Here is a 1,099,904-nt window from a genome sequence, read left to right on the forward strand (position 1 = left end):
TGAAAAGAAAAAAAAGTCTTTGGATCTTTATTCTGCTAATTAGTTTCCTGCAAAAAATGGCTGTGATTAATTCAGTGCGCATGTGCTTCATTACCCAGGCACGACGGGAAGGGCTAATTAGCCACCTTCTGGATCAATAAGATTCAGCAAAAAAGAAAAGGGGGAGGTGGAGGGAGGCAGAGGGGAGGAAGGGAGGGAAAAAAAAAAAAAAAAACAGGGGAAAGTGATGAGCAGGGCGAGGAGAGCAGGAAGAGAGGATGGGAGAAGAGCCCAGGAAGAGGGAGAGAGGCACCAAAAGTTTATGCATGTATTAAAAACACACACACACGACACACACGCGCGCGCACATACACACATACACACACACACACACAGAAGTGAAATGCAGAGAACCAACAATAGGAACCTGGCTAAGATTTTTTTTTTTCTTTCCTTTCTTTTTTTCTCTCTTTTCTTTCGCTCTTGTTTTTTCTTTGCCCCTTTCCTTTTCTTTCTTTCATTTTTTGGCAAATGCAGAAATGTTTAAAATAGGAAGAGAGCATCCTCAAAGAGGAAGGGGGGGCATTAATGGAGTGGGACAGCTTAAAGCAAAGATTTAAGAGAAAGAACAGAGAAGGAGCAGAGACTTAGAATAGAAACCACTTTAAATTGCAAATCGGAGATTTTTTTTAAAGGAGGAAAATTACCTCCCCCCCCAATCAGAGGACAAATGGAGAAAATATGGAGAAAACTTTAACACGTACTATAGACTAGACAAAAAGATATAATATGTTAATTTTGTCTTCTGAAATAAGATGCAATCAATCTTCTCTGGTTCTTTAGAAGGAGGGGGAAGAGGGGAGTGATGATTAGAAGAAATAAAAGGGGGAAAGTGAATCAGAACTGAAAGGGGGTAACTTAAGGAAAGACTTGGAAACAAGTCCAACTTTCTACCTTTCTGGACTCAAGAGAAAAGTAAAATCAATTTTCTCGTGTAAAACCTGGAAAGCAGATGTTTTCAAAACACAGGAAGCTATTTTGCCATCAAAAGCAGGGATGTAATAAAGGCAGTGAAAAATAATTTCAGACTAAATTCGTAAGAAAGAAAGCCAATATATTTAAATAGCGAGGAAAGGTCTAGAGTGTGTGTGTGGTGGTGTGGGGGGTGGGGGGGTGGGAATTACCTACTCTTTCCCTAAATGCCAAAAAAAAAAAAAGTCTTACAGCTACCTCCAAGAGTTTGGAGCAGAGTCTCAGAAGCCAAAGGGCTTGAAATGAGAGGATGGATTTCAGATAAAGACTAGGCGCGGTACATCCCACCAGAGCCCGAAGGAGATCCCTAGAATCAAAGACAGCATCCAGGGACCCTGCTACCGTACCGATTCCTAGTACGTCAAAGCCATCACTTAGGCGGGTGCATGATACCTCCAAAAAGCAAGCAAACAAACGCAGTTAGAACAGGAGTCTCTCTCTCTCTCTCCCTCTCTCTTTCTTTCCCTTTTTTCTCTCCCCCCCCCTTTCAAATCCTAGCCTTAGCGTCACTGCTACTGCAATAGATTTTTTTAAATGACAAGTATGTATTCATGCAAGTTCTAAATATAAACTAGTACCATTGAAATTACAATGTCTGGAATAAAATAAAATCCAATTTGCACTTTAAATGATCTACAAACAAATGTAAAAACATTTATGTTTTTGAAGGCATTATTCATGAACCCTGTAACATCTGGTAGAGAACGCACACTAAAACTTATTTTTTTGTAGAAAAAAAAATTTTGTCCCAGCCTTGCTGGATTATTTATTTTAGAAGGAATTGGGGAATTAATCGGGAAATCTGTTTGATTAGAAGGGAATTCTTCATTTTGAGAGATTTCCCAATGCTCTTAAGAGCGTACAGCTTCTTAGTCAAGACTAGGAGGAGAAAACCGGTTTAGGATTTTGCAGGGTTACCTCATCTAATCCTTCTGAATTCACTCTGGGAATAATGCTGTTTTATTTAGAAAAAAAAAATACATTTAGAGAAATCGGGGGTTTCCTCTCTATGAGCCAAATCTGGATTGCCATTCAAACTTTTCCTGGCTGCTTTCCATGCGGGACAGTAGATCAATAAAGCCAAGTCCAGCCTGGCTTGCTACAGGTTTCACCAGTCAGTGCTTGCAAAACCTTTGTCATTTTCTAAAAATAAAAAAGCTAAAAGTTATTGTAGAAGAAGGGGCTTTTTTTTGTCCTCTGCACAATGTGTCTTTTGTGAGGTTAATGCCATTCTGGGCTCTCGATAGCCCTGGACAATGGGAACTCTCCAGGAGTCTGCAAAGACTCTGGCTTTCTTCTTGCTTGATTTTTTTTCTAAAGGGAAGGATGAAACATTCCTACAGTCTAAACACAACTTCTACTTTGATTAAATAAATATTTATCTTTATTGTAGCCATTGTATATTTTTACCTTCAGTTTGTCCAGTTTCTGATTATTATTTTAAATTTTTCATTGGCAACAGTTAATCTTTTTTTTTTTTTTCCCTTTCAGTCCAAAGTGCAGGTCAGTGTAAAATGTAGCTGACTGAAGGAAGACTGGTAAATTCTGAATTTTTCCATTATACATCAGGTAAGGAAAATTGTTCAGACCCTCAGGAGTATATTTGCTTCCTCTTTATCTGTCTTCACAAATCTTCATAAATCTGTTTATTTTCTTTAGGGTGTACCAGAATTCAATTTCTCATTGTAAATGTTGAAATCTCACTTAAATGCTATGTATTTGTATTTGTTTGTTTGTTTTTTTTTAATGTAAGTAGTACTAGAACTGAACTTGTAGCTTGTTTCTTATACAGAACGGCATGGAGGAAGTCAGTCTCTCCAGTGGTACAGATGATTTGAGGGAAATTCTGGATATAAATGTATTTCGTGTTGCAGTATAGGAAAATGTCAGCTTAATCTGGTAAATACTTATGCTAATTTCACTGAGTGAATTCGTTATAAGGAGGAGAGGTACCAAGCTCGTATCACTGAATAATGCTTAGGCGATAATCCAGCATCTATATGGATTACTTTATGTACAGAATGAAAAAAGGAACCAAAGGAACCAAGAAATTCAGAATCTAAATCCTTCTTTTAGCTGTCAAGGGGACAGAAAATTTTAGACCAATCTGTTTTTAAACAATTTACAGTAGGAAGGGAAAGTGGAAGGTAGGCTAAATATTGCATTGATGTGTATATTTCCCTGCCTCTCGCTCAAGTGCATAGTTGTATATATAAACACAAAGATATCTGCATAAATGAGTACATAAATATACATTTGAATGACTTCAGATGTCTGTGCATCCCTGTGTGTGCATAAGTACATGTGCACACAGATATACAAGGTGTACGCAGATGCAGGTACTGGACAGGGGTGTGCTTTCGGGTTGGGGGTTTCCATTTGCAGATCTGTCTGAAGCTCCTTTTTTTGCAACTATAATATAGAAATATCAGTTTAATGCTGAAGATGTGGATGGTAAATTTGATTAAGAATCTGCTCCCCTGCAATTTTCAGAGTCTGGGGTTGCAATGTGAGCAGCTGTTATTTGGTCACATTGGGCTCAAAGATGCGATGGGCCAAAGATGCGATGGGCCAGTCTTTTTTAAGGGGGAAGGGAGGGGAACGGGATCTTAGGAGATTTCACTCCCAAAGAGCCTAGCTCTGGGCCCTGGGTTCTCTGCTGCTGGGGGACTGGGGACACAAAAACAAAAAAGGGAGGAGGAAGAAAAAAAGAAAACCTCGTTTGGAGGCATGGGAGGTTGAAAGGACGCTTCTCCGTACAACTCCAGAGCTAGATCTAAGAGAAGGGTTGCAGGGTGAAGAATGTGCGGTCCCTTTTTGAATGTGTATTGTTATTCTAAGTCTATTGTATGTACGTGTTACTGTCCTTTCATTTGCCACGACAACATATGGATTCCATAAATGCAGACATGCCGAAGTGCATCTGTCTGGGTAGTTAACACGATCCAAACATCCCTCTTCGTTCCGCTAACTCTGGCTCTTCCTTCAGCTCTCAGGCAGCGCTCCGGGTCGACCGGCCCGTGCCCCAGCCTTACAGCGCCCCGCAGTCTTGCCCTTTTGTGGTCTCCTGGTGGGATCCAAGGTGCCGCGCGGAGAAGGCGGGCTGCTCGGCAGTGCCGAGGTCAGAGGCGCCGCTGCCGCCGGCCCCTGAGCGCATGGGGAGGAAAGGGTTAAGCTGCTCGAGCCTCGGGAAGGGGCTGCGCTCATTCCGGAGCGAGGTGCAGCCACCAGCAGCTGTGATTTAGGGGTCAAGTCCGAGATCACCTTTCTCCTGCCTCTGGAAATGGCAGAAGATGAGGTAGGGAGGGAGAGACAGGAGAGACAGACAGCCTGGAGCGGCACTTGGCGCTCCAGCCATCCGTTCCCTCCCCCTACCCTGCAGCCTACCTCCTGACCCCTAGACAAATCGAACAGTTCCCCCTTTCTCCTAAGGGTGTAGGGCGAGGTGCCTCTGAGCATCTAGAACGGCTCCACTCGCAAGTCTGTCCCACTGATAAAACCACTGTGCCCTGAACCTCAACCATGGATCAGAAAGTTTGCTCTTAATGCACCAGACAGTGAGCAGCTAGATATGGGTAGAAAGTGCTCCCCGTTTATAAAAAATCAGGGGTGCCCTTGGCAGAATGGGGGACTTTGGATGTTGGCACCAGCTCCTCAGACTTGGGTTGCACTCCTCACAGTGGAGGACAGATGTACACAGTGGTGCCCATTACTTGCAGCTTCTTGCTTTGTGCCCCCATTCTTGGTCAAACCTTTTCTCCACCACCGCCCCCCAACTCAGGCAGCCTGGAGAATACTTTTATGAAAATATTTGTCATGCCTGAAAGATAACCAAAACCCAATTCAGATTTGTTTCTGAAGCATTTCACTGGAAAAGAGCAAAGTGACTGGAGTCCCCTTTTGTTTTGGCGCCCTGCAGGTGCGCCAAGGGGTGGGTCTCAGTGCCCAGGTGATATCTCGGGACTGTAGGGGGACACATATGGTGCCCAGAGAAGAAGCTCTGACTGAGAAAGAGTTTCCCAAATCCACCCCGGCCAGGCTGGACTTCAGGACAACGACCGCTCTTTTGGAAAGTTACTCCAAGAAAAAGGAGTTTCCGGTGGGAAAAGAACTGGCTTGAAATGACAGACAGGGGAACTAGATCCCTGGGGGACAGAAGGCAGGTGTGTGTGAGGGGGGCGGGGGGAGGTGTGGAGAGTAGCTAGGGAGAGAAGGGAGCTAGGAGGTCCACATACAAGGGCACGGCCGGGGAGGCTCCACGACTCGTTCCCCAGACACTCCCTCCAGCTGCCAGAGCAGAGCGAGGGCGAATCACCCCGATTTCAGCTTCTGCTTCCAGGGCCAAGAGCACGGACCAGCTGGTCTAGAAGGCAGCTGAGGGATGTCTTCAGAGCTCCACCGCCCCTTACCCCACCAGAGCCTCCAAACCCCGGAAATCAAACCAAATTGGCCGCTAGAATCTAGAGAGGTTTCATCCCTGGGGCAAGGGGGAGGGAACAGACTTTTTTTTTTTTCCTTTTGAACTCCCGATTCAAAAGAGACCACAACCTACTCTGGAGTGCCATCCCCAGTACATGGATTGTGGGTATATTTCATTCTTTCATTTTTTTTCCCCCTATTTCTCAGAAGTAAAAACCTTTAAAGAATCAGCCCCAAACTTGGAGCGCCCGGGTCCTTGAAAGAGTTCCAAATGATAAAGCTTGCCCTTCATTTCCAATACATGGCACATTGTAAAAATGCAGGGCAACCAGACAGTTCCAGGGTTTGAGTTGGATTCCCAGTTTCCTGGGCACCTTTGCAATGGAAATCTGAAACCCAACCTTGGGGCAGGAGGCGTCTGGGAGCTGGTGGCTCTCCTAGGTTTTGCACCGCCCACACCACCGGCAAGCGCTGACTCCCCTTTTGGTGACCTAGTGCCAGAAGTTTGCAGTATATCTAAAGCCTGGGGCGAGTGAAGCAGAGAGAGAGAACTAACCTCTTAACGCAACAAAGTGGACAACTAGAGGACAGGAGACCCTCGGTCAGGCTATATTCACTTTAGGGAATTACAAGAGCATAACTTGGGCGGGGGGGATGATGACCAAGGCTTCTGATTGCCAGGTGGAGGCACGTTCCTCCTCGAGAGGAACGTGAGGCGGGCTGGGGAGCAAGGCGGTGAGTGGGTAACAGACCTGGCGCCTTTCCCCCCAGAGCCCGCTAGGACCGGTGTGGGGAGTCAGTGCCCATGGTAGCACGTGCATTGTTGACACACAGACACGCAGGCGTGCGCTAATGGAGGGATGCGCGGCTGAGCAATCCCCGATGCCTGCATTTCTTGCAGGCATGGCTTGTTTAATAGCCTGGGAATTGAGTGCCTGATATCCACCACCACCCCCCCCTTTTTTTTTTGCTGAGAAATGTAAAAGGGACCTATACTGTGTACGTATTCTGAAGAAACAATGCATTTTTTTTTTTTTTGACAAATACCTAGCGCCATAATTTCTGATTTAAGGGGCGAGGGAGATCTTTGAAGTGAAGGAAATCAGTGGGGGACGAACCATCTTTTCCTGATTTTTTTGTGCCTCTCCTCAAAGCTAGTAATGGGATTTAAAATGAGAGATTCCTAGTCCTCACCCTCCCTCCCGTTCCATTTCACTCTCTTTGCCCCAGAAAACATCTGTGGCAACCGACTGCACGTCTAAGGGGACGGTTTAAAGAGAAACAAGGTTTGGGGCGCGCATCAACTTTCCTTTTCTTTTTCAAATAAAGCTGGAAAAAAATTCAAAGGACAATTTAAGCACCAAACGACATCGAACAGATATTTTTCCAAAGCAAAAATTTTCCAATTCGTTTGTTTCCTATTCTTAGAAATAGAGAAAAAAGCAAACCTAATCTTCCTGCACGAGGAGAATGGCACGAAATTTGGAGCCAGCGCTCGCTCGGTTAAGGTTAGCGGGCGGAGAACCCGGCTCGGCCCCACGGGTTTGGAAGAGTCCGGCGCACGCCAGGCCGGGGGGCGGGGGGCTCTGCCTAGCTAGACTTCGCGCGCAGGTTCTGCGCACCCCCCACCTCTTGCCGGGGCAGCGTGCAGGACAGTGGTTCCCTGTGGACGCAGCCACCTCCCTGCTTAATTCCAGGGCCCAGCGGGGCAGCAGGGACATTCGACGCCACCTTCCTCTAGCTCCAGCATGGGGAGCACGCTTTTCGAGGCTGCTCTCCTCCCCTCGGGGCTCAGGATAGACTGAGCGCTGTTCCCTCCTCCCCATGAACCACAAACCTCGCGGATCCCGACAGTTTCCCGAGACACTGACCATACAGTTGACTGAGCCAGGGCTCGCGTCCCTCATGCCTGGCACACCCGGCCCCATTTCGGGGAAGCTTTATTGTCCCGCCGGCTCTGAGCTCCCGACAGGAAGCGCGGGGCGCTCAGGCCCCTGGAGAGGCCATCTGGGGAACTTACGGCGCAGAACCGCTGTCCCGAGCTGGGCAACCCTCACAGGTGCGCGCAACACACTGCGGCTGGCTCTTCGGGGAAATGAATCTCCATGGAACAACTGGAGCACCCCATTGCGACCCTGCGGGATGCCTCCATAAAACCACCAGGCCGAGTGCTGACCCCTGCAGCCACCTGGGAAGGAAAGGGGGCAGCGGCGGGCGCACCTCTTGCGCACGCACGGCCTGAGATGCCCAGGCCCAGCGTCGGTCCCCATGACCTCCCACTCCTCACGCCGGCGCTCATGGTGGCACCCCCTTTCCACCGCCCTGGCCAGGCTGCCCAGCTCCTTCAGGACACAGGTGCCCCAAGCCCATCCTGTGGGGGCACCAAGGTGGGGGCAGTTGGGGGGTTCTGCATCCAGGAGGGCTAGGGGTGGAGTTCCCACACAACACTCCCAATGGAGGCTTGGGGGACCGGAGGGTGGTTCTACACCCCACAGTCCCAGGGGTCTGGGAGCCAAGGACCCCTTGGGAGACACCCGGGCCTGCAGAAACCCGGCTGGCCGAGGGGGTGGAACTGGATGCTTAGGGTTTGCCGGGGATCCACTCGAGGCGTGCCCTGTCTGCGTTTGGGGTCCTGTGGGTCCCCCTCCCTTTCGTTTTTGTCTGGGAAGAAAAAGCAAAGCGGGTGGATTTGCGCAGACCCCTCTTCCCCAAGTCTGGGAATGCTGCGGCAGGAAGAATTGCTCATAACGACACTTAAGCCTCGACACTTGAATGCTAAAGGTTAAACTTACAGTCTTCAGGGAAGGGCTTCCTGCCAGCTGGAACAGTGGTGTGGCCGCCACAGGCTCTCCTCCACCCGCCCTGCCCCCACTCCAGGTACAGCCAGAGTCACTAACGCTTTCGAGGCCTTCCTGCACCTCAGGAGAGGCGGCCCTGGGTGCTAGCTCTTCCCATCCCTCCCCCATCTCTGGGGGGCCTCTTTCCTGGTCTCCTCGTCATCTTGTCATGGTTGTTTATACCTCAGTTTGCCCTCAGCAGGCAGGACTTGCTGGTTCCAGCTAGTTCACACAGGTGGGTACTTGTCCCTCTTCCCTTTGCTGGGGTACTTAGTGGCCCCTACAACTCGGTGCAGCAAAGCCAGAGCTAATACACTGAATGCAGTGCCCATCATGGGAGGGAGTGGCAGGGAGACCTTGGTTATAATGGGCAGTGGTTGGGGAGGGGGTTGATCTTTCAGGCTGCAAAGATTTCCCAAAAGGAACATCCACAGGGGCAGAGGGGTCTGTATCCCAGGGACCCTATGCTGGCGTGCTGAGAGGCTGGGACCAAGAGCAGAGCATTTCTTAGCTTTTCCCCTGATCCCACCTTCCCCACCCCCACCCCCCAGCAGCCTGAAACAGGGCCTTCCCCTGGAGAGGGACAGACGGATGGCAGAGTGAAGGGGTTGGAGATTAGCTCTTAGGAACCGGGTAAGCTGGCCCTCTTCTCTTCCCCTCCCTCCCTCCTCCTCCCTCCCTGAAGGCCTGCCACTTATTGAGCACCTACTGTGTGTGGGTCCCCTGGAAGATACTTTGTAGGTTTTTGGATTCCACTCTCCCAGTAGCCTTAGGAAATGGGTATTATTAGTCCCATTTTATGGATGAGAAATCAGACTTAGAGATTAAGATCACATTGCTATTCAAGGCTCAGCCTGAACGTGAACCCAGCTCCATCTGGCTTTAAAGCTATTTCTACTATACCATCAGCCTCTAGTTAAGATAGAAGGATCAGGGACCCAAGGGAAAATAAAAAAGGGATGCTGTACTGTGGGCTGAGGGAAGAGAAAGGAAGACACTCTGGGATGGGTTCTCTGGTTTTGCTATGGATTCCTGACTGGATCCAAGGCTGAGAGACAGGTTCTGAAGCCCACGGAAGACACTGTCTCGGGGCCAAAAGGCAAGAGTGATAATGAAACAGGACAGCATGAAGAAGCACCACCCCTCCCCCCCCATGAAGGCCACACACTGGGGCCCCAGGACAGCTGCCCAGTGTGCTGCTGGATCTGTTGGCCTGTACTGGCCACACCAGAAGAAGCTCCCACCGGCCCTTTTTTTTCTTTGTAAATTTTCTTACTGTGTCTGAAGCTCAGACAAATCTGTGACTTCTGTGAGTCAGCAGGTTAACAGGAAGGAATGATCAGATGACCAGTTACTCATGAACAAATATGAGGAAATCCCAAGACCAGGAAGAAGACTGGGTAGTGACATCCAAATGGCAGGCCTTTGGAGGGTCTCCTGGTCCCTCCAGGGCTGACCCTGGGAGCTCAGTGTTACGGTGGGGTGGGGGTGGGGGAGCAGAGGGGAGGGTCTGTGCCGCAGCCAGCCTACAGCCCCCTCAGGACAGGAGTGCCTGCTTTGTGGACACTGAGGTTTGCCATGGGAGTGAATCTTCCCTGACTCTGGCCACCAGGCACTAAAACATTTCTTCTAGGGGCTCTGCAGCAAGGGGATGCAGTGGGCAGGTCAGTAGCGACAGCTGACATCTCTTTGCTGTCTTTCTCTGGGTTGACCTGGGCTGAAACTGCACAAGAGTGAGTGTGTGTAACTGGGCAGCAAACTGGCCAGGCCCCCATGGAGGGGTTGCTGAAAGCCTTGTTAAGAAGTCCTCTTGACCAGGCAATCCAATTACATAATGCTGCAAAAATAACTCTGGGCTGGGAGTCTTGTCAGAGTGACGTATTTTGTTAACGGAAAGGGGGTATCAAATATCTATCTTTCAACCCAAGGGCCAAAAGTAGACTTGTGGTACTGATGGACCCCTCCCCTTGACACACAACAAATGGGGGAAGTGGAAGGCAGGGAGGAGGCAGAAGCAGCAAGGAGGCATATTTTTTTCTTCCTTCCTTTTTCTGGGTGCAACTAAACCCAACTGTTCACCTCAGCTCCATTCTATCCAAGTCAAGGCATATAGTCACATGTCCTCAAATTTGTCTTGCAGTGGTCCCTGCTCTGAAAGGATCAAGGAAGGCTGAGGGGAAGGAATAATGGGGAAGAGAGGAAGAAATGAGTAGAAAAAGAGTAAAAGAGTATTGTTTTGTTTGTTGATAGAACAGGGTGAGGACAAATTATGTTACTATTTCTATGTCCACTAGGCTAGGCCTCCTACTACTGTGACCAACTGGCAGTCCCACGTTGCCCAAGACTGTCCTAGATTTAAAACTGCATCCTAGGGACACCCTCAACCCTGGAGAACTCAGATTGTTGGCCACCCTCCCTCTCACAGGCTTTAATTTCCACAAGGACATAGGAAATTATGACCAAAATAAGGTAGTTCCTTTCACTTCAAAATTATTCAAAGAATGACCCAAATAAGCTATTTCAACATAGATGCAAAGGCCCTATTTCCAGGAATTTGAAGAAAGCCAAGTAATTCTGCCACTCCAGCCCCACTGGGATTTTAGAGCTTTCCAGGTGGGAAAATTACCTGTTTCACCCACCTCACTTTTCAGATAAAGTTTCCAGATATGCCTTTGCCACTCTTAAGATGCTCTGCCCTGCTTCGGTCAGGAAACAATATTTTGACGGGGAAAGAACTCTGTTTGAAAGTCATAGTAACTTGTCTTTTTTTTTTTTTTTTTCCACCTATTCTCTTTCATGGGGTCTCTATTACTCTGGTGGCACCATGGTCACATACTGAGCTGTATCAAACTCCTTTAATATATTCACCTTGAGTCTGTTAGCATTTTCTTTTTCCTAATCTTGATAATCACAGCATCTGATCCTTTCATTCTAAACTGCAGCCTTCCAATCCATCCTTAATCTAGACCCATCTGACCCTCTTCCAAAGGAGACAAACGAGGATAAGCAATCCAGAGCCCCCAAGACACAGCATTGGAGCTTAAATTTATATTCATCCCCACCTCCATTCTTTTTTAAAATCAAAATGTCTCTTTAACTCCTCGAGCTAATTATAAAAGCAAATAGCTTTCCCTCCCTGAGTCATATTCCTTGGCTCGTAAAAAGGCAATTCCACTCGGAGACCACCTTGTCACAAACATGCAAAAACCTGGCTCGTTCAGGACTCCGCAGAGAGGAAAGGGTGAAGTGGCAGCGCCCCCCCCACCCTCCGCCCTCCCCCAGCAGGCTCGGCCTTTATGGAGTCTATTTGCAGTCTGTTTACCTGGCAAGGATCACGTGACCAGTCCAGAAGGAAATGCTGACATCATTGTCTCTCTCACACATGTGCGGCCTCCCTCCCTCCCTCCCTCCCAGCTCACCAGCATTCCGACATCCATCCTCCGGCCTCTCTCCACCACCAGGCCTCCTCCCCCACCACTCACGTCTGCTCCCACTTATTTCTCTGTCTTCCTCGTGTCACACTTGCCTTTGTTTTCTTTTTCCTTGTAGGCTGTCTCCTAGACTGTCTTGGACACACACACACACACACACACACACACACACACACACACACTTCTGGGTGCCCTTTTCCTTTCCCTTCTTCAACAAGGCTTTTTTTCCCCTTTCATTCTCTCGCAGATCTGTGGCTACTGAGTCTTCACTCTGGTTTAAAAATACACTTCCTCTTTCTCTATAGATTGGACATTTCTTAAAAAAAAAAAAAAAAAAAAAGTCAGAAAGGCCCAGAAAAGCTTCCAGACCAAAGATGGGGGAGGGCAGAGTAAGGCGGCTCCATTCAGCGGCTCAATTTCCTGCTCCAGTGGGCTTGGAGATTTAGGTGCAGGGAGTTTGGTCAGACAGGCCTTCTTTATTTATTTCTTCTCCATCTTTCTCCTCTGGTGTTGCGACCACTGCTGCAGGCAGGGGCGCCCTTCCCGCCCCACAGCCAGACCACAGGTCCCAGCAGCCCTTGGCCTTGTGCGGAGGGAGCGTGTGTAACTGGTGCCTGGTCTTCTCCAGGCTGCTGCTCTTCATTCTGCCCCAGGGCCCAGGAGGCTTCTTGAATTCTTCCAGCTGGGATCTAGGGGAGCTCGGAAGACCCAGGGGGCAGGGAGGAAGGCCAGCGATCAGTGCAGGTGCCTCCTACCTCTTCAAAGGGCTGTTTTTACAAGGAACCCTGTCTGTGGCAAGGCTCTGGGGTTCAGCTGCTCCCAGAAACCTTTCTTGGTGCACATGGGCACAGAGCCAAAGCATGCTGCTTAGAGGAAATGTTTAATAAAGACACGAGAGCCTCAAACTGTTTATCCTTATAAACAGGTGGAGATGTGATGTCCCTGGAAACTGCCTCCAAAACAGACCACGAGATGGGGAGACTGGAGGGTGAAACAACCGGGGGGAATCACAGGGAATGGCTGGCTAGGCCAAGGCCATCTCCCCTTTTACTCCCACCTGCCACCCCAGGCTGTGCTCCCCTGGGTTCACACACCCTGTAGGTTGGGATGGGGCAGTGAGGTAGAGAGGAGGAATGGGACAGTCATGCAAAGGTGAGGCCATTAAGTAATCATTATTTAAGGTGAGGACATACAATCCCCTATAGGCATAAAGGTGGGACTCTACTGGAAGAACATGCTTTTGTGGGCAAGTTTCCCACTGGGTTATATGGAAAATCAGAAATGCAACTCCCTGTTGGAAGACCCTAGTAAAATCAGTACTAAGATACTAAAACAATATTAAGACAGTACTAAAGCAATTAAGACTCTAAAACAATATTAAGATAGTACTGGTCTTCAATGTTCAGATGCATTCCTATTTCTTGAGAAACAGGAATTTTCTTTCCAGTACTGTGGAAGTCATATCATGACCTTCTGGAGACCTTGTCACCAATCAAGGTACAATGCTAGCAGAATGGTCTGGTCTAGTAGGTCCACTGATAGATTTTGTCTCTTTGGAATCTAATCCTCTTCAGACATGCTGGAAATCCAGAACTTTCGGCAAGCTTTCAATATGTTGTAAAAGTTCTAATTTTAAACTTCTAAATGTTATAGGCCAAGGACTTGCTGTTTTGAGTTGTCAATTAGGCAGATGGCTCTGTTGGTCAATTAAATGATTTTTGTGGTTTTAGAACCCTCATAAAGTGGTGTTGAGAGTCTCAATGTCATTCTTATCATCTCCATGAATATTTATGGAGCCCTTCCTGAATTAAAGTACAAAAGAGTAAGATGGAGCACAGATTCCCAGCTGTGGGTTTGAGATGCCTGTGGCAGGTTTCTATGCTACCCCATTGAAGCCCACAGTGGTAGAGAGAAGTGACAAGCGTGATGAGAATTATGCAAAAATATATATATATATAAAAGGGTTCTCGATCTTTCAATATGGCACCTTTCAACTTTGAAGGGATCTGGCAAAGGATTTCCCCATCCTTGAGCCTAGCTCAAGCTTACCTCCTCATGTGAATCCTGCCTTCTGGCCCAATGTTAAAGCTGACCTCATCCAGTTTCTCATATTCCCTCTCTGGGAAGACTTCCTGGATTAGTTTATACAGGTGGCAAAATAGCATCCTTAAGATCATTTGTTTCACTACTCAGTACCTGTGGTGGTGTGAAAATGCACATGGGTTTATGAATAGATCTGTAGTCTTTGTTATGGGCCGCCCCACCCTGCAAGGGTAGCATATGGAGCTTCCATTGAACACATCTTCGTAAATGCCCACAGTGCTAACTGGTGCTCAGTGATGTGCCCATGATGAAGAGGAGGATAATGATAACGTTGATGGTGATGATGACGCCAGTGATGACACTGAATTGCTAATGATTCTAGGACGAAAACAGTTCTGGGCAGAGAGATATGCTTAACAAAGACAGAATGAATGTATAATGTTTATGACTTATACTGTGTGTTTTTCTGAGATCTGGTTCTTTATTTTTATTTAAAAAAAGTATTTACCCTATGATTATCAATACTTACTAAAAGAACCGACCTCCACAGCTGAGCCTATGGGCTGGACTAAAATGGCATAACAATAGTACCAAGTGGATTGACAGTTGCTTGGTTTTTTTCTTTTACCATCAGTCTATTTTTAAAAACATGATTTAGTTACCTAACATTTCTCTCTCTTAAGGCAAATGACCACAGAACAGAAAGTGTTTTGCTGGTACCTAAATCAGAGACCCTCTCTCCTGATCTGTTTGGGGCAGGTCAGCAGAGACAGATGTGCCTTATGGTCAAGACATGAAGAAAGATGGTGAGCTAGAGACAGATACACTTTGCAGTGATGTGTGACACATCAATCAGTAAACAGATTTTCAAGCATACAGAAAAGGAAACAAATATAAGAAAGAACTCTTTAACCACCCTGAGGAATCAAGATCCTTTCTTAAAATGTAGATCCCATAAGACTTGGGTCTTACTCCCGCTTCTGCCCACTAAAGGTTGGATGGCCTTGGGGAGTCACTTAATCCTCAGAGCGTGTTTTCTCCTTTTAAAATGGAGATGACAGTACACACCCCCACGGGGTTGTTGGAGGATTAAATGAGATGGTACATGTAACATGTCTAGCACAATGCCTGACACATGGCAGGTGTTCAAGGCATGGCAGAAATGAGGAACATCATCCCGATACTATTTACCTGTCTGCACTACCGGGTTGGAGTGTGATGATCAAATGATGGTGAAAGTGCCGCATAAAACAGAGGGCCCTCAACAAAGGGGGTTTGAGTAGCCCTAAAATAGAGGGCTACTCTTTTTAAGATATTACTAGGCTCTGAGTTAAATCTGTTGGTATTGGGAAATGAGACAGAGATTAAGAAATCATCAAGGACACACTTTCTCTGTGTACAAGTACCTGATATACCTAATCCCATCCATAAAGTTACTGAAATGTGAGGAACACAAGCACCCACCAGACTTCCTCAGGCGGGGTCTTGTGAAGATTAATAGTTAAAAGTGACACAAGTTATGAAGGTACCTGGGCACCCTGCAGCAGACAGGATATGTAAATCCAAGGACTAATCACTGGCATAACATCATCACCATTTCTAGCAACAGACGCTTTCCTAGCCTGGAATAGAATTTCCAGAAGTATCTTTCCCTTTTTGGAATTATGGAGTCTGACAGATTTATTTCCACACATCTCACGTGCTTTCAGAGTTATTGTTTCCTCTTATTTTTCCCCCCTCCTCTTTGGTGACAGAGAAGCCTGAGAAACAATTCTGTCAGGAAGTTCTTGGGGAATTTTCAGAAGGATGTACAAAGCAGGGTGTATGAATGACTGTGAGCAGCCAGCATCCATTTCACTTGATAAAAATATATGTTTATAACCGATCTTCCCAGCACATCTAAATAATCAAAACCATGAATGACAAACACATCAGATACATTTTTTAGGGCTCAAAGGATCTTTTTGGAGTAAGCTGCCATCATTTCTTCCTCTTAAAGCAGATCAGGTAACTTCTCCCCTGCTGTAGAGCCTCTCAAAAAAGATGTGCTATTAGATCCAGACCCCAGGATAGGAGCTCAGCTGCCCCCAGACATCTAATGCCAGTCCCCAAATTTTCTGAATTTATCGACCAAGATGTTGGATAGAACAGGTTCAAGCATCTTGCTAAATAAAATATAGATTACATTTATCATTTCCCCTCAATCTACTAAAATCTTGTTACTCTTTCATGGAAGGAAATGAATCAGTTTGACAGGACTTATTCTGTCAAGTGATATAAGTTCCGAACACTGTATTCACTACAGATTATTCTAGAAATGATTTGGTAATTTTTTTTTCAGGTAAAGTTCCAGATTGGGACATTATGAACTTCCTTTTTGCTTTTTAAAAATAGTCATTAATCCTGCCTTTCAGTCCTGCCAAGTTTTTAAAAACAAAGTTACTCTCCCATTATTTTAGCCAATAATGAAATTCCTTTAGAAAAAAACTTTTGCCCTGCAAAGAATCTACTTTTAAAAAAAAGAAGGTATTTCTACCAGTGTTTAAAGACTATTTAAAAGTTGATCATGCAAAAACAATGAGGAAGCAAATGGTCAAGGCTTAAGACTCCACTTTGACAGGCCTGTTTCCAGTCCCCCCCCCCCACCCCACCCCCCACTGATTTAGGTATTATCTGAAGAGATTTCTATATTGAATGAATTTTGAGGCCAAAGACAGCTATGGTGACTTTTCAGACTGTGTCAATCTTGCAAGTTTCAGGCAAGTCAGAGCCGTTATTTTCCATAAATATATTGTAAGTCCACTAGGAAATAAATGAGAAAACTAGAAGAAAACATGTAAGAAGTCTCGTAGCTTATATCTCTTAACATGAATTACAGTGGACATAGAGTCTGTACACTTCCTAAAATCTTAGGGCTTATAAAAGCCCAACATTTCTAGAACACACACCACATGATGCCATATCCAAGTCAGAACAGCTCCATTTCTATAAAGATGAAGATGGAGGCACAGAGATGACACCCTTGAAATAAAATTCAGATATCTTGAGTACTTATGAGTAAGTATCCCTAGAGTGTGGAGTTTCTACACTTCATGAAGACAGGTGCTTGTTCAGAGGCTCTGAAGAAGAAAACCCCATTGCCCTGGAACCATCAAAGCTTGGCATTTACCAATCTTTGTGAGCCTGAAATTCAAGTTTTTTTAACCTATCCAGGTCCACCATGCCAATTTGCAGCCCAGGTTTCCCTCAGCTGTCTGCTCACTTCACTTAAGCCTCTGGATTGATCAACACTGCTGGGAATGCAAGGAACTTGAGCTGAATGTACCCAGTTGAAAGTTCTACAATGCAACAGCCAATCAGGGATGGTTGTTGACTCCTCACTGAATTCCACAAACCTGCTACTCCATACCTCTCCCACATTCCTCAAGCCCTCACCAACCCTACTCTTTCTTAACTCTGGATAACATTTCAACCCTTTGTTTCCTGAAACCATAATTGGAAAGAACCTCGACTTCCCCGCTGCATGACCTTAAGGTGCCTTGCAGGGCATCCTCTTTTCCTCCATAAAATGCCTTTGTATCCTTACCTCCTTTCTTAAATTCTGCTTGCTTCCACTGCAAATCTTTCCTGGGTCTTAGAGACCACCCTTCCAGGTCCATCCGATCCCCTGCTTCTTCATTTATTCATCTCTCTCTGCTCCTGTCCCCACTGAATGCCTGCCCTCATCACACTTCTATCTTTCAACAATCAATCCGTTTTTAATCTGGAAATCTACACATGCTCTATTCTCTCCTATTACAAATGAAATAAAACAAACAAAACTTCCCTTGATCCTACCACCTGTTCAACGTCCCACTCTTCCTTTTACCATCAACTTCCTAAAATAATTATTTAAATGTGTTCTCCAGTCCATTACTGAACACCTCCAGCCCTGTGCACCTCTGCCTATCGGAGAAGTTGGTCATTATTCTGAGCTGAAATTGATGCCCCTGACACTGATGGTAGTGTCATTCTGTGAGGCCACACAGAACAAGTTTATGCAGATCATCCTTCTCTGCTTCTGTCCTCTTCTCTCTGATCGTTCTAGGCACTGTCAGTTCCCTCAACTATTCTTTGCATGACCTGGTTCTGAGTTCCCCTGACTCCCTGTCTCTAGTTTGATTCTCTTCTTCAAGGGTCATGGCCCAAAATTAAATGTAAATTGTTCACGTCTGCTCTGCCAAGCCCAGTAGAGCAAGGTTCTCACCTCCTTTGTCCTCCTCATTATACTTTACTCAATACTATTGTTGCATTCTCTTCCTATCAACTCAGACCTCTAAGATAGTAATTTGCAAACTATGGCTTCCAGACCTTCCACCACAGAATGGCCGAGGAGCCTTAATAAATACAGATTCTTGGGCTTCACCTCAAACTCACTGAATCTGACAATCTGAGGGTGACACCTGGGAACCCACATTTCACACAGGTATGCCAGATGATTCCTAATACACACAAAATCTGGTGGAAAAAAATGCTTTCTCAACATCTGTTGCCAAGCCCGGCCCCCTGCCCCTGCCTTTGTGCAGATAGGTTTTTGGATCCAGGACAAACCCTTGTATTTTCTTGGTTTTAGATTTCATCTCATTAGGTCTGATGCATTGCCCCAGTCTATCAAAATCTGTTGAGTTCTTTATCCTCGATGTATGACTTCATGACAACAACACATGATCAAGATGAAAAACCTTAGAGTCACAGCACCAGATGTGACTCTCTCCATATCAAGTGGTGTCTCTTTCCACACTGACACCAATGACGATAGTCAACTAATTACTAACACACTCATAGTTGGGTCTTCTTTCCCATGAGATAAATGGGCAATTTGTCATTTGCCAAATGCCTTAGGAAAGCCCAGATATTTTTTTTGTATTTTCCATATTCCATGAAATATTTTCCATATTTCCCTGATCCACTGGTCTGTATCAACTCTGTCCAAGATGGCAAAGATGCATTCTCACAGGCCATTTACACAAGTATTCTGGAAACTGTGGCCAGGCAAAGGACTGTAGTGTGCAGAATACATCTTCTCTTCCCATGACCTTTTCCAGAACACCTATGGCACTTATGTTCTAGGACCCCTAATTTGTATTGTGAATGTTTTTGTTCACATTGGACTCTATCACTGGACAAACAGTTCTTGAACTCTGTGACTTATGTGTCTCTAAATACCTTACAGTAACTAGCACAATAGTAACTTGGGTAACTATGCTTTGAATGAATGGATGGTGACTTTTCTTTGAATGACTTGGTAACTTTTCTTTGAATGAATGAATGAATGGATTTTGCATTTTATTCCCACTAATTTACTTTCACTTTTTGTGCAAGATGGAAGCAGACCCTGCAGTGAATATCGGGAGACTATGCTTCTTAGACATGAAGGAAGCAGTGGGGCCTGGACAGAACTCCACAGGTCCAGTTGTTTCTCTTAGTTGCTGTTCATTCAAATGAGCTTGTTAGAATAAAGGCGTTCTTTGAAATGAAGTGTGTTGAAAACACTGAGAAATGATGACACAGTTTCTGAAGTGTAGCACATTTACTAGAATCTCTGGCAATGGCCAAGTGAGACACAGGAAAGGGCATTTCAGAAAACCCTTGGCTTATTGCAGCATAACAAGTAGATAAAGCTTCTTATGGGCTTTCTAATGAGACCTTTTGCAATGACAGAGACAAGTGTTTCCAAAGGACAGGAGATGGCTGGACGAGAAGATCTAGCCACCACCCCCGTTCCCTGCTCCACATCAGAATTGCTAACACAGCTGAGTAGCTCTCATATAGAAGATATAAGATAGTGAGGGTAAAGAACTGTAAATGAATGGTGCAAAGTCTTGTGGTTTCCTTGGGTCAAGTGACTTTCCCTGTGGTGATGTCTTGTCTTTCCTATTTCTTATAAGCCAAAGAAGATTCCACAAACACTCCAGAACATTCCCTCCACTGGAAAAGCCACAAAGCCCCACACAGCATGAATCCTAGAGCAGTGATTCCCAACTAAGGGGGTGAATTTTTTTCCTCATCCCAGGGATATCTGGCAATGTCTGGAGGCATTTCTACTTGTCACAGCTGAGGGGCAGGTGCCACTGGCATCTAGTGGGGAAAGGCCAGTGATGTGGCAAAATGTCCTACAATGCACACGACAGCCTTTCCCGGCCAACAAAGAATTATCTGGTTCAAAATGTCAAGAACAATTATCCCAATGAAAAGTTTCAGGATTAACGTGTACACATTACCGTATTTAAAATATCAACAGATAACCAACAACGGCCTACCTATTATATAGCACAGAGAACTTCGCTCAATATTTTGTAATAACCTAAATGGGGAAAGAATTTGAAAAGGGATACTCATGTATGTATACCTGAGTCACTTTGTTGTACACCTGAAACTAACACAGCATTGTAAATCACAGGTGACAAACACTATGAAAGATACTTTGTGGCTCCATGGTAAGGTGAGGGTACGAAGGCTGGAAGGCCTTCCTAGCGCACTGGTTTGGACAGCAGCCTGAATGGAAGTAGAGAGGTTCTAGACAACTTCTGATAGCTATAAGTTTAACCTCAAAGTAGCTTACTGGAAAGGCCCTTAGTGAACTCCACTCAGAGGGCAACTTCCTTTTCCACAGATGGAAGAAGGCAGGCTCAGTAGAAGCACACAAGAAGCATCAGTGAGCCATGTTCATGGTCATACAAGGGCCTGGAATGACAGCTTTAAAAGATGTAACTGGACATGGGAAGGCTCCAGGAATGTGAGGTGGACATGAAGCAAATGCTGTTCTTATGCTGACTTCAGGAAAGCCCTGGTCCTATAGGAATGAAATGGGAACGCATTTTATTTGAAGCCCCCAAACCTAGATAGCGTATTAAAAAGCAGAGACATCACTTTGCCAACAAAGGTCCACATACTGAAAGCTATGGTTTTTTCAGTAGTTATGTATGGATGTGAGAGTTGGACCATAAAGAAGGCTGAGTACTGAAAAAGACCCTGATGTTGGGAAAGATTGAAGGCAGGAGGAAAAGGGGGCGACAGAGGATGAGATGGTTGGATGGCATCACCAACTCAATGGACATGCAACTGAGTGAACTTCAGAAGATAGTGAAGGACAGAGAAGCCTGGCAAGCTGCAGTCCATAGGGTCGCAAAGAGTTGGATATGACTTAGCAACTGAACGACAACAACCCAGATGATATATACATTTTCCCCAACTTCCCAGTATTTTTTATATGGCCAAGATTTTCAACATCACCAGTTTTATATATCATAGGGAAACTGATAGATTTAATGAAGCCTCCAGGTGCCCCTTGAGAGATGACTGCAGTTCTAATTAAATGGAGGATGACCGACAAGAACTATATGGGGCTCTACAAGCAAGTGGCATCCATACATCTTCTTTCATGGGCAAAGCAGTCTTTGAGCTCTTTCCAGTGGTAAAGGATAGTGTCACCAAGTTCTAATACACTATGAGATTTAATGTGGTTCAAAGATCAGGAAATGTTTTAAATTGTAAGGGACAAGAAAGTTTTATTGGCCAAGCCAGACTTTAATTTCTTTCGTTTCACATACCTGTACTTACCATCTACATGATTACATATAGCCTGTGAAGTCAGTGTCAAGTCTAGTCCATTCATTTCTCCTTTGTGTTGAGAAGCACAAAGGAGAAATGAATGGGGCAAACGAATATTAGGCCTCAGAGTAGGTTGTGGGGGCCACAAATCCAGGTAATCACATGAGATTTAATACATGAATAAGTGGGTCTTGAAGTTCAGGGCTGTCCAATCCATATGCTCAGGAGGTCCGGGATATTGAGACACCTATTTCAGAAGATAGAACTGCTAATAAGAGCTTGCTTTATCACAAGAAGGCTGGCCTTCTAACCTCTAGAGTGCTGGCCATGTGGGCTAGTCATTGGAGAGTCTTGGCCATACCTAAGTCCTAAAAGGGAGGTAATTCTACTTAATCTCCATGGTAGGACTGTGAGGGTGGGGTGTAGGCAGAGAGGGCCAGAGGCAGAATGTGGCTCATGGGAGGCTTAGGGTTGGGTGGGGCCTCTGCCTGTGGATATAATACATACCTGGATCTCAGTAGCCTGCCTAGCCATACACCTACTTTCAAAGGCAAAGGTAGTATTTCATCTTTACATACGCACTTGGATCTCTTCAATCAATGTGTATCTTTTAGCAAGGAGAGATCAAAAAGGAGAGAGATGGGCCAATAGGAAATCAACTATATCACTGAACAAAGGGTCCATCTGGAGAAAACCATAATCCGAGAAGATACAAGAACCCCAGTGTTCATTGCAACACTATTTATAGTAACCAACACGTGGAAGCCACCTAAATGTCCATTGACCAAGAAATGCTGAGAAAGAAGATGTGGTGCATGTATACAGTGGAATATTGTTGTTATTTAGTCACTAAGTCATATCTGATTCTTTTGTAACCCCATGGACTGTAGCTCACCAGGCTCCTCTGTCCATGTCCAGGCAAGAATACTGGAGCAGGTTGCCATTTCCTCCTTCAAGGGATCTTCCCAACCCAGGGACCCAACCCACATCTCCTGCACTGGCAGGTGGATTCTTTACCACTGAGCAACCAAGGAAGCCCAACAATGGACTATTACTCAGTCATAAAAATGAAATAATGCCATTTTCAGCAACATGGATGGACCTAGAGACTATCATAACAAGTGAAATAAGTCAGACAGAGAAAGACAAATATCATGTGATCACTCATATGTAAAATCTAATTTTAAATAAAAGTTACAAATGAACTTATTTACAAAGTAGGGAAAGACTTACAGATATAACGGTTACCAAAGGGGAAACGTGGCGGGGAGGAAAAATCAGGTGCTTAGGATGAACACACACACACACAAACACACACACACACACTACTACATATATAACCAACAAGGACCTACAGCATAGCACAGGAAACTCAATATTCTGTGATAACCTACATACATGAGAAAAGAATCTGAAAAATAATAAAAAAAATACATGTATATATATAACTAGATCACTTTGTGTTTACCTGAAACTAACACAGCATTGTAAATCAATCACACTCCAATAAAATTAAAATTTAAAAAGAAAACAAAGGGGGGGGGTGCTAATGCAAGAAATATCAAGGACTCCACTGTGATTAGATCATGTATATGGTGCCCACACTATCCCTGGACCCTGCACTGACTGTACTGTTAGGAATCAGGATACAGGTCTTAAGACTCATTCCTGCATAGGACGCATGCACCAGGCAGAGCTCTCATCCTTAAAGGTGTAGCGTCTGAGGTGGGATGTCACTCTGAGAGAATGGCCTACAGCCTTTGAAAATGATCATCAAGCTTTTTACTAATGACAGGCAGGGTCTGGATATTCCCTATTCCTCTCCCCACTAACATCCAGGCCTAGGCAATTGTCTGCAGGGCATAAGTTGAAGAGATATTCCTGAACCCAGGCTGTGGTTGCTTTGAGGCCGTGTATCTCAAACTCATCCCCAGCGTTGATTCTTCTCTAAGTCTTGGACGTGACCCAAAAAATACCCACCCCTGGTTTCTAAATAGGCTGTGTTTGCTTTGCTGGGAATGCCTTGTTCCCCTCTACCAATATCTACCATAAACATCTCTCCTGAGACCCTCTATAGCCTGAGCTACTTTCTTCCTTCTCTGTGCTCTCCAGCTCAGTGTATGGAATTCTGAACTGTACTTGTGATTATCTGTCTTGTGAGGCAGAAAGTACTTCCAGCTCAGACTCATTTGTTAGTACACGAGGACTACGGGCCTCCCCCAGTGTCTGCCAAACAGTATATATCCAGTCAGTGCTTGTAGAGGGAGGGAAGGAAAAATGTAGGTTAAAGAAGCAGTGAAGACCTCTAACCAGGCAGATGGTAGTGTCAGCCTCCTCCAAAAGGGATTTTGACCAGCCAGCCTGGGAGAGACCCCCCTCACGGAGATCTACTAAGGGGTGGGCCATGGTGGTCAGTGGCTACAGGGCTGTGATCCTCAGTGAAGCTTCTGGTAGAACCCTGGGGAATCCCTCCTTCTTGGCCCAGCTAGTCACTCATCTTCCTGGAAGGCCAGTACATGGTTCTGTGCCGGTGACACTTTCACAGAGCCAGGCAGCCAGTGCCAGCCTGAGGCTGGCTGTGCCAGAGGGCTCCTAGCATCCCAGAGGCTGACCCTGGCTTCGTTCTGTCACTGCCCTACTGGTTTCCTCTGAGGCCTCTGATAGGCAATATCATTAGTAATGAAAAATAGTCAACCTTAGTTTTGGTGAATTGTTTCTTATCTATTTGCTGTTCCTCATCCAATGAAAAGAGTTTTCAGAGCTGGGTCCTCATTCAGAAACCTCCAATATATAGCTTTTGAAAATGCTTCTTAGTTCTCCAAATATTATCCATTGGTGACAAAGTGTATTGTAACTGACAATCCTGAGTATGACTGTAAGGATTTTTCAAGATCCCAGAACTTGACAACACAGATCTCTTCTACTTTCTGCTTCTTGCCATTCATATCTGCAAACCACTAACTTCAGCATTCAGGAGATTCAATAGAACATTCAGCACACATCCTTGACTGCTCTTAGAAATCAGGTCTGTCAATGGATAAGCTATTCAAAGAAAGTTCTTTTAAACTTGTTGTTGAACATGGTAATGTAATATCTTGCAATCACAGGGTCAAAGTATGTTTGAACTTAGAAGGGATCTTGTAGGTAGACTTGTCTAAACTGAGATGCTAATGCCTTGCTGATACCCTTACTGAGAGGGTAAGTTAGTTGTTCAAGGACACACAGCGAGTGAGGGGCCAAACCTGGTTTGAAAGTAAACATGATGATCTTATATCACTTTTCTGCCTCTCAATATTGGTGGTGTGTATATGTGTATGTACATCTACATACATCTATAAAAGTGAAAGTGTTAGTCACTCAGTCCTGTCTGACTCTTTGCCACTCCATGGACTATAAGCCCGCCAGGCTCCCCTGTCCGTGGGAATTTCCAGGCACGAAGACTGGAGTTGGTAGCCATTCCTTTCTCCAGGGGATCTTCCTGACCCAGGGATCAAACCAGGGACTCTTTCCCGTCTATGGACATATATATATATGTATACATACAAACTAGAAGGAGCAAGTCTTGCATCACATACACCAAATTGTCTATAGAAACTGACAGTCCTGCTAAAACAATAACCCATTTACAGTTTAGGGCAGCCTGGTCAGGAATAGGCCCAGAGCCTCACCAGCCCCCCAGAACACAGGGCATTGTTTCCATTCCAACCTCACACTGAAAGGCAAGCCTGTCAGCTGGCAGTGACCTCGTGAGACAACTTTGGGGAGAGCAAAGGGCTGAGAAGAGAAAGGCCTCATTCTCACTGCAAACAGGAAAAAGAAAGAGAAAAAGAAAGCTCTGTCTCCGCACAAGGTTTGCTGGGCTGGCTATGAACTGTTCCAGTACGTTCCATCAAATAGACGCCTTCATAGAATCAAGCCAAGCGCGAACAGTGGGTCTGGGACTCCCCATCCCTGGACACACACGCTCCCGCGCTTTCGCACCCCAGGAGAGTGCTTATATGGGCTTCATGAAGCTAAGTAATAAACACTTTGTCTTCGCCCTGCTATTTATGGGTTGCTTGGGGCATCCTGTTCTCTCCACTGCCCTTACCTTACTCCTTCTAATGCCACATTTAATAGGACAACAGTGAATGTGAAAGGTTCCATGTGCCCCTCCCCACCCGCTCTGGTTTTCCGGGCCAAGAAAGGTAGATCCGCATCCATACACCTATCCTCCAGGCTCCCTTCCTCCAGGTTAAATCTGATCTCCCTTTCCTGCTTTCCAGACATCTCCCTGAGACATCTCGCTAAGATGTTTCTATTTTACCACTGCCAGTGATTCTTTCCTTCTTCAGTGATGGATCAACCATCTTGGAAAACAAGAGTGACTCGGAAAACTGTCAACCACCACAGACACCCCGCCGTGGGGGACTGTGGGTCTCTGGACGGCCACGCATGCGCGGAATTAAGGAACAGATGGGTCCTACCTGTTGCTGACTTCCAGGTTCACTCAGAATCCTTGCGCTCCCCCTGTGCACATGGTGTTGGGGTCACAAAGGGGTGGGATGCCCATGTGAAAACAAGAAATGCGTCCAGGCAAAGGGGCTGTGCAGAGGCAGACAAAGACGATGCCAGAAATGTCCACAGGGTGCAGGACCAAGGATGCAACTGACTTTGGTCAGTTTTGAGGCCTCCTGCACTTGGCTCCTTTGGGGGTTTCAGAGTTCTCAGGGCTGATGGGTCCCGCATGAAGAAAGTCATGGCTGCATCCTGTCCACCCGTGGGTTGTCACACAAGCCCAGCGCCCAGCTGCCTCTCGGCCCAGTCTTCATCTTGGGCTACCTGCGGTACCCTGAAAACACACAGGACAGGGAAGATGCGTTAACTCGGCTTCTCCCCACAGAACATGGCTCGCCATTGCAGCCGTGATTAAATACAGGACATTATCTCACCATAATGCCCTCCTGGCCACGTTCCCAGGAAAACTCTAACTAATCATAAAAATAGAAAGAAAAACGCAACCTAAATTCCATTCCTCGTCTTAAATGAGTGATGTGTTCACTTTTATTTATTTTTCTGGAAGCGAGGCGGGAAAAGAAAATGAATTTTAGGGCTTAGAAAAACAAGCTACTAATAGTACTAAGTAGAGCTGGGCAGTGGTGCAGACAGCGGGGATGTAGCGGGCAGGCCAGGGGCGGGTCCGGCCCTATCCCTGCCTGTGAGCCTGAGCCTAGAGTTTTAAACAGGAGCACCTAATAGGGCAAAAGACAGCAGGAGAAGAGGGGGATGGGTGGCTGTGGGGCCAGGTGTAGGCACACATGCATACACAGACTCATGCACCCACACAAGCGAGGGGCTCAACAGCATCTTTAGGGCCTGGCAGGCAAGCACACTGTCAATACTCCTTTTACCCAAAGCCTGCATCTTTCTATAGCACCATCCTTTCTGGAGGCTCTGGTGTGATTTAGCTAGTCCCTGCCTGAAAGAGTTTCTCCTGGAGATTCACCTAGCTCATTTCTACTCACCCTTTAGAGATCAGAGTGAATGGTACTTCCTACAGGAAGCCTTTTCCAAAAACCCCTACCCTGACTCCAGTCCAGGTGCCAGCGGCATTCTAAACCCACCCCTCTTAGCAGTCATGAGGCTATAATTAAGGCACTAATTGCATAGTGGGTTGTTTAAGGGCTCTCCCCTGTCTTAGATCTGAGAACCTGTTGGTCTCATTAACTTATTTGCGCGTGCCTGGTAGGCAGTAGTTTTTCAATAAATGCCCATGTTGGATGAATGCTGATGGCTTCGCCCAGCCTGTGAACCATCCCCTGTATCCACAACACTAAGTACCATGCCCCTCACAGGTCATTTCTGTCCTTTCTTGCTGGGAAGACTTCCTGGGTAAGCCATGGGAAAGCTCAAAATCCTGAAAACCAGCTTTGAGATGCTTCTAATAATTGTGCCCTGAGTTGAAAAGAAAGAACATGCCCACACCCCTCCCACCTCTACCTGCCCCAGCTCCTGCCATTAGAATCCCAAAGCTGCCATCCCCCATCAAGGCAAGTGCTGCAGTAATGGGCACTGCTACTTGATGGCAAAGTTCTAGCTGGGCTAATTAAGCATACTGAGCTAATAACCTTCCATTTTGGGACTGGTATTATTCATAATTTAATGTATTGCTGCTGAAACATTAACCTTTCGACAACTGGCATGCTGCCCACAGCAGTCCAAGTGCTGACCATCTTTCAGTAAAATGAGTATTATTGTTAAAACAGGTATAAATCATTCATGGCTGCCGCTTTTGTGTCAGACCCTACGTGAAAATAAGCAGTAAGCTGGGTAATTTATTTACCTTTTGGTGATTATTTTTTATGATTTTATGATCATATTCAATGATTCATAAACATTGGCCCGGTGCCATTCCATAATCATTTCACATTTTAAATATTGTGCGGCTGCTCTGCTTTTCATCTTTAAAAATTTCAGGATTGATACCAGGCAACTTAATCCAGACACAAATGCAATTTCATCTGAAAGAAATAGGGTGTGTGTGTGTGGGGGGGGTGCGAGAGGAAAGAGTCCCAGCCCCATTCATTTGAACAAAACCATTTTCAACAGAGCTGTTTGCAGCTTTCCCCTTGCTACAGCATGGCACTTACTGTAGCAAACTTTCTTTGAAGTTTAACACACAGAGGGTGCCTTGAAATCTGGATAAAAGCACAGGAAAACAGTTAACAAGCTTCTGGTTGGAAAGATGATGGGAAGGAGCTCAGGGTGGAGGGAAGCCTGGAAACTCTGGCCTCGGGCCAAGAAGGTTGGAAGCCACCAGCCTCACTTGCAGCACCTGGCTGGAGAATGGGATTACGTCCCCTGGGGATCTGGAAACTTTACTGCCCGCCCGCCCCCTCCTGCTGCCCGTGCTGCATTTGGGCTCCTGTCACGGTTCCAGAAAGTCGCCTTTTCTCCTTCTGGCAACAAGGAGGAGCTGGAGGCTGAGAGGTGAGTAGGTCTCTCATGGCCGCAGAGCTCAGGAGACCTCCCTGCCTTCCATAGGCCCTCTTCTGCCACTGAAAACATGGAACTGCCAATAGGTAGGAGCTGAAGCTGATGGGAAGGAAGTGGCACCAGGAGTTACAGCTCTTCCTCCAGAACATTCTGGAGCCTCATCTCATTTCAGGCATGTTAGCATGGAGAGGTGCTTGGCCAGAGGAGACAGGTGCCGTCGCCCCACATGTGGGAGATGAGGTCTGGAAAGGTGGCCGCCAGCATGTGCTATAAACAAACACCCATGTCCACCGGGAAGTCTGGGCAAGGACGAGATAATAGATGGATTTCTTTCTGGGGCAGTTTGAATTGTGGAGCTCTGAGATGGCTGCTTACTGTATCTTCTACCTTCAGTTTGTTTAATTTCCCAGGTACAGTTTTCATAGGTTTCTTTAAAAATATGACTGTCTGGTTTTAGATTTTAAAAAGAGCTGCTATCCTAATGTCAGAAGGTGTAAGCATGAGAACCATAGGGGGCCCATGACCACGTGAAGTTGGGCTTATGGTCTCCCTCTGTCTGTACCTAGAAGTTGAGAACACAGTCCTCAACCTCCTGACATTAGGATATCAGCTTTTAAAATATATATATTAATTAAATCATTATATATATATATATATATAACTATTTAATTTTTCATTGTGGTGAAATATATATAGCATAAAACATGCTATGGTAATCATTTTGGGGGGGGTTGCACAATCTGGTGGTGTTAATCATGGGATTACATTTACAATGTTGCGTGTCTCTCATCACTATTGCCAAAATTTTTCATCATCCCCAAAAGAGACTCTGAACCCATTAATCATCAACTCCCCACTCTCTTCTGCTCCTAGCCTGGGAAACCTCTAATCTACAGTCTGTCTCTATGGATTTGCCTATTCTGGATATTTCATATATGTGGGATCATACAGTATTTGTACTTTTGTGTCTGGTTTATTTCACTGAGCATGTTTCCAAGGTTCATCTATGTTGTGGCATGTATGGGAGTGGCATGTATGGGAGTGCCATTCCTTTTTATGACTGAATAATGTTCCCCTGTATGGACATACCACATTCTGTCTACCCATTCATCTGTTCATGGCCATGTGGGTTGTTCAGCTTTTGGCAATTGGGAATGATGCTACTATGAACACTGGTGTACAAGAGACGGAGTCCCTAGTACATAGGGACTAATATTTTTTTCTCATTAAAGTCCATTGCCCATTTTAGGCAATGATCTACCTTCATCTTGAATGCTCTGCTTGTTAGCTTGGCAGAACTGGCCTGGGCACATGTGGCAAAGCCATTCATGCCTGGAAATCAGTCTCCAGCCATCCTGTCAACTCTGTTGCCTCAGAGTACTTCTTGTAGTCACCTTCCAGCATTGCTGAGGCTGCTGCCAGTTGTGAATTCTTCACCAGTAGCTTCCATTCTCTATATTGGACTTGATAAAAGATGCTGCTTCTCCAGGTATGATAAAGAACAAATTAAGAAACAGAATAACGTGGCATGAGTGAAATTCTCTTTCAATCATGTCAGCCAGAGCAGATGTTGTCATGAAATTTGATGTTATGGATTTATTTCCTAATCTAAAGTCTAAGAGGGAAAACAGCGTTAAGAGCTGAAATGTGAATTGGACATGTCTACAGAGTGTGAATTGGATTCAAGACAAAATATTGTGAATGGTTAATAGGGTCAGTCTAAGTATGCTTGCTGAAATAATCTCTTGGATATGCAAATACTCTGAGAACTACACTGTCAAATATCTATTGTATCCTCTTATCTATGTGTTCACAGAACTGCTACATGTTATAACAAATGAAAAATGTGAATTTAAAAAATAATGTCACCCTAAAATAATACTTTACTTTGAATAGTAATTTTTGTTGTCAGGTCTTTTTTTAATTTTGTCACACACTAGCCAGCCAGATTCTTAAAACGGCATTATTTGGAAATATTAAGAGGTGAGCTTTGTGTGTCCTGTTCTTAGCAGAAACAGAAGTGGGGGTGGGAGTAGGGAGGGAGCAGGGATGGGTCACATGTTCATCTTGACCTGGATCCCTCAGTCTGCCATTATCATCTGCCATGTATTGCAATGGACTTTTTGCTTCTGCTATCAGGGGTCCCTCAGTGGAATTCCTTTCCCTGGGAATACTGTCTTGAGGACTTAAGATATTAGCCCACCAGGCTCCTTGGTCTATGGGATTTTCCAGGCAAGAATACTGGAGTGGGTTGCCATTTCCTCCTCCAGGGGATCTTCCTGACCCAGAGATCAAACCCAGGTCTCTGGCATCGCCAGCTGCCTCCTGCATTGCAGGCAGATTCTTTACCACTGAGCCACTAGGGAAGCCCACGTGTCCACCATCTTACTATACTACTCAGCCCATTATACCTGAGGAAGAAGGCAAGGAGAAGTCAAACAAGGGACCTGGAGAGAAGCCTTTGGTTTCACTGTTACTAATTTCCAGGATTCCACCATCAAGTAGCTCACTAAAAGCCTGAGTAAGTAACCAAATTGTGAGTTTCATTCCATTCCTTTCCCTAATTTTTTAGAGTTGGGCTGATGAGCGGAGAAAAAAATTAGAAAAAAGACAGCATATAGGTGGCCCAATCATACTATTCATATTCGAGAACAGTCCCTGGCCCACAGCCAGTCTTCAAAAAAAAATATTTACTAAATATTTGAATGAATAAACATTGGTCACTCATATCATCAGATACTTAAGAGTCAACTGAACTGACCAACTGGTTGTGCCTTTTTTCCTCTTTGTTGTCATGAAACTTGATCTTAAGGATTTATTTCCTAATATAAAGTCTGCTGGAGTCTGTTGGGTTTGATGAACTTCGCAAATCTTTGGTAGAATTTGGCTATCAGAAGTATCAGGAAATGGCAAAGCTTAAGAGAGCCCTTTCACCCCACTTAAATCAGAACATCCCCCAGTTTTTTGGTTTACAGGTTAGACTTCCCTGGATTCTCTAAAGAAAGGATTCTGTGGATAAAACCTCAGAAAGCCACTGGTCCCCAGCACCTCCCGATTCTTCGATCTACCTTCCATCAGCTCAGAGTCATGCCTGCCTCTGCCCTGCGTGATCTGATATAAACTCCCTCACTTCATTCCCTTCTTCACCCACCCCTTTGTACTCTTATAGCAAGACTTTCTCAACTATAGCCCCTGACCCCCGCTTATCAGGGTTCCTGGAAGTGTTAAGCCAAATATGTACATTTCTGAGCCCCATCCAAGAACTAGCCAGGGTTTCTAAGGTGGACTTTGGACCCCTCAGAATTGCTCATAAAGTTGGAAACACTGTCTTCTGGCATGAGTCATACAATTGCCATGAACAACAGGATATTTTTCTATTGTATAGTGAGGATGAGTGAAGTTCTGTCAGGTTACTCTTTCCTTGCATGTGTATAGAAGGGGGACCCAGGAACAGGGCACTGGGGTGGTCTGAAAGTAACATCCCACCAAATGTGTTGACAGGAGAAAGGAGGAGTCCAGGCAAAACGACATTATCTCTTTGGAAGTCTAGAATGTAGTCAGCATAAGTGGGCATCCCAGAACCCTTACCAAAGCTTTCTGTTGCCCTTCCTAAGATTTTTACAACTACAAACCTGTACATTGGAAAGCAGTCTGTTTGTTAATGGCCTTTGAATTACCCTTGTTTCTCCATTTGCTCATAGGGTACTCAGGTCACCCTTGAGGGGATGCTCTAGGACAGGATTCCTCAACCTCGGCACTATTTTGGGCCAGATACTTCTTTGTTTCAGGGCCTCTCCTGTGCATTGGTGCAGCATCCCCAAATCCTACCCACTGGATGCCAGGGGCACACACCCTCCCAGAGCTCTGACCTTCGAACAAGTCTCTAGGCAGAGCAAAATTGCTCCGAGGGGGAAACTGCCCCTGGTGGAGAACCGCTGCTCTAAAACAGAAATCCAACTTGGCACCACACAGAAGTTTATCATTCCTTCTGCATTCAAGCCTGTGTTGAGATTGGCTTCTTTCTGACTATATTACTTTTGTTCATGACACCACTGCTCTGCAGGCCACAGGCTCAGACCTCAACCCTCCAGTCACCCCCACCCAGGTGACCATCTCTCCGGACACATCCCTTCCTAATCCGGTGCCACCTCCTCGGTACCACTTCCTCCCCCGTCTCTGCCTCCCTCTCCAGATTAAGAACTGGGAACTAGTCCTGTGAATAGTTCTCCACCTGGCTAAGTCCTAGTCAGCTTCCCACATGCAGCTCAAGTCTCACAGACTTTAGGATGTCTTCCTTGGCCGCCCATGAAACCCTGCCTCTGTCCCCCAAAGTGCTCCCACCATGTTCCATGTTCATTTCCATCATTACACTGCTGAGGGGTTGAACATGAGTCTGTCCCTTGCGTGACAGTGTGCTCCCTGAAGGCAGTGGCCAGCCCAGTATGTCTGTCACTGGGCCATTGTGTGAGCACGTGAGATGATCGAAGTGTCCTGCAGAGGAGCCATGACTACCAAGTATCAACTTCTAATGCTCAGCCATTCACTCTGCCTGATGACACAAATTCTTACCTAAATATATCCTTGGCCAGTGTTTTGTTGTTTTTTTTTAAACACTTCCTGTTTGCTAATTCTAAAAATACCTGAACACCCCCATGGTCTTCTAGGTCAAAATTTGTCCTCGTGGCCTTCAAGACTTTTATGATTGAGATTTCTTTGGATTCAGTCTTCCCTCTGCTTCCTCATCTCTCTCACTTCACCATGTACACTCTGACCTACCATCTCCAGCCTCTGTGCTTCTACACACAGTCCCCTCTGCCTAGAACACTGGCCCCAGAACCAGGAGAATCCTCTCCATCATCCAAAACCCAGTTCAAATGTCCCTCTGCAGACTTCTGGGATCCTTGGCCCCAAGTCACGTGAGGGTTTTCTCCTTAGTCCCCTGAGCTTCTGCAACTGCCTGACTTTTCTCATCATGCTCTGGTTATTTCTGTTTCCTTTAATTAGAGTGCAAGCTCTTTAAGGACAAAGATCTTGTTCTTTTTCCCCCACACCCAGTACCTGGTGCTAGGTGACTGGATGTATGTTTATGAAAGAAGAATCTGTATAATTTTACGTTTCTTTTTCATTTAATGAAGTTGAAGTTCTTTACCAGCTCTGAGACTTTAAACATACCCTGGTTTTTGTATGGTGTCAGGTTTTGGTGTCCAGGACTTTTGTTCTAGCAAAATGAGAACCCAGGACTAAGCAAGTTGCAAATATACAAACTGTTCTTCTCTAAGGGCCAGAAAAGGTTGAGCAGTGAGACAGCAGCCATGCTGCTATCCAGTTTCACCCTCTTGATTGTGCTCTTGGGCCTAATCAAGATGGCCGATGTGACATTTGCAGCTAGTTTTATGCAAGATGCAAAATCTTGTGCAACAATTAACGAGAGGAGCTGTTGCAATTCTGTGCAAGTTGGAAAAAACCGGGGGCTGATTTGGCCTTTGAAGATGTGACTTCATTTCCTCATCTCCATCATTCATCACAGAGGCCCTGCTTTGGGAACTTGAAGTAATTAAAACATCTATCAGCTATCCATCGACAATGATGGTGATGTGCCTATGTGTAGTCAGTCGGTTCCATTACAAGGGTGTTCTCATGTGATGATTATGTAACAACACCCTTGGTCACTATGTGGGTAATGAGAAATGGTTCATGACACTGTTATCTTATCAGGCATTGTTAAGTTTTGCTAATGGATGAGACTAACTTTCTATCTCATTGATTGGCAGGTAGAGCCACTTGTAACACCAAAAACAAGTGTTTAAGCATCTGTTTTTAAATTAATTACTACTAAGTTTTATTTATTTAAATCCAACCTTATAAAGAAAGAAAAAGGATTCAAGGAAGCTTGAAAGACACAAGGAAGTCTGTGTCACAAGTGGGTGTCTAAATGGAAGTCCTTCAGACAACCAACAGATGCTATCACATCCATATACTATGAGATCTCACTTGACTGGTGAGTTTGCCCTCCCTGACTCACCCAACAAGGCTGATAATTCCTGCCTTTGTACCAGCCTGGGCCCTGAATAAACCTATCCTGTAGTGTAGCTCCTATCATATTGCAAATCTTTACTCCTGTGTCTATGAACATCTTGGGGGCAGGACCCTGGCTTATTTGTTTTTGTACCTCATGCACCTAGCACAACTCTTCTGTTAAGCATGATGATGTATGTTGTTGGGTAGACTTGATTTTAGATGTGCCCCCTTCTCCCAGATTCCCTTTTCAGCCCACCGCCGAGCATACCCACCAGTACCTTTCCGGCTTCCCCATCCATCTCCTCTCCATCAGGCCCTGTTCAGTGAGGGGCAGAGTCCTGCCAGGACTCTGGTCGTCTCTGCTGTGGTTATAACAGGGTTAAAGTTGAGGTTTCTAATCGCTCCCATGAGGTCTTATTACCTGTTGATTAGGTCCTTTTGGGATCAGCATCAAACCGACAACAATAATAAACACTCCTTTCTTGGAACTCAGTAATGACCCTGCCTGCCCTACAGGCCTGGTGGCTATGGGGAGGGGCACTGTGTGTGCCTGGAAATGGCAGGTTGAGCTAAGGGGCGTTTCCTGGAGATTCCGTGGGGCAGGCGCAGAGGTGCAGCTAACAAGCCGATGGGCACCAGCTTGAGATTTTTGGCTGGCTGGAGTCACCTCTGTTGTTATAGCACAAGGCGCTCAGAGGACCCTCCACAGCCCAGCCCAAGGACTCGAGAGATGGAGCTGGGTGGTCTTTCCATAGGACTTGAGGAAATTTCTGGAGAATGATCTGGTAACTGTTTCATGTGTATTTCTCCAAATCTTTTCCTATGTGCATATAAAGGTGAATAAGTGAGTGAGTGAGTGAGTGAGTGACTTAGTGTGTGTGTGTAGTTTCAGTGTTCTTATTATAAAAATACAATCATACCAAACATCTTTTTTTTAATTAAAAAAAAGCAAATTGCTTTTTTTTATAAACAGTACATACAACTCAATAACAACAGCAAAAAACCTCCCAACTCAATTAAAAAATAGGCAGAAGACCTCAATAGACACTTCTCCAAAGAATACATACAGATGGCTAACAGACACATGAAATGATGCTAGACATTGCTAATTATTAGAGAAATGCAAATCAAAACTACAATGAGGTACCACCTCATATCAGTCAGAATGGCCATCACTAAAAAGTCTATAAATAACAAATGCTGGAGAGGGTGTGGATAAAAGGGAACCCTCCTATGCTGTTGGTGGGAATGCAAATTGGTACAGCCACTGTAGAAAACACTATGGAGGTTCTTTTTCAAAAAATGAAAAATAGAGCTGTCATATGATCCTGCAATCCCACAACTGGGCATATATCTGGAGAAAACTGTAATTTGAAAAGATATATACACCTTGATGTTCATTGTGGCACTATTTACAACAGCTAGCACACGAAAGCAACCTAAATGTCCATCATTAAATGAATGGATAAAGAAGACATAGTATGGACATACAATGGAATACTACTCATCCATAAATAAGAATGAAATAATGCCATTTGCAGCAACATAGGTGGACCTAGAGATTATTATACTAAATGAAATAAGATAAATATCATAAACTATCACTTATTTATCTGTGAAACAGAAAGACTCACAGACATAGAGAATAGACTTGTGGTTGCCAAGGGGGAGAAGGGGTGGGGGAGGGATGGATTGGGAATTTGGGATTAGTAGATGCAAACTATTTTATACAGAATGGATAAACAACAATGGATAATCAATGTATGGCAGGAAACTATACTGAATAGCCTATGATAAACCATAATGGAAAAAATATGAAAAAAAAAAATCTGAATCACTTTGCTATACAGTAGAAATTAATGCAACACTGTAAATCAACTATAATTCAATAAAATAAATTTAAAAAATTGTTTTGTCTCAGTGTGGTAAAGAGCTTTATAGAAATCTAGAATAAAAACAAAGAAAATACATTTAGCCATTCTCTTATTGTTGAACTCCATCCAATTTTTTTATATTATGAACAAAGCTACAATGAAATCCTTACACATTTTCTCATGTACTTGTGCAAGTGTATAGAAGGTTGTGCCTATTTGCACACCTAACAGTAATATCTAAGTGTGTCCTTTCTGTGGCTCCTGGTTAGCATAATTTTATTTGTGACACTTTAATTGTAATAAAATATACCTCAGTAAGATTTTAATTTGAACTTCTCTGAGATGACAGTACATTTATTATTTAATTAAAAATATGTAATTCAAGCCTAAAGAAAAATTACAAGAATAATCCAAAGAATTTCCTCATTCCCATTATACAAGTTCACCAATTCTTTACATTTCATCCTATTTTAGTATTTTTTTCTCTCTCTGTTTGTATCCTTGCTGTCCAGCATGGTAGCCACTAGCCTCATGTAGCTATTTATATTTCAACTGGATAAAATTAATAATTCAAGTCTTCAGTTGCATTAACCATATTTCAAGTGCTTGGTGGTCACATGACACTCTTGGCTTCCATATTGTCAGAGCAGGTATAGAACATTTTTGTCATCATGCTCCACTGGAAAGCTCTGAGTTACATGAAAGTATGTTTTTGAGCTACTGAAGAATCATGTATATTTGGAGAAATCATGTATATTTCCTCTAAACCCTTCAATGTGTACTTCCTAACAACAAAAACATTCTCATAGTACAATGATCTAAATCAGGAAATTTAATATCAATACATTATCTAATCTACTGACCTCATTTGAATTTCATCAAATGTCCCAGTATTTTTCTTCATGGCCATTGTTTTTCCTGGTCCAGGATGAAATCCAGGATCAGACCTTGCATTTAGTTGTCATGTTTCTTTATGCTATTGCATTTTAAGAATTAAGAATTTAAGTATTCAGTTCAGACTGTGAAATCCTCTGGGGTGTGTAGAAGGTCTTGTTTATCTTTCTATACCCAGCATTTACAGCAGGGCCTATAATGAAATCAACAGTTGTAAAAATGAATGAATAAATGAATGAATTTCTGTACCACCTCTTATTTTATTCTAATTCTAATCATTCTAATCATCATACTTCCTCCTTTCCTGAAATCAAAACAGAGAAGGGCAACATAGGATAATTTTGGAAACATAGTGTTAAAAAGACACCTAATGAAAGATATTAATGTGGGGCTGTAGACTGGTGCCACCTCTTTAAAAGACACTGTGGCAATCAATATTTTGAAAAAGATGTCTTCCTTGGCCCAGCAATTCTACTTCTCAGGACCTACACCAGAGAAATCCACTCATATGTGTACAACAAAACAAATATAAGAATGTTCACTGCTGTGATAGGAGAAGGAAATAGGAAAAAAAGAAATAATAGGAAAAAAAAGAAATAACCTAAAAGTCGATCAGTAGGGGAATGGTTAAAAATGCATGTGGTTATATGCATATTAATTCATTTAAAATCTTTTCAGAAATAGTTATAACATAGTAATAAAACACCTATTATATGACAGGTAATGTTAGAGGTTTAAGGGATTAAGAGATGAAAAAGACAACACCTCTTATTGAGTCTATTATATTCTAGCTAGAATATAATTCTAGAAGGATTATGGGATGCATGGCATAATTCTAGAAGGATATTATGGGGTGCATGGCAGCAGGTAGAAAAAATGAGATGGGGCTCTACATAATGTCAAGAAAAGATCTCCAGAGTACTTTAAACCAGTAAAGAAACAAACAGCCAAGTTGCAAAATAATAACAGTAAGGATACATTTTATATTTAAAATTATAAAATAAATCTAGACATTTCTATAGGTACACATATGCATGTGAATGAAAGTTTTTCCTTTTGGTCTGAACGGACACATGCCAAGCTGTTATTACCTCTGGGACCGAATTAGGATTTCTGGGGATGGCCAAGGGGCATTTTCGTTTTATCCTATCTTGTTTGATTTTGCTTTTTCCCCATGAGAATGCTTTCACGCATTGCTAGTGAAATTAAAAATAAATAAATAAGCACACTAATGGGAGGTCTAACCATCATGCCAGCTAAGCGAAAGCAGGCACTATTTAAACATTAAAGAAACAAATGCAGTTACTACAGCAAAGCCAGAATAAAAATTGACCTGTAGGCTCCTGTTATCCACAGGAAACAGCACCAACCATTACATGAAATGTTGTGCTCTCACCAGCTTTAATTGCCAAGCTTTATTATTTTTCCTAAGTCTTAGCAGTTGCCATATTCTCTGGGAGGAAAGTAGGAAATTAATATTCACTGCAAAGTTATCACCTTCCAAACACTTGTCCTGTTTACTATTTTACCCTGTGCCTGGAACTTCAGAACTTATTACTCTCTCTCTCCATTTTACAGATAGGAAAGCCAAGGCTCAGACGGTTTAACATGCTTGTGCAAAGTCTCAAATATACCAACTAGCAGGTGATGGAGCCAACTAGCAGGTGATGGTTTCCCAAGGATAGAAGCCTCCGTCCTTCCTGACTCCAAAGTTCGCTGACTCTGCCTTTCAAGAATCCCTTGGGGATGGCTGGAGAGCAGGTTTGCAGCTACAGGATCCCAGATTTGTGGGTCTAGGTATCTCCATGTCCTTATCCAATTTTAGGGATGTTCTAGAACAAGCTTCGGGTAATGCCCTGGGCATATTTGACACACTTCTCTCCAGAATGCCTCATTTTTCTCTGCTCTCATCTGCCCACGGTACCTCATCTCAAGAGAGATAAGAGAGAAAAATAAGGAACAATGTCCACTAAGAAGAAAGGGTGTGATAGAGAAAAACAGGCAGGAGACCACAGAGGAGCTGATAAAGCAGGAGACAGAGAAAATGAGTGCAAAAGAAGTAGGGGCTGGGGATGGACCTGTGATACAACCAACTATGGGAATCTTGGTTTCATGAATGACAATAAAGCCATGCTGGAAGGATTTTTTTTAAAAATGAACACTTTTCCTAATAAGATGGGAAGGGGGAGGTTAGTGAAGGGTGAAGAGGAGAGAAGAACCCCAGACATCACCCACTTTCCTTCTGCATTGAGGGGAGCTGGTGGAGGGTCCCCAGCCACTTCCCTGGGGCCTGGCTGACCATGAGGGAGGTCTGCAGCCCCTCCAGATTCACGTGTGGCAGGGCTCCTCCACGCCCTGGGAACATGCTCCCAGGCCCAGCCACCCACAGATGCCCTGCACCTTGGGTGTTACTGTCATAGGGGATTTCAAAGTTTGCCCTTGGCCTGAAAGTCTTGGGGCATCCATGCAAGCCCTGGGAACATGCTCCCAGGCCCAGCCACCCACAGATGCCCTGCACCTTGGGTGTTACTGTCATAGGGGATTTCAAAGTTTGCCCTTGGCCTGAAAGTCTTGGGGCATCCATGCAAAAGGACAAACCAAATTAACAGTGCAGCAGCAAACTAGCTACATTAGTCATGGGAGAAAGAATAACGGAAGGAGAAAGAGAAAGTGACAGAGAGAAAAAAGCAGTTAGGATAAGCAACAAGCTGGAAGAAGCAGGATAACAGGAAGGAAGAGGAAAGATGACAGGAAAGAGAGGATTAAAGAAAAAAAGAAAGATGGAGGAAAAAAAGAAACAAGGAGAGAGGGAGAGAAGCTGGTAAAAAGCAGGGAAGGGGAGGGAAGGGAGAAAGGAAGCTGTTTTATATTCATAGGAAGGGACGTATAATAATATATAAGAATAACATATAAGAATAATATAAGACTGTTCCTCATATCCTGAAGGTCAATAAACCTGGCTGGGAAATAAAGAACAAGTTCTAGTTGAGGGTTAGCAAAAGCCCCGAGGAAGTACGAGAACTTCTACCAGCTTACAAAAAGCTGCCTCCTAGAAATTAAAAATCCAGGGCCAGTCACAGTGTGCGTGGCCCACATCTATCCACACCCACGTCCACATTACAGGCTAGAGAATGAGGCATCATCCAAGGCATTGCTTTAATGTGAGTAATTACAATTAAGCAAGAACTCCCGTGGGCTATAATCACACACATCCACTATGTGAACTACTGGGGTGGGGCAAGGAGGCGAGTGCCCCAAATGCACAGGAAGGAATGTTCTAGAAAAGATAACAGGAAGTGGAATCAAATACAGAAGGGAGGTCTTGATTACTACAGATGGGTTCAATTTCCATATACAGAAACAGGGAGGGCAGAGAGTTCCCAGGAAATGAGCTTGGGACATGACAAAAATTCTGACTCCCCCTCCTAGGCTCTCCTAGCACATCCTATATTAAACAGTCTCTAAGACAGGGGAGACACACATGCTTTGCATCGTCGTATTTGGTAGCAATCTGAGGATAGAAGAAATTATGAGAATATCTCTATCCAAGGCTTTGGTTTTTATTTCCTTCAAAGCAGAGGCTAAAATGAAAGGAGAGGCCATTAAACTAGGCCTCAACTAAGGTAGTGCTTTAAAACTCTGGGTGTGACCCATTAGCAGGTTGCAAAATCAGTTTGGTGGGTTGTGACCAGCTTTTCTTCTCTCCTTTCCTTTCTTCTTTATTCCTAATGGAATAGAAAATATCAGCAAATGCCTCATGCAGTGAGGGTAAATACTTCTGCATAAAACTTGTGATTTGGTTATACATGAATACATATTAATAACATGCATGCATAATTATATACTGGGTTGTGAAGTAAAATTCATTTCTTATGAGCTATAAACTAAAAGTTTGAAAGCTAATAGTCTAGGTGTATCAATGAAGCATAGTGGTTTTTGGCTAGAAAATAGAAATTTCTAGGTTTGAAAAGCGTGACCAAGCAAAATCTCTGGCTGTGGTTGTTACCCAGTGCAATAGATGAAAAGCCCATTAGCTTTTCTTGAGGTGTGCATGGCCACAGAAACTCCATAAAAGGAGGACAGCAGTCTGAAATTGCTCAAATCTTAGGACAAACTTTAGGATAATCCCTAGCCTACAAACCTACATCAAATGGTTGTGAACTGCTAAAGCAGATAATTCCCAGAGACCACACCCTTCCAATTCCTTTCTCAGATACGCTCATGGAGGACAAATGGGAAAGGATGATCCTCCTTGGTCCATACTAGATACAAAGAATTCCTTCTATTGCCAGGATTCTTAATTATCTCTGTTCTACACTATACGCTATGCTCTTCCCCCGTTTCTTCCAAACCAAGGTTTTATTGTCTACATCTTGCTCTTTATTCACTGTATTGGGTGTACCTGGGGTAAACAATTTATCATTTAACCACTGGTCAGCTGATTTCTGCTGGTTGTAGCAAATACATACTTTGTCCACTCCATACTTTGCTTGGCCAAGCTCCATCATATCAGGTGTGGACTTGTTGAGCTTCCTAGGATGCCAGGAGGATAGATTCCTTCATATAGGGTTTAGTGGCCTTAGGCAGGGCCTACGCCTGAGACTTCTCTCTGTGCGCAGCTTCCCTCATATGTTAAGTACATTCTCACGAAAGATATGATCCTTGATTTTTCAGGAGCACTCGAGGCTCACTTTGATTATCTTGCCTATCCCTCCACATTTGGTTCTTTCCCCATCACTAGCCTTGACCATTCTGTCACAGTAATGCTAAACTACTAAACTGCACAGTCCAAAGCCCATATGATTTTAGTGCCTTTGCTGATACTGTTTTTTTTTTTTTTCCTGCCAAATATGCTTAATCCTCTCTTTGTTTGCTTCACATTTATTTATCCTTTAAAACCTGAGTTCTCCAATATAGTAGCCACAAGTCACACATGGCTATTGAGTCCTTGAAACGTGGCTAGTGGAAGTGAAAAACTGAATTTTAAATTTTATTTCATTTAAGTTAATTTAGATTAAAAATTTTAAATTGCAACAAGACAAAATATGTGTCTATTAAACACAACTTTATTGCTTTGGTAGGACTACATTTTACTTTAACTGCTGAAAAGTCAGCATCCAAATTGAGATGTTCTGTCATTATAAAATACACACTAGATATCAAAGACTTAGTACAATAAAAAGAATGTAAAATACTTCATTAATGATTTTTATAATGATTGGGTAGTGAAATAGCAATAATTTAGATATATTGGCTTGAATGAAATACGTTATCAAGGTTATTTTCTCCTGTCTGTTTTCACTTTTTTAATGTGGCTACTGGAAAGTTTAAAATTACATACATGGCCAGTAATATACTTCTACTGGATAGTGCTGGACTAGATCTAATCAGGCGTTATCTCCTTGAGAAAGCCTTCCCTGGTCACCCAGGCCAGGTGCAAAGGCTTCCCAAGCTTCTCATGACACCCTTGTACATAGTATGAGTTGGGATGGCCAATAAGTTCATTCTGACTTTTCCATTACATATAACAGAAAAACATGAAGGAGCTTTCTGGCCAACTCAATATTTACCTTGTTAACTGATATGATCTCTTCATGTCTCTGTCTTCCTCCCACCCATCCCCAGACTACAAGTCTCTCAAGGGCAGGGGTCATGTTTTATATGTCCAGTGCCCGGCACGTAGTAGGTATTCAATAAATACCTGTGAAATAAATTAATAAAGGGCTGACCTCATCAATTTCATGATATCACAGGTATTTCAAAGTGAAAACTTCATGTACAGCTACTTTCTAGATTAATAGTCTGTCTTAGGGCTTCCTGGAAGGCCAGTCTTCTGGCTGAGTCTCTTGGCTACTCTACTGTATACAGTGCCCAACCTGGGGGGATGTATTTATAGAGCAGTTCTATAGGCTAACCTTTCCTCCTTTCCTAGAATCCTGATCCTGAGAGGATGGGTGCAGAGCAGGAAAGAGCAGAAGAGGATGAGCTCCAGGAGGAATGGAGGGGAAAAAAGAGGAAGTGAGGCGAGCAGGAAGCAAGACTTCTCCCACTGCTGTCTGCGGCAAAGTGAGCTGAGCAATGCTGCCAAGCAAACAGTGGTGTGGAAGCCTGGGGAGGAGAAGCAGGGCTGGCTGTGGTATGCCACTGGGTGGAGTTAAAATTTATAACAAGGGAGAGGCCACTGAAGAAAAGAAAGATTCTTTTAAAATTCTGCTGAAGCCTAATTAGAAAAAAATTCCACTCCCTCATGCTAAGTTTTAAGAGACTTCCCTTTCAGAATTATTTTCAGTCTGGTGGTAACAGGCAGGAAGAGTGTCAGATGTTCACCAAGCTGTAAAGCGGATCCTCCCCACCCCCTAAACACAGAACCCAACCGTACTGCTTTTCTGACTTGGGTTATGAGGATACAGGATATGAAGTTGTCAAGGCATAGATCTTTCCAGAAAGGAGTGCCCCTGTGGTAGAGTGAAAAAAAGCATGGTTGAAGTATTTTGCAGCTGTTTTCACCAAAGAAGTGGAGTGGATTTTGCCAGGCCTTGAATCTGGGTTATACCCATGAGACATTATACAGCCTGATGTAAGCAGAGGCTTGAAAAGTGCCTGCACATCGAGGCTTGCTCTCTTCTGCTTTTTTTTTTGGAACAGTCACCATGTGAAGCAGCATCGGCTAACTTGCTAGATACTGGGGACATGTGGCTTATCACCCCTGTGGAACCCCCAATACACCAGATATGCAGGTGACATCACCAGGGACCACCAGGCCTCAGAAAATCCTCCAGCTGACTGTACCATGCAAGCAAACCTGGACAAATTCAGCAGAAGAACTTCCCAACTGAGCCCAGCCCAAATTGCCGACCCCCAGAATGGTGAGCTAATAAATGTTGAAGTCTCTAAGTTTTGGGGTATTTTTTCATGTGGTGAAAAGCAAACTAATGTATTCTGATGAAGAGGTGTGGAAACACACAGAGAAATAGCCACCTTACTTACTCTTTATTATAATAGAGTGATTCAGAGTATGGGCTATAATCTTGGGCAAATTTGGTAAAAATGATAGTTCCTACCTTGTAGGGTTGTAATGAGAACTGTGTCAACCAGTGTGACACATGGGGTAATTAGAGAATAGTTTATAGAGGGACAATTGTATTTACAAAAGTGTAGTCAGGGTTCAGGGACCCAAAAGGGAGAGTGCAGTGCCCTAGGGCCATGTTATCATCCCAGGTGTAAAGAGACAAGGAGGTGACTGAGAGCGAGGGACAGAGCAGGGTCAAGAGGGCCACCTGGCAGGAGCCATGACCTTGAGTTGAGAGAGGAAGCTGTTCTGCAGTGACATGTCTGAGAAGAAGCTGGAGGAATAAAAACTCTGACCCACACATTTTCCTGCTTGCTTCTTTTCAGTGTTCCTTGTTGGCCAAATACAACTAGGAGCCACTGGACATACAGATCAGCTTCCTGTGGCAAAAAGCAAGGTGACATAAGAGGGAGAGTGGATTTGGGGCAAGTGGTAGGTATCCAGTCTAAGGATTTAAGAGCAATAATGTCTATAAAAGAACTGAGCATGTACCCAGCACCCAGTAATTATGATGAATTATCATTCAAGTATAACCAAGGGCTATAAGAGGCAGAAAAGGAAAGGAGTATTATTTGCTAGGATGGCCTAGCAAATGTTCATGGACAATATATGCTTTGGAGGGGTTGGGAAAAATAACGAAATGATAGAAAATGGTTACTTGGAATTTACTATATACAGGTACCATTATTTATGCCTTACATACATTATGTAATCTTCATAACCAACTTATGGGGGTAAGTACTGTCATTATCCCTATTTCATAGATTAGAAATTGAAGCAGAGAGAGGTTAGATAACTCAGTTGTGGTCACACAGCTAATAAGCAGTAGAGCCAGGATTTGAACTCATTTCAAAGGCAGTGTGGGGCATGACATTTGTTTTTTAGGCACAGAGCTAGAAAACTCTTGGAGAGGAAGTAGGAAATTGTCCAGATGGAATAGGGTGTGGGGTTTCTTCTGGAGGACAGCAAGAGGCAGTCTAGAGGAAGAGGTAAGGACCAGACCACTGAAGACTAAAACGAGAGGCTGAGGAATTTACCTGCATTCTGGTAGGCAATGGGAAGCCACTGAAGATTTTCAAGAAGAGAAAGGCAATTGTAGCAGAATGCAAGGAAGATAAATCTAGGTGTGGGGTGAAACTAACAAATCAGGGAACAATGGGAAGCCAGGCTATAAGGTACTGCAGTGGTTCAAGCATCAGGAGAGGAAGGCTTCAATAAGATGATAGCAACTGAGATGAAATGCAGGACACTGGAACTGCCCAACTAACTGCATGCAAGGGAAGGCTAAACAGAACAAGGGGATTGATGAGCTGGAGAGAGAGAAACGGGACAGGAGGTTTGGGACCCAGGTGACAGGTACATGATGGTATCAGAGGGACCACTCAGCCACACTTGGTGTACATGTTGGGAAAAAAAATGTATAAAATCCAGTCTTGCCTGTTTTTGAGTTATAGTGCAAATGCCATGAAGTTGTACCAATCCCTAATTAATTGCAAAATAACAACTGTTTTTGCAATATCAGCTCCTGGCAGAGTCACTGGTGAGCCTGGAACAAGGATGGGGGTGAACTCACTGCCCCCTAAGGTGGTGAGAGACCAGGGTTGCAGGATACAGTGAGATTAGTTCTGGGGAAGATGGAAGGATGGTTGGTTGCCCAGCGACAATGCTGCCTCTATGGTAGCCCTAGGTTTCCGGTGGTCCCGGATGCATCTCATTAAAAGGAAAGAGGATGGCTGGCTGACACATTTCCTGAAGTAGCATTTTCAATGTCCCAAGTCTTGGTATCTTGTTTATAAGCGGCACTTACAGCAGACAAGGGAAGGGGGGAAAAGGGGAGAGGAAGAAAGGTCTCCTAGGAATTTGAGCACATGAGGAGTTGATCTTGACTCTATGATTTCAGCTTCTCTAACAGAGATGGGATGCAGAGCCTCCTTGAAATCCACCTGAAATGAATTAGCCTGAAGTAAAAGTAGGTGTTTATCTCAAGTCATTGCCTCAAATAGCTGACTACCTGTTGGAAGAAGGGTCTGATCGATGCAAACCAGAGCAGCCGTGCGTGAGCTGTTACACAGCGGTTAGTATTGATCAGAGCTAAAGGCTGCCGATAGGAATGTGGAGTGAACTGACAGGCAGAGAAGAGGAAAGGAGGAAACAGCCTTCGCTGGTGGCAGCTGTACAGAGGAAAGCCGATAAAAGTCAATTCCACTTAACTGAATGGCTGCTAACTAAATATTTTGGGGGCTAGTGCCTTCCTAGGTAGTAGCTGGCACATCTCTGTTCCAGAACTGAGATATCAAGCAAGAGCTGGGCATAGACAGGCGAGATTGCAGGGCCCTGGTGATGGATGGGGGAAGAAAAGGAGCCCCCAGATGGAGGGATGGGCAGTCTTGGTCTTGAGTGAGCTGACTGGGCACACAGGAGGACAGCCATGGACCATGGAATGATGCTGATGGGCAGGAAAGAGACAAGAGCCAGGCTGGGTTTATAAAACAGTCTCTGATTACTTAGTTCCTTTAAAACTTCTATGCTTTTCTCTGCACTTAAGGGGTAATAAAATTAACTGCTGCAGTAAGAGAAAGTTGACCAATGGCTGGTCCATTCATGCGCAGAACAGTGCAATCAATTTTGCATTGATAAGAGACTGGTGTTGGGGGGTTGGTGTTCACTAACAACTTGTTTTCTGAACTTGCCTGTGCTCAGGATTGTGCTTCTTTCTTGAACTAAGTGTGACTATGTAACTTGTTTTGGTCAGTGAAATGTGAGTAGGAAAGACATGCGTCCCTTCTGGGTGGACATTTAATTACTAGCACACAAATTTCCTGCTCTTTGCTTACCACTGTGATCATAGGTGCTTGCGTTCATATGGATAAGAGCAAACCCCCCTGGAATGTTAAGCTAATACGTGGACAGTTGTCCAGAGCTGCATTTGTGTGAGTGAGGAATAAACTTTGACTGTGTCACAGTGCTGAAGTTTTGGGTCTCTTTGTTACCCAGCATAATGGAACTATTTCTGACTGGGACAGGGGGATTGGGTTTTAGAATCTTGTGTCTAGTAGTTGCATAGTGGTTGAACCATGATTTGGTTCATTACCAAATCCATACTAATCTGATTGGACTATTCATATAAAGCATATAGAAACAGTAACAACCACAATAAAAATTATGATGCATTGAAAGCCTACCACATATAAGCATGGCATAGGCTCTGCATATATTAACTTGTGTAATTCTCAAAGCAATTCTGCAAAGGATCTATTAATATTATTGTTCTCATTTCAGAAACGTGGAACTCAAAGTTCAGAGAGGTTTAAAGACTTTTCCATGCTTACACAGCTTGTAAATGACAGGTAGGAATTCAAGCCTAGCCAGATCACTTTAGAGCAGTTTTCTTAACCATTTTCCTATCCTGGTTCTCAGCTTAGGTGGTCAATATATAGCAGGACTGCCAGTATAGCTTGGGATTAAATTCACAAATAGGTTTGCACTCAAGCACTCTGTATGGGAGGAGAAGAGTAAAATGTAGCTAGTGTTTCCTTTGCTCTCTCACTATTCTGTCTACCCTACCCCTTCCCACAAGCCTCTATAAGGTTTGAGCCCATATGGAATAACCTTCTCCATTTGTTACCTCAATCTTGGGTATTTCTGAAGCTCCAGATCAATTCCCTACTCACTCACGATATAAGCAAGGAAACTCCTTATCAATGGAAGAGACTGAATGGGCTTCTATTTTGAGGAATTTCTCATCTGTATAAAATGGGGGTAATAACACCCATCTCACTGGGTTGTTATACCATTTTCCATCTGTTTTTTAATATTGTATTCTAGGTTCTAGACACTGTGTTATGTGGTTTTATGTATGTAGGTGTTTGTACACACATACCTAAAAGATAGATCTATCTATTTACCTAGCTACCTATCTTTTAATTTTCACAGCAATCCTTGGAGGTAGATATTATGTCTACCTTACAGATGAGAAAACTGAGGCTCAGAGAATTTAAATGCTTTCTCAGAGGTCACCCGGCTAGAATGAAGGGTGGGGAGTTAGTGCAAATTGTAATCCCAAAGGGCTTCCCTGGCGTCTCAGTGGTAAAGAATCAGCCTGCAATGCAAGAGATGTGGGTTCAATATCTGGATTGGGAAGATTCTCTGCAGAAGGAAATGGCAACACACTCCAGGATTCTTGCCTGGAAAATTCCATGATCATTCCAAAGCTTGGTATTTTTTCTGTTAAACTCTAGTGCTTTTCTCTCAGTTGTGGAGTTGAACTAGAACAAGACAGTTAAGAATCTCTTGGAGTACAGGGCCTGGCACATGGTAGCACTAATTATGGTTCATTCATAAACATACATTTATTTAACTTATTTATTATCATTATTATTATTATTTGCTACGTGACTTGTGGGACTTTAGTTCTTCACCAGGGATTGAACCTGGGCCATGGCAGTGAAAGTGGCGGGTCCTAACCACTGGACCACCAGGGAACACCCCATAAACATTTATAGAGTAGCTTCTCTGTACTAGGTAGTGAAGAAATTCTTAAAGGAATTCTTCAAGGAATTTGGAACAAACATATAAGGAAACCATTTCTTGTCCATACCGCCTTTCAAGATACTCCTGGGCTTCCTGCAGCGCCAGATCCTTAGGAAGCACCAAACGGTGGGGATCCCAGGCCAAACGAGTGATGGGGGACGGGGAGGGGCAACAGCCCGCTTCCTACTGGTGAGCCTTCTCAGTGGTCTGGGTCCACAGCCAGCCTGCAGGCCACTGGACGGCTGTGCAGGTGTGAGTGAGCCCCTCGAGAGCGGAGCAACCCAGAGCAGTTAAGAGCACCCGCCATTCAGCACTACAGGCACGCCTCTTAACACCGCTCGGAAAGGCCACGTGAGTTGTCTCATATCCAAAGCTGGTATTTGAATCCAGGATCAAGCTTTACCCGCTACACCACACTGCCCTTTCCTTATGACCTTGGGTGACGAGAAAAGGATGATGATGGAATACTCTTCGATCATAGTTAGAATTTACCTTGATTGACCTGTAGCTTCCAGCCAGCCCCATGGGGAGGAGGAAGAGTGCTCCTCTTTTGTCAACTGAACCACCATGAGATCCCCAGGAATAAGGAGCCTGACACTACATACTTCCTGCCTTTGTTCTGGGAATCATGCCCGGTATCTCCTTCTATCTACCCCGCATCTGTCCATACATCACTGACCCCCTGGGATTGAAGAGAAGCTGTTTCAAAGAAGTTAAATGGTACCTAGGATTGGTTCTTATTTTCTTTGTGTCCTTTTGAGGCTGTTTTATAACTTTTCTGAGTAACTGGCTGTTCTAAGTACCTTAATTGGGGGGCTCATCTTTACTCTCTGCTTGTCAAAGGTTAGTTACTTGAGAAATGACTTCCATTTATTGATATATCAATGTATTGATATGTGTGTGTGTGTGTGTGTGTGTGTGTATGTGTGTGTGTGTGCGCGCGCACACATCATCTTTATGCTTGGGCTTCTTGCAACCAATAATTTGGGTATATGCTGAGGGGAGTGTGCCTGAGCTATTTTGAGTTTCTGTACTTAACGCCTAGCAATTTTAATAAACTTCATTCCTTTAGGTAGTAGACTTAATATTTTAAGTATGGTTTTAATTACCATCCTTCTCATGTTGAAGGCAAAACCGGGAAAAGGAGAGAAAAAAATCTAACCTATGAGCACTGCCAGCGATTCCACTCTTTGTGAGAACGAAGGCCAGAATTTCAGAACATAGAGGCTAGAGTCTCTAAATTGTTTCTTCAGGCGTGGGCACATCATCCTTAACTCACTTCAAATTTCACTGGGTTCTGTTCTCCCAGCACAGGCTGTAAACATTTATCTTTGGGCTTTCCCAGAAATGTGTCTTATGGAAGGGATTAGCTGTTTGCGCATTTAAAGTTCTGAAGGTGAACTCCTCTAACCTAACCCACATAATTAAAGTGGAAAGTTTCTGGTGAAGAAAAAAAAAAACATCAGGGAAAATACCATGTTTGGGAAGAGAGCAGGACTCCTACGGTCTCAAGAGATGGCTCTGCATTCTCGGGCACTTAATTATAACCCGTCAAGCTGGGCGCTCGAGTTCTTCACTCTGCTGCATGTTATCTCTGAATTGAGATGATCAGCAGTTTGAGGGCATGGTGTTGGAATGGGACAGGTGATTGGTTTTACAGTATAATTTTTAAATATGACATTCATTAATTTTTACTGTGAGAATACATGGAAGAAAAGAACAAATAACAAAATAAAGCAATACTCTTATTGTTCTGATAAATTCTGTTGGTATAAAACAAAATCAATGTGCATAGCTGGGTTTGAAAACTCAAATCATACAGAAAAGTACAAAATGAACATGAAAAACCCTGCTCTCCTCACCCAAGCTTGGGCCTCTCTAGAAAAACTAACACTGTTAATGTTTTCTTGCAATTCCTTCCTTCAATCAAAAAAAATATATATATTCATGGTATAATTTTAGCAGGACCCAGAAAGCCCTTGTTCCTACTTATTGTCTGTCCTCTTTGTGATCATGGCTGATATTTCACCCTTACAGATTCACTCCTTTTGAAATACTTTAGCTATTTCTTTTAATTCAAAGATACTGCTATTTAAAAATGCAAATGGCAAAAAGCAATATTAAAGGTTTGTTACCCACCATCCCTCCAATTGGAGATTGTGTCTGAATAAAGAGTTCTTGGGTCTGGACTTATACAACTTAGATCAAATCCAGGGTCTAGCCCTTGTGGGCTGTATTCAACTTCTCTGTGTCTCAGTTTCTTCATCTGTAAGGTGGGGCAGTAATAGTACATGCTTCCTAGAGTTGTCATGAGAAATCAATTAAATCAATGAAAGAAAAGTACTAAGAACAATGCAATACATGCCATGACACAGTAGGTTTTGAAAGACACTAGCTACCATATCTATTATATAAAATTAATAACTAAATATAAATAGTTCCAAAGCAAGTGTCCTTTGTGAGTGTCTAATACATGTTAGACATGGTTTGGAGTGCCTCATGTATATAACACATATAATCCTCCATGTAGCCTTAAGAAGTTGGTATTAGAAATCATCCATTCTACAGAGGAGGAGAGTCAAAAGCATAATGTAACCTGCCCAAAGTCACACAGTTAAGTCTCAAGGGTGAGCTGGGCTTTGAGGGCAAATCCATCTTTTTACAGCTAAGACCATAGGACAAACTGCAGAGGGGAGCACAGAGAGACTTCTGGAGATGTTGGTGAAAGTGTGGGTATGCAATGGGGCAGTGCAGAAGGGGAGGAAGGACTGGAGGAGAGAGGGAAAGGCTGGTGTGTGGATGAAGAAGACATCCAAGGAGCTGTGCCTCTCATGAGATTTTGCCTGGGGACAGTGCAAGATCTGATTTCCTCTGTGTTCTCCCACGTTGCCTGGAAGTTGCTAGAAGCCACAGGAACAGAACTGGACATGGAATAACAGACTGGTTTAAAACTGGAAAAGGAGTACATCGAGGCTGTATATTGTCACCCTGCTTATTTAACTTCTATGCAGAGTACATCATGCCAAATACCGGGCTGGATGAAGTACAAACTGGAATCAAGATCACTGGGAGAAATATTAACAACCTCAGATATGCAGATGACACCCAATGGAAGAAAGAGTAGAAGAATTAAAGAGCCTCTTGATGAAAGTGAAAAAGGAGGGTGAAAAAGCTGGCTTAAAACTCAACATTCAAAAAACTAAGATCTTGGCATCCAGTCCTATCACTTCACAGCAAATAGAGGGGGAAAAAGTGGAAAACAGTGACAGATTTTATTTTCTTGGACTCCAAAATCACTGCAGATAATGAATGCAGCCATGAAATTAAAAGACACCTGTTCCATGGGAGAAAAGCTATGACAAACCTAGACAGAGTAATAAAAACCAGAGACATCACTTTGCTGACAAAGGTCTGTTTAGTCAAAGCTATGATTTTTTCAGTAGTCATGTACGGACGTGAGAGAGCTGGACCATAAAGAAGGCTGAGCACTGAAGGACTGATGCCTTCAAATTGTGGTGCTGGAGAAGACTCTTGAGAGCCCCGTGGAATGCAAGGAGATCACACCAGTCAATTCTAAAAGAAATCAACCCTGAATATTCACTAGAAGGACTGATGCTGGAACTGAAGCTCCAATGCTTTAACCACCTGATTTGAAGAGCCGACTCATTGGAAAAGACCCTGATGCTTGGAAAGATTGAGGGCAGCAGGAGACAGGGGGGACAGAGGGTGAGATGGTTGGATGGCATTACTGACTCAATGGACATGAGTTTGAGCAAACTCTGGGAGATAGTGAAGGATAAGGAAGCCTGGTGTGCTGCAGTCCATAGGATTGCAAAGAGTTGGACATGACTTAGTGACTAAACAGCAACAATAGGATTCAAGTCCTAAACCTGGGTGTTTCTGTTCCACCAGGAGTTCCATGACCCTGGCCACTCACTTCACTTCCCCAGAAAGTTTACTCTTTTCTAAAATGGGGGGTCAGGAATCCTGGCTTACGTACTTACCTCATGGGGCTATTATGAGGCTCAAGTGAGTCTGGGGATGTTTAAGTGTTTGGCTAACTGGAAAGCACTGCTCAGAGATGCTAGTTACTGTTACTGACTTGATGATTACTGGTGAGTTAAAACAAGGGATGCATTTGATTCTATAAACCTTAGCTTTAGAGAGGACCACAGAATATTCCTCCATGAGGAAGAGTTTATAGTACTGGGGATGCTGGTACTGACTGTGATCAATTCAAGACCAGGTAGGGAGCCTTGGAGTCTTGTGGATGGATACCAGCATCGTTATCTAGTTGCAGTGATAGCAGGTTCGGGGATCATACCCCAGTCAGCCCTTTCTTCTCTGTACTTTTTCTCCCAGCAATTTGAGGCAAGGTGGGGATTGGTGCCATCCTCTCTGATGTGTTAGAATTTGTCTTGCTTTAATGTCTGGCCAGCTGCATGGTCACATATCACATGGAAGGACAAAACAATTGACAGCATCCTGGTCATTTCTTATGGATCCAATATCTTGTGTCTAGGTTGTATTTCAGGCCAACTTTTAGTGAACTGGATCAATGCTTGAAGCACATAATGTAACATGATTCTTCAAGAGTTTGATTAATTGTGTCACAGTCACAGCCTCAGTTCAGGTTCAACCTTTTAAAAGTTTTATTATTGTACAAAGTGATCAATCAGGAGGAAAGGAAAGACAAATGCTCAACTTCGGCCATATCTCTCCCTCTTCTTTGTCAGCAAATGTTCCTCTCCTAGTCAGTTCATCTGGACCATGCTGGAGAAACTGGGGTTAAGGCAGATCCACGGTAGAGCAAACTCTGAACCAAGGAGAAGGCAATCAGGTGCTCTGAGTGGAAGGCACACCACTGCTCCTGGGCTAATCAGCCTTGGTTTTACATAAAAAGAGGTTGGGGAGCTTTAAGATGTTCAGCGTCCAGCATCCCACCCACAGAGATTCTGATGTTTTAGTCTAGGGTATGGTCTGAGCATCCTCTTGATTCCAATGTGTAGCCAAAGATAAGAACCACTGGTCTGGTTCTGGAGTAGCTCTTGGTAAAACCATCCAGCATGGCAAATTTATTATGGGGGGGGGTCCTGGTTTCCCAACTTCTGCTTTCTTTCTCTCACTGTCTCTAGGACCCTCTTCTATATCTCTTTCTGCTCAAACCTGCTTTCAAAGTGTTCCCCAACAGGAAATAAGTTGATAAAAACTTTTCTTTTTAAATATTCTCAGATCATCCCACCCTCACCTTCTCCCACAGAGTCCAAAAGACTGTTCTATACATCTGTGTCTCTTTTGCTGTCTCACATATAAGGTTATCGTTACCATCTTTCTAAATTCCATATATATGTGTTAGCATACTGTATTGGTGTTTTTCTTTCTGGCTTACTTCAAAAGGATTTAGACCTTCTAGAAGTGTATGGATTTCATATGGGATTCTTGAAGTCAAAATGACCTGAAGTAATCTAGCTATAATAGTGGGGTGACAAGGTGGCTGAGATGCATTTGAGCCAATAGCTTTCTAGTCATCATCACTGTAGTAATAGTCAGTACTTATTGTGAGCAAAACACTGTTCTAAGTATTCCACATATAAATACATATCTTTACTCATTGAATCCTCCAAACAGCCTTATAGGCAGGTATGCTTACACTGGAAAAACGAGACACAAGAGGGTTGAATAATATATCTCAGGTTTTAGAGCAAAGAAATGGTAGAGCCAAGCTCTGAACTCCGGAATTCTGACTCCAGATACCATGTTTTAACCATTCACTGATCAAATGACCTCAGTCCCTACCAAGGGCAGAATGGAGCCTGAGGGCTAGTTTTGTTTCTCCAAAAGGAGATGTTGGGGAACTTGCTCTTATTTTTCACTTTCAAAGTCCCTGAGGCAGCACCCTCTATGGGAGATGGCTTCATTGTTCCTAAATGTTGTCCTTCCCTGCCAGAGGGTAACATCAACATTAGGCTTGGCTATGTTACTTGGTCACCAGTAAGTTGTGAGAGAAAGTGACATATGCTACTTCTGAGCCTTAAAAGCCATCTGGTTGCTTCTTATCTCCCTTCTAGCAGGATAGGTTTTGAAGCCAGGGAGGAGCTGCTCCTTCATTCAGCCTAGGACTCAGAATAAAGATGAAATGGAGCAAAGATACAACCATCTAATTCAGATGAAATGGAGAAAAATGAAATGGAGGGATTACTTTCGTGCAATTTTGTACATGAAAAAAATATATATCTTTAAGTCACTAAGACCTGGGGGTTGTTTGCAAATGCAGCATTATTTAGTAAAAACTGATGGATACATGTGCTCAAATGAAAAATTTTTAAGTTCAAATGATAGAAATGTTCTAAGGATGATACTCTTAAATAACCAATTAAATACATTATAATCCATAAAAGAAATATTGCAAAGAGGTTCAAAACAGCTTTCCACCTTCTACAGTCTTATGCATCAACCCATCCCCATCTCAGAACATTAAGAGATGGGAAGCATTTGCCTGGCTCAGTACATCCAGAATTCATTCACCAGTCTAATACTTACAAAGAGAATCAGTAACAAAGGATGAAGTAAATTAAAAGTTATTTTAGGTTTGAGAGCACTGGATAGCATGGAAGAGAAAAAGCATATATTTTCCTTTATAGATGGGAATTAGCAGCAAGACTTGATAAGCCTCTCTCTTATCTGAGACAGAGAAAGAAAGAATCCTTAATATAAATTCTCTGTTCCATGCTTCAGAATCTGTTGCTCCTTTTAATTCCAAACTACTTGCTTCTCTCTCATATAGTTTACAGAGTTACAGCCCATGAGCTGAATGTGGCATGTTGAATCTTTGATTTGGTTCATATGTCATGTTGGTGTTTATATCAAGTTGATTGCCAACATTCAAAATTTGAGAAATTTCAAGTAAAAAAAGAGGATATTTCCAGCTTCTTTTGAAAAAATAAAAAAATTCTGGTTTCACTGAGCCTAGAAACCATTGGCTAGAATTGAGCAGCTGCTGCCCCCTAAGACTGAGCATGTTCTCCACAGTCCCCACCCCTCCCTATTGCCTTATACCATTCCCACTTCATTTACTTGCATTCTTTGCTTAATCCATGCAGTCATTGGAGTTTGCCAATCTGCAGATCAACTTCCTTCTTTTTAAAATTCTCTTCTGGCCTTATCTTCATTTTCTTTTCTTTTTTTTTTCTCTTACTTTGTCCATAGTAAGGAAGGGGATCTCTCTTTGCCACCCTGAGGGCACTTACTCTCTGCCTTGTTCTTAGAAACTGAAGCAACCCAGCTTTGACAGTCCAGTCCTTTGGGTCCCAAAGAGAGTCACCTAACACTATCTAAGACCATTCTGGGGATGGAGGGAATGGATGCTTCCCTCTGGAAATCCTGACTATGCTTATTCAATGGATTCTATAATATTTACTGATTTGCATACTTGTGTAGCTCGAAGGTCTTGGAACAGCATAAACCTCCTGCCCACTAGATAATTCTGTTGCTTAACAAACCATAACAGCTCTGATTACATGCAGAATACGAGCAGTAAATGGTTTGAAAATGATTTTACTGTTTTCTGTTATGGAAACTCACATGTAGGAACATTATGGAACTGTTTTGAAATGTCTTTAGCCTTCCAAATGTAAAATCACTAGACTTAGATATTTCAGCAATTCCACATTTAAAATATCAGAGTTAATGAGACCTGCATCTGCTTTATTGACACCCCCAATGGAGGAAGCCATCCAACACCATGCAGATGAAGTAGTCCTCCACACGGTGGATGGGTGTTTCTACATCTCTGGCATGCCCTGTTCTTTCTCTCACCAGATTCATTGCTAGACCAACTAACTCCTCACTGACTAAGGATTATACACCAAGGACTGGGACTGTACAGACTGCAATATGGAGTGTGGGCATGAAGACATACATTGAGAGGATTTCCCTGGTGGTCCAGTGGCCAAGACTTCATGCTCCCAATGAAGGGGTCCCAAGTTTGATCCCTGGCCAGGGAACTAGATGACACATGCTGCAACTAAAGATACCACCTGCCACAATGAAAAAGGAAGATCCCATGTACTGCAACTAAGACTCAGTGCAGCCAAATAAGCAAATAATAAAAATTTGAAAAAGCACTTACATAACTTAAAAAAAGACATACACTAGGGTTCCCAAACTCAGTAATAAAGTCATTCTGAGAGTTCTCACGCCAGCACTCAGCTAACTGCAACCTTCTCTGGCATGCCTTCTAAGGAGATTAAGACTGGATATTTTATTTTGTTTCTGATTTAGTTTATTTGAAGGTTTTATGATATCTTAGTTGAGCGGCTCGTGGGACTTCCAAATAAACATGCTGATTTTAAAAATGGCACGTTGTTTTTATTTATTTCTTTTAGGTGCCCGGTAACCTCAGGGTATATTAGGCAGCTTTAAATTATAATTAAAATAATAACTGTGGACCTAAAACAATAATAGACATTGAATTATGTGAACACCAAATTAGGATGTTCAGAAAATCTGTTTGAAGGAAACCAGGGTAAGCATGGAATTAAAAAAAAAAAAAAAAAAACGATCTTTGTGGCAATGTGACCAAAGGAAATTTCTCCCTAACAGTAGCCTTTTTTTGTCTTCCTCCAAGGCTACTCAAATTTTTATTTTTTGCATTTGGTGGGCTTCGGGTGTGTGCAGGGGCTATCCAGTTCTTTAACTGACCTTGCCTTGATTTTGTAGACAAGAAAAAAAATCTGCTTGTCATCTGAGAAAAATCACTGTATTTTAATGATTTCTTGAAAATTTCTCAAGTTCGTGGACACAAGCAGTAGAGGCTGACACTGTGCTGCACTGAATGCCAAATCCTCCGAGTGCTCCTGAGTCCTTCTAAGACACACACATCTGCATTCCTCCATCTGTCATCTTAGCTCATCTTCTTCTCCCAACTGTTCTTAAATTAAATGACTATGTCTAATGGGAGATTTTCTCGGGAAAGCTTATGAGAATTTGTCCAAAGGCAAATTAAAACGTTGCAATGTAATCACTCAATTCAACTCACTGCTTGGCTGGTCTCAGTGCCTACTCTTACTCAAAGGAGTTCATCAGGGCCCCATATGGGGAAAAGCAGAAAGAAAACCCAGTCAAGGGAAAATGGAACCCACTAGCTGATAGAGTGTCAGGGCATGAAAAGTGTGGCAGAGAGGATCCAAAGGCCAGGGTGAAAGGCATGGGAGGTGCGAAGTAACAGAAAATAAGCATCTAGCTCTAGACCCTCCTGGCACGATGCTTAACCTCAGGGATATGAGAATTCACCTTCTGTCATACCCATGTCCCCAGAGATGAATGGAGAAGGGTTCCTGCAACCGTCACAGGCCACTAGGATTGATGGGACTCTTCAGCTTGGCTGGTCATTGCCCTTTTATTACCCCAATACTCCACGTGAATTCTTTCTTAATGTTGGGTTGACAGCTTTCTCAGAAATTCCAACTTGTGGGATTTTATGCCAAGCAGATAACTGGGAAGATTCACCAAGCACAAGGATGTTCATTTAGAGTATTGCTGAAAATACCATAACTACTCATCCACAGAGGATTTGTTAAATAACTGACAGTACATCCAACACTGGAATGCAACATAGTCATTGAAAAGAAACATGCAAATCTATAATTCACTGGTGTGGTACATGGCTTTGGACAACAAGTAACTATGATACCGCTGATATAAAATAAAAGACACATACAAGTATATGTCTACAGACTAAGCATTTAATAAGATGCCATTCAGGTTAACAGTGTTTACTTCTGGGTGGTAGAATTTGGGGTAATGTTAATTTCCTATCTTCTTTGACCAGTTGCTTTGAAAAGAGATTATATATTTTCTTTCTAATCAGAAAAAAGCCTAATGTTAGGGGTATATTTGAGAGATTAGCCTTGGTCAATGGCATATGAGTGTCTGTGCTGCTCAGCTAATGCTGTCAAACCCAAAAAAGTCCTAAGGAACTGAATCTGGATAAAGGGGCTTTGCTGGGTCATGATGGGAACAGGGAGCTTGTTGCCCCAGTGATGCTCCAATTCCTTATTCCCAGGCTACTACGGTCTAATCTGATCGTTTTCATTGGAATTTTATACTCCTTACTAAACATTCAAGGTGTTTCCTCAGATCAATGCTTTCAGTTTATCCTCAGATGACCTTTTCAAGGCAGCAGAGGGCAGGGAATATGGACTCTTAATCTAGGGACCTGACGAACCCGTCTCCGGGACTGGAGGGAAACTGCAGCACTGCTGGGACCAGCGTCCTCATTCTCCACCTCCATTCAGTGCTTCTTTGCCTAGCCCATAGTCCTTTACTCTCAGAAATGACAGGGAAAAGCTTTGAAAGAATCTTTTTAATAACTCAGGAAATGGAATGGAAAACTTCTGCCCTTTTTGTGCATTGAAATGTCCAAGAACTGGATTATCTCTGAGGATAGTGCCAGTTAGGAGAATGTTTTTGGACCTTGTAAGGCTATCAGTGATCCCAATTCATTCTGATGCTGCTGAGAAGGTTTCCTTCTGGAAGTCTGGAGACTGGGACAACAGTCTCGTCCTACCATGAGCTGCTGCAAAGGAGGCAAGGGTTAACTTCTCTGGGTCTCAACCTTTTTATACATACAGTGAAGGGGGGGGAGCTACATCAGTCTTACCTGTCCCAAGTCATCCTTTGGAAGATCAAGTGATATAACAGATATGAACGTCCTCAACTCTTCTCTCTACTTTCTCTAGAAGAGCTGGCTTGCCATATTCTTATAATAGACTACCACTTATGCTATAGGTCTCGATATTTCTGCCTCCCCAGTTAGACTCTGAAGAACAAAGTCAAGAATGATTCTGGGGGGACTTCCTTGGTGGTGCGGTGGGTAAGAACCCACTTGCCAATGCAGGGGACATGGTCTGAGAAGATCCCACATGCTGCAAAGCAACTAAGCCTATGCACCACAACTACCGAGCCTGAGACGTAGAGCCCAGGAGCCGCAACTACTGAGCCCACATGCTGTAACTACTGAAGCCTGTGTGCATAGAGCCTGGGCTCCGCAACAAGAGAAGCCACCACAATGGGAAGCCTGTGCACTGCAGCGAAGAGTAGCCCTCACTCGCTATAACTAGAGAAAGCTCCCACGAAAGCAACAAAAACCCAGCATGGCCAAAAATAAACAAATTAATTAATTAAAAAATTAACTAAAAAAGCGAATAATTCTGGGGACTTCCCTGGTGGTCCAGTAGTTAAGACTCCACACTCACAATACAGAGGGCTCAGGTTCAATCCCTGCTCAGGGAACTAGATCCCACATGCCACAAGTAAAAATCCTGCATGCCACAATGAAGATCAAAGATCCTGAGTGCTGCAGCTAAGACCCAGTGCAGCCAAATGAATGAATGAATGAATAGATAAATATTTAAAAAAGAACAATTCAGTACAACTCCATCCCAAGACCTAGCACAACACACAGCAGGCAGTATTTTCAATTAAAGCTCGTTGACCGGATGAGTGGTTCGAAAGTGCTCCCCCAATTGGATGCATCCGGAGTTGTTACTGTGAAACTGACAGAACGTCCTCTTTCTGTACAACAGACGATTTACTGTCCATTTTTTAAAAACTCCACACTTTCTCTCTAAGGCTATAAGAGCATGTGGAATAACAGCCAACAACTGCTGACATCTGTGCGACAATTTGTGCCCAACTGAATGAATGAATAGGGATGATTTGCCCATGAAGCCCACTACATGAACTTTCTCATCTAATTCCACCAACCGCCCTTTGAGGTGGGTACCAGATACTGAAGCTGAACCTCAGAGGGCAGTCTGCTTGGAGTCCAGAGACAACCAGTCTGGAATCCATTCTCAAGCCAGTGCTCTTGACCACTTTTCCTTGTCATGTCTGAAACCAACTTGAGCCAAAGAACAGTCTGATTTAGTACCTGCTCATTTTCATTTTGACTTGGGAGTTCTATAGAGTTGGTGGTGGTGGTGTAGTCACTAAATCGTGTCCAACTCTTGCGACCCCATGGACTATAACCTGCCAGGCTACTCTGTCCATGGGATTCTCCAGGCAGGAATACTGGAGTGGGTTGCCATTTCCTTCTCCAGGGGATCTTCCCCACCCAGGAATCGAGCTCGGGTCTCCTGCATTGCAGGCAGATTCTTTACTGACTGAACTACAAGGGAAGATCTACAGAGTTAGCCTCTTCCAAATCCTCTTTCATCCAGTCAGTGTTTGTCAGGTTAAACTAAACAAGTCCACAAGGAAGGCTCCGATGGTCTGGGTTTCATCCCCACCCCCTCTCCCCCGCCCCTTCTGACAGCAACAGTTCACCTTTGGAGCCTTAGCTGAAATGTGGTCTTTTCCTTTGTTTCTTAAATGTTCCCATTTTCTTTTACTTCCCTCTCAGTTTCCTGTTAACCAGCTGAGTGACAGAAACTCAATGCTGACCACTTCATTAGCCGAAGACCTTGTCCCTCTGGCCTCCTGCCCCGCTGGCTCTCCTGGGCAGGTTGCCTTACGTCATAAGCCCTTGTTAAGGGTCAGGACCTTGGAGCCACCAGTACTGGGCACGTTGTTTTAATATATATCTAGAGAAATCAGGCCTGTCGGATCACATTAGGCCCTATTTGGGAACCGAATGCCAATCCCCACGGTGGAGATGAACTGTTACCTTTGACATACAATCATGGCTGCTTCCCTATGAGTAAGAGGGGGATTATATTCCATCAGGAAGGCCCTTCTAATCTGTCTCTGCCCTCAATGGCCGGGATGTCCTTCTTCCTGTGCAGAAAAAAATCCTCATAAACAGCAGTGTTGGTTGAAAAGGACCAAGGCTAAGAGATGCAGCATGTTTCTAAAACCGGATGTGTTAATGAGCATGAGAGTGGGCGTGGTTATGCGATAAGTCAATACCATGGGAGCCCAATGGTAAATGGGTGAGTTGTTGGCATGGTGCTAAAATTGTAAAATTGACAACCTCCATCTGTTGAGTGATTACCCTGTGGCAGGCATCAGACTAAGCATTATATGCATTAGGCCATTTGGACTGCATAATAACCTGGAGGTCAATGCTACCATTAAGCCATATTATGAATGGAGAAACTGAGGCTTAGAAAAGCCCAGTGCTTTGCCCAAATTCACAAAGCAATTCAGTGATAGAGGAGCGCAGATTCCAAAGCTGCTTCCAACCACCAGGCCACCACAATCCTGCTGTGATACTCCATGATCTCTTCTTTAGGGTGGGATTTTAGGTGGTGTTCCAGAGAACCATAATGCAATTAGGGAGGGGCCCCAATATCTCGCTTGACCCAACAGAAGATTTGTTTTAAAATGGAGTCTGAGACTAAGCCAAGCCTCTCTCTCTCGCTCTTTTTCTTTCTTCCCCAGGATTGGTTTTAAACTCATTGCTACCTCCCGTGGGAGTCTGGCTGGACAGATCCCTTGACAGGGGCTAGAAATAGCTCTCAAAGCCTATTTTTAAGGGAAATGTGATGTCAGAAAATGAGGCAGCGATGGACACCAAGAAAAAGAACACACCAGAATGGAGTCAAGGAGTGCTTAGCCAGGAAATGCTCAGAGAGACCAGGAGGAGGAAGGCTGACAAAGAGAGAAAAATTGGCAAAGACACACTGGGGAGATGGAACTGCCTTCCTACCTGGGCAGCATATTTCTGTCACATTCCTGTGTCCCACCCATAGTAAGCTCAGCCCCATTTTTCTATCTAGACAAACAGGGCCTGACAAAACACACGCAGAATTGCCCGCTTGCCTCTTTCCCGGAACCTCAGGGCACAATGCAGAGGTGTCTAGTAACACTTTTATTTCCTTTGAACTGCTTGGTTTTGTTTGGTGTCCTTGTCTGGCGGGTTAGCCTTTTGACTGCGTTAACTCACCTGGTATAACATTTTCTTTCATTGAGAAACAAGAAGGCTGGAACTCACCTCTCTGATTCCGGCAAGGCTGGACACCATCCAATCACGCTCGGCTAGACTTCTGGAGGCTGTAAATTATATCTTCCGAGCTGAGGGAGAGAAGAAAGAACAAAAACGCAGTTGGGGAGACACTCGGTGGACCTTCATAGGTCAAGTGGGAAACGAGAGAGAGGATGAGCCCATCCTTCCCCACTTATTTTTCTTGGGTACCATCTGCATTTAAGGGACGAGTTTATCCACCTGGGCCACCAGCAAATGACCCAGCTACCTGTGTTCATTCCACGCTGACCAAGCTGGAGAAAATCACCTTTTTTTCACCGGAAAAGGAGACTTTACAAAAGCGACTCAGGGCTGCTAGCCTCAAGAGAGCATCTGATATTACTTAGAAATTATACAATGCTCTAAAAGTTGAACCAAAGAAATTTTGGTAGAAGGGTCAGGACAAGAATGAGGAAAATCGAAAGTGAAATCCCGTGCTGATTGAAAGCGACTGTGGCGCCTGCATCTCTCCCCAGCCACCGCGTAACTGCCTGCCTATCCCGGGAAGGCCTTCCGAGGGTGTTAAACTACAGGACGCTCGCCTCACTTTCCACTCCCCTTTCCCTGGGTAGCTGCGGTGAGCTGGCTGCCGAGATGCCGCCCTGAACCTATCCATCAAGTCAAGGGAAGAGAGAGTTAGAAAGGCAAACATTATCTGGGATCAATATCTTTACAAATCCAAAGGAAACCCCAGCTCCCGAAGGGTTAAGCCAGGGAAGGAAAAGCCATCAGGCTGTTTAGTGAGCTAATGTTTTTATTGATGGTTGGGGGGAGGCCTTTAAGTCCCTAACAGGAAAAGTGGAGAAAGTGGCAGATTGTTTGGCTGGGCAGAAAGGAGAAGGGAAGAACATTCTATATGCATTTTTAATATATACATGGCATACATATTTGCCATGCCCTCATTCCCCCTGCTTTCAAACCTCTGAAATCCATGTAATGTGCAAGACTCTCTGTAACCTTGAGTACTATTCAGTACAAGGTGTTTTTTTCTTGCTCTTATCCTCCTCCCCAATTGGAATCCACATCTCCCCCTAACAATTCTGCTATAATGCACATCTCAGACTAATGCCTGCGTTGAAGAGCACGTCTTCATTTAACAACTGTGTTATAAAGCACATCTCAGGCTAACATTCCTAGGATAATCCATATTTCAACCTAACTACTCTGGCATAACACTTCAATCTAATTCCCCCACTGTAAAGTACATTGCAATCTAACACCCTCATATAATGTACATCTCAGTCCATTATTTTGTATTTTGTAAGCCATATTTTGATATGTCTTTTCCATTAAGGAGCGGGACTGTCTGGAGACAACGGCTAGCCCTACGCTGAAAGCTCCCATGGTTCTCACAGCGTCCTTTGGTGACAGGCTGCTGATGGATATGTTTCTGAACTTTCACCTTTGCCATCTTGGGTTCAACTCTGGCTTGTTTCTGTACTGCAAGCCTTCAGCCTCCTGTGGGAAGCAGGGCTGAGCAAGGAGCCCTGCTTGGTCCTGATGGGCCTCCTCTCATACTAACCAGCAGGGCGGGCCACCTCAAATGATCAGAGTCTACCTCAGGAGAGGGCCGTCTGAGGCCAATGTCAGGGTCAGGGGTCAGGGTGTAGCTGCTGGCTAATAGAGTGTAAGCTAACACTGTTGTCAAATTGCTGGGCTGAACGACAATGCCTGCCTCCTGCCGATGACCTTACCCTGGGGGAGGGGGGGATATTGGCTTTATTGGAAATCTGCCAGTCTCAGAGGTGATGGAAGCGGCTGATCACAGCTAAAGACTGTTTGATTGTTGAAGGACAGCCTGTTCTGTGGTTGGTCCCCAACTGAAAGGCTTACAGAGCTGCTTATTGATGGCTGAGTTTTCTACATATGATGGACTTCTCTACTGTTTCACAAGAAGTTATGTTACCATTCAGTTGTGAAGGTGGGCTGTGGTGGCTCGGGACATGGGATTTTTTGGAATCAAGAGCCATGAAAGGTGATGTTGTCACTGACTTCTGGGAAAGCACCAACCACCTACTGCTGGTTGAATGGGGCTGACTGCTTTTTGAGAGGAAACCAATCTGGAATGAATTGACAATAGATGTAAGAGGTCCTTATCTTCCAAGGCATTTTGGTGAACGTGAAAGAAGACAACAAATGCATGTTCTAAAGAGATTTAGTGTTGCAAGCATCAACATTTCAGCCTCAAATTTTCAACCTATCCTATCTATGCAGGAGGAAGACATTAGATTTACCTAGTAGTGCCATATAACCAAGCTAGTAGTGCCATTAAATATTTGACAAAAGGGCGTTACTGAGACTTAGAACTCCAAAATTTCCCAGAATAGTATGAATTCAAGAGAGACAAGTACAGGAGGCAGAGAACAAAGTTTAGAGATAAAAAATGATCTTTATAAAATACATATGGATCATGGAGGATTACCAGGTAATACAACCCTCATTGCAGTCTGCTAAGATAGACAATAAAAAAACTAGAAAGCATAAATAGGAGAACACCTTTTGAAGTTACAAGGTTACTCTCCTCTTGTGTGATGCCTTGAGGAAACTCATACAGATATGGTAGCACTCGTGTTTAAGTCTCTAATTTAACAGAGATGGTGACACATTTTGTGGGAAGAAAAGTAAGCTTATGAAGTGAACTTGAAGGGTTTTTCCTAGAAAAGAATCAACTGAGGGTGACTTATCGATAACTTTCCAGTCTATTACATAACAAGCCATGTGGCTTTCAGCCAGGTCAACATGGTATAATCGCACACAGTGAAGCTCTGGCTTGACTCTCATTACTATTTTCACCTCTGCAAGTCTCAGTTTTCCTTTTTGTTGAGGGGAATCCTGCTCTTCACCATTCACAGTTATGAGGAGGATTAATTCAGCTGTAGAACCATTAGCATGGTACTTGACACAAAGTTTGCATTCAGTACATGTTAGATTCCTTTCCCTTAAACTGTGGCCTGGGCTTTCTGATAACAGGAATTAATAAATATGGGGGTCTAGAACTACATACCTGCTCTTTGTGAGGAAGCAAGATGACCAGTATTTGAAAAGTTTAGGTCCACTTGACCACAGGAGGATGACCTAGACCAGAGGTTAGCAAACTATGGCCCACTCCCTATTTTTTATAAATAAAGCTTTGTTGGAACATGGCTATGCTCATTCATTTACATATTGTCCATGGCTGTTTCTGCACAGTAGTAGAACTGAGTTGTTGTAATAGAGATGGTGTGGCCTGCAAAGCCTAAAGTATTTGCCATTTGACCCATTACAGAAAACAATGACCAGCCCCAAACCTGTGACAAAGGAATACTCTTTCTCTCTTTTGTTTGAAAACAAAATGCCATGTGGAAATCCAACATGCAAAGCAGGTTCAAGCAGCAAATATTTCTTCAGGGAGTTAAACTCAACCCTGTTTAACAAACACTATACTGTTGATGGAACTTCTGAAGCAACTTTCATGGTTCCGTGAACCACTTTGAAGACTACAGACTGGAAAAATCCCTGGATATCTTTTGGAAGTTCCTGGAAACTCAGTGATCTCCTGAGAGATTAGAGAATGGCATAGTAAAAAAAATTAACTAACCATGTGATGTTGGGCAAGTCAGTTAACTACTCTGAGCCTCTACTTTCTCATTTTAAAAATGAGGATACTGGCCTCACAATTTGTTGTCAGGATTAAATGATGTAATATAAAAGTGAAGTCACTCAGTTGTGTCTGACTCTTTGTGACCTCATGGACTGTAGCCTGCCAGGGTCCTCTGTCCATGGGATTTTCCAGGCAAGAATACTGGAGTGGGTTGCCATTTCCTTCTCCAGATGTAATATAAAGCACTTGAAATAGGGCCTGGCTCATAGCTATGTTGCATATTACATATTAATTTTATATATTATTGCAACTGTTGGGGGCCTTCATGTGCACCATAGAGTCCATCTATGTATTGCTCTAAATGTCCCTAGCAACATATTCTGCTAATTAGTTAATTCAGTTGGTCACTCAATCAACACATATTTTGTGTGCTGAAGCCAGTAAACGCCAGCTGCACACCTAGTCTCCTCTTGCCCTGTCTCTTTTGGCAGCTCGCGTTGGTGTTTATTGCTCCACATTTTAAACAGAGTTTCAAAGTGACACCACCACTCAAAACAACTTCCTACTCCTCCATCTCCGAAGGCTCCACAATTAATTTTTCAACTATCAGTTTGGTTTCAATGCCTACCAAGTAATTAGACCTTAAAGGCTCTTTATGGGGATTTTATCCTGTCAGCAAATGTGAAGGAAACAATAATTATTATTTAATATTTATCAAGCATTTTCATCGTGATATGTAGATTCACGGAGGTAACTTGCCTTCCTGTTGAAGATGACAGCACAGTACAGTCAAGTGTGTCTTGGGAAGGTAGTTGGACAGTTCTGGAGACCCAAAACGGGAAGCCTGAGTTCTCAAATCCTGCCCTTTGTCACGCTACTTTGTGAAATGGCACATCTTGGGTGTTGAGAGCTTCCTAATTTGTTATCGTTAGGTGCCTCAAATTTTTGATTTAAAAATGATGAATTCCAGAGACGACATCCAATGATTTCAGTACCAAGCAGAGGGAGCTCTTTGGTGGGGTGGGGTGGCAGGTAGGTTTCCTATCACTGTCAAGGGAATAATGGAATGAACGCAACTAACAGATACCATAGGATGAAGATTTGAGACTCTGACTTTAGCTTTTATTCCCAGAGACTAGTTCAGGACGCCCAGACCGAGGTGCAGAGCTGCCTGCCAGAGTGGCAGGTAGACAATATCACCTACTGGCTGCTTAGAGTGTCCTCCATGCAACTGGGGGTAGCATAGTCCAGAGATCACCCTTACCATGCGAATGACCTTCTGCAAGTTGCCTGATCACTCTGAACCTCAATTTCTCCATTAGTAAATGGAAATAACAATGATTACTTCACAGAACTGTTTTGCAGATCATATTAAATATACAGTAAATGGTAGCTGTTAATATTAATTAATATAATAGAGTCATTAATATTATAATAGAAAATAAAGTAGCATAGATCCTGTTTTGGGATAGCTTACAGAATAGCATGGGTATAAACATAAGGACACAACTTGAAAAAAACATTAATATGCTTACATCCAATTAATGTAAATCAAAATATTAATTAAAAGATAAAGGTATCAGAAAGACTAATGGACATGGTTTGTTCACACAGACTGCAAACTCCTGAATGACAAGGGTTGTGTTTAGTTATTTCTGTATCCCCAGCATTTTATATCTGCAGAACTGAACTGAAATGGATTTTTTGGTAAGTTCAGTAGAATCCTACCAAAAATCATCACTGGAATGAATGAAGGGTGCATAGATGAGATATGTAGGGCCATTCAATTCAGTAAGGTACTAAAATTAACATCACTAAAACAAAAACAGAACCATTTTTTTTTTTTTTATTAAAAAAAAGGGTAAATAGAATGGAATATTATTTGGCAATAAAAAGGAATAATGCCGTATCTTCCCTGGTGGTCCAGTGGCTAAGATTCTGTGCTCTCAATGCAGGGGGCCCAGGTTTGATACCTGGTCAGTGAACTAGATCCCACATGCCACAACTGAGAGTTCACTGGCCGTAACTACAGATCCTGCATGCTACAACGAAGATGGCGATCCCGTGTGCCGCAACCAAGACCCAGGCACAGTCAAATAACTTTTTTTAAAAAAGTTAAAAAAAAAAAGGAGTGAGGGAATGCTACAAAGCCTGGATGAATCTTGAAAACATGCAAACGCACTAAGTGAAATAAGCCGGTCATAAAAGACCACATATTGAATGATTTCATTTATATGAAATGTCCACAATATGAAAATTCATAGGGATAGGAAGTAGATTAGTGGTCGACAAGGGCTGAGGGGGTTTGGAGAAAAATGGGAGTGCTAATGACTGCTGGTGGCTGTGGGGGCTCTCCTTGGGGTGATGAAGGTGTTTTAACATTGAATGTGATATCACCTAAGGTTATTCAGTTGCATGTTTTAGGATCTAAACATTTACAGATAACAAAGTTTACAGATTTTTCAAGAGAGTACTTTAAATGTGAAATATGTTTTTGAAATATTTAATATATTTAAAATATTCTTTAAATGCATGTAAAGTTCAGATGCACAGTATATATGCTTTCTTCTATGTATAATATATAGATATATGATCACCTTATTAAGGTATAATTTCTATATAAGATATTATAAAATTCACCCACTTTAAGCATATAATTTTTTTTACAATAAAAAGAAGTATTTCATAAAAAGAGAAGTATATACATCAATATGAGATTATAAGTCAATTTGATTTTCTACTTTTTGGTATATCTATATTTTCTAAAATTTCTATAATGAATTTATAGTACTTTGGAAAGAGGTAAATGTTATTTGAATAAAGTATACAGCAAAAACTCGTGAAGGACATAGAGTCAGTTAACTGGGGAAGATATCTTAGCAGGGAACAGAGGGTGTGTGAAGGCTGGAAAGCTTTCTGGATGAGAAAGAAACATCACATGTGGCCTTAAGAGGAACGAAGCTGGTGAGGTGTTCAGAGGCTCGTTGGAAGAAGGTCTTAAAAAACTGGATGAAGGCCCTGACTCTGGTATAATTGGTTCTGAGTGGTTGAGTCCTAGAAGATGACCCCAGCCACCTTCCATCCTGGCCCAAGTGACTGAGGGATGCTGAAGGAAGCTCATAAGAGACAGACTTTCTGGGGTTCAGGAACAGGAGTGGGGTGGCTCCTCCTGAGCAAAGGTTTCCAGTATGCCTCATTAGTACTAGTGATTTTGGAAGCCACAGAGGTTAAATTCCCTCTTTCTGGAATTGTTCCCCACACCATGTCCCCATATAATCAAGAATAGAAATAGGAAATGGCACCAATGTACAAGGTAGGCTGAAGGCAAATGCTAAAAGCCAGGAGACCAGCCAAGAGTCTCAGGGCCCAGCAGGAATGACAATTGGTTTTCAATGTGTCCTAAATTGGATCCACTGCAGGTGGCTTTGTGTTGTGAAAGATACAGAGGCTCCCCCCTGGCTCAGTGGGAAAGGGTGCTGTGATTGATTAGTGATGTCTGCCATGGCTATAGGAATGGAAAGTGATGGTAACCATGCCTATTTTCCATCCCTGGAAGAGGAGTGCTTCTTGGATTCAGCTGAGCTTCATTTCGTAAGAAATCAAAACATGTCTTAAGTGCTGAGGTCTCACAAAGTAGACTTGGAGGTCTAATCTTAATTCCTTTAAATTCCCATGAAAATATTCTAATCCTCATGTGCGCCTTGAGTCAAATCCAGAAAGAATTCCCTTGATAACACTGGTCTTGCTAGGGCTGGGGGGGGGTGGTGGTGGTGGCTACCCAAAGCGATGTGAACTTTCTGTATCTAGTGTTACACCAGTTAATAGGCTGAAGAATGCAAACATGGGAAGGATGGGTAGGAAGGGGCTGGAGTTAATTAGTGAGCAGCCTTTCTGTGAGTGATGGATACAGGTTGCTGCCTCTGAGAAGACAACCCTCTCTTACGCCAAGTGGAGATATTTTTAGTACATCCTGGGCACCAAATAACTGTTCATATGTTGTGAGTGATGATGAATTCATTCAAACAACAAGTCAAGACCCTGGATATCACTCAACTGCAGTCAGTCATAACAGCTGACGAATATAAAATATAACACACATCCTGTTGGTCTTGCTTCTCCTTTTCTTCAATATGCATATTCAAGAATCTCATTCCATTCCTGGCTGTCAGAGATGGTGACAGTTGTGGGGGTTTTCGAGCTTTATCAGGGGAGATTATTTTTTTAACCCAAATTATTTTCCATTGTAAATGTTTAAATCCATATTAAGTCCAGATTAAAGCAGGAAGCAGCTTCAAAGGATACCGACTGGGGGAAAAATAATAATAAATGAAACTGTGAAGGAGGGGACCCATCTCAAGGAATATTTTCAGTCTAGAAAAGAAGTTGTTTGGATTTAAAAGATAGCTAAAGAAAAATATGTTTCCTAAGGATCACTGGTCTTTTTTAATAAACACCCAAACTTTGTATACAAACCAAGGCCTGGAGTACTTTTTTCATGATTAGAATTAATAATGCAGATAAACCCTAAATAAATCAGGATTAGTGTTAACCACATCTTGAGTTTTAGGATGCTATAGGAAAATGAAAAGAGAGGGGAAAAAAAATTGGTTGCATTAAAAAAACAAAACAAAACCAAACCTGCGTGAGCTACTGGGTGCGGTGAAGGGGGCTGAGGGAGGGGAACAAGGAAACACAGAGAAGGGAGAACCAGCTGAGCTGAGTAATCAAAGACCCTCTAATCGCTGCTGCTCTGGAGATGTGTTCAAAGGCTCTTTCCTGACCACAGGCTGTGCAAGGTCACAAGCGAAATGCAGCTCCCTGGAAGGGGGAGGGGTGTCTGGGGTTTTTGGATGGCGCTGCTATCGGGCTTTGTGAGGAGGATGCTATCGGGCTTTGTGAGGAGGACGTCAGCTGGATTGTCAGATTTTAGCATCTCCTCAAGAAGCAGGTTGCATCTCCTCAAGAAGCAGGTTCGGCTTTCTGGTGGTTAGGGAGCATTCGCTCCCCTCCTCCTGCGCCCTACTTACCAATCCATCAAAAAAAAAAAAAAAAAAAAAAAGAACAAATGAAGTCTGGATTCCAACCTGGGAAAACAATCAGCATCACCATCTCTCCCAGAGCTCTGAACTTGGGCATAGGAATCGTTTTTTGACAAGTCGCTGCACCTTGGGATGAATGCTAATGAAACCACTTAGATTCTTTGATAGTTCTGTCTTTTGAGGGGGGTCACTGAAAATGACCCCCACTCACTGATTCCAGATCCTTCTCCTTCCTTTCCCATACGTGAGGCCCCCTTACACAAGCCCTAAAGGCTGCAGATGTAGAAGACTGAGTCCTTTCCCTCTGGCCATCCTTATAGGTTTCATTCCTAGTAAATTACCTCCCAATTTTTAGTAAAGAAAGAAGTATACCTAATGCCAAATCACATGATTGCAGAGATTTCAGACCTCAATGTGCAGTTAGAGTTGAAGAGGTCATTGCAAGAGCACGAGTCTGCTCCCCACCTTTCTGGGCCAAATTAACTCAGAAATGGTCCAACTTTCTCACTTCCCTCTGGAGCCGCTGGCTGCCCTGCGGAAACTTGGATTCCACGTCCACGTGACACGGCTCCCTGCTGTGCGGCTTTGCTGGCCTCTCTGGTAAATGTGCAGACCTCACTTTTGTCCTAATCTTCAAGCAACCAGGCTGGTCTGAGGTTTTTCAGAATTCGGGGAGTTTTAAGAGATCACATCTCCCATCTGTTTCCTGTTCCGTTTTTCAGCACTTCCTCTTCTCTCTCCTGCACCACTGACCAGGCACACACAGCGACTGGACAGTCTCTCCCTGTCTGAGATAACAAGAAGAATCTGCGCAGATGATTTTATTCTCCTCCGAGGACTGCCATTCAATCTCCCCCAACACACACTAAAATGGAAAGAAATGAATGACATGGGGGTGGGTGGCTCCTTTCTCAGTCCTGGATGTAATTCTTATGTAATTTCTGGGGCCATTTGTGGTGACTCTGCCATAGGCTGAGTACAGAAAAAGCAAATACATTTTTTCGGGCCTCTTGATAGTTACCATAGTAATTTGAGATTTTTGGTCAACAGAAATATGTTCTGGGGAAAAGCTGTAGGTCAGATACAAAATGTTCAACCTTCAAAAAACCTTGTAAGACTAAAGAGAGGTGAAGAATGGGGGAGATATGTGTAGTGAAGACCATTAAAGAAAACAAAACTAAAAGGTAAGCTTGTGGAAGTGAAAAGGATGAATAGAATTCTAGTATAAAGATTTTTTTTCCCAGGTGGCACATATACCCTTGAAAACAGTTCCATGTGCTCCAAAGCCAAAACAGCACACAGTTAAGGGTAAATAATCCATGGGGCTCTAGGTTTTAATGGTCAGTACAAAAGATGTTATTCTTACATGAAAATGGGAGCATCTCCTAAACACAAAAACTCTGGTTTCCAAAGAGTTGTTCCCACCCCAATCTCTAGATCTTCCATGTAAGCAGAACTGCCAGTGGTGACAAGATGCGGCCCATTTCAAATGGATGCCAGTGATATAATAACATACACACATATTTCAGATACCTGTCGTTACACCATCATACAGAGTATATACACATACACACGTGTGTGTGCATGCTAAGTCACTTCAGTCGTGTCCGACTCTTTGTGACCCTATGGACTGTAGCCCGCCAGGCTCCTCTGTCCATAGGATTCTCCAGGCAAGAATACTGGAGTGGGTTGCCCTGTCCTCCTCCAGGGGAGCTTCCTGACCCAGATCAAATCCACATCTCCAGTGTCTCCTGCATTGGCAGGTGGGTTCTTTGCTACTCAGCCACCTGGAAGCCCCACACACATGTTCAAACATTTATTTTTAATTTTATTTTCTGGTAATGCAGAAGTTAGGTTCATTTTAAGAATTACTTGATAGGTAGGTGAGTTCAGTTCAGTTCAGTCACTCAGTCGTGTCCAACTCTTTGCGATCCCGTGAATTGCAGCACGCCAGGCCTCCCTGTCCATCACCAACTCCCGGAGTTTACCCAAATCCATGTCCATCGAGTCAGTGATGCCATCCAATCATCTCATCCTCTGTCATCCCCTTCTCCTCCTGCCCCCAATTCTACCCAGCATTAGGGTCTTTTCCAATGAGTCAACTCTTCGCATGAGGTGGCCAAAGTATTGGAGTTTCAGCTTCAACATCAGTCCTTCCAGTGAACACCCAGGACTGATCTCCTTTAGGATGGATTGATTGGATCTCCTTGCAGTCCAAGGGACTCTCAAGAATCTTCTCCAACACCACAGTTCAAACACATCAATTCTGCGGTGCTCAGCTTTCTTCACTGTCCAACTCTCACATCCATACATGACCACTGGAAAAACCATAGCCTTGACTAGACGGACTTTTGTTGGCAAAATAATGTCTCTGCTTTTCAATATGCTATCTAGGTTGGCCATAACCTTCCTTCCAAGGAGTAAGTGTCTTTTAATTTCATGGCTGCAATCACCATCAGCAGTGATTCTAGAGCCCAAAAAAGTAAAGTCTGACACTGTTTCCACTGTTTCCCCATCTATTTCCCATGAAGTGATGGGACCAGATGCCATGATCTTAGTTTTCTGAACGTTGAGCTTTGAGTAGGTCCCATTTAAAGAAGTGATTTAGCTGCACCAATTTACATTACATAAATTGGTATAGTCACCATTGAGTCCAGTATAGGAGTGCCTTAAAAAAACTAAAAATCGAGTTACTATAGGATCCAGCAATCTTACTCCTGAGCATATATCCAGAAAAGACAAAAATTTGAATTCAAAAAGATACATGCACCCCAGTGTTCATAGCAGCACTGTTTACAATAGCCAAGACATAGAAACAACCTAAATGTCTCCCAACAAATGAATGGATAAAGAAAATGTGGAACATATATACAAGAGACTATTACTCAGTCATAAAAAGGAATGATATAACGCCATTTACAGCAATATGGATGGACCCAGAGATTATCACACCAAATCAGAGAGAGATAAATATCATGATATCACTTACACGTGGAATCTAAAAAAAAATGATACAAATGAACTTATTTACAAAACATAAACAGACTCACAGACATAGAAAACAAACATGATTATCAAATGGGAAAGAATTGGGAGAGATAAACTAGGAGTTTGGGATTATCACATGCAAACCACCGTATGTAAAATAGATAAACAACAAGGACCTGCTGAGAACACAGGGAACTATATTCAATATCTTGTAATAACCTACAATGCAAAGGAATATATATGTATATATATGCATATCTAAATCACTTTTCTGTACACCTGAAACTAACACAGTGTTGTAAATCAACTATACTTCAATAAAAATAATACAAAAAAAAAAGAAAAAAAAGAAGTGATTTGGGGTACTAAAAGAAGACTGTTTTTTCTTTTTCAAAGATGATCATTAGAGACAATGGACTAGACTGCAAAGCACACTGAAACAGATTGTCAGAGAACTGTTACCATTCAATAACGAATCCATCATTATTTCAAGCCAATATCTCCCCAACAGGTAGGACTCTCTTGAAGGAAGCCTTTGCTAGTGGCTCTGCCTTCCCAGCAGCCCTGTTCTAAAGCATAGCTAGATGCACCTGACTCTGAAGCCTAACTTTTCACAGGAAGGAGAACAAGTTATGAAAGAGACCCTTTAGAAGCCCCTTAAGGTGCTGCACCCCCGTTCTCTTTCCTTGCCCAAGAGACAGTGCAGAAGTCTGGGTTAATGGCAGCAGTTAAGTCCTGGATTTCCCATGCCAATTCTTATTTAAAATGTCCTCTGCCATCAAAGCTTGCATCACTTGAGCTCTCAGACACAGATTTTTGTTCTGTGAAAGATGGCCTCTATGGCCAAAGTAGACATCAGGCCTCATCACAGGTTAACTTCATTCTTGCTTGATGATAAATATGGAGAAATTGACTTACGTGATTTAGGGAAGTTCAACAAAGAAATGGCCAGTTGACAATAGAAATTGTATCAGGAAGAGATAATAATGATACCACTTTCCTGCTCTCCCTTAAAAAAAGGAGTCAATTTACCATTTTTTCAGCAGTAGTAGTTCATTATTTCCAATTTTACATAATTGAAAAGGAGAAAGTTCTTAAAGTTTGAGCAGTGGTAATTAAATTTGAATTGGATGGGATATTTATAATTTTAATGCTTGAATTCTGAGAGGAAAAAACTGTGTAATGTTGTTGGCCAAATGACCCTAGTCATTAAGATTCCTATGGCATTATTTAGTGAGTTGGCTTTTCATAACGCCATGAGGTTTGTTGTGGGATAAAGAAGCCACTGGCTTCATGAGGAGGAGAAGCATTTTAAAGAAGAGAGAAGCAGCCCCTAAATCTCTGCTAATACTTTTCTTCAGCATTTCTGAACTCCTTGAGATCAAGGGACTAAGAGATCAGCTGAGGAAAATGAACAGAAATAACTGTTTTTGTGAGGCCAATGGAAACCATGTTCAGATCCAGGAAAAGAAAAATGAGACAGGAAAGGGAGGGTCACATTTTTTGAAGGAAATCATGCAGTATTTTAGTAATCCTTTGTTGATGAAAAAAAAAAAAAATAGCACATTAATTATGTCCTGAGAACGGGGCGTGGCTGGTCAGCATCTTCGGCCTTTCCAAAGCTGGGCCTGCAGTCAGAGCACTTACCACTGAGACGGGAACTCAGGCGTCTGTTCTCCGGCAGCATCCTGGACATACAGTGCTGAGCACCTCCGCAGAAGTAGAAATCTGACCCACGCAGGAGTTCAGCAGAGAGGAGGCTAGTTTACAAGACAAGTGATGACAACCAAATAGTTTAGGGTCTTTATATGACTGGTAGCGTTCTGCCAATGCACAGCAGTGAAATGAGATATGACAACAAAGATAGCTTTCTCTTTCCTTCCTCCTTTCTTCCCTTCCTTTTTTCTTCCTTTTCTTCCTTCTTCTCTCTCTCCTTAAGACTTTTTCATCAGTAATCTCTATTTATGAATTTCCTTCACAGTGCTTCAAACATTCACTTTCAGACAGTAGAGGATAAGCCCAGCATTGACCTTTATCCTTCCGATCCTTTCAGCAGAATTAAGTAGAAAATTATACCAAGCGGGGGCATCTTTTTGTTCCACATGAAAACACACTACAGCCGTCTGCTCTGAGACAAATCTCCCTCACTATCTGTTCCAGATCCTTAACATTTTCTTCTTTATAGTCACTGTTACCTTTTAAGGTTAGGCTGAGGGATCTGTCTCCTTCTTGGAGTTCTTTACCACCTGGGCTCACAGAGTGGTTCAGCTCTTCTGAGTCCTTCCTGCCCTTTGGGTCTCAATCACTCACTGGTTATTAATGATCCAGGGTATACAGGGAGTTATCACGCTGTGTCTTCCAAGTTTTCCAGACTTGATTATGAGCTCCTTGTGGGAGATACTATATGTCTATGTGTCTCCAAAGTGCCTAGACAGTGCCATTTTGAAAGCTGGAGCTCAATATACAGCCAGCAACACATTGGTTTCTCATCTTTGAGAGCAGTATTTCTCAAAATGTGGCTCCTGTATTCTCGCACCGAGTGACTTCGGGTGCTTGCTAAACACTCTGTCTCCTGGGCTCCTTCTCAGACCTATTGAATTTGCCTCTTTGGACTGAGGCCCAGGAATCTGCATGGTGAACAAGCCTCACCAGGGGATTTTTATGTTTATAAAAATTTGAGACTCCTTTTAATGCAAGTTCTCCAGGGAGAAAACGCAATCTATATATATATATATATATATATATATATATATACATTGCCTAGTGGTTGTACATATGTGCATATTTTCTTTATGTAAAACTTAGGGATCCTAAACTTATGGAAACTTCTAGAATCCGGAACTGATATTTTCAGTTGGGGATGGGGGTGGTGTGCCCAGGAGAGAAGAGTTTGAAAAGGCATGATGATAAGATGATATGATTTATACTGGGGAAAAATCCCATTGTTCTTATGACATAAACTACAGAAAACTGGAGCATGACCAAATCATCATGGATGGTATGCTGTGCAAAAAACTGCATATATATGAACTCGGAGCTTCATGACTCTAGAACTTTACTTCTCCTATGTTCCTGTCTCCTAGGTAACGTGCCAGCATACAGCAGACCCTTAACACATAGCTCTTGACTTTGAGTAATTCTTATAACTAACTAGAGTTTATAAATGAAGGTTATGTATATATGTCCTTGATAAGTTTACTTAAACACTATGGATGTATGAACTTTGATAACTAATCTGCTATTAAAATATATGCATCCATAACACATTTTTTTAAACGGCATGCTTAAACTATAAACTTCTAGCTCATGTCAAGGGCAAAGAAGGTATATACGCCAGATGATTTTTTAATTAGGGCAGATAAGTTAATTCACTTTTTTAAAGGAAATGCCTTTAAAAAATATACAATTTTATTGAGATATAATTTTTACCATGAAATTGACTCTTTTAAAGTGGTCTTAGTATTTCACACGGAGAAGGCAATGGCACCCCACTCCAGTACTCTTGCCTGGAAAATCCCATGGACGGAGGAGCCTGGTAGGCTGTAGTCCATGGGGTTGCAAAGAGTCAGACACGACTGAGCGACTTCACTTTCACTAGTATTTCCCAGAGTTGTACAATGACAACCGTTGTCTATTTTTAGGACATTTTCATCATCCCCCCAAAAGTTCCATTGCCATTAGCAGTCACCCCGCATCCTCCCCTACCCTGTGCATGGCCCCTCCACCCCAACCCCAGCTTCTGGCAACCACTGATCTACTCTCTGTCTCTACATGTTTGATGGTTCTAGACACTTCATCCCATACAATATGTGGCCTTTGTGACTCACTTCTTTCATTTAGCATAATGTTTTCAAGGTTCATTCATGTTGGAACATGTTTCAGTATTTCATTGCTTTTTGTGGCTGAATAATATTCCATTGAGTGGATAGACCATCTCCATTCAACAGTGGATTGGTATTGGGGTTGTTTCAACTCCTTGAGTACTGTCAACAGTGCTGCTATGAACATTTGTGTGCAAGCTTCTATGTGGACATAAGTTTTCATTTCTCTTGGGTATATGCTTTGGAGTGGAATTCCTGGGTCATATGTTTAAAGAACTATCTTTTACTCTGTGACTTTGCTGCTACTGCTGCTATCATAGATGCTAATAATTACTGGACATTTACTCTGTCCTGAGCCCTATACTAAGTTCTTCATATACTGGACTTATTTAATGCTCACAAAATTCCCATTTCATAGACGGAAACATTGAAGTTTAAAGAGGTTAAGTGGCATACTCAATGGCTCCTAGATTTGAATTAGGTATCACTCTAAGCCCTGATGCTCTAAGCTATTATTGTACTAGCTCCTGGAGTATCATATTTCTACAAATAAAAATATATTTTTTCAGATGAATCTAAATGGGAAACGATAGTGAAGTTATTCTAAATTCAAGAAGAAGAAGAAGAAGAATTGCTTCTGAAGAATGTCTGTGAGTTCAGTTATAATTGTGTCATTAGCAAAGACTCAGACGCCCCATGTTCCTGGCCTTCTATGGTATTACTCATGCACAGAACTCAGATTCCAGGAACATGTGGTCTTCAGGTGTTTTCCATAGGTTTTCTCTCAGGATTTGACAGTGGGCAACGTTCTTCGACACTTGTGTGTTTGACGTGCAGATGGCCATCTCTCATTCTGTTAGGACTACACATCTCTTTTTCCTGACTTAACTCTTCAGGGCATTCGGCCTGGCTTGGTTTGCTAAGTTCATCTGTTCATAAAAATATCCCATGAGACAGTCTAATGTAACATATATGTACTGAACCAGGTGCTAGGCTCAGAGAAGTGGGGAATAGGGCATTATAAGCATCTAACAAAGATTCTTGCCTTTGAGGTCCTGACAATCTAATTGAGTAATAGATAAAAAGAGCACAAATAAAGACTTTCAACAATAAAGCCAGGCTGTTGATTAGAAATGTCAAATTACAGTCTCTGGGCCTTACCTGTTCTATAAATAAGGTTTTATCAGTACACAACACTATTCCCATTCATTTACAAATTGTCTCAGGTGCTGTTGGGCTACAATAGCAGAGACAGTATGGTCCACGAAGCCTAAGATATTTACTATCTGAACCAATACAAAAAAGGTTTGCTAACTTCTTGAATTGATGATTAAATGCCAAAGCAAGTGAAAACGACAGTAGTAAGTGAGCTAATAGTTCAAAAGGATGAAAGTTTAATGTTGTGTTTGTGTGTATGTGCAGGGATGGCTTTTCAGAGGAAGTGAGGCTTAATTTGGACATTAAGAAAGGGTAGAATTTGGACAATGAGATGGGAGAGGTGGAGTACTCCAAGGGTATTTAGCAATATTCTGTATAAATATGAAGAAATAAATTAATTTTAAAAGTATTATTAGTGATTTCAAGATAATTTAGTAGAAACTATGTATTTCATAATAACAATGATTATATTTCCATGTTTATACTCTCTTGCTTGCTTGTAATAGTCTTGTGAGGTAGGCATGGCAGTGAATCATCCCATTTTGGCAGTGAAGGTTAAGAGGTTGGCTGAAAGTCTTGCTGGGGGTTGCAGACCCTGGTAGCCCACCCTGAGACCCTAGTGAGTTTCTGGCTTTTACAGAGAGTCCACCTAAGAACTCTGCAGTTGCTACCCATGGGCAGCAGAGGAAACAATAAGAATTTTGAAATGAAGTCCTATGATTATTTTCACACCAACTTTTCCATTTCCTTAGTCTCCTTGTCCTTAAATAAGACTAGGCTGTGAGAGGTTGAGTCACATGCTGACTATCAGTTTTGATGTAAGGTTGTGCTTGAATGTTGCCAAATAAAGTACAACAGGGATGTGCTCAACCCTCATCCCTTTAAGAGCTTGAGCATCTTAGATCTTTGAAGGACCAGTTCATCTCAAACCAAAAACAGCTAAGGAGTAGTTGAGACTCCTCAGAAAATCTGGACTATGGCCAACACTTACTGAAGGTTTGCCATGCAGCAAGCATTCTCATTAACTCTTCATGTGTTTAATCCTCACAATGACCCCAAGATGGAGGTACTATTATTCTCTATTATACAGATAAGGCAAATGAGCCATGAGGGTTAAGTTAACATGCTTGAGGTCAGACAGCTAATAAATGTCAGAGCTGAGATTTGAACCCAAGCGGTCAGGTTTCAGAGCTTACATTCTTATTCACTGCACTATTACACATCCCCATTCACCAACATCCATGTGTGTGCTAAGTCGCTTCGGTCACGTCTGAGTCTTTGCAACCCTATGGACTGTAGCCCACCAGGCTCCTCTGTTCATGGGATACTTCAGCCAAGAATACTGGAGTGGGTTGCCATGCTCTCCTCCAGGAGATCTTTCCAACCCAGGGAGGAAACTCATGTCCTTGAGTCTCCTGCCTTGGGAAGAGCACTAGCACCACTGGGAATACCACCACCAAGACCGGGGGTGTGTAATTTTGAATCATAGTCCAGAAGACAAACCAAAACCTGCTCTGCACAAACTGCAGGGAAAATGACCATTTGCTTCAATGTGGTTATGGTCAGATTTAGAAATCTGTGAGCACAGGCCTTGAAATTCCTAACTAATTCTCAGGACTGCAAGTATGTCAGAGGGAAGACAAGAAGCTTGGGAGAAATGCATGGACCTTGATGGAATGACCTCAGCCTGGAGACAAAATGGGACAGCGTCTCAGAGGGAACAAGGGGATAAGTTCTTATTCAGGAACCAAGCTGAGAAAAGGCTCAAGTGCAGAAAAGGTTTCAACAGGCCTCCAAGAAGGGTTACACAACTATGCCGGAATCACTGCATTCTTAATATACCACACTTGGCCCCACTGAAATCAGCTACGTGCAACCCAGCCTGGTGCCTAGTCTAAAGTGACTGGCTTTTGTTTCTTTCTGGAGCTGTTATGGAGGACTTGGACACTGACAGGATAAAATGACAGACGTGGGTCCACGACAAAAGCAACCAGAAATGGTTAGAAAGCCGAAAGCGCCCAGCCCTCTGAGTGACCTGGGCTGGTCCCGTTAATTTCAAGTCACTGGACTGGACTCAATGAGTGGCCAACCATGAGAGTTTTTCCTCCCTGCTCCTCATGATCAAAGTAAGAGCCCAGCTCGGGGTGGGGGAGGGGGGGGTGCTTTGCCTTTCATTACCTGTCTTGGGCAAATCTTATGAACTGAATCCTCTAGAGAGTAAAGTTTGGAAATAGAAAGGACTACATAAGATATCAAAGAAAAAGTGAAAGCCATTTAAGAGAACAAGACAATTCCCAACAACAACATGGATAGTAGAGTCGAAGGTAATTGTATTTTGTACCAGATTGGGGATAATAAAGTAGCGTATGACACAGAATGCCTGGAAGACATTAAGGCTGTGGGCCTAGTAACAGGCTTATGTAATTTAATGAGCAGAAATAAAAGTTATAAAACAAGAAAGATAACCTAAGAAACAGGAGTATTCCTGAAGGGCTTGGGATGGGCTTTTGAATGATGAGGTAGATATTGCCCCAAATTATGGGAATACAGAGGGTTGTAGTGAGTCTAAGTAAATTATTCTCACTCTTGTGCAGCAAATATCAAGGCTTTATCTCAATACTGCACTCAGTGTGAGCTACTTATTATAAAATAAAAATGGACATGCTAAAATGGTCAGAAACCCACTCCAGAAGTCAGCGCAACATGGAGATTTACAGCGTTTCCAATGTTATGAGCAGCCTTGACTGTCGCCCTCCAAAAGGAAAAGATTCAGAGCTGAGTTCAGAGAAATGGAGACAAATCAGAAGGCAGCTAGGGATGGCTGCAGTGACATTTTTCAGAGCAATAGGATAAAGAACTTGAGACAGGCGATGATTTGAAAGAACATTTCTTGATATTTTAAAGAAGTTTATAGCAGATGAAGCCACCAAGAAAGCAACCAACTCAGTTAAACCAATGAAGAGAAAGATCTGGAACTGGGCAAGAGCTCTGGAGCAGATTCACCAGGAGGGAAGCTGGCAGGTGGCCTGCTGCCCAACCTCCCTTTTAGGGTTAATCTCCTGCTTGCTCCCTCTGATTTGGGGGAAACGCAAGGAGGATGTTTCCTCTCTCAAACATTTGAAAAAGCTATTTTCAGCTGTTTTTAGGAAGGGAGGAACAAGAGCATTCCTCTCTGAAACCACAAGAAACCTTCATGTATGTGGCCAGAAGTTGAAAGTAAATTTGTTATTATGCTGCTTACGTGACTTAGGCCTTTTCAGAGTCACCTGAGGACCCTTCAGACAAGGAAAATCTGGACACCATCAAAGTCCGAACAAAGTACCTCCAATGTTGCCTGCCTTGATGTAACTGATGCACAGTATCACTGTGCAATGTAACTGCAGTGCACAGCACTCTCATCATGGTTTTAGCATTTAAAATATAACCCTGAATTAGATCAGTTTGATAAATTAGCTCCAAACTATAGCCACAGTCGCCTGTCCATTGGAAGAATTTCTAGCAGAGGTTCTGTTCTTTGCCTTATAAAGACTCTACTATGAGGGTCTATAGCTGCTGTGAGGGGAGTATTTTGTTGTTGTTCTTATTGCTAAATGGGGGAAAAGAAAAACTGGTTTTGTAACTGTACTGGCCTTATGAATTACCTGATAAACAACTCTGAGTAATAAGATTGGAAATTCTCTTAAAAATTTTTGCACATTATTTGGTTACAGTCTCCATATGGTAGAAAGGCGAGGACAGAAAACCTTCCATTCCGCGTCTCCACCCGCACCCCCCCCACAACCACATATTTAATCCATGCGCTTATGTCAAACTTAATTACAGGACTTTTGGCATAAAATAACAGTCCACATCCTCAGAGAGAAGAACTTAAGCAGTTAATATGTGCGATTGAGTGAAATTGCTTTGCTGAATGTTTATGAGTAACCCAAGACCAGTGAAATGTGCTGATATTTTAACCATTTCAATGCTGAACTTGTGCCAAGAGGCTGTGGAATAGGGGGAAAAAAAGAATAATTTCTCCTGATCTGCTGTGTATTATATTTCCTGAAACTGAGAGCGTTGGGCAAGACGATTTTATGGCACTTTCACAAATAGGTTTGTAGAAGAAAAACAATAACGCTACAACAATTATGGAACTTGTCCTCATCTCAGGGAACTGCAGGAATTCAACAGAAGAGCAGCAGATTTAAACCCATGCCCGTTTCTGCAGAAAATCCTTTGGAACATCACGGCTCCCTACAAGGGGCAATTATTTTTGCCTTTGGGTTTTTTTCTGACCCCCTTGAACCTTTTCAGACATTTCCCTTTCACATTCATTCCCAGTTTAACGTGAGTGGTTTTAAAACGTAGAGATTTCCGACCCTAAAATGACTGTTTCCCACTGCCATCATTGAGAAAATAAACTACCTCTGTTGAAACTTTCTTTTGTCTCAATCATACACAGTAAGACTTGCCTCTTTCAGACTAGAGGAACCTCTTAAAATACAAAATCATCTGCTTGGTTTCCTTCTTTATCCAATGTTCTTTCTTAAGCCAGTGAGATTTGGAGCTACTTCTGACTTCATACTTCCTCTCATTACCTTTGTTTCAGAACATGGCCATATTACCTACCACCTGCCCCATAAATGCCAGTCTTTTAACATGATAGTTTCTGAAGCTCCTCTGCACTTAAATGTTCCACCGAGCCCAAATTCTATCTCCGTTCTCTCCAAACCCAACTCTCCCATCCCTAGACTTTTAGGGGTGTATTCAACATATGTCCCAAGGATGACAGGATCCAACTGCATCATGCTCATTTACAAAATGTTCTGCGGGCTGTTTCAGGAGCTTCAGGTTTTAGCAATGCTGCCCATCCATCTTGCCTCACACTTCTTCTCCCTCTAACGGCTTTCTCATCCCACTTCTGTGACTCTTTGTACCTTTTCATTTCGTTGGCTTGCACCTTCGATTGGTATGTCAAAATACTCTTGGAAGTGCATTTTCTCTTCTATCTGCTTCTCCAGATATCCTTAGGGTTATATTTTATACTTATTTTCAGAACTCTAGTTTAGTCTAAGCACATGAGAGTCCCAGCCTTGAGATGGGTACAATAATGTTATGGTGTTGAAATTCGAGGGTATTTGTGAAATTACCTGGCACAGGGCCTGATCCATAGAAGACTTTCTATAAAAGTCACTGATTCACTGATTCCTTTATTCATTCAATGTATATTGAGCACTTAATGCACAAAACTACTACCTGGTGATAATACTTTGAATCATGCTAGTTGCTGGGGATTCAGATATGAGAGACCCTACATTAGCTAAAATAGTTCTAGACATGTGAATGCCATGCTCTGAGTACTTTATACATTTCTGTATACAGTTCTGCACTAGGAACGTCACACATAACTAACAACCCAGAAGTGAGGGATTTTTACCCCTTGCATTATTTTTGATGCAGGTTATCAACATGTAGGTTTGAAGGTCATAAGTCCAAAACTCTTCTAGTCTCAAAGTGAAATATTTTAGTAAAGTGTTAAGGTGATGCCCAATATGGTAGAGACTCATGGACTCTACATAAATGGACTTCTTTGTTTACTTTTTTTTAATATTTTGGGTCTTAGATTAAAGTTACTTTATTAGGGGGACTTTCCCTGGCTCACCCAAATAGAAATTAGTTCTCCTTATACTTTCTCTCACACTTTGTACTTTCCCTTTGTGGTACTCACCACAACCTGCAGGTGTGGATTTATTGTGGGATTATCCCTTTTGTGTCCATCTCCCTTGGGACACTGTAAGTAAGCTCCAAGAAAGGAGAGACCTTTTCCATTTCGTTCAATACTCTACACCCAAGCTCTAGCACAGTGCTTGGCCCACAGTAAGTGTTCAGTAACATTTGTTGAATTATTATTGTCATAATAGCATTGATTACAAACGTGAAAGCAGTCCATACAGTGTTTTGTTTTGTTTTGTTTTCCCCACTTTGGAATCAGCCACCTAATTTTTTGAAGCATCTTTCCCTCCCTCGTGACTTCCATGTGGCATATTACTGAACTATTTCGGGGTTTCACTGGCTGGCTGTGAAGAAGGGGACAGAAGCAGTTGGTTGCTTTTGCCCTCATGACAAAAGCTGATGGCAATCAGAGAAGAAAGGCTGAGCTAGAAAAGGTCAACTATCAGACAAGTCCGGGAGGTGGGGAAAGCTGGACATGGGAAGAGAGTGACCTTGGTGTCTTCCTGTCCTTACTTCCTGTCTCCCCAGGAAGTGTCACTCAGAGGTTTTCAGGAAAGGGTGTTGTCATGGCAACCTGAATTGGCTCTTCCCCTCCTGGCTGTATGGGGACAAGTGCCCTCAAGTACTCCGGCTGTCCCCATGCTGCAGGGGGGAAGAGGGCAGTCACTTTGAGGCTTCAGAAGCATCATGGAAAATGCAGAGCAGACAAGATCTGCCACGAAAGAACCAACTACAGCATGTAGCAAGGACTCAAGCCCAGGATGCCGCAGAGCCTGTTCTTGAACTAATTAAAATTTAATCGGCTAAAGCCATTTTCTTGATAATTTGGAAACACTCTCTTAACTTTTGCAAGTTCCAAAGAGTCTCTAAAATAGAGGATGCTATATTTTTGCATGTTTCTCTCCGTGGATTAGGTTTCAGAACCAAAAAGGCACTTCAGAGAGACGAACTCTAGACGGAGTAACCGTGCAATTCATCATCCAAACCAGGACACTTTGGAGAGCGAAAAGAAGTGCTATTAATATCTATACCAGGACAACAGCTATCAACTGGGCTGTCCTGGGCAAAATGGGATGAGTGCTCCAGAAAACTCCAGGGTCAAAAGCAGATTAAATGCACCCCTGGGATCGAAAATCCAGGCAGGCAGGTCTGTGTCTGTGTGACTCCAGGCCATGGCGGGTGCTAGGTATACAGTAGGTACTCAAACTTATTAGTTGAATGAGTAAATCCAAAGAGGTCCCAGGCATGCTTTCTGAAGAGAAATTGATATGGGGTCCACCAACCTCGGTCAAACAGACCCAGCAGTGACACTGCAAGGGGTGGTCTGTGTTCTTCCAGAAGTCAAGTCTGCAGGTACACAATACAGAAGGAGATGTGTATTCTGGGTTAACCCATCCCTAACTGTTAGCAGTTAATTGCCTTCTGTTGACACACCCTGAAGGGAAATGTGAAGCAGTTCTTGACATTTGCGTATCCATCGTCTGCCTACTTGTTTAGCTGGGTCCTCATCTAAAATTCACACGACCGTGCCCTGATTTTAAAATATACACATAAAAGGCACCATACTTTGGGGTCTACTTGGCAAACAGTGGGCTTCTCAGGATTTCCTTCTGGGTCGGCCAGAGATGCTGGTTGCAGCCTGGGGCCTGCCCAGACTCGCTGGGTCACTCTTGTTCCCACCCCTCCTCCACCAGCCTGCCCGGTCCTTCAGGAAGAGTGCAATGGTCCATTGACCTCCAGGGAGCAAAAGGGCACGTTCAGCCTTTTTAAAGGTTATGGACACTCTGAGTGACACCAGAGCCCACGCCTCCGACGACAAGGCCAGCGGCCCTGGAGAACAGGGGCGAGGCCTGGGTGCGCCTCCTCGTCCACTTTTAGCCTTGCCCTGGAACTGACCAGAATCGATGCCCCTCTTCCTCGGGGCCGGCTGAGCGCTCTGTCCTCTTCCCATGTCTTGGGAGAGACCCGTCTCCTCTGACAAACTCAAGATTCCAGGCCGAACTTTCCCATGCCATCGTCCCTCAAAATAGCCGGAGCTGAGCTGTATTTATAGCCGTGTGAGACTCTAATGGGCCAATTTGTTTGAATTTCCACTGCTTTTGTGTTGAGCATACCCCTCACCCGTGGACGTTCTCTTTAGGCCTTTATTGATGGGGTGTGTTAGGGTAGAGGGGGCCATGTTCAAGATGGTAGCTGTATAGAGTGCGGGGGCTGTTTTGCATATTTACTGTTCTTTCAAGCCGGTTTTTTGAGAGAGAGAAAGAGACAGAGAAAGAGGTTTCTGTAAGTAGCCCGGACAATGAGAACAAGCCCGGCTGTATGCCAAGCACGGGATCCCGGCCAAAACACATATCATTAGCTTGGACCAGCTATAAGCAAGGAAATGAGAAACATATGTCGGAGAGCAAGGTTAGGAGTGAGAGACTATGGGTCAGTGACAGTCACCCTAAAACTTTTCCCTTGTTCTTCAGCTGTGGCCTGGCGGTGTCAAATGTCATTTCGACTGCCTTGATTTCTCATGGTGGGGCTGCCTTTGTTTTTTTTTTTTTTTTCTTCCTCCCCCTGTTGTTTCCTGATGGGAGTTTTTTTGGAGAGGGGAAGAGGGAGCTGGCGGGGAAGGGCTGGTGTGATAGTTTTTCTCAGTTCTGGGAAAATCACAACCTTGTTTCCCGTGATGCTCTCGGAAATTCCTCACTTTCTCTGAAATTACGGTGTCTCTCCGTTTGGGATTTGGACTTGGTTTGTGAAAGGAAGAAAGAGGGGAAGGCTTTGAAAGCATTTCTTGCTGTTTCTTTCTTAAATATAATTAGACGCGCCTCATTACCTCACGCTGAAGGACTTTTGTACTTTTTCCGAGCTGTGTTTGCTGCGATCTCTGATGGGCTGCAGCCTGTCATATCCACTTGGCATTTTATCATATTAGCAGTTATTTTTTCCCTAACACGTCTGTCCTCTCCTCTGGCTCTCTGCAAGGTATCTGGACTTGATTTGCTGGTCTGAAGGCCACGCCCGGGGAGTCTGTTGGGGCCCAGTGCCGGGTGACGGGCCTGTCCTCCTCCAGCCCTTCCCGACTTCCCTTGCCACCACCACATTCGTTTTCCTTAAAGTTTTCCCCGGACAGTTTGCTAACAAGGCTGTGCTCTCTTCCATCCCAGGGTCAAGACCCTGTTCTCTATAAAACCCAGATGAAGAACTGTATCGCAGGAAACTCAGAGGCGGTCCCTGGAGAACCAACTGTGGCTACTGTTCTGAAGGCGAGGATGGTTCCAGATGGCTGCCCGGGAAACTCACTGGGCTCCGAGGCCCGGTATTGGCTACAGTCACAAGGCAGCCAGGGGTACACCCGGCCCATCCTGCTGAGGGGCTGTCATGCCAATGGGTTCGTGGGGCTGTGCAAGTCTGGACGGCAGCGAGCTGGGGGGAAGGCCCTCCTGTAAATTCTCCTGGCCATCCATTCTAACACTTGGGGAATGGTGTTGGGGTGGAAACCATTTCAAATAATTAAAACATTTGGTCCCTGTTTATCTTTGCTTCCTTCTTCAGGCCGTGTTCTGAAAATAAACTTTGCTCTGAGTTTCCGGGCTCCTAAAATTCCCGAGTGTGTGAGTGTCCTGAAGGCCTTGGGCAGAGTTAATGATTGGCTTGAAGTTAGCTGGACCTGTTTTCCCCAGGTGAGCTGTCTTCACACTTCAGTCTTCATTTTCTCCCCCTCTTTTTCTGGGTAGCAGATCTCTCTCCTCTGCATGGAGACAAGCCTTATTGTTGACTGTTGCTCAGTGCTCAGTGGATCAGGTAGGATGCATGCCGGAGTGTGTGTGTATGAGTGTGTCCATTTGACAAAAAAAAAAAAAAAAAAAAAACAAGAGAGGAACTAGGGCAGCCAAACCACAACATGCAGGCAATGGGTATTTTAAGTCTTTGATTGACGGCGAGGTAGGATCCTGGTTAGGTGCCTGAACGTCTTCCAGTTTCCAAGCATCTATTTCTCAACCCTCTCTCCTTTCCCTTGCTGTCATGGTGGAGGGCAGCTGGTATGAGGTTTCAGTCCATGTGTTTTCTTTCTGTGTCCTTACTGTTGGGCTGCCTCTCAAATCTCAACACAGCCAAAACTTGCCTCAAATCACCACTTCCCATCATCTCCTCTACCACCTTCCTTCCCAACCACATCTATGCTCGCCTAGAACCCAAAAGCCTTCCAAATGGCCCCTCCACTTCCTCTTTCACCCTGTTTTGGTCTATTCATCAATGAGCAGCCAGAGGTAACATCAGAAAACCCAAATCAGATTAATTCTGTTTTCCTGCTGACAACCCTTCTGGGCCCTGCCTACTTCTCCAGCTTGATACTGAGCCATCTTTCTTTGGTCCTTCATGTTCCAGACACATTAGCCCCATTGTTGTTAGGAATAACAACAATGCCTGATCAACGGGTTGGGAGGAGTAAATGCTTTTTAAACACATAAAGCACCTAAACCAGGGTCTGACCATGATTGGGGCTCAATGAATGGAAGTACCATTCCATTTAATTCTTTGAATTTGCCAAGGGCTTCCCTGCTTCAAAGCCTTCACAGACATCTGCCATTCATCTTTTTCTCTTTGTCAGCTAGGTTCTTTCTCAGCTTTCAAGTTTGAGTTTAAACAGTAATTCCTTAGAAATCTTTTCTAACTAGTCTATTGAAATAGGTTCCCATCCTTTTCATTCCCAATCTCAGTATTCTCCCGTAATAGCTTATTTATTTCCCTCATATCACTTTTTCCAACTTGTCATCACTTATTATCTGTTTACCTATGGGCACGGATAGGTGTGTATATCCTGATCTAGCAGAAGAAGCGTTTGCTGAATCAATATCATATAAAGGAATGATTCAAACTCTGAACCTGTCTTCTAATACCACAGCCACCTTCCAGCCACTGTGTATCCTGGGCCACACTTTCCTCTCCAGTTCCTACAACTATTTATTTATTCTCTCATCCTTTTACCAGTATTGACCCTGGCCCCTTGGTGATGGAAATTATTCTCTGAATCTTCCAGGGGCTACCACATCCCTCCACTATCACTCCATTCTTTCCTCTTGCCTGTGGGCCAGTTTCTCCAGTGAGAGGCTCACACTTTCATTTACATGTAAATGATAAATAGTAGAATATGCAACGCCCAGAGTAAGTTCAGTGACTCATAACTCCTCACCTGCCTAGTTAGAAGGGTTTGGAGATGAATTAACTCATCATTTACCATTAAGAGATCAATGTCTATGCAATTACTCCATGAACACCCAAGATTAGGTATCTGAGAGCCCTACCTGAAAGCCTGAAGAGATAGGAGGAAACCATAGTCCTCATTTTTTATCCTTCTTCAGTTCAGTTCAGTTCAGTCACTCAGTCATGTCTGACTCTTTGCGACCCCATGGACTGCAGCATGCCAGCCTTTCCAGTCCATCGCCAACTCCTGGAGTTTATTCAAACTCATGTCCATCGAGTCGATGATGCCAACCAACCATCTCATCCTCTGTCATCATCCCCTTCTCCTCCCACGTTCAATCCTTCCCAGCATCAGGGTCTTTCCCAATGAGTAGGTTCTTTTCCCCCATGGACGGAGGAGCCTGGTAGGCTACAGCCCATGGGGTCGCTAAGAGTCGGACACGACTGAGTGACTTCACTTTCACTTTTCACTTTCATGCACTGGAGGAGGAAATGGCAACCCACTCCAGTATTCTTGCCTGGAGAATCCCAGGGACGGGGGAGCCTGGTGGGCTGCCGTCTATGGGGTCGCACAGAGTCGGACATGACTGACGCGACTTAGCAGCAGCTGCAGCAGCAGGTTCTTTTCATCAAGTGGCCAAAGTATTGGAGTTTCAGCTTTAGCATCAGTCCTTCCAATGAATATTCAGGACTGATTTCCTTTAGGATTGACTGGTTTGATCTCCTTGCAGTCCAAGAGACTCTCAAGAGTCTTCAACACCACAGTTCAAAAGCATCAATTCTTCGGCACTCAGCTTTCTTTATAGTCCAACTCTCACATCCATACATGACTACTGAAAAAACCATAGCTTTGACTAGATGGACTGTTGTTGGTAAAGTAGTGTCTGTGCTTTTTAATATGTTACCTAAATTGGTCATAAATTTTCTTCCAAGGAGCAAGCATCTTTTAATTTCATGGCTACAGTCATCATCTGCAGTGATTTTGGAACCCCCCAAAATAAAGTCTCTCACTGTTTCCATTGTTTCCCCATCTATTTGCCATGAAGTGATGGGACCAGATGACTGATCCATCTTACCACTCATCATGACTGTATGTTGTATTATATAGAAATATGAGCTAAGACGTGGTCACCTGACCTGTCCTCATGAATCTCGCTTTCCCTCATAGCCAAGAACACAAAGAAGGAAAATGTCCTCAACTGAATTTTTTTTATTGTTTATTGATTAATAGCCTGTCTTTTTTTTTTTTTTTTTCCTTTTAGCCTCTGTGCACTTTACTAATTACTTCTCTGAAAATCCTTTTATTTTACCATTCACCAGAATGCTGCCACCTTTGGGAAAAAAGGTGGCAACATGATGGAGTATAAGCTTGATAAAAACTGAGCTTCCAGAAAAGTCTTACTGAAGTGCTGGTCCAGCCCCACCCTGCAATATAATGCACTGTGAAGGCAATGATGTAATCATGAGAAATAGCACAAAGCTTGCATCATAGTGATTCTTCTCATCCAACAGAATAAGCCTAAGGATAACTATCTTCATCATTTCATTCTTGGCCCCACCTGGATTTGCACCACTGGTGTGACTAAATCATGGAAACATGTCTATCCACACATTTGAGACAGTCTGTTCCACTAACGTGATCTGAAGGTGAAATCTGTATATCCCCCAGACTAAACTACTTCATGATTTGAGTTACTAAGAAAAGTCCAAATAGTTATTAATTCCCTTAAGAGGGAAAATAAAGGTCTCTCCCATTCATATGCAAAAGAGATTCCACTAGTTTATATATATTTGGATGGGTAGCAGATAAATGATTTTACTGAAATGAAATTTCTTTTCTTTTTTTGGCCATGTGATGTGGCATACAGGATCTTAATTCCTCAGCCATGGATTGAAACTGTGCCCCCTGCAATGGAAGTGTAGAGTCTTAACCACTGGACCACCAGGGAAGTCCCAAAATGAATTTTCTAGGATTTCATAGTGGGAACTTTGGGAGCAAAAAAACAATGCTGGTGGTAAAGAGGAAGGAGAAAATGTTTCTTTAATGTGACATATATCATTATAATGGCACCTTAAATTCAGAGGTTACCTCTATTTGAAAGAATATGAAACATTATGCACATAGCACTGTAAACCTCAAAAATACAAGTATCCTTACTTTAGAGATGGGAAGAATGGATTCACAGATGAGTCTTCCTCCAAATACAGAACTCTGGAGGCATGCCAACACAGCTATATTGCCATTCCAGAGCCTCTGTGTTTCCACAGATCTCAGACTAGACCAAACAATTTTTTTTTGGTATTAGACTTGAATCAAAGGGGCAGCCAGGTTGTATTTAACTCAACAAATAAAGTAAATGTTGATTGAGAGTCTATTCTATATAAAGAATATGAAAGGCACAGGCCTTGTTCTCAAGGAACTTGTAACTTAGTGAAGGAGACAGACATGTAAACTAAATTTAATGTAAAGCACTATTGAAGTAAAGCAGTGAGAAACAACTGATGGCTAGTTGTGGAGGCATCCGAGGGGTGGAGCTGCTCTGGATGGGGGCTGCTTATGACAATCAGAAAGAGAAAGATCCATTGGTAGAATCAGGCTACTTCCCTACTGGCACCAGGGAACCCTTCTGACTGGTGGAGATTTCCTCTTTGTCCTGAGCTGAACTACAGGAAGGTATCTGCAAAAATCCACCATGTGCTTCTAGCTGTAGCCGCCAAAGAAATGTAAATTGCTTTAATCCCTCTCATGTGCACCTGCCTTCACAATTCTAAATCTCGATGACATTTCTCTCTTCTTTCCCAGTGCCAAGACCACTTTGTTGTTGTTGTTTAGTCACTAAGTCATGTCTGACTCTTTTGCGACCCCATGAACTGTGACCCACCAGGCTCCTCTGTCCCAGTCAAGAATACTGGAGTGAGTAGCCATTTCCTTCTCCAGGGGATCTTCCCAACCCAGGGACCGAACCTGAGTCTCCTGCACTAGCAGGTGGATTCTTTACCACCAAACCACCAGAGAAACCCAAGACTTCTTTTCCCTCTCCTGTTTCTGATTAAATGTACCAATTTCTTCAACTCTTTCCCCTAGGGATGATTCTCAAACCCTTCACTATCTGGGCATTCTTCTCTTGACCCATTCTAGTTTATTCATGTCCATCCTTAAAATCAGCATTGAAAATGGGACATAATTCAGGACTTTAGACATGTGTTGACTAGTGGGTCACTTTCTTCCCTTGTAATCCATCCTTGCCTCTGTTTATTCATCCATCCATCCATCTAAATGACACTTAAATAAGATTCTGTAGTAGTAGGCACAGTTCTAGTTACTAATAGGGGATAAAAAGATGAAAAACTTCAATGAAAATCAATTTTAGAGAGATGATGATTGGAGAGAACCATACTTCTACCAACACAACTTAAGATTTTATTAGTAATCTGGCAGTCACCATTCACACAGTTAGCATCTACTGAATTTGTCCACTGCTTAACTTCTAACACACAGCTTCACAAAACTTATGCTTAAACATATTGTTCTTGTTCAGTGCTTTGTCACTTGATTTTGGGAACCAAAGTTCAGGACTTTCCATTGATTTTGGCCTTTGAAGTTCCAGTCCACCATGTCAGTTCATTGAGATCTTTTGGGAATCTAGACCCCGTCCTCCAATATCAAGCCTTTCCTTTTAGTTCTAGTCCACCTGAGGACATGAGTACAATCACCTTAGCCCAGAACCCTGGTGCATATCAAGTCAGCTTTGAACCCTCACCCAGCTCTATGACTAGCAAAGCCTCGTTTCTTTATCTCGGCCAACAAGGAGATCATTTTAGGTCAAATGTGATACTGAAATCAAGATACAGCAGGCCTAAGGCATATTTTTTAAACCAATTTACTAGTATAAATACTAAATAAATGCATTAATACAAAGTAGAACTGAGTACCAGGCCTTTTCCAACCTGGTGTTTACAGAGGATCAATCTGCTAATGTGGAAATTGGCAGGTCCAGAAGGTTTGGGACGGAGGATCTCCCTGTTCAACTCAGAGATACTAAATCAGCAGCTTAAGTCTCCACACTGTCTCTGGGGCTAGAGAGGATAACAGTGTTCTTTATAAGCATCTTGGATTTCTGCTTTAAAAAGGAAATCCACTGGGTCCCATCAGTCTGTGGTTTGTCTGCTCTGATTTTCGCCAACTTGAGATGGGGTTGCATTGTGATTGGTTACAAAATTCTGCTCTTTGGAAGGGGGAGCCCACTGACCCCTGACCACAGCCGGTCATAGAGAGAGTGTCAGAGGCGGACCAATTACCTAAGAGGATGGAGAAAAATCAAACCAGGCCCAGGCACAAGGAGGGGAAAAAACACACAGCAGGCCCAGCTTTAGTTCCACTGCTTGAATTACCACTATGTCAATAGAAGGTGATAAATCAAGGGAGATATTTACTGATTAAAATTACAGACTCCTACGGGAAACTGTATAAACAGATTGAAGAACAAAGCCTTCGGGGACTGAGCCCAGCTGAATCCATCCAGGCTTTGGCCAGTCATTTCTGTCTCCAGCCAGCTCTTGGACCCAGGGGTCATTGAGAGAGCAAGTTTCTCCACGAAATCTGACTTACTACGCACAGATCCAAATATTTGTGGGGAAAATGTAAAGCCACGTTGGGAAGAAATTCAGGACTCAGATCCATTCAGCAGGGATCCTCTTATTTCTTTTCTTTTTTTTTTTGCTTTTACTCTCCAGTCTGGTCTAGACTCACTAGAAGGATCCAGAACACGTGGTCTCTGGGCCCTGCCTGCCAGTGGAGGTCCTGAGGCCACAGATGCTGAAGGGAGGACATAGAAGACATGAGTGGGTGTGAAGCCCACTCCTGCAAGGAGGTTGAGAGGTGGTGACTGTTGCCAATAAGCTTCCTCTGCCAGCCCACCTTGTCCACCTTTTTGGGCGTGTTCACATTGGCGTTGCCAGGGCAACCGAGCTCTGCTCTGCCATCCTGGTCTTTCCAGGTGCATCACACGGTCAGTGCCATTCTGTTTCTTGACATGATGATCTTCTTTGGCAATGTCAGGAGCAGTTTGTGCAAGGAGGGCGTAAAGCAAGGTTGAGTCTTTGTTTTCAGAGCTGTACATCTCTTTATATCAGCTTTGTCTGTATGAATGAGACTGACACTCCAAACCCCTCTGTTCTGATGTGGGCAGCACAGGTTTCTTCCAGATGGATGGGGAAGCCCGCATGGGGCTGTTGAACATCACACATCACTACCAGCTCCATTATCTACGACGAGTGGACTGGGGTGAAATTTTGCCCTTCTAACCCAAGTTCCATTCCTTTCCTTTGGTGCCCTTGGCTGTGAATATGCAATAATCGCTCAAAGGGAATGGGGCAAAAATGTCCTGGGAAAAATAGGCTCTGATGGTTGGGAGGAAGGAGGCAATCAGCTGTACAAGGTCAATGCGTCACACAAGTGTGTTGGAGGCATCGTTCCTGTTAGGACCTCCGTGTATGCTTGGGGGTTTTGTGGGTTTGGTGAGTGTGCCTGGCTGAGGGGACAAATGGAGGCTGAAACCAGCTGATGTTCTACTTGCCAGGCTGCCTTGTGACGTGGCCTGACACAGGGCAGTGGCCACGTGGAGGGACAGGTAACTTCTTCATTCATGGGAAGAATCAGTCCTTCAGGCATGCAGTCTACCCAGTAGGGGCATCTTCTCCTAAATGTTCCTCCAGGGAGAGTGCCTTTTCTAAATGTCAGGAAGGTACAGAACACGTTGGGCAAGGCCCTGGTTCTCCTGGCCTTTTCTTTGGAGCTGGGAGGAAGAGGAAGTAAAGAAGTTCCCAACTAGAACTTTTAGAAGTTCATACTTGGCCTTTCAAAAGGCAGCAGTGGATAATAAAATGTCTGTATAATTGCCCTGGCTCACTGTCTTGTTCTTTCGCAACTGGTTACTGTAAAGTGAGGTGAGCTGCCTTTGCTTGTGTTCCCCTCCCCCTCCACAAAGGGATTTGTCAGGCCTTCCCTGTCTGTGTGAACTCCAGTCCTGGGCTGCCACTGCACTCATCTCTTTCCTTCGGCCTCTGGAGATTGTGGATGTTATAGCTCAGACTGCAACTGTCTTAACTTCTGGAAAACTCTGAGATGTCCTTCTGTTTTATTTTTTTTTTTGAAAAAGAAGTTATGTTTGTAGCTGCTGCGCTTGACTGCTCTGCCCCTCGGAGCCTTCTCTGAGTGGTTTCCAGAGTGCTCGCTTATCTCCGAGTGGAAGTACGTTTTGGAGATGGGGAGAAATTAATTACGATTTCCTAAGCGGAGGAGGTGAAGTCGGCTGTCGCAAGCCGTGGGGGCGCTCTGATCTCGTTCTTCTGCTCTGCTTGACGAAAAATCTCTCTTTGCCCTGGAATATCATGGCCTGGAGGCCTTTAAATTAAAAACAGTTGTGAAACTGGCAGCAATTTAGAACTTATGCCAGTGCATGAATCCGTAAAGAGCAGGGCCTCAGGGATGCAGGTCATGTGTCTATAAAGAGGCCTGTTTTGTATCCTTGGTTTTTACTAAGGCGAGCCTTTGGCCTACCGCTTCTTTTCTCTCACAGGGGGAATGCCGGCTCTTTTGGGTGGTTTCCTACCCTCCCTTCTGAATTAACCTCCTGCCTACGTCCTGGGGTTCAAGGGTTTGCCCTGTGCACGGGGGAGCTGCCAGGGCCTGGTGCTTCTCCATGTCTCCCAGGTCAGTGATAGAAGCATCCAGCGGCTGGCACCTCTCAAGAACACAGGGTGACCAGGAGACAGCGTGACAAGTGCGAGAGAAGACAATGCAGCTACAGAGGAGGCCCTTGCTGACAACGTGAATACTAGCCTGCAAAGCCGTTCGCTGTTTTATAGAAGACATTTTTGTCAATTTCCAGAGAAGGTAGCGGAAATGCCAGACAATAAAATAGTGAGTTGAGGATGGGCCAGTAAAATTCCTCCTTAGTGTTTATAGCCTGCCTGCTTCGAAGCCAGGAGGCGTGATCTCAAATGGGCTTAGTCAGAGGGAGGGGTGGTGAGAGTGGAGGGTGGTGGACAGTCAAAACCTTAACTCTTTTCCTCACAGAAACCTTCCTACTGACACTTTCTCTAGAATTTTGGCTACTCCACTGTGGTGGTCTGGCTCAGAGGATCCCAGAAGTGAAGTGAAGTGAAGTCGCTCAGTCGTGTCCAACTCTTTGCAACCCCATGGACTGTAGCCTACCGGGCTCCTCCGTCCATGGGATTTTCCAGGCAAGAGTACTGGAGTGGGTTGCCATTTCCTTCTCCAGAGGATCTTCCCGACCCAGGGATCAAACCTGGGTCTCCCACATTGTAGGCAGATGCTTTACCATCTGAGCCACAAGGGACTAAGATATCTGGCATCTTTACTTGAAAAGTCCACCTTTAAGGACAAGGAGGCCCAAGGACCCACTCTCAGTTCATCCTATTTGGCAGAGAAAGACTTCACACTTAAGTCTGAAAACATAATTGTTTCCTTAGTCAAATTCAGAGCTGTATTCAACAGGCTATGCTGACAATCACTAATTGGCTATCTCCTATAAGTGGTAGTAGGGAATAGCTTGCCAAGTTTGGTGGGGCCAGTATGCCTAAGATGTTACAGACAGAGTTAAGGGATTTGCACTGTCTCTTATAGATAGTTGATGTTTTAAAGCAAAAGGATGCTTGAGCAGAGTTATGCTTTTGAAGATCTATCGTAGAATGGTTTTGAAGATAAAAGTAATGGCTAGTATTTCTTGAACACCTACTATGTGCCAGAAACTGGGTTATTTTATTACATGCATTCTCTTCTTAAATCTCCATACGATGCTATGCAGTAGGCACCACTCTTATCCTCACTTTACAGTCAGGCAGCCCAAGGCTCAGGGAGGTTAAGAATCTTGCCTGAGGTCACAAAGCTTGTAAGTGGTGGAACAAGGATGAGACCCGAGTCCCAACAACTGCAGAGCCCACACTCCTAACTACTACAGATCAGGCCTAGTGTGTACATTGTTTCATCAAGCGTCCAGAAAAATCCATTTCTTCATGTAGAAGAAAGGGCAAACCTCTGGATTTGGGATCTTATGACCCAGATGTCAGAGGTGCCAAATTAAGCAAACAAAAAAACAGAAATTTAGTTAAATTTGAAAAGTAGCTCTAGGGATCTCCCTGGTGGTCCAGAGGCTAAGACTCTGCACTCCCAGTGCAGGGAGCTTGGGTTCGATACCTGGTCAGGGAACTAGATTCCACATACTCCAGCTAAGAGTTTTCATGCCTCAACTAAAGATTCTGAGTGCCACAATGAAGACTGAAGATCCCATGTGCCGCAACTAAGACATGACTCAGCCAGATACATAAGTAATAAATAAACAACTTTAAAAGTAGCTCTCACAAGCTTTTGTAAGTTATTAAAAAATAGCTGAGTATAGGACATTTAAGGTGCCCTGCATAAAGATGCAGGACAAAAATCACTAAATGTTGGACATGGCCTGCACACAGGGGAGGCTTAACAATTCCACCAGGCGTGCACCTTGTGTCTCTTGGGCCACTTCCATGTCATCTTGGGCAAACCCATCCCTCTTCACCTCATTCTTCTCAGCTGTATAATGTAGATAATCATATCTAAGTGAGATGACATAAAACGCCTGGTAGAATGCCAGGCGTAGAATAGGTGCTCAGTGAAGCTTTGTATATGAACTGGGAAACTGCCTCGTTTCCAGGAAAAGTTGTAGATTTTTTTCTTTTCCTTCGTTCAGAAAAACACTTAACTCTTACCAAGTGTTTTATTCATCAAAGACTTGGCCTTTTCTTCATGAAAAGTATATCTTTTAATGGGGGTCACTTCTTGATGTTGCGTGTAGCCTGTATTTAAAAACACCAGCCATTTCCTCTAACAGTAAAGTTGCTACACAAATGAAAAAAAAAAAAAAAAAAGGCAACAGAAACAATGCCCATTATATTATCTTCAAGCCTTTATTATGTAGGTATTAAATTTGAACTCGGAGGTCGTCACACTCAGAAAGTGTTTCCATCTGGAGTGCTCCATTCTCTATTCTGTTGGTTCAATTAAGCCTGAGAATTTAAATTATCTCCCTAACTCTAAAAATATGTAGAGATACTTCTGAAAGCAGAAATGATTCCAGGGCTCAGAAGAAGAAATGCCGTGGAGTGAATGTGCTCTCAGCTCTCAGGCCAGGAGGGCTGACCCTTCCAGATCTTTGAAAGGTTGTGGAAAGACCATAAAAATCAAATCAAATCAAGTCAAAATAGACAGGCTTTCTCTCAAGAAGAGCATTCAGAAAAGAGGTGGAGGGACGGAAGAGTCGTGTATGAAAAACACATACGCACTCAGTGGGAAACGTATTTGTCTAAAAACATTAAATTAAAAACTCCGAGTGACAGCATTTCTTCCTTTCTTTCTCTCATTTCCAGTTCATTCTTATCAGAATTCTGTCAGCTCTCAAACTGACATTTTCCTGTTCTGATCTTTTCTCAGATAGTAAAGAGGGATTTTTATTTTTTTTTAATTTTTTTATGGGGCTGATGCAAACAGCAGATCCGTCTACAGAGAAACGTCAAGGACAGTTTGGAGTCCTAAACCCTGACCCTCCTGCCCTCTCCTAACTAGCTATTGACATTGAACTTAAAAAAAGTGGCAATGCTGAGATGAGATAATGCTTTAAAGTGGAAGAGAACAGAGTTATAGAGAGGAGGGTGAGGGGGTGGGAGGTGGGGGGCTTCACAAATGAATGTGCTGCTGCCCTGTGAGTCATACTTCAGGCTTTGGAAAGTTCAGTTTAAGTGTGCAGGAAAGAAAATGGGCTTCCTCATTGAGACCAGGTAAGGGGGACAAGAATCTCTTTGGAGGGAATTCCTATTCCAGGAAATGGGACATGGTCTCGTTTTTGAGGTCTTTGGGGTCGACGAGTTGTCACTTGTCATTTCTGCACTGGACCCGTGAAAGACTCCCTTCTCTCTTGGTTCATGTCCTATAACAGAGCAGGACTTCGCAATGCTGGGATTTGGAATTTTTAATGTAAATATCTAAAGGGACTTTCTCCATTGGTTCAGGATGGAGAACTAGAAAGGATACAGCTTGCGTTCAGTTCTGATCCCTTTGTTCTCTGGATTCTATCAGCTTTGGCTTCTGTTTACCCTCATTTAAAGAGTCTTCCACTTGAAATTGTGAATGTGACCTGTTTCCTCTCTAGCTGGGAACAGAGATAAAAAGAGAAATGATTTCTCAGAAAAACCTGGCTATTGTGAGCCATCTGTTCTTATTTTCCTACCACTAGCTCCTGGATGTTCTAGAATATAGCCCTGGCATCTTGCAAAATGTTCCACCAGTTGGAAATGGAGTTTGGCGAACCCATGACCAACCCAGAATAAAATTTGTAAGAGAGAAGACTGGATTCCTGGGGGGGTGGGGGTAGGGTTTAGTTCATTTGAACATGAGTCCTGGCACACCTAGATTCTCTCTTCTCCCCTTATGACAATTTATTTATGGAAATGGTCTGTAAGGTATCAGCCTCTTGATGCTCCTGAAAGGCAGGGTGTTACTCTGCTTACACACAAAGAAGTGAGAAGTTCTCTAAATGTTAGCACTCTAGAAGCTGCTGGTGTCTTCTGAGCCAAGCCCTGGGGAATCCAAACCCTCTCTGGGCATGCCAAAGGCCAGCAAGCAGAGTGGAGGATTCTAATCACACAATCATTGTTCCCTGGCATGGGCCGACACCACTGTCTCTGCCTCCTTTATGTTCATTGCTTGAGACACTTGAAATTAGGCCTGACGTAGCGCTAACAAATGTACTTCGGGGAACGAGCCTGCACTGGGCCCTAGGGAATGATCTAGAAGGCTTAATAGGTCTTTTCCATCTTTAATTTCCATGGTTCTAAATATGCTGGCTGCTTATAAAGTGGTAGATTGATTTTCGGGCAGACTGGTTAGTTTTGAGAGCACTTAGTGGAGCGGATTTGGCTGTATGTAGCCATATCCCTTGGCCCTGACTTAAGTGGGGACCTGGTTTCTGAGAGCAGCCTTCACATAGCTCCTTTCACGTCCCTTTGGCAGAGAGCAAGTGGGCAAGGGGTGGTCCTAGGCTCCCCTCTGAACTCACTGACCAGCTGCTATGGTCTCCATGCACTGGGGACTAAGTCTTGTCCCTTTGGTTATGTGTAAGCAAATCAGAACACAGAGGTGATGCCAGCTTGGCTCACCAGTGCTCACACCCCTCTGAAATAAGCTCAGTGTTTAGGTTCGATGGTAAGCCTGCCCACGAAGAAGTCTTCTTGTCCTCTCCCGAAGATTTGATGACTGCCAGGATCACTCCTTGTCTGAGCTCAAGGGAACAAGACTCACCTTAAAGAATGCACCTTTCAAATAGGGAAGTTGCTAAACTGTTGTGTGGTGGTGTGATTTCATATTATGACGCAGCTGGTGAATTCATTTTGGATGTGGCTGTTTGCGGGGGGGTAGGGAGTGGGAGGCTTGCTGTTTTTCTTTTGATAATTGTTCCCTTTGGTTTACCCCACCCCCATCCTCACCATGATGCAAGGAAGCAATTATAGGCAATAAAACAGATACAGCTAAGTCTGGGGAGCAGGGAGGGCCCTCGGATGCTCCAAATTTTCTTTGAGCTCACACATAGATTGCCTTTTTCTGGACATGGGAATTAGGAACAATCTCAGTTTTTCCATCCATAAAACAGAGATCTTTTTTTTTTTTTCTAATTATTTCGCTGCTGCTGCTAAGTCGCTTCAGTCGTGTCCGACTCTGTGCGACCCCACAGACGGCAGTCCACCAGGCTCATCCGTCCCTGGGATTCTCCAGGCAAGAATACTGGAGTGGGTTGCCATTTCCTTCTCCAGTGCATGAAAGGAAAAAGTGAAAGTGAAGTCCCTCAGTCGTGTCTGACTCTTAGCGACCCCATGGACTGTAGCCTACCAGACTCCTCCGTCCATGGGATTTTCCAGGCAAGAGTACTGGAGTGGGGTGCCATTGCCTTCTCCGTTAATTAGTTTATTTTCTATTTTTTAACTTCACAACATTGTATTTGTTCTGCCATACATTGACATGAATCCACCATGGGTACATATGCTTTTCCCCTCCAGAATCCCCCTTCCACCTCCCTCCCCATCCCATCCCTCTAAAACAGGGATCTTAATGATTGCTTGCATCACAGGAAATGTTATAGGGACTAACTAGCTAACATGTTTACTGTGATCTGGAGATAAACACATATGCAGTGCACAGGATCTCTCATAATGGCTGACAGTGCTCTTAAGAAGGATACCCAGGCTTCCTTTGCATTTTCCATTTCTGGGTAAAACATACAGCTGGGAAAGCTACTTGTGACTAACAAAATGCTGGGACTAATATCGGGCTTTGAACTATTTTATCTGGAATTAAGGAGCCGGTTCCCGATGATCCAACCCCAAGGTCACTCGCCGAACCAGTATTTCAGGTAGAGAAAGGTGACATATAGGTGAGAAAGGAGAGGAGGCGTGAGGATCACAGGGCAGAGGAAGGGAAGGGAGAAAGAGAAAGGGGTGCCAAGAGGGCTTGCATTATTTTTCCTGTGAACTGTCTGAATTTGAAATAATCATGGGTCAGCCTTGGTCGTGTAGAAGCGTGCCAGCTCCTGGGGTCCTCCTTTTTAGTTTGCCACCCTCTAGAAGGAGGAGGCAGATCCTGGAAAGGGCCTTGTGTCTGCCTTGTGCTAGACTGGTGGCTCTGCCCTGCCTGGACGTCATAGTCAGAGGCGTGGAGGAGGCAAGTATCTCTTCCTCCACCAACCATTTCATCAGGATTCTGTAAGCTTCCTATGTAACCCCTCTTAAAAATCTGAAAATGAAACAAGACATATTTCTGAGCTTGTCAGCAGGTAGATCCACTGGCTTGTGGTAAGTAATCTCTCTGGGAGGAAGTCTCGGCTCTGATGTCTGTGTTGAACGTTCCGAGGCTCCCCCTGGCTGCCCCCAGCGCAGGTCTGTTTGCTGGGCAAGGAGGCGGTGATGATATTGCTTCTAACAACCAGACTGAAGTGTAGCCTCAGGCTGTCTTGCAAAGCCCCCTCCAAACAGCCTCTAATTAATTTTTATCCTGCCATCCCAATGAGTCCCGGGAGTGCAGCAACCCCACAACAAAAAACCCCCATCAAGACACTTGGAGAAAGCTTTGACGTAACACTTGCAGATTTCAGATCTCCAAAAGAGAAACTGTGGCAGGAAAAAACAAACAAACAAACTCTGACCCTCCTCTACATTCTTCCACCCCACTTGTTTCTTCTTTCTCTCTCTCTTTTCCAGTTTCTCATTTTTTCTTTTACAGTGGCCATAAGTCAGACCTTTCTCTGGCTCTCTCTGATCCACAGTTTTTTCAGTGAGAACCTCAAGATACATATTTCTCTTGCTGCAGGAGGAGAAAACCCAATACTCTGGGGTCTGGGACGAGGCTGCCCCTGGGATCCCCGCCGCCCTTGGAGGGAAGCATTATGGCCTCTCTGTCTTGCAGGGGGGGCGGGCCTCCTCTGGGCTGAGATAACACTCTTCAGTAGACATAATGTTGGAAGCTTAGGGAAGGTTCCACATGGAAGAGTTTTACCCACTGAGTGCATTGGCCTTCTAGCCTCCTCCTTCGGAAGCATTGCTGGTGGCAGCTCTGTGGTGCTGGCTGGCCGTCCATGCCAGGCGTCTATGCAGAAGCTCTGAAGGCCCCTGTTCGGGTGGCCTGCTTCAGGGATCAGAGACAGACGGACCCCTTCCCCTGGCTCTGGCACATGAGCCTCAGAGTCCTTCCTGATCACCTTCTCCCACTAGCTTTTCAAAGCCCTCCTGGCCCCTCTGTGTTCATTGAGGATGTTTCTCCTGGGACTTTGGAATGAATTAAAATTTAAGAAGAGCGGCTGTTTGAAATGATGCATTCAGAAGTGTTGAAATTCAAACCACCCTCTGTCCTTGCTTCCTGGGTTTTCAGGACAGAAAGGCTGAGTGACTGTTCCCTTCCTGCGGTCTCAGCAGAGGAGAGTGATCCGGTGCCAGCTGCTCTGGTGTTAATTTCATGATCCCTGGGTACCAAAGAAATTCCTTCAGGACCTGCTTGACTCGACAGCCCCTGAGAAATGGGGCCATTGTTTCTAATGAGCTTTGGCAGTCTGGCTCCTTTAAAAGAGTTAATCACAGAATCACAGGCCTAGAAAAGACTTCTCTGACGGCTCCTCTGGGCCAGGTCCAAGTGAGTGAGAGCTGATCCTGTTTCTGAAGACGCCCATGGAGCCCCACTCCAGTGACTAATCGCTCATAATTGTCCTCTTTAATTTTAACCTCATGTGCTAGTGTTTGAAACAGATTTCCGTTTGTGCCGTCTTCGGAAAAGGTAGAAAGCGTTGCTCATCATACAAGCGGGGCTGTTCATTTCCTGCTCCTCTGCTTTTTCCTGTCTCCCTGGATAGTGGCATGGCCCAGCGGTGAAGAGCAAATGCCGGGGAATCAGACACGCCTGGGTATGAAGTCTGAGTTTTGTAATTGACAAGCTGTGCTCCTGTGTCTCAGTTTCCCGGTCTGTGAAACTGAGGAAATAACAGCCACCTCACTGGGTTGTTTCAAGGATTAAATGAGATAGTGGAAGTAATGTGGTTGTATTGGTTCAAAGTAATGTGTACTCCACAGCCACAAGTAAAAAGGCGCTCACTGGAGCAGAGGTGAGTGCACACAGAGTCTTGCCAAGTGATACTGATGGGCCAGGCAGCAAAGAGAAATGGAAAGAGAACTTGGACGGAGGGTCCGGAGACTTGGGCCCTAGACACAGCCCTGCTATAACCTAGGCTGTGATCACTCTGGCCCTAGTTGATATCCACCGGTCTTCCTGGCAGGCGAGAGGGGAGGAGAGATGGGACTGTGGACTGCCAACTAGAAGTGATCTTCAAATGTGAGGTGCTGACAGCCCTGATGGTGGATGACCAACCAACCCCTCGGGCCCACAGACCTGCCTGCTGCCCTGGCGCCCTCTCCAGCACCAAGCAGTGCCCTGATCTTTTGCCTGCCTTGCCCTGCATTGCCAGCATGCTGGGAATGTGGAGTAGGAAGACGCAAGATGAAGTTTATTTCCTTACCTCTTAGTGCTCACATTTTCTTCGACCCTCAGTTCTATTTTGTTTTGAAAGGGCAGCCCCTGCCCAGGAGGACTCCTCAGTCAAGAGCAGCAGGCAGAGTGGGTGAGCACTGGTTAAGTCCAGGACTTCAGGGCCAGACCCTGCTTGTGTCCCAGCACTGCCACTTTCCCAACGTGTGTCTATGGTGAGCTGCCCACCTGTCTGTGTTCCAGCACTCTCAGCTATAAAGTGTGGATAAGAGTAGTTTCCACCTGATAAAGATGAAATGCCTGCACACAGTGTGCTTACAACTGTGCTCTGGCATGTAGAAAACACTCAGTAAATATTATGGGTATTATATCGTTAATTGACATTTTCTAGTCCAGGCAGTGTTGAAGCCTGACTAGGAGAGTCCTGACTCTGTTACAGAAAACGTCACTTAGGGAAGACACCTGAGTCCAGTAGGTTCTTAAACTGCTGGGGTGGAGGGCACATGACTCATTTGAGGAAATAATTAAGATTCTGGACTCCTTCTGCAGAAAAGTTAATATGAACCCCAAATCCCACATATGTTTTTCTGGGGATTTCAACACAACCATGGAATTGCTGGGATCCATAGGCCTTGGTTAGCAATGTCTGTTTTATTGCCTTCTTATTTATGAGGCCATCAGGATTATCCAAACACAGCTTTGGATATATTAAGGATGCTAATCTGACTTGAAAATTATATTATGGGTAACATCAACGGGTGAGCCAAAAAGAAAATAAAGTGTATGATGTAACTGAACTGGAGCTAGACTTTATACGGTCTTTCTCAAGCAGTATGCTTCTGACGATGCCATTGCAACTTTTGTCCAAGCCTGCACTGCCCTGAGAGCGCCTCGGAGAAATTCTCTCTCCTTCTTTCCCACCCTTTGGCAGCTGCAAATAGCCAAGGGTCACTGTGTTAAGAATTCCCAACTCTGGAGAAGTGAAATGTCAGAGTTGTGAACCCCTCAGTTAACAATGAAAATTTCCTTATTTCGAGTGAGATAAAGAACTTTCTTATGTATGGTGTTCATAGGCTAGAGTTTGAAAGAACTTAAATTAAAAAACAAATAATAGCAAATATGCCCTCTGATATGAATACATCCTGTACGGCTCATTGTAATTTGGTAGGAATTAAGGGTTGGACCTAAAGAGTTTAATTTTCAGGTTCGACAGAAGCATATTTCAAGTCTCCCCAAATACCTTCTTAACAAATACCACCTTTGGCATGGTTTTGATTTATTTCTCTACTTCTATACCATTGGCTTTGCAAAATTAATTTGCTGGATAGAAATATCTTAAACCACTTTTCCACTAAACCATGATTGTTGCAGAGGAAGAAAAGGGGGAACCCTCTGTTTTCACTATCAAGAAACGATAATCCACAGAAAAAACTGACTGAAAGCTACACACAAAAATAAAAGTAATACCAATATTTTTCTTTCTTAGAAAAAGAAAGGCCTAATGGGGAAGAGAAATGCAAGTTATAAAATATATTTCAGTTTCTCCACTATTATGTATAGTTAAATAGGCTACAGAGAGAGAAAGGATGGGTGAAGGTGAGTGATTGGAGTCCAGAATAATAGGAAATGCAGAAAAAAGTGTGAGACCATGACTGAACAAGGTGAGGGAAATGGTGGATGGAGAGGGGATATATTTGGAAAAGACAATAGAACAAATGGTGAGGGAAGAGAAAGGGAAGAGAAAACCACAGGAAGACCACTAGTGTGTACACCTTCTGTGTACATGTATATCTTTTTATCTCTCCCATTGCCAGATACATGACTCTGCATATTAGGTACTCAATCAATAAAGAGAAACAAAGAGATTCGATCTTTGCCCGGGTTCGATCCCTAGTCCAGGAACTAGATCCCACATGCCGTAACTAATTAAGAGTTCACGTGTCAAAACTAAAGATCCTGTGTGCCTCAACTAAGACTGGCACAGCCAAATATAAAAATAAATAAATGAAAAATAAACATTTTTTTTTAAAATCCAGAAGCTTTGAAATTAATTTTGACTTAGATGTGCACTTTATCTAGGCTATGATCTTATCATTATTATTAATTGCCATCTGTTTTCCTTGGAATATTGATCATGTGTGTGTATGTGTGTGTGTGTGTTGTTTAAATGCTGTTCACAGATCTTCAACGGCTTTAATCCTACCCTTCAGAAAGGCTACCCCAAATGAGGTAACTAGAGCTTTCCTACTTATGATGGTGGGGTGGGTAGCATTATTCTTAGGACTAAGGTAAGGAGTAAGCAGAATCAGATCACTGTGAGGTTGTGACCTCCTCTGTACCTGGGCCAACAGATTCTCATTCTGATGCTAGAGACTGTGATAGAGCCTGGTGATATTATATCTGTAGATTACAGACAACTGCTTACACTTCTTCTTTGGAAACTAGTTTCTGAATTGGGGATTAAAAACATAAAGAGATGAGAAACAAAGGAAGAGAAAGATTAATGTTTTAGTCAACACTAAACAGAATATCAATCCTGGCAAGTAAGAGTGTTGACATGGTTTGAGAGACTCAGGATTTAGCAGAGCATTTGAGTTGGCATACTGTGCAGCTATTGAATGAAAATGTTCTATATTTGGTTAATTGGCCTACACACCCCTTATAATTACCTCTAGCCCCAAATAATGGATTGATACTCTTTAGGTGGCCCTTAAAAAATGTCATTCACCAGAAAGAGGCTTAGAGAGGACTCTACCCCATTGTTTCAGTGGTGCTTGAAATAACTGCAAAGGGTCACACATCATGAATGATAGGCAGTGAGCAACATTCCTTGAATAAACAGGGAGCCAAGAGCTCCTGGATGGTAGGCTCTCGAGAGAGCAATGGAGCCCAGACTCTGGTATTAATATGGTGACCCCTAGTGTTTCGTGGTGGTAGCACCACTTGGAATCACACCAGCACCCTGGCCTATGTAGGGCTTCTCCATAATCTTCTGATTGAAGGAGTTATTGCCCATCATAATTGTTTACGTCTTTAAAACCATCATGTTAAACAAAACTCTCTTCAACTTTAATGCATTTTCCTGCACAATATCCATTTCCAACCCCTGCCGAATAGAGTTGTCTTGACATTGTTTTTTCTTATAATGTGTGGCCTCCTGTCTAAGCATTTCAAAGATCAAGACATATCAATTCATTACTGTGGTTGCAATGTCATAAACAATGGATAATGGCATCAATGGATGAATTGTTAGAGGAGGTGGGTATTGCTCTGTTCATGGTGTGGGCATGATCAGCAGGGATTTACTCAGGGAGTACATCATGTAGCAGACAGACAAGCAAGCTGGGTGTAGCACAAGTACTTATCTGTTGTCTGTTGGGTTTTTCACCTTGCTGATTCAATGGACATGAGCATGGGAAAACTCTGGGAGATAGTGGGGGACAGGGAGGCCTGGCGTGCTGCAGTCCATGGCATTGCAAAGGGTCGGACATGACTTAGGGACTGAACAACAACAAGAACCCTCCTTCAGACATGGCAGAATACATGGGTACGAAGAAAGTGATATGATTCCATGTGCTCATGTAATTACGGAGAGGAGGAAAGTCAAACTACCAGATAACCCAAACTACCTAAACCACCTCCTCATTACTTATCAGAAAGTGTTTTTCTGGGACCTGAAATGGACAGATTTCTCCTAAATGTGATATATGTCTTCATTTCCCATGCTATGTAGTATAGGGAGACACAGACTAAGAGTAAAAAAATTAATTAAAACTAGTTCAGGGGGTGGATGAAGGGTGGAAGGGATCAAGTGTGATGAAGGTAGCTAGACTTAGGGTGATCAGCACTTTGGAGTATATATACAGATTCTGAATTATAATGGAGTGTATACAGATGCTGTGTATCTGACACATATTAAAAAATTAGTTCATCGGTTATCAGGAAACATACTCAACATATTGTAAATGGGCTGGGAATAGGCTGGAAGTTGGTTCACATCTCAGTCCTTTTCACTTGATAGTTACTGCCCTGGTTTCATCAGATATGAAAGATTCTGCTTGTCAGTGTTCCAAGTGTACTTGGGTGTTGATAAAGGGAAAGGAGATAAGTAGGATATTTTATTTGGTGTTTTAAGACCTGAATCACAATTCACCAAGACTATAAGTCTTTTAATTGTACAAACACTCATGGCTACTTTTTTCTTTTCCAGGCAGGCACCTTTTTTTTTTTTAAGTTTCAACTCCTATAGCTTGAGTGACACCAACTGACCCAAAATAGAGGCTGATGACCAATTTTCATTGTTCTGTTGATAAACAAAGGACAGAAGTTACACACACACACACACACACACACACACACACACACACACAGCAATTGTAATCCTATCATTTCAATCAGTTCTTGGGTAACATCTTTATGGTTTCCTTTTTCTTGCTCGAGACCTTGGGATTCAGTTGGTGCCTGGCTCATCCTTCTCTATAGTTAGCTTAATTTACACATCAGATGGCTATGTAAGGAGCAAGGGGCATTATCACCATCGGAAAGGGCAGAGATAAAAGGGGACCTTCACCCATCAGCAGGAGGGAAGTAGGTTCTCCCTAGCAAAGTCAACTGCATTGGATCTCTCCCCTCATCTACTTCTTTGTGATACTCAAATATGATTTTATAAAAATTAGTTCGACCATCTCAAAACAAATTATCAACATCAAAAATATCAATATGATGTCATTTCAAATTTTAAAAGTTAGAAAGAATGAAAGAAAAAGCAGCAGCAGATTTTATTATCAGCTCAGGGACTCAACTATATGAATGTTTCTGGACTGCAGAGCTGTGGCCTCCAGGCTGAATACATCCACAGTCATCTGTGAATGGGTGGAAGCACTTGGGAACAGATGGCCAGATTCAACCACATTGTCACTTTCTTGAGGAAACACTGCTAATGTACAATCAGAAAGGATGAGGATGGTTTGTGGAAGCAATACGCATGGTCCCTTATAGAATGGAGGAAATGGGCTACACTTGGGTATCCAGGGGATAGAAAAACTGTGTTGGGGCAGACACCCAGAGTAATGAAGAAAATGTCATATTTATTGCTTAACTGGAATAAAATGGATGGTTGTCTAAAATAAAGCCGTTGTACCAAGAAGTTTGCAGTCCATTGCATCTAGTGGCTTGTTGAGTGATCCTCCTGCCATCTATGCCAATAGCCTCTTGTTTCTGAGGAAGCCCGTTTTATAGAAACACATCAGAACATCTTCTTTACCTTTTGACAAAATGAAACTGTGTCCTTGGGAGTTTCCCACCCATTGCTCTCTTGGCTACTTCACTCCAGTACTATTTCATTACTTATTGATTTTTCAATGCCTCTCTGCATGGCTGTAATTTACACAAGTCCTTATAGCCCTTAGAGATTTTTAACACCTCAAGGTAAGATCACCGAGTCCACTAGAGAGACAGTCGGCTACTATCTTTTCTGGAATGATGAAAAATTGGCAAATCTTATCGCTGAAACAGGTACCTCTGGGAGGCCTTGTTGGATGAAAGGGAGCCTCACAAGAGTTCAGATGCACAATGAGAGCATGAAGGATGCTAAGTCCAAAGTGAATGTTGTTACATTCTTGATGTGCTGCTGAATTCCATGTAACTTTTATTTCAGAAATAAGGTAAAGAGTGTTTTGCAGCTTGGCATTACTTAGTTAAAAAAAAAAAGAGTCTATGAAGTAACCCTAAAGCTTCTAAATCTGCATCTATTATGATCTTTTTAAAAAGAGAATCACCACTCTTGTCAATTTGTGAAAGAGATGCTTGCCTTTTATTGTGATCAATGTTCCACATGGAAGAAATGGAAATGAAAAGAAATGTGCACATGATGGAAAAATAGAATAAAATGATAAGTGCCTTTGTGAGAGATTTTGTTTGAGTATTACACCTTAGTGTTAAAAAGAGAGAAATAAACTAAAAAAAATGTTATTTTTTTTCCAGGCAAGCAGAACTTATGCTCACAGTAATAAAATCAAATCAAGTTGGTAAAATTTCTATTCTCACATTTGGACTGTATTATTTGGCTTTTAAAAGTTTATAATTAAAAATTTTAATCAGCTATTAAATATTTCTAGGGAATACTTTTTATTTTACCCATAAAATTCCTTCATGAATTTCTATTTCATATATTTAGAGTTATGGTGGGAATGTGATTGTAAATTTGAAGGAAAAATTCAATATTATTAAGTAATCATATGAAAATGATGTGATATATTTTCACTCAAATATAGAGTTGAAATCTCTCTTGGCTTCTTCTATAAAATAATATTAAGTAAAAAAAAAAAATCCCCTGAAGGAGTATATCTTAGATTGGCTCTGTAGGGAAGTCATAGTCAGAAAAAAATCTCGGAAGTGTCAGATCATTTACACAGTATTAATGTAGTTTACCTAGCTCTATGACCTGGAAGCCATTTTTAGATGGTTCTGAAACAATGAACTAATCAATCTAATTAATAAATAGAATTTAGATTTAAAAAAAAAAAATCTTCAAGTACATTTAGGAATCATCTGGGCCAATCATAGTTTAATTTCTTGAAGTGGGTGAAAATACAAAGGAACTATTTGGCATTTAAAAATTTAGAAAAACTCAAATTTTGATGACATATTTTATTTTTTACATTATTATTGTTAGTTTGTGGTTTTGTGTCCTTCACCTGACTGTACCACTTGATTTTGCAACACACTAGAATTTATTGAGGCTATCATAATGGAAAATGGGCATTACTTGCTGTCTTCCCTTTTGGAATAGGTACTCTAAACTTTTTTGGGGGGGGGCGGATATCTTACTCTGACTGTCAGACATCACACCACCCTGCCTAGAATGACGGACCCAAGCTGAGACAATGAGAGCCCAATCCAAGACACTGCTGGAACTGTTGGCAATGGGAGGCTCCCCTTGGGGTGGTTATATTGGTAGATGTGAGCCTGGAGCTGCCAAGGACTATTACATGCAAACAGTCCACCTGGAAATGAGGCAAACAGAACCTAAGAGGGTGTGAGGAAAGAGAGGAAGTGAGATAGATGTTATATTTGAGCTGGTGAATCCAGCTGAGCCTAAAGCCACCTAGCTCAGGCATTTGGTATACGAATTAATATGTTCCTAGTTTTACTAATGTGAGTTTGGTTCCAGTTCGTTTCAACCTAAAGAGCCTGATTAATTAGGGCAATTGTGTCTATGAATAATCTGCATGTTTCAGATGAATTTATTTCTTTTTGTTCTAAAATAAATCTGGAATGTTCAGCCTGATTCACTAAATTCAAAGGGATTTAGTGATTTTGTTGCCCATTTGAGAAGAAAATGTTGCTAAAACATCTTAGACTTGACCCTGCAAACTGCCTTGGTCTGAGAAAGACCCTTCTAGTATAATAAAAGAGTGTAAAAAAATCCTTAAAAATAATAGCAGTGAGGAAGATTTGCTATTTTTGTTTTGTATTGTTTTAGGTAATACTGAATTATACAAAATCTCCTTAAAGAAAGGCACTGTGTTTCACTAACATCTAAGTTAGCAGACAAAGAGCTAGGTGCAAACTAGGCATTTTAGGGGTTAAATTATTAGAAAAAAGTCCTGACAGTTATCAATACTTGCATGCGTGCATGCTAAGTTGCTTCAGTCATATCTGACTCTTTGTGACCCCATGGACTGTAGCCTCCCAGGCTCCTCTGTCCATGCAGTTCTCCAGGCAAGAATACTGGTGTAGGTTGCCATACCTTCCTTCAGGAGATCTTCTTGACCCAGGGATCGAACCTGCATCTCTTATGTCTAATGCATTGGCAGGTGGGTTCTTTACCTCTAGAGCCACCTGGGAAGCGCTATTAATGCTTACTATATATTAAAAAATAAAGGCATTTATGGCATGCTAGTACTTCTGAGGATTTTAATGCAATCTACTGATGATCAGACCATTCTCTGAAGATTGACAAAATTCCCAGAAAACACCAAGAACATAAATCACTGGGAAGAAATTTCTTTTTCTGTGGTTCACATGACTATCGTTTGAAAAAAGACATTTAAATGCAGAGATTTAAGCTCATTACTATTCATTCTATGACTGCTGGAGTCCAACAGTCAGTCCTTACCTGAGGATGATGTGTAAGAATACAACCTTGTTAGAATTCATAGATGTGGCCCAGATTGGAATGAGACTAATTATTTCTGAGGTCTTGAAATTCTCTCGAATGAGTGCTGTGGAAAGAATTCCTTCATTCTGAACTATCTCTTAGGTATTTATTTCCTAACCATCTTTTTCTGATGCTAACTGCTGGTCGAAATGGGAGGCCAATCAAAAGCTACATGGGAGAGAGATCTGAAGCCTAGAAGAAAATATGAATTTACTCAGGGCAAATAGCTCAAAGGGTTTCTGTACTAAGGAAGCCCAGCCATATGGCCAAGTTGGCCCAGAATCAAAATCAAAGTCATAAAACCATTGGTATGGCAGGGGAGGAGGTTGGGGCTGCTGGAGTCAGAATGACTATACTGTACCACTGAGAACTGGGCCAGCCAGATGGTGCTGAGGGAGCCAGACAGAAATTCCACAGGAGGAAGATGGACTTTGCCCCATTTCACCTTTTCAGACGCACCTCTCTTCCAGCTACACCACTTGCTGTCTTTCTGCGTGATTCACTTTTTAGATCTCTGTGCTTGTGATCCTGTTGGTCCCTCTGTCTGGAAGGCTGCCTCCTTGGCTCTCCCCCCACCTGCCCCATTATAGTCCTAACATCCTGCCCACCTTACTCTGCTTTCATTCTCAGCTCTCCTGCATTTTCTGAGCTGCCTGGGGTGCCATAAAGCTCCGACACTTTTCTTGCCTCCATGTCTTGACCTAGCTTGTCTTTTTTTCTTTTCTATCCTCTTCATGATCTCCTTAAACTATTATTCAAAATCTGCCTCAAGCATCACCTCCTTCCTGAAAGCTTTTCCTGATTTCTCATTCCAGTTTAGAAGACTCTCCTCTGGGCTCCTCTAGCCCCTCCTAGAGTCTCTTTATGAGCATTCACCCCACTCTCCTGTAGCCATTGATCTACATCTATATCTCTTCTCTATCCACAGGATGGCCTCGACAGCCAAGATCATGCATGCACTGACTCTGCAGTCCTCTTACTCAGTTCCTGGGGCTTAGGGGGAAGGGCAGGTGGATAGCTGGAAGGAAAGGATACCTTAATCCTTCAAGGCCATGCTCTATGGTCAGTTCTTCTAGGAAGTTCTATAACCCCTCCCATCCTGTTGCACTTTACACACACACACACACAATATTTAAAAAATTCCCAGTTTGACTTGCATTATGACCAGTCCCCACCCTCTCTCTCAGCAGATTATAAGCTCTTTGAGGTTAGGATTCACGGCTTCTTCATCTTTATATCTCTAGAGATGCCTTGTCTGCAGGGCATGCACACCTGTTTCTGTTCCACAAATATTTATGGAAAGTTAGGTAGTATCACTCGGTCATAAAAATATGAAAGTCATTCAAACAAATCTCATTCTGGACAGGAGAATCTTTCTAGCTTTGTATATTAAGAAAGTTGATCCAGCAAACGTAACTAGTGGGTGTGATGAGAGTAGGGTAATGCTTATGGTAACAACACTAGCTAATGCTTACTCAGCACTTACTGTAGGACATGTGCTATTCTAAGAGCCTATGTGTATACAGCCATCAAGCAGTAATGCTCGGTGGTACCTGAGCATGACTCTGGCTGGAGGCAGTGACAGATGTGCCTCTGTAACTCGGGAGACAGTTGGATCTGGTGAGTTTCAGGCTTATATGTGAAAGCTGAGATATACACATTTGTTCTGAGAGTCAGCAGAGAGCCTCATCAGTTGGTCTCTGCCCACACTTGAATTTTTTAAGCCAAAATTACTTCAAATTCTCTTAACCTGTAATTTTGCAACTTGAAGAGATTCCTCTCTGAATTCCAAGATGTTTCTAGTAAATAAACAGCAGGAAAGAAAGACAACCATGGTGATGTTCTCTACTAACTCTAAGAATGAGTTACCACATAGCATCCTAATAATATTGAGTGTAGATTCTGTACCAGGAGTTCTATACAGAGGCACCCTCCACCTCTTGTAAGGCTGTGTTGTGGATTAAACACAGGAAGGAGTATAAATAACCTAGCCCAGAAGACAGACAGTGACCTGTTACTACTTCAACACTCACAATAATGCCCAAAGGATAAGCAATGTTTCCCTCACTTTCAAAAAGATGACAGTGTTGCAAGAGAAGGGAGGCAACTTGCCCGAAGTCACACCATTAATAAATGGCTGAGTCAGAATAAGAATCCAGGTCTGAGTCTTTGTTAATCATTAACTTACAAGGAAGTTTAATCCCTACTACAACTAAATTATTTTATGACCCCAGAAAAGTGATTTTCTCTCCGCATTTATTGTGGGGAAAAATTAATAAATGGAGTAATGAATTTGGGCCTGGTAGAGCTTCTGAGTCCTAGGACTTGAGGTGACCCTGATCGGTGGTTTGGACTGAACTCCTGACTTGAGGACTGAGTCCTGAAATGTAGCATCTAATGAAATTTCAGAGGCCTCTTGAAGAAGGAGATATCTGACCCACCTCATGATCACAAGGGTTGTTACCAGGAATAACTAATAAAAAGCCTAAGATGTGTCCAAGTGCCACAGTGACAGATGTGACTATACATAAATTAGTCTTGCAGAAAGCTACTTGCCTGGGGTCATCATAAATTTCCTATGGTGCAACACACGACTGATTGTATTTACTTTTGCTCTCTGTCGAGTAGAGAAGTGTGATAGGCCAGTAAAACAATTTAGTTGGCTGGTAAATTATCTGCAAGATTGATTAAAAATAGGAAGCAAGCAATTGGCAAATTATCAATGCACAGAAAAGAATACTCAATAACTAGACTCAGAGATCAAATTAATTTAACACAGGGCACCATTTCAGGAGGATGTTTCATTGAACTCTTGTGATATTGTTTGGACTGAAATTACTCTGTGTGTGTGTGTGTGTGTGTGTGTGTGTGTGTGTGTGTGTGTGTGTGTGAATGAAGCATAAGTGTAATGTGGTGCTCGTCTTGGCTCTCAATTCAAGATTAGGAAAGCAGTAAAGATAATCCACAAGGGACAGCCGTCCTTAGTGCTCATCATTCTAAAAGAGATCATTTGGTGGAAATTAGAAAGAAAACATCAGCTATGTAATAAATTACTCTGAGTATCCCAAGAATTGGAAGCTGGCTGCTATTGTTCCCTCTTCTAATAAATGATGTGCCTAGATTATACCATCACTCTAACATGATTATGTATGCAAATGATGCAGACAGTTATACAATTTACAATTTGGCTGAAATTGTTAGAGAACTGGCAAATGGACTTTGACAAATCGCAATTTGAGGCTTTAAAAATGAACTTTTATCGCAGAGCAAGAAAACAAGAGATACTCAGCTGTGCTTATGTAAATTCCTTGAGCGACGTACAATAGAGACGCAACTGATGAACGCTCAACGACATTTAAAGACTAGCATCAACTCCTTGTGGGTGGGAAATAGATGACTCAAAGATTGCTCTGGTCGAATAAAATATTGGATTAATAGGGAATTATCATCTATACCACACATGGATTACCAATTTTAAAAGAATTAGACCTCAACAAAATACATTTAATTTAATCTTTCTTTGATGAGTCAGAGGGCACTTCAAGATCTTGCTCTGCCCTCAGGCCATCATTATGAACAACTATTGATACTGGTGAGGCCTGGGAGATAGTTAATAAAGAGATCTGGTCAACAGAACACAGGAAACCAGGGAGTCTGCTGTTTTTAGACATTTATGTCAGGGTGTTTCCCTTTCAATTTTGATCTCTTTATATCCCCAGGGAAGCTTACAGTTCACTATTCCCTTTCCTGTCTAGGTCATAGCATGGTTACATCATAAGAAGGATTTCTCAAGATTTTTCATTCAAAGATTCTTACCGGCATCTGGAGTCCTCTCCTTCCCTATCATGTATTCAGTATTTTTCTATTAAATATATTTACAATAATTTTTCTCCCCATTCTCCTTTTTTTTTTTTTTCTTCTTACATGTGGCCGCAATCTCAATATACAACTAAACAGAATGCTTAGAAAGGATCTATTTGTGCAGAATTATAAAAAGAGAACTAAACATGACCTTTGTCTTCTAAGAGGTACTATCTCAGATGTGTTGATACACATATACAGAGAAAGGCTGTCCAGAGACTTCTAGAGACTGTCTAAAGACTTCAAGCCAGAGGAAAGTGCCAGCAAGGAACTAGATAATATGCAGTAGCCTCACAGTTAGATAGACCTGTTTCAAGTTTACTCTTCTGTTACTGTTCATTTTTTTGAAGTGAAGCTTTTCACTTTCCTTTTAAACTACAGGGCCCCAAATTAGACTAAAGTGCTGTATTGACCAGTGCAGGGTCTAATGAGAAGGTTACTTGTGGTTTCAACATTTTATGTTTCTGGCCAGAGATACTTTGAACAGTGGCATTTGATTGGCATCAGCTCATTTGTTTAGCAAATAGGTAATAATGAAACCAAAAGAATGCATTCCATATCCTGCAGACCAGTGGACTTTGCTCATTTTCTAACTACAGACTACAATACTGATGTGAAGAACTGACTCATTTGAAAAGATCCTGAAGCTGGGAAAGATTGAAGGTGGGAGGAGAAGGGGATGACAGAGGATGAGATGGTTGGATGGCATCACCGAGTCAATGGACATGAGTTTGAGTAAACTTCGGGAGTTGGTGATGGACAGGGAGGGCTGGCGAGCTGCAGTCCATGGGGTCACAAAGAGTCGGACACGACTGAGCGACTGAACTGAACTGAGGGATATTAAGGTTTGAAAATAAAAGTGACTCACTGGAGAGGCACAGTTGGTGGCCAGCAAAGAATATTTGGGAAAACAATACCTGCCAGTCATTAAAGATCAAAATCATGCAAATTAAAGTAAGATAACATTTTTCCTGTTAAGGTCATTTGGAAAACAGAGGAGAGGAGAAGGGAGGGGATATGAGGAAGGGAGAGGGGAGGATGAGTAAGAGATAAAGAGAGAAAACCCAGCTGTGGTGCAGAGAAGTAAAGCAGCCTCTACAACATGGCAGATGGAAATATAAATTAGCACAACTTTCTGGAAAACAGTTTGGCAATAAAGAGTCAAATGTATGTTCAAGCTTCTTGGCCCAGTAGTTCTACTTCGAGGAATCTATCTTACGGAATTAATGAAGCTGCCCTTTTCCTAGACATTCTCACTACTACCCTCTGTATACACTGTCAGCAGTATACTTGTGTGAAGCACAAGCCAGTACACTTGTGTGAAGAGCCTCTGAATTGAAATGAGATGATTCAGTTTTTGAGAAATGAGGTACCAAGATAAATATAGCCCACTTGTTAGATGATAACAATATCTTTTTACTAGGTTTACCACATGAAATGACCATTCTTGTAGGCAAATAATGGTTCCATGTTGATAATTTCATATGAGTCAACTCAATATATTAGGTATAGCACAACTACCTACTTGTAAAACTACCAAACTGCTTTTATTTTTACTTATATTAATATTGCTTAGCAAAATCCCCACATCTTCTGAAGGAGTGATTCTCAAACATTCTTGGTCTCAGGGCTTAATTACAATCTTACATATTACTAAGGATGCTAAAGAGCTTTTATTTGTCTAGTTTATATTTATGGATATATTAGAGCTTGGAAAAAACTACATATTAATTCATTGAAAAAATAATCCCATTGTACATTAACATAAGTAACATATTTTTAGAAAAATAATTATACTTCCCAAACCAAAATAATTTAGTGAGAAGAGTGCCACTGTGCCACATTTTTGTAAATCTCTAATGTCCAGTTTAAGAGAAGACAGCTGGATTTTCAGATGATGACTCTACATTTAATTTGTTACTGTATAATACATCAAAAATCCCACTGTACATTTGTGAGAAATTAAGAGTGAAAAATAATGTTTTTGTATTAATGTGTAAATCATTTGACCTCAGAGACCACAGGAAACCCAGGGGTTCCCAGACCATACTTTGAGAAGTGCTGCTTTAGAGTACTTCATGTCTTTTTCAGGGTCATGGTTCTTCCAAGAACCACACATATTCTCCTTTCTTCAAGAAAGGAGCACGCACACACATGTATACACACATGCACACACGCATGGTAGTTTGTAAACAACCTTTAGTACCCTGCCTTAAACATACTTGGCCTCAAAGGAAGGTAAGAATTATTCTGGCTACTTTTGCTTTTTGAAGTGCCCCAGGTCAAGACTATCCCCAATGAAGTACTTAATAAATACTGTTGCATGAGAAGAAATAAAATTTTCTCAGTGAAGTTAGAGAAATATCTACAGGCACCCAAAGACTGAAGAAACTAAATGGTAAACAGCTGGTGGATCTGGTTAGCTGTGTTCCAGCAATGAATCAGCAAAATGCCTCCCCATAAAACTGGGAAGAAATAAATGCAAACTCCCATCTTTCATCCCCTGCCCAAATTATCTTTTTCAAGAATTTAACTGGCTGCAATTCAAAAACATGTTGAAAATATATAAAAATATATATTTGGGAAGGGGGGGTTGGAAATCCATTAAATTTTTGATTGCATTGAGCTGCTTATCAAGGGTGTGTGAAGAATGCCAGGAAAAGATACTTTTTTGAAAATCAATAAGTTGAAAGTGCTGTTTTAGGGTTGCTGTAGTTGTTGGTTGTGTTTCAGAGTTATTCCTATTGACCTGAATTCAAAAACAAGGTATTGATTTATAAAGTACCTTCAGTAAATAAATGTGCATTCTTTCGGCTAACCCTAATAACCTGTAGCATCCAGAACAAGATTTCAACTCAGCTCAGTGGAGCTGAGCTCACAGTGTCACAATTAATCCTTTCTAAGAGTCACGAGGCAACTCATACGTGGGATGCGGGAGAACAGCAGAGATGGCAGATGAGAAAGTGATGAAAAGAGGAGCAAGGTGGGGATATCTTGGCATCTTTTTTCAGAAAGGTATATTTTCAAATATTATTTTGGTTTCCGGAACAGTTAGGAAACAAACATAATGAAACAATAGCCCTCTGATCATGGGTGAATGATCACTCACCCTAATTCTTAGGGATCTACTCACCTTTCCTCTGGAGAATGAATGATAAAGACAAGCAGAAAGATACCTCCTTGGTTCACTGTTGGGTTCATTCTAGAGAAATTGAGGATGAGGCTTAGACTCAAAGTTCACATCAGGGCAGTCTTGAAGCTCGATTCTAGTCTGTCTCACACTGCCATTGTTTATCAGACACAAATGTTGATTGTTGGTGACCATATTGCATTAAAAAACCCAGGTTTCTTACTTTTTTGTTATGTAAGTTTCAGATGCACAACATTATCATTTGACATCTGTATGCATGACAGAGTGAGTACACAAATCTAGTTATCATCCATCACCATACAGTTGCCCTCCTTCACCCATTTTGCCCAGGGCCCCTTTCCCCTTCCCCTCTGATAACCACTCATCTGATCTCTGTATCTTTAAGTTTGTTTTAACTTTCTTTTTTCATTCTTTTGTTTAAGACTTCATATTCGAAAGAAATAATATGGCATTTGTCTTTCTCCATTTGACTTATTTCACTTAACATGATACCTTCAAGGTCCACCCATGTTGTTGCAAAATGCAAGACTTCATTTTTTTTCCAGGGTTGAGTAGTATTCCATTGTGTGTGTGTTTGTGTGTGTGTGTGTGTGTGTGTGTGTGTGTGTGTGTGTGTGTGTGTGTGTGTGTGTGTGTGTGTGTGTGTGTGTGTGTGTGTACCTCATTGTCTTTATCCATTTAGCCACTAATGAACACAGAGGTTGTTATTTCCCTATTTTGGCTATTATAAAAAATGCAGTGAACACAAAGGTATATGTATGTTTTCAAATTAGGGTTTCTGTATTTTTTGGATAAACAACTCAGTTTTCTTTAAAATCTTTTTCTACCAACTATAATTGACTTTCTTCTTTAAGAGGCGGGTAAATACCATGAAAGCAAGCTTAAACAAGGTGCTGGAAAGTGGGTGGGTGTTGGGCTTCTTTCTGGACTCTTCTTGAAGTTCAGTGACACTTAAAGACAGTATAGGAATGAGCAGAAATCAAACAGAAGAAGTAAAACTACAAAACAGGGAAAACTTACTTGTATCTGTGATAAAGGTGTCATGTTGGATGCAAGGAGGCTGCCGCATGAATAAACCACTTGGTGACCCCTACAAAGTGCCCACAGAGCAGGATCTGGCAAAAATCTATGCATTTAAATTTAAATTACAAAGAATCTATCTTTTTAAATAATCAAGTTTTCTATTATTTTCTCAATTATTATTTGATTATTTAAATATATTTATTCCTTCCAAGCATGTTTTTCAGGCTAGCACAATTCTCACATAGTGGTCCAGGGCAGCATTTTGTGAACAATGCCCATTTAGGAATTGGGGTGGTGGAAAGGGGGCAGTTAAGTGGGTGGTGGGCTCTGGGCCCCACATCTGGCTTCAATCAAAGAAGTTCTATTTGATCTGTTTTTATATATTGAAGCTATGAGTGAGATTTTATTAGAAAAAGAATTCTGCTGCTAAAACAACGACAGTGAAAGGTTGAAAGTCGTTGGTCTGGGGAAACTATGTTTAGACTGAAATGGAACCTGAACATTAATAATTCTGTAGGAATTCAACAGGTGACTTTTTATAAAAAACTTTCCAGTCATCCATGTTCATTATAGAAAAAGGACAGAGAAAACAAAGGAACAACAACAACAAAAAAACACCTCTAAGCCCATTATCCTGAGATCACAGCTGTAAACATTTGGTGACTATTAATAAAGCCTGTTTCCCTCTCTCTCTGTCTCTCTCTAGATGGATCTATCTATCCATCTCCTTTTTTAAAAAATGAAAATAAGATCAAACACTACATCCTGTTTTACCATTTCCTATTTTTTTTACATTATATATTATGAACATCTCTCCTTGCCAACAAATACTTTACATCAAACTTAGTAAAAGTTCCCTAGATGTTAGCATATGGACTTTATCCACTTTTATTATGCACCTAGTATGCCTATGGCATTTGGTCTGATGTTGTAAACAACTCTGCTATGAACATCCCGAGAGCTATAGAGAGAGGACCTCCATCTGCTGTGCCACAGCACACGGGTATAGTGTGAATGTGCTCCAGAGTGGGTGATGTGGAGCCACTCAGCCCACCTGCTACTCTGTCCCTACCGTATGCCTGGGGCTATGAGCTGCCCTACAGGGTTTAACCTCAATATACAGCACAATTGGGCTTTTCTTTGTGACCCACAACCCTAAAATTCTTAGAAAGGTTCAATAGAGAGTTGGGGTTACAGATATGCTCTCTCCAGTCAAATTAGCTGGCCTTCTCAGTGCCACCGTTGACCAACTAGGGGGTACTGGGGAAACACCTTTCTGTGGCCCCCCCCAATTCCCTCATTGATAACGTTGAGCTCATAGTTACTGTGTTATTAAAATAAGTTAATACATGTAGACATTTAGGACAGTGTAAAACAGATAGAAAGCAATCCAAATATCAATTATTATGCTTGTATATACGTCTGCACACTTTTTGACTACTTCAAAGCTGGAATGGTTTCTGATCAGAAAGAAAGAATGTTAGGTTTGGGGTCTGGGAGCTCTAGTTCTCTGTAAGGTCTAGGACATAGCTTCCCAAACAGTATGATGAGATAGTAATGTTTTTGCCCTCAAGATGGTAGGGCAATGCCTGATCAGAGCCCTCAAGCCGATAGCACTTAGGCTTTGATTATTCCAGGGTGCTGAACAAAAGGGGGTCACTTTTGTTGTGTGCAAAGACTCGAGACTGGTTGGAAAGCATGGTCATAAGCTTCATGTTTATTTCAGAATTCACTGGAAGCCACCCTATCTCTTTCCTGCATATTCTGCTTTCTCCCTCTTTTCTCTCAACTCTAAGCACCGATTATTTGGCAAACAATCATACTTAACCAGACTCTCAGCCTGACCTATGTGTGCGAGGAGAAAGGGATTGGTTTTCAATAGTAGTTTTCTGATGTAACTTCAATAGCATATTGCAATATAATATGATAATTACCACTTTTTAGAAAAAGAAAAACAAGCTAATAATCCTTTACCTACATATCATGTGACTCTTTTGTTTTCTAATACTTGGCTAGTCCCTGCAATATGGGACATTCAAGGGGCAAATATGGGATACTAAGAATTGTACCCTGCTAAAACCTGAAGGTATATTTAAAATCCTGCTGACATTTTTGTGAGCAACCATTTTCCTGTCTTTAATTTTAGTCGCTATTTCTCCTGGTCTTTAGGTTTCGAAGTTTATAGTCCTCTCCTCTGTGGGCCTGGGTCCCATTTCCGCTCTTGTTGAGCGCAGATACATGTATCAAATTCTGGCTGAAAATCAGCTGTCTTCTCAGTTTTCAGAAGATGGCTCTCCTATTCCTTCCATAAGCTCCTTTAGCCTTTGTTCTTTGGTCCAATCTGTAAGCCATCTGCATCCTTTATTATTAAGAACATATTTACTGAGATTTCACAACTGTTTAATAGATATGTATCTTATTACATGTTTGATACACCTCATTAAACATACGATTCAATTGGTATTTATTTAACATTCAGTAAACACTGAGACCCCTCAGCCTCAATGGGGGAGGGGGGAGGGGGAGGACCCCCAGCTCGGCATCAATGCCTTCCTTTGTCCTGTAGGAGCTGCTCCTGCCACAGTCTGGTTCTTCATCTTTAACCCTTCAACACTCCAGCTCAAATGGACTTGGGCAAAGAATCAAAGTCGGGATTGAAGCCGAGACTGCAGCTTACAGATCAAGCTACCACAGGGGCTACCAGTCTGGAAGCTGTCCACGTTCCCCGCCCCATGCCATCTCAGCAACAGAGCTAAATGTGAGCTATGGCATATGCTGTCTTTCCAGATCTACGAGTGTGACTGGGATTTTTTTTAAAAAGGGACTTCTGGTGTGGCCATCAATACTACTCAACAGGAGTTTTCAGAAAATTTGCGGCTGCTCTCTCAAACCCGACCAGATGCAGTTGCTTCGGGAGTCCCAGGAAATCAGCTAGAAGTATACCAGATGCTTTCTGAGTCTGCTGGTGGCTTCATCCTTCACTTGCCTAATGTCCAAGACCCCTGGTTCCCGGCACAGACCTCTCCTCACATATCCCAGCTTCCTGAGTTCACTTCTTACACACTCAATATTCCTTAGTTGTTTCAGGGGAAAAAAAAAAAACACACACAGCACAGTACACCTGAGTACTGCATAGGGGGCGGCCAAAGATAGAAAACAGGACCCAACACAAGACTCTTTCTTGAAATGGAACTTTTCTGGCATGATTTTCTCATCCCTGCCAGTTCCACTTTCTCCTAAAGCAGGACTTTAGATAAACATGACTCCATTTAAACATTTGAGGCTTTACTTTTTTCAAGGTTTCCAGGGCTCACATCGGAAGAAATCCAAAGAAGTTGCAGCAACTCGTCTGTGAGAAAAGTTTTCCTTTAAGACGGCCACATGTCTTAGCCAAACAACTGATTACAAACTGTGGGACTGAAATGCTTTCTGGGAGTAGGGCAGGAGGCAATTTAGTTCTTAGGTCTTTGCCATAAATAACGGATTAAAAAGCTTAGCTGATGCTATAAATTAAAAATGTGAAACTAATTATACCAGCCTCATAAAAGCAAAACAATCAATTCATAACCCAAGTATGTGATGTGACAGCATCTACTGGGTACAACAGCTCCAGAGTAGCAGAGGGGACCCAGTAATCCTGCAAGAATCTGTCCTCTAGTCCAGAACCACAGGCCTGATTCCATGTTGCAAAGCAAAACAGTAGTAGCTCTCTTGTTCTCTCTACCCGTTTTTCATGACAACAGTTTCATCCTTCTCTTCCCTGTCTCCACCCCTTCCATGCAGGCCCATTACTCAAAAGAAAGGCTCACCCATACCAACAAGCACAGCTGCAGTTTTGCCAATTCAAACCAGATGGGTCTGGAAGGCAGCTGCTGCCAAGACCATAATTCAACCAGGAATTCCTAAAAGTTTCAACCAACCATTTAATAATGTTCTAGCTAGAGTTTTCTCCCTGTTCTGATTAGATGGGTGAGGCCAACTTGGTTGGACTATGCAGTTTCAGAAAAGTCCTCTGTGTCGCTCAATGGATTATTTCCTTCTGTTTTACACAAAGCATATTCCACATAAACTGCCTAAGGTTTCTTCACTCCAACTTGTTCTCTTCCTGGTGTGGTGGAGTGAATCACTGTTCACCATTCTTCATGCCCTCTCTGTATTTGGATTATATATCTACACTCTTTGCCTTGTGACTGAGGTTCCTTCCACTAGAAGTGGAGTGCATTTCCTCATTGAATTAGTGTGTGACTTTGACTATTGAAATGTGAGTGTGTGTGTGCATGCATGCCCATGGGTGCTAGCTCTCGAGGCCCAAGAGGCACTGCATTTTCCTGTTTCCACTCTTATGCTCTGTTAATATGCTACAGGAACAAAATGCCCTAGATAGTGACTGGTCTCAGAATGACAAAACACTTGAGGCTGACTTGAATGCATCTTACAGCCTGGAGCTAAGCCCAGGTGATCCCAGACAAGCAGAGCAGAGCCAAAGCTGAACTATAGACATACAAGGGGAAAACACACGTTTGCTGTTTTCAGACACTATGCTTTTGGGAAGGTTTGTTACACAGCACTGCTGTGGCAGTAGCTTCCTGATACACTTGCAACCTGGTTATTTTTCTTAAACTGCCATATTATTATGTTAGTCTCTTGCTTCATGCCCTCCCCTGCCATGTATAGGGCAAGTCCAAACTCTTTACCATGGCACTCAGAGTCCATCCCAAGCCAGCCTAGATGTCAGTCTTTCTGTAAAACCTTCTCAAACTGAATTGGTTCCCCTCCTTTGGGTTTCCAGAGTGGTCTCACGATCTGCTACCACCGTAGTCTCCATACTGGATATTACTAGTATTACATCTATCTCCCTTGAAAGACTGTGAGCTTCAGAGTCAAGAGTCAGCCCATTCATCTCTGTAATCTCAGCACTAGCCTATGGTAAACAAATCAAATTTTTACTTTTACTTAGTAATCAGCCTGACTGATTTTGATAGGAAACATTGACAGACCACTTGCTTACAACGGACTCAAATGTCATCTAAACATTTTCTAAAAAGTAACTTTGATTCCCCAGTTTCCTAGGTCAGGAGTCTAGGTTTACACAATGATTGGAGTTTCAGTAGGAGGGAGACAGTGGTGCAAATATCACTGAAGGTCATAAAGATATGTTCTGAAAGCAAGGTCGTGGCCCACTTAAGTTCTCCCTTGGGATTTCAGCCTGATTCTTGCTCTAATGTTGACCCATGGCCATTGCCCAAACAGAGGGAGCTGAAAGCAGGCTGGAGTTTGATTTTCCCAGTTGATTTGGTCGCAGTTTTGACGGTAATAATGTTGCTGTTCTCCCCGGGCTGACACTGCAGATGAGTCAGATGGAGCAGAGCTGTAGCCCTGGAATAGATCGATGCTATCGATCCTCAAGGATCCATGTCATTTCCAGGGGATTTGCTAAAGAAGCTACTTACGTTCCTTTTTCATTTTCACCAACTCATTACCAGCTGCTGCTGCCTTCGTACATCTCAGCAACACCTGGAGGAGTGGAACATGACCGTCCAATTGGGGGGTTCAGACACCTTCCTTCAAAATTAAACCTGAGACAACATGCAACCCACCAAAACCTGAGCCACATGAGGAAGTCAGGTCACACTGGCCCACAGGGGTTTGATATTTTTTGTTTTGTTTTAAAAAGGGCAGCCTGGCCCTACACTAAGCAATTGATCCCCTGGCTTAACTTTTAAATTAAGACCATTGTAAATTTGGGAACTTGAGAGGACATAGAGAGGACACCCATAATACTTTGCAAATGTCAAGTGCCTCTCAATGTTGGTTACTTTTCAAAGGTAGCTAGGTTACAATGTACCGTGGTAATGAAAAAACCCTGTCAGGCCCACTCTACAGGGTTTTAGTCAATATACATAATATTATTGGGCTTTGCAAGGATTAAAGGTTGTTTCTCTCACAGGCTCACAATAGGACTATTTTTCCTACTGAAGGCACAAAAGAAGCCTCCCTGTTTACAGAGGAGCCCAGGACATTTTGGGGCCCCAAGGCCGTCCTGACATCTCTTTGTATACTTCCCCCTGCTGGTGGCTTTGTAGTTAACTTAAAAAAATCCAATTTCTTTTAACCTATACATCCCAGGACTTTTTCAGAAAAAGATTGATTGGTGATTTATATTGTTCATGAGTCATTTCTAGAGTACAGAAGTGATGGTTTCCTCCAGTTTTATTCTGGGAGTGAAAGCTTTTATGTCACTCCATCCTCTCCACCAACTCTCATGTCTTTTTAATTTCCCCATACTTAGTATAGTGTCGGAATCACTCATCCTGCAAAAAGGGGTACCCAGAATGGTACAAGGTGTGGCCCTACTGAGATTTATACATATTAGAAGGCCAGAGATAGCTCACTAGAAAATTCTATAATGCATCATGCTGCTAAGTCACTTCAGTTGTGTCCGACTCTGTGCGACCCCATAGATGGCAGCCCACCAGGCTCCGCCATCCCTGGGATTCTCCAGGCAAGAATACTGGAGTGGGTTGCCATTTCCTCCTCCAGTGCATGAAAGGGAAAAGTGAAAGCGAAGTCGCTCAGTCGTGTCCGACTCTTAGCGACCCCATGGACTGCAGCCCACCAGGCTCCTCTGTCCATGGGATTTTCCAGGCAAGAGCACTGGAGTGGGGTGCCATTGCCTTTTCCGATAATGCATCATAACCATGCCTAAATAAGAAAAAGGAAACTGCTCGGTATTCTTTAGCCCACAAGGTTAAAAGGAATTTCAGTCTTAAAACCTCACAACAGAGAGGCAATGATTAACCTGTCTAAAGAAACTTTTTGGATGAAGATTATGGAAAATAATGCTGGGCTAGATCCAGGAAATTTCTCAACTAATACTTTTAAGCATCTCTACAGTACCCAGAACTTTCTTAGAGTTAGTTTGATTTTTTTTTTTTAATTGTGCTAAGAACACATAAAATTTATCATTTTAACCATTCTATAGTGTAAAATTCAGTGGCTTCAAGTTATTTACAACGTTGTGCAACCATCACTACTAAGTCCAGCACTTTTTCACCATCACAAATGGAAACCTTGTACCTATTTGCAGCCATTTCCCATTCCCAATTCACCCTAGCTGGTCTGGTAACCAAAAATATGCTTCCTATCTATCTGTGGATTTGCCTCTTCTGGATATTTCATATAAATGGAATCACACGATATGTGGCCTTTTGTGTCTGGCTTCTACTTAATGTCTTTAAGATTCATTTGTATTGTAGCAGGTATCAGCAGGTCATTCCCTTTTTATGGTTGAGTAATAATAGTCCACTGTACAGATACACCATGTTCTATTTATGCATTCATCTGTTGATGCACATTTGGCTTCTTAGATCTGATTTTTGGTTCTCTTCATGGTAACAGGAATTTGTAGAAACATACAGATCTATTGTTGCTGCAGTTGCTTTCAACAAGTCACACTGTTAATGTATTTCACTCTCAGTCATCTGTCAACATGGCCTGGCACTAGAGGCACAGTCAAGACTGCTTGATGGGTTCATGTTCTTGAGAGAATTATGCAAAATAACTAGTGCACATGGTCTTTGGATGTGTCAGATGATGCAACAGGAGGAGGACAGGTGAGATCTCATGCTTGGAGCAGAACAGGTACCCAAAGGAGTCCAGTTGACAGCCAAGGCCCTGCTGGACTGTGAGCCCATTTGTCTGAAGGATACTGCAATTTCTTATCACTGTTTGGACAAATGGTTGGTGGTAAGAGATCCTGAACAAAAAGCAATGAATGGCCTGTAAGGCTGAGAGTAGAGAAGCTATGATGGCTGCTTCTGGACTGGCCCTATCCAGAGTTCAGCGGGGTGAGAGCTTGAAGGCTGCCTTCTCTGGTCAACAGGGTCCCAGGAAGCTGGGTAAGAGTTCCTCTGCAAAATATATTTGGGGGAAAGCCAGGTGAACTGTAAACCATGAAAAAAGGAATGGGCTTCATTGACAAATAAGTCTGAGAAATGTGGTCAGAGGTTAGGTTAAAGGAAGTCAAATGGATCTTGGTGTACAGGTCTTGGCAGAGCCCTTTGACACACCCATGTGCATTCTGAAGCCCCAAAAGGGCAGACATGGTATGCAGTATTTTCTAAAATTTGTGGATTATGGAATCCCTCAATGCTGCTGTGTTCACTATACAGAGATACCTACTCGAGGGAGCTGCTGTATGCTGAAAAGGATGTGTGCTGTGCTCTGCCTGCCAAGGGTTTGTGGGGCTGTGTTCACCCAGAGGACTTGCATTCTTGTGTTTGTTTGTCTTCCAAGAATGATCTCCACTTTCTAACTTTCCTGTAGGTGCTCTGTAGGTAGAAGAGTCCCTGAACCCTTTTTGGTGGAGCACTGGGGATGGAGATGTGTGTGTGAGGGAGATTTATGTAGGGAGCCAGCAGTTCTAGGGAACTATTGGGCATATACCATATAGGCAAGGCTGTAGCCCTGGGAAGGATCAGTCACTAAGAACAAAGTAATTACTGTAGATCTTGAAGACCTCACTTCCCCGTTCTGCCATGTGAGAACACAGTGAGAACAGAGTCAGTTACGAATGGGAAAGCAGGCCCTGACTGGACCCTGAACCTGCTAGCACCTTGATCTGAGACTTGCCAGCCTCCAGATCTGAGACAAATAAATTCCTATTATTTATAAGCCACTCTGTCTATGGTATTTTTGTTATATTAATAGCAGCCTGAGCAGAACCCAAGGGTTGACCCCTAGAACCAATGCACCTTGGAATTCATTAGGGACAAGGAATCTTGGACAAGGAATCATTTCAGAACAGTGTTGTTGTAACTGAGCCACTATATCTAGGGTCCTGAACTTGACTTAATTCTGATCTCCCTGGAAGATTGAGCTTGAGTCTATGCTTTCTTCTTTGGTCAGGATGAAGGTCTTAGGGAGTCCAGGATGAGGACCTGGGAGACCCAGAGGCGGAGAAGAAGCTGACAGAAAGCCCAAGGAGGAGGTTATCCTCTAAAAGCCCTAGAACTCAAAGGAGGAGCCATCAGTGGGATGCAAGGGCCAGAAAGTCTTCAGGGAGAAGTTGAGCTGGGCATTGAACCAGACACAACTATTAACTCTCACCTCTATGCTTCCTCCCCTCAGAGGTCATTGACATTCAAAATGAAAAGAATATTGGAGCACTAAGGGATTATCATCCTGATGCTGGGAAGGACTGGGGGCAGGAGGAGAAGGGGACGACAGAGGATGAGATGGCTGGATGGCATCACTGACTTGATGGACATGAGTTTGGGTAAACTCCGGGAGTTGGTGATGGACAGGGAGGCCTGGCGTGCTGCGATTCATGGGGTAGCAAAGAGTCGGACATGACTGAGCAACTGAACTGAGCTGAACTGAACTGAAGGGATTATGAGATTCCTTTTGAATCAACTCAGGATGATTAAATTATTTTTTATATTGCCTAGTTTCATGTATTTATATTTGAATTCTCTGAAAACTGGTACTCCATGTGGGATAGTTCTAAGAAGATTTGATAATCACAACATTCCAACCCATGGTCATGATCATAATGGAAAACAGGATTTACTAGATAAACATGCTTCTAGGATTACAAAATTGGTGGCATTAAAGCCAAATGGTTCATAAATAAAAGTAATTCTGTACATCAGATTGCTGCCTGTTTCTTGCCTTGTAATAAATATATATATATATATATATACATATATATGTATACCATGTGTTTTTTTTTTTTCTGCTTACAAAAGATATGTGACCATTGTGGAACATTTGGAAAATACAAAAAACACAAAGAAGAGAATATTAAAAAAAAAACTGCAATACCTCTGTTCACAGTTATAATTTTAGTGTATAAAAATAGATTATTTATATATGACTATGTTTTATTTTTAAAGTTGCATTTTTAAATAGATTTTGCAATAAAATCAGTATTTCCTATCTATGCTATTTTTAAACTTTAAAAAGTCACTTCTTAATATATTGTATATACTTTTCATTTATCACTTCACAACATGGCTTCACAGTACATCATTATATGGACAAACTATGTCTTATTTTAATACATCCCCATTGTTGGATATTTAGGTTGTTTTAAATTCTCTTATGCATAACTCAGTGATGAACCCTTTTTTCTTCATATCTCTGACTGTTTCCCAGAAGCTTCTCACAACTTTTTCTTCTATTTCTATAACACTTCTATTTCTATAAGCCCTGCAGTCATCACCACTGGTCATAATTATTTTCCAAAGATGAACAAGATACTTACCAGGTGTGAATAATCTCTCCTCATGTGAGTGTCATATACTAAGATCAATAATACAGAATGGCATGCTGAAAATACTCAGGTTTAAAGTATGACTTTCCATTACAATGTAAGAAAATGCAAAATAGAAAGTGGATTTAGCAGCACAATATGTATATAAAATACTCAGAAAATTTTCTTGTTCAAGTCAATCGCATACTGAGCTTCTTTTGATAGATTGCTTCTCTGTGGTTCTATCAGGTTTCTTGACATGGAACTTTCCCAGGACAGAGTCAAGAAGAGCAGGCTGACCTCACCTTAGCAAGACAAGCCAAGTCAAATAAGCAGTATTCCTAGAGTTCTGTTGCTAAGTACCCTGAGCCATATTTCTAGGTGTGGCCTATGCAGAAACAAGAGCTTGTATAGGGAATTATGGCCAACAGAGTCTTATTTACAGGAAAAACTGGACTCCATGTTGGCAGACTGACAAAAGGCTACACCAACCACCTAGAGTTGTTTGCCTTTTAAGAGGTCTCTCAGGTGTCTTGCTTGATATAAGCCTGTGAATGGAAGCTGAAATGTTTCAGTCAAATGGACAAAAACAGCAAGGCACAGAAAACTGTCAAAAGATTAGGAAGGTGAGTTGCTTCACATGAGCATGGCTACCTACTACTTTCAGAATCTTCTACTTGAAAAGTGAATAGTAGAGTGGCTGACGGAGAAGGCGATGGCACCCCACTCCAGTACTCTTGCCTGGAGAATCCCATGGACAGAGGAGCCTGGTAGGCTTCAGTCCATGGGGTCGCTAAGGGTCAGACACGACTGAGCGACTTTCACTTTCACTTTTCCCTTTCATGCACTGGAGAAGGAAATGGCAACCCACTCCAGTGTTCTTGCCTGGAGAATCCCAGGGACAGGGGAGCCTGGTGGGCTGCCGTCTGTGGGTTCGCCCAGAGTCAGAGACGACTGAAGTGACTTAGCAGCAGCAGCAGCAGAGTGGCTGAATTGTAGAATTCTCAAACAATAGATAGCTCTTAAAGGTAGAGACATCTCTTAAAGGTAGCAATATCTCTTAAAAGCTTAAGCTGGCTCTCCTAAACTTCAGTCATTTGACTACTATCTTCATGATTCTGTCCTATTCCTAAACCACCTCCATTGCGACAGTATTTCTCTCTCTCAATGGACTTACAATTTTACTGAAAGAAATTTAGACTCATCCTAAGAGATAATACGCATGAATCATGAGATTACATGCTTGTTATATTTTATAGGTACATAAATGTTAAAAAAAATTACTAGTATACCTCCAAACATGATCTTTTATATCACTGTGGCTATGTATCCTACACTTGAGGACATACAGGTTTAAGGAAACCTCTTTTAGGACAAATGTAGGAAGTGCAACTGTCTGTAACAGAGAGCAAATATTTGAGAATTGTTTTTCTGAAACCCTTATAGGTTATAAATGAAGCCAGGTTTAAGAAGATTTAAATAAATTTCTAGAGGTCAGAGCCACAACAAGCTATTCAATAGAAGTATTAAAGATACTAATTTGACACTCTGATGTCAGACCCATTAACACTGTGTCCTACATCATATAATCCTAGAACAAACAAAGTGAATATCAGCCCATGAGAATCTTTGTTCTGACCCAACAACAAATTCTTTGTCTCTGGGCTCACCTTTCCATTTATAGACTGCCTTAAGCAACGTTCACTTCACTAACTAGCTGAACTGACAGTCATTCTCCATGCCCTTCAGATGCCCTGCTGACTGATGCCCATGCCTTCACGAGGTTCCAGGTAATAACCCACACCCTAGAGTATATGAGCAGTCCTGGACCCACCCACTGAGTCATATTCTTCCTAAGTGTTAGTAGTGTTTGTCCCCGAACCTCTTTATGGAAGTTGTTTTTGTTCATGAAATTTGTAACTGCATAAAGTATAAACCAGCGATATATGTATGCAAAGAGAATTGTTTCTATGACAGCTAAATTAACTCTGTGAAAACATTCAGGTGAGTTGCTGAAAACTGCCATATGGCTAGGACAAATGTTAACTTGAGGATTATGTACTCTGAGGACCCCTGGGGTGTCTTAAATTCTCCCTTCACTTCAAAGAGTGGAAGCAGTAGACAAGCACGGTTCATGCAAAAGATATATGTTGCTTCTAAGTTTAAAACACTTAAAATACAAGTCGTTACACATACACACACACACACACACATTTATGTTTTCCTGCTTTAGCAAAATTTAAAATTAACTGACCAACTTCTGTTCCACCAGAGCCTTCCTAAGGACATACCTGACAGCTGTCTTCAGTGCTGGGTCGGAAATACTGTAAGTCGTATGTGTCTCGGCCTTGGTCTGTCTCATGAGATGTGAACTCTCCAAGGACGGGGCCTCTATCTTAGCCATCTTTGCTGATTATATGGAGCTAAGGCCTTGCAGCTACTGATCAATATTCTTAGAACTGAATTACAGTGTCTTTGTTCTCATTAATTTGAATTCTTTCAAGTTGACTGTACTTCCCACCTTGATCCCGAGTCATTTTTCCTTATGGCCAAATAACTCAGTGTGTCTGGGATGAAAAAATGCCTGTCATTGAGCTGTCCAATCTTCCAGGATTGGCTAGTAGGGGGAGAGCAGAGGAGGAGAATTCTGGCAGACTGAGCAAGACTGAGGTATGGCTTGGCCAATTAAGTTCTACATACTAGAATATTCCACGAATGCTATAGGATGGTGAAGTAATTCATCACATATATTTAAAGTTGAATTTACTGATATTTTATGGTATTGGATATTATTTCTATTAACATTTTATGCTGAAATTACAGAATGATTCGTGAGTACTGAATTTTTGATTGCTTTTACACTTGCTGGGACACTATTAAACTTGATTTACGTTAATAGCACTGTGAGAAGATATTAACAATGAAATTTCCAAAAGCACTTAGCATCTCATAATTGGAGTTAAATGACAAAAAAAATGAGGGGATAATAAAGTAAAGAGAGAAAAGGAGAGAGAAAGTTTTGACAATATTCTTTTTAAACTGTGGTTCTTAATAAGATTTTTGCTGGATTGTTTTAGGTTAGGAAAGAATCAAATCTCCAACCACGAGAGATGATGCTGATTTATTAGAGAAGTTTTATATTATAGAATAAAGACCTGGTTCAGGGTAAATAGTACAGAATTTTATACTTCTGGGAGACAAAATTTTCTGGGAATTGGGAATTTCTCAGAATTGGGAGGGAATTTCAGTTAACAACTTTTTCTTCTGTCTATGGTAACTAGAAGACAATCTAAATTTTTTAAATAAAAGATTTAATCTAGTATAGCTGCTGAAATGAGGAGAGCTAGACATTTAAAACAAAGACATTTAAAGCCAAAACAATAATAATAATTATTATAACAAATTTCACTGAGCCCTTGTTATATGTAAGTTCTATGCTAAGCAATTAATATACGATATCATTTAATCTTGACAGCATCCCTATGCATTAGGCACCATTATCTCCACTTTACAGCTAAGGGAAGTGAGACTGAGAGAACTTAAATGACTTTAACAAGTGGTGGTGCCAGGATATGAACCCAGGAAGTGTGGCTCCTGAACAGGTCCTTAACCACTGCACTTTTTTGAGCATAACTAAGTTATAAGCAGCTGGTTAATGTCAAAACTACATTCATTGACTCTGGGTGCTTTTGCCATCATGGGCTTCTTCCTCCCTGAAAAATTATTCAAACTTCCACTTTCTACCCTGAATATTCATTGGAAGGACTAACGCTGAAACTGAAGTTCTAACACTTTGGCCACCTGATGTGAAGAGCTAACTCACTGGAAAAGACCCTTATGCTGGGCAAGATTGAGGGCAGGAGAAGGAGGCAACAGAGGATGAGATGGTTGGATGGCATCATCAGCTCAATGGACATGAGTTTGAGCAAACTCCAGGAGATAGTGAAAGAACAGGGAAGGACTGGTGTGCTACAGTCCATGGGGTTGCAAAGAGCTGGACATGACTTAGAGACTGAACAATAACAACTACTTTCTAATTGCTTTGGCATAAAATCAAGTATATTAATATTATATGTTAAATTTTTTGACCAAAAAGTTGACCTTTTTGATAATTTTAAAAGAAATTAAAAGACTTCCATGGCCTCCTCAAAGCGTGTTGGGCCCTAGGTGCTGCATCTACTGGGTCATGCAGAGAAGGCAGCCTTGGTTAGCCTGACAAAAAAGCTATGACAAGAGCATGAACTCACTAGATATCATTTCTCATTACAACCAAGTCCAAAAGCTACAGTGATGAAACAAATGGAAAGGATCTGAGAAGAATGAGGAGGTTTTCACATCTGTGATTTCTTGTAAGACACATGGCTTGGGACCCTGCCTGTTCTTTGAGGATGGAAACTTCAGAACTGATGAGGTTTTTACAGGCTTTATCTTCATCAGTATACTATGGTTTAGTTTAAAAAAAAAAAAAATAAGAGAAAAACAAATTTGGATCTTTAATGGATAATACTACCTATACATGAACAGTATATGAGAGATGGCCAGTATGGTCAGAGACATGATCAGCTGTTCGATTAGAATTCTGACTTGGGCTCCTATTGGGAAGTGATTCCCTAGAAACACAGAGAAAAACCAGCCAACCAATGCAGCCCTCACAGCAACAAACTGTAGTTTCTGTCCCAAACACAAATGAAATTTATCCACTGACAATTTCCCCAAACCCAATAAGGCTTCACTAGACCCATTTTCTTCAGAGCTAATGGTAGGGGTCATTGTGAGAAGGTGTTGACTCTCAAGTGTTGGTCCAATGTTGAATATACTCTGAACAAAACTAAATGGGGGGGGGACCTATTTTTAGTTTCTAAAATGCTACTTGACTCCCAGTCTGTACACAAGAAAAATTCAAACATGCACCACCACATTACCATGTAAGGGTTTAGTATCTGTTTTCCTTCTGATAAAAGTAATCTCACGTTACTACCAGTTGAACTGGATCACTTGCATGAGGTTGCTCAGTGGTAGATTTAACAACCTGCATGAGATTTACCTGCAGACTTTATGTGGAATTCCCCTCTTTTAAAGCCATGTTTTAAAGGGAGTAGAAACGAATACTTATAGTAAGAGAAATGTACCACAAATCCAGGATAAAATATCTTCCCTGTAGTTTTTAACACATTTAAAGCCATACGATTTTACTGACTTACTTCTATAGCTGACAAGACTCTCAAACTAGAGAACAGATAACCAAGTACACAGTGGGTATAGACTTCATTTGGAAATTGAGTGTTATTTACCTTAAAAATGATTGAGAATGTGAATCTGAGATTCTGTTAAGATCATAGCTAACAAAAGGCACAAAGTAAAAAGGTAACTGATAAGCAAATGATAGATGATTGAATGGCTAGATACATGAATAGATTAATGAATAGATAGAAAAACAGATAGATGGATAATACAGACAAATGAATTAATAGAGACACAAATGGATAGACAAGTAGATGACAGATAATAGAAAGATATTCATAGATCAATACATGGTTAGAAAATGGATAGCTAGATGCACATGGATGAATAGATGACTGGGAAGCAGAATAAATAGTTGATATATAAATGAATATAGAGAGATGAATGGAGAGATAGATGCTAGAAATTGATGAATGTAAGGATAAATTTGGAATGAAATTGTAGATAGATGCAAGGGTACAATGATATCACAATTGTACCCAACTGGAATGGAATACCAATGAAGATAATGTCATTTCTCTCCATGGAGCTATTTTAAATAGTTTAACTCTTTTGGGGGAAGTATACACTGGAGGCAGGAAATTAGTCAGTCTCTCAGAGCTCTGAAGTTTCCTGATACATGTGTCAATCAATGATAGGAAGAAAATACATGGGTGGGCCATGATTAAGCCACTTTTGAATCCTCCATAATACTCCCTTGGCCTTTTTGATACACACTAGAACGACCTGAGACCCACAAGAAAGGAGAATGCACAACGCAGCCTTTATGCATCATATAGTGATACACAAAAGTCATCCTTTTTGCCTCTTCTTTAATTCTGATATTCACATACACTTTCATGGGTAGACCTACTCAGGAAGGCTTGGCGCTGTAATTAATCCATGTCAAGGGAAGATGTACTATTGACACAATTTAAGAGTGGGCTTGAGCCACTGTGATGAGTAGGGGTACCTCAGCCTGTGTGATATAAATTCCTCTGCTAATTGGATTGCTGGAGCTAATCAGAAGCCAGAAAAGGAATAAAAAAAAAAAAAAAAAAAAAAAAATCCGTGTTATTCCTGAGGCTGCTGCTGGCTGATAAAGCAAATGGCTCCTTCCAGGACAGGAGTGCTGGAATTGAGTCCTCATGCAGAGATCTCACTCTAGATAACTATCTCAAAGGAGGTGCCTCCCTTTTGTTGCCAGGGCAAGAGAAGACAGAACAGTGAGAGAAAAGAGTAGGATGATCCGAGAGAGGTTTTACTACCGAATCACAGAAACAGAGTGGGCGAGAGGCGAAAGGACAGGAAACCAAAGGGAAGGGGGGCCATCCAACAGCCTGAGATAGCTAGAAGCTTTTCTGAAATAAGTTGCTACTTCCTGGGACCCGAGAGCACACCTGCCATCCACTTGGGGGCATAACTCTAGGAGGCCTCATCTCTGTCTGCAGCCAGGACTCTGAGCATGCAGGAAGAAAGTCACCCAAAGCTTGCTATTTAGCTTAAGACTCTGTTGTACCCACTTTCCTGAAGGTGAAAAAGCCAAAGGGAGGATGCAAATTCCATTCAATACTAGGGCAAATGCAGTTCTGGAGATTTGGTTGAGCTGCTCAAGCTGTAGGGAAGAAGGGAAAACAGACCAAGTTCCGAAATGTCCTGTTTGCTGGAAACACTCCATCTTTTCCCATTCTTTCTAGGCTTTGGATGAGGGCAGAGAAAGCAAATTTGTGTTCAATGTCCACCAAAGGTAAATCGCTCATTCCAGTCGTTAAGAGTGACATGTGTATACTATAGGCCACTGGTTAGACCTTGGTGGTCTTTATTTCTTCTTTGCTTTTCTAAGACGCTACCACTCCTCCACAGAGGAAAATGTACTCCTAATATTTGGTCCCGTCAAGTTGAATCCCCTGCAGTTATCTTTAAATTCCTCTTTTTGGCTCTCCTGTATTCTTTCCTCTCTGTGATTACCACTTCTTTGCTGGTATTTCTTCTGGAGCCCTCTACATACGCTAAATCCTTAGCCATGATGAGTAGGCAGCAAGCCCCTCTTGCAAACAACAAAGACTTCTATTTTTTTTTTTTATCTTTTGGGCGACACGATAAAAAATAACCCTGTATTTATGCAAATTGCAAAGTAGCGTGTGATAATGAAAACAAAACAGTGCTGGCCCGCAGCCAAGGCATGGCACTGACGGGGGCTCCCGACCATTTGGCTCTTGATTCTTCAGGGAAAGCAGCTGTAGAGAAAGGGGCATACACAACACCGGCGTCACCCGCGCACTCACACGCGCGCACCCTCTTTCGCACGCATTCCGGTACCGTCACCTCGGAGCCAGCCAGCCTTGGGATCCAAATCCAGTTCGGCTGCCTCCCGCCACCGGCACTCCAGTCGTCGTCCCCCACGAGCCTCCCTGCCCCCTGCTCCTGATTCCCTTTCAGGAATTTACAAACATTTTCCACAGATCAATATCTGTATTGATTATTCATTGTGAGGGAGTCGTGTGTCTTTGGTGATCCAGCTTGCAGAGGTAGCAGCCAAAGCCTGCTGCAGGGGAGAAAAAACAACAGAAGGCGAGAGGGACCCAGCTCTTGCTGGGTCTCCGGCTGTCGGCAACGCAGAAAGGAAGGAGGAAGGCGCTGGCAAACGAAGGAGCGGATGAGGGTGGAGGAGAAAGAGGGAGCAACAGCAAGAAAAACCAAGCCATGGCTGCACATCTGGTCCCAGGGCTTGGCTGGGAGGAAACCCCCATCTTGGGTCTGCTGTTCCGTGCACGGTGCCCTGGGCTCCCTCTGCTCAGGGAGCCAGAAGTGACTCACAGTTTTGATATCTCCTACGTAAGAGCTTTGGGGGGATTCCTTGGCTTGCTGACAGGAGAGGAAGAAAGCAGCAGCAGTGAGGTAAAACACGATTACTTCCAACTGCCTGGCGGAGGACACGCAGTCGCTTGGCTTGCCTGGAACAGCTTGCAGCTCTGTGATGGCACGCGGAGGAAGAATAATTAAAAAGGCCAGCATCACTTACTAAGTGAGTAAATACAAAGCCGTTCCAAACGTGCTCTCCAGCTAATGAGAAGCTGTAATTTCTTAGACTTCAAGGCAAAACAAGACAGTGATGGGGCTCAGTGGAGTGCGTGTTTGCGTGGAGATGGGGGTGGGGGGTGGTGTTGGTGGTGGAGATAAATCGACTAATTGTTGGCCATGTTTGAAAAAGGGATTACTGGAAAAGACAGTGAAATGATGACAGGAAAACATCTTGGACCAGAGCCAAAAAAAAAAAAAAAAATCGAGGCAAATCAAGTCCGTAGCTTGAAGAAAACACCCATCGCTCCTGTTGGAAGCTCCCACAGGAATTGCCCGGTGTTCCTCAGCCAAAAATGGAATATTGTGTGGGCACCAGGGGTCAGGACCAGGGTCCACCAGAGTAGCCAGAGGAAGGAACCATGGCATGCCAGATGACACGGTTATGCCACACTTTGACAAAACAAAACAAAATATTAAAAACCAACCTTTTCTTTCCTTTCCTTTTAACTGGAGCTCCTGCTTGCTCAAAATAGCTTCTGTCTATTCAAAGCAACCCCTAAATGCACCTTCTGATAACAGGAGCTGCTGATTCTGTTTGTCTCCAGGAAGCTGCTGCAATGCTACAGAAAAATGCTGGGAAAAGGAGGCTGAGGAAATTCAATTTTCTGATGACTGGGCGCTAGGCAAAATGTGCCAGGTGACTATCTTTGCCATTTGGACCACCATGTGGGAGCGAGTTTGGGATTCCTCTTCCATTGTCACCCAGCTGTGGCTTGAGTCTAAAATCAACCAGGATGAAATACTCGTTTAACACAGGGTTCCAAACACACCATGACAAAGTGGGTACCCCAAGGAATAAAATGACCTGGCTCTTTCTTCTTTCTGGGTGTTCAGTTAACTGAGCTATCTGGTGCCCCTACAGATGAGTAGAGTTTTTTTTTCGGTAAGGATTTCTGGGACTAGAAGGTCAATAGAAAGATGTGTTCCTTCTCACTGGGGATTTACTCTTCATATTGCTTCCTTATTTCAGATACCTCAGTACGTTGCAAGTTTCCTGAGCAGGAGACATACCTCCTGCAGAAGTGTGCCTTGGAGACTCAAAGGAGGAGAAATTAAGCCAGTTGTGGATGACTCAGCTATCTTACACTGCATGTCTTCAGCATTCATAGAGACCTATGTCTGTAGGGTCTGTGTGTGTGTGTGTGTGTGTGTGTGTGTTTGCATGTGACAGCATCATGTGGAGTGTGTGCTCACATGTGTATGGCTCTGTTGCCTGTGTGTCTTTAGAGAGGAAGGAAGAGAGTGAAGTCGGAGCAGATGGAATGTTGGGGCATTTATGTAATTCATGCAGAGACTGTTCAACGCTGCAAGGCAGACAGCCACCCATTCCTGGACTCTGCTGCTCTGGAGGGCCTGTACGGACCTGATCTGAATGTTAAATGCAGGAGATGAAATTAGCATACTAACCAAGGATGTCAACCCCTCCCTGCAATCAGTAAATGGCCGTCTCCTCTCTTTAAAGCCGGCACTGCTATGTGCGCCAGCCACTTAACCATGTCCTCTGTCAGGTCCTTTTTTGTGTTTGTTTTTTTGTTTTTGTTTTTTGATGAAAGACTGGAAATTCATTAATGAGGAGGGAAGGAAGGGTTTCAAGGGGCTGTAATGAAAACAAATGATCCTCTTTAAATCTCATGTCGGCCAAAGCCGAGGTTGCAGTGGCGGGGGTTGGGGGGGGTGTTGCTTTCTGTTTTCTGTTCTGGGGCTGGAGAATAGGAAATTCCACAGACAACAGACCACTTGACAAGAGCCCAAGAATGCACTGCTTGGGAATTTCTTCTGTGTGGCAAAGACCGGCCATGGCCAGTAAGTCTGTGTTAATAAAACTAAGAATGAACTTTATCTTCGGAACTGTAAAATGTGGTCTACCAGATGTCTTTCCATGCCGTCACAGGTCATCAAAGTTTCTTGACCTTGTGAGGCTAGAAAGAGCCTTCTGGAATCTTTTGGCTGCTTGCCTCAGCTTTTGAAGTAATACAAATTTTTCTTTTGGGCTATGCTTTTGGCCTTTCCCAAAGGAAGTTGTTGCTTTTATTTTAATCTCTATCATACATCTAAGTACACAAAGGAAAAGATTTAACTTCCACTGCTCTAGAGCCCTATACTAAGGCAGACAGAATGTTAAGAGCTAACAATCAGGTACTCCAGCCCAAGTATTTGTACTTCCTTTTTATTTACTTTAGTCACTCTGTTGTTAGAAACAAACTTCTCCCCTTCCGTTGTGTTGTACTTGGTTTGACTTTACACCAGGGGTCACACACTTTGAAATCTCCAGGGATCTGTGGGTACCAGCCTGAGGAGGCATGGGGTCACAAAGAGTCTGACACAACTGAGTGACACACACACACACACACACGGCTTGGGATGACATGGAGACAGAGCCATTTGTTCTTATTTAGGGGAATAAAGGCCCTGCCTTGTGTTGCCTGATCTTCCAATATTCCAAGAGGCAGTAGAAATTGGTATGTTTAAATATAAAAAAATATCAAATTTTAAATATTGGCTGTTATTAGTGTTATTTTCTAAATAGTCTACAGATCAAAGACAGCACATCTGTCCGTGGGGACAGCCTGGGCCTATGGTGTGCTGGTTTGCAATCTTCACTTTAGTCTAAAATAGCTACCACAGGTGTTTTTTGTTAACTTTGTAGTTTTTTAAATGCCAAGTCTTTCTGAGAAATGTTTTAATTAAAAAATATAGATATTAGCAACTGCATGGCAAATATCATGGGAGTGTGTTTTGTTGTACCGAGAGAGAAGTGCTAATTTAAAACAATCAAGCAGGGAAGGAAATGGATATTTGGAGGGCCTGTTGGTCTGCTGTCTGCTGGTCACTGGTACCTTAGCAGGCAGGGTCTAATGTCTTCATTATCTAACGTAGTGATCACACCACAGAGATTTTTCACAAAGGTTATAACTAGGAGGATTAAATATCTAGAAAGAAATATGTTTGAATATTTTCATGTGTATCCCCACCAATTTTTAAGAGAGTGATTAGTCCTATTTTAACATTAAAAAAAAATTAAAAACATTTCTCTTCTTATTTATCTACAGAACTCTTCATTGCAAGTAAGTAGGGAAAAAAAAAGATAGAAATCCCCAGAAAAGAGAGATCCTGCCTTTAGTTTGGAAGAAAGCTTTTCCTCGGCATCTGAAATAACTTCAACCGGAAAAGGCACCTCAGCAAATGATGAAGGGCAGCAAGAGGGCCCATCTTCTCACGCAATTGCACAGGGCTTTCCAATTTCCAGGGTGCTCTTCACACGTATTATCCTGTTTAATTCTCACCACAGCCAGGCAAGATAGTTAGTATTTAGCTTATTTTATAGATGAGGATCCTAGGCTCAGAGAGGTGATGAAATTGCCTAAGGTTGAAAGCTAGCAAGAGGCATTCACGGGTCCTCTGAGTCTTGATCTGATTCCATTTTATTGTTTGTCATAGGTTCTCATAAAAAATCTTCTTCAGAAGCCCTGACCTGATGCATCCTGTATTCTTGATCCTCTATGATTCCCCTACCTCACTTCTTCACTGAGATTTACATCTTATAGTCTGTGTAATCGGTAGTCATGTGTAATTTGAAAATGTTCCCTGTGTCCTGCCAGCAATTAAGAGCCACTGCTAAGTTCCACCTTGCAGTGGCAGGAACCCTCCTAAACTTTCCATTCCCTACTATTTGCTCCTATTTCCTTCTTTCTTGAAAATCTAGTTTAGCCAAAGGTTGGTCTACCCATGCTGTGTCTTTACTTTATCCCCTTTTGCATCTCCACATAGAACACTGTTTTCATTTCTACTTCCCCATTTAACTGTTCAGGTCATTGTTTGTTGTTGTTGTTTAGTTGCTAGGTTGTGTCCAACTCTTTTGTGACCCCGTGGGCTGTAGTCCACCAGGCTCCTCTGTCCATGGGATTTCCCAGGCAAGAATACGGGAGTGGGTTGCCATTTCCTTCTCCAGGGGATCTTCCTGGATCAGGGATCGAACCCACCTCTTCTGCACTGCAGTCAGATTCTTTACCACAGAGCCACTAGGGAAGCTCAGGTCATTAATGCCCAATTAAACTGTGCTTTTCTTTCTGGCATAGTTGGATTCCACAGACCATTCAGTCCTCTATGGCACTCTCCTCCTCTGTCATTTCTGACTCTATTCTATGTTAGATTTCCTCCTTCATTTATGGCTGCATTACCTCAGACTTGACTTTCTTTTTAATCCCTTAAATATTAGTGCTCCAAAAGAGTGCTTCTATGGCTCTCTTCTGTACACACTTAGCTTTGTGCAAATGTAAACCCAATAGTTATCTATGAACTGATCATCAAATTATCACTTCCAGCCCAAACCCGTCTCCTGAACTCAGCCCCAGATATTGAACTATTGACCTCTCCTTGGACTGGTCCTTGGTACCTCCAACTCAGTACACCCTGAACTTCACTCATTGTAGTTTCTGAATCTGTTCCACCTCTGCATCACTTTTCCCTGTCTCCTCCCATTGCCAACTGCTGTTTAGGTGGTTCTCCCAGTTCTACTTTCCTAATTGCTTTCTAAACCCGCTCCTTCACTACCTTCCTACTGCTCCTCTCTAGGCTTATTTCCCCAGTGGCTTTTCTAACACACAGTGCATTCTCTATACTACTTCTAAGTGACCTAGAGAAGGTGCAGATGGGATTATTTTGCTTGCCTCTGTGAAATCCATCAGTGGATTCCACTTTCCTAACTTAGCCTTCAAGCCTCCTCATGATCTGGGTCTTGCATCTCCCCAGCCTTCTCTCTTGAACCTCTTCCATCTCCTGCTCTGTGCTCTATGGCAGGGGTCTCCAACCTCCAGGATCTAATGTCTGATGATTTGAGGTGGCACTGATGTAATAATAATAGAAGTAAAGTACACAATAAATGTAATGTGCTTGAATCATTCCGAAAACATCTCCTCCCTCCCTGGTCTGTGGAAAAATTGTCTTCCATGAAACCAGTCCCTGGTGTCAAAAATATTGGGGACCACTATTAGGTCAATCAACAGTCTTAGCTCTTTCACACCTCTAGGATTTCACAGAATGTTCCTGCCTCCTAGAATGTTCAACTCTACTTCTTACATTTTTTCTTCTTCACTACTAAGATTCTATTCCAGGAAGAGGCATTACCACCACCACCCCCCGCCCCACCCAAGTCTCCCACTTTGGATCTGTGCTGCCACAAGCCCCCCACCTGCCCGCATCTCTCATGGCATTTACCCCAGTTTTACAATGGTCAGTTTCTCCTACTTGACTGTGAGATGCTTAAAGGCAGAAACTCTGCGCTTTATTCCTGTGTTCCCAACACAGGTCCTGGCATACACTGTGTACTTAATAAATTAATATTACTATTTTTGTTCTCAGTATCATAAATAATATTTCTTTTAGCTGTAAGATTATAGGTCCCCAAAATAATCAAACTGAGGGAAATACAGCAACCATTTCCCATAGTGAAAAAAGGATTTCCTATGGTGCAATTCTCACTTACATCAGCTTTTTGACTTTTGTCAGGTGAGAAATGAACACTGGGGTGGTCTTTAGGTGTTTGCGGATGTGGTAGAAACTTTGGAGTTAATTAGAAGCTCTGGCCAAAGCTGAACTTCCTTTGCGGAGTTCCTGGGAGGAAACACTAAATTAACAGTTCAAGGTTACTATTAGAAAAATAACCCATTTCCCTTAGGCTACACCTCCAAGAGCTTGTTCTCTTCCCTGCCATTTCTGAGATGTTTCCACGTTCCTCTAGAGCTGGCTGCATCTGCCCTCTTAACCCTGGTCTTTCCATCTGAGGTAATCCCAAGTAGCCCTGGGGTCAGAGACTGTTAAGTGCTCCTTTTGCATATCTTCCTGCAGCAGCAGGTTCTGGAGCACTCAATTAATACTGAATTGAATAGTGAGAAAAAAATTCCACACCATAAAAGAAGGAATGAGGATGGTTTTGTAAGTCCCCATCTCCCATGAGGCAGAAAATAGCATGAAATCACTAGTACCATAGCCTCCTGGTAGTCCCAAGAAAGATCTTAAGACATCATTAGGAATTCCTAAATTTGAAAAGACAGTTGGCTCTTATTATTCTTGGTGTTTATGTTCTATAAAGTCACCAGAGACTTAGAATTAGCAAAAACTGAACCATGGCTCCTAACCATGGGTTAGGTTCCTTTGAGCCTCTGATCACAGAATTTTTGTCAACTGATCAATATATAACTTTGTTTTATGTGTGTTATTGTTTAAAGATACCTTATTTAATATATATTGTTAAATTATTAGCATTGAACTCATGGCCAGTAGCACTGTAACTCACACCCGATTGAAGCTTATCTAGTACATATGGTTTCTCTGTACATCACAGCCTTTTTGAGTTTAAGAACACAAGACAGCATTTTAGCATTCTGCTTGGGAACCACTTTTAATAGTGAACCAAAAGCACCATAAGTGAAAAACGGGATATTAAATAGTGAAGAGAACACCAGGTTATAGTATAAGAGTTGAAACAAGACAGAATGTTGCCTCATTCAATCTTACCTGGGATGTGCATTTTAGATGACTCAAAACTGTTTGCTTCCACCAATGACTACGCTGCTGCTGCTCCTAAGTCACGTCAGTCGTGTCCGACTCTGTGCGACCCCATAGACGGCAGCCCACCAGGCTCCTCCATCCCTGGGATTCTCCAGGCAAGAATACTGGAGTGGGTTACCATTTTCTTCTCCAGTGCATGAAAGTGAAAAGTGAAAGTGAAGTCGCTCAGTCGTGTCCAACTCTTCGCGACCCCATGGGCTGCAGCCTACAAGGCTCCTCCGTCCATGGGGTTTCCCAGGCAACAGTACTGGAGTGAGGTGCCACTGCCTTCTCCACCAATGACTATGAAAACACTGCACGTATTGATTTGGGATTTACAAAAAAATTAAGTGAGTAAGTGATTTTGCAAATACAGAGTCTGTGAATAAAGAGGATTGATTGTACTACTAGAATATACTTATGAAACAGTAGAGCTTCTGCTTCCAAACAGATTAGGATTTCCAAACAGATTAGGATGACCTTGTTCACAGCAGAATTCTGACTTTGGAGTCCATTCTTTACTTTGTACAAAACTTCTTTCTGGCAAAGGATCACTTTCACTTTCTTGGAACCCTTCACATAAGTAATTGTTGCTTGCTACAAGTTGTCTGATTGTTGGGGGTGGGGTGGTGAATTTTTCTCAGAGGAATATAACTGGTTTGCTGTGATAAGATGCAAAGGCTGGGAGATCGTTTAGACTCTGTTGCCAGCTAGGAGAAGTCTTCCACCGCTTCCCCAAAGTTTATGATTCAAAAGTGGCTTCAGCAAAATTCCAATGGACTCATGTTAGGCATCTTTGCCTTTATGAAGAGGACTTTACATGATGGTCTTATAAAACTATTCTTTCAAGCTAAATCTTGGCCTCTCTGGGTCATATCTTCACTTAATGTTTCATACTGCAAGTAGCTGCTTTGAAATTAGTTTTTGCTGTTTTCTTATTGATCCTCATCTTGGTGCAAAGAATGGATGCAGAACTCAGGCTAAAACTATGCCACTCTTTCACACATGCCAAAGATACAGACACACATGCATTTAAGAAGTCAGGAAAGGGGGTAAATCAGGAATTCAGAGTATAAACAGAAGAGACGCATGGCACAACTTCAGATAATGGGAGAGATGGAAGAAGGCTCTGGAACGTCTTACTATGTCTTACTACACATAACTGTGGAGCTGGTTACAGCAGGATTGGAATCCCTGCTCTGTTGTTAATCATGACAATCCTTACAAGATTGGGTGAGTGTATTGAGAACTGTCCCCTCTTCTGTGAAATAAAGAGCATGATACCAACTTTCAGAAATGACTGTGAGGATTAAGTGAGGTCATGCATGTAAAGTGCTGAGCTCAAAGTCCAGCAGAAAACAAAAGTTGGTAACTGTTGCTTTTATTACAGTTTTCTAGGTTCTTAACTAGCCATCTGCTCTGACTTCTGGGTAATGTATCTTTGTGGAAACACAGAAGATTGGAGTTGAAAGACCTGCTCTAGATTAATCTCTTCATTGTGTAGAGGAGAAAACTGGCTAAGTGGGATTCAACTAGGGCCTTGTCACATTGCTAGTCAGGATGGAGTCAAAAGGAGAACCCAGCTCTGGCGCCCAGTTGACAACTATGCAGTCCAATTCTGTGTGCCCAAATATCTCTTCTAGAATCTCCTTTTACAGCGATCAACTGTCTCCCATCCCTACTTTCGTCACCCCAACAGTCCAGAAACCAATGCTCTGTGCTTGCTGAGAATTAGCCAAGTAGTCTATTTTAGAGCAGGAATTATTGAGCATGATTTCTTCTTTTTTTTTTTGTTACAAATATAAATAGCTATCAAGGAATAATACTTGCTGCATGTTAGTGTAAGACAAAGCAAAAAGAATCAGAGAAACTACAGAGGAAGGCTCTTTTCAGAAAGGATCAATTATTTCTACAGTTCTACGTAGTCATCTGCAAGACATTCCCTTGGAAAAGCCCATAGGGATATGTTGCTGGATATATAACCCCCAAAGCTTATAACTGATCATGCAATGAGGGGAACAAGAGAACTGTGCTGGATAAACTGGATGGGTTGGCTAATTTCCACCAAGTCTGTCTTACTGAGTATGGGCTCAAAGTGGGCTATTCCAGGAGCCACCAACATTTCCATTGGTGTGGGGTGGGAAGTGAGACAGGGCAGTCCTGGGGAAGTCCTTGCAGAATGGGTGGTACTGTGAAGGGTGGGGATTTTGTGGCATTGAAGCAAGAAATCGTGCCCAGCAGGACAGTGGCAACAGTAAGACAAGGTATGATGTGGGCATGAGTTTAAAGGGGAAGCTGGGGTAAGAGTGTGGAGTGTGTGGTCAAATGAGACAGGGGTTCACTACTGTTGAGTTCAGCTCAGGGAGCTGGGTGCCCGAAATAGCTACAGAAACACCATGCTGGAGCCAGCAATCATAGCTCAGGCTGGGCCCACCTCTGCTCAGTTGAGTTGGGTTACACAAGCAGGTAGCAAGATTTGGAAGTGGTGAGGCAGGCCTGGTGAGGATTGGTGGATCCTCACCTATTTCATCACCTAAGAGAACAATCTTTGCTAAAAATTGCTGATACTTATCCTTGAGCCAAAAATAATATTTCTCAGTGGGTACAGGAAGGTTCATGGGGCAGATCCTCCTATTTCTCCATGGCTGTGTCCCACTCAGTCTTATTCCTCACCTATTTTTGTTCCCATTCTAGTCATATCCAATTGAACTGATGAGCCACAAAAGCTGATGTAAGAGGTAACTTCATCAGAAGATCCTCCTTGCGAAAGATCTGGAACTGTATTTAATCTGCCAAGGTAATAGGTTTAAGTGAAACACAGCTGACATATCCAGCCCACTAAGCTATTATATTTGCATTTTATATTGACCATGCCTGTAATATTCTCTTCGGTGGATGGAATTGACATTTCCATATGATGGTAAATGCTAAATTGTGAATAGCTTTCATGAGGGTTCTGCTTAGGCAATTCCATCACTCTACAGGCACAGAAAAAGATCACAATGGATACACAGACGCATCTAACACAATGTGCTTTTTGGGTACAGTCTGTTCTGTGGTTTAATTTGGATTTTTGCAACATCTCAGTCATTCAGAATGCAACTATTTAGCAACTACTTCACTTATCTAGAATTAGTTAGAAAGAAAAACCCTTTAAAAGCCAGAAAAGTTGTTGTTGAAGTGACAGGAATGGCAGTTAAAGATGTCAGAGTCCCTTAAGCAGTCAGTCTCAGTCAGATGTGAAGTCCCTGACTCAAGTAGTAGGTCTGAATGCTATGCTGATAGCCAGGAGTCCTTAGAGGTAACTGCATCAGGCAAGGCTTCCCTCCCTTGAAAGAAAGGGTTATGGGAAAGGCTGGGAGTTCTTAAGACCATTTTCAGTGTGGGTCACTCAAGAAGGCTACATTAGGTGTGTTGGCTGCTATGGGGATTGGGAAGTGGTACCATTGTTCCTAATAAAAGTTGGTCCTTTTAGATCTGCAGTTCTTCTTGGTTTCTGGGGACCCCCCCCCCCCATTCAGCTGCCTCTTCCTTACAGGGTATGTGAGAATATCTGAATTTATTAAAAAGTGAAGGAGCCCAAAGAATACAGGAAATGTTGCCTGTCATACAACCAGAGCTTTACAATTAAAGGGTAGAATCCACGGGATTCCCACACTTCTGCAATGGAGAGCTGTGGAAAGATGTGCTGGAAGTATTTTTGAGTGGCAGGTGAGGACTGGATGCTGCCAGCAGGGCCTCGTATTCAGGTCACCTTACTTCTGGGGACTCCATGGACCAGCTCTCTCTGAATTTCACAACTCTGGGGCTTGGAATTGAAAGAAATGTGGGGCTCCTAAGTCAGAGATGAATCTGTATTCTTAAGCAGGTTCTCTCATTAGGTTAGAGCTGTTAGCACAGGGCTGAGGACAAGAAGTCTGGGAGTGGTGCACTGGGAAAACAGAATCAGGGCTGCCTTGGTCCATATGTAACAAGCTGGGCCCTGCCACCCACTGAGCTCTGAAGTGCATAGGGTGGGGGGGTGAGCAAGCTTTAGGAAGCAGCTTGATGATGACTTTTTGGAAGGTGGGTGGTCTTTCCCACCCAAGTTAATCTCTTAATTAATCCTTACTTACTGTTTTTTAAATTAAATTTATTTTATTGAAGTATAGTTGATTTACAATGTTATATTAATTATACTTACTATTAATACTACCTTATTGATGTAAGAGAGTGAGGGTGAGACCAAGTGAGAAAGAAAGAGACAGAGAGAATGAATGAGCAACTGGGCCATAACAACATCTTTCCTTTTAAATGTTTGTATCTTAAAATAACTCTAAATATTCTTCAGGCATGACATTCTAAAATTAAGCAGCAATTTGAGGGAAAGTTTTCCTCTCTTAAAATTTGCGACTAACTTCAGTTCCTAGATAATTAAGTTTTATACAAACTAGTAATTCTAAGATGGTTCCTTTGTTCTTGACTGGTTTGAGATACTGAGAGTTATAGATGTCTTCATGATACAAGAGTTAGCGTTTTCAGAGTGGAAGATAAATCTTTTATACTAAATATATGCATATTTGCTTCAAGTATTCTAGGCACAAAGTGTGAGTATGTGTGTGTATTTAATATATATGTGCATGTATGTGTGTTTGTGAACGTATGCATACTATGTATTTGATGTGTCTGTATGTATACTTGCATGCACGGCATATGTGTGTGTTTCATGGGTCAAGGGAGGCTCTAATGGGTGTCATTACTCCATGCTGAGCAGGCATTAGAATGAAGCATCTGCTTTTCTAGACAAAGATGTTGCATTCCATTCTTATGTTGAAATGATATTTTTTTTAATTGAAAAAAACACATTTCTATTCCAAAAGACTGAGTAGGATGATACTTTAAAAATAATTCAGCCATTCAAATTTAAGACCCTGGAGAAAGTTGCCTCCATCATCCAAATCTATTCTCTGGCCCAGAGCCCAAAGCATTTTCATTAGATTGAGAATTGGATACAATTTCATTCACTTTAAGCTTTTGCTGCTCAGAATTTTGTTCTTCAGAGACAAGCTAACAAGTGTCGATGGCCATGTTGGCCTCAATAATAGGTCTCCTTTCTTTGAATGATCTATTTCACTTGCATTATTACTGTCTAAAGATGGCCTTATGCTTACAGACACATTTTCAGTGAACGTATGAAGAATGCTGATACTTATTCTATGTGGTTTTGCCTCTACAGTTAGTAGTTTGTTTGGAGAAAAAGTTCTTATTTCTTCCAAGTCATTTGCTAAAGAGAAGCTATGTAAAGAATATTCTTCTGTACCTGCTCCTGTTACTACTATCCATCTGTACTAAGTTTACATCTTACTAATATCCATCTATATACTAAGTTTAAGATTTAAAAATTAATGAAAAATTTATTGTGGTCTTTTAAATTAATAGTCCTGACATATTAATAAGAAAAAGACAGATAATCCACAGAAAAATGGGCAAAAGAATTGAATAGGCACTCCACAAAAAAAAGAAACTGAAATGATAAATCAATGTTCAAATTCACTAGAATTAAGGAAATGCAAATTAAAACAACAAGGAGAGAAACTTCCATAGCCACTGACTTGGCAAATACTGAAGTCTGACAACAGTAAGTGTTAGCATGGGTATAACAGAATGATGGAACACACACACACCCTTCTGGCGGGCACGTTAAGAACTAGCTTGGAAAACGGTTTTGCATTAATCAGTAAAGCTGAAAAGATGCACATCCCTGATCCAGCAAGTCCCTTTCCATAACTTAGAGCAGTGGTTCTCAAAGTGTGGTGCCAGCTCTGGCTGGTGGTACCAGCATCATCTGGGAATTAGTTAGGAGTGTGAACTCTCAAATCCCACCTCACTGCTGCTGAATCAGACAGTCTGAGGGTGGCGTCCTGCCGTTTGTGAACCCCCTGGGTGCTGGTGATGAGCTTTCGAGCAGAAGAACCACCTGAGAGAATATGTGAGCATTGGGTACAGGACACATAAGAATGATATTCACAGCAGCAACTATGTATCCATCAACAAGGCTTTTTTTGCATTCTATTTGGACAGTGAAATATTATAATGTAATGAAAACAAAATGAAGATACCAACAAACAAACCCTGAAGAAAAGCAAGGAAATGATCATCATAAAATCCCAGAAAATGCTGACCTCTATTGAAGAAGGAGGTTATGATTAAGAAGGAATTCACAGTGGGGTCTGGTGCTTCTGAGGGGCTGGTAATGTTCCATGTTTTGATGTGGGAGGTTATTTACATACTTTATGATTCTACTTTAAACCATATATATGTACTCTTCCAAATATGTATTACATTTTACAATAAAAACAAGTTATTACAGCTATCAAAGCTTTTCAATGCTGCTACATCATATCAAGTTGAATCAAATTAATAGCCTCTCTACCTCATAGTCTGCTTACTTCTCCTTCTCACTATAAAAAGCTATCTGTTCTGTCACTACTTTTTCTTGTTGGACATGGCCCCCAGCAGTGGAAGCTCAGAGTCCTAACCACTGGACTGCCAGGGAATTCCCATCACTACTTTTGTTCTTATTTACTTATTTTTTCCTGTCTTCCAAATGGGGAAATGCCATTAGGGACAGACCCTAAGATTATCATTTTCATCAGCTGGAGTCACTAACCCTTCCTTTCCCTAAATATGTGGAAGAGTTCAAAAGCCCCTAGAAAACTGTACAAGTTCTCAGTGAGGGTGACTGAAGCCTCTACAAGACCCAGGGGTTTGCTGTCACTTATGAGGGACTTTTGGAGAAGGCAATGGTAACCCACTCCAGTACTCTTGCTTGGACAATCCCATGGACGGAGGAGCCTGGTAGGCTGCAGTACATGGGGTCGTGAGGAGTCGGACACGACTGAGCGACTTCACTTTCACTTTTCCCTTTCATGCACTGGAGAAGGAAATGGCAACCCACTCCAGTGTTCTTGCCTGGAGAATCCCAGGGACAGAGGAGCCTGGTGGGCTGCCATCAATGGGGTTGCACAGAGTCGGAGATGACTGAGGTGACTTAGCAGCAGCAGCAGCATGAGGCACTTTGTTGTTTATGCGCCCGCCTCTTTAGTGACTGTTGTTAGACTGCATTAATGCAGGGTTAGGTGAGAAAAAACAACACATCAGTTCTTTTAAACATCATAATGAGAATACAGGAGCTAGCTGGCTTATAATTCAGTGTTTAAAGCAGAAGATAGCTTTCAAACAATTTTGAAGCTAATTTTCTTTTCTTTTAACTAAGATAAAAGTGCTTTGCCCACAAGTCTGTGGTGAGTACACTGATGACCATCGACCCATTGATGTAGTATATCATTCTTTCATTAATGGTAATAGAGAGTTCAGTACTGATGTATAAAAAACAGCTGCTTATCATAATATGATGTACCAAGCATGGTGCTTATATACAGTAGGTACTTAATGAACACTAAGCTAACATAAGCAGCTCTGTCATATGGAAATATATCTCTGAAACAAAAACATTCTTATAAATTGTTACACATTTTAGCTGTCTAACTTTTTTGGTGTGTATATTGATTAGCTTTTTTATTATATAAAAATATATGTACTATAAAATTTGCCATTTTAATCCTTTTAAGTTTATAATTCAGAGGCTTTAATTACATTCACAATGTTATATAACCATCTAGGTAAACAGTTTTAACTCTCATTTTAATATCTTTGGGCTTCCCTTGTGGCTCAGCTGGTAAAGAATCCATCTGCAATGTGGGATACCTGGGTTTGGTACCTGGGTTGGGAAGATCCCCTGGAAAAGGGAAAGGCTACCCACTCCAGTATTCTGGCCTGGAGAATTCCATGCACTGTATAAGTCCATGGGGTCGCAAAGAGTCAGACACGACTGAGTGACTTTCACTTTCACTTAATATCATTATTTTTCAGAAGCAACTTCTATATTTTACATTGATTTTTTAAAACTTCCTCCAAGATAGCCTGTCTTTCTTCCTTCAGTTGGTCTTTTGCCACCTTTGCCAGGTCCTTGGTTTCACTGACCAACTGAGTCACGTGTGTTATCTCATGTATGGGGGACACAGGACTCTTCCTTTCTTCCTTCAGTTCAGCTTCTAGGTCTGTAACCATGGAAGCTGCTATGTTAAACTACAGACTTCTAAAACTAAAAAAAAAAAAAAAAAAAATATTCATTCTTACGAGGGAAAATGTAGACACTTGGTTTCAGGACCCTCTGGGACCCATCACGGGTTATCTAAAGTACCAAAAATTATTAGCCTCATGTCCTAGTGGAAGTATTCAGGATATTAATTCACCAGTTGTGTATAATTCCCAAGTTAGTCTCTCGTGCCAAACAGTGAATAATTAAGCTGTAGATAATGTCATGCTGCAAGCGTGATAAAATAATAACGATGATGATGATGACAATAGCTAACACTGAGCACTGCTCAGTGCCAAGCGTGGCTCTAACTCTGTTCCCTGCATTACCTTATGCAGTCACCAAAATAATCCTATGGCATAAAATAATTAGTAGCCTATTTTTAGGTAAGGAAACCAAGGCTCAAGGAGGTAACTTACATGTTCAAAATGACAAGATTTGAACCCAGGCAGCATGATCCCAGAGCTCTGCTCTGAGTCACACACCATGACCTCTATTTAGGGGTAAAACCCAACAAACACTCTGCTTTCACTTCATTTCTGGGAGACTGGCTACTCCAGGTGAAAATGCACAGCAATAGGTTAGAAACCAGAGTAAAACATACATACACACATTTATTTCTTTAGGGGTCAGTGAGGTGTGGGGAAGTGAGCTTGGAGAACTAGCTGATTAGTAATTAGTTAGTAATAAGTACTAAAAGAAAGACATGTAGAGAAAAAAAAAAAAAAAGGCAGTTTAGTTGGGAGGAGATTACTTTTAGCTCCTGGGCAGCTGAATACCCAATGTAGAGCCATCAAAGGTTTTTTAGCACAAAAGGGACATAATAAAAGCTATGCTTTTAGGAAAATAAAACTGTCATTGGTGACTATAATGGCCTGGAAGGAGAAAAGACTCAAGGTGGAAAGGCCAGTTCAGAGGTGTCAATAGGACCCCAAGGGCAGGCAGCAGAGGCTGGAGGTGGGCAAGGACTGTGAGCACAGAGAGGCCAGCAGAGACTCTGTGGAGGATGGATGGACAGAGGAACAGATATGAAGGGCCAAGTTGAGGCAAGATTCCAACCCAAATGGCAGATAGAATGGAGTCTCATTAAGAGAAAGAGCAAAGACCCAAGGAGAAGAGAATATGGGAGGCATAGAGTGTTTGGGAATTTGTGTTTGATAGGGAATTAAAGCTGGAGTTGAAGAGACTGCAGAGCGTGGAGAGTTAATCATGAAAATGGTGAAGAATGTGAAGGGAGAGAAGGTGGAGTCACCTCAAGAGTGATGAAAAGAAAATCCAACATTAAGAGGTAACGAGAAGAGAAGGCAGAACAGGTGAGGCTAGAAAGACAGGAAGAGGACTGAGGGCAGCATGGCCTAGAAGCCAAGGGAAGAGAAAATGTGGAGAATGAGCGGTGACAGACATACGAGAGGTCATGGAAGGGGAGACCCAAGATAAGGCATTGGGTTCAACAACACAGACATGTGAGGAAGCAGCTTCAGCTGACCGGTGGGGAAAGAGAGGGTCAGAGGATGAGTGTCTTGTTAGAAAGAGGAGGAAGCAGCAGGTGTAGAAACATCTCACAAGAGGTTTGGTGACTAGAAAAGGAGGGCTGCATGAAGACAGTTCAGAGGATTAGAACGATCAGGGGACAGTTGAGTTCAGGAGGAGGGAGCCAACGTTTATAGACCCAGGGGAAGAATACAGTGATGGAAGCAGGAGAGGGTTCAATAAAGACAATAAGAAATGTGACAGAGAATCCACGGGGGAAGGAAAGTGAAAGACCCTGAGGGGCAGCAAGGGCCTCCTGATGCTGCACGGCACACATACCTGGTGGATCAAGTGGCTTGGTTCTATGACTTCCCGTAAACTGCGCTGGGCAGGTGGGGAGCAGACAGAGGAAGCGGAGGGTGAAATTTACTCTGGTTTAGGAGGAAGAATATGAGTCTGACAGAGGGGCATGGGGTCAAGGTCACAAAGGGCTGGATAGGAAGGCAAGGGCACTGAGAGAGAACCTTTTTCCCGGTATGTGGCCTTGGAGGCATCCTGCTCAACCCTCCTTTGGGGAAAACCTGTTCTGGGAGCACAGCTCACTGATAGCCTCCACTTGCCTGGGCACCTTTGGACACACCTGGTGTTTTGTTTCCAGTCAGGCTGCTCCAGCAATGACAGAGGATGGTGTGGGGGACTAGAATGGGGCCATCCTGCCCGTGGGGGACTCCTCTAACAGGCAGTGTGCTCAGGGACTCCTCACTGGCTTGGCTGAGGTTTTCCTCTGTCCTATGCACAGTCTCTTTCCTCCCTCTCTCCTTTCACAGATGTTGGAACTGCCTTGCAAGTTGAAGACTCTCCTTCTCAGTTTATGCTTCACAGTGTTTTCTTCAATAAATGTCCAGAATGTCTGATTTGGCCTCTGCTTTTTGGGGAGTCCTCAATGGAAACACTTAGGTTTGCTGTTATCAGTGGGGAAGGGGTGGGAGGCTGTGCCTGGAGGATGAAGGCAGTGAGATGTGATGACAAAGATTTGAAGGATGAAGGTCATGGATTCTCTTTTGAAATAACTGTAGACTCACGGGAAGTTGCAAAAATAGTACAGAGACTCACCTATACCCGTCACTCCACTTCCTCCAATGGTAACATCTTATACAATTAAAATGAAGAAATTGACATTGATATAATATCATTAACAAGTTTATTTGATTTGGGGTAATCAGTTTCTCATTATGTTTCTGTCCACCTCATAGATATATCGATCTCATCTTCATTGCAAAAAGCCACTTAAGAAGAAACAGTTCCTTTCTTTCCAAGTCAGCCAGCTCTATAACCACTAGTTTATGCATTGCATAAATAAAGCCATGGGTGGAAGAACAAAGAGAAAACTACAGATGTCCACTGAAGAGAGAGCTCTCCATCCATTCATCCATGCAGCCATCCATTGACTCATCCATTTATCCCTTTATCAATGTTTGCTAAGCTTTCCCTAAGCATCAGGAACTAGACACTTAGTCTATTTCATTAGGACACTGACATCAACATGGCAGCAGCAACTACCATACCTCATTTTCGGCTCAGGTACAACGAGGAACCAGAATATATAATTGTTTAGGGGACAAAGGATATCCAGATTTGTCCTGTGATCATTTCCACACAGGCAGTAATTCAACCAGCAGCAACCTTATGCTCAATGGCCAGGATCATGCCTTTTTACGAGTCACTGTAAAGCGCCAAGTGCATTGACATATACTTCATAAATGCTAAATAATAACAAGTCAGTGAACCTAGAAGTATTGGATTCAGTATTCGAGACATTAAACCCAAGTTATGCTGTTCTAGAAGCAAGGCAAACAAATAAATCAACCCCAAATCAAATAAAGCCCACATCTATCCCCAGCCAGCAGTGGGTGTTGTCTGGAACGCTCTTTATGGGCGAGTGGTTCTCTCATGAAGGGGTGCTTGTTAGTATTTTACCTAACACATCACACACAATGTCTTGCCTGTGATTTGGGAGGACAGTTTCATATCTGACTCACAGCAGACAACAGCGACACTGTGTTCTTAAAGCTCCGATTTTCTTTATTTGATGCCAGAAAATAGCATTTGCAGAAGCTCCAGAGAGGAGCAGTAGTCACTCCACTGAGCAATTAGACTGATCCTGGTGGGGAGTCTCTGCAGGCAGTATTGAGAGACCCTGTTTGTATTTCAAAGCCAGGATTTAGTTTTCCTTTAAGACATAAGTCTCTTTAGGGGTGGCTGTGATTCCTTGAGGATTTAGGCACACAACACAGAAAGCCTGGAATGGCACATATCCGGTATTGGCAACAGAATCAAACTATAGTACAGCCTGAATGCTTTCCTGATTCGAAGTCCAGATCCTTGAGCACAATCTTGGTGGGATGTTTGGGCCAGTGCCTTCTCTCTAGGAGTCTGCCATCTTGGTTTCACATACAAATATGATTTATCTCAAACCCATATACCCTTAGTCATTTCACAGTGATGACACCCTTGGGAGCAAAGCCCAACCCTCCAGAGCAAATGAGGAATGGCAAAGCATATGGCAAGTGAGGCAGTGATGACCGTGACGTCTCTGAGAGCGAGAAGACTGACAAGATCCTGTTTTGAGTACAGTCTGGGAGCACATTCTATCCTTTAACCATCATTTCCTAAAGGACTTGATTCTCATTCAGTTTCAGCCAAAGGAAGGAGAGCCAAGGAGCCTACACACGACACCTAGATCTGGCCAGTGAGCCGCTGAGTGGAAGACTCTGCCAAAGGGAAGGTACAGAGCCAAGAAACCAAGGATAAAATAGCCATCGGATGCTGACCTTGTCAATTCAACTGCAAATACAAAATGATTCCAGCTGGTTTCTGCCTGGCTCAGAACTAGCTCATTACATCTCACAGAACTGAGTGTTCATGTGACCAGAAATGATTGTCAAACATTACTGTACATTTATACATACTGTTTACCCTGAGGAGTTTGCTGAAAAGGCATGTTTTTGCTCTTCAGCCTGAAGATTCTCACTTTGTAGATCTGGGAAGGACTTTGGAAGGTACATTTTCAGTAAGCACCCCAGTGATGGAAGCAGAAGGATGGCTCATCATACTCTGGAAGGACTGCTTTAAATCAGTGCTTTTCAATCTCCACATGCCTAGAGTATTAAAGAGCTTAGGGAAATACCCTCAGAATAATCCAGCCCAAATTTTTCATCTTGCAGACGAATAGATTGAGGGATTAAGTAACCTTCTTAAGGTCATACAACCAGTTATACATGGGAAGTTAGAACCAGAAGCAAAGTCTAGTCACAGTGCCTTTTGTATTCACTATTCTGTGTGGTTTGGTCACTTTCTTCTCCTTCAAGTCCTGTTGGACATATACGCATATAAGCAGAAACTAGAACATGCCTGGATTATTGAGGCAATTTTTAAACCTTTTGAAACAACTGGTGAAGAGTGTCAGTGATGCCAAAGCAAACATTAGAAAAAACGAATTTAGAAAGAAGTGGTACTCACCCTCTCTAAAGTCAACAACGAAGAAGATGACGGCAGGGATTCAAGTTGCCCTTTGAGCATCCACGATGTTTCAGTTTCCAAATCAGTGCCTATGACAAAGCAAAAAGTAAAGAGTTACAAGAGACTGTACATCTGAAGCTGCATCAAAAGAAAAATAAGTGATTTCCTTAAGCTGTGCTTCCCAGGTGGTGCTAGTAGTAAAGAATCTGCCTGCCATAGCAGGAGACGCAAGAGACGGGAGTTTGATTCCTGGGTCGGGAAGATCCCCTGGAGGAGGAAATTCGAAGCCAGAACCATATCCTTCCTGGGAAAGATTTTATATTTTCTTACATGTAGGTGAGTATGTTTACTAACAATACATAATGCTCTAAAAATGCATTTAAAGGTTACATATTCTTTTGCAATTTGCTTTCTTTACTCATCATTTGTTTCTGAGCTTTTTCTATGTTGAAATTATAGGTCTAATTCTTTGATTTGAATTATTTTATTATAATAAGTAATTCACAATAGATCCAAACATTCTTCTTTGGGTGGATGTTTAGTTTGCCTCCCATTTTTCACTATCACAAGCCCCACTACTGGGAACATAGCTGTGTGTATGTGTTTGTGTCTGTACACACACGTGTGTGAGCCCTTCTCTAGGACACACAGCTGTCAGTGGGATATCTGGGCCATAGAATGTGCCCATCTTCAACTTTGTTAAATATTACCAAACTACTCTCCAAAGTGACTGCAGTAAGTTATATTCCCTCCAAGAGATTATAAGAATTTTCATTTCTTCATATCTCTGCATACAACTCAATATCAACAAAAAAAACCCACCTAATCAAAAATGGGCAGAAGACCTAAAAAGACATTTCTCCAAAGAAGACATCATATGGCCAACAGGAACATGAAAAGATGCTCAACATTGCTAATTATTAGAGAAATGCAAATAAAGATCACACTGAGGTATCACTTCACACTGGTCAGAATGGCTATTAGCAAAACGTCCACAAATAATATGGGCTGGAGAGGGTGTGGAAAAAAGGGAACTCTCTTACACTGTTGGTAGGAATATAAATTGGTGTAGTAACTGTGGACAACAATATGAAGTTTCCTTAACAAACTAAAAGTAGAGGTACCATATGATTCAGAAATTTTTCATCAGAAAAGATGAAAACTCTAATTTGGAAAGATACATGTACCCTAATTTTCATAGCAACACTATTTACAATATCCAAGACATGGAAACAGTTAAGTGCCCACCAACAGATGATTGGTTTAAGAAATGGTGGTATATATGTATGTGTGTATGTTTATACTCAGTCATAAAAAAGAATGAAATTTGCCACTTGCAGCAACATGGATGGACCTAGAGAATGTCATACTAAGTGAAGTAAGTCAGACAGAGAACAATAAATATTATATTATCACCTGTGGAATCTAAGAACGTAATACAAATGAACCTATATACAAAACAGAAACAGATCCAGACATGAAAAACAAATTTATGGTTACCAAAGGAGAAGGGGATAGGGATAAATCACAAGTATTGGATTAAAAGATACATTATATATAAAATAGATGGGCAACAAGGATTTACTATATAACACAGGGAACTATATTCACTATCTTGAAATAGCCTATAATGGGAACTAATCTGAAGAAATACCTGAATCACTTGGCTATATCCTAATAATAATATAATACTATAAATCAATATACTCCAACTGATGAGAAAAGAACCCTCCCAAACTGTCTGTATGGTGTGCTCCCATCTATGACCAAAAAAGGAAAATATACACGACTATACATATCTGTATGTGTACATGTGCTTATTGCTAAATGCATAAAACAGCTCTGAACAACTGTTCAAGAAACAATAACCATGTGATTGTTGATGGGGAGGGGCAGAGGGCATTTTGAGGAAACAGGCTTTTACCAAAAACTTTCTTTTACCATTTATTTAAATGTGGGACTATATGAAATATTAAAAAAAGAAAACAATTGAGGTGCTTTGATTATATGGGTTGGAGGACAGTGGTTTTGACCACTCCTATCAGCCTGTGGGTATTGGATACTTTTAAGAGGTGCTTTAGAAGAGAGGTGAGGAAATCTCTGTGTCATCACTCTGGAAACTCTGGTCCATGACCTCATCAGCCCTTCTGGAATTTCCCTGGTCAGTCTTCTGTCCCAAATGGAGACCAGCCACTTTTAATGGAAGTTTCTGTGCATTTATATAAAAATGCTTGCAAGTGATTTCTAGCATTTTGACTGGCAACAAAAGAAGGTAGTTCAGATTCTAGTCCTCATGGAAGTTGACGTTTGCTGGCCAAAGCACAAACTGCGGAAGGGAAGAACAAGAGTTCCCAAGGACAATGATGAAAATGTAAACAGCTTCTGGGTGTGGGTGTCATATGAGCCACTTTATTTTTCAGCTGGAATTTCCCAACTCTGACCACCTTCTCAATTCCCAATAGAGAAGGGAGAAAATATGGCAATTGAGTAGTCACTTTTGAAAACAACCCACTTACTCTTTACAGTGAAGGGAATATAGTTCTTAAAGAGAAGGATCTAGCTGCTCTCCAATTTATCAAAATGTGACAAGGCAGTGATTACAAATGCAAATGTAACCTTTAGGTCCTATAAGCAAAGACAATACTCACAGCATTGAACTTTTTGACTATTGCTAGGTTGCACCCAGTAGGCAATTCATACTGGGTTCTTTTCTGAATTCCAAGTTTTTTTTATAACCTTATCATCACAAATTCTGCAATTTTGGGATTTTTTTGGGGGGGTGTAATTACTACACATAAAAAATGACTACATTTCTTTTCTGAAGTGAACCTATGTACAAGATAATACCCATTCTTTCCCCCTTTGAAATTCAAGAAACCTATGAACAGATACGAGGTGCCAAGCATCATGAGAGTTGCTATTACCTAGAATTTCCACAAGCCTTTCAAGAAGAAGAACTATGCATCCACATGTTCCCATTTTACAGATGCAAAGACAGACTCCAAGCACTTAAGGGATTATCCATTCCTCTTATGACACTTTGCCCCTCTGCTTCTAGGAGGGGAATGCCATCTTGGGCCCAGGGGCACAAAGTCTAGGTAATAACAACTTTCATGATGCTTGGCACAGTCTAGGGGGGTCATCTTCCTTAATCAGGAAATACATGGCTTCCATATGCCCACACCCACCTAGTAAACCTGGCAATGTGGCAGCTAGGTTTCAGTGGGGAGGATACTTCTGGCTAGGTTTGGGAGAAGTGGCATTTGGGCACATGGAGAAGTCCCTAGTGATGACTAATCAGGCTCGGAGATCCATATGTAATTAGCATCCCAGTTTTGAAATAGGACATTCACTAAAACGTGGGCCATTTTCATACAAAGCAGATAAACCTATATAACATCAGGTGGAGGTATCATGGTATGCCTCTCCCCTCCACCCCTCCACCCCCGAGCCCTGACCACCTGCCCAGACACCTTTGTATTTGGCATCCCTTCTGCCTGCCAAACATCTCCATCAGCAGGCTTGGTCCAGCCTGGGGTTCCTTGAGAGAGCACTGGGCTAGCCTCTTAAGAGCAGACCCAGTCTGCCCGAGTAGATGCTGAAAGACCTAGCAACGTTGTTTCCATTCATCTTTAAGGTGATAGGCAAACATTCATTAAGTGAACTTTTTCCTCATTTTATTTTTTCTAGAGCTTTCCTTTTAACTATAGGAAAAGTAATTAAGAACCATGGGAAGGCTATTTATTTTTTTCAATTCATAAAGTCCCTTATCACCATGTCTGGTGTATCTGTTGATAAAATTGGATGTGATATTAGCTCTGTGATTGACTTTCATTACTATACTTGGAAGATTTCAGAAGACTTGGTTTATTAGGTAATTCCATTTCCCTCTGTCTATGGTGACTGTTGGGAAGACAAGAAGAAGCATGAAGAAGTAAGACGTACACACATTTTTTTCCCACAATAAATGACACTGAAATCTGTTGCGTTAGACAGATTTAGACTTGCATTTTATTTATTATTTTTAATTGAAGTAGAGTTGATAGACTCGCATTTTTGAAGTCGGACGTATGAGTTAAACTTGGCCTACAAGCGGCTTTGTTTGTGCAATCATTCTCTTACAGATGAAATTTCATGTACTGTAAAGTCTGGGGGGAGATACTTTAATGTGTACATTATTTCCCCATCTAACTTGATGTAAGTATAAAGAACAGCACTGATGCTAACTGTATCACAGGGGAGGAGGAAGGGTGTGCAGCTGCCCACTTACTCAACCAGAATCATGTGGGATTCTAGGCTCACTTCCCACACCCTAAACACAGAGACTGACATTTAGACAAACGTGTTTTCAGCCACCGGCACAGCGCCCAATGCAGGGTATGGCTCTGAATGACTTTGGCATCTGTTTTGTCTTGCTTCATGCCCACATACTGGGGCTGCTTGTTCTCATCCAATAGCAATTAGTACCATGGTAAATGCCTTGTGCCCTGTGCTCATTCAGAAGAATAAGCATGTCACACTCTGCCAAGAATTACAGCTAATCACAGAGGGCTCAGGGCACACCTGCCCTTTCATTAGGCTTTTGTTTTAAAATGAAGGGTTGCTGCAACTTGAAACACTGCGTTCTCCCCCTGGTTAGGGATAACCAAGGGGACCCAGAGTGGGAGGCTTGGAGTGTGACTTGGTTGCCGGCTCTGAAGACATGCTTCCTACAACGGAGGATGGAGAGCAGCAGGAAACGACTAACAGTGTGGCAGCTGCCACAGGGTGGGTCCAGGAATGCTCCAGGACATGCTGAAGCATGGCTCTGAACAGTATCCAATGCTGGAGATTGCTCAGGAACCACCACAGACGTAATTCAGGGGGATAAAGACCTGGGTTGACTGCACTTTGGGGGTGAAAAGCTCTTTAGTTATCATTTCCTTTTAGTCTCTTCTAACCTGATACCTGTCCTTATTCTAAGAATGCATTCTTTATCCTAATTTGGCTATTTAAAAAAAATATATCTATTTTACAAGTTAGTCTTCTAAGAGGTATGATTTACATTCAGGAGAATTTACCCTTTTAATCTATACAGTTCAATGAGTTTTGACAAAAGTAAACAATCACAAAATGATCACAATCAGGATATAGAACTACTTCCATCACCCTTAAAAATTCCTTATTGCCTTTTTCTTGTCACTCCCCCTTTCTGGGTTCCATACCAGACAGCCACTGATCTTTTTTGGTTTGTATTATTTCTGTTTTTTTCCCCCAGAGGGTATTAATAATATAAAGTGGGTAATGCAAAAAACAGTTTTGTTGTTAATGACTTCTTTCACTTAGCATATGCTTTTGAGATTTATCCGTGTCATTCTGTATATCAGTAGTTGGTTCTTTTTGATTGGTAAATGGTATTCTACAGATGTACCACAGTTGCTTCTCCAGCATAAGCATGACTTAGTTGTTAACACTTTGTGATGCGGAAAGACTAAAGGCAAAAGGAGAAGGGGGCAGCAGAGGATGAGATGGTTAGGTAGCATCACCAACTCAATGGACATGAATTTGAGCAAACTCCGGGATATAGTGGAGGACAGAGGAGTCTGGCGTGCTGCAGGTCATGGGGTTGCAAAGAGTCAGACACGACTTAGCGAATTAACAGCAACAATAACAACAACATTTTAGCTACTGTGAAAATGCTGCTATGAACATTCAGGTAGAAATCTTTGTGTGGGTATATGCTTTTATTTCTCATGGGTATATACCTAGGGGTAAAATTGCTTGGTCCTTGGTTATATATTTAATTTTATAAGACTGCCCAAATATTTTCCAGAGTGGTTTTGCATACTATTTTGCATTCCCATCAGTGATGGATGCCACTTCTTTGCCAACACTAGGGATTAGTCATTTGACTAGGTATCTACAAGTAACTCATTGTGATTTTTAAATTACATCTTCCTAATGACTAATGATGCAGAGATTCTTTCCACATCATAATTTATTTAAAAAAAATCAATTTGAATCCACTCTGCTCCAATTCTTGTTGAAGCAAGTCCTCATACACCTCATTTTAATAGAGATTTGTCAAATCCCTCCCAGGTACCTAAAAAAATGTACAACCCAGGAAAAGCAAAAATTTAGCAAGGATGAGGGATGTGCCCTGAGACTCTCTCAACTGTTCTTTGTTAATGTTTCCAACATGCTGAGCTCATCTTGGGGCAGAAATTGAGTTTTTCCATTTTCCACTGCACCCAGTTCAGGACCAAGCACACGCAGGTCCTTCAATAAATATTTGATGACTGACAAATGCAGGATGGTGGCCCATGTTCCAAGTGGCCATGACTAGGGTGTGCATGTATATGGTGGGGATGTTAAAATCACGTAAGGCTGATCAGCCACTTACTAAGAGGTTTTGTTCTGTGGAGTGTGTTCATGCTGGATAGAGATCAGAGGTCCTTTCTGAGGCTAATCTTTAGAAACAGGTGGGGAGTTTAGAAAAGGATGCCTAGGACCAGACACAGATTGTCCTTAAGATAGTGAGGCCAAAGCTCCAGAGCCCCACATGCGTCTGGTGCCCTATGAGTCCTGGCAGGTGCTGGGAGATATAGAATATTCTGTGGGGAGGGAAGAAGTCAGGTCACAATCAGGACCCTTGAAGACATCTCAGAAACAAGGGACCTGAATCTGGGTAATTTGTATGATTTCTGCCCTCATTTTAAGGAACTATTAAGCATGGGATTTTGTTGATGATGGTGATGGTGATTTGATGTTCTTTTTTTCTAAGAAGTTTTCATGAAATCTGATCTGTCCCACTGTGCTTCACTCAAGAGGTCGTGATTTAATTTTTCTAGGGTGTGGCCCAGGCATGGATGTTTGGAAGAGTGTGGCATTGAATTGAATGTGTCTGAGGGTTGAGCTATGTGGCTACATGGTGTCCACTGATGACCAAGTCTAGGCTATAAGCCACAAGGACAGATCCTGGGCACTGAAGTGCTTTCATCCTTCTAAGCAGAAGCGCTTCAACCAAACAGGCCCTTTTCATTTCTCTCCAAACCTGAAAAAGGGTGTCGTTCCATCCCAGCTGACTCAGACCCAGGTATCTTTGGGTCCACTCATCCCAGTCTGACCTGCCTCCAGGCTCTGACCACATCTTTATGTCCCTCATCCTTCATATCATTTGTGGGGCATTTTTTCATCATTTGCTTCTCTTTCCAGTTAGATGCTGAGTTCTTAAAGTGCAGAAAGGAAGTCTTATGCTTCCTCTTAGCCTCTGTAGTGGTAATTTCAAGATAATAATATCATTACCCACAACTATACTAATAGCTAACATTAACAGAATGCTTTGTGCCCAGAACTGGTAGGTTACTTACATACAGTACCTAATTTAATCCTCATAATTATCCCTGATCTGGGCATTATTACTGCTCTTTTTTATAGATAAGCAACTTGAACCTCAGGAAGGCTTAGGTCACAGCCCATCGGCCAAGGTTACACACAACTCATGGAATAACATTCATCTCTGATTGGAGTTTTCACCAGCTGAAGCCGAAAAAAAAGAAAAAAAAAAGGAGTGCTAACTATAAGTACTTAAAGAACTGGTTTTTATTCTGAGATTATAGCTTCCCTTTTTTTGTTGTTATTGTTGTCGCTAAATGCCTTTTTTAGCAATGGCACACTATGACGGTAGATTGTAGTAGATGTTTTAAAATGACTTTACATGGCAAAATAAAATATTGGGTATCCTTTATTTGTCTCTCCCAATTGTTTGGGTGGGAGGATTTTGGTCTTTCAAGTGAAGAAGTCTGAGAACCCTTATTCTAAAGAATACTATGTATTAAAAGACATGCCATATACATTTGCTAAATCAATGAATCTGATACTTAATATTCCAGTGTAAACATGTTGCCAGTGGAAGGAAGGAAGAGAAAGTCCTTCAGCTTCTAATTTAATTTCTTTCACCAACAGTTACTGAGCATCTCCTTTGTGTTAAACACTGTGCTCAAGTCACCCACAAAGGACACAAAACAAATAAAAAACAATTGCTGCCCTCACTGAGCTTAACATCATTTTCAACAGTTTAGGAAAAGTAAAAAGAAGCATGTCTAGGGACTTCCCTGATGGTCCAGTGGCTAAGACCCTGTGCTCCTAATGTAGGGAGCCTGGCTTTGATCCCTGGTCATGGAACTAGATCCCACAACTAACAATTCATACGCTGCAAGGAAGATAGAAGATCCAAGATCCCACAAGCTGCAATTAAGATCCCGTGCAGCCAAATAAATAAATACAAAAATAAACATGTCTGCTAGAAAATCAATATTATCAATACACTTCAAAAAACTCAAACAATATCTGTTACTCATTTGAAAAGATTCCACTAGATAGGACATACTATTCCTGTTCTGTACAGTCCATCAGTCCCTAATGAAGCTACACTAATAAGAATATCCTCATATTCAACGTGGTCATCTTCTTCAGGGTCACATACTAACTACAAGGGGGGTAGTGTAGACAGCAACAGATGTAGCGACTGTGGACCACTTGAAACACATTTATTAAAATATGAAGAAAACAAATGGTCTATAAACATACTATCTAAAAGCCCTCTGTTGGATATGAAAATAAAAAGTATTTTATCCCATGGTTAGAAAATCCAACTAAAAATAGGAAGGCATAAAATAAAAAAATAGGCTTTTACTTCTCTCAGCTTCTCTCATTTTCATGTATTTGTTCAGAAACATTTTCCCTACCTATATGATCAAAATGTATATACAAAATATACATAATACAATATATATACAATCCAACCAGCTTTTCTTTTCTTTACTCAAAGGACCCATACTAAACTACTTCCTCTGCAGTTTGCATTTTTCACTTGACAGTGTATCTTAGGGATGCTCAGATTCACTTCCTTTTTAAATGCTGTATTATATTCCATCATGGGTTATATCATAGCTTGCTTATCTAGTCTCCCATTTGCTAGATACAGTGTTTTATTCTTTTTATATTTAAAAGTGAAGCTTCAATGAGTGTCTCTATATATGCATTTTGGTATACTTTAAAACATTTTTATATATATTTTAATTAATTTATTTTTTAAATTGAAGGATAATTGTTTTACAGAATTTTGTTGTTTTCTGTCAAACAACAACATGAATCAGCCATAGGTATACATATGTCCCCTCCCTCTTGAATCTCCCTCATAAATTGGCACAAAACTATGAAAATTAAAACCTTTAATCTGTCTATAGTTAAGTCCCTTTTCCATTTGTTGCATTTGTTTTTAAAAATTTTACTTATTTTATTCGTCAATTTTGCCACATAATGATTTTTCTATTTTCTCAGCTTTTTGAAGAGCCAATTTTTGGCCATGTTGCTCTGGACTGGTTTTGAATTATGGATTGCATGTCCCTTGTTTTAAAAATTATACTTATTTTTTAAACATAAACAACTGTAGATTTTTATAATAAAATATATTTATATCATGTTCCTGAGTATGGCACAATACTTTACACACTTCGTTCTTTAAAATCTTCCCTATTCCAACTTGTCATTATTGTCTAGAATTTTAAACACAAAAATTTTAAAAACATAAACAACCACATTTATTGGCATATTTTACTTCTTTTTTTCTTATTGATGTTTTCTGAGCCCTAGGTTCTATTATTAGTTCTGTTCATAAAGCTCTGAAAGTGTTTAACTCCTAATTTATATATAAGTAAAAAGAACTTTATTTTGCTTAGTCTCAATAGTTTAGCTGGTAGAAAAACATATGCTGACGATTCTTTTTAGCATTTTGATTGTCTTTGGTATCCTTGCTGTAGCTGAGAAGTCTGTGCTCAATCTAATTTTCATTTCTTTTCAAATAATTTGCCTTTCAATGTTTAAATTTTTCTGTTGTTTTATTACAGTGTGTCTGATGTGGCATTATTTAGCTTCCTTTACATCTACAATGCATTACATTTGAAATTACATTTCAAATTTTAGAATATTCTAAATAGAAGTTATAGTCCTTTGGTATCTCTAATATTCTCTAAATAGAATATTCTATACTATACTTCTATTCTCTTTTTCTGAAATTCATATTAGACATATATGAGTGCCTCACAAACTATCTTCAGTTCAGTTCAGTTCAGTCGCTCAGTCATGTCTGACTCTTTGTGACCCCATGAATTGCAGCATGCCAGACTTCCCTGTCCATCACCAACTCCTGGAGTTTACTCACACTCATGTCATTGAGTCAGTGATGCCATCCAACCATCTCATCCTCTGTCGTCCCCTTCTCCTGCCTTCAATCTTTCCCAGCATCAGAGTCTTTTCCAAAGAGTCAGTTCTCCACATCAGATGGCCAAAGTATTGGAGTTTCAGCTTCAGCATTAGTCCTTCCAATGAATATTCAGGACTGATTTCCTTTAGGATGGACTGGTTGGATCTCCTTGCAGTCCAAGGGACTCTCAAGAGTCTTCTTCAACACCACAGTTCAAAAGCATCAATTCCTCGGCGCTCAGCTTTCTTTATGGTCCAACTCTCACATCCATACATGACTACTGGAAAAACCATAGCTTTGACTAGATGGACCTTTGTTGGCAAAGTAATGTCTCTGCTTTTTAATATGCTGTCTAGGTTGGTCATAGCTTTTTTTCCAAGGAGCAAGCATCTTTTAATTTCATGGTTGCAGTCACCATCTGTAGTGATTTGGGAGCTCCCCAAAATAAAGCCTGTAACTGTTTCCATTGTTTCCCCATCTATTTGCCATGAAGTGATTGGACCAGATGCCATGATCTTAGTTTTCTGAATGTTGAACTTTAAGCCAGCTTTTTCACTCTCCTCTTTCACTTTCATCAGGAGGCGCTTTAGCTCTTCTTTTCTTTCTACTGTAAGGGTGGTGTCATCTGCATATCTGAGGTTTTTGATATTTCTCCCGGCAATCTTGATTCCAGCTTGTGCTTCATCCAGCTTGGCATTTTGCATGATGTAATCTGCACATAAGTTAAATAAGCAGGGTGACAATATGCAGCCTTGACATACTCCTTTCCCGATTTGGAACCAGTCTGTTGTTCCATGTCCAGTTCTAACTGTTGCTTCTTGAGCTGCATACAGATTTCTCAGGAGGCAGGTAAGCTGATCTGGTATTCCCATCTCCTGGAGAATTTTCCACAGTTGTGATCCACACAGTCAAAGGCTTTGGCGTAGTCAATAAAGCAGAAGTAGATGTTTTCCTGGAACTCTCTTGCTTTTTCAATGATCCAATCGATGTTGGTAATTTGATCTCTGGATCCCCTGCCTTTTCTAAACCCAGCTTGAACATCTGGCAGTTCATGGTTCACATACTGTTGAAGCCTGGCTTGGGGAATTTTGAGCATTACTTTGCTAGCGTGTGAGATGAGTGCAATTGTGCAGTAGTTTGAGCATTCTTTGGCATTGCCTTTCTTTGGGATTGGAATGAAAACTGACCTTTTCCAGTCCTGTGTCCACTTTTGAGTTTTCCAAATTTGCTGGCATATTGAGTGCAGCACTTTCACAGCATTACCTTTAAGAATTTGAAATAGCTCAGCTGGAATTCCATCACCTCCACTAGCTTTGTTCGTAGTGATGCTTCCTAAGGCCCACTTGACTTTGCATTCCAGGATGTGTGGCTCTAGGTGAGTCATCACATCGTTGTGGTTATCTGGGTTATGAGGATCTATTTTGTACAGTTCTTCTGTGTATTCTTGCCACCTCTTCTTAATACCTTCTGCTTCTGTTAGGTCCATAATATTTCTGCCCTTTATTGTGCCCATCTTTGCATGAAATGTTCCCTTGGTATCTCTAATTATCTTGAAGAGCTCTTTAGTCTTTCCCATTCTATTGTTTTCCTCTATTTCTTTGCATTGATCACTGAGGAAGGCTTTCTTATCTCTCCTTGCTATTCTTTGGAAGTCTGCCTTCAAATGGGAATATCTTTCCTTTTCTCCTTTGCCTTTAGCTTCTCTTCTTTTCTCAGCTATTTGTAAGGCCTCCTCAGACAACCATTTTGTCTTTTAAATTTCTTTTTCTTGGGGATAGTCTGGATCCCTGCCTCCTGTGCAATGTCACAAACCTCCGCTCATAGTTCTTCAGGCATGCTGTCTATCAGATCTAATCCCTTGAATCTATTTGTCACTTCTACTGTATAATTGTAAGGGATTTGATTTAGGTCATACCTGAATACCTGATTTAGGTCTGGTGGTTTTCCCTACTTTCCTCAGTTTAAGTCTGAATTTGGCAATAAGGAGTTCATGATCTGAGCCACACAGTCAGCTCCTGGTCTTGTTTTTGTTTACTGTAGAGAGTTTCTCGATCTTTGGCTGCAAAAATATAATCAATCCATCTGGTGATGTGCGTGTGTAGAGTCTTCTCCTGTGTTGTTGGAAGAGGGTGCTTGCTATGACCAGTGTGTTCTCTTGGCAAAACTCTGTTAGTCTTTCAGTTCAGTTCAGATCAGTCGCTCAGTCGTGTCCGACTCTCTGCGACCCCATGAATTGCAGCACGCCAGGCCCCCCTGTCCATCACCAACTCCCGGAGTCTACCCAAACCCATGTTCATCGAGTCGGTGATGCCATCCAACCATCTCATCCTCTGTCGTCCCCTTCTCCTCCTGCCCCCAATCCTACCCAGCATTAGGGTCTTTTCCAATGAGTCAGCCCTTCGCATGAGGTGGCCAAAGTATTGGAGCTTCAGCTTCAACATCAAACCTTCCAGTGAACACCCAGGATTGATCTCTTTTACGATGGATTGATTGGATCTCCTTGCAGTCCAAGGGACTCTCAAGAGTCTTCTCCAACACCACAGTTCAAAAGCATCAATTCTGCGGTGCTCAGCTTTCTTCACCGTCCAACTCTCACATCCATACATGACCACTGGAAAAACCATAGCCTTGACTAGACGGACTTTTGTTGGCAAAGTAATGTCTCTGCTTTTAAACATACTATCTAGGTTGGCCATAACCTTCCTTCCAAGGAGTAAGCGTCTTTTAATTTCATGGCTGCAGTCACCATCAGCAGTGATTCTGGAGCCCAAAAAAGTAAAGTCTGACACTGTTTCCACTGTTTCCCCATCTATCTCCCATGGAGTGATGGGACCAGATGCCATGATCTTAGTTTTCTGAATGTTGAGCTTTAAGCCAACTTTTTCACTCTCCTCCTTCACCTTCATCAAGAGGCTCTTTAGTTCTTCTTCACTCTCTGCCATAAGGGTGGTGTCATCCGCATATCTGAGGTTATTGATATTTCTCCCGGCAATCTTGATTCCAGCTTGTGTTTCTTCCAGCCCAGCGTTTCTCATGATGTACTCTGCATATAAGTTAAATAAGCAGGGTGACAATATACAGCCTTGACGGACTCCTTTTCCTATTTGGAACCAGTCTGTTGTTCCATGTCCAGTTCTAACTGTTGCTTCCTGACCTGCATACAGGTTTCTCAAGAGACAGGTCAGATGGTCTGGTATTCCCATCTCTTTCAGAATTTTCCACAGTTTATTGTGATCCACACAGTCAAAGGCTTTGGCATAGTCAATAAAGCAGAAATAGATGTTTTTCTGGAACTCTCTTGCTTTTTCGATGATCCAGCGGATATTGGCAATTTGATCTCTGGTTCCTCTGCCTTTTCTAAAACCAGCTTGAACATCTGGAAGTTCACGGTTCACATATTGCTGAAGCCTGGCTTGGAGAATTTTGAGCATTACTTTGCTAGCATGTGAGATGAGTGCAATTGTGCGGTAGTTTGAGCATTCTTTGGCATTGCCTTTCTTTGGGATTGGAACGAAAACTGACCTTTTCCAGTCCTGTGGCCACTGCTGAGTTTTCCAAATTTGCTGGCATATCGAGTGCAGTATTTTCACAGCATCACCTTTGAGGATTTGAAATAGCTCAACTGGAATTCCATCACCTCCACTAGCTTTGTTCGTAGTGATGCTTTCTAAGGCCCACTTGACTTCACATTCCAGGATATCTGGCTCTAGGTGAGTGATCACACCATCGTGATTATCTGGGTCGTGAAGATCTTGTTTGTACAGTTCTTCTGTGTATTCTTGCCACCTCTTCTTAATATCTTCTGCTTCTGTTAGGTCCATACCATTTCTGTCCTTTATCGAGCCTATCTTTGCATGAAATGTTCCTTTGGTATCTCTAATTTTCTTGAAGAGGTCTCTAGTCTTTCCCAATCTGTTGTTTTCCTCTATTTGTTTGCACTGATCGCTGAGGAAGGCTTTCTTATCTCTCCTTGCTATTCTTTGGAACTCTGCATTCAGATGAGAATATCTTTCCTTTTCTCCTTTGCTTTTCGCTTCTCTTCTCTTCCTAGCTATCTGTAAGGCCTCCTCAGACAGCCATTTTGCTTTTTTGCATTTCTTTTCCTTGGGGATTTTCTTGATCCCTGTCTCCTGTACCATGTCACGAACCTCTGTCCATAGTTCATCAGGCACTCTGTCTATCAGGTCTAGTCCCTTAAATCTATTTGTCACTTCCACTGTATACTCATAAGGGATTTGATCTAGGTCATACCTGAATGGTCTAGTGGTTTTTCCTACTTTCTTCAATTTAAGTCTGAATTTGGCAATAAGCAGTTCATGATCTGAGCCACAGTCTGCTCCTGGTCTTGTTTTTGCTGACTGTATAGAGCTTCTCCATCTTTGGCTGCAAAGAATATAATCAATCTGATTTCGATGTTGACCATCTGGTGATGTCCACATGTAGAGTCTTCTCTTGTGTTGTTGGAATAGGGTGTTTGCTATTACCAGTGCGTTCTCGTGGCAAAACTCTATTAGCCTTTGCCCTGCTTAATTCTGTACTCCAAGGCCAAACTTGCCTGTTACGCCAGGTGTTTCTTGACTTCCTACTTTTGCATTCCAGTCCCCTATGATGAAAAGGACATCTTTTTTGGGTGTTAGTTCTAGAAGGTCTTGTAGGTCTGCATACAACTATTCAACTTCAGCTTCTTCGGCGTTACTGGTCGGGGCATAGACTTGGATTACCGTGATATTGAATGGTTTGCCTTGGAAACGAACAGAGATCATTCTGTTGTTTTTGAGACTGCATGCAAGTACTGCATTTCGGACTCTTTTGTTGACTATGGTGGCTACTCCATTTCTTCTAAGGGATTCTTGCCCACAGTAATAGAGATAATGGTCATCTGAGTTAAATTCACCCATTCCAGTCCATTTTAGTTCACTGATTCCTAAAATGTTGATATTTACTCTTGCCATCTCCTGTTAGACCACTTCCAATTTAACTTGATTCATGGACCTAATATTCCAGATTCCTATGCAATATTGCTCTTTAAAGCATCAGACTTTACTTCCATCAGTAACATCCAGTCACATCCACAACTGGGTGTCGTTTTTGCTTTGCCTCTGTCTCTTCATTCTTTCTGGAGTTATTTCTCCACTGATCTCCAGTAGCATATTGGGCACCTACAGACCTGGGGAGTTCATCTTTCAGTGTCCTATCTTTTTGCCTTTTCATACTGTTCATGGGGTTCTCAAGGCAAGAATACTGAAGTGGTTTGCCATTCCCTTCTCCAGTGGTCCACATTTTGTCAGAACTCTCCATCATGATCTGTCCGTCTAGGGTGGCCCTACAGGGCATGGCTCATAGTTTCATTGAGTTAGACAAGGCTGTGGTCCATGTGGTCAGTTTGGTTTGTTTTCTGTGATTGTGGTTTTCATTCTGTCTGCCCTCTGACAGATAAGGATAAGAGGCTTATGGAAGCTTCCTGATGGGAGAGACTGACTGAGGGGGAAACTGGGTCTTGTTCTGATGGGTGGGACCATGCTCAGTAAATCTTTACTCCAATTTTCTGTTGATGGGTGGTGCTGTGTTCCCTCCCTGTTATTTGACCTGAGACCAAACTATGGTGGAGGTAATGAAGATAATGGCGACCTCCTTCAAAAGTTCCCATGCAGGCACTGCTGCACTCAGTGCCCCTGACCCTGCAGCAGGCCACCACCAACCCACGCCTCTGCCAGAGACTCCTGGACACTCACAGGCAAGTCTGGGCCAGTCTCTTGTGGGGTCATTTCTCCTTTCTTCTGGGTCACAAGATTTTGTCTGTGTCCTCCAAGAGTCTGTTTCCCCAGTCCTATGTAAGCTCTGGCCGCTCTATGTGGGGTTAATGGCGACCTTCTCCAAAAGGGCTTATGCCATACCCAGGTCTGCTGCACCCAGAGCCCCTGCCCCTGTGGCAGGCCACTGCTGACCCGTACCTCTGCAGGAGACACTCAAATACAGTTCTCGCTCAGTCTCTGTGGGGTCTCTGGGTCCTGGTGCACACAAGGTTTGTTTGATCCCTCTGAGCTTCTCTGGCGGATATGGGGTTTGATTCTAAAGGTGATTTCGCCTCACCTACTGTCTTGCTGGGGCTTCTCCTTCGCCCTTGGGTGTGGGGTACCTTTTTTTGATGGGATCCAACATTCACCTGTTGACGGTTGTTCAGCAGTGAGTTGCGATTTTGGAGTTCTTGCAGGAGAAGATGAGTGCACATCGTTTTACTCCACCATCCGCTATCTTAGGAATTATTAATTGTGTATGTGTGCATTTGTGTGTATCAAGTGTAGAGATCATTTTCATAATTATTTTAAAAATTTGATTGCCAGGATTTCTAATCGGTTCTTTTTCATATTAAACCATTTTTTGCTTTATTTCTATCTTTTTACAGCTCATAGCTTCTCATTCACTTAAAAAAAATATTCTCCCATGTTCATCTTTAATGTTTGTAACTCTTGTTAATCACTGAATACCTTAAGCATACTCATTTTAATTCTTTGCCAGACTGTTTCAGTATATTAATCTATAGAAAATTCATATTCTATTCATATTCTAATTGTGTATTTTGCTTGCTTACTGACATTAGATATCTTCAAGTTGTTTGAAATTTTGGTCTATAGGAAGAGGGTTTTTGTTGTTTCTTTCTCTAAGTTCAACCTTTCCCTGTTTAGTTTTATATATGACTTTCTGCTCAGCCTTTGGATCATCAGGCCAGCAACAAGACACTACTTTAATAGCATTTTTAGACTTCTGCCTCATTGCAATATTGGAAATAGCATAGGTCCAGTCACTGAAATTGCAGAGTTTTGTTGCATTTCTCCAGAAGCTATACCTTTGTCCTTTTACATCCCCATGTCTGTAGTTCCCTATAAAGCTGAATCTTCAGGCAGTAGGTAGGTAGGACTTCTATTTTTAAATTGTCCTCCCTTGAACCCTCCCATAGACTCTGGATTCAATCCCAGAGCCTGTTAATTTCTAATATTTCAAGAAGATTTAGTCTCTACTACCCCACAGATTGCCATTGCCTATTTCCAGTGGGAGAGGCTGGTGAATCCATGGCTTTAGTGCCACTCATCACTTTGTATTTCTGTTCTGTTTTTGGTCTATGGGGAGTCCTATTGTGCTTTTAAGTCCAGCCATATATTTTCTTTTTCTATATCTTATATGTTAGAGCAAAAGAGGTGAGTCAATGTGTGAATTTACCATGTCATCTTAATAGGAAATCTTCCACATGTATATATGATTGTGTATATGTATATACATATTCTCCCACCACCTTAGGTTATTAAGGGAAAGTCTCAGAATCTACAGGCATAATTATTATTTGATGACGTCTCAGGTGGTTATGGTTGATGGGTACTCAGGGACAAGTTCACATGTCATCTCTTACTGGGAGATCTTGTAGAGGTTTGTTCTACATCTAGAAAGTCCAGTTTATTAAGCTCCCCATGCATAATCCAGGCTTTCACTGTATGCTTTTGCTCAATAATGTAGTAAGACCTTTGGAGGACTTAATCTACAGGTAATATTTTTTATTCTATACCTAACTCGAATGTCAGTTGCAATAAAGAATGACAGGTGGGAATAGCAAAGAATAGTATTGGAGATTTATTAGATAATGAAGCTTCCATGCCCTGTTTTTAAGCTCTTTTTCCTCTAACACAGCACACTGTGTAATATGTATTCTCTGATCTAGCTGGTTGTGATGTTTGATTTAAGAAACTGGGCATTGGCATGATAATTGTTTTTCAATGGCTGTATTTCTTATAGTATTATTACTTACATGGTGCAGGTTTGCATAATATTGGAATCAATAAATTGTAAAGGAATTATACCTCTTCTTTATACCTCTGGTTCTTAAATGTGAAATCACCTTGCTATACTTCTGCTGTGTGTTACTTACTTTTTCAAAAGTAGATATTTTTAGTCTCTCACAGGGAAACTACTAAAGACAAATGTCAAATTTTCCCAGAACATGGGAAAATTTTGTCTACATGAGAGGAAAGCAGGTTTTGGGGATGGCACAAACATGCCATCATATGGGCTAAATCAAGGCAATTTTCAGAAACTGAAAAGTCAGGCTTTAGGATTATACTCTATCATTCTCTTTTATATCTCTCAAAGTTTAGGAGGAGTTTCTGATGATTAGAACAGGTGAGGTATGTACAAAATACCAAGTTTTATAAGGCAAAGATTCTATAGAAACTGAAAAATTGGTGAAACTGCACAATGTATTTTTGGATATTCTGAATTGTTTTCATTAAACATACTGGTATGATCCTTGAGTGATTATACCTCATACTTTATTGGCGTTTAGTGAAAAGGACTTGCTAAGGGCTTGACAAATACTTGTTGACTTAAGAAACACTGTTGATACAAACTCAGCATTTTAATCATGATAAATCTCAGGGCCAACAGACTGCATGTTGATGTCCTTGTTTTCTGTCTAATGAAAATATTTAATTTTCATAATAAACTGAAAGTCACCCCAGATTTACTTAATACCAACCTTGCCTAAGATGATGAATCATTCTCAAGGGCAGCACTGTGGCTCCAGAGTCCCAGAGCAAGGCCACTCTCTGTGGCTTTTAGCTCTAGGTGGCATCCTATTTTTCTTTCTTACTTGGTATATGAAATCATTATTAAAATCCAAAACTATAATAGTGTTTTCCTTAGGGTCCACCATTTATAAAGGAGAATAACTCTCAAAATTGTAGGATGAATTAAATTTTCATGACTTTATTCACTTTGTAGTTGTCACCCAATGAAAGCATTTCTGTCTGAAGGCTACCAGCATGCTTCATAAAAGCAGGGAGAGCAATCACTGATGCTTTTCTGATTCTCTCTACTTTAAATTAATCTTCCATGCTTACACTGAAAAGAGAGATGTGTCTTTCTATTTTTCTGTCCAGAAGGAAACATTCTTGGGTGCTGTTTTGTTTCCTTCTAGATAAATGATCATTTAAATCCAAGGAAGAAGTTCCTCAGATTGAATCATGATAAAAATATATGTCCTGATATTCTGCTCAATTAGAATAAGGTGTTAGTTGTTTTTATTGCTGGAAATTCCCTGCTAAGCACCTTTGTCATTCGTCATGCTCAGTCGGTCACTAAATTGTGTCCGACTCTTTGCGACCCAATGGACTTTAGCCTGTCAGGCTCCTCTGACCATGGGGATTCACAGGCAAGAATGCTAGAGTGGCTAGCTATTTCCTTCTCCAGGGGATCTTCCTGACCCAGGGATGGAACCAGCATCTCCCGCATTGGCAGGCGGATTCTTTACCACTGAGCCACTTGCCATGTTGTAATCATAGTCTCAGTCAAATGAGTTAGTAAATCCTAGCATTCTTTTTTGAGCGGTAAAATCTTCATGTTGATGGAGGAAGAAAGTTGTGATTGTGTTCTCAGAGGACAGCTTCCAAGAATTTTTACTTCTCTTCTATTTTTTCCTACCACTAAGTGGGAGAGAATCTCATACCTCTCAGTTAATTATAATACCGTTTCCTTTGCAGTTTTAACCTCCTTGTCTATACATCCCATTCATAATCTTTACACATTAAAGATGCTAGTCATCTTCATTTACAGATTTAGAGTTAATTCACTCGGCATAGATGTTAAAGTAGGAAAGAAGTTGTAGCCTCAATGAACCTGTCAAAGGTTTTGAAAACCCTTCAGAGCATTTTTAGAGAACTGAGTCCCAGATAGCAATCATGTTCTCTTTGCCAGATATCAAAAAGATGCATGTATCTGCCATATATAAGCCCAATGGGTATTTTATCTTACTTGGAGTTAACAGTATACAATGTATTTATAGTTTACCACATATTAATAATCTGAAAGTGATACACTATTTATAGTTAAAAGGTAGAAAAGGAAGAGCTCATATTCAATAGAACATTGTGTTTTTTACACTGAGAAAATAATTTTAAGACAAAGATGATGAGGGACACAATGGAAATTTTTGCTGCTGAGATCTAAGGTGTCAGTACTGAATGATTCCTTTGTTGCTGCACTTCTCACGGTCTCACATGACATACTCAAGGCACCTCCTCATTCATGTGGTGTTTGGATCTTCTCAACAACAGCATTATTCCTTGTACTTAGAAACTTGGCAAGCACTAGAAGCCATTTCTCAAGCAGAACTCAAGGCATGAGGACATATAGTTATAGCTCAAAGTAGGTTGCATGAAATATTAACCCCACTCTTAGAACAGAGTCCTGCGGTTGATCCAAGGAAGCAATTGCCAGCTCCACAAATAAGATACTACAATGAATTTAAGAGTATCTAAGATGTTCCTGCAATCTGCTCTTAACAACTATGCATGATAGGAAGTCTGGTGGAGCACACTCATCAGACAAAATAAATAGCAGGGCCCTGGGGAGTTGGAGAGGCCCCCTACCTGATTAACTGGCCTGATTTGAGGCCAGGCTTGGAGACAACCAAATGAGAATCTGTGGGACCCCTAACACAGTGCCTTGAAGAAATTCAGCAGATATGCAAAACGAAGCATGGAAAAGCCTAACTGCAATTCTAAAGAAAAATTTTGAAGTTCATAGATTGTCTCTTATTTTCCTACATTTATAAACTAGATGAACTTATTCTTTCTATGTTTTCCTCATGCTGGAGTCACATTTCCTTTCCCTGTAATGAGTAACCTGCATCTCTGTCAGTGACTGTTGCTTTAGCCAAGCCAAAGGCTGTTGGACTCACACTCCATCTCCTTGCTGGTGACTTGTATTTTAGGTTTTAGAAAAAGCTAGACCATTTTTCTTTGTTTTTTAACCAGAATAGAGCTCAGGGTTAGTATTTCTCTACCAGTCTGTAATTAATTTACTTCTTATTCTCAATGTTATCATTTCCTCATTTTAGGGAATTCTTTTTTTTTTTCCTTTTTATGCTTTTATTTATTTATTTTTTAATTATTTTCCATTTTTTAACTTTACAATATTGTATTTGTTTTGCCATACATTGACATGAATCCACCATGGGTGTACATGTTTTCCCCCTTCAGAAGCCCCCTTCCACCTCCCTCCCCATCCCATCCCTCCAGGTCATCCCGGTGCACCAGCCCCGAGCACCCTGTATCATGCATTGAACCTGGACTGGCGATTCGTTTCACATATGATAATTTACACGCTTCCATGCCATTCTCCCATATCATTCCGCCCTCGCCCTCTCCCATAGAGTCCATAATACTGTTCTATTTATCTGTGTCTCTTTTGATGTCTTGCATATTTATTTATTTATTTTTTTAGTTTATTTATCTATTTTTTAACTTTACAATATTGTATTTGTTTTGCCATTTGGCTATTCTATCTTTGACATAATTTCCATTTGTACATTCTCTACTTCAAGAACATTAGTTATCTTTATGTTGGATAACTTTTAGACTGCCCTCACATTGATTAAATTTTCCCTTTTGTCTTTCTCTGCACTCTCCATGATTAGTTTAAGCATTTTCTTTAAATCAGAATTTTATTTTAGCTACCCATATTTTAGTCCTGGCTATTCTAATTTACCTGTGCATTCCATAATAGTGTTTCTGTCCTCGTTTTTTTTTTTTTTTTTTAATTTGAAGTCTCCCTTCCCTCTTTGTTTTATGATATTTTATCTCCTTTAAAAAAGATGCCTGTATCACATTCTTTAAAAAATATGATACAATTACAAAGAATTGTCTGCCTTTACTTGGCTTCTGTGTTTCCCTCCAGATGAAGTCCTTTATTTGTCTTTTCAATGTTTAGTTTCATTCATTTGATATTGATTTATTGAAAATCTACTATATGTCAGGCAGTATTCTTGATATTAGGGAGACAACTATTGAAGAAACTAAGTTCCCTGCCCTCATGTGATATCCATGAGTTCAGGGAAATTCTTTACCAATGTTATTCTCATCCTTCCTTGGGTACTGCTTCCTTTAGGGCATTCTATCTATTTTATGACAATGAGGTATAAGGTCCTGGTGTGGGAATCAGTAAAGAGACAAAAGGCTGATGACCACTCAGCAAAGAAGAGCTGATAAAAGTTTTGAGTGATTCTATTTGTACTGAGACCTACCTTCTTCAATCACAAATATTTCAAGACCAATGGGAAAGGGTCATTTGGGTTACGTTAGGTGAAAGCCCATTTCCTGTTGCCAATGTGAAAAGAGTTAAAAGTTTGGAACCTGAGACTGGCTTCTCTCTGTAGCTCTCTAGGCCTGGTCCTGGGGTGACTACCAATGAATGGGGTGCCCAGGGAATAAGAGAACATAGGCATCCACCAGTGAAAGTTCCCTAAAGGAGTAAGAAGGCAGAGGAGCAGATTATAATGACATCTGCTGACTTAGTATTTCTCTTTGGCTGCCTGATTTCTATTTTATGGAGCAGATTTTAAGTATATAACTGTTGGCTTATTTTTCTAGGCCACTAAAATACTTTAAAAATACATTAAAAAAATTCTTACTAGGAAACAGTTTCTATTTATTGCAGAAACATGAAGACAGGCAAAGAAAAGAAAAGAAAAATGATATCAGATTTGCCCTCATTCCCACTCAATCATGCTCAGACTATACTACAAAGCTATAGACACACAGATCAATGGAACAGATAGAAAGCCCAGAAATAAACTCATGCACTTATGGCCATTAATAGATGAAAAAAGGAAGCAAGAATATACATTGGAGAAAAGATAGTCTCTTCAATAAGTGGTGCTGGAAAAACTGGACAGCTACATGTAAAAGAATGAAATCAAAACATTCTTAAACACTATATACAAACATAAATTCAAAATAAAGACCTAAATGTAATACCAAATACTACAAACTCCTAGAGGAAAATACAGGCAAAATACTCTTTGACATAAATCACAGCAATATATATATATATATATATATATATATATATATATATATAGGATTTGTCTCCTAGAATAACAGAAATAAAAACAAAAAATAAAAACAAACAGGACCTAATTAAACTTTAAGGCTTCTCTTGTGGCTCAGCTGGTAAAGAATCCACCTGCAATTCAGGAAACCTGGGTTTGCGCCCTGGGTTGGGAAGATCCCCTGGAGAAGGGAAAGCTACCCACTCCAGTATCCTGGCCTGGAGAATTTCATGGACTGTATAGTCCATGGGGTTGCAAAGAGTCAGACACAACTGACAGACTTTCACTTCACTTCGATTAAACTTAAAAGTTTTTACACAGCCAAGGAAACCATAAATAAAACAAGACAAGCTATAGAATAGAAAAAAAATCTGCAAATGATGCAACTGACAAAGGATTAATTTCCAAAATATTCAAACAGCTCATATAGCTCAATATCAAAAACAAATAATCCAATAAAAAATGGGCAGAAGATCTAAATAGACATTTCTCCAAAGAAGACATACATATGAAAGAACAGTCTACTGAATGGAAGAAAAAATTTGCAAATTATATGAATAATAAAGAGATTAGTACCAAACATACATAAATAGCTCATACAACTCAACAACAAAAAACAACCTGATTAATAAATGGCCAGTAGAACTAAACAGACATTTTTCCAAAAAGGAAATGCAGATGGCCAACAGGCACATGAGAAGATGCTCAACATTGCCAACCATTAGGGAAATGCCAATCAAATCACAATGAAATAGCACCTCACACCTGTCAGAATGTCTATCATCAAAGAGTCTACAAGTAAGAAATCTTGGTGAGGATATGGCGAAAAGGGAACCCTTGAATACTATGGTGGGAATGTAAATTGGTGCAGCCACTGTGGAAAATAACATGGAGGTTTGTCTGAAAACTAAAATTGGAACTACCATATGAGCCAGCAATTCTACTGCTGGGTATATATCTGAAAAACAAAACAAAACCACTAATTTGGAAAGATACATGTACCCCGATGTTCATAGCAGTGTTATTTATGCTGCTGCTGCTGCTAAGTCGCTTCATAATAACCAATAAATGGAACAATGTAAGTGTCCTTCATCAGATGAATGGATAAAGAAAATTGGTATATATACACAATGGAGTACTTTCACTCATTTGCTAAGATATGTCTGACTTTTTGTGACTCCATGGACTGTAGCCTTCCAGGTTCCTCCAGGCAAGCATACTAGAGTGGTTTGCCATTTCTTTCTCCAGGAGATCTTCCAAACCCAGGGATTGAGCTCACATCTCCTGCATTAGCAGGTGGATTCTTGACCACTGAGCCACCAGGGAAGCCCAGTGGAGTACTACTCAGCTATAAAAACAAAAATTTGCCATTTGCAGCAACATGGATGGACTTGGAGGACATTATGTTAAGTGAAATAAGTCATACAGAGAAAGATACTGTATGATATTACTTATATGTGGGATAAAAAATAAGATAAACTAGTAAATATAACATAAAAGAAGCAGACTCACAGATGCAGAGGACAAACTAGTGGTTATCAGTGAGGAGGGTGGGCAACACAGGCATCAGGATGAGTGGGAGGCACAAACTACTGGGTATAAGATAGGTTCAAGGATGTATTGTACAACCCAGGAAACACAGTCAATATTTTATAATAGCTATAGATGAAAAGTAACCTCTAATATTATATAAAAATTCAAAAACCCTAAAACTGCTCAAAGCCAAACTCCCCCCTCTGGAGATAACCAATGTCAACATTTTCCAAAAATTTTCTATCAATATAAATATATATTGAAAATACATATTAAATGTATAATTACATATGACTATAAATGTACCTGAAAATATTAAGTATAATATATGTGAAAGTGAAAGTGTTAGTTGCTCAGTCGTGTCTGACTCTTTGAGACGCCATTGACTGTAGCCTGCCAGGCTCTTCTGTCCATGAAATTCTCCAGGCAAGAATACTGGAGTGGATGGATTTCCTTCTCCAGGGCATCCTCCTGACCCAGGGATCAAACCTGGGTCTCCTGCATTGCAGGCAGATTCTTTACTGTCTGAGCCACCAGTATATGTGTGTATATATATATGTATATATACACACACACACACACACACACATATATATATATATATATATATATATATATATATACATATACATATGTGTATATATATACATATGTATATTTAAATGCTATATATACACATGCATATATGAAAACATTAAGTATACATTTATAATCATATATAATTATACATTTCAGCTCCAACACTCTGCAGACTTCATGAAGTAACACATGATGGCAATAATATATGTAACAGAATACAGAATGCCCTTAAATTAGTCTGTTTTGTAACCTGCTTTTTTGCATTAACTAAATCTATCATGAAATTTTCCCAAGATTCCTAAATGTTCTTTCTGTAATGGTTGCATAGTATTCCATTGTACAGATGTAGGTACCATCATTTATTTAAAGAATCTCTCATAGTTGGAAATTTACTTTGCTTCTATATTTTACAGGATTATAAACAACACTTAAATGAATACCTTTTCATTTAAATATATGCATGTATTCTTTTTTCCAGTATGCACTATGCTGTAGAACTCTTCTTTATAAAAATACTTTGGGTGCTTGTCTCATTTCTGTGTTGTATATTTGGCTGCAGTACCTGACAAATCCTTGTCCTTTTTGCTAGTTGGGTTGGTTGGGTGGGAGGAGAAGGGAGGCAGAGTAGAAAAGCATGTGAAGTTCACTCTTTACCCATCACTCCCGCACTAGGATACTGCTGCCCTGTGAGCAGTAGCCCCATGGAGATGAGACCCCAGGAGCTACTTGAGGGGATGAAGGGATCCGGGAGACAGTAACTGTGAGAGCCAGGGATCCCAGTGTGTCCATTTCTACCAAACACCAGGAGAGGTCTAATTAAACCATTCAGGACTAAACAGGGCCCTGAAAAAAATCCAAAGGGCGTCTCCAGCTGATAAAGGGCACAAAACGCATGGTCTGGGCTGACATTTAGCCCTTAACACACCATGACAGCATAAGGCTCCAGAAGTATGTCAGAACAGGGGATCTGACGACACTCTCCTCTCTCATGTTATGTGTGACTACTTCCTGTAATAATATTAGAGAAACCTCTGCATGAAAATCATAAAATGCTTATTTTTTTTGACATATGAAGCCTGAGCTGGTCAAGACCATCAGGGAAATATATATTGAGATGGGTGGAGCTGTCCCATCTTATTCATATTTATATTTTTTATTTAAGCCCCCTGCTATTTTCCTGAGAGTCTAGGATACAGCAGGCTCCTGGGAAATAAGTATAGTAAAGTTGGCAGGTAGAAGGGGTTTTTGGCTGTTGTTTTTCAAACATATTACACATATTTTCACATTATTAAAAACACATGCACACTCACAACACCATTTCCCCAGAAGCCTCTTTGGCTGACTAGTGTCATGCCTAGTGATTTATAAGATTGTTTGCATATATTATAGTTTGAAACACATTGTTTTTGTAAAATGTGTATTTATTATACATTTTGGAATTTATAATATGTGCTGGAAAAACTGCCTCTACCTGGCTGGATCTCAGGCAGTCTGTCACGCACACGCCTTTCTGGAAGGGACTGTCATACACATGCTTCAGCTGAGCCAACCCGTCCTCTACTTTGTAGTTCCCAGTGGTCAGTCTGTCTGTCTGTCTCTGTGTCTCATGTACACACACCCACACCACTTTCTCCTCCTCCTCCTATATGTAACACCCATACAAATAAATAATACAAACAACAATGGAATAACAGTGCCAGAGGAGTGCCCAGTTTTAAAAGTTGCACTAATATCATCAGGTGAAGCAACATTGTGAAAATGATCAATTCAGAACTCTACAGACTGGGCCATTGCGAACCAGGGAAGTGACTGGAAAACCCAGGAAGGACATTCCTCAGATGTACCAAGCTGTGACGTGGAAGACAAAAGCCGAATCTGAAGTTAAAGTCTTCGGCTGGTGTGTGGGCATGAGGGTCCAAATCTCGATCACCCTGATAAGTCAGTGTGTGTATGTATGTGTGTGTATGAGACAGTATGTGAGTATGGGGATATAGGTGTGTGTGAGAGTGTGTGAGCGTGTGTGGGTGTGTGTATGAGTGTGTGTGAGAGAGTGTTGGTAGATGTGTGTATGTGAGGGTGTGGGTGTAGGAGTGTGTGTCTGTGTGTATCTGTGTGTGTACACTGATGAGCACCAGGCTCATCCAAACCCTGGGAGCACCAACACCAAGCTCACCCAAACCCCAGGAAAACAAACCCCTACATTTACAGTGAGCCTCACTCCAAGGAGTCTTGCTGTTTTTCCGGGTTCTGCCCTCTCACACCCAGGCCTGACAATGTTCCATTGAGCATCTGGGCCAGGAGGAGATGGACTGTCTGTGCCCCCATTAACGCTCTGACCCTGCACGTTTGCTCTTAGCCATTCAATCTCAGCGGGAAGCCGTGAGAGGATGGGGATCTGGCTCTTTATCAGCCTGGCTGCCTGCCTCTCCTGCCTGCCACCCCTTGAAGGGAGGTGGGGGGAGAAGTGCAAGCATGGGTCTGGGGCTGGTGAGGCCAGAAGGAGACAGAAAAGGGGCCTGAGAGCATTCACAACCATTTCCCAAATGCAAATCCAGCAGCAGGGAGTCAGCGCTCCCAGCCCCAGGCAGAAGTGGGACCTAGCGTCCTTCCGTCCTTCCGTGTGGCTCTGTGTCTCCATCCTGTCCTGTGAGCAGAGAAGGGAAAGATGAGCCCAGGTGCTGAGACCCCCTTGCCAATGTCCACAGCCAGTTCCTTGATGACCAAACAGAAGGGACAGAATCCCCGAGGTCTGCTCCTTCAGAGAGCTGAGGGCGCCTTTCTTCACCTACGGAAAATGGGAACCAGCTTGAAAAAACACAAAGGCCTGGGAAGCTCCGTGACTCGGTCCTATTTAAAGCTGCTGGCCACATGTGCCTACTTAGCTACTCTGCTAAGTAGAGACAGGCTTCCTCAGACTTTGTGTTATCAAGCCCCTGTATTCAGTCCCCTGCTGACTTGGTTTCCCCATGGCTGGCTGGGTCCACTTCATCCAAGGCTGGTGAGCAGCTGCAGGCCTCCTACGAGAGGAGGTCCCCGGAGCCAAGATTGTGTCTTCAATGCCTTAGGGGCACGTGTGGTGCATATATCTTTGGTAAATAATTGTCCGTTTTCACACAGATTATTTAGAATTTCTGATGAAACTGCAGAAATTTCAGTGTGGCATGTCAGCCACCAATCAGAGTGCAGCTCTGCAAACCCTCTCTCCTCCAGTCTGACTGCTATTATCTTCAAGGGAGAAAAGCCTTCCTTGTCTCTTGTTACCCCATTTTTATGATCTAGGATGCCACTAATAACGACTTTGTGTTACATAAAACAGATCCATTAATGTCACCAAGCCCCAAAAGTACTGAATCAACCGTCCTCCTTCAAAAAGCAGGTAGACAGCAGATGAGGTGAAGGTCAGGCTTCCCAGTGGCTCCTTTGCCTGAGTGCTGGCCCTGCCTGTTTGCAACGGGGGTATTTAAAGGGCTGTGTGGCCGAGGAGGAGGAAGATGTTACGTCTGGCCAAGGGGGCCCCTCCAGGGGAAACAAATCAGGTATGGGACTTCAGGTGGTGATTTAAAGCTCCTCTAACCCTATCATGCCAGGGTTCCTGCTCCAGCTACACATAGCAGAGGGAAGGAGGAGGCCTCTGACCCCCTCATCAGCTATGACAGCCACCCTTTTGGAAGAAATGTAAGTATGTGATTCCAACCAACATCTTCAGGGGAAATGTTGAGGGAGGAGGGATAAATCAGGAGCTTAGGGTGAACACATTTAAATAACTATGTATAAGATAGATAACCAACAAGAACCCACTGTATAGCACAGGGAACTCTACTCAATATTCTGTGATAACCTAAATGAGGAAAGAATCTAAAAAAGAATGAATATATGTATATGAATAACTGAATCACTTTGCTGTACTCCTGAAACTAATAAAACATTGTAAATCAACTATATTCCAATAACATTAAAATAGAAAACAAATGAAAAACAAAAAAGATATTCCTGCATAAGCTAAGTTTTTTTTTTTCTTGACCAACCAAGAGAGAGAAAATAAAAAACAGATTTAAAAAGAGAAAGAAAAACAAAACAACTTCAGGGAACCCAGAGGTTTTCAAGGTAGAGGAACGAACCATCCGTCTTCACACTCCCTGGAAGTGCCTGAGATGCTAGTCTCTGATAAGGAGAGGGGACGGCCAGTGACACAGTTCTCACCACTCAGAGGTGGTACTCTCTGTTCCACAGCCAGGGTCCCAGCTTGCTGCCCAAGCCAGACACGGCAAGTGCCGTTCCCATACATGTCAGCCACGCACACTGGAGGAGCCACCCCAGTCCTTTCCCAAGTGCTCTAGAGTGGCGCTGCAAAGCCAGGGTGGCTGATATCCAGTCCCAGGGACCGATGGGGGCTCACTCTTCATTCTGGGGAAGCCTGGGGGGTGGGGGAGGTGGCGAAGGAAAGGACTCAGCAGGTGAATCAAGTTATGGACAGAAATCAGGAATTGGGGTTTATGTGACAGAGAGGTGCACTACAGACAGCCTTGCCAGGCAGGACACCCACACCAGGCCTCCTGTGCAAAGTTACTGAGGATGCTTTGGGGCTGCCCCAGCTGTGGAGCAGGGACTGCTGAGGACAAGCTGCTTCTGAGCATTGGTTACCGCATGAAGATTATAAGGGAGAAGCTATAGGTATTAATTAGAGTATAAATCACACACACTCACATGCACATCAGTTCAGTTCAGTTCAGTCACACAGTCGTGTCTGACCCTTTGCGACCCCATGAACTGCAGCACGCCAGGCCTCCCTGTCCATCACCAACTGCCGGAGTCTACCCAAACCCATGTCCACATAAATATATTTATATATGAATGAAGAATATAAGCTCATTTCTGTAAATCACCAGGGTTCAATGAGTATTATTAAGTGTCTACTGTATGGCAGGCGCTGTGCTAGGCCTGGGGGGTTCTCAAGGATGAGTGATGAGCACAAAGAGACTCTGTGCCCATCCTCATGGAGGTGACAGCCTCTAACTAAAAATGATGAAGTGAGCATCAAGTTGTAGTGTTTAGCACATGATGGGGAGACTGAATCTCATCTGAGTGGCCAGGAAAAGCTTCTTTCTCTAAAGAACTGTGGTGAAGCTGAGATATGACAGATGAGTCAGCATGAAGCAGTAACAATGCATTCAGGCTGAGGTAGGGGTCTGGGCAAAGGCCCCATGATGGGCAGGAACACAAAGGGGTGAAGATACCCTGGGCACCCCATCAGCCAGAAATGTCCCCAACCTGAAATGGACGCTGAGAATCGGTGCCTAGAGGAAAGCCTTCTGCAGTGCTAGACAAAACCCAAGTGTCCAGGAAGGTTTGCAGAAGGATCAGAGGATGACAGAGAGGAAGGGCAGAAAGAAGCCCCAGCTGGCCCTGGCCCAGGGAGCGGGACTGTTGGTGAGGCTGGGTTTTTCCTGTCATGATACACATGACAACAGTAGTGCTTCTGCCTCCGTGGGGGGCCTGCCCCATAGCTCCTGGGCACCCCCCTCCAGTGCTCTGCAGTTTCAGGGTGGGTAGAGAAGGAAGGAGCAACAAAAGGGCTTCCTGGAGTCACCTGTCTCCTGGCCTCTGCTCTCCCACATTCACAGCTTGTGGCTGAGCTGTGTGCTTGGGAGGGGAGTTAAGAAGCCTTAGTTAGTGGAATAAAATCCTAGTCAAAGAAACCCAGGAGCCTCATGTTGGAGCAAAGGGGAACCCAAAACAGTGAAAAGTGAGAAGAGAAAACATGGCACTTGGGAATGACCAATGAGAACCTCTGATTTAGGGTGAACGACTTGCCAGCTGACTGGGGGAATCTGGAAGATGTATTAGAAAACCATGAGAAAGATGCTCCGGGCAATCAGGATGTTCTCTGCTGCCACCACTCACCACACCCAACCAAACCCCATAGTACAAATGTGCAGTTTATGAAACCAGTGCAGCTTATTAAAACCAGGGCTGTCCCATCCTCCTTCTTCTGGTGGTGGCCAAGCTTTGTGCTCCCTGCGTTCAGTCCCCACGCCCGTGTGTATATGTCCACCCGCACTGGGATCTCCCCTTCCACTCCCCGCTGATTTCACAGGCTGCCCAGCACAAGCATGGCTCAGGACCAGCAGCCATAAAAGGGCAGCTAAGGGACTGCAGGCGGGAGACAGAGAGACATGCACCTCAAAATGGGCATGGGCTCCCTGACATGGGGCAGAGAAGTTTGGGCAGCTGCCAGGGAAAGCAAGCTTTCTGAGTTTTCTGGGAGTTGCATTTTCTCCTGAATAAAGGTTTATTGGCTCCTTGCTGGTTATGAGATTATACCCCAGTCCTCCAGGGATATGTGTGAGGGATCATGTAAATCCTACATTCTGGCAGAAAGAGAAAAACACTAATTTTTACATTAGTGACATCTCAACATGGAGCTGTTCAGCAGAGCATCTGCTTGCACCTGATTAGAAAGCCTGCACTGTGGACGGCATCTGCTCCTCTCCCCTCACCCTTCCTTTGGAATGGACAGCTTCCCTAAGAGCAATGAGCACCTGGTGAGCAGGTGTGCTGACCCTGAAGGAACAGGCAGGTGCCTTTAACTGTTTGTGTCCTGGAACCAGAATCCATCAAGAGGAGCCATGATGGCCATTTCAAGACTGCTTGACATGCTTTTGTAAAGGGTTTTTCATCCTTCCAGACAAGAGCTCTCTCTGACCCTGCCAAGGTTAACTGGCTTGGAGCTGACTCTGAGCACCCCACATACTCTGGGAAGAACTTCTGGTGCCAGTCATTTGTCAAGCTCCCTGCTTTTAGCTTTGTTTGAGGTCTTGTGTACATTTGCAAAAGAGGTCTTGATAGTGGCCCATGAACCTCCCCTCTGAGGAGCAGAGGGCATGCCCAGAACTGCAGTTGCTAAGCACTGATGCAAGAGAGCTCCTGAGATATTGTTTAAGACTAATGCTTAAATTCGAACATGTTTCTTATCTAACAGATGGGAAATAAAAGAAATGTAAACATTGCCCACTGCCATTTGTAAGTCTAGAAGGACAAAGAATTTTATAATCAACAGCAGAGAGAAGTGAAATCAGGGTAGGGTACTAACCTTTAAGTATAGACCTTTTTCGAGGGAGATGCTAGGATGCCTTGGATCTGTAGTAAAGGGATTCAGAGTCTCCACAGGAGTTCCAGCCTTCCCTACTCCAGGTGATGGGACATTGCAGCATCCGAAGCTTTAATTTCCTGCTCAAATCTAGAACGCTTTGGCATTTGTGAATTACAGATATGCCAGGCTTCACTCTAACAGGACACTTCTAGGAGGCTAAAATAAAAACTCAAAATATTTAAATTCTGGAGGGAACAGGGAAATAATTTAAAAAGAGGTGGTCTTTTGTGACCATCAGCTTCTTCAAAGTCTTTCTGAAGCATCTAAGAGGGACTGCCTGGTTCTCGATACCTTCCATTGTGTGGCTGTGTGTGTCTGTGTGGGGTACAAATAAGAAGAGTCTGGGTGCCTATGGGTCACAAGGGAGAGCCTGAAGCTGTGGGTGGGGCTGGCCACCTGAGCCCAGGTGGGTCTGATCCCAAGACATATCAGTCATCTTAATCTGTGCATGGATTGAACAGAAGGCATTCCTCAGGCTGCAAGCAGGGATATTTTGGTATGGTCAACAGGGGACCTGAATTTTGAACAGGGTTGACATAATAATCTGCTGAGAATTTTAAAAGAAGCTAACACAACACAGGATGCAGGGATGGTGTCCTCCACTGAATCATGTGGCCTCCAGAGAAAGGTCATCCTAACTACCCTGGAACAAAAAGGGAGGGACTCCTATCTTTGCCTAAGGATAGAATTGGCCCTAGAAACTGGCTGGTGTGTGTGTGTGTGTGTGTGTGTGTGTGTGTGTGTGTGAGAAACTGGCTGGTGTGTGTGTGTGTGTGTGTGTGTGTGAAACTGGCTGGTGTGTGTGTGTGTGTGTGTGTGTGTGTGTGTGTGTGTGTGCCATAGGCAAACCTACAGAGATGAAGAATACACATTTGGGGCATAGACAGCAATCCTAGGAAGGCGTGATAAACAATCATCCAAGGTTAGAATACTGGGTGGAGAACTCACGGGCAATATCAGGAGTCACATTTGGCGGGAGGTTTGGGAAACAGGTTGTGAAAGAGACCCTGATTCCCACTAGATCTGGAACCAGCCACAGCCCTCTTAAGTAAGCATCCAGCACCAACAGGGAAAAGATGGATTGTGTTTAGGAGGAAACCATTAAAACTCCTAGAAAGGGGATTGTGAATTTAAATTAAATCCAGGAATAACTATACATAGTACTTATAAGACATTGCTGTCTGTAATGTCCCTATAGTTTAATTAACTATATTCTATTCTATTTTCTGCTATCGGTGCATGAAGACAATAGTGAGAAGATCCCTTAGGATTTGGGAATGAGGGAAAGTTACAATTTCACTGTGAGCAGTCATCTTAAAGAGATAGACACACAGGACAGCATGACCATGCCCACTGGATGTGCCAACATAGGTAATGGAAGAGAATGTTCATCAGAGGCTGGGCTGGTCAGCTACAGCAGCACAGAGCAAGGTGATTCATGGAGATAACACTGGTGACGCCTAGTAAGCATCATTCATGGGAGCTGGAACAGCCTGGGAGTCCTATTGGCAAAGCCAGTGTGGATATAGATTCAATGACTACTGGCCAACAGCCTTTGAGTCTTTGGGCTCATTGTCATTGGCAAGACCATCCTTATACATTTGTCTAACCTTTGATCAGAGTCAATGCTCATTAGAAAACCTCTGGATTATTCCTTGGCTTTCTGAAAAGGAAAAGGCTCAGCACTATAACTGCAAATTCTGGTGCCTGAGACAGCTATTTATCACTGCAAATTAATACATTTACATTTTGATTGTGATTTGGGTTTCCATGTACACTTATTTTTTAGTGACAGAAAGAGTTGGTCATGTTGGGATATTTATTACAATGGGTTATGTTTTTGTAAACTTGCAAACTGCCTTTGTTTTATTTTACAAATTCATTGAACGGATTCTCGTCCCTGAGAGGAAGATGGTTCATTCATAGAATGTAGGGAGCATCAATTTCCTAGCCTTTAAGGTTGAGAACCACATTCTGGAAGGTAAGAACATCACCCAGGTGATGGATGCCATGCCACAAACCTCAAAGCCCCTCCCTAGAGAAGCAGTCCTTTGTCCACAGTGTTGACACACTGATGATCCTTGTGTCTTCTACAAACACCAGTGAGAATTCTTAAAACTAGAAAGTAGGTGGGATTGACATACATACATTACCATGTATAATACAGATTACGAATGAGAACCTACTGTGTAGCACAGTGTACTCTACTCAATGCTCTGTGGTGACCTAAATGTGAAGGAAATCTACAAAAGAGTGGATATATGTATATGCAAAAAAAGAAAGAAAGTAGGGGTTGGGTCCTGTGGTCCTGCATTTATTGTGAAGACAGTAAAATACAGGGATAAGTCATTAAGCAGCACACTGATATATAACAGGCCTGGGAGCAAAGAACCCAAACGGAAGAGCTCTGTTAGCCATGGAAGAAGCAGAAGTGTGGGTTCCTTTGGTGTTCCTCTGTGGCATGCTCTTCCAGAATGGCAAACTGTGGATGAGCCATCTCCCCAGCTAGCCTAGCTTTCTCCAGGGATTGAGTCAGGTGAGGGACAACTTTAAATCTCTGCTTCTCTCCCTTCTGGTGTCCACTTCCCTCACAGTATAGCATTTAAGCTAAAGAAGGACTGAGGGGTTGACAGAAAACAAAATTTACCAGTGTCTGTGTAGTTGCTGTCAATCGGAGGGAGGAGTTTGGAGAAAGCATATAAAGAAAGGTATGAATTTTCCTTTAGAAAATTAATTTGTGCATATATTAAACCTTTCTCATTGGCTCTTGAGAATTAAGCTTTGACAACACAACTGGGTTTCAGCACATTTCCTGAATTGCTCCCATCTTTTTGTATAGTGTCTGAAATTCTCACAGAGTAACATGTGGCATTCTTTAGGGCTGTCCGTTTTCCATTTCCAGAACTGGGTAACTGTATTTAGGAGGTCAGCAAATCCATTTGCGTTTCAGTTAATGACATGGACAAGAGGCTGCTGGGAAGTGGCCGAGGGGGGTTCACTGAGAGCCAGGGAGGAGGCTGGGCCTTGGTTGTAGAAGGAGCTGGGTGACAAGGCAGTGGCTGTCCTTTTACACCTGGCCAAGGGACTAGGACAGCAAGGGATTGTGGGAGGACAGGGATGCACAGACAAGAAGGGACGGAGGGAGGCAAGAGCCCTAGTGGGATTTTGCCCATTAGGATCCCTCTCTGCAGGAGGTAGCTTTCTCCACACACTCTCCCCTCAGCAACTCCTCCTGTCCTACTGCACCCACAACAGGAAGGAGGCCCCAAGCCATCCTTCTGACTCCCTGGTGGGGTCCTGTGGTTCAGCCACAGTTCATGTAGCATCCTCAGAGAGGCTCACAGTTCTAGCCCTGCCATTTTACAATCCCCTCTGTGGGTTTCAAACCATAGTATCCTGACCTCTGTACAATCTGTTTGGAAATAACTCAGGTAATTGGTTCATATTACCAGCTAAATGCTTATGAAATTTCATTTTAAGAGACATAACTGAAAAAGCATAAAAATGTCCAAATTCTCTCATTTAAAAACATCACTACAAGCCAAGACCTTGTATGATAATGTGTAAGTGCAATGTTACAACTAAATTATGAAGATCAAGGAAATTAAGTCCAGGGAGGAAGAATAAGGGAACTTTAATGGGCCTTCCACACCTTCAACATGGGAAATTAACATGAAACAGCATATTTCCTATTTGGCTCTGCAAATATATCGGAGGATAGACAGTACTGTTCTAATGTGAAGATAATATATATCAGCAGAATTAGAAAATTACTCTTTTATCATGTTCAGGATTGACTTGTGTATTAGAAGGTCTAACAAATTTATCAGACAACAATTCTGCTGATGGTTTCCTTCTTGCTGCCTCTATTTCTCGGTCCCTTACTCAGAAAGATGTATAAGTAAAAGCCATGTCCTGGCTTGGTCATCCAAGATAAACTGTTGTGTACTGAGTCTTGGTTATGGGTAGGTTCTTTGCCTTGATTTGCCTAGAACTAAATGTTGCTAATAATGATATTGACTCTGGGAATGATGATAGATATCTACTGAACACCTACCATGGGCCATGAAAAATTCAAAATGTTTTACATGTATCAAGTCGTTTACTTTTAGAACAGCCATGTGAAACAGAAAGGATGATTTCCCATTTTTTAGGTATGGAAACTGAGGTTAAGAAAGGTTAAGTAATTGCCTAAGGTCACTAAATTAAGCAAGGAATGGAGTCAGGATGCAAACTCAAGTCTCAAAGCCCAAGTGTTAGTGATACAGGTACAGATTTGAGGGCAAACCTGCTTGAGTGTTGACAGGCACTGTCATTCCCCAGACAACTGGTCATTTGGGCTCTTACTTGGACACAGTAGGCTTACTACAAATACATACAGCTACAACAAGTACACAATTCTTATTTTTGCCCTTATTTATAACGTGGTTTAAGTATATGGAGCTGCTGCTGCTGCTAAGTCGCTTCAGTCGTATCCGACTCCGTGCGACCCCATAGACGGCAGCCCACCAGGCTCCGCCATCCCTAGGATTCTCCAGGCAAGAACACTGGAGTGGGTTGCCATTTCCTTCTCCAGTGCATGAAAGGGAAAAGTGAAAGTGAAGTCACTCAGTCGTGTCCGACTCTTAAAGACCCCATGGACTGCAGCCCGCCAGGCTCCTCCATCCATGGGATTTTCCAGGCAAGAGTGCTGGAGTGGGGTGCCATTGCCTTCTCCGAAGTATATGGAGCAGGTGAATGAAAAAGAAACCATATTACAGGTGGAAAGCAAGTTAACCCTTCTACCTGTAACCTGATTTCTTCAGTATGCAGAAGCCAAACAGTACAGCAGAGGCTCTGGTACCACATGGACTTCTCATTTTAAGAGAGAAACAAGAGGCAGTAGAGGAGGATGCGCATGGGCTATGGGGACAGGCAGATAGGATTCAAAGCCTGTTCTTTTATCACGTGACTTTGAACAAGTTATATAACCTCTCTGAGCCTCCGTTCTTTCCTCAGAAAAGTGTCTGTGTGCTAACATCCTTACCTTGTAGGGCTGTTTGGCAGAATAAATGAGATAGCACTTAGCAAAATACCTTGCACATAGTGAGAACTTAATTAATTTTAGACTTTACGTTGCTTTCTACTCCTTCGATCAACAGTTTTAAGACACACTATTGTTGATTGGTACAGAGGGCAATTAGGTAGAAAGCTCACAGGGTATATTTTAGACTTCTGGGCCTTAACCATGTGATTTAAATGGCCAACTATGATGCTAGTCACTGTCAAGGTTAGAGGGTTCAAGCCAGGCTAAGCAAAATCAGCCAATGAGTTTCTATTGAGAATCAGCACTCTGATAGGCATGGGGGTGTGGACAAGGGAGATGCAATAAGTGGAGGGGAAGCTCACATTGGGGAAGTGCCTACCACACACCAGTTTCATGCAGAAAATTTGTTTTATTACTTTATAATGACAGCTGAAATAAGACAAGGTTTCTATGCTGCAGAGTTTCGAGTCTGGTTGGGACAACTTCAGTCCACACATGCACAAAAATAAAACCATGTATATTTTTTAATATCTTGAACAATGTCAATATCTGTGTACAGAGAAACACAAGAAGATAAAGATCCAGAAAGGGGGCTCTTTCTTTTTAAGGTCAGAAAAATCTCAAAAGTGACTCATTTCCTCTCTAAATATACATTATGATTATGATTATTTTACAGACTGGGATCCCTTAGCTGGCCCCTAGGTTATATGTGGCATCTGGACTCAAATACTCTAGTCCTGTGGTATGAGCTATACCCATCTGAAATATGTGTTCCTTAATATATCCCTCCAATCAGAAAATGAAGTAAGTTACAGCATCAGAATGTTGCTGTTTAATCCCTTGAAGAGAAAAACTGTTTTCCGGAAACACTGGGCTTGGAGTTCCTAAGAGGGAGAGGTACCATAACAATAGAGTCTCCATCCCCAGCCATCTTCTGACGAGGCAGTTCTACCTCGAACATCAAAGCTGCCACATTAAAATTTAATTTGAATTTAAAATCCCTGACAGGGACCGACACTGGGGAAGCAGGGGTTAACCACGGAGATAATGAGGCCGCTGTTGCCACCGCTGATTCTGTTGACAGTATTGTATCACCTAATGAATGTGGCGATATATATCTTGATGAGGGGCAGGCTGGAGTCTCGGGAAAGGTAATGATAATGAGCAGGGGCAGGAGCCCATGCTGCAGATGAAGAAGAAAACCAATAAAATGCCCGGCCCAGGAGGAGCAGGCTGAGGCTGGGCCCGACAAGGGTCAACCATTTGGCTCTGTTTATGCAGGTTGCCCTGTATTCCACCAGGCACATTCTAGGGCCTCCTGGGTTTGCAGGAGCTGATGGAAGACAAGGGAAGGTGGAGGGAGGCATCCTGGGCTTCTAAGTCAGTTCCCCACAGGCCCAGTCAAGAACAGAAATAGGACAGTTACCACCACCGACTGGGGAATCTTGTAATCTCTGTCTCTCTTCTCGGTGGCAGGAGGAAAACAGATTTTCCAGATCTTAATGATCCATGTCATCACCTGAAGTCCCTGCTTTTTTCTGACTGGGTCTCATACTACCATGAATCACTTGCCTTTTTCAGTTAACAAGCTTGGTATGATTCCTCTGCTCTCGTCCCTTCAGAAATACGTTCCAAGGGCCACTTGGTAAAACAAAGGACTCCTTGAAAAGCTTTCACATAGAAGTCAAAGACTCCAGAGGCCATTATGGAGGTGGGATCTGATGTTCCAGGCAGCATGTGAGCATTTGGGCAGGCCCCCAGGGACTTTACCTGGAGAGCTGCAGGGAACAGAGGTAACCGTGGTGTGTTCTCCACGCAGCTCTGGGCCCAGGCGATGAGGGCTCTAATAGCTCTAACAGCTGCAGACCAATGGTTCAGGCTGCTTTCCCAGGTCAGGAATAAGAGATGTTGAGGAGGGTCCAGCACACTCACTCTGGAGCAGAATATGATTCTTAGGTGGAGAAATGAGTTGCAGTGCTAGAGCATCTGATACAATGGAACCACACTGTTCTGGGTGGTGTCAGACTGGTGGGCCTTCCTCCAAGTCTAGAGCCCAGGAAATAGATTTCTGAGTGAAAAAAAAAAAAAAAAATCTGGATATATGCCTTAATACTTGACAGTATCATGAAGGGGCCCCTCATCTTTATCCAGGAGTCTCAAGTCTACTGTGCATAAGAGTCACCTGGATGATTTTCAGAATATAGGTTCTGGGCCCCATCTTCAAAAAGCTTGTTTAGGAGGGACTTGGATGAGTGTGTTCTGGACAGAAAAGCATCTTTCTTTTTTTTCTCTTCCTTTTAAATCTCCTAGAAGTGACTACCATCTATTACTGGCTGACGATGTGTCTTATGTAAAAGTGGGAAGAAAAGGAAAGAGAGAAAAAATAGGAAATCATACCTTTTCTATATTTTTTCACCAGGGTGTCTCAACTTTGGCTGTATTGACATTTCAGACTGGATCATCCTTTGTTGCAGTGGGTTGCCCTGTGCATTATGGGGTGTTTAGCAGCATCCTTGTTTTCTACCCACTAAATGCCAGTAGCTGGCCTAGTTATGATAATCAAAAAAGTCTCCAGCCCTCTGGATGGGGGTAGGGAGCGCAAAACTGCCCCCAGTCGAGCACCACCAGCTTAGATGACCTAGTGGCCTTGAAGCCTGGGTATTTTTTTTTTTTTTTTTTTTTTTTTTTTTTTGTATTTAGTAATCTTATTTTTTTATTATTTTTTTTTTTTTATAAATTTATTTATTTTACTTGGGGGCTAATTACTTTACAATATTGTAATAGTTTTTGCCATACATTGACAAGAATCAGCCATGGGTTTACATGTGTTCCCCTTCCCGAACCCCCCACCCACCTCCCTCCCCCTCCCATCCCCCTGGATCATCCCACTGCCCCGGCCCCGAGCCCTTGTCACATGCATCGAACATGGAATGGTGCTCTGCTTCACATATTTTAAAGGACTAAGTACTAAGAGACGGGAGACAAGTCATTGCAAAGTCCCTGGTGGCTTATTGCAATGAGCCAGTTTATCATCCTTGGAAAGAAATTTTATTGTAGCTTTTTGTTGTTGTTACAAGAAGCACTCTTTTCAGATGAGTGGCGACTCTGAAGAGAATCCAGCAATTTGCAATGTTCTTTCTCAGAGCTGCTGTTACCCAAGCAGGAGCATCCTCAGCCACTCCCACAATTTGCATAGAAGCATCGATGAAAGCAAACCCAAACCAATACCACAAGGATGGACAGAGTCCACACCCTTCACAAACCCCCACAGAGACAACATGTGCACCAGTCACACAGGAGGGTACCCCTTTCCCATTACAGATAGCACTGACCAGATAATAAAAGTGTTCTTTTCCTAACAGAGGGAGAGTTGAGATTAAAGGAGCAGAAAGATGAAAATCTTTCAAGATTCATATTTGCAAGAGAAGGTTCCCTTTGAGAAGTTTCCCTTTTTCTTTCTTCTTCCCCTTTCCTTCTTTTCTCCCCACTCCATCCTATTTCTCTCATCTCCCTCTTTCTCTTTCCTCTTGCTTTTTGTTCTCTCCTCTCTCCATCTCTTTCCCTCTCAGCCCCTCCACCCTCTCTCTTCCTCCTCTCTCTCTCATTTTATTCGATTGGCTTGCCAGGCAACCTTACAGAAACTTCTCTCAAGAGCAGGCCTATTGAGCCTCGCTCTCAAATTGCCCCCAGAGCCCACTGGATATTCCTTCAGATGTCTAACAAGCGTTGAACACAACTGAGGTTTAGAGAGACACAGAAATCAATACTGCGGCTTCCACCGGTCACGCTGAGGGATTAGTTGTCCCAAGGAAAAGCACAGACAGTTGAATAAGAGAATCATGACTCCGAATACCCTAACAGGTTTATGAACTAGAAAGCAGCCTCTGGCCCTGATAACCTTCAGTTGGCCTGGAGAAAAAGGAGACTGTGAAAACATTCACTTAGCTTTCTCCCCTTTTGTATTAATGAGGTCAAGCGTTGGACCTCAGGGGGTCAACAGTGGTACTCAGAGGAACGACTGTTTAGGCCAATGGGCAAGGATGACCGTCTGAGCAATGGCAACTCAGAGGCTCAGGCGTCCTCCCAGATTTGGCAAATTCAGTGGTCACATCCCTCAGGACAGAGTTTGCAAGGAGGCTGGGTCTGGAAGCCAAGTAGAAAAATAACAGTGCCTTGTATTATGTGTTATGAACAGTCAGCATTATAAACAGTGGAGGAGCTTATAGTTTTAAATCATGGATGGGGTATGGGAGATCAACAGAGTATGCAAATGAACTATGAAAGTGAAGGTGAAAGTTGCTCAGTTGTGTCCAACTCTTTGCAACCCCATGGACTATACAGTCCATGGAATTCTCTAGGCCAGAATACTGGAGTGGGTAGCCTTTTCCTTCTCCAGGGGATCTTCCCAACACAGGGATTGAACCCAGGTCTCCCACATTGCAGGCGGATTCTTTACCATCTGAGCCACGAGGGAAGCCCATGAATCATGGGTTGCTTCAAAATGGACAGGATTCTGAAGGAGTAAAAAGCAATGGATAAATTTTAGTAAGTAGTTTCTCCACTTTGATTAGAGTATAACCAGAGGGGGCTCATCTCAGTAAGTTTAAACTTTCATTCCTTCACCTCCTACAAGAGACCAGACTTATGAACCAAATGGACACCCTGAACGCCTCACATTTATGTTGGGAAGGCTGTTTTCAAACAGGTGGATTCAAAGATCTAAATGACGTCCATTTTAATAAAGAGAGAAAGAGTCACTTTTCAACTGGACCTACAGGCTTGAGCGAAGTGAAGAATTAAGGCTATTATCTGTATAATTCAAACCCAAACCTACCTTTCTGTGAATTTATAGGACAATTTAGGTCCTAGCTGAATAATTCAGAAAAAGATAATCACCTCAATTATTTAGATGACCATCTCATCCCCTTATATATTCCATTTCTCTAACTCAGATGTGGAAAGTTGACAGCAATTAAACCTCTCAACCAAGCCGCCCACAGGAGGACACAGATTTGAACTACAAATACGGTACCCTTGAAACACGATGAATAGAAATGGACCCAGATAAGCAAATTTATGTCAAAAACACTTGTCCTAAATCAGTAAGCGGTGCTCACCCATCTGATTGAGGCTGCAACATCATAGACTCAGGCATGAGGCTTGGAGGTCATCTCTCCAAGGCCAGCATTCTCTTGGCCCTGGGAGGATGTCACTGATTCGGGACAGGACTCAGCACCTTTCTCTGGCAGTGCCTTCCCCACCCCCTCCCCATGTTCCCCCATCCCCCTCCCATCAGTCTTCGCCCCATTGAATTTGTAGAAGAGCCTTGTTTCTGGGTTGTGTCTGAGTCGAGGATGGGGAGCAGGAATTTGTGTATCCGAGTCTGGTTAGCCAGCAGCACAGGGAGTGACGACATTTACGATGACATGCGGCTGGCGGGGAGCCTGTGAGATACCTGATGAAGTCAGCAGGGGTCAAGGGGAACTCAGTCTCTCCCTGGGATGACTTGGGGACAATGAACAGGTCATGCTGGCTGGGGTCCTGTCTGGGTGGCACCTCCAGGTCCCCATGAGTCTCTGTGTGTTCATGTGCACGTGGCTTTATGTGTACAGACTCACGGTGTCTGCGTGTCCGGGCTGGTGGGTTCAGCTTTCCTTTGTGTGAACATTAATCTGCCTGGTCCCATCCCCCCCTCCTCTGCCTGCACATTAACCTAAAATATGAGCGCATGCTCCGGTCTTGCCTGTGCTGGCTGCCCCCGCGCCCACAGCGTCCCTGCCCCCTTCCTCCAGCCCTCTTATCTAAAGCAGCGTGTCACTGCAATTTTATGGTCAACATTACAGACTCAAGCCCTCCTTTGAACCAATCAAACGGCACTGAATATGTTAAGGGAATCCAGGCTTTCTGGAAGGAGCCTGCGTCCTGAGCCGCACCGCCTGACCTCTCTAAGAGCAGCCCCCATAAATCTGCCTCACGTGATGGGAGATGGGCTTTTCAGGATCTCTCAGGGTGCTTTGAGGTAGCACTTCTATGAACTCCTTGCCACAATAAATAATGCTACCTGCAATATGTCTTTGGGAGTGTGTCAGCAGCTGCTGTCCTGCCATGAATTTTTATTCTTGTGCCGTCTGGAAGATAGATTCCAGATTCAGCATTTTCCCGCACTTAGTGTCAGATCTCTTTACCCCCTTGCCCCAGCAGAATGACAGAGACCACAAATAAAATAAAATAAAATAAAATAATTAAAAAAAAAAAAAAAAGCCTAGGAAAAATGGCCCAAGACCAGAGGGAAAGAGCCACGCTCACCACAGTACAGCGGGGACAGCCACCAGTGTGATGGCAGCGACTCCGTGGGAGGAAGGAGGGAAAAGCGGCAATTCGGAGAACTCAGAAAGGATGCAATTCACCTCGGGTAGCTGGAGAAAGGGGATTTCTACCAGGTAAAGCTGTTGGATGAGAGGAAAGCCCATTTTGAGTCAATAAACCATTCTAAGAGAAAGCAATAGAAATCTGTTTTCAAACCTCCGTTAGATAGTCATTGCGCTGGTCAGATTCTAGGCAATTGGTCCCTGAAAAGAGGGCAATGGATTTGAAAAAGTGTGGTGATGACATCCAAAATGAGTTGGAGTGGTTTGAAAGCTAAAGATGAGGGGAAAAGACACTACTGTAGCTTTGGAATAACAATACGTTGGTTCCCAAATTTCACTGACTTGCATGTCCTTGCTGATCTAGATGTGAGCATCCCCTGGCTGGCTATGTTTTACTAGTTATCATCTCCGCAACTTGAGACCTCCCGGCTGCATTGAAGTCAAAACTCAGCACCGTGATGTCCCAGAATTTCCCTTTCTTTGAAATGTTCCAAGTCCCAGAAATCGTCTGCACTACTAATGTGCCAGCCATATCCATTACGGTGGGGGAGAACACAGGAAAGGAAGAAAGAAAATATGGCTTTGATATGTTAACGTCTCACAGTGGCAGATTATTTCGCTTTATGCCTGCTTCCTTTGCAGAGCGGGTAAAATTCAGCTGGCATCCTGGCAGGAATAACACACAGACCTAGCTTCTGTGTGCACGGAAGTCTGTGCAACCCCAGTCTGATGACAGAACCCACGACATCGGCCAACTTCCAGATCAGAGTTTTGCCAAATGTGAAGTGAGTCGGCACTGGGGATCTTAAAATACAGGTTTGGGTTTGGCAAGTGTGGGTTGGGGCCTGAAAGTCTGCACTTCTAATGAGTTCCCATCTGCTGCAGACGCTGCCTCCCCATATGCCAGAGAACAAGGTTTTAGGTTATAGCAAGTTCCTATGTGTGCAGTGCTCTCTCCCAACTGTCTATGTGGGCCTCAAACCCAGGAGAGATTGCTCTGTTCCTTTGTTCCTGTATATTTCACTCTTGGGTCTCTCTCTCTCTCTCTCTCTCTATATATATATATATATATATATATATATAAATTTTAAAATGTCAAAATGGAGTTTCAAAAATTGTGGAAGTATTAACACAATAATACATCTGATTCACCAAAATGGAACACTTCGTCTCATCTGGAGACAGTGATGAGAAACCATATTTGAGACTCTCTGTGAGTAAAAGATCTAGGCCAATCGACCTCCTGGGACCAGCACTGATAAGCTACCAGGCCCCACCCAAAGGGAATCTCATTGTTCATGCACGATGTTGGCTTTGAGTTGTGGCCTCCTAAATAATGGCATACTCTGAGACAGGGCCACAGTCTCACCTTCAGCTGCCCACAGCACTGTGGTTGGGGTCCAGCCTGGTGAGTAGTGAGAGGAGGGTGTGGAGTCAGGTGGGGACTAAATGGAAATCTTTGCTGATCAAGTTATCAATGGTAAGTGGGGCCATGGGTTCATGTCGAATACAGTAAGAAGATTAAGATTATAGAATTGTCGACCTAAAATGGAGGTGGCCGACAAGGTCATTGCCAAATTTGTCTTTTGATGGGAAATTAAAGTCTCTTGCCTGGAGAATCCCGGGGACGGCGGAGCCTGGTGGGCTGCCGTCTATGGGGTCGCACGGAGTCGGACACGACTGAAGCGACTTAGCAGCAGCAGCAAAGTTTCTTGGGGTTAATATAACCTTTGACGTGACAAATGCGGAAACTTCTCTTCTATCTCAGCATGTTTAGATAAACAGCTGAGAACATAGCAGTCCCTGTCAGTCATGTCAGTCCGAGGCCGAAGATGACCACTCATTTGTAAACCGGGCTTTCTTTTCTGCTGAATACCTTTCAAAAACAGAAGCTCTCTCCTAATTGCCTGGGTTGACCTATATTTAGAAGCCTGAAATGTGCTGGTGTAGTGGAGAAGCCAGAAAAACATTGGAGTTAATCACTAAATCAATCTGGGCTGACCCCGAGAGGACAGTGAGCGCCTAAGGTTGTTGGTCAAGGAGCTTTCGGAGGCTGGACTTAGAAGAACTCTCTTGTTTCTCCAAAACTGAAAATCTGCTTCTTCTTGAAAAACCTATTCTCAGAATAGAATTTGCTCTCTTCTAGGACAGTTCTTTGAGTCTCCCATGCCAGTAACCAATGTCATTTTGTCTTGGGGTCCTCTCTGGGCTCCCCTCTGACCTCCACTGCAGTGAGTAGCACAGATGGATAGACCAGAGGAATATGATCATTCTCAAGAGAAAACAAGCTACAAGCTACAAGATCCTTCCTTTCTTCCCTTTTCACCTTGGCCATCTCTCCTCTTCTTATGGTGTCTTTTTGGTTTCTTACTGCTCAGGAATGTTAAAATTCATAGTTTAATTTTTTCCTTAAATGTTTTTACTCATAATGTGATGATAGTAAATTTCTTGAAAGTTCAGAGATTGAAAAATTGGAGGAGACAACAAAAGGCATCACACATTATTTTTAGTTCAAATGAACAGTGTGATGACATTTGGACATGGGTACTAGGTATCGAGAAAGTTAGAACACTGAACAGCAAGTTTAGGAAGCTGTGTGATTTGAAGGACCAGTACTCACCCTCACATTTTCTAGCTCTCTTTTCTGCAACCCATGCTACATGGTGGTTTGATTTTGAATGCTGAAAGATATAAACAGCTAAGGCAGGAGGGAGTACCTAGAACCATTCACAGAAAGTTACTGACCATTTCACTCCTGCAGAAAATACTGGAAAGATAGATAAGTGATGGAAAAATCTGGTACCTTTTTTGCAATTAATGTTTGGATGTCCAGCTGGCTAACTTTAAGGTTAAATTAATATATCTGAATGACACACACATATATTTTAAATTCTTGCATTGAATTTTGTAGAGCTAAACTAGGGAAAGAGGAAGCTAATGTTAGAAGAGAATAAGTTATAGATATATTATCAGCTATTTATTGAGATATCAGTGAGAGTTTTAGAAGCCAAGAAAGGTTTCCTGTGGGTGGGGCTTGTGTAGGAAACAGGATGGGCCTTCCAAGGAACTGGAACAATACCTAGGAAGCCATCAAATCCAGCGTGTACTCAGGGGGTGGCAAGGAGACTGGTCCTGTGCAGCAGAAGCGGACTGTCAGGGGACTGTGGGGAGTCAGGGCTGACAGTTTGGCAAGGGATGTTTGATAATGGAAATGAAGACACTGAAAGTTATTTTTAAACAGAAGCATATTATAATGGGAACATATTTTGGAAAAATTAGAGAAGGTATCCCAGACCCTCAAACATATGGTCACAGGAAACTGGGAAATAACATACCCTAAGAGAAGAGGTAGTTAGGCTCCTTAAACTTGACCCAGTAAGAAAACAGTATAGAGGGACAAGATGATTGTGAGTATAGCAACTGTCTTCTGGCCCTGTCCCCAGCTGGGTCTGTGACCTTAGGATCAGGAAAGCTGTAAGTGAAAAAAATAGACAAACTCACCTAGAGATCCGCTTTGCTAAAACTCTATAATACTTCAGGGAGCATAAACAGTGTATTTGGGACTTTTAAAAAAAAGATACAATGGCAAAACCATTGTGGGGGTGGTTATGGAATGGAAACATTCTACCCAGGTAGTAAGGAGAAATTTATTATTGACATTATTAGCACATGATGGTAATAAAAAACAGACCAGTTTCTAGTTGGTTTTAGTATTGTTTTTAAATGTTCTACTGACAACGCATTCCCTTACTCTTTGAATTTAGGATAGACTGTTCCTACTGTGCCCCTCTCCTCGGAGAGACAGACCAGCATTTCTCTACAGGGCTAAGTTTAGCCCCCTACCCAAGAGATACTTAGCAACATCTGAGGATGTTTGTGGTTCTTACAACCAGGTATGGGGGTGATATGCTACCGACATCTAGTAGGTCGGGGCCAAGGATGCTGCTAAAGACCCTACAGCGCCCAGGACAGCTGCCCATAACAAAGAAGGATCCAATCCCAAATTTCAGTAGTGATGAGGTTGATATAGACAAAGGTGCCCACGGAAGCATTAATTATAACAACAAAATCTTGGAAATAATCTTCATCTCTAACAGTAAAGGAACAGTTAGGTGAATTATGGACTATCCATATATCTGAAGCATGCACCTTGCTGTCAAGCTTTCATATATAACCTAATGATGTAGGAAATTGCTCAGAGTATACTATAAGGACTTCCCTGGTGGTCCAGTGGTTAAGACTCTGTGCTCCCAATGCAGGAGTTCAATCCCTGGTCGGCGAACTAAGATCCTGCATGCTGAGCAGTGTAGCAAAAAAAAAAAAAAAAAAAGAGAGAGAGAGAGAGAAAAACAAACTATACTATTAAATAGAAAATCAGGAGTCCAAACCTTATTCACAATGCTATCCGAACACTGTAACAACAAATGTGCCCTTGCACATCCCATACACACAAATTGCATAAGAAACAGGACCGGGAAGAAGTCACCAAAATGCCCATAATAGTTATCTCTGGATGGTAAGAAATAACTGATAATTCTTACCATAAAAAAAAAATATAACAACTGTTCTGTCAAAATATCTCAATAGTTTAAAATAGGCCAAGCTTAATAAGATGAAATATAAGCAGACTGTGAGATATTTATACATATGTTTGGAGCTCCAACTCTCAAAGACAGGAGGAAGATGACCAGTCTATGTATGAAGGATGTGAGTCAATCCAAGTTCAAAATAACATGAAATAGGCCAGATGGGGCTGCTAAAAGAGCTACTGCAAGTCTAGGATAACTTAATAAGTGAAGACCTCACCAGAATGATGTAGGTAGTAGTCTGCTGTGAGGCAAGTGCACCCATCACCCATCTGGAGTGCTGAATGCAGGCCATCTGACATACTTAAGGGTGACCACTGGAAACCTGGAGTAGGTCCAGCTGAGAACAATCAGTAGAGTGAGGGGTTTGGGAATTGTGTTATGTGACAAAAGGGTGAAAGAGCTAGAGATGTTTAGTCTGATGGCAAAAATGCTTAGGAGAGAAGTGAGTGCTGTCTTCAAATATTTGGCGGGCTGTCATATGGTAAAGGGACAAACACACTCTGCCTGAGCCCGGATCACAGAGACGGTACTAATTGCTGATATGAACTGATAACTTATCTTCTTTCACATAATTTTCAAACAAAAAAAGAGAAAACTCTTCTAAACCTAGGAGATGTTCAAAAATGGGGTGGCTAACTTGGGATGTCATATGGTCCCCATCACTGACTTTCCAGCAGTGTGTCAGGGTTGCTATAGAATGGATGGGGAGCTGAGAAAATGAGAGGAGGATGGTTAGAAATGTATTCCTGATGCCTAGTGCTTGATGCATGAACAGATGTCTAGCAGCCAACAATCACTGAGCACTTTCTGTGAGTCAGGCACCAAAAATGGTACCAAGGGCTTCATGTGCTCTAACTTGCTCCTTACAGTCACTGAGTAATGAAGATACTATTATGTATCAACCTCATTTCCCAGATGAGAAAATGCAGATTGAGGAAAATTGAGGATCTTGCCCAAGTCAACAGCTAATCAAAGTGTGCGATTCTATAGTAATGCTAATAATAGTAACACTCATCACTAGCAAAATAACTGTAGTGGAAAACATTTGTATAATGCTTACTATGGATCAAACATAATTGAGAATGCTATACCTACACTCCCAGTTAATAGATGAGCCTTGGGGAGGCCGAGGATCTTGTCTAAGACAAAAAATGTTTCAGACACTGTAGCAATGCTAACCATGATAATATTCACCACTGTCACCATAATATCTGCAGCTGCAAACACTTGTATAGTGCTTGCTACAGATCAAACAGTTCCAAATGCTATACCTATATAAAGTCATTTAGGGCCACAACCCTGAGAAGTATCTCCTCCTTTTATCCTCATTTTACAGATGAAGAAATGTTGGCTTGGGGAAGTTGACAACCTTGCTCAAGGTCACACAGCTAATATGTGATAGACTGGATTTTGAAACCTGGTATATCAGACTCCACAAGGGTATCAGTAACAGTGGTACTGATTATTCCTGTCATTGTTGTCTTCACTGTCATAGTTTATTATGTAACACTTACTATGTGTCAGTCAAAACACAACAGCCTTATGGGGTAGTGTGATGGTTAATTTTATATGTCAACTTGGAGGGTGATTTTGGACAACATTAACACTTACATTGGTGGACTATGAAGAAGCAGATTGAACTCCATGTGTGAGTGGGCCTCACCCAATCAGGTGAAGGCTTGAAACTGGAACCAAAAGACTGGCCTCCCCACGCAAGAGGGCATTTTCCAGCAGTCTGCCTTGGACTTTATCTGCACCGCTGGCTCTTCTGGATATCTATCCACTGGCCTTTGGATTGGATCTGCACTCTCAGCTCTCTTGTCTCTCTAGCCTGCTAGCCCACACTGCAGACTTTGGACTCATCAACTTCCACAGTTATAGGAAACAATTCCTTATTAAAAAAAAACCCTCTCCCCCCTGCCTCCAACCTTTTTCTCTCCATATATGGTATACCTTGTTTTTTCACACTTCACTCTATTGTGCTTTGCAGATACTGTGGACTTTGTTGGTTTGTTTGACAAATTGGAGGCAAATGTGTGGCAACCTTGTGTCAAGCAAGTCTACTGGCACCTATTTTTCCAATGGAAATTATTCACTTCATGTCTCTGTCACAAGTTGGTCATTCTCGCAATATATTCAACTCTTTCATTATTATATTTCTTATGATGACCCGTGATCAGTGATCTTTGATGTGACTATTGCAATTGCTTTGGGGCTCCAAGAACTGTGTCCATATAAGATGGTGAACTTAATCCATAGATGTTCTGAGTGTTTTGAATGCACCACTGACTGGCTATTCCCCTATCTCTCTCTCTCATCTCAGGTCTCTCTATTCCTTGAGACACAACATACTGAAATTAGGCCAATTAATAATCCTACAATAGACTCTAAATGTTGAAGAAAAAAGTCAATCTAAGTGGCAAACTCCACTATTGTCTTATTTTAAGAAATTGCCACAACCAACCTGACCTTCAGCAACTGCCATCTTAATCAATCAACAGCCATCAACAACAAGGTAAGACTTTCCACAAGCAAAAAGATTATGACTCACTGACAGCTCAGATGATGGTTAGCACTTTTTAGCAATATGTGTGTGTGTTAGTGGCTCAGTCATGTCTGACTCTTTGCGACCCCATGGACTGTAGCCTATCAGTCTCCTCTGTCTGTTGGATTCTCCAGGCAAGAATATTGGAGTGGGTTGCCATTTCCTTCTCCAGGGGATCTTTCTGATCTAGGGATCGAACCTGGGTCTCCTGCATTACAGGCAGATACTTTACCATCTGAGCCACCAGGGAAGCCCCTTTTAGCAATAAAGTATTTTTAAATTAAGGTATGCATATTATTCTTTTTAGACATAATGTTTTTACATATCAACTACAGTACAGTGTAAACATAATTTTTGTATGCACTGAAAAACCAAAACAGTTGTGTGATGCACTTTATTGACTACATGCTTTACTGCAGTGGTCAGGAACTGAATCTTCTTTGGCTCTAAGGTATGACACACACACACACACACACACACACACACACACACACACACACACACACACACACACACACACACACACACACACACACACACACACCCTATTGGTTCTGTTTCTCTGTAGAACCCTGAATATCACAGGTATGTATACTTATTGTCCCTATTTTAAACATTAGGAAACTGAGACTCAGAGATGTCCAGTTTTGAGATGTTTTTCTCAAAGCCACACAACGGATAAATGGCCAAGCCAGCATGGAAACTCTTACTGTCTTGCTATAGAGTCTGAGACTATACATGAAGTTCTTTGGAACTCTTTGCTCTCTCATCTGCTGTATGTTTTACTGACTCAGTTCAGTTCAGTTCAGTAGCTCAGTCGTGTCCGACTCTTTGCGACCCCATGAATTGCAGCACGCCAGGCCTGTCTGTCCATCACCAACTCCCGGAGTCTACCCAAACCCATGTCCATCGAGTCGGTGATGCCATCCAACCATCTCATCCTCTGTCGTCCCCTTCTCCTCCCACCCCCAATCCTACCCAGCATTAGGGTCTTTTCCAATGAGTCAACCCTTCGCATGAGGTGGCCAAAGTATTGGAGTTTCAGCCTCAACATCAGACCTTCCAATGAACACCCAGGATTGATCTCTTTTAGGATGGATTGATTGGATCTCCTTGCAGTCCAAGGGACTCTCAAGAGTCTTCTCCAACACCACAGTTCAAAAGCATCAATTCTTCGGCACTCAGCTTTCTTCACCGTCCAGCTCTCACATCCATACATGACCACTGGAAAAACCATAGCCTTGACTAGATGGACTTTTGTTGGCAAAGCAATGTCTCTGCTTTTAAATATGCTATCTAGGTTGGCCATAACCTTCCTTCCAAGGAGTAAGCGTCTTTTAATTTCATGGCTGCAGTCACCATCAACAGTGATTCTGGAGCCCAAAAAAATAAAGTCTGACACTGTTTTCACTGTTTCCCCATCTATTTCCCATGAAGTAATGGGACCAGATGCCATGATCTTAGTTTTCTGAACGTTGAGCTTTAAGTCAACTTTTTCACTGACTAGATGATGTGAAATCAAGAAATAAACCTCTGAAAGCAGGAAAAGGAGCTGGCTAGAGAGAAAAGATGCCACTTCTGGACCCCTCCCCCTACCAAATGGCTGGTTTATTCCTAAACCAGGCAGTCCTTATCACATTGGGACTTTTCTCAATGTTTGACAGATCTGAGGTGATAAGACTCAATGCTTTTTCTTCCTCCTATTATCGTTCAATTCAATGGAAAAAGAATTTATCGAACATTTTTCACTTTTCAATTAAGAGGAAACTGAATTGCCACCCCCACACCCCATATTCACTGGATAATTTGTGTTTCAAATACAGAGTGTTTAAAACAATTCAACCACATAGAATTTCTTCTTGGCTTCTCCTAACTGGTGAAAAAGCAGAAGCACATGTGTTGTTATTTTTCCGAAGGTTTTTAAGTCTTCTCTGATTTCAGTAATTCCTGTGATAAGGTTCCTACTTTTTGATTTACTACAGCCTTTTCTGAAAGAAAATTCCTCCTGGTAGTCTCAGTTTAAATTTCACTTTTGCCAGATTTCTGTTACTACTAGCATCTCTTTGGACCATCCAGAGTGTATTCTCTTTTGGTGGCTCATCTTTCGCATAATTTCCAAACAAGAAGACAATACAGACAAAAGCAGCACAAAAAACATACCATGGGACCAGGTATTGGAAAAAAGGGCATTGAAACAGACCCAAATAGAAATACAATAGATTTATTATATGAGCCTTCAGCAGTAAAAAAGAAAGAGAAAAGCAAGGTTAGCAAAAGAGGGAAGGGGAGCAAAATGAGTAACAAAACACAAAGTGCCTAGGGAAATGGTGTTTTCTTTGTCTGAATCAAACGTATGCTCAAAGGACATTTCCCTATGAGGATGTCATTGCCCACTCACTTCCTGTTTACAGTAATATGTAGTAGAAGCTTTTAAAGCCATTTGCAGCCCCTCTGGGAGTTGCCAAGAGGAAGGTGTTGCCTCTGAAGTAGGAGATGCTAAGCCTGAAAGTCAAAATACAGAAGACACAACCTTGTCCACTGTCCACAGCCCCTGCCTAGACCGTCCCTGCTTGGCCTGCCTCAGTGCAGCCATGCACAGCCCCTCACACTGTCCAGTCCACTGGGAGAGAGTCTCAGAGAGTCTCAGTCTCTTCTTTTCTTGGCTGTTCCTTGATGAAGAAGGTAGACACTGAAAGGAAAGCAAATTCAAGAGCTTCTAATTTATTCTAAACCCAAGATGTTTCTCTATGTGAGAAAGCAGGGGGAAGTCTTGCCCCTTGGGCAAGTTTTCTAACAGGAACCTCTCTGCCATCACCTGGCATAACTCTGAGCATCACTAAGCGTCATCAAGGGAAGCCAAATCAGATATGTAGCGAAAGCAAGGTCTTAAGCAAGAAATCTAAAGGTGATGGGACACTGGGCTTTTTATACAGGCAATGCTGCCTCTCATTCTTGCAGTCCCAGCCCCTCCAGCCCTCCTTCTCCCTATCTGCTCCCCACACTGCATCCCAACACCCTTACTGTCCACCTACCCTGAGTGTCACCACCTGCTGCCTCCAACCCACCATGACCTGCTCTTTCACTGGCTTCAGATAGCTTATGTAATCTCTACCATTCAACCCAATACTCAGATGCTGTTTGGTATTCTGCTCAATGATTCCATATACATAGAGCCTTTTTGACCAAATAATGCTTTGAATGCCTTGAAGGAGAGGACCTTGTCATGTATCTGCTTCAGAGTCCCCTCCCCCATTAGATCTAGTACTTTGACGACCTTGATAACTTCTTGCTGATAAACTGCTTAATTTATGTCACCTACAGGTCTGTACTTTCAAATAGCACTAGGGGTTGGCTTCCTCATTCAGGTTGTTATTTCCAACCAGTAAACACAAACACCCAAGGTGCAACCTTGCATGACAATTATGATAGGGGTGCAGAAAAGGAGTGGTCATTGCTAAAGATTCTTTGTTTTGTTTTGGGGGCTAAGAGGAGGGAAAAGCTCACAGGGAACTCCCTGGTTGATATTGGGTGCTTGGCCCTTTTATCAGAAGAGCAGGGACATTTTGCTCCATCTGCGAGAATCTTTGACACACAAAAAGGAATCCTAAGACTAGCCGGGCCTCTTTTTAATAATCACAGGAGTGGTGAGACGAGCAGGTCCAGGGTGATGGGGAGAGGTGATATTGAATTTCATTTCTCAGCTATATGCTAGGGAATGAAGAGTATTCTTGGAGGGAGGGAGGAGTGGGAGCGGCTGGAAACAACAGCCATCCACAACATTGATGGAAGAGTCTGATTGTTTAACTACTGCTGGGGTTCAGGAAGACCCCAAGGTGAGATTTCTAGGTTTCAGGGTTTCTTTTCCTTTAAAGAAAAGCTGAGGGAGGAAGGGGCGGGTATTGTTCTGGCTTCGGTATTAATCTTGCCTTCTTTCTCCTTGCACCTGCCCATGCTACCTGGCAGAGAAATAGCTGCTGCAGAGTCTGCTCCCCCTGACCAAGTTTATTTATTGTGGCTATTTTACCAGCTATTGGCTCAACACACTCCACTCAAATATTCATCATTTAGCTCTCTGGGTAAATCGTATTTAATCAGCACAGGAGAGAAAATAGCATAATTATAGATGCCGGATGCCATTACACTCAGAAGAAATTAAACCTTGTCTCAAGCCGACCAGTGGTTGCTGTGATTGCATCACCACTGGGGTTACAGAGAGGTTAGTGGCCATTTGGGGCCAGTGGTACCTTGTAGGATGCCTGACCCAGATGAGCTGTAAGGAGACACACCCGTGAGCACACACATTTGTGGCATCAAAAACTCATCAAACGGCAGCCAGTAAATTAATCTTTTATTGTTCTGAGAATGTGATGAATGAGAGGGTAATAAAGCAAGGTTCATGCATGGAGACGTAGGGACAGTAAATAAATGGGCCCAGAGAATTCCAGTCCTAAAGCTGATAGAGGGAGTTCCCCTTTACAACCTTCTCCAGGGGACATTCTGCCAATAGCCAGAGTGATAGTGACATTGAAAGAAAAGAAGGAAAGAAATCTTTACAGTGAAGCACAAGCATCCATTTGGGGCATGTAAGTCTTTACAGGAAATCCTTGCATCCAAGGAAGATATAAAAGAAAAGGCTAAACCGGAAACTACATTAGCTCTGATCCCAAACATAAGTAGATTTGACTTTTTCACATGCAAAAGTTTCCATATTTGTATTGCTAAGGAGATGTTTGTTTCGGGAAATGGATAAAGGGAAAAGCTGTTAAAAACAAAAAAATAAAACAACAAAACCCATCAGTAATACGGAGTCAGAGCCCTACCTGCTTTCTGCCTGCTGCAAAGGCCAGAACCTTGGGGTCAGCTTCCTTCCAGTCATGCACGCTCAGCCTCTTCCCACACAAATCCAGGGCCACCCATGCTTGTCCAAGTTACAGAATAATAAGAGTCACCTTTAATCTCATGACAGGGCTTTCTCTCCTCTGGACCTAAATCCTGGGTCAGCAGCCCTACCCATTGTGGAATGCTGTTTGTAAAAATTCAAAAATGTCCAAAGATGCAATTAGGCTTTACTTATTACTATTGGGTGACTGTTTTTGCTTTTTTTCTCCCCTTATTCTTTTTTTTTCCTTAAGATAATAATGCTTCTGAGGTTTGGATAAGTAACGAAGAGGAAGGAGATCTCCTTCTAGTCCATCCTGCTGCCGACAATTAAGAAACCTCAAAGTAATTTTTGAAAATGTCAGCGTCTCATTTAGCAAAAAGGATAAATAATAAATGAAGCGTAATCAGTGTCCTGTGCTGGTGGTACAGCTTCGCGGTGTCATTAGTAAACTAACGGTATAATATCTTTGTGTCACAGTTTAATTATATCTTGTAATTAGTTTCAGCAATGGATTGCATAGAGTCAGGCCCCCTGAGCTAAACAAAAGGTAATAGAACTTTCAGCGCCCCTGCATAAATCAATTATGAAAGTGTCCTGCATTATTTGAAGCTTGTTTGCTATAATTTTATGCACAAAGCTGAACTGGTCCTTCTTGCCCAGGGAGGGGAGTTCACCCCACCCCAGGCCTGCCTGCAGCTGAGCCTGCAGGCTGGCCCACACGCAGCCGGCCTGCTGTGCATTGGTCAGGACGTGCATAGCAGTGAATGCGGTGGAAGGGGCAAGGCACGGAAGGAGAGGGAGGTGCACATTGCAGTTGGGGGTCCCTCCCCCACCCTCAGCACAGGGGATGCAGGAAGATTGGAGCAGGTAATAGATGTACCATGCTCAAGAGAGCAGGGGATAAAATGGGAAAAGATGTGAGGCCCTGGAAGAATGATTCTTATGCTTCCTCGAACAAAGATGAGAAGGTTAGGAGCATCAAAGGCCAAGCCACGTTGATGAATATGGGCAGGCGGACACGACACACGTTCCTTTATCATTTGTCCTTTCAACATCCCCGCTGTCCCCACGTGGTTGGAATTGGAACCGGCATAGGTTACTTGGGAATAGGGAAAGGGGAAGGAGAATCCACATCTTTAATTGGGTCTAATTCGGGTCCCACCGAGCTCAGGAACTGTAAAGGGCTTCCAAGCATACTTGAGGGCTTAGCTGTGGTCACCAGGCCTGTTCGGGAGAGTCATGGAGTCCCCGCTGGGGGAAGCGAAGAAGAAACTCAGGGGCGGGGGGTTGGTAAAGTCCAAATGCCACCAATACGTGTGATCATCCCTTTTTTGATCAAATTGTAAGGCATGGCAGAGAGTGGGGGTGGGGTCCACATTCAAAGTCCTCATCAACTCATCTTTGAAAGTCAGTCTAGTGCCACGTCGGCCTTTCTGTTTATACAACAATTTACAGGTTTAAACGAAACCCGCTTGAAAAAGCAGACTGAATCTTCCTATTGTGAGCACTTCAGCAAATTTAACAAAAGAAAGAGCCCAGGCAAGGAAGAGAGAGAGAGAGCGAGGGGGGGTAGGTGGGGGGGAGAAAAAAAAGGTCCAGTCCTCAGACTGGTGTGCTGCAATCTGGCTGGTTGCTATGGTGACGTGATGGCTTGTTCACATGGCAACATACCTTAGGTCCACTATTAGAATGATGAGAGTGAACTCGGTTGCATTAAGGAGAGCGCACTGTATGCTAAAGCGAATCTTTATCTCCAGAGAGAGCTGGACAGAGACTAGCAACCAGTACAAATGAGGGAGAAAAGGAGGAGGAGTTAAAGGTTGGAGGTCTGGAAGAAGAAAAAAAAAAAAAAAAAACTCAGGGACACAATAACTATAAAAAGAAAGATCCTCAGCACTGTGTCTAAATTGAGGACCTGAGATTCAGAAGATGGACAATGAGTTTTGTTTGATATGGAATCCATCGTCCAAACTGGCCCATCAGGCTAATCACCCCTTATTTAAAAAACACATTCCATATGAACCTGGCTGTGCCTTGGCTCCAGAGAACATCAACGGTGAGCTAAAACAAACCAAACTGCTGCAATAATGCATAACCCAGCTATTGCCACTTAAATGAAATATTCTAATAATGGTAAGGGTGGCACATTACACAGCATTTATTTATTGAATATAAAATGTCCACTGACAGCCACAGATCCACATCACATCACATCAGAGCTGGTAGGGAGCGTTCCCTTTGGAAATCTGGTTTCACGTTTCTTTTAGCATTGTGACAGTTTTCCCCCCTGCTGACGTCGAGAGGGTAGTGATAATTCTGTGGATATTTTCCCAACAACCCTTCCTATCTACCCACACTTGATTTCTCTCTGCTGTTTAGCAAGCACCACTGTGGCACACATAAGACAGCCAGGAATTACAGGCTATATAATCCCACTGTGTCCTCCTAGTGCTGTTGTAAACCATCTGTGGGACGCCCAAGCCCCCCAAATTCCTATTCCCCTCACTCATTTTGCCCTTCTTCCCACCTCCCTGTGCTGGCTGTGCTTTATTTGAAAATCTCATTACATAATGTGAAGTGAAGGTTGGAGATCCAAAACAGCCAAAGACGAGTTTGGCATTGTCACACTTCCTGATGACAATTGTCTTACAGTCAGAGGATCTGGCGCTGCATGTCAGATACTGACTTGGTCCCTACTTTATACTAATGCTCTCGATGCCCATGTGCCAGCAGAGGGGATCTGGTCCCCAGGAACCTTCATCCTGGCAGAAGAGAGGGGACATAGAGCTCTGATACCAGCCAGCAGGGCCGAGTAACAGGACAGAGAGCAGAGGCAAACTCTGCTCGTGAATTTCCTTCTTTCCACTTCAGACATCACATTTCTCCTGAGTCTCAGGCTGCAGGACATCACCCTCTACTACTTCCCAGGGTTCGATAACAGGAAGGTTTGGCTTCCTCGTAAATCTGTTTAAGCCCAGTGTAGAGTGGGGACAGCTCAGGGGTTAGGACCCCAGACTTTGCAGCAGAGACTTGCTTTGTCACTGGCAAGCTGGGTGACCTGTCTGGGCTCAGTTTTCTGATCTGAACAGTGGAAACACAACAGTACCTGATCTTGTTAGATTGCTGGGAGGATTAAATGAGGTAATGGTTGTAGATGGATATGTTCCATCCAGGGATTTGACATTTTATTGATTTTTTTTTTTTTCTCTGTTGACCTAGTATTCTTTCCACTGCTACTTTAGCAACAGAGAAAAGCATAATTTTCCTATGATACTCTTGAATAATAGTCCAATGGCTTTCTACTTTTTTCTACACGAGTCCAGTGCAGAACACAGCTTGAACACATTTGTTCCAGAACCGTCTTCCCTAGATGCCCCCACAGAGGCAGGCAGTTCAATTTGCCGTCCTTCCTCTAGACACTTTTTGTTTTGTATTTTGACTACTGACAAAGTACCAGCTTTATCCCTCTTCCTCAAATGGTGGGCAAGCATTTCCTGATAAGTATGGCAAACCATATGCAGAAAAACAAGAGAGAAAGAGAGGGGGAAACCTTCTGGTGTCTGTCAACTTTTCATGACAGCTGCACTCCTGTTCCCTCCTGAGGACCAAAATAACTACAAAGTGTATGAAATTGTTAAGCACATAAAAATCCCGGAGGTAGAGGCTGGGAATAAAACCCGTGATTTTCCCACCAAAAGACATCAAAGTCCAGCTCTCACAGTTCATTTGCTTTCCCCTGCTCCGTGCAGGCAGACCTGACTTTGCTCAGGATGCAGGCAGTACCGGCCATGGACACACAGCTCAGAGAGGGAGAGAGGCTGGTGACCTGTAGGTGGACCAACCTGGGATGCACAGGAAAGATGTGGAGGAGGAAGGGGAGCCCAGACAGAGGAGATAAGTCAGGAAGCACTGGAAAGACAGGAGACATCTGAATCCTCAGGACAGTTTTTTGCAGCTTATGATATTCTTTTCACACATTTAATGGTGAGGCAGCTAGGTTTAAAGAAACTTTCCCATTCAAATGTGCCATAGCAGAATAATAAGGTTATGTAGTGTGTATGGACCTGCCAGGTAGGATGGTGACAGGAAGGTCCTGTGCTACTGGAATCTGAATAGGAGATCTGGGAAAGGCTGTCCTGTGGCCCCCACAGAGCAAGCCCAGGGGTGTGGGGCTTACTGTCATGTCACTGGGAGCTCTGGGCTCCCAGACTTTTCCAACAGCTCTTGATTTGGAAACTGTTTTAGAGGAAGAACTACAACAGAAAATGATGAACTCCTCACATGCTTTGGGAGCTGTGTTGGGCATTCCAACTATGCAGTATCTAGTGACAGAGACTCTTATAAGGCCTGGCTCCACACTTACTCATTCTCTACTGAACACCTACAGATGCTTATAGAATCTCATGCAGTGCATTTCAAAGAAAGTACATACTAAGGAATATGAAAAAGTTTCTACCTTTAAGGAGTAAATAATTTAGTTGGAAAATAAGATGTGAAAAGTAACAGGTTATTTAAAATAATAAGGTTAGAATGGCCTAGTTTGTGTGTATATGTATGTACATATATACACACACACACATATATAAAACTGAGTCCTTTTCTGTACAGCAGAAATTAATATAACATTGTAAATCAACTATACTTCAATAAAAAAAGAAACTGCCTAGTTCAGGGGGTTGGTAAACTACAACCTGCAGGGCCAAGATGGACTGTCACCTGTATTTATAAATAAAGTTTTATCAAAACACAACCATGTCCTTTCATTTATATCTTATGTACAGATGCTTCTTCCCTATGATGGCAGAGGTGAGTAGTTGCAAGAGAGACTCTATGACCTGCTTAAAATATTCACCATCTGGTCCTTTGCCAAAAGAGTTTGCCAACCCCTGGTCTAGATGTTCCAGGTTCAAGAGAGTGATCATGGTGCTTGGGATGAACCATGAAAGGATGAATTTTCAGAAAGGATGACATAGATAGCCTGAGAAAAAGTGGGAATGGCATTCTTGGTGGTGGGAAGAGCAAGGGCAATGATGTGGTGGAAAAAGGCAGCATTGTTGTTGGAGGGACAGAAGAAGAGCCACCTGAGATGTTGGGATTGCTTGTTAGCACAGCACAGCCTCACTTGGCCTGACTAATACAGTGGGATACTTTCGGCTGATTGGCAGAAACAGGCCCTCTGAGGTGACAGTATTTAATTTTAGAACTGAATGGCAAACAGGAACTGGCTGTGAGAGAATCTAGAAGAATATTCCAGGCAGAAGGAAAATAGCACCAAGTCCTCGGTTTCCTTGTTGGCAGAGAAGAGAGGTAAAAGGTGAGGTGGGGGCCAAAGCCAGACCACACAGAGGTCACAGGCTAGGTTAGGGAACCTGCATTTAGTGTACTGGCAATTCCATACTTTGGTTTACAATGTTTGTCATGAGAAGATGGCCAAATTTGGGGCAGAAGAAAGAATAAGGTCAGTTTTGTTGGAAGACCATGGATGGAAGAAGTTATGCGGTAGTTTCCACAAAGGAAACAGAATGAGTCAAGGGGTCCTAGGAACTTTCTCATAGCATGTGGAGAGGGAAGGAAGAGAATGTAATGAGAAATGTGAGTGCAAGGAAACTGTCCTACTAATGTTAGGATGGGTGTGACATCACTCTTACTCTCAGCTTTACACACAATAGGAAAGGTAGGAGGTGTAGAAATGAATGAGCATTCAGTTGAACTCTGAGCCTTGGATAGGAATTAGAGAATCAGGAGCAGAAACCCATGAAGACTGGAAGGGTGAAGTTAGAGTTTCCAGGCTCTGGGTGTAGAGCACAGGCTTGAGAAAGCAATCACGCATCCTGTAGTTCTCAGTCCCAGTTCTGCAATAGCCCAGAGTGCTTCCAATTATCTCAAGGGATGTGACATTTACCCTTCTCTTGATCACTTTTATTCTAAAAATCAAAATCGGACAAGCATAAAATTAAACAATTAAAAAACCTTACATGTGTATAGTGCCTTTAGAATTTGCAAATCTCTTTCATGTATATTAGGTCTCATTTGACTCTTTCACAACCTCTCTGACTTCTGGGTGGAAAATGGATTTGAGAAAGGAAGAAGGGAAAGAGGAGACTTCAGAGGAATCTAGGCAAGAGGCAATATGGTAGTGTAGTCTAGGATGATGACATGAGAACAGAGGTCAGTTCCCTCAAACTAATCTGTAAGTTTAACAAACATTTTATCGGGATCTATTATGCCCCAGATGTGGTGGTAAGATTAGGGAGGTTAGAAGTGCTAAGACTCGGTGTGGGAGGTGGCTGAGGCAGATGTGGAAACAATTATGGAGCAATACAATGACTTTAATTGAAGCATGAATTAAGTGCCCTAAGATCTGGGATTGAATCTGATAATTCTGCCTGGGAAAATTAGAGAAGCCTTCCATGGGGGAGTGGGACATGTGTGTAAGGCCTGGGAAGATGAGACAAGATTTTCCTGCAAGAGAAAGGCAGGAGGGCACACCAGAGGGAGGGAGGGAGCACAGCAAGGTGCCTGTGTGGAAGAATTAGGGAGTTCAGTCTAATACTACAAAAGCACAGGGGTGATGGTATGAAGAGGGGAGCGGAGCCTATGTTGTAAAGCATCATGTGATTATGCTAAGAAGCTGGCATTTGATTCTCCAGCAGCGGGGTTGCTGGTGGAGGTTCAAAGTTTGGGAGAGGCATGGACATTTTACCAATGCGGAGACAGAAGCTGAGAGGCTGAGTGACACTCATGGTCTCCAGGTCTTCAGTGCAGGGAGCGGCAGAAAGGTACAGATCACCTCCCTCCTGGCTCAGAGCCCTTCTTTTTTCACATTCAGCTCCTTAAAAACCTCACTGCATTTTTACAGTAAGGGGCCATTTCTTCTCCAAGTGAATTCATGTGAATAAAATTTCACCAATCTAGGATATTTGGACTAGCCAATATGGACACTTTGTATTTCCTAACATGGGAAAAATCATAAAGAATAATATTTCATATCATATGTAAGAGCCATTCAAGAATTTGGGAATCTGGAAGGAATGTAAATGGCAGGACCAAAAGAAATGATGTGTCTACATAAAGCCTGAAGTTCAATAACAGGCTAATGTCCTACAGTCAGCAAATTAAGCTCATTCTGAGCTGACATTCCAGCTTTGGGCACAGTGGATGGTGTGTGCATCTGAGTTTTGAAACTGAAGCTATAAAAGAGTGAAATTCTGAATCCACATGTTAAATGTGGATGAACCTTGAAAGCATTATCCTAAGTGAAAGAAGTCAGTCAAGAAAGACTGCATATTGTATGATTCCATTTATAAGAAATATCCAGAAGAGGTAAATCTATAGAGGCAGAAAGTAGATTTGTGGTTGCCAAGGGATTAGGGGTGAGGGAAAGATGGGGAGTGACTACACAAATGGTTGTGGGGTATCATTTAGGGTGATGGAAACGTTCTCCACTTAGATTGCAATACTGACTGTGCAACTCTGTAAACATACTAAACACTCTGGAATTATATATGTTAAATGGGTGAATTTTATGGCACATGAATTCTATCTCAACACAGTTATTAAAAAAACAACTGAAGAGGCTCTAGTTCTCATTTGAGTCTTTAGTACATTGGTTAACTTAAAACTTCTAACACCAACATACCTTGGAGATAAAGCTTTGATTCCTTTTTCTAACTCATCAAGCTCTGTATCTTGACATTTTAAATTGTTCTCAACATATATTTGTGGTTCTAAAGAAATTCAATGGGACTTAAACATTCATTGGGAAAGAAGTCTCACTCCTGCTGCTGCTGCTGTTAAGTCGCTTCAGTTGTGTCCAACTCTGTGAGACCCCATAGATGGCAGCCCATCAGGCTCCCCTGTCCCTGGGATTCTCCAGGCAAGAATACTGGAGTGGGTTGTCATTTCCTGAGAAAGCCATATCTCACAAAGCCTCTTTGAACAGCTTTGTATAAATAACACAAAACAGAACATTTAGCTAAAAAATAAGCCTGGGCCAACAATCATGAGTTTAATGCTCAGACTATTTTTGGTTTTCATTTGTTGGCATAGCAGTTTTCTAATAAGCCTTTCAGCCTACTTGTTCTTTAGTTCTGTGTATGCCCTACATTCCTCATATTCACTTAGAACAAGGAGAAGCAATCCATGGTGGATGAGCTGATTTTAAGACTACATAGGCTGTTTTCTACTGCTGTGTTCTACCTGCCATTGCAATGATTGCTGCCCAATGTCTCAATTAATCTGTGAAACCATGTATGGTGACTCATTTCCTAACCCCATTCCCACCCCTCCCAGAGTCAGTGCTCATCCACAAACCCTCTTCTAGCTCTTCTTCAAGTTCCCCAGTAGGAGACTTAGGCCCACAATTTTGAAAACATTGATAACCCATGGTTGCACCCAACCACTGGCCCTTCTTCCAATAGCAACCATCTTTACTAATACACCTGGCAGATGAATTACAGATGCTCTGAGAAGAACCTACATAGGACTTCCCGTTCTGAAGACCCCAAAGAGAATAACAAGATTCAGCAAGTGTCTTGCTTTACTATTCAAGAATACTACCTGTGTGTCAAGCTTAGACCTAGCAGGCTAGTGCGTCAAAGGCTGAATTGCCCTGAAACACAACCTTTGTGATTGATTACTATGGAAATCTCACATTCTATCTATGTATGGCTTAACTGAATTTTGTGTACCATGCACAGTCTTCTTTCTGTCATTTGCCCCTGGGGAACTCTCAGGGCCCTGATGATACTGCTGGCATGGACTGTCCAATCCTCTGTGGATTTATAAAATCTCAGAGAATGTACCACGTAAGCACAGAGTGAACATAGACACCGGCATGTAACTTCCTTTCCTGGTCATCGACCTTTCAGCTCAGAGTGAGGGAGGAATACCAGCCAGAATGCTGAGCCTATTTTACCATTTTCATATCCCCTTCTTTTAAGGCAGAGTGCCTCAGGGCCTTTTTAACAATGGTGTATTAATAAATTATTTAAAAAAGAAAATAGAGCCCCAGGTCCATCTGTGGTGCATATTATTATCAACTGAAGGTACCAGATCTTTGATGAGGAGCAGAGGAGTAGAAACTGGAGAGGTGGTGGTTGTATAGTCATCTGTTTTAAAGGTCTTCCTTAAATCCTTACTGGTATTAATATATGTAGCTATATCTAGTCAGTTACAGGAAACCAATCCTCTGTGTTTGGTAAAATATTAACATGACATGTTTTCATTCCACAAAGCATTAATGGCAGTCATCATTTTTGAGAGTCTACAGTGCACGTTACGGGTCTGATGTGTGTGGATTAGTCAATCTTCACAAAATATTGATGAAGTAAGTGTTATTCTTATCCCTGTTTCAGAGATGGGGACAAGGAAATTCAGAGAAATCCCATGACTTGCCTAAGACCACATGGCTAGACATGAACAAAGCTGGGATAAGAGTCCAGATGCCTTTGAATCCTGAGTCCTTATTCAGCCTCAATTGTTCTGTCCTCCCTCCCAATGAAATATACAAGCAAATCAACTACAATGAGGGTGGGAATAAGAGGAAGCTTGCAACAGAATTAAAGTTAAGTTCTCAGAAGAATAAGCCTGGGGTTACTGCTGCAACAGCTATTCCTTATGAAAATATTCCATTTGTTTCCTTATTGAAATAGACTAATAAAGGGTAGGCTGAAAGCAAACATGGACTGGCAGATACTTCATCTTTCTGATCTATGCAAAGCCCATCCCAAGTGGACAGTGAGAATCTGTGCTGCTTTTCCCCTTCTCCTTCCTCAGTAAATTAGCACACTGACAGGCCACTCTGGTCTCCTGACACTTGCAAAGCTGTATGAGCTTCTTCCTTTCCTCCAGGTCTGCTGGTAACAGGCACATTCAGACTTTGCTCCCCACCTCTCATGGCATCCTTCCTTCTTGAAATCCACCACATCATGAGTTTGCAAGCAAGCACATTATGAAAACAAAACCTTTTCAAAGGGCAGGAGAGGAGGTTCTGCTCCGCTGTTTTGATTTCTAAATTTAAGGGTGATGAACTAGATTCACCTTTGCTGTTTCATTGTGGATTCCACAATTCATCATGCTTTTAGCAAGTGGTTGTGCTTCATGGAGGGGGATTTCAAGGATTTTAGGTGGAGTGGGTGGTGTTGATGAAGTACCTTCCTACCCTTTCCACCCTCTTGGTTGTGTTGACTGTATTTTCGAGTCTCGCTCAATGATGGAGTTGTTTCTTTGCGTCTTGTGTGCTTAGCCATTTAATTAAAGCAATCCATATTGAATTCATGTCCAGATGCCTTGACCGGCGGAGCCAGATCCTCATTGGCATGCCAGCTGCTCAAAAAGGAACACGGCCCTTTGCATACTAATCAGGAGAGGAGGCAGTGATTCATCAGCCCATGATACTGCTCCAGAATCTACAAGCACTTATGACATGTAATTGGTGGTGCATAAGCAAGCCAGGCCACATTAAAAACCCTACAGATAGTCAGAGATAAAAATTAATGACTTTTGCTTTGTGTAATTCTGCATGCATTGGTGGGAAAGGGAGGGGGGGTTGGGATTAATGGGCAAATCTAAGTAGGCACCAAGGAACAAAGGCCTTCCTGGCTTTGTTTACATATCGCACAATAAAAAAAAACACAAGTGACAAGTTATGGGAAAGGCGAGTGTGAATTTTCGGCACAAGTGAGTTGAAAGACTGCTTGCAGTTTATTATGGATTCCAAATTTCCATATTCATTATTCCAAAACAAATGTCCTCCATGGGCTCTTGTGGGACTGGCTAGAGCAGTTGTTATTATTCATCTTCCACTGGGGCTGAGGTTGTCATGATTAGGGCCGGGCTGCGTTCACTCTTCACGGCATGCCCCAGCTACTAAGGGACACAATGCAAACCTTTGACAAGCCTGGAGGAATGTAACAGGGATCAAGTAGGGTCATCCTAAGCAGTCGCTCAAAGAGCAGGAGCTGCACACTTAGGGCAGGAAGGGGAAAGAGAGGAGCGAGGCTTGAGCCACCTACTGATGGGGGTTTAAATGGCCTAGGGGGTCCAGGTAGCAACTGACGACTGGGAAGGACAGGAGGAAAGGGAAGTGGAAGCAGTGCATCAACTGGATTCTATCATTAGTCTGGGTGAGTGGCATGGTACGGTTATTGGGGTGCTGTCATCTGGGCTCTGTTGAATATAGATATTAAAGAGGGGATTGATTACAGGTGTGCTGAAGGGTAGAGCATGTTTGTTAGTAGATAATGCCAAGTGGAGGCAAGCAATGCACGTGTGCTTTAGGAGATAGTCTGTTACATTGACTATCACATGGGGGGATGTGATGGAGACAAATGTCAGTGTTTTGTAGTCAGGAACTGTCTTGGTTGTTATTTAAGGGCTTTCTTTAAGTCACCGATGGCCTGGCTGAATTTTAAAAAGGTGCTGGAGCAGGGAAGAGCTTGTAGTCTCATGGGCAGATGTGGAAAGGTTTAGGTAATACGATAACCAAATAAAGGGCTGGTGAGGGTGCACTCGTGTCAGAGAGGATGAGTCCTTATTAAATATTTGTGTCTGTGATTCCACAAAGAGGAAGGAGATAACTAAAAGACAGATACCAAGACAATAGGTTTACGACACCGTGGTTTTCCCCATTGTCTTGTTTTGTCCCTTCTGAAAGAAGAGGAGCATCAAACCATACTCAGTTGTGCTTTCTTCTTTCTCTTCACTTTGATCTTATTCTGATGAATCCTATACTTCTCTTTTTCTTGATTATCACAGATAATCTGAGTTATCCTTGATGGGAAAGCCAGGGGCAGCATTTGTAGAAAGGGCATCCCAAGAGCAGAACAGATGCAAGAGAGATGGATGCGAAGAAAGTACTCAGCATCCTCAGTGCAACAAGAGGGTGCTCTGAGCTGGACCATCCCTGGCCTTTTGCCTGGAGTCCTTTGTTGTTCTTTTTCCACAGAACAAAACCACACTCTCCAGTCTGCACAGGATGCATCTCCCACTTTAGTCTCATGAGTGTCATGATCTATCTATGAGATGGGATGATAGGAAAAGTCCTCCACCTTATTTTAGTGGATGAGAATGGATGAGAATACCTAGAAGTCTTGGCACTTTGTGTGGAAGAACACAGGTTGCTGATACAGTATGTAAGAATAACAAGTATGCCCTGTAAATGTCTGCTATATTTATAGTGACCCAACACTTGAGGTTATGAAGAGAAGATGTCAAAATATAAGAAACACGGGGAAGGATATTTTAAATCGTGATATTTCTATTTAATAACTTGTATCTGGAAGTTGGAAAAAGACTGCCATAACTAAATTTCAACAGTAGTACCCTTTATCCTGAAGAGAGAAGCCAGGGTCACATGAGAGTGGAGTTAGTGAATTAGTGGGTAAAAGTACATCATATACCAGAAGGGAAAAAAAAGCAAAAGTAAGCAACAAAATCTGAAATTCCCTTGCCCGTGTTCAACTCTGTCTTATAGTAAGTAGCTTAGAACAAGATGAATTTTATGGAACCTGAGAAGTCAAGAATGTATATTGATTTTCACAAATTCCTATGCAAAGACAGTGGAGATATTTCAAGTATCCTGAAAAAGTTGACTACATAATAAAGTCAAGTGATACAAATAGAATATGGGGTAAACTGGAGCTATTAAGTAAGTTGGAGGTCATTTTCAAAGTTATAGGGATTATATGGGAATTATATATGGGGAAAAGGAAATTATACAACCAACTCTTCATTTACTATCAAAAGATATGAAAAAGCCCAAACTTGTTCAGGAGTGATTAAATCTTTAGGTAACATTGCACAGCCCTAAGCTGCATTTTCTTCTCATGAGGATGAATCAAGAACTTGGCCTGCCCATCTCACTGGCAGAAAATGCTCTGGAGCAGTGGTCCTCGACCTTTATGGCACCAGAGACCAGTTTCATGGAAGACAGCTTTTCTGCGGTTCAGGGTTGGGAGGGATGGTTTTGGGATGATTCAAGCATTTTACATTTATGTGCACTTTATTTCTATTATTATTCTATCAGTTCCACCTTAGATCATCAGGCATTAGATTCAGGAGGTTGGGGACCCGTCCTCTGGAGTATCTAAGTCACAAAGGATTGTGTACCTTCCCAGTCACACTGGCCCCTAGTTCAACTATTACTCAGAGAAAATTTTACATATATATATACACACACACACACATATATACATATTGCCTCTATCAACTTCATTTACCAAACAAACTTTCTTTGAAGTTCTCTCAAAACGCTTATTCAGTTAGGAAGAGAAACTAAATACTTTGCTGGTGTTTAAGAATATTAACCCTATATGATGTCAATAGACCATGTGACCAGCAAACACTTGTTTTGACCTGGGACTAATCAAAACAACACACAAAGCTGAGTACATAGTGACCTCTTTCCATGAAGGGCTCTCAGAGACCTCAAGATAATCAATGAAGAATATATTCTATGCGACAAGTGTGGTGGCAAGGGCTTTCACAATTTCCAAAAGGAAAACTGAAGCATAGTGAAAATCAGTAGTTCTCCATAAATAAATCTATGTTTGCTGTCTTGTAGTTCGTTCTTTCTTCCTCTCTTCCTTTCTATCTCCCTTCCTTCCTCCTTTCCTCCTTCCCACCTTTCTTTCTATCCATCCAACCTTTCATTCCTCCATATTTATTTGCTATGAATTTTAAAGAAGACGGGGATTAGATATATGTATATGGTACCTATTGGTGTCCTAATCATGGTCTTATTTTAGGAATATTCATTTGATGGTAGGGTATTGGATGAGCTGATAAGTACAGTAATGAAGATATATGTGTGGGGAGAATAGTCAAGGTTATCTGGATTTTCCAGGGGGGAAAAATCTGAATTGGGGATGGAAAAGAAGATGATGGATGAGAGAGCTGCTTAAAACAGAAGCAATAATATTTGGATATGGGGTGAGAGAGAACAGGAGGTCAAAGAAGGTTTTGATCTTGAATGTCCAGAAAAATGGTGGGATCTTTACATGAAAGAAGGTATAAAAGACAAGGGGCAGGTCAAGGACGGGCTGTGAACTTCCACTTTCTATCTGGTGAATTTAAGGTTCTGACTCTCATGTGGGTAGAAATGTTTAGTAGGTGAAGCCTTGAATGAAGAGAAGTGAAAGGAAAAGGAGAAAAGGAAAGATATATCCATTTGAATGCAGAGTTCCACATAATAGCAAGGAGAGATAAGAAAGCCTTCTTCAGTGATCATTGCAAAGAAATAGAGGAACACAATAGAATGGGAAAGACTAAAGAGCTCTTCAAGATAATTAGAGATACCAAGGAAATATTTCATGCAAAGATAGGCACAATAAAGGACAGAAACGGTATGGACCTAAAAGAAGCAGAAGATATTAAGAAGAGGTGGCAAGAACACACAGAAGAACTATACAAAAAAGATCTTCGTGACCCATATAACCATGATGGTGTGATCACTCACTTAAAGCCAGACATCCTGAAGTGCAAAGTCAAGTGTGCATAAGGAAGCATCACTACAAACAAAGCTAGTGGAGGTGATGGAATTCTAGCTGAGCTATTTCAAATCCTAAAAGATAATACTGTGAAAGTGCTGCACTCAATATGCCAGCAAATTTGGAAAACTCAAAAGTGGCCACAGGACTGGAAAAGGTCAGTTTTCATTCTAATCCCTAAGAAAGGCAATGCCAAAGAATGCTCAAACTACTGTACAATTGCACTCATCTCACATGCTAGCAAAGTAATACTCAAAATTCTCCAAGGTAGGCTTCAACAGTATGTGAACCAAGAATGTCCAGATATTCAAGCTGGATTTAGAAAAGGCAGAGGAATCAGAGATCAAATTGCCAACATCCATTGGATTGTAGAAAAAGCAAGAGAATTCCAGAAAAATATCTACCTCTGCTTCACTGACTAAGCTAAAGCCTTTGATTGTGTGGATCACAATAAACTGGAAAATTCTTCAAGAGATAGGAATACCAGACCACCTTACCTGCCTTCTGAGAAAGCTGTATGGAGGTCAAGAAGCAACCGTTAGAACTGGACATGAAACAACAGACTGATTCCAAATTGAGAAAGGAGTATGTCAAGGCTTTATACTGTCACCTTGCTTGTTTAACTTATATGCAGAGTACATCATGCGAAATGCTGGGCTGGATGAAGCACAAGCTGGAATCAAGATTGCCGGGAGAAATATCAATAACCTCAGATATGCAGATGACACCACCCTTATAGCAGAAAGCAAAGAGGAAGAATATAGAGCCTCTTGATGAGTGTGAAACAGGAGAGTGAAAAAGCTGGCTTAAAACTCAACATTCATAAAACAAAGATCACGGCATCTGGTCCCATCACTTCATGGCAAATAGATGGGGAAACAATGGAAACAGTGACAGGTTTTATTTTCTGGGGCTCCAAAATCACTGAAAATGGTGACTGCAGCCATGAAATTATAAAACACTTGCTCCTTGGAAGAAAAGCTATGACAAACCTAGACAGCATATAAAAAAGCAGAGACGTTATTTTACTGACAAAGGTCCGTCTAGTTAAAGCTATGGTTTTTCCAGTAATCATGTATGGATGTGAGAGTTGGACCATAAAGAAAGCTGAGCGCCAAATAATTGATGCTTTTGAACTGTGGTGTTGGAGAAGACTCTTGAGAGTCTCTTGGACTGCAAGGAGATCCAACCAGTCCATCCTAAAGGAAATCCGTCCTGACTATTCATTGGAAGGACTGATACTGAAGCTGAAGCTCCAATACTGGCCACCTGATGTGAAGAAGTGACTCACTGGAAAAGGCCCCAAGGCTGAAAAGATAGAAGGGCGGGGGGAGAAGGGGACAACAGAGGATGAGATGGTTGGATGTCATCACTGACTAGAAGGACATGAGCTTGAGCAAGCTCCAGGAGTTCGTGATAGACAGGGAAGCCTAGCATGATGTAGTCCACGGGGTCTCAAAGAGTTGGACATGACTGAGCAACTGAACTGAACTGAACGAAATAAGTCTGGAGGTGCTGCTCTGAGGGTGGAGGATATACACAGAAATGAACAGGGGGAATGCCCAGGTTGAAACCAGTGAGAGAAGAGAAATGGACAAGGACACGTCTGTGAGGAAGAACTCGTGTTCTGAAGGTGGAAGGAGGAAGCAGACCCAGTTAATGAAAGGCAGTGGACACAGGAGAGGATTCTCAGAAAGCAAGGGGCAGGGGGCAGGAAGCTACTTCAGCTTCATGGCTGCTTCATGCTGAGGTGAAGCCACACAGGATAAGAAGGGAGAAGAGGCTGTTGAGTTTGTTGACCGGTGGGAGGGATAGAGGACAGACCACAGGGGGTTACCTGGTGAGGGGATGGTGAGGGTGGAAAAACAGAAAGGGCAAAAAACTCATTAACAATCCCAAATGCAGAGGGCAAATGCAATAATACACTCAAAGGCAAGAATGAAATCCAGTCTTGCCGCTAGGAGACCACTTCACTTCTTGGCACTGAAGGCAGTGGGACTCGTCAACTTCCTGTCCCCTTTGGCCCGAGGGTGGCAGAGAGCCCATTGTTTGGCCTGCCCCTCAAAGGACCGCAGGCCGAGTGGCCACTCACAGTCGCTCTCCTTTGTGCTCAGAGAGATTAGAAACAAGTTGCTGCAAACTCAAGAGCCTGCCAGACAGAAGCAAGGGGCAAGTGGAAAGGGATCAGAAAGGCTGCCAAGTTTGAATCTGGCTCCTCCTCCACTCAGTCCTGTGATCTTCCATTAAATTGGATAAGGGGATCCCTTCTCCTGCTTTTCTTTCTCATTCCTCTCTGGAAAATGAATGCTTTCTGAATCTGCTTGACATAAGAACCCTCTTTGTTCCACCCTAATGTTGATGGCTTGTTTTGTTCTTGAGTTTGCCTGCTCCTCACAAAGGAATGAAAAAATACTCCCCTCTCCAAAAAAAAAAAAAAAAAAAAAAACAAAAACAAAAACCTAAACTCAGGAAGCTCTACTCACAGCAAATTTTAAAATATTTAAAGGTAAATTCAATTAGCAAATGTGGAACCAATTCTTATGTGACAAACCATGGTTTTAAATATCCCAAATGTGACTATTTTTCAGGAAGACCAAGAAATATATAACATGTTTCATTTTCCTAGGTTAATAAGATAAAGTTAAATAAGTGAAGTATGCCAAACTTCAGTTCAGGTATAACAGTGATGATAATAGTAATATTTACTGAGCCTTATATGCTGGTCCTATGTTTGTCTCAGAAAAGATAGAAATCAAACACACAAGTGAAGAGAAATTTCTTTTTCCAATGACTTCAATTTTCCAGAAACTTTAAAACTTCGAATTAAAAATACATTGGAGTGAAATGGAGATGAAACCCTAAAGTGATAGGAAGGCTGGTTTTTACTTGGTAGAACTTTTCTCAATCTACCTAATATTACAGGAGCCAAGTTTCAGTTGCAGAATATTTTGTAGCCATCTCCAACTTTATAGTAAAAGCGATCAAAACAAACTCAAACACAATTCTGACAGCTATTTCTACTGTTGGTTGCCAATGAAGACTCATGATCAGGGTACTGATTGCATTTGTTCTGACTAAATTTCATGCCTTTATGATAATGGTCCCAAAGAGAGGAAGGTTTGGCCATTTGGGTCTTCCAACAGCTGAGTTCAATGTCATGTGCTTTTGCAAATGTCTTGAAAGGTCTGGACCACATTTCTACAATCTGTGCATTACAGATTCCTTTTCTTCTAACTCAGTTCATCTCTAAATCCCAGAAATCCTTATTACCACATCCTCTGGAACTCATGGTCTTTTCCTACCCAAATCCCCTGAACCTCTCTCTATAAATATTTCCCTCATCATGTGGCATCAGGAGCCTCCAGAGGTCACTGCTTCCCCTACAGTCCCCTTCAGCGGTGACCCTTTCCTTCCACATCCCATATACCCTACAGCCAGGAGGTTGGTGGCTGTCTTCACTGACACTCATCACTGTTCTCAGGCTACTTTTATTTTCTCCTCTAAAACCTCCTTTGAGGCACAAGCCATTGTGTAGTACCATCCCCATTCATCACAGTCACAGAACACTTAGAATCCGCTGATTCACTGAGTCTTTTCATGCCCGCCTCCCTGTCTTTGTCCCCAGCACTCCTGGCATTATTTTTGATGACTTCCATATCGGCATTCCTTCCAACATGCTGGCCACGCAGGTGCTTGACCAGCTTGCTTCTCATGCTCTTCTCCTCCACCCTACTTAAGTCACCACTGTCATGTCATGCCCTAGACCTTCTCATGCCAGACACTTCATCACTTCTAAAATTCCGTTTGAAGCATCCCACTCCTTTTCACCTTTCATCTTCTGACCTCACTCTTATTAGTGTTTCAACTTCAACAAATCTTCAGCCCCTTTCCTATGCCCATCATCTGCCTCATGTTTTACTTCCCTTGTTATTTATTAAGATTCCAAAGTTTATAATTAAAACTCTTCTTCTGTGTATACCCCCAGCCTCCTTGCAAATCTCTTATCTTCCACTGTCCTAGCTTGTTAAAACCCTAACTCTGTAAACCTACAATTAAAAAAATAAAACACTTCCCTGCAGAAGAACAGCAGAACATGCTGAAGGAAACAACACAGCCAGGTTGACTGACTTGACTTTAAATTATGAGTGTCACACGCACACACCTCAGCACCATCCAGAAATCCTACTGCACTTTGCTAACCACGTTCACTCACCCTCCAACATGATGGCTTCTTACCCTCTACTCTCTCCTTGAGCTTCTGGCAGCTCCTCTTCCTAACTCTCAGTTTGCCTCTTATTTCACTAAGAGAAGAGAAAACACAGGAATTTCCTCATTCTTCTATTGACAAATCTATCAACTTTACACCTCTATCTTTTGTTCTGTGTCCCCATGAAGTGGACAAAAGGCCCAAGCTCCTACTCAACCCAGTGTCCCCAACTGTATGCTCCATCCCAGCCCCTCTCCCCTACTTACTAATCATTATGTTTTCCCTCTTTTGGATCATTATTTTCAGGAGCCAAAACTCTGTAAGGTGTCCCTTCTTTAGCAATAGCCCTTCTTAGACTCCACATCCAACTCCTCCTCCCTAACAAATATCATTCTGTTTTCCAGTTCCTCTTCATTCCAAGTGTCTAGAGAGAGGTCTCTATTTTCTGTTTCCAAGTCTTTCCATCCATTCTCTCCTCAGATTTTTTTCCCCCACCACACCACAGAAACTGTCTGGCAAGGTCACCAATGTTTCCCTCTTGCTAATTTTCTTGTCAATTTTCTGTCCTCATCTCCCATGACCTCTCAGCAGCACTGACACAACTGGTCACCCACTCTTCTGGGAAACGTTTCTTTCCCCTGCCTTCCTGGTAACCACAGTCTTCCGTTTCTCCTCTTACTGGCCCCCTCCTTCCAAGTTTCCTTTTCTGGTTCTCCTCTTTGTTACCTGTAAACACTGACCATCACTGAACCCAGTCATCAAACTTCTTCTCTCTGTACCCCACTCCCCAAGTGTCTCATTTAGGGTCATGACTTTAAATGTGTCTATATACTGGTGACTCCCAAATTTAGACCTCCAGCCTCAACTTCTCCTTTGAATTTGGGGCTCCAGTACCCTACTGGCTTGCTCAGTCTCTCTACCCTGATGTCTTTTGGGCATATAAAGCTTACCAAATCCAAATCAGAAACCTTGATTCTCAGTGCAAATTCTGCTCCCTTCCTGGACTTGGAAATGGTGGTTAGTCTTCATTCCCCCTTTCCCTGACAACCTGTTTCTAACTCCTTGGCATCTTCTGTTTGCTCTAATGTCAAAGTTTATCCAGAACCTGACCACCTCCCAAAACCCCCACCACATCAGTTTTCTTCCTTGTTTTCTTAGTCAATTTTCTACATAGGAGCCAGATAAACTTTAGGTTATCCCTCCAAACTCAAACCCCAGCATGCTCAAAATAAAGTCAAATTCCTTGCCATGGCATGCTTTTGCCCCATCCCTCCATCTAGATGCCCCATCCCTACATCTCCTACTGGCTTCCCCGATTCTCGATTCAGTCCAGCCATTTTGACCTTAACGCAGACCTCAAATGCTCAGTGCTCAAATGCTCAAATGAGACAGGTACCTGCCTCATTACCTGTCTACTTGCTGTGCTTTCTCCCTAGGACTCCCTTCCCCCAGGTCTTCCCAGCACTGCCCCTACCCCGACTCCCATGACATCATTCAGTGCTTACCATTCTCTTTCATTACATCATAAATTTATTTATTTATTCATTGCCTGTCTCTGCATTAGACAAAATGTGTACCTGTCTTGTCCTCTACTAACCTCCAGCTTCTGGAACACTGTTCATCTCACAGTAGGTGCTCAGTAAATAATGTGGAATGAATGAGTGAATGAATGAATAGACAGGTCCCTGGAAGCCTCCCAGTTCTCCTGAGTTGCATCAGAGAGCCGGTGGATCAGCCTTTCCTCCCATGCCTTTACTTTGATTGCCTTTACTTATAATCTCTGAACTTTCATCTTTTCTGTTCACTATTACAGGTCCTCATTTGCTCTCTAGTTCCTAGAGCCCCTAAGTGGTCTTCTTACCCAAGTCTCCTGCCCGCTACGCACACTACTGCCAGATTTATCCTTTTGAAACTGGACTATGTTCTCAGAGCTTCCCTAACCAGGAAACTGGGCATATGATAGGAACTTAAAAGTATTTTATAAATAAATAATTAGATGAATCTCACTGAATAAATATCAAATTCTTTGTCTTAACACTCAAAATCCCTTAAATTTGGTTTCCCCTAGAGGATTCTTGAAAGTGAAAGTGTTAGTCATTCAGCTGTGTCTGACTCTTTGCAATCCCATGGACGATAGCCCACCAGGCTCCTCTGTCCATGGGATTTTTCAGGCAAGGATACTGGAGTGGGTTGCCATGCCTTTCTCCAGGAGATCGTCCCGACCCAGTGATTGAACCTGGGTCTCCCACATCACAGGCAGATTCTTCACTATCTGGTGAAGGTAAACCCCTCCTAAATAAGTCTACTAGTTCTACTAGATCTACAACTGTCTACAGTATCCCAAAATCTGATATATTAGATTCAAGCATATGCACTTGTCAATATGTAACTGTTTGACCTACAAAACAGCCATTTTGTATGGCCCAATTCAACATATATTTCTTCCCCTGTGATTCTGCTTAAGCCATTCTAAATGCCAGTTTATCTTCCTACGCCATCCAATTTATTCTTCAGAATCCAATTCTAAGTCTCTCATCTTCCAAAGAGACCCCACAATGGATGGTTTCTCTTCTGCACTCCCACAGCCCTTTGCAACCTTTTTTTTTTTTTTTTTTTCGCATGTTCTCAGTTGCCTTGTAATGATGTCTTTTTGCTTGCATATCTCTTCTCCCATTATCTCCTCAAGTTTCAGTAAACTCTTGGAGGACAAGATCTTGTCTTGTTTTTCTTCAGGTCCTTCACAGGTTCTACTGTAATGCTTTTCATAGAGCAGTTGTTCACCAGATATTTATTGAATGAACTCAAATAATGTTTAATTGTCCCAAGTATATAACCTTGTATTCTACCTTAAAACAACAGGAAAAATAGATGTACAAAGTCTACAACTGTTTCTTTTTTTAAAAAACAACCATTCCTTAAACATACACTTTTCAATTAGACATTGTGGTATGACACTGAGAGTAGGAGCTAAAACACATTCGGGGTGGAGGCAGGGGTACCCTGGTGAGATATATTAACTCCTCAAGTACAAAGAGCCCGTGTTGTGTGATGATCTTTTTCCTGGCCTGTCTAACATCTTGAAGACGTGAACTGACCTACAAGGGCTTATGCTTTTGGATAATCCACAGATAAATCTGTTCTGAGCATCAGCAGCTACTTCATTCGCTCTAAACAATAGGTGAAAGAAGGGAAGTGGCTAACGCTTCCACTGATGATGATGATGACAAAAACGATGATGGCATTTACATGATTCTGCAGTGCTTGACAAACTCAGCAAATTACTTGTAAAGTCGGCAGTCAGGGCTGTCAATGAGGAAGAGTCACCTCGGGGCCAGAAAGCAGCAGCCACGTTTGCATAAAAGGAGAGAGTTCACAGCACCTGACAACTCAGAAAGAGGTGTGCCCTGTGTGCACAGGAATTCACAGAGCAAATGGGCTTGAGTTACAATCAGTAAGACTGAAGCATGGATATGAGAAAGGACTTCAGAAGAGCCAGGGCCTTCACAAAAGAACAGGTGTTCAGAGGAGGTTATCAAACTTGCTCAGAAGAAGTTAAACAGCATGCTGTTGGCACCTGAGTAAACAGACAGACCACTGGAATAAAGCAGAAAGTCTGGGACGAGACCCAAGCACATGTGAAGATTTAGTACATCCTAAATATAAAGGTGACATCAAAAATCACTTGGGTGCAGGTGATCTTTTTAGTAAGTGGTGCTAGGACACCTGGGGAGCCAGTCAGTCAGTAAAGACGGACCTATACCTCCAAACACACAAGAATATAGTCTGAAATGGATCACACAGAGCTGTATGAAAAAAAGAACCCTACATGTCCTGAAAGAAAACATGGGTGAATTCCTGGGTATGCAGAAAGGATTTCTAACTTGAATCAATATCCACAGATAATAAAAGAAGTGATTGATAAATTTGATTACATAAAAACATTTGTAAACGTCTGCATGGAAAAATGCAATAAGCAACATCAAAAGACAACGAGAAATGGGAGAAAATGTTTGAAATATATATTACAGGTAAAAGGCTAATTTTTTCCAATATACAGTTATCTTAAAATTTGAGAGAAAAAAGATATAAAGCCCAAGAGGAAAACAGGCAAAGGACACGAACAGTCAGTTTGAAATAAATAAATACAAATAGCTTTTAAATATAAGGAAAATGTTCAACTTCACACATAAGTGAAATGCAAATTAAAACTACACTGAAAAAGTCTGGCAGTTCCTCAAACAAGGAAACACAGACATGCCATGTGACCTAAGCAATTCCATTCCTACATACATATACCCAAGAGAAATACAAACATATGCTTACACAAAAACATAACACATGAATGTTTGTAGCAGGTTTATTCTTAATGGTCAAATGGTGGAAACAAGCCACATGTCTATCAGTGAATGAATGGATAAACAAAAAGGAATATTATTTGACCATAGAATGGAATGTTACTTGGTCATAAAAAGGAATGATACTAATACATGCCATGACACAGATGAACTTTGAAAACCTGCTAAATAAAAGAAGCCAGTTACAAAGGTCACATTTATATGACATCATTTATATGAAATGTCCTAAATAGGCAATTCTATGGACAGGAAGTAGATTAATGGTTACTCAGGGCTGGGAGAAGAATGAGCTAGGATGGTGATAGCTGAAGGGTACTGGGTTTCTAAAATCGTGGTGATGGTTGCAAGTATTTGTGAATATATTAAAATTCTTTGAATTGTGCACTTTAAGTGGATAAACTGTACAATATGTGAATAATCTCTAGGTAAAGTCATTTTTTGAAATGATGCTGAAATAATATTTCTCATCTATCAGACTGGTAAATCTTAGAAAGCTTGAGACATTTTGCCTATCAACTGTGGGACAACAGGCACCCTCATAACTTATTAGATGGAATATAGCAATGAAGGAGGGGATTTTTCAACATCTAACAAAACTATGTATCTGTATACCTAGTGATGCAGCAGTCTCACTTCTAGGAATCTACTCTGAAGATACCTGTTCAACTATGTGAAAACACACACATACAAACTTAAATATTGAAGCATTGTTTGTAACTGCCAAATACTGGACACAATCTAAATGCCCACGAATAGAAGACTGATTGGAGAAACGAGACACAGTCATACAATACAGTACTATTCAGCTAAAAATGAGTAAGAAAGAACTCTACCAGCTGATGGGTAATGATTTCCAGAACGCACTGGAAAGGGGGAAAAGCAAAGTGCAGAAGATCATTTATGGAAGGCTCTCTTTTTTATGAGAAAGAAGAGGAACTAAAGTGTACATGTATTTACTTTTCTTAGCAGAAAGTGTTCCCTTCCATCTCCTTCCCCATCCCACCCCTCTAGGTTGTCACAGAGCACTGGGTTGAGCTCCCTGTGTTACATAGCAAATCTCCATTTGTTATCTATTCTGTATATGGTAGTGTATATGTTTCCATGCTATTCTCTCAATTCATCCCACCCTCTCCTTCCCCTACTGTGTCTACAAATCTGTTCTCTATGTCTGTGTCTCCACTGCTGCCCTGCAAACAGGTTCATCTGATTCATGATGATGCATGGCAGAAACCAACATAATATTGTAAGGGAATTATCCTCTGATAAAAAAAAATAAAAGGTTAACAGATAATATCTTCTAAAAAAAAAAAAGAGAGACATTGGGAAGAAAATCAGAAATGAATGAGATGGGGTCACTTCATGGTGTGGGTGGGCACAGGGAGGAAGTGTTAGGAGGGGGAGTGACACTGATCTGAATACACTTTTTTAATTTAATTTTGACCTTTATAATCATATTAATTTTTTATATACTCAAAAACATCCACAACGGAGGGGAGAAAGGCCCTAACAGAATCAACTATGCTTCCAGTGAACAGCACAACTGCATCGAATGAAAGCTGGAGGGATAATTACTCCAAGTAACTTTTGAAGACAGTGTTTTTGTATGCACCCTCAGCCTAAAGACAAAAAGAAGTGATGAGAAATATTGAAACCTAGTTAGTCTCGCTTTGCACAACAGTATGCATGAACAATTCGAAAACTACTTTATATACTAGGAACGAACAAAGAGCAAATATACTGAAAAAAAAAAAATGGGAGCCAGATGTCTCACTATTATAGGTTTTGTTTTGTTTTTGTTTTTGTTTTTTCAAATACACAAAAAGAGGAAGCCTAGAATGACGTAGATTCCCTAACAACTCAGATGAAAAGAATCTGCCTGCAATGCACGAGACTGGGTTCGATCTCTGGGTCGGGAAGATCCCCTGGAGAAGGGAATGGCAACCCACTCCAGTATTCTTGCTTGGAGAATCCCATGGACAGAGGAGCCTAGTGGCACTAGGAGCCCAGTCCGTGGAGTTGCAAAGAGTCAGACTCGACTGAGCGACTAGCACTTTCAGAATGATGTAGGACTTGAACTGTAAGCATGAACATGTTTTAAAAATAAATATAGATCCTAGCTCTATCCATTGAGAGGATCTAGAAATAATGACATCCAGTTAGCCAATGCCCAGATTTTGGTTTTAAATTCTGTTCTCCACTAACAGGATTCAGGACCCTTTCAAGAGATGGCAGATTCTAGGGTAGGTAAGGTATTAGATGGGCCTGAATATCTTGTTTCAGAAAGTACTCAAATGAATACATCTCAAAGGACAGAAAAGGCTCTCATGGTCCAACTCTGGGACTAGGTGAATGTGAAAATACATAGTGATGGTAATGAATTACAACCCACTGAATAATGCATAAAAACCCATGAATTCATACCGATATAAATGAGTAAATAAATAGATAAATGTGGGGTAGGAAAGGCTCCCCATTGCAATAGAATTGAATGAAGAAATGTAGAAAAATGAAGGGATTAGAAAACTCAGCATTTGCAAATATCATAGTAATACATGTTTCAGGCAAGAATCATCAATGGATGCCAAAACTCCTGGGTGAAATTGTGATAAGGATTGGATATTTACAAAGTCCTAAAGTATCTTCCCATAAATTTCTTATTAATCACAAAGGGGAAAAGAGCAACCTTATAGTGGAGAAACCTGACACACCCGCCCTGGCCAAGAAATCAGAGATAACGTCACCAATAATGGCACCAACCTGACACTGTATCCCTCTGACTGGATGCAGAGAAGAAGACACAACATTACTTCTGGGGTGTTCCTGCCAAAAATTAATCACCAAGATCTAATCATGAGGAAACATCAGACAAACCCAAATCGAGTAACCTTCTACAAAATAAATGGTCTGTACTCTTCAAAAATGTCAAGGTTAAAGAAAGAAAAAGAACATGTAAAGATAAAGAATGACTGAGACACTGTTCTAGTTCAAAAGAAACTAAAGAGACGTGACAACCAAAGGCACGAGGTGTTCCTGGGAGAAGCACATTATGGGGAAAATGGATGAAATTTGAATTTGGATTGTGGATTAGTTGATGATATGGGATAAATGTTCAATTTCCTGGTTTAGATAAAAGTTGTACTCTGATTATGTAAAATGATGGCCTCATTTTCAGAAAATAGACACTGAGGTAGTTTGAAGGGGTACAAAGCCAGCAACTTTTTCTCAAACAATTGAGAAAATCATACACACACACACACACACACACACACACACACACACACACACACACACACACGCATGTCACATCTCACTTTAAAAACTTCTGTGGCAATTGGGGGTGGGGGGTGGGGAGCCTATGGAGATATGTTGGGTCTCCTGCGTCTTTGTTTTCCAAGCTGGATTAACTTGCCCTGTACTCCCTGTCTTGTCTGCGGAACTACCAGCCCCATTCTTAGCTTAAACGGTGTGAGTGTGACCTGTTTGGAGAAAAATCATGTGCCCAATTAACAGCATTTTTAAAAATAGCCCTGTATTTAAATCTTTTTATTTTTGTAAAATATATCCAACTGGACACAGCTATTTCCAAATAGGCTGTCAGTCTGTGAGTGAGAAGTCCTGGAAGGTGCTCTGAAGCTGCCCATCCCCTGCGGCTCCAGCTCTGGGTCAGCCACCCCTCAGGGCACAGACTTGCTGCAGCCTCAGCTGAGGCTGGGATTTGGAACATCTTGGCTCCGAGCTGTTCAACTGAGCTGTAAAGAAAATGGGATTCTCCACTGAGCTACTTTTGTGCTTTGTTTTATTTCTTGAGGAAGTCTCCAGGGCCAGGATGAAAGTGCCACCCCTCTGCTTAAATCCTTTCCCCCTATTTTCTTCCCCTGAAAGTTCAGCGACCTGCAGCACAGAGGGCGTGTGCCCACCTGACTGATTCACCTTCCACCTGCCTTTGGACCTTTCCCGGCTTCCGGTAAACATCTCTCTCTCACAGGCCACTAACGCCTTGCTTGGAAAACCTCATACACGTGATGCACTAGGTTCTCCTGCCATGTCCTGCTTGGCCCCTGCTGTATGTTCAGGCCTCACTTCTGGGGATGTGCAGAAGAGGACAGGGAGCTCTTATTCAGCCAACCCTCGAGATCTGAGGCACAGAGGAGCCACTGATTGGCTGAAACGGGTAAGGCAAGTGACAAAGCCATGGAACAGGGTATCCTGCACTGTCAAGAGCTTCAGACGCTAGAAATGCGGACCACAGCCTGAGCCAAAGAGACCCATGGCTTAAAGAGCCCAAGGTGGAGATAGGAGCATCTTTTGCTTCCCATATCATGAATTAAACTTTTACTACTGCTATAACAATAAATACAAATAATAACAGTTATTATTATTTTGTTATGATTGATAATGATGACTGTAATTAACCCCCGCGTTCATAAACTGTAAGGAGGTATGATTCTTCCCATTTTACAGAGGAGAAAAGCAGAAGCTCAAAGGGGTGAAATAAAGTCACAGAGATATAGTTTCAAATCTGTGTCTCTATGATACCAGGACCACTCAAATAAATGTTTGGTCTTTAAAATGACTACAAAGTCTCAGTTTAGCAGTTAGTATCCAATTCACTTCATCATAAACAAGCTTCTAGCATCCAATTCTACTTCCTGACAAGTCTCAAAACTGCAGTCATTCCTTTCACCCAGCACAACCTCAGCCCCAAGGGAATCGGCCCATTTCCTTGACTTTACCTCTTTCCCTTCTTTGGGCCTCGATGCCCAGGGTCAGGTATCTAGCAACCCAGGACAACATCCTCAGCCTCGCTGCTGAATGACTCAGTGCACATCAGTACACCAGCTATACACCCCACGTGGGAGCACCCCACATGGGAGGATTCAGCCTGTTATTCTCATGTAACCTCCCTGCCTGGGCTTCCCTGGTGGCTCAGTGATAAAGAATCTGCCTGCAATGCAGGAGACCCAGGTTCAATCCCTGGGTTGGGAAGATCCCCGGGAGGAGGGCATGACAACCCACTCCAGTACTCTAGCCTGGAGAATTTCATCAACAGAGGGGCCTAGCAGGCTACAGTCCACAGGGTTGCCAAAGTAGGACATGACCGAAGTGACTAAGCAGCAGCAGCAGCAACCTTCCTGCCCAGGGATGTTTCTGTGCCATCCTTACTCTTCCCAGAGGTAGGCACCACCCTTCAGGAGCACCACCGGGGCTCAGCAGAGAGGGAAAGTCATTGGTAGGGGGCGAAGTCTCAACTCCAAGCTCTCAGCTGTGTTTAAGCACGGCTGCTGTGGTAAAATATTTGCTCTGAGCTCTACACTCTCTATTTATCTGTTACAGTAGTTAATTTCATCTGTTTTGCAGAAATATTTACTAAGGGTGAGTGATGGAGATGGGCAGCTGTGGCTGCCTCCACTGCAACCATATGGTTTATTTACAACCAGGACTCTATGGTGCAGATAGCTCAAAGAGGATTAAATTATACTTTGTAGATTAAAGTCCCAAACACTATAAAACTCATAAGCCTTTGTATGCTAAGCAAAAACTTTGGCTTCCATTGGGTTTTAAGCTGACATTTTGCATACTCAGGAAAGAGTGAAAACTTTTGATATTTAAAGATTTTCTTAAAAAGCTTGGCAGAATATCCAGCTTGTTCCTTAGGCAGTGGAGTGGCTAAGAGGTGGAAAAAGCAGCAGCTTCACAAACACCTTTCAACGGACCAGGGTGGCTGGCTTCATTCTCACTATAAACAAGACCTCTCCTTCTCTGTTTACTAATCTCCTTGAACTTTGGCAGGCAGGCTGCTTAAAAGAAAACTGCTCCCAACCTGCCAAAGTGATGGCTGATTTTCTGTTGGCAGTCAAGGCATACCCCACGTAATTATACCCCAAGCACATGGCTACTCCAGATTTCCTTGAAATTGGTTAGAAAATAGGTCCTCAGGAGAAGCTTGGTTTTGTCCCATTTTTCCGTTGTGGACTGGGAGCAGCTCAGGAAGTCTTCCCCCAAAGCACTGCCAATCACCTTTCTGGAAGGGTCCTTCACCCTCAGGGAGTGTAGTCTCCCCCTCTTCCAGGCCCCAACCCCAGCCTCCATCCTCTTCAGACCCTGAAAGAATTCGGTTCAATTTAGCCTTCTCATTGATCTTTAAAGTTTCACTCTCAGTCATTTTCCACTTGAAGCTGCGTTTGATGTTTCCACGGGCATTTCTGCTGATGGGCTTCACCCAGAGAGCTTTGTCGTTGACTTTGAGAGTCTGGTGTTCAGAGGGTGGACTGATCTTCGCAGGTGTTATTTTCTGCACAGAGTGCAATTAGCCACATAAGCCAAATTGGCACATGCAATGCACTCATATCTCTTCTCATTGAACCTCAGGTGTGTACTGGGAGGCTCTTGTGGGGTCCACTTTCCCTATGAAGGAGGGGAAGATGATGACCAGCCCTCACCAAGCCAGGCATGGAGAATGACGGCCTTGCAAAGTTAGCCAGCAACGGTCCAGGGAATTCTCATTTGTGGGAAGTGAAGCTGATGTGTTTATGTAGAGAGTCAGACATTTTCTTGTGGCAATAAAATTGGTTCAGTAGAGAAGCAATGACTTCATTAAAAAGTAGTGGGAAAATAGACTTTCCAAAGAATCTGGAGCGAGAATGGGGATAGTTCCATGATCCTGTCTGGGAGTCCATAGAATTCCGCATTTCTTGGCCTTCCTTTTGGGGGCATCAGTAACATAGATCAAAGTAGAATGGCTTCCCAGGGGGTATTTAAAATTTTTTTCACCCAAGGATCCCCTAAGGGAGCTTTTGAGGCTCCCCAGGATCTCTACACCTTTGTTCTCCATAGCAGTGGTACTGAAAATCTTAAAATCTGGAAAGGATGCAGGGGAAGGACTTGGGAGTCTCAATTGTCATTGCAGCCAACAACACTTACTGGGAATCCCCCCAGATGCTCCTTCCACAGCCTTTGCACTCTCTCCCTGAAGTTACACTGGAATCCCGACACCTCGCTGGAAGGTGGCCAGAAGGACCTCAAGCCAAGTACAAAATTCCCATCATCAGATAGGACCTGTGAGATCTTGTGCAGTGGTTAGCGCTGTCTCATAGGAGGTGTGATTAGCTGTCGTGTTAATAAGAGGTGATTGTGTCGTATCTTTCAGCCTACAGGATCCCGTTTAATTTTCACAATCATTTCAAGAGATAAGGAACACAGATGTTATCAATCAGGTTCCGTATGTGAGGAAGATTGGGTAGAGAGTGAGTTTATCTGTCTTCCTCCATCCTTCCTCACCCCCTCCCTGCTTTCTCTCTCTTCTCTCCTTCTCTCCTTCCTCCCTCTCTTCCTCTCTCTTCTTTTTTCCCATCTCCCCTCCCCTCTCTTCTCCTTCCCTTTCCTCTCCTCACATTTCAGTGGATCTTTGAGAACTCAGACCTGATCTCTATCCATGGCCTCTGCCTTCCCAGTTGCTCATCTCAAAACAAATGTTGCCTTTCTCCACACAGAAAAGTCTACTTTCTTTCAAGCAAAGCAGTTAGAAGGGGCTGCTGAGTCTCCACAAACCCAGATTCCAATTATAAGGGACCTATAGCAAGCTGCACTGGTATCACACCTGATTTATTCAAACCCTTTCCCTTGATGATTGCCTTCTCCATTCGGGACAAGGATATCTGCTCTTTCTGGGTGAGGGAGCAGCCTGATTATAGCTTCATTAGAAAATGGTGCCACTTGCTCTTGCAGTCTAATTGGTTGACAGGGTTTGGGGTACAGAAATGTAAATCACTGAGAGTGTGCATGGCCCTACTTTCATCCCAGTGAAATCTTCCCCTGTCAAAGCAAATGGATATGTGGAGCAGTTAATTCCATGTGTCATTAAAAGAACCATCATTGCAGCAATAAGTCTTTCCTGGATTCTCTTAAGAGGTGTGCATAGGACTCCCTGGGCTTCTCAATGTCTTCCTGACACTACACAACTTTAGGTGTGGTGGTAGCTTTTGCAGCTCCAGGTAGAAAAGACTCAACCAAGAGAGGTGGCCCCAGGCAGGATGTCTCAAGCCTCTCGCGGGCACCCCCTTCAGTAGTCATTTCTCCTGCGTTCTCGCCCTTCCATCAGTGGCTGCAATGCTCCAGGGGGCTGCTGCTGTCCACGGTCCTGGTGGCTGAGCGGTACTCCCACTCAAGGGATGTCAGCTGGCGAGCAGGCTTGAGAGTTTTCAAGCCAAGGAAAGAGTCCTGAGAAGAATTCCTTTGGAGGGAATTTGTTGTGTTTGAAGGGAGGTTTGCATTAACCCTGGGTCTGTGTTCTGCTTCCTGGAACATGAATCACAGGCTTGCCAACTATGAACTCCTAAGAACACAGCTCCTCTGGATCCCAACCCATTCACAGGTTCAACCGATGACCTGAAAAATGCAGGTGTCAGCATCAGATGACCTTCTCCACATAGGAAAGGGAAGTGACACGGGTGGCATTAAGCGTTAACTGTCCGAGAATACATAAGGATGGCAAGTTAAACAGTAATCACTATGTAACCATCTCAGACAGATAGAAAGAGAGGGGAAAAAACCCAAGAGTGGCTATCTTTAAAGAGAACAAGCAGATCTGAGTAATCCAATTTAGGGCAGATAAGAGCCTGCTGCTAGTACTGTCCTTTAACTGGACAAACGCCTTCGTTCAAGTGTCAACCCCAATCCGGAAGAGGTCACCGCACTGGGCCTGCTGCCTAATATACTCCTGAATTGGCTGAGTGGCTTTCCGAACAAACACACTGGTCCAACAGAATTGATTTTCAACAGGCCGTATTGGTCCCTAACGTAATTATCCAGCAGTGAGTCAGTTCACAGCAGCCCCTGCATTTAAACACTGCCGGTCAGCCTGGACAGGGTCCGGGCTGGCACTGAGGTGCCTTTTCCAAATGCCACTTGGGAAACATTCTTTTTCCCGGCTACCTCGCTCCCATCTTCCTAAATAATTGTTCGAACAATGGTGACTTTGTGCAGCTCCCTCATCAGTGGGCATTGTCTTGCTTCTTTTGGGGGTGGTGGTGCTGCAGAAACACTAGTCTCATGTGCCCATGAATATCAAGTCCTTGCTGTTTGATAGGTGAATTCAATTTACAATAAAGAATCGAACGGAATCCTTTTTAAAATACTACTAGGCTTAACTTCTTCACTTCTCCACAGGCTTCTTGGCAGCAGAGTTCCAGTTACCTCTGGGTCCAGCCAGCGAGGGGGAGGTCATGCACTCCCCCAGAAGACTCACTCAAGCTACACTAGGCCTAGGCCCTAGTTAGTCAAACACAGCATGACCGCCAAACTTCTACCTGAACGTCACAAACCTTCTAAACCTCAATGAGTCCCCAAAGTAGAAGGCCTGCTCTACATAGTATGATAGCCTTTATACCTCTGTCGGGATATTGAAATAAAATACTCTTTCCTTGGCTACAGGAATAGTGGCAAGGCTGAAAGAGCACAGTTCTTTCCACTTATTTCTTTCTCATCTTTGAGAAATGTCTATCTTCTCCCAGTCTGGAGAATCTCCATACTGGTAATATCTTACATGTCTTGAGTTCATGCCACTAGCTCACAGAGAGGGCAGGAAAGGTTCCATGGTGTTCTTGGGCACTCGGCAACTACTGCATTGCATTACCCAAAGCAGTTATCTGCAACTGTTTTTGGAGTCTCAGTCAAGTGATGTGACAGATCAATCAATCACTGTGTGAACTTGGGCAACAGCTTAACCTCTCTGCGCCTGTATTTCGTCAGTGATGGGGTGATAATAGTACCTGCTATACCAGGTTGTCAAAAGGATAAACTGAGTTAATATTTGTCAAGCTTTTGGAACTGATCTTGGCACATATAAAAAAGCATTAAGAAAAGGACATGATTGGCTACTTAGTGGGGAGCACGGGAGAGTACAGTAAAATTGGCCTGCCTGAATCTTTTCCTCTTCTGGGACTTCATCTACTGTGAAATCCACAGCCCACTAATCTATTGGAAGCCCTATCCAGCCCAGCCTCCCTAAATTGGCTTGGTTCAGGGCAAAGGTCCCCAACCTGTGTGTGCCCAAGCTAGGCTGTTTTCCTAGAAATTGCCTGATCTTGGGGCAGAGAAGGGCATAGAAAGTGTCCCCGTCTGCTCTGACCTCATTCTGGGGTGGGTGGGTGGGGAATCGCACAGAGGCTGTGGTAAGAAGGTCATGGTGGCAACGGCCGTCAGGGAAATGGACTGCCTAAGCACTCAAGAAACACTGTTTAATCACAGTCTACCTGCTGGGAGCCTCTGCCCTGGCAAATGGTAAGGTATGGTTAGAAATGATCCATGAGAAACAAACAAACAAAAATGTACTCACTTGTTTCAAACACTGAAACCACCTACACGTTCACCTCACCAAAGACCTTCTAGTTTTCATTTACATAGAGCTCTGGCCAGGGTAGAACTGAGAAAACCAAAGCTAGGACCTGAAACCATCCAGTATCTCCCTCAGGATGAACCAAGCATCCAGCATGGCTCAGGTGAATTTACAGAACCCAACCCTTACTGCATTGTTTCTGGGGGAGCCCAGACTAACTTCTTTTTTTCTTTAATTATTTATTTTTAAATGGAGGATGATCACTTTACAATATTGTGTTGGTTTCTGCCATACAACATGAAGCAGCCATAGGTATACGTATGTCCCCCTCCCTCTTGAGCTAACTTGTAAGTGATAGTACTAATAGTGACAATATAGGCCGGACACTCTATGTCTGGCACATATCACATTGTTGTCATTTTATAAGAGGAAACTGAGGCACAGAGAACTTAAAGAGCATGGTCAGGACCACAGAATTATCACCTCAGGCCAGCTCATGACCACTTACCCATCCTGTCCATCTGCAGTGGGGACAGTAGACAGAGATGCTGCAGTTTACAAAATAACACTGATGCTGGTATGTACAGATGTAGTTTGCAGTGAAAAACAAAAGGGAAGGGGAAGAAAACAAGGCAACAGGAGAAAGGGAAGAAGAAAAGAGGTTGGGGATGAGGGATGGGAGAAGACAGGACAATGGGAAATACATCATTGATATTTAAGATTATTATTTTTATTTATCAAATAGTTTTTTGCTATCATCATAGGTTACATTTAGAGAGAACATAAAAATGTGCCAGGCACCACATTGTCTGAAGTGCTTCCCATTCTGTTCTTTCATCTAATATTCATAACAAAACAATTCAGTTACTACTTTGAGACTCATTCATCGGAAACTAAGATTCAGAGAGGTTCTCACTCAGTGGGTAGAGAGCCAAGATCTTACCAGAGCCAGGCTGTGGAATTTAGAAAATAAAATACAGGACGGCCAGTTACATTTGAATTTCAAAGAAACGCTGAATCACTGGGGACATACTTGTACTAAAGCAACAAATAATTTAGGACATACATATACTAAAAAAAAATCATTTGTTTGTCTGAAATTCCCATTGAACTGGGCATCCTGTGTTTTATCTGGCAACCCAAGGCAGAGGTATTATTAGGTTGTCCCATCTTTATAGTTATAAGCTGGCATAAATGTTTCATTTAAGGTCCCAGCTGTATCCATCTTGTCAGATTCTTGGGGCATCTCTACAGGCACCAACAGGATCCAAATTCCTAACTGGCTTCAGGTGCAAATTTCAAGTCCCTGCCTAGAGGCTCAGGGGTGCACAGGGATCAGCTCAGAGCTTCAGGGTGCACCTACACGGGGCCTTCATGTCATGGGGGCTCCCTTCCACACCCTGGTCACCTTCGCACTTCTACCCTGATTTGCCACCCACATGCATCCCACCTCCTGCACAGCCAGGCATCTGCTTGCCTTTTCTGCCCCAAACGGGATGCCAAGGCTTTCTTCACTTCAAGTGTGCACAGCTGCCTGGCAGATAAAGATCTCGGCGGCCCACCCTTCCTCCGGCCTGACCTCCCCTAAAGTACTCCTGGATAGGGTCAGGCTCTGGCTGTATGTCTCAGTCTCTAATTAGCAGATTCCAATTCATCACCCTGAGTATCTCTTGGCATCAGCCCCCAAGTTTCCCTCCTCGCGCCTGGAGAATCGGTCTTCATTTAAAACCCTCTCTCTTAGCCCTAAATGGAAATCAATTCTGCAAGTTTAGCAAATAGTTAATTACTCCACAAAGGGGATTGATTGGCCTTTGATCACCAGAAAGCTCTACAGTGCTATTAGTCTCTTTCATCTGTGATTAAACCACAGAGAGAAAGAAACAAAAACTAAATTAGGCTTCTCCTGTTATCCTACAAATATTTAATGACGGGCTAATCTCCTAGAGGTGTGTTCGGGGGATACGTGTTCCATCAGGAGCCTGCTTCCATTCAACCTTGAACCCGGATTCCATCTTTGTGGAGAGCGCAGCAAAGAACTTTATAGAGGAACAGAGCTGGACTCAAAGAAACCCTTTGTAGGACTCACTCTTGTCTGCCTTTTCTTCTCTCCTCTTCTTATGTATGTTTTAATGCAGATAAAGATTTCCCCAGTGGACTCCTGGCATGAATAATAATAATAAAAAGGAAACCTGGCTTAAAAAAAAAATTCCATCTGGGTTTTGCTAACTCTCTGGCCAGAACCAGATAATGTCCCACTGATCTACAGATGACAAATGGCCCTTCTCACAAGTAACAGACTCCTTCACTTGGTGCAGAAAAGGGGCATGGAGTGTTCTCAGGTTACCTCTTCCTGAACAAGTGTGCCGAGTAACTGGGCTGGAGCTGGGAGGCTCTGCACCATCCTGCCTACACTGATATGTACAGAAAATTACACCCTAAAAAAAGACACTTTTCACAGATTTGATAAGTAATTCTAAAAAGCACAGAAGGAAACTGAGGCACAGGAGAGAGGAAAGATGCAAGGACGTTGGAGTCACACAGAACTGAGTTCAGATGCTCCTCTGCTTCACAGCTGAGTGAGCGGGGGCAAGCTGTTTAATGTCTCTGATTCTGTATGGAGAGGGTGTGTGGGGTTTTGGTGCTGATCGAATGCAGAGACTACAAAGGCACCAAGGACAGCGCCTGATACTCACTACTAGGTATTAGATGGTATGTCTGCTCCCCCTTCTCTCTCACTGCAGGATCCTGCCGCTGGTTACCCAGAGAGCTGAGCCTGGAGGCATTGTGCTCCTCGAGTCCAGTGGTTTTCCTTCCCTGCATTCATGTTGCCCCTCCAGCAATCCTTCCGTTCCACAGTTGGCATTCTGCTTAGAACCCACCCTCAAGACCCACAATCCTGAAATAACATCAAGGCACCAGAACAAGGGAAGAGATTATAGCCAAGAATAGATACAACCAAGGAATCAACCAGATTTTACTTGAATGGGCCCTTTCTGAATGGCGGATAGTACCTTCCTGCCCACAAACACACACACACACACACACACACACACACACACACACACACAATCATATTAAGTCAGGTTGGTCTCCAGAAGCAAATCATGAGATTGTGTCTGAATGAATGTTTTTCAATTTGGTATTTTTGGCTTGATACAGTCAGTACGTACTTTTTATTACCCTCATTTGTTCTTCCTGAATTCTCATGTACATGCCCAGGGGTCATTCTGGGATTTTTCTCCTTCATAATTTTATCAGACAAACCCTGATAATTGGGCTGACCCAGGGCAAGATGCTGATGTTGCCCTAGTCAGTATCACTCGTTCCACTTTTCTCCTCAACTTGTCTCCACAGCTAAGGCAGGACCCCTCACTGCAGTGACACAGTCCTTGTTCTACAGTCTAACGACCAACAGACTCTGCACCAATGACCTGGTGGGAGCCCCAGCTCTGACATTTACAAGCTGAACAACCTTGGATAACTTAGTGGCAACACCAACCAATTTAATTAACATTTGTTGAGCACCGTCGTATGTCAAGGGCTGAGCAAACCTATCTATGAGGATGAACTGGACTAATTATATACAGTATTTTAGCTATTATTATGGCATTAGATTTTCAGTAAGTCCCACTCACGTCCTCTTTGACACTCACCCTACATATGAAAGCTGCTGGCTACAAACACTGATGACCGCCTCTCAGGGGCTTTCTTTTCTGGCCATGGGTGTCCACTAGGCCTGTGCTGGGACCTGCCAGGGTCCAGTCGACAGGGTGGGTGGGGATCAGTCAGGCAGTGATGGATGGGGTTCCTCACTGCTTGGGAAGGATGACTCCCAGTGTCTGTCCTGCAGGGTCTCTCAGAACGACCCTGTGGGGTGAAACCCCTGTTGTCCACAGTGGAAATATCTTTGATGACATGCTTCTTATGGGCACCTTTCCCTTCCCCACTCCCCAGCTGGTGTTTCCTGGAATCAGGTCCCACATAGATGATTCCTTAAACTTTTATCTATGGTTCTCTTTCTGGGAAAACTTAAACTGAGACAACAAAATAGGAAGGGAAAAGCAACAGCGATGTCTTCTGGAAGTGGTCTGGGGTATCTTAGATGGCAAGTCCAAAGAGTAGAGGGAAGGCCAGAGCCTTCAAGAACTGAGAGAGACAGACAGACTCAAGCTGGAGGCCCACAGGTGGAAGACACACACAGCCCAACCCCAGATGAGGCACCTCTACACCAGATAAACTGCTTAGATCACCACCTGGTGCCTTGTAAGCCCTTAATGAATACTATCTACTCTTACAAAGATTTTAAGGGAAGATATAACACAATTTTTGGAAACTGAGGATCTTGCTTTCTGCCTCAGGAGATGGTGAAACTCATGAAGGGAAGCAACACAAGGTAATAGACAATTAAGCACTAAATCGTTTCTTGACACTCGAAAAATTGAAAAAGTTTAGAGGAGGTAAAGATAAAAATAAGGAGGGGGTGGACTCATCTGGACTGTTTCTCAGTGAAACTGTAATGAGGCAGGAGTAGGGAACTGCATCAGGGAGTTCTGGCAGGAGCACTGAAGCAGAATTCAGAGCACGACAGGAGACTTGGGGAGTGTGGGGCTTGACTGGAGTGCAGGGTGGACACCGGCAAGAAGATGACAGGCAGTGACGTGCCCAATGGTGGCAGATGTCAGACCAGATCCTACAGGATGAGGGAAAGGTTTGTGGCCGGTGATGTATTTGCTTGAAGAGCTGAGGCCTGGGGGGTGTAAAGGGGAAAACCTGGAGGCTGGGAGGCCTCATGATATTCTGGCTGAGTTGAGGAGAAAGTGGAGACCAGAGGCTGCCTGGCTTTGTGCTGTGTGTCAGGGATATGCCAGACACCCCAGGCCCTGGAAGAAGGGATGGAAGGCCTGGGATCAGGGGCCATGACTGCTGGGCTCACGGAGGCCTGTGGTGGTGTGGCTCATCTGGAGCTGTGTTCTTTCCGGATTGATGTGCACATGTCTGAGAGTGGCTCCCCTCACCCATAAGCACCGAAGCCCTGAGGCATGAGTGCTTGCAAGTTGGTGCATGTTTAAGGTCAAGAGAACATTGATTTCTGCCCTGAGTTGTGGTGGAAGCTGCTAATTTGATAAGACAGAGCATTAAAGATTCAGTGTGGATGGGTATTGATCATGGGGCAGGTCTTGTTATATGGGATTTTTTCTTTTAATGATCAAACAACTATTGGTAGAAAACTAAATAAGGATCACGCACCAGAACCTACCTTGTTTGAGGGGCTATAAACATGAGTAAGATATCAAGTAGCGATTGAGTGCATAGCTTTGAAGTCAGACAGATGTCGGTTTAAATCCTGCGTTTGCCAGTTCTTAGCTGTGTGACTTTGGGTAAGTTACTCAACTTCTCTGTGCCTTGGCTTCCTGATAGGTACAATGAGATAGGGGACATCTACAGCAGGAGGTTGTTGGGAGGATTAAGCAATATACAAATGATGATGAAGAAGAACAACAACAATAATCTTACTTGAGCTAATGAATTTAACCCTCACAACCACAATGAGGAAATGGAGGCACAGAAGCTTCGTGAAGGTTATACTGTGTGGAGCTGACAACTGAAGCCAGGTAGGCTACGTCCAGAGCTGGCACTGTTAAATCCCGAGAATACGGCCTTAAGGTATGTACAGCAGTGTCCGGTGTATAGGTGCTAAATAAATGCTGAATAACTGAGTGCTATATATTTTGGTGGTGGACTAAGAATCCTAAGATGTCCCCTTTTTACTAAATCTTTGTAAGCTCCTGGAATTAGTTTCTCTATTTCCCTGGTGAAACAGTTCATGAAATAATGCAAAAGAAAGTAATGGAGGATGATGAGCCCCTAACCACACCCCCTCATTAAAAATCCCCCCAATAAACAAAAAGCTAGATGAGGGAGGGAAGAAGAGAAAGGAAGAGACAACTGAAAAGCCAAGTCAAGCACAAGAACAAATGAGGAAAGGTGGGTAGTTTTAGAATTTTGAGTGTGAGATCTGGGAAAGCTCATCAAAGCTGGAAATCTTCCATTTTCCATATCCTCATGGAGAGGAAATTCCTTGCAAACAACTTATTCCAACATGATTTGGGAGAAGTATGGCAGCCAAAATGGTGTGAATTTCTACCTTGTCTTTCTGGCTTCCCCAAATCTTTGTTCCTACCATACTCCCTACCTAAGGAAGATCTGCATCCTAGGAGTGGCATCAGCAGAAGCTCAGATAGGAGGGCTCTGTGTTTTGCCAGTTTGCAAACAGGATGCAGGAACTACTGCAGTACCCTACTGTTACCTACTTTGGAATCTCCCCATCCTTGAGCAGCTGAGGTCAGGTATGCTGCCTGGTTGGCTGTGGGAAGGCCCAGGCACAGAGTCAGGAGGCCAGAGGAACAGTCAAAAGCGGCTCTATGTAATTCACACCTTGGCACCAGTTCAAGGGGCCTGGTGCATCCAATTTACAGAAGGAGTATCTATTGGGTGTTAGGCCTCACCAGACAGAGGGTACACTTGACAGAGTATTCTGAGGGATTATTGAATATTTTACAAGTGAATCATAGAGAAGCATCCAGAATCATGGATGAATTCATCTAATATGTCAGTACCTGGAATATGACCTGGGTGTGCAGCTTGATGCAAGATTTTGCAGGACAAATAGAGCCCTTGACCACCAGCCATAGTGACACTGTTCACATGAGTTTACAGTAATGAAGCTGTCTTTGGCTCCTGGAGGTAAAAATGAACACTAGCATCACCCTACTGTGAGCTGAGAGGGAAGGCAGACAGGCTCTTGGAATGAAGGAATCTAAAACAGTTAACAAAGCGTTGTCAAATAAAATTCCTCGCAGCTCTGTATCTCTTTAAGTATCATGCTTAGTTTATATACAAGTGAGAACTACTGAAGTAATATAAAAAGACTTAAACATGTTGGATAAATATGTTGTGGTGATCCAAAAGAACTGAAAGCAGGAACTCAAAGGGACATTAGTATACCCACACTCAGAGCGACATTATTCACAACAGCTAAAATGTGGGAGCAACCCAAGTGTCCATCAATGATGGATAAGTAAAATGTAGCATATACATGCAATGGAATAGTATTCAGTCTTTAAAAGGAAGGAAATTCTGACACATGCTACAATATGGATGAACCAGACATTATGCTAAATGAAGCAAGTGAGTCACAAAACAAGACAAACACAGTATGATTCCACTTATAAAACTAACTTAAAAAGGATATAGAGACAGAAAGTAGAATGATGGTTGACATGGACTTGGTGGTGGGTGGGGGGATGAAAGGGGAGTTATTGTTTAATGGGTATAGTTTCAGTTTTACAAGATAAAAAAGTTCTGGAGATGGTTGGTGGCTATGGTTACACAACACTATAATGTATTTAACACTACTGAACTGTACATTTTAAATGGTTATTATGCTACGTGTTTTTTACACAAAATAAATCATATGTTGTGGTAGGTATAAAAAATGATCATGATACTTTATAACTCACTCCATCAAGAGGTTGAGTCTATTTCCCTAGCAGTTGGACCTGGGCTGCATCGTGCCTTTCTTGGACAAACAGAATGCAGGAGAAGTAACACTGTGTGAGTTCTGGTGGTTAGACTTTAGGAGACCTTGCAGCCTATCCTCTCAAGTTCTTAGAATCCTGAGACTTCCGTGTGACCAAGTCTCAGCCAGCCTTCCAGAGGACGAGGCCACGTGGAATAGAACCAAGGCTCTGCAGCTGACTCTCAGTCAGCCCCTCGCCAATCTAGCAGCTCACTGTGGACATTCAGATGAGTCCCAGCTAAGATCAGCTGAGCCTGACCAGGTCAATAGTATTGCCCAGAGGAGCCCAAATCAAAGTACTGACCTACAGAGTCATGAATTAAGTAAATGGTGGTTGTTTCAAAATACAAAGTTCTGAGGTGGCTTGTTATGCAGCAAAAGCAATGGTTACATAGCTTAAACACTGCTCCAAGTTCTACTGACTTGCTTAACCAACAAGTTTTCAATACTTTAACATCTATGAAGACAGACACAGTAAACTGCCTTTTCTCCCATTATATCTTCATTGTCTACTCCTGTGTGTAGCACAGAGTAGGCATTTAATGAGTATTTGTTGAGTAAAAGAGTAGTGTGAAATAGACTTACTTTTCTGGCACCTGAAAAAAGTTTTTTGTTTTTTTTTTTTTTCTAAATGAGACAGCAGATAATGATAAATATAAGATAAATAAATAAAAAGAAAAAACTCAATTAGGCTATGTCTTAATTATCCAATGTTCTTAATGGGGCATGGATGGATGAATTTTAAAGCATTTGCAGGCTTCTTGCACTGAGTCTTCAACAAAATTTATTTGGAACATAATTTGTGCTATATACTGTGCTAGCCCCTACGATAGAATGGGTAAACAGGACAGATAGCAACCCTGGCCTCACAGAGCCATAGAAGTGTGTACCATTAATTCTGTATAACACAGAGAATAACTAATTTCATTTTATACATGTAGGCAGAAATCACAAATAGGGCTATGGGTAGATACATGCATAAAAAAATATATCCCATCTGATCCTGGCACCTTCATTTCTTTTGGGCTTATTTTTTTCCTATTCATTTAAATAATACAAACTATTCATCCATTCGACAAGTATTTATTGAGTGGAAGTGGGCACATATAAGATGAAATAGACAAAAGTACTCTTTAAACTCAATGAGCTTCCAGTCTGGTCAAGGAGGCTCTAGGTATAATCATATGCATAATTATGCTAATAAACAAAAAATGACAAATTAGCCAAGTGCCACAAAGGAAAAGCAGAGGGAGCATCTCAGAGGAGGATGGTCTAGTCTGGGTGGGGCACAGGTGGTGAGCTCCAGAGGTAGCAAAACATCATCCCGCCTTGGGCTGGTGCATTGGAAGACATTCTTTTTCTGTGTGGTTTTAACGACTTGGGACTGAGTTTGAAGGCATTTATGGACATGAACTGCTAACCTGTGAGCACTCTGGGTCTGTGAAGTTTTATCTCCCTCTTCCCTCCATCTCGCAGTTGCCAGTGGGTGGGTGTTTTTTTTAATTCACAGAGTCTCACACACAAAGCCTAGAACTTGGGACTGCAGATATATGCATGAGCCCCAGCCAAGATAGCTGAGCCTGACCCAGGCCCTCAGAAATGCCCAGATATGTCCAGACCAATAAGAGATCCCAGGTCATTCCTGAAGCCCCACTGATGGTGAGGGAGCTACTGAAAGCTGCCTCTGCTGTCTTTCCACCTGTAGAATAAGGATGTGCATCTCCTCCACCTCCCCATCCTTTCTCACTATCATCCCTCCTTTGCTGTGTGCCCACAGGGCATGCAGCAAGCGTGCGGGTGCCTTCCTCCCCTCACAGGCATGTGGCAACGATTCCTGTGATGGTGTCTGTGAAGTGCCACATGTTCAGAGGAGAGAGGCACTCTCCAGAAGGAACATGAGGGATCGTAATTATCATCACGCCTCTGTGGAGAGGCCGCGGGTACTTGGCACAGTGCCACCACCTTCTCTGGAGACAGCTGCTGCTGGGCTGTGTGTGTAGCCCCAGTTGCGGACTTTTCTGCTTCACATCGAGATTGCCCTGGGCTGCAGCAGCCGCTGCCTGTTCATCTGCCCAGGATGCGAGGAGCAAGGATGCAGATGAGGGCTGGTGCCCACACCTTGTAGCTATTGGTCAATGCTTATTCATTCAACAAATATTTATTGAGTGTTTACTCTGAGCCAAGCATGATGCTAAACATTGCTGGGGTACGAAGGCTTGTGAGAGAGGAGAGAAACCATTTATAAGACACTAGCTATGGGGCTCTGCACCAGGCCAAATAACATCCCATTAATCCTTTTAGAGACAAAGAAACTAGTGTTTGGCAACACATGTAGGATCACTGAGTTAGTAAACGGCAGAGCTGAGACCTGATACCATGTCATCCCAAATCTAAACACCGTTGTCTTTTCAGAGCACTGTTCTGCTTCAGGAACTTACCAAGACTCCCAATGTCTCCACCTCTACAGAGACCAAAATCCCTAAACATGGCGCAGAGCCATATCAGCCCTCTGGCCCCCTGCTATGGGAATGTGCAGTCCTCATGGAAATTCACATTCTCCTCTTTCATACCCTGGAGTCATCTTGTGAAGCAATGTCTTTTCTCAGTCTAATGCTTAGAGGAAATTCCCAGGCGTAGATGGGAAGAAAGAATATTCCAGGCAAAGAGTGCTAAATTTGCATTAGCACATGCAAATTTATGGTGGCAAGAGTGATTTATCTAGGTGAAGTGGACCTGGGCATGCTCCATATAATGGGAGACAAAAGGTACAAGAGGTAAAAGGGAAGAACCAGTAATGGCAAGATGGAATAGGGGCAAGCATCCAGTCAAGGATGCTTGAGAATAACCTGAGATAACTACTGGATAGGATATTTTGCAGCCATTAAAAATGATCATTATGAAGAATTTGCAGCAACATGGAAAAGAGCTTATGATATAACACCGTGAGGAAAAAAAAGACTACAAAAAATAAAATCCTACCCTATTTTGACTCCTAAGTAGAATAAGTGACAGAAAGAGATGGATGGAAAGAGAAAGAGGCTGGTGGTGGAGACTGTTTTGAGACAGGAAACAAATTCTATGGGGCAGTGCTTCTAAAGGACAATCCACAGATTTCACAAATACTTGATATCACTTACAAAATTGTGTGTGTGTGTGTGTGTCTACCAAGGTGTGAATTCTTTTCTGGGGTGAGGTGAAGGCTCCAAGATATCTCAGAGGGCTCTACGATCATGTCAGGACCACAGAGTACAGTTCAAATCACTGTGTCACAAAGTATCTTCTGTATCAGTTGGGATTCTAAAGTTCTCTGAGGTAGCTGAAAAGGGTTCTTGTCTAATATCACTCAACATTCTGAGGACCTAGTTTGGGAACTCACATCATGGCTGATTAGCCTGTGGGACCCATGCCTTCCCTCTGCTGGGTCCAATACTGAGAATGACTGTGTGTTCACACATCTGCACACACTTTCTCTCTCACCCAGTGAACAATTTTAATCCAGCCTCCCAGGTTTCAAGGGGCCCATTAGGGAACTCTTATAACAAAGATTTTTTTTCCAGGTGAACTTGTATGGCTTTACAAAATACCAGATCCCTCCCCAACGAATGGTTACTGGGAAAATCAAAATCCATGGCTTTGGAGCCAAGTCTGAGATACACAAGACAGAAAGGGATCCCATGAGGCTGCTGAACCAAGATGGCGACCTCCCCAGAAGACCACATGCCCCTTAAATCAAGCTGGTGCATTTCATGGTGTGAAGGAGGAAGAACAATGTGCAATAAAGAGAAGAAAAATGGCTGCTTAGAAAAACAAATGTTTTACAGCTTTTATATAATTCAAAACAATAGTACATTTGATGGGGTCATGTGCCCACACCAGTAAATAAGGTCAATAAAACATTCTGGTGTTCCTCTGACGCTGCTCACATTCCTTTATTCACTAAGTATTTACTGACCACCTTCCTTATGCCCCCTCCTACTCAGTGAAGAGCATGAAGAACTGGGGGAGTGAAAAGGATGAAAGGGGCATAAGGCCAGCCCATCCTGAGTTTGAATCCTCCATCACCAAGCAAATTAGCTTTATCCACCGAGCCTCACTTTCCTCATCTGTAAAATGGGAGCGCTACTCATTCTGTAGGTTGCATGAGAACTCTGTGTTAGGTATAGCACCAAAAATAGGCATAGAGTTGGTATACGCTGGTGGATATACATGGAGAAGATAATTAAAGGTCTTAATGCCACATCCCCTTTCTACTGCACAGGTTGTTAGGTGGATCAAATAAGCCTATGAGATACGGAAAAAAATGCAAACAAACAAAAAACCCCTGTAAAATGTTATAGAGATATCCTTACTGTGAGTAAGCCCCTAACCTAGGCCTTTCCCTCATGTGGGCATGAAGTGGTCTGGCTTCTCCCAAGGGTCAGGGCATCTCCGTTTTACTGATGGTCTTTTCTTGTCTCCAAAGAGCGTGTCAGTCAGTTGCTCTGGTGAGTTTTTTTTCGAGGCTTGAGCTGAGCTTGGGACAAGCTTTACCACACTAAGGGTCAAAGTGTCCCCAGACAGAATAGTATTTTAATTCAACAGCATTCAGCAGTTATTAAACTATGATAAATGCTAAAGTGGGAAAGATTACACTTAGACATAAGAAGTGTCACTTGAATCACTTAAAAATATTATAATGTATGGCTAATTGCACCTTGACTACATTATCCAGTGCTGTGAAAACACTTCAGATCCTTAAGTAAGGTACCATTTAAATACCTATTTCGGTATCTAACGAATAATATTCTTGAGTGCAAAGGTTGTTAAAGGCCCCAACATTCATTGAGTACCTATTATGTCTTGGGCACTTTGTCCATATTAATTCATTTAATGCCGAAAGCAATTCTCTGAAGTAATTATTATCACCCCCATTTTATGGATTGAGAAATTGAAATTCAGAAATGTCAAGTAACTTGCTGAAGGTCACACAGCTGACAAATGGCAGAGCTAAGATTTGAGTCCAGAATCTACCATCATCATAGACATATATAATCCTATTTTACATGACCTCCGTTTTTATATTTAACTTCTTTGTGCCTCGGTTTCCTCATTTATAAGATGGTAACAATAATTACACTAGGCTGTTGTGAGGATTAAGTGAAACAATTTATGAAAAGCTCATAACACAGTGCTCAGCAAATGGAAGAACTATAATACATAGGTATTATTCTCTCCTAGGTGCTCACCCCGGCACACCTGAGCTAAGGACTCCAGAGCTGTGGTTCACTTTCAAAGCACTTCCTACTCCCCAGCATGGATTTAGTACCGTTGAAACAACTTTATTGAAGCAATAATGGTCTATGCAGCAGGACTGGCTATATGGTTTGCATGGCCCAGTGCAGAATAAAAATGTGGTACGCTTAAGAAATTTAAGATGGCAACAGCAGAGCTTTCAACCAAGCAGGGGATTCCTAAGCACCAGATCCTATGTTCCTCTGCCAGTCACATCTCGTGAAGCCAGTACGAGGGACAGGAAGCCAGGCTGCCTCAGCTACTTATCACCTCTATGGCCTTGGGCAAAGCACTGGAAATTTTCAACTCTCTCTCTAATTTCTCAGCAATAAAATGGAGACCATTCTTGTCTCACAGGTTATAGGGAGAACCAAACGAGATGATGCGTGAAGTTTCCTAGCATAATCACAAAGCACCTTGCCGGTAGTTCTCAATACTGAACGTGCAGCAGCACTGCCTGTGAACCTGTTAAAAATGCAAATGCTAGCTGTTCTTGAAGATTCAGACCCAGGAGCTCTGGTCTGTGCATGTGTATTATGAACAAGCTCCAGGCGATGCAGAAGCACAGCCAGGATCAAGCAGCAATGCACTACCAAGCAAAAGACGTTACTGAGTACAGAAACATTCAGCTTAATTACTTAGATTTGAATGTTCCTTACTTGGTTTTAAGATTACAGTCACGGCACAGTTGAAACTCCAGACGCTCGAAACTCACCCTGTGAAATCGTTTCAATATATCACTTGGTCAGTCTGTCAGTGATATGGCTCTAAGACACACAAAAGATTCCTTTTATGCCACCAGGCAAGGAATTATTCCTCACTTGAAACTGTAACTTCAAGGCCAAAGTTTTCACACTGAGCTCCCCCCTCTGAACCTTCCAGCTTCTGGTTGCCACATAACCAGAAAAGACCAGCGCCAGAGAGAACAGATAAGCAATGGCAACATTTCTTTGAAAATAATCCTTCAAATCCAGGCAGAAGACTGACTGTGTGGTGATAGCTTTCATGCCACCTGGCACATGTCACTGCAACTCAGCTGCATGCTCACCTGGGTGTCTGTTTTGGGGAACGACAGAATGGCTGCATTTGACAAGTCCCACACATCTTCTCATCAGAGCCATCTGCTATTTCTTCAACGGACAGGGTTCGGCTCTAGCGGGAGTATTACTTAAGCTTCTGTTAGAAGGGCAGGCAGGTTGGGGATAGCTAAGAGCTGTAGGGTCGTTGTGACAAGGCAAAGCTGGTGCATGCATGCAGCCATTAACAGGGTGTTAATTGGGTAGTACATGAACATAAAGAGGAAGGTTACAGGCACCTGGAGTGGTTACTTGGTGTCTGGTAAAAGCCACATGCTAACCCCTTAATATGATGCAGGCTCAACTCAAATTTCCTGGCTATAGTTCCCCCCACAAATATATCTATACTGGGTCTATCAGTGTGATTACCATGAAATCAGAGGTGCCTAGGAGAAGCTTCCACCCAGGGCAGCCTTGGTCCAACATAGCATATCACCCTGGTCCAGTTCAGGGGCCATCTTTGGCTGTGATGCAGACCGATGGCTTCTTTTCTCCTGGTATTGACTGCTCTGAAACTCAAACTATCTGTGCTTCACCAGCCACAGCGAAGTCTAAGTGTCACTCTCTTTCTCCTTGTCCAGCCACCTCAGACTTAATGGGTTCCTCTCTATTTTCTGGACAGTCAACGGTGGGTGCATGGGTAGCTGGCTACCCAGAGCTGCAAGATGCCTAGGACTGAAAAGACGAAGAAATGTCTTCGGGATAATGCTCTATGTACTGAAATCTTTTTGGAAAGCCAAGCTTTTCCCTCTTAGAGACCATTGTTGAACTGAAGGATGTTACATCTGTAAGGGTCCTTCAAGTCAGCCATTTCAACTCCCAACTTTATAGGTGAAGAAACGGAAGACCAGAGGAGATAAATGAGTTGCCTACGGTCACATAATGAGAAGTGCCAACTGCCCGCAGAAATCAGTGCAGTTTTCTGCAACCCTACACTGCTCGTCTTGGTTTGCTGTGCAGGCACTAGTGAGGCCCACGGCTCCTCCTGAACAGTAGTTATCCTTTATCATGCTTCCTTTAAATATGGTTTCTCCATCCTCACACTGAGCCCATTTCCCATACCTGGCTCCAGTTCTGGGATTATTACTGCCTGGTTTGGGACTCTGAAGTCCATGTCACTGGCAAACAGTTCAAAGTCTCTCTCACTGATCTTCATGCCCTTTCCCTCCCATTCAAGGTCTCAGCCCAGCCCCTCTGGGCGAGCAGTTAAGATTTTCAGTGGCTATGAGCCCCCTTCCTGGACCTCTTCACTCTTTTTCAAGCCTAAACATCAGTGCCACGTTCACATGCACATGTCACACAAATTTTTCTAGTCTTTCCACTTCCAACATAGCTTCTATTTCCAAGAAGTCAAAGGGCTTTTCAGAGTCCATAAAAGTCTATGTACACAATGGCATTTTATACTCAGCAGTCTTCCCTGGGACTTTTTCATTTTCTGCAGGTGATCCTGAGTTGAGAAATGACTTCTAAATCCTGCCTACTCTCGGGGCTGATTAAAGTCGAGAAGTCCCTGTAGCCTACCCACCGGTACTTTTGTGAAGATTTTGCATAACTACTGAAAACAGTTTAAAAGATCATGTCTGTGATCTATTAAACACGATTTTTTTAAAAGAGAGATGAAGGGCTTAAAAAGAACACATGAAACAGAAATGACTGGATGCTGCTTATTATATGTTAGAAATTATGAGAATAACACTTACTTCTAATTAACCAAGTCACTTATCATGAAGCATTTGCCAGAAAACATATTTGAATTCGTCCAAATTCAAATAAAGAATTGATGGGTAAATAATTTATGTTCAAATAATTATTTGCAAGACTTTATTTAAATGGGAAGTTAGTGAAAGTAATTCAGAGATTTTTATTTCTTGGCATTATGAAATAAAGTTGTTATTTAATTAGAATGACAACTTGTTCCTTTAGGTAGAAGGAAAAGTGAATGTAAAATTCGGGTTGCTCAGAATGATCTGGTCAAAATGATTCAGAGGAAGAATAGTGTTTTGGGTGATTCTCGTCACATGGGAGAGTAGCACAAAATTTCCAGAGGAATCAAACTCAGGGGTGTTTCTTCAGTAGGAACAACACAAAACAAAAATAGTAATGAAACTCTTGAAAAATTCACACCCATCTCTAACACACACAAACTCAGTGACACCTACATCTGAAATATACACCCTCACATGCAGACACCTTCACACACACCTCTTCCCGGCTAAAATAAACAACAGTGCCAATCCCACCCCTAATGACAAAACACGTCCCAGACGCTGTCAAATTGCTTTCACAGAGTTTAATGACTTGAGCATCCAGAGACAGACTTGTAGTTGCCGCCTGTCCTGAGGCTTCTAAGTTTTCTGGTGTGAAGAATTAGAGACACTTGGGCCTGGGGACTTATATTTGTGGAACTGGAAGGTTTCCAAAATGGAAATGGATCTCTGGATCCATTTTCTTTAATTTAAGAGATGGAAATTGTCAGATAGCTTCTCAGCTTCAATTTCTCACCAGTTGGGGGGCTATTCATTCCGTGGCCCCTTGGCTTAAGCTATCTTGTCTTTCATGAAGCATAGCTCTCTGGGCAGGAATTATGGGTGAGATGAATTAGATAAACAGAGTCCAACACACTCCACTTGTCCTCCCCCTACCAGTGACCATAGAGGTCCCTGCTTGGCATGGTCCTGTTAATACTATCCTGTCCAAGAGAGATTCCCCCACGGGGGGACCCAAGAGTCTTAGGGGACCAGGATGTGGAAACAACATGGGGTTCTGTCCTTTTTACCTCTCTGGGAAGTTCTTATTAGCTAGAAAATCAAGCCACTACCAGTCCAGAGCTGATGACAAAACTAAAGCAAAAAGTATGGGTTCTGCTAAGGACGGGTGCACAAGACTATCTGTGTTCAAAGAACAAAATGAAGCAGAGCATGATGACATTCTCCTTCAATGCCTCAGGCCATGCCTCTGAATAATTCTTTGGTCTAGAAATTTACAAAGACAGCTTCACAAACTCCCATCTCTGTCATTACTACAATATACGATTTCCCTATACAATACAACACAGAGTAACTGAAAACTTTAAGCACAACCCTTCCATCTATTAATGATTGTGTAAACTTTGGACTACAATGACTTACAAAGCTATTGAAAGAAGTTATGCAGCTGAAATAAACTCTACACTATATTACTGCACGAGATTGACAGGATCTGCAAAATCAAAGCTGTGTAGTACATGGACTCTTGGGATGAACCAGGAAGGGGATGCAGCATGCACACAGTAAGCCAGGATAAAGCAGGTTCCCAGACCCTCCAGCCCTTCTGCTGCTCTGTCAGAATCACCATTGCCAATAGAAGCAAGGAAATCAGTAATGGAGAAGATAAAGGACCTCATGACAGGGCAAAATAGGAGGCATGGGGGGGGAGGGTGGCGTGGGTGGGCTATTCTTAAAAAAAGAGATGTTTTGAATTATATATATATCATGTAAAACATGACATTATATCTTTTAAAAAACTTTTTGCTATGAAAAAGAAAAACTTCCAATGTTATCTCTCGCTTAGCCTCAACAATGATTAACCAGTGTTTAATTTTGTTTCTGGTCACCCCCATTTTTCCCCATCCTGTCATTTTGAAGCAAATCTCAGACACAGTATTTTATCTGTAATGAGTTCAGTATGCATCTCTAAAAGATAAAGAGATATTTTAAAACTTTGACCATAATGCCATTATCACACCTGAAAATATTTTCTTAACATCTCCAAACACCTAGTCAGGGTTCAAATCTCCCTCGCTGTCCTCTTAAAAGTGTGAATGGGGATCCCAGAAGCCCATATCATGTGACTGGCTGATAGGTTCCTCAAGTCTCTTTAATCGGGAGGTTCCCATTTCAATCTCTTTGTCCTTGGAAGCTTTCTTTTATTGTTGTTAAAGAAACTGGGTCCTGTGGTCGAGTTTCAAACAGTCTAGCTTTTGCTAATTGCCTTCTCATGGTGGTGTTTATATTGTATTCACATAGTAGTGAAATTCATTGTGGTTATTATTACTTTTGATAATACATTGTGTTATCTTTAGCCAGTGGGCGCTTCTTCAAGTTGGCTGTCTCCTTCATCTCTGATAAATTCACACCTGGATTGAGAGGCTTCATTTGATTCACTTCTTTGGAAACACTAGTTCATAGGTGGTATGGCTTGTGTCTCCATCAGGAAGTGTCTGATACCTGATCTGAACAGTCAGTGATGATCACTGCCTGGATCCATTAGTTCTTTAAGGATGATAAAATGGGGATCATTTGATTCTATCATTCAAATTTTCCCTTCCTTCTCTTTTTATCTTTTTTTTTTTTTTTTTTTTAAGGCTGGACTACTTCCATAGAGATAATTTTCCCTCATTTCAGTTCAGTTCAGTGGCTCAGTCGTGTCTGACTCTTTGCAACCCCATGGACTGAAGCACGCCATTACCAACTCCCAGAGCTTACTCAAACTCATGTCCATTGAGTCGGTGATGTCATCCAACCATCTCATCCTCTGTCATCCCCTTTTCCTCCTGCCTTCAATCTTTCCCAGCATCAGTCTTTTCTAATGAGTCAGTTTTTCACATGAGGTGGCCAAAGTATTGGAGCTTTAGCTTCAGCATCAGTCCTTCCAATGAATATTCAGGACTGATTTCCTTCATGATTGACTGGCTTGATCTCCTTGCAGTCCAAGGGACTCTCAAGAGACTTCTCCAAACCACAGTTTGAAAGCATCAATTCTTTGGCACTCAGCTTTGGCTACTTTGAATTTTTGGATTTTCTTTATTTGTGGTTTGTTTGTTATAAATCATGAATATACATACACATACACACATATTAATTATATAAAATATATATACACATATACTTAGGATAAAATGCGTTATAATTCATACAGATACTTGCCATTCAAATTCAGAGTTAAAAAGTTTTAATTTCTGCTTTATTGACCATGCCAAAGCCTTTGACTGTGTGGATCACAATAAACTGTGGAAAATTCTGAAAGAGATGGGAATACCACCATCTGACCTGTCTCTTGAGAAACCTGTACGCTGGTCAGGAAGCAACAGTTAGAAATGGGCATGGAACAACAGACTGGTTCCAAATAGGAAAAGGAGTACGTCAAGGCTGTATATTGTCACCCTGCTTATTTAACTTATATGCAGAGTGCATCATGAGAAACGCTGGGCTGGAAGAAACACAAGCTGGAATCAAGATTGTCAGGAGAAATATCAATAACATTAGATATGCAGATGACACCACCCTTATGGCAGAAAGTGAAGAAGAACTAAAGAGCCTCTTGATGAAAGTGAAAGAGGAGAGTGAAAAAGTTGGCTTAAAGCTCAACGTTCAGAAAACTAAGATCATGGCATCTGGTCCCATCACTTCATGGGAAATAGATGCGGAAACAGAGGAAACAGTGGCTGACTTTATTTTTGGGGGCTCCAAAATCACTGCTGATGGTGATTGCAGCCATGAAATTAAAAGACGCTTACTCCTTGGAAGGAAGGTTATGACCAACCTAGATAGCATATTGAAAAGCAGAGACATTACTTTGCCAACAAAGGTCCATCTAGTCAAGGCTATGGTTTTTCCAGTGGTCATGTATGGATGTGAGAGTTGGACGGTGAAGAAAGCTGAGCGCCGCAGAATTGATGCTTTTGAACTGTGGTGTTGGAGAAGACTCTTGAGAGTCCCTTGGACTGCAAGGAGATCCAACCAGTCCATCCTAAAGGAGATCAGTCCTGGGTGTTCATTGGAAGGACTGATGTTGAAGCTGAAACTCCAATACTTTGGCCACCTCATGCAAAGAGTTGACTCATTGGAAAAGACCCTAATGCTGGGAAGGATTGGGGGCAGGAGGAGAAGGGAACGACAGAGGATGAGACGGTTGGATGGCATCACCGACTCGATGGACATGGGTTTGGGTAAACTCTGGGAGCTGGTGATGGACAGGGAGGCCTGGCGTGCTGTGATTCATGGGGTCGCAAAGAGTCGGACATGACTGAGTGACTGAACTGAATTTAACTTTATTGATCTTTCAGTTTTAGCTCCTTCTTCACACGCTAAAGATCTTGGTTGTCAATGGCACTCATACCAACACTCTGCTTTATCCCACACTATACACCCAAGAGTCCCAGAATAACAATGACACTACTCTATCCACAAGAACATTACTGAAAAAAGCTTCATTTTTTTTTTTGCAGTTCTTTTTGACTTTACTAATGTATATCAAATTACTTTAAGTCATTTAGCCAAGTCCTTCAACTATAGACACATAGTTGAGTTCATTTATTTCATTTTGATTTTGATTTTAAGAATGGCTTTTTTAAAATTTACTTTTGTTTAATAATTACATAAACATTTATATAATTCTAAAGCCAAATGTACAAAAGAAGGTATAGCCCAACAAGTCAAACACCTGACCTCATCATGTCCTCTTCCCTGTGTTCCCTTTTCTCCACTATGGGTAGCTTTTTAAAAGGTTATGGTTGATTTAGTTTCTTTTTAATGATATAGACAGTTGCCTTTTTACCTTATGCTATAATTTTTTAGTATAAAACCAATGAGTTATTGATGCTGTTGATGGATCATAATTACTGAGGTTCAGTTTTAAATCTAAGAATAGTTCAAGTGTGAAGAAAGGTCACTACTGACTTCTAACTCTTTAATATTCTAGAAAAATCCTAAAAATTACTTCAGGTCTTTGACTATTTTCTCTCTCTGACCCTCAATCAGCTCTTCCATAGATTTTTTTCAGCCATGTCAGCAAGACTTTCACCACCTGTATGTTAAACTTTAATTCATTTCATTTCCATGGAACCATTTATTACTTCTTCTGAAAAACACAACCACTGGGGATTTCTCACTGTTTGTTGTGTGAGTAGCAATGTTATGTCTCCTTCACTGTTGGTTTGAGTAAATGTGGAAGTGTTCATTCCCAGTGTTTATAATGGCAGTGACTATACGAGGTGATTCACACTTTCTGGAAAATGCAGTTGAGAGACTGATGGAATGTGGTAGTTGAGGGAGAAATAAGCCCCTCCTCTGTATAAGATCCATCTAGTCAAAGCTATGGTTTTTCCAGTAGTCATGTATGGATGTGAGAGTTGGACTATAAAGAAAGCTGAGCACCAAAGAATTGATGCTTTTGAACTGTGGTGTTGGAGAAGACTCTTAAGAATCCCTTGGGCTGCAAGGAGATCCAACCAGTCCATCCTAAAGGAAATCAGTCCTGAATATTCATTGCAAGGTGATGCTGAAGCTGAAGCTCCAATACTTTGGCCACCTGATACGAAGAACTGACTCATTTCAAAAGACCCCGATGCTGGGAAAGATTGAAGGCATGAGAAGAAGGGGTCGACAGAGGATGAGATGGTTGGATGACATCACCGACTCAATGGACATGAGTTTGAGTAAGCTCTGGGAGTTGGTGATGGACAGGGAAGCCTGGCATGCTGCAGTCAAAGGAGTTGCAAAGAGCCAGACACGACTAAGCGACTGAACCGAACTGCACTGTACGTAGGTAAGTAGAAGACATGGTGGGGACCCAGGGGATCCACAACTTTCAGTTCAATGTTCTGCTCAGCAATTCATTTCTCTTCCTTGATGATTAGGCAAGTGGTCTGAGATGAGAGGAGTCATTCCATAATCTGAGACAGTTTATCAAGCTGTCAACATATGGAATAAGTTCTTTCTAGTGCCCTTTAATACCCTGGGCTTTGCAGAGCAGTAGAGTAATCCCATTGTTTTCAGGAACGTTTCCACTATCACCTTACTTTCAACTATTCCAACAGTGCCCCAGTTGGTCTCCCTGCTTTAATTTTGTCCTTTTGCCCAAATCTATTCTTAACAGCAGCCAGAGTCAGGGAAATCAGACCTACCATGGACCGAGACTTACCATAAACCTGTAGTGATTAAGGGAGAAGGCAGTGGCACCCCACTCCAGTACTCTTGCCTGGAAAATCCCATGGACGGAGGAGCCTGGTAGGCTGCAGTCCATGGGGTCGCTGAGAGTCGGACACGACTGAGAGACTTCACTTTCACTTTTCACTTTCATGCATTGGAGAAGGAAATGGCAACCCACTCCAGTGTTCTTGCCTGGAGAATCTCAGGGACGGCAGAACCTGGTGGGCTGCCGACTGTGGGGTCGCACAGAGTCGGACACGACTGAAGCGACTTAGCAGCAGCAGCATAGTGATTAAGACAGTGTGGTATCCACATAGAGACAGACAAATGGACTAGTGGAACAGAACACAGAGCCTAGAAACAGCTTGGATGCTTGCTTTACTGGAGACCAAGAGGCAAGGATGAACACCTTGTCTCATGACCATCTTTCCATCTTAATCATTATTCCTGGGCACCACTTTAAACAGCTTCAGTGTATTCCATTCTACAAATACACCATTTCTGGACTATCATTCATTTAACTAATGCCCTAACCCTTAATATTAAGTTGCTCCTATTTTTTGTTTCTATGTTTATAATAGTGCTCCAGTGGAAACTGTTGTATCTAAAACATGGAACACAGACTCATTATTTCCTTACCATTAATTATTCATACGGAGATAACAGATCAAGGGATTCGAATATTTCGGGAAATCTTGGTTGACACTTCTAAATCTTTCCTGAAATGCCGTATATGTCCAATAGCAGTACATGAAAGAGTCAAGTCACATGTTTCTCTGATAACATGGAATATCATACTTTAAGTTCTTTCTGCATTTGGTGGGTGGTGAGGAAGGGTACCTTGCAGTTGTTTTAATTTGTGTTAACTTAATAATGTATAAAATGGACCAACTTTTTCCTACTGATTATTGGCCCTTTAAAGTTTTTCTTTTGTGAAGTGTTTGCTTTTGCTCTTTTACCACTTTCTAAACTGCTCTCTTTCTCTCTCATACCACCCCAACATGCTAAATACAAGCATTGTGAAATCAGTATCTCTAGGCAACCTGGTCTCTAGATACACCTGCATGCCCTGCTCTAACACTTTCAAATGCTTCCCATTACCCACAGGATGAGGTCCAAAGTCTTTCACCAGAGCATGATCTGCATCAAGTAGTAACTTCTACCACAACCCTTTACACACCAACTCTGGTGTCCTGATCCTTGACCAACTCCATTTGCTCCCTGTTCCCTCTCCATGTGACATATCTCCCCCTCCAGGCATTGGCTTTTATTTCACACAATTTCCTTCTTTTCACTTGTTTCTTACTTTCCTTTAGCCTAGCTCAAGTGCATTATCCCCGTAAATCCTTCCCTGGGAGAACACCGTCTCTGACATTGTGAGATGCTTTCTAAGCACTTCCCCGTGCTCTGTGTCATCTACCTTTTTAAACATTTCCTTTTGGGGGGGCACATGCCCAAACAGATGTGTGAACCCTTCAACCACACACTTGGTGGTTCTCTTACACCATGAACCCAAGAACACAGTGTGTGGGTGGTTCTCATGACCTCATGGAGGAAGATCTGTCAAAGGCAAGTTGGGAGAGATCAGATTTTGTATATTCTTATATCTGCATAACCCCAAACCTTCTTATGAAAGCTTTTTTTTTTTTTTTTTTTTACTGAACTTTCAGATGTTTAATGATAAGGTCTGATTTCTAAGCCATGGAAGAGTAGAGGTATTATGCTCTAATAGATGATATGGTGGCATCACTCAGAGTCAGTCTGGTAAAGTTGGTGAAATAGCCATTACTGGGTCATTCAGGAATGTTTTTTCTTTCTGCCTCTATCACCCACAGCCCCAGTCTCAGCACAGGCTGGGGCGGACTGGGAGACTATACAGAAAGGAGAAGCAGTGTGTGGAGTAAAATAAAATAAATACCAAATTCTGTTCCTGCTCTTTACAGGCTGTATTTCCATAAGTAAGCATGCTACCTAAGTCTCTTCATCTGCATACCAGGAATAGTAATATATTCTCTAGGATGATTGTGAGGATTAAGTAAAATAATGTGTGCAGAGCATGCAAAGTGCCTGCCTCACAGCCAGACTCAAGATATGGAAGTTATTGTTAGTACAAGCAGAAAGGAAAAGTACCCAGCTGGTCATTTCTGCCTTCGGAGAAAGCAAGAGGTTGGGTCAAAATGAGCAAAAATTTAATCAAGCATGTTCAGGGCAGTAAGGGACAAAAGGCTGGGATCTTGTTTGGGGACTACTACTGAAGCACTTAGCCCACTCAGTAGGGCACTAATTTCAGTGCTGTTTCTGGGGGAGCTAGTATGGAAAGAGCAGAGTGCCCGTGCGGTGCTTGCTTCTGACTGAAAGTAGCATCCTCTGTTACTGAGACCCACTGGAGACAACCAAAGGTGTCAGAATCTGAAAACATGGTTACTGTGGAAACTTCTGGAGAAATGCAAAAGCGAGACCTAAGTAATTTGTCTCCACCATGTGAAGCTGAGACAGGAAATTTAAAATGGAAAGTATAGGTAAAGAGCAGCTAGGCAAAAAAGAAACCAAATAAAGCAATATTGATGTTAGAAAAGGCAGAATTTAAGGTTGAAGGTACAGAACAGAAGGAAGGGTGACAGGATAAAGTTACAAAGCCTAGTGAATAAAGGAGATACAATATCCATAAACTTGTATGCACCATACAACATAATAGCAAAATATATAAGGAAAAAAGCTATTAAACATATAGAAAGATTATAATTAAAACAAATGAATTTGAGATATCCATATACATCTCTCAGAATTGGACATATCTAGGAGACAAAATAAAGAACAGAGGGAATTTAATATTTTTAAAAGCTTGGTAGAATAGATAAAGTCTTGAAGTTTACATTATCTGAGGAATTGAGGGAAGAAAAGGAAATCATTGGTATCAATATTGAGAAAAACACATAGAACTATCTCTTTTGTGATATGTTTGAATAACCTGGAAAAATCCAAGAGACCCTAATGAAATGCTAGCCAAATGAAATGCTAGCCAAATAAACAAGACAATTTAGTCAAAATAAGTATACAAAAATCAATAGCTTCACTTTCTACTAGCAATAAGCACCTGGAAATGAGAATGGGAAAAATGACAATAATTTTTTTTTTTTAAACATGAAAATACATAGGGACACATTTAACATAAAAGTAACTCAGGCATAGGCTATCTTTTCCTGTGGCAGTTACATCCTCTCCAGGGCTGTCTGAATTTCAGCCTTGGGTTCTGGGGTCCTGCCTGCTCTAAAGTTCTTTATTCCATCCTTTCATTCCATTCTTGCCTTCAGTCCTAGAAACAGTAGCTATTTCCTGTGTTTGCTATTCCTGTATCCCTTAGAGTCTTTTAACCCTTTTAGAAGTTAACCACCTTTTACTATTAATAAGACTTTATATAAAATTTCCATGTTCAAATTACTGGCATGGTTTTTGTCTCTAACCAAACTTTGACTAATACAGATCTGTATGAATAAAATTATGAAATCTTATTAAAACACCCCAAATAAGAACTGAAAAGACAGAAGGGTATTTTCTTAGATAAAAAGCCTTAAAATTATAAATGTATTCATTCTTCCCAAAATACATATCTAAATTTAATGTAATTCTAATTAGAATTCCAATGAAGTTTTCATTTTTGGGGGAAATGGATGAAAATATCTTAAATTCTAATGGAAGGGTAATCACATGAGAATAGTCAAGAAAAGCATGAAAAATAAGAATTGTGAGGAGGGGACAGCTTTGCCAGATAGAATGTCACAGTAATCATATCTAAGTGGTATTGGCAGAAAGACAGACAAGAGACCAGTGGAATAGAATGGAAAAATGCAGGAAAAGAGAGTAGGACCCATTAGAATTTCACATATGACAGAGGAAATTTTATTTTGGAGGGTAGAGGGTGGTTTATTTAACATATCACGCTGCCACAAATGATTAGCCATCCAGAGCAGATGTGGTCAAGTTTTTTCTGTGAGGAGCCAGTTAGTAGACATTTTAGGTTTTTGTGGGTCTTACAGTCTTGCCACAAGGGTACAGTTCTGCATTATATTGCAAGAGCAGCCACAGACAATATGTAAATGAGTGGCCATGATCATATTCCACTAAAACTTTATTTACAAACACAATCAGCTGGCCTATGGGCCACAGACTGCCAGTGGTCTAGAGGAAAATTAAAGTACCCCCCCCACCCACAGTCTCTGACTAAATACAAAAATAATTTCCAATGGAGTAAAGACTTAAGTATAAAATATAAACCATGAAAACCTCTTAAAAGAAAAATCCAGGTGGACTACAGTCCTGTTAAGAAGGACATCATCTTAATCAAGCCAAGAAACCCAGAAGACATAAAGAAAAGTTGAACGTATTTGACTATGGCTGATTCATGTCAATGTATGGCAAAAACTATTACAATATTGTAAAGTAATTAGCCCCCAACTAAAATAAATAAATTAATAAAAAAATAAATTAATTAATTAATTAAAAAAAACAAAAAAATATAAAAATGTAAAATTTTTATAAGACAAAATATACCATCAACAAAGTCTAAAGACAAAACAATAGATTTGAGAAGAAATTTTGCATCATAGATGACTGGTATCTCTAATTTACAAAGAGCTCTTACCAATCTGCAACAACAAAAAAAGACAATACAATAGAAAAACAAGCAAAGGGTAGAATTTTGGTTTAAGCGCAACTGGATGCCCTTGGAGGTTTTGAGCAAGGCAGTGATATGATTCATGCTTTAAAGAGAACACTCAGGCTGCTATGTGGAAAAGGTACCGTAGGGGCCAAGGGGTAACCATGGAACCAGGGAGGCCAGCCTGCATACTCTCCGGAGAGGGTTTAATAGATGTTCAATAAACAAGGGCTGGTTTTTGATGAAAACATCTATGCCATGCCTGCTATGGCATCTAGCCAAAGGCTCCTGAGCTGACTGACCTCTTCATCTTTTCTATGAGGTAGTGGTTCAAACCCAAGAGCTTGCTCTGTCCAGGGTAAACTCTGGGAGAATCCTGCTGCTGGCCCACATGTTTTGCTCTCATTGTTATTCTTGGCTCAGCTAATGGGGAGTGGAAAGGGGCAAGAAGGTTGTTGCAATCTTGAGGACTTGCTGAATTCTTGTCCTGACGAGGCCAAGCAAGGGAGGAAGGGCCTGAGACCCAAGAATGAAGGGGGAAGCTGACAAACACAGGGGAGGGGCACGTGGCTGCAGCCTCTGGATGGAGGAAGGCTGCACTGACTTATTTCTTCTCTTCTTTTGAGGTTTGGGGATCCAGCTACTTGGTTGTAGGTCGTTTTCTCCACATGTGAAACCATGCATTTTCAACACGTAAGTGGTCAGAGTGAAGTAACAACTCGCTTCTCCTCAGGTGGGCAGTGGTTCCAGCCATCCGGCAGCAGCACCGTGACTGGAGTGACTACACAAAGGATCGCTCGCCTCCCCGGGCCAGGCTGAGGGAGCCTGAGGCGAAGCTCTGAGGCTGCGCCACCGCAGTGGGCCTAGAGCTGGTGACTCAGGTTCTGCGCAGAGCCTCTGCTTTTTCAAATGTAAAATAAAAAACATCCTGGACAGGAGGGCTCTCTAGAGAAAAATGAAAGAATGCACACAGCCATCAGCTGCTGTGGAGAGGCCGCTGAGCTGACATTTGGTGCAAAGGGAAGAGAATAGCGTCTCCGCAGAGGGACCCTGCAGCCTGCGACACGTCTCTGTGTGGCTTATCTTTGCAAGGCCTCTCTGTTGCCTGCCATCCTTTGTGGAGTTGGCAAAGGAAAGGGGATCCAAAGGACCTAGGGTGGACCCAGTTAGCTCTCCTGCAAGCCAGCACAGCACAGCAGGATCTGGACAAATCGAGGATCTTCTGTTCTCCAGGACTGAGCCGGTGTCTGGTGTCCTGGGGAGACAGGCACAAAGGGCCCCGCTTGCCAAACATACCGGTCTTTGACAAAACAGCACTGCACTGCACTGCACACAAGCCTCAGTTCTGTACACGGGAAGAAGGCGTGCCCTCTGGAGAGCACACCCCCACGTGCTCAGGAAGTCCTAGATCCCTTCCATCATGCCTGCAGTGTCCAAACACCTCCCAAAGAGGGAATGCTCAACACGGACGCTTTGAAAACAATGAACAAATGAATCAGCAGATTATTTTTGTTCTAATATTCCATCTGCATCTGTAAACTGAAAGGAGAGATGAGAACCAGGAGACTTCAGTCCCTGCCATGATGGCTGATCTTTTAGGCCAGAGATTGGCAAACTACAGCCTCTGGACCCAAGCTTGTCTTCAGCGTGTTTTTGTAAATAAAGGTTTGTTGGAACATAGGCCACACCTATTTGTGTACACTTATCTATGGCTTGCTTCTGAGCTCCAACAACAGGTAGACTTGGAAAGTCAACAACAAAAGCCATAAGGCCTGTAAAGCTGATATATGTACTATCTGGACCTTTAAAAAAAATTCTGCTCTCCCATGCTACCTAGATTCAGAAGATATGGGGAGAAGTCAAGGATTTTGCATTTCTAGGAAGCATCCATGTAATGTTGATGCTGCCATTCTGTGAGCCACACTTTGAGTAGCAAGGTTCTAGGCTTTTTTTTTTTTTCCTTTTTCTAAAACAGAACTAAGAAACATCAAGTACCAACCATTTACAAGGCATTAATTTGGCCCTGCAGCTTCAGACAACTTGAATACACTATGATCAAAGCCAGTCTTGGGCATCCATGTTTCTTGCTTCATTGACTTCATTTACTGATACAAGCCTAGCAGCATTCATCAAAGTAAGGGGCTGGAGCTTTCTACCTAGTTCATACACATGTTTGTGGACAGCCAAAAAGTTAGACAGCCTCTGCAGTGGACATTCATTGCCTTTTGACCCTCAGCATCAATTCACCCCTTTCCTGATGGCAGCCATTTTCAGAACTATCTCTTCTCCCATATATGTTCACATGATTCCACTGGGACTGATACCAGGGATACAGCACTTGACACAGGCCTAATCCAATAAATATATTGCACTCCTCCTGGGCCACTGTGATGGGTTGAGAGATGGGCATGTGACCCAGTGGGTTACCATGGGACTTTTGCAGGGACTTCTATGAAAATGATGCTATCTCTTTCCCAAAGCATCTGCAGTGAGAAAACGTTGGATTTGGGTGACTGCAGTCATGCTTTGACTCTAACAAGAAACTCCTCCAGGGAAAGGAACTGCTATGAAGGAGGCAGCTCCAGGTGACAGGGGAAGAGAAGAAACCTGGACACCTGGTTTAAGTCCCTAATCAGCTTTACCTGTCTTCCCACGAGCCTCTCAGTTATATGAGTTCATACACCTCCTGCTGTTTGAGATTGGGGTATATGTGCCTGCAGTTAAAAAAAAAAAAATCCTCATTGTAAAAGTTGCTAAAACTTTCCTTTCCGTTGTACTTAGACATATAGACTCAAGTGCACTCTGGCCATACGTTGAGTCTTTTCTTGAGATTCTTGCATGTTTGAACACATTTTTGGCATATCTTCAGAAGATCATGGAAAATACAGCTGCCCAGCTGATACTGCTTATTGACCCTGGAAGTTTCAGTCTCACCAACTGCAGCTAGCTAATGTCAGAACATCTCCTCAGTTTCCAGAAATCCTAGGCTCAGGAATCCTGCCTTAAATCAACTGAGCAAAGACCTACAAAAGGGCAAAATTACACCAGGAAATGTTTTCTTCAGTACCATTCCATGGTCTCATAGCATTTTTTCAATCTTAAATTAACCGATGTTCTCTATTTCTCTCTTTTCACTCTTTTCAAAATAGCTTTCAGCTAGTAAACAGATTAGAAAGGGTCTTATTAGACAATATATAGGAATCAGGCTTACAAGTTTTCAAATCATTAAGATGAGTTTGAATGCCAGGGCTGCTACTTACTAGATGTGTTAGTATGGATAAGAAGTTTAAACTCTCCAAACCCCAATATCCTTACTTTTAATTTATTGACCTTGCTGAGTTATAATAGGGAGATGAGATAATACATATAGTTGTTAGTTGTTGGACAACTACTACATAGCAGAAATAATATTACACTCTTAATAATACTGTTTTAGCTCCTTAGAGGTATTTGCATTTTTGAAAGAAACAATTCCTTCTTTAATCCAACGATAAGAGTTCCGATGTTAGAATTTCAGTCACAGCAAAAGAGCTGTTCCTTAGTTTATGTCTGAAGGCAGCCACTTAATGAAGGTACACAGGACGTCCACATAGACCTTAGGCCATAAAAATGAGAAATATGGGCCACATGTGAGGATGTCAAAAGAAGGGCTCCAGAGATTGGAGTGGCCCTTGGGTGACACTCGGACCTTAAAATAACTAGTTCTTGGACGTCATTATCATCACTGAAATTGGTTTAGGGTGGGACAGCCATGAGCCTCCCACCAGGCTTTCCTTCTGTTTAGTCAAAGATGGCATAATCTAGTGAGTAAGTATGTAAGTAAATATAAGCTAGGAAGATGCTTAGAGTTTTCTGGTAGCTTAGAGAAAGGGCCCAGTGGCAAGGAGAATTAGTGCTTAAACTCCAAGAATAGTCATCCCAGGATTCTTCCTTACATGATGAAAAGGGGGAACTTCAGGGAGTCCAGCACATCCCTGGTATTTCCACCCCATCTGACAGTGCACCCTACAAGGTTGTGTGAGCCCTGTTCCCTTTGTATACTAATAACCCCTGGTACATGCATTTTTTGAGCAGATAACAAGGTCCTGAACTTAAGACTCATTAATACTGATTTTGGTACCCAGTGGATCTATGCCATGCAAGCAAATCCTTATAATTCCCCATTTCGGAAATTTCACCTTTCATTCTGCTATGTGAATTCCGCAACTCTGTGGTAATATCGATTAACATTTAGAAAAAAATAAATAATCTTGTGCTTTGGAGAAAAATCAGACCTTAGGTTTCTGATAAGAAAAGAGGGGCTACTGTTGAAGACTTCAGGAGAATGTATTATCTTGGAGAATAAAAAGTCATTTATTGTTTTCATTTCCCAAGTCTGTGGGAAGAATTATTTAAAGATTATTTTCATAACTTTGAGTGCAATTAATTTCTATAAAACCCATGGAAATTTTTCCTATTTTCAGTGGTTTTTCCCTCCATCTTTTCCCCTAAGAGCCTTTGAGTCAGACAAAATTTTTCTTTTCAATTAAAAAAAAAAATCGAATGGATGTGCCTCATGAGGACTAGCAGTATTTTAAAGAACTAGTGATAATTTATTCAGATCCATATATAGTAATATAATATATCTTTACACACGTTGCACAGAAACATCATGCAAACACCCACTGCTCTCTGGTGCGGCACCATTCCTTGTTGGAACACACAGGAAACTTCCATATATCAGAGATCACTTATGACAGCCCTATCTTCTGTGTAAAAGGTCATCTCCCCACAGAAGAATAGCTCGCCTGGTTAAAGGGATACCAATTTTTAAGCGCTCTGCCAAGCTGAAGACAGAGTGAATGAGTGAGAGAGGGAGATGTCAGATTTCAAATGCAGGGCACGCTCATTGCGCGCTCGGGTGCTGAGCTGGTAGGAGGGGGAGAGAAACCTTTATTTAGAGATGATTGGAAAAAAAAAAAAAAATCAGCTCTGCATAGTGCACTTCAGAGGGAACGGGGAGGCTGTCCTTTCCCTCTTCAGATGTGACAAGATGGCCGCCGTGGAAACACGCGGCAGCGGCAAATGGTGGTGAGATGCTTCTCAGATGCTGAGGAGATGCATGCGTGCGTGTGTGTGTGTGTGCGTGTGCGTGTGTGTGTGCTGAGATGTATACGTGTGCATGTGTTTATGTGTGTTTAGAGTGTGTCACTTGGCCTAGGAGGCTTTTAAAGTTTACCTGGCCAAAAGGGATGTATTTGAAGGGAAGGTGCGGTCCTAGGAAACAGCAAAGGGGTAATGATCTGGGAGAAGCAACCCTCCAGGGAAGTATGTTGGCTTCAAGAAATAGAATTTTCAGTATTTTAACCATCTTGAACTCTAATCAAGCCAGATGATAAAGGGCCCCCCAAATGCCCTAGTCTCTGCAAATGCTCATCAGATGGTTAAAAATATCCTGTTTAAAATGGACCTTAGACTACCCCCAGATAAATGACCAGGGACCGGGGTGGAGGCACAGACGGGGGTCATCGCTAAGCTAACCTGCCAGGCAGACAGTGCCGATCTCTGTCCTCCACCATCTCCCCTCTCTCTGTTCCTTCCCTGTCCACCTCCCTCTGGGGAGTTGAGGACTTCTTTGCCTCTCTTGGTTGCACCAGGCACCAAGCTGACCTGACTTCCCTATTTGAAGGCCTATATGACAACAGACAGTCTGATAAACCAATCTGGGTAACTGTATTTTTGCTCCTTCAGGACAGAATTACATTCAGTTAGGCATTTTCCTTCACAAGGCAGATGCCCAAAGCAAAGAGAGTGAAGCAGAAGGAATTTCAGACACCGTTTACAACTCCTCCTGGGGTACCTCTGGGGCTGGAACCTTTACAACATTGTGACAGAGCACTGGTCTGCACAGACCACGGCCAGCATGTCTTAGAGGCTTTATTGCTCTGCATACAGACATGGTTCTGTCTCTTCGTCTCCTTGCCACACCCCAAACCACACTTACAAAACTATGCATCCCCCTCATAAAAAGATACACATATGTGTGCTGTACATGAGTGTGACACTCACAAGCACACTTTTAGCATTAGCAGAGCCTTTTCATTATGTTCCTTGGCTTCTCAGTATTGTGTCAGCCATTGCAAATTAAGCCTCATGGGCCACATCTGGCCCACTGTTTTTCTTCTCAATAAAGTTTTACTGGAACACAGACATACTCATTCATTTGTGCTATTTTGGCTAGTTGTGCATTGTCTTTTGTACTATATTAGGGCTGAGTTGTGACAACAGATTATATGGTTCACAAAGTCTAAAATATTTTCTCTCTGGCCCTTTAAGAAAAAGTTTGCTGGCTTCTAAAGTAGCACCAGCTTATATCTAAAAGATCTACTTAAAAATACTGCCCAAAGATCTTCCCCTCCACTCTTAGACTCAGAACCCTATGATTCTAAGGCGTATTTTAGATTATAAGTCCTGCCTAAAGCCTAGTATGTGACTCTCCTTTGGAATATATGTGGACATCCTCTCTCTCTCTCTCGAGACTTACAGTAAAAGGAAACATACTGTTGCTCACAGGGAAGCCTGCAATGTTTCCTGAGAGCTCTGTGGGAAGGCTCTTTTTAATCTAGAGTAAAAATCTGATTTCCTATAATTTCCACTCATTGGTTCCCATTCTGCCCTTTGGGGCCAGTCAAGCAAGGGGGACAATCCCTTTTATAAGATAACACATCCAGTATTCAGGACAAGGAACATCCTTACTTCTGCAATTTGCTTCTCCAGGTTAGACACCCCCAGTCCCTCATTGTTCCTTGTGTGGTATAGCTCCCTGAGCCCTCTGTCTGCTTCTGGATGGCAGGGTCCTTTTTACACTTATGAGGACGTCAGGTTCCTCATCAAGTGGGGCATTTATTTCTGGTTCCCATAGTTCTGGCTGTTCACCAGAGGAGCTTCTAGAGGACAGAAATCAGAGTCTGGCCGCTTGCCTTCTAGAGTCCCAGGCACGGGGTAGCACCCTGGTCTGTTCAGGTCCTGCGGAGCCCTCTGAAAATGGTCATACACAGTCTTTGGGCTTGTGCAGGAGGCCTAGCAGGGATTCCATTAGGAAGCTAGTTCTAGAGACTAGTATATTTTGAATTAACCACTCATCAAATCATAAAACAGGATTGTCAGATTCATTATGGGAAAGACTGTGCTGAATATAATGTTTTAAGTACGTGTTGTGGCTGCTGGGGATAGAACTGGTATTAGTGGCTTAAGGGGCTCAGGAAATTTCCGTGAAACCATAACAAAAGAACAGCCAGCGTTTGGTGAGAACAATGGAGGATGGACCCTTTTCCTTCCATCGATGAAAGGAGATCTTTCTTATTATTTGATAATTTGCCACTCCAAATATCCACTTCCCCCCTGGTGCACCATGTCAGAGCTACTAAGAATGAGGTAAAAGAAAAAAATAAAAAAGAAAGGATTAAAAACCATTAAATAGCCCCCCAAAAAGAGGGCTCAATGAGGTCTCATTCCGTGGTAATGAGCTCCAATTTAACATGATCATTATTTCTGACATTAAAGGGCTGAGAATAGTGTCACATGCCCAGAAGCTATTTTTTTTTTTTACCCGCTAATCCCAGAAATAAGAAGCTGCCATTAGGGACAGTGAGTCAGGGGCTGTAAAAAGTGCTTTAAAATAGGAATGTTGCAACAGACTGACTCCACCATGGGAAGCACAGCTCATATGAAGCCCTTAGCCACCTGTGGGTGTCCCCGGCTTCTACCACCTATCAGATCTTTTGACCAGGATCACCAAAGGGCATACCTTGACTGTTCAGTAATTAGGGCACAGGTTGGTGTTGGATGGATTCTGGATTGAGACCTGGTTGTGTCATTTGTGTTACAACTATATGACTTTGGAAATTTTTACTTAAGTTCCCCATGCCTTCTTTTGGCTCAATTGCAAACTGGAGTTAACAATGATATTTACTATGGGATGGGAATTAAGTGAACTAGGATGTATGAACGGAGAAGGCGATGGCACCCCACTCCAGTACTCTTGCCTGGAAAATCCCATGGACGGAGGAGCCTGGTAGGCTGCAGTCCATGGGGTCGCGAAGAGTCAGACATGACTGAGGGACTTCACTTTCACTTTTCACTTTCATGCATTGGAGAAGGAAATGGCAACCCACTTTAGTGTTCTTGCCTGGAGAATCCCAGGGACGGAGGAGCCTGGTGGGCTGCCGTCTATGGGGTCTCACAGAGTCGGACATGACTGCAGCAATGCAGCAGCAGCAGCAGAATGTATGAAGAGAGGCTCCAACATACCACAGAGGGGAAAGGAGCCCCGGATGATGGAAAGGAAATAGGTGGGCTCCAGAGTTAGAGATCAACTAGTTTCTATGGGAGCAGGTCAGAGAACTCTGGGAGAACTTTAATAAGAAGATGAAGTTGATAGAACACCCCATGTGCTTGAATATATTGAGAGGAGAGGTATATAAATGGTAGAGAGTTTATAGACATGGCCATCATCACTACACAGAAAATAAAGCAAAAACAAGACCACTGAAAACAGAGTTATGACAGAAAAGAAGAGTAATCATAGTGTACTACCTGACTCAACTGAGCTGAATATTGATCTAATAATTCAGAATTCAGTCCAGAATTAGCAGTTAATCTTGCTTTTCTCAGCCTTTTAATAACTGAAATGTTGAATAAGGGAGGTCAAGAATGTTTCAGCAAGTGTGTTTTTAACAGAAGGTGGTACTTAGCAAACATGGGGAGAGTTGACAAACTCTGAGAATGGTGCACTTTGCATATGTGAAGTTCATACCACAGGCAATAAAGCATGAGCCAAGTGATCTGACTGGGCGGTCTGATGCATCTTCCCATGAGGACATCACTTCTACTTCTTTCTCTGTTGATCCAGATGTACACATTCTCTACCACATTTTAACCTCCTGGCTCAAAGGTCCCCTACTTTACCCTTCGATTTTTGAGACCTCGTAAAGTCTCAACGTATCGGCTTTAAACTTCCAAGTTCACTTTGTTTCTTAGTCACATAACGTACGTTGGCATAAAGATAACTGGGGGCATAAATTCTTGATTATGATTACTGTATTTTTTTTTAAATATCAGAAAACTTCCATTATCCTTTTAATGTCTTTTCATAATCTTCCAACATATGTAACTTCAAAAAATATACCCTGCTGCATATTTTTTGCTACTATCCCTCCAACTGAAGCTTAAGATTTCCTTGATGACATCAGTATGTCACTTGTCAATATATTCTTGTCAGTCCCAATAGTCTGATGATTGGCCCTAATGATCTCTCCCATGATCACTGACAGCATCTCACTGTCCTGATACTGCATTTCCCGGTCCTCCTCCTTTCTCCATATAAACTTTACATCCAGTGCTACCAATGTGGCCAGCGGTTCACATGCCAATTCCTTTGTTACCAAAGTTATGATCTTGAATTTGAAGCAGAGAAGAACACATACCTAAAGTAATTGGTGCTATTCACAAGTTTAAAGTCACTAGAGATGAAATCTAGTTTCTAGTGGAAGTACAGGTTCATTCTCGCATGAATCTTCCTTCTAATATTGTGTGTTATTTCCCATCTCTAATTACAAAGAATAGACCAAGGGAAGCTGGGAACTGATTTCTGGAGAGGACAATGATACCTGTAGGAAAACATATTCTCTTGGCAGTGGGTCAAATAACTGTTGCAAAGGAAAATGCTAGAAAATACTGAATTGTTAATTAAGAACAACTTTTTAGTAATTTTCTATCTCTATGCCAAAAACAGCCTCAATGTCCTATTTAATATTTGAATCAAAGCTTTATACAAATGAAGACAGAAGGATACAGATATGCTTACAATGGTCCACAAAACCCTGTCGAACTCATCAAAAATGGCATGATAAATAGCTGTCTAGATTTTATATTGAGGCTTTTATATGATACCAGAGCAAATCAAACTTTGCACTCTTTAGATAACATTTCCAGAAGCACTCCTCACGTCAAACACTGACCTAAGCATCCTATATTTGTCATCTAACACCATCCTCTTATTAACCCATTTGACAGATGAGGAAACCAAGACTCAGAAAGGTAAAGAAATTTCCCTAGGATTTTAAAGCTAAAGCTTGGCAGAGCTAGGGCTTTAACTCAGATCTGGTCCCAAAGGGACCACTAAGGCAGAGATTCTCAGTGCTGGTGATTTTACCCACAGGTGACATTTAGCACCTGTGGAAAAAAATCTGGAACATTTTTAGTTGTCACATCTGGGGGTAGGGGTGCTCATGACATCTAGTGGGTAGAGGCCAGGGATACCACTAAATACTGGTAATGCCTGGGACAGGCCTTATAGCAAAGCATCATCAGATGCTCAATCCCAACATGGCTGAGACTGAAAAACTCTGCACTATGTTGTACCTGTCTTTCCTTAAGAAATTTTGAGTTGTCCATTGTCTTATTCTCAGCACCTAGAACAGTGCCAGGCATATAGTCACTGTTAACAGTTTTGTAACAATTGCCAAATGGATTATTTTTCTGAATTTACTAAAGCCTGCTCCTATATCACTACATGAAGGACATCTATTGCTTTTCTTTCATAAGTGATTCTGTGACTAATTTTTTTAAGATGCCTATAGACTGGACTTCACAACAGATGCTCAGAATAGGGGACCCAGTGTGCAAAACTCAGTACAGAAGAGTAATCCTTCTAATAAACCCCAGTTTTCCACCTTAAGTGCAGATGTACAGGACATTTACAGATCTGTGCCCCCACACACCAGCTGTCCCATGAGTCTCTGTTAAATATGCCCATGGTTATCTCAGTTGCAGTCCGAGTTTCAACAAGGTTTAGAAGAAAACAATGGCTTACTATACAAGTCTTATTTTTCTCCTTTGTTCTTTCATAATCATCACCCTTAGTTCAGTTCAGTTCACTCACTCAGTCATGCCCGATTCTTTGCAACCCCATGGACTGCAGCACACCAGGTTTCCCTGTCCATCACCAACTCCTGGAGCCTACTCAAACTCACGTTCATTGAATCAGTGATGCCATCCAACCATCTCATCCTCTGTCGTCCCCTTCTCCTACCACCTTTAATCTTTCCCAGCATCAGGGTCTTTTTAAATCATCACCCTACCTGGAGTAAATAGGACAGGGCCTGGGAAGAATGCAGCAGGCTGCTGAAGCTGGAGAAAAAGTGGCTGAGGGGGTCTAAGAAGAAAACAGGGAGTTAGAAAATGGAAAAGACACAGTATTCGCTATTAGCCTCCCAGTGGGCATCTGTCTCCATTCCTCTCTCGTCTATATGTGGGTAAGGGCTGAATGGGGAGGCAAGGATGGAGAATTTGGTCAGTGCCATGGTTTCCTGATGAATACCTTCCATGATGCAAGTGTGCCATGTAGGATCAAATTGGAGAAGGCTGGATTTCATCTTCTTAACCTCCTTTTGCAACTCTGACAGTTTCCAGGGGCACTTGAAATGTTTACTTGCTACTTGAGAAGATTCTTTTTTTTTCTTTAGTTTATTCATTCTTCACATACCAGGTGTCCTCCTGGATGCATGAATAGGCTACATTTTCCAGCCATGGAGGTGGAGAGGTGTGGCCATGTGGCTGAATCTCACCAGAGGCAGGAGAGTGGAAGGGATGTAAGCCATGTCCACACCAAGACTTGAAGACCGTGGGTACGCTGTCTGTTCCCCGACCCCTGTCCCACTGCATGGACCTGTGGGGTCCCCGCTTTGCTCCTGCCGATGGTGGTAATCTCCTTGGAAACAGCAGAGCAATGTGACGGAAGGACCCAAACAGCTCTTAGGAGCAAGAAACAAATTTTTTGTCCTTTAGCCATTCTATATTCGGGCCTCTCTGGCTCTGTCTTTGTTACATATGCTTAACACTGGCCTATGCCCTCTTGGAAGTTACACTCTAGACAGACAGGCATACAGAAGGTCATCAAGGAAGGTCTCTTTGAGAAGGTGGCATTTACGATGAGCCCTGAATGATAAGGATAGTGAGCCAGGCAAAGATCTGGGGACTCAGGAAGATGGAAAACTGAATGCAAAGGCAGAAGCTTACTTGCTGTGTCTGAGGAACAGAAAAGAGTCATGTGGCTGGAGTGAGTGACTGACAATACCGGGTGAGGGTGGGGAGGAGGCAGAGTGAGCACGGGGAATCTGGAAGAATCCTTTGTGGGATATGAAGCCACTGGAGTGTCTTAAGCTATTGCCTGTGGTACAGAAAACAGACTGCAGGGTCAACAATAGAATGGAGAATAGTAAAGACATAATTGCAGGGGTTCAGTGAGCAGTGAAGTTGGCTTGGATCAGGAAGCTGATGGTGGGGACGGGAGGAAGGGCTGGATTCAGGATGTGCTCCAGAGGTAAAGTCAATAGGTCTGATTGATAGATTAGATGTAGAGGGTGAAGAGGAGTGGGCTGTGGTGCCATTGACAGGCCAGACTGAGTTGGGCCAGACTAGGGGAGAAAATTCTGGGAAGAGGACATCAAGACCCCTGTTCTATTATAAAAAATGCTAAGTTTGAGATACTTGTTAGAGGTTGAAGAGTCTGGGTTTCCAGGGAGATAATTTAGAGAGAATTCAGCAATTCAATGGAATTTAAAGTCATGAGCCTAGAGGTGTCCTCCAAGAGAATGGGAGTTGGGAGAGAAGAGATGGGGTCCAGGAAAAAGCAGAATTGTTCTAGTTGATCTTAAGCATTTCTCCACCAGTCTCTGGGATAAACAACCCATTTCATTTCCAGGGGAAGGAAGAAGGCCATGCCACTGTTGGTAATTCTAGTTGGCATCAGGGGAATCCTTTTCAGCGGGGTGCTGGGGCTGGCCTTTTGGTGAGAACTGGTGATTCAATTTTTGGAAATGGCGTGAGCCAGTTGTTAACTACACTCAAGACCATGGGAGTCACAGTGGAAGTGCTTATACCACAAAAGTCAGCAAATGCTCCAAACTGAGGCTTTTTGGAAAATCTGAGAGTCAGCTTCTAAGCACAGCACTGATCCTTTTCCACTGTGTGTGTGTGGGGGGGGGGGGGTAGGTAGTACTCAACCTTGTCAGAGGAGTGGGGTGGGATCCCCCTTTGTGCACATACAGGACCTCATCCCTACATGGGCTGAACTCTGTGGCACATAGTTTACAGCACACAGTGGCATAGCCCCACTGACCAGGAAGTCGAGAGACATCTCAGCCTCGATCCAGGGTTGCCCCTATGCCATCACAAGATGGATGATAAGTGCTAGTGGGTCTTAAGTGACCCTTGGAAAAAGTCAAAGGAACGTTTCGCATCTGGATATTCATCTTTGTGAATGGGTTCTTAGAAAGGTAAGAGACTAGTGTTTCTACTTAACAGCAAAAGAAATAGAGACTTGCAGCATTCCTTCCCTTGGGGGTGGGGATCAGTGGAAATATCAAGGTGGATCTGTGGCCAAGGGCAAGAGAGCAGAGGGAACTTCAGTTTCTTAGACTCAGGTAATGTTTCACCACCCTCACCACCTGCCCTGAACTTCTGAAAACACTGCATCCCTTTTCCTTTAGGAAAGACATCATGTTTATCCTTCATAGTGAAAGTCACTCAGTCATGTCCAAGTCTTTGACCCCATTGACTATACAGTCCATGGAATTCTCCAGGCCAGAATCCTGGAGTGGGTAGTCTTTCCCTTCTCCAGGAGATCTTCCCAACCCAGGGATCAAACCCAGGTCTCCCACATTGCAGGCAGATTCTTCACCAGCTGAGCCACAAGAGAAGCCCAACCCTTCTCTCTTTTTCTCCACTCAGTATTGGTATTGTCTCTACCACCCCTACTTCACCAACTCCAAGATCCATTTTCACGAAGGTGTAAATGGGTTGATTAGTTTATTCAGGGCTTCTGACAGGCTGCAGGCACTGGAGCATTCAGCCTATCTCCCTGCAGGCTCAAGCAGGCCATGGTTACCTCGATGGCCCCTAGCAGCAATTGAGTGCTGGTTTGCACTAGGGTTTGGAGACTGAGAGATGCGTCATTCCAGCATCCCTCTGATTATGATTTTCTGAAGACGAATAGTTGCCTGGATTTAACAGGGCCACTGAAAGTGCACAGGAGGACAGGGAAAGACAGCAGAGAGCCTGCCTATGGAGGCTGTGCTAGGGGAGAACAGAACAGAGTCCTCGCATTATCTGCTGTGCACACCTGAGACACAGACATGAATGCAAAACCCATGGGCCTTCCTAAGTGAGACTTTCATTTAGAAATGAATTCACTGAATCAGAGAATGCTGAGTCTGTAAGGAATCACAAAAATCATCAAATCCGAAGCTTCGTTTCTTTTGTTTTTTGTTGCTGATGAGGAAACTAAGGCACAGAGAGGTTAAGTGATTTCCCTGAGGCCGCACAGCTAACCAGAATAGATGTGATTCTCTGCCTCCCATAACACCAATTCCCAAGCCTTCTTCCTCATAACCAAGCTGCCAAGTTTAAGATCTAAAACCTCAATTCCATTGTGTCTCTGTGTGTATGTGTGTGCGTGCTTGTGCGTAGAGCTGCTGGTGTGTGACGGGAGTTTGCAGGGATCTTCTCTCCTTGCTTCATGTTTTCACAACTCCCACAGGACAGGAATTAAAAGGAAGGAAGAGCTGAACTCTTCCCTTAGGCAAGTCGATCTGTGCAAAAACAAAGAGTCAGAAGCTCGGTCTCCTACAGGTCAGTTTGGTTTCCTTCTCTAAGAAGCATCAAGGGCTACTTTTTCATCTCAACCATGTTCCCGTCTTGCATAATCTATAATAATGTGATTCTGAATGCATTTTAGAAAACGCAAGACGGAATGGGACTCTCTCAGCTCCTACCAAACACGTGGTCTGAGAAACCCACAAGGAGCTGTACTGGAGGGTTCACTAAGAGAAAAAAGGACAGCCACACCATCCTCCGCCAGGGGGAAGGTGCTTCCACCTTGACGGCTCATGGTCATTTTTTGTTGCTGTTCTTGAAAAAGAGATGGGATCGAGGAGTTGGAGGTTCACCTTTTGCTCTTGTGTTTAATTGCTGCAAAAGCCATTTATTACTTTGTGTTCTTCCCCAGAGGGAACATTATCCTCCACAGCAGCCAGGCCTGGCTATGTCTAGCTCATCTGACTGCCCAAAAGTGAACCCATCACCTCCACATGATTCTGGCACAGCTCCGTTTCCACGTCTGTCAGCCTCCAGCTCAGGAAGGCCCTTGTGAAAGAAAGAACAGCAGAAACTGGGATTTCTTTCCTTCTTTGAATTTTGCATAGAGATCTCCCCAACCCATATTAATGAGAAAACATCAATCATCCGTCTTTTCCCCGGAATGTCCGGAGCCATCCCGAGCTGGTCCACAGTCCTGCTCATCTGTACACAGGCAGGGCTGCTGAAATTGCTTTCCCTTAGAAAAATATGTTCATTTCCAACTTCCTCGGATGGCTGTGTCAAATGAAAGTGCTTTGTCATTTTTAATGCCCGGTGTTGCCTTTCTCCCCACTGCCTCCAGTCACAATCCAGCCAATAAAACCCACAGGTATTTTGGTTTGAAAAAAAAAAAAAAAAAAAAAAACAGCCAGAAAGCACAGGGCATGGTTGGAAACCACCAGGGTCCCCTCAAAGGCTCTCGGTGCATTACACCGAGGCAAATGTGACTGTAGGAGAAGTTCTTTCTGTTGCTCTGGTGTTTCCTGGGACCTTGGGCAGCATCTGGATAGACACACAGAGACAGTGGGGTGGATAGGCTCCAGGTAACAGACCCCACTTTAAAGTGGAGGAGGTAGCAAGTGGAGGAGGCAGCTCTACCCTTGCTGGCTGGCTCTGAGCTCAAGGGAATTATAGAGCGGATGTTATTTGTAAATGGGAAAGGGCACTAAAAATTCAAGTTATTAGTATTTCTAAAATGTCTCCGACCTATGATTTGTCAGACACCTATCATTCTACTTAGATAACTGGGTAATTGTTCTGCTTGTTGGAGGGGACAAATGTCTCTCTTTTGAAATGTGTATATGTCCGTGTGGAGGCTTACATGTATAGAACTCTGTGATAACGAGGTTTTGACTCCATGACCAAGAGTGACCTACAGACTCAAGGTATCACTAGCACTGATGTAGAAGTGATAACTTTCTTGCTATCTTACTTAGGATGACTCAAACCTAGCTACTCAACTTCTCACTCCTCTTAAGAGTGTGAATCTGACATTTTAATAGTTTCATTTAAGCAGGAGTCAATCTTTATACAAAGCCTCTAAGTTAACTGATCAATTGATAACTGAGATGGAGGACATAGTTAATACCAACAGGAGTTACACAAGGCACCATACAGAAATTTAGGGAGCTACCCTAAGGTATGACTGAGAGAGAGAAAGGTTTGGGGCTGGCTGCAATGTAAAAAAAGGAGGTAAAGAAATGAAAGAAAAGCCATTCTCAATCTGTATCCCACATGATAGTAGATTAAGGAGGCAGAGGGCAGATAAAACCAAGCTGGATCAGAGAACAGGAAGTTTGCGAAGGCTGTGACACAGATTACGCATATGCATGCATGCCTGTGTGTATGTGTGTGCATGTGTGTGCATATAGTTCACATGGTGAGCAGGCTGATTGGAGCTGAGTAAGGAAGGGCAGAAAAAAGGTTGAGGGAGCATTTTCAGGAAAGGGGTCCAATTTATATCCATTGCTATAATTGGTTTGTTTGTGTAGAGCAGGAAGAAGGGGGCAGGGAGGGTGGGTGGTGTGATGGAGTGAAACACTGAGGGCCGCGATTCCCTTGCCTGATGAGTTGGAGAGAAATTGTTAGTCACCAAGACTGGTCCCGCAGGGGTTCATTAAATGACTGGCCCTCCACAATATCCTGTCATTTCCAACCTGGATGCATCAACATTAGCCGGCTTTACGGTATGCAATTGTGTGTCTGCCAGGGTGTGCAGAGGCATGGAGCGTATGCTGCTGGCTGCGTTTGTGTGTCTGCCTTTTCTTAGGGACATGGTTAAGTTTTCCGTGGGAATTAGAATCGTCAGGGTCACAGGCAATTAAAAAAAAGGCAAAAAGCAAAAGGTGCTTTCTTACTGGAAACACAAATTTGCTTTGACACTTAAAAAGTACCGTGGAGTTGAACAATAGTGAAAGCAAGAAAGGATCTGTGCTGAGTGAGAGGGGGCCGCAAGGGAACTGAAAGGAAGCCAATGGCGAACACGTCCAAATGGTAACTTCTTAAACCGCCTCTGAAAGGGAGAGCTCACAGCATTTATCTCCAGATTGTGAGGCTGTCAGCTCTGGGAGGGATGCCCAGAACCAGAGTTACAGGGAGGACGAGGAAGGGACGAAGGGTGAATAACCAAAGGAACGGGCTGCCTGAAACGTCTTGGCGCTGGTGGCACACAAGTTACTTTGGATCTTGGGATGTTCTTTTCTAGCCAAAGATGGAATAAAAACTCCTGTGAGGATCATTAAGGGAGTAGGAGTTCCTTTGGGGAACCCCACAATTCAGATCTCCAAAAAGAACTAAGAAAAGGAAAAAGCAGAAAGCCTTCTTGCACTCCGAAACCTCTCAGGATTCAGTCTCCAAAGTGCCCTGCCAGGCGGAAGCAGCCAAGAAACAAGTGTTAGGAATGGAGGAAAAGCTAAGGCCACCTGGGGGCACCCCTGACCCCTTCTATCCACCCCCACCAATTTGATCAGCTTGACCTTGGACCAAATCAGCTTCTAGTCTCTAGACAGATATCCTCCATCAGGTGCCAAAGAAGGCTTGGTTTCAGCCTATATTCTGTGGTTTACAATGGTTTTCCAGAACTAACCATCAAAATGTTAAGACCTGTAAGTTGTGAAAGTAACTGTCCTTTAGTTTTTTCCCTACTTCCTAACACATGTGTTTGCCACGTCGGCAGAGGAGCAAAAACTCTTCAGATCTCCTATGATGAATCTTGGCTTAAACTCAGCACTGTGGGTCCAAATCCACCATCATTAGCAAATCTTAAGTAGGAGGGGCAATAAAGCAACTGCAAGATCACATTACCTAAGTGCTTGCAAATTACAGAACTAATTACAAGTACTGCTGTTGGTGTTTTTATTGTTAATAGCTACCATCCATTGAGTACTTACAATTTATATCAGTACATATTATTTCATTTTTATCATCATAGTAATCACATGAAAGTAAGTCAGATGCTATTATCCCTGCACATCACCCCCCCAACATTTTTCCCCAGCTTTGTGGAGATACAATTGACATACTGTATAAGTTTAAGGTGTACATTGTATTGACTGATAGGTAATATGTATCACAAAGTGATTATAACCTAGGATCATCTAATATCTCCTCTCTATCATGTCATAATTACCATTTCTTTTTTTTATGGTCAGAATATTTATGATCTACTCCCTGAGCAACTACTATCCCCATTTTACAAACAAGCAAACTAAGTCTCTGAGTCCAGCGATGTCCCTCGTCGTCCCAGAGTGTCTGAGCCCACAGCCATCGCTTGCTCCAACCACTGCTCTGAGTCCTAACTGTTGCTGTTTTGTGTCTCCCAGGTGCATGCCCACCCTAAACACTTTGCATACATTATCCAGTTATCTCACTTGGTCCTTGGGGCCACAAGTCAAGGTAAGCAGACACTGTCCAATGCCCAAGCAGTTGTAAGTTGGCTGCTCCAACAGCATTGCATCATCCTTGGGTCATCAGAAATGGTCCAGGGTGGCAAAAAAATCACTCATGGGCATGAATGTGGTCATTATAGATGGCCACATCTATAACCCCCCAGGACTGGGGGTTCCTACACTTCTAAGCCTCTAGACATCTCAGGAAGGAAATTTTCAACCCTCATCTTCCCTTCCATTCATGTTTTGTTCTCATCATTAGTGGTCAAAAAGATACATAAGGAAAGACTTTTAGAGCAATGTTCACTTTGCTATTAAGAAGGCAAATGGAGCTTCCCTGATTTTGTTAACTTTAGGGAGCCAGCATTGAAATGAAAGCCAATGTTTTGATTCAAATATTTTATTTTTCTATGTCTACCAGGAAGGAGGAGGCTTAACTGTACTCCTTTATATAATCCTGAATGTTTTTTTTTTAAATATAAAGCAACATAAAATAAAAAAGAAGACTAGGGTGCTCTCCAAATAGAACCCAGTTCTAATGAGGGGATTTTGGAGTTGTTTATATAGCACATCTCTTTATCTGTCTAAAGCAAAGAACCTCTCTAGGTATTTTCAGTGGATTGATCTCATCAAGCAGCAGATTTATTAAAAAGAAATACAGATAGAGGGAAACAGGCCACTGTAATTATACATTAGTATTTTTTTTAAGAAAATAAAAACTGACTCCAAATTTTTTAGACACTGAAATGGGCCCTGCACATCATATATGTGATGTAATGACAGCTTCAGACTGGGGATGCTTTTGATGCATTATTAACCATAAAAAAGACATTAAATACCAGACTTGAATGCCATGGGGATGCATATTTCACTAGGAATTAGTTTTCAATGTATGCTTAAAGTTTATTTTGGTAAACAGATGACTGGAGGCTGTCAGAGCTGGGGTGAGATTTATGTTCATTCGGAATCTTCTTGAAAGGAGAGGAAATGACTGGGACCTGTTGCACACCGCCAGCCAAATGTAAATCTTTTCTTGGCTCCAGGGGATGTTGGAAAGTGCCACACAAAACAATTCCTCCTAGGAATGCTTCCCAGTGGTGTCCAGTGCAGATGCTCTTGGTGGGGAGGGGGCGAACGGCCTTAGGGAGGAGTGGAGGGCATGCACATTCCTTGTTCTCTAGGAGGAGACAGCAGAGTTAAAACATCTGGACAAGAGAGCTGGCCTCAGGATGCTCTGTTGAATGCTTTGTTGCGTGTCAGCTGCTGAGAGCACCTTGAATGAATCCTCCGCCCTCTCTGAGTCAACCCCATATAGGTACCAAGAGCTGGTTCTTCTGGTACCAACACATTGCTGATGATTCTGGTTTGGGGCATAGAACTTCTTGGCCATATAGGTTCTCTGATCCTCAGCAAATGATAAAGGTTCCCCTCTACACATCCACACAGCCCGTCCTGGGGATCTACGCAGTCAGAGGAGCTACCACAGAACTACAGTCAAGGCAGGACCAACTGTAACCCGGCGGGACCTGAAGACGATTTCAGATCACCATAGAAAACAGGGTCTACATTTAGGGTCTCTTCCTGCCTTTTTTTAACTGTTTGATATTTAAGAAGTCTCATCCTAAAGGGGCTTCCCTGATAGCTTAGTTGCTAAAGAATCTGTCTGCAATGCAGGAGACCCCAGTTCGATTCCTGGGTTGGGGAGATCCACTGGAGAAGGGATAGGCTACCCACTCCAGGATTCTGGCTTGGAAAATTCCATGGACTGCATAGGCCATGGGGTCACAAAGAGTTGGACACAACTGAGCAATTTTCACTCACTCACTCATCCTAAAGACATATCCATTTGGGCAGATACCAATAGTTTAATATAGCTGCTCTGTGCTCATACATTCATGTGGAATGTGATAAATTCTGTTGAACACTTTGTTATAGAGACACTTAAGTACAGATTCAGAGCTAAGTGGGCACACCTAGCCCATAAGCATCTGTTCAACACTTTCCTGTTCACATCCTGCCTGTACCTGAAAAACCTCTGAGTGCCCAGCAGATGTTACTACAAGTCTAGGAGGGCTGTGGGGTGGTCTTTATCAGGTCAATGATCCATGATTTGCACTAATAAGACATTAGCAGTACAAAGAATGACTGAAAAATAATGGAGAATGGCTTGGGAATGTTTTTTTTTTTTTTTTTCACAGTCTTATCTTCTTGAACTTTTGCTAGGACTGGTTTATGTTGTCTGCTGACATTCCAGTTCCTGAGTAAGACACGGAATTAGCCTATGCATTTGGGTTTCAGTTTCTTATGGTAACAGTTAATTGGATCATGGTTTTTGGTGTTGCTTCTTCCAAGGCTGGGGTTGGGGGTGTTGATTCTAAGGCAGTGGTCCTCAGTGAAGGGGTTTTGTCCTACAGCAGGTGTCTGAGAATGTTTACATTCTTCTGGTTGTCACAACTTGCAGGTGCTTCAGGCATCTAGTGGGCTGAGGCTAGGGATCCTGCTAAACATCCAACAATTCACGGGACCATTGCAGAGAATGATCCAGCCCCAAATGGCAGTTGTGCTGAGGTTAGAAACCCTGGCTTAAGGGACTGCAAAGGTAGCTCCTGTGTTTGGAGACTAGAAGGAGGTGGGATTAGAGTTCATTTGTGAACCATCCAGAATCGGTTGCATTTCAAAGTGAGATAGTGGCCCAAATGCTGATTTTCCCTGGAAAGCTGATTTGCACCTTGCGTTCTGTGTTCAATGGCCGGTGCTGCAATGATGTCATCACCATCGTGAGAACCACAGGGTGTAGCAGAGGACACATCAGGAGTCCAGGTAGGTATCATTGTACTTGTTCTATGGGTGAGGAACTGGAGGCACAGACTGGTTCAATGACGTTCCAGAGGTCCTGGCATGAACGAGTAGCGGGGTCAGGAAGAGACTTCCGACCTTTCCATCTTCAGTCTCGCATCACCTGGTCCAGTGTGAGAACCAGGAGACCAAGCCGAACACATGCACTCCCTCCCTCTTTTCCTCTCCTGTATATAGAGATATAGCAAAATGCAGGTTAAGTTGCCTTTAATCTTTAATTCGTACACAAGGACGTGCTGCACAGAGTGAAATAAAGAGTAAACTCTAGAGGCAGCAAGGTCTGTAGGTTTGGCCAGATCTTCCTTTTCAAAGACAGACAGCCTGGGGAATGGCACAGATGGCCTTCCATTGCCCTCTTAGATTCTTTTTATGGCAAAATGCTCGCTTTTATCAATTCCTACCCCAACCTTGGATTCCCACAGGCTGGGGGAAAGCAAACAGCAGTCGAGGGAAGCGCACCTACCCCTTTCCTCTGATGGAGACGGGAGGCGCAGGTCATGGGGGAGGCAGCCAAGGATGAGAGGGGAAGGGTGGGGGTGGGTGGGAGGAGAAGGGTGCAGAAGCCTGTGGAACAGCTTTTTCTGCTTGGGTGGAGGGATCTGGCCCGGGACCTAAGAGGCTGTTGCTCATTCCAAGTTCCTTGTAGGCCTTTTTGCACTGAGTGATATCAGAGCAGACACAGAGTTTCGAAAAGTAAGTCTATTGTGAGGTTCACCATCAGTATGTCCAGTCGGATGCAATGGTCTCAGAGCAGAAGTGACTAGCTAAAGAGGAAGAAACTACTCAGGACCATTCAGTGTCTTGAGGTCTTGAAGACAGACAATGGGATTTGGATGCCAGTAACTAACCAGCAGCAGCTGCAGCTGCTACTGGTTCCTCATTGACACATCTGCCCTTCCTTTTCATCCCCAGTGAATCTGGCCAAGAACTAACTGCAAGCCAGGATCACAGCAGCTAGCAGCACTGCGGTCTGGAGCCAAGGGCTAGAAATGCTCACTCCTTTGGGAATGAGAGGAGCGCAAGGCAGGCAGAGCTCTGGAAACCCAGTGTCCAACTAACTGACCTTGGGGCCCTTTAGGCATGAGGTCAGGGCAGCAGAGGCCCTTGACATTCCCCTTGGGTGGCCCAGAGGGCCCGGCTTGTGGCCTAGAAGCCGCTGTGTGTCAGGGTCTGAAGGACGGCTCAGTCCCTGCTCAGAATGGGAGACAGGTGTGACTGCACATGGGGTCCACGTGCTCTCTAAACTGTCCCTGGGGGAGGACCACACACTGCATCAAATTCCAGCTGAGACGACCTAAGAGGTACCCCATCCGCCAGACTGAAGCAAACTTTACAGACAAGTGCTGGGGATTTCCAAAAAAAAAAAAAAAAAAAAAGGTTGGCTCTCTCCCCATTCATTTCAACCTGGCTTTGTGCAAGGGATTCCCACTGTTCGTTTAAATAGCTCTTTCCTTGCATTCAGTATGGGGATTCATTCATTTGGTCAAAGCCAGCCATGGCAAAATGAAAATGTTAATTCATTGCCTAGATGAATATTTCACCCGAATGAGTAGTTTCTTTGCTAAAAAAGCAACTCATTAAGTGCCTTTTTGTTTATAGTGCCAAGCTTGGCAATGCAGACAACAAGACAGAAGAACATGCTTTGCCCTTTAAAAGCTTCTTGCTCCCTGGAGAGCCCAGTGATGTGTCTGAGCATGGAGAAGACACGATGGGGCTGAGTCATTAATGCTGGATACACCCAAAGACAAGAAAAAAATAGTTACATTTGGTCTGGGGACAACTATGTCCTGGATAAGGTGGTAAGAAGTCTGGACACTTGGGACACACCTGCACGTCTCATTTGAAGGAGCAGTTTCTCCAGTTTGTACCCACAGTCTAGGTCGGTGCTGACCTGTCTCCAGCTCCTGGACTGACGCGATCTTCAGAAACAGAAGCTGGAGGCCAGAGGAAAACCAAATGGGAGAGGCCACGTGCTCCAAGGATGCAAATGGTATTGCTAAGAAAGAATGTTCATGATGGTTACCAGGCACTGAGAGCAAAGTTGTGTGATCTCATCTCACTCCTAGAACAACCCACGGGGTAGGTACGTTTTTGTTGATACAGACACTAAAGCACAGGTGTTAAAGTGACTTACTCATCTCAATGGCAGCTCCAGAATCAGAAGTTCACACCTTAAAGAAAAGGTGCCCCGCTTTTGGTTTCCGGTTGTCTGCCTCTCAGATAAGCATAGTGCTCTGTTGTGTGGATAGGGCGTTCTCTTTAATGGCACTGTTCATGGCACTGAGGTCTTCAGAATACCCTCTTGATGGCCACCACCAAACAGGTTTCATGCTGGCAGGATGCTATCAAAGGGTGGACAGACTATAGCCAGAGAACTTGTAGGCCCCTGCCCTCTGGGTGAATGACCCCAGGGGCTACTGTAGAAAGACTAAGAATTTTAAAGAGAGATTCCTGTGATATAGAATCTGCAGAGAATGGGAATGGCCAAGTGCCCAGAGTTGACTTTGGAACTGCTGATGTGAGTTTCCATCTCAAAGTATCACAGTCCTTGGTCAAAAATTTCCCGTTTTCTGAGTTTATTTTACTCTAGATTTTAGAGGTGTTAGCAATTCTATTTAGTAGATATTGATACGTTATTGTTAAAGTTTTATCAGAAACTGGCACTTTCTCCCTTGAAAGATGTTCATGAACTATTACCTGAAGTGTGTGATTTTTCAAGTGTGTTGTTGAACAGAAATTTTTTTCTGTGGAAACATGTCTCTGAAATTTTAGTGTCCATCAAATGGGAATATATGAGTCTACTTACAAAAATTCTATTTATAATTCTTTTTTTGCCGAGAACCACATTAAGTGAAATATGACTATGTATAGGAAATATTTCATGGGTGGGACCCATAGGTGTGTGTGTTTAAAATTTTTCAGATTAACTGTCAACATATCAAATTCACAGAATAGTACATAAAATTGAAATTGATGACTTCTCTTGAAAAAGTTGAATATTTTGAACCCGGGTGAGCACTTGACTCGAGCTAAGTGAAAGCTGCTTCCCTTGGATGAAGCATGCGGACTGTGGGTCACCAACCCCCATTCCCCAAGTCTTCTTATTCAACTGCTCTGCCGCAGGCATTCCCTCGGCCTGCCCAGCCCCGAGGCGTTAAGTTTGTGGCCTCTAGTCAATATCATAGCGGTTGCCTCCATGTGCTGAAATAAGTCTTTCTTTGGTTTCTTTGTTAATATACAGTTTCTCCTGTGGTAAAAACTACAGGAAGAACAATCGCAACCCCCTGCGACAAGCATAAGCAGGCAGCCTTCCGAAGACTTTCTAACAGAAATAAATGTCAGAGGATGTACTTATCCCCGGAAGTCCCATGTACTTGGCTTGCTTCGTACCCATTACGCGAGGAGAGAAGGGCTGTCCCAGGCCAGATGCCTAGCTCGGTTATCATAGCCACTCTCCTCCTGTTTGCCTCCTTCCCTTCGCCCTCCTCCATCAGCTGCTGGAGACTGTGCCCCTGATCCCGTTCCACCCTTGCCTCATACTTTGCCTCAGGGCAAGGTCTGTAGTGTTAAGACTGGCAATGGCCTGAGAGAAGAGGCCGATGAACCCCTGGGGCTGCTATTAGTATCGGACTTTAGACACATTACAAATTAAATAGGCTTTTGTGGGCTGGCTGTGAGACACAACCACCATGTATAAAACTGTTTCTAAGGGAAATTTAACCCAGATTCCAAACAACACACTTACCAATGAACTTCTGCAATATACTCCGTTAGTAAATCTGATGCTTCTAAATTCTAGAAGATAACTGGGGCTTCCCATTTAGAACTTCAGCTTTCTTAAGGAAAGTCTGGTCTCTCTATGCTGCTCTATTGAAAAGCAATCATACAGATGCATTTACGGCTCCTAACAGGAATGCTCAACTCACCAAAGATTAGCTGAGAGTCCAGTGTGTGCAAGGAGAAGTGGGAGGTACTTAAAACAAAAGAGAATAACATGCTACCTTGCAGAAGTTTACAATGCAGTGTGTGTGAGGGGTTGGAGGTGTGGGGTTGGGTAGAAAAGAGGTCAACAGAACAAAGTGAATACTAGGTAATTATGGTTGATGTAAGAGACTACCAAGGAGATCGGAAAATATCAGAACTTGAGATATCCTCATAAAGGAGGTGGTCTGAAATGAAAATGAAAAAACAGGTAGTATTTCAAGAGGTCCTTTGCACAAATGATGTGGGAATCCCCAGGCATTCCAGACAGAAGAAACAACACAAAAAGTAGCACGGGAAGGAGAAATTTCTCAGGAAACTGAGGGAGGCCTGGTTGGTGTGGAGCGTGGCCAATACAGAAGCGGGAGATCAGGCTGGTGGGTGAGTCGGCGCCATGTCTGAGGAGGCCCACTGAGCTGAGAGCATGACTCAGCTGACTGATAGGTGGGCACTGCGGACTGAAACCTGGCACTTGTCATCTGCCTCTACAAGGATGAGGTCACTAGCCACCTGCTAGTGACAAGACCCTCAGGAGTTGATCATGGGCAATGGTCTCTGTTACAGAGAAAGAAGACTCCAGAGATAAGGAAAATCCAAATTAGTCTCCTTACTCCTTTTATTTGAGCCGGTGCTTAATCGCACAAATCCTCCTTCACTAAAATCTTACATATACTGACCTCCCATTCCCCTACCCCAATATCTTTGGAGCAGCTCCTCAGAGCCATCTGAGAATCTCTCTCCCAGGTTATAGTCCCCATTTTGCTTCAAATAAAGCTAAACTCACAACTCTGTTTTTTTCAATTGTGCATTTTTTTTTTTTTTTTCAGACGATAGCATATAAGGCCCAGGCATGACAGATTGGAGAGCAGCAAGACCAGATATGGAAAGACTCTGAAAAGTTACTGCAGTTAGCAAAATGTATTGAGTAGCTTTATTGGGGGGAGGGAGAGTATCAATGGGAATGGCAAAAAAACAATTACATTTTGGGAAATCTCATAGTTTTGGGAAATCTCAACAACTCCTTTAGATACTGACAATGATAATGCTACTCCCTATATCATATATATATAAAACAATATTACTCTGATATAGCCACTAATCTCATTCATTAATTCATTCGTTCATTCACTGAACAAGTATTTGAGTACTGAGGGCATGTTATACATTTGATTCATGCACAAGTAACTAGACCAAAGTCAAATACCGAAAAGACAGAAAACAACCATTCTAGGATGATTTGCCCAAATTAAATGCTCTGTATATTATTAATGTTTCTCAGACTGTATTCATTTGATAATTACACAAAAGATGCTATAAGAAAGAAAAATAATATTCAAAAGTCTACTGTTTCATGGCTCCTTTGATACGTCCCAACACTCATTCAAAGTATGAAAGGCTCTGATAAGTCCTGTAGTTCAAAACAAAAAACAAACTTCTTAAACTTTACAGTTCAAACTTTGACCACTGAATCTTTTCATTGAATAATATCTTTTAACTCTCCCAAAATGCATTTTGATAAGAATTGTTACAAAGTATTATATAGACATAACCCTTATGTATAATTATTCCTATAAGATCACCTCCCACCTACAATCATCACCTCAAAGGTAAATGAAAGGGAACACAGCTCAGGATGCAACTCACACCGAGACATCTTCTATAATCAACCATTTATTCATGTATCAGGGGTTCACTGAGTACCAGCCACATGCCAGGCACCATGCAGATACAGCAGTGACTAACAGATACATGTCCCTGTCTGTAACAGAGTAAACTCACAGTTTAATCAATAACACAGAAACTTCACGGTAATGGGTGACAAACTGGCTACTCATTCTCCCACTTCTCTTTCCTTGTAACCTTTCAAATTATATTTACCAAAAGCAACTGTACAGTGAAATTTCAAAAATTTCAAAAATGGGGGATTAAGAGACACGATCTCAAACTAATGCACTCCTGTATTTGCTAGCAGATCTGACAAGAGAGTAGTTGGGAAAAGGAATTTAACAAACACTGGCTCAAATTAAAGGAGTAGGGGACTAATTTGAATTTTCCTTATCTCTGGAGTCTTCTCTCTCTGTAACAGAGACCACTGCCCATGATCAAATCCTGGGGGTCCTGTCCTAGCCAGCATTCACAGTTAACTCTAGGAGACAATGGCACCCCACTCCAGTACTCTTGCCTGGAAAATCCCATGGACGGAGGAGCCTGGTAGGCTGCAGTCCACGGGGTTGCAAAGAGTCAGACACGACTGAGCGACTTCACTTTCACTTTTCCCTTTCATGCACTGGAGAAGGAAATGGCAACCCACTCCAGTATTCTTGCCTGGAGAATCCCAGGGACGGCGGAGCCTGGTGGGCTGCCGTCTATGGGGTCGCACAGAGTCGGACTTGACTGAAGCGACTTAGCAGCAGCAGCAGCAGCTAGGAGACAACCCTCCCTTTTATAGTCACAAATGTTTCTCCCTCAGCCTTTTTATTTTTAAATGATGTCTGATATATCTAAAAGACAGGCAAAATAAACTGCAATCTCTAACTGTATACTTAGAATATCAGTACAAATTGGTTACGGGTTGGAAATCAGAGAAACAGACTTTGCTAATAAGAGATTAGGAGATTTTTTTTTTTTTTTTTTTTTGAGGTCTGGATGTTTTGTGAGCTTTACAGAGAGGATAAGAGTAAAACTTCAGCTCTTAAACTATCCAGTTAAAAACTATATTTTACATCCAGTGTAATTCTGCAACCATTAAGCCTTAAATGGATATTAAGCCTGATGCAAAATAATGAAACCGAGAGTGGAAACACACACTATGGATTCTTCAGTCTGGGGAGAAAGGGCTGACTCATCTGTTTCAAGGGCCGGCAGAGATAAAAGACCTCATCCCAAATGGGGCTGCCTCCTTCCCAAACCTTAGCATTCCCCTCCAGTATGTTTCTCGGTGTAGAAAGTATTATTAATGTCAGTATCACCAGTGCTTGTAAAAGATTCATGGACCATTTCCTCCCCTTCTCCTTGAATTTCCCTGTCTGTGGCTGTTGCCACCCTAAGTTCGCCTCACTGTTGAGTTGTTTGGTGATACCAGCTGCAGATTCTATCACAACCCACTTCCTGTCACAGAATCGTAGCATGTGAAAGCTGGAAGGGACTTAGAGATGTCATTTTGAGAGGAGAAAACTGAAGCTCAAAGAAAGAATAGTGACTTGTGTGAAGTAACATGGTAAGCCTGGACCAGAACCTTTCTGGGTTCTTTTATCCCTTTTTGTCATTTTTTCCTTCTTTATTTCTAGTAAAAAAAAAAATATATATGTATATATGTATATCTATAGAGTGCTATTTAGGGATCAGAGCATGAGGCCAGGCAAAATCCTACAAGGTGAGGACACAAATTCTGTGGAGAGTCACACAGAAGGTCTTGGGAGTTCAGATCAATACATTTAGGATTGAGAGAAGTAGAAATTGCCATTAGGACACCATAGTGATCACTGTTGCAGGCCAGGGCCACAGATGTTGAACTAGTGGACAAAGATTTGAAGAGAAGCAAGACATTTGTATAGTATCAGGGCATTTCCTCTAAGATATTTATTAATCATAAAGGGAAAAATAGTAACTCTATGATAGGAAAACTCAGCGAACACCATTTTAACCAAGCAATTGAAGTTAATAATAAGACATATGAGCATCGTGACACAGCGGGGCCCCCGGTGTCAGCCATGGGGTACCTTAGGCAAAACATACAGTCCCATTCTGATCATGAGAAAGCATCAGACATTCTGTGAAGTGACTGGCCAGTACTTTACAAAACGGTCAAAGTCATGAAAAACAAGGGAAGACTGAGTGACTAGCATAGGTTGGAAGAAACAAAGGAGTGACTAGTGAAGGCCATGTGGGATCCTGGACCAGAAAAAGAACATCAGGGGGGAAATGGGTGACAACCAGGAAAGACTGTAGTTTAGTTAACAATACCGTACCGATATTAACTTCTTGTCATAACTGTACCATGGTTATATATGATGTTAACATGAAGAGATGCTGGGTGAAGAGTACATGAAAACTCAGAACTATTTTGGGAGCTTTTGTATTAAGTCTAAAAGAATTATTATTATTATTTTTTTTTTTTTTAAGAAGAGACAAGAAAAGGCTGGGGCAGGTGGGGAGAGGAAAGGGAGTAGGTAATGGGGTAGAGATGTAGCACAGCAGCTGACTATTTCTTCTAGAACCTTCTACAACCTGAGGCCACTGAGAATCTGTCATTTCCTTCTTGGGTTAACGTGAACTTGTATGCTATTATAGCCATAACATATACAAGTTAAACTTCTGAGAACAGGCCCCTGGGTGTGGAAGGGATTAGAGAAGATTCTGAAATCCTCATCAGCTGCAGCTGGTGGCCAGCAGAACAAGGGGATGTTAAGTGCCTTTAGGGATGGCTAGGGTCTGAGACCAGCCACCCTAAAGACTGTACCCCCCAAGGCTCACTGGACTTAGTCACCTGAAACGGGGAATCCTATTATCACAGGACAGCAGAGGAAGGGAGCATCCAGCCAAGAGTGGGGGTAAGGGAGAGGCCATCTTTGTCCTGAGCATTTAACACATGAGGTGTATGTGTTAATGACAATGAAATGTGTTCTTGGAAATGTCCTCTTCATTTGTAGATATATCACTGCCAAGCATGTGTATGAGAAAGAGACATGCCAGATACCAAAGAAAATAGCTTAGTCCTCTATCCCACTATATTTACAAAGCTCAGTGTATGTTAGTGATAAATTAGCAGAAGGGGTGGGAATGTGGTTTTGTTGGTATTTCCAAATGCAAAACAGGTCTCCCTTCTCCTCTGTTAGGCTGTTGCTATTTGCGAACAGAATAAAAATACCCTCATTCAAGACAAGTTGCCAGAAACTTGCTAAGCAAAACACTTCAGTCCCTTTGTATAGAAAGTGAGCCTTTCTTCCAGTGGGTGCTTTCTGTGTTCTCCCTGATTCCCATGGTAATAACAACTACATTTGCCTCCAGATACATGGATGTGGTGGAGAAAACCACCTCCCGATTCCAGATCCCAAAATCTCATGGAAAATTAACATGAATGTCAAACTGACGTTACCAATTTAAGGGATTTAAACACTTAGCTTTAGAGTAAACAAAACCCAGTGGCAAGGTTTGGACAACTTCAAGCATTCAACAATACAACCCAGATGTTGGGGCTGTACAATACAACATGCAGACCTCATAAATATACGCTTTCCATTGCATTCTTCATGAGAAAAATCTATGTGGGATGGACTGGCTAATGAAGGAAAGCAGAACTGATAATTATTGGGTGGCTTTTATGGGGCAGATTCCACGGCAGGTGCTTCACATAGACAGCCTCATTTAAGATTTGCAATAAGTTAACTATTATTATTTCCATCTAGAGAGAGGGACATGAGACTCAGAAGTCTGCAGTTTGCCTGGGTAACCCAACTGGTGAGTGACAAAGTCAGGATTTCACCTATGTGGGTATGTCTTTAAAACCTTTGCTATTTCCAGAAGTCAGTGCCGACTACCCATGACACTCCTTTGCTTAAAACCCCCCAATTTCTCACATTGCCACTTGACATTTTAGCCAACTTTTGAGGACAGTGGTGGCACCTGTCCACCTTACTGGCCTGGTATTCTGCCAAATAAAGCTAAAAGCAAGTTACCTAAGGCTGAGGCATTCTCACAAAGACACATGTTTTCCTGAGCCTCCTACACCTGCCAGTATCTACCCTCTGCTGTGTGGTTCTTCATTCCTGTGTCTGCCAGCTGCTCCGTGCCCATGAAGGCATTGATATCCTCTATCCACTGAAACTCTATGTTCAGGTCTTCATATCTGCTTGCCAAATGGATGAGTGAATGGATAGATGAGAAAGAATAGGATATTTCAAATAAATATTTTTCAAATTTTGTGTAACATCCTGTATAAGTGCTAGAAATGTTGCAATGTTCTTTGTGAATGATTCACTTAAGCAGTAGTCCTAAAGATATGTATTAGGTAATACCAAATTGTTTTATTTCAGTGGTTCTCAACTGGGGTGATTTTGGTCACCCTACCCAAGGGACATTTAACAATGTTTGGAAACATTTTCATTATCACAGCTGGGGGCAGACAGGTACTGCTGGCATCCAGTGGGTAGATTCAAAGGACACTGCTAATCATCCGACAGTGCATGGACAGTCTCCCCACCCCTAATAAAGATGTCAGTAGTGCCTAAGGTTGAGAAACCTTGTTTTATTTTACTTAATTGCATGCACGTGAAAACAGTCAAACTATGGCTTATTTGTTTTGTTCTATTTCATTACAGATTTATGGCTAGCCAGACTGACTTCCATTGCCTCGATTTGTCTGAACCCCCAGGGGATGCTGAAATTTTCCTGGGGGTATGCTTCAGGAGTGGTTAGAGACACTGTGGTTGCCTTCATACTTTTGCTCTGTGGCAGTGTTTTTGCACATTCGTTGACTATCAACTGGTCGTTGTCTAAACTCAAACTACATAATGAATCCAGAGCATAAATTATTTATCCAGATTTAATTCCAGGGACTGTTATCTTTGCATTTTCTCCACTGCCAGCTAATCTTGCTCACTGCATTGGAATTTTGGTCAGGCCCATTCTCCTTCCGCACTAAATTATCTCCATAACGTAGTATAAACAGAACAAGCTTTTGTGTGATATGCTTAACTGTTAATTTACCTAATTAAGCTAATTCAATTAAATCATTTACATCTTTTTGGTATCACGCCAGTTGATACCACTGCAGAAGTGGGATGTTTCAGAAGATGATTGTTCAGCAAATGAATGGAAAAAATAATGGAACACAAAATGAAACAACAGTAGAATCTCCTGGCTTGAACATTAAATGATACTAAAAAAAAAAGGCTGCTTTCACAGAGTCCTGTGATTAGCTATTTTTCTTAAATCAATTTTCTCTAGAAAATGGTATTTTAACATAGTGATCATAATTTATTGTGTAAGAGATATTTTAAACACTATTTATATGTTCACATATTTGGTGTGTTTAAGTAATGTGTGTTCGTTCCCACATTAGGATGCAATTAGTAAAATGTTTTGTGGTGTTAGCAAGACACGAACTGAGCAGATTCTTTTGGAAAAAACCTACAAAATAATTTTGCTAAATTACATAAATATCTTTAGGATGCATACATATTTCATTTAAAGTCATCATCCAAACATCCCTGTCGTAGTGATAAATGAGGAAAAATAAATGTTAAAAACCTTTTATGCCAATAAAAATCAACAGGGGAAAAAAGACAAGAAATTCTAGGCAGGAGATTCCAAATAAATTGTCATCTTTATTGAACTACCATAAATCCCCCCCTCCCTCTGGGCTTGACTGACATAGAATATGCATTTGGACGGGACTCTGGATGCCCCAGGTTTGTTTTTAGATGGGTCACCATTGTTTTATGTCCATGGCCTCAGCTTGGCAGGGGAAGGACACTGGGCAGGATCTGAGCTCCTCTCCAGGAGCACACACCTAAGGTGAGACTTGAGGCAATGCTTTGCCTCGACCTCTTCCAGGTAAGTAAAGCTGTATATTTGGTAGAACGTTAGAAAAGCCACAAATGAAACCAACCCAGATTCCTTCAACTGGAATAATCTCCTGAGTTCTCCAGGAAAACCAGTGAGATCCCAGTACTAATCACGCTTATGCAGTAAGACCCACCACTTGCCTGTGGTTTCCTTGTGAGAAAAGTATGTTTCTTCCTCCATATTGCAGAGACAAATAGGAAATTTATTTGTTTCCTAGAAATCCTTGCTTTCACTTATTTCTGCTTCAAACCCAAAGATGTATTTGTTCTCCACTTAGGAAGCACAAGGACATAATTTATGGAACTAAAACAATGGTTTAAGAAAATGGCTTTCTTTTTCTATCGGGGGGAAGAGTTCTGCAGAGGTTTTCCTCTGCTCGACCCTTGAATGGGGCCATTTGTCTTTACAAAGAGCAATGACTCCAGTGTACCATAAACTTTCTGACTATAGAATTTTGGAGGCTGGCAACCAGATTTCTGATGCTAACCTTCCCCTCACTGGTCATGCAAAACTCATTCTCCTTTAGTAAAATACCAGTTCCCTGAAAGCAGAGGTCACACTGTTTGTTCCTTCTCACTGCCCTGGTGCAGTTGGTGCCAGCTGGCACAGAGAAAACACAGGAATTATTTATTTCACAGTTACCAAAGAGTAAAGAGAGCATTTCCCAATTCAAATTTATATTTCTACCCAAAGCAACTTTCCTTTTGAACTTCACAATAGGTCTGTGGTGCTGTGAACGTTCCAGGAACTAGGCTTAAGTCTGAATGAATCAAATTGCCAAAGTACATCCACATTGCCTACCTAACACTCTCTAGTCCGTCCTCCTCATTTTTCTCTGCTTCTTAGTACTCAGGCTCCTAACTCCCTCTACCTTCCCTCTGGTTCCCAATCACCAATGAATACTATGGATAGAAGGAAAACTGCAAAAACTGACATTCCTCTTGTATTAGTTTGTCAGGGCTGTTGCAGCAAAGCTACATAGAATGGGTGGCTTAAACAACAGAAATTTTCTCCTAGTTCTGGAGCATAGAAGTTCGAGATCAACATATTAGAAGGGTTAGTTTCTTCTAAGGCCTCTCCCTGGCTTGTAGATGACTGTCTTCTCCCTGTGTCATCTTGTGGTCTTCCTTCTGTGTGTAAGCCTGTGTCCTAACCTCCTCTGATCAGTCTAGGCTGTCTTGGACATCTCATCCATTTGTCAGGGATTGGTTAGGTGTGGTCATGTGACCCAAATCTGACCTAAGTGAGAGGAAGGACCTTCTGCTGGAGACATCCATGAAAAGGTTTGCTAATGAGACCTAGAAATTGATGCTTCTCTTTTTCACCTCTGGACCATATTGAGTCTTACTGTGTTCAGATGGCAACCTCAAGGGGACCTGAAGTAAGGGCAAGCTAACCTAGGGGATAGTATTATTCAGGAGAGACTGAAAAATTTTTGAACCATTGATGACACCTTTGAACCATGGACTCCACTTATCAGAGAGTCTTTCTATTGCTAAACTTGTTGTGAAGTGAGATGACACTTTTTACTATTGAAGCCAATTAGACATAGTTGTTTTTTTTTTTTACTACTTTCATCCAAATACATCCCAACTAACAGAATGGCTTCAGGCACTCGCTAGTCATTGGGTGCCTCAATTTCCTTATTTGCTAATAGAGATAATTGTACCTATCCCCCTGAATTACTGTATAACTTGAATGAGGTCAGTCACATAAAGCACACAACACATTGCTTCCCACATAGAAGATGCTCAACAAATCCCTTCCCTCTCTGGGGGCCTCTGGTACCTTAGAAATTGTTCTTGTACTTCCCACAGGCGTGGTTACAAGTAGAGCAACCCAACAATCCAAGCTGTCAATATTTTTGTACACAAAATTACCATCAAACTCTCCAAGGCAGTTTGCTATTTCAAGGAACTCTGCAATCAGCTTGTCTATCAAGTAGTGTGAACTACTGACCAAGTCAGTCATCTTTGTCCCTTTGACCAAAAATGTATATAATTCTTTCAGAATCTCCCTTTTCTGAAATTGTTTCACCGGGCTGGACTTTCTTATCTGGAGCTTTCTTAAGCAGGACACATCGATGGTAGTCTCATAATGGGGGCTTCAAGACTGTGTCCTGCCTGTCTCCACCCACTCTAGTCCTTGGTTTCTCTCACTGCCCTGTCCCTCTTCCTACCTTGCTTGCCTACCCCACAGCACCTAGTACAGTGCTTCCCAGCAGTAACATCAACAAGTGCTCATTGAACAAATGCTTGGCAGTATGGATCATTGTAACAACAGCTAAGGAGGCACTGGTGATGGGAGGATGGACAGGGAGAAGCTGAGGAAACCTACTTCTGAGAACTGCATCATAGGACATCTGTCCTTGTGCTCAGTGCTGGCCCAGATTGCAGCTCAGAGTGTGAGCCCATGCTGGGACCCCAGAAGGTCCAGCCTGGACAGAATGTTTATACCTAAATATACATGTACCTGACACACCTAGCAATTTACTAACTGCTTAATCTGTGCCAGGCACAATGCCCCAAGCTTTATGATGTCATATAATCACCACCATTCTAAGGGTATGAAGCCCATTTTATAGATGGAGACACTGAGGATGCAAAAGATAAAGTGACTTGCCCAAGGTCCTACAGCTGATGAGTAAAAAAGTCAAAACCTAAACCACAGCCCACGTTTTTATAACCAGTCGTCAAAGAGTTTGGTCAGGATATGCTGGAGGACCCAAGGGTATGACAGAATCAGGTCTTGGTAGATACCCTCTGTGTGTAATACAGCAAAAGCAGCACTAGAGGAAATGGTATCATCATTGCTCCCAGCATGGCCCTGAGCAAATCACAAGGACCTTGGCTCAGTTTACCAATCTGAAAAATTAGCATATGACTATTAGTCATATCTTTTGAAATCACTGCAAAAACCCGGTGGACAAAAAACTATCCAAGTACTTCCAATAGCATCAACAGTCTCTAGTGCCAGATTAAGGAACCACATCTTGCTCATTCTTGGAACATAGTAGGTGCTCAATAAATGTTTGAGAAATCAAGCCAAGCAAAACAGAACCTACTTCTTTACCTTTTAAGAAAACATTTCTGCATTTCATGTGTCAACTAAGTCATCTCTTTTTTTCACTTTTTCTTTCTTCTTTTTTTCTTTCGTTTCCCATCCCCTCCTTGATTCCAACCAGCCCACGGCATTCACCCTTGGTCCTTGGCTGACCACACTTCAGTGGGTACCAACAGGCTAGTCCCAGCTGCTGTGCACTAGGTTCCCCCAAGCTCTGGGCGGCCTGGCTGTAATGACCAGAGGTGGGCTGCTGACAAACGGGCTCGCTCTGCCTGTGACTGGGTGGGGCCAATTAATCACTGGGAGGCGATCTTTCTGCATATGTATGGCCCAGAGCACATTTCCCCCCTCCCCTGCCCCATGCCTTCCATTAGAAGGAAGGAACCCAAAGTTTTGGGAGAGGATACTTTTTTGCAAACTATAGAAAAATCTAGTGTGAGGGGTGATAAATGGCCTTGGCCATACGGTGGCTGTCCTGTCTGGCTTTAGGAAGCCCCATTAAGGCGGACTAGTAAAGAATTCAGGTAAGAATTATGAAAACCATTCTTAGAGTTTGAATAGACTTCTTTAGCCAGAAGCTTCCATGAATGCTCAAGGTGTGTGTGTGTGTGTGTGTGTGTGTGTGTGTGTAAGAGCAAGAGCCATTCATGGGCACCTATAGTGATGAAGAAATATGTGTGTGTGGGATGTTTGCAGGAAAAAAATATATGACTGCTGCACGAGCTGCATACAAACAAACACACTCTCAGGAGACACTCATTATATCTGTTTTTATCACAAACATAAATGTGAGGAAAGAGGTCACAGAGCACTCAACAGACACACCTTGAAGATTCTCTCTTATCCTCAAAAAGCACCAGAATCTGCTGCAAGTGAAATCTCAGCAAAATCCAAGGCAGTGCCTTTCTCTTCCCCACGTCCTGCCCACATGCATAAAGATGTCAGCGTGTTGATTATTCTGATTAGACTTTTAGTGTAATTTACGGGGTCCAGCCATTGTGCCTGGGTGTCTGGCCTGCACTTGCTGCCCTGACGATGCCATTTTTAAAATGTCAGCCTGGCCATGATTCATGGCTGATGCTAGTGACATTGCTGCTGACCTGAAAGAGTTAGGCAGCAGTATTTAATTAAAGAAAGAAAGAGAAAAAAAAGAACCAGCCTAAGGAAAGTTGAGGGCAAAAATCTAAAAGAACCAAATTCATCTCTGGGAAGATCAACATCTTAAAACGGGGAAGAGACACTGCGAGTCCAGAGTATTTTCATTTATCCCTGGGTCTGCTTGTCCACCTGTCATTCAAGGGAGGTGAGGTCATCTTTAATGAGGGAGGCAACCATCTAGACCCCACTCACCATTATTCCATCGACTCCTATTCTGCATTTCTTCCAGGATTCCCTGGAAGGTGGGCCATCACTGTTAGCTCTTGTCCTACAGCAATCAGCCTGCCTGCATTCCAGTCTGCTGTCTAGTCTGCTGGTTGCAGAGGCACCTCAGCTCCAGCTTCCTGCTCTTCCCAGCTTGCAAAAGGCCATGCTCGGTTCTGAGCTCCTAGGCCCAAGATGCTATGCAAACTTCAGGGTGAAACGGATGCTGTAGGACCTGTGTGCTGCTTGGTGGGGACACAGATCCAGCATGCCCCGCCCTCACAACTGGAGCCACACACTGGCACTGGGAATGAAGACCTCCCCAGGCTTTGTGTAGTAGTTTAAGTGGGAGAACAATTATGTCTTCACACACACAGTCACACATACATACACACACACATCCACATGCCTTAGCTGGCAAGTCTAATAAGCCAGTCCCATTTCCAGAAGTGGAAAGACAGGATTTCACATTAATGGGGAGGCCACAGTGAGCTGAAGTTTGAGAACTAGGACCAGCTTTTGTCTAGGCCTGTGGGAGCCAGGCTATTGTCTGCCAGGCTCCCCTTCCCCAGTGACTCCAGGGTCGGGGGCACACATGCCGGCCTTGAACTCTCCGTCTGTCTCCTCCACCATATTAATTACTATTCCCTTTGGTCAGGCTAAGAAAACAGCCTCGACTGCATTAGTGCTAATTAAGAAGAGCTCGCTCGCCATCCTGGCAGCCTTCCTCGGTCCATTCAGGCCGGGAAGGGGCCCTGACAATCTTATTACCGGAGAAGCAAATGCCTCCCTCCTCCTTCCTGATCCAGTGGACACACGACACCCTCCCTCCAACCCCCAACTGTGAATTTGCCTCTTCCATTACGAATGCATCTGCCCCCAGCAACCAGTTCAGCCTGGGTCACTCAGACACGCAGGGCAGGGGAACAGCTATGTTTCCTTAAGCCAAGGGGAGTCAGCAGAGTAAATGGGGGGTCATGTCCATTCCTGACTCCATCTGTTGCCTTCTCCTCATTCACCCATCGTAAATAAGTTAATAGACAGACAGATTGAATAGCTGTGGATTACTCCATGTCATCATCCCCTATACCTCCTGTGCTCTCCATTTAAGCCCACAAGGTTATCACTGGCTTGGGAGGAGAATCCAGGGCTCTGAAAGCACGTAGGCCCTTCTGCCAGGCTCTGAAGACAGTTATTGATTATTAAAGCTGTCCTCTTCCTCTCCATCCTCAAACCCCAATCAACTGCATTCGCATCCATGCTAACTCCATATTTGCCTCCAGTCACTGGGCTCCAATCCACCCTCCAAGAGGGGGCCAGAGTCACATTCTAAAGGACGCAGGAGTATGCCACCTGCCTGGTTTACAATACACCAAGGTGATCCCTCTGTCTGCAGAAGGAAACTCCTTAGCATGGACTACAGGCCCCTGGGAACTAGGACATGGCCTTCCTTCCTTTCTCAGCTTTCATCAATCACCTGACCCTGGGGTGGCAGCTCCCCCCAGTCACCCTCCACGGGGTTGGTAGTCTTCCAAACCACTACCCGACAGAGGGAGCACACACAGATGCTCGTGTGGTCCAGGAGGAGAGGATGTATGTTCAGAGCAAGTGCTGGGAGAGTGAAGCTAATGAGAGAGCCCAGCCTCTCTCTGCCTCCTCCACTAAAGGGACAAAGTGGGAAGCCCCTACTCACTCCTATTGATGATTGTCACTTGGACATAAAAACATTCACATTCCCAACCACAAGTTCCCACAAAAGAACATATATATATATGTGTGTGTGTGTGTGTGTATATATATATATATATATATATATATATATACCATGTCAGTCCACACCCACCATTGGGAACTCTGCTACCCAGTCGAGACTGGTACCCTCAGCTCCCTGAACCAACCAGGCATCCTCACCCTTCCATGCCTTGCTCCTGACTCTGCTGCAACTGTCTTATGTAATTGGTGAGCACCTTCCGATACACTATCAACTTAACTCACCACCAGGCTGCCCTTGGCTGTCATGGCTCAGGGTCGCCAGGTGTCCCAGGATGTCCAGCACAATGTGAATTTCTGCTAACAAAGAATAATTTTAAAGTACTTCCTAACTATGGTATGGGACATACTTTTCACCTTAACAAGTATTCACTGACTGTTTAAAATTTCAGTTTAACTGGATGTCCTTTATTTTATCTGCTAACCGGCAACCCCACTTTGGTTAGAGGGTACTCACTCTCCATGCTTGCCAGGCACTCACTGTTTCAGGTGTGAGGAATACAGCAGGAGAAAAAATGGACCCCAAACCAGGACCAAGACCAAAAGAACCCTTTCCACTGGTAGTTTACATTCTTCAGGGAGACTCAAGGCTTTCCTCTTGTATGCCAACATCAGTTTGGCTCAAGAGTTAAACCAGGAGTGAGTACAGGGAAATGGGTATTGGGTTCTGGTTCCACCACCTGCCACTTGCTGAGGTGTCATCGTCTCCACCTCACAAATGGGGAGACTGGACCTATGGCGCAGGTTTAGGTGAACACGTGAGATGATATATATGAATGTTTTCCTAGGAGAGTGCCTGCCATGAAATAACAGATGACACCTGGTATTTACCTTTAATTTTTAGCATTTTTATGTTTCTCTTAGTCCAACCAAAGGTCCCTCCAAAGCAGGGATGATACTCTAAGTATCTTTATATTGCTGGTCCCCAGCACACTGCTGGAATGTGGTAGGGACTCAAAGGACCACTTTAGCAGGTTACAGTTATGCCTGCTTTAGGACATGATAAGACATGGATTTTGATGCTCCCATACTGGCAGAGACAAATGGAAATTTGAAGTTATTTCCTGATAAAGAAGGCCAAACACCTAATTGCAGAGAAAGTGTGAGTTTCCTTTCAGCATGAATGATGCAGTTTGCATACTACCCCCAAGTGGATACAGTATTGAGAGAAAATTGACTTCACTTTCCCTTTACAGCTGTCTCGAATGCAGCCTAATTCTAGGGACTTTAGTACAGAGGTACCCTTAAAAATAAAGCATCTTAATATTTTTGCAGTCTAGGCTTTTTTTTGAGTAAACATTTCCTGATTATAAAAGTAATCTGTCAAACAGAAAAAAGTTACAAAACACCCAAAACTCACCCACAATAGCACTACTCAGAGACAGCACCATCAACATTCTTTTACTTCATGTGTATATATACGTATCCCCTTCAGTTATATCCCTATACATATATACAATAATTTGGGATCCTATTTTATGTGATTTTTAAATCCTCATCTTTTATTTCATAGTTTTCAAAAAAGTTCACATTCTTAGAAAAGCTAGGACTTTACAAACCACTAATATCCCATATAATCTATAAATGTTTTCTTATTTATTAACCTAATTACTTATTGTTAACTTAATCTTAATTTTAGAAAGTATTTAGAAAAGTGATGTGATGGTTATCTTTCATATATAATTCCATGATTTAGTTCCTTGGGAGAGAAAACTTAGAAGTTTGATCAAGGAGAGTCACTTTAAGATACTGGAAATGGATGAAGCACCTGACTTCTAACAATCATTATGTCCCAGTGTTGCCTTGATAAGACAAGCAGGGGCCTTTAATGGTGTCTGTGGAGATGACTCTCCGCAAGGGAGAAGCAACTAGACCTTGGGATCCTAATTTCATCTCCAAGATTCTCCTCCATTTAGCAAGGGGAAGATGGATATTTGACTTTTATGAAGGTAGCAGCCTGGTTTCCTTAGAACAAGAGGTTGTGAAGAGTTGCTGAGTTGATAACAGGTTACCATGAGCATTTGTCACTAAAAGCGAAATATATCTCTGCCTAGGTTTGGCTGAAGATTCCTATCTAAATGCAAGAAAACAGAGCGTGATGGTCTTTACACTTTTAAAAATCTCAGACTTCTTTCTTTAAAGCAAGCTGATGCTAGGGACAGCAAATGCATGGTTAACACGCATCACTCTCCAGTCCTGATGCTTATAGTTCTCTTTTTCAAAGATCAAGGACTTGGCCTTAGGATCCTCATCATAGCAATTTAGGTAGCCCCTGTTAGTCAGCTGGGGCTTCCCAGGTGGTGCAGTGGTAAAGAACCCGTCTGCCAGTACAGGAGATGCAAGAGATGCGGGTTCAATTCCTGAGTCAAGAAGATCCTTTGGAGAAGGAAATGACAACCTACTCCAGTATGCTGCTGCTGCTGCTAAGTTGCCTCAGTCGTGTCCGACTCTGTGCGACCCCATGGACTGCAGCTCACCAGGCTCCCCCGTCCCTGGGATTCTCCAGGCAAGAACACTGGAGTGGGTTGCCATTTCCTTCTCCAATGTGTGAAAGTGAAAAGTGAAAGTGAAGTCTTTCAGTCGTGTCCGACTCTTAGCGACCCCATGGACTGCAGCTCACCAGGCTCCTCCGTCCATGGGATTTTCCAGGCAAGAGTACTGGAGTAGGGTGCCATTGCCTTCTCCGCACTCCAGCATTCTTGCCTGGAAAATCCCATGGGCAGGGAATCTAGTGGGCTACAATCCATGGGGTCACAAAGAGTGGGACATGACTACGCACATTAGTGAACTGGAGTTAGACATAACTCCATTTTATAGACTGGATGCAGAGATACACAACATAAAACAAATCAACTGGAGCTAGACTGTGAAGAGGCAAGGAATCCAGAGCTCTAAGCACTTCCTTCCCTCAGAAAAGGCTTTTTCGAGTTCTGTTTAATGGTCACTGATCCAGTCTGTCTGTCCCAATCCCTTTGAATTCTAGCATTTCATGATTCTTGCACTCTGTTATTCACACAACGAGATCACTTTTCATATAAAAGATCCCATTTGCTACTTTGTCCTCTTTGCCACGTGAGTCTTGTTCACTGGATCGAAGGGTGAATACAAGTTGAGGGAGGCCCATCACTGCCTTCATAACCCTATCAGCAATGAGAACTAAGCAGCAAAAATGGATTTTTGATACTAAGATTGTGTTGGATGGAATCATTCTTCTGATTTTTTTCCAGTTAGGGCTGTAAGAGGCTTTGGCCAGACATAGCTCCCCCATCTGACCTTACAGAGAGATGGCCATGAATCATCAAATTAACAATGCAGATGATTGTTGTACTAACAATGCTGATGTGCTAACAATACTGATGTACAGGACAGTCATCCCACAAGTGGCGACTGAGATATAGTCCTGCCGAGACTCACATCTGGGCAAGCCACCAGGAAGGGAGACTGGGGAGACCCGTCCTACAAGCCCTGTCAAGTCCCCCGGTCCCACACCTTCTGGCTGGAGAGAAGGATTGGGAAGGGCAGGGCCGCCTCCTCAGCTCCTGGGCCTCCATGGAACAGAGCATCTAAGCAGGTCAGGGCCACTGCCATGGAGCTGCCACTAGATATTACTATCATTCCAGACAGCTGCAGGTCCCCTGAAAAGAGAGATTTCAAACCCCACAAGCTCAGCCCTCCATCCCCTTGTTCTCCCAGCCTTATAAAAATAGAAAGAACACATGTTCCCATTAGTCACTTGCTTGAGGGTTGCTATGGGGTATATGCAAGCAGCCTGTACACTGGAACCAAATTTGAATATCATTTGCATCTTTCAGGTAGACAATGGATACTGCATCAAACACCCTGGCACAGCCCGCCTCCCCCCTCCTCAGCAAGGCACCGAGCGAGGCAGACCAGATGACATTTCCTGGGAACTGAGACCTCTCCTCTGTGTGTTTTCACATCTACTTGATCAGGCCCCTCCCGGTGACCGAGGCCCACCCCAGCTGGAGAGGGATTCTGAGAGGCTTTTAATTAAACTTCTGCTTGCCAAGAGTGGTTTGCATATGCACAGGAGAGCAGGCACTCCTGGGGGAGCCATAAAGGCAGCCATTTCCTTTTCCTCTGTGTGTCCTTAACTCTCTGAGGTTGTGGAGCAGAAGTGAGCCCTGTGAAAGGGCATCTGCCTTGCAGGGCTGAGCCCGTACTGGGGGGTTTGGGGCTGCCCAGTGCTGTCCTGGCTCCCTTGGTACCCGTGGGACTCCCAGGGCAGCCGTGTTCAGGGTAAAGGCCAGCGAAGACAGAGCTGCACGGGGGTTAGGTCACCACAGAGAAAGAAGCAGAAAGACTGAAAAAGCCTCCAGACCCCACAGGTGGCTTAGTTATTGACCTGCATTTCCCTTCTGGGAGGGCAGCAGACTCCAAGAGAAGGCCGCCTTCTTTGTGGCTTTGACCTGCCATGACCTGACCTTTGTAACTCTATCAGGACTAGTGGTCAGTAGTTATCAACTGTCAATAAACCGCCAAAACACACACTTTAATTCCGAATACGGGGAGGCACATCTATTTGCTGATCGATCTTGGCCTTGCAAGTTGACAAAATGCAGAGTCCCTTGTCTTCTTATCATAATATTGAAAATATGCGCTGCGACAAATTGAATGATCTACACCTCTTGCGACCCACTCCTGGGGCCCTCAGTAAATACAAGACGATTGATTGAGATAAAAGGTGAATGGAAGGCTGTGTGCTCCTCTGCAGAAAACAATGCCACAGAACCATGGGTGAGAGGACTAAGTCATCCATCTCATTAAATTTATCTACTAAAACCCTATGGAAACAGGGGAAGGCTACCTTGCCCCAGTAATCTGGGTAATTTAAAATCTGCATGTGTTTGAATAATTGAGGCAAAAACAGATTTGGGGACTTCGTGGTCTATTTTGATAGATACTTTGAGTCACTGGATTCTTGCCAGTTCCTTTCCACATCACCTGATGCTGTGCTATCTGTAGTTGTGTAATTTCTTCCTCTGCACCCCACAAAATAATAATATGGTATGAGAGGTGGACTGATCACATGATCGAGGCTGATATCAAGATGTCGAGTGGGTATCTGGGAGTCCTGGGCTGGCCTTCTGTTTCCCAGCTGCTGAGGCAGTGGTGGAGATGCAAGGTCAATGACTTTAGCAGTCCCTGCTGCATGGACCGTGTGCTTCAGCTGACCACTTAGATTGGCCAAACAAAGAGTCTGGTTGACTCTTTCTGGTAAATTGGCAGCATGGCTATTTAAATCATTGTTAAGCTGCAGATAAGAGCCATATGTACTTCTTAGAGTTGTGATGGGAATTAAGTGGGTAGGTATCTGTGAAAGGCAAAGAACAGTCCTGCAGGGAGAGGACTGAGTACATGGTCGGTTCATAGTGTTAGGGAGGTTATTTATGTGACTGTGATCACAGGACCATCCTCCTTGTTACATTGGTCGGCCACGTGGCACACAGTCTAGTTCTTGGTGCACAGGGGTGGAACCTGTATTGTCCCTTGTCACAGCTGCGTGCAGGCTTGTGGAGTTTCTCGGCCTTGGTACTATTGATATTTCAGACCGGATCATTCTTTGGTGGGGGAGGGGAGCTGCTCTGTACACTGTGGCATTTGTGTCCTCTGCCCACTGGATGCCAGCAGCACTCCTTCCCCCATACTTGTGACAGTCCAAAGTGCCTCCAGGCATCAAATGTTCCTGAAAGGCACAACGGCCCTAGATGAGAATCATGGAGGTGAAGTCACAGTCATGAGCTCTATGCCTCAGGCTCACACCCCACGTGCTATCCTAGAATCTCTGCCTCCACTCAAGTCTCCTGTCACTGGTTGATTCTCCCAGGTACCCCAGTTACCACAGGAATCTGCCTTCTGCCTCACGGGCTGTTCCCCCTAGCCCATCCGTCTGGGCTGTCCCTACAGACCTTGAGGGCACCTCCCAGCACCCACATCCACAGTAGGTGTATCTGCTGTTGCTCCCCAAATGGGTGGTGAGTTCTCCCACAGCCTAGCAGGCTGGGTGATGATACTCCTGCTGCCATAGTGTGGGCTCTTGGGGCCCTGAGTGTCTGGCTTACTGTGTCCTCTGAAGATATCGATGCCGTAAAGCCAGGTGATACTCTGACTGAGTTGGGGGAATGGCTCCCTCCGGTTTGTTTTCAGCTTCATGGTAGACGGACATCTAAGTGATCCAACTGTCTTTCTGGAGATGGCACAAAGCTTCACTTAAAACAAGTCTTTAGATTCACAGGAAAGCTCTGGGGAGGCTGGCCCAAAGTACACAGCCAAGTGTCCCTGGCTCTCCTGAGTTTCAAACTATGCCTATTCCATACCCTCCCACACACACACCTGCCCACACCTTCCCCACCCCAGACATCTTATTCATTCAAGCTGGTCTGGCTTCTCTTAGACTGCAGCTTCCTCAGTGTCTTGGCCAAACAACCTCTAGGGAAGCCTGGAATCTACCAGTTGCCTGATGTGATCGACTGCATAAGAATCATGTGGCTTCTCACAAATAGCAGAAACTTAATTTTGAAGTAAAACCTTATTTTGCAGATGAAAAATTTTAGGGCCAGAGAGATTAAATGACAGTTCAAGGTCACACAATCAACCAGTAACGAAAGCAAGAACAAGACACTCAGTTCCCTCTTGGAGACCATCTTTAACTTGCAAACTATAAAAAGCACTGTAGAAATTAATACATTAATTTCAGGAAAGGAGTTTTACACAATAGTGCCTTTTTTATCTGACATGGGATTGAGGGGTATATGAACATGGTGGGAAAATGAAGCTTATGCCTTCAAGCACCAAATCATTGTTTTCACTTTAAATGTTTTAACGAAATATTTCTAAAATATATTAAGCAAGAATATATGAAAGATTTTTACCTAAGCAGGAATTGTGTGTGCATGTTGTGTCATACTTTTTTTTTTTTTTTCTGTAGACGGCTTCCCCCATCATTATTTTGAGCTTTTTATTTTATTCTAAATAGTCAATATTACTGGATGTAATTTCTGAATAAATGAGGTAGTCTATCATTAGTATTTTACCAACAAGTCTGTGCTTACCAGTCTTCAGATAAAACTGTTTCTAAGTGGGAAGTATTAATCAAGTCAGACCTCACTATTTCTTGGGTATGATCTACCTGCGATTTTTACCCACTAGACATTAGTGCCTGCTATTTTTTCAAATATTGGCAAAGTCGTCCTTGCCAATTCTTCTGTAGTCTTTCTCAATATTATGCTTCTTTCCTAAACCAGTGGGCATCAAAGAAAGCTGAAACTAAGGGCAATTAGTTTGCCCTCAAAAATCTTTCAACTTAGATGTCCGACTTTTTATTTGGCTTCATTTTCTTGAGTTAGATGACTTAACAGAATTGATGTGAAGGACAAGTGGTTATGGGATTGCCCTAAACCTAAGAAATTACAAATGCAGGTCCATCAATTTTTTGTCTGAGGCAGGGGAATGTCAAAGAACATTTGCCTAATTCTGTGGTCCCAGTTTATCACTCTCTCCCATGCCTGCAACTCTCAGCTCCAGAGAATTCCAGCTCATCAAGAAAAAAAGTATAGAAAAGGCTTTGATGACATTATCAAAGTCAGATTAACAACAAATAGGGAGAAACAAAAATTGGATCTTCCTTGGTAAAGATGTTTTCCCTGCAGAAGTGTAGATGTTGATAATGCGGTCCATGGGAAAAGTCCATCAATCATTATGAACTCATAATGGCTCAAAGGCAGGCTTGGCCATTTGAACAAAGCCACAGAAATCATGAGAGAAGAGGGTCTGAGGCAAATTATAAAATGCACATAAGTAGATGAAAGCAATAATCAGCCAAATGTATTTTAAGTTCTTGTGGAATATTCTATATTGATAGGAAAAACAATGATATCTAATACAAATCATATTATTCATCTATGCATTGCCTCTGGGTTGTACAAAACTCAGGGATTAAAACAATTCCTGGGTTATAAAGTAGAAAAATAATAATGCATTAATGATAATCCTTAATTATGATGACTACATTTGTGTTAAATTATCATTTTCAGAAACTCAAATGCTTTCCATATTTCCAGCTCCCTCTGGAAAATTTGAAAATAAAATGTGTGGTAATTACTCCAACAACTGCCATACAAATGTCCTCTTCACGGAAACTTCCTACCTGCCTAGGGCGTGAGGGTGTTTTCCACTCCAGATGAAATCGTAGTCACAAACAGCAGAGGAAGTGGCAGCCAAAATCAGAGACAAAGGAGACAGAGGCTCTGAGCCTGAAGCCAGCGGCTGTGTTTGCTGAAGACACTGCAAATCTGAGAGCAAGAGGATGTCAAAAAGGAAGAGATGGGGATTTGGGCAAGGGAAGTGCATCTGTTTTATATCGTCATAACATATGACCTCTGGAGCTTTTGCCTTCCTCCCAAAACCAAAGGGACTGAACGGAATCCAACTTCCTCATCCTTGGCAAAGTCTCTGAGGGTCTAGTATCAGCACTAGAAGCGGGTAAGAACTCCATCCGCTTCCTTACTTGCTAGAAAGTTTGAAAAGTCAGTCAGCAGAAGGGCACTGCTGACCAGGCTCCTTGGTTCAATGGCCTGCCTGATGATTAAATGAGGTTTGGAATATTAAAAGGGCCACCCGGGAGATGAATTAGTGGCTCTGTTTCTCATGCCAGCTTTGTTCATCTCACTTGGCCACCTTTGAGCTCTGTGCGCTATTGCGACTGACCTTCATCTTGAGATGGTGAGTATTAGGAATTTATGGGTGATAGAATTCTCAGACCTGGTGCTTTTGGACTTTTTACTTCTGCCAGACTGCAACTAGATGCAAAATGCATAGGTATGCAGTGGGGAGACCACAGAGCTACTTCCCAGAACTCTATTACTTCAGTCCCTGTATGATGTACAGATAGCGAGCTACAATTATACAATTAGACTGAATATTCACTTTCTCCATTAGTGTTTATTTTTGTCACCAGTCACAGAGCTTACTGGAAAATGAAAGCTGTTCGTCTATGTGGCTCACCCGTCCTTACCCCTTTGAAGACATTTTGCTGACCTGCTTTGATTTCTTTTTAGCAGCCTGCTGATTCTTCTCTTTAAGGATGCTCATTGGAGTTTGAGGGCCTCAGAGGTATGCAGATTGCTGAAATTGGACTTACATGGCATATTTACCTTAAAAAGCTGAAGCCTGTGTAAAGAGGCCCCTGGTAGCTGGCTGTCAGTGGGGCAGGAAGAGGAAAGAAAAACCCAAAGAGTGGGGACAAGGCTTTAGAGAGAGGCTAACTCCTGGACACGGGGTTGAGGGAAAGGAACTAGGACAGTAGTCAGCAGTCTAATGTGCTCCTCAGTGCATGGGATCTGAGTGAAGGGACACTGAGGGGAATGCTGCACAACTGGAAGAGTAACCGCAGAGTGTTTACTGAACTGCCAAACTGCCTGGCAGCAGCCCATCTGACCATCCAATGAGCTTCCCAGCAGCGCAAATCAGAAAGTCAATAAGACACCACCAGTTTCCAAATTCCATCTCATTGCACATAAACCGAAAGTTTCAACAATCAATAATGTGTTACTGAATTACGATCAGAATTCAGTGTAGCAGCACCTCGACGAGCAAGTGTGTCCAAGAGGCATTTGAGTCAAAAAGTGAATTCCAAAATTTTCAAATGGGATGAGGAGATCAGATCCTAATTTGGGGGGCAACGTCTTCAAGACAGCATGTGCTGCCAAGTAATACAAGCAAGAAAAAGTAAAGATGAGAGAGAAAGACTGTAGCTGATCTTTTTAAAAAAAATGGTCCAGAATTTAGTATCAGTTAACTATACCTGTTTCTCTACACCCATCATGGAAAATCTCCAGCAACTCTGAGCTTGTGTTAATTGCCTTCAATTTCATTTCTGACTGACTGAGAGTTGAATTTCTAAATCTAGTGTTGATTTATGGTTGGGCCCCTACCTACCTTATCAGTGACTCCAAGGAGATCTATGAGACTGATGGCAATTCACTAACCGCTATTTTGGTAGTAGATGCATATTCTCAGGGACTAAGGGAACTATGAAGGCTGGCCTACCAAACTGTTTTGGAAAAAAAAAAAAAAAATCATGAATTGCTCAAAATCTGCTTAGCTGAACAAATGATCACTAACCCCGAATGTATAGACACCACTGTTCTCCTTCTCCTGTCATCTGCCTCCTTTCCTTGATTGCTCTCATATTAGTAGATTAAAAGATCAGAAGTGCCAGCTTTTAGCAAATAGATTCATCTTTACTTACAAACAGATTTCCATGAGAATGAACACAAAGTTATTAGAGGAGAGAGATAAGTACATTACATTTATTTTAAGCTTGCTGTCTGATTTCTGTTAGCCATGCCCTGATTTCTTTTAAGCACTGGGAACACGTTCATTTTCCAGTTTATACGGGGGATCTTACGTATCTAGAGTGCCATTTAGAGGATTACTAATTTACTAAATGGTACCCCAGTGCCCTGAAAGAGTTAATTCTCTTCCAAGAGATAAGCAATTTATTTTCTATTTAGCAGCAGGATAAGGCCCACTGCTTACAAATGACTATGAGCCCCTTAGAGAGAGAGAGAGCAAGAGCTATATAAATACAGGGTATAATAATCATAATTACTATAATATAATGTCAATCCATGGAATTATTTTTATACATACCCTTTCCTAACCTTTGTCGAGAAAGACCAGATCAACATCGTGAGAGCCCTGTCACTTTTGCATACGTCTTTGGAAAACCGGATGCCAAAAGATATGCCAAATTCTCTAGTAAAAAGTTCATTTAACCAATCAATCAAGAAATGTTCCTCAGACAACTGTAACTAAACAGAAAGCACAGCCCAGAGCCTGTCTCCCCAGAGCTTCTGATTTAGCTGGGGTGATAATGATTCGTGAGCAAACACCTAGCCAGAGGTGATCATGCATGAATGGCAAGACCATGGAAATCCAGGCAGAGAAGAGAGAAACCAGTCACAGTGTAAAACAGCTCCCGCTGACCATCCCACCATGGGAGTCAGTGACAGTGCTTATCTTTACCTTGGTTCCATTTCCAGCTCTGCCATTTACTCACTGTGCAATTTTGATCAAGTTACTTAACCTCTCTGAGTTCCAGGGTCTTGCAAAAACATTGACTTGAAATGTAGGGAGAATTAGGCAAAGTTATGACTTCAAAAAATACTTTATCAAATTTGATAAGCCATACAAACACAAAACAAGTTTTTCTAACATACACTTTTTTAAAAATGGAAATGACAGAAGGCAGTGTCTTCTGTGCATGAAAACTTGCTCACAATCAGTCGTGAGATTCACAGTGTTTTCTCTCCTAACAGGGTTCTGGGTCTAACTCTCATTGATGGATGCCTGAGTACAACAGCAAAGACATGACAGTTCTCAGTGAAGACAACATCTCTAGACAGCTTAAGAGATGGGGGAGGGCTATGTTTTAAAGCCGAAAGGAAAAGAAATGTTAGTGAGCCTAGGCAGGCTGTCCCAGAGAAAGCAAAGGAAAGGGAGAGGGGATGGGAGGGAAAGGAAGTCTGTATTAGTTTGCTAGGGATGCTGTGCAAGAAAGTCTGAGATCAAGGTGTCGGCAGGATTGCTATCTCTTGAGGTCTCTCTTCTTGGCTTTATAGATGGTCGTTTGCTCCCGGTGTCTTTATATGGTCTTCCCCTGAACATGTCTGTGTCCAAATTTCTCCTTCTTATAATGACACCAGTCACCTTGGATTAGGGCCCATCCCAACAATCTCATTTTAATTTAATTACTATTTTAAACACCCTATCTCCAAGTACAGTCACATTCTGAGGTGCTGGGGCTTAGGATTTCACCATATGAATTTGGAGAGGACACAATTCAACCCATAACAGCATAGTTTATAGATGAATTTGGAGCTTTACTTGATGTGACGATGAAACATAAAGAGTGGAAGAAACAAACTTACGAGTGTATGGAGTAGCCCAGGGATTAGAGACATAACTGGAGAGATTTGGGGAAGGAGGAGTTGTGTGAAAAAATTGGTTTTGTGGGTGCAAGTTACTGAGATGTAGTAGTGCATGTACATTTTCTAAAACAACAGCCATTCCCCCTTCAGAGAGTAGTCAGAGCCTCTGGACATTATAATAACTCAAACTCTGGCCTGGACCTTTCACAGAAATCTTTCACAAAAGATGGCAGTTTCTTCTCTGAAAGACTTTAGAAGTGGGCACTCCATGAGATCACTCAGGGACATACTCCAACAATTTATCTACTCTAACAAGTTGTTTCTTACATCTGAACAAAATCTCTTGCTAATGGAGGCCACAGTTTTGAGTTTCAAGATCCCAAGACAATAGTAAGTTCATTCTTACATTCCCTGTGAGTCTGTTTTTCAGTCTATCTTCGTCTCTCCCTCCCTTCTCTGCCTCCCTCTATGGATATGGAAAATAATTACTCAGAAATACAGAGACTCCATCATATATTAAGTAGTTAAGTTATTCCTTGGCTTTTTTCTTATTTTAGCCAAAGAAATATCAAACATTTCCACCTTTTCCACTTGATATTCTTGATTCAGTTATCAGTCAATGTGAAATAGAATACTCCGAAATTTTTAAATAACGATTTTTAGTGTGGGTAATTTTGTCAAGTACCATGAAACAAGTAAGCTGATATTCCTTATAACATATATACAATTTCCAAGTCCTTGGGTTGGACTTCTGAACTACACTTGCATTTCAAACTATATGTACTTTATATGCAAAATAGCTGATCGAAATTCCCTAATTTCATGGTATTTAAAATGATAATTTTCTCTCTACCTTAATGAATAAGCTTGGAGATCTTTTTAGTTTTTTTTTGCTTTTAGTTTGAATTTAAATCACCCCTTTTTAACCAGTAAGTTAGATAGTTCACACAGAGTGTAAGGGTTGCATTCGTGGAAATCCATTCTGATATATGACATGCACAGCTGTCAAAAGTCACAAAAACCCCTTATAACACTAAAATCAGTATCATACCTTTATGAAAGGGATTGTTGGTAGCTCAGCTGGTAAAGAATCCACCTGAACTGCTGAAGACCTGGGTTCGATCCCTGGGTTGGGAAGATCCCTTGGAGAAGGGAACAGCTACCCACTCCAGTATTCTGACCTGGAGAATTCCAGAGACTATTGTCCATGGGGTTGCAAAGAGTCAGACACGACTGAGAGACTTTCACTTTCACTTGAAAGTAGGATTGCAGGAGAGTGGGGTTTATGCAGTGGCCTCCATGACAACTATGTGATCCTTTCCCTATGCGTCAGATCGGAATTGACGGGGATGCAAACCAGCACCGTTCTAAATGTTCTCCAAGAGTCCATATGGCGCCCATGCAACACACAACTTTGTACACACTTATTTTGCATGTATCACCTCACCTATACTCACCTCTTATACATATGAAAACATATGCATGCATAATGAATATAATTTATACACGTCTACATATATATCTTTCTCTATATGAATATATATATACACACATATGTGAAATATATATCTATAAAATTTTTAAAGGTGCCTGTGGTTTTTCCAGCTTAAGTGACTAAAATAGCTCCCCCTCACCTTTTTTGTAAGCCTCCCAAGTATTCCCCCTGATTTTATCTATAAGTGAGTCCATTAAATTTGAAGAGATGTTATAACTATATAAACTCAAGGGACCGCTGCCCAAGATCTACTTTTGGTATCAAATGGGAGACCACTCAGTGGTATTACCATTTAAACAGCCCAGAGACAATCCTCCTTCCTCTCAGACTTGTTTTACGCAGATACCAAGATTCCTGAAATTTACCACCACGCAGTATGCCCTGGCCATATTCCCTTGGATTTTACCATTTTGGGGCACGACAGCTCAACTTCAAACTTCTAGAGGCTGTGTCTTATTAAGAAACTTCATTGACCATCGGGACCTGTTGTACTACCTCTGTGGGGGGCAGGCAGGAAGGGAATGGGAATTATGATCCCAGGAACAGCCTCAAACCATGAATGGCAGGAGTTAGTGTGCAAATCCACTAGTGCCCTTTTCTCTTGGGTGAGATAACTGTGAAGTGTGTTCCAAACTCTTTCCTAAGTTTTTCCAGGGAAATTAACTTGCAACTTGCTTGCTAGTACACCCTTTATGAATATCATTTTCTTTCTTGCTTTTCTACACTTCTCCTAGTCCCTGGGATCACTTTACAAAGAAATTACTTTTGCTTAAAAACGTGTCTCAGGGTCTATTTCTGAAAGAACTCAAATGAAGACACACAGTCATTCCTTTGGTTTAGCTTCTGTTAAAATGTAGAATCTTAGATTTAGAGGAAGATAGTAGAATGAATTCAGATTACAGAATCTCCTTGCTCTGATATTTAACAAAAGGAATGAAAAGTAGTGAAAAGTCAGTAAGATGTTCACCAGCAACAGACAAAGAAAATGGTATAACCTCAAGCCACAAATTTCAAAAAATATCAGGTGGGAAAGAGGAGGAAAATTATTTTGATGTGTCTCAAAGCTGCTTTACTGAGAACCCCAGAATGGGTTGAAAGAAGTAGAGAAAATATTTAGAATTTTCCTTGTACATCTCATAATGTGGACAGAAACTGAAGGTGTACAGAGGCATTTGGGGTTGAGTCAGGAAAGTAATTTTTTTCTTCTAGTTTTATTTATACCATCTCGGATGTCGTAAAGAATTCGCCTGTGATGCAGGAGACCTGGATGTGATTCCTGGGTCAGGAAGATCACCTGGAGAAGGGAATGCCACCCACTCCAGCATTCTTGCCTGGAGAATTCCATGGACAGAGGAGCCCGGCAGGCTGTATAGTTCATGCAAAGAGTTGGACACGACTAAGTGACTAATAAGCACAACAACTGTGTAAGTTTAAGGTATATAGTGTGATGATGCAACTCACATACATTATGAAATGAATATGACAGTAAAGTTTAGTGAACATCATCATCTCATACAGAGATGATTTGTGGGGGGTCAAAATTAGTCAACTTTATTTAAATTTCAAAATAGAAGAAATAGAAAAAAGGCTTTTCTCCTGTGATGAGAATCTTAGGACTTACTCTCTTAACAACTTTTATATATACTATACAACAGTTTTAATTATATTTATCACGTTGTGCACTATATCCCCTAGTACTTAATTTATCTCATGGAAAGATATATTTGTACCTTTCGGCTGCCTTCACCCAATTCCCCCTTCCCTCACTCCCTGGCCTCTAGTAACCACAAACCTAATCTCTTTTTCTATGAGTTTGCTTTTGAAATGTAACTGACCTACAATACTATGTTAGCTCTGGTGCACAACACAGTGATTCAATATTTCTATACACTTCAGAATGATCACCACAATAAGTCTAGTTACTATCTGTCACCACAGAAAGATATTACATAAGTACTATGTTCCCCACACTGTCCATTTCATACCTTGCGACTCATTTACTTTGTAACTGGAAGTCTGTACCACTTAATCTCCCTCACCTATTTCTCTTACCTACTTCACTTCTCCCCTCTGACAACTACCTGTTTATTCTCTGTATCTGTGTAAAGTAATAGTAACAGTGAAGTATACTAATTACTATTTAATTACTATAGTATAAGTAATACCTAAGAAAGTAATTTCGAGAACAGAAGCCCTCAGTACAGAATCCTATTACTAAAAGATTTCAGAATATTATTAGGTGCAGGAAAAACTCAAAATTTTGGAGAGAAGCTTTAGGGCAATAAGATACATTCCCAACTAGGTGAAGTGAACTCTGATGAAGGACATTTAAAAAAAAAAAAACCTCAGGAGAAGGAGCAGAGTCTCTGGTTCTCTAAGATGAAGTGTACCAGAATACTTCCTCCTTCAAAGTACTCATGATATAGACCCAGAAAAGAACACACTAAGCTGTTACTGAGAGGAAAGACAGGTCTCAGATCAAGTAGGAAGGGCAAAAATAACTTACCCAACATCTCTCAGCACAAGGAGACGATCTCCACAGGACTTCACATACTAAGTAAGGACAAGACAAATTAGAGGATGGATGTATGAATGACGTGAAGGGACTTCCACGTTATATAACGGCAAACTAATCCTGTTAGACTAGACCTTCTGCTGAAAACAACCTTCATATAAAACAGTGAAAACACCTTAAAAGCACTGAGTGTTGAGAAATCAAGGAGCTAGTCAAACTAAAGGGATTGTCACAATTCTCCCAGAGCAGGAGAGGCCCTGTTTACCCCATAGGTATTTGTCAATGAGAATATCTGACAAACCTGCAAATCTGAATTTTGGTTTCGACTGTCTTGCTGTATATGAGGTGGGACAAATACTAATATACATAGAGCTCATATAGGGTTGTGAATCTAGTAGGAAACCTTCCCGCATTAAGCCAGGATCTTAAAGATTTCACATTAAAGATGAGAAAAAGAATGTTAAAAAGGAATAAGACATGCAAACAAGAGATGGAACATCCATCTGGAATAAAATACAACCCAAGGAAAAACAAAATTTCTTTTTGAGTACTTCATGTGCTATGGAAAATTTAATACGGCACAAATTTACTAAGTTGTTAAAAGGTAGGCTATTAAATGGAGAAGGAAATGGCAACCCACTCCAGTGTTCTTGCCTGGAGAATCCCAGGGACAGGGGAGCCTGGTGGGTTGCCGTCCTTGGGGTCACACAGAGTCGGACACGACTGAAGCGACTTGGCAGGCTATTAAAATAATAAAATGATATAAAAGAGATTGTGGGACTTAGACAAATTGAGGATCAAAACATCATTATATAGTTAATAAATAAATTCGCACAAGTAGAATGGAATAGACATGACTGAAAATAAAATTAGTGGCATAGGGAAAAGGCTTCAGATTTTAGTGAATGAAAAGGGAAATAGAAATAAAGGAAAACAATAGAAAATGAATAATCAATGTCTTTGAATCAGAGAAAACAACAGATGGAGAAATAATCAGATATATAAGGGAAAAAGTGTCTTAAAAGAGGAAGAAATAGATTTATCAAGCTAAGGGTACAACACATTCTAGAAAAAGCTGATAGAAATTAGTTGATGCTGAGAATCTCCTGGTGTAGGTGTTGAGTTCAAAGGAAAAAGAAAAAAACCTTCAGCTATCCAAGTAGAAAAATCAAGTTCCCTATAAACAGAAAACTTAAATGAGCCTCAGAATTCTTCATAGGATTTAATCTCAGAAGACAAGGAAGCAAAATTTATAAGGTTAAAAAAAAACCAAAAAACCTATATCTATGCTCTCTGGAAGCATATCTATCCACTCTATAGAAAATCCTATCCAGTTAAACTTATGTTCAGATCAATCACAACACTGAGACATCCTCAAATATGAAGGAATTCAGAGTATGGAATCAATAAGTCCACCTACCAATGAAACAAATTATGAATGACATTTTTATGATTAAAGAACAATATTCAGAGCTAAGAGACAATGCAGGAAAGTCCACAAAGTTCTGAAGGAAAGAAAGGATGACCTGAAAATTTTATAGCTAGCTAAAGTGTCCTTTCAATTTTTCATTTATTTTTGTTCAGCTATTTCAATTTTGTTTCCTATGCCTTTATACTGCACCTTAAGCATAAAGATAACATATATTCTCACGCATGCAAGAATGTAGAATATGGTATTCAAATATCTTCTAAAAGTCTACCTAAAAATAACATTTAACCAGCTTAAAGGGAAATCAAAATTAAAAAATGAATGGAGAACATGGATCTAAAAACTTGAACACTGAACCAGTAAATACATAAGTATAAAAATACAACAAAATTTATGTGGTATTATTTATGACTGAGAACAAATTGACAAATGTTAAAAACTGTGACAAAGTAAAACAATAACCAATAAATACAGGAAGCAGAAGAAAGAAACTGGGTGGCCGTGTGCTAATTTTCCCATGAGTCAATCAATACTTCACAATACTGAAACATGAAATAAAACAATAATGGATCTAGATAAAGTGTTTTCCTAATCATTTTTTTAACCGTAGACAGATCACTTAGGACTTATATTCTAATGAAAAATATTCTTTTCCAGAGGATTAGAAATTCCTTCAGTTTCTCTTTTTTAATATTTATGTTAAATTCTAATGTAACAAAATCTTGCTATTTTACAACATTATATTTCATAGTTGTTGTTAGCTCATATATGATTTTTTAAAACTCTGTTTTTCTCAGCCTCTTTGAACCTTTCATTCTCTTATCTGTCTCTCTCACTATTCTCTTTTTTCTTTTATAGATACATGGTAAACAAATGTTGGGAAAATGTTTACCAAATCTGAAAGATGACTGTTTTTGAGTGGTAAAATTTTTAGTAAAATTGTGCTTTCTCCTTTGTACTTTACCATTTTTAATTTTGTAAAGTAATATGTATAATTTTTATAAGAACACAAGCAGTCATTATTCTATAAAAGAAAAATATAGACATCGAATACCTTGTTGTAAGTGTATTTTTTATTTTCTATATTGTAGAAAATAAAGTAGCAGCTTAAAGATGCTAACAGCCTGGACTGGAAACTTGAGGCATAAAGAAAGGGGAAGAAAATTGTAATAAAAGCATCATATCATCTTTAACTTTTTCATATTTTTGCCTATGGTTTTGGATTAAAGAAACTGTCATTTTAACTTTACTACATTGTTAATTCTGCAATTTTCTTTAGAAGATTTAGCCTCTTAGGAAGAAGATGCCCCTTTTCTTTTTAATGGTACCAGATCCCTAATTCTGACTCTCTAAGAAATTTTAATCCTCAAGGTTTTGAGTATGTCAAAGGAGGACTCACCAGTGCCTGCATATATTTGCAGATTAACAGCTTCTGCCATTAGCAAATTGGAAATTCTTTCCCTCATCCCTCTCATACAGAGAGTCTTTCTCTCTTAATGGTACTATGATTTTCATTTCTGCATCTTCCTTAATGCTCTCTATAAAGCATTTCTCTTTTTTCTTGGCTGCTTCAGCCTTCTGTTGAGTTTCAGGAGTATTTAATACTTATCTGAGGCAACAAAGCAAAGCCTCTGCCTTCAACTAATGGGAACACTGGTCTTTAATACAGAAGACACACCTTGGTAGGAAGCAATATATGTGTAACATACGTTTCATATTCCATAAAGTCATGGAGTTCCATTGAGATCACAGAGCAGACACTTGAGCAATAATGTTGCCACAGTCAGTGAAAAGAGACTAGGAAAGATTGGCAGCTTCTGACTTAGGGATGTGAATGGGATCCTTCAGAACGTGATTCACACTTTCAGAATTAATGTTCTATTAATAGATCCGATAGGGATACATTAGACCTTGGTAAGTGGAAGGGTGCAGACCATACCCATCATGAAATATCTTAGTCCAAAGGACAACTAGGAGTTGAAAGCCTCTATTATGCAATTCTTTAGATTGCTTGTTACTTAAATTCAATCGATTGTTAGTTGTACCAAGTAAAGAAGAGTTTCCCAGCTCCTAAGTATCCCAAGTGGATCCTCTTGAGTTCAGTACCTGATGGCATCTAGTCACTGCATTAAATATCCTGTCAATAATGAGAAGCATCCCTATTTCTAAGTATAAAATAAATATATAGAAGCATTCTTGTTCAAGGATGCCTCAGTACTTTTGTTATTAATGAACAATTAACTTAGTTGACAGAATGAGCCATGTGTAGTCTGGATGTTTTAAGCATTTTCTAAATTATTATTACTCTTTGGGTATGATTTTTGGTTCCCTTAGTATGTTTCTGATAACTAAGAAATGATCCCAGATGGAAGATCCATTGTTTTTGGCTATAAACCCAATTTTTAAGAAGTTTATAACTTTAAAATAGACCTAAATCCAAGAGGAAATTACATACACATATATAGCATTTATATAGATACTGAAATGTAAATGTGTTATATATTCTATATTATAAAATGACAATTAAAACACTAATATATATTATGATTTTATATATATATATATGTATCATATGGGAGGACATTTCAGTCATCTTTTAGGAGAGAACACTTTCATAAACCCAACATCTTCATGTTAAAAGCCAAACTCTGCTTGAAAAATATCAAAGGTTTCATTTAAGTTGCCATGGGGCAAACAGAGTTATGTACAATTCAGAAATATTTGGAGAGATGGGGGGGTGCACACCTGTATTTAACTTTCAAAACAAAGTGAGCAGAATGAGCTCAACACTATATAAAGAGCTCACAGCTTTTGGAATAAACATATGGGAATCAGGGTTGGTGCAAGAGAGAAAAGGGAAACGGAAGATTACAAAATTCAGTCACATTTCAAAATTTTCTGCTACAATAATTCACTTTATGTGGAATTAATGTGGCTGATTGAACATTTGTGCTGTAATTTACTTAAAATTAACATTTTATAGTGAACAGATTCACCATCTCCTTCATGCTGTGAACTCTAAGCCATAGGTCAAAAATAGAGATGAAACAGATAAGAGCACAAAATATCCTCAGTGAAATATTGATGAAATTTTAATTTACTGCTTTAAAAATGCATCTTTCATCAATGTCTGTATATAAAAATCACCATTTTATTTTAATTTCTTAATCACATTAGAAATATAATTAATTCTAGCTGGCAGAAGGACGCTAAAGAATCTAATGCATGCAGGCAATCCTAGCTAGGTAAAATGTTTTTCCAGCTTCTTCAGGTGCCAGAAAGACTGTCACATGAAGAAGTACCACCTGAAGCCAACACAACCAAGAACTCCTTCTCAATTAACCAGTCTTAAGCACTAAACCCTACGGAGTAGACATGGAGCATCCCTACTGCACCCTCCCAGATTCTCAACCCACACAGTCTGTGATCACAATAAACCATGGTTGTTTCACATCGTAGCATTTTGGGGTGTTTGGTAAAGCAATAAGAGATGAATGGAACCTCCTAAGATGCTTTAATATGCTAGCTTGCCACCATCTCAGATACTTACCACTTTTATTCTAGAGAGAAAAATCCAGGCAGAACCTTATTCAACCAGAAACTATTTTACAGATGATAGAAAGATGGTGGGGTCTTTGAAGCTAACTCAGCAGATTTAATGAAACCAGCAGTAGAACCAGAGGACATTCCAAAGGAAACAAATACTTCAGGAGGATTTTGTATGTGTTCTCCAAACCCTCAACACAGTAATGAAACCACTAGCACCAAATTAGACCTACCAGTCTCTCCAGTAATTTTACCCAGGTTAGTTAGCAAATACTCAGGTTCTTTCTTCTCACTATCACAACCAAATCCCTCAAAAGAGCTGTTTCCACATGTCTCAGGTTCTTAACCATCTATTCATTCCTCAATCCACCAAGGCCTTCACAACAACTGTTTTCTTTTCCAAGTTAGGTCACCCCTCTAAAAGAGGGTGTGTGGGTTAGGAAAAGAGGTAAGAAGTAACTACAAACACTTAGAAGAAAGATGTGTTGTGTTGCATAGGAACATCTTATCTTTTGAGCCACAAATCATCCTATCTTTTCAGCCATAATGCTATGTAAATATTCAAGACTTTTCCATCATTTACAGTAACAGTGTTGCAAGAGGTATGATATTAGAGCATAAAGCAGTAATAACAAAACAACAAAAAACAACTAACAAAAAATCTGCAATAGAAAGCTAACCTGGGTCTTGATTTATCTTTGCCAAAGTCAGACCAAATGAGAATTAGACTTTTTATGTCAAGAACACGCTACTTACCTTTTTTTTTTTTTTTTAATGATTTACAAATGGAAGTTTATCATTACAAATCCTGACATGACTGTTTTTTTGTTTGTTTTTTTTTTTTTTAACCACTGTGGCATTATTTGGTGCCCATCATAGATGGGATAGCTTGTAAAATTAAAACATGACCTTTTGATAGAAACCAAGATACGCACAGGCCTTGTTTTCCTATCAGCCAACGCTTGCTTTCAGAATAAAGATACATTTAGTCCATAAAAAGAGCACCTCTTATCTGAGAGGTCCAAATACTTCCCAAGAAGCTTCCATTTATATTCTTAGAGGAGAATTTCTTGAGAGAATGGAATAGGTAACTCTTCCAATTCACTTGAGGGGTGTAAAAAGTAAAGTGTGAAAAATACAGACCCAGCTGGCTGCATAAATGGACCCTACATGATGGTTCTACCCAATCACTCTTTCCGCTCCATGTTTGCATCTGTTTCTCATATCAACTCAACAAAAATCCCATGGAAAGAAAGGGTGACACTGAGAAGAGACCTAGGACATCTATGGGGAAGCCAGTAAAACCTCACAATTCAATAAAGACATTTCATTCCCTTTACTTTCTAACAAGCTCCAGCCCATTCAAAGCACTTATTAGAATTTCAAATGAAAAGCTGAATACTATGAGCATTGTAAATCAGCTACAAACAGCTTTTAAAACTGTGTCAGGAGAAAATACACATGTAATTTTCTTCTTTTTTTTAATACTACTTTTTTTTTTTTTTTTTTTTTGCCCTCAAAGGTTCGTTTGTTAAGAAGCAGGTACCAATTTATTTTTACAGAGGGAATCTGTTTGATGTGGGGAGGAGTGAGGGGGCTGGAGAAATCCTTTAACCTGCATTTGGAGGGCTCCCAGCATTACTTGCACGTTTGGTACATGCCCTACCACCCAAGGTGGTGGGCGTCCCTTCACAAACTGCATTGCACTGCTGACTTTTTTCTTTCTCAGAATTCTCAGAATCTGAAGCAGAAGTATCACTTACCTGGGAAGAACTGCTCGTCAGACTTCTCCAGTCCAGGAAACTGTGGCTGCTGTCTTTGAAGGGTCCAGGAAACATCAGGGTGCTAGCGGGGAGCTCTCCCTCTAATGGAGAAGAAGGAGGCGGGATCCTTCTCAAGATTCGGGAACCCTTCACCTCTTCTGCTGGCACGTCCTGCAGCCTCCCATAAGTTCATTTCCCCGAGAATATGACCGGGTCATGAGACAGGGATACTTTAGAATTGCTCCTTATTTCCTTTTTCAAGTTTCTGGAAAGAAAAGAAAAAGAGCTCTCTCAGTTTGTCAAGATCTTAAAGTAGCATGAGACTGGGATTAATTTCCAAACTGAAGAATGTCATCTCCTCCTTCCTTCCTTCCCCCGCTCCTTCCTCCCATCCTTCCTTCCTTATCTCTGGCAGCATAGGAAAGCCTGTGTGGTTATATGGATCACCTTCCACACCTCACAAAGCAAAATGATAAAGACAAACCAAAGTGTCACAGAGACTAGATACATCCTCTAAAAAGCATCCACAACAATTCAATCTCCTTGTTAGTTTCTTGACAGAGAACACTTACTGCTCAAGACTCTGAAAATGTGGGACAGTATGTTCTCATAGGAAAGACCACAGCCAGCTCTGGTGGAAAGCAGGTGCCACTCAAAACTCAGAAACTTTCATCTCCTTTGTTTTGGTTCTAAAAGTAGCTACCTCGACAGCAAAATGAAAATTACAACCTTGAAATGAATGAAGAGCTGCTCCAAGTCCTGGAGAATGGGATCCAGATGTCATTTTACCTCTATCTGGATAAAAAGATTGAATCAAGCTGCACTGGATAATTTATTTATTTAACAAAGAATTACTAAGCATCAACTACTGAAAACCATATGTATACACTCTAACTACTGACAATTCTCTGCCTACTTCTTCAAATTTTGTAATTATCTTCCAGGCAAAAATACTTGGTCAGTCAAAGGGTTATCCTATAGATTTTCTTTAGCGTGGGTAATGAAGGACTCTGGGTGTTAGGATCAGACAGACTGGAGAGAGCATTGAGGAGTAAGGGAACCCACTGGTTGCTCTGGATTAGAAATGGAGGGGTGTATTCACCACATACAGAGGGTGGCTGAACCTCATGTTTCTGGGAAGACAGGAAGACCCCCTCCTCTTCCTTTCCTGCACCCTGATATAGTCCTCTACATGTTTTGGAAGATTTTAACTGAGGAAACGACAGTCTTCTTCCATAGGGGAGCATCTGCCTTGAACTAAGCCTGGTAGGTCAAGAGGTAATGACAGAGACCCCAGTGGGAATGGAAATCCTGGACACCAGATACGGAGAACAATGAGGTCTGGCCTTTTCTTTCAGGAAATGTTTCCCTCACCAGTGGCAGCCCTGAAACGCCTGGCTTTCATTGCCTTGTGGGAACTGGAATGCTTCCTTCCATGTGGATCTGCTACATATTAGCAGAATGACCTTGGGCAAGCTACGAAACTTCTCTGAACCTCATTCAGTCACCTTTAAAATAAGAGGATGATACCTGCTTCATGGTGATGCCTAAATGAGATAACGCACAGCAAGTTCTCAGGACACAGCTTCGCTCAGGGGCACGTGTGAGTCTGCCTACAGTATTTTTCCACCCTGGCTCCTGCTAGGGAGATGGTAATACTGGCTAAAGACAGTAGCTTAAACTCAGTTGTTTAGAAGATTCTTCTGTGACTTTCTATGGGCTGGTTTCACAACCTTAATCCACAATAGACATTACTTTGCTGACAAGTTCTGTTTAGTCAAAGCTATGGTCTTTCCAGTCATGTATGGATGTGAGAATTGGACCATAAAGACGGCTGAGCGCCAAAGAATTGATGCTTTCGAACTATGGTGCTGGGGAAGACTCTTGAGAGTCCCTTGGATGGCAAGGAGATCAAACCAGTCAATTCTAAAGGAAATCAACCCTGAATATTCATTGAAAAGACTGATGCTGAAGCTGAAGGTCCAATACTTTGGCCACCTGATGCAAAGAGTTAACTCACTGGAAAAGACCCTGATGCTGGGAAAGATTGAAGGTAGGAGGAGAAGGGGGCAACAGAAGACAAGATGGTTGGATGGCATAACTGACTCAATGGGCATGAGTTTGAGCAAATGCTGGGAGATAGTAAAGAACTGGGAAGCCTGGTGCGCTGTGGTTCATGGGGTCACGAAGAGTCAGACACAACTTAGCAACCAAACAACAACCCATAATAGTTACCTATTATGGTAAAGGCTGTTCATTTTGATTTTTCTGTCCCCTCTTTAGTCAACTAAAAAAAACTACCCTTAAAGAAATTTCTCTTCCTTCCTCTTTCCACCCTCTTCTTTCTTTCTCATGATCTCCTTTCTTTCTTTCTCTCTCTTCCTTTTACGTAGACGTGTTCAGCCCAGCAGTGGTTACATGGTGCCTAAGACATGCAAGTACAATTCTTACACCTGAACTTGGAGTTTCTCCTCTGATTCTCTTGTTTTTTGTTGTTGTTATTGTTGTTATGCTTGTCACCTCCATCTCAATATTCCGTGTTACCTCCTTCTGCTCCTGATGCTGGGAAAGACTGAAGGCAAAAGGAGAAGGGGGTGGCAGAGGATGAGATGGTTGGATGGCATCGCTGATTCAAAGGACATGAATTTGAACAAACTCCAGGAGTTTTGGGAGGACAGAGGAGCCTGGTGTGCTGCAGTCCATGGGGTCCCAAAGAGTCAGACACAACTGAGCGACTGAACAACAAACAAATGGAATGTGGAAAAGTTTTGGAGTCACTGGATGCACTGAGCTCCTGGTTGCTTTATTTTTTTAATTAATTTTTTTTGGAGATAATTGTAAATTCATGTGCATTTTAGGGAATAATAAGATCCTATGTACCTTTTTTCTAGTTTCCTCCAATGATACCATCTTCCAGAACTACAGTCCACCATCACAATTAGGCTATGACATCAATAGAGTCAAGATACAGAACATTTCCATCCCCACAGGGCTCTCTCCTATTGCCCTTTTATAGTCACAATTACTTCCTTCCAATCTCCATTCTTTCCCTGATCCTTGGCAACTAATCTATTACCCATTTCTACACTTTTTCTAAATTTGAGAATGTTGTATAAATTAAATCATACAGCATGTAACTTTTTGGGACTGGCTTTTTCTACTCGGTATAATTTTCTGGTGATCCACCCAGGTTGTTGTGTATATCAATGGCCTCTTCCTTTTTTATTGTTGAATGATATTCCACAGTATGGATGCACCACTGTTGTTTAACAATTCACCCACTGAAGAACATCTGGGTTGTTTTCAGTTTTTCACTGTTACAAATAAAGTTGTTGTTACAAACATTCATGGACAGATTTTTGTCTAACATCCTTTTTCATTTCTCTGATATAAGTGTCTAGGAGTACAACTGTTGGGTTGTATAACTGCATGTTTTGTTTTTAAGTTAAGAAACTGCCAAACTGTTTTCTAGAGCAGTTTTATCATTTTACATTCCTACCAGCAATGTATGAGGAATTTGATTTCTCTGCATCCTTGCTAGCTATTTGGTGTTGACACTATGTTTTACTTTATCAACCTAATATATGCATAATGATATCTCATTGTGGCTTTCATTTATATTTTCCAAATAGTTTGTGATGTTGAACATATTTCCAACTGCTTATTTCCCATGTGCCTATCATCTTTGGTGAAATGTCTCTTCGTGTCTTTTGCCCACTTTCTAATTGGATTGTTTGTTTTTTTATGTTGAGTTTTAAGTGTTCTTGGGCTTCCCTGGTGGCTCAGACAGTAAAGAATCTGAGTTCTCAAGAGTTCTTTAAGAGTTCTTAACATAGTTTAGAAATTAGTCCTTTGCTGGATACACAGTTTGCAAATATTTTCTCCCAGTCTGCAGCTTGCCTTTTTCATCATGCTAAGACCTTTCATAGAGCAAAAGTTTTCAATTTTGTTGAACCAATTATTAAGTTTTCCTTAAATGTATTGGGCTTTTGGTATCAAGTTTAGAAATCTTTGCCTCGACCTAGATCCTGAAGATTCTCCAATTTTTCTTTGTACAAGTTTTTATCATTCTATGATTTACATTAACTCTGGGATCCATTTTGAGTTAATTTTTGTATACAGTGTGAACTTGGGTTGAAGTTCATTCTGTTTGCCCATGGATATCCAATTGTGCCAGCAACATCTGCTGGAAGGCTATCTTTCCTCCATTGAATTGCTTTTATATCTTTGTCAAAAATCATTCGGACATATTTGTGTGGGTCTATTTCTGAGTTCTCTATTTTCTCCATTGATCTGTGTGACAACATCATATTGATTACTGCGGCCATATAAGAAGTCTTTAAATTGGGTAGATTGATTTCCTCCCATTTCATTCTTCTTTTTCAAAATGGTTTTAGCTATTTCAGTTCCTTTGAATTTCCATATAAATGTTTAAATAATCTTGGTTAAATTTATAAAGAAAAATCTTGCTGGAATTTTTACAGGAATTACATTGAACTTATACATCAATTCAAGGAAAACTGATATCTTTACAATGTTGAGTGTTCCAAACCATGATCATGGTATTTTCTCTCCATTTATTAAGATCTTATTTGATTTCTCTCATCAGCATATTGTAATTTTCAACATACAAATCCTGCATATTCTTCTAGATTTATACCTAAAGTATTCATTTTTTAAAGCTATGATAAATGCCTTTGTACTTTTAATTTATATTTTTGTGTTCAATACTAGTATGTAAAGATGGAGTTGGTTTTTGTATGTTTATCTTGTGTTCTGTGACTTTGCTGAACTCATTTATTTAGGGAATTTGTTTGTTTGTTCACTGTGGAGTCCTTGGGATTTTCTATGTTGACAATCATCTCTTCTGCAAATTAAGAAAATTTTATTCCTTTCCAATCCACAAGTCTTCTGTTTCCTTTTTTGGTGTTTGCACTGACCAGAACTTCTAACAATGTAGGGAATGTGAGTGGTGAGAGTGGGCACCCTTGTCTTTTTCCTAAACTTGGGAGAAAGCATTCAGTCCTTCATCCTTTAGTATAATATTAGTTGTAGGTTTTTGTAGGCACTTTTTAAAATTTGAATAAGTTTCACTCTCTTCCTATTTTTCTGAGAGTTTTTATCATGAAAGGGTATTAAATTTTATGATCACGATCATGTGATTTTCTTGTTGAAATGGTAGAATATTTTGTGTGATTTTTGAATATTTAACCAGCTTTGCATGCCTAGGATAAACTCTGCTTGGTCATAGTATATAATGGTTTTCATATATTACTAAATTCTTTTTGCTAATATTCTATTAAAGATTTTTACATCTATGTTATGGGGATATCTGTCTGTAGTTTTCCTTTTTTATGCTGTGTAAGCCTGGTCTTGGTATTGGGGTAATATTAATTTCATAAAATTAATTGAGAAGTATTTTCTCCTTTCTGGATGAAACTGTGTAGGACTGGTGTCAATATTTTAAACATTTGATAGAACTCTCTAGTCAAAGAATTGGGTCAGTGACTTTTCTCTTTTTTCCAACTTTCCTTCCAGATCTTACTTCCTTCCACAATTGTGCAAGTTTCTGACGTCTATAGTAAACTCCTTATTCCATAATACTCATAGTATCTGCTTCTGTGAATAAGTCCTGGCTACTGTTTTAAATCATTTGCTGTTAAACTACAATAATAACAATAGTTAGTATTTACTGAGCACTTAAAACATGCCAAGCACCTGCCATGTAGTTTACATTTGTTATGTAATGCAAGCAACCCCGTAAGAAAGGATATACTACCATCCCAATTTTACAGAAAAGGAAATGGAAGGACAGAGGAGTTAAGTAAGCTGTAAACAATATACAGTAAGAATCAGATGCAGGATAGAAATCAAACTCTCAATCATGATCCTGCTGATGTTCTTGCTCTTGGCATCTCATTTCTCTTTCAGAAGACCAGGGCATATGGTGCTGGTATAATATATTTGAGTCTGTTACATCCATCACTTCCAGTGTACCTTGTGCATTTAATTTTGTTGTTTTGTTGGCTTTCTCTTTACATCCACATCTTTTCCCTTTTTCTTCTTTTCTCTGCCTATTGAGGACTTTTTCCCTGAACTTTTCTCCACCTAAATGACCTCCTCACTTCCCTATCATGTTTCATATAGCTGGAAAGTAATCAATACCAACTGATGTGTCTCCTTCCAGATTCACTGGCCCCTATATCAGTAAAGTACCAAGCTTCGCTAGTGGCTTAGTGGTAAAGAATCCACCTGCCAATGCAGGAGATGTGGGTTCGATCCCTGGGCTGGGAAGATCCCCTGGAGAAGGAATTGGCCACCTATACCAGTATTCTTGCCTCGGAAATTCCATGGACAGAGGAGCCTGGCGGGCTACAGTCCATGGGGTCGAAAAAGAGCCAGACACGACTTAGCAACTAAACAACAACAAATATAAGTAAAGCACAGACAAGAGAGCAAGGTCAAGCACTGACTGGGGAAGGCAGGATGGCTGGTGCAGTGTGCTCCACGTGCATCAGAGCAAGAATTAGTGCGAATGTGTGGGGCCAGCAGATATAAACCTGCTTAAAAAACAGAGAAAAATGTTGCACAGTTACTCTGAGAAAACACCTCCCTTGTTCTGGCTTTTTTTTTTTTTTTTGCTCACTTTGGGGTCAGTCATTTCTTTATTAAAATGCCTACCATGCCTTTAGAAACAATATTAATGCATTAAAATAAACAATACTTTGGACGCAGAAATGAACATTTAAGTAGATGCAGCCCAGATCCATTCCATTCAGAGTGTGTGTGTGTGTATTTTCTTTTTCCTGAGTGCCTTTGCTTGGTAAAAGCCATCAAATATCCTTGGGAATTATTACTAATTTTTTGAACAGCCTGAAGAATTAAAGAGAGAGAGTAAGAGAGAAGGAATAAGAGGAAGAGAGAAAGAGAGAGGTTAAGCTCAAAGGCAGATAGAGGCGAAATGGACCAGATTATACAAAATTAAAAAGCAAATACGAGCAGACAATTTGTGCCGAGTGATTGCAAGCAATTACAGTCCAGCTTTTCTGGAGGGAAGATGGGGGAGGGGGTTATTTCAGCTTAAAAGGAGACTTTATTCATTCCTGATCAGCTTCTCCTACCATTCTCTCTTTTATTCTTGGATATCAATTTAAAAAAAAAAAAAAAAAAATCAGCTTTCAGATGTTCCATGTCCACCCCTGCAAATTCACCCCTGGGCAGACAGTGAGAGTTTAAGCTTCCAATTGGTTCTTTCTATAGCCCTGGAAACCAATTTGTTCATAAAGAATAAAACAAGGAGGGGGAGGGGGCAAAACACAACAAGAGCATGTGTTTCTTTTAGAGGAGAGCTTCAATTTTACTATAATTGTCTAAAGACGGAGCTGCTTTGATCTGAAGAATTATTATTGTGCCTCAAATGCCGGCTGCTAGTGTCACAGCTGTGCTGGGGCTCGGTCACGCCAAGGGGCTTGGGGACCAACTTAGTCCCCAACCTGCCTCTGGGTCCCTGTCTCCTTATCTTTCCTTTGTCCACACAAGAAAGTTTGCTCTCCCAGTCCACCCCTCCTCTGCTCTGCTGGCTTTATTCAGGATCCTGGGGAGGTAGGAATGTACACAGTGCTGACATAGCGAGGGGCTGCTGAGGTTGGGCAGGAATGTGAGGACGAGCCTTCCAGGGGGCAGGTAGAGCTGGACATGAACATGCCCGGCAGAGCTGGTGTGGTCACTAGAGCAGGGGGACCCAGCTGCTCTTGGTCTCCCCGTGCGGGCAAGAGCAGCGAGGTAGAGGGCCTCAGTGCTTATGAGAAACACATTCACTGTGTTTCCCTGATCTCACTTCTCTGGGTTAATAGTTATTTTCCCTCTCTCCAGCTTAGGCTGCACTGAAGCAAAGGGCAACTCAAGAATAAGAATTAAACAATTTTTTTCTTTCTGAAGAATGGCTAAAAACTGTATTTCGGGTCTGAGAGCTGAGCCATCTCCAGCGCTCAGGTTTTCCTTCCTGGGGCTGAAGCAGAGACCCAGAGGCCAGTTCTCCCGGTCACTCCCCAGGCGCCTAAGCAGGATGGGCTCCAGGCTGCTCAGGTCCACGCCTGGCCTCATCTGTTCCCAGCTCGGAAGCTGCCGTACCAGCCTTTGCCGAGGGCCTCGGAGATGTCCCTGGAGGCTGGAACCCTTGCGGGTCCTCCTCATTTGTTTCTTCTCGGGTGCCCCACTGCCTCCAGCACCATCCAGCCTCCCCAGCCTGGTGCTCAAGTCTCCTCAGAGAAGCTGCCCGCGGACCTTCCTCTGCTGCTTTCCTGCTCAGTCTCAGGTGACAACCTCACCACTGTTTCAGATGTTCCAGTCAAGTCTTGCCTCTGGGCCCTGGTATGAGCCTTTCCCCTGCCTGGAATAGAGCCTGTCCCTCTCTCCCCTTCCCAGAGTCCTTGCCCCTTCCTCGGCTCCTCTTCCAGTCCAAAGTGCAGATGAGATGGATAAGAAAACTACTGCCTATGGTTTGAGACACCAAATTCTGGGCACAGAGCTACCTATGGCCTGCATTATGGTCTGGGAGAGTGCAGGGGGAAGGACATGACAATAAGGAGAGGACAGACTGGGAGGGACAGACCTACCCACCCTGGACTCCAAGCCAGTGTTTCTCACACTGGAAGAATGCATGGAGCCTTTTCAAAAAAAATGTAGTAAAACATAAGAATGTTTGTGAGCGCCTAGGGTATGAAGGTTTGGTTGGAAAAACATTGCCTTGAGAAACAAAAACACAGCAACATGAAAATATAAATGTAACTGTAGCTCTATGAAGTATTAGGTCCAAATTCCCCACAAAAATCATTCTTTCCAATCTGAGCTTCCTTGATACAAAAAATACTTCTAGAAAACTTCCATCAGCTGTGTAAGCATGGACTAGTCACTTAACTTCTCTGAACCTCAGTTTCCTCACTCATAACAGGAAGAGAAATAAAAGTACCTACTTCAAAGTATTGCTGGAGGGATAAAATAAAGTGATATACACGGTAAAGTGCTTTCATGACCCCTGGCACTTTGCCAGTTCTCAACCAGCTGTGGCTGTGATCAAACAGAACCCTAAGGTATCTGTTTTGTTACTGAAAAATTCAGGGACCTAACTCAGAACTCCTCACTTCCTCTTCAGCTCCAGGAGGTCTGATGTCCTGGGATTTCCAGAGACTGGGAGGAAGGATGCTCAGAAGACTGAGACTCTGAGGAAGGCTGAGCTGCAGCAGGAAGTACAAGAAAGGAGGCAGAGTCAATATGAGATGTGTGAGTGAAGGGGAGGTGAACTGATTTTCTAGAGTGGTCTAGGTAGATGACGAGCACAGAACACGTGGACAAATACCCTAAGGATGGGACACAGGGAAGCAGGCTTCACTGCAGAGCTTGTGGAGGAAAAGCTAGTTGAAAAGAAGAATGGAGATGATTCCAGCTAAAGAGGATTGATCTCTGTACCTTAGTAAGCCCTGGGGTAAATGGTAGGAATCAGGTGAGAAGGGAGAGAGCTGTAGGGTTCAAGGAAGTCTAGAGAACCATCTCAGGACAACTGTTAGAACAGAGAATGAGGAGGCAAGATCTCTACAGAGGACAATGCGGCTCTGTCTGGCTTTGGTATCTACTGCCATTAACTGCCTGGGAACTTCAGGTGCTGGAAGAGGAAAGATGAACCCTATGCAGATCTGTGAATCATAAATTTCAGCCCTCAACCTCCTGCTCTCCTTCCTTGCAGGGATACAGACTTGAACAAGAAGCAGAGAAGTTGTAAAAATGAACAGACTGTATAGAAAGCAGGAAACTATTCAAGAGAGAGAGTACAGGTGCCTGCGACTTACTTTGACATCAGTTGACCAAAAAGGATAGAGTGATGGATGGGCAGAGGGAAGAACAGATAAATGGACTGTGACAAAGAAAATACATTCAAATGTTCACAGCTGAATATAGATGGTGAGTGGATGGATATTTATTATTAAAGTTTTTTGGTTTAAGTTTTAGCAAATTTTCATAATTAAAAAAATTAGAAAAAAAAAACAAGCAACAGTATCCAAAATAAATCAACTCATACTCTCAAGGCTCCAAGACAAGTTGTCCCAAAATGGACAGAATGTTGGCAGAATGTTAAGAACGGCAAAAGGGTAGATTTTCTTCAGCTCTTCTCTCTTGCTTTTCAGTCCCCTGGTGCTGTCCACCACCACCTTTTCCAAGGCTGGAAAACCTGCTAAGAATGTTGATTGTAAAGATTTAAGCTATGAGCCCACCCTTTGGACTCTACATTTTATCTAGTCTTTCCTGACAAGAGAATAAAGTTAACCTTCAAAGAAAAAATCTTCAGAAGTGGAATTTAACCAATGCAGAAGATGCTTTAGGTAATACATCAGCTGGGATTAGGTTTGGGTGCAAGTGTCAGGTCAAAACAGTTGTCACAAACAAGAAGGAAGTTCATTTCAAGTTCACATAAACAAAGTGCAAATGGAATATGCTCAAGACTCTGTATCTCAAACATCTTAAGAACTCCAGTCCTTTCCAACTCAACTGCTCTACCATCCTAAGCAGTGGTCCCCCTCTTCACGGCCCAAGACGGTTGCACGTTTATTCCAAGCAGAGGATGAAGGAAGGGACAAAGAAGAAGAAACACAGCAGCATGCACAAGCTATCTCTCAAGGGACGTTCCGGGAACCTGACATGTACACTTAGTCACATGTTTGTATTTGGCTTCAAGGGAAACTGGGAAATGTAGTCCTTATTCTCAGCAACAAATATGCCCAGTAGAAAGATGATCTTACCATGAAAGAAGGGAGAAAGGATTTGGGGGGGCAAGTAGTAATCTCTTTAAAAGGTGGGGAGAATGTTCAATCACAAATCCATAGTCTCCGACTTCTTTTGTCTTCCCATAGGTACCCCTGACCTTATCCTGACCTCCATGATAATGGTTTTCTTTCTGGCCTGATTACATAGTGAAGAGGAGAAGGAAATAAAAAACTATGTAATAAGTGATTTAGAACTTAATAAACAGTGTAAGGTAAGTATTAGCATCATCAGCTTAGAGATAAGAGATGATCTCTAAATGCAAAACACTAGTAGGGTTCTAGTCTTTAGAGACTGCTGTTAAAAGTGCATGAGGATTTCGAGCAAGGCTCCTCAGCCTCTCCTACCACCTAACCCCTCTACCTCTATCAGATAACTGAAACCTTGAAAAGCACAGACGTTGCCTAAAAACAGAGATGCCTTAAACAGGTGGTCTCATCTGGAGGGGAAAAGAATCAACCAAAGGTAGGGGTGGACTGCAGGGAGGCAGCAGGAAAATGCTGGGCCAGTCAAGGGTAGCCAAGGATCCTTGAGTGTTTGGGGGCTCTAGGAAGAGGACAGATGCTGTGGGCCTGGAGGGGAGGGAGAGAGGACTGACAAAGGGAGGTATTCAGGTTGATGCAGATCACCTGCATGCATATGGCAGCCCTGAATCCACTCCGAGGATCAGAACATGAGTTCTCCAAGTTCTCAAGAGTTTTTAAGTTAATCTAGTGCCCCAGTCTTCCTGATGAGAAGTTCTCTGAGTTGACCAACCGTTAAAATCGCCGGAGCTTCTGAAATCATGCTAACACTTTGCTCCAACCTCCAAGATATTGATTTTATTATTCTGGGGTAAAAGCCTGGGGGTTGGGGTTTTTCAAACTTCCCAGTAAGATTCTAGTGTGCAGCAGATTTGGAGAATTACTAGAGGCTATGGCAGTGGTCCTCAAACTTTAATGTGCATAGCCATCACCTTGGATTACGTAAATGGCTGAATCTTCTTCAGGAGGTCCAGGATGGGGCCTGAGATACTGCATTTTAATAGTTTTCCAGGTGACGCTGATGCTGCCCATCTCTGGGGCACACTTGACTTGAGTTGCAGGTGTGACACACTTTCTCCCACAGATGAAGTGCCTTTTGCTTTCTTCATGGAGGTGTTGATATACTGTCTACTTATGCAAGGCTGTCTGGAGGCCAGAGGAGCCCTGATCCCTGTAACGAGAGGCCCCCAATAGGACTTCAGTCCTGCTCCTGGCCTCTGGGTCCACATCTGCCTTTAGGTTTAGCATGCACATGTGTTAGTCACCAGGCTTCTCCATCCATAGGATTTTCCAGGCAAGAAAACTGGAGTGGGTTGCCATTTCCTTCTCCAGGGGATCTTCCTGACCAGGGATCGAACCTGGGTCTCCTGCACTGCAGGCAGATTCTTTACCATCTGAGCCACCAGGGAAGCCCTAATAGTTAGCAAATCACCCACTAAGCCAATGATCTAGAATGGCCCAGCCTGGACACAGCAGACAACAGGTTCCTGGTTCTCAAAACAGTTCTTATTAATATTAATAATTAATACTTAGTGCTAATGAATAACCAATTACTAATAGCAATAATGGCATCCAGAAAACAGTGATAGTCCTACAGGGTACAATCCCCTTTGCTTCTCCTACCCCAAATTATAGTTCTAAATGAGCTTCCAGAATCTTGTTTTGACAGGTACAACCTCGCACACATTCACTTAGTAAGACAGCTCTATGGAGTGAAATTCAACTTTCAATGGATGCATTTTCAGCGTGGCTCACAGGAAATTAAATGTGAAAGTGGCATTAACATGGAAGTTGTGAGTTTAATTCCCTACCAGGGTGCTGACAAACTAAGATTATTTATCTGTTTCTCATGATGGCTACAGGATCCAGTGATTTCCTTGGAAGTCAGAGTCTTTCGTCTCCTTTTTTGGATATACGTCTAATTATAGCTTCAAATACTATCCTCAAAGACACATATTCTCAGAAGCCAAAGACGCAAATGTGAGCACATCACGAGGGAGAACATGACTCCATGGTGTGGTTCATGATCACTAGAGATGGCATTTAGCACTGATTCAGGACATAAAATTTGTGTGTGTGTCATTTCTTTAAATGTTTCTCCTTAGAGGAAGTAATGTAGCACTTAACGTCTAATGATATCTATTAAGGAATTCATTAAAGAAAAACTGATAACAAGATATGTTATCGTAGTCAACAATTAACTGTGCCATGTAGGAATCTTGATTGCTCTTAGGATGTGTGACTGGAGCTGCTTTTGGAGCTGTACGTACAAAGTGGCAAGTGTAGCACTGGTGCAACTTTCTGGGGCTGATTCTGACCAGTGGGCAAGCTACAAGTTCCAGCCATAGGTAAAGAGATGGGCCAAGGCAGGCTATTCATACCCTACATTTGTTACATGTAGGCAAGACAGACTTCCACCTTGTGACTGTCTCTGTCTTTCTAAATCTCATCTGTCCTCAGGTCTACTCTTTACTGCAGGTCTAATTGACTTGGGTGATGGTGGTTAAAAGAGATCCCAGGGAACCCTACAGGTTTTGATATCCTTGGGGACTAGGTTAGAGGGAACTATAGGAAAAGTATTTTACTAGCAGTCTCCCTTGATAAAAGAGCACCTAAGGGAAACTCAAATGTCTCTGTTCCTCTGGGTGGAGAAGAGCAGAGTTAAGAACTTACCTGAATCTTTACAGTTAGTCTTAGCCTAGGAAAGACCTTGAAGCAAGCTGAGACATCTGAGAGCATGTGGTGTGTTAAGCATGTGAGCTAGCCCTCTTCTTGGGGATAAATCACCTACTCATCTTCTGATTCTGACAATGTGATGCCAAACTTTGTCCAGCAGCCTAGGCATTTCAGAACTTACTCCTGCTTTTCCATACACTCATGTCTGAGGAGGGGGTTCAGACATTCACTTGTATAACCTGTCATTCCTCCTTTGATTTTGATTTAAAGACCTACTGAATGTTTGGTCTCCCCAGGTGGCACTAGTGGTAAAGAACACACTTGCCAATGTAGGAGACATAAGAGATGTGGGTTCAGTCCTTGGGTTGGGAAGATCCTCTGGAGAAGGGCATGGCAACCCATTCCAGTATTCTTGCCTGGAGAATTCCATGGTCAGAGGAGCCTGGGGAGCTACAGTCCATGGGGTTCCAGAGAGTTGGACACAACAATCAACAGCATGCATGCACTGAATGTTAGTGCCAAAAGAGATTTAAACCAGCTTTTAACCCCATTTCCTCATTTCACAGATGAGAAAACACCTAGAGAGGATTACCCACAGCCAACTGGAGCAGGAGCCCAGGTTTTCTGACTCCTAGTTCTGTTTTTTTAATCTCTAAAAATGTTCAATTTAAAGACTCAAATAAATACTTCTGGATTATCCTACTTGTGGTGGTACAATGTGAAATCACACTTCATTGGCTTATTGGCTATTGTCTACACCACAGGTTCTGATGGAGCCACAATACTTCTAGTTTGCTGCCAGATGCTCCACCATATTGAAAGGGGCATATTTTCTACCCCTGCCACCAACGGGAGAAATAGCACACTGAGTTTTAGACAGATTATAATTGCCTGAGCCAGGAGGGTATACCCAAAGTAAGGGGTGTGCTGATTATTCTATTTCTTCTATTCTGCAGACTCCTACATCATCCTCCAGTTTCTCCACCAGGCTCTGTGTCCCAGGACACTAACTTCTACAGACTGTATCACCCGGATTCACTTTTCCTCCAGCTCACAGACGGATTTGACCAATGGGAAGATCCAGAAGGAGGTCAGAGGTCAAAGTATGGGTTGTTTCAGCTCCCTCCCTGCTTCACCATTGCTTTGACAGTGGCCATTTCCCTCTGCCTACAGGCACAGCTCTCTCACAGCCACAAGTCTCACAAGGGATTTATTTTCTGTTCCTCCTTTTGCCAATTTATTTCTCTGAGATGTTTCATCATCCTTTGTCAGTTCCTTTTACCTTTTCACCTCTATCAACACTATTAAACTCTCTTCATTAAATTAGTGTGTTGGATATACTGTCCATTCCCTCCCAGGACCCTGACTGTGGCCATCCCCGTGGGTTGGAGCAGTCCTTAACTATCTTGGGTGTGCCTGGGTGGAATTGTATCACATAATGGTAGCCTACATTGTGTGCCGACTTGTTTATGGATTTGAATAGAGTGGAAGGGCAAAAATAAGATATGAAGCATATGGAAACCAACAGCAGTTGGCAAAATCTGTCTGATACTTGAGATTCTCATGGTCTACTTTAGAGCTTCCCACTCAAGTGAAAGAAGTCCACGGTAGAATCACAGGGTTCCACTTCCAGTGTCGCCACTGCTTTATTCTGTGGAACTGGGCAGGTCCCTCCTTCCAGTCCTCCAAACTGGCCACGTGATTCTGTTCCCTTATCTGCCCACTAAATATTAAGTGTTGCTATCTGCAATGTCCAAACTCTAGCAACTCACAGTAAGCTGTCTTAAATGCTAAAACAAACACAAACTGAACTGGTTTTCCCCATCTGTTTCTTTAACAAAAGGGAGCTTAAGCCCATGGGGAAACTGCGTGGGTCAGGGAAACATCAAATGAACACTTCTGAGTAAAAACAAATGTTTCTGAAGATCTCAAGATATTTTAAACATAGCACTCCATTGGCCAGGCCAACTCCCCTCCGATGCCTGCACAAGATCCCGATGACAGCATTATTTGCTTGAATTGGATTTGTTTCTGTGCCCAGAAACAACACACGAGGAACCTGGAACAGGAAACAGCTACTGGGTCCTAAAAGTTTTTCCAGGACACTGTCTGAGACCAGACAGGAATGAAACAACAGTTGGAAAGCACACCAAGGGAGCAAAGATGATCATTCTTAGGGATCTGCATTATGGTTCTTATTTTATTATTAAAAATACCAAGAGCAAAGGGCAGTGGCTTGCATTCCAACCTAAAATCCTGCCAGGGGATACAGAATTTCCAGGGGGGAAGAAGAGAAAATGGAGGAGGAGCAGCAGGAGGAAGTTTTATTTAAGAATCTGGATCATCACCCCTGATGTGCCCCTCTGAGTAGATGTGCCTTCTGGGTCCCCTTATTGCATTCCTCACCTGTGCCTAATGAGCTTGGCACATAGTAAGAACTAAGCAAATGCTTCTTGGTTGATTTAGTTAAAGAATTAATGAATGACTGAGTGAATCTGTAAGAGATGGATGGGTCAGTGAATGGAGGAATCAATAACTGACAGCACTGCCTCTCTAGCTGATAAACTATTTCTTTCAAAAAAGGTGACGGGTACTTACCACTAGGGGGACCTCTATTGTGATGTCATGGGGCCATTTTCAGATTCACTACTGTTCATTCCCTGATACCCACCCTCACCCCCATGAGTACACCAGCATTCCCAGGAGGGACTTCTTCAGCAGTGTGCACACCAAGGCTCCCTTGGGGCTCCCCATCTCCCTTCCTGCCCCCTTCTTCCTCCTCCCTGGGCTTCCATGGTTTTCCTTCCTGTTCCTGCCTCTGCTCTCTGACTCTTTGATTCATTTTGAACTTTTCTTGCTGAGTATTTCTTCAGTTTTTATTCCTATTATGAGGAGGCCACACATTTATCAGCAAATATGGAGATTTTTCAGAGGAAAATGAAGTGACAGGAATAATTAAAATGTGGTAATTTAAAATATTAGCTTATTTACTAATATATGGATTTTATTTATATTATGGAATATAAAATAGTTTTACTTAAAACCTATTTTCAAAGATGAAATCATTTGTATTAAAAATATAACATATCTGTGTTCATTAAAGCAAAATGAAAACAATTTCTTTTGTTCTATCTATTATCTGAATATTAAACAATATCATTAGCAGAATAATGGTGCTTAACATATCTTCATATATTTTAATGTACTTTTAGTCATATTTATTTTTAATATTGATATTGTTATGACATGGTATTTTCATCAAGACCATTTTTTAAAACATGGATTTATTTTTTAATCTTTTTGTTTCATAAAATTGCATATAATCTTCTTTGAAGTGGCATTTTTAAAGTTTTCTGAAGTATTACACACCAAAAAGTACTGAAGTTGCATTTTACTGTTAATAATTTTGAAACTGTTGACACTCTCAATTGAATCATCTCTGTAGATTTTTAATTGAGAAAAATACTTTCTCTAAAATTACTAAGATGCCTTGTAAATTCAGAGCAAATTCTACTAGCATATACTCCAATGCTGTATTTTTCATATTAAAATCTGTAAATATTTTCAACCCCATGGACTATACAGTCCATGGAATTTTCTAGGCCAGAATACTGGAGTGGGTAGACTTTCCCTTCTCCAGGGGATCTTCCCAACCCAAGGATCAAACCCAGGTCTCCAACATTGCAGGCAGATTCTTTACCAGCTAAGCCACAAGGGAAGCCCAAGAATATTGGAGTGGGTAGCCAGCCTATCTTTTCTCCAGCAGAAATCTTCTCCAGCCAGGAATCAAACCAGGGTCTCCTGCATTGCACATAGATTCTTTACCAACTGAGCTATCAGGGAAACCCATAAATATTTTAGCCCATATATTTTCTCAGATATTGTCTTTTTACCTCCCAAGTACTTATTCCCACAGATATTTTTTCAGGGGAAAACCATTTAAATTAGTTTTCTTCATGATTCCAAAGGCTTCCTTGGTAGCTCAGCTGGTAAAGAATCTGTCTGCAATGCAGGAGACCTTGGTTCAATCCCTGGGTCAGGAAGAGTCCCTGGAGGAGGGCATGGCAACCCACTCCAGTATTCTTGCCTGGGGAATCCCCATGGACAGAGGGGTCACAAAGAGTCAGACATGACTGAGCAACTTGCACTTCACTTATGATTCCAAATCATAAGCCTTTCAGTTTCATTCCCTCTGCCAAGACTGTAACTTTAAGCAATTAAAAATGGAAATGTCATCGAAAGAGTCTTCCAATAGATCAAGATATCCTAAAGTGCAATAATAATTTTGAAAATAAAATCCATAATTTTTAAGTTCTCAACATTTAATTTGTTCATGGTTTTTTTCTTTCTGTTCTAGGGATAAATTTCATTGCCCTCCTGTTTGCAAGCAATATTTTCAAAAATTGCAATTGGTTGAAAGCTTTAAAATAGTTTTTTGAATATTCTATTCTTAGAGTAAAATTATCTAACTGACATTGAATAAAATACAATCAAATTTTATAAATTTGTTTATAAAAGGTCAGTACCATTGCAAAACATGTAGGTTGATTTACAAAATAGTTCTTCAAAGGTACAAAATCTTTTAAAATCCCTATTGATGACAGAATTCCAGCTGAGCTACTTAAAATCCTAAAAGATGATGCTGTTAAAGTGCTGCACTCAATATGCTAGCAAATTTGGAAAACTCAGCAGTGGTCACAGGGACTGGAAAAGGTCAATCCCAAAGAAGGGCAATGCCAAAGAATGTTCAAACTCCTCTACACGTGTGCTCAATTTGCATGCTGGTAAAGTTATGCTCAAAATCCTTCAAGTTAGGCTTCAGCAGTACATGAACTGAGAACTTCCAGATGTACAAGCTGGGTATAGAAAAGGCAGAGGAACCAGAGATCAAATTGCCAACATTCGTCGGATCATGGAGAAAGCAAGTGAATTTCAGAAAAGCATTAGCTTCACTGACTATGCTAAAGCCTTTGTGTGGATCACAACAAACTGTGGAAAATTCTTAAAGAGATGGGAATACCAGATCACTTCACCTGTTTCCTAAGAAACCTGTATGCAGGTCAAAATGTTACAGTTAGAGCTGGACATGGAACAAGGGACTAGTTCAAAATTGGGAAAGGAGTAGGACAAGATTGTATATTGTTACCCTGTTTATTTAATCTATATGCAGAGTACATCATGTGAAATGCCAGGCTGGAGGAATCACAAACTGGAATCAAGACTGCTGGGTGAAATATCAACAACCTATATGCAGATGATACTACTCTAATGACAGAAAGTGAAGAGGAACTAAGAGCCTCTTGAGGAGGGTGGAAGAGGAGAGTAGAAAAAACTGGCTTGAAACTCAACATTCAAAAAATTAAGATCATGGCATCTGATCTCATCACTTCATGGCAAACAGAAGGAGAAAAAGTCGAAGCAGTGACAGATTTTATTTTCTTGGGCTGCAAAATCCCTGTGGACAGTGATTGCAGCCACAACACTAAAAGACGCTTGGCCCTTGGAAGCAAAGCTATGACAAATCTAGATAGCATATTAAAAAGCAGAGTTGTCACTTTGCCAACAAAGGTCCATATAGTCAGAGCTATGGTTTTACCAGTAGCCATGCACGGATGTGAGAGTTGGACCATAAAGAAGGCTGAGTGACAAAGAGTTGATGCTTTCAAATTGATGCTTTAGGTAGTGCTGGAGAAGACTCTTGAGAGTCCCTTGGACTACAAGATCAAACCAGTCAATTCTAAAGGAAATCAACCCTGAATAGAAATTCCAATACTTTGGCCACCTAATGCATAGAGCTGACTCATTGGAAAATACCCTGATGTTGGGAAAGATTGAGAGCAGGAGGAGAAGGAGGTGGCAGAGGATGAGAAGGATAGATAGCATTACTGATTCAATGAATATGAATTTGAGCAAACTCTGGGAGACAGAGAAGGACAAGGGAGCCTGGAGTGTCCATGAGATCTCTAAGAGCCAGACACCGCTTAGTGACTGAATGACAACTGATGATGAGTAGCAAAGAAAAAGTGCATCCTGGCACAGGAAAGCATTCCTTAATTATTTTAATTGATCTAATATTGCAGCTTAGCGGGAGGGAACTATGAACTATATGAGCACCAAAGCAAATTCAAAGCCTATTTCTATTCCATAAGTATCTTAATTTTGTGATCACACTAACTTTACCATGAAGATGGGTATCACCAAAATTTAAATGTGTATTTATCACTGGAAAAACTAATTGCTTCATCTTCAAAGTTAAACTAAAAAGGTCATTTTTTAAAAGTGAATCTTATGCTAATATTAAAAAAGCAGGTATTTCACTTTCTTCAGAATGAAATTCCAGAAACTTCATTGCTGTTTCCTGAATTGAAAGTGAGTATTTGAACTAAGTATTAGAATTAATTGATTTTCTTTGTGAAGTATCAAATAGCACTAATAAAATTGATACCCTTGAACTAGCTGCAGTTTTTCTTCTGTTTAATCTCAACATATTATAACTATAAACACCAAGTTTTGCACATATATGAGGAGACTTGGAGTAAAAATATTAATGAAACTTAGGAAACAACAGTCATTTGATATAAAGCATGCTTTACAGAGGAGTCTGTCAACCCACCTTTGGCAGATTCATATATGAACTCATCATCTAGAAGAGAATCTTCTTAAAATAACTGATTTTTAAAATTAGATGCTGATATTTTGCATTTGATATTTTGCAAAAATCCTCTATTTTTTCTGTGGTCATTTACAACAATGGATGGTAAATGTTGATAAACATTTTGTGTAACTTACACATTCATCAACTTTCCCAAGAAACAGAAACCCAGTAATTAATTTTTCATTAAACATGCATTTTTGGAGTTCATTGCTGCCAGAAGTGTTTCTTTCAAAATAAAAATGTTACCAAAAAATGAAATAAATAAGTTGTAGACGTAAATGACAATAAGTGACAAAACCGTTATTGCAAGAGCACTCTGCGTTCCATGGCAGACCTGCTGAGACTCCATTTTCTACATGGAACCAGTATTTTCATGTACACCTAACCTGTGGTTTTCCACAGTTCACACACATCCTGCCAACTGGCATCCATCCTAGTGGCCTGTTGCACACTGAGGGCCCCAACACTGGCCAAACGCAGGTAGCAAGTAGGGCTGGCAGCATCAGTCACTTCTCACCACCAAAGACCCGGAGGAGGCACTGAACCCCAGTGCTCAAAGCTGCATGCGCTTCACACCATCAGCAAGTGCCCTGCACACTGCACTTTAGAAAGTGGCATCAATTACCTTGTGCCTGGAACAATCTGGGAAAAGGGACATGTCATCCCTAGTAATTTTTCAGCCTGAACCAAACTTGCATCTCACACACAGCTGGATGGGACCTTGACAGGAGCCAGGAGAACCAAGTGGAGGTCCATCAGCCCTCCTGGGTTATTTTAATGCAACAGTTAATTAGGACACTTTGTTTAAAAATAGTAATAAAAGCAAAATACAGGACAAATAATAAACTGCATGCATGCCAAGACAATAGTCACACCCCAGGAATCCTTTGGTTTACCAAAAGGGGATTTTTTTTTTTTTTTTTTTTAGGACTCCTGGGTTGTATTTTTCACTGCAGCAAATATATAAATTTCTTACTCTTTTCTCTGCTAAGTGTTTTTTCTGTTCACCTGTCCATCCCTTATAACTCCTAGCTTTTTCATAAAACAAAAAGGTAAGGGGCAAATACCTGACAGGGTATGGATGCAAGATGACTGCAAATCTCATGGAGGTAATGGCCACAGCCCACACCCAAGAGAAACCCACATCCCCTTACCTGTTGGAAAAGGCTTTGCTATAGCCTGTTTAGTGCCTATGCCATATCTATGCTACCCTTTTTCCTTACGAGGGAGATGAATCTGAAGAGGGAAGCCACCTGCTAAGAATGGTGGATCAGAAAAATCAAAGGACTGTGGGTTGCAGATGGCTGTGGAGCTCCCATAGATGCAAACTGCCAGTGTCTAGTGCCAGGAATCTAGTTCCTGACTTACCTAAACACCTGGGGGTACAGTTCCTGCTTCCTGCTCCAGGATCCTCTGTCTCTGGTCTGCCCTTTGTACCCCAATTCCTTTGCCAGAAGAGTCTTTTCAAGAGCTTCCTCTCGACCTTCGCACATGCTGTTCCCTTAACTGAGATGTCCTTCCCAGCCTTGTCACCCAGCCACTTCTGCCAGAAACAAGCATAGTTGTCACTTCCTCCAGGAAGCCTCTCCAGGCTGAGCTCCCATGATATCCCATGCTTGCTCCCTCACACTGTTCTATAATCACCTGTTACCTTGCCTGCCTTCCTTCAACCTGCAGTCAACCTGAGGGAGGGACGGGGTGCTTTCTCCATTAGTCATCACGTGCCACCATACTTGGTACAGAGAGGCATGCTTCTTATGAAGTGAATGAATGCTGAAACTCACCAGAAAAGGGAGGGTCTCCCAAAAGCCTCTGGGAGGATACCTGCCGGGCTTCTAAAGGCAAAGGTCACAAAATGGCAGTTATTCACTCTCCATCAATAGGATTAGGACCATTATCCTATTACACCTCCTTAGGGACCAGGGGGATGAGAGGACACAACTATTAGTAACCCCAGTTTATAGCTGGGCAAATGGAGGCCCACAGAGGTTAAAAGCCCCAGGTCAGCCCAGGAGCTAGTGATGGACTGGGCCTCACAATCAGGGCAAAGGCTGTCCACATGCCCTGTTGGGGGTCCGGCACCTCCAAGGCCTCATCAATCCTTTTTCTATTTTTTAAGTAGAATTCAAAAGTCTTCTCTCCAGATTAAGTCATCCTGGCTTCAAATATCTAAAGCAGCTTTTTTTTTCTTCAGCATTTGAAATGTTTTTAAGGGTTTATTTCAAACACCCTTTTCTTTGAACTGATTGTTCAGAACTTTCATTCCACTTTGTCAGTGTTTTTCGTAGTCACCTCTGATTTCTAAAAGGTTTTTATTTCTTCTCTATTAGCGGCCACCACCTGCTTACTGTTTGGATGTGGTTTGCTGTATTTTCTTTCCTTTCATCTATTGAAATGGATGAGTGGGACCTTAGGAAATGAACCTCATTTCCCCCTTCCCCCCAGATTTCCCCTATTTTTAACTCCTCCTGCCACGACTGAGGATGAGGAAGAGGGTGGAAAACTCCTGGGGTGTTGATAAAGTCTACAGGAGTCCTTCCACCTTCCTTTCCAGGCACGGAGAGGGAGTGGCGAACAGAGAGGGCAGAACTGTGCCTGGAACATCACATGTGCCCTTGGAGACTGCCTGGCCATCCTGCTCAGCCTTCTAAAAGGCCTTCCTGGCTGGGAATGAATGGGTGTCTTTCTTTATTCTAATAGTGACCCATTGGCTGTGAGAGCAGTGTGTGTCACTGGCTACTGCTGAGGCCCCACACCTTGATAGACACTAGCTTGTCCCACTGGGGAATAATCTGCACACACTGGCCCTTGTGGGAGCAGCCTTGCATATAAATATATAAATATTTTACCAGTCCATCCTGCCCTCGGGGTATCAAGTTGAATGAACTAAACATCCTCCATTAATCACCCAGCAGAACATTATTTACTTCTAGTGAGGGGGTAAGTGGCCAGCTGCAAAGATGGGCGAGGGCTTTGTTTGCACAACTCCTCCCTAAGCCATGTTGTCCCAAACCTTTAAGAAAAAAGGCTTAAATCCATCAGGCCTGCAAGCTGCAGTGACACCTCACCTCCTTGCCCTCTTCTCTCCCCCTACCACATATCAGATACCAACTTTCTCCCCTATCTTCTGTCATCTTAAAAAAAAAAAAAAAAAAAAACAACTCATTCTCCCTTGGTATCTGCCCAGTTCTGGAAATGCATAACCTGTCTGCACAAATGCAACATAGTACATGCCTGGTAAGTTGCTTCAGTTGTGTCCTACTCTTTCCAACACTATGGACCATAGCCCACCAGGCTCCTCTGTCTGTAGGATTCTCCAGGCAAGAATATCAGAGTGGGTTGCCATGCTCTCCTCCAGGGGGTCTTCCCAACACAGGGATCGAAACTGCGTCTCATGGCAGGAGGGTGCTTTAGCACCCCCTGGGAAGCTTCTGGAAATGCATGGCTGTGGGGTATTTTAGCCTAGGGAGGGAGAAAGCGGTGCTTCTTGAATGCTTCTCCCACAGTCAAGGTCAAGTAAGTTGTAAGTGACGCTGAGAAAATGTAGCTGAGGTGGGTACAGTACCAGAGGCCCTCTGACATATCTGAATATGCTCTGTAGATAATATCTGTCATCCAGAGGAGAGCTCTGACAGCCCCCCAGTGCAAGTGTGTGGAATTAGGAATGAAGGAAGGGGCAGGCGCAGGCAGGGAAGTGGGGGCTGGTGTTGGTCGGCAGGAGGCGGGCTTGGGGAGGTAGCACTGTGACTGGGTTGAGCAGGGCTTTTCTAGCCTCAAGTATCCCATCCTCTCCTCCTACAGACAAAGGCAAGGCTTAGAAGCTGACATCTCATCTGATTCTTACCGGAAACAGTGATGTCCCAGTACATGTTGACCTCACGGACATCTAAGGGGATGGGGGTGCTGCCATCCTGGCACAGAAAACAGGTATGCGCTACTGAGGCCCTGAGATGCGTTCTGCCCTTTGTCTCAGTTCTTTTGCACGGCTGACCCCGGCCTCACCTACTCCCCACTAGATAGGTAGGCTCCTCCCTGCACTTGGCTAGGCTTTCAGAGTATCCTGCCTTGGGCCAGAGGTCTAGCAAAGCCTCTCCCGCCTGGGCTGTGCACTGCTTTAGCCCAACGCTAATTAGTGATGCAATCCCACAAAGAGTGAAGCTGTCTGCCACCTCCCCTCACTCATAGTGATTTATGTTCAATTTGTACAAATGGAGAAAATGAGATTTCAAATTTCAATGCCATTTCTGCAATGAGGTGATTAAAAGAGAGAGAGGTATTGCCTTCCACTGTATAGAATATTGATCCCAGTGCTATTTTCCTTTGCAATAACCATTAGCTCGGTATTATTTGCAAACCTCTAATGTGAACCTGGAGATGTAATTTACATTTGTGCCTCACTTATTTGCTTTAACAAAACAACACAAAAGCTTTGGGTCTTTCAATCTATCCATATTGTCAATAAAATTAGCAGCTTGAAGGGGGAAAAATTATGTTCAAAATCATAACTTCCCATTAACTACCGCAAGACACAACACATTGTTCCAAAGGAGCGAGCACGTCATGGTAAGCCCCTTTCTCATTCTTCGTCTCCTCCCTCGCCCCCACCCCCTTCGAGGGGCTAAGACTGAACAAGGAAACTTAAAAGTGAAGCATCTCCTCTTCTAAATGCGAATCAGCCTGGGCGCTCGGGGCTGGCCCTGCAAGTTCCATCCCTAGGAGCGCGCCCCCGGAAGGGCGCGTCCCCAGCGCCAAGTGCCTGCACGCGCCTTGCCCAGAGGTCCGAGCCCGACTGCCTGGACAAATGCATACACACAGACACGTGCGGGCCGCCGCTAACCCTCTGAGAGGCTTCCCCAAAGAGAGGAGGGGGGGGCGGGGCGCGCCGGAGCAGGGGGCAAGAGGAGATGGAAGAAAAGAGGAGGAGGGAACCGTGAATAAAAGCGCAGGGCTGTGTGAGCGCAATTCAAGTGGCAGTCCGTCAGCCCCCGACTCTTAACAAATAGGCCACGCAGCTCTGCGCTCTCATTTCTTGTCTCTGCAAATCCGTCAGCTGCCTACCACTGCCTACCAGACCCTGGAAGACAGAACAAGAAAAAGCGGGGTGGGGGTGGGGGGAAGCTAATGACCCATAATTGCCATGATAGTGGGAGAGGGGCCAGGCAGCTGTTTTACATTCCTGGTATGTATAGTATGCAAATATCGACAAAGGCTCGACACAGTTTCGCTATTGTGGATCCAGAGGGTAACCAAATTAGCCTTTGGCAGCCATGGTAATTGGGAGGTGCTGTTCCCATTAGGAGTCCTGCAAATTATGAAGAAAAATGGACCGAGGGCTTTGTCACAAATAATAATACCAAGAAGAAAAGAGCAGGCGGCTGTCTTTTCTTTTCTCTCCCTCCGCCCCTCACCCTCTGCATTTTTTTTAAATTTCTGCATTGTGTTAATACCTTTCCATTTAGTAATAAGAAAACAGTCTGAAATACCCCACTAGACGGTGCCTAGACTTTGTTGCAAGAATGTCAAGTTTGCAAAGGGAAGAATACGGGTTTGGTTCAGGAGCTCCTTTTCTGTTCTGGATCCCAGTGTCTGCAGGTAAGAAAGGTACAGATGTCCTGGGTCGAAGTTACGGCTCAGAGCCCTGGGTGATGAGAGAGGCTTTGGAACTAATGGGGTGGAAATAAAACACTCTCACCAAGAAGTATCCTCACCTTAGTCCAGTGGTCTGGAGAACCTGGCCTTCTGGGTCATAGCTGTGCTTTTCCCTCCATCTCACTCTTAAAGAGTCTAAAGTCCGGCTGCTTTTAAGGTCCTAACAATTCTGGTACTAGGCTCAAAACCTCCAGTTCGGATGCATTAAGTCCCAAACTCAGGCAGAAAAGGTCCGGAGACTTTTGCCCTGGGCATTCCCTTGAGACAGCCTAATTCCACGTCCCCAGGAGCTGGGTGTCTAGTGACCAGATGGGCCCCTAGAATATCAGATGACTGCTAGGGTGAGCTCACCCTGCTGTGTGTTATGAGTGAAGGTCAGCTGAGGGCATCAGAAGGGACAGCCAGCACTGTGTTCCCGAGTCCTCAATGTGAAGAAGGCCCACACTTCTAAAAAGTCTCCCTGCTTTAAAGCATCAGCTTTCAGTTTCCCTTTTTCTGCAGGAGGTATGCCTTCCATGAAAAAGGCCTCTCAGGACACACAGTGTCTCTCATTTATATTCCTCCAGTGGCATAGGAACATTACATGCATTGCTTTGGCACTTTATTTTTATTTTATATTTCATAAAAATGTTCAGTGTTGATACATGGGAAGGAACAGGAACCTTCCATTTGGATAACTGGAAAGATATAGCCACATACATGTCTTTAAAACCAGACAGCATTTCCCACAAGAAAAAAAAAAGGAATGTTTCTGAGGTTTGAAGTATCCTTAGAGATGCATCTGCAAAAGGACCCCACCAATTTTGTTCTTTAAAGGGTAAAGAAAGAAATAATGGCTAGTTTTGTGAATTTGAAAAATTAACAAAAACATGAGAAAGACTAAAAATAGATGAGGCAAAGTCAATAGAAGGTTGACAAATGAGTAAAAGAAAATGACAAATTGCTTGTCCAATGTCAGGGCAGACGGGACCAATGGGTGATATAGGGAACAGGACTGAGATGCTGGGTCCTTCGGTCCTGTAGTGTTTAAGCCCATTCAGCAGACAGAGAGCAAGCAGCCAGGGCTTCTCTACTCAGCCTCCCTCCCAGCCCGATCCTGGCTGGTCATAAATGAAGAACTCTTGACTGTTGGGTACAATCTAGGTTTCAGTTTTCTTTGGAGAAAAACTTGAGAGTATGTGGGGGAACTTCTCACCCATTTACTTTTTTTTTTTTTTTTTTTTAAGAAAAAATGTTTCTGGTGAAAATGCCCTTCCATTTTGTGATTGTGTTAACATCTTTGTTCTGGTTCTGCCCCTTGATGTGGCTGATGAGGCTATAGCCTCCTGGCTCCCGTCTGCCCTCCAGTAGGATTTCTTCTCCCTCCTCAGAAACCCAACCATGCGAAACGTGCTTCAGTGTCTTGAACTCAGCGTGCCTTCTCTCACCTCTTACTTCCACATCAGTTACTGCCTCTGCCCACTGAGGCGTCCCTGTCCACTGCTACACTCTGTCACACAGCACCTGCAGGTGCACATGGGGGTGTGTGTATGCACAACTGCCCTCAGGCTGACTCATCTGAATCCTCTTCCTTAGCTCTGCTTAGACGCTGCTTCCTCTGGCAGCCTTTACTGACCTCCCAAGGCTGAAGCAAGCCCCCTCTCACAGTGCCCAGTGCTAGAACATATTACCAAGTTCTCTAATGGATCACTTTTCCAAGCCTGTGAGCTCCATGAGAGCAGCAGTCAGCCCTCTCCTGTTCATCTTGAGCCCCGAGGACTCAAGATGCCTGGCACATAGCAGTGGGTCCATAAACATGTGTCAAATAAATGCTGCCTGATTATCCAAAAGCTTAATTGAGGGCTCAAAGTGGCATGTGCTGATGCTTCTCCACCACTGTCTTTGCATCTAGGAAAACAGGTTTTGCATTGCCAGCAAAGCCTGTCCATTCCAGAATCCCAGCAAGTCCCCAACATAAAGGTAGACCTGTGTGACTTCCAAATACACTAGATAAACTCCGTGGTGCTTGGTGACCTAGTGGGTTTTGTCATGCAGCTTTTACTCTAACCCAGAATCTTCCTCATTTCCTGCTGAAACTAGGGGCCTCTCTTGTCTATTTTTTTCTCTTCAGAAATGGAATTCACTTTTATCTGAGAATGTTGCAAAGAATCCATCCTTCAATGTGCTGTGCTGTGCTCTACACACTTCAGGATCTCAGGCTTCCCTCATAAACCCAGAACAAGATCACTTCAACCCTTGCAGGGAATTCACAAACCCCAAGTCAGTTTGGGATTTTTTTTAACATAAGCCCAATTCAAAACAGGTTACTGCAGGTTACTGGGTATTTATTTATATCTTCTGTACATATGTGTTAGGGCCTGAGACTTACTTGGAAAAATAAGGCTTCTGAGATGACAGCAATAGTAGGAATGATATGATGGGAAATGCTGGAGATTGGAGTTTGGTAGAAGAATAGTGTTCCTTCAGTGGAAATAGCTTACTATTTAGAGAGAGCAAGGTTCTGACCCTGGAGAAATGGGAAGAGACACTGAATAGGAACAATGGCTAGAGTAGATTTCTGAAGAGGTTTATAAAAAGATAATTTTAGAAGAGATCCACATTGGTGTTCAGTTCAGTCACTCAGTCGTATCCGACTCTTTGTGGCCCCATGAACCGCAGCACGCCAGGCCTCCCTGTCCATCACCAACTCCCAGAGTCCACCCAAACTCATGTCCATTGAGTCGATGATGCCATCTAACCATATCACCCTCTGTCATCCCCTTCTCCTCCTGCCCTCAATCTTTCCCAGCATCATGGTCTTTTCAAATGAGTCTTTGCATCAGGTGGCCAAAGTATTTGAATTTTAGTTTCAACATCAGTCCTTCCCATGAACATCCAGGACTGATCTCCTTTAGGATGGACTGGTTGGATCTCCTTCCAGTCCAAGGGACTCTCAAGAGTCTTCTCCAACACCACAGTTCAAAAGCATCAATTCTTCTGCACTCAGCTTTCTTTATAGTCCAGCTCTCACATCCATACATGACTACTGGAAAAACCATAGCCTTGACTAGACAGACGTTTGTTGGCAAAGTAATGTCTCTGCTTTTTAATATGCTGTCTAGGTTGGTCATAACTTTCCTTCCAAGGAGTAAGTGTCTTTTTAATTTCATGGCTGCAATCACCATCTGCAGTGATTTTGGAGCCCAGAAAAATAAAGTCAGCCACTCTTTCCACTGTTTCCCCATCTATTTGCCAGGAAGTGATGGAACCAGATGCCATGATCTTAGTTTTCTGAACGTTGAGCTTTAAGCCAACTTTTTCACTCTCCTCTTTCACTTTCATCAAGAGGCTCTTTAGTTCTGCTTCACTTTCTGCCATAAGGGTGGTGTCATCTGCATATCTGAGGTTATTGATATTTCTCCCAGCAATCTTGATTCCAGCTTGTGTTTCTTCCAGCCCAGCATTTCTCATGATGTACTCTGCTATAAGTTAAATAAGCAGGGTGACAATATACAGCCTTGACATACTCCTTTTCCTATTTGGAACCAGTCTGTTGTTCCGTGTCCAGTTCTAACTGTTGCTTCCTGACCTGCATACAGGTTTCGCCTTCAAAATCAAACTAAGGAGTTTAGTTGATGGTGGGCAGTTTGGGTTTGGTGTTGTACGACAAGAGTCACACAAATGTCTTCTGAACCAACTCCAGGATGACTATTAAGGTCTGTTATAGCCACGGCCCAATGAATGACATGTCTTTGCATCCACAGTACTATGTAGACTCTTTCACACTGACTCTGGGCTTGACCATGTGACTTGCTTTGGCTAATGGGACTTGAGTAAATGTGACATAAGCAGAAGTTTTATATTCATACATTGGAGTTTGTCTTCTCTTACTGCTTGCTGGGATTCTTTCTGGCACCATGTGAAAATAGCCTAGGCTAGCCTCCTTGAGGGTGAGAGACCAAATGGAAAGAGAAATCTAACTATTCTAGTTCATCCAGTGGAAGCCTCAGACATGTTAAGTGAGTTCAGCCAACACTGTGTCCCAGTGTGGGACAGAAACGAGCTATCTAGCTGAGCCCAGCTCAAATGGTCTGCCTACAGAAAAGTGGGATACCTTATCATTTTTGTCTTCAGCTTCCAGTTCTGGGGGTGATTTGTTACTTGGCAGTAGATAAATGATACCAGGTCCTCAAGGGAAGAACCTAGAAGAACTTGAAAGAGCAGAGCCACTCTTTTGGGACCTGATAGAAGAACTGCAAACACTTTAAGAAAGCTAAAAGAGTGGGGCCACCCTTTAGGGCTGCTTGCTCAGTGTTGTAACACTATCATAGCAGATTGATGATAGCAGCCATGAGGGTGGCAAGGAAAAGAGAGACAGCCCATGATGGTGGTGACAAGAAAAGCAACATGGCCAAGCAATGGTTGGAGTAGGGTTAAGGGAAGTCAAAAGGACAGAAAGAATAAAAGAGCCCACATCAGTAGGAATCTCATGGCCAAATGGCAGGTCACAGTTAATGTCAGCCCACACTGGAGGAACCACAGGGATAACAGAGTATAAGTTCATACTGACATGGATGGGTCTAGCAGGCAAACCTCAGTGGTTGCCTCTTGAATCCTGTTGGGGCAAAAAAAAACAAGGAGGGGAAGGGTGATATTTAGACTCTACTGGGAAAAGGTTCACTGATCAAGTTTTCCCCATTCTAGGCAGTTGGCTATGATTTAGGAAAGCATAGGCTGTCCAGAGAATAAAACTGCATGACAGGGCATATAAAACCCTGCAAAAGTTGTCTGTCAGCTTAGACATTATTTTTGTTTTTATTTGCATCACCCCATCCACTACTGAAGTTGATGTCCAGTTACATTTACAGTTGTTAGGGGCCAAGATAGAATGGTGACTAAAGGTAACTGTTCTAGAGCCAAATGCCAGTGTAAACACCTACTGACTGATGGCCCTGGACTACTTACTTAATATCAGTTTCCTGACTGTAAAATGGAGATGATAATAGCTTCTATCTCATATGGTTGGTGTGATGATTAAACAAAATTAAACATTCAGCATATTTAAACACAGTATCCAGATCATAGTAAACTCTGCATATTGTCATTATTTTCAATAATTATTTGGTCCTTCATATTTTCTCAAGGTTCTGAGAAACTCAATTGGATTTTCCAGAAATACTTTGCCATTTGAATATCATCAATACCTCCTCTGATATCTAAAACAGATTAATTAGGGAAGATGCCCTCTAGATCACAGCATTTGAAACTGGCAAGGAGATAGGAGGTTCCTTACTTTCCTCATGGTTGAGATTCTAATGTATTCCTGATGAAAATCTATATATACATTCAACTGTATTTGATCTTTATTTCTATCCCATCTGGCTAGCAAGTTCTCATTAAGATATGATTTAAGAACCAAAAGTTCATTAAAAAGATCATTCTATGACAAAGTGAGATGAGCAACACAGAAATGATTCCATATCTTCTCCAGATCATCCCATTTAGGTCTTTTTTCCAACTGAACCCAGCATAATTCATAAAAGCACTGAGATTTGCCTTTTAAAGCCCTGGAATGACTTAACAATTAACATTATACATTCTGGATATCTGATGAATGTACTGGCTCCAAATTTTAACAAATACCACCATTAGTAACTGTCTTCTACAGTTTTCTTACTTTAAGCACATTATCTTAGGAATCTTTCCTTCTATGATCAGTTCTAAGGGAAAATATTCACAAAGCGCCTCCGACTTCAGTATAATTTCCCCTTACTTTCTTAAGAATAAGAATATGGGGAATGAAAAGGACTGAAGTTTTCATTCAGAATGCTTACAACATCTTGTTTTCCAGTTTTTTTTCAAATGAATAAAACAAAAACTCAGAGTAATTGCAATGTTACTAGCATTCTTTTAAAAGCAGGGATAAGTCACAGAAATCTTGTGTTCTACAATGTCAAAATTTGTCTGAACTTCACTTTAATAAAATCACAAAATAACAGCATGTCTATTCATGCTATATAAATATGAAAAACATTATCAAATGTAAAACATGAGATGCACAATTTATGTAATTGTTACAAATTTCTGTTGTAAAATCAATTCCCACAAAATACCACTGCAGTTGTTCAAATACTTGTGGAAGAGTATCTTAAAACCTCTACATTTTGTACCTTAAGGTTAAAAAAAATACCATCAACCAAGATTCTAACAGTTTTATCAAGAATTCCCCTGCTGCTCAGAATGGAGGGATAATAGCAGTTGCTTCATCCAGTGAGATATAAAGTTCAAGAAACATCACATGAACTATAGTACTTTCACAGACATATCTTCCAAAGAAAGGAACATCTTCATATTTATATAGCACAGAGTTGTGAAATTTTGCCCAACTTCTGTTGTAAAACTTTTTAAGTGGGTAGGAAAAAGCCCACAGATGATTTCCTTATTGTTTACACTCGTGAAAATTTTACTGTGATTTAAGTAATGTGGAAATTAGTTTCAAAATCCATGATACATCTGAAATCAAGACTGAATTGGAATGCTGAATAATTCTACCTTTCACTTACACAAACTCCATTTAACAGAATCATGTTGTGTCAAAAAATAAATAAATAAATAAAAACCAACTCCACTGAAACTGGGAAACTACAGAGGTGACAGCTAACTGATGTTTCTTTGACTGAATATATTATACCATGTCAGATTTCTCAGTGTTACTAACATTGATCTTACTATTCTATAAGGTATAGTTTTTATACGTCATTGTCATATATGTGGTTCCTGTAAAGTGAACATACAGTTCACAAAACCTCAGTAAAATTTTCTTGCTCCTCCTACCTTCTATGCTAATAAGAGTTCTATTAATCAGACTAAAGCTAAGCTCTGCTGTGGTAACAAATAAACCTCCAAGCGTTAGTCTAAGCCTTGACACATCATATCCATATAAAGTCAGATATGGTTCAGGCAGCCCTCTTCCATCTAGAAAATAAGTCATCTGGAATATGGCTTCTGATGCCATTGTGTCAGGGCAAGAGAAATGGAAAAAGACATCTGGCTTTTATCTATTTCAGCCCAGAAGTGATACATGTCAATTCCTCTCTCTCAAATCAATGAATAAACCAGTTGCCTGACTCTAATTCAACTGTCTGAGAAATATGAGAGCACATGGGTAGTTGGTGAGCATCAGCTGCCTTTGACACAGGCACTAAAACTGTATAATTAAGTGATTTTGAACACACCTCAAAAGGTTTCAAACTATAGGCAAGTGACTGGTGCTAAAGAATTTAGAAATATTCAGTATTCTGTTTCATAGCAGAGTCATTTTTCCTTGTGTATGTAATTACAAGAGTAGCACTGAGTCCCATTGATTGAAAAAGTAGCACAGATGATGTGATACACATATATGTGTATACATATGTATGTGCAGCATGATATTTATGCTTATAAAATAGTCACATGAACTAGAAATAAAACTCTTAGGTCTATCTACCTCAGCGGTTTTCAACTGGGGGCAATTTTGCTCCCCGCCAAAGGATATTTGGAAGTGTCTGGAGACATTTTTTGTTGTCACAGCTGGCATCTAGTAGATAAAGGCCAGGGAAGCTGCTAAAATCCCATAATGCATGAGACAGCCACTCACAGCCATGACTCGTCTGACCCAAAGTGCCAATGGCCCTGAGTTGAGAAACCCTTGTCCACCAGTCGGTCCATGAAATGCCCAGTGCCTGATGTGTCCAGTGAGTGCTTGTGAACAGAGCAGTCAGAGACAGTTGCTTGTTTTTGGCCTTGTGCCCCTGCTTGCTTGGCACCTTTGTTGCTATATCCCTAACTTTAATCTCTCCTGAATGCCATATATCCAACTACTATTATTATGCTTATCTGGATGTTCAACCATCTCCTTACATGAACCCTGTTCAAAATGAAATTCACTGCCATCTCCTGCCTCTGGTTCCAACCTCCTTTCCACCATCTCTAATATTAGTCACTGACCTTCTGCCCTTCCTGTCACCCAAGCTGGGGACCTTAAAGGCTGTCCCTGACTCCTCTGCCTTCACAATTCACTCGCCTCCCAATCCCGTGGTGAGCTCTGAGGACACTGCTGAGCCTGACTCTTCTCCCACTCCCTTGTCATTTGTACACTGTGTAATCTCCTTGTACATTCACTGTTATTCTCATCAAATAACAATACTATTATTCCCCTCACGGGTCCCTCACACCAGTCTCTCCACCCTGGCCAAACTTCCACGTTATCACCAGGGAAGCTGCCTGGTGGAGGAGAATGAGTGAAGGATCTGGGATCAGATATGCCTAAATTCGAAATCCGTATCTTCCTCCATAACATGTGGGAGGTATGTTAAACTCTCTAAGCCAGGTGTGTAAAATGGCACTAAAAACCTCTCCCTTACAAAACAGTTGTGAGGATTAAATAATGCAATATATAGAGATTTCCCAGCACAATTCCTGGGCAGAAATAGGTGTTCAATACTTCTCATCATTATTTCTTCCTGTTATTATTATATCACTTTAAAAAAATCACTTTTAACATTAAATTTCACTTCTTAAGGATTAAGCTTTCATTGCAAAATGCCTTAAGCCTCCAGTCATCTGCTTCTAGACAACTATTGTGAGATTGTAAACTCTTCTTGGTCACTAACCAAGTCTGTACTGTGTCCCACTGTGTCGACCATGCTTTCAAGGCACAGGAGGTGGTTGATAAGTACACAGTAAACAAATGAATAAAAAAATAAATGAGATATTAACTATACATATAATAATCTAAATACGTAATGGTAAGTGAAGTAACAACTACTTCTTTATTTAAGCCATTTATTTGTTTGATAATTCTTTCAAATTTTAAAGGTTTCTTGCTCAAATACAATCCTTCTTCTTGAAATCTACCCGTAGCTACTTCTCCCCCTGCAATAACTCCTACCTCTCTGTTCTATTCTAACTTTGATCCTTTCTTTGGAGTCACTGTTTTGCAGCCGTTGGCCTCATCTGCCTCTAATAGACTCTGCACTCTTGTCTTGCCAGGATCCTAACCAAGTCACTATTATCAATACTTCCCCCTCCCCTACACACACATAAATGCACACAGATTTATACATTTCAGTTGAAGTGACAGATATTTCTGACTTATTCTTTTTTCCAGAAACTTCCATGGCTGTAAGTACAACCCACTCCATCCACTTGCAGATCCAACTTTGTAAATTCTATCATGTAATATTCCAAGGGAAAGCTTCATGTCACAGAAAAGCAGCATCCCCACTCCCTAGGTGACTGGAGAAAACAAAAACTTACACCTAAAGGAGTGAGAAGCAGCTAAAGCAATAATTGACTGGGACAGGACTGAGTGAGGGCTTCCGGCATGGTGGGCGACTTAATCAGGGCTGGCCTGGCCCATGGTGCTCGGGAAGCACAGGCTCACACGGTTCTCAGCCCGGGCCACACCACAGACAAGCCCTGACCTCCAGGGTCAGTGCTGTTCATTCTTCCCAAGGCCTTTGCCCAGTTCTACCCAGGTAATTTCCTGGCTACTGAGAAGACAATTAACTCAAACACCATTGTTCGTGGGTGCCTGGCAGCCTGATGGGCAGATGCACACGCAGCTGACCCTTGACCGGCTGAGATTTCTCTGATCTGAATTCAGTCATTGCCCATGTCATCTGACACTCAGGCTCCCAGACCTCAGAGCTGCTGGAAGGGAGGATAAAAAGCCAAATTAATGAAGGTTGAATCAAGTGCACCCTGGACTGAAGTGTCCACGTGGCTTTTGAAATTGCCTCGCTTGCTGCTCAGAATGCTTTATTTCTTTCCACCTTGGGCTGTTCTTCTTGTAACCTCCAGACTTGCTGCCTCACCCATAGGTCTGCCTGCCTTCCTCCCGGGTTTCCCTTAGGGTCTTTTTAAACTGGCAGCCAAAGAGTCACTTCCCGGTAGGTGCAGTTGGCACGCCTGCAAGTGTACTTAAACTTTGTGTCTGATCAAGTTATGTGTATTGGATCTGAAACCAGTTAGTCAATTCGTTCAGGTCCCTAAGTGGCGATTTGTGGTAATGTCTACATCAATACGAATGGAGCGGTTTGCTAGCTGGTTTACGTAAAGCAAATGGCTACAGGAAAGAGGGGCTGCCTCTAGCCTTCTTTCTGCTAATGAAGATATGGCTGGAAAAGCAAGGAAAGCGAATGGGAACAAAAGCGGCCATCTCCATGTGCAGAAACACATCAGTGAGGTCCGTATTCTGGGTTGAATCAATTTACGTCTTCAATCCATCCTACATTTCTTTCTCCCCAGTGGCTGTTTTTGCTGATGTTTACATGCAATCAGGAGTATTCTAATTATATTCTGTATAGGATAAACCTCCAGATCCAGGGCCAATCTGTGTTTTTAAGAGGGAAACTGGGGTGCCAATATAAGCTCTGCTTGGAGACATAGGAAAAACTGAACACAGAAGAGAATGTGTGATGTTGTTTTCCACCTATCTCCATGATTCTCTTTTGTACAGTCTCTGCATTTGCCTTGGCGAGGGTGGGGGGCAGGTGGAACAGCCAGCCTAAGAAGGAATTTATTTAGTGTATGTCTGCATATTGGCTGTATCTCTTTACTACTGCAGAGTACATTGTTTCTAATAATTGTGATGGATTGATACTTATGACTGGCTGGCAGAATTCCTTTAGCATGTTAAAATATTACCTTTTATTCCTTGGTCTACTGCATAAGCTGATGTTTCGGTTGGTTTTTCAAATGTAATAAACAAACTCGAAAAGCAAATACCCCTGAAGGAAAGGAAGATGCTGTGTCTCTGGGTGGGTTCCCTTTGAAATCACTGCCCTCTGCAAGCCAAAGGAACCACTCACTTAGCAGCAGCCTTGTTCTTTAGCTCTGGTACATTCATGCCTTCTAGGAGTCTGATACGAAAAGAAGAAATCTGTGCCCATAAAATACACTGAGATCTGTATGGCAGAAATATTTCTGCTAAAATGGAGCAGCTCAAATCCACCTTGCTGTGGTCTGCTAAGCTAGGCAGGAAACAGTGGATTTCATGACTCAAGGCTGAGAAGTGCTTTCTTGAGTTCCATTTCTGTCTTCACCTGCTGGTGGGAAATTTGGTCCCAGTTTTGCTCTTACAATTCCTCCTCAGTACACTGGCCCCTAAGATCCCCCTGGAAGGTTTGCCCCCGAAAAGACACTAAGGCTCAGAAGCTTACCACCACCACCACCGCCTCGGATCTGGAGACAATCCTCAGGGCCTTGGCCAGAGACACATTTGACACACCAAGAGAACAGGTTGAATGGCTTAGCAGCCAAATGGCTAAATGCATACTGAATACTTGATTTCCTTCCCTTAATCAATGCACATTTCTGAAATAAGTGGTTTTAACTCTCGGGTCACATGGATTTTGACTTCATTTTGTTTTCTTGCATTTTAATTTCCATTCTTTCTTATTGTTAGTTACATCGTTTTTCACTGTGATTGTGCTGTAGAAACGGAGAGCACGATTTATGCAGCCTTAACATAAATATGATGCTAGACAGAAAAAGAGCGACATATTAGTTTAGAATTTGCAGACTCTCCCACACAGAGCGCACATCACTGATTTATGAAACTGCAATCGCCTGTAAATCCTAAAGTAAGGTGCGGCATCTGTAAGCTCGAAAAAAGCAAGAAACAGAGCCCCTCAGCACAGCCTCCAGCTGGCAGTCCCCAGGCCCTGAAAACAAAGGCACTAAAGGTTCAGCCTTCTGCTTTTCTTAGGAATGCATCCTACAAAATCGGTTCTACACAGATGTGTAGGAAGGGTTTCTATTCATCAATTAAGGAGGGATAGGAAAGGGGGTCCGCTGTTCATTGGCCTCTTTGCTCTCAAAGGCAAACCCTCCCTTCCTGTCCCATATTCCAGAGGGCAGCCCTGTACAAACTCTATTCCCCAAGAGCTCCCTCTCCAAATGGCTCCTGGTTAGAGTCAGCCAAAAAGGGAAGGATGGGCAGGAGCCCAGAGAGTGGGAGTAAGGGAGAAGCCAGGTATTTCTCCCACTTCCCTTCTCCTCTTGCTTCTGCTCTGGGTGGTCCCAGTGGAAGCTGCTGCTTCTCCTGCCAGCCAGCCCTCTCATAATTCTTGCTTCCTCCGATTTCCCAGGTCCCTGGGCTCTGAATCACCTCCTCCTCTCTTTGCTCCTCTAGGCTAGGGTTAGTAACAGCTTCCTGCTATGCTAATCTCTAAGTTGCCTCCCCATGCTCTTCCAGCACCTTTCAAACTAGATCCCACATTGAATTCCGCAATATCAAGAACACTGGCTCTCTTTTCCTGGCTGGAACCTGACTGATCCAGTGGGGGAAAGCTTGGAGACTGGGCCACCAACTCTAACTGATCAGCATGAACACAAGGAGCAAGATACAAATCTGCTTCACCCCACTTTCAGCCACTTGAAGACTGACACATTCACTGCCACCACATTTATTTCACAATCATTTATCTCCTCTTCCCCTTGGAGAAAGAAAACCTCAACTGTGGACCTCAATAAATGCAACTTGAAACTCTCTAGGAATCCTGGCAACAGCACTGCAAAGAGTGGGACTGAAGGCTGAAGCAGCCCAAAGGATATGGTTAAAAACAGGGAGAGAACTTCAATAGTGCTGAGGAGAGGATTATGAGAATTATAAGATGATACCTTGTAAAACGGATGACTCCTTTGGGAAAAAAAAAAAACGGCAACAGACCTTAAATTGTTAAATCCCAATTTAACTTCAAAATCTCAACCTAATGACTCCTTCAAATCCAACCTAACCATCCTAGTGACTAAGTTAAAATAATATAACTTGGCTATATGGCATTTTACCACCATTTGTCTGCCTGTTAGGTTATATATGTGTGCAATATTAACAATGTCCCCACTTATACTTTTAAGTGCTTCATATAAATACTGATTTGTAAGTTTTTTCCTTCTGCATGCTGCTTCTAAATGTTTTTATTGCCTTTTAAATGTGTAACAGAAATAGTGACCCTGCCGCCAGCACTGACAAGGTTTTGAAGACTGTCAATGAAAAGAGAAATCAAAATGCACAAAATAATCATTTTAAAATTAATTTCTGTGGTTAGAGTTTGGAACAGTATTGGTCTTTGGTGGAGGAACTGACTGAGGGCATGAGGGATCTCCTGGGCACTGGACATGTTTGACAGATCAATGTGGGTTTGGTTACATGGCTATGTATATACATACAAATGAACCTGTGACCTGTACACTTTATTGTAAGTATGTATACATCAATAAATATGTGAACAGAGTCACTTCTGAAAGATATACAACTTAAACCCCCAAACAGTTGTAGAAGGGATACCTTTACAGGAAAATGACAACTATGCCATCTTTTTAAAGGATGGACACTTTCATGAAATGTGACGGTCATGGTAGACCTGCAAGTTAACTCAAGGAATAACTACTGGGTGAGCAGGGGGCTGAGTACATCAGACCATGTCTCTCAGGTTTCAAGGTTGTCTAGGGATGCCTGGAGTTGCCTCTAGGACACCACACTGAAGGTCTTACTGGGGATGGGTCTCAGGTATAGAGGCTCTGTGAGGGATATTTCCATGCATGAAGTTTATTGAGGAGAGTATGTGGGATAATACTACCCTTGCTGGGGTGAAGGAAGGATTGGGTCAAGGAAGAAGTCAAACTGTGATACAGATAAAACCAAGGCTCCAGATGGGATATGGTCTGCCTCTGAGGAAGGGTGTTTATTAACATAGTGCAATGACCAGAGAGAGGACCCTGTTGAGAGCTGTCCAACATTCCCAACAGCCAGGGGAACTAATGCTTTTGTTCTGAAGTGGGAGATGGATCTGGATGGTGTGAAAAGATTTCACTAATTTGGAGGCAAGAAGTAAGGAGCAGGTACTATTTTTCACCTCTAAAAGTAACTCGCCCTTTATAACGTGTGTGAGCTTGTGAGAGCTGGACTTGGGCTCACAGTCATGGGCAAAATCACAGAACTAGTTTATCTTAGTAAGGACTTCATGTGGCATCCTGGTAGGAGGATGTCGAGCCTGCAAGTAGAAGGTAACTGAAGAGAATTGGGTGGCCTGCAGGAGACACTCAGAGACACCTTTCCAGTCCTTGTGCCTATGACCTCCTCTGCTGGGTCACAATCAAGAAAGACAACCAGAGCTGCAGGTTCATCCATACACAGTTATTCCTGATCTCTGCCACAGTAGAGAGAAGGGCTTGGGTTTGGGAAGTTGGTAACAAGTTGCCACTTTGCATTCGTCAGTTCCCTTTCTGAACAGGTGGCAACTGACTGACAGGCATTCTCTCAAGTGGAGGAGGACATCTGTGTTTTTCTATACACTGTAGTATATTGGATCTTTCCAAATCACACATTTGGGAAAACAGCTGAGCTGCCTCTTAAGTCCCTCATGTTGTGGTACAAATATCCACCTGATGAGAAAACATGAGAGGCACAGCTTTATGATAGAACCAACGAAATCAAGTCTGCAAAGATCCAGATAGGAACTTGATGAGTGGAGACTATAGATATTTTAAGAAGTGATCTCAACAATTGAAAGAAAATATGGAAATGGGGAAAAAATATACAACAGTCACAAAAATCTACATTAAAAATTTTCCATGTTTTGTCTTTCCTTAAACACATACCTCCATACACCACTCATGATTTGAGACTGTGGACAGATCCACCTTCAGCATGAAATAAGCCAACTATCTTGGTTCTTTTCTTAAACTATCCCAGCAACTAACAAGAAGAAATTGCATCATTTATGAGCTCCTTCATTCTGGAACCTTTAACCAGCAGTCTCCCCCACTCCCCCTTCAAACTGTGTTGTGAGTGCTTATGATTTATAGGTCACTGTCGATAATCAAAGCCATCGCTGGATTGAAAATGACAATCAGATCAAACATCTAAATGAAACAGGAGCGCAAGTCTCTTTCGAAGGATGCATTACAGTGAAAGAATTTTGCTGAAGACACCAAGACATTTATTGAGAACACCTCAGAGCAGGACTCAAACTGTGAACAAAATGGAAAATGTCTCAAAGAGCTCTCAGAATTAATTAGAAAAATTAAAAGAAGCCTAACAGGGGGAAAAAAAAGCAGCTGTGTGAGAAAGATGGAAGTTCAGACAGGCCGCCTGTACCCCTATTTGGAAGCCATGCCTGTCCTGACAGACCCACACAATCCCTCTCCCTTAGGAAGATGAGAAACCACTGAAGGTGCCTTTCTTACGCCTCTGGGAAGTGGCTCTGTGAAGAAGAGGTTTGGTTGCTGTTGTGTAGGATTTTTTTTTTTTTTTTTAAAAACAAAGGGCCATTTGTTTACTGTGATAAACTGTGCCTCCCACAGCCAGTCGGTTATCTCTTTTTTCTGTTTCTTTCCTCTAGGAGGTAAACCCCCTGAAAAGTGGTTGAAGATACAGTATTAACAGTCATTGATCAGGCAAAAAAAAAAAAAAAGGCCATAGATCAAGAAACCTGTGGTTATTCCGTTTTGAATATAAATGGAAACTTCTAAAAGGCCATTAAGGAAAGCAGGCTGGAAAATGCACTTTTCTTGGTTCTCTTTGATGAAGTTTTAGGTTCAGAGCCAACAAGATCTGCAAGGTAGTGCAGACTTGAGAAGCCTGACACATTCAATGATTAAAGGTTGAGAAATCCAGGGGGCCCACCATAACCATGCTCCCTTTTTGAAGGGGTCATCTTGCCTCTTTTGTATCTCATGACCCCAACAACTGACCACGGTTAAAAGGGTCAGAGATGGGCCCCTAATCCCAGGACAGTAATAGAGATTGGGGTAGTGGCCTATGATGTGGCCTGGCCTAAGAAGCTACGGTGATTCGAAGCATTCAGACCCTTCCCTATGGAGTGTGTGGAATTCAGACCTATCAAGGGGGTAGGCAGAGCAGAAGCTGAGAAGCCCACAGAAAGAAGGCAGAAGCCATGGGGAAGGAGAGTAGAGAGGTGAGAAACCAAGGCAGAGAAAGAGATGAGTGGGATCTCCTGAACCCTCAAGTTTGAGATGGATTTGCTAGAGTAGAAGCAATAGGCAACAGCTGCTGGAGAGAGGATACCCAATAGTAACCTCAGGAGATGAAGAATATTAAATGCTGAACCACTAGAGAGTTAAAACACAGAGCCACGGAATATTCCAGTTCTTTGTGATCGTTAGGTGCATGAAGGAAATGGTTTCCTTTTCTTCTCATTTCCCTGAGTATTATTAAAATGGACTCTCAGTTTAGGAAAGGTCATATTGTCTTTGCTCCCTGTAACCCCAGAGCACCTCCCTGATACACCAGCATAACACGATGGCAAACAGTGTTCATACTGCATTACTGTGTGGCTCCACAGCCTGGGATGATCGTTCAGAACTGTTGGTCCCCTTTCCCACTTTCTCAAGAGATGCTCTAGTCAGAGCTGATGATGTGTACCTAAAATGGGAGTTAGCATTGGCACCGCAGGACCATGGGCTGTGGATATTCACAGTTCGTCTGGATGGTAGCCATGGTGATGAACTAGAGGTGTTTGTCTCTATATCTATACTTAGCGGTCTGTATGCCTCACGTTCCAGGGTCTGTGTAACGTGGTCTCTTAGGCAAACAGCATCAGCAGCCCAGAGTAATTCTACAGGTAGCTTTGTCTCTGGGTATGTCTGAGATGGTGGACATACTGACAACTACAGGCTTCCTTTTGCTTCAAGTCATAACTGTTTACATGTATAGGACCTCCCTGAGATACGTCACATGGCTTAACATGAGACCTGTCTGCAAAGGCAATGACTGCACACGTTGGCTCCTGGCGGTGGCTTCACAGTGTCACCTACTTCAAGAGACTGATGGCAGCACATCTGTTCTCCAGGCCCCAACTCAACTCGAGAAGCTTCCAATTACCAATATGTTGATTACAGACCACATGAGGATTTAACTGGATGCACCGTTTCTTGAACTGGGGAGTGGGAAAAAAAGGATAAAGGAGTTACCCTTGAAGAGCAAAGATACTGAATACATGTCTACATGAAACTTGTTATCAAAGGAAGTTGGGGGCCACTTCCTCCATGTGGGGAAAATGCAATCAACAGAACTGGCTTGGTTTCAGATTAAAGTCAATGGATACTCAATCGGCATTTTTTGATTATATTTTTGACCTGTTTCTTCCAATATGGAAAATAAGAATTCCTGAAGGAATGTACTGGGGTTGTGCTCCTTAGAGGAAGAAATGATGGTGATAGTTCTTCATTTTTGCTATTCTGCTCTGGAAGTTGCTCTTTATTTTTAAACAACAACAAAAGTAGGGGGGCAAAAATGGGAAAATATGCTTATTGTTTGAGTTGATCACAGGATTAATAAAAGTCTGATTAATAAATAAATAGAAATGGGAAAATGTTTGTTTTCTTACAAACCATATTCCAGGCAATGCTCTCCTTATTTCCCCCCACCTCTCTCACTCTTTTTAAAATATCTCCCCTCACCCACTCTCAGCTTTGGGAAGAAAGTATTATTTTAGTTTTAATGTTTTCTTTTAATAGATGTGGAATAAATGGTGGCAGGATAATAAACCAAAGGAGGAAAGAAACAAGTGAACTTAAATCAGAGAATTCACATCAGCTTTTTTGAAAGTGGGTAAAACAAAAATATCCATCTCAAACCCCAACCCCTTTATTCTCCCCAAACTGCCTTTTTTTTAATTTGCTCCTGTGCAAAAGTCCACCTAGGTTTCAAAACCAATTTCTCCTTTTCCCTAGAACCAACCAAATACTGAATGTGTGCAAAAACATGGTAGCTTTAAAAACAAACAAACAAACAAACAAAAAAATCAATAATCATCAGAGGGAAGGAGGAGGAAGGAAAGAGAAAGAAAATAAAGAGATATGACACAAGGGAAATGGGCCAAATGAAGACAAAGCAACGCACTTAACCCACCTGGAGAGCGAAGCGGACCAGCAAGGCGCTCTCAGCCAATCGCCTGGGTGTGCTGTGAGGAGGAGAGTCCGCATGGGTTCATTTGGCCGAGGAATGTGTTTCATAAACCTTACGGTGCAGCTATGAAAGCTATCAGGATCTTCCCACGTTTCCTGTCATTCCGTGGAGATTGGCTGCTGGAGTGTTGGGTCGGGGGGAGTGGTGGGGGGTGGAGGTGGAGGGGGAAGAGGGTGGTTGGGGTGTTGAAGGGGGAACTGGCTCGGGTGGGAGGTGGAATCACACAGGAATTTATTTTAAGTGCATATACAAAACGAAATGAGGGGGAAAACCCAGTGTATTCCTTTTGGGTCATGTGAGGGAGCCACTGGCAAAGATAATAATATACAAGAGGGGAGAGAGAGAGGAAGAAAGAGAGGGAGGGAGAGAGAAGCAAAGGCTTTCTATTATTCGGGACACTGGTGAAGCACACTGAGGCAGCTGGAAGATTAAATTAAGTATTATATCTGCTGACCCTATTGCCATGGTTACCGGACAGCGGAAAATATTAATCAACCCAAGCCTTTTCAGATGAATGTGCTTGAAAAAAATACAATAAATATAAATATATATGTATATCCTCCCTGCTCTGCTGTCTAAATGCAGCCACGGCACCACCTGATAGTGGAGACAAACACATTTTTTAAAAAGTCTTGCCTCTTGGAGAAGGCTTACGTCAGTTATGGGAGGCAAGGCAGGGATGGTGGGGCTGACCACTCATTCACTTTCTCTTTGCCTGGTTTCTTCCCTCACCACCTCCTTCAACGGTGGACTCTAACATACGGCTTGATTGCAAGTGAAGGGTTATTTGTCTCCTTATTCCTAGCAACCCCATCCGCTACTAGTCACCCTTGTGCATTAACTAAAGTTAAAGCACACAGAAGGGGGAAAAAAGGCAAAACATATATGTAAATAAGATTGGAAGCCCACTAAGTCAAGATAAGAATGGAGAGAGTCCCAGTCTGTTTGGCTGAGGGTCTAGAGGACCCTTGAAACTTCACTTGTCCGGGCTATAAGGCTTAGAAGCTGCACCTGGTCATCTCTAAATGCTCGATTTTGTTTCCACTTTTCCCCCAGTGGCTGACACTGGGAGACTCTCCTGCCTGCCTTTAAATGTACTGTTACTGTTCCCTTGATGGAAAACTTGAGGAACTGCAGAGCAGAACCAAGGAGCATGGCCACATTAACACTAATGCACTTACTGGAGAATAATCTTCCCTTCTGGACACACAAGGACTGACTGGCACTCTGCTGCTGGAGGCTTTCCTTTCTGTTCAATGTTTTCTGAGTACCTACTATGTGTCAGGCATTCAGCTAGACAGCAGGACAGTGTATGAGGGATGTGGAAACTGATGGGCTTGTGTTATGGCAGGATAGGGGCCAGGGAGGCAGGGGCTTTGGATTTCATCTTGTTAAAGCTTCATTATTTTGCAGATGAAGACACTAGAAGCCCCAGTGGATCAAGGATTGGTTCCAACAACAGCTGAGTTGGTATAAACCAGATCTTGAGGAGACTCTTCCAAGCCTGGGATCTGATCTGATCTGAGACACCAAGACATTCAACAGCAAGTTCATTTGTCCTTCCATGAAAAATGACAAGTTCCAAATTCCCCACACTGCCACTTTGCCTGGACCTGTGCCAGATATTTAGGGATGCCTAAGAAATCTACCGACAACTTCTCTCCGATTTTCTCTGTCTCACTTTTCTCTACATGTCCCACACCTTCCTAACTCTGTTCTCTGTAAAATATCATATTGTGGACACGTAGACTTGGTCTCCAGATTTCCTTCTGTCAAATATTCACATTCTTAGGTTCACATAAAGTCTCAAAGAAATGCCCTAAAGTTTACCACAGACCCGCTAACAGAATGTCCAGGCATCTTCAGCCAGAATGACCTGATCTATGACACCAAAGCAGGTCTCAGTGTCAGGTCTGGCTCTGCCACCCCCCTCACTGGAAGCCACAGGGATTCGGATGGCTTTTCTCCTAGTTAAGCCTTCACCACATGTTGCCCCGACCGAGACCAATCAGCCTTCTCCTTCTGCTGAGGTGCAATTTTACACAGTAGGTGACATTAACTCGGTAGCTGAGTCCCCATGTGCAGCCACGGCAACCAGAGGGTCCTGGCAGATGACAGGAGGCAGCGGGTTGTATGATCCTGTAAATCATTTCCCCATAGTAACGGCAAGATTACACACTTTAATATGCATACGGCCTCAGAGAACCCTCTTCTTGGCTGAACCAGGGCGATAATACACATTTTGTGTCCAGAAATCCATTCTAAACTGCGCCGTGTAGAATACTCAGTATTTCCTCAAGAGTTCTGACACAACCCTTCTCACCTGGCCTTTTTTACGGACCTACACTAGAGTACTTCTCCCTTCACCTCTAGCATCTCCAGTTTTATATCTGCACTCTTGAGACAGAGTCAACACCCTTCTCACTTTTAGCAGACCTTTTGTTCTAACATCTGCCTATAGCTTTTTTTCCCTTTGGGTGGATGACTGGATTTGGGTGTTTCCTTTTTAGGGGAAATGCGTGAAACTATCAGTAAATAAGGTGGGGGGAATAAAACAGAGAAATAAGGTGGTATAAAGGGTCCAGGATGGTAGTGACTATTGTATATACAACAGATCCCAGGTTTATGGGCTGAAGGTCATATTTCTTTTAGTTCAATACAAAATACCTCTCAGCCTGCAGTGACTCCCAGAAGACAGTCCATTGCATACCCTCACATCAGATACACTGGAAAGAGGAGTAGATTCAGTGGCAGAGGATAACCTTGAAATTCAGCTGTGAGACTACAGGCAAGTATTCAACCTACCTAATCCTCAGCACCATCAACAAAATGGAACAATTATAATGGGCTTAAAAATCTTGTGATGAAATTAGTACCTAAACACACTAGATGCTCAACAAATGTTAGGACCAAGGCAGAGAGGCAAATGTAACATATGCAGTCCTTCTGCAAATGCTTAAAGATGATAATTTGGTTTCAGTATAGAGACTTTCCCTGAATGCCCATCATGGATACTGTTAGCGAACCAGACTCATTACAATGCACATGACACTCTAAGGATATCTCACCAAGGCTCCCAAAGGGTTTGGTAAAATCATTCTGCTTCTCATAGGCTGAATTATTTTGGCTAGGCCTCAAGCCCACTCCAGTGTTCTTGCCTGGAGAATCCCAGGAATGGGGGTGCCTGGTGGGCCCCCATCTATGGGGTCGCACAGAGTTGGACATGACTGAAGCGACTTAGCAGTAGCAGCAGCAAGTCTTCCATCTGTGAAATGGGTAGGGATAGGTCAGGTGGAAACATTAAAGTTTAGTTTAATTCTAAGTGCTTTGGAGTAAATGCCTACATTTTGTGAAAAGAAGTTAGATCATTTAGTGAGGGCTATTTTTTGTTATTCTTAAAACCTCGTAACAAAAAAAGGCGGGGGGAGGGAGAAGCATGTTTCAAGGAAAAAAGACCTGAGTAAATACCACGGACTACTCCACACAGGTGAAAGGGTATTACACGTCAAGTACAGACACGTGGCTCCTCAGGACTGTCATCACACATATGTGAGTTAGGCAGAGCAGAGCATAAAAACAAAGCTTTCATTTTATCACATGGAACCAGTTACGGGAAAGAGCGTGAGCTGAACTTTGGACAACCTTGAATCATACTCAATTTATTCTCCATCATCCAACAAGTCATCATCAAAAACAGGCAAAACACAGTCTGGAGAGAATAGTACACCCTGGAAAATACAGATTCAATGGTATGTTATCATCCAGATAGGAATGAAAACTGTGGTTAGTGAGACTTAGGCCTTAAATAGCAAAAAAAAAAGCAATGTGTCTCTCTCCTCCTTTGTCAAAGGAGGCTGTGTGTCTTGGACACGTCCACCAAAATAAGAACTGTGCTGAAGGTTTTCCCTGGTGTCTCAGACGGTAAAGCGTCTGCCTACAATGCAGGAGACCCAGGTTCAATCCCTGGATTGGGAAGATCTCCTGGAGAAGGAAACGGCAACCCACTCCAGTATTCTTGACTGGAAAAATCCCATGGACGGAGGAATCTGGTAGGCTACAGTCCGTGGGATTGCAAAGAGTCGGACATGACTGAGCGATTTCACTTGAAGGTCTATGATGTCTTTCGAATAAATCTGGGGAAAAGACACCCAGTGCCAAACGTGCAAAGGTTCAAATATGAACAGTCAAGGCACATTTTAGACCCCTTGATGGACGGTGCCACTGAATCAAGTGAGTTCCAAGGTCAGTCTCATGGAGAAATATATGCTCAGGTATAGCAGATAAGAATTAATTAGATATTCTCAAGGTCTTCTTCAGCATAGCTACTTTGACTTTGACACTGATTCTCACAAGTACAAGTTAGTTATAATGGTAGCTACTAAAATGGAATGTCTTCATATTTGGTCCTTGTCAACGCCGTTCCTTCTTTTTAAAATGGCCTTCCTCCTACCCTAATCTGAAGAACTTCTAAATATCCAGTAAGACCCAGATTCCTCCAGTTTCATAAACTGGCATGATAGCCTCCTGACGGAAGTATGGAGTCTTAACCACTGGAAAGTCACCAGTAGCCATTCTTTCCAACACCCATTTAGAGTAAGAGGTACCCTGCATAATCCTGCATGGTCTGGACTCTGACTACATCTCCCACTTCATTTCTTTCCACTCCCACCTTGGTCTAGACAGTGCTGCTTTCCTTCCCTTTCTCAAGTGTGCCCAATGCATTTTTCAGCCATCTTTGTGCTAGCTGTCCCCATTCCCTGGGGTGCTGTTTTCTGATTCCTTCTTGCCATTCTGATGCTGGCTCTAGTATCATCTATTCTGAGAAGATATTCTTGATCAACAATTCTAAAGTAACTATCTAGCCAGTTGCTGTTTGCTAATCCTATTTTAATTCTTCTCAGAGCATTTATCATTATCTAATATTATCCCTGTTTGTTTGTTCATTGTGTCTTTTCCTCCACTAGAGCATAAGCTCCATGAGAATAAGGACTGTGTTTGCCACTATATCCTCAGCAGCTAGATAAGTAAGTGGTTAATAAATTTGTGGTGAATGAATGCCCCGACCTGGACACCATGTAATTCATCACTTGTATTCTGAATCCCCATAGTGTTTCATATAGACCACAATTATAACATCAGTCATATGGGATTCTGTTTATCTGGGGCTTTTACTAAATCTAAAGGGTGGAGACTCCGTTTTGCTCCATTTGGACTGTTTACTCTGAAATTAGGAAAATCACTATATACTGATGTGTAGGTGACATATTGGGCAGCTCCAAGTCGGGGGGGGGGGCAGTTTTCATTATGATAATGAGAATCACAGCCCATGGAGTTGAGCAGTAGCCAAGTTGAACAAATGTAGATGGTAGCTCAGGTTTTTCTTTATCAGGAAGAGAAATCAGGATGATTGTATCTTCTCCTTCACATATTTTTCTAGGAACAAATTCATGATCCAGCATACTTGCCCTGGCCAACATCTCCCTCAGTCCACATCTGAGGGCTTAGGAAGGCTCTTAGAGGGAGATCTCAGTGGGATCTTGTACAGGGTAACTCACATGTACCGCTTTACATCTTCTCTGCCACCATCTACTCCATCAACTAGTGTAATGAATGCCCAGTTATGCATAAACATCTTTGATCAGATTTTTGCAGATGCCAGACATAAGATCTGCACCATAAGTCTAGCTTTTGCCTTATGCTTCTCTGATGGTGTAAAATGATAAACCTATAGGAACCTGCTCAACATTCAGGTATTGCCACCTCAAAATTGGCTGAGAATGGAAGTTAATGGAAAATTTCTTCTACCTTTTATAACCTAGGCAGACAACTCTTGAGACTCATCTCAAAGAATTCCTCAGAAGTTCCAGTTAGGATTAAGCACACATTGTTTCTAGCAGTGGCCGACTTGACAATCACTCTTATTCCATGTATCTTTCCTACAGTCCACTCATTTCTACTCCTTGAAGTCACTTCCAAATAACCCACCTTGTCTTCCTTCTGGTGAACCCAGACCAATGCAGTTGTTATAAAGAGTAGCAACACCATTACTGAGATTCTCATCTGTGGTATACTGGCAGGAGGGCAAGTAAAACGCAAACCATAAGATTGGGTGGTACTGATGACATCTACATGGCCTCAGGAAATCACAGTTACAAATATTATGGAGATGTTTGCCTTTAGTTAACTGTTTTGGAAACCTTCATAAAAACGTGAACTCAGATGAAATAACAATCAATCCAAGGCAGCAATAAAACCCAGTGGACTCTTTGGCAGCATTTCAAGACCCTCATCTCACATGGTCACACTGCAGAAAGTGATGGGTCATTCTCTCATAAAGTAGAGCCCCGAACAGCACACCTGGTCATTGATTTAGGGTGAACTTGAAATGTCTGAGAGAAGACATGCAAAGGTTTGTGAGCAGTAGCAAGTCCCTAGTTAGTGAGGAGCTTGGAAGGAGCAAGAGTGAAATACAGCAAGCAAGGATATCTAAGAAAGGAACGTACAGATACATCCATGAGAGGTAGAACAAAGCATGCAGGTCTTACACTCAAGCCCACAACAGGGGAGGCAATGAAGAAGCAGGAGGATTCACCCAGCAGATTCTCAGCAATTCTCCACCCTCAGCTATGCCAGCTTCTGCAGAGTCAGGATGGGTTGATTTGGAAGAGAAGGTTTCACAGAGGAAGTTGTATTTTAGCCATAATGAAAGATGCATCTGTATTTGGTAGGTGACCACAGCTATTTCTATTGCTGTTAGTACTGATTACCATTTATTGGTGGTATATGATGGACCAAATACCATGCTAAGCATTTTATATTTATTTTCATATTTATTCTATTCTTCTCAATGACTTTATGACTAATGTCCTATTGTTTTCATTTACCATTTTATATATGAACTAAATATCCTTAAATATTACTTTTGTTATTATTAGTCTATACTTCCACTAAGGATACTAGCAATACTGGTTAAGTGCAAACTTTGTACCTGTCATCTCATTTAATCATCAGTGACCCTGTGAGACAGGTGTGATTGTCACTGTTTTACAAGCAATAGACTGAAGCTCAAAGAAGCTGTACCTTAGTTACCAAAGCCTCCTGGATCTAAGACTACCTTCTGTCTAAGTATTGGATGTCACTCTATCTCTGCCTGGAGAGCAGAGATGAAAGGCTGGTGAGGGTGGGCCACTGAGCTTGATCAAATTGTTATGAGTGAATGAATGAGTAAGCTGAAATGAACTGCCAGTTCACCTCCATGCTGGATCTACCTTAGGAACATTGCTGTCCCTGCCTTCCTTTCCCCACCCACACCCCTCTCTCTCTCACTTGTGATGATGGACAAAATATGACAACAGTTGAGCTGGTCTTACTCATCTTTACCATCTTGATATTTTATTCAAGTTTCCTTTTTATCCCCCACATAAACCAAAAGGTCTCATGTTTTGAGAAATAAAGAAAATAAAGAGAATGTCAGCACATTCACTGCAAGGTATGTATCCCAAGTGTTTCCAGAGGGTTTTCAGTGCTGCTTCCCAAAAGGCTTTGAATCTGATACAGGCCAGGAAATCTGCTTTATGAAGGCCCCCTTTCCACGCCTTTATCTACATAACTTTCATTGACCTAAATCGGATTTGTGTGTGTAGAAGGGCAGCACAATTGAGGCTCTGCAAGTCCTGTCGCCTTTTTGTTAAGCTTCCCAGGCTGCCAATTACCAATGCTCTGCACTCGAGGATGTACAGGACACAGCACATTAAATTGGAACAGACTGTACTGGCTAATGATAACCCAGTCAAATATGTAAAGAGATTCCCGGTAACAAAGATGAAGCGGAGGTCTGAAGCCAATAAGATAGGGCTAAACTAGGATGGAGAGGCCAAAGGAAGGGAGAGGAGAAGGGAGGGGAGGGGAGGAGAGAGGAGAGAATAAGTAGAGCGAGAACAAATATGAGAACCTGAGGATATAGTCTCTTTAGAAGTATGTAATGGAGAAGAGGCTGGGAAATAAGTCCTTGAAATGATTTATGGCTAGAGGGAATCTGGGACCATATAAAATCTGTCATGGAGGAATCTGGGACTCTACATGGGAGACATTTCTTTGAGCTGTATCTATGTCTAACTATTTTGATCATCTGACCAGCTGTTTAAATGGAATGATTGTGTGGCTGGAGTGAGGGGCTAAATCAGTCAAACAAGCCCATCTGGAAGATGATGCAGAGTCAGTCAAAATGCTATATTCTCTGTGAAAATGCAAACACCCTGTTTCCATTGGTCATTTGCCATTCATGGGATATAACATGGAGCTAAGTAATCCCAATGATATAAATTTACATTCAGAGACAGAAAGCAGGAGAAAACATGTCAGCACCTCTACTACGAACTCTTCACAACCATCCTTAAACACTGACCCATGGGGTCTTTTAGGAATACAATGCCACGACCTCTATGAACGTACTTTGAAACATTAAAACAAGTCTCAGAAAACTAGGTACAATCACTGCTAGAAAAGATAACAGCATTGAATCACCTTATGTAGCTGAGGCTGCGCAGAGGAAGTTATGCATCAGGTCTGCTGCTTTTGTCATCATGGCTTACGTTCTGCCATGGCTGAGGTTCATGGAACTGCATGGTTAGAAAAGAAAATCTCTGTGTGTGTACCAACAAATGCATATATGACCATACATAAGAGATACACATGCTCACATACATACAATAAAATATTCAAGTACCCAAAGTGTATCATCTTTACACTGCATGCAAATTTAAGTGTTTAAGTGTTCTAACACATGATTCATAGCTGCCATAGAGTAGTGAACAGAAGTTTTAGAACACCTCTTTGCAGGTAAGGTTCAGCATACCTGCAGCTCAACATTTTCTTTGGAACGACTGTTCAAAGAGCCTGTAGACCACTAGGCATTTTCATTTGAAATACCTGGGAGACAATATATCCAAAAATAAATCATCACCTTCTCCCCCAAACTATTTCCCCTTCCTCCACTACCCCCGATTTTCATCAGGTGAGCTCCAATGGGGTAAGGAGCTTTGTCTGATTCGCTCACAACTGCATTCCAAGGACCAGAGAAGGGTCTGGCACACAACAAATGCTCAGTAAACTCACACCGAATGATTTGAATGGCTGGACAGATAGACAGAGTATTGATATCACTATCTTTCCCACTTTGGGGCTCATCTCTGATATGTCCCTTTCCAATTACCCACCGAGATCTGTCACAGCTTTGGTCACAATGCTTCTTTGCATTTGTTTACCTCACTGGGTTGATGATGGATAAAATGAGATCAGGCACAAGAAAATGCTTGATAAACTGTACAACACCACACTCATTTAAGGTAATTATTCCTTTCAACTTCTGTTTGCCAGCATTTCAGCTGAGATGTTCATCTTCTCACAACAAATCTAACAAGCTCAACTGGCCTGCTTTCTTTCAGAGTTTCCCTTTGTATCATCTTCATATTTCTGTGAAAGTAACACCTCCTAAAGCTCTGTGGTGACCATTTCATTCCAACATCTAACACCTTCAACAAGAAGCTCCCTGTGGCCTGTAAGATTTCAAGCAGTTGAGACCATCTGTATTCACCTATCTATGTCTCCCCTCTTCTCCTCTTCTCTAGAAATACTTGTCATCTCATGCGCCTCTAACAGACATGGCCATCTCTGCTTTCACAATGTTTGTCTTTATATTCATCAGCAAAATTCATGGGTGAACAAATGTACAGTTGAATGTTCCTTCTCATCTATTTTTACAAATCTCATCCACCTTTCAAAAGCCATGTCTAACTCTATAACCTTCTCCCTGGACTGTGTGAGTTTGGGTTAGTCGTCTTAGTAGGAGAGGCAAGAATCTGAGGGCATATGGCTTACTTGAGGAGAACAAGGAAAATCAGCAAGGGAGTGGACAAATGTAGGAAAATATTGCAAATGGTACAAAACATACAACTTAGGCCTGTCTTACCAGTGAGATAAAGGAGTGGGTTATTTATACACCAACTCCTAAAAGTTACCAGTTAAGGACCAATGTAGAGGAGGAAGGATAATAATTCCCAATTTCTTCCATCTGTCAGAACTTCAGAAGAAGCCCTCAGTGTAGAGATATAGATACTGAAATGCTTTAGGTTTAAGCAGTATAGTCCAACAGAAATATAATGTGAGTCCCACATACAGCCTGCGTATATTAAGCTTTAAGTTTTCTAGTAGCCACATTAAAAAGTTCAAAAGAAACAGGTAAAATTAACTTCAATAATTTTTTTCATTATTTAACATTATATTTTTTAATTCAACCTAGTTTATTACTCCAAATATTATCATTTCAATATGTATTTAACATAAGCAATTTACTGAGATATTTTACATGTTTTTATAATAAGTATTCAAAAACTGCTATGCAGTTTATATAAAGAGCATATTTCAGTGAGGACCAGCCACATTTCATGTGTTTAACAGTCGTATGTGGCCAATGATTGCCATTATTGGACAACATGGCTTAAGGTATATGGGCAGGCTATATCTGCCCTATCTGCTATCTGCTCTGCTGATAATCTCTAGTCACTGAGATCATCTTTCAATTGACTATTTAAAGTACTGATCTAAGACTCAGCATACATTGCTGATAAACGTCCTTTACTTTTTCATTTGGGTCCTATTTCCCTGAAAAAGTTACTTCTATGATTTACTTGTGTTACTTCCCCATCAATTCCTTTTTCATTGCCTCATTTGGTTACCTTTTGCCAAGTGATTGAGTCTCAGAAGTCACCTTATCCACCGGTCCCTAACTGTCTGTGAGGAGAAATCACTGTAAATTTCCCATTCAGGGGAACAAGGGGAGATGTGCCCACCCTGGCCTCAGCAGAGAAGGACAGTTAGTTCTGGACCTCACTATAGTCAGCCACTTCACAGAGACAGGAATTTTAAAGATCTCCACACAGGGAGAAGCAGCAAATTCCTCCCATAACAAACTTGAATGTCTAACAGATTTTGCCAGGTGAAAATTTTTCCATCTGTTTAGTCTAAATTATCCCTAAGCTGTTTCTTTTAGGGAAAAATTCTATTGTCTGCCTTCTTCTGAGTCCAAAGAGGTCTTTGAAAAGCACAGGATACACACTTGGTGACCACTTTGCCGTTAAAAGGTTAACATGTCTTCCGAGCTAAAAAGAACAGCGGTCATGATGCTACACAGCAAAAAGCACCAAGATTTGTGGCATGAAAGAGGCAAAGCAATGAAGGCAAGCGGATTTTGCTAAGTCCAGTAAAGTCTCAAAGACACTAAGTGGTGTTCATTGTCTGCTAATGGAAAATGTGAATTTCCCAAGTCTCCTTTAAGTAAGTAGATAGATATAAACATTTCTAAATCCATCAACAACTTAGGGAAAAAGAGGCAATCTGCTGAATTGCAGAGGATTCAAAATGACCCATCCTTTTTGATCTTAAGCTTAAAAAATTTTCTAGTATCTCTAACAATTATTTGTGACAAACAGGCAAACCATCAGTAAATCAGAAGATGAGAAGTTTTCATTGGAAAGATATTTTCTTCTTTATTAGTTATTGGGTTTATGAACACCTTTCTTTCACTTATCTAAGATTAAACATATATTTAACTAGCCTCTTTTTAAAATTTTCTAAAAATTTTCTCTTTCTTGTATCCTTTTTCCTACATGTCTCTAGCATCTTACTTATTTTGAAATTATTGCTTGCTTTTCGTTTTAATAATTGTTTCTTCCTTCTTAATTCCTTTCTCTTCCACTCTTCCTTGGGCCTATTTATTCATTCTCACTCAAATTGTCCTACTTTCAAAATCATGTACCTTGGAGCTTGTACCTCAGTCAACTGGAATCTACTTCCTTTCTTTTTTCTACCTTCCAGGCGAGACCACCTTTCTCTGTCCCAGGTTCTTCCTGGTCACCTGTTACCTGTCTAGTCTAGCTGTCCTCACTTCACCAGAGTGTCTCTTCCCAGGGATGTCAGTGGTTGACGGGTTCAGAAGGCAGCCCTGACAACTCCCTGTCCTCCTCCTGGAGGAAGGTGAAGAGGTAGCCCTACACCTAGAGGTAGCTCTAGCCCTAGAGGTAGACCTACAAGGTCTACTTCTTGTCCCAGGAACAAATGAGCTGTGTAATAAATCATTCTCAAATATTTACCCATACTAGGAATTAAGGCTACTTCATTTTCTATGCAAAAACTTTTAGGAAAAGAAGTAGATTTATTAGGAGAGTACTCAGGGTGAGAAAACACAAAAACAAAACCTGATGCCTTTCTTTAGAAAATAAAATTATGGTATTTTAGATACTAGACAAATCACATATTTAAAGATAAAAGAAAGGATGGAAACTGCTGCCATTTGGGGTTGGTTTACACAGATTCATTGTATACTTGATTTAATTTCACACTAGATACTTTTTAACAAACTCAAGTCTGGAATGGAAGATTGAGGTTTTCCTCTAGATAATGAACCTATTTTAAATGTGTCGCTTTATAGAAGATAAGCTGGGAGAAAATATTTGGAAAAGACACATCTGATAAAGGGCCGTTATCTAAATTTATAAAAAACTTTTAAAACTCAACAGTAAGACAGCAAACAGTTTGATTAAGAAATGGGCCAAAGACCTTAATAGATACCTGGTGAAAGAATACATACAGATGGCAAACAAGAATATGAAAAGATGCTCCACATCTCAAGTTATCAGAGAAATTTAAATTAAAACAAAGCAATGCCACTCACTACATGACTATTAAAATGGCCAAAATCAAACCATAGATAACACCAAATGCTGTCAAAGATGTGGAGCAATGGGAACTCTCATTCATTGCTGTTAAGAACACACATTGTATCGCCACTTTGGAAGACACTTTGTTGGTTTCTTACAAACATATTCTTGCCATATGACTTAGAAATCCCACTCCTCTATGTTTATCCAGACAAGCTGGAAACTTATGTTCACACAAAAACTTACATAGCATGTTGATTCATAATTGCAAAAACTTGGAAACTACCCAGATGTCCTTTACTAGATGAATGGCTAAATAAACTGGTACACCCAATGGAATATTATTTAGCACTAAAAGGAAATGAGTTATCAAGCCATGAAAAGACATGGAGGAACCTTAAATGCACAGTGAAAGTGAAAAAAAATCAATCTGAAACTCTATAGAACTGTGTGATCCAAAAACATGACTTTCTGGAAAAGGCAAACCTATGGAGATAGCAAAAAGATCAGTTGTGGCCAGGTGAGGGGGCAAGAGATAAAAAAAGCAGAGCACACAAGATTTTTAGAGCAGTAAAAGTACTCTGTATGAAATTATATTGATCGACAAGTGTCATTATACATGTGTCCAAACCCACTGACTATACCACACCAAGAATGAATCCATAGGTAAACTATGAACTTTTTGTGATTATCATGTGTTCATGAAGGTTTATCCTTAATAAAACAATACTGTACCACCTGGTGAGTGATGCTGATAACCAGGAAGACTGTTTATATGCGGAGGAAAGGAACATATGAAAAATCTTTTAATTTCCTTTCAATTTTATTCCAAAAAGTTGCTCTAAAAATAATCTTTTTAAAAAAGTGTTGCTTCAAATTCTATTTCAAAAATGATTTAATGGAACATTATTGTGTCTTTCAACAACTATTATATTTTATGATTATGTCTAATCCCCAAAGTTCCATTTTCTGAAACTTTCCATAAATTGTCCCACATTCTCTGAATTAGAGCTGAAAAAACTATATAATCTTTTGTCTTCATCTAGGATGAAAACTAAAATTATATAGGCATAACTGAACAAACTTGTCTGAAATTTTTCTAAATTAATGTGTTAAGCAAAGATGGACCATAGGCTTTCACTTGAGGAGATAGATTTGGGGAAAAATATCTTATAAAACATTGGTTTTGGTAAGTTTCAGCCCATAAGTGTTAATTTTCTCCTTCCTTTGGTTTAGAAGAGCAGCTGAGCTGCCTTTCAAAGTGCCCGTCCAGCTTCCTCACCTCTGGGCTCTTTGGCTCTGGAAATTTACTATCTCCATTCTTTCCACAAACATCTGATGTCTAGCAAGTGTATGAAGTAGAAGTGAAATTAACATTTATTGAAGAAATAAATCAGGTCATCTATGGAGTTAAGTGCTAATTTAGATAAAATCAATTCAGCTTAACAAATATTTATTTAACATATACTATTTACACTAAAAAAAAAAATTAAAAGATGTCTACGAAGACATAGATTTTGCCACAGAAGAGTCCATAAAACAGTATAGGGAAGAGAACAGAGATCATTATATACTGGAGTGATGTTAATAATATGTGGGAGATAACAGACTCTGAATTAAGGTTAAAGTGACTCAAAAAATTATCACAATATACAATATACAAAATAATTTTGGACCTTTAAAAATTCAGAAGATGATAGGGCAATAAAGCAAACTAATCCCAGAAAGCTTTCTGCTTTTCAAAACAGTTAGGAAATCTTAGCCTTCAATGATTAAACTTAACTTAGGTCTCCTTGTTGGCTGCTTGACTGGGTACCATTATAGATCAGAGAGCAAATGTTAGAGGTACTCTGTCACTTTCTAGTTGAGGAATTTCATCAATGAAATACAAAATTTAGTGTCTACCGTAAAGGATTGTTTTAAAGAGTTTAGAATGGAGTTTGGTATATAACCAAACTGGATGAAAATGAACTGCCATTAATAACAGTAATAGTCACTTGTTCCACTAAGTTACTGGGTCACTAACTCTGAACTTACCAGAACAGAACTGGTCAACTTTTGCTTAAATGAACAGATGGATCCTATAGACAGGTTGGGGGAGGAGTGATTTCTCTGGCTTACCCAGAACTCCGTATTTGTTCTACTCCAAATGCCCACATCACTTCACTCTACCCTGGCGACTCATGGAAGCCACTGTGAGAAACTGTAGTAAAAGCAGGCAAAGGGAGAAATTTGTGAAAACCGAGAAACTCTAAGAATAGTTTTCCCTATTACTTGAGATCCTGTTCAAACAGGTGAACTCACATAGTGACCAATTTTTTTATCTTACTTCTGCTTAGTACAGTGACTAAAATTCCACCAGAAAAAAAAAAAAAAAAAAAAAATCCAGTGGTTTCCAGCCCTGGGTCCTTAGAATCCTGAGTCTGCAAAGGTAATATTTTTCCCATAATAAAGATTTGACAAAGCTTGATGAAAATGCCAAGTTCCTTTCCCTTTGGCTAAAATTATAGTAAGTTTGCATGAAAGCCTTGGTTATCCGATGATTCACAGAAGTTCTGCCTGTCATTTATATAGGTCTGCTCCAGTACTCTTGCCTGGAAAATCCCATGGACGGAGGAGCCTGGCGGGCTGCAGTCCATGGGGTCACTGAGTCGGACACGACTGAGCGACTCCACTTTCACTTTTCACTTTCATGCCCTGGAGAAGGAAATGCAACCCACTCCAGTACTCTTGCCTGGAGAATCCCAGGGACGGGGGAGCCTGGTGGGCTGCCGTCTATGGGGTCGCACAGAGTCGGACACGACGCGACTTAGCAGCAGCAGCAGCACTTAATGAATACAGGAAGAAGAATTTATGATTATTCACTCAACAAAGTTCAGCATCAGAGCATGGATGTTCATTGTTTTTGAGCATAACAACTATACGTGGCTTCCTATGAAATCATTTGGGAATATTGACAGTTTGAAAAAAAATTAAGGCTAAACAAACAAAAACACATGAAAGCTATTTAGCAAAGAATTTTTGGAACCCAGTAGCCACCTGGTGCAATGAGATCTCTTACTACTCAGATTTAAGCACCAAAACGACTGGTTTCTGTGCTTGGGACCACATGCACCCTCCCTGGATTTGCATACTCTGCTACCAGCATCTGAGGTGCCACCTCAGGGGCAGGGTTGCTGCTGTCTTTGCAGTGAGTCGGTGGCCCTGTCTCATAGGCAGAGTTCACTGACACACTTAGGAGCACGCTCCACACCCATGGCATTTTCACACATGCCCAGATGGCATCATCAGCCTTGCATATGGCCACTTGCCCTGGAGGCCTGGGATGTCTCACAGCAATTTAAGTGGTTCTGGGAGTGGGCAGAAGAAAACACAGTTTTTTTTTTTCTTGTGTATATTGTGAAGGAAGGAATGACAAAGAAAATATGACAGAATATGGATGAAGTTTTCTCTTTCGCCCCTTTCGAAGTTTCTTCTCCTTGACTTTGCCTTGCTTCTTACATGCTCCTCACAAAGATGACATTCCTATCTCGAAGAAACTCTATCCTTTATCAAAACAAGTACACAAACCTAAATATTTAGATGGAGCAGTTAAGTCCCCCATCATTGAAAATACAGAAGCATAGATGGTTACATAAAAATTTATCCAACTCATGGATACTACAAAAGGGGATGATGGATTGATTTTGAGAACTTAGGCAAAAGAGCAAATGAAACTTTCAAATATCTCCATCATTTCAGTTTGTCAAGTTTTCACTAGAATCACACATCACTAGAATTACACATTGGAAAATTGACATCCTGGCAGTTCTGCTTGTGCCAGGAGTCACAGTGAAGAGTAAACATGAATGTCTGAGCAAAGGAAGGACTTGGATTTGAATTACGTGGGTTTTTGTCTGTTATCTTATTCCTTCTACAAGCCAATTCCAGCCACATTGCCATGTCCTAGGCACACGGGCAACACTAATTATTTTTTATACCTAAAGACATTCTCTTCCTATGACTTAGCTTTCTCGCCCACAAAGTGATAGCTGTCTTCTAGCATACAGAAATGCTGGGAAGAACCACAGAAATTAGCAAGTCTAGACCCTTCGTCTAAGATTTACACTCTGCTGCCCCCAGAGAAGGGACAATTCTTGCGAAGCTGATGCTTGAGTGAATGGTGGCATTAGCGTGGGACTGAGGCCTCTATGTGCAGGTAATAAAGACAGGGAGACAGACAGGTGAGACTCCCTTCCATGGTGTTAGTTCTGTCCTATTTCCCTAAGAGCTGGAGAACCAGTTTGACTCACATGTTGTGACCATGGGATGGATGAATTAATCCCATCACTAAATAAATCTTTTTCTTTTTTCTTTGGTGCCTAGATTCGTAAGCCATTACTTGTGGTGGTAAAGAATCCCAAGATAAAAATGATGTGGCCTTTGCTTTCCATGAGCTCCCCGTTAAAGGGTAAACATCTTGATATGAATCTTGTTAGGATCAGCATGCGTGCGGTCAGCTTGCATTCTATTAACCTACCTGCCTTTATTCACACATATGTTGTCAGAAGTCTTCCTTTTCAGCATTTGTACACATTCTTCAGATAGGCTGAAGACAGAATAAATATGTATCCTATTTCATAGAGGGCCAGTGTGCCTGAGTGATTAGAAACGAACTCTTCTCATTGACTTCCTTCCGCCAACCACTCCACATAAAAAAGTAACAAAAAGACCCTCCTCAAGTTCAAGTTTGAGCTGTGACTTGCAGAAGCTCTCAGACCACATAGATCCCAGGAAAAAGAGTTTTTCCTGTGTTTGGAAGGCATTGGCCAATAATGATAAACAGTCCCAGGCGCCAAGCCAGGAGCCAGTGAAAGGAGAGAATCACTATTTAGCTTTTACCAACACTTAACTCTCTCCCCACCTCTGGAGGTCCTTGCTAGTGATTTCTCTTCTTTGAAGTTGTAGCACATACGTTTAGTGATAACTAGCAAACGTCTTTATACAAGAGACAACCAGGGACAAATCAAAGCTATGCCATGGTATTCATAAAGCTTCACACACAAACCCAGTCACCGTACCCTGAGCCATGCAAAGGTATACTATTTATCTGTTAAATTTTAGCTCATGAGAAAAAACTCCCTATTGATTCTTTTGGAAACCTAACGGGTGGTGTAGTAAAACAATGAAATAGACTTTTTCACAGGAAAAGAGCTCTTAAGATTTACTTACTTAGTTTCAGGAAGAATGAACAGAAAAGGAGAAGGGGGTATCTAGATTCTGAGTGGATGTACAAGGCTTAATCTCAGGGACAGATAACATTTATCTTGGTACGAGGGTATGGTTTGAGCTGCACACCAGCACACCCCTAGACACTATTACGTCTAAATACAGCACCATAAAAGGTAGAAGGATGTAAGTCCCCTCTTCCCCTCAGGACCAGCAGCCAATATCTCCCTGACCTCCTGGAAAGACCCAGAAATGGTTCGGGCTTAATCACTTGTATACAATACACCCTTTACAGCCTTTTAATATTTCCAGTAATTTTTCTCTTATGAGTTTGGAGCTAGCATAATTCTCAAGACACTTCCCTTTCAGCCTAACATCAGCAGAGGCGAAAGTGGTGTGCTCAGGGACAAAGCAGGGTCCAGCCAGACACACGATTTCCCCCACGCTTTTGGCTCCTGGTGGCCTTAATGACAAAGCTTTTAACTTTGTACAATCCCTGCCTCTCAAACAAAGACGTGATTAAAAGAAGGGGGGTTGGGGGGGGGAGAGGGGAAATAACATAAAGATGGAGATGTACAGGAGGCCAGCTTGGTCTCTGTCCGGCACACAATCCATTCCTGGCCAGGAAAATGATTGCCGCACAATGGCCGGTATGGCCAGCCCAGGGCAGCTGTGAGATATAAATTGTCAGCAATGACCATAAGCACTCAGAGAAACAATTTAATTCCTCACTTCCGCCATCATGGGCTGATATATTCTTTCAAGGTCATTACCCAAGGCTAGAAGGGTCGCTTGATTAACGAGTGACAGGCCCAATGAGGGCCAGTGTGCTCGAGCAAGGCCTTATATTAATTAGACAGAAGCTCGGGAAAATAAATGTTACAGAGAAAGGAGGGGCCAAGTCTTTGGCATAAGTTGTGACCTCGCCACCCCCACCCCATTCACCCCACAAAAGATAACACCCTGACCTTGATCCTTAATGCTATACTTTAGCTTTGTTTTAAAACCTATAAATACAAAACATAAACCATGCTTCGTTTCATATTCAAAATGACCCAGGCCCTGGTCTCCAGTTTCGACACTGCCTTTGTCTAACCCTTTCTCACTTAGTTATTCTAATTTATTGGTTAATTCTGAGCAGGATGGAGAGAACTGCTGGCTCTGAACTTCACATCTCTGAAGCAGCTGAAACTACTCTGATCTGAGCCAAGAGAAGGAAAAGAATGATGACACTTCAGTGTTTTAGGCATGGTGGCTAATAACCCAGCAATCGCTCTTTAATAAAATGTCATTATCTTGCTTCGGGAGTTAAGGAGATTTGGCAGAACAGTGGACTGTCAGGGCAAATGACCATTCAAGGCAAGAGGGGGCTTAAAAATACCCTCTGCTCCTCGTCCACTACACTGTATCTCTTTGATTATGTCTATCCTGAAAGCCTCGCTTGAAGAGACACAAAGGAATAAACTCCTAGGGGACTTTAGTCAATTCAAAGCATTCATTTCCAACACAAGAGACAACCGGCTTCAGAATGGAGTTGCAGCTTCACCAACCATCAGGAAGGATTTTTCCTTCCTCCACCCCCACACTCAACAGTTTTGATCACTGATCCCATTGGAAAAGCAGTCTCTCCATCTCAGAGGGTCCCAGCCTGAGGAGTTCACTGTGAGGGCAGAGCACATGTGTTTGAATTTCCCAGAAATCCACCGCCATCTATTGAAGGGAGCTCAGGAAGTGGAGGTGAGAGGCTGAGGTGCCACTCAGGATGGGAGGGGCTATTGGCAGAAATCTCCAGCAAGAAGCCACATTCACCTTTGTTTTCTGTTGAAACGAGGAAAATAGATTTTACTTTCAAGGCAGGCTGCTTCTGTGGTCTCTTATTTGGCACCACCTTCTGACCCAATACTATGTACAGACAGGTGAGAGGCAGCAGGCAGAGAGGACTTCTGGGAGCTTTGGGGGCACCCACCATAGTTGACAGTATCTGAGATGGCCCCCAAGGACCCCTGCCTCCTGGCACTCTGGCCTTATGCCACCTTCTCCCCTTTAGTGTGGCAGATCGTACTGACCCACTTCTATCAAGGAGACCATAGCAACAGTGACGGCCTGTCTCTTCTGAGGTTGGGTGACAAGAACACTGTGACTTCTGTCTTGCTTGCTCTCTGTAACTCTTTCTTGGAGTTCAGCCTGCAGGAAACAAGCTGCCATATGTATGAGCTGCCGTGTGGAAACCAAGGCCAGGAATTGAGAGCTCCAGACAATCAAATCTCCAAGATCTGAGAACCTCAGATCGGCCAACAGCCTCACAAGTGAACTTGGAGTGAATCTTTCCCAGTCAAGCCTACAGGTGCCAGCAGCCCCAGATGACCCCTTGATCACAGCCCTATAACAGACAGGCTCGGAGATGGAGGCCTCCAGTTAAACTGCACACAAATACCTGACCCAGGGAAACAGAGATAATAAATGTTTGTTGTTTGAAGCTGCAAAATGTTAGGGTAATTTGTTGTAGCAACAGATAATTAATATTGCTGTTAATTCCACTGATCCTGCTGTATACTGCATGATGTTGTACAGAACAATTCAACCACTCTGATTTAGATTCCTTTTCTCTAAAATGGGAGCAGCGTCCAAGAGAGGCCTTCAGTTCAGTTCAGTTCACTTCTGTCGCTCAGTCATGTCTCACTCTTTGTGACTCCATGGACTGCAGCACACCAGGCTTCCCTGTCCATCACCAACTCCTGGAGCTTACTCAAACTCATCTCCATTAAGTTGGTGATGCCATCCAGCCATCTCATCCTCTGTCATCCCCTTCTCCTCCTGCCTTCAATCTTTCCCAGCATCAGTGTCTTTTCCAATGAGTCAGTTCTTCACATCAGGTGGCCAAAGTATTGGAGTTTCAGCTTCAGCATCAGTCCTTCCAATGAATACTTAGGACTGATTTCCTTTAGGATGGACTGGTTGGATCTCCTTGCAGTCCAAGGGACTCTCAAGAGTCTTCTCCAACACCACAGTTCAAAAGCATCAATTATTCAGCGCTCGGCTTTCTTTATAGTCCAACTCTCACATCCATACGTGACTACTGGAAAAACCATAGCCTTGACTAGATGGACCTTTGTTGACAAAGTAATGTCTCTGCTTTTTAATATGCTGTCTAAATTGGTTATAGTTTTTCTTCCAAGGAGCAAGCGTCTTTTAATTTCATGGCTGCAGTCACCACCTGCATTGATTTTGGAGCCTAAGAAAATAAAGTCTCTCACTGTTTCCATTGTTTCCCCATCAATTTGCAGTGAAGTGACTGGACCAGATGCCATGATCTTAGTTTTCTGAATGTTGAGTTTTAAGCCAACTTTTTGACTCTCCTCTTTCACTTTCATCAAGAGGCTCTTTAGTTCTTTGCTTTCTGCCATAAGGATGGTGTCATCTGAATATCTGAGGTTATTGATATTTCTCCCAGCAAAATCTTGATTCCAGCTTGTGCTTCATCCAGCTCAGCATTTCACATGATGTACTCTGCGTATAAGTTAAATAAGCAGTGTGACAATATACAACCTTGACGTACTTCTTTCCCAATTTGGAACCAGTCTGTTGTTCCATATACAGGGCTAACTGTTGCTTCTTGACCTTCATACAGATTTCTCAGGAGGCAGGTCAGGTGGTCTGGTATTCCCATCTCTTGAAGAATTTTCCACAGTTTGTTGTGATCCACACTGTCAAAGGCTTTGGCATAGTCAATAAAGCAGAAGTAGATGTTTTTCTGGAATTTCTGGCTTTTTTTGATGATCCAACAGATGTTGGGAATTTGATCTCTGGTTCCTCTGCCTTTTCTAAATCTGACTCTTTGTGATCCTAGAGGCCAGAATACCTGAGTGGGTAGCCTTTCCCTTCTCCAGGGGATCTTCCCAACCCAGGGATCGAACCCAGGTCTCTCACATAGCAGGCAGATTCTTTACCAGCTGAGCCACAAGGGAAGTCCAAAAGAGAGGATTTAGACATGCATTAAATACTTATAAGGATTTGGTTCTGTTGGTGGGATGGGAAATCCTATGCATTATCAGCTTATTATGAGCAATCAATGTACATTACATTATCATATATATCAGTTTTGTGGAAGATGTAGCATTATCATCAGGCATGATTATTACATTTGTTTTACATCTCTGAACTATCTGTCCTTGATGGATACCAACAGAGATACCAGCCAGCAGATATGCAAAGACAACTCACACAACTTACTTATCCATCCATTTCTCTAACCATCCATCCTCTATCCATTCTCTCAACAAGGATTTACTGAGTGTGCATTAGTACTGAAAGATACATAAAAATGTACTCAATATAGTTTATGTCTTCAAGGAATTTGTTACCCAGTTAGGAAGACAATGTGTGGACAATAATTACTGGGGTCTCAAGTAGCATGTGATAAGTTTCATGAGAATACAGAAGTATGGAAGAGATTCAGAATGGGGAGAATCCAGCTCTGGCTGGGGGAGGCTAGAAGAAGGACCTGGCACACACTCTAGCCCTAAGGCACGTGCTGTGAGTTCTTGTTTCTGAAGCATTGATGATATGTTGGTCACAGACTCTCATTCAGTCTCACTTTGACCAACTCACTCACTCAAAGTGCAATATCAGAACAGAGTTACCATCAACAGCCAGAGAGTTGAGGTAACTGGCACCCTGGGAATCACACCCAGGACCTCAGCCTCATTACACCAGCTACATTATAATGATACATGACTGAACATCAGCCTCCTGGATACAGACAGGCATCTGGCTCTCCAGCCTTCTGAATTGAGAACAGCATGTAATGAATCTCCAGTTCCTTAACATGTTTAACAATTAATAAGCTAGGCTTTCCTTGAGGACAGCAAAGAATAAAATACGAGCATAGCAAGGAAGAGGTCACACAGCATAAATGCACTGTATGAAAACAGTACGTGTGGTGAGGTTTGAAGTGGTGGGGGTGGAGGTGAGTGGCTTTTCCTCTACTTTGAAAATTGAGTAAAATAGATTGGGGGGGGGGTCCTAAATTATCCAGACATTCATCAGTTCTGTATCTCATTCTCCTGTTTAGATCCCCTGTATGTAGACAGCAATTTTGCCCATTGGACAGAGAAGCTGATAAGAGAAAAGCTACCCTAGTCAAAAGATCTGCTATTAATTTCAGGGATGCTCATAAAAGAGCCTATATGGGAAAGGAGAAGGAATCAGAGAGTTTGGTGCCAAGGAACAGGGTTAATAAAAAATATTCCAGCCCTTCTGGAGAAGCTAATTCAGCAGGTTTCTCTCCCTTGATGTGTCCAACTGCCTCACATTGAGAGAAATGGCATGGCACTCACCCACATGGGGAGGGGTGCTGGCAGTTTCCCAGCATGCTGCCACGTGGAGACAGGAAAGACCCGCCTGGCCCCTGCCTTCTCCCGGCCTACAGAAGTCAGTTGACAGGCTTGGCAAAGCTGCTCTCTGACCCCTGCCCAGTATCCAGGTGACAGATGAGAAAGTCCCCGTCAGGAACTGCAGAAAAATTCCAGAGAGCAGCAGACTTCTGAGGAAGACAGTGGCACTGTAACTTTGTGCCTTTGCCTAGATAGTAATTCAGTGGAAAATGATTTTCACACTTGAAAATTTTGATTTCAAGTGCTGGAAATAATTGTGTCATTTGCGATTGTTGCTGTTACATCCCAAGTGATGCACCTGCTTCTTTGGGTGTTAATTAGGCGATCTTAGGCTACGTGATGACACACAGCAACTGGGCAACAGAAACTTCTTAGAAAATAACTCCCTTCACATCCAAGATTCAGTTCTGTGAGGGAGCTTTTAGGGGGATGGAACAATCGTCTTGTATTTGGCAACTGAAATGTACTGCTTGCATTCCAGATTAGTTCTTTTCCCTAACAGTTCAGATGTGATTGGAACTTTCAGAGATGCATTTCCACGGTTGCAAATTTGCTTCCCTTATCCCCGAAGTTAGGACATAGCGCCTCTTCTGTGCATACCGAAATGCCAAAATGATGTCAGTGCTACTGGAGGATGGGCCACTTTAAGAAGTGGCACTTTAAGCACCCCCAGGGCTGCTGGTCAGAGTTGATGTCATCACTAACCCAGATTACAGCAGCAGGATGTCCACTTTTGGCCTCTGTTCTCAACTCAAAAGCCACCCTCTCTCTTCTGCTCAAGATCTTCTAAAGGCTAATCCTTTCATTCAATGTCCAAGCCCAAGTCCTTCCGAAGACCTACAAGGTGATCTATACCCAACTCCCCTCTTACCTCTTTGACTACCTACTTCTCTTACACATTTAACTAAAAGATCTGTTTTATTATCTGGGAAGATGTATTTGCATAGGTTAATTCAATGATATTCTTTATTTTAAAGAAAAAACTCACACGATGAGTATCCACAAATCCCCCCTTTCAAGTTTATGTTAATTTGCTTTAGTGTTTATTTGACCTGAGCATTCAAAAGATACCAGCAATAAGTTACCAATCTTATCATACACTGACCTGATTCAGAACTGACTCAGTTATGACCCATTGAATTTATTCACTCAACACAGAGTACTCAAGGCCTGAGTAGGCATGATGTTGCTGGCTGATGTTTGTCTTCAAAACTTCAGCTGCTCATGGTTCAAAGTTCAGCATTATCAATATTACTCTGTTGACATGAGAACATTCTGAGGACTGAACATGAGCAGTGCATTTTCACCCAGTATATGTACACATCACATCAATGACTGCTGTATCACTGTTCTATTTTTTTTTTTATTTTCACTATCCAGCTAAGGGCTTCCCTGATAGCTCAGTTAGTAAAGAATCTACCTGCAATTCAGGAGACCCTGGTTTGATTCCTGGGTCAGGAAGATCCCCTGGAGAAGGGAAAGGCTACCCACTCCAGTACTCTGGCCTGAAGAATTCCATGGACTGTATAGTCCATGGGGTCACAAAGAGTCAGACACGACTGAGTGACTTTCACTCTCACTCAACTAAAATTAAAAAATGGAAAAGGTTTCATGCCACTGTCTCCAGTGTCTCACCTTATGCCCTCTTCTTTTTCCTCTGCTGTAAAGGGTTTGGGAAAAAATTTCACCAAGGATTATTGGAATAAAATTTAACAAAAGAGCCATGAAATGGAAAAGGTCACCCTGCACTTGAGTAGGAAATCCACACTCCAGCTCTGAAGGTATATCAACAAGAAGTGTATATGAGGTGCATTCCATAAACCAAAAAATAAATACTGTGGTATTTATTTCTAAAGTCACATGTCTCTGAAAAAGTCACACAATTTTTTTCTTCTTCACAAGAAAACAACTCCACCTCCATCAAATCAGGGATCAGAGGAGAAGTCCAGACAGAAGACAAAACACACACTATCACCATCTCCTGTGTAAGTGGTCCTGCTTCTCACCCAGTTCCTAACCCCTCACTCCTGCCACCTGCCCATCTGCTAAAACAGCAGAGGCATGACATTGTAGAAATTTAGAACCACTGAGTTGGCCAGCTTGACAACTCACATGGGAGCAAGTGGAGAAAAATGAACAGGCAGTGAACAAACTCCCAACAATAGCAGCACCTCCTTCCACCATTGAAAAATATCCAGGTTGACTTGGATAGAGATGCGTTGCAAGCCACACACACTGAACAATGATTATTTCAATAAACCAGTGTAATGACATCTGTTGGGTCCAAGATCCAAGATCACCGAGACATCTTCCTCAAAGAAACACCACTGGTAACAGGTGAGGCAGGGGCGTAGACAAAGAGGTCTGCCCAAGAAGGTCTGACTTACCAAGGGAGACTGAATGTGCCAGGGGATAAGGGGAAATGACAGCATCTCATTTCAAATTTCCACTTAAAACAGACGCCTACACCCTATGTTATCAAATAAAGTTTTCTGTTTTTGTTTTTCTGTCTTTGAAAACTGAGTTGAACAAGTGTACCTGTGGATTTCCAGTGTTTCTTATGTGACTGGGTGGCCCTACAGACACACATGCCACATACCTGTCTCTGCATTGAAGCCAGGGTGTAAATGAGTCTATGAAGGTCTGGAATTCCACTCTATATGTTATTGAGTGAAACTGATTTTGCATCCTCCCTCACGTGCCCCTACCTCTTCCTATAAGCCCCCCATAACCCCTGACCATTTCCAAATTCCCTTGTTGCTATGGTTGCTTCTTTTCTTTTTTTTTTCTCCTTCTTTTTTTTCATAAGGCCTCTGGCCTTGCACTGCTGTTTATCACCTAAGGCAAACTCTCTCTCTTACTCCTTTTCCCTCTCTGTTTCTTTAAATCTCTAAACCACAAAGCAGCATGCGAGCAACACCGTGGGTCAAGGTATCAAAAGAGGGAACTTTTATAGGTTTCCTCGATAACATGAACAATAAAAGAAGAAGGAGCACAAGCAGCATTACTGACCTTATTTGATGCTGTGCAGTAAAGAGAAACGGTTCTTCCGCTGTCTGTCTGTGTGGGTTCGGGCATTGGTGTGTGAAGAAGGGACATCAGGATCAACACTTGGCCTGGGTTTTCCTACACTCTTAGGCCAAAGCTTCCCAAGCGTTTTCAGTAAATTATACCCAAATAAACAGAAGGTTACTGAATACATTAAACTCACCGCGACAGGAAATTGTTTTTTGACACCCAGTATACACAGACACTGTTTTTCTCTGCACATATTCACATGTATGAATAGAAGTAGGAATTTACAGACTACACAAGGGACATCCATATTACAGGAGCAGAAGTCTATATTTTGAATATTACAGATGTTAGTTGGTTCTGCCTAGGCAGCTACAAGCTACAGACTTATATTAGGCTGAGGATTTTGGAGTTCATTGTCTTAGTCTGTAATGCAGACACACTATATTTGAAGAAAGTGCATTTTTCTTTGGTGTGAGGTGGCCACTGGCTTTCAGGTGATATAGGCCCAAGAGGACAAAGGTTTCAGTGGCCTCAAGAATAACTGCTTCCATAGCCATTTGGGCTTGTTGAACTCCTAGATGAGGAAAAATTAAACAGAACAAAAATACTTTGCAGGTAGAACTCTTTTCATAGCTGAGGTTTCTTTTTAAATCTACTTTCAGGGAAACCATGCTTTCTCTCAGAGTAAGAAATCCCATAAAGGAGGTAATCCCTTTTTGCTTCAAGGGCCCAAAGGCTGCAACCCTACCTTTTAGTTTCCCCTCAATTGTTTTTGCCTCCTAACATCCCACCTTAACAGAGAAGGATATATGATGTCAACATTGGTCAAAGGGGGAAACGAAAGAATGCTTATTTTCTTCTCTGGGGAAATTTCCATTCCCTGACTCCCAAAAGAAGACACACACACAAAACCAGCACCCCTTCCCTTTTCTTTTCTAAATATCTGTGGATCACTTGCTTTCTCCCCCACTTCAGGAACTATAGCAATCCAAAGATCATCTTATCAACAATCATTGTCACTGTTTTCTATTAATAGATCAAATACTGTGCTTGTTGATAAATAAATGCCTTGATTGCAACTCGGACCAAGAGCGCCATAGTTGAGCATGTCCAGAATCAGCTGCTTGCAGACACCAGCAACACAGTCTCCGTCCGAGGTCGCGGCAGACAATGGCCTGAGCCGACTTGAGCCACGCACACGCGAAGGCGTGGGCATGCGCTGTTTCGCTTGTGCTTCGTAAATGTAGGGAGTTTGGGATCCAGGCAGATTAGAGAGATACTCTTTTGGAATAGGGGGCAGCAGTTCTCTCAAAGACCACATCCCCTCTACTCCTCCCAGAAATGACAGCACTGCCCCCTGCCCGCTGGGCAGGAGTTATCCAAAAGCATCAAGTCAGCCTGACCCTCCCTCTCTACCCACCCATCTGCAACCTGAAACAAGTTCTCATCTTCATGAATATTTATACTGGGCTCAGCAAACTTAGGCGAGATGTGACATGTCCCCCACTTGGCACAAAGTAGTAAAAACAGACAGAAATACTGCAGACAGAAATACACAAATAGAAATCAAATTCTTCTATTCATTTAGCAGACTAAACAAAGGCAAGGAAAATGCCCTCTGACCTCCCAGCTGAGCACAAGTGTGAGGACCCTGCACGCTGAGACTAAGGCCTGGATCATCCTCCCTTCCAACGCAGCGCACTGAGCACAAAAGCTCTCACAGTCCAGTTGGCAATGAGATATGGAAGCGTGTTTCCCCTGCCTCCCCTCCCAGCCCTGGGCCTCTGCTCTCCTGTTGGGTGATGTGATGACATCACAGGTTCCTGAGTGAGGTCAAACACTGAGGACAGAGGCAGGATACACTATTCGCCTCTTCCCCATGCACTTTCCAGTGACGAGACCCAGTACATGTGAAGACTCACTCTTCATCGCTGGTCCAGAAGATGCAGGCCTGTGTGGAGGCTGCACAGGGGTGCATCTGTCCACACACTTCAGTGGCAGACTGGGCAGGACTGGGCTCATACACAAGGCCTGCCAGGGGACGATGACAACATGGCCCTAGCCTGTGGACACGGGAGGTTGGTAGTTTGTATCCACAGGCCTCATTTTTTATTTCAACTGAGCTGAATGGACAGATGCAAGCCTATTAAGCCTATTGTCACCTCCTCAACCAGTAGTGAAGCAGCAGCAACCAGTAGGGTTTCTATGTCAAGACAGAATGAGATGGCTTTTGACAGAACAGGGCACTTGTACACAGTATAACACCTCACGTCTTCTGTGTCATAAGCTAGACCCCAAAATATTCAAATAAATTCTTTTACAATTATGTATTTTCTATTTCTGCTTTATTGACTATGCCAAAGCCTTTGACTGTGTGGATCACAATAAACTGTGGAAAATTCTGAAAGAGATGGGAATACCAGACCATCTGACCTGTCTCTTGACAAACCTGTATGCAGGTCAGGAAGCAACAGTTAGAACTGGACATGGAACAACAGACTGGTTCCAAATAGGAAAAGGAGTACGTCAAGGCTGTATATTGTCACCCTGCTTATTTAACTTATATGCAGAGTACATCATGAGAAACGCTGGGCTGGAAGAAACACAAGCTGGAATCAAGATTGCCGGGAGAAATATCTATAACCTCAGATATGCGGATGACACCACCCTTATGGCAGAAAGTGAAGAAGAACTAAAGAGCCTCTTGATGAAGGTGAAGGAAGAGAGTGAAAAAGTTGGCTTAAAGCTCAACGTTCAGAAAACTAAGATCATGGCATCTGGTCCCATCACTCCATGGGAAATAGATGGGGAAACAGTGGAAACAGTGTCAGACTTTACTTTTTTGGGCTCCAGAATCACTGCTGATGGTGACTGCAGCCATGAAATTAAAAGACGCTTACTCCTTGGAAGGAAGGTTATGGCCAACCTAGATAGCATGTTTAAAAGCAGAGACATTACTTTGCCAACAAAAGTCCGTCTAGTCAAGGCTATGGTTTTTCCAGTGGTCATGTATGGATGTGAGAGTTGGACAGTAAAGAAAGCTGAGCGCCAAAGAATTGATGCTTTTGAACTGTGGTGTTGGAGAAGACTCTTGAGAGTTTCTTGGACTGCAAGGAGATCCAATCAATCCATCCTAAAAGAGATCAATCCTGGGTGTTCATTGGAAGGTCTGATGTTGAAGCTGAAACTCCAATACTTTGGCCACCTCATGCGAAGGGTTGACTCATTGGAAAAGACCCTAATGCTGGGTAGGATTGGGGGCAGGAGGAGAAGGGGATGACAGAGGATGAGATGGTTGGATGGCATCACCGACTTGATGAACATGGGTTTGGGTAGACTCCGGGAGTTGGTGATGGACAGAGAGGCCTGGCGTGCTGCAATTCATGGGGTCGCAGAGAGTCGGACACGACTGAGCGACTGAACTGACTGAACTGATTTTCTAAGTGACTTGAAATCATTGCTACCCTCATTTGTCTCATTTGAGGAATCTTGGCTGCCAGATGTATCAATAAAAAAAGATAACAAAAGATGCCAGTTAAATTTGAGTTTCAGACAAACAATAAGTAATTTTTTTGTATAATATTTGAGACATACTTATATAAAAATTATTATCTGAAATTCAAATTTCAAATGAAATTCAAATTCCATATTTTCTCTGGGAACACCAACCCTGTGGTTTGTGTGTGTGTGTATGTGTGGTGGTGGTAGAGGGGTGGTAAGGGGGTAGTACAGTGTAATTTCACCCTTTTGTGTAAATTTTGGGGGAATTGCATCCTTGACTCATTTCTTGGATAGAAATATATTCACTGGAGAGAAGATCAGATGAGCTTCATGGTTTTCAACCATGTATTTCCAGCTGCCTGGGGAACCTCTGAGTGAACAAGGTTCCAAACGCGATCCTGACTTAGCGCATTAGGAGGGAGCTCAGTTTGGGCAGGTATGTTTTTCAACACGGTGCTCACAGAGCACGCACAGGTGATTAACATTCCTCTGCTGAGGTTTATGACTTCATTAGAATATTTCTCATCATAATTGAATAGGTAAAAATACCTGGCGATTAAATACAAGCCTATCCCTCAGGATGGCCAGATTATCACTTGAATTTAAAATCTTTCTGAATTTTTAATAGTGCATAACAAATACGATTATTTATGCACTTGCTTCCGCTGCTCGACTTGCCAGGCCTACAATTATTTGGAATGCCTTCAGTTTCCATGGGAGGGATTAAATCGAGCTACACTGTTTCTTGTATTTCCTGTAAAATATTTAGCCAACAGGTTCCCCCTTTTCTGTGTGACCTGGATGATGCCTGTCCAAAAGTCTTTGGGGTCCCTGGCAGGGCCCGGCTTTGCATTCTTGAGAAAACCCCGGTGATTAGTAGTGGGGAGATGCACGGAGCCGTGGTGTAAACGGAGCAGCTGATAATCCATAAAGCTAGCTGATGAGAAAGTCAAGTGGAGGCCTGCCTGCCTGAAACCCCTTCAATAGATCTGTAGTCTGGACTTGAACCCTGCCCTGTCACCTCGGGGTCCAATATTCCTTTCTTTCCCTTTTCTTCCCCCGCCCCCACCTTCTTCTCCCAGCTTCTCTATCAAGGAGTGATGTACTCTGACTGTGAATAAAAATGTGAGTGACCCCCATCAAGCCACCCCCACTTCCTTGAAAGGGATGGGGGAGGGAGGAGAGAGAGAAAGAACTGGGAGAGAAGCCGGAAGGGAGAGAGGGACATACAGGGGAGAGGAGGGTTCCCGAGTTCCTCACAGGTAATTAAAGGGACTGTTTTCAAGGTTGCATGGGCAAAAGACAATTCGGCCCTAATGAAGCATCGATCGCCTGGCACTAAGGCAGAAAGGAGCTGACATTCATTCAAAGGTACCTTTAAGACACGGCACCAGGAATTATTTGTTCTCTACTGTCATTGCCTAGGACCCAGGGTAGGAAAAAAAAAAAAGAGTGGGGGGAGTTTGTTTTAAATTTATTTCTGCATTGCCACAGTTGCATGTACTGGGCTTTGTTTTCTCTTTTTTTCTTGTAAAAAGTATAATGCATCAGGGCACATTCTATTTGGTTGTAGGGAGGGGCCTCCCCACCTCCCAGGGTAAATCTTCTTCATTAGTCATGTTTAAAAGCCCACCAATCAGGCCCGCCAGTCCGGGATTCATGAGGTCAGTGATGGTACAGCAAGGACTCCTGGGGTAGACAGCGACATCCCTGTCTGTTTGCAAACCCAAACCCGCTTCCCTCCGAGGATTCGGCAGCTATCTACTTTGTGCTGGTGTTTGCTATTTTATGGCAAAAACAGAAACCTCGGGGTAGGGGGTGGAGGGGACTGGGGAGGGGGGTCGATGAGGATGTGTGATGAGGACTGAGTGAGGAAAGGACTCAGGACGCTGCCTGGGATGCACCTTTGGCCAAACAGGCACCAAGATGGGGCTTGTACGTTAGGAACGAAAGCCAGGCAGAGCCCCAGGTAAAGGTGTGGGAGAGCAGCGAGCCCAGCATCACCTCTCAGCCCACTTGGGGGGTGGGGGGCGGGGGGGCTGTCTGGGCACTTTCTCCAGGCTGGACATGCCCTGCATGTGTTTCCCATTTTCCCCATAAAAGCCCTAAAAATGTTTGCCTTTGTAGAACATCTGAATGATGATAAACGGAGGGGAAAATGCTTAGTCGTGCCAAGTAAACTGGGGTAGATGACAGGGGAGGAGAGGCAGTATCGATTCCAAAACAAGTGGAGTGTTCTCTGAAGAAGCTTTGCCCACAGCTCACAGCTCCACTGGGTGTTACAGGAGGCCCCGCGATCAACAATAGCAGGTCCCTTCAGAGCAAGAAACACAAAGGGAATTTGCTCTGGTTCGGTCCCCACAGTGAGGCCCTTCGGAAGCTGAAGAGAATCACTTTTTTTTTCCCCCTGCTAAAAATAAGGGGGAGAAAAGAATTCTCTTGTACACACTCCCATATAGACATGCAGGGTACAATGAACTGAAGAAAGGGGCCCTTTGACGGGACATTTCAAATCACTGGCTCTTTCTCACATTTTCTTTTTCTCTTTCTTTCTTTTCCTTTTAAGAATTTATCGTTGTTTCTTGATTTTGCTCTTCATTTTGGTTTGGTTTTGGAGGGAGGGGTGGCAGGATCTATTATTTAACTTGATAAACAGCATTAGCGCACTGCCTCGATGCCTCCCTCCCTCAGCCTCGCTCTCCTATTTATTCATTTGTGTTTACATTTCTAAGACATCCCTTTAGCCGAAGGAGGACACTTCCCACATATTGCAGTATTGGCCATTAATGCAAAAGGATAATTTATTGGTTGCACAGCCTCTGAAGTTGAATTTTTAAAAGAAAAAGCGGAGCCCAGTTTCCTTGGGTTTGCTGCATTCATATGTATTTGGTTTGTACCTTTCTCTCTTTTATCTTTGAAACAGTTTGTAACATTCTATTTATCAATCTGATGCTCTTTCATCCTGGTTTTTATTTTATTTTTTAAGCCAAAGAACAGGTCAGGAAACAGAGGCAGAAACTGCATGGAACACCTGCTGAAATAATAATAATAATAAAAAAGTTTCCCCCTAAAAATGGCTAAACTGTAGCCCAGCAGATCCTATCTGCATTAATTTGGCTGAACAACAAGATATTGCAGGGGACAAACTCTGAATAAAGCAGTTCCGAGTTCCCAGAATTGGCACAGCTCAGCCTAAACAATGGCTGCTTCCTATTCACCTTAACCCAGCTTTTCAAAAGAACATCCCCAGAAACACAAAGCATCAGCGGGAAATGGCAATTTTATGAATCCTAATCAATCAAAGGGCTTATTAACTCAATGTGAAGCCAGATTAAAATCTTTAATTATAAATCGTGCTAAAAGGAAAAACAAAATGTACTTATGGTACATTGAAAATTCCGGATATTAACATAGTTGCTATTATCTCTTGCAATATTAAATTCCCCCTCCCTTTCCCCCCAACAACCTCACCTTTTTCTATTACTAAAGAAACAGGGCCACAGGACCAAAATCATTTTTCCCCTCGATTTATTAAAATGTATTCTTTTTCTCCCCCTGTGCACTCAATAGGTTGCTGGGAAGCTGCGTTGGTGGTTGGAGGAAGGGGTACGAGAAATCCCATTACCGAGCCCCAGGCGCCTAGGGTTTCAGTGTGATGCTGGGGGTAGAGTTTGGGAAGCTGTTTATTAAGAGGGCAGAGTTGGCGTTATAGGGCTGGTAGGTTTTGTTTGGCTTTGTTTTTCCCCCCTTTTTTTTCTGTTTAGGGGGCTGGGGAAGGACAGCAATCAGATGTGGAGCATTTTCACTAATGAAAGCGGCATGCGTGTCTGTGCTGGTAGGATTGACGGGCAGGAGCGGAGACTGCCAGCTCCAGGAAGGGCCCTCACTTGAAGTCACATCACAGTGTGAGAAAAGGTTCTGGGTGCTGCTGCTGCTGTGGCTTCTCCTTCCTTTTTTTTTTTTTTTTTTTTTATCAGGCAGACATTTGGGAAATGACCACAGCAAATTTAATCACAGTTGGGGGGTGAGGGGGGAGGGAGGTAGAGCAGAGACTGTGATTCACATGTTTTATTTATTTGTTCAGAGTCACGGCCATCCTATTGTGTGTCCCTCATTCTGTCATTTCAGGCCCCTCGGACCCACCCCCTACCCCTGCCCCCATTGTTAATGTAAGAGGCAGAGAATATAACCACATTTTAAAATAATAACATACCCAGCGCTGCAAAAGCAGCAACCTTATCTTGAGAGGGGTCCTTTTCTTACATTGCAATGATTAAAAAAGAAGGAAAAAAGAAAAAAAATCTTTCTGTCCTAATGACAATGTCAGATATACAGATTTGTTCTTTGTGTTAAAAATTCAGTGATCTTTGTAGTGAGGTACATGCCCCCATTTCCTCCCCTCCTGCACATGGACTATCGTACTCTTCTATTTTTATTATTTACAGAACAAGTCCCATGTTACTAAATTGGCTTTAAATTAAAAATAGAAAGAATGAAAGAAAGGAAAAAAGAAAAAAAAAACTGTGCAATGTCTTATGCACAATCAAAGCTAATAAAAAGAAAGCAATGCCCTGGCTTAAATTAAATCCTACTTCAAAACTTTTATTCAAAGTTCAGACTTTCCTCCTATCAGCCGCTCTCCTGAAATATTCCTTTCTTTGGCTTTATTCCTTTACTTCCAGGGACAAGAAGCCTCATTCCAAAATGAGATCTCTTAAGATTCCTGTCACTTTCCTTCCTAACCCTAGAACCCAGTTTTATTCAGGGACAGAAGGAAGGAGCAGAGGGTGGGTGAGAAATGGATGAAATAGCTCTTGCTGACGATCCTAATAGTGAATAGGGTTTGATTTTCATATTACAAGGCTGAATTTGTGCTCTTTTAATCTGAAGGCTAGGTTTAAACTGCCCTATTTAAACCTGAATCAAGAAAGGGATTTGTCGTGGATGGAAACTAACCAAGTCTGTCCTGGTGGCATGTCCTGGCTCCAGGCTCTGCGCTTCCGTCACACATTTACAATCATGCCACACTATATTCTTGTAGCTACTCCTATTTCTAAAGTGCAATAAAAATCTGATTTTCCTGATTACTTTGGAATTTCTGAACACAGATAATGTCCAATGTTACTTTAAAATCATAATACGCTTTGAGCAAATAAACATACACCCCAATGCTACTTTAGCATCTGAAAACTTGTAGCCTCTTATTTTGGTGGCCAACTCTGTAACCACACCTGCCTGGCTCCTCACAGTAAACAGAGGAGTCTGTTTTTTCTTTTGCTAAGATGTGTAATTTTTGTTTAGGTCCATCTCTCGATTTTTCTACCTTCACTGACGGATAATTTTGTAGTTATCTAACTGAACAAATATAGCTGGAGGACTAAGAGTGAATAAAAGGTCCTAAATCAGTTTTCATGGCTAAAGTGCACACGGAATCCATTTTGGCAAAAAGCACTCAAATTCTCAGAATTCCTCTAAATCCTTAAATGCCACACGGCTGTGATATTCCTTTGAAGACGAGCATTGGACCTAATAAACCGAATACTGGAGGCACAGATCTCGTCTTCTTTAGTTCTTGCAACAGCTTTTCACTAAATTCAAAAAAGACCTTTTGTGCTTAACGGGGTTTTCATTTCATTGCTTTTAAATTTGTTAAGCTTGACTCTTGACACTTTGGGTGTTTAGTCTTTTTCTTTTTTTTGTTTTTAAAGTGCAATTATATAATAAATATTTGTGCTTCCCCAAAGGAAGATGTTAATCTGTTGTTAAAATAGTATACAATTTTTTATTATAAACCTACATAAATATATACATAAAAATGTATTTTAAACATCATCTTAAAGCAACTAATAGTATAAACTATTTTGAAATAACACATTGAAATACTGTATATATAATATATTTACTCTACTAGAAGGTGTAAACAAAATAGAGAAAAGAAAGATTAATAAAGCCAAGAAAGGAAGATAACTCACATAAATAATTATGTAAATAAAATGTGCTTTTGAATTGCTATTTAAACAAATTAGACTTCAAATGATAAAAAAGCACTAGTAAATTATGTCTCTACCAAAGATAAAAAACGATTTGACTTTTTTCCTATTGATTTACGTTCACCCAGTTTGCTTAATCAAATGAAAAAATATGAGTGGAGACAGATATCCTCATCTAAAATATTAAAATAGGTATTTGTTTTAAAAAATTGTATATGAAATTTTAGTTACTTCCCAGAAATTGCAAAAGAGATGTTGCAAATCTGTCCAAATAGTGATGTTCTGAAATGAAATTTTCTTCTGATAAACTTTTTTCCTTTTATATATTCAGAAGCAATCATACTCTTAGATGAGTGTATAAGGTTAGATCTAGTAGAATTACTTTTCTTTCTCTGCCTAAAGTAAAATGACTTAAAATTATTTCACAAAGAAACATTACATTAAAATTCATATGAAAAGTGATATCATCATTAGTAAATAGAAATAACTCTTTAACATTTTAGTCCACTTGTTTCAAATATTCCAAAATATTTTCTAAAATAAAGATTTATATATATATACCACAATTCTTACTTGGGCATTATTATACATTTGTAATTTTTCTTTTATGTCATGAAGAAAACAACAGTCATGATGGCAAGAAAATATGTACATTTTTCCATCTTCTTTGGTTTTGTTTCAAAACCAAATAAATAGCAATGAAAAAAAAATAGTTTAAATGGTTATTTTAGAACTCTGCAGGGAATCTTCTTTTTAAAAGTATTTCAAGCCTTTTCTAAAGATTTCTCACATCAGTATTATGTTGTTGGTTTCCTTTTGAAAAATACTCTGCTTTTTAAAGAACCTTATAATTTAAATTTATTTCCTATGCATATGGTTTTGTCAAAATCCCAATCCAAACACAGAAAATGCCCTGTGTCTCCCTAACACCTACAAAGCTAATGTTTATAGGCCAGCTTAAAGCTGAGAAGAAAATATCCTCCACAACTCCAGGCTTCTTTTTTTTTTTTTCCTCCCTTCTGGATCAGCTGAGCTCTACATTTGATATACAGACTGATTTTTTTCCCCCCATCAAAATTACATGAGAAGCAAAAAGCTGGAATCTAAGACTCTCGATAAACTGGGCGGTTCTCCTCACTCCTCCTGTCTTTTCTCTGTGTCAGACTCTATGTTTAGATAAAACAATTTATCTTTATCATTTTCAAGCTGGTCAGACGGGCTCAGGGTGGGAGGTGCCAAGAGGTGGAGGGGTGAGGGAAAGGTGATTGTTTCACTTGTTGTCAGAGGGCATTGATCAGCCCTGCTGTCTGCTGGTCTCGGAGGTGAGGCCATGTCCCCCAGGAGCACTTCGGGGCTGGGCCATGTCAGTGAAAAGCTGTATTGAGTCATGACCCAAATGACGGCTTATTGAGGGAAACGGGTATTGGCGTCCAAATCATTCTGAGACACCCTCAGTAACACTTAAACCAGTCCACTCCGTTAATGTCAGGTCACGGGGGACACATTTAGCCCCCTGTGCTGACCATTAGGCCCTTTGATGGAGTGGACGATAAACTTGACGGGACAAGCTGGACCCCGCTCTTGAGCCCGCCTCTGCTGACAAGCAGGCCCAGGACAGGACTGCCTTGTGGAGAAGCAACGGGTCCCTGTGGTAGGGTCCCCTAGGGATTCTGTCTCTTTTACACCAAACTGGATAAAATATACCTAAAATTAGTTTTAATGTTACAGCATCAAAAGGAGAAAAATTAGCCTCCGTGATCCTTCACCAAATTTTTCAACAATGAGGTCAGACACAAATTGTGGATAAAGTGGTCAGACTCTACCATTTTGTAATTTTTATTTCTTGCTTTGATTTTTCTTTTTTCTTCTAAGCACCACTGATAGAGTGCAGGTATTTCGAAATCCATTTGTTATACCTTCTGTGGCAAAGAACAAAAAGAATTCCTCATTGTTTCCCAGGGAAGTAAAGAAGAATTCAACAAAAATTCACTCCAGTGTGCTCACGACATTTGCAAAGCAGTGCTCTGGAAGGGAATTATTTTATTTTGTATTGCTGAATATCAAATATATTTGGGGGTGGGGGGGGCAGGAGTAGGAAGTTAAAGATAATTGCATTTCTCATCGATGGCAGCATTAGCCTAAAACAAACTTCAGCTTGGAAATGAATCGAAAGCACAAACTAACAAAAACCAGGTCTTTGTTAACATTCAAAGGGTGAATTAATAATCATTATTGCTACTATTTAAACAAATTATACCTAAATCTTCTGTTACATGAGAGATTGCTACTGTTTACTTTTTCTGCTTTCCCACCAGGAAAGCGGCCTCTGGTTTGACAGAGCAGATTTTCTGGTATTACAATGCTTTTATCCTAGTTTTAACACCTTGTCTGGATTCCTCTTGAGAATTAACTGATATTACATTAGAAGGGAAAATGAGAGGGAATTTTTCAGTGGCCCCCACCATCAAACACTGAATCTAACAGAAACAACCCTCCATTCTTCCAACAACACTAGTCAGTGCGACACAATAAGCAAAAAAAAAAAAAAAAAAAAAGTCAGTATAAATGGGCTAATAATTTGACTAAATTATGCATCTTTTTTGTCTTAAAAATAAAAATCTAATTAACAAGATAATCTATTTACTGAACTATTAACTACCCTTCCAATAAATAAGGAAGCAGCCATGAGCCGTGTTTAACAGAGTGTGGGAGGCAGATTCTCATCTGGCTCTCATTGTCCACTTCAAATCATCCAAACCTGAGAGACTTTTCCAGAGTTCATAAGCTTTGTCTCTTCATGCAGTTTGGAACATCCTCTAAACAAGCAGTTTAGCACTTGCTAAAATTCAGAATTATTTCTTCTAAAAGAAGTCAGTTGATCAAACCATGTAGATTCTACCTCATTTTCATATCCATTTCAGAGAAATTGGATAAGTTAAAACACACCCACACCCTGCTTTATCTTATCCTGTTCCTGAAGCTTAAAAATAAGATTTTTTTGTGGATTTGGACACTTGGAATGATTTAAGCAGTTTTGTGTTTTGGTATGCTGTTTAGACAAGGAGTTATGGGAACTCATTTTCTCTCAATGTACAACTGATATGAGTGTACAATGTATATAATATCTGCACAGCTATCATCAACATTTCCTAACTCCATCTTGATGTTTTATGTTGAAAGGATATAAATAATCCCTGTACAGATAAGTCTGAATATGTCTCTGTGTGTGCATGTGTGCACGTGTATGTGTGTATGTGTGTGTGTGAGAGAGAGAGAAAGAAGGAGAGAGTGAGTGGGGGGAGGGGAGGTGGGGAGAGAAGGAGAGAGAGAAAGCACATGGTCATGGATCTTTTACTCATCTCATCCAAATAGACCTCTAACTAGAGCACTAACTCGAGAAATAAATTGCATTGATCTGGTATTTATAATGGGGCAATCTTGAGTTTTTAGTGGGACGAGATACCAAAGGGAAATTACATCATTGCCAGTAACCTCTCTCCACCCTGCTTTCGGTAATTTTTCCCACCTCTTCCTTTCAATTTGCAAAGCCAAGAAAGTGTGCAATTAAGACAAATATATCTATCTATTATGCCCTATACATGTTTTTAGCACCTAATAAGTATACCATTAGTAACTGAAAAATCAGTCATGAAATTAATATTGACTAACATTGTGCTATTTCATTTAGAAATCACTCTATCCTGATCCAAATGTATATTTCCGAGGCAAAAGCTTGAAAAGCCTAAGACATGGACACCACTAAATTAATTAAATCAGTTTGTTATTTAAAAAATTAGCATCTGCAATGCCACATTTACACTTATTTTATCACTGCAGTTAAAACTCCAACTGAAGAATCAGTAGAATTTGGGTGGGTTCTGCAACAACTCCAAAATTTTAGATATTTTTCTGAGAACTAGAAGACAGAATTTTCTCTGAACTCTGTTCTCTGAGGACCTGAGCATAAATGAGAGAAGAAAGGCATTTTGTCCAGCAGCAAAAGAACATTAGATACCAGTTTGTCATGCGGCATTTACACTCCTTTTTATGTAAGTATTAAAAAAAAAAAAAACCTTAAATTTTCCTACTCTAGACTGATCTTTTGACCTACAAGATTCCCAGAAAATAACACACCAGGCAATGTGCACATCTGAAGGCAGCTAATTCTGAATGTGACTCTTCTTTTCTTGGGACCTAAGTCATCTTCTCATGATACCATTTATGTTCACAAGCCTGAATCATCCCAGGAAACTTTATTCTTCAAGCGCCCTTTGTCACACATCACCATGCTCTGTTAACTGCCCTAATCGCACCACCTGTGAATCTGACCCAAGGGTGACAAGTGCAGGGTGTTCCCCTCTCTCATCATCCCTTTGAAAAACCAAACATGGACATTTTACCCCCATAAAATACTACTTCCAAACATTTTAGATTAATACCTGGGAAAGAAGTTTTGCGTTTTTTTTTTTCTCAAAGATGGCTGATGAAAAGTATTCATTTGTATCTTTACATTTTGGATTTCACTGAAATCCACATTTTTGACATAGCTCATTGAGCTCCATTCCCTATTCTGTATGTCACTAGAGGCCACTAGAGGTCACAACAAGGTCGCTAGGCTATTCTCTGAAAACATCAAACAGTGTACAAATATACATATTTCAGAGTTTTAACATTGTCATCAGGAACTCTAGCCCCCATGACCTGAATACATGACAGCAAAGAAGCCCCTTTCCCCATCTAAAGGTGACCGAGGAATTCACACCAGGACCCTGGCCCGTCCTTTGAATTAGCCCTTGGTCCCTATGATGAAAGAGATGGAACTCTGATATATCAGAGCCATTTGCAAACCAATTAGTCACCCCCTTATCACTTGCAATGACTTCTTCCTATTAATTTGGCATTTATTAGACAAATCTATCCTATACAGACTAGTCATGTTAATCAGTTTATGATGACCTGAAGGCACCCAATGTCCAAAGCAACTTGAAGGCGAGATGGTTACAGGGTGACTGACAAAACAGAGATTCCCTTCTGACTAGATGGCAGAGGACCCCAAATTCATCACCAAGTACAGAGAGAAGAAGGGGGCTTTTGCTGCATCTAGGGGCAGGCCTGGGGCTCCTCCCACACAGGAGGTCTAGGCAGGGTACCAGATTTTCTCTTTTCATACACCAAGCTTCATCATCTAGTCACTAAAATGCTTAACGTGGTTTTTTAGAAAAACTAGGGCAAGTGATCAGAAAAAGTGATAAATGGGGGCCTGCATTTCACACAGTTGTTTATAACAAACTAAGTCTGAACTACTGCACTGGGAGTCAGAGTACAAGGGGGGAAAATGTATGCAGGCAACAGGGAGTTAAGTAAATAATTTTTTTCTTTTCTTTGTCGATGTGTTTAGTTCTCTTCCTGCCAAGATTCATCTCACTCTGCTATCTTGTGAGAGACACATATGGTGCAGTGAAATTGCCATCCAAGAAAGCATGTCCCAGCCTGTTGAGACATCATCAAATAAGATTAAAGCAAAGTAAAAATAAAAAGATAGAATGATTTTTTTTTCTTTTCCTTGTACAGAGAACATCTGATGAAAGCGACTGAGGTACTTGAATTGCTTCTAAAGGTTTTGCAGCCATTTCTTTACTTTGGATGGTTAAGAAAAAGCCAGGGATAACACGACAATATCTTCTTTTCTTTCTCTAAGTTAGTGGGGGGAAATGTGCTTCATAATAAACCAGATGTATATGAATAAAATACAATATTGCCTTCGGCACTTCTGTTGCAAATAGCACTGAAACATGCTGTAGACAGACTTCAGTCTCTGCTTTTGCTCCTTCTCTCTGGATTCTAAAGATTAAAACTTTGTGTGGCAGTGTCAAATAAAACTTCTATTTTTTTTCATATTAGTTATTACATCCAGATTCTTCTTACAGCAAAGTATTGCTAATTTCTTGCTTTTTCAGACCCCAGTATAAGAAGGACTGAGTTTCATCTTCACCCAACTGGTGGTCAGATTTCCCACCTCTTGCTGACACTTGGCAGACATGGGATGGGCAGGTAACTAACTACGCATCCTAACCCGTACCTCCTGGGCCAGCCTGTGAGGTACAGTATCTATCACAGTGTGGGCGCCCCTATTCTAATCAGTTGTGAAAAGATGTTTAATGTCCAATACACCAGGAAATGATAATGTGCCCGCCCTTCACCAGAGTATCCTTGGTTCCTGGCAATGCCCGGATGGTGTACTTTATGAATTGCCTAGATTAATATCACAGCCACCTCCAAAACGCAGGGTATTTGCTACCCAGGTTTCCCCTAAGTGGCAATAATATCAACTTCTTTCCCAGTTCACTTTTACTTTAAGAACCTGCTTGCTCTGGGCAAATTTATGATGGGGATAGGAAGAGGGGAAACCCACAGGCTTAAGTCTCTTTTCTAGAACATGCAAAGCACTTCTTATTTTTCAGGGGCTTATATTCCCCTTCCCTCCCAGAGTGGGCCTTCAGGAAGTACTTTAAATTCATTAGATGATGCAGTTCAGAGGTAAACAATACGACACTTCACATCAGAGGTGGGGCCCAAAGCCAGGCTTTGAGATTAAAATAAATTTTTTCAAGTGTCTGGAGAGGAAAGGTAGCAGGCAGTGAAAGACAATCATGTCCCTTTCTTCAGGCAGACACACCGTTCTCTGCAATAGGAAATCAGTCTGTGTTCGGAAGCAGTCTATGCATTTGTTTGCAAACTGTCCTAGGTAAGAAGCTGTAGGTTTACAAAATCTTGTTTCCAATGCGTGGCCTTAATTGGACCTCTGGAAAGCAACAATACATCAGTAGAAGAGATTATCACTGGCCTTAATAAGCTGTTGTTGGCTTTCATAACAGCCACAGCCTAAAACAAGGCACAGGAGCCCAGAGACGATCTCACCAATTGCCTGGAGCAAGGATTAAAGAAACACGGATCCGAAGGAGAGAAAGAAAGAAGTGGGGAGGGGGGCAACGCAAGAAACAGGGGCTAATGTAAAATCGTTTCCATATTAACCTTCTTCCCTTTTGACAATGGTCAAGTTCTGATTCAAAATACAAATTATCTCCAATTACTTCAAAAGAGGCAGTCAGAGAGCTGTCATTTAACCTTCACCATCTGTTTGCCTCAAAAGAAAGCTGTACAGCCTGCCACGCTGACCTCAACTTTCCCTCTGAGCTCTGGACAGGCACCAAACACGGGGGCTTATTGTTCTCCAGAGAGAAACCTACTGGGGCTTTACTGGGAGAAAGGTGGGAGGTGGTTAGGAAGGAGGCCAGAAAGAAAGGAAAGATGATATGGAGGGACCAGAGGAAGGAGTTCTGAGAGGTAACTTAATTCAAACTAGGTTGATATCTTATGTTGAATGGGTGGCTTTATCCACCCTCCAGGCCCTGCTTGCTGAATATCCTCTGCTGGAAGACCTGATTTAAAACAAGACTGGCTCTAAGAAGGTCTCAGTGAACTGAGACAGATGATGATTCAAGAATGGGCAGGATGAGGAAGGGCCCATGGCATGGTCAACCCTGAAGCCTGGTCAGCTATAGTGGGAGGTGAACCATTAGGAACACAGATGTGATGGGGCTGCCCAGAAGGCAGAGGGTACCCAGGGAACAAAGGTTTCCTGACACAATCAAAGAAGCAAGACTTGCAGGCAGAGAGAAATGGGGCTTTGGGAAAATAAAAATCTGTTAGTACTGTACTGTCTGATAGACAATTTGTAGGCTGGACAAAATAAAACAAACAAAACAAACAACAAACCTTATCCACTGTACAAAACCCTCAAAATCACAGCATTCAGGATGGCCAGGTGGAAACCAAAACCACTGTGGAGGCTCTCAGTGGAAATATAACATCTCAGTCTGTATCAAAGCAACTGTAATTAGAAAACCAAATTTAACCACCCAAAGTGTTTCTCATCAGGCATTCTCTTCTTTAGGAAGCAGAAAGGTAAAGGCATGGAGAACATCTGTCTAAGAAGATGTCCCAGAACAAGGCCAAAAGGACCTGGAGGGAGAAAAGCTTCCAACAGGCCATGGTGAAATAATAGGGTGAAAATTTCTAAATGCCTTAACATTTTATGGGAGAGGTCTAATGTTTCTACCCAGGTACATTATATGATTTCCACTACCTCTGATCTTTACTTTCCATTTTACAGCCCACTGAATAACAGGTTTCTTCTAGAGGGAAAGAAAGAAAACAGACCCCCTATAAATGAGGACAACTTTGCCTCATAAATGGTTTGTGCGTTCAGAGAGCAAAGGCACCTGGAATTTTCTGCTGCAGCAAAGTACTTTCAAATATTACCACCATGTGCTGGTAGGGCAATCCCTTCCCTTGTCAAACAGTACTAAAGCTCGAGCTTTTTACCATGATGCCTGGAGTAACTGCCAGTGCCTCTTATTTCTCGTTGCCAAAGCAGATGGGGACAAGTTGATCAAATACAGAAAGCTGCAGTGGTCTCAGTAACAGCATAAAGATGTCAGTGGTGGGTGTGAGGATGAGCTGGTAGCTGGAGAGACCACTGTGAAGGGGTGAAACTAAAGCCACTGAGGATGGGCTCTCCATTCACAGCCTCCTTCCCAATACACAAAGAGGACTTCTTTATTTCTGTTTTCCTCTTCTCCCTTCTCTGCCCCCTTCCCTCCCTGCAACCCATTTCTGAAAGTAAGTCAAGGCCTTCAGTGGCAGGTCACTGACAGATGCTGACTCTAACTGCTGGAAATAGCCCTGTGACACTGGGCCATGATGGAATTACCCTCACTCAGATCTTCTCTTGGGTCTGTGCATCCTTCCAAGATCAACTTACGAGACAGTGGGCCAGAGGCATGAAGGACAGAAATGCAGATACACATGCTTGTCTCAGGTCCAGATGCTGCATCTGACCTAAGTAGCTGTGGCTGAGGGGCATCTACCTGCCCCTTCATGCCTCCTTGCTGGTCAGTGCAAATGTGCCATCAATGAAACAAACACAGAACGATAAAGAAATCATGGCAGAACTTCTTGGAACATAAAGGCCTTTCAGCAGACTCTGGCTCTCCCCAGTCTCCCTTTCCTCCACCATCCCCTCCATGGGAAGGGATGCAGGGACAGTGAGAAAACTATTTGGAAGAAGCATCTGGATCTGATTAATTGACAACTGGAGTGTTTGCAAACTTGTCAGGCCTGAGCCCACGATAAAGTCCTGTGAGCAGGTTTGTGTTCAAGAAGGGAGCCGGCTGTTACATTTCATAAGACAAATATTATCTGTTCCTCTTCCGGGATGCTTGTTATTAAAAGCTGGATTTAATAGAAAAATTAAAAGGGCTTGTTTCATTTGACATTTCATCCACCAAAGACCTGGGGGTTGCGGGGGATGGGGTGGAAAATCCAGTGCTATGATGATCCAAAGCTTGTCTGTCAGGTTTTCCCATTTGCCTTTCCCTTCTTTTCTATTGACTGGTTTTTGCACCACATCTTAAATTTTAAGTCACAGGATGCTGACGATTTCCCAATTACAGAAATCTTTTCACAGCTTATTTCAGGGACCACAGTGAGCAAAAGACTTTCAGTTTATTATCTCTAGGTAAACACTACACTAAAAAGCAAGATCCCCATCATTCCCTTGCTCCTACATACAGGTAGCAGAGGAAACAAAAAACAGAACCATTATTACACCCCTCAGTGCTTGGGATGGCTGCAGAGCTCTTTAAAAAAATCAACACTATTTTATCATAAAGACACTGACGGGCTGATTTTTTAAATGCTTTCTAGATGCCAAGATTCCCACTGATTTCATGCTTGTTCTCTACTTTTATGGCTCTGTAGTTCTATTCTTATGTTACCCATCAAGTCAGTACTTCATAAAGCCTGAATCATCATCACTATAATCTTAATTGCCAGGCGAGTGTTTGGAGTGGGTCCAGGTCAGAATGATAAAATCCCTGCGGAATTCCAAGGTGCTAAGGAGTGGCCCTGGACAGGGATTCAGAAGGAGTCTCCAAACTCTACTTGGATCAACAGCACATAGTACATACAGATACGACCTGTAATTTAAAAATAAGGTCCCATAACTGGGAGATAGGGAAGTGATGTGTCTGTGATATGGCCTCTGAAATTTCACTTGTGTCACTGTTTCTACTTTGTGGTTCATCTAGTCAGAGACAGGCCAAGTTCAAACACTCCACGAGATTGGGTGGTGTTCCTCTGCTCCTTGTTTAAACTACAGACACCTTGGAAGGTTTGATTAAACAGGCAAACTAGTATGAAATCAGCAGGGAAGATGAATAAACACAATCTGAATCTTTCCCTAATTAAAGTTACCAGATAACATACAGGACATACTATAGATAGGTAATATAATAAAATATTTAGTATATTTGGTGTAAAATATTTTGTAAAAGTATGTCCAAATACGGGACATACATAAAATGAAATAGTATTCGTTATTTATCCGAAATTCCAATTTATTTCAGTATTCCGTGTTTCTATTTACTAAAGCTGACAATCTCATACTGAATTGGAACCAATTAGATTTTCAAAGGCAGAAGACTGGAGTTCTAAAAGTTTTTACTGACAGTAGACTCAAGGCAATATGTTTCACTTTCCATAAATGCATAAATGTGAACTATGTAATAAGGTCATTCATTATGAAACATCTGAATTTTAGATTTTTTTAATGTAAAAAAGCAGTTATATCACTTACATTGTATACACAATTACATAAGTCACTAAAAACAGAAGAATTTTTTAAGTGGAAGGCCTTAGAAAAGATATATAGATAACAAATGCTAAATCCTTGCATATCACAATTAATTAGCTCAAACCCCTAAAAGTATTTGTTATTTTAGTTTAGAAATGCTCCATCATAGTAATATTTTGTCACAGTCCATATTTACCAACTTAGTGCAAAGGTAACAGAAATCTAAAATTTCTTCTAACCAGGTCAAATGATCACAAATTTGGAATTTATCAAATTCAAAACAATCAGTGATTGCCTTCTCCTTTCCCTTCAGATTAGAACAAAAATCTCATTACCTAAAGTAGGCTTATTTGTGAAAAGAAAACAAAAATACCAAGTTCCAGGGTACTAATTTTAAACAAAAGTTGATTTTAATTGTCCCAGTCTCCCCAGTGTATGTGATCCATCTCTGTGGGCTTTGGGATGACTGAGCTGGTCTGTGTGGGGCTCCTCTATACCCTGGAGCAGGTTTGCACTTCAACTTTGAGAAATAAAAATGAGGCCCCTGATGTCTCTGGTGTCCCCACCTGTTGCCTTGTTAACTCTGCTTGGGAAGAAAGTGCCCACATGAATGAATGAATGAATACTGAAAAGTTAATAGAGTCAGATAAAAATCTATAAAATCACCCTTCTGATAAGAGTGGACCTATGAGTAAACATCCAGATGAAATTATGATCACAAATGTCCTCTTTCAAAGATAGTCCAGCAAATTTATCTACTGAAGCAGAATGTTCCAGAAGCAGAGAATCTGTTTTAGATCTGAATGTTTCCTAGGATCTATCTTAGGAAATTCTCTGTCAAAGTAGCTGCTAAAATATTCTAGGATAAAGGCCGTGCCCAGCAGTTCTGAACTGTAAAGTGCCAGGACAGGATGCATCTCAGAAGAGGCCATGAGAAGCACCTTCTTCACTTATCTTACCAGAAAGGACAGAGAAGATGTCCCCCTTTTCAAAAATGGCTTTAAAATGACAATGAGAAGGACAAAAAAAACCAAAATGATATATTCATTTTAAAGTACAGGCAAATCCAATGCTTCTATGTTCTTAAAAGCCTTTCTCTGAAAGCGGTCCTATTTATTAGTGGTGAAATACAAGCCATGTTATCAAGAATCTTAAGGAAATAGATTGCTGTTAAGTGATACTTCAAAATCCACCCCCTAGCAAAGTTACTGTGCCATTACAGGAAGATAAGCGGAAAATCTTTGCATCTATTAAAGAAGACCTTTGCCTGAGATACTGTAAACCGCTCAGTAGCAGTTCTAATGCCAGCGATTCAAAATATTGCTGGAAAATTTCATTTAACCGTCAGTACCCACCATCTTTACAAATAAAGGCAAAGACCAAGACTTGGTTGTTGGAGGGGATATTAAAGAGGGTGATTAGCCACTTTTTCATGTGCATTGATGTCACATGTGATAGGTTGTGATTGGTTGCTGCCTGGCTCCATGTTGAGTGAAACAGCAATGATCTAAGTATAATATCACCCCCTACCCTCCTCTCACCCTCCTTCCTGCTGTCCCCCACTCTTGGCCACAGAAAGCAATTGGTTGTCACCAAGAATAGGTCATGTATGCAGGCTATAGTTCTTAGTTCATTTTGTTTTTGAGTCCTGGAATTGTGTTTTTTTCAGGAGTGAATTTTTTTTTTTTTTTTCCCTATCCTCAAAGAGCTTATGGTCTAAGTGGGAAGACAAAATATCCATGAGACAAATGACACAACACTGTGCCAGATGAAGACCCCTAAATTAAATCCTCAAGTGACTCAAAACATTTCTCTTTATAGTAAAAAACAAGTGAATGAGGTTCTTGAAAGATGGCTTCCATTATAGTTTAAAGCAGGACATATACTAGAGACAGATCAAGGGCAAAGTCTAACAGATTACATTTGTAAGCTAGGGCATGGTTTTGTCACTCAGTCATGGACAGCACTATGGTGAGTCAAACATGTATTTCCTATCTGGTCACAGGTCTAGAAGACTTTGACTTCTGGGTTCAACCTACCCCCATCCTGAGTCCATGGGATATTAACCTGGCAATGTGTCATGATCCTTGCCCTCACTTTCCATAACACCCCAGCTTCCCTGAACCAAGGGCTTGGTGCCTTCAGGGCTAACTAAACCCAGCCTCCTCTCTGGGCAACAATGCACTTTCCTCCCACAATGGCAACAATAAGCTCACTCTGCACCTTGGTTGACACAGAGTTCCCTTCCAAGATGGTAGTCCTGCCTCATCTCCACTACTGCCAATCCTTGGTTTCATCCCTTAAATATGGGACTCACTCCCTCTATCCTCAAGTTACATTGAGTGTTTCTCCACTTTAGAATTTCACCATATTTACACTGGATTATAGTTATTGCCATTATCCCAAGTCTCTGACTCCTATACTCCATCCTTCCTACTCATCCTCTTCATACAGTTCATGAGGTTCTCAAGGCATGAATACTAGAGTGGTTTGCCCATTCCTTTCTCCAGAGTTGGAACAAAGAATTGATGCTTTCAAATTGTGGTGCTGGAGAAGACTCTGGAGAATCACTTGGATTGTGAGGAGATCAAACCAGTCAATCCTAAAGGAAATCAACCTTGAATATTCATTGGAAGGACTGATGCTGATGCTCTAATACTTTGGCCACCTAACACAAAGAGCCAACCTACTGGAAAAGACCCTGATGCTGGGAAAGATTGAGGGCAGGAAGAGAAGGGGGTAATAGAGGATGAAATGGTTGGATTGCATGGACATGAGTTTGAGCAAACTCCAGGAGAGAGTGAAGGACAGGTGAGCCTGATGTGTCTCAGTCTATGGGGTCACAAAGAATTGGACACGACTTAACAAATGAATAACAACCACCACCTATCTGGAGTTGCCATTCCTCCAATTACTTCAAACTTAATGCAAACAAGGACATGGATCAGACCCAACATACCAGTCTATGATCAGGTCCTCTAGCTAGCCCCTGGCATTAGACCTTGAGTTGGGTACATTTTCCACCTAAGCCATTCTTAATCCCCATATTTCAGACTCATACTACAGGTGGCTCTATTTGTGGTGGTCAAGCCTGCTCAAATTAGAAGAATTAGACAGTAGTTTCTCCAAAATTCTCTCATGGTCTTAAACACTGGTAGCTAAGCAATGTATTTAACTTTGGAGTTCTTCTTTGTTCTCTCAGGATAAAACACTGAAATTGATGAGTTTGGGGATATCTCTCAGTTGCTATGCCTTCTGAAGAGTAGGAAAACATCTACTATTTAACATTTGTACCTGAGACTAATTGTAAGGAGTAGTGAGGGTCACAAAGAGTTTATTCACTTTTACTTTTAATTTTCACATTGATGACATCAGGAAGAAAGCTTTAATGAATCCTTCTGGTCCATTTTGTAATGTAGGACTCTAAAATTCAAGAGCAGTAGCTTGGACACAAGGTGGTGCTAAGGGGTAAAAAATTAACTGCAGGTCTTTTCCCCAAAGGTTACCTCAAATACTTAAACTTTGCAGGGCACCTAATAATTTCCAGATTATTTTCATACACATTGTTGCTCTAAACCTCAGAACTCAGAGAAGGATGAGCTAGCCCCATTTTTTGTAGAAGAGGAAAATAAAGTTTGTCTAGGTTACATGACTGGTCCAAGGTCACCCAGACCAGTCTAGGTTGTCCTTCCAAGTGTAGGTTTAGTGATCTTCTTTATCTATTGCATAGGTTAGTCCCTCTTCTTATAAACACATTATCCAAGTTGGCCACCATCAATGCCTGCCAAGCTGGGGTGTTCTGAAACCACAATGCAACTTTAGTACATGTCTAACATACACTGCTGCATCATCGGGAGAGATGGGTACTTGAATCTGTGTTTTCAGGACTCTCTGGCCAAATTCTAGGGCATGAGAGTGCCAAAAATTCTTTTTTGGTTCCTGGGAGAAAAAGATAAGTTATAAGAATATCTGGATTCATCTCCCCTTGGGTAGAAGACTCTTTGTGGAAGCTTCCTGCTCAATCCAGAGACTTGACAACTCTGGACCAGGGCTAGCCTGAGATTCCAGGGCACCTTTGCTGAAGCAGTCATTTTACTCCCTCCTGATATCAGCTGAAGATATGTTTCAGAACACCAGAGGGCCCTGGGTACTCTTACATTCTATTAATAAAAACTGTGTACCATACAAGTGAGACCAAGAGGCCTTTGTAGATGGCAGATAAAATTCAGATTTATCTCCTTGTTAGTATTAAAATAGCTCAAGTGGGTCCTGCATTTCTGGGTGTATGAATTTCTGGGGCTGCCCTGACATTAACACACACCTCGTGGCTTAAGACAACAGAAATGTATAGTCTCATAGTTCTGGAAGCCACAAGTGTTGGCAGCACTGCTTCTTCTGGAGACTTTGAGGGAGAATCCATTCCATTCCTGTCTTTGAGTTTCTGGTGGTTCTGGCAATTTTTAACATTCCTTGGCTTGTAGATTCAACACCCTCTTCTCTACCTCTGTCTTCACACGGCTTTCCCCCTGTATCTCTCTGTGTGTTATACCTCCCCTCATTTTTCTTATAAGAACACTAATAACTGGATTCAGCACCCACGCTAAACTCAGTATAATTTCAACTCAAGATCCATAATGAATTATGTCTGCTAAGATCTTATTTTCAAATAAGGTCACATTTTGAGGTTCTCAGTCATCATGAATTTTGGAGCGACACTGTTCAATCCACTACATTGGGTAATCCATTTCATCCACTCACAAATTTTCTTCCTTTGGACTAATTCTCCATGTTAAGCGGAAGCCCAGGTTCTCTGCCCTGAACTTAAGTTGGAGAACCATTAGCCACTATCATTTCTATAAGATTTCCTCATTTATCTTCCTGGGGACACTCTGTAGTGCTTCCTCTACCAGGATAAACCCAGCCAACTTCAGGTGCATTTTTTGTACACAGAGCATCCTATTGGCCAAGGTCAAAGCCCAGTGTCTTCTCTTTCTTCAGATTTCATAGCACATATTTAGCCAGCATGGGGAAATAAAGAATACCTTTTAATGTTAAGGGGGACATTTAAAAGCTGCATCCATTTGTTTTGTTTCCATTCCAAGGCAGGATTTACTTGTATATCTTCTGGCCTAAGCATCCCCTTAATTAAGACATGACTCACATTTTCATTTTCATGGCAACAGGCTGCAACATTATATACCTTGGAATATTTCAGTAATGAGGCTTGAACAGAGCATACTCTTTGTTTTAGTGAGAAATGCTAATTGAAGGATTTTTTTTTCCCCAAAAGGACACTGAATAGAAACCAATGTACTAGGCAAAATGTAGATGATGCCTCCCTTTTATCTGCCATATCTTCAAACAGAAAACAAAACACAATCCCAACCAAACCAACAGTTATGGCAGGAAAAAGAAAAGAGCCTCAATATTTATATTCTCCAACAGGGTGGGTAAGGAAGGAAGAAATGTAAATGCTGCAAATACCATTCAAAGCAGCACAGAAAATAGCCGGTTCAGTTTCTTTCAGCATGTGGAAGGAAATGTCTCAGCAGCCCCCTCCCTTTAAATTTTTTTAGTTACCAAATTCCTGTATGTTTCTTTTCTTAGAAAAGTGACTTTATAGGTCATTAAACAACTATTAAAAACACAAGTGAGTAAAACCCAAAGCATGGGCCTTTTTCCTTTGATTTTTTTATTTCTCCAGTTTTCAGGAAAGGGTTTTTGAGAGTGGGGTATGTTTGTTTGTTAATGTCTTTGTGAGCATTTAAATAGTCTTTCCATTTGTAACATCCCCTAAATAAGGCAACTAGAGGAAGCCTGCCTTGCATTAGCACACCTGCTGGGCCTAAACATGAACATGTATTACCCCAAATGGGACACCTCATTTGCCAAACAGACTCAAACTTAAAATCGCCTGCTTCTTTGGATTGCTACACTCGGTTTTCATCAACTTGCATGTAACTCGATTTTCTACTCTCTCTCTCTTCATTCCTGGGTTGGATAGGAAAGGAAAAGGCAAAGAAACAGAGACGGGAGGGAAGGTGCAGGTAAGGACAGGTGAGTCCTATTTACCAAGGTCATCACCGGGCCCAGGCAATGTAGCCCTCTCTAGTCACCAGATGGGGCTGGCATCAGGGTATAAGGTCCCCTTCTCTTGCAAATGTCTTTGGTAGTGAAGTCTATCAAAGGAATCTCAGAACAAATTACATGGTAAATTATTGTCTCAGTTCTGGCCTACTCTCCCCGCCCCACTGTTCGCTCCGACAGCCATGGGTGAGCTGCTGGTGAAAGCCTGCCAGATGAGCAGATTACCGGATGTTATGTGCCGCAGGCCACTCCACTTCACGGCCAAACTTCTCCAGCCCAGGCAGTTCATCCAATTCATATGGGTCACAGGCTGCTTCAATTAATGCCCCTCTAATGACTTAAGTTTGTTCCCTAATGTGGAAGGGTAAATAGATAGGAGTCAGGCCAGGGACCTGATGCATATCTGTCCTCTCCCACCCTCTACCTCCAATGTTGTGCCCCAGGCTGACTTACATAAGAAAAAAGAAAATGGGCTTGGAAAGAATATAGAACTCCTTTCAGATAGAAAGCTTTTATGTCACTTTCCTATCGTTACCAATGCAATTCTGAGTCTTCAGTGGCCTGTGGGTCCTAGGGTAGTGAATAACAATCCCTGATATGAAAACAGAATACAGAAAACAAATTAGCATTTTAAAAATAAAAAGCCTGGCTTTTAATCATATTAAGATCATGGATTTTTTTTTTTTTTTTAATTTCTCCCCCTCCCATAAAAACTCTGAAAGAGATACTGATGTTCCATTACCTAAATGCTGAAATCAGCATTTCCTTTGAAAGAAGTTGTTAATATTTGGAAATGGTTGGATTTCCAATCCAAGCTTTGATTGTTATTCTATACTAGCCAGCAAGTGCCAAGGTCACGGGGAGATTCACCTGCAGACTGAGCTAAATGAATCCACTCGGCCACAATGCATGTATAATTTAACATTCTCCTCTCGAGTACTTCCATGCATTCCTAAAAAATATTTTATTACAATAACAAATTGGTTTCAAAATCATGCATTATGTATCCTGAAATTAGGTCTGCCAGTGAAACCTGTATATACAAACATATACACTCCCAGGCAGGGCCAGGAGAGCAAACAAATGCTGTTGATGCCAGAAAGAAGCTTGAGAGGAACCAGTTAATGCCACCAGGAATCCACTGTTGCTTCTCTTATTATCTTAATCTGTGTATTCGGAAAGAAAAATAACAAATTGATCATTTACTGTAAATAGCAGTTAGAAACCAAAGCGCCCATTTTGCTTGTAGAGTCTCCTCTCTCAGAAGGTAAGAGTGTGCTATTGGGTGAAGGTATCTGGTGTCCTTAAAACAGGCTTGCTAGGCAGTTTTTATAAGCTTTACTTAAAAAACAAATATTCCTTGAATATTTAAAAGTCTTCTTTTCCTGTGATCTGACACTTTGCAAGTAGACATTTTATGGAAACTGGACTTTAACAAAGCTTCTTTGAAACATTAGAGATGAAGATATCAAAAACGTCCTTACAAATTTGTGTTAAGAAATACACTTGCAAGGCTGTAAGCTTTCATCACTGAGTTATCCAAAAAAAGTTAACATATTCAGAAAGCTCCTTAGGATTCCCATCACAAATGCAACCCCATATAATGTTTCCCTAATAGACGCTTGCTTCTGCCCTGCAACTTTCATCGGAAGTTAAATACACATTGATTTAGCATCTTTCACAACATAAGTATTGTTTACTCATGCACAGTATGCATGTTTCTTAAGATGCCTATATATGAATCATTCACATTAAAAGGCTTTTCTGATTCCTTCCATTTTTTTTTCTATTTTAGACACTTATACCATATTGAAAAAAAAAGTTTGCCCTTACAAATGACATTAGTGAATTCTAAGAAAGCAAGATTTCTCCACAAAAAAAGGTGAGTTCCATGATACAGAAAGCATTTGACCTTAAAAACATGAGAAAGAAATTTAGTAGTTTTCTCCTTGAAAAGTTTCTTAGGCATGAACTTGATCTCTCTATATTAAAAAAAAAAAAAATCTAGTTTATTTCAATAGAGGATTTGTTTTTCATTAACTTGCAAGCTAAACGTCATTGGTATGTTTCTATTGGTCTGCTAACTTGGTGAATAAAACAACAAAATTCCTAAGAGAACCACTTATAAATCTCTTTAAATTAAAATCAGTCTAATTTTTATTATAAAATCGACATCATGATAGGCTTTGTATTTTTAATGCAATGCCCAGATCTAAAAAGTTTAATTCCCTGACAAGAGCTTTTAATAAAGACAAATCATGGGTAAAATTAGATGCTGCAATCTTCCCTTCTCAAAAAAAAAAAATACAAATACTATGTTAAAAAAACATTTCTCTTTAATTTCATTTTGAAGTAGTGATAGGACTAGACATATAGCTTTTCTACAGTGAAATTATAAGGAATAATTTTCTCTAATCTAATCAGTAAGATCTGAAAATGGGAAATGTTAACAGCCATAATTTCTGATTTCTTTTGTATTGTAATTTAGGCTGACACATTAAAGCTTTGCTTTTCAGGCGAACAATTAAGAAATTGTTGATAGAAATTAAATACTGCTGACAATTGAAAATGCATTTTTTTTCCTCATTTGCTGCATCTAGAAATACCACTCCCACCTCCCAATAAAGATAATCTAAGCTGAGATTGTATAAAAGTAAAACTGAATTTTAAAAGCTTGGTTCTTTTCTATTAAACAAAAAGGTGATTTATATAAGTAATAAGCAAATTCCAGTGTATGTATATATGTGTGTGTATACATATGTATATATTTGAAAATCTTTTAAAAATGCCTTAGCTTTAATCTGCAGGCTAAATGATTAAACTGTCTCTGGGTTCATTGGCTGCAGAGCTGTATCTTTCATTTTAGCTGTGGGCTATTTTAAGCTGAATACAAACTGCTTTTTTACTTGTTATTAAAGGCAGTTCACATGTTCACATCATATACCACCTTATGTGTATTAGTATACAAGCCAAGGTATGCAATTAAGAAAAGTATTAAAATAACATTAAAATAGAAAAATAAAAAGCCTTCAGTAATAATTAAATTTCATTCCCATAACATTACAAGAAACAGTTATTTAGCTAACTTTTCAATACTTATATGAAAATCCTGAGTGATAATTTCATGGCACAAATAAAAATGTATTACAAACTCCTCTTGGTTTTTGTGACAGGAGTGTTTCAAATTGAGCTTTAAAAAGTGTTCTAATGATCATGGTATGTTTTCATAGTGAATTGTAAACATATAAATTCATAGATGATAACATAAACTCATATATTTTCAAAATTACATTAGTAAAAGGAACTAAAACTTGTCATTTTTGAAATCGGTAAATAAAATTACAAATAAGAAGCTCCAAAATTCTAAGGGAGAGTGTCAGAAGTCAATGCTTACTGATTCATCTTAAGCAGAACAGGAGTTTTAACACAGGTTTCTCTTAACCACCACCTAAGCAGGATTTGAGGAGAATAATTCCCTAGTGCCACTTAAAAAAAGAAAAGTCGATGGGAAGCATCAAATGGGTTTTGAATGTAAATATTCTTAAAGCAAGTTTTTCCTGAACTGGCAGCTCAGAGAGGTAAACAGATAGCACGCAGATAAGGTAGACACAGTCAATGTTCTTGGGTTGGTCTGAGGCTATTTGATGTAAGAGTGTGCCAGGAATTCCAGTTCTTCAAGAGTCACAGCCCGCATTCAGCTGCCTTCGGTTCTGTCCCTGACCTGGCCATCTGCCAGAGAATGACACACTTTCAAGGACAAAGTAAGAACAGTTTCCCCTGCTCCTCAGACCCAAGCTGCTGTCTTCAGAGGAAAACTCCTAGGAACCTAAAACTTGGCCACTTACAGCAGGTCAAAGACAGAGAGGGGGAAGGAGAATATGACATAAAGCTGTCTTGAGCCTCCGCTCTCCGTGGGTCTAATGTTGCTTGGTCCACAGAACAATCGCAACAATAAAATGCAGTGTGTCCTGGGGTCCCCTCTGAAAGAATAAAACTGGAAGCCTGTCTGTCACGCTGAATACTGAACCAGAAGCTTACACCGCAGGGTTCGGTGCCTTGAGCCTGGCTGCATTCATAGGCGAGGCAGACAGATGCACAGCCTTTGACAAAGCCAAGATATGGGCATTTCAAAAATAAAATCATCTCCCAATTACAGGGAACCCTTCCTCCCTGGACCCCACAGCACTCTATCAACCTAAATTGGAATCCTGTCTACCAAGCTGCCTTCAATGCAGCCACTCCAGTATAAATTGGATCAAATGCTCTCAGATTAATTCCTGGAAACCTATATTCATCTTTGTATATCTTTATTACAAAACTAGCCACAAGACTGGTCTACAATTTTCATTACCAGAACGGCTTTCAGAACTGGATTATGCCATGGTTTATCCCTCTGTGACCCCAAACCATCTTGTTAGCCCCATTATTGTATATTCATGCAACACACCTGAGCCCAAGATAATAAGAGAGTTATAGTGAATGAGGGAAGGGGTGCGTTTTACTGCATTTGATGCACTGCTCTTCTGCAAGAATACTGAACCTACTACAGGTGCCCCCACAATTCCATGCCTCACTCCCATTGGGTTTTAACACCTAAGACTCTCACAACTCTCCCCAATCTGAAGGGAAATGAAGCTGTGCCTAGATTTCTTGGTGAAGGTAGAACTTCATTTCTAAAATAGAAGTGAGGCGCAGTTGCATTCTTCTTGGGCTGATCTGGGTTATAGAATGGAGACTCTACACCCTCTGAAGCCACAGCACAGAGAACCCCTGGATCTTCATGGGAAAATACCAGAATTTTGGCTCCCAAAAGGAGGATGGGACTTTCATATACACAAAATAGAAGGTGGGAATAAACATGGTCAACACTCTTGATTACAGCTATATTTGACTAAAAAATGTTTGTTTCACTGAAGCATTATTTGCAGAATGTAGCTGGTCACTGGCAGGTATCAAATTATGATGATGATTATAATCTATTAGATTATTTTAATATCTATTGATATTATAGATAACTATAATATTTCTAACTATTATGTTAGAATTAAATGGTTTGTCTTCCATCAATTTTATTGTTCCTCTCTCTTTCACTCTGTCTATATATAGTGAAAGTAGCTCAGTTGTGTCCGACTCTTTGCGACCCCATGGGCTATACAGTCCATGGAATTCTCCAGGCCAGAATACCAGAGTGGGTAGGCTTTCCCTTCTCCAGGGGATCGTCCCAACCCAGGGATCAGACTCAGGTCTCCCGCATTGCAGGCAGATTTTTTACCAGCTGAGCCACTAAGGGAAGCCCCTACACACACACACACACACACACACACACACACACACACACACGCGCGCGCGCGCACACACACACACACACACACACACACACTTATATACAGTTCCCTGATAGCTCAGATGGTAAACAATCTACCTGCAATGTGGGAGCCATGGATTCAATTCCTGGGCTGGGACGATTCCCTGGAGAAGGGAATGGCAACCTGTTCCAGTCTTCTTGCCTGAAGAATTCCATGGGCAGAGGAGCCTGGTGGGCTATAGTCCACAGGATTGCAAAGAGTCAGACACAACTGAGAGACTAACACTTTCACTTTCAAGACACACATATATGTATGTTTACACACATATATACAATTATACATATGCATTCAGACATACACACACATATATACATATCACAATATATTAATATAATCATATATACATAAAACCACATATACATTATAATAATTACATTGTATACCATTTTATATTTACATATACACATGTGGCTGTGCACACATGCGCACACACACACACACTTAGCCATAGCTCTTCAGCCTCTCCATCTCTCACACAGCTCTACAGTCCTCGCCTGTTGACAGTGCCTACAGTGACTCTCCAAACTGCTCCCTCCCTCTTTCCCTGCTCCCCTTCCCCTCCCTCTTTTCTTTTCTTTCTTTCTTCTTCCCTTCTTTTGAAATAATGCCAGCTTGGTTCTTAAGACAGGAAGAAGAACTAGAGGAATAATCCATTATTTATATATTCCAGGGAAACTAGAAGATCTCTATTTTCTTAGTTCATTCACTCACTATGAGGCTAGAGTACAATGAGACTGACTTCATATGTGGATGTAGAAAAAGAAATAGTCTCACTGTTCTATCGTCATGTTTTGGTTCCTCTTTTAAAAAATCATCTCTTTATTTCTCATTGCTTAGAGAAATAATATAACCCTTCATTCAGATAGGTGACTATGTACATTGTTCTTTGGACCTCAGATCCTCTCAGGAAGTGGATCTTAAAGTTACCTGGTTATCAGATCATCCTGGTCTTGCTACTCAAATTGGAGCAGGCACACCATGCACCCGGAAGCCTGCTAGACTCACAGCATCTCAGGCCCCACCCAAGACCTACTGAATCAGAGTCTGCTTTTCAACAAAGTCATTTGCATGCGCTTTAAAGTTCAGAAGCTCTGGCCTTAGGGACTTTTAATTACTGAGTTCTGGACCCCTACTTCAGACTCAATAAATCAAGAAACCAGAAATTTATATATTATAAAATTCTGCAGATGAGTGATCACCAGCCAGACTGAAGATCCACTAAATTAAGATTTGACTGTGTCTTCTAACAGCTACACTGACAAAGGGAAATGGATGTCCTCACATAAGGGGTTTTATTTCTGTCATCCCTCTGCTCACTTTCTACAGTTGGGTCTCCATCTCTTCAGCTTTTGGCATCTCGATGTGAGAGAGTTTTTCATCAAGAGACCAATTTTCTACATAATTTTTCATCTCCTTGATCCACCTCATTCTCTTGCCTCAACCAAGCTAAATAAATCACAAATAATCACCAACTACCCTGGTTTCTCATGATTTCTCCTTTGTCCCTTAGGAGAGTTCTCTCTGCACTTGGTGCATTCACATCTGTCATCTCCCTCAAAGTGCCTCTGAAGACTCACAGCCCCCTAGTGATCTTGCCCACCGCCCAACATTCATTCTCCTTTGAATTTAATTTTAAAGTCACTACTTTGTTATAGACTGATGTTTGTGTCCTCCCCAACCTTCCAGTGTGATGGTATTAGGAGATGGGGCCTTTGGCAGGTAACAAGAATTAGATGAGGTCATGAGGATGGAGCCCTCATGAATGGGATTAGTGCCCTTATAAAACTCACAACAGAGCATGCTTCCTCTCTGCTTGCTGCCTTGTAAGGATACAAGGAGAGGTCCCACCAGAATGTGACCCTGCCAGCACTCTGATCTTGGACCTCTCAGCTGCCAGAACTGTGAGAAATACATTTCTGTTGTTTATAAGCCACCCAGTCTCTAGTACTTTGTTATAACAGCATGAGCAGACTTAGTGCTCATTAACACTTTCCTTTAAAAATGTTTCCATGCAGAAAAGTTCTTTTGTATGAATTTTTAAAACTAAGCCCAAGTACATACAGTTTTACTTCTTTAAAGATTTCCCCTTTCTGTGTTCCAGGTCACTGTTACTTATTACTGTGTTCTGCCCATCATATAACATATTATAGGTTAACCAATTTTCAGGACCCACTCCCTCTTCATGGTACAAGTGAAAGAAGAAAAAATATCAAAAACACCCAGGATTACAGCTAATTTGTCCCCAAAGGAACCTAGGGGAAGCAGCATATTCCCAGAAGCACTTAAAAACCAGTGGTTCATTCTCAGAAGCCACATCAGGGTTGCCAGCTAAGACCTCAGCAACCTCTCTGCTCTTGGGCACATGATAATTTGTGCTCCATTTTATTGTTTCTTCTGTATGTTGATTGGTTTTGATTCATTACACAATACAGACTCCATGAGAAAAGTTATTTTTCAAGTTAACAGGTGCATGATGAAATAAAAGTTTTGTAAATTTGCAGGTGCGAAAAAAAAATCAACATGGGACCAATATAAGAGATCTTGATGAAGAGAAATATAAGAGAGCAACGTATTGAGACTTGCCTTGTTTTAGGATGTGGATATTTGCTATGAACATGGAAGGGCTGGCCAGGGGAAATCTGTGCTCCTCCTTCTATCTCTATTCATACCAGTTTCCCCTGGAGCTTTTCTTGTCTTGCCCTTTCTCTGGACCAGGGCCTAACTCTGGTTCCTGTCATATCTCACTCATGCTGTGGGGCTCTCGGGTTCAGTAGGCAGAGAGCTGCGTGACCCGGGGCCATGTGAGTGTCTCTCACTGGAGATGCTGCATGCCATTCAATTCCTCTAAGCCCTGACCAGCTCAGACCCCAATGATTGTGTTTCCTTCCTGTATTCTGGATAAAATATGGCAGGCTTTACCATGGGAGATGTGTACACAAAATGTATTTTCAGGATGAATGGAAGCCAACTCCATTCTTCCTCCTTGATCCATTTCTCTTTCTTTTCTCTCTGTTTTTATCTGATACTTTCTTCAACCATTTCTATCAATTTTTAAAATTCTGAAATGCCCACTGAAATGATCACAACATCCATTGGGGAAAAAACACACCACAGCACTATTTTTTTTTAAGCTTTGTTAAAAAAAACAATCTCATTTTTAGCAGTGACAGTCGGGACTCTGTAATCTGTACATACAATTTAATCCTTTAAAGAATCAGCAGGGCCCACATCAATCAAGAGCGTTCATCAACTTGTAAAAACAATATTTTGATTCAATCAGATTCAAAGCCCTGAAATTCTCAGCTAATTAATGCAGGGTCACTCGGGGGCTGTGCAATGGTGGCTGGAACAACGGTCAAATATTTACCCTTGGCACACATGTTTGCATCACCCAAGGATCTGAGTGATGGGCAAGAATAGATAATGTACCTACAGCTGCAGCAGGTTTCATCTGGCACAAGTATCTGGATAAATAATTATTACAAAAGGAGAAAAGAAGAGGAATGACTCTTCCATCATCATAGATGCACATAGCAAAGTAAAAGTCTCTTAAAGGTAAGTGGATAGGACCCTCCAATCCCCTGCTGACCATAGGTCCCAAGCAGAGAGATGTTTTTGCACCATCCTTCCTTTAACATTCAAAATAAGTGATGAGTTTAAAATTTGCTTTAACAGCAGTTCAATCAATACATGGGATATTCTGTTAGGTCTAGATTCCAATATATACGTTTTGGTTTGCACCTTCAGACATTTTGAGACTTCGTGTACTTTGAGGGGAGAGGGGAATGGGAGCATACACAAAATCATATTGTTTATGTGATTCCTAAGTGTTACATGTTAAGACCTTAGGCACACATAAAAACACATGATTTACTTATACGAATGCAGAAAGAGAAATCATCGGGATGCCTCATTACTGATAAAATGTAGTATTTTGGATTTCTTCTCTTAAAACATGGGTGATAGGTAATCAATCTGAAATCAAATTTATGCATTAATTGTATCTTTGGCCCTTATGTTTCTTCTTTCTTTACTTTCGGCATCTCCTCTAAACTGTAAAAATTATTCATGGTTATTCTGGTTGTGACAATTTAATACACAGTTTTGCAACATGTTATTACTGGGAGATACTGACTGACCATATATGGAGTATATGAGATCTCTCTGTGCTATTTCTTGTAACTGCATGTCAATCTACAATTATCAGAAAAGTTTAATTTAAAAACTCATGTATTGAATAGTTGTAGGATAGTCACAGAATTGGGCACACTTTTTCTTATGTTGTTATTTAAACATTTCCACTCTTGTGCCTGCCCCCTGACCCTCACTTCCCAACCTTCAAAAAACTTCTACAAAGAGCAAAGAGGAGAAAACTGTTGACAGCAGCCTTCTCTTTCCTTAAAATTGAGACACCAGGGGTTATACTTCTGGCTTAAAGTCCTAAATTTATTAAAGGGGATAAAAGAGACAATCTGTGTCTTTTAGAAAAAACTAACTGTTAAATGATGGTCAGCCATCAATCTCCTTACATCCTCCACATTTTTACAGCTATCACCCTAAGAATTTCAATAATTAGAGTGAAGTTTAGAAAAATTATTTGTCTGATGGAAATATGGTAGTTTCAAAAATGTTTCAGATGAAATATCAAACCTATTCCAAATTAAGCCACTGTGGTCATTCAGGAATTCCTGGCAATACATGTATAGTCAACTTACTCATTGCTGAGCTTCTGACTGATGTGAATCACAGTATCCAATCTGATTAGTGAGCCATCAGCCTTGATCACTGTGATAGGCCAAATGAATGCTGTGGCTTTGCTCAAGCTCAGCATTTCACAAATACAACAAAGCTTGGATTCACAGGATGCTGCCAAGGTTATTTTTTTAAACACTCAAGCTGGTCTACCTGGGGCTACTTGATAAAACATTTGGACTGAATTAAACAGGCACTTCTGTCAGACAACTGATTTGATTGATTTTTTTTTCCCACTGTATTAACTGGTTATTTTGATTTTCTATAGACATTTAAAAGATTTACAGAATCATAGGCTCGGAGAGCTTTAGTGCCAAAAGGGTCCTTGGAGATCACACAGTCTAGGGTTTCCCCCAAAGTTTCATAGGTGTTAAATGAAAAAATAATCAAGGATAAGAGTATTTTCATTAAATATACTTGGGAAACACTGAGCTAAAAAGGTTCAATTGTTTGATCAGTTCCTTATGTGTTATGACTCTAAAAGACAAGAGTGCAATATGCAGGTTCTTTCAAGCCTACAGTGAACATGCAATCCTCGTTTTTCTTTATTGTCCCAGATAGATCACAATTTCAATTAACAAGTTTTTAAAAGACATGCTGTACTACAAACTGTTTTATAAATAGTAAAATGCACACTCAAATAAGTGACTTGCTTTATTTAAAGTGCTTCTTTTGCATAGAGTTAAAACCAGAATCAAGGCCTTTAAATTCCCATTCTAGTCATCTCAGCTAAACCAAAATGTATTTATTTTGCTTTACCTGTTTTTCATTATGTATATTATATACATAGAAAACATATAATTCATATAAAAATATATATACATATATATGTGTAACATTCTTTGGACAACGTTACAAGGGATTAAATGAAAATATCCTGTCTTTAGCATTAAGAAGTACCAATTATTTCATTAGGGTCTGTAAATAGTGACTATCTAATTTTACAATTTTTTCCCAATATGTTAGTTGAAATCCTTCTATATAAAACAAGTTTCCCTCATTAACTGGGACCACGTATTATCCAGAAATACAACCCATATAGGAAAGAAGGGATAAATGCTTACTTATTTCTTTTTATTTGCCAATTTTCAGAATAAAGAGTTAATACTAACAGTATCCAATTAGTGGTGGTGGTTGTTTTTGGGTTTTTTCCCCTCCCGTCTCTTCTCTCTGCCTCTTTTCTCTTTCTCTTCATTTGAGCATCACTAGACTCTTGCCTGGAAAATCCCATCGACGGAGAAGCCTGGTAGGCTGTAGTCCATGGGGTCGCTAAGAGTCAGACACGACTGAGCGACTTCACTTTCACTTTTCCCTTTCACGCACTGGAGAAGGAAATGGCAACCCACTCCAATGTTCTTGCCTGGAGAATCCTAGGGACGGCGGAGCCTGGTGGGCTGCCATCTATGGGGTCGCACAGAGTTGGACACAACTGAAGCGACTTAGCAGCAGCAGCAGCAGACTCATTGTGTTTCAACAACTTCATTCCTTATTATTTTTGATGCTCACAGTGTCCCATTTCTTGCCAATGGGAGCCAAATCATGTTTATTCTTACGTCCTTTGACACAATACTTTATTTTTTTTTAATATCTTCTTTACTTTCTGGCATAATACCTTTTTATAAACTTACGTATCAAAGTGGAACCAGTCAGCTCTTTGAGAAGCCTTAGTTTCTTTAAGTGGAGAATGATACTTAGAAACCATAATTTGGACACTATGAATGTTCATTACTTTTGGGTTACCATTACTTTTAGGCCTGTTAAGTGAACAGGTCTAAGAAATACCCATCTAGTCTTCTGAAGAAAAATGTTCTCAGCAGGAAGTTATTAAAAAATAGCCAGACTATTGGCCTTCTCCAAGTATTTTCTTTTTTTTTTTAACTTTTTATTTCATATTGGAGTATAACTGATTAACAATGTTAGGATAGTTTCAGGTGGAGAGAAAAGGGACTCAGCTACACATATTCTAAGCATTTTCCAGAGAAGGGAATTATATAATTTAGGTATAAGCCTATCAATATTCAGAATAAAGTAATGGCATTAATGAGTGGTTCACCTTTGTTTATGTGAGTGATTTGATATGGAATAAAGTAATTCCTTCTAAAGTTCTAGCTACATTAACATTTCAACTACAACAGCTGAGGACTAAGCTTAATAAAGAGCATAGTTCTGACTCCTCTATTCGCATTTGAAATTAGACTTGTCATTTGCAGGAACAAAAAAGATGCTCATAAATGGACCCTTTTTACATTCAAATACGTCCTAGAGATTAAGCCTGACATGTTTAAGTATAAGCAGCAATTTTTTAAATTATTATAATTAAATAGTAATTAATTTTATTACAATAATTGTAAAGGGTTTATGTTTGCATTACCATACATATCACTAATTGATCATAAAACTTGGAACAAATTTTCCACTTAAATTTGTGTATTGAGTACATACACATACTTCCCTCTCCTTTCAGGTTCCATCTGAAATAACTGAAACACTGTTTTTCAAATGAATAATGGCATGATTACACTATGAGACAAAATATGGATCAAGACAAGGAGTAGAAAATGGAATGAAGAAAGCAAATGGAGTCCAAGCCTGTTGGAGAACTCAGAGTAAGAAAAATCATAGTACAAAATCCTAGAGGCAAAAATATCCTTCCTAAAGGAGCCCTGGAGAAGTTTCAAGACACAAACAATGCAAAGATTGGGCCATACTGAAATGGAACACATGAATATGTGTTTTACATTAGCTTTCATGCACCTTCCATGAGGTTGTCTCTAATCTTCACAAATCTAAAGTTATATTGTACTTATTCCTACAAAACCTCAAGTGAACACACATCTCAGTCCTACTTCCAATATTCTTCACAGTTAAGATGCAGGAAGATAGGAAGTTAGGTCTAAATCTAATGATAACTAATAGTTACCCAGATTTTCCATCTGGGCCTAACTCATGCCTTAGAGTGATATCAGATGACACATAGCAGGAGAGCTTAAGCAGTCATATAAAATCCACATGCTGAGATTTGGGGATTAGTTCCAGGTACTAACAACCTTGTGAAGCTTCAATCACTACTGTACTGCCTTGTTTTATACAAATTGTAGCATTTGCTTAATCCAAATATTAAAGGCTATGTGATTCATTTCTTGTCCTAGTCTTAGGAGGTGGGGGAATTACAACTTCAGGGTCATGAGGAGTGCCTACAAACCACAGATTTCCCAGGAAAATTTTGACATGGTCTTGAAAATGCTTCTGAAAATCTCAACATGTATTGACTTTATCTGGGATAATGAAGCCCCTTTCCTTCTCATCTACTGCCATATCTGCATACCCCTTTCCCTACAATGAGTGAACTTGTAATACCTGTTCCAAATAAAAGTCCTCTCATTTGAATCAAACATATAAAATCTGAATAAAATATAGTGGCTTTTAAAATCTACATCTAACCTTACATGAAGAAGAAAATATTCAGATACCAGGAAGAAAGAATGGGCTGAAAACATCATAAGCACTCGAGCTGTCATGTGAATAGCATGGTGGAGACAAAACCATGTGTTTCAAATTTGGGACTTAATGGCTGGGTAGAGACAGAAAATAAGGTTGTATGCATTGTGTGCTAGAAAGTTATTTCAGTTAATTTGGAATCCTCACAGGGCTCATCCTCCATGAAAGCTAGCTTAGTAAAAAATTTTGCCATCTTACCTGAGGAAATAACAATGAAATTTATCTCCACCTGAGATTTGGGTAGGAAAAACAGTTGTGCTTTTACAGAAAGACTAAATCCCCAAAAATAATGTAGTGCAAAATTGTTTTGGACAGACAAGCTCCAGTCTAGGTGACAAATGCCTCCACAAAAGATGAACTCACAATCAAATTTACAAAGTATACCATGAAAAAAACCTGCCTGACAGGAGAATCAAGAAAGCCCATAAAAAAGAAAACTTAGACTCTCTAGAACTTCTAATAGATCCTGATAGAGACTGGGACATGGGTATATATAAAAATATTAAAACCACAAAAAATAATAAAAAATGATAGGAAAAGCGTAACTCACTAGGAAAAGTGAACAGGCAGATTGACCGCAAATTAAATAGAACTTTTTGAAATTAAAAAAAAAAAAAAAAAATAGTCACCCAAATCTAAAACTCCAAAGAGCAAGCTAAAGCAGATTGGAAATAGATGAAGGCAGTTAGTGAACCGACATATATATCTGAAGAACTTATCCAGAGTGCAGTACAGAGAGACAAAAATACGGAAAATGTTATAAGTGGTTAAGATAAATGACATATAGAGGTAGAAGTTCTAACATACATCAAATTAGAGTTCCCAAGAGAAGACAAAATGGGTAGAAGACACACTGGAAATAATGACAGAGAATGTACCATAAGCAATGGAGGTCAGATTCACGGAGGTTACCAAAACTCAAACAGAACAAATTATAGTCAATCTGCATCTAGATATATCATAGTAAAACTGTGGAACAGCCAAAACAAAAACAAAAGAGAGCAAGAAAACATCTGAAAAGCATATAGTTTACCTTCAGAGGAGGAACAGGTGGACAGCTGACTACTGTTCAGAATCAAAGAAAGTGAAAAACCCTCAGAATGAAATCTTCAATGTATTAAGAGAAAATAACTGAAAATATAGACTTCTACAAATAGTGGGATAATCACTGATGAAGATTTTAATTCATTTCTCTGTTATTGATAAGTGAAATAGAAAGTAATTAAGATAATGAAGATATGAAAAGCACAAAACTAAAATTTATCTAATGAAAATATTATGTTTTACCACATGAAATAGTATTAGATGAGTTAAAAATTACCTGAGATGCGTAAAAATTGATACATAGTTTATTTCCTACTGTCTTGTTAGACTTTATTTTATTTAATTTTGTTTAATTCTCTTTGATAATTGGCTGTTTTTGCTATTGGTTATTTTTCCTCCTATGTAAACATTGGGAAAGACTCTGATGCTGGGAAAGATTGAAGGCAGGAGGAGGAGAGGAAGACAGAGGATGAGATGGTTGAGTGGCCTCACCGACTCAATGGACATGAGTTTGAGCAAGCTCCAGGAGATGGTGAAGACAGGGAAGTCTGACGCACTCCAGTCTATGGGGTCACAAAGAGTTGGACACAACTGAAACATTATGATATTGTCAAAATAATTCTAAATATTTTTTTTAATATATAATTTAAAACAGACACAGTACCATTGAAATAGGTTGCAACAACAATTTTGCCCTTGGAGATGGCTCTGTTAGAGAGCTATTTGCTGGTGGTTTAGAAATCTTATTTCAGGGATCTGAGTCTCAAAGGCCTTTGGAATAACCAGCTCTAGTTTGAAAGGTCAATTCCAAGCCAGGGCAGAAGCTAATTCACAAATCATAATTTGAGATCTATAATAGCTTCTCAACACTTGACTGCTACAGGAAAGGTAAAAAAAAAAAAAAAAAAAAAAAAAAAAATTAGAAAAGTGACTACACCAACTGAGGAATAATAAACCAAGACATTTGGAGGTACACCTACCACTGTCTATCACAGAGCCATTTTTAGAGTGAGTCATTAGCTGTATGATGATTGCAAATGACCTGAACAATGGTTGGATGTCAGTGAAGCTTCCAAACAAGGATCAAATCCATAACTATATTACAAAATACTGCATGTTGTGCTGGAAAGTCATAATTTATTATTCTTTTTAAAACTTGAATTAGGCAGTAGCAGCAGCAACATATAATCAAAAACTAGAAATTATAAACAAAAATATGATCTCAAAGCAACCAACATTGGTTACCAGACACATTCCCAAACTTTGCACAATGACATTCCACCACACTCATCACTAACTGCCACAGCAAAAGTAACTGACTTGGGCTATGACAGCTGGGTGTACCCAACATTCTCACTAGACTGCTGTCCAATGTGCTACCACCTTTACCAGGATTTGGAGTTCTTCCCAATAAACAAAACTTTCCCACTGGATAAGCAGTCACTAGAGGGTTTTAGTAAGTTATACAGCCTAAAAGTGCCAAATTCTATAAAAACATGGAATGTTCATTTAATATTTCACTCAGAGAAAAACTTCAATGCTGATGGTATATATTTTAAATAAAGCATATCTTTTTAAAATGCAGAATTTTCATTTGGACCTCCAAAAACAGCACTTTCCTGTAGTACAACTTAAATATATAGAACACCGCACCAACCAACTACAGACTAGAATGCACATTCTTTTCAAGGAATATTTTTAAAGATGGGACATATATTGGGTGATGAATGATAAAGCAAATCTCAGCAAATTTCAAAGGACTGAAATGATAAACTATATTATACCACTACAGCAAACACTGATATGTTCTCTGACTATATGCAGTTTACCTAGAAATCAATAATGTAAAAATAACTACTGAAACCCCTATCAGTTCAGAATTTAGAAAACATTTGTAAATAAGAAAACTAATAAGTAAAGGAAAAAATCATAGTAGAAATTAGAAAATGTTTACAACTGAATAACAATGAAAACACTAAAAAAACTAACTTTCAAGCTTACAGAATGCAGGTAAAACTGTATATAGCAAAAAAGACATCACTTTATTTTATTTTTATTTTTTGAAATGCTAGTAGTTTTATTTTATTTTATAATTAGTTTATTTTCTGTTTTTTAACTTTACAATATTGTATTTGTTTTGCCATACATTGACATGAATCCACCATGGGTGTACGTGTTTTCCCCTTCCAGAACCCCCCTTCCACCTCCCTCCCCATCTCATCCCTCCAGGTCATCCCAGTGCACCAGCCCCGAGCACCCTGTATCATGCGTTGAACATGGACCGGCGATTCGTTTCACATATGATAATTTACATGCTTCAGTGCCATTCTCCCATATCCTCCAGCCCTTGCCCTCTCCCATAGAGTCCATAATACTGTTCTATTTATCTATGTCTCTTTTGATAAGACATCACTTTAAATGTTCACCTTAGAAAGGAAGGAAGGCTAAATATCAGTGCAATAGGAATCCATCTTAAGAAAACAGAAATGGAAAAACAAAATATATCCAAAAGGCTTGGAAGATTTTTTGATCCAACTACCATTATATAGGAATACAGGAGTTAGAGGAACATGTTAACCAGTGTCATGGACAGGCAATCAGCAAAATTTAGACTGCATTCATATATATATATACACATATGGCTGAGTTCCTTCACTGTTCACCTGAAACTACCACAAAATTGTTAACTGGCTATACCTCAATACAAAATAAAAAGTCTAAAGTTACAAAAAAAAAAAAAAAAAAGGAAACTCTACATGACAAATGACCTGGTTTTTCTTCAACAAACTGCTCGAGGAGGGGAAAGAGGAAGGAAGGATGCAGAGGAAACATATAAAATATAAGAGACTTGGGGTCTGGGTCATTAAAAAATTAATTTTTGAAAAAAGAACAAAAATGACTTTTATAATGCAATTTGAGAACTCTGAACCTTGACTGGATATTTAATTAAGAAAATATTAAATTTTTGGATGTGATAGTGGTATCATTGTGTCACGTCAACTATTTTCTTATGTTTTAAGTGAAAAAATGAAAGTAGAAGAAAACATATATATTATGCTACCATTTACCTAAGAAGGGAAATATAATACATAAGTGAACATATAAATATGTATATATATATATAACAACAGAATAAGTAAAAAACAAATAAGTAAATAATGGTAGGTAATGGCTACCTACAGGGAATGGGGAGTAAAGTAGATAGTAAAAGAAGTTGTGAATGTTAACTGTGAATATACTCTGTATTGTGGATTTGACTTTGGAATCTGGTAAAAGTACAAAACATTAAATTCAAAATGCAATCCTTAAACACTGAAATTAAAATGAAATAGTGTCACCTAACAGTATAACCTCTTCTCAAAGAAAAAATATTGTTAAACGTTTTCGAAATATAGTAAGTTGACAATAAACCATACTGCCCTAAAATCTAAATATTCTAAAAAATGTCAAACTGTTTTAAATAATTTTATCATTGGTGGCAGTGTTGGTATTTTTATTATGAAACTTTTCTATGCATATCGTGGGATAACAAAAATAAGTAACCATATTGGCACAGATTTTCAGCATGGAAGAAAGGATATGCAGATATAAGTTTGATGAAGATAAGCAAAAACAAGTAGCCCTGAATTTGGATTGGAAGTATCAGTATGAACTCATAATAATAATAATTTTTTTTTTTCACGCAAAATCAATGTTAAGGTGAGTAACTTGTGTATGGTATGAAGAACATACATTTTTTGAATGGGTATCATAATATTGAAAAGAAGCAGAAAAATGGCAGCTAAATTGCATAAAGTTCTATTTTTCTTTTTTTTTATTTATATATTTATTTTATTTTTATTTTATTATTATTATTTTTTTTTTAGTTGGGGGCTAATTACTTTAAAATATTGTAATAGTTTTTGCCATACATTGACATGAATCAGCCATGGGTTTACATGAGTTCCCCTTCCTGGACCCCCCACCCACCTCCCTCCCCATCCCATCCCTCTGGGTCATCCCATTGCCCTGGCCCTGAGCCCTTGTCTCATGCATCGAACATGGAATGGTGTTCTGTTTCACATATGATAATATACATGTTTCAATGCTATTCTTCCAGAACGTCCCACCCTCACCTTCTCCCTCAGAGTCCATAAAATTGTTCTATGCATCTGTGTCTCTTATTCTGTCTCGCATAAAGGGTTATCGTTACCATCTTTCAAATTCCGTATATATGCATTTTTAAAAATTGTTCTAACATAGTCTCTTGAAAACTCTTAAAAACCATGACCAACCTGTATCAACAGGCAGGTCTTAGATTGAGACTGTGGTCTCTAATTATTTACAACTAAGAGGAACCAGTGCTCCTTGGAAAAATAATTGATTCCCAGTCTGAGTCAGACTGCACAAGATGAACATGGATTACTGTGTCATGCCAGTAGCCAGGGTGTCAGTCATGACATAGTCTATATTGTAAGGACACAAGAATCAATTTAAAGAGTTTCCCACTGGACACAAATGGGACAATGTGAGCAGCAGCAGTAATAATAACTTCAACACATCAAAATACATCAACATATTTAAATCTAGAGTTCATAATAATACTATTGATGACACTGGTCATCATTAGAGTACCCTAGAAAAGCAACTTATTATTTTAAAAACTGGTAAATAAAGGGAAAGTATCATGTCCTTTATTTCTTATATAAACCCTCCTTGTAACCAGATATTTGCTGATAAAAAGTTACCTTGCTTTAAGAAATGCTCTGGCTAATAAATAGAAGGTAAATGATAGAATATTGCTATTGTGTAACCACTAATGAATCAATGAATCAAAAAAATAACATCAATAGCTGTAACATCACAACAAAGAAAATTCAGACATTGCATGTATTCTGATGTAAATGTACTTAACCTCTTGGAGCATTTTAGAAAAAAGAAATCAAGTCATTATCTAATGAAGCCTATAGATCTAACTATTATTTTACATGAAATACAGGAACAGAATACATTAAATGACAACAGGAGAATGCAAAGAACAAAATTCGAATTGTGGGTACATCTAAAAGCAAATAATTTAGCTTCTTTAATCAATGAACTCACACATAAAATAATACAAAGCAAAAATTAAGAAGTAAAAGAAAGATAAGTTCACTGTAGATTAAAAAGACACTTAAGATAGTATCAATGAATGAAATATATTACTATGAATTTGAACCTTGATTCAAAGAAATGATAAAGTAAAAAGAGACAATTAGGAAAATAACACTGACTAGATACTTGATCATATTAAGGACTGCTAATAAGTTTTAGACATGAAAATGTTTTTCTGTCTCTATTTTGCAATGACGTTCTTAGACCTTACAGGTAAATTCAGATAGCTGCAAATGTAAAAATAAAAACAGACTTTTTTTTAAATAAATATTTTCTTTAAATAGTGTGTGGGAGGCAGTGGGAAGGATGCAGAGGAAATAAGATATCAAGAATTGACAGTTGCTCAAGCTGGATGATGGCTACATTAAGGTTCATTGTACTATTTCCTGTGTGTATATATATTTGAAATTTTCCAAAATAAGATGAAAAAAAACCTTTTTTTGGAGGTGTAAATAAAACACCTTTAAAAAAAACACCTTTCCATATCATTTAGAGATACATATTAAACTGTTAAGGGGGAAATGGCATGCTCTCGGGATTATGCTGTAAAAATAATCTAAAGGGCAGGGGAAAAGTGGATGGGGTATAGATGAAACAAGGTTGATCATATATGAATAACTGTTGAAGTTAAATGATGGGTACCTGCCAGTTCTTTTTACTATTCTATCTAGTTCACACATGCTTGAAATTTTCCACAATAAAAAGCTTTGCTTTTTTTTTTTTTTTTTAAGAAAAGTATAAAGCAGAACATTTTTTAAAAAGCATTAATAAACAGAACTTGAAAATAAACATGTAGTGGAATGAAGAGACAAAAAACTCAATTTTTTAAATTTCTGAAATAATGAGCAAAACCGACAGATCAAGAACAAAATTGAAAATATTAAAATATTCGTAATAAAAATGAAGACTGCTTACAGATGTTAGAGATATGAAAAAGAATAACAAAGGGCAATAATGCATAACTTTGCCAACAAAGGTCCATATAGTCAAAGCTATGGTTTTCCCAGTTGTCATGTACGGATGTGAGAGCTGCACCATAAAGAAGGCTGAGTGCCGAAGAATTGATGCTTTCAAACTGTGGTGCTGGAGAAGACTCTTGAGAGTCCTTTGGACTGTAAGGAGATCAAACCAGTCAATCCTAAAGGATATCAACCCTGAATATTCATTGGAAGGACTGATGCTAAAGCTGAAGCTCCAATACCTCCAATACTCTATCTGATGTGAAGAGCTGATTCATTGGAAAAGATCCTCATGCTGGGAAAGACTGAAAGCAGCAGAAGGGGATGAAGAGGATTAGATGGTTGAATGGCATCATTGACTCAGTGGACATGAATTTGAGCAAACTCTGGGAAACAGTGAAGGACAGGAGCCTGGTGTGCTGCAGTCCATGGGGTTGCAGAGTTGGACACAACTTAGTAACTGAACAACTACAATGCATAACTTTATATTAATAAATTTGAAAATACAGATAAAATTGAAAAATTCCTAGAAAAATACAACTACTAAAAGTGGCCTGAAAATAAAAATAAAATAAAAATAAAACCTAAATATCCCCATAAACATTAAAAAAAAAAAAAAAAACTGAATCAGTAATCAAAAACCATCCCACAAGTAAAACTTAGTATGTCAATGGTTTTGCTGATAAGTTTTACCAAGTAATTAGGGAACAAATAATTTTAATATAAAAACTATTCTAAAATACAGCAGAAAGGGGAACAGTTCCCAATTAATTTGATGAGGCTAGCAAAATGGGATGTCAAACCCTGACAAGGACATTATGAGAAAGGAAAATTACATCACTCAAAAAAATAGATGCAAAATTCAACTAAAGTATTATCAAACCAAACCCAGCAATATATAAAAATGATAATATGTCATGCCCAAGTAGGATTTATCCCTGAAATGAAAAGTTTATTTAACATTAGAAAATTAATGACTATAAGTCACTACATTAACAGATTAAAGAGAAAAATGATATGATTTACTCAATAGATGTAAAAAAGAATTTTATGAAATTCAACAGCTATTCAATATAAAAACTTTTAGCAAAATAGGAACAGAATTAAATACCCTTTCTCTGATAAAGGGTATTTACCTCTGGCAAACATCTTATTAATGGTGAAATACTGAAAGCCTTCCATTTGAAACTGGGAATAAGAAAAGATGTCCATTCTCACTACTCCTATTCAATATTGTACTAGAGGTTCCAGCTAGTGCAGGAGGAGAAATAAAAGGTATGATTGGAGAAGCCACCACAAAATTAATCAAATAGATATGATTGTGAAGGTTAAAAAGTGAAAAAGAAATCTAAACAGAAGAGTTTAGCAGTGTTATTCTGAATCAATGTACTATAAACAATTATATTTTTATATAATTCAATGAAAAATTATTCAATTACATTTTTACAAAGATACTATTTATAATAGCATAAAAATACAATGTGCCTAATATTACAGCTAAGCATTTACTGGAATAATTTGAAAAGATCTAAACAAATAAAGAACCATGTCACATTCATAGATGGGAAGGCTCAATAGTGAAAAAAATATCAATTTCCTCCCAGTGGATCTATAGATTCCAGGAGATATCCCAACAAAAACAACTGAGTGAAAAGTCCCAACAAAAACAACTGAATCAGTAATCAAAAATCCTTCCATAAAGAAAACCAAGTGCTTCCCACAAAAGAAAACCAACAGGGGTTTTATTAGTGGAAATTTATAGCTGAAAATGATTCCCCAGCAGGAGAAAAATTAGGCAGATCCCTATGTCATACCATATTCTAAAGGACTTCCAGGGGGTATTAAGAAGTGCAGAGTGAAAGGTAAAAGTATAAGCTAAAAGAAGAGAAAAAAAAAAGTTAAAAATTGTCATGATGCAGGAGGGAGGGAGGGGAAAGAAATTATAAAGCACAAGCATTAATGGGTTTGACAATGTCAGAATTATGGATTTCTGATAAATAAAAGCTATTTGCAATGTCTAAAACCAATACAGGTTTAACATGAAAAATAAGCAATGAACAAATGAACAGTGAGAAAATGATAGGAAACCTGTAAGAAAAAAAAAAAAAAAAACATGAAGGCTATGACTAGGCAACACAAGGAGGAATAAAGTCTGAATGTTTATAAAAGTATGAATATCTTGTTAGTAACAGGTAAATGTATTTGAAAATAACAGTGAGACATCCCATTATACCAGTAAGATTGACAAACATTAGAAAACGGAATAATACCAAGCTTTAGCAAAGATGGGAACTTTCCACACACTGGTGTTGGGAACATAAAATGACTGAGTCCTTCTGAAGAGCTTCCTAGGAGTTCTTACTGGCACTTAGTATCCTTATACCTTAAGTATAACTCAGCAATTCCATTTCTTGTCAATACCGCAGAGAAGATCTTGCACAGGTCTCCAAGGGAACATGTGTGAGGATGTTTGTCTTAGGGTTGCTTATACAAGCAAGAGATTTCCTCAGGATGCTTTCATTGCAAGTAATGGAGCTCATTATCTCCCCTTTCCCACACATAAATAACTTCTCCATCAGTGTCCCTTTCTGTCAATAATATCACCATCATCCCTGTTACCCAAGCTCTACACTGCTTGCCTATTAATCATCTATCATTTACGCCACCACTTTCCTCTTCGAGGTCAGCACATCCCACGGGCCAGACGATGGCCTCCAATGGGCCCCAAGGACTACTTGGCTGCTCAATCCAATAGACACTGTTTAGTTCTTATCTTATTCGACCTCTCAGCTGCATTCAAAAGAACCAAGAATTCCCTTCTTAAAATGTTATCCTTTCTTGGGTCCTATGACCCATTCTTTTCTGGTTTTCATCCCACTCTGTTGGCCACATCCTTTGGTCCCCTTTGTCTGTCCATTTCTTCATTGTTCATGCTCACATGGTTTGGGCTAGGCCCTCTACTATTTCAACTCTACTCACACAAAGTTAAAAGTGAAAGTGAAAGTCACTCAGTCATGTCTGACTCTTTGTGATCCCATGGGCTCTAGCCTGCCAGACTCCTCTGTCCTCGGGATTCTCCAGGCAAGAATACTGGAGTGGGTAGCCGTTCCCTTCTCCAGGGGATCTTCTAAATCCAGGGATCAAACCCAGGTCTCCTGCATTGCAGGCATATTCTTCACCATCTGAGACACCAGGGAAGCCCAAGAATACTGGAGTAGGTAGATCTTCCCAATCCAGGAATCAAACCAGGGTCTGCTGCATTGCAGGCAGATTCTTTACAAGCTGAGCTACCAGGGAATTTACACTTAATTGCCAGTTAATATGTTGATGACTTTGATATCGTTATCTGAGCCCAGATATTCTGTTAACACAAATTCATATCTTTTTACTGGATGTTTCCACCTAAATATCTAAGAGCCTCAAATTCTCTAGCTGAACTCACCATCTCTCTCCCCCACACATACCCTTTCAGTTCAGTTCAGTCACTCAGTCATGTCTGACTCTTTGTGACCCCATGGACTGCAGCACACCAGACCTCACTGTCCATCACCAACTCCCAGAGTTTACTCAAACTCATATCCATTGAGTTGGTGATGCCATCCATCCATCTCATCCTCTGTTGTCCTCTTCTCTCACCTTCAATCTTTCCCAGCATCAGGGTCTTTTCCAGTGAGTCAGTTCTTCACATCAAGTGGCCAAAGTATTGGAGTTTCAGCTTCAGCATCAGTCTTTCCAATGAATATTCAGGACTGATTTCCTTTAGGACGGACTGGTTGGATCTCCTTGCAGTCCAAGGGACTCTTCTCCAACACCACAGTTCAAAAGCATCAATTCTTCAGCGCTCAGCTTTCTTTATAGTCCAACTCTCACATCCATATATGACTAATGGAAAAACCATAGCTTTGACTAGATGGACCTTTGTTGGCAAAGTAATGTCTCTGCTGTTTAATATGCTGTCTAGGTTGGTCATAACTTTGCTTCCAAAGAGCAAGTGTCTTTTAATTTCAAGGCTGCAGTCACCATCTGCAGTGATTTTGGAGCCCTAAAAAATAAAGTCTCTCACTGTTTCCATTGTTTCCCCATCTATTTGCCATGAACTGATGGGACCAGATGTCATGATCTTAGTTTTCTGAATGTTAAGCCAACTTTTTCACTTTCCTCTTTCACTTTCATCAAGAGGCTCTTTAGTTCTTCATTTTCTGCCATAAGGGTGGTGTCATCTGCATATCTGAGGTTACTGATATTTCTCTCGGCAATCTTGATTCCAGCTTGTGCTTCATCCAGCCCAGGACTTCTCATAATGTACTCTGCATATAAGTTAAATAAGCAGGGTAACAATATACAGCCATGACGTACTCCTTTCCGGATTTGGAACCAGTCTGTTGTTCCATGTTCATTTCTAACTGTTGCTTCTTGACCTGCACACAGATTTCTCAGGAGGCAGGTCAGGTGGTCTGGTATTTCCATCTCCTTCAGAATTTTCCACAGTTTGTTGTGATCCACACAGTCAAAGGCTTTGGCATAGTCAGTAAAGTAGGAGTGCATACCCCTTCAGTTGGCCTCTAACTTGCTGAATCATTCACTAGGTTGTCTATGCCTGAGGGTCATCTGTGGCTTCCTCCTCTTCCTAGACTCTACATTCTATCACTCTGGAGTCCAGTAGATTCTCCCTCCTAAATAGCTCTCCAGTCAGTGTTCTCTCTGTCTCTACTGCTACTGCCCTGAACCCGGCCATCATTTTCTCTCCCACTGACCACCACTTTCTAATCTCTTCCCCACAAAACAACCCTTGCAAGCCTTTCTAAAATGCAGCTCTGGCTATGTCTTTGCCTTCAGGGTGGCCTATAAACTTGCTTCTGTCTCTCTCTCTAGCTTCATTTATGACCTCTTCCCCCACCTCTACCCACAGTGTGTTGACCATCCCCACACCAAACTTCCTCCTGTGGGGGACTTCTTGTAGCTGCCCCTAATGGCTTCAGTGTCTATCCTTCAAACATGTTGCCCACACTCTGAGTGCCCACTTTGCCACCTGTCCTCTCATCTCAGCTGTAACAACAATTCCTTTTAAAAGCTTTCCATGGTAGAATAAGTGTTTCTGCCCTATGCATTCATGGCACCCATTGTGGCATGCTACATTCTAATAATACCCAGTATCTAAGTTCTCTGTCTTCTTTATCAGACAGAAAGCTTCTGGTGGGTAGGAAAGACAACTGCAACTCTCTATAACATTCTCAGATCTATTATACTTCTCAGAGTCCAGTATTCAATAAATATGTGTTGCACAAAAGAAGAAATGAATAAATGCATCCTGTGTACTTCTGCCATATTTACTTAAAACACAAAGCTCAATCTATCACTTCCCTTTAAAACAATCAGTGACTCTCCATTGCACGATGAACAAAGTTCACACACATTAAGCAGGCATTCATGATCGCTGTCATCTTATCCAGTGTACTTTTCTGGATACCGCTGATTATCATTGTGCTCTATTTTCCAGCCAACCTGAATAACTCATATGTGTACATGCTCCTCTGATTCTCTCCTTCCTACCTTAGCTCATATTGTTTCCCGAACTCTCTCCATGTATTTTCTCTACATGTCTCAGTCCTACTTACCAGTCAAAATCCAACAACCATATCACTTCTTCCATGAAGCCTTTCCTCATCGTGCCCTCTGGAAACTGTCTCCCCTTCCTATAGCTTTCCACAGCATTTTGTCTGTCTATTTCTTATGAGCTTTACCCCTTTGTATTTGTAGAATATGATTTCGTATTTCTCTTTTCCCACTCTGCATGGCAAGCAACTTGAGAGCAGTAAATGTATCTTTTTGAAAATCTATGTGTTGTGGGTTGCATAGTATTCTCCCAAAATTCATGTCCACCCAGAACTTCAGAATATAAACTCTTCTGGAAATAGGGTCTTTGAAGATGTAATTATCTAAGTTAAGATGAGGGCATATTGGCTAAGGGTGGGCGCTAGATCCAACGTCTGGTGTCCTGACAGAAAGGCCATGTGAAGACGAAGGCAGAGGTTAGAATGATGTTTCTATAAGGTAAAGATTGCCAGCAACCACCAGGAACTAGAAAATAGACATGGAACAGATTTTCCCCTAGGGCTTTCAGACAGAGCATGGTCCCGATTGCTAACCTTGATTTCAGACTTCCAGCCTCCAGAAATGTAAGAGAATAAAGCTGTATTATTTTAAGTCACCTAGTTTAAGGTAATTTGTTACAATGATTCTAGGAAATGAATACAATGTGTAAGTTAGAGTTTAGTAGAACTCTTGAGTGGTTAAGTTCACTATCTGTTACATGAATAAATGGCTGTTAAGACCTGCATGGTATGACTCTGGGATATATTATCACTGTTACTGTAGGCATTTGGCATGGTCACAGATGCCAAACTTCTCTTCATGAGAGTGTGCAAAAAGGATGAATTATTTCAAAGGTTTCTTAAATATGAGAGAGAGGATCAGGCTGAAAGGTTGCTTGGGTACCCCTGGCTCAGAAATGGATGTCAGGGTATATGGGGAAAGACAGGTTGCTAAGAGAGATGCAAGTGTTCTCTGTAGGAACAAGTTACAGGGCACTTCAGGAAGCTAAAGGATGTACATATACTTTTGCTTTCTCTGCAGTTTCCTCTGCATCAAAAGCCTTCCTCCGGACAAATTCTTCTGACCAAGATAGGTCAAGCCATATCACCTTTCATCCATGAATCACAGTTCATGTCTGTTCTTTGTCACTGGCCAAGAATAGGACTTAAACTCACAATGGGACACTAGAACACCTTTCTTGGTGATAGAGTTCTTAAAATACTGCTTTAAAGAGTGGGTTTCTCCGTACCTTCTTAGTTCTTACAGAGGAGGACACATTTGTTCTCTGTGGCCTTTAAAGTCTGATGTCATACATACCAATAATATCTTACCTTCTTGTTTTGGGCACTTGGAAGACTCTCAGCACATGTCAGCTATATCTCCATCAGCCATGTGGGTATCAGGCAGAGAAAAGTCACAGGTTGAATGTTGGCCACATTCTGGCTGTGAGAAGTCTGTTTCTTTTGTTCATATGGACTTCTTCTGGGATGCAGAATCACGTTACAGTCTATCTAAGAAAAGCTAATTTGAAGCCAAGACCAGCTACGTAATTGTCAGGGTCCAGTACAAAATGAAAACGTGGAGCCCTTTTTTCAAAAGCAATTAAAATCTCAAGGCAGTGACAGCAGAGCATTAACCCAGGACCAGGGCCCGTCTGAGGAATGGGCCCATGTAACTGCATAGGTCTCAAGCCCATGAGTCTGAACCTATCTGCCATGGAAAACCAGACATTACATTTCATAAACAAATCTAACAGCATCTGGATTGTCAACTGCTTTGGATTTTCTCCACGGCTGCTTTCTCCATTAGGACAAGTCATCAAAAAGGATGGCAGCCAATTGAGAACTATTATATAAATGATTTACGTACTAAATAATGAATCCAAGATTAAAATGTCATCAAAAAGAAGGAAACCCCAATCCACTGGTAAATATACCCCCCCCCCCCCCACAGACACACCTAGTATGATGAAACTTTCTTTTGGGACACTAAATAATGAAGCCTCTCTTCAGAAAACAGAATTTTTGTGAGTTTTTTGAGTTAGTTGAAGTCTGTTGGCTTCTCCTGTTTAGGAAGTTTTATGCTCATATTTTACTGCAAATTTTAGCTCTTCCGTCCTAGTTTTTTTTCACCCACCCCATCCCCAATGTTATTGGGGCAACTTTGGCAGGGCTGGAGGTGCTGGATAGCGGAGTCCATAAACGTATTCTGAGCACCTTATTTTTGCATGGAACGATCCCAATACTATGAAAGGGAATTCTGAGACCTTCTTTGTATGAGTATAGGATACCCTGCCAATGCATGCCAAGTGGAACACCCTCCAAAGCTGGATAAGACTGTATTAGCCATATACATCTATACATATATATATACATATATAATGTATACATAATCATATACATTAGACTAAAAGCCAGAAAGATCTGAAGTGGGCTACTTCTGAAGAAGCAACATCATCTCTTGGAAGAAATCTTGTGAGGCCTCAGAAGAGACAGAATCTGGAATGTGACCCAGAAGGCTGCTGACTTTTTCTTCCCTGATCCAATGTCCCTTTTTCATATTCCCATGGCTGCCATGTCCTCCAGCTTAGTGTATACACCGCAGCCTCTTTTCTGATAGCACTGTGGATCCTTGGTATCTGTACATTTAGCTTGTCCTTGTCAATACACACTTGGCCTCCCAGCCCCATTTTATCCCTTCGAGAGGAGGAGGCACATAACCAGAATCTGGTCATCATGGAGCACCAATGCTCTGAACCACTGGAACTCAGCCTAACTTCAGAAACAGCAAGCTGTATTTAACACATACAAAAAGTGCCCTGCCCAGTGTTGGTGGTCAATAGCTATTAGAGGAAAACCTCAACACAATGAGTAATAGACTTTTCTCCAGAAAATGTTTAGTATTTTACTAAAAATATGTATTCCCATCCTGGTTTTAAGTATTAGAAAAGTCAGTTCATTTCTTGACCCTTAAGCATATGCTAGCTAGTGACATTTAAAAAGTTTTCCTGCACACAAGGGTCATTTAACAATTGTTTGGCTCTCTGTTTTGGGATTTCCCTGTAGCTCAGGAGGTAAAGAATCTCTGTTTCAATTTATCATGTGTTTATTTCTACTTTCTTTTATTCAATTAGAATAAAATTCATCGAGGGCAGAGAACAGGTTTATGATTTTGTACGTCTCGCAAAGTGACCCAACTGAACAGACATTTTAACAGCTCCTTGCTTTGATTTCTGGTTCTGCAGCATTTTGCTGCTCTTTCTTTAATTCTGTCATTTTCACCACATTTACCTTGCCAGATATTCCTTGATATATAGAGCATTTGAAAACATATGCTTAATATTTCAAAAAGTGATGCTTTCTTAAAAATAATGTTAAGTGAATGGGGAGCAAGTTAATGAAACAGATGCTTAAAATAACATGCTATAACACAGAATTAAGACTACTGGAACAAACACGGATGGGTAGTAAAAGCTGGCCAGGAACAAAATAATCAGAGAGAGGGGAATGGGGTTAGGGGGCTGTGACTTCTTATTCTGTAATAAAGAAAAGAAAACCAGGAAAAAGTCATGTGGAGCAACTGTGGGAAAATGCTAACTTTTTAAAATCTGGGTGGTTGTTTTGATTATGTAAAATATTTTATTCTAAAACAGTGCTTTAATTGTTTCAATTTGGGAAGCCTCAGAAAGTCTGGTCACAGAGAGAAATCTACCTTTTGCAATGCTCAGTCTACATTTTGGTTATATATTTAAATGTGACAAAACCAGAAGCTTCTAATTTTAAATGAGATGTGAGGAGAACTAAGCCCTTTTTCCTGCAGTGGGGACTGATCTAACCTTCAATATATTCTACACCCAAAAAAATCTTTTAGAAGAATTATTTATATTTATTTTAATTTTTCATATAAAACCACAACCTTTATGAATTTCTAATTCTGAATGCTTCCACTTGATTCCCTTTACTCTCGTTGGCAAAATAATTTTAAAATATTATGATCTGAGGGCTTTAAGGTATCATGCAAGTCAATTAAAAAAGAGAGAGAGAGAGAAATGAATACCCTCCCCCCACCCAAATGGGCAAAAGCATGAACTGATGGATAACCCCCAAAGGTACTACAACTGGCTAGTAAGCCCATGAGAAAAACAGAATCAAAAAATCAAGATGTTCTTTAAACAATTAAGTTGGCAAAGACTGAAAAGAAATGAATTCTCACCATTTGAAAGTTGATGCAAATGTGCTCTCATAGAGAGCTGAAAAGAATATAAGTTGATACAGGCTTTCTAAAATCTAGAAAAGGGTTATGCCCCTTGAACTAGTAACCCATCTCCAGAAATTCTTCCTACAAATTCATTGCAACATTAATTACTATAACAAATTAATAAACTAAAGCAAGTTACATGGCTAATACAAGAAGAATGAATACAGAAATTATTATATAATTATGGTATGAACTATAACACCATTGACGTACCTGTTAAAAATGCTCAGGGGGAAAAAATCACATTGCATCATTAATTAAAATACATAGCAGAACAGAAATCAAATAAAGCAAAATTTCAACATTGTCTAAAATTATACCTATACACAGAAAATAAAAACTGAAACTAAATGCACTGAAACAGTACCTGTGGGTGGCTCTGAGTAGGAATGTAGATTTTTCAGATTTTTTTTTTTTCATATGTTCCAAGTTTTCCATTCTGGGTTACATCTTATAACTCAGGAAAGTAACACATCAAATAAATACTATTTTTAAAAGGAAAAAGAGAAGTCACTACTGCCCCCAAAACTTTTACCTAGGTCTAGATTTCAAATCTAATTCACTGGGAATACCAGTGAGATAGTCAGATATGCTTTAGTTTTTCAAGTTGCCTTGTTAAACTTTCCCATGATTACAAGTCTCTGTATTCTCTCGTCTTTTGCTAAGCAAGGCAGGAAATTTTTGACTCATGCCTACTACCATGCCAGTGTTGGCTTCCATATGGAGACAATTTCTAAAATCCATCCTAGGATAGACAGAGGCAGAATATCCGTTTCTCACCAAAGCATTTCATATTGCATTTTACATCCAATTCACTTAACGTGTTTATGGACCCACCCCTCTCATATACTACTGAGCCTGGAGTAACTGCTCTGCCCTCCTGTCTTAGCCCTACAAGGCCACATTCAGTTTTAATGGTTGTTCTGGTTATGCTCTAACTAAAATGATGACTTAGGCCTGAGAGTTTCATCTTCAGAATGGCGAATGTGGTCACTGAAACAGCCTAATCTTCAAGATGCTCTTAACATGGAACCCATGTTTCTCTAGCCAACAGTGTGTCCCTTCTATTGTCATTATTTTGAAAGAGTCATAGCTGCAAAAGAGCTAAAAGGAACTCAAGAACTAAAGGCACTCACTGAATTACCCCGTCATGGAGAGGGGTAGGGAATTAAACATGATACACATTTTCCCTCACATTAGGATGTCTTGATGCGAGAGAAAACTCTGTCACTGGGGTGCCAGGTTTGATTGAAACAAATTTTATGCTAGAAATCAGACACTAAAATTACAGCAGCTAGACCTTTTCTGGCTCTACTGCAACCCCATTTCCAACTTTAACCCCAAATCAAGGCAGATTCCAGGCATAATTGGCATACTTGGGTCTGTCTGAGTGAATTAAATGGTCAAATAGTATTAGCCAAATTTTTACACGCATGGAAATCCATACCTGGTGTGCCAAATACATAAAGAAAAAAAGAGTTGGTATTTGCTTTACAGAGTCAATAATCTAATTGGGGAGAGGCTGGTTTGGGTAGGATAGGAAGTAGGCTGGAGAGGATGGTATAGGGCTTAGCAAACATTTTCTTGAAGAGCCAGAGAGTAAATATTTTAAGACCAAGAGATAAAATATAGGCTATTAGGTTAAGTACTTATAAAACCATTTAAAATGTAATCATTTAAAAATTTAAAAATCATTCTTTCACCGGACCATAAAAGAAAAAAATAGGCTACAGGCTGGTCTTGGCCCTAGGGTCTCAATTTGTGGACCCCCAGAGAGGACAGTAGGTGGAATCCCTGGCTAAAAGCAAGGGAACCACAGTTTCAATTCTTTCCACATGACTTTAATGTGTATAGTTTTTTCTTCAACAAAATGGGGAAAGTACTAGGTATCCTTGATTACCTAACACGGTTGCTTTCGAAGATCCAATGAGGAAATAAATGTGAAAGAACTATGACTCAATTGAAAATTTCTAAATCAATACAAGATGTTATCATTGTGAACACTGCTCATAGGGGAACTTACAACCATGTTCTGTCAAAAAAAAATCCAACATTAGTCATCTCAACCAGGAATGACCACAGAGGATTAAAGTATATGCTGAATACTCAGACCTGAAAAAGGAGAGAAGGGTTTGTTTCATGAAGATGACACTGGGGAAACGGCACTGCAATCCCCACCTACACCGGGGGATAGAGAAGGGCGCAAAGTATGCAAGTTGGCTTTAAGCCTCAGGAAACTTTTTTGCCCATGAACCCTACATATCCCCCCATCTTCCTGTACCCTTTCTCTTCACGCTGGCTTCATGTTCTAACTGAATCTAAAGCAGAAGACTTCACAAAGCTATGCAACATGGCAATACAGTGTGTATAGGACTTCCTAAACTGTGCGTGGCCTAATAATACTTGTACATAGTAGGCACTAAATCCATGTGTGTAGAATTTAATTCAGCTGACTCTCTTTGCTTTGAAGGAATATTACAAAGACAGGCGGGGTGAGATCACTTATTTCTTCAGTTTCAGAGATTATTAAAAGGTGGAAAAAACAACAATAATAATACTGCTTTTCACTTTGATGAAACTGAAAAAATTTCTCCAAAGCTAAATATTTGTTAATGCTAATATTCCAAAACAGGTGGAAACAAAACTTTTCAAATGAAATATTTGGGGGAGCATTTTCTGTAGTGGAAATGACATGATATTAACGATTAATCACATGGCAATGACCCTCCATATTAAAAAGCAGAGACATTACTTTGTCAACAAAGGTCCATCTAGTCAAGGCTATGGTTTTTCCAGTGGTCATGTATGAATGTGAGAGTTGGACTCTGAAGAAAGCTGAGCGCTGAAGAATTGATGCTTTTGAACTGTGGTGTTGGAGAAGACTCTTGAGAGTCCTTGGACTGCAAGCAGATCCAACCAGTCCATCCTACAGGAGATCAGTCCTGGGTGTTCATTGGAAGGACTGATGTTGAAGCTGAAACTCCAATACTTTGGCCACCTCATGCGAAGAGTTGACTCATTGAAAAAGATCCTGATGCTGGGAAGGATTGGGGGCAGGAGGAGAAGGGGACAACAGAGGATGAGATGGCTGAATGGCATCACCAACTCGATGGACATGAATTTGGGTAAACTCCGGGAGTTGGTGATGGACAGGGAGGCCTGGCATGCTGCAATTCATGGGGTCGCAAAGAGTCAGACACGACTGAGTGACTGAACTAAGTATAATGACCCTCCAGTAGATTCATGCTTGATATTGAAAAGGATGTGATACTTGTGTGTTTGTCATCTTTGGTTCATTAAGCAGCGTTCTTACTTTAAATGCTTCTGGTTCCAGATTTAATATACATTAAAAGGTATTTTGCCACAAAAAGAAGAAACTTAAAAAAAAAAAAAATCAAAATGGAGAGTTCAACCATGAAAACTACACATGAATATACACAGAACCATACTTACTACTAGTATTTCTTCATTATTCTTTCTTATCCCTTACTTTCCATCTTTCATTTATTTTCTCTTTAGCATTTGCAGATGCCCAAATTTCATAAACTGGGCTTCCCCAGTGGCTCAGTGGTAAAGAATCCACCTACAATGCAGGAGCCACAGAAGACAAAGGTTCAATCCCTGGGTTGGGAAGATCTCCTGGAGGAGGGCAAGGCAACCCACTCCAGTATTCTTGCCTGGAGGATCCCCATGGACAGAGAAACCTGGCAGGCTACGGTCCATGGGGTCGCAAAGAGTCAGATACAACTGAAGTGACTTAACACACACGTGCGCAAATTTCATAAACTGCAGGAATAGCCATCTTACTTTCAGCTCTTCATAAATTCTATATCAACCTGAAGTTTTCCACCTCTCTAAATTGACACAGATTTCTGTGCTTCCAGTCTGGATTTGCACAAGCTGCTACTTTCATTCTGGTAGACACGGGCATTTAGAATCACTTTGGTAAAATCTCTGACTTAATGCCACCTCAGAAGTGAGAAGACATGCAAAGACATCTGATTTGTGCATCATCGTCATACCTCCATGATTTTGATTTCTGCATCATACAACCAATTTATCTATCATAACCACCTACAGAATGTGCACTTGCAGTGTTTACTCCCTGCCTGTGAAAAACAAATGATCGAGACAAATTCAAATATTTGACACTGCCACCATTTCAAAAAAAATAAAAAGGATCAATTTTAAGCCCTTCATCTGAGAGCTTCCCTGGTGGCTCAGACGGTAAAGCTTCTGCCTACAACAAGGGAGACCAGGGTTCAATCCCTGGGTCGGGAAGATCTCCTGGAGAAGGAAATGGCAACCCACTCCAGTATTCTTGCCTGGAAAATCCCATGGAAGGAGGAACCTGGTAGGCTACAAAGAGTCGGACACGACTGAGCGACTTCACTTTCTTTCTTTTCTTTAAGCACTTTTCTTTTTCATTACTGTCCCGATGAGGAGTAGAAGGGAAACTGAATGTGCTGCCAACAATGAAAAGGCGTTTTCCTTTAGAATGCCCTGATTTAAATACAGAGTACGAGCAGAAAAATTGGAAGCATCAACATTCACATTTTTAAATGAAAACTTAAAAAACAAGAAAAGATTCAGATTGTGGATTTTACCCTCAGCCACTGGCAGGTTACTTAAAGGGAAAATCATAGGTAGCCTGATAGAAGAGGAGGGAGGAAAGGAGACAGGGAGGGAGGGAGGGCGGGAAGCAGGAGGGAAGGGGAAGAGAGGAAAAAGGGTGGGAAAGACAGGGAAACAAGGAGGGAAAAGGAGGAAGGGGGAAGAGGGGAGAGCTCAGGAATCCTTTAAAGACATTCCCTACTTCAGAAATATAAAAATGATAGGAGTATGTATATTCACTGAAGAAAACTTTCTAGAGTTGCCAGATAAGAATGGCTACACCCAAAAATGCAATTCCAGTCGGTTCAGTTCAGTTCAGTCAGTCGCTCAGTCGTCTCCAACTCTTTGCGATCCCATGAATCGCAGCACGCCAGGCCTCCCTGTCCATCACCAACTCCGAGTTTACCCAAACTCATGTCCATTGAGTCGGTGATGCCATCCAGCCATCTCATCTTCTGTCGTCCCCTTCTCCTGCCCCCAATCCTTCCCAGCATCAGAGTCTTTTCCAATGAGTCAACTCTTCACATGAGGTGGCCAAATTCCAGTCAAGCCAAATCCTAATTTTGTTCTAGCCCACTGTTTTAAAAACAAGAGACACTTTTTTTTTAAAATAACTTAGGCTGTGAAAAACCTCAGAGGCTTTACTTCAACCAATTAATCTGAAATGTATACATAAGTATTTAAATTTACAAATATGTATAGACCAAGTGTACGCTGGAGAGTAGGTGGTGGGATATTCAGGTTCCTGGCTGTTGACAGCCTGGAGCAGAGCACAGGTGGCCAGGGAGCCATGCCTGTCATCCCTTACCATTGCAGCCAGGCCAGAAAAGATCCCATCCCCCTGCATGAGAGGAAATAAAGGCAGGATTTCGATTTTTCTTAGGGAGACCTGCACTCTGGATTTTTTCCAGAGCCAAAGTACCCATTTTTTAATACCATTAACTTTAGAAGGAAAAAGTATTCAGGGGATAAAGGGAAATGGTGGGTGGCTGGAAATGACGGATTTATTTTCACTCTAGAATGAAAATCTGATGCATCCACTCACAAAAGGAGATGATTTCACACCTCCATCATTGTATTTTCTTTCTGGGCACTCTGTGCCCCTTTTCTTCACACACATGTAAAAGTAGAGTATGGAAAGTCATGTTTGTTTGGGAGCTATCACTACGTGGAAACACTGTGCGTTTTCTTCCCTCTGTTCAAACATTTCTTGCTTGGGAAATGCTTCACTTCTGAGGATAAAAGCACTCAAAGGCACCTTTCTGTTGTTGTTTACCCATAGGAAAAACAAAGAGTCTGTTAACAGAAATACCACATTGAAAGATTAAATCTGTTAGCACTGGATTAACAAAATTATTTTTCCCGTTCTTCTTATGTTCCTAAATTTATAACACAATTAAATTAATACAACTATATTAAACAATACTTTGGTCAAGAAACAGGATGATAAATACAATCTCCCAGTTAAAAAAAAAAAAAAAAAATCAGACTGGGAGAGACCAAGGGGAATTATTAAATATCTTAGCAGGAAACAAATACAGTTTCTCAACACTAGCTTAGAATTGTATTTATTTGGTTAGAAAAAAAAAAAAAAAATTGGCTTAGATAAACATATTCTAAATTCAAAGGACTGTTTAAAGCTGGGAGGTTGGGGAGCCCTGTATTTCAGGGCTCAGGATGGACAGCTACCCCCGCAGGCTCTGACACAGAAAGATTCTGGGACAGCCTTTCTCTGGCACCTGATGAAGCTTTGTCAGCCGGGGCTGGAACCTCAACTCAAGCTGAAACAGCTGAAACATCAACTCAGGCTGTCACCCTTGTGCTACGTCTCATAAGTCCAGATTAAACCTTTCTGTTTATTTGCTGGTTTTGTTTTGAGGAGTCAGGAGGTGGGAGGAAGGTTAGAAAAACTGTTTTGGTTTTTGAGTGATTGCTGTCCAAGAGCTTCCGATGAGAAGGGCAGTCGTTTCTGCATTCAACAAACTTGTAGGAGGCATGGGCTCTGCTGGGAGGGGTAAGACATAGATGCAAGATCGCTTGGGGAGTCCCTGACTTTGGGGGTTTGTAGTCCACCATGAAATGGACCTGACTACAAAATGTTTTTGTCTTGAGCACTGTGGATGTTTTGGGGAAGAACATGCTATTTTCCATCAAACTGTACATGGCAGAACACAATATTCATTAACAATATCTTGCTTTTGATTTATCCATCTTTTCCATACAAAATATAAATGTGCACAAAAAAATATTAAATAAAATAATATTTAAAAAAAAATTAAATACAATTGAACAAGATGAAGCCTGACTTCTGAGACTTAAGGTGAGATTTAGGCAGCCACAAACATACCGGTCTGTGATTGAAAGGTAAAACACCTCCTAAAATTACCAAGTGAAGGTCTGATTAGAAGTTTCTGGCAATTGTATGCAAACAAAGTCAGGGTTCTCAATTATACATCATTTAAATTGACATTCTAGTATTGTATTTTGTTTAATGACCTTGTATATTTTGTTTTTTTAACATCTAAAATCAATTTAATAATTTATGGTGGTTTCTGTGTCCTCTACTACACACTTTTATTGTTTTGAAAAAAGGCAAAATATGATCCTGAAAATGTAAATCGTTTTCTTTTTAAATATTTTAAACTCTCCTAGAGAACATGCACTCTCAAATGCATATATATCTGTGTAACTTCTCACAAGGTTATGACAGGTTCTCTATCTTTTCATGCCGTCTTTGGGCTTTATTATGCACTGTAAGATAATTCTGTTAATGATGCTGAAAGACAGCAATCGTATATAACATGCTTTTTTTTTTTCTTTCATTTATAAACGAAGTTGGATTTAGGTTTGTAAATATTTGAAGCAAATAACATTAATCGGAAACTGGGCACAGTGGAGAATTTTTAGAAGCAAAGGCAATTAAAAACTGCATATACATAAAAAAAAGTTATTTGGGGAGAAATTCTTACTTAGGCTTTTTGACACTTGCCATGATTTTTTTAAAGGGCAACTCGGTGCTTTAAAATTTTAATTTAGTTAAAGAAAATTCAACCCCAAAAAGCTGCTCTATTGCATGGAAACCTCACGAGGCAAGCTTCGGTCTTGAGCAAACAAAAGCAGCTGCATTTATAAACCCTTGAAAAAAGGGTTTATAATGCAAACGCTGCTGTGACCTTAACTCCAGAGGTGCAAACAGGCGGCTGTAATAGGAAAATTATGCATTTAAATAGAATGGGGTTCAAAGAATGTTTCAAGATTTCTATTTGATTATGTTTTGTAGCTTTTTCAGTTTCAAATAATAAATAAACTTATGCAATTGAATAAGAAGGAAGCTTCTATTTCCTCAAAACACTTAAAATGGGTGAATCATATGGCATGCAAATTATATCTCAACAAAGCTGTTTAAAAACAAAACAAAAACATGGATTCCTATCGGTGGGCCAAAAGGAGTTTGAGAGAGTGTGAGGGGCGTCTTGTCACTGAGCAGTAAACAAGGACAGCTTGGTGACTAGGGAATTCCAATCAGCTGGCTAACTCACAAAATAGTTCTAGCATTTGGAAATGTGAAGTGAAAAAGCTGCATTCTCAAAGCACAAAAATGCACACTTTAAACATAGCGTAACAATTTGCTTTTAATATAACTAAAAAATAACAAATTCATTTAGGAGTTATTTTCTAAAGTTCTTAAATGAAACATAAGAACAGTGCCCTTAAATCTTAAAAAAATAAAAGACAAAAGAAAGGAAGGAAGAGAGGGAGAGATAAGGAAGTATTGCAAAAGAGAAAATACAAGAATAGCAGCGGACAAAAAAAAAGGAAGGAAAAATTAATCAAATGAATAAAAAAGGAAATAAAGATTTAAGACAGCTGAAGACCAAAGATGAGAGTGTAGTCCCAATGAAATTTCTAATATCTTAATACTTTAAGAAAAAAAAAAAATTGCCAGAGTAGAGAATTCTCTAAGATAAAAGACTAGTAGAATATCAAAGTAGACTGTTTAACTCTCTTAGAATTTGGAAAACACATGAAAGAGAATATGAGTCTTTATTCATACTACTGAAAATTAAGATCTCATTCAGAAGATTAGTATTGGTATATTGTTATACAGAAAACCAAATCCAAATTTCAGAAATGCCTGTGAGTCAAAACAGTCTCAGCAGAATTTGCTCTAACTTCTCTTCATTTGGGGAAGATGAGGCACATACCTAAGGAATTCCATTCCCTAAGCTCTGATTCAACCAGGGTTTCCACTCAGAACTTTTCTTAATGTTAAAAAGAGAGAGACTATCTGTATAAAAGAACAATAAAGAGATGCCAGTGCCTTACCATTTTCACTGACATAAGGAAAATTCATGTTTTTAATTTTTGCTTTTGTTCTTTGGATGTCAGATTTTCAGGATTCTGAAATTCACAATGATCCTGGTGCAGGAGGAAGACGAAGCAGTGTGATTGTTAGGAAAACAGGTGAAAGACTCTAGAAGCAGGATGGTTATGATTTGCTCTTTTGGGGTCAAAGGTGACTCTTTCTGTGAGAGTTAAGTTGACAGAAATTGCCCAGGTAAAGGCATGGTAAGACCTGGATCTTCTCTAAAAATGACCTTTCAGGGCCACATGGTGTTCCCTGGGGCTCCTGAATGGGCAGGGGTAGTAGCTACTTTGAAATGTTTCACAAAGCGCATCTATGGAGATTCTGTGTTCTGTGGAACTGGGCATGGTATTCAAGATCGGTGTCTGCATTTGTCCCTCTTGTGAGCACTTTTGTATAAATAACCCTAGGCCCATGAATCTCCCAGAAAGAGTACAGGACTAAACTGTTGTTGCTGAAGCAGCAGGTAGGGTGTGGCCACAGTACCATTAAAGTCTTAATAAAATCAGCCTCAGAGAGTTGAACCCTAACCCTTTTAACACCCTCAGCACATTGCTGTTTTCTATTAGAACTTTTCCTCGGGCTCAAAGATAAGCTATACAATGGGCTTTCATCTGTCTCTGTCTTACACTGCCTAAAATGAATAAGCAAATTTTCAGGTTTATGTAATATCTTTAGTAATATCTATGTCTGGAAAGACATGCTCTCTGAAGCATGCTCTCTGACGAAAGAAAGGAAGAATATGGAAGAAAAGGGGGAAGATATTCGGCAAAGGAAGAATATGGAAGAAAAGGGGGAAGATATTCGGCAACACTTCCCTTCAGCATATCTGTGCTGTTCATGGAGCAGCAAACGTCAGGTTGGTAATGAGGCATCTGTCTAGTCAGGACCACATGTGACTGGTCATCCAGCCATTTGAAAAAATAAAAGGCAGGAGTCTACATGCAGTATGGAAAGTCAGCTCAGATTCCAAATGTCAGCAGCAGACAGACTTCTGGCTCTGAAATAGATCCTCTTATTTTGAACATACTATTTGTTTTATCATGTTGGCTTTTTAAAAGATGCAAAATCTTTGGGTCCTCCTTTTCTGTCTCTTTTTTTCCTTGAGTAAAAGCTTAAAATAAAAAATAGAAAGATTCTACATGTAACTTACATCTAAGAGAAAAGCTAACACTGAGAATGCATGTACATTTTCACTTTTATTGCTTTCTCAGGAAAGATCTTAAAGGATCTTATTTCCTAACTCTTTTTGCTTCAATCTGGAACCTTGACTCTACAGCCCTGCCTCACCTATGTGAATGGGAAGTGAGTCTGCTGTGTTTTAACAATGAAAATCACTTTGAGAAGGATAGTATTTTCCTTTCAGTGTGATACTCTCTTCACATAAACCTAACTAAATAATTTATTCAAGGGGGCAGAGTTATTTAAAAACAAAAACAAACCTGTCACAACTCAGGGCACAGTTTGGGAGCTGAATCTAGAGGAAGGGCAGAGGAAGGGAAGGGATGGTGAAAGAAATGTCAGTCTTGAGACCACTGCTGAAGGGACACCAGGACAAAGTGGCCCAGGATGATGCCTGTGCTAGGGCTTGGTCAGAGACCATGAGAAGGAATTCTGGCTTATGAAAGGAAGGAAGATAGGAAAAACACAGGTCTGTGGAAGGATTCTGCCAAAAAAGAAACATCTCTGAACCCCAAACATAAACCAGTCCCCTGCAACATTGGTACCTGTATCAACAGGGCTGGTAACAGAGGATGGAAGTTGCCTTCAAATCTATAAACCAGCAAAAAGTCCTTCTACAAAAGATTTGGGATCCAGCCATCTGTCTTGGGATCCAAGACAATGGATAACACGGCTAGTGGCTAACAGTTACATGCCATTTACAGGGTTCCTCCATATCACAAATTGAATTTAGAAGAGATAACTAAAACATGGTGTTAAAAATCTAAATATTCAACAGATGATTCACATCATCTTAGAGCCAAATCCAAGATCTCGGTTGCTTTTGCAAAAGACAAGATTTGATGCTGCTTGGATTGAGCACAAGGAGTACAGAAACAGAACTTGGACTGACACTTGCAGAGATACCTTCCGAGCATGTAGATACAAATAAAAGACACAGCAGAACAAATTGTAGCTGTTCACTCCAGCTACAGTTTTATAATCTCCAGGCTACATGGTACCTCTACAATGCATTTTTAAACTAGCAAAATTTGAAGCATAAAGTGGGCTGCAGAAGAGATATGTGTGGTTTCATAACAGGATAGTTCAGGGAAGACATAAAAGCTACATGAAATTTTAAATGCAATTATTTTAGATTAGAATATTTGGATTGAAAGATCTGGAGGGTACTGTTTTTGATAAGACAGTCCCACTTGACAAGAGCTGTCACCACTCTGGGGCCCTCTGTTGTCAACTAAAGATGAAAGGCCATCAGAAAGAATTAACTTCAACTTTTAAACAGTTTGAAAATGTCAGAGAGGTCAGAGAAGATATTTCTCTATATGGTATATTTACCTGATGAGCTTTTGGGTTACAATGTGTTTTTACTTTCCATTCAAGTTAGTCTAAGATCATGGTAATTGGTCATAGGCTAATTACAGCTGACAAGGAAACACTATGACTGGCTGAGGTCTGTGTCAATCAAGCTGTTTTGGGTGTAGGCAGAGCATACTAGATCTTCTAATAACAGTAAGTGGCAACTATGGAAAAAACCCTGCTAAGTCTCCCTTCCTATTTCCCATAGCCATTTATTTGGTTTCCAGTTACACGCAAGCCAATTTAAAAGCTTTTATACCTCATACCTCACTAGTAGACCTATTGTTCCTATGTTCTCCTGGGGGAGCTCAATAGCCAATGCAAAATTCAATACACACACACACAATGCATCTCAACACTAAATGTAAATATTGGTTTGTTTAAAGAAAATGAGAGAGAGAAAAAGAGAAGAAAACTTGTATGTTATGCATTATGATCACCTTAGTAAATTCTTTTGACACATTTGATTTAATATCATCAGGAAGTTTAGTTTCATTTTAAACAACATGAGACCTGAAGGTGATTTTGCATTTCTAACGTGCATTCCCCCTTCTAAAGAGGAAAGTGATAAGTTAAAGCAAGTTCACAAGTACTATTGTAGCAAGCTAATTCCCTTTTTCCACACGCGATTCAGAGAGAAAGGTCAAGTCGGCTGTCACTTCTCTCTAACTGATGCTCAGTCTGTGTGCACAGAGCATGATGTATTTAAAAGAAGCCAAGCACTCGGCCATTTTCTGCGTCAACTGCATTCATCATAAACCCTCCATCTTGAGCCAAAATGAAAGATTAGGTGCAGATGAGTTTGTAAACAGCAAGTGAGCAGAGAAGTTCTTTCTGCTCAAAACCAAACACCTCTTCCTCCACCATTCTGAAATGTAAGTAACCCTTGCAACTGGGAGGAGGGGGGCTCTACCATCAGCAGTAATTTATATGAAGGGCTGTTCATAATGTGGGAATCTAGCTGCTGACCACTCGGGCAGCTGACTCCTCATCAAGCGCTGACAGTGAGGCGAGGAAAACAGCAAAGGGCAAATAAAAGGCACTGTGAGTATTGAAGACAAACACAAGACATGAATTCTTCTAGCAGAAGTTGCTAAAATACACACTGGGGACTGTGCAGGTAGATGTGGTATATATACACATACAATATAATTATTTGTATTCCAAATAAATCATCCTTGATCATTTTTTAGAGGACACAAGAAATTAAAAACATATGAAAAGCAATGCCAAGAGAACTGGCCATCTAGTTCAATGCTTTTAACCAAGAAGATAAATCTGTACAATTTACTTAACAGAAATTTATATATGAGATGGAGATGCCTGAAAAATTGTTTCTTTATGAAAATTTCTAGAAAAATAGATACAATCATCTGAGCTATTATTAGTCAAATGTACTGTCTTTTTTAGAACTGTTTTTGCAGGAGAAAATCACTGAAGAAACCTCATTTATAGGAAATCAACTTATAAAACAAGGTTCCATAGGGAGGACTCTAAAAATGTCCCCCTGCCTAGAAACAAAAAAAAAAAAGAAGTCTCATTTCAAATCATTAGGACTGACAGACTTTCTGAGTAGGAGAATGACAGTGCCTTCCTTCAGTTACCCGGATGCTATCCCTTCCATTCATACAGGCTCACTTGGGTGTCTTAAATAATGTCCTTGTCATTTCTCCTTGACTCCCAAGGCAGTGCTGCCTGTGAACTTCTCCTGGCTGTGCACGTTGGCCTATGAGGCAATTGAACCACTTCTTTCTAAGTCATTAAGTAACGTTCAGGTACTGTCAGATCACTCATAATGGAATATCCATGCAACCCACAGGGTCTCCTTTTGTCTGGGAAATGAATTTGTTACAACTGGACACTAGCAGTGCTGTGTCTGGTGTCTAGACTTTAGTCAATAATGATCGTCATTATAGTATTCCCCATTTAGGGCAGTTCCTCAGAGCTGAGTTATCTGAGAACCTTAGAATGTTAGAAGCAAGATCACTGTCACTGTCTACTGGTGCTCTTAAATGCCTACTGACAATTCTCTACCAAATTAAATCCTACAATACCCCGGGATTAGAAAATTCCACCAAGTCACAAACTCAAAGATAGAGAAGATACTGGGGATCTTCTACTATGAGTCAAGTACACTGCCAGTTTCTTTATACTTTTATTTTTTTTTAAATCATAAGCTTATAGAGAATTATTATCATTCCACATTTACAGATGGTGATACTGAGGCTCAGAGAACTTTAGTAACTCATCCCAAGTTCCACAGCTCATAATGAGAAAGTCCATAATCAAAAGTGGGTCTCTTTCTTTCCACAGGGAGATTAAAGAACCAAGAAGCACTTTTTAAAGATATATGTAGATTTCAAACCATGAAGAGATGATTGCAATTCAAACTCTCTCATTTTAAACCTGAAACAGAGTCCTCTTTATGGAAACAGTTCTGAATTTTTAAAAGGGCAAAGTGAGCTCTGCTAAATCTCTGAAGGTGAAGCAGGACACCAAGTTAAGTTTTGTTCCAAAGATGCCAGGCAGACCCACTGTATCTTTGGTGACCTCAGTAGTTCAGAAGATGGCATTTTCTGAACCAGAATAATGGACCAGGATGTGACTCTTGGCATGAGACTGATGGGACTATGACCTGTCACAGCTGACTACCATGGATAAGTTAGAGGATGCTTATGGGGGAGAAAAAGAAAAGAAGAGCATAGTTTAAATCACCAACGTCCCAGTCTATGCAGACACTGTTCAATATCATCTCAATGGATATTTAGTACTAAAAGCTAAGAAAAATTCAACATCTAACTTCTCCATGAGAGGGTTCAAATCAAGGACACCTTCAAAATTCCACCCAAAGCTATACAAATATTAATAAAAATGAGCAGCATGGGGAAAATTAAACTATAGGTCTGTAAAGCTCTTGGCCTTTCTATCAATAGTTTTGCCTTCTCAAACTTAGTCAGTGTTCTTTTAATGGCTCATGATGAATGCGCCACAAAATTTATAGAGTTCTTCATTTCCATTTTCAAATCCATTTCCACTTATTTCTTATCCCAGCCTCAGCTGCAAAGTGCAGGATATTCCCACTTGCTACCTCTCTTGTCCCTTGCCAGAAATGTTCTATGCCATTTTCTGCTGACCAAACCCAACTCCCACCCACAAAACTGTCACTAGTTTCACATACTATCTCTCTGAGCATCAACAATAGTCTCTATTTCACATCTCAGTTTTTAAACCAGTGCTGCTCTATCAACTTTACTGTTGGTTGTTTCTCTGACTACATGTAGGATCCTGAGTATATTTCTTCCTCCAAAATACCTAGCACACTAGTAGGCTTTGATAAGTACTTAATACTTATCCACCTGATTAATTTAACCCACAGACTGCATTTGAAATATTAGAGCTACAACTGCTTTCAATGGGTGGGGTACACCCAGGATAGTGGCAGGGGCAGAAGAAGAATATTCTGTTTTGGTTGCATCCTAAGAACAAAAGCATAAGTGTAACAGCATACACCTGTTTCTCAGGTTGAGATTTTTAAGTGGAAGCATTGATTTCAAATGTCAAAGAAACATAAATATTGCTCTTAGGGCAATAAATGCAAAACAAAACCTAAAGGCTTTGATGACATTTCCACTGGGTTGCTGTCACTCATCAATCCCAACCTCTTTAACAAATTTTTTGTTTGGTTTAAAGTAATCATGAAGTTTCATGAGCCATCAGAGGTGGAACTGTAGGAGATGTTAGCAATGACATCTCAACAGTTAGGACAAGTGAACAATTTCTAAACATTTTCTCTGAATAAACAGTCTCTGGTTTGAAAGAAGATGAACACACAACACTTTACTACTAGGGTTGATGCAGTTCAGGATGGAATATATAAGTTTGCCCAGCTTTCTGCACAATTACCTTTCCTTCCCAAGTTCATCACTTGTCCCTTTTCCCTCAGTGAAGGCAATGTGTTAGCGACCAAAGTTATATGAGTTTCATCCTTAATTGTTCTTTATTCAAATTTGGACAATATAGTCAAATACTACTATTCAAGAGATACTAAAATTGGCCAAAGAATTAAGAGTAAACATTTCAAAACAGCTCAGCATTCAGAATTAGTTAGATGGTTAGAAGGTAGTTGAACAGAGAAGAAATGAACTGGACTGTGAGTGAGGAACAAGTCAGTAGGAATCCTGGCTAGACTATTAGATGTACTTAAGAAAATTTTTATATTGCCCTGTACTTTGGTCTCCTCTTGGGAAAAATGAGGATCACAGAATCTGTCCTGTATGGTAGTTGTGACTACTAAAGTATTCGTGAATTTCAGTTGTTTGGCACCAAGGGAAATGATTAAGTGAGGAAGGGAAACTGAGAAGAAGTTAGAAAGGAAATCCTATAATACGCTCATGGTCCATAGGTCTCTGCCATTTTGTCCTGAGTCATCACCCCTTATATCTCTTTCAGGAGTACTGACCTTTTATTATTTCCTTTCTGTGACATTAGCTACTGTTCTTCCCCATTTAGACTTGCCAAACTGCCAAATTTCCAGGTCTTAACAGAGCACTGCTGGATAAAACAAATATTTCATTAACGATCTGTTCCCAGGTGCTACAAATGTTCCACCTGAAATGAAAGTAGAAATTCATATGGTCTTCCCCTCCAGCAGTCTCATTCTGCAGCAAAATAGAGGTTTAATTAAGGTCAAACCTCCCAAGCCATAGCAGAGGATGAATTTAGGTCAGTTGAAACAGTTATTCTAGTTAATTTGATCTAAATGGTTGTGTTTTGGGGGGAGAGAATGAAAGGCTTTTAGAAAAGGGAGGCTCCTGAATGGTATAAAATGGGGAAGAATAGCAATAGTCAAAGGTTGAGTCATATAGAGTTGCATACTTCTTAAGAAAATAATTCCTGAGAATTTAGTATATATATACAATATATATATATATATTTAGTATATATATATTTAGTGTATATATATACTAAAATTTGGTATATATATATATATACTAAAATATATACTAGAATTTAGTACATGTATATATATATCTATATATATATATATATACATAGTGTGTGTATATATATATCTATATATACACACACACACACACACACACACACACACACATCTGTGCAATTCTCAACTCCAAGTATCTACAATAACAAATTATTTGCATGTTTTTGGTAAGACCAAGACACAGAGGGTCTTGACCAACTTGAGACCCCAGGATCTTGAACTACAAATGAACTATTCTGCTAAAAAATTAAGACTCTCAAAGAAAAAATAATATATAAACGAGAGAACCAAACATAGGAGAAATTTTAAATATCATCAGAGCTTTGGTAAACTCTAACGAAGAATTCTACATCAAAGGGAAAATGGAGAGATGAATGTACACCCCCCACCCCCCACACTCTGGACTTAACGGGCTTCCCTGGTGGCTTGGAGGGTAAAAATTCCACCTGCAATGCAGGAGACCTGTGTTTGATCCCTGGGTTGGGATGATTCCCTGGAGGAGGGCCTGAAAACCTACTCCAGTATTCTTGCCTTGGAGAATCCCCATGGACAGCGGAGCCTCGTGGGATACAGTCCATGGGGTCACAAAGAGTCAGACACAACTGAGCGACTAAGCACACATCACTGGGACTTACATTCTTGCTTATTATTCTTCATTTTCACTTTGTTTCTGCTTCACACTTTCCTTATGTGTACCGCATGGTCACTTGTCTTACGCATTCCCTCAACAGGAGTCTACAGTTTGAGATATAACTTTGGTTCTATTCCTCACACATGTTGCTTCTGCTTACCAGAACTTTGTTCATAAACTGGGATGCCAAGAAAAATAACATCCTTCTTTAGAACAGATCCCGGTTTTGTGGGGTCTGAAACTTAAAGAATTTGGAGAATTCTCTGTATGAAAGGAATATTGAATAAGGTTCTGATGCTAATGTTTACTTAAAATGAGGAAATAAATCACAACAAAGAACGGGCTCTCATCAATCAGATCCCTCTTTTCTGAGATTTTCCCCTGATGACACCTGGCTCCCTGCCACCCTGCCATCCCAGAACCGTCCACAGCTCCTAGCAGCTCCCAGGACACCAAAGGCACCTCTCAAACGAGGGACCTCAGAGCTGCAGGCTCATTTGTATCATTGTAAATCCTCTCTGCACTAATTCCCCTAAAATAACACAAGAATGTGACCATCTATCCCCATTTTGCTGTCAGTCCTTGGCAGACATACTTTACACCTAATGATAACATCCATTGTTCATGCTCAGGTACCTGGTGATGATTTGGGTTGTTTCCTCCCTAGTCAAAAAGTGAAACAATAGATTATGAAACAAGTTGCCTAATTGTAAAACTCAGAAGGGTGCATTATATTTTTAACGTACAACATATTTTTCCATCTAATTCAAAACTGTGAATGTTAAACTTAAAGACTTTTTCCAGCTTCTGTTAGTGACAGACAGGGCTCCCCAAGGGGTGGCTGCCTTCAAAGACAGGTAAATGAGGGCCCATATGAAACAGCCAAGTATTGATGTTGTAGTAAAATTCCAGAAAAATACATTGGCAGACAAGTAAATTTGTCACTAATAATTTAATGTAATTTCCCTAAAATGGAGGTAATAGGTACTCAGGGAATACACCTCCAGGGTTTACATCAAATGTGCATGTGGAAAATCATGAAATAATATTTTTTTTTAAATGCAGATGCTTTGTCTGACATGTTGGTTTATGAGGAAAATTATTCTTCCAAAATGAAAATGGGACGGGAAACTATAACCTCCCCAATGCATGTATCCTTTCGCTCCCAAACCTTTCCTGGTGGTGGCAGTTGAGAAGCAGTGACTGACTGGAAGCTGCAAACATTTGTTTGCATTTTATTTCCCCCTTAAAATGATGTACTACAATTACCAAATATTAATGAACCAATCGTGTTGCAAATAGTATTTCCTGTGTCACTCTGAGTTATAGAATCTAATATTGGGTTCATTTGAAACATTCCAAAGTTGCATATTTTTTTCCCCTTTGCAAAGTGACAGCTCAAATTGTGTTTAGTTGCATCCGTCCAACCATGAGCAAATCAAGTATAAAAATTTCATTTTGTCTAAGTGTTAATGCAATTTCTTAAGCTCATATCCTGGGATGGCTCACTTTGCACTATGCTGGATGATATTAGATGCTGCTTAAACACTATTATCAATTATATTACATGGTGCCAGAAAATTTTAAAATAGCACTTGTTTGGGACTCAAGTCATGAAGTTCCAAGGAAGGAAAAATACAAAGCAGGAAAAAAAAAATTCTTTAGCTTTTGCAAATGCTCCAATGTTTATGTTTTATATTACAAATAGGCTGATTTCCAGCTATAAATCTGAATTTCATTGCTGTTATTGCGAGCTTAATATGAAAAAAGACCTGCAGTTCGCTGAGGCAATAAGGAGAGATGCGGCTGTCATAAGCTTAGCTGCCGGATGGAGCAACCAGAGACCCAAGTCAGGGGCAGGAGGGAGGAGAGGGAAAGGCGGCAGAGAGAAAAGCAGCCCTCAGGTAGAGCCATCAAAATTATGAATTAATATAAAAGTCAAAATTATAGAACGTCCATCATTTTTCTATAGAATATTGACAGAGTGAAATGAATTCAGCAGATAATAAAGAATCTATCCCCCCAGAAAAAAAAGAGGGAAGAAAGAAAGCAAGCAGTCAAATATGCCAGCTTGAGAAGCACATTTCATCAAATGTGTGCGCTTAATACAACTGCCAGGGAAAAGCCTGATCCAATTTTGTAAGAGGTCAGCGTCAGAAGTCCCCGGCTGTTAATGTGCCTCAGCGCTTCCTGATTTCTTACTCCGTGTAGTGAGGCCAAATGCTGCCTCCTGCTCAAAGACATTTCTTCTTTCCCAGATCCAATCTCACACACATTTACATGCAAAGGACAGGTGTGACTGTTGTGAAGAATGCTAATGGAGAAAGTTGCCAAATAATGTCAATTGTGGCCCCATTTTCATGGGCCCAGAGCATGGAAGAATTTCATCTCTCCTATTACCACATTTCCAGTGGCTGTTCTACATTCTGGCACACACAAAAAGTGATTTTTATTTTAGGCATCTGAGAAAAATATCTTTGGATTCTGAAGCTATTTAAATATAGTATGTATGTGGAGCTATGAAAGACATGTGTCATGCTTTTATTTACTTAACTCAGCCACAGCTAGATCGGTACCATTTGGTTTTGTGAATCAGGCATGGAAAGTCTGCTAAATTTTTTTAGACTGCTGTAGTCTGTACTAAGCTGGCTATGATTTCTGCTAATTCAGAATAAAAACAGATTCACCAATGGGAAGCCCTCCATCTCACAGTAAGATTACAGCTCACACCTGCCTAGTTCAATGTGTTCACATTTAATGAAGTTTAAGTATAATAGCGTCAACCTGAATTCTCCTTCAAGTTCAGGATTCCGGGTGCCTTTCCTGAATGAGGATCCATGAGAGGATTAGTTAAGCCCTAATACTCCAAGGCATCCATTGCATGTAATAAATTAACCTCTTACCTCTGCACCTAGAATGTACTACTCATCTCCCAATTCTGAGAGACTGAGAAAACAGTCTCTCAAATCATTTCCTGTGGTGTTTTGTTTTTTTTTTTTTTTTTTTTTGAGGAACCTGTTTAAAAAACGCTGTAGGCTTTGCTACTCAAAGTACAGTCTGCAGGTCAGTGGCATTCACATCACTTAGGGAGCTTGTTCAAATGTAGATTCTGATTTAGGTGCAGGCTGGGACCTGAGACTCTGCATTTCTAACAAGACTCCAAGTGATGCTGGTGGTCCTGGAATGACTGACTAGCAAGGCTCTAAAAGTTCCCCCTTCTTCATGAAACAGATCCTTAAATGGCATGCATATGAGAATAAATAATGTATTTGACGTATCATGTAACAAATTTGTTGGTTTCCACTTTGTGCTGGACAGGGATGGATATATAACTCCTACATCTGGGAATGGAAACGGGTGAAAGGGAATCATCAGCCAAAGCAAAGCTATAAAAGAAAATGCCATGACCTTGGTTTCCTTGAACCATCTGTACCCCTAAACATGAGACTTCTATCTTTAAATGCACATTGACATAGAGAATTTGTACCCTTATCTTCCAATCTAAGACCAGGATACATATTTCAATTTACAAATATATTTATATGAAAAATCTTATAAAGATGTGAAAATTAAATTATGTTTAGACATTCATTTGATGAATGGCCTTCAGCAAAAAAAAAAAAAGTTAAGTGACGTGCAGTGAGAATCGCTTACAAAATCTAGACTATGTGATCACCAATGAATGGTCTACTGCTCTTTGCCACCAGTACTCTTTTTCTCTGGAATGTCATTCCTCTCTCCCTCAACAAACATTCTCTTCTTACCTTTAATTTCCATCTCAGGCCTTCCATCTGCCTGGAAGACTTGGCAGCTCTCCTGTCCTTCATTGACTTTACACTCCTCTAAACCATGGTGACATACAAGTTTGGGACGCTTCACTTTTACATGATAATGTTACTTTGCTTTTTTTCCCAGTTGTTTCACCTAACTTTTACAATCTCCCTCAACATACAGCCCAATGAATATTTATTTAGAACTTATTTTGTGCCAGGCTCTATGTTTGTAGGGGATCAAGGGATAATGGAGAACTTTATTCTCTACTTCTGATGCAGCCATATATATCTTTGCTACCTATGTCAAAAAATTCATCATCATATTATAGAGAAGACAGAGAAGAGAGACACTGGTTTGATCCCTGGGTTAGGAAGATCTGCTGGAGGAGGAAATGGCAACCCACTCCAGTATTCTTGCCTGGAAAATTCTATGGACAGAGGAGACTAGCAGGTTATAGTCCATGGGGTCACAAAGAGTCAGACATGACTGAGCCCATGACACATGATTAAAACATTGAAGCATATACATAGTTTTGAAGGAAATCATGGATTTTGTTAAGTGTGAAGAACATTAAGCAGACGAGATTTCTCCAAAAAGTAAGGCAAAACATGTACAAAGACACAGATGTAGGCAATAGCAAGGTGAATGCAGAGGCTCCTAGTAGAATAGTGTTAGTCACTCAATAGTGTCCAACTCTTTGCAACTCCATGGACTGAAGCCTGCCAGGCTCCTCTGTCCATGGGATTCTCCAGGCAAGAATACTGGAGTGTGTTGCCCGTCCCTTCTTCAGGGGATCTTCCCCACCCAGGGATCGAACCCAGGTCTCCTACATTGTAGGCGGATTCTTTACCATATGAGCTACAGGGAAGCAGTTTATATTCTAACAGTTTATATTTGCTAGAATTTGAAGACAGATAGAAGGAAGAGAAAACAAAAAGAAAAGCCCTTATCATGAAGGGTCTTATATAAAAGCTAAGGAAGGGTGTAACTAGCTGTGTATTTCAGCAAGATTCAATCTATTGATAAAATGGAGGAAAGCATCTAGACTCCTTAGCATCTTTTTCAAGCCGGAAAGTTTGAGGCACAGAGGCACAGACAACTCAAAACCTTACTGATCAGCTTGTTGAGAAAAACCTCACTTCTGATTTGTATGGCTTAAAGCACCTCCGTTTCTTTGTTTTTGTATATTTTTTAAAAATTTTGTTTTGTTTTGTTTGGCCACGCTGCATGGCTTGTGGGCTCTCAGTTCCCAGACCAGGGATTGAACCTGGACAACTGCAGTGAAAGTGTTGAGTCCTAGTCACTGAACCACCAGAGAATTCCCAAAGCTCGTCTGAATGAAGAATCTTGCATAAACTTCAGATGTGTCTTTTTCAACCATTTGTTCATAATAATGATCATGCCTGGGAAAGACTTGACATACCTTAAGAAAACAGCTGTTAGTGGGAGGATGTTGAAAGGTGGTAGAAGAAGCAGGATAAGCTAAGGGGCTAGTGCGAGGTGTCTACTGAATTATGGGTTTCTTGAGGTGACAAATTTTATCTTGTTGCTTGCAGTATCCAGTATCTAGTACATTATCTAGAAATGAGTAATATCCCTTTAAATCATTCCACTTAAAAACTATCCACAATGTCTATCTCCAACCCATTACTTCTTTTATCACATTTCTGGGAAGAAGGAAAGCAATTTATAAACTTTCTTCATTAACAAATATATCACTGTGTTATAATCTTTAGAAAAAATGAATGTTACTCCAGTTTCTCCCCCCAATTATATTTTCAAAATTCTTCTCTCAAACAACTATTTAAAAATTAGATTATTTCTGGGGCTCAAATTTATTATGGAGCTATCCTTTTAGAGAAAAAGCAACCATTTGTGAAGTATCCTAATATTTCAGGCTTAGAAAAACAGTCTGCTGAAAAGGGCTCTAGCCCAAATGAGCTTCTATTTGATCTTAAACAAGATCCTTTCACCAGAAAACAAGGAGTCCCGGGAGATGGGAGCAGAGTTGTACCATGTGAATCCTCAGAAGCTGAATTTTCTCGATTCTAGAAACCCTCTTGTGCTCCTTATAGTACCAACTTCTATGCCTGCACTGCTCATAGCACTCAATAAATTTACATTTGATTTCACTAAACTTTTAGCTTCAGAGAGCATTGTGTCTATTTAATTGTTCTGAATCACATTGGCAAATTATGAATTTCTTCTTGTTTAGCCAGTTTTCCTATTTCAGGTGCATTTCTGTCTCTAAAATATCCTAAATTTTTAAATGAAAAGCTGTAAGTGTTTAAAACCAAATCTCTTTGAATGCACTCCCAGCCCTGGCTGAGCCATGTAGGTCCTGTCCCCCCCTCCAGGGGCCTTGTGAGGACCCAGCCGCATAAGATATACGAATGTCGAATGTCAGCGCACCAAGTAAGCTCTTGGAAAGAAGGGGTATGTGGCTGTATTAATCCTGATCCAGGAGGACAATGAATCTACAATGTACATACAGCCCCATACCTGCTGTCATACACTATAATAAAACCCCGCCGGTGTTCCCGCAACAAAGTTGATCCCAAAGGATAGAGAGCAGTGATGGGAAATATAAATCTGCACCAACAGCCAGCCATTCCCCCAACACGAGCGTGCCGCATGTGTGTGTGTGTGTGCGCGCGCGCAAACAGGGCCGCCAGTACGTAAATACTGCGAGCGGCGCAATCCATCTCCTGCTGCACATTTTGTTTCCATACATGCTCTGTATGTGGCCTGGAATTTCATACAGTATTCAGAAGGGTTGAGATTGCCCAGCTTTGTTCAGAGTAAGGAAGCAGGTGGGGGGAGGTGGTCTGACTTTAGCAGATTCAGAGATTTTATTTTCCTTCTTTCTTGGGGAAAAAAATCAGCTTCTTAAAATTGCATTGCTGGTGTTTATGATTCATATTACAAGCAGGGCAACCTCTACACCAGAATCAAAATTTCATTTATGATACTGTGGACTTAATATGAATAAAGGCCTCCTGTTTTCCAAAGCACCAAAGAAAGATGCACCTGCCACAGGATCAATCATGGGAGGGGATGAGACGATGGAGGCTGGGTGAGGATAATAAAAGACAAAAGCAAACTCAAATGCCATAAATTGATATGAAGAGAAAAAGAAATGAAAAGGAAAAGAAAAAAACCAAAAACATTGTGTGTCCATTTCCCAGGCAAAATTGATGGAGAGAAAGAGATGAATTTAAGGTATACTTAAATTACTGCCACTTTCCTCTTTCAGTTTGGAAATCCTACTAGTTAGAAATAGGATCAGGATAACTCAAAAGGAACAGGCAACAGGACAGTTTGCATACTAAATTCAAGGCATGCTGGGTGGTTTGAACAGATAGTTGCTTTCAACTGCACAAGAAAGAGGTAATGGAGAGGAGGGTACATGTTTAAGCAGGCTCTTGATGTAAATGAAAATAAAAACTTTTATATCTTTGTAGCATTTGGCTAATGAGTCACTAAAACCATCCCCAGCACATCCATCATTTCTATTGCAGAGACTCAACCACTCTCTCGCTCTAATTGGTCTAGACAGGTGTCATGGTATTTCAGCACAGTAAAAAAAAAATTCCAGAGGTTTTCTTCAGTGAAACTGAAAGGTAGACACCTTGGAAAATGTTAGTCTAATTTCAACCTTCTTTGAAACAGTTTACATTTAGCAAGAAAATCAAGACAAGTGAAAGCGTCCAGATTTAATTTCACCTCCAAAAAGTCCTTTGCGTGGTCAAAAGGGAAGCTGGAAATTAATTTTATTGTGTGAAGGGGGTGATCTTTCTCTCAGAAGGAAAAGGTTTTATCTGGGGTCCTCGTATCTGTATTGCTTTTCTATAGCAAACTAAATTAAATACATAGTGCCTCAAACATCAGCTTCACCTTGCCTTAAAGTGACTAAAGACAGTTTCTTGTTATCAAATGATTTTAGGTGCTGCTCAGTATTGCTCAGGGTACTGGGTTCCACCAAACTCCATACTTTTGAATGGAAAGGGAGACAGACAGTAAATTGGGAAAAGACCAAATCTAACTAATGGACCTGCCACCAGATTTTGACCAGAAGCAACCGCTCATTAACGGTGTTTTAAAGTCATATTTCAACAAAGTCATGACATAAGTGAACACCAGCCCGGAAATAGAAAGTTCAGCTGGTGCCTTGCTGTTAACTCATAAACTCACAGAGGAATAATCCAGAACAGTCTAAGTAAAGAAAAGAATGACAGGCTCAACTTAACTCCCTGGCTGTAATCAGGAGGAATTGCAATCTTGGGGCCATTTAAATCTATTTTTAAAAACCTAATTTCTTTGGGAGAAGAAGGTGGCTATTCAATAAAAAAAAAAAAAAAAAAAGTCACCCATAGAGAGGTGACTTGAGTTTCTCCTTCTGTCTTCTTTTGTTTGTTTTAACCTGCATTCACAACCTAGTATCAATCCACTAGGCTTTTCTAACTTAAAACTGAGGTGGCACATCCTGGTGTCAGAGTTTTCCTTGAGAGTAAGTTTCCACATGGAGCAATGGTAAGGAATCAGAAAAGATGATTTCTGAGATGGGTGAATGAGGCATAACCATTCAGAGTTGTGGAGGATGCCAAAGAAAAACCTGGAGTTGGGTATTAAGTCAGGTATGGATTTTTGGTGTGAATTTCACCAACCTCCATGAATATTTAAAATGCAAAAGTTTTCTGAAACCAACATGGCCCACAAATACTAAATATTATCTGGGGATATTAATTCATCCTCTGGATATGTTAAAAATTCATAATTTCTTTAACAATTCAGGATGTAGCATCCAGACCTTCAGAATTCTGGCAGGGGTGGCTGGGAATGCTATAAACCAAGGGAATTACAGCTTCAAACCAGTTGGTTGTTTAACTTAAAACATATAATCTCTATGTATCTGTCATCTATTTCATTTGTCATTTAGCTAGAGAACATTTCTCTCTATCTACATATAAATCACAAATCTATGTACAGAAATCAGTTCAGTTCAGTAACTCAGTTGACTGAGTTTGACTCTTTGTGACCCCATGAACCGCAGATGCCAGGCCTCCCTATCCATCACCAACTTCCAGAGTCCACCCAAACACATGTCCACTGAGTCAGTGATGCCATCCAACCATCTTATCGTCTGTTGTCCCTTTCTCCTCCTGCCCTCAATCTTTCCCAGCATCAGGGTCTTCTCAAACGAGTCAGCTCTTCACATCAGGTGGCCAAAGTATTGGAGTTTCAGCTTCAACATCAGTCCTTCCAATGAACACCCAGGACTGATCTCCTTTAGGATGGACTGGTTGGATCTCCTTGCAGTCCAAGGGACTCTCAAGAGTCTTCTCCAACACCACAGTTCAAAAGCATCAATTCTTCAGTGCTCAGCTTTCTTTATAGTCCAACTCTCACATCCATACATGACCACTGGAAAAACCATAGCCTTGACTAGACGGACCTTTGTTGACAAAGTAATGTCTCTGCTTTTTAACATGCTGTCTAAGTTGGTCATAACTCTCCTTCCAAGGAGTAAGTGTCTTTTAATTTCATGGCTGCAATCACCATCTGCAGTGATTTTGGAGCCCAGAAAAATCAAGTCTGACACTGTTTCCACTGTTTCCCCATCTATTTGCCATGAAGTGATGGGACCGGATGCCATGATCTTAGTTTTCTGATTGTTGAGCTTGAAGCCAAATTTTTCACTCTCCTCTTTCACTTTCATCAAGAGGCTCTTTAGTTCTTCTTCACTTTCTGCCATAAGGGTGGTGTCATCTGCATATCTGAGGTTATTGATATTTCTCCCGGCAATCTTGATTCCAGCTTGTGCTTCTTCCAGCCCAGCATTTCTCATGATGTACTCTGCATATAAGTTAAATAAGCAGGGTGACAATATACAGCCTTGACGTACTTACCCCTTTTCCTATTTGGAACCAGTCTGTTGTTCCATGTCCAGTTCTAACTGTTGCTTCCTGACCTGCATACAGGTTTCTCAAGAGGCAGGTCAGGTGGTCTGATATTCCCATCTCCTTCAGAATTTTCCAGAGTTTATTGTGATCCACACAGTCAAAGGCTTTGGCATAGTCAATAAAGCAGAAATAATGTTTTTCTGGAACTCTCTTGCTTTTTCGATGATCCAGCAGATGTTGGCAATTGGATCTCTGCTTCCTCTGTCTTTTCTAAAACCAGCTTGAACATCTGGAAGTTCACGGTTCACGTACTGCTGAAGCCTGGCTTGGAGAATTTTTAGCATTACTTTCCTAGCGTGTGAGATGAGTGCAATTGTGCGGTAGTTTGAGCATTCTTTGGCATTGCCTTTCTTTGGGATTGGAATGAAAACTGACCTTTTCCAGTCCTGTGGAATTGGGGTTAGATAATTCAATTAGTTGCTGCTGGGTTGGAAAAAGCATGCTGTTAATTTTTTTGTGTGTTTACATTTTGTATTTTTATATCTAAATGGAAACATGGTTTATTTCAAATGAAGCAAATAAGCCATTTTTATAATACTTAAAGTTATTTAAGACAAATACAAAGGAGATAAGAGGAGGTGGAGAGAAAGAAAATGCTTCAGGATAGATCCTAAAAGGGTTATAAAATGTTTTCACTAAGGTAGTTGCATGTAAAATATGAATATGATGGTCATTTCTTTAACAAACATGTTCTAGCAATTTCTGTGTTCCTAAAGTTCTAACTCCACTGGGTATGGAGTTAGAAAAAAAGATTAAAAATTTTTTCTTGCCTTTAAAGTATTCACATTTGATTGAAAGAGGAGAATATACACAGGCATTCTTTCCCCCATCAACACCTATAAATTAGACACACAGGCAGATTCCTCTCTTTATAAATCTATACAAAAGAAATTAGTAGAAAATCATATGCTAGGTGGACTTTGGACATAGAAAGATATTATGAGCATTAAAGTAATGATTGACGTTAACAAAAAGATTGATAACTTTGTTGTATTTTAATTCCTATGTTTCAAAGATATTTTAAAATAAAAGTAAATAAAATATCTTCTACAAATATGCCTAAAAGTTGTTTCTTTAATATATATAAGATATAGAAATTGACAAGGAAAAACCAAAGGCCAATTTTAAAAGTGACAGATATTAGAGGAACTAAAAGCAGTCAAAACATGAAATGTGTTCAAATTCACAAGTAACCATGAAAATGCTAATTAAATCAACAATGCAAAATTGTTCTGTCATATATCACATTAGTAAATGTTTAAGAAAGGGCTAGTGTAAAACCAAAAGCAAAGGCTAGTACAGTAACAGTATGGAGATGCATTCAAGAATGATAAAACCACACTTAGGAGTCACCTTCAAAAGAAAGTGAGGCAGATGAGACCCGGACATCACGGCTATTTGTAATTTTGATTTCTTTAATTGGTAGTGGGTGCATAGGTTTGTTTACATTATTCCCTATAGTTTTTTTCCCTATACCTGAAGCAGTTTATTTAACAAAGGGAAAAAGACACATAATATTGCTCTATACATCAATATCAGTGGCTGTCACAGCAGCATGGATTGACCTGGCCTTTCTTCAAAGCATTGGCAACATGCATCAAGGGCCTTAAGAAACAGCTTTTGACTTTATGACTCCATTACTAAGAATCTACCCTTGGAAAAAAGCCAGGGTAAAACAATGAATTAAGGGTAGCCATGTTTATCAAAGAATTATTTCTAATAGTAAAATATTTAAAAATAGCTTTAAATGTACAATATAAGAGGAAGAGTAAAAATAAGTATAATACATATCTACAAGAGGATATTATGAAGTGGTCAAAATAGTATTGACATTTTTTATAATAGAAATGGTCAAAATATGATGTTATGTGATCAAAGCAGGATACAAAGATCTATCTATGTAAACGTACATGTACATATAAATGTATATGTATACACACACTATATGATGTCAGTAGTTTAAAAAAGAAGTATACATTACACAAAATTGGGAAATTATCATCCTGCATCAGTGAACTAAAATCGAACACTATTATTTTCTTCTCTCTGAAAAAGGCTAATTCTATTCCTTTCCCTCAGAGATGTTTTTACCTCAAAGTGACTCATATTCATATGAAGAGTTGGCTGAAATTTAAGAAGTCAGTCTTGAGACATTTTGTACTAAGAAAAAAATACAGTCATGGAGAAGGTAACTCAGATGTTCATTATATTTCCATATATATTTAATTATAAAACTTATAATTTCACTAACTCATATTTAAATATTAATAGCTTAATATTTAAAATAAACATTGGTATATTTTTCTGGATTTTTTTACAGATATAATTTTTACAAGTAGAGATAGATCATTCATAACATTTTGCATGTATGGATCTTACAAGCAAGTTGGGCACACAGAAATTTCTTGAGGACAACAAACATGAACAGTACAGGTGCAACCCACTCTTTGAATATCAATGGATGAGTTTCCTAGAAGAAATAAGCCCTTCTGAGACAATGAAGACAGCACTGAGTGACAAAGCAGGCAGAAAAGAAGAAACAGGAGAAGGGTGCTTTCTCCTTTCTAAAATCTTGGAACTTTTATTTCAGGTTTTAAGGTATGTTTAGTGATCTTATTAAAGATTAGTGCAACCATAAAAGTAATAATTTGAGGTGATGGGTGGAGATGGAAGGGTTGGAGGAGGAAAGTTCAATTTGCAAATTATGTTTTATTCCTGTGTAATCTCGTCAAATTTTCCTCACTAAAAAGAAATTTTGGCAAAGGTCTTGATGTAGTACAATTATAAAGAGAAGGAAAGGAACATCTAGAAATAGGTTTATATTGTACTCCAGAAAGTGCTACCTAATTCATTGGTAAGCCGTCTTTCCAGAAGCCAGTAGAAGCCACCAAAAGAGTGAATTGTTTAGTTGTTTAACAGATACTCATCTTTCTGCCAGAGGTGGAGGGAGGTGCATGCTACTTAGTTGTTCAGCCCAGAAAGTGGTATTTTCCCACACAGTACCCGCACATACACACTTACCAATACAAGTATGACCCAGTGTTCTATTAAATTTGTGTAGAGGGAACTGATGTCCTAGGCTTGTGATGAGCTTGCAATGGTAGGTTGAAATTGAAAGGCTTGTTACCTGTATCTCAAAAGAATAGATACTCATTTCCCACCTTGTTCCTCATTTCCAAAGCGACCCTCTCACTCTATGACCTGGATAGTCTCCAACTGACCACTGACCATCCTAACATTCCCACGACTTACATCCACCAACTATCCCCTTTCCTTTGTCTCCAATTTTTTTTTTCCCTTCAGTTAACAATCTCCTCCTTTGATTCTTTTTCCTGCTGAAGCTACAGTCTATTTTCTCTACCATGAAACTACTTTAAATAGTTGTTTATATTGGCTTTTCCATTTTGTGGATATGTATTCTTTAGTTCAGTTCAGTCGCTCAGTCGTGTCCGACTCACTGCAACGCCATGGACTGCAGCAGGCAAGGTCTCCCTGTCCATCACCAACTCCCGGAGTTTACCCAAACCCATGTCCATTGAGTCAGTGATGCCATCCAACCATCTCATCCTCTGTCATCCCCTTCTCCTCCTGCTCTCATCTGTTCCAGGATCAGGGTCTTTTCAAAAGAGTCAGCTCTTCACATTAAGTGGCCAAAGTACTGGAGTTTCAGCTTTGGTATCAGTCCTACAAATGAACACCCAGGACTGATCTCCTTTAGGATGGACTGGTTGGATCTCCTTGCAGTCCAAGGGACTCTCAAGAGTCTTCTCCAACACCACAGTTCAAAAGCATCAATTCTTCAGCGCTCAGCATTCTTTATACTCCAACTCTCATATCCATACATGACTACTGGAAAAACCATAGCCTTGACTAGACGGACCTTTGTTGGCAAAGTAATGTCTCAGCTTTTAAATATGCTATCTAGGTTGGTCATAACCTTCCTTCCAAGAAGTAAGCATCTTTTAATTTCATGGCTGCAATCACCATCTGCAGTGATTTTGGAGCCCAGAAAAATAAAGTCTGACACTGTTTCCACCATTTCCCCATCTATTTGCCATAAAGTGATGGGACCGGACGCCATGATCTTAGTTTTCGGAATGTTGAGCTTTAAGCCAACTTTTTCACTCTCCTCTTTCACTTTTATCAAGAGGCTTTTTAGTTCTTCTTCACTTTCTGCCATAAGGGTGGTGTCATCTGCATGTCTGAGGTTATTGATATTTCTCCCGGCCATCTTGATTTCAGCTTGTGCTTCCTCCAGCCCAGGGTTTCTCATGATGTACTCTGCATATAAGTTAAATAATCAGGGTGACAATATACAGACTTGACGTACTCCTTTTCCTATTTGGAACCAGTCTGTTCCATGTCCAGTTCTAACTGTTGCTTCCTGACCTGCATACAGAATATTCAAGAGGCAGGTCAGGTGGTCTGGTATTCCCATCTCTTGAAGAATTTTCCACAGTTTATTGTGATCCGCACAGTCAAAGGCTTTGGCATAGTCAATGAGGCAGAAATAGATGTTTTTCTGGAACTCTCTTGCTTTTTCAATGATCCAGCAGATGTTGGCAATTGGATCTCTGGTTCCTCTGTCTTTTCTAAAACCAGCTTGAATATCTGGAAGTTCGTGGTTCACGTATTGCTGAAGCCTGGCTTGGAGAATTTTGAGCATTACTTTGCTAGCATGTGAGATGAGGTGAATTATGTGGTAGTTTGAGAATTCTTTGGCATTGCCTTTCTTTGGGATTGGAATGAAAACTGACCTTTTCCAGTCCTGTGGCCACTGCTGAGTTTTCCAGATTTGCTGGCATATCGAGTGTAGCACTTTCACAGCATCATCTTTCAGGATTTGAAATAGCTCAACTGGAATTCCATCACGTCCACTAGCTTTATTTGTAGTGACACTTCCTAAGGCCCACTTGACTTCGCATTCCAGGATGTCTGGCTCTAGGTGAGTGATCATATCATCATGATTATCTGGGTCATGAAGATCTCTTTTGTACAGTTCTTCTGTGTATTCTTGCCACCTCTTCTTAATATCTTCTGCTTCTGTTAGGTCCATACCTTTTTTGTCCTTTGTTGTGCTCATCTTTGCATGAAATGTTCCCTTTGTATCTCTAATTTTCTTGAAGAGATCTCTAGTCTTTCCCATTCTATTATTTTCCTCTATTTCTTTGCACCAATCTCTGAGGAAGGCTTTTTTATCTCTCCTTGCTATTCTTTGGAACTCTGCATTCAAATGGGTATATCTTTCCTTTTCTCCTTTGCTTTTCACTTCTCTTATTTTAATAGCTATTTGCAAGGCCTCCTCAGACAGCCATTTTGCTTTTTTGCATTTATTTTTCTTGGAGATGGTCTTGCTTCCTGTCTCCTGTACAATGTCACGAACCTCTGGCCATACTTCATCAGGTACTCTATCAGATCTAGTCCCTTAAATCTATTTCTCACTTCCACTGTATAATCATAAGTGATTTGATTTAGGCCATACCTGAATGGTCTAGTGATTTTCTCCATTTTCTTCAATTTAAGTCTGAATTTGGCAATAAGGAGTTCACGATCCGAGCCACAGTCAGCTCCCGGTCTTGTTTTTGCTGACTGTATAGAGCTTCTCCATCTTTGGCTGCAAAGAATATAATCAATCTGATTTTGGTGTTGGCCATCTGGTGATGTCCATGTGTAGAGTCTTCTCTTGTGTCGTTGGAAGAGGGTGTTTGCTATGACCAGTGAGTTCTCTTGGCAAAACTCTATTAGCCTTTGCCCTGCTTCATTCTGTACTCCAAGGCCATATTTGCCTGTTACCCAAAGGTGTGTCTTGACTTCCTACTTTTGCATTTCAGTCCCCTATAATTAAAAGGACATCTTTTTGAGGTGTTAGTTCTAAAAGGTTTTGTAGGTCTTCATAGATCATTCAACTTCAGCTTCTTCAGCGTTACTGGTCGGGGCATAGACTTGAATTAATGTGATATTGAATGTTTTGCCTTGGAAATGAACAGAGATCATTCTGTCATTTTTGAGATTGCATCCAAGTACTGCATTTTGGACTCTTTTGTTGACTGTGATGGCTACTCCATTTCTTCTAAGGGATTCCTGCCCACAGTAGTAGATATAATGGTCATCTGAGTTAAATTCACCCATTCCAGTCCATTTTAGTTCGCTGATTCCTAGAATATCGACGTTCACTCTTGCCATCTCCCATTTGACCAGTTCCAATTTGCCTTGATTCACTGACCTAACATTCCAGGTTCCTATGCAACAATGCTCTTTACAGCATTGGATCTTGCTTCTATCACCAGTCATATCCACAACTGGGTGTTGTTTTTGCTTTGGCTCTGTCCCTTCATTCTTTCTGGAGGTTTTCTCCACTGATCTCCACTAGCATATTGAGCACCTACCAACCTGGGGAGTTCATCGTTCAGTGTCCTCTTTTTGCCTTTTCATACTGTTCATGGGGTTCTCAAGGCAAAAATACTGAAGTGGTTTGCCATTCCCTTCTCCAGTGGACCACATTTTGTCAGAACTCTCCACCATGACCCATTTGTCTTGGGTGGCCCTACACAGCATGGCTTAGTTTCACTGAGTTAGACAAGGCTGTGGTCCATGTGATCAGATTGGCTAGTTTTCTGTGATTGTGGTTTCAGTCAGTCTGCCCTCTGATGCCCTCTCTCAGCACCTACTGTCTTTTTGGGGTTTCTCTTACCTTGAATGTGGGGTATCTCCTCACGGCCGCCATGCCTGACCTTGGATGTATGTATTCTTTAGATCTTATTGTAATTTGGCTTTAGCCAAATGTATGGTACTCTGTTCTCAATAGGGTTATTAATTTCCTCTTATAGTCACTAATGACGAAAAAACAATGAAATTGAGTAGTTTATTTTTATTCCTCATCCTTTTGATCTTTATCATTTTTATACATTTTCCATGAATGAACTTATCTGTTTCCGTAATTTAACATCTACTCTCAAAATTTCATTTCTCATATATATTAATAATAATAAGAGCCCTAACTAGATCTCTTTAATTAACTTAATATTTCATATTAGCTATTCCCAGACCCCTCAAATTCATTATCTTTGTAACTAAATTTATTATAATAAACTTTAAGAGACTATATCTATTGGAAACTAACAGAAAACATCAAACTTCATAGTGAAACTCGGAACACAAAAATAAGACAAGGTTGCTTGGTTTCATCATTATTAATACTATCTTTCAATCTCATTTTGTAAGTTCCAGCCAAAGTAATATGGTAAGAATAATAACTATTTAAGTATGCATATTGGAAAGGAAGAGGCAAAAGTATAACTGTTTTCTAATGATATAATTAGCACCTGACAAATATAAGAGTAGTAACCAAAAATCTTTGAAAACTAAACCCTTCTACAAGGTGGCAAATTGTAAAATTCAGTTAATTAAAAACAACAACAACAAGAACAATAGTTCCCTCATATGTCAGCAACGATCAGTTGGGAAAAAAAGCAATGGTAACATGCCAATCATTATGGGAATTAGAGGATAAAATTATTAGAAATATATTTAATAAGAATTGCACAGTACCTATATAGTGGAAACTGCAATATTTTTACATAAATGGGACATAAAACAAAAGTTTAAATAGATACAAAGATAAAATCATCTATGTAGCTAGATGGAAAGGTACACAACCATAAAGCTACTAACTTCAGCTGGTATTAATTGATAAATGCAACATAATTACACTAAAAACTACTAAAGGTCTTTGGGGTGGGGTAGAATTTAATAGAATGATTCCAAGCACATCTGAAAAAATAAAAAACAGTGAATTAGCTTTAAATATGAGAAAAAAAATGGACAAGGAGGGGTTTCTCTTACAGCTATTAAAATGCAGATAGCTACAATAATTAAAACAATAAGGTTCTGATTTGATATAGGTAGACCAATGGAACAAAGTAATATGTGAAAAAATGCACTCAAATATATTTTTAAAACTTATATACTTCAATGTGACATTTCAAATCAATAGGAAAAGTAGCCAGTAAAACAAAGGAGATCAGATGTGATTTGAGAGGAAAATGAAATTAAAGCCCTTTCTTTTGTCTTTATAAAGATATGCTGAAGCAAGAAAGATAGGCTGAAGCAAGTGTGTATGTGCGTGTGTGTATTAAAGCCTAGTGGTGTGTGCATGGATATCTATTATATAATTTTAGATGTTTAAATTATATCTTGATTTGGAAGAACAGAGATGATTCTATCAAGCCAGAGATTAGTAGATTAGTCTAACAAACATGTAAAATTTATATACAAAAATATACTATATGAAAAAACTGAAAAGCAACTTATGCATACTGCATGAAGACAAAAATCTGAAATATATTAAGTGTGCTTAAACTTAGTACATAATGATGAACACCCTAATAGAGTACACGACAAGAAGTGGCTTAGGCAATATGGTGAAAGAGTGTTAATGAAAGACTCAAAACCTATGAAATGATTTTCAGCTTCTTTGGTAAATGGAGACTTGAAAATAAAATAATTATATATCACTTTTATCATCAAATTGAAAAATATTTTTTAAGAACTTAGAACTCCCACCATCAGGTAGAGTACAGGCAAAACAACTTTTCATACACTATTAGTGTGAGTGTAAACTTATACACTATAGCCTTAGGGCAGTGTAGCAGTAGCTTTCAAGAGTCATAAAATGATCACACTCTTAGAGAATTTTATTTTATGGAAATAGTCATGAATGTGAAGTAAAGATATATGTATTAGGATGTTTAATGACAGTTGGATTTTTCCCAAATTGGAAATTAATAAGGTGACTGAATTTGATTCTAGACAGGTAACTGATTTAACCTGATCTTTGTTTATTAGAAGTTCCAATTTTGGATTATCAAGAATTGTTAATCCAAACTGTTTTGCATAGAATGGATCATCAAGAAGCAAGGATGGCAAGTAGAAAATGTGAATAAAGGTTATCTAAGTTACAAAAGAGAGGCAGGAATGAAATCAGATCAGTTAGGCATTAAAAATTACAAATATCTTATTTAATAGGCTGATTTTTACTTGCTACTTTTCAATATCTAGACATATAGCATGAGGGCTTTCATTTGTACTCTTTCCCCTAGATCCTTCAAATGACTTCACATAGATGTGAGTTCTTTCAAGAGTTCTATTTTGCATATTAGTATTTCAGTTCAGTTCAGTCGCTCAGTCATGTCCGACTCTTTGCGAGTCCATGAATCGCAGCACACCAGGCTTCCCTGTCCATCACCAACTCCTGGAGTTTACCCAAGCCATGTCCATCAAGTCAGTGACGCCATCTAACCATCTCATCTTGTGTCGTCCCCTTCTCCTCCCGCCCCCAATCCTTCCCAGCATTAGGGTCTTTTCCAATGAGTCAAATCTTCGCATGAGGTGGCCAAAGTATTGGAGTTTCAGCTTCAACATCAGTCCTTCCAAAGAACACCCAGGACTGATCTCCTTTAGGATGGATTGATTGGATCTCCTTGCAGTCCAAGGGACGCTCAAGAGTCTTCTCCAACACCACAGTTCAAAAGCATCAATTCTTCAGCGCTCAGCTTTCTTCACCTTTCAACTCTCACATCCATACATGACCACTGGAAAAACCATAGCCTTGACTAGACGGACCTTTGTTGGCAAAGTAATGTCTCTGCTTTTAAATATGCTATCTAGTTTGGTCATAACCTTCCTTCCAAGGAGTAAGCGTCTTTTAATTTCATGGCTGCAATCACCATCTGCAGTGATTTTGGAGCCCCCCAAAATAAAGTCTGGCACTGTTTCCACATCCACTTCCCATGAAGTGATGGGACCAGAGGCTATGATCTTAGTTTTCTGAACGTTGAGCTTTAAGCCAACTTTTTCACTCTCCTCTTTCACTTTCATCAAGAGGCTCTTTAGTTCTTCCCTTTCTGCCATAAGGGTGGTGTCATCTGCATGTCTGAGGTTACTGATGTTTCTCCTGGAAATCTTGATTCCAGCTTGTGTTTCTTCCAGCCCAGCGTTTCTCATGATGTACTCTGCATATAAGTTAAATAAGCAGGGTGACAATATACAGCCTTGACGTACTCCTTTTCCTATTTGGAACCAGTCTGTTGTTCCATGTCCAGTTCTAACTGTTGCTTCCTGACCTGCATACAGGTTTCTCAAGAGACAGGTCAGATGGTCTGGTATTCCGATCTCTTGAAGAATTTTCCACAGTTTATTGTGATCCACACAGTCAAAGGCTTTGGCATAGTCAATAAAGCAAAAATAGATGTTTTTCTGGAACTCTCTTGCCTTTTCGATGATCCAGCAGATGTTGGCAATTGGATCTCTGGTTCCTCTGTCTTTTCTAAAACCAGCTTGAACATCTGGAAGTTCACAGTTCATGTATTGCTGAAGCCTGGCTTGGAGAATTTTAAGCATTACTTTACTAGCGTGTGACATGAATGCAATTGTGTGGTAGTTTGAGCATTCTTTGGCATTGCCTTTCTTTGGGATTGGAATGAAAACTGACCTTTTCCAGTCCTGTGGCCACTGCTGAGTTTTCCAGATTTGCTGGCATATCGAGTGTAGCACTTTCAGGGCATCATCTTTCAGGATTTGAAATAGCTCAACTGGAATTCCATCACCTCCACTAGCTTTGTTCGTAGTGATGCTTTCTAAGGCCCACTTGACTTCACATTCCAGGATGTCTGGCTCTAGGTGAGTGATCACACCATCATGATTATCTGGGTCATGAAGATCTTTTTTGTACAGTTCTTCTGTGTATTCTTGCCACCTCTTCTTAATATCTTCTGCTTCTGTTAGATCCATACCATTTCTGTCCTTTATCGAGCCCATCTTTGCATGAAATGTTCCCTTGGTATCTCTAATTTTCTTGAAGAGATCTCTAGTCTTTCCCATTCTGTTGTTTTCCTCTATTTCTTTGCATTGATCACTGAGGAAGGCTTTTTCATCTCTCCTTGCTATTCTTTGGAACTCTGCATTCAGATGGGAATATCTTTCCTTTTCTCCTTTGCTTTTCGCTTCTCTTCTTTTCCCAGCTATTTGTAAGCCCTCCTCAGACAGCCGTTTTGCTTTTTTGCATTTCTTTTCCATGGGGATGGTCTTGATCCCTGTCTCTTGTACAATGTCACGAACCTCTGTCCATAGTTCATCAGGTACTCTGTCTATCAGATCTAGTCCCTTAAATCTATTTGTATACTTTAAACATGATATGCCTTTAATAGACATCTGTTAAATAAATTTCTATACCTCTATGATAGTACCTTCTGTGTTGTGTTTTATCTGCCTAGTGTTTGTGTTTCTCAGTAAGCTGTCTCTCTCTGGGAGTAGGGAGCACTCATTTCTGCACCTCTATGACAAAACACAGTGCCAGATACATAACAGGTATTCAATAAAAATTTGTTGAATGAATGAAAGAAGTAGGAATCTGATTTATTTCTCTCAATATGGACTCTTTATATTCCAAAACATCTGTCTAAAATGAAGGCATCTATAAGTAGGTCTTGGGGTATGGGCTTTAACTTTGATGAGAGCTACAGAGACTTCATTGGGTCCTGCTGGAAAAAGAAGAGGAAAGGAAAAGGAAGAAAGAAAAAAGAGTTGTATATAAGCACTGTTAGATTTCCAGCACTCAAGAAGGTGCTCTTGTAGTCAGTCCAATAAAAGCCATGTGGAAAAAATTACCAAGTAATGGTCCTTTGCAAGTAAGTGTAGGGGAAACATTCTTCTATTTATTTTAACCCTCCTACTCCTCCTGTTTTATATCCAAGATCCTACTACAGAACATCTTAGAACCTCTGTCGGTACCCTAATGAAGTTTACAGTAGCATTTCCTATAGAGACCTGGTTGAATCTGCCAATACTAGCTCCCCTGCTCAGATATATTACACTAAACTATTCTTTTCTAGATTTGTTTTCATTGTTTATCAGGAAAAGCAACTAATATGTTTTGGAGAAGATAAACCCATTTGCCCACAAATAGAAAAGTCCAAAGCAAGAATCTCTAAACCATGGGTTTATAGTAGCCCCATGAGACTCAAAAGTCATTGAAGAGTTCTATATTGGCATGCTCTTGAAAGCAAAGTGGTTTAATCATATCCTTTCATAAAGATTAATATTAAAAGAGAAACAAGCCACATTCCTGGCTTTTATTTAGAGTCAGTGGCATGGTCAGAATGAAAAAATGGGGATTTTTCTTTTCTCTTAAAGCAGGAGTTTCCTGGTACAAATCCAGTGGCATTGAGAGCTGTTCTAAAGGCAAAGCCTTATAACTTCCAGTTAAACATGATAGACTGAACATGTGTTTATCTCAGCTTCCTCCCCCAATCCTACCAAAATAATGAGAATAAAAAATGGAATAGTAATAAACAAAGAATAAGAAGCCATAAATTGACAAGGAAAATGGGAAAGAAAATGATAGTAGATGAGAAATGTCAACAAATCTTTGGAAGAAAGCAAGTCATGGGAAGAATAATAATTGCCATAGCAGAGCAGATGAAGCTGAAATAAGTTTCTCTAGAGGGATGAGCAGAAAGCTGACTCCCCTTGCAGAATCCTAAAAAGGCTAAAAATAAAAGGAGTGGTTGAAAGTTTGTTAAAGGAGCACTGTGAGCTCTCTGATCTCTCTTTCATTCTGCAGAGCCAGGAGATAACTCCTGCTTCATTTCTGCAGAAGATGGAAGGTTTATTTTAGGGAGCATTTAAGCTGAAGTGGCTCTAGATTTGGGAATGAAACAGGAGCACTGAGCAAAAGTTTGCAAGATGAACCGTGTTGCCCAAGCCCATATCTCCTGCCAGGCTTCCAAATATCTTCCAGCCAGGATTATATCCTTCAGGTAAGAAATGAGTTTCTAGAGAAACTGAAGAGTACTCAAAAAGAAATCTATCACTTGGGGGGGGTCCCCAATAAAAATGTTCATTCCCTGCTCCTACCCTACAGCCAATCAATTTTTAGTGCCTCATTCTTGAACTGAGGAAGTCAAAGAACACAGCACCCTTGTGGAAATGGAATGACAGAGACTGAAGTGAACTGCTGAAAGGGAACTTTGAGGAAAGAGAAACAATGTAAAGAGTCAAAGAAAAGTTTCAAAAAGAAATAATATCTTCAGAAAAATAAAAGAAGTTAGTGTATATATGAAACAAAAACCAGAATTTTATACAAATATGAACGATTTAAAAAAACAAGATTTTTTTTAAAAATCCAATTGAATGGTCAAAAGGTAAAACTGAAGAAATTTTACTGAAAGTATAATGAAAAGACAACAGAAAAATAAAAGTAAGAATATTAAAAAATATGTCCAGGAGGGTCTAACTTCTGGTTAACAGAAGTTTCTAAAAGAGAAAAAAAGTAAAACATTATCAGAGAAATATTTCAAAAAATGTCTCAGAACTAAAAGCACAAAACTTTCAAATTAAAAGGTTTCAACCAGGTGCCCTGCTCACGTGTACATGCTCAGTCATGTCCAGCTCTTTGCGACCCTACTGATTGTAGCCCACCAGGCTCCTCTGTCCATGGGATTCTGCAGGCAAGAATACTGGAATGGGCTGTCATGCCTTCCTCCAGGGTATCTTCCTGATCCAGGGACAGAACCCTCATCTCTTACATGTGCATTCACAGACTGGTTCTTTAACACCAGCACTGCCTGGGAAGACCTGCTCAGTAAATGCAAATAGATCCACATAAAGGCAAATCGTGAAATTACAAAATATTGCAAACATAGAGAAGATTCTAGATGTTTCCAGAAGGGGAAAAACAGGTCACACAAAACAACAGGAACCAGAATGACATCCATCTTCTCAGCATCAGCACTATAAACTAGACAACAGAGCAATGCCTTAAAAAAATCTGATATAAAACTATTTTAAAACTAGAATTCTATACCCAAAGAATCAATTAAGTTCAAGGATAGAATAAATATTTAGGTTTTGAAAGTATCTATCTCTCAATACATATTTTGTTAGAAAGCTACCAGAGAGCTGCCCTAACAAAATGAAGGAATAAACTGAGAAAGAAGGTATAAAATTCAGGAAAAGTGACCAAAAACAAGAAAGAAGGAAGTGGTTAACCTCAATGTGAGAACAAAAGAAAATGGTCTCCAAGCAGGCCTAGGAAAAACTGCCCATACTGGACTCCTGAAAAATGCGATGGACAGTGGTTGATCTGAAAGGATGGAAAGAATCACTGAGAAAATTAAGCAAGTGAAAAAAAAAAAATACTGTGAAAGCAAGTCAATAATTATATAACATATTGTACTCATCATAAAGATATAAACTTGAATACTGATTTAGGAAGCATGGCAGAGGGGAAATGGGTTGATGTATATGAAAGCTGAATCCACATCAGCTAAAACAGAAGCCCATACATTAAGACTAAAATGGATAAATTAAGGAATACAAACATTATTGAGAAGCATTTTAGAAGAGATAGACAAATGAATAGAAAGTAGCCCCCTTTAGGGACTAAGATTAGGGGTAGGAGGTGGATTAGGGAATTACTATTTGAATCTCAAACTTTTGGTATTATTCGACTTTTTAAAATTATATGTATGTATTACTCTACAAAAATAAAAATCAATAAACAAATTGAAGTCAGTCTGATAACTGGTCTTTCTGCAAAGTCTCCAGATACAAATAAAGCAGCTAAAACTAGTTTGGGGCTGGGATGAAGAGAACTAGCCCATATCCTCCTCAAAGTCTTCTCCAGACAACACTGATTTCTGGCAGTTTCTGAGAACCTACCCATCCAATTTGTTCCTCTTTATCAAGGCAGCTGCTTAAGGAAGGAAGGTGGTCCTTGGGCCTGAACTGTCACAGATCACTGCAATTCATGAACTCGGGATAATTTCAAGTCACTTCTACAGGAAACTCTGATGTCTGAAGAAACTCCCATCTCTTTTACATTATCAGATGGCTCATCAGACTATAACCACCCCCTGCTTGGTCCTTAGCCTTCAGTTCTGCTTTAATATTTTGCAAGAATATAGATAGAACCCCTTCTTTGTACCTTTTCTTGTTCCCCACTTCTTCCTCCCAGTTCACACTCCTAACTCTATAATGTTGCTCTCCCTACAATTCAGGATCCATACATGCCCTCTTTTTATCTATGACACATTGATACACTCACTGATCTCAATGAAAAGAAGACATGTGCCCATAGAAAGGTGCCTGAGTACACGATCAGTGGATACACTCCTCTATATGGAGAGCAATTTTGCAGTATATGTGTTTAACACACACACTTCCATTTATATCCACACAAAATATTTATATACACCAAAATATTTAATGACTTATAAAAGCATAATACACCCACCATTCATATGTTCCTTTAAGTTCAACATATTATATAAATACCACATACATTCTGCCCCCATACCTATATTAAGTGTAGTGCACTTTTGCATACTTTCACGTAGGCAACCCAGAATAGAACAGCCTGAACAGACGCTGTTTTTCCTTCCTGACAAACGGGCATGAAATAACAGGCTGACATCTGCCTCTGCAGGTCATTCAAGTCGGCCTGCTGCATGTCAGAATTCAAACTGCTCCATCCATCAACAGCAGACCCAAAATTAACGTAGCTTGGAAATTCTGCAGCAAGACAGTAACAGCCCAATTCAAAGTCTGACCTTCGAGGAATGGTGGGGTGCAATGGAAAATTATTTCATGCCCTGCACCAAAGCCAACAATACAATTTGAAGAGATTTTCAGTTAAATTAAATTTAAAGAAAAATCCCCCAGTGTAGCAGTTTAACTTTTAGGGTCATGTAAAAGGAGCGCTAAGCATAGAGATTTTGATACCTAAAGGCCCGGCCAGCACCTTTTCGAAAGAACTAAAAACATTATTTTAAGCAAAACAGTTCAAAGACATTTGCACAGTAGCACATACTAAAAGTCTTCATTAATGAGTGAGGAAATCATCAGGAGATTTAGTTTTTCATGCATTTTTTTCTCTTTTTGGAAATGGCTATTAGTTAAAATAAAACTATAGATGAGACAGGTCCTTCAAGATTACAAATACAAATGAATCCTTTTCTGGAGATATTCTTAAGGGTAATGTGCTCAATTGTGGAAAAATTCATGTGGAGAGATTTTATCACCAGTAACCAAAGATGACCACCGATTTAACAAATGAACCAGACTCCAATGCACAAAATGATTTTACCTGCTGCTTTGGCTGTGATGATAAACACAAGTTTTTTTTAACGACATTCATTTTAGCCAACTACATACAGGACTATGCTTTAAATTCACATTCCATTAAGGTGAAGTTACACTTTTCTCCCTGCTGAAGACTGTTTCCAAACTCAATATGAAATGTGCTCCTTCCCAGTAATCCCAGTGTTTCCATGAATGTGGGTCCAGGCTAAAGTTGAGGGAATGTTTCATAACTTTGTTAACAGAATGCTTGGAGCCCCAAAGTCCCATCTCTCTGCTTTATCTCTTCATCTAACCCTCTGCCCACAGCAGGCTGAAATTTCCCCTAAAACAAAAGCCCTTTCTTGGTTCTATCCCTCTGTTGAACTGTGTGCCATTCTTTTTCTCTTTTTACCTTCACATTTTTTAAAAAGATCACCCACATTGTTTCACTCCAAATCCTAAACTCAATCCTGTTTTGCTATCCAGCTTCCATCCTTCTCATCATACTGAAAAGAATAATCTCCTAATAGCCAAATCCAATCGATTATCTTTAGGCCTGAGGCTAGCTGACTTTTTACAGGTTGAGCCACAGGCCTGATCTACCTATTAGGTTCTTTCCTACACCTCACCCACAAAAAATTCCTTTTCTGCTTGATCCTTGACATGGGTGATTCAGGGTACTTAAAAGCAGTGTTTCTGCAATTGAATACTGATAAACTTCAAAACCTAAGTGAAATAGATGCTTTTCTAGGAAAATATATAAATTTCTAAATTAGCTCAAAAGTGAATGAAACAAAAAAATTTGAATATATGGTAACCATATGAGAAATGAAAAATGTTGTGAAAGATTTGTACCCCAATTGCCTTAGGCTTAGCCTGTATTATCATCGAGCTCATTCCAGGGGGACCATATAATTTATAGCCTGAACTGGAAGACTTGGGAGAGTGAAAGACAGTGTTATTAATAATTAAGCTGGGACAATATGAGAAAACAGAACTGTTTCAGGCAAATTAGAACCAACGACTTCACTGTACCAACTTTCTAAAGTTATAAAAACTGCATCATAGTTTACAAAGAGATTAAAGGTTTTCTAGTCCACAGTTGAGAAAGGCAGAAGAGAAAAAAAAAAAAAAGAAATGAGAAAGAAGAAAGTAAATCCTAGGCTTATTGACGCATGCTCCTAAATAAACAAAACATGTATATTATGCACACTGCTGAAGGGTACTTAACAAATCAAAAAGGAACAAAAACTAAAATAGAAAAATGGTCAAAAGAAACAAACAAAAAATGAATGTAAATTAACCATAAACATGAAAAATATGCTGCAACCCATTAGTAATGACTAAAACAAATTTAAAATAATGTGATACTTTATATTTTATCCCATCTGATTAAAAACTATGAAGATTATGTGTCAATTATATTTCAATAAAGCTGAAAAATATACTATTAACATTAAACATCAGAAAGTAAGACATGTCATACATTCTTGGTGAGAGTGTAAATTGGTACTACTTTTGGAGGATAATCTGGCAGTTGTTTGTCAAAGTTCTGTAAATGCATATCCTTTAATATAAAATTTTTTCTTAGTAAGAATGTATACTACTAGAACATTTGGCCAAATGCACCAAGTTATGTGTGAGGGTGCCTTCTGCCACACTATGTCAATAAAAACAAATAATAGAAACCACCTAAATATTAATTTTTCGGGGAATGAAAATGTCTTAGAGATGTTAAATGATTTGTTATAAATTGAGTATATAAGACTAGAGAAAATTGTGCATGAACAAGGACTTAGAACACTACAGACCAGTTCACTAATATAAAATGAGAATATTACAGTTTGACTTGTCTCTGCTGCTAAGTCACTTCAGTCGTGTCCGACTCTGTGCGACCCCAAAGATGGCAGCCCACCAGGCTCCACCGTCCCTGGGATTCTCCAGGCAAGAATACTGGAGTGGGTTGCCATTTCCTGACTTGTCTCACTGTTGGATAATTTCCATTCTAAGGTTTCCACAGTTGTTGTATAATCCCTAGATTAGAAACATACTAACCTCTTTGCATCAATCAGCCCTTTGCCCTCCAAAATCACTTCTGCCCTTGGGATGGGTAACTTTGCTCTTTACTGCTTTTCAAATGTTAATAGAAATAAAGATCAACTTTTCAGGGTATTTAAGTGATATTAGTAGAAAGTCGCCTAGATGCAAATATCTTTATATTTAAGCATTATGGTTATCATGTTCGATGCTGTATGCTTTGAAATAACTACTGTACTCAGAAGAAAAATATCAGTAGGAACAAAATATCACAATAGCTTTCAAAACATGCTATGATAATTTCTATGTTGGCTACCATAACTATCTCTGCTTCAGAGAGAGCAAGTGTTCTCTCTTTACGATGATGTCCCATAGGTCAGTAAAGATTTGCTGCATAATATCAGAAAGTAGTTAGGAAGTCATATTATACTCTTTTTGCTTTCCAATGTGAAGCTTGTGATGTCTTAGAAAAGCTTTCTGGCCTGAATTCCTATTGCTTTCCAGCTTTGATCTCAATCTATACGGTTCCCTACTCAACATGTAATCGTCATTAAGGCACATGATACCATGCACCCAAAACCTAGCTACAAAACAGCATGTATGGCATGATTCCCTTCTAGAATATACATGTAACTATAGAGTATGTGTTAATATGCATAGAGAGTTTGGAAGGATTTCCAAGAAATTGTCTTTGACTGGCTATGACTATGGCTATCCTCCAATTTGTTGGTTTTCCTGATTTAAATATTCTGTGATAAATATGAGCACATTTTTACTAAGAAAGAGCCTTATAAAACTTGGTTTTATTCTATCTCTGGACTTGAATAATTATAGAGAGTTAGGGTCAGTAAATCTGGTACAATGTAGAGCTAGACTCTCTACAACATCTTTGGAACATAAATAACTTTTCCTAATGGTTACTACTCAAATTTCTGGGGCCAGAGGTAGAGAGCTGGGCAAACCTCAGGAACACCAGTCCATGCCAACATGGGCTGTGTATAAGACAGCCCATGTAGGCACCAAACACCCAACTAGAAGGTTGTAGGAATAATTTTGAACCTGGCCAGAAGAAGTGAATAAAACACAGGTGGTGGTTCAAACAGATCTGGGGGTTGAGTCATAGCTCTCCCACTTAAAAAAAAAAAAAATGTTGTCTGAGCAACTTACTTATCTGTGCCTCCGCTAACTCATTTTTAAAACCTCACCTTGTGAGCACTAATGAGTCCCATCAAGTTGGAGTTGGGATCTTAAAATGAGAGGCTCTGATCATATACCTTCAGTCTATGGCTCAAACTTTCACCCATAGTTAAAGAACGGGGTTTGTTATTCACACTCTGAATTCGTAGTTTAAAGTAAGAATCTCTAAAAAAATCAAGCTTACAACTTTACTTTCTGAAAATATGGCAGGCTAGACTATTTGGATCCACCCTCCCATTGAAAATAATCACAAATGATGTTGGACATTTTTTGAAGTAACTTCTTAAGACTATCAAAGATCTGATAAGGTAGTAAAAAATTTAGTTCAAAATATCAGAGGAAGCAGAGCCCAAAGAGCAAAGCAGAACACTAAAATTTCTTTTGCCCTAAGGGCATTTTCCAAACAAGCAAACTTCTCCAAATTAAACTGGATTCCCCAAGGCTCACACCCTCAGATAAGAGTAAGCCAGAAGTAAACCCATCCAGCTAACCTTCACTCTCAGATGACTGAATTAAAGTTGCCTGGGCAACATCATAGCAAAACTATAGACCACCAAAGATAATTGGTAGAGATATGAAAAGGAACCACTAAAAATAGACAAATTAGACTATAATCAATGGAGCAATAATTAGATAAACATCTGACACCTCAGTAGCAACACTGGAAGCCAAAAGACAGTAGACTTCTTCATTATAGTGAAATGAAATATTTATAAAACTAGAAACTTCATACTCAGAGAAAATATCTTTTTAGGGTTTGGGGTATACTACAGGGACACAGGATGGAGCTTCACTGAAAACTTAAGTTTCTGTGTTGAGACTAATCACACACACACAGGCACATATTAAGAGGATATGAAAAGATTTATTACTTATATAATTAAAGCTTTCTGGGGAGAATGAGTCAAATATCTCAAGATGGTCTAAAATTGATTAAAGCAAAAAAGGGAGATTGCCTTGGGTCTCTCACTGTGGTTAGGAGATACACCCAGGGTAAGGACTCTCAGACGATGGATGGGACTTGCGTAGTTTGAATCTATGTCTGGTGACAAAGGAGAAAGCACCTTGATTTTCTTATCAGCCTACGCAGATGTTGGGCAGAGATGAAGAAGGAGAGAGTGAGGATTAAAAGCCATCAACAGTAAAATAGCAAAGAAAAAAAAGGAGTCATACTCCTTGTCACAAAGAGTGAAAGAGAAATACAAACATTTTTTAAACACAAAAAAACTGAGGCTTGTAACCATAATATCTTCACTAAAGGAAATGATAATTTAGGAGAAGGAAGAATTAATCCCAAGAGAAAGATTCACAATAAGGGAGAAAAATATAAGAAAGTGCTAAATTATAGGTTAATTTAAACAAACACTGACATAAAATAACAACAATTATAAAAAAATTAAGACACATTCATAACAAAATTATTTAAGTCAGAAAGAAAGTAGACTAAGTTAAGGTGTTCAAAGACTTTTCTTTTCTCTGACAAAAGAATAAATATATTGATTAATTTCAGATTTCAATAGGTATATATGCTATAAATTCCAGGAAAATCAATAAAAGAATAAAAATAGAGTGCATTACTTCCAAATGAGTATAAGAAATAGTTATAGTAACAAAAAATAACCTAAAGGATGGAAGGAAAAGGGAAAAATAAGCATATAACTTGAAACACAAAATATATAAAACAGGATGGAAAATTTAAACACAGATTCAACCTTCACTATGTTAAGTATAAATTTAAATAAGCTGACAGTTCCAATTTAAAAATGAAGATTGTCAGAGTGAATAAAAACAAAATTTATGTGATGATTATGAGATATATCTAAAAAATAAGGATACAAAAAAGCTGAAGCTAGGAAGCTAGAAAAGGATAGAACATAGGCTTATCAACCTCTAAAAAGTTTTGCTTTATTAGCAAAACTATAAATCTGAAGACAAAAGCACTGATAAAGAACATTTTAAACATGATTAATGAAATAAAATCAAAGATAACCTTTACTATAGGTCACAATACCCACTATATCCAAAAATCATAGAGTGTGCTCTATGCTCACATGGAACATTTACAAAAATTCATCATAAAGCAAGCCTCAAAAAACTTCTATGAACTGAAATCACAATAATCATCTTCTCTAACCACATCTTAATTAAAACAGAAATTGTTTAACAAAATCAAATCAGATCTCCCATAAGTTTGGAAATTAGAGAAAAATAGTCCAAAATAATTCATGGCTCAACAAAGAAATACAATGGAAAATTATTTTGAAATGCATTACAAGGACTTCCTTGGTGGTACAGTGGATAAGAAATACATGGCAATGAAAAACACTACCTATAAAAACTTATAGGATACAGCTAAAGCAGTATAATATTATTAGTGAATATAAATTCACTTATAAAAATTATGAAAAATTTTGAAAATAAAGAAAAATTATGACATGTAATGCTTAATTATTCATTTCTAAACATAAAAACACCAATAAAACTAAAAAGCAAACACAAAGTGAAAATGGAAAGAAGAAAATAATAAATATATACATTCATTAAAGAAGAATAAATATGGATTAAAAAGTTGCTTATTTGAGTAGAATAATAAAATTGCAAAACATTCAGTGAAATATGTAAAGGAAATAAATAAGGCACTAAAGAAAGCAATATTAGGAATGACATAGAACATGATTCAGATGCTGTGATCATTAAAAGAAAATGTCATGAAAAGCTTTATCTTAATACATTTAAATGTTTAAATACAAAAAATTACAATAGTAAATTTAATAAAATTGGCTAGATTGTTGCTGTTGTACAGTCAATAAGTCATGTCTAATTCTTTGTGACCCCATGAACTGCAGAATGCCAGGCTTCCCTGCCCTTCACTATCTCCTGGAGTTTGCTCAAATTCAAGTCCATTGAGTCAGTGATACTATCTAACCATCTCATCCTTGCTGCCCTCTTCTCCTTTGGCCTTCAATCTATCTCAGCATCATGGTCTTTTCCAATGACTCAACTCTTCATATCAGATGGCCAAAGTGTTGGAGTTTCAGTATCAGTCCTTCCAATGAATAGTCAGGGTTGATTTCCTTTAGGACTGATTGGTTTGATCTCCTTGCAGTCAAAGGAACTCTCAAGTTTTCTCCAGCACCACAGTTTGAAAGCATCACTTCTTCAGTGCTAGCCTTCTTTATGGTCCAGCTCTCACATCTGTACATGACTACTAGAAAAACAATAGTTTTGATTATAGGGACCTTTGTCAGAAAAGTGGTATCTTTGCTTTTTAATATGCTGTGTTTATTTGTCATAGCTTTCCTTCCAAGGAGCAAGTGTCTTTTAATTTCATGGCTGCAGTCACCATCCACACTGATTTTGGAACCCAAGAAAATAAAATCTGTTACTGCTTCCACTTTTTCTCCATCTATTTTCCATGAAGTGATGGAACTGGAAGCCACAGTCTTAGATATTTGAATACTGAGTTTTAAGCCAACTTTTTCATTCTCCTCTTTCACCTTCATGAACTGGCTCTTTAATTCCTCTTCACTTTCTGCCATTAGAGTGGTATCATCTGTATATTTGATATTTGTTGATTGTTGATCAACAATTGTTGACTGTTGATATTTCTCCTGGCAAACTTGATTCCAGCCTGTGATTCATCCAGCTCACCAATTCACATGATGTACTCTGTATATAAAAGCTATAAGAAGCTATGACAAAACTAGACAGCATATTAAAAAACAGAGACATTACTTTACTGACAAAAGTCCACATAGTCAAAGCTATGGTTTTTCCAGTAGCCATGTATGGATGTGAGAGTTGGACCATAAAGAAAGCTGAGAGCTGAAGAATTGATGCTTTTGAACTGTGGTGTTGGAGAAGACTCTTGAGAGTCCCTTGAACAGCAAGATCAAACCGCCAATCCTAAAGGAAATTAGTCCTGAATACTCATTGGAAGGACTGATGCTGAAGCTGAAGCTCCAATACTTTGGCTACCTGATGTGAAGAACTGATTCACTGGAAAAGACCGTGATGCTGGGAAAGACTAAAGGCAGGAGGAGAAGGGGATGACAGAGGATGAGATGATTAGATGAGTTGGTTGTCCATCACCGACTCTATGGACATGAGTTTGACCAAGCTCCAGGAGTTGGTGATGGACAGGGAAGCCTGGCATGCTGCAGCCCATGGGGTTGCAAAGAGTTGGACACAACTGAGCGACTGAATTGAACTGAACTCTGCATACAAGTTGATAAGCAGGGTGACAATATACAGCCTTGTCATACTCCTATCCCAATTTGAACCAGTCTGCTGTTCCATGTCCAGTTCTAACTGTTGCTTCTTGACCTGCACACAAGTTTCTCAGCAGACAGGTAAAGTGATCTGATATTCTCATCTCCTTAAGAATTTTCCACAGTTTGTTGTGATCCACGTAGTCAAGGGCTTTAGCGTAGTCAATGAAGCAGAAGTAGAAGTTTTTCTGGAATTCCTTTGCTTTCTCTATGATCCAATGAATACTGGCAATTTGATCTCTGGTTCCTCTGTCTTTTCCAAACCTAGCTTGTACATCTGAAAGTTCTCAGTTCACGTACTGCTGAAGTCTAACTTGAAGGATTTTGAGTATAACTCTACTTGCATGTGAAATGAGTGCAATTGTCCAGTAGTTTGAACATTCTTTGGCACTGTCCTCCTTTGGGACTGGAATGAAAACTGACCTTTTCCAGTCCTGTGACCATTGCTGAATTCTCCAAATTTGCTGACATATTGAGTGCAGCACTTGAGCAGCAGAATCTTTTAGGATTAGAAATAGTTGAGCCGGAATTCTATCACCTCCGCTAGCTTTGTTTGTAATAATGCTTCCTAAGGACCACTTGACTTCGCACTCCAGGAAGTCTGGCTATAGGTGAGAGACCACACCATCGTGGTTATCCTGGTTATTAAGACCTTTTTTGTATAGTTCTTCTGTGTATTCTTGCCACCTCTTCTTAATCTCTTCTGCCTCTGTTAGGTCCTTACCATTTCTGTCCTTTATTGTGCCCAGGCTTGCATGAAATATTCCCTTGATATCTCCAATTTTATTGAAGAGATCTCTAGTCTTCCCATTTTATTGTTTTCCTCTACTTCATTGCATTGTTCATTGAAGAAGTCCTTCTTATCTCTCCTTGGTATTCTCTGGAACTCTGCATTCAGTTGGGTATAACTTTCCCTTTCTCCCTTGCTTTTTGCTTCTCTTCTTTCCTCAGCTATTTGCAAGTCCTTCTCAGACAACCATTTTGCCTTCTTGCATTTCTTTTCTTAGGGATGGTTTTGGTCACTGCATCCTGTACAATGTTACAAACTTCTGTCCATAGTTCTTCAGGCACTCTACCAGATTTAATTCTTTGAATCTATTTGTCACCTCCACTGTATAATCATAAAGGCTTTGATTCAGGTCACACCTGAATGGCCTAGTGGTTTTCCCTACTTTCTTCAATTTAAGTCTGAATTTTGCAATAAGGAGCTCCTGATCTGACCACAGTCAGCTCCTAGTCTTGTTTTTGCTGACTGTATAGAGCTTCTCCATCTTCCATCGCAAAGAATAAAATCAATCTGATTTCAGAATTGACCGTCTGGTGATGCCCATGTGTAGAGTTGTCTCTTGTGTCGTTGAAAGAGGGTGTTTGCTATGGCCAGTGCACTCTCTTGGCAAAACTCTGTTAGCCTTTGCCCTGCTGCATTTTGTACTCCAAGACCAAACTTTCCTGTTACTCCAGGTATCTCTTGACTTCCTACTTTTGCATTCCAGTTCCCTCTGATGAAAAGGACATCTTTTTTGGTGTTAGTTCTAGAAGGTCTTGTAGGTCTTCATAGAACTGTTCAACTTCCTCTTCTTCAGCATAAGTGGCTGGGGCATAGGCTTGGATAACTGTAATGTTCAATGGTTTGCCTTGAAAATGAACCAAGATCATTCTGTTGTTTTTGAGGGTGCACCCAAGTACTGCATTTTGGACTCTTTTGTTGACTATGAGGGCTAATCTTTTTCTTCTGAGGGATTCTTGTCCACAGTAGTACATATAATGGTCATCTGAATTAAATTCACCCATTCCTGTCCATTTTATTTCCCTGATTTCTAAAATGTTGATGTTTACTCTTGCCATCTCCTGTTTGACCACTTCCAATTCACCTTGATTCACGGACCTAACATTCCCGGTTCCCATTAAATATTGTTCTTTATAGCATGGGACTTTACTTTCACCACCACATCTACAGCTGGGCATTGTTTCTGCTTTGACTCAGCCTCTTCATTAATATCTGGGCTATTTCTCTGCTCTTCTCCAGTAGCATATTGGACACTGCTGACCTGGGGATTTATCTTTCAGTGTCATATTTTTTTGCCTTTTCATACTGTTCATGGGGTTCTCAAGGCACAAATGCTAAAAGGGTATGCCATTCACTTTTTCCAGTGGACTACATTTGTCAGAACTCTCCACCACATCCATCTTGGGTGGCCTTGCATAGCAGGGCCCATAGTTTCATTGATTTACAAAAGGCTGTGATCCATGTGATCATTTTGGTTAGTTTTCTAGGAGTTCTCATTCTCATTAGATGAGTAATGAGAACTCTTAAACACCTCTAGTGAGACTATAAAGTGAAAAAAAAAAAAAAAAAAAAACACTTTGAAAAACCTTTTGACATTTAACAATCAAGGTGAAGATGTCCTATCCAGTGGGCCATTATTTCTCCTTCCAAGGAATATATGTTATAGAGAAATGATTGCACCTTTTCACCAAAATACACATATAAGAATGTTTACAACAAGCTTTTTGGTAATATCTCAAATTGGAAGCAAACCAAATGTTCATCAAGAATAGAACAGATAGTGTAACATACACACAATACTGTATTTAAAATAGATAACCAACAAGGATCTACTATATAGCACAGGGAACTCTACTCAATATCATGTAATAACCTATATGGGTAAAGAATCTGAAAAAGAATGAATATATATGTACAACTGAATCACTTTGCTATATACCTAAATTAACACAACACTGTAAATCAACTATACTCCAATAAAATTAAATGAGTAAAATAAGACTAGAACAGATATGCAATGATGAAAATGAATAAACTACACCTACGCAATCATTCAAATCAGGCTTGGTAATTTGTGGCTTCAAAAGAGGCGTATTTTTGTAAATAAAATTATTCTGGAATACAAACACCCTCATCACTTACATACAGTCTATGACTGCTTTCATAGGTTTACAATGCAAAGTAGCTGGGCTAGAAATTATATGACCCATAAAACCAGAAGTTTTTACTATTTGGTCTCTTATAGCATAAGAAGCCTACCCTGTCTTAAGTGAATCTTGCAAGCACAATGCTGAACAAAATAAAAAATTAACAAAGAATATATAACAAATTATTCCACTTATATAAAGCTAAGAACCTGGCAAAAGTAAATTATATTGCTTAGGGATACATACATATATGGTAAAATTTTAAAGCAACTTAAGGAAATGATTATCTCAATAACCATATTTGAAGAGGTTGGAAGGATTGAGATTGGAGAGGCCAATAAAAGGGGCTTCCAGAGAGCTGACTGTGGCCTGTTTCTTAATCTGAGTGGTAGATACACAGGTATCTAGTAAACCAAATACACATATGCTTAAAATTGTTTTCCAAATGTATGCTAAAATTTACACTAAAAAAAAGTGAAAAACAAAAAAGTATTGCTGCCATTATCTAGTTTTCAAAACAAAATATAAAGTAAAATATTCTAACTGTATTCAAATTCAAATGTGAAAGGCTTAGTATCATATATATTTTTAAAAATAAAGATTAACTCAAGTTCTGATTACACTTCTCTCATTCTTCCTAAGTTTTGACATGATTTATAGCAATATGTTAAAAAGAACTAATATAAAGTATTTGCACAAGTTCACTCACAAAATAAATTACTATTTCTATTATAATAGAAATGCAAGTCTTGGGTAGAATGTCAATATGTATAACATATTAGCTAGCATGTTAATCTAGAAATTTCACTCCAGACAAAATATCTTTAAACAAATGATAGTTCTCTTTTTCAAAAGTAGTCAGATATTTCTCTTTGCTTATTAGCATTTAAGATATAAATGTACAGATACAACTTCTAATTTTTTGTTATAGTTTTATTGAGCTATAATTCACATATCATATAACTCATCTATTTAAAGTGTACAATTTAGTGGATTGAATCTACTCACAGAGTTATACAACGACCAATTTTTATCATCCCCAAAAGAAACTTAGCAATCCTTTAACAATCACCTCCTAAACACCTTATCTCCACGCTCCTCTAGCCATAGGCAACTCCTAACCTACTTTCTGTCTATATGTACTTGCCTATTCTGACAATTTCATATAAATGGAATCATATAATATGTGATCTTTTCTGTCTGGCTTTCTTCACTTAGAATAATATTTACAAAGTTCATCCATGTTGTAGCATGTATCAGTACTTCTTTTTCATGACCAATTAATATTCCATTCTATGGATATACCACATCTTATTTACTTACTCATCAGTCAATGGCCATTGGGTTGTTTCCACCGTTTAGCTATTATGAATAATGCTGCTATAATGATTTGTGTACATGTTTTTTGTGTGAACACTTGTTTTTATTTCTCATAGGTATATAACAATGAATGAAATTAGTCCTAATATTTTAATATTTGACTTATGCCTGACTACAACAAACTATATAATTCAGAAATCAAATTATAGCATTTATCATTTTTAGGGGGTAGGTTTTGTGAAATAAATTGTTACTTAGTTTTTGAAAGTTGACCATATTTGTGAGAAGTACATATACTTTGGAGCAGGCAATGGCAACCCACTCCAGTACTCTTGCCTGGAAAATCCCATGGACGGAGGAGCCTGGTAGGCTGCAGTCCATGGGGTCGCTAAGAGTTGGACACGACTGAGCGACTTCACTTTCACTTTTCCCTTTCATGCACTGGAGAAGGAAATGGCAACCCACTCCAGTGTTCTTGCCTGGAGAATCCCAGGGACGGCGGAGCCTGGTGGGCTTCTGTCTATGGGGTCGCACAGAGTCGGACACGACTGAAGCGACTTAGCAGCACATATACCTTTAATACTATAATTAATACCACATTTATGCTTCAACCACTACAACTAAATATATTCAACTACAACATATGAATTTCAAACTACTAGTCTTTTAAACTCATAGAAAGTTTTTTAAAATATTTTTCATACATTTAGAATTTTCCAGGCTAAAATGAAAACTATTTTAGGTTTTTTATTTAAAAATCTTTTACATGACCTATCATCACACATATATATTCAGAGCCAAACTGGAAAAGGCCAAATACATTATGAAAGTGAAAGTCGCTCAGTCACGTCTGACTCTTTGTGACCCCGTGGACTATACAGAACCAAACTAGAAAAGTCCAAATACATTTTTCATTTTTAATGACTTCAAATCTGCAATTTAGAAAGACTTTTGTTAAGGTAGGCTAAAACAAGTGGACAATTTGAGAATTTAGTGCAAAACTATTAAACAAGAGTAGACAAAAGAGGTTCCACGAAACTACGACTTTGTTCAAGATTTACCTACTTGCAAAACTATAATACCCAAAACTTTGAATTCTGTCATTTTAATTATGATTTTAAAAGTAAAAATAAACGGAGAATTCAGTATTTACCACCAATGCTTTCATTCCATCAGGTAGCACTAACTCTCTTGAAAATCCACAAAAATACTCAGATATGTAATCAGAAGGAAATGGAGGAATTTTCAGCTTCTCTACTGCCTTCAAAAACATGAAGTGCTAAAAATTCCAAGTGAAAAAAGCAAGCAACATTAACTAGAAAGAAATTAAACTCAACCTCTTAATTGGGAGAGGTTAAGAAGAGTAAAGGAGATTAAGAGTTAAGGAGAAAAAGACCCAGAGAGAAAGAAGAAGCAAAAACAAGAGAATAGTTTGGCTGGATTTCAGTGATGATAAGAAAAGTCTGCCCAGATATACATGGTTCCCACAGATGCACCTTGGTTGTATCTGCAATTAAGACACACAAAAAGACAGAATTGTGATACAGCAAAACAAAAATCTGAAAATACTATTCAGCCAATCCGTCCTGATGACAGGCCTGAATTCACACACACTCCGGAGCAATGTTTCTGCAGCCAAATATGGATGGATGTGTGAAACAAGCCAGTGCGTCTGCTGGAGGACTCGGGGAGGATAGGGGCTCTGAAGTGGCTTCAAAGAAAGTCAGCATCCTTCAGTCTAATTAAAACCTACTCTTATTTCATTTGTGTAAGGGTGTCAGGTTCGATTAGAGGCCACATACAATTTGGCCTGAGAAGAATGGTGGCTTTCTTCCATGGAGAAAAACAGGGGGAGAGGAGTAATTCTTAACTGTTATCGTCAGAGGTTCTGAGGGCAGCATGCCTATCCACGAGGTCATTAATGTCCCCAGGGAAAGGACTAACGTGTCTTTTGTCAGCTATGAAAGGATTTCAGGCTCCTCTGATAAAGAAATAAAGTACCTTAGTTAACTGGATATACAAATTCATTAGGCAAGCAAAGAATGGCAAATTTTACCCTCAGTTTGCAATTCCAAGGCCCAGTGGGAGAAGACTGTAACCATAGTCCTCTGTGGTTCCTGTTTATCTGTGTACACTCATCTGGATGTGTCTCATATAACACGCCATCTTATTGTAGGCAGTTCCAAAATACTTAATGCGAGCTTCCTTATTAGCAGCAAGTGGGTCTGTTGAAGTTTAAGAAGGCCATTTAATAAAAATAAAGCCACCCAAATGAACATGGATTGAAAAAAAATTTAGATTGATGGAGCTAGGTTGGTCACCGTAATTACGGAAGGTGTATCATTTCCTAAGCTCTCTTTGCATTAAGTGTATGCCATACATTTATCAGACATAATTAGCACTTTAGGTGACAATGATTTGATTTCTTCCCTTGTAATAAAAGCTCTTTGTTTTGGCATATACATTCAGAATGGGAAATGGAACACTGTTGCTGTTTATTCCCCTGAGGCAAAATTTAGGACAAACTGGGGAAAATATGAAGAGGGCTTACAGAACAGCCCTTTGTGAATTTTGCAAACAGAAAAAGAAAATGGTTCAATAAAAGCTTTTAAGGATCACAGTCAAATGCATGCTTTTTGAAAGCAAAGGATATCTATGGAATGTTTCTCCACTTTTAAACTCAGCATTTAACTCTCTTTTAGATGTGAACAAACCCACACTAAATTGATTCGTAGGCACAACTGCAAAACTGGACACATTTAAATTACTATGTCCAAATCAGAAAAGTGTTTTTGCTGCCATCTCTGAGGGGACAGAAGAAAATGATTTTAAGAATTTATTTCAAATAAACATCTCTTATTTTTATTTCTATTCCACAATTAAGAATCACGTTAATTCACTCTTCTATAGATTAAAATGTTTATATAAAGGTTGTGAATTGTTTTTATAAGGGAGAAAGGAGATATGCAAGCTGCTGATATATATGACATATAAAGGAGGTTACATCTTCTTAAAATCTGTAGCCCCACAAAAAAATACTATGAAAACTTACGCTTGTCCATTTAAATCTTCTTGGACAGCCATTTTCTTCTCTTTTTTCATCAAAAACAAATTGTGACAGTTGGGTTAGCTGATTCCTTTGACCGCATAAATTAGTCAGCAATGTGGTCACTGCTAATGCTTGTTAAAATAAATATTTCTAAAGTAAATTTAATGTTATTAAGTAGCTTGATGCAAACATTCCCACTTACACTGCACTTGCCGAGTTTTTGCTTAATCCTAATGTTTGTTCTACTAAGATGCAGATATACAGAGAGATGCCTATCTGTTAGAGAATGACTTTCCTATCAGCCTGTTTCAGTGATTTCAAGATCTCACAGTATCATGGAAGTAAAGTGTGTGTGAGAGCTACTCTAACTACACATGTCACCCCCTTCCCTAGGGATCCTTATTTTATGTTTTGTTAAACTTACATGGACCTCTTACTGACCTGAATAAGAATAATTTTAAAGGAACATTTCTGGGGTTTATGTGAGTTCTTTTTAAGAAGTGTATAACTAGTAAACCTGAAACACAATGAAATCCATTGAAAAATTGGTATGTAAAAAAAAAAAAATATGGCATAAACATATTTTGCTTATATTGTAAAAATAATAGAAAAGGTAACTGTAGAGCTTTTCAGGGTTAACTTATTATAATTTAGAAATATGTAAACATGATAGGAGTTCAACAGTTGCAGGCATCATAGTTTTCTAAGTATAGGTATGAATAAAGGATGGTTAAGGCATTAGTAATAGTTTCAAAAAACAATTTTCTGAGCTAATTTTTAACATGAGCCCAGTGGAAGTTAAGGCCACACAAAGAAGTATTATTCTTTATGTATTCTCCCTGATAGTGATATATTGTTTTGCTTTCTCAACATAAGAGAGATTTAGTTTAGAAACTGAAATCTGATTTCTGCAGGCTTGCACCTGTAGCTTAGGGTTTTTTGAGTATAGGCACAAGGGACTGGAAATAAAAAGAAAAGAATGAATCACATTAAAAGAGAACTCGGGGTTACCAAGCAAGGCCAGGCTTGACAGAATGCAGCTGCAGGTGATGGTTGATATTAACTCTCTGATACCAAATTCTTACATGAAAGAGTCACATTAAACTCCCTAAATTACAAGGTGATATAATCACCTGTTACAGAATTAATACTTGTTAAAACCAACTAATTACTAAACAGGTTTACAACTAGGTATTGTTAGCACTTTGGTTCCAATGCAAAGCCTTTTCCCAGATTTTTTTTTTTTTTTTTTTGCTTTTTACATATAATTTTATTTATAATTGGTGCATGAAACATTCACCCTCTCAGGTGAAAATATTAAATAACCATGACTTATGATCATGGGGTCCTCTATTATGTCTCCTTAGATGGGTATCTTTTACCATTATAATAGTGAATGCATGTGTTTACATAACACATATCATTCAATGTCAGAAAACACTTTTGATTTTTCTCCTATACTCCCCTTGGATGAAGTAGGGAACCCATGTCAAAAACCCTCACTTTAGAACAATAAATAAATAAACCAGCCACAACCTTCCTGAGGCTGGCCAACTCTAGCATAAGTAATTCAAGAGGCTGAGAGATGCCAGATAAATTTGATTACTATAAAAGATGGGAATATGTTTCTTTCCTTTGAGAATTCACAAAAAGGGGTCAAAAACAAAGCAATGCTGAAAGCGAACAATTTCATTTCGCCTGCAATTCAAGGTGAAAATTCAAAGGCAATTTTGCAGGAACACTTTATCACAATTTTATAGACCCTCATTTCCTGCACGCATCACAATCTTTAATTTCTGAAAGAGGAAAGCAAGAAAAGGGGAAGTGTTGGGTGGGGGGAGGGAGAGGGTGAGGAGGCTGAGACCAACTGTGAGGGGCTTTTTCTTCTTCTTCTTTAAGATATAAATGCAGATATTTATAAAGCAGTGAGGGATTTGTAAATCTGTCTTCAAAGCTGAACCTACTGCTGGGACTGTGATTTGCTAAAAGCTGCTATAGGCATACTCCAAAACTCAGCAGGGTCATCCCTCCCCTTCCAAAAAAATAAAAATAAAAAATAAAAGAAGCAAGGGTGGGTGGGGAGCCACTCTGATTAGGAGTGTCTCAACAGACGTAAGAGTTTGAGAAAACTGTTTTTATTTTATATCTTCTCCTTAAGTCATATATATAGATGGTCTTTTTTTTTCCTTTTCAAATACACAAAAAGAAAATTTTAAACTCAATACTTTGCTTCTCATCTTGTTGTCTCATTGACTTTCCTTGATGCTGTTTGAAAATGGCAGGTCATTTCTCAAAGACAAGTTGCTCAGTGGTCCTTCAGAAGGTCACGATCCAAGGACAAATGCCCAAAGGGTACTCTGACCACTGCTACTCCCTGCCCACAGGTCTTGTCTGGTGTAATGAAAGGTGTGGTTGGTGAGCTGGGACCGAGAAGATCTGATTTCTAGTTTCAATCTTGCCAATAACTTCATGGGTGATCTCAGAGGAAAACCACAAATTCTCTCTCATTTCCTACTAGGAATAAGAAATAAAGGCCTACTGGCTTCTGAGGGTTGGCAGGACAGCAGAAAACAACAAGGGGAAAATATTTTGCTCAATTTGAATACTGATGCATCCCCAAGATCCAGAAAGTGTCTGGGACAGAGGAGGGTCTGAGGAAATACTTGTTGACAAAAGAATGGACAGAGTTTGAAAAGCATAGCCATGAAAACCAGAGCAAAATCATAATAATGGATTCTAAAGTGACATCAGTGATGAACAGTGCTGTGAACCTGTATCTCTAAGAGGGCACTGGACTGGCTTCAGGATGTGGCAGCCATTTCTTTCTCATTTGGCGAAATTAATTTCTGTGGCTGTAACCCCCTCCCATCTCAACTGCATGTCCTTACGTAAGTATCACTTGGACTCAAACAACTCAAATGGCTACAGAACTTAGTGGGACTGCAGAAAACATGGCCTGCTTGGAAACGTGACACAGTGAGTTTACATTTTTCTCTAAATAGATATGTTGTTTTCAGAGAGAACTGGATAGAAAACAATTTTTATGTTGGGAAAGGAAAATGGTTTTTAAAAAGGAAAATTAAAAAAAAAAAATAGGAGAAAAAGAAAATCCTTTTGTAAGTCTCTGCTGGCCAAACTGAACCAGGCACTGCTGCCAGATAGGAGGGAATATAACTTTGCCAAACAGTGTTGCTGACTTTTTTCTGCACGCCTGGCACCCTTGTTTTCTGGGGGAAATTCTTGCGATGCCCTGGCACTGTTCAGTGCTGACCTAAATTCCCATTAAGAACAAAGAGCTACATTAAATGGAGGAACTAAGCCTCTGACAACTGCATCAATTTCTAATTCAAAAATCCAACACAGTTAAAATTTACAGTTATAGCTCTATATATGCACAGGCCTGTATAAAGTATATAAGTTCTATGTAATGGCTACATATTTATATCCTTTCAGAAACCCAATTGTTAAAATGGCTAGTCTCTGATTCAGTGATTTCAACTGGTTAAAAATAATCACTCAATATCCACAAATAGCCAGAGAGCTATGCTGAAATTTGCAATCCCACAGTGTTTGCCATCTTGAACTTCCCGTCCTAAGAACAATCACCTTCATTTACATAGGAAGAGACCACCCACCAACTGCATACTAGGTGCTACTCATATATCAGCTACAGTGAGACACAGCACATACTGTACAAAACACTCATGTGAAGGAGCTGCCACTTGGTTACATCCAGCCAAACCCCAAACAGACAAACAAAACCAGGCAAATATACAAATCAAGTATCAAAGAGGAAATTATAACAAAGCACTGAGATAGGCCCCAAACAAAAATAATTGTAATGGCAAAAATCTTGCTTTTCCTTACCAATGATATTTTTCAGACAGATAACAGTTAAACTATTTCCAAAAGTATTTAAAGTATAAACTGGTATAAGCATGGGGTGAGTAGCACAAGTATGGCCCATTAGGGATGGCAGGTACCCTTCGTTTATTCAACAAATACTTTGCTAGTGTTTCCTGTCAGCTGAGAATACAACAGTGATTAAGAGATGCACGGTCTCACAGCACTTAGGGTCTAACATAGGAGATGCTGCTGCTGCTAAGTCACTTCAGTTGTGTCTGACTCTGTGTGACCCCATAGATGGCAGTCTACCAGGCTCCCCCATCCCTAGGATTCTCCAGGCAAGAACTCTGGAGTAGGTTGCCATTTCCTTCTCCAGTGCATGAAAGTGAAAAGGGAAAGTGAAGTTGCTCACTAGTGTCTGACTCTTAGCGACCCCATGGACTCCAGCCTACCAGGCTCCTCCGTCCATGGGATTTTCCAGGCAAGAGTACTGGAGTGGGTTGCCATTGCCTTCTCCAACACAGGAGATGAATAAGTAACTAATTAATTAAATATAGGGTGACACATGTAATGAAAAGGAACATAACTGGTGTTTGGGGACCACTGAAGAGATGATCCCTCAGATCATAGTTGGACTTCACTTTTGAAAAGAGAAGCTGAGATCCAGAGAGAGGGCAGTACATTGTTCAGGGTGACATATAGATTGACATATAACAGACAGATTGTCTAGCAAAGTGAAGGGTTTGGAAGTGGGAAGGTGACCTGGTGAAAAGGATAAATTTCAGAAAATCTACTTTACTAAGAGGAGCCAACCCAAATCCATTTTAGAAGCAAGTGAGATACAAATACAAATTTTAAACCACAGGCAAATATAGAGATGGTTTGGCATAGTTCAGTTCAGTTGCTCAGTTGTGTCTGACTCTTTGCGACCCCATGAATTGCAGCATGCCAGGCCTCCCTGTCCATCACCAACTCCTGGAGTTTACCCAAACCCATGTCCATTGAGTTGGTGATGCAATCCAACCATCTCATCCTCTGTCGTCTCCTTCTCCTCCTGCCCCCAATCCTTCCCAGCATCAGAGTCTTTTCCAATGAGTCAACTCTTCACATGAGGTGGTCAAAGTATTGGAGTTTCAGCTTCAACATCAGTCCTTCCAATGAACACCCAGGATTGATCTCCTTTGGGATGGACTGGTTGGATCTCCTTGCAGTCCAGGGACTCTCAAGAGTCTTCTCCAACACCACAGTTCAAAAGCATCAATTCTTTGGCGCTCACCTTTCTTCACCGTCCAACTCTCACATCCATACATGACCACTGGAAAAACCATAGCCTTGACTAGACGGACTTTGTTGGCAAAGCAATGTCTCTGTTTTTAAATACGCTATCTAGGTTGGTCATAACCTTCCTTCCAAGGAGTAAGCGTCTTTTAATTTCATGGCTGCAATCACAATCAGCAGTGATTTTGGAGCCCAAAAAAATAAAGTCTGACACTGTTTCCACTGTTTCCCCATCTATTTCCCATGAAGTGATGGGACCAGATGCCATGATCTTAGTTTTCTGAATGTTGAGCTTTAAGCCAACTTTTTCACTCTCCTCTTTCACTTTCATCAAGAGGCTGTTTGGTTTGGCATCAGTGAGGAACAAATGATGTTTTTTTTCACTGTACCACACAGCAAGTTTTGTGATTTTTCTTCAATATCCTTTAAGCAGCCTGAGTGAAACTTTGGAGACAATGAACTAGAGAGTTTATTTGTATCTGGAAAATGAATGTGTAGACTGGTTTAAAGGGTTCAAATCTCCACATCTTATATGGTCTATGAATCTGCTACACAGCAAAGAAGTCACATGGGTTCTATCACGTCATAACAATGTCTCAAAAGAGTCACCTATTCAATATATGAAACAGTCCTTTTAAAGTAGTTCCTCTTTACATATAAAATACTTGTGTTTTCAAAGGGAGCTCTGACCATTCATTTTAGGTCTTTGAGCATCTCCACCAAAATTCTAAGAGAGTTTTAAACATTTCTTCAAGGGATGATGGAAGTTTATAAGCAAAAACTTTTAAGAGGGAAAAGATGCTAGTATGTGAAACAATGAAAACTGTAGCACAGGAAACCAATGTAAGGTCATAAAGCAAGATTTGTGAAAAACATATGGTTGGCCACTTCTTTTTTAAAGTAAGTTTTATTGAAGTACAATTACCATGAAAAAATCCACCCATTTTGGTGTATAGTTTTATGCGTTTTGCCAAATGCATAGTCAGGTAACCACCACCAACCCCAAGATACTAAAAAGTTCCTTCACTCTCCCAAAACACCCTTATAATTTCAGTCAACCCTTCCCCAAGCCCCAGTCCTTGGGCAATGACCAATCTGTTATCTTTGCCATAATTTTGCCTTTTCCAGGATGCAATGTAAACAGAATCAACAGCATGGAGATTTTTGAGTCTGGCTCCTTTCACTTAGCATAATACATTTGAGATTTTTCCATATTGTCCATTCCTTTTAATTACTAAGTAGTATTCCTTCATATGGATATGCCATTGCTTATTCACTTACAAGCTGAAGGACATTTGTACTCTTTTCAACTTTGGATAATTATGAATAAAGCCACTGTGAACCGTGAACTTCCATATGTTCAAGCTGGTTCTAGAAAAGGCAGAGGAACCAGAGATCAAATTGCCAATATCCGCTGGATCATCGAAAAAGCAAGAGAGTTCCAGAAAAACATCTATTTCTGCTTTATTGACTATGCCAAAGCCTTTGACTGTGTGGATCACAATAAGCTGTGGAAAATTCTGAAAAAGATGGGAATACCAGACCATCTGATCTGTCTCTTGAGAAACCTGTATGCAGGTCAGGAAGCAACAGTTGGAACTGGACATGGAACAACAGACTGGTTCCAAATAGGAAAAGGAGTAAGTACGTCAAGGCTGTATATTGTCACCCTGCTTATTTAACTTATATGCAGAGTACATCATGAGAAATGCTGGGCTGGAAGAAACACAAGCTGGAATCAAGATTTCCAGGAGAAATATAAATAACCTCAGATATATAGATGACATCACCCTTATGGCAGAAAGGGAAGAAGAACTAAAGAGCCTCTTGATGAAAGTGAAAGAGGAGAGTGAAAAAGTTGGCTTAAAGCTCAAGTTGGCTTAAAGCTCAACGTTCAGAAAACTAAGATCATAGCATCTGGTCCCATCACTTCATGGGAAATAGATGGGGAAACAGTGGAAACAGTGTCAGACTTTATATTTTTGGGCTCCAAAATCACTGCTGATGGTGACTGCAGCCATGAAATTAAAAGGCGCTTACTCCTTGGAAGGAAGGTTATGACCAACCTAGATAGCATATTTAAAAGCAGAGACATTACTTTGCCAACAAAAGTCCATCTAGTCAAGGCTATGGTTTTTCCAGTGGTCATGTATGGATGTGAGAGTTGGACGGTGAAGAAAGCTGAGCGCCAAAGAATTGATGCTTTTGAACTGTGGTGTTGGAGAAGACTCTCGAGAGTCCCTGGACTGCAAGGAGATCCAACCAGTCCATCCTAAAGGAGATCAATCCTGGGTGTTCATTGGAAGGACTGATGTTGAAGCTGAAACTCCAATACTTGGGCCACCTCATGTGAAGAGTTGACTCATTGGAAAAGACCCTGATGCTGGGTGGGATTGGGGGCAGGAGGAGAAGGAGACGACAGAGGATAAGATGGTTGGATGGCATCACTGACTCTATGGACATGGGTTTGGGTAGACTCCAGGGGTTGGTGATGGACAGAGAAGCCTGGCGTGCTGCAATTCATGGGGTCGCAAAGAGTCGGACACGACTGAGCGACTGAACTGAACTGAACTGAAACTTTCACTGACAAGTTTTGATGTGACAGAAAGTTTTTATTTCTCTTGGGCAAATCCCTAGGAGTAGGTTTTCTGGGTCATATGGTATATGCATACTTAACTTTATAAAAAGCTGCTAATATGGTTTCTAAAGTGGCTAGACCAGTCTGCACTCAGCCAGCATGTATGACAGTTTGGTCACTTATTTAACAAAAGGAACTAAAGTATTGCTAAGCAAGATGATTTAATGATATTTTTTTTATACTTTACTGGACCTTGATATTTGGACCTGTGAGAATTTTTTTTTAATTATATCAGTAGAAAGGATAATAATTATAAAAGAAAGAATAGCACCAAATTTAGTTCCACATAATCTGGATTGAACCAACACTTAATCTCATTATGATTCTTTAGGTGAGAATCTATTTTAGAAGTCACAGAACCTATTACACTGAAGTTGTGTTGCTATTGAAGGGTAGCACTGCCCTACTCCTCACTAATGCCTCACCCACTTACTTTCTCTTCCCTTGCCTAGATCCCAGGTTTTCAGAAGAGTCAGTTCAACTACCACCATCTCTTGAAGCATTTTGGTCAATAATAACCAATCCCTTCTCTGAATTTATACAGTCCTTATAATTCCTCATAACTTCATTACATATATATATATGTGTGTATATATGTATATATATATACACATATATATATATATAAACTATATATAAACTTTATTCCTTTATAACTTCATTACATATCCCATGGTTTATGTTCTATTACTAACATGTATGTTATTTTTCTTCCTTAAGGATCATAAACTTTCTATATTAGGGCTGCCAATAGAGCTTAATTCATCTAAGTTAGATACAGTCTCTAAACCAGTATAGGTCTATACACGCCAGAATATTTTGTGGTACAAGTGTCCATCATTGTCCAGCTAGTTCAAGGTCAAATGTATTAGCTATGATAAATACCCAGGAAGACACAGAAATGTATGACTCCAGAGTTAATCCACATCCACCTGGATGGTCCGTGTACATAAGTCTAGATGCTTATGTTTAAATGTCCAATATGGTTGTGGCTAAATCAAATTCAACTGGAGAAACCTCCATTTGATCTCCAGATAACCATCTAAAAGGAATTAGAAGATGCCACCACTCATTACCTGTTGGTCTTCTACCCAATGAAGCAGCTCAAGGAAAGGTCACCTGTTTTAACAGGAGGTATCTATCCAGAGAAGCCAACTACTCAAGTTAATGTGGAGATTTGAATGCTGAGAAAGTGAAGAACATTGCCTATACATTTTGTCTACTTTTCTTCTTTACTGGGTCCAGAAAAAGACATGTAAGAACTACTCTCACTTTAATTTCAACTGAGCTCGCTTCTTGGTCTCTTAGATGCCAACTCAGCGCTACTGAGACCATGGAAGCATTATTGGGAAATGCCATAGCTGAACCTCAAACAGCTTTGCTGGAGTCTTTTTTTAAAATCTCAGAAAAATCACCTTTCATGCCTTTATTTAAAACTATGATCTTGAGCTAAGCTGTTGTACTTGACTGTGTCCCTTTAACCTAGGAAACTTGCTGCCAAAAAATGTTACTGAGGCCAACAGCTTAATAAGTTTTATAGAAGACTAAATATTTATATGAATAAAAATAGCACTTGCAGCAACACCAGGAAGGATAAAATGACAAGGGCTATGAAATCTTCATGCTTCAGGGCATAAATCGCTTACCAGCTGGATGAGGCGGTTTTCCTCACAGAACAACTACACACTGGTAAATCTCTCTTCCTGAGAAGCATCTCAACACTGACCACTTTTTGGACCAAAAACTATACCAGAAGGGTCATTAAACTGTTGGTATGCACCCAGCTCAAGGCTGTACAGGATTTAGCAAGTGGACATAATGCCATACCAATAGAAAATATATATATATTAAAAAAAAAAAAAAACAATGATGCAAGAGGCCAACAACTCCCTCCAAACTAAATGGGTATAAGACAGAATAAAACTCTGAAAGGTGAAAGGACTGAAGAGGGGAAACATTTCCTTATTTTGATGGCTACTGTGGAGTCAGCACAGTAAAGAATTTAGGACCCTAGGACTTAAAGCTACTTAAGAAAAAGGTGGGAAGTAGGCAATCGTTCATTGCTTAGGTTAACTATTTTATTTCTTTAATATTTTCCTCGATGTAGAAAGAGAACATGAAGATTGTCAGTAAGACTTCCATTCTTCTAAAATTGATAGAGCCAAGGCCAACATTTGACTGGACCAGAAAACAAGGGAAATAAAATGAAATAAGAAGAAAAATCTGGAGAGTAACAAAATTTATGTACCAAATTTTAGATGCCAGATTTTATTTTTCTCAGGACCAACTAGACCATGGGCATTTGCAAATGATACTTCTTTTTTTTTTTTTTACAAGTTACAGGAATAACAGCAAATATCAATCAATTCATTTTATTAAAAAATAATAAACAAAGTAAAAAGTAGCATTTAGCCAGGCAAAGTGTGCTAACAAGGGTAATATCTTGTTAGCTTTACTGAAAATTCACTTGACTTCACAAGTTCAGATAACACAATGTACACAAACATTCTCCAGTTTCTAATATGACTTGATGTACAGTTGCATAGTTAGTTGCTTTCTATAGAAGGATTATTTAAGAAACAGCTATGGGCTCTGGGAAGATGCTCTTGTGCAAAACAGTATATAGAAGTACTTGATGGGTGGCCCTCAGAATGACTAAATGAACAAAGGACTCCTGTGGATTTTAATAACACTGATCCACTTACGAATCGTAAATCAAATGGGAACCTTCTTACAGTTCAAAGATTTTCAAGATTTCTGGGGAGAATGCTCCAGCAAAGCAGCATGTCATGGCCAGGAGTAACCATATTTGCTCACGTTCTTTTAAATACAGTGTTTTGCATTCTCAGATAGGTGCTGGCAGGGACTAGCAAAGGTGCAACAGTGGGAAAGGTGAGGAGAAGGGGGCAAAGCAAACATTAGGGCCTGGACTGGGGTCTTTAGGAATCCAGAGTTTTGCACAGAAGATTGCCAGAGCAGAGAGGAACAGAGAAATGCAGGCTGATAAAGATGAGCTGTCACAGCCTAAGTCAGAGAGACAAATAAATGGTTGGTATCAACTGAAGCCATTTCTTATTATTTTTAGAAAGCCTTTAATTTAATGCATATTTTCTTTGCTGAAAAGGAAATAGTGATATTAACAAATTGGTTTTATTTCTAACCTGGCAGGCTGCCTGCAGTGAAATGTAAATACATGTACATGGGAGCCGGGATTAGCATTTACTGAAGAAAAAGAGTAGTCAATATTTTAATGAGCAAGTCTAAGAAAGCAATTGCATGAAACACACTCCGATGTCACAGGGGAGCTTTTTAAGTTAAGCCAACTAGTTCCAAATTACTACTTTTCTCAGCTTTCCTTAAAGGGAAGTTTAGACTTACTTAAAAAAAAAACAAAAAACAAAACTGTGGCATTTAGTCTTAAATATCATAAAACAGCTATAATATTCATCTCTGTAAATACATACATTAACCTATATACCTCTCTCTTATTATATATATAGAAAAAGAATGTGTGACATGCCATTCTTCAGTTAAATGGCCCATTTAACTGTATCATCCTTCTGCTTTTTTTCTAAGACAGAAACTCTAGGTGAAGAAAATTGATACTATACAAGAATGGGGGACAGATTCAGGGTGGGGGGGATGTATGAGATGGAATACAGGTAATCAAAGCAAATGAAAATCGATAATAGTTTAAGGACAGAATCATGTACATAAGACAAAATCTATTAGAAAAACACTGTCATGTAATTTCTAATGTGGCACCCCTAGGAGGTACATGTCCACTTTAGAATCTGCTTTTATCAAGAGTTAGAAAAAGAAGGAACAAAGATATCCTGGGAATAGGGTGAATGAGGTAAACCTAGGAGGTGAATATGAGACTTAAAATATCACCAATATTTCAGAAATTAATATTCACGTTTAAATGAAATCAAATGATTCTAAGTGTTCAAGACTTCTATTCAACATTTTTGAATTGCAGGAGATCTGATAGGACTAATGATTCAACAGCAGACATTAAAACACTATTTCCAATATTCTCATGAATACTGACAAATATTTAAGGATGTTATGCTCTTGCACACGTGCGTGCATGCTAAGTCACTTCAGTCCTGTCCAACTCTTTGCAACCCTATGAACTATAGGCCACCAGTCTCCTCTGTCCATGGGATTCTCCAGGCAAGAATACTAGAGTGAGTTGCCATGCCCTCCTCCAGAGGATCTTCCCAACACAAGGATCGAACCCAGTCTCTTACATCTCCTGCATTGGCGAGCGGGTTCTTTATCACTAGTGCCACCTGGGAAGCCCTTTATACTCTTAAATGGGCCAAATTCTACCTACTCTTCAGAACTCAGTACCAAAATCAAATAATAAAGATGAGTAGAAATTAGTAAAATAGAAAAATAAATGTTATAGAAAATGATCAAAGCCAAAAGTTATTTTTGAAAAAAAAATGATAAACTAATCAGAATAAAATAATTTAAAAAGGGAAAAGGTACAAATGATCAATACTAAGATTCTGCACGCATTAAAATGATCCTAAGAAAGACCTTATAATTATTTACACTTCATACTTTTATATATTTATGTTCATGTACTTTCATGATGTATCTGCATATCCAAAAGAAATTGTTACACATAAAAGTGAGAAGGCAAGGGAGTAGTAAGCCTCGTATTCAGCATAGTGGTTATTTCTTGGTGGGCAGATGTAGAATGAGGACAAGGTAAGGTCCAGGAGGTAGATACCATGGCCCTGCTTGTGTTTTTCATCTTAATCTGAGTCATAAGTTTACTGATACTCATTTTTATGCTTTATAATATACATATATTACATATTTAATTTTGTATGTATAAAATATTAATAATGAAAATGTTTGCAAAAAAGTCACAAAACCTGCACATAAACAGAGCGGACAGGAGAAGAAATCACATTCCCTCTGCTGTCAAAATGACCCTTATCATCCTCATCATCAGCAAGCAAGAGATTTTTCAGGGCCTTTAGACCTAAGGAGCGCGTGCCAGAAATTTGACATTTGTATGTATCCCATTTAAACAGAGATCGAGCTTTCAGGGATTCACTCTCTAAATGATTCTCCCTAAAAACTGGGAATTGGACTAGGAGGTATGTACATACAGGGCTCCGCAGGTGGCTCAGTGGTAAAGAATCTGCCTGCCAATGCAGGAGATGCCAGTTTGATCCCTGGGTTGGGAAAATTCCCTGGAGAAAGAAATAGCAACCCACTCCAGTATTCTTGCTTGGAAAAACTCCATGGACAGAGGAGCCTGGCAGGCTGCAGTCTATGGGGTCACAAAGGGTTGGAGACAACTGAGTAATTAAGCATGCATGCACATTAATATATCCTCCATATACACATCCAAGAAGAAAGTCTGATCCACCACACAAGAAGATAGACATAAGAGCAAACCCCCTATTCTGTTGACAAACACCAAACAAAGCATTTCTAAGACTTATATAGAAAGAGAACAAAAACATCCCACAAACTCAGAGAAAGATCACTTCTCCTGAAAAACATGATGCTTGCAGAACAGACTTCACCATGAAAGGTACAGAAAACTATAAGGAAAAATATGAAAAGGTAACAGAATAAAAAAAAAAAAAAAAAAGATGAATGCAATAAGAAGAGACTATATGTAACCAAAAATGCATTGGCAAAATGCAAATCTACATTAAAGACAGCAAATACCAGAATGATAATGTAGAAAGAGCACAGTGTAACTCTTCAGAGAGACTACAGATCAAACACACACTGTAAGGTTAGACTAAGTTCCAACTTACTTGGCCAACAGAGCAACCGAGTCAGGAGTGGATAGATATGTTTCAGTATGAATACCTTTGGTTTCCAGAGTCCCAAATAGGAGTGATTGGAAGTGAACCGTAAAAATGGCCTCAAATTTGCTCACTCCCTGTATCCATGCCATTGTAATATGACATGAAAATTCTTCCAATTTAGAACTTAAGTTCATATCTCTTACCCGTTGAATTTGAACTAGTCAGGTGACTTTCTTTGGCCAGTGGAACCTTAGCAAAGTACACCATCAGAGGCTAGAAAAGTGCTTGTGTATAGGGGTTTTCCCACCCTTGCTGCTTTAGAAATTCTCAGTCTTGTGCCTCTAACACCAGACACATGTATGAGGTCATCAAGATCACCTGCAGTTGACCTACCAGCTGACCACAGCAACATGAGTGTGCACATGTGAGACTTACATAACTGCACAGATGAGCCCAGCCCAAAAAGAATAGCAAGCTAATAAACAATTGTTGCTTTAAGCCACTAAATTTGAAGATGGTTTGTTATGCAACAATGGCTAACTGACAGAGAAGCAGTCAGTTGTCAGTGATATTCTCTGGTCAAGAGGGAGGCTTTGGATCTGAGCTCAGTGCTAGCTTACTTCCTCTTCCTTACTCTTGGATTTAATTACCAACTAGGAAGAACTTGAACTCATTATGTGTTAAGAGGGAATGTTTTAGGCTTATGAAACTTTGCTGATTCTCAAGCTAAAGACAGTTCTGTTAAAGCTATATTTTCATAAGATGACAGGGGAAGGAGACAAGGGAAGCAATGCCAATGTCCAAGTAGGTTAACCTTGAGCACATTAATCCTGAAGTAGAACCTTCAGCTTTATGGTTTCCTGGTAAGCCTATTTCACAAAACAACCCTACAAGCAGATGAAAAAATAAAATTAAAATTATCAGAATGGAAAACATACACATAAAGGTCAGAGATGGAATTTATCATTCATCTATCTATTGCCTAACTATCTATGAAAGTCTAGAATATGCCAGGCATTGGATCTATATACCCAGGTACAGAGCAGTGAACAAGACTGCTATGGCTCCTGCCTACATAGAACGTACTGTTTCAACATCTAGATCACTGGGGTTCTTGAGAAGATCATAATATATGTAACAAATCTGACAATTTAAGTTATAATAGATGAAAACACTCATCAACTGAAAAAATTTCAGTGGATAAAGATGAAAAGGTTGAATATTATTATTTAAACCAATGGCACCCCACTCCAGTACTCTTTCCTGGAAAATCCCATGGACGGAGGAGCTTGGTAGGCTACAGTCCATGGGGTCGCTAAGAGTCGGACACGACTGAGCAACTTCACTTTCACTTTTCCCTTTCATGCACTGGAGAAGGAAATGGCAACCCACTCCAGTATTCTTGCCTGGAGAATCCTAGGGATGGCGGAGCCTGGTGGGCTGCCGTTTATGGGGTCACACAGAGTCGGACACGACTGATGCGACTTAGCAGCAGCATACTTAGGTGCATCCTGCCGGAATTTTTGAGTTACAAGAATAAAGTCTCACAAATACCAAGGCATAGAAAAACAACACACACGCACACACATACACACCAATGATTATACACAGATAAAAAAAGCCTTGCCTCAGACCTTCCTTTGATACAGAAATCAATATAACAAAATTACAGAAATGTGAAGGGAAATGGTGCAACTCAAGAAATGTATACCTAAACAAAGAAGAAAAAATATCATCACAAATATATGATTTTAGAAAACATACAAACCATGCACTCTTTTTGAAAAAATATCTAAAGCCATACCCAAACTCACTGAAGGACAAATATGAATTAGGAGCTCAAAAAGAAAGAAAGTATAATGATCTAACTGGGAATAATGAAACCAGTTAAACAAAGAAATAAAATTATAGCACAGCACATCTATTTTAAAAGCTAAGTGCAAATAAAAATATTATTCTTGAAGAATAAGGCATATGCTGTAAGAATAATGATTTTTTAAATTATGCTTTTTCTAAAACGTGAGACAGGAGAAACAAAGTCCAAAATATAGGACTGGGAAAAAGCTGTGGTACACAAGTTAGGGCAGGAAGTGTGCTAGATTCTTCCATTTAATTAGAAGATGTAAATTTGAGAGAGACATATAAATTAAAGAATGCTTTGGATAAACAAATGAAAATAGAATTTAATATCAAACATATACTCTGTTAAAAATTAACAAAGAATGATATAGTCTACATGCTCAAAGAAAGATGAATAAGGGGAAAAATCACTCAAAGAATTAAAAAATAATAATAATAAAAGAAGTGAGGCAAATAAATAGTTTATAACAATAAGTATAAATGGCTTAAACTTCTCTGTGAGAAGATAAAAAGTAGAAAACTGAGCTACAAAATAAAATCCAATAACATATTTTTTTTACAAGAGATATAGCTAAGACAATGAGTACAAAGAGGATGAGGAAAAGATGAGGAAAGATATGTTAAAGAGATACACATAAAAGGAAAACAGTGGTTTTAATACTAATATTAAAGAAAATTCAAGGCAAATGTTCAAAGGAGATGTTATATTAAGGCAGTAAAATTCAACACAAATATACAATGTTTGTGTGTCAAATAATAATTCTCTGTCAGAATGCAAATACCTCTAAATAAGAGTTAAAGAATGACAAGAACAAATTAATAAAGGATTTTAATATCCCTCACAATTGCCTGAAGAAGACTGAAGAAGACACACACACACAAAAATAAGCTATGATGTAGAAAAGCTTGATAATACAATAAATTATCTACTGTAGATAAAATAACATTCATCTCCAGTGCCCATGGTCTGCCTTCCAAAGAGGACCATGTATACTGTTTCATCAGGACAATGTCAGTAAAGTTCAAGTAAAAGTCATACCAGGTATATTTCAGAGACAATTAAACTAGAAATTAATAATAACAGATGAAATCTTAAAATTCAACTATTTTAAAATTTACTCTTTTGAAAGAATTTTGGGTCATAGAGGATATAAAAATACTTCAAGTTATTAAACAATGAATTAAATTGATTTTTTTTACAGAATGATTTATTAAATTTAAATACATTAAATTACTAAAAATGAATGAATACAACATATCAAAAGTCATATGATTCAGCTAAAATGAAAATCATGGGAAAATGAGTAGTTTGAAATATTTTAAATAGTAAACATGAATTGAACATACAACTTAAGAAGTTAGTGTGAAGATAGAAAAAAATCTAAACAAAAAATAACCTTGAGAGGAAATGAGAGGTTTCCAAGAAATTATCCCCCCAAATAACCCAGATGGAGACATTACTTAAAGAACAGGGGTCACCTCCATGCTATTTAAATGCCTCCAGAGCACAGTGTGGGGTGGGGAGGAGGGCCAAAGAAGATGGAGAATTCTTGTTAATTAATGTTGTAAGACCCTCATTCAAAATATTAACAGAAAAGTCACAAAGAGAGAACTTTACAGATACATCTTAGGCATTAGATGCAGAAACTCTAAATAAAAAATTATTGTGACCTAATTAAGGGTGCTTACTTCTGGTATACTAAAATGAATCCATGTTAGAAAATCCGCCAACAATAATGACTCAGTTTTACAGAGATGCCAGTTCTAACTGGATTATCATCAAATTCCAACACGAAAAACAAATACAAAAACCAAGAATATTTTGAAAGAGACGAGTGGAGACAAGTGTGGCATTGCCAAACATATACCAAAATTAATGAAATCACATAAAATTGCAGTGCCTATAGAGGAAATGTTTGTGTCAGCAAAATTAGAAACAACCTAAATGTTCACTGTTCAATAAGAACAGGTAAATCTTCTTTGTGCTACACTCATGTAATTGAATAGTAGGCAGTGATAAAGTTACATTGTAGAAGAGCATAAAAAGATATTCAAGCTGTACTGGCAATGGGGAATAAAGATTTACAAATAAGACAACTTAATAATTTTCTTTTTAAAGAATGAAGTCTAATCACGGGGGATAAAAGCCTTAAAAGATAAATATTAAACATAAAGAGGATATTTTTCCATAATGAGATTAAATGATTTCTAATTTTACTATTTGGACTCTTTGATATTTCTGAAATTTTTCAAAACTAGTATATAGTATACTGCTATGATTTTCATAAAATATTAAAAGTCAAATTCTCTCAAATATAGTATTTTATTAATTTAAGTATATTTAATACATGACTGAAATTCATATGAAATGCATATAAAGGAAATTGGTGCTCTGTGCCAGTGATAAGCATCTGGATATGACTCACCAAAGAAATTACTATATATCTAAAGGAGATATTAAAATAAACAGCCCAGCACTGCAGTGATTGCATAGAACGTATATATTCGCTCTGTGCACTGGACAGGAATTTTCCATTTCATACATCATTTACAACTTGCTGCAGTGATTCTGCAAAATCAGTCCATACCATTAGCACACACAAAGATAGCACACACAAAGAGAAACACCCAGTGTTCTCATTGTTGGAAAATACAAGTGTTTGGGGCTTCAATGTGCACAAATGTCAGTATTCCATCTAAGATGGAATCAGATGTTGCTCTGATAACCAGGATAAGGACGCCAGGTGACCAAGTAGGGATCAAATATCCACACTAAAGCACACTGACTTTTTAAAATCTATAGTCCAAGCTTGGTTTATACTCACAGATATATTTAATTTTTAAAACTACTCAATATAAATGAAAACAAAATGGTGAAAGTCATAAGCAAATTCCTCCAGAGGGGTATATATTTTTTTTAATGGTAACCAGTTCTTATTTCTAAAGTATTTTATCAAGGCATTTATTTGATACCAACCATCTGGTTTCCTGAACACTTCATCAAATGAATATCTGATGCAGTCACCCCAGTCTCTGCTCTTTCTTAACAATGTCTCTACTTTGAAATCACAGGATGGAGGAGTATATTTCCAGAGCAATACTAAATCTTGCCTTGTATCCTTCAGGTCAGAGAGAAAGATGTTTTGCTGGACAATGAAATGCTCCCCAGGTCAGAAGCATTGTGCAATAGGAAAGAGGCATAGGAAATGGCAAATGGCAACTTGTTTCTACTTCCAACATGCCGTAACACTGAAAACTCTCTTTCTCTTTTCTTTTTCCCTATTTAGGAAAACCCAAACCACAATTTTTCTGGAGAGTGCATTTGCCATATCCACATGTCTAACTACTGCCATGGAAACGAATTTCAAGAAACATTCAATGAATTCCAAACAACATCCTATTTCACTGCTCTGTGGATTTCCCCATCATTATTCTTCATTCATTTCTAGAACAACAGAGGTCCATATCTATGATCATTCTCAACAAGGAATACATCTATATGCCATCCACATGACACTCACACCAAGACCAGCAATAACTAACCGCTGAAAATGCCAAAGCTCGTGACTTATAATAACAAGAATTTCCTCAGAAATTGCTGATTGTCCCTACCTACATACCAACAGAATCTTCACCAACTGGATTCATTTTCTTGGGAACAAAATTTAAGTATTTGTTGAGCTTATTAAAGTGTGCAGAAGGCATAAAAACACTTGTAGCAAAAGTCAAATTCATTCAGGAAAATTGGGGAAAAAACACATAGAGTTTGAGAAGTAAAGCCATTAAAATTTAAGTCAGGCATTTCTATGTCATCCATAATCCAAATCATCATGTCTAAGAAATCAGACAGGAGAACACCTTCCATGTGAAATCAACCTCCAACTACTTTGAATAAAACAAAGTACTCTGAGAAAGCCATGGGCATCCCAATTGGGATGTGTGTACATACCAAGGGAAGCGTTCTTTGATTCCTGCTTCTTTTGGTCACAGAAGAATTTAAGAAATCCACAAGTCTGTAAATACATTAAAAAAGAATTACTGTAAGGAAAATATATAGAAAATAGCAATCAAAATGATCAAGAAGAGTTAAGAGTTGTAATATATATGTGTGGACAAAAATGAGGTATTCTGAGTGAGAAGTCGATAAAAATCTGCCAGCTCTGGAGGTCATGGTCAGAATGAGCATTGACTGCTTCATCACATCTCAGAATGGAAGCACTGTTTCTACTGGAAAATAAAGTCCCATCCCTTCCACCTTCTTCCCTCTCAAAAAAGAGGTAGAAGTAGAAGGTAGTAATAGAAATTCATTCCACATTAAATAATAAATCACTAATGATGGATATATTTTATTACTAGTTTAACTGCTGATTTAGGAGAAGACAAATGAATTTGTGATTTTCTCACAGGTCTCCACCTGGGAAAAGGACAAAGTAAGTGACAGCAAATTTCTTCTCCAAACATAAAGATGAGTTCTAAGTTGAGTTTGGAACTCAGTGGTAGAAGTATACTATGTAAATTAGCCTAATAATAACACAAAACTTTAATGGACAAATGGCCAATCTAAAACTGTATCTTTTTTTTTTTTTTTTTTTTTTTACTAAAGATCCAAATTCAAGTGAACTTTTTAACCTCATTTTTGCTTTTGTGTGTGGATAACTACCTTTCATAGTGTGTGGAAATTGGTATAGTTCATATATTGTCACCAGCATGCTGTAAATAGGATGACACAGAACAAAAGTACAATATATCACATGCAAAGACTGAGTGCCAAGGAACAATAAAAAGTCCGGAAATCCAGCAAGAATAGCACAAGCGGAAAGTTACTGCAAGCACCTTGGTTATTCTACACAACATTGCTGCTATGCTGCTAAATGGACTATAGCCCGCCAGTCTCCTCTGTCCATGGGATTTTCCAAGCAAGAATACTGGAGTGGGTTGCCATTTCCTCCTCCAGGGGATCTTCCCAACCCAGGGATTGAACCCAGGTCTCCTTTGGCTTCTGCATTGCAGGCGGATTCTTTATCATTGAGCCACTGGGGAACATTAGAGAGAAGTAGACTCAATGTTATAAAGAAGTGACTGTCTTTCAGTGGATGCCTGCTTTTATGGGAGAGAGTAACTTACTGTTTAATATTTACTTTTACGTAGAGAAATTAAAGTTGAGATGGTCAAACCTGGTAGAAAATGGTTCTATAAATACATTGCCATTTTTCCCAAACTAAAATGGATATGTAAATTAGAAGAGCATGGGAGGGGGAAACGTTTTAATTGGAGACAATTGTTTCAGAAAAGCAACAATAATTGATCCATTCACTGGTTATACCTCAAAACAGTTTTAAGAATCATTGTCCAAAATCAAGTTTAAAGTGCCTCACCAAATAAGTGAAGTAGGACTAAAGTAAATTTTAAAACATGAACTTTAAAAAGACTATTTCATTAAAATTATAGCTACTGAAAACGTGGGGAGATTAAGATTAGAGAGGAGGGGGCTGACCAAAAATGGGCAAAGAAAGAGCCCAGAAATAGAGACAGAAATTTAATTCAGAACAGGCAGGAGTCTAGAACAAGCCAAGCCTTGGTTCTGGTTATTGTTTCCAAGCCATTATAAAGGTAAACACACTTTGTGGGATATTATTCAGCCTTAAAAAAGAAGTAAATCCAGCCATTTGTGACCATATGCGTGAACTTGGAGAATTATGCTAAGTGAAGGAGTAAACTACCTGAGGACGAACACTGCATGCTTCTTTTTCTAATTTTTATGAAACATAGTCAGACTCATAGAAGAAAGAACAGAATGGTGATTGCCAGGGGATGGGGAGAGGGGGAAATGCGGAATTATTTTTCAGTGGGTATATGGTTTCCATTATGCAAAAGGAATAAATTTTAGAGACCTGCTATACAACACAGTACCAATAGTTACCAACACAGAATTGGAATTGCAGGCTTTGAAATATGTTAAGAGGATAGATTTCATGTTAAATATTCTTACTAAAAACCAAATAACAACCACAACAATGAAACTACCAAAGAACAAAAGGAAATAGTAAGAGGTGATTGGTATGTTTAGTACCTTGGTTGTGGTGATGTCATAGTAGGCATATGACCAAACTCATCAAGATAAATATGTTAAGTGCATGCAATTTTTTGTGTATTAATACTACCTCAATAAAGCTTTAAAGAAGAAAAGTAAATGCCTAGGTGTCAAGCCTATTTAGTACTATCTAATGAGGGCATTCTTAGAAGTTGCCCTACGATAGGTACCTAATCCTGTTCTTCAGACTTAATATCCCATTCTTCCTCCATGTATAAACTGCATTCAGAATTAAGATTTTTACTCATAAGTTACTCAGGAATGTTGCTTTAAAGAAAGGTTGCTCAAAATGCAGATATCCTTTAGAAGAAAATCCAAAACTACTTCATTTGGAAAGGTCATAAAGAAATGCATCATCTACACAGTTCATAATTCATATGTTAATCACTGACTTAAAAGAAAGATAAATAACAAGTACATGATTTTTGGAAACAGACTATACTCTAGAGATTTTCAACATTTTTACTCTCACAGATAACTTTTATTATAAAGCACAAGTATACAAGTACATAAATAGTGTTTATTAAAATGTTGTTGTTCCATTTTGAAACCATCAGTGATGCATATTATGGGTGAATGCATGATTACTACCAGACTTGAGAAATGCTAAGAATAGCTCAAAGCCCATGGTCACTTCCCTCTCATTCTTCTAAAGGTTGAGCAGAGGAAATAGCAGTGTGTGTATGTCTATGTGCGTGACAAGGTGGTAACCACCGATCAACAAAATTTAATCAGAGACTTAAGTCACTGTATAACCTTTCGAAAATATGTAAATAGAAACTGATTTAATAAAGTCAACAGGCCATCTTATTTTCTTAAGTGACTTAGATTATATTCATACTGTCCCAGACTCCAGGGGTCATTTCACAAATCTCTACTAAAGCTAAAACCTAAAAATGACTATATGCAACATGTCTCAGGGATTTTAAGCAACCCAGTATCTCCCTTTGTAGTAAAAAGAGACCAACATGCTAATAAGCCACAGAGTGTCTAGAGAAAGGGCTGGCAAACTTTTTCTGTAAAGGGCCAGAGTCTAAATATTTTCCTTTTTGCGGGCCACATGCTCTATGCTAGAGCTACTCAATTCAGTCCTTATATCAGGAAAACAATAGGTGGGTTCCAATAGAATTTATTTACAGAAACAAGAGGCAGGCTGGATTTGGCCCATGGGCTGTACTTTGCCAACCACCATTTTTGAGATTCATTATTGGCACTGATTATTTCTACTACATTTTGACAAGGCTTATAAATGTGCAGGCATGTGTGATGACATGAATTTTACAAAAGAAGGAAAATATAAGAACAAAGAAAAATAAGGTTAGGAAAATAAGATAAAGGTCCAAATAGTTATTAAATAGTTCTCAACGTCCTAGAAGCCAAAGCACAAAGAGTAATATGCATGCTGTGTTGTGTAGGAATAATAACCACTCTTCAAAGATGTTCACCTCCTTCTCCAGGACCCTATGAATATATTGATTATGCAGCAAGGGGGATTTAAGACTACAGATGAAATTACAGCTGCTCAACAGCAGACCTTAAAATAAGGAAATTATCCTGAATTAACTGGTTAGGCTTTGGATAATCACAAGGGTCCTTTAAAAGTGGAAGAGAGAGACAGAAGATCAAGAACCAGACAAAGAGTTGGAATCATGACAAAAACTGGACTGGCTGTTGCTGGCTTTGAAGATAACGCAGGCCATGAGCCAACAAATGTGGGTAGTCTCTAGAAGCTAGAAAAGGCAAGACAATGAACTCTCCCTTGGAGCCTCCAGGAGGAACAGAGATCTGCCAGCACCTTGCCTTTAGCCCAATGAGACCCATTTCCAACTTCTAACCTTCAGAACTGTAAGGTAATAAATGTATATTATTTTAATATACCAATTCCATGATTATGTTATTTAATCATGTTGATTACATACTTAAAGAGGTGCCCACGATGAATGTAATGGCAAGTTTCCTGTGTCTCATTTCTGGAACAACTCTTAAGTCGGCTGATGGCACAGTAGCAAATAGCAGCATGGCAAATGCTCTTCTACAAGGAGCCAATGCCACGCGATGTCAGTCAGTCTCTAAAAGTATGCTTAATGTGAGGATCAAACTTAGATTATCTACAGCAATATTCTTTGAAGTGTGGGATGTTATTACGTGTCAGGAAAAATAAATCTGTGTTCACAGACGTGTAGGAAAAGATAGCTTAAACAAGATTAAACAGTTGTCTTCACGTAGAACTTATTTTAACCTCTAATATGCTTATGTGAATCTCCAAGGGGATAATGATATATTCAAATCATTCCAGCTATAAATCCCTTTTTCTTTCTGAGAGTATCATGGGCAGGGCATCATGCAGAACTCATTTTGGAAAAATCTGACCTACAGCAATGGACAAACCCAACCAACTCTTGGGGAACTTGAACATGCTCTCTATGTGTTAAGGAAGTGAATGCCTTGTGCAGTTAAGTGGTCTTCAGAGCTGTCCAGTATGATCAGTGCACAAAGGTCATCCAGGCTTCAGACCTCTGGGTGGAGCCTTCCGGTTTAGGATGAGGGCTTCCCCTCAGCAGGGCATGTCTGATGTACAACTCACTGTACTAAGCATAAAAGTGAACATTCCTGTACTTGCAGGATACTCACTAGAGTAACTATTAAATTTGTAGCATTTATTTCTGGATTCAGAACCCCTTCTTTAGGAGAGTCCCATAGTCTACCACCTTAGCACCAAGGAAATGAACGTAACACGTCCAATGTGCTTGGGTTACCTTGATCAAGATCCACACTACCTTCGATTCATCACCCTTACCAGAAGAGAACCTTTGTGCACACCTCCAGGGAAGGGGAACTTAATTTTTAACATCCTCAATTAAAGAAAAAAAATGGGATGTTGCAAGAGACATAATATACCTTTTCTTTAAGCTGTATTTTTTATTTAATGAGTTTTCAAACTTCTGGATCTTTTACTACTAGATAAATTGTGTTGTTAAATGTTGAGAATCAAAAGCTAAGATAAGCTACATAGTGGGCCCACAGTGTATTCTGATCATGTACAATAGGAAGAGAAGTAGCATTATTAGCATCCTCTAAAGATTCAGAAAATGTTAATATTAAAGACCACTCTTCTGTTAGACCCCAACATTTCCACAATAACTGTAGCTTTTTCTTTAAGCAATGCATTTTTTTCTGATTTAAAGCCCCAAATCCAGTTTAATACAAATCAATCCACTCAAAATGATCCAAGAAACACGTTGTTGTTGTTCAGTTGTTAAGTCCCACCCTTTGCGACCCCATGGACTGCAGCACACCAGGCTTATATGCCAAATGATAACTGCTGGTTGTTACAAGACATAATCAATTAAACCTCGAGGTGCAAATTTAGGAGGGGTTATAATGGGAAAAGAAATGCAAAAAAGCAAAATGGCTGTCTGAGGAGGCCTTACAGATAGCTGGGAAAAGAAGAGAAGCGAAAAGCAAAGGAGAAAAGGAAAGATATTCTCATCTGAATGCAGAGTTCCAAAGAATAGCAAGGAGAGATAAGAAAGCCTTCCTCAGCGATCAGTGCAAACAAATAGAGGAAAACAACAGATTGGGAAAGACTAGAGACCTCTTCAAGAAAATTAGAGATGCCAAAGGAACATTTCATGCAAAGATAGGCTCGATAAAGGACAGAAATGGTATGGACCTAACAGAAGCAGACAATATTAAGAAGAGGTGGCAAGAATACACAGAAGAACTGTACAAAAAAGATCTTCACGACCCAGATAATCACGATGGTGTGATCACTCACCTAGAGCCAGACATCCTGGAATGGGAAGTCAAGTGGGCCTTAGAAAGCATCACTATGAACAAAGCTAGTGGAGGTGATGGAATTCCAGTTGAGCAATTTCAAATCCTCAAAGGTGATGCTGTGAAAGTGCTGCACTCGATATGCCAGCAAATTTGGAAAACTCAGCAGTGGCCACAGGACTGGAAAAGGTCAGTTTTCGTTCCAATCCCAAAGAAAGGCAATGCCAAAGAATGCTCAAACTACCACACAATTGCACTCATCTCACATGCTAGTAAAGTAATGCTCAAAATTCTCCAAGCCAGGCTTCAGCAATACGTGAACCGTGAACTTCCAGATGTTCAAGCTGGTTTTAGAAAAGGCAGAGGAACCAGAGATCAAATTGCCAATATCCGCTGGATCATCGAAAAAGCAAGAGAGTTCCAGAAAAACATCTATTTCTGCTTTATTGACTATGCCAAAGCCTTTGACTACGTGGATCACAATAAACTGTGGAAAATTCTGAAAGAGATGGGAATACCAGACCATCTGATCTGTCTCTTGAGAAACCTGTATGCAGGTCAGGAAGCAACAGTTAGAACTGGACATGGAACAACAGACTGGTTCCAAATAGGAAAAGGAGTACGTCAAGGCTGTATATTGTCACCCTGCTTATTTAACTTATATGCAGAGTACATGATGAGAAATGCTGGGCTGGAAGAAACACAAGCTGGAATCAAGATTGCCGGGAGAAATATCAGTAACCTCAGATATGCAGATGACACCACCCTTATGGCAGAAAGTGAAGAAGAACTAAAGAGCCTCTTGATGAAAGTGAAAGAGAAGAGTGAAAAAGTTGGCTTAAAGCTCAACGTTCAGAAAACTAAGATCATGGCATCTGGTCCCATCACTTCATGGGAAATAGATGGGGAAACAGTGGAAACAGTGTCAGACTTTATATTTTTGGGCTCCAAAATCACTGCGGATGGTGATTGCAGCCATGAAATGAAAAGATGCTTACTCCTTGGAAGGAAGGTTATAGCCAACCTAGATAGCATATTGAAAAGCAGAGACATTACTTTGCCAACAAAGGTCTGTCTAGTCAAGGCTATGGTTTTTCCAGTGGTCATGTATGGATGTGAGAGTTGGACGGTGAAGAAAGCTGAGTGCCAAAGAATTATGCTTTTGGACTGTGGTGTTGGAGAAGACTCTTGAGAGTCCCTTGGACTGCAAGGAGATCCAACCAGTCCATCCCAAAGGAGATCAGTCCTGGGTGTTCATTGGAAGGACTGATGTTGAAGCTGAAACTCCAATACTTTGGCCACCTAATGTGAAGAGTTGACTCATTGGAAAAGACCCTAATGCTGGGAAGGATTGGGGGCAGGAGGAGAAGGGGATGACAGAGGATGAGATGGTTGGATGGCATCACTGACTAGATGGGCATGGGTTTGGGTAAACTCCGGGAGTTGGTGATGGACAGGGAGGCCTGGCGTGCTGCGATACATGGGGTCACAAACAGTCGGACACGACTGAGCGACTGAACTGAACTGAACTGAATCTTAGAAATATTGCATTTTTTTCCAATTCAAAATATCAAAATAAGATCTATTTACTTGAAAACTTTAAGGTTCCACATCACTTTTATTAACATAACCATGATTTCACATGCCAAGGGGACAGTACAATTTTAGAACGTCCTCAAATTTTAACTTCACTAAACATCCAAGAAGAGTTGCCACAGGGTCCCAGAGGTTGATTTCCTAGGGTTGCTGATTTTGCAGCATGTCTGAGCTGCAAGGTAAGAGGAGGTGAGGGGCCATGCAGCAGGCACAGTTTCTGACCTAACAAGCAAGGAAACAGGTTAGACACCATGCAGATGCTTTGTTGGCTGTGGAAGAAATTAAACTTGTGTTCCCAACTTCTCACTCTTCTTCCACTTGCTTAACATATAACTAGCTCTCTTACTTGGACATGGGGCTTAGAGAGTGGGGATTCAGAGAGAGAGGGCCTAGGCACAGCATGGCAGTTTCCTGAGATGATTGTATCGGGAGTTCTATGCCGTAAGTCAGATAGAATAAGTGAAATTTCTGAAGGTCTCCTGGAATTTTAAAATTTTCATAAGAAATTGGAAAACATGACTATGAAATTTTGTTAGCAAAGTTTACCCAGTCCTGGAGACATACACTATTTAAGAAGCATTAGTGAAGCTTTTACATCCACCCAACAGTCCCAAGCTAGATTTGCAAACTCAGATCTGTTTGTATCTTAGCATCCACATACAGGGCATGTGCATTAAGGTTTTAGCGATCACCAACTAACACTATGTGGTCACCTAATAACCTAATTGAAGTGCCTATAAAAGAAACACATTTCACATCAATTCTGTACCAGATATAACTCTGAGATGTAAATACCTCAAAAGATCTTTCCGGACTTGCTTCACACCTTGGAAGCATGAAATTGCTACTATCTTCCACATTGTGGTAACTGTTTGCAGAGACAGCCAAAATGATTCTACCATCCCAGAACAAAGCATACCTCTTTTCAGTACAACTCTGTAGCATTTTTCATTCTTCCCATCAAGAAAGTGAAAGTGTTAGTCACTCGGTCGTATCTGACTTTTTTTGATCCGTGGAACTTAGCCCCCCAGGCTCCTCTGTCCATGGAGTTCTAAAGTAGTTTTTATTCTAAAGCAGTTTTGTCCAACCCTTGAATCTGGGCTTGGCCATGTGACTTTCTTGGCCAATGGGTTATCTACAAATGTCATGCAGCTGAATCTTGAAAAGCACTTGTTCACTGGGACATTTCCTATTTTGACTGCTATGATGTGAATAAGCCCAGCTAGAGTCTAGAGATACATGGTTCAGTTGAAAGCTAGTACCAGCACCAAACGTGTAAGTGAGGCTATTTTAGACCATCTGTTCCTACTCCAGCCATCCCCTGCAGGTGAGACCAGCAACACTGCCCAGCAGATTCCAGCCCAAACCTCTGACTTAAAGATTGGTGAGAAAATTAAATGATTATTATTTTAAGCCTCTATAGTATGGAGTGGCTTGTTACTCATCAATAGATTACCAACACAGATCTATTCTTTCCCACATATCAAACTGAACACTGTAGAAAGAAAAGCATAGAAGAAAATGGTGTCTATAAGAAATTAAAGGTTTCTCACATGTTCATAAACATAGGTTATGTGGGGTCTCTCAGCTATCCAACACAACTTGGAGTGGTTTTGTGCTGCTGCTACTGTTCCTGCTATATAGCTTAGTCAATCAAAACAAGTGTTCTCTAAAAATGGTCCTGGAGGTATTAACTGCTGTTTTCTAGAACTAGCTTAGAAAAACCTGTTAAAAATTAAGCCTATAGAAGCTCCATCATCTCCTTCCACAACTGAATTAAAAAAAGCCCAAGACTTTGTTAAAAGCCAAGTACTATAGAACTTCTATCAAAACATTGACCGAAGAGGCCCACTGAATTTAAACACCATTACTCATGAAAAAGTAACTTTTTAATTGAAATATAGTTGATTTACAAAGTTGTGTTAGTTTCAGGTGTGCAACAAAGTGATTCAGTTTTTATATATTTGTTTTCATTTTATCTATATTATATATTCTTTTATATTTATATATATATATCCTTTTTTCAGATTTACTTACATGTGGAATCTAAAAAAAAGATACAAATTAACATACATAAAACATAAACAGAACCACAGATATAGAAAATAATTTATGGTTACCAAAGGGGAAAAGGGGGAGGGATAAATCAGGAGTTTGGGACTAACATGTATACATTAGTATTTATAAAATTAACAACAAGGACCTATTGCATAGCACAGGGAACTGTATTAAATATTTTATAATAATATGAAAGGATAGTATTACCTCCATTCTTAAAGTTACAAAAGTTAGGACTATGAGCTTTCAAACAAGACAGATATGAATTCAAATTCTGGTTCTGTTATTTAACAGCTTGAAAACTTGAGTATTAACAATAGTTCTAATAACTATTTATTATAGACAATAATTAATAAACATTGTCTAAAAATATTGTCTATTAATAAGCATTTATTAAATGTTTACTATGTACCAAATACTATACCTAATTATCATGTAATCCTTATAATAACTCTATAGGATAGCTTCTATTAATATTCCCATTTTTACTCTGAGGCTTGGAAAGATTAAGTGACCTCCCAAGAAATGCATCTGGTATGTGGTGGAGCCTGGCTCTGATTATGATTCCACAGAGTAGTGGAATGATTCCACTACTAAGAAGGAGTACCTTCTTTACCATTTTGACATACTTTCTCTCAAATTATGTAATCAAGTCACTCATTCCTCATTACCTTTTCATTTATTGAGTTAGTGATTAATTGATTCAATCATTGTAAAATTATTTAAGGAGCATCTCTTACATGCAAGGGATTTCAAGTGCTGGAGAATCAATGGTAATGTAGTCCCTGCCTTAATAGGTTTTCTGGTTTAGTGGGTAAAGGAGATTCTGATCAAATAACCCAGGCTCTTCTTATATGAGCATACTCTGCACTCCATATTTAGGCCAACATTTTTCTACTGAAGATTCACGTCACTCCTCCATCTGAAATCCTTATCCAGGATTCTGGTGGTTTTAAAATATGTCCACAGATTATTTAACATTCTTCCTTTCCAGAAGTAAAACTTAATTCTCCTCTTTTAACTGTGGGTTGCACTTAATGACTTGCTTCTAATGAATACAATGTGGCAGAAGTGACAGTGTGTATGGAAGACATGGGTTGGGGAGAGAAGGGAGCAACTCTCCTATAGAATAAGGGATTTCATTTTTAAAGAGATTATTAGAGTTCAGTGCAATCTTCAGATGGGAAACTACAGAGGAGACCTGGTGGATCAGGCTGGGAATTACATTATATCCCTTTTATATGAATGGATCCAACCAGATGTATAGCCAGATCCCAAGTAAACTGGACTTCTATATCATCTCTTAATTATGGCAATTCTATGGTGTTGAGGGGAGAAGGCAATGGCACCCCACTCCAGTACTCTTGCCTGGAAAATCCCATGGACAGAGGAGCTTGGTAGGCTATAGTCCATGGGGTTGCTAAGAGTCGGACACGACTGAGCGACTTCACTTTCACTTTTCACTCTCATGCATTGGAGAAGGAAATGGCAACCCACTCCAGTGTTCTTGCCTGGAGAATCCCAGGGATGGCGGAGCCTGGTGGGCTGCCATCTATGGGGTCGCACGAGTCGGACACGACTGAAGCGACTTAGCAGCAGCAGCAGCAGCATGGTGTTGAGAGGAGAAGGAAAGGAATTAAAAGAAGATTTAAAGGAGGTAGTTTTAAAGGATCAGGAGATTTCAACACAGCAATGAAAGTCCCTTCTCTCTCTCTCTCTCTCTCTCTCTCTCTCTCTATATATATATATATATATATATATATATATATATATATGTATATATATATATATGTGTATATATATATATATATACACACACACATATATATACACACACATATATACACTGTGAGACATCATGCAGCTTTTATTTACTCTTGAAATCATTACAACAGAATTATAGATTGACATGGGTAATGGCTAAACCATAAGCAAATTGGGAAGTACAGAAATGTCTCTCACAAGCTCTGTATATTTTTAATTGCAAGAATTACTAAAAAAAAAAAAAAAAAAAAAAAAAAGAATTACTCTTCCCAGGGAAAAAGTAATTACTGCCATTCCTCAGTCGAATTACAGTCCCATATCTTTGTCCAAGTACAAATACTTTCAGGTCTGTATGTTACAGTTTGCAGTGGAACATTTTACCCATCTGATTTTAAGAAGGAATGAGAATTAGAATTAGACTAGGTATTTTTGTAGTTAGAATTTCAATGAAAATATGCCATTTCATTTGCAGAGCATCAGCACTTAATTGTCTAATTATTCCTGGCATGAAAGAAATGAAGTTAACGTACAATCGAGGCAGAAAGGCAAGCAGAATGAGCTCCGCATGAAAAAATGTTTTGAATTGTATACATAGTTTTGAACTGTGCCATCTTATTTTGGCTGGCAAACAATAAGATTCTTAACATGTGAAATTAGACCCATTGAAAAAACTAAAAGAGTATTGCAATGAATGCCAAGTTGTTCAGCAAGAAATCATGAAAAATTTGGCAAGAGCGCCAATTCACTTGAGGACTCCACAGGTCTTGGAAAGTAAAGTTAGCAGTAACTACTCAGCAATCAGGAAAGATAAGAAGGACTTTTACGAGGACAGAGAGCCCTTGAGTTCTATCAGCTTATAATAAATAGCATCTCAAAAGTAGCACTTTTCAGAGATAATATATAAATATTTTAAGTAGTGAAGCATAGGTGTGGGCTATTTTTTCCTGTACCATGTCCAGAAAATCTGCACATACACATCAAATTCTGCATCTAGGGAATCCGTTTTATTGTGATGTTTGCATTTTTAAACAATGTGCCTGACCTATTTGGAGGTTAATATAACTAAGTGGAGCCTATTTGCTGTTTATTATTTATAGAAGATTCACTTTGGATTAGGGCTTCTCAAGACACTTGTGTTTTAGCTGCATCACGAAGAGTTCCTGGAGAGCTCCCAACACCATAGCAGACAAGAAAATGACAAGTGAGAATACAGACCAGCCTATAGCCTGCACTATAAAGGCTAAGATGAAAGTCAAGCTCTTTCCTCCTTGTAAAGTCCACACTGGCCTCTGTCTAATAAGTACAAACTTGGGCTCTTAAGAGTCACATAAAGGACAGCTCTGCAAGTCAGTACAAAAGGTTCTTCTCTTCAGAAGATCTCAACTACAATAAACAAAACAAAACTCCTGCCTTCCATTTAGGTGCTTTTCTTAGAATTCCTTTGCTTGTCTTACACCTATTACAGGAAAAAGCCTATGAGTTTGCCTGGCTTGTGACTGATTATGAAACACCAAGGAATGGCTCCCAAGATGAGAAGAAACAAAAGCAAATTATAAGTAAATTAGTGTTAGAGTTCTGCCATCAACCTTGTCTGTCTTGCAGGCTAATTCTGGACAAGTTGACAGCTCCAATTCTGCAGACTCAAATAACCATGAACGTTTTTTAGCATACAGGTTTGCAGGTTCTTTTGGTTTTGAAGGGATAAATTCTGAAAGCAAGAATGGCCCCTCTAAACAGTTTTCCAAGTCCTTGTGCTGAGAATATGAACTTCTCTCAATGGAAATCAGCCCAGGCACCCACTGCATCTCTCCTTTTATCATTATGGTAATGAGTTCTGGAAGCTTTCCAAAATACAAAGCCAACTTGACAGTGACAAATATGAAGCAAAAGGCCACATGATGATTAGGCCATTTACTGACCAATGGAAAAAAACAGCCATGATTGACCCAAGAGTTAGAAAAATCAAGTATGTCACTAAGCTTAAGTTCAGATCCATGGCATGGCCAGTGACTACAAGAGGGGAGGGTGACTTGTTCAGCCAAACAACTCTGCCTTAATACTGCTATTCACACAAATGGTTGCCAAAGACTCATATATTTCAGTCCTTCCAGGGCTGGTGAGGGAATGAGATGAAATAACCTTTGTAAAGCACTTAATAAAGTCCAGTGCCTGGGTCAGAGCAGGCACTCAGTAAATGCCTGATTTCTCTTCCCTGCCCTGATGCTACAATACGCATTTGTCTCAGCATCACCAGTGTCTTCTATCCTACTCACCTGCTCATCCATAAGCTCCCCAGAGAGAAACCAGTTGGACAAGAGGCCAGAGGAACAAAATAAGCATACAGGAGCAGCAAAGGAGAGGAAGTAAGGGATTTGGAAACTGTTTTATGCTAAGAGATAACTCAGACTTGGTCTGGCTATAGTTTATATTCTCCCAAAAGCAGACGTTGAGGCAAGGATAATAATGCAAGTAGTTTATTTGGGAAGTTATCTGGGGAAAAACCAGCATGCATGACACAGAAGGGTAAGACGTCAACAAGGTGCATTACTGAGTTAGTGGGCAATTGGAGCTTAAACCCACAGGGGTTCTGGAAGTTAATGTATTACATGCCCCAGTTATTCTAACCAAGGGAAGACATAGGGTGTATCCACTAAACCCTCACTTGTCGCTAGTTGATGGTTTCTTCTGGTGGTATCAACTCTCTGACAATTTTGGCTTGCCCTACATGTTGACCAAACTGAGCATGCAATCAGGAAAACCATCCTCTGGCAGACAGTCACAGCGGTTCTCAATAAGCAGCCTGCAGGGTTAAAGGATATAGTCCCCAAAAGATATAAATGGTATCCATCAGGGTATGCCAGAGTGAGTAATCTGACTTTCAAACTGTAAAAGAGGTTGAAATGAGAAGTAGCACCTTGACATTCTTCCTGAAGTTAACACTGTGACACTTGCCACTTCCATGGTGGCTGTTTGGATCCACATTAGATAAGGTCACAGTATGAGGAGTCAAAAATTCTGATTACAGAGTCATTGATAAACGATATGCTAAGTTATCTGTAACTCTCATTAACTATCCAGCCTGGAAACCTCCTCATACGATTTGGTTTTTAAGACAAACCATTAGGAACTGAGGACTTCCCAGGTGGCACTAGTGGTAAAGAACCTGTTGGCCAGTGCAGGAGATATAAGTGATGGCAGCTTTGATCTCTGGGCCAGGCAGATTTCCTGGAGGAGGGCATGGCAACCCACTCCAGTATTCTTGCCTGGAGAATCCCATGGACAGAGGAGCCTGGCAGGCTGCAGTCCATGTGGTCATAGAGTCAGACAGGACTGAAACAACTTACCACACACACACAAACACACAATAGGAACTGAATGTAGTATATTGCTCAGCTCTAAGTTCATCACTTTCGTTTGTGTGGATTTTGGGTGTATTGTCAGACTTATCAAAACCATCAGGTTTGTGAACACAGTCAATAGAGGTCTGATTTATTCTCTACCCTCTTCCCTTGTCTCACAGCAATCCCCCACAAAAGTCCTTCCTTAATTCCATATATAATTTGACTTGTGGCTTTCATACCTTCAGTATTTCCAGAGGTTTCTGGAAATGATGGAAAGACAATATAAACATAAATTCTAAGGTAGGAATAAAGTGTTGATAAGCTTCAACCTTAAATTTTACAATAATCACTAGTGACCATTAATTATATCTAGCATGAAGCAATTAATCCTAATAGTAGCAGTTTGCTTACAGCCCATCAAAAAGGGACACAACAGTCTATGAAGAAAAGAAAGAAGAAAAGAAAAACAGAAAAAAAGGAGGGTTTAGTTATTTATAACAAAAAAATTTTTTGGAGAAATAAGGAATGAAAAAATGTATCTTAATTAACTCTTAGAAAAACCAATTCTGAGATCACTTATTTCTCATATTTCAAAACAGAGTTATTCTGTGGAGTCAGAAAAATGTCTATTTCTGAATTCAACTTTTTCATTTAAACACTAAGAAATGATCAGGAAGGCTTCCCAGGTGGCACAGTGGTTAAGAATTCACCTGCAAGGCAGGAGACTCAAGAGATGCAAGTTCATCCCTGGTTTGGGAATTTCCCTGAGAGAAGGAAATGGCAACCCATTCCAGTATTCTTGCCTGGGAAATCCTGTGGACAGAGGAGCCCAGCGGGCTACAGTCCATGGAGTTGTAAGAGTCAGACACAACTGAGAGACTAACACAAAAACCACCAAATCTAATGATAAAAAAATAAAAAAATCAGAAAACTTCAAATTGAGGGACATTCTATGAAATATGAAACCAGTACTCTTCAAAACTGTCAAAGTCATGAAAGTCAAAGAAAGACTAAGGAACTGTCACAGACTGGAGGAAACTAAAGAGAAATGACAGCTAAATGCAGTGTGTGGACCTGAACTGGGTCCTGGAACATAAAGAGACTGTGAGTTGAAAATCAGTGAAATCCAAATAAACTGTTCAGTTTGGTTAAATGTATTCTATTGATAATTATTTCTTAGTCTTAACAATTATACCAAGGCAAGAAGTTAACTTTAGGGGAGGCTGAGTGATAGTTATATGCAAACTTTCCTGTTTTGAAACTCCTCTAAGTCTAAAATTACTTGAAAATGAAAAGTTAAAAAAAAAAAAAAGGCATGAGAATTGAATATAAAATGACAGATTAACATATTTTGCATGAATAAAACAGCTATGTTTTGTGGATTGCCTGTTATATAAGTCACTTCCCCTAGTGGTTTGTTTCTTTACTGGCTTCACTTTCAAAAGCTTTTCATATGTAGGTCAAGATTTATATTGCCAAGTTTTTACTGAAGACTTTTAATAGAATATTTTCGTCAACAACTGTCGAGTAAGAATGGTCATACTCTACAATTATAAGTAAACAGATATACCAGCTAGCATTTATCAAGTACTTACTATACACAAAACACTGTTATAAGTGCTTTGTTTGAATTAACTCATTTAACATGCTTGACAACCTCATGAGGCAGATCCTGTTATTATTATTCCTATTCTACAGATGAGAAACAATTCAGTCACTTGCCCAAGGTCACACTGCTTTCCTGTACTTTCATCATCACTGGGCTTGGCCTGTAGAGCAATGTCAGGGTCACCATACCAGGTCAATCTTGTCTCAAATATGAAAGACAGAGAAAGACCACAGGATTAGAAACATCAGGTTAATATCCTGAAAAAGTATTCAGAAGGACATCGTTACAAAGCAGGTATTGAAAATTAAAAAAGCATTCCTCTCTTCTGAAAAGTTCATATTTTTGAGGGTTCTGCTCTCCCTAAAATGTTCATCTCAAAGTCTGTCATGTATGTTTAAGAAGTAAAAAAGACAAAACTTATGTGATCAGAGACAAGATAAACCTTAACAGCTTCTTGCAAGACATTATGATTTTTCATATAACCATGCTTTAGATAATTCCTCAAATGCACACTCTTTACTCAATGAATGGTAACAATTTCTGTTGAATAAGATATTTCAAGAATGTGTAGAATATATATTGTTTTCTTAATACACCTGAAATCTATTATGTAAGTACACAGTGCATTTTTGAAACACAGATTATTTACCAAGTAGATCAGGTGTTTAGTGAAAAAGCTATTACAGACTACTAGATAAGCAGATATTTAGACCATTTTCAACCAATTATTTAAAACACATGCCATTAAAATTTTATTAGCTTGATTATTTTTACAGAACCACCAGCAAAATCATTAAAGCAATCAAGGTTCTATGAAGACAACTGAAATATAGCAATAAGTAAACAACTTGAATTGTAACAAATGCAAGTAATGCAAGTGTCACACCACAAATGCAAGCTGTACTTTCATTTTTTTAATATTTCAACTGTTTAATCTCTCAGCTTGAAACACTAATTGAACTGGCCTTATCATGGGCCAAATCTTTTGTCCCAATTAGTTCTGTAAAAATCACTGACTTCATGTTGCTTGTGAAAGTCTTTTTTTTTTTTTTTTTAAACAAAGGATTCTACTCTTTTCCTTTTAAACCTGACCTCACTTTTTCATTTTACAATGGAAGAATGATTCATATTCTGCAACTTCCCTTTTGGTTTGTGTATATCTGTCCCATAGATCAGATAGATCTCCTATCTCACCCACGGGAGATACAGAACTGTAGATAAAAAATAACACACAAATACTAGAGGACCACCCTTATGGACATGAGCCTCCATAATAAGCGAATAAAACAGACTCATCTATTAGTCCAAAATAAATATATCAGTCTTTGAAACATTGCTGTTACTTCATCAATTTGAACAACTTTTAAGCAAATTGGAATGTTTCCAAATGTATTTGTGAACATGAAAAAACATAAACAAAGGTTTTTAATTATATTTTCAAAGTCTTCAAAAATTGTCTGGATAAAAAATTCAAAATTCCCTGGCCATGTTTTATCCTGAAAAGAAAATGATAGTTAAATTAGAGATCCTTGAAAAATAGGGTTGATAATGAAAATACCCACAGAAGGCAGGCTGCAACTGTTCCGCCACTGTAATACAATTTATTCCAGAATAATTTTTCTTTTTATTATTTCATTAAGTTGTATCTCACTAAAGTTCCTCTTAGGATCTCTAGGCAGCACCAAATTTTTCATTGAGAAAACGATAAATCACTGGCCTAAATTACAATTTAATTATAAACGCCTTTGCCTTCTAATGCTGCCTAGGACCTTTTACCCTGCTACATAATTCTAAAAAATGACCCCTGTCATAATTTCCTTCACTAGAATAATATGGGGAGATCTAATCCTGAATCCTGCTGTCTTATAATTTAATATAAGAGGTAATTATTATTCAAAAGATAATGTTGCAGATATTGAAAATATTCTGAAGTTTGAGTCTGAAAAAAAAAGGAAGTCTTAGGTACATGGGAGCTTTCTATCACTGTATATATCAAGAGAAGCAAGAGGGAAGAAGCAACGGGTTTTTAATGAAAAAATATTAGAATCTACATACAGCTGGTGTTTTGTATTGTGTGAAACACATTTATATGGTCTTCAAACCATGGTTAGAAATGAAATGCCTCATTTCCGAAGTCAAGGAAGCAGAGAGAGCAATGTGGCCATGAGCAACTATTTCTTTAGGTTTCAAGTCTGCTTTAGTGTTTGCGGTAATAAAATTGCACCCTCTTTCCACAGTCACAATAAGAGGATTTGGGTGGAGAAGGGCTACAAAAACAAGACAAGGATGAACCAAAGCAGCTAAGTAAAAGTGTCCCGAAGCAGGACAGAGTATAGAGAAAGGGATTATTGGGGGATATTTTACTGGCAGCATCACAGAGCCTGGATGGGATACACACAGAAACCAACTTGGCCTCTTCAGCAATGTTTCAAAACTATGTTGAATGGTGGGGCTTTCTCTCTCCTGGAATTCACAAAGAGGTAAACTAAGAGAAAAGAATAGGTAACAATAGGTATACTGAACCCACCTCGAAACTGACCTGCTCTTTAACCTTTAATAGTAGAAATATAAATTGCATTCAACTCATGCCCAAGAAATCACAACTTTCCCACCTATGCAGGTACCAGCCCCTCCACAATGCACTTCAATAGCACAGGTGAAAAGTCAATTGCATTGGTGGGAGATTCTTTCTATGATGTAACCTGAAAAGATGGGACAGCACAGAATTCATGGAGAAGACCCCATGGATGAAATTAAGTGGCATTTTAGTGGAAAATTGAATCACATGTTCTACTACCTTGTCACAAAAAGGAGGAAAGACAAAGGGTTTTTTTTTTTTTTTTTTTTAATCCAATTACAAATGTCCTTGAGGTCATATATCTAAGTGTTTAGGTCACTGTGTGTACCTGTATGAAATAAAGAGGCCCCTCTTTCACATTGTTTTTCCCCCTAAAAAAATTCATGATATGGTGAAATGAACTATCATAACTATCCAATGACATGGATATAACTACATGAGGTAACTTTAGAGGAGATGGAGATAGTGATGCTGACGGTGATACACAAGGAAAAAATGCTAAGGGTAAACAGAATATGAAAGAGGAACTCAGATGAAGTGTGTGAAGTCTTGCCTACCAATTCCAGAGTAGTCAGCAAACCTCTATGCAACTCAGTAAACATCAAACTAAACAGTACACAAGGCTCTACTGTCCTTTTGTTTTGTTTTGGTCTGCTCTTGCTTTGGGAGCAGTTTGTTTAAGATGTAATAAATTGAAAAGGTGCTTTCCCCCCACCCCTGTCCCTCCATAAATCTCAGGACAGTGCAAATGACTTATGCCTCATTATGGACAAAAAGAAAGGGCCTCCCTAGACGAGGACATCCTTGACTACCATTAAAGCAATCATTAAAAATAACAACCCACCTAAGCAAGCAAAGAGTCATTCTTTTAAAAGATATATATTAATTAGCCAATAATATTAAAACTAGGTTCTGTGGATTCAAATAGGAATTGAAATTCAGAATGCAAGAGAAAGCAGAAAAATTGATGTGCGAGGGGAAGGGGGAAGTTTATAGGGAAAAAGTCTATAATTTCCAATAGCAGTAGCAGAGAGCCATGAAACAAATGGTATCTATAACAAGCTAGTAATAAAGAAGCATGGGGAGATGGGTGGACTGTGCCTACCTGCATCATTTCATGAGCACGGAAGATTTAAGAGTCCTGAGAGGTTCAGGGTAGACATTGGAGTGGACATTCCAATCACTAAACAAAAGTACATTAAGGTGGACACACAGGTAGGTGGAGAGAAAAGCACAGACAGGCAATCTTCAAGTTTAAGATGCACTAAAAATTTTCTGCTTCACTGTAGTAAGTTTTCAAAGGACCCCAGTTGAAAGAAGGCAGAGTGAGTGAGTCAAGAGTAGGAAAATAAAAAGCATGATGAAATTGAACAATATGTGGCCCTACCAAACAAGCTAATTCTATCTTCTCTGGCTAATTCTGACCACTCCCTCCTATGTTGAAAAGTACTCAGTGGAATTAAGATCGTGCCACAAAGGGATAAATATCTGTAAAATGTGAAGTGAGCATAAGCAAATGTGTCTCCTACTAGCAGTCACAAAGAAGAAGAAATCATATTATTTTAGATTATACAATTCAAGACTGAAAAAGTGACAACTCTGCTCTTTGGTCTCTTATACCACATGAATTCCAATTAAAAAAAAAAAAAAAAAGGCACATGCATTTAAGTGACTTTGTCCTCGCAGCAGTATATTTTGGAGAGATTAGAACTCCCAGTTAATGAAGAGCAAACAACCAAGCATTTGTTCAACCTACTGCTACGTATTCAAGGAATGAATAAGAGATTGCACTTACAGAGGGCTCCCACAGTAGAGAGAAGATGTTAGATTAAAAAAATAAAATGAGCTTGCAAGCATATTGTTTAAAGTAATTACAACTATACTTCATGGAAACAAGAAACCTGTTGGTGCTAACCCCCTGTGGGTCATCCACAGAGCATGCCCTCTACATGCCAGGGTGCCACTGCTCACTGGGCCACAGGCAACTGTTAACCTACACTGTCATTTACCCTCATCAGAAAGAGCAATCGTTCTTATTATTTGTCTTGGTTTTGGTTGTCCCAGAAGCACAGCTGGAAACAAGGACTTCATTTTAGATAGTTTATTTTAAAAGAATTCAAGAATTATTTGGAAATGAGTGGAACAGTGAGATAGAGCAAAGCAGCCAAAAATATGTCATCAAGAAAGTAACCAATGAGAAACTGAACCCAAATCTTGCTGGGGAACTCAGCCCATGTAGATCTGCACCTCAGAGCTGTCCCTACTGAGGGGTAAAGGAGCTTGAGTATTTATTTACCATCTCAGTAATGTGTTGGTAAATCTTTAACAACAAGTTCTCCAGCCAGGGTGAGAGTGGGGTTGAGTGATCCCTGATTTGCAATATTTGCCAATTTCCATGGTGTAAATTCTCCCACCATGGCTGATTTAAAGCTACCAATATAATGTCATTGAACATGGAACTGAGAAAAGAATCATAGTAGCCACTTACTTGATACAAAAGACAAGAGTAGAGGAAATTGTAAAATGTAATAAAATAATTAGAAGGTAATGGAAATTACCTTTACTTTTAATATAATTTACTTAATTATAATTAATTATAATGCAAGTGTATATAATTTAATTTTTAGTAATGGCTGTGTTTAACAACTGACTGACAAAATTTCAGAAAATTTAGCAATCAAACCTTGCAGGCCAGTATGAGCCAACTCCAACCCACCATCTCACAAAATCCCCTGAGTCGCTGGTTGAAGGATGCACTTAGTGGGGATTCATATCCCTCATACTTCCAGTCTGGGGTATGGGTAACAAAGTGAACCCCAGAGGTCAGACAAAGCAGATGCTAGAAGATGGACACTGGGCCATACATTCTTCACTGAGTTGCCCTGCTTTGCAATTTAAAATTGAGTGTCCTATATACACTATTGATACTATGTATAGAATGGATAATTAATGAGAACCTACTGTAGTGCTCAGGAAACCCTACTCGGTACTCTATTGTGACCTAAATGGAAAGGAATTTCAAAAAAGAGGGGATATAGGCACACGTAGAGCTGAGTCACTTTCCTGCACAGCAGAAACTAACACAACACTGTAAAGCAGCTACCAGCTCAGTTCATTCACATCCATTCTAATCCAAATAGGCTGGGTAAGACTGAACTGGGAGTTAAAAATCTAATTCAGCGGTCAATATACTTTATTATACAATTCACTGTGTATTGAATTAATCAGTTTTTTTTAAATTTTAATTCAACTTATTTGAAGTTGTCAAATTGATTTTTTAAAACTCCCTTTCTGCTCAACTTACTCAGTATTTGCTTTTTCCTCATGATTTAAGAAGAATAACCACTCTATCCAGAGTGACCCCTTTGCTCAGAGCAAATGGAAACATCTCCAACTCATACTCTGGAGAAATGATGGTGAATTTACTTAGAAAGAAGCCTTTGGAATATTCTATAGTAGTTAAAGTGCTAAACATATCAACATGAAGAAATCTTAAAAATTTAATGAGTGGCGAAAAAGCAAGTTGCAAATAGACATATGCAGTTTGATAACATTGGTGTAAAGTAACAAGCAAAACTATATGCCATTTTTGGTGGCACCCATGTGAGCAAAAAAAGAAAATACCAAATTCTGGAGAGTGGTTAATTCTTGGGGGCAAGAAGAGCGAAAGAGTGAAATGAGATCAAGGAAAGTGAAAGTGAAAGTCATTCAGTCGTGTCCGACTCTTTGCTATCCCATGGACTATACCGTCCATGGAATTCTCCAGGCTAGAATACTGGAGTGGGTAGCCTTTCCCTTCTCCAGGGGATCTTCCCAACCCAGGGATTGAACCCAGGTCTCCCGCACTGTAGGCGGATTCTATACCAGCTGAGCCATGAGGGAAGCCCGAGATCAAGGAAAGGTGCACACAAAAGAGTTCAAATGGACTTGAAACACTTCATAGGTTGGAAAAAGTGGCCAGAAACAAATGTGACAAAATGTTCAGATGTGACAAAATGTTCAGATTTGACAAACCTGGGTGGCTGAAATAGGTATTAGTCTGTATACTTTTATCTGTACACTTGAAATATTTCATCATTTTTTATAAGTATTTGCTTGTACTGGAAGAGTTCCTAAATGGTTTTACATGCAATCTGTAACCTAACAAAGGACTCTTGAGTGGCGTCAGGTCAGACATAGAAAAAGTATAATGACTATATGAGTAATTGCAGTCTCCGTTTTATCAATACTGTTTGGTCTTTTAATCTAACTAAATTGATTACAATCAGCTATTTTTGGTTGATTACTCAATTTTAGCTTTAAACTACATCACTCACCTCTGAACTGAGTATATACAGCTGATTTAAAGCAACAAAACCCCACTGAATTGTAATGTTAACAACACAAACCCCAGATGATGCCACATATCACAGGTTCATTAAAGGAAATGTTACTCCGGAAACAATTGCTGGGTCAGTTGTTCATCTGGATCATGGTCTCATCCCAAGAATGTTCTAATTCATTTCTTCTAAGTAGTAGAATTCCTATCAAAACTGCTATCATATACCCATTGCTATATTCCCTTGGAAAAACAATAGCACCTCCCTCCCTGGGATTGTTTTCTGTGTTGAATGAGTTAATACAATAAGCACTGAACTCAGAGCATCATCTTGCCTACTATTATTATTATTATTAATTAATTGAAAATGGTAATGACAACATCATCACCTTAAATGAGACTTAAGCCCAAAGTCCTTAACAGAGGCTGATTTTCATTCCCGAATCTCATCTTTTTAGACTTCTGGTCTCCCACCCACAAAACTGCAACAATTACCAAAACCAAAGCCCCATCACTCACTAGTGTCCAGCACAGAAGTAGGGGAAAGATTTCCAACAGCTCACATTTTACTTCCTGCCCTAAAATTAAAGAACCTGGGTGAAGATGGCAGTGAGTTCCAGGCCTCAGGACCCATAAGGAATGTAAAGAGAACCCCTGTGTCTCCCTTCCTACCCAGACAAAGATGGTTTTCCAGAGAGATTCAGGCCGGGTCTGCCTCCCGTCCTCTGGCAGTCACTGGCCCCAGCCTGCTCCGTCCTGCTCAGTAACTGGGCATCAAACAAGAGTAATTGACAGCTTCTCTCCTCCAGCCTCCCCTCTCGGAGCAGCAGTTTCCCCAGGAGCCGCCTCGTACAACCTCAAACACTTTATTACTGGTCAATTTGGGTTTCCTGCCCACTTTAAGTGGCAGTGCTGAGGGTCTGCAACTCTCTCTAGCCCTCATTGATCAATATTAACAGTCACTTTCACAGCATTTCCCTGCTACTCAGCAAGGCCGGGGACTGGCTGTAAATTACCACACAGCCTGGTCATTATACTGAAAGAAATGCTGTAATTCAAAAGTTAAGGCTAATTGTGAAAATAATTTCTGCCACACTTCTCAGTACCTGATTCAAAAAGGGCAAGAGAACTCAGAGCTTGTCCCTTTTGGGTTTGTTTGTTTAACCAGAGTGTTTAACTATATTCAGTCCTCGGAGATCCACCCTCTATATGGTGTTTTTTAAGATGGGGCCAACTACTTCAAACACTCCCACCTTCACCTCACCAGAGAGGTGGAGGAAGGAAAACCATCCTTTAAGTTTAAATCTTAGGTTTACAGTCGGTGCTTTATAGGTATGAGAAAAATAAAAGTCGGGATTTAACAATTATTGGCTGAGGTTCACATAGTAATATTTGTTTATGAGGTAAAATTTAACAAGAAACAAACAGCAAGTGTTGTTTATAAGCAAATGTGAGTCCTTGAAAGGCATAGAGAGGCTTTGTAAGCACAAATCTCCAAACCTGGCAGAAGACTGAATGGAAATTCCCGGCTGCTGGCAGCTGACTCACGTGTGCCAGGTGACAGAGCAAAAAGGCCACCAGGAGCCAGCCTTCTGACGTAGAGGGTGCAGAGCTGTGTTGTTGAGGGGTTTCTGGGGCATACCGCTGTGCTGGGAAAAGACTGGGCCCTGAATCTGGAAGCAAGGCTAACATATGAGTACAGCAGAGAAAGAGAGAGAGAAAATAAAAGGCTGACAGAAAGCAGCAGTAATTATTTTCAGACCCAAGAGGGCCTTTCTCCTCCAAAGATGGATTAGGTGTGTCACCTAGAACCACCTCAGCCGGGTTGTTTTTCCACCGCCTTCAAAGTGCTGCCACAGAAGGCTCGAGAGAGAGCCCTCAGTCTGGCTGGAAGGAAGAAATAACAACAAATCTATAGAGGGGCGCTCGGGCAGCTGCCAAGTGGCAGGGACATCCCTTGTGGACCTGGCCTTGGCCACACCCTCTGGGAAACCCTGTGCTTGAACAGTCAGAAAGGAAGAGGTGGGAAGCTGAGAGACGGCAGGAACCTGCCAAGCACTTAAAATACAAGACTTACTGAAAAAACAGTCATCCTGCTTCCTCTCTATATACACAAGCCTCATGGGCAAGATGAAGAGCAGTCAGTGTTGGTTCTAGAAAACCCATGGTTCACCCTGTAAGAGACAACTCATGGTGACTCCTCAGCCACCACACCATCCCTTGTGGTCAAAAGTTGGGCTGCCCTACTCCCTCAAGGGTCGGAGGTGGCCCTCCTTTTGGCCATCTCTTCAGTGGGTCATCAAGATGTCTCACAACCTCAAACCCAGACCCCTGAAATCTCCTGTGCTCCGCCACCCTCTGCCCACGTTGCAGTATGAAATGAACTTTCTTGGGTGGTGTCTTTGACCTGTCTGGGTAGGTAGCACAAGCCCTGTTTGCCTCTTGAGGGTTGGAAACATGCCTACTTCTCACCATCCTCTCAGTGCCAGCTGACCAATTTGAGAGTAAGAATCCTATGGCCAGTGGGGAACAGCTGGGTGCTGGTGGCCAGCTGGCTTCCTTGAAGGCCCTGCCCTCCTGAGCACATCCTTCTGGTGGAAGAGAAGGAAACCAGGTCAGGACTGAGAATCAGAAACAGCATTCCTCCACCTTCAGTTAATTCCCCCAGGAGTTATTTCCCTTTGTTTTCACCCTCAGAGGGAAGGAGAAGTGATCCTGGCTCCTAAGAAAAAAACACAACATTAAGTACCGCCCCCATTCACAGCCAGGCAATAGGCAGGAGCTTTCCCCCAGGAGGGGGAGATTAGGGGTCACTGATGCCCACTCGCAGGGCTCCTGCACAGGCTCCCTGGGCTCCATGGTGGTTCAGAGCCCTCGACTCCGCTCCGGGGCAGGGACTTGCCCACCAGCCTGGTGATCAGCCTGGCTGATCTCCCAGCTCCAGGACCCGGAGGGGAATTAGACACCAGCAGCCCCATGCTCTCTTTTGTTTAGGAAAAAGGAGAGAAAGAGGGAGAGTAAAAAATAAAATCCTCAATCGTTTAGTACAAGTCATTTTACATGCTGGGATAATGAAGTATAAAAATGCCTTCAAAGAACTGATTTCCTACTTTTAACTCACTGCCAGCCAAGCTCTTTGTGAGGCCTCTCTGGAACATACATTCCCGTCCCACTCAAACAAAAGAGCTGCGAATTCATTAAACTATTTAATTATGCCTTTTTATTTTTTTCCATTAGCAAGTCCTACCAGCACAAAGTAAATAAAGCCACCGTGGTCTTTCCCCAGCAGACACACTGACTGTTTTTATTCTTTATTCAGTTTACAATATAAAGGGCTATTTTTCCCCCTCCTCCTATTCTTGGCGAGTTTCCTAGTACAAATCCTGCAAACAGAAGCACCCAACTGTACATGCAATGCATGAGGCTAGCGCAGGAGCATTCAGCATTGCAAGCACATACCCTAGACAGCTTTCAAAGTACCCACAGCCAAAGGCAGCCAAACAGCACTTTACAGCCAGGCGCGGAAAAGATATTAGTTTTTTTTTTTTTTTTTTTATACTCTAGTAAATTTGCTTTTTACATCTATTTCTTTTCAGAAGGGCTTGTTATTGAGCTCACTGTCCACAAATTCCATTGATCTCGGGCTGTGACTCAATCCATATGCTCACGCTTTGACACCAGCACAGCAAGCAAGCGATACAAATCCTGTTCAGGCTACAAACTTATTGATTTTATAGATTTCCCCCAAAGTTGTGATAATGATATATCATTGTTAAATTTGGTAGAACAAACTGCTTTCCCAATCTGTCAATGCGAGCATGAAAACCAATTCACAGCCTTGTTTAGAAGGCTTTCCCATCAGAAGAAAAAGTACAGCCAAAGGAAGCAGAGCACTGATACCTGGTCGCCGGCACCCCTTGATGTATGATTCCTTCCCCTGCTGCCCTTTTCCGACCCTCAGCACACTGGGCTGCCAGACTCGTGCTCGTTGGCTACAATTATCACAGTGATTCCTCCCCAGGATGCCCAGTATTAATTATTAACAGCCGGGAGCATGCTGCTTGGGTGACCCACATCAGTAGGTTTTAAAAGACAATTTTGGTAATTTTAATATGTTATTCAGATGCACTTGGATCCATTAGGATCCTGGCATTATTGACTTTAACAGGTCAAAAAACATTTTTTTTTTTTTTCTTCTCTCTCTCCCTTACCTTTGAGAGTCAAGGCAGCTGCTTCCAGCAGGGGGCAGACATCAGACAATGTGTCCTTTGAAAGGATGTGTCTATGCTGTGATGGGTTAGGTGGCGCCTAGCTCTCAGCTCATGTCCTAGCTATGGGCTAGATCTTGAGTTCTACCAACCTGAGAAGATTTCACAAGCTTCACTTTTTCCCAGGGTCTTTGTGACTCTGTTTCTCATATCATGTCCCCAAGTGTCCATCCATTCAAGTACCCTCTAGATGACCCCATCTTCTTCCTGTACATTCAAACTCTTTATTGCATGAAGGTGTCTGCCTAACTCATTTCAACACATGTGCTGACTTTCTATTCCCAACTGCTCCATCAACTGGAACATGTTTTCAGCCATTATTGGGTTATTTCCTTGGCTCATGATGATAGTGATTATTTTGGATGTTTCCAATGTGTCTACTTCCCTTATTTCTAAAACTTTAGGCTGCATAGTTTCCTTTTCCCTCCTTGTCTCACCATCTGCCCTTCCGTGCTTACCGTCTTACTTGAGGACATCCATGGTCTCCTCTCACAACCAGCTTCTTAGCCCTCTTATCACTGATTTAAACAAAACAATTTGACAAAACCATAGAAAACTCTGACAGTCTCACCTCCTCAAATAAAATTCAAGTCTCTCTTTTTCAGAATCTGTCTTTGCCTTCAAATAGTGCCTTTTGTTTCTCTGCAGTCTCTCTTCCTGCCAGAATTACAGCTACTTCTTACGGATGAAGGAGCCTGGTGGGCTGCCATCTATGGGGCCGCACAGAGTCGGACACGACTAAAGCGACTTAGCAGCAGCAGCAGCAGCTTACTTAAGGATAGACTGAGTGTCAACCCCCAATCTACCTGCTTCACTTAAAATGGATGCCATGGGAAATGTAGTCTCATCAGATCTTTTGTCAGATAAAATTCTAATGACTCAAATCTCCACAGTTTTATTCTCCCCTCATGTACATTGTGAATTTCAACGTGGGTTGAAACTTAGGTATCTTATTGTCTCATGTTCTGTAGAAAGCTGACTTTAACAAATAGGATCCAAAACCAAATGAGATCAAGTACACTGGCACTATACAATGTGGACAGACCCACTTGGCCTTTTCATTCAAGTACACTCAGGCCTAAGCTTGCTTATTGTCCGCAAGCTAATAATGATGTACATCCGCATGACTTTAATGTTAGCAGTGGATTTTCACACAACTTTCTCACAATGTGTGACAGAGCGTAAGTAGGTGTCACCTTCCCCATTTTACAGCTGAAGACACCAGGGCTGAAATGCTATGGGTCAAGTTAGTAAGTAGCATAGATGTTCTTGACACCTAGGACCTCTGAATTTAGTGGTCTTTCCAACAGAGCATGTTTCCTCTCAACGTGAGTTATTTAAACAACAATCCTTGCATTCTAGGTACACCACTTCACCAAGCATTTGAAAAATTATTTTATGACATCTTTTGTTATTTTTAATATCACTGCTTCATGGCATGTCTAATTAATTTTTAGGTTCCCCCTGCCAGGAAATAAAGTTATTATAGCAGTGACCCACAAGGACCATCATTATGGAAATGACTCCAATTGCCTTCTGCAATCCAGGAGTAGGGTGGGGTGGGAAGGCCAGGAGTCATAATCTTACAGAAAAAATAGAAACTTGTGATATATTGTCTTCTCAAAGATCACTAAGATAGAGATTTTTAAAGTGAAGGAAATTTTAAAACAGCCCACACATACAAGATTGTTCACTGTCATAGATTCAGTGTGGAATTCCCAAAGTCCTTACAAGAGAGTTTCCAGAAAAGCATCAGAACAATAAGTCCTCAGCCAGGAAATCAACAATTAAATAGGCTGGCTACTCTCTTAACCCATCCACTGCCACTTCCAAAGGGGTAACTCCAGTCTCTCCCACACTGAAAGCGCAGATAGAAGGATGCACCTTTCCGAGAGAAGAAGCAATTAAATTTTTATGATGAATAAGTTCCCCCCACCCCCAGAATTCTTACTTTGAACACACACACACGCAGACCAAACCGCCCTCCTGCTCATAATTGCACTGGTCCAAGTGTGCAGAGCCTTCACACAGAATGATGGCTTCCCCTGTCTCCTGCATTTGTTCGGCTCCTTTGGGAGGAGCAATTTACAGAAAGCATTATCGATTTTTGCCATAATAGGTACAGAGATGCCTCACCGTCCCTACTCAGCCGGCTCGCTCTCCGCATCACAACTGTCAGGCCAGTTTGTGAAGCCCCGTCATTATTTTTTTTCAAGTAAATCCATCACAAGCTTGGGGTTGGGGGAGGTGAGGGAAGTGATGAAAATAAAATTATTTTCACCTTGCCATATGAAAGAATGTTCATGTCCTTCATTGGAAATGAGTGCAAGCACTACAGGCCAGCAGAAAAATAAAAGGAGGGAAAGAAAATTTGCAATACCAGAAAGAAAACCGGACGAAAGGCAAGGAGATCTAGTTGGGACCTATTGGAAATATTTTTAATGCAGTTATACCTGGGCTCAAGCTCTCTGTATTCCTCCTCAGGGGGCCTAAAACACCTGCAGTCATCATCTTTGTGTGGAATAAAGGGAAAGCAGATACATATTTATTTATCTACTTGTGGGCATCATGGGATGGAATCCACCTTGAAATGCCCGTCTCAATAGACCACCCACCTTTACCAGAGACCACCAGTTCCCACTTTACTTTGTTCCTTTGCGTCAGAGGTTTCCTGATCCCCCCAACCCCACCCTACCTCCCTCCCACCCTCCACTGGTGTTCACTAGAGACCCCCACCATTTGGTTACTGATCAGCATGTGAATGCAAGTGCTTCTTACTTGAAATATGTTTTAAAATGAGAAAGCGCTTCTTAGAAATCACATGGAAAACAAACAGAGGGGGAAGCCACACTCAATGTGTTACTGATGCTCAAACAAGCCTTTTGATATGCATGACCCGCCTTGATTGGTCGTTGGTACCCTCTTCAAGCAGGTCTCCAGGCTCAGTGAAGGTCAGAGCTTATCTTCCTTCTTCAGAGGGCATGGGTTCTTCCCTCCCCCAAATTCCTAAACAGACTTGTTTGAAGCTCAGAAGATTTAATCCAAGAACTGGCTCTGGATCTCATTCCCAGATCCTCAGTTCATTAGCCATGAAAAGTGATTTTTATGAGCTCTTGTTCCAAAGATGGACCACAGAAAACTACACAATTACACAGCACTCTGCATACAGACCGCCAGCCTCTGGCTCAGACCTAAGTAGCTCAACAGCCATCAAACTGCAGAATGACAAGTGGCCAGTTTGCTCTTGGTAAAAGGCAAGGATTTGGTGACATTCTGTTACAAGTGCTACTTTATTGAAAGGATACGCTTATTCTAATATAAATTCAACACCTAACCAGATATCCTTTCTCCACTCCATGCAGTCCCAACCTCTCTACCCTCCAGCTACAAGAATAGACCCTTAAAGCCCACAAGTTCCTCCCTTCCTTTCTCACAACTCATCTTTGGCAGGAACATTTGCAAACAGAGAAGCTGAGAGGGACTGAGGTCCAGCTGAAAGAGGCCGACCTGGGATCCACTTGGCCACTGGCCTTCTGTGGCTGGACTATGAACTGAATTATTTTTAAAAACAAAACACAGTCCTCTTCTATCATATCATATGGGAAACACATTGAAATCAGGGCAAGGAATGGAATTAGTCCCATGAAACCTGTAATTCTGATTGTAGCTGCCTGATTTGTCACCCTTGATGTCACATACTCAACAACAAAATGGCAATGTGCACACCGGATTCAAAAATTCTGCGTAGCAAGAAGGAGAAACAAGAAATCTTGGTGATTTTGAACTTTCTCTTTCAAATTATATTTTGAGAATCCCACCAGAACATGGGATCTAAGTGATGATATTCAAGCCCTCAGTAATTATCCTATCCAGAGGAAGATTAACTGTGAAGCACTGGGAGGGACTATCACAAAGATTCGTACAGTTCTGCAAAATTTGCAAATATAAGATATGTGAAGCAGTCAGTTAAGGCTACTGTCTCTTTTCACGTTGACTTTTTTACACTTCCTTTCTCATCAGGTGGCACCCAAGGGGCCACTAGCATTTTGTGAATCTGGTTATATTCAGTTTGGCTTTAGAGAAACATATTTACTTGAGGTGCACGGTCATGCCCATGAACACCCTAAGTCATTGTTGTGCTGTGTATGTGCTAAGTCACTTTAGTCATGTCTGACTCTTTTGCAACACTATGGTCTGTAGCCTGCCAGGCTCTTCTGTCCATGGGATTCTCCAGGCAAAAATACTGGAGTGGATTGCTATGCCCTCCTCGAGGGGATCATCCTGACCCAGGGATCAAAACTGTGTCTCCTACATCTCCTGTGCTGGCAGGCAAATGCTTTACCACTAGGGCCACCTAGCCAACTCAATATAGAAAAATTCCAGAAACATCCTGTCTGCAAAACAGTAGCTAATGCTCCTGGCAAAGAGAGACATACAACTACACCAAGAATGACTGGATAACAACCTACTACGGTCTTGAGTGAGGCAGAACCTACTCATTAAGGGTGTTACAGACATGATTTCATTTAGTTCTTATGACAATAGACGTTTGCTGTTTCTTTCACTGCTGTTCCCCCAGTGACTAGAACAGGGCCTGGTACATAGTAGCTGTGCAATAAACATGTAGGAAATGGATGCATAACTCATAGAATAATGGATAAGAACATTAAAATAAGATTCCAAAAGAAAAAAAATGTAGAGGACCAATAAATACAAATATTCAATGATGTAGAAAATAAAATAATATTTTCTATTAACACATAGACAAAGTTTGTTTGTTTCATTTTTTAAATGGCAACCTCTAGTGTGGAAAACAATTGCAGACATAGGTTACATGGGTGTAAATTGGTACAGCCTCTCTGGGTAACAATTTGGCCATATTTATTATAATTTTGTAAATATTCATACTCTTTAACTACAAATTTCAGTGTTTGGGAATTAATCCTAAACATCAGAGTATTAGGAACAGAAGTTAAGTTGAAGATTTTTATCACAACATTATTTAAAAGAGAAAAAGATATAATCTAAATGTCCATTTCAGTTGTTACATGTTAAATGGTGACACAAAATTTGGTACATTCATGTGATAAAATGTCATACAGCTGTTCAAAATCATGCTGTTAAAGTACCATCTAATGACACAGGAAAATACACAAGTTATATCTGTATGATTCTGTGATGTCTATAACACTGTATCTATACACTGAAAAAAACTTCAGGTGACTACACACATAACATAAAGAGGGGTTATCTCTGTATAACAGTGTGGCTTTATTTCTTCAGTGGTCCTAAAGATGGATGCAAGGAGATGCTCTTTGGTTTTCCTGCCATAGACCTAGCCTGTAAGAGAACAAAGTCTTGATTCTAGGAAATGTGCATGAGCCAAGAGAATTTACTACTAGCTGGCCTTGAGTAAGAGACTAGTGAATTACTCAGTTTTGATGGTTCATTCATTTATTCATGCATTCACTAGCTAGTAAGAACTTCCCATATGCTTAGGGCTCAATAGCTACTGAACCTACAGCTGTTAATGTATGAACAAGATCTCTGCCCTCATGGAGCTTACATGCTAATTTAACAACAGACAATAAACATGTAGTATTCACATTCTGCTTAGAGCTAATGACTCAAAGAAACCAAGGATGATGATGTCATATTTACTTGGTTAACAGTGCCATGGAGTACTGCCCACTGGACTTATGAAAAATGTAGAGTGAACTAAATAAGTTCCAGAACTGAATTGTCAGAACTCAGTTTCAAGCTATCTGGGACACCAATACCATTTTCCTAAAATTAACCTTGACTTTACGAATCAAGTTCTCTCACACTTAGTTCTGATTTGTAGGCAGCAAAATTAAACATCTTTCAAATGCATCAGTTCTTTTCTTTCATCTCCCATTCAGAGAAGTTACTTCAAAGTACAGTGGGCAGAGTATGCCATGAAATACAATAGTATGAAGATTGGATACGCCCAAATCTCCAGAAAAGTATATTTTTTTTCTAAGGGGGAACTAAATTGTAAGGGTGAGTCATGTGGTAAGAAGATTCTAAATGAGGATATAAACCATGACACACTTAATGAAATTGCTTCCAATAACCTGGATAAGAATGACTCACAAGGAAGATTTGCAACATTTTTGTACAAACTGGATCTATAATAACTCAAAGAGATTCTGTATCCCTCTGGAAAGGGTATATTTTAAAACGGTTTTGAATCTATTCAAGTAATATGAGAAGATATGCAACCAGATATTAAGAGAGCTTAGCATTTCTCATCTCTTTCTAAGCAGGACAGTTGAATCTTATTGTTATTGAATTTCCAACTGTTTCAGTATCAAACTCATGGATACTCACATAGCTGCCTAACACCTATGTGGTTGTAAAGCTAAATGATAATATGGTTCAATTTTTCTCCCTTCCACTGATGAGACCAACACTTGTCATTCGTTTTACCAAAGTGGCTCAATGTTGCTTCACACTGATTATCTAATAGCACCCACTATGAGGAACACATGCTACCATGGGGATTCGGTGGTACAGACTCTGCCTGCCAATGCAGGAGATGCAGGTTCGATCCCTGGGTTGGGAAGATCCCCTGGAGAAGGAAGTGTCAACACACTCCAGTATTCTTGCCTGGGAAATCCCATGGACAGAGGGGCCTGGCGGGCTATAGTCCTTTGATCACAAAGAGTTGGACATACTGAGCGACTTCACTTTCACTTTTCCCTTTCATGCACTGGAGAAGGAAATGGCAACCCACTCCAGTATTCTTGCCTGGAGAATCCCAGGGACGGCAGAGCCCGGTGGGTTGCCGTCTATGGGGTCACACAGAGTCGGACACGACTGAAGCGACTTAGCAGCAGCAGCAGTTGGACATAGCTTACAGTGTTGTTTACAGTGACGAAACAACACAACAATGGGGAGCACAGCTCCAACTAGCCACAAAATCACCTTCCACTGCTGATCCCCTGGACAGTTCACAAATGATTGAGACTGGGAATACAGATGAAATGAACTTGTGTTTATGTGTGAAGAGTTTACTAGAGATTCAGGAAGTATAAAAGGAAAAACAAGCAAAAGAAGATATTCAGAAGGCTGGTTCTATACTACAAAGATCTTCATTCCGAGTCCTCTTTGGAAAATTCAAAGTGAGCAATAACATGAATATATAATCATCAACATTAATTGCACCACAAACATAATACAACTAATAATAAGCAACATAATGTTACCGATTAGTGAGTAAAGAAAAGTGTATTACTGATGTGAAAACTCAGATTATGACACAACATAGACAGCAGGATTCCAAACAAATATACAATTAGAAAAAATATGAGAAAGGTGTACATCAAAAATTTTACACTGGTCATCTCACATAATTAGAAGTGGGGCAATTGTAATTTTCTTCTGTTTGTATTATTTTGTAATAAAAATGACATAGTTCTCCTCTATGTGACTTAAATAATTATAGACCTAATTTGTCATTGGATAAAACCCAATAACACCCTAGTGGTATAAGCAGTTGAAGAAAATAATCTATATCAATATTAACAGGTGGGATAGTTTTGGCACTTGTCCGTGAATCACCACTGGTCTGTGATGAAGCATTTACAAGAAAATTAGAAGAGTGGGTTATTTGATTATTTTTTTTCATAAAAATAAAATCATTCACCTGAAAGGCCATTTTTAAAGTTTTAAATGATTCCCTTCCTACTTTTTGAGGGGGGAGGTGTGTGTGGTAGGGATTAATATCCTTTCTTTTATGAAACTTGTTGGCGATAGTGATAGTAACTGTGTCTGCTTAATACCCTTACACAGCAAAATAAAAGGCTGACAATGCCTGTGTTAGCTTCCAAAGCTTAAGAACGCTTTTACTAGTCCTAACAACTCAAAAGTGGGGACTAATTATCTCTAAATCATGCAGTTCTATTTATACACATTTTAATCAGAACAAGCTTGCAAACCTATTGTCCACAGGCAGAGTATGCCCTGTAGATGAATTTTGTTTACCTAAAATTGGGAAATTTTTATAAACATTCCTTTCCTGGGCTCACATTTCCACAGGGCACCAAGATGGCTGTAGTTGAAGACTGTTTCTTGGGTGGGCTGGGAGTCCCACTCCACTGTTTGCCATAGAGAGCTGTCTGGCTCACTTTGGTCACTTCTGGCATCTGCCTGGTCCTTGTAGGTGTTTTAATCTACTACTGTTTTAGGAAACAGACTAATGGTCTGTTTTCAGGAAAGAACATTAGGGGATTATGGAAGCCACATTCTGTTCAGTAGGACTGGAGAAAAACTAGCCCCAGTTCCTCCACGTAGCAACTTCTTGGATTGTGGTCCAAGAGTTTGGCATCAATGATCAAAGTTCTAGCAGTGGCCTTTCAGCTGTAGCCAGTAACCATGGCTGGAAAGCAAATCAAATACAAAAAATAACCTTCAGCCTTTCCTTGTAGCCCTCCCTCCACCTCTGCCCCTCACCATCCCTTGGGGAAATGCCTTATTTAAATATTTTCTTGCCTTGGATTTCTCCTTCAGAATCACTCATACCATAAAAATAAAGCAAGAAAACACCAAGAATTTTAAACACCTCAGTTTGTAATGGGATTAGGGCATCTGTAAGGTGTAAAAAATGATTTCATTGTTTCCTATAAACCAGCTCCTTCCTCACCAGAAAGGGTCTGAGTCAAGATGTAGAAAGCAACTTTTTAAACAGCATGTATTAAATCTGACAAACATCTGGTCAATCAAATTTACAGCAATACATAGGGTCTAATAAAGGTTTATTTATTCTTGAAGAACAAATTTAAAGATTTTTTTAAAGCTTTTATATATAAAAGAAAACTAGACCTGCATTTTTGGCCCAGGCTGATTTCCAATGCTCTGTGCTTTGCCAAACCCCTGCCACTACAGTTCTGTTTCCTCCAGGCAGCGGCAAAGGAGATATGTGCTCAGGCTTGCAGGCCAATAGCTCTCCTGCATCACCCAGCCTAGCCCCGGAGGGGCTAAGTTTGAAGTTGACTGTGGTCCCCAGTGGGACAGGGACCAAGGTTGCAATAGGGAGGCCCAAGGAAGCCAGGCACCATTTTTCATTTTTGCTACTTTCTTGTTTGTGCCTAGGTGTTGAGGCAGGGGGATCAGAGAAATGGGTGGAGCACAGAGGTAAGAGAAGGGAATGGAGAAGCAGGGAGGAGCTACCTAAGCCCCTCCTTTTACTCTCTTTTTTAATTCTCTCAAACTGGCAGCCCTTAGAAACCAGGTCAGGACATGATTTGAGCTACTTAGAAGAGGGGATGGGCAGTGGTGCTAAGAATAAAACCCAGCTACCCCTTCAAACCACGAGTGATTCAGGTTACAGAATAGGACATCCACTCAGACACCATCCCTCTCTGACCCTGCCACAACCTTGTCCCATGTGCTCATCTAACTCTTTAGTAGCCCTATTAGCTGTAGCATAATGGAGACAATATTTTGAAAATATTAAACTATTTAATTTTTCCCCTTAAGCAGATTTCTCTCACCATCCATTAAATAAATGTGTTCCGTTGTTTCAAAGGAAGAGTGGATAGGTAAGAGTGTCTACATCAGTGGACATTGGCCCCTGATGTAGCTAAGCCTGGGGCACCCAAATCAATTAGCTACAGAGGAGAGTAAATGTAGGAGATGATAAAGAGAAAGCCAGTAACAGATTGGATATTAGCACCATCCCCTTGATGTTCAAGGAAAAAATCCCATTGCTACAGACCCTTCTGGATTCATAGTAGAAGAGCTAATATATCTTCTAGATCTTCACTGCCTGATATTAGCCACCAGGGGCATGTAGCAATTTAAATTTAAATTAATTAAAATTAAAGTTAGAAATTATAGCTCTTTAGTCACTATTATGGATAGAATTCTGTCCCCTCCCCCAAATCTATACCTTTAAGTCCTAACCCTTAAAATCTGAGAATGTAACTACATTTGGAGATGAGATCTTTAAAGAGGCAAATAACTTAAAATGCAGGCTTTAGGTTGAGTCTCAATTCAATCTAACTGGTGTCCTTATAAGAAGAGGAAATTAATATACACAGAGATATACAAGGGATGCGTGTGCACAAAGAAAAGACCATAAGGACACAGAGCAAAAAAGCAACTATCGGAAAGCCAACAAGAGAGGCCTTGGAATGAAATCAACCCTACCAACATGTTGATCTCAGACTTACAGCATTCAGAACTGAGAGAAAATAAATTTCTGTTGTGTAAACCACTCTGTGGTATTTTGTTTTGGAAGCCCTAGATAACTAATACAGTCACACTAGCCATATCTCAATAGCTGCATGAAACTAGCAAGAAGTTCTACAGGATAGCTAGAGCTAATGGCCATTCTAGAGCTAATGGCCATTCTAGAGCTAATGGCCGCCGAAATAAAGTGAAAATAAAACTTGTCATGGCCCACCACTTCATTTCATTCATGATAACTCTTGTGATTTATTAGCAGTCTTGCTGTCTCTTTTTTTTTGCTTCTCACATTCAGTTAGAGCTCAGATAACCAAGCAGAGAACCAGGGAATGTGTAGCTCCTTCCTTCTGCCCGTGATAGATATATTGTTCACTCCATATGTAACAAGAGCCCTGTATCTCTACTTGAGTGTCACAGTGGTAATATCCACCCTCACACACATATACATACTTTATCTTAAGTCTAACAAGAACTAATAATCCTCCACCCTCAATAGATACACACACACACACACACACACAGAGTTTTAACTGTACTTACTTCTCTAAACCACGTGAAGCATGTGGACCAGAAGCTCCTGGTGTCTTCCCTGTACCCCCTTAGGCCACCCCAGAGATAGTCAGCAGAAAGTTCCCATACATATATCTTCCTGCTCTCTCTAGCCAAGGTGGTGGGTTCTGGACAAAAAAGAGACCTGAAGTGCTAAGAAACTGATGCACAGGAGTGACCTTTAACTAACAAGAGACAGTAGTTATCGATAAAGAGTTTTCTTGTCCCTCAAATGTCTGATTATGAAGGATGGTCCACATAGCCTCTAATGACCCCTGACAGGATGAAGCTCCAGTTCCCCACAGATGAACTACTTGCATTAAATCTTTGCCCCGAGGTCTATTTTGGAGATAACCCCAACTAAGACACCAAGAAAGACTCGGCAGCCTTTCCCACAATCTTGACAAACACAAAGGATAGGAACGGAAATTCACACAGATATTTTAAATGTTTTTTGACAGCTTTAGACTTGAAGATCTAAGGGTAGTCTTGGTTACCACAGGCACCACTGGGTCCTTCTACTCAAGAAAGAAAAAAAATCTAGAATTGCTTCTATAATACAATCTACATGCTGCTTTGACCAAGTGTCTCACCTGGCTCCTTTTAGGATAACCAGAGAAATAGAAATAGAGTATCTCTAGAGACTAAACTGGACAGATCAGTATCAATACACAGAAGACTAATTCTTCTGCAGGCTTAATATAGAAGTCTGCCATGGAACAGACTGCTATCTTTCTGACTCTCCACAATAAAATGTTGAAAGCCTTGATGACCATTAAAAGGACCCTTTTCCAGTGATAAATGCAGAGAAAAGAAGGTTTAGCAGGAAAAGGAGAATAAGAGGTAACTTTGCTGGCAGTGTAGCAAACAGTTCCATTCATGATTTTGCTACAGCTCAAATTATATTACAACAAAAATGACTCTACCATTAATTGTGTAATATCCTCCCTCTTACCACCCCTCCTCCCCAAAAAAGTGTGAGTCTCAGTGGACAGTTTATTTACACCACATAAATATCCAGTGTATGATACAGGAGAAAGACAACAGTTCCTTTCAAGAAATTTGACTCCTGGAAGCTAAGGAGAGTGGGCAAGTACCCAAAGACATCCAAATGCCATACGGTTTCCTCCTCTTTCTGAAAGCTGGCATCCGGTTCCCAACTGCACTCTTCCAAAGAGGCCCATTCCATGCACAAAGCCTCATTCATGCTAATAAGTCTCTTTATTGGTTCAACAAAACAGAAAGAACTTGAAAGCTTGATCTTAATATTTTCAGCCATTTTTTTTTTTTTGAAACAGAGAAAGCAACCATCAGGTAGTAGGGAGGTCAGGGACAAATCTCCATGGCCACCATTTTTGTTTCATGACAGCAAAATAAGCAGAGGAATTCTGAGAAACAAGACACAAGGCTGTGAGCTCTACACAAGACTCAGTGGAGGCCCTGGACTCTCTCCATAGGTGTCGCTGTGGTCCTGTCCAGGGCTTAGTGCAATGTTGCCTATCTTTGAGAGAAAGGCAGCTAGGGAAGAAGAGTGAATACTTGAAAATTAATGATGTCAGTCTGTCTTCATATATCAAGCTAATTTGAAAGGGCTTTAATTTTCTTAAAGGATAAAAAAAGGTTTCTTTGCTAGATTAAACTTGCAATTGTCATTCATATATTGTTTATAAGGTAGTCATCTCTTTGCTCTGTATTTTTTTGTTTTTGATTTTGTATACTAGTTAGCAGTGAAGACTTGTCTGCGTGTATCAGAAGGAATAAAGAGAGAAACGTCCTTAACTGTCAGTTTTAATAAGAGGAGTCAACATGCCTCTATTCAGGTTAAATATTGTCCTGTCACATTTCAATAGAGTCAACAGATTTTTTTAAAAGAAAAGTCAAAAGCACTGTGTATGCAAAAAACCCTCCCTGTCATAGAATGTCAAAGCCCTTCTTTATCTGGGGGAGGGGCGTGGAGGTAGGACAGAAAAATCTTTTGTAAAATGTGAAAAATTACCACTCATAATTGGCGCTGACATAAAAAAGGTTTTTTTTTTTTTTTTGTTAGAAAAACAAAGAAAATCTCTAATTTAATAATCACCTGCAAAGTGTTATTGTGATGGGAACAAAAAACACACAATCAAAGTCATCTTTTTTAAGTAACTATAGTGTTTTTAAGCAATCACTGCGCTTTACAGCAGCTCATACACATAAACCAATGATGTTCAAGAGTGGGAAAAAAGCTACTCCAAACTCCTCAAGGAAAGTTTCTGAATAACCAGTGACAGGCTACAATAAGGAAATGTAAATGTTCAAAATAAAGCCAAGCAAGATTGTTTTAACCTGAAACCTGCTCCTGTAAGCAGGAATCATTTAGGCTTAAGTTGCAAGAGAAAAACCATTCTTCACAGGAGGCCCAACAGGGTTAAAGATATACATTTTGGACTGATACACTAGACAGAACTGGCACTATTTTGTGCATGTGTGTGTGTGTGTGTGTTCAGTCATGTCTGACTCTTTGGGATCCCAAGGACTATAGCCCAACAGGCTCCTCTGTCCACGCAATTTTCCAGGCAAGAATACTGCAGTGGGTTAGGAGTGGATAACAATTAGTAAAATAAGCTAGCAGAAGAAAGCCATTTCTCTGTTTCAAATGCCTGCTGATTTGTTAAAAATGTGAACACTAGCTGGAGTTTTCAGGATTAGATTTTTTTTTTTAATTTCCTGAAGAAACTATAATTTTATAAATTATTCTAACTCTGAACAAATATTTCCATTTAGTAATAAGCATATCTACCAATTAGGTCAGTGTAAAAAACTATGTGCAGCCTTCTGGACTAAGTAATATTCAGAATAATCTTAAGTTTGATAACATCAAACCAAATGGGATCCACTCTCCTAAAGATGACTAAGAAGACTAACACAATTTCAACACTTACTTATGGTTTCACTACAACCTAGTGTTCCTTACAACAGTCTCTTTACCAACCAAGGAAGATCAGAGTTGAGAACATCTACAGGGTTGGCCAAATTGTTCATTCAAGTTTTTCTATACAGTGTAATGGAAAAACCCGAACAAACTTCTTGGTCAACCAAATACATCAAGTTCTCTAAATTATCAATAAAATAAGCACAAAGACAAACAAATTTTGCCTTCAAGTTAGGTGACGACATATTCTGGTTTACCCAGGACAATCCCAGGTTGCTACGATTACCCATGTATTTTAGAATTCATTTTAGATTTTTGTCTTATTAATGAAGTAGCATTAGTCACAACTGCATCAAAAAAAAAAAAAAAAATCCAAGGTGGTTCTAATAGAAGTGCACTTTGTACTTTCAACTTCTGCCATAGTTTTTTTAACTTGAAGATGAAATGCACGTGCAATAATAGAATTCTCACATTAGCTCATGGCTACATCTGAAAGATGACCACTCTTAGTTCATCTCTCTTTCCCAAACCCTTCCCAGGGGCAATTCATTCCTCTCTTTCAAGGACAACTTGCAGGGTACTCATTGATAAAATAAACACTTAGGAAGATCTAACTCCTCTGGTGTATGGTGGTGGTGACAGAAGTATCTGTTACTACTGTCACTGCTGGATTCTTACATGCCATAGTCCATGACTGTAAGATGTACAAAGGCAGTGAGGTCAGCGGGAAAAGTGGAAAATTATAGCAGTCCTGTCATGGATCCTATAAGAGTAGCCTGTGCTTTTACTATTGAGTTTCCTTCTTCAGTGTATGGTGAGAACATAAAACTACATCTTTATTTGTTTAAGTATTTGACAATACTTTTCTATTCTTCAATAAACTCCTAAGCCAGCAGTAAGTTAAAAACCACAAAAGATGCATATTTAAAGTTTAAGATGCAAAACTTAAAGTTTTGAATTTCTACTTCTTAAAAAAGCTGATGAGAGCTTATAACTTTCACAATGTGTGTGTTAACATTTACCATCCACCAGGCAGGGATCATAGTGGTATCACTGATCACAAGTAAAGCAAAAAACAAAACTGCTAATGAAGTACTGTATTCTACTTACAACATGAAGGGTTATTTAAAGAACACTATTCCAAATAATGATGATAAAGTCTGTAAAGCTATAGAAAGTGCAGTTGCGTGCCACTCTACCAACCATGGCTTTTCATTTACATCAAATGACTCATTTTTAATTTCACTCATATGAGATTTGAGTCGAAATAGTTGTTAAATTTACATTTTATATACTCAAAATACAGTAATTGAAGTACAAAGACTTTTTTGACTAAACTGATGCAAAATTAACTTTTTAAAAAAACTTTACCATGACTGTATGATTTTTCTTTCTTTACTGTTCATCATTATTGTCAGTTGGGTTTTAGATTTGAAATTTTAAAGAACTACCTTAAAAATCAACCTATTTGGCCTCTTCCCTGGCTGGAACCGTGAAGGCTGAAGAAGAGAAGAAAGAGGCTTCTGCTGTGCCAGAAACAGCGAAGGATTTCACAGAGCCCCTGAGATCAAGCATCTGAGCAGAAGTTTGCCCCAAAGATGCTTCAAAAGGCAAGAAGGAAGCTTATCCATGAAAAAGCTAAGCATTATCACAAGTAATACAGGCAGATATAAAGAACTGAGATTTGAATTCAGGCTAGGATGGCAAGAAAAGTCAGCAACTTCTATTTGTCTGGAGAACCCAAACTGGCATTTGTCATCAGGATCAGAGCTATCAGTGGTGTGAGCTCAAATGTCTGAAAAGGTTGCGGCTTCTCTGCCTCTGTCAGATTTTCAGTGGCACCTTTCTGAAGTTCAACAAGGCTTCAATTAACATGCTGAGAATTGCAGAGCCACATATTACATGGGGTACCCAAACCTGAAGTCAGTAAATAAACTGGTCTACAAGCATGGTATGACAAAATCAACAAGAAGTGAACTGCCCTGACATATAACATGTTGACTGTTCTATCTCTTAATAAATATGGCATCCTGATTCATGAGATCTAAACTGCTGGAAAACGTTTCAAAGGAGCAAACAACTTCCTGTGGCTTTTCACATTATATTATCCACAAGGTGGAATGAAGAGAAAGATCACTCATTCTGTAGAAGATGGAGATGTTGGCAACAGGGAAGATCAGATCAACAGCCTTATTAGAAGGAAGGACTAAAATATCTACCATGATTATTTTTATAACATGGTCAGTTCATAAACAGTGACTGCTTTCAAACTGGAAAAAAAAAAAAACTATTTGCTTGACAATGGTATTAATTTTGTAAATAAATGAGTTCTCTAGATTTTGATTACATTTTGTTCAAAATCACTTAGAAAATTTTAATCAAGTAGAGAACAAATGAATACTAAAAAAAAAAAAAACAACTATAGTATGAAGAATTCAGTGAGTGACAATTACTGGAAATAAAATTTGCATGTAAGAACACATTAAATTTATCCCCCCAAAAAGCAAGAAGGAAGTTTAAACATATTAAATGATGAGAGCATAAATAATGTGCAAGATTTTACTTTGAGATTCTATAAATATGCTTTAAAATATCTCAAACAATTTTGATGAAGATCTTTAAAAATCATGTAAGTTATGTTTTTAGTGGTATAAAATTGAGAAAGCCTATGATTTTGAGGCATCTTAATTTGGCAAAACATTAAAAGAATTATAAGGAGACAGATAATTTGATGAGTTTAACCTTACAAATTTTTTATCACAAAAAGTTTGCCTGAATTAAAGCAATAATACCTGTGTAAATATTTTGGCTGAAATATATACATACTACAATACAAGATTATCTGATTCTTTAGCATTTGTAGAGAGCAATTTTTCATGTAAAAGTACCATGGCTTACAAAGATCAGTAAATTAAATGTATCAACAGTTTCTAACAAAAGAAAAATGCAACTTGGAAAGTTGCAAAGTGCTGTCACTAAACAGTGACACCTTGCAATTTGCCGAGAAATAAAGCTCCTGGAAAGGTGCCCTTCTCCAAAGTATGAGTTCCCCTTTACATATCTGAGTGCTCAGAGATGATCTCTTTTGAGTCATGCCATCAAGTGACTGTGCTACGTCACCTTAACTAAGAAAGAACTATGGTTGCTTTCCAGCATACCTTCCCTGCACAGTTTCGAATTAGCACTGCCCACAAGTGACATTTTGTGCAATACTTGGAAGGCAGAAGAAGTGAAGTACAGCCTTTTTTTTTTTTTTAATGCTCTGAAGTTTGGGGCATGTGGCTGGGTACAGGCACAATGACAGCTCACATACATTATCAGGGATCCACTGGCTCACCCAGGTGATGTGCAGCAGCACTTGGACCCACAGTTTCTCCAGCTCCTGCTGGATCTGCTCCTTCAACTTTTCAGTCCTTGGCCAAGTACATGCATGGTTCCTTGGTGAAGGGCACCATCTTCTCTTTCCAGTCATCCAGTCTCTCTGAGATTGGAAATGGAATCCCTACATACATCTGACCAGTTTCTGCTTATGTATTCAGCTATTCTCATGAGTTTCTGGTTCTTTCTCTCTCATCTATTTCAAGCTTTTTTCCCCAACTGCTGATCTGACTGACAACTTCAATTCCAATACTGGATGCTGAGGTAAGAGCCTACAAGGACCAATCTATCAGCTCCCACAATTATGTGAGGCCTAAACCCTATAATAAATCCTTTGTTCTAATCACTCAAGATGGTTTGTGTCTCTGATTGAACCTTGACATATAATCCCAATTCTTCAAAACCAGGTGGTTCCTTAGATCTTATAAGCCACCTGCCAGATACAAACACTGAATTTCATAGCCACTTCAATGTTTATGAAATTGCTTTCAAATGATATCTAGCAAATTGAAGTAAAAATGACTGAAGGAAACAGAAAGGAAAACCAGAAAATGCACTGCTTTTTCCTTCAGAAAGAGGAAACTTCATTCCTCCATGGAGAATAAAGACCAAAGAGAGAGGTCATTGGCTCCCTTGCAGGCATCTGATCAGATGTCAATTCATTCCTCCGTATGAGAACCTGTCACTGCACTTCACCTTTGTACATTTTATCAGGCACTCCATTCATTTAATGGTATATTCTGACAAAATTGGAAGACATGGTCATCATTAGTATGTACTGGACCCAAACAGTGGTGTTACTGCAGATCTTAAAGAATAATGTAAATTGGGACTTGTAAGAGATCTGGTATTTGTGGCAATGTAGCAATGTATATGCTTTATTCATTGTCAATTCTGCCTTATCCCCCATCATGGGGGAAAAAGGAAAGGGTAAGCAGACAGACTAAGATAGTGATACAGCCAGCTATTTCTATGGTGTCCATGAGTCCAGTTTGGATAATGGATAAATTTGTCTGACAAATATAACACAAGAAAAACAATTTAACCTGGTCCCCAAGTTCTTTCTTGTTTTTAGTCATCCTTAAAGGGATTAAGAGAAACACCCCAATTCTCAGCTCCCTTGAAGTTAAGAAAATGTATGGGCATTTTACCAGCATGAGGAGTAACATCAATGCCATTTATAAAGGAATTAATAATTAAAAATCTTTCCCCAGAAAACGAATACCATACAAAAGCTATTCAAAGCTTCAAAGGGTCCACGCAGGCTCCAAATACTTAGCCCATTTGAGTTATTTCAATTTATTTTAGGAAAAGAGAAAAAAAAATCCTACAAAGCTGACATTATATAGTAAAGTTTCAGGGATATGGGAGCTATTTAATCATTTTGTGTGTTACCCTGGCTTTTCTGCAGTCTCTTTTTCCTGTGGTTTTGTTCTTGTGCTGCTCATTAGCACCTCCCCCAGAGAGTGGGCAGGAGCAGGGAAAAAGAGATAAAACTCAAATCAGACAATTTTATCAGTTAGCCTGTCAACAAGTTGAATATATTGAGAACCCAGGGGGTGCAGAGGCACTTTTTGGTAGCACTGATAAAAGGTTTGGTGGGGGAGGAGGTCAAAACTAATGGCAACATTGAGATTTTTTTGGATTATCAAGAGATGGTATTGATTTGTGCCCTCCACATCTCCATTAGTGCAGATAATCAAAAGTGGGGCAAAAATAATTAAGCATCCATAGTACTCTCTTCAAGAAGACTCTTAAAAATTTATCACTTTTATCCCCATGACTTTGGGAACTTGTTGGGCAGTTCAAATAGAAAACAAACAAAATAATTTCCTTTGCTTTGTCTAAGTTCTTAAAAATCACACTGTAAGGAAAAATAAAATTCATCACAGCAGGTTCTCTAGCTCCCCAACAGCCTTCTTCTTTCAGCCTGTTTCCAGAGGGGCAGGACCCATGGAGAGGATATATATCTGAGTGAAGCAAGAAGCAAGATCACTACCACCAAAATGAGCTGAAGCCTGACAATGAAGGATTGAGTTTGCCACAGATCCAGTAAAATTAACAATGTGTGCTCTGCACACTGACATGGATTTCCAACAAACTGTGCTGTCTACACAGAGACAAAAACTACATTATGTCAGGAGGCCACTCAACACATGAAGTTGGCTACTTCTAAGCCTGAATGAGAAAGAAATAACCATATCTTCTCTTTGTTATTATGGATTTTTTTAAATTATTTTAAGCCTCAAGTTCCAAGGCAGGAGGAAAGATGATGTTCTGTGGTAAACAGTATCAGCCATAATGCAGAACTCTTTGGATGTTTGCTCAAACATGCCATGGTTGGTTCTGATGCTCTGGAAAGTTCACTAGGCTCTCTAAGAGAGTATGGACCAGTTTGCATCCATTTGCATTCAAAGTATTCACCCCTCTTACTTGCATCTGTGTTTCCTAGCCTCCTAGGACAGCTGGCTTTCTGCTAGGACTCAGCTGAGACGCCAGGATTAACAGGCAAATTTGGCCTTGGAGTACAGAATGAAGCAGGGCAAAGGCTAACAGAGTTTTGCCAAGAGAACGCACTGGTCATAGCAAACACCCTCTCCCAACAACACAACAGAAGACTCTACACATGGACATCACCAGATGGTCAATATTGAAATCAGATTGATTATATTCTTTGTAGCCAAAGAGGAAAAGCTCTATACAGTCAGCAAAAACAAGACTGGGAGCTGACTGTGGCTCAGATCATGAACTCCTTATTGCCAAATTCAGACTTAAATTGAAGAAAGTAGGGAAAACAATTACACCATTCGGGTATGACCTAAATCCCTTATGATTATAATCGTAATCCCTTACGATTATACAGTGGAAGTGTCAGATAGATTCAAGGAATTAGATCTGATAGACAGAGTGCCTGAAGAACTATGGATAGAGGTTCATGACATTGTACAGCAGGCAGGGATCAAGACCATCCCCAAGAAAAAGAAATGCAAAAAGCCAAAATGGTTGTCTGAGGAGGCCTTACAAATAGCTATGAAAAGAAGAGAAGTGAAAGGCAAAGGAGAAAAGGAAAGATATACCCATTTGAATGCAGAGTTTCAAAGAACAGCAAGGAGAGATAAGAAAGCCTTCCTCAGTGATCAGTGCAAAGAAATAGAGGAAAACAATAGAATGGGAAAGACTAGAGATCTCTTCAAGAAAATTAGAGATACCAAGGGAAATTTTCATGCAAAGATGGGCACAATAAAGGACAGAAATGGCCTGGACCTAATAGAAACAGAAGACCTTAATAAGAGGTGGCAAGAATATACAGAACTGTACAAAAAAGATTATCATGACCTAGCTAACCATGACGGTGTGATCACTCACCTAGAGCCAGACATCCTTGAATGTGAAATCAAGTGGGCCTTAGGAAGCATCACTACAAACAAAACTAGTGGAGGTGATGGAATTTCAGTTGAGTTGTTTCAAATCCTGAAAGGTGATTCTGTGAAAGTGCTGCACTCAATATGCCAGCAAATTTGGAAAACTCAAAAGTGGCCACAGGACTGGAAAAGGTCAGTTTTCATTTCAATCCCAAAGAAAGGCAATGCCAAGAAACGTTCAAACTACCAAACAATTGCACCCATCTCACACACTAGCAAAGTAATACTCAAAATTATCCAAGCCAGGCTTCAACAGCATGTGAACCATGAACTTTCAGATGTTCAAGTTGGATTTAGAAAAGGCAGAGGAACCAGAGATCAAAATGCCAACATCTGCTGGATCATCAAAAAAGCAAGAGAGTTCCAGAAAAGCATCTACTTCTGCTTTATTGACTATGCCAAAACCTTTGACTGTGTGGATCACAACAAACTGTGGAAAATTCTTAAAGAGATGGGAATACCAGACCACCTTACCTGTCTCCTGAGAAATCTTTCTGCAGGTCAAGAAGCAACAGTTAGAACTGGATATGGAACAACAGACTGGTTCCAAATAAGGGAAGGAGCACGTCAAGGCTGTATATTGTATTGTCACCATGCTTATTTAACTTATATACAGAGCACATCATGCAAAATGCCAGGCTGGAGGAAGCACAAGCTGGAATCAAGATTGCCGGGAGAAATATCAATAACCTCAGATATGCAGATGACACCACACTTATGGCAGAAAGCGAAGAAGAACTAAAGAGCCTCTTGATGAAAGTGAAAGAGGACAGTAAAAAAATTGGCTTAAAGCTCAACATTTAGAAAACTAAGATCATGGCATCCAGTCCCATCATTTTATGGCAAATAGATGGGGAAACAATGGAAACAGTGAGAGATTTTATTTTGGGGGGCTCCAAAATCACCGCAGATAGTGACTGCAGCCATGAAATAAAAAGATGCTTGCTCCTTGGAAGAAAAGTTATGACCAACCTAGACAGCATATTAAAAGCAGAGACATTACTTTGCCAACAAACGTCCATCTAGTCAAAGCTTTGGTTTTTCCAGTAGTCATGTATGGATGTGAGAGTTGGACGGTGAAGAAAGCTGAGCGCTGAAGAATTGATGCTTTTGAACTGTGGTTTGGAGAAGACTCTTGAGAGTTCCTTGGACTGTAAGGAGATCCAACCAGTCCATCATAATGGAAATCAGTCCTGAACATTCACTGGAAGGACTGATACTGAAACTCCAATACTTTGGCCACCTGATGCAAAGAACTGACTCCTTGGAAAAAACCATGATGCTGAGAAAGACTGAAGGTGGGAGGAGAAGGGGACGACAGACGATGAGATGGTTGGATGGCATCACCGACTCAATGCACATGAGTTTGATCGAGCTCCATGAGTTGGTGATGGACTGGGAAGCCTGGCATGCTTCAGTCCATGGAGTTGCGAAGAGTCGGACATGACTGAGCTACTGAACTGAACTGAGCTGAGCTGATAGGAGGTACTGGTGGGAGATTCCATGATAGAAGGAAAGAAAAATCAGAGTATTTCTCCCTCTCTTCCTTTGGTTGTCCCTCCAGAAGCTTCCTTATCTCAGCAGTTTTAGCTCCTACCAGACCAGCCTGTTGTGGTTCTAACTACCATAATCCCTAAACAGCAACGTCCCCACATCCCACCCTGTTCCTTGGCCAAGAAATGGTAGGGACTTCCTGGTGTTGCTAACCTTTGCCTTGACTTGCTGTTCTCTCTCCTTCCCAGCCTCTCCGGCACCTGCACCACTGAATCTATGAATCTAATTTGATTCCTTTTGGAACCCTCCTACACAGTTGATGGCAAAGTGCATTGGTGTAACCACTATGGAAAACAGTATGGAAGTTCTTCCAAAAGCTAAAAATAGAATTGCCATATGATCCAGCATACTCCTGGGTATACATTCAGACAAAACTGTAATTCAAAAGACACATGCACCCCAATGTTTACAGCAGCACTTATTCACTATAGCCAAGACATGGAAACAACCTAAATGTCTATTGACAAATGAATGAATAAAGAAGATGTGGCATATATATATATATATTATATGCAATGAAATATTACTCAGCCATAAAAAGGAATGAAATAATGCCATTTGCAACAGCTAGAGATTATTATACTCAGTGAAGTAAGTCAGAAAGAGAAAGACAAATACCATATGATACCACTTACATGTGGAATCTAAAATATGACAAATGAACATGTCTACAAACAGAAACACATGCACACCTCCCCTGGAGGTGGGGAGGTGAGGAGGAAAGGATTAGGGTTAGTAGATGCAAACTACTATATATGGAATGGATAAGCAACAAGGTCCTACAGTATAGCACAGGGATCTATATTCAATATCCTGTGATAAACAGGAATGAAATAGAACATTAAAAAAATAATGTATGTATATATATATATATATATATATATATATATATATATATACCTGAACTGCTCTACTGTACAGCAGAAATTAACACAATACTGTACATCAACTATACTTCAATTAAAAAAACTTTGTTTCCTTTTAAATACCAAAGTGGTCCCCACTTTCCTAGTTGGACTCTGAATGACACACTGGTTCAATGCATTTTATAGATTATTTTCTATTTTGATAGCCATTTCAGTAACTAGAATCCACTCTTTCATAATCTCATCTTCTGTTAGAACAGGGTTTCTCAACTTCAGCACTGTTGACTCAGCTGGACGACTCTGTTGTGAGGGGCTGTCCCCGCATTGTATGTTATTTAGCAGCATATTCAGCCAGGGACTCTTCCCAATGGATGCCAGTAGCACCTCCCCAATCATAACAACCAAAAATGTTTCTGGGCATTGAAAATGTTCCCCCAAGGAGGGAAAAATCTGTGCCAGTTGAAAACGGATCCTATGGGAGATAAGATGGCTAGAGTTCTGTGTGGACATCTTGAATGTTCCCACCTCCTTACCTGCTTAGCGAATGGGGGCTTAAGGGCATGGAAAGGAAGGTCTTCTGAGCAGTGGGGACCTTGGTGGCCTCTTCTAAACCATTACCATGGATTCTCAAGAGAGTAGGAGCAAGGGTACCACAGTCCCCCAGTTATCCTGAGCCATGTTGACTCTGAAGACAAGAGAACCAGTTTCCTTTCTCACTGGGGAAGATGCTGACCTAGGCTGGGCTATGTCTATGATAAGCCGAGGGATTCTCACTCTTTCTCTTCTCTTAGGACATATAGAAAATGTGGAGACTGGAGCCTACAGGTATGTGCTCTTTTCCACATTCAATGGACTCTCACACATGCACTTTATATTCTGTATTTTTAAGTACAAACCAGTCAACTGCGCCTGCTCAGCACTGGTATGCTTCTTGGGGAGCATTGGAGTTTCCTCCTCCCAGTTCTTGCCTTTCAGGAAAAGCACAAAATGTACATCCAGCACCTTCCACACACAGCTTGGTGCCAGTCTGGTTCCCTGCAGCCTGAGGGTAGCACTGTAATTTAATTAAATGTCACCCCTCCCCCAGGTATTATATTTCAAATGCAAATAACTTGGTAATGTAATACTGTGGTCGAGGCTTTAAACTCAAAGAAATCATGAAAATCAAGTTATGGTTGCTTCTAGAATTAACATTCCTCTACACATTCTTTGGGCATTGGGCTTGCTTTGTGTTGCTAACTACCATCAAACACACACTGAAGTGACTGAATATTCATTCACTTGGCAGGCTGGGGAACTCTGGTCTCTAAGGGTTGATACGAATATCCCTTAAACTGGACTTCTGATGCTAGAGTAATGGCTGTTGTGACAGTAGAGCTCTAAGTGACACATGGGCAAGTTTTATTCTAGCCCTGATCTATTGCTGGCTAATTGTTCTGTGTCTCTCTCTGGCCCTTAACTTCACAAATCATATGAAAAATTGCCATTCACTTCCTTTAGCAAGATGCTACTCATAAGAACATGGTGATCAGTTTACTGTGTTTTCAATGCCTTCAGGAAAAAAAAAAGCAAAATACATGTGAATGCAAAATACTTTAAAGTTTACTTTAGATATTACATAAGGCATTTTTTCTGCAGGTGTTCTCCAGGCTGAGGTTCAGTGAAATGGTAGTCAATGGACAAAAAATTGTCAAGCTCTGGATTCTCAGCCCACAATCAATTACTGAAAAAGCAGCCTCTGCTTTCAATCATGTCCCTCAATATGGAGTATGTGTGTACTTAGTCGCTTAGTCACGCCCGACTCTTAGAGACCCTATGGACCATAGTCCACCAGGCTCCTTTGTTCATGGAATTCTTCAGGCCAGAATACTGGAATGGGCTGCCGTGCTCTCCTCCAGGGGATCTTCCCAATCCAGGGTTCAAACCCAGGTCTCCCACATTGCAGATGGATTCTTTACCATCGGAGCCACCAGGGAAGCCCAAGAATACTGAAGTGGGTAGCCTATCCCTTCTCCAGGGGATTTTCCTGATCTAGGAATCAAACTGGGGTCTCCTGCATTTCAGGTGGATTCTTTACTGGCTGAGCTACAAAGGGGCCAAAAAGTCAAGTCACTGGGAAAAAAAGAAGGCTTCCCTAGAAGAACACCCTAAGACTGACTCCTCATGTACACAGCTGATGATGGGATGGCCATAGTATCTATGTGGTTAGGACTTTGAACACATTTTTAAAGTAAGAACGTAAAAGGCATTTCCATTATATTGGTTTCGGAAATGTTCTTGCGGGTAGGGTGTAAAAAGGTAAAAATGGGCCGCCTCCTCATCATGTTATTTAAGAAGTCATCACATGGAGAAATATGAGCTTTATAAAAATACCCACTTCACAAGTCAAATGGGGTTGTTATTCTCACCAAAGTGGCTATTAGGGAATCACTGAGACTCCAGCTCTCTTGAGTTCCTAAATCCTGGAAGTGCGTGTGCCTTCAGAAGGTCCTCTTCCTCTATGCCCCAGAAGCAGGTCAGAAACTTCTTTCACAAATAAAAGTCACCATAGCTTCCTTTTGCCATGCCATGTGTGTGTCTACAAGCTATGTTCAAATACACCCAACTGCACAGACCCAACTCCAAGAAGCTTTTGGAAAGTGGGCAGTTTTGTTTCTTAACAATAGCCCTAGACACACCAAGACACACCTAGACTAAAGAGTCATTTGAAGAGAGTGAAAGAGAAGAGTAAAAATGCTGGCTTAAAACTCTATATTCAAAAAACTAGGATCATGGCATCCAGTCTCATCACTTCATGGCAAATGCAAGGGGAAAAAGTATAAACAATGACAGATTTTATTTTCTTGGGCTCCAAAATCACTGTGGATGGCAACTGCAGCCATGAAATTAAGAGACACTTGTTCCTTAGAAGGAAGGCTATGACAAACCAAGACAGTATATTAAAAAGCAGAGACATCACTCTGCTGACAAAGGTCCATATAGTTAAAGGTATGGTTTTTCCAGTAGTCATGTATGGATATGAGAGTTGGACCATGAAGAAGGCTGAGCACTGAAGAACTGATGCTTCTGAATTGTGGTGCTGGAGAAGACTCTTGAGGGTCCCTTGGACTGCAAGGAGACCAAGCCAGTCAATCCTAAAGGAAATCAACCCTGAATTTTCATCAGAAGGACTGATGCTAAAGCTGAAGCTTCAATACTTCGGTCATCTGATGTGAAGAGCCAACTCACTGGAAAAGACCCTGTCCTGATGCTGGGAAAGATTGAGGGCAGGAGGATAAGGGGGCAACAGAGGATGAGATGGTCAGATGGCATCACCAATTCAATGGACATGAGTTTGAGCAAACTCTGGGAGATAGTGAAGGTCAGGGAAGCCTGGTATGCTGCAGTCCATGGGGTCACAAAGGATCAGACATGACTTAGGACACACCATTGAACACCAGGGAAACATGATCCCTGAGCCTCAAACAGAAGCAAAATGCCATTGCTTCTAGGACTATTGCATTTATTTACTTATCTCTGTATTTATTTATATCCTTCTTTATCCTTTAGAAAGATTAATACTTACTTACAATTATACAAAATTACACAAGGCAACCTTAGTGAGAAATTGGGAAGAAAGAGGAAGAAAGAAAAACACAAGGAGTATAAACAAAGGCCCAGAAATGGGTAAATGCAAACAAAATGGCACTGAGTCTTACACACTTGTTTGAACAAATCACCAGTTTGGTTCTAAGGCTTTCTTGCAACAAAGCCAAATAGGGAAAACTTAATCATGAATGAAGTCTCCAGTGTCCACAAAATGAAAACAGAGCAGGAGAAAACAAGCAATTCCTGATGCTGAGATTAAGTGGGTCCCCATTTAGCAAGTATATATCACCAATACCATGGTCATCAATCCATAACCCACTCAAATTTCCAAAGCATCAACCTAGAGCATCAATTCATTATTTAAATCTTTGAAGAAGACTTCCTAGGGCCTTCTTCCTACTGAGGTTACAGCTATTTTTAAATATACATATGGTACTCAAAAATATATTCTTTTCCAATGTAATTTCTCTAGTTCACTAATTTTAAACACCAATAAAAACATCAAAAACAAAACTATAATCATGCCATCTGGTACCATCACTTCATGGGATAGTGGAGGACAGAGGAGCCTGGCATGGTGCAGTTATGGGGTTGCAAGAGTCGGACACAACTTAGCGACTGAACAAAAACAATGGAATGTCTCTAAAATACAGCAGAATAGCTCCTGAATTGAATTAAGTGCAAAATGATGTTTGAAGTGCATATGCAGGTAGATTGATTATTGTTTCCATAGCTTCCATTACATTCTCATGTGTCTACCACTCAAAAAGGCTAAGGATGCTTCCACCACCAGTACTTGAATAGTTGAGCTCTGGACTTCTATTAGACCAAGAAAAAAATATCCTATGCTGTGTAATTTTGATCCTTCAGTGATGCACAAAAATTGCAAGGACTTTTTGGAGGGGAAATGAATATGGTCAATCAGGTTTGTGGCTATCTGAAATGTCAGTCCTAGGGAATATCTACATCTGCACCTTGTCAAACTTTAGGACAAAGCTTAGCCTGCCAAGCAAGTAACCACTGTAAGAAACTGTGGTCACCATTAATGGGGCAGAGTCAGGATTCTTTCTACAGAGTTAGGGATGAGCTCTGACCTCGGCATCCCATCTCTCTTTGCTTGTGGATGCATATTATTGGGAGACTCATGATCCTAAATGTGAGCTAGCAAAACCCCCAAGTGCACTCCCAATCAGGAAGCTGGTGGGATCATTTTCTAAATTACAAATACAATGTGTTTTCTTTTTTTGTCATCAATTTTTTAAATAAAGAAATATATGTCATAGCAAATGGGATTCTTGGAGACTGCAGAGTCTCATCCTCCAGAGAAAATCCCAGTTGTGGGTGTGACTGGTGATGGAGGTGAAGTCCAATGCAGTAAAGAGCAATATTGCATAGGAACCTGGAATGTTAGGTCCATGAATCAAGGCAAATTGGAAGTGGTCAAACAGGAGATGGCAAGAGTGAACATCGACATTTTAGGAATCAGTGAACTAAAATGGACTGGGATGGGTGAATTTAACTCAGATGACCATTATGTCTACTACTTGGGCAAGAATCCCTTAGAAGAAATGGAGTAGCCATCACAGTCAACAAAAGAGTCCGATACGCAGTACTTGGATGCAGTGTCAAAAACGATAGAATGATCTCTGTTTGTTTCCAAGGCAAACCATTCAATATCACAGTAATCCAAGTCTATGCCCCCACTAATAATGCTGAAGAAGCTGAAGTTGAATGGTTCTATGAGGACCTACAAGACCTTCTAGAACTAACACCCCAAAAAGATGTCCTTTTCATTATAGGGGACTGGAATGCAAAAGTAGGAAGTTAAGAAACACCTGGAGCAACGGGCAAATTTGGCCTTGGAGTACAGAATAAAGCAGGACAAAGGTTAACAGAGTTTTGCCAAGAGAATGCACTGGTCATAGCAAACAGCCTCTTCCAACAACACAAGAGAAGACTCTACACATGGACATCAACAGATGGTCAATACTGAAATCAGATTGATTACATTCTTTGCAGCCAAAGATGGAGAAGCTCTATACAGTCAGCAAAAACAAGACTGGGAGCTGACTGTGGCTCAGATCATGAACTCCTTATTGCCAAATTCAGACTTAAATTGAAGAAAGTAGGGAAAACCACTATACCATTCAGGTACAAAATAAATCAAATCCCTTACAATTATACAGTGGAAGTGACAAATAGTTTCAAGGGATTAGATCTGACAGACAGAGTGCCTGAAGAACTATGGATAGAGGTTCATAACACATTGTACAGCAGGCAGGGATCAAGACCATCCCCAAGAAAAAGAAATGCAAAAAGCCAAAATGGTTGTCTGAGGAGGCCTTACAAATAGCTATGAAAAGAAGAGAAGTGAAAGGCAAAGGAGAAAAGGAAAGATAAACCCATTTGATTGCAAAGTTTCAAAGAACAGCAAGGAGAGATAAGAAAGCCTTCCTCAGTGATCAGTGCAAAGAAACAGAGGAAAGCATTAGAACAAGAAAGACTAGAGATCTTTTCAAGAAAATTAGAGATACCAAGGGAAATTTTCATGCAAAGATGGGCTCGATAAAGGACAGAAATGGTCTGGACCTAACAGAAGCAGACAATATTAAGAAGAGGTGGCAAGAATATACAGAAGAACTGTACAAAAAGATCTTCATGACCCAGATAATCACGATGGTGTGATCACTCACCTAGAGCCAGACATCCTTGAATGTGAAGTCAAGTGGGCCTTAGGAAGCATCATTGCAAACAAAGCTAGTGGAGGTGATGGAATTCCAGTTAAGTTGTTTCAAATCCTGAAAGATGATGCTGTGAAAGTGCTGCACTCAATATGCCAGCAAATTTGGAAAACTCACAAGTGGCCACAGGACTGAAAAAGGTCAGTTTTCATTTCAATCCCAAAGAAAGGCAATGCCAAGAAACGTTCAAACTACCACATAATTGCACTCATCTCACACACTAGCAAAGTAATACTCAAAATTCTCCAAGCCAGGCTTCAACAGTACGTGAACCATGAACCTCCAGATGTTCAAGCTGGATTTAAAAAAGGCAGAGGAACCAGAGATGAAATTGCCAACATCCGTTGGATCATCAGAAAAGGAAGAGAGTTCCAGAAAAACATCTATTTCTGCTTTATTGACTATGCCAAAGCCTTTGATTGTGTGGATCACAACAAACTGTGGGAAATTCTTAAAGAGATGGGAATACCAGATCACCTACCTGCCTCCTGAGAAACCTGTGTGCAGGTCAAGAAGCAACAGTTAGAACTGGACATGGAACAACAGGCTGGTTCCAAATTGAGAAAGGAGTACGTCAAGGCTGTATGCTGTCACCCTGCTTATCTAACTTATATGCAGAGTACATCATGAGAAACTCTGGGCTGGAAGAAGCACAAGCTGGAATCAAGATTGCCGGGAGAAATATCAATAACCTCAGATATGCAGATGACACCACCCTTATGGTGGAAAGTGAAGAAGAACTAAAGAGCCTCTTGATGAAAGTGAAAGAGGAGAGTAAAAAGTTGGCTTAAAACTCAACATTCAGAAAACTGAGATCATAGCACCTGGTTCCATCACTTCATGGCAAATAGATGGGGAAACATGGAAACAGTGACAGACTTTGTTTTTGAGGGCTCCAAAATCATTGCAGATGGTGACTGCAGCCATGAAATTAAAAGATGCTACTCCTTGGAAGAATAGTTATGACCAACCCAGACAGCTTATTAAAAAGCAGAGACATTACTTTGCCAACAAACGTCCATCTAGTCAAAGCTATGGTTTTTCCAGTAGTCATGTATGGATGTGAGAGTTGGACGGTGAAGAAAGCTGAGCGCCGAAGAATTGATGCTTTTGAACTGTGGTGTTAGAGAAGACTTGAGAGTCCCTTGGACTGCAAGCTCAAACCAGTCAATCCTAAAGGAAATCAGTCCTGTACATTCATTGGAAGGACTGATGCTGAAGCTGAAACTCCAATACTTTGGCCATCTGATGCTAAGAACTGACTCATTTGAAAAGAACCTGATGCTGGGAAAGATTGAAGGCCGGAGGAGAAGGGGACGACAGAGGATGAGATGGTTGGATGGCATCACCCACTCAATGGACATGAGTTTGAGTAAACTCTGGAGGTTGGTGATGGACAGGGAGGCCTGGTGTGTTGCAATCCATGGGGTGGCAAAGAGTCAGACACGACTGAATGACTGAACTGAACTGAACTAACTGAACAAGTCTATATACACAGAACTGTTTTTTATGTATGTGTCTGTACCATTCTTATTTACTTAATTCTTGTGTAAATGAGATCATATCCTAAATACTGTGTTACAACTTTCTTTTTTCCATTTAATGATATACCTTTGGTCTCTTTTAGGTCAGTCCTTATAAACAGACAGTTGCCACATGTGCTTGCAAATGGTGTGTATTGTGCATGCAGTTGGTCGGCTTTACTCTTTTATAACTTCATAGCAGTCCATTGCAAAGACTCAGTCTGCCACTGATTTAGTTAAATTCCTACTTTGGGGTGTGACTAGTTTGCCCTTATTATTACAAGGTACAAGAAACAATACTTATACATATATTGTACCCTTGCAAAAGAATTTCTGTTAGACACATAAATTTTTTATGTAACAGAATTTCCAAATTTCCCCCAAATCAAAAAGCCCTACTGATTTATGCTACGAAATAAGAATTTAAGAGAATACTTATTTCCCTGTTCCCTAGCCAATACTGGCAAATATCTATACTTTTGGAGAAGGAAAAGGCAACCCACTCCAGCCTATACTTTTAACATACAGAAATATAATAGCTAAAAAATTGTATCTAATTTTTCATTAGAAAACACACGCATACACAAACTTCAATATATAATAAACACAGGGGCCATTGTATTCCTAACCAGAAATAGTACAAATCCTTGTGAATAATCAAATTCTTGTTAATACAATGGAGTATTACACTCACCATTACTAATACATGCTGCCATCCAGAATGAAATGATGGTTAGTCATGAAGGTTACTAGATCCACTGCAAACAGTTGCACTAACTGTGTGCACTCAACTCTGGAGGAGGGGAGTGGGGCACCATTCATGCAGACTACACTGTGAGTAAACAAGGGTACAGCCTGTACTATCATACATGATAACCCTATGAGAAGCTGCTTCATTGAGAAACCAGAATGACATCTCTCTTAAATAACAGTCTTAAAGCCCAAAGTTAAAATTCATTTTCTTCTTAGTTCTACAGAGCCAACCCCACCACAGACCCAACAAATCAAGTCAAGTTGCATGTGATGTCAGCTCAGCAAAAAGTTGGACAAATTAATCCTTGTAAGACACTATTCATTAGTATCTAAAAGATCTTTGTCCCATTTGTTCACCCAAAGGGCATAACATTAAAATGGCATGATCCCTTGTGACGTACAAAACGAGTTATTAATTTGTGCTCATTATCTAAAGATATTTGCCAGCAGCTTTTAGATACGTCTCTGGTGTGCACATATGGTACTTGACAGAGAAGATCTGGGGAGTTGTCAATGACTACAGGTGACACTAGTTAATCTGAAGAACTCATATAGATGGAGATTACTCAGGGCTTCAGACACAGTTATTCAGATGGCAAAACTGACAGGCTAGAAGTGGAGCTTTCAGTTATCTATTTCAGTAAACATTCTTGCCTACCTCATTCTGGTATTTCTAAAACGCTCTCTTTCAGGCTATATTGTGTGTATAGTCTAGACAGGTATAGAATGGTGTTTCCTAGGAGAGTGACTAACCAAAGAATGGGTGCACATTCATTTTCCTCATTTTGTTTTATCACACATAGCTGGTTGGTATCTGTACTGCCCCTGTTTTGGGGGGGCTTTAGTGTTCTGCATCAACCTGAATGGCTCCCTTGTCTAATTACCACCTTGATTTACAAAGCAAAACCCATTTGCTCCAAGGTCAGTCTATATTTCTGATAGCTCTTGCATTCTGAATATTACTATTTCTTTTTTTTTAAATTTTCTTCTATTGTTTGTGACAGAATGTTTAGTACTGACCCATAAAATAGTGTTGCAAAAATCCAGTTTTCTAAGGACTGCCCTAAACAGGTAGGATTAAATCTTGCAAATAGCTCACGATTTGCATCTCACAACAGGAAATTCACTGTTGCAACTGCAACTTCAATGGACTCAGTAGAATAAGCTATTGTTGAAGTAATTCCTGTAAAAGGTCATATATTTAAACCCTTCAATTTTTTTTTGACAACCTCTCAGAAATGAGTGATATAGTTGCTCCAGTGTCCAAAAAAGCAGTAATGTCTGTACCACTTTTCTTTATAGGCAGGGTGGAATATTATTACCCCATTCATCACAGACTATTCTGGTTATAAAGTACGTTTCTTGATATTTGAGAGACCTTTTTCTTTTACTGTCTTGAAAAAGCTGAAGGTCTCCTGGACTGGGTGTCAGTCCTGCTGGTTTTCTCATAATATGTTAACTTCTTCAGTGTCTCAACAATGGTGACATTCAGCAATTTTCAACAAATTTCATCCTCTTACAAGCAGAGAATAAAGAATCTAGTTTAAGACTCCCACATCTTTTCAGTCAGGGATCATGCCATGGTCCAACTAGAAGCAGTAGATGGATTTACTTTTCAAACACAAAGGCCATCCCAGGCCAGGAATTAAGCCATATATATGTACAAGTGAAAATCGCTCAGTCGTGTCCGACTCTTTGCAACCCCATGGACTATACAGTCCATGGAATTCTCCAGGCCAGAATACTGGAGTTGGTAGCCTTTCCCTTCTCCAGGGGATCTTCCCAACCCAGGGATCGAACCCAGGTCTCCTGCATTGCAGGCAGATTTTTTACCAGCTGAGCCACAAAGGAAGCCCATATGTATACAAGAGGCAGAATTTAATAGGAAGAAGGGAAGCCCTGTGAAAATGAAAATCTCCCCTGAAAGCATTAAAACTCAACTTCACAAAATAGCGTGGTCCAAACCAAGCAAATGCACACCCAGCCTCACCCTCCGGCTGCCATTTTGAAGTGCTGGATTTAGTGACTTCTTAAAAGCTTTTACAATCAACATACCCCATGGAGTCTAGAGTTTTCAAAGCAGTCGAGTTTTCCCAATGCCTAAACTTCTGTCTTCTTGCCAATTCTGACCCATCAATATTGGTTTAACTCAAGTTATTGATGTATTTTGATCATGTCTCTGGTGTCCCAACAATTCAGGGTTTGCCTAAGCGTGCGGCAGATGGAAAAGGCTTCTCTTGCCTCTTGGGTTACTCGGATCCAAACGAAAAATTTAGTAGGGATGTGTTTACGACCATGTTCCTTATTTTCATTTAACCTTTTGGCACAGACTTCTCATACTTTCTGAGTGAATGCTGCTTGTGGAAACTGGGAGTCTACCCCTGCCAACCTATTCAATTTCAAATTCCCTCTCTTTAGTTTTCCTTAGGTACAGGCACGAGGAGGGAGGGACAGGTATCAACAAGGGCTGGGATGGGAAGAAAGAGACTGGGAGAATCCAAATCAAGCATGTCATTTGATTATTGCATCAATCCCGCTGCTGTTGCTCTACAGTCTAATAAACTTTAGTGGCCCAGAGTTACTCAGCTGAACACTGTGTTACTCTTACCATTATCTAGGGGAGGATTTGTCAGATTCATAAATTGTTCTATCACTGAACAGGGAAAGGCAGGCAGGAAAAAAAAGAAACTTCAGAGTTCCTTTGTCTCTTATTTATGATTTTTGTTATAAATCTCCTTCTACTATACAGAAGAAAAACAGGCTTGATAGCACTCAGTTTTAAACCATTCTGAGGAATGATATATAAATATGGCACCTGGGTAGTCTCCTGACAGAATACTAAATACAGAGTTATCTTTTAGGGCCATTGGATTAGAAAAGTCTTTCCAGAAAGCACATGGCTTATTTCTAGCCCCTCTGAGACTTACATCCTATGCTAAGTGGGGTTTCACTGATGAGAATATTTCCTATACTGGGGGTCACTTTTCTTAGAATACTAAGGCAACAGAGAAGCAGCCATCTAAGATAACGGCTCAATTATTTGGGGGTTTTCCCAACACCATATTAAAATTAAATTATCCAGCACTCTGAATCAGTCCACGGGCAAGATAATGAATGCCCTAAAACGATGATTTCTGCAAGAACAAAACAGATCAAAATCTCTCATATATCTAATTAAAATTACCACAGCCTAAACTTACCTAATATTAAAAGATGAGGTGTTTTTTTTTTCTTTAACTGCCAAAGTATAAACATTTTCAAACAGGGGCTGTGTTTTAGATTATTAACATTCAGTAAATTCTAAAATTGAATTGTAAATATTTTTTTATCAATCTTTTCAAAAGTCACAAAAATAGAGGAACAAACAAAAAGCATATCACCATATGTGGGTAGATTCTGGCATTACTGCTAGCAGGGTCCCACAGTGGAGGAAATTCAAATTCCTCATATCCTTGATTACAGAAGAGCCACCTGCCCAAGACATTTGTATCTGATTCTGAGTAAGCAAGAAAAACAAACCTTACTATGTTGGGTCACTAAGATTTTCAAGGCTTGTTTGTTTCTGTAGCAGAGCTTAGCTTATCTTGACTAATACACAAAGCGATCTAACCAGTCCTATGGATTTTATAATAATAGCAAAAAACTATGCTGACTGCTCCCAAATTTATCTATCAGGTCAGATACAGATATATAAAGATATATATATATATACAGATACAGATAACTGTAAAGGTACAGATATATGTAGTTACACATATACATACACATCCTACAGTATTTCTCCACAAATTATCCCATCTAATCAAATGGCATCAATACCATTCAGTTGCTCAAGCTGCAAAACTGGTAGTCATTGTTGATTTTTCAGAGAAGCTTCTGGAATCTAAGATCTATACCCTACCAAATAACCTAGCTACTTTGTTTTACAGCTGAATGGGATTTATCAAATCTATCCTAGGGAAATTTCTATCTTTTGTTTACAAATACATGCAGTAGAAGAGGAAAAGAAGTTGGGTATAATGTTCTATCAACTAGATTGTAGGAATCACTTTGAATCATTGTTTCAGAATCATCTTGGAAAGATGCAGAATATTTTGTAATTTCAAAGAGAATTTTCAATGCATGAATTAAAAGAAATAATGTGTGATAATGTGCAAAAAATAGTAACATTTGTAAGACAGAGATAGTGACAATTTTGTTATATAATTAAAAAATCTGAAATACAGAAACTAATCACATACCTCACAACACAAAACAGGCCTACCTGCTTCAACCTACCATAAGCTTAAATCTTCCTAAAATTATATTTTATGCATGTCATCCCTTCTAAAAAAACCTGAAATAGTTCCTCAGTATCATACAAATAGGAGAAGGCAATGGCACCCTACTCCAGTACTCTTGCCTGGAAAATCCCATGGATGGAGGAGCCTGGTAGGCTGCAGTCCATGGGGTCGCTAAGAGTTGGACACGACTGAGCGACTTCACTTTCACTTTTCCCATTCAAGCACTGGAGAAGGAAATGGCGACCCACTCCAGTGTTCTTGCCTGGAGAACCCCAGGGATGGCGGAGCCTGGTGGGCTGCCGTCCATGGGGTCTCACAGAGTCGGACATGACTGAAGCGACTTAGCAGCGGCAGCATCACACAAATAAAGTTTAGATTTCTTGGTCTGGCATTCAAGATTCACTTCTAGCCCCTCATTCATTGCCATGCAACAAATAATTGTGAATATTTATTTTAAACTGTTATTGCAGTAGTTTCCTATTTCACATATTTTAATGATGAGTGATAACATCCTGTGGTTTTAAACCAATGCAAATATGAACAAAGCAAAAAAGTTCCACAAATAAATCACAATTTGTTATCCATTCTTTTACTATAACAAAAAATGCATAAGTTTCACTGTAGAGCCGCTGTGAATTTATCGGCTGTATTGGTAGGTTTCAAGTTTCTGCATAAGAACTTTGTGGAAAATGTTTACACTCTACTTTTTTAACGTAAATTCATGTTATTCTCCTATATACTGATGCTCCTGCTGTTCCCTCTGCCTCACATGCTGTTCTTCTTCCCAACATCTCTACCTACACTTCCTTCAGGAGCAGTTACTTGTGCCTTCAGGCTTATCCCACATTCAATTTGCTGCCTAGTTAGTCTTTCTAAAATGCAAATCTGATCATATCGCTTCCCAATTTAAAAGCCCTTGGGCCTACACAATAAAATCCATATGGCTTAGCCTGACATGAATGACATACATAATCTCTCTCACACTAATTGCAAACCCGAATCTCCCTGCTTCCCAAACATATTTATTCTGTCCATATTGGACCATTTACAGCTTCTCAAATGCATTCTGTGTTTTAACTTGTCCATTCCCTTTGCCTTAAATAGCATTACTGCTTTGTCTGCCTGGTGAACTCTACTTATCCTTCAAGACTTGTCCTAAGGATAATTTCTGAGCTTTTTCTAGCACTCCCTTCCTACAACTCCTGATAATACCACTACCACCTTTAAGTAGGTTGAAATTTTTCACCCACCACTGAGCCACAGTACTATAGACACATCCAGTTTGTAGTGTTTTCTCATAATTTGTTATAGTTCTTTACTGGGCAAGTCTTCTCTAACAAGTAGAAGTCTTCTGAAGACAAGGCCCATGCCTCTTATTTTTTTAAGTTTTTATGAAATATCTAAAACACTCCAAGCTATATAGAATAACATAACAAAGACCAACCAGTGAGAAATAAAGTATTGCAACTGAAATACATGAGGCTACCCTTCCTGATGCTTTACTATGTGCGACTGTGTGGGGGAGATTTCCAGGGAAGAGATAAGGATCATAAGGCAGGGGCATCAATGCCACAGGCACTGGAATGCATTACAAGATGTTATGTTTGCCCTTTCATGCAGTGGATAAATACAAGGACTGAGTTAGAAGCAGAAATGCAACATTTGGTGTTGAAGAGTGGCAGAAGCTCCCTACTTGGGAATGGTATCCTGATACAGAAATAGACTGAGATTGCCCAAAGAACACTGCAACTTACACCAAACTTACACCAATGAGAAGTAACCATTGCTTTGGCTTCACAAGCTCCATCTACTAACCTCACAGTAGCAAGCAGCCTAATGTCTAAGAGCTTCATTCACTCATTCACCTATTCATCTAGCCATCCATTCACTCATTCACTCAACAATTAACAATCTACAATTCCCTTCAGAGATCAAGGGATGTGTCTTACCTCCGTGATGGAACTGAAGAGGAAGGAACCCAGTAGGGAGAAAGAAACCACGGCTGAAAGCCTCCCCTGAGTTTGGTAAGTTGCATTTGGAGAGCCAGTCCTTTCATAAAGAGAAGCTAGGTGAGTCCTTCAGCACTGTCATGGCAAGTAAAAACAGCCCAAAGTCAACTCCAGCAATGAGCGGACAGGGACAGAACTGTGAAAAGAAAGTCTTGAGTGTATGATCAGCAAAGATACACAGCTTTACCCTACCAACTTTATTAAGAATCAAGAAAGAGAGGGGAATATTGTGTTACTATTATCATGATAATCACATCTACAGATGAAACTAAATTGGGAGGTGTTCCTAACAGCAGTTGAAGACTGGCACACAATACCAAGCTATACACAGATCTTGGTAATATATGTCAAAAGTAATACAATGAGGCACTGGTTGAAAAAATGCATATGATCTAACTGGGGATGAATAAACTTAAAGATGGAATTTAACTTGAAGGGGATTCCTAGATGGCAATAACAGAGAAACAACCAAATAGTGAGCTAGTGGTAAAGAGCTATCAGGAGGTTAGGCAAGCATTGCCATTTGGCAATTCTCTGAGCTAGTAAAATGTTCAGCCATACACACAGGGGTTTCCCGAACCAAAGCTGAGGGTGTGCCTGTGTGTCAGCCATGAGACCAGACTTGGAACATTGCAGGCAATTAGGGGTAATGTGATGCCTCAAAGGGAATTTAGAAAAGAAAAGAAAAACAAATCAAAGGGAGTGAAATATGAGGAAAGGCGTAGGTGATAAAATGAACATAATTTGACTAAATAACAACCTAGGGGACTATGATAACCATCTACAGAGTGTAAAAATCCAAAGTGGGTCTAGAGGTCTACTGGTTTGGGTGTTGTTCTGAAAAATATCTATAGTTGCATCCATCAGAAAATTCAATAGAAAGGCAGCATCTTGCATCCATCTAATTGAAGCATGGGGTTCTGTTGTGGATACACAGACCTGGGTTCCCAGAACCTATGTGTACCTCTAAACCAGTTTTCAAAAATTATGGACAGAAGACCTCTGGGAGGAACTCAAGAGCTATGGCAAGAAGGTCCTTGAATACACAGGAACAAATTCATTCATTCATGCACTCAACAAATGTTTGTGCTGTCCTTAGCCACTCAGTCATGTCCAACTCTTTGTGACCCCATGAACTGTAGCCTGCCAGGCTCCTCTGTCCATGGAATTCTCCAGGCAAGAATACTGGAGTGGATTGCCATTTCCTTCTCCAGGGGATCTTCCCAACCCAGGGATCAAACCCAGGTTTTCCACATTGCAGGCATATTCTTTACAGTCTGAGCCACCAGGGAAGTCCCTTGAACAAACATTCTGTGTCCATACTGTACTTTGAACTGAGTACAGTGTTTTGAATAAATAATATGCAAATATATAATACACACTATATTAGAGAGCCATGATTTCAAAAAGCAGGATGTGGGATTCCCTGGTACTCCCAGTGGTTAAGAATCCACCTTGCAATGCAGGGGACACTGGTTCAATCCCTGGTCCATGAAGACCCCACGAGCCACAGGGCAACTGAGCTCGTGCACCACAACTGCTGAAGCCAGCATGCCTAGAACCTGTGCTCCACAACAAGAGAATCCACTGCAACAAGAAGTCCATGCACCCCAACTAGGGAGTAGCCCCGACTTGCCACAACTAGAGAAAGCCTGTGCGCAACAATGAATACATGGAACAGCCAAAAGTAAATACTTTTTCAAAAAGTATGGTGTAATGGAGAACCACAGAAAGGTTTTAAGTAATAATGCCAAAATCCATACTAGTTTGTAAACATACACATGTATGCTATCAATTTATGAATAACACTGTGTATAAGCTTTCAAAATGTCTGTCCTTGCACCTGCAAAATTTACACACTAATGCTTAAGTATATGGTTATATGAGTGTGTGCTAAGTCACTTCAGTTGTGTCTGACTCTGTAGCCCCCAGGCTCCTCTATCCATACGTTTCTCTAGGCAAGAATACTGGAGTGGGTTGCCATTTCCTCCTCTAAAACATTTTCCCAACCCACGGATCAAATCTGCAACTCTTATGTCTCCTGCATTGGCAGGTGGGTTCTTTACCACAAGTGCCACCTTAGAAGCTCATATGGTTATATACGCATATATATAGATGTATATAACATATATGTGTGTTTATAAATATATATAAAATACATATGCATATGATGCCTCAGTGGGAATTTAGAAAAGAAAAACAAAATGGAGTGAAATATAAGGAAAGGTATAAGTATGCATATGTATAAATATGCATATACATACGTTTGTATGTATATGTACATAAATATGTATGTATATATTTTAAATTTTTACATAATTTTCTTAATATAAATATGTACTTTTGTAGTCCTATCTTCTGATATTCAAAAGTAGGATAAAGTAAATATCAAGTTATCTTTTGCCATCTGTCTTTTATCTTTTTACTGCCACAACTTCAAGTCCAAATGCCCCCTTCTGACTTTGAAAACTTTCTCAGATCTAGCCTCACCCGTAGGCTGATGTAACAGAGATGTCTGTTAGTGTATCCATACAATCATTACCTCTCCTGTTTGACAGTAATTGGACCCATTGTTGTTGTTGTTGCTCAGTCGCTAAGTCATGTCTGACGCTTTGTAACCTCATGGACTGTAGCACGCCAGGCTCCTCTGTCCTTCAATATCTTCCGGAGTTTGCTCAACTCATGTCCATTGAGTTGGTGATGCGATCTAACCATCTCACACTCTGACACTCCCTTATCCTCTTGCCTTCAATCTTTCCCAGCATCAATCAGGTTCTTTTCCAGTCTTGGCTCTTCACAGTGGGTGGCCAAAGTATTGGAGCTTTAGCAACAGTTCTCCTAATAATATTCAGGGTTGATTTCCTTTAGAATTGACTGGTTTGATCTCCTTGCAGTCCAAGGGACTCTTAAGAGTCTTCTCCAGCACCACAATTCAAAAGCATCAATTTTTCAATGTTCAGCCTTCTTCATGGTCCAGCTCTCACATCTGCACTGGAAAAACCATAGCTTTGTCTATCTGTGAAAAGGATCAGTATGGTGGTCTTATGAGAAGAGATAAGCCAAATCAATAAGCTCCTTTCTCAGGGTTTTGGAACTGGGACTCTGAGAAACTGGGCTGGTTTAAACACTGGGAACAAGATTAAAAATCAAGATTACCATTTCCAGCCATGAGCAAGATCTGTGAGCAGAGAAAGAGGGAAAAGAGAACAGAGTTGAAGTCTAGAGAGAAGGAGAAATGACCAAATCAATGCCACCCCTGACGTAGAGGGGAATGGCCATAATTCCTGAGTTTTTAGTTCCCAATTCCAGTTTTTGTGAAGCCCAGGTAAGTTTCTTGAGCTTGGATACCATGTGAGTTTCTGTGACTTACAACAACCTCCTTTTTAATTGAAACTGGTTTGACAGGGTGTCTGTTCCTCACCCCAAACCCCTTCACTGGGACACCCACTTACTGTACTGACCTTTTGGCTATGACCCAACTCAAACTACCTGAGGAAATTAAAATACATTAAAATTGAGTGGCTCATGTAATTGAAAAGTCCAAAGTTTCCTTCAGACGCTACTGGATCCAGGTACTTTTAAAAAATGTTCAACCTCATTCTCTGTTTTCTCTCCTTCCATCTCTCCCACTTTCCACTATATGTTTATTTTCAGACTCTCTCTTCCTGGTGGTCCCTAACAGCTTCAAACTTCCTCTTTTTGCAACTATCAATCTGAGCAGGGAAGCACATCCAGCGCAGAGTCTCAATGGCTACCTCTGTGTCACATGCCAACACCTGAAGCAGTCATTTGGTCAAGGGCACAAAACACCCTAATTGACCCAGCCTGGGGCAAGTCCTTCCCTGAAGTTGGGGGTAAGTATTAGCCCATCCAAACCATACAGAGTGAGTGGACTGTTTCCTAAAGGATGACTGAGGTGACGCCAGGACCAGAGGGCAAAACTAACACATGTCTGCTTCTCCAGCCAAGCTCACCTCCCATGACACCTCCATGTGGACATCTTTGAGTTGTAGGTCAGTCTTCTCACACTCTCATCAAAACAAGTATTCCTCTCCCTGCATACTTTCATGAGGTCCCCTCCTTTCTGATTTTCTTCTTTTTTACTCATCTTTAAAAGTACAGTTCCAGTCCTATCTGTTCCATAAAATTTCCCCTTATTCCAATAACCTGGTTGCTTCCTTATCTCATTGCCCATAGAACACACAATGGCACAGAATCTCTGATAACACCAAATAACAATTGAAGGTACAGTGGACCTTCATTATTTAAGAATTTGCTTCCTCAGTAATATTCACTTCAAACTCATCACTGATGGGGATTTCATGGTCATTTGTGGATGTGTGCAGAGCACTGAGGATTCTGAGCCACCCTCATGCACATCTATGTCTCTTGTTTCAGCTCTCATACTGTAAATAGATGTCCTTTGTATGGTTATTTAGTATCACTTTCTTTTTTCTTCTTTGCCTTTTTATGAATTTTAGTGGTAGTGGTGGCAGTGATTTCTCTATTTAACATGGCCCCAAGCACAGTGCCAAAGTGCTGTCTAGTGTTCCAAGCACAAAAAGTCTATGAAGTGCATTATGGAGAAAACGTGTGTTAGATGAGCTTTGTTCACACATGAGTCACAGTGTACTTGGCTGTGAGCCCCAATCAGCAACAAATATTAAATAAGGTGTTTCTAAACAGAAACACATATAAAACAAGGTTACACATGAATGAGTAAACAAAATGTAACCAGAGGCTGGCAGTAACCCAACCCTGTATTTTTCCAGGAGCAATGGTTCAGGATTCACTAATTCAGTGTTGCAGTGGCTTGATAGAACGTTAAGCGGTACAAATAGAGTAGGCTTCCCTGGTGGTTCAGCAGTAAAAAATCTACCTGCAACGCAGGAGACCCGGGTTTGATCCCTGGGTCAGGAAGATCTTCTGAAGAAGGAAATGGCAACCCACTCCAGTATTCTTGCCTGGAGAATTCCACGGACAGAGTTCCTGGGGTTGCAAAGAGTCAGACGCGAATGAGGAATTAACACTTCCACTTCAAGTGGCACAAATAGTTAAGAATCAACTCTCTGTGTATAAAATCTCATTCAATTTTATACTCTTGGACTGGTTTACAAATGTTTCATGTCCTTTGTCTTTTCCAAACACTTTGCAAACTGCTTTAGAGCTCAGAGCACATGGGTTCTGCATGCAGTATGGCATATGGCAGGTGCTTAAAAACTAAATGATTCATGGATATGTTGGTCAGTTACAAAACCCACATCAATTCAACTCATCCTATGGCTTCCACTCAAAAATTTCTAAAGTGTAATCTACAATCTTAACTCTGTATTAATCTCAAATCATTTTTCATGTTAACAGCAAAGGGAAGTGAAAGAGGCAAGAGAATTCAGTACTGAAACCAAGTTTTTCACCATTGGTAGACAGAGGTTTCTACACTTACATCCCATTGGTGACAGAACACTGCTGCTGAAAGGACATCTCTCTGTCTAGTACCCCTGAGGATCAAGGCACATACCTGTCTCTTGAGCTTATGACTGTCCTTTGGCAGACTTTGTCAAACCATGTGCCACATACTGCTCTATACACCAGAACTTTGTTGGCAATAAGACAGGGTATCTTACTGAAAAAGCAAATGTTTCCTTGATATGACTTCTGTGCTCTCACAAGAAGCTGCTTTGTTTATGGTGCTTTTATTTCTGATAGCCTTGGCTTTACAAATCTGAACTGGCAGTGAGCTTTTCAATGTATGTTCCTTTTCAGCTGAAGGAATAAGTAAAATTAACATCAGAGGAAAAAAAGGTGAGGGAAGATTAGCTAGAGAGCTTCTGAAAATTATACAACATATGTAATTCACTTAAGGAAAGGCTTGTCTGGATCCTTTCTGCTGGTAGCTGTAAGTTACTAGGAAATTTTGGTAGGCTTCTCAGAACCCCAGTTTTCCTTCCCCACAAATCCAGGAGTTTAGACTAGATGACAATGATGATACTGATAACTTTTATTGGACATTTACTATAAGGACACTTTACACACATAATTTCACTCATTTTTCAAAATACCCGTACAAAGTAGGTGCTATTACAATCCCCATTTTACCAGGAAGTTACATTTCAGAGGGGTGTAGTGTGGCTGAGGGATGAATTTTTTCATGCTAACACAGCTATCAAGCCATGGTCTGAATCCAGGCAACTTAACTCACTTAACCACTTGTCTACACTGCCTGATTATCTCTAAGGTCTCTTTATTCTCAAATATTCTATGCTATTTCCCCAAATTTCTCCCTTTTGCCAATCAAGGTCCCATGTCTAAGACCTCAGCCTGTTTAAGTTGGATGTAATGACATATATAAATTTGAACTGGAGAAAAGGGAATATAGAGAGGAGGAGAAAAGGGTAGGCAAAGTCTGGAGCTCAAACTCCCTAATGGTCTTAAAAACTCTATAATCCATCCTACTAATCCAGTTTTAATTATATCAATAAGTAGACAGAGCCTGGACTATTTTTCAAGACAGAGCATAATGTGTGAGTAATTCTTCACACTATTTCTTCCTTTTAAAAAAATCCTACAAGAACTTCTGGTACTTATTAGTATGAACAAATCAAACAAATCTTTTTTTTTTTTTTTTTTAATAACCAAGTATCCTTATAATAAGATTTAAAGGGATGGTCTGTGCAGGCTGGGGAAGCTGCAGATATGTCCTGGGAATTCCCCTGGCGGTTCACAGTCAGCTAAGCCCCTGACTTCAGCCAAAGGCAGAGTCCAACCTCCCAGGAAGAAAAACAGGAGATTGGGCCCCTCTGCTTATCAGGATGAGGCACAGCAAAGCCCCCCCAACCCATGATACCGGCAAGAGATTAATCCATAAATCAGAAGCAGTTTTAGTTTTTTAAAAATAATGAATGTAAGAACTACTTTTGGCAGACAAGCTGCCTCATCAGGAAATTATGGTGGAACTCATCAGTGGGGGCTCCCTGAGGCCCCCCAGGGAGTCAGGGGACAGTGGTCAGCCGCTGTTGGGTCCTGATAGCACAGGCCACAATGAACTTCTGACCACTGTCCACTGCTTAGAGAGGGTTGCCAGCAACTAAAATTAGATTGGCTTCTATTCCAAGCCCAGGGCTCCTTCATGGCTGACTTTCTTTTGTAAGAGTCTGTGATGGTGGCTTGTTTGATTTAAAGAAAATCAATGAAGAGTTACATGAGAAGGAAGGAAACAGAAGATCAGGTATTCCCAGGTTAAGATAAAAGTCCAAATAAAGGGCACTGCACACACACTCTCTCACTCTCTATTTCTCTCTTCCTCAAAGCAAAGAGAATGAGAGGCCTTTGAGGTAAAGCAGAAACTGTTTTGTTGAAGGGGTAGCGTTTTCTTCATCTTTAGAGAATAATCTGATAGACCTAATCCAGTAAAAATGGCAGTTACACTCAACGGGATGACTGACTTGGGATATAATAGATGGAAAGATATGTGATCACAAAACTCGGCTTTGGGTCCTTGCTGGGACCGAGATCATTAGACAACATGGACTTGCTTCTAACTTCTTCCCTCTCCTGGCAGTCATGGGGGCACACAGGACAAGAAAAGTACCCAAGCAGGCTGATCCTCTTTCCACCATTTCCAGGAAGGGAGAGCATGCTGACTTTGGGCTCTGACCAGGTGAGACCACCCCGCCCCCCGACTGCCACCCCGACTGCTTAGGCTAGTGTAATTGGACAAGTTTTCATAGACAAGAAGATATTTCCCTTTACGCCCAGGCCCCCAAATCCCAAGCATTCCTAGAAGCCACTCACCCCACCCCCCCACCCCTCATGCTCCATCAGGAACCAGAGCACTTCCATGAGTCTTCTCAAACCCCTATTGTGTGTGTGTTATTTATGAACTCAGTGCCTTTTCTTTTCAGGGTTTTGGTCCATAATAGTGCCGTCTGTGTTATTTATGACACAAGGAATAACTTAGACCATGTTAGGAACCTCCACATTATAGGGACTTTAGAGAGCTACATTTTTCTAGTTATGGTTAAACTACTGCAGTGATAAATCCAATCCTAAGAGCACAAGAGGGACTCCACGGACAGGTGTTACCCATTAGTCACCATAAGGAAATTCAGGAACAAATGCTGGCTCACAGATGCTTCAGTATCTCTTCCCAACAGCCACTGTGGGAATCTGAAATGGTGAAGGGCGGGGATGGGAGGGGGTCCAAAAGCCAGCCAGGAGAAAAGGTGGGTAAGGCTATGCTGGGAAGTAGGGGAAGTGATAGGAACAATGTCTGCGTGCCACAGTGCAGGGGACAGAAAAGGGAGTGCAGAAGTATGTCTATTCCATACCCTCAGCTCACATGAATTCTGTGAGGACCCCCCTGGGGTCTATGGACAAGTTTCTCCTGTGGACTGGAGCTCCGCAGTGAAATACCCAGGGAAGTGGCACACCCAGAACGCGGAGGTCAGTCCTGGGGCATTCTCCTCTTGCTGCCATTCAGTTTCTTCACTCATGAAGATCAAAGAACCATTTCCCCTTTCCTCTCTCCATGATGACAACAGAAAAGTTTTAACTCAGGAAGTGTGTATTGAGTACCCATCAACCCTGTGGATGGTGTTAGGCATTGAGATAAAACATGAAAAAGATACATACAGGATAGTCATAACTTAGTGATGGAAACAGACCCCCAAAAAAGATTATAATAAAATGTGAGGACTTTCATGATGGAAACATGTAAAGGGTGTTATATTTGAGCACATATTGGAAGGTCCCTGAGGGACACACAGGGGTCAAGTGATAGAACCTGGACCAGGATCCTTGCTTCTGGTTTCCAGGTGGCTTCAACGACTTCCATGTGCCTCCCTGTGTCCAAGAAGAATGGAAGTTGATGCCAATCAGATTTTGTGACTCACTGTATGAGAAGTCACATTTCAGTTCAGTTCAGTCACTCAGTTGTGTCCGACTCTTTGCGACCCCATGAACTGCAGCACGCCAGGCCTCTCTGTCCATCACCAACTCCCGGAGTCTACCCAAACCCATGTCCATCGAGTCGGTGATGCCATCCAACCATCTCATCCTCTGTCGTCCCCTTCTCCTCCCGCCCCCAATCCTACCCAGCATTAGGGTCTTTTCCAATGAGTCAACCCTTTGCATGAGGTGGCCAAAGTATTGCAGTTTCAGCTTCAACATCAGACCTTCCAATGAACACCCAGGATTGATCTCTTTTAGGATAGATTGATTGGATCTCCTTGCAGTCCAAGGGACTCGCAAGAGTCTTCTCTAACACCACAGTTCAAAAGCATCAACTCTTCGGCGCTCAGCTTTCTTCACCGTCCAACTCTCACATCCATACATGACTACTGGAAAAACCACAGCCTTGACTAGACGGACTTTTGTTGGCAAAGTAATGTCTCTGCTTTTAAATATGCTATCTATGTTGGCCATAACCTTCCTTCCAAGGAGTAAGCGTCTTTTAATTTCATGGTTGCAATCACCATCAGCAGTGATTCTGGAGCCCAAAAAAATAAAGTGACTGGTGATAGATGCAAAGTCCGATGCTGTAAAGAGCAATATTGCATAGGAACCTGGAATGTTAGGTCCATGAATCAAGGCAAATTGGAAGTGGTCAAACAGGAGATGGCAAAAGTGAACGTCGACATTCTAGGAATCAGCGAACTAAGATGGACTGGAATGGGTGAATTTAACTCAGATGACCATTCTATCTACTACTGTGGGCAAGAATCCCTTAGAAGAAATGGAGTAGCCATCATGGTCAACAAAAGAGTCCAAAATGCAGTACTTGGATACAATCTCAAAAACGATAGAATGATCTCTGTTCGTTTCCAAGGCAAACCATTCAATATCACGATAATCCAAGTCTATGCCCCGACCAGTAACGCCGAAGAAGCTGAAGTTGAACGGTTCTATGAAGACCTACAAGACCTTCTAGAAGTCACATTTAGTTTAAGCAAATTCAGAGCACAGAGATTATTTCAATAAAAATAACTAAAACTCCCGATGAGTAAGTAAGTGGGTACAAAGTACACACATGTTCAGAGAACATACACTCTCAGGGTTGACCTTCTGCGAGAAGACATGGTCCTCCATTCAGAGTGTGATACCCTCCTCTAAATCCTTCCACACCTCCAAAAAAAAGAGCTCAGTCCTTCCCGAATGGGCTCATTCCCCTTGTGCATAGCCCTAGCTGTTAGGATGTTCATCAGGGTGAGATTTCTAACCAACCAGGAGGACTGAAACGTTGCTAGAAATTCATTCATTCATTCTACAAATATTTATTAAACACCTACTCTATGCCATGCACTGTGCTAAGTCTAAGAATTCAGTAAAAATGTTAATTGTATACAGCTACTTCACCATAGAGTTCTTGGAGATAACACCTAGTTAGTCTCGCTCCAACCCAGTTGTCTTTGAAGACAGTAAGATTAAATCTCTTTTAGAAGATATGCTTTGATCATGAATCATTCCTCACTCAGCTAATAACAGGATGCCTCATATTTATAGCACACTGCCCTCGTGGGGCATACAGTCTAGTCTAGTTGGGGGACAGCCCAACCAAAAATTCAAGGATTATAATTGAAACTTTGTTGAGAGCTTGGACAAGGGCAAGTCACCTCCTAAAGATCTGAACACATGGACATATCTGATAGGGAAAGGAGATGCACTCTGCACAGCTGCTTCCTTCTCACTGACTCCTCTAAGGAATCTCCTGAACATTGCTCTCCTCTGCTCCTCCACAGCACTGCTTATCATTTGCCACTATCCATGCCTCTCCCCCTCTGCACCCTGAGAACACCGGCCATATCTAGTTTGTATATCACCAAATTTTCATCCCCTGATACTACACAACATGCTATGAGGCACTTACTACTGTCTCCATTTTACAGAAGATGAAACTGCAATTCTGTCACAGATACGGGTGATGAGTTAGCACTGAAAGTTGATCCAGATCCACCTGATACCAAAGACTTGCTCTCAACCACTGGTCTGTCCCTTGACTGAACAGATGATTCACCTTCTCTATGCTGATGAATCTGTTATGAGATCGGTTACATTGATTTAATCAAGATACTAAAACTAACTGTGGTTGAGCCAACCAGAAATCTATTTCTCTCTCATGTGATAATCTAGGGTAGGTACAGTGACTCCACATTCTTACTGGCATTTAGGATCCTTTACTCTTGGTGCTTTGTCATCCTTAGTACATGGACTCCATCACATGAGCCAATATGGCCAATCCTGCCTCCATCTTCACCTTCACATCCAGGCAACAGGAAGGGAAACAAGGGAAGTAGAGAACATGGCCCTTTGCTTTAAGGACAAGAGCTGAAAACTATGCACATCACTTCCATCCACACCTCACTGGCCAGATCTTAGTCACATGGCCATGCCTGGCTGCAAGGAAAGCTGGGAAATGAGTACCAGGAAGTCAGGTACCAGCTAAAAATTCTGATTAAGTGGAAAAGGCAGAATGGCTATCTCTAAAACATGGCTTCAGGAGTTATAAGTTTCCATTAAAAAGGCAGTGAGAGAAGTCACAGTGAAGGGGGAAAAACAAAAGTTAAAAAGAAGGAGGCAGGTACATCAATGAGTATAGGTAAGCTCAACCCCTTCTCTACCAGGACTCTCTAACCACTTTCATCTTCTAACCTCCTTTCCTTGATGCTTTATTTCTGGAACTGGATTCCTGATTCTCATGAACTCTTAAATTGAAGGATATTATGGTTTCCTGCCCTACGGGCTCAATTTTCAAGATTATACCTTCGAGTTTAGTGAATAAAGGAAGAGCACTGAAGGGAAATAGAGTCCACTTTTTGGGTGCAGAATAATCTTGGGAATTTTTATTTCTAAGAAAAACTGATGTTTGGGTTTGTCTCAGTCTTATAGGGAAAAAAAGTTGAAATTGGGCTTTTCCCCTAATATCTCCTCAAAAATGTATTAGATAAGGAATACCCCTTAATCTCTTTACCTTGTCATATACAGTCTTTAAAAATTAAGATTTTTTTTTAAAAAAACAAACTAGATGTCTTCAATGTGTAGATCATGATGTTTTAAAATACAATTTTTTGTAATATCTTAGTTACACACAAAAAAGCTACCTGTCTTTGAAACTGATTTATCATGTGGAAAGGGCTTAAAGAAAGTTGATATCAAACATTACAAAATTTTTTGAAAGTCTGAGGCATTCACAAAATAAAGGCAATTAAGAAATATAGAGAGTGTAACTAACGCGCTTGAGTGAGTTGTGTAATTATAAACAAACTCTAATTAATTATTTGCCATGTCTTGGTTATTATCCACAGGAACCCATTTAAGTGAACTCACAACTGATTTTTCTAAGCAGAAAGAAAATACAGACCACTATAAAAGGCATGTAGTCCTATTCCTTTGACCACATTTGGTTGTTAAAATGATAAAGCTATATTGATGAGATATTTTGGGATCCTGGGCATCTTGACTAATAAAGGGTTAATGAAATATAGAGGACACACCCTTTAGATGACATCCAATGAGTCACACTCTCATATAATACCTTCCTTTTAAGTAGGCCTGGAAACTATGACCCCACTAACTAGTATGGCAAGAGTAAGGGATTTTGAAGATGTAATTAAAATCTCTCAGCAGTTAAATAAATTAATCCAAAGGAAGATTATCCTGGGTCGACTTGACCTAATCAGATGAGCCCTTTAAAAGAAGGTCTAGAGGATAGAAACTTCAGCAAAGTGTCTCTCTCTCTCTCTCTGGCTTTAAAGAAACAAACTGACATGAATTCTACAGATACACAGAAATAAATTCAGCAAACAACCTGGGGGAGTTTGGACATAAGATTCATCCCTTGTTGAGCCTCCACATGAGAACACAGCCCAGCCAACACTCTGGCCTCAGCCTTGTTCCCTGAGCAGGGAACCCAGCTAAGCAGAGCCCCAACTCCTGACCTACAAGAACTGTAAGATAGCAGATGAATATTGTTCTAAGCTATTACATTTGCAGTAATTTTTTATATGGCAAAAGAAAACTGATACACAAGGTTGGCCCGCAACATGTGCCAACATGCTGAAGGAACAGAGAGGTATATGATGCAAAGCAAATTTTTAATGCCTGTGCATTTCCCACCCCCAGAGCTTTTGCTCTTTGACATTGTTTGCCTGCTGCTATCCTGCCTTCAATCTCAAATTAGGTTTCTGACTATGATTCAATCTTTGGCTCCCTATGAGAAATCTTTTTTATATAAAATTAATATATAAATAAATTTTCTCTTGGAGCAATGCAGTGTGGAACAGAACCTGCCAGGCTCTCCAACGTCCATCACAAAGAAAAATTACAGAAGGGAGGAGGGGAGGCAGAGCTTTATCCTCCATGGGGAAGCAGAGAATTCATAGTGATCTTATTGCAGATGTAAAATTAGGTCAGGGGCTCTATAAACTGATTAAAGCTAATGCTTCACGCTTCCAAGGAAAACAGCCAATACAAAAGGGAATGAGCTCTGGCTGAGGATAAGAAGGAAGGAGGGCCCTCTATGATCACAGGCTGTCTAGCAGTGGAGGATGCTTGGCCAAAATGAACATATAAGAAAGGAGCAACCAAAGAACAGCTGGGGAAACTTCTAAAACCAAAGAGATAGCCTACATCCACATAAACCTAAAATCAGGATGGCAGTCAGTACCAGTAACTTGAATATCCCAAAGTTCAGGAAGTCTGAATCACCCTGCTTCTCCCCTAGGTTGATCCCTATCTGTAGCCTAGCCCTCTGGGACCTTGTGTCTTGACACATGTTTCACAGGCAGCTGTGTTGGAATATTCTGTTCTGTGTACCCTAGAGTCAACATCTTGCCAGCTCAGGATAATTGCAATGCCTGGATCAGGAACCACAAACAACAATTTGTCCCCAAGACTCTTCTTCAATCCCCATTTGTCTCCACAGCTTTACCCCCAACTTTCTTTGTTTCATCCTCTTTCCTCTTCACTGATATTTCTTTCTCATGTTACTTTCCCAAAGTTTCAGAAAAGCTATATATGTGTGTGTGTGTGTGTGTGTGTGTGTGTGTGTGTGTGTGAATATATATATATATATATATGTATATGTATAAATATAAATAACAGCTTGGTAAAGAACATAGCTATTCTGATCCTAAATACTGATCTAATAACTCATGGAGAAAATTACATAATTTACACTTGGTTTACACAGCATAGGAGAAAAGAAGAGTTGTGGGACTGAGTAAGGCTGAAGGTCACCTCTGGAAGGCTATTGGGACAAATGTCTCAATTTAGACTTGAAATCAAACATCGAGGAAGGCCACCTTGGACCTGAATCACTTACATTTTCATTTCAGTCATGATTAGAGTCATTCAGTCCACTTTTAGTTCAAGGCCAGTTACCAGTAAACTCTAACTTTGGAAAACACTGTCTAAGTTATTCGGTCCACATAGAGTAGAAAAATAATAGGTCTACAATGAATTTCATGAAAAACAATGTGCTTAGTTTTGGTACAATTCTCTATGAAAGAAGTTCAATGTCAATTAAGGGTACTTAGTTTTCCTGCATGAGGATGAATATACAGAATGGTTTATGGTCACCAGCCCATTCTCTTAGCTACACTGGCTCTGACCAAGAGGGTCCCATAAAATTGGTTGCTGTGGCTGCACCCTATGGATGGTGCTTACAGTAAGGCCCTAGGGTTATTCTAGGTCCATTTCAACATAGACAGGGTTTTCAGGAATTGGAGAGAAAAATAAAAATCAAAGTTCCTGATCCATCTATTCCTTAGAGCAGAACTTCCTCACCAACAACATCATATGAACTGGAGAGAAAGGCTCCTCCAATCTCACAGCCCTGAAGAAAATCCTTTATGGAAAAAAGATTAGTTTTCAATGTCTCTCTAGTCCCCTACAGGGAAGGCAATGGCAACCCACTCCAGTACTCTTGCCTGGAAAATCTCATGGATGGAGGAGCCTGGTAGGCTACAGTCCATGGGATCACTGAGTCAGACACGACTAAGAGACTTCACTTTCACTTTTCATTTTCATGCACTGCAGAAGGAAATGGCAACCCACTCCAGTGTTCTTGCCTGGAGAATCCCAGGGATGGCGGAGCCTGGTGGGCTGCCGTCTAAGGGGTCGCAGAAAGTCAGACACAACTGAAGCGACTTAGCAGCAGCAGCAGCTAGTCCCCTACAGCAATAGCAGGAATAAAATCTATTTTCAAAAAATTAACTAAAGTCATGCAGCAGAAACTTTTTCTCAACTAAGAAAGCCAATGCCTCTCCTAAACAACCAGTTGGCTCTTGTGTATACCCTTACCTTGTATATGTTTGTATCTCAAAATTTCTTATTTCTCCTCCTAAAATACATGGCTTAGCTACTGCACCAGGGTAACTGCCTATGTATCACTATCATATGTCTTAGGATATGCCTGGTCTGTATGGGTGCCACAAAGCCCTCCTCCCCCAGGAATGAGGGGTGACATCCTCCTGACATCTGTGTCATGTTTCTGTCTTGTCAATATCGCTCTTGCTTATTTAGTCAAGAGTGGACCTTAACTTAGCAAGTACCAATGGAAATAAAGCAGAAAATGAGAAACTGACATGATTCAAAAAGAGCTTGAACATGAGGTAAACTGAAGCTTTCGAAAAGATATATTTGGAGGGAAAAAAGGGAAATTGAGTGAACTCAGGCTGCCTAAAAGGGTAAACAGAAACGGAATATGCAAGCAGGGTGTCCAAAGCGTATGTCACTCAAGAGAGGACTGCAGATCAGAGGGATATGGGTCCCCAGACTTGCCTCCTCCATTTTACATCAGCCTCAGGTTAGCTGGCAGCAGGGAAAGCTCATGGGAAATGGTTTGATCTAAGAAAGGTGATTTAATTCCAAGTCAATTCATAATTGTCTCAGATAGAGGCATACTATGTTAAGTATATCATGCTACTTGTCAATAATAATAATAATAGTAATGCTTTGCTAAGAATATCTTCATCCTTGGCAGAATGAAGGAAATTTTTTTATTTTTTTTAAGTCTTTTGGCCACACCCGGGGGCATGTGGGATCTTAGATCCTCGACCAGGGATCGAACTCACATCCTCTGCTTTGGAAACAAGGAGTCTTAACCACTGGACTGTCAGGGAAGTCCCCAAAATGGATCTTTTTACAAGATAAAGTTATTTGGGCTTCAAGAAAAGTAATGAAGATGGACAGAAAGTACCAGAAGCAGCATGTTCTAGAGTACACAGCACTAGGCTGAGAATCATAAAATCTGGACATCACCTCTACTTTTTTATTTGATTCACAGAATTTTTTTAAGACCAAGAAAGAATAAGCATTTGAGAAGTATTCTTATCCTTTCTTTCCCAAAATGGAAAAAGAGAGACATAATAGATGATGATGTAAGTTTGTTTCCTTAGAATATCTTCCAAGGCAATGAAGAAAAATACATGTTTCCAAGACCATCACCAGAATTCCTATGGATCTCCCAACATACTTTCCTCCTGCTTCTTTCAGATTGACTTGATAATTCTTGATCTGAGTCCTAGATCTGCCACTTATGAGTTATGTGATCTTGAACCAGTGACTTAGCCTTTTTAAGCCACATATTCTCAAATAGTTAGCTAACAGTACCCACGTGTACCAGTCAGAGCCCTGGCAGGAAGCAGATGGCACACTCAAAATGAGTAATCAAGGAGAGTTTAATAAAGATACTGATTATAAACTTGAGAGCAGTGTTTTGGAAAACAAGAATTAGCACCAGTACCTTAATACTAGCAAAAGCAGGGAGCCACTATGACCCCTAGACCTGAAGGGGCACAGAGAGGGAGTAATCCCTACATCCTAGGAAGAGCAGCTGCATGAGGAATATGCCAGAGAGGATCTGAGGTCTTTGGTACAAGGGGTACAACCAACTCTTCGCCACTTCCTGTGGAATAAATACTCCAACCACACCTTCCTCCATCTTTCTAATCTCTTGATTTGGAGTTGCCAGATTCAACTGGGAATCACAAAGCAAGGGATCCCACTGATAGGATCCAAACCAGTAGGTGTCTCGGGGCACAAAGAACAGTGGGGAAGGAAAGGGAGTGGATATGGAAGGAAGGACAGAGGAAAAATATTCAGCAGACACCTCACAAATGTCCTGAGCCCAACCCTTCTGATGGTCCTCCAGTGTATCATTCTTCGAAGTCAAGCTATACCCGAAATCCTATCTTCTATTTCAAGCTTCAAATAGGAAGAGAGATCATCACCTTAATCCCTCCTGAGATCCACATTCAAAACAATCTTTCTGCAGTTACCACATAACCATGTGCTTGTCTATATTAACATACACCTGTTGATGATCTTTATTCCTACCTATGCTTTGTACATGTTATAGAATCATGGAACTTTAGAAATAGAATAAAGGTAATAGATTAAATTAGGGATATCAGCTTCTCTTCCACTCTACAAATATTTATCATGCTTGGATTTTACCACCTGTGCCAACTTTAAGTGACTGGTAGTGACTATCTGGAACATGGTGCTGGGAGAACAGAAAGCTGGATCCACACACAATAGGAAACATGTTTCTTGCAGCAGACTGATAGGTAAAAAGACAGCATACATACATAAAACTACTTTACCTTGTCAAACACAGACACAGGGTGCCTAGTTAAATTTGAATTTCAGACAAACAGTGCATAATTTTTAGTACAAATGTATTTCATGCCATGTTTGGGGCATACACTAAAAAATTATTTGCTGTTTATCTGAAATTCAAATTAAACTGAGCACCCTGTACTTGTATTTGTTCAATCCAACAAACCCATCCCTGACCCTGGATGAAATTCTCAGCCAAATTTGCCACTTCATACATGGGGCATCTGAGGCCTAGAGATATCAATAAATTTGCTAGTATTACACAGCTGGTTATAACAAAATTACAACTAGAAGTAAAGGTTTCAGTGTCTCATGCTGTTCCCCACTGTCTTAGATCAAAAACTTCCTGAGGATTTAAGTAAATCTGTAAGCCACCTAGCAAACCATCCCAAGCCACAAGGCCCCTAATGAGCTCTTTTAGATTGATTGAAAACATAACCTGGGAAATGTCATAATGACATTTCATAATAGTGTTATGTTAGTTTGTAATGTACAGTATATTACACAAATTCATCAAATGCTTACAGAATTAATAGCACCATGCTACCATTCTTATTCAAATTTTAATGGGCATGAACATCTATATTTATACTCAGGACTTCCAGATCAGACAGCTATTTGGTTTCCTATAAAGACAGAAAAGCAGTGACAATCTAGAAACCTATCACAGCTAAAAAGTGACTTAAAATGTGAAATGAGAATTTCTACCTTTTCAATCACTGAAACTGCTTCTAAAGCTAAAATGTATTTAAAGGGACAAATGTTTTGCCAGACACTTTCTGATATATGAAGAAGCCAGTTATCCTACAGACATGCCCAGCATTGAGGACACAGAAGAACACCAAGGTTACTGCCTGTGACCTCTATGCCTCTCAGTCACTCCTTCTCAACCCATGTATTTAGTTCCAGTAGTCAACAGAACTCTCTCAGTACCCAGCAACAGCTCCAAAGGAAAAAGATGGCTTAGCTATGTGAAGTTAGAAAGTAGTCCCATCATACTGTTCACAAGAATCATGTAAGCAGATGTTATGATTTATCACTACCTGTGGTAGGCATTCTCAGAATGGTTCTCAGAATTATGTCCAGACCCTAATCCCTGGAATTTGTGAATGTGTTATGTTACTGAGGATAAGAGAATTAAGGTTGCAGAAAGAACTAAGATAGCTAACCACATGACTTTATAATAGAGAGATTATTCTGGATTACTGAGGTGGTGCCAGCATAAACACAAGAGCCCTGAAAAGTGGAAGAGGGAGGCTAAAGTGTCAGAGTCAGAGAGATACAATGTTACAAGGAGTCCATCAACCATTGCTGACTTTGAAAATGATTGGGCACCATGAACAAATGAATGTGGGTAGCTGCTAGAAACTGGAAAAGGCAAGAAAACAGATTCTACCCTAGAGTTTCCAGAAATGAATGACTTTAGTGCACTGAGACCTATTTTGGGGGTTTCCCAAGTGGCTCAGCAATAAAGAATCCACCTGCCAATGCAGGAGACACAGGTTTGATCTCTGGGTCGAGAAAGAACCCCTGAAGTAGGAAATGATAACCCACTCCTGTATTCAAGCCTGGGAAATCTCATGGACAGAGGAGGCTGGTGGTCTACAGTTCACAGGGTTGCAAAGAGTCAGACATGACTAAAAGAGCACACACACATATACACAGAAACACAAGACTTATTTTCAACTTCTGATCTCCAGAATTACAATAAATTTGTGTTGCTTTAAGTCACTTTGTTTGTGGTAATTTGCTACAGCACCATAGAAAAGTAATACCTTTGTGAATTATCAACAATTAGGTAGTAATACACTGATACTTATCAGTATCAAATGAAATATTTAGATAACAATGTCACTCTCAAACATATGAGTTATAAAAAGTAACTATGATATTGAGGTGAGCAATGAAAATAAACAAGAATATAACACTGCTATCTGGAATTAATCCAGTTGGAAAAGCAGATAACAACACATGGTTAAGAAACACACAGGCTATTGATCAACTCAAATCTTGTAATTGTCAAGAACAGGGTAAAAGAACAAAACTGCAAAACTGAATGGGGCTGTGCTGAAGAGACTCTTGCTAACTAGTGCTGAAATGGAAACCATCAAAGATAAGGCTGCATGAGAATATAGCAAACAACAAATGGAAAGTTCCCTTGTGATGATGAATCAGAGGGTGGAGACTGGCCCTGGAAAGATGAAAGACGCTGGACAAAAGAAGAGCCAGCAGAGTCTGTGAATAGAGACTGGGAGGATTTGCAAATGCTTCATGGGCAGCAAAGGCATCTGATTACAGCAATGGTGGCATTTAGCTGTATTGACCTTGTACAAGAACTCAACTTCCCAAAGACACATGGCTCTGCAAAGGCAAGTCACCTCAATGACAGGGCCTTGGTAGCTAGAGGAAACCTCAGTACAGTTTATACAGCAGACACATCACTGTGTAGTGGCAGCAACAATGAGAATAATGGGATCAAAATAATTTCCACAGCATACCCATGAGAAAATGAATAGGGTAGGGATGTACATCTCCCAGGGAAAGTCACAAGAATGAGAAAACCTCAAAGTTCAGCAAGTATCAGGTTCACGCAATACAAGAATACCCAGAGCAACAACTGATCAAAACTAATTTCACAATTAAGTGATTTAGAGAATTAATCCACTTGTTCCAATCAACCAGGTGAAGGGAAAGTGCCTGAAAGAATTGACAGATACACAGACAGACATACCTACACAAACATACAAATGAACATGAAGTAGATATTGAGAACCATCTAAAAGCAAGATTTAGAAAAATCAAAAGTGTTTTAGAATAACCAAAATGCAGTTAACAAATATTTGCTGAATAAATGAATCTCCAAGAGTCAGAACAATGTCTTTAACATGAAGAGGTGTGGTAAAATTTAGGGGTCATAATTTTGAGGGACAATTGCTCATCAGGAACATAAACTCCTATAGTAAGAACTCCAGGAAGTTGGTGACTGCAGTAACGAACAGGGGGGTTACTCTGGATACAACAAGTTCACATTCTCGCACAGAGCAATGGGAGAGTGTGAAGTTGGAAACCATTGTAATTTCATTTACAAGAGAAAAATTTGAAATTCAACCCTGTCACTTCCTAGCTGTATGATTCTTGGTGAGATAGTTGAGCCCATGTTTCCTCTTTTGTAAAATGGAGATAGTATAATAATGATGTAAAACTCTCTGCAAGTGAGGCAATAATAATCATATTATTACTTCACCACAAGACACAATTACGCTACCAAGATTTTAAAGCCACGTAACGTAGATCACTTTGGGTTTCAAGTGGGATAATTCTCAACTACAAACATGTATCTAATAATATGTTTGAAAACGACCAGAAGATGAACACTTGGCTCAAGTTATAATAGCAACCCAGAAAACCTTTGCTCATCTAGTATCTTGTATACAACTCTTCTCTCTCCCCTCAGCTAAGAAACAAAATCTTCCCCCCAAATCAGTTCATCATCCATCTACTGTTAATCTATCCATCTACTTCCACTTTGGTTTAAGCTGCATGATTTTAGTAAATAATTGGGACGACCTTAACTTTTTTTGGCCTGCCACAATTTAGTACAACTCTACCTTTCCAATCATATTTACTACTCTTTCATTTCCTTATCCCGAAGGTTCATCCAATTGTAATTACTTTGTGTTTCCAGTATGGTTCCTTGAGAATTTGCATCCTTATGCTGACAGGATTCTTTTCCCTGCAATGGAAACTCCCCACCTCCTCTGCCTCCCCCACCTTACCAAATGCTACCATCTTTCAAAGTACAGTTCCGATGCCACCTCCTTCTCCATGCTCTGACACCCTCAGTGGATTGCCTTGGGAACCCCCTGAGGTAGACACATTCTGCTTTGGAGGTGATCATCCTTGAAGCTAGAATCTGTGCATGATTCATATTTTAACTCCTCCTCTAACATAGCTGCTCAATCTAACACAGGGCCCCTGTATGTTACCATAGTGGACAAAAATTATTTACTGGATGGGCGAATGTGTAACTTTCTCCCATTGCATGGCAGGACACTATAATACAGCAGATAAAGGTCTGGGAATCAGAAGTCTGGTTTGGTCCCTAACTAGCTATGTGACCTTGATATCAAGGTCACTTTATATCAAGTCACTCGACATTGCTGAGCTTTGTTGTGTCATTGTGAAAATTTTAAGAAGATGATATAATTACTAAATTATATCAGAACTTCTTAGAACTCAATGTGTGAAGCACTAAGAGAGAGGGATGATGAAGCCTCATGATGGAAAGATTGAAAAGAAGATCAACTCATAGAGTCTTCACAAAAAAAGTGAGGGTGAATTCAAGCATTTTGAGGATTATTACTGATGAAGTCACAGCCCTGCTTTCTCTACCTGGATCAGGCTGGGCCAGGATTAATCTTGGAAGGTTACATAGGTCCTACCCTCTAAGTAAGAGATCTTGGGGATGCTGCCGCAATAGCCTGGCATCATGGCCCATCTCAGGCCAGTCCCCACAGCAGAGTTGGTCAGATGAACCAAGAATCCAGATCAGCAGGGTGTGGGCAAATGAGGTCGCGTTGCATGAAACATCAAACTTGGGCCTATTTTAAGTAGGAAATTTGCCCATCTGCCTTGCTTAGGCAAGTCTGGAGAAATACTCTGAGGAACTTTACCTTTCTCTGAGGCCTCGTGCGTGGGCCACAGCCAAAGGCAGATTTCCAGACCTATCAGACCAATTATTTCACAAATCCTTAGTCTAATGTTCCTTTTATTTCCACTACTATCTCATTCAATCAGCTCCTGAGTGAAATGACAGGACTTGGCCTCCTTCTTTTGAGAGCTCTGTCCCTGTCCAGTCCTCATGGCCTAGGAGAATTTGTTTTGTTTTACTAATGGCTACAATACGTTTTCTTTCTTAGATTTAGTCATGGTTCCTGGTCCAGCCACCCGAGAAGATGGTGACTTTCTCTCATTTACACGGTTACCCTGAAGGTATTTATAGACTGTGGTCACTTCCCCCATAGACGCCTTTCTTCGGGGAAAATATAAATTACTCCTTCAGTCAGACCACTCATGTTTGCTCTTCCAACATTCGTATCATTTTTGTGGCCTTTCTTTTATTTCCTCTACATTTTATTTTCTTCTTAAATTGTGGGGATGTAAACCAGAGCTAACTTTCCAGATGTGGTTAGAATCTTTTTGGATGAGGTAGAACAACACAATTTTCCACCTCTCGCCCCTGGCCATATACCCTGTGTTTGAAAGTGGAATACCTGCTGCCATGGTATTGCTGAGTGACCCCTATTTAGTTGGTCATCAACTCTTCCCCTCAGGTATTTTTCAGGCTCACCAGCTCTGCAGTTACCGAATTTCATTTTCATTTGCATCTTGGCTGTCTGCATCCCTTTCTGATCATGGAACTTTGTATTTATTACAAGTGTTTCTCATCTTTCGCCGGCAGTTCCTGTTTCTAATTGGTGGAGGTCACCTGGTCTTTAGGTTCTAACCTTATGTGGTATGTCTTGAACTGTGATGTTGGAGAAGACTCTTGAGAGGCTAATCTTTAAAAAATCTATTATTGATAAATGTCAGACACTGTTCTCAGGAAGTTCCTGCTTTTGGAAGATTTCAATATATCTTGAAAAACATGTTTCATTTTACATCCGACACTACCTGTGTAGATACCAGAGCATTTTTTCCTAAAACCAGAAGCACGTGGTGTTCATCTCAGCTCTTGCATCTGGCTATATCATGTTATTCCAGAAAAAGGATTCTAGGTCCCTAGACCTATACTGATGATCTATGTGCTAACCATTAGCCACATGAGGCTATTTAATTATATTAAACAAATTAATTGAAATAAAATTAAGTAAAATCAAATAACATTTAAACTTCCATTTCTAAGTTTCACTAGCTAAAATTCAAGAGCTCAGTGGTTTAGTTCAGTCACTCAGTCATGTCTGACTCTTTGTGACCCCATGGACTGCAGTATGCGAAGCTTCCCTATCCATCACCAACTCCCGGAGCTTACTCATACTCATGTCCATTGAGTCGGTGATGCCATCCAACCATCTCATCCTCTGTTGTCCACTTCTCCTCCCGCCTTTAATCATTCCCAGCATCAGGGTCTTTTCAAATGAGTCATTTCTTCGCATCAGGTGGCCAAAGTATTAGAGTTTCAGCTTCAGCATCAGTCCTTCCAATAAATATTCAGGACTGATTTCCTTTAGGATGGACTGGCTGGATCTCCTTGCTGTCCAAGGGACTCTCAAGAGTCTTCTCCAACACCACAGTTCAAAAGCATCCGTTCTTCAGCACTCAGCTTTGTTTATGGTCCAACTCTCACAACTCTCACAACCACACGTGACTACTGGAAAAACCATAGCTTCAACGAGACAGATCTTTATTGGTAAAGTAATGTCTCTGCTTTTTAATATGCTGTCCAGGTTGGTCAGAGCTTTTCTTCCAAGGAGCAAGCATCTTTTAATTTCATGGCTGCAGTCACCATCTGCAGTGATTTTGGAGCCCAAGAAAAAGTCTATCACTGTTTCCATTGTTTCCCCATCTATTTGCCATGAAGTGATGGGACCAGATGCCATGATCTTAGTTTTCTGAATGTTGAGTTTTAAGCCAACATTTGAGCAGCTGCCGCATGGCTCTTTGAGGAGATACCCTTCATCCAAGGGCAAAGAAGAAGCCCCAACAAGATGGTAGGAGGGGCGAAATTGCATTTAGAACCAAACCCTATACCCGCCAGAGATGCTCAGAGGACTCAAACAAACCTTTTGTGCACCAGGACCCAGAGACCCCACAGAGACTGAGCCAGAATGGTGTTTGAGTGTCTCCTACAGAGGTATGGGTCAGCAGTGGACTGCTGCAGGGGCTGGAGCTCTGGGTGCAGTAGGCCTGGGTATGGTATAAGCCCTCTTGGAGGAGGTCGCCATTAACCCCACCACAGAGCTGCCAGAACTTACACAGTCTCTTGGAGGGCACAAACAAAGCCTTGTGTGCACCAGGACCCAGGAGAAAGGAGCAGTGACCCCACAAGAGACTGACCCAGACTTGCCCGTGAGTATCCAGGAGTCTCCGGCAGAGGCGTGGGTCGGCGGTGGCCTGCTGCAGGGTTGAGGGCACTGAGTGCAGCAGTGGGTGCATGGGGCATTTTGAAGGAGGTTGCCATTATCTTCATTACCTCCACCATAGTTTGGCCTCAGGTAAAGTAACAGGGAGGGAACACAGCCCCACCCATCAACAGAAAATTGGATTAAAGATTTACTGAGCATGGCCCTGCCCATCAGAACAAGACCTATTTTCCCCCTCAGTCAGACTCTCCCATCAGGAATCTTCCATAAGCCTCTTATCCTTCTCTATCAGAGGGCAGACAGAATGAAAACCACAATCACAGAAAACTAACCAATCTGATCACATGGACCATAGCCTTCTCTAACTCAATGAAACTATAAGCCATGCCACAGAGGGCCACCCAAGATGGACAGGTCATGGTGGAGAGTTCTGACAAAACGTGGTCCACTGGAGAAGGGAATGGCAAACCACTTCAGTATTCTTGCCTTGAGAACCCCGTGAATCGTATGAAAAGGCTCAGTGGTTAACGGCTATCATGCTGAAAAACACAAATATGTAACATTTCCATCATCACAGAAAGTTCTAGAGGACAGTGCTGGTCCAGATAGCTGGGGCCCACTGCTTTCCCTTCTTTACATTCCATAGATGTCACCACCAGGCAGTAATTTTTTCTCTTCTTTGTACTGCATTTTCAGTTCTCATTAAACTCTTTCTGCATCAGTGAAGGTAGAGAACAGCTGGTCCCCATCTTCACTCAACCAACACTCACTCACTGAGAACCAACTAGGAACCAGGCCCTGCTCCAGGATCCGGAGATAAACATTAAATGAGGTAAAGTCCTTGTCCACATGTACCTTCCATTCTATTGTCACAGCCATCACTAAAAATGTTTTAAAAAGGTATAATAACGTGTCCATAGAAAGTACTAAAACAAGGAAAGTAATAGAGCAAGCAGAGAGAGGGCTGTCAGGGAAGGCATCTCTCAAAAGGAGATATTTCAGCAGAAACTTAGAATGAGGGAGTGAACAGTGTGATGCTTTAGAGAAAGAGTGAGTGCAAAGGCCATGAGGTAAGGATAACTTTGACATGTTTGATAAAGGTATAGAAGGCTAATGTGGCTGGAGAGAAATAAGAAAGAAGTAGAGAGCTAGAAGAACAGGCAAACCCAGATTTCATGGGGCCTGAAGCTTATGCAATTTGGGGGATCCTCTTTAAAACAATTCCAGCAAAACATCTACTTCTGCTTCATTGACTATGCTAAAGCCTTTGACTGTGTAGATCACAACAAACTGTGGGAAATTCTTAAAGATATGGGAATACCAGATCACCTTACCTGCCTCCTGAGAAGCCTGTGTGCAGGTCAAGAAGCAACAGTTAGAACTGGACATGGAACAATAGACTGGTTCCAAATTGGGAAAGGAGTACATCAAGGCTGTATATTGTCACTATGCTTTAACTTATATGCAGAGTACATCATGCAAAATGCCAGGCTGGATGAAGCACAAGCTGGAATCAAGATTGCCGGAAGAAATATAAATAACCTCAGATGTGCAGATGACACCACCCTTATGGCAGAAAGAGAAGAGGAACTGAACAGCTTCTTGATAAAAGTGAAAGAAGAGAGTGAAAATGCTGGCTTAAAACTCAGCATTCAAAAAACTAAGATAATGGCATCCAGTCCCATCACTTCATGGCAAGTAGATGGGGAAACAATAGAAACAGTGACAGACTTTATTTTCTTAGGTTCCAAAATCACTGCAGATGGTGACTGTGGCCAAGAAATTAAAAGACACACTCCTTGGGAGAAAAGCTATGACAAACCTCAACAGTGTATTAAAAAGCAGAGACATTACTTTACTGATGAATGTCTGTCTAGTAAAAGCTACGGTTTTTCCAGTGGTCATGTATGGATGTAAGAGTTGGACCATAAGGAAAGCTGAGCACCCAAGAATTGATGCTTTTGAACTGTGGTGTTGGAAAAGACTCTTGAGAGTCCCCTGGACTGCAAAGAGATCAAACCAGTCAATCCTAAAAGAAATCAGTCCTGAATACTCATTGGAAGGACTGATGCTGAAGCTCCAATACTTTGGCCACCTCATGTGAAGAACTGACTCATTGGAAAAGATCCTGATTATCGGAAAGATTGAAGGCAGGAAGAGAAGGGGATGACAGAGGATGAGATAATTGGATGGCATCACCAACTCAATGGACATGAGTTTGAGCAAGCTCTGGGAGTTGGTGAAGGACAGGGAAGCCTGGCATGCTGCAGTCCACGCAGTTGCAAAGAGTCAGACATGACTGAGTGACTGAACTGAACTTTAAAACACAAGAAATAAAATTAGAAATATGAACTTGATTAAGGACCTCTCAAATCTTGGAAAGGAACCATACAAATGAAGGGCCATGAAATAAACTTCACAGCAAAGCCATTTCTGGTGAAAGAAGATGTGAAAGCTTTAGGTAAGGACCAGACCTGTAGGGTCTCAGAGACTATGGTAAGGATGGGAAGACAAAGGATGAGGTTTTTTAGTGGATAAGGCTAGGCTCTGATTTACCTTGTAAAACCGTTTTTGCTTTATGCTTCTGAGTAAGAAACTGACAAGGGAAAGGAGGACAAGGGTGGAGAGAGGGAGATAAATCAAACAGGAGACAAGACATGACCATGCTTACACCAGGGTCTTGGGTGGTACAAACTGGAGTGTTAAGAGGTGGATGGGAGGGCATTTTGAAGGCAGAACCTGAAGAATTATTAAGGGCTTTGATGCAGAAGGTGAGAGAAGCCTATATTTGCAGCAAGAGGAACTAAAAAAGGGGAGTGATGAAATCTACTAGGATAGTTAAGCATTAAGATTGGGGTTGAAAATCAGGAGTTCAATTTGCCCACATTTAACGCCTGCTTCTCAGACATTTAGCAGAAATGCTGAATAGACACTTGGTTATACACATTTGATCTTCCCTGTAGCTCAGATGGTAAAGAATCTGCCTGCAATGCCGGAGACCTGGGTTCGATTCCTGGGTCAGGAAGATCCTCTGGAGAAGGGAAAGGCAATCCACTTCAGTATTCTTGCCTGGAGAATCCCATGGATAGAGGAGCCTGATGGGCTACAGTTTGTGGGGTCGCAAAGAGTCGGACATGACTGAGCGACTAACACTGCTGCTACTGCTATACACATTTAGAACTCAGAGGAAAAAAGAGGCTTAACATATAAATTTGAGCATTATCTGTATGCAGATTGTATTTAAAGATAGAGGAAAACACCTAGGGAGAGAATGTAGAAAGAGAACAGGGTTTAGAGACAAGTTCCATGGGACTCCAACATTCCATGGTACAACCTTTTTAAAAAGCTGAAAAGATACTAAGCTTTAATTACTCTCTTTGATTCTTTACTCTTGACTTTGTGGGCCAAAAATTCTCCAAATTCAATTTTGTAACAAGTAAGGGTGGACACTGTGTCTATCTTATTTGATGTAGAATCCCCATCACCTCACATGGTTCTGGCATAAACTCATTAAGTATTTAATGAAACTTGAGTTTGTTTCTTTCATACCTTCATGCTGCCCTCATGGTCCATGCTGGCTTTAGAATAGACACTCCCACGATCCATCACAATTCCTGAGTTCGGTGGCCCAGAGATAGTCTAACAAAGACCCATATGTGCTGGTCTTCCTCAGTATAAACACACAGCTCACCCCTATACCAAATTTAACTTAAATCTCTACATCCACTGTTGATGCTGATTCTAAGAAATGAAGATGCTGGTCTACACCACTCTCTTAAGACACTGCCATTTGTGAACAGAAAGTGCATGTATTATTGAGTTTCACAGTTCGGGGCATTAATTATGTGATGAGCAACTGGGCAATACCACTGAGCCACAGATGGTAACTGAACACAAACTTTGTTTATCAGACTTGGACAATGGTTTATCATGGCTTTTCTGAGTGGGAATGGTTTTCCCATTTTGTAGCATTTGTAACTCTAAGTAAGTAGTATGTGTGAATGGGTACATTTTTGCTCCAAGATGTAGTTAGTTTTCTTGACTTCCCTCAAGACTCAAATCCCATATAAATTGAACCTGATCATATTCAACCCAGAAGTCTGTCTTGCAGGCTCTGCCTCCAAAATTTATCTCATAGCCATGTACTTCTCCCCACCACCACTGTTAGCACCCTATTCTAAGCTCAGATAGCACCTCAACTGGAACTCTTCAATAGCCTTTTGTTGTTGTTGTAACATGAGCATTTTTCTTTATTTTTTTAAATTAGGGTATATTTTTATTTTTAACAGCAAAAACATTTTGTATTGGGGTATAGCCAATTAACAATGTTGTGACAGTTTCATGTAAACAGTGAAGGGACTGAGCCATACATATACATGTATCTCCTAGCCTTCTAAGTGGCCCCCCTGCTTCCGTGCTTGTCCCATTCCTAACTTCTGTCCTTTGAGTTTAGACACAACCTGGGGACAAACAAGATTTAAAACACAAGATTTCCAAAAGTTAATTTTAAAGGCATTTCTATGGGAAAGGGCAGTTGAATATATCCTTCTCAAGTTTAGCACCATCCCTTAAGCTAAGCATCTTCAATCCCGCTTTGCTTACAAAGAACTCTTTAAGGATGCTCAACTGAGGTGTCTGCTTTTCCTTCTTCCTGTTAAAAATGGCTCTTGGATGCTTTTATTCTTAGTGATGCCGTTCTATTGTAGCACCAATATAGTTATATAAGTGCATCGTTTCATGCTCTATTCACCTTCTGAATCTTTTAACCCGACCTCTCTCAGCTGAGAAAAGAAATACTATGGGTTTAAATCTATCTGCTATCAGCTGCAGCAGGGTAATTCTTACCCTAGGGCCCCAAACCCTCATTTCAGTTCAACTAATCTGAACTTCTTTTGGAGGCAATGCTATTTCCTTCACTACCTGGTTTGGCTGTGTGCTGAGCCCCAGTTATATTTAGGCAGTGGAGGGGAAAAATAGGGATATTAACCTCTAACACTGATGAAAATAATAGCCACAATAAAATCGGGATGAAAAACGCAGGGGTAGTAATTATTCTGCTCTACCTTACCCCAGAGGAAATAGTTTTCAGATAGAGCCTCAGGAATTTGTAAAAGGTCCCTTCATTTGGGGGTTTATAAGGCAGGTGGAAGGGCTATTGGGAGGCAGGGGGAGTTGCCACAGCAGCAGACAGTGTGGCGTTAAGTGATGGTACCCCCAGCAGAATCCCTCTCCTCTCCCTCAACTCTTCAGAGGTTGAAAAATCTGAGGATGCAGGCTCTTGGAACCACTTCCCTCCTCCGTTCTATCTGGCAGCAGCCTAGTGTGGAAAATATACTAGGCTATATTTCAAATAACCTAAACCAACTGGCAAAAAGTACTAAATTCTTGCTTTTGTGTCTGGCTCTTAAATTCCTGCAGACCTGACTTAACAGACAAGAGAGGGTCATAAAACTGAACCTGTGAAACAAAAATAGACCTTTCGGGACTTCTCCTACACACACAGCAGGGGTGCCAAAATCGCTTTCATTTTTTCCTGTTTCCAATCATGTTGTGCTTCCTCCACACGCATGTGTGTCTGAGCAGGCATGGGAGAGCAAGCATCTTTCCAGGCAAGGCGTGTGCCACTGAAATGTGTGGAACTGCAAGGGCTTAAACTCTTAGGGTCCCATCTTTGTGTAAAACAACAACTCTACCTTGCTACAATCTCTCAGTTGCTGTAATTAATTTCAGGCACCTAAGACAGCATGTCTTGGTTCTGTGTGCTACTCTAACTGCTGTGGTTTAAAAAGGCTTTATGCTTTGAGGTTTCCTCATTCAGAAATCAAATAATTTAAATCTAAAAAAAAAATACACAAGTGCCTTCTGGCTACTGATGACAGGGAGTAGCAATAATAAAAAATAATAATAGTACGAAATATGCAACCACGTTAATGCCAGGGACCTGGGGATGCAATAGACAGAAATGAAATTAGAGAGGAAATCATGATATTGCTGAAGTGCTGGAGTGCTGCTCTCATACTAAGACCAGGGGGATTGGGATAAGGTAAAGTTAATTGCATTTCCAGATGACAAACCTCTCACCTCTGAACTGAATGGCTCTTTATAAAAGCTATCAGTAATAAACTGTAAATCTCAGCCATGATTGCAAATAAAGGTCATCCCTTTCATGCTGCCACTTTCCTGGGCCTTATTATATTCCCGCCTGAACTGTTCCTGCTTCTTAAGGTGTGCCAGCTGTCCATATAAGCAATCAGCACGGCTTGCTTTCTTTATTTTTTTTAAGGCATGACATTATCGGATTTACATCCTCGCACATTGTGCAACTGAATTGGGCCAATCCCCTACCCCTGGAAGGGAAGGCAGCACCGGAGGTAGGATTACTCTTCATCTTTTCCCATGAATGTAAAGGAGGTGCTGCGTTCCCCTGTTTCACATCCTAGTCCTGCCAGGCTTTGTGAGAAGAGGCACACCCCACCCAACACATTGGGCTTAGATGCCGGAGTCCCGTCTCTGTGTGCGTGGCAGGGATCTCTGTTTCTCACTGCTCCCTGGACCAACTAGCCTCCTTTGGAAGGCTGAGTTAAATTTAATTTAATGTAAATAAGTAAATATTCATTAATTTCTACTCTGTTGATGACATTGTCCCTAAATCCTTTTTTCTCAGTGCATCTCTCCAATTCTGTCAACAACAGCAGTGAACATTTGGTGACTGCTCACTATGCACTGAGCTTGTTTCCTGTGATTGATACAGTGCTGAGCATGTAACAGTACCTCATATAATCCTCACATCTGTATGACTGGATTCTGTTTCATCTCCATTTGCAGATAAGGAAACTGAGGTTCAGAGAGATATTGCTTCAGATTTCCCACTGGTACAAATGGTAGAGATGAGATTTTTTTTTTTTTTTTCTTTAGCTGAAGGGACCCCTGGATCCTGGAAGGGACTGAGAAAGATGAAATAATACAAAACAGCAAAGCCAATTGCTGGATGCAAAGCTGACTTCAGAAGCTCACTCCCAGGAAATAGACCAGACACTGGAAGTTACCCATGCTGGGAAACGGAAACAGGTGCACTAAACACTCCTAAAACAAAACTCTAAGAGACCCTGCACTAACCACTTACTGCTGAAGAGAGTGTACCAAAAAAAATGCATTAGCCTTCAACTCAAAATGAAATGGTTCCATCTCTGAAAATATTTGCCCATCATATTTATCCATTTGCCCATTTATTCATTAAATCGCCATATGACAGGCAAATAATCACCCTGTGAGATTTCAGCTTCTCTATTACCTTCCCTTGTCTACAAGAGCTGTTGTTTTAAATGAATACTGAAAATACCTTGCAAAATATAAAATATTCCTCAAAAACAGGTTTAAAATTCACAACAATCCCTTAAAGAGTAGCAGCAATGTACATTCTTTTGTTTGAAGCTTGATTTTAACTATTTTTAAAAATCAGACAGGGAAAATCTTAATCTGAGAACAACCACTGATGATGTATTCATTTATTATCTACTCAGAGCTACAATCATTTCCCATGTGTACGGCTTTGCAGCATATGAAAGGACTTAAAAGACCTTAATATCTTGTTCTTTCCTTCCAAGAGCCTACAGTCTCATTTAATTAATAAAAATAAAAAGATAAAATGGCAATGTAGGATTTAATCAATGTAGGATTTAGTTCAAACTAACACAGTGAAACCATGTCAATGTGAAAATAATGTCCAACAATTTGTACCTGAGCTTAGGTAATGTCAAGGTCACTTCATAGTAAGGAGTTCACTGAAAGGGGATTCTCTAGATCTTGAGTAAGGTCCAGAATCTTGATTAGTGAAAGGAGGACATCTCATACTTAAAATGCAACATAGACGGTAAATAAATCTCTGAAAGGAGGAATTATTCTTATTCTGTGGAACATTAATCATAAGGGTTCTATATGGAAAATTCACAGGTGAGTGGAAAATGAACTCAGAAAGTTCTGGGGAGATAAGCCAGAATTAAGTGTTTTCTCTGGTATCATGGGACGCATCTGCTCTGGGGTAAGCCCCACATGTCCTGGGTCCTGCCCCAGGGTAAGTGTCCAGCTGGAATCCCCAGGAGATGGCCACACAGACTAGAATGCGGTAACCCACATCTCATATTTTGAAGACAAAGACTGGCACATGACTGTAGCATTCCTGAATTCCCAAACATTTGTAATCGTGTATCTTGGGAATTCTGGGCATCACTTTTCTCTTTACTGACTAGGCCCAAATTTACATATCTAAAGACCACCAGGGTATGATCAGTGAGTCCAGTATTGGAATGACACACACAGTCCAATTATAATGACTGTCTGGGAGTTAATGTTTTTAGTGATGTGGATAATTCATCTGAAAAGACAGCCACAACAATGAAAGAGGAGGAGGAGGGTATGGGGGGAAAGCAGAGGGAGTAGCATTTCATTCTGGGATGTGATTGAGAAGAAAACCCCAAGAACGAAATGGCCTTTACCGGGTCCTAAAATCCTACACAATGTTCATTCATTCTTTCATTTTCTCATTTACTCTATCCACCCCATGTGCAAGGTGAAATGTTTAGGTTCTACAGAGGTAGACACGGTCCTAGTCTATGAGGACCTTAAGCCAAAGAATGCCACAAATGAAAATCTAAGACATATAAGCACAATTCAGGGAAAGCCGAAATGGAGCTACACTCTTATTGGACAGCAACAAAGATCACTTCTGATGAACCTATTGTCCCAAGAATTACTAAGATCTTCTTCTCTCTCTTCATCTAACTTAGACTTCCAAGACAAGACTGGGATTTTAGCCACCATGAACTCCTATGTTCCAGGCTTATTCCAATTGAATTCTCACGTTGACTTATCTTTCCCTGTTAATTTCTTTCACTTGTGAATAACGTCATATTTTTTGAAGTGTATATATTGTAGACTGCCTCCCATGAAAGTGTAACAGAACTGTTAAGTGTCATTACTATTCAAAGGCTGCTTTTTCAGACACCTATTTGCTATTTACAAGGAAGTCCCTGGGTACACATGAAAGATAATATCAGTTACACTGTAACAATAATAAAGAAGACTTGCGTGTAAAAGCAACAGCTTTCACTTCTTACATATTAAAAGCTTTAGCAGTGATCATGATGAACAAAACAGAAAGGGATAATTTTCTTGTGAAGATGAGAAAATTAAAATAATTTGGGAACTATGGAGGAAGCAAGGGTGTTAAAGCTAGTTATTTTAACATTCCCTGCCTCATTACCTGAGCAAGAGAGCATGGTATCTGAATAAACCTGGAATCATTAAGCTTTTTTTTTTTTTTTTAAAGAGAGATCCATGTTTCTCAAACTTTAGTATTCATCAGAATTTTCCCTGTAGGTCTTCTGAAGGCCCCATCCCTGAAGATTCTGACTGAGCAGATAAAGGGTATGGCCCCCAAATTTGCATTTTTAACAAGTTCCTAGGTGATGCTGCTGCTGGTAGTCTTATGATCAAACTCTAGGAACCACTAATATAGATCAGAGTTTGGTAAACCCTGGGCTGCTGCTCCTCTTGTAAAGTTCTATTCCAACACAGCCATGCCCATTGTCCATATATTGTCTATGGTCGTCCCAGACAACAAAAGCAGAATTGAGTAGTTATGACAGAGATCACTGGGCTCACAACACTGAACATGTTTACTATTTGACTCTTAACAGAAAAAGTTTGCTGACTTTGGGTATAGATTATAACCAGAGTCATCATAGGGCTGGGAGGAACCATCTCTAACTGGATTCTCTTTATTTAAAAAAAAAAACAACAAAAAAAAAACCTGTCCATGAAATTGAGAAAAGCTCAGACTAGAGCCCAGGTAGGGCTCGCTGGCCAGTGTAGGCCAATTCTGGTCACTTCTGAAAGACTCCTTTGGTCAGCTGTCATCCTGAAGTGTATCTTCCCTAATTATCATGAGAATTCCATTTGCTCCTTCTAGTGTTAAAGTTTCTATTTCCTATTCAGTTCAGTTCAGTTGCTCAGTCATGTCTGACTCTTTGAGACCCCATAGGTTGCAGCACACCAGGCTTCCCTGTCCATAACTAATTCCCAGAGCTTGCTTAAACTCACGTCCATCGAGTCAGTGATGCCATCCAACCATCTCATCCTCTGATGTCCCCTTCTCCTCCTGCCTTCAATCTTTCCCAGCATCAGGGTATTTTCAAATGAGTCAGTTCTTCATATCAGGTGGCCAAAGAATTGGAGCTTCAACTTCAGCGTCAGTCTTTTCAATGAATATTCAGGACTGATTTCCTTTAGGATTGACTGGTTTGATCTCCTTGCAGTCCAAGGGACTCTTTTAGATTATTCCATACTTATTAGTAAAATACACCCTTGAATAACTTTCTGAGAAAGGGAAAGGAGAAGTAAATCCTATGCTCACCCTTAAGCAAAAATTTGGTTATTAAGTTCTACCCTGGAAATAATTTCTGCTCAGTATTTATTGTTTTCTAATTCTCAGAACTTCTATTGAGAAAGCTGATGCTGATGGGGACTGGTTTTCCCTCTGAAATTGTTTATCCCTATTTAAATGAAATTTCTGCCATATCCACTTCTGGCCTGAGTACTTGGGGGCCCTTTTTCATCTTGAGTCATCTTTTGAAATAGCACCCTATGCTTATTTCATGAATGTGGCATCTTTCTGTGTCTCCCTGTGTATTTTGTTTCTATATTTTCTTCTTTCTTCACTACTTCTATTCCCTCCGGGTTCCATTTTCCTCTTTGTTCCTATTATTAAGGCAAAAGTTTCCTTAAATGTCTGAGTGGACATTGTTCATTCATATTTTAAAATGAAACACTTTTTAAAAAGTCCACTGGAAGTTCTGTGTGAGGTGATCTCTATATCCAGAAGGGGACCTGGTTGTTTCTTTGGGATCTCAGCTGACAGTATCTATAGATCTTTCCTCTTGGAATGATCAGCTTCCTCAGAAAGGACTCTTCCAGTCTCAAGCCTGGAGATGATAAGCCTGGTCAACAATGTTCTCCAACCAAGTGGCAAACAAGGGCAAGGAAGCCTCACCACTGAATATGCAGATTTCACTTAAGTATTCCTTGCTCAGCTGAGCTGGATTCCTCACTTCAGCACCTGTTCAGCCTCTCCAGAGCTCCAAGCTTCCAGAGTAGTTGGGCAAAGAGCTCTTCATATGAAGCACAGACTGCAGGAATCTAGAAGATCAACTGGCTTTTATGCAGCTTCCAACTCTTGCTGTGCCCAGATCTACACAGGCCCACAGCCACAGAAATAGCCACTGTCTCCAACAGAAGCATCTTTCTCGTTCTAGCACCTCACATTGGCTCAGTTCTCAACATTTTGCAGACATGTAGCTCCACCTTTCTGTCTTCCACTAAATCTGTTACCTTCAGTCCAGTTGTTTCCCAGGCCCCCAAATTTTGACATTTATCTTCCATCCACCTCCTCTTCTGTTTGTTACCCTTAAGACTTTATGCTTTTTTATACCTAAACCATCATTTTAGTAAGGCTTTGAGAGAGAGCAGAAATAAATCCATGTTTTTGGCCACCATGTTTTTGAACTACGTCTTGGTAGGAGGCACCTTTAGTGAACCAATTCCGTTCTATCATTGGGGTATTTGCTCTCTAAAATGCTAAGGAATGATCATGACTGATTTATCTAGTACAGTGTCAGAGGGGAAGGCAACCAAAAAGTGTAAATAAATCCTTCAATAAACTATAAGACGTGCTATGATTAAAATGCACACAGGAATCTGTATAGTGGGTGCAGGCACAGATCAACCTCAGCAAGTGGTCTCACACATCCCATTTTGGATGACTGAAGAAAATTGATGGCAACGATATAAGTACTGTTCCAGCTACTGAGGCTATTCCATGAAGTGGGTATTCTGTGTCTCTTGGTTTTATTCTAATGTCTTCATGCCAACATTACCAATTTGGATGAGACCTGGGTTCATTAGATATTCAAGCAGCATTTGTTTAGTCCTGGGAGTGAAAGGGAGTAAGTTTCATGTAGCTTCATCTTAATGAAAGTTTATCATGTTATAAATCTGATGTAATTTCAGGGGCTTGCTGCCTTGCATGATGGATGCATTACCTGGCCTAGGAATTGAAAGAACTGTCTTTGTAACATACTCACCACAAATCCCAACATTGGATAGACCTACTCTATAAATCTTCTGCCTAAATACTCTGTCTTCAAAAAGTGTATATATGTGTGTATATGTATGTACACACATGTGATCTGTATATACATATTTTAATCAGCCAGGGGCCCAGCAGAAAACAATATGCATACACTCAAATAGGGTAACTGAGAAGGGTTGAAAGAAGGAACGATTTGCAGAGGTGTGAGCTTTGTTTATGGAAACCCGGAAGAGATGGTGAAGCACCTTGGGGTAGCAAGGCACAAACCATTACCATTCTAGGCCTGAAAGTACCAGGGGAGGGTGAGGTTGATGAAACCTGACAAGATCAGTAGCTGTGGGAGAGGGCTGGAGTTATGGTCTTCAATAGAGAAATGGAACCAATTCTGAGCCAAAAAGGGAGGGAGCCAGAGGAACAAATACCACAACCTCACTCTCCTCCTGCCTCCCATTCTTTTATTGAGCTCTCCTATTACTTAAACCAAAGTAGAAGCTGCATGACAAGGAGGAGAGTGTTGCAAAGGTCATTCTGCAAGGCATAGTGAGAACGGTCAGTTCATTTCAGTCACTCAGTCGTGTCTGACTCTTTGCAACCCCATGGACTATAGCACACCAGGCTTCCCTGTCCATCACCAACTCCTGGAGCTTGCTCAAACTCACGTCCATCGAGTCGATGATGCCATAAAATCATCTCATCCTCTGATGTTCCCTTTTCCTCCTGCCTTCAATCTTTCCCAGCATCAAGGAGTCACATCAGGTGGCCAAAGTATTGGAGCTTCAGCTTCAGCATCAATCCTTCCAACGAATATTCAGAACTAATTTCCTTTAGGATGGAGTGGTTTGATCTTCTTGCAGTCCAAGGGACTCTCAAGAGTCTTCTCCAACAACACAGTTCAAAAGCATCAATTCTTGGGTGCTCAGCTTTATGGTCCAACTCTCACATCCATACATGACCACTGGAAAAACCATAGCTTTGACTAGAGGGACCTTTGCAGCAAAGTAATGTCTCTGCTTTTTAATATACTGTCTAGGTTGGTCATAGCTTTTCTTCCAAGGAGCAATGGTCTTTTAATTTCATGGCTGCAGTTACCCTCTGCAGTGATTTTGGAGCCCAGGAAAATAAAGTCTGTCACTGTTTCCATTGTTTCCCCATCTATTTGCCACGAAGTGATGGGACCGGATGCCATGATCTTAGTGAAAAGGGTGGAGAGTATAAAATAAACATATAAGAGATTTTGTACCCTTGGGCCCCTCTGAAGATATAGCAATGACCAAGTAAGGACTAGAAGTAACTAAATGTCCATTTCATAAAGTGACTTTACAATAGGCTTCTGCTGTTACATTGTTTTACACCATTATTTTTTTGTTTGTTATGTGTTTACTTTGCCCATTGGGTTGTAAGCTCCCTAAGAACAGGGACATGCTCTTTTATGTTCCAGCCCACTGCTTGCCACACAGAGACTCAGTAAGGGAAAGACTTGAGAGAAATCACACTGGCGAGTGACCTCAGTTTCTTTGTCCACAAAATGGGAATGTAGGGAATGGGGAAAGATACTAAACTACATGACATAATTGGCTCCAAAATTATCTGTGTGGTCAAAATACAGTGATGTCTGGAATGAAAGGTGTTAGAAGGCACTTCAAATATTATATTAATCTTATTGCTATTATTATAGACATGTCCAAATAGGATCATAGCAGAGTAGCCGATCTGTTTCATAGTAAATGCATTGCCAGGCAGCAACTGTGCAGTCAAAACATAATCAGTCAACAGAATATGCTTCTTAGGCCTCAAAAATTTCTCTCTCCCTTTCTCCCTTTCTAAAATGGACGCTCAAGCCCTAGGCAACATAACCACTGAGGTTTTATTATAAAATACATTTCAAAATAATGGTTGCAAGTCTTGGAAGTAGAGAAGAAGATGAAAAAGAAGAAGTAAACAAGGCCCTTTTCTCCTACTAAATGATAAATTAAAAGCAGCACTTTGCTGTTCTGCCTCATTTATTATTGCATTGCACTCTCGCCGCTAGAGTTAAGGTTGTGTCAGCGTTTCCATTATAAACCCCTATTTTCAAGGGTTTATAATTCAGCCATAAAAATTTGCTCCAGGCTGAAACTTGTCATGCAAAAGGTCTCATTGTAGGACCCAACTTAGGACAAATTTAAAGGAGGAAGAATTGAGTTGACTGGTCTCAGGTTAAAAATGGGAATAAAAAATTGTCCTAATTTGTTGGCCCTTCTCTCAACTTCAGAATGATTCTTGAATCTTAGGGAAATCTAAAATGCCAGAACGAGATGAGAACATGAGTACAGTTTCTTACTCCCTTGTGAAAACAGTCCCTATCAGCACAAAGTAACACTAAATGCAGAGACATACTAAAAGCCAGTTTACCCCATATACTCCTGCATTTATAATTTACATATTGCAACTGATATACAAGGGGCTTCCCAGGTGGCTCAGGGGTAAAGAATCGCCTGCCAGTGTAGGAGAAGCAGGAGATGTGGGTTCGATCTCTGGGTTGGGAAGATCCCCTGGAGGAGGAAATGGCAACCCGCTCCAGTATTCTTGCCTGGAGAATCCTATGGACAGAGGAGCCTGTCATGCTACAGTCCATGGGGTGGCAAAGAGTCAGACGTGATTGAGCACACACGTACTGATTTACAAAACTAGATCACTTGTCTGGGTGTCCGTTCTTTGGTTAGTTTTTATTTTACAACAACTCTTGTAAAATGTAAAGGATGAACACATGTGACTCAGCCACAGAGAGCCTGGCATTTCTGAACATGGACATTATTTTCTGCCATTAACCTCTTTTGTCACTTCAAAGGACACAATCTGCAAAGTAACTATTTCCATGTTCATGTCCCAATACCAAAGAAGTTCTATTTGTCTTCTTCTATGGCATCATCTGTCTCTGTGTACACTGGAATCCAAGATTCAAGACTTATTCCATTGGTGGTTGTCAATCTGCATTATAAGTTTATTTTCCTGGCAGGTTAAACTGTATCCAAGATGTCATTAGACAGATACCAGCTTGCAAAGTGGACAGGTGAGTATAGGATGCCAATAATGCTCAGCAGCAAGTGTAAAACTCATTTCAAAAACCAGAAAAAACAATTGTGCATTGGCATCGTGCACAAGTCAGAACTGAAGAGGGCTCACCCACATGCGTTACAGGTCGAGAGCAGCTTTTTGATGCTATGTTTCAAGCCTTGTTGAGCTGAGCTTCCAATCCAATGTCTGCTTAGGCTGACGGAGCTTTGTGGGTTTAACTCCCAGACTTGAAGCCAAATCTATTGATCAGTGTGCCTTACACTTTCATGTGCCTCAGAATTATTCTACCAGTAGAGTCTCTAACGCAGTCTGTAGGCCAAGAATTTACATTTCTAACAAGTTCCCAGGTGCTGATGATGCTGCTGGTCTGGGGACTACACTTGCAAACCACTGGTGTGTATCTTTCAAATGTGTATTAATGAAAATAAATGGATGTTATAGTATTTCAAATGGCATAGGATCCTCAGTACTGTCTTCTTGGAGTGTTTCAAAGTATCTTAAAATGAAGTCATTCAAGCTCCTAGAACCCTTGTAATGGTATAATGATCTGTAGTTTACAGATGGGAGAATTAAGGGCAAGAGCATTGTCTAATACCATGCAATAAATCAATAGCAGAGTCAAGATGAAGAATCAAAATTCCAGACTCTTAATTCCACAGTCCAGGTGTGTTCTGACCTGTGCTGGCCAAGCGGCCATTCTTCATAACATGAAATAACAGCATGTGCTGGCCACAGATGATTTTAAATAGAATCAATATGCAGCATGAAAATGGACCATTTTTAGAGCCATACGGTATAACGATCTACTTTATACCATCACTTACTGTATTTCAGTAATTGAAAAGTATACCTTAAGAAATGCAACATGAATACGGGAAAACAGGCTCTTATTTCCAGGGGTAGCGACCATGTGAGTCTAATGTCATCACAAGAGAGCACCAAGAAAAACCTTCCCCCCGCAAAGAAAAACAGCAGGGTAACAATAAACATCATCCTATCTCACTATAGCAACTAAGAAAGAGCTGGCAATACTAAATCACAGAAATAATGTGAAGGGGAAAAGAAAAAGACAACTGCAGACAAAATAAGAAGGGAAAGTTTTATTAATTCTAAATACGCTTTCCCCATTGGGTTTACACTAGCATTTGTCCTAATAGGTTCCAGATGTTCAGCCATCCTGTAAGTAGCTACCTAGGATAAAACAGTAGCTTGCCTCCTTTAAGTTAAGAAGGTGAAATCGTGGACCTTGGGGCTGATTTACAGTTTAGTTAAATCAGAGCCCACAGCATGAACAAACGGGATCGGCAAGCAGTGGGTGAAGGCGAAAATGGTTGTTAGAAAAGGCTGGCGGCTCAAGAGTTAATACCAACCTTTTCTTTGAATGCAGCCTTCTGTAGTAGCTAATGAAGGTAATGAAATATGACATGTAGTTTGGCCCTTGACCATGGAGTGCACCCCCCTCCCCTCTGTGCTGCGAACAAAGCCAAAACAGATGTAGCGACTTCTGTATGGTTTGGGGTTGACGTTTGTTACACAGAGCAGGTCACCATGTACATTCCCAGAACGTTCGCTTCTGACACACGCGGCATTATCTGAGAAAGATGCTGCCTTTGTTTGTGAGGTGGGAAGAGAAGAGAGGGACTGAGCGAGCAGACAGGGGGACTTGAGCCTCTACGAAAATTCAGCCAAATTCCCCTCTTGTGCTTTGCTCTGGTTCTCGGCCATCATGTCCCTGCTCATTCCCTCCCCCTGACGCTCTCTAAAATGGAAAAACAAAACAAAAAAAAAAAAGCATTCTGTCCTTTAGGGAGAATAAAAAGACAGCTTTGCTTCAGTAAAGAAGCTTTCGGATTTTATAGAAAAATCTCCCTGTACATTGACCACTGGCCTATCTTTTAACATTAGAAGAAAAGGAACAATAACGGGTGTGTTTCACCAAAGGATGGTTTGCATTCTTATTTCGGAAAGTCACCTGTGTCTATCACAATTGACAATGAAAAGGAAGAATCTCCTTGGCAAACAACACCAACATTTTAGGTTTTCTGACTCTTGTCAGTATCTGTGCCTGGTAGTCCCATGCAAGTGGACAGGTCTCAAATGAATGTGCTATGCTTCTTGCAATAAAAAGCATTTGGCTTGGCTGTGTTGCTAATCCTAATTGCAGCTGTGCTGGATCCAGCATCTCTGCTCTTGAGGGCCACTGGGCTATTTGACTGTGTGATTTTTTCCTCCCCTAGGGATCTCACTCAAATGGTTTTCTTTAAAGAAAATTTCATCAAGGCTTGGCCTAATACAGCATCTATTCTTTCCAAAGGATCAGATGTTCAGCAAAGTCAAGGCAAAAAAGAGGAGTAGGAAGAAGAAGAGTCCTCTGGACAACTGATAGCCTGTTTCAAATGTTATTTATCATTCTCAGCAGAAACACTGACGTGCCTTTTGAAAGGGGATACTGTACCTTTAACCTTGAATCTGAACGCATTCTTAATTTGGGATGCAAGCTGAGGTTCAAAAATGGATAGCCTTTGGGTGGTGGTTGGGGGGAGGGGTGTGGCTGGATTTATTTATGAGACGTGTGGAAAATTTTGACATCACAGGCTAGAGCCATTATTCACTTGTTACATGACACAAGATTGGCTCTTTTAATGCAGCAACATCACATAAAAAAAACTTGATTTTATCCTCTGACAGCAGGCTGGTCCTCTGCTGCTCACTACCCACCTACCCCCACAAAATGTAATCTTTTGAGGTTAAAGGCCACAGGAAAGTGATTTAAGTAGGCTACAGCTTCCATAAGCAGGCTACAGCTTTCATCAAATCCAGGAAAACCAGGTTTGGACCAAGCTCCCTCATTAACAACAAGCTGCAGGAGGGTGGGGACTGAGGGCTAGCTGGGAAGGAGGCTTTTCTGTAATGGGGTTCCCCAGCCCACCCCAATCCCCTTTCAGCCCTTCACCAGCACAGTTGCTTCCTGATGGCTGGGTAAGAAATTGATGTGGACTCAAAGCCGCTCATCAATTTTAAGAACCATCCACTTCTGAGGCATTTTAGCCCAGTCCTTTCTCCAATTATGCAGAGATGTCTGAGGCGTAACAAGAATCAGACTTGGAGGATATAAGACACCCAACACTTTCAGGATGTGTCGTCCTTTATTCAAAGCATCTTGCCCCACAACTGCATCTTATGACCAGGAGTCAATCCTGGGAAGCACAGGGACCCCCACTTTGAAAGGAGGGAACCGAAACTCTGCAAGAGTGGCCTGTCTGAAGTTATACATGTACAAGTGGCTGATATATGACCAGAACCTGGACCTTCTGACCTAAAAGCCTCTCATCTTTCCTCTTCAGCCAATTTTTCTATAGCTTTTCTGCATCCAACAGAAGCTTGTGAAGGGCCAGGGATGACATCGGGTACTTTTATTTCATTTGAACAGAGTTTACAGATTGCACAGAAATTTCTGTCATCATGCATCCTGCATCCAAACCTTATGTCTTCAGTGTCAGAATAATGTCACAAGGTCCAAAGGTTTTGAGTTCGGTTCCGAGGCTAAGGGAAAAGGTTGCCTCATGTCTTCATCACAAAAAAGAACTCAGTCTCTAAAACTCCTGCCTTCTGAAGGTATTATGAACACACCCAGGACTGAGTGGCTACACTTTTCTTGGCAACAAAAGTGTGAGTCTGCTAAAGAGCAAGCTTAATGCATGGAATAAGTACTGGCTAGAGTGAAGGTATACCTGGAGCTGAATCCTCTGGGCATCAGGGTCTGCTGACGAAGGGATAGTGGGAGTGGGGAGAGGCTGCCTGCAGGGAGGAGGCTGCGAGAAAGGGCAGATACCTTGAGTATCTGGCTTAGATATGATACATCACGAAAACTCTACCCAGAGTCCAAAGACTATCCCCACAACTCTGCTGTGTCTGCAAGTATCACTGCTTGAGCAAAGCAGGTTCCTTGTCTTCATTTAGCAAACTCATCCACTAAGGTAGCCAGGGCAGGCTGTTCAACAGTTTATATTGTCACATTCAGGGCTACGACCTGACACAGTCTCAAGCAAGTTGCAAGCCAGAGTCAAGCTTCACTGGTTTTTGATGAGCCTGGAATCAAAGCCTTGGTTGGTGAGAGGTGAAAGCAAATGGAGAGGTTTTCTGTGTTATGAAACCCTCAACCACGCCCACCAATAGTGACAACATGTGAGGGGTCCTGAAAGATCTTACAGAGGAGGGAGCCCTGCCATTTCTGCTGAGCTTCCAGAATGCCCCATTCCCCGCTTTGACACTAATGATTAATCCCTTAACTAGCCCAGAACTGCATCTGGAACTTCATTCCTTAACAACAAATGTTAATAAGTGTGAGTTCTAAGATTCTTCTGAGTATGACTGAGATGCAATCCTGCCTGGAGACGGGGATCAGTAGATGACCCCTCCTGCTTCCCATTAGGCTTTGCCGTGTAAACCGCTGATACAAGTGGTATCCTATGAAACTGTCAGTATTTGAATGGCTTTTATCTACAAAATAGGCAAATTCACAGATTTCAACCTAATATATTTCTGAGTTTGATAAATAGACAAGTTTAATATACAGCACAACTTGGAGCATTATTTCCAGTAGAAAGACTTGTTATATAATGCCATGAGCATATTATGTTCAGTTCAGTTCAGTCGCTCAGTCGTGTCCGACTCTTTGCAACCCCATGAACCACAGCACGCCAGGCCTCCCTGTCCATCACCAACTCCTGGAGTCCACCCAAACCCATGTCCATCGAGTTGGTGATGCCATCTAACCATCTCATCCTCTGTCGTCCCCTTCTCCTCCTGCCCTCAATCTTTCCCAGCATCAGGCAGGTGTCTAATTTTCTTTTACTTCTAAAATGCAAAGTGTTGACATTTTTATTACCCATGTTCAAAAAAAAAAGATTAACAAAAATACAAAATATTATCAAAACTATTAAACCTTTTGCATAATAGTTGCCAATTTAGCAATGAAGATGAAGTCTAAATGACAAGCAGAAACACTTGGAAGAATTGAGTCAATAAAAGTCTAGCTGTCCTGAAGAATGAAGAATGAAGAAAAAAGGCTGCTGGTAGCAAAGAAGTTAACCAATCTCCTCATATTCTCACTGTTCCTTCTTATAGCCCATCATCCAAGGAAAACAGCCCAGGCAGTGGAAAATTACTGTTTTCCAATAAGAGAGACCAACTGCAGCAATGTTGTTTTTATTTCAGAAGGAGCACACATCACACAAGAAGAGAAATGCTACTGGGATCCAGAAGTCACCTAACACCACTGAAAAGAGGTAAGGCCCTGACACAGCTATAGAATATAGAAATGGAAAGCTTTTGAATGTCTTGCAAGGCTGTGGCCACCTCTACAGATCCTAGTAGTTGGAGTGCATGACAGAGCATCAGCAGCTCAAGGTCAGCCAGAGGTTATGGTACCTTGGCTGATAAGTTCCATAATAGTCGAGATAAAGCATACTTGGGAAACTGGGGACACGTACATAAGGAGATGGTGGAAGGGACCAAAACCTGGCTCACAGCCTATTCCTGAAATCCTGTGGGAAAAAACATTTTAACCCCTGTCTTGCTGGAGCTTAAACATGGCTTTGATCCTGTGTGATTAAGACTTTCCAGGTCGAAGAAATGTTACTTGGAAAAAAAAAAACAACATCCATGCAGGTAGGTTGTAGGAGCCATTGGAGAGGGAGAAATAGTCCAAATTTTAAAGAACCAGGTCACACGTCTGATGTGGTCTCATGACCTGCTCCTACAAGGTTGTGGCCTTCACTGAACAATGAATGTTTCTGGATCTCCAGAAATGACAAAAGGCATGGGACCCAGGAGCCCACCTGGGGCTGCTGGTTGAACGTGTAGTGTTGTTGAAAACAATAAAGTTAATTATTCAAGACTGTAAGTCCCAGGGAGGCCAGTGGCAAACATAAATCAGAGATGGCTGATATTTTCCAGTTGGAGTCACTGTGTGACAATGGAACACAGAAACTAACCAGAGCAGAGGGCTGGCTGGGAACAGAACTGCACTTACCGTGATAGTGGGGAAAGAGCTCTGGCACAGTCAGGGAACCTGTGCTCTATTTCTGGCTCTGTGTGACCCTCAGTTTCATCCAAAAACTGGGATGACAGGAATTACTGTGAAGATAAAATATACTAATGTACCGGCAACACTGGCTGAAAACTTGAAAACTTTCAGTAACTATCAGGTATTAGCATCAGTGTTAGCACTGTAATGTTGAGACCAATAACACATTCAAGACTGGGCTCTCCCATTTGTCACTATGGTTAGGAAAAAAGAAAAAAAGTCTGATTTGGCTGGCATCAGAATTCCTTGTACAGAGAGAATGATCGTTTTGAGGAAAATATCCTTCATAAGGTGCTTAAGGGGAAAGTGAGACCTTGAGGACATGAGTCAGAAGGAAACAAAGGAGGTAATTATACTGAAATGCACACAAAACTCATGGAATTTGGGCTGAGGTGGGGGAGTGGGTAAGAAGAGAAGAAAGGAGGAAAAAGAGGAAAGAGTCTTGCCAAAAAGGTAGGAAATGGAAATCCAAGCTAAAAAAGGGACCAGATGGTGATATGTAAATGCTCCTGTCCTACCAAAATGTCAGTAGTCATTATATGAAGTCCAGACACACTTAAATAAACCCACACACACAAACACAAACACACACCTCTTATGAGTGGTTTGTCTGAAGGAAATTTAGGAAGATGCGTGGGTCACTCGGCCATATCATACATCACAGACAGCAGAAGGGCATCAAGACAACTTCCAAGATGAATCGATTCAACACAAGCAGGAACGAGGAAGCAAGAGGTAACCACCGGGATGCTTCAGCCCCTTGGAAATCTGCTGAAGTATTGTAAAGGGCGTTATATTTACATGGGACATATTTACAGAGGGTGGGAGTTTAGCCATCTTACCTAGAGATGTTTGGGCACAAAAACCCTGCCTGATGTCTGAGTTACAAATGGTTTGCTAATATTAAATCATTAGAAACATACTTCTAGAATGCAACAAAGTCTCCCTATGTCCAGTGACCCACAAATGAAGGTTCTCCAAGTCACAACTGTCTTCAAAGCTTCCCCTGAAACCAAAGTGTCTATTTAAAATTAAGAGGAGAGTGTAGAAGCAAGCCAGCATCTACACCTGTGGTGAACGCTGTATTACTCCGGAGACACAAACCAGGTAAGGCAAGAACACTCTTCTTTCCTTCCAGGACTCTTGAATCCACGCCCACCACTCAAGCAGCTTTGAGAGACATATATTCTCTCTGACCCTCAATCTCTCTTTTTTTTTTTAAATTAGTTTATTTTCTATTTTTTAACTTTACAATATTGTATTTGTTTTGCCATACATTGACATGAATCCACCATGAGTGTACATGTTTTCCCCTTCCAGAACCCCCCTTTACCTCCCTCCCCAAGATGGCACTGACCAATAGCCACTTTTAAGAGTGGAGATAATGATTAAATGAGAAACATCTATAAAACTGTTTTTGATAATGGTTAGATACTATGTAATTGTAAATGATGTACATCTTTTTTAAAAGCAGATAGATGAATTCCTAAGTAGGTCTGCACTGTGAGAGCAAGCATCAAGCATTCAGGATGAGGTCATAAAGCATCTAGATACAGAACTCAAATCGTGGGAGGTTTCTTTGGGGCAGCGTTCTCACTTGTAAAGGTGATAAGAGGGGAGAGATGTTCAATTTGCTTGGGATATTGGTACCCAGGCATCTTTTTACACTTGTTGCTTCTGTGGATCTTCTTAGGAGAGCTAGGACTCCACATAGAACTTCCCAGGGGAAGAAAATAGCCTCTTCCCTTCCTTCCAGGAAGAAAAGGGACAGAGAAAAGCAACTCAGTTTTGGCTACAGTTCTGTCTTGAAATCTCCCGAAACAAAGAAGGATAAACACCAAAGGTCCTCTCCTGTCTCCAGGTTGTGAAACTGCTTCTAGCTAAGGTGTGAAGGTTGTGGGAAAGGAAAAGAATTTTATCCTCTGTATTAAAAGAATCCAAATACCCAATATTGATTTTTGTCCATCATTACCAAACATGCACAATAGTAACAATAACAATAACTATGTGTAGAAATCATCAGTGGGAAGATTATTACAATCACATAAGTCAAATGAATGTGCTTATTAGGGGCTGTGATTGTGGTGCAAGAGAATTCTTTGTTGGGTCATAAATTATTGCTGTAATTTGTGATCTCTTTTTCCTCCTTCTTCCTCTTTCACCTTGTTCTGAAGCCCATCCATGAATTCTATTCATGCCAGCTAAAATCAAAATAATGAAACATCAGGGTTCCTCCGGGACATCAGCCCCTGGTGCTTGCTCAGCTGGCCTCACATCTCATGTGGCCGTGACCGCATCAGCCTCTGAGCCACCTGCCTCCAGCTGCCCCCGGGTACCAGACCAGGAATCAGGCAGCTTCTGAGCCGAAGCCTGTACTACATCCACAGCCAAAGGAAAACAAGTGTCCATGCCCCCTTGGGAGAGCAGGCCATAGGGAAGGGACACTTCACTTTCTGAAGATGATTTCTGACACACTGACTCTATAAAAGGCCCATCAGCTGATGTGTCTTGTTCTTCGGCCACTTGCCAGCCCTGGTGGTTGTAAACCCAGGGCTGCTCCCTTCAGAGTGCAATAACTACAGTCTCCTAATAATGAACAAAACCAACATCAGTGACACTGCCTGGAAATGAATGTTACCACTTAGATTCTAATAAAAGAGAAGTTGGAACAAGCTATACTAGGTGCCTTTTATTTGTACTTATATTCAATTATATGGCATATGTTTTTAGTGAAATTGTTAAAAAGGGATTTGTTTATTTTCAGTGGGCTGCATCTTTTATCCCCACTGGTAATAACGAAATTTTAGTCATTTGCTCAGGCCCCTACTTCTGGTTTATTGAGCCCAGAATAGGGAATGACATACACATTTTCTGAACGAATTAACAAGACAACACTATCCTCCTTAGCTCGGAGGCAGGTTAAAGGGGTATATGTGAATGTGGCAATAGATTCTGTTTCTCCATAAATACTGGGCTTCAATCTTTATACTGCTCACTGAAAAAATTACTCCTGAAACTACTGCATCAACCATAGGGGTATAAGACACAAGAGGGAGGGCTAGACCAGGAAATCAGGGCATACGGATTCAAGTTTTGGCATATCACTTCATTTCCCTGTATTTCCATTTCCACAGAGTGAAATGAGTGGAGAGGTCCAAGTTCTTGCTCTAAACTGTGACTTTGAATTACCTTCAGAGTTCTATAAGTGGTCAGCATCCCAATAATATGATGATATATGTGCTGATGGGTCCATCGACCCTGTTTTCATTTACCAAAATCTACATACAAATCCTATTACTATTGTGTCTGTGGTTGTCATAAATCCACAAGGACTAGCAGTGTACATCAATATGCTGTGAGACTCGAATGTGCCCATTTCACTTCTCTCTGCCTCAATTTTCTTGCCTCAACTTTCCTGTAGCTCTGATGTTCCAGCCTTCTCTGACAGCTTAGTCAAAAGGACAGGGAAAATATGTATGAAAATCTAAACATTCATATCTATCCTTATCATTAGAGAAACAGTTCACCTGAAAGCCTGCCTCCTTCTAAAGTCATCCCTGTTTATGAAAGACAGAACATTAGTCCTGTCAAGGGGAACAAATTACTCAGTTACCGAAGAGACACACTGAAGTCCTCAAAGCCTAGGTCTGTAGAAACTACATCCTAAAAACATGACAGATGCAAAATAAATAGCGGGTTTTAATTAAATTGATTCTGTATAAAATCCAGTTCCCAGGATGAAATAACAAGAGGTATTAGAGACTTCTAATGACTCTTTCAGAGTAGGGGGCCAAAGAGAGACAAAGCAAAGGCAACGAGAGATAAGTTCAACAGGGAGGAGTGTGCTAGTGTGCCTCATGGCAAACTGGACATTTGGGTATGGAGAGGTCCCAGAGTGAGAAATGGCCTTGGGATATTGTTGTGGTTGCTGTTTAGTCACTAAATTGTGTCCAACTCTGAGACTGCACAGACTGAAGCCCATTATGTTTCTCTGTCCATGGGATTTCCCAGGCAAGAATACTGGAGTGGGTTGCCATTTCCTTCTCCAGGGGATCTTCCTAACCCAGGGATCAAACCTCCTATAATGGCAGGTAGATTCTTTACCACTGAGCCACTAGGGAAGCCCTTGGGATATTAGGAAACTCCAAATTATTTTTTAATGACCACTACTTTCAATAACCTCATTTTGAGGTTCAGAGCATCCCAAATGTTTTCTGGTAGAAGTATGCTCGGCATTGCTGATAGAACACAAGGTTTGCGGCCAGCAGGTAAAAACCTACTGTAAATCAGGGAGAAGAGTGAGAAGGGAAAGGCTGATGCAGATGGTATCTTGGTCTTAAGTGTGTGGCAGCAACAGACCCTGACACGTTACACTGTAGCCACAAGAACCACAAACAAGACCTTGCTCTCTGCCCCAAAGGCCCTGACCGATCAGGCTCACTTTTTTGATGAGCATCATATCCAAAAAACTGATGAGGAATGATCTCTAAGCAAGATGAAAAAAGAGAAAGAAATCATAAAAATAAGCAGCTATATTAATCTGCAAGATTAATACATGTTGTATTCTTATATGCAGCCAAAGCGTCATTTCTAACACACAAAAGAGCTTCTATTACAGTCAAGAATAAAAAGAAAACATAGTAGAAAAATAAGCAAAGAGATATGAGTAAGAACTTAGAGAATGGGAAATGGAGATTGTCTATTTTTTTTTTTTGAAAATCAAAATTCATTTAATTATTACAATAAAAGCATATATGAATAGGTAGAGATTTTAACTCATTTTCAGGCTTCCTTTCAACATCCACTTTATATGTGACAGAGGTTGTTCACAATGGGGAGGGAAGAAGGGACGTTCATATGTTCAGGGAGGGAGATAGAAAAGCCAGAGATTGTCTATTGAATGTATGAAAGATACCCAACCCCATGGATGGTCAGGTAAATGCAGTTAAAGCAACAATGAACTATTTCTGTTAAATACTATTACTGTCTTTGTTGACAAAACTTAAAAATACTGAGGACATCCAGCGCTGGGGACAATATTAGGGACAAAAGTACTCCCATGTATTTCTGAAGAAATATGAATTGCTACATTATGGAAGGTAATCAAGCCATGCCTATTAAAGACTAAAAATTCATTTACTCTTTGACATAATAATCACATTTATCAGAATCCACTGAACAGAAATAAAATCACCAATATATAAAAATGTGTATGAGGATGTTTATTTAGGCATTGAATATTATAGAAAGAAACCTTGATTCACCTAAAAGTCTATGATTAAGGAAATGGGTGACTCCATTCTGTTATACCCAGTCTATAAGAATTATGAATTTACTAGAAAGAATAAAACCTATAAAAATGTTTATTATACATTAGTCAGTTTTAAGAAGTACACTGCAGGGCAATGTGTATGATATAATGTCATTTTTGTAAAATAAAAGTAAAGTCTGGGTATGTGTACAAAGATAATGATACAGAAAGATATTGATCACATTTGTTATTGTTTAGTCAATTTGTTGTTGTTTAGTTGTGTCCAACTCTTTGCGACCCCATGGACTGTACCCTGCAGTCTCCTCTGTCCATGTGATATCCCAGGCAAGAATACTGGAGTTTGTTGCCATTTCCTTCTCCAGGGGACCTTCCCAACCCAGGGATCAAATCCGAGTCTCCTGCACTGGCAGGTGGGTTCTTTACCACCAAGCCACCAGGGAAGCCCATCCAACAAATTACTGAAAGATTAATTACAAGGGGTGGTAGGAATGAAGAGGAAGAGTGGATCATTGAACATTTTTCCTTTATACATATTTATATACTTCTGTTTTATTTGACTTGCTACAATAAGGATATAATAAAACCCACAGTAATTTAATAGAAATGCTAAAACAATAGCAAAAAGCTACATCAAGTTCTAGCAGTTTTTCCAATAAGGATCTATGGATTTTAAGCCAACTAAGGACAGTCCCATGGTCCCACATGGCACTTCTCACATAGTTGATACTCAGTAAATACTGAATGAATGAATATTTGACATTCAAAAAGATTTATTGAATGTGGTTGGAAGAAGGTATAATTTCATGATCCAAGGAAAGCTTCATCTTCACCCCTCCCATCTCCATCCTTTAAAAAACAACAGCTTAGTATCTGGAAAATTATTTGATGTAATTTACAACCCTCAGAGGCCCATTAGAAGCTTCTAGCATCACAGCAAATGTGAGCCTCTTATTGAAAAATATGTGGGTCTTGTACAATGCCTGGGCCCACCTGGGAGAAATGCCACTGCTTCTATTTCATTTGAGGGGAAAGAAAGTGAATTCTTCACTTTTCTGTCATACTGTAACATCACTGAAAAGCTATTTTGAGCCTTTCTCCAAACTCTATGAAATCCTATAATGCCAAAACACTAAAGACACAAACACACACATTTATTTGTGGCTTCAATTCTTAAGCAAGGGAGTATACTTAATGTCAGCATATTATCTGCTGCTTCTCTGACACTGTATTTGAGAAAACATCCTGGCCATAACTCTATCAGTGCACCTACAAATCTTTTTCATAAATATCTGTTTATATATCTGTATCTATTTATATCTAGCTCCTCATCAAGACTGCTATATCCTAGAAGGCAAGGACTATGATGTCTTCATCTTTGCACACTGTAGACACTCAACCGGTATGCACTAAATGGATGAATGAGTGAAAATCACTTACTGTTCACTCATTTATGCAACAAATTAACCGAGTTCCTATGATGTACTGGGCACTGCTCCAGCAGTGGGACACAGCAAAGGACTAAACAGTCAAAGTCCCTGCCTTCATTACGCTTACATTCTAGTTGGGGAGCAGACAACAAGCTGATACATTTGTGATACAATGCCTAGAGGCATGTGAAAAACAGTATAGCAGAGTAAGGAGACAGAGGGTGACAGAACTTCTTTAGCTTGGGTAGTCAGAGAGGGCCTCTCTTAGAAGGTGACATTTGATGAGATGGTGACATTTAAAAGAAATGAGGAAGTATATAAGCCATGTATACATATGGAATAGAACACTCCAGGCAGAGGGAACAGAAAGTGCAAAGGCCCTGAGACAGGAGCATGATCAGAATGTTTGAGGGGCATCAAGGAAGCTCGTGTGACAATAGCACAATGAGAGAAAAAGAAACCAGAGTCAGAGACAGGGCTGGACCCTAAAGGGTTCTGAGGTCATGGGTTTAGTTCAGCTGGGTATGTAGAGGGCAACGTGGGGAAAAGCAGGCTGGCCCTCATGCAAGAGTACACAGGTTTTTACAAGAAGGGCAAGCTCAGGGAGGGGTCAGCTAGTTTTCAACCTATAACCCCTATATACACTAGTGGATGGAAGGGAGCATAGACATAAAAGAGCCATATGGTGACAGACTACAGTGAGGTTCCAAGGCCTCACCTGATACTTTGAGCACAGTGACCTCTGTTTCCTCATGCTTCTTCCCTTATCATCATCTTGACAATCTTCATGCAAAATCTTACATCCTTTAAAAATTGGTGAAAGGTGCCACTCTTCAAAAATGAAATCAAGGGGAGACTGCTCCCAATCCACCTCTCCAAACCTCCTCCAGCTTCTGCACTGCCCTGATCTTGTGTTCAGGTTTTATTGTTTCTGGACTCAAGATAACGTGAAGTTGCTCAGTCGTGTCCGACTCTTTGCGACACCATGGACTGTAGCCCACCAGGCTCCTCTGTCCATGGAATTTTCCAGGCAAGAGTACTGGAGTGGGTTGCCATTTCCTTCTATCATCTAGTCAGCAGGTTTGAGCCTCGCCCAAATGAATGGCAGTGTTCCACCCAATTCCATCCACCATGTGGTAGGGCAAGGAGGATGAGAGAATGGCACTGAAGGGATTCAACCTGAGCAAAATAGCTTTGATGGAAAGCAGAATGTGAAAAATGTAATGGCTACAAAGAAAAACTGTAACTTTCGAAAAGAAAGTAGTGGGCACCCCCAGGTAAGGCAGCAGGGACTTCTGGCATTTGAGATGTGGGAACTGATATTACCATAAAAGTCATGTCAGAAGCTGAGTTATGTGCATACATAACTTTCATTATTATACAAACTTTTCTCAAACATGACGCAGTCCATCTGACACTGACATTCTTTGACTGGTTTCTCCCTTTCTTCCTCCTTTCCCTCTTTCTTTCCTTTCTTCCTTTTATCAGTGCAAGGACATTCAGATCCACTGATATCCAAATTTAGGAAAAATCCAGATACGTATTTGGGGAATACTTAAAACCATCTAGCTAACTGAACCAATATAACTTAAATGCTGCTAAAATTATCCATTTTCTTAAGTAAGATACTTCATCTACCCACTCAAGATTTTAGCATCTCATTTCCTTTCCAATGTACCTTTCAAGTAGGCATTATGCAAGGCATCCTGCTAGATTACATATAGTATTTTTTTAATTTAATTGTTGCAACAATTCCTATGAACCTGGTACTATGATTGTCACCATTTTACATTCAAGGACTGTAACTTGCTCCAAACCACACACTTAGCAATGGAAAAATCCAGGATTCAAAGCCAGGTTCTAAAGGCCCACACTTGGGAACTCACACTCATTCACCCTCTCAATATTAACCTTTCTGTCAGAAGCAGAGAAGGGGCAGAAAGGGATGTGCATGTTGAAAACAGCCCAGTTTACTTCTGGAGAATACTCCATGATGGGAACTTTAGAAGAAGAAGGGGAAAATGGTGAAAACCATACCCTTGGATTGTGACTACACTGTCATTACAAGAAGGAAACAACTCCTTTGGGAGAATAATCAAATGCTATAAGGAAACCTGTTGAATTTCATTCATCCCATTTTGGTAGAGAACATAATGGTAGATGGTTAAGATTCTTGCTTTATTGTTGTCATTGCCATTATTATTATAGAATAGTTTTAAATAATAGAAAGAAAAAGAGTTGAACATGCTAAGAAAACAGTCTATATAACTTTCTGTAAGACTTCTTGTATCTTATGCTCCAGATAGATAAAAGATGGATGAATGAATAGAAAGTGAGAAAGAGACAGATACACAGCCTCAAGCATCTAGGGATTTACAACTTGTGAGCATTCAATAAATGTCAGTTGAATGAGACTGAACTGAATAAAGCTGAAGGTAGTACACCTGGATGGGAGAAACCTGGATAAGAGATTTAAGAGCTTGAAGCATGTGATGCACAGCCATTTAAACTATTAGTTTAGAGGGGAACAAAAGGAGTCTCCAGAAAGTCAGAGAAACATTTTAGAAGAAAAGGAAGAATTTAGAGCTAGAAATGAGCAGATAGTGTCCAGAGTATACAAACTACAAGGGCAGTAACCCAGCATTCTAAGTAGCCTTAGAGAAGACCCTGCTGGAAAATTGTTTCCAAAGAAGACATACAAGTGGCCAACAGACAAAAGAAAGGTACTCTTCACTACTAATCATAGGGAAATGCAAATCAAACCACAATAAGCCATCACTTCACACCTGTTAGAATGGCTATCACCAAAAGGACAAGGGGCAACAAGCGTCAGTGAGGCTGTGGAGAAAAGGGAACTTTTGTGCCCTGTGGGTGACAATGTAAATTGATGGAGCTACTATAGGAAACAATATGGAGGTTCCTCAAAAAGTTAAAAATAGAACTACCATATGATCTAGCACCCCACTTTTGGGATCCCCCCCAAAAATAAGGATCTCAAAGAGATATCTGCACTCCTGTATTCATTGTAATATTATTTACAGTAGCCAAGTTATGGAAATAACCTAATCGTCTGTCAATGAATGAATGTATAAAGAAGATGTGGTATATACATGATAGAATACTACTCAGCCATAAAAAAGAAGTAAATACTGCCATTTGCAAAAATGGCAGATGGATGCTGAGGGCATTATGCTAAGTGAAATAAGTCAGACAAAGACAAATATCACACGATCTCACTTATATGTAGAATCTAAAGAAACAAAAATAAACCCATAGATACAGAGTACAGCCTAGTTGTTTCCAGAGTCAGGGGATCAAGAGGAAGTGGACAAAATGGGTGGTTTAAAAATCTTAAAAAAAAAAAACAACAAAACCTAATGGGAAAAGAAGCCAGCCCTGAGGACCTACATCTACAAGCTAAAAAATCATAGCAGGGACTTCCCTGGTAGTTCGGTGGCTAACATCCTACATGCCACAACTGAGAGTTTGCATGCCACAACTAAAGATCCTTCATGCTGCAGCTAAGACCTGGTGCATTCAAATAATTTTTTTTAAGTCATAGCAAACTACTATTTTGAAAAGCAGAATTTATAGCACTTGATTAGTGTTAGATAGATTCTATCACGTAACTTGGGTTTATTTTTTTCTTGTTTTTTCTTGTTTTTATAATGTGTTTGTAATAAGCAATAAGTGTGACGTTTCCTAAAGAGCAAGGGGTTGATGAAAAGATGGGAGGAGGAAACCACATGGCAGATTCTTGCTCTCTTCAGCTGTCAGAACAGAGGTGACCCCGCCACCATCCTAAGGCGCAGGTAGAGTTCCCAGGAGGAATTAAAAGGCCTTTTTAAAGCTGTTCCTGAGGCTGAAACTTCCTTTCACTGACAAGCATCATCACAGCTGTAATGCAGGTCAGCTGCACAGGGCGTATGCAGTGTACAGAGCTGCAGCAATCTGCCTGACATGCAATGAAAATGCGCCTGATCCAGGCAGGTGCCACTGCTTAGAAGCCTGCCCCTTCCGCGGTGGGGAAGAGGTGGCCTGGCCGGCAGTCTCATTCAAGTGGGCTCAGGTCCCCTGACCTGGGCCTGAGCACACGCCCATCATCCAAACAGTTGTTCTGAAGCCCAGGATTGAGTTGTCACAAATGTACAATCTCTGCTCTACATAGCTCTGTGTTTCATGGTGTTTCTTCTCATTGAGGCTACGTCATCATTTAAATTATTAACAGTGGAAGTGCATTTACCAGGGGAGTTGGTGTTATACAGGATCTTAAAAGCAGGGAGGTGGGACAAAGTGGGAATGCAGTTTCATCTCCCTCGTGTGAATCACTTTTTGCAGCCTCTGATCTGTGGGATGAACATGCAAAGGAGCAATGCAGGGGGAGGGGTGGATTTTAAAGTGATTTTCTTGTCCAGCTCTGCTCATTAAGAAAAAAAAAATTATCTTCATTACCTAACCTGAGTTTTCCAATAGTTTTCAGAAATCATGAGACTATCAAAACTCTATTTAGTCTGGAAAAAATGACTACCCTGCCCAGATTTCCCTGTGGTCACCTGCTTTCCCTCCTACCTATCTTGATGCCAATATTGGGTTGGCCAAAAAGTTCGTTCGGGGTTTTAAACCCCAAATAAACTTTTTGGCCAACCCAATACTTTGCTTAGTAGTAGTACAGCGAATTTAAGAAAATTTTCTGCAACCCACCTATTGCAATGTCTGCCTCCTCATCTCTGCCAAAAATGTGAGAAGCAAATTTACAAAGAATTGATTACATGCACTTTGGCCTTAGAATGATGTCTTGGCTGTTGGATGATAGATCTGAGGTTTTGTTCATAGTATTTATTTTCCAGATTGCCCTAAGCCTCTCCCTCACTTAACCTACCACCCTGCAAAAGAAAGTGAAATTGTATGACTCACACACAGCTCTGCAAGAAGGAAGCTCGACAGCTCAACCAAACCATCTCTTGCCATTTTTAATAAACTGCATTATGGATCAGTGTTAAAAGTATCTGCGCCCTCTGATGGAAAGTCTTCTTTCAGAGATAATCAAATTTTTTTTTTTAATTTGCATAGAAAGTCAGTTTATGAAAGCACATTTTAAAAGATTATTTGATTTAATAATAAAGATGTGTAAGAAAGTCTTCAATTAATTGGTCATTAACCCAGATAACCTCTAAGGGCCCTTTCCGACTCAAACATCCTTTTATTTGAGTTGTATTTGTCAAACTTCCAATTCAGTTTTTTGCTGAATTACTTCAAACAGTAATAATATCTAAAGTTTCTATAGCATTTTATAAAGTGTTTCAAAATGCTTTCACATACATTATCCTACTCAGGCTTTCCTGAAGCCCTATGAATTGTATTTATCATTACCCCTGTTCACAAAAGAAGAAATAGAAGCTCAAAGAGGTGAAAAGACTCAGCCAAGGCCATTAAACTAAAAAATGTAAGCACTTGAATACTAACTGTCAGGGAAGTTTAGGACCAAATTCAAGTGTAGACTATTATTAACTGGCAGCACGGTCTTAAGTAAATCACTTGCTGTTCTGAGTTTTGTTTTGTCAATCTATAAAGTAAGTTGGTTAACTATATGCTCTCCAAGGTCTTTCAAATCCCTAAAACTCTACAACCTATCATTCTAAATGGTTCCTTTCTCTGTGCCTTGTACCTCTATCCAAAAATAAGAGAATAATATGAACAACCCAGGAAGGTTGAGATAAGAATAGTCGGTGTAGTACACTCAAGAACTTTGCAAATACAAATATACCAAATGAAAAAAAAAAATGTAGTAGAAAGCTCAGAACATCGTCTCTTAATATCCCCTTTATAGTGTGAAAATACTAAAACTCCCACCTCCAATGACAGACATCTAATTAACACCGTTGTCCCTTCAACATGATGAAAATCAAACCAAAATGTACTACTGGCTTAGTTCTCCTAGGAGACCATATCTAGCTCTTGCTTTCTCCTGAATTGGATTCCTCAGTTTGAGACATCTGAGTCTACCTCATGCAAGGCTCATACTTCTCTCTTCTGTGTCAACTGAAAGTGCCACGTGTAGCTGGAATTTTCCAGGGCACAGGAAAGCCATAGTGATCTTCAGCCCCTTCCCTTTCTTACAGGCAGGAGACTACCTATTTCATAAAGACTCTGTTCGTTCAATGCCTCTTTGGGAGTTCAGGGCTTTACTACCATATGCAGAGCCCAAGTCCCAAGTCTCCGTTGATTCTGGCTGTCTTGGAACAATTCTAGCTAAGTGTTCCTATGTGTCAAGACTCTGCTCAGGTTTTTATCTGCATTCCACCCTTGCAACACTTCAATTATTGTCACCAGTTAACAGATGAGAAAGCTGAGGCACAAAGAGGTTAAATAAATCCCCCAAGGTCATATGACTAATAAGTGGTTGAGTCTGGAATTCTAACCTAGACAGGCTGATTGCAAGCCTATGGTAGTCTTCATCACCAAGGCAGTGGAGAAACTTCCAAAGGGATGAGCTAAATTTCCCATCAGTGGAGGCATCCAAGCATAGGCTGTGTGCTGTGCTTAGTTGCTCAGTTGTGTCCGACTCTTTGCGACCCCATGAACTGTAGCCCACCAGGTTCCTCTGTCCATGGGATTCTCCATGCGAAAATACTGGAGTGGGTTGCCGTGCCCTCCTCCAGGTGATCTTCCCAACCCAGTGTTTGAAACTAGGTCTCCCCGCATTGCAGGTGGATTCTTTACTATCTGAGCCACCAAGGAAGCCCAGGCTGGGCCTTACTTGACTTCAAACTTTAAGATCTTATGGTTGTAAATCTCTTTAAAGCCCTTTCAGCTTCCCCTTGGGTGCCTGTATATCTATTCCTGACACCCTACCTGTGTCCTCCTGACATAATGAACTGTCCTTTCCATCTTCCATGACACTGTTTATACTTCTATTAGAGAATTTGCCACACTGCACTATAGCAAATAATGTTCTTCCTTCTCAAGCAGGCTTCCCATGAAGAATCCTAATGACAGATGCATTTGTTTGGGGCAATTACTGTGTTATAATAAATAGATGGAGTAGACACCTCCACTTTGCCATAGTCCTCCTCGCTCCCCACTGTCTTATCCACCTGCCCTCTGATAGGATTTAATATTTAACACCTACAAGAATTATTCCTTTTTTGATAGTATAGACTATGCCTGTTCATTTTCAAATCCTCTGTGCAATACCATAAAAACAGCTTAATAGGTGTTTGATGAATAAATAATTGAATAAACAAGTGGACATATGATGACTACCAAGCAGCCTGAAGATCCACTGAGTGCAAGGGTGGCAGGAAAGGCAGAAACTCATTGGGTAAACTTCCAAAAGAGGAGCAACCTTTATCTCTTTATGCCTGTTAACTCCATTTATAATGCAGGTATGATAGTATCTACCTACTTCTTGGTAGGGTGCCACATGAAATAATTAGTTAATGTCTGTAATGCATGATCTGCACTAAGTGGTAGACATTAGTCTGACTGTGAATGCTCAGCTTTGGGCCTCCTTTAAACAAACACCAGGAGTTTGAGTCTTTCCTTCTGGCTCTACAAACACCCAACTTCCAAGTTAGGAATTTGTAACAGCTTCCCTCAGAGCTAACCAATCTCTCTCTCTCCTCTCTGTTGTTTCTATTTTGTGGGTGTGTTTTACACACACACACACACACACACAGACACAGACACAGACACACACACACACACACACACCTCTATCTCTATCCTATCTTTATCTTTGTCATTTTAGGCTAATATTTGAGTGGGAAACAAGATTCACTGGTAACTGAGCCAGGACTGTCAACTGGATAGACAGCAACGGCAACGCAGCAAGGCAGTCCATGACATGGGGGTAGTGGGGACTCCCTCTACTGGGGTAATGCTCTCTTTCTTGATCTGGAAGTTGGTTGCACAGGTGAAAATCTTTTGAGTTTCACACTTATTTGTGTACTTTCTATACATGTGTTACATTTCAATTTTTTAAAAAAATTTAAGGAAAAAAAAGGCAAATCATGCAGTTCAAAAAGCAATGAGCATGACACCTGTCTTCCCTTGTTAGAACCTAGAGCCTTTTCCTCCCACTCATTTAAGTACTTTTAACAACCTCAAGCTCTTTGAGATAGACTCTCCTCACAAGCCCATCATGTAATGGTATCCGTGGCTCTTGCACTGAACTGGGAGTCTCCCTCATTAGCCATGCATGTGGTTCTCTGCACAACTTCATTCCTTTTCCTGTACCCCATACCCATTGGTCTCCCACAGTCAGGGACTCCCTGCCAGAGCAAAGACACATCAAGGCTATCAGCTGGGTCCCTTGTCAGCTCAGCTCCAGGCAAGATTTGTTCCCTTGTTTGTCTGGAGCTTTGGTTTTAATTTGTAATATTTGCTTAATCTACTATTAGTTGTGCTGAATTTAATTTAACTCATTGTAGTAATTCATTTCTTTCAATCTTCTATTATTGGTTATCACACTTAAGTTGTAAGTGATTTTGCCTTCTCTAATCATCAAGTAGGAGTCTTTTGACCCAGTCAGTTTTCCTTGTAAGTAATATATATAAATATAAATATATATTTAACTGCAGAGGGGCAGGGTGATGGCAAAGCTAATGGGATCCATAGCCTCAATTTTTTCAACTGGTTTCTATATTCAAAATGAATTCAGATCAAGAGATGATGAGTTACTTCTTACCCCTACCACTGTCAACTAGCAGATACAGAAACAACAGTAGCCAGAAAGATCTGTCTATAAGTCTACAAAACCAATACCACACAGTAATTATTTTTAAAAATTAAAACCAAAAACAAACTATACCTCTAGCTTGCTTAAATACTTTGGATGAAGTAATCTTGGGATCTTCACAATTTAATGAAAAAGTTGCTCACCATGTAGACTTTTGCAAAGACAGCTTTCTAAACAATTTATAAAATATTTAAAAATGCATGATGGGTGTATTTTTCAAATGAAACTTAACACTTCTTTTTATGGAAGGTATTTTGACTTTATATGGTTCACAACCACTAGAAAGTATCAACCACATCCCACGTATTTGTTCCTATTTATTATGTTGTAATCAATTCAGCTTATTCCAAAATCTCCATTAAAAAATCATCATACTTAAAGGTAGGGTGATAGACATCAATTTTATTTCTCTAATATAATGGGGAAACGCCAAAGAGTGCATAACATTAGAATGAATGCAGCCCAATGCCTGGCCTATAGTAAGCACTCAACAAATACTAGAACAATGAAGACAACAGTGACCATAACATAATCTATTATTATTAACTGTAATAGCCCATCAAGTTTGACTTCCTTTTCTCTGTGGTAAAACATGCCACCAGAATGTGTCTATCCGAAGCTCCCACTTCCAAGTAGAGTAAGAGATCCTTCTGATCTAAGTATACCAAAATGCTTTTCACCAGTACTGCTGACTTCTGGAGCCAAACCCAACCTTAGTGTAAACCTAAATTTAGCAACAGAAACCCCATGCAGGAAGTGGCTCCTAGGAAATCCTTAAAAGTAGTCCTCAAACATCCAAGGTACATAGGAAATGTTTCACCTAGTTCTCTCTCTAAACAGAACATCCCACATTGTGTCAATTGTGCAGAATTTATCTGGAAGAACATTATAAGGACCCAACTCTAATCTACTGTTTATCCATCTTCTAATCCCCAAAGAAAGCAATTGTCATCAGGTTCTCAGGTGTTTGGAGACTTAGGGAAAGCTACTACTTTTCAAGTAACTAAAATGTGTGACCCTGGCCTTTAATGGGCTCAATACCTATGTCTTCATATATAGAATAAAATGGTAAAGGACGTGTTTGACAGGAGATACTCAGAATCTTGATCTACAAAACCAGTCAGCCCAAAAAGACAAAACAGAGAAAAAGAAGAAATAGTTACAGATGACCTAGGTATAGAAGTAGATATAGACAGAGACATAGACATGAAATGGTGGGTCTAGATCTCTTTCAGCTCTGTTATTCTATGTTAAACTGTCAAGCTGATACTTGTAAAAGAGATATTTAAAATCTAATTATGGAGATGATAGAGTCATGAAATATAAATAATCTAACATAATCTTCATATCAAAAGGAAGTATATGAGAAAGGTTTAAATGTGTCATGTGAGTTCACTGGAAAGTGGTTTTACCATGTATCTAAGTCAGGAGTCAGTGGCTGTGCTCTAGACCCACAAGCAAAATCTTCCCCATCCCCTCTTTTTGTAAATTTGTAAGTTTCCTGATACACAGCCACTCATTTATGTACTGTCCTCAGCTGCTTTCATCATACAGTGGCTGAGTTGAGAAGTTGCAAAGAGAGTGTATGGCCCACAAAGCTGAAAACATTTACTATCTTGCCTTGTACTGAAAAAAGTTTGCTGACCTATGATCTTTTAAAAAAGGTGTCACAATGGATTTTTTAAAAAGAGATGAGTCTTGAGGGATGAGTAGAAACTGAATAGGCAGAGGCCTCTCACAACAGGGAGGCTGATGAGGTGGGTGAGGTGAGGTGAGTGAGTGGAGGTAAGACTGGGCACTGCAGGGCATAGAAGATGCCAAGGGCTGAGAGGCACATGCCAGATAACCATGGACATCCAGACAAAAAAGACTGCACCTGATTCTGCACACAGTCAGTCATTACTAAGCCTTCTGAGCAGAGAGTTGACAAAACGAAAGTGAAGATTTAAGAGAAAACCAATCAGATATGGATTGAGATTCCAGGCAAAAGACATTTAAGGCCTAAGCAATGCAGAAGCTGTGGCACAGGCTTGAGGCATAAGTAAGGGAGACAGCAGGAAAATGACCTAGTGACCGTTGGGTTTGGGGATGGGGAAGGAGACAGGCATGATCAAGGGCTTCCAACCAGGGCAACCACACAGCTAACCACTTTGCACAAGGGCACACACATTGGTGTGCACTATCTCTTGCGGTGACAGCGAAAGGCATATCTGAAAGTTTCATGCTATGAATCAAGTCCAAAGCAATTCTTAAGTACAGGGTCAATGATTTCAGTGATTTATTTTTTCTTTTTTCCCCCTTCTTCTAATCAATGTAATACACTGACTCATTCATCGTATTTCAAGGAAGGAGAAAAGCAGCATTTGTTGCTTCTCAAAGTTGCTCTGACAGGTCAATACCCTGTCATCACTAATCCTACAAACCACAACAGACTCTCTTTTAAAGACCTCAAGCAAATAGGTGACTATTATCATCTTTTGAGGGAGTTTCTCTACCTATTTTCCTTTTCATGTTACAGACCCCCTAACAGTAAGTCGTAAAATCTCAGTTTTGACAGGCAGATTGTGAAGTTCAAGTCGATTCCTCATTTTTCTGCTCTCACTGCAAAGGAGTTCCTACAGCTCGGGAACATTCATTTGGTTCCCTTGCAAACAGACAGGCTGGCTCCCCGTGACTCCTATGTTACAAGGCCCTCCATTCCCTGGTGACAAGCAGCATCTTCCATTGCAAAGTCCTGGACATCGTTCTGGGAACCCTTTGCCCAGATACTCATTAGTACTGCATTAGTCTGTAAACTCAGAGTGAAACGCCTAGTTCAACTCGCTCTTACTTGATGTACTTGAAAGGTCTGGTGAATTTATGGCAGGATAATGTGAAGCCCAGCACCTATTTATGAGTTGATCATTTGTACCGAACCCCCCTCAAAGTGCCGAAGGTTACCATTCAACCAGGCCCTGCACTAATGCCACTCGAAGGCCAACAAAGCCAAGTGTATGAAAGTTAAAAGCATTAATAAAAGTGTGACTTATAAATTACTTCATCTTTGTCACCCTTTTTGAAATGGGGTGAGAAAGGCCAGGGTAAATTTATTTTTTAAGTGCTTTCTGAGACCCGAACGGGTCAGGCTTGAAATGCTGTAGTCTATAAATCATTCTTTGTGGATCTGAGGGATGCTGCTGCATCATAACATTAACAAATATTGATTTATTCTATCATTTGCAACTGTTTATGGAAAAACTTGAGATCCTACTGAATGTGGGAAAAAAGCAAATACTTATTAACGGGCAATGCAGCCAATTAACACCTTTAGTTGCAAGAGAGAAAAAGGAAAATGGCTTATAAGGAAGTTCATGGCAAGGTGATATTCATCAGGGCAGCTGACATTAATTCAGTCCCCACTCCAATACCATGGAGATGGATGGATTCCATGCTAAGCAATTTTAGGTACAAATTACATGTTTAAGAGGTCTTCTCAACAACTCGGCATCATTATATGATACCAGCCAGAGCTCTTACAAGACTCAGAATTCCAGCTCTTTCAGGAAAGGTTCAGTAAGGGTTTCAGACATATGGCAACTGCCAAACTTTATATCAAAGCATTAAAGAATCAGACACCCATGTACAATTCAACTACAAGTTCTAAGGAGATTCTTTCTGGGTCCCTGCTAGGGCAATGAAGGACGACAAACACCAAATGTGTTCAAGGAAAGGAAGGTAAAAATGCACACTGTACTGGAGAGGGCTTGTGCCTCTGCAGAGCTTTCTGAAATTACACTCCAAATCTGTTTTCAAACTTTACTTGCTCACAGTTTGAGCAGTAATGAGATGGATATCGATTATGCAGAGAAGTTCAGGAAGCTTCAGAGTTTCACAGAGACAAACAATGACAAAAACACACGTGATGACTAAGAAGACCTGACTTGAACTCCCGACAGTGACTAATGCATATGAATTATGCAGGGATAGACTCTGAAATAACCATAAACTGGCAGATTCGTTCTGGGAATCTATGCAATGAACCTGATCTCCATGCCCAAGTAACTCTTCAAGTACCTCATGCATCTCCTTGTATCTGGTGATAAAACCAGTTCTGGAGTACACCATGCAAGCAGCCATTGCTCTGCAGTGAATTACCAATGGCATAGCGTAAGTGGAACTCCCTCTTAATTATGTGGCCTAGGAAAATATTCTCCCAATGCCAACAATAGCTGAGGTGATATTGGAACAGAAGGTTTCTGTCAAATGTTACTCAAGGAATCCCATCAGATAACTCCATCCCGTGCCCACAGATTCCCAGCATAATACAGGCAGTCCCTGTTCTTCCCCCTGGACTGGCATCAGGGTCTCATCTGTTTTGAGGTGTGGCCAGCAGCACACTCAGCAGGTGCATGCATCAGGAGCACCGATGATCAGAAAATCCCAAAAATCTTTCAAGAAATCAATCCTTACACTTCCCAATGTCTCTGTAATTTAGCTGTGCCTATTAACCTGTTAGATCAGTTCAGTTCAGTTCAGTCACTCAGTTGTGTCCAACTCTTTGTGACCCCACGAATCGCAGCATGCCAGGCCTCCCTGTCCATCACCAACTCCCGGGGTCTACCCAAACCCATGTCCATCGAGTCGGTGATGCCATCCAGCCATCTCATCCTCTGTCGTCCCCTTCTCCTCCTGCCCTCAATCTTTCCCAGCATTAGGGTCTTTTCCAATGAGTCAACTCTTCGCATGAGGTGGCCAAAGTATTGAAGTTTCAGCTTCAACATCAGTCCTTCCAATGAACACCCAGGACTGATCTCCTTTAAGGTGGACTGGTTGGATCTCCTTGCAGTCCAAGGGACTCTCAAGAGTCTTCTCCAACACCACAGCTCAAAAGCATCAATTCTTCGGTGCTCAGCTTTCTTCACCGTCCAACTCTCACATCCATACATGATTACTGGAAAAACCATAGCCTTGACTAGACGGACCTTTGTTGGCAAAGTAATGTCTCTGCTTTTCAATATGCTATCTAGGTTGGTCATAACCTTCCTTCCAAAGAGTAAGTGTCTTTTCATTTCATGGCTGCAATCACCATCTGCAGTGATTCTGGAGCCCAAAAAAATAAAGTCTGACACTGTTTGCACTGTTTTTCCATCTATTTCCCATGAAGTGATGGGACCAGATGCCATGATCTTAGTTTTCTGAACGTTGAGCTTTAAGCCAACTTTTTTACTCTCCTCTTTCACTTTCATGAAGAGGCTCTTTAGTTCTTCTTTGCTTTCTGCCATAAGGGTGGTGTCATCTGCATATCTGAGGTTATTGATATTTTCTCCCGGCAATCTTGATTCCAGCTTGTGTTTCTTCCAGCCCAGCGTTTCTCATGATGTACTCTGCATATAAGTTAAATAAGCAGGGTGACAATATACAGCTTTGACGTTCTCCTTTTCCTATTTGGAACCAGTCTGTTGTTCCATGTCCAGTTCTAACTGTTGCTTCCTGACCTGCATACAGGTTTCTCAAGAGACAGGTCAGATGGTCTGGTATTTCCATCTCTTTCAGAATTTTCCACAGTTTATTGTGATCCACGTAGTCAAAGGCTTTGGCATAGTCAATAAAGCAGAAATAGATGTTTTTCTGGAACTCTCTTGCTTTTTCGATGATCCAGAGGATATTGGCAATTTGATCTCTGGTTCCTCTGCCTTTTCTAAAATCTGTTAGATGGCCATAGGTAAATCACAAATCTCCTGAGCTTCAGAGTCCTCAGCTGTAAGATAGGAACTACCTCCACTGATCAGAATTATGACAATTTGAGATAACATATTAAAGTGCCTGGCACAGTGCTGGCAATGTACGGGGCTCTTGAAAGTGACAGGCTGCCCAGGACCTATATCTGGTATGTGCAGTCTAAGGGATGAGGAGGCAAGACTACAATGTTTTCATTTAGCCTCTGTCTAAACTAAAGCCTGGAAATTTAGAGCCATGCTGGGCACACACATCCCTTTTACTACCCACAGCCAACATGTAACTGAGGGAAGATATTTGTTAGAGTGCTGGGCTCTGTGGGAAGTCAAAAATACTGTAGAGTGAAATGCATGTACATGGGCCAACCTTTCCAACTGCAGCACTCACACATTTCTGAGATGCCCATACATCCCAGGTCATGCACGTTAGAGTGGATGCAGCCCAAAGACCCCACGAGAGGGGATTCCTGATGCTTGGAGGCCCATTCCAAAGGGATCTGCCCTCTACGTGTGCCTCTGAGCACAGCTGAGGTGGTGCCTCCTAAGGAAGTGCCACACTTGGCTCTTCATGAAATCTTTAGCCACGAAAAGGACCATCTCTGCTGGCATTGCCACTGACCAGCACAACAATGTGTAACCAAAATTTTCTAATAGGATCCAGTGCCAACCTGGGTGCGATTTCTCTTTCCTGTCTGTGCCCCTGAAGAGTCTGCTTTCTCTTTCTCTTTGAAGCTCTCTCACATCAGGGGAGGGGCTGGGAATGAGAACCCAGAAATGGGGCTCTGCTCTCCATTCACTGCACCGCCCCAGGCTGAAGGCTTTCTTCTCCAGAGGTCCAGGAAACACACTATAGTTCAGTCACATTAGGTTTCTGCCAGCTAACTTTCCTGAGTTTCAAAGGAAAAACACCTATTCATCCCAAATTCACCATGTTATGACTTTTGTAAAAGACCCTATAACACAATTAATAACACAATTGCATCTTAACTCGAAATTTTCCACTTGGTGGCTTTTCTCAGGTCGGTTGTCATTGAAAAGGCACCCTTTACTATCTTTTTTTTTAATTAAAAGAAATACTAAAGGATGCTATAATGCTTTATTCTTGGGTGCTAATGTCCAGTTGAGTTCTGCTCAGCACAGATACTAAAGGTTTCCCAAGTAGGAAGAAACCACTGTCTGTCATTTATTGTAAAGTTTGTGCCTGGCAGTTGATGCGGAGCTCAATTTTAAAAGAAATTGAATATTTGGATGAAAGTACCACAGTGTGGCATGTGGCATAACCTATAAATTTCTAACTAATGCCAGAGGGAGTCACAGCTGGAAGTCCATGTCACTTTCAGATATTGAGAGCAACAGTAGCCATTAATTTTTATTCCTTAAAATATTTATTAAGTATATATGTGCAAGCTCTTAGACAAAACACTGAACCTGCCATAAATGACTGAATGAGTACAATAATTCAAGCACTGATCTGTTCATGCACTTATTTTCTTTTCCAGTAAATTTTTCTTGAGCATTTACTATATGTCAAGTACTGGGCTACATGCTAGGGTTGTACACAGTGAGTAAAACCAAGCCTGATTTCTGCAGTCATGGTCATTAGAGGCCAGTGAGAAAGACAGACATTAAATACCTAATCATAAAAATTAATAGGAAATGGCATTTCAACAAAGATCTATGAGGTGCATGAAGGTTTCAATTCTTATAATGGGGGAGTTTCACCAAGTCCATGAGATCAAGAAAAGCTTGTGTAGGCTAAGACCTTATGCCAAAGTAACAGCTAATCAGGAAGGGAGAAACATCAAGGAGGAACACTGCAGGCAGTGGGAACAGTATGCTCAAAGAAAGGGAGTGCAGTGTGTTTGAGGAACCAAAGGATGAAGAGAGAGGCCACAGTGGAGGAGGGAGGGAAAGCCTGACAAGAATGATGAGATGGGGACACAATGCCATCCCTGGGTCTCTCCACCCCTCAGGATAACATAACTGATTAGACAACAGATACCACAGCCAGATAAAGATTCAGACTAATGCAGAAACAGTAGCCAGAACCTCAAGAAAGACTCCAGAAGGGGTTCACCCCTCAACTGAGTCTAGAGTGAGGGCTGGCCAAATTCTGTCACTGCCTATTTCAGAAAGTAAAGGGTTCTGGAACACAACCAGACCCCTTCGTTTACACGGTGTTTAAGGCTGCTTTATTGGTATGATGGCAGAATTTGGTAGCTGCTACAAAAACCACCGGGCCCCCCAAACTGAAAATATTTACTCTCTGGCTCTTTACACATAAAATTTGCTGAGCTCTTGACTGAAAGGATGAGGAGGATTTGGAATCAAGAGATGAGAGCAAGTGTGTTAGTACCTACTGCTTCTGGCACCTGGAAGAAGGAAACTTGGCATGCCCTTTTGTGGATGCTCTGACTGACTAGAAGAACCACAAGAGGGAAAAGAAGCACATTGCACATATGTTTAAGGACCCCTCAGAAATCGCACAAAACAAGATTCACGTACTTAGGCTCATTTTGCTTCAAAAAAAAAAAAAAAAAATAGCTGTATTCCAGGAAAATTGATGGCACATTGGCATCTCTCAAAGTTTGTTCCCTGAAAAGAATCACCCACAGACATGATCCAGAAAAGAAACAAATAAAAGCACTGTGCTCAAATAAGTTTGAAAAATGCTAGATAAACAAAATTGAACCAGCTTATTCATTGCAGGACTTATCAGAGCCTTTAGTTTACAATGTGCCTTGTAAATCTCCAGGAGAAAGAAAAATTTATGCTGTGTCTCTCAAATTTATTTCATCACAGACTCCATCTTTTCCAGCAATGTGTTATCAAGCCAGAGTTACTCAAAGTATTCTTTGAGAAACACAGCTAAACTCTAAACTTTAAAAGCAAATCCTCTTTTCTTAATTATCTCTAAAACAGTTTCAGAAAGGTATTTTCTTTCAAATTAACCTCAAAACTGTCAGAAGAGGAAAGGGTTAGCTGCAGCAACCTAAAAAACTTTGAGTATCCAGGAGTACCCACTCCCTCAACCTCTACAATTCCTCCCACATAAACCCTTATATTTTGTTCCCATTTACTGCTTTTAAAAAATCTCGAGGGTTCCGTGACTCAGTTTTTAACCCTATAAGAATTTGCTTCTCTTCTTTTAACTTCCATAAATTGACAACTTTGATAAGTTGCACTGGGCTCAAAACTTCTTAATTCAAAGCATCAGTTTATGAGAAATAAATGAATATTTCTAACTTTTTAAATAGACTGTCTCGCTACATTCCAAATTCTGTATTCCAAGTTACTTTTAAATACTATAAAAAATATTCTCCCTCCCCACCAACCCCGAATTATTAAATATGTAAATGAACTACAGGCTGCAAGACCCAAAGTCTGTAAGAAATCAGTCATGGGCAAGACAGCCAGCTGCACTCCCTGCTCTCAGGTCCACCATCTCCACATGCTGGAGAAACATATCCAGGCATTGGGCAGGCCAGTAACAAGCTCAAAGACTGACATTACCCTCAAGAATGCGAATGTTAGCTATTTCTCTTTTCTTTCAGTCACCTCCAGAAGACCCAATAAAAGGCCAATAAACATTTTCAAAGGCAACCATAAATATCTAAAAACATTCTAGACCCTCTACTGGCAAGCAACTCCCAGGGTATTCACAGCCCTGGAGAAATAGGCCAAATTTTCCATTCCCAAGGCTAAAGGGATTTGAAAAGGGCAGTGGAAAAATCACACCATTGATGGTGAGCATCCCTGAAGGCAAAGTCCTATTTCAGAGTCTGATACTGACGTCCAGAAGCAGCAGGCCATGTGTCCACTCTGAGGTCATCACATATTGGTAGAGAATCCCTGCAGGGTTGGAGCAGCCCTGGGGGCTCTGATGAGAGGTGCTAAATAAATTAGTGCTATCATTTATTAGAGCATAAGAAACAGATGGGAATGGGCGAAATGACAGCTGGAAGAGTGAGGCTTCATCAGATGAGTGTGTGCAATGCTCAGAGATTCATCTACATGCTGCCTATTAACGGTAACGGGAACTACTTTCCTAGCAACGTATCTACATGCTACAACTTCTTGCAAATTCATTCTTTGACTTTCTCTCCTTCATACAGATGGTTAATCTAGTACTTAATTATAAAATAATTGGCAATCCCACAACTTTCTCTTGTAAAACTTTCCCACCGAGAATGATTATTTTCAACTCGCTGCTCCTTGAACCTGCAGGGGAGGGAAAATGAAGAAAGAGGAGGAGGCAAAGGGGAAATGGATTGGGAAGAGGGAGGGAAGGAGAAAGTTTGCTTATTGTACACCTTCCTTCAGGGACAGGGACAAGCAGTTGGACATCCATTTTCTCCGTCTGCCCAGCACTGACCCTCCCTGATGGCAGGGAGGGTCCGTGCTATATAGCATTCTGGAAGCCATTTGTTTTTGTTCCAGATGGTACCAACCCTCTGGGTCTCTGCTAGATGTCCATGTTACTCCCCAGTTCTTAAAGAGTCAAGTTTACTTGGGGCTGTTTGGACATAAGCCCCGATGCTTACTTCATAAAAAATGCTAACCTAAGAGCCTAAAAAATGGGATAAAGAGCCCACAGTTGCCTATTCTTTAAGACTAGGGTAAAAGGCATACATAAACATAAGACACAATATATTCAATAAGCATATTTTGATTCTAATGTCAAATAAATGGAATTATTTTAAGCAATGTCCTTTTTAAGCTTTTAAACTTTTTTTTTTTTTTTTTACCATGTGTCCACATGCTGATGTGTGCATGCTGGTATTATACATTAAATATATATACATACATACATCTGTCGTTCCTTTGAGGAATGTTGCTAAGCATGTTTTTTCCTCACAAATTCTCTCTGTTACAGTGTCTGATGATAAGTGTTAGATATTTGGAGAGAGTTTCAAAATGAGAAGGCAGGCTGTCTGACACACACATTTATTATTTTACTACCATCCAAGTCAATGTCTAAATGCAGACTTACATAGAAAGCATAATGGAACAAAACTAATTCCTGCCCAAACTAGATTTTCAGAAGGTCTCAAAAATAGGTTTAGATCAGTTTTAGGTTGGCTTAAAGAAATGCTTTCAATAATTTATTTAGAATTGGTTACCAAATCCTTGCAAGCTAGGAAAAGAAATAGTTCTCATAGTTCTCAAGGAGCACAGGATCTTAATCATATGAGAAATACAATCATGCAAAATTACAAAGACAATAAGAACAATATCTATGTATTGAACACCTACCAAGTATCAGGTAGCTTACTGTATGGGTGTGGTGATATTTGTATGTATGTGTATACATACATATACATATATTATGTACATATAATCTCAATTGCCCTACCCTAAAAATAAACTGTGAGGAAGCTACAATACTCTAAAATGAAGAAATGAACCTCAAAGAATTTTTTAAATTATGCCATAATGTTCCATATAGTCTACTGATGCTCTGGAAAGTAGGAGGAAGGAAAGATCAGCAGTGAGTCTGAGTCACAAAAAGAAGTTTTCTGGAAAAACTGGCCTCTAGAAAGTAAAGGAAACAGGTTGATTTTGGAATGGCTGGATGGGTCCACTCACTGCCTAAGGCACTATCTGTCTGGCCTTTAGTCATGAAATGCTTTTATTAATCCCTTGGTGTGATGGGGTTCAATAAATAACATCTCTCTTTCTCACCTCACTTCTAAACAAAAAGATAAATAGTAGAATAACAGACGAATGTCCAGACATCACCTTTACTAATGAAAAAGGCTAAGTTGGAGGACATATAGCCAAGTAAATCCCACAATTAGGTGGACATCACAGCCCCACAGAATGGCAGCACATCAAGTGCTCTTGGAGGGAAGGTGCATCCCAAGAGGAATAAGCATAGAACCGAGTAAATGCCTTGCTCTCTCTTCCCAAATGTAACAATCAGCTTAATACATGTCTACTGACTCAGAGTGAAGCCAGGAGTTACACTAGTAGAAAACTCTTCTCACGGAAGGAAACATGAGGAGTGGGGAAGAAAAGTTTCCCCCAATAGGCTCTGGTATTAATACTACATTTAACAATGAGCACCTTACCTGTCTCCTTAGAAACCTGTATTCAGGTCAAGAAGCAACAGTTAGGACTGGACATGGAACAATGGATTGGTTTAAAATTGGGAAAGGAGTATGTCAAGACGGTATGTTGTCACCCTGCTTATTTAACTTATGTGCACAGTATATCATGTGAAATACCGGGATGGATGAAGCACAAACTGGAATTAGGATTGCCGGGAGAAATATCAACAACCTCAGATATGCAGATGATAGCACCCTAATGGCAGAAAGCAAAGAGGAACTAAAGAGCCTCTTGATGAAGTTGAAGGAGGAGAGTGAAAAAAACTAAGATCATGGCACCCAGTCCTATCACTTCATGGCAAGTATCTGGGGAACAAATGGAAGTAGTGACAGACTTCATTTTCTTGGGCTCCAAAATAACTGCAGATGATGACTGCAGCCATGAAATTAAAAGATGCTTGCTCCTTAGAAGAAAAGTTATGACCAACCTAGACAGTATATTAAAAAGCAGAGACATCACTTTGCTGCCAAAGGTCTGCCTAGTCAAAGCTATGGTTTTTCCAGTGGTCATGTATGGATGTGAGAGTTGGGCCATAAAGAAGGCTGAGCGTCAAAGAACTGATGCTGTTGAACTGTGGTGCTGAAGAAGACTCTTTGGAGTCCCTTGGACAGCAAGGAGATCCAATCAGTCAATTCTAAAGGAAATCAACCCTGAATATTCATTGGAAGGACTGATGCTGAAGCTGAAGCTTCAATAATTTGGTCACCTGATGCAAAGAGCTGACTCATTTGAAAAGACCCTCATGCTGGAAAAGACCCTGATGCTGGGAAAGACTGAGGGCAGGAGAAGAAGGAGTTGATAGAGGATGAGACGGTTGGAAGACATCACTGATTTAGTGGACATGAGTTTGAGCAAAATACGGGAGATAGTAAAGGACAGGAAAGCCTGGTGTGCTGCAGGCCATGGGGTCACAAAGAGTTGGACATGATTTAGCAACCGAACAACAACAACAAATCTGACCTATGTTAGATTTTTGAGACAATTTTCTGAATAGGCAAAAACACGAAGACATACAACAGTGAATGAGGATTGCCCTGAGAAATTATCAAGAAAGGTGTTCTGGTTGCAAAATGGTGCTACTCCTTATTACAAAAACAAAAAAAGGAATGGAGAGAGGGACAGAAGGATTCAGGGAGAGAAGCAAGGAAAGGAAGGAAGTAAATAAAGAAGTAAAAAGAAAGAAAGAAAGATCTTAAGCATCTTCTGAAGTACTGGAGAAGCCATAAAACAAAGTACACCAGAGATGATACCAGTGAGATGGGGAAGTAAGGTGAGCTAAAGTTTCCTTGGTCTGGTTTGCCTGAGGAATCTAGAATGGAAACTGAAAGAATCAGGGTAACCTCAGTTCTAAACTGCATGAGAGCTGATTCCCCCAAGCAGTCAAGGAGACTATGCTTAATTTCCCATTTTTCTCTTGAAGTAAACAAAGGTGTTTTCCAGTATGCCTGGTCTTTGACCAAATGTGCCTTATTTCAGTTGTTTTCATCACTTTCCCCAAATCTGGGTTGGGAGCAAGGTAGAATTCAAAAAGGACACAAGAGAAAAGAAAACTGATTCAAGGAAATGAAAAGAACTGCACATACTTTGCATAGAGAAGAAGATGCAGGAAATTGGAATACTGTTTATTTCAAGGACATGAAAGCTTTCATTCAAAGATGTTAACAATTTTCAGTCCAGAATGAGAGGGAAAATATATAAAGTATAGCTTAAGGCACTTTCTCTCAATATAAGTAGACTGTCTTGAGTGTCCTAAGCAGACTGAGGAGTACTTCACCATTAATCTCATTCTACATTGAAGCCATCTGCAGAGGATGAGTCTTCTATACTGCAAGGGTCATCTGTAATGTCTGTCACCCCATGAGACAGTAAGCAATTATAGCAGAGCATTTAATATAATAACTACATCAGAAAAAATGAACATTTGTAGGCTTAATCAATTTAAAGTGAGGTTCTTACATACAAAAATAAGTTACTAACTTGTTCACTTTTGGGGGAGGGGAAAAGATACTTTAAATGGTAGATACTGGAATGAGAAGAGAAGAATAACTTCTTAACACAAAGAAAAATAAATAACAAATGATCCTTAAGTCCCATTAATTAACTAAATTAATTTTCTGTACACCAGAAAACAACACAACAATGTAAACTGTGGTATCCTTGGAGCTACTGACAAACATTTAGTATACATTTTAGACAGTGTAGCAGGATCACATTTCCACATCTACTTGACCTCCAGGGTGGCCATGCAACTTGCTTTAATCAATGAAATGTAACCATCCCTGACTGGTCACTTTGAAGAGGAAACTTTAAGCATTCCTAATTCAAAACAAAACAGTCACTCTCCTTCCTGCCTCTGGGATTCCTGAAGCTCATATCAAGATGGAGCTTCTCAGCACTATTCACAATAGCCAAGACAAGGAAGCAACCAAAATGTCCATCAACAGAGGAATGGATAAAGAAGATATGGTACATATATACGATGGAATATTACTCAGTCATTAAAAAGAATGAAATAATGCCATTTGCAGCAACATGGATGGATCTGGAGATTATCATACTAAGTGAAGTAAATCAAACAAAGAAATACCATATGATATCACTTATATGCAGAATCAAAAATATGATACAAATGAACTTATTTATAAAACAGAAAACAGACTCATAGAGAAACAAAGCAAACTTATAGTTACCAAAGGGGAAAGGGGATGTGTGAGGATAAATTAGGAGTTTGGGACTAGCAAACTAGTCCTATATATATATATATATATATATATATATATATATATATATATATATATATATATATACACACACACACACATATATAACGAAATTAATTTTCTGTACACCAGAAAACAACACAACAATATAAATCAGCTATTTGTTGTTGCTATTGTTCAGTCAATAAGTCATGTCTAACTCTTTGGGACCCCATGGACTGTAGCATTCCAGGCTTCCTTGTCCTTCACTACCTACCAGAGTTTGCTTAAGTTCATGTCCATTGAGTTCATGATGCCATCTAACCATCTCATCCTCTGCCACCCTCTTCTTTTGCCTTCAATCTTTCCCAGCATCAGGGTTTTTTCCAGTGAGTCAGCTCTTTACATCAAGTGGCCAAAGTATTGGAGCTTCAGCATCAGTCCTTCCAATGAATATTCAGGGTTGATCAACTATACTTTAACTGAAGATCAACTATATCAACTATATATATTCAACTAAATCAACTATACTCCAATTAAAAAAAAAAAAAAAAAAAGATGGAGCTTCTGACAAATCAGGTCTAGCAGTGGCAACAATAAACAGAAGCTCACTGCCATGTGTGGTGGACTGTGAGCACTATGGAATGAATGCTTTTGCCCCGTCGTTCAAATGTTGAAGCTCTTATCTCCAATGTGATGGTATTTGGAGATGGAGCCTTGGGGAGGTAACTGGGTCATGAGGTTGGAGCCCTCATGAATGGGATTAGTGCCCTCATAAGGAGAGAAACAAGAAAAATAATCTCATTCTGTCATATGAGGAGGATACAGCAAAAAGACAGCTATATACGAACCAGGAAGAAGACGCTCGTTAAAACGTGACCATGTACTTCCAACCTCTAGAACTGTGAGAAAACAAATTCCTATGTTTTAAGCCAACCAGTCTTTGTTTTTCTGTTGCTGTAGCAGCCTGAACTAAGACACCATGTAAGCATGAGTTAGAACCAAACTTGTGTTATCTTTGGATGGATTGTTTGATCTAACCCAACCTGTTTGATACAATCTTCCCACAAATCTGAACCACTCCTACTCAATTTCAACTCTGTGAGCTTCATCAGAACAACATGAAGACTGCCTTTCTGGCTAACAGGTTGCGTTCTTCCATGACTGAGACCCATTCATCTACTCAAGTATAACCCTGGAATTACTGCAATAGCAGTGTAAAGACACTAACCACTTGAAATATTTCAATGGCATTCTGCTTTTCAACCTATGCAACTTTTCTCAAACAGCTAATACCCACACTCTAGAGTCATGATGAGCACAAGAATTTTCAGAAGTACACACACATCAGCTGAATTATGTGTCTGTTTCCCCATTCCTGCTATTTCTGAAAGAAATTTCTCTTCCAGCAATGGTGGTATGAGAGAAGACTGTCCATAAAGCCTCAGTGTCACTGCCACATGCATTTGAACATGACCTGCTCAGCTATTTAGCATTTCCAGGTCTCATTTCAACTTGACCACTTGCCATTGAGTGTTTGTTCCACTAGACATTTTTGAATGTTGTCAGGTTGTGATGAAATTTGGAAAATTACTAATGTACATGGAGTACTCCAAACAAAGGCCCAGACAGCCTTTCTTCCATTAGGACTTACAGTCTTCTTTCCTTATTTTGGGGTGATCTAACTAGAGCTATCATCAATATACGGATTCACTGTGTGTTGCAGTTTTGTCTGTTGTCTTGAAAAAAATGACAGATAAAATATCTTCAATATGAGCATATTTTCTTTCATTTTTAGTAAATTCTAATAAAATTAGACACAGGGGCAAATCAAAGAGAAAACTGCTCAAAGCAAAATGCATGTTTCCAGTTTAATTTATACCAGGTGAAAATCAGATACATGAGGCTTAATAATAAGGTCCACAGCTCAGAGAACCCTCATGAATCCTAATATACCTTTCAGTTAACTAAAAGGCCCAATGAATTTGAAAGAGTTTTGGAAAGCATACACTAATACATTATTGTCACTCAGTCATATCTGACTCTTAGCAGCCCCATGTACTGTAGTTCTCCAGGCTCCCCTGTCAATGGAATTCTCCAGGCAAGAATGCTGGAGTGGGTTGCCATTTCCTTCTCCAGGGGATCTTTCAAATCAGGGATCGAACCTGAATCTCCTGCATTGGCAGGCAAATTCTTTACCACTAGTGCCACCTGGAAAGCATAAAGTGATACTTAAAAGGGAGATTTTTCTATTTTCATGTCAGGTGTCAACAACAGGTTTTTTTTTTCCTATTCTGATTAACATAGATGTTTCCAAACATCAAGTTATACACAAAGGCAGTAAGAGCAGAGTGTGTGTTTTAGTAAGGTCCTTCAGGCCAGCAGCTTCTACTACTGTGTGTGGTATGTGCAGAGGGTGTGTTTGTGGTTGCTGGCATACATTAAGTGTATCATGCTATGAGTGGTATGCACTGGCAGGTCAGAAACTGATTAGAGCTCTCTGAAGACAGGGGTTTAGCAAATAGCTTCCTACAATGTTTCACTGACTTGAAAAGAGCAGCTCAGGTAAAAGTTCATGGGGAAAACCTAAAGCTCAAACAACAAAGCTAACAGACCAAGGAAGAACTGGGATCTCAGAGACCCCAGCTGAAGACACTGGGGCAAATCCTCCTAGGACATCTCTACTAATGATCACTATTAACATCAGCAGATAACTGCAGCTTCCTGTGCTAAGCTGGCTGATGTAGGGTATATTGGCTTCACTTTACAAAAGTAGAAAAAAGTTAGGTCTACATGGACAATGAATCCAAAGTATGCTTTGGAGTATTTTGGGTAAATATTCTGAACCTTTCAGGGGACACAAGTGTATTCTTGCATGTCCGTACTAAAAATATCATTATAAATGAAAAAAACTAGTCTTGGTAAAATTCAGTTGAATGGAATACACATGCATAGTTGAATGGAATAAAATATTCAAGAATATGTTTAATGTCCATCCTTGTGAAGCTGCCTTGAGTCCATCATAATACATTCACAGGATTAAATGTCTCTTCATGTCTCTGAGTCAAGAAAAAGAGGAAGCCCGCACCCACAACGCTCAAATGCTCTGCAAGCACCAATGCACTTGACTAACCTCTCATGGTAGGCTGGTCCCAAGGAGACATGCTGCCTTCATTCTCACGTGGCAAATGAGTTCATGATTCCAGTCACTTCCATCACTTTAACCCTAACCTTGGGAACCATGGTCTAAACCAACCTTTAAGAGAGATGCTCAGCACTTCCTGCTAATTTTGCTAACAACATTTCCCCTATCCTGTCTCTTCACTGTTTCCCATAGCCACAGACTTTCCAGCATCCTCCCAAAGACATCTTTGACATCACAGTCAACAACTCCCTCAAATCCCATTTTGTACAAGTCAGTTCTCTCGTCTAAGCACTTAGGTTGAACAGGCACTTGATCTTTGTTTCTCTACCACCCAGCCTAGTATCTGGCACACAGCTCCTATGTCAAAGGCAAGTAGGTATGCGTTAGTTTCTGGGTGCCCTGTGGAAGGTCCCAGAAGATAGCTGATGGATTTATAAGGGAGAGGATGCTCACAGCAGAGACTGGGTGATTCTGAGAGTCATGGACTTCAGGGTAGACAGGGAGGGTTAGGCCTTAGGAGGGGCTGAGTCAGCTGGAAGGCCAAGCTGAGAGAGAAGGCACCATGATGTCAGAGATGTAAATTTCAGAACCAGAGCCAGGGGTTCAAAACCAGGCAGATTCAGAACATGGACATGGCCACAGAAGGGGCCAGCAGACAGTACAGAGACCCGCATGCATAAGTGCGAGATGTCCCCTCACCATGAGTTGAGATACCTCCACCAATCACCTAGGGGCTCTCTTGGAGAACAACAGAAGCAGATGAAGAAATCTGAGAAACTAAACCTTTATCGCAAAAAGGCCTTTACCTAAGAAGCTGTCTAAATTATTGAATCAGATCACATTTTAGTTTTACTTGACTCCCAGCAGTATAGGGGCTACCAGGGAAGAGTAGATCTTTTATGAAACATTAAAAAATCACATTTTCTTTGCACATCAGTAGACAGTGTGTAATTGTACAATCCAGCTTCATGAACTTTTTGTAATCTGTACGAAAATAAATGATTACAAGGCATCCCATAATGGCACTGCCTGCTGCTACCAAGACAAAAGGTGGCAGAGAGTGGGTAGGTCCTTGGAGAGCTACCAGTGCCTGCATAGGACCTTAGGGGAAAGAAAGCATCCCTCCAACCTTAGGCTCCAAAAACCACAGCTGCAACAAGCTGTCTCGAACAGCTAGACCACCCAAGTCAGAAGCGAGACGTTGAAAGTCTGACTTTTTAACTAGGGGTGCAGTCTCCTGCCTGAGAAATGGAGTATTTCCTGCTGAATCAGTAAACAAAGATGTCACAGTAATCAGCGATTCCAGCCCTCCAAAGTGAGCCAAAGGGCACTCGGGAAGGAGAAGAATACCTGCCATCACACAGCCACCAGATCGCAGTCACTCGCTAAGGTGAGCTCAGGATGTGAAAAACACAGGACACTGGCCCCAGATAGCTGAGATGCATATGAAAGGAATGATTTCAGTGAGCCCAGACTTTTGCATCTTCCCATACATAGAAAAGCACTAAATTCCTTAACCTGAGATATCTCAGTTCAATTCAGTTCAGTCTCTCAGTTGTGTCTGACTCTGCGACCCCAAGGACTGCAGCACACCAGGCTTCCCTGTCCATCACCAACTTCCGGAGCTTACTCAAACTCATGTCCGTTGAGTTGGTGATGCCATTCCACCATTCTGGTTTTCTTTAATTAACAATACTCTTTTGATGTTCAGACTACCTGCCCTTTGTTACAAAACTTCTATATAACCTGGATCCTCTCCTCTCCCCCTTCAAGCAGTTCTCTCAGGGTTACCTGAGATTCTGTCTCCTGGGCCTAAAGTCCTAAAAATTCCCACCAAATAAAACATAACTCTCAGCTTTTAGGTTGTGAATATTTTTTAAGTCAACAAGCCTGCACCCCTTACTGGTCTCAAATCTGTCTCCTCCTACCTCACCAAGTTTCTCCCTTTGGGAAGCCACCAGGCTTCACATGTGCATATACTGGACAGGGACAGACAAGGCTCTGTACTGCTAGTAATAAGATAGGAGAAATAAGAGGGGGGAAAAAGACACTTTTATCTCTGCTTTTATTCATGGACTCTAACACATCCGTTTGTAGAGGTTCCAGGTTAGGGGCCACCTAACTATTAACCACAAGGCTTCCCAGGTGGCTCAGTGGTAAATAATCCATCTGCCAACAAAGGAGATGCAGGTTCTATCCCTGAGTCAGGAGGATCACCTGGAGGAAGAAACAGCAACCTGCTCCAGTATTCTTGCCTGGGAAATCCCATGGACAGAGGAGCCTGGCGGGCTACAGCCCATGGGGTCACATAGAGACGGGCACGACTAAGCAACGGAGCAGACAACCATCAGCCACAACAGGGGAGATGCTTGGCTCAGTTTCCTTAAAATCCAGCATGAGCTGTCACCTCTGTACCCGGTGCCACCTCTCATGCCCCTGCTCTCATGACCCAAGAAAGGCATAGTCTGCCCAATCAGCTTTGGGCCTTTGTGACATTTTAAAAAAATTCTCCACAAATGGAGCTCCCACTGCACAACCAGGAATCGATTGCATAACTCTTGGACAAGTTTTCAGGAATACAGTATGTAGAAAACAAAAAAAAAATCTGCATGATCTCTTTCTGCCTTGTTTTGTTATTTAGATTTCTCTCTTTGTTTTTGCAGAATTTTTCCAGAATAAGTGTCAATTTGCATTGTAAACATTGTGCTTAATTGTTTGCCAGACTATAGAATAACTAGCACAAACTCAAGTTATTTTAGACACGAACAAAACAATTTTAATATGGCAGTTAGTGAGGAACTGAGAATAAAGGCTGTGGTTTTATTTAAAGAACAAGTCAATCACCCCATAGAAAGACAATGGCAGGGGCTCCTTCTGCTTGCATGGCTGAAAAGCCTGGAGTTTCGCTGTTTTAAAACGTGTGAAGATATTCGTGACAAAAGGCCAGCTTTTGAACATCAGTAAAAGAAATTCAAGGAGAGCCACCATAGTTCACAAAGAAACAAAGCTTTGGCCGTTGAGGAAAGGGATTGTGTTCTGTGAAACCCAGTACTCAAAGATGACAGTGTCTGGTTTTACCGCCAGGCAGAGAATCAGGAAGCTGACTTGACACAGAAGTTTTATGCAAACTGACTTAACACAAACCCCCCATCAAATATGTTAAATGTGCCAGACAAGGAATAGGACATACTGGAAAAGCAGGACAACAGCTACTCAAAGACAACTCCCCCTGAAGTAACCTGCTTTCAATCCCCTCCTTCTCACATCAGGATATTCTCTTTTCTCACCATTATTTTACTTAGAACAAGATTCCAAGTCAGTAGTCAGCAAACATTTTCTATAAAGAGCCAGACAGTAAATATTTCAGGCTTTTAGGGGCTTTCTGTCTCTGTCGCAACTACTCAACTTCACCACTGTAGCGTGACAGCAGCCACAGGCAATTTGTAAATGAATGGGCGTGGCCGTGTCCAATAAAACTTTATGAACACTGAAATTTGAGCTTTACATAATCTTCACCTGTCATGAAATGTTTTCTTTTTTATTTATTTCAACCATTTTAAAATGTATAAACCATCCTTAGTTGACAGGCCATACACAATTAGGTGGTGGGTGCAGATTGCCTGCTCCGGCTCCAAAACCACCATGCCCTTCAAGGACTGTGACCTAATATTACCTGGGCACTCAGAAGCATACTTCTGAACATGTGTTCAAGAAGAACAGACACCCGTGAGAATACAGAAACTGAATTGGTGGCCACATGAAACTGCAGTAGTTAAAAAAGGAGGGGGGGATTGAAAAAACTACAAATAGAAAAAAGTTATAAAATGTGGTAAAACATTCACATCAGTCGTGATGATGAAGTAACTTGAACAGAACTAAGCGTTTTATTATCAACAGTTAAATTTGAATGAAGGTAGGGTTTGAGGAGGGTCACAAATGAGAAATCGTACCCTGTTTCTGTGAATGGAATAGGAGAGAAAAAGGAGAAAAGGAGTTGTTGGAAATAATGCACATATTGAAGGCTAATACTATCAAGCTGATTAATATTGTGTAAAACCTGTATGCATGTCAGGAAGCAATAGTTAGAACTGGACATGGAACAATAGACTGGTTCCAAATAGGAAAAGGAGTACGTCAAGGCTGTATACTGTCACCCTGCTTATTTAACTTATATGCAGGGTACATCATGAGAAACGCTGGGCTGGAAGAAACACAAGCTGGAATCAAGATTGCCGGGAGAAAATATCAATAACCTCAGATATGCAGATAACACCACCCTTATGGCAGAAAGTGAAGAAGAACTAAAGAACCTCTTGATAAAAGTGAAAGAGGAGAGTGAAAATGTTGGCTTAAAGCTCAACATTCAGAAAACTAAGATCATGGCATCCAGTCCTATCACTTCATGATAAATAGATGAGGAAACAGTGGAAACAGTGGCCGACTTTATTTTTCTGGGCTCCAAAATCACTGCAGATGGTGACTGCAGCCATGAAGTTAAAAGACACTTACTCCTTGGAAGGAAAGTTATGACCAACCTAGACAGCATATTAAAAAGCAGAGACATTACTTTAACAACAAAGGTCCATCTAGTCAAGGCTATGGTTTTTCCAGTGGTCATGTATGGATGTGAGAGTTGGACGGTGAAGAAAGCTGAGTGCCAAAGAATTGATGCTTTTGAACTGTGGTGTTGGAGAAGACTCTTGAGAGTCCCTCGGACTGCAAGGAGATCCAACCAGTCCACCCTAAAGGAGATCAGTCGTGAGTGTTCATTGGAAGGACTGATGTTGAAGCTGAAACTTCAATACTTTGGCCACCTGATGCGAAGAGCTGATTCATTTGAAAAGACCCTGATGCTGGGAAAGATTGAGGGCAGGAGGAGAACGGGATGACAGAGGATGAGATGGTTGGATGGCATCACCGACTCGATGGACATGGGTCTGGGTGGACCCCGGGAGTTGGTGATGGACAGGGAGGCCTGGCGTGCTGCAGTTCATGGGGTCGCAAAGGGTCAGACACGACTGAGTGACTGACTGAACTGAACTGAATACAATGGCTAATACTATGTAACAGAGATGATTTCAAATGCTATGTATATACTGTATCATTTAATCCTTATAACAGATCTCTGAAGCATTATTACTAACCCCATTTACAGATGAGGAAACTGAGGCTCTGAAAGGACAAAAAACATTCTCAAAGGTACAGATGAATGAATAAAAAGCCAGATACATGATTGATAGGTAGAGAAATGGCGAAACAATAATAGAAATGATATATAGATGGATGAAAGCATAGACAGATAGCAGTTCAACTCCAAAAATGGAGCACTAAATACTGCACTATGCTGCCTCCACACGGACAAAGGGACCATAAGTAAAAGGCTGCTGGAACGCACAACAGAAACTGAAGTGTGGGAGGAGGCGGGAACTTCTTTCTCTCTCTCTCTGTTTTTTTTTTTTTTTTTTAATAAGCAGCCCTATACTGATAACCCCTAGTCTTCCAAGAGGTTACTTTGGGTGGAGGTTTCCTGAAAGGAGGTGAGTTTGAAGTCATTTTGAATTGACTGAAGGAACTAAATATTGAAACATGCACACAACCACAGGAAGCGTACTCGTGGGGGACCTGGAATCGGGAAAAACAAAGATTCAGAGGGGGTTTGAGAGTGAGAAGATGATTTGAAGAGCTAGTTGTTTTTCTCTCAGATCTAATGCAGGGACAGATTTTCAAAAACACAGGTTCTGCAAACTGCCTCCCTTTGATATCCAGGAGGGGGCTCAGCCGGAATGCAAAGCTGCTCGTGCAAGGAGCACCTTCCCCCATGGTGGGTCCAGCCTCAAGTGGTTAGGGAGCTTGTTTTAAAAACACAGAGAACCACTCCCAGAGGGTCACAGGGATGATATTCACTCACACCAGGAAACATTATCCTCGTTTTATAGTTTTTTTGAGTTTTTTTTTTAATGCTTTGGAAAACTAGGTAACTTGCCCTAAATCAATTCTGAGTCCACAGAACTATGTACTCCTGAGGATGGACTGTTCCACTGAGGCACGCTGGCTCCATAGGATTTCCCCAAAAGTGGCTCCTGCAGCCACCTGTGTTGTCATGAATCAAAACAGACCTGTCTTTCTAAAAAGAGTGTCTTTTCCTGCTCCATGAAATATTGCTAGTCTACTTCAGATCTATTTGACTAATTTTGGGGGGAGAAAAAAGATAAAATGCAAAAAAAGTCTTTACTTTTAAAACACGTGGAAATTGTTCTGTACCATGCCATACTTATCAACTTTCATGGACCCATATACCAAAAAGTAAATTTAAGTATAGCAAATTTTTTCTCAATTTGAGTAAGAGCTACTTAAAAAAAAAAAAAAAAGGAACTATTCAAATCTCTCTCTGGATGTGGAAAGCTTTAAAAATAGAAATTTCTAGCATCTCTGACTCTCTGCCTGACTTTTAGAGAAAAAACATGAATGAGCCAATTCAATACTTCATTTTGGGGGTGATTGACAAATCACATTTGAGTTACTAAGCTAGTTCTGGTTTCGGGACTAGTGTGTTCCACTAAATCCAGCTGTGATTCTCTTTAACCCAAGTGTTCCCCGGAGGCCCGCCAGGGCTGTCTCTCTTTTCCAAGCCGCAATTGAGAGGCTTTGCGAGTGGCCCTATAAACACGCTAATGAATGAATGGACAACTAATTACCTTGTAAATATGCATGAATAAGCACAGATTCCTCAGCAGTAAGCCAAATGTCTGGGCGCCCTCTTGCTACCTACTTGTGCATGAGAAAACGTGACATTCCTACAGTGGAAGCTAGGCTTCTCATCCATGAAGGGAACCTTTCAACAGGGAAACAAAACTAACTTCCCAGTGGCAGATACTTCAAAAGATACACTTTCAATAAAAATAAAAGACAAACTGAGTCATGAAGGGTGGCCTATCACAAGGTTTTGGACCACAACAAACAGTAAACTGACGTCTTGGTTGAAACTTTCCAGCAAGGTGCTTTTTTTTTTTTAATTTTTTAAACACTTCTCTCTCCATTTTTCCATTATAAGTCATACTCATTACTCTGGTTCTCAAACATTGTAGAGCTTTAACAGCCCTTACAATGATACTGCTCCCTGATCTAGGAATGCTAGTGTTGCACAAAACCTATATCAAAACGACATTCCTATCAGAGCCTTGGTGGAAAAAGGCTCACTTGGAAAGCATCTGTGGTTATATCTTAGGCCCGCTGGAGTCACCCAGTGTGGTGAGTTGAGATGATTCTGTTCCAAGTCTGACTGGAGTCAGATAGAGTGAAATCCTGGATCCACCCTTCTGGAATTGAGTGACCTTCAGCAAGTTAGTCAGCCTCTGAAGTCCTCAGTTTATCCATCTGTCTCATGGGATTAATGAAAGCTATCTTGCAGGGTTGTTGTGAATATTAAATTAGATAATGTATATCAAGTGTCTTTTTCTCCATCTAGACCCAGGGATTGAACCTGCATTGCAGGCAGATTCTTTACCATCTGAGCCACTAGGGAAGCCCATCTAGCATACAGTATTTGATAAATAATATTTCTCATTAGGAGCATTAGTAAGACCCAGAGGAACAGTAAACCAATTTTGTTTTTATAGACTTAAATCCAGTCTAGTCTAGACACAGGTTTATTAGAGTGGAGGCAGCATTTCCCCAAATGCCAGCTGGAATACATCCTTATCCCAGAACTGAAGGAACATGGACAGGATCACATCTGAGGCTGGACCAAAGATGGCGAAGAGAAGGGAGACTCTGCCACAGCAGTTTTGAACTTTTGGTCTTATTTTTCACAACTGGTCTATGGTCAATCCTGAGCCCAATCACAAAGCTGTTGTGAACCTATGGCAATGATATGTGATCTCTAGTGGATAAAAAGAAGAGCTGGTAAATATTTTAGAACAGTGCTTGCCATAGCATGTCCCATAGAACAATGGCTCTGATAGCCAATATAAGAGTTCTTTCTCAGTTTGCATACCAGAAAAGTATAGTTTCTATGTTGTTATCTAAGTTACTGATTTAATTTTTTTAAAAAGATAACAGGGCATCCAGTCTGGAAGTGTCTGTAATATAAGGGTAATTAGCTCTGGTTAGTAAAACATGCTGAGAATGGTTATTCAACTAACTATACTCCACTGGTCAGTCCACATTTCTCTATTTTGTCTTCAAAAACATGGAAGAGATTTTACCAGCATACCTGCTTCAATTCAAGATACCCCCTTTATCCACTGAGAACCACACTCATTAAAAATAGTAAATATGATTAATTTGAGAACACTTTTAGGAAAGCATGCTGACTTTTGAAAAGCATGGCTTACTTCACTGAGGGCTCACTATTTCAGTGACTAGTAACTAGGGAGACAGAAAACATGGCACAGACCACAGGTTTGAAGTCACATCCCATCTCCGTCAATTACCAACCTGGCTGCTATTGAGCAAGTTAGTTAACATTTCTAAGTCCAGTTTCTCCATCTATAAAAGACACAGGGTGCAAAAAGAGATAGTTTATATGAAGTGCTTTGTAGAGTGCTATGAACAGAGAAATGTTCAATAAAATGGTCATTATTTTTTAAAACAAGTCTTGCTGGACTTTGGTTGGCAATCAACATGGCTTCCTTTTAAAAACTGGGTCTGTCTAAGGTCTAGTTTCACAGAAACAACCTTGAGATGGGCACAATGAGTTATCAAGCAAGAGCTCTCAGGAGGCGGGTAAAGGGAGCAGGATGGGGCAGAGGCAGGAGGGAGCAAGAATACCATTTTGGATGAAGTCTCACTTCAGTCCAATTCCACGAGGGTCTCTCAGACTTAAACTACCTGGCAGAGTCTGTCCTGCCCTGAAGAAAGGGAACAAGGCTTTTGTCACCCCCCAATCCAAAGCCAGTTACTGACTACAGGATACCTAGGGCTGTGGATTGAGAGAAAAACTCCCAGAACTTCCTGGCAAAGCCATTCTTGGCCAAGGACAATCTTCCGGGAAAGGTTGCAGATGTAAGCAGCAGCTGAGGGGTGGGCACTCAAGCAGTAAAAAGGATCCCAGGAAATCTGTGTGACACAACATCACCAGCTTCTGCCATGGAGATGTGCCAATTACTCCACCAAAACCTGGAACCCACTTGCCAGGGTGACCTCTGGGGCAAAACACACATAGCTCTATGCCACTTCCTTTATCTTATCCCATCTTCATTTTTTCTCCTGCTCCTAAACTTTCCTTTTGTTGAAATATATTGTGATTAAGCACAATTACAAAAGACCACAATATCTTCACTTCCAAGTTACAGTCTGTCTTATTGCTGTCAAAACATGGTTACAAACTAATTTTTTTCTACAAAGAGCTCGAACATAGATTAAAATATAGAACTCAATTCAGAGAGAGGAAAATTAACCACTAGAACGTGGTGCACAATAAAACCTTCAACAGGACACAGCAGGTAAGAGAACCCAGAGCCCAAATGTTCTACAAAGGTAGGGCTACATTTTAGACACTCCTAAAGCATATTTAGGACAGTTTATAGGCAGAGGGGAAATCTATCAACTGTACCCTTCTGCAGTTACCTGTGTAGAAGTGGTTGTTGTATTACTTCCTTAGACACTGTTGTTGCTGTTTAGTCCCTAAATCATGTCTGACTCTTTTGTGACCTTGTGGACTGGAACCCTCCAGGCTCCTCTATCCATGAGATTTCCTAGGAGAATACTGGAGTGGGCTGCCATTTCCTTCTCCAGGGAATCTTCTTGACCCAGGGACCAAATTCACATCTCCTGCATTGCAGGTAGACTCTTTACTGCTGAACCACCAGAAAAGCCCTCCTTAGACATACCTGAGATCAAATCTTACTCTAACATTTACTAGCTGGGTAAGTTTTGCTTCTGTTCTAACTTATGAATGCCTCTGTTTCAGCTTAAAATCTTCAAAAATTACAGGTGGGAGTTTAAATAAAATAATATATACATACTGCTTAACACAGTGCTAGGCATATGTTAAGCTTTCAAATATAGCATATACTTTTAATTTCTTCAAAAAACCCCTTTGGAGGGGACAAAGAAGCTAAGAATTGAAGAATGCCTCCTGAAATCTTAGAATGATGTCTCTTTACCATTGTAATCAAAATGTATTAATATGCACACTAAACTGATATATTTTGTGCTTGAATTTGATATCACGGGGCTTTTTTTTTTTTCACATTGAAGGAATTAGCATCTATAGATTTGTCTCTCTCAGATTACTTCTCACATCCCATCTTCCACAGTGGTCCCATAATATGGAATTTTGTGGGGATAGTTTTGATTGTCACAATGATTATGGGGCAACAGAGACACCACTGACATGTACCAGGCAGATCCAAGGATCTTAAAGCATCCAGAACAACCCAGAAACATCCCTCACAATGAAAAATTATCCCACTTACCTCCTGCATGACTTCCCAACACCCCACTGGGCATTCACCAAGGTAAACACTTGTTAATCATTATCTGAGCCTAGAACCTAAGTTCTCTCGCATACAAACAAATCATCGTTCAGTGTGAGTATAAATGAATTTTCCAGGAATGCAACTGCCAGATAAATCAAGAGACAACTATATGTTATTTCATCCCAAACTCTACCAAGAGCTGTTCCCCACATCAGAAAGTCATAACAAAGCAACTCAAATGAAACCAAGTTGCCAATACAACACATTCTGTTGGTCTGCATTTGTCACTGACCCATGGTGAATCCACAAATGCATATAGGTACCAACTTCTTCAGTATTTTTCCTGGTATGGTTATCCTGAATATTTTCATATACAATGTCTATTTTATTATGAACTGCTTTCCTTTCAATTGTGTTTTTACTGAGGTGTTTTTAACATTTTTTTTTTTAATTACATGAATAGTAGTCTATGTATTTATTGTCAGGCTAAGTAAAGAGGATATTACAAAATATGTTATTGAAATAGTATCATTGGGTCTAATAGAACTACGAATGATGTTACATTCTCTTTGCTCCAAGTGATGAAATTGGAGATCATCAACACTCTTATACAATCACTGATTTTTCAGCCCTGAATCCTCTGTCAGACATTTCTCCTAGAAAAGTCAGACCTGCTCACCCAGGCCTTAAAAAATGGCAAGATGCTCAAAAGTCAAGGTCAAAGTTTCATCATCATGTGAATGTGTTGACTGTAACTAGATCTTTGCACATTTCAAAATTTGCTGATAAGCCTGAAAAAGTTTCCCCAAGTCTCTGAGGCTCTCCTATTGTCACATGTGTTAGACTGGGTCATTTGTCTCCATTCTGTACCTCAGTCAAGACTGCGATAAAAAAGCCCATTTTTGATTCTGAACATTACACACTGTAGGACCTTTCAGCCGAACAAAAAGCAAGTACATACAAACACACACATACAATGCAAGTTCTTTTGCTTGTTGTTACATGTTTTGTGAATATGTTTTTGAGTAGAGGCAAAGTAAATATGTGAAAAGATAAAACAGATGTTTTCCTGTATCCCCACTGACAGACTCCCAAAACAAGATAGTATTAGGTCAAATCTACCTATAAACTCACTAGAATTTTTAGTATCGCAGATTCCTCTGGTGTGGACAGTTAAAGATCACTCTAACATATACATTTGTTCCTATTTTAGATGAGTAATAAGAACGAATACATACATAGGATTGAAGTAGGAGCTGACTTTTACTTCCATGAAGCTGGGCGTTTTTTCTGATCAAATAGAAAAGGCAAATTCCAAGTCTGATGGAGTTGATGAGACAAAGAAATGTATCCTACTCTTCCAAAAAAAAAAAAGGGAGAGAGAATAAATTATTATATTTCTAGAAGGCAACCTAAGACCTCAGGTTGTTTGTCCAGAACATTAAAACACCTACCATGCTGCTCTAGTATCTGGATTTCTCAGGAAGAGTTTTTCTAAGAGGTTGACCGCAGAGGTGAAACCACAAGGATCTGCAGTTAAAGGAGGATGCCCAGAGGCAGACTCAAGAGAACAGGTAGGTTCTTACCTAAATCACAGAACAAGAGCCCTGATGAATAAGGACCCCAATCCCCTAGTTTCTACAAGCCTCCAAAAGCCAGTATTTTTCCAAAGAAGGCATTGGTGTTTCCAATCCAGCGAGGAGCAGACTGGAACACAAAAGATAGCTTAAATTTTCTGAGAAATTAATATGAACAGAAGGAAAACTAGCAATTGTCCCTATTGAAACAGCAACAACTCCTTGCCTCCAGCCATTTGAATCAGAGATTGTTTGCATTAATAAGGCATTAGCCTTGTTTTTTCCTTTCTTTTTTTTTTTTTTTTTATTGTCAATGCCAGTCGTTCAAAGGCCCACATTTGCGTGTGAAATTCAGGGCAATGAAGCTGACAAAATGTAATTTACTTGCATTGAAATGTGCCAGATCCACGATTTACTTTCTCAGCCTTTCAGGCAGGAGTTCACATTCAGTGGCCTTTCTGAACTATCAGAGGGCTGGCCAACTTGCATGGGTCACAAACAGCCAGGGCACAGCAGGTGGGCAGCCACAGGAGCAGTTGGCAGGGTCACTGATAACACAGAGTTTTCCGGAAGAAAAGGAAATACACTGCTATAAACTCCAAACAGATGCCAAAGCTCTCCCGAGTTAAGCAGTAGTTCACCTTTCCCACATATACCTTAAAATTAATGCAAATTTATAGACAGGAATAAAATACACAGACTTAGTCATTTATGGAAAACTTAATAAGTTCAAAAAATATTTACTAGAGTGTAGAACTTAAAGAGCTAAAGTAAAATTCACAAATAACCTAAATATATAAAACATTTCATCATCATGATGGAGACATTTTGAAATGGAAAAGAAGAAAATCAAGTCTGAGGACACATAGTAAACATATTGCAAAGTGTGGGTATTTGGACGGAGATTTTCCATACATACAAAATAGTACTGTGTTAAAAACTGCTTTACAAGATATATGTTCCAGATTACTATCATGATATTATTTATAATACTTAGAAATTTAGAAGAAAATAAATGTCTGATAACAGGGAATCAGTTAAACAGATTATGAGGCATCCATACAACCATTAACAAATCAAAATAAATTAATTAAAAAAAATCAAGTTGCAAAAGTATATTTAACGGCATCTAGAAATGTTTCCAATGTAACATTAAATTTAAAAAGTAGTTCACAAAGAAGTATGTGCATTTTGATCCTGATTCCATCACCTGTATACTCTTTAACATTAGCAGCCATTATGGGTAAGTAGTGAGATTACATTTTTATTTTATGTGCTATATCATAGTTTTTAAAACAGTGTGTACACTAAACATCTATTCCTTGATAATAACAAAAAAGAAACAGTAAAGATTTTGAATTGTCTTATTTTGAAAAATGAGGTAAGACAGTAGCAGGTGTACAGTATTCACAGTCAATTCCTTTAAACAAAATCCCTCCAGATTGACAGTGACAAAAAAAAAAGGGGGGGTTTCTTCGAGAATTTGGATCAAGGATGGGATGAAGAGGTATCCTCTGTTCCAAAAGAAAAATACACATTTGCCTGTGTTTTACATTTTTAATATATTTCCTATACCAAAATAAGCCAGCATCTGTTTTTTAAGGGATTTGGAGAAATCCATTTCCAAATTCCTGTAACGTCTGGAATACAACATTTAACAATTAGCAAGATTTTCATTTTCAGAAGGTATTAAAACTATTTAAAGGTGTCAGAGCATATTCAGAAATGTCCCTACCCTTTAGGAAGCTCCTGATCTTACCTTGACCAGCCTTCTCCCATCCCCGCCCCCCACCTAAACAAAAACAGTAACGGTCTGCCATAAATACTCAATATACAGTCCTAAAGGAAAACTGAAATAAACCCAGAAACTCTATAAGGCATACAGAATAAAGGACTCCAGGACCACTGTTGTTTCAGTAGAGATGAATACAGTTGTGGTAAACTGGTCAGGAACAAACATGCAACTTCAACTTCGAATAAACTCAAACCCAGAGCTCTTCAGTTGTGACCAACCAGAGCAGCACAGACAATCAACGTGCAGAGGCAATTCCATCAGCAAAAGATAGAAAACTCAGCAAGAGCCTTTCCTACCAATTAAAGGTAGTCAATATTGATTATCTGAGGGATTTCCATGCTCAGGAAGCAAATTAGAAACTCAATACCTGAACTATTCCTAAACGCAGTTATCAACTTCAGAGTTTTATCTCATAAAACCAATTCAGCTTAGAGTTTAATTCTATTAAATTAGGGCTTAGAAATAAGATTTGCTCTAGAATGAATGCATCATTAGTTTTAAAATGCAATATACTAAAACCCAAAATGTGCTGTATTACAGTTTGAAGAATAAATGAGTAAAGATGGCATCTAAATGCACTTCTCCCTAAATATATTTACCAGTCAAAAAAGTGACTGCTCATGTAGACACTGAGTCCTCTGTTAGAATGGACATGACCCCTATCTTTACTATAAAAATAACCCCACAGGTTCCACTCTCTTTTCAAGTTTTCTCTTTCTTCTTAGACTTCCTTATTCTAACCATCAACAAATTTTTTTGAAAGGCAAGTGGGAGGGCAAAATAGTTTTCCTGATATGTTCTACAATGAAACCCCATGAAACTTGAGAAACACATCTCAAAATAAAAGATGTGAGTACAGGAACCCTAAACAGAACTTCCTGGTGCTGTGTAAGTTTTAATATAATGCACAAAGGTTTTTCTTCTGCACTTTCTTAATAGATGGAGTCCACAAAGATTATCCTTCCATGAGTGGTCAGGAACAGGGTCGCCTAATCCTGGAGTAGATGGTTGTTACTAACTTTTGATACTTTGCAACAATCAAAAATATATCCCTGATTAAGCCCAGCAACGGAGAAGGCAATGGCACCCCACTCCAGTACTCTTGCCTGGACAATCCCATGGACGGAGGAGCCTGGTAGGCTACAGTCCATGGAGTCGCTAAGAGTCGGACACGACTGAGCGATTTCACTTTCACTTTTCCCTTTCATGCACTGGAGAAGGAAATGGCAACCCACTCCATTATTCTTGCCTGGGAAATCCTAGGGACGGCGGAGCCTGGTGAGCTGCCATCTATGGAGTCTCACAGAGTCGGACACGACTGAAGCGAGTTAGCAGCAGCAGCAGCAAGCCCAGCAAAAGCAGCCTGCCCTGCAATGCCTGCCACCCCAACACACATGAAGGTTTGGATGCTCTGCACAAGAAAAGTTCAGTAACAGTGGTTTTAGAAGACTGAGAATGAGAAATAAAATAGAAAGAGGCTCAAACCTTTTCAAATAGCCCCTGAGAAGGCCTAAGTATTGAAAGAAGAACCATTCTGGGGAGAACAGCTGCTTATCTTGATAGAGCCTTCGATGCTCTGATATCAACAGGCCATTTCCACTGGCAAAAAAGGCCAATGCTGGGTTCTATAGCAATGAAACCACGTTTGCCATTTTGAAAGGAAATGACCAAGTTCTTGTGAATTTCACTGCATCACACTGTATTTTAGGACTGTACTATGCATTATTATACCCTCATGAAAAACTGTCATGCATTGTCTCATTCACTGTAAAAGATGACCAGAATCATAGTGTCTTGTAAACAGATGACATATAGGTTAATCTGGCATTGGCATTTGAGAGGAATAATTCAACATTAAAATTTTGATACACAAAAATACATAGGTATCACAAAAGATGTCTGGGGAGCTTCCGCAAGTGGGAGGTGATCATAGCTTGGTCTGGATTTAATACAGCATTTTCAGATAGACTGAATCAAGGATGATGGGACTCTTAGTTTCATAATAATCCACAACTTTCAGTAAGTTACAATGCAGGTAAGATGGAAAAAAGGAAGATGAAACCTGATTTTGACCCAGCTTTTTCCGACCGAACTAACCATCAACCATCACCTACGTCTCCCTTTCAGCTCTTTTGCTCTATTTGTGTAAATGTAATTCATCTATGGAAACACAAAACAAAACAATACCCACAGGAAGATAAGGAGAGCATGAATCCCCATCTTTTCCCCAGAGAAGAACAGTTACAGAGCTAAACATGAGGAAATACTTTCAAATTTCAGCCCAAGATGAGGAATCGTGTTCAAAGGTTCCCTGAGGATCATTTGCAGGTCCCAGTTGAGGACTGAAGTTCCCTGTTGCCTAAAATAAGTTTCTGGACTGTACTGAAGCTCTTACTTTATAAAATGATAAATATTACCCAGCAAAATAGTAAAAGCGTATTGATGGATTTAAATCTTATTATTATTACATTGCTACAATTGAGGAGTCAAAATTAATTTAATTCTGTAAACTAAAGCCTGACCATTTCAAACTTCTGATGTGCTCAGTAAAAGAAGCAGTCCTCTTCTGACTCAAGATTTTCTCTCTGCCTATCTCCCATCTGGCCCAGGGGAAAGAGATTCAAATGGAGAGTCTGCAAACTATGAACTAGATGTGTGACCTTGAGTGAGTCATTTCATTTCTCCACCACCCCATTTCCTTCACTTTCAGAAGGATCACAGTAGTGACTCTCCAGGTCTGGTCCTGTTCTTGTCATTGCAAATTATAATTCCACTGACTATTGACAAAATAATACCCAAGAAGTCAAGAGAAAGGTAGCAACAAGAAAGCAAAAACATTACAACAAAAGCCAAACACCAAACAAGAGAATCATGTTCTCTTCTAGCAAAGAGGGTGAGAAACACACAGAGAAGTTGCCCAGGAGCACTCAGACTCAACGATAAACGTGCTTCACATATTACTCAAGCCTGAGAAACTGCACACCATGTCAGCAAGTTGCACTAAGGTTCAGAGCATTTTTGAGGGTAGCCCCGTGCTGTTTATGTGGGAACGTGAAAGAAAGTAAAAGCATCCTAGTGCATGTCCTTTTCATGCGGCAGGAGTAGCCTGTAGACAAACACCAAGAGACAGGAATGGCTAATTTAAAAAAATAAAATGCAAAGTCCTGTGGCCTGGTTCAAATTGAGTCTGACAGTGAAGGTCACAATAACTTTTCACTTTAGTTTAAAAGACGCTGCCTTGATCACCACTGGACAAAAACACAACAGCCAAGAGGACCTGGTATTAGACTATCCTGAAGCAAGATCACCCTAAAGTGGGTTTTTCTTTTTGATAGCTTTCTTTTGTGTTTTGATTTTTAAAAAATCGATGAATTATCAAATTACTAACATTTCGAAAAATGATAAAAACTATTTTCCCCAAAGTATATTGCAAGTGACTATAACCAAAATTTCTCAAGCAACAGAATCACTACCCTTCAAAGGCTCTCTGTACTCCTTAATTTCTTGTAACTTGCAACTCTTCAAACAGTTCTGTTCCATTTTTGCTCTTCTTGTCTTCTTTCCCTCCTTCATATTTTCTGTTGGTGGTGGTGGGTTTTTGGGGGGTGGTTTAGGGTGAGGTGTTTTTTTTGGGGGGGGGGGGGTTCTTCTAGTTCTACCAATCACAAGGAGTGGTAAAACACTCAAGTTTTTAAAAATTGTCCAAACCAGTTGTAAGATTCATTGTCTGTAAAGAAAATTACTTTGGCCTCCAACATGTGTTTTCAATACAAATGCATCGCATAAAAAGTAAAAAGACCTCTTGTTTAATATGGCAATTCTCATGGAGCCATTTTGGTCTTTATAGAAAGATCTCACTTATATCTTGGTAGGGAAAAAAAAAATGTGAAACAAAGCAGACTCTGCACCTTCCTCAGGCCTGTTTTCTATTTCTCCAATGCTGTCGCCTAAAGATACTAGCACTTGATAAAAGTTCAGGCCTTTTTGGTGCAGAACTCTGCTTGTCATTTCTTTGGAAGCGATTAAAGACATTAGCACAGCTTCACCATAAAAGCCTGAAAAACAAGTGTCAGGACCAACTCCACAACCCCCACCTCAGGCTTTCTCCACTTCGCACATTCCCAGCAGTTTTATACAGAAGAGGAGAAGCAGTGTCTTTTTAGTTTCCCTTTTCTAGACTTTTTGATGGAAATAATGCTGACAAATTTTCACATATACTTCTAAAGAACTTCTTCTCTTATAATCAAAGTCATTTGCTTAACAACAAAGCGTCTATATGATCACTGTTTTCTGAGATAATTCCAGAGGCCAGAGAAGAAAAATACTCTTCAATATAACCAAAAATGGTGCCAAGGAAATCAGAAGGTTTTGAAGTCAGTGCACTCTTGGTTTTCATCCTAATTCTATTCCAAACTATGTATAAATTATTTGGTTCTTTGTGCCTTTTTCCCTAATCTTAAAAGAAGAGGCATTAATCCCTGCTTGACAGAGTTCAGGTTAAATCACTCATATGGAAGCAAAATATTCAAAATGTGTGATGTGTATTTGTTGAGAGAACAATTGCAGTTGTCCTTTCCCAAAATCTTCGGGCACTCCTTTCCACGTTTTGACAGTTTCCTACAGCGTACTATCTCACTTTCCCAAAGAAAAGTCTAAAAGCTGTATTTCCTGCCTCCTCTGACTTTTAGATCCTTCAAATGAGAAGCACCCACATGAGTTATGTGGAGGAAGAGGCCTAGGACTGGCATACATTTTGTGTATGTAGATCACTGCACACTTCGTGATTCTGAACCCAAAACCCCGACCCTCAGCTTCCTGAGGGGCTGTAGCTCCTACAGTTGGTCTGTCCTGTGATGTGTCTCTAAGTCTTTTCTGGAAATTCAGCTTGGGGTCTGTATCTTAGCCCTTCTCACTTAATTTATGAGCTATCTATATCACTTAAAATCTCCTGTGACTTTAACTACCTAGAGTGGGTTCTATGGTACATAACTAAAACCTCAGCAGATACATACATGGAAGTCCTTGGATTTGTGCTTAACATACAGTAAAAATTTGTACAGGTTAATTGCTTTTCTTTCACCCTCTGAGGTTTTGGAATCCCATCCTCACTAGTAAGATCAGAGAGAAACAGATAGGCAAAAAGAAAACTACCGACTCCAAAACCTCATAATACCTAAAGGTATTAGGTATTCACATAATACCTAAAGTCACATGACTTCACAGGAAGTACTTATCTCTGAAAGATACTTGTTTGGCAGAAGCAGAACTGATTAATTAGTAGAGGCACTCCCTGGAGAAACAGGATTTTGAAAGTTAAGTTTCAGTATGTAGGCAGTGGGCAAAAAATAGGGATCATGAATGATCCCAGAGGGTAGACCCGGGTGGAAGGTAACTCAGAAGGGGTTGGGGCTGAAGAGTGTAAATGGTAGGACACCAAAAAAAATGTACTTTCTTTGCCTAAGACTGTGAGATGACTTATAGAAACCAAAGTCATCCTGTGTCTAAAAGGAGATTATTTCTCACAGGGAGCAGAATACATGTAAAGAGAGTTAGTTTTCAATCTCAGAAACAAATAGGTGGAAAAAAAAGATATTCAGTGACCAGAAGTGAGCCCCGAGTTTTCTCTGAATTCATAAGATAAATTTTACAGGCCTTCGTTCCAACCTAGATCACTTTCCATCTCATAAGACAGGCATTTGCACACATACCTTAGATCTCCACATACTTTATAATGCATGGACCTTTCTTGTGTCCCTTACCTCTTGGAAAATAGCTAGCCAAGTATACTGCTCTTAGGAGAAGCTCAAAAGATGTTTTGTGGAAGAGTGAATGAGTGTGTAAATGAAGCAAATTCAAGCCAGCCTTTTTAGATTCTTAATTTCTTATCAGTTTCTGAACTCTGATTAATATGCATGTAGCCCAATTCTCTTGACAGAAAAATGATCATGCAGTATGTACTAATTCCAGCTTCAAATTATAAAAGCAGTTTTTTAAGTTACTCTTGCTTTGTGCTTTTGCCTTATCTAAGCTTTCCAAAAGAATTCCCTCTGTTTTGGTATGCATTATATATACTCTGATAGATCACTGGCATGCTTCACAATCCACTGCCAGAAATGCTGCTTCTGTCTTCATAATTTTACTCATAATTGATACCAGTATACACAGTCAGGGTCTTCTTTCAACTCTCAAGCTTAATTTCTGTCACTTCCTCCTGAACAGCTTCTCTACCACCACATTCACTTTCATATTTGCTCTGCAAAACCATCATTCAGTCAAGGAACAGTTATTAACTATTTTGTGCCAAGCACTGTGCTAAATGACAAGGATACAATAAAAAACACAAAGGTTAGAGTAGGGAGAGACACTAAAGAAATCATTCTACCAAGATTAGGACTTCTCTAGTAGCTCAGTCGGTAAAGAATCTGCCTGCAGCACAGGAGACCCAGGTTCGATCCCTGGGTCGGGAAGATCCTCTGGAGAAGGAAATGGCAACCCACTCCAGTATTCTTGCCTGGAAAATCCCACCGGCAGAGGAGCCTGGCAGACTACAGTCTATGGGGTCACAAGTATAGGACACGACTTAGCAACTAAACCACCACCTACCATGATTAGCAAATTTGGACAAGTACTAAAAAATGGGACAGAGTGCCATTAGAAAATGAAATAGGGGGACCTGGTATAGCCTGGCAAGGGAGTTCTTAGGCATCCCTAAAGAAATGGTATTTGACTGGTATTACAGACTGGAAACGGCCACACACTCACTGGAGCTTCCCCCATGAAGAAGTAGTAACTATTTCCTCACTCTTTGCGTCTAGACTGGAACTGACCACAGAATCTGGAAAAAGTGTTCCCTATGTGAGTTCTGAGCCTAGCCCTCAAAGGACCCTGCAGCTTCTTCCCTCATGCTGTTGGAACATCTCCATGAGACAGGCCCAGGCAACCCCGCTGTCACAGCTGAGAGCCCAGACAAATGAGTCATCTCAGTCAACACTAGAGGTGAGCCATGCCAGGTGACCCCAGCTAAAACTGCTGACCCACAGAATAATGAGCAACTATATGATTATTGTTTAGGAGAGGATTGTTATGCAACAAGGGCTTCCCTGGTGGTTCAAATGGTAAAGAATCTGGCTTCAATGCAGGATACCAAGGTTTGATCCCTGGGTCGGGAAGATCTCCTGGAGGAGGGAATGGCTACCCACTCCAGTAGTTTTCTTTTCTTTTTCTTTTTTTAATTATTTATTTTTTAACTGAAGGATAATTGCTTTACAGAATTTTGTTGTTTTCTGTCAAACCTCAACATGTTCTTAACTGGGAAATCCCATGGACAGAGGAGTCTGGTGGGCTACAGTCCATGGGGTCGCAAAGAGTCAGACACGATTGAGCGACTAACACTTGTTATGAAACAAATGCTAACTGATCCAACTGGGATCTGAAAATAAGGAGTTGACATCAATGAACGATCTGCAGGCAGTGTGTAAGAATAGTCCAGGTTGAGAAAACTGCAAGAGGAAGCCTCCTGAGGCAGTAACAACATCTGAGAAACTGAAAGACACTGAGCGAGAGCTCAGGGAGGATTGCCTCTGTGAAGTTGGCCTGCCTGCTACATGCTCATTCAAGGAGCTCTTCATATCCAGTTTCCTGGGATTGAGACTATCCCACCTCCCAACTGTGTGATGTTCTTGACAGTTTTTCAGCTTTGTTCATTAATTGCCCACATTGCACTGTCGATTTCCTTCCTCCCACTCACCTCCCCATTCCTAACCACTGGCAGAGTGTCCTGAGTCCTGATTTGGGAAGAATTTACACTATGATCAGAGAAGCATCCAGTTGTGTCTAAGAAGATGCTACTAAGAGCCAGTTTAAGCATCCTTTTCTTAGTCTGAAAACTCAATTTTCTTCATGTGATAACAAGCACTTGTCACTCCCTCCTCTCTTGAAACTTGCAAAAGTCTACCACTTTTCAGAGTTCTAGCCTCACATGACTTTTGCCTTTTTTCTCTCTCCTTATTTACTCCAGGCATCAAAATAATGATAATAAAAAAGAAGTAGGGATGAGGAGGAGGAAAAGGAAAGGAAAGTATTTGTCAAAAACAGATTTAACCTCGGGGCTGATTCTACCTTTGACAATATCTCAGTTGTCTATGATAGCTATTTGAGTTACAGTTCCCTCAAAAGCAGGCTTCAGTTCAAAGACTTGGGTGCAGGGAGTTTATTTAGGAGGTGAACTCAGGAAGGACAAGTGAGGGAGCAGGCAAAGGAGGAAAAAGTGATAATGGTGCATTAGCCAGCCAATGAATACTAAGGGCACCTAGTGCTCAATCCTGCTGCTCAATCCTGATGTAACCATGGAGAACAGGCCTCAGAATTGTACCACCAAGGGCTGGAGATGCAGGGTGCTTACCCCCCAAATCCTTTTGTGTCTCTTCTTGGTTTGGATTGCCACTTGAGGCATTGATTTCTGGCACTTCATGCTGCCCAGTGCTTGGGCTGGGCTAGTGTACACAGCCCAGAAATAGCTCATAGACTAGGGGACAGAGACCTGAGAGGGGAGAAATTTTTTGGCAGCATGGAATAGTCCACCTCAACTACAGGCGAACACAGAGGTAGGCCCAGGGGACTCATGGTGAGGCACTGACAGCATCTAGTATACATTTACTGAGAATGCTCTGTGAGCCAGTTCTGGCGTTAGATGCTTCATCTGAGTTATCTCAAGCAATGCTCAAACCAATGCTATGATGTTATTGTGAGCTCCATTTTATAGATGGGGGAACCAAGGCCCCTGGCCTGAGTAAATGGGGCATAGCCAGATCCTAAGCACGATTGTGCTTCACTCATCCATGCAAGCAGCTGGGTAGTAAGACAGATCGCAAACCACAAGCAAAGCAAACACTCCCTAGCATTGTGGAAACCATTAGGCTAACGGTAGATGTGACTCCACATGGAGCCATTCACAACTGCATACAAGGCCAATGAACAGTTTCTTCCCCACATTTTAGTTTTGTACTTCTAGGTTAGTCTATTCATCTAAAATTTTATGTGCCTAAAGACTGGTGTTTTCTTTTTTAATATTCATATGGTACTTAACACCTTCCAACTGTGCTATCTATTTAGTACTATTTAATTAGAAGGTGTAGCAGACACGTATTATCTTCTGGGCACCCAGCATCCATTCCCACCCCACGGGTGCATTTCCATGCAACCTGATTTCCACAGATAATTATCTCTCCTAAAGCAGTAAGTTCAGTTCAGTTCAGTCGCTCAGTCGTGTCCGACTCTCTGCGACCCCATGAACCGCAGCACGCCAGGCCTCCCTGTCCATCACCAACTCCCGGAGTCTACCCAAACCCATGTTCATCGAGTCGGTGATGCCATCCAACCATCTCATCCTCTGTCGTCCCCTTCTCCTCCCACCCCCAATCCTACCCAGCATTAGGGTCTTTTCCAATCAGTCAACCCTTCGCATGAGGTGGCCAAAGTATTGGAGTTTCAGCTTCAACATCAGACCTTCCAATGAACACCCAGGATTGATCTCTTTTAGGATGGATTGATTGGATCTCCTTGCAGTCCAAGGGACTCTCAAGAGTCTTCTCCAACACCACAGTTCAAAAGCATCAATTCTGCAGTGCTCAGCTTTCTTCACCGTCCAACTCTCACATCCATACATGACCACTGGAAAAACCATAGCCTTGACTAGACGGACTTTTGTTGGCAAAGAAATGTCTCTGCTTTTAAATATGCTATCTAGGTTGGCCATAACCTTCCTTCCAAGGAGTAAGCGTCTCTTAATTTCATGGCTGCAGTCACCATCAGCAGTGATTCTGGAGCCCCCCAAAATCAAGTCTGACACTGTTTCCACTGTTTCCCCATCTATTTCCCATGGAGTGATGGGACCAGATGCCATGATCTTAGTTTTCTGAACGTTGAGCTTTAAGCCAACTTTTTCACTCTCCTCCTTCACCTTCATCAAGAGGCTCTTTAGTTCTTCTTCACTCTCTGCCATAAGGGTGGTGTCATCCACATATCTGAGGTTATTGATATTTCTCCCGGCAATCTTGATTCCAGCTTGTGTTTCTTCCAGCCCAGCGTTTCTCATGATGTACCCTGCATATAAGTTAAATAAGCAGGGTGACAATATACAGCCTTGACGTACTCCTTTTCCTATTTGGAACCAGTCTGTTGTTCCATGTCCAGTTCTACCCGTTGCTTCCTGACCTGCATACAGGTTTCTCAAGAGACAGGTCAGATGGTCTGGTATTCCCATCTCTTTCAGAATTTTCCAGAGTTTATTGTGATCCACACAGTCAAAGGCTTTGGCATAGTCAATAAAGCAGAAATAGATGTTTTTCTGGAACTCTCTTCCTTTTTTGATGATCCAGCAGATATTGGCAATTTGATCTCTGGTTCCTCTGCCTTTTCTAAAACCAGTTTGCTTCTTTTTTGAGAAGTGGACTGACCCTTTCCAGGGGTGAACCTGTGGTCCAAGCTTGAGCAAACACATGCTCTCTCATAGGACTCGGCATCTCGAGCCAGTGGTGCAAGAACAGAGAGATGATGTGGAGCCTCCAGCAGAGCAGCAGCAACAACAGCCAGCCAGCCAGCCCATTCTCACTAGAATGGGGTACCACACTTCTTTTTCCATGCCTCCAGCCCTCCAAGCTCCCAGATCCTGCCCCTCCTCCAACCTGCTCCCCTGGTGTCTGGGGGTCATTCATTGTTCCCCTTCTTCCCAATAAATCCTCTTTTCCTTAACTGCTCAGAATAAGTTTCAAGGTTTGTAACCAAGAATCATAAATGGTACAGACAGTAGACTTCCTGATAGTGGAATCTGTAATGTCCATGTCATCCATTGAAGGTGGTAAGATTTTTACACATGCAAAGGTTGACAAGTGGCACTTGCAGAAGCTCTCCTCTGCCCACTCTCAAAGTGTGTGTGATTCTTCATTCCACCACATAAATGCAAAATCTACCTGGCAGAACAGGGACATGCTAATAAACCTACACATATTTACCAAAACCTATTCTGTCATTGGAATGCAGAGGATGCCCACTGCAAACATTACTCAATGCACTCTGAAGGGTTTCTTTACAGCTGTTTTTTTTTTTTTTTTTTTTTTTTTAAGATGGCTTTCCCCTCTTGTTCCATCACACACCTAGGCTCCATATTTTTATTTCAGTACTCTGCATTATCAGTTTATAATCTAAGGGCTGTAAGCCAGCTATTAATCTACTTTTTAAAGAACACTTTTATTCTTTCTCATGATTTCATAACCTTCTTTATTCCATTTTCCCTCCTTGGAAGTTCTACTCTTTGAAAATGATGAACACTGTTCTATTAAATTTAAATTAGGATGAAATGCCCATCGTTCTCTAAAAGCCCTGGACAGATTCATCCAGGTCAGTATTCTTCAAGACTATGTCACATTAACCTCCCCAGTAGCTAGTAATGTTTACAACACTTTCTTAAAAACCTTATCATGGCCAAGGCACACATAAATTGTACAACTCTGGAAACACAGTTGGTAGCAGAGCTGTGAATTCATAGTGTAGCAACCTACAGGGTATTTTAGAAAAGACAGCATTTTAAATATGACTCATAAATAAGCAAACAGCCCCGACCACCCAAATCAACTCAACGAGTAAGCACAGAGGGTATGTTTAGTTAAATTTTAGATGTCATTTGACTAGGGAAAAGGGCTAAAACTTATCAGCTGAGAATGAATTATGTCAATACTAAAAAAAAAAAAAAAAAAAAGGCTAAGCATCTGCAGAGAACTGTCTTCAAGTAAAAGTTACACAGACAAAGGGCTAACTGTTTATGCACCACAGATAAAATACACTCTACTACAAAGAGCTTGCCCATGTGAAAGATAACAGGAGAAATGCTTTAGAATGTGTAGGATATACATACATAACTTATTTGTGTATTTGCATGACTGTACTTAAGAATTATCATGGGAAAGAAACAGGCACACACACATATACATTGGGACAAGGAAACAGTCAAAACAGGCAGCTCTTAATGTGTTTCTATCTACAAATGCTGGTATGTGACCTATTGAAGCCCACTGTCATGATATGAGGCAGGAGTCTGTAGAGGCACATGTAGGCTTGGAGAGAAGCTGAGGCATCTCGCAGATTCTAACCCTGCTTCCTGTTTGTTTAGAGGAAGTGATCTTATGCATTAACAAGTTTTTTTGGAGTCAGAGATTGTGTCTTTTACACTGGGCTCTTAGGAGCCTAGGACAGAGACTGAAACAAAGCAGATGTTCAATCAACACTGACTAAATTAAATCAAACATTCTTGTATCTTCTGTGTCCAGCCTCTAAGTGGGCATAATGTAGCTCCAAGAAGTCCTTTGATTTGTTGGAAAAGAAACCATTTGACTCCTATTGAGCTATTTCCAAATACCATGTGTAGGAAGGTAAAAAATCTCATCTTTTTCAATTCCCTCACTATGCATCTCTTATACATCATATTTACAGAGAAAAATAATCACTTTATATGCAATTGAGATTTGCCACTTGAATTCCAAAGAATGCCAGGGCCTTGAGAGAATCTCCTCATACCAGTGGGCATCACACGTACCACACAGTTTAGGTACTCCCTCTCATCTAGCAGGCTGAAGGCAGAGTCATTAATGAGGCATTGCCTCCAGCCAATCCTTGGAGCTGCAAAGCATCACCACCAGTACAACTGGTCACTTGTCTCTTCAGTGCCATGGAGTAGAGATAAGCTGTGAGGAAAAAGTAACCAAGGAAAGGATAGAAAGAGAAAAAAGTTAAAAGGAGATTCAAACTGATTCACCTCAATCCTCAAAACAATTCTTTTTCTAAGCACCAGAGGAGTGTCTATTATTCTCTGTATTTCTTGGATCTTGCCCTGACTTGGAAAATGGCATTTATGAAGTATTTGAGAGTAAACCCTTGTTTTTCTTTGCTCATAAAGTCACAAAGAGGAAAATACATTCTGAGATGTAGTCCCCAGTTCAAATTAAGTTCAAAGTCAATTCAGAACCACAAAAGTGGTGGAGTTCACTACGAGGACTGGTGGGCAGTACCCACCCTCCCAATATCAGCTGGACCCGAACATGACCAGCAGAAGATGCTGGGCAGTAAACAGGTGTGGGAGGTGGAGAGACACAGAAATACTTCACTGCTTTCTTCTTATAACTTTTACTTAAATTTCGCTCACCAAAAGACCAAGCACAACACACCAGCAAGGTTTAAAAAGAAAAAAAAAGCTTTGAGTAATGCCTCCCACAGCCTCAACACTTCCTAGGCCAATCAAACAGATTACTGGTCTATATGTACTGGTGGGTTATAGATTCCAAGGAGGCCATCCAACAGAGACTTTTGTGGGTCAACTTGTTTTAGAATAAGTGGCCTAAATCAATATTGTTTACAAGTTCTAATTGTTTACTTATTGACACAAACTTACATAAAGCCATTTAATGAGAAAAGGTTTGCACAACCCGTGGTACTGTGTTATATCAGATTTTAGCCATCATGTCATAGCCTGGCTCAAAAGGAAGAATTGCTCGTAACTCGTGGGCCAGGAATGAGAAGCCTATTAAGATCTGAAAAGCTGTCATCCACCCTGAAAGGACTTGTGTCAGCCTCTGAGGATATATTTTAAACCGCCTGTCCGCAAGAAAACTTTAATAATGCAGCCTTGCTCTAATGTCTTGTGAGAGGAGAGGCAATTTTACTTCTTCTATTAACCCAACGTGATTACAATGGCTTATTTCATGGAATATTAAGTTCAAATTCTGCTCCCTGGGAGGACAATAAAAAAAAAAAAAAAGAGTGTGCTTATGACTTTGCCCGAAATAGCCACAGGACCACAGCTCCTTGGTGCTTTTAACACATCCAAGCAATAATCTACTGTAATTCGCTAATGGTGAGATAAATTAGTGACCAAATAATAACCTGAAAAGATGATATCAAGATGGAAAGCAAATGTTTATCTTTTGCAAAAGACAGCATAACAAAGCTTATGGTAGTCTTCCACTAGTCTCTCTTTAAAAAGAAAAAAATCAAGTCCTCATTAGCTACCTCTGACAGTAGTTTAACAGTGAGACCACAGTTAGCTAACTAACAAAATAAATAAGTATTTTGAAAAACAACAAGCAGCTTCAGAGTCCCCTCAACTATACAAACGCTTAGGGAAATGAAAGTGGACTTCCTCTAAGAATTCCCAATAAGATCTACTCTTTGGAAATTATTTCAAAGAGTGATGGGACTGATGAAAAAAGATAGCTTTACCATAATCAAGGTCATCTAGGATTTTCCATAGGTCCAAATGAAAAATTTTATAGTCAACTTTGAGACCCATATTTTCATTTTTAATTGTGGGTGAATAACTGGTTGAAATCAGAACCATAATTAGATACCCAATAATCCTAAAAGCTAATAGGCATCTCTTACCTGGTTCCCAAAAGCCATGACCAATACTTGCTCATAATGGCTTTCATTTTCCAATATGGCTCCTGTCTAATCACTCTCCATGTAAATGGGAGGAGATCCTTTCTTAATAGCAGGAGAATGAAAGTTCATTTTCCTTGGCTCTGCATGACCTTTGAATACTGCATGAAGTGGTGAAGATTGGATAGCTACCTTGAATAAATTTAATTCACACAATTTATGGTATGAAATTCTCTCTCCATCTGGGGCTTCCATAAACAATGTTAATTTCATGGAATAGGAGCCACAGTTTGCTTATGTACTCTGGTGGTGGTAGTGACCATATTATTCAGGCCTGCATGAGCATAGCTCATTTGAAAACAGACAAGTTCATCAACTAGAAAACAAGATTCTTAAAGCTATAGAAAGCACAAGTAAAGAGAATCCTCTTCTTCAATTTATATGGGTTTCTTTATCATAAGTGGCATATTCAGGTAAAACCAAGCATAGTGAACTCACACCAGTGGCTCAGAAATGACACCTTATGGATGTGATTTATCACTGTTTTTTTCTTTTACAAAGGGAGGAAAAAAAGCATTCACCTTTAACATTTTTATTTGTGAAATGCAAATGGTAAATGGAATTATAAACATAAGCCAATGAACCGAAGGAGTGCTTAAAATTAAGTGTACCTAAAAACCAGTGTTGACTCTTTAAAAAGGAAAAAATTGCATATAAATACAATCATGCTTATTTTTACTCTCTCTTTAGAGGAGTTCCCTGTTTGTGGCCCACACGACAAAATGATCTGATAAGCAGAGCAAGGCTAAATGGCAAACAGCAAACATCCCAACCTGATGTATTTCCTCAGCCCTGACCTTCAGATAAAAATCGTACAGAAATCTGCAAAACCTCCAAATATGCAGCACCACATGCTTCCAACATTTTCAGACACAACAGTGGAGGGGGGTGAGGTGGGGAGGGGAATGGTAAAAGAGGAAAAAGAAACAAATGTATTGCTACCGAAAACAGTTAGCGTTTTCTCTTTAATATTTCAAGATTGGGGTCAGATGAATGCAGTGGCTGCCTACGCCATTTCTTTCCCCATCTGTAATGTGCATGCATAGACACATGTGTAATATACATACGTGTGTGTCATTTTTATGTGTAGGTGTACCCAATATCAAGTGTGTGGGTAGTTCACATGAGATATATACATACTGTGTGCATATTTTTTTAAAAAAAGACTTCAAACGGTAAAAATTTATTGCACTGTGAAATTAGCTAAAATTATGACAACTGTAAGAAAAAAAATTATACGGGCAAAATTTGGGTCTGGTGGAAGAATTCTTTGATGTCTGGATTCCAATTTAACCCCCGACTGAGTTCTAAGAATCAAATGAACAAAGTATATCATACACCCCAAGTCTGCCTGTCAGCGCTAGCCATCATTTTTTATTTTATTCTTTCCAGCTGCATGTATTTACAAGACTCTGTTCTGACATTTCCTCCCCTCAAAATGTACACACTCACTGCTACGGGCAGTTGCCAAATACATTTGTAAAACAATTCAACCTTGTGTTTGTTTATTCATTAGGCATCTCTATCAGTCTCAATAAATATGTATCACTCTAATTTTTTACATTTGCTATTTCGTCAAGCCTTTGTATATTTGACTTGTATGTTTATGTATGAATATATACAACCCACATTTTAAAAACAGCTCCTCAAATACACATTGAAAATAAAAAAAAGGGTATTTGCATACAAAAATTCACCTACACATTGCCTTTCTGTCTAGGATAGGATTTTTAAAAATTAAGGACAAGAATTATAATTAAATAGATTTCAAACTATCCCTGCACATACAGAGACTATGGTATTCCAATCTGGATCTATATCAGTGATACCAGGTAACTCTCAAAACATGCACAAATGAGTGTTTCATGTACCTAAGTTTGGCACCAGAGAACAGTTTTGCAGGTACCACACTGGAGAACAGTGAAGTCTGAACTGCTGGTGTATACTGCATACAAAAATAACTTTACTCGGGTATATGGCTGTTCAGTGAGCTAAGTCTTCAAATATTTTAATGCAGTTATAAATGTTTAAAATATTAATAATAAATCTAGGTTGTTTAAAGAATATTTCCAAATAACATAAAATATTTAGTTTCCCCCAACCTATCCATAAAAAGATAAGATTTATCACAAAATGTTTGAGGAATAATCAGCCATTTTTGGCTAATATATTTTAATATTTATACACATGACACACGCTGAATATAAATGATACATCGTGATTTCCCACAGTGTATGGAATTTATACAATTAACTGCAAGGTCCAATGGCTTGAAGGCACATAAGGTGCAAACACAGTTACAAGGTTTTGTTGATTATTGTTATAAATCTTATAAAGCATAAAAGCATTAAAGTATATTCTGTTTACACCATTCATTTTAAAATGCAGCTTATAAAAATATTATTATTTCTTATTAAAAGATTTATGTTTTTCTAGCTTTTTTCTTTTATAAGGTAAATTTATTGCCAGTATGCAAAAAATACTATTTTCCACTTCCAAATATGTGTTTAAAATATACCCTGAGATTCAATATCAATTTTCAAGTTATTTCTCAAGGGTTATATTTTTTCATAATAACAGCTGCAAACATTCAGGTATTATTTGTCTGGTTTCTCCAAAGTGTTTAAATTTATAAAGAATCAAATAACAAAAGCATGATGATCCAAATTGCTTATTTTATACACACATTATAGCCATATACATATGTATGCACTTATGCATGTATATTTTGAGCACACCATTAATCATCAATGCCAAAATCAGATTATCAATCCACCTACCCTGAACATTAAGTGTTTTAATATTCATATAAATTATACCAAAGATATATATGTGATTTTGCTTTCAAATTAAGAAACTTTGGTTCTTAATGGAGATATTTTTCATTAGGCCTCTCCATTCCTTCCTAGCCGTATGTAATGTTTAAATACATTTGTAAATAAAAATCTGCAATAATTCTACAGCACATCCCTAAACCATCAGTGGGTGAATTTCTTAAAAAAGAGCTAAAGCCATAGCATATGAAATGTGAAATGGAATCATCCCAATGTGTAGATGCATGATCCTGGGTTGTCCACCCATTAGTAAAAGGCAGTGGATTCTGCAGCTGCTTATCAAATCAGCTTTGTGTTTCTGGAATGAGTTCCTGCTGCTGAGCCTGACTTTGTAGACAGTCGTGAAAAAAAATACCCTATAAGATTGATCTCACTCAAAATGAAACCTCTGGAAAGACCTGTAAGTTTTATCAAGCCCATGTACACATAGATAGCTTAAGGATAAATGAACAACATGAACATCTGTGTGCATAATACACACTAATGTATTTAATACGTTTACTTGTATTCAAACCACATACATATTATATGTCTTGCCTACTGTCAGTGATAAGATTCATGTACAGGGTATATGTTTGTGTCATATCAGTAACATTTATTCAATAACTTGCATGTTTATATCAGCTAAAATAATTATCAATTCCATTTCTTTTTTGCTTTTTGCTCTAACAAGTTTGGCAATCAAAAAAGAAAAAAATAAGTACAAAACTAGCTCCTTTCATCAATTACCCAGCCAGATACTTGGGGTAGAAATTCATTAGCATGTAACCTCCATTCATTTGTTAAACCAGAGTACTGGGAAGAATTAGAAAATAACAGCATTTCTCCTAGTTTTCTTTGCCATGAAAAACAAACCGCTAGAAAAGGTCCAGAATCAGCTTTGTTTCTTTTTTCAAATGGGCCTAATATCCTTTCTCAACCACCCGCGCACACCACACACATGCAAAACCCACTGGGTGCACCCATGGTCCATATGTGGCTCCAAAACAGAGCTGTACATTTGCAAGCATAACATCTTAAATATTGGAAGCCAATTTGGACTATTAAAAATCTATGATCCGAGTGAGAAATCATGCTAAATACGAGTCCCAGTAACTTTATTTTTAATGATGATTTTTTACAAAAAAAAAAAAAAAAAAAAAAACAAGGTAGGGGAGAGAGATCAGCAGGGTGAATGTAAAAATTGTTCATCTCAAATTTCTACAAACCCAAGTGTCAGGGTAAGCATGTACAGTGCATCAAGCATAACAAAATGAAAACGAGGTGTTGGGGGGAGGGGGTCCCAGGCACTTGCTTCCTTGAATCCCTCTGAATACATTTCACAATTCATCAGTTTTTGTCTTTCCTGCCACGAATGAGGACAATCAGACCAGACACCCATTAGATTTTTCATGCAATTTTTTTTTCTTGTTCATGACATGTTGGCAGGGAGGATGGCAATTCTGAAATCTTACCAAATGAGAAAAATGTCAGAAGCTGAACTGACAGCTAGTGGTTACTATGGTGATAGGTGATATTGAAAAAAATAAAATAAAATAAGACTCAGTTAATTCAAAAGGAATCAAGTTGGGTATTTTTAAGCCAGTTGATACAGATGAAAACTTAATCCTGATATTGGGACATTATCTTTTTGAGCTAACAGCCAAAGACACCATTTAGCTTAAATAATAACTAAATACACAGCTCATAATCTTGTGATTAAAAATAATGGAAAGAAACAGTATTGATAAATGGAAGTCAAATATTATTACCAAATGACTATCAGAGAAATACAGATTATATTCAGTAGAAAGAGGATTTTTATCTGGGGGAAAAAAGTTTACAGTTTCAGCAAAATATTTGTAAAAAGAGAACATAATAGCTTCACAGGAAAAAAAAGGACTCAAGGGAAAATCCACATTCTGTTAAAACACACACAGAAAAGTACAAACATGTTTTTTTCATCTTGCGAGTTCATCTAAAAAAATAGAAAGTCCATCTTGATTGTAATTGTCAATACACTCAATGTCTATTTTTTAAAAGTATTTACATAGGTAAATACTCATTATGAATTTTTTAAAATCAATGTATCTTTTTTCACCATATCACTATTTCCTTTATTGAAATTCAATTTAATGTTCTGACCGTTATTCAGGGATCTTCATATAAGCAAAATGATAATAATAATGATGTAACAACCATTTTGTAACCATCAAGGAATGACAACTTACCCTAGCTCAATCAATTACCACTGTTATTTTTAGGTTTCATGGTTTAAAAGAAGAAAAAACTACCATGAAAATAATATTTATAATTAAACAAAAATATGCAACTATCCCACATGTAATGCACATGAGCCTAGACAAGACAGTTTTTTTTTTTTTTAAAGAGTTTAAAAACAATGAGATGATTCAAAGTTGATATGGGTTCAGTCACGAAGAATACATTGTATCTGAAAATCTTTGACGTGGAGTAACTTTTTCAAGGCTTCTATTCATACTGACACCAAAATGCCATAAATACAATGAATTAATATAGAAAAGTATACTTAGGAAGATCAGAAGCAGCTCTCATTTTGAAATAGTATATTCTGAGACTATTCTATGCTTGCATATTTTTTCCATATGCCGCACTCTCAGATCTAGTCTTTATACTTTTTCATTTGATATAAGGATATTAAATTATCTACTGTATCTTTTTTTAAAATCAAATCTTTTGAGAGTTACAGGTAACTAGCGAAAACAAGATTCTTATTTATAACCCCAAGCTAGTATTTAATGCAAGAAGGAGGGGGTATATTATCAAGGAAGAAGCTCAGAGGAATAAAAAAAAATTAAAGTCCTGTTGGTTAGGGGAAGCGCTTTTCCACTGAACAGACTACAATGCCATCTACTGGGAAAGTGAAGTTCGACTTCACTAAAAATAGTAAGGCTAGTTTAAAAGGCAAATAGATGTAATTGGAGAGACATCCAGTCCTATACCTTTCAGCATTCAAAACAGGTAAGTGTGTACACACACACACACACACACACACACACACATATTTAATGACAATATATATTGTCATTAAAACAACAGTTCTTATTATAGATCATTATATTCTTACTCTGAGATCTTCTCCCAGCATTTTGCTGCTTAATTTCCAGCTAAAGCCTCTCTTTTCATCTCCTTCCAACTACTCTTTAGTAACAAGTTAACAACACCCAGAACAACCTTGGTGTCATTTCCTGTAATCTCTAGCTTGTGATTTTTTACAGGAACATGTGCTAATATCTCCTGCAAGAGATTTGTTTAACACTTAAAATCACAAAGTGAAAAGCAAGGGTCCTGGTCATCTGGGGTGAAGAAGAGTGAAGATCTAGAGAAAACCCTTGACATCATATGCATAAAGTGGCTTTTTCTATCTCCTTACGCTGCTTGGGATGCAGAAGCTAAGTTATCCTTTAAAAACTAAAAATCTGTCAAATTTTTGCAAGCTGGACTTAACATTTCCACCAATGCATCCTTTGCCCATTTGTACACTTCTCTTTAATTTTGGCTGGCTTGTTCTATGATCTTTAAAAGTGAGAAATGGAAATTAAGCAGAGCCATTTCCCCCTCTCTATATAAAACTAATCAAATTGAGGAAATTGATGTATAGAAGCAAGAAGGGACTATCATGCCAATTAACTAAGAATCTGTTTTATAAGCACTATCAAAAGAAAACAATTTCCTACCTAAAAGCTACTGTCTATATATTCCAAGTATAGGTTTAGGCATAAGTAAACAGCAAAGATTCTCAATCTGCACACTATTCACATTTGGGGGAAGGTAGATAATTCCTTGTTATAGAGGGATTTCCTGTGCATTATAAGGTGGTAAACAGCATCCCCAGCCCCTACCCAATAGATATCACTGGTAACCCTCTACATACACACAGCTAGGATAATCAACAAGGTCACCAGACAATGCCAGATGTCCCCTCATATCAAAATCAACCCCTCAAACCTTGATAACAACTGTTGTAGGATACTAATTTCAACTTATATAAACTAGTTCTCACGTGATTCTCTACGTGGCAGTGATTCATGTTGATGCATGAAATAATATTTGTTAAAGATATAAGAATATGGTAAAATGAGAACGCCGATGGGAATTTGCTGTATGACTCAAGGAACTCAAGCTGGGGTTCTGTAATAACCTAGGGGGGTGGGAATGGGCAGGAGGTGGGAGGGAGATACAAGAGTGAGGGGCCGTATGTACACCTATGGTTAATTCATGTTGATGTATGACAGAAATCAAACCAAACCAATATTGTAAATCAGTCAATCAAAAATAAATAATTTTAAAACAGAATATGGTAAAATAGGTGTGAATGGGAGGATAGCAATCTACATTCAATAATTTCTTTAACCTCAAGGCTAATCAGGGCTCCTGACATTTCCAGAGGACTCACTCACAAGTTCTAGGGAGAGAGCTAAAGGGGAAAGTTAGCTCATGGATGGCAGCTGTCTAAAGGATATTCCCCAAAAGCAAAGGGGAAAAATTGCCATTCTGATGAGATCTTGGGACAAGCAGGGGGCTGAGATAGAGAATGGGGAAAATAATTGTTTTATTCAAAGTGTTTAAATTATAGAGCTTTACCATCCAAAGTTAAACAGCAAACTGAAGAATTGATGATCTTTAAAGAGGAAGTATTTCTTCTCCTGAAAAAAAATCAGAAAATTTTAACAGGGAAGGTATAAAATTTGAATTTCTTAACAAGAAACATAATTTGAAACCTTGTGGATCTTTAAAAATCACCCTTCCAGAAGAAAACTAATTAAGAGGAGAAGGTAGTGGGGAGATACATAGGTTTACATTCAAGAGAGCTAGTGAAGTTAGAATTATTGCTAAGTTCAGGCTTAAGACAGTGTAGCTCTGCATTAATCCAAAATGCTTACAACTAGGAGTAAAGTCTTTTAAGCACTATCCCAGGACATGTGTGCAAAATCTCCATTTAAATTTCTCCAACAGAACATCAAGTAATTCTGCAGTAACTAACAGACTGTATTAGATATGCATTGTCCATTTCCATTGCCCTTTACCATCTGCAAGGATATCAAAGTTTGGTTGGTGGGAAGTTTTCAATAGCTAGTCTTCTTTTTGTAGCACTCACTCTGAAAAAATGTAAATACCACCTGTCTCTGCCCCACTCCTTTACCAACCATTTGGTGACAACAGGCAAGAATGTAGAGAAATTTTTAACATTTAACATTTCTTAATACTCTGAAATCTTGCTTTTCCTCATTGTAGGAAAGAGGTATGTGGGAATGAAAAGAAACTGAATGCAAAACAAAGTATATTCACTCTTCAAAACTGCAGTCACTGGTACCATGTTCCCTAATACCGGTGGCTTTTGTGGAGTGTTTTCTTTCTTTAAATGAGCTGGACCACACATACTCACTCATTCAGCGTAAGGCTATAGATGAACTGTCTCCGTATTTTTAAAGAAACTCAGCTTGTGCGGTCTGCTGATATCTCAGAGAAACGAGAACTATTTTCACATTTCATTCACATAATGGATGGGGCTATAGTGCAGAGCAGACAAGCCCCCTGGAAAGCATTCGGTTTGTCACAACATGTAGGAAAATTCTCATGCTCTTTCTACACTGAGTTTCCCAAACTTAGCTAGATTTCCACAGCAGTATTCATGGAATACATGGCACTGGACCCGGGGAGATAAAGATCATTAATGCACACACACTTCCCATTCTGCCCATGGATTGTCATACTTGTAAATTTCAGCATACCTATATACTCTGGATATTTGTTAGGGTTCCTGCTACAAAGCTGCCTTTTTCAAAAACTGGTTTTTTAAAGCCAAGAAAACAAAAGCTGATTGTCAAGATTGTCCAGGAGTGTGTATCTAAAAGATTTTGTTTCAGTTCTCTACAGATATTACCTGAGCAGTGTCCCCTATTGTTACCCACACCTGGTGGCCCGCCCCATGGCTGCCTTCCGGACAAAGACCTTCCCTTTGACTCCAGAGAGAGGTCACTGTGCACAAAACGCTGGTAGAATCCAGCCTCTTTTAGTCCCTTAACTTTCATCGTCAGTTGCTAAATTAGCTAATGATTAATTAGTTAATGTTTTCAAAGCACTTTGAAGATGAAAAGCACCGCCTGAGTGCTAAGTGTAAAACAGCATTAGTTATTCGACTCTGCAAAGACTAATTAGCTTTTAAAAAAATGTTCCCCCCAAACTGATCAATAATGCTTCTGGTATTCTAGTAGGAGTGTTTGTCCCACAGATCACTAAGACCCACCTCACGTTTTAAGGCTTTTATGCCCCGAGACACGCAGAAATCCTGACCGAGGTTTATTGCTTAGTAACCCCTTGCCTTTCAACGTGGCTGGAGTTGGGCTAGTGATGTCATCTATACAAAACACAGCATTTTTGCTGTCAAAAAAGCTTTAAAGGATTATTTAACAAAGCTAAAAGTAAAGAACTAAACTCTAGGAAAGTGGTACAGAAACATGATCAGTGAACTTATATTTAAGAAGAATTAAGCTTTTAAAGTTTTTTTTTTTTCCTCTAAAAAGCTCTTTAACGGTGGTTCTCCAGGTGGCCTCTGAATTTATTGTGAGATTTCACTTTGATGGCTATGAGTCCTCATGGGGACTATTATGTCAATAATTTCAACAGCAACATTTTATTCCAGGTACAGAAATGACTTAGAAGATAGAGTTGGGGTCTGGAAATTCCAGGATCCTGCTTTAAATTGCCCATACCAACCACTATAGAATGAAAAGAGATAGCTTTTGCCATTTCTCCCCTCTCCAGCCTGAGTCTTAATGCACAGACTCTTTTGTCAGCTTCTTGGATCCTAAGTGTCCCAAAAAACCATTTGAAAAAGTTCAGTATTTTATTTCTCTCATCCACTTTCAAATACTTCAATAATGTAAAGTTAATGGAAATTTTGAAGCTAAGATAAGCAACTCTGTAAACACAGTTTTGAGGATCATTTGTCCCCTTGGTACAAACACATACTTCTCCCCACTGTCTACCAGCAGGACTTGATCATAAACACTGGGGATTTGAGAATTCTTTAAAATGCCTGTGCTTTTTACTTTAGTCAAGGTAAAAAAATAATTGTCTTTAAGATTAAAAATACTAAATAATTTCTGTTAAAGGTTGATTTTTGTTTTGAGTAAATTTTTTTTTTGTTTTGAAGGAGGGCAATTTCAAAATAATATGAAGATGCTGACTTTTAAGGACATCAAGCAAACACTATTAATATGAACTCTCAAAATGTGCAGTATTAACAAAATTAAAGCTTTATACAGATAACAAACCATAGAGACAATTGCTTAGAAAATAAAAAGTTAATCTAAACAAAACAAATTTCACATTTGGGAACATATGTTCCTTATGTATTTAGTTACTCCAAGAAAGAGTTTAGATGAACCACAAACATTATAGTGTACATGTGTGTACAGATACATACACAGACACATATATATAACATGTATGTGATATATACACATAATCACACACATTGCACCCACATCAATCAAACATTTGCTAAACAAAAGGAAAAGAGTGACATGTGCACAAATTCCCAGAACTACAAGTTTGGTATCAATATCAGTGTCAGCCTTTCCTGTAGGCACTGAAATCTATCTGCCGTCAAAGCACAGTAAAATCACCTGAACGCGAAAAAAGAAATGGGCAGAATGAAAAGTGTAGCCAGCTACTAGATGATTTCTTTGCAATTTCCTAAGTGAATACAAAAGAGCAGACACCTGAAATAATTTGCAAATCGCTGTAACCCAGATACTCAAAAACATAAAATATGAGCAGAATTTGGAAGGAGAAAGTAGTCCAGTCAAGGGCAGCTGTTACTTCCCAGGTCTCTAGAACTGGGCTGAACACTAAATATAGGGCTAGAGAAGAGAACAAAGTAGGGGAAAAGGTGCAATTTTGACTAGAAGAAGAAGTTACTTGGGAAATTTTAAGGATTACTTAAAATTCTTATCTAAATCAAGTTCCCTCCTGAATTTCTTTTTCTTATAATTGAACAAGTGTTAAACTGTATCAGGCTGTCACAGCTGTTCCAATACATGAACTGCACTTATAGTAACAGCTTTCGTTACACATTTTTTTGTGGAGTAGTTTCCAGCACACTGCAATCAGAGCTTGCATATTTTTATACTACTTGCATATTGAAAATAAACCCAACATCTCAGATTATTTTTCTCATACTGCATCTGGTATGTATGGTTTCTAAAAGACAAAGAGGCAATTGTGATTTCATACCTACTGATCTGAGTACAACACCTTGTTTTATTTTTATAAATTATTCTCAGTATTTTAGTCAAAAAAACAAAAAAATAGAATACTTCAGTTCGGTCTAAGGAAGTCCTAAAAAACTGCAGCTTAACCAGATCATTATCCATGAGCCAAATGCTAACATAATTTTTTCATTTCAGAATATCTTTATGATGACATATCAAATAGCCAAATATTATATGGGTACAGAGGCCATGAAATATTCCTCAGCCAGAGCTTTTAATAAAAGAAACATGGAAAAATCGACACATTCAAGACTCTTAATTCAACTGTTTGTTTTGTATTCAAAAGCACTTGTTCAGTCTGCCCTGAGTAACAGCAGTATTTCAACCACAGGTGACTGTTCCCAAAATGACCACGGTTCATGACTTCAATTGTTGCTCCCGGAAATATTCCAATATTTGCAAAACACAGAAATTCTGAAATGCCTTCATTCAAACAGGAATACATAGGCTATGCTTTAGAAACACTACACAAAGAATAATCGTCTTTCTGCTGAAGTAAAAATAATTGCGTTTGTCTGAATAGTTTTTGAATTAAATATCCACATGCTATTGTTTCACAGGCTGTAAAAGAAATGATAGCCATCTGTTGCTTATTGTCCTTTTTCCAGAATTAGGACTTAATTAGCTGCAAATGCCTTATCTTCCCAATCACTACAGCACATACGTTCTCTAAATTTTGCCTCTTGTTGTTCAAGCCCTCTAAATTAGTAGATTCAAAATTAGCCAGTTATAGCAATGCTTTTCACTTTAAATTTTAATAATAAACAGAGACATCTCCTTTCTTTTTTTTTTCCCCTAGACCCTCCCTCTTTTCTGTAAACTGAAGGCTGCTGCTGAAAGGATTGAAAATCTGGAAAGAGTTTGGGGTGGACTGGCCAACCCCCTTTCATTTCCTTCAGATGTTTACAATCTAGCACCTTTCTGAAGACAAAGATGGGAAAAAAGCTATTTTTCCCGTTGACTGAAGGGTGAGACAGGGGGGTATTAAAAACTGATCAATGTAATTTTTTTCTCAGAAGTATTTGCACATCTGTGAAATAATGTAATTTATTAAAAATTCTTTTTATATGGCATTCATGATTATAGCCTGATCTGGAGAATTATTCAAATATAAAATTAAATGTTCAAAAACTTGCTGTGCTGTGGATGGCTGAGCTTATCCCAGCTGTGCATCAAACTTACATAATTCTATTAAAAGTATAAAAGTGAGCCTTTCTAGGTCTCATTGAGTTTCTGAAAAGGGGAAGTAGTATTTTAAGAGAAAGTGTGATGATCTTTTTTTGTTTGTTTCATTTACTTCTGAAAAGCCTTCCAGGGTCTAAGGATGCCCTACTACACTGTTCAAAAACAGTAACGACAACAAAAAGGGTGGTGGGGTAGGGCTCCTGGGTGTACTGAAAAGGTTCTGTAAAACAGCTTGTATTTTGTTATCACAGAAAATCTGTGACTTAAAGGAAAGTTACAAACCTGTAGTGAAAATTCTTCTGTCTGGGTGAAATTGCTTAAGATATAACACGAGCTGTCTGTAATTTACCTGGTCTCTCTCTTGAGCAGGGCAAGCTACTTTCACTTTGAAAGTAGCCCGCATTCACCCACCATCATCCAAAAACAGCAAGTGCTCCGAATTGACTAAGGGAGATTTGCCCTCCAAATGCATAGCTTATAAAAACAAACTTTCCTTAGCCAAGTGTTAGAGCTAAGTTTTCATTCCCATTTACATGCCTTTGCATTGTCAATTCTGAATACTTCTGCCTGTAAGGGAGAAATTCTACGAAATATTTGTCAAATTCAAATTTATCCTATTTCTTGCACAGTCACTTCAAGGTAACGAATAGTCAGTGCTATTTAAAATAACTGGAGCCCAGAAAATAAAAGACTATGAAATCTTTTTTGAAGTTACAGACTGAAACCCACACCCCAGATCCTGGTATGTTCTGTATGTCCTTTTATTTTTTTTTTTTAAATAAAATGCAGTTCCAAAGCATTTATTATGAATTAAAGGTTTAGAAATAAACCAGAATTTGTTTATGGATTAGCATTACCAAATTTAAAGTAGAAAGAAAAATACAATTCTTAATCATTTTGTGGCACAAATTGGTAGTCAGATGATTTCCCCAAAAGCTCACATTAGGAAGAAAGGGATCTGCAGTTACCATCTTTAAAAACACAAGTAAAATAAGGGCAAAGATATTGTTTCTGCTGCCTAAGACAGACGGACTTTAATAACACTTAACAGAATGATGCACATAATGATCTCAGAAAGCACTTCTTATGCCTCATCCATCATGCCGAGGAGAAAATGAAGCCTTCGACAGCATTAGGAATTATTCTAGATCTTGTCAGTAATTCGCAGCTCCTCCGTAGGATCACAACACAAATGTGCGTATGTGAGACACTGACCATTAATCTGGGAGTTTTTTTTTCTACCCACAACAGCACGCACTGAGAATGTATCAATTGTTTCATGGAGAAATGGGATATATGAAGCCACACTAAATAAAACAAGAAAAACCAAGGAGATATATGGATAGATAAACAAACTGTGTTATGGAATGAAAATGTTTTTTATCACTATAAGAGAAATAAAAGTAATGTCCCTCCTACCCAGGCTAGATGAATTGGAAACTATAAATGTCCTGGCTAAAGAACCAGACTCTCATTGATTAAAAGTTTCTATAAAGTTGCAACACATTATCAACATCCCTAAGTAATAAGCCCTTATGAGATGAGAAAATGAAGGGTTTCCTTTCTCTACTAAAGTGAAATGCAAAAGGGTCCACTTTCTGTCCTTCAGGCAGAAAATCAAAGTGAGCACCTGGGTTGTTTCTTTCACTCGTTTGAAAGTTTTCATAGGGTTCAGAAAGATGCAAGAGGGAGGATCCTGAGGATGAATAAAATAACCGGCTTATTCAGATATCTCTGGTTTTGACAGTATGTCAGTGGCCAAACAAATGTGAACTCCCAACCCTCATGATAAAACAAACAGCAGATTTTGGCAGCATCTTCCTCAAAATAAGCTCTGTTCTTAATAGTATAATGACCATACTGAAACAGACTCTGCTCCAGAGAAAACGGTTTACAAATATTTGCAAAACAAACTCTTAAAACATTCCTCTGAGTCCACTCCAAATCAATTTCTATACATACACTGTAAAGATGAAAGCTGACTGGCTGTCTGGTTTATGATAAATTAAGGTGGTTTAACTTCCAACAATCATACACCCCACACAGATGTATTTCTGTGAAGTTCTGCGAGCTACTCCACAACCAAAAAAAAAGCAGGGCTCTTGTCAAATGGATTGAAATGAATGCTCCTTAGAGTGGATGCACTGGAACAGGACCGGGGAGGAACAAAAAAAAGAAACAGATAAATAGGCAGCTGAGGACAATGTAAATATAAGCTATAAACAGTAATAATCACTAAGTTAAAGTTTTCTAAATTAAAATGCAGGTTTTTCTCTTTAGTTATCTAAAAAGTATGTTAGGTAAGTAAAAGCAGGCCAAAACTACTTGCAAATTGGTATCTAGTGTAAACAGAATTCCATCTTATTTTCAATACTCAAAACATAAAAGGTTATATTAAAAACACACACACACACACTTTTTTGCCCATGTGGAATGATGAACAAATTTTCAAGGACAGAAGTGCTAAGTATACAACTCAGGTTGGGCTACTTTGCCCATCTCCCCAAGGCGGGGCTCTGAATAACTTATTATTCACAGGTAACAAACTCAAGAGTGAGATAAAAACATGGGCACTGCCCTGGTTCCCTCCCTCCCTGTCTGAATCAACTCACCTTCCCTTGCCTCTCTTCCCCCCCCACAATGAAAACTATAAAGCAGAAATGTCACTGAGAACATCACCATGGTCTGGCAATGGTCAGATATTTATACTGAATAATGCTCACGCCAGGAAGGAGTAAAACCAGCTTTAAAATTGAGATTTTCACAAAATAATGAAGAGGAAATGTCATCCTTGCAGCAGTAAAATGGCATAAATTGTGCTTATTCATTCATTATCCTGTTTCCCTCCCCTTCCCCCATGGAAACATAATTTTTATTTTTCAAATCTACATGCATACAAGAGAACTTGGCTTCTGCCATAGTTGTTGCTCTTTCAAAGCCCAACACTAGAGACAAGGATGTAAAGATTGTTTTTTTAATTACAAAGATGGCAATGAGAACACATTTCCTTCTAGATTTCAATTCAAAGAGAAAAGGTAAATAGAATTCCCCAAACAAAATTACCTGGAGCTTTAACTTTTACTTTCTCTAATTGAACTACAGAGAAAATCGCAGCTCAGTGTCACCTGCTCGACAGTAAATACACTGCTCCCGGTAGCAAGGAGCTGGAGGAAGGAAAAGAAAAAGTGCCTACATTCCAATGACGCTGGTCCAGTCCCTGAAAGGATTACAAAAGAACACTCAAGAAGATATTTCTGTGGACAGCTTTCCAGGGAGATGTCAGGGCTAGGGGAGGAAAAGTGGGGGCTAGTTTTAACTAGAGACAATCGGATCCGTGAGGGTGGGGTAGGGTCCACTGTGGAAGTCCAGTTAATGTGCAGACAGATTTCAGGCTGAAAAGCAGTACTCATAAGGATCCCTGTCCCCGCTACCAAAATATCCTGTAAACCTCTGCTGTCTGGCAGCAAGCCTGCATACTCTCCAGTGCTGAGATAAAGACCCAATCTGCTCATCAAACACCTCCAGGCTCCACCATCTAATAGGAACAAATTGGCAATGACTGCCCAAGCTAGTAACACAGGCCCACTGATTTGTAGATTGATACGGATGCCTAATGATCCCCTTGGGCAGATCAATAGGAACAATCCTCATCCCTGCCTTTCTTCTTTATTGGCCTAGAAGACTAAGGCAAGGATAAAGCAGGGTGCGGAAGAGGCCACAGTACCACCTGAGGACAGGTGGAGAATAAGGATACAGGTGTTGATGTGTGTGGAGGAAAGCCAGTCCAGACCAGAGCTCAAGAACTTTTCTCTGTCTTGATTCCATTTCCCAGTATTTGGCAGGCAAAGGGTGTAAGAATAGAACACAAGATGCTTTTCTATTAATAGTAGCCACGCACAGCATTCAGTGAGATACAGGTTATTGTAAGCATAGCTGCCTTCATCTAGGAGAAGGAAGAGACACAATGCAAGCCCCAGTGCCACTTCAAGAAGAGGAACATGGTAGAGAAAAAATGCCGAAGATGCGAATGAGAAAGAGGGAAAGGGGGCAAAGATGTGATGCTCTGTGTTAGGAAAACTTGGGATAGAATCAATCTGGAGGGCCTGTGACCAAAGAGGGGTGACAATGATGGACACTGTTTTAAATAACAAAAAAGAGGCAAGGGGATTCATCTCCTGTGTTGCCTGAACATGCTTAAAGCACCCTGGTCCCTCCACCCGTTTGACTGCTCGTTCTCACACATGGGTGCTTTTCTCGGAACCCTGCACCTTTCTCTTCAATGTGCTATCCAAGCAGGTGTCCTACAAGTTGACAGGGGTTTGCTCTTACCCTGACTCTTCCTCCTTCTGCAGACCACCCCCTCCTCCCCAAGGGTTAGGGCTCGTTTTCCATTTGCGTATTATTCTTGTGAATAAAATTATCCAATTAGGAAATCCATTTAAAGTCCTTAACAATAACAGGGAAAAACTAATGGAGTTGCTTTGGATTTTCTTTTTCAATAAATTAATGTTAGTGATGTTCTGTGGATTCTTAAGTGCTCATTTATATCATCATGGTTATTGCACACGTAACAATTAGACCTAAATTTCTATACTGATTTGTCTATACTGTAGGAAGTTCATCCTCCCAAAGAAGCAATAGATGGGACTAATCAGAGGAAAACTTACGGGCAGACAGAATGAATTTGACTTCTACAACAAATAAATCGACGAAGTCTACAAACCCTTCTAGTGTGTTTATATTCTTTTTCTTCTTTTAATTATCAGAAAGTTTAAATTAAAACCCCCCCTCTCCTTTCCCATGAATCCTTTTACAACTACCTCCTGCATATTTACAGGTGTTGCATACAAAATAGCCAAAAGCAAGGGGGAAAATGTTCCATTTTTACTCCTGCATTCAGACCTGCAACTAGCCGCCTGAGAATTTGCTTTGTTCAGTAATCAGTCCGGTTTGGTTTTGTTATTAAAGGAAGATAACGCTGAATGCCAGAGATGAAATTGCATTTTCTTGATTGTCAACGGTTGAAACCCCTGCCACCCTGCTGATCCGTAAAAGATCTTTTTTGATAATAATAAAAATGTTTTTAATCTCATCCCCCTCTTTTTTTTTGTTTGCATACACAAAATAGAGATAAAGAAACATGAAAACCCTTGGTATCCCAGCTCAGTGTGTAACATCAGAAATCAGTCATCTCTTTCCTGTATGTTGCATTCTCCTTTTTAAATAAAAGCAAACGTGGAGCTGCGTTAAATTTTGACAGTAAAGGGTTTGCAGTGATGGACCAAACAATCACATGCACTGGAGCTCCTGCACTGACCACTTAAAATTCAAATTTCACACTAACGATAAGTGTAATCATGGCAATCAGCATCACCACCACCACCATCACCATCATCACAATAAAAAGATGCATTCTGTTCGCTGGTGACATCAATCAACTGTGTGGTGAAGATCAGAAGCAGCGCTCCCCTCTTGCTCTCTCACTCCGTCTGTCTTGCTGACTACCCCCCTCCCCACTCACTGCTCCCCCCCACCTCACCCCCCCACCCCGCTCTGAGAAGTGATCACATTTAATTCATTGCATCATTATGTCATCTCCATACTAATCTCTGCCCTCACACCTCCGCCACTTTGACATGCAAATGAGCTAGAAAAAAAAAGCCACACATTAATATAAAAAAGTCACAGCAATCATGTCTGATTTCCTGCCTTCCAGCCCCACAACACTCCCTCCAGTCCCCACCTCTCCCCCCATCTCTCTCTCCAGCACGCTGTGCTGGTGATCACAAGAAACAACAGCAATCTGTTGAAGATCAGACACTAAGACAGGGAGGTGGAGAGAAGGATACAACACATACACGTGTCAGCAACGCGGCCCAGGCAGTCCTATTTGCATATTCACATGAGTTCCATTCTCAGATTGCTTAAGCAGGGAAGAAGTTAGGTAGCTCCCCCACCCACCTACCCTCCCAGATCCATAAAGAAACAGCTCTTGAGAAGGAGAGGGGGGGAGAGAGAGGGAAAAAGAGGATGAGAGAGGGAGAGAGAGAGAGAAATGAATGTAAAGGGAGAGAAAGACAGAATATAAGGAGAGAGAGAGGAAATGGATAGAGATAGATATACAGAAAGAGACAGAGGAAAGGAAAGAAAAGAGAAGAAAAGAAAGGCTGTCCACATCTGCCTTACCTCAGCTAGCTTGCTTTCTGTTGCTCTTAAAAGGAATTCCCTGTGGTTCCTTTAGAATTTTTGAGAACCATCCTTCAGGGTTTTTACTTCTCTCTCTCCCTCTCCCTCTCTCTCTCCCTCTCTCTCTCCCTCTCTCTCTCTCCCCTCCTCCTCCTCTTTCTGTGTTGTGACTGGGTTTATAAAAAAAATAAATAAAAAGACAACTCCATGTTCAGCTAGCAGTCAAGAAGGCATCATGAAGTCCAGGGCTACAGGGGGAGGGAAGGGAGGAGGGGAGGGTCACAGCTTAATGCTTTACAAAGGAGAACCTGAAGTCTCTGTTTTTAAAACATCCCTCTCACATACAATGACTAACCAAGACAAAAATATACATACTCTATGTATACACAGAGACATATGTACGTTTTCACCAGTAACCCAGATGTCAGAAATGTTAAGACTGTGATGCAAACAAATGTAGGAAAATTATGAGTCATCGTGAAAAAAAACCCTATTGCGGATCCACTTTGCTGCTCTCTGATTGCAGAGGGGGCCAGGCAGCTAGGGGTTTTATTTGCTGAATCACATTTGTACCAATACCGATGCAATAAGGGACTGGCTTGAGAAGGGGTTTCAGCGACTGCAATGAATTTCCCAGCTTTGATCAGTTTTCATCAGTACTTGTGTGGCAATGAAAATGTGTGAACATGTCCACAAATTTTCTTGCTTTCGTTTTCTTGCAACAACTAAGGGGAAAAAGGGAAAAGGAAAAGAGTGTTTAAATATATATATGATATACATATCATATATATATACATATATCTCCAAGCTGATGCAACTAATAATAATAGCTGTCTTTAAATATTCCTTATGAAGTGTAAAATTGTATGAATTAAAAACATAGAGTGATTTGTGCAAAATGCACCTACTTTTCCAGCGGCCTACTGTATAACATTATCCTAATTGACTTTATTAGCTCTGGTGAAATGTTACTGTCCCTCCAAGGAACCTGCTTTCCAAGACAAGTGAACCGCTGCAGTACTGATGAACAGCAGCTGATTCACAGACATTAAGTGCTAGTCTGTTAAGTGAACGGAATAAAAACATTTTCAAAATACAATGAATGGTGTCCAGTTTAATTCCATTTCTCAACCTGCTCATTTCAACTAGCAAAGACAAAAAGGCATCCAATATTATAAGAAACATTAATAGAAATGTAATTCTAAAAACTGACCAGAAGGATGCTTTTGCAAATTGGTTTTGATCATTAATCCTAAATTTAAATTGTATGAACAACGTTTCACTGTAAAAAGAAAAAAAAAAAAGATGCATGGTCAAGTTATAGGTCTCTTAAAATTTATTCAATTGACTATTTAGTAACTAATTAGGGGAATTATAAAAAGTAGGATAATAATAAAAGCAATGTAAAAATTTGTATTACAGCATTAATATATGTACCATGGGACAACGACCCAAACGTGGGTCACTATCTAGATCATGACTCATATATATGAGAGAATACCATTATATCTGTGTAACTGACTTTGCAGGGGGAGCAAAGAAAGAAAGAGGGATAGAAGGGAGGGAGGCAGTGAGTGAGTTTAAAAGATGTTAGTATTCACATTTATCAAGAACTTCAGGATCTTGATGATGGTTAAGAAAATGCCAAAATTAAAATTTTCTTCATTTGAAAGAGAACTCTTAACAGACACATCAGAAAAAAATTAATTCCTCTGTATCTCCTAGAGAAACTATGAAGAGAGAGATGTTTTGTATTTGTGACCTGAATCCTAAGAGGAGGGGGAAAAGGTAATTTTAAGAATCTGACCCTAATTCATGAGTTACAGTTTCTACCCAAAATTGATGAAAAACATCTATGACAAGATTCATCAATGAGTTCCTGAAATAAAGACAAAATAACCAAAACATGGGACCCAGGAACGTTATATTTCAATATTATCATATGAATTAAATGTAATCCTTGAAGCGACTAGTCCCTGGGGTCACATATTAGGCCTCCCCCCCCATTCTCAACCCCCCCTTTTTTTATTTAATAGAGGTCATCCAGGCTGAAAAGCAAAACCCAAATGAAAAGCATCTTCAGTGTGCTTATAACATGAGCTGCAAGGGGTCAGGCAGCGTCTTGTATGGCCTCATAAAAAATACATAACCAGACAGCCTAATAGTATTTCTTTGCATTCATTTTTGGATGGAGGGTGGGGGCTGGGGAGGAGAAAGAGCTGATGTTCATAGCCATGATGAAAAAAACAAGTCAAAGATGACAAAAAAATACATTTTTAAAAAGAGGATAATCTTTTTCTTTTGTAAAAAACATATTAAGTGCAACTCTAAATGTGACTGATTTATAAAATATACTGACTTCCATTTTTAAGACAGTAAAAGGTATATAAATGCATATCTGTATTTCCTTTTTTTTTTGGTTTTTCATGTTAATTGGGCCCTTCTTCTGGTTAACATTTTCAACACAGTAAATACTCGCTTAAATATAGATTTATAAGCTACATTTATTTCTGGTGATTTCTAAAAATGAAACAATGATGAGGAAAAAAAAAACACTGTGTTTTTGCCTTAACACAGAGAATGTATGCAGACATATGATGAGGGGAGGAGCGTGGGCAGTGAGAGAAAGAGGAGAATCACACAGTTGGACAACAAATAAAAATAAACAGCTCTCAAAGCTGGGGAGATGAGAGAAGCTCTAAATATATTCTTTCCCCTCCCCCTCGCTTCTTTCCTCCCAAACATAGCCCAGAGATGAGTGACCCTGCTGGGGAAGATGGAGGCAGAGAGGTGACCCGGCGCTAACCAGCCTGTTAGAACTAATCAGGTGTTCTCCTAAGGCACTCCACTGACATCAGGGCAGCCTGGAGATCGCTCTCCTTGCTATTGCCCATCCTCAGCTTGAAATTTACTACTCCTTTGCATTATTAAAGAGACAGCTCTCATCCTCTGTGGGACAGAGAAGATTTGGTGAAGATAAATACTCTGAATTATTTTTATTTAAATGTTATGTTTGTACTCAGTAGTCCAGATATTAAAAACCTATGATTTTACAGCATAGCCATGTGAATAATCTGCCATTGGTGTTTCCCGCTGAGATAGTCAAAAGGCAAGAAAAGAAACCTAATCTTATAATTTATATTCCCCTTCCAAGCACCCATCTGCATGTGTGCACACACACACACATACACACTTTCATCCTCCCCTATATACTCCATTTGGGAATCAAAGAATAGGAAATATTATTCAAAAGTGCCTAATTTTCATTGCACATTCAGCACAGCATTGTCATCCATGGTGAAGAGTCATCAATAAAGTTCTACAGAAATAAGACTTTACTCCTAACCCAATTTCCCACTTAGAACTTCATGACTCTTAATTGTGGCAAGCAGGTCAACTTACAAGATTTCACATAATATTTTTAATAAATGTGTTTTAATGTTCCCATAAAAACATAGCTTGCTTGAAGAGATAGCATTATTGAATCTTAAAGGGATGTGGCAATCTGGAGATATCACCTGCCATCCAGTCCAGCTACCCCCACATGGAGTGCAGACCTACCTCGTCCACAACATAACCCAAGAGCATAACTGTTTAATTAGGATTTTACAAAAAAGTCTTAAAACAAACAGTTTTCTTCCAAGCTATCACTCTGCCAAGGTTAGAAAATTTAGTTTTCTAAAACATAATCATTATAAACAATTGATCATCAAACAACTGGCCAATAGGCATAGAGACTATTTTATTAAGTGAAATTTTGAATGTCTTGAACTTTGGTGCCAATAAATACAGTTTTTATTGGACAAAGGTTTAAAGGTAGTCAGAATATTTTTCAAAATCTTCCAGAGAGTTAGCTTGTCAGGAATGAGCACAGGTAAGTGATTCTGTCAAGAACAAATATAGCCAGCAGTTACGAGTAGAAGAAATACTGAACAGTAGAATACTTGCTGATTCGTTAATCAGTTAGTTAAGACCTTGTTTTCCTTATAATCCTAAAATGTTGCTTGAAAAACATGAACCTCTAAATACAGACACCCAAGATATATATTCCCATTTCATAAAAATACGTATTGGGCTGGCCAAAAAGTTCATTCAAGTTTTTCTGTAACATCTTATGGAAGCCTGAATGAACATTTTGGCCAACCCATACTTAAACCAGACTAAACTTCTAAATGCTTTGTGATCCTCTCATAGACTAACACTTCACCTTCACTACAGGCTAGCCACTAAACATATTACCTTACAAACAGAAAACTTTCCACTCCTAATGGTAATAACAGATTGGTTTAAAATAATCTCCAACAAAATGACAGCACAGTCTTAAATTGGATGATAATGTAATATGATAAATTTAACAATGGAGAGGAGGAACTACAGATCAAGAAATATATGCTGAATTATAGAACAGTCAACAATCAATCAGCCGAAGACAACCAAGTATCCATTTATTATAATCAGCAGGAAAAATAGTCATGACCAAATCAATTTTACAAATGGACACACACCTTCAATGGGATTCTACTGGACTGACCAATAGAGATCACATGCTACAACAGACTCTACTTAATCTTCAGTCTGAATTTATAGCAGTGATTTAAACCAATTATTCCATACTGTTTTGGACAAATTTTGTTCATGCTGAAAATTTATTGCACTAGGGTATCCTCCAAATTTTTTATCTCTGTAAAGTCATTCAACCAATGACTTGATTCCAGTAGATGATTCATTATTTCAGGTTCAGTACCCTTTGTTACAAAGTGATTTCTATGGAATAGGTATTTGCTGTGACTAGAATTACAAATAATTTCAATCAGAATACTGGTGTATCTATTATAAAGGAAGACACATTAAGAATCAAATGAAACACCCAAGAAATAACTGAACAGGCTTCCTCTGCTGAATAACAGCTTTAGAACACAATATATGATTGGGGATAGTTAGCATTACTCAGTCGTGTCTGACTCTGTGACTCTATGGACTGTAGCCCACCAGGCTCCTCTGTCCACGGGATTCTCCAGGCAAGAATACTGGAGTGGGTTGCCATTCTCTTCTCCAGGGAATCTTCCCAACCCAGGGATCTAACCCAGGTCTCCTGCATTGCAGCAAATTCTTTAACATCTGAGCTGCTTCTGCTGCTGCTAAGTCGCTTCAGTCGTGTCCGACTCTGTGCGACCCCATAGACGGCAGCCCACCAGGCTCCGCCGTCCCTGGGATTCTCCAGGCAAGAACACTGGAGTGGGTTGCCATTGCCTTCTCCAATGCATGAAAGGGAAAAGTGAAAGTGAAGTCGCTCAGTCGTGTCCAACTCTTAGCGACCCCATGGACTATAGCCTATCAGGCTCCTCCGTCCATGGGATTTTCCAGGCAAGAGTACTGGAGTGGGGTGCCATTGCCTTCTTCGAACATCTGAGCTACTCCCAGTTAAAAATCAGAACCAGGTCAGCTTCACATGCTTTGTGCAGGGTACAGTACCATTATTAATCACTCACATTTATGTGGAAAGATGCCAGATGGTAGCCATTAGGCTACTGTATAGACCCAGAAATAGCATTTCACTTCACTTGGTTGTAGTTTCCTTGTGTGTAAGATGAGCAACAGTGACCACAGGGCCCTTGTCAGTAACAAGTGTTTTCATTCCTTTGTGAAATAATCACTGAAATACCCTTTCCTTTTAAGTTGGAGGGATCAAGAGTCTCCAACCATACATGGAACAAGCATGAGGTCCACATGGAGAAAAGCATGCCCTGAACCAGACCCTCAGACAATTACCACGGTCCTTGGCCATGGCTCAAGCTTAAGACACCTTGTTTGTGGTCATATGGAGTTTAAAGCATAATCATCATGGACCTCTGGTTGATAGCAAAAGCCAAAAAAAAAAAAAAAAAAAAAAGGCAGGGGGAGAGGCATTTTAAATAAAGATTTATAAAATTAAAATATTAATGTGTGTGTTAGTCATTTAGTCGTATCTGACACTTTGCAACCCCGTGGACTATAGCCTTCCAGGCTCCTCTGTCCATGGACTTCTCCAGGCAAGAATACTGGAGTGGGTTGCCACTTCCTCCTCCACAGGATCTTCCCCACCCAGGGATCAAACTCCCGTCTCCTGCATGGCAGACATATTCTTTACTGTCTGAGCCACCGGGGAAGCCCCAAAATATTAATGATTGTGCCAAATTGCCTAAAGAGGTTCATAGGATATATTTATCTGATCAAAATTCTTACATAGAATATTCGTATACATCTGGTACTTGCAAAGTGTTAAAATATACAAAAATGTACACATAATTATAACTAATTTGATTTTTCACTTAACTTTTCAGTCAATATGATTTCTTTGGAGAAGGGAAACTCCAAATCTCCCCGATGTCATCACTTAAAAGCACAAATATAAAAACAGTAAGACAAATTAATTTTTATATCATAGTCTAAGAATTTCAAGCAGATCATGAAAATAATTTTTGCCTCTTACATTAATCTACATTTCAGTTTCAAAATTACATATGAAAATAATGTCATTTTCAATTTTTATAACAATTCATTTTTTTCTTTCACAAATTCTTTGTGAACTGAGAAAATATGTGTGTGTGAGTGTGTTAGTCACTCTGTCGTGTCCGACTCTTTGTGATCCTATGGACTGTAGCCCACCAGGCTCCTCTGTCCATGGAATTCTCCAGGCAAGAATACTGGAGAGGGTGGCCATTTCCTCCTCCAGGAGATCTTCCCAACACAGGGATCGAACCCAGGTCTCCTGCATTGCAGGCAGATTCTTTACCATCTGAGCCACCAGGGAAGTTCAAGAAAGTATTTACCACCCATCCTTGTGGCTCAGCTGGTAAAGAATCTGTCTGCAATGCAGGAGAGATCTGGGTTTAATCCCTAGGTTAGAAAGATCCCCTGGAGAATTCCATGGACTGTATAGTCCATGGGGTAGCAAAGAGTTGGGCATGACTGAGCGACTTTCACTTACAAATGAAAAAAGGCAAAATTTGTTTATGTGCTGCTAAGTCACTTCAGTCGTGTCTGACTCTGTGCGACCCCATAGACGGCAGCCCGCCAGGCTCCCCCGTTCCTGGGATTCTCCAGGCAAGAACACTGGAGTGGGTTGCCATTTCCTTCTCCAATGCATGAAAGTGAAAAGTGAAAGGGAAGTCGCTCAGTCGTGTCCGACTCTTCGCGACCCCATGGACTGCAGCCTACCAGGCTCCTCCGTCCACGGGATTTTCCAGGCAAGAGTACTGGAGTGGGGTGCCATTGCCTTCTCCTTTGTTTATGTATGTCATCATTAATAATCATGTTAAAAGAAAATGTATAATATAATCCTTAACAATGTACTAATCTAAGATAAAATAGTTTTCACTTAAAATTATCTCTTCATAATATATCACACAAAAATGATGAACTGATTTTAAAAATTCCTAAGAGGACTGAAAAGAATATAAATTACTATGAAAATGGTCTGTGGGTCAAAAGAGGTTGGGAAATGTTGATCTCTCAGGTCCATTTCAGCTCTAAAATGCTTTATGTTAAATGAGACACCTCTGACTTTTCTAAAGTAGTAGAAAGTAAACTTGTATAGATTGCCAAATCCCCCATCTCTCCCACTAGATATTTTCAAATTCACATGAATATAGCCTAAGCCTAAAACCTTAAACATATGAAAACCTAGTAACAGGAATTTACTGTTTCTAGTGCATTTAAAATGTGAATTTATCTACTTTATCTTTCCACATTGTCTGTTTGCTGGACTGGTAATTTCCATTATTCAATGTTCCATTTGAACTTAAAAATATGTGAGACATTAGCTTGCATATACTGTGGTGCCCTGGTAATGAACTAGACTTTAAATGTGCCTAGATTTCTAACCAAAATTTTCAGCAACATCATTCAACTCACTGAGACTATTCTTTCAAAGAATCAAGACACTGAAAGGAGCAAGAAAGAAACAAGATTTCAAGACATCCACATCTTTGAACTCATGGATCACAAGTGAGGGGGTAAGGCTGCTCCTTACTAAGAGGATATATTCAGGCCCACTTAGTCCATTACAGGAGAGTATGGAAATTACATCATCTACAAGACTTAGGTTCCAGAAAGGACTGAATTATCATTGGCCCTGGACTTTAGTGATATGTAACAGAGGGTACCAATATTTTCCTACAGAAAGCCACATAATAAATATATTAGGTTTTGCAGACCATACAGTCTCTCCACACTATTCAACGGCCATTGCAGTGAAAAAAGTCATAGAAAATATATAAATCAGTGAACATGAGTGTGTTCTAATAAAGCTTTATTTACAAACATAGGTAATGGACAGGACTCAGCCTGCGTTTTCTGACATCTGATCTATAATAACTTTTTAAATGATGCAAATTAAGGATGAAATAATGGGTAGAAATGTCTAAAATAAGTGAAAGAACTGGAGAATCTTAACAATTGAAAATACATAAGATTTTAAACACTTCACACTTGGGGGCAGGGGGGGGTCTCTAGTGTAGTAACATGTATAAGCATAAGATTAATGCTTTCAAAGTACAATCAACTTACACTGCTTCCTCACAACTAACCCCCTGATGAGGCAAACCAAGTAGCATTAGATAAGGAAATTGAGGCTGAGAGATCCTGATTTTTCAAAAATTCTGAGTTATTATTAGAAAGTGGCAGAGATAGCACTGGCCTTCAGGTTTTCTGACACTTCTGATGGCTCCTTCAAGTGCAATTACATTTAATACACACACAGTTTGTTGTCAAGACAAATTAATGCCATAGTAAAAATTTTCTACCAGATTCAGGTGATTACAAGAAGCTTAGGTAACAACTAAAATTAGCAATAAAATTAGCAATAAAATAAGCATAAGGTATCAAATGACAAATATAGTAGGGTTCAGCCACTGAAGTTTCTTGGGCTTAACTAAATATTTTGAAATATTACCTCAATTTACAAAATACCTTTTGTAATAAATATCTCCATGCTTTTCTTTGGAAGAATCAGTTCTACATACAGTCAAGGTAGCAGATACATTCATTTCACAGGGACACTTCCTTTTGTTTCAATTATATTTAGCTCTGTTCTTCAATGTATTCATTCAAAAAACATATTCATGGGCTACAGTGAAGTAGCCCAATTTTTTTTTCAATTTTGAAAACCCACACATGAAATTGTGCCATATCTAACACGATGATTTTGAACTGTGGTGCTGGAGAAGACTCTTGAGAGTCCCTTGGACTGTAAGGAGATCCAACCAGTCAATCCTAAAGGAAATCAGTCCTGAATATTCATTGGAAGGACTGATGCTGAAGCTGAAGCTCCAATTCTTTGGCCATCTGATGTGAAGAACTGACTCACTGGAAAAGACCCTGATGCTGGGAAAGATTGAAGGCAGGAGGAGAAGGGGACAACAGAGGATGAGATGGTTGGATGGCATCACCGACTCAATGGACCTGAGTTTGGGTAAACTCCGGAAGTTGGTGATGGACAGGGAAGCCTGGCATGCTGCAGTCCATGAGGTTGCAAGGAGTTGGACATGACTGAGCAACTGAACTGAACACAATACTCATATGGAATTCTTTACACTATCGAGACAAAATTTCTTTCTTGCAGTGATAATTATCAATTGAGAGCCATTTTCGCAGAATAAGATGTAGATTCTTAAGTTACTTAATAAATTGAGCTTTTGGTGTGTCATCATGAAAATGACAGTGTGGGAGATTAATGTGTTCCCTTAATAGTTAGCATCTAATGAGAAAAAAGCAAAGGCCAAGTTAATATGTAATGATAGGTTCTTGCCAAATGACTTCACAGACATTGCCAGAACAAAAGTTTTGTGGAAAGTGGAATGGAGGAAAACGGTGGTGAAATAGACTCATCAAATGGCACACACTAATAGAAGCTAAATTCCAAAGAATCGCTGGAATATCACATAAGGTCCTGTTATAATATTCCCATTCTAAATTAATGGTGAGACTCCTATATTTATACATAAGAACGTAAGTCATTTTCAAGAAATGTAGAACAGTGAAGAAATTTTCATTAAAGTACATTTAAAATTTTTTCAATATTGTATTTTGAGCAGCACTAACAAATTGACTAGCCCATCAAAGTGATGGATAAGTGATTTTAAATGAATTTGGTACATAAAAGAAAAAATAACTATGATAAGGAAGCTAATGTCTAATTTAATGCTAGTCCAAATTTACACAAAATAACCATATAAGATGGCTAAAAATAATTTCTGTCAATACCAGGAGTCCAAGAGAATATACTACTTTAACAAAACCTAGATTTGGTTCTTTAAGATTTGAGGATGCCCAGTCTTGTTCTTTGAGGGAGCTTTTCTTCTCTGACAAGGGTCCGAATGGAAGGAGGACCTATTCCAGCTACAGGTAACCCTCAACTGTCCTTGAACTGTCCTGGTACAGGTCTGAGCAGGAGTCAAATGTTCCCCTTCTGTCCTCTGCCCTCAAGGAGCCCATTTGCCTATCTTATGTCTCAGTGCATCTAATGATCACACAGTTACTATTTATGAGATTTTCTTATCATGACTACTTCTTGCAAGTACCTTGAAATACATTCATATGCCTAATTTATTTATATCTTTTGTAATGAGGTCTCGAAAAAAAATAAGGTAGAATTAGAAATTGCTCTGTAACCTAACAGAAATTCGGTTCAATTCAATTCAATATACACTGGCACTTACTAGGTAAAAGACATTTTCAAAGTACTAAGGATAGAGAGCTGAATAACGTAATGGTTTCTACATCAAAGTGAAGACAGACTTACTAAGACCATATTTCACTCACTATTAACTAGGTGATATATTTCAAGCCAACAAAGGGAAAATATCTTTTAATTTGGTAATTATTTTTTATTTCATTTAAATACAGTGACTTTTTTTTTTTACATCTTAATAACAGTGATAATAGCAAGAGATCATGAGCACTTACTATACTAGGCATTGTACTGAGCAAGCTGCATGTATTATCTCATTTAATCTTCAAAACAAGTTTATGTGGAAAACATAATTGTTATCTCCATTTTAAAATAGATAACCTACAGCACTTATACTTGCAAAATATATCTAATGGAATTATGTAGAGAGACAAAATTGCCACTTTTAGGCCAAAAAAACTGAGTATTGCCAATTATTGACAAATGTGGTAGTTAATACTCAATGGAAAACTGTTTTAAGGTTTGGTCTAAGATCCTATATAGCATAAAACAACCAGGCCTCAATTTGTCTATTTCCAGGTTACTAGTTCATCTACCAACTTAACATATTACTAGTAGATACCTAATAAAAAGTCATCTTTTTTTAATGGAAGTATAGTTGATTTACAATGTTATGTTAGCTTTAGTCGGAGAAGGCAATGGCACCCCACTCCAGTACTCTTGCCTGGAAAATCCCATGGACGGAGGAGCCTGGTAGGCTACAGTCCACGGGGTCGCTAAGAGTCGGACACGACTGAGCGACTTCACTTTCACTTTTCCCTTTCATGCACTGGAGAAGGAAATGGCAACCCACTCCAGTATTCTTGCCTGGAGAATCCCAGGGACAGGGGAGCCTGGTGGGCTGCCGTCTATGGGGTCGCACAGAGTCGGACACGACTGAAGCGACTTAGCAGCAGCAGCAGCAGTTAGCTTTAGTGTACAGCAGGATTCAGTTTATTATATATATGTTTTATAAATATAATACACATTTATTTTTCAGATTCTTTTCCACTATAGGTTATTACAGAATACTGAGTATCGTTCCCTATGATATACAGTAGGTACTTACTTATTTTATATATCATATAGAAAGTCATCTTCTACACAGAATTCTGAAGTAGAGATGACTTTGTATCTTTATTAGGAAGTTTACAAAAATCTAAATATCTTGGCTTTTCTCAACAGAGTCAGGGAAATTTTCTTGTTTCTTATGTCACAGCTCCTCCTTAGGTCTGATTAAGTCTTCAGTTTTTCACTCTGTATCAAGTCTGTACATGTGAGATTTTTAATTGCAGAAAAATACAATAAAATGTCCATCAATACTACAAAAAACAATATAAGGTATGAATGACACTGCACTTTCAGGTAGGGCTTGGGGCCCCCTTCTCTTATCTCCTTTTTTAAAATAATCTAGTGTCTTTTGTAAACATAAAATTACTTGTGGAGAACTCATATAAGCATAAGACAAACAATATAAAATGTATTTTTTAAACAGTACATAGGCAATCTAGAAATCAACATCTGTAACTCAGAACACTATTGGTTTGATCAATTTTTGACTCTTTAATATAGATTATTCTTAGAAAAGTTTACTAAAAGATTCTATGGAATTTTGGCAGGACCACATTTAAACCATCCCAGACAAGTGAAAAACCATGGTTACAGTTTCAAGACTTCCAGAAAGAGAAGTTCATGATAACCATTCATATGCTGAAGCAATTTTAAGAATTATCAAATTACCCTCTATAGCCTAAATCCATCATGTGATACATCATCTTTATTTTCCTGTTATTTCTTTTTTTAGTGGATAGAACAGGTATTAGGTAGAAGTAGGGTGGACCTTTAGTCTTCTGCTTAGTGCATATAGAGTTTCACTATCCTAAAATGTGAACAATTGTTTAGAGAGCAGATGCTATAAAGCCTATCAAAACAATGCACAAAATTCAATGCACTGAGTCATAATCACCTATTATTGTTATTGACCAAAATCTCAAAGAAAACTGGACCAAGCATTTCTCAGGAAAGTAAGCAAGAGCTAGAATCTTTACATTCAAGGAAGTTTCATACGTTCCTGGATCTCAGACCTGAGACGATATTCAAAAAAGCAAGTTTTGCCCCTACTCTAGCACAAAGCAATTTTTTTTTTTTTTAAGAACAATGGCCTCAAATAGTTAAAATCAAGAAATCACATATAGATTAATTCACCCAAGTGAGACTATGCAGCCTGAGGACTGCAGTGGAAATATACTGATTCTGGTATGAAAAGTTAATTCACTACTTCACTGCTCTCCTGTCAGGTAGTTTTCTTGGTTCTCCTAACATTCTATTGATTTCCATTGATTTAACTTGCTTAATTCTAAAGGTGTATCTTGAAATGGACACTTCATTGGTTTTCATTTTCATTGGTTTCTACAGAGTCTACTTAAAATGTGGCACAGAATTAAATAACTTAAAGATCAACTGTAGGTAACCAGACTTTCACTTCTAAAACTAAAAGCTCCTGTTAAACACCCTTGAAAACAAAGTCGGTGCTTTATTTTCCTGGCCCATAATTCAAGTGACATCAAATACTAAACATTTTTGAAAAAGCATCAATATTTTTTGTTTTATATCAAATCTTGTGTGCCTGTAAAATATAACCACCACATCTTCCCTCTGTTCTTTCTTTGCATTTGATACTGACAAAATGAAACTAGGATCACTACTTTTTGGCACACTGCACAGTGACTGCTACCAAAATTATGTAACCATTCTATAGCCCGTTTCCTCTAAGCACTACCATATAATTTGTCAAGTCTCCTACAGGAACCAAGGCATGTGGGGAACAGATGGAGAAAAGCATAGTTGACTAGGAGTGGAAAAGAGATTTATCAGAGAAAAAATAAGAAAAAAACAGAAGTAGGATATGGAAGAGGGTAAATTTCAAGAGATATGGGTATAGTGGACATATTATGGCTGTTTAATTTTGTAATTTTACAAAATGGATTTTTGTATCAGTACGCAGAATGTTCAATGTGTGGGTTCTCAAGATGAGGGGGTCTAAACCTGTATGCATAAGTCTTAATAGGACCAATTTCCTCTGAAATACTTTGCAAAACTTGAGTGTGTGTGTGTGTGTGTGTGTGAGTGAGTGCACTCAACTTTCATCAGAATCTCAAAGGAAACCATGACCTGAACTGTTATGAACCACTGCTCTAGAAGCTAAAGCCATTATATATCCATCTCTCCCGGCACAGAGGGAAAAAAAATCACAGTTACTTTCATGAGTGATTTCTCCTGAAACTTTCCTTAAGGGTCAGGGAATTTATTTGAATTACAGGTCACCAACTACAGGGTGGGCACTTATGGTCATATTCACTAGGATGAGAACTTCCCCTTAACTATCCACAATGAGCACAATATGCAAACAGATACATTCAGGGGCCTTTTGATAAATAATGCACTCTAGATGTTTGGGGCAGGGCATCTTATAGTCAAGAAAAAACTAACTCAAACGTACAACAAAAAAGGAAGAATGTTAGAAGAGAAGAAAGAATGAATGCCATATTTAATGAACAGGATAATACAGAAAAGACCAGACACGAGTTTTGTCTTCCATAATGTTCCAAAATAATCCCAGTACTTCCACCACTATCAGTTGATCAAAGACATTGGGGATAAGTAGTGAGTATCAAATACTTATACTAAGGTTGGGAATTTCGTGTGACTGACTGATACTAACTGTCATTTCTCTCTAGAAATACTGATATTGGACAAGACACAACAGATAAGGGTATAAGTTAACTTATGTTACAGCCTCTGTTGTTTGTGTATCTTCTCTGATCATAAAGAGAACTTGGCTCACTGGATCTGTCAGATAAGCAAACATCCATCAACAACAACTAACATTTATACACATATGTACATACACACATCTATATACATAAAAAGAAAACATATTCAGAGGTTTTGAAAGCCAGATAGGTACAGAACTGGTATGCTGGTACCAGACTAACTTTGTTACAGTTTTCAGTTTAACGGTGAGTCCTTAAGCAATTCCATTCTCTTGTCTTATTCTTTTAAACTCACTGAAGCTCTCTTAAGGACTCACTTTCTATTATTTTACAGCATATCTTCCACAGGAACTCAAGCAAACAGTAGGAAATGTGGATGTCAAAGGTACAGATCTATCAACTATTTTGCATGCCAAACTAAACTAGTTTTCAACACCATACTTTTCTGAACATACTTTTCAGAATCCTCTCAAAAGTATGTTCATGTATTAAATGCACAGACCTTTCAAGATGTTTAAACAAGAGATTAAGCCTTGTATTTCACACACTCACCAGTCTGAAATAATCATGTGGAGATAGGGTGGGCATGAGATGTCCAGGAGTCATCATCAGGAAACACCTGATGACATCATGAAAACTATGAGAACCTGAAAGTAATTCCCACCAAGGTTTACAAACCAAGGGGCCTGAAGCTTCACCAGTGTAGAAAAACAGATGAAAACCAGCATGCTTCTGGCCAGCAAAATAAGTCTGAATTACACATGAAAATACTATTGTTCAAGTTCCAAAAAGCATTTGATTCTGATTTTCTACATTTGACATCTACCTGATAAGAAACCCTGCTAAGCTAAATTTTGGATACAGGTTTACTGGAATCAAAACACAAAAGGCAGAGCTGAGTCTAGCAATCTATTTTCAGAGAAAAAAATTCTACTTAGGATCTGCTTTTCTTTCATTCTGATAAAAAAATGTTATCTTAATCTTTATACTTATTAGTTCTAAGTCACATTATAGTTTTGTGGAGAGTGTCTAGTAACAGCTAAGAGAGTATCTTTTCTTTTTTAAAGGTTTCAGACATTGATCATTTCTTTATATAGTCAGCTATTTGCTGGATTCCTCTGACATATTTCATTTTTTGTAAGAAATTTGGCTTAAAATTATATTTCAAATTGGTTTAGATATTTCTACCATTATTATAATCTGTAAGATTTATTTATTTGTTCATGTATAAAGTTTCAAAACTATCCTGAGAAATTCGTAATGATTTCGGCAGACACCACTTTTATTTATTTGAAGAAACCAAAACCACTTTTTCGTATTTACTTCTGGAAACTTCTAACAGTTCTTTCCTTTTTTATTACCAGTAGCTTCGGTTGCTTCCTACTTTTTGAGAAAAAAAATCTTATTGTTCTACTTTAAAAATTCAAATATAAATATTTCAGTGGTTTAAAATCAACTCATTGATGCAATATAAAAACTGTAAATGTCATATCTAAGTGTCAGAAGAGGAACTATCCAAGGAAGCATGGCAGGATTCCTCCAAAGTTGTTACTGGAATTAAAAAGGGACTTGATTTTGTCCTGCCTCCATCATCCTCAGTCTTTAAGGAGCTATGCTGCAGAGTGACTTTCTTTTAAATAGCAAGCAGTAGCATTCATGCTAAGGAATAAACCATCCTGGAATAGGAAACCCTTCAGATGCCACTTTGCATGTAAAAGGCAAGGCCAATTGGAAGATAAAAATAACACCCCCTCCCCCAAAAAAGCACTAAACTGCTGTTCATGCTCAAACACAGAGATTAGGAAGTGAAGAAGTAGGGAGAAGGAAAGAAGAGGGCATGGAAGAGAAAAGAAAAAGAAGTGACTATTTAGCATGGCAGAAGGTTGATACCTTCAGAGAAAAGTAGTCAGAAATTTCTGGTGATGAGAAGCCAAAAAACTTCCCTGAATATATTCATGTAACGCTAAAGTTGCTTGTATTCACTGCAAAGCAAACCTCTTCCTTTACTTTCAAGCCATTAACAAAGTCAGTTACTCAAATATGATTTATGTGTGTAGTTTGGGGGAAACTGGAGGCAAGGGCTAATTTCTAGTATCTAGGTTGCTATGGAATGCAGAGATATCCAGAAAAAAAAAAAAAAAGCTTGATAGCGTGCGGTTAATGTGGGGACTAGGAAATCACTGGAAGAAAGCACTTAGAGCTAGGAGGGACCATAAAAAAAAATTAACTGTATTTTTGGTAAAAAGATGGGGTTTCCTGTAGGACACCTCCAACCATCAGTTTAAATCTCAGAGGACAAACTAATGTTAGCTCACGTCTGGGTAACCCTGACAGTCACTGTATGGTTAAACTTCTCTTATCATAGGCTTCCGTGAATCAACTTCCTCACGAAGTCAAAGGAGCCCTATGTGACCTAATTTCAGGAGGTCAATTTTGAGTTGCCTCCTGTCACACAGGAACATTGCTTCCTTTTTTCAGATTTTTATAGTTTTTAATTTCCTAGTTGACACAATGGAAAAGGAAAAAAGGCCAGATTTGTATTTCTTTTGGTAACAGAAATGACTTGTGAGGATGTCCTTACTCCAAGAAATCCCAATTGCCATGACCTTGGCTTTTAACCAACTAAAGAAGCTCAGGTGGAGCTCAAGCTCAGTCTGCTGCCCCAGCAGCTCCCAGGTTACAAAATCAAGGTAATGAAGGGCAGCAATATCTGAGGCTGCGTTTGAAGCCCAGGTATGTGTGGTGCTGCTGCACCACAAAAGTCAGCATTTCTTTTTAATCAGTCTTAAGGTAGAGTTGGACCCCGGCTTATAGCCAAAAATGAGAAATAAATTTATTGCACTTTCTGTCCCACGTATCCCCAGTACTTCTTGCTTATAATAATATGGAGATAAAGATTCATTGTGTGTGTAAAATTGGCTTTCCAACAAATTCTATTGCTCTTAAAATAAGAGTCCCAAGGTAAAAAAAAAAAAAAAAAAAAAGTGCAAAAGAAAACAACCAAAGCAGAGAGGAAGTAATAAAAAAAAATAAACAGTAAAGGTCCATTGAAAAACAACATGCATTAACCTGGCTAGGTATTTTTTCCCCATGAACTATGAGTTTGATGGGTTTGAACTGTACTGTGATGCCCCCTCCCCGAATAAAACACAGAAGACAGACAAGTCTTCTGCTTGGGCTTCTCTCCAGGCAGCTTTTTGGAAGCTTAGAGTGTCAGACAGTCTGAAGCAGAAAATGGGAAGGTGTGTGTGAGAAAATCTTGAGAATGGCTCAATGGGCTGGCCATAATTGCACAAGTCCTGCATGGCAAAGAAGGTCTGCAAAAGATGCCAGGCTGTTATGTGACTCCTGGAAGATTCTTGTCTAAAAATGGAACATTTAGACTTGCAGGGGAACCCTTGAATACATAAGAAGCTTAATCAAAGTGAGACAAAGCAACTTGCATTTACATAGCCAGCTTATGGGAAGATAGCAGAGAAAAAAAATGTCTGTAAACAAGCAGAGAGGAAAGGTGACCAGTGGCCATTTGGCAATAAGGCAAGCCCTAGGTTCCTAAAAAGCATTTTTGGAATTCTGCCTATGGCTTTTAGTTATTTATTTATTCATCTGTCTACCTATGTACCTATCTAACTACCCACCCTACAGACTTTAAAAGAATCTTATGGTACTGCCAAAACTTTAATCAGTCTTCTCCACCTGTACCTGGTTTGTAGCAGGGGTGAATTAAATGGCAAAAGTTGAGAAGTAAAACTATATTCATGATTCTTACTTCTTTAAGAGCCATCCTAATTCATTCTAGACTGTGAAATTTTATTTTATAGTACAAATATATGACTTCAATGTAAAGTTCAACAATTGCTGAGTGAATAATTGTTGGTTTAGGAAAGCAAAAGGTAGACTCTGCTGGTATTTTCCCTTACTATTAATAAAACATATTAAGAAAGAAAAATAAATAGCATCAGAAAACAGGAAAACTACTGGTGCAGTGAAGACACAGTTGCCTACAGCTTCATGAGTTATCTGAAAAGATAAGCCCCTGCCTACCTCTCTCCCGTGAATTGTCCAATTGTAAGAATAAAGAATGTTTCTTACAGCAGCCAAAAGAATGATGCTTTTAAATAGGGGTCCATGGACTTCAGGAGTGACAACCACCCCCACAACTCTTATCAGTATCTGTGAGCATGCACATCTTTCTGGACTCCAAAGGACAGCGTACACAGCAGAGGTTTAGAACTGTATCTGCCAGTCACAAAGGACTACATATGATTCCACTCATAAGAAATGTTCAGAACAGGTAAAATTCATAGATACAGAAAGTAGAATGGTAGTTACCTGGGGATAAAGTCGAGGGAGAGGAGGTTGAGAGGAAATGGGGAGTGATTGCTAACAAGTATGAAATTTTTTCTTGCAGGTGATAGAAATGTTCTAAAATTGACTGTGGCCCCACAGTTGCACAACTCTTGTGAATGAACTAGAAACCACTAAATACACTTTAAATGAGTGAATAGTAGGGTATGTGAATAATAGCTAAATAAAACTGTTAAAAAAACACATCTATAAAACTCTGACCCACCAGAAATATACAATTTAGCCCTTCCTAAAAAATAGGAATACCTGGGGAGCCCATCAGACCTGTGAAACAAGAGAGAAAATGCCAAGGAGAGTAAGTATGTCCGTGCTCAGTTGCTCAGTTGTGTCCAGCTCTTTGCAATCCCGAGGCCTGTAGCCTGGCAAGCTCTTCTGTTCATGAAATTCTCCAGGCAAGAATACTGGAATGGGTTATTACTGTGCCCTCCTCCAGGGGAACCTTCCTAATGCAGGGATCAAACCCACATCTCCTGCATTGCAGGCAGATTCCTTACCCATTGAGCCACTTGGGAAGCCCAGAGTAAGTATAAGGACTCCCTTATTTATCAGTGCAAATCTCAGAAGAAAGGAGACTTATTTGGGTCTTCAATGAGTTTGGTTGAGATTTATTTTCTTCTGAAGCAATTGAACCAAATTCTACACTAATTGAATTCTCCATGGGTCAAGTGCCTACAAGTAGGTGGAGACATTTGAAAATGAACATGGTTACAAAGGAAATTCTGCAAGCCCTGTATGTCAGTGAGTGGTTAACTGGACAAAGGGCACCAGCTCCTCTGATTTTTTTTGCTTCTGGCTATCAAATCTCGCATCAGTTGAAGTCAATGAGTTTTTGATGTCCTAAAACAGGAAGGAGATTATAAGGTTTGCATAAAGATGTTTTAAAAACGAATGTATTTAGCAACATTTCCATCCTTCCTCAGGCAGAAACAGTACATTATAGAGCAGAATATCATTGTTATTAAGGCTGAGGAATTTGTTACAAGATGTGCAAAATCCCCTATACCATATGTTTTCCCATGTGGACAAAATTTATTTGGACTTTGTCCTATGAAATAAATTTAAATACCCGTAAATTGATGGTGATCTAAAAAAAAATAAACACTATAAATGTTTCTTTTTAACTAAGCATTACTGATGGAAACATTAAAATCAAGGGATATAATTTCTCTAGACAAAGTCACAAGGAGAGGAATTTTAATACAAACATAATGAAACGCTTAGTTCAAGATTCACTTTCTAGCCCAGATAAATGATACTGAAGAGGGACAGAGAGGAGAACATGTCTTTTAAAAGCTAGGAATTTGACATCAAGTTGAATTTTACCATATTTTTTAAGGAGAATCTGCCAGGCAACAGGCCATTTTCTTGCCATTTTCATTTTTTCATCTTTTGCGGTTTACCCAACCAGAATGATTAACACTCACCCATCTGTCTGAATACAAAAATCCTCAACTTTCAACATTTAAATTCTACAGATAGTTATAATGTGCTATCAGTTAAACAAGTTTTTCCTTGCACTGTGGTTTTTGGACTTAGAGATAAAGCTGATTTACTTATATTGGGATTGGAGAAGATGGGAAAGTAGAGTGGGGAGAGAGCTTGTGAATTATTACTTTATCAGACCAGAGCTGAATGTCATCAGGTTACAACTCTATCGAATTCACACCCTCAGGAGCCATGTAGCCGGAGTAAGCCAAGACTGACAATGTACAGGTTCAAATGCATTTTCCACATAATGGCCACACAAAAAGAAGGGTTAAAATATGGATACATGTGAACTACATACACAGAGACATCTTGCTGGTTGAGTAAGGATACGTGGTAAGTAACTTATCCTGAAATATTTCCTTTTAAAAGTAAAAAAAACAAAAACAAAAAACAACCAAATTTTACTGTCCCAGCAAGGGTATGACAGCAACAATTTACAATTTCCTTCCATCTCATTCTCTCATCTTCCCCTCCCTCTGCCTCTCACTGTGTCTGCCTCACCACTCACCAGCCACCCTCCATTTCCTGATAACTTCTCATCATGTTAGTTCACGCCTAATATAAAATGGTGGCATGTGGAAGAATTTTTTTTTTTTAAGATAGGGACAGGAAAAGAGACAATATGATTGGGAGGAGGACAGGAGACAGAGAAAGATTGAGAGAGACAGAGAGAATGTCAACGCCCAAGTCTGGCATTTGCCTATTTAAATTCAATCCTGCAGCCCTGGCTGAGCTGAGCGATAGAAGGGTTGCGTTATGAATTTCTGATCAGACAACTGATAGGTTATGAGAGAGGACATAATCCCATTGAGAAAGCCTTTTCTTCCAAGCAGGGGCAACTAATAGCTTACCCTTGAGAGACAGCTCCTTGCTCTGCCCTTTAAATGTATGTATATACGTATATGTGTATGCTTGCGTGCATCTCTGTGTGTGTACACGTATATAATTTTCCCTTTCTTTAAAAAAAAAAAGTCAAAATAAGCATTTTATGATGATAAATGTGTAGCAATAATTGATGGTCACCTGCATCTGAAACAGGGATATGCCTGGGCAATCAGACACACTCACCAAATAAACTGTATTTTTTTCTTTTTTAGAAATCTAAGTAGAATTCTTTCCATTGCCCATCTCGTTTTAGTACCCCAAGACTGAGGGCCTGAAAAAATTAAAATATTGAGGACAAACAACACTGGTGTTTTCAGTACACTCTTCAATTTTTTTCCCTTTCAGTATTTTGTGTTAACCTGAAAAAAAGAAATATCATGCGTATACAACAGTCAATGTAATTCACATACAATATTCAAAGGGAGAAACCAAATCTTAAAGGTAATTTTTCCACACATGTGAAACAATACTTTAAATTCCTTTGTGTAGTAATTATAGACAGTTAATTACTCTAGTTCTCATTAAGCATTACACTAACCAAGAGGTTTGCAGGTTAATTGAGAATTGTAAAATAGAGGCAGAGAATTGAGTATCCAAGTCAAGACTTTGCCAACAGCTTAAGGCTACTGCACAGTGAAAAGTCCAAAATCATAACTCTGGTATCAGGGGTTGCTGGAGTCAAGTCTATTAGCCTCTGTACACCAGATACGCCCACTCAAAAAAGACCCCCATGTCCAATTTAAAAGCACAGGAAAAAGTCACTCAGAATTATACGAATGTAATAGGGAGCATAACAGACAAGGAAGATGTTTATAAACAAAAGCAGGGAAAGCTTAAAACATAAGGACTGTCATCACATTTAAAGGAAGGAAGGCAGTTCTATCTCCTCCCTACTCCATTTTGCGTGACATCAAATGAGATGAACAGCATCCTGTGCTCTTGGTTTTCCTTCTTCCACCAAAAGGCATCCCAGGACCTAACGGAAATTTACTGCTAAGGAGGAGAAGGAAGAAAAGGGGTTGCTGATTTATATTTTACATAATATTCATCTTATGGTTGGGACCCACTGCAGGGAAAATGTAGCATCCCATTTAATCTAGAATCCTGTAAGCCAGTTTGTGGGTGTGGGTGTAAAACAGCATTCTTTTCATAATATATGGAGATTTCTTTCCCTGTGTGTGTGTGTGTGTGTGTGTGTGTGTGTTTAAGACAGCATTCCTTTCATGATTTAGGGAGATTTCTTTTCCACCTATGAATTTACCAATTATTAATTACAACCTGAAATATCAAAATTGAGAATGTCAATCAGTACCACTCTGCATCTGAAATGTAGTGTTTTCATGTATGTCACATGTACATGTCAGGGTAACTTCAGTTCTCTTTACCCTCTAAACTGTAATAGACCCATTAAGCAAGTGTGGATTGGGGCAGGGTGGGGGGGCATAATCTGAGAGTGTAAATTATTTACCTGATTTAGATTCATTATAGTCAGGCATGCTGTCTGCATTTCACCATCTTTTAAAATGGGGAACTTGCCCTGAAAGAATATTATGTAAATCTTTCTGTCACAGATTATTGCCTCTATACATGACTTCCACACCATGCATCTGCTTTCTGTGCAAGTTTATTACATACACATACACAACTGCCTATTTTTAATCTCCAGTCCTTCCCATTCTCCTCCTTCCCCCAACATTCATTATGGGGAAAATTACCTCCAACAGGACACTACTGTTTTTTTTCCATGCAATTTACATAATTGCTGTTTTGTTACTTTTTTATGTGGAAATTTTGTTCCCCAAAGGAAAGCATCAATGCTTAAATGGCAAAATGGAGTTTCACTTAGGGTTATAAATGCAGGGTTGCGCCTAGCAATGCATTCTGGGACACTCTGAGTCCACCAATGTACAAGTCATTCTTGGAGGGGGGAGGGTTATAGTCAGTGTTTTCCATGATGTTGACAACCCACAGTGAAATATATGCTGACCAGTGATGCAAAGATTCTGAGAACCATAAAAATAGCTGTTTTAGGACTGAAACTTCATGATTTTTCAGTATAACCCTGGGCCAAATCTGTAATGAACTGACTTAGATTAATAATGATAGTTGACAGCAATGTTTGCATACATGTAAAGGAATAAAAAAGATTTTTTTATAAAGAAGCATCTTTCAAGAGAAAGCAACTTTGAAAGAAACAAGCTTTGTAGCTTCCAGATGCATATTCCCTTTTCTGCAATTTCTATATTAGATACTGCATGATAAATAAAAATGTATTTTAACCATGAAATCCATACACAGGGTAAATACACACGGACAGCTGAAAGAAAACTCATAAAGCAAACACCCATGTAACCAACCAGGTTAAGTAGCGGAACTTTGTCAACACCTTAGCATCCAGTCTTTCTCTCAACCCATGTCCCCATATCTCAGTCTCCACCATCATCCTTTTATTCTCACCATCCTATAAGAGGTTCCCACTCTCTTGAATTTTAATATAGTCATCACCTATGTTTTTATCATCGCATATGTTTCTCTGTTTTTAATCTCAAGATTTTAGTTTGGCCTGTTTCATTATTCTATTATGATTCAGAGCCTATTTCATTTGCTCAACATTAAGGGGGAGGGAGGTGGGTGGGGGGTCCGGGAAGGGGAACACATGTAAACCCATGGCTGATTCTTGTCAATGTATGGCAAAAACTATTACAATATTGTAAAGTAATTAGCCCCCAACTAAAATAAATAAATTTATAAAAAAAAATAATAATAAAAAAAAAAAAGATTCAATGATTTTGTCATAGGTAGCCATATTCCATTCATTTTCATTGCTATGTATTACTACATTTTGTCATTATATATATTACATATATATGCATATTTATTACATATATCAGTCTTTATTGATCCATTTCCATTACTTCTTGTTTGTGGTTATTTAAATAATGTTACTGTGATGGTTCATGCTCATGTCTCCTGGCACTCATGAGCAAGACTTTCTCTAGTGTTTGTATAACCAGAAATGGGATGCTGTGTCTCAGGATATAAGTGAGCTCAACTTTGCTAAGTAAACGCAACTCTTTTCCAATATGGTGTCTCAATCAACACTCCCATTAGCAAAGTTCCCAACAATCTTTGCCAGGTTTTAAAAATGTTGCTGTGGGGTGGAGTATGCAATAATAACTCTTTCTGGTTTTAATCTGCAGTGACCTGATGACCAGCAGGGTTAAACATGTTTTCATATGCTTACTGGTCAACTGGGTTTGCTATTTTGTGTGAAAGTTCAAGATTTCTCATCCATTTTTTCACTGGATTAGTCTTTTTCTTATTAATTTGCTAAAATTCTTTATATGTTCTGATTGCCACTCTTTTGTCAGTTATATATGTTGCAAACATCTGTCCAATAAGATGATTTCTCATTTTCTTTACAGTATCTTTTGATAAATATAAGTTTTGAATTTTAATGTAGGTCTGTTTATGATATTGATTCTTTATGGTTAGTGCTTTTGTGCCTTGTCTAAAAAGTCTTCCCCTCTCCTGAGGTCATGAAGATATTCTCCCAAATTATCTTCCAAAAGCTTTATTGCTTTGCCTGTTACATTGTTAGGTTTTTTATTCCACCTGGAAATGATTATTTTGTATATTGTGAAGTAGAGGTTCAATTTCATTTCTTTTTTTCATATAAATAACCAATTGTCCCAACACCATTTACTGAAAAGTCTCTCCTTTCCCCACTGATCTATAAAACCACCTCTGTTATGTATCTAATGTATACATATGGGCTGTTTCATTTCTTCATTTTCTATTCTTCCATTGGCCTGTTTATTTATACCTACAGTATACTACACTGTATCAATGTGGCATAATAATATAGGTTGACATCTGGTAGTAAGCCCTGACTATGATTTCCTTTAAAAGTCAATTTGGCAATACTTCATCCTTCGTGTGTGTGTTTGTGTATGTGTATATATATATATATATATTTTTTTTTAAGTTGGGATTTTGATTGAGACTGAATTAAATTTTGGATCAATTTTTGGAGAATTGCTATCCTTAACAAATATGCTGCATTTCTCCATTTATCTAGGTCCTTTTTAATATTGTTCAATTAAGTTTTTAATTTTAAGATTAGCAACATTTAATGACTTATACAGTTATTCCTAGGTTCTTCATATTTTTTGACCTTAGAAATAATTCATGTTTTTAATTTACTTTTATTTATTATTAGTATATAGAAATACAGTTCATTTTTCCATTCTGATTTTGTTTCCAGCCACTCTGTTAGGTTCTTATTAATTTTAATATCTTATCATTTAAGTCTTCTGGGTTTTCACAGATATATTCACAATTATATCATCTATGAAGAAAAACCATTTCCTTTCCTCCTCTACAATCCTGTATCTTTTATTTCTTTTGCTTGCCTTATCACACTAGCTAGTATGTCTGTTGCCATGTTGAATGGAAGTGATAAGTATGTTTATCTTTCTCCTGATCTCAAAAGGAAAGATTTTTTAATTGTTTATCTGTTAAGAATAATGTTTGTTGCAGGCTTTTAGATATTAGCTATCAAATCATTAATGTTTCTTTTGATTACTAGTTTGTTAAAAATTCTCACACTGGATATAATGAATTTTATCAAACTTTCTTTCTGCATCTATTAAGATGATATAATTTATTTTTAATATAGTACTATAGACTTTATTGCATAATATATAATGATTATGCACTCATTGACTTTCTAATATGAAACCGACACTGTATTTCAAAAACAAGCCCAGGCCATAAAACAATATCTTTTATACAATGTGCTAGATTTGGTTTGCTAACATTTTGTCCTTAATTTTGCATCTCTCTTTCTTAGAGAGGTAGCCTATAATTTTCCTTTTCTCATACTATCCTTGTTGAGTCTTGTTATCAAGGTTGTGCAAGCCTCACAAAATAAGTCATACAATGTCTTAAACATTTTGTAATTGTAATTAAGCAACTAGTGACAGAAAAACAGTAGTGTTTTAAGCATTTCAATCTAGCTTAAGTTTTCCTCATTATCTTCTTCCTACCTGATCAGTCCAGGTTCAGGCAGAAGACAGAAACTACACCAGTTAATGTAGCAGAAAATGTAATATAGAGAATTGTTCACTTGGTATACACAATTCTGACTAGTGAATTGAAAAGACAAAAAGAACCCCAAGGTGTCAAAGAAGGATCAACCACTTCAAAGAAAGGATGAATAAAGGGAATGGGGCTGGAATTATTAAAACTAAGGGGTTTGGAAAAAGGGCAAAATCCAGGTCTCTTGAGATGGGGTACTGGGTGGCTGGTGCTGGTGTATTTGAGCAGGGCCTGATGAAAGTGAAAGTGCTAGTCACTCAGTCATGTCCAGCTCTTGTGACCCCATGGTCTGTAGCCCATCAGGCTTCTCTGTCCATGGAATTCTCCAGACAAGAATACTGGAGTAGGTTTTCATTTTCTTCTCCAGGGGATCTTCCCAAGCCAGGGATCGAACACGGCTCTCCCGCACTGCAGGTAGATTCTTTACCCACTGAGCCACCAGGAAAGCCCTTAAAGATGCTAGGAAAACTGTTAATAGGATGCAACTGCTACTAGAAGAAATAACTTACATGGACAAAATGATGCTGAAATGATGCCCATAGGAAAAAAGCTGATGCAAAGTTCACAAAAAACAGACAAAAGAGTGCCATACCTTCCTCTTCAGCCTTTCACTATCTCCTAGTGGTCTCTATTGGTAGAACTTAAAGAGAACCTGCAGGCAAGGCAAAAATGGAATTTGCAGGGCCCCAGACCCCAGAATAACAAAGGAGCAAATAGAAGTTTGGGTTTGTAGCTGAAAGATAATAGTATAATAAATAAAATTAAAATGGCAAATCACAGCAGGTGATGCTTGCCAGAGAAGATAAAAATTTTCTTACCAGTGATTCAGGTCACCTCCATCACTTAGAAACTTATAGCCATGCTGAACATCTGGATGATGAATACTATGTATGGTATGAGCTCATAGAATGTGTCATATTAGAGTTAAGATTCTCACCATCACTCTATGTGGAAGATTATAAAATGGTCACAAATTACTCCCTTCCCATATCCATGACCCTTTAAATATGATTTTTCTGCTTCTCCTAGCCAAGTTAAACACTTTCTCCTCCCCTGAAATCTGGCTTTGAGCATCATCTAAACCAATGGATGTTTCAGTCAAAGGAATATTAACAAACATGATGCATTCAGAAGCTCAAAAATTACTTTCCCTCTCTTGCTGATGGGCATCAACACCACCATGTGCAAAAGCATGGGTTAGTCTTCTGGAAAATGAGACACTACAGGCAAAGAGGTCCCATTAGTCTTAGTAGTTCCACCCTTTCCATCTGGGCCCACAGACACGCAGAGCCGTTCTAGTCTGTCTAGTCCCAGTCAAGCCAAAATGGATTATATGAATTTTTCAGTTAATTCACAAAATTTTAAAAAAGAGATATTTGTTGTTATAAGTTACAAAGTTGTAGAGTGGTTTCTCATGCACCAAAAGCTAACTGATACATATCATGGACAATCACATGCTGTCACAATTCTCCACTCAGTGGTTGGTTACAGAGAAAGTCACAACAACCATCAAATCAAGTTTCTATTCTTACTCTGGCTTCCCAGGTGGCGCTAGTGGTAAAGAATCTGCTTGCCAACGCAGGAGACATAAGAGATATGAATTCTCCTGGGGTAGGAAATAGCACCCTGCTGCAGTATTCTTGCCTGGAAAATTCCATGGACAGAGAAGCCTGGAGCGACCAAGCACATTCTTACTCCACGGGCTGACAGGTTATATTTCCCTTTCGAAATCTCTCACTCCCAAGAACATCCAAGAGTTTTAAAAGGAAGAGCTTCATGTGTGCTTGCAGACTATCTTTCCTACAGTCACCATACAGCCTCTGACATGTTTTGCTTTGGCTGGAATGCTTGCAAAGCCACTTGGGTTAAGTATCACTATTCTCACTGTCCTTGGTGTCTATTGTGAAAAAGCTAATACCTGGGTCAAGAAAACTTTCTCCAGATGTTCCCAGAGTTGCTAGTTTTCGAAATCAAAGTACAATGGATTCCAGGTAAAAGGAGGGACACTTTCCCTTTCCCAAAATCTGTGTTCCAATTTTTCACCTATACACTAATAAGTGCAATTATATCAGCAACTCTAAAATAAGAGGACACACATCTTCAGATAAACATACAACAGTTTTTGAGGAGAGAAAACTGTTGAGGAGAACTGACATCTTTACTACGTTAAGTCTTCAAATCCATGAACACAGCATGCATCTCCATTTATTTAGGCCTCTGGTTTCTTCCATCAGCACTGTATAGGAGGGAGGACCTTTATTGATAATATAGTCATTTAGACTTTCAGCAAAAATAAAAAAGAATATGTGTATGCCATGTCAGAAGATGAAAATGTTGAGTTCTATCTCTACATTCTTACAAAAGAAATATCTCCCTAACAGAAATACTATCCCTAAAGTGTATTCTGCTTACACTATGGAATCAACATTAAGTTATACAGAAGAACTTTCTAAACACCAGACCAGTGGGAATATTTAATGGGGATGGGGTATATTTTTAACATAAACAAATAAGGAAATAGTGAAACATACTTTCTTAAATCTAAAACTCTATCCATTTTTTTCATGTCATTTTTATTTTTTAAATAAGCTGCTATTTCTTTAGTGAAATAATTGTGATAAACTATTACCATTTTCCCATTTTTAACATGCTTTCTTGGTAAAACTAAAACATTGGGTGCTATGTTCATTCTCCCAATTTTTTTTTCCAGGAACAGAAAATCAAAAGGTCTAGGAAATACACAGTGGTTTAATTTGGTGGAGCCTCTGGACAAATATATTTCTGTTTTGACTTGACTTACTTAGGCAGATTTCCTAGGGGGGAAAAAAAAGACAGCATCCAAGTGTCCTTCTCTTGAAAGTCAGAAACTGTGTTCCAACTTGAAGTGACTAGGCTATTTTTTTCCCCTTTTCAGTCTCCCCATTTCCTAAAGATGTCAGAGATCTTAGGGCCAAGTTTCAACCACAGTTCAAGTTCAGGATACCCCAAGTTTTTCCTCATCTCCAGAAGGCTCTGCCAAAAGAGGATTTCAAAGAATGGCTCAGCACTGAAATAAAGAGATGGAAAGAATATTGCCTAATTCCTGTTAACACAAAGCACTGTTTCACCCACATTGGGTCCATTAGTTAGAGTCAAATCAGAACCACTTTAGGAATTTCACGACTTGGTTAGAAAGGTATTAAAAGAGCAGAGAGTATGAGAAGGTGGTATAGTAACCCAAAGACTAGTAACTAAAGAAAGCAGCTGCCACTAGTAGGGCTCGTGGGTGGAGAGGTGGTCATATTATCGAAGTCCAGAAGTGCAGAAGAGACTGAATGGCAATGCCAAGTCTATGAGGGAGTATCTCATGACTACATGTGGAACTACTGAGGGGGTGCTGAGTACTAATGATGGGACCAAAGAAAAGGCTCCAGAGAGCATGGGCTGGGACTGCCAAAAAATGCCGCATTCCATTGCTGCCTGTTTTTGCTGGAGAAGAGTTGATGGAAGATAAAAGTGAAAATAAGGTGGCTTCTCCCCAGATCCTGTTTCCTAGTCCCTCCCTAGGGCCACTAATTGGTAGGACCTAAGATGAAACCAGTTCACAAAAGAATTAGGGAGAAGTCATTTGCAAGGCCCCAGCTCCCCATCATATGCAACAATAAAACACAGAAGAGTGAGAATAATGGCTGAGAGCTAGCCAGCAAATGACTGACACAGTTGAAATGTGTTTGTGCTTTAAACTTTCAATAATTAAAACTTCCTGAGAGAGCAAAATTAATGTACTCACCAAAAAAATAAATAAATAAAGGATAAATATGTGAGGTTATAGACATGTTAATTACCTAACATGGGAGGAATACTTTCACGATGTATATATCAAATCGCCATGATGTACACTTTAAATATCTTACAATTTTACATGTCAATTATATTTCAATAAAGCTAAAAAAAATATTTTTATAAAAAATGGAGTATTATAGATTCACAGGAAGTTGCAAAGGTAGTAGAGGAGTGCCAAGAACCCATCACCCAGTTTCCCCTAAGGTTAATCTTACATAACTATGGTGCAATATCAAATGGAGGAATCTGACATTGGTATGGTATTTGAGTATAGCTCTATATCATTTTTATCACGTGTCTTGAAATTGAGTTGACTGATTTTTCTACTCCATTCTTTTTTTAAAAAAGAGTTTTAGCTATTCTACTTCCTTTGCCTTTTCATATACATTTTAAAATATTCATCTTTATCAACAAAAATCTTATTGGCATTTTGACAGGAATTGCATTAAACCTACATCAAACTGGGAAGAACTGACATCTTTACTATGCTAGTCTTCAAATCCATGAACACAGCATGCATCTCCATTCATTTAGGGCTTTGGTTTCTTTCATCAGCACTGTATAGGAGGGACGACCTTTATTGATAGCAAAGTCATTTAGACTTTCGGTAAAAATAAAAATGAATATGTGTATGTCATGTCAAAAGATGAAAATAACTGAGTCTAGGTAAAGTCATTAATTGTATATACTGTGTTTTCTCTCTTTATTCCCTTAATTAGTCATATTACTAAGCAGGCCTCACATTTATATACTACTTTTTTTTTTCAAATTATAAAACCATTTCACATCTCAGTCTTATTTCAGCTGACAGGTCTGCGAAGTAGATGGGGGTGATAATTCCCAATTTGTAGCTGAGACTTGGTGAAGTTGCAGAGTTGCCTACAGCCACTGGCCAGTAAGAAAAGAAATGAGAATTCAAATCCTCATCTTTTGACATCAAGCCCCAAACATTTTCCATCCTACCTCAGCAAAATCTCTCTTGCTTATAATAGTGGCCAAGAGTTCCCACACCATCAATCGTAACAAGTTGACAACAATCCCCTAAAGCTTTCTAAAACCTTCATAATCACTCTGGGAAGGGTTATGGCATCTTGTTCCTTTGGTTCCATGTTTTTTTGTTTTTTTTTTTTAATTCAGTAAAACCCCATAATAGCTGTGGGTTACATAGACTATCCTAGATAATCCAAAGTAACAGTTTCCAAAATGTTTTCCACCAAGCCCTGAGGTGCTTTCGGGTCTACCACTGGATGGGATGCAGGGCTCAGGGCCTCTCTCTTCTGCTCAACCACAAAGCCTTTGCTTAAATCTGTTTCATATATTGGAGTTCCTCATAGGATTTTATTTTTAAAACTATGATTAAAATGACAAAGAGTTGTCAGGGATCTAACCAATGAAGAGAACTGTTCACTTAAGGGCAATTCTTTCTGGAATAGAAGACATCAGAGTTTGTGTTTGCGTAGTTTTATACAGGGGACAATCATAAATAATAGGTAAAGTGTTCTACTCTTAGCTCTTCTGGTTTCCCCTGACAAGAAATCCCCGAAGTATTTACCCTATCCAATAATTATCTATTGAGCACAAACTCTCAGATGATTTCTGATAGGGTAGTGAGAAGGATATGTCAGAAATCATCCTGTCAAGAAGCTTGAAATCTAATAGGAAGACAGGGCAAGCATCCAAGAAGCGATATCACAGGCAGAATAGGATGTGTGATAATAAACATGCAAACAATGCACTATCGGATGTCATATTGGACTGAAAAATAATTTAAAAAGTGATAACTATTATTTATTAAAAGGCTACTCTGAGCCAGCTGTTCCACTATATACATTAACTCAAATGCTCATAAGCACTCTGCAAAGTAGATGTCACTATCCCCATTTTACAGATGCAGAAACTGAGATTCATACAGTTAAGTAACTTGCTCAGAGTCACTAGAACTCAAATTTAAATTTAGGTAAAAAGAAAACAAAAAAAACAAAAAACCCAGGTATATTAGATTCCTAAGACTGTGGCCACATATGGCCTTCACAAGAAGAAAAAAACCATTATAAGGATATGAGGGTGTTTCATGAACCCAAAGGTTGTAAGGTAACCAGAAATGAATTAGAATGAGAAAAAGGTATGCTGTCAGAACCCTGACAGTCCTTTCTTCTCATCTCTCACCTCAACTTCTCTCTGAATTCTTCTCTTCTTCCCTGCTGAATCATCTTCTCTTATCCACAGTTCCCAAGTGAGTACAGATGGCCATTGAATTTGTTTCAAGTTCACCTACTTAAAGATAGAATGTCTGACTTTCTTCAGTTCCGATTCCTAGTTTTCAGAAGAGGAAGTATGCTGGGCCAGCAGCCACCCTCATCTAATGAGCAGTTAGTGAGGAGAAGGGTGCTGATAGCATGAAGAACTGTACGGTAGCGCACAGAGAGAGCCACATGCAAAAAGCTAAGTACATCCTACAATGCAGGTAATCGAGAGCTAATTAAAAAATCCACAAATATCAGACAAAATCTCTCCCAGGCTCACTGAATTCAAGAATTGATAAAGCTCTTATTACTAAAGGCAGGAATGTATCTGTTCCTGATTAGGATACCGGAGAAAAACAAGAAACTTTGCTAAAAAGAAAAGAAAATTTCATCAAATCTACCCTATCATTACTCCTCTCTGAAAGACCTTAACTTCATGAATGTTTGAGTTCTACTATACTACTAATTTTGCCTGACATTAGAATTACACACACAGAAAGGCCATGCATATATCCATTAAAAAGAATGCTAGAAAACAAAAATTATATATTTAGCTTTGCTGTCCTTGGATGTATAGATGAAGAATGTGCAAACATAAGACCAAAGATTTTCTTAACCATTCCAACTCTTTCATCTATCAATGTAATCTAGTTACATATACCATAGAGCTACAATATATCTCAGTCTACTCATTTTTGGGATCAAATTTAAATCTTACAAAGCTCTTCCCAATTTCTCTGTAAGAATTAATTGTTTTACACACACACACTGTGGCAAAGTTTATACTTTGTGGTGAAACACTGATCCCTGAAGATCAGGACCAAGACAAGGATGTCTATTATCATCTCTTCTTTTTATCATTGTACTGTAAGTTCTAATCAGTACAGTAAGAAATTAAAATGAATCAAAATCTATTAGGATTGGAAAAGAAGAAACAATAGCATCTTTGTTTGCAAGAGATATGATTGTGTATAGGAAAATTCCAAAATAATTCAGAGATAACACAGTTAAACTAAAGATAAACTTTACGCATTTCTTTACTCTAGCAACAATTAGTATTTAAAAGTAATGCCATATGACTTCTATTTCTAGCATTATGGCTATATAAAAGCCCTATTGGAGCATCACACTTCAGAACAACTGTACTCTGAATGGGGCACATCCTTAAGGTGTCACTGGTCTTACAAGTTATAGGGACTCAAAGGACAGGATTTCACATTCTCTACCTAAAACCTTTGGCTGAGGTCAGAGTAACTGATAGTGAGGAGATATATTACCCTGAAAGCAATGCCAGTTGAAGCATTCCTATCAAGATACTGAGACTTGAGCCAGCAAGGAAAGAGGAAGTTGAGCCTTTGACTTCTGTGCTAAACCCCAGACCTCCAAAATTGGTGGCAGACTGGGGGCATCTATTAGCTACAGAAAGAAGATCATCTCTTTCAAAGAAGTATATCAACTAATTAGGTCTAAAGGAGTACTGCTGGTTAAGATCAAGAAGTAGGGCTCACAAGCAAAGATCAGTAAGTATTTGTGAAGGCAATACACCATGAAGGAGAGCCAGAAATTAACAAATTTGAAGGCTAAACTTTCAAAGAATTTATATATTGGGATTTCACATACAGAATAGAGCACATCTATGGGCAAGAATAAAGAAATGAGAGCATAGTTACAATGATAAGAGAGCAACAAGAAGGTACTGAGAATTATCAGATAAACTTGAAAGAAAAAATAAATGAAATTCTTGACATTAAAATATCACTATTGAAAAAATATATACTAAGTGAATGAGTCAAATAGCAGAATCATGGCTAAAGAGAGAATTTGAGAAATGGAAAATGCATTTTAACAAATTACCAAAAACTTAAAGACAAGGTGACAGAGAATATAAAAGGTTTTAAGAGGTACAGAGGAGAGAATAATTGTTTCTAAGATATATCTAGGTAGACTAACAGTGAGGAAAAATAAAGCAAAAGGAGAAAAGAAACTTTTAAAGAGATAAAGGTTGTGAATTTTCCAAAACAAAATGATCCAATGATTCCAATGATCCAAGCGCTACAATAGATCTCAAAAAAAATAAAAAGATATTCATGCCTAGACACACTGTAGTGAAATTACACTACACCAAAGACAGAGAATATATTATATTAAAAGAAATAAACGAGAAAGGATTAGAATTAGAAAAAATACAAAAAAAATTCTAATTATATTTAGAATTATCAGAGACATCTCAGTACTCAATCAATATAAGAAAACAGTAGAATAATGCTTCAAAGTGATAAGAAAGTTATTTTCAATCCAGAATTGTATATTCAACAAAACTATCTTTCAAGAAATGTTTAAGTAAATATATTTATGAATCGACAAAAACTGAGAATGTTACTAAACACAAGGCTTACATCTAAGGAACTTCTAAGTGTATGTTCTTCAAGAAAAAGGAAAATAACCCGCAGATGGAGGTTTAAGATAGAGAAATCAATGTTAAACAAATAAAAGGTAAACTTGGATATAAATTCAAACATACACTGTCTATATAAAATAACACCAATAATGATGATATCTAATTCATGGTATTTAGGAGAAAAGGTGGAACCAAACTATTGAACAATGACAGTACATAATTCTTTGTACTGGGTTAAAAGGATTAAAAGTTCTGAGAACCCTGAGTTGTTGTAAGGTAGATCAAGATATTATTTAACTACAGAAATGAACAGTAACCACCAAAGTGCAATCAACCAGAAAAAACAAATAAGCAAGAAGAAGGGGGAAAGCAGCAACACAATAAAAAACAGAAAGATGATGGACATATGCCCCAAAGCACCAATAATTACAACAAAAAAGCTGAATTCAGGATGTCAATAATTAATGCTTAATAGATATGAAAAAAGATTTTGAAAAACTTCAACATACAGGGGTTTCTGGTCATGATGGAATGACTTTCCCCTTTCTCACAATAAGTAACAAGAAAACTGGATGGAATACACAAAGAACTAACAGAATGACAGAAAAAAAAAACCAAACACCTCACGATCATCTTGATGAAGAAAACATTTGGCAAAATGCAACATCCTTTTATGATAAAAACACTCAAGAACTATGAATAGAAGGAAACTGCTGCTCTGACAACAAAAATTGAAGTATACAATATTTCCATTATATGCATATTTTATATATATAGGAAAAGTGCTATACCCATGTTTATATATATTATATAATATACAGCAATTATTATATATAACATTGTGGTATATGTGATATTATATACTACAGCAATATAATTACTATTATTTCTATTAATACATTATATGCTTAAATTTTTTATATGTATATATACATTATTTGAAATATTCTAAATCCTAATTTTGGCCCCTAGATTCAAACTCTGTCTCTCCACCTGCTTTGTATGGTCTGGCTGACTATAGACTGAATTTTCCTAATGTTTGAAAATAATACATTCTCTAAATCTGCAGATTACATCAAGAAGTTGTTGTCTGAGAATTTATCCAGAGACTCAGACATCTCTTCTCCAAAGATGCATCCATCTACACACTCTTCTATTCACCCATTAATTAACTTATTTATTAAGTGCAACATGTCACAGACCCTATTCTAAGCTCTGGGGATGCCACAGTGAACAAGATAGACAGTGTTCCTGTTCTCATGGAAACATCTGGATGGTGACAAAATGCAAAAGAAAATATTATCATCATATTAATGTTTTATTTAGTATGAAAGAAGTATTTCTAAACTTCTGGGTTTTCAAAAATGAGAATGTAACAGGTTTACAGATTCCTATCTGACATTAGCTCATAAAATCACAGAATCCTGGAGCCAAAAGGTTCCTTAGGTTAGTCACTCAGTCGTGTCTGACTCTTTGTGATCCCATAGACTGTATGTAGCTCCTCTGTCCATGAAATTCTCCAGGCAAGAATACTGGAGTGGGTTGTCATTTCCTTCTCTACATAAAGCGCAAAGTGTACAGCAAATATTTAAATAATGAATGGATGAAAACATAGCATGCCTTTTAGAAAGACAAAATGCCTACCAACACTCAGGATTTAGCCCACCATTTTCAGAAACCGGCTCAGGGTGAAAAGGAATTTCAGATGCAAGTTTTCTCTTTCGGGGGAGGTATCTCCACAGTCTGAACAACAGTGAGAAACATCTTTCTGTCATACACACACACACGACTTAGTGGTCAATGACATTTGCTTCTCATAAATACACTTGCAAGATTTATACTACTCCAAAAGTTCCTTGGACTCTATCAAATCCAATAGCATATTCTCACCTGAGTCTCAGAGATGTTAAAAAGCTCCACTAGGTGTCCAAACTTGGTGAAAATTTACTATGAAGTTCATTTATTTATATTGTTAAATGTGTATATTAAAAGCTATGTTTACTGGGATATAAAATCATAGTAACATTCCAAAAGAATATGTTTCTTTCTTGTTTCTGTCTCTCAAGGAAATCAATTACACTAACTCTGGGTTACTTGTATTCACAGCTAGCACCAAACAAATTTAATAAAATATAAATTTGGAAACAAAATTTGAAGGAAAAATTAACACAGAAGGGCTGCTTTGAACTCTCAAATCATAGAGAGAAAACACTGCTTTGTAAATTTTAAATATGTCTTTTAAGTAAACTGAACAGTTTGCCCTCATTTGAGCTGCTATTTTAACGGGAGACTACTAACTGTTACGCATATTTGTCTTCTTCCTTTAGAGGATCAGCCTTTAATGGGGAGAAAAACAGCCTTGAAAGACAAACTGTAAGTAAGGTTTGCTGGGTCACAAATACAAGTTCAAGTTCTGAGGGTAAGACTAATTCAAAATACTGGACGGTATTTTGAAACCATAAAAAAATCTATATATTCCACCCTATAACCCAAGTTATTCCCAGTATCTGTCTCTTCATTACTTAATACATATTCTTTCTTTCCCGCAAGGCAAATTACTTAATTGGAACAACAGAAGAAAACTAAAGCGTCCACTACAAGTTTTGCTCCAGCATTATTTTTATTTATTAATCACAAAAATGTACAATCATGGTATTCTTGTTTGCTTTGTACTCTATTAACCAGGATCTTTTCACATTGTAAGAAACATAGAAAATATATAAATAGTAACTAATTCTCCAATCTTCAAAATGGCACACTTTTTAATCAGTTTGTAGAAAATGGCAAAAATTAGGTTCTCAAGGATTAGTGAGCTTTCCTATTTTTCTGTGATTTCTGAAAATATTTATTCCCTGGTTGGGTAGTACTCAAACTTTTCCATTTTTCTTGGGAAGAATCCATTATATAATAAGCTATTTATCTTTCTCTTGGAGGTGGCCTCCCAAGAAATAAAGAAAACATCTAGAAATGCTTTGAAATGATAGTAGAGTACATTTCAAATGGGAAAAAAATATTCTGAGAACATTAGTCTGACCCCAAAAGAGAGAAACACTTGTAATCAATTTTCTTTTCATTAATACAATAAATGCTGTCTGCACTTTGTGTGCCTAAAGAGAATCATTTTAAGATAAAGGATGTCTCCCCAACCTTTTATACTGAACCAGTGGTTTCCCAAATTTAATATGCATGAAGAGTGCACGTGAGCCCTCTTAAATCCAAGAACCAAACCCCGTCTGTGTAATAAATCTCACCACTACTCCACTATTAGACAGGGGATTAAAACTAATCTAACAATCCCCAAACCAAGCACCAAGTGGATTAAAATGCAAAATGCATGGGAGCCGGAAGATGCTTAATGCTAAATAACAAACATTTCAATCATAGGAATCATTTTTATCTTCTTGTTTATGCTAAGTAGATATTAGTAGACTTAATATCTGTATTAACACAAGTGGAGGAAAGGAACAGCTTTATGAAGACCTGAGTACTTGAATGCCTTGGCATAGTTGGCCAAAAACCACCAAAAGCAAACAAAAATGAGCTTGATACAAGGACTACACTGTGATCTTCAGATTGTTTATTCCTTTAAGGTCAACTAAGTGATGCTTGACTTTTGTAATTTTCTTTTAAGCCAAAGCAGTCCAAGCTGTAAGAGTTGAATCAAGAAAGACAAAAGAGTTTCCAGGGATTCTAGAACTGGAGCACACTCTTCCTTTGCCAAAATTATCATCACAGTGCACAATGAGAGAGCCCTTGCTGCAGTGAACCTCCAAGATGCCCTCAGGAGGCCTGAGCCTTTAAAGCCATGAAAGGGAAACTTAGTCACTGAGTTGTGTCCGACTCTTTGTGACCCCAGGGACTGTAGCCCACCAGGCTCCTCTGTCCATGGAATTCTCCAGGCAAGAATACTGGAGTGGGTTGCCATTTCCTTCTTCAGGGGATCTTCCCAACCCCGAGATCGAACCCAGGTCTCCCACATTGCAGGCAGACTCTTTACCGACTAAGCCACCAGGGAAATCACTTTAAAGCTATAGCTGATTTCAGATGTAAGTAAGTAACCATGTGCAGGCCCTTGTTAGCACTGTCTGTCCAAAGAACATAATACACACACACACACACACATCTGGCAACTCCTAAGGGCTGTGGAACACATTATATGCAAAACCATTCACTTCATTCCAACTGCAATCCACGTATTGCTGGAAGGAATCTGTTAAGTTTTATCTGAAATGCCGTTGTAGTTTTCGACTCTGTCATTCTCCTCAATTTTCCACTTGTAGGTCCAGTTATACCCTTTCTCAGACATCTGCATTTCAACTTGAATCCCTCCTTGCACCCTTTCCCTCCCCTCCCTCATCTATAAAATAAACTGTCCTTCAAGCCTCTCCTGCTCTACCATTCTATGTGATTTCAACCAAGTCAAGTGTTTTCTTAAGCAAAACAGTTGCTACAGACAATTTTAACCTTGAAAGGGAGCTTGTCCTGGGACACTTACCTCATCCCCAGCATTTATTTCAAAACCCAAAATCTGGATGAAAAAAAATGGACTATTATACCTAAGTGAGTTACAAAATGTGAGGAAAGTACATATGCTTGGATCAACCTAGGCTTATACAACCACTTTTCAATCCTCAAGTATAGATGTTCATTTCATTCCCTCTCAACCAAGTTTTCATGGTTTGGAAGCCCTTACATATAACACAACAGTAAGAAGAGTTAATTCTTTTTTAAGTAAAAGTTGTAAAATAGTAACAGGATGATTTCTCATTTCAAACATCATGATGCATGTTTCTGCAGTGAAACTGCTAAGTCATCTCATGTTTGTGACAACGGAAAACAGAGTAGAGTTTAATTAGACATACCATGTGTGATTTCCTAAAAAAGACAAAACAGGTTTCTTATCTTTCCACTTAAAGGACACAGAACTTAAAAGGACACAGAATTGCTAAATCCTGGACAATCAAAAGATAAACTGGGTATTACGAAATTCAATCAAGCCTGGTTGAGTCAAAATGATGTGTTTTCATTTATGAAAATATTTTTGTAAAAGAATCCTAATGTTTCTCATCTTTTATAGCATATCTATCTCATTAGTGAAGATCACCAACAGCCAAAGTCCAGCGGGCCTCCACAAATTACCCCATCCCCTCAAGCAGATCGACTTCTAAACAAACAGCTGGGTTTTGAAGAAATGGTTCCCAAATCCAAATCAGCTGGCCAGTGTTGGTACACAATGAGATATTCATTGGCCTTCACTAAGCTGTCATACAGCTAAATTTATTTAACATACAGGCAACCCTTTATTTGAAGAATATTCCCTTTCCATACTTTCAGTGTTCAAATATCTTTTTTTTTTAATGAAATGACAGTTATAGTAAATAACAGTTGGTTCTTCTGCTTCCTATTTGTTTATTGGGTTTTGTTTTTTAATTTGAAGATGTCTTTCTCAAAAAAATTTTAATTGACCAAGCTTTGAAAGTTAGTAATCCATGGTGTCCAATTTTCTCGGATTCTATGGAATAATAAAATGTTTCAGAAACAGAGTTTCTGTGTCTCTTTCCTTTCGAAGTACTAATTTACCTTATGGTCTAGCAATCTGACAAAGTGATGAAAATGAATTGTTGTGTTAATTTAGCTTTAGCTAACTAGGATTGAATAACCAAAAACCACCACCAAAGAATTCCGTTTTCTTGTCCAGACCCTGCCTGATTGATGGGTCAACTCACTGAGGAGTAGATTTTGTGACTGGGATAAAGACAACAGTAGGAAAAAGTATGGAATCCGGGTGCCATAAATCCCCTCACATAGCAATCTTTGAAATATAGGCCTGTCACTCTTGACTATCAGCTTCCCCCCCATCCTCCTTTCCCACTTTCCTAATTCTTGCTTTCAAAAGCTGAAAACGTGTGCACCTTCTTAATGTTTGAGTTATCTGGCTCCAAAAGGTCTGTAGAATTTCTCCAGGTTCCTATTTTCCTGCTGTGAATTTTATTGAACATACACTGCTGCTGACCTCATATATAATGGACCCAGAAAATATTCACTAGAAACTCAAATGTCCATTTCTCATCTTTATGTGACTGTGTGTGTGTGTGTGTGTGTGCGTGTGTGTGTGTGTGTATGTGAGAGAGAGAGAGAGAGATCTTATGATGCTGTTTATAAGAAGGTGCCATTAGTCACTTAGGAGACACATAGTATTTTATTTTCAGTGTTCTCCGAAAAGCTGGGAAAGTTTAATCTCCATTATTTTTAGGTACTGTCATTCTCTCTCGAGACACGGGTTTTAATATGGTATAATACCAAACATTATAACAGTGTGGCAATTCTGCACCAAGGTATGGACATCCTTTATCATTGCCTAGTGCATCAAAGCATTCCAAGTGAGGAAAGTAAATGCCTGCAGGCATTCCTAGTTGAAATTCCAATTAGAAAGGAAAATGAAGGACTATTATATAGACTATTAAAATTTGGAACACTCAAAATAATACTGGGAGAAAGAATATCTGATGACCTCTGGATCCCTTGAGTATTCCAGATGATACTCTACTTACAATATCTCATAAGCCCTTGGGGAAGACAATTTTTATTATCATTGAAGGTGCAGGTGAAAAATCATTCAAAGAAAAAGACATTTCATGAAACTGGTCTCAGCAAATACTTGTTGGATTCCCATCCCCACGCCAAAAAAAAAAAAAAAAAGAACTCATATTCCAGTATCAATTAGGATGATCAGAAAGGATCTCTGGAATATGTGACTCTTTGACATGGCTTTTAATCAGATACACCCAGAATTCATTCTCATGAATCACAAAACTAAAAATGATCTCCAGCAATTGCAGAATTCATTCTCCTCCGAGAGGAGCTGAATAGAGAGCATTGAAATAAAACCACCTGCCCTTTTCTTTCAAATGCTCGAGAATGTACCACAACTCTGCTTTCATCCTGTGTTCCAATGTTTCACTGCTCTTACTGGCAGAAGAGAATTCTCTCTGCATGTGGATGTCTAGCCTAAATCCTTCATGCTGCAATTGCATCCGTTCCTTTTGTTCAGAGTTACTGTTTCTTCTTACACCTGCTCCCCATTAAATGACTACTACATACTTGTGGGTAATCATATGCCGGAGGGGAGAAAGGCATAAACTACTGCAGCTGAAGGCAGTAGTGTATATTTCCACACAGATGTGTGAGTCATCGACAAATTGTGAAATCTTTGTGAATAGTAGCACATGGCAAAGATTGTCTTTTACAATGGCAACTCTGCTCTGATAACATGTTATAAGGAAATAGACACCAGGAGTGCAGTTAGAAACAGTAACACTGGACCTATGCATGTGCTCACATGCAGGCACACATACATGCTTTATTGACTTTAGTAGGAATGAAACATGAATTATAAGATAGCAGTTGCCTTCTCTTCTAAGCACTACTGAGCTTTTGATGCTTGGGTATAATTTCTTATGCTTCTGTTATCTAAGGCAAGCTATAGTTATGACTGTATGAAACTAGTCTAGCTACCTAATTCTGCTAAAAACCACTCTGGTCAATTTGGTTTTTTATGCCCTCTGGACACAATGTCCAGTAAGTGCTATGCTTCCTATAACTGTTTTGAAACAATTGAGATACAGTCTTGATTAGAAGACTGTATTGTTTCACTTCCTGGGGACACAGGCAAGTAACCTTATCTAGTAAGCTGCTCTCTAACTTGCCATGAGCCTAAATTAAACTCAAGTATGAATCACAGACTAGCAACATCTGTATCACCAGAGAAAAGGTTAGAAATACAGGTTCTTGGGTCTCCTCCCCATATTACTGAATCAAAATCTCCATTTACAACAAGATTCCTAGGCACTTAATGAATATATCCAAGTTTAAAAAGCAATGATCTATTTAATTTCTCAGTGCCTCTATTTCTTCACCTAGAAAATGGATATTGACTGACATTTGCTACTTACTTACTCCAGAGCAAAGGAGGATTAATGTCTTAGGGCTTTTTTTTTTCTCCCCCAGAAATAGTCTTTACATAAACAGAACATTGGAAAGCAGTTTCATTTGTTGGCCCAGGCAACAACTGAACATTCTTTAGGAAAAGAACCAGGATTCTTTCCTAGATAATACATCTGTCCTTCATCCAAACTTCACTTCATGGCATAACAGCTCCAGAAATAGAACAGCCGTTCAACCAACTGCTTTTGGAGAAACAACTGAGGCTGATCCCAGTGAAAACAGTTTTCCTGCTCCCTGTCTTGGCTGTCAAACATAAACACAAACACTCTGTGGGTTAAATCAGCCCAGCTGGGTGTCTGCTGCTGAGCCATCTGCAGAACAACTTGCAGACCCTGAGCTTGACTCAGGCTAAGACAGCAGCAAGAGGGAAATAGAGAAGGGCCACAGCCTACCCCCAGGACCTCCCCATTCATGCCTTCCTTATCCAATTCCCCCCCTCAGAAGGGACAAGAATGGAAGAAACAGATGAGGTTTCCATGAAGCAAGAATGCTCTTGTGCTGTCAGGAAAAAGCCTTCACAGATGCCCAAAGGGCTCAATGCCATCACACCACTGAGAGGCCAGGACAGGGCCAGGAAGGGGCAGTCCCAATGGTCCCAAAGTTCAGAAATCAAGAAGGCACTGAGTCACTATCCCCACCCATTATCCGACCCCTTAGAGGTTTGTCCAGACACTTGACCAAAAGCTTTTAGACTTAAGAAGGAAACAAAAAGCTTCAGTCCTGGTGTTCCAGTTTCCAGTTCACTCATAGTTAAGGCTCTGGGTTAGAGAGAGGGCACATTTTCTTCCCTGCCAGAAAAACAGCAGCAGACTGGGTTTTTAGGGTGAGGTTACCTGAGCAAGCAATGTCAAAATATAAGACATCTGATTCACATTGTTGTACAGCAGAAACTAACACAACATTGTAATTATCCTCTAAATTTAAAAAAGGGATGAATCTTTAAAAGAAAAAAAAAATATATATATATATATATACATAAGACAAGTCCTACTGATGACTTTGGAACCAGGTAAACCACAGACTGTTCTCTCTGCTAGTAGATAATAAAGGCATCCCCACAAGCACATGGGGGCTTCCCCGGTGGCTTAGCAGTAAAGAATCCATCTGACAATGCAGGAGACATAGTTTGATCCCTGGGTCTGGAAGATCCTCTGGAGAAGGAAATGGCAACCTAGTCCACTATTCTTGCCTGGGAAATCCCATGGTTAGAGGAGACTGACAGGCCACAGTCCATGGGGTCGCAAGAGTTGGACACTACTTAGTGACTAAAACAACACAAAAACAGGTGAGGTAGGAAGAGGCTCATACTGAATTCTGAGTATACACACACATACACCATCACACACATGTACATCAGTCTTCAAGAGGTCCCACAGACATCTCTCTCCAAATATTTTGGTTCAGCCCACAGAACAGTCATTAGCACACTGACCTGCTGTCAGAATGTAGCCTTCCAGCCTGAGCCCATGTCATTTATCCTCAGGATGGTCTTAACCATCACTCTTTCCTTTCCCTCCTTCATTCTATTCTATTAGGTCTCAAGATTTTAAAGGGAAATGGATTGCAACCATCAACAATAAAAACCACAAAAGGCTGAAGATCAACGGAAAACACCCTCAGACAAAAAGTGGCCTGAAGAATGTGAGGGAAGGAACTATTTCCAGCAAAATGTTTCTTTGTGTTCTCCTCTCTCTCACTGTTTTCCCCACAACAGGGCAGAAATCAAAATACAAAGGAAGAGAGAAGTGGATGTGAAAGATGCTGATCAGTGCCTCTCCCTTTAAACCATGGCTGCCTCCATAAATGCAATGAACTAAGACTGGTACTGAACGCTCATTACTGTTCCAGACACTCGTGGAAATTACACGGTTAAAATAAACATCAGAGTTGACAATGCCATTTTTGCTTAAAGTGTATTCTAAAAATGGCTCTAGGGGAAGAACTGTCTTTTAAAGGTTCAAAGGTTGTTGAAGTAAGTTTGAGTCCTAGTTATCTTCTCCAAGTTGGGATTTCCCATTTGAATTAGGTGCCATAAGATTCTTCCAATATAACATATGGGACTCTCCCTCTGCATTCTTCTTGGTGCCAAATACCATCCCCCAACCTCCAATCTCCCACCTCCTGGCCAAGGCAGTTCATCACATCTTTCCCACCTTCATACTAGAATCTGCCACCCAATATCAATCAGGCCATCTTTACTATGCTCCCAACAACCTACAAGGTATGTCATGGAGACAGAAACACAGAGATTAGTGATGTACTTTCAGTGACAAAAAATGGAAGAGTAAGGATACATACAGCCAGGTCTGGGCAGCTCCAAAGCCTGGGCCCCTTCCAGTTCACTGTGCTATCTCCTGAAAAAGACAAAAGGTTCGCCCCTCAACATTAGTGATGTACTTTTTCATTCCCTCATTTTCTTTTTCCTGAGTGCCTCCCTGTGCCAGCCTGACGGTGGGCAGGCTGCAGTATCCCATTCCCGTCTCTTGGAATTAATGCTTCCACCTTTGCTATCTTGAGGAAGCAGGAGAGCAAAAATGACAACTTGAGTCTAAATCTCAAATCATCCACAACTAGCTGTGGGATTGTGTACTTTACCTCTTTATAGTTGTTTCCATGCCAGGAAGTTGGCTTAATAATATTCTGTTTCATGAAGATAAGATACAAAAACATATATAATCTAAATATGCTTAGATTCTAAACTTAGAATTTAAAACATTGCTCAGCATAAAGAATATACTTAATAAATAAAAACTGTTCTCCTACTTTTTGTCCTCCTCCTCCTTAAATTCAAAGACTGTGGTGGAAGGGGTTTACAGAGGGAGTGAGAAAAAGCTCTCATCATAGTTCAAGATACCACTCAAAGCATTACACACTGGCCACTATCTATTTGGTTCATTCGTTGATCTGCTCCACTCCACCTTTAGCTCTCACTGGACTTAAGACAAAAGGGATCTAATGCATTCCTGGCAGTTTTTCAAAGCATGGCAGAAGTGAGTCGGGTTTATAAGATTAATTCTTTTCTCTCCAGGCAGTGGGTCAAATCAGAACCTTCACTCAACCAACCCAGTGGATAATCTCCTTTTATTACTTTCAATCAAACTAAGTGTCTGCAATCTGTACAATGGCCACTAATTTAGTGGAAAAAGAATAATTTGTAGAGCATGATTATAAAAAGATAAGATAGAATACAAGGTCCAGACTGGATAAGCATCCTGTAAGTTTGCTCCTATCTCATTGCATAGAAAGCTTCTGTGACCCAAACTATGTGCATTAAAGACATACAGCAGTTCTGCTAAGCTAAAAATCAAAGAAAGAAGTGGACATTGTTCACAGATCAGTTTCTTATTTAAATAAGAGAAACAGTCTATCAGTTAAATTCAGATCCTTTGTCACACTCACATGGAGCGATCCACTGCTCATACAACTTTAACATGAAAAGATTTCATTGTGTGAAAACCAGAACCTTTAAAAAAAAAGATAATAAAATTCTAGTTACACAACTGGACAACATCACAAAGCTGTCTGGATTGTGAAAACCACTCTCTTCTTGTCATGGATAATAAGGCATGGGGTTTTGCTTGCTTTGATTAATTTCAGAATATTGCAGAGAACCTGCATAATCCCTAAGATAGAAAAGGAGAGAAGGAAAGGCGATGGGCAATGATAAAAGCGTAGTAATGGAGCAGAGGCTGCGTTTCATCTGCTGTAGAAAACCCCTCAAACTAATTTCATTTCGGCAAGTACTAGCCACAATAAGGGTCAACACACAAAAATGTCCTTTCACTCTGGGGCTTAAGTTACATGCACCGACGCTGAGCAAGGCAAAACAAAAACTGTAACATGTCGCCATGACTGTGATCAAATATATAACACAGCTAGAGAAAGTGCGCATTCCCCTTTTCTCAAATCACAGCAGCCATTATTTATACAAGTACTGAATATGGAAAAGGCTCTGACAAATTTACAGTGGTGTTTGGATGGATGAGGATGGCGGATGATGGATGAGTAAGACAGAGGATTCCCTTATTAAAGCATCAAATTCTTCCCTAAATATCAAAGAGACAGCCACAACGGCACTGCTTCATACTCAAAATTACATAAACCAAACGTGTTAAATGTTCGCCTTTAATAGAAAAAGGCAGAATTTTCTCCTAATAAATATTGTTTATTTGTACTACGGCATTAAGTACCTTTCCTTTTCTGCATAATGTTGACTTCAACATATATGCCTATCACACAAGAATAAATGTGACAATTCACAAGTAAAAATGAATGCCAACAAAAACTGAGTAGCAATCGCAAGCACATTATTCTGTTCTAAAATTTTAGTAAATAATTTCAGCAGGTTTAATCTTCCAAATGTATTTTTGGTATCTTTCTTGACAGGACAGTAGCTCTTAAGGGAAACTCACCATTCACTGCGTGTATGGTTTTTTTATATTGTGCCCAGATAAAAATAGAGAGTTGAAAGCACTGCAGCGCCCACTAGTGGAACTATTAGAAACACAGCTGCATGCTGCTGCATAAAGCTTAAAAAAAAAAAGGTATAAAATAAAAAGCATCTCCTTTAAAAACCATTTGTGTGACCATCAACTTCTTGCTGTAACTGCAATGATAACAGAGGTATGCAAAAAGGAAAAAACTTTATTCTGCAAGTCTCAACTTCTCCTTCATGTGATCCTATTGTAAAGTTAACTGTACACAGAGAAATGGATTTGGAAGCATTGAAGGTATCTTTCAAATTAACAAAATGGCCTGTGTCTAATGAACCCTATCCTAGACAGAATGAAAGTTTTTCTCAGTAAAAAGAAATACCTCTTTACTACTCTAGCCAATCCTACCCAAGTCAAATAACCCCTTGGTCTGTTGCAAATTGTTAGCACAGTGTGTTTTTAACAGGAACAGACCTGGTCTACTCAGAGCCTGAAATGACATCATTGCGAATCGGTCTTTTAGCATTAGCACAATGTAATGTGTAATCCAATAGCAATCTGATTATAATTTACCAGGCAGCAATGTTTACGTATTCCAAGTGTTACCAGCTCTTTTCTTTTTTAATGAAAAACAAGCCTTGTTTTGTACTTTTAATGTTTCTGTTTAAGTACAGTCGTGATTAAGTCCCGGATCAATGTATCTTTGACAGGTAAAACCAAAGTTACTACTTTAACTTGATTTCTGAGTAAGTCATACACTTTTAAGTACTTACATGAGCTTTGTTTGAAAAGAAATATATGAGACAAAAATATGAGACAAAATTCATTCAGAAAACTGTTAAATAACAAAACATTCCTAACTCAAGTTAGCCCAAAATGTTACTTAGCATGACTATTTTGAAAAAACTAAACATAAGCCATGGAAATTGAGGAGATAAAGCAATTGTTAAGATTTAGAAGCATACAGAACTAAACTTAGACATTTTATCTTAACATATGTGAACTGGAGTTATAACAGTTTATCAGCAAATCACCTGGATTATATTGCTCATTTTATCTTACTTCCCTGGTGGCTCAGACGGTAAAGCGTCTGACTACAATGCGGGAGATTGGGGTTCAATCTGTGCAGGAGACCGGGGTTCAATTCCTGGGTCAGGAAGATCCCCTGGAGAAAGAAATAGCAACTCACTCCAGTATTCTTGCTTGGAAAATCCCATAGACGGAGGAGCCTAGGCTACATACAGTCCATGGGGTCGCAAAGAGTCAGACACAACTGAGCGACTTCACTTTTTATCTGATAATGGAAGGAATCTGTGATAGAGAATTAATGGTGAGTAATTCAGAAAACCAATGATTCTGCCCTAGAATTTTCTCCTCAGTTTTAGTTCTCTGCTTGGTCAGACCTTTCCTACCAGGGCCTGGACCGCACAGATCTCAAACTCAAACCTGGCCCCACAGGTTGTTGTTGTTTTTTCTTTTTTTAATGTGAACTATATATTTTAGTCTTTACTGAATTAGTTACAGTATTGCTTCTTTTTTATATTTTTTGGGCGCCAGGCATGAGGGATCTTAGCTCCCCAACCAGGGATCGAACCCACACCCCCTGCATTGGAAGAAGTCTTAACCACTGGAAAGTCCCTAGGTGCCATCTTAATGCAACAAAAAGTGTCATGGGGAGAAAATAGAGGGAGGGATTGGGGGGAGCTATCCTAAGAAAAGATCTTTCAGGAAATTAAAAGAAAAGAAATATTATTTACAATTGGTTCAGCTTTTTTTTTCTTGATTAAAGACCTAACTATTTAGATCCAACACCAGCATAATCTACTTCTCCCTTTACTCGGTTAAGAGCAATGACAGAACAGCGACAGGAGAGGCGGCAGCATGGAGCTGCTGCCTCTGTGCTTTGCCTTAGCATTTTGTTCCTGATTTGGAACAATTAACTAGCCACCGGTTTGGCTAAGTACATAACAAAATACACAGAAAGGGAGGGAAGGGAACAGAAAAAAAAAAAATTCTCAGCAACATTCCCAGCATTCTTAAAATGCCATTCCCAATTGCAACTTGAGTTCTTTGAAGAAATAAAAACAAGCAGTAAATGAACTGTGATAAATACCAATAAACTGGCCTTCCTGCCTTCAGGAGAAAGTCCAATGGGGCTTCTATGAAAGGAATAAAATTTTACCTCTGCACCAGGCTGTAATATAGGCACCAAAATCATGACACTTCTACTTTATAAAAACAACAAACTTACACCCTCTTTTTTTCAGTACTCTAAGTTAAATGAACGTGTTCACGATTATTGGGAGATTTTTTTCAAATACTTACAGGATATTTCACTCATCAGAGACTGCCTAACAATGTCAATCTCTATTCTTTAGCCAACCTCTGTTTTCAAATTCTTCACTAAGAATATATCTTCTCGAGATATCTTTTTGTAATAAATGCCAAAATAAAGATGATTTTTTTAAAGGTAATTCCCCCAAAGACTATTCCTGAAAATACCTTCTACTGAATGCTAATTACACTGAATTTAATAGGTACTCTTTGGAAAAAGGAAGATGAAGATTTCAATGGACAGGAAGGGCTGAAAAATATTGGCTTAAATAATGTTAAATAGTTTTTTAACTACAAATATTCTAAGAATCTTGAATAAGCTCATGGACACTATCAACCTCCAATAGGTTAGGCAGAGTATTTCCCAGGAAGCCCATTTCAAAGAGAAAGCACACATAGGAAAATATCAACTTGAATCTAAGATGGTTCACTATAATAAGAACAATAACTAATGGTGATGTTAGAGCAGTAAGTAATTCCTAATAAGCACAGCACTATTCTCAAGACATTACTGATATTACTTATTTCACTCCTCAAAACAACTCCAGGAGATTCTCTACTTAACAAATGCAGAAACTAGGGGATGAATAAATTAAGTAACTTTCCCAGGCTAATAAGTGGTAGAGATGGGATTTGAACCCAAGCAGTTTTCTCTGGATACCAAGGGAACATTTCATGCAAAGATGGGCTCGATAAAGGACAGAAATGGTATGGACCTAACAGAAGCAGAAGATATTAAGAAGAGGTGGCAAGAATATACAGAAGACCTGTACAAAAAAGATCTTCACGACCCAGATAATCACGATGGTGTGATCACTCACCTAGAGCCAGACATCCTGGAATGTGAAGTCAAGTGGGCCTTAGAAAGCATCACTATAAACAAAGCTAGTGGAGATGATGGAATTCCAGTTGAGCTATTTCAAATCCTGAAAGATGATGCTGTGAAAGCACTGCACTCAATATGCCAGCAAATTTGGAAAATTCAGCAGTGGCCACACAACTGGAAAAGGTCAGTTTTTATTCCAATCCCAAAGAAAGGCAATGCCAAAGAATGCTGAAACCACACAATTGCACTCATCTCACACGCTAGTAAAGTAATGCTCAAAATTCTCCAAGCCAGGCTTCAGCAATATGTGAACTGTGAACTTCCAGATGTTCAAGCTGGTTTTAGAAAAGGCAGAGGAACCAGAGATAAAATTGCCAACATCCGCTGGATCATCGAAAAAGCAAGAGAGTTCCAGAAGAACATCTATTTCTGCTTTATTGACTATGCCAAAGCCTTTGACTGGTGGATCACAATAAACTGTGGAATACTCTGAAAGAGATGGGAATACTAGACCATCTGACCTGTCTCTTGAGAAACCTGTATGCAGGTCAGGAAGCAACAGTTAGAACAGGACATGGAACAATAGACTGGTTCCAAATAGGAAAAAGAGTAAGTCAAGGCTGTATATTGTCACCCTGCTTATTTAACATATATGCAGAGTACATCATGAGAAACGCTGGGCTGGAAGAAACACAAGCTGGAATCAAGATTGCTGGGAGAAATACCAATAACCTCAGATATGCAGATGACACCACCCTGATGGCAGAAAGAGAAGAACTAAAGAGCCTCTTGATGAAAGTGAAAGAGCAGAGTGAAAAAGTTGGCTTAAAGCTCAACATTCAGAAAACTAAGATCATGGCATCTAGTCCCATCACCTCATGGGAAATAGATAGGGAAACAGTGCAAACAGTGTCAGACTTTATTTTTTGGGGCTCCAAAATCACTGCTGATGGTGATTGCAGCCATGAAATTAAAAGACGCTCACTCCTTGGAAGGAAGGTTATGGCCAACCTAGATAGCATATTTAAAAGCAGAGACATTACTTTGCCAACAAAGGTCCGTCTAGTAAAGGCTATGGTTTTTCCAGTAGTTATGTATGGATGTGAGAGTTGGACAGTGAATAAAGCTGAGCGCCGAAGAATTGATGCTTCAGAACTGTGGTGTTGGAGAAGACTCTTGAGAGTCCCTTGGACTGTGAGGAGATCCAACCAGCCCATCCTAAAGGAGATCAGTCCTGGGTGTTCATTCGAAGGACTGATGTTGAAGCTGAAACTCCAATACTTTGGCCACCTCATGCGAAGAGTTAACTCATTGGAAAAGACCCTAATGCTGGGAAGCATTGGGGGCAGGAGGAGAAGGGAACGACAGAGGATGAGATGGCTGGATGGCATCACTGACTCGATGGACATGGGTTTGGGTAGACTCTGGGAGTTGGTGATGCACAGGGAGGCCTGGCGTGCTGTGATTCATGGGGTCGCAAAGAGTCAGACAGGAACTGAGCGACTGAACTGAACCAAACTGAGTTTTATTTGGAAACTATGTTCTAAAGCAGGCTACATTGCTACAAAGAAAACAAGTGGGCCTAGGAAACAACCCAAACTGACAGTGATTGGACCTCCAGGCCTCTTCCTCAAACTTGCTGCCTGGGTCTCAGCCTTCAATTCCTCTATTTGCTCCCGTCATAGCACCTGGAGTACAGCAATTAATGGACTGTCCAGAAGGCAGCAATTAATGGACTGTCCACAGTGCCTTTGTTTGTGGCTAACAGAATGGGTCCATTATCACCACTGACTTGGGAGGCTCAGGAGATGGATGGGCATGGGAGGAGCAATTCTAGAAAAGCTTATTTGACTGATCCCCAGACAGGTGCCAGAAGAGGGAGGCCTGAAGACCCAACAAAAGACTTGAATACATGGAGATCTATGCTTCGCTATGGAAAGCAAAACTTTATTTCAAGTGGAAATTTCACCTTAAAACAATCTCTGAACTAAATACAATGCCAATCAAAACCTTCAGCAGAGCATTTCTTAGCAGTTGGCAAGCTGATCTGAAAATTCACATGGAAGCAAACAAATCAAAATAGCCAAGGAAATTTTTAGCAACAAATTGTTACAAAACACATAGGGGAAAAAGTGAAAAGACAAGTCACAGAGTAGATGGAGTTATTTTCCACAGTATAATTAACACAATACTCTGATCAGAACATATGAAGAATTCCTACATACTTATAATAAAAAAGAAACTTGAAGGAAAAAAATGGGCAGAGTAAATGAACAGGCAATTAACATAAGAACAACTCCAAATAAACTGTAAATTTATGAAAAATGTTCAAACTCATCAGAAATAACAGAAATTCAAATTAAAATAAGACTAAAATATCATCTTATGCCCATCGGATTGGTTAAAAAAGTAAGTATGCCTGTTAACACAAAGTGTCAGTAGAAAGGGGGAAATTACAACTTCTATATATAACTGGAGGAATAAACTTGAAGGACATTTGGCAGTTCCTATAAAGATGAAGATGTGCATACCCTCTTTCTGACAATCAACCCTAGAGAAATATTTGCACATGCTCTAGAAGGCATGTAATAAGGATATTTACTCCAGTATGCTCACCAGAACAGAAAAAGGAAAGAAGCAGAAGCTAACAAGAATGGATAATCTAATTTATTCATTCATTGGGATACCGTAGGGTGGATAAAAATAAAAGAATTATTCTAAAAATTTAAACATGGCTAAATCCCAAAACTACAATGTTGGATAAAGCATAGTGATTTACATATTTTTAAAAAATATATCATTTCTAGATACTTTTATATTTGAAGCAAAAAAGAAAACATCCTTGGAAATGATACAAATAGAATATCATTAGAATGTTACAATTAGAATATAAAATTAAAATAGTGGTTATCTCTAGGGAGGGTGAGAGGAATTTGATATATGTAATGCCTTATATTTTTAAGTGAAATATTTGTTTTGTTTTGTCATATACATTCATTCATCTTATTTTTTAAATTCCACATATAAGTGATAAAGAATTTGTCTTTATCTTATGTCACTAAGCACAGTACTCAGTGCTCAAAAAAAAAAAAAAATGAATTTTTTCACATATATAGAACAAATAATCCTAAAATTCTATGGAACCACACACGACCCTGAACTGCCAAAGCAATCTTGAGAAAAAGAACGAAGCTGAATGTATTATCCACCCTGACTTCAGGCTATACTACAAAACTACACTAATCAAAACAACATGGTACTGGCACAAAACAAGCACACAGATCAATAAAACAGAACAAAAAGTCCAGAAATAAACCCAGGAACCATGGTCACTTAATCTATGACAAAGAAGACAAGAACATGCAATGGAGAAAAGACAGTCTCTTTGATAAATAATCCTAGGGAAACCGGGCAGCTATATGTTAAAAAAAAAAAAATGAGATTAGAACATTTCTTCATACCACATACAAAAAAAATTCAAAATGAATTAAAGACCTAAATGTAACACTGGATACTATAAAACTCCTAGAGGAAAACAAAGGCAGAATGCTCTTTGACATAAATCATAGCAATATTTTTTTGGATCTATCTCCTAAAGTATGACAAACAAAAGCTAACACAAATAAATGGGGCTTAATTAAACATAATGGCTTTGCACATCAAAGGAAACCATCAATGAAAACAAGAAGACAACCTACTGAATGGGAGAAAATATCTGTAAATTATATGAACCATAAAGGATCAATATCAAATATATATAAACAGTTTATATAACTCAATGCCAAAAAACAAATAACCTCATTTAAAAATGGGTAGAAGACTTGAATAGACATTTTTCCAAAGATGACATACAGGTGGTCAACAGGTACAGGAAAAGATGCTCAGCATCACTAATCAGAGAAATTCAAATCAAAACAACGAGACAGCACCTCACATCTGTCAGAATAGCTATCATCAAAAAGACCATGAATAACAAATGTCGGTGAGGATGAGGAAAAAAAGGAACCCTTGTACATCATTAGTAGACATGTAAATTTGTGTAGCCACTATGGAAAGAGTATGGAGGTTTTACAAAATCTAAAAATAGAACTACATATGGTCCACCAATTCCACTGGTTGGTATATATCCAAAGCAAATGAAAATACTAATTCAAAAAGATACATGCACCTGAATGTTCACAGCAGTATTATTCACAATTTCCAAAATAAGGAAGCAAACTAAGGGTGCATCGACAGATGAATGGATAAAGAATATGTGGTATATATAATGGAATACAACTCAATCATTAAAAAGAGTAATGACACTTTGCCATTTACAACAACAAAAGTATTGCTCATGTTGCGAGTTCGGCTGTGAGACACACATGTGCCTCAGACGCAGAGCAGCATCTGACCAGGACTGGGCCAGCCACTGCTGTTGTTTATAAAGGCAGCTCATCAGCAGCAGCTGAAATCTCTGACCCCAGCCCATCCTTGATTAATTTGCAACTCACATATCTGTAAAATTCTACAAGTATATTTTCTGTCAACAAACAATAAAGACGGCTACTTCACAACAGAAAAAAAAAAAAAACTGATGAAATCCAGAGAGGTAATTTTTTTAAGTGAAACAATAAATAATGGCAAAGATCTGTTAAAGCTAGGTGGTAGGTAAGGAGTACTATTTTTATATTTTATTTGAAATATTAATTTAAAACATTTTGAATTTTCAAGAAAATGTAATCAACACAATTATCTCAAAATAATTTTGACCTTCTAGTCCTAGTGTCTAAAAGAAATTAAGCTACTTGACTAAAACAAAAAAACAGTAAATAGCCTGTCACAAAAGCATCTCAGGATCTGACGACATTTGAAGGAAGCTGAACATGGGATCTTTGCTTCTAAGAGTTATCTGGCCCTCTTCTAGAACTGCACAATGAATGTCCCCAGAATGAGTGAAGGCAATGATCCTAGCAAAAGGACAGGAGACAATGTAAAAAGGATCCCTGCGAACTTGGCAACCTGGTAAAGAATGTCTTTTCTGGGTTCCAAAACTACTTTAACTTTGTTTCAGCTACAAACTACCCATGTGTTAAGTGGCATGTCAGTCAAGCTCTCTGAGCCTCAATTCTTTTATCTGGAAAACAGTAAGGTTAGCAAGGGTGATAAGAGGCTCACACAAATAGTTGCAAAAATTTAAATATACTAATATATGTGGTAGTATTTATGACAGATTATTTTTTCCAAAGATGGTGACAACAGTATATCCCATCCCACACATTATTCTAACAATGTGACACTGACACTCCTCCACTGAGACCTGGGGTTTAGTTCCCACCCACTATGACTGTGGTGTTAGTGATACTGCATGACATCTGAGGCTATAAACAATAAAAAGCAAAACAGTTTCTGTCTGCTCTTCTGTCTTAGATACTCACCTTTGGGGACTACTTGCCATGTTGTGAGGAAGCCACAGATCGCATGGAGAGGCTACATGTAGATGTTCTGGGCCACAGCCCTGATGAGGTTCTAACTGACAGCCAGCGTGAGTGAGTGTTCAGAGGATTTGACACCCCACTCATCCAGCCATCCCAACTGATGCTGAAAGAAACAGAGATGAGCATCCTCATGAAAACCTGCTCAAACTGTAGATTCATCAGCAAAATGATGGTTGCCATTGATTAGAACCCATAAGCACTGCAGTTTCATTTCCCAGTAATAAATAAATGGGACAGTGCTTTCTAAATCATTATTAATATCATAGTTGTTCATGATGATTATTAAAATCACCATGATCATTAATTCAAGGGAGAAGGACAATGTTAGAGTTTCCCAGATCTCAGAAATTTTAATGTCATCTTCATGGATTTGCTATATCCCATCCCACTGAAGTGTTACCTAATAGTTCTTATTAAAGTAACTAACTTTTAAAAACAACTTTGTCTAAAATTAATCTTTAGAACAAAGTCTTATTGTCAATTGCATTTTTCTAATTGGTTTTATTTAATACTACTAACTATATATCAACATTTTCTCTTTAACTTCAGTAGCTACAATTTTTAATGTAATGTTTAATTAGAATACATATAATGCATTAAAATAAATATTCAATGTTAAATGAAACATAATGTTTGGCATAAATCACTTGAAATCATCATTTATCACCGTGGTATGCAGGACTGGATGACCAGGAAGGTAAGGAAGGACTCATTCATCTCCAAAAGAAAAAAAAAAAATCTATGGGCCATATTCTGATTCAATCATTCCTTCTCTGTTCTAACCTTCCCCCAGGTGAGTACATTTTACTTTATAAACTCCTTTTAATCAGAAAGCATACTTTCTGGGATATCAATGCAATCAATTACAGAAAGCCTGCAAAAAGGAGAAAGAAGATTTGGGTGGGTGGGTTCAAGGCAATAAATGAGCTATAATTACTAATCAACTGGTACCTAAAGCAGGAGGTGGTCCAGGAAGTAGAGAACTTGGATTTCTCTCCCCAGAGACCAGAGTTTCTCAACAGCAGCACTACTGACATTTTAGACCAGACAATTCTGATAGGAGCATGGTGGCACTGTCCACTGAACTGTACAGAATTTAGCAGCATCCCTGGCCTCTATTCACTAGATGTTAATAGCATTGCTCTTCAAGTTGTGACAACTAAAAATGTCCCAAATGAGAATCACTGAGAATCATCCCCACTGAGAATCACTGACTCAGTGTAAAGGTGAAGGGGTGTGCCCAGAGACCCAATCATGGCCCTGCACTTAGCACATGGAGGAGAAATCTGTGGTGATGAGGATAAATAATTTTATTTGTTCTTTCCCCACTGAAGGGCAAATTCAACCTGTTTCTAAATAGAACAAAGAGAGGGTTACTGAATCTTGTGCTTTCAGTTGTTTTTTTTTTTTTTTCCCATCACTTAGACCACAGTGAAAAAGCAGTGCAGAAAAGAAATAGCCATTGAATTCCAGACAAATACTTTCACAACATCATATAACATGTACATTTGTATTGTATCCACCATCAGTGACTCACTGTAGATTGGAGAAAGTATAACAAAGTACACAGGTTCTTCACAGTCCGTATCTTAACTTACAATTTATTGGCTGCTGTTTGATGGAACTTTTGATAGGGAATGGGGTTTCATGAGCTGGATGAAGCACAAGCTGGAATCAAGATTGCTGGGAGAAATATCAATAACCTCAGATATGCAGATGACACCACCCTTATGGCAGAAAGTGAAGAACTAAAGAGCCTTTTGGTGAAAGTGAAAGAGGAGACTGAAAAAGCTGGCTTAAAACTCAACATTCAGAAAACTAAGATCATGGCATCCAGTCCCATCACTTCATGGCAAATAGATGGGGAAACAATGGAAACAGTGAGAGGCTTTATTTTCTTGGGTTCCAAAATCACTGCAGATGGTGACTGAAGCCATGAAATAAAAGATGCTTGCTCCTTGGAAGAAAAGCTATGAGCAACCTAGACAGCATATTAAAAAGCAGAGATATTACTTTGCCAACAAAGGTCTGTCTAGTAAAAGCTCTGGTTTTTCCAGTAGTCATGTATGAATGTGAGAACTGGACTGTAAAGAAAGCTGAGTGCCGAAGAATTGATGCTTTTGAACTGTGGTGTTGGAGAAGACTCTTGAGACTCCCTTGGACTGCAAGGAGATCCAACCAGTCAATCCTAAAGGAAATTACTCCTGAATATTCATTGGAAGGACTGATGCAGAAGCTGAAACTCCAATACTTTGGCCACCTGATATGAAGAACTAACTCCTTGGAAAAGATCCTGATGCTGGGAAAGATTGAAGGCAGGAGGAGAAGGGGATGACAGAGGATGAGATGGTTGGATGGCATCACTGACTCAATGGACATGAGTTTGACTAAGCTCTGGGAATTGGTGATGGACAGGGAAGCCTGGAGTGCTATATGCCACTGGATCGCAAAGAGTCGGACATGACTGAGTGACTGAACTGAAATCAACTGGGGTTTCATAGCTACAATTAAGCAATATTTTAAAGGAGATTGGAAGAGCCGCTTTCAAAGCTACAGGCACCTCCTTGAAATTGTGTATCCAAGGGGGAAATTGGAAATTACATTTAATAAGAGAAGATCATGCCTCCAAATATGCCTGGTTCAGAATCAACAGACTCAGGATCTTAGCTGTCCAGAGTCCTGAACTTTGCCCCACATTGTTGGCCCAGGGAGCTGAAACAGTAACAGCGGCCAAGTCTGTTGACTTCAATACCCTATAGCTAAGTAGTGACATACAGTGCTGGTGAAGATGTTGATGATTCTAAGAGACAATATTCTCTGAGTACTTGATATGTGCCAGACACAATACCAGGCATTACTGGTGCATGGGTGGTTCAGTGAGAGAATTCCCACCTACTATAATACCAGGCACCTCACTCTCATTATCTTTTCTAATCCTCACAAGTCCATGAGTAGGTACTACTATCAACCCCTTTTCACAGATTAGGAAACTGAGGCTTAGAGACATAAAGTAATTTGTCCAAGGTCACAAGTCCAACGTGTAATAGCCAGATCTCAGATACAGACGATACAGATATCGTCTATATACCAACAGAGTTAACACTACTAAGTCCTGTATTATAGTCCTCCTATTAAATTATTGAGATGGCACCACACTCGACCTCTAGCACTTGAATCAACTCATCCACCCTTTTATGTACCTTATATATGGGTAAACTAATACTAGACATTTAAAATATCATATATATGTGTGTGCATATATGTGTATGTATATATAGATACATACACATATATACATTATACACACACACACACATATATATACACACATGTATGTTGACTTACATCAACAAGTTGAAAATTTTCTCTTCCTGACCATAGGTTAGCAAATTCTTCTAGTAAACAGCCAGACAGTAATTATTTTAAGCCTTGTGGACCATATGGTCTCTGTCACAAGTACTCAACTCTACCATCACAGTGCAAAAATATCCATAGACAATACAAAAATGAATGAGAGTGACTTGGTTCCAATAAAACTTTATTTTCACTCACAGGCAATGAGTCAAATTTGGCCCACAGGCTGTACTTTGCCCACCCTTCTCCTAGACCTCTTCTGCTAGACCTCTTCTGCTCAAAGAGTGACTACACAAGAGAATCTCTTAGGCTACCTGTATAAATCACAGATTCCTGGGCCAAATTCCAGGCCTGCTGAAGCACAATGTGCTCTTTTTTTCCCCCAACAAGTCTCCCAGGTAATTTATGAACATACAAACATTTGAGGACCACTGTTCCTAAACTCAGTTTTTTTCCTAGGTCCCATAAAAGTTGTCATTACAGCTATCAAAGATAGAACATCTGTCAATGGAATAGCAAGACTAGAGATACAAACCAAGAAAGGAAAATTGGCTTCTTGTCGCAGCTCACCATCTTTATCAAGATGTCAAATTCTGACCCGTGACCACAATTCTCTAAGCTGGAAGATGTCCTTTAGGTTTACTGATAAAAAAAAAATCTCATAAGCCAGAAAAAAACTTTGTTCCCAGTGGAATCACACTGATCTTCTAATCAACTTGTTGTGCGTGCACACAGACAGGTGCATGTGTGTGCGTTCACACACACACACATGCATTTTTGAATTGTGGATAACCTGCTTTAAACCTGAAAATTCAGTTGTGCTAAAAGTGCTTTTATGTTATTAAGGGAAAATGAGCACCAGGGTCTTCAGAAATAAGAGAGATGGAACAATAAGTGAATTTGTACAGAATTCACCAATACACACACTGTCTGCTTCATGAATACATGAATGCAACCTGTTTTATCTTTTCTTGTTTCAGAACTAAAGGTATTCACATAAATCTAGATCTCCTTTTCTTTGGGGAATTAAGGCTGGCACCATCAGTCTCTGTCTTTACCTGTATCAGCATGGGGGAGAAAAGGCTAACCCTTCACTGTCTCTCAACAAAGGGTTGAAAAAAGTGGAGAGAAATGAATACTAAGGCACATGCTGTAACAGAGCTGACCAGGTCACCATCCACCTGGGATGACGCCCCTCTCCAGCTGACAGCCACCAGTGATCTGGTTTTAGTCGCCAGCACCCCAAACTTATTAACTGACTGATCTTCTCTCGATCTAATGCTAGGAGCCTCCCCCACCCCACCTTGCATCATAAGACTTTAGTTTATATACCCCTTTGCTTCATCTCACTTTTTATACCTTTTCTCTGATCCTACTCCACCAATGACCCAAATGCCTCCAAAGGTACAACCCTGCCAGTGGCAATGGCAGTCCCCCTCTGATAGTGGGGATGTCCAGGCCTGGTTGTAAAGCCTGCCTCAGTACCACCACCAGGGGCCCAGTGGACTGAAATGTGTCTACATATCAAACAGAAGTTGGCTTCTACTGCTTCCTTTTCTTCTCCCAATACTTTGTATTCCATGACCACCACAGTTATTTTGAAAGCATATTTTAGAGCTGGGTGATGACATTTAAATAAAGTAATCTCAATGAGGAGTTAGGGATTAATAAAAATGCAGCAGAGGGCCCACGAGGCAGCACAATTTTAACAATTGGGGTTAAACTAGCACTGAGCTCATGATGGATTTTTATTTAAGTGTATTCATGTCTTGCGTCTACACTGGCAAGTGAAGTGGGCCCCTCAGACTTGAATTGAACCTGATCTTGGCTCTGAGTAATTGTGAGTCAGTTAACTAACCTCTGTAGTACCAGATCATTTGTGCTCTGAGATCCCTTTCAACTTTAAAACTCTATGTTCGGGCCCAAGTCTATTTGAGCAGGCATATTCTTCTTTCAATTGGCTTTTTCTGGTGAATTTCCCCCAAAATGTTTAAGTTTGGGTTTTTGTTATGCAAAGAAATGCTAAAATGGATATGGATCAAGATATTAGGTAGAGTAGTTTAGTAGAAGGAACTAAATTATTCTCAGACCTTTTACAAAACTGGACCTTTAAAGTTATCTCAAATTGCAGCATCTCTTGCATACTTAATTTTAATTGAAAATGATTTTTGTTAATAGACACTGTAATTTTTACCAAATGTTTCATGATAAAATGGAATGTTTTTCCTAAGATTAAAAAGGTCAGGTTGTTTCTCTACTGGTAAAATAAGTGATGATCTTTAAGGAGTGATTACAGGTGATGCTGATGCCACCAATAGACCTGATTTTTCTAACATGAAGGCTTCATAACAGTCAAGTCTTTGGGGTGCTGCAGCAAAATCACTGGAGGTTTTGTTGAGTGTAAACAAATGCAGAATCATTACTCATTGCCACGGAAGGAATTAAGTGTATTTACTACATCACAACTGCATAATAAAATTTGGTGTTATACCAAAAAAAGAGAAAAATCAATAGTAAGTCAACCCTTATTGATAGAACACCTACCTATCAGCATTGTGCTAGATGTAGAGTACATATAAAACCATGGGCTTTGCCTTCAGGAAGCTTATGATTTAGTTGGAATAGCAGGACAAACTCCTGCAAAACAATGCAAGAGAGCACACGATCAAATGCTCAGTGGAATTTTGTAGATACTGCTCCAAAGTAATGCTGCAAGTAAGGAAATCAAAAGCAGGTCTGCTTGTTTTGCAGATTTGGCTAAAACCCTTTAGTTCAGTACCATAAAGACTCTCCTCCACTGTACAGCTGCATTTAAAAAGAGAATTCTGGTTTTCCCTGAAACCTGTGGCTACGGCAAAAAATATCAAGAATACTGCCAAATTAAATTATTCATACTAGAAAATAATGCAGCTGATCCCAATGGCCTTTTAAAAAATATCATACTTGGTCTATATATATATTAATGGTAACATATAAAATTAAAGGGGACAGGTAGATGAATAATGATTCTCTCACTAGTCTTCTGAACTAATAATACTCTGTAACTTTTCTAGAATTGAAAATTATTCAAACATTGATAAACAAGACAAATTTATTTCTTAGCCCTTTATTATTTCATAATTCCTTATGATCCTTGTTTATAACTTTTCTATTTCCATAAGCCTCATATTTATAAATAAATTTAATGAACAGTGAAAATATGTTAAAGAAGTAAGATTTAATTAGTGCTTTCAAGAACACTTTCCTCATTTAAATCTCAAAACAAACCTGTGATTCATTATCTATCTTTTCCAAATTGGGAGAACTAACAGAAACAAAAGCTGATATTTGCTTAGCAAGGTCTCTCTCCTAGCCCTGCACTGACCAATACAATAGCCACAATTCCTATGCAGATATTTTAAGTTTTATTTAATCAAACAAAATTAAAACTTCCGTTTCTCAGTCACATTCTCCACATCTTGAGTGCTCGACAGCTCCATGTGGCTAGTGGCTACCATATCAGACAATGCAGATATAGAACATTTTTCTATTACTGCAGAACTCCTATGGACAGCACATGTATTACCTCTTTTAATTATCCCACCAATCACCACCTCAAGAGGTTGATACTATTACTATTCCCATTTTAGAGATGAATGAATAAACTTAGGTACAGTGACCTAGCCAAGGTAAGAGCGGACCTGACATTCCAGCTCTAACTAGCCCAGTACTGGCCAATAAAATTTTCTGCAGCTACAGAAATGTTCCATACCTGCACTGTCCAACATGGTAGCCACTAGCCTTATGCGGCTATTGACTACTTACAATTTAGTGGTATGACTGAGGAACTGAATTTTATATAATTTTCTTTAATTTAAATATCAATAGCTCTATCACATTAGTGGCTACAACCCTGGATGGCTCTGATCTAACCCCAAATCCAACCCTTAATCCCTAGTGTATCTTATGCCCAGTCCTCTCATCATTGCTACTAACAACACCAGAGGAGAGGAGATCCACGGTGACACTAAGGAAAAAAAAAAAAAGGATGACCCCTATTTTAAACAGTGACTTGAAAAATGTTACTTGAAGCTGAGCCTTCTCTTTGGTCTCAGTCTCTAAAGCAAGTTATGCTGGAAGGTAATGGGAGTGGGGGGTTAAATCTAGCATGGAATCTATTTTCCACATTTCCTTGATATTCTGGAATTACCTCTTTGCATGAGAGCCAATAAAAGTGTATACAACATATGTTTTCCACAGGAGGCAATTTTTATAGAGCAACCAGATGAATTACAACATGGGTCAGACCCCAATTCTTCAGTGTGCCCAGAGAATCAGGTAAGTGGGGCAAAAGACTAGACACATAACCCAATGGAGGACCAGCAAGGAGAGAGAGATGCAATGGCACCCCACTCCAGTACTCTTGCCTGGAAAATTCCATGGATGGAGGAGCCTGGTAGGCTACAGTCCATGGGGTTGTTAAGAGTCAGACACAACAGAGTGACTTCACTTTCACTTTTCCCTTTCATGCACTGGAGAAGGAAATGGCAACCCACTCCAGTATTCTTGCCTGGAGAATCCCAGGGACGGCAGAGCCTGGTGGGCTGCTGTCTATGGGGTCGCACAGAGTTGGACACAACTGAAGCGACTTAGCAGCAGCAGCATTATGCAGACACTTTCCCCCCAACCTGATACCTTTGCTTTATTATGTTTTAAGGTATTTGGAGCAGCCTGTTGGCCTCCCTTGAGTTGTTTGTCTTGATATCAGTTTTTTATCTGCTTGGCTTTTTAAATGTGGTTCTACTGGAAAAATCTTGCCATGGAATATTTAACAAGAAAAGGAAGCAAGCTCAAAACTTTCCATTTACACAGAGAATTATTGCACATTTCCAGAGGCCTGAGAATTTGTCCTCCTCCAAGTTTTATCATGGAATTGTGATTTCAACTATCCCTCCAAACAGATATTCTTTCTCTATTCAGAAGATGCAATTCTAGAAAACTATATCTGACTCTAATGATAGCTTACACTCATTCCACTCTGAAATAACAGAGTGGTAGCTAGAACAACTGAGAGTAGTGGGCAGCTCTGTAATGTAAAAGGGAAATCTGCTTCCATCTTTTCAGCTTGTTTTCCATGCCCCTCAGCAGAATTCACCCCAAACAAAAATGTTAGAGGAGAAAGTCACAACCGTTGCTTTTAATTTCAAGCACAGTGAGGTTTAAATCATCCAAGGGCTCATTGCAGACATGTGGGATATTACCATGTTGCTATGATAGGTCCAGTCTTTGGTAGAATGGGTAGGTTTTGCCTCAGAGCTCTGGCATAACATCCATGCCAGTTTGGCTGATGGTAAAAAATAAACATAGCAACATCTTTTGCAAAACCACCTCACTTCCAAATCAAGAATACCCTCTGAAGGCCAAGATTAAAATAGTTAAATACAGTGACCTATCTTGCACAGCATATATCTAAGTTGAACAGATCAGGAGAAAAAAAATATATATATATATATGTATATATATATATAAAGGCTTCTTCTCCAATCCTACCAGCCTATTAACTTTTCAATAGACGCACACACACACAAAGGGTTTTCTGAATGTAGGAAAACAAGTTTATAATTACATAATTATGCAGACACACCACAATTTTTCTTTTATGTTACCTTTATCTTTAAAAGGCAACAGACAGGGCTGTACTAAAAAGCAATAAAGCATGGGTAATTTAATACCAAATTACATCCATATTGAAAAGTTTACATGCAGTTGAGAGCAGGCAGAGGTCAGCTTTTCAACAGGACTGTCTTTAATTGTGGCCATCAGTTTTAGCAATCCCGATCTCCGGATCAAAGACAGATATAATGGGCTTCCTCAACGCTGAATAGTGAAAGCAGACAGCAGGAATGGTGCTATCTGGCACCCAAAGGTCATAAAAAAAAATTGCCAGAAAGGGAACGTGTCTCATTGTAAAATTATATATCTAAGATTATACATGTGTGTGTGTGTGCATGTGTGTGTATATATATATATATATATACAATTTTAAAATGATTCTCTCTTGCCCAGTTTCCAATGAGCTACTTTAAATGAAGGGTTTTTTGGTCACTTCATCACAGGTGCAAGGTTTTTCCTGTTTTCCCTCTAATAAGTGTACAACCTTTGTGTAAATCTTTATTAATTTTTTTCAGTTCCTTTGAATCATGATTTTCTCCAACTAGCACAGCAATCCCTCTTTCCTTGAGGAAGGGCTTTGTGAACTGAGACTGTTTTTCTTTTTATACCCACTCTTCTCCCCCCCTAAATCAAATGAGGAGTAAATTATCAGTAAATCAGACAGAAACAAGTTTCCTGGATCTGCAGATCCATTCTACAAATGAAGCAATTTCATCTCTGCTAGCTCTGAGGTGGGGGCAGTGGCATGGGAGGGGTATTTTAAGTAGCCATGGGGGACCAGAGCGGAGATGCTAGCTGGCAAAGCATCCCCACGTTTGCCTGCACAGACCACTCAAATCTGCACCAAGAGACTACTTGCAAGAATCCATCTTTTTTCACTTAACAAGATACAAAATATAAAACACATTTGCCTCTTATTAAACCTCTCCTGTAAGTGGTTCCAGGTCCACCATTTTTAAAGGGAGGAGAGGGGAGTCGAGACCCTCTTGAGAATTTCAGTGGAGTGACTGGAGATGAGGTACAGGCTGTGAGCCTTTATTACTTTAATTTTATTTTTTTTCTAAAAGCACAGAAGGAATAACATTTTAAATCATTAGCATTTGCTTTAAGTAGTTATTTCTTCCAACTGTAAGAATCCCCGCTCCCAGCCCCCTTCCCCATTAGCACCACTCCCAGATCCTGCACAGAAGAACTGCCCAGATGGGATTTCCCTCCACTGCTCAAATCTGGAAGGTGCTTTTAAAGAATTTCAGACTCGAAATTGAGGCAGCCATGGAAGAAACTGTAATCACAATTTTTCCTTAAAGCAGTTGGAGAATAAAGCTCTTATATTTATGGTACCTGAGACTGGAAGCTGACTATGGCATCTCAGAATTATCTCAGTGGCAGCAGTTACTGTTAGGATACAACTCTGTCTCCTCTGTTTAACAAGAGTTCAATACTAGTTCCCATTCAACTCAGAACACTTTGTGAGAGTTAAACTTCTTTAGAAATGGAATATAATCAGCCACCTTACTTAAGATGATTTATGGTTTCTATCAAAGGAACAGCAAAAGGTGAAGAAATTTGCAAAACCAGGAAAAGAAACTCCCTTTTGGGCTTTACAAGTTCAATATGGCAGAAGGCCATAATTAGACACAGAAAAGATGATTGCAAGGTTTACATTTCCTCCTGTAAGCTGGCTGTTGTTTTGCTGTCCATAGGCTAAAAGAGATAAAATAAGTCACTGAATAATTCTGTATTTCAACTTAACTCTGCTAAAAGAGAGGTCGTTCTTGAGGTAACGTCTGTTTCATAATCTATAAAGTGCATATACTTAAAGAGGTATGTCATCAAGGAAGGCCTTTAGCTATGTTTCAGCCTGGAGGTGTCTCTGCCACCCACCTTTTCTGTACTATATATAAAGGACCGAAAAATGAAGCCAGAATTCTTTAATTCAGTGGGATAAATGAACTGTGTTCTCTCAGTCAGGAAAAATCAGATACAATAATCAAAGGTGGGGTGTAGTAGTATTATACTCCCAGCAAGATTTAACTAAGGAAGTATGTGCCCAATACACCACCCAGACCTCCACACAGACTGCACTGGTTTGCCTTCTGCCCCACAGTCACTCTGCTTCATCCTGTATGACACAGAGTTGATGGATGACTCTCCTCTTGCCTGCTCATTCATTCTCATCAGCATTAGAGCTTATTTGTTGGGCACCAACAGGGCACCCAACACCGTCCAATATACTGTTGCAGCCACGGGGTCTGAAGCAAGGCACACCTTCCATCTATCTCAAAGAGAATTAAGGGCACTCATGTTGGAAGCCACGTAGGAGCTAATAAAAAATGCCAAGCATTGGTACAAATAAGATCTCATGCTTGTGTGATGTATTAATATAAAGAATTATAATTAGTGAGAGCCCAAAAGGGAAAAGGGAAATAGCTTCCTCCAACTGGAGTGGACTAGCAAGATGGACAAAACCTATCCGTAGGGACACAATCCTGCCTACTAACAGTAAATGAATATTTTTTAAAAATTCATTTCATTTTAAATGATTTCTCCTGAAAATTTACCAAGTATTCGAAACTTTAAACAATAATAAAGAATAATAAATATTTTAATTTCAACATTATTTCTAATTCTGTGGACCCTTCAGTACCTTCATTTCTTCATATTTGGAACAGAATGGAATCATGAAGAACCAGTACATAGTGATATCATGTGACATGACCTAATGAATATGATGAGGGCATGGTTTAAGTATAAAATACAAACAAAGTAATGAATCAAAAACAAATGAGTTCAGCAAGCCCAAGATATGTTAGAGATGCGTTTCAGTTAACTCAACACTGAGCCTTTGGTTCCCACTTGAGTTGAAGACTCTGCCAGGTCATTTGTGGTCTTCAGTGAAAGAATCCTCATGTTGGGATTTCCACTATGCCTGCCTAATAATAACCATCATAATATCCAATGATACCTAATATTTTCTGTGCATGTCAAATATTTTACATATATCATTTAATTCCTAAACAATCCTATTAGATCAGTACTATTGTTATTTTACAAAGAGATAACAAAACCTACCTACCACCTGTGGTATCATCTGGAAATTTAATAGAGACTTTTGTTAAACCTTAACTGACACAAATTAGGTCAACTCATCCAGGGCCTTTAGAGCAAAAAAAACACCAGTCATTAAATGAATTCCAAACCCTGGGAGCCATCTGTGACGCGTCTGCATTGTTCAGTCCCAACATTCAATTCACAACCAAAACCTTTCAATTCTACCTTGGAACCAAGATTTCCCAACTTCTTTAAAAGAGTGAAAATTAATAAGATAAGCATTTAATTCAAGAAGGCAGAAAAATAAGAAGACAAAGGGAATGGAGGGAAGACACAACTTGGACAAAAGGAGACATTAGGTAATATAGAACCAGTAATACAAAGCAACCAAACCAAAAAGAGGTTCTTTGGGTATTCTATGGGTTAGCCAGGTGGAACAGTTATCTTGAACCAGTTTGGCTGAATCTCTGAAGTCAAGTGGTGAGCTAACTGAAGTCAAAAAGCCTAGTTCACATATCTGGTAGTTGGCAACTACACTGGTCTAATGAGAACTCAGCTAGAACTGCTGGTCACTGCTCTATATGGTCTCTTATCCTCTAAACCAGCCTTGTTCTGAAAGTTACAAGGACAGGGAAAGTCTAATTGCACAAATGTTTTTCAAACTTCTGCTATGTCACACTTGCTGTTGTCCCACTGGTCAAAGAAAGTCACATGATTAAGTCCACAGTCATGTGGGTGTGGCTACACGGAGTCAGGAATATTACTATAACAATCAATCATACCAAACAACCATACCACTGGCTCTGGTCCCACCAGTTTGATCTCTGCCACCAGATCATAAGGGCTTCTGGATAGTTCAGCTGGTAAAGAATCTGCCTGCAATGCAGGAGACTCCAGTTCAATCCCTGGGTTGGGAAGATCCCCTGGACAAGGGAAAGACTACCCAATCCAACAATTAGATCATAACTGTTGCTTGAGTCAAGCCATCATAATTCATTATGGTAGATACTCAACAGCTCAGTTCAGTCGCTCAGTCATGTCTGACTCTTTGCGACCCCATGGACTGCAGCACATTAGGCTTCCTTTCCATCACCAACTCCTGGAGCCTACTCAACTTCATGTCCATTGCATCAGTGATGCCATCCAACCATCTCATCCCCTGTCATCCCCTTTTCCTCCCGCCTTCAATCTTTCCGAGCATCAGGGACTTTCCCAATGAGTCAGTTCTTCACATCAGGTGGCCGAAGTACTGGAGTTTCAGCTTCAGCATCAGTCCTTCCAATGAATATTCAGGACTAATTTCCTTTAGGATTGACTGGTTGGATCTCCTTGCAGTCCAAGGGAGTCTCAAGAGTCTTCTCCAACATCACAGTTCAAAAGCATCAATTCTTCAGTGCTCAGCTTTCTTTATAGTCCAAATCTCACATCCACACATAACTACTGGAAAAACCATAGCTTTGACTAGATGGATCTTTGTTGGTAATGTCTCTGCTTTTTAATATGCTGTCTAGGTTGCTCATAGCTTTTCTTCCAAGGAGCAAGCATCTTTTAATTTCATGGCTGCAGTCACCACCTGCAGTGATTTTGGAGCCCCCAAAAATAAAGTCTGTCACTGTTTCCATTGTTTCCCCATCTATTTGCCATAAAGTGATGGGACCAGATGCCATGATCTTAGTTTTCTGAATGTTGAGCTTTAAGCCAACTTTTTCACTCTCCTCTTTCACTTTCATCAAGAGGCTCTTTAGTTCTTCTTCACTTTCTGCCATAAGGGTGGTGTCATCTGTGTATCTGAGGTAATTGATATTTCTCCCGGCAATCTTGATTCCAGCTTCTGCTTCATCTAGCCCGGCATTTTGCATGATGTACTCTGTATATAAGTTAAATAGGCAGAGTGACAATATATAGCCTTGACGTACTCCTTTCCCGATTTGGAACCAGTCTGTTGTTTTATGTCCATTTCTAACTGTTGCTTCTTGACCTGCGTACAGATTTCTGAGGAGGCAGGTCAGGTGGTCTGGAATTCCCATCTCTTGAAGAATTTTCCAGAGTTTATTGTGATCCACACAGTCAAAGGCTTTGGTGTAGCCCATAAAGCAGATGTTTTTCTGGAACTCTCTTGGTTTTTTGATGATCCAGCGGATGTTGGCAATTTGATCTCTGGTTCCTCTGTTTTCTAAATCCAGCTTGAACATCTGGAAGTTCATGGTTCATGTACTGTTGAAGCCTGGCTTGGAGAATTTTGAGTATTACTTTGCTAGCGTGTGAGAGGACTGCAATTGTGCAGTAGTTTGAACATTCTTTGTCACTGCCTTTCTTTGGGATTGGAATGAAAACTGACCTTTTCCAGTCCTGTGGCCACTGCTGAGTTTTCCAGATTTGCTGGCATATTGAATGCAGCCCTTTCACAGCATCATCTTTCAGGATTTGAAATAGCTCAACTGGAATTTCATCATCTCCACTAGCTTTGTTCATAGTGATGCTTCCTAAGGCCAACTTGACTTCGTATTCCATGACGCCTGGCTCTAGATGAGTGATCTCACCATTGTGGTTATCTGGGTCATGAAGATCTTTTTTGTATAGTTCTTCTGTGTATTCTTGCCACCTCTTCTCAATATCGTCTGCTTCTGTTAGGTCCATACCATTTTTGTCCTTTATTGTGCTCATCTTTGCATGAAATGTTCCCTTGGTATCTCTAATTTTCTTGAAGAGATCTCTAGTCTTTCCCATTCTATTGTTTTCCTCTATTTCTTTGCATTGATCACTGAGGAAGGCTTTCTTATCTCTCCTTGCTATTCTTTGGAATTCTGCATTCAATGGGTATATCTTGCCTTTTCTCCTTTGCCTTTAGTTTCTCTTATTTTCTCAGCTATTTGTAAGGCCTCCTCAGAAAACCATTTTGCCTTTTTGCATTTCTTTTTCTTGGGGATGGTCTTGATCCTTGCCTTCTATACAAGTCACGAACCTCTGTCCATAGTTCTTCAGGCACTCTGTCTATCAAATCTAATCCCTTGAATCTATTTGTCACTTCCACTGTATAATCGTAAGGGATTTGATTTAGGTCACACCTCAATGTTCAGAAAACTAAGATCATGGCATCTGGTCCCATCACTTCATGGGAAATAGATGGGGAAACAGTGGAAACAGTGTCAGATTTGATTTTTTGGGGCTCCAGAATCACTGCTGATGGTGACTGCAGCCATGAAATTAAAAGACACTTACTCCTTGGAAGGAAGGTTATGGCCAACCTAGATAGCATATTGAAAAGCAGAGACATTACTTTGCCAACAAAAGTCCATCTAGTCAAGGCTATGGTTTTTCCAGTGGTCATGTATGGATGTGAGAGTTGGACGGTGAAGAAAGCTGAGCGCCGCAGAATTGATGCTTTTGAACTGTGGTGTTAGAGAAGACTCTTGAGAGTCCCTTGGACTGCAAGGAGATCCAGTCAATCCATCCTAAAAGAGATCAATCCTGGATGTTCATTGGAAGGTCTGATGTTGAAGCTGAAGCTCCAATACTTTGGCCACCTCATGCAAAGGGTTGACTCATTGGAAAAGACCCTGATGCTGGGTAGGATTGGGGGCGGGAGGAGAAGGGGACGACAGAGGATGAGATGGTTGGATGGCATCACCGACTCGATGCACATGGGTTTGGGTAGACTCCAGGAGTTGGTGATGGACAGAGAGGCCTGGCGTGCTACAATTCACGGGGTCACAAAGAGTCGGACATGACTGAGCGACTGAACTGAACTGAATGGTCTAGGAGTTTTCCCTACTTTCTCCAATTTAAGTCTGAATTTGGCAATAAGCAGTTCATGATCTGAGCCACAGTCAGCTCCCGGTCTTGTTTTTGCTGACCTTATAGAGCTTCTCCATCTTTGGCTGCAAAGAATATAATCAATGTGATTTCAGTATTGACCATCTGGTTATGTCCATGTGTAGAGTCTTCTCTTGTGTTGTTGGAAAAGCGTGTTTGCTATGACCAGCACATTCTCTTGGCAAAACTCTGTTAGCCTTTGATCTGCTTCATTTTGTACTCCAAGGCCAAATTTGCCTGTTACTCCAGGTAGCTCTTAACTTCCTACTTTTGCATTCCAGTCCCCTATAATGAAAAGGACATCTTTTTTCATATTAGTTCTAGAAGGTCTTGCAGGTCTTCATAGAACCAGTCAACTTCAGCTTCTTCAGCATCACTGGTTGGGGCACAAACTTGGATTACTGTGATATTGAATGGTTTGCCAAAATGGGCAGTAAAAGAAAAAAAAAAAAAAATGAGAAAGAACTATTTTTTTTTTAACTTGATCCATAGTTTTAAAGAGAAAGATGTTGATCCATTGTCCACAGACAATTTAAAGAAACTAGACCCAAAATGAAAAATTCAAAGGATCATGTCTTCAGGCCACAGTACCCATTGATGACACTGTCCAATGAAGTCAGTTTGGAAGGTGAATTTGAAGGATTACCAAGAGGCTTTTTATTCACCAATCTTTGTTAACTACATGATCAACTACTTTAATATTAAAGAATTTAACTATTTTACTGTCAAATACTCTATTAATAGCCTTTATATGAAACAAGTGTGACATCAAGTGTCTAACCAATGACATCACATGACTGTGTCTCTGAAGAGCCCCATCAAACTGAATCCTGCCTAAATTTCTTACATGTAGAAGACGAGTTGGAGAAGGCAATGGCACCCCACTCCAGTACTCTTGCCTGGAAAATTCCATGGACAGAGGAGCCTGGTAGGCTACAGTCCATGGGGTCACCAAGAGTCAGACACACTGAGCGACTTCACTTTCACTTTTCCCTTTCATGAACTGGAGAAGGAAATGGCAATCCACTCCAGTATTCTTGCCTGGAGAATCCCAGGGCCGGCAGAGCCTGGTGGGCTACCGTCTACGGGGTCACACAGAGTCGGACACAACTGAGGCGACTTAGCAGCAGCAGAAGATGAGTTGGATCCTTTAGTCACAATGGTTTTCTCAACCAAGAAAGTAGCATGAGATTAGGAATTTTTCCCCAAAATTACTTTAATGGTTAAAAAAAAAAAAAAAAAAACCTGCTGTGCTCTAAGAAGAACCTAATTTGGAACATACATTCTCCTGGCAGATTTTACATCAGAAACCTTTGAATTTAAATATGAAAAGCTAGGATTTGCTTTCTAGACAGAATGCAATTCTAAAATGTCATGCAAATTTCTTTTTGGAAGAACAAATGCAAACATTTTGAGAAGAGCTCTAAATATGCACAGGGCTTTTGGGAAACCATGTGTAAAATACTATTTTGCCTGAGGCAATCTATCTTCCATATTTGTTGAGGGAGAAAATAATAGCCAATATTTTGTATGACTGTGTTGACAGTATGAATGGTTTTTATCTGTATGGTTCTTGTGCAGAGCATGAGGCAATTCTTTGTCAGCTTTTCTGGGAGTTCTGAAAAATCATAGGATCCACAAACTGTGCACTAGACCATGTCTATTTTTAATACATACCCTCAAGCACCTAGTATAAAACTAAGCATCCTACGGACACTCAAATACTTATTCACTAACTACCACATTTACCAGTGCATCCTCCTCTCAACCTCTGCTACTTTCCATATGCTGAAATGAAGGGATTTTTTTTTTTATTTTTTATTCTTGCCTGCTGTATACACACTCAAAATAATTTGTTTCACCCCTCACATAAATAAAACAAGTAGTGGGTTCACTGGTATTGCTGTCTGTTCTGCTCGCTCATTTTCTTGACTCCATCTTTTTTCATTCTTTGTCATATGCACGTCTAACACAGGTATTAGACATTTGGTACAGCCTCTATAGTAGACTTATTCAACAGAACTTCTGCAATGATGGAAATGTTCTGTAGCTGCACTGTTCGGTTTGGTACCTAAAAGCCACATGTGGCTAGTGACTATCTGAAATGTGGCTAGAAAGACTGAGGAAATAATTTTTAATATTATTAAATTTTAATTGAATTTATAGAGCCAGATGTAGCTGATGGGATACCATAATGAACAGCACAGACTTCTAGTTTCAGATTAAGTTTCTTAGTAGTTAACATTGATGGTAGAAAGAGAATTACATTTGAGCCTTGATTTTCTCTGTGAAACCCTGGGCTGGTCACTTAGCACCTATGACGCCAGTCTTCTAATCTGGAAAACAGTCTGGTCACTTAGCACCTATGACGCCAGTCTTCTAATCTGGAAAACAGTAATAGTACTATCTATTTACATGATTGCTGTGATGCTTAAATGAGGTAAATTTTCATAAATTTGCAAACATAAAGCAAATGGTCAACGGAAATTAGGGTCTTTCCTTTTTCAAAAAAAAAGATCTATAAAATGGGACTCAGAAAAGGCACTTTTCCAGGCATTTGACTATTGTAATAATCAAATGAAATAATGAAAACAAAAGATGTATAACCTACAAAGCATTAAAATAAAATTAAAGTATTGCTAATTTCCTTAGCTGGAAAAAAAAGTTCAATGTATGTTTTTATTTGTTTAATCACCATTATCATCTTTCTTTCTGAAACCTTGGCATAATCTTTAAATCCAAGCATTGTATTTCCTTCAAATATTTTAACGTGTCACTTTAACCAAAGAATCCATGAACCCTGTTGTCTGCAATCTTCCTCTATACTTGTTTTTGCCTCCCCAAGCTCTGTTACTCTGACTTCCTTTCTCTCCTTTATCCTCCTGTAAACCTTAGTTTCCTCACATGAAAAATGGAGCTCCTGAGGTTACCTCTTAGAAGACTGTAATAATGATATTTTAGAGAGTGACTTAGGAAATGTGAACAAAACTCATTCAAAAATTGGTCTGCCTAGATGCAGAGAATGAACTTGTGGAAGGAGAGAGTGGGACAAATGGAGAAAACAGCATTGACATATATACACTGTTGTGTGTTTCCTAGGTGGCTCAGTGGTAAATAATCTGTCTTCCAATGCAGGAGACTCAAGAAGTCCAGATTCGATCCTTGGGTTGGGAAGATCCCCTGGAGAAGGAAATGGCAACCCACTCCAATATTCTTGCCTGGAAAATTCCATGGACAGAAGAGGCTGGCAGGCTACAGTCCATGAAATTGCAAAGAGTTGGACATGACTTCACAACTGAGCATAAGCATGATATATGTGACACTATCATGTGTAAAATAGATAGATGGTGAGAAGTTGCTGTATTACACAGGGAGCCAAGCCTGGCACTCTGTGAAGACCTAGAGGGGTGACATGGGGGGAGGCAAGGAAGGCTCAAGAGAGAGGGGATATATGTACAGTTATCAGTAAAATGGGGATTTGCATTGTATGGCAGAGGTCGACACAATATTGTAAAGCAATTTTCTTGTATGGCTCAAGAGAGAGGGGATATATGTACAGTTATCAGTAAAATGCTGATTTGCATTGTATGGCAGAGGTCGACACAATATTGTAAAGCAATTTTCCTCCAATTAAAAAAAAATTAGTCTGCCTAAATGTAAAGGAAAGCTTCATTCTGAAACATGGAAAGTATCTCTGGACTCAAAGCTGATAGAACAGAAATTTACAACAACAACAAAAAAACACAATGGGGGTTGGGAAAGAGGCTCTCAAGAGGGAAGGGATATATGTATATATACAGGTGGTTCACACTGTTGTATAGCAGAAACTAACATGACACTATTATACTTCAATCTAAACAAAAATTTTTTTAAAAGACTATCATCAATAATGTGGGTGGGCCTCACCCAATCAGTGAAGATCTTAAGAGCAAAGCCTGAGTTTTTAAATTTTTATTATTATTTTTTATGATAATTTTATCATTAAATTTTTTATTGAAGTATAGTTGAATTACATTATTATATTAGTTTAGGTACATTACAAAGTTATTTGATAACTTTATACATTATGAAATGATCACCACAACTCTGTTACCATCTGAAAATCTAGGATTTTTTTTCTTTAACAGAACATATAGTGTATATTTTGCTGTTGTTATTTAGTCACTAAGTCGTGTCCAACTATTTTGCACTCCTCTGTCCATGGGATTTCCCAGGCAAGAATACTAGAGTGGGTAGCCATTTCCTATTCCAAAACCAGGGATATTTTTTAGAAGGAGTTCTGTCTCAGGATTGCAACATAAAAATCCTACCTGAGTTTCCTGCCTGCTGGCCTGCACTACAGATTCTGGATTTGTCAGCTCCCATAATTGTCTAAGTTAATTCCTTAAAAGAATCATTTTTACAGATGTAAAAAAAAAAAAAAAATTGAAAACTTGCTTTGGACAGGGCAGAGAATAAATATTCCAATTATCTCATATAGCTTATAGACAGGTAACCACTGATGAGTGAAAAGTACATCTCAAGGCAAAGAAAACTATAAAATACAAAACAAATAAGGCAAAAAGATAAGATCTGATAATCTGATTCTTAAAAAGAGGAGTTTATGATCCCTTAAACTTTGTCATATATTAGAAATATTTCACTGTTAAAGAGTAGACAAATTTATAATAGTGTCTTCTTGCTCTCTCAGCTTCTTCCTGTTTATCTGCTCTACACAATAAAAGTAATCTCCTTCACCCACTGACAGGGGAAAGGAGAGGAGTAGTTAAAAGTGGACAGGATACTTCATACTATTAGGATGGCTATTATCAAAAGAATGGAGGAAAAAAAAAAAGCATTGGCAAGGATGTAAATGAACTGGAACACTGTGCATTACTGGTGGATTCCCTGGTAGCTCAGATGATAAGAGTCTGCCTGCCATGTGGAAGAACCAGGTTCAATCCCGGGGTCAGGAAGATACCCTGAAGAAGGAAATTGGCAACCTACTTCATTATTCTTGCCTGGAAAATCCCATGGGTGGAGGAGCCTGGCAGGCTAAATTCCATGGGGTCGCAAAGAGTTGGACATAACTACAGAGACTTCACTTCACTTCATTATCAAATGAATGGAAAAAAAAAAAAAAGCATTGGCAAAGATGTAAATGAACTGGAACACTTGTGTATTACTGGTGGATTATAAAATAGTGCCTCCATTGTGGAAAACAGTTTGAAAGTTCCTCAAAAAGCTAGACACAGAATTACTATATGATCCAGCAATTTCACTCCTAGGTATATACCCAAATGAATTGACAAGGACTCAAACAGGTACATATACGCAATGCTCATGACAGCACTGTTCACAATAGCCAAAAGGTGAAGCCAAGTATCCACCAACAGATAAAGATAAAAACACAATGTGATATATGCATACAATGGAATATTACTCAGCCCTAATAAGAAAGGAAATTCTGATACATGCTATAATATGGATGAACTTTGAAGATATTATGCGAAGTAAGTGAAATAAGCCAGACACAAAAGAACAATATTGTATGATTCTACTCATATGAGATACCTAGAATAGATAACTTTATAAAGACAGCAAGTATAACAGAGGTTACCAGGACTGGGAAGAGGAAAAGAAAGTTACTGCTTTATAAGTACAGAGTTTCTGTTTGGGATCACAAAAGGTTCTAGAAATGGATTATGTAATTATCGTACCACACTGAGATGTACTTATTGCCATTCAGTTATACACTTAAATTGTTAAAATGGTAAATTTTATATTATGTATATTTACTACAATTTTTGGTAAATGTACACTCAAAAAGGAAGGGAAAGTGAGCAAGATGAGAGATAGGTGAGAACTCTGGAATGGAGAGGAGAAAATACGGACAATGGAAATCAAGAAAGACAGAAAGCAGCATCAAGCCAGCCACATGGCCAAGGTTTAAGGAGAAAATCAGCCAGTGAGAAGTCCTTGGGTGACCAAAGAATATTTTAAAATAGTGAATGTCATTATGTAATTTCACTTACTTCCTACTGTGCAATGAAATAACCCTCTCTGACTTTCAAACCTTCACAAAAGTGCTGCCACACATTGCAGTCATGCTACTGTATGGAATAAGGATAGAGAGGCAGTGACCAATGGAAAACAAAATGGAGTAGTTAAAGTACAGAAATTGGACTGAGGTGCCAAGGAAATTTTGAGGGTTCACTCTGACTACCAACCTTAAAAATCCTTAGAAAATTTGAAATGACACAGGATTTGAAACAGACACAAATAAAGACTTCAGTACAATGCAGGGCTCCAGAAAGACTGTAGAACATAGCAAGACTGTAGGACATAGCAAGAAAAATGTTTGGGAATTCAACCCAATGATCAGGAACCAAAAGCATCCACAATAGCTGAAGGAGTGGAATAAAGTAAAAAGGGTAGCAGATTCAAGGCACTGAAATTGAAGGAATATGCTGGGTCTTCTGTGAAATGGATTAGATATGATTCGTCTCAAGGCAAGAATTTTGCCCAAGGTTGGAAAACATGCAAACAGAAGGTTCTGGCTAAAATATATAAAACCTACCATGATAAAGTTACCCCTTCTGGCAGAACACCTCAGGCACTGGGTACTTGGCCAGGCTGAGGGTCTTATTGAAAACAGTTGAGATCTTGATAAAGAATGATAAGAAGAAACCATTTCCATGATTCAAACAAATCATCAGAGCAGCTAAAAGCTTAATAGACAGACAGAAAGAAACATCCAAGAGAAGGCTTCTTAGGACCACTATCAATTCTGTGAAGAGCTGAATGCATCTATGAGGCTGCTCCAACTCAGGAACAATCAGAGCCAAATGCAAACAGACTTGAAAGCATTCCTCAAGCTACACACAAACCCATCAACTAGGGTGGCAGCCTCACAAGCACAAGGGGCTTCTGATCAAACACCAAATTAACAGTAATCTACTCTAACCCAGAGGCAACCCTAAGCAGTGAGGCTGAAAGTAAAAGGTGGAGGAGGGGAATCTTAATAAGGTCATTAGAGGATACACACTTCAAGAGAAGACACCTTCAAGAATTATTTCAGCCAAGTCAGTAAACAAATACAAAATCAAAATGAGAAAACAACAACAAAATACCCTGGGAGAGGAGATCACTATCTGAAGTTGCTAAAATATATTATTTAATCCCCTCCTGAAAATTATGAGACACACAAAGAAACAGAAAAGTGTGACTCTCACATAGGGAAAATATTAAGCCATAAAAGCTGCTTTTAAATAGACCCAGATGATAGACTATGCAGACAAAGACCTCAAAGCAGTCATTATAAATACCTTCAAAAAACTAAAAGTTAAAAACTATGAATACGATACTAAGAATTACAAAAGGCTAAGATGACAATGACTCATCAAATGTATAGTATCAATAAAGAGATACTATGACAAAGAACCAAATAGAAATTGTGGAGTGGAAAGCACAATAACCAGAATAAAATATTCACTAGAGATGCTCAATAGTAGAAGGAAGAAGACAAAATCTATAAAGTTGAAGAGGGACTAATAGATATTATGCAATTTGAAGAGCAGAGGGAAAAAATACATAAAAATGAGAAGAGAAATGTGGGACACCATTATGGGTACTGACATACATGTAATGGGACTACCAGGAGAGATGAGAGGGAAAATGACAGAAAAAAATATTAAAAGAATAGCTGAAAACTTTCCAAATTTGATGAAACATATTAATCTACACATAAAGAAGCTCAGCCAACTTGAAGTAGGATAAACTTAGAAGATCTATTCCCAGACACATGAATAATCACAAAGGCAAAATCCAAAGACACTGAAAAAAGTCTAGAAAGCAGTAAGAGAAAAACAAACAAGTATAAGGGAACTTGTATGATTAAGAGCAGACTTTAGAAACAGTAGAGGCCAGGAGGCAACAAGATGACAGATTCAAAGTATTGACTATAAAAAAATTGTCAACCAAGATTCTTATATCCAGAAAAACCATACCACTTCAAAAATAAAGTGAAAAAAAAAATACCCAGATGAAAAAAATGTTGAGATTATTTGCTCCTAGTAGACATACCTTCAAGAAATATTAAAGGAAGTTCTACATGCTGAAAGTGACACCAGGCAGTAATTCAAATTCACACAATGACAGGTGCCAATAAAGGTAATTATGTATATAATTATGAAAGTATATCTTTCTTCTCTTAATTGATTTTAAAATCAATTGCATAAAAATATGCAATTATATTATTGAGCCTATAACATAATATAAAATATTTGACAATAAGAGCACCAAGAAAGCAGGTGGGAATAAGGTTCTTATCCAAGTAAGGAAATGACATCAGATGGAAATCAAACCCAAAGTAAAAAATGAAAAAAAACAGAAGAGTAAATAAGAACATTAATATAGCAAACTCTACAAATATATAGTTGTTCTATTTTCTTCTCTTAGCATCTTTAAAAGTATAAAACTAAATAAATTATAATAGTGTATTAAACCTGATATATAATAATAACAGCACAAAAAGAAGTGACAATGCACTAATAAAGAAAAAAAATTAGATTTAAAACAAAGTCAGTATAAATTTGAAGTAAATTCTGATAACTTAAAATGTAGACCTGTAAACCCTAGAGGAACCATTAACAAAATTACTCAAATAGAATTTAAAAGTCTCTAATGCAATTAAAGTGTTTCCCAGGTGGCCCTAGTGGTAAAGAATTCACCTGCCAGCCAATGCAGTACATGCAGGTTCAATCATTGGGTTGGGAAGATACCCTGGAGTAGGAAATGGCACGTCACTCCAATATTCTTGCCTGGAAAAATGCCATGGGCAGAGGAGCCTAGCAAGCTACAGTCCATGGGGCCACATAGAGTTGGACATGACTGAGCACACAATGGAATGAAACCAAAAAGCACAAGACAAACAGAAAACAAAAGGCAAAGTGGCAGAAGTAATTTTAATCATATCAAAAATAATACCACTAAATGTGAATGAATTAAACAATCTGTCCAAGAGACAAAAGCTGTCATATTGGATTAAAAAAAAACCAAAAACCAATATATGCTGCTGTCTGCTAGAGATACACTCTAGATTCAAAACTACAAACAAGTTGAATGTAAAATGATTGGAAAAGATATATCACATAAGTAACAACAATAAGAAACCTGAAATAGCTATATTAATATCAGATAACATTGACTTTAAACAAAAACTATTTTATTGGTAATAAGGAGGGGTATTTCATAATGATTAAAAAGATCACTCTATCCGGAATATATAACAATTATAAAAAGATATTCACCTAACAACAGAGCCCCAAAACAGATGAAGCAAAAAAATTTACAGAACTGAAGGATAAACAGACAATTGAACAACAATACCTGGAGTCTTCAGTATCCTACTTTCAATTACTGATAGAAGATCAATAAAGAAATAGAAATTTAAATGATAGTATAAATCAATTACATGTAGCAATTATCTGTAGAGCATGCTCTCCAACAGCAGCAGAATGTAGATTCTTCTCAAATACACATGGAACATTCTTTAAAACAGACCATATGCTAGACCATAAAACAAATCACAGTAAGTTTTAAAGAACTACAATAAAACAAAACACCTTATCTGATCACAACAGAATTAAATCAGTAATCAATAACACAAAGAAATTTAAGAAATTCACAAGTATGTGAAAAGTAAAACAGCATATGCCTAAGTAACCAATGGCTCAAAGAAGAAATCACAAGGCAAATTAGAAACTACTTTGAGGTGAATGAAAACGAACACAACATAACAAAATTTATGAGCTACATCTAAGGCAAAACTCACAAAGTATTTATAGGGAATTTATAGCTGTAAACACCTATATTATAAAGCTAGAAAGATTTCTAATCAATAACCTAACTTTCCACTTAAAAAAAATAGAAAAAGTTAACTCAAACTTAGCAAAAAGAAGAAAATAATGAACAGAAAATAATAATCCTATATATAGAAAGATATTATATATAAAAAATCCAAAGTGAAACTGCAGTCACTCAGTCATGTTTGACTCTTTGAGACCCCATAGACTATACAGTCCCTGGAATTCTCCAGGCCAGAATACTGGAGTGGGTAGCCTATCCCTTCTCCAGGGGATCTTCCCAACCCAGGGATCAAACCCAGGTCTCCCACATTGCAGGCAGATTCCTTACCAGCTGAGGCACAAGGGAAGCCCAAGAATACTGGAGTGGGTAGCCTATCCCTTCTCCAGTGGATCTTCCCAACCCAGGAAATTGAACCGGGGTCTCTTGCATTGCAGGCGGATTCTTTACCAACTAAGCTATCGGGGAAGCCAGGGTGACAACTAAAAACAGTAAATAAATTAGCACTAATAAAAGGTTCAGCAAGATTGCAGGATACAAGATCAATATAAGAAAAGTAACTGTATTTCCATATACTTGAATATTATAAAATGAAACTAAGAAAATAGTTCTGTTTATAATAGCATCAAAAAGATAAAAAAATTTTAGAAATAAATTTAACAGAATGCAAAGCTTGTAGATGGAACACTACAAAGCAAGGAATAAAGAAATTAAAGAAAATCTAAATAAAAGGAAAGATATTCCACGTTTATAGATCAGAAAGATCTACATGGCAATGCTGACCATTGTATAGATTCAACATAATCCCTATCAAAATCCCAGTTAACTTTTTGTAGAAATTGACAAATGGATCCTAAAATTTCTATGGAAAAGCAAGGGAATAGGCAAAGATAATCTTGAAAAAGAACAAAGTTAGGGATTCCCACTTCCTGATTTCAAAACTTACTACAATGTTTTAGTAATAAAGACTGTGTGTGTGCATTTGCATGCAAGTGTGTATGTGCATGCGTGCTCAGTTGCTCAGTCATATCCAACTCCTGTGACCCCATGGACTGTAGCCCACCACAGTCTTCTGTCCATGTGATTATCCTAGCAAGAGTACAGGAGTGGATTGCCATTTTCTTCCCCAGGAATAAAGACAGTACAGTATTGACATAAAGACAGACATGGAGCTCGATGGAATAAAATTAAGAGTCCAAAAATAAACCCTGACATTTATGGCCAGTGATTTCTGACAAGAATGCCAAGACAATTTTACAGGGAAATAATAGTCTACAAAAAATGGTGCTGGGACAACTGGATAGCCACATAAAAAAGAATGAAGTTGGCTCTCTACCTTATACCACACACAAAAAAATGAACTGAAAATGGATCACAGACCTAAATGTAAACTCTTAAAAGAAAACATAAGAGTCAATCTTCATGATCCTGGATTAGGCTAGGTTTTCCTAACTACAACTTCAGAAGCACAAGTGACAAAAGAAACAAAAAGACAAACTATGTAACATCAAAATAAATTTAAAACTTTAGCTACAAACAATACCATCAAGAAAGTTAAAAGACAACTTACATAATGGAAGAAAGTATTTGCAAATTAAATATCTGATAAAGTCTTGTATCCAGAACAGATAAAGAACTCTTAAAACTCAAAAAAGACAAATAACCTAATTTTAACATGGGCAAAGGATTTGAGTAGACATTTCTCTAATGAAGATATACAAATGACCAATAAGCACATAGAATAATGCTCACTATCATTAGTTATTAAGGAAATGCAAATCAAAACAACAGTTAGAAACCATTTCACATCCACTAAGACAGCTACAATCATAAAGACAGTATGTGTTGGAGAGAATGTGGAAAAATTGGGACCCTCATGTGTTGCTAGGACAGATGTAAAATGGTACAGCCCCTGTGGAAAACAGTTTTGCAGTTCTTCAGGTTATAACAATCACCAAATGACCAGCAATTCCACTCTTAGGTATATAGCCAAGAGAAATGAAAACATTTCAACAATTCTCTTAACCTTTGCCTCATGGCTGTTTTTCATAGTCACAGGACGACTGACTCATTCCTTGACAACACTTCCAAATTTAAGGACAGAAGAAAGTAAAAATAAATGGAAAAGGTTTCAAACATGATTACTATTTAGGTCTGCCATAAAAGGTTTCTAGGAGGTTGGCTTTCCTAGAAAATTTGTTTGTTCATTAGAATGTCTGTCATTTGGTCACCCTTGGATGAAGGTGACTATAGGAAAGATGTCTGAGGATATGATTAGGCCAACCACCCTGCTCATTGTCTGTCCTGATAACTTAAGTATTAACTGCTTTATATAGCAATATCTACCACACATTGTTTTAGAAAAGGTTTTAGAAAAGGCAGAGGAACCAGAGATCAAATTGCCAATATCCGCTGGATCATCGAAAAAGGAAGAGAGTTCCAGAAAAACATCTATTTCTGCTTTATTGACTATGCCAAAGCCTTTGACTGTGTGGATAACAATAAACTGTGGAAAATTCTGAAAGAGATGGGAATACCAGACCATCTGACCTGTCTTTGAGAAACCTGTATGCAGGTCAGGAAGCAACAGTTAGAACTGGACATGGAACGACAGACTGGTTCCAAATAGGAAAAGGAGTACGTCAAGGCTGTATATTGTCATCCTGCTTATTTAACTTATATGCAGAGTACATCATGAGAAACGCTGGGCTGGAAGAAACACAAGCTGGAATCAAGATTGCCGGGAGAAATATCAATAACCTCAGATATGCGGATGACACCACCCTTATGGCAGAGAGTGAAGAAGAACTAAAGAGCCTCTTGATGAAGGTGAAGGAGGAGAGTGAAAAAGTTGGCTTAAAGCTCAACGTTCAGAAAACTAAGATCATGGCATCTGGTCCCATCACTCCATGGGAAATAGATGGGGAAACAGCGCAAACAGTGTCAGACTTGATTTTTGGGGGCTCCAGAATCACTGCTGATGGTGACTGCAGCCATGAAATTAAAAGACGCTTACTCCTTGGAAGGAAGGTTATGGCCAACCTAGATAGCATATTGAAAAGCAGAGACATTACTTTGCCAACAAAAGTCCGTCTAGTCAAGGCTATGGTTTTTCCAGTGGTCATGTATGGATGTGAGAGTTGGATGGTGAAGAAAGCTGAGCGCCGCAAAATTGATGCTTTTGAACTGTGGTGTTGGAGAAGACTCTTGAGAGTCCCTTGGACTGCAAGGAGATCCAATCAATCCATCCTAAAAGAGATCAATCCTGGATGTTCATTGGAAGGTCTGATGTTGAAGCTGAAACTCCAATACTTTGTCCACCTCATGCGAAGGGTTGACTTATTGGAAAAGACCCTACTGCGGGGTAGGATTGAGGGCGGGAGGAGAAGGGGACGACAGAGGATGAGATGGTTGGATGGCACCACCAACTCGATGAACATGGGTTTGGGTAGACTCCGGGAGTTGGTGATGGACAGAGAGGCCTGGCGTGCTGCAATTCATGGGGTCGCAAAGAGTCAGACACGACTGAGCGACTGAACTGAACTGAGCCACACATTGGGCTTCCCTGGTGGCTCGGACAGTAAAGCGTCTGCCAGCGATGCGGGAGACCCGGGTTCGATCCCTGGGTTGGGAAGATACCCTGGAGAAGGAAATGGCAACCCACTCCAGTATTCTTGCCTGGAAAATTCCATGGACGGAGGAGCCTGGTAGGCTACAGGCCATGGGATGGCAAAGAATCAGACACGACTAAGCCACTTCACTTTACTTCACCACACACTGGGCTTCCCAGGTGGCTTAGTAGTAAAGAATCCACCTGCCAGTGCAGAAGACACCGGGTTCAATGCCTGGGTCAGGAAGACGACCCTGGAGAAGGAAATGGCAACCCACTCCAGTATTCTGGCCTGGGAAATCCCATGGACAGAGAGGCCTGGTGGGCTACAGTCCATTGGGTCACAAAGAGTCAGACATGACTTAGTGACTGAGCACGAGCACACATTACTTCCCCATCTAACCTTACAAATTTGCATGTAGCTGTGCTCTGTTAAAGACCATAGATGGGGCAAGGTTTTAGAGATCATCTAGTCCAACACTCCCCATACGATTATGGGCAAGATGTCATTCAGATCCTGCTTGAACAGTTTTATGAACCACTACCTCACCAAGTAATCCATTTTGCTAAGGAAAACTACAATTATCAAAAGTTCTTCAACAAAGCCATATTTATCTCCCTGTGGCTTTATTTGCTTAAAGGATTAGATAGTGATATTAATTAAGAAAGCACCATCTCATTTAACTTAAAACAGCTATATAAATTGATAAAACAGGCATTATAAATCTTCATCTCACCAATTGGAAATCTAAAACTCAGCTAATTGAGAAGACTTGAATCCAGACTGTCTAATGAAAATTGATAATACTAGGCCAATTCCTTTCCCACAGGCAATCCCTTCACCTACTTAAAAGAACAGCTCTTAAGTTGGAGTTCATGAACAGTCAATGGGTCAGCTTTGGGTGGTCCATGGGACTGTTAAAATTGTGTTCACTATACACAAAAATAAACTCAAAATGCAAAGATTAAAGGTCTAAATAAATGTAAGACCAGAAACTATAAAACTCTTAGAGGAAAACATAGGCAGAACACTCTCTGACATAAATAATAGCAAGATCCTCTATGACCCACCTCCCAGAGTAATGGAAATAAAAACAAAAACAAACAAATAGGACCTAACTAAACTTAAAAGCCTTTAAACAATGAAGAAAACTATAAGCAAGGTGAAAAGGCAGCCTTCAGAATGGGAGAAAATAATAGCAAATGAAAAAACTGACAAAGAATTAATCTCCAAAATACACAAGGAGCTCATGCAGCTCAATACCAGAAAAATAAACGACCCAATCAAAAAGTGGGCCAAAGAACTAAACAGACATTTCTCCAAAGAAGACATACAGATGTGTAACAAACATATGAAAAGTTGCTCAGCATCACTCATTATCAGAGAAATGCAAATCAAAACCACTATGAGGCACCATCTCATGCCAGTCAGTATGGCTGCCATCAAAAAGTCTACAAATGATAAATGCTGGAAATGGTGTGGAGAAAAGGGAACCCTCTTACACTGTTGGTGGGAATGCAAACTAATACAGCCACTATGAGAACAGTATGGAGAGTCCTTTAAAAACTGGAAACAGAACTGCCATATGACCCAGCAATCCCACTTCTGGGCATATACACTGAGGAAACCAGAATTGAAAGAGACACATGTACCCCACTGTTCATTGCAGGACTGTTTACAATACTGTTTACTGTTAACAATAGCTAGGATATGGAGGCAACCTAGATGTCCATCGGCAGACGAATTGATAAGAAAGTTGTGGCACATATACACAATGGAATATTACTCAGCTATAAAAAAAAAGAACACATTTGAGTCAATTCTAATGAGGTGGATGAAACAGGAGCCTATTATACAGAGTGAAGTAAGTCAGAGAGAGAAACACCAATACAGTATATTAAGGCATATATATATGGAATTTAAAAAGACGGTAAAAATGACCCTATATGCAAAACAGCAAAAGAGACACAGATGTAAAGAACAGACTTTTGGACTATGTGGGAGAAGGCGACGGTGGGAAGATTTGAGAGAACAGCATTGAAACATGTATTTTACCATATGTGAAATAGATGACCAGTGCAAGTTCGATGCTTTAAGCAGGGCACTCAAAGTCAGTGCCCTGGGACAATCCAGAGGGGTGGGGTGGGGAGAGAGGTTTGGGATGGGGGGACACATGCACACCTGAGGCTGATCCATGTCGATGTGTGGCAAAAACCACCACAATACTGTAAAGTAATTAGCCTCCAATTAAAATAAGTTAATTAATTTTTTTAAAAGTTGTGTTCAATATTAGATGTATGATCCATTTTTTGTAAAAAGGGTCCTTAGCTGTCATTAGATTTTTAAAGTACTCTGTGGCTCCACAAATAGTGAAAAACCACAGATTTAAAGATGACTGTGGGGCTTCCCAAGTGGCTCAGTAGTAAAGAAGCCACCTGTCAATGCAGGAGACAAGTTCGATCCCTGATCTGGGAAGATTCCACATGCCACAGGGCAACTAAGCCCGTGGGCCACAACTACTGAGCCTGCACTTTAGAGTCCTGACAATCTTTCTAAGTTAGGACTAACTCAACTCACCCTCTTTATCACAGCACCTTCATGAGTTGTTAATTAGTTAGCAAGCTGGAGTGTGTGTGTGTGTGTGTTTCATTTTCCCTTTCAGACAGTGAGCTCCATGAGGGTAGGTTCCATATTTGTCTTTTACTATTGTACTTCCAGTGGCTGGTTCAGCACTTACTATATGATAAGAACAAAAACTTCAATGAATGAATGAATACCAAAATTTAGGTACCCTCACCATCCTGGACATATTCTCGTGTGTAATATACCTCTTAAAATGTGGTCCCAAAACTAAACTCAAATTTCCAGGTGAGGGGACTTCCCTGGTGGTCCAGTGGCTAGGACTCCAGTGCTCCCAATGTAGGGGGCCTGGGTTTGATCCCTGGTCAGGGAAGTAGATCCCATATGCTGCAATTAAGCGTTCTCATGGCACAACTTAAGATTCTGCTTGCTGCAACTAAAAGATGCCATATGCTACAATGAAGATCAAAGATCCTGCATGATGCAACTAAGACCCAGAGCAGCGAAATAAATAAGTTAACTTTTTAAAAAAAATTCCAGGTGAGGCTAACCCTAACCCAGGTCTAGGCATGCCATATTTACCTAATTCTTCCCTCTTTTCCAATATCAAAATAGGCTACTTCACAAACTTCTACAAGAAAATGTTCTAATAAGCACTGTGCCTCTGCCATTGGTAAATGTGGCCATTCATATACTATGTCACAAATCAGAGATTTTTGAGTATGGACTCATAAAGCATCAGTACAGAATGTAGCAAGCCTCTGGATCCCAATTCAGAGCTTTCTGCATTGCTTTCCTAAAATCAGGTGATAATGCCCCAGTATGAACTTCAGTCCCTAAGTAAAAAATATTTCAACATGTTGGCCATTGCAATAATGAAGATTTCTGTTTCCAGTACCCTGCCTCCAAGATGCATGATGGTCCATCAGTTTGTTTCCCCTTCATTCTTCATGCTACAAAGCACAAAGGTACCCAAGAGCCCCAAGTATTCAGGGGTTTTGCTGGACACAATAGATTCAGCTTGTTTTCTGAGTGCAGGAGTAAGCTGAAAAGATATTCTACAATTCAGATATACAAACAAGCTATCCTGGAAGAGGATGCTGAGAAATCAATCTGTCATCTCCATTTTGTTAGATAAGCAACACACAAAATCAAACCAACTTGTTAAAATTATTACTATCTCCCTACTTACCAAAAATGATGCAGTGGATGGCAGAGAGCATTAATCACTCAAAAATGTCTAATCAGAGTAGAGACCTTTTATATTACCATTCAAATTCTTAACTGCCCTCAGACTGATTTCTTTTAAGCAAAGGCCTACAGGCCTTACACATTTCATGGTTATTTTCTCTAGTTATGTAGCCTTTATTTTCTTCCTAACCATCTGATTTTTGTCCCCCTCCCCCATTCCATTCTTTCCCTTCAAGTGGACAGAACCTGGTTCCTATCACCTAGAGATGAATTAACCTTTCCAAATATCCTGACATCGCCTTCCTAGAAAAGTTCCCTGGAGCTCTCTGGCTGATGGAGAAGAGAGGCAGCTTGGTTTTGACTTTAATATACATTTTGAAATACCTTTTGCAGGACGGCTGGAAATAAGGAACTAATAACAAAGTGCTTCTAAAATTACCGATAAATCTGAAGCATTCCGCCTGGTGCACAGCCTTTGAGAGTTTTTAATTCATCAATTAAGTGATCAAAGATCTTGTTCGAGATAGGATTACATTTCTTTTGTTCTCCTTGCACAGTCATATTAAAATTGATAGCATTCCTAAAATCAAATGGGTTCCAAAACTAAAAATAAAAACAGACAAAATGACACTCTAACATTCATCACTTTCGAAAGACTATGATTGGCCCTTAACTATCCTAGGCTACAAATGCTAGGACAAACCATTCCACAGTGGTGATGTCAAAGGAGGAACTTGACATTTCCACATTCCTAACGCAGCTACTATGTATTTAGGCTGCAGCCAGGCATTTCTGGTTAAGGGTGCAGGTATAGAAGTACTGGCTACTTGCCAAAGCCCAAAACCAAGAATAAATAATCTCAATAATAGAGAATGGAGGTCTTTAAGTGGCTGCTGATGACCTTTGTCACATATACAGGATTACTCTTCCTTATGCCACTGAAAACAAATCCATATCCTGAGAATCAGAAGGAGATATTTCTTAAATTACCACAATCCTTCTTAATCCTTGTTCCCCAGGAGTTAGTTATTTTGATTGTATTTTGTCTGACTATTCTTGGTTGTCTAAAAGTGAGGCTAATAAACTATTTCTGTAAAAGGTCAGACAACAAATATTTCAGGCTTTGTAGGCCTCTCAGTCTTTTATGCATCCATTCAATTCCACCACTGTACCATAAGAGCAGCCATAGAGGACATGTCAGTGAACAGTGGGGGCTGTGATCCAATAAATCTTTATTTACAAAAACAGGCACTGGGCCAGATTTACCAGGGGACCACAGTTTGCCCACCTTGGCTCTAAAACATGGTCATGACCATAACTCACACTTGGAGACCTTAATCTACATCACATGAAAGCTGGACAATTTGTAGGAGAGTTCTTATCATGGCCTCAGGACAGAAAAATAGAATCGGTCTGATAGAGGAAAAAAGGTTCTTGAGCCACAAGTAAAATTTTCATATGGCTTTCTCTTCAAAAAGTTCATTTTAGTCTCCAAATTAAATTTTTCAGAAACATTCATTGTTTCTTTTAAAGAACATTAGATTTCACATTGCATCCAAGTTATTTATTACCTGAGTTTTGGTCTTAACAAATATGATTTTGTTACTCTTTGTAATCAATGGAGCAAGCACATGTGGTTCTGATTGACAAAATTGTGATAAAATTCACTGCATCCTTTTAAAAAAAAGTGATTGAAAAGTTTTCAGACTGCTGCAGAGAACATAGAGGGGGAAATGAGAGGATTGAATTTCAACAAAAGACATGCCAGATTTTTTTCCTGCTCTTATTCTTCAACATTCTCCCACTACTCAGTATCTAATTAGATACTGGAACAATATGGAAATCATGTGTTTCTCTTTAAACTTTTGGCTAAGTCCTTCTCAATATGGTTAATGTTGGGTACACTTAGGTTCCCTGCCAAGGACCAGTACTGGGTGACATCACATTCTGTGTCACAAACAATGGAACAGAAATAAGTGTGCATTCTCTGAGACAAGCAAAACACTCACAGTCATTCTGGTTTTCCCTCTTTTCATTGACTTTCAATCCACGTTCATTTCATTTGGCTGCTTGAAAACTCTCCTTTGTCTCTCAACCTTTTCCATAAACAGGTACCCCCTAGCTACTACTTCCCCAAGAAAAGAAATCATCGTTCAATTATTTTTTTTAAAAAATCTCAATTTTTAAAAAATTGTCAAGCTCTGTTGGGATGGCTTTCTTGATTAACTTAAGAGTGAACAAATAGAGGACATTCATTGAGAACACCACAGCAAGTCACCATATAACCTATTTGCCCTTATAAGTAGGTTGCCCACTGGGCAAGATGAAAAAGAGAGAATGAACATAATGCAAATAATGTGACCTTCGAAGCTGTCTGGCACGTAATTGTTTCCCTCATGAACTAATATCCATATTTGAGAACCACCATCCCATCTCAGTGCTACACCCTTCCTGATACAGAACTGGAACAAAAGTGAGTTATGTAACTCATCGGCTACTAGAGGAATGTCTAGGATGCCAAAAAATACACAGACATAGTCAGAACTTTTTAACTTGGAAAAACTTGTTGTTTGTGAGTGGAGAATAAAGATTCTGAAACTCTCTTCCATATGTCTGCTTTCCTTCTTCTGGGCTACGTTCCAAAGAGGTCATAGTAGTTCCATGTTTTACTCTAAAGTATGAAAAATATTGCCGAATAGATTTTATAAATGGTTTTCTTCACAGTGACTAATGTACAACTGTTCTACATAATTGCTTTCAAGTAAATTTAATAATATTCAGAATTCCTTGGCAAGATAATTCCTGATTTAAGAAGTAATCTGAAGAGTCACTCTCAGATCAGATGATCCTCCACTACTGGTGCTGGGAAACAAGCACCTTTAAAATACGTTGCTTGACAATACAAACGATCTACTTAGTAACACTGTCCCATGGCTACTGATACTCTACTATTGACCAAATATTTGCCATAAGGATAATGCTCTCTAAACAGCCTTTTTAACAAACTCTTATTAAATATACATTTGAGGGTTGAAGATGCCAATCAATTACAGAACCTACGTCTTTCACTGGGTCATCATCTATATGCAAAATATCGTTGTGAATTATGGTCCTGCAATACACATAATGATATTATTTTTTGCTTCACCAAACCATCCAGCTTGCCCAGCTTAGACAGGTCAGCCACCTTGCTTATCTAGCGTATTGAAAATTCCCAGAAAAATGACTGTCACCTATAAGGTTCCCAAAATAAGTCATGCCAAACTGACCAACTGTCCTACTGCTAGCTAATCAGTTCTCCAATTCTCTTACTTTTTCAGTGGGTTCCTTTAAACTTTTTTCTCTCTTTTGTTCTACATCTTTGTTTTTTATTATTCTACCTCTAAGGCAGAAATGTGAGCTTTGACCATCTAAGTAAACCATAATCTCAAAATTGTATGACATGAATTCAGCTCAAAGAAAGGTGAAGGATTTGGTGAAGATAACCATTTTGATCAATTCTAACTCAAAAGACTACCTCCACGTTGAGTATTTAATCAAGGTCTGGTTCAAAGCAAAAACACAATAGAAATAATCTCAGCTCATCTTCATATCTTTAGTAAAAGGAATAATAATCACCATATCTCATTCATACAGGGATCAAAAATATATGTGTTATGATTTTTTTGAAAATTAACAATATTTGTAAAAGAAACTCATTACATTAAAAATAATTACAAATTTACATTGAGGCAGATTCCTTTGGTTCAGAGTTCTCGTCCTATCAGTGGACCTATAAATTTATTATGTTGAAATTTTTCTTTATATGGAAGCATCTCAACTGCTTCTAATGTCTTTATTTTTCTTCCCTGAATCTTTTCTAGCTCCACTTCATTTTTATTCAATCATAGCAAACAAAGAAATCTAGGATAGCTGTTCTAGAAGCAGATACATTATGGTCTTTATAAAGATATATTCTCTTATGCTAAATGGTTTATCACGTTTGCACAGAAACTCAAGATGTTACCTGCTACTACAGTATTTTCAGCTGCAGCAATGAGTGCTGTTTTCCCTACTTGCTCCTGTAATATGGAAAAAATCAAATTGGGGGAAGTTTCTTTTCTCCTGCACCTTAACACATTAGCAACAGCAACCAAAGAATCCTGCCAATTACTGTTTTGTTTAAGCAATTATTTTGGTCAGTTTTGAAAATCAGAAAAAAATATTTTGTACTAATTGCTTTCAAAAGAGCATGGTCACCATTTATAGAATTAAAATCAGGACATGTAACACCCAAAGCACTGACAAAAACAAACACAAAGAATACACGGTTGGTGGTTCAAAAGGTAGGAAACAGCAAAAATACATGATTAAAAAGGAAGCTCTGAAAGCAGTAAGAGTGACATTGTTGCTAATGTTATTTAGTTGCTAAGTCATGTACAACTCTTCCCAACTCCATGGACTGTAGCCCACCAGGCTCCTGTGTCCATGAGATTTTTCCAGGCAAAAATCCTGGAGTGGGTTGCCATTTCCTTCTCCAGGGGATCTTCCCAACCCAGGGATTGAAACTGCATCCCCTGTCATTGGCAGGAGGTTTCTTTACCACTGAGGCACCAGGGAAGCCCAAGAGTGACATTGAATAACCCAATAATTATAGTAAATATAAATGAGTTAACCAACCCTATTATAAATAAAAATTCTTCAACTGCACTGAAAAATTGCCTAAGCACTTACAAAGTGACACAAAAAGTTAAAAATTAAAAGGATGGACAAAGATGTAATAGACTAACACAAACCAAAAGAAAGTGGTAAGTTCCCATATTAGTACCAGTAAAAGCAAAAATCAAGGCAAGGCATTAAGTGAATAAAGAGGGTATTATTATACTGAGTGTTATCGTTCAGTTGCTCAGTCATGTCCAGCTCTCTGCAACCCGTGGACTACAGCACACCAGGGTTCCCTGTCCTTCACTGTCTCCCGGAGTTTGCTCAAACTCATGTCCATTGAGCAGATGATGCCATCCAACCATCTCATTCTCTGTCACCTCCTTCTCCTGCCCTCAATCTTTCCCATTATTAGGGTCTTTTCCAATGAATCAAGGTACAGTATATAATGAAACTGCAATAATCATTAATTTTTATATATGGAATAACATTGTCCTACAACAGAAAAATAAAAATTTTTAAGGAAACGTAACGAAAACGCAAGAAACACCAGAGTATAAATCTGACATATTAAACTGACAAAATAGAAATAACAATATATATGATTCAATTTCAGTTCAGTCACTCAGTCATGTCCGACTCTTTGTGACCCCATGAACCGCAGCACACCAGGCCTCCCTGTCCATCACCAACTCCCGGAGTTTACTCAAACTCATGTCCATTGAGTCAGTGATGCCATCCAACTATCTCATCCTCTGTCATCCCCTTCTCCTCCTGCCCTCAATCTTTCCCAGCATCAGGGTCTTTTCAAATGGGTCAGCTCTTCACATCAGGTGGCCGAAGTACTGGAGTTTCAGCTTCAACATCTGTCCTTCCAATGAACACTTGGGACTGATCTCCTTAAGGATGGACTGGCTGGATCTCCTTGCAGTCCAAGGGACTCTCAAGAGTCTTCTCCAACATCACAGTTCAAAAGCATCAATTCTTCGGTGCTCAGCTTTCTTCACCGTCCAACTCTCACATCCATACATGACCACTGGAAAAACCATAGCCTTGACTAGATGGACTTTTGTTGGCAAAGTAATGTCTCTGCTTTTCAATATGCTATCTAGGTTGGCCATAACCTTCCTTCCAAGGAGTAAGCGTCTTTTAATTTCATGGCTGCAGTCACCATCAGCAGTGATTCTGGAGCCCCCAAAAATCAAGTCTGACACTGTTTGCGCTGTTTCCCCATCTATTTCCCATGGAGTGATGGGACCAGATGCCATGATCTTAGTTTTCTGAACGTTGAGCTTTAAGCCAACTTTTTCACTCTCCTCCTTCACCTTCATCAAGAGGCTCTTTAGTTCTTCTTCACTCTCTGCCATAAGGGTGGTATCATCCGCATATCTGAGGTTATTGATATTTCTCCCGGCAATCTTGATTCCAGCTTGTGTTTCTTCCAGCCCAGCGTTTCTCATGATGTACTCTGCATATAAGTTAAATAAGCAGGGTGACAATATACAGCCTTGACGGACTCCTTTTCCTATTTGGAACCAGTCTGTTGTTCCATGTCCAGTTCTAACTGTTGCTTCCTGGCATACAGGTTTCTCAAGAGACAGGTCAGGTGGTCTGGCATTCCCATCTCTTGAAGAATTTTCCAGAGTTTATTGTGATCCACACAGTCAAAGGCTTTGGTAAAGTCAATAAAGCAGAAATAGATGTTTTTCTGGAACTCTCTTGCTTTTTCGATGATCCAACGGACGTTGGCAATTTGATCTCTGGTTCCTCCGCCTTTTCCAAAACCAGCTTGAACATCTGTAAGTTCACGGTTCACGTATTGCTGAAGCCTGGCTTGGAGAATTTTGAGCATTACTTTACTAGCGTGTGAAATGAGTGCAATTATACGGTAGTTTGAGCATTCTTTGGCATTGCCTTTCTTCGGGATTGGAATGAAAACAGACCTTTTCCAGTCCTGTGGCCACTGCTGATTACCCCCATACAAAGCAAACATTTTAAATTTATAGACTATTAATATTATTTTCCCATATATTACCTAGAAATACTGTCTGAACAACAAATAGTAAAAACTACATAGGCAGCATAGTCTATTATATGTCCACGGTATAATAAATCTTTTAGTATGAGCAAAACAAAATAAAACAAAGCGCTTCAACAACTTTAACACTTCTTAGGACCTCCTAATTGAAAATACTCAGATTATTTAGGAAATAACAATGATAATACCACTATCGTAACCCTTTTACGATGTACCTAAAGCTATGCCCAGAGGCAAATTAATAACTTTAACTGTTAGCGTATTCAACAGTAAGGAATTAAATTAAAATATTTACATACAAATATTTCTATATATATATATATATGTGTGTTTTAATGTCTATAATATAAGATTAAAGAAGTCCATCACTTTCAACTTCTATATTCACTGAGGAAATGCTTGATTGTTGGCTTCTGGCTACTATTTGTGGCTGGGAAAGGAAGATCTACCACTAATGTACCAATTGCTATGCTTGAAGAGAACTTATATACATGCATGCACACACAAACACACACACACACACGCACACACACACATACCACTTACGTACCTCTATCAGATGGAATTATCCATTTAATCCTCACAGCCATCTTATGAGAAAGATTCTGTAACTATCCATATTTTATAGGTGAGGAAACTGAGGCAAAGGGATTTACATGGCTTGCTCAAGGTCAAACAGCTAATAAATGTTGGACCTGGGTCTAAAACTATACCCACTTGTTTCAGGATCCACCCTTTAAATCACTACAAATCACAGTGAGCAAAAAAAAAACAATCATTGTCTAAATAATTGTTGATAGTATGCTTCTGAAATTTCATGTTTTTATTTACCAAATCTGCTGTACCTATGTTTTCTAAATCATCCATTAATTTTTTTGCTCCAATGCACTTGAAATTGTTACATTAGTTGTTTTTTTTTTTCTTTTTTAATGTAGCATTTTCCTAAATGAAAAAAAAAAAAAAATGCTCCTAAAAAAATCAGACTACAAAGAAATGAAGAAAGTAAAAACACCCAAGACTTCTCTGGTGGCTCGGTGGCAAAGAATCCACCTGCCAATAAAGGAGATGGGGATTCAATCCCTGGGTTGGGAAGATCCCCTGGAGAAGGAAATGGCAACCCACTCCAGTATTCTTGTCTGGGAAATCCCATGGACAAAGGAGCCTGGCAGGCTACAGTCCATGGGATTGCAAAATAGTCAGTCATGACTTATCCACTAAACAACAAAAACACCCCACGATTTCTACTTCTGCTAACAGTTTGTTACACATAATTCCAAGCACTTTTTATGTATACTGCTAGAAATAAGACAGAGAAAGGGATATGGGGAGAATTACACAAGTGGCTTCAGTTGAGAAATAAGTATATCATTGTTTATTTAATTATTATTTATACTTTCTATATGCAGTCTGTCTCTGTTGACAGAATTTATTTTCTTGGGCTCCAAAATCACTGTGGATGGTGACCAAAGCCATGAAATTAAAAGATGTTTACTCCTTAGAAGAAAAGCTATGACAAACCTAGACAGCATAATTAAAAAGCAGAGACATCACTTTGCTGACAAAGGTCTGGATGGTCAAAGCTATGGTTTTTTTCAGTAGTCATGTACAGCTGTGAGAGTTGGACCATAAAAAAGGCTGAGTGCCAAAGAATTGATGCTTTTGAACTGTGGTGCTGGAAAAGACTCTTGAGAGTACCTTGGACAGCAAGGAGATCAAACCAGTCAATCCTAAACAAAGTCAACCCTGAATATTCATTGGACGGACTGACGCTGAAGCCCCAATACTTTGGCCAACTAATGCGAAGTGCCAACTCACTGGAAAAGACCCTGATGCTGGGAAAGATTGAGGGCAGGAGGATAAGTGGGTGACAGATGGTTGGATGGCATCATCGACTCAATGGATAGAGCTTGAGCAAACTCTGGGAGAGAGTGAAGGACAGGGAAGCCTGGTGTGCTGCAGTCCATGGGACTGCAAAAAGTCGGACATGATTGAGCAACTGAACAACAACAAAATAATATTTCTTTGCAAGAAATGAAATAATTTCATTGAAAAGCAAACTGCCTTTTACCACAAATAGCATACTTATTAGTATATTCACTGATTTTATTAAACTTTCTAGCAGCAATCAGATATAAAGTACATCTTGCTACTCTATTTCCCAAGATAACCTTCAGACATTTGAACTATGTGCTATAGAAGTGCCTGAATGGAAAATAAAGAACACTTGCATTCAAAATTGGTAAACTAAAACTCTATTACTTTATGTACTCTCAGAAGCTAGCAAGAAAACATTCTTTTCTAGGACATTTTAATGAAAGTAATATTAAACACAGTCAGATATCCTAATAAGAGCACAATTACTCTATGTTCAAACACTGCATTTTCCCATTGTACTGCTACTTTAATAACAAAAACAGCAATAGAAACAAGATGTGATAGGCATAGGTCTAGGAACCTTCAAAAGTTTTAGCTCATATGATCTTTGTGACCAATGATCAAAGTGGAAATGTTTACTCTCATTTTACAGGTAAGGAAACTGTGGCTCTGGTAAATAAAATAATATGCCCAGGTCACTGGTCACTAGGTGGCAGCCCCTGTTTCCAACCCAGCCCTTGTCTCAAGTCCAGGCCCCTTCTATTCCATCATTGAATAGTCTGATTTTCCTATTGGCAAGGAACAGAAACCAACCACAGGTGATGAAAAATGAAAAGAAAAGAATGGGGGGAAAAAAACGGTCGTGGGTAATTCCAAGAACTCCCAGAAAGACTGAAGAGCTAGATATGGGGCAACATAGAGAAAAAGACTTTCAAAAGTCACACCACAGACTGAGAGGACACTATCACTGACACTGCTAAGCACTCAAGAACACAAGTGGGAACATGGGATGGTCTCACTGATACAGCACCACTGCTGTCTCAGTAACACACTCTTTCTGCAGCCACTGCCTTAGCAGGGAATGACCTCAAGGGTGTGCTTCTCCTGTCACTCTAAGACATTTGTCCCTGAAGTCTAGATTATGTGCTTGCTCTCCAGCTGCAAGAGAGCCAAAAAGGGGTGAGGGAAGAAAAGCAAATAATTGGCATTTCAGCTTTTCCAGCAAAAGGTAAGCAGTGCCCACAACAAGGCTTGTAAGAAGAGGAAGAATCCAAAATGTGAGAAGGAGGTTCTGATACTGAGCGGCCAAAACAGATCACAAATGCTCCCTGAAATACCACTCTTCATCCACATCAACATGTGTTTTTCTTTCTCATACTTTTTCTTCTTCCACAAAGAGCTCTTAGCTAACATAATATACCAACCCTTATCTGATATCTAAAAGCATGTTTTCTCTCCTCCAATGGCAGACAACCCAAAAACTTTTCAGATAATGCATCCAGCTTCAAGTCCAAGATCTTCAACTATTGTCACTTTTCAATGATGTGTAATCTATAGACTAAACTATAAATAATCACTAACATAAACAATATAAGATAGAGAGATAGAAATGATAGGTGTAAGGAAGAGAAAAAGAGATTTCTGAAGCTATATAAACGTACATGAGACATGTACATGAGACATGGACATGATGCTATCGTTGGTACTTCTGACTTCCCTCCTCCCTGTCTCCTTCCAGGTTCAATTTCATTCTGCTGACCTGGTTTCATTAACCAATGTGATGACCTAAACCTTCATTCAAACCTTCAAACCTGAGAGATTTGAGATATTGATGTAGTCTTTCACTGTTTTATCACTGGAACAGTACAAGAAGGTACCCTAAAGCCTAGGTTCCAAATCCGCTGTGTTCCATACTCCTTGCTGCAGTCATGCCGCAGTAATTTTATTGACAGGAACAATCTCCCATGCCAAACCTAAATAACCCTTTTCATCTATTAATATTTATCAAAGGGCACAAGAGGTCTGAAATGACTGGGTTGGTTGGCTCAGCCTGAGTTCAATGAAATAACTGCTGTTCCTTTGATGGAGGCCATCTTTCTTTGGGAACTAAGCCTTTCAAGCAGCAGATCTCAGAGATCCTCAAACGAGAAATGTTCTAGATGTGTTTGACAGGCATTCACCATTTCAGTCATTTCTTCATCTTCACTACCCAATTCTAGAATTGTGGCAATAGGATATTTTTCTTGAACTCAATTACTCCTGAAATTACTCCTGATTGTCACTCTTTCACTCTTCCATGATTTCATAAGCACCTGATTGCCTATATTAAAGTCCCTGCCTAAAATACCTGGAGTGATTTTTGTTTCTTACAGTGAATCCTGAATAATACAGGAATTCAAAGTTTGTGAGTGGGTCATTATCTAGAGCTGTGAGAGGTACCATTCCCTTTTCCTCTTCCTTGGTTTCCAAACTTACACATTCTTGATATGACAGATACAGAATCACATTTTGCTCACTAGTTCAAAGAATACATACTAGTTCAAAGTATCCCATAGGACAGAACCCCAACTTTACAAAGTAGTCTCTGATCTAAAGTTACAACAGAATCTTCAATGGGCCTTCCACCATCCTGGGGGATTTGCAAAAACTGCAGAAAATGACTGATGTTAACACCCATTCTTATATCCTTTTATATGTTTTCCTGAACTCCAGAGACTGGAAAACTAAAAATTATGTTTCACAAACTATACTGCAACTTCTGGGACACTGCATGAATCTCATGTGCTATATACCCATTGCCTTACTCCTCTGATGTAAATTGAGTTCATGTTCAGGAATTATGTAACCTGTAACAACACAGTAGAAAATAAAACTTTTAGTGACTCTAAAGACGGTGGGGCTAATGCATGGTAGACAACAAAAGCAAGTTCAAATTCAAAATTACTCTTGCTCCATGATGATACAGTCTTAGCATAGTCTGATGTCTGGCTAATTTCCCTTGAATATGGTACCATACTGGAAGCCACAGGTAGCAAACTGGGCATTCAGTAATGAGAGTAGTCAAGTCAACCTTGATCAGATGACATTCACAAGTTGGACAGGCTATCCCTGAGTATGTTTGTAAAACAAACATTTCTCATCAGGTTAGTACTAACTTATTATGCAGAGCCACTAGTAATTAAACTTCCATCTTTCTTTCCCACTCAATCAATTGGTCGTAGAGACTTCCCTTTACTATGAGCTTAGAAAAACCTGAGGGGTCCCATATACGATACAGCAACTCCACTTGAAAATGTATTTCAGTTTAGCACACCCAGATATATAGCTAGGTGAATCATAACACACATCCTGGGCAGCTCAGGTTGAATAGTTATCTGGTATACCTATAGTTAAACATTTATTCTCTATAAGGACCTTAAAACACGCTGAGAGATGTTTCTCAATCAAAAGAACTAGTTACTTGACTAAGAGAGCATGACTTTAATCTCAGACCCCAGGGGTATTTGCTATGCTTCTCCTAATGAGACTTAATACAGTTTTTATGTAATATCGCAGTCTGTTAAGACACTTTAAGTAAATGGCAAGAAAGTATGCTCTGGTAGCCAGAGAAATCCATCAGGAAAAAGAATGCAGGTGCTGGCAATTTTTAAGTTTCCTTGAAGTAATGAGAGAGTAAAGGTGAGGAGATACGGATATGGCCCTGACAGCATCTGCTACACCTAGTAAGTGGTCTTTAAGCAGCACAGTCAAATCTAGTATATATGCCTTCAAAATGAAAAGAGACCCACTAAGTTCTATATCTCTTTTTTAATGGTAGAATGCTCAAACTTCAGCAAATATCCTGAAATTTGCCAAAGCCCTGTACCCTCTACACAATTCACTGAGCAACTCAGGTCTTATATTTTCAGGGATATTGTTCCCATTTTCCAGTTTGGATGTATCTAGAATGTTTGCTTGGAGAAGGCAATGGCACCCCACTCCAGTATTCTTGCCTGGAAAATCCCATGGACAGAGGAGCCTGGTAGGCTGCAGTCCATGCGATCGCTAAGAGTCGGACACGACTGAGCAACTTCAATTTCACTTTTCACTTTTCACTTTCATGCATTGGAGAAGGAAATGGCAACCCACTCCAGTGTTCTTGCCTGGAGAATCCCAGGGACGGCAGAGCCTGGTGGGCTGTTGTCTATGGGGTCGCACAGAGTCGGACACGACTGAAGTGACTTAGCAGCAGCAGCAGCAGCATACAAGTAAGATGTAGCACATTAAATTGACAGATTTTTAAAAAGTAAGATAACCAATACTGGTAAACGTGGGGAAATGGCATTCTTATACCCTATACTAGTGGGAATGGAAGCTTTCTGTGAAGTAATAAGGCAGCATACACCTCAAAGCCTTTCCATGCCTCCTTTTGAGCCTATCTGTATTTTCTAAAAAAAAAAAAAAATTATAGTAAATATTATTTCATAATCAGAGAAAATAAAGTATTATTTAAAATTTAAGTAATATTGCCAGACTCTCAGGGAAAATAACTCATACTCTTCTTTTAGGAATTGGGGGGGCGGGGGGCGAGGAACCCAGCAAATACTATTTTCTCCCTTTATTTATGTATTTATTTGGCAAGTATTTATTAAGCATCTGCGTGTCTACATTAGCTGCTGGCAGCTGTGAAAATTATATCTATATTATTTTGTTGACTGCTTTGTTTAACAGATGAAGAAACCAGAATATGAGTTGGCATCTTCAAGCTCTCAAGTTGAACCTGATTCGGCATCTCAAGTCCTAAATGTTCTTAAATATACTCCAATTTTTCTGCTACAAATTAAGGTGATAATAGACACTGAACTTTTATATGGCACAAATCCCCCAAGTAATAGGAGCTGAAGACACAAGGATCTACACATTTCTAAAGCCCCCAATTCACTGCAAATTCACAACAAATCTTACCAAGGCATATCTAATAACAGATCTAGAGTTCCTGAACCACTGTTCACAAACAATACAAAAGGTCAGTTGCAAGTAAACACTGTATTTTAATGGAGGCTGATTCTTACATCCAATCATAGCTCTCCAGGTATTTGGTTTACTGGAGTCTGGGTACTGATAGAATGACTAAATATTAAAGAGTTAGGTAAATAATGTCAAAGTGCTCCTACCCAGTCTGGGGCCTCAACTTTTTCTGTGAAATTGTTGAATTCTTGATATTGTTTTTGATATCTGAATCTCTTTTTGGACCATCCCAAATTTAGCAGTAATTTCAAGGCGGCTTCCTGGCATGTGTTCTAGATCGGTCTCCACATTAAACTGATAAATCAAGAGATTTATTTCCTCAATAGGTCAAAATCATTATTACTATCCTCTTGCCATTCTGAGGAAAAGAACTTTATCCTTCTATGTGATTTATTCTTTTCATGGGCATCCATTCAACACTGAGCTATTGTTTCAGAACAGGGAAAATATATTCCTTTTACAGGTTTATTCCTTCAACTGGAATTTGTTTAAGTAGTTTCCACTGCACAAACACAAAAAGCCCTAATACATGCAGACTGGGTCGGCCTCATGCCATCAGATGTCACTGCTGACGGGTGATGGCACTTATATAGATTTACACAACAAAAACTACATTAAAAATGTTAAGGTAGTGAGACAAAGACACAAAGGCCTAGAAATTCACAGCTCGGGATTTAAACATACTATATCTAAGAGGAATGGAGTGCATTAGGGTAATGGGAAGGTGACAGCGTCCCTATTATACCTACAGTGCTAGACACTTAATCCCTAACTGAATTTCCTGGTGTTGCTTGCTTTGTCTCATTCTTGGGGGCTTATGTTTTTTAATGACATTATTGTTGTGTAAATGTTCTTGTTTTATAAAGTAATTTCAGGTTGATTATCATCTGTTTATGCAATTATTATAATTACACCTAATTACATAGTAGAAACAACATATATAATTAGTTTATTAGAGGTATAACTGTAATATGTAATAATTTTTAAGTCTGTATGAAACTTTAACAAATATTCCATGAATGTGAAAGCAAAATATTTAGATGCCAGCTCCCTTACATTATATATTTTTTCATATGCTCAGTAATAATTAGATTTACTGCTTGTCAAATTTAGTGTTAAAAATCATATTGCCATATTAGAGGGAATACAAATATAAAAACTTTGCTTAGGAAAATTAGAAACACTCTCTGGTGTTTTCTTTAAGGTTTGGTTTTTTAAATCTCTCTTCAATTAAGATTTCTTACCTTCAGAGCGTCACCCTCAGGTGAATTTTGACAGTAAAGTTATAAATTCAGGAAAGAGATTTATATATCACACTATAACATATAATACCCACATGTGTTATGTGACATTCCTAACAAACTAATAATATTGCCCTCTTTATTCTCATGTTTTTCTCTATTTGATTCTGAACCAAAAATGAACTTTAAAATGATGAACTAAAAATGCATTCATATAAAAAAAAAAGTAGATCATAAAACAAGAAAGATGATTCATGCCTCCAAAACCAGCCAAGATTCTTACAAAGAGTTGAAAATAGTTGCTGAAAGAGAACATAAACTGAACTCACATACAATAAATGCATATTAATGTAGGTTATTGCCAGTTATTTCTTTATCAAATTTCTATCTCTGTTATTGGTCGCTTAAAGAAAATATTATTTAATTATTCTTTCCTTTCTCAAAATATTGAAACTAAAAAATGCAATATAAATAAACTGAATGCAGAGATTTGCTGCTTTTGAAACATGTGGTACATTCTCCCATGTGGATAAAACCCATCAAATATCCTCAATTATTGCCTACTGCTGAGACAATTATTAGAGGGTCTCATTTACACCATTGCAAATTTTAGGCAATAATATCAGAAAAGAAACACTAAACATTCACAGTGCATTACTGTAAAAATGCTACCCTTCTCCTTCTGGATACATACTAACTTTATGAACGGCAAATTCCATCTTAATCAAAAAAGGCAATATTCTCAGGATCTGGCCCACAAACATATTCAAATAAATCCTGGGCTTCAATTATTATTGAAGCAAACTATCAACTTAAGTTTTCAATCTTTCAACTAAGATACCTACTCTTTTAGAATTACTCGAGGCACATTCAACATGTACATTTCTTTTTTTGATTAATGAAACAAAACTTTTCTTAAAAATTCAAGGTGAAAAAGGTTTATTTTTTTCTTAAGACATGAGCAGGAATTATTACTCTGAAAAAAGGAGGCAAATATTTTGTTTCTTGAATCCGGAGTCAAAAAAAAAAATCTTGACTCAGAATAATCATTTGTTGACATATATGAAAATTATAATACACCCCTATAAATGATGCATATTAAGGTATTTGTTTTCTAAGGATAAGGACCATAACTTGTATTTTTTTTCTTTCCCTCGTGGCACCATGAAAAATGCCTGCATAAAAGAGTTGAAAAAAATGAATGAATTAATGAATGACTAGAAAAATCAAAACATGCAACTAATTTTTACACAAAACAAACTGACAATAAGCTTTTTTCCTCTTTTAGTTGTTTCCTGCTCTTCTTTTTAGAAAGACTTAAGTTGGTATGTTAAAAAGTCAAATATTCAGACTGTCTTCCCCTTCAATAGATTAAGTCGTATAATACAAAGTATCTGGCACAAAATAATCATCATAAATGTTAGCCCATGAAGGTTCAGTACATGATATAGATTCCCTGAAAAAGTCTGAAAGCCGACAAGGAAAAGCCCTTTGCACAATCACAGTAACTCAAGACAACCTGAGTGCCATCGGGTCCTGGCAACACTTGGCAAAGCACGCACTTGTTCTTTGTTTCCACCCATCCCCTTCTGGCTTCACAGCAGGAGGCAGAGTCCATGTTTTGGGAAGAGGATACCTAGAAGATTAATACATTCTACAAGGGAATACATTCTCTGCTGGCTCCTGGGGACCCTCCTCAGCTCACTGTTTCTCTCTGTACTAGGGATCACTGATGAAATGAACAGGCCAGGAGACACAAAGAATCTGTGTCTGCCATTAGAAGGAAGCAGTGATGGCAGACAAACCTGGGAAGGAAGGAAGAATGCCACTACTAGGCAGTTGGCCCCAGACATACTTGGTTTTACTTTCCTACTACACCCATAAATGTTTTTACAATGTATTAAACAATCAACTTGCCATTAGTATTAATTTGTAAATGTTGATACAGACCAAACAAAAATAAAGCTTTCTTCTGCATCTGCTTTTGAGAATCTAAGGACAAAGTTAGCAGAATCAGGAAGGTGTTGCTCAAGAACAACTCTCTCTCTTCTTCACCACTCTCTCTCTTCCTCTTCTAGCCCACTGGGCCCAGGAAATAACATGCTTCCCCTTCCATCCCCATGGCCTAGACATGAATCCTATTGTGCAGATAAGGGAGGCTGTCAACACAGATTTTTCAGACAGAAATAATACAGCCGTAAGTTTGCTGACTTGTTTCAGCAGTGGCCAGCCTCTGGGAAGGTTGAGTACCCTACCTTAAAATTTGCAAAAGTCCTAAGCCCGATGGTATGTAATTCACAAACAGTACTGGCAGCCAAATGGTTATATAGAAGCATCCACAATTTCCAACCCAAGAACTGCACCAGTGTATGTCTGACTGGTGCAGCCATAAAAAAATTCTTGTGTAATGTCCTGAGGGGGGATGAGGTTAAAAAAAATGCTAACGATCATTGGATCTTTAATACACATCAGAGGAGGAACGTACATCTTTGAATTAGATCCCTAAGTGTGAAAACTGTGCCAGCTTCTGCAAAGTTTGTTAGTCTCTATCTCTTTCTGTCTTACTCTGTTGTTGCTTCTTGGAAGAGGTCCATCACCCCTAACATGACAGGAAGACACTAAACTTTGAAAAATGCCTTTCCATATTTTTTCCCGTAAACCATTAGCTTAAAAGTTAGAGATTAAAAATGGAAACATTTCCCTAGCTTTATACTAATGTGGCATTTACACATTCTTCCATACCATTTGAATGCACTCACTAGGCTGGCATCCATTCTAAGCACAGTGTAAAGTCTAGAAAGGCATTTTATTCTTTCCAGGTGCACTCGACTGCCTTATTTATGGTCTGACTTCCTTTCATAGTGTGAGAAACTTTAGCCTTCTGCCAGCTGCAAAGGATTGTTAAGAAGCATTTTTAAGTTTAAAAATATATAGCAACAATTCCTCTCTCTCTCTCTCTCCCTCCCCCTCTCCCCTTCCCCCATCTCTCTACCACACTTCAAGCACCTTCTTGTCTTGGTTAGTCCATGACATGTCTAAATAGGCATTTAACTGTACTCACCATCAAAGAAGCTGCCCCATGCAGGCAACAGTATATTAACTTAATGAGTACCAGAAAGGATATGAAGGAGGGTACAGAGCTGTTAACCTGGCCCAAGCTATCCTTCCTGAGAACACTCATCACATTCAGTGGTAACACACACATACACACACCATCATGCACTCTTCTCCCCTTCTTTAGTTACAGCAAAGTTGGGGGTCATTACAATGAAGTACAGTTGAAAAGTACACCTGATTTGCAAAGAAGCCATAGAGTATGCTTGTTTTGTGTACACAGTCACATAAACTAAGTCTAAATGTTTTCTCCTTCAGAATTAATATCTGAAGGTCCCTGGCAGTATTTCCTTAAGTGACTTCTTAAGCATTCCCAATTAAAGACCACTATTTGCCTCTTTAGTGTCCATATTACAACCCAAGTATATAGATATAAAAAGATAAAATAATCTTGAAAGATAAATTTTCAACACCATAAAAGAAAATGAAAAGGATTCTAATTTAAACAATTTTTTCATATAGGTACAGAACTAGATAAATAGTTGGGGCATAAATACCGGGTCCTACCCACTTTAAAAAATTCACTCAGGACTTTCTAAAAGTTTCTGAAATGACAAGGGCTTTCAAAAATTATTTGAGAGTGTCATTTATTACAATTATGACTTTTAAAAGAAGAACACTGAATGATAGCAAAGATGAAACATAATTGACAATTAGCAAGAAAAAGGTTGACTGGACTTGAACATTCTTAAATTAAAAATTTACTAAATCCAAACAACTAGGATCCCAGGAAAATCTGAGTTCTTAACTAATACAATCACAGAGTAGCTATGTTTCTTGGAAAAGAAAATTCATTTTTATTGGGAAGGCGTGGTTCAAAAAATTACCACATAATTTAGAGATTCACAGGAACCTGTGGTATTTCAAAACTTGAGTGGAGGCTTTGGAAAAAGCTCATCACAGTTCCTTTCAATCTTTGAGGAAGCTGGCACTCTGCGATGGAGTTGTTAAACAGCCTGGCCATGCCAAAATTCATCACAGCACTGCCCCGGGGAGGCTGCTAGCTGCCTGACCCTAGCCACTCAGAGTGGGACTGGAACAAAAGACTAGCATCCATTTCAAAAAGAACCCCAGGAAGCATCTGCGGGAGGATGAAGAGTGTTGAGGTGGAAGCTGGAAGACAGTGAGAGTGAGGAAAGCACTAGCTAAGGAAGGCAGAAAGAGCTGCAAGGAAATCAGACTGAGCCAGCAGGTTTATTGGCACAAGTTGCACACACGATTGCTAGGCAATGGTCAATTTCCAGACAATAACAGCAGAATAACTGCAGAGCAGTAAAGATGAGAGATCATGAAGAATGCATCTTCACACACAGAGAAATCACCAAGAGGAAAAGGGAGAGGGAAGGAGGGAGGGAAGTAAAGGAAAGGACAGGAAGAAGGAAGAGATGGGGGGAAAGAATAGGGAAGTGTGGGGGAGGGGCACTTTAAGAAAATAAGGTTTATCAACATGAATTACCAAGAATCTTTATCTTTACAGACTGTGGAGTCTATCTAGGCTGGCTAATGGCATGCTATTTCTTTTCTTGTGCTGTCAAGAAGTATTACTGATTGTTAATAGCATTAAAATCTTTATCACTTAATTTATTTTATTAAGCCCATTCGGATTTATCATTACTAGCACATGACTGTAAATAGCAGTAATAATCCCATCGAGGTTGATATCAATGATACTGAAGGGTATTATGTAAAACGCAGCCAACAAGCAGAAAGATGACAGGTTCTTACAAACCTTTACATTAGATTAAGGAAAATCCTTGCACCAATTCACCAAACTGTGATCTTAATATGATATCACATCCTCTGTCCTTTGATGTCCCTCTAGAATTACCTGTCATCCTCCAACATTTAAAAAACAAATCTCAACATCCAAGAAGCATCATAAAAAGAGTTAATGTATATTTAAATAACACATACACTTTAACCCTTTCCTTCTGCTTCTGTGTTTCTCTCAAAGTTAAAGTTCCATTCTTTCAAATAAAACTTTGATTTGTCAAATATTTTTTAAAAAATAATAATGCTATAGGCCCATGAAAAAGAGGGGTTATGGCTTTAGATAATATTATTAATTATTCACTCAGATAATTGTTTATAGTTATGTAAGTTCACACAATTAAGGACATGAACTGTCCTTGCATGGGCTAGAATCCTTTCAGGGTATCTTCAGTCCCTAGCAAGACAAATTGGGGTGAGCCGTTTCAGTACAATTACCCAGAAAAGGTTTTCTGCTTCATTTTCTGTCAGACTTGTAGAATTTTATATACTTTTATTCATACATGAGGTTTGTAAGTTAAAGCCATTCTGATCAACAGCGTGGGCTCTATCTAATAGGATGTACCATACAACATGCACAACTCCCCCCACTGTCAACATAGGGAGTCAGGGTAATTATAAGTGAATTAGGTCATGGTAATTAGTGAGATTGAAAACAATCATGTTGACATTAAAAACCTCAACTGTGGTGAAATTTTGTTAAAACACAAAGTTCATAGAAATTAAATTTGGAGAAAAAAGGGGATCTTACCTAATGAAGGATCATCTGTAATAGTAGTAGATATATCTTGGAAGGACAACAACCCAGAAAGATTTAAAAAGATCCAGTTAAGTTGGACTAAATATCAGAAAAAATACCAATAAGGAATATCGGGGGGGGAGTTTTCCTTTTATGATGAATCTGCTGTATAAACTTACCAATTTTACTAGGGACTCATTAATTGGATTATGTTACAGTTTGTCTCAGCACTTACTTTTCGAACTTAACGCCAAACTTGGATATGACTTCTAAGGAAAAAAAGAAAAAGCTCTAACTGGCAATTTAAAGCTGTCTCAGGTGACTTGTTTTTTGTTTTTTTTAAGTTAAATACTATCATCTTCCAACATATTTTTGGAGTACCTTTATTTCTAGGGGTTTGTCCTAAACAATACAATTTTCTTAAGAAAATAGCTGTTTAATCTAGGCTGGTCTTTATGTAACTGCAGTCTCAATCAACAGATATTTATGAGTACATACTGGAGTAATTATAACCATTTCTAGGCATCAAGCAATTTACCAAGTGATCTGATATGCTTTTATTTTACTAAACCTCACCAGACCACTGATGAATTTTTGTCCCCAGGAAATTGAGTCTCAACCTAAGTAAGAGTCACTGATCTCTGTGACATCACACCAGGCAAGAAGTAAAACTGGAATCTGAACCCCTAGGCTTCAACTGCAAACCTTCACATCCTACAGGATAATGCAGCAAAGTCTAAATCAGGGTGCCAGCTCTTACTAACTCACAACCAAGTTGTAAAAATAAATACAGTGAAAACTACATAAGACATAAATCACACTTTAAGAAATAAAAAGATGTCAAAGCACTTTGCATACACTTAGAAACCAAACACCACCACCACTCCACTGGAAACTATGGCATTTTCAGTAAAAATCTGTTTTACTTAAAGGAAGAGGTTAAATAAGCTAGTGAATGCCAACAAGTGTTCTTTGGCTAATACAGAGAAGTGGTCTTGGCAATCTCCTGGCCTCTGAGATTTTGCTAATTGTTTTTCCAAGAAGAAACTCAAGATACTCCTTCAAGCAGTATCTTGAGTAAACGTTACCATGGGAAAGCCTTGGTATTCTACTTTTTATAGAGGTTGCACAGCTACTGTAAAAAGTGCAGAGAGAGATTTTTGTAAGCAGCTGTCAACCACACCCTAACCCCAGGCAGCTGTCTTGCTTTATGAACTACTGGTCATGATAAGAAGTGTGGATGATATGTTAACAAACCATTGTTACATAACCACATGTTATCAGCATTCCAGATAATGCAAAGTCAGTCTTGCCAATTTTGGGAGGGAGTGGGTAGAAGACATAAGAAATCAGATATTAGAGCCACTGCTGCCATATTGGAATATAAATGACAGAGGTTCAGACACACATTCTCACTTAAACGTCACTCTAACCAAATTCCCCTGTTCAGCATATAATGAGACACACACATTCCAACTGTAAAGGCCTCAGAGGGAACAGTCATTTATGGTTCATCCTTCCATACATGTCCCAGGAGCTTTGGCCAGGTGGCCAGGTAGCATAGGAGTGAAGAAAGGACAGGCTTTTGAGTCACTCTGAAAGAACCTGTGAAATCACCAATACTACCAGCATCTTTATTCACTGGTACTTAACTGAAGGGAAAGTTGGGTAGGAGGCAGCCCCTTACAGGACTGCAATGATGATATAAGAAGCAAAGCAGAATTCCTCACTGGAATTCAGGAAGGTTTCTGGGTGAAACAGTTTCAGAGCCCAGAATTCCTACTCACAGCTTAAGGCAGAACTTCCCAAGGCTGAAGTGCCATGTCAACTGGGGGCATTTGGGCCAGATGATTTAGGGTCCTGACCACTTGTTTTTCAGGGAATCAGGAAAAGAGTTCAGGGTATAAAATACCTTTCCGCTCATTTTTCACTGCGGCGGCTTCAGAGGTTACCAGAGTCTGTAAGGGCACAGAATACGAAAAAAAAAAAAAAAATGTTTCCCACAGCAGACCGGGAAGGCTGGGCCCTTGAGTCAGTGAGTGGTCCATCATCAGAAACCCTTCTTCCTTTGTTACATCTGCTGGGCCTTCCACTAAAGAACTGAATTAGATAGACTGGGGGAAGGGAAGGAGGCGAGTGGGGAGTGGGGGATGGAAGGAAGGCTGGTGCAAGAATATATTTTCTATGTCTGGATAAGGGAACAGGATTCTAGGTAATTGCCTGGTTTTCTCATTGTTCGCGGCTGCCATTCCGAGATTCATAGAGGGGCTGAAAGGATCTCTCTTTTTTTCTTTTCCCTTCTAATTCTTCGCTGCCTCCCCACCAACCCTCCAAGTCACCCCTTCCCCCTCCCTAATCCTTTTCCCTCCCCTCTCATGGTGCTTATTTCATCCTGAAGGAAAAAAAAAGTAATTTGTCTGTTTTATTTATGATGCAATGAAGGTATGCTGCACGCGTCAGGATAGCCTGACACTGGTCAAACTATCTGACAGCTGAGAAGAACTGCCTTCATACTCCAATGAGTGTATATTTTAACCATTTGTCCACCACAGCACACCATCGAGGTTTTGTCCGGATTCATAGCACTGAATTTTTTTTTGAAATCTATTTTGTTATATCCCAGTTAAACTTGGAACATAAAGTATTTTCACAGGATCTTCTGTCTTATATATATATACCCTAAAGTATGCTGAGAAACTATGTGTCATATGGCAAAATTCAAAATTGTCCGAATAGTCCCATGAAAGGCAGATCTCTGAGGATGGTCTTAGAACTTCATTAAATTTAGGAATCTAGAACTGTTATGCCACATGTCCCAAATCATGATACACTTCTTAGCCATCAGATTCGGAAAGTGTAATTAGCACAAATGAACTAAAATTTCAAGCTATTTCTCCTCAAAATTAAAAATGAAAGCATAGGTCAAAGAGGTAGAGTAGTCTTGTCAAGAATAATGTCTGGGTAAAAAAATCCCTCAAGAATATAAAGAATTCCCCCCCACAGCAGGAACCAAAATTGGTAGGTATTTGAGAGTTCATCCTCCGAGTTTTGAATCAAGTATTTTCTCTACTAATTGTAAATTGGGACTTTTAAGAATTTGACAGGAACAAACTGAATGGCCAAAGAGACTATTTTAACGCATTTATTTCTTTTCAATTTCCACTGCATTGTACTCACCAGATTCCGAGATCTACCTGCCAAATGCACACTCACTTGTGTACATGCTAAAGTGTACTCTCTGCTTACTTTCAACAACAAATCCCTAATTCCAAAGGGCCTGCCTCACATCCACTCTCTCTCTCTATCCCCTGTTGCTTTGCCACCAGCAATTTAATTCTCCTTTTCAGACATAAAAGGACACACTGGGTTTTAACAATTATACTTTTGATTTCCTCATAAAAAACAATGCTCAGAATTAGGCCCTAGACAATCCGTTCTTGTCCTGCAAAGGCCTGTGGGGCAAGATTTGCAGAAGAACCAATGGGATTTCTGCTGACTGAAAATATTTTTATTTTAATAAACTACAAAAGAAAAATGCTTAAAAAAAAATACTCACAACAGGTTCAGAAATGTAATGTAATGCACACAGCATGAAACAGAAACAAAGACCCAGCAGACAGGGAGTGTGATGAATGGTCCTAACCACATCGTATTTATTTATTTTTTTTAAATCTGCATTTGCCTTTCATCTGCAAATGAAAGGAATGGGGAGAAAGTGAATATGCATTCCAAGGAATTTCTTTTGGTGTAATAAGAGCAAACGCAAATATTATAAATTCAAGGAGAATTAAGAGTCTAACAGCAGCAAAGATACAGAATGGCTGAAAAATCAGGTTTCCCACTGTGGTTTTTCCAGCAACTCGGTTGTGGAAGGCGGCAAGAAAATGCTGTACAGTGCAGACTGAAGACAGGGGTAATCACCGCACTGAATGCTTCTGCTTTTCAAATCAAACATGAAAGTGAGCTGAACTGAGTTTTCTTGAGGTGACAGGAAAAAAACATATGTTTTGTATACTTTTTTATAATTTCAATTTCTAGGACAATACTTTAAAAAAATCAAGACATTAAGATCACTTAATAGTACATACATATACAAGTTGAAATATCATTTAAAATTTTCAAGCCATGTAAAAACCACCCACTCTTTTCTCTGTAAGTATTGTTCCCAAGGTTTCAGGAAGAACAAGACAAATCCAACTCTGTGGATTACGTAGTGTGTACGATGAACTTGACTATAAAAGTTTAAATATTTTGGCAAGGGTACTAATTTACAAATAGCTATTTAGAAGTACCTCAGTAGCCATGGAAGAAAGTAGGCATATTTTTGTACATGAGTATTCTGCATTTTGCGTGTGTATGTGTGTATATATATATATATATGTACGTGTGTGTGTCTTTATGTGAGCAAAGAGAAAAAGCATCACTCTCTTAAGCTATATCAATTTTGGTGATACAAAATGCCCACAAATTTCACAGTTTCAAAGTCTTCCATTTTTAATGAAAAATAACCAAGATATCTTACATTGTAACTCTTTATCTGGAAGTCTTAATAATACTTTGTGCATTTCATCATCCTATTTAATTTTTAATATTTAAAGAGCTTTATGCAGTGTTCATTTAAAACAAAAAGGATGTAACATAACTTCTGAAGTCAGGTTTAGAGGGCATAAGCAATACCCAACTGTTTATGATAGCACAGGGCAAAATACCCCCCAAAGATAAGCTAGTTTGATGTATGCAAACCTTTTATACTTGCTCTATAGTTTTGGAAAAGAAGAAGTATATGTGATTGATCTTGGCAACTATGATAGGATAGAACAATGTCAATATAAGAGAATAGACTATTTGATCATAATAAACTTGCTAAAATAAAATTCTTTCTAAATGGTTGAAACTAACAACCATAATTGTACATGCAATATCAATATGGTGTAGAATGGGCCACTTGATTAAAATAAACTTGCTGATACAAAATTCATGGCAGCAAAATAAAGATCCGAATGACAACCTAGGCAGTTTTGAATCTCCCTGTTATAAATTTTGAAAGGTTTATAATTTATATTTTCAAAATAGTTCAGAATGGGCTAACAAGATAGATCACATCATGCTATGGAACCTGATTACATTTCACGTTGGGAACTGACAGGACTCCTCATGATCTTCCCTGATGGTCACTGTCCTGCCATTTTGCAGCTTTTGCTCCACCTGGCTCAACCGCAGCCATCATAAACCGCAGACTACAAAGCTGCATGCTTTGGGAGCCAGCTCCAAAAGTATAAGTTTCCAAAATTAAACCACTTACAGTCTCTCCTTTTCATTTAGAGACAATATATTTTGTGCTGGCGTTATCTTGCTATACAATAATTACACATTAATAAAAACATATGTGGTGAGAAGCGAATAAATAAATTGCACTTTACAAAAGCGTCTTGACAAGAAATCACATTTTCAAGCTGCTTTAGGAAAGGAACTGAGAAAATCCTGGCAAGTAAATAGGCAAGCGAACAGCAAAAGAGATAGTCTCAAAGGTATTTTCACAACTTGCATTCACGATGTGAAAATCGGTGTGAGCTGCAGATTTCTGTAATATTCCCAAGACATAGTTGCTTAGCATTTTTCCCTCTATTAGTTATTGTGTTTTTAAGGAGTCTTTTATATAACCCTTTTTCAAGATTTTCAATAAACAAAATCCACGTAATTTTTTTCAGTGTTTATGAATTTCTACACTAGAAAGGCAGCTTATTTACCCATTGAAGATTATTTGTGGAAATGATCGTGTGCAGCTTGATCATTTCTCACACACCTTTAAACTAAAGCTTCACAATATCTCTAGGCACTTTTCTCCTGGTCAGCAGAAAGTGTTCCCCTCCCCCTTCAAAGTCCAGAAAATCTGCAATTAAACTGTTTGGGAATCCTGTTGTCTTGTATTTATCTGTGCATCAGTTACATGCCTATCAGTACCTCTTCTCGAAAGGTTCTGATTCTCCTCTGGAAGAGCTGCCTCTATTTAATCCATTCCTCTCTCAGACAGAGACGTACATCAAACAGGAGAGAAATATTACAGAAAGAAATATCTATTTTCTCACACTTTTCAGATTAAATATCTCAAGCTGCAGAGAGAAACCTCTCTAAACTGAAATTAATTTCTGTATTTAAAAAAATATATATCAGGTGGCATGTTCTACTTTCTCTGCCTTTGCGGTGCAATTTGTAGGCCCTCAAATTGTTAATACAAATACATTTTTAATCTACAATTCAGCCTGATATTTCTCTTACTCTGGTTACCGTTTCCCCCTCCATTTGGGACCTTATTTGTTATCTCCCTTACTCAATACTTACTCAAAAATGCCTTCAATCTTAAAAAAGAAAAAGAAAAAACAAACTGGTCAACAAGACAATACATACAAGGGCAAGAGGAAAACACACACATAGAGCTACACACAATCTATGTTTTCCTACTATAGAAGATTTTTTTATAGCCTTATCCCAAAACAAAAAGAATTATTTACATTTGCAGCTTAAAAAATAATTTTACATACTTGTTCTCTATGCTTAAATGCTGTGGGGTTGTGTGTATTTTGTAGATGCAGACTGCCCTCTGCAGGGGAAAGCATCTTTTTAACAGCCCCCTTTCAAAACAATCTCAAAATAAAAGAAAAAAGAAAAAAAAGATAGCTGTACTGCAGAAAATATAAACAAATAGTTTATTAAATGAATTTGCTGTGTGAAATTAAACTGAATTAATTTACCCTTAAATGTATTTGTTCACACTATACTTTTTTTTAAGTTGGCCTATCCCCTATTTCTAGTCACAGGAAAACAGGAAAAGGGCAACATTTTTGTCACAAACTGCATGGTGATATTAAACTGAAAACACAATCGTTCCAGCCTTATTTCTTCCCCAAATTACAGTAGGCTTTAAAAATACTTCTTAATAGTTACTCAAACATTATATAACCATTGTACAGTAGGGCTCTGATTTGTCAAAAAATCTCTTTAGATTTCTGCTCTGGGCTTAGGGCAGTGGAGTGAAAGCATTCGTTGCTGCTTAGGAGATTATATTGTGGTTCTATTATTTTCACTTTGATATTTTGGAAAATGAGATGAGGTGGTATCAGTTTCACCTAATTGCATGTCTTTCAAAGAATAAATAAAAATGCTAATCAAAAGAAATTTTGATGATTGATTCATTATTATCTAAAACTTAAATATTGTGGTAGAAATTAATGACAGTTAAGAGCTACTAAGGTCCTTCATTTCATCAAGGTTTTCATTCTTTCTTGGGTCTATCTGTCTTACACTAAATACCCTAAAATCTGTTTCAGCAATTAAAGAAAGGGTGTATTATTAAGGAATTTATTTTAATTTTTTTTTTAAGGTTGTCACAGAATGGATTCTGTAAATAGAAAGTTTGTGAAAAGGTGTCACAATTTAGTGGCATTTTACAGTACCTAATAAAGTCTTCAGTGGTAATTCCTTATACTTAAAAAGACACTTCTGACTTCTGCTTTCATTGTTTTGCCCCCTTTACACCACAGACCTTGTGCCAGCCCCTCAAGAGCCGACTTCCTTCCTCCTGTCTCTAAATGCGACCAGCAGGGGGGATGATGAAGTGCTCATTTTTTACATCAGTCTTATAAAATTGCTTTCCCCATTAATTGTATCCATGGAAACAATACATTTGGCTGGTAAGGGACTCCTGAATAAAATCTAATGGGATTCTCAAAAAATTTGCAGGCTATGGAGAGATGCAATGATCAGCCATTCTAGCAATCCAAGTTTTAGCCCAGTGCAGGATTAATTTCTCATTTTCAAAATCTGAACTGAACTGAATCCAAATTAAGCTAAAGTCATAAAAATGTAATTTCACCATCTGAAAAAGAATTTTACAGAGGAGGGCAAATAGAAATTACACAGTACTTCTGGAAAAAAAAAAATTCTAATACCTCCTAGCGGAAAACAATCATCAGTGCTTGCCTGAATGGCAGTCCTTAATACCCAGGTTCTAATAATGTAAGCATGACTTGTTCTGGATAACTAATCAGATCTTCTAAGCAATGCCCAGGCATTTGCATTATCCTTCAACCATCCCTACAAACTCCTCCCCTCTCTGTCCTAAGTAGGCTTTCTACAAAGTCACATCATTCCCTCTCTCTGGCTTTTTTAAATTCTTACCTCTCCTTCAGTGCTTATAACCCTTGGGGCAATTTGGTTTTTTTGGGTTTTTTTTCTTAGCAGCTAAAGTGTCTGTATTATAGACTCTTAGGCCAGACCTACATATACCCATATTTCATTTGGAAAATGTATGGGTAAATATTGCTCGCTATGGGATTAGTTAACAGCCTCAAGCCTGCCACCGGGAAAAGCCAATTTGTCATTTTTTTTTAATGTACCATTTCTTTACATTAAAAAAAAAAATTTCAATCAAACCCCTTGAACACTTCTTTTAGAATTAGACTGGTATGATTTAGATGAAGAAAGATACGACTTTAAATCAAATAACAAAGTATGAATTTCAAACTACCTTTTATGTTTTTTCCTAAGCCCCAAATCATTTCTGCTTCTGGGTAAATAAGTTAATTTTTTTAAATACATAAAAATCCAGATTCAACATTTCCCCTTATACATAGTACCCTTTCCCTGAAACAAAATGTTGTTTCCACTGTATCAAGTCTTTCCACATGTGTGAGCTTAAAAAAGCTTTGTTAATGCAAAATCAAGAGGAGAAATTAAAACTGTATTCCTCTGACCAAAACCCAAGGTCAGGTTGTGAGAAAAGAAATGGGTGCTGGTTCTTAAGTGAAGTGCATCCCCGACAAGATTCTCCATCCCTTGTTCTTTAGGGAAAGGTCAGATGCAAATGAAACTCAGGAAATGTAAATCCAGCAAGAATCAGGGCTGCAAAAAGTCCTGGAGGGTGGAATCCCCAAGGAAATGAGACAAAATATAGTATCTGAAAGCCAATTTTCTTAAATAGCAAGATGCCCTGGTTCTGTTATCTGCTTCATTTGATAAATCTAACTTAGCTTTTACTTCTATTGTCATCTAAATTCTAAAATTCTTAATTCTCAGAATTTTCTGAGGCGTCAACAGTTACACAACTGCAACCAGAATCAACTTCTCTAGAATCAATAGGAACAATGACAAATTTATCTGAGGCAAAAAAGAAAAAAACAAGAGCCCTGAAAATGTTTGCACCTTTGGCCCATTTGTTGTTGTTTTTGAGGAATTTACCCTAAACAAATAAATCTTTGCACAGTTGATACATTATAGGCAAAAAAATCACAGCAATTTGTAATGAATAACTTATAAAAGGCAGATTAGAAACTTTATGTCTAAGAATAGATAATGGGTAAAATAAACCATGGGAGTTTCATAAGATGGAATACTTAAAAAACCTAAAATTAGGTTTATGAAAACTTTAGTAGAGTGAAGAAATGTCCACTTATGTTACATAAAAAAAAGCAGGATATAGACATCATTAACATAACTAATATATACAGAGAAGAAAGACTGAAAGGAAATGCAAAAGCTTCACAGTGATTATTTTTCTTCATAATTTTCTATACTTGCTAAATTTCTACAAGTATCTTTTTATCTAATAACATGAAGAAAGCAACAAAAATTACCACAAATGAATCTGCATATGCGTACTGTAAGAGAAGCTTCAATGAAACCAACTCCTAAATCAGTCTTTTATAAACTGAACAGATAAGACAGATAGGCAAAGAAGTGTTTGCTGGGATGTAACATAATTCATTCCATAGGTGCACCATGCAGAAAGCACTGTGCTATAGAGATGAGGAATGTTACCCTGGGAAGCTCTCAGATGGTCTAAGGAGGAGTAACCATGAAAAATAAAACTGGGTCCCTAAATTTGCCATCAATGAAATACAAGTTCTGCCTTCAAGCAGGGAGAATGAAAGCTCCCTAAGCTCAAAGGAGACTGAAAGTTCATCAAATAATCACTACATGGCATGAGAAGTATCATAAAAAATTTTTTAAAGTGATGGTCTTCAACTCCAAGCACTGCTGGAGTACTTAAAAGGTTACAAAAACTACATTATTGTAATTTCTTCATCTAAATACCATTTCTAAAATGGTATTTAAAAACAGACACACACATGATTATATACCAATATTATAATATTTGTATCTGAAATTTTCACTACATTACATTATGCAACGAGGTTAACATGCTTCGAATAAAATGTTTCTAACCATCCTTATTTAAGAACCTAAAGATTACAAAACAAGCTTCTTAAGCAAACAAACAAAATCCTAAAACTTGCAACAGAAGAGAAGGGGACAACAGAGGATGAGATAGTTGGATGGCATCACCGACTCAATCGACATGAGTTTGGGTGAACTCCGGGAGTTGGTGATGGACAGGGAGGCCTGGCGTGCTGCGGTTCATGGGGTCGCAAAGAGTCAGACATAACTGAGCGACTGAACTGAACTGAACTGAACTGGATGAATCAGAATTCTCTCAGCATGGAAATCTAAAATCAAAGATTCACCTGCTCAAGGTGATCTCAAATTGCAATTGTCACCCATAATCTCCGATTATAAATTTGAATTTATAAAATCAATTTAATCTGATTTATTACAACTTCTTTTTTGGTGGGGGGTGCTGTTGCTCATTTAAAAATCATTTGGAAATAATAAAAAGAGTTTCAATGCTTGAAAAGAAGTTTGAAAGTGAGTGATAAGCTATGGTCACAGCACAGTGAAGACACAATGGAAGCAGTGAATGCAAGCTATCTTACCATATGTGAAAAGTGAAGATGTGTACTTTTCATAATATTTTGCCAAAAAATAATTTTCATTCTGTATTTTTTCCCTAATTTTCATGACAAAGGAATTGAATAGGAAATATGTAGATCATTACTGTGCAGTATCAACAGTTTTCTTGGTTTTAGGTCTCTTGAAAACCATCTGGAAGAATCTACTTTTACATTAGAAAAGTTGCAAAGAGACACTGTGATATGGAAATGCAAATATCCAGTTTATTCTGGCAACTGCCCAAAGGCAACAAATAGGAAAGCAGTCCAAGTCACCCAGAACATTGTCTGCATCCTTGGATCAGACACTTGATTGCAGGGATTATCCTGAGGTGACAAGAGTCCCAAGAGACACCTCCCCTCCTGTATCATTTAGGAAGATTTCAGCTTCAGGTAAAAGAAAAACACAACTAACACAGGTCAAATGGTCTGGGCATTTATTATCACAGCATTAAGTATCAGAGCAGCCTCCCCTCTCTTCTTCTTAGTTTCGCCTTCCTATGTACTGACTTCATCCAAAAACTGACAGCAAGATGACTGCAACAGTTCCAAGTACAGTACCCAGATCCAACAATGGCCAGTGAAAAGATCATCTTTTTCCCATTACATGGGCGAATAAACCTTTTCAAGAATGCCTCAAGCAACATTTTCTTCCTGCCAAAATTGTACTACATGTCTATGCCTAAACCAGTCATTGGTAAGGGAATGCTCTATGACTGACTTGGATTAACTGGAACCCTATAGCAACAGATGGAGTGAGCATCTTCTGGAGCACATAGCCATGTGTAAGAATGGTGAAAAACCAGACCAATGAAGTTTCTGTCGGGAAGGAGGAAGTTGGCATGACTGTTAGGGCATGGCTGCTGTGAAGAAGCTAAAGAACAGGCTTGACAGTGTCGTTTTGGCTGGTGACATGATAACAAACCATTTGGAATAGAAGCGAACCCTGGTAAGAGGCAATTCACTCAGACAAGAAAATGTTTATTGAGGTAATTATATACACAAAATTACTAACTAAATCCACTATCCCTCCTGTAACCATGTGTTCATTGTTGTTTAACCCTTTTTCTTTTGTCATTTTAAGAGTTGTAAATTATTAGGTAGATACTTGAAAGTGTTAGTCACTCTGTTGTGTCCAACTCTTTGCAACCCCATGGACTGTAGCCCACCAGGCTCCTCTGTCCATGGAATTCTCCTGGCAAGAATACTGGAATGGGTAGCCATTCCCTCCTCCAGGGGATCTTACCAACCCAGGGATCGAACCCTGGTCTCCTGCATCACAGGCAGATTCTTTACCATCTGAGCTACCAGGGTATATATGGTCCCTCCTCCACTGGATTTAGTAGATCATTCTTCTGAGATCTCATAGCACCCTCCTGTTATCTGAAGTATATTACTTACTTATGGCTGCCTTTTTTAAAAAAATTTTAATTAGTTTATTTTCTATTTTTTAACTTTACAATATTGTATTTGTTTTGCCATACATTGACATGAATCCACCATGGGTGTACATGTTTTCCCCTTCCAGAACCCCCCTTCCACCTCCCTCCCCGTCCCATACCTCCAGGTCATCCCGGTGCACCAGCCCCGAGCACCCTGTATCATGCATTGAACCTGGACTGGCAATTCGTTTCACATATGATAATTTACATGCTTCCATGCCATTCTCCCATATCATCCTGCCCTCGCCCTCTCCCACAGAGTCCATAATACTGTTCTATTTATCTGTGTCTCTTTTGATGTCTCGCATATGGCTGTTTTTTCATGAAAGTTTCATACAGTTGTATTTAACTGCTTTTAGAGTTCACCTATATTCTTCTGAAGAGCAGAAACCACGTCTTATTCATTTCTTATCCCTATTAGTTACAGTCCTCAACATAATGTCTCAAATATCTGTTGGATGAAGTCAATAAACTAAGATTTTAAGTTTATAATGGTACAGAGTTCTAATCTATGTACTTCTATACTCCTCTTACAATTTTATCCTGTTCTTTTTTTTTCTTGATGTTCAGAATTTTTGTGATACACTCACTGTATTTCCTATTACTAATGTTTAATCAGTCCTTCAAATTGTAATGATCTTATCCCTTTATACAATAATTCTTTCACCTCTAAGAAGGTAGTACTGGCAGAGACACTCACAAAGATATATAAAGATATTCACAGAATTATTTATAACTTCAAAAAATCAGAAACTTAATATGCAACAACAGGGACTGCCTAGATAATACAACTACTCAGTGGAAATTGCTAAAGAATCATGGTTTAGAAGATTAATAAAGGTATAAAGATTCATGATAAACTCTCAGAGGTACAAAAGAAATTAACAAAACATACACATATATACATACATATATACATACACACACATATATAATATGCCCATTAAAAAAAAAAGGAGGCTTTTCCAGCAAAGATAGCAGATTGATCTGAGTTGTGAAGTCTCTCCTCCCACTTCAAAGACATCTAGAAATTCTAGATAAAATTTGCACAAATTTTTCAAAGTACACAGCTAGACCTGATAAGAAAAATACATTTCTAGGGGCTAGAAAAATAAGCCATGTGTCCCTCAGAAAAAAGTGGATGTATATTGTGGCAATGACACACAAAGTTAAGAAGCAAGGTCAGAAGGTAAACCAGAAGTAGGAAAAAAAAAAAACCAACAGTTGAAAAACTAAGTTTGCCTCAAGGTACAGACAGGAAGCAGAGTCGGTTTTGACAATTGTGAATTCCCTACCCTGCAAGGCACGCAAGCACAATGTAAAATTCTTTGAGCTATTAGCAAACTCCAAATTAAGAAATTAATATAAAAAGTGGTAAAAAGCTGAGAAATCTATTCATCCACAGTAGAATAAAGCACAAAACTGCCCCATACAGGTGCTTCCACAATCCAGAATGTACTTACAAATATACAATTACTACCAATGAACTAAAATTCATCAGAAGTAATTGTAAAAAGATTGCAAATACAAAGAAATCTAATATTATAAAAGTTTGCAAAATGCAACAAAAGCTCATAATCAAATAACTTTGGATACTAAAGCAACTTTAAGAACTTTAGCCATTAAGCAGATGAAAAAGATAATAGATCCCACATGGGAGGATCAGGGTACATGCATACCTGAGAGATACTGCAGGTTCAGTTCTACATCACCATCATAAAGCAAGTATCCCAATAAAGCAAGTCACATTAATTTTCTGGAATTCATGAAAAATATTTTGAAGTGGAAAATCTGAAAAAGAATTCTGGAATTAAAAGACTATCACTGGCAAAAAAAAAAAAAGATACACTGAAGAGCACACAAGACAAACAGGAAGAGAAATTTAGTAAACTGGAAGATATGTCTAAGGAAGTCAACTAGAATGTATCACAGGAAGTTAAAAAAATGGAAAATATGAAAGAGAAATTTAGAAGAGAATGAAAAACTCCAACATATAATAGTTATCTGAGAAAATGAGACTATAGTGAACAAAGAAAGAGATAATATTCTTAAAGTTTTCAGAAGTAAAGATATAAATCCTCAGATTGAGAGATCCTGAACTCCCCAGACTAAATAAAGATAAAACTACAGAACACCAAGAAAAAAAAAGAGAAAAAAAAATGCAAAAGCTGCTAGAGAGTAAAGAAACTACCTTCAAAGAAACAATAATCAAAACAGGAATCTCATCAAAGGCAACAAAAGATGCACAAGGATAATATTAACCTCAAAATACTAAGAAAAAATAACCTAAAATTTCATACCCAGTTAAACAATCACCTAACAGTACAAATAAAATGAAGACTGTCAAAAATATGAAAACTAAGAGCTTGTAAGTAGACTTCTCTGAAAGAACTACTGAAGAATGTATTTGACCAGAAGGAAAATGAATCCCATAAGAAGGAATAGGATACAAGAAATAATAGTGAACGAAGTAATTGGTAACATGGGTTGGTAGAATTAAGTTAGTAATAACTAATTTTAGAGAGTTTTAAATCACACTTTTTTTCTTTTCTCCAGTCTTTGACAAATGCTTAATTTTATTTCTAGATTCACAAAAAATAGACGAGTATTTGTAATTATCTATAATTAAATGATAATCCATAATCATTCACCATTAAGGAAAACATGTTAATTAGAGAGTCCAAAACTAATTGCAGGCCGTCAAATGCATAAAATCATAAAATTCTTCATAACAATAACATAAAACAAGGAAATGAGGTGCTTAGGTTCTAGGGTCACTGTTTTATTTGAGAGCAAGATAGAATAGGAAAATCTAAAGTATGCACCTGAAACATTGTAAACCAACTATATCTCAATAAAAAAAAAGGAAAAGTACACACATCAAATATTTTCAGATATGTATCGGAAGAATTGAAATATAATGCAAACTTTAAATTCAGCAGAGAAGATGCCTGAGCAGGGGAGATTAAAAAAAAAAAAAGGTAATAATTCAACTGAATACAGGAAAGAAGGAAAAAAGAAAAATGCAAACAGAAAAGATAAAGATACTACAAAAATTTAAGTATCAAATAAATGCAAATTATTTAGATTGTATTTTTTTAAAGATATACTCTCAAAGAGAATTAAAATTGAACTATATGTTGTTCATTAATGAGACATCACAGAATGGCACTGAAAAGTTGAAAATAAACTGATAAAGAGAAATATAGTAGGCAAATACTAACCAAAAGATTGTGCAGTTACTAAGAAAGCAATGATTCACAATGAAATGTACTAGTGACTATCTCTGTGGGGAGTGATAAGTGATTTTAATTATATTCTTTATATCTTTCTGCATTTCCTAAATTTTTTAAATGAAAATATTCAGTTTTTGTAACTTGAAAAAACATTTTAATTAAGAACTTTATTAATATACTACAATTTGGAATAACCAACATTGTGTATTATTTGAATTCCTATACAAGATACATGTATTAAATTAATCTTTACAACAACTTACTGAAAGAAACACTATTATACTATTTTTCTTCATTTTTCAGATGAAGAAACTGAGGCACAAAGGGATTTAAATAACTTACCTAAGATCAAACAGCTAGTAGATATGGGACTAGGTTAGGAACTAACTAGATGTGGGTACTAGAGATAGACATTTATGTCCAGGTCTAACATGGAAGACACAACTCAGAATTTTCAAAGCTTTGTTTTCCATGTTTTTATATTTCCAACAAAAAATATTTCAATAAGACATTTAACATTTATTACTAACAGTGGAATTCATAAACAAAATAAGAGCAAATCCCTTTCTGTAATTTTGTTCATGTGTTTATACTCTAGAACTATAAAACAAAACTATCACTGTCTATCAATGTTTATTTCATGACTTTTTCCTGTTAATGTATCATTATTATAACAGATATAAAAATTCTATTTTCATACTTTGCTTCTGGTTGGTGTCAGCAATGTGACATTTGTAAAAATTTAACCAGCTTTTAATAATAAAATCTTAGAATATTTCCATCCATGTTTTGAAATTCTGGCTATAAGACGCATGGCTAAAACTATTCTCTATTTGGATATGATTGTCTTTCTCAGATTTTATTTCCCTTTTCTTTTTAAGCAAATATACAGTTTAGAATGAAATTTAAGGTAACACATAGTATATTTAAAAATAATTTTTACAACCACAAAAATAGAAAAAAGCCACATTACTTTCATCTGTATTTACAGTAGCCAAAAAAAAAGAGAGAGACGGTGCCATCATTTATAAGTAATGGATGCATTCCTAACCAATGGATACTGAAAGGAAAAGGTACATTTTGCTGGCTCTATCAGAAAGGGCCTTGCAAATAGCATGTAGACACAGTCCCGTGAACATTCAATTGGCCACCTATCTTGGCTAAATTACAATAATGTACATTTTGGCAAATCGTATCATTTCACAAAGTCACTTTAAATGTACAACATGTATTTCTTCTCTTACCTCCCAAAATAATTCTCTAGGATGCTTCCAACTTAAAGGAATATGCAGATATACTGCTGGATATCCTATCATGACCAGATTTCATAGGAAGACAGAGCTTTTTCTCTAACATATTCCTAGAAGGTTCCACCATCAAGATCCACTTCTATCTATACTGACACTGCTAGGGTAGCATGTTAAGCATGTTGGAGAGGATGACGTATTTGTCAGAGGCCTTATTTATTGAAGTAAAGACAATGGCAAATAGTTGATCAATACCTCTCCTTCCACTGTCATAAGTTCTCAGCAGATTATCCTTTTCAAATAATGAGATAGGTTTATAAAAGTCTTTCTGATATAATTTCATCCACCATATAATACTCTTCATAGTCATTTATGATATCAGTTCAGTTCAGTCGCTCAGTCGTGTCCGACTCTTTGCGACCCCATGAATCGCAGCACGCCAGGCCTCCCTGTCCATCACCAACTCCCGGAGTTGAAATCACATTATATCAAAAAGTGATTTTGAGCCAAGTGGGTGAAGGTATTCAATGCATAGTTATAACAGATGCACATTCAGCTCTGGAATATAAAACTAATGATTTCTTTTGTGTACTTCTGATGTTATTGAAGAGTATTATCTTATGCATAATTAACAGAGTTTTGAAAGGCTGAATATAAAACATTATAGCGCTTCTTGTCTACTTACACGGGCAACTCTACTATGATGCAATGTGTGCTTTCTAATGAATCTGTAAAAATTATAAGTATTATACTGTTTTGGTACATATTTGTTTTCATAGATACTCATGAAGGGAGAGAGTAACTATAATGAGCAAAATAAATATTTGAAGGCTATTATAAATTCTGGCTCACTTATATTTCACAAGTGACAATGCCTATTGACCTTAAAATTGTAGAAATTAAATTACTGGTTGGACCATACAAATCTCATGTGGAACTACAGAGAACCATAAGTGTCTGACTCTTTGGCAAGTGTCTCAGCATAACTTATGCCAGTGGATCAGTAGAATAGGAATTGGGAGAAACACTATAAACCACACAAATACTATTAATAATAAATATGGTAGCTTATGAAACCTGGTCGGTAGCTTCTCTTTCATCCACACAAGACAATGAATCCACACAAGTGAATGAAGCGAAAGTTGCTCAGTAGTGTCTGACTCTTTGCAATCTCATGGACTTTTTTCACCCAAATAAAAATACTACCTTCTATTTATGACTTTTTTATTCAAAATAATCAATGCTTGCAAGTCCTATGTATAATATTGCAGTTAATTGTCTGAAAACTGCTCATTATAGGCTAGGTAGAAACAAGCAGATTGAATGGTCTGGGTCAAGTTGGAGCTAAGACACTGAGACTGAAATAAAAGCAAGAAAGCACTGCTAAGAAGACAGATGACTACACAGAGCAGGAACTGAGTTACTGGATTTTTGAGACTGAAATCACACCACACTTGGTATCAATAAATACATGTGTCAAGCACTGTGCTAGGTGCTATTCCCAAATATCTTAACAAGGTTACTTAGGAAAATTACACTTTCCCTATATTTACACATAAGAAAATATTTTCAAACAAAATATTTCCAAAACCTGAAGGAAGGCATTACTCAAAAACTATTAATAAATGTGTGATACAGTGGGACCTTGCTGTCCATTCGATCTATATGTAATAGTTTACATTTTGTATAGAAATCCAAGATTTTGTGTATTGAATTTGTATCCTGCAACATTACTGAATTTATTAGTTCTAAAAGTTTTTATATATATTCTTTTTATATTTTATATACATTCTTTTTTACTTATATATTCTTTTTTAATATAAATTCTTTTTGATGTTGGGCTTCCCTGTGGCTCAGTTGCTAAAGAATCCACCTGCAATGCGGGAGACCTGGGTTCGATCCCTGGGTTGGGAAGATCCCCTGGAGAAGGGAAAGTCTACCCACTCCAGTATTCTGGCCTAGAGAACTCCATGGACTGCATAGTCCATAGGGTCGCAAAGAGTCAGACACAAGTTTGTTTATTAGTTCTAAGAGTTTTTATATATATTCTTTTTATATTTCTATATACATTCTTTTTTATTTATATATATTTTTAATATAAATTCTTTCTAATATTCTTTTCCATTATGGTTTGTTCTAAGACATTGAATATAGTTTCCTATGCTATACAGTAGGACCTTGTCCATCCATTCTATATGTAACAGTTTGCATCTACTAACCCCAAACTCCCAGTCTATCCCTCCCCATCCCTTCCCACCCCCTTGGCAACCACAAGTCTGTTCTGTAAGTCTGTTTCTGCTTTGCAGATAGGTTCATTAGTGTCATATTTTAGATTCCACATATAAGTGATATCACATGGGATATGTCTTTCTCTGACTTACTTCACAAAGTATGATGATCTTTAGTCACATCCATGTTGCTGTAAATGGCATTATTTCATTCTTTTTTAAGGCTGAGTGAGTACTATTCTTTATATATTCATCTATTAATGGAAGTGGTTTCCATGTCTCAGCTGTTATGAATAGTGCTGCTATGAACATAGAGGTGCAGTTATCTTTTCAAATTATAGTTTTGTCTGGATATATGCCCAGGGATTGCTGGATCATATGGTAATTCTATTTTTAGTTTTCTGAGGAACTTCCATACTATCTTCCATAGTGGTTGCACCAACTTACATTCCCACTAACAGGGAACTACGTTCAGTGTCCTTGGACAAACCGTAATGGAAAATATAAAAAAGAATATATATATATATATATATATATATATATATATATATATATATATATATACACACACACACACCCAAATCACTTTGCTTAACACTAGAAATTAACATTGTAAATCAACTATACTTCAATAAAGTAAATAAATACAAAAATCTAAATGTGCAAGAAAGAGAAAGTTGCTCAGTCATGTCCAAGTCTGTGTGACCCCATGGATTGTAGCCCGCCAGGCTCCTCTAGAGTCCATGGAATTCTCCAGGCAAGAATACTGGAGTGGGTTGCCACTTCTTTCTCCAGGGGATCTTCCTGACACAAGGATCAAACCTGGGTCTCCTGCATTGCAGGCAGATTCTTTACTGTCTGAGCCACCAGGGATTAAAAATAATTAAGCCTATGCTTTTCACTGGAAGGGATGGATTTTTTTTTTTTTTTTAAACAGGGGAAACATTTCAGTATAAGGACCAAAGACTTTAAATATCTTGTCCCATTTAGCAAACAAGAAATAGAGCACTTTTCTTTAATTAGTATGACACAAACAGATTTTAAATCCACTTTTTTCTGGACAATCACATACCAGGCAGTCAGCAAAGAGTTGAGAGAATGAGTGACTATTTTAGCCACTTTCTATTTATCAAAATTAAAAAAAAAAAAAAAACTAAAATACCTTGCAATGGATTTCTGAATATATAACTATTGAATATATAAAACAAATTAGGACATAAGTTTTGCTACCAACCATTAGAGTAAGATCAACACTGAGACAGCATAACCTCCTCTGACTACAAAATAGCACTGCTGCAACAAGATTGTTCACTCATGATAATACAAGGAATTCAAGACAAACTTACCTTGCCAAAAAAGCCAAAAAAAATGAAAAATGCTTTCTATTTTGGTGAGAAAACATCCATTTTGTAACCATCTATAACCCTTTTGTAATCATTAGCATTCAGAGGATAAAGATCATTCCCTCTCCTGTTGGGTATGGCACTTGAAAAAAAATTTTTTAAACAACAGGTACACTGTGAGAAGTACACAACAGGCAATGAAACAGTAAGAATCTACTAACACCACACATAAATCAGAGAGATGACTAACTCACTCCTTCTCTAAACCACTCACAACAAATTTTTTTCTCATTTTATGAACCCACACAAAAGAAATTCCAGCTATTAACCACATTAAAATGTGAGTTATTTGCTGGAGACTTGATAACACTGAAGGGGAAAAAGTCAACATTCTTGCCAAGTGAAAGCATTAAAAAAAAAAAAAAAGTCTGATTCTTACAGTTACCTTCAAGGTAAAATTAATTATTAATTGGCAAAGCCTGGACATGGAATGATTGCTATCAATATTTTAATACTTTCAGTGCTAATTTCATTCTCACCATCGCAGTTTGTCTACTGAAGAAGCAGGAGAGGTCTGTTTATTTTCAGTGAGGTTTGCTATAATTATCCCCTTAAGAAGGCTGCCAATATTTTGAAATGCTTTGAATCTTCCTCTTCTTGAATTCCTAATATTAAACAAACTGAAAAAAAGATTCGCATCTCATCCACATAAATGAACAATTCTACCATTCTTACATTAGATTGCTAATTTCTGAACGAGACTAATTCTTTAATTCCCACCCACCAGTGCTGCAATTCACACTGTTAAGGCTTGTATTTTATCATAAAAGTTTTGTGATCACTTGTAAAACTTGAACTTTGAAATTAGAAAGTTAATTTACCAATTACCTGAATTCACCCTAACTCATCTCTAGAGCCAAGCCTGAAGAAATGCCTAGGTAAAATTCATCATGTTTCAGGTTTCAGCAGAATGATGTAAAAGAAACCTTAAGGACTGAGGAATGAATATGTCACAAATAGGACATGGATGAAGAAGAATTAGGAGCGCTCTGCTTTAATTCCTCAGGGTCCACAGTCCCAGAGGGAAGAAAAGGTCTTCTGAACCTAGAAATACGAGCTCAAGAAAATCTCACGTTCAAGGTGACCTCCAATATGCCTCAGAGATAGAGACACAATCCTTAACTGTTAGTACCAATGCTCCAGGGCAGATAAGAGGCAAGTCAACAGAGGTTTGGAATTGCCCAGGGCATTTAAAGCTTAGAGGGGCTATTCTGGGGACAGTACTCACTAGAGAAGAGTCACATTGTAATATATATGTGGAACCCTGACAGTGTAGGGGCCATGTCTCAGGCAAATCTGGCCCCAGATTTGCCCTCATTTTCTATTTTTAACAACATGCTCCTCTATGTTTTTACATACCTTCCTGACCTCGAGCCTACGACTCAATACTTCAGTTTTACCCGTGATGCTGTCTCACTTCAAACAGCAGCTGCATCTGATCATATTACTCCCACAAGCCCTATCAGTTCAGTTAAGTTCAGTCGCTCAGTCGTGTCCGACTCTTTGCGACCCCATGAATTGCAGCACGCCAGGCCTCTCTGTCCATCACCAACTCCCGGAGTCTACCCAAACCCATGTCCATCAAGTCGGTGATGCCATCCAACCATCTCATCCTCTGTCGTCCCCTTCTCCTCCCGCCCCCAATCCTACCCAGCATTAGGGTCTTTTCCAATGAGTCAACCCTTCGCATGAGGTGCCCAAAGTATTGGAGTTTCAGCTTCAACATCAGACCTTCCAATGAACACCCAGGATTGATCTCTTTTAGGATGGACTGACTGGATCTCCTTGCAGTGCAAGGGACTCTCAAGAGTCTTCTTCAACACCACAGTTCAAAAGCATCAATTCTGCGGTGCTCAGCTTTCTTCACCATCCAACTCTCACATCCATACATGACCACTGGAAAAACCATAGCCTTGACTAGACGGACTTTTGTTGGCAAAGTAATGTCTCTGCTTTTCAATATGCTATCTAGGTTGGCCATAACCTTCCTTCCAAGGAGTAAGCGTCTTTTAATTTCACGGCTGCAATCACCATCAGCAGTGATTTTGGAGCCCCCCAAAATAAAGTCTGACACTGGTTCCACTGTTTCCCAGTCTATTTCCCATGAAGTGATGGGACCAGATGCCACGATCTTAGTTTTCTGAACGTTGAGCTTTAAGCCAACTTTTTCACTCTCCTCTTTCACCTTCATCAAGAGGCTCTTTAGTTCTTCTTCACTTTCTGCCATAAGGGTGGTGTCATCTGTATATCTGAGGTTATTGATATTTCTCCCGGCAATCTTGATTCCAGCTTGTGTTTCTTCCAGCCCAGCGTTTCTCATGATGTACTCTGCATATAAGTTAAATAAGCAGGGTGACAATATACAGCCTTGACGGACTCCTTTTCCTATTTGGAACCAGTCTGTTGTTCCATGTCCAGTTCTAACTGTTGCTTCCTGACCTGCATACAGGTTTCTCAAGAGACAGGTCAGATGGTCTGGTATTCCCATCTCTTTCAGAATTTTCCAGAGTTTATTGTGATCCACACAGTCAAAGGCTTTGGCATAGTCAATAAAGCAGAAATAGATGTTTTGCTGGAACTCTCTTGCTTTTTCGATGATCCAGCGGATATTGGCAATTTGATCTCTGGTTCCTCTACCTTTTCTAAAACCAGCTTGAACATCTGGAAGTTCACGGTTCACGTATTGCTGAAGCCTGGCTTGGAGAATTTTGAGCATTACTTTACTAGCATGTGAGATGAGTGCAGTTGTGCAGTAGTTTGAGCATTCTTTGGCATTGCCTTTCTTTGGGATTGGAACGAAAACTGACCTTTTCCAGTCCCGTGGCCACTGCTGAGTTTTCCAAATTTGCTGGCATATCGAGTGCAGCACTTTCACAGCATCACCTTTGAGGATTTGAATAGCTCAACTGGAATTCCATCACCTCCACTAGCTTTGTTCATAGTGATGCTTTCTAAGGCCCACTTGACTTCACATTCCAGGATGTCTGGCTCTAGGTGAGTGATCACACCATCGTGATTATCTGGGTCGTGAAGATCTTTTTTGTACAGTTCTTCTGTGTATTCTTGCCACCTCTTCTTAATATCTTCTGCTTCTGTTAGGTCCATACCATTTCTGTCCTTTATCGAGCCCATCTTTGCATGAAATGTTCCTTTGGTATCTCTAATTTTCTTGAAGAGATCTCTAGTCTTTCCCAATCTGTTGTTTTCCTCTATTTCTTTGCACTGATCGCTGAGGAAGGCTTTCTTATCTCTCCTTGCTATTCTCTGGAACTCTGCATTCAGATGGGAATATATTTCCTTTTCTCCTTTGCTTCTCACTTCTCTTCTCTTCCAAGCTATCTGTAAGGCCTCCTCAGACAGCCATTTTGCTTTTTTGCATTTCTTTTCCTTGGGTATTTTCTTGATCCCTGTCTCCTGTACAATGTCATGAACCTCTGTCCATAGTTCATCAGGAACTCTGTCTATTAGGTCTAGACCCTTAAATCTATTTGTCACTTCCACGGTATACTCATAAGGGATTTGATCTATGCCCTATGGCCCACTACAAACCTAGGTATCTGGCCAGGTAGGTGGGCAATATCTTGGTCAGCCACTGCCTGGAAACTGACCATCCTTCTCAGCTCTTACCTCTTTTCACTCACCGCATTGAAACAATCACTAAATGCTACTGATTCTATCTTCGCAATAGATTTCAAATCTGTTCATTTCTCTCTCCTCATTGGCACACCAGCCTGGTTTAGGCCACCATTGATCTTGCCTCTTAATAGCCTCTTCACTCACTTCCTGAAGCAATCGAATCCCCTTCAGTCCTCCAATCCATTCATTCTCTGTACTGTAGGCACAATGGTGTTACTCAAAACTCATCTCAGCATGTCACTGTACAACTTAAAATATTTTAGGGCTCCCCACTGCCCTCAAGATAACCACGAAGCTCTGTGTCATGCATTCAGGATTCAGTCCTCACTTATCCAATCTCATCTTTCACAATCTCAACAACTTCTGCAGAACTTCCAAATGCAGGGACCCATGTTGTTTCTCACCTTTAAGTCTTCGGTGCTTAGCCTAACCTCTCCCTGTGTGACTAAACTAAGTCTCTTCCGAGACATAACACACCAAACTGATACAGTTCATTATATTTTATTCATAAACTAACTTTGCTTGTAATACTTTTTTTTTATATTTCTCTGGAACTAAAATTTCTAAATACAAGAATATTCATAATCTATTTCTAGGAATTCTAATATTTATCAAGTACCTACTATGTTCTTGTCACTGTTAAACACATTTATCTGTATTAACTTATAAAATCCTCAGAGCAACCCTATGAGTTGACCCAGTTAGTATCCCCATTTTATAGATGAGGAAACGGGAACATAGAATAATTAAGATGATACAGCTAATATGTGGAGGACCAAGACTCAAATCAAGGTCATAATGTTCCAGAGTTAGCTACTAAATTGACTGTTACTCCAGAGACAGTCAAGAAGAGCAAACTATGTTTGAATATATAATAAATGATGGCAAATGTATGTCACCTGATATTAATAAATCTTTCAACTTCAGGGTTGAGGGTAGTTATGATGCTGCTGCTGCTGCTAAGTCACTCCAGTCGTGTCCGACTCTGTGTGACCCCAGAGACAGCAGCCCACCAGGCTCCTCCATCCATGGGATTCTCCAGGCAAGAGTACTGGAGTGGGTTGCCATTGCCTTCTCCGGTAGTTATGATGACTGGTCTGTAAATCTATGTAAGACTGACCTTTTTAATGCAAATATCACATACCATTAGCTCAGTGCACACTTTACTAGGGGAAATTTTCCCATATTATGTCAACATTTTGAACCTATTCAAGAAACAATAAAGTAGAAATATCACACTATAGAATTATGCTGCTGCCAAAACTAAAACTACTTTATTAATGGTACTGAAAACTGAGGGTTCCTAATACTTTGATATCTAAACTGTATGTCATTTTATCATTTATAGTTTATTAACAAAATTAGATGCAGCTTTTTATATTAACTACTGTACATTTTTCTGATGTTAAATCAGTACAGTTTCCATTTTCATGCAACAGAAATTTAGAAAATTAAATACATCAAATGGTTATAATACAATCATAAAGAAAATCTGAAAGATTAAAATTATGACAATTATTTATCATGCATATTTGTATCCTCAAATAGTAAAAGTCCTAATTGTTTGTCTTGGGTTCTTTTAAGTATAAAAGTAAGTACAAAAGTAAAATATGGATTAACAATTTGCCTTTGTCCTCTTCCAGAAAAAACAAACAAACAAACACAGTAGCTCCTGGTACAGAATATGTGGTCAAATACTTGACTGATTTATTCCTGTAATAAGCTTGTTTAGTTGCTAGAATATCTAACACTTAACACTTGTAAGATGAATCTTCCTTAAGAAACTATTTCTGATATAGTTTGAGAATTAAAAATCATTTCAGGGTTGGGCTTAAAACTATAAGCATTTTCAAAATTAACTCAAAAAATAGTTTCAGCAGTGTAAAGCAAAACATCTTAAAAGTAATCTGTGTGTACCAGACTATTCACTGATTGACGTATTTATGGAGCACATACTATGTGTTGACTTGGCAGTAGTTGTTTGACACCACCACTGAATGAATAGGCCTGTCTCTGTAGAGCTATGCTCCAGTGAGATGTTATGCTATCACATAATTAGAATCTCAACAAATTAACTTGTTGTTTAGTTGCTAAGTCATATCCAGCTCTTTGTGACCCCATGGATTGCAACATGCCAGGCTCCTCTGTCCTCCACTGTCTCTCAGAGCTTGTCCATTGATTCAGTGATGCCATCTAATCATCTCATCCTCTGCTGCCTCCTTCTTCTCTTGCCTTCAACCTTTCCCAGCAACAAGGTCTTTTCCAATGAGTCAGCTCTTCGCATCAGGTGGCCAAGGGATTGAAGCTTCAGTTTCAGCATCAGTCCTTCCAATGAATATTCAGGGTTGATTTCCTTTAGGATTGACTGGTTTGATGTCTGTGCAGCCCAAGCAACTCAAGCGTCTTCTCCAGCATCACAATTCAAAAGCATCAGTTCTTTGGTGTTCAGTCTTCTTTACGGTCCAACTCTCACATCCATACATGACTACTGGAAAAAACATAGCTTTGACTAGACAGACCTTTGTCAGCAAAGTGATGTTTCTGCTTTTTAATATGCTGTCTAGGTTTGTCATAGCTTTCCTTCCAAGGGACAAGTGTCTTTTAATTTCACGGCTGTAGTCACCATCTGTAGTGATTTTGGAGCCCAAGAAAATAAAACCTGTCACTGCTTCCACTTATTCTCCTTCTATTTGCCATGGAGTGATGGGATTGGATGCCACAATCTTAGTTGTTTTGTCTTTTTTTTTTTAATATTGAGTTTCAAGCCAACTTTTTCACTCTCCTCTTTCACATGAAGTTATCTAGGAAACTACAGTCACTAAAATTTGTCTTCCTACCTTCCCTTGTCACCCTCCCCAATGCTGCCCTAAGTACAGCCTCCTATCATTCTCACTTAAGCCTGATCTCTAAAGGAGCTTCTACTTCAAATTATCCTTCTCCTTTAACCCTGACTTAAATTCCATTCCCTCCAAGCTCAGTTATTGGCTGGGAAGAGCCAAAGAGATGATTAACATTAGGGGGTGTACGACTGATTATTATTGTTTTTCAGTTCAGTTCAGTCCAGTCGCTCAGTCGTGTCCGACTCTTTGCAACCCCAAGAATTGCAGCACGCCAGGCCTCTCTGTCCATCACCAACTCCTGGAGTCTACCCAAACCCATGTCCATCTAGTCAGTGATGCCATCCAACCATCTCATCCTCTGTCGTCCCCTTCTCCTCCCGCCCCCAATCCTACCCAGCATTAGGGTTTTTTCCAATGAGTCAACCCTTCGCATGAGGTGCCCAAAGTATTGGAGTTTCAGCTTCAACATCAAACCTTCCCATGAACACCCAGGATTGATCTCTTTTAAGATGGACTGATTGGATCTCCTTGCAGTGCAAGGGACTCTCAAGAGTCTTCTCCAACACCACAGTTCAAAAGCATCAATTCTGCGGTGCTCAGCTTTCTTCACCGTCCAACTCTCACATCCATACATGACCACTGGAAAAACCATAGCCTTGACTAGATGGACTTTTGTTGGCAAAGTAATGTCTCTGCTTTTCAATACGCTATCTAGGTTGGCCATAACCTTCCTTCCAAGGAGTAAGCATCTTTTAATTTCACGGCTGCAATCACCATCAGCAGTGATTTTGGAGCCCAAAAAAATCAAGTCTGACACTGTTTCCACTGTTTCCCCATCTATTTCCCATGAAGTGATGGGACCAGATGCCATGATCTTACTTTTCTGAACGTTGAGCTTTAAGCCAACTTTTTCACTCTCCTCTTTCACCTTCATCAAGAGGCTCTTTAGTTCTTCTTCACTTTCTGCCATAAGGGTGGTGTCATCCACATATCTGAGGTTATTGATATTTCTCCCGGCAATCTTGATACCAGCTTGTGTTTTTTAGTAGTTTAAGTCATATCTGATTCTTTGTGGCCCTATGGACTGTAGCCCACCAAGGTGCTCTGTCCATGGGATTTCCCAAGCAAGAATATAGAGTGGGTTGCCAGTTCCTTCTCCAGGGAATCTTCCTGACCCAGGAATCGAGGCTACGTCTCCTGCATTGGTAGGCGGGTTCTCTACCACAAAGCCACCTGGAAAGCCCTTCCCAGGGTGATTGATAGCTGCTTGCATCTTTTTTCTAATAGTATTTGCTAGCCCAGAGAAATGATTCACTGACTAAAAATTTTAGCCAATAACAGTAGATGCTAAGGGAAAGTAGGGCTATTTGGTGAAAAGGAGGTTTCTGAGTCCTGCAAAGACTCTCCTAAGGAATTTTTGCCTCTGGCTGTGCATAAGCTGGCCTTGAATGGCATCATTTTTATGAAGAAACTGTATCTCATAATGTTCAGCAAAACAAATGGTCCTAAGGGTGGGGATAAAAAGTGAAATCCCTAATGAATAACAGGATAGAAAAACCAGAAAGGACAGGCCATAACAACATGAAATGAAACAAGCCCAGGATGATATTTCCACTCACTTGAAAATTACCCAAATATGCATCTGATATTTCATAGTCCTAACATCCTGTCTTCAGAACATCCCATAAATCTATTTCAATGTAACATCAGTTCAGTTCAGTTCAGTTGCTCAGTCGTGTCCAACTCTTTGCGACCCCATGAACCACAGCATGCCAGGCCTCCCTGTCCATCACCAACTTCTGGAGTCCACCCAAACCCACGTCCACTGAGTCGGTGATGCCATCCGTCCATTGAGTCAGTGATGCCCTCCAACCATTTCATCTTCAGGGTCTTTCAATCCCAAGATTTTAAAGCCAGTAAGAGAATTTATTTAATGTCATACACTGAAAACTTGCTCTATTCAGAGCATGAACTCTCTTCCTCCTGGTGAAAAATGAACAAGTGACTCTTTAAAATTTTGCCATGTTGACAATGGTATTAAATCTCCAGATTGTTTGGGCTTCATGAAATCACGGGATGGGTAATAAGCGTTAGACATGTAACAAGCCTGAGATGTGTCAGCTCCAAAAAGGAAGGTCCTTAGACCATCTTCGCTGATTTCCATGTCCGTTTACCACCTTGTCAACTAACATAGCATCACTATTATGTCCAGAATTTGACTTTTCCTCCAATAAAACAAGTTAGGACAAATTTGTACACTGAGCATGGGATAACCACTGGATGAGCTAACAGCACTAGCTATTTTGAGATTCAGCCCTTTGCTTTTAAAAATAAGGTCCAGAAAAATGCTCTATTTCACGATGATAGTCTGTCTCCTACTTACAAATGTATGCTGATCTGAACAAACTCATGCTTTGTTAATAAATTAAATAAAAGTGCTTTTAAAATTCAACCACAATGAAATATTTCAACCAGACTTCATTATTTGCCATTTCCATGCCTCTTCAGAATTTCTGAGTACTCCCTCCTGTGTACCAAAGTGACAGGAGAAAAATCTGTTCCCAAGCTACTTTTAGTCAAGTAAATACTTGGAAATTCATTGTGTAGCTAAGAAAGCATATCATTATGGCCTTTTCAAAGACATTCGGTAAACATCCAGCATTGAGCAAAGTAGACAAGCTTTTTTAGAAAAGAGCAGAGGCCTACTTTATATATATATGTATATATAATTTTTACTGGAGTATAGTTGATTTAAATGTTGTGCTAGTTTCTGCTATACAATAAAACAAATCAGTTATCCACTGTTTTTAAGATTCTTTTCCCATATAGATCATTACAAAGCACTTAGTAGAGTTCCCTGTGTTATACAGCAGGTCCTTATTGGTTTATCTATTTTATATGTAATATGGCTCAGCTATAAAGAATCTGCCTGCTATGCAGGAGACATGGCAGGAGCTGTGATTTCGATTCCTGAGTTGGAAAGATCCCCTGAAAAAGGAAGTGGCAACCCACTCCAGAATTCTTGCCTGGAAAATCCCATGGACAGAGGAGCCTGGTGGGCTACAGTCCATAGGGTCACAAGAGAGTCAGACACGACTTCATGACAAAAGCAAAATGAAAAATAAAAGCAAGTATATATATGTTAATCCCAATCTCCCAATTTATCTCTCCCTTTCTTTTTCCCCTGGTAACCGAAAGTTTGTTTTCTACATCTGAGACTCTATTTCAATCCCACTTCTGGGCATACATATATCCAGAGAAAACCATAATCCAAAAGGATATATGTACCCCAGTGTTCATTGTAGCACTGTTTACAATAGCCAAGACATGGAAGCAACCTAAATGCTCATCAACAGAGGACTGGATAAAGACGATGTGATAGCACAAGGCCTAAATATAGAGATAAGAAGCAAGTAAGAGATCAATTACTCAAAATCTGAATTCTCAAATAATTTAGAAACCAAATGTGTTGCCTGGTTAATTTTATATTTCTGTAAAGTCACAGAGCCTGCTGGGCTGCTATTGAATGAGGCATGCCTTCATCTAACATTTGGATTTATCATCACAGTGTCTTCTTCCTCTAGAATTTATAATCAAGAAACGACTCTCTACCTTATGCTAAACTAGGGAAGGGTTTGGAACCATTTTTGATAGAAGCAGAAAAGGAAGAAAGAAAAAGAAAAGAAATAGTAGAAGGAAGCAGGAGGAGGAAGAGGTGGAAGAGGAAGGGAGAAGAGTAAGGATAAGAAACAGGAGGAGGTAAAGCCCCAGCTGGTCTGGGTAATGCTGGCCATAATTTGATTTTTGCAGTGTTCTCTAATCTATTGCTGAAGGTGAAGTTACTTTGCTGAAATGATAAAATTTCAAGGAAAGGCCAGACCACGAGCTCAGATACAGACTTACAAAAGGATAGAAGGCTTCAAAGTAAAAAATATGAACTGAGGTGATTAGAAGATCAACAAAGATCCAATCCTAAAGGTCGCCTGGGAAAAAGATATGATGACAGTGATAGAGATATAGAATGTTGACTATGATGGAAATCCCATGGACAGAGAAGCCTGGCAAGTTACAGTCCATGGGGTCCCAAGAGTCAGACACAATTTAGTGACTCCACCACCACCACAACAGTGATGACAGAGCTTATCATGGCCAGGTTAGCTCATCTGGGTCTCACAACTATGCTATAAAGCAGCTCCCATTTTTGTTATTCCTATTTCACAGATGGGGAGCATAGAAGTAAACCAGATGCACAAGTTCACACAGCCAGTAAGTGGCAATGTCAACTTACTCATCTGGGAAGCTAGGTTACAAAATTTTCATCCACTGTGTTAGTTTCCTTTAGCCACTGTAGCAAATTATCACAAACCTCCTGGATTAAAGCAAGATAATTTTATCTCTCATAAATCTAAAAGCCAGAAGTCTGAAATCAGTATCATTAGGCCAAAGTCAAGGTGTTAGCAGTGCTGTGCTCTCTTATGAGTTTCTAGGGGAGAATCCATTCCTTGCCTCTTCTAGGTTCTGTTCACTACTAGCATTCCTTGGCTTGTGGTCACATCTCTCCAGTCCTCAAGGCCAGCATCTTCAAATCTCTTCCTCTGCTTCATCTTCACATAGCTTCTCATATATGTGTGTTTGTGTATGAAGTCTCCCTCTGTCTCCCCCTATTATAAGGACACTTATGGCTATACTTAGGGTCCACCCAAGTAATCCAGGATAATCTCCTCATCTCAAAATCTTTACCCTAAGAACATTGCAGAAACTCTCCAAATCAGGAAATATTTACAAGTAAGATAATATTTATAAGCTCCAGGTGTTAGAATCTTGTATATTGGAGTGGGGGGAGTGGATTTTACAGTCTACCACACCCCTCTACTCTACTTTAGTAATTTTCAATGGTTTGGATAAACTTATTTTTAAACCTGCATATATGGTTGTTGCACATAAATTAATCCAAAATTTCCAATGTAGCAGCTAAAAAAAAATTAATATGGAGATCATTTAGTTTTAAAAATTACACTAACATTCTGAAAACTACTTACTATATAACTTAACACTCTTATTTAGGTCACTGATTTGTCATTCAGAACCTCAAACTTGGATGAGGGTAACAGCTTAGCAAAACATTCTCTTGGCTCTATCCCTGGCCACTGAAATTCATTCAACAACTGCCAGAGTAACTCATCTCCCTATTATCATGTAATCTCAGTGTGCAAAACTCTTCAAGAGCTTCCCACAGTGTAGCACATGTGATCAACAGTATCTTCCATCATCCAACACCACCAATTCTCCACCCTTCCTGTCTCATTATCACCTGTCCTTCAAAACAATCTCCTTTTGGGACTTCCCTGGCAGTCCAATGGTTAAGACTCCATGCTCCCAATGCAGGTGGCACAGGTGTGATCCCTGATCAGGGTACCAAGATTCCGCATGCCACACAGAACAGGCAAAAAAAAAAAAAAAAAAGTCTCGTTTTCTTTTAACTAATGGCTCGTTGTTCACTTGGGAAACCTATTCCCCTTTTCAAAAACCCAAGTCCATAATTTTCTGTGAGCTTAGATAGAAACTTATGCCATGCAACAAGCATATAAAAGGATGGTTAACATCACTCATCATTAGGGAAATGCAAATCAAAAGCACAAGGAGGTATTATTTCACACCCATCAGGATAACTACTACCAAAAAACCAAAAAATAGAAAATAACAAATGTCGGTGAGGCTGTGAAGAAATCAGAACCCTTATGTACTATTCGTGAGAAAGTAAAATGGTGCTATTGAAAACACTATGTAGGTTCCACAAAAAATTAAAAATAAAACTTCCAGTGTGTGAAAATCATTCAGTCGTGTTCGACTCTCTGTGACCCCATGGACTGTAGCCCCCCCAGGCTCCTCTGTCCATGTGATCCTCCAGGCCAGAATACTGGAGCAGGTAGCCGTTCCCTTCTCCAGGGGATCTTGCCAACCCAGGGATCAAACTCAGGTCTCCCACATTGCAGGCTGATTCTTTACCAACTGAGCCATCAGGGAAGCCACAGGATTCAGCAATTTCTGGGTATATATCCAAAGAACTGATAGTAGGGCCTTGAAGAGGTATTTGCATATCCATGTTCACAGCAGCATTATTCACAATAGCCAAAATATGGAAGCAACCCAAGAGTCCATCAAGAGATGACTGGATATGCAAAATGCAGTATCTACATAAAAAGGAACATTTTCAGCTTTAAAAAGGAAGAAAACTTAGACACATGGTAGAACTTGGAGGAATCTTGAGGACATGTTAAGTGAAATACAACAGTCACAAAAAGACAAATACTGTATGATTCTACTCATAAGAGGTACCAAGACAAGTCAAATTCATAGAGGCAGCAAGTGGAACAGTGGTTCCCAGGGACTGGGGGCAAAGGAGGTTGGGGAATTGTTGCTTAACAGGTACAATGTCTGTTTTACAAGAAGAAAGAGTTCCGGAAACTTATTGTACAACAGTGTGAATGTACTTAACACTACTGAACTATACACATAAAAATGGTTAAGATAGTGTATTTTATATTTATTTTATCACCATTTAAAAATTTTTAATGCAAAAAAATTAATTTACTTCATGTAAAAAGCTTGTCCACCCCAAATCAGATAGCTCTCCCCTCTCTATATTGTTTTATTATAATCGTAGAGAAGTTTCAAATAAAGGGACTGGTGCCCTCTTAACTAGCTTTTCTTCTTCCTCCTTGAGGGAAAACATTGTGTTTTATCCTTTGTTACTTCCAAAGCACTCAGTAGGATACTTTTCACAAAGAAAATTGAATTGTTGCAAAAATGATCAAGTTAAACTGATATAAAACTTTATAATACTTAAAAGCAACAGGAAACTGAACAATAACAAAATTGCCCAAAAAAAGGATTACTGGAGGAACGCTAATGTAAAAAAAAATGATATAAAAATGAGGATCATTTTTTCTTCCATTATTTACCAATGATAAAATAGCAAGAAGTACTTGATAAATTTTCATTTATATGGAGATGCTTAATCTGTGTTTCCAAGGGAAATTTTGATTAAATACAACAATTTAATGATACATTAATAGCTTAGATCAGTGGGTCTCAAATTCGGTATGCATCAGAATCACAGGAAAGTTGTTAAAGCAGTTTACAAGGCCTGACTCAGAAGTTTTGATTTAGCAGGTTGGGGGTAAGGCTTGAGAATCTAAATTTCTATAAAGTTCCCAAGGAATATTGGTACCACTAGTTCAGGGACCACACCCTGAGAACATTGGTTTGGATCTGCATTTTCTTGATTACACTAAGGATGTCAAAACATGGAACAGGAAATGTTGGTCCAAGACTAGGCTCCCACTCCTTGACCTTTATTCAAAGCTAAAGGAAGGCCCTTTGCCTACCACTAGGGTCTTCCCTTCACCCAAATTCTTTGTTTGGGAAAAGTTGGGAATTTATAAAGAAACATAATATATTTAACAGTTTATGGCTTTAGTGGTGTCTGGTAATGTCCTTCACTTTTAAAAGGAACTCAAAATGATGCTTCAGCTATATTTCCTTGTTGAAATGAATGAATTTAAGAGAGGATTTTAGATCAGAACAGTGGCACCTCTGGCAAGGATATAAGTCCATATTCCTTGATTCCCAGCAATGGATTATTTTTCTATCTTTATGGCTCTAAGTCAGAGAGCATACATCTAATGATGCCTTTGTTAAAATGACCAGCATATCTAAAATAAGGATGATGATAATATCAAAATATCTTCAGCAAGCAAAAATAATTAAATTCAACTCATAGGCCGAGTGGTACATGAAGTCACAACAATTGGTGCATAAATTTTATAGAATATACAGAATACATGGATATTATAATCTGTTGAAATCTGTATGGTTGCACCTGTACATTTACAGCTATGATTTAAGACAGAAATGCAACATACATCAATGAATTTTCAGTTCATATCATCATAGCTACAGAGTCAAGACTGAGTAGTTTATGATTACATTGGATCTTTGAAATGTGTGGATCCCTTTGTTACCATTTTCCTTTGATTTATTAAAAAGAATACAAGTATATACATACCGGTCACAGGAGAACTGGAATAAAAATGTGTTCCTTTTATTAAAATTCAGATGAGAAACACTCCTCAAAGCAGCCAGATGAATTTTTTAATGGAAGAAGCCCTTTTAGGAAGTCATTTCCCTTCAAAATTAAATCTGAAGTTTATTTCCTAAAATGTCACATATATGGTAAAAATAAAAACAATCAATGCATCTTGCTATTGCAAGGATTCAAATGAATCAAATCAAGTGTCACCGTGTTTCCCCTATACACATAGCTCCTCACACTATGATTCAGAGAGTCTACAACAGAACAGGTATTACACTCATTTTACAATATTAGTATCATAATAAGATTCTACTGAATTTTTGTTAGTGGAAGCAACATCATTTCTGTGTTTTTCTGCCTAGAGATACAAAAGAGTGAAATCCATCAGCTCCGTAAGTCTCACTTAGGAAATGGAATCATAGTTACAAAAACTCACTCAAGATTTACAGAGTCTGCAATATCAAGAAACTAGATAGTTCATATAAAGATTTCGATAACAAAAACGAGGCCTGTCAAATGGGGGTAAAGAATTAGCCTGCCAATGCAAGAATACAGAAGAATGAGATTATACCCTACTAATGGGGATATAAATTTGTGCTACCATCTTGGTATACAATATGGAATAATGAAGTTGAAAATGTACATACAATCCAGAAATCCTTATGTTAGATAAATACCCTAAAGAAATGTTTACATGTGGGCAAGAATGTCCCTTGTAGCAAAGTTAGAAATAGCAAAAAGTGGGAGGAATTCAACTGTCCATCAGTAGAGATTTTGATGGGGTTTCCTAGGTGGCTCAGTAAAAAATCCACCTGCCAATGCAGGAGATGCAGGTTCAATCCCTGGGTCAGGGAGATCTCCCAGAGAAGGAAATGGCAACCCACTCCAGTATTTTTGCCTGAGAAATCCCATGGACAGAGGAACTTGGTGGGCTACAGTCCATGGGGTGGCAAAAGATCATACATAACTGAGCAACTGAGCACACACACACCTAGAGATTTTGATAAATAAATTGGGTTATATTCATTCAATGAGATATTTTGTAACAGTGAAAATGAATGAATTATAGCTCTGTGCAATCACATGAATAAACCTTAGCAGTATATATAAATTTTACTGAAAAAAGCAAGCTGCCGGAAAGTATCTTTAAAAGACACCATTCTTAAAAAGTTGCAAAGTAAACAAAGAATATTTGCAGGTACACATACATATGATCCCTCCATATCACACAGTGGTAAACTTATTTTTTTAAGGGACAACATAATGAGAGAAAATTTTTTCAGGATGCTAGTTACTTCTAGCTGGGAAGGAGAATGAGTCCTGAAGGAATTTTCTTAAATAAGCTCTTCTTTATTTTGATAGCAAATGGTTAAAACTCAAATGGTTTTTATGAACTTAATTTTCACACACTTGAAACCAAAGGTGATAGAGAACATTCCTGGTGTCTTAGACGGTGAACATTTCTTGACTGAGCATGAGGGGTCTGGCCTCTCTACATACTACCCCAGTAAATACTTAAGCCCCAGGAACTCACCCTTTCCAGGCCAAGGATCAAACAGAAGCAAAAGGTCTAGAATACGGTTACAGTCTCTAATACTATCCAGGTAAGTGATGGGTCATCGAAAAAGCAAGAGAGTTCCAGCAAAACATCTATTTCTGCTTTATTGACTATGCCAAAGCCTTTGACTGTGTGGATCACAATAAACTCTGGAAAATTCTGAAAGAGATGGGAATACCAGACCACCTGACCTGTCTCTTGAGAAACCTGTATGCAGGTCAGGAAGCAACAGTTAGAACTAGACATGGAACAACAGACTGGTTCCAAACAGGAAAAGGAGTATGTCAAGGCTGTATATTGTCACCCTGCTTATTTAACTTATATGCAGAGTACATCATGAGAAACACTGGGCTGGAGGGAGCACAAGCTGGAATCAAGATTGCCGGGAGAAATATCAATGACCTCAGATATGCAGATGACACCACCCTTATGGCAGAAAGCAAAGAAGAACTAAAGAGCCTCTTGATGAAAGTGAAAGAGGAGAGTGAAAAAGTTGGCTTCAAGCTCAATGTTCAGAAAACTAAGATCATGGCATCCGGTCCCATCACTTCATGGCAATTAGATGGGGAAACAATGGAAACAGTGTCAGACTTTATTTTTCTGGGCTCCAAAATCACTGTGGGTGGTGACTGCAGCCAAGAAATTAAAAGATGCTTACTCCTTGGAAGGAATGTTATGACCAACCTAGACAGCATATTTAAAAGCAGAGACATTCCTTTGTCAACAAAGGTCCGTTTAGTCAAGGCTATGGTTTTTCCGGTAATCATGTATGGATGTGAGAGTTGGACTATAAGGAAAGCTGAGCGCTGCAGAATTGATGCTTCTGAACTGTGGTGTTGGAGAAGACTCTTGAGATCCCCTTGGACTGCAAGGAGATCCAACTAGTCCATCCTAAAGGAAATCAGTCCTGAATATTCATTGGAAGGACTGATGCTGAAGCTGAAACTCCAATACTTTGGCCACATGATGTGAAGAGCTGACTCATTTGAAAAGACCCTGATGCTGGGAAAGGTTGAGGGCAGGAGGATAAGGGGATGACAGAGGATGAGACGGTTGGATGGCATCACTGACTCAATGGACATGGGTTTGGGTGGACTTCAGGAGTTGGTGATGGACAGGGAGGCCTGGCGTGCTGCGGTTCATGGGGTCACAAAGAGTTGGACACAACTGAGCGACTGAACTGAAATGAACTGAAGTGAGAGAGCCAAGATCCCTCAGTCCTACCCTAGAATCTCAAAATTCTTATGACTATTAAAACCAAGTCATCGATCATAGTGCTGATCAAATCAAAATGCCAGACCTAGTGGACTCAAGTGTTGGGGTGAAGGAAGGAAGAAATATCAGAACATATATACAGAGATGCTGTAATGATTACATGTGGGGAAGAAGGATAGAGATTAGGGCAACCAATCACTATCCAACCCTTGACTTTGGCACCATAGTCATTTTATACCTCAGTGCTGTCCTTTGTTTTTAGTTGGATTACCCCTAAAACTAGATACTACAAGTAATATTGCTTTAGTTCCATTTTTATTATTTTATTCATATTTTTAATGCTTGTTTTCTTTGGAGGCTATATAAATCCATTTCAGTGTCAACTATTCAATAGCAAATGGACATTCTTGGCATAGATGCTGGGGATGCAGAAATGAATCCTAGATAGTTCCTGCCCTCAAGTCACTCACAGGTTTATCAGAGAATGCAGACAAATTCTAATAACCAAAGTCTTGAATGAGGTATCCAGGAAACACACGTGGGGCCAGGGAGGAGCACCCAGGAGAGTAGGTCAAATCTATATATAAAATGTGAGCTGAGAAAGAAACAGAAATAAAGAGAAACTAAATTCTGAAGGCCAACAATATAAGCCAGTAACGTGGAATCTGCCATGACAGTAGGGATTACTAAAATTTTTTTGTATCTTTGCTGGGAGTTATTTCTTTAAAAATGTTAGCTACATTATTTACTCTTCTTGATCCTAAGTCCAACAAAAGTTATTTTGATGAATTAAACCTTAGTGATCTTACTCTCTCTTTGTTGAATGAATGAATCTAGTGAAATTAACAGATTTTAATCTAGTGTCTTTTATATGTCAGGCATTGGATCAAAAATGCAAAAACAAACAAGATATGGTCTCTGCCCTTAAGGAAAAGTATACTTTTTATAAGAAAAAAAAATTGTACAACTGGGTCAGAATCTACTTGTGGGAACTATTAATTACATTGCCTGCAACAGACAAAAGAAAAAGCATATCACATGATTCATAATTATTTAAAACAATACCTTCTAAGTCATAACTAATAAGAAGAGGCAATGTGTGAACTGGCTACAAGTATATGTGCAACCATGTGAGCTCAATCTCTCAAGTTTAAAACTTCCACCAAACATCAATTTTACTTATCTTTGAACATGTTTTCAAATGATTAGGTTCCAGTATATTTCACTGTATACTTTTTTAATGGTATGTCCCCAAACATTTTATTTTGAGCTTTGTTTTTAATGCTCCGGAAGCAGCAGGGGGCAATCTAACGTAGGAAACCTGCTGTGGAAGTGGTGAAAGTAAGGCTGCATCCTTGAGTCGTTGGGAAAAAATTCTCCACTTTGTTGAATACAAAATTATGGCATATAGGGAAAGAGGAAATATACATTGGAGAGAACAAATCCAGGGTGGTAAAATAACAGAAGGTGAAGTGTACACTCTGTGATAAAATAAGATGAAACGAAATGAAATAAATATAAAATAAAATTTTAAAAACTCTCATACAGGTCAAGAGAAATCTATGAAGGCATATAGACATCCAAGGATTTTTGTTCTAACTTTGCCTGCAGGCGTTTCTGAGCCCAAATAACTGCAGATCTGGGAATAACAGGTGTTTATTGATTTCTTTGTGATTTTTCTTTTTTATTTCTTCCCTTTTTTTTTTCCTGTGGTACCAGAACACAAAGACATATGTATTCCATATGTAACACTTTAGAAAATGAAAGGCAACAGAAACACTGAACAGATGTGGAGAGTAGGGACCCACTTTCCCCAATACAGCTTAATGTCAACGTGCCAACTGCTTTCTCTATATTATTTTTAAAAAGAAAAGGCACCAAAAGTTCCCCATAAAAATATTAACTGACGAGAAGCTTGAATGTTAGCATGGATATCTGTACTAATCAGAAAGTAACCACTTTAGATTTCTTTCTCAGTTTAATTCTTATTTTTAAAGGGCTTATAAGAAACACCTCAAAATCATTAGAGGACAATCAACAGTTCAGTTTTACTTGCTTCTGAATTGAAAGGAGGAAGAAGAACTAACTGGTCTCTGAAAATACCCATTTTTAAAAACTGCTAAATTAAGCTACAAAATCACACATCAAGGTTGACTTCACCTGATATACATGTATCTGTGTACGTGTGCTCGCACACACACATACATTTAAATCAGTGGACACAGCAGTCTTTTCTTTTGCTTCCCTAATTTGCTAGCATTTTCTAGCAATCCCCAAATGCAATCTGGTGGGTACAAAAAGGGCTTCTATCAATATTTATAATAATGATAAACAAGGACCCCTGCCTACTTCTTTAAAAGCAAAAAGTTAAAGAAACAAAAATGTATCTCTCTATATGAGGAATTATCAACCATAATCTAGCTGTCTTTTTATTTGCCTACAGGCTGCAGACTTCCATTTATCAAATAAAGGTGTGTCCCTCTTATGCTTTAAGTATCTAATAATGTTTAGAGGACAAAAGAAGGAAATATACCAAAATAAAGTACATATATTTTTATTTATTTTTACCCAGTTTTAGAAAAAAATTCCATAATCTCTCTACGCACTGGGTTTAAGAGCAAGGGAAATTACAATTCATGAAAGGACAAAATGTACTGAAACAGTAAAAAAAAAAAAAAAAAAAAAAAGGAAGGAGAAATTGGAAGTTCAACTCTGCTGATATTTTGCAAAAGATGAAGAGGTTTGGCATATAGTCAGTAAGTGGGGGATGGGGAAGGGATGATATTTTCTGAATCCAGCTCAGAAGGCAAATGGAAAACAGTGTGAGGGACCTCGTCATAAAGAAAAGGGACACGTGGGGGTGGGCACAGATAAGCAGCACGCAGTAAAAAAGGAGGGAAGAGTACGAGGGGTCCTGTGAAGTCAGCAGGAAGCCCCGTGGTTCCAAAGATGAAACAAACTTCTCTGGGGGAAAAAATTTGTTTAAATATTCCTACATGTGTCAAATGGTGAACTTGGGCAGCAAATAAACCGCAGGAAAGACTAATGTCAGACTGTGCTAAATAGCGGTGAAAAAGTACAGTGTCCTGTGAGGAAGAATTAATTGTTCAAGAATTACAGTTTCGTAAGGACACAGATTTTTTTTTTCCAAAGGCTGCAGCAGCTGCAGTCTGCAGATGTAGCTGAAAAAAATACCCTGAGCAGGAGGTACATTCCCCTATGGCATGACCATATTTTCTATAGCAATAATCCTATGTCCATAAAAGGAACAAGAGAGAAAGAGAGAGGACAGGAGACGGATACAATCTCATTCAAGGGTCACACACACATTACACAAAGGAAGAGGCAGGAGTCCTTGTTTATGATTATTTTAAATGTTGAAGAAGCTCTTTTTATATCCACCACCTTGCACTTGGGGATTGGTAGAAAATGCTAGCAAATTAGGAGAGCAAAAGAAAAGACTGCTGTGTCCACTGATTTAAATGTGTGTGTGTATTATGCGTGCACATACACAGACACACACATATACACACACTCCTAATCTACCTATAGCTTCTTTAAAAATACAAAATGCCTCCTTCAAATTGTTCACTACCACTCCAATTTCCTGTGTAGACCTGAATGTTTGTATATTTTTCTGTGTCTCCTAAGTTGCCCAAGTTATCTAATACATGCCCAGTATGAAACATTTTTAAATGAGTTACTCTTTATTGAATTACAATTTCCAGCAGACACTAATAACAAAATTCAAATTGCTCTCACAGATGAGAATTTTTAGAGTGCTGGGACGTAACCAAGTTTTTAAGAGAACCTCGAAGAGCCACCCACCAAGTGTGTGTAGTGACTGGGGTGTCGCTGGATGAAGTTCTTCAAACAGTTAATTAGATTTGCCAAGAAAAAAAAATCAATCGTTAAAGAGTCAACACTCTAGGAGATACAGATGATAAAGAACTGTTATTGGCACACCCAGGGTGAAGTCAAAAGTAAAACAAAATAAAGTTTTCAGATTTCCGATACTCCATCCCTGCAGTCAACACAATGCAATTAGCAACACATCAAAAGGAGAGAAAAGCAACTTTTGCCCTATGATTTCTTTTTTCTCTGGATTTCTCTGGCCTGCTTAACAGGCATTTTGCAAGCACAGAGGAATACAGACACTCATTCAATCAGGGGGTTGCATCGCCTATGAACACCTGCAAACTGAATTTGCTCTGTTTTGTTAACCATTTATTTTGTCTTTACTGGATTTTCAAAGGGAAATGTGATAATCCCACTGTTCTTCAGATGCTCAGCAGGGTGTTTCATCTAATAAAGCCATTGCAATGGAATGGATTAAAGCAACATGGAACATTCCTAATTTGGGATCTGTGAAAGAACTTTAACATCCGGGCACTATGAGCTCAATCTTAAAAAAAGTTATTGGTAGGATAAAAGTAGAGTGTCTAACTAACATCTGCTTTTCTTTCTTAAGTATCTTCATATTGTTATCACTTATGTGAAGCCAGGACATCACTGACTTCATCTTTGGGGACTGTACTCCATCATAGAGGAAAAAAAAAAAACACATCTTAAATTATACAGTTATCATGTGGCTGAAATATCAAAGAGTAGGAATAAATCAGAAATGAAATTAGAAAAGGGATGTTTTAGCATAAATGCTATAAGGGTTCCCCTCCACTCCAAAACTTAAAAGCCATTTTCCAATAAAGGAGGCAGAATTTACTTATGAATTTGTAAGTGTAACCTGTTATTTCCCAAGTATGTTTTACACTGGGTCATGTCTCACTGGCTAGAAAATGTGACACCTTCTATATCTGGTCCCAATTTTTTACACTGTGTTGGTTATTTTTTTTATTGTTGAGAGGGAAGTGACAGTCATCACTCTTGTTTGTACCACTCATTTCAGAGATGACCAGCTAATATCAAATTAATCTACTTATATAGGATATAGACCAATGTTGGGCTCCGCTGCTGACTCAGTGGTAAAGAATCCGCCTGTCAATGCAGGAGATATGGGTTTGATCCCTGGGTTGGGAAGATCTCCTGGAGAAGGAAATGGCAATCCACTCCAGTATTCTTGCCTGGGAAATCCCATGGACAGAGGAGCCGGGTGGGCTACAGTCCATGGGGTAATAAAGAGTTGGAAACAACTTAGCGACTAAACAACAACATAATAAGTCAATGATATGCAATAGGAATATAATCTGAGCCAACTGTTATTTTTCAATTTTCTAGTAACCACATTTAAAAAGCAAAATTAAACAGTGACATTAATATTAATTTAACCCAATATATCTAAAGCATCTTTTAACACAATCAACATAAAAGTATTCACTTTTATAGGATAGTAAGAAAAAGAAAGAAACTATGTCTTTTTTTTTTTTTTAAGAAACTAAGTCTTGAGCCTTGGTATGTGTTTCATGCTTACAACATATCTAAACTGGGATTAATCGTATGTCATATGTTGAATACCCAAGACCTGTTTAGTGGCTACCATGCTGAAAAGCTCAGTTTCAGACAGATAAAAAACTGCAAGGAGAAGCAAATGAGATAGCCACAGGATAATGTGCTAACTGGGCAGGGATGACAGGGGAAAGAGACAAACTCCCCTGTTTGGCCCCTCTTCCTTCTGACTCCATCCCCAACTGAGGGAGTTTCCCAAAGCTCCATCCTTCACTCTCTGTCCTCTTTAGCCTCTTTCTCTTGGTAAGTTGATTCACTCATTTACTCATTCAACAAACTCTTACTAAATGTCTGTGAAGTGCCAACTACTGCAGGAGGTCCTAAGGTTATAAAGACAAATTCTTGCCCTCATAATAGCCAATGCATCTTCACAACTTAGCCTATTAAGTGCTCTGATGGAAGAAGCTAAAGTGCAGGAATTTGTGCACTGGAGTTCACACATGACAGAAAGGGACAAAGGTGGCACACAACTCAAAGGTTATCTCCTCGGAGAGACTTTTGGTGACCACACAATATAAGGTAGAAATCCTCACCCACACCCCTGCCATTGCTGTTACATCATCTTCTTTTATTTTCTTTGGAATATGTATCACCATCCAAAAATCTTATTTCTTTGTATTTTTCTTATTGGTTTATCATTTACTTGTCTTCCTTTCTAAAAGCTAAGTTCTATGACAGTAGGGACCTTATGGGCCTTATTCATCCTGTGCTTTTGACAGAGTAGGTAATAAGTCAACTGTATTTCAACCATCTCTCTCTGAATTTACTTCTAATCATTTGCCACCAGTCAGGCATCTCATTCCAAGACTTACTATAACCCTTCAGTTCAGTTCAGTCGCTCAGTCGTGTCCAACTCTTTGCGACCCCATGAATTGTAGCACACCAGGCCTCCCTGTCCATCACTAACTCCCGGAGTCTACCCAAACCCATGTTCATCGAGTCGGTGATGCCATCCAACCACCTCATCCTCTGTCATCCCCTTCTCCTCCCGCCCCCAATCCTACCCAGCATTAGGGTCTTTTCCAATGAGTCAACCCTTCGCATGAGGTGGACGAAGTATTGGAGTTTCAGCTTCAACATCAGACCTTCCAATGAACACCCAGGATTGATCTCTTTTAGGATGGATTGACTGGATCTCCTTGCAGTCCAAGGGACTCTCAAGAGTCTTCTCCAACACCACAGTTCAAAAGCATCAATTCTTCGGCGCTCAGCTTTCTTCACCGTCCAACTCTCACATCCATACATGACCACTGGAAAAACCATAGCCTTGACTAGACGGACTTTTGTTGGCAAAGTAATGTCTCTGCTTTTCAATATGCTATCTAGGTTGGCCATAACCTTCCTTCCAAGGAGTAAGCGTCTTTTAATTTCATGGCTGCAGTCACCATCAGCAGTGATTCTGGAGCCCCAAAAAATAAAGTTTGACACTGTTTCCACTGTTTCCCCATCTATTTCCCATGGAGTGATGGGACCAGATGCCATGATCTTAGTTTTCTGAACGTTGAGCTTTAAGCCAACTTTTTCACTCTCCTCTTTCACCTTCATCAAGAGGCTCTTTAGTTCTTCTTCACTCTCTGCCATAAGGGTGGTGTCATCCGCATATCTGAGGTTATTGATATTTCTCCCAGCAATCTTGGTTTCAGCTTGTGTTTCTTCCAGCCCAGCGTTTCTCATGATGTACTCTGCATATAAGTTAAACAAGCAGGGTGACAATATACAGCCTTGACGTACTCCTTTTCCCATTTGGAACCAGTCTGTTGTTCCATGTCCAGTTTTAACTGTTGCTTCCTGACCTGCATACAGGTTTCTCAAGAGACAGGTCAGATGGTCTGGTATTCCCATCTCTTTCAGAATTTTCCAGAGTTTATTGTGATCCACACAGTCAAAGGCTTTGGCATAGTCAATAAAGCAGAAATAGATGTTTTTCTGGAACTCTCTTGCTTTTTCGATGATCCAGCGGATATGGGCAATTTGATTTCTGGTTCCTCTGCCTTTTGTAAAACCAGCTTGAACATCTGGAAGTTCACGGTTCACATATTGCTGAAGCCTGGCTTGGAGAATTTTGAGCATTACTTTACTAGCATGTGAGATGAGTGCAATTGTGCGGTAGTTTGAGCATTCTTTGGCATTGCCTTTCTTTGGGATTGGAACAAAGACTGACCTTTTCCAGTCCTGTGGCCACTGCTGAGTTTTCCAAATTTGCTGGCATATCGAATGTAGCACTTTCACAGCATCACCTTTGAGGATTTGAAATAGCTCAACTGGAATTCCATCACCTCCACTAGCTTTGTTCGTAGTGATGCTTTCTAAGGCCCACTTGACTTCACATTCCAGGATGTCTGGCTCTAGGTGAGTGATCACACCATCGTGATTATCTGGGTCATGAAGATCTTTTTTGTACAGTTCTTCTGTGTATTCTTGCCACCTCTTCTTAATATCTTCTGCCTCTGTTAGGTCCATACCATTTCTGTCCTTTATCGAGCCTATCTTTGCATGAAATGTTCCTTTGGTATCTCTAATTTTCTTGAAGAGGTCTCTAGTCTTTCCCAATCTGTTGTTTTCCTCTATTTCTTTGCACTGATCACTGAGGAAGGCTTTCTTATCTCTCCTTGCTATTCTCTGGAACTCTGCATTGAGATGGGAATATCTTTCCTTTTCTCCTTTGCTTTTCGCTTCTCTTCTCTTCCAAGCTATCTGTAAGGCCTCCTCAGACAGCCATTTTGCTTTTTTGCATTTCTTTTCCTTGGGGATTTTCTTGATCCCTGTCTCCTGTACAATGTCACGAACCTCTGTCCATAGTTCATCAGGCACTCTGTCTATCAGGTCTAGTCCCTTAAATCTATTTGTCACTTCTACTGTATACTCATAAGGGATTTGATCTAGGTCATACCTGAATGGTCTAGTGGTTTTCCCTACTTTCTTCAATTTAAGTCTGAATTTGGCAATAAGCAGTTCGTGATCTGAACCACAGTCTGCTCCCAGTCTTGTTTTTGCTGACTGTATAGAGCTTCTCCATCTTTGGCGCAAAGAATATAATCAATCTGATTTCGGTGTTGACCATCTGGTGATATCCATGTGTAGAGTCTTCTCTTGTGTTGTTGGAATAGGGTGTTTGCTATTACCAGTGCGTTCTCGTGGCAAAACTCTATTAGCCTTTGCCCTGCTTCATTCTGTACTCCAAGGCCAAACTTGCCTGTTACGCCAGGTGTTTCTTGACTTCCTACTTTTGCATTCCAGTCCCCTATAATGAAAAGGACATCTTTTTTGGGTGTTAGTTCTAGAAGGTCTTGTAGGTCTTCATAGAACCATTCAACTTCAGCTTCTTCGGCGTTACTGGTCGGGGAGTAGACTTGGATTACCGTGATATTGAATGGTTTGCCTTGGAAACGAACAGAGATCATTCTGTCGTTTTTGAGATTGCATCCAAGTACTGCATTTTGGACTCTTTTGTTGACCATGATGGCTACTCCATTTCTTCTAAGGGATTCTTGCCCACAGTAGTAGATATAATGGTCATCTGAGTTAAATTCACCCATTCCAGTCCATCTTAGTTTGCTGATTCCTAGAATGTTGACGTTCATTCGTGCCATCTCCTGTTTGACCACTTCCAGTGTGCCTTGATTCATGGACCTAACATTCCAGGTTCCTATGCAATATTGCTCTTTACAGCATCGGACTTTGCGTCTATCACCAGTCACATCCACAGTTGGGTATCGTTTTTGCTTTGGCTCCATCCCATCATTCTTTCTGGAGTTATTTCTCCACTGATCTCCATTAGCATATTGGGCACCTACTGACCTGGGGAGTTCATCTTTCAGTGTCCTATCCTTTTGCCTTTTCATACTGTTCATGGGGTTCTCAAGGCAAGAATACTGAAGTGGTTTGCCATGCCCTTCTCCAATGGACCACAATCTGTCAGATCTCTCCACCATGACCCATCCGTCTTGGGTGGCCCCACATGGCATGGCTTAGTTTCATTGAGATAGACAAGGCTGTGGTCCGTGTGATCAGATTAGCTAGTTTCTGTAATTCTAGTTTATATAACTAGAATTCTATAACCCTTACTATCTGGTAAATAAATCTACACTCTTAATTTATCCTGAAAAACACCTGAAACACTTATTTTGTTCTGTCAATCTCCCATTCAACACGCACCACTCTTAAAACAGTTCAGATGACTTTTTGAGGGAATCAAAAGTTTTTCTCTAATCTGGCCTCCTCATAACTTCTCTCATTTACTCAGTAAAAAGAGGCTCCCATTTGGGAGATATGGAGCAATTAGTATGGTATCTTAACTTTTCCTACTATCAACTCAGCAAAAATTAAAAGGCATTTGTCTCCTCTCAGGGCAGACAACCAGCCCAAATCTTTTATGTCCAGACTTACTTCCTCCCAGCTGAGAAGTGGTTCCCAAGCAAAGGGTTAGCAGGTAACATGGGTGGTAGAACCTTGTAAGTAGCAAACCTCAAACAGCACTGGCTATCTGGATTTCTATGACCCACACTCAGTGCCACAGTCTTGGGAGCCAATAAGAAATCAATAAACTTGGTGTGGACACCACAAGGAAAGAAAACATGTACACCCATGGTGGATTCATGTCAATGTATGGCAAAACAAATACAATAAAAAAAAAAAATAATAATAATAAAGAAAGCTCATCTGTGAATGGCCCCAGGGTATGGTCTCAGCAGCACCTAAGGTGGACCTGGTCAGAGATCTCTACCCTTTTTGTCCTGAATGGCAGAAGCCCTGGACTCAGCGCAAGAAAAAAAAATGATATATAGAATCTCTCAACAACCCTGAACAGTAGAGAGGTTTCAATATGGACCTGGAAGAAGCAATCCTATTATACTGTTCTGTAAAAGAGTCACAAACACTCCCAAATTCCACTGTTTTTTCCATAGTCATTACACTTCTTTGCCACTGAGATGCTGGGGTTTTTCAGAACATCCAGGCTTATTTACCATCCTGTTAGAATGAGAGCACAGGAGGAAAAGCATACCTTCTTTCTTTTTTGGTGATGAGTCAATAATAGGAAAAAAAATCAAGACACTAATAGCCAGTTCTGGTGCTTCCCTGACTTGTTAGAGACTCTTATATAAAGCACAAGAATAAGAAATACAGATATATATAAAGAGGGTTAGGCTACTACTCCTAGAACTAATCCTAGTTCCATCCTTTGACTTGGGTTTATGCTCAAAGTACAGCACTAAATATTATTTTTAAACAGATTTAATCACATAATCATGTTAACTAAGAGAAGGGACTCTGCAATGAATGTTCTTAGTTTCAGCATCTATAAAATCAAGAGAAGAGACTGGATAATTTTAAACCAGTTTTATGATTTTCTTCTACTCACTCCAGCCTCCAAACCCTAGAGGAATTACTCTAAGCATTTATTACCTATTCTGTTAATTATTGTCCTTAATTAAATAACACCTTTCAGAAGTGCTTAACCACTGAGTTCATGTCTTGCCTCCTTAATTAGGATGTAAGATCCTCAAGCATAATTCAACAAAAATATATTAAGTATTCACAGGGTTCAAGGAATAATATAAGGACAGAGATTTCTCCCTAGATGGTTGGCACATTACCTGACACTTAATAGCAGTCACTTTGAATATGAAAGATTTCTTAACTTGGCTCCACTGCAGTATTTTTTAGCTTATTTGTTCCTATGGGCGGGGAAGTCTGGTGCGATGTATGGATAGGCTTGGAGGAGATCCAGAAAATAAATGAACATGTCTGCCATCCTGGGATTTTTTTGCTCTGGAGATTTCTGAAATCTATGAAATGTTGCAGAAATCACTGGCCCATAATACTGCCAGCTGTTCTCCTTGTTTTTCTGCTGTGTACAAAAATCTACCTTTTACATGCTTCATTATGGAGAAATAAGTACTCTTACTTCTGACTTAAATGTTCCTTGGGAAAAAGCAAGGCAGTCAGTCCTGATGTGGGAAACAGGTCCTGAGCAGGCAAGTCATCAAGCATGTGTAGTTTATTTGGGAGGTGATCCCAGGAAGCACAACTGAGGGAAAGGGGGAAATAAAAAGGAAGGAAAAGACAAAAAAGGTGTGTGTTTATACGGGGCTATTGCAATAGGTAACTAGGGACTCTCTGAGCTGGCAGGTAAATCAGAAATGTCTCTCCCAACGATAGGAAAGCAGGAAAATGCATTCACTGCCTCTCATCCTTCAGGAGCTTCAGTTGCTCCTAGGAAATTCCCCAGCTTTGAGACATCCAGGCACAGTGCAATAGAAAGCTCCTAGGTGGAGAAGCAGAGACACAGGACTGGAGGTAGAAGCCTCCACAGTGCATAGAAACCAACCACAGTAGCTTCAAGTGGACTCAATTGTAAGCCAAGGAGACATAGGACAGAATGTCAGCTGCAACTGCTTCGTGCATTAGTTCATCTATCTTCAACACCAGAGTCAAGCCAACAGCTCCAGGAATCTAGTGTCTCCTAACGGTCCTGTCAGTTCCTCCTGATTGATATCAGATTTCACATCACTATAGAGCCCTCTATCTTAGACGCCTTTCTCTAAATGGAATACGATGATGGCTTTTATCATAAGGTACAAGAAAGTTTAGAGATGTGACTGATTTTTCATGTTTGATGGGATTTGGGTCAGGGGTCACAAACTCAAATGCCTTCTATGTTTTGGCTTTATGACCGTCATAAACAGGGATAAAGCCTCAATGAGAATGATCCTGAGGGCCTCAGCTGCCAAGGTGGTAAGTATTGACAGGGGAGGGGTACTGCCAAAAGCATGTTGAGTCATTCAACCGCTACATATTGTCTACTCCACAGCATGACAGAAAGCATGCTAGATGCTAATAATACAGCTGTTCCTGGCCCCTGTCCTAAAGAAACCACAGCCTACAGAAAGAAATGACAAAGAAAAAATGTGATGAATGATAACAAAGCTGGAGTCCTTCACCAACTCTGAAGTTTATTCATGAAAATTCATTACACAATAGAAGTGACATTTAAGATATCTTTCAGAAGTTTATGGAAAAATAGAGTCAGAGTACTGAGTTACCTATGAGCACTTCTGTGGCCACTGCTGAATTTTCCAGATTCGCTGGCATATTGAGTGCAGCCCTTTCACAGCATCATCTTTCAGGATTTGAAACAGCCCAACTGGAATTCCATCACCTCCACTAGCTTTGTTCATAGTGATGCTTCCTAAGGCCCACTTGACTTTGCATTCCAGGATGTCTGGCTCTAGGTGAGTGATCACATCATTGTGGTTATCTGGGTCATGAAGATCTTTTTTATACAGTTCTTCTGTGTATTCTTGCCACCTCTTTTTAATACCTTCTGCTTCTGTTAGGTCCATACCATTTCTGTCCTTTATTGTGCTCATCATTACATGAAATGTTCCCTTGGTAGCTCTAATTTTCTTGAAGAGATCTCTAGTCTTTCCCATTCTATTGTTTTCCTCTATTTCTTCACACTGATCACTGAGGAAGGCTTTCTTACCTCTCCTTGCTATTCTTTGAAACTCTGCGTTCAAATAGCTATATCTTTCCTTTTCTCCTTTGCCTTTAGCTGGAAAAGGTCAGTTTTCATTCCAATCCCAAAGAAAGGCAATGCCAAAGGATGTTCAAACTACCACAAAATTGCACTCATCTCACACACTAGAAAAGTAATGCTCAAAATTCTCCAAGCCAGGCTTCAACAGTACATGAACCATGAACTTCCAGATGTTCAAGCTAGATTTAGAAAACACAGAGGAACCAGAGATCAAATTGCCAACATCCAATGGATCATCGAAAAAGCAAGAGAGTTCCAGAAAAACATTTACTTTTGCTTTATTGACTATGCCAAATCCTTTGACTGTGTGAATCACAATAAACTGTGGAAAATTCTGAAAGAGATGGGAATACCAGACCACCTGACCTGCCTCCTGAAAAATCCGTATGCAGATCAGGAAGCAACAGTTAGAACTGGACATGGAACAACAAACTGGTTCCAAATAGGGAAAGGAGTACATCAAGGCTGTATATTGTGACCCTGCTTATTTAACTTATATGCAGAGTACATCATGCAAAATGCCAAGCTGGATGAAGCACAGGCTGGAATCAAGACTGCTGGGAGAAATATCAATAACCTCAGATACACAGATGACACCACCTTCATGGCAGAAAGCGAAGAAGAACTAAAGAGCCTCTTGATGAAAGTGAAAGAGGAGAGTGAAACAGTTGGCTTAAAACTCAACATTCAGAAAACTAAGATCATGGCATTTGGTCCCATCACTTCATGGCAAATAGATGGGCAAACAATGGAAACTGTGAGAGACTTTTTTTTTTTTTTCAGCCTCCAAAATCACTGCAGGTGGTGACTGCAGCCATGAAATTAAAAGATGCTTGCTCCTTGGATGGAAGGTTATGACCAACCTAGACAGCATATTAAAAAGCAGAGATATTACTTTACCAACAAAGGTCCGTCTAGTCAAAGCTATGGTTTTTCCAGTAGTCATGTATGGATGTGAGAGTTAGACTATAAAGAAAAGCTGAGTGCCAAAGAATTGATGCTTTTGAACTGTGGTGTTGAAGAAGACTCTTGAGAGTCCCTTGGACTGCAAGAAAATCCAACCAGTCCATCCTAAAGGAAACCAGTCCTGAATATTCATTGGAAGAACTGATGCTGAAGCTGAAACTCCAATACTTTGGCCACCTGATGTGAAGAACCGACTCATTGGAAAAGACCTTGATGCTGGGAAAGATTGAAGGCAGGAGGAGAAGGGGATGACAGAGGATGAAATGGTTGGATGGCATCACCAATGCAATGGAAATGAGTTTGAGTAGGCTCCGGGAGTTGGTGATGGACAAGTTTCCCTGTCCTGATGACTGAACTGAACTGATGAGCACTTCTAGAAATATTGCATACTACTTCTAATTGTTCATGTTTAATGAGTACTAACTACATATCAGGAACAATATGAAGTGCCTTTCACTGTATTCTCAGTTAATCCTCCCAACAGTACTGATTAAAAAACAGGAAAAAAACAAAAACAAAAAAAACTGAGCCCAAAGAGATTTGATGATTTGTGCAAAAGTCATGCAGCTAACAGGTCAAAATTTAGATTCAGGTAGTCTGGCTACAGAGCCCACAGTCTTAATTACTGATCTATAGAACCTGATTAAGACACAACAAAGGTTACATATGAAATTAAAATTAACAGTATTTCACATAGTAGAGATATTAGGTTACCATAGTAGAGGTTCAGTTCAGTTCAGTTCAGTCGCTCAGTCGTGTCCGACTCTTTGCGACCCCATGAATCGCAGCACGCCAGGCCTCCTTGTCTATCACCAACTCCTGGAGTTTACCCAAACCCATGTCCATCTAGTCAGTGATGCCATCCAACCACCTCATCCTCTGTCATCCCCTTCTCCTCCTGCCCCCAATCCTTCCCAGCATTAGGGTCTTTTCCAATGAGTCAACTCTTCACATGAGGTGGCCAAAGTATTGGAGTTTCAGCTTCAACATCAGACCTTCCAATGAACACCCAGGACTGATCTCCTTTAGGATGGATTGATTGGATCACCTTGCAGTCCAAGGGACTCTCAAGAGTCTTCTCCAACACCACAGTTCAAAAGCATCAATTCTTCGGCGCTCAGCTTTCTTCACCGTCCAACTCTCACATCCACACGACCACTGGAAAAACCATAGCCTTGACTAGACGTACTTTTGTTGGCAAAGTAATGTCTCTGCTTTTAAATATGCTGTCTAGGTTGGTCATAACCTTCCTTCCAAGGAGTAAGCGTCTTTTAATTTCATGGCTGCAATCACCATCAGCAGTGATTTTGGAGCCCCCAAAAATAAAGTCTGACACTGTTTCCACTATTTCCCCATCTATTTGCCATGAAGTGATGGGACCGAATGCCATGATCTTAGTTTTCTGAACGTTGAGCTTTAAGCCAACTTTTTCACTCTCCTCTTTCACTTTCATCAAGAGGCTCTTTAGTTCTTCTTTGCTTTCTGCCATAAAGGTGGTATCATCTGCATATCTGAGGTTATTGGTATTTCTCCCGGCAATCTTGATTCCAGCTTGTGTTTCTTTCAGCCCAATTTCTGGTATAGAACAAACCACCTCAAAGTTTAGTGACATGAACATTCATTATTTCTCATGACTGATGTGGAGTGACTTGGCCAGGGCCAAGTGATATAGGATGGCTTCACTCATGTCTGTGGCCTTCACTGGATGGCCTGGATGGTTGGGTGTCAATACACATAGTCTTTCATCCTCCAAAAGGCTGGTGGGGTTTATCCTTACAATGGCAGAAGGGCTTTTAGCAACTAGACCAAGTAAGTCCTAATCACAAGTACTTTTCCATCCTCTACATCATATTTGCTATTATTCCATTGGCAAGTCCCGTGGTTAAATAGGGCCCAGAAAGGAGTAGACCCAGGAGGGCAAGAATAAATGCCAGAATTCCTATGGAAGTTCTATACATGTAAATTCATTCCGCTTTGCTGTAGATGCATAACCTAAGAGAAACTATATTCTGTGTAAGTCCAATACACAGTGTTCAATCTATTCCTTATTTTAAAAGTGAAAATAAATTCTTTCTCCCCAGACTCCACAGAGTTACTGGACTTAGAATATGATGAGTAGGAATAAAAATGGAGAAAGGAAGAGGAAGAGAGGAAGAAGTACAGCAGCAACCATCACTTTGCAAAAAGCTCTTGTGTAATGACTTACATAGAATATAGCTTCTCTTAGGTCATGCATCTGCAGCAAGGATAACTATTTCTAAGCCTTCCTCCCCTAGTCCTCAGGAACTCTGTGCCCATGTTAACCCCCTGTCCCTCCTCCCACAGCATCAAAGATGCAGCCCCAAGATCCAGATTACTCTTTCCTCAGCTTCTCTCATGTCTTCTAACTTTTGTTTGCAACAACTTCTATTCCTAACCCCCAGTATCCACTTTTTCAAATACCAGTAACAAAAATGACTTACAGTTTACATACACTCAATTGTATGTTAACATACATTGTATGTTTACTGTATGTAACTTACAGTTTACATACACTCAATTGTATGTTAGCAATTGTCACAATTGCTAACAGTGAAACAGAAATATAACTCGTACACCAGAATTTTCCAAAAGGAAATGGAGATGCATGTAAGCACCCATTGCTTTAAGGGCAAGGTGGAAAAGTGGGTTGATGTGCTAGGAGAAGAGGGATAAAACTCTTGGGCAGATTTTATGACACAGGTGAGATGAATCACATCAGAGTGTGCCTCTGACCAGTGATGCCTCTTTGTGTTTTCTCCTATAAGTAGAGAGCATCAATAATAGGAAGTAATCATTCAAAGCACTTACCCCCGTCCCTGGAAATAGTAAGGTAGTCACAAATTCTTAAAACCACTGTATTTGACACTATATATGACAATTCGCATATTGTTTCACACTGGATATTCTTCTAATTAAAATGCACCTTTCAATAAATGTCAAAAGATACCTGATGGTCATCAGACCAAAGGGTGGGCCTCCATACAATACCTTCCTAGACTATAAGAACATCTCTTCCCTTTCCTCCTCTCTTCTCTTCCCCTGGCGTACTCTTCCAGTATATCCATTTCAAGAAAATGAAAGTTAGAAAGAAAACTTTGTGTATGTGTATCTTTTACTTTTGGGCCACAACTCCAACCTCCGCTGATGCAAAGGAAAACAGAGGTCTGGGTACCATCCCCTCAGGGTGCATGGGCAAGTTCTGGACCAACTAAAGCCAAACCAATTTCTCAAATTATATTACAACCCAGGACACACCAAGGAATTTGGACATCATCCCATGTATGATCAGGGATCACTGAAATACTTATGCAGGGCATTGCAACAAGCAGATTTGTTTTAGAAAACTAATACCTGCAGCAAGCAGTAGGTTGGGATGGAGTCTAGAGCAGTGGTTCTCCAGGTAGGATCCCCAAACAACAGCCTCAGCATCACCTGGGAACTTGCAAGAAATGCAGTTCTGAGCCCCACCCCCGACCTGCTGAGTCAGAAACTCTGTACTATGAAACCAGTACTGTTGTTTAACAAGTGCTCTGGATGATTCTGACACATTCAAGGTGAAGAACCAACTCTGCAGAGGCAGACAGGCCAGATGGTATTCTGTATGGAGGGTGTCTGATTAAGATGCCCTACCATCTCTGTTCCTAAAAGTCCATTAAAGTGACACACTAACAGAAGATTTAAAATATGTATATAGTGATAAGGGCAAGGAAAATGGGTGAAAAAAACACAAGTGAAAGATGTCCTAAAAGTTTGGAAGATAAAAGGGAGATGGAGGACTGATGGACTACCATGGCTGACAGGTTTAACCAAAATGTAAACGCTTAAAAATCTGTGTACTAGATTCATGCAGTAGACAAAGCATAGAGTCTTCCTTAATAATGAGATGGCTTTTTCCTTTTACCACCCTGATCTGACTTTATTGTTTTAAATGATTAAGTTTAACCTTTTCTCTAATAAAGGGGGAAAATAAACCTGGAAAAAAAACCCAGCAATACATCCAGTGATAATCATATATGAAGTATGAGGAAAAAATTACCTACACATTTTCCCTGTCTCCCAGAGATTTGCTTTTTCAGCCTCATTCTTTTTAATGGCTACTTTGAAATGTTTCATCTAAAAGGCAGAGGACTACCAAAATTAAGCCATTTTTCAGAAGCTACCTGCACACACCAGCTAATTCTGAGTACAAGAACAAATCGTAGATATGTCTGAAACTCAGGCTAAGATTTAGCCACCACTAATTTTCAATGCTTATCAGAGCATGAATCTCATGAGGCCATCCAAATAAGAATAAATTAAAGACACTGACACTGTCTAAATCTCAAATTAAATTTCATAATATTAATAACCCAATACTCATTGCAAGTTTCAAACAGAGCAAATATCCTTCATTGTAATTCACAGGAGAAATTTCTCATCACAAGCAGTGTTTTTCTGCACACATCTATATATTTTCATAATACTTCAACCCTTTAAGGTTATATGACATTTAATTTAAGAAATTTCTGTCCTACAAGGTGGAAAAATTCTCAAACTCACCTTTCAAAGGTCTTTCTTTTCCCCTGGCAGAGGGTAGCACAGTTTTTTTCACTCCTCCTTGCTTTGAAATAGCCTATAAACTTGGGTTCTCCTAGAGGTAAGAACTCACTCCCAGTCTTCCAGGTTGCAGCAATTACTCAAAGATGTCGAAGCAAATCTACTTTGAAGCAAATCTAAGTGTATTTCATGAAACTAAACGCAAGCTGGCAATTGTACAGATGAAAGCAGTAACTATCAGCAGTTAGTCGTTTTCCCCCTTTTGTGGGTGGAGAAAGACAAATGAAAAAGAAAATCTCTGCATTCAGATTAGTTCTGGTGAGTTTACCCATCAAAACTTCATCCAATTAGATGAAACTCTCCTGGTTAACTTGAGTTAGTTACAGTTTGGAAACATATGACAAATTAGGTACTTTCATCTTGGGCAATGAAATGATCATTTGGGCATTAAATTGAAGAAACAGTTTGAGGAGACTGCCCTTATTCACTCTAAATAGGTTCAAATCCTAATTAGCTTCAACTAACAGTTCAAACCCAGATTTATGACAGGAGTTTCAGAGATGAGAATGAACACTGGAGAAAATTCTTGTGAAAAGCAGCTTTTCTGGCCTTGTGTTTGCAGTCGGAGAAGCATTCTTTCAGATCACAGGAGCTCCAATGTGAGCAAGTATCAGAATCACCTTGGGTTTGCTTAGACCCACGTGATTAGGCCACATTCCTAAGTTTCTGATTTGGTATGTCTAAGGTGGGGCTGGAGAACTTGCATTTCTAACAGGTATCTCAGGTGACACTGATATAGCTGATCTGAAGAATACTTTGAGAATGTTTTAGGTTTATATCTATCTTGGGTAAATAATTTTAATCTAGTAAAACGAGCTTTCAAAGCAAGTCATATGAGTAATTTACTTGAGTATCTTTCATAAGACAATTCAGATAATCAAACTTCATTAGCACAGGAAACACCTACAAAATAGTCAATATTTGTCTTAAGTTGGATATAGTTTAAAATTCTTATTTTCAAGTGCCATTTTGTGAATTTTAAGAAAATAAGTCATCGTTTAGCATATAACTCTGCAAATGCATGGGGTCAAATATCAAAGATCAAAACTGGAAAACTATATTATATAGTAATTAATATATAATTATACCTACTTATTTTACTGAAAACAATGAATTCAAGTTATCTTTGAAACTAGGAGCATAGGTGCTGGTACTTATGGCTGGCTCAATGATCATCTGTTCTCTTCCAAAATGAAAAAAAAAGTTATGATTATTCAAATATTGTTCTCAAGGAATAATCACTGTAACCCCTAAAGCTGGCAAACTGTGACATTTACATCCTGAATTAGTAGTCAAATCAAGTATTTAAAGAAGTAAATTAACTCTCTCCAACCAATATGTCTGGATTTAAGAAACTGCCTCTAGGCAAATTTTAGTGACTATTTACCACAATAAAATTCAGTGGTTGGTTGTACTTCGGATGTGAATACCTGAATAGCAAAAATACATGAAACACCTCATCAATTCACCAGGCAGTTTTCACTAAAAACAAACCACTTGATTAACATAATAATGTGTTTTGAAACATACCTGTTTTCACTTACAAGTAATGTAATTCCTGATTAAAACAAAGATGAAGAACAAAATCCACTTATAAGTAGAATTAGCTGTATATTCTTCCTTTTAAAGAGTTTAGCCATCTGAACTTAAAATGTTTGTATCCTCTTCTCACTTAAAATGTTTGTATCCTCTTCTCTCACTTTTAATTTGCCTCAGGTGTTTCCCAAAGCTCTCATCTGAATTTTTCAGCCCACTTCATGACCTCCATTTAGATCCAAAGATTGTCTTACTAATAGTTTGACATGTGGTCTCTTTATTCAAACTTGGAAAATTTTGCTATTTGAGATTTACTACTTAAAAAGGGACACTACAACCAAAAGTAAAGAGAATTATGAAGGGTCTGTGATTCTCATTCTGCTGTGACTTCAGTTTCAGGAACCTGACACAACTGTACATCCAAATATAGCCTGAAGAAAGCATCACTAAACAAAAAGCTAAAGGGGGGGAGGTGTGTTTCCACACAGGATTCTGCTACAATGAATATATAATTCAGAGTTCTAGCACTTGTATCACTTAACCACAGCGGTGAATTTTATATGTGTGTGCATATATACACACACACACATCCACACACACCTGTTTGATCACTCATTTACAGTGTTTTATCTTGCATCCCTCTAAGCTTGAACAAGCATTTTTGGATATTTTTTAAATGGAGACAGCATCTTTTGAAAATTATGAATTGTTATAACTGTTATGATTATATATAAAATCACTAAGAATTTGTACCTCTAACCAAGATGGAGTAACAGGAACTGGATTTACCCTCCCACCTGAAACAATTATAATGAGAAACAATGTGCGAAAGTGCTCCACACACTGGATATGAGAGAGCAGAAGTCCATGATCCATGACAGATAAGAAACAAACAAGGTGAACCCTACAACTGCCCCAGCTAGGAGCCTGGAGAGAGATTCCAGGCCACACAGAATGAAGCACAGAACCCAGGTACAGCCCAGTGATCTGCTAAGTTGAAGAAATGCAACTGGAAATTGAGGAGGCCAACCAGCTCAAGTTCTCAGAACAGATGCTAGAGAGGAGAGAGCTGCCAGAGAGAATTGCAGAGATCTCCAGGCGCTCTGCTAAGCTGTAAGTACAGAACCGGCTAGGACATGGTATGAGGAGGCTACCCTCACACCATGGCTGGAAAGAAAACCACTTGAAGAATTTGAGGGAACAAAACTTGGAGCTCACACAGGGTCAAGAACAAAGACTGTTACCATCAACCAAACTGGGACACTTAAGGGGCTTTAGACAGAGAACTCAGAGGGTCTTACCTCGGTAGTAGAAAATAGACCTAGATTATATACAACTCTGGTCCTTCCTAACAAACCTTAAAAGACCCTAAAGTATTGAACAATTTCCAAGTAACTGTATCCCAAAACACAATTAACAAACTGTCCAAAACCTCAAGAACATATAAATACAAAAATATCCAGTACTCAAAGTAAAATTCTCAATGTCTATATCCAAAAAATTACCAAGCATGCAAAAAAGTGACGAAATGGGACCCATGAAGAGAACACCAATCCACTGAAACCCAGAACTAAAATCTGTGGCAACAGAAACAACTGAGGGACTAAATTTTCATGAGAATCCTTGAAACCAACTAGTTTGCAGAGTGTAAAGTTTTCTCCTTTTTGAAAGAAAACTTAAAACCACTAGTAGATCAAACCTACTAAGCTTCTGTAATGCACAACATCTATGCACTATAGAAAATAAATAACTGTCACATTTTTTAGTGGTTTTTAAAGATCAAAGTGGTAAAAAACGGAAGAGCTACTTCAAAATACTGATGGCCAGCACAGGCTGGGATCACTCACAAGAGCAAGTGTTTCTTGAGACAACTGCCACTGTTCTCACCTCAGTGAAGCACCTGCAATGTACTATCAACCCAAGCAAACAAGTGCTCAGATTGTTCCTCCACCTAAATTATGCACCCTGGGCCACCAAATAAGCATAGGCTGGCCTACGGTCATAACTGCTTAGAAACCAACAGACTTATTATCTTTCTCACATTCCCATTTCCTTCTCTATTAAAAAGAATCACCCATGACAATCTATTTCCCTTTGTGTTTCTCATTTTCCCAGATTACTGGTTCTCAAAGTTTGTCCAGTGTGCCTCAGAATCCCCAGAAGGACTTGTGAAAACACAGATAATGTGTTCTAGCCCCAGAGTTCCTGATTCATTAGGTCTAGAGGGGGAGGGGACAGGGAGGGTCCTAAGAACTTGCTCATCTAACAAGTTCCCAAATGATGGTGATGCTGCTAGTCTGGGGAACCACACTGAGAACCATAGCACTAGATAATGTGTATAGTCTCTGACCTATTGAACCTGGACTTGCAGAAGGGACCCAAGCACCAAACTATTTAGTAAAGGTATATAGACTCTTAGGGCCCACCTGGTAGCTCAGACGGTAAAGCGTCTGCCTACAATGTGGGAGACCAGGGTTAGATCCCTGGGTTGGGAAGATCCCCTGGAGAAGGAAATGGCAACCCACTCCAGTATTCTTGCCTGGAAAATCCCATGGACTGAGGAGCCTGGTAGGCTACAGTTCATGGGGTCGCAAAGAGTCGGATACGACTGAGCGACTTCACTTTCACTTTCTTTTTCATATAGACTCTTTAGGAGTTACGTTTGGTAAGTCACAAGAAGCCAGGAGCTCACTGGGGAAAATATGCAAACTTTCAATTTCAAAATGAAGGTTGCATGGCCAAGTGGTTGTTCTTGTCTCTCCTGATAATTTTCTTCCCCTGCCTCACCCCCATGCCCTCTGTGTTATGGAGGATAAGAAGGAGACTGTGTAGTGTTGGAGGGCTGAAATCATCAGACTGAAGTGTTGTGCTTAGTTAAGGACTTGGTTATATGTGTATTACTCTTGGTTCAAGAATTATTGGTATAATACATATATCATTCTTTGAGAAGCTGGAGGTGATACACAGGGTTAGGATCTCCCAATGATTTCACAAACAAAATCTGCCAACTTAATGTCTTTTAAATTAACCCAGGACCTACTGAACCAACAACTATCATATTTTATAATATCTGACATTCCTCAAATCATTATTTTATGTAACACCAAGGAAAAAAAAAGAAAGCTACAAACTGTGGTACACATCATCAATTTTAAGATGGATCTTGATTTCTAAAAAGTTAAAATATGATCTTAGAATCAATACAACAGTATAAAAATGTGCCCTGGCCTTGGTAATATATGGGATCATTTCTTTATGTGTTACTATGCTTTCCTAGAGTAGCTAACATACTAATTGTTTTCATGTTTATAAGCACCTATATAAAATCAAAGGGAAAAATCCAGTAAATCTGTAGACTTTATAGAAAACATCTTTAAAGTTGTTATTCTGAAAAATGTTTTAAAGTTGCAAGAGTAGTATAAAGAACTTCCGTAATTTTTTTTCTTAACCATTTAAGAGTAAGTTGCAGACATCACGCCTCTTTAGCACTTAAATACTTTACACTGTATTCCCAAAGAACAAAGATGTTATCAAAGTCAGAAATTTAACATTAATATCATTAACTACTTAGTTCATATTATTCATATTTCTCAAATTGTCTCAATACTATCCTGAATAGCATTCAGTATGAGATGCAATCCCATCTTGCACATTCAATTTGGTTGCCATGCCTCTCTGAAAGTGAAAGTCACTCAGTTGCATCCCCATGGACTATACAGTCTATGGAATTCTCCATACCAGAATACTGGAGTGGGTAACCTTTCCCTTGTCCAGGGGATCTTCCCAACCCAGGGATTGAACCCAGGTCTCCTGCATTGCAGGCAGATTCTGTACCAGCTGAGCCATCAGGGAAGCCCGCCATGCCTCTCTAGTCTCCTTTAATATGGAGATTCATCTTTGTCTTGATACAGACATTTTTCAAGATAACAGAGTAATTAGTTTACAAAATGTCCCTTGGTTTGAGTTAGATGATGCTTCCTCCACCAAGATTAGATTTAGTTTATATAGAATACATTTTTGGCAGGAATGCCATTGAACTGATGTGGTGTCCTAAGTGTGTCACATATCAGGAGGCACACCCTATCACTTTATTCACTTTATCCAATTATTGGTAATATTAACTTTGATGACTTGGTTAAGGTGATGTCTGTCAGGTTTCGTCACTCTAAAAAGTTATTCTTTCTCCCTTTATAATTTGTAGGAAGAGAGTTTGAGACCATGTAAATATCCATCAAACTTTGTCCCAATAGTCTGTAGCATACGTGGACCATTCTGGACTAAACTATGACTCAGGTGAGTATAAAACATTTTCAAGAAAGATTTCAGTAGATCCTATTTTATTTTAGCGATTATTTATTTTCCGTATCATATCCATTGAGCTTTCTTTATACTGTGGTGCTGTCTTACAGGTATTGAAAAGTTGCTTTAAGAAATAAAGAGACATAGGAAGGAACATGATTCTTTTTTTCCCCCAGTTTTATTGAGAGAACATGGTTCTTATTTAGGGAAATTCAGGGAAGAGTTTGGTGGTGGAACCCCTGCAACCTCATTTTATCTCCACTGGAGTATGTCAGGAGAAGAGAAGGCAATGGAGAAGGCAATGGCACCCCACTTCAGTATTCTTGCCTGGAAAATCCCATGGACAGAGCCTGGTAGGCTACAGTCCATGGGGTCGCTAAGAGTCGGACACGACTGAGCGACTTCACTTTCACTTTTCCCTTTCATGCACTGGAAAAGGAAATAGCAACCCACTCCAGTATTCTTGCCTGGAGAATCCCAGGGACGGCGGAGCCTGGTGGGCTGCCGTCTATGGGCTCACACAGAGTCGGACACGACTGAAGCAATTTAGCAGCAGCAGCAGAGTGTATCAGATCAAAAGCATATAAACAAAACTGAAGCAAATTGGGGCAAAAGACAATTCTATTTAGGATATGAGATAATTTAAAAAGGTATAATTTTGAAGTAGTATAAGTTTTTAATTGCTTTTTCTTGTACTCACCAAGGGTAAAAAAAAAACTGGAAATGTGAAACAACAGAATAGTGTACTAACAACAGAGTTTAAATATCTTCTTCTGAACAGTTTTTATAATATTCCTATGTAATAATAAAACAGAAAGTTAGGTTTTGGTCTATGGTAAGGAAGAAGTTATTAAATTATATGATGTTGCCATTGTATGTGTCAAAAATGGTTGTGTATCAGCAATTTCACATACCTGCTAGCTTCCTGACATTCCAAGTGCTTAAGTCAAATGATCCCTAGCCATGGAGAATATTACAGAGTAAAGCAATCTATGCATCATTATGAGGAAAGTGGACAAAATAGACTGTGGTGCCTCTTCTAATCTTGAGTCCACATTTTTGTGAATGGCTTATGCAATCCTCTTTCTGGCTGAGTCCAAAGAGGGAGTTCTCTCTGCTTCCTTAACATGGAGTTACCTTTTTCGTACCGCTTTGCTATTGTTTACTCATTTATCCCTCTATAGAATATTTGAGGGCAGGTTATGTGGGTGTAAAGGGGTAAGGTGACTCTGAAGGCTGGAGAATTTGTAAATACATAGGTTATAAAATGAAAATATTTATAACTGGCTATAGGAAGAAAATCATTGTATTATCTATATTTGACAGACAAAATACCTAACTTTCACTCAGTGTCTTTAATGATAGAATTGGAGCAAATGACTGCATCTATAATTTTTCTATCTATAAAGTTATTATTATAACCCTGAACCTTGCCTTCCTAACAAATATGTTATGAAGTTAACCAGTTGACCCTTGTAAAGAAGTTGAGTTTCTTACAGAAGAATATTATATAAAAAATAAAGAACTACATACTGCAAAGATGTGTTATGTCATGTTAAGACTAATTTCCTGTTTATAAAAGTAGATCTCTAAATACATATAACAAGCTGTAGTTAGTAACTTCAAACACCATAAAATGATTGATTTTTTTTAATTTAAATCGTGCTGTTGGGACTAATTTTGCCAATTTGAAGGTTATTCCTAAATAACCAAATCCTCATTTATACTGCTAACTAGCTCTTTAGTACATCTGCAAATAGAACGTATTACATTCCTATCATCTAACAACTTTCCCATTAGCTACAGTAAATACTCTGCACTTTCGTTACCCATCAGTTCCCCCATAGAGTTATGGGTTATAAGTTTAATCATTTCATTTGCATATCCAGCTGAGGTAAATTAGAAAAAGTCACCACACTCATTACACTTTATTGCATTACAAACACAGTTGTCTGTTTTGCTAGACCCACTTAACCTTGACCTAAAGACAGAGATTAGAATAACACAGTGAGAAAATAGACACTGTTCACTTGGCTTCTCACATCTGAACTACACTGAATTTCCTAGAAAATAAGAGAATTTTAGTTTCTTAATTAAAAATGTAACATCAAAAAAAAGTTTTAATAATCAGATATTGCTTTCCTTAGTTATAGATTATCTGTTTAAAAATCTTTAGCTATTATTCTCCTGGACAAGTAGACATGAAAAACTTACCTCTATAAAGAGTAACTTCACTACATTGGGAAAAAAAAACCTTCTTCACAAAAGAAAATGATAACACTTAGCCACCATCGAGCTTAGTGTGAAAACTGGTGGAGTTAGATCACAAAAGTACTAACCAAAAGGCCAAGCAATAGGCAGCCAAGGGCTCTCTGAAGTTTGTGGTTTTGCTCGCTAGTAGTATCATAAATCTCCATCAGTGGTACTTTCATAACCTTTCCTGATACTCTCATATCACCCCTAGAAGATTCTTTACAAAATGCCTTTATAGTCACAATCACATGGTTCACAGAGAAAGACCACTTGTTTATGATTATGTGGCAAATCGTTGAAGGACCGTCATTCCAGTTGTCCTATCCTCATACACGATGGGGGCTTGCCATTTGTATATGTAACTTGTTAATAGCTATAATCAAAAATTCACCACAAAATTAAACTGGAAGAAGTATCTTTAAATTTCACTTGAGAATAAGCAAAGAAAACCAACGTCTATGATGATTAAGGTAGCTTCCAGGGAATCTTTGAAATTCAACCAAATAACCATTTTCAAGTATATCTGTGAAGGACATGGAAAATAATACTTGGCTTTACTATCAAGTTAAAATCATGTAAGTGCATGAGGCTACATATGTCCAGAGACATGTTTCTTTCAGGATAAACATATTGGTAGAGAGAACTAGAAGAGGAAAAAAAAAAACAGAAAGAGGAGATAATTTTTGCATGTATATATTTTCCAGAATACTTAAGTAACATATGAAAAATGTGCGACCCAGAAAGACATATCAATGACCAAGAGAATACCTCAGTGGGACAGGCAAAATTGTGTTTTGTCTTTACAGTTAAGGTATCTTTACTGTGAAGCTAATGAAGTTTGAACTTTGGGGCCTCTCAATTGTACAGCCCCTTCCAAATCTGTGGACAGACCTTAGCAATATATTTTCAAAAAAATTTTAAAGCCTAGATGTTTTTTAACTATAATTAGTTAAGACACTGTCTCTCTCCACTCTGACTTTCCTGTCACACTCCCCTTGTGTCAGATGACATTAGACCAACTGCAGGCATTTCGGACGTTTGGTAAAGGAGTTGGGGATACACTGATTTGGGGTTTATGGGTTCAGTGATGTGTCTTGCTGTCCCTTCCATAGTTAAAATATTGTTCATCTTCCCAGAGGAATGGCTTCCAGGAATACTCCTTATTCCCCACTGTGCCCACTCACCCAGCTACATGACATGAAGGAGCAGGGTCACAAGTTGTATCATGATATGACAAGGTTTGAAAGGTATCAAGTCAGAAACTAGTCCGTAAAAAATTCTTCCAATCGTCAGATACATAAAATTGTAAGCAGAGGATTTAGTTCTCATAAATGCACAGTCAAAACAGAAGCTCTCTCTTGTCAAAAATGATGCAGTGTGTACAATTTGAAACACATCATACATATCTTTCTTCTCTTTTTAATAGGAAAGCTTGAAACTACCATTTTAACCATAATTTAGAAAGATGTCTTGTAAGATTTCAATGAATAAGGAAGAAATTTCAGACCCTTGATTTGGATGTATATTTAAGGGCACCTTCTTTGGGCTTCTTTAAATTTATTTATTAAAGAGATGAAAATTCAGATTAAAAATAATGGAATATTTAACAAAAGAGGTAAAGATGAGAGGTGAAATCAATAGAAGTGACTCTGATATCAAGAAAAGAACTGTATCAAAACTGCTGAAATCACACCAAAAGCAGTTAATTTATTACATGAAGAAATAAATGTTGACTAGTCATAATGAATACATTCTTGGATTGTTTGATTGCTAAATTAAAAAAGAAGAGGAACTCAAATGAACACACTGGGTAAAGATTAAATGTCCTCCTGATTCCATAGGAAGTTCTGATTTTGATGAAAATAACATAAACCTTGCAATGTACAAGGACATCCACAACAATGAATGTTGTCAGTTCAAAGACTAAGACTGTTCACTGTCTAAGAAATGCCTTCAGATTTCATAATTCACAAAGAAAAGAAACCTGGGGATAATTTTCCTAAATTTGAATTATAAACATTCTTAAAATTTTACATAGCCTTACCAATAAAGAGTAAGGACACTAACAAAAACTTTTCTAAGCATCAACATTTTTTTTAAAAAAATTGTTAACTGGGGCTTCCTTGATGGTCCAGGTCCAGTGGTTGGGACTCTGCCTTGCAATGCAGGGTACACAGGTTCAATCCCTGCTCTGAGAAGATCCCACATGCTACAGGGCAGCTAAGCCCACAAGCCAAAACTACTGAGCCCATGTGCCACAGCTACTGAAGCCTGCACACCCTAGAGCCAGTGCTCTGAAACAAGAGAAGCCACTGCCATGAGAAGCCTGCATACTGCAACTAGAATAATCCCTGCTTACCATTACTAGAGAAAAAGCCTGCACAGCAACCAAGACTCAGAACAGCAAAAAATAAACAGAACAGCTGCACCATTTTACATCCCACCAGCATTGCATGAGGGATAGGTGATGTTTCTAGTGCTTATTGTATACCACACACTGTTCTACAGGTATTTCTTCCCACAAAAATTCGAGTAAAAAATTTTTTTATTTTTTTCTTAATTAACATGAAGAAAAATACAAGGAATACAATCAAGTTAATCAGCTGTTAACCTTAAGAGGATACTGTCAGAATGTATGAAATGCTTGTAGAACATGTGTGGGAATGTAAAATGCATAGCTGCAGTAAGTATCAAAGTGAAACTTCCTCATGAAAGTGGGGCTGACCTTGAATCTCAGTGAATATCTACACCCCACCCCCAGAAAAAAAAAAAAAAAACCAACAGCAATCTTTGTCTTCATCTAGAAATCAAGAGTCATTGCTGCTCTCTCAACTGTTGCAGTGCTGATCCTCAGTTAAATACCACAGATCATCACATCTGAAGGATTGTGAATAAACCATCTTGTTCAGGTTATGTTTCCCCTTCTGAAGCACAATTTTCCTTTATTAAAAATTACTAATGGAGAAAAAAAGTATGGGACAGTCAAACCTCAAGCTTCATTTTCCTATTTCTGGATTTTTGTTTAGGTTATTGAAAAAGTGGAATTTTCACTAGCCTAGCCTTCAGTATATTCAAACATATTATTAGGTCCAAATTGCTTTCAGTCCTGTAAAATTTCTTCGGTTCTCATTCACATTTCTCATGTTATACCTCCTTCCTTTTGTCTGCCTAAACTTCCTCTTCAGTTTCCTACGTAGTAAGTCTTAAGAGGATACCAACATGCACTAATGACAAATTCACTCTGAATGCTTTTGTAAACATATAATCTTTGGGGGTTATAAGAAAGAGGCTTAGAATATAAACTTTACTGTAAGACAGCTGGTTATCATTTGGCCGGCCTTGAAACCCTTTAATCCTCAGCAATGAGCCCGTCTTTATCCTCAGAGCAGCAAAAGACTCTAAAATGTAAAACAATGAACACTTATGAGTCCCTTGTTGATCTGTTTCTGCAAGAGCTTCGGTAAGTTTTTCCAGCAACGAATCTTAAAATCACACTACTGAAAAGGGCTCAGAGAGGTCATCTCCTGTACCAGACTGCCAAAAGAACTGCTCTTAAAATAATCAAAACAGATGGTCATTGCTCTAGTTCTTAAAATTTTTATGGGACAGGCGTTTCTCTAAAAGACAACTCTGCATTTGTTTCAGAAGCACTGTTGCTGAATGAAAATCTATAATGCTGGCAAACTGATCAATACTTCCTCAATTGAGAGAACATTGTAAAGATGTCACATCAGAAGAAACAACTGGCTCGAAGAATTAAGGTAACATGTCTAACTCCCAATGGGAAGGTTTCACGTCCATGAAACATTTAATCAAATAAGACATGAGAACCCACCACAGCTTCTGTGGAAAAGGCGCTCTTCATCAACTCTTCAATTAATATCCTTATTAATTATCCATCCAGTGGAACACTAATCTAGACAGATCAAACTTTGCTAGACTAAAAGGAAATCCTCTGAACAGAAATTCCTTTTGATTTACCCAATATATTGTAAAGGTTTTTGTTTTGTTTTGTTTTGTTTTACTTTTTCACATAGTGGTACAGAATGTACTAGAATTCCCAAGTGGCTCAATGGTAGAGAATCCTCCTGCCAATGCAGGAGACTAGGGTTCAATCCTGGGATCGGAAAGATCCCTTGGAAGAGAAAATGGCAACCCACTCCAGTATTCTTGCCTGCAAAATCCCATGGACAGAGGAGCCAGGCAGGCTACAGTCCGTGAGGTCAGAGTCAGACATGACTGAGCCACTGAGCACACACAGTAGGGCATACACTGAACGACTGGCCCTAAATCTTCACTCTTACTTGCACCTACACCCTTGTCTTACAATGGGTTGGGGCAAGTGGCAACTGGGCAGAAATACCAGTGAAGTATCTCTCCTGAATGTTATTTTACAATTTCCACAAGGCTGCTTTCTGGGTTTCTGTTCTCTACTGGGCACAGTTCTATTATTGTGCCATCTACATTCCCTTATTCTACAATCACAGATGCCTGTACAATGGACACAAGATTCATTTCACTTTTCTCTTTCACTTTCTCTATTCTAATTTAAAATCCCACAAGCTGTAATAGAAAGTAACAAACACCAAAAGAATTACTGTCACCATGACTGCTTTCACAAAAAAAAATTAAGCATTATGCTGCATTCCACAAAGACCTAGTAATTCCTCTTTAAAGATAACTGAATAAATTAGTGACACAGTCAACTTTTAAAGCTCTAATACATTTTAGAGATCATCATTTAACAGACAGGATTGAGAGGCTAAGCAAATTCTGATGGGGGGTGAACACCAACACCTTTAAAGATACAAGCCAGTATAAACCCAAAGAGTCTCTGGAGAGGAAAAGGAAAAAAGGAAAAAAAGAATATGAGAAGGCTTTGGTAAAGAAATGAAAAAAGGAGAATTTCACCAAAAGGCAAATTCATTTCAAAAATTGTCAGTGGTAATAACCAAGTTGGTGTTCATCTCAACACAAGATTTTTGGGAGGATAGATTTTTTTTTTACCTGCACAATTCTAATACAATTGTACATATCTTAATATATTTATCCAATAGCTTTCATCCAATATTACTCAAGGTTCTTCAGAGAAAAGAACCAACAGGGTGCGTGCGTGTGTGTGTGTGTGTGTGTGTGTGTGTGTGTGTAGATAGATAGATAGATTTTAAGGAATTGACTCACATGATTATACTGGCTGACAAATCCCAAATCTGCAGGGCAGGCTAACAGGTTGGAGACCCAAGGAAGTTCCTACTTCATCTCAAGTCTAAAGGTAGAATTTCTTCTTTGTGAGGAAAGTCAGTCTTTTACTACTAAAGTTTTCCACTGATTGGATGAGGCCCATCCATATTATGGAGGGTAATCTTGTTTACTCAAAGTCTACTGATTTAAATGTTAATCTCATCTAAAAAATACCTTTACAGAAACATCTAGAATAATGTTTAACCAAATATCTGTGTATCACAGCCTAGTGAAGTTGACACATAAATTAGCCATCACATATCCATCCATTCATTCAAAAAGCTTTTATTTGATGCTACAATGTGCAAAGCACTGTGCTAAGTAGTTATACTAACATTTTTATTTATAACACATAATGAGGCGAGCTACACTGGTTTGGCATGCTTTTTGACCTACAACTTTAGCACATTTCTTAAAACTCTGTTGATGTCTTTATATAACTTTCTTCAAGATTAATTGGCTTATGTGCTTCAGAAGCATATTAACTAATGCTGTTATTAAGATATGAATAAGAAAAATACCTTAGTGTATTGCAAATCACAAACACTACTCTAATTTTAATACAGATATATGAAATATAAATATGTCTTCTTACCATTATGGTATAAACCAAAGTTTTACAGTAACTTATTTATAATTCTGTTAAAAACAATGCCTTAATGTAATTAATTTTTTTAACGGCCAACAAAGCTTTGGAATGCACAAAATGGTATGAGCAGAAAAAGCAAGAAATAAAGAGGTTATTTTTTAAAAAGACAGTGACTTAAATGTTTACCTAAACCACAGGATGTTCTTTTATCATTCCTTTTTCCTTAGGTTAGGAGGTTATTAACCTGCATCCTGGGGTGACTGAGCACCAGTTACACCAATGGGATAGATAAATGAAATGCAAATTAAAACTTAAATATATTCTTACAACATTAGAGTCCTAACAGTATTTTTAATAAAAAATGAAAGATAAAAATGTTTTTTACATTTTGGTTTTTGATACACAGTGATGGGGGAAATGGGTTGATATATAAACCAATGCGAGAAAAAACAAAAGATTCTGGTTTTTGCATTTTCCTTCATTCCTTATTTTACACACAGCAGTTTAACAAATGCATTTCAGTATCATTCAAATGGACAATCTAATCAGTATTTTTTAAAACAGCTTTCTTTGGGAAATTATTGTCTACTCTATTTCAAAATAGAATGGCGTATGTAAGGGTCAGGTCTGGGTTTCCACAAATATTTACCTAGGGACAGAAGCAATACTTCGTGCCAATTTTCACCACTGATGTAATTTCAGAAGCCCTAGCATTTCACCCACTTCACTATAAAGAACATTTTCCCCTGGATAATCAGTCCTGTAATCTCTTAAAGTCCTGCAAATTTCTGGACCTGCTGCTTACAAGCTATTGGCCCTGATCACATCTCTCCCTGCCTCAGCTTCTCCATCTGCAAAATGGAAGAATTATGAAGTTGTTATGAAAAATAAATGAGTTAAGATTTGTAACGGATTTAGAACAGTGCCTAGTATATAACAAGCGCTATATAAGTGTTAGTAGCTCAAATTTTTATTACACAGATTAAGACCAAAACTAATTACACACAATGGTAACTTGCATCACAAAGGAATGTTTATTGGATACCCTCCCTTCCTTTCATCACTTCCCCAAAACTCTACTACTGTGCCTCAGATTCAATTTCTGGGAGAACCCATATTAAAGCAAGCCCATTTATATGACAAGTTAGAAAGCTCTGCAATTAAAGCAAAGGGTTTTAGATCATGTTAGAGATGGTAATATAATTATAATTCATTGGGAAAAGCATCAGACACTCCGATGATATCAGTTTGGATCTTAACCTTTATCATCTGTATGTGTCCTGACCTTTAAAATCAGTGAGGAAATGATGAACTAGTCAATAAATTGAAACCACTAGCTAACTATGGGCGGGGAATTAAATTAGACCACTTACCTCAGATTGCACACCCCTACAAATGCCAAAAATGTAATTTTGATGTAGAAAAGACCTTTCAAAGAAAGAAAGCTCATTCCTGAACCCCAAAGTCAGCTCCTCAGCTTCCTACTGACAATGGAAACAAAGAGATGGAAGGAACAGAAACTGTGAAAGTAACAGCTGTAATATGAAGGACATGAGGTACGTTTCAGAGGGCTCTGGGACCTTAATCTTGGATGATGATTCAACAGCCTATATAGCATCATCTTCTGATTATCTCACTCTCAAGATCCAAAACCTTCCAAGACTCTCTACTTACTATCAAATGAAATAAAAAATCCTTTCACTGAAAACTGTGATATTCAAGACCCTAACCTACTTTTTGGTCTCATTTTTAACACTCCCCTATGTTTCTCTTATCCCTCAATCATGCTGATCTTTACATGCTTATGTACACACACACACACAATGTTTCCTTTCTTACTTCCCTGCCTAGGTTCCCTACCTGGAGAGTTTTCCCTTTTGCATCCCAGGTCCCTGTCAGAGCCATGGTTTCCCCACATTCAGCAGGATGCTAGCGAGTGTTTAACAACCAGCTCTGGGTGGAGGGAGCCCTGTGTTATAGTGTTTGCCAATTTCTGTGGTGCAAATACTTCACAGAAATACAGTGGTTGATTTCATCCTAATAAGGTGTAAATACAGTGGCTGACTTCAACTCATTAAGGCAACATTAACCCACAACAAAATTTCTGAAAATATAACAATGGACTGCAAAGAGGCAATATAAGCTGATTCAGCCTGTCATCCTTCCTAATCCTCTCTGTCATGTCCCAGCTCCCCTTCCCCCAGTAAACATGACGTGAGCCACCCTGGAACTTCCTCTCTCCTTAGAGCACTCTGTATTTAACTTGCATTATTCTCTTCATCATATATTTCTTCAAGAATTTGCTTTATCTCCCTGCAGATTAGAAACTATGTGAGGGTTGTTTCATTGTGTTTTTTTTTCCCCTTGTTGAAGCCCATACAGAATTTGGGCAAAGGGCCTGGATGACAGGGTTCTGAAGCATCAAATTCCCAAGGCCCAGAGCAAGATGGAACAAAAAAACAAAGATTTATCGAGAATGATCAAGGACAAATTGTACCTGCTCAGAAGTAATATTATGAAATTTATCTTTTACTAGGAAAGAACTGACAGCTTGTTCCCTTGAATGTTAGATTCTGCTCATTTACCCAAAGTAGAAATGAGTCATGGAAAAGATAAAAGATAATCGAGGACTTCTGCCTCCTGCTTTCTTTTTTGTCCGCTAGGCATGCCATCTGAGCATCAACACCCAGATGTCTTGTTCTACAGAAAATGAATCCCATCCACTTCTTCTCCTTAACCCCTAAGAAGTGTTGCTCACCAAGAACATGAAATTACTGAGGGTAAGTATTCTTTGCTTTTATAATCCCCAGAGCCAGCCTAGTATTTGGCATCCAGCCTGGAAAATGCCATGGACGGAGAAGCGTCATAGGCTACAGTCCATGAGGTCGCAAAGAGTCGGACATGAGTGAGAGACTTCACTTCACTTCTTCAGGAACTCAATGGAGGTATAGTAATAGTAGAGTATTATTCATATGACATTCTTCTCAACTGAGCCAAACTTTAGATTCTTACCCAGAAGATAGATTGTAGTAGTGAGGACACTTGTTTGCCCCAAAAACTAAATATTGAAAGACTTGTGAGTTCTCCATGTGCTTGTTATTCTCTAATAATGTCAATACTCAAATGCCTTATATTCATTCTTCCATCCTGCCAGTACCTGTCTAGTATCTTTTATGTACTAGCCAGACCCAGCACTAGACACTGAGCACATTTCTTCAATGTCAGCATTTATTTTGGGGTGATACAAAAGAATAAAAGAAAGTTTCATAAAGTTTTTGAATGACCTGGGACATTGGCTTGGCACAATAGTATAACAACCTTAAGGAAAGTACTTGCTTCCAAATTCACACCCAGTATACAAAACCCATGTAATTGTCAATGTTTCCTAAACTACACATCTTTGAATTACACACAAAGAGAACTAATACTGGAAAGTTTTGAACACTAATAGTATGTTACTAAACATGCTTTAAGATACAGTCCATGCTTTGTGTGGAAAGAAATAATTTGTGGCTAACATTAGACCAAATAAACCGAGATTTATGTTTAACCAGTAAAAAAAAAAGAAAAAGACAGTCCTTGGGAGACAATGAGTTCAAAGGGCTTGAAAAACTCAAGTAGAGTTTTCTAAATTTCTCAGAAAATCTTTCCATCATGCAACTTAAAGTGTGCTGATATTTAATAGTGGGATTTGTCTTCAAGTCACAGATATTTGTCTGTGACAAAAATATGAGGGTTCATTCATCAACAAGTACTGTCATTTTTACTGACCAAATATATGCTTTATCTCAGGCTTCCCTCATAGCTCAGTTGGTAAAGAATCCGTCTACAATGCAAGAGACCCTGGTTTGATTCCTGGGTCGGGAAGATCTGCTAGAGAAGGGATAGGCTACCTATTCCTGTATTCTTGGACTTCCCTTGTGGCTCAGCTGGTAAAGAATCTGCCTGCAGTGCGGGAGACCTGGGTTCGATCCCTGGATTAGGAAGATCCGCTGGAGAAGGGAAAGACTATCCACTCCATTATTCTGGCCTGGAAAATACCATGGACACCATCTCCACTGTTGTCATCCACGTTAAGCCTCCATCATCTCTTACCTAGACCTCTGTGATAGTCTCCATGATAGCCTCCTAACAGAGCAAAGTCATCTTCCTGATGCAGAAGTCCAACCTTGTTCCTCCCTTGCTTGAAATCCAACGTCTTCTGCATTTTGAGGGAGTCTCCCTATCATTCTCACTTGTGACACCAACTACAAAGTTTAGGCGGCTCCAAGATTGCCCATACTTAAGACATCAACTGCAAGTTTGGGAGTCACCACAACTACCCTTAGGTTTGATAGTTCTCTAGAAGGACTCAGAAAACTCACTGAAAGCTCTTATACTCATATTTATGGCTTATTACAGTGAAAAGATATAAACTGAAATTTGAAGGTGTAGAGGAGTGTGGGAATGCCAGGAGAATTCCATGCACAAAGCATTCAGTTGTCCTTTGCAGGGAAGTCATATAAAGCAGTAACTTACCCCAGCAGTGATGTGTGAGAGTACTCATGGAGTACTGCCAACCAGAGAAGCTCACTCAAGACTTGATATTCAGACATTTTATTGGGGTTCAGTCACTCAGATACAGTTGATTCCCTAAATGGCTGATCTTCAGTCTCCAGTTAATCTGGAACTTGAGCTGGTCCTGCATGGCCTAAAGTCACCACCATAAATCACTATTCAGTGTGGCTCAAGATTATCAGGCAAACAAAGACACACTAATCAAGCAGAACATCACAAGGAGCTGCCAGGAGCCAAGGGCAAAAGCCAGACCTCTCTTTAGGTAAGTTTAATTGTTCCCAATACACTTAGAACAAAAATCTACCACAGTCTGCAAACCCAGATAAGATCTGGCTCCAACCTGCCTTTCCCACATCTCCATTTCCCCATTGGTTGCCCTACTCCAGTCACACCAGCCTTCTTGTAGTTCCTGTGACACATCCAGCTCTAACTCAAGACTACTGTTCTTGCTGTACTTTTTGCCTAAATGCCCTTCCTTAGATCTTCACACGGATGCCTGCTGGTTATCACACTAAATGCCATCTCCTCAGAGGGGCCTTCCCTACACACTTAGCAAAAGCAGCTGCAACCTGCCTGTTAGGACACACTTGCACATGTACACAGTGTACATACATACACCACACACACAATGTGTACATGCACATATGTATTAATGCATCACACACACACATATACACATGCTTACACTCTACCACATTATCCTGTTTTTCTTCATAGAACTTTTTAGGACCTAAATTAATGTTAACCATTTGTTTATCGCCTTTTTGTTGCTTACATCAAGATGCTTACAATAAGATGTTGTAAGCTCCATCTTGTTCACCAATCTTTTGCTGGTATACAGATTGGTACCAAATACCCAGTATGTGTTAAAAAAAAAAAATCTGTGGATTGAATATGTCTCTGATAGTAGGCATGTATAGGCACACAGAATGATAATTTACTTGAGTTGGTTTCAGATCAAGTATATATCTACAGCATTAAAAACAAGTCTCTTTTTCTTATCAAGAGACTAGACATTTATGCTATATATAATTAACCAAAGGAAAATGCTAACAGGTATATATGAAATATGATCAAATGAATGAGTATGATTTTCCTGTGTGTACTGTTTAATCATTCTCATTATTGTGGCCATACATTATAATGATGACTTAACTATCACGTTATCAGCAATGAAAAGAAAATACAAGATGCCAGGATAGACGCAGAAGGGCAAAAGGTGAATTTTCTTATCTTTTCTTCCATATGAGAAAATATGAATTCCTACTCAATGTCACCCAATATGTACAAGCTGATTAATCAGCCATTAAAAAGAAATAAGCTATCAAGCCATGAAAACACCTGGATGACTCTTAAATGCATATTGCTAAGTGAAAGAAGCCAATCTGAAAGGCTACTTACTGTATGATTCCAACTATATGACATTCTGAAAAAGGCAAGACTATGGAGACAGTGAAAAGAACAGTGGTTGCCACTACAGGGTGAGGGGAGCAGATAAGGATGGATAAGACAGGGACAGATGGAGCACAGGAGAGTGAAACTGTTCAATATGAAACTGTAATGGTGGAGATGTGTTATATGTTTATCAAAATCCATATGATGTACAATACCAAGTCTAATGTAAACAATGGACTTTAGTTAGTTGTGATATATCAACACTGACTCAATTGTAATAAAAGTGCCACACTTTTCAAAACAAAACAACACACCCAAGATGAAATCACTTATGTTAAGCCCCATGACAGGGCTTCCCTGATAGCTCAGTTGGTAAAGAATCCACCCACAATACAGAAGACCCTGGTTCGATTCCCGGGTTGGGAAGATCTGCTGAAGAAGGGAAAGGCTACCCACTCCAGTATTCTTGGGCTGCTCTTGTGGCTCAGCTGGTAAAGAATCTGCCTGCAATGCAGGAGATCTGGGTTCGATCCCTGGATTGGGAATATCCCCTGGAGAAGGGAAAGGCTACCCACTCCAGTATTTTGGCCCAGAGAATTCCATGGATTGTATAGGCCATGGGGTCACAAAGAGTCGGACTTGACTGAGCGACCTTCACTTTCACTTTCAAGCCCCACCACACCAAACCGACTACAGTTTTGGCCTCTCCCCAAAATGGAATCTTGGGCTTCCCAGGTGGCGCTAGTGGTAAAGAACCTTCCTACCAACAACAGGAGACACAAGATGTGCATTCTATTCCTGGGTCAGGAAGATCCCCTGGAGGAGGGCATGGAAATCCACTCCAGTATTCTTGCCTGGAGAATGCCATGGACAGAGGAGCCTGGCAGGCTACAGTCCATAGGGTCACAAATAGTCCACAAATAGGACATGACTGAAGCAACTTAGCACAAAAATGGAATCATAAGCCAGTCAGTCAGGAATCACCTGATCAGCCCTAGTTAGGTAATCTGCCTAGTAGGCCCCTGCCATCCCCTAAAGGAAAGTGACCTTGCCATAACCAATCCACTTTTTGCTAGTACTGGTATCACCTGCTTTTTTAAAGTTTGCTTTGTGCCACTTTGCTTTGACAAAAGATCTGCATTAGTACCTTTTTTGACTAACCAAAAGAAATCTGAAGAGGATTTTCATTTTTTATTTTAAAAAAGGCAAAAAATGAAAAGTGTTCAGCATTTATTTTGCAGTGAGCCTTTAGAGAGGCAGCAGGCAACCAGAAGAGCAAGAGTGGCACCACCAAGCTCCTTCCCCAGGAACTACACTCAGCATCTCAGCATCAAGCAGCCATAACTCTGAACTGTGTCTGTGAGCATCTGTGCTTTATCTCAATTTATTTTGTGCATCTGTTAGCAAGATATGTCCTAAGGTAACTGCTTCTTCACTTTACACCATTTTGGCTTATGAAGGACTTCCTAAGAAGGTTCTACTTTCAGACTGAGGGGGAAACTTGTATACATTCCTGTCCCCCTCCCTTCTGCCTATAAAGTCTTTCCTTTTGTACAGTTCCTCAGAGCTCCTTTCCGTATGCTAGATAGGATGCTGCCTGTTTATCCTTGAATAAAACCAGTAAGACTTTACAATTTACTCAGTTAAATTTTGCTTTTTAACAACACTAAGGCAAGAAGGGGAAGGAGACAGGAACATATGGGAACTCTGCACTTTCCGCTCAATTTTTAAAAATCCCAACTGCTCCAAAAAGTAAACCCTATTGATTTTTTTTAAAGTACAAGCTTCATTTCTTTTTCGTGGAAATTCAGAGGCTATTTCATCAACTCTAAATGTATTAAGACACACCGAGTTTTACCATTTTTTTTAACTAATTACAACCTGTTTTCTCATCACATTTCTAGATTCTATGTAACAGATGGTGAAAATGTCTATTCTAAAGGCCTAAAAACTATTCCTGTTCAAGAATAGTGGCTATTATCCAGCGCCCTCCATGCAAGGGTTGGAATACCCAGGGTAGGGTGCAGGGAGAGGGGGCCACACATTGGGAAACAGGGGGATAAACAGAAAGCAAATCCTCAGGGTGCTAACAAGAATAGAGGGAACTCCTAGAGGAATTAAAAGTAACCCCCACCAGGAACCTAGGGGAATCATCTATACAGAGAAAGAAATGACTTGTTTGAAATTCATTCACACTGGCAGGGTCAATAGAAAAATTTCAATGTAAATAACTGGTGACCTTAAATGTGTATTTGCTGAATGCTGAAGCATTGGGAGCAGAAATAAGCAGAGGTTTCTGCAGTAGCCAAATGTTGCCTCTTATCACAGTGGAATGGCCATTAAAAGAGAAGTCCTGAGACTGTAGCAAATGTAGATAGAGGCCAATCAGATACCCCTGCGAGAGATATTTAAAGATTTTTTTCTTTCGTATTCTCTTTGTAGTCCATTAGAATTGGATAAGATTTGGGGGAGTGATAGTGTGCCATTATCTTAACCTCAGAGTTGAAGCAAAATATGAAGGGATTAATGTGGCTTTTTCCCCCTCCCAGGAACATCTTCACCTTTATACCGCCAGCCCCTCATTCGTCATAAGCAAGCTGGGGACAGTTATGCAGGGAACAATGGCAGCGGCGCCACAGCACTGTGGATTTAATGCTATTTCTGTCTCTATAAAATCTTCAATAATTTGTTTATGACTTCCAAAATTCAACAATAGGGTGCAAATGCGATTCCACTTATGTTAATATGTACTTCCTTCTCGCATATCAGATTCTGAATAAAAATTAGGCAAGTACTCTGTTTTGAAAATATATAAGATGTGAACTTGCTGAGAGGAAAAAAAAAGCCTCCAAATGCACTATCCTATCAAACACATTTTTTTAACTTAATAACTTAAGTGAACTGTTAGTGAAATTACAACCTGCTTGTGACACAATAAATTTACAACAAAATTCATTCCATAAATTATTCAATTCCATGACTGCAGTCAAGGAGAGAAATATCACCAGGAGCAGGTGATTAGCATGTGAAAGGAAAAACCCATCTCCCCACCGAAACAATCACTGTCAAAGTCTCCTATTGGAGTTTTGTAAAAATTACCATTAAGAACACAGATTTAAGTCTTTGTAGTCCCTATAAAAGGACTAAGTATTTGATTTACATTAGATTCATTTGTTCTTTCTTCAACTGTCTCTTTCGCCTACAAACCATAACTGCCTCAGTAAATGCTTGCTCAATCAAGTGTGCATTAAAACAAAAGAATTTAACTTCAATAAAACTGATGAATCAGGGCCAGAAGTTAACTTCCCTTCCCTCTGTACACTTGGCTTCCAGTTAAGCAAAGTAGAAATTTATGTCTGCTGTTGCACAAGAGAATATTACAGGTTTCTGTTGTGTGGTTGGTCATATCTGTAGATTCTTTCCCAAATCATTTGAAGCCAGAGTTGCAAGGCAAAGGGGTTTCAACCAAACTACATCAGTGAACATTTTCCGTGGGCAGCAAATCTATGTAAATGGGACTGTACAATTTCTACCAACTTATCACATAAAAGATGGTGCTGGTAGATTAAAGAAAGAGTTCCAGGATCAAGATGGTTTTCTGAATCTGGGTTACAAACCCCCAGCTGCTGATATTTTTAACCTATCATTGGGGATATTGCTTGACCTACATGGTAGCTCTTCTTCAATAAACCCGAAGATAGATGTCGCCACATTTTGTCTTAAACATTTGAAAAAGGAATACAGTTATCTTCACATATTAATACATACATTGTTTTCACTTTGGCAGATTCCTTGGAACTTGTTTTTCTTGGGGACTGTTCTTTTTTTCTTAAGTAGTGTGTGGTAGGCAAGATAACACTTCCTCCAATTTGTTTCTGTATGATGCATCAAGCCCAAACCTGGTGCTTTAGAGGGGAGGGATGGGGTGGAGGGTGGCACGAAGAGGTTCAGGAGGGAAGGGACATATGTGTAGGCTAATTTATGTTGATGTATTGCAGAAGCCAACACAATACTGTAAAATAATTATCCTCTAACTAAAAATTTTTTAAAAAGAAAAGAATTATACTCCTTCAAAGATGTCCATGGGTTTCTCAGGTGGTTTGGTGGTGAGGAATCTGCCTGCCAATGCAGGACCGCAGGAGACCTGGGTTTGATCCCTGGGTTGGGAAGATCCCCTGCAGGAGGAAATGGCAACCACTCCAGTATTCTTGCCTGGGAAATCCCATGGACAGAGGAGCCTGGCAGGCTGAAGTCCATGGGGTCACAAAGAGTTGGACAGGACTGAGTACATGTGGTTAGTTAAAGATGTCCATGTCCTATTTCCCAGAACCTGTGAATATATTACCTGACAGAGGGGAATTAAGGCTGCAAATCAGCTGACCTTAAAACAGAGACATTATCCTGGGTTATAATCCAGGGTTTTTAATCACAAGGGTTTTTAACAGTTGAAGATGGAGGCAGACAAGTGAGTCCCAATGTGATACAGTATGAGATAAAGACATAACTGGCCACTGCTGGCTTTTGAAGATGGAGGAAATGGTCATGAACCAAGAAATGTGGGCAGCCTTTAAAAGATGGAAAAGGCAAGAAAACATTCTCCCCCAGAGTCTTAAGAAGGAGTGCAGCCCAATGACACTTTGATCTCAGACCAATGAGACCCATATTTCAGACTTCTGATTTCCAGAAGTGTAAGATACTAAATCTGTGTTATTTTAAACTCCCAAGTTTGGCGTAATCTATTAAAGCATCAATAGGAAACTAATGCAGAGTACTGAATTACCACTTTCTATTCTGAAAGGCAAATAATGTGGGGAAAGGAAAAGAATTCTGCCAACTATCAGTTTGTTTATAAAGGTAATCACAGAAGGAAAGGCCTAAATGTTAATTTTATATAACTTCCCTGAAATTATATAGGAAGGAATAATTCAGATGGGTATTTATGTTTTGATTACTATCACCTTTTTTCCATTTATCAGGAAGATTCTTAAGTATTTACAAATCTACCTTCCACAGGTAGTACAATACTTCACTCCATATAAAGCTTTTTTTTTTTTTTACCTTAGGTAATGCCTATTTTTCACCTATTGTCTGATTCTCCAGAACCATCAGCTACTGACTGGTATTTGATTTGTGTTTTGATATACAGACACCATCTAAAGGAGTACCTTAACCTATAAAAGTAAATTCTTATCAGACTGTGTAAAGAAAGAAAAACTTTTCCTTGACATTTCTTAGTTCCCTGGCTAGACCTGAAAATTCAATCGACTAAAAAAATTAGGATTAAAAAAAAATTAGGATAAAGACATAAAAATTTAATTAAAATAAGTTTCTAGTTACACTGGAGCCTTCAGTTCAGTTCAGTTCAGTCACTCAGTTGTGTCCGACTCTTCGCGACCCCATGAATCACAGCACGCCAGGCCTCCCTGTCCATCACCAACTCCTTGAATCCACCCAAACCTATGCCCATCGAGTTGGTGATGCCATCCAGCCATCTCATCCTCTGTCGTCCCCTTCTCCTCCTGCCCTCAATCATTCCCAGCATTAGGGTCTTTTCCAATGAGTCAACTCTTCGCATGAGGTGGCCAAAGTATTGCAGTTTCAACTTCAACATCAGTCCTTCCAATGAACACCCAGGATTGATCTCCTTTAGGATGGACTGGTTGGACCTTCTTGCAGTCCAAGGGACTCTCAAGAGTCTTCTCCAACACCACAGCTCAAAAGCATCACTTCTTCGGCATTCAGCTTTCTTCACCGTCCAACTCTCACATCCATACATGACTACCAGAAAAAAACATAGCCTTGACTAGACGGACCTTTGTTGGCAAAATAATGTCTCTGCGTTTAAATATGCTACCTAGGTTGGTCATAACTTTCCTTCCAAGGAGTAAGCGTCTTTTAATTTCATGGCTACAGGCACCATCTGCAGTGATTTTGGAGACCAGAAAAATCAAGTCTGACACTGTTTCCACTGTTTCCCCATCTATTTGCCATGAAGTGATAGGACCAGATTCCATAATCTTAGTTTTCTGAATGTTGAGCTTTAAGCCAACTTTTTCACTCTCCTCTTTCACTTTCATCAAGAGGCTCTTTAGTTCTTCTTTGCTTTCTGCCATAAGGGTGGTGTCATCTGCATATCTGAGGTTATTGATATTTTCTCCCGGCAATCTTGATTCTAGCTTGTGCTTCTTCCAGCCCAGCGTTTCTCATGATGTATTCTGCATATAAGTTAAATAAGCAGGGTGACAATATACAGCTTTGACATTCTCCTTTTCCTATTTGGAACCAGTCTGTTGTTCCACGTCCAGTTCTAACTGTTGCTTCCTGACCTGCATACAGGTTTCTCAAGAGGCAGGTCAGATGGTCTGGTATTCCCATCTCTTTCAGAAATTTCCCAGAGTTTATTGTGATCCACACAGTCAAAGGCTTTGGCATAGTCAATAAAGCAGAAATAGATGTTTTTCTGGAACTCTCTTGCTTTTTCGATGATCCAGCTGATGTTGGCAATTGGATCTCTGGTTCCTCTGCCTTTCCTAAAACCAGCTTGAACATCTGGAAGTTCACGGTTTATGTATTGCTGAAGCCTGGCTTGGAGAATTTTGAGCATTACTTTACTAGAGTGTGAGATGAGTGCAATTGTGCAGTAGTTCGAGCATTCTTTGGCACTGCCTTTCTTTGGGATTGGACTGAAAACTGACCTTTTCCAGTCCTGTGGCCACTGCTGAGTTTTCCAGATTTGCTGGCATATTGAGTGCAGCACTTTCACAGCATCATCTTTCAGGATTTGAAATAGCTCAACAGGAATTCCATCACCTCCACTAGCTTTGTTCGTAGTGATGCTTTCTAAGGCCCACTTGACTTCACATTCCAGGATGTCTGGCTCTAGGTGAGTGATCACACCATCGTGATTATCTGAGTCGTGAAGATCTTTTTTGTACAGTCTTCTGTGTATTCTTGCCACCTCTTCTTAATATCTTCTGCTTCTGTTAGGTCTATACCATTTCTGTCCTTTATTGAGCCCATCTTTGCATGAAATGTTCCCTTGGTATCTCTAATTTTCTTGAAGAGATCTCTAGTCTTTCCCATTCTGTTGTTTTCCTATAAGGAAGCAAAGACCTGAAGAAGAGGTTAAGCCTGAGTTTTTTGATACTAGGTGTAATGCAAAGTGCAAAGTTGGGGGAACATGTGATAGGACAAAAGGGTACAGGCTAAAAGTAATAACTGGGGAAAACTTAACAGACCCTGTACATTTGTACTCTTCTCAGCATTCCTCCACATTCGGAGATAATAAACACAGGAAGGGCATCTCAGATGAAGGTGTTATAATCTGCTTCACCAAAGAAGGAGAAGGTGAGAAGGTCCTTCCTATACTGTTTCTCAAATTCCTTCAGTTTAAAATATTCAATATGCCAAGGTACCATATTTGAGGATATCATGTCCTGGGCCCTATCAGTTGTCTAGCATGGAAGGAAACAGTCACAGAATTACAATTTGGAAGAGAAGAAAGAAGCTTTATGTGATCTAGTTAAACTTATTTTATCAGAAAAGTAATCAACATCCAAAAGGCAGAATTCTCTCCCAAGATCACATAGTCTGGAATAAAAGTAGCTTAGAATACTGGCCTGGACTCCTTTTCACAACACACAGTGCAACCTAAATGGGTTATTCAAATACACTCCCTGATTCATCTGACAAATATTTATGGACTGTGTACAGTGCACTGCTTTAGACATTATACAATGGGAAACAAGAGAGATAGCTACATAGTTAACTACAAAGTAACTATGTAGTTATCTTCATAACAGAGCTAACTATGTTAACTAGTCTAACGGAAGGACACAGCCAATCCACAAAAAATAAATCAGCAAACAAATAAGAAGTGCTATAATGAAAATGGCATCACCGACTCAATGGACATGAGTTTGGGTGAACTCCAGGAATTGGTGATGGACAGGGAAGCCTGGCGTGCTGCAGTTCATGGGGTCACAAAGAGTCAGACACAAGTGAGCAACTGAACTGAACTGAATAATGAAAATGTAACCAGTTGATACAATAGAGGACTAAAGGCATTTCAGATTGGCTGATCAGCTAAGGACTCAAAAAATCTGAGTAACAAGAAGGAGCCAAGCAAAATAGGGAAAGAACATTCCACACACTAGAGGTAACAGCCATTGCCAAGGCTACAGAGCAGGAACCAATCTGACCTTTTGGAGGAATGTCCTGAAGGCCAACTTAACTAGAACCTGATAATAAGGGTGACAGAAGTAGTAGATGGGTGGCAGAAAGGTAGGCAAGGGCCAAATCAAGCTCTAGAATCTCTTCGTGTTACATGTAGCAATATTCATGTATATTTTTATTTGTATTGACTTTTGTGTTATAATGTGAAATGTTCATGAAGACAGAGTTGTTTAATACACAAAGCACCTAATTTTACCAGGTAAATATGAACTCAGACCTGCCCTTCCTCTTCAAGGGAAAGGACTGGTTACAAAGAAATCAACAACAACAACAAAAAATGAGTGGATAGTTTGCACTCATAGATGACATTGTGATAGACTTGATAAAGTTAAGGCTCATAAGGGCACTCTAAGATAGGGATGAAATAAAGGAAGGCATATGTTCCCTGCAGGAGGAAGTCTACTTACAGTTACTGAGCACACACTAAGTGCCAGGCACTCTAATAGGTGCTTTACCTACATATCACTCAACAATTTAATATCTGAACCATGTAGACATTAAGTAACTGGATCAAATCTGCACATTTTGTGGAGGAAGAGAAACTACACATTGGCCTGTCTGCCTCCAAATGTCATGCTTTCTCCACTTTACCATCTACCACTGACAGGGACCAAAAACTGACCGGCACAAGTCACATCATCTCTAAACATTTCCTTCATTCTTTTCTATATGAAGTGACAAGCAGGACTTGATGATCTCAAAAATCCCTCTCACCTCTAACATTCTGTGATTCCATGATTATACTGTCAAGAATTGCAAATGATGCAACTGATAAGGAATTAATTTCCAAACTATACAAACAGTTCATACAGCTCAATATCAAACAAACAACAACCCAATCAAAAAGTGGGCAGAAGACCTAAATAGACATTTCTCCAAAGAAGACAAAGATGGCCAACAGGCACATGAAAAGATATTCAACATCACTAACTGTTAGAGAAATGCAAATCAAAACTACAATGAGGTAACGCCTCAAGAGGGTCAGAATGGTCATCATCAAAGAGTACAAATAATAAATGAGGGAGAGGGTGTAGAGAAAAGAGAACCCTCCTATACCATTGGTGGGAATGCACATTGGTACAGTCACTATGGAGAACAGTATGGAGTTTCCTTAAAAAACTAAAAATAGAAACTAACACAACATTGTAAATTAACTGTGGTTAATTTCAATTTTTAAAAAAAGAAAAGTTTCCTCTCATCAAGAAGTTTGACTCTTTCCTACACCCCCTGAACACTGGGGAAAGCAAACCAAACTTTCCCTGCTGGTGGTGGGCAACAATAACAGAGGTCAAAACTAACTGATGATGTTCTCCTTTATTTCCTTCTCACCAAATCATTATATAACTCCAAATCCACAAGACAGTCAATCTTGACAATATTTGTGTGTTGAGACACCATTATGAGGACACTGCATTCACAGATGAATTTTAAGTACAGCTTTCAGCAGCTCACTCTGCAAATGTCAGTATTTTGCAAAGTGTCAAATTTCTCCATACCAAGCTTACCTTATTCTATTCAAAATCAAATAGCAACAAACACAAATTTGCTTCTAAGAAGCACAACCTGTTTCAGGGAAGTAAAGTTCTCTGCCTTAGAGACTAACAGTAAACAAAAGATTCTATAGGAAAGACTTGTCAGCCTGGAGACTTTGGGCACCATCCTGCCAACAAAGGTGCTGAGAACAGATCAACACAGGAAACAGAGTAAAGAAGTAGAGATTTGAAATCTTGGTGGCCCAGCTTGAACTCCTGGATCAAATTGTGCCTGAAGCCTATTGTACTCTTCAGATTGTTGAAACAATATACTCCTTTTTTGCTTAAAGTTGTCTTTTCTGTTCCTTTCAATCAAAACAAAAAAAGTCTAATAACCCATTTGATACTACAGTGTTGATATAACATTCTTCAATCACAAAAATTCCATGAAAATCTACTGAGTGTCCATAGAACAGAAATACAATTAAATTCTTAGAGAATTAGTGTGAATCTTTTTTCAACTAAAAGGAAATGCGTTTATAGAATCACCTTAGAAGAAACTACATAGGAGTTATATATATTCCTATCTGTAGCAGAAGAAAACCTCAGCAACATGCTTTTTTAAAATAAGTTCTTCTATCTCTGTCCCCATCTTTCATTTTTGTAATAGGTCATCAGCATGTCATCTTTGTGATACATCATATATGGGACTGCTGCTGCTGCTGCTGCTAAGTCGCTTCAGTCGTGTCCGACTCTGTGCGACCCCATAGATGGCAGCCCACCAGGCTCCGTCATCCCTGGGATTCTCCAGGCAAGAATACTGGAGTGGGTTGCCATTTCCTTCTCCAGTGCATGAAAGGGGAAAGTGAAAGTGAAGTCGCTCAGTCATATCCGACTCTTAGCGACCCCATGGACTGTAGCCTACCAGGCTCCTCCGTCCATGGGATTTTCCAGGCAAGAGTACCGGAGTGGGATGCCATTGCCTTCTCCGATAAGGGACTCTACCTGAAAACAAATATAATGTAGAGATTAAATACAATTTTCTAATAAGTATCCTAATTATGTACACATAAAACACACTGTCCCATGCATGAACCAAAAAGTCTTCCCCTTGCACTAGACCATATAGGCTTTGTCTTTAAATAATTGTATGATTTGGCAAAAATTGTTTTTCCATTCTTTTAGGAAACAAGAATGTTACAGACTAGTAATTAGTAGTAAATCTAACTGTAAAAGCAACCTGTATCTGGAGATCTTAACAGGCAGTGAGAGTATAATCCATTTGGAGAAAGACAGACTGATAGAGAAATAAAAGTGAGCACATAGTGTTATGAAGGCAAACCCCGGGTAGCCCATTCAGAGCAATATTTAAGGAGACAATGTAAAAAGAACACATGAGGAAAGCAGTAGACATAATCTGAACTGCTATTCACTGTGACATTATATAAATCAAAAGATGACAATAATGACACCACATATTTATTATGAAAAGCCTGTTCTCAAAAAATTCCAAAGCACTTTGCCAACTCTTAGGTAAAATGCTGATGGTCATAAATGATACTGAAAGGTGAGATTCCTTTTTTTCCCTATATTTCAGACCTGAGGCACTCAGACTCTGAGAGCTGAGTCATACGGAAGCATGTGTTATGGAATATCACAAATGAAACAATAAGACAGCCACCAGGATAAGGTGTTCAGGGGGAGAAAAAGAAATTATCCACAAAACAGAGGAATCCATTTGTTCAACAATTATTAAGGTGTATAAACGATCTAAAGTGGAAATAAAAAGTACTGTTATCTCATATTCTTGTAGTGCCCCAAGGAAATAACAAAGGTGAAGAAACATCACTTTTGTAGAGTAATATTAGAGGTCTTGTGAAATAAACTTCCCCTATTAGAGATCTTCTGACATTAACTTTAGGTCAGGGGTTTCCTGACCATAAAGGAAGTGCTTACACTAGGGGGAAAAAAGAACACATGGAAATATGCAGACAACCTCATAGTGGTAAATGTTTCCATGAAACATGAGTGAGCTAATATGTCGATCCAATGGTTCAGAGTAGATAGAAATTTAGGTCTCCTGAGCAGGAAATTGTTTACTTGCACACCAGTTTTTTGAAGCCATCTTGGTACAACCTTACAGAATATAAAATGAAAAAGCTGTATAAGACTGAAATGATAAAATCCCAAGATTTCTGCCATGTAGGCAGATTGGAAGTAAAGTTTACTGGAAAAAGATGTTTCAAAATGGATATGAATTAGGTTATTAAAAGGCAAAATAAGATTTTGAGGGGAAGGCCATTACCAAGGAGGGAAATTAAAGGTGATTCATAGGAACAGCTCAAGTTTGACGTAGCGTCAAATTCAATGGGCCCAGATGGTTCACCAAAGCCTAGTTTTTAACAGTTTGCCAATCAACTTAGTTTTATGAAATATTTTACAACATAACCTCATGCATCACTTAGTAAAAAATTTTAATTAGTACTTTGACATTTATTAAAACCAGTGGAATTCATGTAATTTAGAAACCACATAACTCTTTGACTACTACCTATTATAATTATTTAGTGACTATTTGATTGAAACACCTCTGAAACATTTATTACATTCTCACAGACTAAGCACATATTATTTAAGGTACATTGAAAGCAGTTGCTGTTATTGTTTAGTTGCTAAGTCATGTCCGACCCTTTTGTGACTCCATGGACTGTAGCCCTACAGGATCCTGTGTCCATGGAATTCTCCAGGCAAGAAAACTGGAGTGGATTGCCATTTCCTTCTCCAGGGGATATTCCCAACTCAGGGATTGAATCTGGGTCTCCTGAATTAGCAGGTAGATTCTTTACCACTGAGACACCAAGGAAGCACATTGAAAGCTACTATCTACAAATTAGCTAAATACATTTCAGAGGGCAATGAAAACTCAAAGGAGGTAGCATTGATCCTGGAAAGTGACCATATTGAAGGATTTCAATATCATTACTAATATTCTTCAAGATCTCTCCAACAAAATTAGAGATACCAAGGGAAAATTTCATGCAAAGATGGGCACAATAAAGGACAGAAACAGTATGGACCTAACAGAAGCAGACGATATTAAGAAGAAGTGGGAAGAATACACAGAAGAACTACACAAAAAAGGTCTCAGTGAGCTGGATAACCATGATGGTTATCCAGGGGATATTGGGTGGTTGCTCACCAAGAGCCAGACATCCTGGAGTATGAAGTCAAGAGCACCTTAGGAAGTGTTACTACTAACAAAGCTAGTAGAGGTGATGGAATTCCAGCTAAGCTATTTCTAATCCTAAAAGATGAGCTGTTCAAGTGCTGCACTCAATATGCCAGCAAATTTGGAAAACTTAGCAGTGGCCACAGGACAGGAAAAGGTCACTTTTCATTCCAATTCCAAAGAAGGGCAATGCCAAAGAATGTTCAAACTACTGCACAATTGTGCTCATTTCACATGCTAGTGAAGTGAAAGTTGCTCAGTTCTGTCCGACTCTTTGTGACCCCATGGACTATACAGTCCATGTAATTCTCCAGGCCAGAATACTGGAGTGGGCAGCTGTTCCCTTCTCCAGGGGATCTTCCTAACCCAGGGATCAAACCCAGGTCTCCTGCATTGCAGGTGGATTCTTTACCACCTGAGCCGCAGGGAAAGCCCAAGAATCCTGGAGTGGGTAGCCTATCCTTTCTCCAGAGGATCTTCCCGACCCAGGAATCAAACTGGGGTCTCTGGCATTGCAGGAGGATTCTTTACCAACTGAGCTACCTGGGAAACCCCACATGCTAGCAAGGTAATGCTCAGAAACCTTGAAGCTAGGCTTCAACAGTACGTGAACAGAGAACTTCCAGATGTACCAGCTGGATTTAGAAAAGGTAGAGGAACCAGAGATCAAATTGCCAACATCTGCTGGATCATAGAAAAAGCAAGGGAATTAAAAAAAAAAAATCTACTTTTGCTATACTGACTACCCTAAATCCTTGTGACTGTATGGATGACAACTGTGGAAAATTCTTAAAGAGATGGGAATGCCAGACCACTGTATCTGCCTCCTGAGAAACCTGTATGCAGGTAAAGAAGCAACAATTAGAACTGTACATGGAACAATAGACTGGTTCCAAATTGGGAAAGGAGCACGTCAAGGCTGTATATTGTCACCCTGTTTATTTAATTTACATGTAGAGTACATCATGTGAAATGCCAGGTTGGATAAAGCTCAAGCTGGAATCAAGACTGCTAGGAGAAATATCAATAACTTCAGATATGCAGATGATACCACCCTTATGGCAGAAAGCAAAGAGGAACTCAAGAGCCTCTTGATGAAGGTGAAAGAGGAAAGTGAAAAAGCTGGCTTAAAACTCTACATTCAAAAAACGAAGATCCTGGCATCCGGTCCCATCACTTTATAGCAAATAGATGGGGAAACAATGGAAACAGTGACAGACTTTATTTTCTTAGGTTCCAAAATCACTGCAGATGGTGACTACAGCCATGAAATTTAAAAGATTCTTGCTCCTTGAAAGAAAAGCTATGGCAAACCTAGACAGCTTATTAAAAAGCAGAGACATCACTTTGCTGACAAAGATCCATATAGTCAAAGCTATGATTTTTCCAGTAGTCTTGTACAGACGTGAGAGCTGGACCACAACAAAGGCTGAGCACCGAAGAATTGATGCTTTTGAACTGTGGTGCTGGAGAAGACTCTTGAGAGTCCCTTGGACAGCAAAGAGATCCAACCAGTCAATCCTAAAGGAAATCAACCTTGAATATTCATTGGAAAGACTGATGCTGAAGTTCCAATATACTCTGGCCACCTGATGCGAAGAGATGACTCACTGGAAGAGCCTACTCATTGGAAAAGATCCTGATGCTGGGAAAGATTGAGGGCAGGAGGAGAAGGGGACAACAGAGGATGAGATGGTTGGATGGCCTCATCGACTCAAAGGACATGAGTTTGAGCAAACTCCAGGATATGATAAAGGACAGGGAAGTCTGGTGTGCTGCAGTCCATGGGGTTGCAAAGTGTCAGACACAACTGAGAGAATGAACAACAACTAGAAAAAATAGGGGCATCCCTGTTGGCTCAATGTAAAGAACCTAACTGTTAATGCAGGAGACATGGGTTCAGTCATGTCTTCCTGGGTCAGGAAGATCCTGGAGTAGGAAATGGCAACCCACTCCAGTATTCTTGCCTGGGAAATTCCATGAACAGAGGAGCCTGGTGGGCTATAGTCCATGTGAACACAAAAGAGTTGGACGTAATTTAGCAACTAAACAACAACAACTAGAAAAAAGAGAAAGAAGTGGGCCATATAACTGACAAACCACAAGTGGAGGGAAAAAATGGAATAAAATAAACTGACCAACCAAAGATAGGCAGAAAGGGGAAAAAACAAAAAAGGTACCATAAAATAGAAAACGTAAATAAGCCCAAAACATTGGTAACTAACATCTGGGTGAAGGATTTCTATCTATTAAGAACAGAAACTTAAATATTCCAGTAGAAAACCCATGGTTGGTGGTGGTTTAGTCACTAAGTTGTGTCCTACTCTTGCAATACCATGGGGTGTAGCCTGCCAGGCTCCTCTGTCCATGGGATTTTCCAGGCAGGAATACTGGAGTGGTTCACCAAGAAGTGGCCTTCTCCAAGGCCATACTTAAAAGACCTATCTAAAATAAGACAACATAGAAACAGTGAAGATAACAGTATAAGAAAAGATACACAAAGCAATTCTTAGTATTAGGAAAAAAGAAAACTTTAAGCAAATGCACTAGAAGGACAAAAAGAGATATTTGACAATAAAATGCAACACGTGAACTTTTGGGCATATCTAACAACACAGTTTTCAGGAACCAGCATATACAACAGATGAACCAAGTAAGAATATTGAGTATTTGAATAATATAATTAACAAGTTTGATATAATAAGTATAAAATAGAAGACTGAATACAATAAAGAACATTCTCCTCAGTCAGGGACACTGACAAAAGAAAATTGATCATATATTAGGTCATGAAGAAAAATCTCATTGACTCCCGTAAAGCAGAAATCATACAAAGCCATATTGATTGATCACAATGTAGTAGTAAAATTAGATTCATCATCAAAAAGATAGCTCCAAAAATCTATAGACTTAGAAACTTTCCCCTTGACAATAACTCATGTTTAAGAGAAAAATCAATATAGAATTCACAAACTACTTAGAAATGAATGACAATGAGACAATTGTTAAAGCATAGGATTTAGGTAAACAGTACGTTTATGCTCAATCATGTCCGACTTTTTGTGACCCCATGAACTGTAGCCCGCCGGGCTCCTCTGTCTATGGCAGTTTCCAGGGAAGAATACTGGAGTGGGTTGCCATTTCCTATTACAAAGGATCTTCCAGAGCCAAGGATCAAACCCTCATCTCTGTCAGCTCCTTCATTGACAGGCAGCTTCTTTACCACTGAGCCACCTTCTAACAGTACTCAGAGGAAAATTTAGGGACATTCAAAGACCTTGCTCTCCTACTTCTTGGTGTCTTCCCCAGAAAAGCATTTCCACTGTGCACAGAAGTATGCACAAAGTTCTTATTGCCCCATTGTTTGTCAAAGTTAACCCTCTCTTAAAGATTGATACTTAGGTTTCTTCCAGATCTTCCTAGCTCCATGTCATAGAATACTACTCAACAGTTCAACAGAATAGAGTTGTACATATTGAAATGGAAAATTATCTAAGACATAATGTTAAGTAAAATAAGAAAATGCAGAAAAATTAAAATATTGTAATATCATTCATATTAGAATAATTTAACAGAAATTAAAACCAATTTATCAGAGAAGGAAATGGCAACTCAATCCAGTATTCGTGCCTGGGAAATCCCATAGACAGAGGAGCTTGGTGGGCCACAGTTCATGGGGTTACAAAGAGTAAGACAAGACTCAGTGGCTAACACTTTCACTTTTCATTTCTTCAAGTACAGGTCTATTTTACAGAGAAAAATGTCAAGAAGAATAGCTGAGGACTAGTGTGTTAATTTTAGGTAAGAGAAGGATAAGAAGAATAATCAAGACAACATTAACTAACCACAATGTTTGAATTTTTTTTAACAGGGCAGTATTTACATAAAGTTTGTGTAATAAGAAAAGAAAAGCTATGTGAATTATCATAAAATGAACATAAGATTCTTCTGTTACAAACAAATATTGCTGGAACCATTCATTCAGGCTTACAAACTAATTTTTGCTCAGGCAAGTTTTGCCCAGACAAATTTTTATTAATAAAGCTAGCCTCTTTTCATTTACAACTTTGGGGGAAAGAAAAACAATAGAAAGTTTTCATTGATGTGTTTAGTTAGTTATAGCATTTCACAATTCTAAATTATCAGACTAGAAGAGCAGCTAAGATAGAAGGGGGAGAAGACATAAACGAAACCCAATTTTAAAAACCGTATTTATTGCTTAAGAATTGTGATGATATTGTCTGCAAAAATAAATCTTCAAAGCACTTAATGTCATCAATGTCAACATAAATTACACACCTATACCTTAGACTCAGAGTCAGACACAAGGATGTCTTTTAAGAGAAGAATTCATCAATATCATTAATTACATAAGGTAGGAACCAAAATGTAAACTACAAACATAAGAAAAAAATAAAATGTTACATGAAGAAAGTGCAAGGAAAACACTGCAACCCAATTCGTTACCTCTACAATAAAATATTAAAATAATTCAGACGCACTGGTTGTTAAATGGGGAGGGAGGGAGGAGGATGAATAAAATAAGTTACTCTAATTTAAACAAAATTAATAAAGAAGTGTTCTGCATAGTTGTTTTTTTTTCCTGTTTCTACTTCTAATCATTTATCATGCAAATGAAAGCAGTAATGGAAAATGTAAAGAAAACAAATTCTGCAATATAGTGAAACCCATACCCAGCAAGAGATAAGATTGAATATCAGAAGGAAAGGGTCTGAAAATTAGCTGTCTGTACAATAACTGGGAGGGAAAACTGTTTTATTTAGCCTAGAGGGATTTTTTTGTAGCAAACTGACTAAATTAAAATCCAGTCTATTAAATCCAGTATCATACTAGAAAATGCCTTTTCCTTGCACTTTTAGATAAATTTTCATTGATCTCATTTTACGCATGATTACATTTTTAATGAGTTGTGCAATATTTCCAGGCTAATTTTAAATCTCCTCTCTCACTGCCCCCCCACAACTTACTGCTTGCTGGATTAACATTTCTGATAAATTGTTGGACCAGAAAGAAGGAGCATTACCAAGATGAAATAAATTACCTCCATTTTTTTTTTTGCTGCTCTAAAGTGATAATAGAATACAAATGCCTACTGTCTAATTATGCCACATCTTCCAATTGATTTCACAAAAACTATTTTATTTTTATGTAATAGGCATGTTACCCTGTATTTATTATAAATGACCCTGAACAGTATATAGTCTATCAGAATAAAAAATTTCACCCCAACACTGATCAAGTAAACTAAAAACAAATGTCCAAAAGGAGCAACTTCATAAACTTAAGAAAATGGAGACAATCAGAAATCAATACACTAAGAAATATATATATATTTTTTTTTTTACAAATTGACATTGTTTAAACTTAACTTTCAAAATACAAAATAATACTGTTTATAAATGTTTTAAAAGATCCGTTCTCATGTGAGACAGGAGGTTGGGAAAGTGTGAAAACCTTAGAAAAGTAAGATCATTTTTCTCCGTTAGCATCTTCAGGCCTACATGCCAAGAAGATAGATGATTTGATGCGAATCACTTGAATTCAAGCCTCTATTCAAGAAAGAAAGCCAGAAAAAATCAAAATTGGGACCTAAGAACAAGACCTTTATAAAAGTTCTTAAACGTCTTTGCTTCTCCCACCATAGCTATTTTTACAACTCCGTCTGATTCTTTGTGATGACTAAAACATCATAAACAGATAAGATTTCTAATTCAAAGACTAATTATTAGAAATAAAGTTAATTTCAGTTCTATAGTGCTTAGAAGAGAAAACAGAGCTTGAAAGATTAAAAGTAAGAATATAGGAAAGATTGGCAAGGCAAATACTAACCAGAGGAAAACAGTAATTTAGTGATTTTTAGTAATTTTAGTATCAAAGTACAAATTAAAGCAAAAAAGTTTTAAAAGAAATAGTAGAAAAATTCCACAAGAAGATTTCATTTATATGTGTGTGTGTGTGTGTGTATAGGTATATGTACATGTGCATGTGTGAACACAAAAATACATACTTGGACACACACATGTATAAATGCATGCACAAAATATTAACCTGTATGTTCCTAATACAATATAGCTTCAAACTATAAAAATAAAAAACTGACAGAATTATCAGGGGAAAGTGATAGAGGAAAGATTGAACATGTTAAATGGAGACCTAGAAGGTGTTAAGAAGAAACACATATTGAACTTCTAGAGATGAAAAGTGTAATACATGAGATGATAAATATAGTGTATGGGATTAACAGGAGATTAGAAAACATTAATAAACTACAAGGTATAGCAATAGAAACCATACAATATGAAACAGACAGGAAAAAACACACATGAGGAATAAATGAACAAAGCATCAGTGAACCATGAGACAACCTCAAATGGCTAAATGTAACTGGCATCCCTGAGGGTAGGGAGCAAAAATATTTGAAAAAATAATGGCTAAATTTTTCTAAATTTGAAAAAATTATAAGCCTTTTGTGTGTGGTGGCCAGCATGGACAGAGTGTCATGAAGGCCTCAGGCACACTATGAGAGTACAAGGTTGGGGGGGAGCCTCCCTGTCCACCCTCAAATGCCACTTATCACCCCTTTATCAAATAAAAATTTTTGCATCTTTGCACCTAATTATCCCAAGTTCCAAGTTCTGATACTTTGTGTCTCAACTGAAGAAGATGAATTCTTCAGGGAAACTGTCAACTTCAGGGAAATAGGCAGATGTTCAAGAAATCCCCAGGCAGGTGAGGAACTTCAGCATCTGACTGTACTACAGCTCCTGCAGTTGCACCCACATGTACCAGGTATATCGGGACCTGACTACCACAGGCAATGTCACTCAATGCTATCAGGTCATGGATGTCCAGCACTCAACTGAGATCATGATGATGGAGGAGATCACAGCCAAGAGGTGCCACCTGCCAATGGCCAAGAAGTTCCACAACTACAAGATCAAGTTGCTGCTGCCCCTTACAGGGTCCTACATCACCAGCATCAGTCATGCTTCACCATCAAGAAGCCCAATACTTTCTTTTAGATACAAGGCCCTCCCCATCCCCTGGTCTGCCAAAATAAATTCCTTGCAGGAAGGAAACTCCCAAGGACTTCAGTGAACTCCAACCATAATTATGAAAAGTGAAGAAAACTAAGACACACCATAAGCAAATTGCTTAAGATCAGTGATAAAAAGGAAAATGTGAAAAGTAGTCAGAGGAGGGGGGGAAAGAGACACCATATGTACAAAGGATGAGAAACAGATTTCTCATCGGAAGCAATGTAAGCCAGGAAACAGTACAATATTTTTAAAGTGCAGACTAGGGTAGGGAAGAGGAAGGCAAGGCGGAGACAGCGAAAATAGAAAAATGAAGGTGAAACAAAGACTGATCTAAACATAAAGAACTGAAAGAATTAATCACCAATAGACCTGCATGACAAAAAATAGTAAAGTGCTTCAAACAGAATGAAAATGATACCAGACGGAAGCTTGGATATACACAAAAGAAGGAAGAGCATTAGAAATAGAAACTACAAATGTAAATATAAAGACTTTTAAAATTTATATTTTTAAAAGATAATCAACTGTTTAAAGCCAAAAAAAAATAGTAACAAGATTTTGTATGCATTTCAACATACATAAAAATGAAAGGTATGACAATAGCTTAAAGGCCAGGAAAGGAAAGAAAAATGGAAGTATACTATTGTCAGTCTCTTGTAGTGTAAGTGTACAACAGCAAAGAATGACTATGAAATATTAAAGATATATAATATAAACTCCAAAACAACCAGTAAAATAAGATATAATTAATAAGACAAAGGAGATAATAAAGAACCATAAAAATATTAATCTGAAAGAAAGCAGAAAAGGAGTATACAAGGAACATAGAACAGAAGGGACATACAGAAAACAAAAGCAAGATGGTCAGTTCAACACAATTATACCAAGAACCATATTAAATGTAAATAGTTTTTAAAAACACAACTAAAAAAAAACACACACACAACTAAAAAGCAGACATAATTACATTAGGAGAAAAAAGAGGTAATACCAAACTCTATGCTGTTGCAAAAAAAAGTAAAGGATGAAAAAGATATTCTGTACTAATATAAATTGAAAGAAAGTAGGAGTGGCTATACTAATATCAGACAAAGTGGATTTCATCCTCCAGTATTTTAGGTCTAAGATACAGCATCAATTTCAACCTTGAATTAAAATCTCTACTCAGGCATTGAAATAAGAATATGATGTCATCATGCCTGTCCAACTCTTTTACTCATGGTATAAAAGGTGGAAGTCAAACTTTCAATGGCCTTTTTATGATCTTTACCAGTTCTAAATTCTTGTACCCTCTGAAAAATTAAAAAAAATTGTAAGAGAATTGCAATATTTAAACATCCAAATTTGACCAGTTTCTGGATATATTTGGCATTTTTATCACAGAAACAGGTTTCAGGGAATTAAAGAATTATAATAAAAATCCAAAGCCTGTGATTGAGCAATTTAACTATTTTTAATGATGATGAACAGTAAATACATGACCAGAAACATAAAATATTAACATCAAAGTGAATTACAGAAAGGCTCAGAAAGTACTAACGGCCTAAAGGAATGTAGTAGAGAATTTAACAGACTAAAGTTCACAAGAGAACATGACAAGAATCTAACACTCAAAAGAGTAAAAGCCAGTCTTATATTTGTTTAACCTACTGAAAAATTCTCTGTATTCTGGACAGCCTCAGTCTAATACTTCAGCAGAAAAAATATAATTAAGATATGCTAATATTGGACAAGAAAATAGTAAGACCTGGGGATGTGGAAGCATCTCCCATTCTGCTCAGGTGGGCAGTGCGTGAACACGGGAAGGAGTCTGGCACTGGTGTAAAGAGCTGCTGCACTTGGTTGCTCGTCATGTCTGACTCTTTGCAATCCCACAGACTCGAGCCCGCCAGGCTTTTCTGTCCATGGGGATTCTCTCCAGGCAAGAATACTGGAGTGGGTTGCCATGCCCTCCTCCAGGGGATCTTCCTATTCCAGGAATTGACTCAGGTTTCCCACATTGCAGGCGGATTCCTTACTGTCTGAGCCACAAGGAAAGCCCAGTAAAGAACTGCAGAAGTCCCCCCAAAATAATTTTGCTTTTAGAGACTCCATAAATCAAAAAGGTTGGGAGTTTCCATTAATGAAAACATCTCATAGACCTTTGTCCTGGTCTTCATGCCTAGAACAGAAATATCTATTTCAAGGAAATTCTGTGAGCAGAATTCAGGGAAATCAACAAGTTCGGTGCAGCAGGATTTGACAGCAGTTTCGAATAGAAATTTCAAAATGGACCTAAAAAAACTGTCACTTTTCAGTGCAAAATCACCAAGCTTAAAGATGCTGTAGTTTTCATACCTGGCTCTACAACTTTATAAATTGTGAGAACTTGACCAAGTTGCTTGCTTGCTCTTGCTTGCTCAACATTTCAGTTTTTTATTAAAATAGAATTTGCCTGTGTGCCTGAAGCCAGTCCCACCACTCTCGCGTTTTCTCCTGTTGTGCTCACAGGTACCAGCATCGATGGCATTCCCTTTGCTCTGAGTCTGCAGTGGGTCCCTTTTGTGCTTCCTACCCCTCAGGTAGCCTCTCTCCCCCTGGGCCACTCCTGGAGGTGAGGGGGTTACCCTTTCCCAGTGGTTTTTATTCCTGTGGGGCTCACCCCAAAGTATTAAAAGTAGCTTTGTAATTAAAAAAAAATAATAATATCTTTCTCACAGAGTTGTTTTAAGGACTTGATCATATACATAAAGAACTGAAGTCACAGCTGAGCACTTAGTAAGGTCTAACTAAACAATATCAATTATTAATAATTAGGACCACCTTTCCTAAAGGACCAGAATATGCTGACTGAAATTGGCAACTGAATGTAAAATTGCTAAAAGGGAGCTGAATTTGTATGAGAAAAATTAAACTACTAAATTAAATAGGACTAATTTAAGTAGCAATGAGCCTGTGTTAGATAGCCTTCAAAGATGGCTGCCTTCAATTTTTTCCCTTCCTGTATAAAAAGCAAGTCACTCTTCCTGTCAGAAAGGAAAGTCTACTTCCCTTCCCTGAATTTGGGTTGGGCTTGTACCTACGGTGGCAGTGACACTGTGCTAGATCCAAGCCTAGACTCTAAACTCTTGGCAACTGCTGATTTTCCTCTTGAAGCCAGCTCAGTGTAAGAAGTCTGACTAACCTGAGACTACCATGCTGTTAAGGAGACCCTAGATAGCCACTTGAAGAGGACACATGGAGAAACAGCAAAGCATAAGGCATTGGAGTGAAGTTTCCCCAAAACTTCTAGCCTAGCCAAGGTGCCAACTGAATGCAGAGAACTGAGTAACCATAGTTGACATTACGAGGAAGAAAAACCACCCAGCTAAATAAGCCCACTCCCTCAACCCATAGAATCATAAGAAAAAAAATCTTAGGAAAAAAAAAAAAAAGTTTTGGGCAATAGATAACTAATAGAGTCTACACCCAAAAACCATCAACTGTATTTATTTGTAGCCTTAGCCTGTCATAAGCAGCTCGTCAAATTCTTTCCTCTCTTAACAAATTTTACTGGGGTGTATGCACTAGAAGTTTTAGATAATGCTAGAAATGAGCATCATCCCCAAAAGTACAAAGGAGAACTGCAATTCCTGAAATATTATTTTTGCAGGATAATCCCAGACTCACTGGTAGAGGCTACATATAAGAACCAAGCCAGTGAAAGCAGCTAGAACACCTCTGGCAGAGGAGTGATCCTTTCTTCTTGTTGTTGTTTAGTCACTAAGTCATGTCTGACCTTTACAACCCCACGGACTGTAGCCTACCGGGCTCCTCTGTTCATGGGATCTCCCAGGCAAGAATACTAGAGTGGGATGCCATTTCCTTCTCCAGGAGATCGTTCTGATCCAGAAATCGAACCCATGTCTCCCACTTATTAGCAGGCAGGTTCCTTACCAGTTCACCTAAAGATAAAATACACACACACACACACACACACACACACACACACTTTGTAAAAACTTTTTCTTACAGAGCCCATAGAGAGCCATCTTGCAACTACATTTAACTTTCAGGAAACCTAAATTTATTACCAAAAGCCACATTGGTAATATGCTTTCTTTCCCTACACAAAATTGGTATTTAAGAACACAATCACAGTCAGTTTTTTCAAATGCATAAACTCATTGGGATTTTGGCTTATGGTTTAAGAACCTGTTGGAGTCAATGTTTTCCCTCCCTTTTGTGAATAATAAATTAATTATCATAACTAGTGGTCAATGCTCTGATGCCAGAAGATAGTTCTAAAAACACAAGATAATAAAATAGACAGTCCTTGAAATGCTTGGTCTTCCACTTTTGTAATTCTATTTCTTTCCTTAGATTAAAGTCCTTTCTCAGTCTTTAAATGACAGCTATCTTATTATCACTCTCAACTGATTATGGATTAAAAAATGTTTTCAACCTCTTCCCACAAATTTTTCCCTTAACCCATTTCCCACACCTGTGGTAAGAAACAGCATGAAGAATTCTGAGCATAAAGGCTTTTCATGTCTTTAATATGGTGAACTCATCTCAATATTTCTCTGATTTGCTGACAGTGACCTTACTTTTAAGAGCCTTCAGTGAAGTCATCTCCAGAATTTCAAGACAGTTATTTATTGGCTTATTCCTTTTACTCTACCATTTAACCTCATAAAATAAAATTAAGTTCTAAATTAAACAAATTTTAAATAGTAGTTTCTAACAGCAAGGCTAGTTTCTAACAGCAAAGGCTAACTTTGTATCTCAAAATGGCCTGTTTTTATATCCAAGTAGCATTCTTTTTTAACAATCATTTTATTAATTTTTATTGACGTATAGTTGCTTTATAATGGTGTGTTAGTTTCTGCTGTAGAGCAAAAAGAATTAGCTACACATATACATATATCTCCTTTTTTGGATTTCCTTCCCATTTAGGTAACCACAGATTATTGAGTAGAATCCTCTGTGCTATACAGTAGGTTCTCATTAGTTATACATATTAGTTTTGGACATATTATACATATCTGTTTTATACGTATTAGTGTATACATATATATCAATCCCAATCTCCCAATGCATTCCACATTCCCCTTCCCTCCTTGATATCTGAACATTTGTTCTCTATGTCTGTGTCTCTATCTCTCAAAGTAACATTCATTTCTGTACACATATTCCAAAAAAAATGAATGAAATAGGCTTGGATTTTAAAAGACAGAGGGCTTCCCTAGAGGCTCAGAGGGTAAAGCATCTGCCTGCAATGTGGGAGACCCAGGTTCAATCCCTGGGTCGGAAAGATCCCTGGAGAAGGAAATAGCAACCCACTCCTGTACTCTTGCCTGGAAAATCCCATGGATGGAGAAGCCTAGTAGGCTACAGTCCATGCTGTCTCAAAGAGTCGGACAGGACTGAGCAACTTCACTTTCACTTTTACTTTAAAAGAAAGAAACAGCAACAACAAAAGAGAAACTTTCACTAATTGAATATTTAATGGAAGTCAATTAAGTGCTCATCACAGCCAAAGTAGGAAAAGTATAAAGATAAAACTGCCCTAGCTCCCAAGAAGAATATGAGTTAATAGAAAGGCAGACACAGAACAAACTATCTACAACATCTTGGGAAGAGAAAATACAACAGGACACAAAGGATGGACTGTGCACAGATGAAGTAGGAGAGCAAAGGAGGAAAGGATTCTGAGGCAGTAAATTTGAGCAGGGTCTACAAATATGCGAGAAATCTTATGCAGGGTCTACAAAAATGGTGCGAGAGAAGAAGAAAAAGGAGAAGATAAGGTACATTTCAATCAGAGGAAAAGGCCTGAACAGAAGCCTGAGAAGCACCATGAATCTTCAGAAAATATTAAGAATGAGTATAATAGGCAGATCTGGGAAGGGAGGCTGTATGATTTTCATACTAGTTGCTCTAACAAGTTACCACAAACCAGGTGCCTGAAAATATCAATAACAAAAATCTATTCTCACGGTTCTGGAGGCCAGAAGTCAAAAATCAAGTTGTTAATGGGGTCGATTCCTTCAGAAGGCTCTGTGGGAAATCTGTCTTATGTTTCTCTCCTAGCTTCTGGCCATCCTTGGGGTTCCTTGGCTTGTATCACATCATTCCAATTTCTGCCACTATTGTCACGGACCCTTCCCCCCGTGTGTCTATGCATGGTCTTCCCATAAGGAAGTCATTGGATTTAGGGCCTCCCTAAGTCAATATGACCACATTTTAGCTAACTATCCACAAAGACTATTTCCAAATAAGGTCACATTCTGATATTCCAGATGGTCATGAAAGTTAGTTTGGGAAACACTGCTGAACCCGGTAAAGAGGCCATGTCAAGGAGTTCAGATGCTGTAAGGTTTATGTTTTTGTCATATCTGTGAGCCACCCACTCTTCTATTTTACTTCATTGTATTTAAAAATGTTATTAGGTCAGTTCTCTTATTTTTTCTTTGTAAACATTTATTTTAAAAGGAAGCATCCTATCAGTATTCTAAATGAAAATCTTTCTTGCTATAACTGCTGCTGCCGCTGCTAAGTCACTTCAGTCATGTCCGACTCTGTGCGACCCCATAGACAGCAGCCCACCAGGCTCCCCCTTCCCTGGGATTCTCCAGGCAAGAACACTGGAGTGGGTTGCCATTTCCTTCTCCAATGCATGAAAATGAAAAGTGAAAGTGAAGCCACTCAGTCGTGTCCTACTCTTCGCGACCCCATGGACTGCAGCCTACCAGGCTCCTCCGTCCATGGGATTTTCCAGGCAAGAGTACTGGAGTGGGGTGCCATTGCCTTCTCCGTGCTATAACTAAGTCATCCATAAAACACTAAGTTTTAATGAAAATATCTTAATTAAATATGCAAATAATAAATCTGACTGATGTGTAAAAATGTGTATCTGTAAACAGATTCTGCAGTGATGAGAACAGAACTGTTGGTAACTACTTAAAATAAAAAAAAATTGGCTTATTTTCACTAGGTTTAAAAAGAAGAGGTTCCACATCAATAGGACAATTCTCCCCTCAAGCACAGAAAATCCTGATTTATTGTACACATAATTGAAAAAAGCCAAAGAAATTTGACCCCTTTACTGATATGGTTGCATCCTAAAAATCAGTTCCTAACCAAAATGATAATCACTTCTGTTCAACAATCTCTTGTTACCAGAAGCCATCTGATCAGAGCACTAGAACCCATTCTACTTCAGTATATTTCATGTTATTTGATAATAACAGAAAAATAATGGAAAAGAGATTCTCCATAACATCCACCCCACCTCATAATCTGAGAAAATTTTTATAAGGATCTTCTAGCAATCTTTTGATTATCTCCTCATAATATCCCAAATAGTGATGACAAAAGTTCTTCAGATGGGTTCTTTAGGAGGTTTCATTACCAGGTCTCTCAGACAAGGCTTTCAGTACTGTTGAGCAGATGAGTGGGCCTAAAGGGCCCTGAGTGTAAATAAACTGCTACCATTTATTCACCACTACTATGTACAGCCACTGCATGAAGCTATCAACATGCTTTTCCTCATTTAACTCACAATTTCTTCAAAGTAACTGCTCTGTTTATAGTATAATACACTGTATTCTAACACTGTATAGCTGAGGAGACTGAAGTTCAAAACAATGAGATTTGCTGAAGCTTACACTATCTGTAAGGGAAGACTCATGGCTCCAACCCAGCTGGGTCAGCTTCCAGCACCAGTACCCTGTGGCCTCCTGGGGACATGAATTGGAACTGGGACCACAGCCCTTTCTCACCTTTCCTAGGATACCTGGTCCAGCCTGAGGCACAAGGCTAGGGTGTTTCTGCCTGGGAAAGCCATACATACAGCTGGGCTGCAGGGAAATTCATCACAGGAAGAGTGGCCCATGGAAGTTGATGGGGGAAGGAGAGTAGAGGAGAAGGATGGGGCCTGAGTAAATGTGCCTAATTTAGGACCATCACCAATGAACCTGATAAAAGGCTCCCCTCCTCCCTTGCCAAACTCTTCTCATCCTCCATGCCGGCACCCCGAACTCAGTTCTAGGCAACTTTGCCTCCCAGCCAGGTCCATTCCACTAACGCTTAATCCTTCTCAAGTACCATCCAAGGCACAAAGTGGGAGTCACTGATGTAGGCAATGAAAATCTATCAAAGGTTTTCAAGTAGGGAAGTGGCCTGATACAATCTGTGTTTAAGAAATGTGAAGAGGAATGAGAGTTTTTAGGTATAGAGGTGACTTAAGTTGCTACCATAACAATTAATCTGGGAGACCACAAAGTCTTAGTGGCAGGAGAAACAGAGAGGAAGGAGCAGATCTGAACACCAAAAAGTAAAATGGAGAAATGGAACCTAGTGTGAGGGGCTGAAGAGTCCAAGGGAGATAGGTTTCCAGTTGAGCAGTTGGGTGGATGCTGACACCATTAAACACAAGAATAAAAAAAGGAAGAGGGTGTGTCAGAAAGTAATTGATTCAGTTTGGGAGTCAGTACCCAGTTTATTAGAAATGACTAGTAAGCGAATGGAGTTCAGAATGAGCTCTTACCCTGAGACAATGAACATCAAAGCCTTAGATATGGATGCACACAGTAATCTCAGGAAGAGCAAGAAGAGTCCCAGACACAGAAAACTTGCCAACACCAGCCTTTAAGAAACAGGAAAGGAATGGGAGAAATGAAAGTGAGTGGTCAGAAAGGAAGGGGACCTAGACAGCAAGGCCCCAGAAGCCAAAAGCACAGACATTTTCAAGGAGGGTGTGAGCACAGTGCAAAATACAGCCAAGAAGTGGAGGATTATAAAAAAAAATAAAAGAAGCTTCAGGATGTTACCTGCAGGGGCTTATTAATGACCTTGAGAAGGGTCACATTTGGAAGAAAATGTCTAAGCCAGGGCACAAGGGATACAGAGTAACTAGGAAACAAAGTGAATGTAGCAGGTACAGACAACTGTTCCAAAAAATTTAGCAAGGGGCAGCAGAGGAAGGAAAGAACTACAAAAATACAGTAGGGGAGAGGAGAGGGCTTAGAAAGCAAGACAGAAAGAAATTTCTGGGAAAATATCCCAAGGATGTAAAAGAGGATAGGTGGAACGCTGCAGCAGCAGCTAATAGGGGTCACTCAAGAAGAAAACAGACAGATGAGTGTGCTGCAGGAAGGGGGACCCCTTCCAGGGAACGAAACCGGGTTCTTGTCTAACATTCAGAAATGAATTGTCAGAGGAGACACGTGTGCTGACAAAGCAAGAGATTTCATTGGGAAAGTGTGCCCGGGTGGAGAGCAGTAGGTTAAGGGAACCCAGGAGAATCGCTCTGCCACATGGCTGGCAGTCTCTGGTTTTATGCTGTTGGGATTAGTTTCCAGGTTGTCTTTAGCCAATCATTCTGACTCAAGAGTCCTTCCTGGTGGTGCATGCCTGTTCAGCCAAGATGAATGTGAGAAGGATTCTGGGAGGTGGTCGGACATGTGGTGCTTCCCTTTGACCTTTCCCGAACTCTTCCAGTTGGTGGTGACTTAATAGTTCTGTGTTCCTTACCAGGACCTCCTGTCGTAAGACAACTCATGCAAATGGTTACCATGGTGCCTGGCCAGGGTGGGTGGTTTCAGTCAGTGTGCTTCGCCTAACAAGTGGGGCCTGGATGTAATCATAACTGCTACCAATTATTCAGTACCACTCTGTGCAGCCATCAATATGTATTTTCTCATTTAACTCTTACAACTGTGAAGTAGCCACTATTATTATCTGTAGCTGGTAAATCTTAGATTCCAAGAGGTGATAAAGTTTGCTGAAGCATACACTACCCAAAGACCTTCCCTTGTGGCTCAGCTGGTAAAGAATCCACCTGCAATGCGGGAAACCTGGGTTCGATCCCTGGGTTGAGAAGATCACCTGGAGAAAGGAAAGGCTACCCACTCCAGTATTCTGGCCTGGAGAATTCCATGGACTGTATAGTCCATGGGGTCACAAGGAGTCGGACATGTCTGACGGACTTTCACTTTCACATTACCCAAAAGAAAACAAGCAGGATTGTAGAGAGAGGAGTTGAAGGCATGAAACAGAAAGTGGAGGACGCTAAAGGCAAAGTATAAATTGCTGTCACTTCCCAAATGGGGGGACAAACCATGCCAGATACGATTAAATACCACTTCCTGATCCAGACAGTAGGGATCAAGGCATGGACAGTGAAGGTTCTGTAATAACTTATGTAACAGTGATCACTATGACCCATTTGGATGACCAAGAGACATTGCAAATTCTTTAAAAGGTTTAGATGTGGCCCAGCCCTGCCCCAAGGGATCCCTGGGATAAATTCAAGAATAGGAAAGAAGCTTCCCAAATGCCAGTGGCTTTAACCCATTTACATATAATTTCTCAATTTAAAACTCTCCACTTTCCTATCACTTTGCTTTCAACATAATGAAAACACAGCTTTAATCTGAGGGAGGAGAATTGATTACATCTAAATTTATTCAGCTAGTTAAGAGATCCAGAGGCAATTACTAATTTACATTTTTATCACTGCCTTTTTAAACCTGATCTAAACAAGTTCTGTCTATTGGTCCATTGTTTTAAGAAACTCTTCAAACATTCCTGATTTTAATCAGTCTTTTTTTTTTTAATACTGTCATTTCTCAGGACTTCTGAAATCACAAAATCCATAAGTCACAAACTTCTGCTTTTTGTCTATGAAAACCTGGGGTGAAAGACTTTATTTTCCCTTATAGATTTTATTCTCTACAGCTAAAAGTATCCAGGAAATTTTAACTTTGTATGTATTTCTATGAGGCTTCGTTTCAGATGTGACAATAGAGCTGATGGTCTGGCTACAAACTGAGAACTTGTGGTTCTTTCTAAAAACACAATTTCGAGATCAACCAATACCTGAAAGGAAAGTTCCAATGTATAAACCTAAGATGACAGCTTCAATAAATAAATAAAAGCTTCAGGAAGTTTCCCTGGGTAGTTTCCTTCACACATGCATAAAATCAACTAATCCTTATTATTCACAAGTGAAATTTAAAGATACAAATGCAAGATCTCTACCCTAGAGGAGTTTACAGATCTCCCAACCTCTGTCAACATTCGAGCAATGCTTCCTGCAAGCATCCGGGACCCTATCCTCCAGTCTTTCTCTGTCCACAGGACTATGTCTGAAGTGCTTGGGGAATTAATTCCGGGGAGCAGCCATCAAGCAATGACAAAATACAGTGAAGAAATCCTCCAGTTTCCACACCCCTCAGGTTAGACAATTCTGGGACATGTACTATAGTTTCTCTAAGGTCCTCAGCAGAACTGAGCCCCAGTTGACCTCAACAGTCACCTGCTCATCAAGGCACCTTTTACTGGCTTCTTCCCTCCTGTTTCACTTCCCTACTCTCTTGAAGGGTTCTGGAATTGCTCTCCAAATAAATTACTTATACTCAAAGTTGGTGACTATGGGGAAACAAGAAGTTCAAAAGAACTGTCACCAGGTTAGAGACAGCAGCAAATTACCAAATAAAGTTGCAAAATCTAATTAACCAGATACCTTGTTCCCTGATAGTGCTAACAACTTTGTGGTTTCTTCTATCTTGGCATAACTGTGGTTATGCAAAAGAGAAGAAAGTTGAGAAGAGAAATAGCCTTGACTTCTGTGAAACCATCTCAGTCAAGTTCAGTCAAGGAGACAAAGTTTACACAAGAATTGTCTATTTTAATAGAGAAAAATAAGGGTGAAATGAGGAGGGTGATGAGAGGGAGGTTTGGGAGCGAGGGGACATAGGGATACCTATGGCTGATTCTTATTGATGTATGACAAAAAACCACAAAATTCTGTAAAGCAATTATGCTTCAATTAATTTTTTTTTTTAATTTAAATCTTTTTTAAGAAAGAAACTAGTAATAAAGGGGCTGGAAAAGCCAAATGGCCAAAAAGAGGACAGTAATGCAGAGATAGGCAGTACAACGAAACTACAGTCCAGTTCCTTAAAGGTTCAATGTAGAGTTACCTTATGATTCAAGTTATTCTACTCCTAGGTCTCTCTCTTTTGGCTTAAGAGAACTGAGAATTTCAATCTGAGACTTGAAAACATAGGTTCACACAAAAACTGACAAATGAAACTTCATAGCGGCATTATTCATAATAGCCCCAAAAATGCAAACAACTAAATGTTCATCAATTGATGAATGGATAGGTAAGTGAAATGTGGTATATCCATACAATGGGAATATCATTCAGCCATGAAACTGAAGTACTGATACATACTATAATGTGGATGATTATGCTAACTGAAAGAATTCAGTCACAAAAGGCCACATGTTGTATGGTTCCATACTAAACATGCAGAACAGGCAAACCTATAGAGACAAGAAGTAAATTCTTGTTTGCCAGGGGTTGTAATTAGAGGAGAATTGGAAGTGACTACTAAGGGGTACAAAGTTTCTTTCTGGGATGACCCAGATAATCATGATGGTGTGATCACTCACCTAGAGCCAGACATCCTGGAATGGGAAATCAAGTGGGCCTTAGAAAGCATCACTACGAACAAAGCTAGTGGAGGTGATGGAATTCCAGTTGAGCTATTTCAAATCCTCAAAGATGATGCTGTGAAAGTGCTGCACTCAATATGCCAGCAAATTTGGAAAACTCAGCAGTGGCCACAGGATTGGAAAAGGTCAGTTTTCATTCCAATCTCAAAGAAAGGCAATGCCAAAGAATGCTCAAACTACCGCACAATTGCACTCATCTCACACGCTAGTTAAGTAATGCTCAAAATTCTCCAAGCCAGGCTTCAGCAATACGTGAACCGTGAACTTCCAGATGTTCAAGCTGGTTTTAGGAAAGGCAGAGGAACCAGAGATCCAATTGCCAACATCTGCTGGATCATCGAAAAAGCAAGAGAGTTCCAGAAAAACATCTATTTCTGCTTTATTGACTATGCCAAAGCCTTTGACTGTGTGGATCACAATAAACTCTGGAAAATTCTGAAAGAGACGGCAATACCAGACCATCTGACCTGCCTCTTGAGAAACCTGTATGCAGGACAGGAACAACTGTTAGACTGGACATGGAACAACAAACTGGTTCTAAATACGAAAAGGAGTATGTCAAGGCTGTATATTGTCACCCTGCTTATTTAACTTATATGCAGAATACATCATGAGAAACGCTGGGCTGGAAGAAGCACAAGCTGGAATCAAGATTGCCAGGAGAAATATCAATAACCTCAGATATGCAGATGACACCACCCTTATGGCAGAAAGAGAAGAGGAACTAAAAAGCCTCTTGATGAAAGTGAAAGAGGAGAGTGAAATAGTTGGCTTAAAGCTCAATATTCAGAAAACTACGATCATGGCATCTGGTCCCATCATTTCATGGGAAATAGATGGGGAAACAGTGGAAACAGGGACAGACTTTATTTTGGGGGGCTCCAAAATCACTGCAGATGGTGATTGCAGCCATGAAATTAAAATACGCTTACTCCTTGGAAGGAAAGTTATGACCAACCTAGATAGTATATTAAAAAGGAGAGACATTACTTTGTCAACAAAGGTCCATCTAGTCAAGGCTATGATTTTTCCAGTAATCATGTATGGATGTGAGAGTTGGACTATAAAGAAAGCTGAATGCCGAAGAATTGATGCTTTTGAACTGTGGTGTTGGAGAAGACTCGAGAGTCCTTTGGACAGCAAGGAGATCCAATCAATCCATCCTAAAGGAGATCAATCCTGGGTGTTCATTGGAAGGACTGATGTTGAGGCTGAAACTCCAATACTTTGGCCACCTCATGAGAGGAGTTGACTCATTGGAAAGGACCCTGATGCTGGGTAGGATTGAGGGCAAGAGGAGAAGGGGACAACAGAGGATGAGATGGTTGGATGGCATCGCTGACTCGATGGACATTGGTTTGGGTAGACTACGGGAGTTGGTGATGGACAGAGAGGCCTGGCGTGCTGCAATTCATAGGGTCACAAAGAGTCGCACACGACTGAGTGACTGAACTGAACTGAATACAATGTGGCCAACAGGAAAGGTATTATTTGTGAAAATCTAACACAAGCACTCAATAAATGGTTTTTTTGGAAATAATGGAGGGAGATGGGGATAATTATTTCAGTAGTAGTTACATTAAAATGGAAAAGCAAGCATTACCTTAATCCAAATGAGCACTCTCGTTTGGTCTTATATTCTGCAAATATTATTGAGTACCCTAGAGACATATAGTAAAAGTGACACTATCCTTGACTTCAAGGAGATTATTAAGGAACTCAGTCTGTGTATGGGAAAAAAATATTAACCAGGCCTGGTTAACATAAATCAAAAACTCAGGAATCATTACAGAATGAGAAGTATTTAATATGTCAATTTTAATACTGCCTACCTTCCAAATACCTCAGGGAGCTTAAAACTAGGAGAGCCTTTGGAAGGGTGCCAAAGAACTCTCCACTCTCACTAGAGTTTCCATGTATCTAAACATCTTTACCTCAGGGCAGGCTATAGTCTTCTTCAACTATCTTCCCACACACAAACTTCCAATACAGTTGCTAGTCACTTCAGTACACTGCAAGGAACACCCACTTAAACACAGAACAGAACTTGAAGCTCAAATTCCCCAATGAAAGCAACCTGGGGATAAGGAACAAAGTCAAATTTAGACTTACCCAAGTTTCTCAGACCTTTCAGGACATTTAAAATCCCCAAGCAGATAAGGCTCTACCAACTCCTGACATTCAGATGGTAAGTTATTATTCTGACATCAATGAGCTGTTGCACCTTGCTGTTAATTTCATCCTTAGAAATAGTGTTGGCACAGAATCGACTCTTACAGGCATTAATATGAACTGAGACTAGATTCCTGCTGACTACACGAATGCCTTTAATCTAGGATATATGTCATACCTTGAAGAAATCCTAAAACAGAATTATTAAAGATGTCTTTCTCTTTTTAAAAAAAAAAAGGGCAGGCGGTTCTTTTTCCTTTACATAAGCAAGTGAATCACAAAAGCAAATTTCCTCTCTTTGCTTAAGGCCAAAACAACGTCAAATAAAATAAAGCAAAAGATAAACACATACCTCTGAGGCCACACTTTCCTCATTCCCACCTTCCCTCCCGGATAATTCTCAATATTAACACAGCTTGGGAGAATGAGTGACTGGAATTAGGATAGAATTTAGGAAAGAAAAGCAAATGGGACTACTAAACCCCTGAAACTATATGGTATGCAAATATTTCCAGGGATAAAATACTCTAAGGCAAATCCATACATTAAAAAAAGAACTGAATCACCATTACAGTAAAGTCAGACTTTTCAACAGTCTCTCGAAATATACCATTTATTTTAGACTCTAGCCACACATAAAAGCACAGCACAAAGACAACTATTTTGTTTCTCCACATGTATTTATGAGAAGTAGAGTCATGTCAAGCATTCAACATAACCAATTTTGTTCTTGGATCTTGACAGTGGTGGACACCTAAAGTGAGAGTCCATTTGACTACAAAATTTTAAAATAGTTTTTCTTTCCAGAGCTCCAAAGGAAAATTATCAACACTTGGCAACAAATATATTAGCTTCATAATATATAATATAGTAGCTCATAAATAAAGATATTAAGCTATGTTAATATATTTCATCAATATATTAAAACACAGCAAAGCACTACTAAACATAAAATCTTCCCCAAAAGTGACTTTAAATACTTTCTTTAATTTGCTTAATTAAGGTAGTTCCCAATTACCAGTTTATTTTGTTTTTAAGGTCTTATTGAAATAATTAACCAGAAGAAATTAAAAATTCCTGAAGTTATAGTATTCATTATCTTTTAATTACTTATACTGTATACAGCCCAGCAGGGGGTGTTTTAAGCTAAAATACTTAGTAATCTCATTCACACTAAAGAATATGTGAAAGACAAAGGCAGCAAGAGTGGTCCAATTTCCTAGGACTATTTGCAACTTTCTAATATGGAAAGAGAAACATGGAAATACTCTGGGCAGATGAAGAATCATGAAAAGAAAACTGAGCATATTGGCTGAAGTATGTGTGAAATTATTAAACATCAAAGATAACTAACATTCATAAAGACACACAATAGCAAATTACTTTCCATAATCTTTTCTGTTAATATGATAATAAAAACTGACAATAAAATTCTGTACTCAGGTTCTTCATTCTAAAATAAAGGCATGGACTGTATCTGTTGCTATGGCTAGAATTTTCAGATGATACTATCAGCACATTTTTATCTGGCACCACACAATTTAGCAATTAATAATACAATGTCTTGGGTAATTAATTGTTATATTGATCTCATCTTGCTAACCAGATTAAATATTCCTTTGTACTACCAAATTTCTTTGCACATGTAGCAGCTCAAAAAATACCGACTGATTAGCATGTTTATCTAAATTGAAGGTGTCTAGCCTATAAACATATTGGCTGACATCCAGTTCTCCATTTTATTGTGTTATTTTTCATAGTCAAAAGTTGATATCTACAAGTCAGGGACAACTCACACCCAAATAATGCATCAACATTTTTTTTAATTCCCCAGAGAGTATTCAAGTACAACTTAAACTGTTATCTTAATCTAGAAAAACAGTAACCTGTTGTATAATTGAAGGGCCAAACAGTTTAGGTTATTACTAAGAAAAATGTTCTTTTTCTGTTGTCTCTCTTTCTTATTGTTACTTGTATGTATGAAATAAATGTCTAAAACATATTCTTAAAAGTTAAAGTGTTAATAAAGTGACTACCACTAAAAAGCAGAGACATTACTTTGTCAACAAAGGTCCATCTAGTGAAGGCTATGGTTTTTCCAGTCATCATGTATGGATGTGAGAGTGGGACTATAAAGAAAGCTGAGCGCCGAAGAATTGATGCTTTTGAACTGTGGTGTTGGAGAAGACTTTTGAGAGCCCCTTGGACTGCAAGGAGATCCAACCAGTCCATCCTAAAATAAATCAGTCCTGAATATTCATTGGAAGGACTGATGCTAAAGCTGAAACTCCAATACTTTGGCCACCTGATGCGAAGAGCTAACTCATTGGAAAAGACCCTGATGCTGGGAAAGATTGAGGGAAGGAGGAGAAGGGGACGACAGAGAATGAGATGGTTGGATGGTATCACCGACTCAATGGACATGGGTTTGGGTGGACTCTGGGATTTGGTGATGGACAGGGAGGCCTGGCATGCTGTGGTTCATGGGGTCGCAAAGAGTCGGACACAACTGAGCGACTGAACTGAACTGAACCACTAAAAATCCCACCCAGATGAAGAAAGAGAACATGGCCACTTAGAGCCCTTCCCCGATAAAATCATCTGCTCTCTCCCAGAGGTAATCTGTACCCTAATGCTTATATAGGTCCATTTAGTCACAGCTATGATTTTTCCAGTAATTTTTCCAGTAATATGGGTGTGAGAGTTGGGCCATAAAGAAAGCTGACCACCGAAGAATTGACGCTTTTGAACTGTGGAGTTGGAGAAGACACTTGAGAGTCCCTTGGACTGCAAGGAGATCAAATCAGTCAATCCTAAAGGAAATCTGTCCTGAAGACTCATTAGAAGGATTGATGCTGAAGCTGAAGTTCCAATACTTTGGCCACCTGATGCAAAGAACTGACTCATTGGAAATGACCCTGATGCTGGGAAAGATTGAAGGCGGGAGAAGGGGATGACAGTGGATGAGATGGTTGGATGACATCACAAACTCGATGGACATGAGTTTGAGCAAGCTCAGGGAGTTGGTGATGGAAAGGGAAATCTGGCGTGTTGCAGTCCCTGGGGTCACAAAGAGTCAGACATAACTGGAGCGACTTGAACTGAACTGAATGCTTATTTTGCTCTTCCTTTGGCTTTTTTTATAGTTTTACTACCTGAGTGTGTATACTTTCAGTGACAAGCTTCTTTTACTCAATATGGTCCATTCTCCAAGTCTATTCCCTATGTGGCAGCCAAAGCAATCCTATTAAATGTAAGTCAAGCTGGGAAACTGACTCTGCTCTGTCAGAGCAGTGGTCGCTCAACTCAGTAAGAGCAATAATGCCAGTGAGACTCTCCACAATCTGAGCACACAGTTACCTCTCTGATTTAATTTCACTCCTCTCTACCTCCTCTCCAGAAATGCCCCTACCTGTGCCTACACATTATATCCTGAGGGATTCCTCCATGTCTACCTCCTGTGGCTCATACCTTACCATCTTCAAGTCCTCTACTGTCACGTTCTCAGGTCAGATAAGTCTATGTGACCTCTCTATTTAAATTTGCAATTATACACACACTCTACACCACTTCCAGAAATTCCTGATTCATTTTCCACACTTTCCTTTTATTTTCCACAGCACTCACCACTTTGACACTGCATTTATTTAATATGTTCTTTGTTCTCTATGTGCTGTTCCAACTAGAATGTAAACTCCATTAGGTCCCCCCAGTACGTAGAACAGTGCCTGGCACATAGTAGGGACTCAATAAATGTTGTCTACATTTAAACAGTTAAATTATGTGCTATCATCACACTTTAACAGATATATATTCGCAATGTCCGGGGCGGGGGGGAAAGGGGGCCAGGAATTAACTTAGGTGACTAGTACTTCAAGTAGGGCCCACAATACCAGGATGTAAATTATTTGTTATTGGTCCATGCCAAGTAAGTATAGAAACTGAGTGTTTAGAAATTTTTAGAGCAATTTGACAGTCATTTTGTGTTGGTTGTACACTTTGTTAAATTTGATTTTTCTTGCAATTTGTATTTATTGTATTTAACAAACATATTAGTTTCCGATAAATCTGAAGTTTAAAATTAAGAAAGAAAAACTGTATTTTCACCAGTTTGAGAAGCATTGACTGAAACTTCTCAACCTCTCAAAGCTTCTGGCTAGTCTGTGGCAGTACTTGACCATACTCTAGGCTCAGAGTCCCAGACCATGAGCCAGCCCCTCTCATCTAGAACATCCTATTCTATCAGGGGCGTCAGGTACATACATGTGATCTCCCAAGCACACCCTTGCAAATTCCAGTCATAAACACAATCATATACAAATTAGCCATCCCTAAGCTGAAATGTGCTCACTCCAATGAGCATGGTCCACCCTTGGAAGGAGGGACTCTGAGTGTTTTGCACAGGGAATGTCAGGGTTCTGTGTTACCTCTCCTGGAGTAGGCAGGCAACAGACTCCACGTAGTCACACTGCTTTGGGCCTGCAGACTCCTTGCTCCACAGGCAGGAATGCAGACAGAAGGAGCTCAAGACGGGGCTATCTAGAGAACAGGGGCCCTCTCACATAGCTGAAGGGCAGTAACAGCTGGATGTGATGAAAGAAGCTAGAAGCTGGAGTCAACTGTATGCTGTAGCTGGAGCCACAGTGGCAGGAACAAAGAAAGGAAAGGAAAGGAGATACTTCATCTAGGTCCTCCTGAGCTTCCTCCTGGGCCTTCATTTGCAGAAACTAGCCAGAAGCCCCTGGGCGAAAAGTCTGGGAAGTCTCAGCTCCAGCCACAGAGGAGCTCACTGTATTCCCTGATTATTAATCCAGTGTTAGATTATATGTTATAAATACCTTGTACAAATTTACAGAACTCTTTGCTTACTGTTATTTTACTCTCTTCTGGCTAGCTTTCAATGAATTCTCAATTTCAATATACAAACTCATCCACATTTTCCTTTATGGTTCAAGTGTGTGTTTCATATTTAAGAAATCTCTCCCTACATCAAGGTCATGAAAATAATCTTCTGTATTAGTTTCTAAAAGCTATCTTGTTTAAAAAAATGTAACTTAAAAACTCACTAGGTGTTAAGTCTGATAGTGACTTCTATGTGTAGTGTGAGGTAGGGGCACATTTTTTTTCCCCATATACATAGCCAGATGTCCCATCACCATTGACTCTCCTCTGATCTGAATTTATAACATCTGTCATGCATCAAACATCATTATTTGTGTGGATGTCTTCTTTCTGGGCTCCTTCATGCTCTCCTATAGCTCTGTCCCTATAACACCAAAGTGTATCAATTATTAGAGCTTTATACATCCTGATCTAGCCAGGCAATTTCCTGAACTTTGATCTTTGTCTTTAAGAGTATTATGGTTATTCTTGGTCCCTTGCATTACCATATAAGAAGCTTCTCAAATTTCACAAAAGAAAAATAAATCCTATGTGGATCCTAAGCAGAACTGCATTGAATCTAAATCAGTTATAGAACAACTGACAGCTTTACAATATTGAAACCTCTGATTCATTAGCTTGGCTCTCTCTTGGTTCTGTGTGTGTGTTGGTCACTCAGTTGTGTCTGACTCTTTGCAACCCATGAACTGTAGCCCACCAGGGTCCTCTGTCCATAGGCTTCTCCGGACAAGAATCCTGGAGTGGGCTGCCATGCTATGTCCTCTTTAATATCCTTCAATTAAACTTTATAATTTTTCCATAAAGCTCCTTCATCTTCTTTGTTATATTTGCTCCTCGGTGTTCACATCTTTGTAATACTATAAACATCTTTTCTATCCATTTTCTGAATGTTATTGGCCTGTAGAAATGCAATTGATTTTTGTAAATTGATTTTTATATTCAATTATACTTTTCTAAACTCATTAATTTTAATAAATTATCTGTAGCTTTCTTTGTATTTTCTATGCAACTATATCATCTGTCAATAGTGAGTTTTTTTCCTCCTTCCATCCAGTTCTAACACTTTTTACTTCTTATTCTTCATGGTGCTCATCAAAATTTTCTATAAACTACCAAATAAAAGTATTAATAGCTACAGGGACATCCTCATCTTTTGCTAATCTCATATATAAGGTGTCAAAGTTTCACCAATAAGTATGCCAATTACTTTTTTTTTTTAGAAACCCTTGACCAATTAAAGGGATTTCCCTACTGGTCTCAGGTTGCTGAAAATATTTCCTAATTGCACAGTAAATTTCAAATCGCTTGTATGTGTCTATCGAGGTGATAGTTTGATTTTTCTTTTAATCTAACAATGTAGTAAATAACACTAATACTCTAAAGTTAAACCAACCTAGTATTCCTAGGACAAACACTGTTTGGTCTCGAGTCTTTATCCTTTATATATATCACAAGTTTTGATTTGCCAATATTTTGTACAGGGTTTTTTAAAACATATTTTCATTATAATACTGTTCTAAAACAGTATTTCATTATAATACTGTTTCTTATATTATCTATGTCAAGTGTTTATATCAAGAATATGCTAATCTTTTTTTCTATGTTCTGGAATAGCATATGCTAGACTTATTTTCCTTGAATATTTGCAGATTTTGCTGGAATTAGAGTTTTCTTTGTGGGAACATTTTTTATTATTAATTACATTTCTTTCTTTTTTTTATTGTTTGGGTTGCCTATCTATTCTTGAGTCTGTTTTTGGTAAATTTTCCAAAGTTTTGCCCATTTCTCATCAACTTTCAAAGTTACAGCCTGAATATTTATTATTACAGCCAGCTTTATCATTACAACATCCAGAATATCTATACTTAAACTTTATTTTTCAATCCCAATAATGGCTATTTTATAAATTAGTCTCACTAGGCATTTTTCAGTCATATTAATCTTTTCAGATAACTTAGGTTTATAGATCCTCTTCATTAATATCTTAATTTCTATTGTATTGAATTCTGCTTTTATGCATATTACCTTCTTCCTTCTACTTTCTTTGCATTTAATTAATATGGAATCTTACTGAATTTTGGTTTTTATCTCTTTTTATAATAGCATGTAATGCCATAAAATTTCCTCTAAGATCTGCTTTAGCTGCATTTCAGTTTTGACAGTTCTAAGTGCTTTCTAATTCTCATGATGGCTTCTTCATTGACTCTAACTGTTCAGAAGCTCTTTTTTGATTTCCTAACATGCTTTTTTCAATTTTGTTATTTATTTCTATGTTAATTGCATTATAGCAGACAAACATATTTTTGTTTGCTTATTATCTGCATAACTGTATCTTTTAATCTTTTCTCCCTTTTCCCTTTCCCCTGTCATTGTGTTTTATGTTGGAAGTGACTAAAACTAAAACTTAAGTTACAGGATATCCAAGTGAGATTGTTACTCAATTAGAAGGGTAATTAATATCATCTAGTGATGAATTCAGTGACAGAATTCTGTATCTTCCATTTTGTTTGTACAAGAAATAGTTTCAACCTGTTAGGCAGAAGCATAACGTTACACATTTATTTTATTTGCATGGGCTTAAAGATGAGAGTACATATGGGTGCTGAGTACATATACCTAAAGGAGTGGTCCAGTATTCTTGCCTGGGGAATCCCATGGACAGAGGAGCCTGGCAGGCTATGGTCCACAGGATTGCAAACAGTAGGATACGACTGAAGCGACTTAGCATGCACGCATTCTGTATAGTATCAGTTGTCCTCCATTTGCTCTTCAGTTTTTCCCCTATAATGCCAGAGCTAAGAACCTGCAATTACATTTTCTGGACTCCTTCCCCAACTGTCTTCCTGTTGGTTCTTTTAGTGGGAGGCACTAATAAGAGACTAGAAAGCAGAAGAGAGAAAGAAGCCACTCTTACTTGGCCTCTAATAGACCTTTTGGCTGTGCCTCTGGCAGTGCTGGCAGCAACAACAAAGGTACAACAGTGGCATCCCAGAAGAACAGCCACCATCAGGTCTATGTAACCGTATTTTTCATTTTGTTCTCCCAGCTCTTCCAAAACTTTTGCAACAAATTTTCTATGTCATCTGTTTGAAATACCCAAAGTGGTCTCTTATTCCTTCTTAAACACTGACAAATACATACGGGATTCTTCTAGTTTTTAAAAAAATGTTTCACTGAGATAAGAGAATGCAGAGACTATATTATCTGAATGCCTTAAAATAAGTTGTAAATTGCTTTAAGGCCCAGAATAAGGTTAATTTGCATAAATATTCCATGTGTGCTTGAAAAGATATATACTCTGCAGTTGTCAGGTAGACTGTTTTAAATATGTCCATTAGGTCAAGTTTATTAATTGTGTGGGGCTGTTAATAATGGTGTCCACCTACAAGCAAAAACTCCATATGCTAATATGTACATTTTGGCTTTTCTTTGATTTTTTTGGGTAGATTATAGATAGATGTCATAATCCTGGACTGCTGAGATCCAACACCAAGATATACCTTTGTTCATGGACATTTTCCTTTTACTTACTCTTTGAGAAAGACAGTAAAACATGTTGGAGCATGTTTGTTTGAAAATATATGTATAAGGCAGAAATGCAGTCTGAAACAGTATTAATTCAGAAACATATCAATGTAAAGAATTGGTCTAACATCCTACAGAGATACCAAGATAATGCCATTTATAACTGTTTTCCTCTTTATCTTTAATATGTTGCATAAAAATACTGACCAAAAGCTGCTACCCATCCTTTGGTATTATCTGTCCTGAGCTTCTCCATGAAAACCACTGCTGAACACATGGCTCACTGTACCCTTTAAGGATTCTGGAATTGAGATTTACTGAGCATTTATTAAGCTGGACACACATCATCCACAGGAAATTAAGAACTTGTTGAAACTAAGCATAGCTTTCTTCCTGCTTCTTGACCCCATTCCATAAGTCTGAATATATATGGGCCACATAGTCTTTATTATAGCAATAATATATTTCTAGATTATATTCTAGATGTTTTTGTAAAACCCACAAGTTTGTCATTCTTTGAGGTTGCTTTGGCTACTTCTAGCCCATTATGTATCTACATGTATTTTAGAACCAGCTTGTTACTTTCCACAAATAAAATCCAGAAAATTTATTAGAATTATGTTTACTCTATAGCTTTATGGAAGACTGACAGCTGTTTCTTTGGAGTTCTCCAATCAATGAACATAACTTTCTCTGAGTTTTTAAAATTGAGATAAAATTTACATAACATGAAATTCACCCTTTAAAAATATGCAATTCACTGTATAGCACAAGTAACTCTTCTCAATACTCTAATGATCTATATGGGAAAATAATCTAAAAATTAGATTATATACATGCATGTGTGTATATAAGTGATTCACTTTGCTATATAGCAGAAACACAACATTGTAAATCAACTATACTCCAATAAATTTAAAAAAAAAATAAAACATATAATTGGGTAGCTCTCAGTACATTCATAAGGTTGTACAACTATCATCAATATCTAATTTCAGAACATTTTTATCATCTCCCTCAAAAAAAACCCACATCCATTAGCAGACATCCCCATTTCTGCTAAGCCCCTGGCAACCACTAATATATTGTCTGTCTCTATGAATTTGCCTATTCTGGACAATTCCTATAAAAGAAATCATATATACTCGGCCTTTTGTTAATTGGTTTCTTTCAATTAACAAAATATTTTTCAGGTTCATCCACGCTATAGCATGTATTAGTACTTCATTCTTTTTGTGGCTGAACAATATTCCATTTTATAGTCTCACCACATTTTGTTTATCCATTCATTGGTTAATGGACAATTGAGCTGATTCCATTATTTTAGCCAGAGAAGGCAATGGCACCCCACCCCAGTACTCTTGCCTGGAAAATCCCATGGACGGAGGAGCCTAGTAGGCTACAGTCCATGGGGTCGCTAAGAGTCGGACACGACTGAGCGACTTCACTTTCACTTTCCCCTTTCATGCACTGGAGAAGGAAATGGCAACCCACTCCAGTATTCTTGCCTGGAGAATCCCAGGGACGGCGGAGCCTGGTGGGCTGCCGTCTATGGAGTCGCACAGAGTCGGACACGACTGAAGCGACTTAGCAGCAGCAGTAGCAGCATTATTTTAGCTATTATGGATAATGTTCCTACAAACATTCATGTTCAAATTTTTCGGTGAACATAAACACAGTTCTCATAGATATATACCTAGGAGTAGAATTGCTTGGTTATATGCTAACTCTATTCAACTTTTTCTGGAACTGTTTTCCAAAGCAGTTGCACCATTTTACAACTCCACCAGCATTGCATGAGGGATAGTTGATGTTTCTAGTGATTATGTATCACACACTATTCTACACGAATTTTACATATTAAGCTACTTAATTCTCACAAAAATCCCAAGTAAAATAAAAAGTAAATAATTAACATAAATAAAAATATAAGGAATATAATCAAGTTAACCAGGTATTTACCCTAAGAGAAAAGACACTGTCAGAATGCATCAGAAAACAAACTTAGTCATGTGATATGTAATACAAAATTAACAGAAAACTGAAAATAAGTGGATAGAAATTCTTATTAAAGAAAGTAAATCAAATATTTATCTTTACCTCTTATCCCTCATCCCTCCTGAAACCCACGAAAGCAATTATAAGAAATAAAAAGTATATAGACATACTGACAAAGAGAATTAAAAGGTAATGATTAAGAAAAAAGATATTACCAGGTATTTTAACCTGGAAATCTGTCAGACTAGTAGCCTTGGCTGATGAGAGAAAGCTAAAGCTAGGCCAGCAACCAAGTAAGCTAACTTTAGCTGTACAACCTCTGGTGAGGCACCCAGTGACTCTAAAGACTGGAGTTTGGGACACTTGAGTGTATGCCTAAGAAAGAATTAAAGTTCACATTCCCACCAGCAGTCAAGGTTTGAAGCCCTGTGTATCACCTGTGTAACCTGAGACAAATTCTTAACCTCTCTGAGCTCAGTTTCTTCATCTGAAGAATGAATTAGCTAGTGAAACCTATTTCAATCTAGTACACGTAAAGCCATTGGAACAGTACCTGCCCATAGTAAATTCTGAATGAAAACTGGGTATTAAGAACACCAAAGGAAAAAGAAGAGAGGGAAATTATCAAGCAACAGTATCTTAAAAGTCCATAACTAAAGGACACAAGTTTCTAGATTTAAAAAGCTCAGCTGGTACCCAATACAATGAATATAAGGAGAACTCTTCAGGGGCACAATATCTGTTAAAAAAAACAAAACAAAACAAAAAAACACCTTTTAAAGTGAAAAGTCAGGTTGAGTTCCAAGGATAAGAAGTGAGAATTGCATTTGACTTCTCAACAGCAACTCTAAAAGCTAGTGTCCCCCTGAAAAATTCTAAGGGAAAGATGAACTTCCAATTTAGAAATGTAAACCCAATCAAACTTTAATCAAACTAGAGAGTAAAGACATTTCCAGGTATGAAGATCTCAAAAAATTTATCTCCCATGCATCATATCTTAGGAAGCTACCTGAGGAGGTGACAAACAAAATTCTGAACTTAAACCAAGAATACAGAAAATGGGTGATTCAACAAAAAGGATTGGTAACAGGAATTCACAGGAAGATGAGAGAAGTCCCAGGCTGATAACTACTCAATAGACTCGCAAAACAAACAGTAACACAATGATGGAAGGTTCCAGAAGAAAGAACTAAAGAAAGCATTGGCACTCAGATTACTATTAATAAATAAAAATAAACCATAGTTTATCTTTCAATTTGGTAAATAATATGAAACTGAATTAGTGACAAATACATAATAAAGTATGAAAGCCTCTTGATGAAAGTGAAACAGGAGAGTGAAAAAGTTGGCTTAAAGCTCAACATTCAGAAAACTAAGATCATGGCATCTGGTCCCATCACTTCATGGCAAATAGATGGGAAAACAGTGGAAACAATGGCTGGCTTTATTTTTCTGGGCTCCAAAATCACTGCTGATGGTGATTGCAGCCATGAAATTAAAAGACGCTTACTCATTGGAAGGAAAGTTATGACCAACCTAGACAGCATATTAAAAAGCAGAGACATTACTTTATCAACAAAGGTCCATCTAGTCAAGGCTACGGTTTTTCCAGTGGTCATGTATGGATGTGAGAGTTGGACTATAAAGAAAGCTGAGCACAGAAGAATTGATGCTTTTGAACTCTGGTGTTGGAGAAGACTCTTGAGAGTCCCTTGGACTATAAGAAGATCTAACCAGTCAATCCTCAAGGAAATTGGTCCTGAATATTCATTGGAAGGACTGATGCTGAAGCTGAAACTCCAATATTTTGGCCACTTGATGCGAAGAACTGACTCAATGGAAAAGACCCTGATGCTGGGAAAGATCGAGGGCAGGAGGAGAAGGGGACGACAGAGGATGAGATGGTTGGATGGCATCACCGACTCAATGGACATGAGTTTGGGTAAACTCCGGGAGTTGGTGATGGACAGGAAGGCCTGGTGTGCTGCAGTTCATGGGGTCGCAAAGAGTTGGACACGACTGAGCGACTGAACTGAACTGAACATAATAAAGTAAAAATAAATAAGACAATTATGAAATGCAGGAAAAACAAAAGGTTAAACAAGATAATGAGCACAAAAATATGATTCATATACTTTCATATAAAGAAAATTCTGATCATAGATTTAAACAAACATGATATATTTATAATGGGAAGACTGAAGGAATAAAACTGTGTGTATAACTGGGAGTGAGGGAAGGTATAAACTAAATCTCATGAAATTAATAGGAAGTCCATTGGTGATCTCTGAAAATAGGGAAAAAAAATCATTACAGTATTCTTTTAAGTATGCAAGGAAATAAGAAAAAAGAGCCAAAGTTTTTTAAAGTAATTACCAACAAGGAACAGGCCTCAGGACTGAGATCTATAATATTATGTATTATAAGCCTTGCAATTTTTGTTATATTATAGATCTCAACTAAAAATGTAAATTTAAAACAAGAAAACCAACTGAAGAGATGGTCAAAGAGATTCAAAGCAGATATAAAACAAAGTAAACATATATACCATTTAATATTACTCAGTCATGAAAAGAATGAAATAATGCCATTTGCAGTAACATGAATTGACTTAGATACTGAGTGAAGTAAGTCATACAGAAAAAGACAAATATCATAAGATATTGCTTATATGTGGAATCTAAAAAAAATGGTACAAATCAAATTACTTGCAAAATATAGAGTCACAGATATAGAAAACAAACTTATGGCTACCAAGGGGAAATGAAGGGAGGGATAAAGTGGGAGACTAGGATTGATATATACATATTACTATATATAAAATAGATAAGAAGGACCTTCAGCACAGGGAACTCTAATCAATATTTTGTAATGGCCTATATGGGAAAGGAATCTAAAAAGAGTGGATAAATGTGTAGCGTAAATGATTCACTTTGCTGTACAACCAAAACTAACACAAGACTGTAAATCAACAATACTCCAATAAAATTTTTAAGTAAAGCAGGAATAGCAATATTAATAACAAAAAATGAAACATAAATTTAAGTACTAAATAAAATAAAAAGTAAAATTATGTGATGATAAATGGTAGAATTTTCAAAGATGATTAAACATTCATAGACTCACATTCACTAAACATATGGAGCTAAATACATGAAGTTTTTTTTAATTTGATTATAATCCAAGTAAAGGGACTTTGCCTCCCAAACAAGATGGAAATACAGGAGCCAGGTTTACCTTGCTGCCAGAAACAATTAAGTAATTATCAAAATATATGAGTAACAGTTTTCAGGACACTGGACATCAGGCAGTGGAAACAGTGAACCCTAACAGTGAAAAACAAACACGATGAGCCCTAAGACCTCTCTAGCTTACTGCTTAGAGAGTTTCTAACCATAGTACAGGGAAGGAAAACTGAGGCAGAACCCAGTGAACTTCCTGATTTGAGGAGATCTAGAATTCTATACATAGTGAAACTATCTTTGAACAACAAAGCAAATAAAAACTTTTCAGATATATATAAGCTGGAAAATTTATTACCAGCAGACCTGCATTCTAAGAAATGTTAGAAGAAGCTCTGTAGACAAAGGAAAATAATATCAGATGGAAATATGGCTCTACAGAAGAGAATTAAGATAACCAGAAATAATAACATAGGTAAATATGTAGATTTTTTCTCATTATTTAAATCTTTTAAAAAGATAACATGATTATTTAAATAAAAACAACAACACAGTATGCGATTTGTAACATATGTAAAACATAAATATATGACAATAGTAGTACAAAAGTCAGGAAGGAAGAAAGAAGTATGCCATTGTAAGATTTTTATAGTAAACATGACACAGGATAAAGTCACCTGAATGTAAACCATGGTAAATTAAAGCTATGTATTGTATACTGTAAAACAAGCACTGAAACAGCAAAGTGTTATAGCTAATGAATCAAAAAAGGAAATGAAATGGAATCATAAAACAAGTTCAATTAAATGAAAAAATAAGAAAAATAAGAAAAAACCAAAGAGGATAAATAAATAGCAAGGTGATAGATTTAAGCCAAACCATATCAATGATCACATTAAACGTAAATGGTCTAAATATCATAACTAAAAGGCACAGATGGTCAGATTGGATATAAAAGTGAAATCTAACATTCTGCCTACAAAAACACATTTTAAATACAAAGTCACATTTAGGTTAAAAATAAAGGAATGTAAGAAGATACACCATGCTAACATTAATCAAAAGAAAGAGTGATGGTATTTTTCAGACTATTATTAGATTTCCAAGTAAAGAATATCATGGCTACATAGGGATCAATTTACCAAGACAAAATAATACTTTTAAACTTTTTTCCCTTAATAATAAAGTTTCAAAGTACATAAAGCAACAACTGATAAAAAAAGCAAGGAGTAATAGAAAAATTTACAATTATAGTTAGGAATTTCAATGCCCATCTCAATAATAGAACAAACAGAAAATCAGTAAGAATATAGACTTGAACAATATATTCAACCAACATATCCTAATTAACTCTATCCAGCAATAGCAGAATACACATTCTTCCTAATTAAACATGGAACATTCACCAAGACAGACCATATTTGGCAGCATAAAACAAATCTTGATAAATTTAAAACAATTCAAGTCATACAAAGCGTGTTCGCTAACTACAGTGAAAAAACATTAAAAGGAACACATCAAAAAAACAAAAAAGTGTAGAGGTTAGCTGTAAAATCAAGCTCTACATAATTGATCCTGATATATGTCCCAGGTATAAGTCAGACGTAAGTGCTGTGCAGTGTTCTATCTGGTGCATATGTTCAGACCAATATTTGTCTTCCCCTTCCATTCATAAAGACTCTTCTTCTCTTAGTACCGGATTCATCAAGTCTACAACTGGGTCTGCCTCAGTGTCTGTTCCTCTTAGAAAAAAAGACATTTCTTTCACATTCTGGTTGGCTCGCTCTCCTCACAGTTCAATCTTGTCCATAGAAGATTTTGCAAATATCTCTCCAAGCTCCTAAGTGTTGGTAACATTTTATTCTAATTTCCAGCACTGGCCTGCCTTTTTCTCTAATTTTATATTCCTTTGATCATTTCAGTGAGAATGTAGAATCAATAGTAAAATGTGTAAGCTCACACTACTTTAAGTCATGATCCATGTATCTTAATAAACTGCATTTTTTGTTTCAAAGCACCAAGAAATATAGAATTTCATAAACTCTTTGTTTCATATAACTGCAAATTTACTTTTTTTCTCTAGATAATTGTCTTCAAACATGTAGCTGAAGTAAAAAGCCTTCCCAAATACAGGTATATCAGAAAAATAAATATCCATAGAGTCAATAGGCATATTCTTCATGCATTGCCTTAATAAAAATGTAACAGTGACTTTCAGAACTTTCAGAAGCCAAAAGTTAAAGAGAGAGATTTGGGGGAAAGAAGAAAAAAAAGATAAAATTAGCAACAGACTAAATAGCTAAAGTCCTTGTTCAATCATTACCACAAAATGCACCCAAGTGCACACATACGCACTCCCTCCCTCCCTCTCTCTCTCTCTCTCACACACACACACACACCCTCTTTATTAAAATGCATAAAGTGGCCAGAAGCAGGAGTACCAATAAATTCTTCTGTATAAGCAGAATTTTTTAATGGCTCCCTGAACACTAATAACCCCTGCTCTCTTATGTGTACTTGACTCTGTTTAACCTTTTTCTGGTGCTTTTTAACTTCTCCAAGTCAGGTACTAATATGGAACTAATGTGGGGTTTATTTTCCCTATAGGAATAGCAAAAAGAGCAGTGCCATTATCGTAATCACACAAGTCCTTCTAGCAGTGGTAGAACTTTAGATCAAAGTCTATGTATTATTGGCCAGGAAAAGAATTTAATAACAATTGCAAGGGTAAGCATCTTGTTTTCAAATATCAGATACTTCACTGAATATTATTCATGGAAAAAAAATAATGTTGGCAAGCAAGTAACCCAGCAGGAGAGAAATGGACATCCTGTCAGTCCTGACTAAGATCCTGACACAGGATCCTCAGTAACAAGGATACCCAGGCAATAGCCGACCATCACAGCCTGACATTGATAAAGGATAGCTAGAAACACAAACCATTTTTATCTTTGGAAGATAAATTTTTGAGGTGGTTCTCATTCCTGGAAATAACACAGTTTAAGCGAATGGGGTAGGGGCAATGTTGTATTTCTGTTCATATCAATCATGCACCTCAATATTCCAGGGTTTCTTATGAGTTGCAACTTGAAAGTATAATACATATCCCAGACTCAGCTTTTCTGCCTGTTTCATCTTCATTTGAAGTTTTTTTTAATCATGATTTTTCTCTCACAGGATACCTTGGAGATGTGGCAAACACTTCCTTGGTGGAAATGAACAAAATACATCAAGATTTTTTTCCTCCTGAATTTTAGCTGCTGCATACTTTTCAAGTCTTCTATTTTTCAAATACAGAGGTCACCTCAGCATCCTGACACCACAGTAGTGGTGTTCCAGCTGCATTAATACAGTTCCTGCTGAGCTTCTGCAGAAAGAGGAATTCATTTCTGAACCAGCAAGGAGAATACAAAGGAAAAATTAAGGGAGGATGAATAAACAATTTAAATGAAAGAGAATAGCAGGAACAAAGTAAATGGTTATATGCGGATGTGCACATATATATAAATAGGGTGACACAAACTGTATAGGAAGAGGAGCACCAAGGAGCCAATATTTTTTATGTTATTTTTTAAAAATTAAGAAATGAGAACGTGTTGATCTTCAGTGAAATAAGGCCACCTTAAAGTTTTCATCTGGGTCCAATTTAAACACCATCTTAAAAGAAGAACTGAGGTAATCATTTTTCTCAGCTGAATAAAGACACGTCTACTGAGCAGTCCACAGCAATAAAATTAGTTGCTTCTGATATTAGCCCAGAGTTTTCATCAATGCTGTAGCTGGACAAACATAGTTGTAAATCATTGCTCTGACACCCTAAATATACTTCATCATACTTGGAAATGCAGAATGTTTGCACTCAATAATTCTTTTCAGACACAGGATCCGATATGCAAATGAACTTAGGTAATATTTACCTTTTAACTAAAATTAACTAGTAACACTAAAATATCCTCTTCTGAGACACATATCTACAGAAAGAAAAAGTTGAAACATATTTCCTCTGTTTTGTTAATTACAGAATAACTGAAATGATTGGAATAAGCAAATATACCTGGTAGAAATATTCTGAAATATTGCTAAAGCAATTTTTAAAATATACCCCTAAAGAGGTCATTTACTACATGATATCCAGGAAAACTTTTAACTATAGCACTGATAGCAATGAAATAAACATGTAGGTATCTGGCTAATTAACCAACAAAATTTTAACTTATTTTCTTAACTGCTATTTTTGTAGTAAAAACTTACATCAAACCAATGTTTTTATTTTATGAATTACTTCCCTCTCACCTCCAAAGGTAATGAGTTATAACTACTAAAACAGGAGAATTAGTTTCTGTGACCTTTCTTTTCTCCATCTCATTCTCTAAAGTGAGCAGCTGAAAGTAAAAGTAATTTAAGAGATCTTAATTATGCAGAAACTATATAAATATCTTACTAATAACTCAGTTAAGAGCTTCCAGTATAATTCTAGGTCAATTTTAACTAGGATGATAGTAACACTTAGTTGGTATGTTGGCCTCCATTTCTGAGAACTCATCTATGTGCAAAGCACTAATTTTGTTTTGATTTTACCATCCCCAATATATAGACGAAGAAACTGAGGCTTGGAGAGATTCATGATTTTTTTTAAGGTCACATGACTAGTAAGCCAAAATTTAAATTCAAGCCAGTCTAACTTCAGAGATGACCCTCTCTCCACTACACTCATTGCCTCCCCAGTACTGACACACTCTGATGATTCCCATTCACAACTGTTCAGTTATCAGTGTAAAACTATATGTCATTCTGTGCATCCTGGATTCTCTTTCATCTACATCTCAAGGGTCAGTGCTTTACAAATTCTATTTTAAAGAATCATATTTCCAGTTTGACTACTAGAACCTCCCAGAATTGGATTTTTCACTTTCATGTTTTATCTGGAAAATGATCATTGATAGCATCATCTTTAGAAGTAGAGAGTAGTAACAAGAAATCTAAGCAAACCATTTTTTTAAATTAAAAAAATGTTTTTCTACCACCGGTTTAACTTTTTCAAACTTTGAAACACCTTCAATTCCAGCTATGCCAATTCTGCAGTTCTTCTTAAATGGCCAGCTTTCATAAACATCAGGTAGGGTGTCCAGCTCCACACAGTAATAATAATACCTGCGTTTCTATAGCATCTTTTCTCCAAGAAGCTTCAAGTTATTGGATTAACTCTACCAGTTTCCCTTGCCAACATACTTTCAAATACAATAATACCTTTTGTTACTGTGCATTATAAGGAGAGAGAAAGTATTTGAAGTGCAAATAATATGCTAAAGAATCAACAAATATAGGTTATACCTAATACAAACACATTTCAAGAAAAACATATATTTTAACAAATATTCTGGCCCATTAGGGGAATGTATTTCTTTTCACCTCTAACTGAAATATATCTTCATGGCTAACAATTATCAGCAGTTTTAATTATTTGAGTGCTTGGTTAATTCTTGAGAAGATAATCAAGTTGGCATTTTTGTACCTAATTTATTATGAAGTTTATTTGTACCTAATTTGTTTATTATAAAATTAAGTAACTGAAAAAACATCTGAATGTGGACAAGTTCTTTTAACTAAAGAGCATCTTAAGAAAATACTTCTTAAAAAGAGAAAAAAAAACAAGATATCTATACATTCTGGGCAGCTAGTCAACTATTTTCTTGCACTAAGCCAAGACTGTAACCTGTGAACTTAGTTTAAGTTTGCTTCTACCACAAGTATTTCCATGGCATACCGAACCATCCAAATGCTTTGATTTGCCTATACAATAGTGCTGACTGAAACACAGTGACTGTTTTCTACTATGACAGTGAAAGTTACTCTCAGAATCACCCCCACCCACAAATTTTTACTTCTTAGAAAATATTGTAATTATGTGGACAATATGATGCTGCCTGATCCACATGGCTTTTTTCTTTCCAGAAGTATCCATGCAAGCAAGGATCCAGAGAGCCAGATGTGGTGTATTTACTTTTGTGATCTCATTGTTTATGACAGTCAAGTCAAACAGAAACTTTTCTGTGAATCAACCCTAGTTTCCCAGTCACTGAGTATGAATGCTCCTGTGGACATTTGTTGTAAATAGTTTGACCACATTTGTCACGTGTCTGGAACTTACTTCAGAGGAAAGTGGGAATATGCAGCATATGGGCTTAGAATTCACAAAAGTCCTCTCGTGAGGGGAAAGATTAGAATTACATGATCACAGCAGAGGAAGTTGTTAACTCAGCAATTCCAGACAGACTGTCCTGCCAAGCACCAGAGGGTGAGTTGGGGAAGACAGAATAGGGTAGGAAATTAAAACATGAGACCAGAATGTCACAAAATTGAAAATGATAGTGATAAAGTGAAAGTTAAAACAATGACTAGGTATACTATATTCACATAGTTTACATATGTCTGTAAAAGAGTAACACCTGGTAAGAATCTACCGTTAGAGTTAAGCAGAGTACTTTCTTTCTTTCTCATAAGAAATTTCTCAGACAAAACTGATTTTGCAGTTGTTATAATATCCAACATTTGCAAGTATTTATTCAGTGCTCACCATGTACCTAGTACTATGGTAGAAGTATATCTAAATAAATGTTAAAGAAAAGTAATTTAAAACCATCCATATACTTGTATTTTTTTTTTACTTTGAAAGACAAGATTAAAATATTACCTCAAATTTTATTTTGCTAATAGAATTGCATTGCAATGATTGGTCTACATTGTCTTGTCCAAGCTTCCCTGTGACAAATAGTATGTCAGCTTCATTATCTCCTGTTGCAAAATACAAACAGGGGCTATGTATTTGAAATACAGAGAACTCAATGAGATTCCATAATAAAGTTTTTGTTCTTACTTTTGAAGGTGTTATCAATGCTGTCACAATCAACAGGGACAATAAATCTCTTGGATCTAATGGCAGATCCAGTGAGGAGGGTACTATTCAGAGGTGAAACTTTTCTTCAATAACCAGTACACCAAGGAAAATCCATAGTTTTTCGAAAGGGTAATTATCATCATTGTCTTTAAAAGCTCTCAATTCTTTACTGGTAACAAAATCAAAGAGTTTTTCAGGATGACGTCTGGAAGTAGGTCGGAAGTAGGTCGTGTTCTGACAAATGGCCAAAACACATCTTTTGCAATGGTAATCTTTCTACTTTCCAGTCAGGAGGTGGAGTTTATTCTCTTCTCCTGAAATGTGGATTGGCCCTGTGACCCACTTTGATCACAGGATCAATCCAGATGTGGTAGAAGTGATAGTAAAAAAAAAAAAAAAAAATCATAGTCCAGGCCTTAAGAGATCTGCAGCTTTTGTCTGACCTCCAATATGCCCCATATGGAACTAGCTGCCATGCTGTGAGCAAGTTCAACCTATCCTTAGAATATGTTCTTCCTACCTTATTTCTTGCTGAAGATGGTTTCAAATAACTAGAGCCACTTCAAATCCCAACAGCAGTAAGTTTTAATGCCTAGAGTAATTCTCCTTTAAAAGTATATCAAGTTCCTTAAAATTCTGAAAAGGCTATCCTTATAAAAAGGGCCTGAATATAATTTTATTTGTTTGGGCAGGAAAAGTCCACTGAGCTTAAAACACCTGGGTTTCAATCCCACTCTGTCATATTACATCTACATCTTCTCACCACTAAAATTTGAAAAATGAGAATTCAGTGAGATAATATGTGGGAAAAGGCTTGTAAATGGTAAGTCACTGTGCAAAAAAACCAAAAAAACAAAAACGGGTGAGACAGTCAATAGGCCATTTGTACACAGTAAGACTGCAGTGCCAAATAGAAGGGGCTATGGGTTGCTATATCCAACTTTATGAAAGTATGAATTCGGGCTGGGGTTTTTCTGGCAGAAGGGCACCCAGTTCAACTGCAGGAGATTCAACAGGCACTGATCTTTGTGTATTCATCCAATAAATACTGATTTGGCATTAATGTAACTGGCACTGTTCTAGTCACAGGAACACAACCACATGAATGAAACAAAATATGGGCTCTCTTGCAACTTTTATTTGCATAACTAGAGACATGTTATCATGCTGGTAAGAGTTAAGAAAAGAATACATAAGCCTAGGTAAAGAAAAAGACAGTAAGCAGGAGGCTAAGATTTTGGGGAGGAAAGCCTCTCAGATATGGTAAACTTATGTAGAGATCTGAAGGAAGGGAACAAACCCTATAAATATACATGTGAAAAGACATTCCAAGCAGTGGAAACAATCAGTGCAAAAGCCCTGAGACAGTATCATGCTCACTGTGTCCATGACCAGCAGGGAGGCCAGTACAACTGGGATGGAGGCACCAGTGAGAAGAGTGATAGGAGATGAGAGCAGAGAGCAAGAGGGGTCCCTGTCAGGTACAGTGTGGTGGGCCACAGCAACAACTTTAGATTTATTCCAAGTGAGAAGATACTAAAAGAGGTCTCGAACAGAGCAGAAGCATAACCCAACCTACCTTTTCAAGAGATCAGGTGGGTGGGTGTAGAACACATCATGGAAGGGAAGCAGGAGCCTGTATCTACAGCTTTGGTGGCAGTCTTGCCAAGAAGTGATACAGCCTGGACTCAGGCTGTGGTTGTCAGAGGGTTCGAAGTGGCTGGATCCTAGATATTTTTCAAAATCAGCACCAGCAGATTTGCCAATAGAGTGAGGGTAGTGGGTAGGAAGTAAAAAGGAGTCAAGAAAGAGGTGTATTATGCTGTTTCTAAGCAAACAAAACAATCATTTTAGGGTTAGTTTTGCTGAAAAATAAACAAAAAATAGGTTATCTTAAGTACCAGGTTTTCAATGTCCTGGCCAAAGGGAAAAAAATATATTTTTTAATGCCAATAATGTCTTTAAAAATTATTTAACTGTCATATAAATGTACTGATTTGGGGGAAATATTATGAGATGCAGAAAAGCAACTTGAATTCTATTTTCTTTAGTTAAAGTTTTATAACAAAGCACAGCTGCAGACTGCCCAGGCATAATTATAGCTCTACCTGGCAGGCAAGCCCCTTGGTTTGAAGCATAGCATTTCATTAATAAAATGAAAGAATGTGTGACATTGTATTTTTAAACAGCTGAAATGGAAGGAGACTCGTAGATGGATGGCTCTCTTGACTAGGCCACAACCTAGTGTGTTGAAGTGTCACGTGAACATTGCCTGTCACAGATGTCATCCCAGAGCAAGTGAGGCTGGCCCTCCCATGGGGTGTTCAGGTAATATGTTGGGCCTTCTTAATGTAAACACCCTTATAATTTCACAGTATTCCAGGGAGGGAAAAGGCACAATCCGTGGGCATCCGCATTGTACTCATATTCTACACATATCTTCGTTTTCTTCAGGCTAACAGGTTATCATGAAGAAGTATTAAAAGAAAATATGTGCAGCTGACAAAAATTATGATGTCCTCTATCCACTAATTTCTCATTTATCTGCTCGTTTGCATTTCACTGTATGATTAAATTACTGCATATACTAATTAGCACCACAGCTCCCAAAACATGACATTTTCAACTCCTCCAGGAGCTACCAACAAAATCCAAGTACTTTTTTACAGAGCAAAAATCTACATTTGTTCTCTGTGGAACTTAATCCTTGATAAAGAAAAGAAAATTTAATTTTATGCTGTTTCAAATTACCCATTTTACAGATGAGAATTAGATTTTCTCCCTAGACCCTAATCTTACATTCTAAATCACAGCCCTTCAAAGTACATGGAAATGCTTTCAGAAAGGAAATAATTGACAAACCTCTATAATAACTTGTTGTTTTTAACACAGCTCCGTTAAAACTTACAGATAAGGGATGTTTCTGAATACAATATAAGAATCGATTTAGTAACTCCATACAGTTCTTTTCAAATGCTCATAAAACATTTTTTAATTAATCCAATGGAAAGTTGTAAAGAAAATCATACAGTAATATTTTCTGCTATAGAAGCAGAAGAAATGAAGGGAAATGAAGAAATTAATAACAAAACCAAAAACTAACTACCTAGAAATTTTAAAACACTCTTCTGAATAACTCAACACCTAAGAATAAAATTATAGACTATTTAGAAACTAATGATAGTTCCCATTAATAAAACCCAGAACTTCTTGGAGACATAACAGTCCAGATTAGGAGCAAGAGTTGTACAATGTAAGTTTGTACAATGTAAGTCTGATAACTTGTCCCAGAAAACAAGACTATAAGGGTCACATGAAAAGGACCAAGGATCAGTGCAGAGGACTTCCAATGGCCAAATATGGGACAGACTTTGTGAACACTGAAAAAGTCAGAATACAATAGATTGAGACACAAACATTAAAATAAATGCATTTTAGTAACACATTCAAAATGATTACTTCTAGAGATTTCTAGAACACCAACTCATTTTGAAAAAACTACAAATAAGAGACTCCAGAATGTATCCTGCCCTTCTCTATGAAATCTATCTCAGGGTAATCATTTAGTTGATATTAAGAACTTATAAAATTGAAACTCCCCACTTCACAACATCTAATGAAATAATGGATCTGGGCAGTGATCATTGATGACTGCTAACACCATTAAGTAAGAGTAATGCGGAACCTTATAATGGATGGATTAGGCTGAAAGCATGTGAGCCCACTAATAATATAACATGAAGAAAAACAACCAAACATTACAGCCTCTTAATATTATAGGAAGCATGCAGCACCAGTTATCAGAAAAGTGAAAGTGAAAGACGCTCATTCGTGTCCAACTCTTTGTGACCCCATGGAATTCTCCAGGACAGAATACTGGAGTGGGTAGCCTTTCCCTTCTCCAGGGGATTTTCCCAACCCAGGGATCGAACCCAGGTCTCCCACATTGCAGGCGGATTCTTTACCAGCTGAGCCACAAGGGAAAGCCAGTTGTAAGAAATCTTTGTCAAAATTATTAAACTCAACCCGAATCTGATCAAGCCTTTAGTTAAGGGTGAACATGTTAACACCATGGAGATAAAATCAGCCAAATTTTACCCAAGTGAAAAAAGATATTCACGGATAAGTGGGGGAAATTTAAATACTGACTGGCTATTAAATGATACAGGGAATTTTAGTTACTTTCTCCATTTGGAGATGATGATGTTTAAGAGTTCAAGTCTGTTAGAGAAGCAAATAAAAGTACTTAAAGATTTTTTTTAAAGTATGTCTGACTTTGCTTTAAAGTAAATCAGAAGGTTCGGAGAGCATGGTATGGATACACAAGAATGGACACATTTGTTGAAATTAGTGGTATGAAATTATATTTTACTTTCTTCATTATCCAAATTTTTCATAATAAAGTTTTTTAAAAGATATAAATGACAATGAGAATACCACATATCAAAATGTGTAAGATGAAAAGTGACATCAGCATCATAGCAAAGACATCCACCGTTTTGTCCCCCTTGTCACCACCACTCCCTGCCAAAAATAATAATTCAGCATTTATACACAAACAAAAGTGCCTTGTGGGAGATCTGAAATTCAGCACTATATGTCAACAGACCTAGGAGTCGTCTCACCCACCCAGCATTAGCTGATAGACATATACACAGATCTGAGTCCTGGCTGTGGACCTGCAGTGGCCCATGAACTGGCTCCAGCCACTCTGGCCTATTATAGTCTGGGAGTCCCTGGAAAACACTCTCTTAGACAAATAGGCACAAACAAGAGAGCCGTTTTGGAAGGCCAGGTCTCTAAAGAGATTCTAGTATCCCACTGGAGGGAAAAAAACAAAACCAAATTTGGATGCTTTGGAAAGGGTAAGAGCAGTTTGACTTAACCTGTGATATCCCTCTCCCAAGACAACATAGCTTAAACACAAGATAGTTTTTCCACCCATGACTGCTCTCGCCAGAGAAAGTGAAAGCAAATTAAGTGAACACCCAGCTTCTCCAACTCTGTCGGATACTGCCAAAGAGGCTTATTTCTGTCTTCCCCCATCCAGAGTACTAAATTATGAGTTGTATGATTTGGTGGCAGGAAGAGCTAGGAATGTACACCAGATAGGACTCTCAGAGGATACTGAAAAGACACAAATCCTACTAATTGTGTCACAAGCTCCATCAAGAAGCCCACCTATGACCACCTGGGAATGCCTCACCTGTGGATTCCCCCCACTAGCCCATGGGCACTGCCAGGGCTTAGCACGCCTTACCCACCACACCCTGACCCTGTGGCTAGCTCCCTGTGCATGTTCCCAGTTACAGCGGTGGGTGTCAGCTTTGGCAGATGACTGGTAAGAACACACAGAAAGCCAGCCCAAATCTTCAAGGCAGGGAGGGGCCACAAACTTGAGACTTAGTGCCATCTTTTGGAAAACAAAAGGGAGGATGTCAGCACCTGGCCAGTGTGTTGCAGGATCAAGAGACAACATACAAGCTTAAGAATTCTGACAAAAGGAAGAAAGAACTGTGCAGCACATATATCCATAGAAGGTCTGAGAAAACCTCAGAATCACCAGCAGAACTGACAGGAGGTATTTCTCTCCTGAAGGCAGTGAGTGAAAACGAAAGAGATAACTACTATTTCAAATGTGAAGATGCAATGCAATAACTTCAAGGAACATTAAAAAAAAAAAGTCACAGAACCATAACATCAAAGGAAAACAATAAAGCTCTAGCAATCAGTCCCAAAGTCATGAAGATGTGTGATTTAACAAAATAAATAAATAAAAACCTCTAAATGTTTAAAGGAAACTCAATGTGTTAAAAGAAACACAGCAAGGTAATTCAATGTATTAGGAAAATTAACAGGAACAAAAAAGAGAGGTTTAACAAAGAGATAGAAATTTAAAAAAAAGAACTAAAAATAAATTTTGGAGCTGAAGAATATAATGAATAAAATGAAAAATACACATAGATTATCAACAGCAGAATGTACCAACCAGAATAAAAACCTATGAAATAGAACACAGGAACTCTGAAAGTATCCATTCAAAGGAGAAGAAAATAATGAAAAAGAGAAAGGCTACAATATCTATGGCATATCATGTAAACAACTAGTGTGTGAATTAATGAGTTCAAGAAGAGAGAGGGGAGGAGGTAGAAAGTTTATTTAAACAAATGATGGTAGAGAATGTCCCAAATATGTTGAGAAATTTGGACAAGCAAGTTCATGAGGCTCACTGGTCACCAGCAAAATCAACTTAAAGAGATCCTCTCTAAGGACACATGAAATAAAGTTTTCAAAAATCAAACACTAGGACCTCCCTGGTGATCCAATGGTTAAAAATCCACCTGCTAATGCAAGGGACAAGGGTTCTATCCTTGGTCCAGGAAGACCCCAAATGCCTCGGGGCAACTAAGCCTGTGAGCCACAACTACTGAAGCCTGTGTGCCACAAGTAAAGAGTAGCCCCTGCTCTCCACAACTAGAGAAAGTCACGCTCAGCAATGGAGACCCAACGTAACCAAAAACTAAAATAAAATAAACTTCTTTAAAAAATTCAAAGACTAAGAATCTGAAAAGCATCAAGAAGAAAGAATTATATAACTTCCAAGGGACCCTTCATAAGGTTACACTGGGTTTCTAGGCAAAGAGTCTACAGGCCAGGGGAGAGTGGAATGATAGAATCAAAGTGCTGAAAGACAAAACCAACAATCGGGAATATTCCATCCAGCAAAGTTATTCTTCAAAAATGGAGAGTTAAGGACTTTCCTAGAAAAACAAAAGCTGAGGGAATTCAAAATCACTAGAGCTGCCTTCCAACAAATGCTGAAAAGAGTATTTCAAACTGAAGGGAAAGGATACTAATTAGTATTGTGAAAATATACAACACAGTGATAAAGATAAGTATAAAATCAAATTCAGAATATTTTAATACTTTAAATACTCTAATACTCCAAAAACTCCCATCAAAATGGGAGGAGATGCTCAGACACAAACTCACTGTAAACCTCACCCCCAGCTTGGTGACACACACATGGAAGGAATTTGCAACTCTCACATCCTGAGGATTGAAGGGTTTGGACCCCACATCTGGTGCTCAACTTCCACCTGAGGCATGTATTCCCAAAACATCTAGCTTTGAAAACCAATAAACGGTATGGACCTAAGAGAAGCAGAAGATATTAAGAAGAGGTGGCAAGAATACACAGAACTATACAAAAAAGATCTTCATGACCCAGATAACCACGATGGTGTGATCATGCACCTAGAGCCAGACCTCATGGGATGCGAAATCAAGTGAGCCTTAGGAAGCATCACTACGAACAAAGCTAGTGGAGGTGATAGAATCCCAGTTGAGCTATTTCAAATCCTCAAAGATGATCCTGTTAAAGTGCTGTACTCAATATACCAGCAAATTTGGAAAACTCAGCAGTGGCCACAGGACTGGAAAAGGTCAGTTTTCATTCCAATCCCAAAGAAGAGCAATGCCAAAGAATGTTCAAACTACTGCACGATTGCACTCATCTCACACACTAGCAAAGTAATGCTCAAAATTCTCCAAGCCAGGCTTCAACAGTACATGAACTGAGAACTTCCAGATGTTCAAGCTGGACTTAGAAAAGGCAGAGGAACCAGAGATCAAATTGCTAACATCTGTTGGATCATCAAAATCAAGAGAGTTCCAGAAAAACATCAACTTCTGCTTTATGGACTATGCCAAAGCCATTGACTGTGTGGATTATGACAAACTGTGGAAAATTCTTAAAGAGATGAGAATACCAGACTACCTTACCTGCCTCCTAAGAAACCTGTATGCAGGTCAAGAAGCAACAGTTAAAACTGGACATGAAACAATGGACTGGTTCCAAATTGGGAAAGGAGTACATCAAGGCTGTATATTGTCACCCTGTTTATTTAACTTATATGCAGAGTACAACATGCGAAACACTGGCCTGGATGAAGCACAAGCTGGAATCAAGATTATCAGGAGAAATAATAACCTCAGATATGCAGATGACAGAACCCTTATGGCAGAAAGTGAAGAAGAACTAAAGAGCCTCTTGATGAAAGTGAAAGAGAAGAGTGAAAAAGTAGGCTTAAAACTCAACATTCAAAAATCTAAGATCCTGGCATCTGGTCCCGTCACTTCATGGCAAATAGATGGGGAAACAATGGAAACAGTGAGAGACTTTATTTTGGGGGGGCTCCAAAATCACTGCAGATGGTGACTGCAGTCATGAAATTAAAAGATGCTTGCTCCTTGGAAGAAAAGCTATGACCAACCTAGACAGCATATTAAAAAGCAGAGACATTACTTTGCCAACACAGGTCTATCTAGTCAAAGGATTTAAGAGCCAGACCATAAATAAAGCTGAGTGCCAAAGAATTGATGATTTTGAACTGTGGTGTTGGAGAAGCCTCTTGAGAGTCCCTTGGACTGCAAGGAGATCAAACCAGTCAATCCTAAAGGAAATCAATCCTGAATATTCATTGGAAGGATTGATGCTGAAGTTGAAACTCCAATACTTTGGCCACCTGATGCAAAAAACTGACTCATTGGAAAAGACTCTGATGCTGGGAAAGATTGAAGACAGGAGGAGAAGAGGATGACAGAGGATGAGATGGTTGGATGGCATCACCAACTCGATGGACGTGAGTTTGAGCAAGCTCCAGGAGTTGGTGAAAGACAGGGAAACCTGGCATGCTGCAGTCCATTGGGTCTCAAAGAGTCAGACACGACTGAGCAACTAAACCGAGCTGAACTGACTGAAGTAAAATATATCATATGTTACAGAGTACATAGGTTGAATAATAAAACCCTTCTTCCCCACTCCAAAGGTGCCCACATCCTAATCTCCCAAAACAAGTGATTATGTTTCTTCACATGACAAAAGGGACTTTGCAGATATGATTAAGAGTCTTGAACTGGGATAATTCTCCTGGATAACTAGGTGGATCTGTTGTAATCACAGAGGTTCTTTTTTTTTTTTTTTTTTTTTTTTTTATTTTTTTATTTTTTTATAAATTTATTTATTTTACTTGGGGGCTAATTACTTTACAATATTGTAATAGTTTTTGCCATACATTGACAAGAATCAGCCATGGGTTTACATGTGTTCCCCTTCCCGAACCCCCCACCCACCTCCCTCCCCCTCCCATCCCTCTGGATCATCCCACTGCCCCGGCCCCGAGCCCTTGTCACATGCATCGAACATGGAATGGTGCTCTGTTTCACATATGACAATACACATGTCTCAATGCCATTCTCCCAGAACGTCCCACCCTCACCTTCTCCCTCAGAGTCCATAAAATTGTTCCATGCATCTGTGTCTCTCATTCTGTCCCGCATATAGGGTTATCGTTACCATCTTTCAGATTCCATATATATGCATTAGTATACTGTATTGTTTTTCTTTCTGGCTTACTTCACTCTGTATAATGGGCTCCAGTTTCATCCATCACAGAGGTTCTTATAAGAGGAATGCAGGAGGGTTAAAGTCAGACAGATTTGAATAGGCTACCTTGTGAGTTCTGTGAGTTTCAAGATGGAAGAAAGGGCCAAGGGCCAAGGGCCAAGACCTAAGACCCAAAAAATAGAGGCAGCCCTTCAGAGCTGCAAAAGTCAAGGAAAGATTCTTCCTGAGAACCTCTAGAAGGAGCCAGTAGTAACATATTATTTTAGGACTTCTGATCTCCACAACTATAAGAGAAGAAATCTGTATTGTTTCAGCCACTAAATGTGTGCTAAATTACTACAACAGCAATAGGAAACTAACACAGATGAAAAAAATAAGTAAAGCTGAGTAAGGGCATGGACTGGCCAGGGAGTACAACTTACTTAAAGTCTCAGTTCTAATAAGCCTTGCTATATAGTGTACCAGGGCACAGAATAAAAAGTTAGTACAATAAACTACTTTTTACTTATTTAATAAAATAAATCATGAACAAAATTCAAAGACAACACAGATAGGAAATTAGGAAAGATGATGTACAAATGGCAAATGAGCATATGAAAATTTATGCAATTTAAACAGTAGTGAGATAAATGGAAATAAAAATGAAATTTTATTTAACAGATAAACAAAATTTTTAATTATTATCATCCAACACAGTTGAGTGTCTGGATAAAGGGCAATCTCTTAAATGCTTGAAAGAATTTGAAACTTGTACAATCTTTTTGGGAAGGAAATTTGGTGACAGTTATAAAATTTTAAAATATTCATACCTTTAATTACATTCCTAAGAATCATCCTACAGAAATGTTTATACTCAGAATCAAAGAAGAAGTAAAATGGAAAGATAGTTCATGTTCATAGATAGGAAAACCGATTATTGTTACGATGTCTATACTTGACCTATAAATTCAATGCAATCTCAATCAAAATCCTAAGTTATTTTTTTTTTCTGGATAGACAAACTGATTCTAAAGTTTTACGGAGAAGCAAAAGACCCAGAATAAACAATACAATAATGAAAAAGGACAACAAAGTTAGAGGATGATATTACCTGACTTCAAGACCTACTATAAAAGCTACATTAACCAAGACATTTTAGTATTGGAAAAAGAATAGGTATATCAATGGACAGAACAGAGAGCCTGAAATAGACCCACATAAAGATAGTCAGCTGATCTTTGACAAAGATACAAAAGTAACAGAGCAAAGATAGTCTCTTCAGCAAATGATGCTGGAATAAATGGACATTCACATGCAAAAAAAAAAAAAAAAAATGAATCAAGAAACAAAGCTCACATTCTCCAGAAAAATTAACTCAAAATTGATCATAGACCCAAATGTAAAACACAAAACTATAAAACTCCTAGAAAATAGCATAGAATAAACCTAAATGACCTTAGTTACATTGATGCCCTTTTAGATACAATACCAAAGACACAATCCATGAAAGAAATAATGGATATACTGGGCTTCATTACAATGAAAAACTCTGCTCTGTAAAAGACATGCAAGCCACAAACTAGGAGAAAATAACAGCCAAAAAATACATTTCATAAAGGATTATTATCCAAATATTGGAGTACTCTTAAAAACTCAACCATAAGAAAACAAATGACCTGATTTTAAAAATGTGCCAAAAATATTAACAAACATCTCAAAGAAGATGAGGATATACAGATGGCAAATAAGCATATGAAAATATGTTCTACACCCTATATCATCAGGTAAACGCAAATGAAAAATAAGATAACACAACACACCTCTTAGAATGACCAAAACCCTGAATAAGGACAAGCCCAAATGCTAGCAATGATGTGGAGCCATACTGTGAGCTTCCCCATAGACAGATTCCTGTGGCAAAGAACTGAGGGAAGTCTCCAACAACCAGGTAGTGAGGCTTTAGTCCAACAACCACATGAGTGATCTGGAAGCACATTCTTCCCAGGTGAGCCTTCATCTGATACCACAGCCCCAGCCAGCAACCTAATTGCAGCCGCAAAAGAGACCTGGAAGCAGAGAATCCAGGTCTTGGATTCTCACACCCAAATTCTTGACCCGTAGAATCTTTGAAATTATGTTTGTTTTTTCCAGTTGCTACACTTGAGGGGTGGAATTTTATACAAAGCAAGATATAACTAATACAACCCTATTTTTATATATACAAAAAGTTAAACTATGTTATATACATATGGAGAGGGTTGGGAACTACAGGGATAGCTGTGTGGAAGGACAACAATGCAACCACTATTGGACTTTCTGCACAACAGACTTCAGTGCAGTTCAGTCGCTCAGTCGTGTCTGACTCCTTGCGACCCCATGAACCACAGCACACCAGGCCTCCCTGTCCATCACCAACTCCCGGAGTCCACCCAGACCCATGTGCATTGAGTTGATGATGCCATCCAACCATCTCATCCTCTGTCGTCCCCTTCTCCTCCTGCCCTCAATCTTTCCCAGCATCAGGGTCTTTTCAAATGAGTAAGCTCTTCACATCAGGTGGCCAAAGTATTGGAGTTTCAGCTTCAACATCAGTCCTTCCAATGAACGCTCAGGACTGATCTCCTTTAGGATAGACTGGTTGGATCTCCTTGCAGTCCAAGGGACTCTCAAGAGTCTTCTCCAATGCCACAGTTCACAAGCATCAATTCTTCTGCATTCAGCTTTCTTTATAGTCCAACTCTCACATCCATACATGACCACTGGAAAAACCATAGCCTTGACTAAACAGAACTTTGTTGGCAAAATAATGTCTCTGCTTTTAAATATGCTGTCTAGGTTGGTCATAACTTTCCTTCCAAGGAGTAAGCGTCTTTTAATTACATGGCTGCAATCACCATCAGCAGTGATTTTGGAGCCCCAAAAAATAAAGTCTGTCACTGTTTCCACCGTTTGCCCATCTCTCTGCCATGAAGTGATGGGACCGGATGCCATGATCTTAGTCTTCTGAATGTTGAGCTTTAAGCCAACTTTTTCACTCTCCTCTCTCACTTTCATCAAGAGGCTCTTCGGTTCTTCTTCACTTTCTGCCATAAGGGTGGTGTCATCCGCATATCTGAGGTTATTGATATTTCTCCCGGCAATCTTGATTCCAGCTTGTGCTTCCTCCAGCCCACTGTTTCTCATGATGTACTCTGCATGTAAATTAAATAAGCAGGGTGACAATATACAGCCTTGACATACTCCTTTTCCTATTTGGAACCAGTCTGTTGTTCCACGTCCAGTCTAACAGTTGTTCCTGACCTGCATACAGGTTTCTCAAGAGGCAGGTCAGGTGGTCTGGTATGCCCATCTCTTTCAGAATTTTCCAGAGTTTATTGTGATCCACACAGTCAAAGGCTTTGGCATAGTCAATAAAGCAGAGGTAGATGTTTTTCTGGAACTCTCTTGCTTTTTCGATGATCCAGTGGATGTTGGCAATTTGATCTCTGGTTCCTCTGCCTTTTCTAAAACCAGCTTGAACATCTGGAAGTTCACAGTTCATGTATTGCTGAAGTCTGGCTTGGAGAATTTTGAGCATTACTTTACTAGGATGTGAGATGAGTGCAATTGTGTGGTAGTTTTACCATTCTTTGGCATTGTCTTTCTTTGGGATTGGAATGAAAACTGACCTTTTCCAGTTCTGTAGCCACTGCTGAGTTTTCCATATTTGCTGGCATATACAGAATTAGGAGAGAAGAAAAATTGTACTTTTTATTTCCATAATGTTTGAATTTATTACAATAAGCCCATACAATGTTCATAGTCTAAATATAATTCTTCTGGGAATTTTTCTGCATAATTATCCTTGTATCATGTTCTTGACTGGTAATGGTGAGGAACTACTGAGTTGTTTAGCCAAATGTGGTGATGGGATTTTTTTTTAACCAACCCACTCAAATGCTTCCTCTCTTATAAGTGGTATATTCTTTCAAAGACAGAGACGCCACCAACGAAATGAAGCAAAACTAATTGTTCTTTATAGGAACTTAACCTCTGGTTTTGTCAGATTAAGAACTTAACTTTTATGAAGTGTAAGTTGTACGTTCTATCACCATGAACTATACTAACTCAAAACCTCAAATAATCAGGCTAACTTTTACTATATTCTGAACAACTTTAGTCTTCCCTTCTCAGAAAAGGGCATCATTTCAACCAAGAAACCTAAGGTCATATATCATTCCTTTCTTTCCTTCACCGGCCACATTTAATCAACCATGTATGTCTTGAATCTGATCACTTTTCTCTCTTTTCATTGCTACTGTCCCAATCCACCCACTATCACTGCTCTCCTAGACCACTGCCGTACTTCTTTTACTAGTCTCCCTGCTCCCACATTTGCTTGTACATAAATACATAAATTAAAAGACGCTTACTCCTTGGAAGGAAGGTTATGGCCAACCTAGATAGCATATTTAAAAGCAGAGACATTACTTTGCCAACAAAAGTACATCTAGCCAAGGCTATGGTTTTTCCAGTGGTCATGTATGCATGTGAGAGTTGGACGGTGAAGAAAGCTGAGCACCGAAGAATTGATGCTTTTGAACTGTGGTGTTGGAGAAGACTCTTGAGAGTCCCTTGGACTGCAAGGAGATCCAGTCAATCCATTCTAAAAGAGATCAATCCTGGGTGTTCATTGGAAGGACTCATGTTGAAGCTGAAACTCCAATACTTTGGCCACCTCATGCGAAGGGTTGACTCATTGGAAAAGACCCTAATGCTGGGTAGGATTGGGGGCGGGAGGAGAAGGGGACGACACAGGATGAGATGGTTGGATGGCATCACCAACTCGATGGACATGGGTTTGGGTGGATTCCGGGAGTTGGTGATGGACAGAGAGGCCTGGCGTGCTGCAATTCATGGGGTTGCAAAGAGTCGGACACGACTGAGCGACTGAACTGAACTGAAATCATTCCTTGTACAAGTCAGCATTGGTTTCCTTCCTTTACTATTTCAAAATTATTTCAGACTTACAGAAAAGTTGTGACATTACTACAAGAATAGCACAAAGTAGCTCTATGTAACTTTTCCCCAAATTCCCAAGTTAACATTTACCACATTTGTGTATCATTCTCTCTCTCCATACACATTTTTTTTTCTGAAGCATTTTAGATATCCCATTACCAAGGCTGTTGCCCCAGAATTATACCCCTGGCCCTCTCTCAAATGGAAACCAATTGCTCTTATCTAAATTTCAGGAGGAAGTTGCAAAAAGACAAGAACTAGTTAGAACCAGTGAGGCCCAAGATGGTCAACATTTGACTGCCAGTAGACCTTGAACCTCATTAAACAGTCATTGTATTACATTAGCTAAATGACACACCCACCAGCACTGAGACAGCAGACAGTTGCCATGACAACTGAAGAAACCCATACAAGGACTGAAAAGGAATGTTGCCTCAGTTGCAGGTCCACACCCCTGTTCTCAGATAAGTCATGGATATTCCTCTCAGTTCAGTTCAGTTGCTCAGTCGTGTCTGACTCTTTGCGACCCCATGGACTGCAGCACACCAGGCCTCCGTGTCCATCACCAACTCCCGGAGTCTACTCAAACTCATGTCCATTGAGTCAGTGATGCCATCCAACCATCTCATCCTCTGTCGTCCCCTTCTCCTCCTGCCTTCAATCTTTCCCAGCATCAGGGTCTTCTCAAATGAGTCAGTTCTTTGCATCAGGTGGCCAAAGTATTGGAACTTCAGCTTCAGCATCAGTCCCTCCAATGAACAGTCAGGACTGATTTCCTTTAGGATCGACTGGTTGGATCTCCTTGTAGTCCAAGGGACTCTCAAGAGTCTTCTCCAACAACACAGTTCAAAAGCATCAATTCTTTGGCACTCAGCTTTCTTTATAGTCCAACTCTCATATCCATACATGACCACTGGAAAAACCATAGCCTTGACTAGATAGATCTTTGTTGGCAAAGTAATGTCTCTGCTTTCTAATATGCTGTCTAGGTTGGTCATAACTTTTCTTCCAAGGAGCAAGCCATGGCTGCAGTCACCATCTGCAGTGATTTTGGAGCCCCCAAAAATAAAGTCTGTCACTGTTTCCCCATCTATTTGCCATGAAGCGATGGGACCAGATGCCATGATCTTAGTTTTCTGAATGTTGAGCTTTAGGCCAACTTTTTCACTCTCCTCTTTCACTTTCATCAAGAGGCTCTTCGGTTCTTCTTCACTTTCTGCCATAAGGGTGGTGTCATCTGCATATCTGAGGTTATTGATATTTCTCCTGGCAATCTTGATTCCCGCTTGTGCTTCCTCCAGCCCAGCGTTTCTCATGACGTACTCTGTATATAAGTTAAATAAGCAGAGTGACAATATACAGCCTTGACGTATTCCTTTCCCTATTTGGAACCAGTCTGTTGTTCCATGTCCAGTTCTAACTGTTGCTTCCAATTCCCACCTCGACCCTCTTTTATATGTGGTGTCATATATATAGTGTCAGTTTGAGAAGTTGATTTGAGAACTATTCAGTAAGTTCCCACATCTCCACTCTTCGGCCATTGAATAAAGCTTGCACTGTTTCAGTCTCAGCATTCGTTTTGTTACTGGTTTCGCAAATCCAAGCGGAAAAAGAATTTTCCCAGCAGAAACAACGGGTCTCAGCCCAGGCTAGGACCCCAGCATGGGTCCAGGTGACCAATTCAGTAACAATTCCACCTTTTTACCCCTCAATATTTTCAGCTGTATTTCCTCAAAGCAATAACTTTCTCTTGAATGAAGAGTACACTTATCACAATTAACATTTAATCATAAAAAATGTAAAAAGTCAATTGTATCTCTCTCATCCTATTGATAAGCAAAGCCTTTTATGTTGTGATGTCTTGACAGTTACTGCATGAGTGCTAAAGGTTGCTTTTAATTAAACAATAAAGAATGTAATATCACTTCTGGTATCATTATAAAAAAAGTCTACTTTTCAAAAATCAAGAAATTAACATGGATAATTTTATTATCTACAGACCCTACTCAAATTTCACAATTGTCCCAATAACAAAGTGATTTTTTAAAGAGTAAATTAAACTTTGTCACCCTCTTGCTACAAATACTCCAATGGCTGTCTATTGTATTCTAATAATAACTAAATTCTTTACTTTGATGGATAAGGCCCTACATGTTCAGACTCCTGCCTATGTCTCCAACATCATCATCATCATCTCCTAACACTCTCCCCATTCATTGACTTTAATCAAACCTCACAGATCTTTCTGTTCTTTCAGTACCTAATCTCATTTCTTCCCCAGAGCCTTTGCACTACCTTTGACAATCTGGAATGGTCTTCCTCACAGATCTTTAATGGTGACTCATCACTCAGGCCAAGTGTTCCTTTCTCTTTGAGTCTATGTTATGGTAATTTTATGCTTTATATGTTGCTTTCTCCTTGTACGATTTTTTAGGAAGGGAGGCAGGAACTTAAAATTCTAGGCTGTTACCATGTTCCTACAAGAACTCTAAAGATGGAATTCTTTGTATTTTTATGTCTACTATTTAGCTGCATTCAATTTATTTTTAAGTTGTTAATCAGGGTATGATACATATAGGATATTCAAATTAAATAAAACTCTTCTTAAATCTAATAAATAGCAATGTATACTACTATTTTCTTGTTCTTGAATGTTTACCACAAAGTTGGTGTCATTAAAGCAGCAATGAATTCTCTCTCAAGATAATAATAATGTAAAAGAATAAGCATTCAAATGCAAGCTTACCTGTAAGTAATTCTGTGATGTTTTGATATGACTCTAATGATACAAATTACTTTGTTTCAATATAATCAATGTTAACATGTAAGGCATTTATATAAGGAGTGCTCTACACATTGCTCAGAACTGCAGCAGCTGCTCAGAATCATGAAAACAGTACCAGAGGACATCATGTGAATTATAAAAATGACATGATAGGAAATGGAAAATGATTATTGCTATTCTTTGGGGCTTTATGTCATTTCTCTGTAGAGCCATCCTATATTGCCCCTACTTCAGGTAGCAATCTCTCTCCTTCCTACACTCAATGACAAGGATTACATGTTTGAATAAAATGTCAGCATCCCACATTATGCAAAGTAATGGGACCCATCGTCTAAATATCATTACAACTAAGGACTGTCATGTTCAAATTCTCCCTTCACTATTCATAGCTGAGAGAAACAACATCTTTAAAAGACTTTGAGTTTTCAGCTAAAACCCTCTTGATTTCAAGGTGACAGAGTATGTTCTTAAGAGTTGTTACCAACCTCAGATAATTATGAAGCTAGAGAAAGGCTGTGAGAGGGAACAAAAGAAGATTAACACCTCTGCATGTTGATGCAGCATAACTTAGACAGGGTTGCCAGTGATCCAGAACTAAGAAAGCTCCTGCAACTGCTGCCAGTTGGTTAGAAAATTGAAATAAGGTGCCAGTGAGGAAACCTTTATCAACAATTAAAAACAAGGAGCTTACTTCATCTTTTTTGAAAGCTACTGACATTTGTGGCTAAGAACAGAGGATTCTGAATACCATCAAGGTCACAACTGCAAAAAGTGAGTTGGTTGGCAATATAAAAAAGCACAAAGAACAAAGGGATAAAAGTAAACAAAAATACTGTTGAAATCCAAAACACAGGGAACTGGGACAGGATTTCACATTTGGCCTTGGCATGAGCCCGGGGGGATGGAGAAACTGATTACCAAAGCTCTGGGGTTGTGTGCTATGTTGTTTGCTGTTGCTGCCTGAAGATTTTGGCTAGTTGAAGTCAGTACTACTCTCTTTATGTTATTAATATATTCTAAACCAGTGACCTCTAAATCCTAATCTACCAGGATATGGGAAAAATGATACTCAAATTTTTATATTTAATTTTCTCTCTCTTTTAAACAATCTATCTTGTAGAGCTTATAAAACGTATGTTTTATATTAGAACAATAGTACACATAATTTACTACCTATATTAACAAGCCTATAGTGAAGATAAATAATCAAAACTTGTTTACTGAGAAGGAGTATGTGATCAAAAATACAGATTCTGCTTCAGTAGGTCTGGGGGGGGGTCCAAATGACTTGGTGGTCATTTTTAATATATATTAATTTTAATCCTTACAACAACTGTACCATTAGGTTGTACAATACTCCAAGTCTGGTATTGTAACTACTTCCACTGTACAGATAAGAAAACTGAAGCATAGAAAGGTTAGGTTACGCCCCAAGTTCAGGTAACTAGTGAGGAAGGGAAACAGAATTCAAATCCAGGCAGTCGCACCAAAGCCAGGGTTCTTAAGCACTATACAACACAGTCTCAAGAAGTTAGGGAACTCTGACTGTTCCAAAATAGTTAAGTAATAGATTGGAGAATTGAAAATCCCAGGTAGAAGAAATGAGTGGGCATCCAATGGGACATTCTCCCAGACTGGATAACACCCTAACCCGAGTTTTTCTCACTCATGAATACCAAAGTACACTCCCAAACAATCCCTCACATGTTAGTCACAGTTGATTGGTTTTGTGAGATGGGACAATTCTGGAAAGACAAAGATAGGAAACTAGACACAAATATTGCTTCAATAAAATATCACCCAACCAGAGCAGCTCATTGTCATTTTTTTTCTAATAGAAGCCTTTCACCATATGGAACTAATTATCACCATCTGCCGTTCCATACTTCTATTTCCTCTCTAACAGCTCATTCTTCAAAAACTCAGTAGCTTCCTCCCTTTACATTTGTAAATACTGTTGACTATGGATAAAATCCATGTTTACTTTCTATTCAAAACCTCATAGGAAAGCTTGCTTTAATCATCCACAGATGTTTCATTCAGTTCTGCTTAGCTTGGCACAGAACTTCAGAGGGAAATAAAAGAAAAATCTTTATTTTATATTTCAATTGTAGATTGTTACAGACTAAATAAAACGCCAAATTGTTATTGGAAACAACACAGCCACTGTAATAACGATAGTCGACATCTCAGTTTTACAATTATAATTTTTCTGGCATTTGTTGAACTCAAGATGGTTTCCATATTTTACAAAGGGCTTTTTTCCCGTTCTCTGAATGAATCTGCATTGAAGCCATAGAACTTTGTAACTTATTTTTAATACAGTCTTACACATTTCAGAAATACTAGAATTATTGCATGATATATAGTGACTAGGCTTTTAAATAATACTTTCCTCCTCTGGTATCATGTCTTGATACATGTTATCCTTTTGAATTCCTTTTAAAACCCCCATTAGTCCCAAATCCTTTCCATATACATCTAATTCCTCTATGGATCCATTCTTCCTGGTTTTCCTTTTTTATTTAACTAAAGAACAATTGATTATATATAAACATTCACTATGAATTACATTTGCGTGTGTGCATGCTCAGTCATGTCTGACTCTTTGCAATCCAATGAACTGTAGCCTGCCAGGCTCCTCTGTCCATGGGATTTCCCAGGCAAGAATACTGGAGTGGGTTGTTATTTCCTACTCTAGGGTATCTTCCCAACCAGGGGGATCAAACCCACGTCTCCTCCATTTCCTGCATTGGGAGGCAGATTCTTTACCACTGTGCCACCCAGGAGGACCCATGAATTACATTTACACTTCAATTATTAAATATAAGGGGGTGAAAGCAGCTTTTCTGGTGGAAATGTACTTCTATGAATTTGTGGTAGATTCTCTACTGATCTCTAATAATTTTGACATGAGTGCTTAGTACGTACACAGTTTCTTTATAATCCCACCCCTCCAACCAACCCAAAGGTCACCAGATTGATCAATATCCTGAAATTTTCTAATGAGGTCCTTCCTCATTTTGTTTCATATGCCCAGAATCAAGCTACATTCTCCCAGACCTAAGTCCAAAACTTATCAAACATTTATCTCCTCCTAAGTCCAGCCAATTGTATTGCTCCTTGAGAAGCATTTCCTTTAAATTACATTCACTTGGCAGAGTTCATTTTTACCTTTTTTTTCATTTCAATGTGTTAAAATATCATAAATATTAACTTGAGTTGTTTTTATCTTTGATTCAGTACAAATGGGTCTAGATGAATTCTCTCAAATACTAAAAAGAGCCTCTGTACAGTTCTTTAGTATCTCCTCAGTGATGACCCCCAAATGAGACCAACTGGCTTGATTAGAGAGTACATTATGGCTCCTTGTAGTTGTTCCAAAACACATGCCAAAACTCTGGTTTGATGGTGCTTATTTTGCTTTATCAGAATTCTATCCTATTGTTCTTCCACATGTGATTATTCAGAATTCAAGGGTTAAAGAAGTTGTGTGTTACTGGAGTGAGGAATGAATATATAAGGGGGGATGATTGAGATTTGGGTCTAAGAGAAGCCACCAAATCAAATAAAATGCTTTAAGTCAAATTAGGAAAGGAAACAGTTTTCTTTACATCACCATGTTTTCCTATGTAAAAGTGACAATTCTTCAAAGAAGAGTTTTAACTATGTCGATAGTGAGAAAGGATCTTTACTTTCTCAAATTATCTAACCCATAAGCTATATACATATATGACCCAATAGAGACAATGAACAAATCTAGTAAAGACTTGACTATACTTTTTGATGTCAAGGTGTAACTAAGATTCTCTGCCCTTAATTAAAGCTAACAGTTATGGATAACTTAAGGGTTTTTAAAATTATTATTGTACAAGTCATTCATTTCATTTAGTCATCTTTTGATATCCAGCCACTGTAATCAAGACAACTGGATTCCTATGAGGCAAAGACAACAAATTATGATCTACCCAACAAGCTTGAATTTAAAAACTCAAGAGTTTTTTTCTGCCACTATTTACATAGTAATTACATTAAAATATTGTCCTCTGGACATGTATCCCCTTCAAAGAAACAAGAGAAATTAAGTACTTTAGTCTCATTTCTCCATGCATATATAACATTGGACTGAGCAACGAAGCACATAAGCACATATACTATTGGAAGATCCTTTTATGAACATAAAATACAGACCAGTTGCTCTGAAAATAGGAGTGAAAACAGAGTGGTCAAATTCCTACAGAGATTGTGAATAAACTGAAGAGCAGAGGAAACAAAATAAAAATAATTTTAATCTGTAGGAAGAAAGGTATTTTATTTTATACCATAGCTAAAAGTTAATATAATTTATTTTTAAAAAATTCAAATTTAAGGTTTTAAATATCTCAAACACAAGCATGTAATACCTTGTGGGTGGATCACTACCCAAAAAGTCAAATGGTTATTAGCTTCTTCATCTGTAAAATAGTATATCATATTTCCTCAAATTTAAGATGTCATTAATCATAAAACATACTATTTTATTTACCAAGAAAAAAATCGTGCCACTTAGTTATCATGATACTCCATCAGTAGTAAAATACATCCCCATTTTGGAGACATTAAAATGTGAAAAAACGTGTGCATCTTACATTTGGAGAAATACAATAATAAAGTCCTTTCCATATATTCACATAGAAAAAAAAAACCTCTAGTTCTGAAACACAATACAATGTTACTTTGGAGGGATATATGAATAGAATGTATAATAAATGCTTTAAATAAAGAAAGAAAGATAATTCACAGATAGCATGTTAAGTTACCTTGTCTATACAGATTCAAAAATCTGTTTGAACTTTTCAATATATTTTTCCACTGTGGCCTTACATACATATTTACATTAACATTAGTGCTGATTATAAAAGTATTTATAATTTAAATTTTAAAACTTTAGGAAAAAATGGGAAAAAAAGGATCCTGATAAAGATCAAGCCTGATTTTGATCTGTAACATAGGCACTGTAAAAATAAATAACACTTCAAAAGTTTCTTTAAACTTTCTCTTTTTCTCTTGTTTTGTTCTTTACTTCTATATGGTCTCTTCCTACACACACAGGTGCTTTTATACTTGCTGCTACAGCTCCCTTCAACCCCTACCTTGCTCACCCAGCTTCTAGAGCCTTTCCCAACTTGCAGTAGGAGACATGCAGCCTCAATCCTCCCATTCCATTACTCTGAAGAAGGAAGATGGAGGAGAGAGGGGTGTTGACTAAAACTCAAAGGTGAAAGGACTTGGGATTCAGAAACAGCTTCAGGAAGTTCAAGGTTAACACTATTAATATTGTTTCAACTATTTCAAATATCTTACTATTGTAAAGGAGAAAAGGATGGTGATGTCTCCTCTGAGCATTTTAGTGCTTCCTAACAATCCTCAAATTTTGTCTTAGTATGATAATACTTACACAGAGAGATTAAAGGAGGGACAACAAACCCAGTTGCCCTCAGCAACCATGCCAAGATGCACTGTTTATGAGGAAGGGACGGAAGCAGAAGTGAGGCAGGAGATCTTCCAGGATTCCGGACTGATGCTAAGCAGAGATCAGCTTCTGCTAGGTGAGAGACAAATTCTCTCTTACCTAAGACCAACCACATACTCAAGGCAGAGTTTGGCTGCCGTGGGAAGAGAGGAAGGAATGCTGAGAAAACCTTAACCCCAAAGCCGAGACACACAGCAGCTTCTTAAGACTGAGTCTGGACCAACACAATAGAGAACTCCCTGTGCCTACCAAGAGCCCAATACCAATTCACGAAACAAAAAGTGACACCCCTCTGTGGCTCAGGTAGACAGGGTGGAATGGGAACATTGAGGAAAAAACTGTGGGCACTCCTAGGCCCCACTCTAAGCACAAGGTGTTTAACCAGCCACCACTGGGGTAATCCGAAGCCAGTAAAGAACTGAAGTTAACCATAACAACAAGAAAGCCCTAATCTGGCACAACTCCTGAATAGATCCATGCAACATCCACACTACTGGCATGAAAGAAGAGAAGGCATGTCTATCACCAGGCAAAAATACTATTTAACTCAGTCTCTTCAATTCTTCTACACACTGTGTCAAGAATCCAATAAAAAGTAAAAGACATTAAAAAATAATAAGGCAAGTCACTGTTTAATAGCCAACTAATAAGAGTAAACACAGAGATGACTTACATATTGGAAATATCAATCAGGGACTTTAAAATAAGTATGATTAGAATCTTAAAGGATCTAGAGGAAAAGATGAACATGTATGAACAAACAGGAAATGTCAGCAAAGATGCAAACTACAAAAAAGGCTCAAATGGAAATGCCATAAGTACAAAAAAAAAAAAAAAAATAGTATTAGAAATGAAGAATTCCTTTGATGGACTCATTAGCAGAAAGGACACAATGAATCTAAAGATGGATTAATAAAAAGTGTCCAAACTAAAACACAAACACACACGCAAAGAAGGAAAATAAGAAGTAAAAAAATAGAAAAAACAGAGCTATAGGATAATATCAAATGGCCTAACATATATGGAACTGAAGTCAGAATGAAGAGATAGAAAGAAATGTTTGAAGAGAAAATTTTCCAAAATTAATGAAAACCAACAAACCACATATCCAAGAATCCCAGAGAACTTCAACTGGGATTTTTTTAAAAAAAAGAAAAACAGGCTACCGAAAAAAAAAGACACAACATAGTCACACTGCTGAAAAAAATATTGAAGACAGATGGAGAAAAAAGAAACATTACATTTAGAAGAAGAAAGCTGAATGAAAATCTGGAGTACCATCACTTACATAATTTAATGTCATCAAAATAAGCTGTGATACTCATCTTGGCATCTAACAGAGTGTGTTTGATGTTTCCGCAGAATTTCCTCTGATCTGAGCATAGACGTTAAGGAAGGAGGCCTAACTCTTACCCTTCTATTAATATTTACCTTTACCCCTTTTCATGCTGCTGCTGCTGTTAAGTCGCTTTAGCCATGTCTGACTCTGTGCGGCCCCATAGACGGCAGCCTACCAGGCTCCTCTGCCCTTGGGATTTTCCAGGCAAGAGTACTGGAGTGGGTTGCCATTGCCTTCTCCCACTTTTACTCTACGTTTACCTAAATGAGGTCATGGATCCTCTTCACTTTTGATATTTCCTTTGTCAAATACTTGAATTGAAATACTGAATTTTAATATTTCTAACACTTAATTTTAGATAAGACAGTCACCAATGAATTGTCTTCGTACCCACAATTTCCTATGTGTACTTCGTTTTTCCCCTACAGATCACTGATTCTTCAAAACAACATCTGTAATGTCTGTTTTATATTCTGTACACAACAAATACATAACAAATTGCTTGCTTACTAAGGTTAATATGATTATACCATCTAGGAAAGTCCAGCTCTGCCCTGTTTCTTCTAGGTCCCAGGCCCAAGAAGGTTGACCCACAAGTAAGCAGATACGGAGTCCTCGGTTGAGCTTCACCCTCACCTTCATCCATCTTCTCCACTGCTTGTACCCTGCTGGCCTCAGCTTCACCTTTCTGGCCTCACATCTGCCTCAGCCCATGGTCAAATGTGAGGTTCCCTGGTCTACTTCTTTACCTGATTCCTCTACCATCACTTTATTGCCCAGTACATGGCCTATTTTCTTCCAAGCACTGCATTTGTTCACACAGACTTTTTAGAACCTTCCTTATAAGCTACATACCAGGTACTAATATCAGCCCCAGGAGTCAGATTCTATATAAAGAGTCATCTTAAAAGTTCTGAAAACAAATCTTATATAAAGCCCAAGTAAAAAGATGGTTATACCCACACATAAGGCATTTTTTACTAGGATTATATTCAAGCTGCTGCTGCTGCTAAGTCGCTTCAGTCGTGTCCGACTCTGTGCGACTTCATAGATGGCAGCCCACCAGGCTCCCCCGTCTCTGCGATTCTCCAGGCAAGAATACTGGAGTGGGTTGCCATTTCCTTCTCCAATGCATGAAAGTGAAAAGTGAAAGTGAAGTCGCTCAGTCGTGTCTGACTCTTAGCAACCCCATGGACTGCAGCCCACCAGGCTCCTCCGTCCATGGGATTTTCCAGGCAAGAGTACTGAAGCGGGTTGCCATTGCCTTCTCCTTATATTCAAGGGTAATCAGCAAATTTTCAAAAAAATCGTTAAATCAAATAATTGAATTCCAAAGTTAATAGTTTAACAGAATGTTTAAATAGATGGAATATTCAGCCTGCCAACTTTTCAGAAAGCGGTCACAAAGTGAACCTCAGGCATTTCACTCTGCTGTGAATGGGTTTGTTCTTTTTCTGAAAGTAGGTATTGACAGAAGTGGACATGAAACAACATACAAAGAAGAGTCTGGAACCAAATAGAGAACAACCGTTGGCTACTTCACAGTTCTACCTGACACCAGTCCTATTTAAAAGGAGATAGTGTGTTCCTCTATTCATATGAATGAAAGTGTTCAAATGATTTGGAAAGCATAGTTTCTACTATTTACAATTTAGATATGTTTGACTGAAATTGAAAATTAATCCTTTCAGCTGCCATATTTCATGAGCTAAAAAAAAAAAAATTGTGTAATATCTCAGTGTAACAAAACATCACGTCGAGGTCTGTTTAATTTTGCTTTTTTGAGTAATATGTTCAAACATTCCTGTTAATGAAGAATTTTAAACAAGCTAAATTGAAAGATTTTTAATAAGATTTGGGGGATGAAATCACCAAGTTACCTGTTTTTCCTCTAGTCTCTCTTAAGACTTCTCAATTTTATAATTTTTACATGAATTATCTTTGTACTCTGCCATGAATCAGATGGACAGTATAACTTTTTGATGCCATTAATATAACTTCCACAAGTGTTGGTATTCTTGAATGGGACACAATTTTTTATGTATTGATGTTATTCATGTATTCATGTTAACATATTCCTGTATTTCTTCAACTGCTGATTTCAAAACTGGAATTCTCCATTTCCAACATATCTAGCCACAATTCCCAGCATATTTAGCCACAATTCCCAGCATATTTAGCCACTGTTAGTTTTAACTTTGAAACTGCCATTTTTGGTGGCCAAAATGGTTCCGTCTAATACTAAATTTGGAATTAAGGTAAAAGGTAAAACAAGTACTGTCAATTAGCAGTTTTACTTCTGCCTCTTACTGGAATGATTCTCAGACACTTTCCTTTCTACTACGAACTAAAGTATAATTTTCTGTCCTGGATATTTTTCATAATTTTGAAAACATATACCTGAATCTGCCTCTAAGACTATCTTTCTGCTGTTTTGATTCAGCTGTTCTTGAATAGCCACCCATTCCAACTTTGAGGGAACCATAAACTTAAATGCAATGTCAATGCAGATTTTCAAAGGTAGGATGGAAATAAGGGTATTTTATGTTCTTCTAAACAGTCTTCAAATTCTACTTCAAGTGGCTTCAAGGATTATTATGTAGAAGGTTCTTATAATTCTCTTGCAATGTGGTACTGTGCCCTAAAGAACCCAGAAATACTCAGAAACTGCAAATATGAAGAATTGATAGTATAAAAAGAATTTTAAATGGCAAATAAATCTTTCATAAAGATATTTACTTTTTGAACATCTGGATATCAAAAAGACTGTACAGAAATTCCAGGAAAGAGTTATTTTTCTTTTGACAGTATTAAAATGATATTATCTCTAATAACTTATTATGAAATATTTTTTGTAACCAATGCTTTTAACTTATGTTTTCCAACTTGGATTAAATATGTGTATTTTGCATCTGAGAAGGCTAATTCCTTCCAAGATCTCACCAATATAAAATATTTTGTCTTCTGTGTTCCCTGCTATTACCATCATCTGACCCTCCTGCTATCTTATTCTGTTAGCTTTGATACCTACGTACATCTCATCTACTATCTGAACACTCCTTGAGAAGAGAGAATATGTCTCAAATATCTATCTGTGTTTCTCCCTCAAAATCTTGTCTACTGGAAATATCCTTGCACACCACAGCTCCCATCTCTTGTCCAACTATTTTTCCCCTTAGACCAATTAGTTCCTCTGATCGGCATCTTTCCTATTCTATCTTTCCTGCTGTTTCTAGAGAGGCAAGCACTAAACAACATACAGTGGTCTAGCCACAAACACACTCTAGTTTTACTTCAGAGCTACACTCAGGTGGTAAACAGATTCATGTGCTTACAGCTTCTGTGGTCTGTGTAATCCCGGAATGTATGTAGGTACTATGTGAAAAATTAAATCAGGTATTAGCTCGAAAGAGCTAATGGCCATCTCAGATGTTTCAGGTCTCAAGTTTAACCATATTAAATATTCTTGTATTACTAATCATTCAGAACTGTTAATAAGATCCAGGCACAGATTGAGTCACTTCACTAGAGAAAGCCACTCTCAGTAAGCCCAGAAAAATCAAAAATTTTTTATATAAGATCCAAAGGAATCTCCAGGAGAGATACCTTTCAAATAAGCACACAAATATTTTCTGCCTTATTTTCTAATGATTAATGTTACACTCAACACTCAACATGGACAGATTTTCAAGGCTAAAATCTAAGGCAAATGTCCAGATAATTAAAGTGAAATATCACAGTACTCATCTAAGTAACTCATCTAAGTAACTGAAATAATTTAGTTATTATTAACATGTGGAATCAAGGGCCTAGGGTTAAGTTCCTGGTCCTATCACTACCTTCCACTGAGAAGACTTGGAATGATCATTTAATCTCTCCAAGTGTGTTTTCTCATATCTTGAGTGAAGAAACTATCCACCTACCTGTTGCAAATCTGGGCACTGTAGGATGTTCAGCCACATGTCTGGTCTCTACCCACCAGATGCCAGTAGTATACACATACACCCTAGTAAGAATAATCAGAAGTGTCTTCAGACATTGCCAAAAGTCCATTGTGGGGAGGGGGTAAAAATCACCCCCACACTCAGTTGAGACTGACTGAATTAAATGGTTTATATAAAGCCTTCATTTATACATGGAATACATATAGACCTATTATGTGCCAGACACTGTGCCCAAGTCAAATAAGATGTGATTCAAGCCCTCTAATAGTTTATAATCTAGTAAAGGAGACAGATAAACAAACCAACGTTTGCAGTGATGGCAGTATGGGAGCCTGTGGAGGGGCAGGGAACAAAACATTTCGATGTTAAAAAGTAGAAGCCACAGGAATTGGTAGCTAAATGGATGTGGTAGGAAAACAAAATGTTAAAAATGGTTAATTATTATTTGGCATATAAGTCAAAGAGTTTTTCCATAAAAACAGGAATATTTCCCAGAAGAAAACTCACACCGTGTAAGTGCTCACAAAATAAATATTGACTTCACTATAAGGGCTTTAATTTTAACCAGTGGGGGAACCCACATAGAACAACTACTCCCTTTCGTCCATTCAATTTGCACTCCTATCACCAGAATTATCAAGACCAACTGGGGTTGTCTAATTCCTATACTGTAATTGGACTATTAAAGTCCACAAAAAAAAAAAGGCAGTAGCATGATAAGGAACAATGTGCATGGTTTATGGTTTCTTTATTTCATTCATTGAAGAACACAAAATTTTAACATTTTCTAACAGTTTTATTCTATAATGAACTTTAAGCCCAAGTCAAACGCATCTGTACCGATGCCACTAAAAAAATAAACCTGCATCAGAGTGAAAAACCACCTTTCTTCCATAACAGTAGAGATGTGCAACTTCTCAGTACATTATCTTCATGTGAGGTCCACACAGAGGTGACTATTAGCTCCCCCTTGCTGACAACATCTATCCATTATCTCATGGCAGTTTCTGGCTTGTGTGGCACCAGGAAAGTGTAGCTTAAAGACACAGAACACAGTATTCATTAGAGGAAAGCTAGTTAGAGGCTGCTAATGGGACCCTTTGGTTTCTGGTCCTGCCGTGATTTTTGAATGAGATCCAAGTGCCTAACCATGTCAATTTCAGATGAAATTTTCTTTGCAATTGCATGTTACCCAATAACCCAAAATACATGAAAGCCTTCCTGGTTTTTAGCGTTTACAAGCCCCCTGACAATGAAGTTCTGTGTGGAAATATTAAAATTCAAGTAACAAAGACAATTTTTAGAGGATCAAAAATAGAAACCATTATTAGAATATAAAAACATTTGTTACTTTAGAATCCACATTTCTAAGAAAAGCAGCCTTATTAAATGACATTTGCTCAATAGGCAATTTTACTCCATTTAATTTTCATAAATAGATCACTTTGAAATTTATTTCCCCTAACAAAGACTGCATATTAACAACAAATGATACAATATCTTTAAATTTTAATTAATGTCAAGAGCTTTATTTTGCTTCTAAGCAACTTAGAGAAACATGTTATTAATATAATTTAATTTAAGGGGGTAGGCATTTGTTTTCTATTTTTAAAAGGGTAGTTCTGAAATTCTGGCCCTGTCAACATCATTTAAACATTCCTGTTCCATGCCTCAATACAATAAATTAAATCAGCATTTTAATTGTGCCCATGCTTTGTGGTTCCTGGCAGCACAAAAAGATTCTCTGTGAGCATGATGTCCCCCCAAAAACCCCACTGAGTGATTAATTACTAGTCTGGAAGATATAAATACATCTCTCAATAAAGACAGTATGGACTGCTGGAAGCTCTGACCTTATACATCTCTGTAGGACGCCTTAACTTAGCAGACATCCTCCTAATTCAAACAAGACTCTGGCTCTAGCATTCACAGACAGCTCTACTATAATACACTGTTTCTCTGCTGAACAGCGTGTTTATTTTAATTAGCATCATTTGGTACATTTACAAGAATCAAAGGAAACTTGGATTTTTATGCATAAATATGTAACAATCTTAAAGTGTAACTGGTCCTTAAGTAAGGAAGAACTGAGAACAACAAAAAATAACCTTGAGTTTTTATAAAGCATCATCTTTAGTATTTCACCTTTAATGTTACACCCTGACATTACTCATGTTTCATTCCGAGTTAAAGGTTTGACCAAGAAACCATAAAGACATGAACAAAGACATGAACCAGTAGGTCTATCTGGCTCTGTCTAAACCTCACATATAACTGTCTGGATTGAGAAGCTATCATGGTCACTTTAGGGGAGACAAGCTTATTAGAGAAAGGATTTATTGGCCACCTTCCCTTACCTCCATATAGTAAAGCCTCAATTCAAGTATTCTACTATGCTCATGCCTTTAACAGGTACTAGTATATGTACTCTGTTGACTTTTGACTTCTGATATTACTTCTTTCTGTAAAAAAAATTAGCACTTAAGCTAAATAATGCCGTATGGTTTTCTCAGAGTGTAGCTAAGTATTTGTGATTCACATACAAATGCTCTCTAGAGTCCACAGTTTATATTTTTCATTATCTAACACACAAACACACAGGCGTTCCATAAATACTTGATTTGATTCGAAAGTAAAATAGATGGAATTTACAAAAGATCTTTTAACTGTTTCTGCTTTGCTTTTCTAACTTGTGGTGTGTGATTAATATTAGCCTGTTTCACCACAAAGGAGACTGATTTTACGCTTTCATATCCCTTTACAAATACAACATATCATAAGTGTCACAGTAAGAAAACAAGAACTAGATAAAATTTAAAACTTCCATATATAGTAAAAGATACAAAGAACACCATTTTGAAAAGGTAACTAGGAGAAAATAATCATGGTATATCCAACAAAGAGCTAAAAACCAATAGCATACAAAGAGCTCCTATAAAGCCATTTTTAAAAAGACAACCCACAATAAAACTGAGAAAAATGCATTGACAGTATTCATAAGTACAAATGAAAAATGTGCAAAGATTAGTCTCACATATAATCAGAAAAAAGTATGTTTAAATAAGGATTTTACCCAGATTATTAAAAATTTTAAAGATTAAATAAAATCCAATATTGATCACTGTGTACGGAAATAGGCTTTCTTTCACAGTAGTGTGGCATGGCTTTTAGGATGTTAATTGGGCACATGCCTTTTAACCCAAAAATAGTCACTGAAATCTTGTTTTTAATATTAAAAAACTGAATAAGTATTCATCAATATTCTCAGGTAAACACTGACTCACCTATCTGTGGAAAACTATGCAAAAATTTAGAAGAATGTGATAGATTTGTATATGCGGACATCAAAAGATCAAGAAATGTTAAATTTAAAAGGCAGGTTGCCAAAGAAGAGTATAACCCCATTTTTTATTAAGTATATAATTGCACAGAAAAAAAGGCTAGAATAATATTTTTAAAAGGCTGGAATGATATACACTAAAATAATAGCTATGCTCAGTTAACAGGAGGAGTGCAGCTGAGAGAATGAAGGAAAATAGCAAAGTTTTTACATATTTATGTATCACTTGAATGTCCCACAAGCATAGATATATGTGATGTGTATACAATTTGTTTATACTACACATACTTGATCAGGAGAAAGGGGCAGAGCACAGACTCATTCAATCAAGGAGTCAAAGAAAGAGCTGCACTTTCACAGAGGAAATCCCCACTTACATCCTGGTTCACAGCCATGGAATGGTCAGCACTGCACACAGATGAGAGCCAGGACTGGCATCGGGTGCCCCAGTAGCATGATTTCCTCAGTGGCAGAGGAGAGGAGACACTGGGCAGCTAGCTGTGCCAGGGATACCATGTTTGGCATTTCAAGACTACTGTGGGGCATCCTTCCTGGAATCTGGAATTAAGAAAAAGCAAGAAGAAAGTTAAACTTGAAAATCAACACAGAAAGGATCAGAGGAGACACATGAGAGGCTGCCTAAAATAGTAACAAAGTTCACAGTTACCAATCTCCAAGCAATCTCCTAGGCCAACCCCCAGTGACTTTTCACACATCGTATCTCACTTAATTTCGACAACAACCCTCAGTTGTTTTTATTTTATTGAAGGGAAAATGAGCTTAGAGAGGTTAAGGAAATTAGCAAGGATCACATAGCCTATATGCACATGGTAGTGACAAGGATTTGAGTTCAGCCCTGTTTAATTCAACACCTAAGTTTTCAACTATCATGGATGGTATGCCCTCTCCTGTCACAGAAGCAGAAAGTCTTCAGAGTCAGCAATACTGGATGATATTCTTGCTGTATGTGCTAATATAGCTAAGGATATAACAGGTCAAGTAAAACAAGTATAGCTTAGCCATGGAAGCACAGAACAAAGGTTTCAGACAAGCACAGGTGATAGTGCCTATTCAAAGAGTCAACAAGGACTTTGGTCCAGGGATCCATTTGGTTCCACCAACAGTCCAACAGGGCCACATACTATATGGACAAACTGAAATTTCTCAGTCTTCCAGCATAAAGGCCAGTGCCTAGGCTGCGGATTCACCAAGGCAATGTCACTCCAGAATGCCTCATTTAGGGCCCCCCTCCATGGGCCCTAAGTGAGCTTCTTTTCTATTAAGAACTTCTATGGTCTTTCAGGTATATTTCCACTCTTTTTGGATATTTTAAGCCTGTTTTGAATTCAAATGATCTAAGTGAATGACACAATCCATTGCTGAAGAATATATATATCACAAATCCATCATAAAACTAGGCCACCTGGCTTCTCCCCACAGACCTGGCATTAACACATACAGAATTGGGGCAAGTGGGGGTGCAAGAAAGGAGTCGCAGGGAAGGATGCTGTGTCCTTAAGCTTGAGAAAGAGATTTATGTAAAAATTCTGGAAGGAGCCACTAATATTTTGAAAATTCATGTACACTTTTACCTATTTTGTATATTAGAGGTCTACATGAGATTTTTTTCAAGAATGGATTCCATTGCTTCAAACAAAAAAGGCTTGGACACCAGTGAGGTAGAAGGAAGGGACGGCTGATGTTAGGTTCAGTCATGTAATGACTACTGTTTCTTTGAAAATTAATTCTCAGGCATTTGTGACTATCACTTATTGAGATGTGATTGAGAATGGATTCCAAGAAGTTTTCCAGAGTGGCTCTACCAGTGCTCTTTTTGATTTACAGCCATAAAACATCCATCATAATTAAACGTTCACCCCAATCTTCAATCCTAAATAGATGTAGGTTTTTTAAGCATTATGTTGGGCACAAAAGGTAGGCAGAGTTTTCTGGAAAGTGCTAAGCAATCCCTTCAGAAGGCAGAGAGAATAATCAGTATAGGCTCCAGACCTCAGCTGTTGAGTTTAAACCCCAGCTGCTGCTGCTGCTGCTAAGTCACTTCAGTCGTGTCCGACTCTGTGCAACCCCATAGACGGCAGCCCACCAGGCTTCCTCATCCCTGGGATTCTCCAGGCAAGAACACTGGAGTGGGTTGCCATTTCTTTCTCCAATGCGTGAAAGTGAAGTCGCTCAGTCGTGTCTGACTCTTAGCGACCCCATGGACTGCAGCCTACCAGGCTCCTCTGTCCATGGGATTTCCCAGGCAAGAGTACTGGAGTGGGGTGCCACTGCCTTCTCCGTTAAACCCCAGAGCTACTCCTTAATAGCCAGGTGGCCTAGGGTAGGTTGTGTAATCTCTCCAAACATCAGAATTTTTATATGCAAGATGTAAACTACAAACTACATTGGAGTATTGTCAGGATTAAATATCAGTAAAGTGCTTTTTACTGAGGCTCAGATCAAATCTCCTCAAATGTTAGTTTATATATTATCTCATTGGAAACAAAGATTTGAAGATAAAATCAAAAGTAATTTGGAGAACAGAAAGCAGTACAACACAGGGAGGCCATGAATTGAACAGTAAATAGGGAACATGAAGAGGGAAGAAGGGAAACTAAAGATTTCATGATCTGCTGAGATTTGGGCTTCAGTCTATAGGGTATGGGGATCCACTGAAAGTTGTTTAGTAATTCACTTGTTCAGAAAAATACATGCTAAGTGCTTACTCTGTGCCAATCACCATTTTAGTGAAGGAAATAAGAAAGTAAGTAAGGTGGGATTTCTGCCCTCGAACATGTCCATTTTTTAGGAGACACAGACTTATAATACTAAGAGATGGAAGTTATAATAAAAGTATATACCAAGTGCTATGGAAAAGAGAGGGCGAAGTTTAGATGACTAAGTTTGGCAGAGAAGGGGAGATCTTCCTAAAAGTATAAGCAGCAGGTCAGAATGTGGGTTGATTAAAAAATGAGAGGTTTATCACAAATATAAGAGGATGAAGTATAACCACCCACTGAGAAAGCACAGAATAGCTGGAATTCAAACATTTGCACCTCTAGGCATTAGGCTGAACCTAAAGCAATGGATCCTAAAAATCTGTTTCCTCATAGTCCACAGGCCTCTCAAAGATACAGGGAAAACACTCTCAAATACTTGGGGAGTCATCTCAGAAAGAAGTTCACTCCTCTGAAGCTAATCACTGCTTGATTCTTAAGAGCAACTATGGAGAGGATGTCAACAAAACTTTTCTCTTGTACATTTAAGAATTTCACCATCATTGTCAGTTGAGGATGGGATGAAGAGGAAAGAAACAAGAGAAGGATTACAAAAATTTTAAGCAGTTTAATGTTGAAGGGGTGATAAACTGGATAATATCTCCCCCTGACAAAGATGTCCATGCCTTAATTCCTGGAACCTGTGACTATGTTACCTTACCTGCTAATGAGAACTTTTCATGTGTGATTAAGGCTCTAGAGAAAGATACAGGGTGATAGAAGCTCAGGTTGCAGTGATGCACCTTGTAGACGGAAGAAGGGGACATGAGCCAAGGAAGGTAGTCTTTTCCTATAATCTGGAAAAGACAAGGAAACAGATACTCCCCCTGGAGCCTCCAGAGGGAACACAGCTCCATCAACACCTTTAGCTCCATGAGACTCATTTTAGACTTTTGACTTCCAGAACTGGAAGAGAATAAATGTGCTTTCTTTTTGAGTCACTAAGCTTGTAGTTAGTTACAAAATAAATAGGAAAGTAATATGGGGAGACGGGGCTTCCTCCAGAGACCTCAAAGCTCAGGTAAGTATTTTATTAATCCTCTCAACAGTTTAGAGAAGAGAAAGAAAATCGAGACAGAGAGAAGTTACAGCAAGTCATCCAAGACTAAACAGCAGAACAGGGAAGAAAATACTACCAAGTTTAATACCCAGAACACAACATGACTCTTCCAACTCCAAAAATGCAGAAAGCTCTCTGGAAGACTACCAAGCTTCGTTTGAGTGAGAAGCTCAGGTCCTCTACACAGGAAAGCCCAGGCATTTCATTTTGATGCAATCTCAGGGTCACAATAAAAGGAAATGGTGGGTTATATTTGGTTTTTCTCACTGCCAGTAAAATAATGTCCTTGCTGTAAGCGCTAGTACTCATTCACTTCACAGCCAGGAATGTCCAGTCCCAACCCAAATAAAAAGTATGTCAATATTAGCCACAGAGACGGAGAGAAAACTCTCTTACCCTCCCAGGGCAGTCAGTTTATGCTAATGTTTATGGGAGAAAAAAGAGAAAAAATGAAGTCAAGAAGAAAACATATCTTTATCACTCACATCCCCAAGCGAATAAACACACTAAGAACCCTAGGGAATGCCAAATTTAGTTCTTTGCATCATTCCCAACTTGCATATCTCGTGCAGATGTATTTAAATACTGTTATCAATAACACCACTTCCTAAAACAAATATTTTTCATTTATGAATTTATGCCCATTTTGACCATGCGAAACCTGCAAATTAAACATACACCAGGAGACAAAGACGAAGGAAATACAGCAATCTCCAGCTAAGAAATTTGAAAAAAAAAAAATATATATATACACACACACACACACACACACACATATAGGGAATAAAGAAAAAAATCAACCTTTGATGAAATAATTGCTTCTGCTGTTATTTTTTGCTATTGCTTCAGAAATGTTCTCTCTCTCTCCCCCTTTCTTGTCCCTATAGCAAGGTGCCCTGCTGCTGTGCAGATGAAAGGTCCAGTCTCTTTAAAATTTCATGCAGAGCTCTTCACAACATTGAAGCTTTAAAGGCCCACGGCAAATACAACATATTGTTACACTTGATGGAAGGAGATAAAAATTACATGCAAAATATACTGTATATTCATTGTCTGGAAATAGTACAAAGTTACAGGTTCCTGGTAACCAATAAGGACTTATATATTGATTTCAATATTTTAAAAAACAAAAGATACACATGGAGTGAGTATTGTAGCAAAAATAAGAATGAAAAGTCAAATCACCCATGGTTAGATTAGGGTCTTAGGATTTGTGAATGATTTTATTTACAGTTTTCCTAAATTATTTTAGATATATGAAATGTGTGTGTGTGTGTGTGTGTGTGTGTGTGTGTGTGTTAGTCACTCAGATGTGTCCGACTCTTTGCAACCCTATGGACTATAGTCCACCAGGCTCCTCTGTCCATGGAATTCCCTAAGCAAGAATATTGGACTGGGTTGCTATTCCCTTCTCCAGGGGACCTTCCTGACCCCCAGGGATTGAGTCCAGGTCTCCTACACTGCAGGCAGATTCTTTACCATCTGAGCCACCAGGGAAACCCTGTATATTTAAAAGACACCAAAAGACACAAAGGGCAAGAAAAAAAATATTTTCTAAAACTTGTGTATAACATGGGGTTCTTTATTTTTATATCTCTGTAAGAAAAAAAATGGAGATGATACCTTTTTAATTTTCACATATAAAATTATCTAAAAAAACATTAAGAGTTAGAACATGAAGATATTGGAATGCAAAGCATGGTAATTTCAAAAGCAAGTTCATCAATCATTACTCACTGAGGCTTAACTATAATGGGTGAATTTGAGTTTAAAATTTTAAATTCACAAGTTAAACATCATTATCTATATATCTAAATTTTAGGAATTTTACTGTAGCTATTTTCAAATGGCCCCATTTAGCCAGACTCATCCATTTGTATTTACTGATTTTCTTTCAAACATTTAGTGGATATCTACTATATGCCAGGCACTGTGCTAGGTGTCAGGAATAAAAACACCAGAAAGATGTGGTCCCTGTATCCAGAGGGATTACAATATTGTAAAAGGAGGTGAACACAGTAAAAGGTAAGTGTGACCAAGCCTCAGAGGTCCTATTGCAGAAGTGGGGATATCATAGTAGCACAAAGAGTAGCTGATTGGTTTCTCCCATAGGAAGAAAAAAGTTCTATGCAGGATCAGTCCTTGAACAGAGTCTTAGAAACCACATGAATACTAATGGTATAAACCAAGACAGCAGTAGTAGAATGAGGGAAGAAGAGACAGATTTTGGAAAAAATCAAGAGTAAAAATTATGCAGGACTCAGCTACTGATTAGAAATAAAAAGCAAGAGCATGAGAGAATCATAGGATGAGTCCCAGATCTCTAATATTGGTATCATCCACCATTTCAACAATTATTTACTACCTAATAGGTGCCAGACACCATTCTAAATACTGAAGACATAACAGTGCCCACATAAGAATTCAAACCCCTAAACTCAGAGAACAAATGGAAAGCTACAACGAAAGAGTACTATTAGAATTGATAAGTGCCGTGAAGAAAATAGAGCAGTTTCAAGGAACATCAGTTCAGTTCAGTCGCTCAGTCGTGTCCGACTCTCCGCGACCCCATGAATTGCAGCACGCCAGGCCTCTCTGTCCATCACCAACTCCCGGAGTCTACCCAAACCCATGTTCATCGAGTCGGTGATGCCATCCAACCATCTCATCCTCTGTCGTCCCCTTCTCCTCCCACCCCCAATCCTACCCAGCATTAGGGTCTTTTCCAATGAGTCAACCCTTCACACGACTGAGCGACTGAACTGAACTGATGTTCCTTGAAACTGCTCTATTTTCTTCACGGCACTTATCAATTCTAATAGTACTCTTTCGTTGTAGCTTTCCATTTGTTCTCTGAGTTTAGGGGTTTGAATTCTTATGTGGGCACTGTTATGTCTTCAGTATTTAGAATGGTGTCTGGCACCTATTAGGTAGTAAATAATTGTTGAAATGGTGGATGATACCAATATTAGAGATCTGGGACTCATCCTATGATTCTCTCATGCTCTTGCTTTTTATTTCTAATCAGTAGCTGAGTCCTGCATAATTTTTACTCTTGATTTTTTCCAAAATCTGTCTCTTCTTCCCTCATTCTACTACTGCTGTCTTGGTTTATACCATTAGTATTCATGTGGTTTCTAAGACTCTGTTCAAGGACTGATCCTGCATAGAACTTTTTTCTTCCTATGGGAGAAACCAATCAGCTACTCTTTGTGCTACTATGATATCCCCACTTCTGCAATAGGACCTCTGAGGCTTGGTCACACTTACCTTTTACTGTGTTCACCTCCTTTTACAATATTGTAATCCCTCTGGATACAGGGACCACATCTTTCTGGTGTTTTTATTCCTGACACCTAGCACAGTGCCTGGCATATAGTAGATATCCACTAAATGTTTGAAAGAAAATCAGTAAATACAAATGGATGAGTCTGGCTAAATGGGGCCATTTGAAAATAGCTACAGTAAAATTCCTAAAATTTAGATATATAGATAATGATGTTTAACTTGTGAATTTAAAATTTTAAACTCAAATTCACCCATTATAATTAAGCCTCAGTGAGTAATGATTGATAAACTTGCTTTTGAAATTACCATGCTTTGCATTCCAATATCTTCATGTTCTAACTCTTAATGTTTTTTTAGATAATTTTATATGTGAAAATTAAAAAGGTATCATCTCCATTTTTTTTCTTACAGAGATATAAAAATAAAGAACCCCATGTTATACACAAGTTTTAGAAAATATTTTTTTTCTTGCCCTTTGTGTCTTTTGGTGTCTTTTAAATATACAGGGTTTCCCTGGTGGCTCAGATGGTAAAGAATCTGCCTAGAGAAGGCCAAGACAGCTTTGTCAGGTGAACAAGATGAAACTGCAGATTCAGGCAAGCAGGGTCAGGTTACAAAAGACTTACAGGCCAGGTAAGAATTTTGAGTGTAAAGAAAAAAATTTGCAGGTTTTCAGCAGAAGTGACAACAGATCCTGGGGAAATAGATCAGGGAATAAGAAAGGAAACAGAGAGGCTAGCTCAAAGGTCTTTCAGTGATCTAGACTGGAAATGAAGGTGACTTGGACCAGGTGAGAAAAGTTGGGCATTCCTAGGGTCCCTTTCAGGGGTGGAGTTGGAAGTTCTTGCAAATGGATTAGCTGTGCAGGGTGAAGAAAATAGAGCAAGTTTATTCTTGGGCTTTGCTTGGGGGACTGGGTAAATAAAGCAACTGAGATGGGGAAGACCTGGGGCAGAAGTAAGGCAGGGGAGGGAATCAAAAATATTTGGGGGCATGTTAGGTTTGAGACACGTCTTAGACATCGAAGTAGAGGTATCAAGTAGGCAGTTGGTTACATGAGATGAAGTCAGAAGAGAGATCAGGGCTGGATATGAACTGGGGAACCTCTCAGGATATGCATGCAAAGGGCCTAGGACTGAATAAGATCATGGGGCTTGGAGCAAGGGTGTTAGTGGGATGGACTGTCAATGGGTGAGAGATCCCTGAGGATCTCCCACACTTAGAGGTCAGGGAGAAAAGGTTACGAAAATAAGCAAAAAAAAAAAAAAAAAAGACCATGAAGTTGCAGCTACAGAGATAAGAAGGAAACCTGATGAGTGTGATGTCACAAAAGCCAAAGGAACAGTTTTTTAAGGAGTAGTTTGCTATGGGAAAAACATTTGAAAGGTCAAGGAATGTGAGGATAGAGAAGTAACCACTGGATTTGAAATCATTAAAATTTTTGGTAACCTCAGAAAGAGACTTTCTGTGCAGGTGAGAGGACAGAGTACCTACAACAGTTTTGAAAAGATAATAAGATGTAAGGAAGAACAAACAGCTAGTGTCAGCAACTTTTATGATTTAAATTTTGTTGTAAAAGGCAACCTAGAGATGAGGCCTTAGCTGAGATGGGGAGTGAGGAGATGAGAAGCTAAGGAAAGGGAGATGACAGGGCATGTGTTCATTTGCTGATAGTAACAATTCTGTACAAAGGCAAAAATTGGTGATGCAAAGAAGTGAAGTTTTAAGAAGGCCAAAGGAGATTTGATCCAGAATATAAGAAGTGGAATTCCTTTGATAGGAGTAGGCAATTGATATTTTTTAATCTGTAAAGGACATTTCCAAATTTAAAAAATTTGAATACAGACTATATTAAGTGGTTTTATTGAATCAATGTTAATTTTCTTAAATATGAGAATGATAATGTGGTCACGTAAAAGTGTTCTTTTCCTTGGCAATAAATGCTGAAGTATTCAGATGAAATGAATGACATCTGCAACTTACTTCCAAATGATTTTAGAAAAAAGAGATGAATAAGACAGATTCTTTTATCTAGTAAGATAGATGAACCAAATAGGTAAAATATTAACAATCTGTAGACTTAGGAGTAGTTGAGTGCTTTCTGTGCTATTTTTTCAGCTTCTCCATTGATTTGAAATTTTCCCAAATTAAAGTTGCATGGGGACATTACAGAGGTTTGGGGTAACCCTCTCCTTATTAGACCTTCTAAATCAGAATCTCTGGAGATGGGACCTAGGAATCTGTTTTTTATAAAAGCCCCCATGATGGTTTTGATTTGTAGTTCAACTGATTTATCTATTACTGCATATTAACCACTTCAAAGTATACTGACTTGAAAGAACAACAATTTTAACTGCTCACAAATCTGTGGGTCAAGAATCTGGGAAGGACTTGGCAGAGCAGTGATTCAGCTGGGACTTCAGGATTCAAGACTGCCTGACTCACGGTCTGTGGCCTTGGTGCTCAGCCTAGGGCTGCTCCATGTGGCCTCCTTCTCCAGGAGGATAGCCTGGACTCCTTAACAGCTATGTCCCCCTGCTATGGGAACAGAAGTTATGAGACCTGGGCTTAGAAGTCTAAAATATCACTTCTATCACATCCTATCAGCCAAAGCAGGTCATAAAGCCAGATCAGACTCAAGGGAGTAGAGAAAGAGACTCCATTTCTTGATGGCAAGAACAATGACATCATATTAACAAAGCAGGTGTGGAGCAGAAAGGTATGATTCACTGAGAGGCTGTTATAACAACCTACTACGGACACCAGCTAAATTAGACTACCAATTTAAATAATACAAGCTTGTGTCACACTGTAAGTATCCTGTCCATGTGTAAATGGTTCTTCTAAAACTGTCTGAAAAAAATTAACCTTCTTAATATGGAAGAAACTTGCAGTTTTATGATGCTAATAAGTTGCTCAATAGATCATAAACATTCCAAAAGTAAAATCCAATCTACCCTGCTTATTGCAAGACTCCAAGACCCAGATTCAGGTCACAGCAGTTCTGTAAATAAGCTGAAGGACAATAGAAGAAGTTCTACAAGAGTCTCAGCAAGTTCTCACCAAACTCACAGATGAATAGAGAGCAGAAATGGAATGGGATGCTTGTCTAGTGGAGAGGAGTAGCCCTTCCTCATTTTTGCCCTATGGGTGATGACAGAGGTCAAACTTATAACATCTACTCCTTCATTAACCATTTTAAGCTTCATTAGCTGATCACCATGTTAACAGAGGTAGCAAGGCATCCAACCAGGATATTGAATAGGAAGAGAAGTATAGGGCCAGGACCTCCCAAAGCAGAGTGAAAGAAAGAAGATGGGAAAGGCTACTCTAGCTCTCATCACCATTACCAGAACTTCCAATCTAGTGGGGTCTGAATTAACATGATTTTTGTTATGTGTACATATGAGACTTAAGTAACTTTACTTAAGAGACTTTACTTAAGACACGGGACAGGCACAAATGGGTCCCTGAACGGAATGGGTTTTTGCACATGGTCCTTACTATGGAAAAATTTTATTCACATGACCTGTCAAAATTAAAAACAGCATCTGATACTACTCGAAAGAATTAAGGTATGTAGAAGATTGACCCTTTCCGTGCCTTTTGTTTACTTAGGCGCTATGAACATAAACTACTTCGTTATGGTACCTACTGGCACTGCACAGTATGGCAGTGCTACATTTTGAAGCCAAGGTTCCCCTGCTTAAAGTTTGAACTACTCACACTACACTAAGTATTGATAAGACCAAAAAGGTATGCATCTCTGATTATAGAAATTAGAGAATCAATTAGCCAGATCAGGAGGTATTCTGATTTTCTCAAGGGCTACTAAAATTACCTACAGAGGAGAACTCAATAGTGGAAATGCATTAGAGTCCACGGGCTCCTCTCCTGACTCTTCTATCCTCCAGGGGATCTTCCCAACCAAGGAATCGAACCTGCGTCTCTTAAGTCTCCTGCATTGGCAGGTGGGTTTTTCACCACTAGCACCACCTGGGAAGCCCAGCATACGCTCTTTATTGATAAATATTTGAAATACATGAAAACCATCATGGAGATGATGATTAACTATCAATACAATGTACTTTAAGAGCATATACCTTCACTGAGTTTTCATCCTACTATCTTCTAGGGGCTTTCCTGGTGGCTCAGTGGTAAAGAAGGTACCTGCCAATGCAGGAGGCAGGGGGCATGAGAGATGAGGTTTCAGTCCCTGGATTGGGAAGATTCCCTGGAGGAGGAAATGGCAACCCACTCCATTTTTCTTGCCTGGGAAATCCCAAGGACAGAAGAACCTAGTGAGCTACAGTCCATGGGGTTGCAGGACAGTCAGACATGACTTAGCAACTAAACAATTGTCTTCTAGATAACTTCCACTTAATATATTTAGTTTAAAACATGTTTTCATTTCAAAGCTGCATCTTTAAATTCTTGGCATCCCAGAAATTCTTTTAATTCTCCATTGACACTTTAAAACTTCACTCATGTTACCTACGTTACGAGATATTTCTGTCATTTTTGTTTACTACATTTTCACCCTTATTTTAGCTATTAGAAGGAATTATAAGAAGTATTGCCAATGCCAATCAAGTTTTATTACACAATAGTACAAACTACTACAACTGCGTCAACATTTATAAGTATTACTATCTAAGCAGTGTGTGTGTTTTACTGAAACAATCTACAGATAGGAGGGATGTGTACATGTGAGTAGCATTTTCTTGAACTTTCAGAATTTGGTCTATGTGATGTCCAGAGATAATCAGTTCAGGCAAAATCAAATGTTGAAACTGATCATAATGGTTCCAGTATTGATCACATACTAAAATGGTAATATGCTGTTTTGTAAAATGTAAAATATATAGTCCATGTACTACTAGGAAATTTAGGTAGCTGTCATATGGCTCCAAGTTTCAGCTGATAGATAAATCTTTGTAATGTTAAAATTCCAGGTGAAAGACAATTCATTGAAAGACAATTGACTAAAAGTCAAAAGACTCACTGAAAATAACATAGGTAGTCTAAAAATCTGATGAATGTTCAACTGTAATAAGTATAAGTAATAATAGATGCTGACTTTCATTGGACAACTATGAGGTCCCAGGCAAAGCTAAAGGCTTTACTTTCATCATATATTATTTTTAATTCTCACAACTGGCTTTGCCTCCTCAACTTTCCCACTACTCAGTATGTATAGAAACCCATGAAGCCTGTCCCACTGCTGGAGGCCTAAGGTGAAAGGGCCAAGAAGATCAACACTCACACCTTCTGTGGAAAAGGCACACAAATGAGGAAGTTCTGCCTAGCAAAGCAGTGATTTCCCAATTTTATAGATGAACACACTGAGGCTTGAGGCATTAACCAACTTGTCAAAGATCTCATGGCCTCTAAGTGGCAAACTGAAACCTGAAGCAAAGCAGTTTCCAAACCTCAGTTTCAATGGCTGTATCCCAATGCCTGCTGGGGGAAAGTTTATCAGTAACCTTTTCATGTATGAATTAAGAGATTTAAGGAATAACAATTCTTAAAATATCTGGACTTGCTTAAAATCATGCCCTTTAAGAAATCAAGACCATTTATGTGGTTTTCAATCACTGAAATTGCTAAACAGCGCTACTGCCACTTCTCTAGCTTAGGAATCAGACAAAGCTTCAAGCTTTAGAATTTATGCTGAAATATCTCATGGGGTTCTTCTCTGCCTATTTCTCTCAAATCTTTTTTCTATTAGTAAAATATTAAGATTAACAGCTTTGCCCCACATGAAGCTAACAACAGAAAGACATTATGTAACTGATATATTCTGCAAAAATATCCGCATGCAAATAGCTTACACAAAAGGGTAATTAAGGGCCAACTGAATAGGTGCTACTTATTCAAAAAGTCTCCTTTAAGTTAATCAGATAATAAAGAACACACACCAAAAGAATCAAAGAAATAGAACATACCCTCAAGTTATATCACAAGGAAAAAAATCTCTCTGGATAAGAAATTCAGGTTTATTTTATCTTAAATCAGACCAAGGGGATTTAGGTTGCTTTTTTAATCTACTTGTTCATAATGGTCTCTCAGATTAATCATACTGTTTAACAGAATATTATTATTAATTAGACATGTCATTGCTTCAGGCAGAAAATTATTGGAAAGTAAAAAGGTCTATATTCCAAAGGCTCATAAGAGAAAGATTTCCATTTCCATCATTGCACATCTCTTTCAGTTCCAATTCTCAATGGAAATTCCTCAGCCAATTCAGTCCTTGTAACACTAACATTTATAAGTGTCTCCCATTTATAAGATAGCTGAACTAGGGTTTGTTTTATAAGACTTTTTTGATGTTATTTATAAGCCAATTATATTTTCTTAGGGCATGTAGGTTCAGAAGACAACCTTTCTGTGTAGCTCAGATTTTTACCATCTTCCATTAGGGGTACTAGACTAATGCTTAGGGAAGAACAACTGGGTCATCAGTTTTATCAGTCAGGCTGGTGTCCTCTGAAATGCTTTTATTTCCATCTGGTTTCCTTTCACAAATCACTTCTGCTTCTTCCTCACTTCCATAGCCCCTCGTATTTTTATCTGTGCCACTCTAGCCACATAATAAAACTCTATTGTTCCTCCTATAGGCCAGGACTCCATGAGTCTTTCTCAGGTACCCTATACCTACATTCCTTTTGCTCCTACACTACGCTACATCTAAGAGGCTTCTAAAATCATACTGCTTTCCAGAACACCAGCATAAGAATGAGGGCACAGGTAACTCTGTCCCCAGGTTCCTCAGTTTATGATTTGGCCCTACTGTCTATCCCCTCTCACCCTTCATCCTCCCTCTCTCCTCCAGCCTCCTTACTCAGAGCAGCCAAGCAGATGACCTAACCTCCCATTACACAGTGAAAAGTACAACTCTTTTTTTTATATCCCTTTTTCAACTGATATATATTTCTTCTTTCTTTTCTTTTCTTTTTATTATTATTTCTTTTTTATTTGTTTTGTCATACATTGACATGAATCCACCACGGGTGTACATGTTTTCCCCTTCAAGTACAACTCTTAAACAAAGCCAAACTTCAACTTCTGGCACACTCGCCACTGATTTTTTCTTGCTGTACTAAGTTCATCTCTTCACTTGTATCCCATTTCTCATCCCACTCTCCTCTTTAGGAATCTCCCTCCATTAACTGCCATCCTCTGTATCTTTATCCTATCTCCTTTACTCTCTCCCCTCAGCTACTAAAATAAATATGTGGCTGTCATTAAAATATACATACAACATCAGAAACAAGAACCACACACAAAACTCCCCCTTGACCCTCCTCTTTCTCATCTTCCTGTAACAGCTAAGCTTCTTCAAAAAATATTGAGAAGAATCTTCCAGGCAAAGGGAAGAGTGTTTGCATAGACCCTGGGATGGCGAAGAACACAACCCTCTGAGAAACCTGAAGGTCTCTGTGAGTTGAAAATCAATAGAGTGGTGGGAAGTCAGACAAAGGCTAGAGAACACTGGACTTACGATTCATGAAGGATATAACCTACATCATGGACTTGTTTGAAGATCAAGTAAGAGTGTAAATATTAAGTACCTAGTTCATGTAATAAAATGTAGCTATTGTATTTTAATATATATGACCCTGACTTTCTTCTAACTTCATTAAAGCACCCTACAAGGCTAGAGAAGTGAGAACAATCCCTTTGTCACTGGGTTGACAGTCTACTTGATGCAGATTTTATGCAGAATAAAGACAAAAATCTCTCAACTGCTCATAGAGGGCTCATTTGGAAGCATTTGGAAACAGTAATGGGTACACAGATGATATGTGTAGCACAATCAACACATGTTACAGATAAATATGTAAAACTAAGAAAAAACTTGCCCCGAAGCTCCCATTCTGGGAGGTGGAGGTTGAGTGTGTGGAGTGAGAAATTGGACAAGAAATTGTCAATTAAAGCTAATTCCATCTCACAAGACAAAATTCAAAAGGTAGCCCTGGACTGAATCCTGGAGTAGAAAAAACCTGCTTAAAACAGATACCACTGGGACAAAGGATGAAATTGGAGTATGTACCATAGAGTACATAGAAGTACTGAATCTGATATGATTATGTATGAGAATATCCTTGTTCTTAGAAAACATACTCTGGAAGACTGAGGGGTAAAAAAGGCACAATTTATGCAACCTACTCTCAAATGGTTCAAAAAATAATTTTATATTATTATTTTATATACTATAAAATAATGTTTTTAGATATAATTATCTCATACATATTATATATAATAATATTAGAGCCTGCTAAAGCTTAAGTTATAAACTGGTAGTTCCGAGTAAAGAATACGGAGGAGCTCTTTGTACTATTTTTATAGCATTTGGGGTTCAAGGGCCAGACCCTGAGCTGTCCTCTGGGTCCTCACTGCCTTGCAGCCTCCAGAGCGATAGCTCTTTCCCTCCTGGTCACCCTGAAGTATTCCCTGCTGAAGTCCCTCGCTGATAGAACTTTCAATCTGTTCTGGCACTGTTAGAGCCCAGTAGATATCTCCATTTTTGCATTCTCAGCCTATGCTTATTGTCTCTGGACAATGCAACAGGAGCTCTGAAAAACAGAAGTCCCTTCTCTCTCTTGACAAAGCCTGACTCTCAAGACTACTGTCTTACTGCAACTTCCCTCCATAACTTGATTTGATGCTCAAAGCTGAGCACTGAGTTATTAGTTCTCACCTTTTGCCTTTTCCCCAACACTGTGAAACCTGTGCTTCAATTAATGATACAACCATGGCATCTTTGTTTACAGGAATAAAAAAATACTCACCTACTTAACATTTTCATAAAGATGGCACTTACATATAGTTTCCATTTCAACAATTTAACTAGTTTAAACCTTTATTACCTACTTCCCCAAGTGACAGAACCACCGTAAACACTGAGTATAAAAATCTTCAAGATCTTGACAGTCACTGACTACAATTAAAAATGTCTATACAGGAACTTCCCTGGTGGTTCGATGGCTAAGACTCCAAGCTCCCAACACAGGGGCTCAGATTCAATCCCTGGTCAGGCAACTAATCTCCACAAGCTGCAACTAAAGATCCCACATGGTGGATTCATGTCAATGTATGGCAAAACAACTACAATATTGTAAAGTTTAAAAATAGATAAACTAATTTAAAATTAAAAAAAAAAAAGATCCCACATACCTCAACTAAGACCCAGTGCAGCCAAATAAATATTTTTAAATGGCTATACAGATATAAAATGCAAGCTTTAGTAAGAAAAATAAGTAAATTTTATACAGGTTTTTACAATTCTTTGATAAACCAAATTGTCAAGTGATTCTTTAGTTAAAATTTTAATTAAAAAATTTACCTTGCATGTCCTACTCATTTTCACTATAATTAAAATTTATAAACCACAGCTATTACACCAAAGCAAAGCATAAAACTTAAGGTTTTATAATGGGTCCTCTTGTCTCATCTCCCACATCTCCTGCCATCAATACTAGGATTAGGATCAAAATATTCATTTTCTGCTTAAACTAAGTAATCACAATTGTAGATATGTATGAAAATTCAACATAAGCTTCAACAAGGCAGAAAGAATTTAAGGTGGTAAAATAATAATGAAGTACATAAAGTTTAGCTGCACTGGGATCGTCTCCAGTTCTTCCACAGTGAAAGGAGATCTGTGAGGCTTTAATTTGGGGTGGGTTGGCCTAGTTGGCTACAAAGCCACAAAAGGGGCCTGAACATTGACAGAAAGGGAAGTAGGAAGATGGTATCTCTTCAACATGTTTAGGTTGGTCTCATTAACTCCCTAACCCCTGTTTTGATGACTACATAAAGACCAGGATTTTGTGTGTGTGTGTTTTAAGCATCATTTAATGCTTACAAGTCTCAGATGCAAAATAGAAACCTAAGAAAAATTCTGGAGTAATAAACTTGGGGGTTTACTTGAAAAACTGGGGTGGGGGAAGGGCCTTGCTTTGTGTTAGGTGTGCCATTAACTTTGCTAGAATGGCGTTTATCCTTTTAAGGACAAGTAGATGCTTTTAGAAAAATGGGAGTTAATAAAGATATAAAGTAAACTTTTACTTTTAGGTTCACTTTATTTTTAGGTCATTGAAATAGTCCATAGCCTCTATCTTTGTATCCTACTTGTACATGCAATTTCAAGTAAATGTATTGAACATTTTTCTTGCGAACTAACACAAGGCCTGAATAATCTTACAGAACAAATAAAAATTCTCTTCCTCTAAAACTAATGCCCAAAAAAGCAGTGCAATGTTTCTCCAAATAATTTTTAATGAAGAGCAAATTATGTTTTTTATTGAAAATTTTTTTCATTTTTTGAATAAACAGAAATGAAGAGTTATAAGGAAACGTTTCTGGAGCTTTAAGATTATAATTTATCAAGACTCTACAAAAGTACATATATATTAAATCTACATTAAACAAGATTATTATATATGTTTTAAATTATATACAAAAGAGACACATTCATATACCCTAAGATTATTAAACTTTTACAAATTTACTCATAAATATTTTCTCTTTGTCTTTTTCTCTCATAAAAATTCCTGTTTCTGTATTCATACTACCTGATCACAAGGTAACCTAAAGCACATTCGCTTTAATAACTTTTACACATTCATAAATATTTTTAAACCCTATAAATGTTTAACATTAGTATAACATATCAAAGTACTGTTCTTTTCTCTGTAAATAAATCATTCCTAATCTAAAGACTTGGGGGTAGGGGAGAGGTACATAGAGTAACAAAAATCCTTCTGGCCAGTGAATCAAAGGACATTCCCAGACATTAACTTCTCTTTCCCAATATGAAAAACATATTAAATATATATCTTATAATAAGATGTTTTCCTCATGTTTCCTTTGGGTAAAGTCTGTTTAGTACATTCCTCTTTACATTGTGCTATGGAATTCTTAGTCAAACTTTGTCATTTTTCCCTCTGCAAAGGGCTGCCTGCTGGAAGGAAGCCAGAAATGCTGGGATCACTCACTCAACCAAGACTGACTATGTTAAAGTCGGGCAAAAATGAGTTACAATGGAAAAGAAAAATTATTTTATATATATATATATAAAAAAAATATATAGATACACATACAGATACATATACACCCCACCCATTACACTACTTCTAAAGAAAAATAGTTAACTCCCACTGTCTGTGTTTTGAAAAGAAGACAAACTATGAAAAAAAAAAGACATGAAGCATTCATAGGACTGAAATGAACTTTTAGGACTGTTACATATTCTACAGTTTCTTTTTCCCAAACCCATGTGGCCATCTGTATCTATAATGAGGAGTGAGACAATAAGGGATTTTTCCAGTAAACCTTTCGTAGGGCTGCAAACTGCCATGGCACTGAAACGAAGGGGTGCCAAATGACTTGGAATTTCTGGACAGTCATACTGCAGCTAACAGAGCATGTGGGTGGCCATGTTGCTTATACCTGTGGTATACAAGTGAGCAATAGTTACACTTGCACCTCACAAGCAAAAAAAAAAAAAGCCCCTATGTTACTTCTGTGATATCTTTCTCACATCTTTTCTCCATGCCTATCATCAAGCTGTGCCAACTGATCACGTCTGTAGCTGTCAATAATTTTTCTGTATAAACATCCTCTTTGAATCAATCTTTTGCCACCTGCATTGTTCCACTTCGCTTCCTTTTAGCAGCACTAACTGCTTCGAGAGGACAACTGCCACTAAAAACATGGTACTGAAGCAATCATTTGGTTCTGTGCACACATTTTAATTTCATGCCCTACAGGGGGGAATCACTATCGGCCTTAAACAAAAATTGAGTCTTTAATGCCTTATTGGTTTATACAATTTATCTTTCAAATTGCCTGAGCTCTTTTTTTAAAAAAATAAGAAAGATAAGCAGAAAGAAAGAAAAAAATGTTCACTTGGCAGTGCATATTCAAGGAGCATTCAACTCCCAAATGTGAATCCTACAAATATTTCCCCAAGTATATGTTTATGAAAATAAACTGAACTTGTCAAATGTCTCCTCCTTCATGGCATATCCTGTTGTTATGTCAGCACAGTGGGACCTAACATGTTAGGCCAACCCTGTTGTGATCATCAGAAGAAAGAAGCACTTAGTTTTTGATATCACAGATTTAGATGGATTCTGTAGCATGGTCTATAATTTAAATCTCTCACAACAAAACAGATGAAAGTGGTGTGGGGGTGGGAGCCAGTGGGAAGTAGTGAAGAATAGAATTTAATATGAGCAGGAGAATGTATGAACGCCTATGGATGTTCAGGACTGGCCTCAAACATATTATGTGATTTTTGATTTCCTTTGACATGGGTATTATTTTCTTGTTGGCAGAAACAGCTAGTGAAATGTTGGTCTTTTCCTTACCACCACATTTTATTAAGGGTCTAAAATCAAGAGTAGATGAAAAGGAGTTACTTTGATTACTGATAACAGTAGCCTAACAACACTCATTTCAGCAATTAGAACCTAAGATTAGAATCTAGAAGAGGTAAAGCTAAAGAGTACCTGCCCAGAAGATAAAAGAAACATTAAAAAAAAATCTACTCGTGGATCTTTTAAGTGGAAACATTTTTATATTTTAACAAATATGTATGGAAGATAAAGTAAAACACTTCTTCCCATAAAAACTTTTTTTGGAAAAATTATATTTACAGCTCAGACTTTCCTGCCCTCTTGTGGAGAAAATACAGAGCTCTCTATATAAATATGACAATGGCTTTTTAAAACTTGCAGATGACTTCTTCCATGGTATGTGTTATTTACTGTCATGGCCAGATCCCCTGATGTTCACAGAGCTTTACTAGCTGTTAACTGTTTTATTGATATAAAATGTAAAATTTGAATAACAAGGCAGAGCTAAATCAAGTGTTAGACTGCAAGGAACCATTTAATCTGAAACAAGGAGAAAATTGCAATGATTAGTTTTTAGTAATACTCAAACAAATATTTTAGACAAGAAGGCAAAGAGAAAGAGCAGAGTTTTCAAAGAGCCATCAGAAAGCCTCAGTCCTTTCATTTTTCTACTCAAAGAATGGGCTATCCTCTCTGTCTGGGAGCACAGGAACTGCCACTGCACATTGTCACCTGGGAGGATAAACTTGGGACAGAGAACACAAATTCCACTGGCAAGTTCTATAAAATCAGAGAGTTTTTTTCCAAGTTGTTTAGGTTGCTTTTAGGAAAATTCTGTAGAAGTTGGCTTAAATTTATACATGGAGACAGGGGCTGATGGTCCTGACCTCCACATTCAATGCCCAACTGCAGCCAATAGCCACTGTTATTTAGGCATAAGTTACTTAGGCAGCCAACATCCATGCTGCCAACAGCCATGCTGTTATTTCAGCATAAGTCTACTCTGGTCATGTATAAGAAGATGCTAAATTTTACATATTTATCATGTGTTTTAAAATTATCATATGAAAGATGTTTCAGTGAAATCCAACATTTTCTGTAGGGTTTTATAAGTTGTATCTCAGTCCTGGGTGTTCATTGGAAGGACTGATGTTGAAACTGAAACTCCAATACTCGGGCCACCTGATGCAAAGAGCTGACTCATTTGAAAAGACCCTGATGCTGGGAAAGATTGAGGGCAGGAGGAGAAGGGGACAACAGAGGATGAAATGGCTGGATGGCATCACCGACTCAATGGCCATGGGTTTGGATAGACTCCAGCAGTTGGTGATGGACAGGGAGGTCTGGCGTGCTGTGGTTCATGAGGTCGCAAAGAGTCAGACATGACTGAGCGACCGAACTGAACTGAAGTTGTATCTCTGGCCAGGTCCTCTTTCCTCCACAGGAATTCAAGCAAACGGACAACCACGACAAACTGTGGAAAGCTCTTAGAGAGATGAGAATACCAGATCATCTTACCTGTACCCTTAGAAACCTGTGTGCAGGTCAAGAAGCAACAGTTAGAACCCTGTATGAAACAACTGGTTGGTTCAAGACTGAGAAAAGAGTACAATAGGGCTGTCTGCTGTCACCATTTGTTTAATCTATACACTGAGCACATGAGAAATGCTGGGCTGGATGAGTTACAAGCTGGAATCAAGATAGGTGGGAGAAACATCAACAGACTCAGATATGCGGATGATACGACTCTAATGGCAGGAAGCGAAAAGGAACTAAAGAGCCTCTTGATGAGGGTGAAGGAGAAGAGTGAAAGAGACGGCTTAAGACTAAATATTTAAAAAAACTAAGATCATGGCATCCGGCTCCATTACTGCATGGCAAATAGAAGGGGAAAAGGTGGAAGTAGTGACAGATTTCCTCTTCTTAGGTTCCAAAATCACTGAGGATGGTGACTGCAGCAGTGAAATCAGAAGATGCTTGCTTCTTGGCAGGAAAGTGATGACAAATCTAGACAGTTGTTGAAAAGCAGAGACGTTACTCTCCTAACGAAGGTCCGTATAGTCAAGGCCATGGTCTCCCCAGCAGTCACTTACAGTTCTGCAAGCTGGATGGTAAAGAAGGCAGATCACCAAAGAATTGATGCCTTCCAACTGTGGTGCTAGAGAGGACTCCTGAAAGTCCCTTGGACAGTAAGATTAAACCAGTCAATCTTAAGGGAGATTAACACTGAATAGTCACTGGAAGGACTGATGCTGAAGCTCCAGTATTTTGGTCATCTGATGTGAACAGACAACTCATTGGAAAGTTCCTGATGCTGAGAAAGATTAAGGGAGAAGGAGAAGAGGGCATCAGAGGATGAGATGGCTGGACAGCATCACTGATGCAATGCAATGAACATGAACTTGGGCAAACTCCGAGAGAGGGTGAGGGGCAGGGAGGCCTGGCATGCTGCAGTCCATGGGGTTGCAAAGAGTTGGTCACAACTGGGCGACTGAACAACAAGTAGGGGGAAAAGAAAAAAATTATAAAAGATAAAATTATCATGAAAACATCACAGACTTTCTGAAAGGCAGCATATTGTACTACAGACAGAACTTTTGCCCAAGTTATAGACCCTCAGATGTTCACTGAAGGTTCCCTAGCACATTACAAGCACCACAGCAACACAAGAGATACACACATCATGATTTCCACTTTCTATCACTAGATATTTACTCCAGCACCAAGTATGTGCCAGTGCTCAGTATATTAAGAGAAACCAGGCAAATGCAGCAGCTGGGTAACCAGGCCCAACTGGGCAAACCAGACCATCAATAAGCCAGAGAGGGGAGGCTGTAGCACCTATGGAGGGAATTCCTGTGTAGGAAAGACCACCTGGACAGAGAGACAAAGTCTGAAGAAAAAGGAGGAAGAGAGAAATTGCTCCATGCAGCACCAACCACACATGGCTTATAGAAAGATTAAGAGTGGTGGATTTGAAAGACCTCCAAGTTATGATTCCCCAAGTTTAAAAACCTCAGACATGCAGATGACACCACCCTTATGGCAGAAAGTGAAGAAGAACTAAAGAGCCTCTTGATGAAAGTGAAAGAGGAGGGTGAAAAAGTTGGCTTAAAGCTCAACATTCAGAAAACTAAGATCATGGCATCCGGTCCCATCATTTCATGGCAGATAGATGGGCAAACAGTGGAAACAGTGGCTGACTTTATTTTTCTGAGCTCCAAAATCATTGCAGATGGTGACTGCAGCCATGAGATTAACAGACGCTTACTCCTTGAAAGGAAAGTTATGACCACCCTAGACAGCATATTAAAAAGCAGAGACATTACTTTGCCAACAAAGGTCTGTCTAGTCAAGGCTATGGTTTTTCCAGTGGTCATGTATGGATGTGAGAGCTGGACTATAAAGAAAGCGGAGTGCCGAAGAATTGATGCTTTTGAACTGCGGTGTTGGAGAAGACTCTTGAGAGCCCCTTGGACTGCAAGAAGATCCAACCAGTCCATCCTAAAGGAGATCAGTCCTGGGTGTTCATTGGAAGGACTGATGTTGAAGCTGAAACTCCAATACTTTGGCCACCTCATGCAAAGAGCTGACTCATTTAAAAAGACCCTGATGCTGGGAAAGATTGAGGACAGGAGGAGAAGGGGACAACAGAGGATGAGATGGTTGGATGGCATCATCAACTCGTTGGACATGGGTTTGGGTGGACTCCAGGAGTTGGTGATGGACAGGAGGCCTGTCGTGCTGCGGTTCATGGGGTCGCAAAGAGTCGAACATGACTGAGCGACTGAACTGAACTGAAGTTAAAAAAAAAAAAAATGCCATTTGCAAGGCAAGATAGGTTGCACAGGTAGAATGGAACCAGATTAGCCAGAGCACAGACTGCAAAGCTCCAGTCTGAATTTCATCAACAGGAAGTCATGAATGATGTTAGGGAACGGGTTCACTGACAACATTTCTGCAGATGATTCGAAGTAGAGAGTGTTTCCAGTGCCCTGAGTGTGGGGATGCCTGAGGAAAAAGGTGGTCAGGCAGTTGTTCAAGTGATTCACTGTGAGCTGGAGCAGAGGCAACAAGTCTGTAAACTGTTCTCTAAAAAGATTAAATATAGTGACTGGCTGAGAACTCAAAAAATGCCTTAAGTCTAAATTCCTTCAGGATGACTGAACAGGGCACTGACAGAATCAAGAAACTAAGTGAATAGAAAATTCACACGTTTTACATTCACTCCCGTCTCTTAAGTCAGCCTTAACTACTCTTTTATAAGGGTAATAATTTTGCCTCCATGCTGCTTTTTTTTTTTTTTCAAATAAACTTCAAGTTATACCAAAGCTTTTTTTTTAATTAAAACTTTTAATCTGTCCTCCAAAAGATTCAGTATAGATAACTATACTGAACTACAACTATACTATACTATAAAGTCTTTATTTCCATGCACAAAAATTGGAAGTTTTGGATGTCATCAAAATTTACTATCTATCATAATTAAATACCCTCAAAATCACATGAATAATAATGCCAACAATTTCTCACTGTATCTTTGTTTAGACATTTATCCATATAAGTGTATCAATAATGTATGCTCAGCACTGTACTAGGTGCTACAAAGAATTCAAGAACAAGAAAGTAAAATGCAGTCCCTGATCCCAAGCAATTTTTAATCTATTAAAGGAATAAGACAAGTACATAAACAACTATAAAATAGGGCAGAATGTGATCAATGATGTCTTACAGGGAGTATGAATAAAGAACATAGAAAATCAGAGGAAATAAATCATTTCAACTAGAAATCAGGGTCAGGAATATATGTTCTGAGTCTTGAAAAATCACAAAGTATGAATGTTGAAAGTCTCTCCCATACTTTATATCCCAAGATTCTCTTGTGTAAATGAAAAAGCACATCCCAGTTCAAAATAGAAGCTTTTTTAAAAAAGTAAGCAGGTAAGAGAGCAAGAGTTCTATTCAGGGTATGAAACTGCAGATGAATCATGAAACAGGAAAGGCAGGCAATAACATTTACAACTATGGGCTTTGACTGGCAGATAATTGAGTCCTACTAATTTCTAAACGGAAAGACAGCCACTCAAGATTTCAAAAGGATTTTGGCATGATGGGATATGATCTGTCTATAATTCAGCAAATTCATGTTCTTTAGATATTTAATCTAGCAATAATGTGTCTGGGATGGGGGAACCGCAGAAGAGAATTGCAATAGTTGAGTAGGGATAACAGAAACAATGATAATCTTAGAACAACAATGATAAACAAATAAACTGGATGATCTAATATGCTTTTGCCAACTACCTCTCATAATCTAGTAAATATGGGGGATAAAACGCAGACTTCCAGTAGCATTTAAATAAAGAGACACAAGCAGGATACCTCCATGCTACAGTTTTTCATTGGAATTCCCAATACTCAAGCTAATCTTTCAACAAAGGTGCCAAAATAAATGGATATAACCTTTGAGTTCAAAATTGAGCTAGTGAGGTCAATCCATGGACATGTTAGTGAACTTTTATTAGTGAGTATCTCAGCCTAAACCAACATCTTTATTATTATAATACCAATTCTTCTAGAAGAATATAAATACTGTTATTGGTTGGAATACTATCCTTTCATGCTATCTGGCACTATTCTCCCCACCTAGGACTAAACTCAAAATATGAAAGCAATCTACTTACTCCTGGCTAGCCTATATCCAAGGCCACCCATGTGCTTCTTAATTATAACCCTGAATCAGACTCTTGCAGTCATTAAATTCATGGGACTGTATCAATCTCAAACCCATGGTTAGTTTTTTATATGTAAATTTGCTGAATTATATACAGGTAAAATCTCATCACAATGAACTTAATTGCAATAAAAGGCTATGGAGAAAGATCTGTGTCTCAAGGGAGAGATGTCCTACCATTGCAATGATTTCCACAACTGTAATTATTACTAATCCTTGAAATGAAAATCATTTCTTTTGAAGATATTCCATCTCCTTCCAGTACAAAGGAAAATTTTCTTTTGCTCTTTTATTCTTTAAGAACTTAGCCTTTAAAAATATATTTCATGTGATAAAGGTAGAATTTTAACTCAGTTAAAATTAAAAAGTTATTGAATTTTCCCTATAAAATTTAACAAATATATATATATATATTTTAATGAAAATACCTGGCATTAGGGAAGGTGAGGGAACATGAACTGATATCTTCTTTTTGGAGGGCCATTTGACAATATATATCAAAAGTACTAAAAGTGAATACTATTTACAAGTTAAGGTCTCAGGATGTTCACTGAAATGCCACTTGTAACAACCTAAAATTGGAAACAACCTAAATATCAAAAGTATCAATTTAAATGAATTATAGTACATCCATATAATAGAATCCTGAAAGTGTTAGTCACTCCATCGTGTCCGACTCGTTGCAACCCCATGGACTGTAGTCCAGCAGGCTCCTCTGTCCATGTGATTCTCCAGGCAAGAATACCGGAGTGGGTGTATATGCTTAGTCACTCAGTCATGTTCAACTCTTTGTGACCCCATGGACTGTAGCCCACCAAGCTCTTTTGTCCATGGGTATTCTCCAGGCCAGAATACTGGAGTGGGTTGCCATTCCCTTCTCCAGGGGATCTTCCCAACCCAGGGATCAAACCCGGGTCTCCCAGAATTGCAGGCAGATTCTTTACCATCCGAGCCATCAGGGAAACTCAATAGAATCCTATGCAGCTATTTTAAATGATGCCAAGAAAACTGTTATAATTATTGAAGTACAGCAAGTTATGGGCTTTCCTTGTTGCTCAGCTGGTTCAATTCCTGGGTTGGGAAGATTCCCTGGAGAAGGGAAAAGCTACCCACTCCAGTATTCTGGCTTAGAGAATTCCATGGACTGTACAGTCCTTGGGGTCACAGAGAGTCGGACATGACTGAGTGACTTTAACAGTATGATTCTGCTTTTGTAAAATATACTTATTTAAATTTTTAATATAGAATGAAAGACCAAATAAACTATAAGAAATTGAAATTATAGTGGTGGTTTTTCCTATTAATAGGGTCAGAAGTATTTTTGGTTTATTTATTTATTTTTTTAATTATTTTATCTATTTTTTAACTTTACAATATTGTATTTGTTTTACCATACATTGATATGAATCCACCATGGGTGTATACAGGGTGCTTGGGGCTGGTTTATTTTTATTTACCCATTATTTCTAAATTTTCCTCAGTGAATATTTATTTTTCTAATAAAAATAGAACAAATACAAAAAACTACCCCTCAGCTGCCTTTTCCCCTCCACTCCTTACCCATCTAATCCCTTCAAAAAAAAAAAAAACCCTGAAACTATCCAACTAACAATAAAAACACAAATACAAACATGTACCACAACAGAAATGTAATCCAGTACTATACCTTAATTTTTCCTACTCAATGTAGAGGACTTATTTTCATTGCTTATTCATCATATTGAATCTATCTTTATAGTTTCTATTGATGTTGTAATCTCTAGGCATGCTCTCTTCATGGCAAATTCTAGTACAAAAGAAAACTTGTACTATTCACTTTAACTAAAATAAAAATTGATCTTTAATATTATGTGCTTGTCAAATCTGGAGAAATAGGTCACTATTGCACAAAAATAAGGGTAATAGTCTTATAAATTGTGTCTGTCACATGATAGGAATCAGCAAAAATTTATTTGAGACTGAGTTCTTTTAGAGCTTTAACCTAAAGAGCCTGTCCTAATGATGCCCCTGGTGGCAGGTAACATTTAATTTTCTTCTGTGTCACTGAAAAAGAATTAGATGTAAAACTCAGGTAAGAGATTAATATTTCACACCCTGAGGCTAAATACTTCAACATGAATATTCATAGAGTCCTATTCTAAGTGAAATCTCATATGAGTATATATTTTAAATGCTTGAATATTTTACATAGTTCAGTTCGGAGACTGAAAATTCCATAGAGGAAAGCAAAAATTCTGTCAACTATCAGGCTACTTAATTGCAGGCCTGAACATGCAACTATGGCAAAGTGTATTTCACACAAACACACCCCATATTCCTACAGCATCCTTCCAAAAGTCTAAGCTGAGCTGTCTTCTTGGTCATTTCTTATTGGTGATGAAAGTAAATGTTAATGATCACTAGGAACAACAACAAAAACAAACACAGTTACTCCCTCAGGCTGAAGATGCCCAACTATGTCTGTGTCCTTTGCTAGGTTCTAAAAAACAAAAATAGCAGGGACAAGAAGAGAAGTGAAAAGCAAAGGAGAAAAGGAAAGATATTCCCATCTGAATGCAGAGTTCCAAAGAATAGCAAGGAGAGATAAGAAAGTCTTCCTCAGCAATCAATGCAAAGAAATAGAGGAAAACAACAGAACGGGAAAGACTAGAGATCTCTTCAAGAAAATTAGAGATACCAAGGGAACATTTCATGCAAAGATGGGCTCGATAAAGGACAGAAATGGTATGGACCTAACAGAAGCAGAAGATATTAATAAGAGGTGGCAAGAATACACAGAAGAACTGTACAAAAAAGATCTTCACGATCCAGATAATCACGATGGTGTGATCACTCACCTAGGGCCAGACATCCTGGAATGTGAAGTCAACTGGGCCTTAGAAAGCATCACTACGAACAAAGCTAGTGGAGGTGATGGAATACCAGTTGAGCTATTTCAAATCCTCAAAGATGATGCTATAAAAGTGCTGCACTCGATATGCCAGCAAATCTGGAAAACTCAGCAGTGGCTACAGGACTGGAAAAGGTCAGTTTTCATTCCAATGCCAAAGAATCTTCAAGCTACCACACAATTGCACTCATCTCACATGCTAGTAAAGTAATGCTCAAAATTCTCCAAGCCAGGCTTCAGCAATACGTGAACCGTGAACTTACAGATGTTCAAGCTGGTTTTAGAAAAGGCAGAGGAACCAGAGATCAAGTTGCCAACCTCCGCTGGATCATCGAAAAAGCAAGCGAGTTTCAGAAAAACATCTACCTCTGCTTTATTGACTATGCCAAAGCCTTTGACTGTGTGGATCACAAGAAACTGTGGAAAATTCTGAAAGAGATGGGAATACCAGACCATCTGACCTGTCTCTTGAGAAACCTGTATGCAGGTCAGGAAGCAACAGTTAGAACTGGACATGGAACAACAGACTGGTTCCAAATAGGAAAAGGAGTCCGTCAAGGCTGTATATTGTCACCCTGCTTATTTAACTTATATGCAGAGTACATCATGAGAAACGCTGGGCTGGAAGAAACACAAGCTGGAATCAAGCCTGCCGGGAGAAATATCAATAACCTCAGACATGCAGATGACACCACCCTTATGGCAGAAAGCGAAGAAGAACTAAAGAGCCTCTTGATGAAAGTGAAAGAGGAGAGTGAAAAAGTTGGCTTAAAGGTCAGCATTCAGAAAACAGATCATGGCATCTGGTCCCATCATTTCATGGGAAATAGATGGGGCAACAGTGGAACCAGTGTCAGACTTTATTTTGGGGGGCTCCAAAATCACTGCTGATGGTGATTGCAGCCATGAAATTAAAAGACGCTTACTCCTTGGAAGGAAGGTTATGATCAACCTAGACAGCATATTGAAAAGCAGAGACATTACTTTGCTAACAAAGGTCCGTCTAGTCAAGGCTATGGTTTTTCCAGTGGTCATGTATGGATGTGAGAGTTGGACGGTGAAGAAAGCTGAGTGCCGAAGAATTGATGCTTTTGAACTGTGGTGTTGGAGAAGACTCTTGAGAGTCCCTTGGACTGCAGGGAGATCCAACCAGTTCATCCTAAAGATCAGTCCTGGGTGTTCATTGGAAGGACTGATGTTGAAGCTGAAACTCCAATACTTTGGCCACCTCATGCGAAGGGCTGACTCATTGGAAAAGACCCTAATGCTGGGTAGGATTGGGGGTGGGAGGAGAAGGGGGTGACAGAGGATGAGATGGTTGGATGGCATCACCAACTCGATGGACATGGGTTTGGGTAGACTCCAGGAGTTGGTGATGGACAGAGAGGCCTGGCGTGCTGTGATTCATGGGGTCGCAAAGAGTTGGACACGACTGAGTGACTGAACTGAACTGAACTGAATGAATATGCAGTAATTAATTTTAGGCATCGAACAAAAATGTTAAACTTGAATACGATCATTTAAAAACCACTATATAGTACAGCAGAAACTAACATTGTATATCAACTATACTAATAAAAAATTTTAATAGAAAACCACTGTATAAAGTATATAAAATTACAAAACATAAAAAATAATGGAATGAGAAAAATGTAACAAAAAGGTAATAAATTCCACAAAAGAATAAGGAAAATGAAACAAGAAAGCATAGCATATTGGGAAAAAATATAAAATGGATGATATAGAACTAAATGTGTCTATAATTTGATACATATAAGTTAGTTAAATTCCAGTTTTAAAGAACAGAAGCTTTCATGCCAGATTTTAAAAATCCAGCTATATACTATGTAAATGAGACATACCTAAAATAAATTTTCACGGGTAGAGGAGGAAGAAAAGGATATTCAGTTCAGTTCAGTCACTCAGTCATGTCCGACTCTTTGTGACCCCATGAATCACAGCACGCCAGGCCTCCCCATCCATCATCAACTGCAGGAACCCAAACCCACGTCCATTGAGTCGATGATGCCATCCAACCATCTCATCCTCTGTTGTCCCCTTCTCCTCCTGCCCTCAATCTATCCCAGCATCAGGGTCTTCTCAAATGAGTCAGCTCTTCGCATCAGGTGGCCAAAGTATTGGAGTTTGAGAAAAAGATATTTAAAGGAACAGTGGCTTAAGCAAGATAGAAGTATATTTCTTCCTGTTATTCTTCCTACCACAGGGCCTTTTCTAGCCAGCCTTGTATAGTTTTCCCCTAGATCCTGATCCAACAACACCTTCTTGTCATTTAGGCCTGGATAAAATATGACACTAGGCCCACCCAGCTAGGCCTATTGACCTGTTCCTAAAGTGTACTATTCTTACCATCTCCATTATATTTTCTTCATAACTTTTTTCAATTTCTTGATTTTATTAAATCTTATTGCACTAAGACATAAGCTCCATGTGAGCAGGGATCTTTATGGTGTTTCATCATCTTCTAGGGGAATGAAGGCAGGTTCTCAATAAGCCAGTTTTTGGTTTCATTATTTTTCTACGTTTTTCTGTTCAATGATTTGTTATTTTTTTTTTCTTGTACCTGTTTTTAGTTTTTCTCTTTCACTAGTTTCTGAAGTGAAAGAAGTTTAAGATAAAGTCATTGAATTATGACTTTTCTTCTTTCCTAATATAGGCACTTAGTGCCCCATAAATGTCCTCTAGCACTGCTTTAGTTGTAGTCACAAATTGTGTATTTTTTTGGTTTCATTTTCATTCAGTTAAAAATACTTTCAAATTCCCCTTGATTTCTTCTTTGATGCATAGTTTACTTAATACTATTCTGTTTTGTGTCCAAACATTTGGGGGTTTTCCATATTTTCTCAGTTATTGATTTTTAAATTAATTCCATTAAAGTCAAAGAGCATAGTTTGTATAATTTAAATTCCTTTTAAATTTATTGAGACTTTTTTTATAGACTATAATATTGTCTATCGTACTAAAGTAATGTAAAAAATGTCTACCTTAAAGAAATGTAAAAAGCAGAGACATTACTTTGCCAACAAAGGTCCACCTAGTCAAAACTATGTGTTTTCCAATAGTCATGTATGAATGTGAGAGTTGGACTATAAAAAAAGCTCAGTGCCAAAGTATTGATGGTTTTGAACTGTGGTGTTGGAGAAGACTCTTGAGAGTCCCTTGGACTGCAAGGAGATCCAACCAGTCCATCCTAAAGGAAATCCGTCCTGAATATTCATTGAAAGGACTGATGTTGAAGCTGAAGCTCCAATTTTTTGGTCACCTGATGTGAAGAACTGACTCACTGGAAAAGACCCTGATGCTGGGAAAGATGGAAGGTGGGAGGAGAAGGGGACGACAGAGGATGAGATGGTTGGATGCCATCACCAACTTGATAGACATGAGTGTGAGCAACCACCAGGAGTTGGTGATGGACAGGGATGCCTGGCATGCTGCAGTCCATGGGGTTGCAAAGAGTCAGACACGACTGACCGACTGAACTGAACTGATTATTTATCTTGGCAAATATTTCATATACACCTGATAATAATGTCTATTTTGTTGTTGTTGGATGGAATGTTCTATAAATGTAAATTAGGTAAATTTGGTTGATAATGTTACTCAAGTCTATGTCCTTCCTTTTTTGTCTGCTTGTTCCATCAATAATTAAGAGACAAGTGATGAAATCTCCAGCTATGGTTGTCAATTTGTCTATTTTTCCTACATGTCTATCAGTTTTTGCTTAATGTAACTTGAAAATCTGTTAATAGGTCCATAAACATCTAGGATTATTATATCCTCTTGATAAAACTGACAGCTTTATCACTTTATTTATAAAATAACTTTTTATCCCTCAGAATATTCTCAAAAATCTACTGACCATGCTGGTCAAGAGAAAGACAACACAAATTATCAACACAATACCAGAAATGAGAGGTGATATCACTATAGATCCTAGAGATAGGAAAAGTATAATAAAAAATATAAACAACCTCACACACAAAAAACAACATATTTCCCAACATATTTTATGAAGCTAGTATTACCTTAATACCAAAAAAGAATAACATGATAAGTAACATGGAAAAATACACATTACCATATGTAAAATAGATAGCCAATGGGAATTTGCTATGCAACTCAGGGAACTCAAACCCAGTCTCTGTGACAACCTAGAGAGGTGGGATGGGGTGGAAGGTGGGAGGGAGGTTTGAGAGGGAAGGGACATAGGTATACCTATGGCTGAATCATGTTGATGTTTGGCAGAAACCAACACAGTATTGCAAAGCAATTATTCTTCAATTAAAAATAATTTAATTATAAAAAAGAATAACATAAAATCAGAAAACAACATGCTTCATAAAGACAGATGATAAAATTCTAAGCATTTTAACATATATCCAACAATACATAAAATGCGTAACAGAGCATAACCAAGTGAGTTTTAACCCAAGAATACAAAACTGAATTAATTTTTAAACGTCAAGCAATGTACCCATCACGTTAAATTAAAAAAGAGACCTGCGACCATCTCAACATATGGAAAGAAAATTTAACAAAATTTAACCTCCATTCCTGATAAAATCTCTCAACAAACTAGGAATAGAATTTTCCCAACCTGATAAAGGACATCTATGTAAACTTGTATCTGGCAGCACAGTTAACAGCATAAGACTAACAAATACTTTCTCCTTAAGATCAGGAACAAGGCAAAGATATCCATCCTTACCACTTCTATTCAACATTATGCTATTGGTTTTTAGCTAGTGAATAAGGCAGGGAAAAGAAATAAAAGGCATCCAGACCATAAAGTATAAACAGAACTATTTATTTACACTGTTAACACTCATATAAGCAGGAAATCCTACAGATTCCATTTTTTAAAAAGTAGAATAAATGTGTTAAAATGGTTACAGAATACAAGATCAATATACAAAAGTCAGTCATATTTCTATATACTAGGAAGGGGGAAAATTGTAATATATTTAAAGAGCAATTAGCGATTACATCAAAGATTAAGAAATACATAGATATAAGTTTTACAAAAAATGTCTATACAGTGTTCTCTATACAACAGAACACTGTGAGAAAAATTTAAGAATACATAAATCAATGAAATTATATCCCAAATGAAATATTCAATATCATTAAGACATCAGTTGTCCCCAAATTCATTTATAGATTCAATGCAATCTCAATCAAAATTCCAGCAGACATTCTGCAGACACAATACAATGAAATAAAGTAATGAACCTCTCTAGTGCCCAGATCATGGTGACAGAATAGCATTTCCTATCAAAAGAACATAGGCTTCTTGGTGAAATAACTGACTCTAAGTCTTTGGCAGGAAATGAGTAAAATGAGCTTGAAAGTTTTGTTATCTCACATAGCAGGAAAGCTAGCAAAGTCTACCAGAATGATGCCAAAAAGATTCAAGTGCCAATTTAAAGAGACTCCCACTGATCAAACCTGGGATAACTTACGCTTCAATAAGGGTTGAAACCTATCGAGTATGTTTCAACTTACGAGTTCATGACAAAATAATTGCTTAAAGAAATTAACTGGTCACCTTTAAAGTATAGTTAGAAACTAATTCATTATCTTAAAAGTGGGTAAGTATCAAAAATGAGTCAAGCATTTATCCTACTTTTCTTACTTGAACCAAACGAAAGGTAGCGTCTCTTTAAAATGTATACGCAATTAATGAATTAACAACCTACTTTGAGAAAACGAAATTGAAAGAGAAATACTAAATGTAAAACCAAGGGCAAAATAAGTTGAAATATGATTAGAACAATCGAAGATTTCAAGGATGCAATGACTATGACTAACAGTGGGGCTGAGGTGCCAAAATACAAGAATAAGCTTTAGGGAAAAGAATCATCTGAGACTGCTAGAGAAGTACAAAAGGAATGTCAGAAGGGCTATGAAATAATGTGTCAAATACAAGATATGTAGTTTTATTGGGTAGTCTAATCTCTCTTAAATTAGATCAAGTCACCCTCTGATAGAGACCATAAATTATTTGCAAGGAATATAGAAAAAAAGCAGAGGGAAGAGGCCAGAGCTTGTTGGATACTACTGTTGACTGCATGCTATGGATTTAGGAGGCAGAGTGTGAGTGTGTGTGTGTTTAGGGAAAGGCAGGGTCGGGGCAGAATAAGGAAAACTGCAAAACTAAGAAACTGCAAGTAGTAAAGTATCTGTAATAGGTACTGGAAAGGGCACTCTTATGATGGATAATCATAGAATTCTACTAAAAAGCCTGGATGAAACAAAGACACTGGGATGGCTGGAGGTACCAGTAAAGGGCAGAGAAAAGCAAGACTGGTAGACAAGATTGGCTGGGAGAGATATCATGTACTCATTCAACATTAACCAAGAGCCTAACTTATCAAACTGCTGAATCCAGTAGAGAAGTTCCTAGAACAATAAGGGCCAGGTGTTAATATGATGGTCTGGGACTACAAAGTGGTTAAACTGAAGAGTTTGAAAAAGGGGAACAGGAAGAGTGTTATGACATTAGCAAGGGATTTTGATGTTAAAGGGATGCACAGGGATATAGGAAAATAATAGCTATTGGCTTGTTTTTGTATCCTTCATTCCTCAAAGCTCCAAGAGAGGTGTAGCCATATTGTCAACTGTATTAAATTCATATCTATATTACTGATGATGCAATAGCTTGCTATTTTGATCCAAAGCTGGGGAGAATGAGAGTTATTAGTGTACAGTTTTACTACTGCTATATTTTAATACTGCATTTTTTAAACAACCAAAAAAACCCACTTAAATAGACAGTCCATCTTGTGATTCAAATCTCTTGTAAAAGGAAAGCCTGCTACACCCACAAATGTGCCTAAAATACATCACGTCATGAGCAAAACACATTAGGAAGTACGTGAGCATTGTATTAATCATCTGAGAAGGGGATTTTTTGAAAATGCAGTGACAGAGGTTGTAGTAACTTTCCTTTGAACATGTGCTGACTTCTGCTGTCTGTTGTTCTCATTTGTCAGGTTTCTTAATGTTCCTCTTAATAGTATCTTTATTTAGTTCTCCCAAAGGCATATCAGCAACTTCTGGGAGCAAGAGGAAAACTTTCCGTCAATTCTGCATAATGACCAAAACAGAGTGATTGAATCACTTAATTGAAACTCTAAGGTTCATAATGTGATGCATATTAGACCCTATTCACTGTGAAAAGGAAACAGTGAGTGGGTATTCATGTAGGCAGTAAGAACAGAGAACCAAGTCTTTTTTGTCTTTATGTTTGCTTTATTTTTCTGAGGCTCATACAATTCACAAGGGATTCCCCCTCAACTCTAATAGCCAAAGGCTGATGAGTGGGAAAAAGAGGAAAAAAAGACAAAATGTAACTAAAATAGAAGCACACAAAAGCCCTGCATATAGAGCTTTATAAGCCCAAAATTTCATTAGCTCACAAAATTGCCACCAATCCTGTGACCTAACCTGTTGGCATCACAGCAAACTACAGCTGTTGAATGTGCAACTGCAGTTATGGGATGCATGGTGCTGATGCATTAGTCAGATTTTCAAAGACAGCTAATTTTGAGTCTATACTAAAAGTGTTTAGTTCCCAAATCTATGGGTATCTACTTATATGACCAATCAGTACAGGAAATGTCCCGATGCTAAGAGATGTGAGTGAAGATCACAGCTTCCAAGTCACCTAAATGCCTATAAAGAATACAAAGTGACCTAAGTGGTCACTTTGCCCTTGCCCTTCTGAAGGTATAATATCTGTGTCACTTGGAAGACACTGGAGCTAAGTTTGCTGACTCTGGATGCCTCTCAACTCTCAATTGATAAAGCATCATCTCACATTATTGAATCCAATTTGAGAAGAATCAAGCTAAGAGCAGCAACAGAAGCTCAGAGACCATATGTAAGAACAGTAGAAATCTTATTATCTTATTCAGAGTTGATGGTTGATGTGCTAATTTTTAAAAAATATTTTAATTTAGGTTAAAGGAAGAAAAATAATTTTAAATTCGTATGTTAAACATTTTACCTTAAAAAGCAAATATATGTTCATTTAATAAATTTAAAATAATTTCTCAGACACTAGTTAATTGGCATGCAACTTTCATATCTAGTTCTTCCATGTTTGTTGACTGTTGTTAGTTCAGATTGTGGTTAAGTATACTATGAAGGGACATTTTTTTGGTTACAACATGAGAAATTTTGCCTCTTGATTTGTTCTTTTCTTCATATTCAGCTCCATCTCTTCTTCTTTTGGCATGCATAATTTCTGCATCATTCACAATTTCATTTTCCTATAAATTGTCACCCTCAACCCTGTGTTATATATCATCCTCCTAAAAATCACTAGAACCCTTGATTTGTTTGAGATCAGGGAACTAATAAATAACGCCCTTTATTATTTTCTTATACATTTAGATTATCTGCAGTGGTTGTCAAGTTCAGGCCAGTTTTCTCCAAGATGCAACATATGCTGAACTGGAAACTATTTTTCTACATTATATTATATTATAAATAGTATCTATCACATTGATGACTCAATAATTCTGCACTACCTACATTTTTATCTTAAATTGTTTCCAAAATAAAAGTCAAGAGCTTCCACTTGTCTTATTTGATAAACACTTCAGAATTCCTTAACTCATCACTGACTAGATCAAACAGATGATATCTGTTGGGGAAAACGTGGCATTTATATCCCCTACACAGGACTGGAAAAGGTCAGTTTTCGTTCCAATCCCAAAGAAAGGCAATGCCAAAGAATGCTCAAACTACCACACAATTGCACTCATCTCACATGCTAGTAAAGTAATGCTCAAAATTCTCCAAGCCAGGCTTCAGCAATACGTGAACCGTGAACTTACAGATGTTCAAGCTGGTTTTAGAAAAGGCAGAGGAACCAGAGATCAAATTGCCAATATCCGCTGGATCATCGAAAAAGCAAGAGAGTTCCAGAAAAACATCTATTTCTGCTTTATTGACTATGCCAAAGCCTTTGACTGTGTGGATCACAATAAACTGTGGAAAATTCTGAAAGAGATGGGAATACCAGACCATCTGACCTGTCTCTTGAGAAACCTGTATGCAGGTCAGGAAGCAACAGTTAGAACTGGACATGGAACAACAGACTGGTTCCAAATAGCAAAAGGAGTATGTCGAGGCTGTATATTGTCACCCTGCTTATTTAACTTATATGCAGAGTACATCATGAGAAACGCTGGGCTGGAAGAAACACAAGCTGGAATCAAGATTGCCGGGAGAAATATCAATAACCTCAGATATGCGGATGACACCACCCTTATGGCAGAGAGTGAAGAAGAACTAAAGAGCCTCTTGATGAAGGTGAAGGAGGAGAGTGAAAAAGTTGGCTTAAAGCTCAACGTTCAGAAAACTAAGATCATGGCATCTGGTCCCATCACTCCAGGGGAAATAGATGGGGAAACAGTGTCAGACTTTATTTTGGGGGGCTCCAGAATCACTGCTGATGGTGACTGCAGCCATGAAATTAAAAGACGCTTACTCCTTGGAAGGAAGGTTATGGCCAACTTAGATAGCATATTGAAAAGCAGAGACATTACTTTGCCAACAAAAGTCCGTCTAGTCAAGGCTATGGTTTTTCCAGTGGTCATGTGTGGATGTGAGAGTTGGACGGTGAAGAAAGCTGAGCACCGAAGAATTGATGCTTTTGAACTGTGGTGTTGGAGAAGACTCTTGAGAGTCCCTTGGACTGCAAGGAGATCCAATCAATCCATCCTAAAAGAGATCAATCCTGGGTGTTCATTGGAAGGACTGATGTTGAAGCTGAAACTCCAATACTTTGGCCACCTCATGCGAAGGGTTGACTCATTGGAAAAGACCCTAATGCTGGGTGGGAGGAGAAGGGGACGACAGAGGATGAGATGGTTGGATGGGATCACCGACTCGATGGACATAGGTTTGGGTAGACTCCGGGAGTTGGTGATGGACAGAGAGGCCTGGCGTGCTGCAATTCATGGGGTCGCAAAGAGTCGGACACGACTGAGCGACTGAACTGAACTGAACACAGTCCTTAAAATGGGAATGTAAAGGAGTGATAGCTAAAAGAATATAGTTCTTTTAGTTTTTTTTTCAGGTAGTTTTCTTTAGAAAATGTACAACTTCATAAAAAACAAACTCTTTGTAGAATTCATCCATGCCGTATTTTGTGAGCTGTTGTAAACCAGTAAACTCATAGGTTTTAAATGCTCTAGGATTTGTGGCTTGGTCAGTAATCTCAAGCAGCAATTTTTAAGCTTCAGGTGGTAGTCTGCCTACCACTGCCCTGGTGTTTCTTGGGATCTTCATGATGCACATTCTACTTTTCATGTAATTGCTTTCATAAGCAGTGTCTTATACTTCGGGCCTGTTTATCAATATTATAAAAATATTTACCTATAAAATATTTTGATAAATGATTTACTAACCTGTAGACTACTAATCAACAGACTGTTCATTGGATAATTTCTCCCTTCTATTGCCCAATATGCGACATCTTAATTTTCTTCCTCTATCCAAGCCATCTATTTGCTATAAAATATTTGCTGCCAAACTTCTGATATAAAACCAAGACTTTTCTTTAGATATAAATCCACCAACTAGAGTATCACACTCACATGAGCTGCACCTAAGACACTGTCTATGCTTTCCAGTTCTTAAAGTAAAATAAGGTAAAGAAACTTGCCAGCACTCTAGGAAGAGAACACTTCTGGACTTGTGATATTGTCTAACACTAAACATCTAATTTACAGCATTGGGAGTGCCTTTGAGTTTTTCTAAAGTATTCAATGTAATTTTCATAAAACAACAACTCTTTACTTATGCTCATAATTCATCAGTTTACATAATATTTAACCACAGTGCATAGTTAAAATATCAAGTAAAATTGGCATAAACAGGCTTGAGAACAGACTTGATTCACCATAAGTATACGACTCAAATTACTAGCACAGAAGTGCCTAAGAAAGAAGATTTTTGGCTGCAAACACTCACCATGCAGTGAGCACTACTCAACATGCCTTATGAAGGGAATATTACACTGGGACCAATTTTTAATTCTTTACTCTCCTGGTAACTAAACTGTTTCCACAAATATGATGCTATGATGGAATAGTCATGTTGGTACCTTAATATGACATTTTGGGGCCTATGTTCCAATTTGGGAATCACTCTCAACAATTTGGGGCCTAAGACAGTATCCAGGAGAATCCCAAAATAAAATACTTATCCTGGAACTGAGCCCAGAGTAAATTTTCAAAAGAATGAGGTAGGTCAAACATGTGATGTTACAGTACTTGGAATACAACCTCACAGACCAAGCCATTTTGGAAATGATGCCAGAGCTGAAATTACAATTTGAGAGAGATCCATGTTTTAGGATGAGCTATTTCAAGAGGAGAAATAAATTGTGCAAAAATATGATGACTAAATGAGACAATCTAAAAAACTCCCATGCAAAGTTATAAATAAAACCACATTTCTTCAGAAATTAGGCACCAACAAAAAAGTGGGAAATAGGAGACAGTCATCCTGCTCAGGTTTCTATATTACAATAAGTTAGCATTACACAGTTGCAACATATGCCAGGCAACCTGTTTAGTACTTCATACTGACTACCTTGTTTAACCCTTATAATTACCTCACAAAAGTGGGTTTTCCAGATGAGGAAACTACCATTTTCCTAGGTGCACAAAGTTAGCAAAAGGCTAGGATGGGTACTTGAATTCAAAAGTCATGTCTTCCACTCTGCTATGCTGCCCCTCAATGACTCTCCAACTTGCTCAAAACTTCCTTCTAGCATCACCAAGAAAAGCTCAAATCACCACTAACTAACAAAAATAAAACCTATCTGCACATATAATTATTTTCAATTATTTCCATCTTTAGAAACTTTCTGAAAACCCCTTAATGAGAGGTTACTTTGGATGTTCAATGGTGAGCAACAAAAGAAAAAGCCACAAAACATGCAAATTAAAACAATTCTGTGTTACATCAAGTATAAATAAGAAATTAAAAACAAAAAAGAAACATACATATAACAGTGGAATTCTTACCAACATTAATCATAGCCTCTCTACTATTTACAGAGGTTTGAATTCATACTTATTCTTACTAATTTTCTCACATTTTAGGCAGCAGTAATCACTGCTATCACCTGGTGCTACCACTTCTGAGTCTGTGGAATTTCTAGAAAGATTTATCACTTTTCTTTCTGGGTCAATTAACAGAATAGTTTGCAATACTTCTAAATCATTTTAAGAGACAAAAATTGAATTTAAATATCAGGGGAAAGAATACAAAGGAAAAGGTAGCTTTACCAACACTTTTCCTATAGCATTTTTTAAAATAAGAACAGACCACAAAAACACCACACTCCACATATCAACCCAAAATTGTTACTAAGCAGTTAACCTTTTTTTATTAAGACTAAATTCAAAGAGAAGTCATTTCTGTATTTTATCAAGAAAAACTGACATGCAAGTTTTTGTTTTTTTTTTTGGTCATGCTGTGCAGCCAGCAGGATCTTAGTTCCCCAACCAGGGTTCAAACCTGGGCCCCCTGCATTGGGAGGTTGGAGTCTTAACCACTGGACCGGCAGGGAAGTCTCAAACCTTAAAAATCCATGGAGTAGCCCCTACTCACCCAATTAGAGAAAGCCCGCACTCAGCCACAAAGACCCAGGGCAACCAAAAATAAATAATAAGGTAATTTTTTAAAAATTGATGGAGACTGGTTCCATTATACACAGAGTCAAAAAAAAAGTTTATAGCTATGTAATGGCATCTTACAGTTACCCCGAAAGCAAGCCCTAAGATAAATCTATAGGCAGTCAATTTGAGAAGCGGTCCCAGAAGGCACCAGTGAGGAAGTGGGGAAAAGAAAAAATTACATAAGGGTGCATTGCTGAGCAGATTACCTGACAAATGCCGGGAGCACAGTGCTGCTGAGACCCTCCAAGACTTCTATAACACACGCCCCAAAACCTACGTGTGTGAGGCCTGGGAGGAAGGGTATTTATCTACTAACTTCTAGCCCTCATTGGCTGAGGGTTGAGCACAAAACCAATCCCACCCTTATAGGCTGCACCTGTGCCCAGCCCAGATACTACAGAGCCAGAGAAAGCCCTCAGGTGGGAGCTGTTAAGATGAAAAGCTTGGCATACCCAGGACTGACCTCAGTGCAGGCAAATGTAGATGGGCTGATAGAATACTATTGGGTATCAACAACGCCTGTCATGGCTGGTAATGAGCAGTTTTTCTTGAGCTGTCTCATCTTGAGTATGGAATTTGTTTTTCAAGCTGGTCATCACAGACCTGACTCTTCACAAACACTGGCATAACTAAATCAGAATCTTTGCCAATGGAACAAACTAGAGACCCTGAGTAACTCTCCCACTGCAAACAACTAAAAATGCTGGGTATAATAATTTCAAATAAAACTCAAATGCAGAGTTGGGCTACTAAGAAAAAAATGACACCTCTGAAAGTGTTAGTCGCTCAATTGTGTCCAACTCTTTTGCAACCCCATGGACTGTAACCCACCAGGCTCCTCTGTCCATGGAATTTTCCAGGCAAGAATACTAAAGCGGGTTGACATCCCCTCCTCCAGGGGATCTTCCTGATCAAACCCAGGGTTGAACCTGGGTCTCCCACATTACAGATTCTTTACTGTCTGAGCCACCAGGGAAGCCCAAGGACACCTCTGAGGACAAAAGTAAAGTGGAAGCTGAAATCCAGAAATAGAAGCAAGAAGAATCAGTTACTTAACTAATTAATTAAACCCTAGAAGGCCATATAACATTTGTGCAGAACAGTTAAATAATATGTTCTACTTTAATATTAGAAATCTTAATGAAGTCCATTTAGAGTTGCTCACTGTCCAAAATTTATAGGGACAACCACAAAGCTAAAATATTTTAGAGCTCAATTTTCAGATGTCAGCTTCATTGACTACAAGAAAGCCTTTGACTGTATGGATCACAACAAACTATGGAAAATTCTTAAAGAGATGGGAATACCAGACCACTTTCACCTGTCTCCTGAGAAACCTGCATGTTGGTTAAGAAGCAACAGTTAGAACCGGACATAGAACAACTGATTGGTTGAAAACTGGTAAAGGAGTATGAGAAGGCTGTATATTGTCACCCTCTTTATTTAACTTCTATGCAGAGTACATCATGCTGGGCTTGATCTATCACAAGCTGGAATCAAGATTCCTGGGAGAAATATCAACAACCTCAGATATGCAGATGATACTACTCTAATGGCAGAAAGTGAAGAGGAACTAAACAGCCTCTTGATGAGGGTAAAAGAAGAGAGTGAAAAAGCCGGCTTAAAACTCAACCTTCAAAAAAACTAAGATTATGGCATCCTATCCTATCACTTCATGGGAAATAGATGAGGAAAAAGTGGAAGCAATGAAAGATTTTATTTTCTTGGGCTCCAAAATCACTGCAGACAGTGACTGCAGCCAGGAAATTAAAAGACGCTTGTTCCTTGGAAGGAAAGCTATGACAAACCTAGACAGTGTATTAAAAAGCACAGTCATCACTTTGCTGACAAAGATCCATATAGTCAAAGCTATGGTTTTTCCAGTAGTCATGTATGAATGTGAGAGTTGGACCATGAAGGAGGCTGAGCACCAAAAAATTGATGCTCTCAAGCTGTGGTGCTGGAGAAGACTCTTGAGACTTCCTTGGACAACAAGGAGATCAAACCAGTCAATCCTAAAGGAAATCAATCCTGAATATTCACTGGAAGGACTGATGCTAAAGCTGAAGCTCCAATACTTTGGCCACCTGACGTGAAGAGTCGACTCATTAGAAAAGACCCTGATGACTGAAGGCAAAAGGACAAGTGGGCGGCAGAGGATGAGATGGTTGGACAGCAATACCGACTCAATGGACATGAATTTGAGCAAACTCTGGGAGAAAGTGAAGGACAGGGAAGTCTGGCATGTTGCAGTCCACGGGGTCGCAAAGAGTTGGACATGACTTAGCGACTAAACAACAACAAAAGGTTCAGGATACGAAAGTCTCCATTTTCCATCTTAGAAATGATCACTCAGTCTACCATTAAATGACACAAACCATGTATAGCCACTTCCCCAGACTCAATCTTGTGCTTCACTCTGTTGCAACTACATGGCCCTCACCATGCAGATCACTCTATAGGACAGCTTGAGCATCCTTACACATGGTAGCTGATTTTATCCAAAGCAAGTGATATAAGAAAGCCTCAATGACTTTTACAATCTAATCTGAGAAGTCACAAACTATCACTGTGCCTTATTCTATTCATTAAATGAGAGTCACTAAGTCCAGCCTATACTCAAGGAACAGGGACACTAGCTTACCTCTTGAAGAGAGGAATATTAAAGAATTGGTGGGCATTCTTCATAGACACACACTTTTGATTGTTTTAGCTCTTCTAATATCTACATCTGTATTTTAATTAATATGCTTATCATTGGGACTCCCCTGGTGGCTCAGTGGTAAAGTGCCAATGCAGGAGACACGGGTTCAATCCCTGATCTGGGAAGATGCCAAATGCTGAGGAGAAATTAAGCCCATGCACTGACAACTACTGAACCTGTTCCTCTAGAGCCTCAAACTACTGAAGCCCTGCACCCTAGAGCCTGTGCTCTGCAACAAGAGAAGCTACCACAATAAGAAACCCATACAGTACAACTAGAGTACAACTACAGTACAACTGCTTGCCACAACCAGAGAAATGCCAGCACACAGCAAATGCTGGCATAGCAAAAAATAAAATAAATAAATAAATATAAATAATAAAAAATGTTTCAAAAATATGTTTATCTATTGATTTTCTATTATGGACAATAAAGATTTATACCACTATCCACCCATCTATTAATACTTACCACACCACAAACACACACACACACACAATTCCTCCTACCACTTCTTCCCAACATAACTGTATCATAACTTTTCATTAAATCAATAATCAGTGTTTAAGTTAACATGATCATATAAATAGTCTATAACTGAACTTCACAATGTAACTGACTTCATTTCTTTTTTAATACAACTTACTGTTTTACCTACAGGCAAGAAATTTTTTTTGGTTGTTTAATATTCTATGTACCCATCACAAGCTTATACCCAGTTTTTTAAAAAGCATTCAATTTCCTCTCAATGTGTTGAAACAAATCAGGTAATGTATCAATTGAATTTTTTAACTGGAATTGGGTTTTAGTCCTTTCTCTACCATTAGTTATACAATCTTTTACAAAAGATGAAGAAACCTTTCATTCCTCTGTTTCTTTACCCATCAAATAAAGGTAGAGGTCAAAAAAGCAACCCTTCTTGATGCAATGACTTCAACTAAAAATCAACAAACAGGACAATATCATTTAGAAAAGAGAATATACTTGAATTCTAAATTTCTGAAATTTCTTATTCTGACATACAGGTCGAAAACAATTGGCTTTTTTTGGCCACTGGAATCCAATAGAGACAACTAGAGCTGACAGAAGCATGAACAATATAATGCGAATCAGATGGTTTTGCCCAAGGTAATTCAGGATGAGTTCAAGGGACTTTCTTGAATAGTGAAGCTCATTAACATTAATAGCAGCTGCAAGTTCACATCTAAACAGGAATATGCCTCACGGGGCAAAGATTCACTAATTTGCTGTATGGGGTACTTTGTCATACTCTTAATATTCTAGAGGCGAGACAAACTGAGAAAGCATTAAATGTATAAACAACACTTCCTTGTTAATCAAACTTCATTTCTCTACTGCTAACCTCTTTTATATGGGAAGGGGGCTTTTTAATGTAAAATCTCCATTTGGTCTTACTTTTCACAGGACTTTACATGGTACAACAGGTACTTAGGTATTTTTATAATAAAATATTTCTTCTAAAAAATAAATCCTAAAAAGTAATTTTGTTTTATCCCAAGAAAAAAAATAGTCACTCTATATTTCTCTAAGATATAATTCATCATTATTAAATTACCAGATTACATGCACAATTAAACTTATTTATTAAACAAGACATATGCCAACAACTTTACAATAATCCTCTAAACCATAATAGCAGATTTTCAACTTTAATAACAACATCATGCAGCTAATACCCAAAGGACTAATTCTAAAAGTAAAGGCATTTAGTAATTGAAACTGAAATTATACAATTAAGCACTTGAGTAATTTAAACATGAACATAAGTGTCCTGGCTGTGCTGCTCTTGGCTTTTAGTCAAATTTACTAGTGCTGGTTAGACTTTATCACTCTAATTATTTCTGCTCATATCAGATCCTGCCAAATAGAAATTGAGAATTATCTGAAGTATTTTTTTATTCTTGCTTTTTCTGCTTCAAAAATATATTACTATACTCTAATTAAAGCTTCACACAGATAATCAAGAATAAGCCCCACGATACTTATCAAGACTCCACAGAAATTCAAAAAGAGATACTTTATTTGTACACCTATCTCCAGAAAGAGGCACAAAAGAATTTTTAATAAGAAAGTTATCTAGTCAGTATATTCATCTTGCAAGTGCTTTTAAATCATCACCTCTCCATTTCTACCCATTCTCCCTTCTTGGCATTTTTTCCACCAAATATCAGACCCCATGTTAGTCTCATTTAGTCTGCCTTTAGGAAGACTCTAAATAGGCCTTTCCTTGACAGCAAACATGACAATCAGTTCAGTTCAGTTCAGTTGCTCAGTCGTGTCTGACTCTTTGAGACCCCACAGACTACAGTAAGCAAGGCCTCCCTGTCCATCGTCAACTCCTAGAGCTTACTCAAACTCATGTCTATCGAGTCAGTGATGCCATCCAACCATCTCATCCTCTGTCATCCCCTTCTCCTTCCGCTTTCAATCTTTCCCAGCATCAGGTTCTTTTCCAACGAATCAGTTCTTCACATCAGGTGGCCAAAGTATTGAAGTTTCAGCTTCAGCATCAGTCCTTCCAATGAATATTCAGGACTGATTTCCTTTAGGATTAACTGGTTTGAACATAACAGAACAGCTTCTAAAATTGGCAGAAATCATCTCTTTAATTTTTACTGTTTGATTAATACTTCTGACATTACATGATTACAGTAGAATTAAGAGATATTACTTCTTCAGTGAACTATAAAAATCATCAAAGTTTTAAAAGCAGAACAGAAAACAAGAAGCAATGTGAATATCCCAAAACAAGGCATACACCTTAAAACAGGAAGCGGCAGGCATACTGCCTCTGATCAACAGAGGGCACAGAGATAATGTAAATCAGGCCCCAAGGAAAGATGGCTCCACCATCAAGACCTCACTAACCATAACCAAGTACAAAGGCATGGAAAGGAGGGGAAAGGATGCTTCAAATTCAAGGAACTGCACAGGAAAAGGTACAAGGATGGGGGGAAGGCTTTAGAGCAAAGGGACATATGTATACGTGTCGCTAATTAATGTTAAACAGCAGAAACCAACACAACACTGTAAAGCAATTATCTTTCAATTAAAATTTTTTAATTTAAAAATAAATAAATAAGCAAATTTTAAAACAAAGGTACAGGGATTAAAAAAAGAGCTGATAACTTTCAGGATATATGATTGAGGTCTAGGGTCTGATTGAGGAGTTATAACAGGTGAAGCTAAACAAGTAGGCATAGTCCAGATCCTTAGCCTGGAATTCAGGGATTTTTATCTGAAATTTGATCCTGAAAACAGAGGGGAGTCACTGTGGGTTGTTTTTTTTTTTAATAGAAAATAGTCAGGATCAGACTTTTTAAAGATTTTTAAAAGATCCTTTTAAAAACATCCATTCAAAAAGATCCTTCTGGCAGCAAGGTGAACAGTCAATTGAGGCAGACTAGAATAAAGGAATCAATTGAGGCAGACTGGAATAAAGGAATCAATTGAGGCAGACTAGAATAAAGGAAAAGACACTTGTTAGAATACTGCAGACAGCACTGGACCACTTTACAACAGTCCAGAACAGCATTTTTGCTGTAAACAGAAGCCCAGTACAGCACCTTACCATGTTACAGGTCTAGGCTACAAAAAGTGAGAACCTGAACCATCACAGCAGCAGATAAAAAAGAGAAGGGACTAGACCTCATGATTCAAGAAGAAGATACTTCATTCATGTTGTCCAACTGGATGTGGCAGAGGACAGGAAACAATCTAGTTTCTGACTTATAAGATTCCAGGAAAAAGGTCCCTCCTCTGGCCTTGTGATGTCTACCCATCACCACATGCTTGGCCAAGTCTTTGCCCATCAATTACCCCATTTCATTCCTATGGCTCTTTTGCTACAACCTGTAAGACACGCAAGCCTCTCCCATCACAAAAGCAAAGATTAGATATCTACTCTATGTCAGTCAATCCCTGAGTTAGCAGTAGGAGTTAAGATGGGTTTTTTTCCTTAATTTTTCCTAATCTTCAAGGACATAGTTTATCCCAACCCCTACAATCCATCTTCAGAACAGGTCAAATAAATCAGTCCCTTTCAGGAAAAACAAAAAAAGGCTTTTTGTCTAGAGGTAGCAACACCTGTATGAATATCCTATCTGGCAAAAGATATAGCTAATGGAAGATGGCAGCTTAGTGATCTTCAGATGATGCTGAAGGTCACCATCAAAGGCACCTGTTTCAGGAAATCCAAAGAGTCAGGTCATCCAAACAGCTTGGGTGCATCATGCAACAGTCCCACTGTGTGCTCAGGACCCAGTTCTTCATTTCATTCATTCAGCAAATATTTTTTATGGGCATATTACATGACAGGTGCTATCCTAGGCTCTGGAGAAACAATAGTGAAGAAAATAGACACAATTCCTGTCACGATGTTTGGTTTCCACATCAATACTTAAAATTCTGCCATCATAAGCAAAAGATTGCTCCCCACAGGGGCCTCTATTTTCCACTGCATCTTCCATCAGAAGTAGGAATTTATTTCTTAGTATCTCATTTCCTCCTAAGAGCCACTCATTTAAAAAGTGACTTTGACAGTAAAAGGCACTATTTTTAATGGGTTGATGCTGAGCATGCTGTTGTATAATCTATTTATTAGCCGTGTGTGTGTTAGTCGCTCAGTCATGTCCAACTCTTTGTAATCCCATGGACTGTAGCCCACCAGGCTCCTCTGTCCATGGAATTCTCTAGGCAAGAATACTGGAGTGGGTTGCCATTTCCTTCTCCAGGGGATCTTCCCGACTCAGGTATCAAACCCGGGTCTCCCACATTTCAGGCAGATTCTTTACCATCTGAGCCACCTGGCAAGTCCATTTATTAGCCATAAAGATAAGCTTATATGAAGCTTAACATATCAAAGTTCTGAAAGAAGAAGAGACTGATTCTCACTGGCTCAGAGTTTAGTAACACTGGGAACCGAGTCTTCCAGTCAAGTCAACTTTGACCATCACCAGACAGAACAGAAAGGAAGATGGGCAACCAGAGCCCAGATTCTGAAATAACACATATTGGCATTAGGAAATCACGCACAGAGAGCAGAGGGAAATTATATGAGGCAGTACGAACTACAAAAGACTGAATTTACACAAAGGATTTCAGAAACAAGCATGAGGACTAAACAGCCAAGAAGAAAATATGATACCAATGAAAATATCTTATGAAACAGCTGCCACTGCTCAGTGATCAGAATCATTATAAGGGTGGAGGCAAGTCAGGGCCTTCAGGTAAACAGGAGTCCCTTACTGGCAAAAAGAAGAAAAAAAAGAAAGAAAATACCAAAGTATGTCCTTGGATATCATGAGCAACCATTTTTAGGCTAGGATAATTTAAAGTACATCAAAAGAGTTGAAGATTACTTTTTTTAAAATACAAAATTAAATTATGCATTTTGTTTAGTCCTGTGGAAGAGTAAATTACAAATTATAAAAATATAGATTGCTTACTTTATTGAGTAGAAGAATATCAAGAAAAATGACTGTGCTTTTTAGTCACTAAATTCTAGCATTTGTGCTCATTTGAGGCAGTTTTCTAATCTTGCATCTTGCGGTGAGATGGAGAGCATATGGCAGAGCCAAGGAGGCCCCCAGCAGCCCTGAAACTGTAAGCTGCCTCATCATTGCCCTGGCTACTAAGCTAAGCAGTTTACACACATTATCTCATTTAATCCTAGCACGATACTAAATATTGGACCAATGTGCCACTGGTAAGTATGTGATAAAAGACAATACCTAGCAGTTCTGTTTGCAATCTGTAAACATGTAATTCTTCTTCCACATAGATGAATCATAAGCTTAATTTAAACACCCCTGGTCTACCCTGACAGCAAATGAGCAACACCTGGTAAAATTAGCACAAAAACACAGAGTACCAAGATGTTATATATATAAAAAAATATTTTCTTTGCCATATAAGCATCTTCGAAGATTTCAGTCTAAGGACTTCTCTGGCAGTCCAGTGGTTAAGACTCTGTGCTTCCACTGCAGGGGACACGGATTTGAGGGGAACTAAGATCCTACATGCTGCAGCATGTCCAAAAAATATATACTTAGGTATAAATAAAAGAGGAGAATTGTCCAACCAAGAGAGACTACAAGCCACTCAAATTTACTACCAAGCAAAATTACAGAATCATTTCAGAGACACATTAAGAAACTGGAGTCCTCTATGATTAAATATCCTTTTAAAAAAATCCCTTCCAGGATTAACATACTGCAACATTTTCTATGTTGCAACACTAAAGAAATTAAAATCTAAAGACTTGATCCAAGTTGTATTTAGAGGGGAGCCCGGAGAGTTAATTTATTTTAAGAACCCAGAACAAGATCCACACAATTCAGCATTCACTTCTTCATTCAAAGGTCACTAAAATGCATACGTCAGACATTTGCTGATTTCTTTTAAGAATGCTGAATCTTAAACCCAATAATTCTAAATGTAGCTCTAATATAATCTACAAATGACCTTACTAAGTCTTTCCACATCCCATAAAAGTATATTAATTGTATCATCTTATTTAAGTTCCCAACTTGCTGTGATGTATTAGCATATTAAAATTAACTCTGCAAGCTCTAATCATTTCACTTTCTGGGCCAACTTACCAGGACAAATTTGATAAAATTATAGTACCCCCTTGTGGTGTTACCTTCATACCCTACTAGAATGTTTTGTAATATTATATTTTTTTAAAAGCTTCTTCAACTAAGATCAGTGGATAACTAATTAACCTTTTCTAAATTCTAATAAAATCTTGGGGAAATTAAAGGTACTATCACTAGATTGTGATAACAGATGAGACAATGCAGCATTTCATCATAAAATAAGACTATTTGGAGCCATGCATATTATTTTTTAGCAGAAGGAAAACACTTTCAAGAAATATTTTCTATGGACCAATTCATACAGCCAAATTAAAGGGCAAAATTCTGAAATTACTCACCAGATTTTAGTTTGTCTTGCAAATGAATTCAAATAACTTAAGGGGAGGAAATTATGTTTTTGAATGGTAAGCCAATATAAATTCATCACAAATCAGGAAGGCAAAAGAAATTTGGTAAAATTTAAATACAAAGATTTTCTTCTCACAGTTCACTCAACTTTCTTCTACCAGATCCAAATTAACTATATATTACTGTCATTACTGTTATTAAAGTTTACAATATTATTTAGCAAAATGTGTAAGATTTCTGGGTACATACTTTGATATGAAGCTTTTCCTAGTGTTATTTTATTTTTCCTACCTCCCCTTGCCAAAATAAAAGTTCTCTACTCCCATTTCCTAATTTCCTAACAGATCTTCATCTTACTCTAGAATGGGTTTCTGGCAATAACGCAAGCAGTCATGGAATAACTGAGTAAATGAGAGACAGAGACAGACAAAGAGAAGACTACTCACAGTATTTTGGCAAGCCCTAGAATAATTCCAGTTAGATCAGAGAATCTTATAAGAAATTCTGTGATCTCACTGGAAGAAAGAGGAAAAGATCTTATCTACAAGTTAATATATTTAGATCTACTGTCAATGAAACAGTAATTTCATATTCAGAGAATGTCTAAGTACCTTACTAAATACGAATTAACTGGTAATTTTTTCAAATTAGTCCCCTTTTTGCATTCAGCAGTGAAGCAGCTTATCTCTGGTTCAAGCCAGTAAGCAATTCTAACTGACTTACATTGAAAATATCAAGAAGCTTTACTTCAATTTAGTTCAGGTTCAATAAAATAACAGTTCTAGTTCAATTCTGGGAATGTGGAAATATATTTACTAGTTTCTAATTCATATTCCATTGGCTTACTGATTATGATTTAAAATAAAGAATATTGAATTGTACTCATTTAGGTTTTTAGCCAACATTTTTAAGCCCTTATTAGGTTTCAGGGACTCTTGTGGATGTCGAATACAAAAACAAATAGAGCAAAATTCTTGTCTTAAAGAATATCATAGTAAACAGTTAAGTGAACATGTATAGTGATATGGAGAAAACTGCAGTATCACAAAAACTACAATAAAAATTTCTTATCGGGAACATCAACTTGGTTTAGAAAATGTTTTGATGGGCCCCTAAGGGTATGGTCCACCAAAGGGCCTCCTAAAATAATCAAAAATAGTCACTAAACCTCCTTCTACAGTCAGTGGTTCCTATTTCCCTTCTTCTGGGTTGAGTATCACTATGCATTTGGATGACTAAATGGAGCAGGCTGAATTGTTTTGCGTAACAGGGAACAGCAACTGAAAGTCCCAAGGTTATAGGCAGATGTGCAAGGCAGAAGACACAACTGGCCCAGGGCCAAGACACACAACTCCAGGGAGCACCACATACATCATTTTCTATGTGAATGGCACTGATCTAGCCAGCAGCCATGCAGAAGCCAGAGGGACTGGGCAGTGCTGGGCAAAGAATCTCTAATGACTAAGAAGAAATACGAAACAAGAGTAGAAATGTCCAGAAGGGATTTTTGTAGTTATTTGCCTTAGAGTATGATGTAAACTCTTCTACCACCTCCCTTCCAAAAACATCTTTTCCCTTAAGACTTTTAACAAGTGAACCTAAATTTTTAGTATTAGTTTTTGTTTCCGTGCAGGGGGTAAGGGTGGCAGTTATCATTTCAGGTTTTGTTGTGGTGATGGCCACTTAGGATTGTGAGCCCAAAGCAGCACTGAAGTTCGCATCCTGTAGACCCAGGGCACACACTGATTGTGATGATGCTGGACCCGGAGGACAAGAGAAAAGCTGATATCTAAGTTACACACAAAGTTATAATTTAAAAAGTAATAAAAGCTAAAACAAAGATGCTGTAAGAGAATAGAAAAGGAAGTACCTGCTTTGCCTCAGGGAAACAGAAGCATCACAGAGAAAGTGACTTTTGAACTAAGCCTTGAAGGATGAACAGTGGTTATTCAAGAAAATAAAAATGGGGAAAGGCACTCAGCATACAAGAATAGGAACAAAAAGGAGGCATTTAGGGATAACCAAGAAGTCAAGGTTGGTAGAGAAGGCACTCCTGCCCCATTTCATGCCACTGGTAGGCTTGCTCTGAAAGACCGTCACCGAAATCTGTTAGCTACACACCAACTACGTTTGTTGAGAACAGGTGTCCCATCTACCTACTACCCCATCTTTCTACTTTCCTTAACAAAACCTCTTGGAAAAGACTTGCTATTGGTTTATGAGTGAAAGTTGCTCTGTACGGACTGTGGTTTTCAATTAAACAGTTTAACTCTGTGTAAACACCTGAATAAAAGTGAAAGTCGCTCAGTCATGTCCAACTCTTTACGACCCCATGGATTATACAGTCCATGGACTTCTCCAGGCCAGAATACTGGACTGGGTAGCCTTTCCCTTCTCCAGGGGATCTTCCCAACCCAAGAATCAAACCCAGGTCTCCCACATTGCAGGCAGATTCTTTACCAGCTGAGCTATCAGGGAAGCCCTTAGTGCTCTGTAGTGAATTCTATATTTGGTCTTCAGTATTTCCTCTCCTCTGCACTAATCCCACAGGTTCATTGTGGATGGAGTACTGACCCAATCCCACTGACTTTGGGCTTGGTCATGAAGCCTGTTTTAAACAACAGAATGTGGACAGAAGGGTCAGTTTGCCAGTTCCAAGCTACCTTAAGAGGTATCTTGTGCTTCTGTCCCACTTAGCCACAGGTCCCAGAAGAAGGAGAAACATTGATGTGGGCTGAATTGGGGCCCCATTCCAGCAAATTCATATATTGAAGTCCTAACTCCCAGTGTCTCAAACTGTGACTGTATTTAGAGATAGGGTTTTTTAAGTGGTGAGTAAATTAAAATGAGACTATCAGAGTGGACCCTAACCCAATCTGACTGGTGTCCTCATAAGAAGAGGAAATTTCATACACAGAGGGATAGAGGAAAGAATGGACAAAGTGAGGACACAGTGAGACGCTGACAGCTACAAGCCAAGGAAAAAGGCCTCAAAAGAAACCAAACTTGCTGACAACATGATCTTGGATTCCTAGCCTCCAGAACTCTTAAGAAAATTAACTTCTGTTGTTTAGACCACCACGGATGTGGTATTTTGTTACGGTAGCCATAACAAATTAATACATATGTGAAACCAACCTAACCCATCCTATAGCCTGAAGCAGAGCCAACCCACAGATTCATGAGCAAGAAATAGCACTTATGGTTGTAAACCACTGACATCTTTGGGTTGCTTGTTATGCATTATTACTGCAGCAAAAATTGACCAACACACTTTCATTTCTCAATTCACAACTGTTTACCTTCTAAATATACCATGAAGTTGCTATTACTAGACAACATCATGTGCTGTTGGTTTGAAACAATGAAAGAAATAAGCTGAAATAGAAAGCATCAACAATCTAAATGCCAACAGGGACAACTTTTAGTCTCTATTTTTATTTTACTTGCCTTTGGAGGCCATCTGGTATAGTCATTAAGACTCTAAGATCTAATCACTTATATGTGGAATCTAAAAAGTGATACAAATGAACTTATTTACAAACAAAAACAGACTCAGACACAGAAAACAAATCTTTGTTATCCAAGGGGAAATGAGTGGGGAGGGATAAATTAGGAGTTTGAGATTAGCAGATACCAACTATTATATATAAAATAAACAATGAAGTCCTACTGTATAGCACAGTTAACTACATTCAATATTTTATAATAAACTATAATGGAAAAGAATATGAAAAATAATATATAACTGAATCACAACTGAATCACTTTGCCACACAGCAGAAACTAACAAAACATTGTAAATCAACTATACTTCACTTTTTAAAATCCAAACAAAAGGGAAAAATATTAAAAGGAAAAAAAGATTGTAAGATTTAGACTCAGATTGTAGATTCAAATTCCTCTGGCTTTATCAATTACTAGCTTTGCAGCCTTGGGCAGATTAATTTCTCTGTATCTCTGTAAAGTGAGAATATAATAATATCTACCTAAGAGTTGTTGAGAAGATTAAATAAATGAATAAAAGAACTTGGACCCATGTTTGACACACAGTATGCTTTCAACCATGCTCATTATTAGTACCAGTTGTCTGACTACACTGAGTATTATTTGCTGGCTCATGTCCCTCTGTCACCTTCTACCCCACTCCAAAATCTCCACTACCCCCAAAACCTCAGGGATCTGTCTCAAGCCTTTTCTCATTTCATTCTGAAATTCTCCCAAGATGACCTTGTCCATTCCCATCACCTTTGCTGAAGTGAAGTGAAAGTTACTCAGTGGTGTCTGACTCTGCAAACCCATGGACTGTAGCCCATCAGGCTCTCTGTCCATGGAATTCTCCAGGCAAGAACACTGGAGTGGGTAGCTGTTCCCTTCCCCAGGGGACCTTCCCAACCCAGGGATTGAACCCAAGTCTCCCACATTACAGGCAGATTCTTTGCCATCTGAGCCACCAGGGAAGCCCATCACCTTTGCTATACCTACTCAAATCGATAACTTTTTTCTAGACCTCTTTCTGAACTCCAAATGCACACTTTCTACAGACCTCAAGACATCTTCAGGCTCTACCTCGTAGACTGCTGGTGAAATCCTACATCAGTTGGATATGACTATCAGAGTGACTATTACTCCTAGAGGAAAATGAGACAGAACGTCATACAAGTAAATATACTTAGGTCTCCTATAGCTTCATTAAAATAATGTCTTAGTGAAAATCCAAAGGCATGCTGAAGTCACAAGAGGTAGTAAAAATATTTATTGAGATCCTTTCTATATACATTCTTTTCCAAATATGTTGCACATATTAATTCATTTAACCTTCATATGAACTCTGTATTAGCACTATTTTTCACATGAACTTCCCTGAGAGCTCAGTTGGTAAAGAATTCATCTGCAATGTAGGAGTCCCCAGTTCGATTCCTGGGTTGAGAAGATCCGCTGGAGAAGGGATAGGGCACCCACTCCAGTATTCTTGGGCTTCCCTTATGGCTCAGCTGGTAAAGAATCTGCCTGCAGTGTGGGAGACCTGGGTTCAATCCCCGGGTTGGGAAGATCCCCTGGAGAAGGGAAAGGCTACCCCGTCCAGTATTCTGGCCTGGAGAATTCCATGGACTGTATAGTCCATGGGGTCGCAAAGAGTCGGACATGACTGAGATACTTTCACTTTCACTCACATGAACTCTGTATTAGCACTATTAGATGAATAAGGAAACCAAGGCACAAGAAGATTATAAAACTTGAAGAAGCTGGAAATGGTGGTATTTTAAACCAAGCAGGCAGTCAGCCTCTAGAGTCCACCATTTTAACCACTATATTTTACTTTCAAAAATAAGGTCTGAACAATTTTTCAGACACTAAAACAACCGCAACTATTATTATTTTTAATGATAGTAATGGCTAACACTTTGGAGGCCAGGTATTCTTTCAAGTAAAATGCTTTACACATTTTGTCTGATTCCTCAACAATGCTATGATGTAGGTCTTAGTACTGTGTCCACCCTGCATATGAGGAAACTAAGGCCCCAAGAAAGAGTAAGTAACTAGCCCAAAGTCACATAGTAGTAAGTAGCAGAGATAGGACCCAAACCCTGGCAGTCTCATATCAGCATCTATGATCTAAACCACTGTTGCCTCAGAAGATGAGCACTAAACTGCCTCCTGAGTAACTGCTGACATTCCCTCTCCTGTGCCACACATCAGTATGATAGATGCCACTGGAAGAAGGCCTCCCAGTTCCAGTTGCCACGAGGGCCCACCTTTGGGACACACATAGGCTCTCTCTCCAACTCTCTATGGAATTTCACGAGTCTTGTGTCTAATTCTGTTTGTGTGGCTCTGCTCCATCTTCTATACACTAAGCTCCCTCTGACCTGTGGTTATGGCTGTACCATAACTTTAGTTCATCTGACATTGGTTTGCCATGTGTTGACTCAGGCCTCCTCTCCAACATGTCCCTTTAGCTCAGCTCCCTAGAGTTAACTACAGTTTCTGTCTCTGAGTCAGATTCCAGAGACAGAAAACTGGATCAGTCACTGGCAGGTGACTTTGATAAGGTGTGCATCTCAATCAGCTGTGCTGGATGACAAGATGGACTCACACGGTGGGGGAATTAGAGATAATCAGCCTAGAAAAGAGAACACTTAAGCCGAAAAGTGACTTCAACTATGAACAAGCCATCACAGGAAGAAACTTTCTACCCTCTCCCCAGCTTTCCTTTAATGGTCAGAGTGGCAATCTCCACGACAATGATGTCTTGAAGGAAACACAATGAGGAAGGTCTAGAAAGAGACTTCTGCCTAGGGAAGGTGGTGACTTTAGGCAATCTCTAAGATTCCTATGTACCTGTGGAAAACTAAGGATTAATTGAAAATGTACCAAAAGCACCTTAGATAATATTTTAAATGTCCTCCAAAATACTACATTGTTGAGGCTTCTCCACCTAAACAGAAAGTCACACTGAGTTGAAGTATGCAACCCCACCCTTTAGTGACATCTGTCACCCTCTTGGCCATGAGGTCTCCTTAATGAAATAAAATTAAATTCCATCCATTAGAATTACACTTACATGACCAATTAATAGTGTCCAGAACTCCTTGACTATCTCATCTTTATAAGGGATCTCCAATCATCCATGACTGGATTCTAACTGCTAAAAGTTTATCTACTACCTACCCTGTAGAACCATGTGAGGTGCTGTACATGACCACATGTAGGATACAAAGCTAAGAGTTGGACACGACCGAGCTACTTCACTTTCACTTTTCCCTTTCATGCACTGGAGAAGGAAATGGCAACCCACTCCAGTGTTCTTGCCTGGAGAATCCCAGGGACGGCGGAGCCTGGTGGGCTGCCGTCTATGGGGTCGCACAGAGTCAGACAAGACTGAAGCGACTTAGCAGCAGCAGCCCCTAAGTTCCAGAGCCCACCATCCACAGAAGAAGGGGGAACACACTAACATTGTAACAAATGAGTGTGGTAGGGGAGGAGGACAGAGAGAAGTCTACTCCATGCAAGTATATGCACGGCTTTGGAAATCACTCTCAGTAGTAATATACTATGACCTGGACCTTATACAATGCACAGAGGTAGGTGTATAAGTATTCCGTCTGCACAGTGTGGGAAAAGGCACACAGATATTAGGTGCTAGAGAGGCAACATATGAGAGGGCATATGTGGAGAACAGCAGATAGTCTGGCATGGCTAGAAGATGAGAGTGTAGGGAGAAGGAAGATTAATTATCAGGAATAGTGGAATACACGTTTGAAAATGTAGGACCTTGACTTAAAGATAACTCCAAATAGATAAGGTATCTGTAATCATAATAATGAACTTCAAATCAAGTCTACTAAACATTCAAGTTAAAAAGTACTAATGAGAAATGATGTATCCAATATTTGATTTTAACACCAGACTCCTAAAATCAATAAGGGAGATCCTTAAAAGATCATATCCCTGCCTTCAAGAAACACCATATATAACCCTCAAGAGAAGGCTGTAACTGGGACATCCAAGGCAATAGGCTGAACAGGAGCAATGCCCGTGCTTGCCAAAATTCCCTCTCAAACAACCGGTCCCACATGTGACCTGACCCCAAATAAAGATCTCTTTCTACACTCCCTTGTACAAGTAACTATAAAAATGTTGTGCCCATCAACCAGCACGTTTAATTCAGCAGCAGTACTTAAATCTGCCTCTCATTTTCCTACCACTTGCCTAAAATTCCAGAGGACGGGGTTACTGTTAAACAGCAGCAAGCATTATTTTCACAGCAGTGCACATTAATAATAATTCAGTGCAGTGTCATGGAAGCCTATGGGCTCTTAGCTGAATTTATTGGAAAAATAAAGTTTGTTGTTGCTGTTGTTGTTGTTTTTCCCCCAAAGATTTTTACTTAAGTCAGCATGGAACTCTTGTAAAGATAACTACCAATAAGTCACAACTACCCAAGGAGCAGTCTTGTTATTTTTTTAATTCACTGCTCACCATGACGACATAATAAACACACCTTTAGAGGCCCATGCATGCCCAACTACTAAAAATGTCAAAGTTCCTCCTTCATGGTCCTCCCAGGCATAAACTTCAACTGATTTTTTTTGATTCTCTGAAATTCTAGATAAACACCAACTTTCAACTGCAAAATACTACAAATAATCCTCTGATAAATTAGCAACACAAGCCTTATTTCATAATCCACTAATAATTACTAAGCTCCTTTCCTATTTAAAAAAAAATAGCAAACTATAAAGTCAATATGGTTTTGACATCTGTTTTTTCAATTGTTGTTTAGAGTTCTCTTAGATGTTCCTATATCCTTTCACAAATGACTAATAGGAAAGATACAAGACTAATAGGAAACACAACTTTATGTAACTTCGTTGACGGTTGGTTTCAGTTAACAGCTGGTCTTTAAAATACCCAACATAAAAGCATACATTTTAGGGAAAAAAATTGACCCCAAAACTGCTTCATAAAATAAAGTATTTCATTTTTCAAAGCTTTAAGATTATTTGAGAGGCTTTAGTACTAAAAAGTCCCTAGAGTTGGATTTTTAAGAAAGTTAAAAGTTTCCACCTTTAAATATCAGAGACGAGAGATTTTACAATACAATAAGTGTCAGAAGTAAAATATAATTCCCTTCAAAGCCATATAAAAAAAAATAAGCGTCTGTAAAAAGTTTTCCCTTCCAACATTGAAGTGTGGACCAAAAATCACAGCAAACAATTATGACAGTCTTTCTGCAACCGTTGCCCAGACATCCAAATCAGCCAAAGCTTCAAACTTCCATATGCTCAGGCTGGTAACAGTGCTTTCTCTGCTACCCAACAGCTGCTCCTTTTTGGTTAAGGAAATACTAGAAGAAGCACACTATGAAGCATAGTATTCAATTTTCCACCATCCTCTGGACAGATGCAGCCCTTTCCCAAGTACACAGAATATAGCATAAAGTACATAAAAGATACGACTTCTTTATTCAAATGACTGTGCTTTTTTTCCCTTCTCTCTCCCATATCTTCTAATACCAACGAATTTGTTTTGGGAGTGGAGAGTAAGGGGCAGATAACTTTGAGAAAATGTTAGACGGTTTCAAAAAGAATGTCTAACAATCAGTATCTTCCAGAAAATTAAAAAAAAAAAAAAAAAAAAAAAAAAACCTTTCACTAGAACCTTCTTGCTGGGCTCATCTCTCTCTATGAAGCCTGCCAGGCCCTCACATATCAGGGGTGGTTTGCTTTCTCTCCAACAGGGATAATGGGTTTTTCAGCACTTCTGCCAAATTACTGACAAAAGGACCTATTTCTCCTTCCTCTGAAAAGAAACTGATAGTGACAGAAGCAAGCGAACAACTTTAACAACTAAATCATACATTGCAAAGAGCAGATGGATAAATGAAACTCCCACATAAGTCTATTCCAAATTCCTTCCCAGCTACAAGTTTTTAAGAGTGGCCAATGAGTCACAAAAGCACCTGGCTTGAATTTTTTTTCCTGAATTTTTTCCGTCTTCTGCCTTACTACTGTCTTTCAAACACACTATTTTTCATTAATACACCAATAAGAGCATAGTTGATTGTATAATAGGGAAAGGCCAGGAGATTTTATTTGAGTGTCCTTGTCTTTTTCTGAGACTAAATTAACTACATAACTTGCTCCATTAGGAATAGCATTCACAATTTAATATTTGTGTTCATTTTCCCAAAGGTATAAACACTACCACTGTCTCTGGTTCCATGTCATTGACCTTTTTCCCCATAATCTTTGTGCCCAGAACATTGTCATGCACAGGTGAGCGCTTAATAAATACTACTGAATGATGGATGTACTCAATTACAGAATATTCCAAAATGCTCCATTTTGTTCCATTTTGTAAGTCTCCCAAAGAGCAAAACTGTTGTAGCCTTTACGTCCACCTTAGCTCAAAGTCTTGACATATTCACTTCAAAAACCCACAAATGTTACAATCAATGCTCAGAGACAACTTAACCTATGGCTGATTCATATTGATGTTTGGCAGAAACCAACACAATTCTGTAAAGCAATTATCCTTCAATTAAAAAATAAATAACTTTTTTAAAGTGTATCACACCTACCTGCCTAGAACACAAAATACAAAATCAAAATCAAACACAAAGAAAATTGAATAAAAAATGTGTACTGGAACTGATTTTGTTTTTCAGTATCAAAATTCAGATGAGGCATTCTTTAATACAATAAGAAATGTCCAGTTCCCAAAATCCAAATTTTATACGCTCTTTACTGAACAAATAAAACCCACATTATTTAATGTTTCCATCTACTCCCTTCTGAAACCAAAGAAAGTGTGCACACACATACACACACGAAGCACTGTTCAAGGTAAACTAGGAATTAATACTACAAATATGTTGGGAGCTAACTATTGTGTGTTGAAGGTAAACACATAGCACCTTTCACAGCCAGGTGTTCCAGGTGTGTCATCAATGTTTTCATGTTAACAATTTATCATTAGGTGTGGATGAAGTGGTGCCAAGTTGCCACTAGAGAAGCCTGGCGTGCCCAAGTTTAGAGAGCAGGGAACAGAGAATGTGTCTTGGTTATAGAACAAAAGAATTTGTTTTATCACTAGCCTTTACCGCTGGAGAAAATGGCTCCTGGTGTGCTGAACTCCATGATAAATGTGCCCCCTCTAGTTCTTTATTGCCTCTGTAAATCACAGGACTGACAGCAGTTAATAAGAAAAGCTTTTGAGTGGTTTTGAAGTTTTGCTTTGTACAAATAAAGTCTCATATTAAAGATTTTTCTAGTCCTCAAGGTGCAGAAAAAGCAGCATGCGTGGAACTTCCATACTTTTAACTGTTTGTCTCCTTTTTTAAACTTTCCAAAAAAAAAAAAAATGAAAATCTTTCTTTTCAGACATGCGCCTTGGAAAAATAAAAGCAGTTCATAATTTAAATGGCTTTATATACTCACAGAGTTGCTGGTACTATTGAAATTACAACCTCTTCTAGTTTTCATAAGCATGGATATTCAGATAAATACCAGAAAAGATATGTGGTGGAAAGAAGGTTGTTACAGTAGATTTATTATTACATTTCTGACCATAATCGTCTGTTTTACCTCTTTTAGCCAAGGCAAAGTTTGGTGTGTTGTCGAGAAAGAGAATGCTGAATTTCACTGAATCGATCAGCTGCCAGTTCAATCATAGGTCCTGGGATCCTGAAATTCTGAAATCGTGTTTCAGAACATAATTGACGTTAAAAGGAATAGCAACTTCACTGAGTAGGCTTTTTCTCCAAGGAGCTTAAAATACTTTGCCACACAGCCTTACAAAGTCCTCAAGAGCAGGCTTTATTACTTATACTTTCTTGCAGAGGAAGCTGAGGCACAAAAAATGAGAAATGTCTTTTCCTGATTATCACTAAGTTCTCCACAGAGCCAAAAAAAGGACTAACTAGACTCGGTATTCTTATCATAAGACCTCATTTATTTTACAGCACACAAAATAAGATTTTTGAATGCATTTCCCTCTGACAATATCTCCACAGCAGAGTAAAGAAGGGACAGCTATCCATTCAAATTGGCTGAATACAGAAACTGGCCAGTTTACAATGTGGGGTTCAACTTCTCTTTGCTGCAAGCAACAGGGCAAATGAAAAGCAGATCTTCGAATTACGTATTTGTGGCAGTTTGCAGCTTGGTGGGCTACAAAAGTTAAAGGAGCTAAACAATAGCTAATTTCAATGTAGGTTTCTAGAACATACAGATTAAGTACACATTTCGCAGCAGTGTATATCCAGGACCTGGCTTTACCATTAGGATTTCAGTAAATGACACTTTACTAAAACAAAATAGAACTAATGTTCTAGGGATTTTGTTTCTTTTCTATGGTTTGCTCTATACGAGTCTAACTCTGGGCAATTCTTTCCAAAGTAGATTTTCTTAACCCACTGTCCCAAGTGAATAAGAATAAACAAGGTTCCAAACTCTTCTAGGGCTCTCTGTTGAGATTTCCAATCTGCACAAGTCAACCTGGAGTCATCTGCAGCAGTCAGCACAGCAGCTTGGAGAGCTGTCTTGGTTATCAGTTCTCATATTCAGTTTAGTTCAGTTCAGTTGCTCAGTCATGTCCGACTCTTTGTGACCCCAAGGACTGCAGCACGCCAGGCTTCCCTGTCCATCACCAACTCCCGGAGCTCACTCAAACTCATGTCCACTGAGTCAGTGATGCCATCTAACCATTTCATCCTCTGTCATCCCCAGACTACCGGAGGCAAAAGAAAGATGTGTGGTTACCTAGCAGAGATTATTCTGTGAGGCTCAAAACTCCACATGTGCTATGAACTCCAAGGAAGCACTGGAGCATTTCTAGATTATCAGGATAAATTTCTTTGAATCTCTGATTGAGTTGATCAGAAACATAGCCCACATCTCTGGAGATAAAGGAGTCATGTCAAGGAACTAAGGTTGTTCAAATATCACATAGTCAAGTGAAAGTATCCAAGCTAGAGTACAAGATAAATCTAAATTCCTGTAGATTTATAGCATACCTGACATTTAAGAAACTGATAAGGTAGAACGGGCACTAGAATCCAAGAGTATTAACCAGATTTCCCAGGATCTAGAACAATATGGCCCATGCAAGGCTATTTCAGAAGGCAACAGACCATAGTCCAAAGGACCTGAGACTCCTGTGTTGCATCAGAGTTGGGTTCAAATTTAAGCTTAGCCACTTTCTAGTTTCGTGACCTTGCAAATAACCTAATGAGTTGGAGTTTCTCAAATCTATCTCCTAGGATTGGTTTATGATTAGGTTTATAAAGCACTTGCAGAGTGCCCCTAGAGAGAAGGTACCCAGTAAAACACAAATCAACTTATTCAACAGATAAGTGCCAGGAAGAGCTCTTTACATATGTTATTTCATTTAATCCCCACAGCAATTGCATGATTGGCCCCTATGTAAAAGAGGCAGTCAGGGGGTCATTTAAAAAGAGATCCCAACTCAAGAGGGTCAGCCCCAGTAGAAAGAGGCTAGAGATGGACCTTGGAATGCAGAGGAGGGGCATGTGAGCTGCTGTCCTACATTCCTGGAGGGGGCACCCGGGGGAGTGTGCCTCCAGAGTTAGATCATCTGCCACGCCCAGAAAACACCACCTGTTACAAGACTGCCAAGGGAGACGTTCCTGCGCTTGCCAGACTCCCTCACTTCTCTCAGCCCTGCCCGGGGTTTGGGATAAGTGGGGAGGAGAAGCTCCAAAAGGAAAATGGAGAAGTCACCCCATCCCCACTTCCTACTGTGGGATTCTCAAACTAACCCATCACCAAGCTGGGCAAGAAGAGTGGTTTGGACTGTAATAAAGTTCAGAATGTTACACTGGACTGGTCATTTTTATTACTAAAAGTAGACTGTTATAATGACTAGAGGTAATCAGAATGTATCTTCTTAAATCTAAGAGTAGCTGGAAAACCTAAGCGGTGTGTCTGAGATATCATCAGGTGTAGGTGAAGAACTGGCCTATAGGGTGGGTCAGAGAGGGAAGGAAAGAATCCTACAGAGGTCTACTTTTCAACATACCACTGACTTTAATATAAAACATATTCACCTATAAGTCCTATGAAACTAGAAAATGAAACCAAAGGAATAAGAGCGTGGACATCAGCCAAATTATAAAAATACCTAATAATTCTGAAAATACTTGCTGCTAAATTTAAAGATGAGTATTCCATGCTGTCACGGATGTTTATATGCATGAAAATTTTGAATGAGTCTCCACATCCAAGTATGTGGCTCTACCATATGGCACTGAGGTTAGTCATTCAATCTGGACATACTGAGCAAGAAAAGAAAGGTCTGGAAAGCTCAAAGTGAAGCAGATATCATAATTTGAATAAATCAGACTATGCTCTATTTCAAATTTGACAGTCATTTAGGTTATCCAAGACTCCCCCTTTCTTTCCACACACAACACACACAAAATAGCTTTCCATGTAATTTGAACTCAGTAGGCAAATATCAACCCATTTCTTCACTTCATCTTGCATGGACCTAACCAAAGATAAGAATAAGGGGGACGTGGGCCTTCAGGTTTTTGTGTGCTTTGCAACTAGGTGTACTTTGAATATTAAATAATTTGAAGTGTTGCTAGGGCAGAAGAAAGCAGCTGGACAGGAATACACCAGGGCTTCGGAAATATTGGTAATATTCTACCACCTCAGCTGGAAAGTGAATACATTTTATTTATTTCACTTTTCTTTATACATCACATTTATTTGTATATATATATATATATATACATATATATATATATAATGGTGTATGAAACAGTTCAAATCTTTCAAAAGCTTTTGTACTACGGAGACAGTGAAAAGATCAGAGGGAAAGAGGGATAATTAGGCGGGGCACAGAGGATTTTTAGGGTAGTGAAACTACTCTTTGTGATACTACAATGGTGGATACATGGCATTATACATTTGTCAAAACCCATAGATGTACAACACCAAGAGTGAACACTAATATAAACTAAGGAGTTTGAGTCATAGCTACATGTCAATACAGGTTCATAAACTGTAACAAATGTAGCACTCTGATGCAGGATGTTGGTTGTAGGGGAGACTGAGTATCTGTGGGGTCAGGGGGCATATAGGAACTCTCCATACTCACTGCTCAATTTTGCTGTGAAACTAAAACTGATCTAAAAACTGAAACCTATTTTTTTAAAACAGCTTTTGTATTGCTAGTCCCCCTACCTCTGAATGCTGATCTGTGTTAAAAATCTATTTTAAGTGACACCTTCATAAGGCCCTTCCTGACATCTCCTCTTGCCACAGAGGAACCTATTACTCTGCTCTATGATCCCACAGCTCCTGAACCTTTATTCCATTCTTTCCATGGGACGTGCACGGTATGAGTTCATCTACCACCCTTCCTTCACTGAGTGAAAGAAGGGCATCATCTTGGTGCTCTTTATATTTCAAACACTTATAGGAGTGTCTTACATACAACAATCCTCAGTATACCTTAAATTACTTCATAACATAGTCATATAGTATATAAATTAATATAGAATAATCTATAATGTTACAATCTAATCTGATTTTTAGCCTCAAAGAAATTAATTCTACAAAGATGGTTCCAACGTGCCTGCTATATTTGAAACGACACCTATCAGCATTTTAACTAGTTTTCTTCCTTGCTGGTGAATAACCGCCACGCTATAGATACAAGCTCATTTGAAGGAATGCAAAGAGCTCTCCCTAAGATCATTTAATAGACCTATGCATAATTATCAATTCCCCCTTGAAGCTAACATTTGTTAAAAGAAAAGGGAAGATTCTATTAATGATCAAAACACTTGACTTTATGGACCTATTCCATTTAATGGTGAAAACTCAGTTCTCTGTTCCTGGGTTACTGCCAGGTGGTCTTTTACCGAGAATCATTCTAAATTTCTAATCGCAGTTCAACAACCATCTGCCAAATCATACACAGGTATTGATATTTGCCACTCTACGGCTAAATTACATCAAATGTCAATGCAATCAACTCATTAGCAGGCTTGTATCAAGCTTCAGTGGTCACTACCCACTTCTGCACCTCTTTGATTAAGCAGTGTATGGACTGGTGTCCCTGCCTATCTACCAGCTGATCAGCTCAGTAATACTGCTAACAGAAAATCAAATGAGCAGAAAAAGAAAGTGTTAAAAAAAAAAAAAAAAGCTCTATGAGCCCTCTGATTCCTTTTTATGCAGAATATCAATATATTATAATCTAGCAAGTAAAGCAAATGAAATTTAAAAATTGCTTAGAGAATCATTTTTTACCGAAAGCTACAAAAGGTCATTAAAAAGCACTATAATTGCCCCTGTATTATACTTTGCTATAGTTCTTCCATCTTTCTTGATACCTGAGATTTTAAATCTGTCTTGCTGATGTAAAAACCATAAGCAAACCCGAAGTGTGACTGTCACATGCAGAAGCTGAATGTTAGAGGTCAATGCAGCTTACTGGTATGCTGGCCCACTGCTCCAAATTTTATATCTCTTCTGTCCCTCAGTTATTGCCTGACATGATTTAACAACTGTAATTCCTTATTTAACGATGTCAAAGGTTTTTAGGAAATTGACTGTATTTCACCAACGATATATTTCTTCTTGATTACAGAGTGGTTAAAATGATTTTAAACCAAGACAGCAAAATAAAGCAGTAATAAAATCAATAAAAGGTGCTTAAAACATTCCTTCTATTAGGTAATGGCATTTAAAATATCCATAGCTTGTAATGGCACTTAGGATATGCCCAAAAATCAATGAGCTAAATTACTTATTGAACTAGTTAATTTGAACATTGAGTTTTTTATGTATATTGATAAAACGGGCTACAGAATACCCCTGGCAAGTAGCAGCAGCACGTTCATGGTCAGATGTCTCCCTCTGCTGGAAAAACAAATTAAATTTCCTCCAGTTACAGAACAAAAAGATAAAATATTAAAATTTGTAACCTCAAAAAGTCCACCACGGGACTCTGAATCTTAAAAGGCTCCAGGAATTCATGAGGACAATACAAAATCATTAAGGGTTAAAAAAACACATGCACCTTTTTAAAACTTTGTCATTAACCTGGAATATGGTACTTTAGAGAGTCAAGATGAAACAGCAGATGAGAATCAAAATTTAATTATTTCAAAACCCCCTTCTTAATTTTCTAACCATTATCCCAGGGTTTCTGGTATTTAAGAATAAGATTCTAAAAGCCTTGAATCCTTTCTCTTTGATGTTGGAAGGAAAAGGGTTTGAATTTTAAAAGAAAAAGTATAAATCTGTGCTCAAGGAAAAGTCCACATTCTTAGTAGTTTAATTTGATCAAAATCAAGTTTGAAGTATCTTTGCAAATGAAGGATTTTGAGAACTCAAAGTAAGAATCCACTAAACAGCTTCACATTCCTCTCTCTGCGTGGGGTGGTATGAGAGTTTCCAATACTATTATTACCATTATTTTTTTTTCAAACATCTACTATTTAAAATGCTAAGTACTTTATTGAAAAGACTCTTCACTGCTTTTCAATTTCTCCCCCTGCCAGTTCAGCCCTAAGCAGGTGTTAGACTTCTGAAGAGCTTGCCTCAGGACTTTTAACTCGAACTACAAAGGGGAGCTTCCGAAATTATGATAAAAGGTGTTAAGAGAGAAATGAAGGTGAAGAGGTTATCTGACGCTAACCTAAAATTGTACATAGTACCTTTTGAAAAATTACAGCTACCCAGAATATACCATTTGGTTTTGAATGGTTTCATCAATAATAGTCCATGAATTTTTTTTCACTCATATTTCAACATACTTCATTTATATTCAAAACAACGGGTATATTTAAAATGACATGGCAATGATGGGAAATTTTTAATCAAAGAGCTTTGCTCATTCCAAAACTTTGGTTTTGTTTTGGTTTTGCATACAGGGAGACTAAAATAGAAAATTATAGAGAATACTGTTATTTTTTTGCATGCTGAAAGATCACTGACTAAACAGGAAACTACAGAGAATACTGTTACTTTTTTGCATGCTGAAAGATCACTGACCAACATTATGGATGTACTGTGTAACACACTACCCAAGCTACACAATACAGTTAGCAAGTGTATGACTCTGGTGCAGACACTAATAAGATGACTAAGCTATGGTCCTGGCTTCCACATACACACTAAGACTAAAGAGATGCATGTCAAATGAATCATTACTACTGAGCATGATGAGCAATACAACAGAAATATGTACCAAGTGCTGTGGGGACTTCAAGGAAAGGAACCAACACTGCTGGGGAAGGTAAAGAAAACTAACCAGAAGAGATGGTCTACTGAGTGTGGTCCTTGAGAGATACCTAGAAATTCTGGTGTTTAAGAGGTCAAGGGCAATTCAGAAAACAGAAACAGAATGATGAGCACAGGGAACAGTACATTTCTTTGGAAACAGATTAAACGGTTGGAACTTCATGCTGGTTTCACAGAAGAGAGAGCAATAGGGGATGAGGCTCTGAGGGGATGGTTGAGGCAAAGTTAGGAAGAGTCTTGGACACCTTCCTATAGTTCAGATTTTATCTGGTAGGCACTGGAAAGGTTCTGAAGGATTTTAAGGAAGTTATATCAGCACTTTGCATTGGGAGAAAAAAACAATGTCAGCAATTTGAAAGATGGCTTGAAGGTCCTGGCTGGAGGATGGAAGAGGTACCTGAAGGAACAAACTGCAGAAATTTGGAAAACTTGAGAGAATGTCAATAATAATGAAGTACTACCACAAACCCAGGTTAATGCCTACTTCTGACTTTCAGGTCTACAAGAAGAATCTTTCATGTTATATGAACAATGCACTGACTTTTGCCCTTTCTTGTTCTTGCTGAAAGCAAAAAAAAGACAAACACTGCTCTATTCTTAAAACACAAAGTACAGCAACTTCAAATTGATTCAACTCACCATAAATTTCTCAATAGCTTTTCTACTTGCATTAAAACTTCAATTTCAACTGAAGTATGTGTGCATGTGCCCAAAACTGAAAGGTAAATACCAAAATTAGTTGCTCCATTTGAGATTAGGATTATGGCTGCTTTTTTTTCCTTCCAATAGCTGTTATTTAATATTTTTGCCCCAGTTTTTCTAATTTTAAAAAATGCTTCTTTGATTTACTATCTTGAAGAAAATAAAGGAAAATATATCTGTCCTTAAAATAATGAAGGGCTTCCCTTGTGGCTTAGCTGGTAAAGAATCCACCTGCAACACAGGAGACCGAGGTTCAATCCCTGGGCTGGGAAGATCCCCTGGGGAAGGGAAAGGCTACCCACTCCAGTATTCTGGCCTGGTTAATTCCATGGACTGTATAGTCCACAGGGTTGCAAAGAGTAGGACACGACTGAGCGACTTTCACTTTAAAAGGATCTGTCCTCAAACCTTATATACTTGTTTCCACACTACATTCATAAATCTGCATCTAAAAATTTGGTAAAGGGACTTCCCTGGTGGTCCAGTGCTTAAGAATCTGCCTCGAAACACAGGGAACATGGGTTCAGTTCCTGGAACTAAGATCCCACATGCTGCAGAGCAACTAAGCCTGTGTCCTGCAATTACTGAGCCCACACGCCACAACTAGAGAGTCCATGTGCCACAACAAAGATCCTATGTGTCGCAACTGAGACCTGACACAGCCAAATAAATAAAAATTAAAAATCCGGTTAAAAAAAAAAGTTTAATTTTACACGGTTATCTAGAGTGCCTCTGTATAGCACAGGGAAAGCTGCTCAGTATTCTGGTTAACCTAAATAGGGAAAGAATTTGAAAAAGATAGACACAAGTATATACACACATATATATAACTGAATGTCTTTGCTGTACACCTGAAACTAATACAACATTGCTAATCGACTATGCTCCAATATATAATAATAAAAAGAGTAGCTCTGAAAAGAATAGGAACAAAAGACAAAAATGGCATTCAAGATATTTTAAAATATTACATAGATGAAACTAGTTGCTTGCTTATATTTATTAATGAATACTAAAAAAAAAAAGAAAAAAGCTGAATACATGTGTAATCAAAGAAAAGGTAAACTTAAAATAAAGGTCTTTGAGGCTCAAACCAAAGTAGCTCCCAAGGCTGAATCTGGCCTCCTGGGTTTTCTTTTATAATCAACTGTTATAAGTGTTCCTGTACCAATCTTAAAGTGTCCTGTTTTAATCGCAGCAGCCACTAACACTGATCCTGAAAGAAAATTAACTCTTCAGATGGGAGATTTCCTACAGTCTGCAGTCTCTCTGGGCTTCATCCAAGACAGATGAACTATGCTCCACTGTGGCCTCCTTACAGGCTTTCAAAGCACAATGGAAAATGGTTTTCTAACATATTTGTACCATACAAGGGTTCCTGTGGAGAGTTCCATTTCTGGATATAAACTAGAAATTGCTGTAATTTTTTTGGTCCTTTTTAATTTGCAGTTACATGAAATATGACAACAACAAGAGAAATAACAATCATGCAGGTGTCCATGGCTAACATACAGGGCCATCACTTGTGTAAAGCATAAAACAAGGAAAACCTCTTTAAACGAATCCAGTCTTTCTGCAACAATTAGCCTTTTGAAAAATCAAAATGATCACCTAGACATTTACAAAAAGGAATTTTTTAAACACTCTTCCATAAACTAAATATACCTGAGGCTAAAGAAGGATAAAGAAACACTCAACAAGGACATTCCTCACAGTCAAGTGTTAAGACTATGCTCCCAGTACAGGGGGCATGGGTTCGATCCCTGGCCAGAGAACTAAGATCCCACATGAGGCACAGCCAAAAAAAAAAAAAAGAAAGAAACACTCAGCAAATGCAAAAGATCAATTTCAATTCTTTTACTGCTGGATTACTTAAAATATAAACATCAGCTAATAAAAAGAAAAAAAGCTCTTTTTTTTTTTTTTAAGCTGTGCCATGCAGCTTACAGGACCTTAGTTCCCCAACCAGGGGTTGAACCCAGGTCCTTGACAGTGAAAGCAGGAATCTTAGCCACTGGACCACCAAGGAATTTCCAAGAAAATATTCTTATAGTCTGCTATAATATATAATAATAATAATGATCCTACAATCTAATGACAACCATGTCTAACATCTGCTGAGTTCTTACTATGTTCCAAGAACCACACTAAGCTCTTTATATCACAGACTTGTTTTTGCTGGCTAAGCATTCATTCCCCTCTTCCAATTACAGCATCCCCTTTTTCCTTCCCCACTCAATGTGGTCATGGTGAGCTGACCAATCCATCATAGTTGTACCATCTCCAAACTGATTCTAAACTGGACATTTAGAGAACTATATTCCCTTGGGCACAGCAGTCAGTTCAGAAAGGCCCCCAGTGCCAGCAAAGCTAATCAAATTTCATAAACAAAGGTTTGGAGACCAAAGTCCCCCTTCCCTTAAAGATTTAAACCTGTGACTATCAGTAGCCATCAACATGTTTCCCCATCACTAGGAGGAAAACTGTCTGAATGCAACCAAAACACTGAAAGATGCTAAAAGGTAGAAAGAGAAACTGAGCCCCTGGAATAAGCAGTGCCCTTGAATGTGCTTGTTACATGAGATAATGAATTTCCCTTTGCTTCAGCTGATTAGGGTAGGGTACCATTACTAGCAATTAAGAATGGCCTAGCTAGAACACACACCTACAACTAACCCATGCAGTCACATGGGTCTACACCAACAGCCAGGGTCCCTTCGGCTACTCATGAACTCGCAGCTGGCTCCAACCTCTGCTGCTGGCCCTGTCTCTCATCACTGCGTGTGTGTCTACAGCAGGCCCTGCCCCCACACAGGCACCTGCAGCTGGCCCCTTCTGCCAAGCATGTGCATACCACCAGATTCTGACCACCACTGCTACCTGAACTGGAACCTAGGCACCAGACCTAAAGGCACCACTGAGTACCTCAACAGCCCTTGCAGCTACTGCAGACCCCTCACAGATCTCCCCAAAAATCATGCAAATATCGATGTGGTGGACCCCTACCTGAGCCAACAAGTCACACACCCTTGAACCCAGAGGTTCTACTCACACCCATACTTAGCACCCCACACCACTAGAGCCACAGCCATAGCACACTCCAGACTGCCTTCACTCACAAATGAAGGTGTTTATTTTTTTCTGAAGTCAGTCCAGAAAGTCTGGAAGAGGCGACTGCTTCTTCAAATGCAGAGGTATCTGTGCAAGGCTATAGGAAACACAAGGAATCGGAGAAACAGGACACCACCAAAGAAAATGGTGAACGTTCAGCACCCCTGCAGGATGTGCGAACCCCAGCACTGAATACAGCTTAGACTAAAGGTGGCATATCTTCTATCTTTTTCTTCCAAATCTAATAAGATGATAAATAGAGGCTGCAGAGTTCAAAGTATTGCTGCCACGCTCACAGGACTATTATTCCATGTTCTGGACATAACAAAAATAAGAACTCTTTCAAGATACTAAGGTCTCTGGGAGCTATCTCCCTAAATTGAAAGACAAAGGTGAATTACGAATGACAGATATGAACAAGATGGTGGCATAGGAATTTTTAGCACTCATCCTCTCCTGGAAACATCAATTGGAACAACCATCCACATGCAAAAAAAACTTCACAAGCACTAAGAATTTCAGGTAAGGGAATAAAGTACCTAATCCAATTTAAAATGGGCAAAGAACCTGATAGAGATTTTTTTTTTAAGACATACAAATGACCAACAGGTACATGAAAAGATGCTCAACACCACTAATCATCAGGGAAATACAAATCAAAACCATAATGAGATATTGCCTTATGCCTATTAGAATGGCTATTATCAAAAAAATAGGAGATAAGAACCATTAGTGAGGATATGGAGAAAAGGGAACCCTTGTGTACTCTTGGTGGGAATGTAAATTGATATACCCACTATGGAAAAGAGTATGAAAGTACCTAAAAAAAAAAAAAAAAAAAAAACAACCCTACAAATAGAACCACCATATGATCCAACAACCCCACTTTCAAAGGAAATGAAATTACTATCTCAAAGAGATGTCTGAACCCCCATGTTCATTGTAGCATTATTCACAATGGCCAAGACATGGATACAACCTAAGTGTCAATAAAGAAAATGTGGTGTATGTATACTCAGCCATAAAAAAGAAGGAAATCCTGCCATTTGTGACAAAATGGATGGATCTTGAGGGTATTAATACTAAGTGAAATGTCACATAGAAAGACAAATACTATGCATCTGTGTCTCTTATTCTGTCTCGCATATAGGGTTATCGTTACCATCTTTCAAATTCCATATATATGCATTAGTATACTGTATTGTTGTCTTTCTTTCTGGCTTACTTCACTCTTTTGGGCTCTGAGGGAGGAGGTGAGGGTGGGACATTCTGGGGGAATAGCATTGAAACGTGTATATTATCATATGTGAAACAGAACACCATTCCATGTTCGATGCATGAGACAAGGGCTCAGGGCCGGGGCAATGGGATGACCCAGAGGGATGGGATGGGGAGGGAGGTGGGTGGGGGGTCCAGGAAGGGGAACACATGTAAACCCATGGCTGATTCATGTCAATGTATGGCAAAAACTATTACAATATTGTAAAGTAATTAGCCCCCAACTAAAATAAATAAATTTATTAAAAAAAAAAATTTTTCAGTGAGAAAGACAAATACTATATGATCTCTTTTAAATGCAGAACTGAAAAAAATGGAATCCACAGAAATAGAGTAGAATAGTTAGTTGTTACCAGAGGCTGGCAGTGGGGAAAATGTGAGTTGTTGGTCAAAGGGTACAAACTTCCAATTATAAAATGGAGATCTAAGGTACAGTGTGGTGACTATAGTTAATGATACTATATTATTATATATTTGAACCATGAACCATGAACTTCCAGATGTTCAAGCTGGTTTTAGAAAAGGCACAGGAACCAGAGATCAAATTGCCAACATTTGCTGGATCATCGAAAAAGCAAGAGTTCCAGAAAAACATCTATTTCTGCTTTACTGACTATGCCAAAGCCTTTGACTGTGTGGATCACAAGAAACTATGGAAAATTCTGAAAGAGATGGGAATACCAGATCACCTGACCTGCCTCTTGAGAAATCTGTATGCAGGTCAGGAAGCAACAGTTAGAACTGGACATGGAACAACAGACTGGTTCCAAATAGGAAAAGGAGTACATCAAGGCTGTATATTGTCACCCTGCTTATTTAACTTATACGCAGAGTACATCATGAGAAACGCTGGGCTGGAGGAAGCACAAGCTAGAATCAAGATTGCCAGAAGAAATATCAATAACCTCAGATATGCAGATGACACCACCCTTATGGCAGAAAGTGAAGAAGAACTGAAGAGCCTCTTGATGAAAGTAAAAGAGGAGAGTGAAAAAATTGGCTTAAAGCTCAACGTTCAGAAAACTAAGATCATGGCATCTGGTGCCATTACTTCATGGGAAACAGATGGGGAAACAGTGGAAACAGTGGTGACTTTATTTTGGGGGGCTCCAAAATCACTGCAGATGGTGACTCTAGCCATGAAATTAAAAGACGCTTAGTCCTTGGAAGGAAAGTTATGACCAACCTAGACAGCATATTAAAAAGCAGAGACATTACTTTGTCAACAAAGGTCTGTCTAGTCAAGGCTATGGTTTTTCCAGTGGTCATGTATGGATGTGAGAGTTGGACGGTGAAGAAAGCTGAATGCCAAAGAATTGATGCTTTTGAACTGTGGTGTTGGAGAAGACTCTTGAGAGTCCCTTGGACTGCAAGGAGATCTAACCAGTCCATCCTAAGGGAGATTGGTCCTGGGTGTTCACTGGAAGGACTGATGTTAAAGCTGAAACTCCAGTATTTTAGCCACCCGATGCGAAGAGCTGACTCATTTGAAAAGACCCTGATGTTGGGAATGATTGAAGGCAGGAGGAGAAGGGGACAACAGAGGATGAGATGGTTAGATGCCATCACCGACTCAATGGACATGAGTTTGGGTAAACTCCGGGAGCTGGTGATGGACAGGGAGGCCTGGCATGCTGCGGTTCATGGGGTCACAAAGAGTCGGACACGGCTGAGCAACTGAACTGAACTGATTATATATTTGAAGTTGCTCTTAAATGCTCTTATCACAAAAAGAAAATGGTAATTATGTGAAATGATGCAAGTGTTAACTAACCTTATTGTGGTAATCATTTTGCAATACAAACATGTATCAAATCACCATATTGGACACCTTATACTTACACGTTACATATCAATTACATCTCAATAAACCTGGGAAACGAACTTAACACTAAAAAAGAAAGACATGGGGTAAGGGATTCAAAGGCACAAACTATTATTATAAAATAGGCTACAAAACTATACTATACAACACAGGGAATATAGCCAATATTTTATATTAACTATAAATGGAGTATAACCTTTATAAACTGTGAATCACTATATCATACACCTGTAACATATAATATGTCAACTATACGTCAATAAAGAATAAATTAAATAAATAAATAAAATTTTAAAAATTATTTCTTTAAAAAAAAGAATAAATCAGTTAAAGGAAAATAAAATGTACTACACTCATGCTCTCATCAGAGCCTCTTAAAGTCTAGAATTAAATGAACAAAAGAAAGTAGATTTCTTATGTCTTCTTCTACATTCCTCTGAATGAATTTAGCCCCTAGTGGCTACAAAATCAGTTATTATTTCAAGTCAGCTTCATTAACAAAGAAAAAAATAGGACATGAAAAATACCTTACTTATGGTTTCAAGCTGTCTTCTTTATATCCTTTAAATAATTTAGTCCAAAAACGTGCTTCTTTTAGACTTCAAGTCTTATGCCTTACCTGACACATAAGAAAAATTAACATCAACCTTTGATCTGAAAAAATTAGGGGAAAAAACCCTTCCAAGATCTTTTTGTAACAGTTACATGTCTACCCCGTGTTTAATAGCATCATATAAAAGATGAAACAAGAACATCTACTTTGAACAAGGCACTAAAAACCAGCAAGCAAGCTTTAACACATCACACAATGGGGCTGACTTAAATTTCCTTAATTTAAAATTTCTATTATTTAATATCTTAAGAAGTAGCAGCAATTACCTGACAGCCAAATCAAAACTATTAAAAGAAATGAGGAAAATCCAAAACAGTGTTCCCAAAAGTCGGATCAGTACATGAAAGGAAAGTGAGAGGCAGGGCTCAGAAAGAATATCAAAAGTTTGCAATCAATTATCCTCCAATTTTAAAAATTTAAAAATTGAAGGGAAAAAAAAGACTATCAAAAGCTTCCTGATTATACTGGAAGAAGGCTAAGGTTCAGAACAAGTCTCCTGATCATTCTTCAAGGTCAGATTCTCTGGTGTTACAGGGAAGGTGGAAGGTGCTTAAAAACTGGTTGTTATTATTCAGTCGCTATGTCGTGTCCGACTCCTTGCAACGCCATGAACTACACAGTCCATGGAATTCTCCAGGCCAGAATACTGGAGTGGGTAGCCGTTCCCTTCTCCAGGGGATCTTCTCAACCCCAGGGATGGAACCAAGGTCTCCCACATTGCAGGCGATTCTTTACCAACTGAGCCACCAGGGAAGCCCTAGAAATAGGACAAACAATAAATAATTCACGTTGCTGAAGTACTATTTTTGCTTACAGAAACAGCAACTCAAAGTTGACAGCAAACTAGACTGGTAAGGATTTTAAATTTGCCTCCTTCCGCAAATAAGCTCAAGCCTTCTTTTCCTACATTTCCTCTTTTAGTCTTTTTTCTCTTTTCCAGCTAAATATGAAAACGTATTCCCTTACTGCTTTCCAGTTTTTCCGTCAATCTTTTTATAAGTTTTCATTCTTATAGCTCTTGTTAAATGGTAAGTAATATAAAGACAGATGGGAAAATATAGCCAGGTTGACTATTTGCTAAGAGCCCACAGCAAAGATTAAGAGGAAATTCTCCGACAATAAAATAATAATAAGATAAATTACCAAAGCTATTTTAAGGGAATGCCCTAATGCTAGAGATTTAAAACTAGTTCTCTAAGAAGCGCCTTTTACGGACAAGGAAGGCGGGTGTGCTGCAGTCCATGGGGTCGCAAAGAGTCGCACACGACATAGCGACTGAATAATAACAACCTCTTAAGAAATTCTGGAGGATTTTGACTAGAATTGAAAGTGAACATTTTCTGAATGATGGAAACACTACTATTTACATTTTTTTCTCAGCATTTTCTCCAGTCTTCGGGTGGGGGAGGGGAGCTAAGAAGATTCTGAGGTGAAAAGTCACAGCGGTGACAGTACAGGGCAAATACCAGGAGGTCAACCTTTATCAGTCTCTAGTGAGCTGTTAGCTTTCTTGACCTGGGAAATTCTTAGCCTGTCACCCGAGCCAGGTCCCGCCTTCCCCAGCACTTGCCCTCCTCAAGGCTGGAGCAGGAGTGACACAACCAGCTCGACGCGCGCGGCACTCTGGGAGCGGAAGAAGGAATCGCGCGGCGGCGGCTTAGCCGGAAGAGGAGGAGCCAGGCCTGGAGGATAGCCGAGAGTTACTGCCTCTCCGGCTGCCGGTGTTTGCGGGTCGCGGGGAGCAGGGCCTGGCGGGCGGGGTGTGTCGTGATGCCGGAGCTGGCGGTGCAGAAGGTGGTGGTCCACCCCCTGGTGCTGCTCAGTGTGGTGGATCATTTCAATCGGTGAGCGGACGGCACGGGGCGGCCTACCGGGGCCGGTGGCGCCGCCGCTGCTGAGTCACGGGCGCGCTGGGTACGGCGCGGCGGCCGCGGGGGTGCTGACGCACCGGGGGTGGCCCTGAGTCGCCGAGGGGCCCAGATTAGGTCCATTCATGAAGCCCAAGTTACCCGGAGTCTTCTGCCCAGCCGGCATTCCCGGGAACTGAGCTAATCCTTCCCTTTACCCAGTCCGTACGATGCCAGAGTATCGGGAGCAGGTTTCATTTGAATCTGATCCCCAGTCCTGCTGCCCATCTATCGCCTTGTCCGTCCCTTTTCGCCTAAGAGACTCGGTGTGTGGTAGGAAAGCCCTTCAGACTCGCGCTTTTTGGCTCTGAAGACTGTCGCCGAAAGTCTGGTCCTAAAGGGCTCCCTGCAAGAACTGTGCTCTTAACTTGTGGAAGTTTCAGAAGTGGGAATCTGGTTTGACGATAGCTTAAAACGTAGCTGTATTAAGTCTTAAAGTCAAGTTTTTCTTCTAAAAACGAGACCAGTTGAAGGTGTAGGCGTTAATGAATAATAAAACATCCCACAGATGTTTCTTCTGCCTTTGCTTGCTTGTTTTCGAGCTGTTCATTCCGCGGGACTTGTTACACGTATTCGTAAGTTTTACAGTAGTTACTTGAATTGGCAAGTTGTAAGACCCAGTTGGGAGCATCTGCTATAAAGTCATAGTTGCTAAGTGCCCATTCTCTTGCTTTGTACAACTCCCAATTCAACCAGAGCCAAAACCAAACTCAAAGACTACTGTGAGGTTTAGGGTCCCCAGTTTAGTCCCATTTCTTTGTAGGACCCTTAGCCTAACAAGAAATGTGAGCTTTTCCACTGTACAATTACTGTTTTTCTCCCATAGGATACTATGGGTGATAAGAAGGCAAGCATCATTTCAGTTCTGTTCAGTCAATTCAACAAACATTTTTAAGGTCAGAGTGAAGGCAGACACTGCAAGCTGCTGTGTCAGACAATTGTAGGGTTTTCTAAAACACAAATGAATTTTTATAGATAAGAAAAGCCCATGTGTGTGGAAATTTCCTTTGAACTTAGATTTCCCCAAAAAATCAGAATACAGAATATAATTCTGATCCAAGCCCTGGACATAGTAAGCATTTATAAGTTTGCCAAATCATGTGTTTAGGTAAGTAACAGTTCAATCAGTGTGAACCAGCAACTGTTAAGAAATTGTGGTTCATTTCACAATGACTTTTGTCTGTCCTTTGAACATAGAATTGTTTGTTATGTCACATTTGTTAGCGGTTAAAGGAGAATTCTACATAAAGACCAATGAAATAAGTGAAACACTTGTCGTTCCTTAGCACAAAATTACCAAGGGGGTTTGATTTGCAGATAGAAATTCTGAGGTAGTTTTTCTTGTTCACTGAGCCCTCCTCCCAGTATGATTAGTCACCAGCTCAGTTCCAACTTCTGCCTAATTTAGAGATCGCGAATGGCATACACATGCTTCTAGGTCAGAGTCATTTTCTCAGCCCCTAGATGATACAAAGAATTGTTTATACCATCTAGTTGGGCTTGTTTCAGAGAAGAGTTGGCAAGCTGGACCATAACACTGGTCCAACTTTAGCATCTTTATCCCTGAAAAGGTTGGAGGATAGAGAAGATAGAGAAAGTTTAAGAAAGAAAGGTAAGCTCTTATCAAAATAAAAAGTTAAATGTATTTTCAAACACCAACCAGATAACATTTAAAACTGTAAGATCTGGAGAGTTTTCATTTTCTCCATTTTAAATTTCTATAAGGTTTGAGGTTTTTAAGACTAACTTACTACATTTGTTTAGTGGGATCAGTTCCCAGCAAAGCGAAATTGTGTCGGTACATTGGTATTTCGTGTTAGGTATCTTATTGCTGAGTCTGTGCCTATCCAGATTGATGTTTTGTTTTCTCATTCAGAATAGGCAAGGTTGGAAACCAAAAACGTGTTGTTGGTGTGCTTTTGGGGTCGTGGCAAAAGAAAATACTTGATGTTTCCAACAGTTTTGCAGGTAAAAGAAAAATCTGTCAATTATACCTCAGTTTTTTAAAAAAATAAATAGACAAATTTTACATTTTCTGAGCATGGTTAAAATGTCAGTTAACTTTTAAAAAGAAAGAAAATTTTGTGGTCTCCATTTTTTACTGCAACCAAGCAATTCTATTTCAGAATTACTTAAGTATAGAACAGGGAGGCCAGAGGCCACACACAGAAGTAGATAGTAAATATTTTTAAGTATTTTCAGGCCATATGGTCTCCATTACAACTGCTTAGCTCTGCTAATGTAGCAGGAAAGCAACTAAAAACAGTATGTAGACAAACTAATAGCCATATTGCATAAAACTATTAAAATAGGCAGTGGGTATAGTTTGTCAACCCCTGCACTAAACTATTAACCATGGTTATGGGCAGGCAAGGGGGAGATAAAAACCTTTTCACTCTGTTTCGTGAATGTTCAGAAGAATGTATCTATGTATTTTATGATTAAAGCAACAATAATGAACAACAAAATAATTGCTGGCATAGCTGCTAGACTAGAGGTCACTAACTCCACTGTCTACAAGGATCAGGCAGTAATGTAATTTGCCCAACAGAAGTATTAGGAAATGATGGAGCTTTTAGCAAACTGAAGAACATGTATCCTTTTCAAAGGAGGTGACCTCTGTATGGCTATAGCCAGTTATTGCCAGGTCGTCCAATTTTTCAAGAGAGCCTGGAGGTCTAGATTTGTATGTGAAATCTTCCAGTTTTTAATAAAAGCAACTCAAAAATATTTTTAATACTGTATCGGACAAGCTAAAGACATGGGTCAAATCTGGCCTAGAGGTCCACAGTTGTGGTATGTGCCTTTAGAGTTCTATCTAGCACCCTAAACTGTTTTTGGGTTGTTGTTTTTTTTTTTTTCTCCTCTTTAGTTCCTTTTGATGAAGACGACAAAGATGATTCTGTCTGGTTTTTAGACCATGATTACTTGGAAAACATGTATGGAATGTTTAAGAAGGTCAACGGTAGGTGGCATTGTGGCACTGGTATATGTGTGTGTGGTGTGGTGTGTAAATGTACAGTGTATGTCCCTAATGCCTTTTCTAAGTATTCACTTTTCTTTGTCTAATGTCAAAGACCCTTTCACTTAGCTAGACTAAAGTAAGGCCAATGGTAGTAGACAAATGAGGCAGAATAAATGAGAAACTGGAGTAGCAATTTAAGGCCAGCTAGACCACCTAGGTTTCAGGGGAGAGATAGCCCTCTGCAGCAGAAAAGCAAAAAGTTATCAAATAAAATCCACATGCCTCTAGAGCTTTAGTACCACCAAGGTAAATATCTCTGTCATGTGTATCGTTTTCATTTCATTACAGCAGCCACATTGCTTTGGAAATGTTTATTCCCACAACACTCACTGTTGTAATCTATGTGAGATGAACTTGCATTTGTTTATATATTCCCTTGGAATTGTTGTCTAGTTGCTTCGTGTATGACTGGTTTCCTAAACTAGTCTGAGTTTATTTTCAGAGATTCCTGCTTTTGAATTTAAGATTTCATAAGCATGTCAAGGTTTAGCTGTCTGGAGTTTTTGAAAAGGTAGAGAACATAACTACTGAAGTTCTTACTGTTTTTGAGGGAAATATATAGATCTTTATGTAACAGTTCAAAGCCACTATTTTTTTCCTTCACAGCCAGAGAAAGAATAGTTGGGTGGTACCACACAGGCCCTAAACTACACAAGAATGACATCGCCATCAATGAGCTCATGAAAAGATACTGCCCGAACTCAGTAAGTGCGCTTTATCTTTAAAACCTTGACTGATAATTGTTCGCCAGTTAACTCAAGAAAAAGAGCCTCCTAGTGGATATTGAATCATTTCACCACTTTTTCTCTATAAACTTGTGTTAATTTGCAGTGCTTTGTGTAGTATACAGTAACCCATTGTATTTAGTAAATTAAACATCTGCTCAGTGCTAAGTATGTAAATTACCTTCCTTAATCCTCTCAACTGTATGGAATTGTTATCCTTTTTACAAATGAGAAAATTGAGGTTCAAAATGGTTAGTAAGGTCTTCTGAGGGTGCAGCTGGGATTAAAATACTGGCTGTCTTGACTCTAATTTCCTTCTGCTTGATTCCTTCCTCACTGTACTACCTTTCACTTTGTTAATGGATGGGGTAGAAGAGCAAATGATAAGAAATTTGAAATGTAAAGTCTTTTTTTTCTGAAAATTCTGGCACATTATCTAGTTAAATGAATGAAAAACCTTCAGTAATCATCTTCAGGATGGCTGCAGTTATTCCCTATGTGCTTAGTACAAGGTGGTTTGCTAAGATGTGTTTTTCTGCTAGGTATTGGTCATCATTGATGTGAAACCAAAGGACCTGGGACTGCCCACAGAAGCATATATTTCAGTGGAAGAAGTTCATGATGTAAGTCATCTTGTTATGAGCCTAGGAGATTAGATTTGCTACTTTTAGGGCCATTGGGGTTTTCCTCCATTTCAAGTCAACAAATACTTTATAACAAAAGGTTATTGATTTCTGTCAACAGTTTGATATTATGTTTTTTCCTCCTTGAGTGTTTGAATCACCAAATTTTAGAAATGGAGGGGACCATAGAAATCTAAAGTCTCCTTTTACAAATGAGATTGAGGCCAAAGTAGTCAAATTATCACCCAGAGATGTTCTCAGCAGAGTAAATGCAGAGCCTGGTGAGCTTGATCTTAATCTAGTGCCATTTCCACTGTTGGCCCACCTCTGACAGTCTTGTCCTGGAAGTTACTAGGTTTTCAAATAGAGTAAGTCAGAACTGCCAGGAGCTAGATGGCAAAACCCACCTGTACAATTTGACACCTATATAGTTGGCTCCGTGGTATTCAGTACCTCTGTGTGGTCTTGTTAGCTTATGCCTTGGGTATGGACAGGACAAGCTGCCAAAATAGCTTTTCTCTTTTTCCAGGAAACAGAACTGAACGCAGACTCGAGGATAAGATTTGTTGTGAAACTATTATGAGTTTTGTTTTGAGCATAAAGTATTTGCATTTAGGGTATACAAAGAGCTCAATCTTGAATTTCCAAAGACAAAAGTCAGAGAGAGAGAGTAAATATTGTCTTTCTTCCTTATAGTTATCCATATATTCAATTTTAAAATCTGGAAAAGGCTTTTTTAACTTAGCTTCCTGCAGATATTCCTTGCACTGAGCTCTGTGCCCCTGTTTCTCTTTGCCTTACTACTAGAGAACTTAGATCCAGATCTGTTGCCTAGTTGCAGTAAGGCTTTCATCCCTGGTCTTGATACGGTTGTTACAAGTTAAATTTTACTCTGCCTCTTTCAAAAAGGAATTTGAGGCTCCTTGCACACACACACGCATATATGCATGCACAAACACACACACCCCCCAATGAAACAGGATTTTTTAATAAAAGATAGAGGGGATACAAGGGTCATATTATAAGATGAAGCCAGGAAAAAAATCAGTACCTGAAAAGACATGCCATGAAGTCCTACACAGGTGTTGGAAGGCTTTGACCATCCTAGCATACAAAGCCAAGAGGAAAATGTCATTTTCAGGATTCACACTATCCTGGATAAAATAACAACAGCTGATGTTTATACCACTTGGTGTAAGTGAAGTGACTTCCCCAAGATCTCACAGCTCCCTTAGCACACACACGGCAGAACCAGGCTTTGCATCTAAGCCATCTGCCTACACCCTGTGCACACACTGCAATGCGCTCCTGCTTGCAAACGATTCACAGCCTTTACAGGAGATGCACAGCCTCTTCTGGTACTAGATCTGAGGAAAGTTTCTCCTGAGTCCCGTTCAAGAAATCACTAGGTGATACAGCAAACCACATCCACTAATGGGTTCCTTGATTAATTCAGGCCACCAGAAAATCAGTGATTCTCACCACGTTGTTTGGTGCACTGATCATTTGACCCAATGGACAGTAGATGGTCAAAGTTATATTTTCTAACATAAGCTTGTCTCAGGCACAATGTGCAGAATATGGCCTATTTTAGAATGAACTATTACAGTCCTTAAAATTTAGCCAAATTGAGACTTCTCTGAGTGTCCATCTCTACTGCAGACTTAAGATAATATAAAGATTTTCCTCAGAAATAAGCTAAGGATGATGCCCCAGTACAGCTCAACCCTGAGTAGGACCGCTGTGACAGCTTTCAAAGCAAACTTTACCCACCCTTGCCACAGAACACCCAGTAATAACACCCCTGAAGTGATCTGACTTAAAGCAGAAGAATCAGTGTGTGAAAAGAAACATGTGCTAGTTTGTTCATTTGTTTGTGAGTAAATAACTATAGTTAAATCTCCTCTCCCAGGATGGAACTCCAACCTCAAAAACATTTGAGCACGTGACCAGTGAAATTGGAGCAGAGGAAGCCGAGGAAGTTGGAGTTGAACACTTGTTACGGTGAGACTTTAGGACAGCATCAGAATCAGAAGCTGCCCAAGAGGCTGCTCAGTGTAAGGAAAAGATCCATATCAAGAGTCCAGATACCTGGCGTCTAGTCCTGGATCATCTATGAAGTGTCCTGAGTTATGATTTATGACTCGGTGGATAGCGCACCTTGTCTGGAAGCTATAATGCTGGCTGTGACAGGAACAGATGCGTGTTAAAAGCAAGTGTGTCTTCTTTAAGTGTACCTCCTTTTCAATGAATGTAGTAGCCAGTTTTCTGCAGAGAATCTGCATCAAGGCCTTTTACACTCTAGGGGACTTCCTTAGTAGTCCAGTGGCTAAGACTCCACACTCAAAATATAGGGGGCCCGAGTTTGATCCCTGCTCAGGGAACTGGATCCTACATGCTGCAACTAAAGACCCAAAGTGCCACAGTTAAGACCCAGCGGGCCAAATTTTAGAAAAAAAAGAAAAATACTTACGTAACTCTGACTTATTTGAAAGGGTCATAGATTTTCTCAAACATTAAGATTCCTTTCAGTTCAGAAAGTTACTACTGACTGATTTAAAAGCATCTCAAAACATCTTATAGATGCAGGTGAAAAGAATGCTACCCTCTTTAGGAACAAGAGAAACTGAAGTATAGGGGGATTTTTTAAATTTTTTTAGTGAACATGATTTCATTTTAGCTCTCTTTTCTTTTGAAAGATGTCCTGTGATGAGAAAGATAAAACATATGCTTCCAAATGAAAACAAGGTTAAGGCACTTTATACACAAATCTTTATCAAATGGAGAAGTAACATTTTTGCTTTAGAAAACTTGCCCCTCCTCACAAACTGAGTTATTTCCTTAGAATGTGAAAATCTGTGTGATGGTATAGGACACTGATGGATACCCCTGCTCTTTCTTGTGGGTTCCTACAGAGACATCAAAGACACTACAGTGGGCACTCTTTCCCAGCGGATCACAAACCAGGTCCATGGTCTGAAGGGACTCAACTCCAAGCTCCTGGACATCAGGGGCTACCTGGAGAAGGTGGCCACCGGCAAGCTGCCCATCAACCACCAGATCATCTACCAGCTGCAGGACGTCTTCAACCTGCTACCAGATGTCAGCCTGCAGGAGTTTGTCAAGGCCTTTTACCTGAAGACCAACGATCAGATGGTGGTGGTATATTTGGCCTCACTGATCCGTTCTGTGGTCGCCTTGCACAACCTCATCAACAACAAGATTGCCAACCGGGACGCAGAAAAGAAAGAAGGGCAAGAAAAGGAAGACAGCAAAAAGGATAGAAAAGACGAGAAAGAGAAGGAAAAGAGTGATGTAAAGAAAGAAGAGAAAAAGGAGAAAAAATAAAACATGTAGCTTTTTAATTTGTAAATTAAAATCTTGTAAACTAACTCATTGTGCCGCCAGAGGGTTCTTTAAAGTGCTTGTTAAAAAGCTGTATTGATGAGAGCTCTCTGGATAGAGGGACTGATCTTGAACCTAAACTGCAGCTTCGGCTACTGTGAGTTGGGGAGGTGATAGCTCAGGTTTCAGACTGTGTGAGAAAAGTGAAGAGAAGTAAGCATAACATTTTTGGTACTCTCCCTACTTTTATCTATGAGACCAGGAGTTGAATTTTTCCTGTCTCAAGAGACTCTCGGAGTCTGTTTCTGGCCATCTGCAAAACTGCAGAATGGAATGCATGAATTCCGTTAAGTGCTCTGCCTTAGAACACTTTGAGGCCCTCTGACCCTCAGGACTCTGTGAGAATACTGCCCCACGGGACTTCTCAGACCCGTAGCTCTGGCATTCTCGGGGCTTGGGATCAAGATATTGTTTACCTTCAAAGACACAATTAAATGGCTTGGTTTTTAAGTCTGTGTTCTGGTCGTATTTGACTCTGGGAGTGGTGATCCATTGTTTTCAGAAGCAACGAAGACAGTTTTTAATCCTTGAAGCTGCCTGAAAGAATTATTTTAGACTGGATCCTTTATGAAAAAGAGAATTTCATTCCTTTAAAAATAGAGCTGTAATGAGAGTTCTCAACTGAGCCCAGAAGACCTGGGTCATAGTTCATGCCTCAGATTCCTCACTGGTGAAGTCCCTAGAGCAGTCTTTCTTAAGCTTTCATAAGGGACACATTTACTTACTATTGCAGAGCCTGGTGGGCTGCCGTCTATGAGGTCACACTGTCGGACACGACTGAAGCAACTTAGCAGCAGCAGCAGCAGTAGGTACATCAAACAACGATGTCAGTGGGATGGAACAAAGCTTCCCAAAGTAAGTAAAGGTACTTATTCATTTGACTTAATAGTTGTCACTTGGATACTAACTTCCTTTTTTGAGTAGTTAGAACCTAATGTACTACATGGACTATCGGTGTTCAACTATTGAAGAATACAATAAAATAGCACTAAAATGAAGTCAGTGGAATCTCATAAACCACTTCATAATGTTACAATGCCTCAAAGTTGCCAGAAGCATCGATTTTTAATTGACAGACCTGCCTGCCAAAGAATGAGTTAGTGGAAATGTGGGGGTTGATTTTTATCTGACAGAAATAGAACTACCCATATCAGTGGTCACTTCAAAGTTGATTAAGATGCTGAGATAAAAAGAAATAGGAAAGGGAAAAAAACTAGAGAAGTTTTCTGTCGGTTGTAGCAGTCAAAAGTCAGATGGTTGTTACCAATACATCTAAGTAAAATCTGAAATACATAGTTCAAAGCTTGAGATGCGTTTAAAATGAAAAAAGTGTGTTACAGTTTTTGAGATTTTGTTGCCATGTTTAGAATAGACTGGTGTGAGAAAGGGAACCTTTCTCCAGGGTAGGCAGCAAAGACCAGAGATGCCATGGACCTGAGGCTAAGCAGGGGCAAGGAGAAAGCTATCCCAAAGAGTGAGTCCTTTATGTAGGGTGGGGGTGGGGTGGGGGAAACTCAAGACCACACAGGATCAGATCCACCTTTAGAAGAATGATCTGCACTTAAAAAGCTTTCCCAGGGTCTAATAGGACAATGTCACACGCTTTTAAGTTTGTCACCATTTGATAAATTTGAACGTCTATTGAACATGTAAGAACATGGGAATACCCAGGCCTTGTTATATTTAACAGTTGGACCTGCATATGGATAAAATTGACTTTTACCTTACTAACAGGATCTTCAATTCCTTCTTCTAACAAAAAGTGTCTGTAGCCTCTAGAGTCACATAGGCTCATTTTCTCAGGCAAAATTGCTGCCATCCTATATAAGAGGGTGAGCTTTATAAGACTGCTGATGAAGGCTTGCTTATATAAATAGCAGCTGACTTGACTGCAAAACCCATGGCCCTCACCTAAAATAAAGTCATGTGTTCAGACAGCTTAGCAATATCAAGGTGAGATTTCTAAACTACTTTTGTTGTTCTCTGAACACTGAAAAAGTATCCTGGGTAAAGTCTGATCCCATTGTTGGACTTCATATCTAGAGTTGTGACATTTCCTTCCATTTTGAAAGGTTTCACGATGACAGTTCAGGCTGCTCCAGCTACACACATTACAGAGGATAGCGTTGATTCCTTACTGGTATTCTGTTTGATAACTAACATCTGAAATAGTCCCAAACTTACAGGTCAGTTATCCTTAGTGAAAAGATAAAAACTGTCAGGGTGGAACAACAGCTTTGAGCCCACTAATTAGTTAAATGTTCTTTCATTTTACACAGATCTTCAATCACCAAAGGGGAAAAAAGGAAGTAATATTCATTGAGGGACTACCATACTGCTTTCTCCAATGCTCATGATGCAGTCAACCTTTCCAGTGGGAATTAACAATCCCAGAATCTTACTCTAATTTCTGGAGGACTCTCCAGCTTTGAGAACTTAATCATATACAATTACCTTCACTTCAAATAAAAGACTTATTAACACAAGTTCTCATAAAAGAATGAAAGATCCTATTCACTTGGAAGTCATGAACAGGACTTTCCTTCTACTATTTTCTACAAAAATATCTATGAAGCAGAAAGACTTAAGAATGAATTTGGGTTCTTTGTTACGCTACAACATGCTGACGACTTCATATGCCCCTGTCACAGGAAATAGGAAGGATATCTGGGCCATGCCGGAAAAGCAGAGAAGCATCTGAATTATATGACCCACAAGAGAAGATCTCTACAACTTCCCTAAGCAAATTCATTCCAAATTATACATAATACAGGAAAGTGCTGATTTCCATATCTATGCCTTTCAACTCTTAGCATTTCTCTCTTTTGCTTGGAAACCACACCGAATTCATACCTTTCAAAAAAATAAATAACAACAAGAAAAAACCAGTGGCTATTCTTGTTGGAGGAGTGGGTAGAAAATGACTCCAGAAGTAGGGAAATGAAGTAGAAAAAGAAAATAGAGGAAACTGTTTGTGTGTTTCCAAGGCCTAAGTCAAGAGAAAGCTTCCTCTAAGTGTCCCTCTTTGGAGCCAATCTGTACTTCAACACTAGATGGCACCATTGACTAACATCATCTCAGCAAGAGACATATTGGTTCACATTCCAGTTCAGCATGGAATTGGGAACCTTCCCCAAAGTTGCTTCCCACCACTTCTGCTTTTGGCTGCAACCATCTAGGCTAGGCTTTGAAGGAATCTGGAGAGCATCTTGCTGCAAAAGATTGGGTCAAGTTGCCACACCTTCACCCCTGCTATACTCTATGATAAACAGATAGTTTTCTCTGCCCTTCAGATAGCTCATGCTTTGATTTTCCTCACTACTGATACCACTCCTGGTTTCTTTAAGGACCATATCCAATGAAGGGCTGGTAAATGTGTAACAACCAGGTCTCTAAAAAAGAGGAGGAAGGGTATTGATTTGTGGCCTTTGCCAATTTCCGTGGTGTAAATACTCCCAACACAGCTGATTTCAAGGCAAACATGAATTGGGAAAAGATGCACATTAGCACAGCATTACATAGTGTTACCCAAATATAGACACAATAGATAAAAGTAACCTCAAGAAAACAGATGATAGTAAACTAGTAAAATCATTAAGCTACAGTGCGTAGTGAGCATTTATTACCCCTTTTCAGATATCATTTATTTCTTTATAAATTTATACAATTTACCTACTGCATTAGAATCTCTGGGAATCTGTGTTTTTAAGAAATCGGTAGTTTCTGCATATATGCAAGTTAGACAGCCTTTATTTAATGTAGATAAAACTACTAATATTTTGCCTTACCATCAGCACTCGGTGGATCAGTCCTTTCCCAGCTTAAGATCTCTTCTCATACATACGTGTCTGTTACAATCCACGAAGCGTCGTCCTTCTCTGCAACATAGCACCAGTATCTATATCTATATGCTACAGCCAGTGTCTGATCAGTGATAATCTGGCTAAACTTTTAACCAAAATAACCAACCAACAGCCTCAGTTCATCCATTATCCCCTATGCCTCATTTTCAACCCTGGCTTTATCCCCTCAGCAGATAAGACTCTGGGACTGTATCCTACACTTGAAAGTTGCTAACAGAGTAGAACTTAAAAGTTCTCACCACAACGCAGACTTAAATGGTCACAACAAAATGGGAACTCTGTGAGGTGATGGATGTGTCAATGAACCTCACTGTGGTAATCATTTTACCACATGTACATGAATCATCACATTGTATACCTTACACTAACACATTATGTCAATTACATCTCAATAAAGTTGGGGAAAAATATACTTAAACCTGGGGCTTCCTCAAGGCAGACAGCTGATGCCTCAGGGATCTGTGCCCTTGTTCAAGAGTAGGGATGGGATAAAAGCCAAAGTTGAATGCATGAGCTACTCCTCCCCCACCCCATATGCCCCATATTTTAACCAATGTGAACCAATCACAAGGGTTGGCAAACAACCATGACTATAAAAACCAAAGTTCAAGGATGAAATGCATTCCATCCCAGGAGAAAAGAGTGCTTCTACACCCACAACTCACCAAGGCCCAGATGCTCATGAGGGAGGCATCACTGAGGTGGGAGATGTGCCCCTTGAACCAACCCCAGTGGGAGTCCTGGAACAGCAGAGCCTATCCTCCAAGTGTATTCACTGCTGTACTGGCATCGTCTACCCTACTGCTCACCCTGTAATTATATAGAAAACGGACCCAAAATTGTCCTTGAGTCTGGACAAGACTCCTGCCGACTCTTGCCCAAATAAGAACGAATGACAACCCAAGACAAAGCACCATTGCAGGCTCGGCCAGACCCAAGGCCTCTGAGGCCATCGGCGCCACCTGGGCAGTGATGTCAGGCCATGGACTCAGGGTGGGGATTGAAAGGACTCCCACGTCTCAGTATTTTCTTTCCCCAAGAAAAGGAAGGAGAGTGATGCTGGTACCTTTCTGCCTTTATTCCTAGTTAGTGTGATTGTTTTTGAACTACATGCCAAGGCTCTCTCATTATTAAAAATCATGACCATGGACTTCCCTAGTCCAGTGACTGGGACTCCCCACTGCCACTGTAGGGGGCACAGGTTCAATCCCTGGTTAGGGAACTAAGATCCACACGTGCTGTGCGGCGCAGCCAAAAAAAGACAAAAAATCATGGCCACATTCAGGACCTGGGACGTGGAAGACATGCTAATCCAAGACCATTTCACCTGACCTAGGATAGTGTATTAGTTATCTAGTGCTGCATAACGAATTACCATAAGCTTGAGCTTCTGAAAACAATACACGTTAGTTCTCACAGTTTCTGTCAGGAGCACAGGCATAGCCTAGCTGGGTCCGCTGCTCACCGACACTCACAGGTGGCAATCAAGGTGTCGGCTGTGCTGCTGCTATCTCAAGGTTCCAGGAGTATGTGGCTGTTGACAGGATTTAGTTCCTCACAGGCTGTCGGACAAGGGCCCCGGTTCCTCACTGGCTACTGACACGAAGAGGCCCTCGGTCCCTTGCCATGTGGGCCTCCCCACCACGGCAGCTTGCTTCCTCCAAGTACACAAGCCAAGGGAATTCCCTGGTGGTCCAGTGGCTAAGACTCCACACTCCCAATGCAGGGGGCTTGGGATCAATCCCTGGTCGGGGAACTAGATCCCACATGCCGCAACTAAAGATCCTGCATGCTGCAACAAAGACTGAAGACACTGTGTCGCAACTAAGACCCAGCACAGTCAAATAAGTAAATAAATACATACATACCTTTTTTAAAAAAAGAAAAGTACACAAGCCAAGAAGGCAATGGAGAGTCAGTAAGCAAGAAGCAGGTTCCAATCTTTGGTAATTTAATCACAGAAAAGACAGCCCATCACCTTTGCAATATTCTGTTTGTTAGAAGCAAGTCTCTAGACCACTCCCACTCAAGGAGAAGGAATTATACCACAAGGTGTGCATATCAGGAGGGGGTGATGGGGGGGCCACTTAAGAAGCCTGTCCCCTTCAGATAAAAATAAGAATTCACCAGGGTAATCCACAATCGACTACAATGGGGTTTTCATTTTAAATTTCAGTGCTTAATGAAAACCTTAGAATAAAGATGTTAATAGAAAATGCAGAAGCAAAACATCCCTCTTGTTTATAAGCAGGACTACCTATTGCCCCCAGTGGCTTTGGCGATAACAAACCAAAACAAAATAAAATCCCTAGAGTTAGGAACCAGGTCGATGCTCTTAAGAGAGAAGGTGCAAAATCATGGCTGATTAGCAAAAATCAGTTCTGTTTTTAGAGATGTTGATGAACCTACAGTCTGACATAACAGAGTGAAGTAAAGTCAGAGAAAAACAAATATCATGTATTAATGCATATATGTGGAATCTAGAAAAATGGTATTGATGAACCTATTATGTGCAGGACAGAAATAGACACCCAGACTTGTGGACACAGCAGGGGAAGGGGAGGGTAGGACAAACTGAGAGAGTAGCACTCACATATACACTATCATGTGTAGAATAGCTAGCTAGTGGGAAGCTGCTGTGTAACACAGGGAGCTCAGCTCGGTGCTCTATGATGACTAGAAGACCAGGATGGGGGAGAGGCTCAGAAGGGAAGGGATATATGTATACATAGAGCTGACTCACATTGTTGTACAGGAGAAACGAACATGACATTGTAATGTCCTCCAATTAACAACAATCCTCCAATTAAAAAAATAAACAAAAAAAGTTCTGACATATATGTATTAATATTTATCCTTCCTCGCTCCCAAGACTGTACTAAAACGAGAGTGAATGAATGTCAAAGATTTCCTATTTTCCCCTTGCCAACTGACCCAATTTGAGAGGCAGCAGATGAGAGGTGGACGAGGGAATTCGACACGTTTCTGGAAGGAGGAAATTAGGAGTGGTGACCAAGCAGCAGGAGCCCCAGCCTAGAATTCACACGGCAGGAGCTAAGCCAACCAGGGTTCTGAGCTGGGAAACGTTCAGGCTTAAGATCGGAGTTAGTGCCACGGGGGTAAACACAGCAGCTTAGTCAAAAGTCAATATAACAGAACAGCTAAGCCCTCGTGGGGACCTCTTTGCACAGCTGCGAGCTGCCCACAGGCAGACCTATCAAAGAGAGGAAGTTAACTGAGACAGAAGATGAAGCAGCTCTTCTCCGTCTCCAGCCTCGCTGAAACAACTGTGAAGAAAGCTTTATAAAAAGTCTTAATCCACAAGGGCAGAGAGAACATTGGAGGATTCAGCGATGGACAAGGTCGTTTAACCAAGAGTTTGGACATGGAGGAGTATAACTAACCAAGGAGAAATCTTAACCTCAGACACTGCACAGGGAGATGCAGACAGGAAATGAGTGAGTCCTCAGAGACTCAGTACTTACGGGCAGCAGGAAGGCAGGAAGAAAGTTGAAAACGTAGTAGAAAAGTTTCTACACAGAAGAGTGGGTCCCTGCCCCCGAAGCCCTGTACAGTTTGGCTCCCTCCACTCTACTGGCTGCAAGGACTCGAGCCAGAGCAGAAGGCCGGGGGAACGAAAAGGTCAGTGGTCAGGACTCCGAGAACCCTGGCTCCTTCCTGCTTCTTACTCCCAGGAAGCCTATAGGCAGGCCACCTGACTCAGGTATAGTCTCCCACTCAGGTGAGGTGCAGAGGACTCATCTCTGGAGAAACTTACCACCCCCCAGGAAACAATGACACTTAAGGCTCCCATGAAAGAGTCCAATAGCCACCTACTACCCTTACAGCAAAGACCATCAGGCAAGAGACCACTCATGAGTGTTCTCGGAAATACGGAGCCAAAATTTTTCAGTAGGGAGTTGTTTTTTTCCTCCTTCTCCATCTGCACTCATTCTTTCCTGTCTGATGGTTTTGCAGCTGCCACGTCCTGTCCTGTTGTCCATCCATTCTACAGCCTGGTCTTTGAATGGCAGTTTGGGGCCCTAGCCTAGCGTAACCTGGGAATGTCACCGATCCAGGCCACAACCAGTGGGATGGATGGTTTGGCTTAAGGGGTTTGCCTCCTTGGGCCTCCATCTTTCTCAAAGCCATCCATATCAGGTACACAACTGGTGCCCACCCCCATCTATTCGGGAGCATACTTGGATCCTTTACTCCACAGCAGCTGAACCGTCAGCGACCACTGCCAGGCTCTAGGTGCGGCAGACCCAAACAGTTCCCTCTTGCCCAAAGTTCTGCATTTTTGTTTTATTTATAACCCATGAACTTGTTTATCTTGTTTCTGAGCCAGCGTTTTCTCTCTTTTTTATATTTTGTGTTCTCTTTTTCTTTTATGGTTTTGGAGCCAAGAAGCTGATCGAGTCATGAGTTCATGGTACCATTTTGATGGAACCCCCACATTTTGGTTTCTAGTACTGTTGTACACCAAAAAGAACCAGGGCTCTTGGTGGAGGAATTGATTCTGTGTTTGGGCAAGAGAACTAGAGTTGGGATTCGATGTCATGGAGACCATCAAGGACATCTGGAGAGGTGATAAGAGAGTCAAGGTGAAGGGGCCAAAATTGTGACAACCATCAAAAAGAAAACAATGATCACTGTCACTGGGACTGACTGAGTTGGAGCGAGGCCCTGAGTCCAGGATGATGTTCAGAAGATACAAATAACAGCATGCCAAAGATAAATCACGTGCACCTCTCTGATTCAGCTGATTGGTGCTTGACTTGCAGCATGGACCACAGGAAAGTGAGTTTGTGACTGTGGAACTTGAACCAACCTCAGAATCAGAGGGACCTGGAGAAAAAGATTCATGGGGGAGACTGATGGGAACTGAGTAGAGGTAATAATTCTGGGCACTGACTCAATTTTCTTCCCCAAGATGAGACTGGGGCCTTGTTGCTAAGTTTAGCTCAAGACCAAGGACAGCCTAATGTTTATAAGCATCCCCCTGAATGGAAGCACATAGGTCTTTAGTGTAAGTTTTTCTAGAAGGTTGCCATGAGCCCTGATATAGAAGGACGGTGGGGGAGCAACAGATGAGCTTTCCAAATCCAGTGAGGTCTTACTTATGTAAAGTCTTGAGCCCCACTTAGGACTTTGGGTGACAAACAGAGTCAGATCTGCTCTTCACTTCCAAAATAATTTTGTAGCTTTGGCTATTTTATCAGGGGCTGATTATAGCATGTAGAGGTGGGGACCCTTCCTGACTAATTTAACTTGAAACACTTCGGAGTAAGAAAAAAAATGAGGATATAATAAAAGTAAAGATCAGTAATTAGAAACCCTAGAGTTAAAGAGCTGTATGAAGAATACATAGTTGTATTACATTATACCATTCAGTTCTGGAGTAAACAGCATTTATATCATTATAGTAATATTAACATTTTTCTTGCTTTTCAGTTTTCTAAATAAACCTTTAGAAAAAGTAGCTCATTATGGTTACAGAATAGAACATAAATGTTTAAAAACAAACAAACAAAAAACTTTGATCATATAAAAGTAAGAGGGAAGATGCCCAGAGTTAGGAGATGGAAAAGTGAAAGAAGGACTGGAAGAACAGACAGGGGAGCTCACAGATCCAGTTCCCAGAGTGAGGTGGCAAGGGGTCCTGTCCACTGCTAAGGCTGTTAAAACAAGAACCTTTTTGAAGGGCAACTGAGTAGAATTTGCTGGGATTTTAAAGTCTGTCCGGAAGGATCCAAAAGAAACCAGCAACAATAGTTGCCTCCAGATGGTGATCAGAATGCTGGAGGAACAAAAGAGGGGGGCTTTCACTGTGAACCCTTCCTATCCTGGAATTTTAAACCTTTTTAAAATTTTTACTCAGTAGTCCAACTCTAGGACTGCCCTCTCCCAGAAAAGCAGCATCAGTGCACAAGACCTGGCCAAGAGGCTTCACCAGCAAACTGTTGGACACAAATGCAGTGCCCATTAGGACAAAGGTGGGTGTGTTACAGAACAACCATGACATGGAATATCACGCACTAAAGAATTCACTGGACCTAGGCTGAAGAACATG

The 1,099,904-nt window shown here is 39.9% G+C and overlaps 1 protein-coding gene and 2 long non-coding RNA genes across 3 annotated transcripts; 1 reads left to right on the forward strand and 2 right to left on the reverse strand.

Annotated features, from left to right (window-relative positions):
• Positions 1-155,394: 155,394 nt before the first annotated feature.
• LOC145514583 (uncharacterized) lies at positions 155,395-775,271 on the reverse strand. Its single transcript, XR_014060253.1, has 7 exons — positions 775,183-775,271; positions 712,043-712,190; positions 541,325-541,388; positions 389,463-389,557; positions 337,169-337,433; positions 277,948-278,019; positions 155,395-159,734 (listed from the first exon to the last, which is right to left on the reverse strand). It is a non-coding gene; the product is annotated as an uncharacterized LOC145514583 (long non-coding RNA).
• A 90,207-nt stretch (positions 775,272-865,478) lies between these two features.
• Positions 865,479-1,081,905, reverse strand: LOC145514581 (uncharacterized). The gene is made up of 5 exons (XR_014060251.1): positions 1,081,796-1,081,905; positions 1,080,195-1,080,286; positions 916,534-916,705; positions 866,703-866,900; positions 865,479-865,999 (listed from the first exon to the last, which is right to left on the reverse strand). It is a non-coding gene; the product is annotated as an uncharacterized LOC145514581 (long non-coding RNA).
• A 38-nt stretch (positions 1,081,906-1,081,943) lies between these two features.
• On the forward strand, positions 1,081,944-1,090,415 carry PSMD7 (proteasome 26S subunit, non-ATPase 7). Its single transcript, XM_081512659.1, has 7 exons — positions 1,081,944-1,082,124; positions 1,084,064-1,084,155; positions 1,085,060-1,085,152; positions 1,085,819-1,085,916; positions 1,086,480-1,086,560; positions 1,088,473-1,088,564; positions 1,089,476-1,090,415. Exons 1-7 carry the CDS (start codon positions 1,082,051-1,082,053, stop codon positions 1,089,906-1,089,908), a joined length of 963 nt encoding a protein of 320 aa, XP_081368785.1. The 5' UTR covers positions 1,081,944-1,082,050; the 3' UTR covers positions 1,089,909-1,090,415.
• The last annotated feature ends 9,489 nt before the right edge of the window (positions 1,090,416-1,099,904 follow it).

The sequence above is a fragment of the Giraffa tippelskirchi genome, chromosome 7, assembly GCF_054371585.1.
Source record: "Giraffa tippelskirchi isolate mGirTip1 chromosome 7, T2T-mGirTip1v1.2.pri, whole genome shotgun sequence".
Taxonomy (NCBI): domain Eukaryota; kingdom Metazoa; phylum Chordata; class Mammalia; order Artiodactyla; family Giraffidae; genus Giraffa; species Giraffa tippelskirchi.

What these genes read in the sequence shown, in the direction of transcription:
- PSMD7 (XM_081512659.1), top strand. Translation starts at nt 1,082,051, where the DNA reads ATGCCGGAGCTGGCGGTGCAGAAGGTGGTGGTCCACCCCCTGGTGCTG. An exon ending in AAAGATACTGCCCGAACTCA is followed by an intron (nt 1,085,917 to 1,086,479) that starts GTAAGTGCGCTT and finishes TTTTTCTGCTAG; the next exon opens with GTATTGGTCATCATTGATGT. An exon ending in GGAGTTGAACACTTGTTACG is followed by an intron (nt 1,088,565 to 1,089,475) that starts GTGAGACTTTAG and finishes GGGTTCCTACAG; the next exon opens with AGACATCAAAGACACTACAG.